General features: G+C 38.6%; 11 protein-coding genes, 7 long non-coding RNA genes, 1 other non-coding gene and 3 pseudogenes across 50 annotated transcripts; 11 read left to right on the plus strand and 11 right to left on the minus strand.

The window, feature by feature from the left end:
• Positions 1-72329: 72329 nt before the first annotated feature.
• Positions 72330-77996, minus strand: LOC144316554 (actin-related protein 2/3 complex subunit 1A-like; annotated as a pseudogene).
• Positions 77997-96470: 18474 nt separating this feature from the next.
• LOC144316122 (uncharacterized) lies at positions 96471-100528 on the minus strand. The gene is made up of 2 exons (XR_013381946.1): positions 100197-100528; positions 96471-99720 (listed from the first exon to the last, which is right to left on the minus strand). It is a non-coding gene; the product is annotated as an uncharacterized LOC144316122 (long non-coding RNA).
• Positions 100326-120573, plus strand: GORAB (golgin, RAB6 interacting). Of its 2 annotated transcripts, XM_077901619.1 has the most exons (5): positions 100326-100500; positions 106303-106660; positions 108808-108909; positions 111734-111874; positions 118795-120573. In XM_077901619.1, exons 1-5 carry the CDS (start codon positions 100365-100367, stop codon positions 119249-119251), a joined length of 1194 nt encoding a protein of 397 aa, XP_077757745.1. In that variant the 5' UTR covers positions 100326-100364; the 3' UTR covers positions 119252-120573. The 2 variants fall into 2 exon arrangements, with proteins under 2 accessions (XP_077757745.1, XP_077757746.1); XM_077901620.1 differs by lacking the exon at positions 100326-100500 and having other exon boundaries at positions 106526-106664.
• A 38018-nt stretch (positions 120574-158591) lies between these two features.
• On the minus strand, positions 158592-159403 carry LOC144315204 (small ribosomal subunit protein eS1 pseudogene; annotated as a pseudogene).
• Positions 159404-202594: 43191 nt separating this feature from the next.
• On the plus strand, positions 202595-275526 carry PRRX1 (paired related homeobox 1). Of its 2 annotated transcripts, XM_077901622.1 has the most exons (5): positions 202595-204053; positions 258082-258257; positions 262479-262660; positions 266422-266493; positions 272158-272343. In XM_077901622.1, the coding sequence occupies exons 1-4, from the start codon at positions 203813-203815 to the stop codon at positions 266474-266476; spliced, it is 654 nt and encodes a 217-aa protein (XP_077757748.1). In that variant the 5' UTR covers positions 202595-203812; the 3' UTR covers positions 266477-266493; positions 272158-272343. The 2 variants fall into 2 exon arrangements, with proteins under 2 accessions (XP_077757748.1, XP_077757747.1); XM_077901621.1 differs by lacking the exon at positions 266422-266493 and having other exon boundaries at positions 202600-204053; positions 272158-275526.
• On the minus strand, positions 224518-251502 carry LOC144316123 (uncharacterized). Its single transcript, XR_013381947.1, has 3 exons — positions 251289-251502; positions 250752-250800; positions 224518-224843 (listed from the first exon to the last, which is right to left on the minus strand). It is a non-coding gene; the product is annotated as an uncharacterized LOC144316123 (long non-coding RNA).
• A 160642-nt stretch (positions 275527-436168) lies between the features above and the next one.
• Positions 436169-535138, plus strand: MROH9 (maestro heat like repeat family member 9). 8 transcript variants are annotated; one of them, XM_077901643.1, is made up of 22 exons: positions 436169-436299; positions 438679-438755; positions 441262-441308; positions 452423-452502; positions 465917-466052; positions 466632-466718; positions 468896-469000; positions 490370-490505; positions 498951-499072; positions 502308-502457; positions 505267-505421; positions 507512-507677; positions 508828-508970; positions 510000-510137; positions 511864-511984; positions 519504-519645; positions 522017-522189; positions 526984-527136; positions 527238-527354; positions 527951-528053; positions 533251-533313; positions 534861-535138. In XM_077901643.1, the coding sequence occupies exons 2-22, from the start codon at positions 438716-438718 to the stop codon at positions 535058-535060; spliced, it is 2577 nt and encodes an 858-aa protein (XP_077757769.1). In that variant the 5' UTR covers positions 436169-436299; positions 438679-438715; the 3' UTR covers positions 535061-535138. The 8 variants fall into 8 exon arrangements, with proteins under 8 accessions (XP_077757769.1, XP_077757770.1, XP_077757774.1 ...); XM_077901644.1 differs by having other exon boundaries at positions 498954-499072; XM_077901648.1 differs by lacking the exon at positions 526984-527136.
• On the plus strand, positions 523512-527113 carry LOC144316136 (spermine synthase pseudogene; annotated as a pseudogene). The gene is made up of 2 exons (XR_013381962.1): positions 523512-525125; positions 526984-527113. The product of XR_013381962.1 is annotated as a spermine synthase pseudogene (transcript).
• Positions 523568-863146, minus strand: LOC144316139 (uncharacterized). The gene is made up of 3 exons (XR_013381966.1): positions 862957-863146; positions 862318-862384; positions 523568-523653 (listed from the first exon to the last, which is right to left on the minus strand). It is a non-coding gene; the product is annotated as an uncharacterized LOC144316139 (long non-coding RNA).
• On the minus strand, positions 549953-656997 carry LOC144316128 (uncharacterized). Of its 2 annotated transcripts, XR_013381952.1 has the most exons (5): positions 656880-656997; positions 652783-652909; positions 580075-580199; positions 556468-556620; positions 549953-550128 (listed from the first exon to the last, which is right to left on the minus strand). It is a non-coding gene; the product is annotated as an uncharacterized LOC144316128 (long non-coding RNA). The 2 variants fall into 2 exon arrangements; XR_013381953.1 differs by lacking the exons at positions 652783-652909; positions 656880-656997 and adding an exon at positions 586520-586569.
• LOC144316126 (flavin-containing monooxygenase 3) lies at positions 589841-615174 on the plus strand. Its single transcript, XM_077901626.1, has 9 exons — positions 589841-589990; positions 591360-591497; positions 598881-599069; positions 602286-602448; positions 602651-602793; positions 606251-606450; positions 609372-609727; positions 612361-612433; positions 613140-615174. Exons 2-9 carry the CDS (start codon positions 591366-591368, stop codon positions 613480-613482), a joined length of 1599 nt encoding a protein of 532 aa, XP_077757752.1. The 5' UTR covers positions 589841-589990; positions 591360-591365; the 3' UTR covers positions 613483-615174.
• Positions 632167-648876, plus strand: LOC144316125 (putative dimethylaniline monooxygenase [N-oxide-forming] 6). 3 transcript variants are annotated; one of them, XM_077901624.1, is made up of 9 exons: positions 632167-632271; positions 632587-632834; positions 637498-637686; positions 638731-638893; positions 639930-640072; positions 641464-641663; positions 644496-644851; positions 646606-646678; positions 648074-648876. In XM_077901624.1, exons 2-9 carry the CDS (start codon positions 632703-632705, stop codon positions 648414-648416), a joined length of 1599 nt encoding a protein of 532 aa, XP_077757750.1. In that variant the 5' UTR covers positions 632167-632271; positions 632587-632702; the 3' UTR covers positions 648417-648876. The 3 variants fall into 3 exon arrangements, with proteins under 3 accessions (XP_077757750.1, XP_077757749.1, XP_077757751.1); XM_077901623.1 differs by having other exon boundaries at positions 632192-632586; positions 632684-632834; XM_077901625.1 differs by having other exon boundaries at positions 632192-632834.
• Positions 655980-660043, plus strand: LOC144316127 (uncharacterized). Its single transcript, XR_013381951.1, has 2 exons — positions 655980-656108; positions 659854-660043. It is a non-coding gene; the product is annotated as an uncharacterized LOC144316127 (long non-coding RNA).
• Positions 675768-700679, plus strand: FMO2 (flavin containing dimethylaniline monoxygenase 2). 2 transcript variants are annotated; one of them, XM_077901651.1, is made up of 9 exons: positions 675768-675890; positions 676508-676645; positions 688292-688480; positions 690651-690813; positions 693289-693431; positions 693776-693975; positions 696143-696498; positions 698588-698660; positions 699846-700679. In XM_077901651.1, the coding sequence occupies exons 1-9, from the start codon at positions 675816-675818 to the stop codon at positions 700207-700209; spliced, it is 1701 nt and encodes a 566-aa protein (XP_077757777.1). In that variant the 5' UTR covers positions 675768-675815; the 3' UTR covers positions 700210-700679. The 2 variants fall into 2 exon arrangements, with proteins under 2 accessions (XP_077757777.1, XP_077757778.1); XM_077901652.1 differs by lacking the exon at positions 676508-676645 and having other exon boundaries at positions 675793-675890.
• LOC144316140 (uncharacterized) lies at positions 693231-855716 on the minus strand. Its single transcript, XR_013381967.1, has 5 exons — positions 855592-855716; positions 850816-850895; positions 842510-842708; positions 693773-693886; positions 693231-693443 (listed from the first exon to the last, which is right to left on the minus strand). It is a non-coding gene; the product is annotated as an uncharacterized LOC144316140 (long non-coding RNA).
• FMO1 (flavin containing dimethylaniline monoxygenase 1) lies at positions 711866-741672 on the plus strand. Its single transcript, XM_077901658.1, has 9 exons — positions 711866-712020; positions 722918-723055; positions 727364-727552; positions 730616-730778; positions 734519-734661; positions 736860-737059; positions 738122-738477; positions 739197-739269; positions 740914-741672. The coding sequence occupies exons 2-9, from the start codon at positions 722924-722926 to the stop codon at positions 741254-741256; spliced, it is 1599 nt and encodes a 532-aa protein (XP_077757784.1). The 5' UTR covers positions 711866-712020; positions 722918-722923; the 3' UTR covers positions 741257-741672.
• On the plus strand, positions 745863-774471 carry FMO4 (flavin containing dimethylaniline monoxygenase 4). 5 transcript variants are annotated; one of them, XM_077901655.1, is made up of 9 exons: positions 745863-746168; positions 748422-748527; positions 751887-752095; positions 752925-753087; positions 763938-764080; positions 765283-765482; positions 767148-767497; positions 769776-769845; positions 772641-774471. In XM_077901655.1, the coding sequence occupies exons 2-9, from the start codon at positions 748428-748430 to the stop codon at positions 773059-773061; spliced, it is 1656 nt and encodes a 551-aa protein (XP_077757781.1). In that variant the 5' UTR covers positions 745863-746168; positions 748422-748427; the 3' UTR covers positions 773062-774471. The 5 variants fall into 5 exon arrangements, with proteins under 5 accessions (XP_077757781.1, XP_077757779.1, XP_077757783.1 ...); XM_077901653.1 differs by having other exon boundaries at positions 745864-746168; positions 748422-748563; XM_077901657.1 differs by having other exon boundaries at positions 745865-746168; positions 751907-752095.
• LOC144316141 (uncharacterized) lies at positions 797219-823808 on the minus strand. Its single transcript, XR_013381968.1, has 4 exons — positions 823442-823808; positions 820675-821164; positions 804549-804687; positions 797219-798718 (listed from the first exon to the last, which is right to left on the minus strand). It is a non-coding gene; the product is annotated as an uncharacterized LOC144316141 (long non-coding RNA).
• LOC144316604 (small nucleolar RNA SNORA70) lies at positions 824613-824746 on the minus strand. Its single transcript, XR_013382546.1, has one exon. It is a non-coding gene; the product is annotated as a small nucleolar RNA SNORA70 (small nucleolar RNA).
• A 2731-nt stretch (positions 863147-865877) lies between the features above and the next one.
• On the minus strand, positions 865878-867269 carry LOC144316130 (uncharacterized). The gene is made up of 2 exons (XM_077901641.1): positions 867149-867269; positions 865878-866495 (listed from the first exon to the last, which is right to left on the minus strand). Exon 2 carries the CDS (start codon positions 866464-866466, stop codon positions 866101-866103), a length of 366 nt encoding a protein of 121 aa, XP_077757767.1. The 5' UTR covers positions 866467-866495; positions 867149-867269; the 3' UTR covers positions 865878-866100.
• Positions 866458-966301, plus strand: PRRC2C (proline rich coiled-coil 2C). 14 transcript variants are annotated; one of them, XM_077901635.1, is made up of 36 exons: positions 866458-866672; positions 895519-895680; positions 896407-896584; positions 898273-898382; positions 899502-899627; positions 901694-901917; positions 905683-905765; positions 906732-906865; positions 906946-907033; positions 908081-908225; positions 909786-909839; positions 913935-914556; positions 924122-924291; positions 924721-924970; positions 926520-926730; positions 928122-930374; positions 932321-932529; positions 936435-936589; positions 937366-938149; positions 938566-938651; positions 941473-941661; positions 941807-942058; positions 943284-943376; positions 946066-946167; positions 949594-949795; positions 952899-953102; positions 954507-954619; positions 955002-955138; positions 957934-958165; positions 958395-958517; positions 959684-959902; positions 960463-960566; positions 960934-961060; positions 961991-962227; positions 963864-963916; positions 964359-964564. In XM_077901635.1, exons 2-36 carry the CDS (start codon positions 895569-895571, stop codon positions 964429-964431), a joined length of 8454 nt encoding a protein of 2817 aa, XP_077757761.1. In that variant the 5' UTR covers positions 866458-866672; positions 895519-895568; the 3' UTR covers positions 964432-964564. The 14 variants fall into 14 exon arrangements, with proteins under 14 accessions (XP_077757761.1, XP_077757754.1, XP_077757757.1 ...); XM_077901628.1 differs by lacking the exon at positions 963864-963916 and having other exon boundaries at positions 938569-938651; positions 964359-966301; XM_077901631.1 differs by lacking the exon at positions 963864-963916 and having other exon boundaries at positions 898273-898367; positions 964359-966301.
• Positions 966302-992282: 25981 nt separating this feature from the next.
• On the minus strand, positions 992283-1003821 carry MYOC (myocilin). Its single transcript, XM_077901642.1, has 3 exons — positions 1003145-1003821; positions 995256-995381; positions 992283-993627 (listed from the first exon to the last, which is right to left on the minus strand). Exons 1-3 carry the CDS (start codon positions 1003683-1003685, stop codon positions 992843-992845), a joined length of 1452 nt encoding a protein of 483 aa, XP_077757768.1. The 5' UTR covers positions 1003686-1003821; the 3' UTR covers positions 992283-992842.
• Between the last annotated feature and the right edge of the window lie 25550 nt (positions 1003822-1029371).

A 1029371-nucleotide genomic window follows, 5' to 3' on the forward strand; every position in this document is an offset into this window, starting at 1 on the left:
CATTTGACAAAATACAGCATCCATTTGTGATCAAAACTCTTAATTCAGAGTGTAGGGGTGGAGGGAGCATTCCTTAGCATCTTAAAAGCCATCTACGAAAAGCCCGCAGCAAATATCATTCTCAGTGGTGAAACACTAGAAGCCTTTCCCCTAAGATCAGGAACACGACAAGGATATCCACTCACACTACTGCTATTCAACATAGTACTAGAAGCCCTAGCCTCAGCAATAAGGCAACAAAATGAAATAAAAGGCAGTCAAATTGGCAAAGAAGAAGCCAAACTCTCCCTCTTTGTAGATGACATGATACTGAATATAGAAAACCCAAAAGACTCCACCCCAAGATTGCTAGAACTCATACAGCAATTCGGCAGAGCATCAGGATATAAAATCAATGCCCAGAAATCAGTGGCATTTCTATACACTAACAATGAGACTGAAGAAAGAGAAATTAAGGAGTTAATCCCATTTACAATTGCACCCAAAAGCATAAGATACCTAGGAATAAACCTAACCAAAGAGGTAAAGGATCTATACCCTAAAAACTACAGAACACTTCTGAAAGAAATTGAGGAAGACACAAAGAGATGGAAAAACATTCCATGCTCATGGATTGGAAGAATTAATATTGCGAAAATGTCAATGCTACCCAGGGCAATTTACACATTTAATGCAATCCCTATCAAAATACCATGGACTTTCTTCAGAGAATTGGAACAAATCATCTTAAGATTTGTGTGGATCAGAAAAGACCCCAAATAGCCAGGGGAATATTAAAAAAGAAAACCATAGCTGGGGGCATCACAATGCCAGATTTCAGGTTGTACTACAAAGCTGTGGTCATCAAGACAGTGTGGTACTGGCACAAAAACAGACACATAGATCAGTGGAACAGAATAGAGAATCCAGAAGTGGACCCTCAACTCTATGGTCAACTAATATTCGACAAAGCAGGAAAGATGTCCACTGGAAAAAAGACAGACTCTTCAATAAATGGTGATGGGAAAATTGGACTATCATGTGCAGAAGAATGAAACTAGAGCATTCTCTTACACCATACATAAAGATAAACTCAAAATGGATGAAAGATCTAAATGTGAGACAAGATTCCATCAAAATCCAAGAGGAGAACACAGGCAACACCCTTTTTTGAACTTGGCCACAGTAACTTCTTGCAAGATACATCTATGAAGGCAAGGGAAACAAAAACAAAAATGAATTATTGGGACTTAATCAAGATAAAAAGCTTCTGCACAGCAAAAGAAACAGTCAACAAAACTAAAAGACAGCCTACAGAATGGGAGAAGATATTTGCAAATGACATATCAGATAAAGGGCTAGTTTCCAAGATCTATATAGAACTTAGTAAAGTCAACAGCAAAGAAACAAACAATCCAATCATGAAATGGGCAAAAGACATGAACAGAAATTTTACCAAAGAAGACATACACATGGCCAACAAGCACATGAGAAAATGCTCTGCATAATTTGCCATCAGGGAAATACAAATCAAAACCATAATGAGATACCACCTCACACCGGTGAGAATAGTGAAAATTAACAAGATAGGAAACAACAAATGTTGGAGAGGTGTGGAGAAAGGGGAACCCTCTTGCACTGTTGGTGAGAATGTGAACTGGTAGAGCCACTCTGGAAAACTGTGTGGATGTTCCTTAAAGAGTTAAAAATAGAGCTACCCTACGACCCAGCAATTGCACTACTGGGGATTTACCCCAAAGATACAGATGCAGTGAAAAACTGAGACACTTGCACCCCAATGTTTACAGCAGCAATGTCCACAATAGCCAAACTGTGGAAGAAGCCTCGGTGTCCATCGACAGGTGAATGGATAAAGAAGATGTAGTCTATATATACAATGGAATATCACTCAGCCATTAGAAAGGACGAATACCCACCATTTGCTTCAATGTGGATGGAACTGGAGGGAATTATGCTGAGTGAAATAAGTCAGTTGGAGAAGGACAAACATTATATGGTTTCATTCATCCAGAGAATAAAAAAAATAGTGAAAGGGATTATAGGGGAAAGGAGAGAAAATGTGTGGGAAATATCAGAGTGGGTGACAGAACATAAGACTCCTAATTCTGGGAAACGAACAAGGGGTAGTGGAAAAGGAGGTGGGCAGGGGGATGGAGTGGCTGGGTGATGGGCACTGAGGGGGGCACTTGACAGGATGAGCACTGGGTGTTATATGTTGGCAAATCAAACTCCAATAAAAAATATACATAAAAAATGAAACAAAAACAGAATTACCATATGATTCAGTAAGTCCATTACTAGGCATTTTCCCAAAGAAAATGAAAACACTAATTCAAGAATGTGCAGCCTTGGGGCACCTGTATGGCACAGTCAGTTAAATGTCTGACTCTTGGTTTCAGCTCAGGTCATAATCTCAGGGTCCTGGGATTGAGCCCCATGTCAGCTTCAGGCTCAGTGTGGAGCTGCTTGAGATTCTCTCTCTCTCCTTCTGCCCCTCCTGGTCATGTTGTCTCTATCTCAAATAGATAGAGGATAGATGATAGATAGATAGATAGATAGATAGATAGATAGATAGATAGATAGATGATAGATAGATAGATATCTTTTAAAAATAATGCATCCCAATGTTTATTGCAGCATTATTAACAATAGCCAAGATATGGAAGTAACCCTAGTGTCAATCAACTGATAAATAAAATGTGAGATATATATATCATGTAATATTACTCAGTCACAAAAAAGTGAAATCTTGACATTTGTGGCAACATGAATAGATCTGGAGGATATAATGCTAAGTAAAATATCCAATCAAAGAAAGACAAATTTGTGGAACTTAAGAAACAAAATAAATGAACAAAGGAAAAAAGAGACAAAACACCAGACTCTTTAAATATAGAAAATAAACTTACGGTTGCCAGAGGAGAGGTGGGGATGGGGATGGGTGAAATAGATGAAGGGGATTAAGAGTACAGTTATCATTATGAGGACTGAGTAATATATAGAATTATTGGATCATTATATTGTACACCTGAAACTAATATAATATTGTAAGTTAATTATACTTGAATAAATTTTTTAAATGCTTATAATTTCATTAGTAACTAAGGAAATGCATAGTTCCCAAAACCATAAATGAGATAAAGGTTTACACACACACACACACACACACACAAATTAGCAAAACAAGAATTGGACTAATCCAAATATTGGTGAAAATGTGGAACAAATAGGAATATAAATTGGTACAAGAATTTCAGGAAATAACATTATTTAGTTACACTGAAACTACTCCATCACTATGACCTAGCAATTTTCCTCTTAATTTTACAACCAATAGAAATTTTTAAATACATAAATGAGGAGATATGCATAAATGTGGTCATAACAACAGTTTTTGTAATAGCAAATAACTGAAATAATCCAAATGTCTGTCCATCAAAAGTAGAAAGAATGAATAAAGGGTGCCATAGACATATAATGGAATTCCTTACAGCAAAGCTTAATTAAGCACCATGTACTGATAAGGATTAATTCAAAAAAATAGTAAGCCAGAAAAGCAAGTCACAGAAGACATATATTTATATATATATATAAATATTATATATAAATTATAAATTATATAAATATATATTAAGATATATATTTATATGTATATATAAATATATTTATATATACAAATTATTATACATATATATGTATATATATAATGCCATGTTTATAACCTTTAATAAAAGCAAAACAAACATCTCTTAGGGGCATATGCCTAAGTGGTAGAATTAAGAAGAAAAAAATGAATAATAAACATTTTGAAGGGATTAAAAAGGTAGATACAAGCAGAAGGAGCCTAACAAGGGCTTCATTCAACATATTGACAATATTGTATTTCTTGAACTTAATGATATACACACATTAATATTATTATTATTATTTAAAATATATACAATGTATATACTCAAGATCTATAAGAATTAATTAGGTTGATTGACATATATAATTTTGTATCTGTTTATTCCAAATGTAATAAATATAGAAAGTAAGAGAAGAAAGAAAAGTGTCAAGAATTTAGGGAGTATTAATAGAAAGAAGATATCAGATTTGGGGGAACCTTGTCGAGTACTATGTACAGAGACTTGATAAATAAAACATGCCAATTCAGAGACCAAGGGTGGTAAAGATGTGACAATGAACATGTCAAGATTATTTAGGCTTTGTGGAGATTAATTTTGGTCTGAAGCCAAAAAAGTGCTGGATGTGGAGCCAAGACAGAAATATCTAGAAAGAGAGAGCTAAAAATGACAACTGGCCTTAGACCAGCAGTGGAGTGAATCAGTAAGGGTGAAGTAAACCACGCCTTAATTCTAGAAGAAATGGGCATCATTCAAGGACATTTGAGAGGTCATCCAAGTAGTAAAGCTACATCAGAACTCCGCTGCTCTTTGAGAATCCACCACAAACATTTCTATTCTTAAAGGATCAAATTTTATGCTTATGCATATCAAGTGTGCATAAAACATGTTCTCAAGATAGTCTTATAGGGATGAAGTGGGTAGGAAGACAATCCTCTGTAAGGTTTTCAAGGATAGCAGTGGTGTACTTGTGAGATGATCCGAGGGAAAAACGACTAAATCTTAATTAGAATGCCTACATTTCATGCTTATTTTCAATGAATAGATATATGACCTTGGGATGCCATACCATTTCTCTGTGCTCCAATTTTCTCATCGGTAAAATACTTGGGCCTCCACTTTCTTCAACATTTGCTAGTTCTAACATTGAATGATGCTAAGATTCATAAACTCAATGATCCAATTTTTACTGCAGTTTCTCTGTTCAGACCATTTTCTGGAAGCTAAAAGACGAAAGTGTCCACAGAGGCTTTTACTTCACCCCCTTTTCCATTTTCCAATTTGTCTTGGAGGTACCTGCTTCTACAAGACAGCCATGTGCTGGCAGCTTGCTGGGCAATCACCTCCTTCCTTTGAAGTCCTGTCTGCTTCGATACCATCATTAAACATCAAATACTTTAATCCTAAAATATATTTGTGAAATGAGAACACTAGTGGCTCAGCCTGGAGTGGCCCTTCATTTAGAAAGTGACTTTCAAAGTTAAAGGCAATAGAGGCCTTTTTAGTTTCAGTATAGAATGCTTTAAAGTGAGGGTATCACTTTTTTTTTTCCTGTTCTACTACATGGAATTTTTGTCTTTATGGCCTTCAAAAATCAATTTTTATCTTAAAAGCAAATATTTCTCCTGCTCTTAAAATGCTAGCATTTGAAAACCAATATATACTGGCAAATAATGTGGGAAATAGACATGCAGAACACTTAATAATGATTGAATACATAAAGCATTTTTCTTCTGTTGTTATGTGACAGCTGGATGAGTTTCAACTTCCTGCTCACTGCACAGGCTCTAAGCTTCCAATTCTGAGATTTTTCCTTTTCTTCCTCCTCCCTGCCTCCCCATCCCCTTCTTGCCTCCTCCTTCCTTTTTGGGAAAACACAAATGGTTTTGATTACATAATAGCTGCAAACTTTATATCTCCCACTTCAATTGTTACACATCATAAACAGAAGAGTGAACCTCAGACTCCATTAAGATAAAGGTTGGTCTGGATTGTTGGGAGGCCTTTCATGTTGGTATGGTTCTAAAAAAAAAATCTGTAGGAAAAAGAAATGTATTAGTCCTAGTTACTGACCATGCTCTGATTACCAATCAGTCAGCCTAAAGACCCCAATTCTAGTCAGGGAAAAAGTGAAGCCTGGAGGCCAGGACTAACACAGCCTCTGCAAGATTCACTCAACTCCACAGTTTTAATATGTGAGTAGCATTAAATGCCAAAATTTTGAGCAAGGATAGGCAGAGCCTCCATAAAAACACCATAGTGTGTACACCCTATTGATTCTGATTCTCTCTCCTCTAATCTGGAGTTTTCTTTTGCATTTGATTTTACAAATAAAGCTCTATCTATTACTGTCATAATTCTCAGGTAAATAAATTAGAAACTAAGAGCAGGGAACCACTTTTTGTTTTTCCACCATCTGCAAATATTCATTGAACACATACTATGTGTGATGCAGTTTTATGTTCCTGGGCTCCTCCAGTGAACAAAACAGATTTCTCTATTAATAGGGAGAAAGGCACTTTTAAAAAAGATTTTATCTATTTATTCATGAGACAGGCACACACACAGAGGCAGAGACATAGGCAGAGGGAGAAGCAGGCTCCCTGCAAGGATCCTGTTGTGGGACTCGATCTCAGGACCCCAGGATCACAACCTGAGCCAGAGAGATGCTTACCCACTTTGCCACCCAGGTGCCCTGAGAGAAAGGCATTTGTAAAAAGCAGTATCAGTAAGTGTATTATACAGTCTTTTAGAAAGTGATAAGTGTTGTGGAACAGAACAAGAAGGAGGTATACGGGAATTCTGGTTGGGGTGGAGAGTTGTGATTTTAAATAGGGTGCTCACTGAATCTATGTTAAAAAGGGACATATGATCGGAAGTCATTCTGAATTTGGGGAGAAGAGATGCTGGTGATGTTTCCATATTTGAAAATAAAATTATTCTGGGTGATGACCTGTTTTGACTGTTTCTTTGGTAAATTATTTATGCTGTTTGGAAATGTGACTTTATACCTTACTTCATAGTACATTTAATTCACTGTAATACAATAATTTTCATTGAAGCCTTATTATGTAATAGGTACTATTCTAGGCACTGGGATATATCATTAAGAAGGAAGGCAGGATCTCTGTGCTCTCGGAGTCTTTAGATAGGAGAGTCATACATATAAAAGAGCAAGATGTTTTCAGATGGTGGTAAGGGCTATATAGAAATAAATAAGCCAACAGCATATGGGTACAGAAATAGGATGGTCAGGACCAGAGTCTCTGACTTTGATCTGAGCTCTAAATGAGAAGATAATGGTGGACATGTGAAGGGCATTCTCAGCATAAACAAGAAATACAAAATCTCAGAAGAGAGGGTGCTGTTGACTTGTTTGGGGAATAGTATGAAAAGCACTATGGCTAGACTAAGGAGGGTAGCAAGAGATGATATGAGAAAAGTAGACACTGTTATGAGTTGAATTGTGTTCCCCAAGATGATGTTGAAGTCCTAACCCCCAGTGCCTGGGAATATGACTTATTTGGAAATAGGGTTTTTGCAGATGATTAGTTAATGTGAGGTCACCATGGTGGGCCCTAATCCAATGACTGTGTCCTTATAAAAAGGGGAAATTTTGACATAGAAACAGGCACAAACAGAGAACATCAGGTGAAGATAAAGGCAGAGCTTGGGGTAATGCATCTGTAAGGCAAGGAACACCAACAATTGTCAGCAGACCACAGAAATTAGGAGAGAGGCATGGAATATATTCTCCCTCACAACTGCCAGAAGGAACCAACTCTGCTGACATTTTAATTTTGGACTTCCAGTCTCCAGAACAGTGCAGCAATAAATTTCTGTTGTTTAACCCACCCAGTTTGTGGGACTTTGTTAAAGCTGCCTTAGGAAATGAAACAGGCAGAGACAGATTCCCTAGATATGTAGATTTTAGTCTAATGAGAAGATACTGAAAGGCTTTGAGCATGATCTAATGAACATCTTTTAAAAGATCATATTAGGGCAGCCCTGGTGGTTCAGCAGTTTAGTGCCGACTTAAGCCCTGGGATGTGGTCCTGGAGACCCAGGATTGAGTCCCACATCGGGTTCCCTGCATGGAGCCTGCTTCTCCCTCTGCCTGTGTCTCTGCCTCTCTCTCTCTCTCTCTCTGTCATGAATAAATAAAAATAAAATCTTAAAAAAAAGATTTAAAAGATCATATTGATGCTGCCATCTGGTCATGGCAGTACAACCAAGGAGAGCTTGATGATGTCCTCAAAAGAAGTATAATCTAACTGTACACAGTCATTAGACAGCAACCATCATATATAGGATACTTTTCTCAACTTTTCAGCACTGACATTTAGTATTCTTAATATTTAAAAGCAACTTTTTGGATAAAAGTTTTAAAACCATAATCTGCAGATTTTCAAATATTGAAGGAAATCAATTATGTACTCTATAATTTGACCCCTTTTATGTTTAGAAATATCCATTTCAGTTCATAAAATATTTATTGGTTTGAATGTTAATTGATGTGTGAGGCATTAACACATAAAAATAAATGCAACTATGCTCTTGATGAGTTTATAGTCTGGAGAAGACAGATACATGAGAGACTATCAGTCTTTGACAGCAAGTAATAATGAAAAGTATACACAGACCTTTAAAGAAACACACTGAAGAATTCAATGATGTTTTCTGGAGGAGATGATGCTTGAGCCAAGCATAGAAAGTAAGTAACAATTGGCCAAATGACAAAAAGAGGGGGATATGCCCCAGGAAAAGGGAAGAGTCCAGCAAATCCATATGGTTTCCAGCTAACCATCAGCAGATGGGCAACCCTAGAAAGAAGAGTGGTGACAGAAATGTGAGGGCAGAGAGAAGCCTGGTCATGGAGGTCCTTGTATAACAGCCAAGGCCCTTCTACTGTTGTATAGGCAATAGAGATCCATTGAGGAGATGCAAATGACAGATAAAATGTGCATCTCAGTAGATGTATCAGTCAGTTCTTTGGTTGCAAGCAAATCTGAAACTGATCTCAGCTACAAGTAAGTTTGTGGCAAAATTTTAGAAGCTTATATAATTGAAGGAAAGGCAAAAAACAAAACAAAACAAAAACAAAAACAGGCTTTGATAAGAATAATTCCAGAGCATCCCCAAAATAGAGGTGGCAAATTGGTTATCTAGAACACCTTCCTCAGGGATGAACCATTTCTAGCTGTATGCCTTAAGAAAAAAAAAAAAGGGCAGCCCTTAGTTGGGCAGCCCCGGTGGCTGGGCGGTTTAGCGCCGCCTTCAGCCCAGAGCAAGATCCTGGAGACACGGGATCAAGTCCCGCGTCAGGCTCCCTGCGTGGAGCTTGCTTCTCCCGCTGCCTGTGTCTCTGCCTCTCTCTCTTTCTCCCCTCTGTGTGTTCTAGTGAATAAATAAAATCTTTTTTTAAAAAAAAAGTTTATCAAATAAAACTGTTACATATGTATAAAATGCCAGTTTTGCAGAAATAATAATAAGGAAAAAAATCATCTCTAAGCTGATTTCTACTCCAAAGAATGACTTTTAACCATTTTAACTATTTTTCTTTCTAAAATTTATCTCTGTATTTCTGAGTTTAAAAAAAAGTGCTTACACTGTTAACCAAAAATAAACGTAAGACATCAATAAACGGGTTTAGAGTCAATATGTACTGTTCAAACCCCTTTAGCACCTGCTATATTGCTTTTAAATATTATCTGTCTCAAGGTCTGCACTTCCTACTTAGGTGGAACAATGGGAGCAATATTTACCCTCCCCTATGGAACAACCAAAATAATCAGGTAAAATATATGAAACAATGATTCTCAATACACTGGAAACAGAGGACAACATGGAGAATGAGTTGGGGCAATAGTAGAGATGGAAGCAGGGAGAGGTGCTGGGATGCAATTACCTTAGTACAAAAATGATTGCGCTTTATTCCTGTGGATCTGAATAACTTAAATGTATGCATTAAATTGCCAATAATGTATGTTATTTATTCTGAATGTAAACATAAACATAACAGGAGTATGATGTTCACCTAACATAAATCAGAGGAATTAGCTTTGCATCCAAATGTACTTGTAATGCGGGGAAACTATGAATATATATTTTGGAGTTAAAAGATGCCTCTTTTGCAGGAATAAATATTTTGGAGATATGAGTTTGCTTATATCTCTATATCTTTACCAACAGAAATATAAGCTCAGTCGCATCTTCCATTTGCTGACTGAGCAAACTTCTCCTGAGATTCATGGGAACAATTCTCTTGATTTCAGGCCAGTTTAAAAATATTCGATTTTTTTTTCTCTGAGATGGTTTAGATATTAAGCACACAGCTTCCTCTATGCCTTTTGCATTTATCAGATTTTTTTCTATCACAGTTTTTTTCCCCTTCTGTTCTGCTCTGCAGGGAGTGGGAGAACTACTTGGGTGTTTGGTCTCACAATATGGAACTATACACTCTTAAATGTCCTCTGAGCAGTTTTCTAGGTGAGACAGTCACACTCTGTCTCACCTTTCCTCATGAGTCTTATTTTGTAATTCTGTAAACTATCCTTATAAGTGTAAATCTCCACTTATCAACACAAGTACTTAAAGAATGGAGCCCATGTTTCAAAACTTTAAAAAGGTCTGAATAATACATGGAAAAATTTCAAATAAAAGTGCAATGTTAAAAGTCATCAATACAAATAGTCCTATGTCTGGATGCTGAACAATTTTGCCCCTTTAGTTAGTGTTAACCGGAGTAACTAGGGCACTGGGAAACTTTCTCTGCTCTGTGATGCCCTGTGATTGACCAAGGCAGTGGTTTTCAAAACTTAGCATGCACCAGAATCTCCCCCAGGGCTGGTTAAATACATGGACACCTGTGTTTCTGAGGTCTGAGCTCCATCCGATGGGTCATCAAGTTCTATATGGAAGAAAATAACTTTAAAAAAGGTCCTTTTATTTATCCTTTTTTTTTTTAATATATCAAAGACCAAAAATGGTAGACAGAAACTTGAAGAGAAGGAAAAGGGAAAAATCTCCATCAGGGAAATCAGATGCCTGTGGCCTGTGCCTGTGGTACCATGAGAACAGGAACCAGAGGTAGCAGGAACTCCTGTTATAAAAATTTGGACCCAAGTAAACTCCATAATACCAGGTTATGGATATTCTGCAATTCTGTAGAAACTATATGAACTAAAGAAATTGTTGCTAACTTTTTGGTGGGAGGTGAGTGAGAAGCTGGTGCGGGTTCCACAATTCTTCCCATTACCTCTCCAACAAGTTTCTCTTTTCTAAAGAATCTGTTGCAGAGGATGAGGGTGGTGAATGAGAATCATTTGTCCTTTTTGAGAATCATTTCTGTAGTGAGCCTCTGTGTTTAAAAGATGTTGTCAAACCTGGGATATATTCTGGAATAGAAAAGGGTTTAGAGTCGATATGTACTGTTCAAACCCCTTTAGCACCTGCTATATTGCTTTTAAATATTATCTGTCTCAAGGTCTGCACTTCCTACTTAGGTGGAACAATGGGAACAATATTTACCCTCCCCTATGGAACAACCAAAATAATCAGGTAAAATATATGAAACAATGATTCTCAATACACTGGAAACAGAGGACAATGATCCCTGATAAACAGAAAATGAACAAGGTGAGCTTTACAATTATCTCAGATTTATACTTTGTGGAGGTTGCCAGACCACAGCACATGGACAAAGAATCCAGATAGAGTCCAAGAGACTCACTGAGTTTAAGAGATAGGGCTAAGAATCCAGGGAGATCAAAGCAGCTCATGGTCAAAAGACAGTGAACCAGAGAGCACAGAACTGCACAGAGAGAGAACTCCAAAAATTTAAAAGTGCCCTCCTTGAGTACTCATTGGAATTAGGATCAGTGCATGCATGGAAGAAAACCATTTGAGCCAAGGAAAGAACTCCCTGAAAAGCTTAGTAGTAATAGTACCTGTCAATCACATAGGACCAGGAAGCATATCTGATCTCTCAACCTTAGAAAACTTCATAATTTACAATAAATTGGGAAGAATACTTAGAAAAGACTTGCTTTAGTAGTGGGGAATAATTTGTCCTAGGTCAAACACCCTAATCCCATTTAACAAATCTTAAAAGTGGTACCACAAAACATCAAACTATTTCTACTTGCATCCCAAAACAAAGCTTAAGAGTATTTTGGAAACACTAAAATATTCAGTACCTCAAAATATAAAATTCAAAATGTCTGGCCCTTAATACAAAAATTATCAGGCATGCAAAGAAACAGGAGAATACAATCCATAATGAGGAGAGAAGGCAATCTATTGAAATCGACACAGAACTGACACAGATATTTGAATTAGCTGAAGAGGATATAAAAATAGTTATTGTAACTGCATTCCATATGTTCAAAAAGTTATGTAGAAACATAAAAGAAATTTTAAAAAAGCAAATCAAGCTTTCAGTGATGAAAACAAAAAGAGTCTGAGACAAAAGATACCCTGGATATGATTAACAGCAGATAGGATCTTGCAGAAGGAAAGATAAGTAAACTTGAAAATAAAGTAATAGAAACAGTCCAAGATAAAGCACATAGAGAAAAAACCATAAATAAAGTTGCATCAATGAGCTATAGGACAACTTCAGCCCAGTATGGGTGTATCTGAAAGAGAGGGTGAGAGAGAGAGAAAAAGTACTTAAAGAAATAATTGCCTTTAAAAAAATTGATGAAAACTGTAAACCCAAAGATCCAAGAAGCTCAATTAATTCCAAGTACAAGAAATATGAAGAAGACTATACCCACAGAGTCCAGTCATAATCTTTACAGAAAAATTTTTAACTACAAATTCAATGTCTTCATTAGATTTAGGGCTAATCAGATTATCCAGTTCTTCCTGAGTGAATCTTGGTAGTTTGTGTCCTTCAAGGAGTTGGTCCATTTCATTTAAGTTGTTGATCTAGTGAATTCTACCAAACGTTAAAGCAAGAAACAATACTGATTCTCACAAAAAGTCTTACAGAAAATTGAAGAGAATACTTCCCAAATTATTATTTGGTTCTAGTATTTTTTGAATACCAAACCATAAAAATACATTATAAGCAAAAGAAATAATAGGTTAATATCATTTATGAAAAAAGATGCAAAAATTCTAAATAATATTTTATCCAAGTAAATGAAAACATACCAAAAAATATATTATTAACAAGTGGAGTTTATCTCATAACTACAAGGTTGGTTTTACTATAAAGTGGTCATGAAATTCAAATAGAATTGCAAAGAACATAAAGTATACAATACATCTTTGGAAGAGAAGAATAAAGTCTTTAAAACAAAGACTTACTTTATAGCTAGATTAATCATGACAGTATGGCATTGGCATAAAGATAGAAAAATAGATCAATGGAAAAGAATAGAATCCAGAAGTACACCACATATTTATAGACAAGTGATTTTCTATGAAGATGACAAGGCAATTCTGTGAAGAGAGGATACTATTCAACAAGTACTATTAGAGCAACTGGATACCCAAATGCCAAGCATGCCTGTGATCCACACCTTTTATCATACGCATAAATTTAAAAAAAAAAACCATAGACCTACATGCAAATTCTAAAATCATAGAAATCTCTGAAGAAAAAAATTTCTTAGGACACCAAAGCATGATCCATCAAACAAACAAAAAGTTGATAAACTGTAGCTCATTAGCATTAAATACTTCCACTCTTTGAAAGTCACTGCTAAAAACATGCAAAGACAAGCCATCAACAAGGAGAAAATATTTGCAAATCAAAAATTTCATAAAGAACTTCTGGATAGAACCTATAAAGTACACTTAAAATTCAGTAATAAGAAAACATGCAATCCAATAAAAAGTGAGCAAAGATTTGAACAAGATACTTTACCAAAATATAAATATGGCTTATAAATACATGAAAAGATGCTCAACATCACTAGTCATTAGGAAAATTCAAATTGACATCATATCACTACACATCCATTAGAATGGCTAAACTTAAAAAGAATGACCACTTAAAGGATTGGTGAGGATGCAGAGGAACTGGGAACCGCTGGTGGATATGCAAAATGTGGAACCATTTCAGAAGACAGTTTGGAAGCTTGCAGTGTGGTACTGGCACAAAAACAGACACATAGATCAATGGAACAGAATAGAGAATCCAGAAGTGGACCCTCAACTTTACGGTCAACTAATATTCGACAAAGGAGGAAAGACTATCCACTGGAAGAAAGACAGTCTCTTCAATAAATGGTGCTGGGAAAATTGGACATCCACATGCAGAAGAATGAAACTAGACCACTCTCTTGCACCATACACAAAGATAAACTCAAAATAGATGAAAGATCTAAATGTGAGACAAGATTCCATCAAAATCCTAGAGGAGAACACAGGCAACACCCTTTTTGAACTCGGCCACAGTAACTTCTTGCAAGATACATCCACGAAGGCAAAAGAAACAAAAGCAACAATGAACTATTGGGACTTCATCAAGGTAAGAAGCTTTTGCACAGCAAAGGATACCGTCAACAAAACTAAAAGACAACCTACAGAATGGGAGAAGATATTTGCAAATGATGTATCAGATAAAGGGCTAGTTTCCAAGATCGATAAAGGACTTATTAAACTCAACAGCAAAGAAACAAACAATCCAATCATGAAATGGGCAAAAGACATGCACAGAAATCTCACAGAGGAAGACATAGACATGGCCAACAAGCACATGAGAAAATGCTTCGCATCACTTGCCATCAGGGAAATACAAATCAAAACCACAATGAGATACCACCTCACACCAGTGAGAATGGGGAAAATTAACAAGGCAGGAAACCACAAATGTTGGAGAGGATGCGGAGAAAAGGGAATCCTCTTACACTGTTGGTGGGAATGTGAACTGGTGCAGCCACTCTGGAAAACTGTGTGGAGGTTCCTCAAAGAGTTAAAAATAGACCTGCCCTACGACCCAACAATTGCACTGCTGGGGATTTACCCCAAAGATACAGATGCAATGAAACGCCGGGACACCTGCACCCCGATGTTTCTAGCAGCAATGTCCACAATAGCCAAACTGTGGAAGGAGCCTTGGTGTCCATCGAAAGATGAATGGATAAAGAAGATGTGGTCAATGTATACAATGGAATATTACTCAGCGATTAGAAACGACAAATACCCACCATTTGCTTCAACGTGGATGGAACTGGAGAGTATTATGCTGAGTGAAATAAGTCAATTGGAGAAGGACAAACATTATATGGTCTCATTCATTTGGGGAATATACAAAATAGTGAAAGGGAATAAAGGGGAAAGGAGAAAAAATAAGTGGGAAATATCAGAAAGGCAGACAGAACATGGAAGACTCCTAACTCTGAGAAACGAACTAGGGGTGGTGGAAAGGGAGGAGGGCGGGGGGTGGGGGTGACTGGGTGGCGGGCACTGAGGGGGACACTTGTTGGGACAAGCACTGGGTGTTATTCTGTATTTTGGCAAATTGAACACCAATAAAAAATAAATTTATTATTAAAAAAAAGAAGTTCAACATATACCTATCATTATCCAACCATTCTACTCCTAAGTAGAAATGAGAGTATATATCATACAGACTTGTATACAAATATTCATAGCAGCTTTTCTGTAATAGGTGAATCGACAATCTGCTATAGCCATACAATGAAATACTACCAGGTGAATGGACAAATAATCTATGGTATAGCCATACAGTGGAATACTACTCAGAAATAAAAAAGAATGAACTTGAAAAATGTAACAATGAATCTCAAAATAACTGCTGAATGAAAGAAGCCAGACGATAAGAATGTGCACAATATAATTCTATTTGTGTAAAGCTCTAGAAAATCTAAACTAATCTGCAGTAATAGAAAAAACCCCACTGGATTGCCAGGGAAAGAGGGAGAAGGGAGAGAGGACTATAGAGGGGTAAGAGGACACTCTTGTGAGTGATTATATGTTTGATTCAACTTTCTTGATTATGTTGATGGTTTCATGCACATATACATATGTCAAAACCTATCAAATTATGCACTTTAAAAATATGCAGTTTATTATACATTAAAAATATCTCAATAAATGTATTATTTTTAAAATATTTTATTTATTTATTCATGAGAGACACAGAGGCAGAGACACAGGCAGAAAGAAGCAGGGTCGATGCAGGGAGCCCAACGTGGGACTCGATCCCACGTCTCCAGGATCGTGCTCTGGACTGAAGGCAACGCTAAACCGCTGAGCCACCCAGGCTGCCCTCAATAAATGTATTAAAAATATCATCTATCTCTTTCATTTCTGTTTACCTATCTTTTTCACTTCCCCAAGTAGATCCTTAATTACACCTTTGCTTTCTATCCACTAATTTCTCTCAGAGACTTATTTTTTGTTTGAAATTCTGAAAAAGAATGTCCTCAGCCCAAAAGGCCTGAGGAGTATTACCAGTGTCAGTTAGATGTTAAGACTATTTCTTTAGTCTCGCTTTTATGTTTCATAAAGTTTTCATATCAGGCTAAGCAAAGAGCTATTAACAACTACAGAAATTGTGGTGGAAATATATCTTTCTAGGAGCATAAGAGTTACAAATTATACCAACTCTGTCCTGGAAGACAGGAAACTTTCTACATATCATTTTCATTGACTCATTTATTCTTTCAAACAAAGGATAATTATTGAGTTCCTACTACATTCTAGGAGCTGTGATAACTATCTGAGGGCCTACTACACAATAGGTACTAATCTCAATATTTAGTCCTTTATAAATATTCTTTCATGTAGGCATTTATTATCACCAGTTTACAGATTAGCAATGTGAAGATCAGAGAAGTTAAATCTTGCTCAACTTTACTTGTCTAGAGCACAAAAAAATCTTGGAAAAGTGGGTTTTTTTTTTCTGTACAAATATAAAATTTAAAAATTTCTTTCTCGGGATCCCTGGGTGGCCAGCGGTTTGGCGCCTGCCTTTGGCCCAGGGCGCAATCCTGGAGACCCGGGATCGAGTCTCCCGGTGCATGGAGCCTGCTTCTCTCTCTGCCTATGTCTCTGCCTCTCTCTCTCTCTCTCTCTCTCTCTCTGACTATCATAAATAAATAAAATTTTTAAAAAAATTGCATTTAAAAAAATAAAAATTTCTTTCTCTTAGTCATCTACAGTCATTCTCTGCTTCTCTAGTTTGGGAGAAAAGAACATTTGTCAGTTATGTATTCAAATATACACACACATGCACACACACACGCACAGTCTTTGAAAGGCCTTTGCAATATTCTTTCTAGTTCTGTGACTTCATTCCTAGGCCTATATTCATTCATTTTTGACTCTGTAGTTTCAACTTTGTTCTAGCTTTAAACCTTCTCCTGTGAGGTGAGGAGCCTAAGGATATACAGGAGATTGGTTAGCAAATGTCAATAATGTACTTCAAAGGGATTGGGATACATAAATTGAAAGTTGTTATTCTTCCTGTAATAGAAGAATTGGTTGAAATGTTGAATTTTCTTTAATGAAAGGTTTTAGTACCTTTCATTGGTAAAATGGGTGACTGCCAAAGAAATCTAAACAACTAATGGTTTGGTGATGGTAAAGGTTTCTACAATAACACCTGAACAGCATGAGGTGCAGGTATTTTTCAAAGTTAAATAGAACTAGAAGCAAAAGGGTCATGCACCTTGTAGTAAGGTGAGACATCAGTTATGCCCCATGGGCTGTTCAAAGGGGCACAGCAGATGTAAAGGAGGGGAAGCTGGAATAGAGCCACATAACACATGCCTTCATTTCATTCATGGAGCAGACGGAGCACAGAGCAGATGGCCCCGTACTTTGATGAATGATCAGAAGGGAAGCTCATGGATGCCACAGAGAAAAGGAGCATACAAAATTCTTTTAGGGACCATGTGTCAAGGAGAACTCCAGATGGGATGGTTAGCTCTCTCTTCTCACTCTCACATCCAAATCCCTTAAGAAATCACAATTGGAAAGGATGTTTAGTAAAGAAACAAACAGGATCAAATGGTTAATGATATAGGACTAATGTTTTCTTCATCAGGCTTCCACTCCAAGCACACAGACCTATATTCTTTCTTTTCAGAATCTGTTTCACTATTTCTTCTCTCTGAAACCCCTGCTCCTTCTACACTAGCCGAGTCTTTTTGTTCTTCAGGACTCTGCTCAAACTCCATATCTCTCTAGTTCTCCCAGCCCATAATGATTGTTTTTTCCTTAATTTCCAAATTACTCAGTTTGTATCACCCATTCTTACTTTAACTAATAATAAATTCAATATATGATATTCTTTTTATAAAAGAAACCTCTGACTTAAAGTACCTTGAGATCTGAAATCATTTTAAAATTCATCAGACTTCTGCCTAACACAGCATCTAGAATATAGAAGATGCTGTGACTATTTCCTTTGTGCCAATCAAGATCATAATGTATATATCTTGTCACATTTGATATTTAAAAAGCACTGTACAGCAGGGGAACCATCAACAAAATGAAAAGACGAACTCCTATCAAATGGGAGTAAATATTTGCAAATCATGTATCTAGTAAGGGGCTAACATCCAAAATATACAAAGAACTCATACAACTCAATAGTAAATGAAAAAGTTATGATTAAAAAATGAGCAGATATAACTAGACATTTTCCCAAAGAAGACATACAAATGGTCAGGAGGTACATGACAAGGTACTCAACATCATCAATCATCAGAGAAATGCATATAAAAACTACAACAAGGGTAGCCCGGGTGGCTCAGCAGTTTAGTGCCCCCTTCAGCCCAGGGTGTGATCCTGGAGACCAGGGATCAAGTCCCATGTCAGGCTCCCTGCATGGAGCCTGCTTCTCCCTCTGCCTGTGTCTCTGCCTCTCTTTCTCTCTCTCTCTCTCTCTCTCTCTCTGTGTCTCTCATGAATAAATAAATAAAATCTTAAAAAAAAACACAAGATATCACATCACATCTGTCAGAATGTCTCTTATGAAAAAGACAAGTATGGAGAAAAAGGACCTCTTGTGTACTGTTGTTGGTGGGAATGTAAATTGATGTAGTCACTATGTAAAACAGTATGAAATTCTGTCAAAAATTTTAAAGTAGAACTATCGTATGACCCAGAAATTCCACTTTGGGGTATGCACCCAAAGAAAACAAAAACACTAATTTGAAAAGATATATATGTACCCCCATGCCTATTTCAATGCTGTTTACAATAGTTAAGATATGGAAACACCTAAGTGCCCATTGATGGATGAATGGATAAAGAAAATGTGGCATAAATATAAAATGGAATATTATTCAGTCATAGAAAAGAAAATATTGCCATTTGTGACAACCTGGAGAGACCTTAAGAGTATCATGCTAAATAAAATAAAGACAAATATCATATGATCTCCTTTATATGTGGAATCTAAAACAATTGCATTATTACACCATGATTCAATTTTTTGTAGTATGTATATATGTGTGTGTGCATAGAAAAAGTATAAAAGGCTATATACCAAAATATTACCAGTTGTTATTTCTGAATGATAGAATTACAAGGGATTTATTTTATGCTTCTCAGTAAACCTTGGACATTTTACAAAGAAAATATATTGCTTTTGTAATCATAGAACATCTGTGAAACTGGTAAGTAAAAATTTAATTTAGAAAAACTCATACATCTATAGAAGAACATTATGGTATTAAACTATTAGACAACAGAAATGCACATGGCGGGTGGGGAAGCAAATCTTTAACTCCTGAGAGCACATTGAAATTTGAGGAGCCCTGCTTTTGGAGAAGAGTGCCTGCACTATTTGGAAACTATCACTACTTACACAGCAGGTATTTAATGTCCAATCACCAAGGGCTCATGCAAAGGAAAGAGTATATTAGGATAATATGATAGAAATAAACAGCTCCAAGAGAACAATTGGCAGTTCTGGGACCTCCTATTACTCTTGATAATGTCCTTTTATTCATTAGGACTTTTTTGGCTGCTAGTGACAGAAACCAACTCTAACTGGCTTGTGCAAAAATAGAATCTCTTTATTCACAAAACTCTGGAGCATATTTGAGCAATTCATGAACCTGAAGAAGACATACAAGAATCAGAGCCTTGGGGTCTTTAGCTAGAGACTCAAAGACACAGATTCCTCTGTCTCTATGACAATTGTCTCTACTGGGCTTTTTAGTGAGGACATTCTCTCCATATTTCTGCTAGCAGCCCTAAGTTCATATCCTCCTGTCTTGGAAATCTCAGAAAATATATTAGTCCTAGAAAAAGATTGTGATTGACTTTTCTTGGATTATGTGCCTACCCTTGATCCAATCACTGAGAAAATTGGATATAGACCTCAGATACCACTTTTCAACCCTGTGGTCAGGGAACAAAATTAACAGTAAAAGAGGAACAGAAAGCTTATTTCAAAAAAACAAAAACAAAAACAAAAATAACTTCACAACCTGGTAAGAATGTGGCCAGTGTTGTTGAATGATGGATAAGACGTCCAAATTTCAAGGGAATTATAAAACTGTTGAAATGAAAAGAAGAATTTTTACATATATATAAGCCTTTATCAAATTTCCCTCCTTTGAACCAGGCAAGGGATAGTGCATCACTCAGTTACAATATGGCACTTTCATTTTGAAGACTATAAAATTTCCCACAATTCTATGAGCCAAATGGGTTTCAAGATTTCTGTTAGTGACACCTGACAACTGTTGGTTATCAGGATGGCTACAAAAATATATTAATCACTCTGAAGATGCTGAAAGTCCTATGAAACTGATCCACAAGTCACATGAAGAGCACCAAGGAAACAAGTATCAAAGAGGCATCATTCTTTTTTTTTTTTTTTTTTTTGGCATCATTCTTTTTGAGTTGTCCACACTGATTTCATGTCTACTAGCAAAAGTGTAAAGATAAATCCAAAGCAGTCTTAGTTTTCTTTGTTCTTATTTCCTGAAGGAATTTTTTTTGCCACCATCATATTAAAAGATGGCAAAAATTCATGAGAAAGTATAAATTGCTTCAGAAATATTAAGATAGTTCTATTTGTAAAATTCCTTTTTGCAAAGATAAAAAACACACCAGATTTATTAAAGACCATTGTTGAAATTAAAACATTTATGGTTCATCATTGTAATTTGTATCTGAAAAATAAGCATTTGACCATGTTAGCTTCAGGAGTATACAAAAGTCACTGAAAATACAATTAAGGAATTCTGTCTTGCATTCCATTGAAGATTCACTCTGCTTTGGAGAAGTGCTGTAGCTACAGTGGAGAGCCCTTCTAATCTTGGTTACCTTCCTTCTTGGCTTTTAATAGAAACCTGTAGCTCAAATAAAATCATTCTGTTTTTAATTATCCTATAAGCAGCAGTTTGTCAACTGAAATATTATCCTAGCTTTTACATACACGTTCAAAGCAGAAAAAGGGAGGTGGGGGGAAATAGTGTGCTATGGACTTACTCTTATCTGAAGGGGTCTCCTAGGAATGAATTGCTTTGAGTTCAGCTTTCCCTCTCTCTCAGCTCTGCTTGTAAAGGCTTATCTCCCTTGGTTCTTTCATTCTTACAGTAAACCAGAGTTTTCAACCTTGTGAGTTTCTAAAAAAGTTTAATGTCTACCTACCACATGCATCTTTTTCCTCTGGGTCTGTGCATCATTAGGCAGATGTAGCATTAACTACCTCATTTATCAAACAATGATTCATCCTTGAGACTGTCCCTTGCTTTAAATCACAGTCTAGAATGGGCCATATGTAAACGGCCAAATTTTTCCTTGTTACTCAAGATGATGTTGCCTCATTTAAGAAAAGTATCCATGCTTAACAACCTCAAAATCAGAAGTCATGATTAAATACTAATTATAGAAAGATTGAAAAGGCGGACACCTGGGTGGCTCAGTTGTTTGGGCGTCTGCATTCAGCTCTGGTCATAATCTCAGGGTTTTGAGATCAAGCCCAGCATTGGGTTCCCTGCTGAGCGGGGAGGCTGCTTCTCTCTCTCTCTCTCTCTGTAATCTTTCTTGTTCTCATTCTCTTATAAATAAATAAATAAATAAATAAATAAATAAATAAATAAATAACTTTAATAAAACAGGAAAGATTGAAAAGGGTTATAATCCTTAGGCTTTGACTTTGGAAAAATCCCAAAATTCCATGGAGTATCTTTCATATTATTAAAAAATCCCTTTTAAGGGAGTCAAACTCAGATGAGATATTTCTGTACTCCTTTCTCATTCCTTTACTGGAAAAAATGTATTTTTCCCATAATGTGAACAAAACTCCCTCTGGGGTGTTTTCCTTCTCCCTTTATTGAAGTATACATGAATCATCATTACTTAATGAATATCCTTAAAATAAACACACCTATGTAATGGGGAGTCAGATTAAGAACAAGAAACCATCACAACACCAACAAGGCCCCTTGTGATTCTTTACAATAACTATATTCCCCCACCATCATATGTATTTTTGGCCTGTTTTTGAAATTTCTATCCCTCTTGAATATATATATACTCCTCTGTGTCTTCTTACAGTCAGCATGATGTTGAATGAGATTTACCCATATTGATGCATGTAACTATAGTTTGATTATTGTCATTTCAATTCAGTACTTCATTATATATGTAGAACACAACTTATTTATCCATTCTGTTATTGATGGACACTCGGCTTATTTTTAATTCTGGCTCGAACAGTTCTACTAAAATGTTTTGTACATGACTTTTGGTCACCAAATACATGAATTTCTAGTGGTATAAACCTTAAGGTGGAATTGCTAGCTCATAGGATATAAAGAGGTGCATCTTTATTATACAGTATATATTATTAAACAGTTTTGTAACTTTGTTATGCCCATTTACACTCCCACCAGCATTGTATGAGTTTCATTTTCTTTGCCAATACATTCTGGTGGCTGTGTAGTAGACTCATATTGAGGTTCTAATTTGGATTTCCCTGAAGGACTTAATTTTGAATATCTTTTGATATGTTTATTGACCTTTTGAATTTCTTTTGACATGTCTGTTCAAACATTTTCCCCATATTTAATTAGGTTTTCTTTCTTATTAATTTGTAGATATTCATTATATATTCTGGGTATGACAGATACATGTATCACAAATATTGTTTTCCACTTTGTGATTTGTCTTTTCACTTTATTAATGCTAACTCTCAATGGACAGAATTTTTCATTTTAACCATCATCATTCATTCTTGATCCTGTTCTATGCTCTAAGTCCTACTTACAATGATTAAATTAATAATAAATGAATCTCCAGATATATGGTATATATTCAAAACTGCATCTGAGCCTTTAAATCCAAATCCACTTCCCAAAAGTGACAAAAATCTTCATGCTATGAGTCTCTCTGTGACCTGAAAGCAGCTCAGGCTCTTACAAAGAACAAAACAAGTTGAGAGTCCAAGATTCTACAGCTCACGTTACTAGAGCTACAATGTAATCTCAGGTCCAGCCAGTGCAAATCCTCACTAAGAATTCACAAAACACATAGGAAACCTCCAATGTTGCCACAATCAAGTTTCTTGGGCAGCAAAGGAAGAGGAGAATGGGATTATATCCAACTATACATACTTAGAGGCAAAAACATCTGAAGTTCTAAATCAGGGAGAACCTCTATCTTCTCTCAAGATCAATAATAGTCCCAGAACTGCCCCTATTCCACATTCCTGGATTTTATTGTTTTATTTTCCTTGGATTTTCTGAGTCAGTCTTACATTCTACAATAATCCCCATTTTGTATCTAATTTAAATTGTTTTCTCTTCCTTTATCTAAACATGTGTAGCTAATATAAATTTGGACAAATGCTAGATATAAAAACACAAAAACAAATGCAGTTTATTAATGCAAGAATGAGATAAAATCATGGGTAATATTTTCCTCTGTTTCATGAACATTCTATAATGCGCCCTGGCAAGCCCTAGGATATCTTGCCACTCCGTGTGAAAAATTGATCTATGACAATGATCCACAGTGCTGTCCCTCAATAAAGCTAAATCTCTTTTGATATCTTGCAAAACTATAAAGAAACATGGAAGTTAGTGAACAAACCTGCTACAGTTTCCCTTAAAAAAAAAAGTCTGATGTAGATATTAGTGTCTAGGAAGTTCATTAGGAAATGGTCTTGGAATCAGTACTTGCGACAGAAGGAAAGGAGGCATAACAGCAGATGGAGATTTTAGACTGTACTGCTATCACAACAAAGGACTCATCTGAACACAACAGTATTCTGAATTGGAATTTTCCTTCACTGTTGTTCAACTTGAGGCTAGAGCAGGATCTTTATAACTTTCATTCATCAGACAAAGGCTGACTGGAAAAGGAATGTGACCATGGATGAGGGAATTCTAAGAAAGGGCAGATAGATAAAAATTTTCGGCTAGCAGCATTCTCAGCAGGTAGGAAAATAAGTCCTCCTCACCCAAAAGAGGAAATGGGGAGGTGGAGGCAGGGCCACATAGCACAGTATCCACTACAAATCCTTTTCACATACATGCAAAAAGTTTCCCAAGAATATTATTAATATCCCAAATTATGAGGCCACATTTCTCAATCATACAATGATGAAAAAAATTGTCAAGGAGACAACTAGAAACCTTACAATTTTCTTATTGTAACATAATGACCAGAGTTATAAATAAAGTAACAATATTTTAAAAGTAAATTTTTAAAGAACTCATCTCTTTCTTCTCTGGGTAGCTTAAGCTTTACAATCTTTCCCAATTGTCTCTGCAAGCCCCCAAGGAACTTTTACATGTGTGAAGAACAACTAGGCACGTATATCTTGACAGCCTCCTTGTCAAGACATTCTGTAGTTTCCTGTCTTGTCAGTGCCCTGCCCTATCAGGCAAAGTAGTCTAAAGAGATGGACATTTTGATGTTCAGAGTGCCAAACCAACATTGTAAGGTGAGGGACAGAGAGAATTTTTTCCTATTCTGGGTTACAGTTTGATACTATGCTCCATAATAGTTGTGCTTGTGCCCAGAGTCCCTTCAAATCTTTCTGGAAAACATATCCTATAGCTTTGGTATATTTCTCTACAAGAAAACTAGGGGGATGCCTGGGTGGCTCAGTGGTTGAGCGTCTGCCTTTAGCTCAGGGCACGATCCCGGAGTCCCAGGATGGAGTCCCACATGGGGCTCCCTGCATGGAGCCTCGTTCTCCCTCTGCCTATGTCTCTCTCTCTCTGTCTCTCTGTCTCTCATGAATAAATAAATAAAATCTTAAAAAAAAAAAGAAAACTAAAAACCAGTTTAATGAAGCCATATAGGATGGCACATATGCTGTTCTTCTGATCACTCTTCTCAACCTTAATTTTTGCTCTTATGTCTCCTCTTTGTCTCCTTATGCATATTAATTAATGCAAACATACTTGCAGAGACCACAGATCCATCATCACCACAAACTACCTTTGTTATGGCAACCCTAACAAATACATTTAAGTAAAAACAAAACAAAACACATTTCATTTGTTTTGCAGTGTTTCTATGGAAGGCCGATGCCTTTATTTTGAATTAATATCCACTAACTGGAATTTAAATTTTTATCTGGGCAGCCCAGGTGGCTAAGTGGCTTAGTGCTGCCTTTGGCCCAGGGCATGATCCTGGAGATCCTGGATCAAGTCCCACCTTAGGCTCCCTGCAGGGAGCCTGCTTCTCCCTCTGCCTGTGTGTCTGCCTCTCTCTCTCTCTCTCTCTGTCTCTCATGAATAAATAAATAAAATCTTTAAAAATAAATAAAATAAAATAAAATAAAATAAAGTAAAATAATTTTTATCTCCTGTGCTAACTATAGCACAAACCACACAGAACATTGTCTACAATTCTTTTATGGGCTCTTTCAAGTAGAGAAAGAACTTAAACCCACATATAAAATAACTTAAATGATATATATCTTTGGAGCTTTTTATTTTCAATCTTTTGTATACTTAGTGTGTTTCTTTCTACAAATTTGATTATTTTAGCCTTCTAAAGTATTTAGTCCATTTATACTTAATCTAATCCTGGTACATTTGAGTTTAAGCCTACCATTTTTTTTTTTGTTGTTGTTGTTGTTAGTTATACATGTGCCTATTATTTTTAGTGGTTACTCTGATATTAGGCTGTGTTAAGGCTGATATAAATGAACCTTTTGCTATTTCTTACAAAAACAAGTATTTTAGGACTTTAACTCCTTTACCTCTATCCAAACTTTGTGCTTTTGAAGTCACATATTTTGATTTATATGTATCCTTTAATCCCACAAGACATCATCATCATCTCCTTTATTATTATTATTATTATTATTATTAAAGAGTCACTTAAATCTTTCCATTTCGTTCATTCTTTTTTATCTTTCTTTATGTCTTCCCACATTCCCATGCTCCAATCTGGGACCATTTTTCTTTTGCCTGCAGAACAACCATTAAAATTACTTTTAGTGAACCTTGTTGATATTGAAGACTCTTAGCATTTCATTGCTTGGAAATGTCTTTATTTTACCTTAATTTTGAAAGATAATTTTACCAGGTATAGAATTTGAGGTAGAAAATTCCTTTCTCTCAGCTACTTGAATATGATTTCCATTATATACTGCCTTTCATCTTCTCTATAGAGAAGTTTTTATTTTATTGCTTTTTCTTTGAGATCAAGATCTTTTATCTGGCTGCTTTTAAGCTTTCTTTCTTTCTTTCTTTCTTTCTTTCTTTCTTTCTTTCTTTCTTTCTTTCTTCTTCTTCTTCTTCTTCTTCTTCTTCTTCTTCTTCTTCTTCTTCTTCTTCTTCTTCTTCTTCTTCTTCTTCTTCTTCTTCTTCTTCTTCTTCTTCTTCTTCTTCTTCTTCTTCTTTCTTCTTCTTTTGGCTTCCAGTAGCTTTATTATGACCTTCTTCATATTTTCCTACCTGGCATTCATAGTACTTCTTTAATCTGTGGCTTTATGTTTTTGAGCAGTTTGGGAAAATTAACAGCCATTATCTCTTCAAATATCGCTTCTACTCTACTTTCTCCTTATCTTGAGTTCCAATTTCACATTTGTTAGGCTTTCTTACTATGCTATATGACTCTTATTATCTGAATTTTCATTTCTCCTTCTTTATTTTATCCTGGATTTCTTTTTTTTTTACTAACTTATCTTCCAATTTACTCATTCTATTTCAGCTATGTATAATCTGCTTTTAAATTCATCTACTGATACTAATTTTTAAACTCAGTTATTGTATTTTTTTTAAAGTTAACAATATTTATTTATTTTTTTACATATTTTTTCACTGGAGTTCAATTTGCCAACATATACCATAACACCCAGTGCTCATCCATCAAGTGCCCCTCTCAGTGCCTGTCACCCAGTCACCCCCACCCCCCACCCCCACCACCTCCCTTTTCACCACCCCTTGTTCGTTTCCCAGAATTAGGAGTCTCTCATGTTGTCTCCCTTTCTGATATTTCCCACTTATTTTTTTCCTTTCCCCTTTATTCCATCTCACTATTATTTATATTCCCCAAATGAATGAGACCATATAATGTTTGTCCTTCTCCGATTGACTTATTTCACTCAGCATAATACCCTCCAGTTCCATCCACGTCGAAGCAAATGGTGGGTATTTGTCATTTCTAATGGCTGAGTAATATTCCATTGTATACATAGACCACATCTTCTTTATCCATTCATCTTTCGATGGACACCGAGGCTCCTTCCACAGTTTGGCTATTGTGGACATTGCTGCTAGAAACATCGGGGTGCAGGTGTCTCGGCATTTCATTGCATCTGTATCTTTGGGGTAAATCCCCAGCAGTGTAATTGCTGGGTCGTAGGGCAGGTCTATTTTTAACTCTTTGAGGAACCGCTACACATTTTTCCAGAGTGGCTGCACCAGTTCACATTCCCACCAACAGTGCAGGAGGGTTCCCCTTTCTCCACCTCCTCTCCAACATTTGTTGTTTCCTGCCTCTTTAATTTTCCCCATTCTCACTGGTGTGAGGTGGTATCTCATTGTGGTTTTGATTTGTATTTCCCTGATGGCAAGTGATGCGAAGCATTTTCTCATGTGCTTGTTGGCCATGTCTATGTTTTCCTCTGTGAGATTTGTGTTCATGTCTTTTGCCCATTTCATGATTGGATTGTTTGTTTGCTGTTGATTTTAATAAGTTCTTTACAGATCTTGGATATAGTCCTTTATCTGATACGTCATTTGCAAATATCTTCTCCCATTCTGTAGGTTGTCTTTTAGTTTTGTTGACTGTTTCTTTTGCTGTGCAGAAGCTTCTTATCTTGAAGTCCCAATAGTTAATTTTTGCTTTTGCTTCTCTTGCAAGAAGTTACTGTGGCCAAGTTCAAAACGGGTGTTGCCTGTGTTCTCCTCTAGGATTTTGATGTATTTTTTATTTTAGAATTTTGATTCAGTTATATTTATAGACTTCAGTTTTCTGCTTAAGCTTTTCACCTCATCCTCTATTTTCTTGAAAATATTAGTCATAGCAACTTAAAAGTCCATGTCTGATAATACTAATAAATGTTTTTCCTATAGGTCTTCTTTTTTCCCTGAATGTCTTTTTTCTGTCCTTCTACTTATTTGGTCTTGCCAGCTTGGAATGCCTGATAATATTTTATGGAATACTAGCATTGTATATAGAATATTTTAAAGAGAGTTTAAAGCTTTTAATGATGGTATCTGTCTGTACAGAGCATTTACTTTGCTTTTGGTGGACCATTAACCTAAGTAGATCACTTTATTCTAATCTAGGATTAAACTGACTTCAGAGTTGTTAGTGTCTGTAAGGGCTGATTCTATTCATTTTCCCTCCCGGTCTGTAGCCCTTTAGGGGTCCCAACTGAAAGCATGGTTATTTATCAGATCTTTAACACCTTCACAGACTCCAATATCTAATTTTTGTCCCTTCGTTCTCATAAACCTGCAAAAGCTGCCCTCAGTTTCTTAATTTCTTGGCTGCTTCTAAACTGGGAAATACCTTAATGGGGAAACAGCGCCAAATGTTAGACTCAGAAGAAAGAATTCTTCTTCTATTATTTTGAGGATCTTCAACCCTCAATTTCTAACTATCCTATAGTTCTTCAGTGCTGTCAAAATTTTAAATATTTATCCAGCCACTCAAGTTATTGTTGGAGTGAGTGTCAATCAGATACAAAGTATTCTGACATAGCTGGAAGTGAAAGATTATCATCCTAACATCTATCATATCTAGATTGAACCAAACACTTATTGATAATATTTAACTCATTAACACTAAACAATGACAACTTTCAAACTAATACTTAGGAAAAGATCTTTTTAAAGCAACAGTAAATATATTTAATTTCTTATTTAGACTGCTAATGAACTTCTAAACTTAAACTCTTTGCACAAGTCTGCTCTTTCAAGCAATGTGATGATCAACATCTTTAGGTATATACTTTCATGTCATGATTTCTTGATTATTTCCTGAGTAGACTTCTGAAAGCATAATTTCTTGGTCAAAGTTATAGACATTTTAAAGCATTGCCACATTTTTGTCCTCTTGTCTCCAGAAAAATTTGGCTATTTACATCTTAATAATTAGGTTTAATTTTATGTGTGTATCTATAACTTTGTGGGGTTCTTTAATTTGAGAAGAAACAGGAAAGTATTTGTATCCTGGAAAATACTTTTCCTCACCCATCATCCAGTCATAAAATATATAAAAGGAATTTTTATTTTATTCTTCACACACAGCAAAAAATCTCTTTGAGCTTGATTCAAAATATATTAAATTTCATCCATAAAGATCTTTTATTCTTAGCAACATGTTTGAGTTTATATCAAAGAGGGAGTTCCCATGAAGTTCATGTTTTAACCTTAAATGCTTCAATAATTGCTGAAGTAGAGCTCTAGTGGGATAAGTCTAACAAATAGAAACGTAACTTAAAATTTTGCAGGAGGTGGGACATTTCCAACAAATCAGGGTGGCATAACAATGCTTATACAACTTTTGTTGCCACTCATTGGCAAAACACCATTTGCGTATGTTAAATAAAAGTCAGTAATAGGATTTATACGAGGGAGAAAAAACTTGAGTTCTGCACTTTGGAATGACAGGACCAAGTGTTGTGTGGCTATCTCTTTAAAAAGCTACAGGAATATGGGGTGGCCTAAGGCGCCTCAACCAGGGAGGCTCACTTCAAATTACCAGACACGTCTATTATGAAGTGTTGAAAAGAGAAAGAAAAACAAATAATAAAGTTACAAAATAAAGTTTATTTTATCAAAATTAAAACTGCTTCCTTCTCTCCACTTGAGAGTAACCTTGAGATGGAACAGTCTGAGGATTACATTGCTATAATCCCTTAGCAGTTAGTTCCACAGCAGGAGGCGCCTGCTACAGACAAAATTATAGGGTTAGGAATGTTCACAATTCTGTGACCTGATTGGCTGACTATTCCTCAGGGCTTTTGAATCAAATATTTATACATCTAAATGAGAGCAAAGAAAGGAAAATGGTTCATAAAGAGAGTCCCAGAGCATGTATTATTGAAATAACAGATGGAAATATTATATTTTTGAAACATTCTTTCTATAAAGAAGTCTTATGAAGTGTGTTTTGGTAGGATAAGCTGAGCCAAAAGTGGAGGAGGGAGAAAGAGAGAGAAGGAAAAAAGTTTCATTTTCAAATGTTTGGTGTCAGCAGTATACAAAGTTAGTGTTTCCCAAGAAAAGGTATATCTTAGGATGCGCTGCAGCATTGTGCACTTGCAGTCTCTATTCAACATAACAGTACCAGGAGAGGAATATTCAGAAAACCCTTGTCAGTTTGCGTGTGTAGTTGCCTGGATGTTGACCCCTGATGTCTTTGCAGACAGTGTATGGCCTCCTCCCACAGAATTTTTCATGTTTTCTAAAATGACTGAAACCTAATCTAAGATCCAGAGCATCATTTCAAAAAAGCTATTGGCCACCTAATACCTGTTGACATTTTAGTAACAAATAGATTAAGACTGTAGATTTCATGCCACATGGGCAATATCACTGGTCATTTAGTATGGGTTTATAGAGTAAAAATATAGGCATGCAATGCAAGGCAAAAAGCAAGAAAGCAGGCAGAAGGCCAAATAAAAAATTCATCACACTTGCTTTATTTTCCTCTACATGGAAGCCTGTACCCATGACAAAATCAATAGTTCAGATTTATTCTGTTGTGTTTCCAGGAAAAATACCCCACTACTAAGCAATCAATTTGAAGTGCTCACGGTCAGTCCAATTTCTCCACCATTTAGTTCTCCAGACATGGTTCAGTTAGTTTGCAGGTCTCAGCTATTAATTGGATCTGCTATATGATGATGTGATTTATTACATTGCAACTGGCAGTTACTCTGGCCAAGGAAAGAAAAAGAATTCATAGGAACACAATTATTTTAACCTTGAATCTAGACATGATCTATATCTGTGACAGAGATCTGAATGTAATTCCTGGTTAACTGTATTTTTATAAGGAATGCACCTACACACACAAAACTAACCTGGGAGAAGGGGGAATGGTTATGATGCAATAAATAAAGGAAGTCATTCTCTTTCAAGTCCAGGCTACTGGTATTGCTGATCAGATGATCTAGGTATTGGTAACAGTTTGAGGATTTAGTTTTTGTATATAGGTTCTGAGCATCAAACAATGGTCAGTTGACAAAGGTTAAAAAGCCAGTAATCTATGGCTTCTGCAAAATCAGAGTGAACAATCAGATGGTCACCTCTGTCAAAAGAAAGAAGCAAGAAAGAGAAAAAGAGACTGCAACTCACTCACACCCACCAGTGGGGCCACCTCACAGCAAAGCAAAAAAAAAAAAAATAATAATAATAATAATAATAATAATAATATAAAACAAAATAAAATAAAAATGCTTTAGTAATGGCTTGTTGGGTGACAGCATCTGCTCAGGGAGTTGGCTCAGAAGGCCTCAGAAGCTCAGGGTTCCAGCCAGCAGCAGAAAGGACTCTTGGCAGAGCTGCTTCCTGTACCTCTTTTGATCATAGGGCTCAGGCTTGGAAAGGTTTTCACCAGTCTTGTGGTTTCCTGGTCGTGCGTCAGTACATTCTGGCTGAAACACTTCACTTCCTTCAGGCCAGCCCCTCCACCAATGGCTCCCAGCTCCATAGTGCATTCTCTCCAGCTTTGAACTAAACTCCAAGGACACTGCTGGCTGCAGCAAGAATCCTGAACGACAGGCTTGCAGCTGAGATACTAGCATTGCCTTTTTTGTGATGAAGAAGGTATGAGGGGGAAAAATAGGTTTAATGGAGTCACAGAAAAAGTCCACTGAAGCAGTGAAGCATGAATATTATGTGCAGTTCCCATACAATCTCTTTTCAAAGGCTGTCTACAATAGAATCACTTGGGCAACTGTATTTGGGTTCAAACAGAGAGTTCCAATCTGATGTTAGATCTTGCAAAGCAGAATCTCTGAGTGGGGACTGGGGATCTATGTTTTTTTAAAAATCTTGTATTTCTAAAGGCTCATCACTGTCTGGTGTAATATACCGAATTTCTTAAATTAGGAAACTCAAACCCAGAAAAACTGGGTCACTCTGCTGAAGTAAAACAGGTAACCTGAATCTCACGTGGGGCTCTTCCACTATACCACACTGTTAGCCACTGTAATTGGGCTTGGGTGTCATGCTCCTAACCATGGACTGTTCCCATGTGCTTTGACCCCATGTATCTCTCCAAAGAGGACCCATTCTGCTTTCACAGGGCCCCTTTCAAATCCCACTACCCTCAACTCAGGTAGTACTGGAAAAATATGTAAGTTATAAACATCTATCAAAAGAGGTAGTGTTTAGTTCAAAAATTCAAAAATTTCATTCAGAAGTTTCAGGGATATTTATAGAACAAGGTTTCTGCTGCCTAATTTGAAGGAGTGGTGTGGAGTAGGAAGGAATGAAAAGAAGACCAAAGAATTTTCCAATGAAAATGGATGATTTCCCTTTTATAACTAAATGGCATCAGAAACTAAATTTTGCAAGGGATCAGAACCATCATAAGCTGAAAATAGCACCAGGAGTAATATAGGCTTCTGTCATTCACATGTTACACATTAGAGTTTAGACTATGCCAAGAGTCAGGGACTACCTCAAAGAAGTCAGAATTACATGTGATTAAATACTTAATGGCAAATGCATGGAAGATATTCTTTAGAGTGGATGAATAAAATTGTGTTTGGTAATACAACTTTTGGAATCGGGTATATCTGAATCAAAATCCCAGATTTACCACTGACTTGCTGTGTGGGCTTGAGGAAGTTATTTAATTTCTTTGAGTCTTAATTTTGTCACCTTAAAATGGAGCCTAACAGGACTCTTAAGAATATTAAAGCATAGGAAATGGAAGGAATTAGTGATGGAATGCTGAATTTATTGAAGAAAATAAAAGGCAAAGTGAAAAATGCCGGTGAACCAAAATAATCCAAAGAGAAATATATCGATACCAGTAAGTCCAAAACAGTAACAAACTAAAGAAAAACTTTTATGATAATTAACCTAAAATCTCAAGCTGAATGTTTTTATCAAATCCCAAATTCTGTGCCCAGAGAAAAAAAATCTACCCAACCCTAGGACTGTTTAAAGCTCTTTGAACATGGCTAGAATATATGCATCAGGTAAGCTCCAGGAAATTAAGGATTTTTAACTGTTTTGTTCATTCCTGTGCCCAGTATTTAGCTGTGGAATGAACAAATGAATGTGTAGGATCTAATAGTGGTCAAAGGTTTTGACAACTCAATAAAGGAGGGGAATGATGAACATTTAAATACAGAGATAGGTATTTCTGGATGATGATCCATCCTGTGTGCAGTTGTGCCAATTCTGTCAGCCATGACAGCCAAGAGATAAAGAAAGTTGCCCTGTTAATGTTTCTAAAATGCCTTAAACTCTGTATTGATACCAACAAAGCTAGGGAAGAATTGCCTGGAGCAAAGTCCTGATATTAATAACAAACTGCTCAATAAATAGAAAGTATTACTGCTATTATCTCAAATTAGATGACATGTTAAGAATGCTAAAAGTTTGCCCTGAACACTTTCAAAATGTCTCCACAAGGTAATGGAGACTTGGAGGATAAGTGTTGGAAGTAGATAGCAATTTAATAAATCTTCTTGTATTAGAGTTGAAGCACAAAGCTATTGTAGGAAGGAAGGAAGGAAGGAAGGAAGGAAGGAAGGAAGGAAGGAAGGAAGGAAGGAGGGAAGGAAGGAAGGAAGGAAAATAAAAGTAGCAAAGAGAGCATAGAATCAAATACTAAACCAAAATGTAAGCCTGCTGAAACCTACAGTTAACTTCTACCTTACTTTCTCTTAAAATCTCCTTTGCGTAACAAGTCAAGTTAGTGACTATAAAGTGACTCAAAATGCCACAAAGAGCAAAAGGAGCTCCCACTTTACAGCCCTCTGAGTACACTCAATGCCTTGGTCTATGGAAATTATATGGTATGCTGGTTATGTGTGCAGTCTTGGGGGCAGAGAGATGATTTGTCCCTCACTAGTTCTGTGACTTCAAGCAAGCCATTATATTCTGCTTTGTTATTTTTGTTTTTCTGCAAAAGGGAGATAAGCATACAGACCTCACAGGAATTTTGTAGTTTGATCCAGAATCTGGTACATTCTAAAGGCTTGACAAATGGTAGCCATGACTTGCTGTCATTAATATTATTGAGATATTCAAATATCAGATATATCACTTAACAATGTGTTATATGACTTGGTGTGGAAAAAGGATCTGAGAAATATATTCATTGTGGGCCCCCTGGGAGAAAGGCCTAAATGCTTTATTCCCTTGTAGCAGTTGGGATGGCTATATTTAGTTTTTATATATAAGGTTATACTCACAAACTGCATGCAACTTTTACTATCCTTTGCAATTAACCTTCTGGTTACACACAATAGAGTTTACCTTTTGCTGATGGAGCAAAAAAAAAGCAAAGAAAAATGAAATACTTGGCCTAGGATCATAAGATGAGCCATAATTATCATAATTCCCCAAATCCCAGTCATGGGTTCAGCCAAACAAACTAAGGTTTCCATGAAGTTTAACAGTGAGTCAACCCTAGAGATATCTGGGACAAGTTTAAAACAATCCAAATATACTTTATATTTTTTATGTTGTACAAAAAAAGTGAACTGAAACAGAGAAACATGGAATATAAGACAGTGCAGCGAAGGAAGTAAGAAGTCCTTTAGGTTCTACTGTAAAAACAATGTAGATTTGATTCATGAGCTATAGGAATATTATTCTGCCAACAGAGAACCAAAAGAAGTGAGATCAGTTTTAGAGAAAAATGATTAACATTGTCTATGTAGTTACTAAGGTGGTTGCATGGAGACTCAAAAATATTTTAAATAAAATAAGAAATTTTGAGTCAAATTCTGAGAGGCTGGAGAATAGAATAGAAGGGACATAGAAGTAGGAATGAGAATTGGCTCTGTTTATCAGTAATTTAACTACTTTATGGAAATCACATAGTTGCTCTAAAGGAGATATCTAACTTTACCCAACAGAATGGTTATAAGGACACAATAAAAGTGGGTTATTAAAAGTATTTTAAAACCTCTGCTATTCTCTCCCCCCCCCCAAAACCCTGGAAAAGATGTAGTCATAAATCCCATTCTCTTTACCCACAAATAAATGTTTATTAACCACTAGGTATTAGATATTATAAAGTATTCAAAGACCTAAAAACATGGATTCTATAGTTGGAAAACTCAGCTAGAGGGTAAACATAAAAGGATAATTATATAGAGATAAATCAAGACATAATTTGATAAATTACTAAAAGGTTTCCATAGAAGCCTGTTGTAGATAACAATTCATGTTGATGAGAGGCTGCTGAAAGCTGGAATAATCAAGGGAAGGAAAATAAAAGGAAGTTGGATTTGAGCTTAGACATGAAGGATTTAAATTGTTAAAATGGAAGTGTATACTGAAGAGTTTGAAATTTACCTTATGGACACCTGGGAGTATCTAAAAAATTTCACATAGCAATGAATCTTTGGGAAAATTCATCAGCAAAAGTGGTTTGGAGGTGGATAATAAGCAAGGAGACTCATTAGAAAACATTTGTGATAGTTCAAATATAATAATAAATGTAATACCATGATGGTTGTGAGAATTAAAATGAAACAAAGTATGTGAGAGATCTTCTGAAAGATTTCTTTAAAAAATCTACAAAATATGACAATTGATTAGGTGGAGAAAGTAAAGATCAGGATAAAAACCAGGCAAGAGTGACTGTGGTTTTAAGCCTAAATTTTGAAAAACATGGTACCATTTATAGAACTAGGATATCAAAGGAGAATGTTTTGGCAACTTTTGAGAATAAAATTTCCAGTAGTGTGTTCAGGGAGTGGTAATATCTCTAGAAATTAATACTGGCAGTTATGCTCAGAGATGTCATAAGAAATCAGGTATAGGCTAGGGAAAATGGGGGATTAGAAACACCAAAGAATTTAGGGCCATATTTGAAAAATCTCAATTGTCTGTAAATAAACCTACCTTGTAGACAAGGCATCACCTACTATGACATAAGCAACATATCAACTTCACATGGCCTTAGAAAAATGAATAGCACAAATTGCTTAGATGTTACCAAAACACAGGTGCCCTAATGTCATTCAGGGTGTATGTGGATATGTCAACAGAGTAACTTCTGTTATAGCACATTCTAAGAATGATGATTTACTATCCTAATAACTAAGGATAGGTACCTTAATAATTATGGTAGGCAGAATAATGTTCCTCTAAAGATGTCTATGTCCTAATCCTTGGAACCTAGAATATGTGACCTAACATTGCAAAAGAGACTTTGCAGAGGTGATAAAGTTAAGAATCTTGACCCGAGGAGATTATCCCAGATTATACAAGGTGGTCCCATGTAATCACATAGTCCTTTTTTTTAATAAAATAGGGGTGCAGGAGAGTCAGAGCCAAAAGCAGATTTGAAGATCTTCTGCTTCTGACTTTGGAGATAGAGAAAGTGGCCATAAGTCATGGAATGCAGGTAACCTCTCAAAGCTGGAAAAGGCAAAGAAACAGATTCTCCTCTAAAGCCTCTAAAAGGAATGCAGCCTTGTCAACATCTTGATATTAGTTCAGTGAGACTCTTGTTGAACATATGACCTACAGAATTGCAAAATAATGAATTTGCATTTTCAAGCCACTGAGTTACTGCAACTTATTACAGAAACAATAGGAAACTCATACAATATTACATATATTCTGAGTAATACATGCTCATTGTAAGACAAATCAGAAAATAGAAAAAGATCTTTTTAATGATATAAATATCAAACTTTCCTGGCCATAACAGAATAGCTAGTACCTGACTTGCCTTCCCAGGAACTGGACAAAGGTTCAATTTGAACAACTAGGAAACTGGACAAAGCATAAGAAATATAAAAAGCAACATTTTCAGACCCAGGGCAGTATGCTCTACAAGAAGTGAGGAAAATAAAATGAGCTCTATAATCCCTCAGCTTTCTTCCTGAAAACATTTTTGAGACCACATTTTGATTTCAATCATTCAGAATGGAAAGAGACCTTTTTGAACACTCATAGCATGGAGCAGAGATTCGAGAAGGACTGCATCTTAGTTGTAGGACTAGACTAACTCAAGGGGAAAGGCAACTCTAGATTTCCTCTAAAGAGGCTTTAAAAAAAAACTGAAAGAATTAAGCTGAATCACAATTAACCTAACTGGCACCTAAAACAAATGCAACACTCTCTAAAGATAGAAGACAAAATGCATAGACTTATCACAGTAATTTTCACAATGTCCAGCAACCAATCAAAAAAGGACTAGATAAGCAAAGAATCTTGGAAATAGAACCCATAGCCCAAAAAAAATGAGTCAAAAGAAACAGATACAGAAATAATAGATGGTAGAATTAGCAGACAAGGATATTAAAACAGCTATTATAAACACAATCATGAATTTAAAGTAAAACATAAACATAAGAACAAGAGAAGTAGAACTCCAAAGAATCAAACTGAATTTATACTAGATGGGAATAAGTTCAGATTATACATTCCATAAGAAAAGATCAGTGAGGGACACCTGGGTGGCTCAGTCAATTGAGTGTCTGACTCTTGGTTTTGGCTCAGGTCATGATCTCAGAATGGTGGGATCGAGCCCCACATCAGGCTCTGCACCAGTGTGGAATGTGCTTGAGATTCTCTCCTTCTTCCACTCCCTCTGCCCCTCCTCACACTCTTGTGCTCTCTCTCTCTCCTTCTCTCAAATCAAATAAGTAAAATATTTTTAAAAAAATATCAGTGAACTTGAAAAGCTATCAAAAGAAATTGTCCAGACTCTAGAACACAGAGAAAAGTGGCTTAAGAAACAGTGACTTAGTGACTTGTGTGTGGTACATCATATGGTTAATATACATATAATATACATATAATATAAGTGGATTCCTAGTGGAAAAACTATTTGAGGATATAAAAGCAGAAAATTTCCCTAAGTCAATAAAAACTATAACCTGTATATCAAAGAAGCCCATATAGTCAAGACACAAAAGAAAACCAGAGGAAAGTACATCATTATCAAGCAGTCAGAGAAAAAGCCACATTACATACAGTGAAATAAATATAAGAATGACTAATGACTTCTCACTAGAAATAAAAAAAGCAAGAAGACAATGGAACAGTGTCTAAACAGTGCTGAATGTAAAATATGTCCACTTAAAATTTGATATTAAGAAAAAATAACTTTCAAGCATGGGATAAATGAAAACATTTAAATATAAACAAAAGCCAAGAGAAGTTGTCACTAGCAAATATCTATTAAAAAATATTAAAGGGCATACTTTGGGCCCAAGGAATACCAGACAGAAACTTGGATCTACATAAAAAAATTTAAAAAGTTGGAAATAGCATGTATACATAAATATACAAGGTTCTACTTACTTGCCACTTACTCTGTTTTTTAAAAATCAACTATTTAAGACAATAATAACATATTTGGGGCCTTGTATTTAGAAAGACATCTATGACAATATTTGCACAAAGTATGGGGTACAGCAAATGGAAATATTTGTACTTCAGTAAGGATGTTATCTCACACATGAAGCAGTATTAGGCTATTTAAAGGCAAACCTTAACAAGTTAAAGATGTATACTGTAAACCTTTGAATAATCACTTAAGAAAATAAAGAGATACAGCTGGCCATCTTGGTTAAAAGACAGGCATTACACTGTATTAAAAAGCCAGACAAAATTATATAGTGTCTAAGAGAAATGCATTTTATCTATCTATTATCTATCTATCTATCTATCTATCTATCTATCTATCTATCTATCTCTCTATCTATCTCTGAAAGAGAGTGCAAGCAGGGAATGGCAGAGGGAGAAGGAGAGAGAGGAAGCTTAAGCAGACTCCATGCTCAGCATGGAGCATGGAGCTCCATGCAGGGTTCAAATCAGGACCATGAGAACATGATCCAAGCTGAAATCAAGAGTCAGACACTTAACCAACTGAACCACCCAAATACCCCAGGAATGCATTTTTTTTTTTTTGGTTACAGTTTCTTTTTTAATTCATTTAAATTAAATTTTAATTAACATATACTGTATTATTAGTTTCAGAGTAGAATTTGGTGATTTATCAGTTACATATAACACCCGATGCTCATTTCATCAAATGCCCTTAGTGCCCATCACCCAATTACACCACTCCCTACCAACCTCCCCTTCAGCAACCCTCTGTTTTTTTTTCCCATAGTTGATAGTCTCTTATGGTTTGTTTCTGTCTCTGTTTTCATCTTATTTTATTTTTCATTCTCTTCTCCTATGTTCATCTGTTTTGTTTCTTAAATTCCACATGAGTGAAATCATATGATATTTGTTTTTCTTTGATTGACTGATTTCACTTAGCATAATACCCTCTCGTCCCATCCATGTCATTGCAAATGGCAAGAGTTCGTTCTTTTTGATGGCTGAGTGATATTCCATTGTACATATATACACCACATCTTCTTTATCCATTCACCCGTCAATGGACATCCAGGCTCTTTCCATATTTTGGTAATTATGGACATTGCTGCTATAAACACTGGGGTGCATGCGCCCCTTCAAATCACTATGTTTGTATCATTTGGATAAATACCTACTAGTGCAATTATTGGATTGTAGGATAGCTCTTTTCTTAACTTTTTAAGAAATCTACAAACTATTTTCCAGAATGGCTGCATTACTTTGCACTCCCACCAAAAGTGTAAGAGGGCTCCCCTTTCTCTGCATCTTCACCAATATCTATTGTTTCTTGAGTTATTCATTTTAACCATTCAGACTGGTGTGAGGTGATATCTCACTCTGGTTTTGATTTGTATTTTCCTGATGCCAAGTGATGTTGAATAGTTTCTCATGTGTCTGTTGGCCATTTGTATGTCTTTGGGGAGCTGCTTCTTACGGGTCTGTTCAGGTTTTCTATTTCTTCCTGTTTCAGTTTGGTAGTTTATGTTTCTAGAATGCATCCATTTCTTCCAGATTGCCTAATTTGTTGGTATACAATTGCTCATAATATGCTCTTATAATTGTTTGAATTGTTTGAATTTCTTTGTTGTTGGTTGTGATCTCTCCTCTTTAATTTATGATTTTATTTATATGAGTCCTTTCTCATTTCTTTTTGATAAGTCTAGTTAGGGGTTTATTAATCATATTAATTCTTTCAAATAATCAGCTCCTAGTTTCATTGATCTTTTCTACTGTTCTTTTGATTTGTTTCATTAATTTCTGCTCTAATCTTTATTTCTCTTTGCCTGCTGGATTTAGGCTTTACTTGTTCTTTTCTCCAGCTCTTTCAGGTGTAACGTTAGGTTGGGTATTTGAAACTTTTCTTGTTTCCTGAGAAAGATCTGTATTGCTACATACTTCCCTCTTAGGATCTCCTTTGCTGTATCCCAAAAGTTCTGAACTGTTGTGTTTTCATTTTCATTTGTTTCCATGAATTTTTAAAGTTCTTCTTTAATATCCTGATTGACTCATTCATTCCTTAGTAGGATATCCTTTAACCTTCATTAAAATGAGTCTCTAAAATGAGCATTTAATCCATTTACATTAGAGTAATTATTGAAAGATATTAATTTAGTGCCATTGCATTACCTGTAAAGTCTCTGTTTCTGTAATTGTCTCTGTTCCTTTCTGGTTTTGTTACTTTTGCACTCTCTCTTTACTCAAAGGATCCCTTTTAATATTTCTTGTAGGGCTGGTTTATTGATCACAAATTCTTTTAGTTTCTGTTTGTCCTGAGAAGTCTTTGTCTCTACTTCTATTCAGAAAGATAAACTTGCTGGATAAAGTATTCTTGGCTGCATATTTTTCTCATTTAGAATCCTGAATATATCATGCCAGTCCTTTCTAGCCTGCCAGGTCTCTGTGGAGAAGTCTGCTGCCAGCTTTATGTTTCTACCTTTGCAGGTTAAGGACCTTTTGTCTTGAGCTGCTTTCAGGATTTTCTCTATCTCTGAAATTTGCAAGTTTCACTATTATATGTTGAGGTGTTGACCCATTTTTATTGATTTTGAAGGGAGTTCTCTGTGCCTCCTGGACTTGAATGCGTATTTTTTTTTTCCCAGATTAGGGAAGTTGTAAGCTATAATTTGTTCAAATAAACCTTCTGCCCATCTTTCTCTTCATCTTCTGCAACCCCTATTATTCAAATATTATTTTGCTTTATGGTATCACTGATTTCTCAGTCTCCATAATCCAGTAGTTGTTTTTCTCAGCTTCCTTATTTTCCAACTTTTTGTCTTTTATATCACTGACTCTTTGGCCTTAATTTTCCTAACTGTTAGAGCCTCCATTTTTTACTACATCTCAGTAATAGCATTTTTAATTTCAGCCTGATTAGATTTTACTTCTTTTACTTCTACATTCAGGGATTATCTCTTATCTTCAGTGATTTTTTTCAAGCCCAGTTAATATCTTTATGGTTGTTGTTTTGAATCCTAGTTTTGACAACTGACGTATCCATATAGATTAAATCTTTGGCAGTGAGTACTTCCTCCTGTTCTTTCTTTTGGGGTGAGTTTCTCAATCTCATCATTATGTCCAGAAAAGTTAGAAGACAGAGAAAAGACAAAAGTAACAACAATTACACCAGAAAAATACCAACAAAGCAAACCAGAAGAAAACAGAAGAAAAACATAATAAGAATCAAGAAGTAAAACAGAACAAAATAATAAATTAGGTCCTGGATGTATTTTGGTCTGTTTGTTAAAAGAAACTAGATTGCAAAATAGGAAAGAAATAAAATTTATATGTATACAAAAATACAATAAAATACAAAAAGGAAACCAAAAGTTATATATAATAAAAATTTAAAAAGAATTGAAAAAATAAGAAAATAGCTGAAAAAATACTTTAAAATAAGACTAAATAATAATAATAATAATAATAATAATAATAATAATAAAACCTGTGAATGCTATATACCGTTTTCCACAAGAGCTGTGGTTTTCCCATTCTCTATGATCCATAAACTTGGTATTAGCAGGATGTTCCTACTAGTCTTCTGGTGGAGAGGCCTGTTCTGATTCTCAGGTATCTTTGCCCAGGTGGAATTGCACCCCCTTGGTGGAGGGAGAGGGGGAACAGGCTCAATGTAAGCTGTTTCTGATTGCACTGTGTGGTGCTATTTTGCTCCCTGAAGGCTTTCAACACTGAAGAGATGAACACGGTGGCACCCCATCCCTAGCCCTGGAGATGAAACTTTGTACCCCCCACTCCTCTATGAGCCCTCTCAGAACAGCAATCAATCATTCTTGACTCCCTGTTTCCATCCAAACGGGTTCACCCAACCTGTGACTGAGCATTTTTATCTCAGGCACAAGATCTGGTTTTGAGTCTCCAAACTTTATGGAATCCTGCAGCACAGACTCAGACCATTCTTCCTCCAGGAGAGGGGGGGATTATCACCCTGCTTCTGCCTTTTGCTGAGCCCTTGACCAGAGAGTGATTACAGGACCATTAGCAGTTTATGGCAATGTCAAGCAGAAAGCCTGTGCGTAGACTGGCTGTTTGCAGCTGGCTTTCCTGTTCTGATGCCTAGGAACTCTGCTCCATGCAGGCACTCCCATTCTCTTGGGACCTCAGGGATCCTGAGACCATGCTGTTCCACCTGAGGTTCCACCCACTCTGCCACCTGAGCACCTTTAAGCCAAGGATGTCCCCCATCATAGACTTTTAAAAGTTCTGATTTTAAAAGTTCTGTGCTCCACTGCTTATAACACTTTATGGTAGCCTCCTTAAGTAAGCTCTCTCCCCATGTGGTATCCTCTGATATATCACCCTGGATTCATGTCTCCACATCTTCTACCTTTTAAAAGTAGTCATTTTTCTATTTGTTAAACTGCAGCATTTTTCTCAGATCTCTGATTGATTTCACAGGTGTTCAGAATGATTTGATAAATACCTAGTTGAATTTCAGGAAACAGACACACTTAGGTTCCCTACTCTTAACTCCTCTCCCTCAGAAATTCATTTTAAATAAAAAAGACAGAAATAGGCTGGGGGGATATCTGGGTGGCTCAGTGGTTGGGCATCTGCCTTTAGCTCAGGGTGTGATCCCCAGGTCCCTGGAACGAGTCCCACACCAGGCTCCCTGCGGGGTCCTGCTTCTCCCTCTACCTGTGTCTCTGCCTCTGTGTCTCTCATGAATAAATAAATACAATCTTAAAAGTAAAAGATTGGAAAAGATATACCAGGAAAACTCTAATCATAGGAAAGGTGATGAGGCTATATTAATATCAAAGTATACTCCAGAACAAGAAATATTAGCAGAAATTTAAAGACCATTTCATAATAATAAAAAAGTAAGTTCATCAAAAAGACATATTCCTAAATGTGTATACAGTCAATAGCAGAGCCTCAGAAACATGAGAGGAGAAATAGAAAAATCTAAAATTACAATTGGATGCAAAAACACTTTTATCCCAGCAATAAAGTAATTTGACAGAAAATTAGTCTGGAACATTTGAACACTATTAAACAACTTGAAAACTATTCAACATATACCAACAATGGAAGGATAAACCTTTTTTTTCAAGCATAAATGGAACATTTGCCTAGGTAGACCATATACTAGGCTATAAGACAAGTCTAGAAAAACTAAAAGGAATGAAGTCATACAGAGTATATTCTCTGATCTCACAAAAAATTTAAAAATAAATTAATATCACAAGATATATGAAAATTCACCAATATATTTGAAAATTAAACCACATATTTTTCAATAACCAATGAATTAAAAAAGAAAATTACAAAGCAAGTAAGATTTTAACTGTATGAAAATGGAAACAAGGATAGCAAAATTTGTGGGATGCAGTGAAAACAATGCCTGGAAATAAATTTACAGTTATAATGCTTATATTGGAAAAAAAGAATGTCTGCCATCAGTGATCTAAGATTTCATTTTAAGAAGATAGAAAAAGATGATACTATTAAGCATAAAAGAAATACAAAGAAAGAAATGATAAAAACGGGAGCAGTGAAAGGGAGAAGAGAAAATCAGCAGAGAAAAATTAAAACACTAAGAGCTACTTCTCTAAAAGATCCATGAAAATTATGAACATTTAGCTAGTTTGATCAAGAAGGCAAAAATTTTCACTAACAATGACAGGAAAAAATAGTTAAGCTTGACTTGATCAAATTTTCTTAAAAATCAACTTCTGCTCTTTAAACAACATCACTAGGAAAGTAGAATGCAAACCATAGATCAGGTGATGGGGTGTCTATAATAGATATATCTGGTACTATTATACCAGATAATATGGAATACATATATCTGGCTTATACCTGATTCTATATATGTATATATAAACATTTATTTATATGTCTTTCTTACAATTATATAATAAGAAAACAAGCCAATTTTCAACTGGGTAAAAAAATGTGAACATATGTTTTGGAAAAGAAAATATATAGATGGCCAGTTAGTAGGAGAAAAGGTTTTCCACATTATCAGTAATCAAGGAAACACAAATCAAGCCCACAATGAAGTATTACTACACATGCATTAAGAATGCCAAAAAAAATTTTAACTGTCAATATTCACGGTTTTTATGACTGAAAAGCAACAGATACTCTCACACACTGATGGTGGGGTGTAAAGTGGTACACCACTTTGAAAAGTAGTTTGGCAATTTTTATTAAGGTAATTTACCATTTGATCCAGTGATTTCAATTTTAGATATTTATCAATAAAAACTGAAAACAAATATCCACAAAAAAGTCTTGTATGTAGCTGCTCAAAACAACCTTATCTCTAATGACCCCAAATTAGAAACAACCTAAAGGTTCTTTTTTTTTTAAAGATATTATTTATTTATTAATGAGAGACAGAGAGAGAGAGAGAGAGAGGCAAAGACACAGGCAGAGGGAGAAGCAGACTCCATGCGGGGAGCCCAACATGGGACTCGATCCCAGGTTTCCAGGATCACGCCCTGGGCCGAAGGTGGTGATAAACCGCTGAGCCACTCAGGCTGCCCAACCTAAAGGTTCTTTAAGAGGTAAATGGATAAGCAAATTATAAGTACTACTCAATAAAAAAGTAAAAGGAGAATAAATGAACCACTGATATGTTCAGCAATGTGAAATCTCACTGACTTAGGCTGACTGAGGAAGGAACAAAAGAGCACATCCTCTTATATTCTATGTCATTCCATTATACCACTGTACATTCCTTTATATGAAGCCTAGAATAGGTGAAAGTAATCTATAGTGACAGAAATTATATCAGTAGGTGCTTGAGACTGAGCAAGGGGGAATGGGGTTGGCAACGAATGGCCATGAGTGAACTTTTTTGGCTCATAGGAATATTCTATATCTTAATTCAGATGATGTTTATGTGGGTTTATATATTTGCCAATACTTATTAACTGTTCATTAAATTATGTGCATCTTATTCAATGTAGTTTATACTTTAATAACATTAATTTTAAAAGAAAAAAATATATAAAATCATCTATAAACCTAGCACTCGATTTTGTTATTATTACTTCTAATTTTCCCAACCTTTTTTCAGTTTCACCATATGATACCATTTTCCCTACTTCTATCTACCACTTACACTTTACCATATCTTCGATAATTATTTGTAGACATTAAATAACATTAATACCTGCTTTGTTATTGTAACAAAAATTATCTTACTGTTTAGATTTTCATGTTTTCATTTTATAAATAATATTCCAGTGATTATCTCTGCACATAAGTTTTGCCCACATTTGCATCATTCCTTTGGGAAAGATTTCTAGAAAGGAAATAGTGGGTTAGGTTAAAGGATAAAGGAAGAAGAAGATATTTTAACATGTGGCTCCCAATTTTCTGGAATTTGACTTCTAAGTATTCTACTTAGCAGTTTAGCCCATTGGGAAACCTGGCCTATAATTCTTACTTTAAGATGGCGATTTATTTGGGAGAGACACATTATGATTAATTGCTCTCTTGGGTGTTAGAGAAGACCTAAAGGAACAGTGAACCAAAGATACTTGCAAGATGCCCATAGGTCATTTCTGTTGCTGATAGACCTTTTGCTTCACTGAGTCCCTAAAGATTCACCTATAAACATCAGTGGCAGGAGGAAGAGTGGATGTGAATTGTTCCACTGATTCCACATGGTTCCCTCTCCTTATTCCTTCAGGTTTCTCTCAGATGTCTCCTTACTAGAGAGCTCTTCCCTAGCCTCTCTGTGTAATGACTTCCTCAGCTCCTATACACACACACACACACACACACACACACACACACACTTTCTGTCTTCTTAGCCTGATACATTTTTTCTTCACGGCACTTACTATCATCTGACATCTGCCACACATACCACCCACACCCCTTGGGATGCAGTAAGCCCCACAAGGGCAGGGAGAGCAGAGATTTTGTTTTATTCACCATCATATTCCCATTACCTGGAAGGTATCTGTTCATAGCAGGCAAATGACTGCCTCATGGTAGGTCCTCAACTATTTGTTGAATGCAAGCTTAAGGAACTGTAAGTTGCTGACAGAAAATCCCAGAGGAAAAGAAAAATAATCCGAGATTGTTATTGTGTTTGAGAAGAAAAAACCAAAACAAAACAAAGCAAACAATTATTGGAGAAGAATTTAAATGTCTACAGGAGATATTTGTTAGCTAAGAACTGTATTTAAATTCTTTGCCATAATTATGATTGAAACTCAACACTTACATCCCATTCTCTACAAAATCCTTAGTTAATTGTACAATGAGTGGATCTTGGGGGCAAATGTGAAACAGGCTGAATTGTACCACAAGTTTGACAAGGGAAATAGAGAGTCAAACAACAAAGCACTTACAGATTTTTTAAAAGCACTTTCTGATTCCTCAGTTCTTAACTATAGATAAAGTTGTAAAGAAGATTCACCACTTGTGATTATGAGTACATGATTTTTCACTTACACACATTATAGGTATAGTTACTATACTTCTCAGAGTTACAGAGGAGATATAAGAAGAAAATGAATTTTATCATGGCAGACACTAGAACAGTATAAATAACCAAGGGCACTGAAAGTAACTGAATGATAACTTAAGATCTTAAAATTCATAAACCATTCAAGTAGTAAGTCCACAAACTCTTGGATGGTATGTTGGAAATAGTAGGCTAAGCTCATGATTAATGAAGACATTTTGATATGATCATATTTTCTATTTTTAAAATGTATATTAAAATCAATTTAGTTCCTTCTTTATCCTGATGAGGTAAGGCTGAGAACACCATAAAATGAGTATCTTTACAGGAAAGCATTTTCTCCTCAACATAATAATACATTTTACAGATTCCTAGATTATGGTAGTAGTAAAAATTCCAGTCAATTGCCTATTAGTTCAAGGTTTCTGTCTAATGAAATCAATATTTTCTGGATTCTAAGAGTCCTTGACTATCATAGACACAATTAATTTAATAACAACTATGGACAGAAAAATAAGTAAGCCAGCTTATGCAATATTTACACTGAATATGAGATGCATTCAAACCATGAAAAAAGTCAGTTATGGGCAAAGTGTACTTTATCATTGAGGAAATTCTGTACTTTGGAAATAGAAGATTTGAATTCAGCAAGTTTATTGTTTACTAGTTTTGAAACATGTATCTTGAAAACTGAATCTTTTTGGCTCAGTTATCCAACTCTAGAAGACCATTCTCTTCTCCCTTGTGAGGCAGAGGAAGGAAGCGAAGAGCTGAAGAAGGGAAGGGCAGACCAGATGACCTCTGAAGGATCCTTTTAGCCCTTGGGCTCTAAAGCTGTGGTTCCCTATGTCTTGATAATAGAATTATTGAAAAGAAGAAGATCCTAATTTGATTAAATCATGCAAACACTTGTGTTGATTTTCATTCTCATCCCAATTTTGATCACAGGTTCTTAGAAAATTTCTACCTTTGTAACCCCTGATTTTAAGAGGGCCCTGAAGTTGTTGATTTTAGGAGTTGGTAAGTCATTCTTTCTACATAAAAATCTTCGACGACAAGCTCCAATAGCTAAAGTAGGCACAGTTTCCAATGAGCAGGACGGCAGCTCCACTTCTAATAAGTTAATCCAATGGTTTTTGTCATGAGCAAAACAAGAAATCATGTTTTTAATCATACTAAAAGGTCTCTGCATCTTGTTAACATCTGGAGTTCAATCACTTCTGTGCTAAAAACTGGGGAATGCTTCAGCAGGGCATAAATCTTGCCCCTCATTGTACATGCGATCCAGATGCTGGAGGAGAATTAACGTTCGTTTGTAACACATCTGGTGTCGGCAGCTTTGAGTAAACTCTAATAGAAAGAGTGCGGAACTAACGTGGCATTACACCTTCCCTCAGGCCAGGGGTTCTAGACTGAAGGTAAAAGCCTGCAGGTGTCCCTTGGGGCTTAGCAATAAACTGCACTAATCAGCTCTGGCATTGTGTTAAGTGCAGGATGTTTTGAATTTTCCACAGAAATTTCACAGCCCAGTAATTCTACATTCCAACTGTCTGCTTTTGACAACTCTTTAGATTTGCCACCATCTTGAAACTCCAAATAAAGGGAAGGTCCAGGACCATTGTCAGGGTTAGGCTATCCTAAAAGATGCAAGAGGGCAGCTCATAACCAGAGCAGTAGTCAGCAGATAGCAAGACTAAATGTAGGTATAAGTAGTGGCTTGGATTCTGTTGAGAAAAGCATCTGGTAAAGTTGAAAGAGCATCATTTTGAATTGGGACACCTAAGCTTAAGTCCCATCTCATATATGTGTGCAAAAGTCCAAAACTACCTAGGTCACAGTTTCTCATGAGGATATTTGAAAGTCAAATAAGATGATGGCTTATTGTAACAAAACACTCAAGTCCTAAATTCTTTTAGGACAGCATTTTAATTAATTTTGTAATATAACCTTCCTTTCCAACCTTCTTATCCTCAACATACACTTAAGATTTAAATTACCACAAATATCTTGCTTTTTAAAAATCTATTGTGTATTTTTGTGCTTTAGGGTCTTTGTTCACCTTATACCTAATGGATAGGTAGTACCTATTGGAAGCATCTAATAAACTCTGCAGGATACATTTCATGTTGTTGCAGATGGCCACTGATTACATCATACTTCCATGAGAAAAGTATTTGTGATAGTCAAATGATAGGGCATGCAAATGCTCCTGGGTATTGGAGGGTTTCATTTATTATTTAAAAGAACATCTATATCTTTGTGGTAAATCCCCAGCAGTGCAATTGCTGGGTCATAGGGCAGGTCTATTTTTAACTCTTTGAGGAACCTCCACACAGTTTTCCAGAGTGGCTGCACCATTTCACATTCCCACCAACAGTGCAAGAGGGTTCCCTTTTCTCCGCATCGTCTCCAACATTTGTGGTTTCCTGCCTAGTTAATTTACCCCAAAGATACAGATGCAACGAAACGCCGGGACACCTGCACCCCGATGTTTATAGCAGCAATGTCCACAATAACCAAACTGTGGAAGTAGCCTCGGTGTCCATCGAAAGATGAATGGATAAAGAAGATGTGGTCTATGTATACAATGGAATATTACTCAGCCATTAGAAATGACAAATACCCACCATTTGCTTCGACGTGGATGGAACTGGAGGGTATTATGCTGAGTGAAATAAGTCAATCGGAGAAGGACAAACATTATATGGTCTCATTCATTTGGGGAATATAAATAATAGTGAAAGGGAATAGAGAGGAAGGGAGAAGAAATGGGTAGGAAATATCAGAAAGGGAGACAGAACATGGAAGACTCCTAACTCTGGGAAACGAACTAGGGGTGGTGGAAGGGGAGGAGGGCAGGGGGTGGGGGTGACTGGGTGACGGGCACTGAGGGGGGCACTTGACAGGATGAGCACTGGGTGTTATTCTGTATGTTGGCAAATTGAACACCAATAAAAAATAATAAATAAATAAATAAATAAATAAATAAATAAAAGAACATCTAGTAAACTATGAATGTGTTTGTATGATGGAATTGTGCTCTGTTGGAGATCAGGCTCTGAGGTCAGGGAAGTAGGATGCTCACTCCACAAGAGCATCTAAAAGAAGATCAGATTCACATCTCCCCATTCACATGCCGCATGGTTCTTGTGCTCATTGAAGGAAATTGTAGGCAATTTCCACCCTATTCTAAGTGTTCTTTATTTTAAGTTGGTGCAGCATGTATGGTTGAATTTTATGAGTTAAATGTGCATATGACGTGACTTCACCAATCATATGTTTTGAATTTGGTATTTGTAACTATAAGTAGAATGCCAGAAGAAGCTACTTTCCAATTTAAACTTGAAAACTGCCACACCACCAAATGAATCATATAGAACAAAAGAGATAAGATGTGAACACTGATACACGTTGATAATCTCATTACAAGAAAAAATGTGAACTAAAAAAGTAAGATTGACAAGCGTTTTAATGTCTTAAAGAGACAGATCTCTAGCAGTTCTAAGATCCCAACAACTTTCCTTTGCTTTTGGATAGCATGTATGTTTTCCCCAGTACTTTCATATGTGTCATTCATCCATCCATTCATTCATTCATTTGTGTTTTCTGTCTTCCTGTAAAGTAATGTCCAAGATCAAGCCTAGGGAAGAAGGAAAACCAAAAAATGATTATATCCATCTTAAAAAAAAGCCAGACAGAAAATTCATCAGCTGTTCAACAGAGAAGTTTCCTAATATTAACTCCTTATTGGATATGCCATTTGCAAATATCTTCTCCCATTCCATAGGTTGCCTTTTAGTTTTGTTGTTTCCTTTGCTTTGCAGAAGCTTTTCATTTTGATGTAGTTCCAATAGGTTTTGTTTTTGTGGGGTTTTTTTTTTTTTTTTTTGCTTTTATTTTCCTTCACTCAGCAGACATATCTAGAAAAATGTTGCTATGGATGATGTCAGAGAAATTACTGCCTATGCTTTTTTCTAGTATTTCTACGGTTTCAGGGCTCACATTTGGGTCTGTAATCCATTTTGAGTTTATTTTTTGTGTGTGGTGTAAGTGGGCTAGGTTCATTCTTTTGCATGTACCTATCCTGTTTTCCTAACACCATTTGCTGCAAAGGCTGTCCTTTTCCCATTGGACATTCTTTCCTGCTTTGTTTAAGATTGACTATATATCTATGGATTTATTTCTAGATTTTTCTATTCTGTTCCATTGATCTATATGTCTATTTTTGTGCCAGTACCATATTGTTTTGATGACTAGAACTTTGTGATATAACTTGAAGTCTGGAATTTGATACCTCCAGTTTTGTTTCTCTTATTCAAGCTTGTTTTGGCTATTCAGGGTCTTTTGTGGTTAAATTCGAATCTTAAATTGTTTGGTCTACTTCTGTGAAAAAATGCTGATAGTATTTTGATAAGGATGCATTAAATCTGTAGATTGCTTTGGGTAGTATAAACATTTTAACAATATTTGTTCTTCCACCCCGGAGCGTGGAATGTCTTTCCATTTCTATGTGTCATCTTCAATTTCCTTCATCAATGTTTTATACTTTTCAGAGTATGATGTGTCTTTCACCTCCTTGGTTAAATTTATTCCTAGGTATTTTATTATTTTTGATCCAATTATAAATATGATTGTTTTCTTTCTCTTTCTGCTGCTTCATTATTAGTATAAAGGAATGTGACAGATTTGTGTACATTAATTTTATATCTTGCAATTTTACTGAATTCATTTATCAGTTCTAGTTGTTTTGGGGTTTTCTCTATATAGTACCATGTCATTTCCAAATGGAGAAAGTTTGCTTCTTCCTTAACAATGTGGATTTTATTTATTTATTTATTTATTTATTTATTTATTTATTTATTTATTTATTTATTTTTGTGGTCTGCTGTGGCTAGGACTACCAGTACTGTGTTGAATAGAAGTAGTGAAAGAAGATACCATTGTCTTGCTCCTGACAAGACAAAGCGCTCTCAGTTTTTCCCTACTGTTTATGATTTTCACTGTGAGATTTTTGGGACACCTGAGTGGCTTAGTCAGTTAAGCCTCTGCCTTTGGCTCAGGTTATGATCCCAGGGTCCCTAGAGAGAGCTCTACATCAGATTCCCTGCTCAGCAGGGAGTCTGCTTCTCCCTCTCCCTCTGCCTCCCCACCCACTCATTCTCTCTCTCCTTTTCTCAAATAAATAAAATCTTTTTAAAAATAATGTTCAGTGTGTGTTTTTCATATAAGACCTTTATTGTTGAAGTATGTTCCCCCTAGACCTACTTTATTACGAATGGATATAATATTTTGTCAAATGGTTCCTCTGCATCTATTGAAATGATCATATGGTTTTTATCCTCTCTCTTATTGATATGATATATCATGTTGATTGATAAGCAAATATTGAACCACCCTTGTATCCTGGGAATAAATCCCACTTGATCCTGGTGAATGATTTTTCTAATGTATTGTTGAACTTAATTTTTTAGTATTTTATTGAAGATTTCTGCATCTACATTAATCAGAGATATTGGCCTATAGTTCTCTCTCTCTCTCTCTCTCTTTTTTTTTTTTTTTTTTTTTTTGTGGTGTCTGCCTAGCTTTAGTATCAGGGTATTACTAGCCTCATAGAATGAATTTGGAAGTTTTCCTTCCTCTTCTATTTTTTTTTAGAATGGAAAGAATAGTTACTAACTCTTCCTTAAATGTTTGGTAGGTTTTTGCCTGTGAAGCCATCTGGCCCAGAAGTCTTGTTTATTGGGAGCTTTTTGATTACTGATTCAAGTTCATTGCTGGTAATCAGTCTGTTCAAAATTTTTTTTAATTTTTTAAGATTTTATTGATTTGCAAAAGACACAGAGAGAGAGAGGCAGAGAGAGACAGAGAGAGACAGAGGCAAAGGCAGACTGAGAAGCAGGCTCCATGCAGGTAGCCTGATGTGGGACTCGATCCTGGGTCTCCAGGATCACGCCCTGGGCTGAAGGCGGTGCTAAACTGCTGAGCCACCTGGGCTGCCCTGTTCAAATGTCTTATTTTTTCTAAAAGTAGTAAATGTATTAAGATATACCATACTAAGTTATGTCTTATAATTTTTAGGGTAACCATCAAAACAAGGATATTAAGAACAATAACAAAAGCCAAACAGGAAATAAAATGGAATATTTTTTAAAATTGATTTTTATAAAGGAAGGCAGGGAAGGAATAATTAAAAAAAAAAACAAACAAATAGAAAAACGGGGAAAAAAAAGAAAAAAAGAAAAATGGTAGACCAAAATGCAGCTCTATCAGTAATTGCATCATATATAAATGAAGGAAATATTTCAGTTAAGATTTTCAGACTGGATTTTTTAAAAAATACAATTACAGCTGCATGAGAAATACACCATAAATATAGAAATATGCAATGCTCCAGAATAGAAAAATGACATACCAAGTAAGCATTAACCAAAAAGGAGTTGGTATGACTACACTGATACCAAAGTAGACATTAAGGTGAGAAGAATTAACAGAAATCAAGTGTTATATTTCATAATATTAAAAGGGTTGATTCATCATAATAACAAACATGAATAATTTCTAGCAAGTTTGACTTAAAAAAACAAAAAGGAAAAAGGATGGAGAAAGAGAGAGGTAGGGAAGTAGAGCTGGTAGGGCATGGGACAGACTAGGGGGAGAGGGGAAGGCAGAGAGAGGTGGAGACAAAAAGAGAAGTGCCCAATATCAAGATAAAATGGGATACATCATTACAGGCATTAAAAAGATAAGAAATATTAGAAAAACTTTGTATCAATAACTTAACAACTTAGGTTGAATGGACAAATGCCTTTAAAAACATAGCCTCAGTAAGGCTTATGACCAGAAGAGAACCTTCTTGGTTATACTATGCTCAGGACCTCACAACAGAGCTGCAAGAGCTGAATGCAGATTATGTTCTTCTTGGCTATAGAGACACTGGGACCAGCACAGACCCTGCTGCATCCACACTGCCCTGATGTACAGTGACAGCATTCTGGTTTGCCTGGGACTAAGGCATTTCCCAAGACATAGGACATTTAGTTTTAAAACCAAGAAAGTCACTGGGGGCACCTCAGTGGCTCAGTCCATTAATCATCTGCCTTTGGCTCCGGTCATGATCCCAGGGTCCTGGGATGTAGCCCCACATAGGACTCTCTGCTCAGCATGGGGTCTGCCTCTCTTTTTCCCTCTGCTTATGCACTCTCTCTCATTCTCACTCTCTCTCTCAAATAAATAAATAAATAAATAAATAAAATCTTTAGAAATAAAAAATAAATAAATAAAACCCCAAACAAACCAACATGATTTCATCAGCCAGAGCTCTCCCTCTGGTGGAAGGGCCCAGTTCAGGAGTTGTCCTTGTCTCTCCTGGCATCTTCCATGGCTAAGAGAATCAGTTTCTCACAGCACACCTAAGACCAGCTCTTACCACACCCATATCCTGTGGTGCAGCTTTGGGGAAGCTCAGAGGTGATAACACTTAAAAAAAAAAGTCACCTAATTTACATAATAAAATGGCTTAATCATTGTTAATTGTCCATAATGATGGTATTCTCTATATTAACTTAGAATATCAAGAACATCTTATCCTTCACCCATGCATACATGTATTTTCTAAATGGAATTTTAAGTTCTTATTCCCAATTATCTACAGCTATTCTGGTCATACTAAGCTTGCATCCTCTACCTGTCCTAAAACGTCTTCCTTCAAGGAATACATTATTGTGTTCTTAAATGTGAACACAAGCAGCTGTAATCCTATGCAGTATTTAATCATTCTTGCAGTAAATCAGACAAGAGAATATAATGGTGAAAGTCCATATTCCCATTTTTCTGCAGGTTGCATTTTTTTTTTTTTAAATGAGGGATAAAACCAAAGCCCCTGCACAGACCTTTCATTTCAGTTTAGCCTATGGTCTTTTTCTGCTGTCCTTCATTTAATGTTTTCCCTGAGACAAGAAACTCAATAGCTAACTGCAGTGTGATTGCATGAGAAGTAATTTGGAAAATATTAATAAAGTAACAGCTTAAAGTGTTTGGCCCTCAATTCAGTGGTAGGTTTCTTTTCATTAAACAAGGACAGCACAGGAATGGAAGGCTAGAGACTCCGTTTAATCCTCTGGGCATTAAGTCATTTAAACTTCAAGAGTCAAAACACAAAAGATAGGAATTTTCACTCTCACTGGGGGGGATCATCTCTGTTTCTGGACATAAGGCCAGGATTCATTTTAACATAAGCAACACTCACTTTCCTTTTTGCTTCCTCTACATATTAAATTCCTTGAGTGATTAGGAGCTGCTGGAGTAAGGATCACACCCTAGTCATCTCTCCAATGTGTAGTTCAATATAGGCACTCAAACTTGGAATTGACTCAAACTTATTCGAAGTTCAGGGGCGGGGGCATCATTTTGGCTGCAGCCCCCAGAGAGAAGCTTCCCCTGTTCCCTATTTTTACTTATTTTTAATTAATTAATTAATTAATTAATTTTTGACTTTCAGATTGTGCTTTAATCTTTTTTTTTTTTTTTTTTTAAACACCAGAGCTGTATCATCAACTTTTGGAGGCCAATTTTAGGACCTAAATCTTCCCACTCTTCTCTTCGAACTGCCCAGAAGGTCAAATGGAATAATTACCATTATTACCATTCTCTGAATGCTCTCAGTGTTTATTTTATTTGATTTTCTCTATATGCTCCAAGGTAGGACAGACATTTCATAGATATTGAGATCCTAGAATTTGAAGGTCACAGCCTATGTCAGAGGCAAATGCAATAACCGAGTTATTTTGGACACGCGAGAATCGCTACCAAATCGCTTTATGAGAGCTAGAGGTCATATTCCATCTCCGAGAGGGATCGCCTGGGCCCAGTTTACCCCAGAAGATTGCTTTTAATGTTCCTCCATCAGAGTGTGTGTGGGTGGGTGGAAGGGATTTCATGTCTTCGGTTTTTCACTGGTACAGGTCTTCACTGGAGCTCCCTAACTGCTCTTATTTGGGATTCCAGAGATTTAAGTTGTCACCACAGCGAAAGAAAGAAGCTAGGTATCACTGAAGACTACTTCCTTAAAATAAAGGGCCGTTTAAATCTGGAAATCACCAAAAGCCAACACAGAAATTAAGCAGAAAACAGAGTCTTAACCCTGAAGGGAAAATCCTCCAGGCTATTATATCCATAAACTGGGTGAACGTTTTTCAGTAAAAACCAAGTGGGAAGAAGCACCGGGAAGAGCTGAGTGGGAGGCTCTCATATGAACATGAGCATTTAGAAAATGACAAAGGTTCCCTTTATTCCCAAAAGATAAACACAAAAAAAATAGCCTAAATTTACAAAAAATCAGTAATGAAAGGTATATGTGATCCCCTCCTAACTTGAGAAAATTAGCTTATGTGTCAATATTTTAGAGTGTTTTTTTAATTTTAATTTTTTATTTTTTGGTTTTAATTCTTCCAAATTTATTTTTTATTTTTATTTTTATTTTTTTTTATTTTTATAAAGTTGTTTTTTATTGGTGTTCAATTTGCCAACATATAGAATAACACCCAGTGCTCATCCCGTCAAGTGCCCACCTCAGTGCCCTTCACCCAGTCAACCCCCCCCCCCCCCACCTCCCCTTCCACCACCCCTAGTTCATTTCCCAGAGTTAGGAGTGTTTTTTTTTTTTTAAATAAAAAAATAAAAAAGACATATAAATTCCCCTCTAAATACTTGAATCCCTGGTTAAACAGTAAAAAGTTGTTTAAGGAGCCTTACATAAATTTACAGATGATGGATTCAATCATTTATTAAACAAAGTGTGGAAAATGCAGAATAGGTACTGCTTTAAATTTTCTTTGGTCTGATACAAGTTTAGTAATTGTGTGTTCTCTTAGCTGGCTAACCTTTTCCTGGTGTACTTTTATATCTCATTTTCAGGCTTATGTCATTTGATTCTATTTTGTAAATAGCATATCATTTTTAAAAACTCTTCTTTTTGAACTCATTTACTTTTTGCATTCGTACATTATAGATTTGCTCAGCTTTTTTTTTTTTTTAAAGATTTTATTTATTTATTCATGAGAGACACACAGAGAGAGAGGCAGAGACACAGGCAGAGGGAGAAGCAGGCTCCATGCAGGGAGCCCGATGCGGGACTCGATCCTAAGTCTCCAGGATCAGACCCTGGGCTGAAGGCAGGCACTAAACCGCTGAGCCACCCGGGCTGCCCTTGGTCAGCTTTTTAATGCTAATTTATTTTGTTTTATTAATTATGAGCTTTTTCTCATCTTCCTCCATTCCTAACTTCCATTGGCTATGTAACATTTCTCTTTATTTTCACTGTATACTTTATTATTTTATCCATTGTCCTTTTTATTTTCCCTTGAATACATATATCCTGCTTTAAAAAAGGGAAGAAGAATTAGTATTTCTATTTGTTCCCAAATAAAATGAGATTAGTATTCCTAAAAACCCAAACTCCTCCCACCAGAGTAAAAAGTCAGCATTATCTAGATTTAGATGTACGTTTTAAAAATCAATAATTAGGGATCCCTGGGTGGCGCAGCGGTTTAGCGCCTGCCTTTGGCCCAGGGCGCGATCCTGGAGACCCGGGATCGAGTCCCACGTCGGGCTCCTGGTGCATGGAGCCTGCATGGAGCCTGCATGGAGCCTGCATGGAGCCTGCATGGAGCCTGCTTCTCCTTCTGCCTGTGTCTCTGCCTCTCTCTCTCTCTGTGTGACTTATCATAAAAATTAAAAAAAAATTGTTAAAAAAAATCAATAATTATTATAACAGAATATTTACCTAGAATGATCACTGTGTTTTACCGTTGCTTACAGTTATTTCTTGCCTTCCACTCTTCATGAGAAGACACAGTAGAACAGGAGCTAATTGGGGATACAGGCATACTGTCATTAGCTTGCCTAGATGCAAAACTACACTCCTACTTTTCTATTCTTCTGACTTTGAGCAAACTATCTCATCTCTCAAAATTTCCACTTCTCATCTGTAATATAGGGATACTAACAGCACCTACTTAATCACATGTTTGTGAAGATTAAATTTGATGAGATATTGAAAATGCTAAAAATAGGGCCTGGAACATGGTAACAGGCATTAGTGTTGACTTTCTTTGTGGGAATATATTTTTAATATTTCTTTCAGCAAAGGTATGCTGAAAGTAAAATTTCTGAGACTTTATCCATTTGAAATAACTCTATTTTGTCCTCATTCCTAAAAATGTTTTTTGAAGAAGTAATGCAAATGACATAAAATTCAACAAATACAGAAGGATATACTGTGAACAGTAGATATGCATTCTACCTTTGTTTCCGCACCCAGACTTCCAGTTCTCCAGAGACAATCACTCTGAATAGTCCTTAGCTGTCCCTACAGAAATAACCTGTGTAACTGTAGGCATGCATATATACATGTGCATGTGTGAGTCTGTGTATGTGCATAGGTAAATGTATTTTAACAATAAATTATAACATGCTACCCTTGCTCTTTAAACTTAAAAATGTATTTCAGAGACAATGATGTATCTATACCTTATTCCTTTTAAAGGATTCATATTATTATATTGTATTTGTGTGCATAACATTTAATTAGGGCCATATTATTAAACATTTAGACCTTTTAAAAATTTTTGCTACTTAAACAATACTGAAACAAATATCCTCAGAAATAGACACATTGGGATCCCTGGGTGGCGCAGCGGTTTAGCGCCTGCCTTTGGCCCAGGCCACGATCCTGGAGACCCGGGATCGAATCCCACGTCGGGCTCCCGGTGCATGGAGCCTGCTTCTCCCTCTGCCTGTGTCTCTGCCTCTCTCTCTCTCTCTCTCTGTGACTATCATAAATAAAAAAAAAAAAAAAAAAGAAAGAAATAGACACATTAACTGTGCTCATAGAGTAAATTTCTACAAATAGAAACATGAAGACAAAGTCTTGTATGCATTTATAATTTGATAGCTATCACCATATTGGCCTCCAGGAAGGTTTTAACAGTGTACATGCTCACTAATTTTGTATGAGTACCTGTTTCACTCACCTTTAACAACAGATCATGCCATTAAACTTTGATTTTTGCCAATCTAGCAGGTGAAAGAGCTATCTTAGTATTGTAATTTGTATGCTTCGCTTCTATGGGCGGGGTTAAGCATTTTTTTATCAGTTTAAAGAGATGTGAGGGATTTTTTTAAAATTAATTATTCATTTGAGTTCTTCTAAGACATCAATTTTAAGCATAATTCATGTAAAACATAAAATTGGGCTTTTTTTATGATCAAATATGGCTCTTTTTTAGTAGCTAATTTATCCACTTATATTTATGGAGGCCAGTCTTGTTTGGTTTTAATTCTGTAATTTATGTCATACTTTCTATTTTTATTGCTTCTACTAAAACACATTATACTACATGATCTATTTTCTTCCTGTTGTTCTCTGTTTATGTGTTCTTGACTTAAAAGCTCTGAATAAAAGGGGAATGATAGTTACATTTTATAATGCAAGGAAATATATACCTCAAACATTATCTGACTTAATGGGGTATGTCTCCCAAATCTTTAAAAAGTTAAAAATACCAATGACAAACTGTTTCAGGGAAAATGTTTTATTAGAGTCACAGATAAGACATAAATGTTTATTACCAGTACTTCCATTTCACGTTGTCCTAGAGGTATTAGCCAACACAATTCAATAAGAAAAATAAACTAGGGTATAGAAAGAAAATAAAATAAAATTATCATTTGTGGATGATATGATTATATAATTGGAAAAAAACAAGGGAATTAATCTTAAAAAGTATAATATCAATAAGAGAACTCTGTAAGGTGGCTGGGTTAAAAAATTAAAGTACAATGGCAGCCCTTATACATATAAACAACTTCCACTTAGATTACATACAGGAGAGGAGATCCCACTTAACAAAGTAATAACAGCCACAAAAGCCAAGTATATATTTAGCTAGAAATAAATAAGGTCAATATGAAGAAAGTTGAAAAATTCTCTTGAGAATCACAAAACACACAGACACACATTCACATGCATACACACACACACACATAAAGAAAAAGGTATAGAATGTACCTGGAAAGGAATATCCAAAATATCAAAAAATATGTAAAAAGTCAAGATCACCTAAGTTAATTAATAAATTTGATACATTTGTTTTAGAGGGTAGCTGTGAGACTGGGCTACTCTAAAGATCATCTAGAAAAATAAACAAATAGGGGGGCACATGAGTGGCTCAGTTCGTTAAGATTTGCCTTCAGCTCAAGTCATAATCGAATATATATGTCTTGGGCATTGGGCTCTCTGCTCAGTGGGGAGTCTGCTTCTCCCTCTCCCTCTGCCTGCTTTTCTCCCTGCTTGTGTTCTCTCTCTCTCTCTCTCTCTCTGTCAAATAAATAAAATATTTTTTAAAAAATAAAAATAAACAAAAACAGCCAGAATTTTTTTTTAAGTTAAAGCAGAGAAGGAAACTTTTCAACCAGGTTTCGATATGTATTATAAATTGAATAAAAATTTAAAATTCACTATTTACACATGAATAGGCAGACAAGCTCATAAAAGAAAAAGAAAATCCAGAAGTAGATCCAAATACATACAAGATCCAAGAAACATTTCAAAATGGCATTGAAAATATGAATTATATAACAACTTGTGATGGGAAAGCTGGATAGCTTTGAAAAAAATATAAATTTGGGTTCATAACTCTCACAGGAATAAATTTAAAATTGATAAAAATTTGAGTGTAAGAAATAAAATCATAAAAGTAGTAGAAGAAACCATGGAAAAAAATTATTCCCTCAAGTGAGAAAAGGTTTTGTAAGTACAAACAAAATCCAGAACCCATACAAAATTGATGTTTGACTATATAAAAATTTACTTTAAAAGCATTTTGTATGGCAAGAATCACAATAATCAAAGTCAAGATCAAACAAAAAAATTGAGAGAAATTGTTTGCATAAGAAACAAAACACTAATTTATCTAATATATAAATAATTTCTACTAATCAATAAAGAAAAAAAAACAATCCATTAGCCTAATGAGTATATACTGTAAACAGATAGATTACAGTAAAGAAAATATAGACAATGGTTCAATACATGACAAAATGCTCAGGATTGCTATTTTAAAGCACATTATGATAGCATTTTTTTACCTAAAATTTTGGCAAAATTCAGAAAGTATGATACCTCTGTTTCGGCTAGAGATCAGAGAAATACTATGTGCATTGAAATCAATAAAACCTGTTTGCACGGTGTTCTGACCATAATAACCAAAATTACAAATACACATACCCTTTAACTGGCAATTTCATACTTAGCACTCTATCTTATCACACATGTATAAAGGGATATATATACACAAGATTATTCACTGCAACTTTGTATGGAAAAGCAAATATGGTAACCACCTAAATACTTTCCAAAATAGAGTACTCCTAATATAATTGTGGTGTTATACATATAATCATATATGTTAAACAGTTAAAAAAAGAATTTTATATATAGATATGGGATGATCTCCAAGATATGTTTTTAAAAGAAAAAAAAAGGATACAGGATATTGTGTATAATATATAAACATTTAAGTAAAAATTAACTGATAGATTGAGAGGAACATGTAAAATATGTATCTTAACTCTGGCCACTATAGTCCATATTTCAGTAGTATCAGACTCCTACCATTCTCCACATATACCTTTTTTTCAGAGCCACCATAATTTTGGTTATATTTTCCCTGTGTAGAATGTCCCTCATCCTTATTTTTGCTTGTCAGAATTCAACCCACCTTTAGATGCTCCTGTAAAATTAATCTTTTGCTTCTTTTCTTTAAACATTACCATCTGAACTTGGGCTTTTTTTCAAATAAATGGTAGTAAAATCTATTAAGTCTACATAATGCTGGAAGAAGAGAAGGGAGGGAAAAGGAACAGCTACTAAATACATGTCTGCCAGACACTTTAATACCCTATGTCATTTAATTTTATAACAACCATAAAACTCAGGTTTTATTCCAGTTACAAATGTTGAAACTAGCTTGAAGAGATTAAAGAATGTTCCCAATGTCACACATTAAGAACTGGACCTGCAGAGGTTTGAACTCAGGTATCTAGGATCCCAAGGATTTCCCTTTTCCACCATAGAACCTTATACTTTTGGGATTTTTGCCACTTTTCTGAAGAACCCAAAACTTTGAGCTCATCTAGTTCAACACTCTTGATTTACAAACAAGGAAAAGAAAGCTGGAGGGGTTAAGTGGTTTGCAAACTAGTTTGTAGTGTCATTGGAGTTGGATGGAAGGTCTATAAAAACACATGTATGTAATTAGGACTAGGGATGTAAGGTCAACCTGGTACTTTACACTTTTATAGTGGAATTTAGAATTAACAGGATAATTGATAGACTTTAAAATTAAAATGTTGTCCCATACCATGGACCGCGGAGGTTCAGGAATGAAAATGTAAACCTCTAAGCACAATATACTATATGTGAGAATTAACGTCCATCTATGGCATTTATAAAAATGCTTTAGTGTAATTAATTCTTTGCCCAGCATCTTTCTGTGCAAAACGAGTTCTTGACATTCTGAAACAAAGTCCATGTGCCTGACGATAAAATCCTGAGGTCTCCAGTGCTTACTTGCCTCCTCCCTCCAATATCTGGCTCCCATCCCACAGCCTCTACCACTCTAGCTCAGGAAGTAGGCAATTTCCTGCCCTAGCTGAGCCGGATATTAAGACCTCTTTGTTCCTTATCTCTGAGAAATAACACCTCTCTGTAATATTCCAAATGGCTGTCTGACTCATGGTCATACCTACCTAAAAGACACTCTTCTATTCTTTAACATTACTGTTGATTGAAGGAGAGCTATTTGCCCACATTCTAGCCATAAATGTTGTGGGGTAATAGGGAGCTCACTGGATTATTACAGTTTGTAGATTGTCTGATTCTAGGATAAAGGAGATTTTTAAAAGAAATGATAAAGTTAGCGGATCTTCCTTTCCATCCCTCTGCTGCCCCCAAATCATCCACAAACCAACCTATGATTTTATGGCAATTTGCATTTGTGAAAGAAGCATCCTCTCTCATGTGAGACATCTTAAGTAAATTCATTCATATTGGTACAGACAAAACCGAAACTTCTAGGCTGTGTAACACGGGCAATTTGACTATTCTCCTTGGAAGCAATACATACAGAGATAACAACTGTTGACAACTTCTTGGTACATCCCAATGTATAAAGACATGACATATCGATCTGTACACATAGGCTGTGTTCTCTACTTGACTGATGGTTAGTAATACCATCTGCACATCCACAGCTTGTCCAGTTTGCAGGCTTCTTGCATTTGGTGGAATGTTCTTAATACAATATTCCTATTCAACACTTCAAAGCCCTTTCAAAACATTTCACTTTTCATGTAATGCATGCCCTACATTCCAGCTTCTTCTGTTTGGAGCACTGAGACCAGGAAAAGCTAAAAACAGTTCATCATGATAACCAACCACCGAAAATACAATTCAGAAGCAAAAAGGGAGGGAGCACAATCTATTCTTTTCCTTCATTAGCAGGGTTAAAGAAATCAAAATATTTTAAAGCTGTGAAATCTTAAGGATCATATAGTCTCACCAGATCATTATATAATTGTGGAACTTAGGCAAGATAATTAAGAGCAATTTAAGTAGTTGTATGAAAAAGGTTCCAGGTAAAGGAAACTTATCTGCATGGAGACAGGGATGCTGACCGGGCCACCAGGAGACTCTGACTAGATGGGCCAATCAGAAAGGAATGGAACATAATATTAAATAAGTAGTGTTGAACAAATTTACAAAGGATTTTGAAATTTCCATTTCCAAATTTTCAATTTGGGGATCAGTTTCTCACTTTTCGGGAAATTTAGACATTGGATCATGTAGTTTAGATTTGGAAAGGAACTCAGAATCTCAGCTCTTATTTTTCTTCATGGTACTTAACTTTATTTAGTTGTATTCTTAAATTTAATTTAAAAATCTTTTCCATCCACTAGATTAAATCTTTATAGCAGCTGGCACAATTGGCATGCATATAGTAACTACTCCAGAGTTATCGTTCATCATACAGAATACACAAATTACAGATAAATGACATCTTTTTTTATAGGTTTCTAAATAGTTGACTCCCTAATTATGGTCTTTATGTATGGTATGAAGCCTGGCCATTGCCAAGAACAAGAACCAACTTCTTTTAAAAGGAATGGGTCAGACTTTAGATTATCAGGATATTGTAGGTCAAAGGACATTAGAATATCAAATGCTTCTTGTGTTTCTGGCAGGCACTAGACTTTAGGTAAGATAAAAGGAAATGTAATACATGAGGGCCTTTTAGCAATTATCAAAAAACCTTCTGGAATTAGACATTCCTATCCCTATTTTCCATATAAAATAACTGAGGCTAATCTTTGAGTACTTAATTAAAGACAACGTAGCAGTGAAATGGATTTGAAACCAGGTCTGGCTTGGAAGCTCAGATTCTCCCTAAATTGCTATATGGCCTCTATTGTATAAAACAAAATTGCTACCATCAAATAAGACACAATATACCTGGAGAGACAATGTGTAAACACCCACTGTAATGTTTGTCACAAGTGGGTAAAACGCACTAAGCACCCAAAAGAAAGCTATTAGTTTGGCCTGGAATTTGGAAATGTCAGGGAAGTTTTCACCAAAGAGATGGATGGCTTCTGACTGGAACTCTGAAGGTGACTGTCAGGTTAGAATTAACCTGACTCATCAGAAAAAGTCTTCCAATAGAAGGAGTGAAAGAGCATTGCACAGCCAGACTTTCTCATGGAGCATAATATGTTCCAGCGAGGCTGAGGACACACCCAAATCAATATGTAATATCGTCAGTGAAATTTTTATAAGGTTTTGGGTACCTGGTACAGAAGTACAGCCTTGGGATCCGTGGGTGGCCCAGCGGTTTAGCGCCTGCCTTTGGCCCAGGGTGTGATCCTGGAGTCCAGAGATCCAGTCCCACATCAGGCTCCCTGAACAGAGCCAGCTTCTCCCTCTGCCTATGTCTCTGCCTCTCTCTCTCTGTGTCTCTCATGAATAAATAAATAAAATCTTAAAAAAAAAAAAAAGTACAGCCTTAAATCCCTCTACCTATGTGAACTCATACACACAAGCACACATACACACATCAACACCACTACCACTGCATACATCCCACAGTTGTATCTGAACAGATTGTGTCAGTGCCCTTTCTACTAAACTTGATACTTCTGAGCATTAATAAACAATGCACTCAGTTTGTGTGATATAAGAATACAACCAAAGGAATTTTAAACAGCAGACCTGGTTAACTGACTTCAATGTTACAGACACTTGTCTAGCACCAAAATTAAAATAGGGAACAAATACAGATTAGACAACAGTAGAGAAATTTCCTGAACTTTTTAAGTTTATAACAGAAATTGGTGAACGTCCTCTGCCATTTGCTTTTAACACAGATGGAACTGGTCCTCATGGAAACAGATACCTTCCTGTATGATGTTTGGTGCATGTAAAAAGTTTAAAAAAAAAAAAAAAAGGACTGTGCCTGGCTTTAAGGCAGACACACAGACCACCTCCTTCTCTTGCTCAAAAGAGACTCAACAGATAATTTAAAACTCCAGCTTATTCATCATACAGAATACTATCCAATATGAATGGGCTAAGAGCAAATCACACTTGCTGGTATTATGCTATTCAAACAGAACAACAGGAGTTATTTGAAATATTCAGTGAGTGGTTGATTTGTCATTATTGCTTAATTGTTACTAGGTAATGCAAGAGTGATAACCTTTTAAAGGAAGCACTGCTACTCCTGAACAATACCCCCGCTCACTCCATAAACTTGGAGTCTTTGGCGGCGAATGTTAAATTTTAAGTTTCTTCTGCTCGACATAAATTCATTCAGCAGTCAATGCAGCAAGAAGTGATTGTGTATCCAAAATGGGCTGGGTGAAACCCAACGAAACCCAATGAAATACTTTCCATTTTATAGCTCAGCAATGATATTGAATCTGAATTCAATATCATATGTGGCATATGTCAGGGATTAAGAAAAATATTGAAAAATGATAGTGGGAAGTGATATGAACAGGGTGTGGAAAGAAGTCTAATTTGAGAGTGGACCTGATTTCCTTAGTCTTGAACTTGATATGCCTCAAATTCCCAACACTCCATAGTTCATACAACTAGATAGTCTTAATGAGGTCATGGAAGATGATGTGGAAGTGATATTAAATCTTTACAATGAGTCCTATGAGAGCAAGTGCTACTGCTGAAGAGAATTCAGAGTTTTCCAATGCAAAGAACTTTAAATGTGTTTAAAGAATACAGATATACTTCTGAAAAAGAAGTCCTAGAAATGGGAAGTGCAGTAGTGAATTGTTAAAGAAGATGCTGAAAGCACTGGCCTATAATGAAGTGAATTAGGCAGAAAGAAGAACTGGTACATCTTTAGAAAAACTCAGTTCTGTTTGGATTCACAGAAAGAAACAAGAATATTAACCCAGGAAGAGAAAGTTGAGGAAGAAACTATGCCTCTAAACAGCATGGCCTTTGTTGCAATTGTCACATTACTTTCTTAGAAAAAGTACTTCCTGCCACCTCAGAACTTTAGAACTAGAAGGAGTATTAGAGATCATCTACTTCAATTCAGTTATTATACAGTTGGAGGAACTGAGGGCCTAGAATTAGTAACTGACCCAAAGCTACCCAGCTGGTAACTGGTTAACCAGGACTAGAGCCCTTCCTTCAGACTTCTGGTTTAGACTTTTTTCCTCTGGTTTGGGATCAGAAGACTCTGGATCTAATGTTTGTTCCCATAACAACTAACTGTTATACAACAAAATGATTCTACGTGGTATCTTTGCTCAGCTTTCTCATCTGCCCTGTGTCATAGAATTATTAGTATAAAATGAAGATGTGGCATGTAGTATTCCTTGTAAAAGGCAAATAGCACTATTCAAAAATAAAGAATTCCAACCATATGGTATTTCCTGGGAGATCAAGGATGGGAATTAGCTTTGTATCTTTCCCACATCCTAACACACATTACATAAATAACAATGAAATACTTCCATTTTAATAAGATCAAAATAACTTAAGATTGTGTACAACAGGGAAGCCATTCATTTAGTAGGACTACTTCCAGGAGGCTATATTATATTTTCAAAATAAAAAAGTATGTCTTTCGGAAAAAAGCAATATCCTTCTGCAACATAGTCATGGATCTAGTAAGAATTTAGAGATATGGAGCTGGTTGGAAAAAAATAATTTAATTACATTTCCAAATGTCAGAACTCAACAAATAATTTCTAATTACTATTAAATTTATTTATTCCTTAGTTCCCATTTTTAATAGGGAAAACCTCCTCTGAAACTAACTTTTCCTATATTAACAAACAAAATAAATTTAATTTAAAATTTTATAGAGGACCACTCAGTTGGCTAATAATTCCATGACACCTACTTAAAAATACTACCAGTATTTTTGAACCAACTTATGTTAAATATTTCAGTTTAAACTTATAATGCAGTTTAAGCTTAGAATTTGAACTTTCTAACACTAGAATTACTCCATTGATATAACCTGACATTCCATTTACTACCTAGTTTTAAGTGGAAGAACATGTATCAGATATTTGAATTCATAAAATGTTGGCCTTTAAAACTTTATTATTTCTATTTGTCCCTGTATTTTCTTAAATATTTTTTTAAAGTTTTTATTTAAATTCCAGTTAGTTAATATACAATGTCATATTAGTTTCAGGTGTATGATACAGTGATTCAACAATTCCATACAACACCTGGTGCTCATCGTAGCAAGTTCACGCCTTAATCCCCATAACCTATTTTACTCATCCCCTCATCTACCTCCCCCTGGTAAACATTAGTTTATTTTCTACAGTTGAAGAGTCTGTTTCTTGATTTGCTTCCCCCCCTCCCTTTTTTTCTCTTTGCTTGTTTGTTTTGTTTGTTAAATTCCACACATGCGTGAAATCATATGGTATTTGTCTTTCTCTGAATATTTCACTTATCATAATATTCTCTAGCTCCATCCATGTTGTTGCAAATGGTGAGATTTCATTCTTTTTATGACTGAGTAATATTCCATTACATATACATATATCTCCCACATTTTCTTTATCTATTGATCAGTCGATGGACAGTTAGGTTGTTTCCATAATTTGACTTTTGTAGAGATAATGCTGCTTTAAATATCAGGGTGCATGTATCCCTTTGAATTAGTATTTTTGTATCCTTTGGGTAAATACCTAGTAGTGCAACTGCTGGATTATAGGGCAGCTCTATTTTTAACTTTTTGATGAAACTCCATACTATTTTCCAGCGTGGCCACTTTGCATTCCCACAAACAGTGCAAGATGAGGTGCACTAAGCCCCGGTGGCTCAGTGGTTTAGCGCCGCCCTCGGCCCCGGGGTGTGATCCTGGAGACCAGGATCGAGTCCCGCGCTGGGCTCCCTGCATAGAACCTGCTTCTCTCTCTCCCTCCCTCCCTCCCTCTTTGTCTGTCATAAATAAATAAATAAAATCTTAAAAAAAAAAAAAACAGTGCAAGATGATTCCCCTTTCTCCACATCCTCATTAGCACTTACTGTTTCTTGTGTTGTTGATTTTAGGCATTCTGACAGTTGTAACGTAATATCAATGATGTTGAGCATCTTTTCACATGTGTGTTGGCCATCTCTATGTCTTCTTTGGGAAGTTTTCTTAAATTTTGCTGTTAACTAGGATATCAAATTCTTTATGTTAACATTTATTTATTCTTTTGCATCTTTTCCAGAAGAAATGCATCATTTAGCATTTAAAATGACACCTTCTCTCATTTCAGAAATGGCTGAATTTCAATGGGTGTACTTTGTGAAATTCAACTAACTTTGTGCCAGTACTTTGAGGGGGGAAAAAAGGTCGAAATTGTCACATGTGATTTTACCTCTTAGCTTTAGAGTATAGCAATATTAATTATTTTCATCATCACAAATTTCCAGGACCAAATTCCATCAAGTGAACCGGTATTGTTGCTAAGGAAATAAGATACCTAAGAAAAATGAAGTGGTCCTCAAATTTGGTTGCCCTCACTAAAGAAATTCCAAGTAGTGTATTTTAATATACAGAGCTTTCACTGCCATCAAGACTCTCTTGGGTTCTTAAATTCCTGTCAACAGTTCTCTTTCTTCTTTTTTTTTTTTCTGTCAACAGTTTTCAATTTGCAGAGATAGAAAAGCACTCCCAGAGAATGATCACCATCCTCATATCTTGTGACACCAATGCCTTTCACATATGAAATCCGGTTTATCAAAATGTAGCCTTGGGTAGACTTTGCTAATCCAGCATAGATAGCAATATTTTTTTTAATTTTTATTTATTTATGATAGTCACAGAGAGAGAGAGAGAGAGGCAGAGACACAGGCAGAGGGAGAAGCAGGCTCCATGCACCGGGAGCCCGACGTGGGATTCGATCCTAGGTCTCCGGGATCGCGGCCCGGGCCAAAGGCAGGCGCCAAACCTCTGCGCCACCCAGGGATCCCAGATAGCAATATTTTAATGTCCATTGACAACTTCCTAACATTTTAAGTTTAAAAAAAACCTAAGCCTGTCCCTATTCTCCTTATTCACAGGAGAAATTCCAAAAGGAAAAAAAAAAAAAAAAAAACACACTCTACAAGATAAAAGAAGACATCTTGAGAGTTAGGCTTGAGCTAATTATTATAACAGGGAGTTGATTACCAATAGTCTTCAGGTTCTAAAAGGAAACCACAAGAATGGGAACATCGACAAGTGACCTGCATATTGTCCAAGGTGGTATGAGATATTTATCCAACATTCAGACAAGATAAATCAAGTAAATTAATTGGCTCCAAAAGTAATTCAATGACGATACAGAGAATGCTGTAAGAAGAGTCAAGTATCACTTCTGAAGGCTATATGCAGACTGCAGACCATAGGCTTTGGACTTAGATGGATCTGGGTTTGAACTCTGGCTCTACCACTTACTAGCTGATTGACCTTGCAGAAGACACTGACTATAATAGTAGGCTGCTATGGGATTGGGGGGCACATGAGAATGAATGCTTGACACAGTTTCTGACTCATAGCAAAATATTTTTTAAAAAGTGGCTTCTTGAAGGGATCAGAGATGTAACCAAAAAATTTTTACAAGAGAAGTCCCAATAGTTCATTTTTGCTTTTGTTTCTTTTGCCTTCGTGGATGTATCTTGCAAGAAGTTACTGTGGCCAAGTTCAAAAAGGGTGTTGCCCATGTTCTCCTCTAGGATTTTGATGGAATCTTGTCTCACATTTAGATCTTTCATCCATTTTGAGTTTATCTTTGTGTATGGTGCAAGAGAGTGGTCTCGTTTCATTCTTCTGCATGTGGATGTCCAATTTTCCCAGCACCATTTATTGAAGAGACTTTCTTCTAGTGCATAGCCTTTCCTCCTTTATCGAATATTAGGTGACCATAAAGTTGAGGGTCCACTTCTGGATTCTCTATTCTGTTCCATTGATCTATGTGTCTGTTTTTGTGCCAGTACCACACTATCTTGGTGACCACAGCTTTGTAGTACAACCTGAAATCTGGCATTGTGATGCCCCCAGCTATAGTTTTCTTTTTTAAAATTCCCCTGGCTATTTGGAGTCTTTTCTGATTCCACACAAATCTTAAAAATAATTTGTTCTAATAAGAGATTATGTTGGCTAAACATAAAAGAGCAACGTCCTATCATTGGAGGTGAAAGGGCCTCACAAATGCAGAAGATCCATATAAAGCTTCTAGTTTTCCAAGTAAAATGACTGATTACTGGTAACCATATGAAATTCAGGACTAGAATAAAAAGTAGATTTCACCAATAATAATAGGAGATGATTTGATAGGATAAAGGATACCTATATGTATTTTCATCAGACAATTGAAAACTTTACCATCTAGAGAAGGCAAGAAGAGCTGAAAGCACAATAGTCATCAGAATATAACTTGTTAGTGATTACTAATAGTTTGAAGATGTCTTCTAGGAATTCCTTCATTTGGCTGGAAAGTAGAAAATGACACAATAGTGTTTCCATTATCTTCTGAAATTGATTATTGCCCATCTCGTACTAAAACTGATTGTTCAAGAGCTAAAATACTAGATTATAATTTGAAAAATTCATATTTTTATCCTCAGAGAGGCTAAAAACATATCCTCTGCCTCAAAAATTTAGTTTTCATTTAATTTAACATTTGAGAAACAATGTTATTTCCATTTATCAGGGCAAGTTGCTATATAGTCTTGCATATCTAGAGAGGGGTAATAGAAGCAAAGTATGGAACATACATAGTTTATATAAAACATGTTCCATATTCTATTTTTCAATATCTAACAACAAATAAATAGAAAAGATTTTTCAAAAGCTACAGAAAAGGTTTCATATATAATCTTTGTGGCCTATGAAGAAACACATGGGCCATCCTCCCTCCTTCTCACTCATTGCGGTCTTCCTCTTTAACAGGCAGGGCATAAAATAATTTCCAGAGAAACATGAGATTTTTCTTTATCAAAGAGGGGCAGAGGTTATAAAAAGGTTGAGAAACACCTTTAGAAACCCACCAGCTGGAGAACTATTTAAACATCACTAGGGACAACATATTCTCCCCATGAGGCATGCTACAGGAAGGAGATGAATTGAAGCCTTTAATCACCTCTGTGGTAAATGAAGCCCAAAAAATCAGATTATAAACATTGGGATACTAGCTCAAGTGGTTCCACCAAAGATTTTATTGCAGTGACTGTGTCTGACCTTTGTTGCTATCTGTTCTCTTAGGAATAAATTTAAGTCAGAGGAACAAGATCCCTGAATGAGGATTCACTTCTTTACACACTGCCAATCTTACACTCATTTACAAAGGAAAATGGAAAAATAAATATTACTTTTACCATTGTAAATTTCATAGGAACTTAACATATTGCTTTTGAAAATGACCTTTCACTAAAGCGAGAGTTAGATACAATTTTTCTGTAAGAGCAAAATCATTTTTGCTTAGACTGAGTCTGATTGCCCTCTGCTGTGAAGTATTTAATTTCAGTACCTTCCATTCTGGGCATCACTGTGATTTCAGCCTGTTTTCAACCCTATGTCTTTAATGTAGCTCTTCATTAAGGTTAGATTTTTTAGTTGAATGATATTTTACACAAAAGAAAAACAAATCACCTCTCTGGGCAACACTGAGCAATTCAAGATGATTTGCATAGCACTGAACAACCATAGTTAGGGTGAGTTCTTTTTTTTTTTTTTCACATTCAGTATTTTTATTTAATTGTTTAGCAGACAATTTACATATTTCCCACCGTTTCCTTTAAGTTAGTGTGACAATTTTCCATAATAAACTACTTAAAGAGAAGCTTTGGTCAAGAATGGAATGAAATAGTAAAAACAAACAAACAAACAAACAAACAAAAACCCAAATCACTGCTGCTTTTAAAAAAACCAACACTGTCACCACTTATATTCAAACAAAAAAACACACAAACGATATTGGCGCCAAATGTGTCTTCAGTGTTTCCTTGCGGCTGGCTCTGCTCACCACCATGCATACGGTGGGGCTGTGTCAGCACATTTTGTCAGTTTGTCAGTCTGTCAGTTTGTCATGCTGGATCTGGGAGGCTCACTCAGCTTCACATTAACCGAAGGCCCTGGATGGAAGACTCTAAGGTCTTGAAATCCCAAATTGTCATGGCCCCATCGATGCCAGTAGTGCAAAATTTGCGACAGTCTTGCTTGTCCACCTCATAAATAGACACTTGAGTGATGCCGTTTTGGTGCAGCATCTCCGAGGCTGTGTTGCGGCCTTCGGTTGAGGCCCTCCGGTCCATGTTTCGGGAGCGCTCCACGGCAGACACGTTGCGCTGGATGCTCTGTTTCGGAATGTCTAGTTTGGAGAGAAGGTCAAGCAGCCACGGTCATCATAGTTAAAGAGCACTGGGCAGCAGTCATGGCCTGCCGCTACAACGCTGTTCTCCGAGACAAATGACACACTCAGGAGGGCTGCGACCTGCACGCTTTCTGAGGCATCAGCAACAGGTACAGTGCTGTCAGGGCTGACCCAGCCAGGCGGCTCCCGCTGGCAGAGAAGCCCACCCCATGCACCCAGCCACCAGGGCCACTGCCACCAAACTCTGACATCAGCTGACCCAAAGGCATCCTGCTGCCCCAGGGCGTACTGGCTGGCTTTGCATCCTCTTTCTTTCTCTTTCTTCTTTCTTTCTTTCTTTCTTTCTTTCTTTCTTTCTTTCTTTCTTTCTTTCTTTCTTTCTTTCTCTTTCTTTCTTTCTTTTCTTTCTTTATTCTTTCTTTCTTTCTTTCTTTCTTTCTTTCTTTCTTTCTTTCTTCTCTTTCTTTCTTTCTTTCTTTCTTTCTTTCTTTCTTTCTTTCTTTCTTCTTTCTTTATTTTAATGTAGGCAGAAAACACTCTGCATTTGAAATCACACGATCCTGCTGCCACAAACATTGTTTGCATGCCAATCCAAGCTAAGGACCGTGGAGCGAATAGGCTTTTTTTTTAAAAAAGATTTTATTTATTTATTAGAGAGAGAGAGAGAGAGAGGCAGAGACACGGGAGAGGCAGGCCCCATGCAGGGAGCCCGATGTGGGACTCGATCCTGGGACTCCAGGATCATGCCCTGGGCTGAAGGCAGGTGTTAAACCGCTGAGCCACCCAGGGATCCCCTACTTTTTACTTATTGTAATAGGTAGGCATAGCTCAGGAGTTCTGTGATTCTCCCAGTGATTAACTTATTTCGTATTGCATTAGTCATGCATTTTTTAAAGTGATCATTGAAATTGGCTAAATTGTCTTCCCTAAATGGAATCAGATTGGATTTTATGTTTTAGTTTCTTCAGCCCTCTGCCAGCCTCTACTCTCTAAATACGACAACCTAACTGTCATTTTCAACCCTTACTGTGCTTGATGGTCTGTTATAAAAATATAGTTGCTTGAACCCATCCTATAACCTACACTAGATCAGAATCCCCAGGAGTTCTAAGATGGGAACTAATTAGTTATCTAGACTCCAAGGAGTTCACAGCTCTACTTAGATTTTTATTTGAAAAAAAGAATCTTCTAGCATACATTTTAGATGAGGAAAAATTTACTTTTCAGTAAATCCCAGGACTCCAGGACCCCGCCCCCGGCCAAAGGCAGTGGTTAAGCCACCCAGGGATGCCCTGAATTGGCTTTTTAATGTGCTTGCTTACCCACCAGTCATTTTCAGACTCGAAGTAACAAACAGAAATGAGTCGTGCTCCACTTCCCACAGCAAATTTGTTCTCTAGCGGGGACCACTTGACAAAAGTCGCTGCACGATTAATTCTCAGGATCACCAGGGTTGGCTTCCAGACACCATCTTTCTGACTCCAGACATAGGCATTGCGGTCTGCCCCACAAGTGACGATGCGGTCACTCTTGGGAGCCCAGTCGATACCTGTGATGTGTCCGTTGTGCTCCTTGAGTTCATGAGCTTTTACCCACTGGCTCCCATTCTTCTTATAGATGTGGACTTCATTATTGGGGCTAAGAGCAATCTGGGTATGTTCCCTGTTCCAGGAATGACAGGTGATTGGCTCTAGTAAGAACTGATGCAGGGACATTATTCTTGGTATTTTCAAAGGATAGAAAGCTGGGATGGGGCAGTCCGGACCGGCTCGGAGCTGAGAAATCGCGGATCCTGGTCAGTCGACGTGAACAGGCTCCGGCGGGTGCGGGCAGAGGACCCAGGCCCAGAGGGAGCGGCTGACAGATCGGGTGAGTTCTGATATCATATCTGCTGCTGAGTTTCTGAAGTTTCAGGGAAGTTATTAATGACAGTTCATGATTATGAGTACATATTCATATTGTCAAAATCATCAGCTGATACTTGAAAAACTGCTGTGTTCACATTAAAGAGGAAATAAGCATGCTAGAGATGACTGAATTGTGCCAGTAGGAGGTTGTGGGTGACTGCTGTGTGGGTTATGACACTTTGGGTCTTGCTCAGGGACCAGTGATAATGCAGTAGAATAAGGATGGGCTCAAGGCCAAGTGGATAGTAAATAAAGAGCTCAGATCTCAGACAGAAGTGGAGGTTGTTTGTAGAGTTGTGTAAGAGAAATGCCTAAGCAGCTCAATAAATGTGTTACATCTCCTTACATGAAGGATACTTAAAGACAGTGTTTACTGGCTGAAGCTGCAGAACAGGGCCGCTGTGCAGATAAAGTGCTGACAAGACAGTTGAGCTCTTCCAGAGATGGACTACAATAAGGGTATAAAATGAGTCATGAAAGACATAGAGCTTTTTGGATCATCTGTAGCAGCTGAGTCGATCCTCCCCATCACGTCCAGATGGGCAACTCCAAACTCTTCTGCTGTATGCAGAAGTGTTATCTCAGTGGACAGCTTTGGACTAATGGACAACCATGTAAGGTGGCCTGAACTCCTGAGATGTTTCATGGGCTGTGGGCCCCTGACATCAAACTCAGAATACCTCTTTGAAAACCAACTGTCTAACCATGTGCAATTTGAATAAGCCATTGCATTTGTAAGACTGACCACTGGATGTTTTTGTCACTTCAGCACCTTCTGAGCTAAAACAGGTTGATATGAGCCAACTGACTGAACAAAGGGAATAGACATCAAATATTAGATGCTGTTGGTGATTGGATACAGATGAAGGAAGAAATTATGACATGGACCTATACCACTAGCACTACTCTTAAATGGAGGATTAATTTCAAAGGACTCACTGTAGTTAGCTTGGTGAAAGAAACAAAATCACAGTAGAATCTCCTAAGGCTTTAGTCAAGACTCAGTTATTTGCTTCAGAATAGTGAATGCAGAGAATCACTCTTGGGCCTAATGATGATTTCTACATTTTCTTTGGAACCTAATGAATCATTTCAGGCATTTGAGTCTCCATATAATATAAAAGGGACCTAAAATTTTAGGGATGAAACATTCTATATATTGGTTTGTTCTCAATTAATATGGGCTGGATACATTTTATAGTATTTTCAGGATTTTGGTGTCAACTTCTACGTCACTGATATACTAAGAGTAATATTTTATTTTCTCAATCCTTAAGATGTCTTGATTTCAAGAATGTAAGTTCTATTTAACAGTTGAATATCCATTATATACAACAGGCAATAATTGCATAGAGATGTCAGTTAACCTCAAAAGGGAGTGGAGCTACTCACTTAGGGTACAGTTTCTTATAAACAGATACATAGTTGTGCAAGGATAGAGGCAAAATTTGGTGTTAATATGCATTTTTCTTTCTGGTAGCTTCCATCAGACTAAAAATTGGCCAAGATCATTGTTTTGTAGTTCGAGTTATAGATTCTATTTCTACATAACATCAGATGCCTATCACTTCTGAGATAAGGGAATTTATAGTTCATGATAATTATATTTCAGAGAGAGAATACCTGATAGGATTTGAAGTAACTGTTCATGATTTTAGTCTGAAAAATGGTTTCTCTTGGAGTAACTGGAATAAATCTGCGACTTAGTGGATCTGATTTATTGCTTGGAAAAGGAAGGAGAAGGAGAGGGGAAAGTCTCAGAAAAAAATTTAAGGGTAAAAGAAAATCTTAAAATATTAATAAGCAATCAGAAATGTGAAACCATGAGTAGCAGAACATGATTCTTAACATAAATAATTGAAGTAAACTCAAATTCTAAACAAACCTAGAACTAACAATAGTTTTCAACTACTTTTTGCCAAAGCCAAACCTCTTAAGACACTAATTGGTCTATTTTAGACTAAAGTTAGGGAGACAGACAGACAAGTCATGGATATCAGATCACTTAGAATTCAAAATCACAGACTAGCCTCAATTTAGTAGCCATTTTTGAACAGCAGAACAGGTGATCTTAGTAGTGTAAGTCTAAAAATATTGTGAACAATCTAAAATAGTAGAGGCCAATATAATAAAATAAAAGTCATCAGAGCAATAAGGGGAATTGAATAAAGTTTTTACCAGAAATCACTATTTAGAGTATCAAGTATATTATTTGGGGCTCCCAGCATTGGAAAGGAGGGACTATCTTGTTGAATATTATAACCTTAGAGTCCATTACAGTAGACACTTGATAAATATTTGTTAAATGAATGGACTGTGAAGATTCCAGAAACTTGGCACCCTTAGGCCAACTAGTATTGGCATCCCTGCCATCACAAACCCCGTAGCACTTTTAAGTGTTTTGTCTCGGTTGTCAGATGAATCCACAGAACAGAGAGCTCTTAGCAATATTAAAAATGTGGGACTCTTTTTTTAGAACTGAGCACTAAAGGTAGCAATGACCTAGAGAGCAAAGGGTACAGACAGGGAGGAAAGGGTACAGACAGGGAGGACTTTGTAAATGAAGTATATACATCACATTTATTGGAACACCTAGACCAGCTTGTATCCAAACCATATCTGACTGGTAAAGGAGGTAGTAGTTTTTTCATTCTTATAAAGAACTGTAGTGGTCCCTATCATATATCAGCAATTCAAGCCTCCTGTGACTTAATAAATGCCTAAACATGGATTTTTCTTACATAGATATGCATGCTCAGTAAGGTGTGGCATGCATAAATCAGAATCCAATACAAAATTCTACTCACAAATGACAGATTTTCAACAGACTGACCTTAACCTTCAGTTAATAAAAGCACTTTTGTGTTCGAAATATACCTATTCATGATATGCAACTCATTTTATCTTGTTTCCATATGGATGGGACTGGCAATAGGGGAAACAATGACAATCTGTCTGGCCTGGAAATGTTCTAGCAACCCTCCCTCCCCTCCAATCTACCTCCTGCTCCCTTGCCCCCCAACCATGTGGCTCCAAGAGAAGGAGCAGCAGTTAGGAGGCTAATGGGGGTGATTGTTGTTGGCTGCATCTTCACATTTAGGCACATGTCTGTCGAGCAGTGGAAACAAAGATCTCTGCAGCCCTACTAGCCAGTGCAATGTTGCTTCTGTCTCCAGCATTCATTATCAAGACAACAGAAGGGCAAAACCTTCCATGCCTGTCCTCAATCCCTTCCCCCAGCTGAGCCTGGGATAGGCATTAAGTAAGGCCGCCTTTGCACCGAGCATTTCCCCCCTGGAACATGCTCTCACAAGCCCCCTTTGTTCCCTGCCCTCCGCCCCACTATATGCTACAGCAGCAGTCGCCCAGATGTTCTCTATCACAGGCTGAGCCGTGCCAGCAAACTTTGGCACGCATGAAAGTGCACTGAGTACTGGCCCTCCAGAAATACCTTATCCCCCCCTCTGATTTCTGCAAATATTTTTAAATGTTAATGGGTTCCACTCACCCACAACCTAGGGGGAGGTTACAGAACAGGGCTCTGTGTGTCCAGCAAATTAGCAGCCCGAGGATACTGCTTGGCGCCTGGGTTCTGTCCCACCCTCGGGCGTTGGCTGGGGTTCTCCAACCTTGAACTGTTGAGGCCAGTTTGCCAGCACATAGCTTTCTAGTGACAGATGTTAGATGGGCAGTTGGCAAGAAAGTTACTCCAAGCTACAAGAAAGAAAGGACCCTATCTTTCTCTGAAACTTGTGAAAGCAAGAGAGATCCTTTGAGCATCACTGAAATAAGATTTTGAAATTGGTATTTTTTCCTCTTACTTATCCTCTTTTTTTTTTCTTTCAGTTCAATACATAGGCACTAAACAATTTGATGTGTGCTCTGGTACTTTGGGTATCATGTATGTACCTTTTGAAGTACCTTAATGATAGAAAAGGATACATTAACAGAAGCCTCAGTGCAAATTTTAATAAAATGGAAATTTTGATCTTTCCTATACAGGTAGGAAGGTGATATATATTTGGAGGGAGAAGAAGAATAGAATATATTTGTCACAGGAGAGACTTATTTGTCTTACATTGTGACAGCTGTTTTAAGGTGCAGCTGGAGGCCTTTAAAAAGCCGTCTACACTGAAAAGATCATTGAAACCCACCCTGGAAGAGTCTTTGTTTTTAATCCTGTCCTGATAATCTCACTGGTCGCTCTGGAAAAAAACTACTTATAAGTTATCCACCTCTAGGCCCTTGTTTGTCCATAGCTAAAGCCCTCTTGTTGCCTACAAAGTCACACTGTGTGAGGCTGGTAGCCCACATGTCCTGTCTCTGCCCACGCTGGGGACTGGAGTAACTGACTCGCAGGTCTTCTGTCTCCTACATCCGAACTTTAGAGCATCACACTATATCTGTCATGATCCAAAGACTTCAGAATATGCCAGTTACACAATCAGTATTCTTGCTTGAGGTGAGATTTTATTCTACCACCTTCCAGTGAGGAGGAGCAGGGAATTAGGATCTCAGTGAGATCTGACTGCAGAGCAAATGCAGGGTTACACAATCCAGATAAATCTTGAGAATCTTGAGAAGTAAAATCATCTACCCACACATCAGTCTGGGCACTGAGAAAGGAAACCACACCTTACTGCCTACATTCATGTGATTTTTCTATTCCACTGTCTCTATTAACTTTTTTTTTTCTTACTTTTCCAAGACTGTCCTACCCAATCAAGAAAATGGTGTGAATGTTCATTACAGGAATTTCTCAAAAGACTCAACAATTCTTCATTGGAAAGTATTGACTGATAGGTGTGTCCTTGGAGTTTTTGAATCCCTTGTCTCAAAATCTTCCCCTTGACCTTTCTGCCAATCCTGGACTTCTTACCCAATTCTAATCAATTCCCCACAGCAAAAGATCAGATTTAAGCTAAACTTCCAATCCTCAATAAATTCTGACCTTACCTTTCCCCTTCTGTGAGTTGGTGCTTATTTCCCCACCACACCAAGCAATAAACTCAGCTCCATCTTACCAATGTTTGCATTGTGTATTTAGGGAGCCAGCTCTTAAAACTCTTTTGTTTAACTACAACCTGAGATGGAACTAATATTTTGAGATTTTGAGTTTTAGACTTAAAACTAGGGGAGGCGGCATGATTTTTTCAATTCTCTCTTCTTCCTATCAAAATTCTTCTTCTTGACTATTTAAAGCATTCTGAGATCATTTAAAAACTGAAATTAAGAAGAATTTACATTATAAGTTAATTCTAAAATGAAAGTTAAATAATTTCAAGAAGTAAAACTTTACTTAATAAGCTAAAAATATAGGCAGGGACCATGTCTTCAATCTTCAAATTTAAGTGATGATAAATTAAGTAATTTGCTACAAACTGAAATACTTCTAAATGTTTGTGTCAATGTCAAATTACTTGGATTTTTCTGATATGGGAAAATCTAGCATACAGAATTTTCCTGTTGTCAGTCCCTGAAAGTGTGACTTGCTCTGGATCTATACGGATATTCCAACATAGGAGACACCTGAATAACAGGCAAGAGTATAACCAAGATAGAAGCACAAATAAAATTTTACTAAATTTGTTTTCAAGCAGCAACCAAACAAAGCACAGTTATAAATGCCTGATATGAGTGTCTCACCAAAGAATATGATTTTAACTATACAGACCACAGAAACCTCTAGATGAGAGGTATGCTGGGTCAAAGGAAATAACTATAGAATAATCATTGCCTTATTTACAAGTAACTTAAAAAAAAAGTACAAATCCAGTAGAGATCTGAAGTACAACAGTGTTTCTAAAGCTAAGTCAGTAAACTCTAGCTATAAGTCTGCAAAAACTCTGCCTTTTCTTTAAAAGAGGTCTGCAAGTTTGAGGTTTGAATACCACTGCTATATACTCTAAATCCTTACTTAAGCCAATATAAAGAAGACAAGATTTCTGATTCAAGAAAGCAGCTAAATATAATTGTTCATCTATTCTACCTCCACCAAATTGAAGAAAGCATTAAAGTCTAAATAAATCCACAGTAAACCTAAAATTTCAAGAAGTATATGATCAGTGTCCATGAACAGAAAGAATTTTCTGGTAGATGAAATCAGATTGACTGCAAATCTCAAAGGACACACACATGCACACACACATCTTAATTCCATACAAATGAAGGAGACAATTTCCTGAAAATCTGAGTTTACCTACTAGAATCATAGATTAAATCTGTGAATCAGAGACAACAGGGGCCAAGAGGAATGGACGCTGAATGGGCAGCAGAATAGCTGAACCCACCTCCACAGACAGAGCCATTTTGGTGTTGCCCTAAGCAGAAAGCACAAATACTGGTCTCCCATAAAAATGGGAGTTCTAATCCAGCATGGAGAGAATGGACTGTGGGGGAAGTATGTGCCCCTCACTACTGTAAGGGTTAGGAGATCTCATAGAAGAAAACAAGTACCTCCTACACCCAAGCCTGTCAAAACCTCTCCTTTGCAGAACCAACAGAGTCAGGGTTCCTATACTAATTAGCAAGGGACAAGTATCATTCCCTAGGCTGATGAACTGTGCTCCAGCAATCAAAGTGATCAGCCTAGCCTGGGGTTTTTAGTGTCTTTTGTGCCACGTGAACTTCTTTGTCTAATGAAACCCATGGAGCCCTTCTCAGAATAATGTTTTGAAATGTATGATATTTTTAAAATTTATAGAATTATAAAGGAAACCAATTACATCAAAATGAAAGTATAAAATGTATTTTTTAAAAGATTTATTTATTTATTCATGAGAGACACAGAGAGAGGCAGAGACACAGGCAGAGGGAGAAGCAGGCTCTCTGCAGGAGCCCAATGCAGGACCTGATCCCAGAACTCCGGGATCATGCCCTGAGCCTACTGCAGACACTCAACTGCTGAGCCACCCAGGCATCCCTCAAAATATTTTTTTAAATTATAATATAAAAATATACTTGCTTCTTTATTAGTACATAAAATGACAAGATCTAGCAGTAGGCCAAACACTATTAAAATTTTGAAGCAGCAATGATTATCATCCATGCTTACAAACTAATGTGATATGGAAATGTCTGTGATACTGCTAATACTCCTATAGTTTTTGCCTACATTCATAATTGAAGGAATTGCTAAATTTCATTTTTAAGCAAGTGAAATAAGATCATTTTCCCCCATATAAATGCATGAACATCCTGAATTCTATCCTTATTGCTCTATGGTCTTCAAGTTAACAATCTTTGATGGTTGACTCATCTTTAGATATATATAGGCAACCAAATATCAACTACATGAGGTCAACCAAATGTTTCAAAAAGCACAATATTCAACAAAACACTAATTCCTGAGGAATAAAAATATAGAAAATGGAAAGAATCAATTTGTAACTACAGGTAGTTTCAAAAGGAAAAGATAGTAAATAAAAAAAAAAACTTTCAAAACAGCATGCAGTGAAAAAGAAACAGAGTTTTTTGGAAATCATCAAGATTATTGAAGTATGGGCTGGACTGCAGAATGAATGAGACTTCAGATTAAAATAGTGAGAGGGAGGGGTAAGCAGAAAAATCCTATCAGAATTCAGTGAGAAGAAAAAAGAGATTAAAAAGATGAGGGGGGGACCGGGTGGCTCAGTGGTTGAGTCTCTGCCTTTGGCTCAGGTCCCTGGATCCTGAGATCAAGTTCCACATTGGGCTTCCTACAGGGAGCCTGCTTCTCCCTCTGCCTATGTCTCTGCTTCTCTCTATGTGTCTCTCATGAATAAATAAATAAAATCTTTAAATATATATATTAAATATACTTTATACATATATATTTTATACATATATATTTTATATTTATATATAAAGTTAGAGAAAAGATGAGATATGTTTATCTAAAAGTTCTGCCATCCATCTGGTAGGCATTCAAGAAAGAAAATAAAAAAGAGAAGGAAAAAATCAAATAAGTAGCAAAAACAAGAGCAGAAGCAAAGTTTCTGCCAGATGAAGTCTCTTCATATTGAAAGAACCCATCAGCAGTAGTGCAAGCAATAACATCTAGACATTAAGTAGGAAGTTGTAATAGACTATTAAAGAGATAGGGTATAACCAAGTGGACAGAAGAATTAAAACAGCATCAGACCTCTCACCTACAATAGATGCTAGAAGATAACAGAACAATACTCTAGCAAGAGACAATTAGAATTTACATACAAAATTAAACTATACTTTAAAAACTAGAGGAGATTTAAAAAATTTTAAAAATTAAAACCAAGGCAAATTATAGTATGCAAAGTCTGAGCTGAACACCTATATATAGCCTTTCTGAAAAAATACGAAATAATGTGCCATAACAAAATAAAAACTGAATTCAAGAAAGATGATATAAGAAAAAAGTTGTAAGCAAAGATAAAGCCTGCAGTTAAGTTTGAATAGGAATTGATAATTGACTCTAAAATTAACTCAATTGCTAAGAAATTTTATTCCTGAGGAATCAGAAAAACCAGGAATCAAAAACATAATGATAAGAGAATATGCAAATACACCCAATCAATCAAAAGGATTCCAAAAGATCTAAAAATATAAATTGATGGTGTGGTCTTAAAAAAGTATGCTAAACGATGTGACGTTCTGGGAGATGGAGGAGATTCATAGATTCTGATTAACTCTGGATGTTAATAGTAAAGTTGTTATCACTATGTGATTATAAATGCATAAAAATATTTTTAAATTGGCATAACATGAACACCCCATATTATTTCCCTCCTCTGCTTTGGTCCAAAAAATTTCAGACCCAAAATTGTGATGCAGCTCTTGAAAATATGACTTTGAAACATTGTTTTCGTGTCCTATCCTCATTCTTGGCTCCATTTTGTTTTTCCTATTATTATGTTCTTAATTTAGATTTCCTTACTTCTTTAAAAAATTCATACATACATGACATATATATATATATTTGCACATGTGTATAGGTACATATTCACATATATATGTTGAATTTAAGGTGATATATATGTGAATAAGGAGGGATAGAAAGTATATACATTTACAGTTTGATAAATGATTTCAATTAACTAAAGGCAAGGGTACATATGATTTTGCCACATTACTATTTAATATCCATCTTATTAATGTAATCCAAAGATTACCTAGCTCAGAACTGTCCTAACCTTAAGATGGTTTTCAAACTGCCTACTCTCTGAAAATCAATGATAGCTTCACTATATCTCTTAACCACATAGGTGGAAATAACCTTATGTAAATTAAATTACTTCAAAGATGAACATTCAAAGCGATCAGCTAACTAGGGTAATGAGTAGGTTTCTTTCAAAGCAAAAGCAACATATGAGTTGTGTGTGTTGACTGAGAGCACAAACCTGTGAGGCAGACTGCCTGGACTAATCCCAGTTAGCAGGTGTGGCAAACTTGGACAAGTGACTGCAACACTTTGTGTTCAGTTTTCTTATCTGTAAAATGGGGGGTGGGTGGGTGTGGATAAGAAGAATCTCTCAGAATAGAGACTACCGCAACAAGCATTAGCTATAATTATTTTAATAAAATATTTCCCTAGAAGACATATTTCCCAGAACTATATTAGCATTCTATCATACAAATGATGATAATTTTGAACAATTCAGCTCAAAACTCATTCAGAGCAGAACATCAGATTCTTTATGAATAACAACATAAAAAATTATTTTTGACTTTTTGTGTTTCCTTTTATTTTGTCAGACCACATATTTAGATATACAGTACTATAGCTACTAAAGTGTATAACTAGGAATAGGACAGACAGAGAAAAACGAGAGATAGTTTCCAAGTAGTTATGTACCTAACTCTGAAACTTAAACAGAATTAGCATGGCAAATTCCTCATTGCTACCTACTGAGGTTTATAGATTCTTAATCAGTGAATGTACTCAAGCCTTGAAGTAACTACAAACCTGACCAACTTTGATTGCATTTCAGTAAACTATGCAGATTCCTGACTCCCAGAAACTGTGACATAAGTTTTATTTTAAACCACTAATTTTGAGGTAATTTGTCACCAAGTAATAGAATAATACAGATTAGATCTGCTAAGGCCAAAGGTATATATCCTATTACCCCACACTTAAGCCATCAAAAGTGCAAATATAGATATTCACAAAAGATCTAAACAAGAGCGTCCATGGCAGCACAGTGAAAATTTCTCAAATGTCTACTATATTAAATGACCACCAAACATAATGGATAAGTAAATTCTGATGTATTCACAGAATAGAAAATTACACAGAATTGAAAATGGCCAATAATACCACCAAACACAACAACATGTTTCACAGAGGCTGAGTACTCAAGAGAACCTAATGTATCATTTAATTTATATAAAATACTCTTTTCTCAAAATGCTCCCTCTGAAAAATGACTAAATCCTGTTGAAACCTTCCCAGGTAGTCTATACCCACAGTAACCATATTAGTCCATCTTACCCAGGTAAGCCAATTTTTCCCATTAACTTAGGCTTTTATAACTGATGGCTTCCATGCTGCATGTTTAGAAAATATAAAGGAATTCATCATGCAGGCTGTCATCAATTGCTAAGAGATGATTTACACATGTCTTCTTACCTCCACATTTCATATTTACACTATTAGGAACCATCAAATCAAGGTGGTTCTTGATTCGTGTTTTTTTTTTTTTTTTTCCTGGAGAGCCTTTGCTAAAAATTACCAGCTCATCACTACCTCTTGTCCAAAACAATCAGCCTTTGTACAGTTCCAAACTTAACGATGCAGCTTTTACAATGCAAAAAGCTGGTATAAGATACCCTGATTTACATGTATAGAAGAAATATGCTGTGTAAAAAAAAATGTATTTCTATCTGAAATATCATATTTGTGAATATAACTTTCTATTCTGGTTTAAAAATCTGAAAACAAATCTTTTCAGATGCAACGGTAACTATTGTAGTAATGATGTGATTTGATTCCATATACTAAATTAACTTGGAAATATTGATACATGATGTAAGTACTCTTCAAAATTCAGTCTGTTTTATTCAAAGAAGCTTAAATTCAGAATATTTTATTTTGTTCTGGAAATTTTATAAAGGGGTTTTGCCAAAAGCATTAAATATTTGATTCTACTTGTTAAGATTTGCAGGAACTGCTTTAAATTTATTATAAAAAATAACAGCAACAGCAACACATTTTCCCCTTTCATTAAGGTAGTGAAAAAACGAACTTTAAGAGCTTTTCCATAAAAATGCTCTAAAATATTCCATTAAAATTAAAAGGCAACTGCCATTTCACACGTGGTCAGATTTAACTATTCAAAGTTATTTTAAGTATATCAGCCCCCAAAGACCAAACTACCTGAGAGTCCAGCTGTGTTCAAAGATCTCCAGAACCCAGCCTCCAAAGTCGGATAGGGCTGATACAAAGATTTGTTAGATCTGAGAAGGAAAGGATAGTCCTGGATTCCATGTAGTAGTCTATCCCCTAAAAATCCTCACTTGATTAGTGGTTCCTTAATGAAACAATAACCCTGCAGTGGTCAGGCAAAAATCTACACTAGAACATGTTTAGAACAAAAGCCCGGGATCCCTGGGTGGCGCAGCGGTTTGGCACCTGCCTTTGGCCCAGGGCGCGATTCTGGAGACCCGGGATCGAATCCCACATCGGGCTCCCGGTGCATGGAGCCTGCTTCTCCCTCTGCCTGCGTCTCTGCTTCTCTCTCTCTCCTCTCTGTGTATTCTCATAAATAAATAAAATCTTAAAAAAAAAAAAAGCCCAATCTGATATGAGCATGTGACCAGTGCCCCCTTCCACTCCACACCCCCATCAGAAATGGTGAATTGAGAATCTTAATAGCAAGCAATCTTCCAGGGTTGTGAGAAATAATGGCACTTCGGTTGAAATCTTAAGCTTTCATGATTATAAAAAGTATCTTTAAAATGCTACAGTAATATGCATATTTGTCGTTAAATACTATACTCCTTCTGGTATGGTTCTCCTTGCACAGTTTTGTTTTATAGCAATATTTATGCATTTTAAATACGGTTCAAACATTAGTTTGCCACAGAGATATGTAGTTTCCTGCATGAGTAATTTATGTATTTCGTAGGGTGGTCCATTATACATATGTTTAATTAGCCTTATATTGTTAAATACTTGTTTAAATGTCCCAAATATCAAGAAATAAGAGTACCCTGTTTTTTCCACAAATTTTATTGACTTTTGCACTTCAACCTTAACAATCTTTCACCCGGTATCCTTGTTAGGGTCTCCCAAAACCCCAACAAACTTTGGCGTAACTTACTTTTATACCATAGTACCAGATGCTTATGTCTTTGGAATTTCATTTTTTTGGTGTAAAAGAAAGTTATCTCCAAAAAAGTGAACTAATGAGTACAAGATAAAAAAAGCTATGGACACAGTGGTACCTGGGTGGCTCAGTCAGTTAAGTGTCTGCTTCTCCTTAGGTTGTGATCTCCAGTTCCTGGGATCCAGCTCCCTCATTGGGCTCCCTGCTGAGAGGGGAGGCTGCTTCTCCCTCTCTCTCTGTGCCCTCACTCTCTTTCAAGTAAATAAATAAATAAATAAATCTTTAAAAAAAAACGACAACAACTATGGACACAAACGATACAGTAACTACATTTAAAGGCCAATAGACTTGTCAGTAAGTGTTAACATCTAACTTCCTCAACCAGTATTAGAAATAGGATATGAGGGTGGGAGTGTTTTCGTTTGGTTTGTTTGTTTAGCATTAAATGAAAAGTATAGGGCTTGAAACCATCCATACTTAGGGTATAATTCTGACTCTCTCATTTACTCATTTGTTTGACCCTGAGAAAGTTACTCGACTTCAAGTGACTTCTAGATTTCATCAGATTTCTTTTCAGATTCATCAAAAAATGAGAAAACAAAATTAATGAACACTCTTTTAGTGATCTTATTTATGTACAAATATGGTATTAATACTGAGAAAAGCTAGAACAACAGTAACTTTCAGATTAGGCCTTAACTTTTCCTCAAAATATCCCTGTTAAGACCATCTCAGCCTTTGCCCTAAAATGATTTCTTATTGTCAAGTATGGCTATATGTCATTTATTATGTCAAGTATAGAAAGTGAAGGATTTCTTCAACTTCCCATACACATCACCACTTGCTTTTCAGGGCACTGGATTCTCTTTCACCTGAATCAAGGAAGGGGCAATTTCCTGTCTACTTGCCTACATATTTATTGTGAGCCTAACTCCATTTGTTGGAAAGCCGCCATACATTTATGAGAGCTTAAGGGACATTGGGTGGTTATCATCTTTCTGTTGCCCCTCCCACCACAGCAAATGCCATGGCAAGGTTGCTGCACCTGGACACTGCATTCCCTGCAGAGTCCTTGTTACCAAAATTGTAGAATACTTGGACAAAGTTCAGAGAAGAGTTACTAAAAGGATTAAGTGACTGAGGGGAGCAATTTATAAGGAACTCAGAAATGTTTGGTTAAGTGGTAATTACCTTAAAAAGATGTGGCTCTGACATTAAGTTTGAGTTTCAAGCCATGCTTGTCAAAAAGGCCTCTTTTCAGGCCTCCACATTGAGAAATACTCTACAGAAGGGGGAGAGTCTCCCTCTCGCTAGGCCCTGTGACCACTACACAGGCTGCTTGAGTGGTATTCACATGCCAGTGCAGTGACCTCTACACATAAGCATGGAAGGCAATACTACAAAGCAGAGAGCTCATTTAAGAAGGCCAAAATTCTTACAAGAAAGTCTTCTCAGGAATCAGGGAGAACAAGCTTGGGTTGTGAAGAACTGATTCCTCCAACCCAGTAAAGCACTTAGCCACACCCTATCACCAATCTCCACTTGATGGATGGCACTATCTAATAAGAGCCACTGATTGAGTCCTACTGTGCAAGCATGTCCAAAATACACTGCCTGAAATTTCTTTAAGAATGACAGTTCCTACTTGGCCACAGAGGAAAACTAAGAACACCTGTAACAATTAAGGAGGCTAAAAGAGATAATTCCTAATAGCAGTGTTGCCCAAAATGTTTTCCAGGTGATACTACTTTGTGTTACACACATTTAAAAAGAAAAGAGCTGAACACTGGGATAAATGAAGTCAATCTTTGCGCATTGTTGTGTGTGTCTTTAAACAGTAGTATCTCTCAGAGCCATTTGTATACTGAAGTCTATTGTAGCTTATTAAGAGGGAGGGGGGTTGTGTATACACTATTCCCCAAATTCAAATTGGGCTTGGAATGGTTTACTCCTGAAGAACAGATTTGTCATGTTCACAACCACTTCCATTATGCCTTTTATAATGCTGCACTCAGGAAACGAATAATAAAATGTGTGGACTAACCTAGGCTATAACCCAGGTTCTAAATCTCATCGACTCCTCTTTCTACCACACTGATATTCCAGTTACTCTTCACTTACAAGATCTTTTCATCCTCTATGAATGAAATGAAATGTTTCATTTTAGTAGAAGCATTGACTTGAAGCTACTAAAGGTCTTCCACTTGCTTGAGGCATCCAAATAAGTGTGTGTTTATATATTTTTTTCTTATGGGGGCCCCACAAAACTATAGCCTTCATGTCCTGCAAAACTTGCTGCTACCATATAATATGAAATGGCCCAATGGGATTACACTAAAGTTAGAAGTTGTGATTGAGACAGTTGAACTTAAATTACTAATTATATGACAGGCTAAAATGCACTTTGGATTATTCTGAGGTCACCCTTGAGAGAGAGATATTCATCCTCCTTTGTGGCTAAAATGTACATCTAAATAAGAACTAAGTCTAGATGCATTCTTTCTATACTCTTCATAATTACATGAACTTTAACCATCTCACTTCTTAGCATTCCTCTTAAGACATTTATCATATTGGGGCTGCCTGGGTGGCTCAACGGTTTAGAGCCGCCTTTGGCCCAGGGCATGATTCTAGAGACTCAGGGTTGAGTCCCACATGGGACTCCCTGCATGGGGCCTGCTTCTCCCTCTGCCTGTATCTCTGCCTCTCTCTCTCTCTCTCTCTCTCTCTCTCTGTTTCTCATGAATAAATAAATAAAATCTTAAAAAAAAGACATTTATCATATTGACTATTTGGTTAAATAAGCACCTTACCCAATAGTCTTACAACCACTCTCCCATCTCTCAATATTTTCAGACTATAAATAGCCACTGGGAAATCATCACATTGTAAATACTACCACAATTGGAATCCCTTCTGACAACCATCTGAAGTTTCTGCATCAATTTTTTTCCATGAGTGGGGGCTATCATAGTTAAACTTGAATCTACACTACTGCAATTTGGCATTCTATTTCAGTTCTTTAAAAGCTTCATTTATATTGATCTTGTCTTTTGGAATTTCTTGTAGGCTGCCTCAGATAAAATAATTTCCAGCCTAATCTTTGTCTTGTCTGATATCTAGTTTGACGTTATGCTTTTCAAATCAAAAAACAAACAAACAAAAAACCCCCACAAAATCAAATCTTATTTAACCCAAAACAAAAACTTTATTAAGAATATTAAATCAGTAATATACACAGACTGGCCTTGGTAATTCATTTTTGCCATGACTGAGAAGCCAATGTTAAGCTTTGACTATTGATACTCAAAACTTGGCAAATTTCTTCCAGACTATTTATAATTTAACAAGATATGCTAACCACCACACACACACACAAAAATCACTGTCCAACCACTTTGTGTCTTAGACCAAATAAAGGCTTTACCCTCTCATTTTTCAAGTAATTATAAAACTAGGACTGAGTATAAAAGACAAACATTTTACCTTCCTGTGTTTCCTTCCCATCATCTTTCTGAGTTGGTTACTATGAAAATATGCTAAGCCCAAAATAGCAGTTGTATAGTGCCAGGTTGGCCTCAGTCATTTCCAAGCCAAAAGGGAATTGACAGACACCCCCTTTACAAGTCTAGTGTTTGTAAATATCCAATGAAATGACTTCATTCGGTCAATTATTTCTGGAGAAAGCTGGCAGAATAACGTAGTAATTAAACTGCGGACTGATGGAAACTGTTAAATAGGAGAGCTATTTTGCCCAGCAATTCACGTTAATGCATTTGCATTTTTTAAAAAAATATCTGAACACTAGGGCAATTAAAAGAGACTGTCTCTTCATTGAGAAGCATATTTAAAATTCCAGTGAATATGGCAAATTGAAAAGGAGAAACTCAGTTTTCCAGTATCATCTTAGAATCAATGATTTATTTTAAGCATGATGAGTTGTGAAATCAAAGCACAACTGTATTCAAATATAAGTTGAAAAGACATCCTAAAATCAGAACATCATGTACTCAAGACTCGTTTGCCTGTGTGCTAGGTATTCATTTCATAGTGAATATGCTGTCTGTAGCATGCTTTTACTCTGGTTTCCATTGGTTCTTCCAACTGGCCACCTGCATACCTTGATTCATCCATTCAATCATTCATTTATTCAACAATATTGGGCTGCCACCTCAGGCACTGTTCTAGTTACTTGTTATTTAGTTGTAATCGAAAATACTTTCCCACATACCTCTCCTAACTGCCTAATGGGTATGTACTTGGAGATAGTAAAATATTCTGATATATATAAAGTAATAAATTGGAATCTGAAAGCTGATCAAACAGCTCTGAATGCTTCCCAAAGGAAAATGCAAGCTGTTAAATTACTTATATCACTTCATTTTAATTAAGTTTTAATTTTAATTCTAGTATAGGTAACATACAGCGTTATATTAGTTACAGGTGTACCGTATAGTAATTCAATAATTCTATACATTATAGAGTGCTCATCATAAGTATAATCTTAATCCCCATCACCTATTTCACTCATACCCCTACCTACTTCCCCTCTGATAACCATCAATTTGTTCTCTATATTTAAGAGTGTTTTTTCTTGGTTTGTCTCTTTCTTTTTATCATTTGTTCATTTGTCTTGTTTCTTAAATTCCACGAGTGAAATCATATGATATTCGTCTATTCGTCTTTCTCTGACTGACTTATTTTGCTTAGCACTATACTCTCTAGCTCCATCCATGTTGTTGAAAATGGCAAGATTTCACACACACACACACACACACACACACACGGGTGCATGTATCCCTCCGCATTAATATTTTTGTATTTGGTGGTGTGGGGAGTGGTGGTAAATACCCAGCTGTGTGATTACTGGGTTGTAGGATAGTTCTATTTTTAACTTTGTGAGGAATTTTCATACTCTTTTTCACAGTGGCTACCCCAGCTTAGATTCCCACCAACAGTGCATGACAGTTTCTTTTCCTCCACATCCTCACCAACACTTGTTTCTTGTGTTTTTTATTTTAGCCATTCTGTTAGGTGTGAGGTGATCTCATTGTACTTTTGATTTGCATTTCCTGATGATAGGTGATGTTGAGCACCTTTTTATGTGTCCATTGGCCATCTTGATGTTTTCTTTGGAAAATATTTGTTCATATCTTCTCCCTATTTTAAGTTGGATTATTTTATTTGGGGGGTATTGAGTTGTATCAGTTCTTTATATATTTTGGATACTAACCCTTTATTAAACATGTCATTTGCAAACATCTTCTCCCATCCAGTAGGTTGCCTTTTAGTTTTGTTCATTATTCCTTTGCTATGCAGAAGCTTTTTATTTTGATGTTGTTCCAATAGTTTATTTTTGTTTTTATTTTCCTTGCCTCAGGAGACATATCTAGAAAAATGTTGCTATAGCCAATATCAAAGTGTAGCACTTCATTTTTAAAAAACTCTAGCATACGAATAACCACCATCTTTCCTAGTACCTGATATCATAGGTACAAAGTATAAAAAAAAGGGAAACTTTTAGGTCATCTGTAACAATATAAAGCATGGGGTAAGAGAAGTTGGCAAAAATCAAGACCAACTTGGAAAACCAAACCAGAAAATCCAAGGTAGAGTGAAATTGGAAGAGCTAGTGATTAAAAAAAAAAAAAAAAAGTTTCTGCTACACTTCAGAAATATTTCTCATTTCTCTTTGAATATTTAGCTGACTAAAGATTCTGCTGAATAAATAAGCATACTTCTTTGAAAATGCAAATAACATGTGAGTGTGGGATTAAGAACTCAGTCATTCACATTCTGCTTATATGAGTTACATAAGAATTTAATGAAATGTTTGGCACAGTTCTTTGTAAACTGAGGAAGGCTATCAAATCAAATGGCAGGGCAGTTAAGATCATAGGTTTTGGAGCCATACTCCCTGATTTTGAAGCTTTAGCTCTACTAATAACAAGCTACGCAAGTTTAGGCAACTAATTTAATTTCTTGATGCCTCAGTTTCCTCATGTACAAAATGGAAATAATAGCTGAAATTATTCCATAAGATTATTGAAAGGTTTAATTAGTTTGTATATGTAAAGCACTTAAAACGTGCTGGGACTTGCCCTTTTGGCCAAGAGTAACAGAGACTGATTTTATGCTCCCTCCTAAAGCTACCAAAAACAAATAGAGTATGAAATAAAATATGAAATAATGATTTTCAAGACACAGTATATCAGGCAATGACAGATAGTCCCTGAGACATGGGAAACAACTGAAGCAAGCCTGAATGTTGAATTTACTGCCTTGAGAGAATTTCTAGGACACACTATAGAAGGGAGTTGAGGGGAGGATCCAGGCAAAGCTGGCAGGACACCCTAAGTTGAGGAGATTGAGTTCAGAGTACAAGAAGAATAAGGGAGTTAGAAATTGCAAGACAACGAGAAAGGAGAGAGTTGAAAAAAAATAAAAAGGCAAAAAATAGTCCCCCCAAAAACAAAAACAAAACCCATGGGATCATCAGAGTATCCCTTCAAGCATTCAGTAGAGTAGTGATAAGCACATGCCATGTTAGGAAACTATGTGAGGCCAGGGAAAGAACTACATAAAAGCACCAGAAAGTATAGTACACGGTACTCACATAGACCAGGAATAGTGGCTATTGCCAGCAGTCAGACTCACAATTCACAGAATATTTAGTAGAGTATTCAGAAGATTCTTACCTCAGTAGTAGGAAGTAATTAATCTTGACTAAGCATTTCTCTGGTCATATCTAACACATTTAAAAAACAATTTTCAGGGATCCCTGGGTGGCGCAGCAGTTTAGCACCTGTCTTTGGCCTAGGGTGTGATCCTGGAGACCCGGGATCGAATCCCACGTCGGGCTCCCGGTGCATGGAGCCTGCTTCTCCCTCTCCCTGTGTCTCTGCCTCTCTCTCTCTGTGACTATCATAAATAAATAAAAATTAAAAAATTTTTTTTCAAAGGGGGACCTGGGTGGCTCTGTGGGTTAAGTGTCCACTTCTTAATTTAGACTCAGGTCATGATCTCAGGGTTGTGGGATTGAGCCCTGTGTCAGGCTCTGCATTCAGTGTGGAGTCTGCTTGAGATTCTCCCTCTCTCCCTGCTCCTTTCCCCACCTGCTCTGTCTCTCTCTAGTAAACAAATATTTAAAAAAAAAACAGTTCTCAAAAAGATAAAACTATTTCCAAGTAGCAACTGCATCTCAGATCAAAGCTCAAAAATATTTATAGGAAAACAAAAATAGCAAGCAAAATGCACAACAAGGTAAAATTCACAATGTGAATTAAATCAAAGATTACCAGGTATGCAAAGCAGCAGAAAAATATGAGTCAAAATAGGGAAAAATTAATCAACTGAAACTGACTTAGAACTAACACAGCTTTTAGAATCACCGATGAATGATATTAATTATAATTAATAATGACATTATTATATTCCACATGTTCAAAATGTATGGACAGACATTAAAGATCTAAGAAAAAAGACCCACGTTGAACATCTATAGATGAAAGCTACAAATTCTATAATGAAAAAGACACACTAGATGGGATTTGTAGGAATTAGATTTAGAGAAGAAAATAATAGTGAACTTGAAGACATAGCAGTAGAAATTATACAAAAGGAAGCAAAAAAAAATATTAAAATTTGAAAAGAGCATCAGTGAACTATAGGAAAACATCAAACGGTCAACCAACATGTACTGGAGGCACCCAAAGAGTGGGGAAGATGAAAAATATATTTGAAGAAATCATGGCCAGAAAAATTTCTAATTTGATGAAAGCCATAAATCTACACTTCAAGAATCTCATATAACCTTAAGCTCAAGAAATATGAAGAAAAGTCCACCATGGAACTGTACTCAAACTGCTCAAAAACATGATAAAGTACAAATCATACAGGCAGACAGATAAAAAGATAAATTATGTATGAAGAAATAATAATAGATTTCTCATCATAAGGGAAAGAAGCTAGAAGACACTGAGCAGCATCTATAAAGTATTAAAAGAAAAAAAAGTCAAGCTAGAATTTTATACTCAGTAAAATATCTTTCAAAAATAAAAGGCAAAATAAAGACTTTTTCAATCAAGCAGAAAGAAAATTATACCTGATGGATATATGGATCTGCACCAAGGACTAAAGAGTACAAGAAACTATACCTATATGAGTAAATACTTGTATCTTTGAAAAAGATAACTATTTCAACAAAAATAATTGTGAAGTTTGTAACACATATAAGTAAAACGTACAAAAACAATAACATAAAGGCCAAGAGTGAAGAAGTAAAAATATATATTTGTAATTTTCTTATACTATATGTTAAATGTTATATTACCTGAATGTCAAACTAACCATTAAAATAATAAAACAGAGTTATAGATAATAAGTTATCAAAGGAAATGAATGGAATCTTAAAAAAAAGGAATACAAAAGATGATACAGAAAGGGTATAATATAGGAGATAAAAAGAGAGCAAAGACTGTAATGTTTTGTTTTAAGGTTTAGCTTAGAGGTTTAAGACCTAAACATAATAATTACATTAAATGTAAATGGTATCAACACATCAATTAAAAGGAAGAAATTGTCAGATTAGATAGAAAAGCAAGAGCAACTATGTGCTGCCTAAAAGAAAGGTACAAATAGGTTAAAAGTTAAAAAAAAAAACAAAACAGAAAAGGGAAAAGATATACCAAGCTAACATTGATCAAAGAATGCTAGAGTATGAGATGCCTGGGCAGCTCAGCAGTTGAGCATCTGCCTTCAGCTCAGGGCATGATCTCGTGGTCCTGGAATCAAGTCCCACATTGGGCTCCCCACAGGATGCCTGCTTCTCTCTCTTCCTCTCTCTGTGTCTCTCATGAATAAATAAATAAAATATTTTTTAAAAAAAAAGAATACTAGAGTAGTATATTAATATCAGACTAAGATTTCAGACTAATATTATCAGGCAAAAGAAGGGAAGATTTTATAATAAGTGGATCAAATAATCAACATGGCGTACAATCCTAAATGTTTATGCACCTAATAACAGGGTTTCAAGACACATAAAGTGGGGCACCTAGGTGGCTCAGATGGCTAAATGTCTGCCTTTGACAGGTCCTGGGATCCAGCCCCATGTCAGGCTCCCAGCTCAGTGGGGAGTCTGCTTCTCATTCTCCCTCTGCCTTTCCTCTCTGCTCGTGCTCTCTCTGGGTCTCTCTCTCTCTATCTCTCTCAAATGAATAAATAAAATCTTAAAAAAAATACACATAAAGCAAAACTGACAAAAGTACAAAAAGAAATGGACAAATTCACAATTACAGTGGTGAACTTTAATCCTCATCTTTCAATTGAATAAGTAGAAAAACCAGTAATGATATGGGGGACTTAAAAATCACAATCAACCAAAATTGCCTTGATATTAACAGAACACTCCATCCAACAATAGTAAAATACACATTCCACCTAACACACTCCATATAACAATAGTAAAATACACATTCATTTTATTTGTACACAAAACATTTCCCAAGATAGACTGCATTCTGGGCCATAAAACAAATCTCATTAAATATAAAAGCATTCAAATTATACAAACTATTTCTCTGATCACAACAGAATTAAAAATAAATGAGAGGTCTCCAGAAATCTCCAAATATTTAAAACTAGGCAACAGAATTTTAAATAATCAGTAACTAAAAGATGAAAAAAAACCCTAAAGGACATTTTGAATTAAAAGAAAGTACTAAAAATAATATATCAAAATTCATGGGAGTCTGCTAATGCAGTATGTAGAAGAAAATGTATAGCACTGAACATTTATTTAGAAAAAAAGAAAGATTTTAAACAAAGAACTTCAATTTCTACTTTAAAAAGAAGAGCAAATAAACCCAAAGCAAGCATAAAATAGTAAAGATTATAGAATAAATAAAAAATGTATTAAACTAATAAAAAGAGAAATTCTGTAAAACCAAAAGCTGGTTGTTTAAGAAAAATAGAGTTGGTAAACCTGCAAGGGGAGTGATCAGAAAAAGAAACAAGATACAAATTACCAATATCAGGAATTACAGAAGTGATGTCAGCACAAAACCTAGTCAGTAAAAGGGTAATAGGTGTTGGGGGTCTCCATGCCCCTCTTAGTTTTGATAATTAGCACTAGAAAGATTCAAGGAACTCAGAAAAGCTGTTATAAACTCACAATTATAGTTTATTATAGTAAACAGATACAGATTAAATCAGCAAAAGCAATGGGGCACCTGAGTGGCTCAGTCGATTAAGCATCTAACTTTGGCTCAGGATGTGATCCCGTGGTCCTGGGATTAAGCCATGAGTTAGGCTTCTTGTTCAATAGGGAGCCTGATTCTCCCTCTAACCCTGCCTTTCCCCCTGGCTTGTGCTCTCTCTCTCTCTCTTTCTGTCTCTCAAATAAATAACATCTTCTTTAAAAAAGAAATCAGCAAAGGCAAATGCACTTAGAGAGGAGTCCAGAAAAAAATCAGATATAAATTTCCAGTTGTCCTTTCTTAGTGTATTGTATGGATTGCACTTAATTCTCCCAGCAATAATGCATGACAACACATACAAAGTATCACCAACTAGGGAAGTCATCTAAACCTTGTTGTCTAGGGTTCTTATTGGACAGTCATGCAGGCATGGAACACCCATGACTGACTTTAGCTACCCATGCAATAAAGCAAGAAAATAAATGGTATGCAGATTTGAAAGAAACAAAATTGTGGTTTGCAGACATGATCATTCATGTACAAAATCCACTGAAATCTACCTTTAAAAAATGCTGCCATGACTAGTGTTTACCACTGTTGATCAACAAACATAAATCAATTTTATTTCTATATAGAAGATACAAAAATTGAATATCAAATAAAAGTGCTACTTACAATGGGTCATGCTATTAACCATTTGGGGGTAAATCTGACAGAAGATGTGCAAAATCCCTAAACTGAAAACTGCAGAATATTGCTAAAATATTATTTTAAGGCTTATAAAAAATAAAATGGCATATTGATGCTTCTCAACCTACTTTTAGTTTTTTATTTACTAACCAATGAGTCCATGGCTGCAAATTGCAGTAAGAAATGGATGTTTATTCACCATCACAGAAATTCGTAAAAAGGAATCTCAGAATGCATAAAATATGGAAATGTTTCATCTCAATACTTAACTTGGGAAAGTTAAGTCTTTTAACATTTATTTGAAGGCTTAGTAGGCATCAAATATTCTGTTATACACTAGGTGTTTCTGCAAAGAGTCTCTCAATCCAAGATACAGGGGACTTTCACAAAGCAAAAACTTCTCTGAAGCTAAGCTCCCAATAACACATTACACATCATTTGAAGAAACCAGTCACCATGAGGGAAAGCCAACAGAAACAAGAGTTAGAACCTTGCAAAGTGGAAATTGTAATTTTATACAGATGTTATTTTTTACTATAACCTCACGTTTGGGTTCTCATTCAGGCCTTATGCAAACCTTTTAAAATACCATAATTTCCATTTCTATTACGATTATTGGTAATTCTTGAAGTTCACTCAGAGCTTAAAAAAAAAGTTTATGTATAAAATTTAACATGGGGTATACAAGGTACTTCATTTTTACTACATGGCTGATGCTTATAAATGGGAAACCAAAGTAATTACCATTGGTACTAATGATCCCCACCTGCTTGATAATCTGTTTTTTTTTTTTTAAGATTTTATTTATCTATTCATGAGAGACAGAGAGAGAGAGATAGAGAGAGGCAGAGACACAGGCAGAGGGAGAAGCAGGCTCCATGCAGGGAGCCTGACGCAGGACTCGATCCCAAGTCTCCAGGATCATGCCCTGGGCCAAAGGCAAACGCTCAACCACTGAGCCACCCAGGCGTCCCCAAAATTTGTATTTTTAAAACATTTAATCTATGTCCCCAAACTGTATGATCTATCTCGCCAATCCTTTTGAATTGCACTTAAAAAAAAAAAGGGGGGGGGGAATGAGTCCACATTTAAAATGAAGAATTTGTGCACACTTAAAACTTCAGAAATTACTTTTAAGTTCAAAAGTTACAAGAGGAATTCCCAACATCCTTCACCTCTGGTCTCCAATCTTAACCTGAAAATCTCATTCCAAACTCTTCTGGGTGTGGCATTTTATTTCCAGTCTACTTTTTCAATTTAAAACAAACAAACAAAAAAATACTGGCACACTAAAAACCAAAAGTTACACTTGGGATTTTGTAGTGTAAGCCAAAATAACGTTTTGGGGTGTTGTTTTTTTTTTTTTTTTTTCCAATGCAATATGATGAAGAGAAACATGAAAAATAAGAGTAACTGGTCTCTTTTAAATCGTCCTGATCTGTATGTATTCTGCATCTTACTCTTTCGAGATCTTGCTGGAAATGAGAAAAAGGAAGCGCAGACAGGTGCTCAAGGTCAAACCAGAACGATGGACTCAGGCCTCCCGGGAGAGAAAAGCCTAGTGTCGGCACCCCAGCGCCGGCCTTGTTGGACACGGACTTCTCTGAACGAAAGCTGACGAGGGCTCATTTTCAGTAGAGAGATTCAGGCATCCCTTAGGAGAGAAGTTCCAGATCTGAGGGAATCGTTCACAAAACATCACGGAAACCACCTACAATCTCGCTCCGTGGCAGACCCAGCTACGCAAAGCCTGTTAACGTGTCTGTTCCCTTCCCTTTATGGTACCCCCCACCCCATCCCCCGGCCCTCTGAAATGCTTCTTCACAACTAAAACCCTAACTGTGAACATCCTCTTAAGCCAATTTGCAGAAAAATCCCAGCGCAGTTCCAAAAACAGACCTGCACCGGCCCGGAGCGCCCCCGCCCCTGCAGACCCAGCCCCCAGGAGGCTCCGCCCCCATGACGCCCCACAGGACCCGAGAGGCGGCCCGCTCCTCGCCGCCACCGACTGGTAGCCACTTCCTACCTGCCTGTCTAGCTCCATCCTCATCCCCATCGCCACTTCTCCCCTTATCCCGTGAAGCTATTAATACAACAAGAACAGGAGCCAGGGAGGTAGATCCGACTCACGTGAGAAGACAAGAATGTGTCTGTGGCCGAGATTAATTCACGCAATTCGTCCGGCACTGCTGGAGACAACCCGAAGGGGGCCGGACCCTGCTTCGAGCGAGAGGGGTCCTTGCAGCCAGAGCTCGACGCGCTGATTGGCTGTTCGGCCGCGGCCGGGGAAGAACCCGGATGTGCCCGGGTAGTCGTGTTGGCAGTCGGGGCTCTGAGGTTTGGGCGCTCTGGGGGTGCTGGCAGCCGAGGCCGATGGCGCGGGGTTGGGCAGGCTTCTCTGAGGAGGAGCTGAGGCGGCTAAGGCAGACTAAAGGTAACGGGACGTGCCGGTGGTGGTTTAATCTTTGGGTCTGTTGAGGGGAAAGGGGCGGGGCTGCAGCTTTTGAGGGGGAAGGGGGCGGGGAGGAGGGTAATGTGTCCGTGTTTGGGGAAGGAGCTGTAATGGGAGGAGGGGATTGAGGGGCTCCGGAGGTAGTTGGATTGGGGAGCCGATGCGGGAGGGGCTGGTCCAGGGGACCGGGGTCGTCTTTTAGACAAGGAAGTTCAGGAATCCGTTCCGGGGATTTGGAGTTAATTTTTTTTTTTTTTTTTCCTGTGAAAGGAATGGGACTTGGGAGAGGAAGTGAGCCTACGGCCTAGCCGTCGCCAGTGGGAAGATTGCTGCATAAATCAGTGGCTGGAGGATTGGGGTCGGGTAAAAGGAGGAGGAGGGGCGTGTGAGAGTTGTGGTGAATTGATAAAAGTTGACAGTGGTCGGGGAGAAGGGAGCACAGGGATCTGAATAAACACGAAAGGATAACAATGCTTTTCCTAATACATCTGGAGCCTTGCATTCACTTCTGGTTGCCAGATGACTTCTGTGATTCTTTCTAACTCTCGAGAGTGAGAAAAACCAAGAGTCTTTGGGAGGGTACGTGCGAAATCGTACACGTTGGCTTTGTGGTAAAGCGAAGATGTTGTGCTTCCTTCGCTGGAACTTGTACTGTTTTGTTTTCCTTTTAATGAAGGAGTTAATTTTGCTGCTACTTAGCGAGAAACTCTTGGTGGCATAAACTATGCGTTGCTTGTGCTTGGAACTTTATGAAATTTTCTGTATGGGTGATCCTGGTAGTGCACATTACTTTACATCGCCTTGAGGACCGTAACTTATATATTTTACTTTGGGAGAAAATTAAAATGGGACCTGGCATGCTTTTGATTAGAGTTTGTGATCAAATTGGGTGTTGCTCAGGTAAGTCTGTAAAAATAAGCACAGGTGTAGAAATACTAGCATTATTATTAGCATAGGTGTAAAAATAATCTAAGGCTGACCAGTGGGAAAGGAGCTAAAGTAGTAACATAGGGCCAGTGTAGATTGGAGTATGGATGGACAAATTTTTGACTGGTCCAGAGGCCTTTAGAAATTGTATCATCAAAGACAAATAATAATAAATTTAAAAGTAATAAATAAATTGCATCGTCAAAGTTATACTAACTACAGCGTATAACTAATTGACTCCATCTAGTTTGATGTTCTCAAATTCTTTTGCTCTTTGTTTTGAACATTCGTTCACATATTCAAATGTACAGAGAACAAATGTTCTTGCTTCTGGTCTGACTCAGAGAAGTATCAGCTTCTGTATTACACACTAAGATGAACAAGGTATTATCCTTGCCTTCAAAGAGCTGATAGTCTGGTGAGGAGATAGACTATAATATAATGGATAATAGATAGTTTATAAGAGCTTGTTATAGAGCTAGCAGGAACCTGACTGTGCTGGGGTTGGGGTGGAGCTTGGGAAGATTTCACAGAGATTGCGTGTTAGCAGAGGTGAGTTTGCCAAGAGAAAGAAGGATTAATATAGACTAAATTAAAACTATAGGTTCATTATGTAGAAGTACATTTCTAAATATCTCTGCAATTTGGGACAGAGAGGGCCTGGAAGGATGTTAGCTTCAAGGCCTGTCATTTCATAGTGGGATGTTAGAGCATAGACCCCAACCACTAGTCTGTGACCTCCATACTTAGCATCTTTGTATGCTCATAGCCAAACACAGTGATTGGCATGTAGATTTCCTAGCTCTGCCTCTAAATCTTTTTGCATTGGAATTTCTCATGTATAAAACTAGAAGATCTGGATTTTTAAGTTTTAAGGCTCCTTCCAGCTATTCTCCAACCTGAAAATATAATTAAGTAATCCATGAAGATGGAGTTGGTTGCCAGCAAAAATAAGCATGACAGTACTCTAGAGAAACCCATATGCACATTAAGAAAGAGTGTTCTTAGCATTCGTATTTTAATATTAAAGAGCTGAGAACAAACCAAATGTTCATTAAAAAAAAAAAAGATAAATATGGGGCACCTGGGTGGCTCAGTGGTTGAGCATCTGCCTTTGGCTCAGGTTATGATCCTGGGGTCCTGGGATCAAGTCCCACATCAGGCTCTCCACAGGGAGCCTGCTTCTCCCTCCACCTATGTCTCTGACCTTCTCTCTGTGTCTCTCATAAATAATAAAATCTTTAAAAAAAAAAGTAGATTAATAAATTGTGATATAATCATCCAGTGGGCTGCTCTACAGCTATGGGAATATATGAAATATACCCACATGTATTAACGTGTAAATTTCATAAATATGATGCATGAAAAGAGCAATTGAGAAAAATATATACAACTTGATACCTAATTTGTAGAAGATCAAAATCATGCAAAGCAGGTATGTTCTTTTGGGAATATAGGACATCAAAGGATATAGGACATGCAGGATACTAGAGAGGCAAGGGAATATTATCAGGAAGGGGCAAATACATAGGGAATTTCAAAAGTATTGGTAATGATGAAGTCAAGTTAAGACAAGTTACACAATAGTAACAAACAGCTGTAATATATCGACTTTTTAAAATAATAAAGATATATTTTTCTTTTTAGCTTCATGTCTAACATAGAATGACAGGTCATTCTTTTCCACATAATTACTTTACACTGTTTTGGTGCTATCATTTAGGAGGAGTTCACCATGGCAGGAGGAGAAAAAGGTTGAGAATTGAGTATTGGCAATTAAATGGGAGTAATATGATTTGGAGAGCAATAAATACAATTATCTTGTGTGTTCCAAAAGAGAGGATAACATGTCTATCGTTAAATAGCAATTATGTCTATTGTAGTGATGTTTTACATGTTAAAATGTTACTATTTTTAAATTATCCGTACAGGTTAGATTTGTGTCATAACATATATGTCTATTTGATGTATGACTTATTTCTTAATTAAAAATTAGAAATAGGGACGCCTGGGTGGCTCAGCGGTTGAGCGTCTGCCTTGGGCCCAGGGCGTGATCCTGGAGTCCTGGATCGGGTCCCACATCGGCTCCCTGCATGGAGCCTGCTCCTCCCTCTCTGCCTATGTCTCTGCCTCCTCTCTCTCTATGTCTCTCATGAATAAATAAATAGAATCTTTAAAAAATAAAAATAAAATAGAAAATTTAAAAAAAAGTAGAAATAAAAAAAAAAAACAGTGCTGCTACAATGCCACCAATGTCTAAAGAAAAAAATTTGTGAATTCTTTATTCTTGATCCTAGTTCTTTGCTGGATATGTTACAAATATCTTCTCCTCTGAATATCTTCTCCCAGCTTGTACCTTGTCTTATAACTTTTATCTTAAATAACAAAGTAGTTAATTTTAATATGATCAAATTCATCAACATTTCTGTGTCTTAAGAATTTAGTACCCTACCATGAGGTGGTAGTACCCTACCATAAGATATTAATCCTCATATTCAATTAAGAGTTTTTAACAGTCATTTTTATTATAAGCTACAGCAGATTCAAAACATTGCATAAAGAAATGTGTTTCTAATAAGAATTTTTTAAAGTGTTGATTTGACATTGAGTCCATAATCCATTTAGAGAATGTTTTGTTTTTATATGGTGTGAGTTATGTATCTGATTTTATCTTTTCTACATAGCCAGTCCATTTACTGAATGATTCCACCTTTTGCTGTGATAAGCTCATGCTATCTCAGTCATATACCAGTGCTGCGTACATGAATGAACCCTGTTTCTGGGTTCTTTGTTCTATTTCATTGGTCATTTTGTATATTCCTGTGTTCTCTGTTCTGTTCCATTGGTCTGTTTGTCTATTCTTTCACTAATACCCACTGTCTTGATTATTGTAGCTTTATAATGAATCTTGAAGTCGAGTAATGCCAGTCCTCCAGTTTTGTTCTTTAATATTATGTTAGCTGTTCTGAGGCTTGCCTTTCCATATAAACTTGAGAATCATTGTGTCGGTATGCAAAAAATATCTTGGCTGGGCTTTTGATTGGGATTGCAGTGAATCCATAGATCAAGTTGGGACGAATTGACATCTTGACAGTATTGAATCTTCTATTCATGAACATTGAATATCTCTCTATTTATTTAGTTATTTGGTTTCACTATCAGAGTTTGTAGTTTTCTTCATAGATCTTGTACTTTCTTTCTTAGATTTATTCCTAAATACATTTTTTTTTTAGTGCTAATGCAAAAGGTTAATTTCAGACTCTGCTTCTTCATTGTTGAGACATAGGAAAATAGTTGACTTTTATATATTAATCTTGCATTCTGCAGCCTCACTCTAATGGCTTATAGTTCTAGGAGTTTTTATATCTTATGTTCTATTTTTAATTGGCCTGATTTGTTTATTGTTTGGTTTATTATTTTTTACTTTATTGTAGCATTTTAAATTTCATATGCAGGTTCTGTGAAAATGCAAAATAGAATGGAAGCTGCAGTACTGGATTTCATAGGGACTATTAATTCAGCTGATTGAGTGTAACTGGAAAGTAAAACAGGCTCAATGGTATTTTCTCATGGTGTGGATAAAGATCAGAAGGCAAGAATGAGTTCCTATCCTAAGATAAAGGGGGCTACTTTGTGTTTCTGACAAAAGTCAACAATAATATTTTACTTTTAGAGGGGGCTACTTTGTGTTTCTGACAAAAGTCAACAATAATAACATTTTACTTTCAGAGGTACATTTATCTTTTAAAAACATTTTCTTTACCTATCTCATTTAATCCTTGCACCAACTCCATGAGTTAAATAGAGTAGGTAAAATGTTCAGCCAGTTTGACAGATGAAGAAACTGAGATATGGAATAATTAATTGACTTGCCTACGGTTACTGAGCTGGACAAAAGCAATACCAGAACTATGACTCCAGAGCTTTTAATTCTCATTCTGGAGAAATAGATACTAGGCTTGTGTTGCTTCAGAAGTCAACGTGCAGAATTTTAAAAGTCCTTTTTGAATTTGTTTACAAGGACTTACCACAATTTCATTTCCCAGGCATTTTATAAACAATACCATTTACAGATCTTATTAAACATAGTGTAAATGTGAGTCAAATTCTCCAGTACTCTGCCTTACAAAGTTAACACTGGCATGGACAACCCAAAAAGTATAATGGGGGTAATATTTATTTAGTAGTGCTTTTTAAAAAAATTCTCCCAGTTGTTTTACCTCCCTCTATGGTTTGCTCAGGCTGCTATTAAAATTAGCTTGCATATATTGATTAATGGCTAATTGACTTTGGGGAACACAACCTTGCACAGCTCTGGAAGATGAAAGCTAGCAATTGAGGGTTAGAAACAAGAGACTTTATTCAATTATACTTTATGTATAACATCTATCTATGTATCAAATTAGCGTAAGATCTGCTATTATTTAAGAAACAAAGTGCAGCCCATTTGTAAATGTAACCACCATTTTATTTCAGGAGAGCAGATAGAATCATAAATCAAATTTAAGACCTATCAAGAATTCACTTGTGTACCTTGTTTGGTCAAATTAGTTGATTCTTTAGGCAATTCTCAATTCAAGTTGAAAAGGAAACCTTTTTATTCTGAGGCCTAACTCAACAGACAAATGGACTTCTTTTAAGGTAAATTTGAGTTGGGACAGTTTTTGTTAAATATTAACAGTATGATTGGAGAACTGTCAAAATGCTACAAGAAGATGGCTATTTTTCCCTGGGCTTTTTTGGATAGAAAATGGGGAGAAACCCTGTAGAATTACTGTCAAAGTTTTAATAATGTTAATACTTTATTTTCTTAGAGAAATCCTAATTATTTGCTGCTCCATTCTCTTTTTCACATAGACCCATTTGAACCACAGCGACGTCTTCCTGTGAAGAAAAGTCGACAACAACTTCAGCGAGAAAAAGCCCTTCAAGAGCAGAGCCAAAAACTTGGACTTCAAGAGGGATCAACCTCAGTACCTCCAGCGCAGTTGCTTTCCACACCAAAACCAAGTTTTAATAGTCCAAAACCACATTCTTCTCCCCCTGTTCCTCCTAGTCCTCTGACACTCACCTCTCCTGTTGGTAATGGAAAACCACAGGGTATTGAAAGTCAACCAAGGGAACTAGGATTCGAGAATTCCCATGATAGTCACAAAAACACCGAGGTTCTACCCCCAGAGCCAGATTGCAAAATGGAAAAAAAGAAAGTGGAATTGTTAGTAAGTCTATATATCAATGAGATTTTTTTCCATTTTACTTTTTTTTTTCCTTCACTACGTTTTGAAGAAATAGAGTTTTAACCTTTTCTCTTTTAAATTCTAACCTAGAAGTGTAGTGAATAGTCTTTGAAAGAATAGCTACCCCATAAATGTATGGTAAGCCAGTTGGTGTTGGCATGTTATACGGGTTATGTCACTTAGTTTTCACAGCAGTTTCCAGTACCTGTTCATGATTTTCACTTTATAGATGAAATCTTGGACTCAGAAAAGATACTTTATTCCCAAATCAAATACATAGCCAATAAGTAGAAGAGTTGGGGTTCACTTACAAGTCTTTCCGGATCCAAAGTCTCTGCCCTTTACCCTCACTAGAAACAGTTCTTATGCACAGTCCTCACCTCATCCCCAAATCAAACCAGTCTTCACTTTTCAGACTCCATATACATTGGCCCAGAAAAAAGTACTTGTGAAGAGATACAATATGAAGGGATGCTCAAAGGAAAGTTGAAATTGAGAGGAGTAATAAAACAATTCACCTGCATCATTAGATTTCTTTTTATTCTTTATTTAATGTGCTTATGTCAGAAACTACCTCCAGAATTTAGTTTAGAAACATTCTTTTGGAAATTGCCATTCTATCACTTGTGAATTCTATAGCTTGGTTTTAATATCCATTCTTATTTGTTTCCTCCTGATTGATCAGGATGCCATTTGTTTCTGTTTTCCATTTTCTGAGTCTTTCGAAGTATCGTATGATTTCTCTGATCCAGATTCTGTGCTCTGAGTTCACAACCAAGAAATCATTTTTACAAGAGAAATAAAGCCATATGAATTACGAGATCAGCATTGAATGAGTGCATATACTTAAATGTTTTTAAGTGTAGTTTGCCAGCACCAGCCTGACACAAGTTGGGGAGGGTGGATTTAAATTAAGCTGGACAATTTAGATTGAATGTTGTTAGGAAAATAAATTTTTTTAGGTACTCGGGAGAATTTTCATAGAAGACATGCAATCTCAGGAACTATTGTTGACAAAGAGGAATTCTGAGTCTATAAGAAAGGGAAAGGGAAAGCTCTATCCTGAAGAGTGCTCAGAGATGGCATCTCACTTCTCTGGAAGATCCAAAAGCGAGGCCAGAGAATAGTGGAGAATGAGGGAAGCGAAGAAGGATATGGAAGTTGAGGGTTCCTATCTATTGAGTTCAGTGTAGTTGGTTATCACCAAGGCCTCTGAGGGAGAGATGCCCTGATCAAAACAACATTTAGAGAAAATGCAGGTGTCAGTGTTGTGGCGCATTTGGAAGAGGGTGCTCACTGAGCTGGAACTCTGGCATCTGGTGAGAAGATGCCTGCAATAGTTAAAATGAAAGTGAACCAGTGCTAGCACCAGAGTGGAGGCTGTAGGAATGAAAAGAAAACGATAAATTTAGAAGTGGTTACTGAGTCTGGGACTAGAGGATTTTGAGACAATGGCCATAAGAATTGACAATAATAGGAATAAATAGCTTTGTCATTATGTTGAGTTGACATCAAGTTGTTGATTTTATGGAAAATTTTCAATATACCTCTTCCAGAATTGGACAGACGGAAGACTGTTTTCAGATCTTTGAAGTTTCTCAGTAGCCCAGCATTCAAATCTTAGTTCATAGTGTTCCACTCTGTTTCATAATGTTTGAGAACTGAGAGAATTGAAAAAATAAAATAAGCATTGTTTGTTGTCCTAAGGGTGTAAGGTGATAGAGACTTTCATTATAGAAAACTCTAAAAGATAGAACGTGACATTAGCTACATACCAATTTATTTTGATCTCCATTTTGCATATAATACATAATTAACTTATACAACTTTCTTTGTACTCCTAAGAAATGCCATAGTACTCTGGCTTCCAGTTTGTGGCTTCCTAGATTATACACATATAATGGATTTCAAAGGGCCAGTTTATGTAAGCCTTCTTTATTTTAAATCATAATCTTTGTTCCTATTAGAACAAAATAATGAGCTGCAGATGGGTTCCTTTTAAGAGGGTTTTTGAAGGAAAATATACATAATCTGGTTGATTACATTTTATACATAGGGAACTGAGACTGGTAAGGTGTAGGATAGGGCTTCAGAAACTCATTTTTCCTTTTTTTTTTTGCCCTAGGCAAGAAAAATCTCGTTGGGAAGTCCTCCAACAAGAGCAACGGCTAATGGAAGAGAAAAATAAACGTAAGAAAGCTCTTTTGGCTAAAGCTATTGCAGAAAGGTGAGGCACCCGAATTAGGAGTGGTTGTTTGTAACCTGCAATCAGTTCTGTCATGTTTTATATGTGTTTGCCCTTGTTTTTTGATAAATTGACATTTTCTCTACAACATTCCTTTTTAAAATTTTTTTTGTAAAGTAGGTTCCATGCCCAGTGTAGGGCTTGAACTCAACCCTAAGATCAAGAGTCACCTACTCTACTGACTCAGCCAGCCAGGCACCCCTCTACGGCATTATTTCTAAGGCTAACTAAACAAATTATGTTTTACAAATGATACTAAAATTCCAGTGTTGATTTATTAAGGAGGACTTTGTAAGCATAGATTGTACCGAATTTGTGAATACAGGTGCAATTAAAACTTCAGAATCAGCATCAGTGTTTTCAGTTTTAATCATCTACACATTCTATTTTTTTTTTTAAGATTTTATTTACTTATTCATGAGAGACACAGAATGAGAGAGAGGCAGAGACTCAGGCAGAGGGAGAAGCAGGCTCCACGCAGGGGGCCCGATGTGGGACTGGATCCTGGGACTCCAGGATCATGCCCTGGGCCGAAAGCAGGCACTAAATTGCTGAGCCACCCAGGGATCCCCCCATCTACACATTCTAATAAGGAAGCAATGACCAGTATAAGGGCACTAGCAACAAACACAGGTTTTAATTTTGACAAGGGAGGGCTTGACTGTGTGACAGGTTAGAAGAGTAAGATTGTTTATTCTACATAAGTGACTTCCACTCCCAGAAATCTTTTTTTTTTTTTAAATTTTTATTTATTTATGATAGTCATACAGAGAGAGAGAGAGAGAGGCAGAGACATAGGCAGAGGGAGAAGCAGGCTCCATGCACTGGGAGCCCGACGTGGGATTTGATCCCGGGTCTCCAGGATCGTGCCCTGGGCCAAAGGCAGGCGCCAAACCGCTGCGCCACCCAGGGATCCCTCACTCCCAGAAATCTTGATTGTATTTTCTGTGGACATTTTTCCTGAATGATTTACCTGCCCCCGCTGATACATGATGTAACCTTTTATCAGTGACTCAAGGTCACCATCATGAGCACTCTGCCATACTACGTGCGCTTCAATTTTTCTGTCACCTTCCAATGTCAGTTTGTTAGCAGTTGCTTTTCCTTTACTACATTGTGCTGGCTTCCAACAGTAGCATTGATATTTGAGCCACTTGCCAACCCTCACCCACTCTTTCTGCCTCTTTAGTTTGTAGTTTACCATGTGCTATGGCCTTAGGAAACCAAGCTCAGTCGCTGAAGCACTGATTGAGAATAAGGAGAATGAAATGCAAGCAAGCATTCTTGGCATTTTCTTTTCAGATCTCCAGAAAAGCCTGGAAAAACTATTGGTTATTGAAGCTTGCGTATGTGTCAGGGGAGGGCAAGGGACAGGGCTAGAGAGACAGACAGGTAGGTATGAGTAATTCAGAATTTCATCTGTCAAGGATATACGTATTCACAAATGGCAATTTTTTTTTCTCCAGCTGCTCCCCTTTGATGTTTTATGAAACATAGGAAATATGCAACTTGCTGAACTTAATGTTTCAAGAAAAAAAAAACCATGATTATTGAAAGTGAAATATAATTTTGGAAATCACTTCAGTAGTCTTCAATTTGGGAGTGTTTGGGGAGGCTGTTCGTAGGGGATTTTACAAAAAGATTATAGGATCAGCACTTTTTTTTTTTAAGATTTTATTTATTTATTCATGAAAGACAGAGAGACAGAGACAGAGGCAGGCTCAATGCAGGGAGCCCAATGTGGGACTCGATCCTGGGACTCCGGGATCACGCCCTGAGCCAAAGGCAGGCACTCAACCGCTGAGCCACCCAGGCATCCCTCAGCACTTGTTCTTTATGTGTTTTTTATTGAAGACAGAAAGTATTGATACAGGCAGAAATGTAAGGAAATAAACCTGATTAGATTATTAATAAATGTGCCAGTGAAATACTTGAAGTAAAGGAATCATACTGTTATCTTTAGGCAGAAAACAAGGGAAAATGCATAATAGAGTAGAAATCAGGAGGATGTAAGTTGCAATATAATGATTTTCTGGGGGAGTTTTAGTCTCCTGTGAGAATGGGTATGAAATTTTGAAATAAGTAAAATCAGATTAAAGGTTGGCTTTTGAATTTGTTTATTCTGTTTCTTCAGTGTGTCATGTATTTGGAGATACATGTGCCGACTGAGGTTGGATGTGCTTTAAGACAGGAAAAAGTAAACAGTATTCTGGGGTTTTGAGCCTCAGAAAGAATTTTGAGGACCTGTAGTACTGCCTAAAAACAAGAACCAAAATAGTAAAAGTTTGGGGAAATGAGTCCTAAGAAGGTTAAAACCAAATAGACATATAAAAAAAAATGGTGTTTTAAGGACAAACAAACAGAAAGAAATGGTAATTAATGTAGGCATCAGTTCTTTTGTCTACTAAGTATTAGACAAATGAAAATGGGCTTAGCAAGAATTTAAAGCTAGAAATTTGGAAAGGTTTGTTGGATATTCCATGTAAAGAGAATAAAGATCTGTTGTTTCAGTGCTTATTCTCATCCTCATGAAATGAATATAGACCTATAAGTGAACTATTAGTTGTTTTTTTTTTATCTTTTTCTTTTGTGTATTGGAATAGTAAGGGACAATAGCACAAATGCAATTTTAGAGATATACGAAATATTACCAGCATTGGTTTTATTTCAATTTGTGCGGTTTTTTTTCTAATTTCTAAAAATTATACATTAAAATCATATTACATATATATAGTAGGTTGCTTTTTTTACTTGTGTACAGATAAGTGATTTTAAAATGTTTTTATTATTATACTCATTTTTCTAGATCTAAAAGAACTCAAGCAGAGGCCTTGAAACTAAAGCGGATTCAAAAAGAGTTACAGGCTCTAGATGACATGGTGTCAGCTGACATTGGAATCCTTAGAAACCGGATTGATCAGGCCAGCCTCGAGTATTCATATGCTCGGTGAGTTGAGAGAACTCTGAACCAGGAATCAAAATGAACTAATATTTAATGCTAGCTGGGCCAGAAGCTTTCGGGTATACCATCATTGAAGCCTCATAACAATATCATTAAATCCTGTTTTGTACTCAATCAGGTGTCTCCTCTTCTTAAAGTCTTCCTTAACTTTCCCCACCCTTGTTCATATTCCTTTTAGAGTGCTTCTTGCATTATTTATTTATATTTTAGCCTGCCTTCTTGCTAAACTATCAGCTATGTAATGTTTGGGACTGTAAGTGTCTAAATGACTTGTCCCCAAATTCTGTTATTCTAACACCATGTCTATTCTCTATTAAATTTTGATTATCTAAGATGGTCCTTAGAGATTAGCCTAGTTCTCATTTCATTTTTCATCAAAGAAAGAATATCTGGTTTATTTTTTTAAAAAGCCTGTATTTTGAAGAAAATACCACTCTGTCCTGAAAGCTTGAAGTTTTTCCTCTTTTTTTTTTTTTTTTCTTTTTGATTGTGTTCTGTATATAATAGTTTGCTATCATGTGTTTCCTTGGTTTCGACCATTGGCATTTTTTTAGTAAAAAACCATCATGGAGTATTTCTAACATGAACTAACACATGTAAAGAATTACATGAACTTTGCAAGCAGATAAAAGGGCAAAAAATTAGGTCTAATTTCAGGGTTTTCAGTCCTTTCAGTGTTGCTTTAATCATCCTGGTTTGTCTTTTTTCACAAGGGAATGCCGTGTTAATGACAGTTTTGCATCTCTGTAACATTAGAAATCAATCAGAATGCCTCATTAGTCCAGGGTAAACCACAGCATCAGAATGTTTATATAACAATTTAATAAAGCGGAAATACTTGATTGTGGTTTTTAATTCATTGTTTATTAAGAAAGAGGTTTGTGGTGCCCTTGTGATTTTTTTTAATTGTTTGACCATATGCTGTTAGACTTAATGGGTTGCCTTTATTAATTAACCGCTTAAGTTAATGCCATCAGTAGCTGATAACTGGAGGTTCCAGATTTCTATTAAGATCATTACGGAGGTAACCAAGATTTCATTAAGATTAAATTAATCCTAGATTTTTAGCATATTTTATCTCTGTAGCCTAAGTTTACTAGAGGAACATTCTTATGCCTTTGTAGCCCTTTATATGAATAATTCAGATAATTATGGATACATCAACAGAAAAATCATCTCATGTTTTAATTCTGTCCTAAAGGAGGCTGGAGAAGGATGCATTTGTATGTCAAACATTATATAAGAAATGTCATGGTTTTAGGCTTTAGGTGGGATTACTGGTTAAAGAAGAAAACATCCCATAATATATAAATGTGTTTAATGAAATTTTAGTAATATTTACATAGTAAAAAAATTTTACATAAAATTTTATGTCTCTTAACAAACTAAAGATAGTAATTTCTCATGGTACTGATATTGACATAGTTGTATGTGAATATCCTTTTGTATGTGTGAGGCTATTTTTAAAAATCTAAGCTCTTGAGGAAGTTAGGGAAAAGCTGTAGGCAATTGTGACTAGGACCAGCATTGTATCTTGTTCATGCATTTTACTACATCATTTTCTAAATTTACATCTGTGGCTATTGAGAAATTAGAGATTGATGATACAATATTGTGGTTTAGATTTCTACTAGTAAGCTAATCTCCAGGGCAGCCAGTTTCTTTGGGAGATTGCCTTGATTTTTTTTTTTTTTTTAATGAAAATAATATTGTGGTTTTTTAGTACCTGGTACAGTACTCTCTGCACAAAAAGTTCTTGGATAATGAATAGGCCAGAATTTGCTTTAAAATTGGTTTCTGTAGAGCACTGCTAGGGTAGACCCCACTAAGAAGACCAGCACTTTGGGATCCCTGGGTGGCGCAGCAGTTTGGCGCCTGCCTTTGGCCCAGGGCGTGATCCTGGAGACCCGGGATCGAATCCCACGTCGGGCTCCCGGTGCATGGAGCCTGCTTCTCCCTCTGCCTGTGTCTCTGCCTCTCTCTCTCTCTCTCTCTCTCTCTCTCTGTGTGTGTGTGTGTGTGTGTGTGTGTGACAGGAAGGAAGGAAGGAAGGAAAGGAAGGAAAGGAAGGAAAGGAAGGAAAGGAAGGAAAGAAGACCAGCACTTTGAGTGAACCAAAAACAGAGTTACTGCTGCCGTTCACATCTGTGACTACCAGGCTGCAGTGTGCTGCATAGATCAGCTTGTGAAGCAGAGTTGCCATTTGTAGAACTTTTCTTTGACCATTTGTGTACCAGGAAAAACTATAATTGTTGTTTGTCATCTATGTTTAATAGACACTCTTATTAACATTTATGCATACATGTGCACACAAACACACATAAATGTCTTATGTATAATTTACAGAAGTAAAAATAATAGGGATTGTGGGAAACAACTTTATTAAAAATTTTAATAAGAATGTAAGCATAGCAGACCTCCTTGTGTCAAGTAATGTTAGACTCCCAACATAAAAAAAGCTGAAAGAATGCAGTTACCTCCTTTCACAACACAAGACGGTCCAAATACTTGTAAAATACTCTGTGATCGAGTTCTTCCTGTTGGAATTATTAACTCTATGAGAATAACATATCCTTTTTATCCTCAAAAATATGTTTTTCATTCATTGACTCTGAATTTGAGAAAATTCATCTAGGATGTGTTTTCCAAAGTCTCCTGCTCTTGAGATTCACACATGTGATCAGTTTCACCATTGAGACCCTAGGCTGTCTGTTTCTGCCTTTGTAATAGGTTCCTAGGGCTGCCATTACAAACTGAGTGATTTAAAACAACAGAAATGTGTTCTCTACATTTCTGGAAGCCAGAGTTTGAAATCAAGGTGCTGGCGTGATCAGTCTTCCTTCAAAGACTCTAGAAAAGAGTCCATTCCTTGCCTCCTCCAGTTTATGGCTGTAGGCACTCCTTGGCTTGTGGCTGCACCAAGTTGTGTGCCTCTGTAGTCACATTGCCTCCTCTTCTTCTCTCTCAAAACTTCCTCTGCCTCTTTCTTAAAAGGATACATGTGACTGTATTTAGGGTCCAACTCAATAATTCAGAATAAACTCCTTTCAAAATCTTTAACTTAGGGACACCTGGGTGGCTCAGCGGTTGAGCGTCTGCCTGTGGCTCAGGGTGTGATCCCAGAGTCCTGGGATTGAGTCCCACATCCAGCTTCCTGCATGGAGCCTGCTTCTCCCTCTGCCTATGTCTCTGCCTCTCTCTCTCTCTGTGTCTCTCATAAATAAATAAATAAATAAATAAATAAATAAATAAATAAATAAATAAAATATTTTAAAAATCTTTAACTTAATATCTTTTGCCACATAAGATAATATTTACAGATTCTGGGGACTAGGAAGTAAATATCTATGGATGGTCATGTTTTTAGCATACCACAACAATCATCTTTTGATTTGTCTGATAGCTGCAAAATACCTTCATCTGTCAGCTCTCTCTACTTTGCCACTGTGGGGAGGAAATGAAAAATATTAATTCTGAACTGTGTTCAATGAAAGCTGAGAACAAATTACAGAAATGATGTTTCTAGTCTTTTTTTTATATCTTTTTGAAAGATGAGGTAATACTTTGGACACCACAGTAAGGAAACTAAACAGTGATGGATTTACTTCACCGTGGCATCATCCACTTCACCATGGCATCATCCTTTAGATCATTCCATCATTCTTTGTTTTCTTATTAAATTTTTCCCTGCATAAATGGGAATAATTGATGAGTAATAAAGAAATAATTCCCAGGCAAAATGTTCAAGATATAGGAAAAATATATCCTATCTCAACAATCCTGCAATGTATCTCAGATTTATAAAAGCATCCAATGGACCCATATAGAAATTGCAGAATGTAGTTTTATTCTATCCTTTCTTATGATAAAAACCTTGACATGTTGATCCTTACAAATAGAACTGCTTGGAAAAGGAACTGGAAAACTAAAAGTGGATCAGTGGAACCTACTGACATGCTAAGGGTTAATGATTGAGTTCTCAAATAATTTCAGGATACCAAAACCAAGAGACAGTTTCTAGAATCCTTTAAATAACATTCATTAAATCACTCGATGTCCCTTTAAAATAAAACAATTCAGTGATTATATTTCCAGTTCAATTTATTTTACTGTGCTATATATAATGCTCTTACTATTCTGTTCCAAAATATGTCATCATATTCTGATTTGGTATTATCCACCTGACCCTCCGGCTCATAGTGCAGTTTGTGAAATTAATCAATATTTCAAACATAAATCACTCTGTGCAAAAATATATATGCATATTTCTGGCCAGAAGAACTTTAAATAAATAAACATAATGCAAAATCTGCAGTGATTTATCCAGGGTGAAAGATCAATGGAAACCTAGGGACCTATTTGCAAATTTAATTTCAATTCAGCATTCATGAACACAGTCAGTAAATCTTTACTAACTGACTTTGGCTGGGCTAGGGAGTCCCCAGACCACAGAAAGGAAGCCTGAGTTGGGGGAAGGGGCAAGGTATTCATATACTTGTAGAGAATGTTGCCAGAAATCTTAAGCTTGATGCAAGAATATTCATAAACAGGATATGTTATAGAGTATGGAAATAAGGGATTCACATGTCCACCAAAGCTCCTTCTGAACAATTCTTTTAACACAGAGGGTAATTGAAAAACCATTAGTTTTCTCATTCTTATAGTTACTAGATGACAATTTAAAAAATGAAATGCAGTAAATGAACATTATATAAATATGAGTTTTCAAATATTAACACCAGGTCCTTAAACTTTGCATAATTTCAGTGTTAGATACAGTACATGTTTAATGATACACTAACAATGTTTTTTGATTCTGGTGCTCTGAAGGAGGAGTTCTGTTTCTTAAGTGCCTAACAGCCACTGGGCAAGACACTTGTCCTGCTTAATCTTTAACACTCCTGTGAAGTAATAGTAATTATTGCCATTTTCCAAATAAACCAAAACTTAGATGAAGATACTACCAAGGGTCACTATATATATACTAGAATTTTCGGACATTGCATGCATGTTGTCCACTTTCCTCCTTAAGAACCTAGCTGTGTTTTGTATGTACAATGCTGACCTTGGGGTACGCCTCATGAGAACAAAGATAGGCTACCAATTGCAGAACATTTAATCCATTGACTAAATAGTGGTTCGTGACATGGCTGCACTCTAAGAGCTCTGTCTAAATTGATATGAGCCAGCTAACCTGAGACCTCCCCCTAGAATTGGAACACTTAGAAATTGAATGGAGTGAATTTGATGTAGAGCCACAGCTGGTGGCCATATTGGGCTGTATGATTGGAAAGCCAAAATGAGAGAAACTGTGGTTTCTAAGCATTAAAGAGAATAGCTTTTGATTCTGATGACCTGCCTGTGAGATTGCCTCTTGTATCCTACAATAAAACCCACTTTTCACCTGAGCTAGTTTGACTGGGTATCTGTTCTTTACATCCAAAAAAGGTCTTGACCAGAACAGGTACATACACAGTAAATGGGAAAGGCAGGTTTTGAACCATAGGTTTTCTAAAATCAGAGCCTTTCATTTTTTCACTATATTTCTTTTCAAGACAGAGAATCTTGCATTGGGAGATATGTTTTGCTGTAACTGTAGTACGAGAAATTACTTACTATGTTGAGTTGATGTAGCCAATCGTAACAGGTAAGGCAGCATGGCTTTCACAACCGTTAGTGGTTATTAAAGTGAATAATCAGTTGATTAAATTTGGGCCAGTCTCTTTTCCTGGCCAAAAAACAAAGCAAGTAAACAAAAAAACAACAAATTCCATGGAAAAGGCAAAAGACCGTGAACCAGCATATGATAATTTTTCTTTCTGCGTCAACCTAATATAAAAGGAAAAAAAGACATCACAGGGTGACTTCCCCAGTAGAATTACCTTACTTCTAAGATTGGCATTGTCTGTCTTTGAGATTTATATATATGTTAGAAGATAAAATGCCCTAACCAAAGTCACAGTAATCTGTTGTTGCAGAATGGAGAGAGAACTACTTAACCCAGAGATTCTCAACTGGGGGCATTTTACCCCTAAGGAGACTTTTGGTAATATCTGGAAGCCTTTTTGGTTATTGACAAAGTATTGGATACTACCAGAGGGAGTGGGAGAAAGCCAGTGTGATGCTGCTGCACATCCTACAATGTACAGGATGGCTCCCAACAACAGAGAAGGATATGGTCCAAGTTGTCAATAGTGCCAGGATTCAGAAACCCTTCCTAAACCTATCCTGAAGTGTTTCTGTTCTACTTGCTGCTTGCTTCTTGCCTCACCTAGCATCATTTATATTTACCTTGCAGCTGCCATCCATAAGGATAAGGAAAAGGATCTTCACCAAAATTCTTCCTTTTCTAATCTGTTAATCAAAAGATGCAGATTTTCTTTTTTTTCCTTCTCCTATTGTTGTACTCCTACATCTTGACCAGTTGTCTGCTGGAGCTAGGTTGCACTGGTTTATGAGAGCAGAGTTTGTATATCTCTTCCCAGTTGTGCATTCAGTGATGTCACATTGACAGCCTGAAATTAACTTGGTGGTGGTAATATTTATACTACAGAAATTGACAAACACTGCAAATCAGAGCTCTCCCTAACCAGAGCTAGCTCATGAACACTGAATTAACCTCTCAGCCTGCTTTCATTCAAGCACAGCTTCGGAAAGAGGAAATCAGTGCAGAAGAATGTTGTTGACATTAGGAAGGTCTAAACGTAGATGTTGTGAAAGTTTCAGTATCAACAGCCTTGTTTGTTTGATATGCAGGACAGGTGTGCATAAAATATCACCATCCATATCTTCATTGTACTTTTTTTTTCTCCAATTCTGGAGTTTAATTATTGTTTCTAGGCCCTCCTTTAAATATCTTCTTTAGTGGCAAACCAATGGACCCATCTTTGTGCCTGTCTCTACAGGAAGCGCTTTGAGAGGGCCGAAGCAGAGTATGTTACAGCAAAGCTAGATCTGCAGCGCAAGACTGAGATTAAAGAGCAACTCACTGAACACCTCTGTACAATTATACAACAGAATGAACTCCGCAAGGCCAAGAAGTTGGAGGAATTGATGCACCAATTGGATGTACAAGCTGATGAGGAGACTTTGGAGCTTGAGGTGGAAGTGGAGAGATTACTGCATGAACAAGAAGCTGAAGCAGGGAAACAAATTGTTCATTTGGAGAGGCCATTTCAGCCTTCTGCAGAGTGTGTCGCATCAGGATTTGCCAAAGAGAACAAAAATCCTCAAGAACACACCACTTCCCTAAAGGTAGATGAACAGTGTGAAAATCCTAATAGCAATCCCCTTCTAAATCCAGACCAAAGTCAAGAAGTCAAAACTACTGTAAAGGCCATTTCAGCTGCTCTGACCACATGAAGTGTGTGTTTGTTCCTTTCAGCTAGTGTGGTATTCAGCAAACTTCTGTTGTAGATTATGTTGTGAGCTCGGATAAGTGTGTCTTTAAGATGGTGTTCATTTTTGAATCCCTGGTTAGTTTTGGTATAACATGTTTGCCATTCTAAACCCTCAAATTATGATAATTTTATATGTAGGCACAGTTCACCTTGATCTAGGGCCATTTTCCTTAGTATACCCTGATTACCAGGTGAAAACAAATGACCTAAAAAGATGGAAGAAAAACTACATGGCTAAGAGTGTTAGACCAGGTAAATATAGAAAAGTAACATGGAAAATAATACTCAACACCTCGTCAAACTTACGTGATTTCTCCTAGGAGAGCTGTTGATGATGAGAATCCTATTTTATGTAGTTAGCAAAGAAACACAAAAATTAAATGTGAAAAAGAGAAGGAAAAAAATAACAAAAACAGCATGTTGAATTCTTTTGGATCCTACTAGAGCTGCAAAACACAACTTGGAAGTTGCAGTTTACAAAAGACAGCTTCAGTTACATTTTTGTCTTCAATTTGCTTTTTAAATGGCTTTAATTTACAACCTGAGTTTCGGTTAGTTGATATACACAAATATACCACTAATACATGTAATCTTACTGTTAATATATCATTTTTTTAATCAGCACATTAAATTTAGACAATGAAAACACTTCTACAATGAAGTTGATAATACAGAAAAATCTATCAATACTTTTGATATCAGAAAAAATTGATATGTTTCTTTCTAAAGCTATCTGTAAATATGTGTTGTTGGATATAAATTATCCTGTCATAAAGCATTTAAATTGTTAAACTGGTGATTTTTCTTAGTATTTTAATAGTTTTTAATTATTATTACTAGTACTTGACCACCACATTGTGTTATATGTGAATGTGTAAATAAATACTGTTGATTTGTCACAGCATCTGTGACTTTCACATTAAATTGTGATCGATTTATCAGAAATTCTGAAAAGTACAAATAATACATTTAAGTCTTGAAAAAAGAACCATTATAAAAAGAGTAAGGACAAATGTAATATTGTATTTATAATAATGCTGAGAAAGTTGGGGACATCCTATTTTTTAAATGAGCTTGAGGATATTTTAGCAGTGTGGATGAGCTGTGTATTTTTGTATTATGTAATTTGAGTTGAAATTCTAGCTTTCCATTACTGACTTATCTAAACAGGCATTTATATAAATAGTTGTATTTTTATTTATGAATGATATTCATCAAAACTGAAAGCATCATTGTCCAATACACTCTTATTTTTCTAAAGAATAAACGAGTCTGATACATCTAGGATGTGGTTGTTTGTTGACTCTTAAAAAAGTCTCAAGCACTTCAGTACGTATTCCTACACGCTACATAGCAGTCATGCATCCCATATCTCCATGTAGTAAATGCAGTCCTCTGCTTTTGTATGAGCCTCTCTTATGGGAGATTCTTCAGTGAATGAGGTTCCCTAAAATTGGCTACATACAAGGAGCTACAATCTCATTCTCGGTGGAAGTATTTATAAGGTATATGGAGAAAGGAGAACCATGAAATAAGTGAATTGGTAGGGACCTCAGAGATCATCTGATTTTATCTTCTTACTCTACAGAAGAGTAATTTGAGAGCCAGAGATTTCACTTACAACATGTTGGCCAACTGGCTTATCTTAAACTTAAAGTGCTAGTCACGTCGCAGTTCTAAAACTCTTAGTGTATCTCTTATATATTTCAAGCCATAAAGTTCACTGCATCCCTCCACTTGAAATTTTGTTTTATAACCCATTCAGGAATTGTGTTTGTACTTGTGAAATGTTCTCAAATATGTCTATAAAAGGTCCACTGATACCATTATTTTGAAAAACTTGCTTTGCTTGGCTTTCCCAGGGTGGTATCCAAGTGCTCAGGTGATGATATAAGTGACAAAGTTCTATTGCATCAGTTTTGTACAAGGCAGCTGTATTCCATGTGTGGGAGGAATAAGAGCAAATGAAGAAGTGGGGGCTAATCGGTATGAGGACCATATGCACTAGCTTTGCCAGGATAGCCCTGATATCTTTTAAAATCATAAAACACTTTCAAAAGACTTTTGATATATGGATTCACAAATCCACAAATAATTGTTACTTTCTGTGAAGGAAATTATTGGTTCAAAATTACTGCCCTCAGTTTATTGGAGCACTTTGTAGAACTGTTCCTCCCTGGTGTTAAACTCCTCTTGCTTCTACTTCTCAAATAGTTGGAGCATAAGGTTATCAGGGCTCTTAATAATGTGATGTATAATTTAGGAGTGAACTACTTTGTGTTCTCTCACTTGTTCTGTTTAAAAGATAACCAGTGGTATCATTTTCAACTCATTGTCTTAAAAAAAATGAAATCATACTCTGAAGGGTAAACTTGAATTCCTGCATTTGATAGTTCTTATTCCATGATTCCCCACACTTTCTTTAAATGGAACCATTTTTATAGGTTTCAGAGAATTTTTTGAAGCACAGGCCTCATTGCATTTAAAATACAGTGAGAGTTTTCATGCTTTTCACCTTTGCATAATTCTACTGAATTACAGCACTTGCAAGGTGGTAAATCTTTATACTCACTGAGAGCACAGCTGGTTTCCAAGTCAGATGATAGAAATCTCTGATTGGAATTTCTGGAGCATATTTTATTGCTAGATTGGCATTTGAATTATAGAGTAAAAACTCAGCTATAAACCTCTCTCATTCTTTGTTTGGATTTAGCAACATAGTACTCTCAAGGAGCTTTATCTAAGTATTCAGCAACTTCCTTTTCCGAGACATTGGCACAAAACGGACTCAAGTTATTCTGACCCAGGCCATTCCCAGTGACCTTTATAAATGATGTTTTGGGTTTTGTATTTCTAAGGAGCCAAGTCAGCATTTTAAAAGGCCCTGATAGATATAACTCAGTCTGCCAGACAAGACCTGGGGCCACTCTGGACCAGGGTAATTAAACCCCCTCTCAACATAGATCTACCCCAGGCCTGACTTGAACTACTCTCCGGAGGGATGAAGCAGGACACTATTCTCCATCTGCCTTTACCTTAATGTCAGCTACTTTTGCAAGCTCCTAATCCCAAACAGCTGTCTTGAAAATGCAGCATTATTTCTTTATGCAATTGATCAAACAACTGTATGTAGCTACATATATGGACAGAGCCATGTGAGAGGTGTGTAATCTGCGCCTTTTGTCCTTAAGCTTATAGTCTACTTGAAGGACTAGGATTTACACTCAAAACAAAGGCTGATACAGAGTATGTCTTCTTGATAGGAGATAAACTGAGTGGTTAGACTACAACATAGATGCATCCTTCAGAAGTACCAAAATTTTAGAATACTTCTAATTTTAAATATTCTGTCCAGTTTTTTGTTTTGTTTTCAATCTATGAATGTATCTAGGGCCTGCCATATCTTTCAGTTTGCCTTTAGCAGTGAGGAGCAACACATATACAACTTACACAACAAAAAGCCTCTGATAGACAACATGTACAGAATCTGAGTTTAAAAAAAAAATCATAGTTACCACCGCAATAAGAGTATTGGGAAAAAGAGGTTTTTGCATGATTTAAAAGAGGGGGCCACTGGGATTTATTAGAAAACTTTATTTTAAAAACCCAAGTATTAGAAAAATTAAGTACATGACAGAGGGTTGAAGGTGTCTTATGTGGACAATAGCATAAATATAAGAGCTCATTGCAATAACTCAAGGTATTGCTGAATCAGAGAGCAATAATTATTTACCCAAGCCAGAACAAGGTGGAAATGGAACAGACTCGTGTGAACTCAAGGATAACTCAACATGGTGCGTGTTCCAAAATCACATATAAGAGAGGTCTTTCCAAGCCAAATGACTCTAGGAGCCTAAAATAGAGCCATAATTAAGCAATAAGACGTGACAGGGAACACATTTCTCAGTGATTATAGCATGCCTCAAGGGATAAGTCACTAGGCCAAAGGTTCATGTGATGAGTGAAATAATAACCCTGCAATGTATAGCATCACACTGTTAGTGGGAGAAAGAGAAGGAAATGAATAATTGGAGTTGGAAGAATCATTTCATGACTCCAGTTGTTGGGCAATAATACTTCCATACGTATAGTACATATCACCATTAGTTGTATCCAGCATCCCGGAGCTCTGGATTTACACTAGAGCTTTCACTTTAAAACTCTGCAGAATTGTCCATCTCATTTTCTTAGCCAAGCAAAAACTAGGCAATTAAGATACAACCTTGGAAGTCCATAGCCATATACATGGAACTTCAGTCTGGTAGAATTATAATTGTGGATGCTTATATCGGGCTCTTAGAACTGAAAAATAGCTGAAGCAACCACACTGAATCATTTTCAATATTTTGTCTTATTTACCTCATGTGTGTTTCCCTCAGAAACTACCAGTAGACATGGCCCCAATGTCACACAGGTTCAGAAACCTCTCTGGTCTTCTGGGCTGAGCTTTCCTTGCCCTTACCGCTATGCTGCTGGTGGAAGACAGAGAAAACTCCAGAGCCAGTAGCCAATGGAACTCCATGCTATGGTAGAGGCAGGCCTTTTACCTGGATGAGAAGGGAGACTACCCACTAACTACAGTGGGGTGAAAATTTTCCAGACTGCCAGATGCCCTGAAAAGCCAATAGAGGCAGTTGTCTGTCAGTTTCCTGTCCATGTGTCTGTGATTCTTTGTGTGTGTGTGTGTGTGTGTGTCTGTGATTCTTAATTCATCACTTCAGAAGATCATTAAAAATCTTCTGAACCAACCTCAGAGAACAAGATTTTTGTGCTCCTTAATGTCTCCCATGGCGTAGGCTAGGGCTATACCCTGGACAAATTCTGGTCAAATAGTGATTTATCTTAGCCCAGGTGACCAGTGCCCTCACCCTCTCCCAAAATCTGCTTTTAAGAAAAGAGCTGAAGACAGGGCTATAGACAACGTTTGCATCCCTCCAAAATTCGTATGCTGAAACCTAACCATCACATGATAGTATCAGAAGATGGGACTTTGGGGCGGTGATTAGGTCAGGACGGTAGAGCCGTCATGAATGGGATTTGTGCACTTATTAAAGAGACCCCAGAATGTTCCCTGGCTCTTTCCACTGTGTGAGGACATAGCAAGAAGGCATCCTATGAACTGGGATACAGGTTCTCACCAGATAGCAAATCTGCCAGCACCTTGATCTTGCACTTCCCAGCCTCCAAACTGTGAGAAATAAACATCTTGTTTTTAAGTATACTATTCTGTTACAGCACCCCAAACAGACTAAGACAACAGTTACATCTTGAGGAGACTAAATAGGTTACTTTCCTCAAGTGTCTCCTTTTAATATAATGAAATATATTTAAAGCAATGTATTTTAGCTTGTGTAGTGGAAATCTTAACCTAGCCTCAGGAATTTCAAGCATCAGAGAGCACATGTGAGAATGGGGGTGTAGTGAGCTGCCTGGAGAGAGGGCTTGAGGAGATCCTGCAATCATACTCCACTGCATGAACTAAGAAAGGAGTCCCTGGAGCCTGTATTGCCCATGGGTTTATAAACTCCATTTGAAGAAAATTACCCCAAGCTGTCCTCCCCCAACTTCCTATTGCTAGCGCAATATGCAGTTAAAGAAGTGAAACCAAGTCTGCCATTCCAGTTACATATATGGTTGCATAGTAAACCATCCCATAACTGTCTTCAAACAGCAACCACTGTTTTGTTCATGATTCTGTGGGTTATTAATTAGGTCTAGGCTGGCCAGTTCTCTGATATTTTTGGGATCTCTCATGTGGCTGCAGTAATTTGGTGGGGTACGTGGTCTAAGAGAGCTCCACTTACATTCTGGCAGTTGGTGATACCTGTCATCTGGGCCTTTTCCTCCAGTTTGTCTCTTATCTGCAAGAAGGCTAGCTTGACTTTCTATTCACGGAGGTTCCAGAGTTTCAAGATGGCAAGACTGGAGCTCCAAGGCTTCCTGGGACCCAGGTTGCACAGTCACACATATCACTTCTGCTGCACTCTGCTGATCAAAGGAAGTCACAAGACCAGCCCAGATTCCAGTGGTGGGGGAGTAGACTGAACATCTTGATGGGAGGAGTAGGAGACTCACAATGCAAAGGAATGATCATCTAGGAAGGGGAGGAATTGTGGTCATCTTCGCAAACCATTTACCATGGTGTGCCCCTGCTTGCTCCAATAATTCACATTTGTCCCATATACAAAATGGACTCACCATCCCCCCAAATTCTCATTCCATTATGGTTTCAGCCATGCAGTCCATGATCTCATCATCTGATCAAGCCCAGATGTGAATGAGCCTCCTCAGGTATGGCCCCTTCAGTGTGGCTCCTCTTGATCTAAAGACCTCTGAGCCAAAATGAAAAGTCACCTGTTCTCCCCACACCTCAATACACAGTGGTGAGACAGGGCAGGTTAGCTCAGTGGACATTCACTTTTAAAAAGGAGGGGTGTGAAGCAGAGAGAAGGCATGCTGAAATCTAGCCTGGGGTATATTATCAGGTCACCCTCTTCTGGGAGCAGGGAATAATGAAAGGCCGAGTTTTCATCTCAGGGAATGGCTTCCTGGATCAGTGTTCTCCACAATTCTCAGCTCTATACTTAGAGATATCTTTGCTTTTCCACAAAAAATGACACGTGTTTGCAACAGAGAAGTTTTATCAGCCTGCTTCCTGGCCATAGAAACTAGAGGGAGGGTCTAGAGGCCTCTTTTCATTTTGGAAAGTCTTGGTCTCTTTTAGTTCAAACTGGTGGTGATTTTGCTAATTTAATTCTCTTAAACCTTGTTGGTCCTCTTTGACTCTTAATGGAGTTCACTTGATAATTTCAAAACCACATTTACATTTTTTTTTTTTTTTATGAAAACCTCTATTGATTTTGTATATGTGAGGGAGATGTGACTCAGTTCTTCTACTGTGGACTGAATTGTGTCCTCCCCCAGAATACATATGTTGAAATCTCAACCTCCATTGTGACTATATTTAGAGATAGGGCTTACTTATAAGTAAGGTTAAATGAGGTAATAAGGGTGAGACCCTGATCCCATAGAATTAGTGTCCCCACAAGAGGCAACAGAGTTCATATGAGCTCTCTCTGTCTCTTCTCTCTCTTTCTCTTTCTCTCTCTCTCTCTATTTATTTCTCTCTCCTCTCTCTTTCATATGAGGACACAGTAAGAAGATGGCCAAGAAGAGAAGAGCCAAGAAGAGAACTCTTACCAGAAACCAAATCAGGTGGAAACTTGCTCTTGATTTTCTAGCCTCTGGAACTATAAGAAATACATTTCTGTAGTTTAGGCCATCTAGCCTATGACATTTTATCATGGTAGCCCAAGCTAATACAGATTTTGGTAGCAAGAAGTGGGATTCTGCTATAATGAAATCCATCCCACAGCTCCAGAAATCTTAACTCACTCCAGAGTCTGAAGTCTGAAGTCCAAAGTCTCATCTAAATATCATCTAAGTCAGGTATGGCTTACATAAAACTATGCATCTCAAAAGGGTAAATTTCACTGTATATAAATGATGCCTCAAAAAACAAGACTTTAAGTGAGGAAGAATAGGAGCTTAAAACAACCATTTTATTTTCTCACCATTGTATGTCAGCAATTTGGACTAGAATCAGATGGGCAGTTCTTTTGCTGTTACTATGCACAGAATCAGAAACAAAATATTGTTTTAGAAGAATGATTTGGGGGTTAATTTTTTTATACAGCAATAGATCATTGATATGGCACAGGAGATTCAATCAGGAGCTCCTGTATTTGTATGAGGCAACAAAATACAAGCTGGCCATGCCATAAAGGAGGCCAGTCACCCTTCAGGTGATTAGCATAAACTGTCCCATCTAGGGAGGAGGTGTATACCATATCTAAATGATGCCCATACCATCTGATCAGAGCATCCATTTGGGGAAGTATTTAGTGCAAAGTGCAGAGAATTGTGGCTCAAGCTCAAATTGCTATCTAAAGGGAGGCTGAGCTACTTTCATCTAATTGCCCTGACGTCTCAGGATCCGGTGTTTTGTTTGTTTGTTTGTTTTTTGTTTTTTTAACTTTTTAAAAAAAGATATATTTATTTGAGAGAGAGCACACACACTCATGAACGGACGGGAAGAGCAGAGGAAGAGGAAGAAAATCTCAAGCAGACTCCCCGCTGCGCGCAGAGCCTGACCTTGGGCTCCATCTCACGATGCTGAGATCAGGACCCTGAGCTGAAACCAAGGTTGGATGCTTACCTAACTGTGCCATCCAGACACCCCTCAGGGCCTGGTTCTTGACTTTTATCTGTCCAGGTTGGCATCTTCTGAGCTCTATATGGTACGACTAGTCCCTCATAACTCAATTCTTACAGATTAAATCTTCAACATCCCTTAGACCAATGGGAGACCCCCAGGGCTGGCTTTCTCTTGACCATTTCTATTTTCTCCAGGGGCTACAGAAAATATTAGGCTCACCTTCTTTACCACTCTCAGACCATAGAAAACTCTGAGGCAACCCATCCCCTTTTGCTCTGGATGTGCCAGACAGCTTCTCTGGTGCAATGCTGGGTAGGGGGAATCTCTCTGAGGTTTGCCATCTTTTGGATTCTAACCTGAAAAGAAGGCCCAGATCTCCTTGTTCTTAGAACCTGAAAACCCCACAGGGTTCAGCCTATAGGGAGCGTGGTGGCAAGAGTAGAGTGCAAGAACTGCTTTCAGGGACTCACTAGCATCTAACCCTCTTGCTCTGCCTTAGAAGAGCCTCTTGTCTTCCAGCCAGGGGAATTTTTATTTTACGTGGGCAGGAAAAAATTGGCTCAAATTGATCAAATATTCTTCCAAATCTTTTTTGTCTGAAGCCTGAAGCTCAGCCTTTTAAACTCAAAAGCCAAGAATTTGTCTCTTTTGTTCTCTGGTTCTGCTGTGACAACCCTCCCTTGAGGCAAGCAATGACTCATGGTCTAGCTGCCCGGATGGGGGAGGGTCAAGGGTAACAGGAAATCACAGGGAAAAACACATTTGTTAATACATCAAAATATGATCCTGCAACACTAGGATTTCTATTCTCTTTCTTATTCTCTGTTAAGTGGAGACAAACCCATCCTTCTCATTTCTTACAAAACCTCCTGCATTAGATAGGGTTCTTTGGGATGTGAGTAATAGAAATCAACTCATTCTTGCCCACCCTCTCTCTGAAAATGAAATGCAGGTGTTCGGAGGGGGGTGGGGAGGACTGGAGGCAGAGACAGAAATGTAACCACATCTTTTACCAAAGCACCGAAGACCTGAATTCCCACCAGAACCATGGTTTCTCTGATTTCTGCTCTTCTCTGCATGTTGGTTTTGTTCACTGTACACTTGGCCCCTCTGTAGATAGGGTCTAAATTTCAACTCCTGCTGCTATGGTGTGACAGAAATGTCTCGCTCTGCTACCTGAATGCCAGTGAAAGGGCTACTGGTCAGGTCATTGTAGTCCATGATCAAGCAGCTGTACTTGAGGGAATGCTCATAGGAAAGGACCGAATCCCATTTTACAAAGAGGCTGCAGACTGTGCACCACCGTGGAGGAGAGGAAAATTCTTGAAAACGTGGAGGCTGAGCAGCAGTTCCTTAGATGTCTAGTCTACTGTTTCCTGTGTGGAGGTGGTTTCACCCTTATCAACCTATGTTGGCAGCTGACCTGCGTCCTGCTTCTTGTATAGCTATTTACAGACATGTAGCGCTTAGTGTACTGCTTCTTGTATAGCTATTTATGGATATGTCTCTCTCTCTTCTAAGAGACCACCAGCAACTTGTGGGCAAGAACTTAATTTTGCCTACCCACAAAGGCAAACAGTGCCCTGTGCCTCATAGGCACTCCAAAGTATCCATTGAAGGATCATGAGTCAATGAATGGGAATGAAGGAAAGTTAATTGAATCCTCCTCCAAATCAATGGATTCTATAAAGGGAAAATAATAAGGCATTTCTATAGTAGTTATAATTTTGAAAATGAATCCAGATAACTTCTGTTATGGGCTACAATTTTCTTTAGGCAGGGAAAGAGTTAAGCAGTTTTGCACCGTGTTCATGGACTTCTGACATGATATAAAACACTACAATTTTGGCTTTTCCATTTTAGCTGACATAGTTTAAGTTGATGAATATTTTGATTTGTGCCAGTCTCAGGCAGTTTTAAATGCTATCCCTGCAGGAGTCAAGAAGTCCAGTCATAATCATAACAATATGCTTGTCAGTCAAAAGCACCGGAAGATTGTTTAGGTGCAAAGAAAGCATTTTCCCCTGAAAGGAAACAGGGCAATTGAAATCACCTACTTTTCAAGGCATTGAAGTCAAAACTGTTACCAGCTTCATGGTGTGAAAATTCAGGTCTCGGCACCCCCTTGGTCGGACTCCAGTATGTCCTGGGGCTCTCCAGCCAAAAAACAAGTTACAGTCCAAAGTTCAGCAGAAATTAGACTAAAGAGAAAGCACAACGATCAAGCTTGATTTCCCCATCATTATTTGCAGGTCACCATTTCAGCAGGGAATGTATAATGAGTTCCCTTCCATCCCTGCAGTCAACGCACCTTGGAATAGATTTGCAGAGCCAACTAAATCAGAGAATTCAGGCAATTACACAAGGTCTCAGCAGAAGAAAGTGATTTTTTCCCCCTGAACAGACCGAGCAAATAATACTTGATAGAATTGACCTAAAGGTTATACCATAGGAACTGTTTGCATTATAGCAGGCAAAATTAAAACATTCACATAAAATTGGGTTCATTAGGAAAAAGGAAAAAGCCAGAAACCAGTGTGGGAGAAAGAAAGAAGAAATGAACAGCCCGGAGAAATGGACTTCAAAATTGGAGGCAGCCCAGAATTATTCAAACCTTTGGGTATGTTGATGTCAGGACCTTCTTTTTTCAGTGTTAGTGTGACCTTAGTAATTGCAGCTGCTCAACAAATTTGCTCAGCAACACTGCCCCACTAGAGGAAAATTAAAAAACAAATCTGTTACACCCCTTCTAATTTTTTTTTTGCGTTAATAGCAGTTTTTACATGGAAATGAACTGGTTAAATAAAAAGCTACTATAATAGAAAGAACACCTTTCACCCCCAAAGAATTCCATATACCCCATGCTGATATCAAAAGAATCTCCTCATGGGAAAGAGCAATGTGGAAAGCAGAGGGAACAAAAATGTGGTGTTCAGAGTCCACTGGGAGCTTCAGACAAATATGAAACAATGACTTCATGTAGTAGATAAATTTCTCACATTCTTCAACCAGTTTTATTGGCTAAATACTCATGTATCCAGTTGTATGCACACGAAGCCAGCCCAAAGAAGAATCTGAGTGGGTATTTAAAAATACATCCAGGGTGGAAATGTAATCACACGCTAGCTAGCCTTTTTATCTAGCAATTTACCAATGTTTCTATTAGTTGGTCATTCTTGAAGTCACCTAAAAACATGTCCATGCTTATCCTCTCTTTCACTGACAAAGAATGATAACTTTGAAAAAGTAAAACAATTTTCAGCAATCACAGAGCAGGAGGGCATATATTGCCACTGTATCTAAGTCCAACTTCCACATCCTCCATTGTCTTAAGATACAGTACTAACTCTGGCACACCACGGTGTGTCCCAGCCCTCTCTCTGGCTCTGTCTCCCAGTTCTGTCCTATAAGAATCTTGATCTTGCCTTTCATTGAAACCATTTTCACTCACTGTCCCTAATTGGGTCATGCACCCATGTGCCTCTGAGCCTTCATGTGCTGTTTCTTTTTCTTCCTTGTCTGAGCCCTGTCTTTTCATCCTTCAGACTAGGTGCCTTCAGGAGACTTTCGTGGGCAGCTCTAGTATTTGCCAGGTTGCTCTCATCTGGATTCCTCTCAGTTGGTACTTAGGCTAGCCTACTTGCCCTGTGAGATCTCTCATGATTTCAGTAGTCTCTGAAGAGCATGGAGCATAATAGAAAGTGGAGAAGCTTTGGAATCAGATAGACTGGGTTGGAGATTGAGATTCTATCCCTCACAAACTGTAGTAATTCAACCTCTCTGAAGTTTCATTTTCTCATGTATAAGCTAGAAATAATAATAGCCAGCTTACAGAGTTCTTGGTAACATCAAATAAAGTCATGTATACAAAACACTTAGCCCCTTATTCTACAGAGTAAGTCAAAGTCTTGTCTCTTGTTCCCTACCTTATCTTTGGCATCTAAAAGAGTTCCTAACACAGAGTGGGTACTCAGTTAATGCTTGTTAAATGCTGAATTAGTGAACATTCCATGCATAGTAAACATTGACTTTCGTCTATTTTGTTTTCTCCAAAAGCCTGTAATTTTTGGAGAATCGGGCTTATGCATATATTTTTTAATATACTCACTGTGAGGAGCTTTGGTAAGTGTTTTCTCGTAAGTTGTTGGCTGTATACTAGATAACTCAATAAGCCCCTGTTTACTTACTAGATAACTCTCAATGGCACATAAAGATCCACTTATCACAGTAATTAACCCATTTGTCTATGAACTTCAGTGCTACTCCCCACCCATGGATGTAGTAACAGATTAAATCATCATCATCATCATCATCATCATCATCATCATCATCATCTTAGAAAAAAAACGAGGGAGCTAGAAGAAGGCATCTGACAAATGTGTACATTTATTAACATTTTCCACCAGCCCAGAATGCTGAGATACATAGCATCAAACTAAAAAATAAAGTCAAACTACCAATAATATAAGAATTGAAGAAGGAAGGGAGGATGTAAGAGCAAGAGAGTCGTGGGGGAGGGAGGAATGGAGGAAGAAAAGATAGAGGGGGAGAGAAAAAAAGAAAGAAGGGATGAAGCTGTGAGCATATTGCTGTTGCCTCAAGGCTGCATGCTTTATGTTTGTTCCCAGGCCTCTTGTGATCATTCTGGCTCAAGCTGCGAACAACCTCAGAGGAGTTCTAAAATCCCCAAAGGATAGTGGTATTTGAAGCCCAGAAATCTCATAACAGAGTCTCTTCTTGAGAGATCATGCGAAACCACCATACATTGGCCTCTTCTATCAGAATGAGAAACTAGGTCTGAGATCTTGATCTTCTTGATTATAACCCAGGGACTTCTCCATAATTTTTTAAATCTACTTGGGCTGTGATGTCATACACTAGAGAGACAGTTTGGAGCGGTCAGGACAGACTTTCCCTTGGCATAATGGAAACCACATGCATCATTATGGATTTCTAATGCTCCATTGAGTTGGGTACATGTTGCTTTGAAGAGAAGGAAGCCATTTCCAACCACATTTCTCCTGATTTATGCCTGAGTCCCAGAAGGTCCAGACAGGTTGGAAACGATTTGGTAACTGGAGAAGTGACGGGGTGAGAAAGTATACTTTGTAAAAGACTATGAACTTGACTCTCACTTTAAATCCTTGCCTTGGGCAATATGTGCACTTCAGAGCTTACATCATGTACATAGTTTACATCAGATTGAGGGTGAAAGACTGTATAGCTCAACGAATTAGGACTGGATTGCTTTGGTAAAAAACATTTTCTAAGTTGGCCAAACATAAATCAGTCCTACAAGGCACCTGTGATTACAAGCAGGTCTACAGCCCTTCACCTCTATCCACCCACTCTTATTTTTCTTCTATTCGCATATTTTCCTAGCCAGAAAAGTAGGAAGCTTTGCAGATTAAACATAACAAAACAAAACATGTTGCAATCAGCCCCCCCCAAAGAGAACAGAAGAGTCCAGAATGACACAAATCCAGAGCACCGGACATAAGTGACTACATGAGTCTTAGCAAGGAAACTGAGTCCAGACAGAACCTGATGGTGGATCCTAGGGAGGTTTTCATCAGGCAGCAGATAATGAAATCATAGATCTCCACACACTGTCTCAGAGCTGGCATCAACCGTCACCTGGCAGCCAGCATAGCTCCACTCTTCTGCCCAGGGGCGAATGGTCTCTGTGACCCCATGCATGTTGCCTCATCTTTCGCCTTCTCTTACTCTGTGATCTTCCATTTGAGGAGAGTCTGGTCACCTATCTTTTTAGGTGACTCTTGTTTATCCGTGCAAACCTTCCATTTGAGGAGAGTCTGGTCACCCATCTTTTTAGGTGACTCTTGTTTATCCGTGCAAAATCTTTATGGTTGTTTTCTTATTAAACCTAGGGTTTTGCCCTTCGTACATTTCTTCATGCTTGTGTTATTCTTTATTTCTATATCATGAAAAGTTGTCTTACCTTTGAGTCACTGTTGTATTTCCATTAGCAAATGCCTTTCTTCAAGTCCCATCAGAGACAGAATAATGACACAGAAAAAAAAAACAACAGAATCATTTTCCCTTTTGCAAATCTTGTAAACTAGTCAAGTAGGCTTGAAACTTTTTGCCCACCAGATCCAGCAGTCTTGGGAAAAAACTGTATATGCTGCTGTTTCTAGTCTTTTATTTATTTTTAAAACTTGATTTAAATTGTTAGCTCTTATCATATCCTCTGCCATTTGTAAACATTTTTATGAGTAAATATTCTTAATTTTAGTAGTTATCACTCATCACAGGTGATTCGCTGTTTCAGTTGACATATGCTCTTTTAATATTCCATATCAACTTTTGCTCTAGTTAGTTCTGCTATCTAACGGAAAACAATTATTCTATTTGTAAGCATCGTGTGACTAAGGTACTGCTAATTGCTTGATATTTCTTGGATTCTCCTGGATCTCACCTCCAGTCAGGAAAAAGATTATGGCTTCATCTTCAGGGAGTTAATTTAGTTTGTTAATTTAGATATTTTATATCTAAATAAAGTTTTGCCAGCTACTTTAATAAATAAATGACAGGCTTCAACTTGTTAAACTCTTGAATAGAAATATTCCACAAGTATCTGTTTGTTTAAAATGATTGCATTTCAAACCAAACTTACATGAACAGGGTATTCAAATGCTGCATCTAGCAACATGATGGTTTTTTATTGTTATGTTCACTCTAATAAGGATGATTAGCTACATATTAAAATGAAGAACAGAGGTTCAGAAAAATAACCTAGCCCAGATCATACAGTTCTGGTTAGGGGACTCAGGATTTAAACTCCTGTCTGTCTGATTCTAATGCTCTATTACCTCTTCAGTAGATTGTTATATGAATAAAATAACATTTTATAACTATATAGAACTTAAGAGTTCTGAAGTACCGATTTCTCTGGATACTCCTCACAACAAGGTAAGACTGGCAAAGCAATTACTATTACTATTACTTCTATTTTATAGCTGAAGTCAAGGATCAAGAGGTTAAGTAATTTATCAAAGACTCCGTCTCCTGATTTCTAATACAGTGTTGTTTTCCAAGTATATCTACTGCCTCCTGAGACTTCCTTCTTGGCACCACCTATGTCTCCTTCTCTAGTGTTTTTCAGCTCACAGTGGATGATGAAGATGAGGATAGTCAGTTGATAAGGAAGAAGATAATGCCGTATTTCAGACACACAAAAACTATGTTTATTTTTTCTGTAAAAATTATGTAATTGCTCCCATCATCATATACATGCGGTCTCTTACTTGCCTGATTAACTGGAATATACTCTTTGGGATAAAAGAACAAAAAGGATAAATGTCAGTTCTCAAAATTATGTACTTTATATACTTTAGTGTACAGCCAAAGAGTAAAGCCTGTCTAGATTTTTCAGAATAGGAGACGGTTTCAAGAGATTTAATCTATACAATGATCTCCTTTCATAAATTTCATTCTTTGAACATGCCTTTCTTGAATATCTACTGTATGCCAAGTGTTGTGATACTAGAAATACATCAATGAAAATCAAACTAAATTTGATCCCTGGGTTGAATAAAAGAAGGTATAGTAACAGGTAAGGAAAGGATGTATGAGAAGAAAGACAGTAATGAACAGCAATAGACAATATGCATTTGTTATATTTGTGCATTTATAACAACAGCATACAGATTATTATCACAGTTGATAATATACTAGAATAAAGCAGTAGTAATAGATCTACTTACAATAAGATAGATTTTGAAACTTAAATCTTGAGTCATGTGTAATAATTCTGACATTTTATTGTTTTTATTCATTACTTTTATTTTATTTATTTATTATTTTATTTTATTTATTTATTTAACAGAGAGCGAGTAAAAGAGAGGGAGGGAGTGTGCACAAGCAGGGGGAGTGGCAGGTGAAGCGAGAGGGAGAAGCAGACTCCCCATGGAGTAGGGAGCCTGATATAGGGCTTGATCCCAGAACTTGAGATCATGACCCAAGCCAAAGGCAGACAGACACTTAACTGATGAGCCACCCAGGCACCTCTCATTATTTTTATTTTAAAATTAAAGCAATAGTGATCTCTCTAACTACTCAAAGAAAGGGTTAGGAAAGAACAAAAATCATAAGATTCCAAAATAGGAATTTGATGAGTATACCTGGCATGGGCTTTTGAGCTATTTTGGCCAGGTTGTGGGAAATACATGTATGAGTACAGTTGTATCATACCAGTCTTCTTACTGTGCAGGTATTTATTGCTGTGGCCCTCAGTTGTTCCTGGACTTACAAATTGTGACATAGATAATTTAAGATTTAAGGGAAGAAGTCATTTGTTCTGCTCTGATTCTTACTTAGCTGTCATATCATTTGCTCTTCCCTGTAGTCACCTTTTTCTAAAGCTTAATAATTACTAATAATTTCTCAAGCATAGTTTGAGAGTATCTGGAAGTTGCCTTTCAATATGTAGAGAGGTTATACTAAGGAGCCCTACCTCTAGAACACATTATTTTTTCAAGTGTCTAATATTCTATTTTACCTTCCTCAGAGCTATCATCTGAGAAGCATTTAGCTTTGAGTGTATAACTGGAAGGTCCTATTTAGGAAAGTTTGATTTTGGTGTTGCATGATCATTTCTAACAGAAATGGAACATTTCATGGGTTGATTACTAGGCTTAGGATGTAGGGAAACAGATAATAAAATCAAACAAGTTGTGATACATCCCATTAGTAAATGGTCCTCCTCATAATTGTCACACTGTGCCCTACAGAAATATGACAAAGGTATACAGCACATTGTTGTCACAGTGTGGCTAGCTCATGTAGAATGCCATTCATCGTTTTAACCCCACAACTGTATTATAAAAGTTGGATTTGGTCCAACTTGTATTGTGGAACCTTTACCCCTTCCCTCAATCATCTCCTTTCCCAAATTTCCAAATAGTTCTAAAACTTCTAAGAGGGGCTTCACAAGTTCTTCTGAATAAGTTATCTTAAACCACCATGTACCACCCACCATACTCTCTCCCTCTCTATTTCTCATTAGTGATTCTTCCTATGAAGATTCTTCATGCCACTAGGGTTGGGCTAGTTCCTACTACTGGTCTTGCCACCCATTGGTTCCTTAGTCCCCAGTGGTTCCCACACTGTCCTGTAGAATTGCTGTTATGAGGAAGTAGAGAGACCTCTTTTCCCCTTACTCTTAGAGTCATGTATTTGTGCCACCCTCTGCTACCAGGATCTTCAAGGGGCTGTCTAATATTCCCAGATCCTCAGAGAATTCTTTCTTGCATGCCCTTTTTCTAAGATTCAGACAATAGTCCATGAGAGCTGTTGAAAAGACTAGTTTCTCAGACTTCATGCTGTGCTCCTGTCTTAGTTCTGCTTCCCTAGCAGGCAGATCTTGAGGTGAGTGTTTACCTGGTGAGCCTTTGCTTGGGAATCAGAGAGAGAGATAGAAAGCAATACTGAACTGGCCATTGCTTTAGATACTCAATCCACAATGGTAAAGGGACAGAGTTGGTCGCACAGCAGGCATATCCAGTAGGAACTTCTGCAGATAGGCTGTATAAGAAATGATGCTCAGAGTAGTCCATGGGTATGAAGAAGAGGGAATTCATCCTGCTGGCTGCTATCCTGTTACCCTTTCTTGTTGGTTGAAGTTTGCCTCATGGGGTAGGGCTCCCCTGCTTCTAGTTGACACCATCTTAGGGGCTTCTGGTATGTCAAATATGTAATAAGTATCGTGCGTGCCATGTGCCTGTGATACATGTTTTATCCAAGTCCGGAGGTTGTGGATAGAGACTGAAACTCTGGACCTATAAGAGACAGCTGAGGGAGAGGACTTAGCATTCACAAGGCAGCGGACCACTCACCCCAAAAGGTGAGCTAGCAGGTCCAGCTGAGTTGGTGGGCTGTAGCAAAGCAAGACAAATAAAAGGTGAGGGTCTGGAAGAGAGGCTCGCAGGCTCTCAGGTGATCTTGAGAGATACTTTGAGTGTGTCAGTTCATGTCCAAGTCCCTCCTTCCCTCCTCTATCCTGTTCTTTCTCCAAAGTCTTGTGGGCATTCAAAGCCTCCCCTGGAACTCTAATTCAGTTCAAGATTTGGTGTACTTTGATGTATGTGCTACAGAAACATAGTCCATTAAATTTTGACAAAGTGTTAGGTATAAATCAGTTATGAGGCCATTGAGTATCTCTTTTTAGCAAAACTCAAGGCCTAAAATGAATAGTTTTAATTGAATAATATTTCTCAGAGACTTCTTACATACTTATTTTAAGATTGAAAAAGGGTATCTGATGTGTTAGAGAATCATCAAGACGGCATGATGAAAACTGCTAATATAAATAACCTAGAAAAGCTAAATTCCCATCCTTAAGACACCTCAGACTTCTTTAAAGAGAGGCAAAATGGATGCCTAAATGTAAATAAACTAAAATAAAAACCAATACACCCTGAGGGATGGGATTGTTTAGCTCACACAGTGGAATGAAAAGTGGTTTTTGTTTGTTTGGGTCTTTTTGGTTTGTTTTATTGATACGGTTTTAACTTCTCCATGGTTAGGGCTCAAGTAATTTTCTTCTATTCTGTTATAAATTGCTGGCGGGCTGGTAAAGATTCAGTTTCATTCTAATGTTTGAAGAAAATGATCTTCCTGTTCCATATTCAGAGATAAAAATATCTCCCAGCTAAAGAGATGGTCAATGCCAGGGCCAGGTCCCCTTTCAGGAATTTCCTTCCAGGACTTGGCACTTCAACTTCTGAAATAACAATTGTGGTTTTTTGTTTGTTTTGTTTTGTTTTGTTTTTTTGTTTTTTGTTTGTTTGTTTGTTTTTTGCTTTTCTGAAATCAAAATATTTACCAACAGAGTTTGGTTCTATGACATGGCATGTCCTTCTTTGGCCTGCTAGTTAAATCAGACTAGCTGACGCTGAGCAAGGGAGAATCCATAAGGAAACCTCCGTCTGTGGGCAGAGGAAGGGAAGGGGAGAGTAAGCAAGAGTGAGGAGCAAACACTAACTATCTGACACGCACATTGGAATTTCAAAACAGGCCATAAGGCCTAGTATCCAAGCAGAAAGGAAATGTGTATCAAATGAAACACCCGCACTTTGATCTTTCTAGAATGTAATTCCTTTTGGCAAAAACTCTTTCTCCTCCATACCCATTACAGAAAGTAACTTGTCGTTGCCAATCAATAAGGATAAAACAATAACAATAATGTTAACACCTTCCAATGGGAAAACAGAGTTGGGAACAGTATACTATCTGTTTTTGGCTTGGTTTCATATTTAAAATGGGATTTGGCAAAATAACTAAGGGCTTCTGTCTACCTTCCCTCTATCCCTTCCAAACCCTGTGCATCTTAATAAACTCATGTCAGAGGAATCTGGCAGAGTGCTTAGTGATGGCCTCTCAAATTAATATATATGTAGGGCAGAAAAGGCCTTTCTGGAAGACACATCCTACCACAGGTCGTAACATATTAACAGCTAATGCTCAGTAATGCTAGAGCCTGGGATGCTGTTGAGATGAGGTGGTTGGTGGGGGGGTGGAGGGGGGCAGATTACATCATTTCCAATATGTTTTTTTCTGACAAGAGTGACAGCCTTCAGGAGGCAGAGTATAACGCAGATCCAAAACATCAGCACTCCTTAAAAAGGAAAGCAGTTTACAACAGGAAAATATTTTCATCTGTGGACTAACCTCAAGGAGAACCTAATGTTTGTTAACTCTTCCTTTTTTGAAACTATCCCTAGACATGAAGAAGGGCTATTGTTTAATAAGAGCAGAAGGCACAACACACATTTAAAGAGAGCCCACTATGTGTCAGGCACTCCACTAGCTGCTTTACAAGTATTATTTCCTTTAGTCTTTATTATAACTTGGCCTGGTTCTTTTATTACCCCCAATTTGGAAATGAGCAAAGTATGGGTTAAGAAGACAAAAATTAAGTACCTTGTCTAAGATCATATATCTAGTAAAAGAAAACACCAACAATAACCATGAGCACAGATCGTACATTTGTCTTTATAGTGGGTACTGTGGTGCACTTGCCAGATGACCCCTTTGGAACTGAAACATCTAGTCCCCCAGCTGTGGAAAGTGTCAGCCACAATGGCTCACTGGTCATACTCTCACAGCTCACTGGTCATGCTCTTTCCGGGAGTTGGCCTAGGCTAACAAGAGTGGCCTTGCTAAAGGCTGTGCCCCCTTTCTTTGAGGTAGCCTGCAATCAAAGACTAATAGTTGAGGGGACAGAAAGGACTGGCCCCTCCTTGTGTCAGTTGGAAGAACCCGGAGCCAGAACTCCTTGACCGGCTAAGATCTGTGTCTTAATGCATCACAGAATAACCTCTCTCTGCCCAGTGCTGCTTCCTTGATCCCCTTTACTGTTGTCCCCAAGCATACTTTCCAATCAACTTCTGGATATACATCTCCCTCCCAGCGTCTGTTTTCTGGGAAGTCTGACTTATGATGGCCTTCTGGAATGCACATTAAAATGAAAACAAAATAAAAGAAAAAAACAACTGTAACACCAGGACACAGAAGAAACAAAAAGATAAACAAAAACCTGCCTCCTCATTTCAATATAGTTGTTATAGTATTCTACATAGGAATATCCATAAGTGACACTTTCATTCCAGGTAGAATTTCATAAATCATAGGATTTTACTCTTTTTATTTACTTTTTCTGTATTTTTTTTATTTTTATAAATTTATTTTTTATTGGTGTTCAATTTGCCAACATATAGAATAACACCCAGTGCTCATCCCATCAAGTGCCCACCGGTTTTACTCTTTTTAGAATCAAAATGAATGTTAAGGAATCTTTTCTTTCCCATCCCACCCCCTCTACCTTCATATCACAATTTAAAAAAAGTGATGAGGCTGAAGTAACAGACTTGGCCATGGTCAGCCAGCTATTTTGGTAGATTAAGTCTAAGACATCACTCTATAAAGTACAGCCAAAGTCATACTTAACTTTAATTTGATTAAGTTAAAATGATTCTATAGTACATATTATGTGCAAGAAAGTACTTAATTCAGAAATGGTTGGTTCTCTCATCCCAATTCTAGAGTTAATGATATATATATATATATATATATATATATATATATATAGTCTTTAAAAATATAATAAAGCAGCTCTTAATATCATGGAAGCAAACATTATGCTCCGCTTTAACTGGATCATACTTGATTCTACTTATTTTAACCACATAGTGACTTTTATACATTCCCTTGAAACTGTCATTCACACAGCTTTAAGGAACAGATTTTCCCTCTCTTTCTGCCATCCTGTGCTAATTTTAACTTAAATTTCACCCTATTACATGATAAATTGTTTATTCTCCTTAAAAAGAAGAACTTCAAGTGTGCCTTTCAGGACTATGGGAGTTCTTTTTTCCTTCAACCAGCTTAGTTTATAAATGGGAGTTTTGGAAACTGAAAGAACATCCCATTGCGGAAGGGAAAAGTTTCCCCTCAGTGCTTCTGACCCACTCCCCTATCCACACGCGTGTGTGAGCACATGAACACACACAACCTGCATCCTCCATCAAGAGGTAAAAGGACCATGGCCTTTTGTTTCATGGGATGGATTAGCATCGCTAGGCTGCTAGCAGGGAGAAAGGACTTTCCAAGCTGTTACATGCTGGACGTGTTGAGAGTGCACGGTTATGTAACACCATATTTTTTAATACAACTGACAGTCTGTCTTGAGATTTAAGTGTTTTTTGACAGTTTTTATGCACCTGTTAATTCAAAGCTCTTAACATATGCCAGTTAAAAAGAGCCAGGCACTAAAACATCTAGCTTTAGAGGCTAAATATGGCTCAGCTGCAATCTCAGGCAGGCAGGCGGCAGGCAGGCAGGCTGACGGGAACAATTCCTTCCTCCAAGATGGAAATCAGCTGTAGCCTCTTCTCTGTGACCTGAACAGACTATTTCTAGGTGGGGTGGCTGGAAACACCATTTGGTTTCTCAGGGAACAGTTATCAGAGCCGATGAAGGTCCTTAACATGGTTGATTATCCTGGATAATGTTCTGTTGTGTTTAGAAGGAGAACTCAGGACGTTGTGTTTATTACAGATGCTCAGGTGAGCATCCTTATACCTGGGGTCTGTTTACTATAGCTCCCTATTTGTCCTCTGCTCCACATCACCCCTCTGTACTCATCTACTCCCACCCCGCAAAACTGGGGACGCATGCCTGGATTTTTCCAGTGCTAACTCCGTGGATTTGAAGGGTGAAGGCCATGCATTCCCCTGTAACACAAAGAGTAATATTTCTGGTGTAAATAGATTCTGTCAACCATAAACAAGGGTGAATAAGGGAGTCATTTTAGCAATAGCGACACCCCAAAATATAAAGTCTCTCTGTGCATACAAACTAACTTATACTCAAAGCACTAAAGCAGCCTAGGTTGGAAGGAAAATAAAGTTTTGCTTTTTATTGTTCTCTGAGACTGTATGAGGCAAGGTGTGGATTTGATACATTTCAAACATCTGGTACAGAACAATGTTGTGCAGTAGAAATATAATGTCAGCTGCAAATGTAAATCTATACATACTCTAACATTTTCTAGTAGACACATTCTAAAAAGTAAAAAACAGGTGAAAACAATTTTAATAATGTATTTATTCATATCCAAGGTACTATCATTTCAATATGTAATCAATTAATAAAGAATTTTATGTTATTTTAAAAACTTATTATTCTGTTTTTTGGTGTGAAGTCTTTGAAATCAAGTGTATACATTGCATTTTCATCTCAATTTGGATAGCCACATTTCAAGTTCTTAATAGCCAAATGTAGCAAGGACAATTCTAAAATATTGGCCATGAAAATGTTCCAAAAAGAAAAAAGAAAAATAACACTTATTGACCTTGGGGAATATTTCTAGAAACTGGATAATGGCCAGGGGACCTGTAGAGAATTCAATAGCTTCTTCTCTTGTTTACTCCCTATTACAGCATATTTCTTTTCAGACAGTTGTTCAAGTGTCCCTCCCAGCTTCACAGCAATGATCATCAGATTCAAAGTAAAGAACTATAGGAAGACAGAACTATCCAAAAGTGGAATGAGTTGCCTAGATGGCACAGTGAATTTTGTGTCATCAGAGTATTGGAGTAGAGTCTAAATGATTATCTGCGCTGTTTGCATGGTGAAGTTCTGTTCTATGTGTTCTCCAATAGCGTAAAGCAGTATCCACAGCACTCAAGACCTTAGGATTTAGAGCCAAATAGAACTGGATTTGAATCCATCTCCACTATTTGTGTGGTGGCAAACATTTTTACCACTTTGAGCTTCAATTCTCTCATTTGTAAAATAGGAATAACTACTTTGTAGACTTGTTATGTGACATAAGTGAAAAAAATTTATAGCTCTCACTACAATCTTCAAAAAGATATGATTATGATTATAATAGCATAAGAAAACTCTAAAGAAATTTAGTACAAAGGCAGATTACAGAGCAGACTCAGCATTTAGGACATTGGTCATCATGTCTTCTTTAATTTCTACAGCCATGCTAATCTATCATGGTAGAGCAAGGATATCAGTTATTTTAGAAGAAATGATTACTAGGCTTTAGAATGATTTGCAACAAAATGGTTCCCTTCAAAATTGTTTTCTTAATTTTAGGGAGAAGAAAGAACTAACTTTCACTGAGTGTTGAGAGTTTTTTTCTCATTTTTGTTTGTTTGTTTTAACATACCAAGCATTTTCTGTATCTTATCTTAAAAATCCCATGAGGTGGTGTTCATTTTAGGATTGAAGATATTGAGGATCAGAGAAGTCAAGGGTCATACAGTTAATATGTAGTGTAGTTAATGTGTAAATCCAGACCTGTCTGACTTTAAACCTCATGCTATTTCCAAGACATGGGAGTAGCCAGCTTTGACTTTCACTTATTTGAAACTTTCAATCAATAGTAGAAATTGATAGAAATAATATTTCAGTTAATACTAAAGTACCAGCCTCCTGGATCCTTGTCTGACTGTGGTTAAAATACATGTGCCTCAGCTACTACCATCTACCCCAGAAAAGGGAGTTATTGCTGTACCTGGGAATCATGACCATCATCCTCATCAGTTTGCTTGGACTCCTTCTTCTGCACTACTGAAAGGTTTACCACTCAGATGAGCTCACTTCCGATGTAAAAAATGCTGGAAATTAGAACACATAAGATAGAGCAAATATTTCAAGAGACTCCTTGAAGAGGCACGGGAAACTTACATGTTATACAAATGGCCTCAGGGCAACAATGGTGGCCACCTGAGGTGGGAGTCATCTACACACTTCTCCCGAGTGACTTTCCAGGTGTGTCTATACCGACACAACTTGGTTAAGGCTGGTAGGCAGGAGAGGGGGAGTGAAGTGGCAAGGGAGAAGCACAGAAGAAGGCTGCTTGAGCACTACTGCTTTGGACAGTCATTTATGATTAGTCATTATCAGTGCCTTTAGAACATGTCAGTCATAAAGAAAACAAAAGTCCCTGGCATCTGTTTGCAGGATCTTGGCTTCATTAAGTCTAGTCTTTACAGCCTTGCAGAGAGAGGTCCACATAAGAATGTCCACACTGTTTCCTGGCTTTCAGAGCTGTCAGAATTCCCCAGTACTTTGATCATGGGACAGAGAGGAATAATCCAGTTCAAACTGCATTTATATCTAAAAGGCATTCAATTTAGTTTAAACAAACTTCCATGTTTCCCTTAGGTTTTCTCATTCCAGAAGAACTGTTTCTGCAAATTATATATAATTACCCCTTCTGGTCAAAGGTGAGAGGGAAATTAGCATCACAATGGCAAGGTTTTTCCCTGGGTGTTGCCAGCTCCCTCGCACAGTTCCACAGATGATTGGAGTGTGTTAAGCCTCCATTTATAAGCAGGAGAGCCCAGCAGAGCCCATGAGGACAGAATTAAAAATTTCTAATCATAGACAAGCATTTCAGACATTCGTTACCACACAAGCCATCAGTGGATTAGATCTAATAAGCCAAATACTTGCAGACCGCAGCCCTGGGGCTGCTTAGACTATCCAAAGTAATGCAGAATCAAAATTGGCCCACGCTGCACCCTGCCTTCTTTTGAAACAAGCCAGTGGTCCTCTATTTCCTCATAAGGGGGTGTTAGGAAACTAGTTGAAAGACAGTAGGCCCAAGCATTTCGGTCTTAGGACTCTATTCGGTTAGAGATAGTAGGAAGCGATCTAGTGATTCAGCACAAGAAAACATATTTAAAACTGTATGAAGTCAGAGGAGGTAGACTTTTGAGGGGAGTTGGGGGTGCCTTCTGCACTATTCCTAAAGAAGGAAAATAACTCATCTTTCTCAGTAAAAGGAAACTGCAAACTATTCTTCCAGAAATAAAAATGAAAAACTGTACATATATACACACGCACACACATGCACACACACACGAAATTCTGAGATACATGCCAAGTACTGCTCTAAAACCATGTGAATTTTTCTCTCGTGCATTTGTCAGCCTGATTCCAAGCCATTTTATTCTTTCCTCATTTCTCCTCTCTGTTCAGTCTGTTTTTAGTTAGTTGCTTCTTGGCATAGCTTCCGTTGGAGCTGAGAGGGCCTGTTCTTTCTTCTCCCCCACCCTTTATTTTTCTTTTCTTTCCTTTTAAAACTTTTTTAGTGTTTTCAGTTTTCTTTTTTATTGTTCTTTCTTTGGGGATCTGCAGTGACTCTGCAAAAATTGCCAAAATGAGAGCAAATGCAAGGCATGCCTCTGGAGCCCACTCTGTCCACCTCCATCAGGCCTTCATACAACATATAAAGAGCAGGCTTGAGGAGTGGCAGAGACATGTTCACAAATGCAAATGCATGTTGCCTGTGACCCACTTCTCTGCAAAGGTTTGTAGCTCCCCCAAAACTTCCCTTGTGAGCAGACTTGCCCAACACCACCATTTTGTGTGGAAGACTTCCTTCAGAAGGATCTTCCAAGCTGCTTTGAATAACTAGTTTTTTGAGACCCAGAGAGTAGAAGTTACTATATTAATTTATTTAAAGATTGTTTGGGAAGCTGGAGTGGATTTGGCTCATGTTATCGTTTCTATCAATGTGTGATCAGACTGGAAAGGGCATTTAACATCAAAACATATTCCTAAGTGTGCTTCAGACCAAGAATGCTAAAATAAATAAATAAATAAAGGGACAAATAAATTCCTTTTAACAAATTGAGTTACTTAAATTTGAATCAACTCTGTAGTTTAATGGGGCCGTGGAATCAGAGTATCTTTTCCTGTTTAGACCCTGCCCAAGTTCATAGAACTTCTGTATTTTTGAAAGACTTACACCTGTGAAGAATGAAGCTCACTATGTCTTCAGGTAAAATTTAAAATAAGATTCTTTTGCTTTTACTCTATCAGGAGCTTTTCTCAAAAAGACACAGAAACAGAACTGCTTGTTGATGATATGCATAGAATTTATGAACAAAATTTAAATCTCCATTTGGTGTAGGATTATTAAAAATAGTCTTGTTAATTTTAGAAAACAAAAATAAAGGAATTAACACACACAAGTGCAAAGACTAATGTGGGAGAAAAATCACCTGATGTATCAGATGAGACATGTGAATTTGAATGATTTGGCTTGGCTAACTGCAAAAAAGAGTGGTCAGACCTTCCCCTCTTTAAGTATGTAGCCTGGGGATTGTCATTTCAATCACTTCTGCAATTGCTCTGCTGAGTACTTTAGAAACATCCTGTATCTACAGATGATAAGAACCCACAGCCAGGAGGGAACAGAGCCTGTGGCCATGTCTACATGATGCCAAACACTTGGGTAAAAACTGAAACCTTAGTTCAGTGCCTTGATGATTTTCAGACACTCAGCTCTTTGGCACTGTAAAGGGAAACAATTCAGATTTTCCAGTTTTCATTCTGATATTTGTCATTGTGTAGCTATAATCAATGGCTAAATAAGTATATGTTTTCTCCATCGGGGAAGAAACAAGGTTTAAAAATTCTATGAAAGGTAATTCAAGAGAAGTAAATCTTAGAGACAAAATAAACAGCTCAATCATGGTGACCATGGTCACCTATGTGCCTGTATTTATACACAAAACATAAACACACACATGTAAACACACACTCAAGCATCAATTTAAAAAAAAAATCCAGTTAAACCAGATTTCCCCCTCTATCTTTAGTTATTTGATGTGATATTATCTTAATCTTACTCGTCTGTAAACCTGACAACTCCTACGAGAGTAAAACTTTGCAGAAGTAAGTTATTTCTCTTTGTAAATCTGCAAACCATTTTTCCTTCTATTACTTGAAATATTGTCACTGTGGTTTCAGTTATGTGCAGAGTATATTTTAAAAGCACTGCTCAAGTCCAGAATGCTCTGAACTTGTCTGTTATTTTAGTGATTGTATGGTTGCTGAAATATAAGATAATTTATGTGGAAAAAATTTCCAGCTTTAGTTTCTAAAATATATCTAACATATTTTCAGCAGAAATGAAAATTTTATCCAAGAACACAATTTATAATCTTAAATTAAGGAATCCAAATTCAAGATTATGAGAATAAATATTTTGTGTTTTTTTTTATATTTTGTGTTTTAGTAGCATAAAATATTTGCCAACAAACTTACCTTAGTGTATAATAATTAGGAGATGGATAAATGAGGGGATGCATTTGAAGTGAAGACCTACTTTACAGTTGACTTACTTAAAATGGATTTTTAATGATTTCTAAAATGTTTTCTTTAAAAAATGGAAAGAAAAATGTTTAAACTCTTTGATAATAGCTGCTTTCAAGAGGCATATAGTATACTACTAACCTTTTCCCTGAGCTTGTAGTTCTTCAGAAATTCTCCTGGCTATAAGGCATATTCATAAATAACAGACCAGGAAAGACATACTCACCATAACCAATCTCGCTATCTTCTTAGTTGTTCACTTTCCAGAAATAATTCCTCCTCCTATTTCCTCAAATTTCTAAATGCAACTGCTTCTAGGTGATAAATACATGAAATAACATTCATTTCCAAGATATGAAATGTCCTTACTGAGGTCATTTCAAAATTAGAAAGAATCAATGTCTTCAAGATAATGCACTTGAATCTGTGCAAAAGACATATGTGTGCTTAAATAAGTTTGGGAATGTATAGGATTACCTGTAAAGTTATAAATTACAGTGCCTGAGAAAACATTTGACCTGGACACTGAGAAACCATATAATTAAATAAAAATTGAAAACCTTTGAACATGTCCAGATTAGTATAAATGGCTTTACAGACACAGATTTCATGTTTTCATTTTAACAGCAATAAAATATTCTGTTTATGTACATTCACTTTTAAAACTCTACTTAAAAAGCATGGCATATATGGCATTTATGCACATGTTTACTATATATTTAAAGACAGATTTTAATGAGCCATGGCTGGAAATCCATAAAGGTTTGCATGTCAACACTGGTTCCATTGTAGAAAATAGTTTTCCTTTCTCTATTTCATTTCTAAAAACATGAAATGTTTGGAGTGTGTGGAGGATAAGAGGGGAGAAATGCTCTGAATAAATACATGCTGATTCTAAAAGTGGGCTGGCTTTCTTTCCTTCTTTCTTCCTACTGAGAACAAAAATAAATAAATTTGTGCAGAGGTGAAATTATACAGAAATTGAGGTGTAGGATGCAGTGTCACTACAGTAATAATGAAGAGATACTATTAGCTCCATGCTCCCCAAATGCTCACGGACATTTAGAATGTTCTCAGTATATTTGCTGGGTCAGATAAACTTTTGAAAATCATTATTTGTCTGTTTGTCAAAATTTCAAAATTTAGAGCTTTGTGATTTTTTGAACAAGGAAATTTAAACTAGTTGCAAAGCAAATACTGTCACAGAAAACAGACACATAAAAAACAAAACTCAAGGGAGGAAAGAAAGGAGATATAAAATTAGAATAATAGTATGGAAATAAAGGGAGGAAAGAACTTTGGGGAAAGGCAAAAAGGATAAAGTTAAAAACAGAATTGAAAAGGTCTGGTAAAAGAATCAAACATAAACTTAAAAAATATGGAAGCACAGTAAACATCGCAAATATGCCCTTAGCAAACCCCAGTTCTGCAGGCTTTTATACTGCCACACAAAAGTGTATTTTTCAGGAAAATTGGTTACAGCAGTGACCGTGCCTTCTAATAGCAGCAAGTAGAAATAAGGCAGTAAGTGTGGAGGGGCCTCCGTAGAGCTGTGTTCTCTACCTTTTCAATTCCCTGCCTGGTCTCCTGCGCCTGACCATATGGAATCCATCTCATCCAAGGACATAGACGAGAAGAGGGGTTTGAGGAAACCAGGGCTGCTGCTGGCTGTTTTAACGGCATGCCACAGGAAAGTTTTATTTCCAATTGATTGGTTACAAATCAGATAAATATCGCTTCTAATGAAAGCAGCTTTGAACTGCTGGAAATGTTATCTATAGGAGTCTGGGGTTTATCAGAAGTCAAATGTAGCTTTAATCACATCAACATGCTAATTACAGGCAAACAATAAAAGCTTTAAGAAATGATTGTGCAGGTTTTATTACTATTGACAGTCACCAACGTATATTTATTTCGGGAGGTAATTGTCAGAAGACTTTCTCCAGAAAGACTTGTTTGTATAATTAAGTGTGTGTTATGCAAGCTTATCTGCTGATCGGCTCCTGCTAGTTATGTAGCTCCCCCAATGCCTCAGAACACAGAAGCAATTAAAAAAGAAAGGCTCAGGGAGATGGTTTTTCAGTAGTTCATTTGTGAAGGATAAAAAAAATAAAGGTTTAATGTGCTCCAAAAAAACCCAGAATGTACTAGAGTGAGAAATGTGATCAGTCACTAAAAACTAAAGGAATAAAACGATAAACGTGATTGAAAACTCTTCATGACCAGTGATGTAAGAATAGAAAAAAATAGAATGAGGGTGTATATTTTCATTTAGAGTAGAAGCCAGGGAGAGGGGGCAGGAGTTTTCTCTTTATATACAAAATATTCATTGAAATGAAGCCTTCCAACCTAAAATTATGTGATGAGAATGAGACAAAATGGAAAGTAACAATAAATGGCTGCCTAGACCTAAGCACCACTGGTTTTATTGTTTTACTGTGGATTTATCACATAATTCCCAAAAGTGCCTAACTTAAAAATAAAAGTTTGGTAAAATTTCAAATCTACGCAGCCACACATGCTTTTCCATCCAAATAAACAGCAAAGACACATTTACAGTTGCCGCCCTGAGCATTTCTTTTTAGGCTAGGATACCTGAAACTTTTTTTTTTTTTTAATTTCCATCTTGTTTTTAATGACAAACTGACTACATTGTGACTGGACTAAAGGAAAAAAATAAATCTTTCAAACTATAAACTATTTTTTGTGCCATAAAGAATCATTCAACTCTAAAAAGGAAAAACCCTAATTTAAAAAATATCATTATTATATTGAAAGGTGTTGGACTGGATTTAATTCTTTCCATTCCCAAATATTGGCCTCAGTTCAGTTTCCATTTCATCCAAAGCAATTAAAAATGTGGCAAATCCTTGATCAATTTTCTTACCCTTAAACAGGGTCAGTTCTGAAGTTGTTGTCACATTTTAATGGGTTCAGAGTCAGTTTATGCAAGAGACAATCAAATGTTTGCTTTTAAAAGCCCTATAAAAAGTAAGAGCTTTTAACCTTTTGAATGCATTAATAAAATGCTAATGACATCATGGCCAAGACCACATTTGGAGGTTCCCCAAAACTCCAAATGACCGTTGTGAAAAGAAAACAGAATTTTAATCAAATGATCTGTTATTTTAATGGCCACTTACAAAACAGGAGATTTATTGAGAAGCATAAAGTTTGTTTGCATGAGTGAAGGCAAAGCTTTTAAGAATTACCTTCTTCTGGGTCCCTCCCCCCCAGTTCCTTGCAACATAATACTACCAAATATTTGTGAGTTGTGACTCAAGTCTGCAGTCTTATTTCTAGCAGAAAATAAAAAGGAGGCTGGAAAGCAAAAAAGTGGTGCCAATTTGTCTGCCCAGGCTCTGATTATTGGATGCAGAAATTTTTTTTTTTCTTTCAGGGGAGAAGGATTTGGTGGGAATGTTTCTCCCTTCGGGGTGAGATATCTGATATCCATCTCGAGACCAATCATAAGGCTAAACTTTCATGCAAAACTACACAAGGGGAAAAAATTAAGTCTTTGGGTAAAATTCTCATCTAAATTTGCAGCAGATCTCTCATTTCCGCTGGGCAATTATAGCGCTTTTTGCCATTTCTGATTGCAAGACACATTGATTTTTTTAAAGTTATTTCTGATAACTTGAGAACCTTCGATCCCTAACCCCTTCCCCCAACTCTTCTTCCTCTCTTTTGAATCTCTGTTCCTCATTTCTGTCTCTCCTGTCTAGAAGTGCTATCCAGTGACCCCTGGTGCTGATTAAAGTTTCTTGGGTGACCCCTGAATGCATTTTATTACACTGGCTGGTCATAAAACCTGCTTAAACTGCTGGCTTATCCAAACTCCTGCCTCTTCTGTGGAAAGCCCCACAGTCAGCCCAACCTCAGGGAAAATACAAACAAGCACACCGAGGAAGGGCAGAGAAGGCTAGAACACAGACTCTGTCAATACCAGGGAGCCACCCAGCAGAGGGAAAGGAGAAACTTAGAAAGAAGACAGACACTTTCAAGGCTTCTGGAGGAAATCCGCTTAATACTAGTATGGATGGGGCATGGAAAAGTCGAAACATGGAAAGAGAGGAAAATTAAAACCCTTCGGTGTTTTGTTCCTTTCCTAAAATGAGGTACAACACTGAAAGAGTTTACAAGGTGAAAGCAAAGCATAAGTAACATAGGTTAGCATATGGCACATCTGAAAACATAACCCTCCTAAAATGAATCCCAGGAAAACACTTATGCAGCTTTTGGAAAGCAACATGAAGTGGCTAGAAAGCTTTATATATTTATGTACCTCCTATATCCAGGTAAAAATATGTATTGTTGGCTTAGTAAGAACTAACCTAGAGTTAGGCTCAGGTTAGCTATTTGTTTTTATGGGCTGCGAGGAGGTGAAGAAAGACAAAATCTATAACATTCACAATCCTGCTTGGTTGGCACTTCTGTGGCAGTGATAAGGCATGGCAATGCTGGTGGGAGAGGTAGGGAAGTAGGCAGGTGAAAGGAGAATGGTGGCTTCTGGGAATCAAAAGCCACGAAGCCCTAGGCTTTCTCTGATGGTAAACTAAATGTACATATGTATGTGTGTGTGAAATCCAATTTAACATTTGGAAATTTTTTAAAAATGTTTTAAATTCCATTCCCATTTGCAAAGTCTGAAAATAAATTGGCAGGGTTGGTTCTGATCCTTAAGCCAGAGAAGGATCCAGTCTGGAAGTTTGCTGAGAAGTCCATCTTCAGTGTGCAGATGAGGAAAGTAAGTTGCTACTTGTTGCCTGACAGGCAACAGGATGAAGATCTGATGCACCATTAGCCCCTGGTGGCTGTCCAACTAACCACAGTAGAGATCCACGGAGACCAGAGAAGGACAGTTTTTCTCTGGTCAGGTCCTCATTTCAGTGACCCTCAAGCTGGATCAGATTCAGAGTCTGCTCAGAGCTCTTGACATTCCTAATGTCCAAATGACAAACTTCCAAACTGCTGAGTGGTTTTTTTTAGTGCTGCAGTGGTCCACAGCCTTGATCATTTTCATACCAAGCCACAATCCTTACAAAGGTAAAATCAGAGGCCCAAAGTGCATCATTAATGACTATGCAGTTGGCATCTGGTGGTTAAAAAGTGATTTGTGATAGTTACTCTTGAAATCATTTCCTTTGTGCCTGTTTTTTTTTTTTTTTTAAACCCTTGGAAAATTTGCTGCATTATCCTCCCTTTTGTTAAAACAAAGAAATACAAAATAACCATGAATTCAACTCCACTCTTTTCATATAGCCACTAAGAAAAAGTCTAGCATTCCCTTAAAAACTGTTAGTGGAGGCTGGTGACTTTGTCAATATCTTTGACAAACTGATGAGTTAAGCTCCATTTATTTCAGTCTTGACCTAATTTAATTCATTCAACGATTCCTCATAATGGATGATAAATCTGATAAACTACTGATATTCAACAAGCATTTCTTCCTCCCATATGCAGTCTGTGTTACACTGGGAGCAGGACTTTGATATGCTGCCATCCTTGCTGTTGACTATGAGCACGGTGATTTACAGATGTAAACTCTTTACTTCTTACTATAACCATATGAAGTTCATTTCGTTATTCCTGGTTTGTAGATGAGGAAACTAGTGCTTAGGCAATGGTCCAAGTTCCCAAGCTAGTAAGTGACAGTCAGGAACGTAAACTTGAACAATCGGACCCTCTGCCCTGCCATTCTGTTCCAATTCACTCATTAACCAGCATCTCTTAACTTGGCAAGTGCCAAACAGAGTACATGGAAAGAAAAGACCTTAGATGCATCTGGTTGCTTATCCTATTCTTCTCAATGTGTTAGGGCCAGGATGTATAATGTAGATCAAGGTTATGTCCTTCAGGAAGACTTCTTCAGTAAACTCGCTTATTCTCCACTTGAAAAATCTATTTCTTATCCCTTCTTTTCTTGGTAGAATATAAATTTCTTTTAAAGTATCTTTTAGCTGATGGCATATAGTATGTCTTCTTTAAGGAAGTTATATGTTTTTCTTTAAACAGTGGAGAGTTTAGGGGGGAATCCCTGGATGGCTCAGCAGTTTGGCACTTGCCTTTGGCCCAGGGCATGATCCTGGAGTCCTGGGACCAAGTCCCATGTCGGGTTCCCTGCATGAAGCCTGCTTCTCCTCTGCCTGTGTCTCTGTATCTCTCTCTCTCTCTCTCTCTGTGTGTCTCACATGAATAAATTAAAAAAAAATCTTAAAAAAAAAAAACAGTGGAGAGTTTAGTAGTTAAAAAAATAAAAAATAAAAAGCTTGTTCAATGCCTTCAGATTGAGGCTTTAAGATAGGAAAGTGGATTCCAGAAGTACCAAGTACTAGATATGTTTTGGAGTTCAAGTTGAAGCATAGAAAAAGAGAGTGGATAGGTCAAAAACAGTAGTCAACCTTCTTTTATTATTTCTAAATAAAAATATACTATCATTCTTATCTTTGTCCCTCTGTTTAAAATGTGTTTTCTTTCACTGCTTGTAAGAATTTTCTCTTTATTAATTTTAAGAAAATTTTATCATGATGTTCATTGGTGTCATGATCTTCATAGTTTTATTCTTGTTTTGGATTCTTTGATCTCTTGGATCTATGGATTTACATCGTTCATCAAACTTGAAATGTTTTGACCATTATTTCAGAATTATTTCTTCAAAATGTTTTTCTGTCTCTTCCCTCCTCTTCTTTGGGTACTAGGATTATGTATCAATTAAGTTGCTTAAAGTTGCACCACAACTTCCTGAAGATCTGTTTGTTCTTTCCTCAGTACCCTATTTTCCTCCCTGTGATGAATTGTGGATAGTTTCTATTGCTGTCTTCAAGTTCACTACTTCTTTCCTATGTGACATCTAATCTGCACTTAATCTTGTCCAGTGTATTTTTCATTTTTGACATTGTACTTTTCATTTTTATAAGTGCAGTTTGGTTCTCTTTCACATCTTTCATGTCTCTACTTAACATATTCAATCTTTCCTTTAACTTCTTGAACATATATAATGTAGTTATAATTGTTTTAATGTCCTCATCTATTAATTCTATCATGTATCATTTATGATTTGAACTTATTAATTTTTTCCATATTATCAATCATAGTAGTTGCCTGCTTGATAATTTTCGATTGGATGACAGATGTTGTGAATTTTACATTGTTAGTGGCTCAAGAGTTTTTTGTTTGTTTCCTTTGATTGTTTTTACTTCTATAAATAATCTTGAGCTTTATTCTGGGACATTATTAAGTTATTTGGAAATTGATATTTTGGATCTTGCTTTTCTTTTTTTCTTATAAATTTATTTTTTATTGGTGTTCAATTTGCCAACATATAGATTAACACCCAGTGCTCATCCCATCAAGTGCCCACCTCAGTGCCTGTCACCCAGTGACCCCCATCCCCCGCCCACCTCCCCTTCCACCGCCCCGCCCCTAGTTCGTTTCCCAGAGTTAGGAGTCTTTCATGTTCTGTCTCCCTTTCTGTTATTTCCCACTCATTTTTCTCCTTTCCCCTTTATTCCCTTTCACTATTTTTTATATTCCCCAAATGAATGAGACCATATAAAGTTTGTCCTTCTCTGAGGATCTTGCTTTTAAGTTTCATTATACTAGAACCTGGCAACATTGAGTCAAGGACTGATTTTTCCTTACCTTGAGACAACACCCTTTAGAATAATTAAAGCTCCATGCATTATAAAGCTTTCCATTCTGATTGGTGGGATTGTTTTCTCTGATCTTTTCAGGTTTTTTTTTTCCCCCTCTCTGTCTTGGGTATTTCATTAAATGGATGTGCTTATCAGTATTTAGCTACATTCTTGAGAAGAATGTTCATGGGTGTCTAGAATTTTCTTTTTTTTTTTTTAAGATTTTACTTATTTATTAGAAAGAGAAAAAGCAGGAAGAGGGGCAGAGGGGGAGAGAGAGATAGAGGGACTCTCAAGTAGACTTCACCCTGAGCAGAGTGTCCAACTGGGGCCTCCATCTCATGACCCTGAGATCGTGACCGGAGCTGAAACCAAGTTGGACGCTCAACCACTGGAGCCACCCAGGCACCCCTAGATGTCTAGAATTTTCTCTGTGCAGGTATCATTTCTGTAGTACTCTGCCTGTAAAATCTAGCCATACTGTACTCCCAGGATCCCGGTTCTGCTTCCTCAGCTTAGGGAGACTGCCACTATCCACCCAAATTGCTCCATCTGTGCCCTGGCTGGAAACTTTGGATTGTAAGCTAGGACAATCGTAGGACTCACCTTGTTTGTCTGCCATCTTTTAAGAATAATTTTCCTTCATTGCCTCATGCCTGGTGTCTTGAAAAGCAATTTTCATATATTTTCTTTGGTTACTTAGTTATTTTATGTGGGATGGTAATCCATTTTGATAAGAAATAGAAATCTCCTTATCTTGAGCAAAATATTACAATGGTCTAAAGCTGCTAGTTTCTTTGGCAATGTAGTTCCTTAAAATCTTGTTAGGGTTAACATTTTAAAAAATGTAGTGGGGTTCTCATCTACTTGCACAACTATATGTGCCAATAACCATATTCTAAATCTTTTTAGGCATAGTTTTCAGATCTGCTTTATGTTTTGCTTTCTTATCTCTACACTTGTCTTTTTCAGATTAACAGTAGCCACCTGGAGCCTTTCAGGCTTGAAGGTGAGATGCTAGAATGTGATCACTTTTGCCAACAGGGAGGTTTTATGGGAGATTTACTCTTAAATTTTTTTGTTTTTACTATCTCATTGAGTTACTACTCTTTGAGTTGATAAAAAGTCAGTTTTCCAACCCTGCATGATCTAAAATCTCTCTTCTCTCTGTAATTCTTTTAATTTATACTTTCAAATTGGCCAATTTTTTTCTGAGTTCATCACTTTCTTGCTTTTTTGACAAAGGCAATTAGCAATAGCAATATTCATTTCTAATTATTATGTTTTCTAATCTCTTCAGCTATGCATGTGGTCTGGTCTAATGCTCAAGTTATCACAGATGATAGTCTTACATTTTCTTTTCTTTCTTCCTCTCTTTCTTTCTTTTTCTTTCTTTCTTTCTTTCTTTCTTTCTTTCTTTCTTTCTTTCTTTCTTTCTTTCTTTCCTTTCTTCTTTCTTCTTTCTTTTCTTTCCCACTGCATAATATCCATTTCTCTTTTTTTCCCTTGATGTCAGTTTTCTTACTGCTTGCTTCATACTAACAGAAGGCACATATTTTAGATTTTTCATTTCAGCAATACCTCATTTCAAAATATTAATCTCTGGATTAGGATAATTAATATAGCTGCCATAAGGGAGAAATGCCAAAATCTCAAAGGCTTAGTGAAATGGGTTTAATTTTCTCATACAAATCTTAATGTAGATTGGCAGTCTTCCTCTAACTTGTATCTATGCCATCTGGAACATGTGGCCTCCAAGTTTTCCAAGGCAAGGGAAGAGAGAAATGCAGGAGGTACATCATTTCTTAACTGCTTCATTTTTACTCACAATCCATTGGCCAGAACTTGTCATATGGTCCCAACCTAAGTGCAAAGATAGCTGGGAAATTTGGGGAGACACAAGGAAGAAATTGGGAGAAACAACAGAGACACAATTATTTACTAACTCCGCCATACCATTCTAATAACTTAGTACAGTATCATTTGCATCTTCCCTATGGTCATGTCTTCCTATATATAAGTATACATATTCATAGATATCCATATATATAGCATCTTATCATTGTTTGTTTTATAAATGGAATCATATACTTTTCTTTATCTTTCCTTTTATTCAAAACATCAAAACATTCAAAATATCTACTGGATATCTCTCCAAATTAACTTCTAAACCTCTAATTCATTCTTTAAAAAAATTATTTATTGAGAGTGGGGGAGAGCTTGTGAGTAGAGGGAGGAGCAGATGGAAAGGTAAGGAGAGAGAGAATCTCAAGAAGACTCCCCACTGAGCTCAGAGCCCTACACAGGACTCAATCCTGCAACCCTGAGATCATGACCTGAGCCAAGAGGCAGACACTTAAAGGACTGAGCACCCAGGCACCCCTAATTCATTCTTTTTAGTGACTCCCTCCATTATATCCCATGGTATATTTATACCATAATTTACTGTTTATTTGGTCAGGTATATTTATTTAATTTTTTATTTTTATTTGTATCAATTGTGCTTCAATATATAACCAATCATATAAAATCCACTTTTAAAAATTGACCTTTTTTTCTTCTGTGGGATAGATATCCAGGAATGGGATTTACTAGACTAAAGTATACATGTCTTGTTAATTTTAAGATTTTGCCAGATTAATGTCCAAAAAGCTGAACGTATTCACATTTCCACCTGCAATGTAGGAGAACCTATGTCTCCATGAACTTGACAACAATAAATATTTTGACACTTTTTAATTTTAATGAGAAATAAAGAGATTTAGGAAATATAAATTAAATGAGAAAGAGAGTTAGGAAATATAAATTAAAGTAAGAATATCTTCATATGATGGTTGGACATTTTGTTGACTTTTCCTTTGCTATTGGGATTCATGTCTCATTTTTGTCAATAAGTAAGAGCTTTTTATTATTGTAGTTAGTAAACTTCTGGTGATCTTCTGAATTGCAAGTTTTTCCCAAATAAATTCTATAAATGTGTTGGATATATTTATGTGTAAATATTTAATATTATAATATACAATAGATGATAGATAATATTTTATCATTCAAAAAGTTTAATTTTTGTATTGTCAAAATGATTTTTATGCTGCAGAATCTCTCCTGCCCCCGGATTGTTCTTGTTATATACTAGATTTTCTTCTTTGTGTTATTATTTTTTGTATACTTAAGGGTTTTAATCCATATGGACTTAATTTTTGTATAAAGTTGTTCCATTTTTTTCGGGTAGTTTTTTATGCCAGCACTATTTATGAAATAATCCATTAGTTTTCTCCCTTTTCATATATCAAATTGTGTATTTTCTGGGATTATCTATTCTGCTCTATTGGTTTATTTGTTTCTTCCCATGCCTATATCCATACTAATTCAATTTCAACTGTTTTAATAGTATGTTCTGATAAGGCAAGTCCCTATTCATGATTCATCTTTGTCAAAACTTGCTTGTCTATTCTCTAAAATGTTTGCTTCCTTGCAAAGTTTGAAATTTTTCTGTTCATTTCCCCAAAATTTCTGAAATGTTAAAACTGATATTATATTAAATGTAAGCAATAATTTTTGGCAAGTTGACATTTTTATTATACCAGATCTTTTAATCATAAAATGTGGAAAGACTTCATTTGTGAAAATTTTATTTTCTTTCAATTGATTTTGTTTTCTTCATGTAGGTTCTGTTCCTTTAAAAAATTATCTACACATATTTAATGGTTTTTTCTAACTGATTTACTTACTAAAGCCTACGTCTACAATAATATTCCATTTTTTTTAAACATTACAAATATGTTCTTATTTGTTACCATTAAATGTCTGAATTTTAAACAGATTCTTGGACTGGTGGTTCATATCCATCAGCTCGTTCAATTTTAGCACCGGTCTCATCCCCTGTAGCTTTTCCAGAACTACTACCTTCACCATGAAGCTTCGTGAGTTTTCCCAATTCAAACTTGGGCTTCTTCAGCATTTTTACTTTTCTAACAAAGACATCATGGAGTGGATAATAGACTGGCAAGCTTTTTCTATATCTTTTCTGATGCTGTCTGGAATCAATTTATTTACCACTTTTTTCAAGTCGTTTGTCTGCGCCTCTCAGGTCATGATTTCCATCATCTTTTTCCGGATTTGGCGGACCTGTTGGTGCTGAGCGTAAGAGGTCTTCCGAATCTGATTATTGCATTTTTTAGTAAAACCAACACAAAATAGACGAAGCAAATAACCATCGGTAGTCTTTACATCCACATGATCTTCAATCATGGTCTGCCATTTTTTGACCATGGAGCACATTTTGTCACAGATAAGATCCATGCCATGGAAATTAGTCAGGCAGTTTTTGCCCTGCACATCCTCAGTGATTAGCTTGAATTTCCTAAATGCAACTTCATCATTCTGCAGATCAGCAAGGCTAACTTCAAAAACGCGACCCTTGAGACCATTAGATGCAATTTTGGTTCCTTGAGTTCTTGTGACTAGTGTTTTTCCAATATTTCTTATATTGAACATAGCTGGCACTTACACATCATACCAATCTTTCTTAGAAAATGGATCAACCACTTTCTTCTTGGCTCCCTTTTTTGCCGCCTTTTGTAAGGCACTTGTTCTTGCTGACCGCCATGGCGCTGCTCTCTAATATTCCATTGTTAACCAAGTTTGTACCCACCACTATCTTTTTCTTGATTTTATTGAAATTGCTCTAGTGCTTTGTCATTTAGGATAACCTTAGCTGCTAGGTTTGGATAAATACACTTTTTCAAAATTGGGAAATACTGCCAAATTTATTAAATGACTTCTGAACATCTAGAGATTTAATTATACGGTTTTTTAAAAAATATTTTATTTCTTTATTTGAGAGAGTGAGAGAGCACAATCAGGGGGAGGAACAGAGGGAGAGAAGGATAAGCAGAAGTAGACTCCCCCACTGAGTATGGAACCTGATGTGGAGGCTCGACCCCCTATGATATAGTCATATCACTATTATTTTTCTTTTTAAAAAATCTATTGACTTAATGACTTTTCTTATCAGTCTTTTTAATTTGCAAAATAGACTTTACTTGAACTTGAGGGAAATCTTCTATTATTTTGTTTTTATTGCATCTCCTCTTTTTGTGCCTTCTTCTTCCAGAACTTCTATCATTCACATGTGGGGCTCCTGCTCTATCCTCCAAGACTCTTGTGTGCGTGTATGTGTGTATGTGCACTTTCCATATTTTGGAGATACTATTTTGTGCTTTGAGATATTATCTTTACTTGATTTTTCAGGCCTAATTTGCATCTCAATGGTAACGAACCATTCCATCAACTCATTTACTAAATTGCCTAGTTGAGAAATTACGATTTTACACACAGGAGATATTTGAGGGCTACCTAAATCTTCATGGCTTGTTATCTCTCCATCAACACCTGTGTGGAGTGTACTATGTATTACAATCTATCATGTTCTTGTGAATAGTTGGGTTCTCCTCAACTGATTATTTTTCATTATGAACTCATTGCCTAGTTATTGGAGTATGTCAAGTGACTATAGGCACTTGAATTGTAGAAGGTGAAGCAGACTTTACAAATAAGAGGTTGAGTCCTGTTGAGAGACTATGATGCAGAAAACAAAACAAAACAAAACAAAACAAAAAAACAAAAAACCCTGTGTGAGATTTCTCTTCTAGGTGTCCCACGAAACTTGGGTTTAATTAGCACATGAGTGTACATCCATCAGCTTCAGGGGTCTGAAGACTGAAAGCAGAACAGACTGAGGTTAAAATAAAAGGGAAACAGAATACATTCAGGTTACCACCTTCCTAGAAACTTCCTATCATTTTCTGAAAAAATTGTTGCAACTGGAAGAACACAATAACAGTATGATGCAGATTCTGAGAAACTGGGCACTCCATCCAATTATTGCCAAGTAAGAAGGAAGGCCCTGTGTTGCGACATCTTATTTTTAAAAGAGAAATCATAAATCCAGAATTTTATGTATCATCTTTCCATTTAAAATATTGATGATTTGTTAATTTTTTGATAAATATTTTATGAGACAAATCAACTATGTCTTTAGGTTGAATTTAGCCTGTAGGCTCCTAGTTTAGGATTTTCTGGAGCAGATGGTAGATCTCTGGATGATAGATGGCCATCTTGAACTTTGAAGTTCTGCTCATGAGGATAACAATCATGTCTTCTCTTTAGGCAAGCTTCTTGCAGACAGAGCCATGTCCTCTGCTTAGTTTTGTATTGTATTCCCCAAGGTTCCAAGTACAGCATAAGGTATACAGGGGACACAATATATATTTATGGAATGAAGAAAGACAATCATGATGTCACTGTCAGGAACTAGTGAATCATTGGTCTGGCTTTTGTGAATGCAAGCAATATACAGTAAAAGAAGCTGCTAATGTTGGCATTTGAAATGAAAGAGAGTTGAGACATGGGTCATGAAAAAAAATTCTCTGAAATTACTTTTAGTGGAGGTAAGTAGAACATACGCTTATGAATTGTCTAGACTTGATGTTTTTTGAAATCTCAACTGTTCAATTTTTCTGTGGCAAAGAGTTAGCTGGACAGTGAATACTACTTAATGAAAAAGACAGGAAGTTTTGTTCCAGCCATGTGAATTTGAAGATTTCATAGTCCATGACCACCTAAATGTGAAGTCTTATCTGAAAGATAGAGTCTGAGGGATGAACTCAGAACAGTAGATTTTTATTTTTGTCTATCTATCTGCTATACTTCTTTAAGGGAAAGAAAAACAATGAAGTCATTGTGAGGAATCTCTTATAATGCTGAAAAAATTATTGTCTGAGATGAGGACTCAAACATGATTTCAAAATTTAAGGGAGGAAGGCCAAAAATCAAGTTTTGAATTTCAATCCTACTTAACCTCTAATTGGGCTCTGATGATCCATCTCTTCACCACAGGGCTGTCTATAATAACCTGAGCCTTATTCCTAGTTATAACCTGCTTTTGGTGTTCTTAGACAACATCAAAATGTATGGGATTAATAGAGAGTACCATGAATGCTGAGTAACATTTGTGACAAAATACCATTTCCCTTAAGAGTAGGGAGAGAGGTCAAAATATTAATGTCTAGACTTTCAAGGCTGCTGTTACTGTTCTGGAAAAAAAAAAAAAGTGTCATTCTATTGAGTTAGTAAACTTGTCCCGGACTTATCATTGAACCCATCTCATTTTACTCTTTAATTTTAAATTTCTTTGTTAATTTTCTCTCCAAGTTTGAAACATGAGTTTCAAAACATATTATTATTAACCTCAGAGAGTATTGGGTCCACTTATACATGATAAGGAATGTAGAATGTATCATAATACTACTACACATTGATTTATAACCTATCTACTTTCAAAGAAAGTACTTGAGGTGTGCTATTCAGAGTGAATGAAAGAGATTCAATCAGCCCTTTCTGTCTGGGAATTTGAGAATCTGAGTGTACCCAAAGGATACCAAACATGGCAGTTTTCTCCAGGACTGTCACACTGCTGTACTTCCAAAGACTGTGATACCCAAAGAGTTCACAGCTGTGCTGTCATCACAAGTTTAAATTTGACACTGATGATATAATAAGCACAGAAAATAATTTTTTAAAAATATTACAGCTCAGTTTTTAGGTTTCATAAATTGTCATTAAGAAGTGAGCTCCGTATAGAGACTACTGACATTCAAGGATATACAATGAAGAGAATTTACTTTATTAAAGAATCTGCTGTGTCAAATTCTGTGCTAGCCTTTTCAAATCCATGATCTCATTTAGCCTCATCATAACCCTATTAACTAAGTACATTATTATCCTTATTCTATACATGAGCAACTGGAGGTTTGAAGAGGTTAAATACCTTCTCCGAGATCACACAGCTGGTAAGTGACAGAGTGAGGAAGCTTGCCCATGTCTACCTGATTCCAAAGCATGTGCTCTTCCCATTACAATTGGAATGCTTGGAATTCAAATTAAATTCTGTTTGGGCCTGAATTAAAGACCTGCTCTGTGGCATCTCTCAGGAACTGAATAAAATAGAAGCTAATGAAAATAGCTGATTCATCTCCCAGCAAAGCATAACACACCACAGTAGCAAGGGACAGGGTCTCACCACTGACATAAAATTATGCAGGAATGAAAACTCTCTCAGCTATCCCTTCCATAGAGGCCATGATACCTAAATGTCCACTGTGAGTTTTCCTTCCTTATGCCCTCTTTAACACACACACACACACACACACACACACACACACGCAACCTCAGTATTTCTCTGAAAAACAGGAAAGGCTTATACATGAAATAAATTCACATTCTGGTGTTTGCTCTCAGGTGTCAAATATGCCTTCTGTGAGAGGAGAAGAAAATTCAGTCAACATATTTGGTGTGTAGAAGGCAGTAGGGGCAGAAAAGAAGAATGGGAATCCTGAAATGAGAGAACACCATTTTATCTCCTGCTGAGGTCAAATCTCAGAGTACTTGGGAAAAAGGAGAAAATAAGATTCTGGTGTATTTTTCTTTGGGTGATCTAAAAACTTGTAATGGGTTTGAAATGTTTAGCTATGTCCTTTATTTTAAGGAAGCCTGCTGGAAGATAATCATAATTTTTATTCTATTCTAGTATTCACTGATGATTTGCATCATTTTAAAGGTCAAACACTGGCATCTAGATTTTTTTATGAATTATTTGCCTTTATAATTTTTATAATCCTGTCCACTGTGAAAACTGAAGTTTCTTCTCCTCAGCCTTGTGAATTTGACCTTTGAACAGTCATTAAGTTTGAAGCACAAATTATGAATTTGACTAAGACAGGTACTACATAGCAAATTATGTAAAACTACAACAACTTTTTTTGTCTCACTGACTTTCCTACTCAACTGAACTTTGAGTACAATGTAACTAAACATAGAATGTACCACAGGCCGTAAGGGTTAAAAGACAAGAGACAAATTCTGAGCACTGCCCATAGTTGGTAAAACACAAAGTTCCATTTTTAAACAACTTTTTTCAAAGCTTCTAAAAACTTACCCTACTCTTCATGAAGCTCTGCTGAGCCCTGTCATGATGAGACACAAGCTTATGGGGTTGGCAGCCATCTTGTGCAGTGAAAGACAAAGTATCTGGCTCTGAGCCAAGGAAAGCCAAAGTGATCAATATTACATTCTGAAAGCACCAATGGACCCTTTGTCCCAGGACTAACGCTTCTGGGAGATGTGCCAGAAGATTCACGTGTGCACATATGTGCACACACAGTAACATGATGATTCAGGAAATCCAGTCATATGGGAAGATCAAAAGCACAGCAGGATATTCCTGTGACTCTGGCATTGGTCAGCAATACTTCAATGTCCACATCCAAATATGAAGGCAGTTTAAAGAGTCTACAGATGGAAGATAAACAGAAACTTGAAAAAATGTACTAAGGCAGCTTATTTTTCTCCCGTTGTCCTTCCACCTACCATGAGCAGCCCTGGTGCATTGTCAATCACTCCTTTGCTCCACTTTGAAGTACGACTCTGTCCCTGAATCCTAGAGAGTGGATGCCAGCCTGGCCTGATCTCACCTCTTTAAGCCTTCTGCCCTCCAGTGTGCTCACAAGTGTTTGGAACATATATTGGGAATGGAAGGGAATATGATCCCAGACCCAAGTCCAGACAGCTACTAGAACATGTCATGTGTCTGGCACTGAATAAGATCACATTGCCAATTTAAAACCAACCTAAATGACCTCAGTTTTCTTGGGAAAGAAAAAGACCATGTGGCTGATGAGAGAATAATGAAAAGATATCTTAAACACATACAAAGATTATTTATCTGAAAAATCAAGGCCATATCTGTGGTTGGAAAATATTTATTTATTCATTTTAAAGATTTTATTTATTTATTCATGAGAGACAGAGGCAGAGACATCAACAGAGGGAGAAGCGGGCTCCTTGCAGAGAGCCTGATGTGGGACTTGATCCCGAGACTCGGGATCGTGCCCTGAGCTGAAGGCAGATGCTCAACTGTTGAGCCACCCAGGCATCCCAAAAAACACATATTTAATGGATGGCATTATCAGAAGAGCCTAATGAGACTCTCTTGCTACTGTTGTCCTTACAAATAAATTTTAAGGACACATGGAGCCAGGGAGGAAATGGATATTCAATTAAGAACTTTTTCATACCTTTAATATCTGCATCTCTCATCATGTTCACAATTTTTACAGTCTTTGTTATGAGTAGCTTCTCATCACATTTCTATGAGGGAGATCATCATAATTACAACCTTATGGGAGAGCAGAAAGAAGTGACTTGGCAAAGGTCACGTGGCAATGCAATGTCCTAGACAGGAAGGGAACTGATATATCTGGAAACCATTGTGAATTGCACATTCCAGGGTCCCTGGCAGAAAGCAATGCTCAGGTTGCCCCAGCCAAAGCTTTGAGTTTACTCAGAAACATGACTGCTTGATATGGATGTGATGTCACCAAGAAGAAGAAATCATATTTTAGTAGTAATAACTTGAGCAAAATCTCATTGGGAACAATTTCCAAAATTACCATTGTGAAGCATCAGAAATAAGACTGGGAAAGGATAACTGCCCTTTAAAATTGGGGCATTTGATCTGTCATTTAAATTGCTACAAAATCTACTCTTATCTAACAACTACCCTCTGCAAAATTGTTACATTAACTCTTGTAAGGGTGGGATCTCTTTCCTGAGACTCTCCAATGGGCTACTTGTGTAGTCCACATGACTATAGGATAAACCAAAACTTCACTCTTAAAATGCCCCTTAACAGTAGGGACTAGATGTTTAGTTTTAGAAGGGAAACGTGAAGTTCATAATTTCTGAATGGTGAATGAGCCTTTTTTTCAAATCTTACCAAAACTCATAGCTGTTATTTTCCTAGCAAAAACCTTAAATTAAAAAAAAAATCCCCAGGAAAACAACAACAAAAACAAACAAAAACCTCCCAAATCTCCCACACAACATAGAATAGAGTAAGATTGCAAATCCAAATGAGAGAAACATAAAGAGCCTTATAGTCATTATTGTTCGGAAAGTGCCTAAAAGAAACTGTTGTTAGGTAAGTAAATCTCTTTATAAATATAGTTGATATAAAAACTGCACTTCCTATATGAACTAAATGTTTAAAGTGGGAAAACAAAAATTTTCTATTAATATTAAAATTCTGATTATGGAAATAAACATTTAAATTATAAGGAACAGGACAAGAAGTTCATTGGATACAGAAAAAGTCTACTACAGGAAGATATGACTCAAATTGGATGATAAACTCCTCTTTCTTGACCATATCTGACAAGCAGCTTTCTCCAGTTGTCTTGTCTTGTCCAAATGTTAATATTCCATACAGTTTGTGTTTCTATTATTTTTACAAATTGCCTATTAAATATTTCAAATAGTATATAGAAAATGGTACACTGTCATCAGCTGCCTTTTACAAACTTTAGCATCTTGACACATTTGCTTTAGATGTAATTTTTTTATAAGGAAGAGGACATAGAAGATACATTTGAACCCCATAATGGAATACCACTCTCCTCACACCACCCTACAACTCAATTTATTCTTCTCTCTCCTTAGCAGTAACCTGAAATTGGTGTGTATTTTTGTGGTTGTTCTCATACTTTATTTGGATGCATCAAAAATTATTATACAGTATCATTTGCACTTTTTTTCATTTGCACATTTTTAACTTTACTATACTATATACTAAATACTATAATGTTTATGTTCTTTCCTACTTTTCTTTTTCTACCTTCCCCGTTTTTTTTTTTTAACATTTTTCCAAGTTGAGATATATATATACAGTTTAACCATTACAGCCATTACAACTGGTCTACTTATGTATCCGTAGGGATGGGGGCAGGGAGATACCATTTAATGATTAGCTATTGTTACTTTTCTTCTGTATTGTACATTTTATTTTTCTCTTTTACTTCGTGTTTCCCTGGTCATAATTATGCTGCTTTCTGTGATTTTTCTGTTCATATCCTTTGTCCATTTTTCCACTAGATTGTTTGATTCTTTGAAATCAATTCTTAGGAGTTCTTAATATATTCTAGGTATCAGTTCTTTAACAAGTATGTGCCTTGAAAATAATTTCCTTCTACTATGCCTTTTTCTGTACATAATGTTTAAATATTGGCATGCCCCACCTCTATTCTTTAAGACAGCCCCGTCCACCAAAAAGAAATGTAGCAATTTCACTTTGCTTTCCTGTCAACTCCATTCTTGTTCAATTCCAGGTACATCTTGCTTTTGACTCTTGGCTCCATTTACTTTCTCTGGGCCTCAATCTGATCTTTTGTTTGACATTAGAAAAATATTTTGATATTCTATACCCCCTAAAAATGTTTTCCAGCACTTAAACTTTGTCATCTCAATTCTTTTTTTTTTAAGGTTTTATTTATTTATTCATAAGGGACGCAGAGAAGCAGAGGTATAGGGAGATGGAGAAGAAGCAGGCTCCATGCAGGGAATCCGATGTGGGACTCAATCCAGGGACTCCAGGATCACGCCCTGAGCTGAAGGCAGATGCTCAACCACTGAGCCACCCAGGGGCCCCTGTCATCTCAATTCTTTTCCCCATTACAAACTTTCTGGATCTTCTGTAACCCGTGTACCATGCTTTCATGATTGTGGTAAGCCAAATCCTTTGGTCTAGCATTGAACTTCTAGAAAATGCTAAATGTTTATCAACCTGGTTTGTTTTCTTTAGAGATGTATCACTATCCTAAATCATCTTGTCCATGTATTATTTTGCTTCTTTATTATGTTTTATTACTCTCCATTCTTCTACCACCATATAAACTTCATGAGATCAAGGATTTAGTCTTTTCACAACCATATTCTCATTATTTGTGGAATGAATAAATGAATCCAGATGTTCTTTGCCCTACTTCTGAATTTTGGAAAGCCATCAGTCTTTCTAATTAAAGCTTTATATCATTCTTACACCATAATGTATAGCTAGGCAATGTTAGTTAATCATTTTTATTATTTTATTCTCACAACACCTTTAATAAGTATGGCACTTTTGAAAACATGGCTGTAAAGCCTTCGGTACTTCTCCCATAAGGAGTCTATGTTTCCTCCCCTTGATTTGAGTGAACTCATGATGTACATGACTTCTCAGGCTAGGTATGAAATTCTTACCTTGCTTGATGGAACACTTGCTCATGGAATCCTGAAACATCAAGAAGCCCTGCTACCCATGCTGTGAGGAAACCCAGGCCATATGGTCACCTAGAGGAGTTCTAGTTGACAGCCTCAACTGAGTCCAGCCTTTGAATTATCCCAGATGAGTTGCCAGACATGTAAGAAGCCTCTACATGATTATGTCCCCTGTCATTCAAGTCATTCCCAGTCATTTTGAATGTCTTCAGTTGAAGCCACATATACTATGGAGCAGAGACAAGCCATATCCACTGTGCTCTGCCTCAATGTCAAAAGATACCTGGATAAGAGGGATACCAAATTAGTTCTTGAGGTCAACATTCTGTTTTTAAAGTGGATAGACCAGATAAACAACATCTTAAATGAAGATTTCTAACCAAGTTGATGATCATGTCAATTTACCACAAATAAAAACTCCACCCCAATAGATCAATCATCCAAAGAAGAAATATTGCATTCAATACTTTTTTTTTCTATTATCCTACTTCAGGAGGTATAAAAGGAAAAAAATATTTTAAAACAAAAAAACTGAGAAGACTCCAGGAGATCTAGGTCTGCATCTAAGATTCCTGATTTAAACAAATCACCCTGGAATAATACTTCATCGATTTGATCGACCTGACTATACCCTCCAGTCCAAAAGCACACTAAAGCTTACATAATTTAGGGATAAGAACTCATTATAATGATAGAAACTCACTGTTTATCGACATTAAAAATTCTCAGAAAATTTCCTTAATATATAAATGAATGAAGAGTCAGTATATATGAACCAATATTCAGGTTTTCCTGCTACCTATCTGGGTTATTTTAAGTCTTCTATGGGAAACTCCTTCCTACTCCAAGCCTCCAATGTCTACTCCAAGCACTATTCTCAGCCTTCTGTTTTTCATAAGGTCATTCACATGAGTAGCTTAATTTACCTCCTTTATGCTGATGGACTTCACTTTTCTACACATCCAATTCAGATTCTTCTTTAAGTCAGATACATAATCCAATTCTGGGTCTATTCTCCTAAGGATAGAATCTCTACCCTAGGAGTGACTCGCTGCATGGTTACTGGTCAGAGACCAGAGTCCAAGTTCTAGCCAACATCTGGCTCTGTGTATGAACTTGCCTAGACCGTAGGGATGGTGAATGGAGTCTGAGGCTTATTTCAGCGCTCAATTCTGGACTTGACTGGGCATCTAAAAAGAGGATAATCCTCCAATAAATTTTGGGAGAATCAGCAGGGAAAAAAAACCTATGTACAAAGTTTCTTCCTGGAAACATTTATATTCATGATCTATGGGTACTTCAAAACTTCCAAAAACTGAATTTGCTTTTAGACTATAAGGTGTATGAAAACTTTGTCTAATTTGCTCAGCATTGTATATGCAGCACTCAATAGAATCTCTGATCCAGGGTAGATTGTCAATATTGACTGAACAATTGAATGAATGAAATATTCTCAAAACAGTCTCTGTCCCAATTTTCCCTGTTTTCAGAACGGAGTCATCATCTCATTCAATTTTCCCAAGCCAAGAACCTAAGAGTATTCTAAATCATCCTCTTCTCCTTTTCCTACAATTGATGATCAATTCTGTCAATTCTGTTTTCTGAATATGAATATCTGCCCTTCCTTCCCATCTCCATTACATTGCCACCCCCTTCATCTTCTGCATGGCTGTCAGACTGGTAATTCTAAACATAAGTGTTACTGTGTCACACTTCTACCCAGCTCTGACACTGAGCTACATGACCATGGGCAAGTCATTTACCACATTGTGCCTTGTGGGATGTTGTGGGGCTTAAATGAATTAATAGGTATAAACCATTTAGAACTGAGCATCAAATACTATAATAGTCAGTAAATGTTACCTAGTATTTTGTTTATTATAATTCAGTATTCTGTAATGAACTTGCATTACCTGTAGAAAAACAAAAACAAAACAACATAAAACCCCTTTGCCAGGCAGGCAAGACCTTTCCTATCTGACACTGCCCTCTGGTCTAGCCTCATTTCCCATTTTTCTCCTCATTCTGAATTCTAGTAATACCAAATCACTTTACTTTCTCTATACATTTAGTGCAATCTTTGTAACCGCACACACTATTGTCATCCCTTTGCAAAATCCTCTTACCATTAAAGTTTCAGCTTTAATGCTGTGTCCTCTCATGAACCTTGCTGGACAACTCTAGAAAAAGTCAAGCGCTTCCCAGAAAGTACCACTTAACTTTGTGAATATGCCACTTATAGTTATTATCTTACTGTATTATTAAATTTTAAGTAGTATTTCTCTATCTTCATTAAATTGTATACTTCAAAAAAAATTGTATACTTCTTTCAGGCAGAAATAGTTCTTTTGATCTTTTTTCCTTTTCTCTAGTACTAGGGTATGACATTTAGTATATGTTCAATAATTATTTGTTGAAGAAACAAATAAATCTCCAGGAATGACCTATAGTATTGATAGGAAATAATATTTTAAACAAAGGGAAAATCTACTATAATCATTCATGATTCTCTGCTGAAACAAACTCCAGTTCTGCACATTTAGTGAGTTAAGAATATATCTGCATCCTTTGAAGAATCTCATATTTATGATGTAGTTTACCTCCGTATATTTCTTCTCTAACACTTTTCTTTATGTCTGTTTCTGACCTACATTATTTTCTTTTTTTCTGAAGAATTTATTTTAATACTTCTTAAAAAGCAAGTCTCCTGGCAACAAATTCCCTCAATTTTTTGTTTATATCAGAAAATCTTTATTTCTCTTTCACTTTTGAAGGATAATTTTACTGGGTAAGATTTGTAGATCTTTTCTTTCAACACATTAAATATCCACTTCCACTCTACTTTCTTCTTGCTTGCATGACTTCTGAAGAGAAATTTGATTTAATTCCTACCATTGCTCCTCTGTAGGTAAGGTGGGTTTTTTCCCCCTCTGGTTTCTTTCAAGATTTTATCTTTGTCTATGATTTTCTACAGTTTGTATTAAGTGCTCCTGTATAAATTCTTGTTTTTTATCTTGTTTGGTGTTCTCTGAGCTTTCTGGATCTAAGTTCGATGTCTATTTTTAATTTTAGGAAATTATCAGTCACCATCACTTCAAAAGTTTCTCTATTCCTTTCTGTCTTTATTTTCCTTCTGGTATTCCCATTATCATATATTATATCTTTTACAGTTGCCCCATGGTTCTTGGGTATTCTGTTGTGGTTTTCATTCTTTTTTCTCTTTGCATTTCAGTTTTAGAAATTTCTTTTGACATTTCTTCAATCTCATTGATTCTTTCCTTGGTTATGTACAGTATATTGAAGAGCCCATCGAAGACATTATTCATTCCTGGTATAGTGTGTTTGCCTTCTAATATTTTCTTTTGATTCTTTCTTCCCGTTCTTCCTTTCTTCCCAATAGAATTACCATTTCCCTGGTTACATCACCCAGCTGTTCTTGCATGTTGTCTACCTTTTACTATAGAGCTCTTTACATAGTAACCATAGTTTTGAATTTTCAGTCTGATGAATTCTAATATCCTTGCCATGTCTGACTCTGATTGTGATGCTTGCTCTGTCTCTTCAAACTGTGTTTTTTGTCTTTCACTATGCCTCAAAATTTTTTTACTGAATGCAAGACATAATATAGTGGGTAAAAGGAACTGAAGTAAATAGGCCTTTTATGTGAGGTTTTACATTTACCTTACTAGAGTTAGGTTGTGTTTGCTGTATCTGTAGTTGTCAGAAGCTAAAATTTCCTCTGGCATCCTTGTGTTGGTCTCTGCTGCTGACCTTGGGTTTTCCTTATAGATCTTTTCTTAAATAAGGTCTGAGGAATGCTTTCTTTCAGTTGTATTCCCCAGTTATTATGCATGAACCTACTGATGTGGTAGTAAGTTGTGGGGAGAGTGGAAGGGTCTTGTAGTCCTGTGATTAGGTCTCAGCCTTTTAGTGAGGCTATGCCCTTGGGCTGTTACCTTCATAAGTGTTTCTTAGTCAAACCCTCACTCTACTTAGGTAAGTCAGGAAATAAAAGTGGACTGGGGTTAGGCTATTTCCTTTCTCCCAGGTCATTTAGGCTCTGATAAAACCCCAGTCAATTAGGTTCTGGTAAAATGGTTTATTTTGAGAGCAAGCCTTTTTGAGAAGTATAGAGTACTCTGGGTAAATTTCAAAATGGTCAATTTTCTGCTCCCCCTCCTAAAAAAACAAAGACATTTTTACTGGATCTTCACTGTGAAAACCTGGTGGGGCTCCTGGAGGTAAAACCTCATGAAGTATGGGGAATCTCCTAAGATCAAGTCCGCTGGAGTTTTTAATGCTCAGACTTGTCCTCCAACACTGAGCCTTCAGCAGTTTGTCAATTACAACTTAAATCTTCTTACCCTACTTGTTCTCACAGAGGTTTTATGTTTCTGGGCTTCTGTTCTGGTAAGCTGTGATTCTCTGTATATACCTGTTTTTCCAATGTGGGGCACAGTGGTTTGCCCTGTGATGTCAGTTTTCTGATGGACCTAAAAAGAGTTGTTTTTTTCTAGTTTGTTCAGTTTTCTTCTTGCTGAGAGGATGGGAATCATGATCTCCAAGCTTCTTACATGTTGGACCAGAAACTGGAAGTCTAATTTGTGATACACAAAAGTGTAAATACATGCTTGTTGCAGCTGGCTAACTGTCCCCTAAGATAAAAGTGAGCACTTATTTGTCCATCTGTGGCTAGATGACATTGTTTCTGAGATGTGAATAGATAATAGTCTAATGTTATCTGCAATTTCTTGCTTAATATCAATTTACTATGTCAGATGAGCATTGTCTTATAGCATCCATGCTTATATTCATTGTGATGTCGTAACAGAGATTCTAAAGTCAGTAACTTCTTAACAATCTAAAAATGGTTTTCATTCTGGTGAGTCAAATGCCATGGGATGACTTTCTGGTAGGTAATGAAGCAGCTAAGGAAGGTGTGGCTTTTATGGGGAAAAGTATGGAAGAAATGAGTGTCCTTATAATGCTGGCATTTTTTCCTTAAAAAATAATATCTTTGAATAGGCACACCTTTCACAGAGTGACTACAATACATACTGAGACATGCAGGTCCCTGAAAAGAAACTATAGTTTCCAATTTACTTCTCTTCTTACTGGAAAATCCAATGCTTTGATAGAATGGAGAGTATTCCATCGGCCCATCCTTTGCAGACGCTATGACCAGGATTTCAGTGATATACAAGCTACTCATAGATACTCATGGATTCTAAAAAGCATTGGGAAATTCTGGAGGCACAAGATTCTAAACTGAAGGAGGTTGGCTCACACTAGTCTTAGAAGATGAAAATAGCTATTGGTAGGTTTTAATCAGGTCAGAGTTCATTGGTTCTTACCCCAGCAAGACAATAAAGAACTTGTTGGCTAACTTTGAATGTGGTCTCCTTGCATGATGTTAGCTTTAGTATTAGTCTTGGTTGTCAATGCATGTGACAACATAACTGGATCAAATAACCTATGCCTTAATTATGTACCTGGACTAATATTTTGTGGTATTAACTAAGTTTTTTTCTCTTTCCATTTTCCAACATTCCTTTCCTACATTCAATGTTGCTAGTCCTGTTCATATTAGTTTAGGGGAGATGACACAGGGCAGGGAAGGAACCAAAAATAAACCAAAAGGCATTTTGCCTATCGTTTTCTAAAAGCCTACACTTCAGCAGAATTAATTGGTTGTGGAGTTTGCTGAAGAGATTGAAAGAAGGAAATTCAATGGCATGGAACATCATGGAACAATGAATATGATTTTCACCAAATGGAAAATTATCTTCCACCCAGCCCACCCCCTGTAAGCTAGGGGATTGAAAAGAAGATAGAGATGTATGAGCTCACAGAGAAGAGACCTACATCCTGCTTCTCAGTAGCAGTACAGGGAATTTGCTGATATCACCAAGAGGAAATGGCTGAGTGAAAGAACAAGTCATGGACGACAAAAGCACAGCCAATCTCACCAAGAAAGGGTATGCCCCAAATATGTGTGGACACAGTAGAAATATGTTGGTACTTTCTGAAAAGGTCATGCAGACATTTTTCAGTGGCTATCAGTGAGGCAGAAAGATTGAAGACAAGATACCCCTCCACTCTATATAAAATTTAAGGACTAATATAACCAAGGATGGAGAAGTCTAGGAAGGACAGGGGCTTGTGTTTTCTGCTTCATGGATTAGAAGTTTAAAACATTAATTAAACTAATTTATGTTGGGGAGAGAAGGAAATTGCAACATTTATTTCTGACCCGAATTTATAGACATATTCATACTTTTATTATGTCCTTATGCTCTTCTTTAAAATATAAGGTACACATCTAGCATGTTGCAAATGATTTCAGAAAATTGTTTCTCTAACTTTCTTTGAATAGGATTCACCATTTTTCAGAGTAGTAATAAATATGGAGCACAGAAGCCTTCAGCCAAATAGACCTTCTTGCTGCAAAATCCCCTTTGGATTTAACTCAACCTAAATTAACTCAGTATGAAACTATAGGAACTCAAAAGGAACAAGAGAAAAAATGACAAAATTATAACAAGGAACTGAGAAAGGTCAAACATGCTAATACTGAACAGTATTGTGGTCTCCTAACTATGAATAGCACCACAACTTGGCCTTGCTTATATCACTATTATCGCATTTCCTCCTCTAGTCTAGTGTCTCTCTCTGCCCTTTCAAATGCTCTTGATTCAGACGTTACAGCTGCTATGTGAATCACATTAGAAGTTGTTGTAATCTGACATTTCAACTTAGGAATTATTCCAAATTCTTGATCATTCTGAAATCCTTGAGCCCCCTCACAAATTGGTCATCTTAAATCTCAAATCTCCCCTCCCTTTGGATCTTGGATTTCTGGTCTGTTGGTGATCCAACCTCAAACCATTCTGACTGTTATGGGTTGAATTGTGTCTCAATGTTGCCCCCTCCCAAAGTTAGATTGGAATCTTACCTCCCAGTACCTCAGACAATGACTTTACTTGGAAAGAAAGTCTTTAGAGACGTAATCAAGTCAAAATGACTGGGGTTGAATATGACTAGGGTTCCTGTAAAAAGGGGAAACTGGGACACAGAGGTGTCTAAAGGTGACACCACCTTTAGTCCAGAAGCTGTAGAAGGAAGTGGGAAGATGCCAAGAGATACAAGGAGAAGATACAGGGAGAAGATGCCATGAGCCAAGGAGAAGACTGGAACACCCATACCATGAGGCTGTGACCCTTCACTTTGTGGATCCTCAAACATGAGAGGAAGGATGATGTTGCTGATAGGAATCAACTATCCAAGGCCCAGACACCCATCAGGTGTATGTTTTAAAATAGTTTTATAGTGTAGCTAAGACAACACTCACCCATACATATGACAGTAATGATAGGCTTCTTATGAATTATTAATATGAAAACTCAGAAGCCTTATTAAACACCCAGAACAAACAAATAGCGTGCACCTGCTTCTGTAATCCTTACATAAGTGAGGGAAGAGCTGTGATTTAGACTGTTTTGTGGTTTCTTTGGCCTCTGTCTGCCCCAAAGAAAACAAATACACACACAGCTGTTATAGCACTTGCTTTCTGCTCCAGAAAAGGGTAAATGTGGAATAGAAATCTTGAGTGCCTGCAGACATTGCCTAATAACTAAAAAGTGACAAAAACAGCAGGTCTCTCCTGGTTCCCAGTAAGGAGGCAGTAATTCATTATAAAAGAATCTCTGCACCTGCAGTGATGGCTGTTTCATGTTCATTTGTGCAGCAGAAGCTATCCTTGCATAACTGTGTGAGCTTGATGCTGAGGAAATAACATCACTACTGTGGGCCTGGAGCATAGCACAATGATGATCCCAAAACTAAAAGAAAAAGGTGTGCCAAGAGTGTCTACAGTTCAGTGGTAGTGGGCAGAGATTAAATAAGTACAGCTTTTAAAAAAATAAATATAAGCCAAAGATTTGGGAATTCCAGACTATGCCCAATTTAAAAACTTTCAAAGGATCATACAACTACGATATGGTATGGTACTTGCCTGAGGTTGGTGATGTCAATAAATTAACCTTTATTTTGACTGTTCTTTCTAATTGTCATTTTTGGTGATATTGGCCAAAGACCATGGATGTTATTTTAACAAATCCCATTGATTTGGAGAGATGAAATGTCCTCTAAAGATTCCTTTGGAAAGCTCTTGTGTTTTTTTCCTACTATAAACTAAATAATCTTGCAGTCATTTTTAATAAGAATCATTTCACATAAAATGAAAGTGTGAATCACAAGTTCTACAAAGCATTTCAGAGAAACTAATTTATGCATTCATCCATTCAGTTCCAATCAATTATCAAGGGCCAACTACATGTTGTGCTAAACACTGGGAAAATAGAAGTGAGTAAGAGCCAACCCCCACTCAATAGAAATGTACATTCTAGTAGGGCAATTGACATGTGAGCTACTAAAAGCAATCAAATAACAGATTCTGATAAGAGTGTGAACTCTGACTCAGCAGGGCACAAAGATATGTGCAGTCAACTCTACCAGGCTTTCTAAAATAAGTAAACTTGAACTGAGTCATGAAATAGCATATTCACCACATTTCCAGAGAAGAACATGAATGCTTCAGAGAGAGGAAGCCAAACATGTGAAGGTAGAGAGTGAAATAGCTTGGTACATTCAGAAAGCTCAAGCTAGTACCATTTGGAATAAGGGTTCATTCATATATTAATTTATTAAACAAACTCCTTAGAATAGTGAATGAGGTATGCTCAGTGCATACCTGCCCAAAGACTACTTTATAGTGATGGAGACAGATTTTCAAAGTACTGGGTAAACCAATATATAAAATAATTACTAATTATAAGTGCTTATAAAGAAAAAGAGTGAGGGCTAGATGGAGAGTAGAGAAAAGGAGATGAAGAACAGAAATATTTTTAAATTTCAGGAAGTGCTCTTGTGAGAGGTGACTTTGAAACTGATACCTGAAGAATGAGCAAAAGCTAATCTTAAGCAAAGTAGATGCTATCACCATTTTAGGCAAGTAAATGGCATAGGTCCTGATATGTGAAGCAGAAGGTGGAAGGTAAGGTTAATCTAGTTCATGAAACGAAGTGCATGCTATCACTTTACTAAGGTGTTTATCCTCTCTCGTAGGCAATAAAGAACCACTGATAATATTAAAAAGGGCAAATATGATCATATTTGCAATTTAGGAAATCCACTTTCTTGGCAGAATAGAGAGGTATTGGTCACAAAATAACCAGTTTGGAAATTGCTGCAGGGGTCCAGGGAGTAGAGAAAAATGGAGGCAAGTGATATTACGGCAAGAAAGGAAAACTGACACTACTTAGTTTCCTATTGCTATAGAATTATTTCTTTTTATTTACTTTATTTGACTTTTATTTATAGTTTATAATACAAGAAATATATGTAATTTTGAAGAAATAAACAACAACCAAACAAAAAAATAAGACAATTAAAATTGCTAAAAGATACCAAAATATAAAGATGGTGATTCAATATTTTGTGTGCTTTCTTCTGGTCTCATTTTTATGCAAGAAAATATATAGTTTATAAATATTTTTGCCTAATTTTTTTCTAAAACTACTACATGATGGAGAGAGGCTTGGGAAGATAGCAGAGTGGGAGGGCCCTAACCTCATTTCTTCCCATGATGTGAATTAGATACCACTCACATCTGAATAGATAAACCAGAGAGTGATCTGAAGACTGGAAGAACAAATGCCACAACTAAATGTAAAGAAGAAGTTGCATCAAAGAGTTTAAGAAAGACAGAAGTGGTAGTTGGGAGTTACCTGCAAGAGGAAGGGAGCCACAAGTGTGGAGGGAGGGAAGCACCAGGGAGCCCAAATGCAGAGAATGAATCCCTATAACATTTCGCCTTGGAAACCAGAGGGGTTGAATTTTGTGAGTTTGTATATCCAGTGGGACTTGGAGCCCGGAGCTTCTATAAGTCAGCTGACCTAGCCCTGGGTGAGCCAGGAGGGTGATAACTGGGTCCTGCCCATAAAGAGGCAACAGTTTGAGGAGAAGCAACATGGAAGCCACAGTTTGCATAATATGAGAAAGATCTGTTTATACTGATTTTGGACTGACTTAGGGAACTTCTCCAGGAACAAAGGAGCTGGCACGTGTCAGTTTCTCCCCCCACTCCCAACATAAACACAGAGCTGTCTGTGGGAGGTCATGTTACATAAACACTAGTAACCTGCTAACAGTGCACCCCATTTGTGAGTTCTCCCGAGGACTTGCCCACTTCAAGCTTATTTGCCTTGGCCCTGGGCTCAACACAAATTTTGTTAATGTTGTATATGCCCTGCCAAGCTGCTGCCTCTACATCATGCCTGTGGTGGCCACCTTCCTTCAGGGAATCCAGCCTAGAACTAGTGGCTAAGTGCAAATTTTGCTAGCTCACTACATGCACTTTGCTCAGCCACTGGGTGTACAGACAGATACTGCACATATCCCAGCACCAGTGGCCCTGACTGCCAACATTGCTGCTGCATACTGAGCCCCTGGAAACCACCAGCCTGTGAGGTATCTGACCTAGGACTAGGGGCTCAGTACAGTTTTTGTTACACTGTTCCCCTGCCCCTGGGCCCTTCTGGTGTCACTCCACACCTCCCAACCCCCCCTCCCCGAGCCAGTCTGCCTGGGCTTCACAACACAGAAAGCAAGCACATCCCACAATAGGCAGATGTCTGGACTGAAAGGAAAAGTGACTCAGAGTGGACATGAGTAACACACATATGAGACACCCCTGACGTGCCAGGTTCTGATGAACAGGGAACACTGCACTGCAGGGCACTACAGGGACTCTTCTTTATGAAACCACTACTTTCAAGAGCAAAAGACATAGCTGAATTTCCTAACACAGAGAAATAGATACAGAGAAGTAGACAAAATGAGGAGATGGACAAATATGTTCCAAATGAAAGAACAGGACAAAATCAAACCAGGAGATCTAAGCAAAACAGAAATAAGTAATATGTCTGACACAGAATTTAAAGTAATGATCATAAAGATACTCACTGGACTTCATAAAAGGGTGGAGGACTTCACTGATATCCTTGACAAAGTGATAAAAAAATCATATAAGAGATGAAGAACTCAATAAATGAAATTAAAGGTACAATAGGTGGAATACATTGTGAGCTACAAGAAGCAAAGGAACATATCAGTGACCTGGAAGTTGGAGTAGTGGAAAGCAAGCTGAACAGATGAGAGACAAAGAAATATTGCATAATGATGATACACACAGAGAACTCAGTGACTCTATGAATGGTAATAACATTTGTGTTATATAGATCCTGAAAGATGAAGAAAGAGAAAGGGAGGAAAAATGTATTTGAAGGAATACTAGCTGAAAACTTGCCAAATCTAGGGAGAGAAACAGATCTAGATTCAGGAGGCACAACGATCTACAAACAAATACAACCCAAGAAGGTCCACACCAAGACATAGAGTAATTAAATGGGAAAAAATTAGTGATAAAGGATTTGGAAGGTTATAAGAGAAAAGAAGATAGTTACATAAAAGGGAAACTCCATAAGGCTATCAGCTGATTTTTCAGCAGAAACTTTGTAGACCAGAGGAGAGTGGTATGATGTATTCTAAGTACAGAAAGGAAAATATCAGCAACCAAGAATATTTTATCCAGCAAGGCTATCATTCAGACTAGAAGGAAAGATAAAGAGTTTTCCAGACAAAACAAAAGAATTAATGACAACTAAACCAACCCTACAAGAAATGTTAAGGGGGAGTTTGTGAGTAGAAAACAAACCATAAGTAAGAGAAAAATAGGAAGCACAAAAGTAATAATAGGGGTGCCTGGATGGATCAGTCAGCTAAGTAAGCATCTGCCTTTGGCTCAGGTTATGACACCCGGGTCCTGAGATAAGCCCTGCCTGTGGCTTCCTGCTCAGCAGAGTCTGCTTGTCCCTCCCCCCACCCCATTATCTTTCTCTCTGAATCTCAATCTCAAATGAATGAAAAATAAAATATTTTCAAAAGTAACAATACAATAAGTATATCTGTAAAAACATATCAAGAGAAGCATAAAATAAAAGAATATAAAATATGATACCTGAATATCTGAAATGTGGAGGGTAGAAGAGTAAAGAATGAGTTCAAAATTAAGCCACCATCAGCTTACTATAGACTGCTAAATGCAGTTATATGCATCATATACTTTTGATGTTATATACAAACTAAATGATAACCACAAATCAAAAATCAATAACAGATATGCACAAAAAAAGAGTAAGGAATCCAAGCATATCATTAAAGAAAACTAGCAAACCATGAAAGAGAAAAAGAGATGAAAGGATCAGAGAAAACAGCCACAAAACAAGTAACAGCCACAAGACAGATAATTTATTATCTGAAAACAGCCACAAAACAAATAACAAAGTGGCAATAATATATATCTATCAATAATTACTTTGAATATAAATGGACTAAATGCTCCAATCAAAAAACATAGGGTGATAGTGGATTAAAAAACAAGATAGACCTACATGATGCCTACAAGAGACTAATTTCATACCTAAAGACATCTGCAGATTGAAAGGGAGGGGATGAAGAAACATCTATCATGCAAATGGGTGTCAGAAGAAAGCTGGAGTAGCAGTACTTATATTGAACAAAACAGACTTTAAGACAAAGGTCATAAAAAGAGACAAAGAAGGACACTACATAATAATAAAGGGGACAATCCAACAAGAAGTTAATAATGGTAAATATATATGCACCCAACATGGGAGCACCTAAATACATAAAATAGTTACTAACAAACAGAACTAATCAATAATAATACAATAGTAGTAGAGGACATTATACCCCACTTACATCAAGGGACAGTTAATCCAAACAGAAAATCAACAAGGAAATGGTGTCTTTGAATGACATGTTGGACCATATGGATTTAACAGATATATTCAGAACATTCCATCCTAAAACAGCAGAATACACATTATTTTCAGGTGCACATGGAACATTCTCCAGAATAGATCACATGTTAGGCCACAAAGCAAGCTTTAACAAATTCAAAAAGATTAAAGTCATACCATGCATCTTTTCTGACCACATTATGAAATTAGTAATCACCCACAAGAAAAAATCTGGAAAAGCCACATATACATGGAGATTAAATAACATGCTACTAAACAATGAATGGATGAGCCAGGAAATCAAAGAAATCAAAAAAGTACATGGAAACAAATGAAAATGAAAATTCAATGGTCCAAAACCTTTGGAACATAGCAAAAGCAGTTCTAGGAGGGAAGTTTATAGCAATACAGGCCTAACTCAGGAAGCAAGAAAAATCTCAAACAACCTAACTTTACACATGTAAGAGCTAAAAAGGAACAATAAACAAACCCCAAACAAACAGAAGGAAGAGTAGAGCAGAAATAAATGATACAGAAAGTAAAAAAACCAATAGAACAGATTAATGAAACCAGGAGCTGGTTGTTTGAAAAGATCACAAAATTGATAAACCTCTAGCCAGACTCATAAAGAGAGAGAGAGAGATGACTCAAACAAAATCACCAATGAAAGAGGAGAAATAACCAACACCACAGTAATACAAAGTATTGCTAGAGAATATTATTAAAAATTATATACCAATGGGGCAGCCCAGGTGGCTCAGCAGTTTAGCACCACCTTTAGTCCAGGGCCTGATCCTGGAGACCTGGGATTGAGTCCCACGTCAGGCTCCCTGCATGGAGCCTGCTTCTCCCTCTGCCTATATCTCTGCCTCTCTGTGTGTGTGTCTCTCATGCATAAATAAATAAAATCTTTTTAAAAAATTATATATCAACAAATTGGACAACCTAGAAGAAATGACTATAAATTCCTAGAAATCTATATAATCTACCAAAACTGAAGCAGAAAGAATTTGAACAGACCAGTTTTCAGCAGTGAAATTCAATCAGTAATCAAAAGACTCCCCAAAAAAACAAAAATCCAAGACCAGATGGCTTCACTGGCAAATTCTACCAAATATTTGTAAAAAAGATGATACCTATTCTACTCAAACTATTCCAAAAAACAGAAGAAGGAAAAGTTCCAAATTCATTCTAGGAGGCCAGTATCACCCTGATACCAGCCAAGCACCCTTGACTATATATGAAATGTAGGAAAACTATGGAACTTTTAATATTTAATTTCTAACTGGCTATATTATTGAACTCATTAATTCTAAGGGGCTTTTTTCTGTTGATTTTCACAGGCTATTCAGGTGGACAATCATATCATTTTATAACATTTGATAAATTTGCTTCCTCTTTCCAATATGATTAAATCATTACATAGTTTTCTTATTTAGTTGTGTTAGCTGGCATTTCCTGGACAGTCTTACACAATCTTTGTGATGATAGGCTCTTTTCATTATTCCTGACTTTGATGGGGATTTCTGTGGTGTTACATCATGAGGCATGAAATAATATTGTTCAAATATTTTAAGCTGTGCATATTATCATGTGAAAAAGTTACTCTTTAATCCTATTTTTAAAGCTCTATTGAGAATAGATGCCAAATTTTATTAAATATTTCTTCATTTTCTCTTCTGATGCTTTTATTTTGAAGACTAATAGTAATGCATATCCTGATATCAAACCCCTCCTTTCTTAGAACAAATCTTGCTTAGTCATTATAGCTTAGTCTTTTAAGAAATATTTTAGGTTGTTTAGTTAATATTTATTTAGGAAATTGATTAGTCCTTTGGTTTTTGTGCTCTCTTTGTAAAACTTTGGTGACACTGTTAGCTATCAATATAATAAAAGAAATTGGAAATATTCTCTCTTTTTTTACGTTCTGCATGTTTGGGACAACTATTTAATAAATTTTTTGTTTATTGCATGAATTTTGATCTAGTAAATATTTCTACCTCTTTTAGGATTGATATATTTTATTTTTATTTTCCTGAAACATTGTTTACTTCTAGTTATTTGTGTAGAATTATAGGATGAATTATCTTATCTTACCTTTTACATTTTTCTTATCAATTACTATAAGTTCCTTTTATTGTTCTTTTTTTTAAATAAATTATATAATTGATATTATATATGTCTGGCACATAGAATGTACTATTTAATAATAACATACCTATTATTATTACTATTTATTAAATGGTGTTTTTCTAATTATATTTTTTACATTTTCTTATTTTTTGACAAAAAATAAAACACAAAGTTGAAGTTATCTTTGTTTCTTGTTTCATGATACTGTATCTCCTTCCTTTCACTGGGGCAACCATTATTGTGAATCTGATGTGACTCTGTCAATTCTACATTTTTAAATCTTACAAATCTACAAGCTAATGAACAATATACAGTATTATTTTATGTTTTTAAAGCACTTATTGAAGCACTTACTGATACCCTGCTCAGACTGCCACGTTTGCCACAAGTCTCTTACAAAAACTGTTTGAAAAGTTTTTATACTCAATTTTCAAAAACTATGCTAATGGACCTATAGCTAGATGGATATACTTATACATCTTGATATGCATTTGTTTTTAGCAGCTGTGTGGTATTTTGTCATGTGACTAGCCAGATTTTATTAAATCCCTTCCTATAGTAATATTTCCATCCTCTTGATTTTTAGTCTTTAGTTATAATTTACTCTTTGTTAAACTGAGATACAATTGACACATAACACTGTATTCATTTTAGAAATAAAACATAATGATTTGATATAGGTATATACTGTGAATGATCAAACTAAATTTAATTAACATTCATTACCATACTTCAGTTACAATTTTTTTCTTCTGATGGGAACTTTTGAAATTTACTCTTTCAGCAACTTTCAAATACAACATATAATATAATTAGCTATAGTCATCTTGCTACATTCTGTCCTCAGGACTTATTTATCTTGTTGGTATAGTTTGCTTTAAGTGGGTGGCAGGCACTGAGGAGGGCACTTGACGGGATGAGCACTGGGTGTTATTCTATATGTTGGCAAATTGAACACCAATAAAAAATAAATTTATTATTACAAAAATAAATAAATAAATAAATATTAAAAAATAAAAAATAAATTAAAATAAACCTAAACCAAAAATTAAAAAGTGTATCTTTTGTTGTTATTGTATTTCTGGAGTTTTCCTTTAAATATTGTCTGACCAATTCTGACTTTTAATAATTAATTTAAATCTGTTTGTAATATTTGGAGTACTATATACTTGGTTTTGTGTTTTTATTTGCCATGCTTCTCTACATTTTCTTGGGTTTTGTTTTTGTTTTTGCTTTCTATTATGTTATTGAATTTTCTTAATTCTTTATTTTCCTCTAGCGGTTTTGGAATTATACATCTATTTGTATTCTTTTAATGGTTAACCTCAAATTTATAACATGTAAACTCAATTTAGCAGTTTAAAATTAATCATTAACTATATCATCCTACCAAACAGTGCAAAAACATTGGATGATTGAACTCCACACTCTGATTTTCCAGGTAATTTTTGTCTAGATTTCTGGTCAAGGCTTGATTTTTAATTACAATTTAGTGATTATTTTTGTATTTATTCATAATAACATCGCAAACATCAAAAATGAGCAAACTAACTTTACAGAAGTCATTGGGTGCACAATGGGAAATTTTTTTTTACCATAAAGAAAGATAATAAAGCAATCTAAGGGAGATTAAATAAATATGTTCAGAGTATTTAAAAAAAATAAAAGAGGTGATAGAAATCATTAGACAAGGACAAGAGACAGTGAGAAAGAATCAGTTAGCATAGGTAGTCATTGAAATGAAATCACTCAGTAGATAGGTTGGACAACAGATCAGATCTTGCTGAAGAAAGAACTCACAAAGTGGAAAATAGATCTGAGGAAGTCAAGTCACCCAAAAACACAATACATGGAGATAGATACAATATAGGATATAGAAGTTAGAAACATGAAGGATAGAATCACCAATTCCAATATATGTTGTTTAAAAAAATTCTAGACAGAGATCACATAAAGAATGGGAGAAAGACAATGGTAGAGATAATAACTAAAACTTTTCAGAACTGACAAAGATATGAAAAGGAACGTATCAAATTCTTAGCAGGTGCAAAAAATAAGGGCACACTTACTCAACCCATAATGAAATTTAGAAAATTTACAGCAGAGAGGATCAAAGCTCCAGAGGAAAACTCAGTGCAAGTTATTTTTCATGGGACTCCTTAGGACCTCCTTTCTGGCTCAGGCATTCCTTTTACTTGGTGTGGGGTTTCCCTGCTCAGACTGCCACGTTTGCCACAAGTCTCTATAAATTTCTAAATATTTTGTAATTAGGGTCATATATCCTTATAAATTTAAAATATTAATTTTCTAATAGTTGTAGTTTATTTTCATACTTTTAAAAAAGGTAATTTTTACCTGTGCTGTCTTATTGTCAGAAAAGATTTGTTTTCTTCTGCTTTTCTGTGACTTTCTGTTTTGCATAAACTATGTAATAAATAATTCCTGATTGTAATAACCACAACTAGTCCAAACTTTTGTTTGTTCAACCAAGGACAGAAGCCAATGGAATAGTCTTTGACCATCTAAGACTCATCTGTCTTTTGTTAACAGAATAATATAGGCTTATTAACTAGTTCACTCCTGCCTGAAATACAGAGGCAGCTAAACTAAAAGAAAAATAGGCAACATTGTGTCTGTCTACAGTATCCATAAGTTTCAGAAATATTGTCTACCTTTTGGATACTCAACTTGTTTTATCAAAGAGATAGCATCAAAGAGAATTGAAAATTGAAAATCTATTCATGCAACAATGTTTAACCATCTAACTTTATTAGTCAAACTTCTTTCAGGGCAGTATGGTCGAATTGCTTCTTGCACCAAAAGGGAGAACATTGTCAGCTGGGCATAGGATGAGGTGTACAGGGAATCAAAGACTGAATGGGCCACTAGGCCCTACCTGGAATACCAGTCTGTAATCCTTCCCTAGGCCCTTTATGAATGTGTGTGCCTACATGTGTGCATGCACATGCAAACACAAATGTGCTTCTAAATATATTCCAAAATATTCAATGTTAATAATACTATTTGATTTGTGTTGACTTTATGGGTGATAAAAACTTTGTCCCATAGCCACTAAAGGGTCTTCATTAATTTAATTAAATTTGCATTTACATCCCCATCTGGTTTTCCTTCAGTTTGAATGGTTTATTAGAATAGACTCTAGACATTTTCTGTGGAAAACCTGTGTTCTGTCAGTGAAAATCCTGAGAAATAATAATAGCAAGAAACTTAATTGTATCTCTTGTTCTAGTTTCCCAAAAGAAAATCAATTCTAACAATTTAATTAATGCTCTTTCTGCTTCTTTCACCCTAATCATCTATACAGTTATGTGTTCCTTCCTGGTATTTCCATTGTTGCTTATGGATTTAAAATGGAGATAATATATTTAAAATGTTATATAATAGCATGTAATATATTATAAAACTACAAATATGTAATCTATTTCAGATGTCAGGATATATAATAAATACACATAATATATAATAATTATAAAAATGTAAACCTTTCTTATACACTTCTATAAATGTGACTTTCTAGTTATTTAGAAATATCCATCTGACAGAGATGGCAAATGGGAATGGAAAAGAAAGTAGATGACATTCAACCACTGGTCACCAAAAATGGGATTTTTGAGTGACTTTTATGCTAATATTCTTAGAAGCCAGCCATTGTGGAGAGAGCAAAATAAATCTCTAACTTTTTCTACTCTTTTAAAAAGATCAAGAGTCAGGGCAGGCTGATCTGGGCATCAAATTCCTATGGACAGAGAAAATTCAGAAGACATATGTCCTTTCCATATAGGGAAGTGAAAAAGCCAACCTTTTGAAGTAAGAGACTGTGGAAAGAAAAGGAAAACAAAAGAGACTGGGAAAGGTAAATGGTCAGAATCAGTTTCTCAGGCATTCTCCCATTGAGCGCCCTAGAACTCCAGAAGGAGTTGACCTCACAGAGTTTTATCCTATATCAAGAAGAAAACAAGGGCATTTGGGTGGCTTGGTCAGTTGGGAGTCCAACTCTTGATTTAGGCTCAAGTCATAATCTCATGGTTGTGGGATTGAGCCCTGGGTCAGGCTCCACACTCAGTGAGGAATCTGTTTGAAATTCTCTCTCTCCTCTCTTTCTGCTCCCATACACACACACACTCCTCTCTCTCTCTCTCTCTCTCTCTCTCTCTCTCTCAAATAAATAAATAAATAAATAAATAAATAAATAAATAAATAAATCTTAATAAAAAGAAAAAACAAATAGCCACAAGATGGAAAGGCTTGGTTTGCTTATGAGGCCTGAGTGAGCCCTCTGAAGACTCCTTCCTCTCCTTTAGTGTGTAGAAGAGCTCCAGAAATTCACATGCTCCATTGTGTGGGGAGTAGGAAGTAAAGAAAGTAGTTGAGTTGAACCATTGGACCTGTATGGTATTGCTATGGCAAGGGATGAGGAGACTTGTAAAAAGGATCCCAGTACTGGAGAGCTGAACCCAGGGGGCTGAAACTGAGAGGGGTATACTGGATAGAGTCAAAGTGGGGCTTGGGGAACCAGGGTGAACATTGGCCTAACCATCTAATAGAAAGAAAGCATACCTTCACCAGTAATACTTGCCAAAGGGAGACCAGAAATTGGTCCCAACCAGAAGCCTTATCACAGAGGACCTAGAAATCAAAACAGGACCTATTTATGGATTGTGGATCTTATTTGTGGGTCTTAGAATCTCTCTCCCCAGTCTCTTTGAGACTTGAAACCCCTCCCTGATGTGCTCAGATGCTATCCTAGAGGGAAGCCAGGGGGATGGAAAGCAAGTGGAAAGAGGAGCACCAGCATCCCCAAAGAGACTGAGTTATCTTGGAGAGACTATTTGTTCAGCAGGAGTCTGGGATACCATTAAATATTAATCTGAGTTTTTCTTTGCCCTGCTGGGTGAAGGGCTGGGGAACAGATTGATTTTAGAAATTAAAGAAATTACTTTTTTTATTTGAAAAATATGTTTCAATCATTGACTCTGCAAAATCATTTTCTAAATTTCAGTTTGTTTATCTCCTCTCTTAGACAATGAGCACACCATGGAAAGACCTGGTTTATTGTTTGCCTGCATGCTTGCTTGCTTGTTTGTTTTAATCATGGTCAGTAGGCACTCAATACATATTGAGTGAGTAAGTGAATGAATGAGTATCTGATGCAGAAAGCCCTGAGAGATAAAAAGTGCATATTTTGCTAGTTAAGACTGAGAAAGACAGGCATGAAAAGTACAATGAAGACAGACGCCTTGTTGAGAGGTGAAGTTCTGAATGGAGAGGAAAATAGAATCCGCAAATACAGAAAATCAAGCCTTGCAAGGTCACTGTGTTGAATTCTATTGAACCTTTAATCTCAAATACCATTAAAAGCAATATGAGCAAAAAAGAATGCTGGAATCTTCACTTAATGTGCTGTCTGACTCACTATTCATGCTTTTTATTTGATCTTCAATAAAGCTCTCTTTGTTCTCATACATGAGTAATGGGTTCAAGGTTTTTATTAGTCCTCTTGCTACAGCAGGGTGCAGTAGCTGAAATTCTTCTTCAACCTGTGGAAGTATAGATTCATTTTTCAATGAAACTGTTATCTTCAGGAAGAACATATTTCACCGTCATAGTCCAAGGTCATGATAACAAGTGTTTCCTATGGTCTAAGAAGAGGAGTCTGACTCGTAGTCATGACCGGGGATCATGCTTCTGATAACATTTATGCCAATGTGACATGGCAAAGGAATCTTTCATTACATACAAAAAAAAATGGAGCCTTTCAAACAAGGTCTGGGTAAAAAAATAAAAAGAAAAAATCTAAGTACAGGTGTGCCTTGGTTTAAAGGATATCTAAGCATATGCTTTATAATTCTTTTCCATTGTTCCACCAAGACAAATAGTAAGTCTGAATGCTACTGTACGATTCTTCTCTTTACTCCATTCCCAGGGGAAGAAAGGAAAGACAGAGTTCAAAATACTTAATAGCAACTCTATTTTGGGATATGGAGATAAGCAAAGGGATTAATGTTCTCTTCTTCCTTACGATGTTCCTAGTTTTTTAATTGCTGCTATAGAATACGCAAAAGGGTCAAGTGAGAGTAAAGTAGAGGCCAAGGGAAGGTAAACAGGGGCTCTTGGGGCTAAATTTGTACTAAAACTTACATTTACAGCTTCAGATTATTGAATTGGCACTTCTGTCACTGATGCACACCAGCATGATACACTATCTATCAAGGTCATTGACAGCACATGCCTAATTGTGGTCAAAGAGAATCAGATTTTAATCATGGCTGAGTGCCCTCTCCTACCCTGGGGAAATCACTTAACCTTATTAACAAAAGGGGATAATAAAACCTACTTTCTGGGATTATTGTGAAGATTAAATGAGGCAATGGATACAAAACCCTTAAAAGTATTTGACACATATACTCATCAAATGATAGCAATTATTACTATTATTGCAGTTCCAAAGTTACGACATTGAGGTTGATGTGAATAGCTATATAGCTAGGAGAAAATTTCATGGCCTGTATATTTCAGACATCTGTGTTCAGTGCTATATACTTAGTATAACACTTAACTGAACACACAAAAGTATAGGTAAGATCCTGCTACATAGCAGAAGGCAATTTGTAAAAATATTTGATATTGTTAAAGCAAGTAACATTCTAAATATTTTTTTAACATGCTGCTATTCATCCTCACATAAATTCTCTGTGGAAGGCAAATGGCAGATAAATGGCAAGAACTGAGCCTCCAATATCTTGCTTCAATTATAGTTTCTATAAGAAATATATTATGAGGGGACGCCTGGGTGGCTCAGCAATTGAACATCTGCCTTTAGCTCATGGCATGATCCCGGAGTTCCAGGATCAAGTCCCACATCAGGCTACCTGCATGGAGCCTGTTTCTCCCTCTGCCTATGTCTCTGCCTCTGTGTGTGTGTGTGTGTGTGTGTGTGTGTGTGTGTCATCAATAAATAAATAAAAATCTAAAAAAAAAGAATCATATTATGAGATGTCTTCAGTGTGGGAAGTGGAATATGAAGGGAACCATTTTTTTTTAAATCAAAGAAAGAAAATGTGTTCTTTGTGTCTGACATTTTTATATCAAGAGTATCTCTGTGAGACTCAATTATATTATTGCAAGTATCAGCAAGTAATATTCAATTATATCAACATAACACCATTTATTCAGAATATTGTTGAATAGTTGAGTTGTTTGCACTATAATTTTGTTACAAATAGTATTGCTTATTTAAGAGTCTGTTTATTTTTTAATAATAAATTTATTTTTTTATTGGTGTTCAATTTGCCAAGATACAGAATAACACCCAGTGCTCATCCCGTCAAGTGCCCCCCTCTGTGCCCGTCACCCATTCACCCCCACCCCCCACCCTCCTCCCCTTCCACCGCCCCCCTAAATGTGAGACAAGATTCCATCAAAATCCTAGAGGAGAACACAGGCAACACCCTTTTTGAACTCGGCCACAGTAACTTCTTGCAAGATACATCCATGAAGGCAAAAGAAACAAAAGCAAAAATGAACTATTGGGACTTCATCAAGATGAGAGGCTTTTGCACAGCAAAGGATACAGTCAGCAAAACTAAGACAACCTGCAGAATGGGAGAAGATATTTGCAAATGACATATCAGATAAAGAGCTAGTTTCCAAGATCTATAAAGAGTCTGTTTAATTTGTGTATTTTTGTTTTACTTCTGTTATTGATTGCTAATTTCATCCTGTTGTGGTCAGAGAAATTTATTTGTATGATATCTGTCTTTTCAATCTACTGAGACTGAATTTGTGGTTAACACATGGTCTAACCTGGAAAATGCCCTATGTGCACTTGAGAAGCATGTGAGTGCTGTTGTGGTCAAGTAGAGTGTTCTGTGATGTTTGTTAGATCTAGCTGCTCTATGATATTGTTTAAGACCTCTGTTATCTCTGTCTCCTTTTTCTATCTGTTATTGAGAGTTAAGTATTAAAGTCTCCTACTATTGAAGGGCTGTCTATGTCTCTCTGTAACTGTCAATTGTTGCTTCCTGTATTTTGCTGGTCTGTCAGTAGGTATATAAATATTTATAATTGAAAAAATAAATAAATAAATAAATATTTATAATTGTTATATATTCTTGCTGTGTTGAAACTCTTAATATACAGTGTCTTTCTTCATCTCTTTTAACCTATATTGATATAAAGCCTATTTAGTCTAATATTCCTATAGCCACTTTGCTCTCTTTTTACTAATTGCTGGAATATCTTCTTCGGTCCTTTTGCTTTCAGTCTGTGTCTTTGGATTTATTTTTTTTAAATATTGTATTTATTTATTCATGAGAGAGACACACACACAGAGAGGCAGAGACACAGGCAGAGGGAGAAGCAGGCTTCATGCAGGAAGCCCAATGTGGGACTCAATCCTGGGACTCCAGGATCATACCCTGGGCCAAAGGCAGGTGCCAAACCACTGAGCCACCCAGGGATGCCCTATGTCTTTGGATTTAAAGTGAGTCTCTTGTAGACAGCATATGGTTTGAACATGTTTACATCCTTTGCTCCAAATTCCATCTTTTTGATTGGAGAGTGTAATCTGTTTACTGATAGGGAGGGACTTACTTCTGTCATTTTAATATTGTTTTTTCTATAGACTCTACAGCTTTTCATCTCTCATTTCTTCCATTACTATCTTCTTTTGTGTTTAATTGATTTTTTTTTGTAGTGAAACATTTAAGTTTACTTCTCATTTCTTTTTGTATATATTCTGTAGCTATTTTCTTTGTGGTGACCATAGGGATCACATCTGACATCCTAAAGTTATCACACTTTAATCTGAATTTATACCAGCTTAACTTCAGTAACATAGACAAACATTGTTCCTTTACAATTCTGTCACTACCTCTCCTGGTGGTGGATGTCACAAAATTAGATCATTTACATTGTGTGCCCCAAAAGTTAAACTGATAATTATTTTAAATGCATTAGTCTCATAAATTATATATAAAACAGCATGTGGAGTTACAAACTAAAGTTACAGTGATACTAGCTTTTAGACAATAATCTTTAAAAATACATTAGTCTTTTAAATAATGTGGAACAGGAAAAGTGAAATTGCAAACCACCATTACAATAATACTAGTTTTATAACTGCCTTTGTATTTAACTTCATAAAGATATTTATTTCTGCAAATGGCTTCAATTTACTGTCCAGTTTCTTTTCATTTCACCCTGCAGGATTCCTGTGAGCATTTCTTATAAGGCAGTTCTAGTGAACTCCTTCAGCTTTAACTTATTTGGAAATGTCTTAATTTCTCCCTCACTTTTGAAGGATAGTTTTGCTAGGTGTAGGATCCATGGTTGACAGTGTTTTTGCTTTCCCCTTTGAGCACTTTGAATATGCTGACCCACTGCCTTCTGACCTCCAAAATTTCTGATGAAAAAATTTACTGATCCTTGTATTGAGGATCCTTTGTATGTGATTTTGCTTCTCTTGTGCTGCTTCAAGATTATCGTTTTAGCTTTGGCTTTTGAAAGTTTGATTATAATATGTCCCAGTGTAAGTCTCTTTGAGTTCATCCTATTTGGAGAATGTTGAACTTCTTAGATATATATATATTCATGTCTTTCCTCAAATTAGAGTGAGGTTTCCAGCCATTATTTCTTCAGATATTCTCTCTGGAACTCTCTTCTCCTAGAACTCTCACAACATGTAAATGGTACACTTGATAGTAACCCACAGGTTACTTAGGCTGTGTTCGGTTTCCTTTGATCTTTTTTTTTGTGTGTCTTCTTTACATTGGATAATTTCTACCATCCTACCTTCAAGTGTGTGGTTTCTTTCCTCTGCCTGCACAAGCCTCCCTTGGAATTTGTCTAGTGAATTTGTCATTTTAGTTACTGTACTTTTCATCTCCAGAATTTATTTTTGGTTCCTTTTTGTATTTTCTAACTCTTTGCTGATATTTCCACTGTATTCATACATCATTTTTTTTCTCCACATCTTCCTGTAGTTCTTTGAACATCTATAAGACAATGACAGTTTTAATGCCTTTTCTAATAGATCTTCTATCAGATCTTTTTCAGGAATATTTTGTTTATTTATTTTTTACTTTGAATAGGCTTTACTTTCTTGTTTCTTTGTATGCCTTAGGATTTGTTGTTGAAAGCCAGACATTTGAATCTAATAATAATGTGGTAACCTGGAAATCAGATATTTTTCCCTTCCTCAAAGTTTCAATTATTGTATTTATTTATTTGTTTGTTTGGTTGGTTGTTTATTATTGTTGCAGACTATCTCTGTTCCAAAGATCAGCCTGAGGTGCAAATTTAAGATCTTCTCAGCTATTTCCTGAGCCTGCACCTTTACTTGGGCATGCATAGGCACTTTCTAATTTTCCTCACATATGCAGTTGCTTTTGGATGTTCTAATCTTTTTATCTTTATTTTATTGTTGTTGTTTTTGAGAGAGAAAGAGGGCATGAGTGGGTCAGGGGGTAGGTAGGAAAGAGGGCAGGGGGAAAGGGAAAGAGAGAATCTTAAGCAGCCTCCACACCCAGCATGGAACCTGCTGTGGAGCTTGATCTCATGACCCTGAGATCATGACCTCAGCTGAAATCAAGAGCTAGATACTTAACCAGATGAGCCACTCAGGCTCCCTGAATGTCATAATCTTTAATGTCTATCTCCCAAATGGGGAAAAAGAGAAAAATGAAGGAGAAGGAAAGGCACTGGCCACTTGAAACTCCTAGAAATCACTTTAGCTTGAAGAGAGGAGCTTGCAGCAAAAGGAAAAGTATAAATAATTGTCCCCCTCCTGTTTGCACCACTGTGCTCAGAAGCAGCAACCAATAATTAGAGCACAGATCCCCGATGTTGGAGAATAGGGTCCTTTTTAAAAAAAAAAAAAAGATTTTATTCATTTATTCATGAGAGACACAGAGAGAGAGAGGCAGAGACACAGGCAGAGGCAGAAGCAGGCTCCATGCAGGGGGCCCGACGTGAGACTCGTGAGACTCGATCCCTAGGTCTCCAGGATCACACCCCAGGCCGAAGGCAGCACTAAACCGCTGAGCCAAAGGGGCTGCCTGAATAGGGTCCTTTTTGCCCACCCTGGGTCTAATAAGCTGCTCATAGCTGCTCCAGAAACATGTGCATAGCTGCCTGCCAGGGGGCTGAGTAACTGAAATTCACCTCAATTTACCATGCAAGCCTTCCCCCTGGAAGTTGCAAGCTTTCAATAGTGTCCGGGGTTTTACATTAATTATGTTAAACAGATTCTACCTGCGTAATTGTTGCCTAGTGGGAAGACCATTTCTGGTGCTTCCTACTCCTCCAGCTTCCCAGAATCCTCTCTGCTTCCCACTATTTATTTCCCTCTGTGCTTCAGTCTGGATATTTTCTTCTGGTCTATTTTTTGACTCACTAATTCTCTTTCTAATTGTGTCAAATATCCATTTAAATCTATCTATTGGATTGTCAAGTTCAGTTGTATTTTTCAGTTCTAGAAATTCAATTTGATTTTTAAAATTCTAATGGTGAAATTCTCATCTTATGATACATTACTTTGGTTATATTAATTATTAATTTTTTAATTCCATGTCTGCTTTCCCTAATATCTGGGCTACCTACCTGTGTTGTGTATTGTTTCTCTTGGTCTTGTTCCTTAATATGTCTTTTCTTTTTGGACGAATAAAACGCTGGACATTTTGTATGAAAATTATAGTGACTCTGGATGTTATATTCCTTTGTAGAGGATTCAATCCGTCTTTGAAGGCAACAGAAGCAAATCAGCTCAATTCAACCTGGCACTGAACTCAATCTTGGTAAGATTCAGTCTACATCTAATTTGTTTTCATTCTTAGGGTATAGTTTGCTAGATCTCCTAACAGAGACCCCAAAGTGTTTCTTGTGGATTCTCCTCCTCAGGATGGCATGAACTACAATTTTGATCTTCCTGCCCCTTGTCAGGTTACCAAAATCTCCAATCTGCTTTTTATTTACATTTTGCTGTGCCTTTTAGCCTTTTGCCTTGTTCAGCTTAATTGGTAAATACCTTGAGGGGAAAAGCTTGTGAATATTGGCTTTATTTGTCTCAGCCTCCCTCCTTTATGAAATCTCAGCAGTCTCAAACTCAAATTTATCTTCCTTCAAGGCTGTACCATTGATAAGAGTCTGCTGGATTTTCTACTTCATAGCAGGTACTTTATTCTTGTTGTTGCTCTATGCCAAAATGTGGCAGATAACCCAAGGATAAAGGGATAATGAACACAATTTGGTTTACTCAAAAAGCATTCTTCTCTGAAACATGATTATTTGAATCCTGGTTGCCTTAGAAGCCCACTGATATCTGGGGTGAGGAGGATATAAATATTTCAGATTTTTCCAGTTGCTCTCAGAAGGAATATTGTTGGTCTGCTACAAGCCTCTGCATCATAGCCCAAAGAGGAAATTCTGAACCGTTATTAAGTATTTACTATTTGGCAGGCACTCTGATGGATCCTTACCTATGTTATCTGACATTTTTTCAGCAGTATAAGTAACGATTGAAATTTTTAAGAGAGAACCAAGGAATATACATAATAGTTTGTCTGGTAATAGTTAAAGATTAATGGTAATTTGGTCCAAAATAACATAAAACTGGATATCTGAGATCCTGTATAATAATTTTTAATGGATAAACTGAGACACCAGACAAATTAGAGAGATCAATAAATCACATCCTTCAAATTCTGAAGGAAATAATTCAGACTTCTGGCTTAAAGGAACAGAAGATACTCAAAAGAAAAATTCCAGAAAGAGGAAAGAATCAAAAGGTGAGTGGCAAAAGGAAGTTTAAAAAACACAAACATGCATGTTGCAAGAGATGGTTCTGGTGTTTGAAATGTGAAGCTGGATACCAGGTTAATGAAAAGCAAAGGTATATAACATATAAAAGAGGTCAGTGGTGACTTAGAGTGTTGAAGTTAGTAGTTCATGAGCTGCAAAGTGTTGAAATAATAATTTCAGACTTTAAAAATGTAAAAATGCATAGATCCCATTATATCAATTCTTCTTTCTTCTGTAGTGGTGAAAAGCAAGAAAAGAACTGGTCTTATATGCAGTCATGCCTTTTATACTAAGTTCCTTATACATATTATCTCACAGCATCCTTTTGAGGTGAGCAAGAAAAAAATGTTGCTGAAATTTGTTACTACTATTTCTTGTGGAGCAAAACTTAAAATAAGGCAGATCTGGATGGGTTTAACATTATAAAAATAGGAAAAAGGGGGAATAGTATCTATATACCCAACCTACAATTATAACTGGCCTATAAGAAGATGTAGTCAGCCTGTTTGTTTACCTGTGTGCTGGTTTTAAAGGAAAAGAGGAGAACTGGGAGAAGAGTGAGCCCTGTTTGGAATTAGAGATTTGTGTAGGGACTTCAGAGAAAAAAGCAGGTGGAGAATGGACTATGCTTGGCTCCAGATTTATGAAAGCAGCAAGCCAAAGAAGGTTATCCAAAGTGACACACCCACTGGGTATGCTATAAATAAGCACTAAAGTCAGCTGAAGGACCTTATGGGTTTCAAATCAGCCAAAGGTACACAGGCCCAAAGCATTTTGTACCTATCCTGGAAGATTCCACCCACTTTTGCTTGGCTTAGAAACAAAGTTCCAGAGCCCAAAAGTTGGGGGGCTTGCAGAGGCAGAAAGCCAGCCTGTAACCTCAGCTCAAATGTCCTGTGCGGGGCCAAGAATCCAGTGAGCATGCAGGTTCTCCAATTCTCAGAGTGTGATACAAAAAACCACCAGATTTTAATTGTTCTGGCTCAGGAGTGAAGGGTCAGCAATGGTTTCCCTGGCAGCTCCGTGTGCTGCCGCTTGCTTAGAACCATTCCCAGTTTTAAGCTTCTTAGTAACATGCATATGCCTACCCTTGAAGGATTTTTCTAAAATAGAAAGATAGCAAGAATTTAGCCTCCTGTGTCTCTGTGGTGCCCAGAGGAACCTGAGCCTGGGCCATCGATCCTAAGGGAAAGAGCAGAAGAAGGAAATGAACATTTGTTGAGTAACGACTATGGTAAGGCGTCTTTCTTTTGTTTTCTTAATCCTTCCAACAGCCATTTGTGCTGCATCTGAATTTTCCTGATGCAAAAGGCTTAAGTGCCTCAAGAGAAAGAAGGTGTAGTCCTGCACATTCATATTTCCTCCGAGGGCATTTGGCAAGACATCTTGACTAATTGTTATGTTTTATATAATGTGAACATACGGTAACATCATAGCTATGCATTCACAAATCATGTCACCTGTTCACTCACTCTGGTATTACTTAGCCTTCAATTCTAATGCAACAGTCCCTTACTGACTATGTAGTGACAGATTTGATGCCAGCGAGATAAAATAGGCAGACCTTAGTGATAATGTGGATATGCTACAGTTGGTCGGTGTCAGAGAGGGAGGAATTTGGAGTGACTCATAGGTTTCCTACTGGGGAAAGAAGAGAAGCATGGAGAGATTAGATGAGTTCAGCTTTGGACATGTTGAGTTTAAGGTTCTTTGATGAGTGAATGAATGTCAGCAAAAAGAAAGCTATTTTCTCTTTCACAGCTTACTATATGCTGAGCCCTGTGTTAAACAGCTTACATACATTCTCATTTAATTCTCACAAATATATGTTGTCAGGGACCATGATGAGCCCCATTGGAAAGATGAGCAAACTGAGGCTTAGAGAGGTAACTGCCTTGCTCGCTTCGTCCGTAGGTGACAAAGCTTAAGATTTAGATACTAGACTCATTGCCAAACAAGTGGTGGTTAACCCATGAAAATCTATGCGATCTTAGAGTAATACCTGTTTATTGGAAAGGATAGGGAGAATGAAAGAACTCTGGAGAATACCAATATATAAAAAAGTGAAGAAAAAGAATATTCTATGAAGACCAAGAAGAAGTGCTCAGAGCAATAGAGGATCAGGAGAAGAAATTTCAAAAAGAGAATGTTCGATACTTTCAATAACAGCTAAAGCATTTAGCAAAATAAGGTCTAAGAGTATTCATTGCATTTGCCAATGTGCGGATTACAGATGTCTTTTGCTAAAGCTGGCGCAGTGGTGTATGCAAAGTTAGTGTCCAGTGGTTTGAGGAGCAGATAGCCCCTGTGAAACTGCACTAGTTCCCAACTGAGTACGTTGGGCCTCCCAGCCTATCATAGGATGGGCACATTACCAGCGTACTACTTGGAAATGTGTTTTTATAGTCCTACTCTCTTTCATTGTTGCAAAATTTCAAAATAACTCAATAGGGCTATTGGATGGAGGTGGCGGTCAATGGAGAACATTCACCCATGCATGGGAGGAATGTTCCTAAAATGTCACTTATGATTACAAGAACTAGAATTGGAAGAGCAAAGGAGGGTTTCTTTCAGGTCTGGCATAGAGTCTCCTCAGAAACATTAAAATGTGGCAACCCTGCAGAAACTATCTTGCATTCCTCTCTCTTTTCCCCTGTTTCATCATTAGTGAATATATATTAGATTGTCAACCATGAGCAGAAAAGCATTTCTACCCCCAACGCATATTATTTGCCTGAGGGTGGTATTGTCTTGTTTATGTGTCATGGAACCTGTGACCTGTCACATGTGATTATCATGTCAGCTTACTAACATGTCAGGGAGTACAACTCCTGGTTTCCACCTCAGAGGGGAAGCTGCTTAGGGTGGGGGACATTCTGCTAGCCAGATGAGGCAGAGTTTTGCCAGCTTCCAGTGCCAGGGAAACCCTGGACAGTAATCAATACCAAACCTAACTATGAATAGGACCACCCAAGGGCACATGGCTGGAAACCAAACCTCCTTCCTACCTTGGTCTGATCTCTTGGCAAGTTTCCTTTCGAGTCCCAGCTTTGCTCCCACTTACTCCTGGAGGAATCCAAAAACAGGAGTTATTTTTAAAAAGGGTAGGGCAGAAAGAAGGGTTGGAAAGGCACTCTCAGATGCTGGAAGGATCATGAGGAAGAGAGTTCTGGTTGTGTTACATCACCCAGAGCTTCAGATTTTTAATAAATATTGATTGATGGATGGAAGTCAAAGTGAAAGCCAAGGAAAGATCTACACATGTTCAGAGATTTTGAGTTAGAAATGCTCTCCTTCCAACTCTTCCCAAAAGGAAATCACATGGGGAAAGCAAAGTAGTGATTAAGGAACTAAACAGGCCACAGCGTTCTCTGGGGCCTTCTAAGTTCCCAGGCCAGGCCTGCTGCCTGCTTGCGGAGATGAGCATATGCTCCCAGCCACAGCTTCCCTTCTCTTGACATCTTTCTGCCAGATGGTCCTTCTTGAATTCTAGAGGTGCTTGGCGCTCCTGGTTCCTGCAACCTGAGCCGAGAGAACTTTGATCCCCTCCCCTCCACCCTTCTAGCAAGAGAGACCTGGCGCCTGGGACAGCAAGGAGAGGCCAGGCCGTGAAGACGTAGGGTGCTCTGAGAAGGCCTCTCCCGCCCGCCTCTGTGCGCCCCAAGTAGAGCACCGCGCTGGCTCAGAGGGCCGCAGAGAGCTTTTTTCCGCCTGGCCAGCTGGCAGCAAGAAACTATCCTTTTCACCATTTACTGGATGAACCCCGCTCTCCAATCGGTCTTGAGTCTCCCTGTAGGGTTATCCCGATGGCTTTTAATTACAATCCAGCAAATCCAGAATCTCAGAAAACTACAAATGTTGTGTAAACATAATCAAGTGTAGATCCAATCCACTACTAATTGTTAATGGAGGGAAGAAAAAAAGGATAAGAAAAAAATCTAAAAAGGTCTAAGCAAGAAAAAAAAAAAAAACCTGCAGGGCCTATGTCTTTGGGATTTGCTTGAGGACCCTCCCAGCGGGTTCCTCCAGTCCACCCCGCCGCCCCCACCCCCACCCCCATGCGGTGCTTTGGGGCTGAGGCTGGGGGTGCTCTGGGCCTTGGCCGCAGCAGCGGAGGCCTACGGGACGCCTTGCGGAGTGCTGAAGGACCCGGCGAGCCTCTGGCTCTCCCGCAGCATCCGTAGGATTCCAGAAAAAGCGCTCCGGGTCCGCAGAGGGGGGCCCTGCCTCCTGCCTCAAGATTGTCCCACCAGGGGCCTCTCTCTTTCCCTGGACACTCTGTTAGCTGACCCTAAGTTCCAGCTGCTGGGCTTGCAAGGCATCTGCCCGCCTCTCCCTCCCCAAGGTCCTCAACAGCCACCCCAACTGCTGGAGCAGGACTCCCAGGCTCGGGCCTCTGGAGCAGCCGCGGGAGCTGAGCTGCCGGGGGCTGAACTAGCCCCACACAGTTGGCGGTATCTGAGCTCTCGGTCCCGGAGATATTTTGGGGAAGCGTGCGTAGAAAATTTTATATAATATATATACACACATATACATATTTGGTCGACAAATGTTAAGCAAATGTGTCTGATGTTTTTGTTGAAACCGTTAGCATCCTTGTTGGTATTGGTAGGATTGGTCGATATTATTACACGAATGGCAAGTGGGTGATGTTAAGGGAGTGCCTGATTCCTCCCGAGAACACGGCGGAATATAAGTGGAGACGTCCGACTATGTTTCCAAGGGCCCATCTCTGATCTCTCTTCCCTGTCGCTCCCTCTGGGTCACTAACCAGACTGACGGCACATCAGGGGCAAGGCAACTTTCTCTCCCAAGGACGATCTTCCTCCACTGACGGAGATCGCTGGGTCTCCATGCCCCCGGGCGTGTCAGACCCCGGCCTCTTACCCACCAGACCTTTGTCACTAAGGGCAGTTCGGTCAGTGTCGAGAAGAAACGTTAAATTCAACTGTAGATGGGGATGGAGAAGAAGAGAGAGGCTAGGGCCTGTTCCAGGTCTGAGCGGCTCCGGGAGGCTGGAGGAGGCTGACCGGGGCTGCGGGGACAAACCCAGCAGTGCCTCGCTAGGTGAGCAGGGACGGGAGGGCCCCGCGGCCCTCTCACCCAGGCTCATCCAGCAGGACGTCTGGGGGAAGACCTCTCTGTCAGTCGCGTCCATTCGAGCGAGCTGGTGGCACTGCCACGCGTGGCACCCAGCGGAGGCTAGCGGAGGCTGCGGCGTTGGCAATCCCGGCGGAAGGCATCGGCCCTGGCGCTCGCACGCGGTGCGGGCCCACCCGGGTGCGCGTCCGCCTCCCACCAGCGTCCCGCTAGCCCTGCAGCGCGGCTTGCACCGGCCCAGACGCGGACAGATGTTAGCTGCTTAGAGCCCCGACCGCTGCGGAGACGGAGCTACGGGCGCGGCGCACCGCGCGGCGCTGGCGGGGCTTTGGGCTCCCGGTCAGGGGTGCGAGAGGACGGGAGGGGGGCTGCGGGGGGTGGGGGGTGGAGGGCGAGGGGATGGAAATAGGAAGGGGGGAGTGGGTGGACTAATGATGAAAAAGTCTCCTCCATCCCGGCTCCTTAATTAAATGCATGGAAAGAACCGAGGCGAGCACATCTGGTTTCAATCTGCAGCCCTTTGATGGCATCAAATGTTCTTTTCCCAGATCAGGGCTGGGAGTTCTGGGCTAACTATGGCCGTTTGGAGCCCAGAAACCATTTACACACATTCGGACCCTTCTTTCTCTCCAGTCGAGCCTCTCGGCTACAGGACGGGGAAAAAAAAAAAAAAAGGGAAAAAAAAAGTCTAGTAATCAAGCCAGTGGGAAAGTATGTATATGTGTGTGTATTTATGTTTGGAGACCATAAAATGCCACAAATAAGCACTTAATATTTTACTTACTCGTCATATAGTAACTCATTTCTAATGAGACTATTAAAGCTGTTACCAAATTCCAACAGGTCATGAAAAAATCCCTCAGCACCTCTCTGTTCCTTGTCAAGTTAGGGCTCAGCAGACGGATGGCAGAGCATTATCCGTAGACTTAGGGGTTCCTCTATTCCTTCCTGTCTTTCCTCCTACGCGCCCTCCCCCTCCCGCCCAGGCACCCGGGTAGGACCCTGAACTGCGCAGGACCCTAGCCCGGCCACTCGCCCCAGGAATGCCCCTGCCTCCTGCGCATCTGGGCAACGCGACCCTCTGGCTTAGCGTTGTCGCCTGGGGAAGCGACCTTGGCCGCTCCAAAGAGGTTACGAAATTGGCCAGGGTGGGGGGGAGGAGGGAGCAATTATGCTACACTCCTAGAGTCCTTTCCTCCAGCTAAATAAATATGTAAATTTCCCACTGCCCTGGCCCCGGGATTCCTAGCGGCGCGAGAGACTCGAATCGATTCTGCGCCTTCTAGATCTCCCCTACCCTGCCTTTGGTTCGCGGAAGAAGCGTGGGAGAGCCTCTCATTATTATCGCTCCTGTTATTTTATTACATTATTTAATAGGCTGTCTCTACGGAGCCAAATGTAGCCTTAATTTGCTTGCTCTCTCCTTCGTTCTCTCTCAGACACTCCCCCACCCCCACCCCCCAAAACTGTTAGAACTGCAGGAAACGCTTGGGAGAAAAAAAAAAAAAAAAAAAAAGCCGAAAGAGAAGAAAATTTGATTGAGATAGTTGTGGATTTTTTCCAACAAGTTTCCCCACAGCTGTTACCAAAACATGCAAATGAGATTTTCCAACAGGATCTTAAACAAATCTGGAGGAGTTAATGCCCAAGCAAAATAATCGCCCGTTTGAAGTGACTGTGGGTTTCAGTTTGTCTTTTCTCCCCGTGATACTATTGCAGGGGAATGATAATTAGACCTTTACTTAAAAAATCCAAAGGGGCTCTCTCCCTTTCTCTTCCCTCCCTTTTTGCTCCCTCCTCCCTCACTCGCTCCCTCCCTCTCTCTTTCTCTTTGGCTCAGATGTTGGCAAAGGGGGTTTTCTTAATCAGACTGTTTTTTGGTCCGAGGGAAAGGAGGAAGAAGGAGATTGTGATGGAGAAAGGGGGTCTGTAAAACGTCAGGCACCGCACAAAGGCTTTGCCACGTAATTACAGGCTCCTATTAAGTCGAGATCTGCCCTCCCAGGGGTCTCCAATTTTCTTGTATTCCCTACAAAGCCTCCTCTGCATGCCAGTTTGTGCCTTTTGAAGTGCCAGAGAGCTTCTTGATCCAACTGAGAAGGAAAAAGGAGCTCAGCAAGAAGAGGGGGAGAGAGAGAAGGGAAAGGGGGGAAACCCACCACCACCCTCTTTCGGACTCTTGAAGCCCTTTTTTTTTTCTTCTTCTTCTTCTTCTTCTTACGAAAAGTAAAGTGAGAATCCTGCTCTCCAATACATCTGCAAGACATCACCCTCTCCTCCTGAAACTTTAGTCACTCCTGAGAATCCACAGGAGTGCAGAGAGGGGGAACACGTTTTCTTGAAGATGTTTTAAAGCTGGAACAAGCCTTCTTCTGTTGGTGCTTGAACTCTTGCCTGGGAATAACTTTTTTAACCTTGAAAAAAAAAAAAAAACACTTTGATTCTTCTCTCCCACCCCTTCTTCTCTCTTCTTCTGTGTGTCTAACTCCCCCGCCCTGCTGGCCTCCCCTTTCCTTTCTCCCCCTTATTATTATTTTTAGTGTGTGCGTGTGGACGCTTTTGGATAGCTGGAAGGAATTTTTTTCTCCTGACTTGAACATAGGGTGACTTTTTAATTTTATTTTTTGGTGTGGATTATCTCCTTGGATCGCGCCGGACTTGGCCTCAGGAAAGCAGCCGAGGCTGTCGAAGGCTGTTGGTGTAGAACGCTCTGCTCTGCAGAAGGGGGTCCCCCCCCTTTCCAATTTTTTGTCCTTCCCCTCCTTCTCTCTCTCTCTCTCTCTCTCTCCCTCTCTCTCTCTCTCTCTCCCTCTCTCTCTCCACTCCCCCCTCTCTCTTCCCCACTCGGCTCCTCTCCCCCCTCGCGCCCACAGCGTTTGGTGTTGATTCGAGCGGGAAGAGGGGGGTGGGTGGGATCGGAGGGGGAGACCATGACCTCCAGCTACGGGCACGTTCTGGAGCGGCAACCGGCGCTGGGCGGCCGCTTGGACAGCCCCGGCAACCTCGACACCCTGCAGGCGAAAAAGAACTTCTCCGTCAGTCACCTGCTAGACCTGGAGGAAGCCGGGGACATGGTGGCGGCGCAGGCGGACGAGAGCGTGGGCGAGGCCGGCCGAAGCCTCCTGGAGTCGCCGGGACTCACCAGCGGCAGCGACACCCCCCAGCAAGACAGTGAGTGAGGGACTCATCCCCGCGGGAGTGTGTGTCCGGGACCGGGGTCCCACCCAGTCCAGGGGGAGAAAGTCGGGGGCGAGGAGAGGTGGTGGCGGTAGCCCGAGGAAGGGCCAGTCACAGGCAGGGAGGCTGGATGATGCAAGGGGGGATCTGCCGAGGGGGCAGCCGGGCCGGGCGCTGCAGGGAGGCCCGGAGGCCCGGAGGTCGCGGAACCTCGCTGAAGCCGACCGGGCTGCCCTTCGGTCCCGAGCGAGCACGGCTGCTAGGTCCTCCAGCACGCGGGGCAAGCGGGCTGGCTGGGACGGGGTCCCGGAGGGGTGCAAGTCGGGGAGCCTGCCCTGTTGGGGAAGGCGGCGGATTAGATGCCGAGGTGGGCCGGGAGGGCTTCTCCCGGGCCTCGAGCGTGGGTTCGGGGGTAGGCGGGGCGGAGCGGCGGAGGGCGCAGCGCGCAGCCTCGAGACCCGCGCGGCTTGGGCTGCGTACCCCGCGTGGGTTCCCAGGGCCGCGCTGCGCTCTGTTCTCTGCTCTTGCCGCCCTTCACCTGCACAAGGCTTTGAGACCCCCCCGGCAGAATCAAAGGCCTGTGCTTCGGGGAGACTCGGGGGCGAAGCAAAGGGAGTGTCCTTTGGGGTGAAACCCGAGCTCCCGCCCCGCTCGATCCCGCACAGGAGAGATGCGCAGGAGCAGCGCGGGCCCCAGAGCCAGCCGAGCCTGGTGTCCCATTCAAGGAGCTCTCCCGATTGGCCCTAACACCTCCAGAAAAGTCCACGCAGTCTCCCTTTGCCGTCCTTCCCGGCGGCCAATCGCGCCCCCATGGAAATCTGGCCTGGTGTTATTAACCGTGCCTTAAAATGTGACTCCAAGTGTATCTGTCCGTTCTGGAGTCTGGAACAGACCTGTCACCTGAATCACCACAGGTGACACTGGGGCGTGATATTTCCTCCCAGAGATTTCAAGAGCCTGAACTTGGCTGGAAGTTTTTTAAACGAGGCAAATTCTTTCACATTTCATTATTTGTTGACTTATTTTGTCTCCGAATTTGGAATCTGTGAAAACAAGAGACCCACTGCCATGCCATCATTGAAATAAATAAATAAACCCTGCCAGTATCAGACTCTCAGGAAATAGATAGACAAAGCAAACAGGACCCAAAACAGCTGGAAGCAAGGCCTGGCAAAGTGGTAGGAGTCCCGCATGCCACAGTGAAGCAGGGGGCAAGGACAGCCCCCCTCTCTTTGGCAGGCTGCCTGCCCCTTGCCCAGCTTCCTTAGTCCAAGCCTAGAATCTCCTCAGTGTTTTTTAGATAAAATCGAACTGGGCTCGATCCCCTCTAGTATTCTCAGAGGCGGAAGGCTATAGGGAATTTAGACTGAACATAATCTGGCCTGGTCTGTCTCTAGAGAGAGGTGGCCAGCTCTGAGGAATGAAGACCCGATGTCCCCAAGTCCTGGGTAACGGGTGGGCAAGTATGCAGAGGCTTCCTTGTTGAAGATATCGGTGCCTGGAGAGGGAGGGAGAGAGGAGGGTTGCTCTTGCTGTACTGTCCCCAGTGTGAGTTAATTGCTTGTGTAGATACTATGAACTTCGAGAAACTGCACGGTGAAATAACGATTATTTTTCAACGTTCAACTAGGGACAATGTAAATATGCAAAGCATAGGGAGTATAGTATCCCGAATCTCCAAGTGCCTATCACCCAGCTTCACTGATTCTGCACCTTCTGCTGGTCTTCTTTCGCCACGGTTAATTATTCACCCCAACATTTATCACTATTTGGAGCGGGAGGATGAACTCACAACAGAAAACAGGATCACGTAAAAGATGAGGGTGGGGCAAGAGAGACCAGCCACTGGTGCTTTACCCCTAAAACAAGCAGAGGGAGATGAAAAGCAGGCCCAGGGCCAGTGGCCTCAGCAAGCCCGGGGCTGTGCTGGCCGCGCCGGGCGCGGGATAGTCCAGGGCTGGAGGGATGCCCACCGTTCCTGCCCTTTGGCTCTGAGGAGATGCCTCTGAGAAGGGAGCTCGGGTTCTTGGTGGGTTTCTAGTGTGAACAAGGAGACTGGGCTTGGAGGCCAGCTGGGAAGCCCCTCGAAGCTGAGGCGGAGGTGGTCTGCGGTGGTGGGGAAGCTGTCCAGGTTGGCTCCTGTGAGACCCAGGCCTGGCGTAGCCAAGATCGCGCTGCGCACCCCGCCTGGGGTCTGCCGAGGACATAAAAAGGGCAGCAGCGATGTTGGGAACTGTGCATCCTGAGGGAAGGGGGTGAAACCTCCAGGAACCTGCCACTATATTCTTGAGGACACACACCTCCGAGTTTCCAGGAGCAAGGAGGCCTAATGGGGAGTGGGCCCCGGAAGGAAATTGAGGTTAGGATGCCAGCCAGGAAATGGATGCTTAAGGAAGGATGGTCCACAGACAGGTCAGAGGGAGGTAGCAGAAATGCAGACCCAGGTGATGGGGACAAAGTGACTGACACTGGGGTTTCTGAAAGTAGCAGAGAAACAGGATAAGGCCTTGCTTTCTTGAGATGGCTGGGGCCTATTCTTCTAACAAATAGTTGTTGCTTTTAGAAGCAAAGTTTCCTCAACCCCCTCACTCATCTCTGAGATAAGAATAGGAAGGTCTGGTAAGTGGGGCGATACTGTCTAGGAGGACTCGTGTCCTTAGTCCTCGGGTCCCCCATCAGGAGTTGCCGAGGACGCTGTTGTGAACTCATTGAGTCAGGACCGGTGGGCCCTGCTGGGCTTCCAGTGTGCAGTGGATAGTGAGGCTCAGACTGAATCAGGGAAGAGAGGAGTCAAAGCAAGGCTCTGAGCCTAAAAGACAGAAAACCACACTGAGAATAAAATGCCCCTCGCAGCCTTCGGGGAGTCTACCCCAGAGTGGGAAAGCATAATCTCCTTCAGAGGCATGGAAACGTAAAAGACAGGGTTTACTCTTCCAGCTCTATAGAAACATGTCCTTCCTAAATTTTCTTTTCAGCTGAAATTAGTAAAACAGGTTCCGTTTACACTAATATTGCAAATTTTCACTTACCATCTGGGCTGACCTTAGCATGGAGGAACTAAGTTGAGTCCAAAGTGAGAGCTTCTCTCTTATCTCCCTCACTCCTCGCCACAATACTATTCCCCCTTGGTTGATGTTCATTGCACTTTCCTCTCTGTAGAATGATTTCTTTTCCCTTTTTCTGATTTTCCCAGCCCAGTAAATGTCTCAGACTTGTGGGTTCAGATGTCTTAAGTGTTTAAAGAAACGGTTCTTTAACAGTTAGGAATCCGGTGGCTAATGGAGGAGTGTGGAGTGCAAAGGGGGGTAGAACAGGGGAAGCCAGGGAGAGGAAAGAGGAACAGGTCATAAAAATAGGCAGACCTACTCTTAGGAGGACGGTGCATCCCGCTGTCATTTCTTAATCCGAACTTCTGCAAACTCTTAAAAAAAAAAAAAAAAAGCGCCTGCCTTCCACGTTCCCAACCTCTAAATTAGTGAAACCAGATTGTCCTAATAAGACCTTTTGTTGGAAACACATGTAGTCATAAAAAGGTAGACGGAAAGTCAATTAGACACGCGTGCACACACGCACACACTCCGAAGCCGGTGGTAAGTGTGCGCTTGGCGCAGCTGGGCCCCGGGCCTCGGCGGGATGCAAATGCAGAACAGCGGCGCGGGAAATCGATTTGTCACAAAGGGAGAGGTGTAAACGCGGCGGGATAGAAACGCCTGCCCAATCCTCCTGCCACACTCCCCCAGCCCAACTCCACCAAATCCCCCACCTCCCCCAACCCCCCCGCCCCCCCAACCAGTGGTAAGCCCAGGGGGAGCGGGAGCATTCTCTAGGGTGCTCCTAGTTGGAACATGCCTCAGAATATAAAGTTCCCTGGAGTTTCAGCATTTGTAACATCTAGGGCTCCAGAAACTTTTGCCGGCACCACCCTGGGGGCCCTGGAGCCGGTACTCTGAATTTGGGCCTCAATTATCTTGATTCAAAGGGGAGTCAATGAAATATATCATTTTAAGGGTAGCCTGGAAATTTTTTCTCTTTATGGAAGGCAGTGAAATCCAGGATCAAGGTAGGTCACTGAGTCCCCACGGTCGCAAGTCAAGTTCAGAGAAGAGGTGGTAAATCTTGTTTATCCTACAAGCAGGAGCAGGGCACTGGATGGCCTCCTCTTAATATTTTGGAAAAACTGACAGTCTGGTAACTCCCCCCACCGCCTGAGAGAGGAGGGCAGCTTGGAGTGTGAAGGTCAGGGATCTGGGCCTGTATAGTCCGAGGCCCCAGGCATCCAATCCTCGCTGGGGCTCCAGATCCCCCAACTCCGTTAAACGGTGAGCCCCTGCCTCCACCGTTCATTTCTCTGATGGAGCTCTTTCCAAGATTCTGGTACCTCTGCGGCACCTTAGGTGTCATGCAGCCGTGCATTTTGGCACAGTGACTTTGGCGGTCCCCCTACTTGCTTAGGTCAGAACGTAGGAGCGCCAAGCGGACAGCCGTGGATCACCCGGGACGCTGCACTTCCTTCATCTTCCCAGGGGCGTCATTTTAGATTTTACAGCAGGAGTGCGTAAGTCATCTCCAAACCAACAAGATGTCACCCACACCCCTCCCCTGCGAAAAAACCCCAGCGACTTCAGAACCAAGGATACCTTCCTACCCCACTGGCTCTGATCCACTCTGATCGGAGTTTTGAACCCCGCTTCCATCCAGCAACCACCTCCCAGACCCTTTTTCACTTTTAAATGGTATCTGTGGATTTTCAATTAGAGGTCCATTTGATTTTTTTTGGAAGATGTGTTGCTTTTACAATTCCTCTCCTATAATACCCTGTTTGCCTGCTCCCTCCTTCAGCACCCACGCAGGCCACTCGCTCAAGGAGAACTCTGCTCCTCCATAGGGGCGCCCAGAGGACTCCAGTACAGGGATGTTGCAAGTCTGTGCGCGCCTGTGTGTGCGGGCGATTCCTGCGTGCCTCCTGTTCCTGGTGGTGCCAGCTTTCAATAGTTCTGGGAATAGGTATTTGCTTTTTATTCTTTGAGAGATGGAGTTAGTAGAAGCCAAAGGAAGTTTTCTTTTTCTTTTCTTTTTTTTTTTTAATGGGGAGAGGGGAAGTAGTATTTATAGAGAAGGAGATAAGGCTTGCATTTTGCTTTTCTTTCTTTTTCTTTCTTTCTTTCTTTCTTTCTTTCTTTCTTTCTTTCTTTCTTTCTTTCTTTCCTTCCTTCCTTCCTTCCTTCCTTCCTTCCTTCCTTCCTTCCTTTCTTTCTTTCTTTCTTTTTGCAGAAGGTGGAAGAGTTTTGTGGGGAAGAACTTCACCCCGAAGAGAGAGTAAACTTGGGGGCTCAGCAACCTCTATTTAAGTCAATTTGTAAGGTCAATCAAGAGGATGCTTTGAGTATTTCTCTGAGCTACAGATTAGACATTTACAGGAAATACTTGGATAAGAGGCTAACTTCCTGTGTCCACTTCGTGTCCAAACGTTTACAGAACTACCTGTAAGTCCACCCCATTGTAATCTGATTAGGTGCTCTGCTTGGACTTCTGTTTTAATTTGATGCAGGGCCCAGTACCACCCCACCCCCATAGGTTGGTGTCCTTTAACTCCCTTTGCAACAATACAAAGAGGATTTGTGTGTCAACAGTATTAATATTCATCCACAAGAATTTTGATTCTTATAAATTCAAATAGTTTGATGAACAGGCTAACAACACTCAGTTAAAACTAATTTCAAACAGTAATAACAATATTGACAAACTGCCACCACCTCTTTTTCTCTAAGTGCTGTTTTTTTTTTTTTTTAATTAAATCAATAAATGCGGAGATACATTGTCAAGAATTCTGAGGAGAGACAGTCATTGGTGTTTGGGGTCAGAGCGTTTGTTTTCTACCTGGAGAAGTTTTTGAGTAAGATGTCTTCACCTTGGTCCGAATATTAGTAGATTCTTGGTGTGGTATTTTGTCTAATTTAGTGAGGCAGCCTTAAGGAAGTAGTTGTACAGAAAATTATGAACTATGGATTTTAGGTTTCGACTGAAAAAAATCACATTTTACTTGTCCTGGAACCACTTTGCTTGAAAAAATATCTGTGAAGCTGAATACAGGGGTAGTAGTCAATTTAAGGGCTGGATGAGGACGAAAGGCACAAACAGCGGTTGGTGGAGAAAATTTTATGAAAGAAAATAAAGAAAAGTCGTCAGAACAAATCAATCGCACACACAAGTGATGTCTCAGAAGAGTCTAAGGACAATCAGAATCTTAACGATTCTGCTGCTCCTGCAGTTCTCAAATATAGGAACAAAGTCATGACCAGAATTCAGTCCTCGGGTAATGGATGTGCCAGTCCCTTTGCTGCCCCAGTAATGACAGAGCTCTAATTCCCAAGCACTTTGAGGCTTATTTTTGCCATTATAAGTGAGGAATGAATTTGAAAAATGTGTATTAATTCGGATCCCCAAGATTCGAGTTATTAGAAAGAACAAGGACAGGTCCTCTGGTTCCTATTTTGTCTGCTTGGACCTTTTTGCAAGCGATTGGAAGTTTTCTTAACGGGCGGGCGGACGGGAGAGAAGAGACTACCGAAGCTTCTATGCAGAAATGGAGATCTCACCCGGCCTGGGGAGCTGGCTTTGTGGAATCTCACCACTTTGGGGGGATAGAGGAGGGAGGGAGGAGATGGAGCAAGGGAGTGTTAATACAGAAGTTGAGTGAAAAATACAACGTTAACTTTTAAAACAGAGCTCGACAGTATCTTAGATTTTAGCGTCCTCCATCCCGGCTGGAGCAGAGATGCAAACAGCCCCAGCGCACCTCGGCTCGCGTGCTCCCAGGTCCCAGGCCCGTGAGGCGCAGCTCTTGGCGGGGTGCAATGTACCCTCGAGCCTTGCCTTCTCCTGCCGAAAGGGGGCGCGTTCTTTCTAAGCCGGGGCGGGACCTGCTCTGGCTTCCGAAAACCTTGGACTCAGCAGGAGAGCGACACGCTGGAAGACCCTTCTACACAAGTAGCAAAAGATAGGACATATCAATGTCATGAAGACACGCCAGGGACTGCAGAAATACATGCTATAGACATGCATTTTCGCAGAAACACGGAGAGAGCTGGTAGGCGTCCCGCCCCTCTTGCCTTTGAAATGAAGGTGGTCAGGATTCCAAGGTGAGCAGGAGGGGAGAGGGGCGCTCTCCCAGGGCTCCCAAGTGGAGCTAGATGACCCTGGGTCGCTGGCGTGTTAGGGAGCTGCTGCAAAGCTGCCACAGACCCCCCACTCTCCCAGTCTTCACAGAGGGCAGGCACTGGCCGTCCCAGAGTTAGGCCCCGGGGCTAGGGGAACCCCCTCTTTCCCTCAAAGCAGGACAAGAACTGCCCCAAGTCTTGTGTGTGTCCCCAGATCTAACTCCTGGCTCCCACTCGACTCCTGCTTTTTGGGCAAGAGTTTCAAGTGATTTACATGAGGAAGATTTATATGAGGCAGATTCTTAACCCCCTTCTGTAAATCTTAGGATTTTCTGCTTCTCTCCCTACCCACACCCTGAATTTCGAGGTCCACAAGGCAAGGCAACAGTGGGAACAACAAACTGGCAGAATGAATACTCTGTCTTCTCAGTAGAAATGGTGGTTAATACACACCTTCCAAGATAATCTGAGCTCGGGGTGTTCATGAGAAACAGAAGTGCCAGGCCAGCGCTGCAAGGGAAATTGCATTCCCACAAACGTTTGTCTGAGCGTAAGAACATTCACCCCATTCACTTAATTTCTCATCATCAGTCATGTCATTATATTTTAAAGGACCTCACAGTGCTGGAAGGTGGTGTAGTTATAAATAAGCATAAAAACAGATGGGCACTCTCCCAGTACTCTAAATATATATGGGGAGGCCAAATCTTTTCAAAGAGGATTCAGATATACAACATAAAGGCCAAGGGGCCCAACTCAATCAAAATTGGAGCCAGGATATGCTAAGTTTAATCAGCTTGACTCAGGGGCAAAGTGAAAGGCCTAGCCAGCACTTCAGTTATATATAGACAACCCCATTTTCTCAAGTTTCCATTGTATGTATCCACATACGTCCATGCTAGTGTGCAAGGGGCTTGGAGGAATTGGCCTGGGCCTGGTGGGTGGTCAGGGAATCAGTGTCCAGCCTCCTGCTCTTGTCAGCCTTGCTTGTCTTCTTTGCCTCAACTGGCTGTCCAAGATATGTGTCTACAGAGAAAACTGGTACTTAGATGCCACGGAAGCCTCCTAAATGCTATTTTCTAGAATCTAGAAAAGGAGAAAGCTGTTGAGCTCAATGGTGTATAGCATAACCAACCATTTTCATGTATTTTTTTCCTCTCTGATAATTCATTTTAGCCCACTCCTTGGGAGTAGAGGTTTTGGGGAACTGGTAACTGTTCTATTTCTCTTTCAGGTAACTCATAAATACCTATAAGTTGAAAGTTCCAGTGGAAGTAGACATTGGATCTAATTCTTTATACCTGGGCATTGACATATTGTCATTAATCCAGCCTGGGAGGTGATGCTCCATAATTGTGTACATTGTGACTTCATTTTCCACTGGGGTGACTTCCCTAAGCACCTGTCTGGATCACGGTAGTCCAGTACCTACCTGTTAGCCTGCTAGCTAGCCGCTAGCTAGCTGCGGATAGCTGCTAGCCTGTTGCCTGGGCTCAGTGAATGCTTAAGTGATAGAACAACCTCCCCATCTTTAGTGGATCCCCTTTCTAATCCAACTAGGCTCTCTCTCCACTCCCCTTCCTACTTTTTACTATTTGCCTAGGAGATGTCCTCCAGCTCACCATTTCAGCAACCATCTGCATAGTGAAGACTCCCAGGTTACAGCTTCAAGGCCCCCCCTTGGAACTGCAGGTCCATATATGCAGCGACCTATTCAGCATTCCCATGTGAACGTCACAGTTAAATGCTTCAAACTCAGAAATAGTGAAACAGGGCACTAATGAGCTCTCTTTCCCCAATCTGATCCTCTTACAGCTTTTCCTGTTTTTCTGTATCACAACATGGGGATGCAAAACTCAGAAATTTCAGACTCACCCGGACTCCTTCCTTTCCTCCTCTGTCCAGTCCACATTCAAATCTCAACAAGTTTACCTTCTACAATCACCTGAATCCATCTTCCCTTAAAAATCTATGATATCTCACCTGCAGTGCTGTACCAGCCTCCTAACTAACTGAGTCTCCCTGAATCCACACTTGTCTTCCTATCTGTAGGTGGTGCACAGGGGGATATGAATGATAGATCCTAAAGAAATTTTTGCTGAATGAATAAAAAGCATGCTAATGCATTCTTTGACAAACACATTTTTTTAAGATTTTTTTTAATTTACTTATTCATGAGAGATACAGAGAGAGAGGCAGAGACACAGGCAGAGGAAAAAGCAGGCTCCATGCAGGGACCCCGACGTGGGACTCGATCCGGGTACTCCAGGATCACACCCTGGGCTGCAGGCGGCGCTAAACCACTGCACCACCAGGGCTGCCTGACAAACATATTTTTAAAAACATCATGGCTCTCTCCCATTAGAACTCACAATAGCTTTTTATTCTTTTAAAAACTTTTTTAATTTAAATTCAGTTAATATATACAGTATTATTAGTTTTGGAGGTAGAATTTAATGATTCCTCAGTTGCAATTCCCAGTGCTCATTACTTCAAGTGCCCTCCTTAATGCCCATCACCCAGTTACCCCGTCCCCCACCCACCTCCCCTCCAGCAATCCTCAGTTTGTTCCATTAAGAGTCTTTCATGATTTGCCTCTCTCTCTCTCTCTCTCTGTTTTTGTCTTATTTTATTATACATCAGGACCAAATTATTTGTCCTGTTTGGTTGTTTTTTTTTTTTTATTTGTTTGTTTTTTTAACCACCTTTTATAGTCTATATTTCCATTCATGTCCCAGCCACCTGCCCATTCACACACAAATCAGAACTGTTCTACGTCTCCCTAGCATGCTAGTTAGGCTGGGACATTTCCCCATGTCCTCTAGTCTTCTTTTCTGACTTCTGATAGGAAATGTCCTTGCTCTGTAACTCTTTTTGCAAACCCACTTATGCTACCTTTCATGGTTCTGCTCCTATCTCACCTCCTTATGACACCTTTCTTGACAGCTTCATTTTAGACCAAGCAAACCCCTTTCAATAGATGCTTACAATGAAATAATCAGCACTTTTTACAAGTATTGCTTAATTATTTTTTAAATGTATTATGGTTGTTAATTTACCTTAAATATTTTCTTAATATTAGAGATTTGGCAGGGGGAGGTGAGCAGGGGAGAGGCATATTCCACAGCATATAGTAAAGCTGCAGTAAACAACTTATATAGATTTTTTTTTCTTTTTGCATAGTGTGGTTCTGCTGTTTTTGCAATTTCTAGCTGCGAGTAATTTTTTTAAAAAAATAATAGCATAATGCCAAAGTACAATACATGCTTATTTTAAAAAACATATTATTTTACATTAAAAAGTTTAAATGAGAAGGTAAAGTCACCTATATTTCACCACCCTGAACTAGACACAGTTCATGATTTGTTGTTAAAATATTTCCTTTTTATTTATTTTTTACACAGTTTTTATATTAACATTCTTCGTTACTGATTTTTAAGTCAATGGAGGAATTTTTAATCATATTTTCAAAGATTGCGTTTCACCCCAAATTAAGAAAATATGCGAACATGTAACCCATTTGCTTTCATCAGAAAAATGAAACACACACAAACAATAAATAACAGCTCCCCAAGGATTGTGGGAGCTTTGACGTCACAGCCGTTTCCCAGAGTTCTCAGGTTCCAGTGGGTCCTACTCCTTCAGAGTAAACAGTTTCTTTTTCTTTTCTGCTTGTTCTAGCTGGTAACCTTCCCTAGACATGAGCACATGTCTCTTTTTGAAATTGGAAAAGCCTGCATAATACTTAAAGGACATTCCAAGACCACAGTTGGAGAACTACTACTGCTCAAAAAATTAGTTTTTACATGGTTGAGCAGGGAAGAGCTCCACAAAACTGTTGGGGAGAAAATATCTTAAGGGACTGTACGGTTTCTGTTATTACAGATCTCTCAACCTTGACTTTTTGTTTTTTAAGTGTTTTTTCTTTCTTTATAAAAAACGCTTTAAAACTCATACAATGCTTTTGTAAAAAAAGGAGGATGAAAGCGACATGTACTGCTCTGTACCTTGTAGAACAATGATCAGGTATGATAATGACATATTCTGGGACACAGTAGTATATTTTGATAAGAAAAGCACTTATAAAAAAAAAAGTAATGCATTTATCTATATGTGAAAATCTATGGTACCACAGCCCTATTTAAAGTGATAATTGAAAAAAAAAATAAAATAAAGTGATAATTGCAGAGAAAATATAAATTGTTATTATGAAGTGTATTTAAAAATTATTCCCCGGCAAACTGATGTTAAAATATTTGCCTGATGAATGTAAATATTTTCTTTAAGGAAAGTATTATCAAATGATGTAAAATCATGTAGAACAAAATTTTTGACTTATGAATTAGATATATCTAAATAACTAATCTTCCTCTCATGGGAAAGGGGGAACAGAGAGAATAATCATAATTTTCAAGGATTAAAAAACCACACTTGCCCAATAAAAGTTTCTGCAGTTCCCCACATTGTCGATTTCTGAGGGAAGAAAGAAGAACCACCCAGAGAGCTCTTTGCCTATAACCAGATGTGCTGTTCAGCAGCTCTACTCAAGTTTGAGGGAAGACCACAGGATGAATCCTCAACACATTTAAGAAATAAAACGTAATTTAGTTCATTAATCATGAAACTGAAATCTGCAGTTTTGCTACACATATTTCAAAGGCTGAATCCCTTCTGACAAGAGGAACAGAACATAATATCACTGCACACTTGACTGTTAGGAGTCTGTTCTTAGCTGCCCTCAGGGAAGAAGAGATTTTTCTGAGTGTGATCATTTTGACTCAGAATATATGAAACACTGTTTAAATTTATGCCTTTTTACCTCTCTTTTACCCCAACAGTCTCCTTCCTCAGGTGGTAAGGATATCTTTTTTTCTGCCCTGTGTTGGATTTTTTTTTTTTTGGTTTGGAGAATCAGAGCTACCTTGAACAGCCAGGAAATTCCAGCTGTATCTGGGTAGGCCTTAAAGTCAATCATTTTAACTGAATTACTATATATACTCAAACTCCTGGTGGATTTAACTCTTTCCCCTGATTACTTATATAAATTAATGTCTTATTTGTCTTAAAGAATTAATAATATGAATAATAAAGTGACATAAAATATGAAACTGCTTCACAAACTGTAAGAACATATACCAGTGCTATTATAGTTTATAAAACCAGTTCTAAGAAATAGGTGGGGATAGCATAAATATTTTCATCTTACAGAGAAGAAAACAGGCTTAGAGATTTTTAGGGAGCTACTGTTAAGTGACTTGAATATTTCTCTCCTGATCCCATTTTATTTATCTATTTTTCATTCTATCCCATCATCTTTGATGTTAACCAAATTCTTATGAGTACATTATAGTCTAATGAAACAATGCTGAATTAAGAACAGGGAGACCAGCATGCCACTTCACAACACATTACCATGCTGCTCAAATCTTTTTTATTTCCTTTGGCTCTTTGTCTTTGTTGTAAAGTGGACATGTACCTGCTGTACCTGTCTTCCTTGTGGGAACACAGCAGGCCAAAAAAGATACTGCCTTATTTAAAATACTTAAGGAATTTGGGGCAAAATTTATTATTATTCCATAGGAATCAAGTGGAAACTTTTCTAAATTATGTTATCAAGCAAAAATTTAAAGCTAAGGATGTGTTTCAATAAATTTATGCCAGCCTGCAAAAAGCAAAAATCTTTAATTTAGATTTAAGAGTATCAGGGGATTCAAAGCATTTGCTTTGTATTTAGACAATTCTATGCTAAGTTATGATTCTACAACTTACTAGTTAACTTTAGATAAATCTCTGGGTCTCCATTTTCTCACCTAAAAAAACTGGCACATTAATATCTTTAGCTTGGAATAAGAGATAATGTGAACAAAGGCTCTAATACCCTACTTGCCCCCATTGAAGACACTCAAATGAAATGTTTGTTCTTTTCCTGCTACCACTTCCATAACATCTCTGACAAATGTCACTTATGCCAGCCTTGGCTATGTATCCAATGTGGTTTCCCAGTCAATGTTGGAGGCCATTTAATGTCACTAAAACTAGGAATATTCCCATACTCCAAAAGTCACGCTCTTACAGCATGTCATTTACCAAGTGACTAAGTAGACACATGTTTTTGATCTACAGTCAGGAACTGATGCCTTATGATTTTTAGTGACGTGCATAAGTCACCCCATGAGTGCCTGGCAGAGCTGGGAATCTGGCTCAGAAGTTCCTGACTGTGGTCATCTCCTTCAGGCCACCCTTCTCCTTGTTAGCATGAACCAGTAATCTGAATCTTCTTAAACTTTGAGATGGCATCAACCTTTCATATTTCCACTTACTCCATCCATTACTACGGACTGTGCAATGACTGAAGAAGACAAATGCCCTTCTTCAATTTGGACACTGAATTTAATGGCGAATAGATGACATATGTTTAGGACATCAGGTGTCAAGATTTTTTTTTGTTGTTTTTTTTGTTTTTTTTAGGTGTCAAGATTTCTTATCCCAGACCTCACACAGCCACTAAGTTTCCTGGACACCAACCATGTTGAATTTTCTACGTAGTATAGTGGCTCTGACATAGCACTGCCTTACCGCTTCTCTGAGATTTCTTTGAGGTCTATTTAATTTTTTATACATGAATAATACTTACCATGCTAACTGTGGTCATACATAAAGTTGCCATTCTTGTGTGAACTTGGGTCTCCTAACCAGTTGAGTAAGATAAACATTCTGTCTCCCAGTTTGATATGTGACCTGCTTTCATATGTATTGCTTTGAAATCTGATAAACCTAGAAGACATACAGACTGCATTTCTATATCATAAAGCATCCGAGACTCTTTATTTTGTTGCTAAGCAATTGACGATTAAATCTCCTTGGCATTCTTTGATAGCAGATGAGCATCACCTGTGGTACATGTGGAGAAAATAGGTCACCGTGGGTGAGGCAATTGGACAAATTTGTTGCATGATTCTGTGCTGGTCTAAAGAAGCAGTTTACCATGCGCTTTATGCAAAAGAGAATCAAAACATCTCCTAAGCATGCTCAGGGGCTGTTGGAGATTAGGAACACAGATCTGTCAGCAACATCAGTTCTGACATATGGAAAAGTGTTTGTGTGTTTGATAAAAATGCTGTGTGTACTTTACAGGATTGTATAATCTCTGGGGGTGTAGATGGCTGGATTACTGTTCTCCGTTAGAGACTATGGAATCCTTCCTCATGTAGGAAAACGTTCCTTTAGTTCTTGTTTACTTACTTTGTTCCTTTCCTCCTTCTACGGGTCTCCCATGTGCAGTTCATTTCTAACAACTGAGGGGAAAGAGATAAAGAGAAATAATGACTCATCTGATTCTTTCTCTACCGGGCTTACAGTCGAATCCTGTATATCTTAAAGTGTGATGCCTCGTTCGTCTTCATCAGAATGAACTGAAATGTCTTGAAATACAGATTCCAGGACCCCACTTATACCTAGTGAATCAGAATCTCCCAAACATGTGCATTTTTATTGCACACGATTTTCATATACCGTCGTTTGCAAACATAGATGCAGACCATGTTCTTTTAGAGTGATTGGCATCGAATGATGTATTTTTGTGTGCCATCCACTGTGTCCTTTGTGGTCCATTGTTGTTAAACTCTCCCCTGATGGGGCACTTGAATGGCTCAGCGGTTGAGCATCTGCCTTTGGCTCACATCTTGATCCTGAGGGTCCTGGGATCAAGTCCACATTAGGCTCTCCACCAAGAGCCTCTTCTCCCTCTGCCTATGTCTCTGCCTCTCTCTTTCTGTGTCTCTCATGAATAAATAAATAAAATCTTAAAAAAAAAAAAAAACCTCTCCCCCAAATAAGCATTAGTCTGATCTCTGCAACCAGGTAAATACAGTTTTGAAGACAAGGGCAGAGAGGCAGATATTTTATGCTTCAGAGCACTGATGATGCTTTTCATATTGTAAATGATTTAATAAGCAGTTACTGAGTAAAGAATGCATGGAGCGCTCACTAGGTGCCTGGCACTGTTTTGAGTGCTTTGTATTTTTTTTAAAGGAAAAATGTAAGACAATTATTGAAGGTTGCAAAAATCCTAACTATGACTAATTTTCAGTGACTGTTATCTCAGCTCTTATTCTGGAAGAAAAAACATGTGCCAAAGAGAGGGCAATCTATCACACAGATGCTAATATTTGCAATTTAACTTTAGTTTTAAGTATGTTTTCAGATGAAGGTATACCACATGTAGAAGTTATAGTTCAGTATTTTGCATTTCTTTTTTTTTTACTAAGTCCTTCCTTACTGTCTAATGGTTGGTAAAGCACAGTTTTTTTTTTTACTTATGCAATTTTGCCTACTTATTTTCTACATGTTTGAAAAGGCAAAGTTGTTTGGGTTTTTTTGCCAGCATATAGAATTTTATTCAAAACCATTCAATGAGTAGGATGCATCTCAGTGTTTTCTAAACAAAACCCTGACTGAAACATGTTTATAAGGTTCTGCATAACTTCATAAACTCATACTACAGAGGAAAAACGTTGTTGGATGTCACATGGTGACACATAGACTATTCATTGTCATGTGGGAAGGCCACCCCCCCCCCCCCCAGGGCCTGCAGAAACTCATGGGGTAGAACGGATAAGGGGTAGATGGATAAGGTCCTGCATTACCAAATGAAAGCAAAGTTCAGACTCAACCTTGGGTTGCATTAATTATAGACCAGTGGTTCTCAAACATTAACATGCATCAGAATCACCTAGAGGGTTGTAAAAGCACAAGTTGCTGGACTCCACTCCCAGAACTTTAATTCAGGAGCTTTTGGGTGGGGACACCAAGTTTTAATATACTTTTTCAGATACTGGCTGTCAGAAAGTTGTATTTGAAATTTCAACATAACTTTTCCAATTTTGCCATGTTTAAAGACAAATTTATTCCTTTAGTGGGGTACTAAGCTTGGCACATACTCAAGGTATATCTGAAATATCTCCTTTTATGGTATACTAAAAGGCTTTTGTCCTAAATGGATTTTCTATTAAATATCATGTTTTTTTTTCCCGTAATGATGTATATGAAATTCATAGATTGTTGTCCAAAGAGTGTGTGTCTGGGGTGGGGATAGAAATAGCATCTTAAATGACAGACGATTTAACTCATTAAACATCATTTGGTAAAGCAGGGTTATTGTGACTTTAGAAAGCTCAAAGACAAAGAATAGAAATGGAAGGCCCTTACAGAGATGAGAAGGGCCACAAACTAAGAGGGGAAGGCTTTTCTGGAACCGTATCTGCAGCAGAGACCACTGCTGAGTAACAGGCCTCTAAGCCCATCTGGGATCCTTTGGTGACATGAACTTTGCTCTAGTGGTTTATGACATCACTGGAACCCCCTTGGTGGAATTACAACTTCATAATTCACAGTTAGCTGTTGTTTATTTTATATTTAATCATTTGTGGAGCACACTGGCAGCATACCCAGGGGAACTATGTGGTTATGCTCCTGCAAATCTTGTTGTTGCATAATTAAGTACGTCAGAAGTAATTCACCAAGTGTCATAACATCCCATATTTCAGACTTGCAGATGCTGGCCTTGGTTGTGATTGTCCTGAAAGTTATCCTGGCTGACTTACCTTCTCAATGAGTTTTCCTTTTGGAGGAGCAGTTACCAGACAGCTGGGTTTCCGGGTGTAAATACAATTTTCTGAGTAGCAGGCATAATGCTTCCATAGAAAGATAATCCCGGATGTGATATTGACTTCTATAATGTAACTGTAAAATGTGGTTTTATTTCTATTATCCCATAAGGATATAAAATGAATCAATCAAATTAACAAAGAAGGTTTCTGGGTTACCAAAGGGAATGGGGATTAGTCTCCATATTTCTTTGTGTTTGGCCCCTGCTGCTCAGAAATGACCCTACTTTATCTAGTGCCTTTGGGTCTCTCAATGGGAGAAGGGAGAAAGGGAAGGAAATTAAATTTTCCTCAATCTTACCTAGAGGAAAAAAATTAAGATTTATTGAGCACCCAACATGACCAGGTAATGTGCTGGATGATTTATACTACTTATGTTGTTTAAATTCTCGCAATAATGTTGAGTGGTAGATATTGTCACCCTCAATTTACAAATAGGGCTTTGAGACTCCAAGGAGGCTTATCGACTTGCCTGAAGCCTCAAAGTTGGTCTTGATGAAACCAGAACTAGTCTTGACCCCTCTGGAACTCTGTATTCCATTATCCTCTCATTTACCTTCCAGTGGCTAGAAAATTGGAATGCTGAATGGCTTTTCTGCCACATTTATTTAGTGGAACACAGAACTCCAGTAACTATAGTCCTGGACTGGGTATTGGGATTGCAAATGGAAAAATGCAAATAATCCATCAGGAAATTATATCTTTGTAAAGAAAATCCCCTGATGGCACCGGATACTTTAGTACCAGTTGAACTGCAAAATTGAGATTAATTATGGGGCTCAGTGAACTTGAATGAAAGAATGAATTGGAAGATAGTACTAAAGAAGAAACTAGGTGAGCCAGAGAGCTTTTCTGAAGGTGAAGAATTATCTTTGATCATGGTTTTGACCTTGAACATGCCACCAAGCCTCTCTGAGAAACTGGAAGAATAGCAATGTATTTTTGACAAGTCTGTTGAAGATTAAATCAGGTATATGCGCATATTCCTTACCTTACCTCACAGGTGGTACAAAGCTTCTAAATTGTGTCAGTTCTAATACTGGATTAGAATATTGAGGGGGAAAAAACCCCAAATCTAAAATTTCTGGTTAAATTTCCTCCTTCTATGAGAATGAGTTGTGTTTGGTTGTTTTTTACGTTAAGAATAGGATTTTATTTGAAATATTCAGACAGTCTGATTTGGTTGTTTGGGGCTGGAAATTCATTTTCCAGATGCAATGTTATAAAGGTTCCCTGGAAGCCTCCAAAAGACTGGTAAATGTATGAGACAGATTGAAATATAGTGACAATGGAGGCAGCCAGTGTGTTGTTTCTGGAAGGAAGTGGCTTAGTGGGATGTCTTGCCCTCTTTATTGGTGTAGGACCAGTGCTGGGCAAAATTTAGAACCAAATGAATTTAATCTCTGGGCAGCCTTCTGCAACACCCACTCCTGGCCACCAGTGTCTGAATTTGGTACTCCTCCTGTGTGCTTTCATGTCATCCTTCATGGCATAGACACATTACATGGCTTCTTTAAGAATGCCACTGAGGTCTTGGTGTCTCTGTGATCCCATTCACCCCTCTTCTTTGGAGTTCCCAGTGAGGAAAATAAACACATAGAGCAATAGTTGAATGGGAAATAAGGTGCTGAATTGTCATCATCTGGGCAAACACACAATAAGCCTTGGGCACTCCAAGGCCCCATCCTCTGGGATTTGCTGATAAAACGAAGTTGGAGGCTTTGTTTAAGTCCATTATGATTGCAAAACATACTCCCACTCTACTCTTTCTCTCACTCAGTTTCTCATACATCCAGCAAATCTGTATGGAGTACTGGCTGTGCCCCAGTCACTATTCTAGGTGCTGGGGATTCAGCAGTGAAAAACACAACCTGCTCCTTCTCATTAAACTTACTTTTTCCAGAGAAAGAGAGGCAATAAACAAGTAAATAAACAACTACATAAATAATTTAATTATAAATAATGATAAGTCTGATAAAGGAAATTAACCAGGCTTATTTGAGCAGAGATAGGAATGAAAAGGAGGTGCTAATGATGTGGACATCAGAGTAACGGCTATTGGAGTATTTTACCTACCAAGCAAAATCAGGCAGCTGAAGTGAACTAGTGTGAGGGCCACTAGGCAATAACAAACTTGGGAACTCCAAGGAACAGAATGAAGTACAGTGTGGCTGGAAGATAGCAAGTGATGGAAGTTGGTGGATGAGGTCAGAGACTATGAAGGGGTCAGATAATAGGGACTTTGTAGATCATAGTGAGGAGTTGGGCTTACAGCCTAGAATGATGGCCGTGGGTAGCCATGGGAGAGATTTAAACTGGGGATCTGACTTATGTAGTTAAAAGGATGATTTGCTATATTGAGAATATATATAAATTGGAAGAGAAAGGAGATGTGGTTAAAAGGTTCTTGCGATGGGCCAGGTGAGGGGTTATGTTATTTTGAATAACCTTATGGGTGAGGCGCTGAGCAGTGGTGGTGGGAACCCAGACTGGGCTTGCTATAGGGGCTAAGTAGGCTGATGAGCCAGCTGGCTTTGTAGATGCCTTGCCTAGAAGATTCACCCAGGGCACTTACTTTTCTTAGCCTTGTCTTTTCTGCGTTTCCATACCCAGGTTTTCTCTCAAACTTGCAAGCCTTTCCGTCAGGGATCCCTGGAAGCAGTTGACAGGAGAAGGAGTGGTTGGGTGCAGCGGGGTGTGAAACGGGAGCAATTTTTTCTTGAGTTTGTTATTTGAAAAGTTAGAGCCTGTAATTCAGGTACTGTCTATAATTTTCCCAGAAAGGAAGGGTTCTGTTTTAAGTTCTGCAAAAGCAACCTCTTTGTAATTTAGCAAAACATCAGAAGGCAACATTGCTAACAACTACAATTCAGAGATGTGAAGGCTTGTGTAGCTGAAATGCCTCAAGAAGTGATTTGTATTTCCTAGGTCAGAGTTCCTCCCCTTTAGCGTGTCTGTGTTAATGCCGCCAAAGGTCAGAAATCAGTCAGGTCTTTTCTCCAAACAATGGAATAGTAATCACAGTTCCAATGAGCTGCAGTCAGAGCATTTTACCTACCACCAGTCATTCATCTAACAAATTTTTATGGTGTTCAACACTGTGCCAAGCACTGAGGATACTAAAGAAACAGAGCCAGTCATCTAATTGGTGAGATGAGTCTAATACTGGCTCTCACATGGCTCACCTCCATGTAATTTTAACCTGTCCAATCCTGAAATCATCAATCTTGCAAACAGCTCCTCCTCTTTTCCCTATTATTCAATAGACCTCAAGCCTGGGTGGAAAGGGGGTGGGGGGAACCAGCTCAAAATCTCAACAGCAGTGCCACCCCCTTCTTATCTTTCATTCTTCATGCCTGTTTCTCAGGGCAGACATTTTGTGTCATGGGGCCTGAATGAGATCTTTTCCTGGTCGTTCCTCACAGATGGAAGTTTCTCTGACCTAGAGGAGGAATTTCAAACCTGTAAGACACCACTAGTTGGAAAACTATCAGGAGAAATTTTGAATAGATCCATCTTGCTTTTAAAGAAGATTTTGAATCCCAAGTAGTTTAAGCATTCTGCAGCTTGTAGCACCCTGAGAGTTGAGAAATGTCTTCTGGCTTATCTTCCAGAGTGTTCTGTCTGCCAACACTTCTCATGCGGTTTCAAGTAATTTGGCAAATGACAAGTTATAGTCAGCATAAACTTATAATTATGCAATTGATTAAGCAGACCATGCAGGAAAGCTCGGTATTTGAGCAGAAAAACTGGTCTTCATAGAAACTGGACCTTGGAATAAGACAGCAGGCCCCCCGACTTCCACACTAGAACTCAGAGGCAATCAGTTTCTTAATTTCTTCTCACAGGGTATGGAATCAATATTTTTCCTGAGGCTGAAATATTGGCTTTATAATTGGGTTTATTTGAGGTTTTATTAGGCTTATCTCTTCTGAGCTTCCACTAATATCTTCATCAATGTTCTGGAAAAAAAAATTAAAGCAGAGAAAATCGAGTCAGGATAGACCAGTTTACACCGGATGTGGCTGAAACCAGCAGCCTTGCACACCTCCTGATACCAAGGGACACACAAGACAGTGAGAGGTGAGGAAGGCCTGTGGTCTGGGGAGGCTGGTCAGAGTCAGCTCAGGCGTGGGAAGTGCTGTCAAAGGATGATTCAAGTCTGGATGAGCAGCTGACTAAGAACAACTCAGCAGCCCTCAAAAGCCTGACTCCCCGCCAGGGGGTTTATGAAGGCAATCTGCAAGACACATTTAGAGGGAAGATGATTTGAGAATTACTGTACTTTCACTCAGACTAGGAAGTTTACAGAAATATTTGTTTCAATCAATGAAGAATAAAGAATTTGGAATCAGAAAAATCTAGATTTCAAGTCTGCTTTTATTTCTGCCTACATGCAACACTTTTGGACTCTATCACCTGTCTATAAAATGTCTGCTTATTTTTATTATCATGGAATCTTGGGGGTATAGCGTGGAAGAAAGAATGCATATGGTCCCGGATCCAAGCAGTACTACTCTAACGCTCTAGTATATCAACTGGGTGATACTCTGCTAGGAATTCAGAGGGCAGATTTTTCACACCTGGCAGGGACACGTGAGGAAAGATTTCATGGAAGATGTGACATTGAACAGGACTTAAGTTTATTAGATTTTTTTTTTTTTTTTTTTTTTTTTGCCAGTCAGAGTATTGTGAGTTAAGAACAATATAAACACTAAGCAAGGACATTTCAAATGGATGTGTGTATACCTGTTCAATCTCACAAGAACCCCTCCCAGCAGAAGGGCGAGGCCGGGGAGTTGCCTTGCCAGTAGTTGACACTCCTCTCCGTGATAGTTAAAAACTCCGCCTCCAGGCTGTCAATCTGTTACCTTTCACCAGCATTAAACTCATTTATTTTTTTTAAAACTCATTTAAAAATGATCTGAAACATTACAAAAAAAAAGAAAAAGAAAAAAAAGCCTGATAGATTTTTATAGTCAAGAGTACCAAAAACAAGTTGCTGTTTGAGTTCCAGAGATTTTTTTTTTTTTAAAACATCATCTGCCTAGTGGAAGATGGCAGTTTGGAAAACAGGCTAGCTTAGGGGAGCAAAAGTCTAAGGCTTTTCATACTCCAGTTTTTCTTTAAAAGGATATATGGTGGCCTTGGAGTGGGGGAAGCAGAAGGGGAAGGAACAGAGGTGGAGAAAAGAATTCCTCATTCAAATAATCCCATGATTTTCAGCAAGGTCAAAAGTCTTAGAGTTCTGTGGTGCCTCGGGGAGTAGGACTAAGGAAAATGTGATTTGCCAAGGTCAGCAATTTCTGACACTCATTCAAATTCTAGCCTTAGGGGGGTAGCTGTTTGATGAGAGCAGAGGAAGAGGTGGCATGAATAGATGACATTTAACATCGGTAGGAGACAGGCTGCTGCAGCAGCTTGTGCACTCAATGCCTTGGGAGGCATTTCCAGAACAAACAGAGTCACCTCTTAATTGCCTGCATATGGATTTCCCACTTGGTGGATTCTCTTTAAAATCTGCAGTTGATGTTTCTAAGACTCATGCTCGCTCCAGAGTTACTTCATTATCAGAGAGAGAGAGAGAGAGAGAGAGAGAGGCTACACTTGGAGAATCCAAGGTCATCTGGAAATTCAACTTAGGTAAAACTTGTTGGAAGTGTATAACTCCTAGGTAAATGAAAGCAAGACCATATAATTTTCTAAGCATAAATATAGGCTTTTGCACCACCTTTTGTTTTGGGAAATAGAGCTAACATTCATCAGGTACCTTGTAAATGGTTGTACTTTGCTTCTTTCCATTAATTAGAATAATCAAGAATTGATTGGCCACTTCCCCCGTCTCCATCCCAAATCCAAGTCATTTAAGTTTTCCTACTAATGACAGCCTGTTTTAAGAGTAGCACAAGATTAAACAGAAAGCAAGATTTCTATGCTATTAAGGGCTTTTTTAAAAAAGGGTCACCTTGACCGTTTAGAATTGTGCTTTGGTTTTTACAACTCAAAATATTGAGTGAAGAACAATATAAACACTAAACAGGCAACTTTTAAACCCCATATGTGAAAGCTGGTTCTTAAATAATGAGAAGCTTTTGGCATCATACATTTGCCATCTACTGAAGTTCTAATTGGTGAACAATTCTGTTGGAGGTACTGACAACTGAACAAGAACTCTTGGCCTACAAACTTTCTTCTGCAGTGTCTTACAGGGAATTTCTTTAAAAAAAAAAAAAAGATTTTATTTATTTATTTGAGAGAGAGAGTGAGCGAGGGTGAGAGAGTATGAGGGGGGAGAGGCAGAGGGAGAGCTGAGCAGGCACCTCAATGCAGGGCTCAATCCCAGGACCCCAGGACAGACTTGGTTCTAGAACCCTGGGATTCTGACCTAAGCCAAAGGCAGATGCTTAACCTACTGAGCCACCCAGGTGCACCAGGAAATTTCTTTGGATGCTCAGCAATACCCTATGACTTTCATGAATTCTTTCTGTCCTTTTCTGTTCTAAGCTACTGGAGTTTTGCTCTGAGGGAGCAGTGAGACCCCCAGGGCTGGACTCTGGAGCAAGTCATCTCTTTCACTTGCTTGTTCTGTGCAGTTTCTCTTAAGCCTCACCTTTCTTTTCTCTGAAATGAGGATCACACTGCCTCCTATATGGGGTTGCTGTGAGCATTCAGTGGGATATTGTATTGAACATGGTTATCATTGTGCCTGGCATGTAGCAAATACTTACCGAATGGAAGTTATTTTATAATAAGTACTTGGTTCTTATTTTACAATTGAGCAGACACTGTGGAGTCCTTTATCACTCAGCCATAAAAACTGTGTGGATATTTCCTTGAAATATTCGCAAACATCTGGAAACAATTTAGTCTGAGGACACTTTAGGTAACTAAAGGGACTCATTCTTAAAATGAATATATAGTCTCAGGAGACTCTGGGGTCAAAGAGCAAGTGACCAAATACTTTTACTCAACCCAGAAAGTTTTGTGGTGAGAGAAAGGGGGAGAGAAAGAGGGTGAAAGAGAAGAGGTGGGAGAGAAATAGATTTTGCTTAAAGCTAAGCAACATGTTGAGAAGCAATGTGGCGTTCACTGTCATGCAGAAGTCAGAGTGTCTATGCTATACCTTCATGTATTTGCGGAGTGACTTTTAAGTCTGTTGTCACACTTCTCTAAAAGTTTGTGTAGTTATTATTATTTTACCTATTAACCAGGAAATCTTGGAAAGTAAAACCTCGAACCCCCTACTAACTTTGAACCCAGAAAGCCATAGAAAATAACTTGAGAAAACACTAGCACTCAAGCTACAGTGTGGATCAGGAAAATGTGATGTTACATAGCGTTAGTAAGTATCTCTGGAATTGGCCTATACTTGTGGCAAAATTAAGATATCTGATTTTTTTTTGTATTTTTCTTAAAAATTGTTTTTATTTAACAATCCATTTGAAAAAGCAATTAGATTTTTAAATTTGATCTAACAATAACATAAAGTCAGGTATGTTACAAGGGTTCCAACTTTTAGCTCTTCAAAATTAATTTCAAATTTATGCTCAGAGTTATCCAGTCTTTAAAAATATTTTTTTACCCAGTAATTTTTTTTTTTTAAATCTAGGTGTCCTTATTTGTTTAGCCAAGTAAGGATATTAAATAAACTTCCTACCATTTTCTGTGTATATTGTTTTAGAAAAGAAAGGACATTATGGCCCCCAAATAACAAAATGACTGTAATCTTTAAAAAATGGGTGTATTTAACTCAAGAAGAAACTCATTATGTTGTTCTTATTCCTCCTGCCCATTTTATTTCGGAGTCTTGAAAACTTTGTCTTCATCCTGAAAATTGTTGACTGGGAATCTCTGATTGAGGCATTTTTTTGCTTCCTATACTTTACTTTCATTGCTGATTTCACTAATGAAACACATTTGATGATTTAGTGGTGACACAAGTTCAAGTAAATTGTATTATTCTTTAGCTATACATCTTTTGGTTCCTAGTTCCATGACAGTAAAATTATCATTAATGTACATTAATGACCAACTGCACAGTTAAAACGAGATGAAAGATAATCTGAGCTAAAAGTAGACATTTGAGACATGAATTATTAATTTGGAGTTGTACTGAATCCATCAGGACATATTTTTTCCTAATCAACTTGTATCCAATTTCATATTTCCAAATTCCTTGGGGGCAATAAAGGAAGTCTTTACTAATTTTCAGTATTTCAAGGCACCTAATAATAAAATATGTTTGTACTCTACAAACAACAACAATAAAAACTTTAAGATTGTTTATTCCATCAATTTGAATTTAAAGTGACTTTGTGGAGCCTTGTACAGTTCTTAGAATATAGTAGGGACTCATTAAAGAGCTGAATGAATGCAAGAATGAATGATGATAATTCTTGGCTGTCACAGGCTAAGTTGTACCATAGCCAGACAATTTTGAATTTACTTAATCCAAATGACAAAATATAGTGTACTTGGTAGAAGTTGTAAAACGTGGAATCTATGGGGAGAAGGAAGTCCATGGAGCTGAAAAGATGAACAGCATTTATATTTTTTTTATGAAGATAAGAGTGGAAACAAGGCTGTACTTTGAGGGAGGTTTGTGCACTTAATCTTTATGTTTGTGACCAGAAGTCTATGTCAAGAGGGACATGGGAGGTTTTTTTTGTTTTGTTTTGTTTTTGTTTTTGTTTTTTTTAACATTCAGTATATAGTTCCAGGGTCCTGATATTTATCAGCTTAAATTTAAAAAAAAAAAAAATTCTTAGGTATTTTTCTTGCTTTAGGACACCAGGTGGCGATATGGGGTGAAGTGTGGGGAGCTTGGGGCACTGAGATTGGATCATGTCATATGAAAGGGGAAGCATGTGGATGGAGATTTGGAGAGCAGATTGAGCGTGTGTTTGACAGACAACTATATCAAAAAAGGAAAACTTTTTAAGGATTTGATTATCTTTTGACTGAGAAAGATGAGGTTGGCATTCATCATCTGTTATGAAACACTTTTCTCATGAGATTCCAGACGATATTCCACTTGGAAAATTCAGGAGCTACCAAAAAGTCTCTAGCTCCTGATAGCCATCTTTTTTAAATGTTTCATTATATATAAGATGTTCCCTCCTCTCTTCCCTTCCATTCATTAAATTGCAGAGCATCTATAATTTTTCCATTCACAACGCTAGAAATACTGGGTCATGTAAGGTCTGGTCCCTGACCCCTATAAGCTCATAGTTTAAAAGAAGCAGACCTGTGAATCCTAAGTCAGCAGTATGTTTTGAGTTCTAGAGTGGAGTCACAATCAGGGCATGATCAAAAAGGATTGCAAAGGATGGAGTTGTCATCCAGTGGCCAAGGAAAACCTTCATGGAAGATATAAACTTTGAGCTTGAAAGTGAGAGATGAATAGATGTCCATCACTTAGAATAGATCAGGGGAGGGAGATTATTATAATAGTCAATTTTGCCACCATGAACAGTTCAAGTGTGTGTGGTATGTATGAGAAAAGTTAATTGGTTCTTAGTATTTATTCATAATTATATTAGAGGGATGCCTGGGTGGCTCAGTCGGTTAAGCATCTGCCTTTGGCTTAGGTCATGATCCCAGGGTCCTGGGATCGAGCCCCATTTAGGACTCTTTGCTCAGGGAGGAGTTTCCTTTTCCCTCTCCCTCTGTTGCTCCCCCTACTCATGTGCATTCTCTGTCTCTCTCTCATGCTCTCTCTCTCTCAAATACATACATAAAATCTTTTAAAAAAACAATTGTATTTGAAAGCACAATCAGTAGTTACTATTAGTAGACTAGTTTTTGGTTTTGAAAATGGGAGAGAGTACATGTTTGGCAAAACTTGACTTCCCCACTACCCCTCAGATATGAGAATTTGTTCGATAAGAGTAGTTATAATATAAATTGAGCTTTAACTATTCAAATATTTTTATGAGTCAGGATAGATATACATGAGCTAGCTAGATTATGTTCCAGAGAGGTCCTAGAATTATGCTTCCAGGAAGAGTACGAATAAAAAATTTAGAAACTATTCAAACAGATGGAAATTTCAGAAAATATAAGAGGCTGGAGAGAGAAGAGTAAGTTGATTTGATGTGAGTAGAGTAGTGCCTTTGGCAGCAGAACAAAGGGCTGCATAAAATGCTCAGAGGAAATCCTTTAGAAAAGGCTTGATTGCAGGGAGAAGTTTTTGTCTAGGTAGACAAAATGAGTCTAGTGAAGATAATGTGATGAAAAGGTGTTTGCTTGACAAAATTTGGGAATGGATGATAGCACTAATCTGGGTTTCGGGTGGCTGTGGAGAAAGCAGGTAAGCCTTTCAAGTGAGAGACATATTTTATTCACCATTGTTTCTTCAGGGCTAATCCACACCTGGAAAATTGTTGCTCAAAAAGTGTTTGTTGAATGAATAGTGAAATTAAGCAGATGGGTTGAGTGTCAGCCAGCAAGCAAAGATTGGGTTAAAATGTTTATCAATCAAGGAGTGAAATATAAAGTACCGTCTCTTAGAGATTGCTGATGGATTTAATCAGGTCAAACATAAATAGTGAGAACCAACTTGTCTTTATTGAGTTGCCACTCAAATGGATTCTGACATCACTGAGAAGAAATTTCCTCCCTCCTTTCCTTCCTTTCTTCCTCTTGTCCTTCCTCTCTCTTTTTTTCTTTTTCATGTTTTTGTTTTTATTTCAGGTATATTGAATTATATTTTCCTCAGCTTTCCTCTTTCCTCCTTCCCTCCCTTTCCTTTTCCCTCTCCTTTCTTCTATTTCTCCCCCTTCTGCATCCTGCATCCAACTCCCTACTTTCCCCTCCCTCCTTCCCCCTTCCCCCTCTTGTCCCTCCCCTGTTCTCCTGTGAGTGACAAGTATAGTATTGAAAATAAATAAAGTAAAGGAGCATAGTCCCAAGGGTTTAACATAAAGTGGGAAAACTTTAACCCTTGTGCCCTCGGTGGCTCACAGTGTTCTAGCAGTAGGTTTCAAGGGACTGTGGGACCTTCTGTTGCAATGGGGGGCACAGTGCCTCAGTACAACACTTGAGCCTACCTTATTGCAACATTTATTCAAGAAATATTTATTGTACATCTGTGTTTACGTGGTACTATGTTAAGCACTTCGAGGGGTTTAAAATCCTTTGTTCTCCAGGAAATTTAAGAGTTGGTTGATGGGTCTAGAATCTGGACTCTAGATTAGCTATATAATCAAATAAATGCAGTATCAAATGGAAAGAGATACTGCAGAGAGGAATAGATTATATGATACAGTAGTTATCTTTATCTTGGCAGTTAAAAATTGGAGTAGGAACTATTCAGGAAGCACATCTCTAGAAAAAATATTTCTATGTATTTCCAGGAAAGAATATGTGTTTATAGTAATAATTGTCCATAATCAGAAAATCCTTCCAATAGCTAAAATTAATCCTTATGGGTTAAGAATTAGTTTCTTATTTTTCCATAGTTTTAACACTTTTGATTAAATTACTATTTTGAAGCATTTAACTCCAGAGATGAGCCTTAACAATCTTAATAAGTGAGGGTTAGTAAATGCGTTGGAATATCCTTCCTGGAGTCACTGTTGAACTGTATCTTGGGATATAGCTAACTCTTTAGAAGGTAATTAAAGGAAAACCTTGCATTATTATTGAGTATAACCTTGTATTATAATAAGCATTGTAACCCTACCTTATTATGAAGTTGCTGTATTACATGTATTTAATGAAAAACTAAAACTTTTTATTTCAGACCACTAGCATTCTCTTATTACTTAATAGATTTGTCCTAGATGTAGAATCATTTTTTTCAAGATAAGAAATGATAATCTACATCAAGTAATGAGGATTGATATGGGTCCAAAAAAGAATTTTTGTGGAAATAAGTGAAAAAAACCCTTAATTCCCATTCCCTCCTTCCCTCTCTCCCTGTTTCTCTCCCTCTCTCTCTCTCTCTCTCTCACTCTCTCTCTCTCTCTCACACACACACACACACACACACACCCCACACACACTTACCTCTCTTACATTTTTCTGCATCTGGGGCTTTTGAAATTTTTATATCATCAAGAAGGCTTACCTTCTGCACAAAGCCCTTGACCCTGAGGTACCTTGGGAAATTTTAGGAGCTGGCCTAATCCTATATATATTCCAGGCAAATTTTGACAGCCTTATTGCTTTTCATCATTAACTGATCCTGGAACTTTTCCTAAATAGTTGGGCATATTAACACCGGCATCTTGATTCAGTTCCAACCCAACCTTCAATTTATTCCACTTTGGCTAGTCACAGCATTCTTCCCTACTCCTCCTGTGACCTGAGCCATTCTGGGAGACCGATGTGCGTGTTGTTAATATATGTAGAGTTCTCAGGAGACAGAAGCTACAGAAAAGCCAAATACCATGGTTTTGTTATTATTACTAATCACAGGGCTCTGCCTCAGAGGAATGAAGGTGAGAAGAGATGAATTAGCATTGATAAATGACTTGCAAAATAGAATATGCTGTAGAAAGGTTCTAAATATTACTATAAAGAGTGGAGACAGCATGCAAATGTGATTAAGGATGTGGGGTCAGAGGGCAAATGCTGGAATATGGGTGCACTTAGGGTCAGTGTGACCGAATTCTGCAATGATGTAATTTCCTGCACATACCAATCTCAGAGGCAGGCTTTCAGGAAACAGGATATTTGATATGGCAGTGCTGCCTTACTTATGAAGGGACCAGGAAAGAATAACAGTTGACTTTCTTGCTGGGCTGCGATCCCCTACATCTCCCATCCCCCACACCCACTAAACTCAACAATCTCCATCATAAATAATCTGAAAATGTTTGTTGCTGGGTAAAACTTGCTCAGCCAGACTCTTAAAAGGAAAACTTTTTGAAATACGAAGTTCAATAGAATGGATAGTATGATGGAAGATGGGTAATAAGGTTGGTGGGTCAATTTATTACTTGCAATTTCTTAGAGACTGAATTAAACTGTTTAGAAACTCAAATCTCGAATTGGATTAAATTTCAAGGTGAGATGAGCGATCAAGGAAAATGTTTTCTCTCAGAAATCTGACCATACTGAAGGCAAGATGTAATGGCAAAGCAATGCTTCTATATAGTGTAGAACTCAGGTGCGTTTTTGCCCATGAAGTAAAATGATTGGGAGTTATAATTCAATCTTATTTGATTCTTAATTTTTATGTTTTCTGCTTGAGAAAAGTGGGAATAGTATCATCCAGCACACAGAGATTCCATGAAGCAAATACAATTTTAGTTTTCTAAAGCACTTAGCAGTTTTCTTGGAGGAAGGCTACTACCATGAAGGACTGTATTCCACACACTATGGTTTTCATGTGCAAGTGTCTAAAATCCAAATTTCAGTACCACAGAGTTTCAGTTTCTCACTTGGATTTATTATAGTGGAGGCCAATGCATGAAACACAGGAGAAAGGTTAGATCAGATTTTAAACGAAGTTAGGGAAAAAATAGTAACTTCAGAGAGTCTCTGAATTCAGAACTGAGAGAATTTATAAGTTGTCAAATCAGATCTGTTCTGGGATCTGGAAATTCCTTCTCTGTCCTACTGGCAAACAATCCAGGCTTGCTTAAAGATCTTCACAGATAGGGAGTATATCATCTCACAGAACAGCTGTTCTCTTTGTAGGGTACAAATTATTTTTTTGAAGTTTATATGAAGGTTGTGTGTGTATATATGCTTGTGTGCTTGTATAATGCATATGCCCTCTAAGAGATATATTTTTAATGTAACTCATTTTCTCTTTCAAAAGCCAGTCACATGAGCTAAGAAGTGTGAGCATATTTATGGGGAAAATAAGAGGATTGTAATAGTACTTCAAATCTGGGAAATGTGCCCATAATATTTACCAGTGTTTTAAGAAAGCATATTTATACTTTTAGAAACAAGCACATCTTTTTATTGACTCAGGGACTTCTACTATTTCACAATGAAAGCAGACTATAAATAAAACTTAACTGATTTTCTTTTTTCCTTTTCCTGTAGTAACCAAATGCTCAGCGACTGGGGTCTAATGAATAATGGCTATGGTTCAAGTGTTTCTATAGATAAAAATTAAAGTAGAGTAACATCTAAGATTTTTTTTGTGGTTGGAGTAACAACAGGTATAGGAATTAAAGGGTAGTTAAAGGCATCAGCTCTTCTAATTTGTCCTTCAGGCTCTTCATGCAATAAATGAAGAAACTGGCAGGGCCTGAGAATCCGTTGCATTGGGAAAGAGGCTGAAGTGCTCTGAACTGGCATGCGGTTATAAGAACCTGCAATAGAAGGGTCTAGTTCACCCACTGGGATGTCTTTGGAGGCCTGATTTATAAGATTTCTGATTTTAGAACGGCTAACTGCATTAATTGCACCTGATGGACTGGCAGAGCTGAGAAGGGGCCAGAGAGGCTGTCCTTCCAAACCTTTTATTTGCAGAACAAGGAAACTGAGGTTATTTACACAAGATCAGCTAGCTAGTTGCAGAACTGGAACTGGAAAGTGAGCTCCTGTTCAATGCCTGCTGTGTTCCACTGATGGCTTCCCATAGCAATGGTTGTAACCACTCGGAATGAGATGCTATATCAATATTACATACCTATGCTTTCATGCCCCCATCCTCTCCCTTCTTTTGGCAAAGCCTTTATAGGCTAGTCTCATCTGTCTGTCTCATTTGATGCTAGTCTCATCTGTCTGTCCATATATGGACATATAGTGTTCTTGAGTGGAAAGGTCACTCTTTCATACTGGGAATGTGTAAATGCATGAGAGTCACAGCCACAGTTAGGTAGAGGAGAGTGTTTCTGAGTCAGGACCAGAAGCTGCCCGTTGTGCTTGAGTTCTTTTCACTTGGACATATCAGCTCCCAACCAATGGTAGTTTCTGTTAGTTCACATCACCTCAAACTCGTTTCTCTGGTCAACAAGAAATCCATAAAAAATCCAACCAAACAAAAAGCCCAAGACATCCATCAGAGGTATGAACTTGCATCTTTCCCCTCAACTATCCTGACCCCATCTTCCCTTCTCACTTCTTTCTCTGGGTATACTCTTTTACTCTCTATTCTCTAGGACTGTCACAAACCTCAGTTGAACCCAGCACAGGCTTAGACTCGCTTAGGATAATTTTTCTGGGACCTTCTAGATGTGCAGCATGGAGGACAAAATGTAGATATACTGTCCTCTAGACTTTAGCATAGAAGGCTTTGGCATTTTAGTTTGCTTCGTTGGCAGTGGTGTGCATGTCCAAAATCCAGTGCAAAAGAAAGACAGAAGATCAACACCTCACACCTGGACTGGTCACTCATTCACAGTACAAGGTAGGCAGAAGCAGAGGAGAGAGTGACACATGAAAAGTCCCAGGGCCATATGGCAGTAAGACAAGCCTGGCATGCCTGTCTGTGGCTATTTAGAAACTCAGTGGGTGTTAGTTCCACAATGGAGAAGTGGGGGTAAATGCATCATTAGCCATGACCAGCAGTGACATGTCCATATTAGAGAAAGAGGCGACCTTGAATCTCAATATCATATTTTAAGCCTTTGGTTGCCCGTCCCCTAGTGTGCAGTTCCCAGAGAGGAATGAACCACGGTATTCCTAGTTATGAAAAGATAACACGAGGTGCAGCTGGCAGTCCAGAAGGGATGTGGTTAAGATTTGTCAAGCCATTTGAAATTCTTTATAAGTAAAAATACTGCCCCTAATGACTCTTACGAATCCAATTTTCCAGTTTAAAAAGGGCAAAGAACACATTTTGCCATTTGTGCGAGAGATTACTATCTTTATTTACATGCAAATTACTTTAAAAGCTAGGAAAACCTATAAAATTTTAAATGTCCCACACCAGGGGCTTAAACTAAGAGTCTTTGTCAAATAAAATGAATTCTCCAAGATCTGCTTTGAGCTACTTTCTTTGCATCTAAGCACAGCCTCTCTTAGAGGAAGGAAACAGTAAAGTTCTCACAGAGAGAGAAAACTTTTACCACTCAGTAAAAATCCCTGGGTTTCCCCCGTATGAAAGCTTTAATTTAGCTCAGCCCACTCCTCCATGAGTTAATTTAGAGCACCAATAAAAGGAGATTATTTTTGGACTGAGAATCTGCCTGGCACATTCTTTGAACCTAATAGAACTAAATAAAGCTATCCAAACTCCTGTGATTTTTAAAGGAGGTCACCCACAAGCAATAGCCTTGTGATAGTTTTTATGCACAGAGCACACGAAATGTGGAGGAACATGCTCTTATTGGAGAGATGAGGAGCTTCATATATGAATAGACCCACTCCTTAAACACACATCACCTGGAAAAGATATGGAATGTGAACAGGCAAGTGTGTGTGAGTGCACACGTGTTAGTGCATGTGCACATACACACACACACACACACACACACACTCATCAGTCCAGGAGGCAGCAAGCAGCAAGGAGAAAAAAAGCACACAGGCCCAGAAGTAAAATAAGCTAAGCTAGGTCTCAGGTTTGGCTGTGGCACTGGGCAAATCATTTACTCTCTTAGACTCTCAGTTACTTTCCATGATTGCATTGCTCAGAAGTGAATACTCTTCACCTTTGGTTTTATTTCCTTCTGTTTTTTTTTTTTTTTCCTAATCTGGTTTTATATAGTTAAGAATATGACATATCTGTAACTTGTATTCATGTATATGGATACATGTATACATTATACATATATTCACAAGTGTTCTTTAATATCATTAAAAGCCTTTATAAACAACTTTTCATACAGCATATTCTCCCCTCCTCATCTCTATAAACATCTCCAATATCATTTATTGAGCATTCTGTACCAAACTGTAAGTCGTTTACATATATTCTTATTTTATTTCATACTCATGAAATATTGATATAGCCAATAAAGACAAAATATGGAAGAGAATAATAATATTAAGCTGTAAGCCTCTGAGAAAAACTCCAGGATGCTTTAAACTAATTCAACTGGCAGCAAGAGGATAGTAACGCTGGTAATGCCCTCACACTTTGGAAAGTTAAAGCCAAGTAAGGATATAAACATTTCTTGCCACTTAGGGGCACCTGGATGATTCAGTTGATTAAGCGACCGACTCTTGATTACGGCTCAAGTCATGTCAGGATCCTGAGATTGAGTCCTCCATTGAGCCATTGGGCTCTGTGCTCAGCACAGAATCTGTGTGAGAGTCTCTCTCTCCCCTTCTGCCCCACTCCCCCCCCACCGCTAAAATAAATAAATAAAATCTTTTTAAAAAGGAAAGATCTCTTGCCACTTATATAAGTACTTGAGAATAATTTTTTCTTTAATTTTAAGGTCTGGAGAACAAAGCATCTCTTTGTTTTTCTGTTCCTAGGGGATGAAATCATTTAAAGATGGGCTGATGCCTCAGTGAAATGCAAAAAACCTTCTTCCAAGAATACATAGCACCATTCAGTGTTTAGGAGGGTTTTTTAGCGTCACATTGGAGGCCTTTGGCTTATTAAAATCCACTATTTTTCTGACCATTGAGCCTCCAAATGAAGCAGCTGAGAGGAATAACACCATATTATTTCTTTAGCTTTCAAAAATCAAACTTGTAATTTCCATTTTTATCAACAGAACACATTCAGAACAGAATTGGAGCAAAGTCGCTACTGACCTGACTTGGCCAATGATTCTTAAGCACCAACTTCTGTAACTATGGCATCTTTCTGGGGAAAGCTTGCTGGTCTACCAGCCTCTGCTGGCAGATGTGAAGGGAGAGTGAGTGCTAGAGGCAGGAGAGTTAGCCTGCAGAGGGGAGCAGGGTGGGCAAGGAAGGGTTGGGGGCGGGGGTCCCTGGAGAAGGGGCTCCTGGCCGTTAACTTTCTAATCGTCCCTTCTGAGAGGCCCACTGGCCCCCAAGACTGTTGTTCTCCTGTGTGCGGTGTTGATGGTCTGTAATCTTTTGTCAGAGTAATTGACGGTGAAGTCTGCACTTTTGCAGCTAATGATAAATAGGGCTTTTAAAGGTTGTAATTTCTTGTTTAACCAATGCCAGTTGCAAATACTTTGTGCCGAGGAATAATTCCTCTCTGCCAAATAAAATACAGTGGAAGTCTGTGGCGTGTTTTTCAGCGTATTGTTAGTCACAGCTTGCCTGACAGAGCACTTTCTGTGCAGGAGATAAATGTTCAGGCCGTCTGGCTGCCAATTTCAGTACAGAAAGGACTTTTCTTGTGGAGAAAGCTTTTCTGTTCCCCAGGCAAACATTAATAAGGTTTTGTGTTTTTTTTTTTTTCACTTTTAATTTTTATTCTTCCACAAAACTCTTACAGAGAGGTAAATGTTTGGTTCCTTGAAATGAGAAAGATTCTTTGAGTTCTTCAGTGTATCCTGCTTCTTTCTCTGTTCCGTTTCTGGAGCTCTGGCTTGCACACAGCTCCTCCAGATAAATGGCAAGGAGGAGACCATGGTCAGTTTGCAGAAAACTGTTATTATGAGCATGGCCATGGGGAAGGGAATCTCAGGGAGTCTGTTCATCACAAGACCGGAAGGAAAATTATAGTAAAAGGGGCTTCAGAGTGGCAAAGAAGAGAGAAAGAAGGTTCCTGTGGGCTCTAAAGGAGACAGCCTTGCCTAGATTTGAATGGGGATTACTATGTTTAAAAATGAAGCAAAGCAACACAAAAATACAATGAAAAATACCAGTTTGCCTCAAAGTACAAATGGATGTGTTTCTAGGGCTTTCATATATATGCAATTATATTTTAAATGCACCAGTGGAGTTAGCAATTTAAAAATATCCTAAGGCCAATTTTTGTAGTATCTGATACTGTGGTTTTGGAAATACTCCTTTTTGATGAATCAAGTGGCTTCAAGTGAGGCTCCTCAGGATCCTGGAAAGTTCATCAGGTCTCAGGTGGAAGGTTGGAAGGTAGGAGGCACTTCCACCAGGGATAGAGTCTTTAGTGGGTTGTGTTCTGCAAGTTTCTGACATAGAGGTGCATGGAATTTTCAGATATATATTTGGACTATTTGGAAAGACCTTTAGAGCACTCCCATGTGCTAAAAAGTTATACTTCTTCATGTCTTGAATTTGTACTTTATATCCTTAGTAATTACATACATAGGTACTTCATAGGTAGAAAGAAAGTTGAGCAGAAGAGTTAAAAACAGGCCCAGGTCGGGGAGATAGTGGAAGATCATGGACAGATATGATGGTGGAAGCTTAAGAATCAGAGAAGGATCAAGCATCCTGACCACAAAAAATAACAGGATGGTCCACATTATTTGTGCTGACCTTCTGAATCTGTACAATGCTGAAATTTGTCTCATACCCAGTCAAAACCAAGCTTCATGCAATTACCAGGATGCTCTCTGAAAGGCAAAAAGATTCCTGTCACCCACTCCCCTGCTGAAAAATCCATTACTGACTCCCTTGCACTAAAAAATGAAGTCCAAAGGCACAATGTAAGAGGCCCGCCACCATCTGGCCCTGCTTCCCCAGCAGCTTCGGCTGTCTCCTCTCTCCCCAGAGCTCCCAAATGCTCAGCTGTGGCAACACGGGACAGTCAAGATCGTATCACTTACCAGCCCTACATTCTTGAGACATCGACTTCTGTGAGCCTCTAAAATTAGGACAATGACATCCTTCTACATGGTGCTGTAGTGAGGAATGAATGAGGTGACAATCCACTATTAGGAATGAGTCATACTGCTTTTATCGCTCTGCTCCATCCATTCCAGACTTTCCCCCTTGGTCAAAATGTGTATTTTTCCTTCAAAACTCAGTGCAATTACTTCTTCTTTTTCTGTGACTCTTTTCTCACAAAGTAAGATACAGTTGAGCCATCCATTGTGCCACAACTTGACAATATATGCCTCCATTATTTTAGTTAGTCCATTTAAAGAACTTACTTGTTTATATATCTGTTTTTCTCACTAAACTGCGAGCTCCTTGTGGAGGTGGAGGCCACTGACCTTTCATACCCACCAGCCAGTAGGGGAGCAGTAAACATACATTGTGTTGAATAGAAAGAAAACACTAGATAAGGAATCTGAATGGATTCATCAATGCAATTTAATTTCAATTCCAGGGCTTAAAGGCTCAAATAAGCCTTGGGCATGAACTCATTTTAATCTGTGGCCATCTGATCATTCTGTCTCTACTCAGGCCAAATGCTTTGCTTACTTTGTTCAAGAATTACACATTTGTCAGACTCCCCCCTACGGAGTTGGCATGTGTGTGAGGTGTGTGTGAGGGAAAAGCAGACCCACATTTCTGCTAACAAATGTAATGTTCATCACAAAAGGACTAAAAAGAGAATTACCCACTTAGTTTCCTAATTTCTTAACCAGATCCTTAGATTGAGGTGCTTGCTCAAGTTCACATCAAAAGATACCAAATTTTGATTTGTTTTCTCATGTTGCCAGTGTTCTATCACATGAGCACCCTCTGAAGGGTAAACACTCAAATTTTACATTTTATTTCGATAGCCCTAAGGCAAAGACAGTATAATATGGTTCTTCCATAAATGGCAGTCGTAGAGTGATTCAAACAACTTGGGGATTCCAGAAAGCTGAGGTTGTGGCAGTTCAGTGATTTATGATGCCGCATGTAATGGATGGGTACTAGATCTATGCAATTATCTTGTTCCCATTGGCCTTGTGCATAATCGGATTTATGCTCCCACGATTAGGGTAGGGATCTGTAACTAGATGATCAGGAGAAGAATAGAAATAGTTTGCAGACTGTAACTTCAATTCTCAATTTGTTGCCAAATCAAATGCTTAGAAGCATTTCTCTGAATGAAACACCTCTTATAAAAATCATACAATTGCAACCCAATCATGTCAAGAAATTGGTCTCTTTATCTATTTCAATTTCTGGATTAAAATGATACCCAACACACACTCTCAAATTCCTATCCACTCCTTAAAAGTTCTTCCCCTTTTTAATAGTTTAAGAAGCAGATTTAATAACCTCTACATCCTTTCGGGATCTCTGATTCTATGAAAAGCAAGAGGAGTAAAGAGTTTCAGAAGTTGGGCTTTGTAGCCAAAATGCCAGGAGTCAGGGAGCCTTTGCTACATGTCTTTGGTCAGGTTGCTCATCCTCTCTCAACCTCAGCCTCTTCATCTGTAGCATGAGGATAGCTATAACATGACCTCTTAGGGGAATGAAATATGAAATATTCCATGTAATGCACCTAACAATGGTTCCTGGCAAGCAATAAGTACTCTAATTGTTATCAAGGAATGTTTATTAAGCACTTAATATTCATCCAGTGTTAGATCCTAGAAAGTATGCGAAAGAGGTACAAAATATTGTCTCTGCCTTCACAAAGTTTACAACGATAATGCCTTTCATATATGTCTAGTATTTTTAGAAAAGTCATCTTATCTGAACCTCACAATCCTTTAAGACACACTTATTTTAAATGTTATTAGATGTTAGTTTCCCCTATATATGAAATTAGATAAAGGTTACTTTGCTTAGTTTTGCTAACCACTATTAAATTGTTAGTTTTTTTTTTTTGTTAAAACTGTATTGCATTCTTTTCTTATACCATAAAGAGATTTGAAATATAAATGAAATAGCATATGTGAGGTATTTTATGATCTTTGGAAGAAAGGAATCATATAAATGCAACCTTTCAACTCTGAAGTTATGAACACAATTACATTGTCTCTCTCTAATGGAATTCTGTTCTCTCCAAATACATTGAAAATAGAGTTGGGAACATAGATTTCTTGTTATTTTCCTGAGGTTCAATGATCTCTAGGCTGCGGTTAACTTTTGGCTTGAGACCACAAAAACACACTCCAAATATTCATCATCTCCAAAGGTTATGTAGGGTGCACAAGATGTAATTGATTCATTGGTCATCGGTCACCACGGTCATTGTACAGGGACTGTATGTATGCAAACTTGCCTTTTCAGCTGTACTGTATTCTTAAATGAACCTTTAAAGGCAGCATAGGCTTTGGAAAGCCAGGGACATATATCTTCCTATTTTTTGTTTTAAGCTCCCACAAGGGATGATCTTGGAGAAACTTACCTTTATGATTGTATTTGTTGAAGGAAATAAAATGGTAAACAGATTTGCATCAACAGATCTTAACCCTGATATAATTGAGTTATATACCAAACTTTTTCTAATTCTAAACATTGGACTTGCTCACCTAGTCTAGGGAATATATTGTTTTTCTGGATGCTTTCCTTTTGGAAGAGGCATCAACTTGGAATCTAACTAACAGGCCTAGATTCTGTTGTTACTGGATCCTTTGTAACATTATTTTTCCAGCCCTGTCAAAAAAACTGCTTTCTAGAGGGACCAATAAAACTTACCTAGTAGCTTTGGTCTGGACTTTGAAACATATATTGCATATGGCTCCAACTACTTGGGTTGGAGTGGGATGGTGTCACTTTGTAAGCTCTCAGAGTTTAATGGAAGAGTATCCTTAGGGATTCACCTTTAATGCACTCTCACTCTTTTTATTTTTTTGTCACCTTTCCCTCCTCCTACATGTCTGCATTATGCAGCAATTTATGACTCCATTGATACAGTACGTGGTTGTACCAACCAACACAACTTGGCAATTGACTTCACTTGGAACGTTACACACTCTGCCTTGTTTTATTTAAATTTTAAACATCTGAAATATCTATTTAAAATACTGTGGAGATTTTTGCTTGCAGCTGACTCCAACTGGCATTGATATCACATGAGCCATTGTCTTGGAGCTTCTACCTAGAAACTGATATGTCAAAGTGAGTTACCAGATATAGTTGGCATGAGACTAGGTAATGGTGATAGCTCTCAGCAGTTTTAGTGGGCTCTACAGAAAGCCCAAACGAGTAAGATCTTTCACAATGCCACAGGTTTGTCCTTTACACTGTGAGCAATTGGATCTGCTTCTAGTTCTCATGTTTATAGCACTGTTATAGTTCAACCCAGGATTCTCTGAGCTGAGTCACACATACACCCATGCAGACACCCACACATACCATGTACACACACACGCACACATACATTTTATGAGAAATATGTCCTCCATCTTTAGGTATAAAATTATTTTAAAATTCTACAACTTGTCAAAACTGTTTTTCAATCTTGCTGTCTTCTCAATTGTTTATATAACTGCCAAATCTGATCATTTTCTTTAAAAATTACTGAAAATAAAAATAAGCATCCATATGATGTTCAAATAACTCTGATATCCACAAAAATAATCAGTAATGTAACTTAAAACACTAAGAACATTACACATTTGACTATAGAAATCTGTATCCATGGAGTTATATAAACTCTAGTCAATCCATTGTTAAATTAATAGATTATAAAAATGGAGATAATTCATAAATAAATATATTGTTATTTACTCTACAAGAGTACAGATTTATCCATTCATCAAGTATTTGAAGAGGACTTTGTAAGAAGAGATATTTAAGTCTAATGCAATGCCCTATTTGACAGCAATAGAAATGGAAACCCGTTTGGCAAAGTTACCTTTTTTTAAGGTTTATTTATTTATTTGAGAGAGAGAGATAGAGAGAGAGAGCACATGAGCAAGAATGGGAGAGCGAGAGAGAATTTCAGGCAGACTCCATGCTGAGTGTAGAGCCTGATTCAGGGTTCAACTCAGGGCTCAATCTCCCAACCCTGAGATCATGACCTGAGCTGAAACCAAGAGTCTCATGTTTAACAGAATGCATACCCAGGCACCCCAGGCAAAGTTACATTCTTAAGATTACATGACTGGAGGGGGGCAGATCATGTGACTTTTTAGGGACAGAAAGGATGAAAAACCACATTGTCTGATTTCTAATCCACTGGAGCTACCCCCCATTATATAAAGTTGTCTTAATGATACAATTCTATGAAAAAACTTCTTAAAATATTGCATTGTGGAACATGTGGAGAAAGTATAAAGTCACTATTGTATAAATCTGGTCTGAGGCTATGACTAATTAGAGAAAAGATTTGCTATTTAAAAAAGGGGGGGGGCTGTCTCCAATCAAGAAGTTAACTATCTAATATTATTTGACCACCCATCTGCAGTGACTGACAAAGCTAGGGTCCCTGGGCCTTGGGAAGAGCTGGGACTAATTCTAAAGCTGAAGTCTCCAGGAAGGAAAATCATAATCCTAATAAATCACCCACCAACTAACAGATCTGTAATAGAGGAAGAAAATTACTATCAAAGGAGGTGTGATCACTATCCCTGGAAGATTTTAGAAATAACCAAATGGATAAAGTGAAGGAGGAACCCAACAAGAGTCTGCAAAACATGCTGAGTAGCCAAAAAGGGGCAGATTTCCTTGTAAATAACTTATTTGATTAGATAAAAAAATTGTAATCTGTAGTTTAGGATGTCCCTCCCCACTTCTGCCTAAATCCACTATCACACATTTAATTTCCTTTAACCAATTTATGGCAAACATTTTATTTATAAAATCTGATTTTCCAAAATCTCTTCTCCCACCTGATCAGTTTATGTTTTTATAGGGGTCCCCTGAGTTCATAAAATCTTACGGTTTATTCCTAAGATACTTTATTTTATTTATTTTTTTAAAGATTTTATTTATTTATTCATGAGAGACACAGAGAGAGAGGCAGAGACACAGAGAGAGAGGCAGAGACACAGGCAGAGCAAGAAGCAGGCTTCATGCAGGGAGCCCGATGTGGGACTCAATCCCTGGTCTCCAGGATCACACCCTGGGCTGAAGGCGGCGCTAAACTCCTGAGCTATCTGGGCTGCCCAAGATACTTTATTTTAAAAGTGTTGGCTTCCCAGTAAGTTAATCAGGTCACTGAACTCTATACCATTTGAATTGGAATTGCAAAGGAATAGAGACTAAGAAGAAAGCTGGCAAACGGAAGTTCTATCAGTGTTTGGGGAGTGGCTCTGTCCTGGAATGACACACCAGCCTGCTCCTGTGTGTCCTTCCTCTTGCTTCAGCATATTGCTATCAAAGTCCTTTAAAGAAAATAATTTACAAATTTGGAAAAAATTTAAAAATGAGGGAAATCTGAAAATTAATAAATAAATAAAAAGACTCCAGGAGGTAGAAGGAAGAATGTCTGCACTGGCTCTGAAAGTACATTAGAAACAGATGCCAAGGACGAGAATAATTTGGGTAGTGACTAGGAAACCATTGTCCTTAACCTTGGTTATCCTCCTTTTCTGTTTGTTTTTTTTTTTTTTTTTTTTTTTAAGTAGGTTCCAAGTCTAGTGTGGAGCCCAACTAGGGGGTTGAACAACATCTTTGAGATTAGACCTGAGCTGAGATCAAGAGTCAGAAGCTCAAGGGACTGAGCCACCAAGGCACCCCTGGTTATCTTTCCTTTTAATCAATAAAATTTGTTATTAGGTCTTTCCTCCATCCTGGCTTCTGCCTGTTGAGCAGTATGAACTCTTCCTGCCAACTTTCAGATGATGGGGAATTGGAAGTGGTGGCCATGACATGAGTCATAGTGACACATAGATTACTCATAGGTTTCCACTCCAGGCGGACAGAATCACCTATTGACAAGGGGTTCTTTAGGGCTGTTCAACAACAAGGGACATGATTCAGTGGAATAAGATTATTCCACTTGGGTCTTTGAGTATTTTGCCCAAAACCTTTTTTTTTTTCTGCTCATGTGACCTTAGTGCATCGGCTTCCTTACTCGTTAAAACAGTCACACATCCTTGAAGAGGAAATCACCATATAATTAAGGTTTAGGTGTGGTTGGCAAGTGGTCATGTTGCTGTACGGTGGAGAATGAAGCAGCTAGGTTTTTGCCCCAGCTCTTTTGCCAATGAAAGGGAACAGAAAACACAGTGACTAGAAATGACGAATTAGAAGAAAATATAACCTGAAGCTAAACATAATTTTTGGCACAAAGAAATGACCACGCCAGGGCATGTCTAAAGTGGTCAGTAATTCCATATGTGTCATCATTATCAAAGCCCAACATTTATTGGTGCTGCTGAGAGGTAGGGACTCTGCCTTACAGGATTGGCTCAACTGCCTTCGAGGCTTGCCTTCTTATTTGGGGAGATAATTACTGATGAAAAGTCCTCTACAGAGAAAGTGAGTGAAAAGCCTGATAACACATCTCCTGGAATTTACATGCATTGTAAACAATGCAGTAAACCTTCATTTCAGGAAAATTTGTGTGCCAAGATTTTCCAGAAACTCATCCTGGAAAAGGCTGTCAGGTTTGGTGGCTGAATGTGAGTTGACCAGGTTATGCCAAATAGGCATTTTCTTTTTTCTTTTGCTTTAGATTTTATTTATTTATTTGAGAGAAAGCAAGCATGAACAGGGGGAAGGGCAGAGAGTGGGAAAAACAGGCTTCCTATCAAGCAAGGAGCTTGGTGTGGGGCTCAATCACAGGATCTCAGGATCATGACCTGAGTTGAAAGCAGATTCTTAACCAACTGAGCCGCCCAGGTGCCCCTTAAATAGGCATTTTCACCAAGCACCATTAACAAATTTTCTGTCATTCCAAGAAAAGTACCTAAAATGTACTAGGCACTAATGCTGGGTGCTGAGACATATAGTTAACAAGTCAGATAAGATTCCTTATGGAGCTCATATTCTAGTGAGGCAAACAGCAGGAATAATTATATTTGGTCAGAAATGCTGTTAGAAGGCAAATGGTTCAGATGCTGGAAGAGAATAATGAGGGCAAGGCTGCTTCCGGTTGGTGATCAGAGAAGGTCCTGTAAACTGCTGACAAGTAAACTGAGGCTTGGAGGAGGACAAGCCGCCATTGATATAAAGAGTCAGTGGAGGGACACCTGGGTGACTCAGCAGTTGAGCATCTGCCTTCAGCTCAGGGTGTGATCCCAGAGTTCCAGGATCAAGTCCCATATCAGGCTCCCTGAATGGAGCCTGATTCTCTCTCTGCCTCTCTCTCTGTGTGTGTGTGTGTGTGTGTGTGTCTCATGAATAAATAAATAAAATCTTAAAAATAAATAAAAATAAACACCTTTAAAAAAAAAAAAGAGGGATCCCTGGGTGGCGCAGCGGTTTGGCGCCTGCCTTTGGCCCAGGGCACGATCCTGGAGACCCGGGATCGAATCCCATATCAGGCTCCCGGTGCATGGAGCCTGCTTCTCCCTCTGCCTGTGTCTCTGCCTCTCTCTCTCTCTTTGACTATCATAAGTAAATAAATAAAAATTAAAAAAAAATTAAAAAAAAAAAAAGAGTCCATGGAAACAGTAAAGGCCTAGACATTTTTACAAAAAATCAAAGCCAAAGAACAAAAACAAAGGACAAGGAAACTGTCACCACCATCTGTAATGCAACCAGAGTTGGGTGAATGGAGTGACATGTCACAGTGTGGCTGAGAGAGGGATGCTGGACTTCAATAGGACAGAGAAAGCCTCTGCAGACTGTGTTTTGACCTACCACCCATTCTGTGATCTCTGCCCTCCCCCCTTGCCTGTTACAGGCTCTGATGTCTGCCCCCCTACTGGAATATCTTTTTATTGCTGTAACTTTACTTTGTGTGACTTCTTTCCTCAAACTGGTTATAGAGTTCTTGAAGTCAGACTACACATAATATTTCCTTGTATATCTCAGAGTGTTTGCCCGGCATGTATGTAGCACATGCTCAATAAATATTTATTCAAATGAATGAATAAGGTGATAGGTCAGGAGTGTGACCATTGTTAGTGATGACCCTTTGGGGAGTAGCCTAAGCTGGTTGATAAAAACACTATTTTCAGTATGGCTACTGTCAGCTAACCCGTGGTTAGGGGGTCAAAACTATTAGAAGAAAGAAAAGAAATAGCAATCTCATTTCTGTTTGCTAAATTTAAAGTCTCTTAGAAACATTCAGGTTTCCTCTTTCATCTGTGCTGACAGGTGAACTAATTTCTTTAAACTAAAGAGTCACATTTCAGTTTGAGACTGATCTCTGTAGAGTGCTCTGAGTATGGTGGAAGAAGTCAGTCTTCTGACTGGGTCAGTCAGTCTGGGTTTTCTCCAGTCATGGGTAATTACAGTATAGTTCTCATCCAATATATCATCTAGCCAAAGGTGTTCTAAAACAAAGACAAAACAAAACAAAACAAAAAACACAACAATAATAACAAAAGGACAAGACTCAGATTATTGCCTTAAGCAATTATTGAAAGTTTTCTATTCGGCTAGATACAAAAAAATAAATAAATAAATAAATAAAACAATCCTAAAAGTCCACAATGCTGGATTTGAAAGAGATCTTAGTCATCTAGTCCAACCTGTAATTTTGCCAGTGAGGACACTGAGGCCTTAACATCATAGATGTGACCAGCAATCATGCTGAGTTAGAATCTAGGCCTCCTGATTGTTGATCCAAAGCCCTTAATATAATTGTTCTATAATAGAATTTAAAACACAATAGAAGGAAATGTGTATGCATAATTGTTGTGATTTTTAAAGCATGTATTGTTTATATCTTACATCTTACTACCCATTTTACAGACAGGATTGAAATGAAAAGATGTTATAGTGTGGCATATTCCTCCAAAACATATTAAGCTTTAGATCACTGTTTACATTTGGCTTTTCTTACTCCTAAAGAAGAATTTTATGGGTGCCTGGATAGCACAGTCGGGTAAGTGTCCAACTCTTGGTTTTAGCTCAAGTCTTGATCTTATGGTCCTGGGATTGAACCCAGCATTGGAATCCACACTCAGTGGGGAGTCTGCTTGAGATTCTCTCTCTCTCTCTCTCTCTCTCTCTCTCTTTCTCTTTCTCTCTCCCTCCCTCTCTCCCTCTGCCTCTCCTCCCATTCATGTGTGTGCCGTCTCTGAAATAAATATATAAACCTTAAAAAAGAGAGAATTTTAATTTCCTTTCACTTAAACATCATTTAAAAATATCAAGCTTCTTATGTTGACCATTTTAACATATTTGAGTCTTTGTATAGGTCTGTTGTCAATGACTAGAGCAACATCTCAGAGGGGCTTTACCTTTCTCTTCAGGCCCCCTCTTTTACTCTATATGGTGTTGTTACAGAATTATCTTGACTCTGCCTCTTATTGCAATGAAAATTCTGTTCCTTGTGGCTTTCTGTGTTGTAAGCTTCCTGTCCTACAGCTAAAACTTGAGATGAAAAAAAAAGAGAAAAAATAACTTGAGATGAAAAAGGTAAGGAGTGAGGTCATGCCTCTCTTCTTGAGTACTTAAATGCCTCAAGATAGCCTCTTAATTGTCTTTTACCCAACTAAGAGTCATGTTCTTCATTGCTGTCCTTCCAGGAGCTGAGCTTCCTCATTAATGATGTACATCTCTTTCATTGCTCTCTGCTTTCAGTTGTGCTTTTTTTAAAACCTTTTTTCCCCCAGATTTTTCTTTAGAACATTAAAGTTTATTACAAAAAAAAAATTAAAAAAAGACAATTTAGAGTGTATACCTCCCATGAAGACACCAATTTCTGCTGCTAATGTCAAGATTGATGTTGTGTCTCTTACAAAATGACAACAGTCCCACTACAAAGGAAAAATGCCACCAGCAGAAGGCAGAAGCTTATGGCTCATCTAGAGCTCTGTTTGTAATCCTACTCAAATACCAGTACTTTCACAGGGACCACACACCTGGAATATGGCAAATTTAGAAAGCTTTTAAAATCTCAGTCAGAACTCACTCTTTTCCCAGAACTTTGCCTTTCTTGGTTTTCTTTTTATCCCTTTGGCATTTACCAACGTGCTCAGACATTTAGAAAAAAAAGTCACTGAATAAATATTGAGTAACATGACCTAAGTTTTGTGTTTTTAGACATGTGGCAACTGAATTAGTCAACCCAAGGCACACAGACTGGGAAATCACTGAATTTTCATAGCCTGACTTTAGCCCTTGGCCTTCTTCCTTTTTCTTGTCTTTTTTTTTTTTTTTAATTCATTTCTAGTGAGGTTACTTGTTAAAGGTGCCAGCGTCTTTACCTGTCTGTGAGTGTAGAATCTGCCTGCTTTCTGAATGTTTCCTCAAAATCTGAATTGAGAAAGGAAAATTGTCTTGTTAGAAAGCCAGGGGTTGACTAGGAGCAAAAAATGTCCCAAATGGGACTTTTCAGACAAACATCTATGCCTGACTTCCATGGCACAATTTTGGATCAACCACCGTGTCTCAGATCTTGACTTTTAAAGCTTTTATTTATTTGTCAAGCTCCTGAGGTTTCAATCCTGCACTCCATCGTACTAATGAAGTCATATCACACATGAGAGTGGTTCTCTCACTTTCTCTATAGTTATACTGTGATAGAAATCTTACTGATTAAATACCAACAAACAGCGAAACAGCAGGAAAAAAAAAGAAATAACAGCAGTGGTTTTGAGCAGTCTGTCTCTGAAAAGAAACTGAAAGCAGTGGTGGGTGTGAAACCCAACACTTACCAAATGCCTACTATGTGCCAGACTATATGCCTACGATGTGTTCATTACATTGTCAAATGACCCTAGGAAGTAAGTAAGTAATCTTACTTCTGTTTTACTGTTTTGTAAACGGAGTCTCAGAGAAGGAAGGTGCCTTATCTAGGGCCACACAGCCAGTAGGTAGCAGGGCCTGTGGGAGAGCACAGGTCATCGTGATTTCCAAGCCAATTCATCTTCTACTCCCTCCTCCACTATGCCCACTTCCCAGTGGCAGTTCAGTTGGGTCTGATGGGAACATTCTCATTTTCTGTTTTTTTTTCTTTTTTTTGACATCTAGAAATGAATTGAAAAATAGGTAAGTAAGTGATTCATCCACAGGGAAATTGGGAGTAGGTTACATATTTGAAGCCAAAATTTTATTTTATTTTTCATCAAAGAGAAGGTATTTGTTCAGCAATTGAATTCCTATAATAATAATAATTCCAATATATGAATATTTTACATCTGATCACTAATTTGTATTATTGAGCATCAAATGCACACATAAACTTTGTACCCCAAGGTTATAGTCGAAAATAGACCCAGAGTCACCTGGAAGATACCAGCATGGGGAAAATTATGCATATAGTTCCAAAAGAGAGTGAGGGTTCCAGCATGGAACTGCATGAAGATGCTCACTTTGTATTGGGTCTCCATGGGGGTTCTGATTAGGAATCCTTTCAAAAATATGTCTCAAGAGAGTTAAAGTTAAGATAAGGTGATTCAGAGTTTTGGCTCTCTGGGAAAGTATCTGTCCTGGGGAGGTGCAAGGAACTATGCCAGATGAAGAGTCAAAAGTAGTACAAGTCCCATGAGGAAACCTCAGACTCTTCGGTGTTCTGTCTTTCAAAGAAGAGTCAGCTATCATGAGAGAGATCAACATTGAGCTACCTCTACAGAAAGCTGCTGTAGCTTTACACAGAACTACTGGCTCAGCTTTTGGGTCAAAACTATTAAAAATAATATTACCTCATAAGAGCATTTCATTCTCCAAAAGATGTATGTCCCCAAAATTACATTTGAGGTATTTTCATGCTTTTTCTAAGGTTTAGGACTGATACTCAACTAAGAATAAGTAGTGTTACTTGCCAAGTTAACAGTAAAGAAAAAATATGCACATCAAGAAACCATCGTGTGAAGTTGAAGGTCTGGCAGCTGCAGTGTGCCGATGTACCTGGAGGTGGATGTAGCTGCATAGCTGGGCATCTGTTTGGCAGAGACCTGGTCAGTCTTGACAGTTGCTGGGATTCAGTGCTGGAGGATCCCAGGTATGCTGTTGAGAAGGTGCGGATGTGCTGTTAAACTTGGCTTTTGTCATTGTGATGCGCTAGGCTCAGTCTACATGGCAACAGTGTTGCCAGTGAAATGACCCATGTGCCATTTATCAGGGCACATATTAAAAGGATGCTGTCCTAATTGCAATTGGAGCTTAGTGTAACCAAAGAAACTCAAATGCATGCCACAGTTGTATCTTGCTGCTTTTCATAGGCCTTGCAATAAAAGCTAAACAGTTTTTAGTGGCTTTTGCAATTATACTTCCCTTCAATTTTCCAAAAGTTGCAGGGCCCGAACCACACAAATCCCATTAAAGTAAGTAGTTGTTGTGCAATGTAAGTCCCTTTGAAAACATTCTTCAATGCCCATAAAATGATCAGCGGGCTGCTCTTTAGATCCGCTTGCCTGCCATGTTTTCAACCAAAAGGAAGAAGGCAAGCTTTGATGTGGTGGTTGGTCTCTGCTACTGAAGCTGGCGTTTTATCTTCTTGCATCAGATTTCTTTCCAAATTGATGTGACTCAGGCATACGAAACACATTTTTCTTCAGATTTTATTCCTAAAATATGTTCTTCTGTACCTTTAAATTATATTTGGCTGACCTATTTGGAATCTCCAAGGCTTCTCCCACCATATGCAGAGCAGAAGAGGGTTGGGGTCTTTGGGAGTTAACTGGAGCCTGTCTGGCGAGTGCAAAGCTGCAGTGAGTAAGGGGTCTCATGTGCTGCCTGGTCCTGCCATTTGAGGATGGCCCTCCTCATATTGTCTTCTCCACCCACCCTTCAGTGCAGTTTTGGCAGCCAGATGTGGAGTCCATAGTGAATTCCAGCCCAGAGCCAAGGACAGAGCTATTGTTCCCCTTAACTTGTATTTGAATGCGCAAGGGTCATCCTGCGCATCCCTGAAAAGAAGATTCAGGCTCCTTTTCCTGGAGCAGTGCTCACATGTGTCCTAATATCCCAATCCATCACAGACACATTCTCTGTAGCATCTCTTTCTCACCTGTGTTTCTGCTTCTTTAAACTGTTCCTTTATCTTGGAGCTGCTTTTCTACTAAGGAATAAAAATGAAGGACCAATTCCTGCATTTACAAGGGAATCAGAACCACACAGCTTCTCCCATCTGTAAATCTGAGTACTAACATATTTGAAAAAGAAATGGTGAAAGTTCTTTCTTCTACAAGTAAAGTTTTCCAGTCAAAAAAGATACTGTTAACCTAATTATTTACTGTGGACTGTTAGAAAGCATAATTGGAATTCAGAAATTATTCAGCCCCTTAAAACTTCAGATGAATCACCAAAGTTCTAATTTTCTAGGACTGCTCCTATGCCACAGTACTATCATGACTCTTTCAAGATTTTATTGTCATGTAATTTATCAAGGGACCCATCAGGGGAGCTGGTGGTTTGTAGTGGACAGTTGGTGGGATATGAGTGAACGGTGGAAGATTTCAAAGAACTAAATCTTTTCTATAGGAATAGATGAGTCCACTGAGGTGACAAACATTTGCACAGATAGAACTGAACCATAATTTTTTAAAGTATTTGATTATACACTAAAACATATGCAGGGATCAAGAGACTAAAAGATCAATATGGATAGAAATTATTAGCAAAGTCTTAGAGGAGGTAACATTTGGGATGTGTCACAGAAAACAGAGATTATGAACTGTGTCCTAAAATGAAAGAAAGTGAAGGACTAATATGGTGATGTGGAAAGAAGATGGAAGATGGGGTTTGCTACTGTGCAAAAATCACCCTGCACATTTTTAATTGATGAAGCAGAGACTTATGGAGGCCACTGAAAAAGAAAATTCAAGAACATCTGGATCAAAGTAGCTATTCTAGATGAGAATGTTTACATTTTTTAAAAGACTATTCTGGTAGGAATGACAGCATGTGATACACACAGACCCTCCATCTTAGACCCTCTTTATATAGCTCGTTTGGAAAAACTTGTATTTCCCATAAAATTTCCCCAGGGTAGTTGTTTTTTATTTGTATCTCTGATGCTTCATACAGCATGACTATTGTCATTTGCACTTGAGACTGGAGTGGAATTAGGAGTGCTGGCTTCTAGCTCTGGCTCAGGCATAGCTGGTATTGTGCTTTGGGGAGAAGTCACTTCATTCTTTGAGGTTTCATTTACCTCATCTATAAAATAAGAGGGTGGAATTAGACAATTTCTCTGGCTTCATTTGATGCCAGTGTTTTATGACGCATGATTCCAAGTGAAAATACACCTGTGTTCACAAGGCCATTTTGCTGGTTTTTATTAGAAATCGTGGCCGTAACTATATACTTGCAATTTACTCAATCATCCATGACATACATAAAAATACATAATCATTCATAAAATCCATAAACACCTTGGATTAGAAATATTACAATTTTGATAAAAATACATCCACATCTTCTGGTTATTTTGCAGCTTGGTGACTCCTACCCACTTCAGAATTCCAAAGTATGAGATGCTTCCTGATGTCCAATTGGATATCAGTATTCTTGGACAGCATGTGTTAAAATCAGCCTTCTCCGTAATTGATTTTACAAAAAAGATGACCCGCCTGCAATAATAAAAACACACTGAATTCTCTCCCCTCTATTCAACCAGACTCTAGAATCTGCTAAAAGTGCTTATCACAGGCCCTTCATACGCCCCACATTTGTAAACCTCTGCAATGTTTATGTCTCCTCTCATGCAGCCCAGGAGACTGTGTTGGGTCCCGTCTTCTGTGTTCTTGGAGGAAAACAGAGAGTGCACAATTTGTGGTTAGCAAGCAAAGACAGCCGAGCCCAAGGGCTGCTGCTCAAACTGTCTCAGTTGCCCGCTCATTGTCTCCTCCCATTATACTTGCACTTTGGAGGACATTTGCCAGATCCAGACTCCTTGAACCCCTGTTATTTGTGTGTCTTTTCTCACCTTCAACATGATCCGGACTGGTGTTTTCATTTCTTAAAAACAACAAGAACAGTCACTGGGAAACTTTTGCTGGCCTCGTTTCAGGTCATCATAGCTATTTATTCTGTGTCATAAACTATAATTCTCCATTTCCCTTACTCCCACGTCAGGGGAGCTGGTGGTTTATAGTGGACAGTTGGTGGGATCTGAGTGAACGGTGGAAGATTTCAAAGAACTACCAAGAGACTGTGTAGCAGGTTGTAGTACTGAGAACAAAACATAAAACACTCTTGTTCTTGATCACAGTTTGGCCGTACAATAAGAAAAGGCTCATAAAACAGCATAAAGGCTTTGGAATTTGTGGTTATACCTGAGAAAGACTTTTCTTGAGGGAAGAAAACAAATCATAGGATTGGTTTAATAAAGTGTTTCCTTTATATGAATAAACATAATAGCCTAGGTTCTGTCTAATTGGTCTCAGTCCTGGGCAGGTATGGAATCTATGGATTTTTTTCCAGAGCTCTTCTCTGTTTAATAGGTTCATAAAATGCAGGTTGTAGTGCTATCAAAAAGGCCTGGATGACCTAGAGAGACCTCAGGTCAAGGCAGGTAGAACTCTAGACAAAAAGATTTGGGAAAGGGAGTGAGAACAACATGAAAGCCTCCAAATATTTAAATTGGAAGGAGAACTCAGACGTAAGGCAACTGCTGAGTGTTGTTTGACCCCAGGTGTTTGAATTCTAGTGTGGATGTAATTGTAAATGAATTTTTCTGATAGGTGAATAGTGGTATAACCAGGATATCGGCTGGAATATTCCAGGCTTTGATAGATCCCAGAAATCATGATAATTAAATTGGCTCCATTCTCAGGATGCCACAGACCTGACATTCTTACTAAAAGTGTCATAGCAACTTCTTCAAAGCAATGCTCCTGGTTGAGATGGTCAACTGTGAACACAACACTAAAACTGAAAGAATGAGTGTCAGCACTTTCTTAGCTGGAGGAATGGAATTGGAATCATATGGGATTTTTCAACAAAAATGACAAGAAAAATTTCACATTCAACAAGCACTTACTATATCTGGGTATTTTAAATATCCAGAGGAAACGTCCATTCTAAACTTCTATTCTGGAAAGGCAGTATTCATAAAGAAGGAGTCTCTGATCAAAAGCACTTAGAGGCCTCATTGTCAGGCACTAAGAGATCTGGGCCACGAGCTCCTGGATTTAAGCTGCACTTTGAATCCCCACCCAAATTTGGAACATGCCCTCAATTTGTGATAAGAATAATATTACAGCTCAGGTAGGTATTACTTTTCCTTAGGATAGCTCTACGCCTTGCATGGAGCCCAATGTGGGGCTTGAACTAAGATCAAGACCCAAGCTGAAATCAAGAGTCGGATGCTTAACCAACTGAGCACCAAGGCACCCCCAGTTGCTTTCTTGAGTGTGTTTTGCATTTATAGTTAGAGGGGATCAGAATGCCTCACATGTTTGAAAAAAATGGCTGAGACCTACTCTCTATTGAATGTAGAGCAAGGGACCAAGCCCTGCTTTCCCCTGTCCTCACTCTCATTTCCCCTGTTTTGCTTTGAGCACAGAGTCTGAAGGGAGGGCCATCGGAAGTAGAAGTTCAGTTCATCAGGTAGAGCATGTGTCTTGGGCCTCGGCACTTCCCTGCTCTAAATCTCTGGGCACTGCATGGCCTCTGTAGTGGCTGAGACCTCATGGGGATGGTTTGATGTGGGTGGTAGCACAGTTGGTGTTCCGCTCAGCTTCACACCACCATCATTCCTACCAACACTGACACGGGCAGCAGGACTAGAGCATGCTACCCTCTTACTTCTGTGGGCAGGCTGGATGAGCAGCTTGCCAAGGTGTCTTTGGGGGAACTGAGAGGAAAGCAAGGAGGGGAACTTCACAGGTGAAAACTTGGGTTCATGATTCTCCAAAGGTTCTGGGTAAAAGTGTTTCAGAGACCTTTCAGTACTGTTCCCTGTACTTGTGTTCTCACAGGGCAAGTCCCAGGCCAGTGCTGGCTTGGGCTGATGGTGTCAGAGCACGATCCCTGATCTAGGCTGGGGCCTCTGAAGCATGCCTTAGCAAGAGCATGGAGCCTTGAGCAAATGTAGCTAGGAATGACTTGGTGTTTCCAGGGAAATGCGTGATAAAATAGGAGTCCCTCTAATCAGTTTGAACACATTTTTTCCTCTCTAACTCTGCCTTTGTGTTTATGTGGGTATGTTGAGGAGAAGGAACCAGGAAATAGTTGGTTTCTTTGCTTATGAAACTATAAATGAACATAATATAACATAAAACAAATAAGGTCCAAAGCAATTTACTCGTCTTCCCCTTCTTCTTCCAGAGAACGTGGTTAGGAGTAAAAATTTCCTTTAGCCATCTTTGCAAAAACAAGCCTCAAGAGTCATGCAAGAAATGTCTCCCTATCAACTCAGACCTGCTCCCAGATTTAGAAGCAGCAGCCGGAGATGGGGGGGGTCCTTGGCCTGTGATGTCAAAAGCACCAATGCCCCCATCTGAACACTGAAAGTGACATTTGCTCTAACACTTTATTAAGAATGTGAGCAGAAGAAACAACCTCTTACTGTAGATGTTCAGCAAATGAGTGTAAACGGGGACCCCTGACGTGACTTTCGCTCCTTAGCATCTATTTCTCTTGCTCCAGATGATCAGCTGAACTCTGAGGAGAAGAAGAAGAGAAAGCAGCGGAGGAATAGGACAACCTTCAACAGCAGCCAGCTGCAGGCTCTGGAGCGCGTCTTTGAGAGAACACACTACCCAGACGCCTTCGTGCGAGAGGACCTTGCCCGCCGGGTGAACCTCACCGAGGCCAGAGTGCAGGTAACCCAAGTACCGTATCAGGGGCGTGTCTCTGCAGACTGCTCACAACCACCAGTCATTGGTTTCAGGCAGGTGCTCCTACTAAGAAAGATGACAAAGAGTCAGCATGAGGACAGAATCAGACCCTAACTGGGTTTCTTTGGGCAGCATAGTATTTTTAAAAATCAACTCTAAGCCCTTAGGTGGGCAGAATAGGCCCTGCTACGAGTCTCCCCCCTCGTAGCTACCTGCCCTTGCACATTCCCGGTGCAGACATTGTCCTTCTGAGCATTTGACTCTGCATCTTCCACCCCAGCTTTCGATTTGACCTTTAGGATGGCCACAGAGATGAATTCTCTGCTCCCACCTCAGTTTTCCTTCCCTGACTTTGGGAGTGTACAAACCTGCAAGAAATTTATTATAAATGCATATAATCGTGGACGGGGGTGGGAATGGAAATGAGTACATCAAAGACCTCACATTTGGGAACTGCGTGAAGACCTCCTTCCAGTAGATGGTTTTGTGTTTCTGTGAAGTGAAGAAGGACAAGGGCATATAGGACAGTGTAGAAAGAGAACAGCCTTTCTTTCCAACATTCATGCCATGACACATCAACTTCAATACAGATATCTAGAAACAATACAACCTGGGATGAGTTATAATGATGATAATCATAGAATTAACTAGCACTACTTGAACCCTTATATGCCAAGAGCTCTACATGAGGTAGTCTGTTTAATCATCATGCCAGTTCAGTGAAGTGGATGGTATTCTTCATCTTGCAAATGTGGAAACTGAGGCCCAATGAGTTTCCAGTGTTCTGCCCAGTGTCACATAGCCAGCAAGAAGCTCAGCTGGGATTTGATTGCAGATATGCAAAGTTCACCCTTTTAAGCACTAGAGAGACTTTGGATAAGTAAGAGTCTCTTGGCTCAGTACTTCCTCAAGAAGTGCCTTCCTCTCCCTGCTGAAAGTAGAGAGAGAGATTCATTGTCTTCTATAGAGCTGGTGGTAGGCTGCCATTATGATAGGGGAGGGGTGGATTAGGCCAATCTGTCTTGTCTTCTTGATGAAATTATTTTTTTGTATATTTGTGCTCAGTCTGGACTTGAGGGACTTCTTTCTGCAACTGACAAATCTCTTGGCCAACAGGGACCTAAGCTAGACCCCGTGGGCATTGGGGTGGGAACCATGTCTGTGCCATGAGATGGGGCATACAATAAGGGACACTTGTTGAGTTGATGGAGAGGGGCCTGAAGATCCCTTCAGCCTGTTGAGAAAGTTTGTGGGGGTTCTGCCCATAGGGAAGCAATGACCTCACCTAGAAGTGCTCTGTAGGGGAAAACAAGAGGTCAGCAACAAAAGGGAAAGTTGCCTAGACTCCTAACCCACATGGGTTAGGAGAAAGTGTGAGGCACTCAGCACTGTTTGGCAATCCCTCACGGCTCAGGTGAGAATGACCCACAGGATCTGCAGGGACAAGACTCAGTTTTGCTGTCTGGATTCCGCCATCCAAAGCAAAACCCTGAGGTTTGCCTTCCCACATCCTCTTCTCCCATGCTGCTAACCACAGCTCTCCAAACATGCTCTGGATTTCCACTCTTAAATCCCTTCCTCTCCCTTCAAACCCCCCATATCTTCTATGCCCCAAGTCTGGCCTGCTGCAGTGCAATGAGTAATTTTAGACCAATAACCCACAGTACCTAGAAGCACCACTTTTACCCTGATGATTTGAATTGTAAATACAGATACCTGGACTGGGCAGTGCTGGAATCTTTTTTTTTTTTTTTTTAATGTGAAAGAGCAGTTTGTGAGCTGGTCTTACCCTACATTACAACGATAAACAAATGCTTTCTTATATGTGGAAACTATTTTCTCCTCGTTTCTCACCCTACTATGTTCTAATCCCTCGGACCTGTGGACATTTTGTATGTGAGCAGGACAGAGTTCTCCCTCCACAACTCTATTCCTCCTCCATGAAGTTCACCTTCCCCTAGTCTGCATTGCTCTCTTCTGGCCCTGGCCTTCTTTATGGCATTTATCACAACAGGACACCTATTATATTGAGTTGTATGTGAGCCAACTTCCCCAACTAGAATCCTCTTGGATGGAGGCCATATCTTATCATTTTTGCAAAGTTCATTTTTTTTCCTCTCTTTCTTTTTCCTCTCCTTTCTTGCCTCTCACCCCCAAACATCTATCAAGCATCTATTAGACTCTTGGAACTTTTCTGATTTACTGGGGGTGAGTAAGACACTGGCCCTCTCCTTAAGGGTATTGTAGACTGGAGGCAGAGAAGATGGATGCACCTGCCATACTGTTATGATATAGTAAGATGATTCCTACACTAAAGGAATATATGAGAATTGGCGATAGACCAGAGGCGGGAATATGCCCAGGGAAAAGGGGAGAAAATACACATATATTAAGCACCCATTCTGTGCCAACTCTCATGACAGCCCTGTGAGTATTAGTTTCTCCATGTGGTTAGGAGACAAAGGATCAGAGGCATTAAATAACTATTCAATGACAAATTTTTTAAGTAGTGGGGCCAGTATTTCAATCCAACTCTGTTAGACTTTAAAGTCACGTTCTTTCCACTACAACTCTTTACAGAGGAGGCAATATTAAAGTCCAATATTGACAAGCAAGTCTTTGAACACCTGAGCGGAGAGCGGGGGGAGTGGGAGACTACCACAGGCAGAGGGAACATTCGGTGTGAGTACGAAAGGGGGGAATAACTGAATACATCTGGTAGTCTCGAGCCCACGGGAGGAGCTGAAGTGATGGAGGGCCAGTGCATGAGGTCCAAGTGATGCAGAATGTGGCTGGGTTGGTGGACCAAGAACTAATTCCTGAACAGCCTGTGTTCTATGGTAAGAAGTTTTGACTTTATCCTGTGAGTGATGGAGAGCCAGTGGATGATATACAGCAGGTGTGAACATGATCCCTTTGAATTTAAAATGATAAATGTAATAGTAATGCCAGGAACATGTGAGAAACAAAAGAGCTGGGCATGTGTGAAGCCTGAAATCGAGGTCCAAACTCTCCTTTCCTGTTTTCTGCCTGGGCCCTTCCATGGACTCAACTCCAAGGGGTACCAGCCTCATGGTATTTTATACCAATGTTGCTCCCAGGAGTCCTGCAACTATCCTCAACTCCAAACCATACAATTCCTTTCTCCCATGCCTTGTTATGCATTTCTGTAATTGTACCTAAAAGACTTGTTCTGTAGTTTTTCAAACTTACATGTCTGTCTTCTTTTAATAGACTGTGAGCTGCTTATGAAGAAAGACTAAGTCTCATCTCTCTATTCCTGGCAATTAGCACAGTCTGGAACAGGACAGGGACCCCATAAAGATTTCTTGAATGAGTAAACGATAGTATAAAATTCCATGGCATTTTGGAAGACTTGTATGACCATGAGTCAGATGTCCTTGAGCACAGAAACTCAGCCATTTATTATTTGAGTGAACTTCCAGATTACTTAATCTCATCAAACCTTGTTTCTTCAACTCTGAAATAGAACAAATAAAACCTAATGTATGGAATGGCCATGACAAGTAGAAGTAATAATGTATGCAATGTGCTTATGGGAGTTCCTGGCCCTAGTAGCACTTGATAAATGCTATATGTGTTATGAGCTATAGCTGACACGGTCTCTAGCTGCTCTTCCCTGTTATCTCTTTGCTCTTCCCCTGGTGCTCCTTGCATCTTCCAAATGAGCCACTTGCTTTGTCAATTCTTGCCGCAGGCACCATTTGTGAGATGAGGAATTTTCTTTTAATGTGTGATAAGTTTTTTGAAAGTAGATGATATTTTCACCTTTTGAAGAATTTTGAAAAACAAACAAACAAAAACATTTTAAGTCATGGTATCCATGGCAGAAGTCTAATAAGGTTTCTCTCTTTTCCTTGATGACAAAACAACAGGATCTTAACCCATATTTTGCTGCTCTGTGGGTTAGTGGTGGATCTCATCTCTGGAGGCATGATTATGGAAGTCCCTCTAGGTTCTGTTTCATAGTCTTCTCTGCTGATAGAATAACTCACTACTGTGGCCCAGCAGGGAAGGACTGTGGCATCTTTGTATTGTTGTGGGAAGAATTCTGTACCTGCATCTTCCTTGGGGAGGGGTTATACAGTAACATTGGCCAGGGCATTGTTTCTTATTTGTGTAACCTCTTCATCTTTGTTTTCCTCTTCCTCCTTGTGCCCTGCTGCCCTCCTGACACTCTTCCAGGTGTGGTTTCAGAACCGAAGAGCCAAATTCCGCAGGAATGAGAGAGCCATGCTGGCCAATAAAAACGCTTCCCTCCTCAAATCCTACTCAGGGGACGTGACTGCTGTGGAGCAGCCCATCGTACCTCGTCCTGCTCCACGACCCACCGATTATCTCTCCTGGGGGACGGCCTCTCCGTACAGGTGAATGACTGGCCCAACCCCCTTGCTCCACTTCCACACGTTTCTCAGCGGTCGGTCACATTCAAAGCTGCTGGTGCAGCTGGCTGACATTTCTTACTGGGTTAACCTCTTCAGAGACATTCAACTTGCTGACACCCCCAGATTTTCACGGGAGATCACTAGTTGCCCCAGGAGCAGGGTTTGGGGCAGAAGATAGAGGGCAGGCCATCAGCAATCTTCTCTTGGACTCAGGAACTCTTGCAAAGGTTTCAAAGATGGGGAAGAATCTAAAAGAAAAGATCATTAAGCTATGTCCCAAGTCCCTCTTGCAACCATTCAGGACAAAACTTGACTCCATTTCCAAATTTAAGATAGATGTGTTTCGTCATGCTCAAGTAGAAATTTAACTTGTAAGGCTCCAAGTGTAAGCTTGAAGGCAAACTTTACAGTAAAACTGATTTTGAATTAAAAGAAGAAAAGGAAGGAAAGATAAAGGAAGGGAAGAAGGAAGGAGAGAGAGACAGACAGACAGACAGAGAGGGAAGGAAGGGAAATCCACGACCATTCTGATCACGCTCATGGCCACAGTCCATTATTAGCAGGTGGGGATGTCTTATGATCCAAAAATACCTTCCTGTTCTATTGTAAATTCTTACCTATGCATCTGAAGTTCTTTGGGGTCAGTTTGTCTGTGCGGGGCATTTAAAATATAAAAGCAATGTATAATTTACACAAAATTTTTATATTAAAAGGTGAAGAATTTTAAAGAAGCAAATAACAGAGTACTATTTCAATATCTTGGAGAGGCTTTTAATCTCCATTTATTATGATGTTCAGATAATACAAGTTAATGTCCAGGGGAAGCTGAGACCCAAGTGCCTAAAGCATCCTCATTGTTCGAAAGTGCCTTTCTTTGAACCTAAACCTGAGTACTCTTAGAAACCAGGTCAAGGCTGTGTGCTCTCTCTGGCCAATCACAGTGGAGGAAGTATTCACAGATTCATTTATTATGCTTTTATTTGCCTTTTTTATTGCTAAAGTTAATTAATGCTTTAAGGAAAGGTCTAAAACTAATTATAGGAGATTATCTTCCAGCTAAAGCTGAACTCCTAATGTGAAATACCACATTTGTAAAATGCAAATATTTTACAGAAATTGATGGTTTTAATCAAAACATAAGGCCTCACCTAAATGTTCTTTCTGTTCCAAATCAATTCCTTGAAAGAAATGCCATGAATGTACTTGGATTTTTTCTTTTAAATCCCCCATTGTGAAATTAGCCTGAATTACATTGGTTTTGGTACTTAGAGACCCCATGCCTGAGAAATTGGAAATTTCTATAGCTCTCAGATATAGTAAGCCTCGCTGATTTCAAAAGATCAGTCCTATCTAAATATCTAATTTAAAATTTAGACTCTTTTCCCATAGGACTTACCAAAAACACATTTTGGAGACCATTGTGAAATCACATATTCTTTAATATTTTCAATACGTAGAAGACTGCTCTGTTTCTCGATAAATATTGGTAGCTCACAGACTCACTAAATGGCTTGGGAAATGGATGTGGTTCAAAGCTTGATGTTTCAAGGTCTCTGGTTTGAATTTGGTCATGACCAGAAAGTATTGCTCCTTTTCCTGCCTGGGTCCCAATTAGGAACTTTTCACACCAGCTCTAAACCATCCAGATGGCTGCCACATAGTCTTTACCAGTGGAAGCCTGAGGGCGGTACAGTGTGTGGGTAGGGCTGAAATCCTCCCTGATTAATATTGGATCAGACTGCCTGCATCTCAGCGAAAGGTGAAGCCCTGGTGCCTGCATCACACATATTTTGTATGTGTGAATCTAACTGTAATTATTAACATGCAGTTTATGTGTGCCTTTTTTTGGAAATGTTCTATTTTATTTTGAAAGATTATGTAGAAATACTAGATACTTTAAAAAAATTCATAATGCCACCATCTTGACATAACTAGTTTGTTTATTTTTGCAATTAGAGTTCAGTATTTTATATAGTGTAGCTTTAGTGTACATATTTTGTATTCTGCTGTTTTCATTTAAAAGTCATATAAACTAGTGCTTTTTATGCATTTCATGGTATATACTTTTATATAATTTTTTCTCTTAGATACAGAGTTTGTAAAAAAAATAATTAAAAGTCACATAGAATCTGATTGTTCATATTCTGTATGAGGAATAAATTAATCTCCAGATAGAAGTAGAAGAATGATGGTTTAAAGCAGTAATTTAATCAATATCAATGTTTTTGACCCAATGTTTACTGAAGTGTTTATATTTTGGTTAATTTCTAAAAGTGGCAAGCTCTTCTGTTACCCGGAGATTTTTCTGCTATGTTTAGAACCAGAATACATTACGGTTTCACATTTTGAAGCTTGGTAGGAAACATGTCTTGTTTAGGAAACATAAAAGAGAAACAAGTGATGAAAAGCAAAGGAAATGATAGACCTTCTGTGTTATAAAAAAAAAAAAATAACTGGCTATTTCTTTTGGTACATTGATGTCAAGTTAGTTATCTCACATGTGACATTCATTAAAAGGCATTTCTTTTGGTTAATCCTTGGAACGCTCCTGTGTGCTAGCTCCGTCCTTGCTCTGGTTTCAAAGAAGAAACTGAACACTAAGCCTTCAGCAAGCAGAATGAGACCCAGTGCTCGTGATCCTTGTTTCTGTTCAGCAATTAGGCCACATCACCATATTTTCATTCAAATTAAACTTGCATTCCATTGAACATAGTAAAAAGTGTAAGACTTGGAACCTATGTAAACATGCCCTTTGGATTCACTGTCTATCTCAGATCAGTGAAGCACGCCTGTGGCTAAGAGTCACCTTCTGGGGTGTTTCACCCCCTGGGATGACTGATGTGGCTTGGTCATACAACCCAGGGACAGTGAGCAAACAGTTTTGCCAGAGAGGACAGTTTGCTGACTTCCACAGCTCTCCCCTGGAAGAGGAGAGGAGGAAACCAAGACTCAAAGCAATTGTTTGCATATGGTCAGAATTATGAGATGGGATATTAGCCAACACATTTTTTGCTGGGTGTCTTTTATATCCAGAGTGGTGGCTGTATAATTTATCATTCAAGCTGGAACACGTTTAAGAGTGAAAGGGGGGTGCTATTAATAATGACACCAGAACAACAGGCGTAACTGGGGACATATGGTTCATCCTGTTTATAGCATGACATGGCCTCGTCTGTTCCCTTGAGCATCTTGTAGGTGATGACGTCAGGCAGGCAACTGAGTCACCAGGAGGAGTAAACATTCTCTCACAGACACTACTGTCCTGGCAGGTGCCCTCTTCATCTACCCATAGCCAGTTGAGGGAAGCTCGTTTCTGGCACATATGCCCATTGCTTAGCTCAACTGTTTTCCATAGACAAAGGAGAACACGCACAGCACCAGAGGTATTAAGACTCACGGATCTTGTGGTGCTTTGCCTCTTGGGGAGTGGTGATCAACCAAATCCCAGGCTTTTAACTGTTATTCTAGATGAAGTAGTCAAGAAGCCTCTCCCTAGAGACATCCGTTCCTATGGGAGCTAGGAAATGGCCTGGATCTGCACTGTTGGTCTGCAGTGCCAATTCCAGAGGGAGGACTGGGCTTCAAAGAAAACTAGTGACAGGCAAAAGAGCAGCCAGCTGTCCTTGTCCACAGCTCCCCTCCCCATCCTTCTCCTCCTCCCCCATTTGATCGTGGTCACGGTGCTGCCTGACATCCACTGAACGCATTTGGCTCATTTCTCCCTTTCACGCTTTCAAAAATAGATCCTCGTCCCTCCCAAGATGTTGTTTACACGAGGGGCTTCATAACGGATTCTAACGGAAGACACTGAAAAGGTAACTTGTCAGAGGGGGAAGAGGGTGGCTGCTGGGGGTAGGGTTTAAGTGGGAATTAAGTGTGTTCAAGAAAGCGGGTCTTGCAGTTTTAGTGATGCCAGTAGTGAAATCCTCAAGTGGGGAATACTCTGGGAAATCGGATCTGCAAGCATATGTGCCCATAAAGTTAAGGGTAGTATGATACCCTAAGGTAGAGCAGGACTCCTCAGAGATTACTGAGCATGTGAATCACTTGGGATTGTGTTGCAATGCAGACTCATTCTGTAAGTCTGGAGCAGGACTTGGGGTCTGCATTTTTAAGTTGCTTCCCTGTGATGCTGACGCTACTGACACTCAGGATTACATGACTGTAGGACATAGGGCAGGGGTCAGAAGAACTGTGTTCTTGTCCTGGCTCCTGCTGCTTCCCAGGCTGGTTGGAGCATCAATCTCTTATGTAGCCTTGCATCTAAGGTTGAATTAGCAATGTTTCCCCACTACATATCTCACAGGGGCATTTGATTCCAGGCAGTCAATGTGCATTTCAAAAAAAAAAAAAAAGATAGGAAAGTTCTAGAGAAAAGAGAAAGATGCAAGTCTCCGTGTATAAAAACATTTCTAGAAAGAAAAGTTAAATATAGCAGAAGGATCACTGAAACTACAGTGTAAACTGGAATGTGGTCCAAGTGGATCTACTTTAAAAGCTAAACTGCATTTGAAAAATCGACTTCTGCATTTGAAAAACAGAAGTCAGAAATACTTATTTACTTCATGAAAGATCACTTCCAAAAGGATTTATGGAGTCTCTCTTTACAAGTAAATGTGCAGAGGAAAACTGAGATGGGGTTGTCTTAGATGAAGCAGAAATACCTCTGTTCTCACAGGGACAAAAGAACAATCCAGAAAGATGGTCTCCAACCTCTGCACATCACAGGCAGAGTCGCAAAAGCCTTAACAGCCTTTGGAAAAATCCCAAGCTGGTGAAACCGTAGGATCTCAGGATGACACAGACTCTCGGACTGACAGATTTGTCTTTGGGGGGAAATTTTCAACAGCTTGTCATCATTTGTCCAAGAGGGCCAAAGAGAAAACAAAGTTAGAGTTGAAAACTGAGGCAGGCATTATTTTTCCTGAGTGTTCCTCGATTGTTTTGTGATTTGTGGGACATACACCACGGGTGATTCGAAAACAGAGCGGCAGATGCCCATAAGTTTCTTGGCTTTAAATTCATACCGTATATAGAATTTTCCATGCTTCCTTGGAGTTTGGCAGTCATCTGAACATGTTCCTCCTCCCGACAACCTTCCGGGTAGGTTGAAATGATCAAAAATGATTTGTCCCCAGTGCAAATGGAACTCGAACCCTGCCGGTGGTTAGCATTCTGCTGTCTGTGGCTAAGCTCCATCTGTTAAGAATCTCCAAATAAGGAGATGGAAAAATTTCAAGCTTACTTAAATGTGTCAGCTCTGTACAAGTCCCCGTGCAGAGCTGCTGAATCAACAGATGGGATACAAGCTTTTCTTTTCCATCTCCAATTCCTCAATGCACTTTATTTGGCAGTGCAGTTTCTCGGACACAGACATTCTTAAAAACTCAAGAGAAATGATGCTTTTGCCAAATCCAATAAACCCAGTCCCTGAACTCATCTCATGTCTGCCTCCTGTTAGAGGAGCAGGTGGTTCTCAGAAGGCAGGACCAATGGGCAGGATCTCTTAGTGTTGGTAAGCAGGCTCTTGGCGTTATCCTGTGCTTAATTGATACAAATCACTTAGTTTCTGTTTCACGTTCTGATCTTGGTAAGCTTAATCCTGTGTAGGAATGAGTGGTCATTTTGCATTCTGAATGGCCCTAGAAAATTGGCCGAAAACAGCTAATCAATCCTCCTTGGTTTCATCTTGTAAGAAAATGTTTCAAGGTTCTCTCTCCTTTCCTAACACAGACCTTCATAAGCTTTGGTGCCATGGAAAACAGGTGGTCACAAACAATCTTTCGCATTGGCAGCCAGTCAAGGCTCTCTTGCATCTGTTGTCACTTTAGGAAATGGGTCCTCTCCAACTTTTCATGCTGTTTTTAAAGCATGACTAAGCTGCTCTAGAGTACCCACTCATTAATCCTGCCTTCTCTGACCTGTCACAAGTCTTGCTTGTCACTGGTATGTCAAAGGACTGCTCACTGCATGCCTCTATCGCTCTTTTAGTGCAAGCTGAGAAACTAGAACCATGTCCAACTACCAGAAGGAGCACAAACTCATAATTCTTTAGTATGTGCACAAAATATCCCTATGGTCTCTACTTGCAGGGTTATATATTGTAAACATTGGTTAAGAGGCTATGAAGTAAGACTGGCTCTGTTCTTTTATCCTACTTCTTATCGCTATGCAATGTGCTGGAGTAAGTTAGATCCATTTTTGAAAATGTATAACTTTCCTAAACATTTATCAGGTGAAAATGTTATCATTTAATAAGCTCCTAGAGAATTGCAAAACTCACTCATTAAGATCGGCTGCTTTTTTAATCTTTATGTCCCATTAACTTGAGCGCTACCTATAAGGCATTGTCACAGTGTCACTAATGCAGTGGTGTTCTTATGATGGCACCACAGTACAATTGGACAAGGATTCTTTCTCAACTCTAGAAACTCAGGCTACCATTTAAGGGAGAGTGTCCCAGTGAAAATCCAATTTTCTGTGCAGTATATAACTAATTTACATTGATTTGGGTTTGAGATGGAAAATGGATCAACATTTATCTCATTTGAGATATCTGTTCTGCACTAAAGGGAGAATCTCAGGATCTCCAAGAGACGTGTTACCATATGAATAACAGACTAGAATATCAGATGAAGTTAGTAAACTATGAGGTAACTATAGCAAAAAAAAGTCTATATAATAGATAATATTGAAGTCACAATTAGAGTAGACATTTCTAGAAAACAGCGATACTGTCTTCAGTAAATGAAAATAATACCCCAAGGTTACATTCCCCTTTGTCTACTATGGAAAATGGACTATCAAAAAAACGAGGAATCTCTATTAAGTAGATTTTGCTTGTTTAAAGTCTCAAAGACTTGACCCCTTGGAAAATTAGGTCAAGTACTTAAAAGAGTACTCCATGACACTCTATAGTTTACCATCAGATAATTTTTTTTCTTTATGCTCTCTCATAAAGTTTTAGCCTTCTGTTTCCAGAAGCTATTCAATTTTACTCCCAGTGTTTAACAAATAATACAGAGAACTCACCATTTCAGCTTCTCTCTTATGCATTTTAAATGGTACTATGTACCATATTCAGAACTTAATTCTCTCAAGAAAACTGGTTGAGAAAAGCTGACCTGGTTTATTTCATAATCTATAACTTAGGAACATTTCCTAAATCCAAATGTCTCTTTTCTTAACTATTTACATCTTTGATTTTATTGAGATCTTAGATTTCAGTATATCCTAGCAATTTCTTCAGTGTAGGATTTATAGGTTTGCATATATTTCTGATAGTTTCTTGAATGGAAGCAAGTAATTCATATAGGAATTAAATGGTGATATGTATATGGGTTTTGAAAATAAATGACTTTTTTTTATATATTACCAAAAACAGAACAAAACAAACGGACAAAAACCTTGTCCCATTTTAAAAGATTGTTCTGATCCTTTATCTCACTCCTAATTAAAACTTACCTTAACTGGGGACTCTTTTTCTTCCTCTTTTGGTAGACAGTGGTAGAAGTGATAGTCCATTGTATAAATCTAATTTGCACTAATATTTGTTCATTTTTTACTACCAAAAGATATTTTGATGGGTCAAGAATATGTAGTCATCAGCCCCTGCTTTTGTCCTAGCCCTTTGATTTTGCTCATTCTGTTAAGAGACCAAAATTAATACAAAGGACTACTTCCTAAGGATGAAAGCATATTGATAAAACATTTTTAAAAAAATCATTACTCACAACAGGATGACAGAGATCAATGACACTGAGCAGGAACCCATTTAATCATACTAGATATTTCTCAGTTATCTATTCAATAAATGCTTTCTTGAATGTCAAATACGTGCCAGATATGATGTTAGCTATACCTGGGGATATGGTGGTGAACAGGGTCAGGTGTGGTGTCTGATCTATGACCTTTAGTCGAGGAATTGAAATAAGTGCTAAATGGAAAATTACAGGGTGCCCTATGAGAACCTAACTTTGCATAGATGGTTAAGAGCATCTATCCAGAAATGGGTAAGAGTGAAGCGGGCAAAAATAAAATGGAAGAACATAGGATTCTCTTGGAACCCTTCTTCCTCCTTCTGCCTTAAGACACACACACAGGCACACTCACACCAGTGCTATAAGGTTTTAAATTAAGGATGTGTATTTCTGGAAAGACCTAGTGATCTGGGACTAATTACATTTCATTAACCTAATTTTCCTGGGTTAATTGCTAGTAACTGAGCTGAAATAGGCTATTGTGAGTCTTGACTATAAGTCTCGACTCTGTGGTCTCCCAAATAAGGATTCATGACACAGGCTCTCTATTTGTAGAGTAGCTTTAGTTTTCTCTCTTTCTAGTCTGTCACTTGATCCCCAGAACCACAAACTCCTGTGTGGCTGGTAAAATTGCACTGGAATGCAGGCAACAGCGGAGCACATGTCATTCCATTTAGAAGTCTATCTCATTTCAGGCCTCAGTTGAAAGGGATTTTGCTAATCTTAGAAACAACTAGAAACATTTTCATTTAATTAAAATGGGTTCCCTTTTAACTGTTTAGTAGACAGTAATGAATAATTTGCATCCAAGTCTAAGAGACTATTACTTTTTCCTTTAAAAGAAATTCATGGATTTGATTAACAGAAAACCACCAAATGCCCATTTCTGTCTGGCCGCATTTCTAGGTCTTAATTACAATCTCTGACAATGAAAAACAACTTCAGATTTTTTCTCAGGAGTAAGGACAAAAAGAAACGGTTACCTCTGAGGTCTGAAATCCTGAAACTGGCTGGAGCGTTTGGTAGTTTATCTAAGGGATTTAAACATTTCCCAAATAAGTGAACCCAAAAGGCATCTTGAGCTGCTCAAGTACTTTTGAGAAGAAGCTATAAACTCAAGGCCAGTCGGGATAGGAAGCTCTGGATTTGGCAGTACTTAGTGCTACCAACCATTGAATCAAGAATGAGTTGCTCAACTGGTTCTCAAGTACCCTATTGAGTATGGTATCCATTGATCACCTAAAATGTGTTAGACTTAAAGTCAGCTATTTAGTGTGAAGAGGGCAAAATGCCGTTTCCTTTTCAAATTCCTGCTTCTCTTGCTCACTGCTCCCACAGGCTGGTGATGGAGGCAGGAAGAGAGATTAAATAGTGTTTCAGTTGGTCGGCTGATGAAACATCCTGCTATTCAACATAAGCAGCTTTCTTCTCTCACCCTAGAAATAAATTATTATTCACTGTGTCCAACACAGCAAACACCTCTGCCCGCCCTGTATCACTCTCCCGTGCTTTCCCCTGTCCTTCCAAGCACTGCCATCTTTTCCCAAGTGCCTTAGACCAGTGGAGATCTGGGGCTGAAAGGGACCTCAGAGGTCATCCATCCAACCCACCTGCCCCTACCTGCCCCGTGCTGAGAGTTGCATCCATCTGGGGCACAGACTTGCAGCTTTGTGAAACTAATGCCTGTTATTCTCCCTGCTTTCTCCTTTGTCCCTACAGCGCCATGGCTACTTATTCTGCCACATGTGCCAACAATAGCCCTGCACAGGGCATCAACATGGCCAACAGCATTGCCAACCTGAGACTGAAGGCCAAGGAATATAGTTTACAGAGGAACCAGGTGCCAACAGTCAACTGAGGAAAAAAAAAAATTAAACAGGCCTAAGAAGAAATCAAAAACCATAAGACACCTATCCTGCTCTGTCATTTCTTCATCTGCTGGAAAAAAATAAATAAATAAAAACAAACAAACAAAAAACCTGAACTAAAAATATTGGGACCATGGCAGAGAAAAGCAGGAGAGGAGCAAAATGAAAATTAGTTAACCAATGTTTCTCCTCCCTCTGGGATACCACCACCAGTTGTTTCTGTGTGTTAATTTTGTTTTTTTTCTTCTATTCATGCGCTTTGCTTTAATGTACTCCAAGCTTCTTCAGTTAGGTTCAGCCCACCCACCCCCATGATCGTATGGGTTTTAAAAAACCTACAGCAGCCAAAGAAACCATATATATATATATATATATATATATATATATATATATTCAGAATAATTGTCTAATGTCTCTCAGTGACCTGTTTGAACCTCAGTGCCTTGCCCGATCCTTCTTCCCAATTCTCCGTATAGAAGCTCTAGGAACTTCTGAAAAGCCAAAGTCTTTCTGAAGAATCTGTGCCAGACATGATTTCCTGTCTCACTGTCTCCATGTCTGTTGGTCATGGTAAGGTTTTTCCATCAGCTACTGTTAAAAAAAGCAATTGTGTACAACATCTGGTGACTGGGTTGTCTAATCCAATGTGATTGGCTGTGTCTGGCTAATTCTAAGCTCTAAGCTGTAGATCTAAGCTCTTCATATAAACTATAGATTTAAGCTCTAAGCTGTAGATGATAATATTACCATCACCACCACCCCTCACCCCCATCCAACCAATCTGCCATCTTAAGTTAAAGATGTTTGTTGTTTTTGAATGATTTGCTGTCACGGGCTATTTGACAGAAGAAATATATTTCACTTGAGAGAGGGAGAGAAATTTCTTTAGGAAAACAAAGACTGAGTTGTGAAAGGCATGGCCTACATCTCTTTAGTGCCTTAAGGATAGTCAGATGCACACTTATATATATACTGTATATATTTATATATTTTATATATATATATATAAAATATTCTTGCAAGCTTGAGTTTGCAGTTTCTCAAACACTACAAAAAGCAAATTTCACAGCATCACCACTGCCCTTAATCTCTAGTGATGAGATGTTTTTAGGGATTTTGTTTCCTTTCTTTCTCAACACAAAATTCTCATTAAGGCCACAGAGCAATTAATAGGACATCTATTTGAGAACAGGTCTCATTTTCACATTTGGACTTTAAATAAATTGGAACCTATTTGAGGCTGTAAAAATGTTCTTGAGTTTGGAGACTGAGCTCTGGTGGAATGGGAATATATCGTGACACATTATAGGAATTACACTTAGAGGAGGGAAAACCATGTCGTCATCTGCCCCTCCTCCACTTAACAGAAATCTGAAAGACACGTGTTTAAAGGGAATACTTAAAGTCTTGTCTAAATTCCAAAAATTTAAAAGGCAACTGTGGGCTATTCTAATATTTTGAAATAAAGTTTAGTACCTAGGGCTGTGAGCCAGGACTGACCTGTCTTTGTTTCTTTCTTTTTGTCTCCAGCTGTGCTTTTGTAACTTGTCAGGTGGACTAGACCAAACCACACCACCATGCTGTGCCTCAGTTTACCTTTTTGTAAAATGGGTTTAACAATACTTACCTACCTCACAGGGGTGTTGTGAGGCTCTATTCATTTGCTCCTTCATTCTTTACCTGTATTCTCTGTTTGTGCAGCACTTTGTAGCCATGGGAGGAAAGGGACTATAAAAGAATACAACATTAATGGAAGGATACGTTACCTGGAGGCCTTGTTTTCTAGCAAGGAAATGTTACCTTGCTGTAAATACTTATAGCCTTGTATTTGGAAATGAGAAATAGGTTTATATTAACAGACTTCTCAAAAATCACATCACTTGACCAAAGAATAATTTAAGATACACAGAACAGACTATTTTTGACATATTTTTATCCTGTCCAGGTTGGTTCTAAGAACTTAATTATCAGTAATTAAAAAGCTTTAGATTGATTTTGGCCAAATATGCCAACTCTGAGTGACAGGCAAGGACTGTTGAGTTTAAGATGCACTTTCAGCACACCTGTGTTCCCCCCCCTTGGCCTATCAAGTTGAGCTAACGGTGGTATTTTTTCAGCCAAACAGCCACCATTCTGAAAATATATTTTAAATGTTGAATCTGTACTTCTTTTAATAACAAGAAGAAAGCCCATCTTATGCATTTTGCTTTCATCCACTGATTCTCTCTTCTTTTAACATACTATTAAAATATTTCTTACCAATGTTTTATGTAGGCTGGCTGAACACCACATATTACTTGCTTCCTAAGGAGTCCTTTGACTAATTCTTTTGTCCTACTAGCTGCTGTGGATTATCCAGATTCAAAGGAACAGTGTAGTCTAACAGATTAAAATGTTCTTCATAAAATGAGTGCAATCTAAGGAATTGATGAACTTTTGGAGTTTGGACTTCCAGGAATAGCTAAAAGTGAGTTTGGGTTATGGTACAGGGAACAGAAATCATACATGACAAGATGTTGCTAGGAAGGAGGAATTTTCAAAGATGGAGGAAAGGGATAGAAGGTCATATAAAACAAAATCATTTGAAGCTTTCATCCTGACATCCGTTTTCAGTAGTGAACAGAAAAGACTGAACCCAAAACCTAAGCACTACATGAAACTGGGCAATTTTGTCACAGATGCATGGGAAGCAATGTCTGGGAAAATCAGAGAGTAGCCAGCGCTGGTCAGCCATAGGAATTTTCATTGCTAAACAACACCACAAACATTTATTATCTAAGCACCTGATCAAATATACACATGAGACAAGCACTCAGTATTGTTCATTTATTATTGATTTTTTTAAAGTAGAAGTTTGATATATGATTTAGAGGAATAGACTTTTGGCTTCTATGCCAAGTCTCAACAGAGGGCCTCAGGCCAACAAAGTTCCAAGGCATATCCCCTATTCCTCACCTTCATTATACCCAGATGCAGATGAATACATGCAAACTGTCTGTCACCCCAATCCCTCCCCAAATAAGATGCTGATTTGTAGGATACTTGCAGGTTAAGTCAAACCAGAAGAGGTAATTGAATAAAAAAGGGAATGACACTTAGGGTATAAAGATCTCATAAGAAATGTAATATGTAAATTATATCTTGCTTTATGATGTAAAATATACATTGTTTGCGTTAGAATAGAAATGATTCCTTTTCAATAAAAAGAAGGATACTACTATGCGGTCTTTTGTTATACACATTTGAGTCTGCTGATTCTTTTCTCTTTGAACTTCAAAAATAGATCTGCTAGGACCTAAGGGTACATGCAGAAAAGAGTGAAAGTAAGAGGGATTTGTGAATAGAACTTTTATTGGAGTGGGATAGTATTTTCTAAAAAGGAAAGTAATCCATGCCTCAAAAGCAAAGACAATGGTAGGAGGTAGAGGGGGCATTTATTGGTATAACGGGTACACATAAAGTGGAACTTTTATGAGAATTTAGTTATTTTTTTACCCACATCTTTAACATCCACAATACCAGCTATATATGGCAAAATAGACCAAATATAAAGCACAGAACTTTATTTTAGAATAAAAAAGAGAGTTAAATTTACGTACCTATTGTATTTAGTGCTGGGTGTATGGTAATAGGGGAGGAAATAGAAAACCAAACTGGGAGATATGGATTCTGTTTTCATACAGATTAAGATCTGATTTATAAGAGAACTCTATGATGAACCAATGTATGCAACAGCTCAAGACAATGAATGAATGTGTCAAACAAATAAGGTAGATGAGAGACCAGAGAGGAAGAAAGAAACATGGAGCTGAAGTGGGAGAGGTTTCACAGAAGAACTGGACTAGGAGAAGTCCAGCTAGGACTGGGAGAAGAGGAGGTGCTGGCCTTTCAAGTCGGAGAGCAGAGAAGGGATGAAGGCAGAATTTGTGTTCAGGGACCATAGCAATATAGGCCCAGATGGGTTGGAGAGTTTATTTTGAAGCCATGTGGAAGAAAACACTGGAAATTGAAATTGAGCCTTCATCTTGCAGAGTATGGTGTGTCAGGACATAGGAGTTTGGAATTTTGCTCAGGCCAGAGAAATCCATTGAAAGTCATTGAGCAGGAAAAAAAAAAAAAAAAAAAGGTCATGCAAAAAATACTACTTTAGCAGGATTATTGTGGTAAAAGAAGGAAGGTAAGCCAGAGCAGAACGGGAACTACAAGCAGAACAGTTAGAAGAGGGACAAAAAGCAAAGGTTGAATAGGAAACATCTCATAAAGAAAGAATCAATAGGACTTTATGGCAGGAAAAAGAGAATGAGTCTTAGATAATCCTGGTTTGAAATCTGGGAACTAGGAGAATGAATCACAGACAAAACTGACAGAAATAAACAGAAGCAGGGAGACCCAGTGACAAAAGACAATTATTGCAGTTTAGTTATTTAGTGTTACTGAATTTGAAAACCGAAATGTAAGTCAAAATATGAAATCTCAGCTTGAAACCAAGGTTGAGATCAGAGATAGAACTTTGGGACTCATCTATAGGGAGGTGATAAGGTGTTCCTACCTTGAGGAACAAGGATGAATGAGTTCCTCAAGAGGAGAGGGCATCATTGTGCTTCCATTGGATGTGTAGTTGACCCTTGAACTGTGCAGGTTTACTAATATGTGGATTTTTTTACAGTACAGTACTGTACTGTAAAAATATTTTCTCTTCCTTATTCTTTCTTTTTTTTAAAAGACTTTATTTATTTGAAAGAGGGAGAGCACAAGCAGCGGGAAGGAGGTGGCAGAGGCAGAAGGAGACCCAAACTGCCTGCTGAGCAGGGAGCCCAACACAGGGCTCAATCTCAGGCCCCTGAGATCAGGACCTGAGCTGAAAGCAGATGCTTAATCAACTAAGCCACCCTAGCACCCCCTTATGATTTTCTTAATAACATTTTCCTTTTTCTAGCTTACTTTATTGTAAAGATACAGCATATAATACATATGCAAAATTTGTCTCAATAGACTTCTTATGTCATTGATAAGGCTCTGGTCACGTTTTGGGGGATTTGAAAGTTTTACATGGATTTTTGACTGCACCGGGGGCGGTGTGTCTAACTCCATGTTGTTTAGAGGGTCAACTGTAGTTTCAGCCCAGGGAGGAAGATCAGCTTCTTTATTATCCCAGAGTTAAGCGAAGAGGAGTTTTCAAGGAGAAGGGAATTTTTAATATACTCAATGCTGTAGAGTAGACAGCTTAATTGGGGGTGTAGGAAAGGCCATTGGATGTGTGATTTTTTTCAAGTACAGTTTACTACAGTACTGGAGGAAGAAGGTACACTTTGACAAGTCATGGTAAGAATGAGTGCTTTAAAAAATGGAAATGGAAGCAGTGGCTTATAGACCACTTGTTTGAGACACTTCAGCATTGAAAGTTTATTAAAGAGGATTCTTTCAGCTTCAGGTGACAGAGACCCACCAACTGGTTCAAATTACAACGGCTTTTATTTTTTATTTTTTAAGATTTATTTATTTATTCATGAGAGACACACACAGAGAGGCAGAGACATAGGCAGAGGGAGAAGCAGGCTCCCCATAGGGAGCCCAATGCGGAACTCAATCCCAGGTCCTGGGATCACACCCTGAGCCGAAGGCAGACACTCAGCTATTGAGCCACCCAGGTATCCCACAAGGGCTTTTATTTAAAACCCACTAGGATTGCCCCCTGAACCCAAAGAAGTTGCTTTGCTGGAGTTAGAACAGCTCCCAGGATGCTAGACCCTGGCATGAGGCTCCTAGACCTGACAAGGTCCATACACCCTGCCCTGGAGCCCTCTAGAACTCTTCTGACTATGTCCTCCTCTGGATAACAAGTTTGCAGGGCCAAAGGATGTGTTCACCTGGAACCTGCAGTCCTCATTGTAGGCCATCTTTCAGACACTTGGGATTTAGAATTCCCTGTCCCAATAATCTGGAGCCCATTTTCAAAGCCCCCATGGGCCTCTCTTCCTGAGACCACTGTTTGTGGGGATCAGGGTATGTAGATGGATCTTGGATATACACAATGCAGTTGCCACCTTTGCGTATGTTGACCTACTTTTGGTGCCAGGATAGGCTGATGTGAAAAGGGAAGTAGGCAGGCCACAGGCTGGGGTTCCAGGGTCTGACCATTCCCACACTGCCATATGCTGGAAAGGAACTCCAAAAGTTTGAGAGTTCTACATGTAAACTTGAATTTCTAGGTCATTATGAAAGTACATTCAATAAGATAAGAGTGTAGAATATAATTTGTTGAATAGTTAGCTTGATTTATAACAGAAATGTATGGACATAAACATGTGGACTTTCATTTGTACTCCTGCCCAGGCACTGCCCAGTGGATGAGCACCATATAACTCTTTTAAGATCTGACTTGGCTTTCTTTCTGGAGATCCCATTAGACAGAAATCCATGCCAGAAATCTTATTGAGACATAATTCTTGAATGTGGATCCATCCTGGCCCTACTTTGTTTTTGTTTTGTTTTGTTTTTTTCTTGTAGAAACAGGGCTGAGAGCTCTGCTCACCCCTAAGGCCTTGGTTTAAAGGTTTTAGTTAGTCTTCTCCCTTGGGACATGCTCACAGAAGAGTTTTGAACAAAGTTAACCTGTCGCCTCTCCTCAGCAGCATCTCAGTAAGGTGCTTTACAGTGGATGGGGCTTGGAAACTTTGCATCAGGCTTGAGGGGAGAAAGGAAAGCAGAGAAGTTTGAGGAGGGGCTAAGATTCCTAGTCATTTCTCTAGCTTCTTTTAAGCACTGTGTCTCAAACTTCCAATACCACTTGAAAAGGGGGAAATCTTATATTTTCCAGAGTTTGTTATTGTCTGACCCTTGGGAGTCTTGGACATTTGGCGTTGGGTAGAGATCCTCCCTGTTCTACAAAGTACCTCAGGTCATCTGGTTCTAGATTTCAAGGTCTATAAGAAGCAATGCTTTATGTTTACCTATTAGTTTCTACACTGTCAGGTACATTTCAGTTGCAAGTGGCAGAAACTCAACTTAAATTAGGCTGAAATGGTTTAATTAGGGGATTTTTTATGTGGATAGGGGGTAGGTCAAAGAATGAAAAGAATTTGAATTCTTCTAATTCTAGAAGAATTAGAGTGGTTCTGAAAATCACAGACACTAGAACTATAGAACTGAGACTTGACATCACGAGAACTCTCTGTCTGCCTCTCATCTCTGCAGGCAAGTTTTCTCCAGGTAGCAGGGAAAGTGGTTACTGATTGATGCATACCTCCACCATCTCACTTTAGAAAAAAAGATCAGAGGAACAAGCTCCTGTTACAAACATCCTGGGAGAGGACTCTATTGTCCTGATTTGTTTTGTTGATGCCCATGACCCAGACGCTGTGTCCTGCAGGTAGAGGGTTACAGAGCATCCAGAGGAGGGTGCCTGCCTATATCAGGCACCACTTGGGCAACAACACAATTCCTCTTTCTTCCATCTCTAGTTCTAGGCACAATGTAGCACTCAGTCCCCAGGATATTTCAACTTTGGAGGCCATATTTAAAAAATGGTAAAGCAGCAGGCAACCTTGAACTATGAAAAATGACTGCAGGAAGCAAACTACAACTCTTGCTGACCAGGAATCATCTTGGAGTGTTATTGTATGACAGAGAAATAAAGTTCTATTATGTTTAACCACTATACAAGGTCTATTTATTGTGCAACCTAGCTCGGCCTGACTAATGCACCTCCTTCCTTCTTTCCTTTCTTCCTTCCTTCCTTTCTTCCATCCTTCCTTTCTTCTATACTATCTACATTTCAAGCTAATTGTTGTATATTATAGATTTATAGCTCTCAATGACCACATATTCTAATTCTCCCAAGCTAGATATTATATGGATATCCATATTGTGGATCTTGCATCTTTTGGATTCTCCCTAATAAAGTAATTGAATGTTATAGTAAATTAATACACTAAACAACACTTTCAGTAAATTAATGCCTAACACTCTGGACTTCCTGGAAAAGATCTCTCAAGATGTTATTCTAGTTATAAAGAAAAAAAAGGCAGCATTCCTGAAAGGAAGATAGACAGATCATCTACAAATTGAAGGCATCTGAAAACAATTTCTTAGAGTCATATATTTATTGCTTAGTGTCATTCAGTTAAGAAGAGGTAAATTCAGGCTAACAAAACTGGACTGCTAGAGAAACTCACACAAGTGCACAGGAAGACATGAACAAAAATGTTCATAGCAGAATAGTTTATCATAACAAAATATTGGAAACAAAATGTCCATCAATGGGCAAGTAAATAAATTGTGATATATTCATATAACAGAATATATTCAGAAATAAAAAATGAATGAATGAACCATGGCTATACATATCCACTTGGATACCTCTCAGAAACATAACTTTGAGGGGAAATAAATAAGTTCTAGAAGGCTGTATGACACTATTTATATGAAGCTTAAAAATGCACTCTAAAATATTTATTGTTTGTAAAAATGAATGTATGTGGTAAAAATATAAAAAGATGCATAGGAATGAAAATTTCAGAATAATAATTTCAGAAAAAGTAACTTCTGAGTAAGGATATAGGGGAGAGGATTGGAAAGGGCACCCTGGGTCCTTCAAACACATCTAAAATATCTAATTCCTTAAAAAAATATGAGAAGCAAATATGACAAGTACTAAAGTTTGACAAAACTATGTGGTAAGTACAGTATTCTCATGATATTGATCTCTGTACTTTTCTATGCATATTATATTTCAGAATTTGTTAAATGTGGGAAGAAAAGAATGTGCATATATATCTTACCACCTCAGCTGGGGGTGGGGGTTAGGGAGGGAGATGGGAGACTGAGGTGGGTGTGCTTGTGTAATCCTAGATTTTGTTGTAGCCAAGTGGAGAGGAAAGATGTTATAATACATTTTTTAGAAGACAAAAAAAAAAAAAGAATCTTGCATATAACTTAATTCACTCAATCAAGCTTCTAGGCCTAGAAGTATCAATGTCTCTGAAAGATTTCTACCAAAAATATCTCCCTCAGTTTACTATTATATCTAATTTGTACCTTCAGAGTACAGGTTTCCAGGAGACTTCCGTTATCTGAGCTGTATGAGGTAACCCATGCCTTGAAGTTATTATTAGCTATTATCATTCTGCATGATCTTGAAAGAATAAGACATAGTTTTGATACATGTGATGGAGGAAGAATAGTATGTGTGTGAGGTATGAGAGTCCTAGTGCAGAATAGCAAACTGACAAGAACTATATGGAAGGGAATTTAAGGGGATAACATGATGTAATGAGACAAGCATGGACCTTGTTTCCAGTCCCTGCTTAGTAACTTATTTGCAGCATAATCTCAGGAAGTTGCTTATGCCTTATGTGTATTTTTTCTTCTTTTGTAAAACAATAACCTAACCCATAGATTGGTGGGGGGATTAAATAAGACAACATACATAAAGCATTAACATCCTACTTGAATCATGTTGTGGATTTCCTTTTCCTTATATACTATCAAGGAACAACTCAGATATAGTGAAAAAAGTCCTGGGGTGTTGGTCAGGAAGCCCATGGGATTAAAACAGAAAGATGAGGGAAGTGTGGCAGCAAGAGAAGGAGGAAAAATGCAGAAAGGAAAAGAGGGAACATGTAGAATGTGTGTGACTGCCTCTCTCTTCCTAAAAGTATACACAAGCTGTTTTTCCTGTTGCCTAGCTACTCTTAAAATTGACGTGTCTTTACAGGCAGTAACGACTTTGACATTGGCTGCAGCAACTTCTTTCTAGATATGTCTCCTGAGGTAAGAGAAACAAAATAAAAAATAAACAATCGGGACTATATCAAAATAAAAAGCTTCTGCACAGTGAAGGAAACAATAAAACTAAAAGGCAACCTACAGAATGAGTGAAGATATTTGCAAATGACACATCTGATAAAGGATTAGTATACAAAATATATAAAGAGCTTATAGAACTCAACATCCAAGAAACAAATAATCCAATTAAAAAAGTGGACAGAAAAAAAAAGTGGACAGAAGACATGAATAGACATTTCTCCAAAGAAGACATATAGATAGCCAACAGACACATGAAAAGATGCTCAGCATCACTCATCATCAGGCAACGCAAATGAAAACTACAATGAGATATCACCTTACACCTGTCAAAGTGGCTAAAATCAACAATACATGAAACAACAGGTAAGGCTGTGGAGAGTGGGAAACACTCTTGCACTGTTAATGGGAATGAAAACTGGTGCAGCCACTCTTGAAAACAGTATATAGGTTCCCTAAAAAATTTAAAAATAGAACTACCCTACAATCCAGCAATTACACTCAAAGAATACAAAATACTAATTCAAAGGGATACATGTACCCTGATATTTATAGAAACATTATCTACAACAGTCAAATTATGGAAACAGCCCAGGTATCCATCAATTGATGAATGGATAAAAAAGATATGGTATGTATACATGCACACACATATACACATATATGCATATATACACATAAAATATTTCACTGTATAAGTATATACAATGGAATATTACTCAGCCATAAAAAAGAATGAAATCTTGCCATTTGCATCGACATGGATAGAGCTGGAGAGTATTATGCTAAGTGAAATAAGTCAGTCAGAAAAAGACAATTACCCTATGATTTCACTTATATTGGAATTTAAGAAACAAAACAAATGCACAAAAGGGTAAAAAAGAGAGAGAGACAAACAAAAACCAGACTCTTAATTATAGAGAACAAACTGATGGTTATCAGAGGGGAGGTGAGTGAGAGGGTTGAGATGGGCTAGATAGGTGATGGAGATTAAGGAGTGTGCTTGTGATGAGCACAGAGTGATGTAAGCAAGTGTTGAATCTTTGTATTGTACATCTGAAATTAATATTACACTGTATGCTAACTAACTGAAATTTAAAGACTTTTTAAAAATTGAGGTGTGTTTGTGTGTGTTTTGTTTTTGTTTTTTGGATTTTTTTGCCTTGAATACAAAAATGGCACCAAAAGTTTAGAAGCCCTTTCTTCTACCTCAGTGGAAATTCTACAGAACAATGATTGAGGAGTTTCTTTCCTTTTTTTTTTTTTTAAGATTTTATTTGTTTATTTGTTTTGAGACAGAGACTAAGAGAGAGAGAGAGGCAGAGACCCAGGCAGAGGAAGAAGCAGGCTCCATGCAGTAAGCCCAATGTGGGACTCAATTCTGGCACTCCGTGATCACTCCCTGAGCCAAAGGCAGACGCTCAACTGCTGAGCCACCCAGGCGTCCCTGATTGAGGAGTTTCAATGAATTGTTCTTTTCTCTTTGGTAACACAAAAGAACTCAGACACAAAGCAGTAGGGCACAGAGTTAATTTTTGAGTGAAGACAAAGCCCTGTGTTTTACTTTAGTTTTACTTTTCATCAGGGATGAGGTGTTTGATGCCAGTCTGCTAGAGAACTTCTCTCAGCCTGGATGGCATTTCCTTATTTCTCCTGTCTCTCAACCTCTCCATTATTGGCTCCATGTGAGAAGACTTCAAAGAGTCTTTTTGGAATTAACTGTTTTTGGATCAGTGAAGGAAAAAGCAGTCACCATGGAGGGCTAAGAATGATTGCAGAATGTCCTTTTCCAAACATCAAAAATATGAAGTCTGGGCTGGTTCTCACATGACCTGCTGTTTCTATCACTGGGTTCCTAACTAGGCTCTGCCCTACAAGGGAAAGAATGTGCCTCCTTCCCCATCTCACCTCAACACCAAATAAATTGCTAGTGGTCGGATGGGACTGAACATCCTACAAATATATGCTATTGACAGAAGATGCATAAAACAAAAGGATGTTTTGAAGAGAATATAAATTGAATGAATATTAGACCAAAGAAACTTGGTCTTTCCATATAAATAAGAGATAACATAGACATTAAGGCAAAGACTCCATTAGGAATAGGGAGGATCATTACACAATGATAAAAGGAACAATTCAACATGAAGTCATAACAGTTTTAAATAACACTTAACAATATTTAATGATATAGCCTTAAAATTTATGGAATATAAAATGACAGAACTACAAAAAGAAATTTAAAAATCCACAATGACAATTTTAACATACTTCCCTCAGTAAATGATAAAGTTAAAAACTAGAAAGCTCATAAAGAGTTAACATGATAGTTAACAAGCTTGATCTTTATGAATATTGATAATATATTTTTTAAATATCAAAGAACTCATTATATGGACCACCTTTTTGTTTATTTACTAGAAATTGATTAAATACAATATCATTAACCAAAAAAAAAAAAATATGGTGGGGAAACATCGCAAGCCATGTATGAAAGCCATAGACAGCAGAAGTTATTACAGAAGCGTAAGTTCAGGAAGATATTTCAAAGTTTTAAGGAAAGGAGATAACAGATATTATACCTATATGTGTATAGGAGATAAAACCCTACAGGCAATCTAAGATCCTGTTGGTCTGGCTCTTGGAGATGTCAGCAAATCACCCTTTTTTCCATTGTATTGAGTTCTGGAACATACCTGGACTGAACTCATGTTGACCAATGGAGGCTGAGGGAGATGTCTAAATGGACTATGTGAAACTGTACCTAGTAATAATATATTGTATAATAATAAGTTTGATGAAAAAAATAATAATAAGTTTGATGATCTCAGGCATGTATTCGGGCTAGCCTATGCTCAGGCCTGCTCTGGCCTATGCAGACTAAGGCAGCAGAGCAGCTGAGCTTCATGAAGGCTGATATGACCCTCATTTATTAAGATGTTATCATCTGTAACTGTGCAGGATCTTAGGGTGTAGAAATTTGCCCATCCATCTGTCCTGGAAAACACGCTATGTATTCTGACAGCACTAACCTCCTTAAGGATCCTTTCAAAAAGTAAACCTAACTTGATTTACTGAAGTAATGTCTGTGTTTGGTCTTTCAGTCAATCCAAACCCCCAGCTAAAATTTATTCTTTTGTTTTACTTTGAGTTCCAGAAAACTACTGAATCAATGCTTTTTTGAGAAAAAGAATAAAGTGAACTTGCCCACAAGAGGATAGGATGTATTGCTTATGTTCCTTTAAATTGGTAGGATTATCTTGCAAGAAGTTGCTGTGGCCACGTTCAAAAAGGGTGTTGCCTGTGTTCTCCTCTAGGATTTTGATGAATTCTTGTCTCACATTTAGATCTTTCATCCATTTTGAGTTTATCTTTGTGTATGGTGTAAGAGAATGGTCTAGTTTCATTCTTCTGCATGTGGCTGCCCAATTTTCCCAGCACCATTTATTGAAGAGATTGTCTTTTTTCCAGTCGATAGTCTTTCCTGCTTTGTTGAATATTAGTTGGCCATAGAGTTGAGGGCTCATTTCTGGGTTCTCTATTCTGTTCCATTAATCTATGTGTCTGTTTTTGTGCCAGTACCACACTGCCTTGATGATCACAGTTTTGTAGTACAACTTGAAATCCAGCATTGTGATGCCCCCCGGCTCTGGTTTTCTTTTTCAATATTCCTCTACTACTGGGGATTTACCCCAAAGATACAGATGCAGTGAAAAGCCAAGATACCTGCACCCCAATGTTTATAGCAGCAATGTCCATAGTGGCCAAACTATGGAAGGAGCCTCAGTGTCCATCGAAAGATGAATGGATAAAGAAGATGTGGTATATGTATATATATATATATATATATATATATATATATATATATATATACACAATGCAATATCACTCAGCCATTAGAAACGATGAATACCCACCATTTGGTTCCATGTAGTTAGAACTGCAGGGTATTATGCTGAGTGAAGTAAGTCAATCGGAGAAGGACAATCATTATATGGTTTCACCCATACAGGGAATATTAAAAAATAGTGAAAGGATTGGAGGGGAAAGGAGAGAAAATGAGTAGGAAAAATCGGAGAGGGTGACAAAGTATGAGAGACTCCTAACTCTGGGAAATGAACAGGGGGTAGTAAAAGGGGAGCTGGGCGGGGGGATTGGGTGACTGGGTGAAGGGCACTGAGGGGGACACTTGATGGCATGAGCACTGGGTGTTATACTATATGTTGGCAAATCAAACTCCAATAAAAAAATAAACAAAAAATTTTTTAAAAATTTAAAAAGTAAAATAAATAAATTTGTAGGATTAGTAAACTGGTGGATTAGGATATTCTAAGTACTTGTTCACTTTCCTGTTTGGAGACCTTTTAAATATAAGAAACTTATTATGGCAGGGATTCTGTACTCTTCTAATTGATGGCTTTATCCTCAAACTGATAGCCGGAAAGTTGGAGATATCCAAAAGGATTTTTGAGTAAGTTTCTCATTTCTCAACAACAACAACAACAACAAACAGAGAAATCTGAGATAGAACATGATATAGTACAGTTGGATATGATTTTCGACTGGCTGAATAACCATATCCAAAGGTTATCTTCCTTTATTAGCTTACCTCAGAACTTGGTAGTATGTCCACTTTTGCTTAATATTTTAGTCAGTTACTTGTACAAAGGTAAAAAATTTTATGCCTTGTCAAAACTTCAAATGACACAAACCTTGAAAGAAAGCTAATGCATTTGAATCACAGAATCTATTTCTCAGTGGTCCTCTTTTTATATATATTTTAGATAATAAGTCAGTGGGCTCCTAAATCCAAAGGAACAAAATCTATGGAAAGGAATATCTTTCACTAGTCTAATTATCACTACACACTCCCTAGAATGGCTAAAATTAAAGAGATTGTCAGTATCAACTGTTGCTGAGGATATGGAGCAACTGGAAATCTTATACATTGCTTGTGGACATGAAAAATGATATAATCATTTTGTAGAACAGTGTGTTAGTTTCTTATCAAGCTGAAAATGCAGTACTCTATGACCAAGAAATTCCATTCCTAGATATTTATCCAAGAGAAATGAAAACATTTGTGTATAAAAAAAAAACTATACACAAATATTTATGGCCATTTGACTCATAATAGCCCCAGATGGAAACAACTCAAAAGCTCACAATAGGTGAATGAATAAACATGTGTGGCATATTCATAAAATCAAATACTACTCGGCAGGGGAAAGACAGACTATTGATTCATGCAATAACATGGATGAACCTTAAAAACATGTTGAGTATAAGAAGATATAGATAAAAGAGTATATATGTTTGCTTCCATTACATGAGATTCTAGAAAAGACAAATCCAATCTGTAGGAGTATAAGCTCAGTTCCCTGGGGCTGGCATTGGAAGGATTGACTATAAAGGCTATGAAGTTTCTTTCCTTTTTTTTTTTTTTTTAAGATTTTTTATTTATTTATTCATGAGAGACACAGAGAGAGGCAGAGACACAGGCCAGAGGGAGAAGCAGGCTCCCTGCGGGGTGCCTGATGCAGGACTTGATCCCAGGACCCTGGGATCATGCCCTGAGCCAAAAGCAGACACTCAACTACTGAGCCATCCAGGCATCCCTATAAAGGTTCTTTCCTGAGGCGATGGAACTGTTCTATGTTGACTGAGATGATGGCTACATGATCGCACACATTTGTTGAAGCTCATCCAGCCACACACATAAAATATGCATATTTTCTTGTATGTAAACCTTGCTTCAATAAAGTTGACTTAAAAAGTAGTATGGTTGTAGAATTCTACAAGAATTCTAAGAAAAAGCTGGAGACACTAATAAAGTATGTAGTAGCAGAAACAGAAGCTTCTTGAATAATTCTCTGATGAAGGGTTTGAGTTGTAGGAAATGGGATCTAAGAACAGTTGATCAATGGCCTGAGCTGAAAAGTAACAAACAAACTTTTGGTGCATGTTGATTAATTGATTGAGCATCCATACTCAAAACAAACTTCCTGCTATTACTTCAGAAAATATTATATGTTCAGGGTTACCCTCAAGACCTAAAGAATTAGGATCTGCAAATAAGCAATGATAATTGTTATTACAATCTTTATTATTATATTTATACTTCTCTTTTTTTTTATTTTTTATTGGTGTTCAATTTACTAACATACAGAATAACCCCCAGTGCCCGTCACCCATTCACTCCCACCCCCCGCCCTCCTCCCCTTCTACCACCCCTAGTTCGTTTCCCAGAGTTAGCAGTCTTTACGTTCTGTCTCCCTTTCTGATATTTCCCACACATTTCTTCTCCCTTCCCTTCTATTCCCTTTCACTATTATTTATATTCCCCAAATGAATGAGAACATATAATGTTTGTCCTTCTCCAACTGACTTACTTCACTCAGCATAATACCCTCCAGTTCCATCCACGTTGAAGCAAATGGTGGGTATTTGTCATTTCTAATAGCTGAGTAATATTCCATTGTATACATAAACCACATCTTCTTTATCCATTCATCTTTCGTTGGACACCGAGGCTCCTTCCACAGTTTGGCTATCGTGGCCATTGCTGCTATAAACATCGGGGTGCAGGTGTCCCGGCGTTTCATTGCATTTGTATCTTTGGGGTAAATCCCCAACAGTGCAATTGCTGGGTCGTAGGGCAGGTATATTTTTAACTGTTTGAGGAACCTCCACACAGTTTTCCAGAGTGGCTGCACCAGTTCACATTCCCACCAACAGTGTATGAGGGTTCCCTTTTCTCCACATCCTCTCCAACATTTGTGGTTTCCTGCCTTGTTAATTTTCCCCATTCTCACTGGTGTGAGGTGGTATCTCATTGTGGTTTTGATTTGTATTTCCCTGATGGCAAGTGATGCAGAGCATTTTCTCATGTGCATGTTGGCCATGTCTATGTCTTCCTCTGAGATTTCTGTTCATGTCTTTTGCCCATTTCATGATTGGATTGTTTGTTTCTTTGGTGTTGAGTTTAATAAGTTCTTTATAGATCTTGGAAACTAGCCCTTTATCTGATATGTCATTTGCAAATACCTTCTCCCATTCTGTAGGTTGTCTCTGAGTTTTGTTGACTGTATCCTTTGCTGTGCAAAAGCTTCTTACCTTGATGAAGTCCCAATAGTTCATTTTTGCTTTTGTTTCTTTTGCCTTCGTGGATGTATCTTGCAAGAAGTTACTATGGCCGAGTTCAAAAAGGGTGTTGCCTGTGTTCTCCTCTAGGATTTTGATGGAATCTTGTCTCACATTTAGATCTTTCATCCATTTTGAGTTTATCTTTGTGTATGGTGCAAGAGAGTGGTCTAGTTTCATTCTTCTGCATGTGGATGTCCAATTTTCCCAGCACCATTTATTGAAGAGACTGTCTTTCTTCCAATGGATAGTCTTTCCTCCTTTATCGAATATTAGTTGCCCATAAAGTTCAGGGTCCACTTCTGGATTCTCTATTCTGTTCCACTGATCTATGTGTCTGTTTTTGTGCCAGTACCACACTGTCTTGATGACCACAGCTTTGTAGTACAACCTGAAATCTGGCATTGTGATGCCCCCAGATATGGTTTTCTTTTTTAAAATTCCCCTGGCTTTTCGGGGTCTTTTCTGATTCCACACAAATCTTAAAATAATTTGTTCTAACTCTCTGAAGAAAGTCCATGGTATTTTGATAGGGATTGCATTAAACGTGTATATTGCCCTGGGTAACATTGACATTTTCACAATATTAATTCTGCCAATCCATGAGCATGGAATATTTTTCCATCTCTTTGTGTCTTCCTCAATTTCTTTCAGAAGTGTTCTATAGTTTTGAGGGTATAGATCCTTTACATCTTTGGTTAGGTTTATTCCTAGGTATCTTATGCTTTTGGGTGCAATTGTAAATGGGATTGACTCCTTAATTTCTCTTTCTTCAGTCTCATTGTTAGTGTATAGAAATGCCACTGACTTCTGGGCATTGATTTTGTATCCTGCCACGCTACCGAATTGCTGTATGAGTTCTAGCAATCTTGGGGTGGAGACTTTTGGGTTTTCTATGTAGAGTATCATGTCATCGGCGAAGAGGGAGAGTTTGACTTCTTCTTTGCCAATTTGAATGCCTTTAATGTCTTTTTGTTGTCTGATTGCTGAGGCTAGGACTTCCAGTACTATGTTGAACAGCAGTGGTGAGAGTGGACATCCCTGTCTTGTTCCTGATCTTAGGGGAAAGGCTCCCAGTGCTTCCCCATTGAGAATGATATTTGCTGTGGGCTTTTCATAGATGGCTTTTAAGATGTCGAGGAATGTTCCCTCTATCCCTTCACTCTGAAGAGTTTTGATCAGGAATGGATGCTGTATTTTGTCAAATGCTTTCTCTGCATCCAATGAGAGGATCATATGGTTCTTGGTTTTTCTCTTGCTGATATGATGAATCACATTCATTGTTTTACGGGTGTTGAACCAGCCTTGTGTCCCAGGGATAAATCCTACTTGGTCATGGTGAATAATTTTCTTAATGTAATGTTGGATCCTATTGGCCAGTATCTTGTTGAGAATTTTTGCGTCCATGTTCATCAGGGATATTGGTCTGTAATTCTCCTTTTTGGTTGGGTCTTTGTCTGGTTTTGGAATTAAGGTGATGCAGGCCTCATAGAACGAATTTGGAAGTACTCCATCTCTTTCTATCTTTCCAAACAGCTTTAGGAGAATAGGTATGGTTTCTTCTTTAAACGTTTGATAAAATTCCCCTGGGAAGCCATCTGGCCCTGGACTCTTGTGTCTTGGGAGGTTTTTGATGACTGCTTCAATTTTCTCCCTGGTTATTGGCCTGTTCAGGTTTTCTGTTTCTTCCTGTTCCAGTTTTGGTAGTTTGTGGCTTTCCAGGAATGCGTCCATTTCTTCTAGATTGCCTAATTTATTGGCGTATAGCTGTTCATAATATGTTTTTTAAAATCGTTTGTATTTCCTTGGTGTTGGTAGTGATCTCTCCTTTCTCATTCATGATTTTATTAATTTGAGTCTTCTCTCTCTTCTTTTTAATAAGGCTGGCTAATGGTTTATCTATCTTATTAATTCTTTCAAAGAACCAACTCCTGGTTCTGTTGATCTGTTCCACAGTTCTTCTGGTCTCGATTTCATTGAGTTCTGCTCGAATCTTTATTAACTCTCGTCTTCTCCTGGGTGTAGGATCTATTTGCTGTTTTTTCTCTAGCTCCTTTATGTGTAAGGTTAGCTTTTGTATTTGAGTTCTTTCCAGTTTTTGAATGGATGCTTGTATTGCGATGTATTTCCCCCTTAGGACTGCTTTTGCTGCATCCCAAAGATTTTGAACAGTTGTATCTTCATTCTCATTAGTGTCCATGAACCTTTTTAATTCTTCCTTAATTTCCTGGTTGACCCTTTTATCTTTTAGCAGGATGGTCCTTAACCTCCACGTGTTTGAGGTCCTTCCAAACTTCTTGTTGTGATTTAGTTCTAATTTCAAGGCATTATGGTCTGAGAATATGCAGGGGACAATCCCAATCTTTTGGTATCGGTTCAGACCCGATTTGTGACCCAATATGTGGTCTATTCTGGAGAAAGTTCCATGTGCGCTTGAGAAGAATGTGTATTCAGTTGAGTTTGGATGTAAAGTTCTGTAGATATCTGTGAAATCCATCTGGTCCAGTGTATCATTTAAAGCTCTCGTTTCTTTGGAGATGTTGTGCTTAGAAGACCTATCGAGTATAGAAAGAGCTAGATTGAAGTCACCAAGTATAAGTGTATTATTATCTAAGTATTTCTTCACTTTGGTTAATAATTGATTTATATATTTGGCAGCTCCCACATTCGGGGCATATATATTGAGGATTGTTAAGTCCTCTTGTTGAATAGATCCTTTAAGTATGATATAGTGTCCCTCTTCATCTCTCACTACAGTCTTTGGGGTAAATTTTAGTTTATCTGATATAAGGATGGCTACCCCTGCTTTCTTTTGAGGACCATTCGAATGGTAAATGGTTCTCCAACCTTTTATTTTCAGGCTGTAGGTGTCCCTTCTGTCTAAAATGAGTCTCTTGTAGACAGAAAATAGATGGGTCCTGCTTTTTTATCCAGTCTGAAACCCTGCGCCTTTTGATGGGGTCATTAAGCCCGTTCACATTCAGAGTTACTATTGAGAGATATGAGTTTAGTGTCATCATGATATCTATTCAGTCCTTGTTTTTGTGGACTGTTCCACTAAACTTCTTCTTAAAGGGGAATTTTAAGAGTCCCCCTTAAAATTTCTTGCAGAGCTGGTTTGGAGGTCACATATTCTTTTAGTTGCTGCCTGTCTTGGAAGCTCTTTATCTCTCCTTCCATTTTGAATGAGAGCCTTGCTGGATAAAGTATTCTTGGTTGCATGTTCTTCTCATTTAGGACCCTGAATATATCCTGCCAGCCCTTTGTGGCCTGCCAGGTCTCTGTGGAGAGGTCTGCTGGTACCCTAATACTCCTCCCCATAAAAGTCAGGGATTTCTTGTCTCTTGCTGCTTTAAGGATCTTCTCTTTATCTTTGGAATTTGCAAGCTTAACTATTAAATGTCGAGGTGTTGAACGGTTTTTATTGATTTTAGGGGGGGGATCTCTCTATTTCCTGGATCTGAATGCCTGTTTCCCTTCCCAGATTAGGAAAGTTTTCAGCTAGAATTTGTTCAAATACATATTCTGGCCCTCTGTCCCTTATGGCGCCCTCGGGAACCCCAATTAAACGTAGGTTTTTCTTCCTCAGGCTGTCGTTTATTTCCCTTAATCTATCTTCATGGTCTTTTAATTGTTTGTCTCTTTTTTCCTCAGTTTCCCTCTTTGCTATCAACTTGTCTTCTATGTCACTCACTCGTTCTTCCACCTCGTTAACCCTCGTCGTTAGGACTTCTAGTTTGGATTGCATCTCATTCAATTGATTTTTAATTTCTGCCTGATTAGCTCTAAATTCTGCAGTCATGAAGTCTCTTGAGTCCTTTATACTTTTTTCTAGAGCCACCAGTAGCTGTATAATAGTGCTTCTGAATTGGCTTTCTGACAGTGAATTGTAATCCCGATTTTGTAACTCTGTGGGAGAGAGGACTGTTTCTGATTCTTTCTTTTGAGGTGAGGTTTTCCTTCTAGTCATTTTGCTCAGTGCAGAGTGGCCAAAAGCAAGTTGTATTGGGAAAGAGAGAAAACGAGAGGAGAGAAAGAAGGAAAGAAAAGAGAAAGAGAAAAAAAAGGGAAGAAGAAAAAAAGAGAAAAAAAAGAAAAAAAACGAAAAAAAAAAAGAAGAAAAAGAGAAAGAAAAAGAAAGGAGAAAAAAGGGGGTGGGGGAAGGAAACAAATCAAAAAGCAAAAAAAAAAAAAAAAAAGAACCACGGGGGAGTATCTTCTGATTCTGTGTACTTTAAGTCCCCTGACTTCCCCTGGATCTTGTCCGTCTAGCTGGTCTTCTGGGGGAGGGGCCTGTTGTGCTGGTTTTCAGGTGTTAGCAGTTGTGGGAGCTGCTGTGCCCCTGCCTGGTGCAGGGCTCAGTGGGGGTTGTTTACCCCGTGAGGCCGCAGGAGGAACAGCCCCAGTGGCGGGGCCAGCTCTGGAGCCCTGGATTCAGCTCCGGCAGGAACTCCGTCTGCAGGGCCTGGAGGCTCGGGGCGGGGCCGCTGATCTGCTCAGCTGGGGCAGGAGCGTCCTTGCTGTCCTGGGCCCTCCCGGCCTCTGCCTGTCCCGGAGGAGGCCGGATCCTGGGCTGTGTCCCGGCGCCCTGTGCTCCGGAGCCTGCGCTGTTGGATTCACGCTCCCGGGCCGCGCAACCCCCTCCGCGGAGCCGCCCCCGAGTACCCCGAGCTGCTCCTGGAACCGCGCGGCCCCCTCCGGACGGAGCCTCTTCCTCTGCCCGAGCCCCTCCGAGCTGCTCCCGCCCCGCAGCCCCCTCCGCGGAGCCGCCGCCCGAGCCCCTTCAGCTGCTCCGGGTCCCGCCGGGTCCCGCCGTGCGCGCTGCAGCCCTTAGGGAGCTCGGCGCACTCTCCCGGGGCGCAGGTGTCTGTTAGTGTCTCCGGGAGCCCGAGGGCATCCCGGCCCTCCTGGGTCCTGCTCCAACTCCCCGCGAGCCCCTTTCCGCCCGGGAAGGTCGGTGCAGCTCCTGCTTCTCCCGGACGGGGCTCTCCTGTCCTCTATACTTCTCTTGATAAATAAAATATCTGTATGTACACATTGAAATTTCCTGAAATTTAAGTATAATCTATTATTGGAAGGCAATAATGCTGGTACCAAATACAAACTGAATAATATTTTTTTCAGTATGAGATAATATGCTTACATTTCACAGGAATACAAATCATCTTGTCAAATAAGGTCTCATTTTGTATCACAGAACGACAATTACAAAGAAAATCTAGTGTCTTGCTTACAAACATTAAAATTCAAAAAGATAGACATCATACAATGGAATATGAAAGCCAGAAGTCAATTTAGGTAAAACCATAGACTGATCCCTATTTATTCTGCTAAAATTTTCTCTGCTAAGAGACAGTCAGGTTGGTTCTAGGAGCAAGCCCCAAACAAGAAGTGTGCTTTTATACTATCTCCAGATGGAGGCTTACCAATTTGAGTGATATTTATTGTTGTAAGTGATTTCTACATTTCATTTTAAGTTTGAATTAGATATCTACATGAGGATAATTTTTAAATATATTTTTACACTACTCTGACCTATTTCCACTATTTGAGTGGCGTGGCACCAAAACAAGCAAGGTGCCAGCTTCTAGTTAGCTAGCTGTTCTTTGGGTACACCAGAGGGCATGCCAGCTCTCAAGTTTCTTTGAGTTTCCAAGCCTTTTATGGCAAAATGAAACTCAGAAAAGAAAAAGAAACTAACATATTTTGCTGGCTGGGCAGCCTCATCACACAGATCTCAGAATAAAGCCATGAGTGTTGATGAATTTCACTAATTATGCTTCAGACCCTGACATACCGTTTTGAGAATGGCTCCACATTGTGCTGGCCAGTTTGAACTCTAAAAGTTGCTCAATTGCTAAACCAAACATACTCCAGGTTTTCCAAGGAAAATAACCTATTTTCCGATTTCCTGTGCTCCATCAGGGTACAAAACACAAAATAAGCCAAAATTCCTCCACAGTGGGCTTGCAGTCTTAAGAAGACCATTATTTTCTACACAGAAAGTCAAATATTTTTTCCAGAACCAATTTTCTTGCTGACCACATTGAGTATTGAGAAATCAGGGAGAGCCTCCTTGGGAAAGACTGAACCAAAGGAGGAATTTGGCTTTAGAAAACAGGAAGTGGGTTTCTATTGCTGTGTATGGCCAAGAGAGAAAAGGACCTCTAGACCACATTGTCAAAGGTGTGTGAATAATCTCTAAAGACAGTGACTACTCCTTCTGCTTCTTATCTAAACGAAAGCAAGTATTTATTCATTACTCCTCCTTTAAGGACAAAGCTCTAGGATAATACTGACGGCCTTTCTTGCATTTTTTTCTCTTTTCAAGGAAAAGGAGATCAAGTTGGGAAAAATCAGTTCAACACTTCTAAGAAGTCTTTAGTACAAACATATTTCATCCATTAGGGTAATGTTTTCCTCAGGCTTGTCCAGGAATAAATCCCAACCTTCTCCCCTTCAGATCCCAAAGACACAGCTGATTTGTTTTCAGTTGGGGCAATGAAATGTTGAAATGGGAAACACATGTCCATTTGGTCTGGAGAGGGCAGGCTAGGAAGCTTCTTGTTTATGAGGCCCCCACTCAGCAATAATCTGACGGCCACAGAAAGACTGAACAAGCAACTAGCAATTAACTCCTAAATAATAGCTCTTCCTGGGAAGACAGTGGATTTTAAGTCCATGTAGAACCCTCATTATCTAATATGAGGCTTAAAGGGTTTGTTATTTAAAAACAGGAAGTACTTTTAAAAACCCTACTTAATTGTTGCCCTTCTCTTAGAGCACAAATCATTTGACTCAGTGCTCTGCCCAAATGCTTGTTATTCTGGATCCCTGATTCTCACAGGTACTGTTCCACATGGAAATTTCTCCCAGTGTATCTTTTACGTTTATAGTCTTTTCTAGATGCATCCCAAGGAAAATTGGCTGAGAAATCAGGAAAATGGAAAGTATTATCTCCTGAGAGAACTAAACTTAATAAGCAACACAGAGGAGTGGCAGAGTCAAAGGAATCTCAGGAAATGGGGATGTGTGGAGGGGGAAGTGTAGAGGCAGCATCCTCAGTACCAGGATGGGAGCCTTGTACTGATCAGTCTTGCTTGTGGCTGCTACCACAGCATCAGTAGGGTTGTGGCACCACGTGCTGCTAACAGACACTCATTCCTATAAATAAAATAAATATCAGCAAGTTAAATCATGTGGAATATTTTATACAACACTATTCTATGAATAGTGTTTCTAGAAATAACAAGTCTTAGAGGTGAAATGGTGAAATAAGTCCTTAAACTGATAATACTGACATGTGATTCTTTGTACTGCTGTTGTCCTTGTTAGAAGAGCTAAGTGTTACATCATTAAAATAGTACCTAATAATTTTTTCTGGTGTTTCCTACTGTTTGAATATTTGCTATAGACTATAGTTCTTTCTGGTACTACCAAACTTAATATCTCTTATTTGTTAACAATAAACATTGATAAATTAATAATCAATAATAAACATATTTATTAAACACTTTTTTGATATCCACAATATGTGAAGAGTCTACAGAATGTTGAAAGTATTTTAAGAATAACTTATGCCATTGGGAATTCTCAGGAATTCTGATTTCTTGTTCCCAAATCCCTAAGATTAATACCTGTTGGGAATTTAGAATACTAGCCTTGGATAAACTTAGGAAGAAATCTCATTCTAGAAAGGAATCTTAGGGCTCTGGTGTTCAGTGCCCTAGCAAAGAATGGTGAAAATGTTATGAATTTGGGAGAGCTGGATATAAGCCCTCTTGCAAAGACTTGCCCTCCAGGCAGTCCAGGGCAAGCCACTTGGCAATACAGATATACTAATACTTTACTGGAATGTTGATAAGATCAAATAAAATTAGGAATTTCACTTTGTATTTTTAAAAGCATTTTAGATAAATAAAAGGTATAAATTTGGGCAATTGTCTCCAATGATCTTTGTTAGAATTTTGCATGCTTATGTATAAAACGGGGAAGAGCAAAAATGGGTGGAAAGCTGACTGGAAATTCTGTGGCTAGTTCCACATTTTCTGCCCCTAGTAAAGAGTCTTCTCCATCTGCAAAATAGGGTCAGGAAAGGAAATGGTGAATGGCTGATGGACTCTGAGATCCTGGTAATTTCTGGGGACTGCCTCCAGCCAGGCTCTAGATTCAGTGGACTTTCTTTTTCAGTACTGGAAAATCTTGCACCAGGTGAATGGGAAAATGCAAAAAAGGGATCAGTCAGAACGGAAAATCAGAGGTCATATGTGGCCCAAGAATGCTACCCAAATAGTTAAGGGCTTAGGACACCTTGACCCTCCAGTTTTTCCACTGCTTCCAAACTTCCCTCACGTAAACACCATTTTATCCTTTCTACAACATCTGCATACCATCCGTACTCTTATTTACTTAATATTTTTCTTTAATTCGATCCATTTTTTAATGTAGCCTTGTCCCAAACAATAATAAACATGAAGTTATTGATTGATGTGCAAATTGTATTTCCCTAAAGCATATTTGCATAACTATTACATATATCATAACACATTGGTACATACTCATTACATTAAACAAATGTCCATCTGTGTACCATCTAAAATCAGTTTGTCTACCACTGAGCCACACTTTGGGAAAGAGTTATAAAGACTATTTTCACTGAGTTTACTGACAAATCCTGGAGAAAAGCATCTTATCTTAAATCAGTGAAGGTAACCTACCTGTGCTGTTACACAGGACCCCACGTTCAGAAAGGCCCTGGGCTTAATGCTGTGCTGTCACCTTCTTGGAATTCTTAATTTTTAAATAAGAAACTCCACATTTTTGTTTTACGCTGCGTATTGCAAATCATATAGCCAGTCCCAAAGGGATAGAGGAATATGAAAGACTTGGCATCAGAACATGGCTCAGTTGTGACCCTGAAATTTGCTTCTCATCAACAATTTTTTGCAATGAATCATTAAGTAGTTACTAGAAAAACCACCACCCTACAAGTATGCAGACATCCATGGAAGATAAAAAAGAAATGTTAGATATTTATTATCTTGCATTAGAGTTTATAGTCAGGTAGGGGAATTAAGATGATATTCATTAACCAATTCAATAATCTATGAATGAGAGCTAAACTCTATGTTGATGATAATAATCACAATAGTATTTTTGAAAAGAAAGGCATCTCTGAGGGCAGGAGCAGCTGGGAAAGATGTGAAAGGGAAAGGTTTGAACCATTTTTTGACATCTCACAAATCTATTTTTAGGAATGTCTATGCCGATCCTGTCATAGTCTAGACCCGGTGTTTCTCTCCAGTTTCTGCTCTGACTAGTTTCCCTAAATACAGACTTGCCTCTAAAATTTATAAAACACAGGTCAAGAGTATCAATGGAGGCTCACTTTGTATGCATTTAGATATTTAAAAGTTATAAAGCAATGTAACAGACTGTTAAATAATACATGTTGTACTATCCTACATTGAGTATCCTACCTTTATAACAATCTGGCAGGCTAGCTTCTAAATTACATTTCCTGGATTCTTGTGAGTCCCATTCTTAAATGTGGAGGGGTGGGAGTAGCTAGATTCTAGCCCCAGGTTGCAATCTGCTCCCTTTCTACATCCAGCTCCAGCCACAGTGTGAGGGATTTCATATAAACCACGTGGACTCTAGCACGTGCATCCAATCTTGTCCACATGCTCACCAACAGCTACACTTTGGCCTCATCTCAGTGTAGGAGTGTTGCATCAATAGCATGTTCTGCCTTTGGAAGGATAGATTTTGGGGAAAGACCCTTGTAAGTTCTTCTGTAGGTTTGGGGGCCATTTAGACAAGGGATTTTGGACCCTGGAAAAGCAGACTGTGGTCTACAAAGGATAATGGTCGGATGGCATAGAGAGGGTGGACATGGGCTCTAGGTGAGCATGTAGTCTTACCCATGGACTTCTTGGTTCATAAAAGGTGTGTAGTTGGAGGTAGACTGAAGTCTGGACCTCTAATGCACAGGACCTCAAGAAGTCAATATACCTTATGTTCTACCCCCTTCCTAATTTGTCATTTTCCCTAAAAAGTGTTTTTAAGTATCTTTTTGTCTTTATATATGTTATTATCTGCCTTTTTCATCTGGAGCAGCCATGCCTACTCTGCTGAAATATGATAAATTCTTGTTCAAGTGTCATCTCATTCTTGAAGCGTGGCAAATTCTTTTAGGTAGAGTTGGTTCATTTCTGCTTTGCATTCCCTTGGCATTCTGTTTATGTCTCTAAGATAGACTTTATTACCTTGCATTATAAACACTTTTTCCCTGTTAGACCATAAGTGGTTTGTATATGCTTGGTCCCTTGAACCCAAACTGATTAGTGACACATAGTTCTCCCTCTTACAAATGTATTTACTCAGGGAATAAATGAATGAGAGATACTCTTGTGGCCCAAATGTGCCATGCTACCTAAGAGTTCATTTATCTTGGAGCATTACCAGTCTCTGCGAGTCAGTGTAAGCTCTACAGGGCACTAACCTGGTGAAAACTGGAAACACTCAGTCATCCAGATGTTTGGTGCCATGTGGATAAATCCGCAGATGATTGACTGAATTTTTCAGTTTTCATCGGAATGATTGGCATTATGTGTATATGGCCTTGTGTTATCAGTCCTTGTACCCCTACCACAGTGAGTTCTAAAAGTTACTATTACAGACTCAAACGCTCAGCAGGCTGGTAATGGGATGCAGCATTCCTCATCACATGCTGCTCTTGTGAAAGCTGACAAGTTCGGTGCCAAAGGTGATTCCAGTCCATCAGTCCTCATTGTCATTAGAAAGTAGCATTTTTAGGCACTCACATGTGCAAAGCACATTTTCAAATGAAAGACATCACGACAAACACTAGCTGATGAGATTTTTTTTAAGCCATGGAATCAACTTTCCTGCCGCCTACCAAGCTATTTTATGAGAATTCTGCCAAAAGGGAATTCAAAGCATGTACTACATTTTGATTATTGAAATCTCACTTACTTCATGGAAGTCCTTTGTTTCTTCAATTTCCTGCCCTTTGTTATGCCTTTTCCTTGCCTTTTATCCCAAACTCCATTTACTGAGCACACGTTTGTTGTATTCTGCTACTTAGCCAGGGTAGCTGAGGAACAGTGGATACACAATGTACTGAGAATCAGAAACCTGAGTTCTACCTCACCTTTCTCATTTGGCGATTTGAGGAAAATCATTAAACCTCAATACCTGCCTTACAGAGTAGCTGTGAAAATGAATGAGATGATACATGAGAAAACACTTTGAAAACTCATCAGGAATACAAAAGTAGTAGGGTTGCATTGTTATTTGCCTTAAGTGCACCTTTTCACTTGATTTGAGGTATTGTTTCTCTTCCAAAACAATCTTAGGTGGTGTCTGAGCAATTGTGCTTTAGGGTGTCCAGATGTGACAACAAAATAAAGTCAATAAGAGCTTAATAAATAGCAATGATGGTGATTGTGAGGGTAGAAACAGGATAATCTTTCAGGCAAAGATGGGAAGTTTGAGATTCAATCTTTTCCAGAGGTTTCCGAGGAGATTTCAGGATTTCTGATGCAAATTCCAAAGCTCGGTGTGCTCCTTCCACAAAGTCCAGCAGTGTGCACTGCCCTCCCCCAGTGATAGCTTTCCCTTAGGGGGTTTATAACATGAGACCTAATTTTTCATGTGCTTTTATGTGGCTTTCATGATGAAAGAGCTGTAGAGCATCAAAGAACCAGCTCAAGCGAGTGTGTCTGAGTGGTGCTATCCCACACGCTGGCCATGGGGTCTCTCTGATGGAGTGTAGGCCAAGTACTACTATCCTGTGTGATGCTGTGATAAAAGGTGATCAGCCAGCAAATATAGAATTGTTCTTTTTTGAAGCAATAATATGGGTACATGTTCCCTAGTGACTTTTTCTGAACAAATATATTTGGTCAGCCATTTTCCTCAGCTTCTAGAGAAACTTGAGAACACAGACATTTATAAAGCCCTATGTCAGTAGAAGGATAGCAGAATTATGTAATTGACAGGTAAGATTCAAAGAAGGTACTTCTTAGATTAGAACTGGTCAATGGACAGCCAGGTTTCTGAAGGATACAGCTATTTTAATTGCACAACAATACCACATGGTGGCTCCAGAAAGAACTGCACAAGAGGACAGAGTGTCTAAAACCAGTTTCCTTCCTGCAGCACCTTTCTCCAAGGCCTTGTGAAAATTTTCCCAAAGCAAGCGCAGTTAAAAATAGAAAACTTATTGAGTATCCGAAACAGCTTCTTAAATATTTCAAAGAAACAATATAAACTTATATTTTATGAAGCCTCCTCTGATAGTCCCTAGGTAGATGGGAGCCTCATAGTCTCCAGTATGTTCAGTAATTGCCCACTTTACCTGTCTTGCTGGCCCAATAGGTGGTAAATCCTCTGAAGGGCAGGCTAATGTGCTAGAAAGAGCTCCTGTAAGCCACGTCCTTTGTCCCAGGTTTAGCTGGATTATCTTAGGAAAATCACGTACTTATTAGACTCAGTTTCCCTATCAGAAAAGTGGGGATCAAAATAACTACTTCAGAGAGTCATTACCAGGAAGTGGAGTTCAAGTGCCTCGTATAGAGCAGATACTTAACATTTGTTGAATGAATAGAAGATACATCTGCAGAACATCTGCATATATTTTTCATTTTGAAATCTGTGACTGCAGTATTTTTTCAAAAATGTGATTTAAAGAGAAGTATTAAGATAAAATTTTCTCTTTTTATATCCTTTTTGTTCTTTCATTTGCTCTTCTCTCATTAAAGCACTTCAGGAAGAATCTCCTTATACTGTGTTTATGTAATTTTTCTAACCCTTGTTTTTGTGCTGTCCTCTTACTACATATACCAATATGCTTGTAGATTTATTACTTAAAACATTATCTTCACCTGTAACTCCATCAACCTGATTTCCTACCTTTCCATTTTACTATCAAAATTCTCAAATTAATTTCTTTTTCCACCTGTTTCTGAAGACATATACAAACTTCCAAAACTGCTTTATTATCCACCATGCTACAGAAACTACACTCCTGAATACCTCCAGTGACTTTGTAATCACTAGATTTCATGGACTTTCAAAATCTTATTATATTATTTTTTAACATTACGAAGAATAAAAGTTATATGTTTTAGATCCAGAGTCACAGCTTATTAGTTTTATGATATCAAGTAAATCCTCTAAAGGTCTTTAGACTTAAGTTTCTAATACATATACTTAACAACTTGTGAAAATAAGATGAAATAGCATATGTGAACATTCTTTTAAAATTATGAAGTATTGTACTCATATTAAGAATTATTCATGAGAAAAAATCTGGGAAAAACAAAAATACATGAAGGCTAAATAATATGCTACAAGACAAAGAGAAAATAAAAACATACATGGAGATAAGTGCAAATGAAAACACAATGGTCCAAAATCTTTGGGATGTAGCAAAAGCTGTTCTAAAAGGGGTATTAGAGCAATACAGGCTTACCTCAGGAAGCAAGAAAAATCTCAAATAAACCACCTAACCTTAAACCTAAAGAGCCAGAGAAAGAGAGAGAGGACTCAAATAAAATCAGAAATGGAAGATGAGAAATAATAACTGACACCACAGAAATACAAAGTATTGTAAAAAGAATATTATGAAAAGGTATATATTGACAAATTGGACAACCTACAAGAAATGAGTAAATTCCTAGAAAAATATAACCTCTCGTAACTCAATCAGGAAGAAATAGAAAATTTGAACACACTGATAACCAGCAATGAAAAATCAGTAATCAAAAAAAGTCCTAAAAAACAAAATTCCTGGACCAGACAACTTCACAGGTGAATTCTATGAAACATTTATTTATTTTTTATTTTTTAAAATATTTTATTTATTTATTTATGAGCGAGACAGAGAAAGAGAGAGAGGCAGAGACACAAACAGAGGGAGCCTGATGCGGGACTCGATCCCAGGGCTCCAGGATCAGCCCTGGGCTGAAGGCAGGTGCTAAACCACTGAGCCACCCAGGGATCCACTCTATCAAACATTTAAAGAAGAGTTAATATCTATTCTACTCAAACTATTCCAAAAAATAGAAGAGGAAGGAAAGCTTCCAGATTCAATCTATGAAACCAACATTACCCTGATACAAAACCAGATAAAGATATTACCAAAAAACAAAACAAAAAACAAAACAAAACAAAAAACCCCAAAAAACTATAGGTCAATATCTCTGATAAACAGAGATGCAAAAATCCTCAACAAAATATTAGCAAACCAAATGCAACAATACATTAAAAAATCCTTCACCATGATCACGCAGCATGTATTTATTCCAGGGATACTAGGGTGGTACAGTATTTGCAAATCAATCAACAAGATACATCACATCAATAAGAGAAATGATAAAAACCATATGATCATCTCAATAGATGCAGAAAAAGCATTTTGCAAAGTACAAAATCCATTCATAATAAAAGCCCTCAGCAGAGTAGGTTTAGAGATAACATACCTCCCCATAATAAAGGCCATTTATGAAAAACCCACAGTGAACATCATAGTCCATAGGGAAAAATTAAGAGCTTTTCCCCAAAGGTTGGGAATAAGACTAGGATGTCCACTCTGATCACTTTTATTCAACAGAGTACTGGAAGTCCTAGCCATGGCAATTAGACAACAAAAATAATAAAAGTCTTCCAAATTGGTAAGGAAAAAGTAAAACTTTCACTATTTGCAGATGACATGATACTATATTTAGAAAACCCTTAAGACTCCACCAAAAAACAACTAGAACTGATAAATAAATTCAAGGTTGCAGGATACAAAATCAATACACAGAAATCCATTGCATTTCTATGCACTAATAATGAAGCAGCAAAAAGAGAAATTAAAAAAACAATCCCACTTATAATTGCACCAAAAATAATAAAATACCTAGGAATAAACTTAACCAAGGAAGTTAAAGATCTGTGCCCTCAAAAGTATAAAACTTTGGGATGCCTGGGTGGCTCAGTGGTTAAGGGCCTGCTTTCAGCTCAGGGCATGATCCTGGAGTCCTGGGATAGAGTCCCACATGGGGCTCCCTGCATGAAGCCTGCTTCTCCTTCTGCCTATGTCTCTGCCTCCCGGTGTGTGTCTCTCATGAATAAATAAATAAAATCTTTTTTAAAAAGTATAAAGCATTATGAAAGAAATTGAAGACAACACAAACAAATGGAAAGATATGCCATGCTCATGTATTGGAAGAACCCATATTGTTAAAGTGTTCATACTACCCAAAGAATCTACTGATTTAATGCAATCCCTATCAAAATACCAACAACATGAACAGAACTAGAACAAATAATGTTAACATGTGTATAGAACCACAAAAGACCTTCAGAAGCCAAAGCAATCTTGGAAGAAGAATAAAGCTGGAGGGGTGTGCCTGGGTGGCTCAGTCAGTTAAACATCTATCTCTTTATTTTGGCTCAGGTCATGATCTCAGGGATGTCGGATAGAACCCCACCCCTTTATGTTCAGGGAGTCAGCTTCTCTCTGTCTCTCTCCCACTCTCTCTATACTTTCCTCAGTTCATGTAGGCTTTCTCTCTAAAATAAATAAATTAATCTTTTTAAAAAAGAAGAACAAATCTGTAGGTATCACACTCCCAGATATCAGGATATACTTTAGAGCTGTAGTAATCAAAACAGTATGGTACTGGCACAAAATAACATTGGTCAATAGAACAGAAGAGAGAACCCAGAAATAAACCCATGATGACACAGCCAATTAATCTTTGGCAAGAATATACAATGGGGAAAAGACAGCCTCTTCAACAAATGGTGTTGGGAAAACTGGACAGCTACACGCAAAAGAATAAAACTGGACCACTTTCTCACAGCATACACAAAAGTATAAACTCAAAATGGATTAAAGATCTAAATGTGAGACCTGAAACCATAAAAACATTAGAGGAAAGCAGAGACAGTAATTTCTCTGATATCAGCCATAGCAATATTTTTCTAGATGTGTCTCCTGAGGCAAGAGAAACAAAAGGAAAAATAAACATTGGGACTACATCAAAATAAAAAGCTTCCGCAGAGCGAAGGAAACAATCCACAAAACTAAAAGGCAACCTACTGAGTGGAGGAAGTGCCTATCTATAGATGAATGGATAAAGAAGATGTGATGTATACACACACACACACACACACACACACACACACGGAATATTACTCAGTGATAAAAAAGAACAAAATTTGCCATTGGCAACAACGTGAAGGGATATAGAGGGTATAATGCCAAGTGAAGTAAGTCCATCAGAGGAAGACAAATATCATATGATCTCACTAATATGTGGAATTTAAGAAGCAAAACAAATGAACAAAGAAAAAAAGAGACAAACCAAAAAACAGACACTTAACCATAGAGAACAAACTGATGGTCAACAGAGGGGAGATGGAGGGAGGATGGATGAAATAGGTGGTGGGATTAAGAGACCCCTTATCATGATGAACACTGGGTATTGTATGGAAGTGTTGAATCACTCACTATATCGTGTACCTGAAACTAATATAACACTGTATGCTAACTATGGTGAAATTAAAATAAAAATTAAAAAGTAGTTATTGTTCCTATTACTATTATCAGGGACACAAGATTAATTAGAAAGAGATCCTGCTCTATAATATCCTATTGTCTACTGGTGACAAAAGATCTATGCAAGATAATTTAGCAGCAGGCAGATGGATACCAAAAGAGCCAGTATAAAAGCTTTTTGGAAAACCTAGGATGTAGCATAAATGTGACTTTTTATGGCACATTAGCATATATAAGAAAAAGACAGCATTTTCTGATTTACTAAGTAGAAAATGAATTGAAGAGAAACTTTAGTCGTTTATTATAGTTTAACCCAAGAGACTTGACCTCAGGATAAGGCCTTCTGGAATCCAGTTTTTACCCTCTTCTACTTCCATTTTGTAGCTGTCATGGCTGTTTGTCACTCAGCCAGAATGGAATCCCTAATGCCAGAGATATGCAGGCGCTGAGATGAGGAGTATCTGGTGCTCTGGAAAGCTGCTTAATGCTGTGGCTTGGGGGACCCACCCATCCTCCACACAGCTCTGATGGCTATAAATATACATGGGTGGGGCAGTATCATAATCTGGGAAATGAGTACATATTCCTGGCATGCTAGAGACAAGGGATACATAAGTACTTCTACATACCTAATACATGTACACACATAAATAAATGTTTATCTGCTAGATTAGAGAGGTAGATCACAGTTTGTAGAAATGTTTTGGAATTTAAGAGAGAAAACAGTTTTTGGTTACAATAGAAAGCATAGTTATATATTAAAAATATGTTTTTATAAAAAAATTAAAAAATAAAAATAAAAATACATTTTTATAGATTGCTTTTATATATATATTAGCAATACACATTAGCAATTGTGTGCTGACTAAAAAAGACCACTGAAGGATCAATAATTTTTTGGTTTTGAAGTATCAATATTTAACAACACCTTTAAACTTAGTTTTTGTTACCATCTGAATTTGAAAATAATCTGTTAAAAATAGTTTATGATTCTTAATCTGAGTAGTTACTTCCTTTGTCCTTAAATTAAATCAATTTATTCAAATTTTTATTGTGTTTTCTCACAGTGGCCAATTTAATTTTGAAGAGCAGCTCTACTTTCTACAGAAACATGAAGGAGATAAAAGGGCAGGATGTCCAAGTTTCCATTCTGATGTTTGCCATGTCAGAGCTATTTTTGAACTGGATTAAATTGTCCTGCCCCTTGGACTTTAGCATTCTCACTATTGAATGAGGACTGCTCAACCTCTAGGTTCCTGCCAGCTCTGTGATTCTCTGAGAATACTACCTTCCCTCTCATTCTTTTTCTTCTACTCTCATTGCCTTGATTCTTTCAGATAAGAATTTTGGCAACCTTATTAACTTGTTCTTTTTTTTCTGCACATTTATGATGCTCAGTTTTTTGAGGGGTAAAAGTCATATAAGGTTTCCCCCTTGGGATCCCTGGGTGGCGCAGCGGTTTGGCGCCTGCCTTTGGCCCAGGGCGCGATCCTGGAGATCCAGGATCGAATCCCACGTCGGGCTCCCGTTGCATGGAGCCTGCTTCTCCCTCTGCCTGTGTCTCTGCCTCTCTTTCTCTCACTGTGTGCCTATCATAAATAAATAAAAATTAAAAAAAAAAGATTTCCCCCTCTACCCATCTTAATCTCATACTGATTATTGAGGTGCAGTTTAACACTGTTTAACTGTTTAAAGAACAAAGGGTTTGGAGTCAAGTAGACCAGGGTTTGGAGCCTGCTCCATATTTACTAGCTGCATGACTTTGGGTGAGTCACAGATTTCTTGCTTACCTGAAGAATAGGGCTGAGAATGTCTTCCTTTTAGATTTGTTTTGAAAATGACTGGATCTATTTACTTAGGCTGACATAACCCATCTTTCTCTTGTTTGGCTTTTTGCCTTCAAGCAACCTTTCTTCAATCAAAAAATATTGAGTGCTTCTTATATGCAAGCATACTACTAGATTGTTGGATATACTGCTGGAGTTTACGTTCCAGAGACAGATAGTACACAACATACATAACAAAGTAACTTTTATAGTATGTTACAAAGTAATAATTGTTATGGAAAATATAAAACAGAGTAAGGAGAGTCAGAAATGGCAGGGGAGGAAGCATGTTGTAATGCTAACTAGTAAGAGTAGATGAAATTTGGAAGAGATGGAGAACTTAGTGAAATACTTGGGGGAAGTACATCCTGCCAGAGTGAATGATTGAAGCAGAGGCGAGTCGCAGCATAACCAGCATGTTTGAGGAGCAGCTAGGAGGCAGTGCCTCCAGACCAGAATAAGCATGATGGAGGTTGCTAGAAGATGACATCAGGGGCCAGATCATATAGGGCCCCACGGGCTATTGTAGAAACTATAGTTTTACTTTAGCAACATGGAGAAATTTTGAAGTTTTTAACAGAGAATTGCCCAGATTTAATTTTATTTTTAAAAAGGATCACTCTAACAGCTGTGATAAGGATAAACAAGGGTTTTACAGCCTCAGCACTGACATTTCCAGTCAGATGATTCTTTGTTGTGGGCACCTGTCCTGTGCATTTATAGAGTTTAGAGAAGCCCTATCTCTACCCTGTTGTGACTATCAGAAATGGTCTGCAGATATTACTAAATATCCCTTGTGAGGGCACAAAATTGCCACCCAGTTGAAAGCCATTTGGATATTTAATTGGGGGTCAAGAACAGAAATAGGGAGATCTTTTAAAAGGCAACTGCAATAATCCAGCCTAGGGATCATGGTGCCTCAGACTAAAATGGTAGTTGGAGACATAATAAGTAGTGGTTTGATTCCGGATAGATTTTTGAAGATAGAGACAAACAGAATTACTGATGGATTAGATATAGGATGTGGTAAGAAGAGACAAGTCAAGAATGGTTCAAATGTTTTGGCCTGTACAAATGGCGGGATGGGATTTCCATTAATAGAGACATATAATGCTTTAGTGGAAACAGATTTGGGGAGAGCAGCAAAGAAAATCAAGAGTTTAGTTTGTAACATGTTGAATTCATGATAACTTAGTAGACATTCAAGTAAGGATGTCAGATTGAGTGAGTAGACACACAAACCTGCAGTCTAGGGGAGAAATCTGGGCTGAAGATATAAATGTGGGAGTCATTGGCATACAAGTTGCATTTGGGTAAGATCACCAAAAAAAAAAAATGACTGTAGTTAAAGGCAAAAAGACAAAGGACTGAACTCTAGAGCTCTGCAACATTGAGATAGAGAAACTAGAAGAAATCAACAAAAGACGTTGAAAGGAAAAATTACAGAAAAGTTAATGTTGTGGAAAAAGTTATCAATAGTGTCAAATATTGTTGATGATACAAGGAAGATGAAGCCTGAGAACTGGCCACTGGGCTTAGTAATGGGGAAACCATTAGTGACCTTGTTTTTAATAGGAAGAAGTAATAGCTTGATTAAAAAGAATTTCAGATGTGAGAGAAATCAGAAGCACTGCATATAGACAACACCGTGCTGCAGAGGGAAGCAAAGGAATGGTACTAGTGTTGATAGATGAAGCAATATTTTTGTTTTTGGTTTTAAGATGGAAGAAATAATGAAGTATTTTTATGCTGATTGGAATTGTCCTGTACAAATGGGAAAATTGATGTTTTAGGAGTGAGAGTGGAGAACTTCTAGATTAATGTCCTTAGGCAAATGAGAGGGGATGGAGTCTACTCTGTGCTCATGGATAGCATGGCTTATGTAGGAGCAAGGAGAGAGTTTATGTTTAGAAACAGGCTGGAAGACAAAGTATGTGCCTGCATATGCTGATAGGTTAAGTTGATGTAATGATGGGAGTCTAAACTTTCTCTTTTGTTTGCTTCAGTTTTCTCAGTAAAGCAGACACAGGTTCATCAACTGAGAGTGTTAGATAGGCATCTACAACAGTACCTCAGTAGATGGTCTAGGTATGGATACTATCATTTTCTGATAGTGTTAAGGCCCACATGAGGTTTGTGGTTATGGACTTAAAGTCAGAGCAGACAAAGTGGCTTGTGTTTTCCAGCCATGTTTAGCTGTATGAGTGCAGGCATGGAATTGATGGAATAATTTGGCTGATGGGCTGTGGCTTTGACACAGTGAGAAAGGCAAGGTTATTAAGGATGTACATAATGGAGAGATTCTATTGCTTAGCTATAAATATATGCTATGTAAAGGAAGGGAAGAGACATTAAAGGAATGAGATCCAGTGAGAAAAGGGTAGGGTCAGTAATTGTACTGAGGTTGAAAGATTACTGAGGTTGGATTGACAATGAGAGTAAGTGGAAAAAATAGGATAAGAATGAAAAATGATGGAGATATTGCAGGTAATGGTAGTGACAAAGTCTGGGGAATGACCATGGAAGGAGGTGGCTGAGGTCAGGGAGGACAATATCATTGGAGAAGAGAAGTCAAGGACTGGGGAAGTCATTGCCATTTACTAGATGTGTAAGCTTAGAGAAGTAGAGGATTAGAATAATTTGCAAAATAGGCCCTCAGAAAGTTGATGTTAGTCTTCCGAGCCTTTATTTTATCATCTATAAAATGAAAATATTAACCTCTTCCTATCTACAATTATGAGGATCAAATGGGACAATGTATCTTGTAAAACAATGCACCAATGTACAAACAGGATTTTATTACATTTGTTTTTGTTCATGATGTGGGATAGGAATCTGGTGAAGAGCTGAAGATTTTAGGTTTTAAAGATTACCAATGGGAGCTATTTTAGGATCTTAAATGAGAAAGTGATATAATCAAACACAATCAGTGGGATTATCTAATTTACACTGAGTAGAGTCAAATTTGTAATTATTTACTAATTATCTCTCTTCTCTTGGTTTCCCTACAACATATACACTATCCTCAAATATACATATTGGATCATCTTAATTCCTTCGTGGTAGTATTACCCATTGTTTACATGAGAACATCTGCGTTCCTGTGCTTATTGTTCAATAGCCACCAAGAGCTGAAGTAATTGTCTTTCTACCTCCATATCCTGCTCATGAGCTATGCAACCTATCCCTTTCTATGATTTCAGAATATCACGTCACTTTTCAAGCTTCTGTGCCTTCGTCCATACTTTTTTCTCAGCCTATAATACTATTATAATGCTATTCCTCACATTGGATTCTATTGATAACATTATTTGATTCTGTATGCTATCTACTCAATAAGGCTTTTTATAAAAGCTCATCTTTCTGTAGTGCTTTAATGTGCCTTTATCATTGAATATATTTTTGCTTATAATTATTAATTAAACAATTCTTAATTGTTCATATATATGTCCCACTGGACTGTAAGCTCCTTTAGGGCAGGAGTCATCTCTTATTTATCTTAGTAGAAATGAACAATGAATTCCATCTTCATAAATATCCATTCTTTTGTGCTCAATATATATTTGTTGACTGAATAAATATATATGAAGGCTTCATATGTATAAGGCGCTATGCTGAATGCTGTGTTAAATATTTTTTTAAATATTAATAAATATATGCTCAATAAAACTTGATTTGTTTCAATGTTCCTAATTCAAAATGCTTCCCTATGGAATTGGAAACTGCTGGCAGAATAAGAGCAAATGAAATTTGACATGTCAATTAAGTAAAAGGAGGCAGCCATAGAGTAATGGAAAGAGAACTAAACTGGGATCAGAAGTTCTGATTTCCAGGACCAGCTCATATGCTAGCTTTATGACTTTAGCCACCTTGAAACATCTTTGAACATCAATGTCCTCATCTGTAAAATGAGGTATTTGGATTATGTGATCTCCAAAGTCCTTTCCAATGTTAACACTTCATGATTCTAAAATGCTATGAAATCATCAGGATTGCTGTCAAACCCAAAATCAGATTTTGCCAAGGAGAACCACTTGTGAATTTCTGGATGGCTAATAATTGACTGGACAATGTAACTGTTCACAAGAGAGAAAAAAAATTATAATCCTTTTTCCATTGTCTAAGGTAAGATGATTGATTCTACAAATTATGTACAGTTCTGAGCTCAAAGTCCCAACAAGCATTACGCCTCAGCTCTGGTTTAGCAGGCATAAATAAATGCACATCTTCAATCGAGATGGAAAATGTGTGCCCCAACTCTGTTTTAGAAAGCAAGAATAAATGCACATCTTCTTCAATCTAGATGGAAAATATGACATACTTCAGGTTAAGCTCCAACCAATGCACAGAGAATCACTTCTGGAACCATGAGAAACTGGAAAAAAATAAAAAACAAAAACAAAAACCCAAAACCAACCCTGTACAACTTCAACCAAATTGGAATTGATATTTGTTGCAGAGCCTGGAGACTTGCCTCTTGGCAGAAGGAGATTTTTCCCAGTTGGTTTCAAAAGTCTAATGATATAAAACAACAGCTGGCCTTGTAATTCCTAATAGACTGCATCTGCCCCTGATATTTGAGAGTGACCATGACAGCACTCCCAGTAGGGATCTCACCAAAGCTCAGAAGATAGCCTTGTTCTTTTTAAAAATCATATATTGTCTTGTTCACACATGCCTATGGTTAAAGGATCTGGGATAAACAGGGGAAACATACAGAAAAAATAAGAGTAAGGTTTTATTTGCTTAGGGCAAAAACTAAATGTCTCACAATCCAACTCTTTAGTTCATGACTTTGTGTTTCTTCCATCACCACAAAAAAAAAAAAAAATAGCATGATATAATGGAAAAACTGAAGGCTGTGGAGGCAGGTGGTTCTAGGCTTAACTAGTAGCTCCTGAAATTTATTCATAAGTGATTTTTTTTCATAAGTGATCTTATAGAAGTTATTCTCTCTCCATCTCTTTATTTATCTATAAAATAGGAGCCCTTATTTCTATCATACAGAGTTGTGAAGAAGGTATTTTACTAGGTAAAATGCAGTGATACTTTATATGTACTAGATTCCCAATTTGATTATAAAAGTTCTGTGATGTGATAATGGTAACAAGCAATACTATTTTAAAGTTTATTTATTTTTTAGTAATCTCTACACCTAACATGGGGCTGGATCCCAAGATCAAGAGTCACATGCTCTACCAACCGAACCAGCCAAGTGTCCCTAATATCTTAAACAACTTAAAGGTGTTGTTTTAAAATTGAGGATAGAATTTTTAGTCCTACATACAGAAAAGCTAAGCAATATTGTTGTCAAGTGATTGTCAAGTATAGATAAGAGACCAGTTGCCCATTGCCTCTTAGGAAGGAGAGTTAGCAAGGCTGGCTTCATAGGTGAGTTTCCTATGCAGTTGCAAAGGGCCTTGTACTTAGAAAAGTCCTATGCTTGGTTTAATGCTCTGCTGTCAACACCTTAAAATTCTTAGTAATTTTAAAACAGGGAGTCCTGCACTTTCATTTTGCACTGGTCCCTGCAAATTATATGGCCAATCCTGAGACTTATGAAGGAAATTCAGTGCTATATACATGCATGCTCAAATTTATGGAAAAGAATGTGCACAGGTGGAGGCATTACTCTACTTTGTAATAGTAATAGACATTAGCATTCATGCTTTTGGTTTCAAAGGCTGAAATGAATTCTGAGTTGATTGTGAAGAGTCTAGGTGGAATAGATCCACATTTACATATGTTAATATAACAATGATTGGAAGAGGGCAGCCCCGGTGGCGCAGCGGTTTGGCGCCGCCTGCAGCCTGGGGTGTGATCCTGGAGACCGGGGATTGAGTCCCACATCGGGCTCCCTGCGCGGAGCCTGCTTCTCCCTCTGCTTGTGTCTCTGCCTCTCTCTCTCTGTGTGTCTATGAATAAATAAATAAAATCTTAAAAAAAAAAAAAACAATGATTGGAAGATAAATCAAAGAGTGGCAAGATAATTCATATACAAAAGCTTTCTAATCCTGGCTCTGCTGTATAACTTTGTGGAAGTTATTAAATCTAACTATGGCTCAGATCACCTATAAAATGGGATAGTAACAATTTTATTGGGTTGTGAGGATTCAATAATTTATTACATGTAAATTATAAAGAACACTGACACAGGTTAGTATTCAATAAGTATTACTTACTATTATCATCTACAAAGTAGAACTTAACAAAGTTCCACTTTCCTTTGGAAAGAATATGTCTCTTCTACTTCAAGGAACTTGAAAACCTTTTGAGCTAAAATAATAAAGTTAACTTTGAATTTTATTAACATGTGCATTTTATGTACACACCTGAGAATGACGTTTATGTATTTTTTAATAAATGGAGGGAAATATCAGTTGATAGCTTAACAACTTGGGAATAAACGTTTAAATATAAGTCATTCATTTGTATATGTCTGCATGTAATTACTTGTTTAGCAGTTATTCACTGAGTGTTTATCATATTCCAGGTTCTGTGCAAGTGCTAGTGATAAGCTGATGCAGATGTCTCCTCTCTCAAAAAAAAAACCTCACCATCAAAAAAATAAAAATAAACTCACCACCTAATAGATGATAAAAACCAGTAATCATATTACAATTACAGTATAAAAATCTCTATGAAAGGGATAAGAAGCAGGTACAATGGAATCAAAGGGAAGTGCCCCTAATTCATTCTTAAGGCAGTAGGGGATCAGAAAGGCCTTCAGGGATGAAGGAAGATCTAAGATGAATCCTAAAAGGTCATAGGGAGTGAACGATGTGAGAAGATGGTGGGACACATGAACAAAGTCCTGGAATTTTTATAGTAATTGCGTACATTTTGGCATGACTAGAATGTAGAATATAACATGAAAGAGTAGTGAGATAAAATATTGAATTAGAGAAAGGTTAAGTTATTGATTGTGTAAGCCATGCTAAGGAGTATAGACCTTACCCTGAGAACATATTGAGTCATTAAATTTTAAGTGGTGAGGGTTGAGCTTTAGTTATATTTTAGAACATTTACTTGGACTACAGGATGAATAGATTGGAAGGAGAAAATTTTTGTAGGTGTTAGAATGTTGTGATATAATCCAGGTGAGAAATGATAAAGACGTGAACTAAGGTAATAGCAATAGTAATTGTAATCAGTGGACTGAATTAGCAGATACCAAAAAAGTGGAATCATCAGGAGACCAAGGAGTAGAGAGGCGAAAGAAGCAGGAATGATCGATCACCAAGTTTTGGACTTGGCTAATTATATGGTTGGTAATAAATCACTGATAGCAGTGCTTAGGAGGATGAATAAGATTGCAAAGGATGAATAAGATTGCAAAGGATGAAAGCTTAGAAAGTACTGAATTAATGAATTTAGTTCGGATTCATGAGTTTGAGGTGTCTTTGGAAGATAAAATAGAAATGTTCAAGTAGGCAGTTAGGTACATAATTTGAAATTTGGGTTAAGAGATCTTGGCTTAGAAAACTAAGAATCATTAGCATAGCGATGAAAAGTGAAGCAATTAAAGGAAGAGAACATGATCAGAATGAGCAAGGATTCAGATTTAGAAAAGAACTCTCTAGAGTAGATAAAAGGAAGTTCACGACAACAAGATAAAAGCAAAACTGGGAGATTCTGTGTCAAAGAATATAAGGAAAGAGTTTCAAGAAATGGGGAGTAGGGCAGCCCTGGGGGTGGGGCTCAGTGGTTTAGTGCCACCTTCAGCCCAGGGCATGATTCTGGAGACCCAGGATCTAGGCCCCGCCATGGGGCTCCCTGCATGGAGCCTGCTTCTCCATCTGCCTCTCTCTCTCTGTGTGTGTCTCTCATGAATAAATAAATACAATCTTTTTAAAAAAAACTGGGGAGTAGCATAAAATTTCCCTAACTTGAGGGGAAAAAATATACACCCAGATCTAGGAAGTCCAAAGAATATTATATAAGATTGATTCAAAGAGACTCACACTAAAATATGCTGTGATTATTGTCAAAACTTAAAGACAAGGAGAAAATCTTTAAAAAAGCAAGAAAAAAGCAATTTGGTACATATGAGGGAACCACTAATATATTCTGCAGATTTTTCAGCAGAAGCTTTGCAGGTCAGAAGAGTGGGATGAAAGTTTCAAACTGCTGAAAGATATAGTGAAATGCTGGGACACCTGCATTCCAATGTTCATAGGAACAATGTCCACAATTGCCAAACTGTGGAAGGAGCTATGATGTCCTTCAATAAATGAATGGATAAAGAAAATGTGATATGTGTGTGTGTGTATAAATATAATGGAATATTATATATATAATGGAATATTACTCAGCCATCAGAAAGGATGAAAATGCACCATTTGCTTCGACGTGGATGGAACTGGAGGGTATTATGTTGAATGAAATAAGTCAATCAGAGAAGGACAATCATCATATAGTTTCACTCATATGTGGAATATAAGAAATAGTGAAAGGGATGATAAGGGAAAGGAGGGGAACTGAGTGGGAAAAATTAAAGAGGGAGACAAACCATGAGAGACTCCTACCTCTGGGAGACAAACAAAGAGTTGTGGAAGGAGAGGTGGTGGGGTGTTGTGGTAACTGGATGACGGGCACTGAGGAGGGCACTTGATAGGTGAGCACTGTGTGTTATACTATATGTCGGCAAATCGAACTTAAATAAAAACAAATGTTGAAAAAAAGGTTAAAGAAAAAAACTGTCGACTACTTGGCAAAGCTGTTTAGAATTGGAGGGATGAAGAGTTCTATAGATAAAATCTGAGGAAAAACATTGCTGCTACTAGACTGGCCTTACAAGAAGTGTTAAAGAGAGTTTTTCAAGCTGAAACAAAGGATATTAATTAACAATATAAAAACATTGAAAGCATAAAATAATAAAATAAATATATAGTTAAAAATAAATATAAATATAGTAAAAATAAATATATAGTTAAACTCAAAATACTCTAACATTGTAGACCGATAAATAACTTATAACTCTAGTATTATTAAACACTAGTATTACTAAACTCTAGTATTAGTTATTAAAAATAATTATAGCTACAATAAGGGATATACAGTGTAAAACAATGTAAACTATGACATCAAAACATAAAATATAAAATATTGGTGGTGGTGTAAAACTATAGAGCTTTTGTATACATTTGAGGTTATTATCAATTTTAAATAGGCTGTATAAAATGTTTTATGTAAGGTTTCATTGTAACCACAAAGCAAAAAATATATAGTAGACATACAAAACAGAGAGAGGAATCAAAGCATACACTACAGAAAATCATCAAATTACAAAGGAAGAAAGCAAGAGAGAAACAAATGAACAAAGAATTATTTTTAAAAAAAAGTCAGAAAATAATTAAGTGGCAAAAGTAAATCGGTATTTATCAATAATTAATTTAATTGTAAATGGACCAAATATTCCAATCTAAGCCCTAGAGTGCTTGAATAGATTTAAAAAAACAAAAGGAAAAGAAAAGACTCAACTTTATGCTGCCTACAAAAAGTCACTTCAGCTTTGAGGAAACATAAAGACTGAAAGTGAAGGGATGGAAAAAGATATTCCATGTAAATAAAAATTTAAAAAAAGCAGGGGTAGCTATACTTATACCAGATATACTTATATCAGACAAAATAGACTTAAGTGAAAAATTTATAAAGAAGGTCAAATTTAGTAGAAAGAAGGAAATAACAAAGGTCAGAGTGGAAACAAATGAAATAGAGACTAAAAAGACAGTAGAAGAGATCAATGACAGTAAGAATCAATTTTTAAAAACCTAATCAGAATTGACAAGCTGTCAGCTAAGCTAAGAAAAGAGAGAAGATGCAAATCAATAAAATTAGAAATGAAAGAGTAGACAAGGGATATTACAAGTGATACCACACAAATACAAAGGGTCATGAGAGACTACTATGAACAGTTATACACCAGCAAGTTAGATAACCAAGAAGAAATGGATAAATTCCTGGAAATTTGAGGAACCCGAATCATGAGGAAACAGGAAACTTGAATGGACTAACTATAGAGGAGATTAAATCAGGAATGAAAAACTTCCCAGCAAAAAGTCCAGGACCTGATGGTATCATGATGAATTCTACCATTTAAAGAAGAATCAGCATCAATCTTTCTCAAATTCCTCCCTACCCCAAAACATAGAAGGAACACTTCCAAACTCATAAGTTCACTACTACCCTGACACCAAAACCAGGCAAGGACATTTTCAAGATAAAAAAAATTATAAGCCAATACCCCTCATGAATATAGATCAAAGATCCTCAACAAAATATTAGTGAACTGGATTCAGTGAAAGGATCATACACCATGATCAAGTGGGATTTATTCTAGGGGTGCAAGGATGGTTTAACATTTGCAATCAATAAATGTGACACATTGCATTAATAGAATGAAAGATAACATAATTTGGTATTGGCATAGAAATAGACACATATTTAAAAAATAAATCAAAGTTTAAAAAAAGAAACAGACACATAGATCAATGGAACAGAAATAAATCCATGCATATATGATCAACTAATTTTTGACAAAGGAGCTAAGAATATACAAGAGAGAAAGAATAGTTTCTTCAATAAATGATGTTGGGAAAACTGAATAGCCACATGCAAAAGAATAAAACTGTATTCCACTATCATACCATACACAAAAATCAAAATGGTTTAAAGACTTGAATATTAAGACCTGAAACCATAAGATTCCTAGAAATAAATAGAGGAAATAATCTCCTTATCATTCAACTTGGAAATGAGTTTTTGGATTTGACACCAAAAGCCAAGGCAACAAAAGCAAAATAAACAAGTTAGACTACATCAAATTTCAAAATTTCTGCACAACAAAAGAAATTACCAACAAAATGAAAAAGCAACCTATAGGATGGAGGAAAATATTTGCAAACCTCATATCCAATAAGGGGTTAATATCCAAAACATACATGGAATTCCTACAATCTAATAGCAAAAAAACCCACAAATAGCCCAATTTAAAAATGGACAAAGGACCTGAATAGAAGACATACAAATGGCCAACAGGTACATGAAAAGGTACTGCAAATGCAAATCAAAATTATAGTGAGATATCACCTCATACCTGGTAGGATGTCTATTATCAAAGGACAAGAGATAATAAATGCTAGTGAGGACCTAGATAAAAGAAATGCTCATGCACTGCTGGTGGGAATATAAATTGGTGCAGCCAGGGAAGCCTGGGTGGTTCAATGGTTTAGCACCACCTTCAGCCCAGGGCATGATTCTGGAGACCCGGGATCGAGTCCCACGTTGGGCTGCCTCCATGGAGCTTGCTTCTCCCTCCTCCTGTGTCTCTGCCTCTCTCTATCTCTCTCTCTCTGTGTCTCTCATGAATAAATAAATAAATAAAATCTTTTAAAAAATAAATAAATTGGTGCAGCCACTGTGGAAAGCAGTAGGGAGGTTTCTCAGGAAAGTAAAAATAGAAATACCATATGATCCAGTAGTCCCACTTCAGGATACAGGTCCAAAAGAAATGAAATCACTATCTGGAAGAGATATCTGTACTCTCATGTTTATTTCAGCATTATTCATAATAGCCAAGGTATAGAAACAACGTAAGTATCTGTCAATAGATGAATGAATAAAGAAAATGTGGTATGTATATGTACACATGGAAAAATATTCAGCCTTTAAAAAGGAAGTGCTGCCATTTGCAGCAGCGTGGACGAAACTAAGTGATATAGTTCCATGGATGAAACTATGCTAAGTGAAATAAACCAGACAGGTAAAGACAAATACTGGTTGGTATCATTTATATGTAGAATCTAAAAAAACAAACTTGAACTCATAAAAATAGAGTAGAATAGTTGTTGCTAGGGGCTAGGGGTGGGAAATACAGGGAGAGCCTGGTTAAAGGGTACAAACTTTGAATTTTAAGATTAATCAAGTCTGAGGATCTAATAATGTATAATATGGTGACTAGAGTCGATAATACTATGTTGTTTAATTGAAATTTTCTAAGAGTAGAACTTCTGTTTTCACACACACATACACAAAAGTAAATATGTGAAGTAATGGACGTGTTAAGTGACTTAATGGTGGAATTCCTTTCACCATGTATATATAAAACAAATCTTTATGTTGTATACTTTAAGTACCTTACAATTTTATTTGTCAATTATACCTCAATAAAGCTGAAAAGAAAAAGGATATATTCATGTGAAGTCAAACTATCTTCTCACATTTAACTTTCTAACTGAAAGGATGGAAACAGACATGACTACAATGGAAAGATCTGACTCTTATCCTCTTCATCAAGTGCTCAAATTTGCAATGTCTTACCAATAGTAAGACATTTGATTTTATATGCCACCTGATGTAACATAATATGAAGTGAATAGCATTCCCTATAAAGTATTCTTATTGAAAATGTTTGACCTGAAGCTAATTATTCCTTTAAACCAGACTTCCAGTTTACAGCAATATAGGAGATAAAAGAAGCAAGTTAATTGACATCCAGATGGAAGCAATCAGTCAGGCAAATTCAGATTACACGAGTTCTACAAGACAACTGGCCCAGTGTTTTGAAAATTTATGTTATTTTTTAAAAAGGAAGTTTTGAGACTGTTCTCAGAGAAGCTAAAAAGATATGCAACCAAATATGATGGGTAAGCTTTAACTGGATCTTTTTCATTAAAAACCTCCCAGCTAATTAAGATATTTTGTGGACAATTGAGGGATATTTAAATATGGACTGATATTATATTAGTGATTTATGGTTAATTTTATCTAAGGCAATAATAGTATTATGTTATAAAGAAAAATTTCCTTATTTTTTAAAAGATTTTTTTAATTTGTTCATGAGAGACAGAGAGAGGGAGAGAGAGAGAGAGAGAAGCAGGTTCCATACAGGGAGCCCGACGTGGGACTCGATCACGCCCTGGGCCAAAGGCAGCACTAAACTGAGATGACCACCGCCCCCACCCCCGGGCTGCCCAAATTCCTTATTTTTAGGTGATTGTAGGGATATCCTAATTTTTAGAAGTGTCACAATATCTGCATCTTTGAAATGGCAAAATGTTAATAGTTGTTCCATCTAGATGTTTGATACCTGGAATGTATTTTATTATTCTTTCAACCTATTTTGTATATTTAAAAAATTTTATAACAATGTTTGATAGGGAAGAGAAGATATTCTACTCAACAGTTTGCTATCTAGAAAATTGTCCTAAGGAACTGGTGATAAATTTGTGATCAATAGTGATAGAATAGCCCCCAATAAAATATGTGTATAATAATTATAGATAAATAGGCTTTGTATTCTCAAAGAACAAAGTTAATCCCAATAGTATTTTTTTGTCAGGTTAATTTTTAAATTTATGTAGAGTAGCAAAAGAAAGAGAATAGCTAATTCATTTCTGAAGATGGAAAATGGGAGAAGAGATTTGTGGCCCTAAATATAAAGACTAGGAAGCTATTTTAAAGTTATAAATATATGGTGTAGGGATGGACTCACTGACCACTAGCACAAATTAGCTCATGAACTAGTATATGGAATTTTGATATATGATAGAGGTGGCATGACAATTTACATTAGAAAGGAGAAATTATCTAATAAATGGAGCTAGAATTGTTAATTCACATAAGAGAAAAGTCAAGAATCAATTTTAAATACAGTGAGAACCCAAACTTGAAAAATATTGTGAAGAAGAAGAAAGAGAAAGGTCACTAGCTGGAGAAGAACATTAGACTGAGGGATTTGTTTTTGGTTGTAAGATAGAAGAACCATGAACTTTAGAAAAGCATCCAGCTGAGAGAGAGCTACAGAAAAGGAGAGTATTCCTAGGAAAGCAGATGGCAATTGGATAAGCAGCAAGGTGGCTCCCATAGAGCAGGTGTCCAGTAATTATTGAATGAATGGATTAGCTAAGACAAGAGAATGGATTCACTTAGCTGGGATGTACATAAATTGGTTCAGATAGGAGTAGGCTTTTTTTTCACTGACAGGTGTGAGAGGGGAGTTAACAGATGTAGCTACTACTGAGTGTGTTGGCTTTATGACTTCTCAATTCAGGCTTCAGAAGCAGGAAGAAAGGACCTGCTGTGGCTAAAAATCAAACACAAGCTTCTTAAACTCAAAAGGCATGGGAAACAGTATGTAAATATGAAAATATGTGCTACAACCAGACAGAGAGAGTTTTCTTAGTGATGTCATTTGCTTCCTTGCTTGTTATTGTTGTTTTTCTAACCCTGGCACCAGTAAACTTCCCTGAAGGATAAGGGGAGCTTCCTAAAGCCCAGTGATCTCAAGAGATCAAGAATGGCATGTGTGGCAAGAGCCAGTGGCAGAAGGAAGCTAATTCTAAAATTAAACTGTCTAGATTCATATCCTGGAACTAACACATACTAGCTACGAAAACCTCCTGCAAGTTCCTTAGCTTCTGAAGCTTCAGCTTCCACTTTTATCAAGTAAGGGTTCTATTAGTTCAGGTTCTCTGTTGCAAGTTATAGAAACAGACTCTGGCTAACTTGAATTCATTGGGAGAATATAGGGAAGTCTGTGAATCAAAGGGAAAGCTGCAGAACCAGGCTAGGGAAGATCAGAAACTGGCGTAGCTCTAGACATTCATGTAGCAGGAAAGGATGGTTGGTTCTCCTAGCATCCTGGCCCCTTGATGCTTAATATTCAGTTTTTTTCCTTTGTCAGTGTGTTTAAGATTAAACTCTAGAAAATTTAGATTCAAATAGCCTAATTTTTTAAAAAATTTCATTTATTTATTTGACAGAGAGAGAGCACAAGCAGGTGGAGGGAGAGGGAGAAGCAGGCTTCCTGCCATCCAATGCAGGGCTCTATTCCAGAATGGTGGCATCATGACCCCAGCCGAAGGCATATGCTTAACTGAGCCACCTAGGAGCCCCCCAAATAGTCTAATTTATTAATATAACACTGTGTTGACTACATTGGAATAAAATAAAATAAAGCCTGATTTAGATTCTTTGCTTATCTTCAGCTAGAGAGCACAGAGTATTTTTCATACTGTTCCATCAAACTGTGGAAAGTCCTGTTAGAAAAGAATGGAGTTACTATATGAAAACAAAAATAAAAACAAATTTATATATACTCCATGCCTTCAGCTATCCAGATATCTGCATCTTTATTTCTATATATTAACTTTCAGTAATGCTTTAGCTAACAAACTTTAAATATTCCATAGTGGAAATACATTCATCTTCTCTCCAAAGATGAATAACCCCAAACCGTATCCACCTCCAAGTGCAGGATCTCTAAGTAATTTGTATTTATTCTCTAACTCTGTTGTCAGTCTATCTCAAGAGTCTGCAGCCTGCAGACCAAGCAAAATCACACGACAGAAAAACAATCGTGGCTTTCTATTATAAAGCAGTGTATTTACATTAGGGCTAATCTTATGTCTCTGAGATCCCCACTGGACAGATATGGAAAGCATGGTCCAGGGTGCTCATGTAATTTATCCAAAGCCATCAATGACTGAGTAATTAAGCCAATATCTGAATCCAAGTTTGTCCAACTCCAAAGCCATCTCCCTCCATCACAGAAGGGTTAGAACAACATGAGGTAAATGTTCTCCTCAGAGAACTTTAAGAGGAAACAAAGCTCTGGTACATGAAAAACAGAGGTCTGAGGAGAGTTTTAGCCTATGGAAAGCAGAGGGTGGAAGGTTTAAGGTTGTAGAAATATAAATAGGGGTAAGAAGCATATTTATTTAATGGAGAGGAGGATAAATAGGACTTTCCTGTTTTTAAAACTATTTCACGGTCATGTTAACACTCTATACTTTGTAAGGGGCTTACATAACTGTTTCCTCAACCATTTTTGTATCAATAGATGGTTGTTTGGATTATTTTGTTAATCAAGGCTTTGATTGACATAAGTTAGTAGGTCACTTGGAAATCTGATTACCCAATTATTGATTTTTTTAACCTCTATACCTATAAAATAAAAATACTATTCAATTAGAAGTAGTATGGTGTTGAAATGGACTATTTAGAGAAAAAACAAATTAGATTCTCACCTTACATCATACAGCAAACAAATGCTAGATGCATTGGAAAGTTAATGTTTTTTTAAAGAAACCATTAGAAAAAAATAACTTAGAAGAAAATATAGGAAATATCTGGGAATGGGAAAAAAAGCTCTTGAAGCATGAAGGCAATGAAATGTCCCTGCTAGCTGGGGGCAGGAACGCTCAGGAATTGCTTAAGTTTTAGTGATCTGAAGTTAGTGATGATGGAAGTATTCAGAAGGTGGTGAGGCAGTCAGTGTCCAAAACACTGAATTCCCTGTACAGTCTTCTAAGAGCTTTCCCCACCCACACTTCTTTATACCCAGCAAAGAAACAGTGCCAGACATTTTATCCTGCTAAGATTTATTCCCAATTTAAATCTTGGAAACTTCATACAGGCATAATAATTTTGGTCAATCAGGAGAAAGCTTATTGTGTTTCAAAACAAGTCATGCAAGGAAAGACTTAAGGAATTTCATTTTAGCCTGAAGATGTGAAATTTAAACTTCCACTAAAGGACGTTTGGAGGAAATGTTTAGAGAAAGTCATGGTGTTGGCTAGACTCTTTCTGAGTGACTTGTTCTGATGTCAGGTATGTGGTAAGGGTTAGTAAGAATCTCGCATTTGGCACTGTCTAGGTTCTCACAGTCTCAAATAACAAGCTTGTCGTACTCAGATTTTATTTTCCTTGAATGTTTAGATTGCATTCCACTGTTGGCTTGGTAGCTATTTTTCAAGTTACACTTTTAAAATGAACATTTATCTGTTGGTAAGCAAGAAGACCACAGAGCATATTTTTTCTTTGTTTTTAAGGTTTTGGTTAGAATATTTAGAACTAAAGGAATTCCAAGAGAAACATCTAAAGATCTAAATTAATGACTATAGTCGCTGCTACAGAATTCAAATTCTTCTGTGTCATCTCTGACCGTAATTTTTAAATTAGTGATTATATAGTGTAAATAACATGAGAGTTTCTGGCAAGCAAAGCCAAACTAAAGGATAATGTCACAGTGCTGCCAATCAGTCAGATGAGCTCTGAGAAATAAGGGATATGTTTTAAGTGGCAAAAGTCACAGTTGTTAGAATCTCAAGAATACTGGTGAACTGATAAACTATCAAGTGTCTTTCCCAATCAGTATGGCTTAGTCTTGAAGACAAAGCTCAGCTTGGCCAGGTCAACTGACACTGCCTAAATTTAAAGAACCAAACAAAGTACATCAATTGCATTGTTCAAGGAAGAGTGTTAGGAATATTTCAAAGTTACAGATATAAATAGATATGAACCTCACTACATAAATGAAGAAATACAAACTTGGAAAAGAGAGAAGGCTATCAGAAATTCGTCCTCTCATGCTTTGCAGTTTAGCTGACTTCCCTTTATTCTGTTTATCCACAAGAAATTTGGGTTATGGAAACCATCTATGGATTACATCAGATAGAAAACAAGTCAACATTTGATGCATCAGTAGAGACATTGTTAAATTTTCAGAAGGGAAAAATAGGGACCTTCCAATGAGGCATGCATCAGAGAGGTTTAAACATCAGGTACCTCAGTGCAACAGAGATGCTGGTGATTGATAGAGAATGTATAGAAAAGAGGGAGGGATTTGAAGGATTGTGAACAGGGTTGAAAAAACAATGAGAGATTTGACTCTGCCTGGTTAAACCATAATTCAGAAGGGATGTGGGTAATGATGCATGAATGCTTTAAAGTTCCCAATGCCTATGAAGGAGAAAGATTTAATGCTTTTAGAGCAGTAAATTCAAGCTAATTATTAGGATAAACTTTCTGACAGTATTATTTGTTTTATTTGAGAGATAAGCTGCTCCTAGAGTGGAGAAATGGAAAAAGGTGAGCCAAATCCCAGCTGAGGGAAACACATCTTATAACAGAATAAGAGTGCAGTGTCTAACATATCACCTAATGGCAGGCATATGACCATGAAATCAAGGTTTATTGATGGGGCTGATTTTCACATGAACCCTTGGGCATCAAGTTCAGGAGGAAGTAAGCATAACATCCTCTCTGACTGAAGCCACATCTGTAAAGAGGGAGGAGTAGGCTTTTCTCCATCTCACATGGAAAGGTCCTCTAGGGAAGCATGAGCCAGGAATGAATGAGGTGAATGTAGATAATCCATAAAGCAAAAATGACTTATTTGGAGGTCTAATGCTTTTGCTTGTGCTTTTGGATGACATTTTGGTGATCACTTCCATTTGGCACCTGGATCTCTGAATTTTGTGGGTTATTGGATGTCTCTACTAGTATCTTATTTTTAGATCTACTTCTAAGTACCAGTGGACAGATTTCTGATAATTTCTTGAATTTATTTGTTCCTGGAATAATCACAAGACAAACCTTGGTCCCAAGTTCAGACTCAAGTCTTAGAGTCCCTCAGATTTTGCATTCACTGTTATATTTGTAGCATCTTTGACTTTTTTCTTATTAGTATTGCTTGATTTGGCATGATTTTTTTTTTTTTTTTTTTTTTTTTTTACCTTCTCTTGGGATCTGCCTTTAAGAAGGCAGAACTTGAATTCCTTTTCTGTGTTGTTCAGGCTCAGCTCTTCAGGATCTTTACAGATCTCACATTTTCTCATATGATTCTCTTTAGCCATGCACATCAGGTGGAAAATAGCCCAGGTTTGCAACAATACCCTGAGTGAAGACTATCCATACAAAGAGGGCAAGTGCCAGAGGGAAGTGGGTGGGGTGATGGGCACAATGGGCAAAGAAGAGTGGGGAGTATAAGCTTCCAGTTATGGGATGAATAAATCATGGGAATAAAGACACGGCATAGGGAATATAGTCAAAGATATCATAATAGTACTGTACAGTGACAGATGATAGCTACACTTGTGAGCATGGTATAATATTCAGAGACCATGAATCAGTATGGTGTACATCTGAAAGTAATATAACTCTATGTATCAACTATACTCAAATAATTTTTTTTAAAAAAAAGAGAGCAAGAGCTTTGGGGAAGTAGGGAAATAGAAGGCATGTAGTTTTCTTATACTGTGATATGGAGAAAGAGATATGCTCACAATGTAAAGTAAACAAGTTTTAAATAGATTGTATTTGTGTAAGTTAACAAATATTTCTTATTTGCTAATGTATGCACAGCCCTGGGAGGACAATTCAGAGCATGTAAAAAAAAATGAATGAAATATAAAACTAGGTATTAAAGAACTTAATGCCTCATGGAGGGGGATTAGACACAACACGTGACATCTTTGATGTAAATTGGGGAGTGATATGATCCTATGGTCTCTCAGACTAGGGTAAATTGTGATGAGACAATGAATGATAGTCCATGTTTTCAAGGTCACCTTGGCACCCCTGGCTTACATACCTCCAGCTCCCACTGCTAGACAAGTAAGACTGTGGCTTTAAGTGAAAAATAACATTTTTATTAAATGATCTAAAAGTATTCTTAAGGATATTTCACGTTCCACTCTTGACTCTTTACACTTTTGATTTTAATATCATATTTATTAGAATAATTCATAAGTAACCATTTCTATTTTTTCTATTTTTTTTCTATTTTTTCCTAGTTTTTATTAGTTTCAGTCTCACATCAGAACATATTTTATCACCACTTTGGTCTTCATACAGCCCAAAAAGGATTTACCCCTTTCCTGATGATACCCACTCTTCCAATTTTTGTGACTCTATAGCTTGCACAGAAGTTTTCAAGTGTCTGTCATGCAACTTCTCATTGTCTTTGATTCTTTCTCCCTTTTATGTATCTGGGTACCAGTACACATTAATTACTCATTTATCCAACAACCTTTCATCCTTGTCCAGGTTACCATCAACTTTCCCTTTGACCACTGCAATTACCTATCTTCTGCCCATCTGTAATTCATTCTCCACATATCAGCCAGAGTAATCTTTTAAAAAATATGAATAATATTAGGGCTTTGCCCAATGCCCAATGCCTTATCACACTTAGGATAATTTACTTCAGCTTAAAAGTATCTAAATAATATCATTCCTGTTGTGTTTCCTACTCCATTGTATTGCTCCTAGCTTTCTATATTAAATCCACACTGGCTTTCTTTCTGTTCTACCACCACACCAAACTCTTTCCCAGGTAGGGCTTTTACATTAGCCATTCTCTCTGCCCATAGCACCTGTCCAGATCCTTAGTTGGCTGGCTTCTGTCATTCAAGCCTCTGCTGACATGTCTGTCATCTGATGAGAGATGAACCCTGATCATCCTCCTCTCCTGAGTTTTTCTTTATAACATGGCCCTTCATGGTTTCATCATTATCTGCTATATTCTTTATTTATATCAGTTCCATGAGAGTTTGGGATTTATCTCTCATGAATAGCACTATACCCTTAGAGCTTTCTAAAGTATCTGGAACAAGCATCTACACACAGTCAAGCATAGCACTTTGCACTGAGGATACAGAAATAAACATGATAAAATGTCATAATTGCAAATGTATGTGTTATCCATTTGGTATTATTGCCTAATCTGCAACCAGTTGCTCCCTTTCAAACTTCTCTAATCTGACAGACTGTCTTTTTGGATTTATATCTTTTCTCTTTAGAAACATAACATGATGGAATGTGTTTTGCTATACTTGGTCAGGGAATTGTTCTGTCTCTTCAAGTTAGCTTCATGGAGATGTGACCCATTGTTCAGTGTTACTTTTATGTATTGCTTTCAGTGCTTAATTATGAAACTGCTTTTCTTATTGTTGCTTTATGTGTTTCAGTTATGTCTTAACTAGACCATTAATTCTCTATTTTATATTTATCTAATTTCACCAGATTGTTCACTACACAGTAAGTGCACCTGATAAATTCTTTTCAGGTTGATTTTTCAACATCATCTTCTTATAATGCTTATGGGCTCCAAACATGACTATTGATACAAGTGACATTTTGTTTCTTAATATGTCAGTTTTCTTTCCAGACAATAAGAAAAAGAAAATGTGCCTTGGGGAAAACCTTCATTTGTAGCATTTACCAAAAAAGAGTAAGCAACTGAATATGGGGGACAAGGCTGATGCGTTTAATTTTTTTTGTTTTGGTTTGGGATTTTTTTTTTTACCTCCCACCAGCAAAGACAGTGAAAATGCTAGTAATGAAACTTTAAAAATAATCCTTGAAATGGAAATGTATCTTAAATTAACTTTTGCCTTATATATTTCTTTGGAGTAAAGATGGCTGAAATTTAATACTCTACCATTTCCAGTACACTCTGAATAGCATAAATCCTAACCAGATTTTAATTCATTTCTTTGAGGAAACTTTCTTCCTTATGTCTCATTTCCTGAAACCTACTCTGTGGTCCAATGTGGTGCTAGCCTGAGTGCCATCTTCAAAATTAATTTAACTGCAATAGTTGGAGACCATTTGAACTGAAGAAACTTATTACCTATGATAATGTGTTCTTGCCCATTAAAAAGATGATATATTGAAAATAATTTCTTATATATTCAAATATGTACTTAATATTACCTATATGTTCAAAATATAGTAATACTAATGAATTAATCGGTAACAGTTGTCGTTTCTTGAGGAAGCATTACATTTTGGGGACACTACTAAACACTTGACAATGGTGACTTCTTTTTCTCTAACGATTCTGTGGGGCTATTCTTATTATCTCTATTTTGTACATAGGAAAGTGAGGCTTAGCAAGTTTAAGAAATGTACCTTAAGTGGATGAGGGAGAATTCAAATAGGGTTCTTCATGGCTACAATGTCTCTAACTTTAATTTCTTTGCTAGGTAAAAATTCATTGACAACCTGGACAAGCATTCCCAACCTGCCCTGACTTTACTGTATATCAGCATACAAGGGGGAGCTTGAATGATTGATGGAATGCCCTGGCATTGGTAGACAGGTTGGCAGATGATCACCAGAGATGCTTTCTAAGTTTCTGTCTATAGTTTGATGGAAAGAATAATAGTTTTTGGGGTCACAAAATCTGTATTTCAATTCTAAATCTAGGAATCTGTTGGGCAAATTACTTAATGAGTTGAAAGCTTAGCCTTCTTGCCTATAGAGTTGATAGTATTAATAATTTCTTCCCAGAGATGCTTCAGTCATTATGTTATAAGCTTAAATTTGAGGGGAAGTCCAAAATAATTGGCAAACTGACGGGAGGGATTTGCCAGAAACCTAACTGCGTGAGTACTTTGAAATCTTCTGGCATGTCTGGGAATATGGTGGGATGGACTCAACATATGTCCTTTTGCAGGGAAATGGGAGAGCTTTCAGGAAGAAAACATTCTCAGGGAAGAAGGATCCAGAGGTAATCAATCTGATCAAATAATAAAAATTATTATAAAAGAGGAAAAACTCTAAAGTTTGGTATTCATCAGTAGAAATGTCTCCCATCCTAGCCTCCACTGAACTTTAGACCAAAAACTAAGTGGAGCATAAAAACAGAGGAGCTGTTTACTAAACTCTTTATGGAACTTTGTGGAACAAGAAAAAGCTTCTTGGGATTCCTCTGTCAGGGAAATACAAGAAAAGCATCTCCTTTGTTTTGCCACAGACCATCTTAGAACTTTGGAAACTTGGGGTTTTTAGGAAATTGTGTCAAAAGCCTAGGAAGCTCTGGTGGCACCAGAAGAAAACACAGCATATTGGTTAATTTTCTGTGCCAACGTGAATGGGCTAAAGTATGCCCAGATAGCTGTTGAAAATATTTATAGGTATGTCTGTTTCCAGAAGAAGTTAGCATTTGAACTGGTGAACTGAGTAGAGTGGATGGCCTCGCTCAGTGTGGGTGGGGTGAGCATCATCCAACCCCTTCAGGCCAAAGTAAAACAAGAAGGCGGAAGAAGGGTGAATTTGTTCTCTCTCTGCTTGAGTGGGGCCATCCATTTTCTCCTGTCCTAACACTCTGGCGCTCTTTCCTGATTCTTGGACCCTTAGATTTAGGAGCAATGGCAATTCAGTGGAGGAAAAGATAGCCTTTTCAATGAATGGTACAATTGAACACCCATATGCAAAAATAATGAACTTGAACTTCAGCCTCACAACTTTATAAAAATGAATTCAAATTGGTTCATAGATCTAAATGTAAAAGGTAAAACTTTAAAACATTCAGAAGACAATATAGAAAAAACATTTGTGACCTGAGATTAGGCAAAGAATTCTTAGACATTACACCAAATGCCTCATGCATTAGAGAAAACAAATGGATAAATTAGGCTTCATAAAAATTTAAAGTATTTGTCCTGCAAAAGACATTCAGAGAATGAAAAGACAAACTACAGACTGGAATAAAATGTTTACAAATCACACATTTGACAAACATCCTGTATCTAAAATATACAAAGAACACTCAAGACTCAACAGTTAAAATGCAAACAATCCAATTTAAAAATGGGCAAATGACTTGGACATTTCATCAAAGAGGATATATTGATTTCACATAAGCACATGAAAGAATGTTCCATGTCCTTAGCCATTGAATTAATGTGAATTAGAACTATGATGAGGTAACACACTACATAGCTGCAAAGATACAGAACAATCAAAACTCTCATACCTCACTGCTGGTTATGCAAAATGATACAGCCACTTTAGAACACAGTGTAGCAGTTATCCTAAAGTTAAACATATACTTAACATATGACCTAACAATTTCACTTCTAGGTGTTTACTTCAGAGAAATGAAAACTTGTGTTCACACAAAAACCCATACATGAATGTTTATAGCAGCTGTATTCATAATCACCAAAAAGTTAGAAACAGCTAATTGTTCCTTAACAGCTGAATGGATAAACTGAGGTACATCCATACAATGGTATACTACCCAACAATGAAAAGGAGTGAACTGCTGAGGCATTAGCTGAATGAATCTCAAAGATATCATGCCAATTGAAAGAAGTCAGTTCAAAATGTGGCATATTGTATGATTTTATTACTATAATATTTATGAAAAGATAAACCTGTAATGACCAACAGATCAGCAGTTGCCAGGGCTAGGGATGGGGAGAGGGAGTGCCTGCAGAGGGGCATTGCTAAGAATTATTTAGGATGAGGGAACAGTTCTGTGTCCTGACTATGACCAGATGGTTACATGAATCTCTACAGATATTAAAATTTCTAGAACTGTACATGAAAAAAGTCAGTTTTACTGTATGCTAAAAATAAAAAAAAATATTGTTAGGGCCATAACCTTCTCAGGCTTTCTCTGTAACCAAATGCTTTCCTTGTTCTTGCATTCTATTGCCACATTGCCATCCTTTCAAAAAATGATCCACACCTATTTCTTGTACTTACTCCACATTATTTGGCATATTGTTCTGTGTCTCACTGAAACTGCTCCCCAAAGGCACTCATGATCTTTATTCTCCTACCCACAAGGAATTCCCTAATAATTCTGGCTCATTCTGCCCTGCCATGTCTTGACTCCTATAACTCTTCCTGTATCCTTCTTCTTGGCACATATTCTAACACTTAGATTATTCAAAAAATGTTTCAGGTGCATATATTGGTCTGTCATGACCAAAAAGCTTTTTCCTCAAAAAACATGCAGATAGAGGACAAACCCCAGACTTGCTGGAGCCAGAGTAATCAAAACGTTATGTCGAAAAAAGAGCCAATATTATTTCTATGAGTGTGAGACTTTCAGAAGGATAGCTTAGGGAAAAAATCCCAGTGCACATGAAATTCTGATTGTCTACAAAATGATTAATCACAAAATTTCATTGAAGAATATGCATACACGTAATCATACATGTACATTGTACACACACCTGTAATAAGCTTATAACTACCACTATCCATTTAAAATGACTGATTGTGATCATAGTGAAGTGAGGTGGTAGTTTTCTTTTTTTTTAGATTAAATTGAACATACTCACAAAATTTCATTTTTATATCTCTTTTATACAACACCAATAGTTTGCTTTGGTCTCTCTTCTGATTTCATTATCTTGATTATCTATATTTTTGCAATCAAGTTCTGGATGGAGCTAGGATACTTTGACATTGGTGAAGTTGCAAAATATTTTTATCCCAATCATTCTGTCTTTAGCCAGACTTGTCTTTCTGTGGTTTTCTCTGCTGTGGATGTTCATTCCACACTCATTCAATAAACACTGATTGACAACTTAGTGTGTGACAACTGTGTGCCATGTACTGGTTAGATGCTGCGAGTAGAGTGATTAATAAGACATGGCTCCTGCATTCACAGGATCCACAGGCTAGTGACTGTAGGCAGACAATTGAGCCAATACTTACAGGACATGCATCAGAATGTGTAAAATTATTACTGAACATAAAAGAGGTGCCTGACCTAGTCACTGAAAGTCAGAGAAGTTTTCCTGGAGAGAATAATCCTTGGTTGAGTTTTCAGAATTAGTAACAGTTATACAGGCTAAGAAAGATGGGAAGGAATTGACAGACTAAAAATCTTGTGACAGCATTATGTCCAAATAGTCTGGGATTCTGGTACCATTGTAATCTGATATCTTAGAAATGTGGCCTCTTTCTCTCTCAAAGCCCTCCCTTGCTTCTCTGAAACACAGTGCTCTCCTGTCCTGTGAACTCAGCAGAATGTGATGCATATACCTGTCTTTTGTCAATTGTATGATACCCTCAGAAAGTAGAATAACTCCATATGGGTGAGCCAGTAAGGATCACAGTCTCTGCAGTAAGAGTCCCCGGGTTTGCTCTGGGTTCGAATTCCAACTGTGTTATATTATACTACTTATTATCCTCTCTAGAAGGTCCCATTTTCTCATCTACAAAATATGAGTAATATCTACTTCACAGAGTTGTTACATAGCTTAAATAGGCTAATAAATGCAACACATTATTTAGAAGGATGCATGAGATATTACTATGCATCAATATGAATGTTACCTATTACTAGTATGTGTGCATGCCATAGTTTCCCAACTAAACCATATGTTGCAGGAGGGCAAAACTGAGTTTTAATTTTAAAAATGGCCAAGAGTTTTCCATATAAAATTTCATTTGATTCTTTTCAATAATTCTCTGAGTTTAATATTATTTTCCCTTTGTTTCAGGTGCAAAGACAGAGTCTCAGACATGTTAACTTAATTGCCCAAGGTTGCCAGCAAATAAATTTGTTCCCATATCCCTCTTACTTAAAGACCCTGCCATTTCCATGACATAATGAAATTTAAAAAGTAAAATGCATCATGCTGAGTTTTTTAGCTGCAAACAACAGAAACAGAGATTGGCTGACTTAAGTAAAAGGAAAGAAGTCCCATATAGCACTTAGATGGATTGGCTGGCTAGAGAGCAAGGTCTGAAAAGGAAAGTTGAGTGTCCAGAAGCACACTACCGTGGCCCCCAGTCCAGTCTGGTGAGAGTGCTGCCATCAGTCGGGGTCGCCAAATTCTGATATCATAGCCACCAAAGCAGATTCTAAGCAATCCTATTTTCATAAAGCTGTATTTCTATGCTGTAGGCATGGCTGTCCCCTAGTGGCTGGGGATCAGAGAAACCAGGTATCTGGCCTTTGGGGGTCTTGCCACTCCAAGCCTATAGTGCCAGATTCCCCAGCACAGGGAGAAGGTTCTGTGGCTGGGTGATGGAAAGAAATAAATAACTGAGTTCCACTAATCACCCTATAGGGTTTCTTTTGGAAACCATGTTGACATTCTTTGTGATCCGAAACAATAAATACACTTTAAGTCTAGGAAATGTTGATGCTGGCTTTATCTGTTGTGCCTGGCTGCACTTGGATTCTGAGCCAATTTGCCAGCATAAGTACAGAAAAGAAAGATTCAGGTTTCCAGTTTTGGGGATTTCTGTGCAGACTTCTGGGAAACTGAGATGATCCAGAATAAGCACAAAAAGGAAAAGGGGACTGGGAATTCCAGTTACTATAAAAGAGTCAAGGAAAAGTTCAAGGGTAAGGCAAAGCAGGGGGGAAAAGGAAACATAAACACAAGTACTAAAATCTAGAAGAGGATCCTGATGAAGGTTAAGAAAACAAGAAAATAAATAATATTTGGAAATAGGAAAAAAGTAGAGAACCAATACCTAATAATGTAGAAGATCTTTATTTATAGATCATAATAGAAGCAATAGGGTTATTTACAGGAAGAACTTACAGGGAGCAAAGGAAAAGACTTTGGGGTACTATGTCAAAAAGAGTTGTTCTAGAAGGAAATTAAGAGATTCAGTTCCTCTACCCCTGAGGCTGCCAGAAATAAAAAAAGCTCTTCAGGCCTCACATTTTCCAGCAAGACTACAGATTCCTCCCTGGGTCACATGAATACTAAGCCCCTTCATATTTCCTTTGATGTGTAAGTGGATGTTATGGGGTGTCCATCCTCTCTGCAGGCCTCTCAGCTCCAGGGATAGAAACACAGACAACCGAGAGGTGAGAAAACAACCAGCCAGCTGCCCAGAGTAGTGGAATTTAAAATCACAGATCAGTGATGTGTTTATTCAAATCTTCCACAGTGCACTGTGTTTGTATCAGTCGAAAGGTATAGTCAGAATTTTCTGCATGTGTGTTAGGGTGATTGTTAAAATCATTTTAACTATCATTTACTGAGTATGTCCTATCAAACATTATTCTATGTGCATGTATTGAATCCTCCTATCAGTCTGTTGGGTGGGTAAAATTACTGTCTCCATTATATAGAAAAGGTAACTTAAGCTTGTGAGTTTAGATAACATGCCCAAACATGCACAAAGAAAGCTGGGATTTTTACATGGGTCTGTGAAACACTGGCAGTGAGCTGATTTCTGCTGCACAGAACAGAATACTGAACCAAAGACCCTTAAATCCTAGGGGATATGTTGTCTAATGCAGCAGGGAATCTGGAGAGGACTGTTCAGTAGCACAATGATGTCCTCAAGCACCGAAGTTTCCACCTTTCTACTCTGCCTTATGTATAGGTGATCTCTCATGTTCAAGAGCATCTCTGCAGCAGTTTCAAGCGTCCTGTGAAGACATGGCTGCATTTATTTAAAAAGAAGAGGGGGGATGTTCTCCATAAATCTGTTATTATTACTATTATTCTTCAAATATAATTAACATACAGTGTCATTCTAGCTTCAGGTGCACAGTACAATGATTAACAATTCTATGCATTTCTCAGTGTTCACTAAGAGAAGTGTACTCTTGACCCCTTTTGTCTATTTCATCCATTCCCCAACCCACCTTCCCCCTAGCAATCACCAGTCTGTTCTCTATTTTTTTTGTTTGTTCATTTGTTTTGTTTCTTAAATTCCACATGTGACTAAAATTATATAGTACTTGTCTTTTTGTCTTTCTCTAAGTTATTGCACTTACCATTATACCCTCTAAATCCATCTATGTTGCAAATGGCAAGATTTCATTCCTTTTTTATCGCTGAGTAATATTTCATTTTACATATAAACATTATATATACACACATATATATTCATTATATATATATATATTCATTATATATCTTCTTTATCCCTTCATCTTTCCATGAACATTTGGGTTGCTTCCGTATCTTGGCCTTTGCTGCAATAAATAATGCTGCAATAAACATAGCAGTGCATATATATTCTCAAATTAGTATTTTCATTGGGGTGGTGGTAAATACTCAAGAGTGGAATTACTGGATTATATGGCAATTCTATTTTTAATTTTGGGGGGAAACTCCATACTGTTTTCCCCAGTAGCTATACCAATTTTCATTCCCACCAAAAGTGCACAAGTGTTTCTTTTTCTCCACATCCTCACCAACACTTGTTGTTTCTTGTGTTTTCCTTTATTTAATTTACTTTTCCCTAATGATTAGTGATGTTGAGCATCTTTTCATGTATTTGTTGGCCATCTGTATGTCTTCTTTGGAGAAATGACTATTCAGGTCTCTGCCCTTTTTTTAATTGAATTATTATTATTATTATTATTATTGGTGTTGAGTTGTATAAGTTCTTTATATATTTTGCATATTAACTTATTGAGTATATCATTTGCAAATATCTCCCCATTCAGTAGATTGCCTTTTTGTTATTGTTGATGGTTTCTTTCGTTACGCAAAAACTTTTTATTTTGGTGTAGTTTCAACAATTTAATTTTGCTTTTGTTTCTCTTACCAGAAAAGACATATCTAGAAAAATGTTTCTACAGCTAAAGACAAAGAAATTACTGCCTGTATTTTCTTCCAGAAATGTTATGGTTTCAGGTCTCACATTTAGATCTTTAACCCATTTTGAGTTTATTTGTGTGTATAGTGTAAGAAAGTGATCCAGTTTTATTCTTTTGCATGCAGCTGTCCAGTTTTCCCAACATCATTTGTAAAAGAGACCTCTTTTTCCCATTACAACAGATGTTTGTATGTTCATTTTGTATCCTACAACTCTAATGAATTCCTTTATCAGTTTTAGTAGTTTTTTGGTGGATTCTTTAAGATTTTCTATATATAGTATCATGTCACTTGGAAGTATTGAAAGTTTTATTTCTTCCTTACTGATTTGGATGCCTTTTTTTTTTCTTGTCTGATTTCTGTGGCTAGGACTTCTGTTCTACATTGAATAGAAGTGATGAGAGTGGACATCCTTATCTTTTTCTTGTTTTTAGAGGAAAAGCTCTCAGTTTTTAACCACTGAGTATGATGTTAGCTGTGCATTTTTCATATATGGACTTTGAGGTATGTATGTTCCCTCTAGACCTACTTTGTTGAGAATTCTTATCATAAATGGATGTTGTACTTTGTCAAATACTTTTTATTTGTCTGTTGAGATGATCATGTGGTTTTTATCCTTTCTCTTGTTAATGTGATGTATCAAGCTGATTGATTTGCAAATATTAAACCACCCTTGCATTTCCAGAATCAATCCCACTTGATTGTGAATTATTTTTTTAAATGTATTATTGGATTCAGTTTGCTAAGATTTTGTTGAGTATTTTTGCATATGTGTTCATCAGAGATACTGGCCTATAGTTTTTTGGTTTTGGGTTTTTTTTTTTTTTTGTAGTGTTTTTATCTGGCTTTGGTGTTAATATAATGCTGGCCTCATAGAGTAAGTTTGGAAGTTTTCTGTCTTCTTCTGTTATTTGAAATAGTTTGCAAAGAATAGGTATTAACTCTTCTTTAAATATTCAATAGAATTCATCTGTGAAGCCATCTGTTTCTTAACTTTTGTTTGTTGGGAGCTTTTTGTTTTATTTTTTTACTGATTCCATTTCTTTGCTAGTAATTGGTCTGTTTAAATTTTCCAGTTCAGTTTTGGAAGGTTATATGTTTCTAGGAATTTATCCATTTCTTGTAGGTTGTCCAATTTGTTCATGTATAATTTTTCATAATATTCTCTTACAATCCTTTGTATTTCTGTGGTGTTAGTTGTTATTTCTCTTCTTTCATTTCCAATTTTGGTAATTTGAATCATCTCCTCTCTCACGGTTTTGCTTTTTAATCAATCAGGCTAAAGGTTTATCAATTTTGTTGATCTTTTAAAAAAAACAGCTTCTGGTTTCATTGATTTGTTATATTTCATTTATTTCTGCTTTGGTCTTTGTTATCTCCTTCCTTTTGCTGGCTTTGGGTTTTGTTTGTTTTTATTTTTCTAGCTCTCTTAAGGGTAAGATTAAGTTGTTTATTTAAGATTTTTATTGCTTCTGAGGTAGACCTGTATTGCTAGACCTGTATTGCTATAATTTTCCCTCTTAGAGCATCTTTTGCTGTATCCCAAAGATTTTGGACCTTTGTATTTTTATTTTCATTTGTCCTCTTTGACTTCTTGGTTGACCCACTCATTGTTTACAGTAGCATGTTATTTAGTTTCCATGTATTTGTATTTTTTCTACATTTGTTCTTGTTATTGATTTCTAGTTTCATACTATTGTGGTTAGAAAAGAAGCATGTATATTATTTCAGTCTTTCTGAATTTGTTAAGACTTGTTTTGTGGCCTAACATATAATCAGTCCTGGAGAATGTTCCATGTGCACTTGAAAAGAATGTGTACAGTGCTGTTTTTGGATAAAATGTCCTAAATATATCTGTTAGACCTATGTGGTACAATGTGTCATTTAAAGTGACTATTTTCTTGTTGATTTTCTGTTTGGAGAATCTACCCATTGATGTAAGTGGGGTGTTAACGTCCCCTACTATTATTGTATTACTATCAATTTCTTCTTTTATGTCTGTTAATTGTTGCTTTGTGTATTTAGGAGCTCCCATGTTGGATGTATAAATATTTACAATTGTTATATCTTCTTGTTGGATTGTTCCCTTTATCATTATGTAGTATTCTTTGTCTCTTGTTACAGACTTTGTGTTAAAGTCTATTTTGTCCAATATTAAGTATTGCTACCCCAGATTTCTTTTCACTTCTATTTGCATGATAAATGTTTTTCTGTACCTTTACTTTCAATCTGCATGTGTCTTTAGGTGTGAAATGAGTCTTTTGCAAACATCATATAGAAGGGTCTTTTTTTTTTCTTTATCCATTCAGTGACCCCATGTCTTTTGATTGGAGCATTTAGTCCATTTACATTCAAAGTAATTATTGATAGGTATGCATATATTGACATATTTTTCCTTGTTTTACAGTTGTTTTGTATTTCTCATTTTCTTCTCTTGCTCTTTCTTTCTGATGTGATGGCTTTCTTTAGTGATATGTTTGCCTTACTTTCTCTTTATTTTTTCATATCTATAACACATCCTTGAGTTGTGGTTACAATTAACTCATATACAACACCTTATGCATAAAACTGTCTATATTATATGACAGTCAGAATTTGAACCCATTCTAGAAGCACTAAATTTTTTCTCTTCTCTTCTCCACCTTATCTATATGATATCATACTTTACATCCTTTTATTTTGTGAATCCCTTGGCTAATTTTATTTTTATTATTTTAAAGATATATTTATTTTAGAGAGAAAGAGAGCACATGCACAAGTGGGGGGAGGGGTAGAGGGAGAAAGAGAAAGAATCCTCAAGCAGATTCCCTGATTAAGTGCAGAGCCTGATATGGGGCTCCATTCCAGGACCTCAAGATCATGACCTGAGCCAAGATCAAGTTGTTTTCTCAGCCAACTGAGCCAACCAGGTATGCCCCCTGACTGACTTTTTTTTATACCTGCAATTAATTTTTTAGAAATATTTTATTTATTTATTTATGAGAAACAGAGAGAGATAGAGAGGAAGAAACTTAGGCAAAGGGAGAGACAGGTAGAGACTTCCTATAGGAAGCCTGATGCAGGACTCAATCTCAGGACTCTGGGATCATGACCTGAGCCAAAGGCAAATGCTCAACCACTGAGCCACCCAGGTATCCCTAGATGCAATGATTTTGAGTCTTTTATCCTTTATCCTCCATCTAGTTTTTTTTCTCCATCTAGTTTTATAAGTGATTAATCTATTAGTTTTATTTTGTTTGTATTTACTTGAAAATACACACATAATAATTTTCATAATTTTCTTATTCCTGACTATAGCCTTTTCTTTCCACCCAAAGAATTCCCTTAAATGTTATTTGTTAGGTGGGGAGGCTGGAGGTTTAGTGGTGATGAACTCCTTTAACTTTTATTTGTCTGGAAAACTATTTCTCCTTATGTTCTGAATGACAGTCTTACTGGGTAGATTATACTTGGTTGTAGGTTTTGCCTTGTAAGACTTTAATATATCATGCCACGCACTTCTGGCCTGCAAAGTTTCTGCTGAAAAATCAGCTGATAGCCTTATGGGGTTTCCCTTCTGTAACTGTTTTCTTTTCTCTTGCTTTCAAAATTCTCTCTTTATCACTACTTTTTGCCATTTTAATTATTATGTGCTTTGGTGTGGACCTCCTTAGGTTGATTTTATTGGGGGCTCTCTGTGCCTCATAGATCTAGATGTCTGTTTCCTTTCCCTAGATTAGAAGTTTTTAGTTATTATTTCTTCAAATAAATTTTCTTCTCTCTTTTCTCTTTCTTCTCCTCCTGGAACGCCTACAATGTGAATATTATTATGTTTGATGATGTTGCTGAATTTCCTTAACCTAGTCACATTTTTTATTATTATTCTTTGCTTTTTGCTGTTCTGCTTCATTACTTTCTAATACTCTGCCTTCCAGCTCACTAGTCCATTCTTCTTCCCCTTCTAGATGACTCTTTCTAGTGTATTTTTAATTTCAGTTATTGAGTTCTTCATCTTTGATGGGTTCTGTTTTATATTGTCTCCCGTTGTTGAAGCTCTCACTGATTTCTTTAACTTTTCTCAAGTCCAGTGAGTATCTTATAATCATTATTTTGGATTTTTATTGGGCGTATTGCTTATCTCCATTTCTTTAATTCTTCTGTTTGTCCTGTTCTTTCATTTGGGACATATTCCTCTGTCTCCTCAGTTTGTCTAACTCTCTGAGTTTGTTTCTCTGTGTTAGGAATGTCTGCTATGTCTCCTGATCTTATAATGAAGAGGTCTTTTGGTGCTCTGTAGCACAATGCCCCCTGTTCACCAGACCAAGGCATTTCAGGGGTATCTCTTTTGTGGGCTCTGTGTGCACCACTGTTGTGGCTGAGCTTTGTTTGCCTTCAGTCCACTCAGCTGCAATGGTTCTCTTTGCTTTTTGTGGGCCAGGTTTTGTCCCTATGCTGTTAAGGCATTAGTTGGGCTGCCATGGGCTTGTGGTTCGGTGATGTCAACAGTCAGACCAGATGCCTGCCCTCAGCCCATTTGCTAGATTGCAGTGGCACTACACGGCAAGGCATTCTCTGTGTTGTTCTCTGAGAGGCTTTTTTTGCTGGCAGTCAAATCAGATGCTTGCCTCAGACTGTCTATTGGGACTGTCATAGCACCAACCTGCATGGAACTCTCCCTAACTTGTCTCCTGAGATTTGGTTGGTAGACAGGACTGGCAGTCAGACCTGATGCTTGCCCTCAGTTGGTGTGCTGGGGCTGCAGATGCACTGGCAGTAATGCGTTCTCTCACACTGATGGTTATAAGGCCCAGCTGTTGGGGTTATGGTCACACTGGTATGTGTGATTATCTACTTGTCTTATCAGAGAAGTCACTTCGGGGTGGCATCAGTCCCTGTTGTTGCTGCTTGCAAGGTGAAATGCAGCAGGAGCTATTTTGGTGGGACTTCTGCCAAGTGGGGAAGGTTAGATGGGGGAGATCTGAGAGTAAATGCAGGGCATGAAGTGTCAGCAAGGTAGGTGGAGGATATTCTAGTTGACTCCCACAAGTGTCTAGCTATCTATGCTAGGTGGGCATGAGATAAGTGACATCTGCTGGTTCTTTTGTTCTTGGAGAAGTCTCCTAAAGATCTCTGCCCTGCCAGCATATGTTCTGAGATTAGCAAATAAATCTTCACTTCTATCCCAGGTGCTTTTCAAACTGGTGCTTCTACATTGCATTTTGGTGGAATTATTTGTTACGCTATCTCTTTAAGGGTCAGGACTCAGTTTCCTATCACCCACTGATTCTTCCAGAGGCAAACCCATTGATTTTTAATATACTTAGACTTAAGCTGGTTGTAAAAAACTCACAAAGTTAAGTCACACTAGTTTACAAAGACAAATGTTATGGGGACTCATCTTCCCAGTGCAGGTCCTCTTGTGCCCAGATTACCTGGTGTGGGCCTGCTTTTTTCCCTTCTTTGTAATTGTGATGTCCCTCCCTTTAGTGGTTAACCTCACAGACTATGTTGCTCCTCTCCTGCCTTTTGATGTTGACTTCTCTGTAAGATTAATTGTAGAAAGTCTGTTCTGCCAAACTTTGGGTCATTTTCTGGTGCTTGCACTGATGTGGCTGTTATCTATCTATGTCTGTGGGACAAGGTGAGCTTAGGATCCTCCTACTCTGCCATCTCCCCAGAAGTCTCCCCAAAATCTTTACATTAGTGAGAAAATCTTCAGCCCAATGTCCCTAGTAGCTTTTCCTGCATGAACTATTGGCTAGCATTAAGCCACTGTCTATTTCTAAATTCAGTCACCTACAACTGGCTGATTTCAGTCATGATTCTCTGCCCCAGGCTGTTACAGGAATCATCGTTTCTTAGAAAGCAAAAGAAGGTAGTATGTAGGGAGGGGGGTGATAAAGACGGCAGCTGGGAAGACAAGCAAATTTGTCCACCACAGATATGACAACAAACTTGCTGTTTTAGGAATGAATTTAGTTTTAATACAATGGATGGAGTAGAGGAGAGGAGAGGAAAGGAAAGCAAGGAGGGGGAGGAAAAAGAAGAGGAGGTAACATTTATTGAGGATATATGATGTAAATCATATTAACTTCTTTCACATATTCCACCACATGTTCTTCATATAGTACTTACTTTGATGATACCCATTTTCTAGAAGCTCTATAAAGGCCTCAAATCACATAATCAAAAAATGGTGCAGTGATGATTTTAATCCAGATTGATTGATATGAAAGTACACACTCTGGCTTTTAGGAGAGAATGATTAGAAGTTATTTGTCTTAGATACAAGAATAAAGGAGGCCAACATTGAAAGAAAGCTACCATCTTCAAGAAAATTAACCCTATGTCTCCTTGTGCACCTTAAAGCCTCTCAAAACCCCAAATTAAGCTAAGTCATTAGTTTGTTAATTGTATGCACAGTCTGTTGTGCACATGTCTATGGTATTTGATAATCAAGTAAGAGGAAACTCTTCTGACACCTCACTGGATCCCTAGTTCCATATATCAGAGGCTATGGCAAACATAGACAGCACTGGTGGGAAACCACAGAGAAAAGAAAAGAGAAACAGAAAAAAAACCCCACATAAGCAGGAATGGAACAAGGAATTCCAAGAGGGGCTTCTAATATTTCATTGTTATTGAAAATTACACTTCATAAAAAGTCTTGTTCATTTAAAGTTTGAAGAGTGACAGAAAAATGGCTTTCATACTTAGGTCTGCTAAATGTATGATAAATCAAAAAAGATGGAACAAGGAGAAACTTTAAAAACAAAGCAGAAAATCAGTGTGTAGTATAAATAACACTTCATTAGGGCTGTAGTGCCTTACAAAACAGCCTAGAAAATTCCACAGAGAAATCGTACTATACAGCACAGGAGAGAATAATTTACTATCATTAGGGGTTTGTAATCCCTGCAATGGAAAGGGGAATGTATGCATATAACTCTTTAATGATAGTGGACTTGCAGGCATAAATCCCTAAATGATGAGATGTGAATACATTCTAAAAATTCAAGTTTCTATTGGGTAAGAAAAATCAGGCTGTCTGGTTTGCTCCGCTTGCTGACCCAAGTCTATTACCGATCTACTGAGAACTGCAGACTTGGGAGTGTGCTTCATCCATTCTATGTCTTAAGTGGGGCCACACTCAGGGGTAGAGGTAGTGATTTAGTCTCTGGCTCATCAGGCACACATCAACACTACACACACACAATTTTTAGTTAACAGTAGTTGATGCCAAAAGCATGGCAGAGTGCCACACCATCCAAAACACTCTCAGCAATAACCCAAGTGTTTTCTGTCAGAAAAGCCTTTTCTGTACTAAGCTTTAGGCATCCAGCTTAGTGTGGGTCCCAAGCAAAAATGAGGAACAGGAAAAATTAATAATCTTACACTCCACTCTCCAAACTCCCCTTTCCTCTCTTAGCAGAGTTGCTTCTCTTGATGCTATTCTTAAACTCTCTTCAACAAAATCTTCTCTGAAGCAAAGATTTCTTTTTTAATAAAAAGAAATTTATTAATATGGAAATGCAAATGAAAGACAAGAGTTTAAGTGTTACTTCTCCCACAGGCTTTTTTTTTTTTTTTTTTTTTTTTACTTTAACCTAAATCCAATCCTTAAGATAAGCAAGATTTAAAAAGATTTTCAAAAGGACTTTCTCCAGACAAAGATGCCTAGATGTTGGATGGGAAGGAGGTTGTTTCCAGAATTTGGACTAGGATGTATTGGGTTTGGGGTTATCAAGTTTGAACCAGGGGGACTATAGAATTATAGTCAAGGAGAGGGGAAAAAGACAACAAAATATGAAAAAAAGAAGACTCCAGGTCAGATACCAGGAAGAAGAGATCCAGCCTGAGAAGTGTGGGAGCATAAGACTAGCATTCTAGGACCAGTGGTTCTGGGGGAGGCTAGGAACGACACACAGAATGCCAGGAGTCAGCTGATAAATGGTGCTGGCTACATGGGGTGGGCTGGGTTAAATCAGGTGTTCTTCAGAGAAAAGATTGGTGGTCCATGAGTAGCTTTCAAGAAGTCTGGAAACACCCTAAAATCTCATTTAAAATGTTGTGCCAGAAAAAGACTTGAAGCTTTGATTAAATTCTCAAAATAGTGTGCCACCCTAAAATGTCTAAGTGCAGCAAACCAATAAAAGGGGACTCTGGGATCTCCTGGAATCCATCATAGCAGCACTCATCTGTAACCAGCTATGTCATTCAGCCTGATTCCCAGGCTGTGGATGCATCTTCTCTCAGCACCTGCAGCAGGGTGGGTGATCCATTTCTATTCCCTCCATCATCTAGTGCCCTGAAAGGGGGCCAGGAAGTTTACTTGACTAGTACTGTTGTGAAGTAGCATCTCTCTCTCTCTCTCTCTGATAACCTATGGGAATGATATAACCTCCCATTTTTTCCCCCTGAGAGTGCAGGTCACTACGATGCCCCATGGCTTTGCTTTGCTGGCAGACCAGCTAGTCAGCTTCAATCTCTTATCTTTTTGATTTCCCAGATGTAAGCCAGATGCCACTATATGTCCTGAGCACCAGAGGATGCATGTCAAACTCTCCAAGATGCCCCTTTCCATAGGATTCTCTACTTGGGGACAAGGTAAGAATGCAACCCATAGTACGGTAATAGCTCTTTTCAAAACTCTTGATTGTACACTCCCTGGGCACTTTGACTTCAAATATTTTATTCTCTCAATTGAGTACCACACCAAACTATGAAAGACTGCCAGTTAGGTCTGTATGTATAATCTTACTTTGGGGTATGGAAGAAGTTGGAGTTTATTTTGCGGGGGGCGGGGGGCGGTTATTAGTAAAACTAAGACTTAAATAGTTTCATTTTGACCATCTGTTACTTAGGGGTATGTTTGAGGGTGGCTAGGGGGGTTGTGAATATTAGTAGTGTCCACTGGAGACTAGAACCAGCTTGTGAAATCACAAAATGTTCTGGGGAAATCAGTCCTAGAAGAACCACGATTCCCTCTGGTTATTTGGAAAATAGGCAAACATTTAGGTAACATCCAAAGAGGAGGCTTTTCTGTTTGTTAGTAAACCTGTTCTTTTAGGTCACTTGTTGCTTTCTGTATTGGGTGCTCAAAGTGACACACCCCTGTTGATGGTACCTTGTACATATGGCAGGAAGGAGAGGATAAAGAATCAGAAGGGAAGAGAGGCAGAAGAATTTCTAAACAGTTCCCTTTGGAAACTTTTATGTTAACCACCAACAGCAGCAAAAATGATATACTGTCATGCGGGGGCCTGGTGTAGGTTTACCTTATAAAACAGAGGATTTGCCATTCAGAGAGTTTTTCATATGCTGGTCTGCAGCAGGAGTGGCTCGTGGCCAGTCTCAACATTGTTAGAGAAGCCCAGAGGGCTTTCTTGAAAGTCCCAAATTGTTTGTTCTTTGTAAAACAGAATCAAATACAGAGATATCTCACTTATCCAGCCCCATGGGGAATAGACTGTTGCACAGAAATGAACTTTTCAGATGATATTTAGATTTTTGCTATGATTTAATAAAGTTTGCAGAAGTAGATCCTTACAACAACCCATACAGTAAGTTATGTAAGTTATGGGAGGCTTTATTAACCCCATTGTAGTGTGCCTCACCCCGTGACACAGGTAGCATAACTGGTGTTTACCTTACCTTGCCCCTGAGGCTCCAGGTATTCTGACCCCAGGTATAGATCAGAGGTTGTTTTTCAATATATTACATATAGGATAATTTGGGAAATCCTAATTATATTCACTATTAACAAAGATAAAGACCAGAATTAAATTCCTTAAGTATTTTTAAGCAACTTTTTAAGTGCCACTCTCTGTTAGATACTGTTGAAGTTATTTAGGTTCAGTCAAGAGCAGAGAAAGATGCCAGATTTAGAAAACTCTAGATGCAGTGCACTGGCTGGGATCCTACCAGGCTGTAGCTAGAGGCTGAAAGACAGGGAGGAAGGCCAAGCAGGAAAAAAAGACAGAAGTGTGGGCTGATGGGCAGACCATGAACCCAAGAGAATGGGTCAGAGTGGGATGGAGTCTTTTTCAGGACAAAGCAGGAGCTGAGCAAGGCAACGTAAGGTCATGTGGACAGTCACCTACTGGTACCAGGTAGCAATTTCTTGCTCTATGGAATTACCCAGTCCTACCTCGTGTTTCTGGGGTTTTAAGAGGGTACTAATATACTGAGAGACATGATTCTTGATCTCAAAAGTTATCATGCTCAGTTTACCCAGAATTTCTTATTTCCTATGACTTTATCATCAAGTTTCATCAGCTTTTGCAAAAACGAAATTATCCTACGGGGGTTTTTTGGAGGCCTCCTGCTATTTTAAAGAATTTGCAATGCTCTCATTAGGAAATCTGTAAACCCCACTCTATTAAATGCTTCAAAGTGAAGCTGGAGTTATCCAATGTCCTTTTGAGAGCTGACTAGCAGACTTGCTGAGGGAAGAAAGGGCATATCATACTTCAAAGTCAGTATATTCCTAAGACTAATGCCTAACCAGAAGGAAAAATATACTGCACATCCTCTGAACACCAGGGAAAGTCCCTTTCTTTGTTCTGGGTCTATTTCTCCCTCATTAAGGAGATCCATTTTTGCCATATCTGGACCCATCTTCCCTGTGTTTGCCTTCTCCTCTGCCTATCCCCACCGGCAGGCTCTGTTCTTAAACTAACTGGACTCAATCAGCTCTGGGGCTGGCCAAAGGAGTTTCCACATTTGTTCAGGAGTCTCAGTGACCTCGTACTGACAATGGGAGCCTGAGGTTCTTGTTTCTGAGCCTGAGATTCTGCTGGTTCTTTACCCATCACACACATCCTTGCAGCCACTCCAGGAAATTTGTCAGCTGTCCCGGTTCTCAGCAGAGCTTCTATTCTGGGAGCCCTTTCTTTCTAGAAACTAAGTCCTTCTTTCAGCTCTTGCCTTTTGTTTCTCCAGACAATGGGGCCCCCATGGCACCAAGGTCAGGGGCTAGTGCCTGGGTACCCAAGCACCCTGATTACTGTCTGTGAGTCAGTCTGGACTATAGTTTCCAAGTATAACCTATTTCCAGGATGAGTAGCTGCTGGGTCCTATTTTCCTACAGGATGCTGTAGTGTCATATTGGGTCTCTGGTGCCAAGCATGTACCTAAATCTTCATGGAAGACCACAGTAATGCTTACCTCCCTTGTTTGAGTCATAATGAACCACATCTCTTAGTCCCTGACACTGGGACAGCATCGTGTTTACTGACAATCCTAGAACCTTCTCCTTACAGCTCCTATCTTTACTTGGTTGCTTACAAATCCTGTTGGGAAACAGACTTTGTGGGTCATTAAAATCCTCTCTCAAGTATCTTTAAGAAGTACAAAGACTTTCAGGAAGACATAAAATAATATTATTTTAGTGTTAATTGACAGATTACTTCTCGTAGAAAAATACAGGCAGCATTGGGATGCCTGGGTGGCTCAGTCAGTGAAGCATCTGCCTTTAGCTCAGGTCATGATCCTGGGGTCCTGGGATCGAGCCCCATGTTGGGCTCCCTGCTCAGTATGGAGTGTGCTTGTCTCACTCCACCTACTCATGCATGTGCTCGCTTTCTCTCTCAAAAATAAAATCTTTTTTCAAAAAGAAAAATACAAACAGTATTAAAGTGTAGTGAGAAATCCCGAATAGCCAGAGGAATATTGAAAAAGAAAACCAATGCCAGGGGCATCACAATGCCAGATTTTAAGCTGTATTACAAAGCTGTGATTGTCCAGGCAGTATGGTACTGGCACAAAAACAGACACATAGATCAATGGAACAGAATAGAGAACCCAGAAATGGGCCCTCAACTCTATGGTCAACTAATAATCAACACAGCAGAAAAGAATATCCACTGGAATAAAAAGACAGTCTCTTCAATAAATGGTGTTGGGAAAATTAGACAGCCACATGCAGAAGAATTAAACTAGACCATTCTCTTATACCATGCACAAAATAAACTCAAAATGGTGGAAAGGCCTAAATGTGAGATAAGAATCCATCAAAATCCTAGAGGAGAACACAGGCAACACCCTTTTTGAACTTGGCCGCAGCAACTTCTTGCAAGATACATCTATGAAGGCAAGGGAAACAAAAGCAAAAATGAACTATTCATCAAGATAAAAAGCTTCTGCACAGCAAAAGAAACAGTCAACAAAACTAAAAGACAACCTGCAGAATGGGAGAAGATATTTGCAAATGACATATCAGATAAAGGGCTAGTATCCAAGATCTATAAAGAACTTATTAAACTCAACACTCAAGAAACAAACAATCCAATTATGAAATGGGCAAAAGACATGAACAGAAATTTCAGCAAGGAAGACACACATGGCCAACAAGCACATGAGAAAATGCTCCACATCACTTGCCATCAGAGAAATACAAATCAAAACCACAATGAGATACCACCTCACCCCAGTGAGAATGAGGAAAATTAACAAGACAGGAAACAACAAATGTTGGAGAGGATGTGGAGAAAGGGGAATGCTCTTGCACCATTGGTGGGAATGCAAGCTGGTGCAGCCACTCTGGAAAACAGTGTGCAGGTTCCTCAAGAAGTTCAAAATAGAGTTACCTTATGACCCAGCAATTGCACTACTGGGTATTTGCCCCCAAAATATTGATGTAATGAAACGCCGGAACACCTGCACCCCAATGTTTGTAGTAGCAATGTCCTCAATAGCCAAACTGTGGCAGGAGCCACGATATCCTTCAATAGATGAATGGACAAAGAAGATGTGAAATATATATATAATGAAATATTACTCTGCCATTAGAAAGGACGAAAACCTGCCATTTGCTTCAACATGGATAGAATTGGAGAGTATTATGCTGAGTGAAATAAGTCAATTAGAGAAGGACAATCATCATATGGTTTCACTCATAAGTGGAATATAAGAAATAGTGAAAGGGATTATAAGAGAAAGGAGGAGAATTTTGTGGGAAAATTTAGAGAGGGAGACAAACCATGAGAGACTCCTAACTGGGAAACAAGCAAAGGGTTGAGGAAGGAGGGGCAGGTAACTGGGTGACAGGTACTGAGGGAGGGCACTTGATGGAATGAGCACTGGGTGTTATACTATATTTTGGCAAATTGAATTTAGATTTAAAAAGTGTAATAAAAGTGTAGTGAGAAACTTGGATCTACTGAGTATGTTTTGGGGGTGGAAGGAAATCTAAAAAGACAAAAAATTCTAAGTGCAGATTAACTTTTCTCAATTTTGCCAATACTGGCATGAGGAAGTTAAATTTCTGCCTAATAAATGTATTAGACTATAAAAAGATATTTTTCTTGTCAGTTGACTTATTCTGGAAATTCTAAAGGGAGATTTTCAAATAAGCATGATGAATCACTCTACATTTAGCTATTCTGAAACACTCTTTAAACAAGTGTTTCTGAAATAATGAAATAGTCCTATGATGCCTCTAATGTAAGTTTTTGATATACATTTCTGTATCCGAAATTGTACTACTTTAGAAAAAAAGATAATTTCATGAAGTTTTGTATCTTGAGAACTCTGGAACTGAATAAATCAATTTTGATGTTGTGATATGGGAATTGTTTTCTGGTTCTATTCTATACTTTGTATTTTGGTTTTTCCCTTCTCTCCCTTTTATCCATTTCTGAGGTCATTGCTTATTTATTTAAATCCTCTTATAGCTCCTAGTCCTTGATTTCAACATGGTAGGTGCTGAATGGTGTTTGTTAAATTGAATTGAAGTCAACATGACCACATATGGGCCCATTTTACCTATAATTCTAGGGCAAGATTGACTTTTTGTTTTTCTATTGTGTGATGAAAGCAACTTGGCAGGGAGCTAACAACTTTTCATTCCCTGGAATCGCTTTTATTATTTATTTACTATTTGTAGTACAAACATGTTTCCAGGAACTTCAGCAACTAGAATGTAGTTTTCTACAAAAATTCAATCCCTCTGTTTAGGAACCTTCTATCTATCAGGGAGAGCTTGGCAAAATGCAGAAACTAGTAAGAAAAAAATGACTGCAACTATTCTCGGGATAGAAGAGAAGAGAAAGGAGAAATATTTATTGAATCCCTTCATGCTTAACAGACTCATAACTGTTTCCAGAACTAGTTCAAACTAATTCTGTGTCTTGTGCTATTTTATTTCAGGCTTAATGAACTTTAGTACCACAGAAAGGGGAACTGGTTTGGCAAAACATTTCAAACTATTCTTTTCTCTCTTATCCCTTCTTTTTCTTAAATGATTTGGGTCTTGGCAAAACCAAAAAGTGTTTCTCTCTAGTGCTTTTTATTTTTTTGTCTTTAATTTTTAACTAAATGTGCATTTCAAAGGAAATGTAACCCAGCTGTTTCTTATTCTTTTGCACTCAACAAAATGGTACTTTGTAAAAACCATTCGATGTCCAAGAAGCCTTGATCCCCTTACAAAAAAGTAAGCCTTTCTTTTCTTTAAACCAAGAATGCAAACTTCACCAAAAGGGAAGAGTTGGAGCCAAGAAAGATTAGGATTTGGTTTAATTTAAACTTAGAATTTATAAATGAGAAAATGATCGCAGCCTTGGCAGGATGTAGGTATTTCCAGGTAACTGAAATTTACCGCTTTTATTTATGGGCCCTGACCACATCGGATGGTAGTGCTTCAATATTCTCTTCCCTGGAGACTTCTCAGAAGGAAAAATAGTGTCTGGGTGTGTGTTGATTTGGGTGGGAGTGAGGTGATGGGCAGGATGGTGTAGCAGGAGGGATAGTCATGCTACATATACAATTTCATTGGGGAAAAAGTGGAATGACCTCTAATCATTTGAGATTTCAGTATTTTAAAAAATGATCACTTTCACAGAAGTAAAGATGAAATTTCCTTTTAAATTGTTAAGCAATTTACTAAGTGAATGATACTTTCAAGAAAAATACAGAGATGTTTAATTTACTGATGAGAGAGGAAATTTCCAAGTTCTAGAAGGCTCTATTTGCAATACGGAAATTTGTATTTTAATCACAAACTTTTAAAACTTTTTTGCAGTCGCTAAAATAGATTGCTAAAGTTCCTTCATTTGGCAATGCTTTGTTTTCTTAATTGGAAGTTATTGAGTACTTGGAAGTAACAAAATGTATTTCTCTAAAGATATTTTATAATTTAGGCTTTCACTAATTGAGAGCAAACTCCCCATTTTCCTACTGCTCTGAATTAAATTTTATTGATGATTTAAAGGAGATGTATAATAAATATCCCTACATATTTTGCTGTGAAAAAAATTGTACATGTGATAAAGCAGAAAATTAGTAAGAATTATGTTAATGTTGCAGCAAATTTTGCCAATACACGTAATTCCTACACACATAAGACAAGGACATTTAAAAATCACACTACTTTCTATTTATAAGATGACTTTGTATTTGCTGTCTCAGATACACTTTTGGTATTGACTGATACTTGTTTCTTACTTGTAAAAAACATTCTACGGGAGATTCAGTTTGACAGACAAGAACAGAGAAGGCAGAGAAGCACAGAGGCCTCTAGTTCATCAGAGCTTCTGTGGGAAATAGGGAAAGGTTCCTATTCAAGGGAGACACAGTGGGAGGCACAGTTTGCTCAAGTGAGAAGAAAAGAAGTCCATTCCTTTGGTGTCTACAGGCCACAAGCAAGCTCTTAGCCTGGAGATGGTAGCATAGCTGGGTTTCAGGCCCCACTGACCCTACCCACAGAACAAGCACAGCTTCTCAGATCTGAGAACTGGACTGATTGTCTGGAGAGATGGAAGGAATTTGGAGAAAAACCCATGACTGATGAACTTTTAAGAGGTTTGCTATGGGCTTTAAGGTTTTCTAAACCCCATCTCAATCTCTCCCACAAAAAAACCGTAGGGAAGTCTCTGTGGTTCAACAATGCCATTTATCCTGAGGATCCTTTTTCTCCTAGGGATATTAAGTAGTATTGAAATCTGCATCAAAATGGATTTTAAATGTCAACTGAGGATAAAAGACATCTGAATCACAAAGTTAATTAAGCCACTTTCCTGCTCACTGTCCAGTGGAGGGAAGTGAACAAACTGAACAGATAATTTAAATCAACCTGGTAAAGCTCATGTAGTCCACATGTAGAGGGTATGGTCTCTCAGAGGGCAGAGGTCTAAACTAGGTCCTGAACAATTCCTAACACCATTCCAGGTGTGTGGTCAGTAACTACTTGCAGAACTGAATAAAAGAAATATTGCAACTCTGGTTCTGCAGGCTAATCCATTTTTCTCACCTTTAAAATTTTTGCTTGAAATAAGTAGGTTATAATTTTATTTACTTTCCCTCAGATCCAAAGGAAATGAAATATTTTGGTAACAAATGATTACGCAACTCAGGCATTTTTGAAGACCGTGTGTTTTCACTTCTGATTTTCTGATTGCTTAGGAAGCAAATACTTGCATCAAATTTAAATTCAATAACGTGTGCAGGTTTCTCTTAAATTAGAAATAGAAAGCCCAATGGGAGCTTTGCACTATGAGGAGCATGGAGTCATCTGGGCATTTTTTTCTTGGTAACGAGTGCATGCCAGATGGAGAAGGATAACAAATAGCTGAGACAACATGGTCTGATCATCCTTGTAGTCTGGTGCACAAGTCCCTGGAATGGCTTAGGGACAAGTTTAGTGAAGGACAAAATCTGTGAGTAAAGGGGCAGGACTGCGGGCCACATGAGAGGAGAGGAGATTGGTGATAGCTGGCTTGACCAAAAAGTGGAGGATCTGGAAGACACAAAACCCTTAGGCTACCTTAGGCTAGGTTATACGATGGGAAAGATGGGAAAGCTAGAGGAGTCAGCACAAAAAAAAAATCTTTCTAAAATGTCATCCTTGTCATTACAGTGCCCATATGTCTTTAGGGCTTTCCTCTTCTCCTTGTTGTTTTTGTTTTTTATTTAAAGATTTTATTTATTCATGAGAGATACAGAGAGAGCAAAAGAGAGGCAGAGACACAGGCAGAGGGAGAAGCAGGCTCCACACAGGGAGTCCGACATGGGACACGATCCTGGGTCTCCAGGATCAAGTCCTGGGCTGAAGGCAGCCCTAAACCGCTGAGCCATCCGGGCTGCCCCTCCTTGTTGTTTTTGATGAAAATTCTGGTACCCTTGTTTTCATGACCTTCTTAGCCATCAATAGCTCACAACCAAGTACTGCTGTCTGTATACCTGTGACAACAATTCGAAAAGGCCGATCTGTGTAGATGCTAGAGATGGGTGTGCCTGGCTGGAGGAAGAATGTTAAGAGGAACATGGGAGGATGTCAAAAAAACCTAGACCCACTTCACAAATCTGTGCAAGGCTAGCCTTCCCCTGCAAAACTGAGACCACCCTCAGGAGCTAACACTTTGGTAATCAAGATTTGAACTCATCGAATTCTTTCTGCTTGCTTGGAAAGAAGGAGGGAAATGCACATCCATTTAGTACCTGCCAAGTATTTGGTGTTTGCGTAAATGATTTCTTATGTATTTCTCCTAACAGCCATATGACATACCTACGTACTATCGCTCCCACAGGAAACATTGGAATTTAAACCAGGACTTGTTCCTGTAAGTCCAATTCTCTTTCTGCTTTCCCAAGGTACTTTGGTGCTTTTGGTGCTATGCCAAGCGAAGCTTGTTCACTGCTGCCTCTACTTTTTTTCTCTCTTTCGATTCCTCCACGACGGACGTTTTGGATATTCTCGGGGTCAAAGTTTCTCAGAACAATCCCCTGAGATAGGTATTATTGTCCCAATTTGTAGGCGAAGCAACTGAGGCCCCAGATTTCAGAGCCAGATAATGGTGCAGGGAAGGTATAGTTCCAGGTTTGCTGACTCCAGAGCCCACGACCTGAACTGCTGGTGATTTCTTCCTTGGAGCTAGTGCCACTAGGGAGTCACCTCAATTGTTGACCGTGACATCCTGGCGACCCAGCAACTAATTTGTTGTGGGTATCAGTATAGACTTGAGGCAAGGATCTTGTGACTTTCACCCTGAGACAATGGGCTCCTGGATGCACAGTGTGGCCACTGGACAGTCTCTTTGGTAAGGCCGAATTAGTGACGGGAAAACAGAGGGATCTTGTCTGGCGTTGAGTTCCTGTGATTGTGCTCATCCTTGTCTTGTCCAAGACTGATGTGGAATTTAATGGGAATCAGAGTGATTGGAATCATTTTGCAAGGAAAAGAGAACTAGCTCAGACTTCTATTTTTTTTTTTTTTTCTAAGGATACAGCTATCGAGGAAAAACATCAGGGAGTGAGCATGGCCATTTCATCTCCGCCCCCAGTGGAAAGCAGTCCAGCAGCAGGATGCAGGGTGTCTTAGTGGAGTCTCTCATTACTCTGCCCCTTGCTCAGGCATAAATCATTCTCTAATTACAGATCAGGCATAAATCGTTCTGGAACCATGGTGCTCACTAAATGTTATTGTGTTATTGAGACATAAATCCTATGTCAGCTCGATGAAATGTCTGCGGCCATTGGGTTAAACAAGTCAAGGCAGCTACTTAATGATCTCCAAACACTCGATTATTAAAGTTCAGAGAATGTTCCAGTGGAAAACATGTTAAAGTGGACTTTAAACAACTGTTTCTCACATTTGTTTGGTAAGCAGTAGCCATAAAGACTCCCCTAGTCTGAACTTCATACTGGGAGAAGGGCCTGGAATGGACAGCACAGGTACACAAGGAGAAGCAGCTTAGAATTGGTGGGGAGCCTCCTTTGACCTTTGCAACTTTTTGTTCTGTGAAGCCCGGGCTTGACACCACTCTTGCACATCTTTCTTCCAACCTGTCTCTGGGCATCTTCTACAATGTGGAGAGTAAAAAAGGACTCCTTTTGCATAATAGATGTGATCTCAGTGAGCTAATTACAGTCCTGGATTATGTAAATGAAGCATAGCAGCTTATATCTGAATAGTTCCTAGAGTTTCTGAGAATTTCCTTGTGTGTGTGATCCATGTCCCCTGCTACTCTCCCGCGAATGATCAAAGACTTCCCTAGCATCTTGCCTCCACACTACAAAAGTATCTGCATCTCCTTTTCCATCACAGGTCTCAGAATACCAGAGATGTTCTTCCTTCTACCCAGAATGAGCCACTCCACCCATGCCCCCTCTCCTTCCGCAGGGACCTTGCTATATTGACAACTTTCCTGCCTTGTTCTATTTACAACCTCTTCTTTCTTACTGGGTCCTTCTCATTAGGGATTAAATAATTCAAGTCCTCCCCACATTTTACTAAACGAATATGCTTCCACAATCTCCAACCCCCTTCTCCGGCATATTGTCTGGGTCCTTTCACTGTTAAGCTTTATGAAAGAGTCTTACTCACCATCTTCTGTATTTTACTTCCCACTCAATCCTCAAGTCACCTCAGTCTGGCATCTGTCCCTAAAAACTCCTCTGGAACTGATCCTGCCAAAGTCACTGTGTAGGTAAGAAGATTCTGGCTGCAGGTAACAGAAACTGGGTTAAATTATAAAGGAGACTTGGGGCTTATGTATTTAGAAAACCAGAAGTCGAACAAAGAAAAGACACCACTCAACCCAGAGACACCAGGTCTACACTCCCACGTAGTCAGCTGAGTACAAAATGGCTGCAGCAAACCCAGGTTTCACATCCATACATCACAATATTCAGAAAGGAAAAGCCGTTCCTTCTTGTGGCTCTCTTTTGGGATCAGAGAAACTTTTCCTAGAAACTCCTAGGAAGTTTCTGTTAGCATTTTATTAATGTGCACTATGTATTATGTATTCATTTCTGAAACAAAGCTGGGGGCTAGGGGAATGCTGGGGAAGTGCCCTACGAGCAGCAAAATTACTCTTATGTCAGTGGTTCTCAACAGGGGACAATTTTACCCCCAAAGGGACGTTTGGTAATGTCTAGAGTCAACTTTCATTGCTGTGACTGTGACCGTGATGCTAATGGCTTCTCGAAGATAGAGGTCAGAGATGCTGCTAACCAGCCTGCCATGCACAAGACAGACCTCACAGCAAAGAACAATAGTATCATCACCCTTCTTTATGATCCCCACCCCCCATCAATCACAGCCTCTGTCAATACCAACTCCCAAATGTCTCGAATTCATCCACTTCTGCCCTCATACTGCCTCTGTCCTCGTTTTTCTATATAGTTTTCTATATAGTTTTTTGCGTTGTTTACTGGCATCATTTTTCTGAGGGTGTGTGATTTTACTACCACTCAGCCCAGTGCAGTCTGTATTGGTTAGAATTTGGCTATAGGTGAAAAGAAAATCAAAACAAACCAAGATAGAAATGTACTGGCCTCTCAGGCATAAGAAGTCTGGACTTGATGGGACAAGGGTTAGAACTGGAGATTGTTGGCAGGGACCCAAGTCCCTCCTATTTTGCTACTTCTCCATTTTTTTAGCATGTGATCTTTTTGATGTGGTCCAAAACCTTTGCTTGAGCTCTGGCAACCACAACAGTATTTCAGCTGGCAGCATGGGAGGAAAGGACAGAGAAAGAACCCCACCTTCTAGAAGTTCAATCTCTTCATCCTGCTTACAGCTTATTGGACATTATTTAGTCCTATTACCATGCTTAGCTATGAGAAGCTGACAAGGGTAGGGTTTATTTCAAGGGGCCATAGATTTAGCTACAAACGAGGATTTCTATTATTAACAAAGACGTGGGAGGCAATATTGCAAGACAGCCAGTAATCTGTTCCAGAGTCAAAGTTATCTTCCCAGAGGGGAAGAATGAGTGTGATTTGTTGCTTAAACCCTTGAATTTCTGACTATGTGTGATGTTCAGGATAAGTGTTAAATGATGAATTTGGCCTTTCAGCCCTCTCCATATCCCTTTTTTTTGGACCAGTCTAATACATATAAAGTAATAGCTCATTATTTTAGCCTATATTTCTCTGATTGCTCATGATTATGGGTAAGTAGTTCCTTCATGTGTTTATTAGCCCTTAGGGCTTCCTCTTCTGTCAAATATGTTTTCATATCTTTGGTATTTTTGACTTCTTCTAATTAATTATTAAGAGTTTCTAATAAATTCCAAATAATAATTTCATGGTGGTTTTTGACATCAGAAATATGATGTCATTCATCTATCAAGTTTATCTAGAGGTCTTTCACTGAATGGAAAACCTTGAATTATACATATAACAAATGTATGTAATATATGTGTGCACTGTATAAAATTATTTTGCCTTCCATGCTTTTAAAGTTTGGTGTTAAGAGTATTCTATCCCAGAATATTCACTGTTTTTTCATTAACTACAAAGATTTAATGTTCCTGTTTAAAATTTTTAATTTAAAGTACAGTTCACTTTTTCATGTGACATGAGTTTTATTTTAGGAAATGAATTTTATTTTTCTCCATATTTTGAGCCAACTGCCTAAGATCTGTCAAAGAATTTACCTTCCCTCTCCCTATTCATTTGTGAAGCCACATTTATTGTATATTAATTTTTAAAAGATTTTATTTATTTATTCACGAGAGACACAGAGAGAGAGAGAGCAAAGCAGAGACACAGTCAGAAGGAGAAGCAGGCTCCATGAAGGGAGCCTGATGTGGGACTTGAACCCGGGACTCCAGAACCACACCCCAGGCGAAAGGCAGGCGCTAAACTGCTGAGCCACCCAGAGATCCCCTATTGTATATTAATTTGCCCAGTACAAATGCTTTGCCTCTGGGCTCTCTAACCTGCTCTATCAGTCTATTTGTTTGGCTTTACACTAACATATATTTAAATTACTAAAGCTCTGTAGTATGCCATTACATGCAATAGGTTGATCCTACCATTTTATTCTTGAATATTCATGTTGACATGGCCATTCATAAACTTTTAGTTCTCCATAGATAAATATAAAATACATTAAAATAAAGTTGAAATTTTGATTGAAATTACATTTTTTAAAATATTTTATTTATTTATTCATGAGAGACATACAAAGAGAGAGGTAGAGACACAGGCAGAGGGAGAAGCAGGCTCCATGCAGGGAGCCGGACGTGGGACTCTATCCCAGATCTCCAGGATCATGCCCTGGGCTGAAGGCGGCGCCAAACCGCTGAGCCACCGGGCTGCCCTGAAATTACATTTAATTGATAAATTAACCTGGGAGATAATTGACATCTTTATAACATAAAAGCCTGCTATCCAAATGCATGGAATTTCTCTCCACTAATTCAGATTATCTTTCTTATCCTTTAAGGTGATAAAATTTTCTCCCCAAAGTTTTGCATATTTTTGTTTATTTCCTAGGCATTATATCTATTTTTATTGCTATTGTGAATGTCATCTTATTCTACAATTTTTCCTAGTCATCATTGCTATAAATAAATGCTACTGATTTTTATAAACTTACCTTTCATTTGACAACCTTTCTGAATTCTCGTTAGTAGTAAGAGCTTTGATTGCACTGCTGGCAAGCATATCATCTATAAACAACAATGATTTTTTTCTTTATCTTTCCAGTCCATATGCGTTTTCTACTTATTGCAATCCCCATCTTGACTTTTACATTAAATAATAATTCCAAATAAATAGCTTTGTCTTGTTCCAAGTCTCAAAGGAACTAGACCATTTGTAGTAAATAACTATATTAATATAATAACTATAAGTTAAGAAGCTTTCTTATAGCTCCAGTTTGCTAATTTTTTTAAACATTTTTTTAAAGATTTTATTTATTCACTCATGAGAGACACAGAGAGAGAGAGAGAGGCAGAAACACAGACTGAGGGAGAAGCAGGCTCCATGCAGGGAGCCCGATGTGGGACTCGAACCGGAAACCCCAGGACCACGCCCTGGGCCGAAGGCAGGCGCCAAACTGCTGGGCCACCCAGGGATCCCCCGGTTGCTAATTTTTAAAATCACACATATGTATGTTCCACCTTATAAAATAGTTTTCTGCTTTGAGATAATCAAAGATTTCTTATGATTTCAATTATAGAATGATGAAAAATTGTTCTTTTATTACAGAAGAAATCCTTTCTTGCTTATATTTATTATTTTAAAAATACACTGTTGGTTTTGATTAATTACCATTGTTTTTAGGATTTTCACACCCATGCTCTTCAGCTAAATGGGCCATAACATTCTTTTCTTTCACTATCTTTTTCTAGTTTTGGAATCAAGATTCAAATAGCTTCAAAAATGGCATAGGCAGCATTGTACTTTTTTGTTCTATTTGGAGGATAACTTGAATAAGATAGGGTCTAATTTCTTGAAAATATGGTAGAATTTATCTTTAAAACCATATAAGCTTACATTTTTTGAAAAGAGAGGTCTTTGATCACTAGGAGGCCACAAGTCCAAATGGGAATAGACTGTCACCAATTTTCAGATGCTGTTTCAGAGCAATTGGTGAGGGCATGGGCCTCCCTCTACGCAGGAGGATGTGTAGATGTTTGGGGCCATGCTCTGGCTCCACAGACCTGAAGGTACCTAGCTGCCCAAGGCCTGGGGAGAAGGTCATACTAGCATGTATATTTGGCATGGTTCATGGCAATCACGCGTCTGTAACAAAGCATAAATCTAAAGAGGCAGGGACTCTGAGAGGACTCTTGTGGAAACACGGCAGGTGATTTATTTCAAACCCTTACCTGCCCAGTGGTGCCTTTTCCTCCTGTAGGTATATCTGGAGAGAACTTGACTGCCTTGCCAGGATGGGGCAATGTGGGTTAGCTGGAGTATCTTCCAGCCATGATTACTATAGAAGCCCTGGGTTCCCAGGAGACAGCATGTTCAAGTGCCAACTGACTATTACCAATTTGAAGCTGCAAATTTCTTTTGGGTGAATAGAGGCAGAGTCACCCTGACAAATACTGATTCTGTCTTAGAGTCTTTTACCTTTTCCAGAATGTCTTATCAAGAAAAATCAATGGTATATGTAGCCATTTGAGACTGGCTTCATTAATTTAGGATAATGCATTTGACATTTATCCATATTGTTGTATCAGAAGTTTATTCTTTTTTATTATTGAGATGTAATTCAATGTGTGAGTGTTCCACCCATATTGATTCATTCACTATTTAAGGGTGTTTATTTCCAGTTTTTAAAAATTGTGAATAGAGGGATCCCTGGGTGGCGCAGCAGTTTGGCGCCTGCCTTTGGCCCAGGGCGCGATCCTGGAGACCTGGGATCGAATCCCATGTCGGGCTCCCGGTGCATGGAGCCTGCTTCTCCCTCTGCCTGTGTCTCTGCCTCTCTCTCTCTGTGTGTGTGTGTGTGAGACTATCATAAATAAATAAAAATTAAAAAAAAATTGTGAATAGAGGTTTTCATGAAACTGTAAGTTTTGGTTTCTCTTGGGTACACATGTTGGAGTGAGATTACTGGGAGCTGGAAGGTGGTGGCCATTTCAAACACTGAGGAGACGAAAGCTACATTCAAGAGCTTACCAGAGAGAAGGAGATTTGCAAACACTCCAGGTATTTAGTTGAAATTTCCAATAAGTCAAACCTTAGGATTAAGCACAAACTAAGAACAGAAGGAAATTTCCTTTTTCTTTAATAGATAAAGCTATTTTTTAGAAAAAATCTAAAGTGAATATCATACTAAATAGTGAAATACTGAAATCTTCCCCTTGAGATCAAGAACAAGACCAGTATGTTCACTACTACCCCTTCTATTAACATTTTACTAACAGTCTGCTTCCCAATGGATTAAGTAAAGAAGATAAAATAAAAGATAATAAGATTGGAAAGAAAAAAAATAAAACTGTCATTTTCATATCACATGATTTTATTCAGAGAAAAGAATAATAATGCCTCTACATATAATCTCTTGGAATTAGTAAGTGATGTTAGTGATCACAATTGTTATTGGAAATAATTCTTACATGCTAGAAGATATCCCTCCAAAATCAAGGGTGGAACCAAAAAAAATTCAGTGACTACAGTTTAAATGGTTTCTAAGATTTGATTTTTAAATTATGTAGTCATACTTTTGAAATCCCAATTTATGCTGAGAATTTTTTGATAGAGCTCCAGTTTTTGATAAGATGGATTTGTAATCATACCAGAATGAAATAAAATCTTGAGGCAGTCAATGCTCTTTCAGTATTTAAATGTAACAGAACATTTCAAAGAATCATGACTAGAAAGAGCTTATTTAGTACATTTTGTCTTGTAAAAATATTTGTTTGATTTTTAACTTACTTCTTCATGTTTAATGGTACTTATGCTTTGATGATTTCATTGCTTTGTCAGCCAGTACACCTCTGCAATAATGCACTTCACCCTCCATTATGACTACAAAATAGAATCCAAATCCAATATGTGAGAGGTATAAGATTTCTAAGTCAGACTAATACAAACTCCTTGGATTTTGAATCTTTAAATTACTTCTATTGTCGTTATTTGCTTTATTACCACTGATATCTCCAGAAGAGATTTGTCTTTTCTTGACAAAAAACGTCCTTACATTTTCTCAAATATTTACATTTTCTCAAATAATACACTTTAGTTTATAGATGACAGATTAACCTTAAAATAACAAAAATTATAACATAATCCTACAAAGTAGGCAGGTTAGCTTTGTGAGTGTATGACTAGCACATTTGCACAGAGCTCAGTACTTAGAAAGGTGCCTCGCTTGCTTTATGCTCTGCTGCTACCATCTTGAAAGTCTTAATTTTTGAACAAAGGACCCACATTTTCATTTTGCATTGAGCCCTGAAAATTATATAACCTGTCCTGGCTGGCCTGATAAAATAACTCAAAACATATGCAACTCACTTTCTGAGTTTAATCCCACTCACATTGGCTTATACCCTGCTCTGTGAGACTACCCAACTGACCACAGGCTAGGGTGTCATGGCAGTGTCTAACTGCTGTACAAGTTTCTAAATGCTTACTCTTCCTGGACTGCTGTCATCACAAATTGGTAACAACCAGTTGTGGATTGGCCAATAGACAAGACACACTTCAAGTCATGTTTTCCTAGACATTTAATTGGTGACACACAAAATGAAAAATAAATGAATCCACTTGATGTTAGGAGCAGGAGTACTTGAAATTACTGGTGGAGGGCCTTTTGTTTGTGGATATTCTTGCTGTTTGTCACAGGTTAGCCAAGAGCTATAGTAAATTTCTAACAATCATCCAGCCAAGAGGAAGATATGTGATGATCTCAATTTAAGATGAGATGAGGCACAGGAAAAGTCAGAAATAATGCATAGATTTTACAGTGACTTGGACCAGTCTCACAATTTGGTAGCAGGAGTCAGTTTATCCTCCTCCTGAACTTTCTACCCCTAAAACAGCAGAACTCTGGGAAAATGGAAAGCAGGCTTTGTTCAGGCTCCACAGCTTTGATGAAGACTTGAAATTTGAATACATTGCCCTGATTTGGAGGAAAGGGTCACCATCTCTGAACAAGAACAAATCTGAATTAAGACTAGAACTAGTTCAGGCTTCAAAGCCATGGCAGTGAGCTCTCCCCAGTGATGACATGTCATAGGAGAGGAAACAGAAACCTTATCACTGGAGGCACTAAACTTGAGCTAAGGAAAAAACACAAGGAGCACTTTTGTTGCTCAAAGGCATGGAGTTTACATGCCCAAAGGAGCCTGAGGAGGTCAAGTGGCTTGTCAGAGGTCACACACTAATCAGATGCAGGAGTGGGACCAGAGCTGGGCCTCTAGCCTATAGGACTAAGCCCTATCCTTTTCCATGCAACTTGCCTTTCAGATCAGCAACTTAGAATTCCAGTTAAATAGTGCTGGTTTAAGTGTATTTTTAAAAATTCTTGCCTTCTCCTTTGAATCACAATTAAGAGAAAAATACCCTCCATCATCTTACGGCAAAGAAAAAGCCGGAACCCTAAGCCACAATTCTAAGCCCCAAATGCTGTATAACTTGGGCCAAAATAAGGGAAGATTCTGAGAATTAAGACAAAAGTTCTCCATCTTTATTTTGAGGAAGAGTTCTTCTAAAAAGTGGTTCTCAAACTTTGGTATGCGTCAGAACTAATTAGGGAGTTTTTTAAGGCACAAACTGAATCCCCCCCCCCCAACATTTCTTACTCAACAGGTGACACTTGAGAATCAGTACTTCTAACAAGTTAGTGTTGGTGTTATTGGTTAGGGACCACAGTTTGGGAACCTGGAAACCCTCTGTAATTTTTCAATACAAATGAGAGAAACAATAATTCAAAGAAGAGAGGAGAACCTATAAAAAGGAGTAAAAAGTAGACTGGTGGAGCTCTGGAAAGAAATAAAAGAGAAAAATAATATCACCTTAAAGATTTAAGCCATTTTTGACTGCAAAAGTTTGTTTCAAAACTCAAGGGAAGCCTAAGGAGATTTCAATAAATGGAGTGGAGAAAAAAAAAGTGAAGATAGGAACACATTTACAGAGGAGGAAGGCAGAAAAAAGATGAATGAACAAAAAGTAACAGATCTATGATAAATTTTTAGGAATAAATTTTCTCCCAGAAAACAGAAGCTGTTTGCAGGCAGCTATTTGAGGAAATAGTCCCAGACAACAAGAGAGGACTGGGGAAGAATAAAGGAAGGAAGGAAGGAAGACAAGCCAGAGTGGGTTTTCTCAAGTCTGACATTGCTCTGGATCTCTCACAGTCGTTGACTAGGATGTATAGTCAAAGTGGAAGGGGACAGCATTTATGCACCATCTCCTGCATTCCTCTGGTCAAGGATAGTACTTCCAGGACTGCACCTCTATAGGCACCTAGAGAGTTCCTAAGGGAATCCCAAACCTTACATCAGAGAAGCCCTCAGCAAAAAGGGATGGAGTTGGGTGCTGAGGCAAGATTGTGCCAGATCACATCTCACCAAGTTATTTACTTCAGAAAAGATTGGAAAAGATCAGTGGTCAGAAAGGATGTAGGATGAGGAGCAAGATGTGTTGGACATCAACCTGTCTAAGGAAAAGGAGACAAAGACATCTTGGAAAAACATCTTAGTAAAGTTACTGAACTTGAGGAAGAAGGAAAGAATGTCAAAACTTCCAGACCAGAAGAAAAAAAGACATTAAAATCACTTTGAAGAGGATAAAATTATGCTGGTGTCAGACCTGACATTGCAGCAGTGCATATTTGAAAACCATGGAGCAATGTCTATAAAACCCACAGATAGCAAAAATGAAACCAAAGAATTTCACTGCTAGACACTGGTAGAAATTAAAGACTTGATTTAATCACAGAACTAGAAGTAAGCAACTATGACATTGAAATCAAATAGTAGGATTCAAATGGCTTACATTTTGACATTGTAAAAATAACATAATTAGCAAACACCTCGGGTGAATTATTTTCCTCACATACCATAGTAGAGAATCATTGCATACTGTCTGGCATTAAATAGTGCATTTTTCCAGTGTAGTATTCCAACTGACTAATGTTTCTCAGAACACTGTGCCTCAATATTAGGGGTATGTTGAATCATTAATAATGACTCTTGTGGAAAAACAATTATCTGAAGTTCACCATTCTTTTAGTTTTATTGTGATTTCTTTATCTTCTGTTATATTCATATAAAAATAAATGAATCATATTCATATATAAGTAAATACAATACTAAAGCCTGGGATTCACGAAAAAAAAAGCCCAAGATTGTGTGTACATTTGTGAGATTATGACCTTGCTAGTTTGGCACAGTTTAACTCTCTTGGAAAAGCCAGTCATTAACCCCCCTTCCCCACACTATCTCCTCCCCTAAGGATCCTACTTCCTTACTGACTCATGGCATCTGTGATCAGGAGGGATTTGGGGAGGATCTGCTATTCACTAAATGGTTTATGTTTGCTTTGAAACAATTGTTCTGGTTATTTGGGGAAAATTGTTGGCAGTAGTTTGGAGGGAAAAGAAAGAACACGAATAGTCATTTAGAAAGAAGACAATTCACATTTGGAGCTTTGATATTGTGTTTACATTTTTCTAAGAAACTGTGGCAGCAAATGTGGATCAGACACTCTCAGATGGAGTACAAGGGTTTGAAACATTAGGAAATTCAGGATTTTTTGTGGTTCCATACAAATTTTAGAATTGTTTGTCCTAGCTCTGGGAAAAATGCTGTTGGGATTTTGATAAGGATTGCACTGAATATGTAGATTGCTTTGGGTAGTATAGACATTTTAACAATATTTGTTCTTCCAATCCATGAACATGGAATGTCTTTCCATTTCTTTGTATCATCTTCAATTTCTTTCATCGGTGCTTTATAGTTTTCAGAGTATAGGTCTTTCACTTCTTTGGCTAAGTTAATTCCCAGATATCTTATTATTTTTGGTGCAGTTGTGAATGGGATTGTTTTCTTAGTTTCTCTTTCTGCCGCTTCATTATTAGTGTATAGAAGTGCAATTGATTTCTGCACATGGAGTTTGAAACCATACAGACAGAAGAAGGAAAAAGGAAAAAGCTGCCCTGTATGCAGTGTTGCAAAGACTGAAAAAGGGGGCTGGTACTCAACACAGGCCAGAGCTCCCTACAGGACAATCAGCAAGAGGAAAGACCACTTAGCAAGTCACTGTGTCCTGGCAGGTGTTCTGGTTTCCATAGTTGAGAAGAGTTTGAGGAATGTTTTCTCAGTCCCCTTCAATAGCCTCTGCTTATCCTGGTGCTAACAGAGCTTCCTAATGACTTCAGGTCAGTTGGGAGTGCTGTGACATATTGGTTTTGAGTGTAGACTATCGAGTAAAAAACATTTTGAAGCAGAAAATGATTCCCATTAATATACAAATATACACTTATATAAATCCTTGGATATATCTTCTTTATATATCTATAACTTTGTCTATATCTGAGTTCCCTTCAATAAACTATCTGAGATGATGACAGAGAAAGCAAATTGAGCATTCATCTGGGGCTGGAATAATATCCAGAGATATTATTCCATACATAAATAAATAATTGATACATAATATTAATTATAAACCATCCGTCAATCTTCTCTGGGTGTATCTTTTTTGTTTAATTCTGACTTTTAGAACCATGGGAATGTTTCATATACCCCCAAATAAGTAAATAATTAAATGAACTGAGATGTGGAGGTAAACTCAAAACACAATACAAATAGTAACCAATGAGCATAACTATACAAAAATGAATAACTGAATAATCAAAGCACACTGAAGAAAACAACTAGCCTAGGTAACTTTGGAAGACAGTATTTGACTATGTACTGTAAGAGTAAATCTCCCCTGCATGTATACTTCAGTTAATAAACTTGTTTTGCACAGTAGTATGGGTTAGAAGTTTTGAAACTACCTTTTGTGATTTCTGAGCAAATAGAAAAATATACTAGAAATAATGAAAGCCAGATTCATCCCTGTCAGAAAAAGAGAAGAAGAGAGAATATAAAGAGAAATCTAGATGAAGAAGATTGTGGTGTTGAATTAGAATCAGAGATATCAATACAAACTCAGGGCCTTTCACAGGTTGTGGATTATTGATAAATAGATTGAGATAGGTGACAGACTTGCACATGTATACAAATGTGCATACATGTATTTCCTAGTTCTCTACTCTCTCCACAGGCAATGGCAGGAGAATATGCATAATTAGCACCAGGTTTTGGTTTCTAAATACTACTGTCCAATAAAAGGAACCAGGGCTCCTTGGAGAAATGGATAATTCCAGGGTTCAAGCAAGGAAAATATAGAAATATTCTGGAATCTTCTGTGGTGCCAGGAATTAAGGTACTACTCAAAAATGATGGAGGTATGTTGAAAAGCTATAGGAGCCAACTTGAAAGAATTCTCAAAACTAAGTAGAGACATATTTAAGCAGAAAGAAATGAAAGAAAGAAAGAAAGAAAGAAAGAAAGAAAGAAAGAAAGAAAGACAGAGAGAGGGAGGGAAGGAAAGAAGGAGGGAGGGGAAGGGAAGTAGAGAAAAGAGAAGAGGATAGGAGAGAAGAGAAGAGAGAGAAGGGAAGAGGAAGGAAGGAAGGAAGGAAGGAAGGAAGGAAGGAAGGAAGGAAGGAAGGAAGGAGAAAAGAGAGAAAAAGAGGGAAAGAGGAAGCAAGCAAGTAGGTTACAGAAGGTCACCATTTTCAAGCACCACAGTAATAATTGTTGCAGGCAAAAATGATCCTGAATATTAAAGTCTGTAGACAAAAGTACAATGAAGCACAGGATGTTTGCATTTTCTCAAAGTATCTCCCCACAAAAGACTTACTAATTTCAAAGAGAAAAACAATGAGTTAGTATAGAAACTTGGAAGTCACCACCTTAATCATGGCATCAAAGTTGGCATCAGCAAAACTGAGACATTTCAGCATAATCTTTTGATATAACACACTGAGAAGGAGGCAAATCCCTCTTGTGGAATCCGTGCCAAAGATGAGTATCCTGACTTAATCATAGGAAAGCATCAGACAAACCAATGGAAGAACACATTGAAAATTTCAAGGTCAAGAGATACAAAGACAGAGAAACAGTCCCAGACTGGGTGAGGCTAAGGAGACATGACAACTAAATGGATCCTACACCAAAAAAAAGAACATTAGTAAGTGAAATTTGAATAAGCTTTCTCTGTAGATTCATTAGTAACATTGTACCAGGATTGGTTTTTGTTTTGTTTTGTTTGACCTTGTTTGATAATTTTACTGTGGCTATATAAAATGTAACATTTGGGAAAACTGTGTGAAGGGTAGACCATAATTCTTGTACTATTTTGCAAATTTTTCATGAATCTAAAATTAGTTCAAAATAATAAGTTAGAAAATAAGACTAAAAGAAAAATCAATCCAAGCAGAAGTCTCTGAATACAGAGAAGTGGGTAGTAAGACTCTACTTTTCAGAAGGAAAAAGATGAAACTCCACCGATATCTATACTTCAAACAATCCTTCATTAATCAATACTACATCCAAATGTGGAAGTATAAGTTTAGGTAAGCCACCCTAAGATGGAATAGCTTTTCCTACAGCTTATTTTCCTTATGTAGCTTTATATCTTCCAGAGCTCAGCCATTTCTTCTTGGCATGTGCAATGTTGCCTTCACCTCTTGTGACAGGGCTCTCTCCTTTCCCTGTCCTCATTGGCTTCCATTTGAGCTCCTTACCTTGGAAACTGATGCCTACAATTACAGCTTCATTCCCTTGACTATTTATTCTTATTAAAAACAAAAGTAAATCTCCTTGGATATGCAAAAAGAAAACATTGTGCCTTAATGGTAATCTATATCTCATTACAAAAGAATTTATTGAATCATTGTCATCTTTTTTTTTTTTTTTTTTTTTACAAAGAGGGTGGTAGAAAGAGCCTTAATGTGTTATGTGCCTGGAGTGAAGAATGAATAATGAAGGAGAAGAAGAAAGGAGAATCTGGGCCCTTCAGGAAGAATATTTTCTTCTAAAATAGTAGTTCTCAAACTGAATCTCAATGGACTACTGGGCAGAAGTGTTCAGCTCCTAAAATAGTGGCTCTGTTCTCATATTTTACTAAAAAAAAAAAAAAAAGAGTGAATAGAATGTCTTCTTTTTTAATTTGCCTTGAGCTTTTGCTCTGTTGGAAAAACAGAAAGAACTTGTAAACAACCAGAAGTGCTTGGCATAATACCTTGCTTTTCTGTACATAGTGTACTGTGGCTGTAACTTCATGTTGCTTTACATTTAACCGTGACATATTTCCTGCTAGTAGAAAATGTTCATATATATTTGATAGAACGAAATAGATCAGTGTTCTGTGATACTTTCTTTACACAGAGCATCATGGCTTCTGGATATTTCCCCGAACAAGTTTCTTGGATCATGACCCTACTCAAGAATCTAACAGGTAGCTGACTGTGAGTTGGCATCACATTCCCCTCTTCTATCATCAAAGAGGTATTACTAAGCCCTTACCCAAGAATATTGCAAAACACAAAGCCACCTTGGTGCCTCGTTTTGTTAATGCAAACTTGCACCCAGGATTTATCCATTAGCAGTAAGTTTGTGTCACCTAAGTTTGAGATCGCACCAAAGGTTCATGTGAACACTGTCATTCACCATTCTGCTTTATGGTTATCTAATATAGAGACCAGCCTTTGCCTGCTGCCAGCTCTATCACTCCTTTTTTCTTTTGGGAAATTATTTCTAACAATATCTCTAAGTTCAAATTTATTACTATGAGCTGGGTAATTTAAAAAGATCTCTTTTTATTGTTGCCTTTGCTGAATTTGAGGTATTCTAATTCTGAATATGTGGGTATTCTGAATAATTGTACCTGCTCCAAAAACATAAAATTTTCAAAAATTAAAATTCTTAAGCTTAATGGGTGCTGAACTTGACACATTCTTGGTCTGCTACTAAAGAATGAGGCTAGGCTCATAGAATGGCCCAATTTTGAGACATCCATATACATAGCAAATAGGGAGGTTTGGGATTTTGTAGCATAAGGACTGGAAGTTAAGTGCACACACTCCCACTTTGGTCTTGATGACACCCCTGTGCCCCAGTAAACCACTCATGATTCAGAGGACCTGAGTTATATAAGGTTACGTGGCCTTAGCCCCAAGAAAGGCAGTGTGGTGTAGTACAATGGCACATGCACTGTGCCCCAGGATGCCAAAGTTCTGGCCCCGCATCTGATATAACTAGCTGTGAGATCTTTGACAAATCATGCAATCTCTCTAGACCTCACTTTCTTTACTTGAACAATAAGGACTTTGAGCTAGGTGACTACAAGACCCTCTAGCCCTAAAATTCTGAACTACTACTTTGTGATTTTGACTGGATGCTTTTCATTTCCTATATAAACCCAATTCCATGAGAATTAAAAATAGAATTTATCACCAATTAATTAAGTTGTATTGAAATGTTTAGAGAGAAGATAAAATAAACTTTTTCTCATAGGAGATTCTCACCAACTGTTTGAAATATATGCCAAATGAAAGTAGAAATTGGCCATAGAACATGAAGTCTTTTCTTAAAGATCAGTTACATGGTTTTAAGAGAAATACAGTATGGATGAAGACAAATTTTTGACTGCTGCTTCTGTGTTGCAAACAGGTCCAACCTCCAGATGGCCTGTATACCTGCTGGTATGCTTCCATTAACTTAAAATTGCTGCCTAAACCCCACTACATATTATCTATTTATTTGTGCACAGGCATTGACTTCAAAGGACCTTGATCAAATGCACACAACTTACTCTCATATGAATGATATAAAAATACACTGGATTAAGGACATCTGGGTGGCTCAGTGGTTGAGCCTCTACCTTGGACTCAGGGCATGATCCTGAGGTCCAGGATGGAGCCCCGCATCGAGATCCCTGCAGGGAGCCTGCTTCTCTCTCTGCCTATGTCTCTGCCTCTCTCTCTCTCTCTCTCTCTCTCTCTGTCTCTCATGAATAAATAAATAAAACCTTTTTTAAAAAAATACACTGGATTGCATCTTTTAATTTAAAATTCTATCCTTATGTCCATTAACAAGACAATTAATAAAGATTGTATTTCTCTGTACAATGAAATGCTACTCAACAATAAAGGAAAAAACTACTGCAACAACTACTGCATTCATTTTAAAGAATGAATCTTTTAAAAATGCAGAGCAAAGAGGACAGATTCAAAAGAATATGTACTGTATCACTCAATTTATAAGAAACTCTAAAAAGATAAGTCTAATACTGAAAAAAGAAATCAGCATAGTGTTGCCTGTGGCAAGGCAGGCAGGGAATACCTGGCAAGGAGCAAGAAGGAATTCTCTGGGGTGATAGAAATGTTCTATATCTTGTTAGGGGTGTTAGCTACACAGATACATGCATTTATACAAACTCACAAGCTATACATGTAAGTGAATTTCACTCTATGTAAATTATAACTCCTTAAAGTTGTTCATAATTTTCAAAAAACCTATCTCAACAGTCTCAGATAGACTACCAGTAAGAGTGTAAGTTGGAACCAATGTTTGGAGAAGTATTTTCATTTAAGTATAAAAAAAACCTTGAAATGCTCATATTTTGACTTAGTAATGCCAATTTTAAAAGTTCATCCTAGGGCTGGGTGGCTCAGTCAGGTAAGCATCTGCCTTCAGCTCAAATCATGACCTCAGGGTCCTGGAATTGAGTCCTGTATCAGGCTCTCTGCTCATCAGGGAGTGCTTCCCCCTCTACCCCTCTGCTCTGCTTGTGATCTCTCCTCTCTCAAATAAATTTAAAAAAAAAAATTTTTTTAAAGTTTATCCTAGAGACACCTGGGTGACTCAGTGGTTAAGTGCCTGCCTTCGGCCCAGGGCATGATCCTGGAGTCCCAGGATTGAGTCCCACATCAGGCTCCCTGCATGGAGCCTGCTTCTCCCTCTGCCTATGTCTCTGCCTCTGTGTGTGTGTGTGTGTGTGTGTGTGTGTGTGTGTGTCTCATGAATAAATAAATAAAATCTTCAAAAATAAATAAATAATTAAAAGTCTGTCCTAAAGAGAGTTGAGGGACAAATATTTTTCTGTAATTGTAGTCACAATTTTATCTTTCCCCCAACATTTTTTATAAAAATGTTAAACATATAGAAAGATTGAAAAAAATTTAACAGTGAATATATTTATACCCATCTCTTTGATCCACCATTAACATTTTACTTTCTTCCTTATGTATCTGTCCCACTACCCTTTGAATTTACAAATTAATTTGTGGAAATTTGACTTTTTTTTTAAATAACGTTGAATCCTAGCATCCAGGACTGGAAGAAAATATATCCAAATTCTAACAGATTTTTTTTCTTTCTGTGAAATGGGATTCCATAAGTTTATAAATCTTATTATGAGTGTTGAAAATAATTTCTTAAGTGGGTTCATGGAATTAGAGTTGAATTTACCCAGAAGCAGATCAAGTAGTTATCTCTGTATTATAAAGAGATAAGGAAGATACTGTCTCTAATCTGCCCTGGTTCCTCAAAGTTCCATCAGCAGGTAGTCATTTTTTTGAGTTAATGCATTGAATCTAGAGCTAAAAATATGACTAATTCTAGGAGAATGAACACATTAAACCACTATTGTCTGTATATTTATACATTCAAATGAGCAGCTACAAGGCAGAAGTTCCCAAGTTGTGTAGGCAAGCTTTGAACTGGGCAGACACAGGAGAGAAGGCCAAGCCTAGTGCTGGTAATTCTGCACGGCTACTGGGTGGGTAGGAGTAAACTTGACACTTATGGATAGGGAAACAGCAGCACATCCAAGGGCATACACTTGTTGAGGACACTGTAGTATGGAGCCATCCCTGTATTCTGGAAGGGCCAGCTACAAGGATAAGAACATAATACCTATACTTGTAGCACAGAGTTTGTGGATACGCAGATAAAGCTTTGGTTTCCTTTGTAATTATTAAAAATTCTGGGCTCCCCCAACATGGTAAATTATGGGTTTGTGTTAGATGTTTGGAGGTACCCTGAGGCTGTAGTCCATCTGGCTATATATTGTGTCATTTTGATTTTCTACTGAAGGCCTGTGGGGACTTGGAATGGGCATCCTCAGGGGGTTCAGAGGGCCTTTTTTGGCCAACCCAATCAACTATATCTCTGGCTTAGCTATCTTGTTTTCAAAATCATAGCTCTGTTGTTCCAAAATTAATATTTTTGTATATTCGACACATCCCTGAGGGAGAGCACAGGGCCTCCCCACCTTTGTTTCCCCTGAAAAACAAGTCAAGATGAAGTCTTTGCTGATGAAACTCTTGGCTTCCTCTTCTTCAGCTGTGCTTCATCCCTGTAGCTTTCCCTCTTGGAAATCCCAAAATAGTCACAGAGGCTGGCCTCCAAGCTAGAGTTGACCTGGCCTGTCTGGCTGTCTTCCAAAAGGAATTTTTATGAAACTATTACTTTGTTTTTTTCTCATCAGATTCTTTTCTTTTGTTATTAAAGCACATGCAAAGCTGTGTTCTTCTCCTCTTTACTATTCTTTCATAATCTCAAATTCTTTCTTATCTTACCCCATAAAGGATGAACTCTGGCTTAACAGCCTTTTCTGAGAGGAACTCAAGGAAGTAGAGAAGCACAGTGCCTTGATCATGAACATGTAAAGGCATTTAGGGTAATGAACCCTGAAAAGAATTGTCCTTCCATCCAGTAATTAATTCCTTCTTTGCTTTAGTGGGAATTTGGCTACACGTTCCTTTTCACAAATACACAGAATTACCGCTGTTGATGAAGGCTAAAGAGTAACAGGGAGTTCCCACTATTGGTACCTTAATAGTTCTGCCAAGTGAGACTTCAGCTCCCCATCCCCATCAGAATGTTGGGACTGTGTTAACCAAGACTAAGGGTTGGTTACTTCCCACTGACACTGTCTGGAGTTTTTTGGGCTGTGTTCCCTATTAGATTGCAAGCTCCATGGGTGACAGCACTGTGCCTCATTCACCTCTGTGTCCCAGTTCTTAACACAAAGCTTGACACATAGGAAGAGTTCAACTGAAGTTGAATGAATATGTAAATTCAACTTATAGTCAAAAGACCAAGACACTGGTCCTTCTTCATAACTTCCTCGTTAAGTATTATAGGGAGAGCCACTTAGCCTTTCTGGACTTGCTTTTTTAATATGAAAAAAAAAAACTGTGAGAGGTATTACTAAATGCTTGCAGGAGTTATTTGAGAAGCAAATGGAATAGATGTATGTGGAAATGATGTGCTAACTATAAACACGGTGAGGAGGCCAACTACTCTCTTTCTTCCTGCTTGACTGTCACCCCAAGAAGGTGACGACTCAAGACAAACTGGGTGTTCTAGTGCTGACCCCAGGGTGTAATGATTGTGTGAGCTTAGGTGTGTCATCTTTTTGAGCCTCTATTCCTTCTCTGTAAATTGAGGAGATTGTATAAGACAGACACAGGGCCTAATACACTGCCTTGCCCATTATAAGCTCTTAGGAGATGATCACTGTAGGGAGTCAAAGTAATATTATGGCAGACAGGAACTTCACAGTTAGGCAGACTTGAGGTCAAAGCTGTGCTCTGCTGCTGAAATGGCTGGGTATTTTTGGACAAGTTACTTATATTTTTGAACCTCAGTCTCTTTAGCTGTGAAATAGACATAATATTAATACCAACTGCATGAGATTGTTGTGATGACTGCATGAAACAATGGATATGAGGGGTGGAGCACATGGTGGATAGGAGAGTTTCCTGTTTGGCTTTCCTTCCCGGGAATTAGCAGGCTGCCATCCTCCCAGCCTTGACTTTTCCTGGGACTGTGCTCGAACTCCAAACACATAGGACAAAAGAGAGGCTGACCCCCACTCCCCACCTCCAGGAGATATTCATAGGCTAGACTCAGGTTTCTAGAAGTGCCTACCTTACTAACCCTAAGTCCTTATCTATATTTCACTTGATGCCAGCTACACTGTTCCTCTTTGAACCGATTCCCAACGTCTGAAATTATTAATGGCTCTATAATCTGACACACTATAATTGCCCTGCAGAATCTAATTTCCTTGCAGCTAGGAAAGTCAATAATCCCTTCCAGATCCTTGTCAGACCTTCCCAGGGCAGTGGCCTGGGTGCATAGGCAGGTGGCCAGGGTTTGATTTCTGCAGATGGGCCAGAGGTTGCCATGGGAGCCAGGTCTATTCTTTCTGCCTGGGCATCTTGCTCTCTGCATGAAGAGCCTGTGCTCACTGGTTTTAGTCCTTAGTTACCCATTCCTATGTGCATCAAGTGCACTTAAATGCAGCAATTGCCCAAATTGTCTGACCTAGCTTACTTCCAGCTGGTTGACCGAGGAGCTAATTACTTAAACCATACCACTTTCACTTACATTCTGACATTCTACATAACTCTTAATTCTGCCATTCATTGCTTAAGAAAAAAAAAACTGGGATTTTTATCTAATTGGTTATAAAATGTGAAATTATGGAAATTCACAAGGAGAGAAGAGCCAAATTTCTGATTATGATGCTTCCATATTAGTTCAGAGAAGGCTGTATATGTCAATGTGTGATAGTATTAAGAACACCAACAATATACATAACTACTATTTATTGAATGCATGTTATGTGTGCTAGATGGTTTGAATAAAGCCATATTAAAGTATAGTACCCCCAGAATTTTCCTATGTGCTCTATAGTTTTAAAATGGATTTCAGAAAGTCTGTTAATTATACTCTTAGGTTAGCATAGATCAGGAATGGGGACAAATAGAAACAAGACCAGTAAACCTGATATTAAGGGCCAATGACAATTTCAGGCATACTATACCTGCCTCATAAGCTTTTTTTTTAAAAAAAAGGTTTTATTTAATTATTCATGAGAGACACAGAGGGAGAGAGGCAGAGACATAGACAGAGAGAGAAGCAGGATCCATGAAGGGAGCCCAATGTGGGACTCGATCCCATGACTCCAGGATCATGCCCTGGGCCAAAGGCAGACACTCAACCACTGAGCCACCCAGGCATCCTCTGGCTCATAAACTTTTAGTAGAAGTTTTCACTTTTAGGACAAATGCTGACCATTTACAGCCATGCAGCCAGTCATGTCACACTGTAGACATCATCATCAATAACTGCAATCTTCTCTAATCTCTATCTCAAACACCCCATGCTTTGACCCACATTAAATTCCCATTCTTTCACAATAGTACCCGACTCAACCATCCTTTAATGCCACTATCCCTTTAATTTATTGATCCTATGGACTTCTCCTCATTCTCAGTACTCTCCACTTTTCTTATGCAGCTTAAGTTCTATGATCAATTGTTATAATGAGTCCTTTCCACACACTCTTCAATCTCATGCCCTACCTCTTACTTCATTGTACTTGCTCAATAAAACCACAACCTTGGTTATATCCAGCCCTTTGCCTCCTTTTCACTAGCATCCATGCAGCTACGTATGACTGGAGAAAGACACAAACCACTGACCTGTAATCTTTAAAGTCACTGCCATCAACTCAAGTGGATTCTTAACACTGTCCAGTAGGTATATTTTCCTTCCCTACTCTATTCTCCTTCCTGATCTCCTAAATAGTTGTCCTACACTCTCACATTTCTCCTACTACCACTTCACTAGAACCACTTCATCAAGGTCTCAAATGACCTCCGAGTTGCTAAAACCAAGGCTTATGTCTCAATTCTCATCTTATTTGATTTAGCAGCAGTGTTCAACATGCTTCTTTAAGTGGTATCTGGACTAACATCGACCTTCTCAGCTATTCCTTCTCTGTGTCTTTCACTGTGTCATCCTCATCTCCCCATTCTCTAAATGTTGGAGTTCCCAGCATTCAGTTGTTGGCTAACCTCTCTCCCTAAGTGAGCTCATCCTTTTTTCCAGCTTCAAAAGCTATTTATATAATGACGATCCCCAAAATATTACATCCCACTGCCAGCCCTGGCCCCAATTGTCATCATGGCCTGTTTAGATGATTTTAATAACCTCATAACCCCTTTCTCTGCTTCTGCCCTTGTGTCTCTCTAGGCTCAATTCTCACAGTAGTCAGGATGATATTGTTAAGTGTAAATCAGATAATGTAAGTCCTGGGTTCAAAACCTTCCAATGCTTTCCCATATCATCCAAAGTAAAGTCCAAAGTTCATGCAATAGCCTATGTGTTCAGTCTTCCTGCTCACTGCACCCCACAACCCATACCCACATTAAATCTTTGATCTTATCTACCACTTTTCTCAGGTAGAGATTTTTGTCGTGTTTTGTTCATTGCCATATCCTAAGTGTTTTGGACATAAACCATAATCAATTGATACTTGTTGAATACATTAATCGTTGAATCAGTGCTCATTCCTAGTAGGATGGGTAAAGGTTTAGGAATCTTTGGAGACACAGTGATGGGTAGCAGGATGAGCAATGAATTGTCTTCATCTTTTCATCTCCACCCTCCCACCTACTAGGGTAGTTTTCTTCGCATTTATTCTGGCTAAGCCTCATCAATGTGCTATTATAAGCCTGCCCCATATTGTCTTTCTTCTTATGGGAAAGGAGAGAACAGGTCTTGGGAGATAAAAGTACAAATGCACTGTGGTGTGGCTGCTGCTGGGACATGAAAGTGCCATCAAAACAGTGATTATTTATTACTGTAATATGGATCCAAGAACCGTATTAGCTTATACTTGGACTCCTGGTAAGCAGTGGAAGGGGATATGTGGGGACCCAACCACATTGCTCCCCTTACAGAGAAGGAGCTCAACTAAACCCATGCTTACCTTGGAAATCAAGATCAGGTGCCCTAGGCTGGGTTTGCCAAATGTTAATTGCGCCACATGGTACTGACATCTATTCTGACCTGGTAACAACATACTCTCTGCCAATAAGCTGGAAATTTTATCTAGTAAACCTTTAGGTCACACAGTTACCTAGTAAATGTAAACTACATTTACCCCCAAGATCATCCCCCTTCCTTTTGAAAGTCAAACTCACTTCCAATCTTTTCTGCTCACATGGCAGGCTGAGATGGGTCACTTTCCTAGCTTGAAGGAAAGGAGACATGCTAGCCCTTCAATGTCAATAAAGACATGTTTATAAAGAATAGTCTTGGTGCACATGTGGAGGGATCCACTATAGTGCTTCCACTTATCTCTCTATACTCTGTTTTTCATTTGTCCATAGTAGAAAAGCAGATAAAAAGAAGACTCTTTCTCTTTATCAATGCCTACATTTTGAATGTGAATTATGTAAAAGCAAAGTTTTATTCATATTCCTGAGATTTGTAGATATTTCAGCACCAGGGTTTTCAACAAATGTGGAGAGAAGAGTCTGTTGTCCAGTGTGTCCTTGGCTTGCTCTGCTTCAAGTATACTCCTAGGCTTTTTTTCTGCTCGGTCTCTTGCTTCCAGTTTCAGCTGTCTATTGGAAGGTGGTGTCATGACAGAGTAATACTAATATTTGCTAATATTTATTAAGTGCTATGTGACATTCATGGTGCTTAGCACTATATCATCTAATTTAATCCTTTCCCACAAGGTGGACACTATTTTTATACCTACTTTACCTAAAAGAAATGGAGATTTTGAGGAATCAGGTAATGTGTCCAAGCTCAGGCACCTAATAAATAAGTCATTAAGACAGTGACCAGAGGTGCCACTATCAAGACTGCCTCTGCCCCTCCCACTGTTAGTTAACAAAAAATAAAAGAGGAGAGGTGGGTGCCAGCACAGGAATAGTGATGCTTAAAACATAGGTTTGTTTTAAATGATTAAAAAGTCATGGGACTTATTTTGAAATCTGTTACAAGTGTCATTTGTGACACCAACACTCTATACAGAATGGAATTAAATGCCAATTCAAATTGTGCCCAGGCTAGGAGTCTGCAGAAGTGAATGCAAGTAGCCAATCCAGATCTCTGCTGACAAGGTACTGGAGAAATACAATTGTGTTCACTTCAGCATCAAGAAAGGGGAAGGCTGAAATGGTATTCCTGAATATTGAGTCCCAGCACAGGAGAAAGAAATCCCCCTCAAGCTACCAGATACTCAGTATGATACTGACCAACCCCCCAACCAAGAATATTGAAGACTTTTGCCCCCTCCAATTCACTTTTGGAAGGACTGTTTTTGCTATCCCTCACTCTACCTGCTTTAATTCCTGGCTTTTATTACAAACATGTTTCCTAAGGTTGCCAAATTGTGAGAGGTTACAGTGCATATATGTTAAGGACTGAATAATAAATACCAAGAAAGAAGGAATAAGTCTCTGTTGCAGATAGCTCTAAGATACAAATGAAATTGGCATGAAAAGTACATATGGAGCCCCTGGAAAAAGAAATAAGAGTAAGAAGAAACATGAATAGTAGAAAGAAAGACCTCTACATTTTCCTGTTCTTTCCCACATGACACAATCATAATTGCAACATAGTAATGAGATTTTTGACACCTCCAGCCCTGGATGATGCCTATTCCATCCTGGATTTATTTCTAGGATGCTGGTTCCGGTCCCAGTAGCCTTGTTAACCCTCAGAGGCCTTCAGATTCTTTCCACCCTTTGCTCACTGTCAGTGGGCTTAGCTTCTCCTGCCACCTCAGGGTCTTGGGTGTATGGAACAGTGAGTTGGGGGTATGTCAGTATGTGACTCACCCAAACTGACCAATAAAACCCTTATTTATGCTAAAAAATAAAAAATAAAAAAAATAAAAAGAACGAACAAAAATGAAAAAAAATCACTTTGTGGTGAGCAAAGGCACATAAAAACTATATGATCAAACTGAGGGAGAGGTATAATTAATTAACTTTCCAATGACTTTCTTTTCTTTTCTTTTCTTTTCTTTCTTTTTTTTTTTTTTTTTTTTTTCCAATGACTTTCTATTGCACTCATTTGTGAACTCTTTGGGGCAGGGATTGTTGGGTTATTTGACTCCCAGGACTGTGAAGTTAGTTTTCTCATCTGTGAAATGGGATTAATGATACCTCAGAAGGAGGTGGTAGGAGGCTTCTTACAACTTCAGACAACCTCATAAGGTGATAATGTTTATAAATTATGTGTCCCAGTGCCTGGCACATAGTAAGATGCAATAAAATCATGGATGGCGATGATGATGATGTAGTTAAAGGAAAGATAAAGAAAAATCACTTTTAGGCAACTCTTTTACTCAAATTCTCTTGAAACACATGGTATAAAAAAGTGAGGAGCACTGATGGGGAAGCAGGCTCCCTTTAGTTAACCAAGTATCCTTAACCAATGACTTACATTCTCTAGATTTCCATTTTCTAATATGAAAATGAAAGTATTGGTTTAAAATACCCAAGATCACATTTAGCTCTAAATTTCTCTAATACTTTGTTTACAATAAATGCCCAATTTCCCCCTTAAACCCAGTCCTATTTAACCAGTAATTATTATTTGCATTCTTGAGTAGCAGATTTATACTAGATTTTCTTTGTAATATGAAGTTATTTATGAATTTCAGATTAAAAGAGATTACAACAAGAGAATGTAATCTTATGTTAGTTTTCTAATGTGGCTTGAATTGAAAAACACTATTCTAGCTAAAACAGAGAGACATTGACAAGTGACATTCAGTTTTCTACTGAGCACAAGTGTTTGGGAAGAACCAGTGAACATACCTACCATACACATCACCAGTATAGTCATGCTGGCTCTTGATGTGCTTTCATCTGGCCTCTGAGAAATACCACTGTATTATAGGATCCACACATAAAAATAAGCTATCACCAATGTTTTTTTTTTTTAAGATTTTATTTATTTATTCATAAGAGACAGAGAGAGAGAGAGAGAGAGAGAGAGAGGCAAAGACATAGGCAGAGGGAGAAACAGGCTTCATGCAGGGAGCCAGATGTGGGACTCGAGCTGGTGATTCTGCGATCACTCCCTGAGCCAAAGGCAGACGCTCAACCGTCCAGGCATCCCTCACCAATGGTTTTAAAATCTGATGGGTGTAAGGAGAATTGCAACAAAGAAAAACAGTGGTTGGACAATAACTTACACATGAAAAAAATTAACTGCATAGTAATAGAAATGCTCAAGAATGACCTGTTTCTAAATATCTATGTTTCTATTTAACTTCCAGTCTCTCCCATATAGTTTTCATAAGTTAGATAAACAATCATTTTAGTTTCCACCACGTGCAAGGCTCTTTGCAAGGTGCTGTGAAGGAGACAGAGATAAATCATACGTATTCTTTTCAGAAGGAGCTACCAGGTGACTAGGAACCACGTGTTAACACACGACTATTAATAACACCGGAGAGAAAAGGCCCAGCTTGCTCAGAGAACTTCAAATGAAGCACTGCGCATGTCCAGAGGTAAAAGAGATTCTTCCCATTAGGATACATCAGTTTGTGAGACATCTCAATCATTCTAAATGGGAGAAGTAGTCTTGGAACAGGATTGGAGCAAAAACTGGCTTCATATGTTTGGAATTCGGGATTGAGAGATTATGGAAATCCTAGGAAATTGAGTTACAATGCCAAGTTTAGGCCACACTGCAACCTTGAAAGCCTGGCCAAGGAACTTGAACTTGACTCTCAAAGCAACAAGAATCCATTAGGAATGTGTGAGCTGAGGGGTTATGTTACTGTACGTGGGCTTTCTTAGAAATGTCAGGAGTGAGAAAACTGGAGAAATAGGAAGCAGAGGCCAGTTAGGAGCTGTTTCAACAGACTTGTTTCAAAAAGTAACAATAACAGGGTAGAAAAAGAAGAAAAAGAAAGACACGGAACAGGGTGGGATGGGCATCAGAGAGTCTTAGGAGGTTTGCTTGCTCATCAGTTGGACAGCCTGGGGAGCACGAGGGACCCCGGGGTGCCTGGGAGCAGCGGTGATGTAACACAAGTAGAACAGGATTACAGACATGGGGGCGAAGTGACCAGAAGACAGCTCAGAATGTAAAACCGATGTTCTGGAATGAGGATACCGCTGGAGATAGATCTGGTCGTTGTTGGAGTCAATGTTCTATTGAAGACCAGAGGCTGAATGGAATTTTTAAGGGAGAGATCGTAGAGAGGGAAAAGAGTAGCACCTCTATTTAGGAGGAGAAAGAGCAATACGAAGGTAAAAAGGGAAACACAAAAGCAGAGAGAGAGAAAGTAAATGGCAGTGCAGACAGGGTCAAGGGTTGAGGATCGGTTCTAACAACCAGAACATCTTGTATGGCTTTCAGGGGAACATTTTCTTTAGACTCACACAGCAGGGAAGACTTCAGTGTAGTCAGTGAAACATTACTGTATCCAGCTGCTCTCATTTGCTTATTTTTTTTCAATATTCTGTTATGAAAATATTCAGATATATAGAGAAGTTCAGAGTACTTTGCCATGACCACCCATAGACCCACCATTGAAATTCTACCATGAACTCTTCACCAGACTTGTTTTATTAAGTATCTATTTATCTATTCATATTTCCATCAGTCCACCTTTTTCTAAAAAAATGCAATCAACTAAGTAAATAGTACCTAGTTCCATGTAGTTCTACATGCACTGGTTCTAGGTATACTGCAGCCCTCATTATACTATTCCTAAATATACCAGCATGCACATCAGTACTTCAATATGTGTTTGCAGTTTTATTTTCTTCTGTGGTAGAATTTACATACAATAAAATGCATAAACCTTACGTGAACATTTGCTGAGTTTTGAGATGCATGTATGCATGTAAACCTAGTCCCTTTCAAGATATAAAACACTATTATCTTACAAAGTTCCCTCATGCCCCTTCCCAGTTGATCCTTGCTCCCCTCCTACAAAGGCAACCATTTATTCTAAATATTATTATTAACCATCATTTATATATCGCCCTTTACTTCACGCACACAGAAATGGATTTGCATAATATAGAACTTCATATAAATAGAATCATGCAGCATTTATCATTTTTGCGTCTGACTTTTCCAACTCACAACATGTTCGTGACATTATCCACATTTGTGTACTTTGTTCCTTTCTATTGTTGAAAAGCAGCCCACTGGGTGAATATATTTCAATGTGGTTTCTCATTTTTTTAATTGGTAGACAAGTAGGCTGCTTCCAGTTTTAAACTATTGCTCATAAAGCTGCTATAAACTTTATATACAAGGGGATTAGGGACATATATTTTCATTTCTCTTGTATAAATACCTTTGAATGGAATTGTTGGATTTATGCTGCCATATAATTTAAGTTTTGCAGGAAGCTCATGAAAGATCAATTGTTTCTATTGATAATAAGGAAGCTCAGAAGAGCTAGGTTACTTCCTCAAGATTGCTCACCTAAGCGGTAAATACTGAGATGCAACCCAAAGCCTCATGAGCCTGAAGACCATGTACTTTCTATTACACCAGGTTATGCAGAAAAAACCTTTTGTCTTCAGTGTATTTTATCTCCTGTGGAATCTAGCAGAAAGTGTGCTTGAACCTTTCTCACCTCATGATATCTCATCAAACCTTACCATCTATTTCCTTTTCCCCAAAGTCTAACTTGCTGCTGTGTGGCAATGAGGGAACCAGATAAATCTAACTCATATTACCCACCCAGACAGTATATTCCATAACACAATTAAAATTTTCAGTTTATACTTTTAACATTACCTTTTTTCAGTAGCATTGTGAAAAATAGGGGTTAAACAGTACTTATCTCTTAGGACTGTCTACTTAACAGCTATTTATTAAATAAATATTATATGAAACGATAGAATAGTGACCAAAACAGGAGGAGGTACTGTTTTAATGTAGCTTTCAATTTAGACAGGAAGAGACAGTAATAAAAAAATTACCTTAATTAATGCAGTGTTGCAAACTGATAAGTGCTCTGGAAGAGAGGAACACAGTCTTATGAAAGGATGAGTTTCTTTAGGGTGAGTTCCCAAAGGAGTGGACTGTATTTCAATGTTCAAGGGGCACTAGGAACTCATCTCTATTTCTAGAGGCTCCAGGTGTCTGTAGAGCTCCAACCCAAGAAGCTAGGTACAATTATAAAGCAAGGTTTCTTATGTTTGCTTCCAGAGGATCCTGCTTCTCCTTAAGCCTCACCCTCTTTTGCTAGGTACTCAGTGTTTATCCTACTTTCCCAGAATTCTTTATGCCAGGCCTTCTTGAAAGCTCCTCTTTCTCTGGTTTTATCCCTTTCCCCTAACTTAAACCTCATTCCCTTGGGACATGAACTGTCAACAGCTGAAAAACTAACTCATGTTACGTTACAAACTATTTACAGCATTGCTCCTCTGTGGCATTCCCGAAACTTCACTTACCCTGAAAATAAAAACTGGTAAGGGCAGTAATTTCAAGCACGGTATGTATATGGCCAGCTTCATAGAGACTCTGGTGGTACAGTGCAGGAGGAGGCATTATGCACAGTTGCTCAAGGAAAGCATTGGGTGCTTCAAGAACAGATGACACTTCCTTGACTAGGCAATCTTGGGAGATGGAATGGCTGCAAGATAAATGGACTATGTGGCCCAAGTCCACATAGACAAATTCTTGTGGAATTTACCTTTCCATAAAGGCAAATTCTTTAGACAAGACCAAGTAGGAAGAGATCTTCATGAATTTGCAGTTTTGGGGAAAGGGACATCTACATCTAAATGGAAAATCAAGGGGAAAGACTAAAATGTGTTGGAAAACTGGATTTCTCTTAAGGCACAAAAGGCAAACATACATTGTAATTGCAAGATTTTCTTGCAAGAGAAAAATTTTAAATTAGTTTTGTAGGATTGTAAGTTGTGTATGAAGAATTCATCCATTATAAGTATGCATTTCAATAGGCTTTGACAAATATATACAGTCAAGTGATCATACCATAATCAAGACACAGGACAGTTACATCAACCCAAAAAAATCACTTGAGCACCTTTGTAGCATGGATTATATTTGATTGAATCATATACCAGATTCTATTGAAGAGAAAGGGACAGACTTGCTGACAGACTGGGTATAGTTATCCAGGGTGACTGCAAACTTTTGTCCTGAGAAACTGGGTACATAGAAGTGCCATGAGGGGCAGACGGAGGTGACAGGAGGCAGAGCAGTTTTGTGGGGAAAATCAATAGTTTAGTTTTGAACATTAAGGAGAAACTGATTTATGCAAGACAAAATGTAATAAATGGATAAGCATTTATAATACTGGCCACAATATAATGTCAAAGGTATTCTTAATGAAATAATAATGGATTACAATTTTATATCCATGAACTTCTCAGTCACTGAAAGAGATGATGCTATCCAGCATCAGTTGTACTGGGAGAATTTGTGTAAGTGCCAACTGCAGGTGACAATGCAGATAAAAACTGTCATTTGAAGAAAAGTGTTCCAGAGAGATGAGATGTCCACACAGCTCTTGAACTCTCTCATTCCAATTTTGGGACTTTCTTTTTTTAAGAATTATATTCTAAAATAAAACCAAAAATTTTTAGGTTTTATTTGCAGCAAATGCTCACTGCAACTTTCTTTATAGTGATAACACATAGGTATAACTTAAATGTCTAGAAAAGAGTGTATAAGTTAAGTAAGGTGCTTTTAGATAAGATATAATAAAAATAGCTATTATTGAATATTTGCTACATACTTGCCAGTGTTCTAAGGCTTAATATACATTATCTCATTTTATCTTTATAACAGCCCTATGACATATGTACTGTATTATCCCCATGTCACTGATGAGAAAAGTGAAGGACTCATTCTTAACTAACTTAACATCATGCAGCCTGTGGGTGGTGAAGATGAGGCTTGAATACAAGCAGGAGAACTCCAAAGCTCAGATTCTTAACCATAAGTGAAACTATCCACTACCGTGCAAATGTTGTGGGCGATTATGATGGATATGGAGTGAAGGTGTAGAGAGTCACAGTATTATATTAAAAAGGGAAGAAAACGCAAAAAAATGTTTTTTTAAAGATTTTATTTATTCATGAGAGACACAGAGAGACAGAGGCAGAGACATAGGCAGAGAGAGAAGCAGGCTCCATGCAGGGAGCCCGAAGTGAGACTTGATCCCGGGACCCCAGGATCATGCCCTGGGCTGATGGCAGATGCTCAACCACTGAGCCACCCAGGCATCCCCAAAAATTGCTTCTATGCTGAAGTTATTATAGCAATGTGAAATTGTAGACACATAGGAAAAGACCAGAAGAAAATACAAAAATGAATCCTTTATATGAGACTATTGGAATTTTCAGTTTATTAGGGACAACTAGAATTAGGAGTTGTTAATGGTTTTGCCAGATAAATGTTCTTTGAGAGGTAAGGGCAAAATCCAGGTGGAAGAGGGTTGGGGAGCGACTGGCATTGAAAGGAAGAGTAGAAGGGAGAAGGAAGCCTGAGTAGAAAATGGTCTCTTGGAGGGTCAGTGATGTGGGGGAGAAAGTTGTATATGTTTTTGTTTGAAGAGAGAGCCAGGGTCAGCAGGTGTGAAATAAGACAAGGGAAAGAAGTCAAAGGTGAAGAGAGAGGAAAGGAAGAGAGGGACAGAAGGGGATGAGAGTAGAGAAGGAGAGAAAGAAACGGGAGCAGAAGGGAGGCTGAATGTGAGGAGAAAAAGATCAGGAGTACAGAGGCTTGCACATACAGCTACTCAGAAATATTTATTAAATTGGTAGTAGTGGAGAGCTAGATAACCAGGGCATGCTTATTAGCTTCAGGAGCTCATTTCTTTGTAGCCTGTGTGTGTGTGTGTGTGTGTGTATGTGTGTAAAATGAAAATAGTTTTATTTTACTTTCCCAGATGTATTTCTGTACATATACGTGTGTGTGTGTGTGTGTGTACAGGAAGCACAGTAAATAAGAAAAAAAGAAGATAATCTATAATCCTATCTAAACAAAACTATGGTTAGAATTTTAGTATGTAGACTTCTTGATTATTTCTACTCATGTGCACACATATGTAAATTCATGTTTCTTTCTACAAAGGCGTCAACATTTGTAATCTTTTTGTCACTCAACAATATATGCTATGAGCACTCTCCATATTAATAAATATCTTCCTCTTGAATCATTCTACAGTAATCTGTTGTAGAAATTGGTATAACCTATTTAACCAATCCCTTATTGATGGACACTGGGTTATTTTGAATTTTTAGTTGTTATAAAAAACATTGCGTTGAGTATCCTTGTATATGCATCCTTGTACAAATATCCATTTGTTTCCTTAAGAATTGCAATTACTCAAGTAAATTTCAGAGGGCTTCATCTCTTGCCAACCAACACAGTTGAGAATGCCTGCATTCCCCACACCTTGCCATTTTGGGGTACCAGCCTTCTTTCCACTTGTTCGGAAAGTGCCTGTTGAGATGCATACTCAGAACCTCTCCTTTCTCACTACACATTGCCTCATGAATACATAATTTGTCTTAGGAAGCATCTAGAAACTTCTGGAGGATATTTCCTAGTGGTAGGAAATACAACGTGATCTGACTTTATGGTTTTTCCAGAGAACAGATGAAGTTGCAAATTTCCAAGGCAACATTTTATGCCCTCATAACTAGTTGTTTCTGATGGAAAAATAAAGTAACTAAACCTAAGGAGATGCTTAACAAACATGCAAAAATAGATATTAAGCAATGTAGGGAGCCATGGATTTTCCCAAGTCAAAAATTATGTCAAAGTTTTAATCTCCTTTACTTTTTTCTTTTTAAAGAATAAATATAAAGGCATCATCTCTCAACCCTTGAAAATAAGCATGGGAATTACAAGAAAAAAAATCTCATTCTTTGAACTGTGGTTAAGCAAACATTTGAGTATTAATATAATTTTGGACAAATAAACTACAGAATTCTAGCAATTTATTGCAGTCCTAATTTGCAATAAGGGATACCAGTAATATTCCTGCTGATATTTTAGTAGAAATTTAAAATGTATATTTATAACACTTAGTCACTTCCCTTTAAAAAATAAAATCTTTTCAGCCTGCATGTAAAGTGGCCAGATGCCTAATTAGGAATCCTGAAACTCAGCTGTATTGAGTTAATAAGTATCCGTGGCAAGTATAAACCAGATTATTAGATTAACCAAAATATCCCATTCTTCAACAATGAAAAAAAAATACTTGTAAGTTTGTAAAATGAGCTGTCAAAGTGGTTTGGTAAATTTCTAAATAAGATTATATTAACATGTTCTTGCTGACCTATACTGTGATTAGAAATCAGACCATGCCTAATTTATCTCCCTTATTTTTTACTGTTTCCCCTCAACCCCCACTCCTCATTCCCGGAAAGATCTTATTTTGGGACTGAAAGAAAAGTTATAGTTTATTGGAGTTTATGTGGGGTTTTTCAGTTTGTTTCTTGAAGGACAGAAAAAGATGAACTATTTTTGATATATGTATCAAATTGTGTGTGTGTGTGTGTGTGTGTGTACAATTTCTGTATTTTAAAGGCTTTGTGGTATATTGGTAAATCAAAATGGATGAAATTTCAGGATGTCAGAATCCTAATTAGTCATTTGGCCACTCTTCCCACAGCTGAAAACAGTTTTTTACACTGTTTACAAAAAAAAAAAAACATTTTTTTTTACAGCAAGAATTTTTAATTTCTACTAAAATGATGAATAAAACATAACTGGTGTACCTTATAGGGAAAGAGGCACACTCCATAGTGCTTCATAAATTACTGACCTTCCAGGACTTAGTCGTGTTTGAAGCTAAATTAATAAATTCATGTTGGCATAAATTTTTATGCTTATTTTCAAGGAGTCGAGAGATAAGTGCACTTATATTTTTGTTAAGAGAGATAATTAAACTCCCATTGGAAATAAAAGTAAAGGTAATATTTAATACCTAGTTCAAATTGTTAGCACGAAAATTAACATAATGCATTCAAAGAGCAAAAATGCTTACACTGGCACCTGGGAAGTACTCAGTATCAGCTGTTCTCTGAAGTGGTCACTCTCCCTGTCATAACCTGGCTACTAAGCCCCCCTCCATCTGTTTCCTTATTGATCAAAGGAGGGTAATAATAGTACCCACTCCATAGGATTGCTATGAAGATCAAATAAATGCTTAGAACAGTGTCTAGAATACAGTAAATTCTCACCAAATGTTAGTTTTTACTTTTAACTATTAGTACCCAGCATAAAAGCATCCTGACTAAATTATATATTACTAGTAGGATTTCTCTATATCTTAACTTACTAATTAGATTGCAAAAAAATGTTGGATGATAGAGATAGGGTCTCGTTTTACTTTTTTAGCTCCCTCCTTTTCCAGCTTTGTATAACAAGCATGAAACCCACATTCTGTAAATGCCACTATTTCAATACGTAAGTGATTTAGGGAATTAATGTGTAAATTCAAGTGGTGTGAGTTATGGTTAAATTGGTCACTGACAGAAATGAAAAGAAAACAGAATTCCTTCTCAATCCATCCAGAGAAATCCAAAGGGGGGGGAGTTAAATATTTATCATTTACTAATGCTGTGTAATAGATACGACTCATCATCCTCATGTTTGTCTTCTCAAAAGTAAAGGGCTTTTGAAAAAAAGCATGTGTGTGCTCCACATTTCTACCCTACTTGATGAACAATAGGTAGGATTTTTAAACAACAGCACAACAACAAAAACAGAGGGTAGTTGCCTAGCTGTTGTGCTGGTTCTGAAGCCATTTCTAAAACAACAATGCCACCTGTTGGATAGAAAAAGCAAGCCTGATACAATTTTTGTTTGTTCATCGGACAAGTATTTATGTCTCCTCTACACGATGTGGACTGTTGGGCCGCAGTATGACAAAGAAAGAAAAATGAAAAATGGTTCCCACTTACAAGAATCATCCTACTTAGTCAAGCAAACGAAAGATTCTTTTCTACTCACAGCTAACATGAATCTCCTTTAAAATTTAACATCCCCACCACCACCACCACCCCCCACTAAATCCTCCCAAGGACTTTTGTCTATCTTGGCATTTGTTCTATTGCTTCTTCATACCCAGTACATTCGCTCTCCTTTTAAGGGACTGCTGAAAATAAAATAGCAATCTCTAACACCTGTCAGTTAAAAGGAGATATTACTTTTAATAAATCAGGTAACTGTTTAACAAGTCAGAAGAGATAGTTCCATCTGAGGGGCTTCAACAACTTTGCAGTGTCCTCTCCTTGTCATTGCTACACAGAAATCTCTGAAATGTCAAGAAAGAAAAAGGAGAGTTTGATATTCTGATAGTGAGATGACATGTGGATCTCAGTCCCTCATCTGGAAAATCAGAACAATGTCTTTGTTTGGAACAGTTTTAGAGTGTCTTCAGAGTGGGAAACCTATCACTACTGCTCAAGATGGCACCTTGCCACTCACCAACTCATTAGTCTAATGGTGAAACCACTTGATACTATTGCTTTTCCCTAGCTAGAAAGCGCATAACAAAGTTAACTCTGTCTCGGCTTCAGGCAGTAGAGAAAATCTGAAGTTGCTTGCTGCCATTGCCACATGTATTGAAAATCCAAGAGGGCATGACAGATGGGAAGTAAATCTTGTATTATCAAAAACCAGAAGTGATCTAAAGGAAACAGTTACGTCTGTTTTTTATCTTTGGGCAAGATATTTTCCCTAGGACGTCTTTGGATTGATTTTCTGGCTACGAAGACCATCCTAGTCAGGTAAAGAAAAGGATGGGTGTGCACTCAGAACAGCAGATACCACTTGTTTGTCTATCCAAAAACAAGTATAAGGCAATTTTCAGTGTCATCTGAGTGGCACGAGTGATTTGGGAATTTATAGGTCATAAAAATTTTAATTAAGATAAGCAGGAAAGACTTACACAACGAACCTCAAATTGGAAAAGTAAAAGCAAGGAAATTCTGGGATCCAATCAGAAACAGAGCCAGACAGTGGGGGCCATTAGGACTGTTCAAATTTTTTCCACTTAATATTCTTCCAGATATATTGTACAATTGCACTTCCCTGCCTCATTGAAGTTAGATATGGCTGTATGGCTTACTCCAGTGAAATGTGAGGGAAAACAGTATTTGTTATTTCTGGGCTTTAAAAGGCAGGAGAGAATTTTCCATGTATCCTTTTCCTGCCTCAGCAACTGTGGATCCAAATGTGGAGATGAAACTTCTTTCAGTCTGGTCTCTTTGTAACCTAGACTATCACAGTCCACCTGCTAATTCACATTAGACATATATTTCATGATATTAAATCATCGAGATTTTGACATTTGTTACTACAGCATAACCTGGCCCATCTTGACTAAGACAGGGTTTTCATGGAATATATAAGATAATTAGCTAATAAAAGTAAAAATGAGAAGGAAAGTCTTAAGGAAACTAAAATTGCAGTGGAACTAAAGGAAAATAATTTATTCAGTAGCCAAAGAGAAATGTCTCCTGTGTAGTATACAAAGTAAGCAAATATCTATAGACATATATAGTAAACATATGGAGAGAGATATAGTAAATATATATACATACATAGATACAGTTATATATTTCTAAATCTTAGCCTTCCTCCCACTGAATAACACATTGTTTCCTTACTTCCCCAACCCTGAAAGCAGCAGCAGCAGCAGCAGCAAGAGCACAGCAGCGATATGTTTCGGGTAGCTCCTTCGATTAAATTTCTTTTTCATTCCCCAGACTGGAAATGACATCGTCTGGATTCCCTGCTTTTACCTCTGTCCACACAGAGTTTATATAGTAGCAGAGAAATTTTATTAAAACATAAGCCCAGCTGTGTCACTCCTTTGCACAATGCCTTCCAATTTCTCACCATACACTCAGATCAAGCCAGTCCTTCCCAGAGCTTGAAAGGTCCTATGTGTTTACTATCTCTGACTTCTGCTTCCTCCTCATCCTTACCTCTCTGTACAGAGCTGTTCCTTGACTATACCAAGCACATTTCTGGCCTAAGGGCACTTGTAGTTCCTGGTCCTCCTGGATGTCTACATAGCTCACTCCCTCCTTTTCTTCTAGATGCTGCTCAGACCTTTTTGGAACACTTTTCACACTTAAATGACTACCTATCAAAATTGTTATGCTTTATTTTTCTCTATAGTAGATAAGAGCTTATGATATACTCTATATTTTCTGTGTTTTTGTTAGTAATCTGGCTCCCCTAATGGAATATAATAAGTTCCATGAAGATGGCTCCTGTGTTTTGTTTTGTTCTCCATGGAATTCCATCACCCAGATGAGTAAGTACCTGGCATGGAGCAGTTTTTCAATAATGATTATTTTCTCAGTGCTGAACTTCTGTGCTCTGCGGTGTGGCTCCTACTTTGCCTTTTCAGTCTCTGAATTGGCCACTCAGTGTGCTGTCTGAGGTCAGGCTCAGGGTCAGAGCCTGCCAGCACAATAGCCCCAAGAAGAAATCTGAGGAATTCCTGCTGAGGTCCCCAAAGGCAGTCCACGGAAAAATTTACTCTTGCCCATGAGGCAAAGAGACAAACAAGGGCATGTTTTGAGAGTTTTTACATAAAGATAATTTTTTGTTTTATTTTTTTAAAGATTTTATTTATTTATTCATGAGAGACACGCAGAGAGAGAGAGGCAGAGACACAGGCAGAGGGAGAAGCAGGCTCCATGCAGGGAGCCCAATGTGGGACTCGATCCGGGTACTCCAGGATCACACCCTGAGCCGAAGGCAGACGCTCAATCGCTGAGCCACCCAGGCGTCCCTAAAGCTAATTTTTTAAATGTAAGTTGTGTCCTTACACTTTTAACACTAACGTGTCCTTTCATGTATGAAATGATGATGGAACCCTGACAGCCTTTTGTTTGGTAGTTTTTTGGGTTTTCCTTTTCATTGGCTTTACTTGGTAAGGTTAAAAAGTTTAGAGTCTCCAGTAATTTTCAGTTTTCAAATATTCTGGCATTATCTATCCTAAAAGGTGAGAAACTGAAGCCAGGGAAAATGCCATGATTCCTGCAAGTTCAAAGATCTAGGTTTTAGCAGAACTGAAGTTAAAACTCATGCTCTCTCATTTGCAGCTGATTCTGTTTTCTCTATAAAAGACTCCTTTCCTCTGAGAAGCCCTTAAGAAAGATTCCTTTTCCAACTTGGAGTGTCCTTTATCCCTTGACACTTGTTCTCTTAATCATCAAGTGCTTTGGGGCTCTGGTAGAAAATCAAGACTCTTCTTTCTCATTTTTCTGTCTTTATTCCCCTCTGGAAAAAAGAAAAGTTTATGATCAAGATTGAATAATTTTATTTCTTGCCATGTCCGCATGGATGATGGCCACAGCCAGGAGTCAGATTAAAGAAATAGGCACTTTTTGTTGGTAACTGCATAATGCCTAGAGATTGTATTTCCTCATTTAGAAATTTGACTAATTTATTTAAATACTTCCTTGTTGCTTAAAACAAAAACATAGAAAAGCCAATAGAATGAAAGTTCTAACACTCTAACTCCCCCAGAGAAAACCACAGTTAACAATTTTGCATATATCCTTCTAGATCTTTTTCTATTTACATATATAAATAAGTAATGTTCTAGGAATAGCATAGGAAAACCCTGGAAATTTGTGAAAGAATACACACACACATATAACAAGAGAACATACACCACTAACAGTGATTCTATCTGAATGGTAGGAGTAAGAGTGATGTGTATATGATGTATACACCATTTTTATAAATGGTGTCAAAAATATGACTTCAACAGAGAGCAAGCTAAGGCTGAATGAAATATTTAGGGAAGTCATAGAGTTTAAGAAAGTCAGTTCTAAAAAGATGAAGTGTGGGATCCCTGGGTGGCGCAGCGGTTTGGCACCTGCCTTTGGCCCAGGGCGCGATCCTGGAGACCCGGGATCGAATCCCACATCAGGCTCCCGGTGCATGGAGCCTGCTTCTCCCTCTGCCTATGTCTCTGCCTCTCTCTCTCTCTCTCTGTGACTATCATAAATAAAATAAAATAAATTTAAAAAAATAAAAAGATGAAGTGTCATATTAGAAGCAGATTGAGTGGTTAGGAAAGACTAGAAATGTGAAATGTGAGGGAAAATGTGAGTAGAAGGCTATGCTGTGTAGAGCATTCCTGGATTTTATATTGTCTGATCAACCTTTGCTGTCCTGGATGTTATTCTGTACATTTCTCAAGTACTCTGTGTGTGTGTGTGCATGTGTGCATTTTGCAAATATCCAACTAAACTCTATTATAGGCCAGAACCTTGTCTCCATGTATTCATTATCCCCCTAACTGGAGGGTCTGCATAGTACTCAGCACTAGGTAAACACTGAATGTCTGCCATGTCGACTTCTGCGTTTACTTATTCTCTTCCTTAAAGACTGAGCTAAAGATGTCTTGAGCTGTTAAGAATTCTTTCTCCATCCCTGGTCCTATATGGATTCATGAGCTGCTTTCAGTTTCTTGTTGTCTTGGAATCTGGCCTATAAGCCGTTAAGAGAATGTCGAGTGCACACCAGATCACAATCACAGCAAGGACTTCTCATCACAGCTGACATGGAGAATAGAATATGCTCCCTTTGTAGAGATCATGGTTCTGGAGAGAAGGTTCCAATTTTCATGAGCCAAACAATTGATTATAACACCTTCCTGCCACTCACAATGTCCTGACATCTATATGGGAGTCATCTGGGCTACCATCATGGGGTATACATTTTGATCACCACCAGTAAACTTGGAAAATCATTGAATTCCAGGATCAAAACAGACCTTAAAGGTATCTTAATCCAACATCCATCTTCTTTATAATTATTGATAACTGCTAGTAATTTACATAATATATTCATTGTCAGGAAGTTTTCTTTTCATCCATGTGAGGATTTGAAATTTTCCTTCCTGAAACTTCTACCATTTTTTGCTCATTAACTACTATTTGACATTTGACCTCTTTATATGTCAGATACTGATGTGTTGAGGCTAGAAAGATGAGTAAGCCACAGCTCCTGCTCTCAACAGCCTTTTAGTTGGGTTGGAAATTAATTATATAAATATATAATAAATATGCTGTATTTATGTGAAATGATTCATAGTTTTGTAGAAAAGCAAGGTAGAGGAGCACCTAACCCAGTTTGAGCTGGCAAAGTAAGGGAATGGAAGATTTTTGATATGTGATATGTCACTTCTCTCTCTAACTTGTTAACCTTGGAAATATTTAATCAGCTACTGATCAACCCAACTATATCATCTAGAAAAAACTTCCATCTTTACTATGAGCATAATAATATTTACTGGGGTATAGTGACTGAATCCTCGTCATCCCTTCCTTCATTCCACTTCCACCTCTATGTAGAAACAATAACATTTCAGGAATTGACCCCATAATATCATATCCTTTGCCAGGATCACTAATCTAAGCCTATCCGTGCATAGCATTCCATTGAAGACAATTGCTGTTGGAGTGTGGGAACATTACAAAGGGAAAAATTATGTTCTGTGCTTGGGAGTGGCATACTTTCTTTCATTTTTTCTTTCCAGAAATGAATGAGGTAACATGTAGCCTATTTTCTACTAGTGAGCAACTCACATCCATGATGAAGCCAACACTGTTATCAGAAAAGAGACAAAAAGAAATTAAATCCTTGATCATATTATTGAGCTAGATGAGCCAGTCCTGACACACACTTCCAAGCATGTAAGTCAAAAAATGTAGTTACTCTTGTAGCCAGTTTGATTTGGGTTTTCTGTTCTTTGCATCTGAAAGCATCTTAAGTGTTTCACTTGCCTAAAGCTTTATTGAAATGAAAAAATAGAATGTCCTTTTTTTTCTCCAAACAGCTAGTCTAATAATATTAAGAAGGGAAAGAAACTTTCTTTGGTATTCTTGTTTTTGTGAATCAATTATGGTTCCCTGTGCCCAAAGGCACATTTTCCAGGAGAAATGTTCTTGATTCACTTAGAGAATGGATAACAGTTGGAAGCAATTCAGCTCCACAAGTATTGATTACATGTCTACTCTTTGCCCTGCATTATGCTAGGCACCAAGGTATATGCAAAGTGGTTCTAAATAAGATATGGCTCCTTTCTTCAAGGAGCTTAAAATCCTTTGGAAATCAAATGTAATATAAGGAGTTTGAGCTTTGGTGTCATACACTGAGTTTCAAATCTTGCCCTGCCTATTATATGTCTGGCACTATACATATGCTGTCTCATTCAATCTTCAAATCAACCATTAAGGTCATTATTTATGGATGAGGAAATTAAGTTCAAAGAGGTAACTAACTTTCCCAAAGTGACTTGTCAGACATGATGGCGCTGGGAAATGAATATAGGACTGAGTCCAAAACCAAAGGTATGACCAATGTTTAGGTGGGATCTGAATGTGCCGTTAATAGGCAAGCACCCCCAGACAGCCAATTTATGTCTATTGTAGTTCTTCTGTCCTGAAGATAGGCTCTGAAGTCAAAGGTGGTGCTCAGTTGGTCTTTTTTGGGGAAAAACTCTCAAATGAGGCAAAAGCTCCATCTGATGGCAATTAGTGCAAAAGGCAAGAGCATTGAACAAATTTTTTTGTTATTTATCCATTTAATGAAGATTTATTATACCTAATATATGACAGGCATCGTACTAAACACAATGAAGGATGCAAAGATTCATGAATTTCAGTTTCTGCTCCACAGGAGCTGTGGCTTTTAAGTAACAGTAATTGCCATGCATCATATGCCTACTAACTGCAAGGCATTTTTCATAAATCATCTGTACCATTTAAATGGCAGTACAGTTTAACAGTTTTTGCTCCCATTTTATGGATGCAGAAGCTGAGCCTTAGAAAAGGCTATATACTCAAGTCACACAAGCAAAATCAAGATTTGAAAACAGGTCTGATCCCAAAGCTTGTGCTCTTTTTACAGGGAGACTTTGCTACATGTGTCTGCCACCTAAACTTGATTGACAGAAGTAGTGTCCAAGAGTTGTTCCTTTTTTACCTTCCACTCCCACCACTTGGCTCCCATTCTCTTCCACATTGAGTGCCTCTCCAAGTGCTGTTTGCTTGGACACTCAGTGACTCCACGTCATATGCTTTCAGCTCCGTAGCAGAACTCTATCATCTTGTCCTGATGTTTACCAAGTGACTGATTTTGAGAAAGCTGAGGTCTGAGCATTACGTTTCAAGTTCTGTTAGCCATAATAGGCTTTCTTGCCTTTAGTATTGAACTGGCTATATGATTTAAATTCAACAAATACATTTTGAACACTTACTAGGTATGCTAGATCCTTCCATATATGTTGTTTCATGACTTCCATTTTGCAAATAATGGATTTGGAGCTGTAGTAAATTCCTCAAGGTCACGCACATGGTAAGTATAGGTCCAAAATTCAAGTCCCAGTTCTCTTGATCCAGCATAGTTTTAAATATATATCCAAGTTTTCAATATATTTTCCAGGATATGTCCAAATCTAATACATTTTCTGCTACGCCAGATGTGAACGCTGTTGGTTTTTGTCTGGTGAGAACTACTTTTATTTAAAGCGTTTACTCTCTTTCTTCCTTTCATTCCACTTCCATGATTGCTTTCGGAATATTTTACGTCTGTGCAACCTCTGCTTTTTTCCTTGGTGTCTCATAATTACTGGTCCTGGCTCCATGCTCTCTCCCATAACTATTCCCAGAGGCCAGCTCTCACCATGTTACAGCCTGCCTCTCAGTTAAGTTTTCATGAGAAATGCCTCTTTTGTGGCATTTACCAAAGGGGAAAAAAAATCTCCCAAGCTTCTCTAAATAGCATAGAGTAATACTTTTCTCATAGTCCTGAAAAAGTTTCTTTTTCTTTTCTTTTTTTAACTCGTATGACTTGTCACGTTAGTAGGACCTAGACAGTTTGCCACATGAAAACTCTTCAAGTAGACTTTCTTTAAACCTTCAGTATGACTAAAACAGTGATTTACTCTCCTTAGCCCCAGGTAATCTCTTGGGAATACTTTATGATTTTCAGAAAGAAAAAAATAGCAAATGAAATATGTGAGATTTATTTTTAAAATTAATGTTTACCGTAAAACTCAGGAGGTAAGGCCTTCATTTGTGTAAGGCCACAACAGTTTTTATGTCTGCTGACTTATGAAGTTCTCAGCAACAATTTAGACTTTTCTATATTTCTTGCATAAACCCATCTTGCTTGAAACTTCAATGTGGTAACCCTTGGATTGAACCGAAAGAGAGTGGAAATGAGAAAGAGCTAGGGTCACTCACAGCTACCTTCAGAAGCTGGTAAACGTTTTTGAAGTTCTATCAAGAGAAAGTTGGTGTAAAGTAGGATTAAGACTACCCTTTCCTTGTAGAAAGGGCAAGTGGAAAAAATGTCCTAGTCTTTTGAGAGAATAAGCAAAATTATGCTTTTAGCAAAGTAGTGAAAAGCAGTAACTGAGAAGTCTGATAGACCAGAGTGCAAATTCCACATTGACTACTTTTTAACTGCAAGTGATTTAACATCTCTGAAGTTGTTAATACTTACCACTTCGTAAGATTGCTGTGAGATTTAAATGAGATAATATAAGTAGAGCACTTAGTAAAGCACAGCTTGTCTGTTGATCCTAAATTTGGTAAATACCCTAGTTGTTATGATAATGATTATGACTATATTTTCTAGATGTATATCTTCAGTGAAGTTCAAGTGGTATGACAGGACGTTTCCACTTGGGTATCTGATCATCACCTCAAGCTTATAATCATGTACAGCAGAAATATTTTTTTTCTGAAATCAAGGTGAGAGGATGGATGTCATTGACCTAGGAGATAGATTTCAATTGCTAACTGGTACCAATCAGTCATGCATTTCCAATGTATGCTTATTGAGGCAATTAACCTTCAGTCTCTGTAAGTATATGTGATTGGATTTCCTAATAAGGTATTGGTTAAGAGAGATTATATCACTTCAAGTCTCAGCATAAGTCTTCAGAAATCACTTGATACAAATCTAATGTTTTGAGAAAGTTGGGCAAGAAGGAATTCACAAGCTTTTAGGTGACACTGGGAATGACTTGGAGAAAGGAGGGACAAATTGAAAATTCAGCTGATTATCCAGATTCTGCAACATAGGCCTTGCAACCCAGGAACTTTTAACTTTTAGTCCTTTAGTAGAATTTAAATTCCTGTATTATTATCCATAAGGGACATCCTAACTCCAGAGCTGTTTCTGAAATTGCCAATGACCTTTTTGTAGAGACTGTTTCATTGGAGAAACTTACCTAAGGCAGTCTTTACTAGAAATGATCCTAAAAGCACATATGAAAAATGGGATTTTGGATGGCATGACCGCCTGCCTGGCAGACAGTAAGGACCATATCACTGGAGAACTACCCTTAGAAAAAGACTATATATAAATGAGTGAATGAATGAATGAATGAATCTTTGTATTTACTTAGCATGGAACCTGGCAAAAAAAATGATTGGATAATTCCAATTCTATACTCAAGGAGCATGATATTTTAGAATATAAGAAACATAGACAATCCTAAACTAATCTACTGATCCTAGACTACATTAGTTTGATTATTACTGGATTTTGAAGATTTGTGAATCAGAAATAATAGCTTCTTACCCCTCAAACTGTGTGACCTTGCTCTAAATTTTGAAGCAGAGTTTCTGGTCAAGCAAACAGAAAATGAATTTCACCAAGTGAAGGAAGTCAGCCAACCACCAGGCAGGCCAAGAATTTGCCTGGATAGCTGCCTCTCCAGAGATTATGGAGGAACAATGGAAGATCCAGAAAGAAGCCCATCTCCAGCTCCATGCTCTTCTTCCCTATTAGAAACCAACATTTCTTCTATAATGTATGAATCTGATTGGCTTTGACACAATATTTCTGAATAACAAATGACCCCAAACTTGCTGGTTTAATAAAACAAACAATCATTTATTTTCACAGTCTGTGGGTTTGCTGAGCTGGGGTGAGGCAGAGCTCAGCAGTGTGGATCCCTGGGTGATTGTGTTTCTCTGAGCCAGCTAGGGTGGCTCTGCTCCACATGTCTGTATTATCCTGGCATTGAGAACTGGGCAAGGCATGTTTCTTTCACAGAAGGAGCAGAGGCAAAAGAGAGGAAGAGGAAGCATGTAAGACCTCTTAAAATCAGCATGAACTGGCCCTGTAACTCCCATCCACACTGTCAAAGCAAGTCATATGGCCAAGCCCAAAGTCTAAGAAGCAGGGAAATACGCATCCTCCAGGGTGAGGCTGTGGCAAGAGTGTGGATGCAGGTAAGGTAGAGAATAAGAGTCATTCAATCTACCAATCTGAATCACCCCCAAGCCTACAAAAAGTACTTTCACTTGAAGAATTTGAAGTTTCCTTATTAAAAGAATTTTTCTTCCCTCACTTCTCATCATCATTCAAGGTTCTAAATCCCCATCACCCCTCCCTTATCCAGAGTCCAGAATTCTTTTTTTCGTGAACAAGCAGCATTAACATTCATGGTACTGCCTAACTTCACTCCCTGTAAATAATAATAAAGGATATAGGATATGAAGTTTTCTCTCTCTCTCTCTCTCTCTCTCTCTCTCACACACACACACACACACACACACACACAGAAACTATAGAGAGTATCCAAAATAAAGACAAGCTAATTATTGGGTAGGATTAATCTGAATGTCTTCATGAGGAATTTAAATATCGAGTATAATCTTGAAGGAAATTACTAAACTCTCCAAAGGCTTAATTACCCCAAAAGTATTTAAATAGACCAAAAATCCAATTGTAACATTCCACCTATTACCCATATGGTGAGAAAAGAGATGTATGGACTATTTAATACTTTGTCCTTTTATCTGTTATTCACCACAAGCCTTCATCCAGCCATATAAGGAATGCAGATCATTAGTGCAAGGCAAGGGAGTGACAGCAGAGATAGCTTAGACCTAACCCAAACCCACAGCTAGACAGAGCTTAACGCCCAACTCTAAGTGGGTCAGGAGTAGTGTGCCTCATGCGTACGCTCTGTATCTCTGTCTCTCCCAGTGTGCGTACACAAGTATGTGTACATAAAATCAAAAGTAAATGTTTGCTGTTTCTATTGATCAATTAATGCCCATCAATCATCAATAAATTGTACTATATCTGCCCAGTAGCTGCTATTGCCATTAGGGGCCATTAGCTTGTTAAAAAGATACGTGTTTGAGCATCTGAGGTGATATATGAGTTTCCCTCACTATCTGAAAGTGAAATGTTCCTATAAAATCTTTCATAATCAAAAATGAGGTAAAATGAAGAAGCAATGACCATTAATTTACATGGAAAAACTTCTGAGCTTTCCCAGACCCAAAAAATAACCTCTCTTAGGTTTGTCGGATACCTTAGGGCACATCTTGCTGATGAATGCACAGAATAAATAGAGATAAAGCAGAGATGCTCACAAGACACAGTTCAAAGTTGGATGCTGAGATGCTGAATGTCGATCCAGGGAAGGAACTCAGCAGCATCACCGTCACTGGCAGCCTTTATAACAGCTCTGCAAAACAAAAACTGCATGCTATTTTCACTTTTCATCTTTTTTGTGTGTGAAAGCAAAAATCCTTTTCTGATTTCTTTTTGTTAACGAAAATGGATACAAACATAAGGGCTTCTATCAAAGCAAAGTGGTATACTGCAATCTTCTGGAAAGTGGGGGATGTCTGCATAGTACAGTTGCCTTACCCTATTGTTTCTAAAACCAAGTTTAAGGAGAAGCCACTTTTTGGGTGAAATACCCCTATTCAGCATTTCTGTGCCATTCTGACTACTGTTCACCACAGAATTTACCATCCTGTATCCTACCTGTCCCCACCATTTGACCTTAAGCAGGTAAGGATGGCAGGTAAGCAGTTGTCTTCATTCATTATTTATCTGTTAGTATACCACAGTCCCTACCATGCATTAGATGCTCAATAAATATTTATTGAGAGACATAAACAGCATTCCAGTACGTTACACAGCACAATAGAAGGGAAGCATTTTGTAACTTGTCAATGTTATACAACTATCTTATAATTATTATAATCTCCATGAAAAGTCACAATAAGCAAACTTGAGATTGCAAATGAACCAGCCTAGGCAATCTGCCGATTTTGCCCATTATCTAATTTGGGGGTTTTGTGTATAGATCTCAGCATGAATATGTACAGTGTATACTTAACAATGTGAGCTACAGGGCATATAAACATGCTTCATGGTGAGGGGCAGGCCTATACCCACTGCCTACAGACACAGAGACAACCACATTAGTAACAAACAATCTTGGACTTAGAAACGGTTTCACTATGGAAGTCCCTCAAGGTTGTGAAATATAACTGAGATTCATGTGCAAAATAAAATGCAAGTCTTACCAGAGGAAAAATACAGTTTTTCTCTGTGTTAGAGAGAGAGAGAGAGAGAAAGAGAGATATTTTTTTTCTCCCTGAACGATAGGACCATAATGATTCAATTTCTCTTGCACCAATCAGCATCAGCTTGTGAGATCCAGACCTGGCACATGGAAATTTCAGCCTTAAGTCAAATATTATTTCAAAGTTAATGACAAAATCTATTTTTGCAGTGGTCTTGTTTAAAATATTTCCCCTTAATACTCTTGAAATGCTGTAATTGAAAGCAGTTATTTGAGATGCCAGTGCATACTTCTTTAATTATGTCCTGTACCATCTGTTTCCAATGAAAGGGCAGTATCTGTTTGCAGTTACCAATCTTATGAAAAACAGGCTTGTCCCGAAATAGATTGGAACTAAAACCAGAAAGCATTTCTTTCAGAGGCATCCTTTCAAGCCAATTAACTTTAATCATTATAGAAATGTTTATTTCCCATCTTAGTCTCTCTTCACATGTAAATTCCTTCAGGGGAAAAGATCTCTTTTTGTGACTGTTTGAATAGTTCCAATTTGGATTAATCAGAACCTGCTGGCCTGTATATGTTCCAATTGTGAATGCTGGCAGCTTTCTTGATGAAGGAGGCATTCGGTCCCCAGGAGAACAGATCTAGAAACGCAGCAGGCACACACCTACTGGTCAGAGCAAGTTTGCTTAACCACCCAGGCCCCGTGCTTGGCCCCACGCTGCCTTCTAGGGTGGGGACCAATAAAGTGGTTTCATGGGCAGAATCTTACACTACGTCAGTATGAAACCCATCTCCCCAGATGAGCCTGAGGTCCTCCTAGACCACATATTCACATGTCAGTCTTACAGAAGCTGTAAGAAAGTTTGGTGACCTTGCAAAAGATGGCATCTGTGGTGGTAGCTCATAGTGGCATCACACTGCCTAGTGGAGAGTTATTTCTGAATTGCCTCTGTTCTTCAGCGAAATTTCCTAAACACAGGTAAAAAAAAAAAAAGGTTTATGGCAAATATTATTTGTTATTATTATTGAGATGATGATGATGATGTAGCTTCATTCCTCCAAAATATAGGTTCCCAAGGGCAGATCTGGGCCTGATTTGAACATTTATATATGTCAAATACCTAGAACACTGCCTGGTACAAATAAACCCTCAGTGAATACTTGTTCAATTTATTTACTCTTCTATACCATGTGGATACATTAATAGAAGACATACAAGGTCTCTCTCTTATGGTGTCTTGGAGATAAAAACAAAATGGTCAAAAGACTTGGCAAGTGGACATAACACATCTTAAAATTGAGCAACAAGATCATCCCTGTGCTTAGACAGTGTCTGATGCAAAATATCTGGAGCAGAGTTGGTATTTAATAAATATTTGATTAATTTAGCTCAGCAAGCACACATGACTTGGCCACCACCTAAGAAATCTGCCATTTATTGAACTTCTAATAAGTTCCATTTATTGTGATGAATGTTTTATACAGATGAGCTCCTCTAATCCTCAAAACAAACACTCCATGAAATAGATATTAAATAGCCGCAATGTTCAGGTGAGGAACTGAAACATATATAGAAAACAGCTTATCGGAGTTGACCAGTTAGTAGTAAATGCCGACAATGAGATCAGGAATCTGTCTTAACTGAAAGTTAATATTCACGTGTTTTTTATTGTCTTCCATGTACTGCTCAAACTGCCCTTCAGGAAGTGTTGCCTCTAACACACCAAGCCCAGGGACTTCACAGTTATGTATTTAAAATATGAAACTACATTAGTATTATTTGGGAAAGAATGGTCCCCATTTCCATTTCTTGCTTGAAGTTCCTGGAAGTGTACCTTGACTGGGCCTCCTCATGACGATATCTTTCAACTTTGGTTTTCTGAAGCTAAGGATGAGTAGCTTTTGTATCTCATAAGCCTCATCCAAGAAATAGATATTCTCCTTGTTTCCCAAGAATCATGAGGGTAAATAGTATATTTTCCCTCTTTGGAGTTGAAATGTTATCCTGTCAGGTTGGATGGCTTGACAGGCTTGAGTTAAAAGAAAGCCTCTCATCTACGCCACACTCTTTTTCTCTGATGATTTACGTGGAAATGTAACAAAATCCCTTAAAATTGCATAATTGAGTCCTATCCCTAACTTTCCAGAAAGCAGTCAGGAGTGCCTGTGGGAATCTCCAGTGAGAAACAGTACAGGGTGACACAACACAGGGGGACATGGGGGGAAATGGTGGAATATCGGGAAAAAGAACCAAGACACACTAATTATACAGTAGCTGAGTGTCTTAACACACTCACACTAATGAGTGCCTTCTGACATTATGCGGTCAAGGAGAAGTTTGTCTCCATGTCCCTGAGGCTGGCATTCAGGGGCTATGATTCATAAGCTGGGGTGGGAGTTAACGAGTTATGAACAAACTCCAAGCACTAATTCTGCATCGAATGGCTATGATCTATTTGTCAACTGTTCATTTATCATTTAATAATATCAATCACCACTTTTCAGTCTTCCTGCACAGTGTGTGAAATTCTACCCTAGCAGCAAGTGAGATATATCTAATCTAGAGACTATTCCATAAATTCATCAAACACACACATACATAAAAATGGGATAAAGGTAACAATAAATAGGTCAGGATGGGGCAAAAGTCAATGTGTTCAAATGAAAAACACTAATAAAAAACAATAAAAATAACAATCATCGGGCAGCCTGGGTGGCTCAGCGGTTCAGCGCCGCCTTCAGTCCAGGGCGTGGGCCTGGAGTCTCAGGATCGAGTCCCATGTCAGGTTCCCTTCATGGAGCCTGCTTCTCCCTCTGCCTGTGTCTCTGCCTCTCTCTCTCTTTCTGTGTGTCTCTCATGAATAAATAAATAAAACCTTAAGAAAAAAACAATCATTTGGGGTGCCTGGTTGGTTAAGACTGGCTGTTGATTTTGGCTCAGGTCATGATCTCAGAGTCATGAGATCAAGCCCCATGTCAGGCTCCACACTCAGTATGGAGTCTGCTTGTCCCTCTCCCTCTGCTTCTGCCCCACCCCACTCTCTCTCAAATAAATAAAATCTTAAAAAAATAAACGTCATTTATTTGGTTTCTTACTGTGTGCCAAGCATAGTGCTAGGAGCTTCATAGTGTCCTTTTATAAAGACCCTGTGAAATGAATACTCTTATCTCTTTTTCCAGATGAAAAATTGAGGCTCAAAGAGATTAACATTTTTAGGCTCCAGTACTAGTAAATGATAAAAGCAGAATTCAACCCCAGCTTTGACTCCAAAATATTTGCTCTGTACATATTCATGCAGTTGTCTTAAGGATTATATTAGGGAATATGATGCAGAAAACTCCATTCCATGAAGGAAGCAGATTGAGAAAATAGAGAAGTTAAAGACTAATATAGGATCCTGGGAATATTCCTAACTAGACATTAAATCTCGACATTAGATCTAAGTTCTATTTTCTGCTATTTTAGTAATGAATTTTATGACTTGAATAAATCCTTTGACCTCTCTAGTTTTATCACATATTCTATCAAAATAAGAAGATGAATTTGATGCTGTTAAACATTTCTGTAGAAAGTTTTGGTGTCCAAATCCCACCCTACACTACCTCAGGCTTTCTGTTGAGGGAGATATTGAAGCAAGGCCAAATAGCCAAATAAGGAATGACATGCCAGCATTTCAGGTGGATGGCTCCTTGGCCAACTCATACTAGAGCTTATTGGGCTTTGAGGCAGGACTGGGCTCTTCTCTCCCTACTTTCATCTAGCATGATTGGTATAGTATACTCTAAATTTAACTGAAGAACTAGCCTCATGGATAAGAACAGTCAGCCTTCCTCAGCCACCAAGTGCAAGAAAACATAGGGTCAAAACTATGGGTGAACTTTCCTTTCCAAATAAGCCAAAGCAGAAGCAGGGAATGGAGAAAAAGCAAAAGAAAAGTGTGATTTCTCTCCTCCACAAATGACTTCTCAGATTTTTCCTGGATCCTTTCCTTCTAAGATGAGTCCATGGATTGATGAAGCTGCTGTCCCTAAACAAGCAGGGCTACATTTCATGACTGCCATTCAAACTGAGACATGTAGTGAAATTGCAGATTACCTACAAAGAAATGGCAATGAAATTAAAAGCAGATTTTTAGTTCAAGCAACAGATATCAGAAGACAATGGCAATAATACATTCAAAGTACTAATGGAAAATAATTATAAATTTAGATTTTTAAAAAAACTTAGCTTAACTATTATTCAAAAGGTAAAGGGAAAACACTGTTTACTATGCAGTTTCTCACTGAAAAAAATTATCAAAGATTGTGTTTCATGACATTTTCACTTTAAGAACCAGATAGCTCTCCTAAGCCCTATGCTATAGCTCTTTCTGCTTTTCTTTTTTTTTTTTTTCTTTTTGTGCCTCTACGCTATAGCTCTTTTCTGCTTTTTTTGTGTGCCTCTACCACAAGATAGAATCTATAGGGCAAAGGGGATATGCCCACCTTCTAGACCCTGATCTCAGTACCCAGAATGCCTAAATTCCCTGCCCAAACAGCCCTGAACCTACTTATAGATCCTGTATGGGTCTCTTTCCCTAGTTGTGTTCCAAGAGTGGAAGTTTCTACCACTGGTCACATCCCTGTGACCCAAGAGATGGCCCAGAGGTGGCTGTTTGCAAGGGTGTGGAAGGAGTTTGGATGTATCATGGGGAGAACTATAAACATGTATGGAAGGTTTTTAATTGTGTGGGATGGAGGCAGAGTGGGAGCAGAATGAGTACAAGCTGCAGAACTCAGGCCAGCAGCACACTCCCCCAAGCCATGATTTTCTGGCTTGAAAGTCCAAGAAATATGAGAAATCTGAATTTGAACCTAGACTTTGAGGTTGTTATGAAGGTATAATTGTTAAGAAGAAATTTAGAATAATAGGATATAGCACGCATTGAATCTACAAAAATCATTAAGTTTTTTACAGTTGCTGATTAATTAATCTATTGACATGGTTTTATTAATCTTCATACATACTGTTGTTTCTTATATTCTACTCCTTCCTCTAAGTTCTCTTTTCTCCTAGGCTTCCCTTAATATTTGCAGGGCCTTGAGCAAGAGTACAAATGAAGGCCCACAGATCCTATGCCTAAATATTTAACAGTTGTAAATAAAGCCTACCAATTATTAAGTAAATGATATTCTACACCAATAATGAATAACTTATATGCCATTAAAACATTTAAAGCTAGTTATACACAGTAAGACAATAGAAAGTTTAGGGTAAGCACTAAAGGAATAAAAATATTTAGTTTTGGAACTGAGAAAATAAAATAAAAGGGAAACACATGAAGCTTATTAAGCCTACACTAAAAGGAAAAAATGGAGCAAAGAAATAGTGGTAAACAGGAAAACACGAAACAAGACAGAAAGAATAAGTCCAAATTTTAATAATTAAGATAAATATAACTGCAATGAGAGCACCTATTAAAAAAGGAATGAACGGTTTGGATAAAATAAAGAATAAAATCCAGCTATCCGCTACTTATAAGACATACAATGGAAATAAAACCATGAAGGCTAAAAAATGCAATTTTGAAAAAAAGATATTCCATTTAAACTCTAACACCCCTCCAAAAAGGCTTACTTTCTAATGTGAATACCAGATAACATAGAATTTAAGGAAAGATAGTTAATATAAATCAAGTGTAATACAACATAATAATATAAGGAGAAGTCAACCAAGAAGAAAGCATGTCCTCCATCAGAGTAAACCAAAAAATAAGCATGATACAGAAGATTTGAATCAAACATTACCAAGCTTGATCTAATATCCATATTTCTATTCTATATCCAGAGAAATTATTTTTCTCCCTTTAGTTAGAAAATATACATTGTTTCCAGGAACATAAAAAGTACAATTAGCCACACAGCATAGAATTAAATGAAAAATTAATAAGAAAAAAATAACTAAAGTATCCTTTCTCTATGAAATTTTTTATAACTTAAAAAAACCTCATGGTTTTAAAAGAGAATTTATAAAGAAAATAGAAATATATTCACAAGTAAATAATGATGAAAATACTGAGTTTTGTCATTTGTTAGAAAATAGCTAATGTGATGCTCACATGAAAGTAAGTAACAGAAAAGTTAACTCTATAAAAAGAATAGAAATTAGTAAAACTTAAATAGAACAATAGGGAATATCAGATAGGAGGATAGATAGATGGAATTAATTTTATAAGAATGGGATCATACTCTTTACAGCATTCTGAATAAAATACCCAACATTTAATTTTACCAAAAGAACACAAATAAATTGCTAAACACGAGATAGATATTTCTTCTGTATCACTTATTGATTTTACAAATCCCTCTAATTTTAGTAGGAATATATGAAGAAAATTAAATTGACATCACTTTCTAAAAGCTACATTCCCAATATCAGACTGGTTTTCTTCTCTAATTACAATTAGTAATTGCTTACTAATGAAGCAATTATTATTGCCACATTCCCTCTAGTACCCCCACCTTCCTAGTTTTGTTACTTAATTTTATTTAAGGGTTATAACACTTCTATTGTTTTGCAACCATAATTCCTACAATTGGGGTTTTTCCCCCTGTTTTTAAATGGATTCAATAGCCACCAGTATTTGTTTTTCCTTAATTTGACCAATTTTCCAATCTGGTGGTTTTAATTTCTTTGAAAATTATTTAATTGTCTGGGTTTTATTATTGAAAATTTTAGTCAAGAATCGTTCACTGAGCTCTATAGTCCTTTACTTTTTTCATATGTGAGATGTCTGCCTTTTCTCCTATTTCCTGAGTGGCAGTAGGTTGGGTTAAATATTCTAGGGTCTGACATTTGTTCCTACAGAAACTTGTAGACATGCGTCATTATATTCTGGAATTTTTTCCTCCTTTGGTGACTCACTTTTTCTGCCTAACTATCTAAAGCAATTCCTTTAAAAAAAAAAAATGGGGGGGGGGGTTGTGTGGGGCTTTTTGTTTTGTTGTTTTGTTTTTTAGTTCAGTAATTTGAAAGTAACTTAACCAAGATTCTAGACAGCACTAATTTTCTATCTTTATTTCTTAGTATGCAAAGTGCCCTCTCAAGCTAATTCTTTTTTTTTTTTTTTAATTATTTATTTATTCATGAGAGACACAAAGAGAGAGAGAGAGGCAGAGACACAGGCAGAGGGAGAAGCAGGCTTCCGGTAGGAAGCCTGACACCGGACTGGATCCTGGGTCTCGAGGATCACACCCCAGGCCAAAGGTGGCGCTAAACCGCTGAGCCACCGGGGCTGCCTTCAAGCTGTAAATTCTATTCATTCTTTATTTCAGAAAAAAAATTGTTATTATGGTATATCTTGAGTGGAAAGCTTTATCTCAGGGATGCCAACTGCCCTCCAATGCTAGATTATGTTGTTTTTCATGACTATCATCTACCCCTAATAGCTCAAATTTTTTGTCTGTGATTATTTCAACATATGCCTCCATGCCATTAAATCCAGTTTTTCACATGCCTGTTCATTTCCTTGTCCTTTCTAATTCATTTATGAATTCGGTAATGTTGTTATTAGTCCATAATCTGTTTAAATCATTCTACAACTTATTTTTTTATCTCATTCTTTTACCTCATCCTATCTTTGGGCTCATATTTTTACAAAACTATTTCCTGTTTTGAAGCATACACAGCATTATACTAGGTGAAAATGGCACAGAGGAGCAGGGGCACAGATAACATATATAAATATATATTATATAGCATAAATATAAATGTATAACACATATTATGATATATATTTTATATATAGGATTTTATGTACACAACTATTAAATCCAGATAACACAATGCTTTGTCTAAATTATTCTTAAGCACGGTAGGTTTGGAACAGACATCAAGAATTTTTCTATCGTATTTTATAATATATATAAAATTGTCATTTCTAAAAGGAAATTGAGTAATGCAATATAATTTCTATTAATTTCCTCCATTATCAGTTTATATTAATTCAGTCCAAGCCAAAGAAGCTCAGTTTAACTGAATACAACTACTTGTTCTAATCTTGGTCCACTTTTATACTAGCATAAGAAAGTAAAACTCCAGCCCTAGATAATGCAGCCAGTGTTTGCTCAAAGCACCCTCACATCCCGACTTACTCACTAGACCAGGTTTTTCTATCTCACATCCCATGGACCTTTGATCTTTGGTTTTGTGGCCCAGCTCCTATTACTTGCTTTAGATCCCTCTTTGTTTTGATAACCAATTTCAACCAGTTTCTGTGTCCTACCAATTTTAGCCTATTTCACTAATCTCTTCTTATGATCCATTCAAATTTTACCACTTGCAACTCAAAATAAGAGACATTTCAGCTAAAGACTAGTTCTAAAAAATTCCCTAGACTATGAATCTGTACCTTGACCTTCCTACCAGTGTATAATGCACTATGTTGCAATGAGACATACAATGGTAGAGAAAGACAACTTATACTGTAGACTAAAAAGGCAATGATGCCTCAACCTGTTCACCACTGTACTTCTTTGTCCCTCATTGTTACACCCATAGCTTCCCTTACTGGGTAAAGTCAGAAAGTCTAGCCCAACCTGGAACTCCTTTTATGTGTGCTGATTCTTAAACAGCTCATTGGGAGAAGCAGACACATAACTGAGGACCAGCATCAGTCCAAAATGGCTCAAAATAAATTACTTTCCAAATACTTCAAAGAGAATAAGAAGGCAGACAGACTATATGGCTGGTAAAAGTTTGGCGTCAAAGGCAGATGATGGATTTAAACCACAGTTCACTGTATTTTTATGCTTTGAGTGACGGCATAAGTGTCTTCCTGTTATTCTTGGCAAGGCAAAAAACTCCAATTTTGTCTGCGGTGTTTTTTCCCTACTTTATTATTATTTTTTAACTGTGCCAATGCAGTGTTTTCCAAAACTGAGAAAAAGCATTACGTTATCTTCTCTATTGCTCTGGCCAAAGAGTTGTTCCTTATGATGTGTATTCTAAGACTTCAATAAACTTGATTAACCTTAAATTATGGTAATGCTCTCACTACTCTCCTGGGACATGTCTCCCAATCTAATGATTCTTATTATTAAATATTTCTTTCTGATTCTGGTTTTCCTTTCTTAATTTTCAAGATTTTTATCCATACTTCTCTGAACTACACTTGTGTATATTATGCCATAATCCTAACACAGGTTATGACTTTCACATTAAGAAAGGCTTTTAACCATTTCCTTTAGTTAATGTACTGAGAGTGGGAATAGGTATGTATAGGGGGGCAGGGTGTTACAGAATCTGAGTGAGGACTTCCCGAAACCCAAGATGTGATATATCTGTTTAAGGTCATCACTAGATGGTACCTTGAAAGGAAAATAAAACATTAAAGGCAGCTTGGTGGATAAGTGAATTAGGACAGTTCCTACTCTTAATTATGGTAGAGAGAACAGGTCATTAAGTAGGTTTAGCAATTATTGGATCTTTATTGACTGTTCTATAAGGTCTTTCCACTCTTCCTGTCCAACCCTGAATATTTTATCCTGTATGAGCTCTACTAGTCATTCTTTTCCAGTAATTATACTTTGTCCAGCCTTGTAAACTTTTGCCCTGAGAATGTGCAAGTTTACAATTTGGCCAAAGTTTAAGCATAGATTTCTGGAGTTGACAAAGAAACAGATCCACATTACCACTTCTATTCACCATCTTACTGAAGATCCCATCCAAATGACTAAGACAAGAAAAATAAATAAATGACATACATATTGGAAATGAAGTGATAAAATAGTCTTTAGTCACAAGTGACATGGAAAGTCCTAAGAAATCCTCAAACAGGGGCACCTGGGAGGCTCAGTTGTTGAGCATCTGAACCATGCCTTTAATTCAGGGCATGATCCCAGGGTCCTCTGTTCAAGTGCCTCATCAGGCTCGCTGTGGGAAGCCTGGTTCTTCCTGTGCCTATGTCTCTGCCTCTCTCTGTGTGTCTCTCATAAATAAATGAATAAAATCTTTTTAAAAAAAGAAGAAAAAAAGAAATCCTCAAACAATCTGTTATAACTAATATATAAATTTAGCAAAGTCACTGGATATAAAGCCAATATACAAAAATTTAATTTTCATTCTATATACTAACAATGAAATTTGAAAAGTAAAATTAAGAAAACAACATTTACAATAGCTTCCAACAATATACTATACTTAGAGCCAAATTTAGTGATATATATTCAAAATCTATATATGCAAAACTATAAATACTGCTGAAGTTAAAGAGCTAAATAAATGTTGAGATATACCATGTTCTAGATTAAAAGACTTGATATTGTTATGATACCCATCCTCTTGAAATTAACCTATCAATTCTAAGTTTTAGCAGCCAAAATCAACAGGCTCTTTTTTTTTAAGATTTTATTTATTTATTCATGACAGACACAGAGATAGAGAGGCAGAGACACAGGCAGAGGGAGAAGCAGACTCCATGCAGGGAGCCCGATGTGGGACTTGATCCCGGGTCTCCAGGATCACACTCCAGGCTGAAGGTGGCGCCAAACCGCTGGGCCACGGGGGCTGCCCTGCTCTTTTTTTTTTTTTTTTTTTTTAATGAAATTGGCAAAATCTTTATAAAATCTATAGGAAAATGCAAAGGACCAAGAGTAGTTAAAGTAATCTTGAAAAAGAATAAACTTGAAGGACACACACTGAAGATTTCAAGACAATATAAAGCTACAATAATATGTTATAGTAGCATAAAGAGTGTGATAGTAGCATAAAGATAGGTAAATAAGATAATGAAACAAAATAAAGAATTCAGAAAGAAATCCATGGGACACCTGGGTGGCTTAGTCAGTTGAGTGACCAGCTCTTGATTTCGACTCAGGTCATGATCTCAGGGTTGTGAGATCAAGGCCCCATCCCACCCCATCCCCCACCCTCCTAGCAGCATCAGGGGGCTGTATGCTCAGCAGGGAGTCTGCTTCTTTCTCTCAGTCCTCCCTGCTTCCCCTGCTCATGCTCTTTCTTTCTAAAAATAAATAAATCTTAAAAAGAAAGAAAGAGAGAAAAGAAAGAAGCCCATATTTTTACTTTTTTATTGACTTTTTAAAACTAAGAATCCAAAGCAATTCAATGGGGGAAAGAAAGTCTTTTCAACACATGGTATTGGACCAATTGGCTACCTGTATGAAAATAAATGAGCCTCAGCTTACACCTCACATGTTACATAAACAATTATTTTGAGATGGATCTTAGACTTTTAAATATAAAAATCAAGAGGTGCCTGGGTGACTCAGTCAGTTAAACATCTGACTTTGGCTCAGGTCATGATCTCAGGATCCTAGGATTGAGCTGCATGTCCCACAGGGCTCCATGCTCAGCAGGGAGTCTGCTTCTTCCTCTCCCTCTGCCCCTCCCCATGCTTGTGCTTTCTCTCCCTCCCTTTCATAAATAAATAAAATCTTTTTAAAAAATTAAAAAATATGTGTATATGTCAAGCACATAGTTTCTAGAAAAAAAGGAAAAATACCTTCACAGTGTTGATGTAGCAATAATTTCCTAGATATGACCTAGTAAACACTAATTATAAAAGAAAAAAAATGTTAAATCAACTTCAGCAAAATTAAACATTTTGAAAGATTGTTAAGGCAATCTGAATATAAGTTACAGACTAGGAGAAAATATATTATATATATCCCTTTTTAATATATTAATTTTAATATAAATATTAATTTATATGTATATACACTTTTAAAAGGATATAATGCTTGAACAAATATTTTATAGGGAAATATACAAATGGCCAACTTGCATATGAAAAAGTACAAATTACTCTAGATCAGTCATGGAGGCAAAAGCAAATTAAAATCACAATGGGATACCAATTGATACTCAATAGAGTGTCTAAAATTAAAGAGTGATAACACCAAGTATCGATGAAGATATGGAATAATCAAACCTCTAATACACTGCTGGTGGGAATATTATATGATAAAACCACTTAGGAAACATTCTGGCAGTCTTTGAAAAAGTTAAATATATACTTATCTATGATCCATCAGTCCCACTTTTTTGGTACTTCCCCAGCAGAAATGGAAACATATTTTAGAAAATGAATCTTCAAAGCAACTTTATTCATAATAGCTAAAAATTGAAAACACTCTGAAGTCCATTAACAGATGAATGAACAGGGCAGCCCCCGTGGCGCAGCGGTTTAGCGCCGCCTGCAGCCCGGGGCCTGATCCTAGACACCCGAGATAGAGTCCCACATCGGGCTTCTTACATAGAGCCTGCTTCTCCCTCTGCCTGTCTCTCTCTCTCTCTCTCTCTCTCTCTCTCTCTCTCTCATAAATAAAATCTTTAAAATATATATATATATATAGGCTACATGGGTGTATGCATTCGAGCAAACTCCAGCCCTTAAAATCTGTGCATTTTACTTGTTACGAATTATAATTTCATTTTTTTAAAAAAAGATTTTATTTATTTATTCATGAGAGACATAGAAAGAGGCAGAGACAGACAGAGGGAGAAGCAGGCTGCCTGTGGGAAGCCTGATGTAAGACTCAACCCCAAGATCCCAGAATCATGCCCTGAGCTGAAGGCAGACGTTCACTGAGCCACCCAGGTGCCCCTATACTTTCATTAAAAAAAAAAGATTTACAATGAAAAAAAAATTCATACTATAATTTTGTTCATTGATGCCATTTCTTCCTAAATGCCTACCTCTTATTTTTCCACTCCTGATGAGTACTTGAGTACGAAATTAAACATTTATTGACAAGACTAGTGGCTATATTTACTTAACTACAAGGATATATTGAGTACCAGTGCCAGGCATTGTTATATGTCCTAGAAATACAGCAATGAATTTTTTCCCAAGAATTAGCCTAGAGCCTTCTTATTTCCAAAGAAGGCAATCTAACAGGGGCTGAAAGCCAGGGGAAGAGGAGAGAGGTACATGCCAACCAGAGGAACTCTTTTTTTTTTTTTTTTAATTTTTATTTATTTATGATAGTCACAGAGAAAGAAATAGAGAGAGGCAGAGACATAGGCAGAGGGAGAAGCAGGCTCCATGCACAGGGGGCCCCATGTGGGATTCGATCCCGGGTCTCCAGGATCGCGCCCTGGGCCAAAGGCAGGGGCCAAACCGCTGCGCCACCCAGGGATCCCTTAAGGGAATTCATTAAGGGAACTCTTGGTAGTGAAGATTAGAATTTTGATTATTAAATAAAATTAGACAAAGTAATTACTAAAATAAGTTTCATGAATAAAGGATCCCATTTGAGAGTAACTACAAAAGTCATGGGAACTGCACTGGATTTCACCCAAGAAGTGGGGAACAGCAAACCCCAGAAAAACAATTGTATCTAGTAGTATGGGTAAAAAATAAAGATTCTGTTGTGCTGGTGTCTGCATTGATGATAATGGCAGTTGACTTATTTATTTTGTACTGTATTGAGATCTACTCCTTCAACATAATAATTATGTTTCTGTTCATTCTTCACAGCAGTACTATTCAAAAAACTGTAATAATGAAAATATTCTAGAGCTGAGCTGTCCAATTTGGTAGCCACTAGCAATACATGGCTATTGGGCACTTGACAAATGTGGCTTACTGAGGAACTGGTTTTTTTATTGTATTTAGTTTTATTAATTTAAATTTAAAAAAAATAAAAAAATAAATTTAAATAGTCATATTTGGCTAATGGCTACCATATTAGTCAAGTTACCCTCAAAGATAGAAGTGTATTGTTTGATATACCTACAACACCCAATAGACCCCAAAGGCATTAAGTTCTCTGTAAAAGGTTGCCTTGACTCTAGAAAGTGAACCGGTACACTTTTTTTTTCTTTCTCCATGCGAATATACTTGACCTTTTTTTTTGGATAGTATACCTTTTTAACCTCTGGATCTCAGTCTCAGGGAAGCTCGTGGCTTTTCTGTCCTCATTCCCTATGAAGCCACTGGGCTTCATCGATAAGGAGTCAAACATTCTTGTAACACTCATTTGTTCCTTCAGTGATTTCTGTGTGTGCCTAAGATGCAGGGATCAAAATGGGTATAGCCCCACCTTCAGGGAATTTACTTCCTACCTCTGAAGACTTCTGCCCAGAGAGCCCCATGCAAAACCAGATCTAGCAATACTACTCTTAATCTCAAGGAAAAACCTGTATTCTTCCCTTTCTACTACTTTATTCCCACGCCTTTCTTTTTCTTGGTATCCACACCTTAGGGCTTGTCTTCATGGATTTAATTTTTCTTTGCAGTAGTATAATCTAGAGTAACATTTCTGTCAGCTTTTTACTAAACATTCAGTTCATAAAACCATTAGCTTTTTATTAACTTGAAATTCAGTCATTAGAATTTTAAATAACCAAAACTCTTAATATTAATAATCATTTGTTATAATTACTATTTTATTTCAGGGGTATTATTTACAAATCTTGTCAGCCCATGTGTTCAACCATTGATCAATAAAGATAGCCTGATTCATAGGTCAGTTGATTTCTCCTGAATGTAATGTAGCCCAGTAGATAAAAATAGGGTTCCCATGATTAGAATGTTTGGTTTCAAAACTACTTACTGACTGACCATAAATAACTTAGAGAAGTGCTTCATTTTTTAATCTATAAAATATAGAATCAATCTCATAAAAGAAATATGAAGATTAAGTGAGATAATGCATGTAGTATCAAGAAAAGCCCAGGGTCCATTAGCATGAAGCATCATTTTATCACATGCTCCTTTTCTTCCTCTCTTAGTCTACTAAATTAGAAAAAAGAATCAACTCACAGATTATTAGGAATAAGCATTTATTGACATTCTCAGATAGTTCTGGATATTCATATTCAACCTTGAACCCAAGGACACTGAAAAGATTTCTCACTGAAATCAGTGCTGTGTGACATTGCCAAGTCAGACAGCTTCATTTGAAGTAGGGAAGAAAAAAATGCTTCAACTTCTGAGATTAAGGCAAATAGTTTCCTAATATGATTTTTTTGTTTCCATATAGCTGTGGAAAGCATGTCTTAGTTCTCTCTTGCATGTGTTACTTCGTTTGTCATGTTTTTCTTAGTTCTTAACAAATCATTGGTTTCTTTCTCCAAAGAATAAGGAAATCCCCAAATGTGGAATAATCAAGAGGTTTGTAACTGACCATAGGGTCAGCTTAGTCTTCTTTTAAAAATCCTAAAATCTCATCCTCAACAATGAAAATGCTGATAATGCATTATATGGCCCCACACTAACAGGTTCTGGCCACATATATGCTGAGTATGTTGCAGAAATACATCACCTGAGCAAGTATTTGGCAATTCTAAAATTGGCATAATAGAATTTCCAACCTCAAGAAGAAAGTTTTAATATCATTCCTCATCTCAGAACTTCTAAGTTGAGAACTTTAACTTGGAAGCCAAGGAACTTCAGTGTGTAGGACCAGTGCTGTGGTAGGTACTTCTCGGTGCCCTGCACAGAATGCTGAAAAGACACATGCCAGTCACTGTGGTTGAATCATGTCTCTGTCCACACTTCAGGACTTCCATCAGTACTTTCATCAAGATCATGTAACATTTTGCTAACTATTAGCCACTCTGGGGGAAATACAATAATCATAAAGATACAGAGAAACAGCATTCTCTAGTAAGTTTCAGTGAAGTTATTGTAGTTTATCTAATTGTTCATTTTGTGATTTCCATAAACACCTAAAGCATTAGTGCTGGCTGTCTCAATGATTCAGGATTTAGAAATGGAGACTCTAAAGAAACAAAGACTTATGACAGACTCCTTGATTCGCCATTCCACCTGTGAGACTTCTCTGTTGTGTGCTCTCACAGCCCTATAAAACATGCATACAGCATATCACATTTGTATAATTATTTAGTTTTTTTCTTTCCCACTATACTAGGACCCCAAAGGGAATGGAGACTATTTTGTTTGGTGTTGTGTAGCCAGTGACTGGCAGAGTGACCTTGCATATATAGTGAGATCTCAAGTCATATTTCTTGAACATATAAATGAGTAAGCCAGTCCAAATTGTAATAAAAAGGTAAGATAAAAATTTAATATGAAAACTAAGCTAAACATCTTTCATGTCTTATAATAGTTAATGAGTTGTCAAAAGACTGGCATACCAATGTTAACATTTCAACATTCTTTTTTATTTTACTGTTTGCCTTTTCCAAAATTCCAACATATGCATCTTACAGTAACTAATTTAAGTTGTACATTGCTTGAGAAACCAAAGGTGAGACGCATTTGTCAACCACATAAAGATAGGCAGAAAGATGTGTAGACTCTACCTTGAACTAATAGTTCATAAAGGGAGATTCTTTTTTGTATCAGAATTCCAGCTAGCAAATGTAGAATGAATGACATAATTAGAAATCACCATCTTGCAAACCTTAATGAAATAGTGGATGTAATCAATGGTTATCAGTGGATATTAAAATCATTAGACGAAAAACTAAAGGGAACCATTTAACAGAATGACTCCGGCTGACAACACCAGAACCCACCCATTTGAATATAACAAAAAGAAAAATGGCCAGGAATGTTATGGCTACTTGTGTGATACATAAAACATTCAGAATACATCTGCGAAGTATTCTTACTGAAAATAAAATTTGCATCTTATCAAACCTCTAGATCAAATTTCTAGTTTACGGGAACTGTAGGCTTCAGAGGAACATGTTAGTGACAACACAGAATGCAATGAACATATCCAGACCATAGGAAATTCTACAGAATAAACAGACCAGTTTCCTCCACAAGGATATGACAAGGGGGAGAACAGAGGAAGGAGAAATCTATGGTTTGAAGGAAATTTAAAAGATATATCAATTGAATGCAAATGTAAATGCTTTTGGGTTCTGATCTGAACAAACTGTAAAACAACAAATTTTAAACAGTTATCAGGCAATCAAAAAAGTTTGAACACTGACTAAGTATTAGATCATATTAAGGACTTATGCGTTAATTAATTTAAGTATGAAATGGTATTGGTGGGAATCTTTTACAGATATCCACTGAAGTATTTATGGAGGAAAGATATGATACATGGGATTTGTTTCAAAATAATCTGGCTGGAGAAGGTAAAGGATGTACAAATAAAATATGTCTTGTCGTTTCTGATACTTATCGAAGTTGAGGACACATGTAGAGAGATTTATAATGTTCTTGCTACTTTTATATATGTTTTAATATTTACATAATAAACAGTGCAAAATGAGAGGGAAAAAACAAGCAAAAATGTATTTTGAATACAACACAGGGTTGTGGTTGAGAGTGCAGCTCTCTGCTACTTATCAGCTGAGTGAACACAATGAATATTTAAAAAAAAACCACTTGTTCCTCAGTTTCCTCCTCCATTCAATGCAGGCAATAATAGAACTTGCCTAACAAAATTGCCAAGATTCAACGTATTAATACATGTAAAGTACTTAGAACTGTGACAGATACACAGTATCTAATACATGTTAAATATTTAAAGAGAAGTCATCCTAACAGGAATTAATTTGGAAACTCAGCTGGAAAACACTAATTATTTGGTAGTAGCTTTGTAAAGTCTTGAAATGAGTGTGATTTTGAGACCAAATGTAAGCACAGCAAAAGAAAATTGGGCTTAGATCTGCAAAGGTGGGGAAAGTGTATAATGGAGATTCTTGCCAATTCTTTTCTGTTGACCCCAAAACAAAGATAGGACAATTTTCATAAAGTTACAGAGCTGTGTAACTGGGATCTACTTTTTTCATCTCGTTGAGGAGAAAATGAGGGCCAGAGAGGTCAAGTAATGTGTTAAAAATCACACAGCTGGCATTTAAACTGCCCATAGAACTCAGATCTCAAGATCCTAGTAAGTCAAGTTATGTGTTTCTTATATTCCAGCATTGTATCTGTAGGAAAAGTCCATTCAACCATGAATCCAGTTATGACTAGAGCTACAAGCTATTTAATTCTGGGGTTTCCATAAATATTGAAAAACAGAGAAAGCAGTGTGGTGGGGCTGAGGAGGGCTAAAGCAGACACCAGAGTATCATTCCCTGGTTAGTAAGAAATGGAATCATTCCCTACCATTCATCTCTTTGTTTTGCAAGGCCAAGTTTCCAAATGATTTAATAATTCAAACCCTACACACTAGTACCTAAAATCTACATCTCTAGTTTCCAGGGCGCCTGGGTGGCTCAGTGGTTGAGTGTCTGCCTTTGGCTCAAGGCATGATCCCGGGGTTCTGGGATCGAGTCCTGCATTGGGCTCCCTGCCCAGTGTCTCCATCTGCCTGTGTCTCTGCCTCTGCGTGTGTGTGTGTGTGTGTGTGTGTGTGATGAATAAATAAATAAGATCTTTAAAATATATATATATCCCTTAAAAAAAAAAGATCTCTAGTTCCCTTCATGGCCAATGAGATCCCCTCAGAAGGGTCACTCCAAGAACTCAATAATGACAGTGGCATGGATTATTTTTGAGGTCTGTTTGGAGGCATCTGAAAATATCATTCAATTGCCTTGAAATAAAAGAAACATTTGTTTTATTTGAGAGTGTCCTAACTGTTCACAGGGAACATCCAAAGTAAGCATATTCTTTCCCAAAAGCAGTTTTCAAAAAGGGTGTATATTTCTTGCATTGCCAAGAACAAAGCTTTAATCTGTGAGGCACTTGAGAGCTAAAGTGTATTTCAAAGACATTTTAAACTTATCTGTTAATAGGTCAGTTCTTCTTGGGAAATTCCAGTGGCTGAATTAAAGAAATGTTCACAAGGAACTTAAAAATTGAGGTCATTATTCAAAATATTGTCTTTAAAATGTACTGTTGATCAAAATGGGCCTTTAGAAAGGTGAATCAACCCTTTTTATGTCTCCTCACCATGTAAATCGTTGATGGGAAAGAAAACTATGAACCAGTTACTGCTTTTAGATACCATCTACACACAAGGAAACACTTCATAAACTAAGCATATTTTCAACAAAGTAGTTTAGTGTCTTCAAAACATTTCTCTGTAGCTAATATCCTTGCAAAAGTACCACTATTATAATAATTATTTAACTTACCTATAATCCCCCTGACATCATGCCTTTCCATGTGACTTTTCACATATTTGTAGCTATTCTTTGTTACTATACAAAAATTTAATAAGCTGTAATTTCTTAAAGGTTACTTGCAATGTGGGATCTGAAATCATACCAACAAACTTTTCATGCCCTATTACATTAAAATCCATTTGTCTTCTTGAACTGTGAGGAGATCTTTCACTCATGCCTGATTTTGTAACATCATATGTTGGTAATTTGAAACATACTGATTTACTGAGTTATTCGGATCTTCCAAATGTTGACACAAAATCACATTTATTAATATCACCACCAATTTCATCAGAAAAGCCTTTATGTATTGGGAAGCTGTCAAAGTCATGGTGGTAGACAAAATTTTCCAAGATTCTAATTTTCTTTTTATACCTTTAATTTTATCATTGGCAACAGATACTTGTTTTCCCTGAAGTGACAAACTTACTTCATTTCTTCTTGAGAAAATGTTTGCCAAATACTCAAGTCTGAATAACCAGTGTTAAAAAAGAAACAGACTCAAAATGGAGTTACTTGTGCTAAGCCAATGTCACCAAACCAAGACTAAATGCCTAATTTAATTGCAATTTCAGCCTCCCACCTCACCCCCAGGAATATAATTTTAACTAGTCAGTCTGGAATTCCCTGATCAGCACCAGTAAAATAATCCATCTAATAGTCCCTTTTGTCTTCCCAGAAAAGGTGACCTGACCCAAAATAATCCTTTTTTTCCCCCATTTTTTTCATTTATTATTTCCTTATCCCACCTCCCCACCCCCTTAATTTTTTTTTTCCTGTAGCTCTTTCGAGCTCCTTTCCATTTTCTAGATAGGATGCTGCCTAATTCATGAATTCTTAAATAAAGCCAATTTGATCTTTAAATTTATTCAGCTGAATTTTTTTTAACAATAGTGTGTGATTACCTCCTTCAAGTAAAGCAACAACAAAAAGTTTCATGAATAAAGTGGAGAGTTCAGCTTACAACTCAATCACACGTGTACTTTTCCTTAAAAATAAGAATTCATCTTATTTCATTATCTAGCAGAAGTGCTTTTGTATGCTTTGCATTTCATTAAACAGAATATTGACAGGACATGTACTGGCTGTACTTGTTTGTTGTTTACTGTGAATGTGTACAGTGGTGGTGTATACAGTGGTGAACACAGTGATTGCTGGAACAGTGTAGTGTCACTGTATTGATTATGCCAAAGGACTAGCAGTTTTATCCACCAATGCTTTTGCACATTAAGTGCATTATTATGAAAATAGCTTTGATCTTTTGTAAGCCCCTGATAGGGTCCCAGAGGCTTACAAATCACCTATTGATGACATCTTGAAAACTGCTGCCCTATGGATATTAATTCTGACAGACTATAATCTGAAATAAAAATGTAATAAAGGAAGACTACAGAAGAGGCAAGAAGGAAAAGGCTCTGAAAAAAGAGCTTAATTCCTATTTGGGTTGGGTCAAAAGTAATCTTTAATGGAAGATAGAGGAGAGTATCATAAGGGCAGAATTCAAACCTGATCCTATAGTTCAGTGGTAAATGAAGAAATGAAATGAATAAAAATCTAATACAAAATAAGAAATTACATTAAATACAATAAAAGCATTTTACATCTGAAATGTGAAAAATAAATTTGGAATATCCCTATTATTACTTCCTTTCTACCATAGGACTAATTTTGATTGGACAATATTTCACTAGACAAATTTAGGAAAGACTCTAAGTTCTCTTACCTTATACAAGAATGATTATTTCTCTCTCTCTCTTTTTAGAGTTGCACTTTAACATTTCAAAGAAATGTAAAATCTATGCCTCTTAGATTTTGGATAGCAACTTGGATAGCATCTTTATTACTAAGCTCATAACTGAAATTTTCCGAAAGTGATATAATGGTTGAAGTCAACTTAGGTGCAAATGCAACTAGTTTGATACCATAGGTATGTAGGTCACCTGGAAAGTACATTTTTGCACATTGATGCAGTAAATATTCATCAAGAAAACTTGGTTTTGAAGAGTTCTCAGATAAAACTTTGTTGGGCAGGTAATTACTTCCTATTTTTTTGAAACTATTTACTGGTTGTCTTTTCTAAGTGTAAAACTAAAGCTTTTTCCTCATAGAACATGTAGAAAGTGTTTTACATTTTTTTAGGACAAAAAAATAAAAGGAAAGAAAAAGGGGGGAAACACATAAATAAATCATCCTTAATGTCATGTCCATTTTGTAACTTACGGGGCTTTTTTTAGAGAAAAATACACATTCACTGCAAAAAGAATCATGTGAAATTTACTAATAAAAGTTGGCATATGGAAATAAGAATCATTACAAAAGTGGTAACCACTATAAACTTCCCTTTCTTTTTCCCTCCCTCTTGTTAAACCAGTTAGTCTGAATTCAGTAGAAATACAAGCATAAATAGTTTTTATATTCTTTCCTCATCATTGCTGGCTAGTTCCAGCTTTATGTCCTATCTCATGCTGATATATAGGAGAGGACACAAAGCTTTGCATTTTAATCTCACTGCTGGTGTGGACTTCAGAGACTTCAGAGACTCCTGCCCCCAGGGTCCAGCATTGGGCCTCGAGTCTACTGGATGGTCACACCCTCTTCATCCTTTGCCACTCCTTCCCAACTGCAGTCATTGTTAATGTTCTTTCCCTGTATTTTTGTCCTTCTTGCTTGCTTTTTCTCCATATGAAAGGTTAATATTATCTAAGTATTTTTCTTATTTCTTTAAAAATTCTTTGAGCATAATTTTAATGCCTACATATTAAACTGTCATATGATTGTTCTATACCTTTCCATTATTGTTGTATTCAATTTGTTCTTATTAATCTGACTTCCATACATCAGATTCTTTTTTAAAACATGTGTACTTACTCTGTGTTGAAACCCCATAGCACCTTTTTTGTAAACCACCTCTTCCCCATAGAATTCTACTATGGCTGCAAAGATTTTAGTTGAGTGTTGTGTAAAAAAGAATTTGGCTGGTGTTTGTCCCTGGTCCCCGGGAGTGATCCTCCAAACATTTGGAATTTTCTTAGTGATAGGAGTGTCTGTTATTCATGATGAATCCCTGGGAACTACTCTGAGTTTATGCTAACAACATGACTCCACCACCACTCATGGTGGGCCCCTGGATAGTTTCTGGCCTTGCCAGGAAAACCAACTATGTTACTAGAGGGTGGAAGGAAGGGAAGAGTGGTTAGAGATGTAGTTCAATAACATGCTCAATGATTCAGTTAGTCTATGTAATGAAACCCCAATAAAACTCTGAGCATAGAAGCTCAGTTGAGTTTCCTTGTTGATACACATCGATGTAGGGAGATTCTTCTGTAGTGTTCAGTGCAACAGAGACATCAAGAGTGATGTGTGGTGCAATTGTCACCAGCTAGACCCCAAAGATCTGGCCTTTACTGCCCACCTGCTTGTCCTCACTAACCCTTGTCTTATATTGTCCCCTAAGCTCTTCTTTCTGGCTTTTTTCTTAACTCAGTGAAATAAAATCTGAACCCCCCCCCCCCAGGTGCAGTGCAACTGCACTGATAAGACCTCCTGCAGACACAGACCACTAAGACCAATTGAGCTAAACATGACTTGTGACTGTGCCTGTGCAGATGGACCATGGACTGACCTCTGGCATGACCTACAATTACCTTTACCTCATGATAATGCTAAATCCCCACCCAAGGAGGGGCCTCAGCCTCTTTTACATAACATGCAATGCATTTATAGGCATGTCTTCTTAAGGCACATGGTGACCTTATGCCCACTTCTACGTAGGATGACAAGGCTTTCCTACATAAATACTCATCCTAACCCTAAACAGAGGGAACCCATTTATCCTCTCTCAGGGAGTCACAGCTTTGGAAGCTGTTCCCTGTGATCTCCTTATTTGCTGCAAATACAAGTTTTCTTTGCGTGACAACCCAACCTGGTGTGGTTTCTGACCCACCAGGGAGCAAACTCATGTTGATTCAGCTACACAACATGTCCATTCCTTTAGATATGCCAATTATGAAGATCTTTGGCCAAGCTTATCAAGAAAAATTATAAGTGAGTGAGGTAAAACACAGGTTGAGAAGCATTTGAGAATCAAAGTATGGATAGTATGAGTTAATTTTCCTAGAAGCTTAGTTGCAGGGGAGAAGGTAAAATAAGTAGAGAGACAGAGGTTAAGGAAGGGTCTTTGAATGGAGAGTTGTGCATGTTTATACCCTGCCTGGAAGGCAATCATTGAGAAAGAATACAAAAGAGAGAAGATGCTCGATGATTCAACTTCTCTAAAGTGGACATTGGGATAGGGTCCAGGTAGTTGAATTGATTTAGGAAAGGAGGTAGGACAACACTTCTCTGAGATAGTCGAGTGCCTTTCTCTATAAGTGTTCATCAGATCAAGTTTATTCACTGTCATTCAATAGATTACTTAATTCAGTCCAGGAGACCATAATTCAATTCCTGATTACAAGGGCTACTACCAGTAAATTATTGTGAAAGAGGACTTCAGCTGCCTCTATTGTGACCTTGTTTCTTTCTTCTTTCCAGATTGTGTCTTGGCTCAGGTGGAAGGCCCTGAGGGCAAAGCATCCCCAGATGGGATGGGAACCAAAACTACCCCTGAACCAGCAAGATCCTGCCCTTGATTGACTCTAAGACAGTGAGAGATTTGACTTTGATTGTCTGCATGTACTCACCTTTGCCTCACATTTTCCTTATATCAACCTGGAAGTATTTTCAGCATGTTGGAGAGTCTTTGAGGCACTAGTCTGCTGTCTTCGCACTGTTGACCTCCCTGAAATAAATTCCTACCTCATTTCACCACCACTCATCTCTTTGCCTTTGGATTTTGTTAGTGGTGAGCAGCCAAACCTGGTCTGTTTGGGACCCCAGGAGCCAAGTACTCTTGCACTCCCTGTGCCCTCACGACCATTTTAGTTGTTACTGACAATCTACTCAGTCAGATGAGGTGATGTGTGCATCCTCCTAGGCCTGGAGCTCGTCATCATCTCCAGCATGGTTCTGGTAGTCTGTCTTCACCAAACTAATTCCTAGTTGCTTAGAGCTACCAGGACATTCTGATTTCCTGTTGAGTCCTATTAAGTATGGGGACCAACAAAGCAAATTATCTAGCTGAGATCTATTTACCCCATGAAGCTACATTCCAATAATTTTCGTAGGAAATATCATGTCCTCTTTATGAGTGTGCTATCTGAGATAGGCAGGTCTAGGAACTTCTTCTCTTGGTAAATGGAATCATGTTTTAAAGGCCCACTGGAAATAGTCTTGGAAAACACTGTGATGAGTTAAGTGTAAATGAATCAGTAATATAAAGATAAGATTTCCCTGGAAATATAAATGGGCTGAAAAATGAAGGAGGGAAAAATTTCCACCCAGGTCCTTAAGAAAGCATTGGAATGTGTTGCCAAGAAATAGCAACCTGTTTTTCCAACACAAATGCCATTTGAATTCTCTGCCTTTCCTTTTCAGGTACCTGACAAAAAATGTTTTGTTGTCAGTTGCTTTATTCTACCCTGAAGTATGACTTTATTAATTCAACTAACCAGGATCCAGTACTTCTTCCCATTACATAAACTAAGGGGGCACCTCAAGTCTTATAAGACCAGCTGATAAAGCAATGGAAGGCAGGCGGCTCTTGGGAAGTACTGAAATTCTGATGAGCCTTTGCTCACCAGCTTCTCAAAGGGCAGTACGAAATCCTGTTACCACCCAAAGTTAAGAAGAAGTTTCCATCACTGATAAAGCTTGCTTTTCTTGAGGTAATAGGGCACAAGATGTGCCCTTGATCTACTGGCTTACTTGCACCATTCTTACTAAGCATGAGAGCCTTCCTTTCCCAGATACTGTAATAATAGAATTCTGAGCTTCAGTAATTAAGTGTATCAATTAGTTTTTGTGATGTAACAAATCACACCAAATGTAGCAGCTTAAAAGAGCAAGATTTGAGATTTCTCAATACTGATTATTTGTCAATCCTATCGGCTGCCTGTGAGGTTCTCCAGGTCTGAGTTGTCTTGGCTGGGGCTTGAGGGTCTAGGATGGCCTCACTTACATTTCTGGATTGTGGAAAATTTCTATTGTCTGATCTTACATTTTTATATTGCCAAATTATGTATATTAAGTACCCATTAATTTTTTAATATGGAGAACTATTTTTGTCTTATGTATTTTTCTTTAATGTTTATATAATTAGAGTCATGATGTACATTGTTTGGCATTATGATTTTATTTACTAAAAAAATCACATTTTTAGAGTTTCCCTATCTTCAAAAATTCTCCAAAACAAGATTTTAATAGCTGCATAGTATTCTTTAATTTTAGGTATGCCTCACAATCAAGGTAGCCATCTTTCTTCTATTGATACTTACATTAATCCTATGTTTTACTGTATAAATCATATTGTGGTGAAGGCCTATGTAAATGAGATTTTGAATAAGTCTCTATCTCTTTTAGATCTTTTGAAGTGTGATTGTTGTGTCACAAAGTAGGAACTCTTCCAAGGGTCTGGATTTATGTCTCCTAATTTAGCGACAAGAACGCCCAAACGTGTTACCACAGTACTGAGTGAGATCATCTGAGTGCAGCCCCATCCCCTGCTCTTCTGCAGTGCTGCCGGAAATAAATGTTTTGACAAGCAAAAAAGAAGGAGGAGGAAGGCTTTGTAGTAATTTTCATCATTTTGATTATTGGTCAGTTTGAGGACATAGAATATCTTTGTTGGCCTTTTTTTTTTTTCAATAAATTGTATCTTTGTGACCTTTGACTTTTTCATACTGGATTTTACTCCTTAAAGCACTGATTTGTCAAACCTCTTTAGATAAGACTATAGATCCATGCTTGTCGTATCTATGATACATTTCTTTCTAGTTTGTTATTCACATTTTGTTTTTGATATTTCAAATGTGTAGGTGCAAAATCTATTGATATTATACCTTTTGATTTTTTCCCCTTTATTTTTTACACTCAGATCTTTTTCTATTCAGAGGTCAGAAATTTGCTCATATTTTCTGCTTTTATTTTTTTAGACATTTATCTCTTTAATCCAACTTAAATTTCTTTCACTGTCCTGTGTGAGTTTAAGTTCTAATTTGATTCTCCCCTGAATAATCAGTTTTGCCTGTACTCTTTGTGGTCTAATCTATACCATCTCTAGAGGCTTGTGATGCATTCTATATCATAAAATTGATTTATCACATCCTGTTGTCTACTCAGCATCTCTACTAGGACATCTGCATAATTAATGTAGAAAAACTGATCTCGTATTCTTCTACACCATCCTTTCTCCCCTCCATTCCAGGCTTCCCTGTTTTACAGAACAGCACATACATCCTTCTATTTGCTCATAACTTCTCTTTCTCTCACACCTCCACATCTAATCCATCAGCTAATACAATAGCCCTGTGCTGAAAACAGTCAGAATCCAACTGCTGCTCCTATCCACAATGCTTCCACTCTGGTCCAGCACTATCACCTCTTCCTTAAATTATTAAGAACACCTATGTGTTTCTGTGTTAAGCTAACTTCAGACTCTTCTCCAAGTAGCATCAGAATGATTATGTCGAATCATGTCCTTACTCTACCCAAAGCTCCCAACGGATTCCTGATGAATCTTCAGTCTCTATGTATTTATGCTTATAATCTTATCAAAGTGTTCTTGAATGTATTCATTCTATTAATGGTCAGGATAAACAACAACAACAATTCTAGGTGTCTAAGCATATCATATTTTTGAGAGTCATTTTTTGTTTGTTTTTACTGAATTTAGAAGAGTTTCTATGTTTTCTATTTACTTTTGAAATTTGGTAGTATAAAAGACCAGGAAAAAATTATTATGCAGTGTCCTGTGCCCTATATTTTACAAAGAGCTTTTTAAAAATAAACATTTGGTCCCAAGAATATCACAGATTTAAAAACTTTCATTGGAGAATCCTGAGCCCCTTCACAATACTTCTCAAATTTTACTATATAATGGGCAAAATTGTGTGTTACAACTGTTTAGGACGTTCCTCTTTTTTTCCCCCATTTCCCAATATAAGAATTTCATTCTAAATTCCATAATCTGTCCTAAGGAGTACCATGTCTAAATAAAAATGCTATATAAATAGCCCCCTCACCCTCCTTCCAAATTAAAGCCTATTGTTTGGGGAATTCTCTTCAGTGTGAAGGTAGGAAGTTTCTGTTTGCTTGTTTGTTTTGTTTTGTTTTGTTTTGATTTACCAAAACTTTCATAACTCTCTGTTAAAGTCTTAAGGAAATTTTTTCATTAATTAAAGCAAAGTCTAAAATAACTAAATGAAATAACAAATACAATGGAACTAAACTATAATGTACACGCCATAGATAGTGCCAACATGCTGCTTACTAGTTGGTTTTTCCATTAGGTATAGTTTTCCTCCAAGCATTATTTTTAGCTTCATATATTTATCATTCCTATAATTAAATGCTAGGGAATAAAAAAATCAGACTAGTTCCTGTTCATCTTAACCATGTCCCTTCTATTTTGAAACATGACCAAAATAATAAAATATAAAATAAAATAAAATGGAAAATAAAGAGAAAAAAGGGAGAACTAGAAGGGAGAAAACAAAGAAGTTTCTTTGAGATAGTGTATAAATGTGAGAAAGGTGGACTTTTTATAGCTTTCATTAATTAAAAAAAAAATGCCTCTCCTCCCTCCTTCCTGCTCCTTCAAATGTCCACCATTCAACCTAAAAAGTAGTGGTTCTCTAGTTCCTAAGCTGTGCTCTTGAGGCTCACCATGAAATAGTGTCAGAACTTTTTTTTTTTAATTTTTATTTATTTATGATAGTCACAGAGAGAGAGAGAGAGAGAGGCAGAGACACAGGCAGAGGGAGAAGCAGGCTCCATGCACCGGGAGCCACAAATCCATGTTATCATAAATGTGTAATATAAAATTACAACCATGAAAGTGTTACTTTGGAAAAATAAGCTGTAAGTCTGATTGGTTGTTTAAAACTTCTTCCAGTAATAATGCTTGTTATTTATTCATTTATTTTGTCAAACAGATAACCAACAATGACACTAAAGATTTCAGTGAGATTTATGAAAGAACAATTTTAAAACGAGGGAAATTTTCTCCACCTTTTATCGGCAAATTAGGAAAAACACTTTTGTTGTTCAATTGGTGGCTGTATTTATTAGCAAAACCTTTCCTAAAATTATATCTCACTTAGTTGTGTATTTCTCTGTTATGATTTTGTCTGCATGTGACAAAACCTTAGAACAGAAGATTAGAATATATTTGTTTATGAGTACAGTCCAGAGGTACACTGTGCAAGGCTGCCAAGTAAGCTCTATGATCAAAGCCCTCAGCACAGGGCTTCCACCTCATTGTCCAGTCTGCAATTATCATGCACACAGTAGAAAAGAGGGGGAAAAAAAAGACAAACAAAGAAAGTCTCTTAATTTACAAATGGCTCCAAGAGTTTTTACATGGACCATGATAAGGAGGCTGGGAAATGTAATCTCTTTATTCCAAGCAGCAATATGCTTATCTAAAATTTGGGAATTCTATTATTGTAGGAGAAAATGCCATAGCATTTAATACATTAAAGGAAAGAAAGTATATAAATGAAATTTTAAAAATATGTTAAAGAAAATAAAGTATATGAAAAACTGAGGGAGAATGGCCTGCCAGAAAAAAATGCTTAGCTTTTGGGAAGTGCAATCAATTGCTTGTAGTAGGAGTCTCTGAATAGCTTCAAAGCCCTATTCAAAGAAACTTGACTGTCCTCCTCATCTCTCCTTGTTTCCCTGCCCTGCCCAATCCACGTTAGGGGGTCATGGAGAAGCTCAATGAGAAAGAGAAGCAGCATATTCTACCCCCACTTGGAGTCAGCCAGACCAATACCAGCCCTAGTTTGGAGGAGGAGAAAGTCTTGATTTTGATTGAAATAAGTTATTACATGAAAACGGACAGTTTTAATTGCTAAGCTGTGAAAGTAAAGTGATTATGCAAGATCAAAAATATCATAGATGTGCCCGGGGACTTTTTCCAGAAGCAGAGGAAGAGCTTTTCTTCTGAAAAAAGCTTAAAAGAATGATGAGAAATAAAAGCAAAGATCGTTTGTTATTGTATCCCATGAGTATTGCTTGTACAAAGCGGTGGTTACAATAACTACCTCGCAGAATTTTTCACGAAGATTATGTAAAAAAGGAATATAAGAAAGTTGCAGAGAACAAGGCTTAGAGAGTCACTAAATAAATGTTGATTTCCCTCCCTTGATTCCTGCTATTCCTTCCACAAATATGCACTGAATTCATACTACTTGCCAGTTATGGTTTTCAGAATGAAGACACAGGAGGGGAAAAAATTTAAAGCAAACAGGAGAAGTGGATTTGAAAAAGAAAAATCTTTAGCTCACATCTCTTGTCTAAAGAGAATTCTTGATGTATCTGCCTCATACCACCTTGGGGCAGCTGTTGAAATTTTAGACACAAGCCCCAGGAGGGACTCCAGCACTTGAAGCTTGGAGTTTTAACCTCATTTTATGAACAGTCATCATATAACATATTACTTGAGTTGTGAGATCATGTAGTTATTTTTCTGTTAAAAGGTAACACCAACCCAAGTGGGTCCACACACAGATATGAAAGTGAGGGTCTGAAAGCATTCCCTAGGGGTATCCAGCTGGAGAGAGGCCTTTTTCCATTTTCTCACCTAAAAGCATAATTTCAGTTTTCTCCATTAACATGGTGAATTTCACTTGCCTATTCTGCTGTCCCAGTTATAATCGCTAGTGCCTTCAAATTTTATCTTTAGTGACACCTAGTGGTTCCACTTTGTAATGAGAACACTCTGGCTTTGATCCTTTCTCAGGCTGAATTCATAAGCCAAGAGAGGCTAGGCTTGGGGTTGATTTTTCACCTTTAACCTCTTCAGAGTCAATGTGAGAAACAATGTCTTTGTATCATGGAAATTCAGATTCTCCCACTTCCTACTTGTAAAATAGAATGATATTCCTGCTCCCACATCACGGATAGAATGTCAAAAATATCTGAAGAGAGGTACTATGTTCTTTCAAGTGGCTGTAATTGTAAAGCAGCTCACTTTCCTACCTTTGGAAGCTATGAAAGTGTTACAAATTAACACTATGGGGGGGGGGGGAAGAGAAGCAACACCAAATGTTTCCTTTCCCTGGTTGGAGAAGAAACATGCTCTGGAGATTTTTAGAGGAAGAAATCCAATGATTCATTTTTCTGTCTGGTTTGAACTTGTAATTAGTTAAAAGCAAAATGAAAGCAGAATTTGTCATTCCAGATTTGAAAGCCATTTCAAAATCACTTTATAACAGACCCAATTGTGGTTCGACAGTTATCTTACTCTTGTCTTTTGTTTTCTCTCAACCCATAGATTACAAAGAAATTGGACAGAGTTAAATGAATGCCCAGAGAACAGAATTCATTCTATTATGACTTCTTTCTTCCTAACTTTTACATAGGAAAAAAAAGCACAAAATACTATAACATACTCATGTGTCCCCATTTTTTAAAATAAAATAAAGAAAATATTATGGGGAAAGTTGGTCTAATTTTTTTCCTTCATTCCAATCCCATTTCCCATCACTGTCATGCATATGGTATTTATCCTCCCAACCAATGTTTTGTAGAAACAATTTGTTCTCTGTGTATGCACCCATCAAAAATGTTATTCAGGCTTGTTTTAATTATATAAATGTTATTGTACTGTAGATATCATTCTTCATTTTGTTTTTTATAGCTATCCACGTATGAATATATAATCTTAGTCCATTGTTTTAATTGCTGAATTCCATTGTATGAAGAGATCACAATTTATTTGTCCATTCTCTTTACTGTAAGAAAGTTGTTTCCAACTTTTTTCCTATTGAAAATAGTGCTGTTCAAGCACTTTTGTAATAGTGGAGTATGGACTTCTAAAATGCTGTTCCTCCATAAAAGCAACAAGAATACTGGCAAAATTGTCAAAATCAACTTTTTTTGAATTTGAGGAACCAAAGGCTTGAAATCATCTAAGGAGTGTTTATTTAAAAAAAAAAAAAAAGATTGAAAATGAACAACCTCAAAATCACAGTAGCTGTGAAAATCAGAAACCTAGACACTGCTTGAAAGGACAGAATAGGTTTTTAGCTTTCCCCAAATCCTCCAAGGAACCATCACTGTTTGACTTGTTTGCAATCCCCCTGAAAAGTACTGTATATTTCACAGGGCTCGTCTCTTACCCGACTCAAGCTCCTTCAGTACAAGCAGCTATATTTATAGCAGCAAAAAAGCAAAAGGATCTCAAATCAATAACTTAACTTTCTACTTTTAAAACTAGACTAAAAACAAGCAAACTTATCCAAAACTAGCAGAAAGAAAGAAACAATAAAGATTAAGGTGAACATAAATTAAATAGACGTTAGAGGAAGAAAGTAATTATTGAAACCAAAGCTTTGTCATTTGGAAAGACAGCAAACTGACAAACCTTTAGGTATATCGCCCAAAGAAGAAAGTCAGATAAGTAAGTGGTGAAAGGCTGTGGCTATCAACCTTCTAGAAATTGAAATGACTATAAGGGAATATTCTAAATAGTTGTATGACAACAAATTAAAAAACAGATAAAATGGACAGATTTCTACAGAGACACAAACTATCAAAACTACTCAAGAAATATGGGGCATTTGAGCGGCTCAGTTGGTTAAGCATCTGCCATCAGCTCAGGTTATAATCCCAGGATCCTGGGATAGAGCTCCACATCATCCTCCTGCTCAGCGTGGAGTCTGCATTCCCCTCTTCATCTGCCTCTCCCCCTACTCATGCTCTCCCTCGAATAAATGAATAAAATCTTTTAAAAAATTTCTCAAGGAGAAGAAAAAAATTGAATAGAACTATAACAAGAGGTTAAATTAATAATCAAAAAACTTCCCACAAAGAAAATCTCAGAACCAGATGGCAAACTCCACCAAGCATTTATTTTTTTAATATATTTTATTTATTTATTCATGAGAGAAAGAGAGAGAGAGGCAGGCAGAGACACAGGCAAAGGGAGAAGCAGGGTCAATGCAGGGAGCCCGATGCAAGACTCGATCCGTGGACCATGGGATCACACCCTGAGCCAAAGGCAGACGCTCAACCGCTGAGCCACCCTGGCGTCCCTCCACCAAGCATTTAAAGATAAATCAACATCAATTCTTTATAAACTCTTCCAAAAAAAAAAAAAAGAAGAAGAAGAAGATTGAACATTGTTTAACTCATTCTATGAGCCCAACATTACTTTGATACCAAAACCAAAGACATCTCAGGAAAAGAAAGCTACAGATCGATCTCTTATGCACACAGATATAAAAAACCCTCCACAAAATGGTAGCAAACTGAAACTAGCAACATATAAAAAAGATTATATATCATGATCAAGTGGAGTTTATTTTAAAAATGCAATGTTGATTTGCCATCTAAAAATCAGTTAATGCAAAACTCCAAGTGTTGTCAAGCTCTTGGGGAAATTGGAACCCTCAGACATTGCTGATGAGACTCTGAAATGGTGAAGCCACCTTGGAAAACAATTTGGTAGTTCAAAACATTAAAAATAAAGTTACCATATGAACTAGGAACTCTCCTTCTCAGGTATCTACCCAATAGAAATAAAAGCATATGTTCACACAAAACCTTCTACATAAATGTTCATAACAGCATTATTCATAAAAACCAAAAAGTACAAAAGAACTCAAATCTACATTAATTGGTAAATGGATAAACAAAATGTGGCATATCCATATGATGGAATATTAGTCAGCCATACAAAGGAATGAAGTAGTGAAACATGCTACAACACGGATACATTTTGTTTTTTGTTTTGTTTTGTTTTGTTTTTTTTATAATAAATTTATTTTTTATTGGTGTTCAATTTACCAACATACAGAATAACACCCAGTGCTCATCCCGTCAAGTGCCCCCCTCAGTGCCCGTCACCCATTCACCCCCACCCCCGCCCTCCTCCCCTTCCACCACCCCTAGTTCATTTCCCAGAGTTAGGAGTCTTTATATTCTGTCTCCCTTTCTGATATTTCCCACCCATTTCTTCTCCCTTCCCTTATATTCCCTTTCACTATTATTTATATTCCCCAAATGAATGAGAACATACAATGTTTGTCCTTCTAACACGGATACATTTTGAAAACATTATGCTAAGTGAATGAAGCCAGTCACAAAAGGCTATGTGTTGTGTGATTCCATTTACATGAAATGTCCAGAATAGGCAAATCCATGAAGACAAAAAATAGATTAGTGACAAGCAGGTACTGGGGGAAGAAGATAGTAACTGCTATTCTCTTGGGATTGATAAAAATATTCTAAAATTAGATAGTCTGGAGGGTTGCTTGATTCTGTAAATATATTTAAAACTAATGAATTGCAAACTTTTTGAAAATGAATTTTATGGAATATGAATTTTATCTTAAACTTTATTTTTATTATTTGTTGTGAAATGATACTGGTTTGCATTTTGATGACTTTAAGGCAGCTTAAGCATCTCTTAATGTTAATTGGTAAGTTTTCCCCTTCTGTGAATTTTTTAAAACATTTTATTTATTTTTTCATGAGACACACACACAGAGGCAGAGACACAGGCAGAGGGAGAAACAGGCTCCATGCAGGAAGCCTGACACGGGACTTGATCCCAGGTCCCCAGGATCACACCCTGGGCTGGAGGCAGTGCTAAACCGCTGAGCCACCCGGGCTGCCCCCTTCTGTGAATTTTTATTCATGTTCTTTGCCCATCTTCTATTGGCCTACTGGTTTGTAAAACTACCTTTCACTGTTGGTAACGTATGAACCAGAAGCTTTCCTCTTCAGCAGTGACAGGTGAGCATGAGTGGCCACTTGGGCATGTCAGTACTTTCTAGACACATCCATTCCAGAGTGGAATCTCTGAAATATATGGTTACCATGACAAATGACAACATCTCATAAGATTCCTTTAGTTGATAGAGTGTTTTACCTTTGACTAAGAGATAAAGTACTTGAGTTTCTTTTCACTACTGTGCCTCATCGACAATTACAGAGAAGCTATACATAAGTAAGTACTATTTCTCCTATTAATCCTCCAAGCAATCAAAAGTCTGTCTTCTTTCTAAAGTGACTACTTTTCTTTGTTTTTATTGTTAAAAGAAAGAATTCTGCATGCATTAGGCTTTACCTCACCATATGCCCTCTTCTAAAGTTCTTACCAAATTTGCTGATTGGAAGAGTTCATCTTTGTTAATTGACCTCCTGACTTAATGTCTATCATCCTTTCCACCATCTGCCCATATCTATTTTCTTTTGCAGGCATTTGAGCACCTATGTTACCTAATGGTCATCTATCAGTTGACACTCACCAAAGTTTGGTCTCACCCCAAGCCCTCAAAGCCTAAGACTGAACTCTCCTCCATAAAACATTTCATATTCTTCAGTTAAGCTGAATCAAGGATTCAGGAAACAAATCCATCATGTGTCAAAAAGCATCAATAAAAAAATGCTAATCATTATTTATTAAAATAAACCATACACACATAGAAACACAGACAAAATTTATAACAAGGAGAAAATTCTAGATCTGTCCTAAAATTTATTCATGTTGTGTGTCTAATCCTGTGAGAATTTTAAGGAGCAAATTTTCGTTAAAGCTAAGTCTTTGGTAGGGTAGACCAGGAGTATTCACCTAGGAAAATACAAAATATTTGAAAATAACAATGAAAATACTCCATTAACAAAAAAAAAGAGCTAAGTAGTGAGCACATACATCATCTCTGGAATGAGGCTTTTGTTCACATGTTTGGATCCAGAGACACCTCCCTGGGAATGAATAATCTTTCATTCTTGTTCTGAACCAAGGATAAGATGGAAAGGCTGGACTAAAAGAGAGTCACAAAGATAAGCCATTGCTGCAGATGGGTTAGGATGGATGAGATAAATTCTGCAGTAGCTGTGAAGTCACCAGGGTCAAATAAACAGCTGGGGAAGAATAAGGCTAAAAGAGCAAATTTACACACACAATTTTGGGTCAGGAAGAAGATTCCTCCACATGAAAGGCCAGCAAACACTTCATCTGAGGATAGCTCATTCTATTCAATAATGAGTAATAATTAAAGAAGAATCAATAGAAGATGTAAACAAATATTTTACAAGATAACAGCAGGAAAATAATATAAAAATAAATGTCAAGTAATTTTAGAAAAATATTTTCACAGAACAGATGAAAAAGCCTTTATAATTTAATGAAATAATTTTATCTATAAATATGATCTCAAAATAGGAATATAATAATTTAGGGAACAATAGTGCAACTCATAAAAGAAGTGGATGGGAAAAAAATATTCTACAAAAACAAAGGGCATGCCAGAAATAGTACAAAAAAACATTGCTTAAAACACGATAAGGAGCATGAAGGACAAGATTGAGGTCTACTAGAAAGATTTTTAAAAAGAAATCAAAACTAAGTATAATTGGTATCACTAAAGAAGAGAACCAAAATAATAGAAGAAACTATTTAAATAAAAATTTTAATAAAACTTTCCATGATTGAAAAGAAGACTATGACCCTAGAGAAATTAACTCACAATCAACAGTGAGTTATATCCTAGTAAAATTACCAATTTTCAAAGATAAATAAAGAATTGGAAATCTGGGAAAAAAGAAAAATGTAGGCCTCTTTTTCAATCAGATTCAATTCACCTATTAAAGAGAAGAAACAATTCAACTCACTTTGGTCTTTCCATAGCACTTCTAGGTGACAGTGGAGCCATGCCTCTAAAATCATTGAGGAAGACATTTTGGCCTGAGAATTTATACCCAGCCAGATTTTAATTCAAATAAATGAATGTAAAAACATTTTTTAATGTGAGAGAACTCAAGGAATGTGGTTCCCTTCTTCAACAGACTTTAACCCAACTGATGATGAGGTGAATGGACAAGGCAGGGCAGTATGCAGTGAATCTAGCTCATGCAGGGCTAAGGCATAAAGGAAAGTGAAGATTATTATTTCAGAATTGAATGTAAATATTATAAATTTTGAAAATATAGAAATGATAGCATAACATAAAATATAGGACAAAATTTTTAAAGCAACACATAACAAAAATATTTATAACTCATAATGAAGATAAATAATTATAAACATCTACATAAGAAGAATTTTAAGATGTCCTCCCAATATTCCTGTATTTCAGTATCCGTGTCTTCAATAAATCCCTCCCTTTGAAGCTGTAAAGGTAAGGGAGGATGTGGGCTGTATCTCTAGCTGGGAGGATATGCCCATGTTCCATAATATGGCAAAAGGAATTTTACAGATGTAATGAAGGCTACTAGTAGCTGACTTTGAGTTAGTGTGGAACAGTGTAGCATCAAAACCATAAGGCAAAACTAAACTATAAGAAAGTTACTGGTTTATGTACTAATACAAAATACTCTTTTGCAGTATTAGTAGTAGAAGACTATAATTCACCTTTGTCAGCATGAAAACAAGAAAGAATTTGAGACATAGTAAAGACAAAGGTAAGTGTGTGTATGTGTTTGCATGTTGTGGAGAAAGATCCATTTATCAATCTCTAGCCATAAAAATAGAGAATATATCTTTTATCTCTAAAGCCCACATAAAGGACTATTCACAAAAGATAACCGCATTAGGCTAGAAATTTCTGTATAAGTTCCAAAATGTAGAAATAGCAAAAATATGCTCTGGTTACAAAGCAAAACATTAGAAAGTAATAATGAACTTATGAAACAACCCCAAAAAACCCTACCATTTTTCATCTAAACTATTCTATTTTAAACAATTATTGGGTCAAAGAGGAAATTGATACAGAAATTACAGTATTGATAATACAGCATCACAGGACCTAGACCATGCAGCCAAAACAGTGCACAGAAAAAGATCCATAAGGTTAAATATTTAGACTACCAGAAAGAATGAAAATATTTGAATCAAATATCCAAAACAGGAAGTTAGAAAAAAATAAACAACAACAAAAAAATGAATCCAAGGAAGGCAGTAAGAAAGAAGACATACATAAAGACAAAGCTGAATTTCTGATTTAATAAGGAAATAATGAGACTAATAAGTTCAAATTTTGATACTTTCTCATGATGAAAAAGACATTCACTTCTATGACAAGCTTTCCAAAAACCTATATTCCCAGTCTCATCATGAGGAAAACACCAGATAAACATAAATCAAGGGATAGTCTGCAAAATACCTAAGTACCCTTCAAAACTGTCAAGGTCATGAACAAGGGAAGATGGTGAAACACTTACAGATCAGTGGAAACTAGGAGGCCAAAGGGCCGAATGCAGTGTGGGATCCTGGCTTGTATCCTGAAACAGAAAAACCGGAGAAATCCAAATAAAATGTATAGTCCAGTGAATGCCAGAGTACTAGTATTTGTTTCTTAATTTTGCAGAAGCCCCATGGTTATGTAAGATGTTAACATTAGAGGAAGCTGTGTGAAGGGTATATGGGATCTCTGTGCTAGTTTTGCACATTTTCTTTAAATCTAAAATTATTCCCCGAAAATATTTTAAAGAACTTCAAAAGACCTAGCAAATCTAGGCAGAGCAATTAAAATGAAAGAAATACAAGTGATCATCAAAGGGCTAACTCCTCAGACAAACAAACAAAAGCTTTCTAGGTCCTAAAGTTTCTATAAAAGACTTTTACCAAACATTTCAGTAACTGATAACTCCAATCTTTGTATTTTTAAGATTTTATTTATTCTTTCATTCATTCATTCATTCATTCATTCATTCATTCATTCATTCATTTGAGAGAGAAAGACAGAGCATGAGCAGGATGGAGGGGGTGTGGTAGAGGGGAGAAGCAGAGCAGACTCCCCACTGACCGGAGAGTCCAACAGAGGGCTCGATCCCAGAACCCTGAGATAATGACCTCAGCTGAAGGCAGATGCCCAATTGGCATCCCCGATAACTCTAATCTAACTAATCACTCTAATAACATAGAGAGATTTTAAAAAGCACTCACATTCTTTCCCATGAAGTAAATAATTTAAAAATAAGATAATTTTTTCCTTTATAATTTTAGTATAGATATTTCTATTTTCTAAAAATACTGGGTGGTATATCCAGTAATGGCAAATAATGGTAGAAATCTGTCTCATTCTTGACTTCAATGAGAATACTTCTAGTTATTTCCTTATTACATTTGGTTCTAGCATTTGTATTTACATATCACATCAAAAAATTAACCACATAGTTACATTACTAAGAATTGTTATCAAGTATAACTTGGGGTGCCTCAGTGGCTCAATCATTTAAGCATCCGACTTCTGATTTCAGCTCAGATCATGATCTCCAGGTTGAGAGACTGAGCCTGGCTTCGGGCTCTGTGCTGAGCATGGAGCCTGCTTAAGATTCTTTCTCTCCTTCTTTAAAAAAAATAAAAAGAAAAGAAAAGAAAAGAATAGACTTAAAATTTTATCAGATATTTTTTGCCTCCACAAAAATAATCATGTAAATTTTCTCCTTTTTAAAGCAATTAACATTAATTGTATTATAGGTTCCCTTTTATTGAACCACCCCTATATTTTTGGAATAAATACCACTTGGCTATAGTTCATTATTTTTTTTTTAAGATTTTATTTGTTAGAGAAAGAGAGCACAGGAAGGGGGAGCAGTGGGAGTGGGAAGTGGGAGAAGGAAGCTCCCCACTAAGAAGGGAGCATGGCATGGGACTCCATCCCAGGACCACAGAATCATGACCTGAGCCAAAGACAGACACTTAAACCACTGAGCCACCCAGGGGACCAGTTTGTTATTCTTTTTATGTGGTTCTGTATTCTGTTTGCTAATCTTTTTGTTATGTTGTTCTATAGCATTCATTATGAATTTATCTAAAGTTTTACTGTACCTGTGTGTACACATACTATCCTTCTTAGGCTTTGCCATCAAAGTCATACTAACTTTAAATTTAGGGATTTGTCACAATAAGGTGATGGAAGATTAAGCTGATTCCCTTTTAACTAGTCTCCTTCTTCTCTCTGACTAGTAACTGGTCTCCAGACTCTGCAGTCCAGTGTGAAATGGCATCACATAGTAAGTGATATTCTGTAAGACATGATTGCAACTGAAATCTCTTGGGTTAAAAAAATAATAATTTGTTCATTGTCCCTACTATGGGGATATCATAATTAGTGTTTAAAATGTATGTTTGGGCAGCCCCGGTGGCTCAGTGGTTTAGAGCCGCCTTCAGCCTCAGGCGTGATCCTGGAGACCCAGGATAGAGTTCCGTGTCAGGTTCCCTTCATGGAGCCTGCTTCTCCCTCTGCCTGTGTCTCTGCCTCTCTCTCTCTCTCTCTCATGAATAAATAAATAAAATCTTTTTAAAAAATAAATAAATAAAAATAAAATGCATGTGTTTGGGACAAGGAAAAAAGGCAGTTTTATTAAAAACTGCTTTTGATTTTTTCTTCCCTGCAAAATCATATTCTTGCTCACCCTAATGTGTTCCTGGAAATGAGTTCAACATGAATTCAAAAGGATGAAGGTTTTGACCAACCATCCCACTGCTTCTCTCCACCTTCCCATCTTTTAACTGATCTGCTACAATAGACTCATATCCTTCCTTCCATCATCACTGTGGAAACCATTCCCTCCAAACTAGGTCAGAAGTAATGCCATGAGGAAACAGAAAAAGAAAAATGTTTTTCCCAATTCACAGCCACATCCCAGAGAAATAAAGATGAGACGATGAAGGGAGCTGTGAGAGAAGGAACCCCTTCCCCACTCCAATTATAGAGACTAACACATACATAGCATTTATAACATGTTAGGCATGCTCTAAGTGCTTTATTTATTTTTTCTTTTTTTCCTTTTTTTTTCTTTCTAAGTGCTTTATTTTTTTTTAAATATTTTTTCTTTATTTATTTATGATAGTCACAAACACACACAGAGAGAGAGAGAGAGAGAGAGGCAGAGGGAGAAGCAGGCTCCATGCACCGGGAGCCCGACGTGGGATTCGATCCCGGGTCTCCGGATCGCGCCCTGGGCCAAAGGCAGGCGCCAAACCGCTGCGCCACCCAGGGATCCCTTTTTTCTAAGTGCTTTAAATAAATAACTCATTCAATCACTAACCTCCATGGTAAGTACTACTGTTACCCCACTTGGCAATTGAAGAAACTAAGGGCAGGAAATGATCCGCCCATAGTCGTATAGCTACCAAATGGCAAAGCCAGGATACAGACTCATGGAATTGGGTTCTAGGGTGGCCAGCCTAAGTATCAAACTATACTGTATTACCCCTACAACCAAGAATTTTTCCTGCCCTGGGGATCAAGGAGAACCTTTGAATAAAATTATCAAGATTTTAAATAAATATATTCAGTATTAATAATTTGGTAAAGTTGTTCAAATAACCAAAAGAGATAGAAAACTCAGGGAATCAGACTTAGATACCAATAAGTGAGACCACTTTCTAGGAGGGAATCTAGGGTAAAGGATTGGCAGAGAAGAGAGGGATAGAGCACAGTGGCAGCAGTTACAGGAAAAATAGAACCATGGCACATTTATCAAAACTAAGAAATTAATAGTACAATTGTATTAACTAAACCATAGATTTCATTTGGATTGTGCCTGTTTTACCTGTTCCAGGATCCAATCCGGGATCCCACACTGCATTTGGCTATTAGGTCTCCTAGTTTCCCCTGATCTGTAACTGTTTCACCATCTTTCCTTGTTCATGATCTGACAGTTTTGAAGGGTACTGGTCAGGTATTTTATAAGAAGTCCATTGATTTGAATTTATTTGGTATTTTTCACATGATTACACTGGAAATATGGGTTTGGAGGGAAATATCACAGAGAGAAAGTGTCTGCATATTCCATCACTGGAATGATGTCCAGGAAACCAACAATTGTAGACTCAGGGGCTGGGAACTACGATATGGAAGGTGAGGCAAAACTTGGAGACTCTTCCCACTGTTTACCCTTTTGTACTATATATGTGCATATATTACTTTTTAAAATCTTTAAATAAATAGGATATCATGCTTTAAAATTTTATTCAAAGAGATACTTGCATAGATAATCTAAGTTTCATCAGTGGGTCAAATAATGTATTTGTCCCTAAATGTGAAATCCATTTCTTGCTCTTATACAGGGGTTCTTTACTATACATGTCTGTAAATGCTCCTCACTCGCAAATTCCCAATTTTATCTTAATTTTTACCTTCGTTTTCTCTTAGCTTTTATTTATTTTTATATCATTGGATATTTTTTCTTTATATCTAAGCCCCTTTATTTCCTTGTGCAGAGCTGGAATCTTAATTAATAAATTAGTGGAGGGGATCCCTGGGTGGCTCAGCAGTTTAGTGCCTGCCTTTGGCCCAGGGCGTGATCCTGGAGTCCCCGGATTGAGTCAGGCTCCCTGCATGGATCCTGCTTCTCCCTCTGCCTGTGTCTCTACCTCTCTCTCTCTCTGTGAATAAATAAATAAAATATTAAGAGAATAAATAAATAAATTACTGGAGAGCAAGATATTTTCCTATGTAAATTTGAAGCTTTTTTTTTCTTTTGCTAGTAGAGATTACAAAGTGGAGATCTTCTATCAGTCAGAGATGACCATGACAAATTTTGATGTACTGAGATATATACACTATTGGAGAAATAGAATAGTCCAAAGAGGATGATTGCCAACAGGATGATGAGGAGTTTTATTGAATATACGAAGTATATAGAAAATTTGGAAAGTCTAAAGAGTTAACTTGTGGTATTTCAATTAGTTTATTAGATCCACCAATTTGTCTCTGGAGTCATTGTAGGAAGTAACGAAGCAGCTGCAGAACCTGCAGAATAAGAACATGATTCTATGAAGGTTAAAATCACACTACAATTTTGGGTTTTAACTTGTTTTCAGAAGCAGGGTCTATATTTCTCTTAGCTCTGGAAAAGATCAAAGTTCAGAAACCAAATTATATTCAAGAGAATGACAGACTTGGGTTGGAAATAGTCAAATATAAAAAAAAAGAAGAAAAAGAGAAGAAAGAGAGAAAGGAAGGAAGGAAGGAAGGAAGGAAGGAAGGAAGGAAGGAAGGAAGGAAGGAAGAAAGAAAGAAAGAAAGAAAGAAAGAAAGAAAGAAAGAAAGAAAGAAAGAAAGAAAGAAAAAAAAAAGAAAGAAAAAAAGAAAGAAAAAAGAAAGAAAGAAAAAAGAAATAAAGGTTAGATGGCTCTTGGGATACAAAACAAACTTGCTTGATGTAGATGTCAGGGTGTGAGCCTAAGTTGAGTTCCCACTAGGATTCAAGCATGTCTGGACTACTACTCCCATTGAGGCAGAACAGAATGAAAAAGCCTGCAAGAAAAGAGCACATCTCAAATGAAGATTTTCAAAGTAGTGGCTCAAGAACAGGGGCTGGTGGAAGAGGGGAGGAGAGGCTCTCACTGAGGCAGTTGCTGAGTCCTAGGATGATGGGGCTGCTGTGAGAGAGAAAGGCAACAAGCAGCTGGAAAGAGTAAGAGTAAATAAGGTTGCCTGTGGCTCTTGCTGTAAAGCCAGAGCACCTTTTGTGGATCTCTCTTGATAATGGCTATCAGCAGCCATGGGACGCTATCAGCACTTACTAACAGCAGCACCAATGCCTTTGACAGATGGCAGCAACCACCTCAGCACAATCTTGTGGCTTCCACAGAGATGGGCAATGTCATCACAGCACAGCAGCAAAAGGGAGTTATCACACTTTTAAACTACTTAGACAGCTCAAATATAGAAAAGAAATCTTTCTATATCTAATTAGATAAACCTATCCAACTGTTTCTTTTTCAAAAATTTATCAGCGAATTTTACTATATTATATTCCCAGATCAACTTTGGAGTATCCTTGTGGAATTTCTCCCAGAATTTCTTTGGCATTTTAATTAGGATTGCACTAAATTTACAGATTAGTTTATAGAGAATTTACTTCTTTAAATTATTGTCACATCATCTGGCACATGTATTTTTTTTTCTTTCCACTTACTGGAATCTTCATGTAGACCTTATACATTTCTTGATCATTTATATAGGGGTATTTTATAGACTTTATGGTTACTGAGTGTAGAATATATATATGATTTATAAATTTTCTCTCAGCACACTTATCTTTTCCTTAACTGTATCTTTTGAAGAGCAAAAGGTTTTAGTATTAATCAAGTGTAATGTATAATTTTTTTTCTTCTGTTGACTGTGCTCTGCAGCCATATCTAAGAAAACTGCCTAAACTAAAAATGACAACAATTTTATCCTATCTTTTCTTCTGAAGTTTTTATAGTTTTGGCACTTACATTTAGGTCTATCATCCATCTTGATTTATTGTTGTGTAGGCATGAGATAATATAGATTTGTGTTTTTAAATATGAATATCCATTGTCCCACTCTTATTTTTAACATATAGTCTCATAGCATTGTTGCAAAACAATGTGACCTGCACAATTTCTATCTCTGAGATCTTAAGTTTCCTTTGTGAAGTGGATATATGATAAGTTTTAGAATTTCTTATGGTTTTCTGAAAGTAGAATACTCTCATTCTTAAAATACATGCAAAATAGATGGGTAAAAAAATTACCATCTTCAAAATAGCCGTCACCAATTATGACTCCAGCCATTTCTGTAGAATACAAATAATTTTCTCTAAAAAATATTTTGAAGGTATAATTTACAGGGTTTTTTTTCTGTTATCCAGTATTACCAATGAAAAACCTGATCATGATCTGATTCTCTAGTTTTTGTCATCTGTTTTCTCACTGGAAGCCTTGAAGGTTATCTTTATCTTGGGTAAATTGAAATTTCATAACAACTTGTATTTTGTATTCAAATATACTAGATAGTTATGTTTCAATCTAAAGACTCCAAGAAGTTATTTTGCATTACTGATTGAGCAATATTCTTTCTTATGTGTCCTGCATTCTTTCTTTCTGGAACTTCTATTAGTAACATACTAATTATAACATTTTAAGACATCCCAAGATCTCATGGCTTTAAATTTTTGGACTCTCCACTATCAGTTACACATGAAAACATACCGAGGAATCAATTTAGGACAGAACCAAAGTGTTTCTCCATATGAAAGGATTGAGGTGTGTGTATTAGTGAACTGGCACATCAGAATGCTAACTGACAAGACAATTTCAATAATGCTCTAGCACTGTTTGAGAAGAGATTAATGCCTTGGGTAGTCATATAATTCAAATGTAGTTCTGTGGTTCATTCTAACTGCTATCTTCAATTGTCCCTAGTAAGAGTAAAAAGAAATCTGGAAGTTTTTAAAATGTTTGCATATTAATTTAATCACTGAACCAACACACACTAGTTTTTCAGGTGTCACTGGACTACTTGTTGGAATATTTGTGTTTCTTCAGGGGTTAGATTTGCTATTACCACTTCCAACTTGACCAGATAACATTGAGTGATGAGTATAATAACACTTTTTCTGATCATTGAAGATTTATTAGATTAAAGAGGAAACTTTCCATATTGAATAGAAAAGCGGTTTGGTAATATGATCTATCTAGAAGTATCAGTGTTCATAGATTATATTAGTATAATCAAAGTGGAAAACATAAGGCATAAGAGATGGCAAATTAAAGTCATAGATGGACTAGGGAAAGTCAACTTGAAATTGTTCCAAAATAAGTGCCCGTTCCATAGCCCTTTCTAAAATGTGGGCATAAACAAAGTGTCTGCAATTACCAGATGACTAAATTTTATCAATTACTTGGAGTTAAAGTATTCTATTCCAATGGATATCACAGGAAACTTGTGAATAATTTTTATATTATTATGATAATCATTAATGACCAACCCAAGAGTCTAAACCAAGTTTAAACTAGGGATATGTTACAGAAAGGAGTCATAAGGAGCCTTCAAAAAATGAGAATAATCAGTGATATTCATCCTCTTGAACTGTTGGAGTTGATGTGAACATGATGGTTTTCATGATATGTTTCACTCAGTTTCTTTTTTTATATTACTAAGAATACTACCTATTACAAGTTCTGAGGGCTTAAAGATTATGTTAAAGAGATGAGAGGGAGAGAAAACAGTAAATTTTATCAGCAGAATTCTATCAGATATTGAGACAGATATGTGTGAACATAGGGCTTCACAATAGGCTGTCACCAGCAAGTTTTGGAATGCATGAATGAAGCAACATTGAGACTTGGACTTGAAACAGTATTTTTACTAACCAGTACCAAATAGATATTACTATTGTGCTATTGGACACATTAACTGGTTATGATGTCCATGTATACTTGAGCTTAAAAATAAAACTTCTTTCTTTGCTGACCCCAATCAAAGAAAGTGGAATTCCTCTCCATTTAGGAAGTCAGGGAAATTTGAGTCTCTGTGTTTGTAGAGGTCCTCTACTTTTACAGTCATGCTGTAACTTTTGAGTTATCAACAAGGCAATTCACCAGAAATGCTCACTGATCTGTTTAGGGTAGAGGAATCAAAGAAAGCACAGGGAACAGAAGTCCACCTGAGAAGAATGTTTAAAAGAAAGCTATGATGTCTCTAGGCATAGAAAGTCAAGGTCTTTTCAGTGAGTATTAATATTTTACACCAGAATCAGCCAAAAGTCAGGTACTGCACCAAGTACACATCGTTGTGAATGAAAATTAAGTGTTTTGCCACAATGCAACCTTGCTTTTTTCAGAGTCTCATGTGTTGACTTTGGTCTTGTAGAAAGGAAAAGTAAACCTTGGCTATGAATACCTTTTTCTTTGTCCATTTGTGTATAGATTCATTGGTGCCTGAAGATATCTGAGGACCCCAGATCCAAATGTGAGACCCAAACTCCATGCATCAGCATAGTGAACCTGCCTATCTGGGCAGCAACCTTGTACTGAACTTTTCCCACCTAAGTCATCAATGGCTTTCATGGCTCCAAGTCCAAAAGATATTTTTCTGTCGTCTTCTTGCAGGACCTTTAAGCAGCATTTGACACTGTTACCAGTCACTATGTGTCTCTTAAATCTCTATTTCCCCTTCCAATAGGTTAACCAATCCTATTCTGTTGCAGTCTCTTTTCTACTGGGTAACATTAGCCTTAATTGTTCTTGTCACAACCACTTTATCTTGTTCAATCAAGTCTACAAATCTGCCCTGTGATCTTGTCCCTCCTTTGGTTAAATGAGATGAGTGGTAAATCTTTAGGGCTCACAAAAGGACTTGTCCTGATTGGCCTCTCTGGCTCCACAACTTAACCACTGTCCTTACTCTCTTTGCTCTAGCCTTCTTTCATGTCTTCCTAATGCAGTTCTCAATTCTGGCTTCATATTAGAATTACATGTGGAGCTTTAAATACAAAACAAAACAAAAACTACTCTTAGGGCCATACCTCTAGAGATTTTGATTCCCTGGTGTGGGATGAGTTCTGGCATCTGTATTTTTAGATTTTCGAAGATATCCTAATTTTAAGGCTCAGCCAGGGTTGAGAACCACTTCTCTAATGCACCTTTTCTCAACTCAAGTTCTTAGCACATACTGTCCCCCTGTTTGAAAAACTCTTCCTCCACTCTCCCCACCCCCATAATCTCTAGGTTGAAATTAAAAGTTGTTTTTAAAGTGAAATTTCCTGGATATCCTTTGCTAGTTAGCTTCCCTTAATAATCCCTATGATTTGCCTTTTAGACATCACAATTTCTGTTATTTGTTTTAAGTTTGCTTTCCCATAAGATTAAAGGCAAAAATTATCTGTTTTTTCCCTGTTCTAGCTCCACTGACTAACATGTAATAAAAACTAAAAAAAAAATTAAAAACAAAAAAATCTGATGGTTAATTGAAAATGTCTGTGTCCTGGGAAATCAGCCTTGGTTAGATATTAAATAACTATTTAGTCCCCAATCTTTCCATAATAAGATTCTTGGCTGAGAAGGAAGATTTATAAGGATGGCAAGGACTTTTTGATGAGAAAGTGTATATTTGGGGTAACATCTTGAGCCTAGACCGTGTTTATCATAAGATCCTAATACATCTGGAGAATTGGTGTTGTAGGCCTTTCAGGAGTGTCTGAAAATGAGGGCCCCACATCTTCCTGGAAGCTTTCTAAGGAAAGAAAGTTGAGGCACAAAACTAGCTTAAAGAGAATGATCCATGAAGAAAGATTGGAGCAATTCTATATAGAGCCCATTAAACTTTTTCAAGGATTTCTCTCACTAATCTTCCTAGGAGTGTAAATCATAAACAAGTAAAAACTAAAAGAACCAGAATCCTGAGAAAGCACAGTGTGGTTACACTAGTTCTGATGGCTTCTGCAGTAGTGGAAAATAATTCAACAGGCTTTGGGAGTCAGGGATGAATTAGCTCTGGGTGTAGCCTTCAGCTCTCTTAATATTTGGCCTTGGCATGATTGGGGGAATGTGAGAACACCAGCAAAAATGTCACTACCTTCAGTAAAACACCAACACAAACAGGAGGCTGAAGGGGTAAGGGCATTGAATATTCATACCCTCAATTCAGATTCCTCATCTCTCTGCACTTTGGTGTTTCACTATTGTCAAAGAGAGGAGGATTCTAGTGAGCTAGAAATGAAGGAAAAGTTGCAGACTAACATAATAGTCTATAGGACCCTGTCCATGGTTCCGTTTGAGCATTCACAGGATTGTGGGAATTACTAGAAGGGAGTTCAAATTCCCTCAGAATAATGATTATTATGATAATACCATTTCCCCCCAGGCTAAGGTGGCATCAGAAACACATAATATATGTGATTTGAAACATCTGAGGTTTAAGGAACCTAGTCAAATAGGCATGACTCCAATTTTTCTGGCCAAGAATGACAACAGATATTGAACAAAAATGTCAATGATATAAGATATATATAAAAAGCAGATGGTCAGCTTAAAGAAGAAAGCCAAAATAATATATATGGAAGCTTAAGGCCCACCAGGCTGGTCCTAGAACCTAGTATTATGAAACATATTACAAAGTACATATTTCCAGGTTTTGACTATTTTATCATTTACTATGGGTTTCCAATGAAGAGCCATTGTGATTAAAGAGTAATTGAAAATGAGATGGAGGAGAACCTATCCATATAATAGAAGTTAAAGCCAGCGTAATAATCATTATTCCCCAGAGGAGATACTGAAAAATTTCTGAGAACCCTGATGAGCATGTTATGTACCCTGAACAATAACAAAAAACCTATTTGGGGAAAGCAGGTGAAATTCCTGGCCAATTCCTATAACTTTCTAGACTTACACCACTACAAAACCAGTTTATAGATGTTAGACAATCCTTATCACTTGCTGATGTACGCACTGGTTTTTGGCATTACATTAACATTAGTGGTACGATGGTACAGGCAAACCATGTCCAAAACAAAGAAGGGATGTGCTGTAAATTAGTTAGTCAACAAAAAATGGGATGCCAAAGTAATACGAGCAGAACAATAACCTGATGAAGGAGTTGTGATAACATTTTTGGCTCCATGAAAAAAAAATAGAAGCTAGCTAACAGATGGGAAGCAGAGGTCCGTGTTACTATAGATCTAGTAACTGACAATTTATTACTGTGAAGCAAGCTCCAGGATTGAGAGAAAATAGTTCACTTAAAAAGTGCTTCTCAATCCTGACTGTTCATCACAATCACCTGGAGGCCTTGGTTTTGTTTTGTTTTGTTTTTTTTTAATGTCTGGTCTTGAATCCAGACCTATTAATTCTCTGGAGATGTTGCTAAGGAATCAAAATCAATGTTTTTCAGCCCCTCTGCATACAGCCAGGGTTGGGACCCAGTGATTAGATTTGATATAACCCAAATTGATTTCCAAGGACTAAAGCCCAGTTACAACTTTGTGGGGAAAAGTTCCCATTGAGGCAATAGTCCCAAAAAATCATTGCTTAGATAGAGACAGGATGTTCAGTTTGTCACTGCCCAGAGAAATGAGTACTAGTGTATTTCTGGCCAAATTGAAAGAAAATAGTGACAAGGACAAAAATGTCAAATTTCAAACTAGACAAATCACCATTTATTGTTCCATGTCACAGTGAGAGTTGTCCACCATACAAGTTTTATATTCTCTAAGTAATGATAACATACAATATAGTAATAAGCAACATAGCAAAGAATTATCACAATTTTAGATATGAATATAAATATTTTAGAGAAAGAGTTTCCCCGGGTGGCTCAGATAGTTGACAGTCCAACTCTTGGTTTTCAGATGGCCACCTTCTCCTTGTATCCTCACGTGGCAGAAAGAGAGAAAGCAAGCTCTCTTTCATCTCATAAGGGCATGAGCCCCATCTTGGGGTTTTATTCTCATGACCTCATCTAAACCTTATTATCTCCCAAAGGTCCATCTCCAAATACCAACACATTGGGGATTAGGGTTTCAACATATGGCTAGGAGGGGATACAACATGCACTCCAAAATGTGTGCTTAATAAGCAGGTAGTCCTATCCTTTGGAATAGCTTTTGCATCCCACAAAGGTAAAACATAGATCCCACAGGGCAATCAATGCTGGAGTCAGAGGAGCAGCACTGAACAGATGGGAAAGGGCTTGTGTTAGGGTGATAAGTGGATCAGTGGCAGGTATTTGCATATTCATTAGAGGGAATAAATGCCCTTAGAAATAGCATTATTCTACAGCAGTATAAAAGAGAACTTTGACTTATTTCAGAAGTACAGACTAAGAATTTCCACAAACAGCACTATTGGGTCTGTTGCAAAAAGGTGACATTGCAACAGATGCTTGCATAAACAAACCTAGGATGCACACAAGAAAAGAGATGCTCTTCCACTAGGCTTCCCCTAGTGTCTTCAATAAAGAATTCTAAAATCTTAATGGAATCTCATTGACTATCACTGATAAGTTTAAATAGCTGTACCGTGACCTGTACATGGTTCTCATTTTATAGCATGAGACATTCTTCATTAAGGCCTGACTTAAATCATCTTGTTGGTATTTTTTATCAAGAGACTCCACTGAAGAATATAGCTAACAAAATTTTGTCTGGAAATGCTAATTATAGAAGCACAGCAGTTGGCTGTAAAAGGCTGCCATTAAGCCAAGATGCTATTGTGGATTTCAGTTAGGGTTTTTCTCAACATTACAAAATTTTGGACTTATATTCCAGTCCAGTTTGGTCTCTTTAGTCTCACAGGAGTGACAACATTGATTCTTTTTTTTTTTTCTTTTTTTTTTTTTCTTTTCTTTTTCTGATCCTTCCAGGTGAACAGCGCTCCGAGCCTATGGGATGCAATCTCAAGACTGTTAAGTGACCAAGCCATGGTCCTCTCCCTGAACTCCAGGTACAATAAGCTCGAACACTCTCCCATTTCACTGACTAAATATCTCTAAAATGCAACAGAGAAAAATCAACAATTGTGAAAAACAGAAAACTACTCCAAATTCCACTATCCTAATTTAGCAGCTACTATTTTTCTTTCTCATATTCTTCAATTCTTAAATATTTTACAGATAAACAGATAATCTAATTATTGTACAATAATAAGCAGATTTACTGTAATATTTTTCCTTTTGGCATTATGTCTTAAGTTTTTATCTTTCTACATACTCATATTTTCATTTGAATGGCAATATAATATTACCCAATTTTGAAATGTTCTAAATTATATTTTATTTTACCAATATTATGATAATCATCTTTACACATAAATGGTCATATCTTCTCTGAAATACGTTTTTGAAATAGCATTCTGTGGGTGAGGTTACTGATTTAGATAATAGGCAACTACAAAAATGCCCTGCTGCTGGAAATGCTAACTGGTCAACAGTCCCAGCCACTGCCTGTGTAGATCCACCAGCACGACCACCCAGGCAGCATAGTGGGACAGTCAATTTCAGCGAGTGACTTTGAATCTAGGAAACCCGTCAACCTGGCTAAACCCTTCTTGGAACTTGCTGTAGTCTAAGATACTTTCTTCCCTAACGCTCCTTCCTTCCTTCTTTCCTTCTCTTAGAAATCTTATGCACCTCTAATCCTGTCTTGGCATCTGTTACCCATGCACTCAACTAATGTAGATGGAATGAAAATATTCTTAGAGCTTTTAATAAGGAGTCAGTTTGTTGTCCAGAAAAACCTCACTAACAATAAATACTTCTTCAAAGCCTAGTCACCAGAAAATATAGATATATACATATATTTTCTATTTCACTGATTTAATAGGTTCAGAATTGTACCTCATTGTATTTTTAACTTGTATTTCTTTCAAAAAAAAGCAAAATTCAATATTTTCTGTATATTTATATATTAATTTTCTCATGTGGGAATTTTCTTGTGGTCTTTGCTACTTCATTAGAATTTTAGTGGTGACATATACTTAGTAAGCTTCTCATGGCATTTTTATGGTTTTAAAATTTTAATTCTTTTTTTATGTTGTCAGAATTGGCTTTAGTGTCATTGCTGTATATTTTTTCTTTCACCTTTTTGTATGACATCTGATATAAAATTAATTCTACTCACACTTTACTATTATGACTTTCTCCTGGTTTTATTACTCGATTTTTGTTACTGTTTAGGCTATAACAGATTTTTTTTTATGTTACAAACTAATTTAAATTATCTTCACAATTCCATTATACAAACCAGAAGTCTACAAACTTGGCCCATTTAGCCATAGCTACGTCCTGCTATTTTTGCAGCATCCTGGTTTGTACATTCTGAGAAATCAGAATGTTTTTTCCTTTTTTTTTTTTTTTTTGAGAGAAAGGGAGTGTGAGTGGGGAGGGATGAGGCAGAGAGAGAGAGAGAGAATCCTAAGCAGGCTTCATGCTGAGAACAGAGCCCCACAGGGGTATCTATCTCACAACCCTAAAATCATGACCTGAACTGAAATCAAGAGTAGGATGCTTAGCTGACTGAGCCACCCCACCCAGGCATCCTTGTTTTTTACATTTTTAAATAGTTGAGGGAGATTAAAAGAAGAAAGATATTTCACAACATGCAAATGCTATATGAAATTCAAATTCCAGGGTCAGTAAACAAATTTTTGTTGAAACAGACATATTTATGTATTTATTCATGCATTGTCTATGACTGCTTTTGCATTATGATGGCAGACCTGAGCAGACAGAGACCATTTGGTTAGCAAAGCCTAGTATACTTATTATCTAGACCATCACAGAAAATGTTTGCTAATCCCAATACAGATAATGATTATTTAAAATGCTTCATTTCCAAAGACTTGCTTAAACTCTGAATGTTTTTTAAAAATATTTGTCTGTATAATGGAATAGTTATGAATTTAAGGGTTCCAAGCTGTTCTTGAATATCTTGATGGCAGTGGTGGATCCACTAAATACACACACACACACACACACACACACATAAGCACAAATAAAACAGGAAACCTAAACAAGATAGGTGTATTGAATCAATAATATCAATATCCTGGTGGTCTTTGTAGAATGTTACCACTGGGGAAAACTGGGAAAGCATATTGGATGTTTCTTTGTATTATTTCTTACAACAGCATGTAAATTTACAAATAGCTCAATAAAATTTTAATTAAAAAGAGAGCTCTAAGAATGTTTGTATTCTGACCCATCATGAAATAGTGTCATAATAAATTAGTGCCACATTTGGCCAGGTAGGGGAGGTAGAGCATTTATCCAGGTATTTTCTATTCCCATATTAGGTATTCTCTAGAATTTATATTCTCTTCCATTGTTTAGAATTTTGTTGTGGTGCCACCACTAAACTGTTTTGATTTAGTGCTGTTTTGTAATAGATTTTATTATCTGATTGAACTGGATCTTCCTTATTTTCTTGATAATTTTCAGCACAGTAACCTGGGATAATCCCTCCAATTTATTTTTCTAAGTGGAAGGTAAATGTATTTTATCAACTGCTGATGAAAATATCCTGAAATTTTAATTTCATTGTCAGAGTTTGTAAAATAATTTGAGAATAATTGACATTTATAAGTAATCTTTCCATTTATAAACCTATCTTTCTAATTACTCAAGTTCTGTTTTCTATTCTCTAAAAGTATGAGGATTTTTTGGTATAGATTCTGCATATTACTAGACTAATTTCTTAGTTATATTGTATTTTGTTTCCTCCATCCTCATGTTATTGTTTGGACTGCAATTTCTGATATACTAGGAATCATATGGGATCTTTTGGGGGGTATATTTATCCAGTGTTTGAGCTCACTGAACTATTTTTATTAGACCATGTCTTATTTGAAAAACAACAAACTCTAACACAATATTTCAAAATAGGAAATTGAACCCTTATGTTGTTCCTGTTTTTAATAAAAACTCTTACACTACTTCTCAATTAGCGAAATGTTGGTTTAAATAAAACCTTTCAAAAAACTATTCAAACTATTCATTTTTCCTTAAAAAATGATGTTGATATTTATTACATACTTTTTCAAGATAGGTTAAGACATGAGTTTTAATTTAATCTATTATAGGTATGTGCTAATTAATAGTTTTTAGGATATTGGGCCATCCTTACATTCTGATGATAAATCATAATCGGTGGTTTTAAAAAATATTATGAAAATTTAAACTTTATACTCATAAATGAAATTAATTTTTATTATTGCAATTCCAGTAACATAGTAACATAGGTAACATACAATGTTATGTTAGTTTCAGGTGTACAATCTAGTGAGTGATTCAGCAGTTTCATATATTACTTGAAGTTCATCAAGATAAGCGTACTCTTAATCCCTGTCATCTATTTCACTCATCTCCTCACCCACCTCCTCTCTAATAACTATCTTTAACCAGACTCTGTGTAGTTAAGAGTATGTTTTTTTGGTTTGTCTTTTTCCCCCCTTTGTACATTTGTTTTGTTTCTTAAGTTCCACATATAAATGAAATCATATGACACTTGTCTTTTTCTGACTGGCTTATTTTGCTTAACATTATACTCCTTAGATCAATTTGTGTTGTTGCAAATGAGAAGATTTCATTCTTTTTATGGCTGAATAATATTAAATTGTATATATACACCATTTCTTCTTTATCCATTCCAAAATGGACACTTGGGCGGCTTCCACAATTGGTCTATTGTAAATACTGTTACTATAAACATAGGGGTAAATATACCCCTTTGAATTAGTGTTTTCATATTCTTTGGGTAAAGACTCAGTAGCATGATTACCGGATTGTAGGGTAGGGTAGTTCTATTACTAAGTTTCTGAAGGACCTCTATACCACCTTCCACTGTGGCTATACCAGTTTGCATTACCACCAACAGTGCAAAAGTGTTCCTTTTTCTGCATATCCTTGCCAAAGCCTGTTGTTTCTTGTTGATTTTAGCCATTCTGACAGGTGGGAGGCGATATCTCATTGTGGTTTTGATTTGCACGTCCCTGATGATGAGTGATGTTGAGCATCGTTTCATTTGTTGACCATCTGGAAGTCTTCTTTGAAGAAATGTCTGTGTCGTCAGCCCATATCTTTGTTTTTTGGGTGTTGACTTTCATAAATTCTTTATATATTTTGGACGCTAACCCTTTATCAGACATGTCATTTGCAAATATCTTCTCCCATTCCATAGGTTGTCATTTCATTTTGTTGGTTTTCTCCTTTGTTGTGCAGAAGCTTTTTTTATTTTAATGAAGTCCCAGTAGTTTATTTTTGCTTTTGTCTTCCTTGCCTCAGGAAGCATATCTAGAAAGATGTTGGATGGCCAAAGCCAGAAATTACTGCCTGTGTTCCCTTCTAGGATGTTTGTGGTTTCAGGTCTCACATTTAGATCCTTAATCCATTTGGAGTTTATTGTTATGTATGGTATAAGAAAGTGGTCAGTTTTATTACTTTGTATGCAGCTATCCAGTTTTCTCAACATGTTTGATGAAGAAATTGTCTTTTTCCCATTGCGTATTTTTGCCCCCCTTTGTTAAAGGTTAATTGGCTATATAATTGTGGTTTATTTCTGGGTTTCCTATTCTGTTCCATTGATCTATGTGTGTTTTTGTGCCAGTACCATATTGTTTTGATTACTACAGCTTTGAAATATAAAGTAAGTCCAGAATTGTGATGTCTCCAGTTTTGTTTTTCTTTTTAAATTTCTTTTAACAATGTTTTATAGTTTTCAGAGCATAAGTCTTTCACTTTTTTGATTAGGTTTATTTCTAGGTATCATATTTTTTGTGCAGTTGTAAATGGGGTGATTTTCTTAATTTCTTTTTCTGCTGCTTAATTATTGGCATTTAGAAATGCAACAGATTTCTGTAAATCAGTTTTGTGCCCTGTGACTTTACTGATTTGTTTATTAGTTCTAGCAGTCTTTTGGTAGGGTTTTTTGGATTTTTCCTTTTTTTTTTTTTTTTTTTTTTGGATTTTTCTATATATAGTATCATGTTATCTGCAAATAGTGAAATTTTCACTTCCTCATCAATTTGGATGTCTTTTTTTTTTTTTTTTTTTTTTTTTTTTTTTTTTTGCTGTCTGATTGCTGTGGCTAGGACTTCCAGTACTATGTTGAATAAAAGTGGTGAAAATGAGCATCCTTGTCTTCTTCCTAATCTTAGGGGAAAAGCTCTGTTTCTCCCCGGTAAGGATTATGCTGCTATGGGTTTTTCATAGATGGCCTTTAACATGTTGAGGTATGTTCCCTCTAGACTTACTTTGTTGAGGGCTTGTATCATGAGCGGATATTGTACTTTGTCAAATTATTTTGGGGCATCTATTGAAATGATTATGTGTCTTTTATCCTTTGTCTTATTGATGTATCACATTGATACATGTGATATTGAACTACCCTTGCATCCTGTGAATGGATCCCTCTTGATTGTGGTGAGTGATATTTCTAATATTGGATTCCTTTTGCTAGTATTTTATTTAGGATTTTTTCATCCATGCTCATCAGACTTATTGGCCTGTAGTTCTCTTTTTTGTGGTATCTTTATCTGGTTTTGTATCAGGTTAATGCTAGCCTCATAGAATGAATTTGGAAGTTTTCCTTCCTCTTCTGTTTTTTGGAAAAGTCTGAGAAGAGGCATTAACTTTTTTAAATGTCCAGTAGAATTCACCTGTGAAGCTATCTGGTCCTGGACTTTTGTTTGTTGGGAGTTTTTTTTTACTGCTGACTCAACTTCATTGCTTGCTATCAACTGATCAAGTGTTCTATTTCTTTCTGTTTCAGTTTTGGTAGTTTATATGTTTCTAGGAATTTATACATTTCTTTCAAGTTGTCCAATTTGTTGGAATATAATTTTTTATAATATTCTCTTATATTTATTTATATTTTTTGGTGTTGGTTGTTATTTCACCTCTCTGATTTTTGATTCTACTATTTGAGTCTATTCTCTTTTCTTTTTGATAAGTCTAGCTAGAGGTTTATCAATTTTATCGATTTTTTCCAAGAACCTGATTTCATTAATCTGTTCTTTTTTTTTTCATTAATCTGTTCTATCATGGTTTTAGTTTCTATTTCACTTATTTCTGCTCTATTCTTTCCTTCTACTTGTTTTATATTTTGTTAGTTGTTTTTTTTCCTTAGTTCCTTTAGGCGTAGGTTAGACTGTTTGAGATTTTTCTTGCATCTTGAGGTAGATCTGTACTGCTATGTACTTGCCTTTTCTGCATCCAATGATTTGCTGCATCCAGTGATTTGGACCATTGTCTTTTCATTTTCATTTCTCTCCATGTAATTTTTTATATCTTTGATTTCCTGGTTGACCCATTCATTGCTTATTTAGTAACATGTTATTTAACATCCATGTTTTGATGCTCTTTCCAGATATTTTCATGTGGTTGATTTCTAGTTTCATGCATGATGGTGAGAAAAAAAATGCATGGTATGACTTCAATCTTTTTGAATTTGTTAAGACTTGTTTCATGGCCTAATATTTGATCCATTATGAAGAATGTTCCATGTGCACTTAAAAAGAATGTGTATTCTGGGGCGCCTGGGTGGCTCAGTTGGTTAAGTATCCAACCCATGATGTCAGCTCAGGTCATGATTACAGGGAAGTGGGATTGAGCCCCATGTCAGACTCTGTGCTGAGCAGGGAGCCTGCTTGGGATTATGTCTCTCCCTCTCTTTCTGCCCCTAGCTACCCCTACTTGTACATACTCTGTCTCTCTCCTCTCTCTTTCTCTAAAAAAATTTAAAAATAATGTGTATTCTGCTATTTTAGGATGCAGTGTTCTGAATATATCTGTTAATTTTATCTGGTCCAGTGTGCTATTCAAAACCGCTCTTTCCTTGTTGATTTTCTGTTTGGATGATCTGTGCATTGATTTAAGTGGGGGGGTGTTAAAGTCCTCTACTATTGTTGTATTACTATCTATTAGTTCCTTTATGCTTGTTATTAACTGTTTTATATATTTGGGTGCTCTCATGTTGGATGCACAAGTATTTACAAATGTTAGATATTCTTGTTTGTCCATTTTATTATTATATAGTGCCTTTCTTTGTCTTTCATTATACTTTTGTCATTAATTCTATTTTTTCCAAAGAGAAAAGCCTTAACTATGGCTACCCTGGCTTTCTTGTGACATCCATCTGCATGATAAATGTTTCTGCATCCCTTTGCTTTCAATCTGCAGGTGGCTTTAGGTGTAAAATGAGTCTTTTGTAGACAGCATATAGATAGATCTTGTTTTTAAATTCATTCCATCAACCTATATCTTTTATTTGGTGCATTTAGTCCATTTATATTCCAAGTAATAATACATATTTATTGCCATTTTGTTACTTGTTTTGTGGTTGTTTTTGTAACTCTTCTTTGACCCTTTCTTCTCTTGCTCTCCTCTCTCACAGTTTGTGGCTTTCTTTAGTGATATACTTAGATTCCTTGGTTCTTTATTTTTTGCAGATATATTATTGGTTTTTGATTTGTATATAATATTTTCTGCATATACCAGTCTATATTAAGTTGATGGTCACTTAAGTTTGAGCCCACCCTTTACTCTTTTCCCTAGCACCCATTTCGTATATGGTATATAATTTACATCCTTTTATTTTGTGAGTCCCTTGGCTGATTTTTATGGGTATACTTATTTTTACTGCTTCTGTCCTTCCTACTTTTCTTACTCCTACTCATGGTCTTTCCTTTACACTCATACAGTCTTCTTTAAATTTCCTGTAAGCCTGGTTTAGTGGTCATGAACTCCTTTAGTTTTTGTTTGTCTGGGAAACATCTTATCTCTCCTCCTCTTCTGAATTATAGCCTTGCTGGATAAAATATTCTTGGGTGCAGATTTTTTCCTTTCACCACTTTGAATAGATCATGTTACTCCTTTCTGGCCTTCAAGGTTTCTGCTGGAAAATCTGTTGATAGCCTTATGGAGTTTCACTTATATAACTGTCTTCTTTTCTATTGCCTTTAAAATTTTCTCTTTATCACTAGTTCTTGCCATTTTAATTATTATGTGTCTTGGCATGGACCTCCTTGGGTTGATTTTGTTGGGGAATCTCTGTGCCTCCTTGGATCTACATGTTTTCTTCTCTGGATTAGAGAACTTTTCAGCTACTATTTCTTCAAATAAATTTTGTGTTCCCTTTTCTCTCTCCTCTTCTGGGGGATCCCTATGAGAATGTTATTATGCTCGATGGAGTTGCTGAGTTCCCTAAGTCTATTCTCATTCTGCATATTTTTTTCTCTCACCTGCTCAACTTGATTACTTTCCATTACTCTATCCTCCAAGTTGTTAATTCATTCCCCTGCTTTCTCTAACCTGCTATTTATTCCATCTAGTATATTTTTAATTTCAATCATTGTGTTCTTTATCTTTGATAGGTTCTATGTTAAGAGTTCATTCATGTTCTCCACTCTTCTCTCAGGTTCAGTGAGTATCTTTATGGTCATTACTTTACATCCTCTCACCAACATACTACTTATATCTATTTTCCTTGTGTCTCTTGTTGTGGTTTTGTCCTGTTATTTTATTCAGGACATATTCCTCTGTCTCCTCATTTTGTCTAACTCTCACTGTTTCTCTGTGGTAGGAAAGTCAGCTATGTCTCCTGTTCTTGTAAGTAATGGCCTTATGAAGAAGAGGGCCTAAGGTGCCCTGCAGTGCAGTGTCTCTGGTTCACCAGAACCTGTGTCTCCTGGGTGTGTTGCATGTGTTCTGCTGTTGTGTCTTGGCCCCTTCTCCCTTCAGTTTGGTCATTTCTAGTGGCTCTTTCCCTGTTTTGGACAATGGCTTGTTCCTGTGGTGTTAGTAGACCACTCTGGGGTCACCTTGGCTCTTAACTGAATCAAACCAGGCATTTGTCAGAGATGCAGTAGCACCAAACTGCAGGACACTTTCCCTGTGTTGCTCCCTGAGCAATTTTTTCTGATGGGTAGGGTCTGCAATCAGACCAATGGTCTGCCCTCACCTCCTGCTGGGGCTGCCCTATGACTGGTACATGTGGTTATCTTCCCCTCACCCCAGGACAGGAGTCACTTTGGAGTGATGCTGGCCATTTCTGGCACTGTTTGTACTTCCGGGCTTGTTGGCCCCTGTTTGAATAGGCCAAGAGCATTTTGAAGTGGATGTGCCACCATTAGTGGGATGGAATGACTGGGGTGGGGCTCACAGTTTTAGAAAGGGGTGCATTAGTCTTTCATGGGGCTGCTGCCACCAGGGGGACTGAGGCCTCACAAAGTGCATGGGTCAGAAGATGCAGTGTTGGCAAGGTTTGTGCCTGTCTTCTAAGGGAGGGGACAAACAGCACCAAGACTGAGAAAAGCATGACTGGAAAAGGAAGATCCACTGAAGCTGAGGGGGTGGGGGGAGTTTCTTAGTGTAAGCAAATTAGGTAGTGATGCCTGCACAGTGCTGGTTCCTTCAAGTGTCTGTGTGTTTATGCTGCAGGGTTTATCCTTCCAGAGGAGGGAAATTGGACCTGCTAGCTCCTTTGTTTCTGAAGAAGTCCCTTAGGGATCCTGCCAGTTCCTTTGTCCCTGAAAAGTCCCCCAGTGATTTATGTCCTCCAGGACATGTTCTGAGATTAGTAAATAACACTCCCTCCCATCTGCCCCAGGCATTTTTCAAACTGCTGCTTTTATACTGCAACTCCATGGGCTATTCATCTGCTATCCCTTTAAGGGCAGTGACTCTGCTTCCCATTACCCTCTGGGCTCTCCCAGAACCAAAACTGCTGATTTTCAAAATTCCAGGCTTTAAGCCCCACTGGTTGTAAGAACTCATGAAATTCCATACCTCAAGTTTTCAAAGCCAAATATATTCCCTGTGGGGACTCCCCAGTGTTAGGGTCTGTTTCTCTCCTCTAATCTACAAGTTCTGTCCTTCCACCAGATGGCCTGTGGTCTATTTAGCTCCCTGTCACATCTCCACCTTTCCTATCCTCTTATATGTGGCCCCTTTACCTCTAGTGTTGAGTTTGTTCAGCCAGTCTTTTTCTGGGTTATTTATGCTGATGTAGATATTATCTATTTGTATCTGTGGAACAATGTGATCTTAGGGTCCTCCTATTCTATCATCTTCCCAGCCTCTCTGGAATTAGTCAATATTTTTGAAATTGTCTTTTATTATAACTCAGTTTGAATAACCAGGTATAACCAGATCCCTGATTACCATTCATTGGTTCTTCTGAATATATAAGCTCATTTATTATTTTGTTTTGAGGTATGTGTATGTGTGTGTGTATCTTGCCTAGTTGAATTAACTAGAATTTACAAAATACTATTATGCAAAGACAGATAGTAGGTACTCATGAAGACTTTATGTAATAAAATAATACTTTATTTACCAGATAATACTGAAGTATGAAAAAATCTGTAAGAAATTGTATGAAATTAAAGGAAAACTACTATGTCAAACAGACCAAGCTTCTGCTGATCAGCTCTAACATTCCAGATTTTGTGACTTTGAAGTTACTTAACTTCTCAATGCTTCAGATTCCTTGTCTGCAAATTGAGGATAATGAAAGTATTTACCTCTTAGTATCACCATGAAGATGTATTGAAATAATGCATGCAGAGCAAATAAAATATGTAGTGCCTGGTGCTTAAGTCCTCAGTATCAGTGCTTCTTAAACCTGTTTTAATTCTCCTTTAGGAATCTGATGAAACTTTTGGACTACCCTTTCTTCCAAAATACACACAGACACAGAAACAAAATTTGGCATATTATTTTATAGGGTTCATGAAAAGGCAGACCCTGGATTAGAATCGCCTGTTTCATATTTTTAGCTTTCTTTTGGATCTACCTAAATGTATTTTAAAAAAAACCCCAGATAATAGTTTTCCTTTAATTAAAAAAATATTATAGATTTTGCTTTTTGTACTTTGGCCAAATATTATGTGGTATATACAGCTTCACACAAGTTATATCCTCATATATATCTGTGTAATATAATAATATAAATCAGTTTTATTTGTTTTTATTAAATCCATATAATAGCTGACTTCTTTTTTCGACTACTGCAGTCTTTCTTCATATTTATTTTCTTCTTCCTCTTTTTTTATCTTTTTTAAAATCTTTATCTAAATTTGCCAGCAAGGATCATTATACTTATTATTTTCCCTTTCCTCATTTTATAATTATTCATCTTGCTTATACCCTTTATTTCTTTGATTACTTTTTTAGTAGCTTTGAAATCTTGTTACATGATCAGTTTGTCATTTTCCTATCATTTTATTTATTTTTTAAGATTTTATTTATTTGAGAGAAAGGGAGAGTGAGTGAGAGAGAGGAAAGAGAATCTGAAGCAGACTCTGCACTGAGCACCTAGACAAACAAGTTGAGGGACTTAATCCCTCAACTGCATCATGACCTGAGCCAAAACCAAGAGTTGGATGCTTACCTGAGCCACTCAGTTGCCCCTTATTTTAAATGAGAAAAATTCTGATAGTATTTAAGTATTTTCAACTATCTCGAATTTTCTCATTTTTAACATAGATTTCTCTTGTGATCGAGAGTAAAACATATATCCTTTTATATTTTGAATTTTTTTTACAGCTTGTAAAAAACCTTTTACAAATATGATAAGTATTTGTTAGTACTCCATGGTTATTGAAAAAGATAATTAAATTCTCTCATTTAATATAATTTATTTATACCTCTTTATCAATTTTAGTAAAGACCTCTTCTTTTGCAGAATTTTTAATTTTTACCTGACAAATGCTGATAATTGAATGCTTCATCTCCTATAACTGTGTTTGTTTCTCTCTTATCTTTAGTTATTTTCTTTAATAATTTCTATTTCTCCTTGTATTTTTAATAATTTGACAGACTGTAACTTTTAATAATTATTTTTAAATAATTAAACTTTTTAAACAGTTAACTATTTCTTTTATTATTTTAAATCATTGTATATATCTCTTAACATTCTTTCATTTGAATTAAACATTTTGTCATATTAAAATGTCCCTCTTGATTTATTTGTGATCATGTTTAATATAATTTCCCCATACTTTTATTAGGAGACATCTACTTTGTTCTGTTCAATTGTGAATCTTCAAATTATACTTGTAAAAACTTGTATTGCTCTTTGCAGATGATGGTATAGTAATTTAGTGAGGAGTGCTTATTCTTTCTTCTCAAGATCTTTTTTTATCACTGGTTGTGCATCCTAGAATATATATAAAAAAAAATTTACACTGAAATTCTTAATTCTAAGATGTCACTTATTATAAAACAGATTAGTAATTTAATAACTACTCTTTTTAAAAAATTATATGTGGATCCAAAAAAAATAATGTATCCTTGCTGGCAATTGTTGACCCATAGATTTGCATGTATCTTTCTTTAATATCACCAGTGTCTGACACTCAACCTTCCTCACATTTAAAATTTGAAGATCTGCTGCCCATCAGCAGTTAGAGAACCATGCTACTTTCTTAATCTTTATTCATGACCTGGAGTGTTTTAGCATTTTTTAGGACTATCAGTATGATTTCAGAGTAATTTGAGAGACAATATTTTTCTATTTCTTCAAAAATCTTAATTTTGCATTTTCCTAAACCAAACTATTTATCTCTAAAAGTTAAATAAATATCTTCCCCTGAAAATTCTACTGGAAGCCCTGACATATAGTTGTTCAGAATCTGATAATTCATTAAAGCCATGAATATGTCAAATTAATCTTCCCAAGATATGAAAATTATCTAATATATTCTAAGACATTCCATTTCAAACAGTGGATATTAGACTCTTTGATTTTTCTGTCCAGTAGAGAAAAGATATTCTGAGTCCAGCACAAAATTTTCTACCTTACCATTTATATCACTGTCTTTAAAAAAAAAAAATATTTTCACCTCAAAAAAAAAAAAAAATTGGGAAGGACTGTTATCCAGATCACACATCTCTAAGAAATAACAACTATGTCATAACTTATCTTTCCAACTGCTGATGGGCAGATTTCTTTTGCCAAGAACTGGAGGATGCATCCCAATAATATCAGAAATATTAAAATGTGAGAAACACAGTATCACGGTTTAGAGAAAATGTGGCAGTAATATATTTCAGCTAAAGTTCAGCATGGCTTTGTGGGCTTGCTTGGAAATGTAACCACTTTTTACTATTATGTCTTTGGAGAAGTATATTCTGGTTTCTAAATAACTGATTACAGATGATTTTTAAGAAGAAATTCATTCCTTTATATTTAAAGCACAATTGTCATTTTTATGAGAATATTTAAAACTCACATGTTATATGAAGTTTAGCAATAGGCCTCATTTTCTAGTACATTCTCTCTTACACAAGAAAAAGCCACTAAACTCAGGTTATATTTGCTCTCTCCTCTATTTAATAATTATACCTTTTTCTTACCAGCTTTGTAGATCCCTTACTGCAATTTGAATCCCAACTGAACATAATAGAGTCATCCTTTAAAATGGTATTTGCTATACCAAGTCTTGAGAAAGTGAGAGAAATGGGAACCAGTGAAGATGACAAAGAGGACTTGGAAGTGAGTCTTTGCTTCCCTAAATTATTATGAGACATTGTTGTGCACCACAGCAATCTGGAAGAATGCCCCACCACAGGTCATAATTTTTGTTGTTATCTCCTTCACCCCTTTTAGATGCAATAAATTAATAATATATTCCAGCATTAATCTATACCCTAGACTCCTTGTGAATTTTACAACTCATGGGATTTAACGGATTATAAAGGAGATATAGGAACAAATGAGTGAAGAGATTTTTGGTTGTTTTAGCAAGGATAACAGTGTATGGGCAAATGCTGCAAAAAAGGAAATGGGAGTAGAGAAAGACGGAGAGAGGAATAGCCCTACAGTAAGGTCAACAACATCTCTGGTCTCTATTTCCAGAGCACAGCTACACAATGTATCTGTTCCATAAGTTGGAATTGCAATCCACAGCACATGGTACTGAGAGAAGTCCCATATCTATAGCTACCTCTCTCCTTTCTTACCTTCAGTTTGCAGGGCAAACACAGGACTCCAGGACACAAAACTATAGACTTTGAGTAAAATTATATCTAATTTTATCTGGCTGCTGGTCATATAATTTTTTTGTTTTTTCAGAATTTATATCAAACTATTTTAAACATGTTTGAGGAAACTCTTCTGATCTTAGTGTCTAAAGACTTCTACAAACTGCAAATCTTAAAGGTAAAGGGAAAATAAGCAGTTTTGTTTTCTTGTCTTAAATCTAAAGAGCTCACTATATTTCACTTATTATTTCCCCTTTCCCAAACTTATATCTTCTTCAAGTATCTAGTGGCTGAATCTTTTTTCTTTTCCTCCCAAGTTGTGTAATTATTCCCAAAATGAAATCACTTCCCTTTATTTGAATTACAGAGACATACTTTAAAGAATTCAATTTTGGGAAGATGGCATCAACAGAATAATTAAAAACCCAAAATATTATGTGGCAATGTAAGAGTGACTACAATATGGGTTAGGAGAGAAGAGAGGGTGACTGGCTTGAACTACCTACAGATCTGTGTAAAAAAAAACAAACAAACTATACTTTGATAGTGTCTATATGCTTGCTTCTTCCCCAAAAACTCTGGACCTAAATAATCCCATGAGCATCCTATCTTCATGGATACCATGGTATCAGAGGAAAGCCTAACAACTGTCCAAACCCCCATTTATATCCAGATCTCACTGTGTTTTCAACATCCCAGGCAGAGACAGGAGACTGCTCAGGATTTCTTATGATCTTCAACTGTTTCTAACATGATGGCATCAAGGGCACTTGTCTGGAAATACTGGGAAAACAGATTGATTTACTTTACCAGGAGCATTATGAGTTTGTGCAAATCATAAAATACATTCAAGTAAAGAAGCAGAATTGGTATCTATGAAGACAAGAAGGAATGTGAGGGAAAATAAAATATACCAAGTTAATTTGTGCCTAATTTGAGTCAAGTATTTTCTGTGCATTTAAAAAACTTAACCTCACAACACTTTAAAGTAGTTATTATCGGGATCCCTGGGTGGCGCAGCGGTTTGGCGCCTGCCTTTGGCCCGGGGCGCGATCCTGGAGACCCGGGATCGAATCCCACATCGGGCTCCCGGTGCATGGAGCCTGCTTCTCCCTCTGCCTGTGTCTCTGCCTCTCTCTCTCTCTCTGTGTGACTATCATAAATAAATAAAAAAAAAAATTAAAAAAAAATAAATAAATAAAGTAGTTATTATCTCATTATTGCAACCATCTCCCCATGCATGGTCTTTCAACCAATAAACCATTGGTTTTGAGCACTTACTCTACATCAGACACTAAACTGAATACTTCATATATTGGTTGTCTCATTTAATCCTTAAAATAACCCTTTGAGGAAGTTACTATTATTTTCCCCCATTTTACTGTAAGAAAATAGAACTGGAAAGAGGGACAATAATGCATACAAGGCTAGTGAATGGGAGAGCTACTCTAACTTAGTAACCTGTTACTTAACTATGTTGTTCTTATACTTTCCATGACTAGAAACTCACCCAATTCTTGAAAAGAGCTGAAAAACCAGTCCCAGAAAAGGTACAGGGTGAACTCCCTGGGATTTAGAGACTCTTCTGCCCCAGGAAATGGACTTCAGAGCAGTTTTATACAATGGGAGCAAGTAGAAGAGAGAATATGTAGCATAAATACCATGGACTCCAACAGAGTGCCTTAAGAAATTTGTTAGTGGTTGTTGGCATATGAGGCATATGCAGTCTTTTTCCCTTCCCAAGCTTGTAAATATGTCCCTGCATCTGAAGGTTTAGAACAAATAGAAGTTACAGCAAGATGGAGTTGAATCAAAATTAGCAAGAACTTTCTAACTGAGCTGCCTCCAGGAATATTCTCTGCAACCATGAGCCAGAAAATATCTGAGTGTTGAATCTGCAGAGGAAATTCTGGAGTAAGATAACATTTCAAGATCAGATGACATTTCAATTCTTTTTTAAAACTGAAAATAAAATCCTGTAATTAGAGATAGAAGATATGTACTTTCAAAGAAAAAAAAAGGAGAAGCAGTTTACAATCTCATCATAGCCTCCTATTAAACTGTCCATGTTGACTGACAGAGTGACTTATAATGCATATCATTAGTAAATATTTGTTGTATAGAATTAAATGACATACAACACAGATACAGTTACTACAGTAGGTGAAGTAATATACTAGATAGCTTGTAGTATACAACTTGCTTGCTGTCATCTTTTTGAGATAAATGTAGGTTAGATGTGAAACAATCAGGAGCCCACAAGGACCTTTCAGTTGGTGGAGTTGGGGACTAAACGGAAAGGACTTGTAGAGATGGAAATACCATGCTCTAGGATGATTCTTATGTTTTCCACAGGACATGATTATATGGATGAATGAAGATACTTCGTACCTGCAGGAAAGAGTTATGATGATCATCAGCAGTGTGCTAAGCTTTGCATCCAAGAAAGTCAAGAGATATGTAAGTCACAGAGTGCAGTCATGCCACCTGCTTCTGAAGACTGCATTTCTATAGTGCTACTTTCCAAGTGTTGGGTCTTGAGAACTCTAAGTGCCTGCTTGGTATGAGCATGCTGGAAGGTTGGGATATTAAGAGAAGGGCCAATATACTACATGATTTTATGTCAATCAGAGCAGAGTCTCTCAAACAATTGATTAAGCCTCTTTTTACTTTCCACAAACAGAATGTGTCAAAATTTTTGCTGGCCTTCTAGATTCTCTGTGGATCACGATCAATGTTATTCACAATCTTATAAATCCTTCTATCCCTACTTTCTTTCTTTTTTTTTAAAAGATTTTATTTATTTATTCTTGAGAGTCACAGAGAGAGGCAGAGACATAGACAGAGGGAGAAGAATGGTCCTCATAGGGACCCCAATGTGGAACTCGATCCTGGAACCCAGGATCATGCCCTGAGCCAAAGGCAGATGCTCAACTGCTGAGCCACCCAGGTGTCCCATCCCACCTTCCTTCTTATTTATCCTTTTTCTAAAATATTTTTGAACCATTATATATTTATTTGAAATGTATGCAAGTAATTCCTGGGTCCTCTCATTGTAAAACTTGCTAGAGATAAAGAAGTTTTCTTCTACCCTACTTTCTAACCTAATCTCCTCCCTAGCATGCTACTGTGATATGGGTCCTGCCAGACAGCCATCTACGTACACATCCACATACATGCATATACTGAGATAAACAGCTTTTTACTTAGTGTTTTTTTATTAAAAATCACCTTATATTTACACCTGTTTCTGCAATTTGATTTTTTTCACTGAACAGTATGTTCCTCAGATACTTTCATAGCAATATATCTAGATTTATCTCATTCTTTTAGCCAAAGCATAAACTCATAGTTTTAATGTATTGTAACCTCCTTTGATGGACTTTCAAATATATTTCGGATTTTTCTACTTCAAACAATGTACAAAAGATCATCTTTGTTCAAGTACATATGTACTTAGAAATCCTTAGAAAGATAATAGATCAAAGACTATGAATACGTGATAGTTTTAGCACTACAAAATTATCTCCAGTTTATATTCCTGTGGATATTAGAGTGATCATTTCCCTTCACCTTACCAACACTGCAAAGTTATTGAACTTTCTAATTGTTACCTTCAGACGGAGAACAAATAGGCATCTCATAATTGCCAATATTTGCTGAGGTTTTCTATAGTTTTAATAACATCATTGCCTCCCTTCTAAAAAATCTTACTATCTGTGAACATTTCTCTCTTACATGGATACTGTGTACCCAGCCTATTTTGCAACTCACCCCTTTATAAAAAAAAAATTTATTTATTTATAGAGACAGAGACACAGGCAGAGGGAGAAACAGGCATCATACAGAGAGTCTGACAGGGGACTCGATCTGGGATCTCCAGGATCACACCTGGGCTACAGGCAGCACTAAAACCACTGTGCCATCAGGGCTGCCCATTTGTAGTTCAGCCTTAACTGTGACTTTTAAACATACACTTCTAATTGCTTATTTGATAGTTTGAATCATTTCAGGAGTTCAGAATAAAGGGGATCAGAAACATACATTCATAACATCTTCATATACTCATTTTCTACTACTTATACAAAAAATAAATGTATAAATCCACATCTGCGACAGAAGGCTCTCATAAATTGAAGGTTCCTGCCTACAACACATTTGTTTAAGGAAGCCAAGTAGGATAACCTATTACTTTGTTCCGCAATGTTCATTTAGTGCCACCAGGTGGAAGCACAACCAACATTTTCCAGAACATGGAAGCTAAGCTTCCACCAGTTCATCAAAGCCAAGAAAGCATAAAACTTAAGTTAACTGTCTCTTTATGATAATGTCCTTGAAAGATGGTTAAGTCCATGAAATTAATGGAGAAGAGAGGTCAAATAAATGAAATAAAACAGTTGAGTGTATGATTAAATTAAAAGCTAAGCTTCCATTAGGACGCCTGAATGGCTCAGTGGTTGAGCATCTACCTTCAGCTCAGGGCATGGTCCTGGGGTCCTGGAATCGAGTTTCGCATAGGGGTCCCTGCATGGAGCCTGCTTCTCCTCCCTCTGCCCATGTCTCTGCCTCTCTCTCTGTGGGTCTCGTGAATAAATAAACAAAATCTTAAAAAAAAAAAGGGGGGGGGGATCCCTGGGTGGCGCAGTGGTTTGGCGCCTGCCTTTGGCCCAGGGCGCGATCCTGGAGATCCGGGATCGAGTCCCGCGTGGGGCTTCCGGTGCATGGAGCCTGCTTCTCCCTCTGCCTGTGTCTCTGCCTCTCTCTCTCTCTCTCTCTCTGTGTGACTATCATAAATAAAGAAAAAATACATATATTAAAAAAAAAACACCTAAGCTTCCCACAAGCTTCGTCTGTGTACCTCTACATCTGACATAGTGTAGATAATCAGTGAAGATTTGTTTTGCTCTTCTCTAATTATATGTAACTACCTATTCTGTTTTCAGGTGCTGTCCATTCACCAGAAACACTTTTTTAATTTATTTATTTATTTATGTATTTATTTATTTTTACAAATTACGCTAGCCTATGTTTTCTAGAGTCTCAGGGACCCTTGTCCTATTGAACAATCTTGACTACCAATTGTATTCTATCAAAAATACTTTTTAGTGTAGTAATTCCCCTTATATGACCTATGTGCTATCACAGTGAAAAAAAAAAAAACTTCTATGCTCAAAGAATATTTGTTCCTTTATATATATTTAAACTATAAATTTTGGGATCCCTGGGTGGCGCAGCAGTTTGGCGCCTGCCTTTGGCCCAGGGCACGATCCTGGAGACCCGGGATCGAATCCCACATCGGGCTCCCGGTGCATGGAGCCTGCTTCTCCCTCGGCCTGTGTCTCTGCCTCTCTCTCTCTGTGACTATCATGAATAAATAAAAATTAAAAATAAATAAATAAATAAATAAACTATAAATTTTCAGACAGGCAAAGAAATGTGAGCTAACCATGTCATTTTATTAACTGAAAGATTTTCCCTGGGTTTGTTCCTTTGACACATCAGCATTTAAAATATGAGTGAGAGTTAAGGAGGAAGATGACAGTGGAGTTGGAGGACCCTAGGCTTGCCTTGTTGCATGAATACAAGTTGGTAATTATCAAATCATCCTAAATATCCCATAAATAAACCTGAAGACTGGCAGAACAAACTCCACAACTAAAGGTAGAGAAGAATCCAAATCAAAGATGGTAGGAAATGTGGACACATGGCTTGAGAGAGAAATCATTAATGCTGTGGTTGGGAGAAGGGCAAGAGATAGACTAGCACAAAGAGAAGCACACAGAGTTGATTCCCCAGAGCAATTGGCTTGGAAAGCAAGAGGAGCCAAATTTCCTAAGTTTTTGCAACCACTGGGGCTTAAAGGAGTTGTAAAAGTCAGCAGGCTTAGAGAGCTTAGTTGAGATAGTACTGCTGTTAGAGAGAAGGCAGGAAAAACAACCTGTGGACATAGAGTGTGAAAACAGTGATATTAAGAGCACTTGAGACACAGTGGGGAGGTTATTTGCTCTTCTCTGAATATGTTCCAGAGAGGCAGCATTCATTCCTCCAAGAACAAAGAAACTCCCTTCTCTCAGCATTAACACAGAACCATATGCAGAAACCAGCACAGCACCAATACTAGCTACCTAAACTACCTATAAGCTACCTTGCTTATACCAAGCCCTGACCCCCTCCCTCTCTCCATGTTTCAGTAGAGCCACCCTTCCCAATCACACTTGCCTCAGTCCCAGCCCAGCAGGTCTCCTTTCCCAGAAAAATGGCCCAAACCCCTGGCCACACTGAGTCTCTTGACAGGGGAGTTTTGCAGTGCCTTGGTTCTGGTAGTCATGGCAACAAGTCTCATCTTACAAGCAGACCAGAGCACACCTAGTTAAAACTTGTCATATTCATGCCAGGAACCAAACATTCCCCACAATAGGCAAAGAGGGCCTCTGCAAACACCTGGTCTGAAGGATAAAGTGGCCAGAACACAACAGCAAAGTGCACACACATACATTGGAGATACTCCCTGAATCAAAAAGCCCTGGGAAAGAGGGGACACTACACTGCAGAGCACCATAGGACCTGTTCTTCATAAGGCCATTACCCTCAAGAACAGGAGGCATAGCTGACTGTTCTAATGCACAGAAACAGATACAGAGACTTAGACAAAATGAAAAGATTGAGGAATTAATCCCGAATAAAAGAACAGGACCAGCCCACAGCCAGATGTAAGTAAAAAACATATAAATGACATACCTGATAGAGAATTTAAAGTAATGATCATAAAGACACTTACTAGAGAAGAGAGTGGAAAGCACCAATGAGACCATTAACACAGAGATAAAGAATTATATTACATAGATAAAGGGCTCAGTAGATGAAATCAGAAATATGACTGATGAAATGAACAGCAAGCTGGAAGAAGCAGAGGAACAAATCAATGATCTAGGAGACAGAGTAATGGAAAATAATCAAGCTGAAAAAAGAGAGAGAAAAGAATTGTGCAAAATGAGAATCCATCAAACATAACATTCATATTGTAGGAGTCCCAGAAGAAGAAAAAAAGAAAAAAGCAGGAAGAAATTTTATTTGAAAAAATAATATCTGAAAAGTCCTCAGGAAGGAAACAGATATCCAGATCCCCCAACAAAATCAACAAAAGCAGATTCACACCAAGATATGTTGTAATTAAAATGGCAAAATACAGTGATTAAGAAAAAAAAAAATTGAAGCAGCAGGACAAAAGACATTAGGCAGTTACAAGGGAAAGTCCATGAGGCTGGCAGGAGATTTTTCAACATAAACGTGACAGGCCAGAAGAGAGTGGCATGATATATTCAAAGTGATGAATGGGAAATATCTGCAGCCAAGAATATTCTATCCAGCAGGGCTGTCATTCAAAATAGAAGGAGAGATAGAGAGTTTCCTGAAAAATAAAAACTAAAGGAGTTCATGACCACTAAATCAGCCCTGGAAGAAATACTAAAGGGTAATCTGTGAGTAAAAAGCAAAGGCCAATAAAAAGACAGGAAACACAAAAGCAATAAAAATTAATATTTCTGTAAAAAATATCAGCCAAAAATGTAAAATATGATAACATATACCTAAAACGTGGGGAGAAGAGGAGAAAACAATGGGTTCAAATTTAAGCAACCATCAACCTAATGTAGACTGCTATATATGGAAGAGGTTATAATACAAACCTAAGGGTAACCACATGTCAAAAACTACGAATAAACGTGCAAAAATAAAGAAAAAAATCCAAATATATCACTAAAGAAAACCAGCAAACTATAATAGAAGACAAGAAAGGATCAGAGAAAATTTTCATAATCAACCACAATACAGATAACAAAATTGTAATAAATACATATATATCATAATTACTTTGAATGTAAATAGATAAAATGCTCCAATCAAAAGACATAGACTAGCAGAATAGATAAAACAAAACAAAAAAAGCTCCATTTATATGCTTCCTACAAGATACTAATTTCAGACCTGAAAACACCGGCATATTGAAAGCAAGGGAATAGAAAAACATTTATCAAGCTAATGGACATCAAAAGAAAGAGTAAGAGGAAAAATCTACGAATTTCTACCGAAAATCTACAAATTCGGCCTGAGATTTAAAGAGAGACCAGCTGGAACGCTACAGTGAGAAGAGTTCGCGCTTCTATCAAGGTAGGAAGACGGGGAAAAAGAAATAAAGAAACAAAAGGCCTCCAAGGGGGAGGGGCCCCGCCAGGAGCCGGGCTGAGGCCGGGGCGAGTGTCCCCAGGACAGGAGAGCCCCGTCCCGGAGACGCAGGAGCTGCACCGACCTTCCCGGGGGGAAAGGGGCTCGCAGGGAGGTGGAGCAGGACCCAGGAGGGCGGGGATGCCCTCGGGCTCCCCGGGACAGTAACAGACACCTGCGCCCCGGGAGAGTGCGCCGAGCTCCCTAAGGGCTGCAGCGCGCACGGCGGGACCCGGAGCAGCTCGGAGGGGCTCGGGGGCGGCTCCGCGGAGGGGGCTGCGGGGCGGGAGCGCAAATCCACCAGCGCAGGCTCCGGAGCACAGGACGCCGGGACACCCCAGGATCCGGCCTCCCCCGGGACAGGCAGAGGCCGGGAGGGCCCAGGACAGCGAGGACGCTCCTGCCCCGAGCTGAGCAGATCAGCGGCCCCGCCCGGAGCCTCCAGGCCCTGCAGACGGAGAGCTCCGGAGTTCCTGCGGGGGCGGAATGCAGGGCTCCAGAGCTGCCGCAGCCACTGAGGCTGTTCCTCCTGGGGCCTCACGGGGTAAACAACCCCCACTGAGCCCTGCACCAGGCAGGGGCAGAGCAGCTCCCCCAAGTGCTAACACCTGAAAATCAGCACAACAGGCCCCTCCCCCAGAAGACCAGCCAGACAGACCAGTTCCAGGGGAAGCCAAGGGACTTAAAATATACAGAATCAGAAGATACTCCCCCGTGTGTTTTTTTGTTTGTTTGTTTGTTTGATTTTGGTATCTGTTGTTTTTTTTTTTTTTTTTTTTTTTTTTTTTTTTTTTTTTTTGCTTTTTGATTTGTTTGCTTCCCCCACCCCTTTTTAAAATTTCTTTCTTGGTCAACTAATATTCGATAAAGGAGGAAAGACTATCCATTGGAAGAAAGACAGTCTCTTCAATAAATGGTGATGGGAACATTGGACATCCACATGCAGAAGAATGAAACTAGACCACTCTCTTTCACCATACACAAAGATAAACTCAAAATGGATGAATGATCTAAATGTGAGACAAGATTCCATCAAAATCGTAGAGGAGAACACAGGCAACACCCTTTTTGAACTCGGCCACAGTAACTTCTTGCAAGATACATCCAGGAAGGCAAAAGAAACAAAAGCAAAAATGAACTATTGGGACTTCATCAAGATAAGAAGCTTTTGCACAGCAAAGGATAAAGTCAACAAAACTAAGAGACAACCTACAGAATGGGAGAAGATATTTGCAAATGACATATCAGATAAAGGGCTAGTTTCCAAGATCTATAAAGAACTTCTTAAACTCAACACCAAAAAAACAAACAATCCAATCATGAAATGGGCAAAAGACATGAAGAGAAATCTCACAGAGGAAGACATAGACATGGCCAACATGCACATGAGAAAATGCTCTGCATCACTTGCCATCAGGGAAATACAAATCAAAACCACAATGAGATACACCTCACACCAGTGAGAATGGGGAACATTAACAAGGCAGGAAACAACAAATGTTGGAGAGGATGTGGAGAAAGGGGAACCCTCTTACACTGTTGGTGGGAATGTGAACTGGTGCAGCCACTCTGGAAAACTGTGTGGAGGTTCCTCAAACAGTTAAAAATATACCTGCCCTACGACCCAGCAATTGCACTGCTGGGGATTTACCCCAAAGATACAAATGCAATGAAACGCCGGGACACCTGCACCCCGATGTTTCTAGCAGCAATGGCCACGATAGCCAAACTGGGAAAGGAGCCTCGGTGTCCAACGAAAGATGAATGGATAAAGAAGATGTGGTTTATGTATACAATGGAATATTACTCAGCTATTAGAAATGACAAATACCCACCATTTGCTTCAACGTGGATGGAACTGGAGGGTATTATGCTGAGTGAAGTAAGTCAGTTGGAGAAGGACAAACATTATATGTTCTCATTCATTTGGGGAATATAAATAATAGTGAAAGGGAATATAAGGGAAGGGAGAAAAAATGTGTGGGAAATATCAGAAAGGGAGACAGAACGTAAAGACTGCTAACTCTGGGAAACGAACTAGGGGTGGTAGAGGGGAGAAGGGTGGGGGGTGGGAGTGAATGGGTGACTGGCACTGGGGTTTATTCTGTATGTTAGTAAATTGAACACCAATAAAAAATAAATTAAAAAAAAAGAATAAAATTTCTTTCTTTTTCTTTCTCTTTTTCTTCTCTTTTTTCTTTTTTTTCTTCCTTTTTTCTTTTTTCTTTTTCTCTTTTCTTTCCTTCTTTCTCTCCTCTCTTTTTCTCCTTTCCCAATACAACTTTTTTTTGGCCACTCTGCACTGAACAAACTGACTAGAAGGAAAACCTCACCTCAAAAGAAAGAATCAGAAACACTCCTCTCTCCCACAGAGTTACAAAATCGGGATTACAATTCAATGTCAGAAAGCCAATTCAAAGGCACTATTATACAGCTACAAGTGGCTCTAGAAAAAAGCATAAAGGACTCAAGAGACTTCATGACTGCAGAATTTAAATCCAATCAGGCAAAAATTAAAAGTCAATTGAATGAGATGCAATCCAAACTAGAAGTCCTAACAATGAGGTTTAACGAGGTGGAAGAATGAGTGAGTGACATAGAAGACAAGTTGATGGCAAAGAGGGAAACTGAGGAAAAAAGAGACAAACAAAAGACCATGAAGATAGATTAAGGGAAATAAACGACAGCCTGAAGAAGAAAAACCTACGTTTAGTTGGGGTTCCCGAGGGCGCCGAAAGGGCCAGAAGGCCAGAATATGTATTTGAACAAATCCTAGCTGAAAACTTTCCTAATCTCGGAAGGGAAACAGACATTCAGATCCAGGAAATAGAGAGACCCCCCCCCCCAAAATCAATAAAAACCGTTCAACTCCTCGACATTTAATAGTTAAGCTTGCAAATTCCAAAGATAAAGAGAAGATCCTTAAAGCAGCAAGAAACAAGAAATCCCTGACTTTTATGGGGAGGAGTATTAGGGTAACAGCAGACCTCTCCACAGAGACCTGGCAGGCCAGAAAGGGCTGGCAGGATATATTCAGGGTCCTAAATGAGAAGAACATGCAACCAAGAATACTTTATCCAGCAAGGCTCTCATTCAAAATGGAAGGAGAGATAAAGAGCTTCCAAGACAGGCAGGAACTGAAAGAATATGTGACCTCCAAACCAGCTCTGCAAGAAATTTTAAGGGGGACTCTTAAAATTCCCCTTTAAGAAGAAGTTCGGTGGAACAATCCACAAAAACAAGGACTGAATAGATATCATGATGACACTAAACTCATATCTTTCAATAGTAACTCTGAATGTGACTGGGCTTAATGACCCATCAAAAGGCGCAGGGTGTCAGACTGGATAAAAAAGCAGGACCCATCTATTTGCTGTCTACAAGAGACTCATTTGAGACAGAAGGACACCTATAGCCTGAAAATAAAAGGTTGGAGAACCATTTACCATTCAAATGGTCCTCAAAAGAAAGCAGGGGTAGCCATCCTTATATCAGATAAACTAAAATTTACCCTGAAGACTGTAGTGAGAGATGAAGAGGGACACTATATCATACATAAAGGATCTATCCAACAAGAGGACTTAACAATCCTCAATATATATGCCCCGAATGTGGGAGCTGCCAAATATATAAATCAATTAATAACCAAAGTGAATAAATACTTAGATAATAATACACTTATACTTGGTGACTTCAATCTAGCTCTTTCTATACTCGATAGGTCTTCTAAGCACAACATCTCCAAAGAAACGAGAGCTTTAAATGATACACTGGACCAGATGGATTTCACAGATATCTACAGAGCTTTACATCCAAACTCAACTGAATACACATTCTTCTCAAGTGCACATGAACTTTCTCCAGAATAGACCACATACTGGGTCACAAATCGGGTCTGAACCGGTACCAAAAGATTGGGATCGTCCCCTGCATATTCTCAGACCATAATGCCTTGAAATTAGAACTAAATCACAACAAGAAGTTTGGAAGGACCTCAAACACGTGGAGGTTAAGGACCATCCTGCTAAAAGATGAAAGGGTCAACCAGGAAATTAAGGAAGAATTAAAAAGATTCATGGAAACTAATGAGAATGAAGATACAACCGTTCAAAATCTTTGGGATGCAGCAAAAGCAGTCCTGAGGGGGAAATACATCGCAATACAAGCATCCATTCAAAAACTGGAAAGAACTCAAATACAAAAGCTAACCTTACACATAAAGGAGCTAGAGAAAAAACAGCAAATAGGTCCTACACCCAGGAGAAGAAGAGAGTTAATAAAGATTCGAGCAGAACTCAATGAAATTGAGACCAGAAGAGCTATGGAACACATCAACAGAACCAGGAGTTGGTTCTTCGAAAGAATTAATAAGATAGATAAACCATTAGCCAGCCTTATTAAAAAGAAGAGAGAGAAGACTCAAATTAATAAAATCATGAATGAGAAAGAAGAGATCACTACCAACACCAAGGAAATACAAACGATTTTAAAAACACATGATGAACAGCTATAAGCCAATAAATTAGGCAATCTAGAAGAAATGGATGCATTCCTGGAAAGCCACAAACTACCAAAACTGGAACAGGAAGAAATAGAAAACCTGAACAGGTTTTCAAAAACCTCCCAAGACACAAGAGTCCAGGGCCAGATGGCTTCCCAGGGGAATTCTATCAAACGTTTAAAGAAGAAATCATACCTATTCTACTAAAGCTGTTTGGAAAGATAGAAAGAGATGGAGTACTTCCAAATTCGTTCTATGAGGCCAGCATCACCTTAATTCCAAAACCAGACAAAGACCCTACCAAAAAGGAGAATTACAGACCAATATCCCTGATGAACATGATGCAAAAATTCTCAACAAGATACTAGCCAATAGGATCCAACAATACATTAAGAAAATTATTCACCATGACCAAGTAGGATTTATCCCCGGGATACAAGGCTGGTTCAACACTCGTAAAACAATCAGTGTGATTCATCATATCAGCAAGAGAAAAACCAAGAACCATATGATCCTCTCATTAGATTCAGAGAAAGCATTTGACAAAATACACCATCCATTCCTGATCAAAACTCTTCAGAGTGTAGGGATAGAGGGAACATTCCTCAACATCTTAAAAGCCATCTACGAAAAGCCCACAGCACATATCATTCTCAATGGGGAAGCACTGGGAGCCTTTCCCGTAAGATCAGGAACAAGACAGGGATGTCCACTCTCATCACTGCTATTCAACATAGTACTGGAAGTCCTAGCCTCAGCAATCAGACAACAAAAAGACATTAAAGGCATTCAAATTGGCAAAGAAGAAGTCAAACTCTCCCTCTTCGCCGATGACATGATGCTCTACATAGAAAACCCAAAAGCCTCCACCCCAAGATTGCTAGAACTCATACAGCAATTTGGTACCATGGCAGGATACAAAATCAATGCCCAGAAGTCAGTGGCATTTCTATACACTAACAATGAGACTGAAGAAAGAGAAATGAAGGAGTCAATCCCATTTACAATTGCACCCAAAAGCATAAGATACCTAGGAATAAACCTAACCAAAGAGGTAAAGGATCTATACCCTCAAAACTATAGAACACTTCTGAAAGAAATTGAGGAAGACACAAAGAGATGGAAAAATATCCCATGCTCATGGATTGGCAGAATTAATATTGTGAAAATGTCAATGTTACCCAGGGCAATATACACGTTTAATGCAATCCCTATCAAAATACCATGGACTTTCTTCAGAGAGTTAGAACAAATTATTTTAAGATTTGTGTGGAATCAGAAAAGACCCCGAATAGCCAGGGGAATTTTAAAAAAGAATACCATATTTGGGGGCATCACAAAGCCAGATTTCAGGTTGTACTACAAAGCTGTGGTCATCAAGACAGTGTGGTACTGGCACAAAAACAGACACATAGATCAATGGAACAGAATACAGAACCCAGAAGTGGACCCTCAACTTTATGGTCAACTAATATTCGATAAAGGAGGAAAGACTATCCATTGGAAGAAAGACAGTCTCTTCAATAAATGGTGGTGGGAAAATTGGACATCCACATGCAGAAGAATGAAACTAGACCGCTCTCTTTCACCATACACAAAGATGAACTCAAAATGGATGAAAGATCTAAATGTGAGACAAGATTCCATCAAAATCCTAGAGCAGAACACAGGCAACACCCTTTTTGAACTCGGCCACAGTAACTTCTTGCAAGATACATCCAGGAAGGCAAAAGAAACAAAAGCAAAAATGAACTATTGGGACTTCATCAAGATAAGAAGCTTTTGCACAGCAAAGGATACAGTCAACAAAATTAAAGACAACCTACAGAATGGGAGAAGATATTTGCAAATGACATATCAGATAAAGGGCTAGTTTCCAAGATCTATAAAGAACTTATTAAACTCTACAAACAATCCAATCATGAAATGGGCAAAAGACATGAAGAGAAATCTCACAGAGTAAGACATAGACATGGCCAACATGCACATGAGAAAATGCTCTGCATCACTTGCCATCAGGGAAATACAAATCAAAACCACAATGAGATACCACCTCACACTAGTGAGAATGGGGCAAATTAACAAGGCAGGAAACAACAAATGTTGGAGAAGATGCAGAGAAAAGGGAACCCTCTTACACTGTTGGTGGGAATGTGAACTGGTGCAGCCACTCTCGAAAACTGTGTGGAGGTTCCTCAAAGAGTTAAAAATAGACCTGCCCTACGACCCAGCAATTGCACTGTTGGGGATTTACCCCAAAGAAACAGATGCAATAAAATGCCGGGACACCTGCACCCCGATGTTTCTAGCAGCAATGTCCACAATAGCTAAACTGTGGAAGGAGCCTCAGTGTCCATCAAAAGATGAATGGATAAAGAAGATGTGGTCTATGTATACAATGGAATATTACTCAGCCATTAGAAACGACAAATACCCACCATTTGCTTCGACGTGGATGGAACTGGAGGGTATTATGCTGAGTGAAGTAAGTCAATCGGAGAAAGACAAACATATGTTCTCATTCATTTGGGGAATATAAATAATAGTGAAAGGGAATATAAGGGAAGGGAGAAGAAATGTGTGACAAATATCAGAAAGGGAGACAGAACATAAAGACTCCTAACTCTGGGAAACGAACTAGGGGTGGTGGAAGGGGAGGAGCATGGGGGGTGGGGGTGAATGGGTGACGGGCACTGAAGGGGGCACTTGACGGGATGAGCACCGGGTGTTATTCTGTATGTTGGTAAATTGAACACCAATAAAAAATAAATTTATTAAAAAAAAGAAAGAGTAGCAAAACATATATTGGACAAACTAGACTTTAAAACAGACTGTAAGAAGAGACAAAGAAGGGCACTATATAATAATACAACAGACAATCCAACAAGATACAACAATTGTAAATATTTATGCACCCAACATGGGAGCACTCAAATACATAAAACAATTAATGGCAAGCATAAAAGAATTAACTGATAATAATATAATAATAGTAAGGGACTTCACCACCCCATTTACATTAATGAACAGATCATCCAAACAGAAAATCAACATGGAAACAGTGGTTTTGACTGACACACAAGATCAGAAGAATATAAAAGATACTCAGAGCACTCATTCTAAAACAGCAGAATATACTTACTTTTAGTGAACAGAACATTCTCTCAAATAGATCACATACTAGAGCATGAAAAAAGCCTCAATAAGTTAAAAAAGACCAAAGTTATACCATGTATCTTTTCTGACCACAACATTATGAAACTAGAAATTGACCACAAGAAAAAAATCTGGAAAGACCACAAATAAATGGAAGTCAAATAACATTCAACTAAACAAAGAATGGATTAAGCAGGAACTAAAAGAAGAAAATTTAAAATTACATGGAAACAAATGAAAATGAAAGCACATGGTTCAAAACCTTTGGGATGCAGCAAATGCAGTTCTAAGAGGGGAGTTTATAACAATATAGGCCTACCTCAAGAAGTAAGAGAAATCTCAAATAAACAACCTAACCTTTTACCTAAGGAGCTAGAAAAAGAACAACAAACAAAACCTAAAACTAGCAGAAGAAAGGAAATAATAAATGTTAGAGCAGGAATAAGTAATATAGAATTTAAAGAAAAGAACCCCCCCCAAAAAAACATCAATAAAACCAGGAGCTGGTTCTCTGAAGAAATCAATAAAATTGATCAACCTCTAGCCAGACTCTGTGGGAAAAGAAAAAGAGAAAAGACTCAAATACATAAAATCACAAATGAGAGAACCATAACCACAGAAAAATAAAGACTATTATTAAAAATGATATGCCAACAAATTGGACAACATAGAAGAAGTGAATAAATTCCTATAAACATATCAACTACCAAAACTGAAACAGGAATAAGTAGAAAATTTGAACAGGCTGATTATCAGCAATGAAATTGAATTGGTAATAAAAATACTCACAACAAACAAAAGTCCAGGACAAGATAGGTAATTCTACAAAACATTTAAAGAAGAGTTAAAGCCTAGTCTTCTCAAACTATTTCAAAAAAGCAAAAGAGGAAAGAAAACTTCCAAATTCATCCTATGAGGCCAGCGTTACCGTGAAATGGAAACCAGATAAAGACACCACAAAATAAGAGAACTACAGATCATCTCTGATGATTATAGATCCAAAATCCTCAACAAAATATTACCAAAAGGAATCCACCAATACATTCTAAAAAATCGTTCACCACAATCAAGTGGAATTTATTCCCAGGTTGCAAGGGTGATTCAATATTCACAAATCAATGTGATACATCACATCAATAAAAGAAAGGATAAGAACCAAATGATCATTTCAATAGATGCAGGAAAAGCATTTGACAAAGTACAATATCTATTCATGATTAAAAAAAAAAAAACTCTCAACAAAGTAGGTCTAGAAGGAACATACCTCAACATAATAAAAGCCATCTATGAAAAGCCCACAGCTAAAATCATCCTTACTGAGGAAAAACAGAGAGCTTTTCTTTTAAGATCAGTAATAAGACAAGGATGTCCATTCTCACCACTTTTATTCAACATAGTACCTGAAGTCCTAACCACAGCAATCAGAAAACAAAAAGAAATAAAAGGCATCCAAATTGGTGAGGAAAAAGTGAGACTTTCACTATTTGCAGATGACATGATACTATGTATAGAACACTGCCCCCCCCAAAAAAAACCACCAAAAAACTGCTAGAACTGATAAACAAATTCAGTAAACTCACAGAATATCTGTTGCATTTCTATATGCCAATAATTAAGCAGCAAAAAAAAAGAAATTAAGAAAACAATCCCATTTATAATTTCACCAAAAGTAAGATACCTAGAAATAAACTTACCAAAGAGGTTAAAGACCTGTACTCTGAAAATTATAAAACATTGTGAAAGAAGTTGAAGATGACACAAAGAAATGGAAAGATGGATTGGAAAAACAAATATTGTTAGAAGGTCTATCTACCCAAAGAACAAATATTGTTGAAAGGTCTATACTACCCAAAGCATGTTCATGGATTAGAAGACAAATATTGTTAAAAGGTCTGTACTACCCAAAGCAATCCACAGATTTCATGCAATCTCTATGAAAATACCACCACCATTTTTCATAGAACTAGAACAAATAATCCTATAATCTGTATGGAAGCACAAAAAAACTCCAAAAGCCAAAGCAATCTTGAAAAAGAAAAACAAAGCTGGAGACATTGCAATTCTGGACTTAACTTATATTACAAAGCTGTTAGTAATCAAAACAGTGTGGTACTGGCACAAAAGCACACACATGATCAATAGAACATAATAGAAAACCCAGAAATAAACCTACAATTATATGGTCAATTAATCTTTACAAAAGAGGCAAAAATATGCAATGGGTAAAGACAATGTCTTCAACAATGGTGTTGGGAAAACTGGACAGCAACATGCAAAAGAATGAAACTGACCACTTGATTATACCATACACAATAATAAACTCAAAATGGATTAAGGATCTCAATGTGAGATCCGAAACCACGAAAATCCTAGAATCTCTTCTAGAATGTTTTCTACACAGACAGTAACTTCTTTGACATTGGCCATAGCAACTTTTTTCTGGATAGATTCCTTTGAAGCAAGGGAAACAAAAGCAAAAATAAACTACTGGGTCTACATCAAAATAAAAATCTTTGCACAGTGAAGGAAACAATCAAAACTAAAAGACAATCTACTGAATGGGAGAAGATATTTGCAAATGACATATCTGATAAGGTGTTAGTATCCAAAACATACAAAGAACTTGTAAAACTCAACACTCAAAAGGCATATAATCCAATTAAAATATGGGAAGAAAATATGAATAGACATTTCTCTGAAGAAAACACTCATATGGCCAACAGACACATGAAAAGATGCTCCTCATCCCTTATCAAGGAAATGTAAATCAAAACTACAAAGAGCTATCTGTCAGAATAGCTAAAATCAAAACCACAAGAAACAATAGGTTTTGGCAAGGATGTGGAGAAAAAGGATCCTCTGGCACTGTTGGTGGGAGTGCATACTGGTGCAGCCACTCTGAAAAACAGTATGAAGCTTCCTTAAGAAGTTAAATATAGAAATATCCAGTGATCTAGGAACTGGACTACTGGATACTTACCCAAAGAATACAAAAATACTAATTCAAAGGGATGCATACAGCCTTATGTTTATCAAGCAGTATTATTTACAGTAGCCAAGATATGGAAACAGCCCAAATGTCCATCAACTGATAAACAGATAAAGAAGATGTGATATAATATATCCAATGGAATATTACTCAGCCATATAAAAGAATGAATCTTGCCATTTGCAACTACAAGGATGGAGTTAGAAAGTATAACACTAAGCAGAATAAGACAAAGAAGGACAAATGCCATATGATTTCACTCATATGTGGAATTTAAGAAACAAAACAAATGAACAAAGGGGGAAAGAGAGAGAGGGAGACACAAACCAAGAAACAGACTCTTAACTATAGAGAATAAACTGATGGTTACCAGATGGGAGGCATGTGGGGATATGGGTTAAATACTAATGGGGACTAAGGAGTGCAGTTGTCCTGATGAGCACTGGATGGTGTATGGAACTGTTGAATCACTGTATTGTACTCCTGAAACTAATATAATACTGTATGTTTACTAACTGGAATTGAAATTTTGAAAGTAAATAAAAAGATGGGTGGAGTGTTTCTACTCAAAGCTAACAGATTGTCCACATGCCTTTTTCTCCTCTGCCTCTAAAGTTCTCACAAAATGGTAGTAGTTACATTTGTGAGATTAATGAACATCTTCAATGGACTAGTGATGTCAATAAACTTCTGGATGATAGAAAATACAGAAAATGGTAACTGACAAAGCCTAGCATAGGAAGCTAAAAGGCAGATGCGCTTGAACATTAGGATGGGGTATAGCTTTTCAGGAAGCAGTTTGCCTTGTGCAGCCCTGGAGAAGTTGGAGCTATGGAAGCCCAGTAATGATGAAGGGTGAGAGACAATGGAAGGCTAAAAATATACGCATTAACTGAAAGGATTCATTGAAAGCTTATATAGAAGAATCTCTATTGCCTTCCATCCACCTTAACATACACACTATATTCTACAGGGACATGGTCCATTAGCAGGCAAAATTTGAGTTTTTCTCAAAATGTTTAGAAAATCCCCAACAAAATCCTTGATTATATTGTTTAGATGTATTTCAGCATGACTCCAAGCTTCCCCATATAACCACTCTAATGTAAAGCCCACTTGTTGACAAGTCTTCCTCACATACATAACCCTACCAAGAAGGATTACATTTTTAAGTATGACTATAACCAAGATTTGCCAGACATTTGATTAAACCTTCCCAATATAAGAGTCAGCCCAAGATAAATAAAGATAAAAACATGATTATCAAAAATAAAGAGGTAATTCAGGGCACAGGTGAGACTTTAGTCTCAAAAAGAGTAGAGAAGACATATTGATATAGCAAAAGAAAATATAACTAGAGTGATCATGGCCTAGGCATTGGACAATTTTACTTAGTCACAATAACAAGACCACATTATTGATTTTCAACTTTTAGAGTCAATCTATAGATCAATCACAAAAAAAACTCAAATAAGTTACTAAATACAATGCAAATGCTATAAACTTAACAAAACAAAAACAAAAATGCAGTGAATAGTTTTGTGGTTCTTCAACAAGTTAAATATAGAATTACATATGACCCAGCAATCCTAGGTAAATAGCCAACAGAATTTAAAACAGTTGTTCAAACAAAAGCTTATATACAAATATTCATCATAGCACAATTCACAATATTCAAGAAGTGCAAACAGCCTAAATGTCCATCAGCAAAGTGAATGGACAAATAAAATGTAGTATATTCATACAATGGAATATCACTCAGCCAGAAAGATACATGAATTCAGATCTATACTGCAAGATTAATAAAACTTGAAAACATTACGCTTAGTGAAAGAAACTAGGCACAAGGGATGCCTGGGTGTCTCAACAGTTGAGTGTCTGCCTTTGGTTCAGGGTGTGATCCTAGAGTCCCGGGATGGAGTCCCACAACAAACTCTCTGCATGGAGCCTGCTTCTCCCTCTGCTTGTGTCTCTGCGTCTCTCTCTCTCTCTCTCTCTCTCTCTCTCTATATATATATATATATATATATATATATATATATATATATGTCTCTTGTGAATAAATAAATCTTTAAAAAAAATCTTTAAAGAAAAAAAAAAACTAGCCACAAAAAGCTACATGTTGTATGATTTCATTTCATGAAAGAGCAGAATAAGCAAATCCACAGACAATGAAAGCAGCTCTGAGGTTGCCAGGAACTAGGAGGACAGAGGATAAGGAATGACTGGTTAATAGTATATGGTTTTCATTGACATGATGAAAAGATTTAAAGCTAGAGGGGTGCTTGGTTGGCTCAGTCAGTTAAGCATCAGACCCTTGGTCATGAAATTGAGCCCCACACTGGGCTCTGAGCTCAGCACTAAGCCTGCTTAAGATTCTTTCTTTCCCTCTCCCTCTGTGTCTCCTCCCCCTGTTCATGCTCTCTCTCTCTCTCAGAAAAAAAAGAAAAAGATTTAGAGCTAGAGAAAGGTGATGGTTGCTCAACATTGTGAATGAACCTAATGTCACCGAGTTATGTACTTTGAAATTTTAAAATGGTAAATTTTAAGTTGTGTCTATTTTTTTGCCACAAAAAATGCAAAATAAAGTACAAGCAAAAGAAGTAGGGAAGTAGAAAAAGTGACAGAAGAAAGTTGAAGGGAAATAAGAGTGCTTCAAAACACCTACTTTATAAAGTGGAGGATCAACAAGATCTGCAAGTTATGAAGACATAAAAGTATTACTATATTACAAAAACAAACAAAAAAAGAAATGACTAAAAATATAATACAAATAACTGGTAATATGCAATATTGAGAGGACTGTGGCAAAGTGGAAGGATGTAATTAAACTAAACCCTAATTTATCATAGCAAGGAAGAGATAAGCAATATCCTAAACTGATATTAGAATAGAAATGGAAGTCTGTTATGAGAGGTAAAGAGGTGACTTCCCAAAGAATCAGTTAAAAAACTTAGGAGTGATTGCCGCTGGAATTTAGCACCTAAAGCTATTATTATTGTTAAGATGAGGAACTGGAGGGACCAGATCTACAAGGAAGGAATCCAGTAAGAAAGGGTCAGAAAACCAAGCAGAAATATTTAGGCTTGGAATGAATACTGAGAAGCTACTTTTCTCCAGAATTGACTCTTTTTTTTTTCTTTCAGCCCTTGGATATATTTTCTATAAAAACAGAGTCATATTGTATTGGAAGTTTCCAAAGTCTTATGTTGGAGAGGGTGTAGCTATGAGTGGCATACTTCTGAGAGGGCTGTGTAGTGCATTATCAGTCTGCTCCACAGTTCATATAGCCTTCTTCCTATCTTGTCCTACCCAAGGTCATGTTCCCCATCCTCCTCAAACATGCCATACAATCTAGACATGGCCACACCTACAATAGAGACCACACCTATGCAGACGTGATCTAGCAAACAGTAGACAGACCACTGATAGCTTCATTTTACAAAAACACCTGGTAAGAATTGCACAAACACAAGTTCTTGAGAATGGATAATCAGAAAGGCAATTTGAGGGAAAATTATAATACAATAAGACTTTAGAGGCAATCTCCTATAAATTGTGCCCAACGTCTATGAACTGAGCTAACAGAAGTATTCCTCCATCATAGCCAATACAGAAACACAACCTTTTGCTCTTTTTCCTTAGACCTACAGTGCAATGGTGATTCTTAAAATCTTGCCATTCAATGGAAAAAGAAGGTTGGAATGCAACTCCAAAGTGAAGAATACCCAAGGAAAGGAAACATGTTTCCCTAGAGCCTAGAGTAGAGGCAACCTATACTGCTTCTAGATTCTCCTAAGTCATAGACTCCTAGAATAAAGAGACACCATGGCCAGCCTTATAAATAAATAAATAAATAAATAAATAAATAAATAAATAAGCAGAAAGAATCAGAGAATATCCACAGAAGAAAAAGTTTATCTGCCCTTCTACTGAGACCATCATTCTCAGTATCCTGTTCACTTATGCCCTTGACCCATGACACAGGTCATTTCACATTCTTCTTTAGGAATAACTTTGTGGGCACGTGTGTGTATGTATGTGTGTATGTGTGTAAGATTGAGAGAGAGGTTGGTCAAGCAACGTGAGAAATAGAAACAAAAAGACATATGAGACAGGAAAAGAGAAGGAGAAGGAGGTCTTAGAATCAATCCTCCCAGTGGGCTGACTTGAACTCTTTTACCACCAACATTTGCTCTAATCCTCAAAGCATCTATTTAGGAAAAGTAATCACCTGTCTTAGAAACAAGAAGGCCTACTAGTTTACCAAATACATTTAAACAGAGTTCTTTTTGTTTAAAAAAAATGGTAATGGTACTCAAACCTTCACAAAAGCAGAATGTCTCTTCCATCTCTCTTTTCTTCCTGACAACTGAATCAAGATGAAAATCTAAATATCTGAGCAGCCTGTGTGTCAAGGAAATTGTAGGAGGAAATACACAAATGTTGTAATAGTAGCTTTGACATCAGAAGTAAATGCTCTGAGTTTTAAAAAATGAATTTCTCTGGGAAGAATCAGAACAATTCCAGGAGGAAAAGTTAACATTTCTCCAGTGGTTTACAAAGTCATCTGAAGTGTATCATATATAAAGAAAAAAGCATGGAAGTTTTTGGGTATCCATCCCCTGCCTCAATATCCTTGGAATTTGCTACCTGAAAATTACTACTTGATTAATGGAGTAGAAACTAGCATTTCTTGATTTGCTATTATTTCGAAGCACTTTGCTAAGAACTTTTTTTTTTGTCATAAATAGTCTCCACAATACCTATTATAAAGTAGCATTTGTTATCCACATTTCATAGATGAGGAAACTGAGGCTCAGTAACAAATTTGAATATAGATTTTGTAAATTCTGAAACTCATCCTCTAATCCTAACCTGATATATACTAGAGGATCGGATGCAGACATTTAATGTTGACTATGCATAACAAATGCATTTTTCTCCTTTGTTTTCCCACTAGGCAAGTATTGATGCTCCATGTTTGGGTGTCCTGGCAGCAGAAATGTCTCTTCTGTGTTTCCATACTGATCCCTTAATCACACATCAAGCATCCTTGGGGATGTGTTACCTACTCTGGATTGCAAAGTGTCAGAATGGTAAGAATGATTTACCATCTCCTCTAATAGATACTAAGAATCTGTCCCTAATTATTCTATTTGTGGGTCTCAAGAAGGCTCTATGTCTGTAGATTTCTAAATCCTTCCCCAAGATCTATAGTTCCACTTTTTAAAATGTATTTTGTAATCTTTTTAGAATTATCAAAATATGCCAGTAGTGGTAGAAGTGGTTCTTAAAGATCTATAAGGCACTTGACTTAGATTAGTGTTGGATGTTAATGGTAGGGACAAGAATGCTGTGGGGAAGAAATAAAAGAAGAAAGGCTACTAAGAAGAAAGGACTTTCTAAAAAGAGGCATGTTTTTCCCCTCTAATGGACATCAAATAGAATACTCAGATTCTTGCTTCCATGGTTGGGAAAAATTAGCCCAACACTAAAATAAATACTGCTCTGGCCAGTCTAACGAGGCATAAAAGCAAGTCCTGAAGGTACCAAACTATTTCCAAATAAGTTAAACAGAGAAAATATCTATCCTCTCATAATACCTAACTATTAAATATATAAATATAAATACATATATTTGTTCTCAAGGCATTGAACATCAGATAACAAAGGACAATGATTCCTGAGAGATGGGAACAAATGAATAAATGAGATGGGGATTACAATTGCCTGAGCTTACCACCTAAAGTTTTTAGGCTCTTACCTAGTGGTCTCACCAAGTTAAATATACAGAATTAGGAATTCAGAGAGGTCAAGATAGCTAGGGTTTACAGGTCTGAATACCAGAGATGAGTGCACAGAGAACTGCAGAGATCTGCAGAGGGTTCCTCTTAACCATTCAGGTGTGAAGTGATCAGAGCATGCTTGTGAGGAAACTATCTGAGGCTGGGGGGACTGATTAGAGAGAAAAACCCAACAAACTCATAAAGGTTGGGAATAGTACCTATGACTATTAGTCAGAATTTAAAACTTCATAATTGATAAGTAATGAGGTAGAGTACTCAAAGGGTTTTGTTTCATTGGAAGGAAAAAATTATCTCTAGATGAAATTGTCTTAGTACCACTTAACGAAGCTTAAAAACAAGATCTAAAAAGATCAAGTGATCTCCAAATACTTTAAATGCTCATCAGACTAAAGCTCACTACTGACTACTCCCAGGAATACAAAAATTCCTGCACTCAACAAGTTAAAATTCACAGTGTCAGACTTCCAGTAAAAATTACTAGGTATGCAAAAGAAGCAGATTACAAGCCATAATGAGGAGAAACATGAATCAAAACTGACACAGAAATAATCCAGATGATAGAATTAGTAGACAGAGACAATAAAAACAATTATTGTAATATATTCCAATTACTTAAGGATTCAGAGAAAAAGATGAGCATGTTAAGTAAAGATATAAAAAAATTTCTGTGGGATCCCTGGGTGGCTCAGTGGTTTAGCACCGCCTTCGGCCCAGGACGTGATCCTGGAGACCCGGGATCAAGTCTCACGTCAGGCTCCCTGCATGGAGCCTGCTTCTCCCTCTGCCTGTGTCTCTGCCTCTCTCTCTCTCTCTCTCTCTGTGTCTCTCATGAATAAATACATAAAATCTTTTAAAAAAAGGAAAATTTTCTAAAAGACTTCAATTGAACCTCTGGAGATGAAAACTACAATATCTGAAATGAAGAGCACTCCAGCAGACATCAACTGTATAATTTTAAGAGAGCCAGAGGAAAAAAAAAGACACATTTCATCCAGAGGAACAAAGTAAATTTCTCATCAGAAACAATAAAAGCCATAGGCAATGGAGCAGCCTCCCAATGTACTGAAAGAAAAAAAAATCTGTCTGGAATTCTTTAGCCAGCAAAAATTCTTTTAAAAACAAAAGTGAAATAAAGACATGTTTAGATATACAAGAGCTGCTAGAATTCACCAGCAGATCTGCACTATGAGAAATATTAAAATAAATACTTTGGGGGGGAGGGGCAAGATGGGGGAAAGAGTAGGGTCTCCAAATCACCTGTCCCCACCAAATTACCTAGAAAACCTTCAAATTATCCTGAAAATCTATGAATTCGGCCTGAGATTTAAAGAGAGACCAGCTGGAACGCTACAGTGAGAAGAGTTCGCGCTTCTATCAAGGTAGGAAGTCGGGGAAAAAGAAATAAAGAAACAAAAGGCCTCCAAGGGGGAGGGGCCCCGCCAGGAGCCGGGCTGAGGCCGGGGCGAGTGTCCCCAGGACAGGAGAGCCCCGTCCCGGAGACGCAGGAGCTGCACCGACCTTCCCGGGTGGAAAGGGGCTCGCAGGGAGTTGGAGCAGGACCCAGAAGGGAGGGGATGCCCTCGGGCTCCCCGGGACAGTAACAGCAACTGCGCGCCCAGGAGAGTGCGCCGAGCTCCCTAAGGGCTGCAGCGCGCCCGGCGGGACCCGGAGCAGCTCGGAGGGGCTCGGGGGCGGCTCCGCGGAGGGGGCTGCGGGCCGGGAGCACGAATCCAACAGCGCAGGCCCCGGAGCACAGGGCGCCGGGACACAACCCAGGATCCGGCCTCCCCCCGGGACAGGCAGAGGCCGGGAGGGCCCAGGACAGCGAGGACGCTCCTGCCCGGAGCTGAGCAGATCAGCGGCCCTGCCTGGAGCCTCCAGGCCCTGCAGACGGAGAGCTCTGGAGTTACTGCGGGGGCTGACTCCAGGGCTCCAGAGCTGCCGCAGCCACTGCAGTTGTTCCTCCTGAGGCCTCATGGGGTAAACAACCCCCACTGAGCCCTGCACCAGGCAGGGGCAGAGCAGCTCCCCCAACTGCTCACACCTGAAAAATAGCACAACAGGCCCCTCCCCCAGAAGACCAGCTAGACGGACCAGTTCCAGGGGAAGCCAAGGGACTTAAAGTACACAGAATCAGAAGATACTCCCTTGTGGTTTTTTTTTGTTGTTGTTTTGTTTTGTTTTGTTTCAGTTTGTTTTGCTTTTTGATTGTTTCCTTCCCCCAACCTTTTTTTTCCTTTCCTTTTCTTTCTCTTTTTCTTCTTTTTTTTTCTTCCTTTCTTCTTTTTTCTCTTTCTCTTTTCTTTCCTTCTTTCTCTCCTCTCTTTTTCTCCTTTTCCCAATACAACTCGCTTTTGGCCACTCTGCACTGAGCAAAATGACTAGAAGGAAAACCTCACCTCAAAAGAAAGAATCAGAAACAGTCCTCTCTCCCACAGAGTTACAAAATCTGGATTACAATTCAATGTCAGAAAGCCAATTCAGAGGCACTATTATACAGCTACTGGTGGCTCTAGAAAAAAGCATAAAGGACTCAAGAGACTTCATGACTGCAGAATTTAGAGCTAATCAGGCAGAAATTAAAAATCAATTGAATGAGATGCAATCCAAACTAGAAGTCCTAACAATGAGGGTTAACGAGGTGGAAGAACGAGTGAGTGACATAGAAGACAAGTTGATGGCAAAAAGAGAAACTGAGGAAAAAAGAGACAAACAAAAGACCACGAAGATAGATTAAGGGAAATAAACGACAGCCTGAGGAAGAAAAACCTATGTTTAATTGGGGTTCCCGAGGGCGCCAAAAGGGCCAGAGGGCCAGAATATGTATTTGAACAAATCCTAGCTGAAAACTTTCCTAATCTCGGAAGGGAAACAGACATTCAGATCCAGGAAATAGAGAGATCCCCCCTAAAATCAATAAAAACTGTTCAACACCTCGACATTTAATAGTGAAGCTTGCAAATTCCAAAGATAATGAAAAGATCCTTAAAGCAGCAAGAGACAAGAAATCCCTGACTTTTATGGGGAGGAGTATTAGGGTAACAGCAGACCTCTCCACAGAGACCTGGCAGGCCAGAAAGGGCTGGCAGGATATATTCAGGGTCCTAAAGGAGAAGAACATGCAACCGAGAATACTTTATCCAGCAAGGCTCTCATTCAAAATGGAAGGAGAGATAAAGAGCTTCCAAGACAGGCAGGAACTGAAAGAATATGTGACCTCCAAACCAGCTCTGCAAGAAATTTTAAGGGGGACTCTTTAAGAAGAAGTTCGGTGGAACAATCCACAAAAACAAGGACTGAATAGATATCATGATGACACTAAACTCATATCTTTCAATAGTAACTCTGAATGTGACTGGGCTTAATGACCCATCAAAAGGCGCAGGGTGTCAGACTGGATAAAAAAGCAGGACCCATCTATTTGCTGTCTACAAGAGACTCATTTGAGACAGAAGGACACCTATAGCCTGAAAATAAAAGGTTGGAGAACCATTTACCATTCAAATGGTCCCCAAAAGAAAGCAGGGGTAGCCATTCTTATATCAGATAAACTAAAATTTACCCTGAAGACTGTAGTGAGAGATGAAGAGGGACACTATATCATACATAAAGGATCTATCCAACAAGAGGACTTAACAATCCTTAATATATATGCTCCGAATGTGGGAGCTGCCAAATATATAAATCAATTATTAACCAAAGTGAAGAAATACTTAGATAATAATACATTTATACTTGGTGACTTCAATCTAGCAAAGTGAACTATTGGGACTTCTTCAAGATAAGAAGCTTTTGCACAGCAAAGGATACAGTCAACAAAACTCAAAGACAACCTACAGAATGGGAGAAGATATTTGCAAATGACATATCAGATAAAGGGCTAGTTTCCAAGATCTATAAAGAACTTATTAAACTCAACACCAAAGAAACAAACAATCCAATCATGAAATGGGCAAAAGACATGAAGAGAAATCTCACAGAGGAAGACATAGACATGGCCAACATGCACTTGAGAAAATGCTCTGCATCACTTGCCATCAGGGAAATATAAATCAAAACCACAATGAGATACCACCTCACACCAGTGAGAATGGGGAAAATTAACAAGGCAGGAAACCACAAATGTTGGAGAGGATGTGGAGAAAGGGGAACCCTCTTACACTGTTGGTGGGAATGTGAACTGGTGCAGCCACTCTGGAAAACTGTGTGGAGGTTCCTCAAAGAGTTAAAAATAGACCTGCCCTACGACCCAGCAATTGCACTGTGGGGATTTACCCCAAAGATACAGATGCAGTGAAACCCTGGGACACCTGCACTCCGATGTTTCTAGCAGCAATGGCCACAATAGCCAAGCTGTGGAAGGAGCCTCGGTGTCCATCGAAAGATGAGTGGATAAAGAAGATGTGGTTTATGTATACAATGGAATATTACTCAGCTATTAGAAATGACAAATACCCACCATTTGCTTCAACGTGGATGGAACTGGAGGGTATTATGCTGAGTGAAGTAAGTCAGTCAGAGAAGGACAAACATTATATGTTCTCATTCATTTGGGGAATATAAATAATAGTGAAAGGGAATAGAAGGGAAGGGAGAAGAAATGTGTGGGAAATATCAGAAAGGGAGACAGAAGGTAAAGACTCCTAACTCTGGGAAATGAACTAGGGGTGGTGGAAGGGGAGGAGGGCGGGGGTGGTGGTGACTGGGCAGTGAGGTGGGCACTTGACGGGATGAGCACTGGGTGTTATTCTGTACTTCGGCAAATTGAACATCAATAAAAAATAAATTTATTATTAAAAAAATAAATAAATAAATAAAATAAAATAAATACTTCAACAAAAAAATTCCCAGGTGAAAATCTAGATCTACATAAAAGAATGAAGAGTAACGGAGTACAACTATGTAGGTATAAACTATAATTCTTTTATCATTATTTAAATCTTTTAAAATGATAATCACCTGTTTAAGGCAAAAAATAACATAATATAAATGAAAAAGAGGGTCATTTCATAATGATAAAAGGATCAGTTAATTAATAAGACATAACAATTCTAAACACATATGTCCATAAAAACAGAAATGTGTACAAATTAAAAATCAAAATACATTAAACAAAAATGGATAGAACTGAAGAAGATCTGGAATTACAGTCAGAGAATTCAGTAACCCTCTCTCAATAATTTATAACACAGAAAATTATTAAAGATATAGACTTGAACCAACTTGATCTAACATTTATAGAATACTCCACTAATAATGGAAAAATGAACATTCTCAAGAGAAAACAAAATTTACCAACATAGAGCATATTTAAGCCATAAATCAAGTCTTAAGAAAGCAAATTCCTTCAATCATACAAAATATATTCTCTGCCCAAAATGGAATTAAATTAGAAATAAAACCCAGAAAGATATCTGGAAAATTCAAAATATTTGGAAACTAGGTAATCCACTTCTAAAAAGCCCATGAATCAAAAAAAAAAAAAAGACATAAAAATGGAAATTGAAAGCATTTTGAGCAAAAATGAAAATATAATACCCATAAAGAAAACTCCAGACTGAAATGATCTAGCAAACACTTAAAGAAACTATACCAACCCTATACAAATTCTTCCAGAAATTAAAGAATGAGGGAATACTTGCCCATTCAGTGAGGCTAGCAACATTCTGATACCAAAAGCACATAAAGACATTATAAGAAACACAAAAAACAAAAAAACTACAGGCCAATATTCCTCAAGAACACAGGTACAAAAATTTATAAATAGATCCACATATATATGGTCAAATGGTTTTCGATAAAAGTTCAAAGGAAGTTCAGTGAAGAAAGAGTAAATATCAGTAAATGGTCCTGGAAAAATTGGTTATATATATATGCAGAAGAAAAGAATTTGACCTGTATCTGATACATAATGCAAAAGCTAATTCAAAATGGACCCATAAGACTAAACATAAAATCTAAAACTATGTAACTAGAAGTCCTTGTACCTTGAGTTAGCCAAAGTTTTTTTTTCTTTTTCCTTTATTTCTTCCTTTCTTCTTTTCTTCCTTTCTTTCTTTTGTTCACGCTTTTTTTTTCCCCCAGGGGAGAGGGCAGCAAGGGAGAGAGGCAGAAGGAGAGGGAGAGAATCCATACTGAGTATGGAGCCTATCTCAGGGCTTGAGGTCATGACCTGAGCCCAAATCAAGAGTGAGATGCTTAACTGACTGAGCCACTCAAGTGCCCCAAAGATTTCTTAAACACACCACCAAAAGCCTGCCCTATAAATTTTAAAAATGAAAAATTAAGTATTTCTGCTCTTTGAAAGACACTGTTAAGAGAATAGATAAGCCACACACTGGTAGAAGATTTTTGCAAGTTACTTATCTGATAAAAGGCCTGTATCCAGAATTTAAAAGTGAATACTAAGTAAGAAAAAAGACAACAAATTTAAAAATATATTAAATTTGAACTATTTGAATCATTTCACCAAAGAAGCACAGATGGCAAGGATGCACACCAAAAGATGTTCAATATTTGGTCATAAAAGGCATTTAACTTAAAAACTGCAATGAAACCCCACTATATACCCATTAAAATGTCTAAAATTGGAACGCCAACCATACCATATATTATTAAAGATGTGAAGCAACCAGAACTCTCACACATTGTTAAAGGGAATGTGAAATGACACAGTTTTGGAGAATAATTTGGCAGTATCCTAAAAAGATAAACACACATCTATCAAATGATCCAGTCATTCCATAACTTAGGATTTACCTAAGAGAAATGAAAGCAGATATTCGCACCAAGACTTGTACACACATGTTGACAGCACTTTTATTTGGAAAAGCCAAAAACTGGAAACAACCCAAATGTCTATCAGTAGGCAGATGGATTAGCAGATGATGGTATATACATGCAATGGAATAGTATTCATCAGTAAAACAGGAATGAACTGTTGATACATACAACTTGGGTGAATCACAAAATAATTCTGCTGAGGGAAAAATGCCAAACAACAGAGGAGTACATGCTATATGAATCCACTTATATAAAATTAGAAAATAGGAAATTAAAAAAAAATAAAATAGGAAATACAAACTTGACAAAGCTGATAACAGAAAGCAGATCTGTGGTTGCCTTTAGATCAGGGGTGGGTAGAAGGGAGCAGGTGTGAAGAAGGGAATGAACATGATTGGGCTTTCTTATTTTTTATTTATTTATTTTTTATTGCAGTAATGTTTTCATTGGTATATACATATATAAAAACTTACCAAATTGTACATTTTAAATAAACTGTCAAATCTCTACAGAGCTGTTAACAAACAAATGAAATTATTGAAATTCACCTTCTCCGGAATTAAAGACATATGCCCCTGAAGTTTTCATTGAGAGCTTCTGGCTTTCCTGATATATAACTTCAACTCTTTGCAAAATACCTCCAAGTCTATTCTTCTACCAATAAACACTCCAATGTAATGACAGCCTTCCCAGTCACTCAGTGATGCATTTGATGGACTACATGTATTCAATACATGCTCAACATGTTAAAATTATCTATGTCTTTCATTTGTATTCCACAGAGGCCTCATTTAAACACTTTATTCGATGTGATTAAACTATTAACAGAGAGTTAAATGTTCAGAACACTTTAGATCTCCAGAATTGGGTAGGAAGGAGAAATTGGAAATAGCAATGTCATAGAAGGAACTAATGATCAAATAAGAACCTTAAACTCTTTTTCTTAATAAGCAGATATTGAAGAAATTAAATCTACAATGTGTAATTCTGGAAATCATGGCCTCCTACCTGTTCCCTCTGATACGGAATTCCTACTAATGGACTTGCAACAAGACAAAACTAAAATTACCCAGGTAACTTGCCCCCTACTTTATCCTATGGCTTTTATTTCATGTGTATTATTACTTTTAGTGGCAACTTATTTCATCAGTCTATATTTTTAATAAATTTTTTCCATGTTTGTAAAGTTCAGTGAAGCACAGAGTAAGTAATATGTAGAGTATTTGGCTTCTTGATTTTCACCTCTATGAATAAGAATAATGCCTGTTATTCCTGAATATTGCAATTTATATTATTTTATGGAATCCTTACAGAATGCAAATGATAGAAGTGTTTTCTAGTTTTATACTTCTTTTTGTTTGATTAATAAATATCCACTAAAGAAGGGAAACTTCTGGTTATGTAGCAAACTTAATAAAGTCACCAATTAACAGGCTTTTCAATAGTATTATAATTTACTCAGCAAACATCAAAATAATCTGCTTTAGATTTTGTTTTTAAAAACCCATTAAATTAAAAAGAATTTAAGTTAAAATGATAAATCTCAGTAGCAAGTAAATAGTTTTTACATTGATCCAACCCTGGGGAATACCATGAGGTTCTGTATACTCTCTCACTTTCTTCAAAGTATCCATATGCTTGAAAGATCACCCAGCTCTGCAGCCTAGGTTGGGCTGTCCCAACAAGTGGCCTTCTAGCCACACGTATTAAGCCAATAGCTCAGCAGAGCTGCTGGGAAGCCCTTCAGGCTAGCATGGGAGAGTCTTATGGTTCCTCCTAAAATTACAAACATAAAGCAGTGTCTTCTCCTCCCATGGCTGAGATAGAATTATGGGAGGCTGAGAAGATGTAGAAGTGATACATCTGACATTATATGGTCAAAAATACTGCAGGTGTCTTAAATACACGTCTACATGATAGTGCATTTTTCCAAAATCAAGCATTTTTTCTTACCCATCTCCCCTCAAAAATAACGAGCCTGGTTGACTATGAAATTGTCCATTTACATAGAAAAAACAAGCATCCATCTAGGTATACTAGAAAATTGTTCTACATCCTTCCATCCTCCACTCCAGTGCCTTAGAGCCCCTTCCAAATGGTTCATGAGGCTAGCTACCACCAATTTCAAGTTGGTGTTCTGCCTTTTCTGAGTTTAATGTCCTTTGGATTTGGAAATCCTGGGACTTGAGGAGGGGGCCCTGGGTCCTTGCATTCATGACCTGCTATTTAGTTGCCACTTGTGAGACCAAAGCAGGCCAGTCTTGGCCCTGTTTGCAAGACCAATAGCTGGAAAACCCTGAAATTGGGATTTTCAGAGGTAAATTGGAATAGGTGGGTTGAGGATACAAGATTGTAGTAAGAATCTTGTAAGAACCAAGAAGACCATAGTCAAAGACAAAGTCCAAAGGATACAAATAGGAGGATAAGCATCAAGGTTTTTAGCCAAGAGGGCTAGAAACAAAACACCATGAAATGAAAAGATGGAATTTTTTTTTTAAAAAAGCAATTTACAGATTAAGAGACTGTTCTTTTATATAGTGACCAGTTATAAGAAAGGACATTGTCTCCTAAAGAAGCCACAGAAGGTCATAAAAGTATCACAGACTAGGGATGCCTGGGTGGCTCGGTGGTTGAACATCCACCTTTGTCTCAGGTTGTGATCCCCAGATCCTGAGATCCAGTCCCACATCAGACTCCCCGCAGCAAGTCTGCTTCTCCCTCTGCCTATGTCTCTGTTTCTATGTGTCTCTCATGAATAAATAAACAAAACTGAAAAAAAAAAAGTATCACAGACTAAACCAAAAAAAAGTGTTTATACCAAATAAACTACTAATCTCACTCATGGAAATTTATAGAAAGGAAAAAACTCAAAATAATATATGTTTTTATGAGAAGAGACTCTTCCCAGATGTATGATTTATTTTTTTAAAAAAACTGTGTGTAAAACACAGAAAAATAGATGATTAATTGTGGAATATCAAGTTAATACTATATCATGCAGCCACTACAATGAGTAGCATCAAGAATATGTAATAATGAAAAAAACAAGCAAGAAACAAAGGGAAGTGTGGGTGCTTGCTAAAGAAGCTAGCTGGTCCCATGGGATTGGTATATTTCCAAAGAGTTGCCCATAGATCACATTTTATAGGCAATCCCTGTCATTTGATGTAGTCTACTGTCATACCTGTACCTTCACATGACAGAAACTTCTAACAGTAGTTCTAATTTTCACTAGAAATTGCTTCTTCTACAACTTTTAAATAGACATTAAAGTAATTTTATTAAATAAACAAATAGTTAAATAGAATATTCCCCCATTTCAATGTTTTTTTAAATTCAACATATCATATAATTAAATCTGTCTTCCTTAAAGAAAGGCAAGCTATTTGTGATACTCAATCCACCTCATCAAGCCCCTAGTGACTTTCCTTTAGCTTTCTTCCATAGCATTCCAAGAATACCACCTTTTACCCCCCTGCCCAATAGGAAGGAGCCTGGTGGCCACCCATTCTCACTCAGACCTGCACTATTGACCAAAAGGAGCTATGCTCTATCCTTTTATTTTTTATTTTTTATTTTTTTGCTCTATCCTTTTAATAAAGATGTAGATAAGCTTTCATTGGCAAGATTGAGTACCTTCTGTACTTGGGGAAATGACTTATGTGTATGAGTCTGTATGTGTTTATAATATAAATGTAATGTATACATATATATTCATGTATATTAAAGGAAAGAATGTTACTCATTCATCTCTATTAACTGAGAGATCCATAATCATGCAATTTTGTTCATATTTTATGGTCTATGGGTATTCCTCTTTTCTTTTTTTATTTTATTCAAACAGCTGAATTGGTGTAAAATCAATATTACAAGGTTCCATTTATTTATTTATTTATTTATTTATTTATTTATTTATGTGTTTATTTATTTATTTAGTTTATTTATTTATATTTTTTAACAAGGTTCTTTTAATTGTAATACCATGATTCTTCATTTGTTTCCTAGCCTGGCCCCAAAGCTGACTTATTCAGATAAAAATGTTCTAACTGCCTTAAAAATCAGAAGAAAAAAGTAGATGTAATTCTACTTGAATTATAGCCATCTCAGTAACAATACAGTGGTAAAATGTGATATTTAACATTTTTGAATGGAGGAAGAGGGCCATAACAGCAAATATGCCTAAGGCCCATAAAAATCTTGTGGTCCTACCTGGCCCTGGAGCTTCCTCCAGGATGGTTGAATTTAGTTGTCTTTCTCATGTTGTTGTAGGTAAGGCCTGAAGTCATGGTTCTCCCCTTTTGGTTTCAGTATGTAGGACAAACCCTAAAGCCATCCTTGCTGACTGACTTTGTGTGGAGTCTCCTGATGAGACTCTCTTCATCCAATTGTGCAACTGCATTCGAGGCGTCAACCATGCTGAAAATGACTCTGGAATATCATGCCCATAAGGTCACCATGGTAAGATACTTGACAATGAGCAAGGGAACACAGATTTTATTCTCTAAAGTGTTCCTGTTGCCTTTGTTATAGGCCTATTTCTTTTCTTTTTTATTTCTTGCTATTGTTCATTATGTTACTTTAATCAAATGAGGCGCTTTTTTGTGAAATATTTCAAGCATGCAGAAAAGTTTAGAAAATTATGTCATGAACTACGACCTACCAATCATACCAAATCATAGTACCTTGATACATTTGCAACTGTTTTTTTTTTTTTTAAAGAATACATTAGTGACAGTAAACTAGTATAGTTATAATTGAAATCTTTTGTGTAATGACTAAGGGAAGTTTTCAAGGACCCTCAGCTTGCTGTAGTGCTGGCTACATAATTTGTGGGGCCAAGTGCAAATGAATATAGGGCTTCCTGTTCAAAACATAGGGAAAAAGTGCCATTAAATATACAAACATATGAAAGATATTTCCTTTTCCTCTACAGTCTCTTTCAATTTGTCACAGCATTTTTATTTTCTATTTAATGTCTTTCTAAGTTATACATATAAATATGAGCATTTAATTCAACAAAATAATGCAACTTACATTTCATAGCTCACACAGGAATATGTTTTTCTTCTTACCAAAAGAACAGAAACACTACACAAAACTAAATTGTTTTTATTTTACTTCTTGTCATTCACACATTCTATTAACACCTTCTATCCTCAGTTTATCGATGAGTCATCATTTTCCACTTAGATGGTTGAGGGTTCAATAAATGCTTATCTTATACTCACTTTGAAGTCCCTCTGACTCCTATGCTCATGGGTCCACTGGAATTCTGTGCACTTCCATGTGCACTTAATGAGTGCTGCATGTGAATGGGGCTACACACAGGAATTACAGCTGATGCCTGCTCATATACATGCTCCATTGTCCCATTGGGCTTCACTTACCAAACACAAGCTCAAAGATAAAAATTTGAAGATGGCGACAGCAAAGCTTTGAACCTTCTGAGTGCAGAACCCTGTGCAAATGTAGAGATCACATGCTCATGAAACCAGCCCTGATGGGGTTGGGCTGAACTCCCAGATCCCAGTCCTGACACACAGTGTTATGTAATTGAAAATAAAATAAGAGCTTATACTCAAATTCACAGAGCAGGAAAGAGGAAGTAAAGCTTTCTATAGACCTCCCAATGAGGCTACAGATGGGAGGATTCCCAAAGGCAAGCACGACCCAGGGAGAAGCTGGAAGGCAACAGTCTATTTCTTGACCAATTCAAGTTCTCTCATCTATTGAGAAAGAGAGGCTGGATGAAGGCTGTAGAGAGGAAGAGAAGCCTGACAGAAAGCTAGATGTGTAAAACTAGCCTCTGCACAGTAAAATTATTGAATACAGAGAAAGCAACTGAATGAAGATGGAAATTCAGCAACTTTTACTCCACCTCAGCTCCCACAAACAACTGAAGTACTGAATACAGTGGATTCTTGTCTTAAACTGGATTGGATTCTAAAATCATGTATAAAAGGGGGGTGCCTGAGTGGCTCAATTGGTTAAGGGTCCACTCTTGGTTTTGGCTCAGGTCGTGATCTGGAATCTGTGAGATCCAGCCACACAGAGCTTCTCACTCAGTGTGGAGTCTGTTTGAGATTCCTGCCCCTCCTTCCTTCCCCCACTGTTCCTCCTCCTGCTCACATCACTCTCTCTCTCTCTAAAACTAAATAAATAAGATATTTTTTAATAAAATAAAATCAGTTATAATGGAAAATTGTTCATGGTTAAAATTATCCCTGAAAAAAAAACCTAAATTGCATATATAGTATATGGGCTTATAATCTCTAAATAAATCTAACACAGCAAGTCTTCTTTTAGGAATTAAAGCAGATCATAATTGCTGTACTTGAGTGTACAGTAACATAGTTGGCTTGTTTTGGGACATGCTGCATGGAAAAGAAAAGAGGATAAGAAGAAAGAGCTCTAAACCCATAGTTAAAAAGTCAATGGAGAAGAACAATGTTTAATGTCCACAATTTTGTGTTCACCTTGGAGCATATGCAGCACAAGGAATGTCCTGCACTCTTAACACTTCAGTTATTTTATTTTATTTTTTTTGCTTGGAGTTGGGGGTTGGTCTAGATAACTAACTGTATATGAGACAATTGCAATTGAATGTAAATTATATCAACCAACATTTCAATTTATGAGCTCTGAGGAATATTTTCAAAATAGTTAAGTTATCTGGTTAGATGAATGTTAAATATATAGCCACTAATTTGAGACAAATTTCAGGTCTGGCTAGTAATCTCCTTGTTCAAGAATGAATATAAAGGGGAAAAAATAAAACTGACATAGGGCCTATGACTAGAATTTGCAAGAGTATGTGACCCAGTGTTTACCATTATGGACCATTCTTCCAACACATAGTTTAACCATTCCATATGTAGATTCAAGTCTTCTTTAATTTTCAGAAAGGTTTTTTGAAATTCCATTGTTATTCTGCTCCATAATTTTGACTTCCTTCTTAAAGGATTTGAATTATACATGTTCTCTATACCGAGCTTTTATGTCTTATATAATGAAGTCTACCTTCCCCAAATAATTTTTTTTAAAAAACTGGGTATTTTCCCAATATCAATAAATGCATAGGCTTACTTCTCATCAAAACAAATATTTTACATTGTGTAGTCATACATATAAATATGCTTTCCTCTAGTGCTTATTTGTGTGTTAATTGCTGCCTTGGCCATTCTGAGGAGGGCTGAATTCTTAGATCCAAGAAATCCTTGGTTTAGAGGTGGCCATGGAACAAAAGACTCTGAAATTATTTTTCCAGGTGTCTAAGATTGTGGATGCTATTTATAAGCAATTGTGTGAACATTCTTCTCATGTCATGAGGCATACTTTGTTGCGGGTCATCACCTTGTTGATACGTTCTTCACCGAAGAAGGTTATCTTTCAACTTATGGATTACCCAATCCCAGCAGACAAGTAAGACACCCTTACACCTTCCACAAGGGTCTCCAGAATATGACAGAGCTGGACAGAGTTAGGGTCACTTCTTTTTTTCTGAAAAAGGATGTCTATTTTTGTACAACATAGGATGATCATAAAGTTTAAATAACATCATGCATTTTATTTATATTCTCATACAACACCTACACAGAGTAAACACCACTGACAAATGATCATGGTCACTATTATTTATGTGATACTTTAAATTGTGTTCTACTGCATATTCCATAGGAACAAGCCTCTCCTCAAAGTAATGATGGATTTTTTGCCATAAGTGATAAAATTTATAGTGCTTTTTTCTCATTTATAAAAAACAGATGTAAGGTATTTCTATCCACCAACAAAATAATGAAACATTAGAAGTAGCTGTTCCTTAGCTATTTATCTGAAATTCATGATCCAGGATCACAGAAAATACTAAGGAGAAAAGAATACCAATGTGAGCTTAAGGGACAGTATGAGCCTAACTCACATTAGAAGAGGGTAGTAAATGACAGCACTTCATTTCTATCATTTGTACCTTGAGAAGGAAGGTAATACTTCTCTACTATTAACAGTATAAAAGGCAGGAAATTACATTAAGAAAAAGATTCAGGCTTTGAAAACAAATGGATCTGAATTCCTTCTCAGCCACACAAATTTCTAAACACCTTGGTCCTCAGTTTGTCTGTGAGATGAGAAAAATTCTTTATCTATAAAGCAATTATATAAGTTAACATCTGTAAAGGCATATCAAAACCCATAAAATGTTAAACCAATTATGTGACTGACCTTTTTTTCCAACTGAAAGCTTATATTAATTTGGGAGGCTCACAAATACAAAGCATTTTACTACTCAGAAAATTCCAAAATTAAAAATCTTTATAAGACTCAGTGTTTTCTCATTCAGGAATTAAGCACCCATTGTATGTAAAATATTACCAGCCTTCAAGCATTTTTTTGAGAGAGAATGGCCCATGGATTAAAGTTGCCAGTGAATTCAATATAAACAATATGAAATGAGGAGGTATAGAAAGCAAGCACAATTAGAGTTAAATTAAAATAGTCATCAGCAGATCCTCTGCAATAGTAGGTGAGGTTTGAGGTAGACTAAAAGACTAGGATTTGCAGTTGAGCTAAATCAGAGAAACAGAGAGACTGTCTGATCAGCTAACAGGTATGATCAAGAGGTAAAGGAATGAGACAGGGTATATGAGACTTGATGTCCATGTGGTTCTAAGCATAGTTCTAAAGTTGAGCCGAAAAGGCAGGAGCAGTGGGGTAATGGGTTCTGAAGACCTGGTATGTCTGTGTCCCAGAGGACCAGGCCTCCCTTAGGAACCTAAATGCAGAGACACTATAAAATAGGGCTCAGAACCCAGCACAGATTAATAAGGTATCGGGAATTTACCCACACAAAGGTGTCTAGCAGTTTTTAAGATGAGCACAAAAAAAAAAAAAAAAAGTCCCAAACAGTGGCCAGAAAGGAGCTAGGGGACTGGAGGTTGAGAAGCCAGGATTCTAGTAACATCAGTGTCACTAATTAAATGTGTGACAGTTCACAAAAGGGACCACTCCTCTGAGTTCAATTTAAATTAATTTTCTAATTTTTAAATTTATATAATTTTTTGCTTAGTATTTCTACCTATTTGGTTTTTTAAGTTGATATATGTATTTATATATTAATCTGTATTTCTATACCAGTTTTTAAATATTTTATTATTCCTTGGTGAACAAGGTCACAAGGTGGGAAGATCAGAGCTTGGAATGGAGAAAACTTACCCATTCTTGACAGTGACCTGGATAGATATTTAAATGTGCTAAGAAATGAACTTGCAGACTTGCAGACTGTATTTTCTGTAAGATCTCATCTAAATTCTTCCTCTGTTTTCAAGGACAAGAGATTAATGGGATTATTTGGAAATGAGCATATCAGTTTGGTTTAGACTTGTCTGCAATTTCTGTGCTACATAAACATGTAAAATCAAGACTTTTCCCAATTCACAACACAGTATAAGTAGGAAATTAATAACCTGATTCTCACTATGTGTGTGTGTGGGGGGGGGGTGCGGGGGCTGTGTTTGCAGCACTTTGCTACTGATGTGGCAGGCAGCAGGCTCTGAGTCAAGGATGGCCCCTCATGTGCTGAAGACAATCTTGTTGATACTGAAAGGAAAGCCTGGAGAAATGCAGGACAGCCTAATGGAAAGAAGACGTTTCTCCCTAGATACTACTAATATGATGCCTGTAGCGGTAAGTAATACCATGAGTGTTTCTCTGTCCTGGTGTTTTTCTGATCATGAAAACCCCTATCTACCCACAGAATCAGTCATATTTCTTGACACTGTTCTGCTTTCATCCATTCATTCTTATTGCTTTCATTCATTCATACTTATTGAGTGCCTACTATATGCCATACCCTGATCAGAAAGCTTACATTCTGGTAAAAGACACAATAAACAAACAAACAAAAAATGTGTCATGTGTCAGATGATATAAAGCTGAGGAGTGACATAAAGTGATGTGGAGAAAAGGAAGTGGCAGGGAGGATTTAGAAAAGTTGGTCAAGGAAGGCCTTTCTGCTGAGGCAACATCCAGTCAGAGAATAAAGGAGTGGTCCTTGCAAATATCTGGGCAAGAGAGTTCCAGACAGAGAGAAGGACAAAAGCTCTGCAATGATGGGAACTTGCCTGCTACATCAGCGACTACAAGGAAACCAAAAGAAGAGAACGGAACAAGGATGGAAGTTCAGAGATGGTGTCAGAGAGTAGCCACCAGATGGACCTTACAGACTTTCATAGGCATGTGAAGGCCTAATGTCATTTGTGCCCACCATTTCATATTTCCTGAGGACTAAAATCACTGCTTCTGGAAGTAAATTCTAGTCTTACAGAGATATAATAGGAAGAAAATGGGTAGTGTTCCACAAATGTGAGGTGGTCGGATGTGTTTCTCTGATGTGGTGGGTGGGTATTGAAGTGGTCAGTGGACCAAATGATTGTTAGTGGTCTAGCCTGCCTCCTCTTAAATATCTCACTGGCCTGAATTGTTCAAGCATAGGGAGGACCTGGGTTAGTGGTAGGACTATTCTTCATGGCCACATATGAAGGGGACATTGGGATATATACTGTCCTTTAGAACCAGCTGGCTTCCCACTGGTTTGGCAGCCAAGAGTTGTTGATGGTGCTTTGGGAGCTTATTGCCATAGAATACTGGGCACTGTTCCTGGTTCAAAATGGACTTAGTCACGGTTACAGAATGAATGAATACACATTCACACTAGAGGCTTCCTTCCAGGAGGAATTGCAAAGGGGTTGCAGTTCCTCCTTCCCCATTTCACTAAGGCTGACAGGGTTTAGAGACAGGTGGCTCCTTTATTGACTTCTTTTTCCTTCTCTTATAGGCATCCCAGGCTCTGTGCACATTGCTGCCTATTAGTTCTTACAAGAGAGCGGTGGCCGAGTTTTTCCCCCAGCTCTTGATGGCTCTCATGCTTCAACTCTTCTACAGCAGTGACCTGAGACTGATGATTAAGGACAGGCTGTTGTGAGATCATATCAGTTATTTTAATTTCAATAAGAAATAAGCTTCTAGCTGTCAACTATTTCTAGTCCCTTGGCTTCATGTGGAACTCTTTATAATTATATGCAATGCATTCGTTTATTACAGTTATCTTTCCTCTGAAGGGTGAAAGGCCTTTAGAACCCCTAAGTAGCAATAAGTTAGCTAGGACCTTCCCTGAGTGTGTGCAGAGTGTACAAAGAACCACTCCCACAGAACATGGTTTATTCTTGCCAGAGGGAGGCTACTAAGGGGAGAGAGAGCTGGCCGGAGCATTAGATCCAAAGCCAGACACATGCTAGCTCTGCCACCTACTGTCTGACAGTGATTTCTCTGGGTAATTGTATGTGAGAGATTAAAATAATGTTTACAAATGTCCTCTGGGAACTTCAAAGTTGTTTTGTGGTTGATGATGTAATCTGTGGGCTTAAGATGGCACACAGTCATTCTGTCCACATAAGGCAAGATTCAGCTCTCTCCTTTCACCCAAAACAGTATAGTTAGCTTTGCTGTCCTCCAGAGAAATCTGGACCCACTGCCTGCTATTTGCCTTCATCAGGGGTGGACTTCTAAGCCGAGCAGAACTCCAAAGCACAATCCATACCATTAAGATATTTAATCCATTCTCTGTCTTTCAAGTAGACACACATCAAATCATCCCACACAGATGAGAATATATCTATTTATTTAAAGCGTCCAAAAAAAGAAAAGCAGCAGGCACTTTTAGCAAATTATCACATCATTTAACATCTTTTAATAAGCTTTATGCTCATAAACTAATAAGCTGATCAATGATTAATCTTAGGTTTTACACGGTACCATTTCAGTTGAACCCTAAATCCTATGTATTGTTGACCAGGGAAGATGAAGAGCACTGAAAGTTGTTTTCCTTTGAAACATTCCCTTCCCCAAAACCAGCATCCTGCCCAAGATGAAATGAAAAGGCAGGTCTCACGTACTTAGTGACATAAAGGCCACTGTCAAGTGTGACTCTGCTCTTCTTTGGGGCCTTAGCTATGCACGGGATGCCCTGAGAGTTCTGCTGAATTGTTCTGGACTGCAAAAGGTGGATATGGCTCTAAAGAAAAAGAACTGCTGGAACCAGTTTTCCCAAGTGCTGTCTCACCATCACAGGGTTTATCTTGTTGCCAAGTAAGAAGAGGGGCTCTGCATGGGGTTCACTGTCTCTGTCTCACCTTCTCCAATTTTCTTGAGCCATGTGTGAACACAGTCAATATCCACGCCAACTTCCCTCTCTCTTCTAATGATCTGAATTGCCATTTGATTTCTAGTTCTTCCCTTATTTTAGGGATTTATTACTTACTGGGATAGTTTTCTCTTTCTTTGTCCTCCTACTTGATACAGATGCCCAATTTTCCTCCCTCCAAAGAACAGGTTTCTCTTTCAAATATGGAGAACTAGAGGTAAATCTGCTTTTTCTTTCCTCTGCTGTTAGCTTATTCCTGCTTTGTAGGTATCAGACAGTTATAGATGTGTTCCCGCTTTAAAGAGGTTCAGTAAAAATCTGTTTGCAATGAGACAAATAAATTTGAAAAGTATATTGAAAGAGAACTTTTATTTTTCTTGTAGTAGAAAAGATTTGTTTGTTTTTCTAGTTAACTCCTTACCAAATGGCAAGTTTCTGATTATAGGGATTAGATTTTCTTTTTTTTTTTTTTTAAAGATTTTATTTATTTATTCATGAGAGACACACAGAGAGAGAGAGAGAGAGAGGGAGAGAAACAGGCAGAGGGAGAAGCAGGCTCCACACAGGGAGCCTGACATGGGACCCGATCCCAGGTCTCCAGGATCACGCCCTGGGCTGAAGGCAGCCCTAAACCGCTGAGCCACCCGGGCTGCCTGGGATTAGATTTTCTGATGAAGAATCGAGATACACAGACTTAACATAATAGGCCATTTGAAGTTATGACCAATGCAGGAAGTACAGTCTATATGATCTCTGGGCCCCTCATGCATTTCAAGTGGCAACTAACTCGCACACAGATTTCAGGAACATCTTATTTTATAAAAGTATGGTACATCTGCACCCCACAAATGGCCACTAGTTAAGAGTCAAATATCCTTAGTACCTTTGGATCTTCTTACTTAAAATGTGGTCCTCAGACCAGCAGTAACAACATCATCTAGAAGGTAAAAATAGAAGGCAAATAGAATCTCATGGCCCACTCCAGTCCCACTGAATCAGAATCTGTACTTTAGCAAGATCCCTGGGTAATTTGTACACACATTAAAATCTGAGAAGCATTGGTTTAAAATACCAACCTAGAGTCTTAAAATGAAATCTGTCACATCAGCTTTTCCAGTCCTGCCACTAGGCATCTGATCCAGGCCAGCATGTCAGGACAACTGTGAGACTGGCCATTGCCCAGAGTGGCTTAGGAATCAGAACTCATTAATTCTCCTGAGTAACATAGGATAGTCCCAAACCCTCTTTTCCATTATATCATTCAAAGGAAAGACTTGGTCTAAAACCATGATGGTGATCTATGCAGCCATCTTGGATTGCCAAGATATTTATTTTGCACTATTTATTTTCTCTCCTTGGTCAGGCAGGAGCTTATGGTATTACAAGGCATTCTGTTGTGGAGCACAGGAAAGGAAAGATAGGAGAGAGGAGTGATATTAAGGAAAGAGATATAATCAGTGATCCAAGTCTATATAATAGAGTCTGGAGTCTGAATAGAATCAGAATGGGGCAACAGTTTACCTTGAATTAGGGAATATTAGAAAATATCTATTTATCTGGGTGGTACAAAATATGAGGATAATGATTCTCTCTTTACGACCATTAGCAGCTGCTAATGCAGGAAGATCTTTTATCTTCTTTGCTAATACAGTGCCTTATTCTCCTTTACAGAACTCTCAGTGACTATAACTTCCCACAGTTTCCAGAGACCTTGCATTATCTCTACAAGCTCTCAGTGGAAGGTCCTAGACGGTCAGAAGACAGTGTCATCATAGTAATATTCTTCACTGAAGTGAGTTTTATTGGAAGACTGAAAACAACCAGGTTCTCATTCCTTATCCAAACTTAAGTCCACCCTCCAATCATTTATCTCCCTCTCTTAATATTATCAAGAGTTGAGAAAATTAAAAATAACTTTTGTCATGTCCTGGATGTGGATTTGCACAAACACTAATTATTTAATACCAGTTCATATATATCTGCATGCTTGTTAAAATAAATCAAGGAATACTCCAAGTGTACCTAAAGTTTACTTAAAGATAATAGGTAACATCTGGGATCTGAATGATATATATCAGACTAGGGGAAGAAAAAGGAATGGTCCAAATAATGGAGTAAAATTAAGATATAGAACTACAGTAATGTTTATATGAATATTACACCATGTATTAGAATGCTATACTAGAGCCAAGCAAATTGAGGAAGTCCTTTTCCTTACATAAGGAATGTAGAAAGTTTTATAAGTTGAAATTCTCTGAGTCAAATATGAATGTTTCCATAGAGGTAATATATCATAAAGTATCAATCTAAAATGCCATGCCAAATATTCTAAAAAATTTGGCATAATTTGAAACATCGTAGTCAGTGAAACAGCTAATAAACTATAAAAGACTGACCCATTCACTACACTACTTACTTCTAGAGTTTTCAGAAAAATACATAACTTAGTTTAACCAATATCTGCACTAGCAAATCACTAATGTTTCCAACCCTGCCTAATCCATTTGAATCTCTCATTATTTTTATTATGTCATGCACTATTTTTTCATTATATTGTCCTTTAACTATATACAAACATTAAACAGGTCTTAATATGACATACATAATTGCTCCCATAAAATGATACATTCAAAAGAATTTACAAAGGACATAAGATTTACATAGGCATTATTACTGTGACAGATGATGTTTAATGAACCCTAATTGCCTCTCTTAACATGAATGTAGTGCTTCCTGCTCTTGAAGAGTGGCATACCTGTCTTTCTAAGAACTGAGCAATGACCACCTTGTTCCACTACTTTCTCTAAGTGGAGCATCTGGGCAATCCTCAATGGCTCAGTTCTCCATAAGGTCACTTGGCCTTTTTTTTTTTTAATATATTTTTTTTAAAGATTTTACTTATTTATTCATGATAGACAGAGAGAGAGAGAGAGGCAGAGACACAGGCAGAGGGAGAAGTAGGCTCCATGCCTGGAGCCCGACACGGGACTCCATCCTGGGACTCCAGGATCGCTCCCTGGCGAAAGGCAGGCACCAAACCGCTGAGCCACCCAGGGATCCCCTCACTTGGTCTTTAGATGTTCTAAGCACACAACCTATGTATTTTACCTTAGTTTAGTCTTGTTAGCCAGCAATAGTCAACATAGTACTATTGATGCTTATGCCATGTATTTAGATGTGTTTTTTCTAGTTTTCTACTGATATAAGTAATAGTAGAGTTACATCTTTGTGCCTAAATCTTCTTTCTTTTAGTATTTTAGATTATTTCCCTCTAATAGGGAAATATCACACTATCCACACGTAGATAATACAGTCTAATGCTCTAATAGATTCCAAGAATCTGAAATAATAACTAAAGAGCATAAATATTCTCAAGGTTAAGGATTTTTATTGCCAGACTGATTTCTGAAAGGTAGAGCCAACCAGCACTCCCTATTCAGTTCACAAGAGCACTCTCCCCACTGCACTCTTGCCACTATTGATGAGCTTTCAGTTTGAGAGGTAGATGTGATGTCTTGTGGGTGATTTGATCTGTCCTTAATTTTTTACATTTTCAGAGAGGTTGAACATTTAAAAAATATAATTATTCATAAATTAGATTTCCATAATCTAAGCAATTTGATCTTTTCTTTGCCCATTTGCTTATTATAGTGTTTTTCTCTCTCACACACATATACAGAAATTTGTGAAGGATATTAAGTACATTATACCTTTGTTTATAATACCTGTTGAGAATCAGTACCCAGTCTTTTGTTTTCCTTTTAATTTTTTTTATGGAATGTGATCTTTTTTCATAAAAATTTAGCATTAAAAAATCAACTATGGCCGAAGAGTTGATAAATATTCATTTATAATGCATTCATATTTATACATTTTTTAATGAATTCTTACATGTAATGTTGTTTCCTATGACTTTTACATGGTATATCATGAGGTACACCGTAGTCTTTCACTGAAACTAAAGTTTTCATTAAATAATTAACTTCCTCTCCCAGCATCATTTAATTAGTAAGCCTTAAATTCACTACCCACTGGTGACACTACCTTTATTATTAGTTTCATATACAAACATGCAAACACACACCCACACTAGGATCTGCCCTTGAGTATACTGTTAGGTTCCATTTATTTTTTCATTCCAGTGGAAGTATCACACTTGAATTATGGCAGTTTGCAAAAAAAATGTTAATACCTTGCAAAGCACCTTTCCCTCAACTCTCTTCAAAATACCTTTAGTCTTTCCTACATGTTTATCCTCCTAGTCGCATTTTAAAATAATTTTGCCAGGTTTAAAAGAAAAAAACCTTTCACTGAAACTATGATTGCAGTTAAAGCTATAAGCTTCTCAGGAATGTTTGGTATTTTTATGTTTTCACTTCTTTTTTTAATTTAATATTTTGTCATATTCATATAAATGTTACATATTAATTTGGGGATTATTAATTAGTTTATATTATTTTAAACTGTTATTGCAAATGTATTCTTTTTGGGGGGGTTCTCAAATTTATCTTTATTACGTATCAGTATTGGTATAGGTTTTCATGTTTGTTTTGTTTTGTTGGGATAGCTCCCACACAATGTTACAGTAGTTTTAGGTATACAGTATAGTGATTCAACAACTCCATACATTATGCTGTGCTCACCACCAGTGCAGCTACCATCTGTCACTGCACAACACTATTACAATACCCTTGACTATATTCCCAGTGCTGTACCTTTTATTTCCATGACTTATTCATTCCATAATTGGAAGCTTGTAACTCTTGCTCTCCTTTACCCACTTTGCCCATCCCTTTACCCCTCTTCTTTCTGGCAATCATCGGTTTGTTCTCTGCATTTATGAATCTGATTTTGCTTTATGTTTATTCATTTGTTTTGGTTTTTAGATTTCAGTTATGAGTGAAAATATGATATTTGTCTTTCTCTGTCTGACTTCACTCAGCATTATACCCTCTAGGTTCATTCATGTTGTTGCAAATGACATGATCTTATCTTTTTATGGCTGAATAATATTCCACTGTACATGCATACCACAATTTCTTTACCTTTTCAACTGTAGATGAGTACTTGGGTTGCTTCCTTATCTTGGCAATTGTAAATAATGTTGCTATAAACAAGGGTACATGTATTGGTGGGAATGCAAGCTGGTGCTGCCACCTTGGAAAAGAGTATGGAGGTTCCTCAAAAAGCTGAAAACAGAACTATCCTCTGATCCAGGAATTGCACTACTAGGTATTTACCCCAAAGATAAAGTGCAGTGATCTGAAGGGGCACCTGCACCCCAATATTTATAATAGCAATGACCATTATAACCAAACTGTGGGAAGCCCAGAAGTCAATTGACAGATGAATGGATAAAGGTGTGATATATGTACACATGGAATATTACTCAGCTATCAAAAAATGAAATCTTGACATTTGCAACTATGTGTGGATGGAACCAGAGTATTATGCAAACAAAATAAGTCAGTCAGAGAAAGACAATTATCATATGATTTCACTCACATGTGGAATTTAAGAAAGAAACCAGAGGATCATAGTGGAAGAGAGAACAAAATAAACCAAGATGAAATCAGAGAAGGAATAAATTCATAAGAGACTAAATTGTAGGAAACAAACTGAGGGTCGCTGGAGGGGAGGGGGTGGGGGGCAGGACATTAAGGAGGGCATGTGATGTAATGAGCACTGGGTGTTATATAAGACTGATGAATCACTGACCTCTACCTCTGAAACTAGTAATATGTTAATTGAATTTAAATTTTAAAAATGAATTAGTGTTTTTGTTTCCTTCAGATAAATGCCCAGTAATGAAATTATTGAATCATATGATATTTCTATCTTTAATTTTCTGAGGAATCTCCATACTGTTCCCCAAATATAGCCTTTTTCATTCCATTTTCAAGCTCATTATTGCTGGATGTTCAGGAAAATTAAACTGTATTATCTTAAATGGGACAAACTTTTTTGTGCTCTAATAATAATTATAATAATATTTTTGTTAATTCTTGAGTTCTCCAGGCATATGATCCTGATGTATGAAAAACAATAGATAACATATTATTACCTCTGGTCAAATTATTTTCCTGAATTGTATATTTTTGCCATGGCCTTTAAAGTTCCATTTTGTGAATAGTCTGACCTCTCCTTTGTCCATTTATTTATGACCTTAGTGTTTTTTTCAGTGAATTGGATGGTTCCCTATCTATGTCTCTCCCTCAGATATAAACACACACACATGCACACACGCACACACACACACATTTGTGAAGGATATCAAGTAGCTTATGAACATAGTGCTTTGACTATATATATCCTTAGTGAAATATAGTCTAAGGATTAAAAAAATCTACAAAAAAATCCCCCCTTTTACTGAGGAGTTTTATGGATATTGTATATTGATGACATAATTTTAAGACTATAGCATGCTTTATATAACAGAAAGCAGACAAGCAAATATATTAATACTATTGGCACCAAGTTTTTCCAAGCAAAAGAAAGATGAGGCAAACATAAAACTGTAAAAAGTTAATATGAACTCTGATATATTAAATTTGAATTGAATATATCAACATTGTCAAAAATAACTCATGACTAAAAAATAAAATAAAATAACTCTTAGTTCAAGTAAAGGCCAAGAAGGCATGATATTCCAATAAAAATTAATACATTCTCATACTCATTTCTAAATGGTTGCCAAATATCATTACTTGCTAAAAGGAACCTTGTACCCTCGAAGAAATGGCTCGTTTCAAGGGCAAGAAAAATATAAGATAAGCCTAGGACATCTAGTTTTTCCACAAGCAAAAAGGTGTTCAGAGATAGATGGGTCATGTCAAAAGGACATGAGAACCAAGTTGAAGGGGCTCCTATTGACCAAATTTTAGTATCAAAAGAAGGGATAACTGCAAATAATTGTAATAGTTTGGAAAAAATTTTTTTAATGCTTGAGTTCTTGCTGAGACTCAAATTTGGAGAGCTAGAAGAGAGAGAGACCAAGAAACAGATGCCAGCCAGTAAACATAGAGGGAAGGCTAGACATGGAACACTACCATGCAAGTCCCAGTGTGATAACTAAATAAAAAATATTATCAACAGATTTTAAAACCATTGAGTAAAAGATTGTTGGAAAAGGATATTCACATAGTACTAAATTATCACCCACAGATTAGTAACTAGTTCTAAATGGAAAATATGCCTTTACGTTTTGATGTGTGGTGATCACTCAAAAAAAAACTAACTTTGATAATATTTGGAAAGAACATAGCAATGATGATCAGTCTTCCATTGTTCCTAATCGATTTCAATTATCTAATTTTCTTTGCCTCATGACTGGGACAAAGTCCTGGCATCTGTAATATAGAAAAGCAGCCCCAAAAGATCCAAATGACAAGTATCCAACTTTCTTGTAAACTTTTTAACCTCTTTCACACCCTTTTACTCACTGCTCATTTTATTTCTACTTTTTTGTATTATGTTGAACAAAATTGGTCTATTTGCATGCTTTTCTTTTTCTAAGCACAGGCATTAGACTTAAAAATTCCATGGTTTTTCTGTTTCCTAAGTCCATAACCTCTGTTTCTACTTTTATTATTTTTTATACCAATTTTCTTTAACATGATCTCATTTCTTATGATGTTTTATTTCTTGCAATTTCAGGAAATAAAAAATTTATTCATTTTTAACATTTACTTTTAAATAAAGTCAAGTTATGCATTTACTTCTAACCACAGTGTAAACATCTATTTCATTTTTATTGTTCTGCAGTAATTTTTTTTGTATGTTTGATTTCCTCTGTGATTTATAATTTTGATCTACAAAATAGAGGAGAATTCTCTTAAGTTAGGGCTTATAGACTCCTTTTTCCGCTTAAATTTTCTTTTTGGTTTCTTCTTTTATTATATACACCATGGTTTTTTTTTTGTTTTTTTTTTTTAAGATTTCATTTATTTATTCATGAGAGACACACAGAGAGAGAGAGGCAGAGGGAGAAGCAGGCTCCATGCAGGGAGCCCAATGCGGGACTCAATCCCAGAACTCCAGGATCATACCCTGGGCTGAAGGCAGTGCTAAACCGCTGAGCTACTCGGGCTTCCCAACACCATGATTTTTTAAAGGTGCTTTTTAAATTATTTGCTTTAGGGAAGTTATTGATTTTTTATCTTTGATCAAAATCTTTTTTTGATTTCAAAAAATCTTTTTATGATCTTCTCTAAAGATAACTTTAGGGAACTTATTGATTAATTTTTGTGAAAGTTGTTTGGAATGTTGAAAAGGATATATGATCTGTCCTCCCCTCTCACTTTTGCTTCCTTGCTCTCTATTTTTCTGTGTACTTGTTCTGTCTTCATGATATTTTAAATTATTGAAATCTTTTTTTTTTTATAAAACTTTCACTTGTGTTTCTAAGACATTTTAAAAATATGTATATTTTGGCTGCTAGTTACTAGATTCATAAAAAGCTCATAGTAATCACATCTTCATTTTGAGTATTAGCTGTGAAAGACTAAAACTCCATAACCCGGCCTCCACATCATGGCCCATCTGCCCTGCCTAGTACCAATCACAATTAGCAACTCTCTTTTCATTAGTATAGTATAGTATAGAATCATTGTATAGTATCAGTCTTTCTTGCTAGTCTATAAACCCCACAAGATTATGAATTGGGACTGTTTTGCTTACTACTATATTCCCATTTACTAGCAGAATGCCTGGCCCATAGTAGGCATAGCCTTCTAGTACATAAACATTCACTGCCAAGGAACTCACCCACCCAACTATACTCTGGGAGAAGGAGGTAATTTAAATTGAGTCACTAAGTTTCCAGCAATGGAGAGAAAAAAACAATTTTTAAGTATATACTTAACTGCTAACAATAGGGGTTGGGGTACTGACTCCCATGCCATCAAAAATCCTCATATAACTTTTAACTCCCCCAAAGCCTAACTACTAACAACATAAACAACACATATTCTGTATGTTATATGAATTACATATTGTATTCTTAAAACAAAGTAAGCTAGAGAAAATAAAATGTTACTTTAAAAAATCAGAGGAAGAGTAATACATTTATAATATTGTGGTATAAAATATCCTCATATAAGTGGACCCATGCAGTTCAAACCTTGTGTTGTTCAAGGGTCAACTGTAGATATATACAGATATATATGCATGTATTTCCTATTATGACTGCTACTTCTCCTTCCAGAGAATACAGGAAATATGGGTATGATACATATAATTTTTATTACTGAAGCAGAAATTGTGCATTGGCCTTTACTCTGCTTATAAACATATTGACTCTCTTCTTTCAGCTTCTGAATAACTTCTTCAAAGACCCATTCCCAGAAGAATTTTTGGTTCTCTTCAGAAACTGGGTCAATGATCCCAATCCTGCAGTTAGCAAGCTGAGCCTTCAGAAAATTGCCAGTATGGCGCCAGTTATCAATAAGGCACGTGAGTGTGTGATTTGTGAATGCCATCACCATCAAAGGCAATCTGAGATTTGATAGTGGTCAAGATCCTTACTGTTAAAACATTGATATTTCTCAGTTTCTCTAAGGCTAAAACAATTACAAATCCTGATGTTTTATCAATAAAAAAACTGGTTGAAGGGCAGCCCAGGTGGCTCAGCGGTTTAGTGCCGCCTTCAGCCCAGGGCGTGATCCTGGAGACTGGGATCGGGTCCCATGTCAGGCCCCCTGCATGGGGCTTGCTTCTTCCTCTGCCTGTGTCTCTGCGCTCTCTCTCTCTCTCCTCTCTGTGTATTCTCATGAATAAATAAATAAAATCTTAAAAAAAAAAAAAAAGAAAGAAAACTGGTTGAATGAAAGGTGTGGTAAGTAGATTCAGTAGATTAATCACTGTGTGTTTATATTCTTCCTAGAAAATCATTCATTGCCCCTGGAACGGACCGCCATTCCCTACACAAACTCTGCTTAGAGTCTAAACAACACACATAAGTTAATTTCCCCTCCAACATACACATCTGACACATTAATTCCTATCCCAGAGCACTTGCTCAAGCTTTTTCTTCCACTCACAGCATGTTCTTCCTCTGCTCAAACATATTCACATTTGTCTCCTTTATCAGCTCAAGTCAAATTCTGCTGAATATTCTGATTTGGCAATCCCATCTTTCTCAGAGCCACACCCACTATGAGCATTTGCTTATACAATACTTTAGAACAATAGTTCTCTATCTATGATACTTGAACCAGCAGTATTAGCATCTCCCAGAAACTTGCTAAAAATATAAATTGTCAGACCCTTCCCCAGGTCTGTGGAATCAGAAATCATGGAGATGGGGCCCACCAACTTGTGTTTTTGAAAGTCCTCCAGGTGATTCTAATAGTTCAAACTTGAGAACCACTGTCTTACTCTCTTGCCTAGTGAGTCATGTGAATACTTCTTGACTTCCAAGAAGACTGAATCTAAGCATGTTTTATAATTCTCTTATAAATTCTTTTTTTAAAACCTTTTATTTAAAGTCCAATTAATTAGCATACAGTGTAATATTAGTTTCAGGTGAAACAAATTTAGTGATTCAACACTTTCATACATCACACATGCTCATCACTAGTGCCCTCCTTAATCCCCATCACCTATTTCACCTGTCCCAGCATAATTTACATAATGGAGTTATGCTGATTCCATAAATCATTGTTGGATTAATAATAAATTTAATAATAAATCCTTGTTTATCTATTAAGCATTGTTTCTGAAAGCTAAAAGCCTGTCACTGGGCACCCATTTTGCATTTAGAATGAAATGAGCCATTGTCCGCTTGCTTTAAATAAATCACAGAAGTCAGTGTACATTCTTTTAGTAATAAGAGTTATTTATTGCATTGTCTAGTGTTCTTCCCAATGTTATTAACAACTGAAAGAAGATTCTGTGTCAAGTTTACGTAGGAGAGTAAAAGAGCAACAGTGATCTGGGTTGAGGTCACATACTATCTATTGGTAAAAACAAATTTTCAGCCAGACAGAAGGCCTCTGGCTATTATTTTGGCAAATAGTATTTGTTTATTTCTTTTACTTCTTTTCTTTCCATCCTTTTTTTCTCTTCTTTGGTGTCTCCTTTTCACCTTGCTTTATATTCTGTTGTCTCTGATCTGCAATTGACTGCCATGACCTGGCTCTCAAGTTCACACGTCACCAACACCTGGTTCAGAGATTATACTGCGTGTGGTGTGCTGGTGAATGCTTAACACCTAGCTGTCTGGAAATAATACTAATTGCTTTGGTGTATTCTCATCATGGCTGGTTTCAAGCTATCAAAGGGACATCATTAAACATAGAACTGGGGAGAGATGCATGGTAGTGCATTACTATGTAATATTCTTGCGATACAGATATAATACATGTAAATAACAACAAGGGTATATAAGAGTAAAATGGAGCAAAAGAAATAGGAACTGACAAGTTTCAAATATTTATTACTTTGTTTTATTTCTTTCTAGACTTCTAAAACTTATTTTTAATGGTGACTTTTTCATTTTAACTCCAGTGTAGTTAACCTACAGTGTTATATTAGTTTCAGGCATACCATGTAGTGACTCAACAATTCTATATATTCCTCAAGGCTCCTCAAGATCAGCGAACTCTTAATCCCCTTCACCTGTTTCACCCATCGCCCACGCACCTCCCCTCTGGCAGCCATCGGTTTGTTCTCTATAAGTCTGTTCTAACAATCAGCTTACAAAATTCTTGACAATTGATTTCTGAGAGAGAAGCCAAGCACAGAACTGCACGCTGCCCAAACTCAGACGTGTGTGTTTCCTCATTCCAAAATCCAACTATTTTCCTCTTTTATATATAGGTAGAAAATGTCCGCAGCTTATTAATATCCATCTTAGATGCCTTCTTTTCAAAAGACAAGACTGTTATAATTTGGGCCTTACTCACCCTTCGAAAACTTTTAGGAAAATTGAACAAGGTTACCTATTCCTCTTTGTCTACTAGAATTGCTTCCAGCTACTATCCTCTGATGGATCATGTGAGTTACTACAATTAGATATGTAAAATTATTAAGTTTTATAGTTAATCTGAAGCCCCAGCTGAGGCAATGATACTACATTTCAGAATAAATCAACAGAGGATAGTTATTTTGTTCAGAGCTACCATTTCTTCTCCAGAGGCAATATTAGTCAAATAAGTACTGTCTATATAGTTATACACATATGCACACACACACACACACACATACACACGTAACTATTCTATGAGAACCTAGAAAAGTTTGTCCATGAGAAAGGAGAATCAAAGAGTAGCCTCTGTCTTTGGATGAAAGAGGAATTGTAGCTTAGGGGCTAAATCTTACCTAACCCTAGATCTGGACTGCCTGGGTTCAAATCCCTATTCTGGCTCCTCCTAGCTGCAAAATCTAAAGCAAGTGATTCAGTTTCTTACTGCTTCAGTCTTCCCACCTATAAAATAGAGAGAGTAGCAGGTATATTATGGGCATTAGAGATGACTTGTGTAATGCCCCCAAAGTGTTTGTTATTATCCTATAAAACTCGAATTAAAAGGTCTTTCATCAAAAAGTTGTGGATTTTGAAAACATGTTTTATATGGTGAATGTATTCCAGAAATGTTGTCTGATAGTAACATATTTTAATAAGCAAAGACACTTTGGTATGCCATATGGAATATTTATTTTTTTAAAGGATTTTATTCATTTATTCATGAGAGACAGAGACAGAGAGAGAGGCAGAGACACAGGCAGAGGGAGAAGCAGGCTGCATGCAGGGAGCCTGACGAGGGACTTGATGCTGAGACTCCAGGATCGCACCCTGGGCTAAAGGTGGCACTAAACTGCTAAGCCACTGGGGCTGCCCAGGAATATTTATTTTTAAAGAATTCTATAGTGAATTGTTTGTGAATCAGAGAATTATTTTATACCAAATTACTTTCCCCAAATTTGTAGGTACTTAATTATTCAGAATTCATTGAAGAAGGGCACAATATTATTAAGCTATAGAAAGAAATAATTTAATGGTAAGAATTATTTTCAAAAGGATGTAATGATAATAGTGATAATAATGGTGGCTGGATTTATTGAGCATTTACTAAGGACTAGTCACTATTCTAAGGGACTTACATGCACTATCTCACATAATTCTCTAAACAAGTCTATTACTATCATCCAGTTTACATACAAAGAAAATGAAGCAAAGAGAAGTGAATATTTGGCCAAGTTCATACAGCTAAGAAGTAGTTAGAATATCCATGTAAAAAATTATTTTCAAAAGGAAATCACTTAGGGGAAAAAAAAAACATAAACTAAACTCAATAAATAATCAAACCAGGGATCCCTGGGTGGCGCAGCGGTTTAGCGCCTGCCTTTGGCCCAGGGCGCGATCCTGGAGACCCGGGATCGAATCCCACGTCGGGCTCCCGGTGCATGGAGCCTGCTTCTCCCTCTGCCTGTGTCTCTGCCTCTCTCTCTCTCACTGTGTGCCTATCATAAATAAAAAATAAAAAAAAAAAAATTAAAAAAAAAAAAATAATAATCAAACCACACCAAATGAAAAGAAACAAAATCAGAGAGAAGAGAAAATTACCAAACATCAATTTACCTTAAGTCATTCCTTGGAGGTAGAGTGTTTGAAAAATATTAGGATATTAATGAAACTATAATACTGTGTTTTTTTCATATGAAAAGAAAAACAAATGATAGACATGCAGCCTCCAGTCTCTGGCGGCGGCCTCCCTCAGGCACCACAAAGGACTTTGCCACCCTAGAGCACTAGGACCACATACACGATGGACTTCAAGCTCTACACTAAAGCTGATGGTGAAACCATTCCAAAAGGCCGCCAGTCCATTTTCCAGGAGTGAGGGATGACGGAGTCAGTACACACCTGGCAAGACCACAGTTATTTAGAGACCTACATAAACAAAAATGGCAGCTTTACTAATTTGAGAATTTACCTACATGGATTGATACTGTCAGACCTTCAGAGTTATCACCAAGTCTTTTGAAAACACAGAAGAAAGAATGAAAGAATTGAGTCAAAACAGTAGTGGACGGGTGAAGCGGTTCCAGGAGCAGCGATCTAGAGATTCTGGCCCACCGCTGATGGTCACCTGGTTGAGTAAGACATAGATGAAGTGGTGTATGATGGAGAATCACCTTATGAAAACATTAAAATCCTACGATTGAAGCAATTTGGAAATCTCCTCATCCTTAGTGGGGATGTTACTCTGGCAGAGAGTGATTTGGGTATACCCAGGCCATCTGTGCAGTGGGAAAAGACTAAAGTGGCAAAGAGGCACTGATTCCCGGGGGGCAGAAATGGGGCATATTAGATGAAATAGTCAAACCAAAACCAAAGATGGTCACTATGGTAGAGATTGCTCAGAAGGATCAATGTAAGAAGTACATGAGTGGGAAAAATTAGAGAGGGAGACAAACCATGGGAGACTCCTAACTGGGAAAGGAACAAAGGGTTGAGGAAGGAGAGGTTGGCAGGGCTTTGGGGTAACTGGGTGATGGGCAATGAGGTGGGCACTTGATGGGATAAGCACTGGGTGTTATACCATATGTTGGGAAATCGAACTTCAATAAAAACAAATGGAAAAAAAAAATGTGGTGATGTCTTACACAATCTTAAAGGAGATTGCTCTTAGATTCTAATAGAAAACTGTATTCCAGTATCCAAGAGATAAATCAAAGAAGGGAGAGAGTTTGATTATGTGATTAATGGTTTGACAACCGTTCCAATCCCCATATCTTCAGAAGAAGATCCCACAGTTTCTCAGACTGATACTTGACCTCTCAGTGAAAGTACTGAAACAAGATGGGAAATATTTTACAGAGGCTGTCAGTTTGAGGGAAGCCCTGCCACTCTATGAAGAACAGAGCAGGCATCTGTATTGTCCTGTGAAATTCTCGAAGGAGTTCCTATATGTTACTTCAAACTTAGACTGGTGGATATTTTACACTGTTTGGAAGAAAGCTAAACCTTAAAGACCAGTATTCCTGAATTATGTGTGCTACAAATAGCCTTCCAGACCTTCACATGCTGTACATGATATCAAAATGAGTCAGGCAATTGATTGTGAATTCCTTCAAATTTTCCTTTTTTTAAAATTATTTATTTGTTTATTTATTTTAATTATTATTTAATTAAATATTTGCACTGAACCCCTAGAATGTGCTTTTCAATAATTTTTTTGTAAGGGGGAAGTGTTTTTTGTTTTTGTTTTGGTAGACTTCATATTTGATTGTTTGGAGGAATTAATATCATTGTTTTGTTCTGGAGGAAAGTTCTTAATATTTACCAAAAAGATGACTTAGATATTAAAATGTGGTGCTTATAAGAAAGAAATGAAAAAACTATGAATATTGCTATTCATATCATTACTTTGATTAAAATTGCAAATGAGGGGATGCCTGGGTGGCTCAGTGGTTGGGCGTCTACCTTAGACTCAGGTTGTGATCCTGGAGTCCCGGGATGGAGTCCCACATCAGGCTCCCTGCATAGAGCCTGCTTCTCTCTCTGCTATGTCTCTGCCTCTGTGTGTGTGTCTCTCATGAATAAATAAATAAATAAAATCTTAAATAATAAAATTGCAAATGAGAAAAAATTAAGAAAAATAATAACTCGCTCAAGCATAACTCAATCTTTGAGGGATGAAACTGGGATTTCAGCAGGTGTGGGGCACTTTAAAGCTCTTTCCACTAGTCCAGATAGGCTTTCGATGGTTAGCATATCTTACTGTAGCCCAATGATACAAACAGCTCACAGATGAATGCATCTTGCAGGTGTCATAAGTTTGACTCTCAAATAATATAAGTCCAATATTTTTAAACTGAAAGATTTCTCACAGAAATCTGAATTGTAAATGAAATTCCAGAAGGTTTGAGAATATTGGAGCCCACAAACCTACTTGGCAACAATCTGCAGGAACTGGGTGCCTTCTCTGAGAGAGGTCAGAGCTTTCCTTTGTCTTAGCCTCCCTCATTTCCATGCTTTGTTTAAATGCCAGCTTTGCTCATTTACATCAGCTTTCCAGTGCCTAGGACGTGATTTGATGATGACTGCTTTAGGTTTTCACTTTGATCCGCTTTGATATACTTTCTTATGTCCCCTGGGAAGGGACATATATAGCCATTTGTATTTTGTTGGGAATATATCTGATATATTCCTGAGAACAAAAAGGGAAAAAATTTAATGAACCCATGAACATTTCCTAAAAACTAAAAAGTGGTATTATATTTTTAAAAATTAATCTCTAACTTCCAGTTTTTCTCTTCTAGCTCTTTATAATCCCATAACTTTCCTATCTGACATAAGCAAGCTCTTAGAAACCTAGTTCTATGCCAGTATGTAAAGAGCTCCCATTGCTATTCAATGGCAGTCTGCAAAGACCTCCAGTATTCGAATACACCATATTACCATACTTTAAGTACCTTTATAGAAATTACTTCCAAGATATATGGATTATCCCATTTTATATTTTTAGGACATTATTAAATACTGCCTTCTTAAATTTAAGAAACACTGTTCACGGGGAATTTTTATAACACATTCTGAATTTTGGTAAGCACATCTTTATTTTTTTAATAAAGAGCTGACTGCTTAGACCAAGGTGAATCTTTTATAAAAATAGATGATAATAATAATTATATATATGTATGTACATATATCTACATGGAATATATATATACATGTAAATATATTTAAACATATACACAAAAATGAGATACAGATTTCCCACTGCATAAAGAAAAAACCTCTCATGATATCTTCCAATGAAGCCTTTTTCTGTGTGCATATTCTAGAGTAATGGAGGCATTCGGAGTATGGCCATTTACCACTTTGGTGAATTACTCAAGGATATGAGTCAGTACCCATGGATACTGAATGATATGGTTACTGGAGGCTTGGTGCCTCTGATCCTGTTTTTGGAGGACACAGAGATAAGAGTAGCTAAAGTGAGTCCTGCAATCTTGTTTGTCTTAGTTCTGCAGAAAATTGCAGTGTTTTATGTAACATCAGATGGACAGATCCTCAGTTATCTTTTTCTACTTCACAGGCATGTAAATACACATTGAAAATCTGTGCCTCAGAATTAAATTGGTCAACATCGTATTTGCTCAAGGACAAACATCACAATTTTGAGCTGGTGGTGCTCAACATCTGTAACAATCTTGTAAGTAACCCCGCAGTGCTTACTACCATAAGAGTTACATAAATAGTTCTAAAGGAGATCCCAAGGGATGAAAGGTTTGGCAGGGACAAGAGTGGATCCCAGAGAAGGACTGTGAAGATAACATGTGAGTAATTACAGTTAGGGCTTAAGACCAGAAAAAAATTAAATTTTCTACTTCCTCTTCTCTGACATTGATCATTTCTAATTTTCTTTCTACAACTCACCTGCTTTGATGTATGGATGCTTATAAAGGTAGGAACAGCATTTCAGATCACCAAAAGCAAAACTGGGATTACTTTGCCACCATTTCTGAAAACTAGTACGAACTGCAGTGATAGACAAGTGGGAATGGAGGAATGCTTAATAAAGGTTGGAAACACAAAGTTGGGCTTGGGAATCATATAATCAACTGAATAACATCAACAAACAAAAAAGTAAAGAGATTTCTATCCCCTAGTTTTAAATTGGTCCTGATTTGGTATAAGCAACCAAGCTCTTTTTTCTGGAAGCTTCTCCAGAGGGAGCAAATGTGCGTTTTCCAATAATTCCCTCATTTTCCCTCATTTTATTTGTATTTTCTCTCATTTTATTCTCAGCTTATTTCTCATGAAAGCTACATTACAAATTTGATATCTGATACCTTGGGATTCCTGAGAAGCTCCCGAATATATCTGAGAAGAGCATCAGTTATTTTAATAGGTAAGGAAAATTCAATCCTCATTGTCTAATTTCCTTAAAAGGTACAGAATGGGGTAGCAGCTGAAAGTCTTTCTTAAAAAATATAAATTTTCTTTATGATGGACAGCACCTACCATGATGATATCTATGAATAGAAGTTAATGCATATTATTAGAACAAAGTTCTATTTTATAATGCAGTGAGTATTGCTGTGTGATAAAATTATTATACAAAGTGTATCCAACAGGATGAATCTCAAATTTTAAGATAGTGGCAAGCTATTACTAATTATCTCCCTTCACTGCTTAAAAATCACTACCCCAAAAATAAGAATATGAAAAATACAAATACCATCTTTAATAAAATATGAACGTCTGTAACCACAAACTACAACACATGAGGAAAAGCTAACAAATCCAACAGTTTTTTTAAATGTTGTGGGGAAGGGAAATGCAGGATTATTCCAACAGAAGACAACTAAAGTTTTTGATCTTGAGCAAACCTGACCAGAACGTTTTTTCCCATTAGATTCTCACCATAAAGATCAAAATTAATAAACCTTTATTTGGAATGACAGGAAGTGATTCCCAATTTGATAATGACCCTTTCCTTGACCCTATTTGGCATTATGGAGTGGCAGGGCCACCAAGAACTGAGGAAATACAGTCATGTTGTATTATAGAGAGGAGTCTGTCAGTCTAGGTAGAAGACAAACTAAACTATGATCATCACAACAGCTCCTCATCTATGTTGATCTTAGAGAAGTAAGGGAACACAACATACAGAAAACCCTGTGTCATAAGAGCTTTATTTCAAACCAGAAAGAGTTCCTGATCTCCTGGATCCTACCCTGAACTTTCCACAAACACTCCTCTGTCTATAATATTGCAAAACCCAAAAATAAGTAATTTAAAAAAGCATTATCTGGGCAACCCTGGTGGCCCAGTGGTTTGGCACCACCTTCGGCCCGGGGTGTGATCCTGGAGACCTGGGATCGAGTCCCTTGTCAGGCTCCCTGCATGGAGCCTGCTTCTCCCTCTGCTTGTGACTCTGCCTTTCTCTCTCTCTCTCTCTCTCTCTCTCTCTTTGTCATAAAGAAAAAAAAAGCATTTTCTTTCTACAGAGATATTTTCAGGGGGGAAGTGGAGGAAAAAAGAAAAAGGAAAGTTTAGAAAATGTTTCTGCAGATCAGATAAAAATCCTAATGTATATTTCCATGAATCCAAACATTTTTTTTATATAAAGATCTAAGATATAGTTACAAACACACACAAATATATGATGAGATAATGGTAGCTCAGGAAAAATAAGCTTCCCAAGTATGAGGGGAAGCATAAGAAAAAATATGTAAGCGTTGTTAAAAAGTACACTATGACCAGCAAAAGAGAAAATATATATTGTTGATAACCTAGTAAAAGACAAGGGGTACAGGGCTGAGAAATGCTAGCAAAGGGAATGAAAACCAGCAAAAAACAGTTTGAAAAATTAAGGGACAGTAAAAGATATGGAAGATAAATAAAAGACATCAGTCATCATGAGGGAAATACAAATAAAAACCACAATGAGATACCACCTCACACCTGTCAGAATGGCTAAAACTAACAACTCAGGAAACAATAGGATGTGGAATAAAGGGAACTCTTTTGTACTGTTGGTGGGAATGCAAAATGATGCAGCTACTCTGAAAAACAATATGGAGGTTACTCAAAAAGTTAAAAACCAAACTACCCTATGACACAGCAATTGCACTATGAGGTATTTATCCAAAGGATACAAAAATGGTGATTCAAAGGGCACATGCATCCCAATGTTTATAGCAGCGCTATCAACAATAGTCAAATTACGGAAAGAGCCCAAATGTCCATCAATTGATGAATGGATAAAGATTTTATATATGTGTGTGTGTGTGTGTGTGTGTGTGTATATATAATATATATAAAATAAAGTATGTATAAAATATATAAAATAAAGTATATATAATATATATGTAAAATATATAATAAAATATTTTTATATATGCAATGGAATATTACTTAGTGATCAAAAAGAATGAAATCTTGCTATTTACAACAATGTGGATGGAACTAGAGTGTATTATGCTAAGCAAAGTAAGTCAGATAAAGGCAAATATCATATGATTATGATTTTTGTATTAAAAATGAAGTTCCACTCATGGAATTTAAGAAACAAAACAGATGAACATAAGGCAAGGGAAGGAAAAATAAAATAGATAAAAACAGAGAGGAAGACAAATCATAAGAGATTCTTAAATATAGGAAACAAACTGAGGGTTGCTGGAGAGGAGATGGGTGGGAGCAAGGGGTAACTGGGTGATGGGCATTAAAGAGGGCACTTGTAATGAGCACAGGGTGTTTATATATAAGTGATGAATCATTAAATTCTACTTCTGAAATACTACATTATATGCTAACTTGAATTTAAATTAAAAAGAAATGCATAGGGATGCCTGGGTGGCTCAGCAGCTGAGCATCTGCCTTCAGCCCGGGGCATGATCCTGGAGTCCCTGGATTGAGTCCCACGTCGGGATTCTTGCATGGAGCCTGCTTCTCCCTCTGTCTAGGTCTCTGCCTCTATCTCTCTCTCTGTGTCTCTCATGAATAAATAAATAAAATATTTAAAACAAAAAGAAATGCAAATGCGCATAAATGATATCCTGGAAGAAGAAAAATTATTAGAACAGAAAAAGGATTCAAATATAATTTAAGAAATAAAAAAAGACTTGATTAAATACACTGAAGTGGTAAATAATTTTTCAAGACACATTTTATACAGAATACAACTTTAAGACATTTCCTAATAAAGTTATGGAACTTCACAGTTAATGAATTCTTGAGCATTTTGGGAAGACAAAAAAGTCATCTATAAATCACAAAATAGTAAATCTGTCATTAGTAAATCTTCAGTATTCAACCCTAAAATACAGTAGACTTGTGTCTACAAAATCCTAAGTAGAAAGAAAAGGGGAGAGAGGAAAGAAGAAGAAAGGAAGGGAAGACGGGTGAAAGGAAAGAAAGCAAGAAAGAAAGAGTCCCGGGGTAGGTAGGGAGATGAGCAAGGAAGGAAGAAATATGGACAGACTGAAGGAAGAAAGGGAGATTCAGAAAGAAACTAAAATACACAATATTTCTATGAAATTTCTATGAAATAAAAACTTGCAAATACTACTGAAAGACATGAATAAGATTGAATAAATAGAAAGGTGTAAATATTTTGGGGGAAAGAAAGAATCAAAATTTAAAATGTACATGGAATCTATGCACAGAATGAAATGCCAATTAAAATATCAATAGCGGGTGCCTGGGTGGCTCAGTTGGTTAAGCATCTGCCTTCAGCTCAGGTCTTGATCTCAGGGTCCTGGGATTGAGCCCTGCCAGGAGAAATCCCTGCACAGCGAGGAGTCTGCTTCTCCTCCCTCTGTGTTCTCTCCCTCTTCCTCCCTCTCTCTCTCTCAAATAAATAAAATCATAAATAAATAAATAAATAAATAAATAAATAAATAAATAAATATCAGTAGGGCTTTCTTTTCTCAAAAGTGACATATTGATTCTAAAATTAATGTAGAATTTAACACACAAGAATATCTGGTAAATTCTGACAAAAAAAAAGAGACAGAGACAGAGAGGACTAGCTGTATCAGTTATTAATATAGCTACGGTGCTTAAAATCACAGGGAATGAATAGAAAAACAAATAGAACAAAATACCATCCAGAAATAACCATAAAAACATGCAATACTTTAAAATGAATCATTGGCTTCAACGATGAAAATATAGAATATTCCTTATACAGCTTAGGGACACCTGGTGAACCATCTGGAATTTTAAAAATTTATTTTATGCCTATCTTACTTCTTACTTTAAATAAATTCGAGATAGTCAAAGGCTCAAATGTTGAAAATAAAACCATAATAATGACAAGCAAAATTAGAATAGTGTGGGAGAATTTGCTTTATAATCATGCAGTGAGGGGCACCTGGGTGGCCCAGTGGTTGAGCATCTGCCTTTGGCTTAGGTTGTGATCCCAGGGTCCTGGGATTGAGTCCCATATCAGGCTACTCACAGAGAGCCTGTTTCTCCCTCTGCCTATGTCTCCGCCTCTCTCTGTGTCCCTCATGAATAAACAAATAAAATCTTTTTAAAAAAATAATGTAGTGGGTAGATCTTTCCAAGGTAAAAAGTCAAATCTAGGAACCAGAAGAAAAGATTGACCATCTATGAAAAAAGTAAATATTTCTACGGGGAAAAACCACTATAAACAGAGTGAAAAACCAAACTGAGATGAAATACTTATGACACCACAAATGAAGGGTGGTTCTTCCTTACAATCATAAGAAAAGACAACTCATTAGAAATATGGACACTGAACATGATAAAATTATTTGGCTCAGAAACGTGAAATTTTCATAACTTCATCCAAAAAAGTGATGCACATTGAAATGATGAAATGTTTCCATTCATCAAATTGACAAAGATGATAGAATGAAGCCAGAACACTGACCCCAACACAACTTATAAGTGACTCTGCACAGCAGTAGGGAAAGGACAGATTTTCTTTTAATGGTACTGGGTTAATTACACAGGTATATGAAAAATATTGACTCCTACTTTATGCAGCATAATTACAATTAAGTCTACAATCCCAATGAGTAAAAGGTAAAACAATAAAGCTTCTAGAGGAAAATATAGGTAGGACATCAATATGACCTTGAAACAGCAAAGATTTCCTATCCAGACTCCAAAATTCACTAACCCTAAATAAAGAGATGGTGAATGGACTGCATTAAAATTAGAGCTTCTGTTATATATATATAATACTATAATGTATATAATATATTAGGAAAAATACAAATGGAAAAGTTTAGCCCCAAAGTAGAAGGAGATATTTATGTCATGTAACATTTTAAAAAGATTAGTATGATTAGTATCCTGAATAAAAATGCCTACAGATGTATAAATAAAAGACAACTCAATATAAAAACAGGCAAGAGAATAGACTAATTATGATTTGTGCACATTTATACACATAAATATATCCCAATAAAGAGTTTCATTAAATAATAATTATTTGATAGCACTGAAAGATGTATTAAGGATAATCTAGAGATGCTTTGCTTTGGAGAAAGCTATAAAGGAAGCCAGATAGAGGATGCATTTTCATAATGTATTTTGGGGTAACTTTATTTTTACTTTGTGCACAGGGTACTTGACAAAATTAGGCAGCCATTTACTGCTCAGAGAAGAAATTGAAGTCATGCTTGATGGTAAGTGTTGAAGTTATGGTGAAATCTGTATATATAAATCTAAGTGAATTCACTATTTGTGATTCAGTTCACATATATGTTCTGTAATGGTATGAGGGATGGGAAGAGGAGAGTAAGGGTGAATCAATGGAAGGACTAGGTTAGAGGGCATCTTTTCTTCTTTTCCCTCCCTGGTTCCTTTCCCGTTCCTTTTCTTCCCTTCCTTTCTGTGTATGTGTGCACTTAAATCTAACTATCCCTCTCATTATTTGAGACCTAACTATTATCCTAGAACCTTTAAAAACTACAGAGTTGAAGATTTATTCACTCATTCACCTATCCAACAAATATTTTTCTGGCATTTACTATGTGACAGCACTATTCCAGCTGTGGAGCATATAGCAGCAAATAAAGCAAAGTCCCTTCCCTCAGAGAATTTTAGAGGACAGCAATGCACACTTGCGCCAGATGGAATGAAAGAAGGAAAATGTTTGCTCTCAAAATGTCTGAATCTTTTGCATCTCTCTCTTAGCCTCTATATCCTCCCCAGGATCAGAGGTAGAAAATGGTAGCAGCCTTCCTTCCTTCCTTTTTGTGTGTGTGTCATAGACTTTATTTTTTGGAGAAGGTTTAGATTTAGAGCAAAACTGAGAGGAAGGTACACAGATTTCCCAGATGCCTTCTGCCCCCACATACACACCTCCCCACCATGGCATGTTTGTTACAACTGATGAACCTACACTGACACATCATTATTCTCTTTTCTTTTCCACTTGCTAACTAACCCATTCACTCGTTTATTTGATACATACTTATTGACTGCCTGCAAACTCTAAGCACGGAAATTCTGCCTCCATGTTCCTCAGAATCTTTTTCTTCTTTCTCTCCTCCTTCACTTCCTTCTCCTTTTCCTCTCTCTTTACCACATCTGTCCTGATTTCCTCTCTCTATTTCTTTTTGTTAAGAAGAAAATAACTCCCACAAGCCCCATAACTGGATAGAATGATATTAGCATTTTGGTATATCTATTATCTCAGATATATTTAAAGAATAAAAGCTATTAGATGTTTATTTTTTAACTATCATAAGTGTTGTATAACTCTTTCACTTCTTCATATATGTTCATGCCAAGAGACATGGGTTCATGTTAACATGTGTGCTATTTCATTTTATGATATGCCTAATTCTTACATGGTTCCCTGTTGCTGAACATTGAGACTGATTCCAACTTTTTTTCATTATTATGAGCACTATTGAACCTCTTCATGAATATATATATATGATATAATATATATATTATATATATTTACTTAGCGCATGATAGGCATTTGTTAAATATTTTGTGAGTATTCCTGTTTTGTTTTGTTTTTGCTTTTGTTTTTGTTTTATCGAGGTCTGGTGGGGATAGTGGATAAAACTTCCTGGATGCTTCTAGTCAAAATAATGAAAATTGGGGGGTCAAGAGAAGAGAAGGAGAGACTCTGAAAGGTTGTAGTGCTCTGAAAGGTTGTAGTGCTTCTAGACCAGGAGAGAGATGTCTTGAACTAAAGACCTTTCTGCTCTTACAGCTATTGACCCAGTGCTTCGAGATGAAGACCCTGTGATCAGGGAGTTGGCAGAAATTACCTACAGAGACTTTAAGGAAATGTCCCTTAAATTGACCTCCTCAAATTTTAAACAAATCTTCCGAAGACTATTTAGCCTTATATACTTAAAAAAATTGAAGCCTCTTTATAACTGGCCTGACAACCTGGCAGACAGTCTCTGAAGATTAAGGAAACCAAGAATGACAAGGAACTCCTTCCAGATGTGAATTATGACTTATTTGGTAAAGAATGAGAAGTTATTCTCTGACTTGAAGCATATTTCAGAAGAGAAATGATTTTCCTTTCCCTCTTGATAACTTGAGTCTATATGCACATGCTTTTCTGAAGGGTGCTAAAAGCCTTTCCTGTTACTTAATTCTCTATTCAAATATAGAAATCCATTGCCTTTCTATATTTGACAGTGATCAGAGGACTTACTTCATCAAACCCACTAATAAAATTGAAAAGTATATAAGCAAAGTGTTTGATGAGAAGCGCTTGGATTTAGATCCAATCAGTAAGCATCTATTGAACACTGGTACTATGCTAGGCAGTGGGGACATTTGGATAATATAAACAAGGTTCCTGTTATCAGGCCACAGTCTAGTGATACACACTGTGGCTATTTCCCTCCTGCTGGGACAAATACTGCCTAGAGTAGTATTCACAAAGGAAGAAATAAAACTTGAATGGAAGGAGGAGGGAAATGTATTCCAGGTGGAGTCACTGAGGCAAGAAAAGTGTTGAGGGGAAACTGGAGACTTTGTCATGGACGCAGGTAGGCAAGGCAAAAACAGGGAGTCCTGAGGCCTGAAGGGAAGATGATCCCATGCTAATCACTTTAAACTTTTTGAAATAAAAATTGGGTAACTTGTCATAGTGGTGACCCATTGCCCTCAGGATCTAGTCTAACACTGTCCTGACCCATCAGAAAGTCCTCAGTGATCTTGCTTGACCTGTGGCTTAGGCTCATCTTTCACTCCTCTCATCATAATCTCCTCTCAGCCTGCTCTCCCTCTCTAACATCAACTCCTCCAGTCACAGGAAATTACTTGTAGTTAGATGAAAGCCCCCAATGATTCAAGTGTTTTGTATTTTTAATGCGTCAACTTGCATTGCATGTGTGTTTTCACTTCTCTGCGGGCCCACCTCGCTGGTGTAGGGCAGCAACCACTGCATCTGCCCTGGGGTCCTCCTTTAGCTTCTCTGACTTCTGAGCCAGTAGTTTTAGTTCTGTTGACAAAGGATACCAGCTTCTCCTATGAGAAACGCACATCATCAACACCATCAATGGTAAAGGCCATAGGAGATTAACACAGTTCCAAGATTGTGGGCTCTATCCTGTCCTCTCCTATCCCCACTTTGCATTCCCCTTCCTTTACCAACTGCATGCCCTACAGACTTCAAGCTCCAGCACCAATGTGAAGACAACAGCCTTGCAAATACTACTTAGGCTGCAATTGCTTGCAGTCAAATCCCTGATTCTGCCTCTCTAGTTGATCCTTGGCTCATGTATCTGAGATGCATTTTCCAGACCCCTTTGATCAAGTAGGTGAGTGTTGCTCCTATTTTTTGCCTTAATGTTCTGTGTAGCTTTCATTGTATTTACCAGCCTATAGTGAAATTACTAATTTTTTCTTTTCCTGCTCCACAAAATTGAAGGTACTTTTTAAAATTTCATTTATTTATTCATGAGAGACAGAGAGAGAGAGAGAGAAAGAGAGAGAGAGAGAGAGAGAGAGAGAGGCAGAGGGAGAAGCAGGCTCCATGCAGGGAGCCTGACATGGGATTCGATCCCAGGTCTCCAGGACCACAACCAGGGCTGAAGGCGGTGCTAAACCACTGAGCCACCCAGGTTGCCCAAAATTGAAGGTTCTTAAAGGCAAATGTTGCTTTTTACACAGCATTGGTTATGTACTCTGGAACCTCAGTGCCTGACACCTAATGGATGCTTAATGAATACATGCCAAATGAATGAAATGCTAACAGGACATATCCTTGTGCTTCAATAAAAATGTTCAGATATTAATGAGTGTTATTTAATATTAAAAAATAATGAAAGAATGGATAATTTTAATTTACCCTTTAATCCATATTACCTCAAAGTACTCAGATATTCCAGATCTCATTTTTCAAAATCAGGGCAAATTTCCTTGCTCATCTTCTGAACTATCAGAATGCCTAAGTGTTATAGGCTTACTAGTAACCTTCCTAAAGTTTCCAATTCCTGATCCCCAGAATCAATGAGTATGTTACCTGACATGGCAAAAGGAACTTTATAAAAACATGATTAATTAAAGGATCCTGAGATGGAGAGATTATACTGGATTACCCAGGAGGCTTATATATATATATATGAACATATATATATATATATAAGGACTTTATAAGGGAAGGTAGGAGGTCAGAGAGGAAAGAGATTTTTGGAGATTCAACACGCTTTGAAGATAGAAGTAGGGAACAGGAAACAAAGAATGCAACTCTAGAAGCTGAAAAAGGCAAGGGAAATGGATTTCCTTCTAGAGCCTCCAGAGGGAGAACAATCCAACCAACACCTTGATTTTGGCCCTATGTAACCCATTTTGAACATGTGAGTCCCAAAACTGTAAGATAATAAGTTGATATTGTTTTAAGCCACTAAGTTTGTGCTAAATCTGACAGAGCAGAAATAGAAAACTAAGATCCCTGGATTTCTACAAACAAAACAAAACAAAATATAACCCTCCCCACTCCAAAAAACAAACAGAGCAATGAGTGTAATGAAATTTATACAAAATTTGAGGTTTGAAGTTTCTGTAAAAGATATGCTATCCTGTGATATTTATATATTAGACAAATTCTTTAAAGTCTGTCAGGTCACCCCCATCCTCAATCTCAATCTACTGTGCAGCCTCCTGGTTCTCTTTCCACTTTCTCCCTCCCATCTCTTCTACCCTCTAGAGTCTCCTGATTCCCCAGGAACTATGAGCTCTTTTCACTTTGTTTTGTGAGTTGACTCTCTATAGTTTCCAACTCCAACCTGGATACCCTGATCTTCCATATGTTCTGAAGACATAAAGGAATATCTTAAAAAGATCCTACTTTCTTGAGGGCAAGTTGTAGTTATAAATAGCATGTTTCTCGTCGTCATATGTCTATGTTATTCCCACTATCTTTTGGCTTCTCCATGGGAATAGTTAACGTGACCTTTAATGCTATGTAGGATGTAGCTTTGCATCATTGGCCACGTTCCTAAAGCACTCACCCCTCACTCCCTGCTCTCCATAACCACTGGCCTTCTCAACACTTTATGACCCCTGCATTAGGGCTTTCACTCATGCTCTTCCTATGCCTGAAACACAGTGCTTTCATCATTACCCAGTCAGTTCTTTCCCATCTTTCAAGCACCAGCTCAAAATCAATTTGAGAGTTCCACAGAACCCCCTATGCTTTTGTAGCACTAACCACAATAACTTGGATAATTAACGAGGATAATAATCAGGATAATTATGGAACAAATTAATGGAAAAGGTAATTTATTTTATGATTAGCTGCCTACACTCTGATCCCTTTGCTAAAATGTAAGCTCTGTAAAGCCATGAATCATGTCTACTTGGTCAGCCCATATCCACAGGGGCTTGGCACATAATATTTAATATATATTTATTACATGGATGAATGAATGATTGAATTAATTAATAAACACATAACCAGGTTTTCTGATACTAGGTGGGAACATATGTTGGTAATAATGCTTAAGAGTAGAGTCAGCCCTGAAAGAAAAAAAAAAAAAAAAGAGTAGAGTCAGTCAGAGCTTGACCAAGCACATTGTTGTAGCCCATATACTGGTATAGAGAAATGGACTACCATTTTTTGCACACCTGCTATGTGATGGGCACTTTGTTATGATTATTTTATTTTTTCTTCACAATAACCCTGGGAAAGAGATATTTTTGCCCCATTGTACAGACAAGGCACTACCATACACTCTTGTTAGCTTTGATATCCATGTAGCTGGAGAGGATGCAAGAAATCCCCAGTGAGGTCACTATTCCAGAAATGGCAACTGGCCTCTATTTTGTACAACAAAATAATGGTGGTGCCTGGTCAGGGAAGAAAATATCCTCCTACGGAGATCTCTTCTCTAACTCTCAATGTGTTCCCATAGCACACTCTGCCTACTTTCCTCAAACAAAGTAATAATAATAGATTATAAAATTGACTGACTGCTATATGCCAGACACTGTACAAAGTGCTTTACTTGCACAATCCAAATTTATTCTTCCAAATATCTTAATGGTTAGCTATTATTACTGCTTCCATTTTACCCATAAGGAATCTGAGTCTCAGAAATGTTATGTAAATCATCACCACCTTAGGGGAGAGGTAGGTAGTGTATTTGACCTCAGGGACTCCAGACCCAGGGTTCTTAATCATTACACCATTGTATTTGCCTTTTATGGATCTATTTTTTTTTTATTGGAGTTCAATTTGCCAACATATAGCATAACACCCAGTGCTCATCCCATCAAGTGCCCCCTCATCCCATCAAGTGTCCGTCACCCAGTCACCCCCACTCCCCGCCCACCTCCCTTTCCACCACCCCTTGTTCGTTTCCCAGAGTTAGGAGTCTCTCATGCTCTGTCTATTTTTCCCACTGACTATAAACCCTGGTTATATACTAGAATCATTTGGACTGTTTTGTTTTGTTTTATTTTTTTTTTAAATAACAACAAGAAGACTTCAATGTAGACCATTTACATCAGAATCCTTGTGCCTGAGGCCTGGACACCAGTGTTTTTTAAGAATCCAGGTGGATTTAGAGGGAAGATAGTCCTATAAACCAACGTAACAGTTCATCCTGGAGATTGGATGTAGACATTTCTGTATCCCAGCATCCAGCACTGTATCTGACATGTGGAGAAAAACCTCATAAAATTTATCTATAATTTATTGCACAGTAGAAACTAGTTAGACAGGAACCAATCATTTATAAATAAACATTAAGTGTCTAGTGCAAGCAAGCATTGTACTGGGGAATGAGGATATAAATTAAGCATTTCCAGATACATGATTCTAATAAGATATTGCCATTGCCCTATCCTTCCACAATAGGGTGAGTAGCAGGGGAAGAGAGTCTATTTCCCTGTAAAAAGAAAAAGTATCTAAATTCTAAATAGTTACTGTTTAGACCATCATAGTCAGGATTCTAAACATCTGACAAAGTAAACATTAGAAGTTTAATATACTTACATTAATTTGTTTACTTTCCAATACATTTTTCTTTCTTTGCAATATCCAAATAGACATTGATGCAAAGTTAATAAATTGTGAATCAAGTCCATAGTCTTTTTTTTTTTTTTTTAGATTTTATTTATTTATTCATGAAAGACACAGAGAGAGGCAGAGACATAGGCAGAGGGAGAAGCAGGTTCCATGCCGGAAGCCTGATGTGGGACTTGATCCCGGGACTCCAGGATCATGCCCTGGGGGGAAGGCAGGTGCTAAACCACTGAGCTACCCAGGTCTTGAGACAGTGACACCTTGCAATAGTCATTGGGTAGTTAGGAAGGCACATTTGGTAAAGAACAGATTTTTTGGCAAAGAAGTATCATGGTGGTCCTAAAACCTTTCAGCAATCAATGGGAACCACTACTACAATGTCTTTCTCTTGGAAAAATAATAGAACCTACACTTGAATTGAGAAGACATGGGGTTGAGTCTTGTCTTCTCTGCTTACTAACTCCATGCTGTAAGTAATTCATTTCAGATTTTTTTTCTGTGAAATAGGTTAATATTCTCTAAGCAAACTCAGGATTATTATGAAGCTTTAATTATATATGACCACCTTATAAAATATTGTATATAAATATAAATCATTGGTCAGTAAAGGCCATGTCTCTATTACCCCTAATTTGGATTTCTGAGTTTATAGGTTATTCCTGGAAGTCTCTCATCTGGGAAAGATGTTCTCTTCAGTCCACCCCTACCACCACCCCAACCCTTCTTCAGGCTGTGGACACTAAGAGAATCAACAGCTGGATGACCTACCACAGCAGAAGTCATCTCCAGATTGTAAGCCCTCAGTTGGCATCTAATTGATTTGGGGTTCATCACTAGAAATCTTGTTCTGCTTATAGGATTTGCCAGGGAAAACCCACACACCTCATTTTCCTAATAAGTCTTCAGTGAGTCCCTGTTGTTCTCGGCATAAAATTCTAACTCCTAAACTTGGCAAACCTTCCCTCTCCCAGCCCTGCTTACTTCTCAAACCTTATTAGGTCCCAGCCTCCTCTGGTTAGGTATGCTGCTGTCATAAGGAACCACTTCCAACCACTTCCATGTTGTCCCAACAAGATGATCAGGAGCGAAGACTTTAGAATCAGGCAACCTGGACTACACCACCTTGTCAGTTGTGTGGTTGACACCTTTGTGTCTCAGCTTCCTCCTCTATAAAATGGGGACAATTATTGTACCTAGCTCTTAAAGTTTGAGGACATTAACTTACCCTGAGATAATAAGTATAGACCACTTCGGTGCACTAGTAGTTAATCATTCATAAACATTACTAATTTTATTATTGTCCCTGCCCTTATAATCTTCTTCTTCCTCTTTCCTCCTATAATAATAGCATCAAGAGCTTCCATTTATCACAAGCCTACTGATTTCAAGTACTTCCCCCAGGAATTTTAAACATAGTATTTTTATATTTTACTTATTATTACAACTCTCATATTACCGTGACTTTACAGATGTAAAAATGAAGGCTCAGAAAAATCAAGTGATTTCAGCCTGCTTCATCTGAATCATGGTTTTATTTCACTAATTCCCACTTCATTTGAGGATTCAGCTAATTCTTCACCTCTTCCTACCTTGGCTTCCTAAGACAAGATGAAGTGTCCTTTTGTGCATCTAGACAGAGGCACAATATTACAGCAGATTTTTACTGCTGCATTCAAATGTTTTGTCCACTAGATAAGAGTCCCTTGAGAAAAGAAATCTCTTTTTATTCATTTCTGTGTACATGGCATAGTGTCTGGCTCAATGAAAGAGTGAGTGTAGAATAAAGCAATGAGACAACCCTTAGGCCTGAGGAGAGAGTTCTGCCAAAGTAGTAGGAATTTGTGAGTACCCCGTGCCATCTTGAAATGAAAAGGAAGCTTTAGCTCACTTGACAGCAGCAATTCCCTTTGGTCTGATGCCCCTGAGCTAGGTCCTAGGGCCTACACCTGCCATCTGGAGTCAAGAAGGCATGTCAGTTAATCCCAACTCATCTTCTGTCTTGGCAGCCAGCCTTCTCTGAAATATAGTCAAGAGAGGAAGAAATAAAAGAAGACAAAATCAGAGAGGGAGACAAACCTTAAGACTCTTAATCATAGGAGACAAACTGAGGGTTGCTAGAGGGGAGTGGGGTGGGGGGACAGGCTGATGGGTATTAAAGAGGGCACATGATGTAATGAGCACTGGGTATTATATAAGACTGATGAATCACTGGCCTTTACCTCTGAAACCAATAATACATTGTAGGTAACTAGTTGAATTTAAATAAAATTTTAAAAAACAAAACATATTCAAAGCCTTGCACATTTGAAGTGGAACTGACAAATGCAAAGTGTACTGGTCCACAGACAAGTTAATTCATATAAATTTTAACTCCTGCAATCCTTACAATAATAATTTAAGGCAAACTTTATTATCTCAAGCTTGCAGATGAAGAAAGTATCTAAGATTTGACTAGGGTCAGAGAAATAGTGCCAGCCAGTGCAGGATTCACACAGAGCTCTGCAGGATTCCACAGAGCTGGCTTCTCCCAGAACATGGAGGCAGGTTCTCTGGCCTTCTCCTCTAGCAGATGTGACATATTGTTCCTGGGCCTAAAATGCAAAAGTAGCTGGTATGGTATGTTAGTTAACAAGTCAATGGTAACTGAACACTGGGATTCTTAGGGAAAAAAAAATTCATAACAGTGTGTCTATAAAAAGTAAAAGAAAAAAGGGGGAAACAAACCAAATGCCCATCAACAGGTAAATGAATAAACAAAATATGGTTTATCCACACAATGGAATATTATCCAGCCACTAAAAAAACGGAGTACTGATACATGTTATAACATGGATGAATCTTAAAAATATTATACTAAGTGAAAGAAGCCAGACACAAAGACCACATATTGTACAATTCCAATTATATGAAATATTGGAACAGATAAATCCACAGAGACAATGCAGATTCATGGTGTCCAGGGGCAGGGAGCAGGGAGAAATAGGGAGTAATGGCTTAATGGACATAGGGTTTCCTTTTGGAGTGATGAACATTTTCTAGAACTAGACAGATGGTTACACAAAATTATGAAAAATTATGAATGTCCTAAATGCCACTGAATTGTACAATTTTAAATAACTTTAGGTTGTGTGAATTTTACCTCAGTTTATTGTTTTTAAAGAGTGATAGAAAATAGCCCCACCCTCCCTGAGCACTAGAAACACTGACCTGATATCCTGACCAAGACTACTACCCTCTCTGAATTATAATCTGCAGACATAGTGACGCTTTTGGCCTCTGCTACAATGTCCATGACTCCCACCCTATCTGTGATGGCATGGCCTAGGAGGAATCTCTCCCAAATCTCCCTCCTGCTATGCGACCTTAGGTGAACTTAGCCTAGGCTGCAAGTAGCTATAATCATGGCTTCAGTGTGTCCTTATGAGGCCTGCAGATCAACCAGTGAATGTATTTGGTGAATGGTGTCAGTCTGCAAGTGAGGTCTCAAAGCCCAGACAAGCTACTTTCTATGGTTGTGGACACACTGCAGGGAATTGTTTCCCTATTCAAGCTGTACCTATCATGGTAACTGAGATATCTTCTTTCTTTTTCAAAGACAGGAAACAAAGTATAACTTCTGAATATAGAGTTATATGGTGGTGAAGTATGTGAGGAAGATCTTGGGAAATTATTTCAAAGCAAAGGAAAGCACTCTATGGTGGAGAATGCCCCCACTTAGGCACATGGTTTCTCAGCCGGAGACAGGTCCCTTTGAGACTAGAGGTGGCCTAAGTTCTCACCAATGGAAGGTGAACAGAAAGAAACTGTACAGCTTTTGCATCACTTGCCTAAGAGGAAATCCTGTCCCCTCGTCATCTACTCTATCCTTTCCTGCTGGCTGAATGCGGTGGTGGAACTCACCCTCAACCTTGGAGACAGTTATATGTTCTTTGGAGTATGGCAGAGGTCCCCACCAGCCTGGGTACCTGGATGGCTATTCAGAGTAGATCTTCCCATCCTGGACTTTTACATTACACAGAATTAGCAACTATCTATTTTAGTCTTTGCATTTACAAATCTCTTTATTGCAGTGACTTAGTTTTCACTCTAATTAACAAAGGCGCACTCCAAACACCCAATTCCCACAGCCTGAAATTATACTTTCAAATCTTTAACGTCTCTGTTAAAATGTCAGTGCTGTACCTTAAGGATTATTGTAATGAAATACTACTCATCAATTGTGTCTTCAAATAAATGAGTTTAAGGGCTCCTTTCTGGAGGAGAATAAAGAACATGTCTTCCATTCTACCCAGAACAAACCCCTTCCATGAGGAAGACAAAAGTCTCATCCAGTTATTGCCCTCAGCTCCAATTCTGTGACCTCTGGGTAACACAGCTGCTCCTTAGGCACAGATTCCCATAGTCTGGTCCAATATACAATGGCACAATTCTTGCATTGCACTGACAAGAGTGGATCTGATCCAGTTTTTTTTGTATCGTGTTGAAAATGGACAATTTTATAAAATCTTGGATTTAATTTTTTTTAATTTTTTTTAAAAGATTTTATTTATTTATTCATGAGAGACACAAAGAGAGAGAGGTAGAGACAGGTAGAGGGAGAAGAGTGGGAGAAGCAGGCTCCATGCAGGGAGCCCGACGTGGGACTTGATCCCAGGACTCCAGAATCAGCCCTGGACTGAAGGCAGGCACTAAACCGCTGAACCACCTAGGGATCTCCAAAGCTTGGATTTTATTGGTATAATCAGTTTAATAATAGAATTTGTAGCAGTGACTTGATCCGTAACAATTCCTTTACCCTTTCTGGTACATAGTAAAAGGGAGATTTCCCAGTCCCCTTTGTAGTTAGGTTATCAAGTGCCAGTCAAATACTAATGACAGTGATGAATGTCACTCACTTCTGTGTCTAGGTGGTTAAACCATTAGATATGCTTGCTTTTCCTTTTCTACAAAAAGTCATTTGTTAAAGATAATGGCAATATGAAAGGTCCTTGGATCCTTAAGTCACTATTTGGAGGACAACTTCCCAGACAAGGCATCTAACCCACATTATGTGAAAAATATACTTTTAAATAAACCATTGGATTTCCAAGGTTGTATATTCCCAAAGTATACCCTAATTATGTTGACTAACTCAGCATCTCCTGTGGAATTTAGATGTATGAGCAAATGTTCACATATAATAACTTCTTACAAATCAAGCAATATATTACTTGAGACATAGGGTCTTCGTAACAAACTTTTTTATGTACAATTTTCATATTTCCCTATCTTTGTGTTATATCCTCAGTATACACATTTGGTATTTCCTTAAAGTGTTGTGTGTTTCAAAATATCCATTTACCATTTTGAATATTACATTCCCTTTAATAAATCATCACTGTCTTTCAACAAGTATACAAAGTGAGAATTCTCAAACTTTTAAAAAATTACTTATTTTTTTAAAGATTTTATTTACTTATTCTTGAGAGACACAGAAAGAGAGAGAGGGAGAAAGAGAGAGAAAGATAGGCAGAGGGAGAAGCAGTCTACCCACAAGGAGCCTGATGCAGGACTCGATCCCAGACCCTGAGATCACGCCCTGAGCCGAAGGCAGACACTCAACCAACCACCCAGGCGCTGAGCCACCCAGGCATGCAGTTACTTGTCATTTTAATAAAATTCTTTCTATGGGCAAAACAAACAAACAAACAAAAAAACACTTCAGTGTTTTTCAGAGTAGATAATAGTCCTGCAACGTTAGCTCTTCAGCGGTTCTCGCAGATCACAATGATTTATGTGTTTAGTTTATCAATCCATAATTAAAACAATTTTATTTAATCATCTTCTAGACTAGTGTTTATCACTGGACATGCCACACCTCTATGTCTATTTTCAGTATTATCTGAAAATGACCATTTTTATTTTTATTTCATTTGATTGAATACTCCCAAGCATTCATATGAATGGAGGTTGATGCAGGCTGTTGCTAGAACCTCAGCTGGGTCTGTTGTCCAGACAGCTACCCATGGATTCTCAGTGTCACCTGAGGTTTTTCACAGCTCCAGAAATGAGACTCCTGAGATAATAGAAGGAAGCTATATCACTCTTTTATGTCTTATCCTTGGAAATCACAAAATGCTACTTTTGCTGTAACCATAAGCAACCCAGATGCTTGGGGAAGGAACTTAGAACCTATCATTCAGTAGGAGGGGCGTTTTGTTAGATTGTAAGAAGAGCATGGAGGATTGGGAATAATGTTGCATCATTCAGGGAAAACATTATCTGCTACCATCTCACAGTTTATAGCCTTGCAGAGTTAAGAAAGCTGACTGCTACTGTACTTCAAATGGAAGGCATTACAAACAGAGGCTTAGGAGATAAAATCAGTGCTACTATTATATACAAGCAGAAAGCTTCTGTTGCAGATAGAATTTGCCCTTTTCTAAAATTTCCTCACAGTAGGAGCCATCTAAAAAGATAGAATGGAAACTTGTAGGAAAAAGATCAGAATTTTCACATGTAAGATACATTGTCTTCATAAGATCTTTGGCTATTGTTTTCTTATGTGTGAAAATGACTAGAAGCAAACAGACAGTAGGCCTGAAAATTTAGATAGAAGAAATTGATTAAAGGAGGCCCAAGCCTGGCCTGTAAAAGCTTTTAAGTGCTACAGTGATCTCAGTGCACTCAAACTCTCATGAAAATAAGTGGACTTCAAAGCTGGACAAACTCCTAGAAGTGCATCCATCATAATTCTTGCCTTGGAGTGGAAAGATCCAGGTTCACAGAGGACGATGGGCAAGGGCAATTCTCCCAGAAAGCAGAATTGAATTGGGAGTTTGCATTTGTTAGGGATTATCTAACCAATGAACTTACCTGTGCTAGGGCCCGGAGTCCTCATCATATCCACCAGGCCAAATTTAATGATAGCTATGTACAAATGACCACCACGTTTCCCATCCTTCCTTTTTTTTGACTGATAGTTTCTTATTACATTTACCTGTTCCCTCTTCACTGTTGTATATTGAATGGTTAGAGGCAGATGCCCTTTCTGTCTTCCTGGAATGTGGTCACTCTATTGGAAAGAAAAGAGCCACCAAGTGTGACTGCCATGAAAAGCAAAAAGACAAAAGGAGCCTGAGCCCTGGTAGATCATTAAAGCCATGCATTAACTCTGCATTTGCAACTCTTGTTAGATAAGGAAAATTTACATTCCTTTTTTAGCTATCGTTTTTAATCTCTGTTCGTTTTTAATCTCTGTTACTTGCAATCTATTATAATTAGACTGGTCTAATGCAATCCTGACTGGTACAGGATTGTATTCTAGTCTAGTAATCAAGTCATAATCAATATTTATTGGTGCAATCCTAAGGCTAGCCCTCATTTTATGTGCCAAAACAAAAGAAGAAAATATTCTACCAAACAGAACTGTAAGATGATATTGATTGTAAGACACATACCCATCACAATGATGTTAAGTATGACCCAATTAAACACATTATGTAGAGTTAGAGTTTAAACCATTTGCTTAAAAATAAAATAATCAAACTTATTGTCATAAACATAACACATTTAGGAAAGATACAAAAAGGCACTAATGGTGATGATCTCTGGGGAGTAGAAATAAAGAGTATATGGTAGGAAAGTTTATTTTTGCATTTTACTTTCTATAGTTCTGAGCATGTATTATTTTTATGAGTAATATAAGCCAGAAGGAGAGCACTATGAGGGTGAACATTTAACTTTACCCACCTCTGTTGCTCCAAATCTGTGCCTGTTGGTTAACAGGCACTCAAAAATATTTTTATCAGATGAAATTTTTTTTAAGATTTTATTTACTTATTTGAAAGAGAGAGAGAGAAAGCATGAGCTAGGAGAGAGGAAGAGGGGGAGGAACAAGCAGACTCCCCTGCTGAGCAGGGAGTTCTACTTGGGGCTGGATCCCAGGAATATTGGATCATGACCTGAACCAAAGACAGACACTTAACCAACTAAGCCACCCAGGAGCCCCAGATCAATGATTTTTTAAAAATAAATCAGTGTCACTAAAAAGGAAATAAAGAAATTACTATGGTATGTATGTTAGTGAAATTCATAAATTAAATCCTAACCCCCATATATTAAATCCTAACTTCTAGTGTGAGGGTATTAGGAGGTGGAGCCTTTGGAGGTCATGAGAGTTGAGCCCTTACAGAAGACTCCACAGAATTCCCCAGCCCCTGCAGCCACGTAAAGACACAATACAAAGTCTGCTACCTGGAAGAGGTAGCTCATGACCGTGCTGGAATCCTGACACCAGACTTCAAAACTCTGAAACTGTGAGAAATAAATGTCTGTTGCTTTTAAGCCACCCAGTTTGTGCTGCTTTGTTATAGCAACCTGAACAGACTGAGACAGAAATCATCTGCTCTCTTATCATTAGTCTACAAGCTTGATAGGGGTTGTGTCCTTTTGTCATCAAATCCCCAGCACTTTGTGCAATGCTTGGTCCATAATAGGAACTAGATAAATATTTTAGGAATTTAAAAATGTTATGCAGAGGCATTTAAGCTCGTTATGTTGAAGATGAAGTAGTGATATGGAGCAGTGGCATGATTTAATCAAACTATCAGGGAAAACATTGGTTTGGTGGCAATAAGCGGGAGAAGGGAGGGGGGTGGTTATAGTAAGGAAGATGAGCCTCACTGACACAGCATACCACAGTTGAGGTCATGTGGGCTTCTATCTAACCTGACCTGGGAAAGAGAAGTGGACCTTTACATTTTCCTTGCACTTTGAATATTTCAAAATACAGTATTACACTTACTACAAAAAGCGATATCCCTCTTTATTCTCCCAACCCAGTGAGACTAGGGTAAAATGCACAAAGTACACCCTCAAAAAGTTCAGCTAGCTTCCTTCAGCTGCCCAATGCTCAGCTGCAGAGCTGCAGTAGGATTCAGCAGTTTTTTTCTAATCCTTTGGCTTCACTAGACTCTGCTGATTCCTTTCTAAGAAAACCTCTCTGGCCCTCTTCTCCCTCCACCTCACCATGACATAGAAAAATAAATCTACAACTACAAAACTATAGCTTGGAAGGAGAATGGTAAGAAATATTCTTTCTAGAGGTCCTTTGTCAAAGAACATGGGAACCACAATTTTATAATTATATATTGTTTGGAATTGGACTACCTCTTAGAAATATGTTTTTGAGGATAGAAGCACTCAGCTATCCTACAATGTCAGGGAATTTAATTCTTGATATTCAGGAGTCTTACTTCTTTACAACTTGATTTCAGTTCATGCCTTCCTCCCTTTTATTCTTTCACCACCTACAGATATGAATATGTTCGAGAATAGATTCCTTCACCAACTGTCAGCTACAGAGGAAAGTGTTCCATTAAGGGGTTATAACTGTAGCCAAGAGTAGCAAAAAATAGAGTGAACAAATGGAAGAAAAACCCTAGTAATAGGAGTTATCTGGACCAACTGTGGTTAACAAACATGATGCACATCACAATAAATAAGCTAAGAAAGACTGCTTCACAATGTTCTTTTAGAAGATACAGAGTCTATATGGCAATGAGGCCTAATATACATGCAATATTATTTGCAGAAGTCATTGTATAATGTATTGAAATCTGGAAGTATTTTAGGTCATTCCTTGCTTATAAAATGTCCATCACTTTACAGATGTGTTTACTAAAAAAAAACATAAACTAATTCCAGCAATGAAATATTTTCTACTTCAGAAAAGTTTAAAATAAGCACAATCTTGAATTCAGAGGATATTACAGGTATTTCAAACACTTAAGTCCTTACTAAATAAAATAGTTTTAAAAAACACTATTTTCTGATAATAAAAACATCAACTTCTAAAAGTTCCTTGTAATTTTTTAATTTGTTAAGCCACAATTACAAAGTAACAGACACTTGCTTGGCTCTGCAGTTTCCATTTGTTTCCCATACTTCCTCCCCAGAGTATGCTTCTGTGCCTAAAATGATCACAGTAAACTTTCATGGGGCTCATCTGTAAAAAAAAAAGAAACAACAAGCCCCCAAATGGAGTAAGTTGCCCCCGGGACAGCAAACCAAAAACCACAGTTTCAACTCATTTCAGGAATGTGATCTTTTTTTTTTTTTTTTTATTTAAATTCAATTTGCCAACATATAGTATAACACCCAATGCTCATCTCACCACATTCCCTTCTTAATGCCTGTCACTCAATTACCCTATTCCCCCATCCACTTCTCCTTCTCCAACTGATTGTTTGTTTCCCAGAGTTAGGAGTCTCTTGTGCTTTGTCTTCCTCTATCATTTTTTTCCCACTCAGTTTCCACTCCTTCACTTACAGTCCCTTTAACTGTTTCTTTTATTCTATATATGAGCAAAACCATATGATAATTGTCTTTCTCCAATTGGCTTATTTCACTTGGCATAATACCCTCCAATTCCATCCACATCAATGTATATGGTAGGTATTCATCTTCTCTGATGGCTGAGAAATATTATATATTACTGATATGTATATCTATCTATATCTATATCTATATCTATATCTATATATCTATATATGATCTTCTTTATCCATTCATCTGTCAAAGGACATCTCTGCTCCTTCCACAGCTTGGCTATTGTGGACATTGCTACTATGAACACTGGAGTGCAGGTGTCCCGTCATTTCACTACATCTGTATCTTTGGGGTAAATACCTAGTAGTGCAATTGCTGGGTCATAGGGTAGCTCTATTTTTAACTTTTTGAGGAACCTCCACACTGTTTCCCAGAGTGGCTGTGCCAGCTTGCATTCCCACCAACAGTGCAAGAGGGCTCCTCTTTATCCACATCGTTGCCAACATTTGTTGTTTCCTGTCTTGTTAATTTTAGCCATTATCACCAGTGTGAAGTGGTATCTCATGGTGGTTTTGATGTGCATTTCCCTGATGACAAGTGATGTGGAGCATTTTTTCATGAGCTTGCTGGCCATGTGTAGGTCTTCTTTGGAGAAATGTCTGTTAACAATTCAGCAATGTGGCAGGACACAAAATCAATGCACAGAACAATGAAACTGAAAAAAAGATAAATTAAGGAATTGATCCCATTTACGTTTGGACCAAAAATCATAAAACACCTAGGAATAAACCTAACCAAAGAGGTAAATATCTGTACTCTAATAACTATAGAGCACTTATGAAAGAAATTGCGAAGACACAAAGAGATGGGAAACATTCCATGCTCATGGATTGGAAGAATAAATATTGTGAAAATGTCTATGCTACCCAGGGCAATTTACAAATTCAAAGCAATCCCTATCAAAATACCATGGACTTTCTTCACTGAGTTGGAAAACATAATCCTAAGATTTGTATGGAACCAGAAAAGACCCTGAATACCCAGAGGAATGCTGGAAAAGAAAACCAAAGTTGGTGGCATCACAAAACCTGACTTCAAGCTGTATTACAAAGATGTAATCATCAAGATAGTGTGGTACTGGTACAAAAGCAGACACATAGATCAATACAACAGAATAGAGAGCCCAGAAATGGACCCTCAACTCTATGGTCAATTCATCTTCGACAAAGCAGGAAAGAATATCCACTGGAAAAAAGTCTCTTCAATAAATGGTGCTGGGAAAATTGGACAGAAGAATGCAGAAGAATGAAACTGAACCACTCTTTTACGCCATAAACAAAGATAAACTCAAAAATGGTTGAAAGATCTAAATGTGAGACAAAAATCCATCAAAATCCTAGAGAAGAACACAGGCAGCAACCTTTTTTAACTCAGCCACAGCAACTTCTTGCCGGATACATCTATAAAGGCAAGGGAAACAAAAGCAATAATGAACTATTGGGACTTCATCAACCCAAAACGCTTCTGCACAGCAAAAGAAACAAGCAACGAAAGGAATGTGATCTTTTTACAGTCAATATGAAATTTCTAGATGAGTGCTAGTGAAGTAATCTGCATGATAAAAAAGTCTGTCAAAACCAGAATGATATATTACCTTACACCTGTCAGAATGGCTCACATCAAAAAGACAAGAAATAGCAAGTGTTGCTAATGGGAGAAAAAGGAACTGTCATGCACTGCTGGTGGGAATGCAATCTGCTACAGTCATACTGTGGAAAATAGTATGGAAGTTCCTCAGAAAGTTAAAGATAGAAATACCATCTGATCTAGTAATTCCACTTCTGAATATTTATCTGAACAAAACAAACAAACAAAAAAAAAACCACCACTAATTCAAAAAGATATGTGCTTCCCTATGTTTACAGCATTACTTACAGTGGCCAAGCTATAGAAGCAACACCAGTGTCCATTGACAGATGAATTGATATAAGATGTAGTATATATATATATATAGAATGGAATATTACTCAGTTGTAAAAAGAATGATATATTGCCATTTGCTACAACATGGATGGGCCTAGAGGATATAACACCAAGTGAAACAAGTCAGACAGAAAAAGGCAAATACCATATGATTTCATTTATATGTGGAATCTAAAAAACAAATAATGAACCAACAAAGCAGAAACAGACACATAAATACAGAGAACTTGTGGTTGCCAGAGGGGAGTGGGTGGGAGGATGGGCAAAATGAGTGAGAGTAGGAGGTACAGTCTTCCAGTTATGGAATAAATAAATCACAGGGATGAAAGGTACAGCATAGGGGATATAGCTATGTGATTGTAATAGGGTTGTATGGTGACAGGTAGTACACTTGTGGCAAGAGTAACAGACATTATATATTGCATAGGCTTGTTGAAACACTATGTTGTACACCTGAAACTAATGTAACATTCTGTGTCAACTGTTCTCCAATTAAAAACAAAACAAAACAAAAAAAAACCTGACTTTCCCTTCCCTGCAAAAAGATGTAATAATTCAATAATCCTTTCTTTTCCTTTGCTAATAACTTCCTTGTCCCACCCTCTTTCTTTCCTATAAAAAACTTATTTTATACGGTTCCTTGGAGCATCTCTGCCTGCTGGATGGCAAGCTACTTAATTTATGAATTGCTTAAGAAATCCAACTAGATCTTCAAATTTACTGGTTGAATTTGAATTTTTTAACACTTCCTAAGAGCCAAGTATTTTATATGTGTCATATTATTTCATCTATATAACAACCCTCTGAAGGTAAGGGATTTTTTATTCCTTTCTTATAAAGAAACCAAGGCACAGAGACAGTAATTTTCCCAAGGACACATAACTAGTAAGTGAAGTTCAAGGAGTCAAATCCAAATTTTCTGACTCTCACCTATCCAACTGTTGATTAAGTTCTGCTACTTCTAGTCTTTTTAGGCTCATAACATGAGGGCATCACGTTTTGGTTACAGTAGCTTACATTCATGAAAAGATCAGCCATTAGAAATGACGAACACCCATCATTTGCTTCGACGTGGATGGAACTGGAAGGTATTATGCTGAGTGAGGTAAGTCAATCAGAGAAGGACAATCATTATATGGTTTCACTCATACAGGGAATATAAAAAATAGTGAAAGGGATTATAGGGGAAAGAAAAGAAAATGAGTGGGAAAAATCAGAGATGGTGACAAAACACGAGACTCCTAACTCTGGTAAACAAACAAGGGGTAGTAGAAGGGGAGGTGGGCAGGGGGATGGGGTGACTGGCTAATGGGCACTGAGGGGGGCACTTGACGGGATGAGCACTGATGTTATACTATATGTTGGCAAATTGAACTCCAATAAAAAAATATACCACAAAAAGATCCTGATTATTACAAACCTCCATACATCCATTACCTTCACAACAACTTTATTTGTTGTAGGAAAAATATATATCTCTATTTAAAATTTTCAGAAATCAGGTTTAGTACCTACTTTAATAAAGACCTGGTCACAGACTGAGCTAGCTTTAGGTATATGCAGAAGTGTGAGCCTGAGGCATCAGAAAGACACCCAGCTTCTTTTCCAAAGCCAAGTCCAAATATAGTCCCTGCAATTCTTTCATTTGTCATTAAGTTAATGTTACAGGATTTCTTTTTGTGCCAAGGTTCTTGGTCATGCTGCTTCAAAGAATGAAGAGGTAGACCAGATGAACAGTGGTGGGCCACAAAGCAAAGTTTATTGAACAAATTAAAGTGAAGATGGAGGGGACCTAAGAAGATTGCCACCAGAATTTCTAAGTTTAGAGGTTTTTATGGGTTTTTTGGCTGGCTGTTTTAATCTGATTAACCCTCCATGTGGCTGTCATCCAATCAGGTTTTTTTTTTTTTTTTTTTTTTCATGTGGGAAAGGGTAGAGGACTCCTTCCAGGGTGGAGTAAAATCCTTTTAAAGGTAGTTTCTTTTTAGAGTGGGGGCCTCTTGTTCCTGCCTGTATTTCTATCAATTATCCTTCATCATTAATACTTATCAAGTGCTATCTGTCTGCCAAGCAGTGCTAGGGATATGGTAGCAAGCTCTTGGAGTTTACTGTCAAGGCAATATTAAACATATAAATGTATCAATTAGTGTGCAATTATAAATTGTTATATATGCTATGAAAGGAAATATAATAGGCTCTGGGACCATGTTGTAAAAAGACCTAATATAAAGTGGAGATCTGGGAGGCTTCTTTCTGCTGAGATGTGGGGTTATATAGGAATGTAGCAGTGGAAGGGTTGAGATCATTCATGCAGAGGGGACATCATGTGTGAAGGCACAGTGGCAGTAAGGAGTTGTCATTAAAGACAGCCAGGGTCAATGGAACAAAGTGGGGGATGGGGTTGAGTCTGAGGGATTGTTGCACAGGATGATACTGATATGTTGACAAGGGTGCAGGCTGTGTCAAGATTTTGGGGTTTTAGTTCAAGTCCCATGGGAAGCCAATAAAGAGTTTTAGCAAGAAAATGATATCCAATTTGAGGTTTCAAAAAAAGAACATTTTGGCTGCTCTGTAAAGAAGGGATTAGTGGTAGAAAAGTGTAGAAGCAGGGAGACCTGTTGGGTTGTTGCACAAGCCCAAGAAAGAAGCAGTAGTGAATTGTATCGAGACAGACCATACCAAACCATGATGTGCAGCACAAACCATCATTTCATCAGACCCATGTGTTCCAAGAGATTGGATACCTAACGGGAATTTCAGCCTCTCCCCGGAGTGGAATTTTAAACCAATCAGTCTGGAATTTTTCTGACCAGCACTAGTTAGGTAATCTGCATGGTAAGGTATCCCCCTTCCCTGCCCTCTTGCCTTCCCTCCCTTAAGTGAAGGTAACCTTGCCTGAAACAATCCTTTCTTTTTGTTTGCTAATAACCTCATTGTCCCGCTCATTTCTGCCTACAAAATCCTTCCATTTTGTACAGCTCCTCTGAGTGCCCCCTCCATTTACTAGAAGCAATGATATCCAATTCATGAACTATTGAATAAAGCCAATTGGATCTTAAATTTACTCAGCTGAATATTTGTTAACAGATTCCAAAACCAGCATCTCCTGCCAGGTTCACAAATTCTGACCAAAACTTTGCTTGTTTTCTTCTGTCTTAAAACTTCCCTTTGATAACCCCAGTCCCCAGAATGTGTATCTTTCCCCAGTATCCCCTTTTAAGACACTATCAAAGGTTTTTTAACATTTTTTATTTAAATTCAATTTGCCAACATATAGTATAACACCCAGTGCTCATCCCATCAAGTGCTTTCCTTAGTGCCAATTACCTAGTCACCCCACACCATCCTCCCCTTCCACAACCCTTTGTTTGTTTCCCAGAGTTAGGAGTGTCTCAGGGTTTGTCTTCCTCTCTGATTTTTCCCCACTCAGTTTCCCTCCTTTCTTTTATGGTCCCCTTCACTATTTCTTATATTCTCATACGAGTGAAACCATATGATGATTGTCCTTCTCTGATCACTATCAAAGTTTGATAGGGCAGTGCTCTCTCAGCTTTCTGTGATCTACCTGTTTCCTTCTGGTCTTTAGACCTAGAAGCTCTGAAAGTCACTTTGACTGTGGTGGTGCCAGGCAAAAAAAAAAAAAAGTGGATGGAGTTAATGTATATTTTGGAAGTAGATGCCATTGTGGAGGCCGAGAAAATTTAAGGCCATTCCACCTCAAGTTTAGCATTAGCACAAGTACAGCCATCTTAGGCCCTTGTAAATAAGAGCTGAACTTTACAGGAAAACCTGCAAAATGTCCTCGGCAGGGAATCCCATATCAAAAAGACAACAGAGCCCACGCCCATCGTAGAAAGTTCCATATTAGAATGAGAACAAAGCTCAATGCCCTTGAAAGCCCCATATTAGAATGAGAACAGAGCCCAATACCCTTGAAAGCCCCATATCAGAATGTAAACAGAATTTGAGAAATTCCTCCACCCCTTCTGAAAATCCCCTAGACCAGCCCATAAAAAACCCAGCTGTAACCCACTTCAGGGTCCAAGTCCCTGCTCCGCTGTGTCGGGTATACTTGGACCCAAGCTCGAGCTTGCAAATAAACCCTCTCGTGTGCTTGCATCGGTGTCAGCTCCTTGGTAATTTCTCGGATTCGCAATCTTGGGCGCAACACCATAGGTCTTGAACACTGGATATAAAGGATAAGAAGAACAAGATGATAAAGATTAGTCCCAAATTTCTGTTATTTTATTTCAACTCCAAGGAGATAAAGCCTGAGGAACTGATGTGAAGTACCTGGTGGAGTTCTTGGCATATATTTAGCACTAAATGTTACCTACTGTATTGAAGATTATTCACAAGCACAAATTCTAATATGCAAGACATTTAGTTTTCCTATATCAACTGTCTTTTTTTTTTTTAAGTTAGAACCTAGCATTTTATTTAGATCTTCATTAAACTGTTGGAATTGAGAACCAGACATACTTAATAAACCTCCAAAAATAGATCCTGAAAGGCACTTTCTGCTTAGGGCAAGCAGTCATGGAATAAGCATGTAAACAAGCTGGCTTCTCTGTACCACACCAGCCAAGTCAGCTTTCTCCATGGCCAGCCACACCAGCTCTGCCCTCCCTTCTGTTAACACCAGCCAGACCCCCTGTAGGTCTAACCCAAGGTCTTTCTGTAGGACACCTTGGCCTACCTGGGAATGCTAGGAACATGTTATTAAAGGAATCACGGTGTTGAGGAAAAAAAAAAATCTTTTAAAAGCTGCCATCTGAGGTGATGGCTTCTCTGTACTTATGCCATACCCCAGAATACAATAAATAAGCAATTAGAAAATGTTCAAGTATGAAGGGATTTCCTCCTCCCCGCCAAAAGCACTGCTCTCTGAAGGAAGCTGGTTTCTCTGTAGCTACACCAGCTGTTCAGAAAGCTCATTGGACCTGGTTTTGAAAATAAAACAAAGTTAAAACCCTGGGAGGAATTATTGTGCAGTGTGGAGTACTCAGTCTTTCTTATAAAGAAAAAAAAAAAGTTATCTGGTACCAAAGTGTGCAACCTACAGACCCTCAGGTACTGCCCTGTGATTTCTCTGTATGACATTTCTAGAGCTAGGATCAACTGTCTTTTTCTATAATAACTTAATTTTTGTTGCAAGCCCCTTTTCTGCCCAGGGAGAGAAACCTTCTCAGTCGTTGTTGCCTCTACTCCACCCTGCAGGCAGGATGCTAAAGTGCTTGGGTAACACCACGCTATCAGGGGCTGATAGTAGGGGGAGAGGAAAGGGGACAGGAAAGTGGATGCAGCTGGTCCTTGTTCAACATCACACAATGACATCTTCTGACACTATCTCATGTCTGTCAGATGTTCTGTCATTCAACCATTAGGTCATCCATGGGCCCTGTTCATTCCCACCTCAAGACCCCATGACACTCAGCTGTCTCAGCCACTCAGGCCTCCCTGACACATGAGAAAGCCTGTTCCTTTTTCTAAACACGAACTGTGGAAAATTAGATGAGGCTGCCTAAGGCACTGTGCCTTTTATAGTCCATTGTCCCCACTTCATGCCAAACCAAGGAAGCTCTGGGGTCTTATCAGCTTCCTGGCACTTCCCTGGGTCTATAAGGATGGGCAAAAGGCTCAGGTCCTCTCTACCCCGGATCTGCAGATCCCTGGAGTGCATCATCCCTCTCTCCCATCAAAAGAATTTAAGGGAAGGGTGGCCAGAATCACCCTTTCCAGTTCTTTCTCCCCCATTAAGAAGACAAGCCCACCTGGCCCAGGGGGTGAGATAAAATGGTATTCTTTCAAATCTTTTGCTTATGCCCAAAGCTTTCAATGAATCCTTTTGTTTTCTGAGTTCTGTTCCCCCTGAGGACATTAAATTGCTAAGATTTGAAGGAGGGAAAGGATCATAAAGTTCAGGAAATGCTAAGAAAAACAAAATTATTTAATATATCAAAATACTGTCCCACTATATAGTTATTATCATTGTTCATATTTGCTGTGAATTCACTGATGTATAGAGGCTTTGTAGAGTAGTTAAGCACTTGGACTCTGGAGCCTAATGACTTGAGTTTAAATCCCAGCTCCACTAATTGCTAATTGACCCTAGCTATCTATTTTTAGTGCCTCAATTTCTTCATTTGTGCCATAGAAATGATCATAGTACCTCCCTCAGAGCATTATTTTGGGCATTGAATCAGATCACTAATATCAGAACAGGTCATGTGAGAACAGTGCACATAGTAAATGCAATATGTTTGCTGCTGTGACTATTAAGCTTGTCATGCTCTTCTAACATTTGGCAGAAATCCATTACTGAACATAGGGCAATTGATTCCTGTAATTACTGGAGAGAACAAACCACTGTGTCACTTCCAAAAGAAAATGTTGTGTATGAGCCCATTAAGATGACGCTACAATCTCTACTCTTACCAGCATTAAAGACAAATATGGAACTTAAATTTAGGACTATGGAACTATATACAGTTGGAAAAGACTCCATTCTTCATTATTTACTCATTTTATTTTTATTCAATTTAGTATATATCTACTAGCATGAGGCACTGCTCTAGAAACTGGGGCATCGTCTGGATTTGATGGTCCTCACAATATGGTAGAGGAAGACAAACATAAATAAAGAAAGAATAAACAGCTGCCAAAATGATACTAAGTCTCTACTAAAATAAGATTCATTCTCTGCTTGTTCTATAGGACATTCTAGAACTTTTCTGGAACCCTGACACCAGTTACCAAGCAACAGAGAAAAATTCTTCAAACCCAAACTGAAGAAAAATTCTTCAATACAGTACATGCTGTACTGAGGGTAGCAGTGGGAGTGGGGGATGAAGAACTACTATTCTGAGAACCTCCAAACTACAGGAGGGAGACACAGAGCAATCATCATGCATATTTTGCCTCAGCTTGTGATCCACGTTAAATGTTAAGCTAGCTGTGGTTTAGTAGTGTTTAGGGTGGCACTAGGGCCACCTGGCAGGGTACCAGGCAATGTTACATATACCTCATTGAATCTGCAGCACATTGCTGTGATGTAAGTATTATTATCATTAGTTTTCCCTGGAGGAAAGCAAGATTCAAGGTAAAGTGACCTGTCCACTCCCACAGACACGTGTACTTTCTCCCTATTTCTCTGACATGTGCACAGGTAACTGTAGGACACATATTGCCACATAAGTGAAAACAGCTACCAGTAGCCTTGTGGCCTCAATGCAAGCACAGTCTAGTAACTATTAGTCCTCTAAAAACTTTAAAAAGGCTCACTTGCCTTAACTCTTCCCTGGGCCCTAGAGAAATTAAAAAACCAGCTCCTGAATCAACTTCCTGGTGAATGAGTCAAAACTGGACTCTTGGGCACAGTTAGGGCAAAGAGGATACGTTTTACTGGGGTTTTGGCTCACATTACTACTAAATGTCTTGCTGTGTGTCAGGCTTAGAATAGTACTAGAGACACAGCAGGAAATAAAATCGAAAAGAATCTTTGCCTTTATGAAGCTTATATCCAGCAGAAAGTAAGAGGGAATAGACAATAAACAAAAAAATAAACAAAGGATAGATCATGGGGAGTTCTGGTGGGAAACCATAAAGTAGGAGAGGGAGAGAAATGTGGATGAGAGAGAGCTGTTCCATGCAGCCTCTCCTACTCTGCACATGTCCAGGATGCACAATCAGAAAAGGCCATCTCACCGCTGAATGAATCTCTTCCCTATCACTGGAGATCATGGCTAACAGAGTTATTTTTCTTGGCATTGCTTAGATGAAGGACTTGAGCCTACTTGCTTTGAGAAAAACAGTGACATGGGGGACTATGGAAGTTCCAGGTGGGAGGCTTCTCCTACATGGGTTGGGGAATACCCTGTTATTGCTAAGGTTGTTTATCTTAGGAGGTCCAGGCATTTGGCAAGCACATCACTAGGAGGAAGAATTGAACAGCTCTCCCTTTGCAGAGTCACTTACCAGTTCAACAAACACACCATGTTGTATGCCAGGCTCTTTGCCTGGGAACTCTCCACCCATATAATTGCCATATTTCATTGCCATATCAAACTGAGTTTATGGAGGAGGAAAAGTCAAAGGACAATAGCATTTTGTAGGGCAGATAAATCAGATCATGCTTCAGAGAACATTTATTTTTTAGTAGGTCTATATCCATGCACACCAAGCTTCAGAGATTTTATTTTATGGTTTGAAATAAAAAGCCACTTTCACATTTATTATCTCATGAGCGTTTTTTTTATAAGGGACATTTATAAAGCACTTGTAAACTGATCCCCCAATTACCTTCAACATATTAAATTTCAGTTTCTTACTACATCATGAAATTAGTCTTAAGTTAGTTCCCTTTATATTGTGTGCTTCACTTTCCTTGTAGCTAGTGACCTTCTTCCCTTCAACCCCCTCAATCTCATGGCTACACCCTGGACTCTTGTCATCACCAGAAATTATTCCAACACTCATATGTTAAATCCTGTTTTGGGACCTCCACCTCTTATATTTCCAGAACCCTGAATTTTTTTATTACTTTCTTGGGGATGCCATAACAAAGTACTACAGAGAGTGACTTCAACAACAGAAATTTATTTCCTCATAGTTCTGGAGGCTGAGGGGTCCCAGATAAAGAAGAGGCAGGTTTGATTTTTTTCTGAGGCCTGTCTCTGCTGGCTTAGTTAGGGTTCTCCAGAGAACCAATAGGGTATTCATAGGTACATATAACAGGAGATTTATTATATGAATTGGCTCCTGTAATAATGGAAGCCAAGGAGTCCCATTATTTGCTATCTGCAAGCTGGGGAACCTGGACTGCGGACCCAAAAGCTCCAATGTTCGAAGGGAGGAGGAGTTGGATGTCCTAGCTGAAAAAGAAAGAGAGTAGATTTACCCTTCCTCCCGATTCTTATTCTATTCAGGCCCTCAGTGGATTGGATGATGGCTGCCCTCCTTGGTGAGGGGGATCTTTATTCACTTTACGGGTTGAAAACTAATCAGAAACTCTGACAGAAACACCCAGAAGTCATGTTTTACCAGCTATCTGGGCATCACTTATTCCAGGCAAGCTGACACTTAAAGTTAACTTTCACAGCTACTTTTTCTCTGTCATCACGTGGTCTCTCTGTATGTCTGTGCCATAGCTTCTTTTCTTGTAAGGACACGAGTCATATTGGATTAGAGCCCATCCCATGACCTCATTTAACTTTAATTACCTCCTTAAAGACCCTATCTTTAAATATAGTCACATTCCGATGTAGGGGGTTAGGATTTTAACAAAGGAATTGGGGGGGCACAATTCATCCCATAACTTTCATTCCTACCTCAGAAGGTCTTCCATTTTATTGGGACATTCAGACTCTTGAGTTCAACCTCTCAGAACTTCATTCCTTTCTTTGCATGGCCTAGAACACTTGTCTTTCACTTCAGCAACCCTCCTAACAAAAGACACAATTCCACCACCCTTCTTCTGTTGGACCCATATAAGAAAACACAAATCTTGGATCAACTCATCTGTTGTGTAAGTGAACTGATGTGAATTCACTCTTTGGTGAGATATAGATACAGGCTATGCCAAGTGGAACTGTCACCAAAGGAAACTTTATTAGATGCAAATAAGGAATCATTCCAAAGCAATGACTCCCCAAGTGCTGATAAGTGGGTTTCTTTCATTTAGGGTTAGGATAAATATTCATAAAGGGGAGTTTTGTCATCACATGTTAAGGCAGGTATAAAGTCATGTATGTATACTTAGGAAACATGCCTATACATGCATCGTATGTTATGCATTAACAAGGACATTTGTGTTCCTCTTTGGGCAGAAATTTTAACATTATAATAGGATAGATTTAACCCTTGAGCTCTCCATAATCCACCTGTGCAGGTGTGAGGCTGTGGTCAATCTCAAACTGATCTAGGCCACTGGAGCTCTCCTTGTTGTTTACCTTTAAAAGATAAAATTGACATTCCTGTGAAGAAGAAGCAGGAGCCAGTGGGAATCTTGCTGGTGACAATTTTAACCTCATTAACACTGTTAGGCACAATTTCAGTTGTATCTCCCTTCCCTGCTCCTGAATTGACATTGCTCCTGGAGAAAAATCACTCAGCACTCAGAAGGTGCTACTGCACATAAACAAGGTATGTTCTGTTAGAAATTCATGCTCCTCAAACCCAACTAGTCCCAGGGCCCCAGGCAAGCTATGTGGCTAGTTCCTACTTTTAACACTTTCCCAAAGTTTCTTCCTATACCACTTGCCCACTCATTCTCAGCAGATGACTTTGCTCCTTATATCATAGAAAAAATAGAAGCAATCATCCAAGAAACTGCTCAACTCCATGCTCCTGACCCATAAACATTTGCTTCTATTCCCTTTCTTGACCCCCAATCTATTTGATTTGTAATCTATTTGATTCAAAAAATTCATGTGTTCTGTTTCTATCAGAGGGAGGGGATAGCATAGGCAGCAGGAGGGTAGGAAAAAGAAGGTGTTAGCAAGATGGTTATTTCTAATCTATAGCCAAGCATAAAAATAAAACAAAATTTGTGTTCATCTTTAATGCAAAATTTTGCATTTATTTATTTGTTTTAGAAGCTTTAATATAAAATTATATCCTACTAAGCTCTATTAAAATATGTAGGTTTCTACACTATATTATTCATCTGAAACTAACACTGTAATGTTAGCTACACTGAGATTAAAATTTAAAACTTAATAAACTTTTTTAAAAATGAAATCATCAGGGACAAAGGAAAAATTATGTAGATTTCTTCTTTCTTGAGAGGATATCATAAGACCTCATGAAATTACAGGTCAAACTCAAAAACTAAAACTTAGCCCAGGTTGTTGAGCAGTGGTTGTATGTGTACCCAGTATGTAAATGAAGCAGATATCTGGTGGGCAACTGCCTTCAAGCTATTTTTGGTTCCAAGGTGGAAGCCTATTAAACCAAGTACCAACTGTGTAAGATTTGAATGAGGATTGCAGGTGTCCCTGGCATATCCCATCACGCCTCGCCTTCCTTTTCAATTTTTTCCCAACTCTTCACTTTGTCTTAAACTCATAAAGAAATCTTCCATGCTTATATTTAATAGCTCCTTGTACTCAGTTTTCTGAGGTGATCACATATGAATCACTTTTAATCTCTTGTAGGGCCATCAACTTCAAGCTGTAGACATGAAATGATTTAACTCAATTGTTACATTCAAAATAGGGGAAAAATCACAAAAGAAGCTTAGCTGCAAACTTGGAGTTTTTAGATCACACATGTGATATTTTATGACTCACTCATATTTTTTACAGTACAAAATTTATCTTCTCAACCAAGAATAAGGATTCATTTCTAAATACTCACCATGTGTTATTGCAGATTTATGTATCACTAAAAATGAAAAATCTGGCAGTGTTTTCTAAGGTCAACTTCAATATCTCTCACATGTTCACATTTTTACTGACTTTTTTTCATTCTCAAAGTTCTTTCCATCTACTCATTTCACAATATGTGTTTATGCTCAAGGCCATGTTTAAGGCCACATTCCTATAAAAAGTAATGGCACAGATGGTTCTTCCACATCTGGTCATGGAAAGATCCCAGAACTCCATGCACAGACTCCTCATGTTAATACCACTGCACCATCCCTAGTGCCCCTCTGTGTCCAGGGGCCTTATGCGTAATATTTCACTTTATGACAATAGCGTGAGATACATTGAAATGAATGAGGACTCTGATGTCTAGAGAATCTAAAGGACTGGTGCATGATCTGGTACACAACTAGTGGGGATATTTAAATCTATTAATTAATATGCCTCCAACTTGAACTTTATTATAATTATTATATTCATTGTGGTGATTATCTTTGCCTGTTAGGCTATTAACTGATAAAGAGGCACAGTCCTAGACTCTAAACACCACTAGAATATCTAGAAAAAGTCTATCACTTTTTTTTTTTTTTTTTTGTAATCTAGACAGTCAACAATTATGAGCTGGAGAGCAGTTTTACTTTGATATCCTCTGCCTTCTAGAGCAGCTCTAGCAGAAACAGAAGTGTATTAAGTACTGCAGCCACTCTGCCTTTAGTTATATGATATAGCCAGAAATGGGTTAGGACCAAGGATCTGTGGACCAAGGAAGATCAGAAAGTAGAAAAAGAACCAACCAAGATTTATTGTATACTTATCTAATGCTTTCAGTTTCTCTAGCACTTGTTTCCCAGAAATCAACACAAACTGTCTAATATTTTCATTACTTCCCACAGAAGAGTCATACCAAAGGTAGAAACAGAGGGCCACAGATAATAAATCTGTAGTAAGGTCATCTAAGGAGATGATGACCTCTAGTGATATACCCATTACAAAGATTATCCTAATTAGATAGCTAATAGGCAAACTCATGAAAGACTTCCACACATATGCTAAGCACTTAGGTCTGTTGACACATATTCAATTTAAAGGAAGACAAATGAAGAATTTAATAATAATAGATTATAATATACTTGACTAGGGACTCTCCTTTTTACAGTGAAATTATATCAGTTTCATTTATAGCAATAGAAGTATCATAGATTTGTCATTTAGTCCATTCTTCTGCATGGAAGAGCAAAGATGGTGCTCTTCCTACAGCCAGGCTGACTCTGAAAGAGAGAGTTTAGGGAGCTGAACCCCAGCAGGCTCAGCTCCTTACTCCAAATGCTACTGGGACTTCATCTCTTACTCTCACTTTCTGGGTTCTGCTAAAGGTGCAGACTACCCTGCCTCCTCATACTTTCATTCCTGGTGGCTGTCCCCACCATCACCACAATGCTACCAACTACCACCAATGTGGTAATCTGACCCAAGAGCACAGGTAGTTTTGTCTATAGAATTCACACATACTATTACTAGAAAAATTGCTCAAATGCCTGCCCTCTTTTGAAGTCACAGGTTCATCTTTTTATGAAAGGGAACACATTTTCTAAACAGCATGGTGAGGATCCCTGGGTGACGCAGCGGTTTGGCACCTGCCTTTGGCCCAGGGCGCGATCCTGGAGACCCGGGATCGAATCCCACATCGGGCTCCCGGTGCATGGAGCCTGCTTCTCCCTCTGCCTGTGTCTCTGCGCCTCTCTCTCTCTCTCTCTCTCTGTGACTATCATAAATAAATAAAATTTTTAAAAAATTAAAAAAATAAACAGCATGGTGAAAGATTTGTACCTATGAGGTAGAAGGATAAGGCACAATTTAAACCTGATTAAAGAGCCAACACATTCTAGGATCCTAGTCAGCTCTTTAATTTCAACAATTTCCTCAGCAATTTCCCATAGTAATATCTTCCCAATGTAATTCTCTTGGGCCAGGTTATTATAAGGTCAAATATGAAAGTATTTACAAAAACAGTAGTGCCTTTTGAAGATGGCACCAAGAAGGAAAACAGTCATCTTTGCCACTGATATGTCCTTCTATTTACCCTTCCTTGAAGAAGCCTTCATCAAAATCCACAGCAACAATCAGATGTCCTAGGTGATGAAGCATAGTCCCTCTAAAAAGCATTGCCTGAAAATCCCATGTGGCCTGTCAGTTTCTACTGCTTGGTGATTCCAAGGGCCCTGTTTGGTAATACAAAAGGTCCTGTTCATTTTGTTCCTCCCCATGCTAACAGCCTTTAGCCATCTTCCCTATTTATAGGAAGGGTTTTGTTGGCCCCATTCCTTAGGTCTTTCCTAAATGTTTATGACCTAGAAGGATCTCCCACTCTGATTTACATTGACCCAAAGGCACTTTAAGGAAGAGATTTTTTTCTTCAAATGGAGACAAGAGCAGTATCTCCAATGCAACTGAATAAATAACTTATTTTTCCTTCAAAGCCATGACTTTTTTTTCACTTTTCAATTTTTTTTTTTATTCTGTTTTGGTAATCTGGCTAGAAATGAAAGAACATTTGAGGAATTGAAATTCTTTGGAGTCTAACTACTCTTTACAATCCAATATCATAGGCAAATTTTATCTGAATTATGCTCTTCTCCTCTGAAATAAGACATGTGATTCAGGGGATCCCTGGGTGGCTCAGCAGTTTGGCACCTGCCTTTGGCTCAGGGTGTGATCCTGGAGTCCTAGGATCAAGTCCCACATTGGGCTCCCTGCATGGGGCCTGCTTCTCCCTCTGCCTGTGTCTCTGACTCCGTGTGTGTGTGTGTGTGTGTGTGTGTGTGTGTGTGTCTCATGAATAAATAAATAAAACCTTAAAAAAAAAAGACATGTGATTCAGCGACTCCATATAGTACTTTCATGCCACTCATTGCTGGGGGGATAGCAAATGTAGCTATAATTGCCAGTCTACACATCCCACTACAATCTATTATATTTAGCTATATTTCATCATATTAGCCATAATAATTTGAAGTTCTTTATCATTATTTTAGCTTTAAATATGTACCTTTTAAAAATTATTTCCATTATTTAAATGCTTTTCAAATGTGTAGTCAAATCAAATGAATAGATAAAGTTTGAAAGATGAAGATAGGCCTTTGCAGAAGCCACAACTCAACTGTTGGAAGATATAAACCTCCATAGCACAAGCACTACTCTATATCTGACACACTTGACTCTGCTCACCACAAAATCCTTTCTCTCTATCAGTCTTTTTGGTATTTTTTGTCCCACATCAATCAACACTTTATTGAGTATTTTTGGTTTCAAGGTCCTATGCTAGGCACTATGAATATCACCATGAGTGTAACATGTATTCCCTTCCTTTGAAAAGTTTGAAGGGTAATTGGAAAGTCAAGACAAACAGGAATTTTTTTTTTAATAATTCAAGAGATAAAAATAACAGTGCAAGCAAGGCAGAACATGAAAATCTGCCATGAGCTAGGGAAACCTCGATAGAGAACCAGTACCTCTAAGAATCCATTTTATGCCAGGTTCTGTACTGGCTAGTTTTCTAGTTTAAGCATTTCTAGATGGTATCAGGCTTTGTTAATCAGCATGGTAAGACTAAATGCTGTTTCCTTGAGTTTTGTCTATTTGAGCTTTCAGAATCTTGATTATAATAGAAAACAGTCGTTTAATGTAGAAATTTACTACTATAACACAATTCTATCAAGTTACTGCTATTAATATCCCCATTCTATGAAACAGAAAATTGAAGCTTGCAAACATTAAGCAATTTATCCAAAGTCAAACATCCAGTAGATAGAAGAAGCAATTTTTTTTAATTCTAGACTTTATGCAAGTCACACAAGAATTTAAGAGTATTTCAAACCCACACTCTGGAATAAAAACCAGATGGCCTTCCCTGTAGCTATGTTAAGTATAAACAGAAGTAGCATTACCTGAAAAGACAGGAAGCAGGGTGCTTTTATGAATATGAATTGCTCCCTACTAAGGATCTGGCCAAAGTAGATACAACCTGCAGCCTGTGTAACCAAGGGTATCAAATCTAGTGTGGTCTGGTTGAGTTTATATGCTGGACTTTTGTGATCCTCAAATTTAGCAGTTCTCATGCCTGGGGAAGGTTTTGCTTTCTTTTCTTTCAGAGCTAGTGGGTGAGGTGAGATATTGCAAGGGAGTGATTAAATCTTGGACCCCACCCTTTCTGATCTAGTAAGCTTGAGATGAAATCTGGTCATAGGAATCTGTTATATTTTTATTTGTAATCCATTCAAGTTAATCTTGATGTTCACTGATGTTTAAGAATCTTTAATGCTTGAAAGCATGTTTCAGGGTAAGACAGATTAGGTTTAGCTTCCGTATAAGTGATGGAATAAAGGTCACTTTTAGTGAATCATGACTCAATTTCTCAAGCTGTTTGCTTACTTCCACCAAGAGCTACAATATGCACTACCTTAACCTAAAAAAGCTTCTTTTAAACAGAAGAGTATATTTTTTGTGCCTATATTTTCCTTACCAGCTGTGCTTCCTTCCAGATTGATCATGCTTTGCTGCCAAATGGGTGTGTATGCAAAAATATTCTCTCCCAAGGAGCATATGCCTAATATGCCACTGTTTCATATACATCAGCTAATTGATTCCCGTGGCCACGTATTGTAGTAGCCTACATTCCTATTTTACTGATTTAAAAAAAAAAAAAGACTTAGAAATGAAATAACTTTCTCAAGCTCATGCAACTAATACATGCTGGAGCTGAGTTTCAAACCAGACCTATCTAATTCTAAATCACTCTCCTTCAATTTTTTTTCTTCTATGTCTTCATTTTCTTTTCTGCCCATGTCTTGAACCTTATCATATTACCCACAGACATCTCTTAGTTTTATTCTTGGCTCTGAGGACTAAAAAAGCTGAACATTGGTGCGAGGTAGATTTCTTCCTAGACTTTCAGCTCATATATGACTTTTTGGAGAATTCATTGGTTTGATGCACCACTAAAAAGACTACAAGTTTGCTGTTTGGTAACTTTGACTTTCATTATGGTGACTATGCATAAATGCTCTCTAGTGTTTATTCATTCATCTATTCATATATAATATTAAGGCTCTGAGACCAGTTCCCACATTTGTCAGAGGAAGGTAGGAATTCCCCTACAACACCAAGCAATTCTCTGGACACCAGTTGGGGGCCCTACAATTCAACTCAAATCTAAGACTATCTACTGACAAGATTGCATTAGATTCCACAGGTTAAGAGTTCAGTCCTACAAGACTGCTGCCTCACCCACTTCAGGTGCCAGTCACAAACTCGGGTTGTTACTGTGCTTCTGTCCAATGGCTACAGCTTGGAGGTCCTTGTAACTCCCTCCTTGGGTTCACTTTATTTACTAGAGCAGCTCATAGAACTAAAAGAAACATTTTACACATTAAATTACCAGTTTATTATAAAAGGACATAACTCAGGAACAGCCAGAAGGAAAAGGGCAAGATATGAGGATAGGGTATAAACTTTCCATGGCACTTTTCACAAATATCCACTTGTTCACCAACCCAGAAACTCCCTAACTCAGTCCTTTTGGGTTTTTATGGAGGCTTCATTGTACAGTCATGATTAATTAAGCCTTTGATAGGGGCCTCCAGTCCCTCTCCCCTCCCAGGAGATAGGAATGTACAGGCTGAAAGTTCTAACCCTCTTAAACTTCAAGTTAGCTCCTCCTCTTGCAACTCCCTGCCATTCTTGGGTGACCTGGGGAAACCAAGTCACTTCCTTAACATGACAAAAGATGCCTTTACTACTCTCAACACTTAGCAGATTTAGGGTTTTAGGAACTCTGTGCTGGGAATGAGAAGGAAGACCAAATATATATTTCTTATTATAATCATAAATTGTAAATGCTTGCTTTTTATTGGAAAGATTGATTTGTTTCCCAGAAATACAAGGTCTCCAATTGGAAAGAAAATATTTGTTACTGGATTTTTTTTTCCAGGTCTGATCAAATCCCCTAGCAAGGATGTCACAATGGTTGATATCATCAAGAAGGTGAAGGACAATGAGAAGTAGTACAACAATATTTGTCAAGGTTTCCTAACTTTATTTTTTTTAAAGATTTAGAATTTTTTATTTTTTAAAAAATATTTTATTTATTTATTCATGAGAGACACAGAGAGAGAGAGAGAGACACAGGCAGAGGGAGAGGCAGGCTCCAAGCAGGGAGCCTGACAGGGGACTGGATCCTGGGTCTCCAGGATCACGCCCCGGGCAAAGGCGGCGCTAAACTGCTGAGCCACAGGGGCTGCCCAGTTTCCTAACTTTAAATGGGCTTGATTGCAAGGAAGACTGTTAAAAACCATAGCTTCTTCTGCTGTACTTGGCTTCTGATTCTAAAATTGGGACCTATTTCTAAAACTTCAGGCCATTCAGTAAATAATCTGGTGAGAATATATGTACGCATCAGGTAGTATGCTAGGAATTGTGTTGAGGACAATCCAAGGAAGAATAGAAAACATGACTCCTATACTCTGCAAAATCTATCATCTATTTTTGGAAATGAAATATTATTATACAATGATAATGATAATGGTAACTAAGGCATGATAGTGTTAAAATAAAATAAGATGGAGATCAGGTTTGAAGATCCCCTGGGCAGACAAAACCAGCTAAGACTCTTAAGCAAAACTTAATCTGATTTACTTCATGAATATAAATGCAATTTAACTTGGATTATTTTTCATAAATGCCTCTAAAAATCTTAAATGAAATTTGTCATCTTAAAATGGTATAAGATAATCACTTTTAACCAATCCCCTACCACCTGGAAAATTCTTTTTTTTTTTTAAGATTTTATTTATTTATTTATTCATGAGAGACAGAGAGAGAGACAGAGACAGAGACAGAGACACAGGCAGCGGGAGAAGCAGGCTCCACGCAGGGAGCCCGATGTGGGACTCAATCTCGGGACCCCATGAACACGCCCTGGGCCGAAGGCAGGTGCTAAACCGCTGAGCCACCAGGGATCCCCTGGAAAATTCTATTGTAATAATCACTGTCATCATCATCATTGTAAAGGTTAAACAGCTTCCTCATTTTCACTTTATGTCACCCTGTAACATTATGCCTCTAAGCTTCATGTAACTTTTGGGTTTGAAGTCTCCCTGTTCAAGATTATTTTGTTTCTCATTTAATAAAATATTCATATCAGGTAAATATCTCTGAATTTTCTTTTGACAGTAGATAATCAGTACAGTGAAAGTTGAGATCAAAATAAGTGGGTACTTCTTTAAGTCTAAGGAAGTCCTTGGAATGAAAAAGAGAAAAAAATATCATTTTACTATAAAATAGCCATTATATAACAACTCTGACTTTTATCACACCAGAAAATGCTAACTTATGTACTTAAACAGGGTACTTCTTGTTCTCTCATGAAAAGATCAAAGAACATTTGAATCTCTTCCAGCATTTTCAGAAACAAGCCAGCAAAACTAGTTCACAAATATACTAGGTTTCATAGAAATAAATGTATGTTAATCTTCAAACCAACTTGATTGATCTTTAGATGAAATCCACAGTAACCTCACTATAACATTTTTATCATTATATGTAACATTTTCATAAACTTTAAGCTTTCTAAAGCAACTTTAAAAGAATTTTTTTTAATTAAAATTTTTGTCTATGTGGCTTCTGTGCTACTTCTGTGCCAGTAAGTGTTGGGTCTCCCTTTGATAATATTCTAGGTTTGGAAGGGATAGTGAAATGGAAGAGTATTCATTTTGATACTCACCACTGGTCTCCTAAATTTTAAAGATAGATCACTACTGGCAGTCATTGAGGAGTAGAATTGGGAAAATACAACAAAGATCACTTGAATATAAGCTGCATGAGGAAATGTATCCTTAATGCTCAGAACATTCCTTGGCACACAATATGCATTCATTTACTAGACAATGAATGAAAAGTGTATGTGAATATAGTTTAGGATACAATTGAAAGGCATCATGTGCATTCTCCTTGGTTATAAGTTCTCACCAGCTTCATTTACCTTATCTATTTGCTATTTTGTCTATTTAATGTCATCCAACTCGGTACACTGGACAGTATGTGAATGAGTGTATGTGTATGTGGGTGTGTGTATATAATATGAAATTACCTACTTACTGTCTGTCTCCTCTACTAGACCCTGTACTCTGTGTCATATAAATCCTGTATCTTCAGCAACTACCTCAGTGCCAGACATATCGTAAGTGTTATGAAATATTTGTTGAATTAGCCAACTACAATTTGAATAAATCTATTAACATTCTTCACATTTTTTAATTTAAATTCAATTAGCCAACATATAGTGCATCATTAGTTTTGGATGTAGAGTTCAATAATTCACCAGTGCATAAGCTGCACTTAGTGTTCATCACATCATGTCGTCTCTTTACTGCCCATCACCCAATGAACCCATCCCCCCACCACCTCCCCCTCCAGTAACCCTCAGTTTGTTCCCTATATAAGTGTCATTGGTGGTTTTTCTCCCTCTCTGAAGACTTCCCATTCGGTTTTCCCTCCCTTCCCCTATGATCCTTTGTAGTGTTTCTTATAGTCCACTTATGAGTGAAACCATATGATAGTTGCCTTTCTCTGATTGATCTATTTCGCTCATCATAAATACACTCCAGTTCCATCCATGTTGATGTAAATGGTAAGTATTCATCCTTTCTGATGGCTAAATAATATTCCACATCTTCTTTACCCATTCATCTGTCAATGAACCTCTCGGCTCTTTCCACAGTTTGGCTATTGTGGACATTGCTGCTATGAACACTGGGGTGCAGGTCACTACATTTGTATCTTTGGGGTAAATACTTAGTAGTGCAATTGTTGGGTCATAGTATAGCTCTATTTTTAACTTCTTAAGGCAACATCCATACTGTTTTCCAGAGTGGCTGCACCAGCTTGTATTCCTACCAACAGTGTAAGGGAGTTCCTCTTTATCCACATCCTCACCAACATATGTTGTTAACTGACTTTAATTTTAGCCATTCTAACTAGTGTGAGATAGTATTTCATGGTGGCTTTTATTTGTATTTCCCTTATACCAAGTGATGTTAAGCATTTTTTCATGTGTCTGTTGGCCGTTTGTTTGTCTTCTTCAGAGAAATGTCTGTTCATGTCTTCTGCCCATTTCTTGACTGAATTCTGTTTCTTGGGTATTGAGTTTGATAAGTTCTTAATAGATCTTGGATACTAGCCCTTTATCTGATATGTCATTTACAAATATCTTCTCCTATTCCATAGGTTGTCTTTTAGTTTTGTTAACTGTTTTCTTTGCTGCACAGAAGTTTTTATCTTGATGAAGTCCCAACAGTTCATTTTTACTTTTGTTTCTCTTGCCTTTGGAGACGTGTCTAGCAAGAAATTGCTGTGGCCAAGGTTGAAAAGATTGCTGCCTGTGTTCTAGAATTTTGATGGATTCCTGTCTCACATTTAGGTATTTCATTCATTTTGAATTTATCTTTGTGTATGTTGTAAGAAAATGGTCCAGTTTCATTCTTTTGTGTGTGGCTGTCCAATTTTCCCAACACCATTTGTTGAAGAGACTATCTTTTTTCCATTGGATATTCTTTCCTGTCGAAGACTAGTTGGTCACAGAGTTGAAGGTCCATTTCTGGGTTTTCTATTCTGCTTCATTGATCTATGTGTCTGCTTTTGTGCCAATAACATACTGTCTTGATGATCACAGCTTTGTAATACAGCTTGAAGTCAGGCATTGAGATGCCACCAGCTTTGGTTTTCTTTTTCAACATTCCTCTGGGTATTGAGGGTCTTTTCTGGTTCTATACTGTCCCTCACAATTTTTTATGTCTAAAAATAAAATAAGTGTATTAATCTATAAGTGGTTCTCAGTGAACCACTATGTGGTATTTCCACATAGGAGCATCTAGAGATGTACTGGGAGAGTTTTTTATTTTCCTAATGTCAGTGAGTATCACTGGTTCTTACTGACTAGGTGCCAGGCAAACTAAATACATTGTACTTATTAGGCTAGTTCCACACATTGAAGAATTGCCCTGTTCAAAATGTCATAGAGAAACTACTCAGAATTTTATTCCTTAAAAGCATTTCTCGTTCTAAAAGTAAGTGGAAGTATATATTTTAAAAATTATTGTTTCAAAATGCAAACGTGAGTATCAAGCTAACATCATCTAGTAAGGTTTTTGCCTTGCTTCCTATTTGCCTTTAGGTATGTTCCTGGCTGGCACATTGCTCTCAGGTACAGTATGTGGACTATATGAACAAAAAGGCCAGTTTTTTTAGGGTGGACCCCAAACTACTGTCCCTGTTCCTCACAGATCCCAAACTAGCCTGGGAAATCTTTTCTGACCCTTGTATATCAATTTAGTCCCACCTGATAGGATCTGGGAAATAGAATAAGGCCAAAAGGCTCTCTAATCTACCCACCCTAAAAAAAAAAAAAATCTATCAAAGCCCCCCAAACAAGGAATCTCCCTCTTATGAGCCATAAAAGTGATCTTCCTTATTTCCTAAGCCTCCTGCTCTGGAAGAAAGGCTCTGGTAATTGCTACCATTTTTCTGATGACTTATTTGTAGCTTGTGTAAGATAAGCTCTTTCTCACTAAGTTCCCTTAATCACAGCCCTTTGATTTTCCTGCTCCTAGGACAGCAGCAAAACAGTGACCTTGCCCTTTTGTAAAGAAACACCAGATAGAGGGACTGACTACTCAGAGCCTATGGTTATCTCTCTTTTATGTAAGTGTTTCTCAATAGTTCATCCAAGGGTCAAAAATCACAGTGATTCACAAACTTTGTTTCACACTCCTGTTGCAATTTTCACCTGCTTGCTAGCTCCAGGATGAAATGTACAGTCTTTTTCCAAAGTTCTACAACATTTAATTTTATTTTTTTCCTGACCAGAATATTTTCACCTCAGTTTTCTTTATTTTTTTTTTTTTTTATTTCTTGGATTGAATGATTGATTTGGTCCTAGCTTTTTTATCAGTTGATGTGATTACCTCACAGGATAAAGCATATTATCAACTTGGAATATGTCCATCCATATTTTTCTCCCTAATCAACACCTTTTACAGATTACATGAGTCATGAATTGTGTGTGTGTGTCCATATATATACAGAATTTTTAAAAAATCATTGTTTATCTTTGAAGTTAGGATCATATCATGAGCACTTTACTATGCCATGCTTTTTTTTCTTTCTAATACTTTATGGGGTATTTCTCTAAGCCATCTATTACAGCTCTAGTTCACAACTTTGAGTACCTGCAAAATATCTCATGGAAGGGATGGAATAATTTATTCACTTCTCTAACAATGAACATCCATTTTATCCTGTTTTTGACACTTTAAACAACACAGGAATAAACTTCTTCACACAATATATAGAAACATGCTTATATATTTTATTTATTTATTTATTTATTTATTTATTTATTTATTTATTTATTTATGATAGTCACAGAGAGAGAGAGAGAGGCAGAGACACAGGCAGAGGGAGAAGCAAGCTCCATGCACCAGGAGCCCGATGTGGGATTCGATCCTGGGTTCCCAGGATCGCGCCCGGGCCAAAGGCAGGCGCCAAACTGCTGCGCCACCCAGGGATCCCCATGCTTATATTTTTATTTCTGTAAGATAGATACTCAAGAATAAAATGATTACATCAAATAGTATGTATCTTTTTTCTTTAATAAGAAAATGTGGGAGTACTTTATCATCTTCATTATCATCATGATTGAAGTTAACAAATGACAAATCCATGACAGGAAATGTTTTATATAATTTTACATCACTGATTCAGGACTCACTGATATAGATACATAATACAAATAGAAGATATATGAAAAATACATCTTTGGAAATGAACACAACACTCTTGTGGATGTGAAACTTAAAATATAGAATGTTTTTTAAGTATGTAGCAGAGGGATGCCTGGATTGCTCAGTGTGAGCATCTGCCTTTAGCTCAAGTCATGATCCTGGGGTCCTGGGATCGAGTCCTGCACTGGGCTCCCCACAGAGAGCCTGCTTCTCCCTCTGCCTATGTCTCTGCCTCTCTCTTTGTGTCTCTCATGAATAAATAAATAAATTCCTTTTTTAAAAAAAAGTTTGTAGCAGAAAGTGAAATGGACTGTCTCAGCCTAACTTAGCAGTGCCTGAACAAAGTATCCCCTCCTGAGATGTTAGCTTCAGAATGTGAATTCTGAAAAAACTGCATCTTTAGAATGTTCCACAGGAATACTAGGGATCTGGTCTAAATTTTCAATGATGATTGTCATTTCATACAAACCTTCCATCCATTAAGAATTGCCAGACCGGACAACATAGCATTACAAGAGTTACTACCTTATCTCTTGTAAGTCAATTAGAAGACAAAACCAAGAACAAAATGTCTTCAAAATACAGAGCAGATCATGCTTCTCTCTTAGGAAGGGTTAGAATGATTGATGGGACCAGATATGCAATGATTTTTACCAATTGGTAGATGTAGATTTGATCATAGTATCTGCAAGTCTAGTCTAGTAGACACTGCTCTCAGTACCACTGCTGACCTACAGCAAGTTACACCTATGGGCAAATTGGCCATGCCAGTCTGCATTCTCTCCACCCACTATTTCAGAAGACTTTAACACATGAATACATAAGTCACTGTATTTTTCAGCAGCACACTCTATGGTCATCATCCAAGCAGCAGAGTGCAACCTCATTCACTAGGAAAAAATGTGTAGAATAATTTAACACAATCCGACAGGCTTAAACAATCCTACTACCTACTCTCAGCAAATAAAATGTTTTAGCTCTAATCTGTTCCATCCTAATCTTAGCTACTACTCTAAGACTTCATACATCAAAACTACAAAGCATAAAATTACAATCTCTAAGCCAAAGCTTATTCTGGATTCTAGTAGCAGACCTTTTTTTATTAAATTTTTTTTATTGGAGTTCAATTTGCCAACATTTAGCATAACACCCAGTGCTCATCCCACCAAGTGCCCCCCTCAGTGCCCATCACCCAGTCACCCCAACCCCCTACCCACCTCCCCTTCCACTACCCCTGTTCATTTCCCAGAGTTAGGTGTCTCTCATGTTTTGTCACACTCACTGATATTTTCACTCATTTTCTCTCCTTTCCCTTTATTCCCTTTCACTAATTTTTATATTCCCCAAATGAATGAGACCATATAATGTTTGTCCTTTTCCAATTGACTTATTTCATTCAGCATAATACCCTCCACGTCAAAGCAAATGGTGGTATTTGTCGTTTCTAATGGCTGAGTAATATTCCATTGTATACATATATCACAGCTTCTTTATCTATTCATCTTTTGATGGACACCGAGGCTCCTTCCACAGTTTGGCTATTGTGGACATTGCTGCTATAAACATCGGGGTGCAGGTGTCCCGGCGTTTTATTGCATCTGTATCTTTGGGGTAAATCCCCAGCAGTGCAATTGCTGAGTCACAGGACAACTCTACTTTTAACTCTTTGAGGAACCTCCACACAGTTTTCCAGAGTGGCTGCACCAGTTCACATTCCCACCAACAGTGCAAGAGGGTTCCCCTTTCTCCACATCCTCTCCAACATTTGGTGTTTCCTGTCTTGTTAATTTTCGACATTCTCACTGGTGTGAGGTGGTATCTCATTGAGGTTTTGATTTGTATTTCCCTGACGGCCAGTGATGCAGAGCATTTTCTCATATGCATGTTGGCCATGTCTATGTCTTCCTCTGTGAAATTTCTGCTCATATCTTTTGCCCATTTCAGGATTGGATTGTTTGTTTCTTTGTTGTTGAGTTTAATAAGTTCTTTATAGATCTTGGATACTAGCCCTTTATCTGATACGTCATTTGCAAATATCTTCTCCCATTCTGTAGGTTGTCTTTGAGTTTTGTTGACTGTTAATTTGCTGTGCAGAGCTTTTTATCTTGATGAAGTCCCAATAATTCATTTTTGCTTTTGTTTCTTTTGCCTTCGTGGATGTATCTTGCAAGAAGTTGCTGTGGCCAAGTTCAAAAAGGGTGTTGCCTGTGTTTTCCTCTAGGATTTTGATGAAAATCTTGTCTCACATTTAGATCTTTCATCCATTTTGAGTTTTTCTTTGTGTATGGTGTAAGAGAATGGTCTAGTTTCATTCTTCTGCATGAGGATGTCCAATTTTCCCAGCACCATTTATTGAAGAGACTGTCCTTTTTCCAGTGGATAGTCTTTCCGGCTTTGTCGAATATTAGTTGATCATAAAGTTGAGGGTCCACTTCTGGATTCTCTATTCTGTTCCATTGATCTATGTGTAGCAGACCTTTAAAAACTAACATGAATTGGAGGTCAAGTAGTTGAGCACCCCTTTATTATTCGGCCAACTAGTATCTATCTACATTTTCTTGTTATCCTGGTGATTATACCACTTACAAGCTTAACTGAATGCAATCTTCTCAAATTATGAGTTCTTGTAGTATATTTATTACTCTGGTCTTCCAAACCAGAAATGGATACAAACTTCTCCCTCGTACTATCAAGGAAAGGCCCTCAGCTTCACCATCAGCACCCAGAGCTGAAATTCTACTTAAACTATTCCTTGTATTGTTATATGTAAATAAAAATCATTATTGTCAGATGATACATTGATATGGAGAAAAAAATTAAAAATTAACCCACTATGTACATCTGCATTGTGTGATCTACACATACTATTTTATTGTATACAGATGTTTAATTATACATAATACTATTTATAATTGTGCATTAAATTATTTGCCCCATTCACATAATAAGCATGCACATTAATTATTCATCTTATATAATACATATGATGGTGTATCATCCATAAACCCCAAACCACATGAATAGTATATACCACATATCACCATTAATATCACATAGGACATCATATTATTTATCACCCATAGCACATTTACTCAAATTAATCTTTGTCACTGTGTTTATCAAAGCCATTATCTTTCCTTAATCACCATGCTTCAAGAAACTAGCAACCTACTCAGGTTATAAACTTCTTTCCTCTCCAGCCCCATAATATGTGGGGCTATTTAATGGGAAACTATATCTGGCATCTGATTCTTACTTCAGGACCATCTCACCTAAAATTGTCTATCTATTCCTTTACATAAGACATCTCAATGGACTAATGACTAATCAGCTCATGCTCACACATAAATGTCCGGTGCCAGATGTTTGGTATTTTTTAATTTATGGGGGGATGCTGGGTAGCTGAGCTTAAACTGAATATTATTTACCAAAATCATAACCATAAATTGTTAATTGGTCAGTGCTCATAGGACATATAAAAACTTAATTATAAATGTGTACACATATTATCATCAAACAAAATTAGCTTAGTAAACCTCCTCACCCCCCCATAGACTGTTAGCTGTATAGAAAATAAGTTTATCTTGCCAAACCCCCAAAATAAGACTCTGTAACATAGAAGGCCCAAATAATCATAATTATTCCATAATTTATATATTTTCTCCAATCATAGTCTCAACTAAAACATACTCTAGCCCAACTCTTAATTACTAAAATTTAAAAACACTAAACTTTATCCAAATATGAGGTCTAATGGGATAGAAATTTTTTATTCTCTATTAAGTTCAATTTTGTCTTTCAAGACTGACATAGCACCTAATATTTTGAGATTTTTATGAAAAAGTATTTCTCTAGATCTTATTTAGATAATGTAGTTTAACAATTAAAGCAAGGTACTGAAAATGCCTATATGAGTTTATAAAATTCCATAAACTCATAGGCTTGGTCCTATTTTTTATTTATTTTGTATCAAATTATACATGCAATTATACGCATCCCAGTGAGAATGTCTTCTAGATCAGTAACCATAAAAGGAGCAGGCCTCAAGCTCATTAATAAGTAGTTTATTAAAAAAAAAAAATAAATAAGTAGTTTATTATGCCTTGCTCAACCATACCCCCATGAGAGATAGTGATAAAAATCATTCTAAACAAAAGTTTGATGAAGTTTTATTAACTTACTATGAGAGTTGATAAATTTTGTACCAACCACCGTAGTCATACAGTTAACACAAATTAATAAAATTTTGGTGTAAAGCATGTTTAAGATAATTTAATAATAAATTTTAATTAACTATAAGAAACTGCAACTAAAACCAAAACAGCCTACTACAGTGACTTTAATATTTCTGGTTACACAATAGCTAAGATCCAAACTCAGATTAGATACTCCACTATGCTCAACCCTACACCCAAATAATTAGTATAACAAATTACTCACCAGATTACTACTAGCAATAGCTTAAAACTCAAAGGACTTGGCATCCTCTTCTATGACTGATAAATCCAGATAAGACTCAGCACCTCTTGCTAATCCATACTACCTACCACCGTCTTCAGCGAACCCTAAAAGAGAATTATAGTAGGTATAAATATTAGCATAAACATATTAGATAAATGTATAGCTTATGAAGTAGAAAGAAATGGACCACTTATTCTACTTTGAGAACATTAAATATCATGCAAAAGCTTTTATGAAGCTGAAGACTAAGGAGGAATTTAGTAATAATTTAAGAACAGAGCTTCATTGAATTAGGCCATGAAGCATGCACACATCATCTGTCACTCTCCTCACATACTAATTTTATATTTATGACCATTTATAATTATCTAACATGTGAGAGGAGACAAGCATGCTTGGACAAACCAAGGTGTAAATAAAGCACTTATTTACTCTGGAAATTTCATCTTAAAATGACCACTTCTTTTTTATTTTTTTTTTTAAGATTTTATTTATTCATTCATGAGACACACACAGAGAGAAGCAGAGACATAGGCAGAGGGAGAAGCAGGCTCCATGCAGGGAGCCTGATGTGGGACTCGATCCTGGGACTCCAGGATCACGCCCTGCGCTCAACCGCTGAGCCACCCAGGCATCCCTGATCACTTCTTTTTTAAAGATTTTATTTATTTATTTGAGAAAGCATGCAAGTGGAGGGGGGAAGGGAGAATCTCAAGCAGACTCCACTCAAGTGTGGACCCCAAGGTGGGACTCCAGCTATGACTCTGAAACCATGACCTAAACTGAAACCAAGAGTCAGATGTCCAAACTACTGAGCCACCCAGGTGCCCCTAAAATGACCACTTTGAACTAAAGTGAAGCAAAACTTTACTATAAACCTAACAATTATATTTAAATGAAATAAGGTATTTATTTACAAAGACAAATATAGGGGATAGAAATCTTACTGAGTGCTATGGAGAAAATACTGTAAAAGAATGATGAAGTAATTAAAGTATTAGAAAGTAAAGTTCACCCTTTTACATTTTGCATAATGAATTAACTAGAACAATTTCACAAAGAGAACTTAAGTCAACTATTCCAAATCCAGATGAGCTACTTTCAGAGACTTTAAGGAACAAATCTATCCATTTGGCGAAATAGTGAGAAGGTCTATAAATACAAGTGAAAAGCCTGGTAACCTGGGGGGTAGCTGGTTCTCTAGGAGAGACTTTCAGTTCAACTTTAAAGTTAACTAAAAAGGTAATAAGTCCTACATGAAAGTAAAGTTTAATCTAAAAAGGTACAGCTCCTTAGACATTGGAAATAAACTTCCTTAGCAGGTAAATATTTATAAATCCACATTTGGCCTAAAAGCAGCTATCAGGGATCCCTGGGTGGCGCAGCGGTTTAGCGCCTGCCTTTGGCCCAGGGCGCGATCCTGGAGACCCGGGATCGAATCCCACATCGGGCTCCCGGTGCATGGAGCCTGCTTCTCCCTCTGCCTTTGTCTCTGGCGCTCTCTCTCTCTCTGTCTCTCAGTCTTTCATGAATAAATAAATAAATAAATAAATAAATAAATAAATAATCTAAAAAAAAAAAAAAAGCAGCTATCAGCTAAGAAATACTCAAGCTCAACAATTTTATTTTAATTCTAATAACAAAAATTGACTCCTAATACAAGATTGGAATAATTAATTAACAAAAGAAATACTGTTAATATTAGTAACAAGAATTATTTTGTTACAAGCTCCTATCAGATTAAATAACCACTGATAGATAGCAATTAAATAAATTTAACCTAATAATTAATTATTTATTAAATCAATTGTTAGTCCAATACAAGCATGCAACACAAAAAAAGATTTTTTAAAGTAAGAGGAATTCAGCAAACATAAGCTCCACCTGTTTACCAAAAACATCACCTCTAGTATTTCTACTATTGGATGCATTGCCTACCCAGTGATGTGTGTTTAACAGCCACAGTATCTTGACCATGCAAATGTAACACATTCATTTGTTCTCTAAGTAAGGACTTACATGAATGGCCACATGAGGGTTTTACTGGCTCTTCCTTTCAATCAGTGAAATTAACCTTTGCAGGAATGACAAGATCAGAAGACTTTATGGAGCTTTAATCTAAATATAAACCTTTTTAACCACACTGAGGAATGATAAAAAAAATTCAGTGGATTAATAATTTTGTGAGGTACCTCAGAGTATAAAATAACTTCTGAGTGATTGAAATTTAGACCAAACTACTTGAAATCTATTTTATCAGTTACTGATCCAAAGTTGATCAACAGAACAAGTTGCCCTGGAGATAACAGTGCAATCCTATCCCATTCCAGAATTCATTTTGACAATATGGTTTACGACCTCAGTGATGATCAGGATATCCTAGTGTTGTACAGTATTAATAGTGCTTCTGTTCAGTTATTAAAGTTTTACATCACCTGAGTTGACTAGAGTGATCCAGGTCAATTTCTATTTAATATTTTTCCCCATAGGAAAAGACAAGAGAAATAAGACCAACTTGAGAAAATATCCTTCAATCTGATACATTATATAATCTTAATGTAATTAATTTCTGTCAGCCCAGACCAAGACCAGGGCTTGTTAATGAGGAAGTCTGATAACTGCATAAAACTTGACCCTTTATAACTAGCTGTTCAAATCCTCTTCTTAATGGTATATTCATAATTAATCTTCTGTTAATTATTTTTATTTTACTTGCTGTAGCACTTCTTATATTATTTAAATGAAAGTATTAGGTTATATAGAATTTCATAAAGGACCAAACATTATTGGCCCTCATCGTCTACTTTAACCATCACCAATGCCTTCAAATTCTTTATCAAAGAATCTTCACAATCATTATCATTAATATCTATATCATTCACCAGTCCTAGCCTTTACACTAATGTTAACAATATGTATTTCACTGCCCATACTGTACCCACTAATCAACATAAATCTAGGTGTATTAGTCATATTAACTGTAGTAAGTTTAGCTGTTTGTTCTATTCTCTGATCAGGATGACCTTCAGATTCAAAATATGCCTTAATTGGTGTATGCTGAGCTTTAGCACAATTTCATACGAAGTAAACTAGCAATTATTCTATTATCAGCACTACTAGTAAATGAACCATTTACATCAACCCTAATTATTACTCAAGAGTATTTATGATTAACTTTTTCATCATGACCACTAGCCATAATAGGATTTATTTCAATCCCAGCAGAAACCAACTGAGCCTCTTTTGACTTAACAGAGGGAGAATCAGAATTTGTCTCTGATTTTAGTGCCACATATGCAGCAGGCCCATTTGCTCTCTTTTTCTGGCAGAAACATGTCAACACTATCATAATAAATACTTTAACAATTGTTTTCCTAGAATTTCACAATCCTTACATACCAGAAATGTATGCAATTAACTGCATTATCAAAACCCTTCTTCTGTTTTCTTTTTATGAATCCAAGCATCATAACCACAATGCTCATATGACCAATTTACACCTCTTATGAAAAAATTTCTTATCACTAACACTAACATTATGCATATGATATGTATCAAATCCCATTATTAAGGCAAATATCCTGCCACAAGCATTACAAATATGTCTAATAAAAGAATTACTTTGATAGAATAAATAACAGAGGCTTAAGCCCTCTTATTTCTAGAATTATAGGGATTAAACCAAATCCTAAGAATTCAAAAATCTCCATGTTACCATACTACACCATGTCCTATGTATGGTAAGCTAAATAAACTATTGGGCCAATACCCCCAAGATGGTTTATATTCTTCCCATACTAATAAATCCTCTCATCTTTATTATTATGTCACTTATTATTATCACAAGTGCCATAATCATTATGTTAAGCTCACACTAATAATCTGAACTGGTTTCAAGACAAATATAATAAACAATATCCCAATCTAATTAAAAATTGTAATTCACAACCCATAGAGGTATCCATTAAATACTTCCTAACACAAGTCACCACATCTGTACTTCTCATAAGAGCTATCATTATTAAACTAATATATTCCGGCCAATGAACAATTACTAAAATTTTTAATCTAACAGCACCCTTGTATTATTACAGTAGCCTTTATTATAAAACTTGAATTTTCCCCATTTTATCTTTGAGTACCAGAAGTTATACAAGGTATTCCATTAATGATCAGATTTAGTTTTATTGACATGATAAAAACTTACCTATCAGTTTTATATCAAATCTCACCATGAGTCTTATATCAAGCTTTACAATCAATTAACCTAAATATATTAATAATTGCTACAAAAAAAATAATTGCTACAGTATCAGTTATAGTTAGGATAAAGAGGAAGCCTTAACCAAACACAACTCTAAAAATTTTAGCCTATTCATCAATTGGCCATTTAGCCTGACCAGCTCTATCATGACTTATGAACAAAGCATCATAGCTCTAAATCTATTCATTTACATTATATTAACATTTACTACATTTGCATTATTTATTTACAGTCATCCACCGCAAAACTTCCATACACATGAAATAGAATACCCTTAATGACTACTATGATTTTTCCAATTATATGATCCCTAGGAAGCCTCTCACCACTCACAAGGTGTTTTTTTCACCCAAATGAATAATTTTCCAAAACTAGAAGCATTATTATACCAACATTAAAAGCTATTCTAGGCCTACTTAATCTATAGTTCTACATACAATTAAGTTATTCTGTATCACTATAATTTCTATCAACAAGTAACAGAAATAAAATGACAATTTGCAAATATAAGCCAAGTAATTTTTTTACGTCCATTCATTATTGTATTGACATTGGTCCTTCCCCTAACACCAATATTATCAGTGCTGGACTAGGAATTTAGGTTTATGTGAACTAAACACCTTTAAAGCTCTCTGCATGTATTATCTTTGTCCCTGAAATATAGATTGCAGGTTATCTTGCATCAAGTGAGCACAAATCAAACACTTGAATTAAGCTAAATCCTCACTAAATATTCCAGTCAACTGGCTTTGATCTTTCCCAGCGTTTAGGGGAAGCTCCTTTTTGGAATTTGCAATTCAATCTGTTATTCACCACAGGGCTTGGTAAAAACAGGACTCAACCTGTCTTTAGACTTTAGACTTAGTCTAATGCTTACTCAGCCATTTTACCTATGTTCACAAACCACTTACTATTAACAAATCATAAAGATATTGGCACATGTTTACAGTTTGGTGCTTGAACTGGAATTGTAGGAACCTCCCTAAGTCTTCTTATTTGTGCTGAATTAGGTCAACCCAGAGCTTTACTAAGAAATGATAAAATTTATAACATAATTGTTACTGTTCATAATAATCTTTCATATAGTAATATCTATTATAATTGAGGGCTTAGGCAGTTGAATAGTATTATGAATAGCCATAGCTACTAGAGCATTTCTTCAAATAAACAATATAAATTTTACTGCTTCCACCATCATTCTTATGTCTATTTGCCTCATCAATAATTGAAGAGGTGCTGGAACAGAATTAACAGTATATCTGCCCTTAGCCAGTAAGTTAGCCCACACAAGAGCTTCTGTATATTTGACTACCTTTTCACTACATTTAGCAGGTGTCTTATTGATTTTAGATACAATCAATTTTATTATTACAATTATCAATGTAAAACCACCAACACTATTTGTTTGATTGTTCTAATTATAGATGTAATATTACATTCCCAGTACTAGCAGCTAGTATTACTATACTATACAGATCATAAGTACCACTTCCTTTGATCCTGAAGGAGGAGGTGACCCAATTTTATATCAATATCTATTCTGATTCTTCATCCACACAGAAGAATATATTCTTATTTATGGGTTTGGAATAATTTCACATATTGTTGTATGTTACTCAGGTAAAAAGGTTTCTGGATATATAGGAGTAATATGAGTCATATTGGGGAGACAAAGTTACTCACAGATTTTCAACTGCACAAGGGGTCAGCACCTCTGACCCCTACATCATTCAAAGGTCAACTATACTTGCGACACTCGTATTACATCTGGTATATTTTAACCAAGACAGTGCACTCAAGTACCACACACAAATGAACCAATAAAAACATATGTAGACATTTTAGTCAGTAGTTCCAACAACCTCTCCCTTTACTCCTTAGCCCTTTCTGTTCTGTTTCATTTATATTTATCTCCAAATCTTTGATTTTTCTCCCATTGGGACCCCCCCTCCTGCCTTCTGGATTGGTGGCTAATATTGGTTTTGTTATATTAATCTCCAATGATTTTTAAAGAGTTTGACTTGATTCTCTTCACCTCTTGACACATCAGGTAGGATTCTCTTCCTTAGTTCTGACCCCTTGTGACTGCAATCCCATTTAGGACAGGTGCTAGGCATATGTCACCTTTGTTTCCTCCTCAGGGTGATTCAGATAACTTACCATCTGTGAGATGTGCTTTCCTGTGTAGATAAAGTGTCAGGCATTTATCTATTTAAGAAAAAAAAAGTCTACATTTATTCTTCAACACTCTGACTTCGATCTAAACATATCTAGAAACCTAAAGTTTTCTTTGCTCTTCTATTAATTCACACATGTTCTTTTTAAAGATTTTATTTATTTATTTGAGAGAGAGCACGAGTAGGGGTAAGGGGAGAGGGAGAAAGAGAAGCAGATTCCCTGCTGAGTGGGAAGCCTGACACAGCGGTCCATGTCAGAACCCCAAGATCATGACCTGAGCCAAAGGCAGATGCTTAACAGACCAAGACATCCAGGCACCCCTAATTCAGTTTTCTGGTATCAAACTATCTTGAAGGAAATTTACGTAATGGTGGGACTTGTTAGTTAAGGACTCATTTGAGTTGGATTTGTTCTTATTCTGTTGGACTTTTAAGCTTTCATTTTACATCATTCTTTTTTTTTTTTTTTTTTTTTCATTTTACATCATTCTTTATCATTATTGCACCTCTTTGGGGCTTATGATCTCTGTAAGTGAGTGCATGAGTAAGTACATGGAACTGATAACTTAATGACAGTCTTAGAGAATGCGTACAGTTCTCAGCCAGGCCTCCACTAATTGAAGTTTAGTTAATTCTGGCTCTCCTCAGTTCTGAGGTAAACAGGAGTGTGGTGAACACTCACTAGAGGGGGGATCCATCAGGATGGGCAAAATGAATTTGCAAGCGGCATGTTTATCTGAAAATTCTCTTCCCTAGAAAATTCCTTTAAAATAGAGCTCTGTGCTCATACTTTGAAGCTTTTTTACTTAGACCACCTCACAGAAGACCTGCAATACTCTGAATAATGGTTCACTAGGGTAATGTAATTTCTCCAAGGCAGGGGTAAGCCTGTGGCCAAATCTGGTCCTGTTTGTTTTTGTATGACTTGCAAGCCAAGAATGGCTTTTATAGTTTCAAACAGTTTGGGAAAAAAAGCAAAAGAATATTAATATGTCATAACATGTGAAAATTATATGAAATTTAAATTTCAAGTTTCATTAAAACACATCCTCGCCCATGAACTTACATATTGTCTATGGCTGTTTTCAGCTACAGGAGCAGAGTCAAGCAGTTGCAACAGAGACAGTATGGTCCACAAAGCTGAAACATTGCTATCTGGACCTCTGCAGAAAATGTTAACTCCAACTCTAGGCTTAATGAGGAAAGGAGGCACATACAAAGTGATGATCTCTTTTACAAGCTTGTATAGGTACATCTTCTTTGCAGTTACGGGGACTGAACAAAGTCAAGGAACAGAGAAAAGAGAATGAGCTGGTACAGTATCGGTGCTTAACTCAAACCTTCCTTCAGGTAGTCTTAGGTGTCAGCCCTCTTCCCTGAAGCGCTCGCATTCAAACTGCTGCCTAGAAACCTGAAGCTGCAGAGTCTAGAACAGCAGTCAAAGATAGTGCATTGGGAATATGGCCAGGAATTATGAGTAAGCTTGGAACATACCTGTTATGCCTCCAAGGAGTGCCATACTCTCTGAGCTAAATTCCCCTTCCAAGCGTTCTAACTGGCCCTCCATCCAGAGAACAGAAAGGAAACTGCATGAGAGGTTTGGAAAAGAGGAGGCAATGAAGCAGGGAGTGGCTACTACCCCAAACAAGCCTGGGCAGTTGAGTTTCTGAAGATGAGAGAGCTTTGTAGAAAGCTACAGCAAGCAAAAGCTAGGCTGAGATGCCCAGGAGATAGACCAGGATCAGTAAATGTGTCTGCCACAAACAGAATATACTCCTGCAAAGGGCAGAGAGAGGAAGAGTGGCCTTTTTCACATGCTGGAGAGAGAAAACAAGATCAGAGGACAAGGTGGAATCAGGGGTGTCCTGCCCCTCCTTAGATGAACAAGGCTACAGGAATGTTCCTAAGAAAGAGATCCAATCTTCTTTGCACTGTAGTTTGTGTAGCTCTTTAAAAACTAAAAAGAGCTCTATGAAAAATGAGAGAAGATAAAATTATTGGTATGATTGCAGCCCTAGAAAATTTAGTGAATCCTGTGATTAAAAAAAAAAAAAAATCAGGGACACCTGGGTGGCTCAGCTGTTGGGTGTCTGCCTTCAGCTCAGGGCGTAATCCTGGAGTCCTGAGAGTCCCACATCAGGCTCCCTGCATGGAGCCTACTTCTTCCACCTGTATCTCTGTCTCTCTCTCTCTCTCTCTCTCTCTCTCATGAATAAGTAAATAAAATCTTTTTTAAAAAAATAAAAATAAATAAAATTTAAAAATAAAAAAAATCTTACCTACACCCCGAATTTACCATTTAATTGCTACCTACAAGCCATCATGTATATATGTATAAATATAAATATATATATACATATAAATATCCTATAATCCTTGCAACAACTGAACAAGACAAATGGTAATAGAGTAGTATCCCTATTTCATTAATGAAGGAACCAAGAATTGGAGAGATTATATGACTTACTCAAGGCCAAATAGCTGTAAGTGACAAAATGAAGATCTGAAGTCTTTCTGACTATTCACATAACCACATTTACTTTACAGATGACTACTACCATCTTCAAAAGACATTTTAAAAAGGCAGTTCCTCAAATTAAATATATGCCAGTTTATGCTAAGTATCATCTGCTAAATTAAGGAATAAACTAAGTAAAATAATTGAGGTGTCATAATTTTAAGTGATATAAGAATATGCTTGATCAGAAAATGATTTTTAGAAATTTCATTGTATTTCATGAGTGGCAGTTAGATGTAGCTTATTTAGTCTTATCATCAACATAATTTTACCTGGTACTAATGAATCAACTTATTAAATTTGATCTTTTCTGTGATGGCACACTCTCCCTACAATCAAAGAAATACAAATTTGCAAAATCCAGGCCTTTGACCACAAAGGTCAAAAGAGAGAACAGGAGGAAGGAACATAGGAAACTCATTTTAACTGCTGGAATGTCTCATTTAAGCAGCTAGTTTTCTACAGTATTAAGGCGGCTTCTATGAGATATCCTCTCTAAAAAATCAGGACTGAATAAAATAAGGTAAACTTAGAAATAACACGCAATAGAATAGAGCAGAAAACTGGAGTCATCTGGGAAAAACTGCCTGACTCACAGGCAGAGCATTCAGAAGTGTAAACAGTGGGTTATGTTTATCTTGCCTAAAGAGAAAGCAAGCACCCAAGTGGTCAGAAACTGGGCAGAGCCCAGCCTATCTGGAGAATTCATGGTTCAGGCTCACTTGTGAAAGGACCAGGAAATGTGTTCCCCTTTAAAGGCAGTTCCTCCTCCCAAATTAAAATATATATATATATAAATAAATAAGTAAAAGCAGTTCCTCCCATTTTTCCAATAGTTTCCATGCAGTGGTGATTTATGGAAAACATTTTTCTTCCAAACTGCCCAAACAACTTGGACAGGACTTAAACATACAGAAGGGAAGATAAAGAAAAAAGGTAGAAAAGGGGAAAATAATGATATTATAATGGATTGAGAGGGAGGAGGGAGGGATAGATAAGTGGAGAAGGGAATCTATAGTTCATACCAAATGTGGCCAGAATGAGAATGACATATAATTCAGGTAACTCTTTTTATTCTGAGAAGTAAGGGTCATGATTCTTGTCATTCAAGTCTATTTCACTGCATATCTATGTGATTTTGTCTAAACAGAAAAAAAAATAGAAGTAATAGTAAGGCCTAAAGATATTGTCAGAAACAGGAAAAGATTAGGAAATTTAATTTTTAAAAAAGAGAATGGAGGTGGGGGTGGCAGCTAGTAGAAAGAAGTTGTTTTTAGACAAGACACCTGAGTTGTTGTTTGCTTTTTTTTTTTAATTAAGAAAGCGAAGAACATTGTAAGGGAGGAATGGAGTGACTGTCTGGCATACTGAAATGTAGACAGAACCTGACCTTGTTCAGCATTGAGTCTTATGTCAAAATAGAAAGAAGAAATAAATATGCATGTGTGTGCACATACACATGCATATTTTTTTCTTCATTCATATATACATACATGTTTGTAGGTATTGGTGTTTGCATGTGTGTTTTATTTCATTTTATTTTATTTTTTTATTTAAGATTGTATTTATTCATGAAAGACAGAGAGATAGAGAGACAGAGACATAGGCAAAGGGAGAAGCAAGTGCCCTGCAGAAATCCCGATGCAGGGCTCCATCCCAGGACCCCAGGATCATGCCCTGAGCCGAAGGCAGATGCTCAACCACTGAGTCACCCAGGTGTCCTTGCATATGTATTTTAGTTGTGAATCCCCTTTTCTTTCTCATGTTCACTCTTAGATAGGAAATCAATGACAAAAGGCCAAAAGCCAAAATGACAAATACATATGCTAGATCATAAGTCTCTTAACTTTGGGAAGTTGAGTAAAAACAAAGTGCTTCTTTTTTTGGAACAAAATATTCTTCTTAGAAATCAGGGAGAAATGCAAAATGCAGTTAGGTTAGTAAAGAGTTCTGATCCATTTTTTCAACATTGCTTTCTTGGTGCAAAAATAAAGGTTTTTTTTTTTTCTCTTAAATATTTATTTATTTATTTATTTATTTATTTTAGAAAAAAAGAGAGAATGAGAGCTTGAGTGGGAAGAAGTGGCAGATGGAGAGAATCAAGCAGATTGCCTGCTAAGCACAGACCCTAACTCGTGGCTCCATCTCACAACCCATGAGATCATGACCTAAACCAAAATCACAAGTTGGACACAACCAATTGAGCCACTTAGGCTCCCCTAAATTCTAATTAAACCAAAGAGTGATACAAAAAAAAGTTTTCAGTAATACTGTTGCTAGAAATGTTTTCTGGGCCTTTATACAGGTAACTATGGGGAAAAGAGTGGCCATCATCGGAGCTGGAGTCAGTGGCTTGGCCTCCATCAGAAGCTGTCTGGAAGAGGGGCTAGAGCCCACCTGCTTTGAGAGGAGTGAAGACATCGGGGGCCTGTGGAAATTCTCGGTGAGTGGGACATCACTGCAGCAGACCAGGAAGTGACGTGGGAAGTGTGTGAGAAATCATTGCTGGAGCACAGGCTGCCAAACCAGCTTCCATGCAATTAGAATCCCTCTTAGGTTTGAATCTACAAAACACAGAATCAGGAGCAGGTTGGAAAGTAAATTCCTTGCTCACTTCAGAAGTAAATGAGATAGTGGGATAGTTTTAAAGGTCTCTGTTTACAGAATTCACCCTTGATAAACCATTAACAATTGAGCCACTTGGGAGTAAAATCCAAAGGCAAATATTGGTTAGGTTTATATAATTACATGAGTTACTCATTTAAAAAACAGGGCTGTCCCCATTCTTTCACTGAGGTTACCAAAGGTCCACTGAATGATTCAGACCAGATTTTAAGTTTCAGGTGCTCTTTGGCCTTTCAAAAACCATATAATTAATAAGACTGCTACAAGATGAACAAAGACAGGACACACTTATTTGAAGTTCTTCAATGCCCTTTTGTCTCTGTGCAATAAGGACTCTGTCAGCAGTCATGCTTCTAGGCAACCATTAAGTCACTTCCTGTGTTGCCTAACAACCACATCAGCAGGTGCAAGGGCTTGCCTATGCTCCAGCTCCCATATTCCAGCCTCCAACCTTAGGAACACTGCCTGGCTAAGCCTACCTCGTCTGTCTTCTTCTTCTGATAAACCATTTATATATGCAAATTTAGGAAGAGCAATAACTCTTTTCAAGCTACTATTTCCTCCTTAAGTACAAAATTAGTATTATGTTTCATATCTCAATAAAAAGGTTACATTTAAGGAGACAATGTCTGTGACAACTCTAAATGTTATAAAGATATGAAAATTATTAATATAGCTATTTTCTGGACTGTAAAGAATTGTTGAAACTGTTCAACATCTTGTACAACATTGTAGAACCTAGAATATGTTGCTGAAATGTGCTGACAGAGCTTCAGATTAGCACGCTATTGACTATTAGGGCTATTATAGTGAGCACTTTCTATATGCCTAACACTGTTACCCATTAATTAAATCTTCACAATAATCCCATAAGGTAGGTATCAGTTTTTCCCTTTTGTAAATGAATTTGAAGCTTAAAAAGGAAAGAAAAAATGGTAAATGATCAGTAAATGGAAAAGACAAGATCATGATTCAAGCTGACCTGTCTCTCTAGCCTTTTTAACCCCTTGGTAAACTGCTGGGTGCCACTGCAATAAGTGGCCTTTTGAGCTGGCAGGATTTCTATAGGAATCTTATCCAATCCTCATATTCAAACTACTTTGCAAAGCACTGCTGAAGATAGGCACTGCTGATACAGCTTTTGAGAGTAGCTACATCTCTTGCTGCTCAAGGAAGACTAACATTTGAATCTGTCATCATAGACTGATAAGATAATCAGCTGCAAACATATGCTTCTCTTCAAGAAAAAGATGAAATACTCCAGAGGGTGGAACTGCGGGCCCAGAAGCTGAAGCCTTGAGACACAGAAGGTTATTTCTAGGCCTTGAAACCAATAACATTTACCCACTGGATTTCAAAATTGGGACTGGTAACTCCTTTCTTCCTTCCATTCTCTCTCTTTTGGAATTGGAACATCTGTAACTGGTACCCAAAGCCTATCTCATTGCTGTACTTTAGTAGAAGAGAATCTGTTTTCTAGTTCACAGGTCTACATATGGAGAGACATTTTGGCCCAGGTAGATCATACCCAGAGTCTCATTTATATAAGATTTAGATAATTTAGATTATGCCATTTCGGACTTTTGAGCTGATGAGGAATAGATGAGACTCAGGACTTGATCTGATGCTGCAATGGATTGAAACTTTAGGGTGATGAGACAAGATAAATGTATTTTGCATGTAAGATAGATGTGAATCTTTATGGGCCAGTGGACGGTGGTAGGCTGGACAATTGAACAATGGTCTCCCCAAAGATGCCAGGTCCTAATTCCTGGAACTCGCAAATGTTCCTAATTAGGAAAACTGGGGTATGATTAAGTTAGAATCTTGAGATGGTGAAATTATTCTGGATTATCTGGGTGTGCTAAAAATGCCATAGCATCTATGCTTATAAGAGAAGCAGAGGGAGATTTGGAGGTAGAAGGGGGGAAAAATGTGATCACCTCACCAGAAAGAGAGATTTGAAGGTATTGTGCTCTGACTTCCATCTTCAAGATGTGCAGGAATGCTGGCATTCCAGAAGCTGGAAGGGACAAGGAATGAATTCTCCACTAGAGCTTCTGGAATGAACATAGCCCTATAAACACCTTCATTTTAGCCAGGGATAATGATTTCTGACTATTGGCCTCTGGAATTGTGAGAGAATAGAGTCATGCTTTTTAAGCCATCAAGTCTGTGGTAACTTACAGTACACAGGAAACAAATACACTGGTTATTCAGTTTCCTAATTACTATACCTTTTTGAGAGGGTCCACACTGCAGGTGACAGCATCACTTTGCTGTTTCTCAAATACCACTAAGAGTCTAGAGCTGTATAACTAGAATTCATATTATGGGATTATGTTATAAAAGCCTGTTAATTCTGTATTTCATTACCCTTGGTTTCTAAAATCAGCATTTTACATTCTCTCAGCACTTTTTTTCCCTTTGAGAAGTATCCAAACATTTGTTAAGTGTGAAAAAACAAAGGTGCAGATCATTTAAACTTTTTGTGGCTGTTTCTTGGAGCACCTCCCTGTGCCCTTCTAGTTCTCATTTGTGTTGCTGGTCTAAAGCCAGAGTGACATATTTCCCTCACCTGCTTTGATCACTGAGAAAATAAAGTATTTTCAGACTAGGCCACAGGTCTAAGGGAAATGTCTTTCTCAGGAGATCTCCAAACAATACATCAGTAAATTGCCTGGATTTTGGCCTGAAGTTTCATGAGTAAAAGCTCTTTTTTCTGGGCTCACAATCCTTTGTTCACTTCCCCTGATTGTATTCTACTCTCTGGATCAATTGTTTTCTAATGTTTAGTCTCTCCTGTGTTGATTACATCTCTACCAATCTTTCTAATCTCACCAAAAGCTACAAATCACAAAATTACTAGACAAAAATCAATCCTTTTTATGTATTTTAAAGTTACCAAACTGGCTCTTCTTATACTGCAACTGATCTATTTTATCTATACCGTTTTAAGATTTTAATGTAATATTTTAAAATCATGATAGTTTACATAAAAATCTAGAGATCAAAAAAAATCTAGAGATATTTCTTCTTTTGAAAAATCAGAAAATGAGGCAACACTGGATCTCCCCTACTCATACTAATAACGGTCCTCTTTTAAATTAAATTTAAATTCTCTGTTTCACCATATTTATTTTTGGCCCATTACACTCATTTCTTGTAACTTCCTCTGCACTATAGAATTTTTTTTAACTGATGCTATGTACAAACAACAACCCCTTAAATTATATGGAACAAAGGTCACACCTATTTACAAGATTTTTCATCTCCTTCTTCATATAGTTTTATGATCTTTTTTGTTTGAATGAAACCTTCATGTTTATATCATTATAACTGTGTAAATACTGTTCATTACTGAACCACTTAGTTGATTTTGATTACATTTTCTTCCTTTTGTTTTCACTGGAGTTAATAATTGCCCTGTATCCTCTGTTTAATTTTACAGGTACTAACTCTAATTAATCCCCCAAATTCTCTCACAGAATTATGATTCTCCGCTCAATATGTTTAAACACATCAACTGGCCCATCAACTTAATTCTTCTTTTATTTATTTTTTTTTTAATTTTATTTACTTATGATAGGCACACAGTGAGAGAGAGAGAGGCAGAGACACAGGCAGAGGGAGAAGCAGGCTCCATGCACCGGAAGCCCGACGTGGGATTCGATCCCGGATCTCCAGGATCGCGCCCTGGGCCAAAGGCAGGCGCTAAACCGCTGCGCCACCCAGGGATCCCTAATTCTTCTTTTAACTGTCTCTTAAAGATAGTTCTTAATGCTTGTCTTCCTTCTCTCATCAAAGCTGTAACACTGAAGCCCTTATTGTCCTACTATTTAGTTTATTCTCTTTCAGTAGAGTACATCAGAGTACATCCTCCAGAAGTCCTCTGAGAAGTTATACACGTAAAGTAAAAAACTGTAGACCTTGAATGTCTTATGATATCATTATTGGATCTGGATTTCCATTTGGTTAGACCTAGACTTAGCTTTCGACTCTCTGAGATCTGTTACACCAGTTGTCACTCATCTATGTATGCTCTATCTTCCAGATGTTCTTGTTTGTTTTTCCTTGTCCTTACATTTCCCTTTTTTTTTCCCTTGCAAGTTCATACCTCCAATACTTTTACAGTCATGTTAGTAAATTTTGGGTGAAAGAAGTGTCAAATGCATCTGCATAATCTGTCATGTTTAATCAGAAACTTGGATAACTTTTGAATCAGAAAAGAACAAATCTACTTCCATAAATAAGAAGGGTTTGGCTCTTTGTTGACCACTCCCTCCAAAAAAAATTACTTTTAAAAATGTAATTATTAACTATATAGCCATTCTCTTATGAACTTTCTACCTGGTCAACTTAGAAGAATCAGTCTGTAAGCATGGGCTCTGAGATGTGCTATAGGAACAGTTAAATGTCCATGATTAAGTTAAAAAAAAAAAAAAAAAGGAACAAGTCACAAATAATGTATTTGCCTGACACCACAACTCCTTTCCTAGTAATCAGGAACTTTTGGGAGTCTAAGAAAAACTGAAGACCAATCATGTCAGCATTTCTAGGCATGTTGACTATCTCAGAGCAGCCAAAGTTGCAAAAGTACCTCAAACATGTCTCAAAGTTTTGCCTCATTTTTATTTTATGAAACTCCTTCCTTGGTGTAATATTACATAATTTTCTTCAACCTTGGCTTGCTTCAGTACCTCATCTTTGTCCTTGTATTAGTTTTCTATCGCTGCATAACAAATTACTACAAACTTACCAACTCAAAACAATACCCATCTATTACTCTCAGTTATGTAGGTCAGAAGCAGAGCTTAGTTCAGCTGGGTTCTTTGCTTAAGGTCTCACAAGGCCAAAACTAAGGTGTTCACTGGGCTGCACTCTTATCTAGAAGTACTGGAGAAGAATCTGCTTCCAAGTTCATACAGCTTGATGGCTGAATTCAGTTTCTTGCTCATGTTAGGCTAATATCTTTGTTTCTTTGCTGGCTACAAACTGGGGATTCCTCTCATCTTCTCTCATCTTCTCCCTGTGAGTTCTTGATATTTTATAATATTTTATCCATAAATACATACTAGACTACTAATGCTTAGGTCACTCTTTTATGTCTAGCATAAATAGGACAACAGACAAATATCCAAAATTATGTAGGGAGAAACATAAAAGCATTTCAAGACAAGAGAAATACCTCCAGTTCAGCACAACTTAATCTCCAAATCTCTTTTGGATTAATGCTCAGTCTTTCAGAACCCCCCAACCTTTGAATTTTCCACCACTGTATCTGGACTTATGGAAAAAAAGCCAAAACTTCTTGAATTCAAACACAGATCCGGGGGCTGTTTTCTGGCCCTGCTAGTCTCTTGGTGTTTCTCTTTTGTTTGGTTATTGTTCATGCTCATCCTTTAGGAATCTTTTTTTTAAGATTTTATTTTTTATTTATTTATTTATTTATTTATTTATTTATTTATTTATTTATTCATGAGAGAGAGAGAGAGAGAGAGAGAGAGAGGAGGGAGAGAGGCAGAGACACAGGCAGAGGGAGAAGCAGGCTCCATGCAGGGAGCCCAATATGGGATTCAATCCCAGGACTGCAGGATCACGCCCTGGGCTGAAGGCAGGCACTAAAACACTGAGCCACCCAGGGATCCCTAGGAATCTTAAATTGAAGACAGCAGTTGATGAACTTACAGACTGTCTTCTCTTCTTGCTGTTTAGACCCCACTTGCTTCCTATGAGCACGTCAGATGACCTTCCCAGAGATCCAGTTTTCCCATTGAGTTCCTGAACCAAGTAGCCCACTCTATATCTCTCTCCTAAAATGCCACTTAGCCCCTGCCATGGCAACTCTCCTGTAGACTACCTGCTAAGAGAATTCTCAGATAATTTCTGCATACCTATTGGGAGCAAGTGGAAACTCTCATGTCCTATTCAAACTGAATGGATTCAAAAGAGCTAAACTAAGACCTACATTTTCCTAATCACTGCTACTTGATCATCCCGTGTCAACAACCCTCTACCTGGGTTGGTGGAAGTGGAACCTTTAAGATAAGTAATATCTTACCAAAATTTCGAATGTGAAAACAAAAGCCCCTCTGCCCTCAGTGTTCCCCTCAATTTTATATGAGCTATGTTAATCTTGAGATTTCAGCCCAAAGAATAAACTTGAAGAACTCAATGATTTACCATCATCCTCTTTTCTGCTTCTATTCTCCTTTCTCCTACCCAATTTTCTAAACTTCACCTTTCCAGTTCCTTTAAACCACTGTTTTTCAAACTAGAATTGATGACTCATTAGTTTGCTATGAAATAAATTAATGAATCAATCTGCATTTTTGAATGGAATGGACAGAAATATCAGAATGTAACTCAAGTAATTAGATATGATTTATTCATAAAACTTTTGGGTTGTGTGTGTGCATTGTGTTGCAATATAAAATACATTACCAACTATAGGTTATGGTCAAAATCATTTGAAAAACACCATTATAAATATAACCTAAATTCTCTCTGCCCTAGGTGCATAAGAAAATATTATTATCTAATTAACCAGAACTACTTCATGATATGTTAAAGAAGATTTTTTTTATTGTGGTGAATATACCACAATAAAATTTACCATTTAACCATTTTAAGGTATACAGTTCTGTGGCATTAAGTTTATGCACATTGTTGTATAATAATACCACCCACCATCCACATTCAGAACATTTTTATTCTTCCCAAATTAAAACTCTATATCAATTAAACAATACCTCCCTATTCCTCCTTTTTCCAGCTCTAGGCAACCACCCTTCTTTATTTCTCTATGAATTTGATAACTCTGGGTATCTCATATAAGTGGAATCATACAGTATTTATTCTTTTGTGACTGGCTCATTTCACTTAGCAAAATGTCCTCAAAGTTAATCCATATCATAACAAATATTTGAATTTTCTTTCTTCAATTCTAGTTATACATTCCTAAAAAGACATAATGAAATTCAAAATGTTTCCCTTAGAAAAGATGTTAAGAAAGATATATGCTCCCATATTCTAAGATCCTTTGATTAGCATCAAATGGTTTAAGTAAAATTAATTTATTCCTCATCTTACTGAATTTACTTGTGGGTAAAAGTGAGTGATAATTATTTGGAACCATCACTGACCATGGTAACTGTACCCATTTACAGACTCTCTCCTGTTTGAAACTATACATTTACAGGAGCATGCAGAGGAAGGCAGAGCTAGCATTTACCAGTCTGTCTTTACCAACTCTTCCAAAGAGATGATGTGTTTCCCAGACTTCCCATATCCTGATGACTTCCCCAACTTTATGCATAATAGCAAGCTCCAGGAATACATCACTGTATTTTCCAAAGAAAAGAACCTCCTGAAATACATACAATTTAAGGTAAGATGCTATCAAAAGATTAGTTAAAGGCATAATTGTGAGGAATTCTATATTTATTAGCAGATTCATGTTTGTTCCTTTCAGCTTTCTTCCTTGTTTGTCAATATTTTTAACAGTGTGGCCTCTCTGACCCTAGATTTAGAAAATACATCGGAAATTTACAAAATACCACATACAGTTATTAGAGCAAAATGCCATTAACTTAGAAATCAATAAAAAAATAAATGTAAAATAGCCATGGATTTATAATTTCAAAACTTTTTTTCTAAAAAATTTATGGCTCAAAGAAGAAATTGCATTGGAAATTTTGATATTTAGATCTGAATGATAAATTATACACATCAATCTTGTGAGATGAATAAAGACCAAAACTTTCATGAAAATTATAAGCTTAAATACTTATGTTAGAAAATAATAAAGGCTTAAAAACTAATAAGATGAAGAAATTAGGAAAAGAAAAGTATAATAAACTCAAAAGAACATAGAATGAACAAGATAGTAAAGAGAAATTACTAAAATTGAAAAAGCATATTAAGAAGATAGAAAGTTCATCCTTTGAAAAGCCAAAAAAATAGACAAATAGCTGATAATTTGAGGAAAAAAGAACAAAGACACAAATTATATTAGAAATGAAAAAATGGATAAAACTGATAGAAATGAAATAAAATATGTAGTAAGAATACTATAAAAGTGTTTTCCAAATAATGTTTTTAAATTGGTTAAATTAAAAGTCGTTTTTTTTAAGTTGCCAAAACTCACACAAAAAGAAGTAGAAAGTCTGAATAGTCCTTTGATAACTTAGAATTCTTTTGACTCAGAAACAAACCAAAATTTTTCCCATTAAGAAAACTCCATAGGTAATTCCAAATTTTCAGCAAATTATTTAAATATTTTATAAACTCTTCCAGAGACTAAAAATTAAAGTATAACTTCTAAACTTATTCTATAATAGTATAACCTTGATATCAAAAGCAAACAAAAATAATAGGAAAATTACAGGCATATTTCCCTCAAGAAAATTAGTGGAGGAGCGCCTGGGTAGCTCAGTGGTAGAGCATCTGCCTTTGGCTCAGGTCGTGATCCAGGGGTCCTGAGATCAAGTCCCACATTGGGCTCCCCACAGGAAGCCTGCTTCTTCCTCTGCCTATGTCTCTGCCTCACTCTCCATGTCTCTCATGAATAAATAAATAAAATGTTTTTAAAAAAAAGAAAGGAAAAAAGAAAATTGGTGGAAAACACTTCAAAAATGAATATAACAAAATATTTTTTAAAAATTAGGTGTCTTCATTGAGTTGCTTTTGGGCTAAGGATACAGAATATTTTAGTATCATCAAATATAAAGATGTAATTCAGTACAAAACTCGGTCAGTCACAGGAAGAAAACAATACATTTACCAAATTCTGAAAAGGCATTAAACAAAACTTAACATTCATTTCTACCTAAAAGAACAATAAAAGCAAAGAAAATAAACTCTCACCAGTATAAGATTACAAAGGAATTTTCTTGATCCATAGAAACATACAAATCTTATCTTAAAATATGGTAGCCACTAGCCAAAAAATGAGATGTGCCATAATCATAAAGTACACACTTGATCTCAAAGTCTAATTATGAAAGAGAATATAATATACCTATTAATGATATTTATTTTGGTTACTTGTTAAAACAATAATATATCAGATAGAATTATACATTTTCTTCTTTTTTAATGTGATTACTAGAACATTTTAAATTACATATGTTGTTCATATTATATTGCTACTGGACAGTGCTGTTCTAAAGAGTGCAGAGTTAGAATAATTTCCTTTAAAATCCAGAAAAAGACAAGGATGCCTATAATTACAGCTTCTTTTCAATAGTCAAGAAATTTAAGGGACAGTACAATAAGTAAAGAAAATAAAAGGAATGACAACTAGAAAAAAAAGTAATATTCATCACAGATGATATGACTTTCTGCATGGAAAACCCAAAAGATTCTAGAGACAAATTACTAGGTTTAATAATGATTAATATAAAAGTGTTAGGCAAGATGGTAGTATATTAGATCAAGGTATACAAATCAATTGCAGTTCTGTAAACCAGCAGCAAAAACCAGAAACTATAATCCAAAAAGGAACCACTTACCATAGCATAAATAAATGCATAATCCCAGAGTTATTCTAAATAAGTGACATGCAAGATTTTATGGATTCAAAAGTGTCTGTTTTATTAGAGTTCATAAATAATATGCATTATATGGATATGTATACATTTATTGTATAATATTTATGAAATACTATACATAATAAAGTTTATAAAAACAATTTGTACCAAATAGAGATTCTTTATCCAATATAATCAGAAGAATTGAAAAAAATAATTTTGATGAGGGAGCATACCAACCAACAGACAGCTGATCAGCTGTGAATAAATATTTATTGATAATCTAATCCAGTGCTACTCAGTATATAGGCCAAATAACATCAACATTTCCTGGGAGCTCATTAGAAATCAAATTTTCATGCCCTATGCCAGACCTAGTGACTCAGAACATTTAAGACTGTGGCCTGGGAATCTGTACTTTAACAAGCTTTCCAGGGAGTCTTTATGCACACTAAAATTTGAGAACTCATTCTCTGAATATAGACAATATCTTTCACTTTAAGGCAACAATAATATTAAAAATAAAATGGCTAAAGAGATATGTTAGGAAGTAGTTGTTACTATAAAAATCATTTGCCATTGCCACCAGATTACTTAGTACATGTGGTACATGCCACTTCTAAGCTATGATTGAATTCACTGTCATAGCTCCAAGAGGGGAATCACTCAGCACAGAACACATTGGTTATGCACAAGAAGCATATGGGGAAAAATATATATATTTTATGTGGACACCTGGGTGGTTCAGTCAGTTAAGTGTCTTCCTTGAGCTCAGGTGACCACCACGTCCAGCTCCCTGCTCAGCAGGGAGTCTGCTTCCCCCCTTACCCCCTGCTTGTGCTCATTGTCTCTCTCTCTTCGCTCTCTCTCTCTCTTTAAATAATCAAATAAAATCATAAAATATATACATTTACCATTTAATGTTTTGATTTTTTGAATTTTGAATTCATAATATGTATCTTAATAATGGATATTTTTCCTAAGCCACTGTTAAGGATTTTTTCTATACAATTTGATCAAGTTGGTGCCAAATGTACCTGTAGCATAGAAAAGTCTTTCTGTATTTCTTTTAGACACTTGTATGCAGTGTAAATAAACGTCCTGATTTCTCAGTCTCCGGCCAATGGGATATTACCACTGAAAGGGATGGTAAAAGAGAATCAGCTACCTTTGATGCTGTACTGATTTGTTCTGGACACCATGTGTACCCCAATCTACCAGAAGAGTCCTTTCCAGGTAAGGCTGAAATTTAGGCTACCATCTACACATGTGGCATGAATTAATATCTTGATAATGTCATATATATGCTTCTATTGTATGTAATAAATGTAGAGTGTTAAAGTTCCATGTTATTGTGACTGTGTTCACCCACAAGTCTTTTATAGTAGTTTTTTAAATGGAAACCAAATGACTCATATGTTTCCTACTTTTCACTCAGGACTAAAACTTTTTAAAGGCAAATGTTTCCACAGCCGGGAATATAAGGAACCAGGAATATTCAAGGGGAAGCGAGTTCTGGTGATAGGCCTGGGGAATTCAGGCTGTGATATTGCTACGGAACTCAGCCACACAGCTGAACAGGTACACTTCTCAGGCACTCAGAAACTATCTTTAAAGAAACAATCATTTAAAAGGTGTGATAAGAAACAAGGGAAGGGGAATGATGCACAGGGTTCTTAATAGGAAGACTAAGTAGTGTTTCATATATCTCAACTTCCCTCCATAACCTAAAGTTAGGGGTTTTTTAGATTTATTTATTTATTTATTTATTTATTTATTTATTTATTTGAGAGAGAATGTATATGTGCAAGTGGGGGGAGAGGCAGAGGGAGAGGGAAAGAATCTCAAGCAGACTCCCTGCTGAGCGGGAGCCCCATGTGGGGCTGGATCCCACGACCCTGAGTCATGACTTGAGCTGAAATCAAGAGTCCAACCTGACGGAGCCACCCAGGTGGCCCAACAGGTGAGGTTTTGAATAGTTTGCTATGACAAAGGCAGGATATCAGCAAGGAGTGATGCCATTCAACAATCTTCTTCAGAACATTCAGTGTCTAATGTGTCTGATCAATCCCTCCAAAACTAGTGCAGATTTAGGTTTAAGGTTATGACTCTGACGCTCTTGAGTTAAGTCCTTCAACCCCTCTGAGTGTCAGTTTTCTCAAAAAGATAAATAAAACAGATAAAAATAGAACCTACTTTTTGAGCTTGGTAAGAAGTTAAAGAATTTAAGCATTATTTCAGCAACATAGAGTTCTATATTCATTCATACATGAATATGGTCATCCCATAGTTATTTGTTGACTGGCTATTATGTTGCCAAGCACTGGCTTGGGTCCTGGAGAGAAAGTGGAGAACAAAACACACATGATACCCGCCCTGAACTCAGAGTCTGGTGTAGCAAACGGGTATTAAATAAGTTAACAAATAATATGTAAATTGTGAAAAGTGCTAGTAAAAAAAGAAAAAGCATGCTGTAAGAGTGGATAATAAGGGTGACCTGCTTCAGACAAGGAAGTGGGAAAGCCCTTTCCAGCTGATGACATTTAAGCTGAGAACTAAAAATTGAGAAAGGGGTTCAGGTCCGAAGAGGACTCCAGGAAGAAGGTTTTGAAGCAAGAAGAAGCTTAGAGTCTCAGGAAACTGTGAAAATACCCCTTTTGCTGCAACTCATTGGGCCTGGAAAAGAATGGTATGAGGAGAAATTGGAGAGGATATGGAGAAGAGGTGAAACAGGGCCCATAAAGGGATGGGAAGGAGTTTGAACAAACATCACCGAATAGCTTTGGGAGATTGTTTAGGGACTGACTGCCTAGAAGCCCACAGACAGGAATCTTATCTCTAGAGGCTATGCCTACTGATGTCACACTGGACATCCCCAACATAGGTCCATTTTAAATTATGGTATTACAATCAGTGAAGCAAGGAGATCATGACAAGATAAGTAGTATAAAGAAATATTCCTGTTTACCTGTTCAAAACACTATACTAGACAGCATAGAGACACAAAGAAGTCAACTACATAGCACCTCTCCTCAAGGAATTTAAAATCTACTTGGGAAAATAACATATTATATGATCTGATATAAATAAATGTAATTTCAAAAGTTAAGTAGAAAGTCTAATAACAATACAAAAGCTGCCACTGGATAAAAGGATACATAGGTCATTCAAGAACTAAATGCTCTGATTATGGAACTGCAGACCTCACAATGGGAGTAGACCAGACCATTCCTTAAAGGATATTTATAAATTATATGGTTGAAGAGGTGACAAAGGGTATTCTTGGAAGGGAGAATGGCGTAAGCAAAGGTATGGAGACAAGAGAACAGCATATTTCACTATTGTGGTTCATCTTGCTGGAATGGAGGTATATAACAAGAATAACAGTTTGTATAATGCATTATGGTACTCCAGTGCCTTCATATAAATGTGCTTCTTTGATTGTGGCAAGAAAGTAGAACAGGTTTTATTTTGTCCATTTTACAGAAAGGATAACTGAGGACTAGAAATGTCAATTGTCTTCTTAAAAGTCATAGAGGAAATTAATGAAGTGTGTAGAAGACTAAACACCAAATATGATTCCAAGGAGCAGAGTAGCTATAGGAATTGTGAGAGGAGGGTCATCTGGGTGGCTCAGTGGTTGAGTATCTGCCTTTGATTCAGGTCGTGATCCTGGGATCCTGGGATTGTGTCCTGCATCGGGCTCCCTACAGAGAGCCTGCTTCTCCCTCTGCCTATGTCTCTGCCTGTTTGTGTGTGTGTGTGTGTGTGTGAGAGAGAGAGAGAGAGAGAGATGAATAAATAAATAAAATATTTTAATTAATTAATTAATTAAAAATAAAAATAAAAAAGGAATTGAGAGAGGAAAGAAAGAATGGAGTAAGTTGCATCATATCCTTTAAGGCACTGAATGACAGGATAAAGTATTCTAATTTCTTTATAAATAATAATAAATCATTTCAGCTTCTTGAGCTAAGGAAAAATATGATGAAACCGTAGTTTTAAGAGATTCATCCATTAGTTGTATATATGATAAATTAGGGAAAAGAAAATCAATTTCAGAGGCTCTCAACAAGTTGATCCTCTAGTCTCTCCTTTGCTTGGCTTCCCTTATAAAAAAAAAAAAAAAAAAAAAAAAAAAAAAAAAAAAAAAAAAAAAACTTGGAAATGGCATTATATATAAAAATTCTTTTTAAAAAATGCCTAAAAACCTCTACTGTTAGGGATTATCATGATAGAAGGGGAGGAAAGGAACACATTCTCCGTGTCAGGCAATGGTGGTCATACTGCATGGTTAGCACACTGCATTACATCTCACACAGATTTGATGTGGCCAGTACTTATTATCTCCATTTTACAAATAAGAGAACTGAATATTTTAGAGAAGTTAAAGGAATTTTCCCAAAAATACATAATTAGTAAGTAACAGAGCCAGGATTTGAGCTTATGATTTTCTGATGCTGTAGTTCTTGCCTTCTTTCAGGATGGGGAAAGGCATTTTAAGTCAAAATGCCTACTTTGGGTCATAATTGCCTGCTTGTAAACAATGGTCATCAGATAAGCACTAAAGGAAATGTGATGAGAATTCAGTTATTAGTCACCTCCAACAGAGAAGATAACAGGATCATTGGTCCTAAGATGTAGACTGGAGTGCGGGAAGTTTATTTGGGACTGCTCTCTGTATGAATACCTTTGAGGCAAGGGAAGAAAGTTACCCTCTACCCTACATTGAAGCTATCCTTCTGGATTGTCCTTCTGAATTGTTCCAAGTTGGGGTGAGACATTGGACCTTTATATTCCCACATCAAACAGTCACTGAAGGGAGGGAATTCAGAAAGACAATAAGACTTTGGGTAAGATGCTCCCTTTTCAATGAAGCAACTCTCAAAGAGGGCTCACAGATGAGGGATGCCTTCTGGCAACACTCCCAGGAGCTGGTGTAATAATTCCATTCCAAAAGTCAGATCTGAGGGACAAACCACTGTACGCACCACAAATGGTCACTACTTTAATGGTTAAATTACTGTTTTTTTTTAAGGTCATCATCAGTTCCAGAAGTGGCTCCTGGGTGATGAGCCGGGTCTGGGATGATGGTTATCCATGGGACATGATGTTCATCACTCGATTTGAAACCTTCCTCAAGAACAGCTTGCCAACAATCATCTCTGACTGGTGGTACATGAAGCAAATGAATGCAAGATTCAAGCATGAGAACTATGGCTTGATGCCTTTAAATGGGTAATACAGAGTTAAATATGATGTTCACACTAACTTTTATTTCAGTGTTAACAACTCACCATGTGTTGTAACTCCCAAACCAATCAAAATAATATTAGTGAAATAATCACGTCTCACATTTCAGAGGATGAAGAACTGCAAAAATTAAGAGTGATTTCCTGTTTCACAATCATCCTTACCAGATTTGTACAGCTGGAAAGTTATATAATACATCATAATTAGGCTCTAGAGCAAAGATAATAATAGTTAACATGTTTTAAGCATTTAATGTGACTTAGCAAGGCTCTGACATGCATTATCTCATTTTATCCTCACAATGACTATGAGGAGGTTTCTATTATAATCCCCATTTTAAAGATGAGAAAACTGAGGTTCAATGTGGTGAATAATTTTACCAAAGTCCCATAGTTAGAAGGTAAAAGCAATTTTCAAAATGAGCCCAGATCTGGTGACTCCAGAGCCGCTCACTCTTAGCCACCTTGCTCTACTGCCTCTCACTTCATGACAAAGTTCAATTAAGAAAAGCAGGACTGTCCCTGTTCTATACTCTTATCACCCACCCTTAAGGGAGCCCTTAATGCCTACGTCTTCAGCCTCCTCCTCATTCTTTTCTATAAAATCCCCTGAGACATATCCTTCAGACACATAAGAAATTACTTTGACAAGGGGTGAAAAATCCAAATTATACATTGTTTACATCCAAGTTGACTTATTCAACTAATATTTATTTAGCATTTATTATGTGTCAGGTCCTATATTAAGCCCTATGACTATAGCTGTGAACAAAACACACAAAATCCCTCTTCTTCTAAGTTTACCTTCTAGTAGTGGGAAATAGACAGGAGACAAATAGCAGAAGATCATATGTTGATATGTGCTAGGGAGAAAAGAACAAAGCAGGCAGAGGTAATGGGGAGTGTTGCTAGCAACCCCAGAGGAGGCCTCATTGAAGAGGAGACTTTTAAGCAAATTCCTGAAGGAGCTGAGGAAATAAGCCAGGAGAATGTCCAGGGGAAAGTAACCCAGAGGAAACAGGACATTGCCTCTTCAGGGCCAAGACTAGCATGTTCAGTGGCCTTCCCTCCCTGGGGAAAAGAGGTCAGGGAGAGAAGCAGGAGATGAAATAAAAAGATATCAAAATGGCCAGATGGTGTTAGGCCTTGTAAGCCATTGTAAGGACTCTTGTTTCTACTTTGAGTGTAATGGGCATCTGAGCAAGCCAGGGATAAGACCTAAGTTAATCTGAAGAAATCACTCTGGAGCTGTGGTCATCATTCAGTGTATAGGGGTAGGTTAAGGAAGAAAGTGAAAAGAATAGGTAAAAGGCTATTGTCAAAAACCCAGGTGACAGAGGTTGGTGGCTTGGACTAGGATTATTAGCAGCAAATGCTCAGAAGTGATAAAATATATACCCAGATTTGGGATATATTTTGAAGGTAAACACAAATAGAATTTTGTTAGATTGGATAACAGATGTGAGAATAAGAAAGGAGTCAGGGTCCTCCAGACTTTTGATCTGAGCAAGGATGCAAAGATGGACTTGACAGTTACTGGGATGTGGAAGACCACAGGAGGAGGGAACTTTAGTTTTAAACATATCAAAGTTAGAATGCCAACTAGTCATCATAATAGAAGAATGCTGAGAGACCTAGGGACACACAAGACAGAAGACAGATTGAAACCCTAAGTTAAAAATGTGTATTCACCAGAATATAGGCAGGACTTTAAGAAAAGAAACCAGATGACATCCCTTGAATAGTGAATGTAGATGAAGAATACAAAAGGTCTGAGTGCTGAGTCTGGGGCATGTCCTTGTTCAAAGGTCAGGAGAGGAGGAGAATTTAGCAGGACACACTGAGAATGAATAGTAGGTGGGTAGGAAAGGAATAGAGAGGTGATAACCTGGAAGCAAAATAAAATAGTGTTTCAAGAAGGAGGAGCCATCAACCATGTCAAACACTGCTGGTCAGTTGAATACAATGAGAAGTGACGGTGAATCATTGGATCTGGCAGTTTGAGGATCCTGGTGGCCTTGACAAGAGCAGTTTCAAGGTGACAGTGGGGCCAAAAGTCTGATGGCAACAGGTAATTCTCACAGTTGAATCCAGCCTTTTTCCAACCAGGATTGCAGCCCATCTCATTGTCTGGCCCAGTTTCTCTGAGGTGGACTCTCCCTGTGGCTTTCTCTCATGGTTGCCATAGTAATCTAGGAGCAAAGCTTTTTTTCTGCAGTGTTATTCACATTCACCCCAAAGTTCATATTTGTCTGTACTCACTAGAGATAAGTGCTGAACAAAAAATCATCCAAAGCTCTCCTTTCCAGACTTTCACTGACCAAAGATTCAAACTGGCCCCCTCCTTCTTCTGGCCTATATAAATCTCTGGCACTCCCTCCATCACCTGACTTGTGCCTTTGTTTACAGGGGCCTCACACTTCACCCTCTATCAGAGAGCTCACCCAAGATCTTTGTATTATTTTGGTCTCCCAATGACCAGAAGTAGACATAACAGTTATTGTCAATCTGAGGGAGAAAGATGAGGCAAGAGAAATTGAGAAACTTTAATTTGATCAAGGTTCACAGTTAATAAGAACTGAAGAAAAAAATCCAAATACCCAGGTACTCTGATTTAGGATCTTTCCTGATATAACTTTAATGTCTTGGGTGCTGACTCTGGGATATAGAGCTCTGTGGGAGAGAAGAGAAAGATCACAAGAAATAGAGAAATGGTTGGCAAAAGGCAACTCATCTTACTTCACAATACTGCCTTACTTCAGTTTTGTTCTTCAACCATACTGGAGACACTCCATGGAATAAGAGAAAAAGCTTTGGTAGCTTTCTCCTCCTTTATTAATTGATTATTAATTATTACGGACCAAAAACCCAAAAAGGTAATATTACCATTCTCTATTTTCCATACAGAACCCTGAGAAAAGAACCTGTGTTTAATGACGAGCTCCCGGCTTGCATTCTGTGTGGCACGGTGTCCATTAAGCCTAATGTGAAAGCATTCACTGAGACTTCAGCCATTTTTGAGGATGGGACAGTGTTTGAGGCCATCGATTGTGTCATTTTTGCAACAGGCTATAATTATGCCTACCCCTTCCTTGATGAGTCCATCATTAAGAGCAAAAACAATGAGATCACCTTGTTTAAAGGCATTTTCCCTCCTAAACTGGAAAAACCGACCATGGCAGTGATTGGTTTTGTCCAGTCCCTTGGGGCTACCATTCCCACAACTGATCTGCAAGCCCGCTGGGCAGTACAAGTAATAAAAGGTAAGTAAACAAAGAAGATAATTGATGGGGAAGATGGATGCCAATGAGAATGCCTTTGAGTCTTTGTAAAACCAAGAATCCTAATAACAGGGAGGAAATCCTAAGTCCTACCCAGTTTTGAATCTATAATTCTGTATTTTTGGTACTTTTATAAGCAATTAAAAACATCACATACGATTATCATATGCAATAGTACAGAATATTATTCAAAGAGTATTTTGTGATTTATAATTCCTTAGAGCTATTGACTTTTATTAAACCTAAAAACACTAGAGCTGATGGTCTTAAATGCATGAAAATTTTATAAAATTATGTTATATAATTACATATATAGTTAAATAGAATGACATTGCTTGAAAGGTTAATAAGAGAACATGTTTTCAAGCCAACTTCAAATATTCACAGTCATAGAAAAAAATCATGATTTCTGGAAAGTTAGTGTCATTTCTGCTTTTTCCCTGCCATATGTCAAATAAGAATGAACAGTGGAGCGTTAGAAGCAGAAAGTATGGGCAGCCCTGGTGGCCCAGTGGTTTAGTGCCGCCTTCAGCCCAGGGTGTGATCCTGGAGACCTGGGAGGGAGTCCCACGTCGGGCTCCCTGCGTGGGGCCTGCTTCTCCCTCTGCCTGTGTCTCTGTCTCTCTCTCTCTGTGTCTGTCATGAATAAATAAGTAGAATCTTTTAAAAAGTTAAAAAAAAAAAAGAAAGTATAGTGCAATAGATGATCAGTCTCTAAGGTAGACAAGTTCCTGTATTAAAAAATAATAACAATAAACTTGATTGGGGTCAGGCAAGGAAAGCAAGCAGCCACCTCCAGCAGAAGGTACGAGGATCAGATTCACATTAAGGTTTGAATGCAGTTGTATAAAGATTCACATCATAAGACTAAAAGTCCATGGTTATAGAACAAAAAGGTGTTAAAGTTTAATGTGCAAAGTTTGGTCCTAGAGGTATAAAACTTCTGGAAAAGGGATCTTAGCAGGCCTACTTCCTCTGAAGCCATATATAAGGCTTCTTGTCCTACCTGACTTGCTGGGATTTAAATGTTCTTTTTCTGTAGGAGGTCAGAACCTGCCACTATGTATACTGAGACATTTTTCATTACCAGGCTATCATGAACATCCTTACAGTTGTGCATATCAATAGATCCCTTTAAATTTCCTTTACTCTTTCCTCCAAGGCAAGAATGTGTTACAGAGTAAATGTTGCACCAGTAGGGCAACAGCCAGGAAGGGGGTGGCATAAAATTCTACTCAGAAAGAAGTAAGCTTAGGCCCAGGGAGACTGTCATTAAAGGGTAGGACTCTTACTCCGTTAGGGTAAGTTGTAACCTGGGCTCTGAAGAAAGGAGATAATGTAGAGACCCAATCAATAGAGCACTGATATATGAGTCAAAGACTCAGCCTTAGGGGAAATGGGTGATAAGGCAAATAATCCAATTTGGGGGAACCCCAATACCAGGACAGAAAGGCCAGTTACAGGCAACCCAATGGTGGTAGTTGGTGGGCTTTGAGCATAACCTCTTCCTTCTTGATCTCTCCTTCTGCCCAGGGACAGAACAGGTTCCAAGGTTTGGAACAAGGCCATGCCTACAAGGGCTGTTCAAGTGACCCTGCCTTTAAGGATTGCAGGAACAGAGAGTTAAGCAATCATTGTATGCCTTGAGTAATCAGATCTGGGTGTTCTAGTCTTGTTCAATGTGATCCCAAAATTGCCAAAGAAACCACTCTAAATTTCAAGTATCTCTGGGCACAAAAGCATGTTTTGGTATGGGTTTCAGAGAAGTCTGTAAACCTATTCCAGAATGAGCCTGAAATCCTGGAGCAGTCGCAACTTGGATCTGGTCTCTTGGGTTTCCCCATGTCCTCAGTGATTTGTGCACAGTCCATATCCTCAGTCTCATCCAGAAAGTGTTAGCTCTTCAGAATAAGCTTGGGGCTTGACTACATTCTATATCTTATGTGTCAGGAACTCTTTTTTCTGACAAAGCAGGATAATTTCCTATGAAGTTTTTTTCCTTAAATCTACAAAGAAGTTGCCAATATACCTCTGGTTATAAACTATAAGATACCATTCTTTAAAATACAGCTGGGAGACTAGAATATAATCCTTAAAACTGATTTTAAATATCTGTTAACTGGTTTAAGAGCAAAGATACAAAGATAAAAAGCCATTTGGTTCCTGGTTTTTAATTGTCACATCTCAATTCCGAGAAGACTAGAAATTACTTGTATGTTTCTCTCAAAATGACCACCTGTTGATCTGTTGAAGATTTTACTTTGTGGGCAGCTGGGTGGCTCAGTGGTTGAGTGTCTGTCTGCCTTTGGCTCCATTTGTGATCCTGGGGTTGTGGGATTGAGTCCCACATCAGGCTCCTCACAGGGAGTCTTCTTCTCCTTCTGCCTATGTCTCTGCCTCTCTGTATCTCTTTCATGAATAAATGAATAAAATCTTTCAAACAAAATTTTGCTTTGCTAGACAATGGCCCCCCAAAAATGGAAATACAAATGAGATACATAACTCATGAATAAGATGGAAAAAATGCGACCTGACCTTTTGCCAGACTTATTTAACTATTATCATGTCTTCCCCCCCTCCCCCGGCCTTTTTTTTTTTTTTTTTTTTTTTTTTAGGAACTTGCACTTTGCCTTCTGTAACAGACATGATGAATGATATTGATAAAAAAAGGGAGGGAAAGCTCAAATGGTAAGAACGAACACCCTTTGTAAAGAGAGCCTAGGGTTCCATAGAAAAATCAGAATCTGTGAATACTTGGAACTATTTTAGTCTTAAATGGTTCAGAATGAGGTCATTAGGGTGACAGCTATGAGCTAAATTCATCCATTCAAAAAGTATTTATGGAGGATTTACTTTGCACCTGACACAGTACTCAGTCCTGTTTCATCCCTCCAGGGCTCCTGCAATATATCACAGAAAGAAGACTCAGAAAGGATTGAAAATCAGAGGAGTTTGAGAGTGTGTGAATGTGGATTTCTATTTTCCAAACCATAAATCCTCTAAGATACAGAGGATGCCTCCAAACTGATGGCTCTAATGAATGTGATTTAGCAAATGAGAATAGTCAGGAAAACAGAGCTCAAGTCCTACCTCTGTCACTAATTAGCTCAGTGGCCATGAATGAACTTCATGAGTAAGAGACAATTTCCACTTGTGAATGGGGATAGAAATACTTTTATCAGCTGCTGTGCAGTATTGGGGAATGTCCAGATGAGATCAGTGCACAAGCTAACAAAGTGCAGAACGAGTAAGTGAAGTCCCCTTTCCAAGCACAAGGGACTGATGTTGATTCCCTCTGACAAAAAGCTGTAAAGCATTTTCCCTGTTTTTGTTCCTATAAGACATGTACACAGAGCTTTGGTATTCACAATGATGTTTCTTCTCCCACCTCTAGGTTTGGCACCAGCGAGACAGTACAGACGGATTATATTAGTTATATGGATGAACTTGCCTCCTTCATTGGGGCAAAGCCCAATATCCCGTGGTTGTTCCTCACAGATCCCAAATTGGCTGTGGAGGTTTTCTTTGGCCCTTGCAGCCCATACCAATTTAGGCTAGTGGGCCCAGGGAAGTGGCCAGGAGCCAGAAATGCCATCCTGACCCAGTGGGACCGGACCCTGAAACCCATGAAGACAAGAGCTGTTGGGAACCCTCAGAAACCTTGCATGCTTTGCCATTTGGTCAAGCTCTTTGTTCTTCCTGTTCTGTTCATTGCTGTTTTCCTCGCATTGATCTAATTATCATTCCCCACAGGATTCTGAAAGTTACTGATGATACCCAGGATAGAACTCTCCTATTTAAAAAATAAGAATTTCACACCTCCTACTTTCCTATTCAGCAGGCATTCGTCAGTAACACAGTACTATTTCCAGGCTTTCAAGTAAGCCCCTTTAAGAATCAAATCACGACCTAAAGACAGCATTAATCACTTTTCTTTAGGTTCCACTAACATTTCATAATCAGAACTATGCTTTTCACCACTAACCTCAAGCATCTCCTGAAACATTGCGATGTGATTCCTTTTCTCCTTTAATCAAAGTTTGAAATACATGCTTCAAACTTAAACAAAGAGCAAACTCAGCAGAGTAGTTATGATATTCTCCAGCCACTTCTGAAAACCATTTGCAGGAGAATCAAGTAGAGAATTTGGCTTTTAATTCTATTTTTGTTTTATGCCAAATCCTCCAGGCAATATGTCCTGATTCCTGGCCAAAAATTATAGCATGGATGGGGATCCCTGGGTGGCTCAGCAATTTGGTGCCTGCCTTCAGCCCTGGGTGTGATCCTGGAGACCGGGGATCGAGCCCCACATAGGGCTCCCTGCATGGGGCCTGCTTCTCCCTCTGCCTGTGTCTCTGCCTCTCTCTCTCTCTCTCTCTGTGTCTCTCTCATGAATAAATAAATAAAATCTTAAAAAAAAAAAGTATAGTATGGAGACCTGGTCTATAATGAAAGTTAACAAGAAGTAACATTAATGGACTGATAAAGGATATAATATTCTTCTCAAACTTATGTAGCTAACACATTCTCTTAATGTCCTATTAATGTCAATCTTTCTCCATACTTAAGACATGAATTATTTTAACTATTTTTGATGTCTTAATTACTTCTTTATTAACAGCGATGATTTTTGATCACTCATTTTTGCTCTCAAGTTTTACTGATAAAATTAAATATATATTTATGTCTTAAAAGATATACAATTTGAACATATGAAGCACAAAAGATCTTTTCACTCCCAATTTCATCTCATCATATCTATATTCTCAATAAGGACACAAAATTCTTACCAGGACTTAAAAAGTGCATAAATCAGGTATTAAAAGTACAACCAAATAAAAATTGTTTTGTGCAGCGGCCACAGCTATGCTGATTAGATCCAAAGCTGACCCGCATGATCACAGGGTTGCTGACTGCACCCAGTTGGGAGGCAGGAACTTGAATCAGGCTTTTGGCACTTCAGCCTTCTAGGTGTTTCAAGCTTCTGGTGCCAAGTAGTTGCTCTTCGCCAAATACTTAGCCAAATTCGTGTGTGTATATATATATACCAGTCTTCTCATTCCTCTGTTCCTTCCTTTGTCCTTCCTTCCTCTTTATCTTCCTCTTCTTTCTTGTTACTATTCTAACTTCTTTCTCCCTTTTGCCTTCTCTGACTTCTTTATATTCCTTTGTCCCCTTTGTTGTTTCTTTTGCCTTCTCCTTCAGCAGGAATGATCAGAGGTAGGCATATTCACTTTGAAGGACTCTTGGATCTTCTGGGATAGAGTCCCAGATGCTACCCTAAGGGGTCTTTCAAGAAGGGAGCATATTTCCCCAGATGCAACTACCCAGCCAAACGCAGTGTTACTTAATATCCAACTTCACCATTCAGTCCAATCACTGCTCAAATGTCAATTCTATGTAAAAATACAATCCTTTGTCACTTTCTACCTCCTGTCTTTTGTTTTTCCTCATGGTATCTAATATAGTCGCCACGTGTTTGTGAGTGATCTGTTCCCTCACGAGAAATAAGCTTTATGAGAGCAGAAATATTTTGTCCACAACTGACTATTCCCCCGGGGCTTAGAAGAGTACTTGGCATTTAGTATTCAGCCAGTAAATATTTGCTATTCTTGTTGAAAACAGGCATTATTTAGATTCAATCAAATGTTCCAGATGCAAAGTGTTAAGTGTAAGGTGATAAGAAACTGTTTTGCTATAAGTGGCTGCTTTAAAATGTAGGTTTTATTATTATTTGGGTAGAGTGAGGCCAACATATCAGAAGATAATTGCCACTGAAGAGATAAGTTGCTAATTATTCACAAGCCACCCCACAGGACGCCAGACAGGGTGTCAGCAGGGTCAGACAGGAGGCTAAGAAAAGGAAAACATGGGCAAGAGGCTTTATTGTTTCTTTGGTGTGGTTTGCAGGTTTTTTTCTGTGAGAAGTAACTGGAGAGGTAGCATAAGCGGGTTTAGGACTAGTTGGTTTGAGTAATTTCAGCAGGGTGTAGGGGTTGCCCTGAGTTGTCTGGTACCTGGAGTGTGAAAGCCAGGGAGCATGAGCTCTAGACTGGTTGCTGTGCTTATGAAAGCCACACTCCTTGGGCCAGGTGAGTTTTTTGCTATTTCTATGGATTAGCTGGCCCTGGGAAAGGCAGTCCTGCCACAGCTAGCAAGGCTGCAAGATGTCAAAACATTAAAAATAGAAAATAAAAAGACATGATTAATACAATGGTCAAATCTGCTCTGGGTTGGAGCTGGAGGGGGAGGCAGGAATCAGACCCTAGAGAAGAGAGGAATTACTAAAGTCAAATGACAGGGACTGAAGTGAGGTAGCAAAGCCAACTCACTGGAGCCTACGGTGGTGACAGAGGCCACCAAAGGGCTGGAGTAGTTGTGCAACAAGAGTTTGGGAATGTCCTGCTGTCTTCAAGTCTTAAAGCCAGGAGATTTAGTGGAAAACCATCTGCTCTCAAGACAATTAATTAAAAGGTGAACATCTTCCCCATATTCATTTGGGGAATATAAATAATAGTGAAAGGGAATATAAGGGAAGGGAGAAGAAATGTGTGGGAAATATCAGAAAGGGAGACAGAACATGAAGACTCCTAACTCTGGGAAACGAACTGGGGGTGGTGGAAGGGGAGGAGGGCGGGGGGTGGGGGTGAATGGGTGACGGGCACTGAGGGGGGCACTTGACAGGATAAGCATTGGGTGTTATTCTGTATGTTGGTAAATTGAACACCAATAAAAAATAAGTTTATTTTTAAAAAATAATACAAAATAAACACATTCTTTGTGGGAAAAATAAATAAATAAATAAATGGTGAACATCTAACACTGGCCTTTCATACATGGTTATTGTTATTCCAAGTGGAAGTCTTGAAAAACTATGAGTATTTTTGTCTATAAAAATTAATTTTCATCTATTTGAATAAAAAAACATAAAGTCCTTTTGTCCAGATCTTTTCCTTGAGTATTTTTAAAATATGTAATTCATTTTAAATTAATTTTGCCTATTCCATAATGCTTAAAAACAAAATATTTGTAATATCTCAAGTAACACCCCTGGAATACTGCATTCTCCCTGCCTTCCAAGTGACCATTTTACTATTATAGTTGCCTGCCAAGGCCAGAAAGAAACCCTGGTGACCAAAAAGTTTTGTACTTTAAGAAATATGATAGTAGCTTTTCCTAAATCATGCATACAACATATATTTATGAAGCTTTTTGTGGGCTGGGCCTTATATTAGGTGATAAACACTTTCCCTGTCTTCACAGAATTTATAACCTAGGAGGTAAGAATAGACATTAACAAATTTGTTTTTAAATTTACTCCTCTTCAGGTGGCTTACACTTTTTGAGTGATAAAGGTTGTTATTTATTTTTAGCTATTCTTTTATTTGTCTTCAAAAAATCTGATTCTACAGGCCTGTGCATTATTATGCGATAATCTAGAGATAGCTTTAATCAGATGCGACACTTTATTAAAAAAAAAAAAGTCTGCTAGCTGTTATTCTCAGCAACAGTTGCAGCAACAAGATTGACACAGTTTCATTAATAAAGTCTCTTTGCCAGCATCTTAGATTAGTTCCCCAATCATTAATTGCTAGCCTATTATGGCCAAGTCTCCATGCTAGACACTAGGATGAAAAAGCTGAGTTAGAAATGGTTCTTGTCTTCGAGCTGTTACAGTCTGGAATGTAACAGAGAACTGAAAAATATATAAATTTGCTTTCAGTAAGCAGCAACACTTTCATATAAATCCAGTCTCTGTACTCTCAATTATCTAAGATTTTTAGAAATTGCTAGTACCTATCATTTTAGAGTTTAATTAAAATATTAAAACTTAATTAATCCCAGAATAATCCTTTGACATGGGTGTATCACAAGATAATTACCATAAGTTTTATTACAAAAATAGGAATTCATAATACTCTAGAGTTACCCTAAAGATACAACTACAAGTTCAAGGTTTTAAGGTAAATAATTTCTTTTGGTTCTATTATTGTGAACCTGTGACTGCATGTGTTATCTTTGGAGATGACACTCAAAGTATAAATGCAAGACCCTCTAGGAATATTGGGCCATGTGGCTTCCCTGCTTAAGATGTAAGAGGTCAGTGGCCCTTAACATAATTCAGTGCAATTGCCCCCTTGCAATAGCAAGTATCTTGTAAAAGTTTTTCTTCTGTGTATACAAAATAATAGAAAGTCCAACTTACCAGCATTGATAAATAATACTAGCTCCATTAAGCCAGCCCTTTGTGTTGGTATCCAGAAAGGACTGGGAATGGATAAGAGACTCTAAGTTCCCTTTTTTTTTTTTTTTTTTTTTGAAATTTTGTTCATCCTGGTAATGAGACATCTAAATACAGTTTCTCAAGCCAAACACCCAGGTATAATCCTTAATTTTTTTCTTTGACTCCTGTATGAGTTTGCTAGAGCTGCCATAGCAAAATACCATAGCGTTAGCAGCTTAAACAACAGAAATATATTTTCTCACAATTATGGAGGCCACAGGCCAATATGCAGATGTCAGCAGGGTTGTTTTCTTCTGAGGTTTTCTCCTTGGCTTGTGGATGATCAGTTTTTCCTCCCTGAGTCTTCCACAATCCTTCTTCTGTGTGTTCCTCTGTTCAGATTCCCTCTCCCTAAGGACACCAGTCCTATTGGGTTAGGCCCACCCTAAGACCTCACTTTAACTTAATCATCTCTTTAGAGACCTGATTTATAAATACAGTCACATTCTAGGGTACTGGGGGTTAGAACTTCAACATAAGAAATTGGAGAAGGACACAGTTCAGCCCCTGACACCTCACCACCGGCGTATCCACAGCATCAGCAAATGTTTTGCTTCCCTAGAACTCCACAGCCTCTACCCTGGACCAGGCACCATTAATTTTCCCCCATGGTTCTAAGAGTCCCCTACATTGTCCCACTGCTTCCATTCCTGCGCCTTCCACTCTCTATACAGCAAGCAGGAGTGATCTTTCTCAAACACGAATGGGATCTTGTCACCAACATACTTCAACCCTTACAATGGTTAATCATTGCAATTAGTTTGAAACGCAAGTCCCATCATGACCTATAAGATCCCACTCTACCTTCAACCCCATTTGGTACCTTTCTCCTCCATTCCTGTATTTTCATGAGATTGGTCTTCTTTCACACTACATTCATTACCAATTGAGAGCATTTGCTCTCTCTGTCTACATAGCTAGGACTTTCTTATATTCAGGTTTTAATTCACATAGAGCGATCCCAAAAATGAGATGCCTTCCCTGGCCATACAGTTTACATCAGCAACAACCCTTTTTCAAATCATCCTATTTTGTGTCCTTCTTGGCACTTTTGTTTCTGAAATAATCTTATCCATTTTTTTACCTGTTTATTTTTTCTCTTTTTTAAAATTTAAATTCTATTAACATTTAGTGTATTATTAGTTTCAGAGGTAGAAGTCAGTGATTCATCAGTCTTACATAACACCCAGTGTTCTTTACATCACATGCCCTCCTTAATGCCCATCACCCAGTAACCCCATCCCCCCAATCCCTCCCCTCTAAAAACCCTCAGTTTGTTTTGTTATGGTCTCCTTCTCTGACTTCCTTTTGTTTTCTTTTTCCTTCCCTTGATCCTTTGTTTTGTTTCTTAAATTTCACAATTAGTGAGATCATATGATAATAATCTTTCTCTGATTGACTTATTTTGCTTAGTATAATTATCATCCCCTTTCTCACCTGCAACTAGGATCTAAACATAAATAACACCTGTTTGATTCTTCACTATATCCTCAGTGCCTTCAATGTGCCTTGTACATAGTGGACACTTAGTGAATATTTATTAACGTAATCAATAAATTTGCATGTATGTTGACTACACATATTTAATATGCATTCTTTTTTTTAAAAAGATTTTTTTAATTTATTTATTCATGAGACACAGAGCGAGAGAGAGGCAGAGACACAGGCAGAGGGAGAAGCAGGCTCCATGCAGGGAGCCCGACACAGGACCTAATCCTGGGACTCCAGGATTGTGTCCTGGGCTGAAGGCAGGCGCCAAACCTCTGAGCCACCCAGGGATCCCCTTTAAAATGCATTCTTAAGACATATTAGTTTAAATAAAAGTATTCAATATGTTCCTTTTAAAGTCATTTTATTCAGTAAAATAAATAATATTGTTCATTACTTATCCTCAAATTGTCACATATTCATTATATAAAATGATACATCCATTGGGTAATACAATATAAATTTACTTTTATTGCTCTTAAGTATTTTGGTTTCCTTTTATCAAGGAGATTAGTATCAAAATTAACATATCACAACAAATTATGTCAATAATTAATATTAAATCAATAAATCTTATGTGTTTTTAAAAGCACCTTCTTCTAGTATCCAATCTACTATTCTTAAAAAGATATTTAAAGCATGTAAAGTGACAGAACAATTTAAAGTCAAATTTGCACTTTGATACATTCACATTTATAACAGTAATTGGGAATACTGAAAAGACATAAGAAGTTATAGTTTTGAAAAAAAACCTTTTTTATAGTTATTCCAACTGACAATATCACTCATTTTGAAACTATTTGAGGGTTAAAAGCCAACTAATAAAAAGAAGCCCATGTTACTAAGTCATGTGGCAAATCAACTTGCTGCATGACGTCCAGAAGTACATGGTTAACCCTGTTCACTACACTCACCATCTCTAGCAGATAACCTTACTGTTCTCCAAGTGCCTTCATGTTGACCTTACCGTCCCTTTTTCAAGAACAGGATGGAAGCTGGACAGGACATGCCCTCCGCCCATATTACAGATGAGGAAATACATACACAAAGAAACAGTGGTGTATCTGGGGATCATCCAGTTCTGTGGCACAGTGCAAGCTAATCCTTATGACAAAGTATAGGAGAGAAGCACCTATAATCTGGAAAACCATCTATCCATTGACAGTTTCCCCAGGTTAAGATAACACTATTTAGTACAGGAAATTCTGACTACACTTTCTAATCCTTAGATGGTACCTACATTCAAACTTTTTCCTACAGACTTTTGTTTCTACTGTATTCATAACTCTTTCTCACAGACTCAGTTATCAGTTTAAGTATGGTTGAAGCCCTGAAAATAAAGAGGTTGCTAAGTTGGAAACGTTAAGTTGATCAGGATAATTGCCCATTTCTGATTGCCAAAAGGATTAAGCTGTAATACTATAGCCTATGTGGAAATCTATAGCCTCCTTCATGTTGTATAACTGGGCGGGTGTCTGACAACTAGAAATTTCAATTCTGGTTGAGTCCAGAATTGGTGTGGTATGGTCTGGTATGTAGAAAGCCCAAGAAACTCCCTGACATTAGAAAAATTTATGCTGGTAGTGAGGCTTCACTTTGAAGTTACCAGCTTTCCCTTTGGCTTTTGTGCTCCTTAGAATATTTTCTGTGTCACTCAAATATCCACTACATTCATATTTCTTCTGTTTTCAACTAATCTCAATAAAAGATCTGTAATTCAGTCTCTTTTTTTTGTAATTCAGTCTTAATAAGGATTGCTGAATACAGCTGAAAATGTAACTTCTCCTAGGGGGAGTATATTGCAATATCTCTTGTAGATTATTGGTACTCCAACTCTTGATACATGTAAAGCTGAAACATCAGCTATGGGCTAGTATTAAAGGAACAAAACCCCAAATCATGCAAGCCACAGGCTTATGTAACCAATCTGCTCACTCCAGGACTAACACCACAGAAGGATGGCCAGTGGTAAAAATTCCAGTGTGCAATTAGATCAACGCATAGTTGATGTCCAAGAGGAGGACAAGTTGATTTTTTGGTCTTGCAACAATGATGACAAGATGGTGAGTTTCTAGGTGGTAGCAATATTCAAATGCAGCTAGTTCTGGAAGTACACTGTAATTCTAGATGGCCCACCCATTTAAATAAGAGTACCCCCAAAAGCAAATGGCATGTAGGAAAGATTCAGCAACTAATTGAAGAGAAAAGAATATTAATAAGAACCAGATAATATCAGAGTTCCAATCAAGTGGCCTAGGAACCAGAAGTTCAGTTCTGATTTAAAAGACAAAGAAGGTAAAAGCCCAGTCATAGAGAATGGGTGTGTTGTGTTAGTCCAGGGTTCTTCAAGAAGGATATGCCAAGAGAAGTAACTGAGCTGGGATTTTATTAGGAGAAAGCTGTGAGAGGTAACAGCAAGGGAGCAAGGAGACAGGAATGGCTGTTAGACAGGGAGGTGGGTTTGAACAAAGCAAAGAGGGGAGGAGGGCTGGGTGAAGAGTCCTAGACTGCTGAGTAATCTAAGAAAGGTGTGTCAAGGCCAGGCCTTAGAAGAATTGCAGATCCAAAGTTGGGCATCAGAAGAATCCTGTGTCTATAAGTATTAGACCTGCTTAGTGTCCCTGCTGCTCTCAGCCATCAGCTGGGAATAGCCCAAGTGAGCACAGATGGCCTCAGTGTAAAGGCAGTGAGCAGCAAGGATTATGCAAAGGCATAATCCTGGTCATTTTGCTTCAGAGAGTTGGAAATCTGTGCAGTCTTGTGGATGCTAGAGGGGCCAGTGCAGTAGGATTTATCAAAAGGCTTGGTGAGGGGACAGGTGAAGAGCTTCTATCAGATACTTGTATTATTAAAGCAAGACTCATCCCAGACCCTGCAGATGGCCAGTGTGCACTTTCCACCTCAGGAGCAGGGGTTGGAGGAGGTGTGGATTGGTTCAAGGATTGGCTCAAAGATTGGCAACAAAATCAAGAGATTGAAAATTCTCTGTGTATAGGTGAACAGTTGCCTTTGTGTGAAGGCATTACTGGCGATTATTAATCTTCCTTTCCCAAAAGTATATAAATTAAGGAGAGGCTCTAAACTATCACTTTAAGACCCAGAGCTTCTACATGAGAAAATTGTAACTTCCTGAAAATTCTCCAACAAAATAATGGCAAACTCTTATCTAAATGTCATTGTGTCACTTGCATCCTCAGATAACATTACTCCTGTCCAGTGTTTTGTGTTATTTCCCGGACCTCTTCTCAATCAGTCTTCTTGCAGAACAATAAACAGATAATACTGTAGGCAACATAATTTGCTTCTTTCTCAGACTGCTGCTCTGCTGTAAATAACATTTCAATGCCAATGCTTCCAGCTCCAAAATCATTATTACGTTTCCCAGTCCAAAAGTTTCAGTAAAAATGATAATACTTAAGAACAAATAGAATTCATACTTTTTGTCAACAGTTATTAAATGTTTATTACATGATAGAGTCTATCCCAGGCCCTGGTGATCTACCAGTGAATTAGGTAGAAATGGTCTCTACCTTCAAAAAGGTTACATTCTATTGGGGGAAAACAATCAATAAACAAATACACAAAATAATTTTTTAATATCATATAATAATAAAAAATAAAGACTATAATAATTAAAATATTTTATTTTATTTTATTTTATTTCACATTGCTATACTTACAGTAGTTATCATTATATATTATATTTAATATTATTTTAAAGAACAAAAGAAAGACGGAAATAAAGAATAAAGAGCCAGACAAGTGGTCTGGTCCAGTCCTCTAGCTTCAGACCAAAAAATAATGCAGCGTTGATGGTGATCAATCCCAACAACCCCGCCAAAGTAATGCATGTACTTGTCTCAATGTCTCCCCTCCACTGCCATTCTTCTCTGCACAAACTCATCCATGAGAGACGGTCCACAAATGCTGGAACAGTGCCTTCTTTATCTCCACATTTCCTGTGACTCCTCAATAGCTTGTTGTCCAAATTATTTGAATTGAATCCCCAGTGCCCACAACTGGACATAGCACATAGTAGGCATATATATTTTGATGAATGACTAAATGAGTTAGTGAATAAATCTAACTGAATTGAATAGCAGTCTGGGGAAACCAGGCTTGGGTGACAACCAGGGGTTTTTGCATATGGGAATGCCTTGGTCAAGCAGTAAGTCATCTTTGTGGAGTGACTGACGTAATCTCAAACTCAGAAAAACTCTCAGCATCTAACTCACCGCCTTCCCCATTGTCCCCTCAATCACGTCAGAAGGAAAATGTATGTCAAAATCTCATGGGTTTAAGTGAATCCAAAACCTGAAACTAGTTTTGAATAACACAACAAATGTAGAGAATCTGTTTTGCAACCAATTCTAAAGACAAAAAAAATATTTATTTGGCATAGACTTGCCTGAAAAGATAAACATAGCATATTATATTCAAAACAAAGGAAGAATGATGGCCCAAAGCATTCCTGTGGGAAAAGATAAAGTCTGTTCCAAATCCTGTGGTACAGATAGTACCCTGGCAGATAAAATTAATCACTGTTTTGTGCCACTAATAAGAAAACACTTAGAAAGGATTATCAGGTTAAATCCATATTTACTAATGGAGCTCCTGTTGAATACCCAGCTCTCCACTAGGTATTGAGGAAAGTAAAATTAAAAGTATATGTGATAGAAAATATGAAATCCCTCTACCGAGGTAACTCATGAGACAATTAGCAAACAATCCCTGGAAGTCTGCAATGTTAAGTAGTGTGGGATATGGTGTTTGATCTCTGGGAGCTCAGCAGCAAAGAGTGCTGGTGTTAGGAAGCCTTCTTGGGGACAGTGAAGTTTGTTCTTGACCCAAGTATAGGACTTGTATGGAAAAAATGAAAGGGGAAGGGCCCCTACCCCCAGCATCAGAAAGATAAGAAGGAATATGCTGTGTGTAACAAGCATTTGGATGCTAGACATCCTAGCAGGTAGGGTATGTGCAGAGAAATGATGAGAACAGTAAAAAACAAGTGTGAATGCCAGTGGGGTGTGATTGTCAAACCCTAAAGAGGGGCAATTCATAACAAGTGAATTGGGAAGATACATTTCCCCGACACTATTTGAAGTCCCAACTTTAGAAGAACGATCCTTGAGAAAGAGAAAGAAACTTACTGCTATTAGCTAAAGATTTCCATAAGAATCTAGTTGAGCTTAAGTTCACTGGATGGGCAGGGTGGTGTCAAGAAGAGGAAGTAGTCACTGTAGAAAGGAAAAGGGATCCTGCTCTTCTGGCCCTTTAGCCTTGCTCCCTTGGCTCAGGGCATCCTCCTAGCAAACATGAGGGGTCACTGCAAGGTGATGCACCATAATATCTTATTGAAGGAAACTTCAGGAAAGGGAAGGCTAACTCTTTTTCCCTGTCTCCCTTCTTCTATCCCTCAGATAAGACAGAACCAGTGAGGCATGGCTGTGCAAAGGTATGCAGGAGTATCTCGGTGGTAAAAACAGGGCCAAAGATATGATAGAAGAAAGCCAGGGATCTAGAAATCATAAGAAACTATGCATACAGTTATATCTAGCAAATTACAATAATGAGAATTACAATATATAACATGATCTGGAATATCTCCCCAGATCCTCAAGCATTCTGCAATAATCAACTTATCTGGCAAATAACAGACTCCCCATACTTTACCACAAAGTCCAAAGTAAATTCTCTCATCTCCTTCAAAATCCTAGTCTGTTGCCCAGGGAAGCCAAATAACAGGCACCCTGTGTAAGCCACTTCTGTTAAGTTTCATATCCAAACTGTAAACTACTTATAGAATTTGAAAAATGAGGAACTAGAGTATTTTTAAAAATCCAAGAGCCTGACCAGGTAGCTTCTGTTGTCCCATCTTCTTGTAACACAGTCACTTTAAAGAGAGGGATAAATAATAAATAAATAAATAAATAAATAAATAAATAAATAAATAAATAAAAAGGGAGGGACAGATTTTACAAACCTCTTATATTCCTTGCAGTTCCTTCAATTCAATTCTATATTTCCAAAGCACACTATAATCTCTAAGTAGTTAATCAGCTATTTAATAAAAACATACTTATTGAACATCTTCTATGTGCTGAGCAGTGCCCTAGGTAAAGGGATAGAAAAATGAATAAGGCATGGTTTGAGGTAAAGAAGCTCACCACGTAATAGTAGACACAGTGTACAGTTTAAAGAATAATTTAGAAAGGAAACATACAAATGACCATCAGTTACTGGAAGGATGCTCAACATCATAAATTATCAAGGAAATACAAATCAAAACCACAGTAAGTCATTACCTCACACCTGTCAGAATGGTTTATCAAAAAGACAAATAATAAGTATTGGCAAGGATGTAGAGAAAAAGGAGCACCTGGACACTGTTGGTGGGGATTTAAATTGGTGTGGACACTCTGGAAAACAGCATAGAGATTCCCCAAAAAATTAAAAATAGAACTACCATATGATCTAGCAATTGCACTTCTGGGTATTTATCCAAGGAAATTAAAAACAGCAATTTGAAAAGATAAATGTACCCCCATCTTCGTTGCAGCATTATTTACAATAGACAAGATATGGAAACAACCTAAAGCTTACTGATAAATGAATGAATTAAGAAAATGTTGTATATATGCGATGGAATATTATTCAGCCACAAAAAAAATGAAATTTTGCCATTTGTGACAACATGGATCAAACATGAATGCGTTATGCTAAGTGAAATAAGTCATATAGAAAAAGACCAATCTTATGATCTCATTTATATATACAGACACAGAGAACAGATTGGTGGTCGCCAGAGGTGATGGATAAGGAGCAGGGAAAATGGGTGAGGGAGTCAAAAGGTACAAATTTCCAGTCATAAAATAAATAAGCTAAAAGTAATACACAGCATGGTGACCTTGGTTAATAATACTGTATCATATATGTGAAAGTTGCTGAGAGTAAATCTTAAAAGTTCTCATTATAAGAAAAAAATTTTTGTAACTATGTGTGGTAACAGACATTAACTAGATTTATTGTGGTGATCTTTTTGTAATATATAAAAATATTAAATCATGTCATATATCTGAAACCAATATAATGTTATATTTTAATGATGCATCAATTTTTTAAAAAGTATACTTCTTACAGTAAAAACAACAACAACAATAACAATAGTTTAGGATGCTGTGAAACTGACTAGAAAAGGATTAGGAGCTCAGAAAAGGGAAAGTCTGGTGGAAACTGGAATTTTGGGAAAAGCTACTTAGAATGTATCACCACCAACATGAACACAAACCCTAAATACACTGTGAAACAAGCCCATTTTGAAACATTTGCTCTGAGTCAAAGCCTTGGGGAAACAATGAAGGAAAAATATTGTTTGAATCATTTAGGAAAATGGTTCTCCTTGGTAGACTTGTCTTCTTATAAAGTAGAACAGCTCAATAAGTAAAATTGAGCCTTACAGAAGACCATTTTGCATTTACTGTAAGAGAGTTTCAGGAAACAGACTCTAATCTAAGAAAGTAGCCATCAGAAAGAGAGCTAGTAGTGTTTGTAGAAGCTCAATGGGCCTCTGGGATGAAATCTGAACTAGCATCTCTTATAATAAGGTGACCATATCATTTTTTATAGTGAAACCAGACCACTTTTGAGAGTGAGAGAAGGCACTATTAATAAAGATGCCAGGACAGCAGTTCCAAGATTACGTGGAATAAACAAGAATGCATGGCTACCTTGCTTATGAAAAACCGACTTTCTCTAGTGCTGGAAGTTCTACCATTAGAAATATATTCCTTTGGTTTAAGATATTGCTGTCTCTTAAAAGCCAAACTCCCCTTTCATGAGTTGCCATATCAACCCTTTGCCATTCACCGCTTAGTGTGACTGTTATTCAGATCCCTTGCAAAGAGACATCCTTACCTGGAGAAAAGGCTTTGGAAGTTTCAGGTAGGGGACATATCTCCCTCTGAGGCATGCATTCCTGTGCACTCTCCCAGGTGCGTGGCCACCCTCCCTGTGCACTGTCACAGGTGTGTGCATTGTTCCTGTGGTCCCCAGGGCTGACAGGGCTTTTACTCTCTTTCCAACCACATTTTTTTTCCTCATTCTTCAACACCTAACTCAAACATTGATGCAACTGCAAATCTTTCTCCAGTCCCTTCCCACATGGTAAACTGCTCACCCTTCTAAGTTTGAATAACTTTTTTATAAGCCTCTGTTACTGTGCAGGTCTAATCAAAAATGTATCAGCAGCAGAAATATGTGTGGCTTACTCCCATCTTTATGTTTTACTGCAGTGCCTGGCACCTAATAAATACTCCGTGTGCATTCATTCCTTTACCCCTACCTCTGTTTCCCTCAAGGGAAGCCAGCAACGTGTCACAGCCCCATCACATGTAAGCTTTGTGACCTTATGCAGCTTAACCTCTCTAAATATCAACTTTTCCTCTGTAAAATGGAAAACATAATATATTTTACTTCCCAGATCTTTACAAAAATAAATGAAATAATGTGTCTAAAATCCTTAGCTCACTGCCTGCTACACAGTGAGTAAACAGTCAACACAAACAATAGTGGTTATTATTAGTGGTGAACCCTAATACCACCCTGTCATTGCCTGGGTGCCAGGCACAGTGTGAAGCATTTTGCATACAGTATCCTGGAGTCTGCACTAGAACAGTGTATTTCTAGGAGACAGTACTCTGTCCTCTTTTTGTTGTTGTTTCATCCCAGTGCCTCAAACAATGCCTGGCACATTGTAGGTGCTCAACTAATATTTGTCAAACCATCCTCTGAAATATTATCTTCTCCATGCTTTCTAAAGTAAGTATTCCCCTTACACTCATTTTATAAAATATTGGGAAAAACACACCATAAAGTCATAAAGTTTTGGTGTTTTAATTAAGTCAAATGGCTCAGTCTCTTCATTAGTAAATTAAGAATCATGGTAATAATTATCTTACAAGGGTGTTGGGGGAAATGGAAAGAAAACACTTTCTAAATATTTGTTAACATTCTACAAATGTTCCTTAATCTCAATCTGATCTTTATCAAGTTCTTGGAAATCTAGTGTGAACCTCAGGGTGCTGCCAGACTCAGTGGTTTGAAATACAGAAAAACAGCATGGCACTTTAAAGACATGGAGAGCTGGGACCAATCAGGAGATAGACTCCCAGTTCATGGGGAGGTGGAGAAGCCCTGGTAATGCCTTCTCCCTGGTCTTAGTGCATTTCTGCCTCTTGGTCCTCCATCATGCCTAGGGTCAGAGCTGAAGGGGCAGCTCCAGAGCACTTTGAAAAATGTTCTCCCCTTATTTCTCAGTCTCGACCGCTTTAATCTATCAAGTAACTCTGATGACATTATCACTTATCTGATTAAGTACCCAGAGTACCCCCACTTATGTCTCTAAAGATCCAGTCAATCTGTGGGAACTTAGAGGGAATGATCCACAAGCTCATGACTTTCTTGATCACTTTTGGATAATAGATATTTCCTCAGTCTTGTTAAGTCACAACCACACTCTTAATTCAGAAAATGGAAGATTCAGTCTCTATGTAATAACCAAAAACTTGGACTTCATTTAAAGTCCTAATCTTTTCTCTAGTACCTTTACCTGGACCTGCTGCCAGGGGAACCTCAAGGGGACATGAAGCATTTCTTTACCACTCTATGCTTCCACTCTTCTTCCCCATGATGCCAATAGGGACATTCCTGAAGCTTTCAGAAAGGCCAGGAAAGGAGTAGAAGGAAGGAAGGGAAAGAGAGGTTAAAAAAAATAGGCCAGGCAGGGGGCAGGGGGAGGGGAGGTAGAGATCTAGTTTCATTGGTATTATAACATTGTGACCTTCAGGTCTCTGGGCAGATAGATGTTTAAAACTAGTTCTTACTTGTATGGATGTCTTGGCTTATACTTCAGAGGCCTCCAAACAATGGTGACCTCTCCCCAGTAGTTCTCTTGACCCAGAAGAATGGACCCTATCCTGGCAGACACTTCTCTGGCCCTATTACACAGGACCTAATATGACCCCATATTATCTCTGTCTTGGTGGCTCATATCTGGCCTTCAGGAAACCCTTACACATGGTTTGTCTCAAAAAAAAAAACTCTAGGAGTACTGGCCAAACACAACATAAATGCAACTCCCTGTCACAGTTAGCAGCAGGAATCCCATCCTCCAGATTTTCCAGGCAAGATCAGGTAGACAAAAATTCCATAGAGCCCCCAAACTGCTCTCCAGGTGCAGTAAAATAAGCCCCTTGCCTTATGTTTGTCTCAAGAAGCAGGTCTTTTGATTCCATTTCTTTGATGGGAAAATGACACGCAGCACACCAACAGCTCTTTCCAAAGAGATCAGTTCCAAAGATTCTCTTTCATGCTTCATGTTCTTGACTGTCTTATATTCTCTGTTCCATTAGCTGAAACTTCCTATTTAACAAGCAATTCTCAGCAGCAAATTAAATCAAAATTTTGACAGTTGGATACATAGACCAAGAAAGATCCTCTTAAGCAATTTAAATGCATTTGTGTCATCTTTAGCTTATATTTTCTATTTTTGAAAAAGTTTAGTGAAGCTTACTAAGTTAAGAGATTCATGGAATATTGAAAGAACTTTAGTAATTATCTAGTTCAATTTGTTCATTTTACAGAGATCTGAAGTCCAGTAAGAATTACCACAAAATGTACAACCAAAAGGATAAATCTCTGAGGATTTACTGTATTACTATTAGAGAAGAATAGAATAGGTTTAGGTATTCTAAGAATGTGAGAACGGCTTCCTTTTAACACCACATAACCCACTGTGATGGACACTGCTTTGTGACACGTAGCACATCATCCCCACCCCACTTGGGTTCCCTCCTGCATCATAAGGACTAGAAGGCTAAAAACTAAATTTCTAAGACTTCTTTGCACTTAGGGCTTGAATGCAATTAGGTTCTCCAGTGAGATACATATCTGGACTTAGAAGGCAAAGGGAAACAGAGGCTGAATTGCTGTGACTGTGTTGATCTGTAAACATGTTCCAACAGGTATGTTTACATCAGCCAAACTCCACATCCCACCAACCCTCTGGAGGTGTCAGTGGTGACAGCAGCAGTTCCTGCACGTTGGATGTATCTCTAGCATATAATCTTATAAGGCCTGTTGGCCTTATGTGGCCAACAAACTCCTGGTTTCTGCTTCTCCAGTCCTTCTGTCTGTTGCACACACCCAATTCCTCTACTAAGTCCCTTTCTTTGTGAAATAGAATGGTTACTGCTCTCTCCACTAACTCAATAGTGATATGCATGTAAATCACAACATAAATCCAAAGATGAAAACACCTTCTTTGAAGCATCTAGTCTGTAATCAGTCAACAAGTTCCCAAACATCTACTTCCTAAATATCTCTTATGTCTCTCTATTCTCCATTCCCCTGACACTGCTCTACTTTAAGCATTTGGCACCTGTTCTAGACTATCAAAATTGCCTCCTGGTACCCCTGATTCTAGTCACTGACCATGTGAATCTAACTGTCCAGCCAGCCAGATATCTATTTTATCTAGCTTCCATATGAATCTGACCTTTTCTGATCTTGTCACTTCCTTGTTCAGAATTCTTGAACAAATCATGTTAACCTAGAAGATGGTATCCAATCTGTTGAGTGTGGCACTTCAATATCCTTCATAATCTGAGCCTTGCATGTTGAATTTACCTTATGCTATGCCCATTACCTACCTATCTCTCAGCAACATAGAAATAATTGTAGTTTGCTCTATCAAGTTCTCTTACTTTTCTGTGCATTTGCACATATTTTTCTCTCTGCCTGTCATGTGTTCCTTGCTCCTTGACTACTTGGCAGGCATATATTCTTCCTTCAAGACTCAGTTTTCTTCTCACTTCCTCTTGAAGCCTCTCCTATTCTTCTCTTAGGTGGACTCAGGTTCCTGCCTGAGTGCTGCACTCACTGAATCAAACTTTCACTGCAACATCAATCATCTACCTCCATTAGACTGTCTGCTTCTGGATGGAAAGCCCTGGGTCTTTTAATCTTGAATTCCTAAGAGACTACTATAACAAATGTCATGTGGTAAGCACTCAGAGAAATGAAAGGAAGGGTATGAGAAAAGAAGGGGGAGAAGGAGAAGCAGGAAAGGTGGGAAGAAGTAGGAGGGAGCTGGAGACAAGATTCAGTGGTTTCACAATTCTGTCCTTTGAGTTCACTAGCTTTACAAACCCAACATCTCCAAGTGTTAGCTCAGCTCCTGATGTCATGCCCTCCTACATTTCCAGAAAATTGATGGGTTTTTTCACTATTAGCCTAACAAACAGCCCAGGTGCACAGCCTTTGTTTATATATTCTATACTTCCAAAGCAAAAATAAATAAAAGAACCATTGTTCCTTTAATCTTCCAGAAGTTTCACCTTACAGCTTCGGTGAACAGTATCAATTACTTTTATGTTTTGAAACTAGGACCAGGGACCTCATTCTTGCCCTTCCCCTGTCCCTTTCTTCCTCTGCTTCCCCATCCCCTCCCCTGTTTTGCTATCCCTACCACATTCAGTCCTTCTCTTCCAGGTTTTACCACGGCTCTACATCGTGATAAATACAAGGGAAAAGGAATTTTTACTTTAAGACTAATAACTCCTCCCCTTTCCTCAATTTTTACATCAAAAGACATTGTTAAACACCATCTTCTTCTACATTTAAAGAACTGCTGGGTTCTGTGGGGAAAAGAAGGCAGCTCATTAAGACTAAGACCCCTTAGAGCCAAGCATTCAAAGTGAGTAGGAGTGATTTGAAACAGTGAATTTTGCTTAGAAGCCTTGAGTTCTAGTTCCAACTTTACTTGTTAGCTGTGAGATGTCAAAGAAGTAATTTCTAATCTTCTTGGCATGACTATTGCTATATTTGTGATTGAGAGCATTAGATTGGTGAACTTCAAGGTCCTTCCTGCTCCAACACTCACTGACTCTGCTATTTGGGGCATTTGAATAATCAGGAGAAGAAACCAGATTTTGCATCTTAGTATATAGCAAAAGTGGTTCAAAAAATGAGCATAACTTGTTAATGTGCATCTATGTCTTCTTGTGTTAAGGTAAGGATCCTGACACAAAAACCTTGGCTGGTTCTTCCTACTGAAAAATTCCAAGTATTCAGGGACATTTTTCTGAAGAAGCTCTCGCTCTCTCCAGACACTCCATCCTGGGAACCATGGGGAAGAGAGTGGCCATTGTTGGGGCTGGCGTCAGTGGATTGGCTTCCATCCGGTGCTGCCTGGAAGAGGGGCTGGAGCCCACCTGCTTTGAGAGAAGCAATGATGTCGGAGGCCTGTGGAAATTCTCGGTGAGTGGGATATCACTGGGATACCAATAGAAGGGAAATGGGTCCTCTGTAAATCAAACCTGATCAGTTCTATTCAGACTTCAGAGGTAGGTCACAAAAGTTCCAGATCTAGAAAGTAAAATTTTACCTCTCCCATCATGCTAATGTCCATTCACTCAAAACTATTTCATGCTAGCTCATAAAACATTGTTACTTGTGTAACAGAGCCCAGATCTCGAGGCTGTAAAGGATCCCAATGTCAGTAATTTATAATAAAAACAAAAACGTACCACTGCCTCCTCCATGTAACTAAAAAGATTCTATCTCTGTTCCTCATTGTGCAGAAAACCTAGGAACATAGAAGGGGGGTGGGGGAAGAAAGAAAGAAAGAAAAAAGAAAGAAAGAAAGAAGAAAAAGAAGAAGAAAGAAAGAAAGAAAGAAAGAAAGAAAGAAAGAAAGAAAGAAAGAAAGAAAATTAGACCAAGGTCAGAAGGTGTGAGTTATAGTCCAAACTTTGGTTTTCTGGAAAGTTTAATTTTAGGCAAGTCACTTTTTTCCTTCTGGACCTTGAATACTCATTTGTCAAATGTCAAGGTTGGAGATTAGGTTTCCTCTAATATGCCTTCCAGTTGTAATGGGATATGATGTTATAATTAACTGATGTGTATTGCAAAGACATTGCAAAGTTATGATAAATAATGATCATGTGTGTTGTGTGTGTGGTTATCAAATACTCTGCAAGTTCCAAAACCAGAGAGAAAAAATGACTGTCTTTGCCATTCAGCCTTATTGTTGGATAAATGATATAATTAGGAAATATTATCATAAAAACAGTTTTTAAATTTAGAAAGCCAGGTTGGGGAAACTTCTTTCTGTCTTGACTTTCCCAACCATTGTGATTGGATGTAGATGATACATATTTGACATGAAGACATCATATCCACACCATTTGCCTTGTAACCAAATTCTGTCTTGGTCTCAGTGCTTGCCCAACCCACAACAACACATTGCTCTAATAGAATATATCAGTGCTAACTTAGGAATATTTGTATTCATCTCAAGACTTTTTTTTTTAAGTGAGAGGTCCTATAATCCTGAATGTATCATATGAAATATAAGATCATTTCCATTAGGAAATAATCAAGAGTTTTGGGGGAGGTTGTTTTTTTTTAAGGTTTCAATTTTCATTATATACATTTGTTCAGGGAGATGTAGCCACCTTAGCCTAAATCATGAATTGGCTCTCTATGACTCATCAGCAACAATTAAATGCTGCTTAAACATCTATTTTGGCAGAGTTTTGTGCCAGGTACTGAGATGGAAAACATGTGACATAATTACTCTATGTAAATAGTTTCCAATCCATTTGGTGAAGTAAACTATAACATAGGTCCACGATCTTTTGATGGAAAATAGGCAAAAATTCATTTGATGGCAAAATCTTTCCTGAAGTCATATGATCAGGAAACATGAGTTGAATTTGACATTAAGCTAGTTATAATCTTTATTTGTCCCATTTTGTGTTTCACTGCAGAAATTTTCTTGCATTTAATTATAAGGTGCTGTCCCAGATCTCACTGGAAGTTATGGAGAAATATTCAAAAATCTACAAATTCCAAAATATCTCTGGCTCTAAGAATTTCAAATAAGAGGTTATAAAATTGCAACAATGAGATAGCGCTTGGTGATTGTCAACTTAAGGAACAAGTGTCTTGAGATTTAAAAGAGGGAGAGCAGGAGTGGGGTGGGGCGCTACTGAAATATTAGCAGGTCAAGGGAAATTTCCTGCAAGGAGAGCACTTAGCTGAGACTTGAAGGATGTTCTCAGACAAGGAAAGTATAGGACATTACACGACAGAACTCCAGAGAGTGCCATTCCCACTGTAGTCTTGAATGGTATCCCATAGACGGGCAGTCACTAACAATGTGCCAGTACCAGGTGGGAGAGGTTTCTAGGTAAGAGTGACCAGCAGGAAACGCACAGAGGAGGCAGTGAATATAGTATATCCAGGGATCTGTAAGGTAACCAATGCAGCCAGATCACAAATTTTATTTAAGGAAGCAACAGATGACAGATCAGTAAAATGCAAAGTCAGACTCTGGGTTATCCACAAGACAGGGTATCTCACTCCTATAAGGTCACTGTTAAAGCAGAATTATATACTTCATGGCCCCATGGGTATGTAAACACATAAAAATAGTCTAAATTTCAGTCCCCTCCATACACTGTACCCGTTTCTTCTTTTCCAGGAAAAGTTGCTTGGTATATACAAACCCTTCTCAGAAATGGATTTTTGAAAAATGTGTTACATAAGTTTTTATCTTGCAAGTCCTGTTAGGCAGAAGGTATTCTGAAAGAGAGAAACCTGATAATTCTGAACTTTTCACCGTGTGCTTTTTCTGCAAAATAGAAACCAAATGAGGTTTAAACACCAGCAGGCTGAATGTGAGCATGTTTTAACTTTTATATACTCTAATATTAAGGCCTCATGTCCTCAAAAGACTTTGATGCTGCTGCAATACAAAAGGGGATACAATGGAACCAGAACTATCTGGACTTTTGTTCCACTCACTCATTCATATATTCATTCAACAAATACATTCGGAGTACACTATGTATAGGGTACAATGTTAGGCATAACTGCAGACAAGAGGTACGGCAGGCAGCCAGCATTTTAAAATCAGATAAAACAAGTCTTGGAATAACTATAAATGAATATGAGATTAGGGCAGTAGAGATGATCAGAGCTTGGTAGAGTTAGGGGTGACTTCCGGTTGGTAAGAAAGAGGCAAGGAAAGGCATGACATAGAGGGCAACTTTTGAGCTGGCCCTTGGAGGTATATTTGGGCAAGTAGAAATGGGATTGAAAAGCAGAGATAGAATCTGAAAGAAGATCAAGGCAGACTGCTGGCATGCATGCACAGCATTCTTGAATTAGCCTCTGACCTCCCCCTCCGGTTGCTTATGTTCTAGTGGGGAAGATGAGACATGGACATGGTTATAACCCAAGACAGGCCATGATAATGTGACCATGGCTGCTTGGATCTCTGGGTCTAGGGCAAGCTCCGTCAGCCAGAGGCTTAACTTCCTCCTTCCCACTCAAACCACACCACATGCTGATATTGAAAATATGAGCTCTCGGGAACAATTGTCCGTGGTTATATAATACATCTGTTTTCCTTTGTTTGTAGAACAGTCCTTTAGGAAAAATTCCAAGGAGCCGTAGGGCACATACTCTTCCTCCTCCTGTTATGATTGGCTGGGGTCAAGAGGCGAAAGAGCAGAGATTCAGTCATAATGGAAGTAATCCAAGGTCTTAGCCTTTCTGTTCCCCAGAGCAATCTTAAATTCTTTTAACCAGACCCCTGCCTGAGTCTCAGCCCTCCCTCCCTTCAGTGAACAACTGAGAAACCTTCTCCCCACTTATTCTCACCCAGCAACAAAAGGTACAACTGTGGGTGAATGGGAAAGACTCAAGCCTGAAAATCTGCCAGCCACGAGCTGTCAGAAATTTTTTTTCTGATCTTAGCAGAAATCTCAAAGTTAGGCTTAAGAAAGTTAAAAAAAATCTCTGAGCCTGGCTATTTATGAGAAATACAGCAACCATGAGTAGAGGAAGTTTTTTAGTTTCAATCTGATGCCAAACACTGAGGCCTCAGGCAGCCCCTGCCCCGACCCCAGACACAAGCCTTTCATTCCTTTCCAGAGATTGGTATGGGGCTGGAGGGAGAGAGATGCCTTGAATCCAGCAGGAACATGTCCCTTCATCCCTTTCCCACATTTCATGGAAGCTCCTTTGCGTTTGAGGGAAGCAGGGGCTGCCAGTTTTTTTAATGTATTTTCAAGGCAGCACATTGTGTGAACTTTTATCCTGTCCTTACAGCAGAGAGGAAATGTTTGTTTTTCACTTAGCCTTCAACTACTTCTCAAAAAGAAGACACTTTTCAATGACACAGTGGCTTCATAATCAAGTGACAAGATTTCATACAAGTTCTGAGGTTTCTGCTTTCCCGTGTGTCTCTGGTGAGGGGTGAGCACCCTAATTGGTGAATAGAGAACTCCTCAAGCACAGAGTTCATTTATAATAGAGCAGTGGCTCTCAAGGCTTGGTTCCTGTACCAGCAGCATCAGCACTGCCTGGAACCATGGGAAATGCAGATTCTCGGGCCCCACCCAAGACACACTGAATCAGAAACTCTGGCTGTGGGACTCAGGAATCTGTGATCTAAAAGGGCCCTCAGCTGAGTCTGATTATGCCAAATAAATATACCCGCCACTTCAAGAGAAGGTTCTGTTGGTAGTGAACTGTTCACTGAATTCCATATAGCCAAGTAGAGTAAAACCTGCCACCTCCTTTAGACCATCTAGTCGTGTTTTTTTAACATGAACATGACATCAGGACCAGTTGCTGTGTTTGGAAAAAGAAAGAAAACTCTATGGACTACCAACACAGAGCTAACCCACAAGGGGAATTCGAGTAAGAGAACTAACGGATAGGGCCCCAGCTCTGTGCCAGGTGCTATGCAAAGGACTTTCTTTCCCACATCTCACAGAGAGCTATGAATTGTTTTCATATCTTCTTTTTTTACACATTAAAAAGGTTTCAGTCAACTTAAAATTGAATATTCACTTAAAGGAACATCATTCTTGGCTTCCTCTTTAAGCTTTATTATTCTTTCTAGGACCGTGCAGAAGAAGGCAGAGCCAGCATTTACCAGTCTGTATTCACCAACTCTTCCAAAGAGATGATGTGCTTTCCAGACTTCCCTTATCCCGATGATTATCCCAACTATATGCACCACAGCAAACTCCAGGAATACATAAGAATATTTGCTCAAAAGAAGAATCTTTTAAGATATATACAGTTTGAGGTAAAGGCCCTGTAACTGGTGCTGTTGATATCAGTATGTTTATCGGTTGAGGAGGAAGCAAGAGTGTAGTATTCTGGTATAGAAATAAGAGCCAAATGTTTGGTTAGCTTGCCAATCAAATGTTGGTTTGAATTATAAAGTATTTGTGAATTATTTTTTCCCCTAAATATGCTCTCCACTAGTTTTTGAGAGCTTTTAGAATACAATAGAAAATACAAGAGAAGCCTATACCATCATAGTGTACATTCCACCCTCATACTGTCATGTTTTCAAAACAATACTAAATTCTCTAGTCCATATTTAGACTTCTTGGGTTCAATGCCAAGAAGTTCTTTAGATGTTCTGCCGTTATGAGGAGAGTAAAAATTTAAATGGATGATTAGTAGTCATTGCTCTCATCTTTCACCTACTTAGTTCCTTAGATTAGGAGACTTAGCAGTTATAACAGAGATACATTGGCTCTGTAAATAACAATAATTTCTATTTGTTTAGAATTCTTAACCTCAATTCATTACTGTTAAATGCAAAGCATATATATATAAAGAAAGATAATAAAATTATGAATTGTGATTATATTTAATAAATTTTCATTTATTTTTTATTTACTACATTTAATTTAATTTAATATATATTTACATAATAATCATACTATGGAAGTGGCTAATATTTCCAAGGGAGAGTATCTGTACATCACAAAGGAAAAATAAGGATTGAACCCTGAGACATTTTCATATTTATGGAAATGATAGAAAATGAAGTCAGAAAGAAGCTATGAATGTCAGTTGAGGGTGACAATAAGCAAATGACATGGCATCTTTCACAAGAATATTCAGTTTATCCCAAATCTACTAACTAGATGTCAAAAAAGTAAATATGCCCCACTGAGTAATTTTCCTTGGGAGATTTGAAGAATCACTGTCTTCCCATATATTTCTCAATGATCAGGTGATCTCATGACAATTATTTCCTCTATGAAAACACTGAGAGAGAATTAAAACCAATAGAATTGTAAATAGAAAGAATTTCTTTCTGGTTTTCTTTAAGACCCTGGTTTCTAGTATAAAGAAATGTCCCAGCTTCTTAGTCACTGGACAATGGGAAGTTGTCTCAGAAAAGGATGGGAAACAGGAATCTGCTATTTTTGATGCTGTAATGATTTGTTCAGGACATCATGTATACCCCAATCTACCAACTGATTCTTTTCCTGGTAAGTTTGGAAAACATATAATAGTCTGGGGCCTTATACACAAATATCAACAGTTGAACTAGGTCTTTCCATAGTTTGTGCATAATAGTTATTCTTAAGATTTCAAAACAAAATATTGGAGTCTGATATATGAAATATAGTAATAACTGACCTTCTGAACCCTTATGCTAAAAGAATGGAAGACCTGCAAGTCAGAGATCAGATGAAGACAGGTAGAGGATAGAGAGGAAGGGTTTTAAATGCCATCTATAGCCACATTTTGCAAATTAACTTTAGAAATTTCTGTGTGTGTATATGTGTGTGTGTCTGTGTGTGTATAGTGGCATACTCCATTACTATACTAAAGCGCTAAATATCAAATAAATACAATAGATAAGCAACCTTCCTTTTTTTTCCTTCCTTCTTTCCTTGCAACCAGAACACATGTTCACTGTAAAATATTAGAGTTCTCATCTCCATGCAAAAATATTAGAGTTCTCATCTCCATGTGTGTTGTTCATAGGCCATGATAATTAACAGAGTAAGAAGATTCAGGAAGAATAGATGATTGAAAGCATAAAGGTTAAGAGTCAGTATATTTATTCTGAATGTAGCCTTAGAACACTTGGATTCAACCTCTTATTCCACTCGTTCCTTATCATGTAACCTTAGACAAGTCACTTAATTTCTTTGTCTCAATTTCCTTGTCTTTTAAAATAGAGATACTAGTATCTGCCGTTCAGAGATGTTACCAAGATTAAATGGTTAAACATGTAAATTCTTTAGCAGAGGTCCTAGCCCACATTAAGTACTCAATAAATATTAGCTATTATTACTATCAAAATATAAGTTCCCATACTATAGATTTTCTAAGGCATTGTAAGTTCTTATTTGGGTGTTTAGAGTCAAAAAAACACTAAAAGGATAAGTGCATTTCCACTAGGAAACTTTTTTTTAAAAAATTAAGACTGATAATAGGAATTTTTAAAAAATGAAAACAGTGAATCTTCATCATTTCTTCTGAAAATCAACTCAAACCACTCCTCATGTTCCATAGGCCTACACCAGTTTCAAGGTCAGTACCTCCATAGCAGGGACTATAAAGACCCAGAAGCCTTCAGGGGGAAGAGGGTCCTTGTGATCGGCCTGGGGAATTCAGGATCTGACATCGCTGTTGAGCTCAGTCGTCTGGCTACACAGGTATACCTTATGAAACAAACCTAGGATAGAGCTGTGTTATTAAATCAACAGCTTAGGCACTGAGGCTCATGTTTGCCATGTCATACTACAAGGGTTCCACCTGTTGCATATGCCCTTTGAATCAAGAAGGATTTGAGACATTCTGCATGTGAAGGTAATGTGGTTCAGGCTAGTAAGGAAGTATGTTCTGCTAGAATCAGAGATAAGTGTACATGTGTATATATGTATATATGTATATATGAGTGCCTTTTTTATTTTAATTTTATTTTCTGATCACCTCTAAACAAACTGTTGTTAGTCAGGATCCACCTTTATTTAACACTATTTCTTATCACCTACCCTGTAAAAGGTATAGTGCTTATCATTCTGAAGGTCTGAAGACATGTAAGATTTGGTTCTTGCTATCATTTATCTATTCAATAGCCAGTGCTTAATAACCACTGGGCACATGTTATATGCCAGAACGATGTCAGACTAAAAATAAACACAGAAATAACTCAGACTACTTCTAGACTTCCAGGAGCAGTCAGTGGGTGGAGGTGAGATGACAAGTACACACCTTCATGAAAGGAAGTAATAAAACTTCAATGATATTAGGTGTAGCAGTGGCAGCACCATGAAAAAAGAACCTAACTTAGCCTGAATAAAGTCAAGGAAGACTGCCCAAAGGACTCCAAGCTTAATCATCCATGACCAATAATCCTTGAAAAACTCAACTTACTCCCAAGGAAATATGTGCTCAATAAACAAATTCTTAAATGGATGTAAATAAAACCTAATGAATTTTTTGAAGTCAAACTCCCCTAGGTTATCACAAAAGTGGCAATAAAAAATAGATAAGTACCTGGGCTTCTCTCAGGACTGAGACAGCTGCCATGGTTTGGATGCCTAGCAGAGGTCATGGAGTGGTGGTATAAGAAGGACTGGAAGAGGAAACTTCAGGCAGAGAACAGAATTAACTCTTTGGCATCTTCTCAATCTAATTTCCAGGAGAAATTTAGCTAAATATCCCCACTTAACCCAGCAACTACCACCACCCACCACCACTGAGGCTCTGGACTGGCTGGTCCCTACCAGTCCTACCATCTATGTCTATGACTCTGTGAAGACTGAACCTACCACAATTGAATACACAGCCTTCTTGTTCCAAGATGTCAGGTTCTCATTATTTCAACAGCTATGCACTAGCCCTCTGGGGTAGAGAAACAGAGTAGTTCTGCCTCTACCTAGTTCCAATCATGGACTTTCCATCTTGAACCAACTCATCAAAAATGCTTCTTCCTGGATATTGAGGGAAATGTATGGAGATGTCCAGAGAAAATGTCCATTTTTGTTATATCTGCTTCTTTCTTACAGAGTGATATTGAAATCCATGTTGCCTTCCCCACCAGGTCATTATCAGCAGCAGAAGTGGTTCCTGGGTCATGAGCCGGGTTTGGAATGATGGTTATCCTTGGGACATGGTATATGTGACCCGCTTTGCATCCTTTCTCCAAAATATACTTCCTTCATTTGTCTCTGACTGGTTATATGTCAAGAAGATGAACACATGGTTTAAGCATGAGAACTACGGCCTGATGCCTTTAAATGGGTACGACAAGTAACTCCTATTATCCAGAAAAGTGGGACACTAGTTTAAGTTGAAATTTTTCTCTCTAGGTCTAACTTTAGTCATCTCACTGAGGTTATTGAGAATAAACAGAGGACTGCATAGATGATACAGTATAGAATCAGAATCTACTTTTTAAAAAATGACACAGTATACCTGGAGATCATGTATGTGTGAAAATCTTACTGAAATGACTCTAGTGGGCAAAGGTGTATGAGAAAATGCAAAGTGGTAAAGAAGCAAGCAGCTAGATCCCCCTGCTATGCAAGACTCATTTATGGTAGCTATAAGCTATAGCATAGAATTTTGAGAGCTGAGCCAATTCATGTATTGTCTTTTTGAGGAATATCTCATCCTTGCTAAGGGTGAATGGGGATAGCAATAATAATATCTATTCTTTAAGACTACTGTGATATCCAGTAATATAAAAAATATATAAGGCATTTTGTAAACTATAAAGCTTTACAAATATTGGTTCTTATATTAAGATAATTATTATATTATTAATAAGATATAAAATTTGAGATTACTCAAATTTTTTAATAGGCTTCTTTTTTTAAAGATTTTATTTATTTATGCATGAGAGACACAGAGACAGAGAAAGAGAGAGAGAGGCAGAGACATAGGCAGAGGAAGAAGCAGGCTCCATGCAGGGAGCCCAATCTGGGACTCAAACCTGGGACTTCAGGGTCACTCCCTGAGCCGAAGGCAGATGTTTAATGCTGAGCCACCCAGGCGTCCCTCTAATAGGCTTCTAAGGAGCAATTAACAAAATAGTATTAATTAACATGCCTCAGAAAGAAAATCTCAAAATGAAAGTGCACACCTCCTCAATCATAGAGTCTGGGGACACATGGAATGTATAAAACAATGAAGATTCACAAAACTGATGTAGCCTGGGGCAGCCAGGTGGTTCAGCGGTTTGGCGTCTCCTTCAGCCCAGGGCGTAATCCTGGAGACCCCGGGATCGAGTCCCATGTCAGGCTCCATGCATGGAGCCTGCTTCTCTGTCAGCCTGTGTCTCTGCCTCTCTCTCTCTCTCTCTCTCTCTCTCTCTCAAGAATAAATAAAATCTCAAAAAAAAAAAAACTGATGGAGCCTGTAAAATTAAAATTTGTTAATATACTTCTCTATAGAGACAGAACTCAATACCTACTAAGTAGCAATACCTACTAAGTAGAAAGGCATTCTAGGGGTGCCTGGGTGGTTTATCCAGTTAAGCATCTGACTCTTGATTTCAGCTTAGGTCATGGTCTTAGGGTGGTGAGATCAAGCCCTATCTCAGGCTCCATGCTAGGCATGGATTCTCTCTCTCTCTCTCTCTCTCTCTCTCTCTCTCTCCTTCTGTACGCCATGCTACTCAAGTGCTCTCTCACTCTCTCTTAAAAAAGGGGGGGGGGAAAGAAAGGCATTCTAGGGAGAAGAATCAGTATATTAATAGAAAAATATTGAAGTGGGTAAGACAAGGAAGGATTCACTAAGAAATTTCATCTTGGCCCATGCTAACAAAAATGTTTCATTGTAGGAGCAGCATGTGACTCTTGATCTCAGTGTTGTGAGTTCAAGCCCCATGTTGGTTAGAGGTTACTTAAAAATAAAATCTTAAAAAAAATGTTTCATTGTGTTTAGAGAATCATGTAAGGAAAAGTAAGAAGAAGCTGTAAATTAGAATAGCAAATCCCAGATTTAGGAGCCAGACCCTCATTCCACAGCATTTATCTTACCTAGTTGGGCAGACTACTACATCCCTAAAGAAAAAAAAAATGTTGATTTCATGCATTTAAAATTATGTTTAATGTAACAGAAGCTCTAAAGCCTGAGCTGTTTAAGACTTTTTGCCTCATAAGAGTAACTGCAAATCATATTCTGGTTTTACCCTTTAGACAATTGAATAGATTTGGAAATCCATTCATTCCAAGAATGAAGCTCCCTCTTAGAAAAGGTTCCAACTACCCAAGATATTGATGACACCTTCTTACTCCTCCCTTTAGTGGGGGTCAGGGAGAGAAAAATAAGTTTTACTGTGACTTACTTTTTGTCACCTTAGAAAATGAAAGATGTTGCAGAATTATAGACATAGAGAATGATGTGGAAGATATAGACAGATTCTAAGAATCATAAACTTCCTGAGTATTTGAGATGCATGGAGCACATTCCAAAATCCCTGAAAGGAAACAAGTCAAAATGAAGAATGTCATCACAAAACACATCATTCCTAGAATTTGGCAACCAAAAAAGGGAAACCAAATATGGTAATAAAACAACTCCCCAAATTAGATTTTTCTCGTAGAAGACCTCGTTTATAATAATAGTTCACTTTTAATGATGATGCTTGCATGTGGCAAGCACTGTTTTAAGTGCTTTACAGGTAATGTTCATTTAATTCCCACAACAACCATGTGAGGTAGAGTCTATTGCTATTCCCATTTTACACACAAAGAGCCAAATACAGAGAAGCATCCACTAGTGAGAGACAGAGGTAGATTATCAACTTGGGACATCTGGTTCCAGATTCTGCTCTCTGAACTACTGATTATGTCTAGGAATTAGTTTTATTTTCATCTATTTGGTGAATCTCCAAATAGTGTAAGTACCCCTAAGGGAATCTTCAAGCTTCAAAGGCCAAACATAAATTCCAAAGGATGGTGGCAAGCAATATGAAAAAAAAAAAAAAAACTGCCACAAAAGAAGAGCTCAGTCGTCCTCATGCTAATGTTTAACTCCTCAAATTTGATTCCAGTGTTATGAACAATTGCAGATATTTCTTGAAATTGAGGTATGTTACAAGAGCCTTTGTCTCTTGTTTCTGAACAGTCCCCTGAGGAAAGAGCCTGTGTTCAATGATGAGCTCCCATCCCGCATCCTGTGTGGCACTGTGTCCATCAAGCCCAGTGTGAAGGAGTTTACAGAGACCTCAGCTGTATTTGAGGATGGTACCATGTTTGAGGCCATCGACTCCATCATCTTTGCAACGGGCTATGATTACGCCTACCCCTTCCTTGATGACTCCATCATCAAAAGCAGAAACAGTGAAGTCACCTTGTTTAAAGGCATCTTCCCCCCACTAATAGAGAAGCCAACCTTGGCTGTGATTGGCCTTGTCCAATCCCTTGGGGCTGCCATCCCCACAGCTGACCTGCAGGCTCGTTGGGCTGCTAAAGTGTTTGCAAGTAGGTGGGCCATTCTGTCTTTCATCTATTTAGTCAATGAACATTTATTGAGCACCTACTGTATGCCAAGTACTGTGTGAGGTGCTAGGAATATAAAGGGAACAAGACACACTCCTTGACTTTACACAGTTTAAAATAGAGCCAGAGGAATTGTTAAAAATAGAAGAAGTCTTAGGGTGTTCTGTAAAGGAATATAAGACAGAGGCAAGGGGTGGCAAGAAATAAAGAAAGGGACTACAGCATGGAGGGCCTTAAGAGCTGTGTGAAAGAGCTTAGACTTCTCATAGGGAAATTGGACGGACTTTGCAAGGCTTTAAACAAAGAAAAAGACAGAAGTAGGCAAAGGCACTGTCAAGTACATTGTGAAGGTTAGAAGGGCGGTGGTGGATGTTGCGGGCAATGCTAGAGACATTACTGGTGTCAAACTGTAGAATAGCAATGTCAGGCTGCTTCTACTCTATTCAAAATCTTCTCCTCCTCCCTCCACTCCAGACCCCATGGTCTCCAGGGACTGCAAATGTGCTTTTGTGAGGAAATCAAGACTATGAGGATTACATGAAGAAAGGCAGTGTCTCAAATATATTGATTTAATTTACATCAATCATATTGATCATCATTATTACTTACAGCGCCTTTATATTCAAGGGTTCAAAAACCTTGGCCAACATAGGTATACTTCATCTAACATACTGCCCATAAAAACTTAGACTGTAGGTAATGAAGAAAATGCTATAATCATAGACTATATGTTTTCTAAAAATGTCTTGGATAAATAAGGTATTTCAAATGTACCGCAAAAGATCATTATTTAAATAAACCCTGCTGTGAAAACTTTTATAAGGGTGCTTTCTGTAAAATACTTCTATTGTGTTTTTCCCTTAAAGGCACAACAGTGCCAAGCACCTGAGGTTTTACAAAAAAATTGCTACAGTTCATAAACCCAAGAAATTGACACGGAACAAAAGGTATCATTTAGTCACTCAGCAAATACTTACTGAGCACTACTACGTACCACACTCCATCTTGACTCTTGGGACACAACATCAAACAAAGTAAACAAAAATTCTAGCAAACAACTGACCACAGGGTACTACAAGGGCAGGTTAAGATGCTACCAATAACTAGGAAGTGTTTGGCACTGTGAATGTCATAATAGCTTTCTGCCACTGCTCCAAAGGCAAAAGGGCTACAATTAGCAATCAGGTGCCCCCTCCACTGATAAGGTATTGTAAAACACTAAAAATTTTCTGATTCCCTTTGATATCCCCTCTAGCTGCTGGCTGATGCTGGAAAACCCATGTTCTCTTCCATTGTTACTTTTTAATTTCCATGTACCTTAGAATGAACTATTTTACCATATTAATTCTTGAAAGAATTCTTAATAAGGGGATGCAAATAAGAAATATGAATAAACTGTTAAGCTACTATACTTATGAGGTGTATCTAAGGCACGTTGAGGATTAGGCTCCCCATGATGTCACAGAAATATGAGATTGGGGGATCTGAAGCTACAAACTTCTCTGCTGTCACTATCTCATTGCAAGCCAGCTTTGCCATTCATAGAGGAGGGTTCATTGACTTCTCAAGTCCTTATTTCTGTAAATGGTTATACTAAAGATATAAAAGGCATCTCTTCTTGACCAAAAAAAATCTTTCAGGGACATAGTTCATAAATACTAAGAAAAATTCATCATTTATCATTATATTTCTGACTTTAATTTTTTTAATATTTCTTGCCTTCATTCCTTTTCTAGACTCATGTACCTTGCCAACTACAAGTGAAATGATGGATGATATTGATGAGAAAATGGGAAAGAAACTCAAATGGTAAGAGATTGTACTTACTAATGAAACAAAACCTAAGTTTTCCCTTATATGTAGGAAAACATTTATATATATTAAAATATTTTTAGTAGTCAAAGTTCATATTTTTGGAACACTTGCTATGATCAAGCAGTATATTGAAAATAACAGTCATAACACATCACTTGTAGTATAGAGCACATTACACTCTAGGGTACAGTTTCTCAAATGGGAGTGATTTTGTCCCCTAGAGGACATTTAGCAAAGCCCAGAGATATTTTTGATTGTCCCAAGTGTAGAGGGGATACTATTGACATCTAATATGTAGAAACTAAAGATATTGCTAAACATACTACAATGCAGAGGACAGGCCTAAACAAAGAATTATCCAGCTCAAATGTCTCTAAGAAGTCCTTTCCATCAGCCACATGTCTGCCAGCAAGTCAACTAGCCAGGAATTGAGCAGTAGCAACACTGTTACAAGAAAACCAAATGAAGAACTAAACTGATTTCACTTTCCCTAGTATTTTCTCCTAAAAGCATGTTCATTTCTGACTCATTCAAACATGTGTCCTCAAGTACACCATAGATAAGATTTGTAGAAAGTCATTTAAGTGGCTAGACACCAGATATGTAAGTGTAACTTTTTATCTTAATTACTTTTATATAAGTAAATCCTTTTCAAGTTATATATTAAAATCTATTGAAAGAATAACTAGATAATGAATCCCACTCAGATGAATAGGTGGCTGTATAGGAAGTTTCTTCCTCTTAACACATCATTCATTGAGTGCTGCCAGGTAGTTGCTGGTGAAGGGTCTAGAGAAGAGAAGACTTGGAACCTTCAGATTCAACAAAACCTCCCCTGAGTTTCATCCAGTTCACAGGACAACTCTGTGAAATGGGTACTCCAATGTTCCAGCAATTCACACAGCTCACTCTACTTACTGCTCTTTATATTACAGGCCAGTAAGAATAAGAAGAAGAAAGAGAAGCCCCAAAGTCTACCTCATTTCTTAAATGGTAGCCTGCTCTTCAGGGTTCCTAAAATTAAATGAGACTATGCTCCAAAATCTAACACTGGGGCAGATCCTAAGCAACGTCATATAAAGAATAACCATATGTTAAATAGTTAATTTCAGTTAATCAGTCACCTTGACACACTGGGGGCAGTACACTCCAGGTCAGAGACAAAAGGCCAAAATAACATCAAACTTGGAGATTAAGAAGGAGAAAAAAAAAAAAAAACAACTCATCTATAGCCAAAGAACAAACGATAAAGTCAATGTTGTGGAAAAGAGAAGTGGGATAGTCTTGGAGTTGCTGACTAACATATGACTTTTCTGAGGTAGAAAGTAACCAATCAGTGCTTGGTTTACAACTGTGATACTCATTCCAATGTGTCTTTTTTTCCCTCAGGTTTGGCCAGAGCCAGACTTTGCAGACAGATTATATCACATACATGGATGAGCTGAGCTCCTTCATAGGAGCCAAGCCTAACATACCATGGCTCTTCCTGACTGATCCCCAGCTGGCCCTGGAGGTGTTCTTCGGTCCTTGCAGCCCTTACCAGTTTCGACTGATGGGACCAGGGAAGTGGGATGGGGCCAGAAATGCCATCCTGACCCAATGGGACAGGACAGTAAAGCCAACCAGGACGAGAGCTGTCAGTGAAGCTCAGAGACCCCAACACTTTTATACTTTGCTCAAAATGCTTTCATTCCCAGTGCTTTTGCTTGTTATTTGGCTTACATTATATTAATGAGAATGTCCTTCAGGTCTCAAAGTTTAGCCTAGAGATTTAATCATATGCTGAATTGTCAAGTTTGGAGGTACTTGAGATAAGGAAGAAGGCAGGTGAAGGGGAGCGAGTATAGATTTTCAGAATGAGCAAAATTGAATAAATTTCTTAAGGATATTTTATCATGGGGAGAAATGATGTCACAACAATGTTGAATCTTCCTACCCATGACGTGGTTTATCTCTTCTTTTATTTAGATCTCAGCAATGTTTTATAGCTTTTTTGTGTGTATAGTTCTTATCCATCTTATGTCAGATTTATCCTATTTCATATTTTTGGATGTTATTATAAATGGTATATAACATTATTAAATTTCCTATTGTTTACTGCTTATACAAGGAAGTTCAATTATTTATCCTAGTAACTTTTTTGTAGATTCCACAATACTTTCTACATAAATAATCATGTGGTCTAAAAATAAAGATAGCTTTACTTCTCCAATTTCTATCTGGATTTCTTTTATCTCTTTTTCTTACCTTATTGCATTTAAATTCCAGTATAATGTTGGATAGAAGTGGTGACATCAGACCCCAAATAGCCAAGGGAATATTGAAAAGGAAAATTAATGCCGGGGGTATCACAATGGCAGATTTCAAGTTGTACTACAAAGCTGTGATCATCAAGACAGTGTGGTACTGGCACAAAAACAGACACATAGATCAATGAAACAGAACAGAGAATCCAGAAATGGGCCCTCAACTCTATGGTCAACTAATATTAGACGAAGCAGGAAAGACTATCCACTGGAAAAAGGACAGTCTCTTCAATAACTGGTGCTGGGAAAATTGGACAGCCACGTGCAGAAGAATGAAACTAGACCATTCTCTTATACTATACACAAAGATAAACTCAAAATGGATGAAAGATCTAAATGTTATACTATACACAAAGATAAACTCAAAATGGATGAAAGATCTAAATGTGAGACAAGAATACATCAAAATCCTAGAGGAGAACACAGGCAACACCCTTTTTGAACTTGGCCACAGCAACTTCTTGCAAGATACATCTTTGAAGGCAAGGGAAACAAAAGCAAAAATGAAGTATTGGAACTTAAACAAGATAAAAAGCCTCTGCACAGCAAAAGAAACAGTCAACAAAACTAAAAGACAACCTACAGATTGGGAGAAGATATTTGCAAATGACCTATCAGATTAAGGGCTAGTATCCAAGATGTATAAAGAACTTCTTAAACTCAACACTCAAGAAACAAACAATCAAATCATGAAATGGGCAAAAGACATGAGCAGATATTTCACCAAAGAAAATATACACATGGCCAACAAACACATGAGAAAATGCTCCGCATTACTTGCCACCAGGGAAATACAAATCAAAACCACAATGAGATACCACCTCACCCCAGTGAGAATGTTGAAAATTAACAAGACTGGAAACAACAAATGTTGGAGAGGATGTGGAGAAAGGGGAACCCTCTTGCACTGTTGGTGGGAATGTGAACTGGTGCAGCCACTCTGAAAAACTGTGTGGAGGTTCCTCAAAGAATTAAAAATAGAGCTACCCTACGACCCAGCAATTGCACTGCTGGGGATTTACCCCAAAGATACAAATGCAGTGAAACGCTGGAACACCTGCACCCCGATGTTTCTAGCAGCAATGTCCACAATAGCCAAACTGTGGAAGGAGCCCCAATGTCCATCAAAAGATGCATGGATAAAGAAGATGTAGTATATATATACAACGGAATATAAATGCACCATTAGAGAGGATGAATACCCTCCATTTGCTTCAACATGGATGGAACTGGAGGGTATTATGCTGAGTAAGAAGTAAGTCAATCAGAGAAGGACAATCATTATATGGTTTCACTCATACAGGGAATATAAGAAATAGTGAAAGGGATTATAGGGGAAAGGATGGGAAATGAGTGGGAAAAATTAGGGTGACAAAACATGAGACACCCCTAACTCTGGGAAATGAACAAGGGGTAGTGGAAGGGGAGGCAGGCAGGGGTAGGGGTGACTGGGTGATGGGCACTGAGGGGGGCACTTGATGGGATGAGCACTGGGTGTTATACTATATGTTGGCAAATCAAACTTCAACAAAAAATATATAGAAAAAAAGAAAGGAAAGGAAAAAAAAAAGAAGTAGTGATATCAAACATCCTTGCCTTGTTTCTGATTTTAGGAATAAAGCATTGAGTCTTTTACCAGTAAGTATGATGTTAGCTATAGATATTTCATAAATACCCTTTATTCAATTGAGGAAGTTTCCTTCCATTTCTAGTTAACTAGCAGTTTTTATCAGTAATGCAGGATGGCTTTTGTCAGATGTGTTTTTTGCATCTATTGAGATGATCATATGGTTTTGTTTAAAATATGGTGAACTACATTGACTATTAACCCAAACTTGCATTGCTGAAATAAACTCCACTTGTTCGTGATATACTATCCATTTTATACATGGATTATAGGATTATAATGGATTATAGGATTATATTTAACATTTGTTAAGGATTTTTACACGTATTTTTATGATGGATATTGATCTGTATTTTATTTTTTGTTATATTTTGGCTTGGTTTTTGGTATCAGTGTAACAATCGTCCCGTAGAATGAGTCAGAGAGTATTCTGCCCTCTTAAATTTTCTGGAAGATTTTGTCTATAATTAGCATTATTGTTTTCTTAAATGTTTGGTGGAATTCACCAGTGAAACCATCTTGGCCTGAAGTTCTTTGTGGAAAAGATTTTAAACTACAAATTCAAGTTTTTTTAATAGATGTAGACTACTCAGGTTATGTACTTCTTAAGAGGAGTTTCTTAAGAGACTTTTGGCAGTATGCGTTTTTTAAGCAATTCATTCACTTTCCTAAAGGAATTCAGTGGAGATAAAATAGTCTTTTCGACAAACCATACTAGAACAATTGGATACTTATATGATATTTTAAAAATTCAATTAATACTTTGCACCATATATAAGAGTTAACTCAAAATGGATTATAGAACTAAATGTGAAACCAAAAAGTATAAAACTTCTAGAATAAAACATAAAAGAAAGTCTTTCCGCTAGGCAAAGATGTCTTAGATATAATATCAAATGCACAAACCAAAAAAAAATTTATGAATTAGACTTTATAGAAATTAAGAACTTCCACTCTTGAAAAGACAATGTTAAGAGAATGAAAAGACAGACTACTGATAGGGAGAAAACATCTGCAAGTAATACATCTCACAGAAGATGTGTATTCAGAATATATAAAGAAAGCCCAAAATTCAGTAATAAGATACACAATCCAACTTAAAAATGGTAGGACTTAAACAGATGCTTAACCAAAGAATACGTATAGATGGTAAATAATAATATGAAAAGATATTAAACATCAGGTCATTAAGAAATGCAAAATTAAATGTTAATACATAGCTACCCTGACCATAACAAGTTTTACCAAGAAAGTAATTAGAGTTCACATGCTGCTAATGGAAATGTGAAATGGTGTATAACCACTTTAGAAAATAGTGTAGCAGTCTTTTAGAAATTAAACATATACCTGCCATATGACCTAATCATTCAACTCTCAAATATTCATTAACCGATAAAAAATAAAAATATATGTCTCTGCAAAACCTAGTACAGAAATATTAACAGCAATTTGTAACATCCAAAAACTATACACAAGCTTAATGCAATCAAAATGTTAATGAATAGGGGCACCTGGGTGGCTCAGTTTTTTGAGCAAAGTACTTGAATTTGGCTCAGATCATGATCTCAGGATCCTGGGATCAAGCCTCTATATTGGGCTCCCCGCTCAGTGGGGAGTCTGCTTGTGTCCCTCTCCCTCTGCCCCTCCTCTTGCTTGCATTCTCTCTCTCTCTCTCTCTCTCTCTCTCTCTAAAATAAATAAATAAACCTTTTTAAAAATGTTAATGGATAAAGCATGGAACATTCACACAATGCAATACTACTCAGCAATAAAAATGAATGACCTATTGTTACCCATAGCAATGTAAATCAATGTCAAAATAATCATACTAAGTGAAAAAGGCCATACAAAAATACATACTGTATGATTCTAATTATATAAGATTTTGGAAGATTCAAATCAATCTAGAGTGCAAGACATCAAATCAGTACTTTTCTAGGGATGGTGGGAAGCTGGGAGCTAGGGAAATGTAGGTGGGAGGAATTAGCAATTGTAGAGGAAATTCTGAGGGGTGATGCATACATTTGTTATGTGAATTGTGGTGATGATTTCACAGAGGTTTGCATATTCCAAAACTTGCCTAATTGTACACTTAAATTTATATACCTTACTACATGTCAATTGTACCTCAAAAAAGCTATTTTTAAAATATAATGGATACTTACTTTGGAAGACATAAGCAGAGAATTATGCAATACTGCTTATATTTCTTGGCTGTCCACCAATAAAATGTCAGAATTTCATCAATGAGCTAAAAATAAATCCTGAAGAGTCTCAACAGTTTCAATATTCCTTTAGGAAAGAAAATAGTAAAAATATTGACACTTATGATATTTATACTAAGTTTGTATCTAATAAAAGGAAGATAAATATTCTAACTCAATTTGTCTAATTGGAGAAAGAGAACACTGTAAAGAAGATTAGACATGAAAAAAAATAAAAAATAAACTGGAGTGATGATAAAAAAAAAAAGAAGATTAGACATGAATGAGTGAAATACCAGTGGTTTGAGGAGAAAAATGTAAACCAATCTATCTCAATTTGTTTTCAGGATATATAAAATTGATTCTAGTAGCCAAAAGAGGTTCAAACTGCATATGACTCCAAAGTAATATTCTCTGTGTGCGTGTGCATATGCGCATGCAAACATGTTTGTGTATTTTGTTTAGTATGATACTAGGATGTAAATGGAAACAATAGGAATGATAGAGTGTAACTTTTAATCATTCAATCTGGAATTACCTAGTCAACACTAGTAATCCACTTTATAGACCCCTTCCCTCCCCCATAGGAAGTTGACCTCGTCTGAAACAATTGACTGTCTGCTAGAAACCCTTTTCCCATCCCCTTCTATAAAATCATTTTGTACAGCTCCTCAGAGCTCTTTTCTATTTGCTAGATGGGATGCTGCCCAATTCATGAGTCATTAAATAAAACCAATTAGATTGTTAACAGATTAAATAGACTATATTAATTTTCATTAAATTTGATAGAATGTTACTTACAATTTCTGTGTACATAGTCTTATGTAATAAATAGACATACGTATGTCCCCTCCCATCATCTTCACTAATAATGCAAAATAAAATGGGCGGGATGCCTGGTTGACTCAGTCCATTAAGTATCTGACTCTTGATTTTGGCTCAGGTCATGATCTTCAGGTCCTGAGATTAAGCCCTATGTCAGGCTCCATGCTCAGCAGAGAGTCTGCTTGAGGATTCTCTCTCTCTCTCTCTCAAAAATAAATAAATAAATCTTCTTTTCAAAATGAGTAGCAAAGGACTAGAGAGCACGGTGACTTAAATGGCACTTGATTTTTCTGAATGGGACTTAGCCAGATCATCCTTAAAATATCTGTGTGTGTTTATTAGCATGTATATGTATGTTTGTGATTGAATCTAAGGTAAACTTATTAACAAATTGAATAAGTAAAATCTTTTTTTTCACCAACTCATTATCAATGATAATCACTGATTTTTAAACCAGATTGGTAGAAAGAGACAGCTCTGTTTCATGTCATCAGACACAAAAGAAGCTATATATTATATTATATTATATTATATTATATTATATTATATTAATGTATTTAACATTCTACTTAGTTTCTAAAATTCTAGCATACAGTAATAAACTAAATGAAGTAATATATTTAGCACTGTGATTACAAGAACTCATTAACATTGATTCTCTTCTCTCATGTTTATACATTGTGTTATATCTGAATCTTTTACAAACTTTATTAATATTTATGACATTTCCTCTAATTATTAACATCACCTTGCCCTATTTTACAATAAGGAAATAGAAACTTTGAGGTAACATGGAGATTAAGGGCCTAACTAAGCCTCTTACTCCCCGATCCAGAGTTCTTTCCACAAGCTATTTGACCAGTACCTATCATTTCTTCTAAATAGCACATGAGGCCATCAAGAACAAAAAGAATATATTTATATCACCAGCCATGTAATAGTCTTCATATATAGGAATACTCCTCAGAAACATGATTAAATGCATTGTTCACTTTATATGTGTGTGTAATGCATGTAAATACACATAAATACATATGTATACATGCATATATACAATATACACATATATACATATACATATGTGTGTATAATAGTCACAGTGCATTTAGTCATAAGTGTGAAGAGTACTACCTACTTCATACATGAAGAATGTTACATCCGAGTAGGGGGTGTGCATATATATCTACATATATAATAAACAGTAAGATATGATCAAAATATAAAGGAAGGAGGTATTAAGGGAATAGAGTATGAGGAAGAGAAATTTTTCCTGGGCATTTTTAGGAAGGTTTCTCTGAGGAAGTCATTTGACAAAGACTATGAAGAATATGCAGTAGAAAATGGGAAAGAGTATTCTGAACAGAAGTAATAGGGTCTGCAAAGGTATAGCTAAAACAAGCTCAGTAATGGGAGTAAAAAGGAAAGATGTAGAAAATAAAGAGGACAGGAAGCCTGGGCCAGATTACACAGAGTTTTACATGTTATGCTAAGGAGTTTGGAATTTATGACTTTGAAGAGTAGCAGATTATGCCATCCCAAAATAGACCATTTTGGCATATGGATTATTTTGAGCTGAAGCCAATTGAGAAGAAGTAGATGTAAGAAATGCTCTCTTCCCTGTCTCCCTCATTTGCCTAAAATCAGGACATAAATTTATAAAGATGTCCCTCCTCTTCGCTCTACAAGTAAGGACAAAAGTTAATTTCTAGAGACTATTTTAGACCCTATCAGCCTAAAGAAGTCACCAGAAATATCTATATAACTAGTTTTACTAACTAGCTTTTATCTCTACTCTCAGAAACCTAAAACTGCTTTCTTTTGTCCTGTCATTTCTGCACAAATTTGTTGTTCTTTGTTGAAGATGCTATATAAACTGGAATTCTGGGACACCTGGGTGGCTCAGGGGTTGAGCATCTGCCTTCGACTCAGGGCATGATCCTGGAGTTCCAGGATTGGGTCCCACATCAGGCTCCCTTCATGGACTTTGCTTCTCCCTCTGCCTATGTCTCTGCCTCTCTCTTTCTGTGTCTCTCATGAATAAATAAATAAAATCTTTTTTAAAAAACTGGAATTCTAAGCCACCTTGAGGAGTTATTTTTCCCTCAGTATTTCCCATGTATACAGGAGTTTATAGGTTAATAATTTTCTATGTCCTTTACTACCAAAGTCTCAGCCAAGAATTCAAAAGGGTAGAGGGAAATATACTCAACCTCTGACCCCCAAAAATGTCTCCTACGGAGATTCAGTAGAGGAAACAATGGATGATATGACCAGAATTCTTTTAGGAAAACAATTCTAGGTAACAAAGGGTAGTAGAAGGGGAGGCGGGCAGGGGGATGGGGTAACTGGATGACAGGCACTGAAGAGGGCACTTGATGGGATGAGCACTGTGTGTTATACTATATGTTGGCAAATCTAACTTCAATAAAAAAAATTCTAGGGGTGCCTGGTTGGCTCAATCGGTAAGTATCTGACTCTTGATTTCAGCTCAGATCATGATCTCAGGGTTGTGAGGCTGATCCCAGCATCAGACTCTGCTTGTCTGTCTCCCTGTGCTCCTTCCCCTGCTCACTAGCAACCCTAGCAGATGTGTAGAAACTGAACTAGCAAAAGAAAGGGTCAGTAGGAAGGCTCACGGGTAAGAGAATGTTTTATTGTCCAAGCAAGAAATTGTGATACTCTAACCAAAACAGATGCAGTGGTAGTGATATTGGAGATGAAAAGTAGAACTGATAGGAATTAGTGTCTACCTGAATGTGGAGGGTAGATGACATTAGAAATTCTCTGGGAACCTGGGTCAATGGTAACTCTTCAACCTGAATAAAGTAATCTCAAAGGACCAGGTCTGGAGGAGAATAGTGTGGACAAGTTAGGACAAGCTAAATTTGAGATCTTTGTGGAGATGACCCAAAGGCAATTGGAAATATGGATTTGGAAGATAGAAAAGAAAGATCTCAGATTAGCATGAGTAAAAATAGTTGTTGAGGTGATACATAATAAAGGAAACCTCCTTTATTTTATTTATTTTATTTTATTTTATCTTATTTTATCTTATTTTTGGAAACTTCCTTTAAAATGGAGTCAGGAAGGGGTTGGTTCAGTCCGTAAATTGCATGGACTCTAGATCTCAGGGTCATGAGTTCAAGCCTCACATTGGGCATGGAGTCTACTTTAAGAAAAAAAAAAGTAAAATGGAGTCAAAGAGGTCAGAATAGGGACTTCCCATATCTTACCACTCATTGCTTCCCTTCACAGAGCTGTAGGAGGAGGAAAGACTTTCCTCCTCCCTCAGCAACAGCCCAGACAATGAGAGATTCTCACAACTCAGCCAGTGAAAATCCACTACACTTGGAACTCCCAGTTTATTCCAATAGACTTTTAGATTGCAACAGCTCATCCCAATCCCCTTCCCCCTTCACTCTAAAAAAGAATGTTCCTCTGCTTTGTTCTGCAGACTTGCCTATGGCTTTTGCTATAGCTTGCATGTTCCAAACTGCAGTTCTGCTGTTCCGGAATAAACCCATTTTGCTGGTAAATTAACTGGCTGTTTTACTTTCAAGGTCAGCCATGGATATGGATGAAATCAGCTAAGGAGAAAATGTAGGACAATCAAAAGAAAATAAAGAGAGAATCCTAGCTGGGAAAGTAAAAGGAGACTAAAAAAGAATAGCTGGAACAATGGAAGAGAAAACCTAGAGACAGTAATATGCTAATATACAGGAAAGGAGTTTCAATGAATTAGTAAACCCAACAAATTGCTCATTAACAGGACAATTACAAAATCGATCTGTAAGAATTCTTAAGGAAAAGGAATCTAGAAAATTTTGATGAAAACAAAGTAAAGGAAAAATTACTTTACCAAGCATCTTAGTATAAAGATAAAATATTGTGAAGGTATATTACTAGAAAGAATGAACAGATTAATGGATCAGAAGAAATAGTCCAGGAAAACATGCAGTCCTCAGAAGAAAAATAGTAAAGGAAGTGAACAAAAAAAGTGTTGCAGGAGAAAATAAAAGGAACCATCCCTACTGAAAGACCCCTGTCTGTAAAGTTCTGGAGATACAAACAAGCAGGGCACATTTGAAGAAATGGTGGAAAAGACAAGGGATGAGTCTGGAGAAAAAGCAGGACCCTGCAGTGAAAGGGAGATTTTCTTTCTGAAGACCTAGCTAGTATGTAGACTTTGAGTAGAAGATATGGAATGAAGAGATCAAGTTCCAGGCTGGGACCTGGACCAAAGGCAGCCCCTTGCATGTGACACCCTGGGCCTATGTCTACTAATTTCTTTAAAGAGATAAGACCACAATCTGGTAATATAATACTCAGTAATCTTCAAAGATGTATGTAGATGCAGTGTCCTAATATGATGTTTAGTAAAAAAAAAATAGTTGAAGGCAAAATGAATACTAGGGGGAAAGTTTTTTAAAGTCACAAGGAAGTGATAGCTGAAATTCCTGTGCAATTTAAAGTTTATATATTATATTATAAGCTCATTCAACTGTCCTTTGCTTAAATGTAATAGAGTTTAGCTGCACTGACTACCTTTTCTCACCTTATATAAAATAATTATAACCAGAGCCTTAATGTCTATGCTCGTGAATCACTCCTCCCTACAGGAAAAAAAAAAATGTCATCTTAAGGCATTTGAAGCATTAATCTATCATGGGGCCTTCACTAACCCACACTGCTAATCATCTGATGAGTTTTGCAGTTATTAAGGGGCTGACTCATATTGCAAACCTACCCTAATGTATTACAGAAATCCTTAAGCATCCCAACCCTGATGCCTTCAGGGAGTAGACTCATAAATAAATGAGTAAAGCAAGCATATTGCATATCAATCATTCTACTGGCAAAGTAAACATATGGAAGTTAATGCCCTGCCACCCCCATCTACCGTCCACACTGCTGCAAGTGTGGCATGGCAAGTCCATCCTCAAAACCCATCACTTTTTGGACAATGTCCAAGCTCAAGAGCATACAAGGCCTTCCTGGTCTAGTCTTCATCTCTTATTCTTATTTCTCCCTGCCTCCCTCTTAATACTCTGGTGATATTGCCTAGTCCTATTTCCTAAACTCATACCATTATGATTCTCACTTCTCTGGTTTGGCCCATGCTGTTCCCTTTGTCACAGATATCTTTCACTCCACAATCCATCTCTATTACCACCTCCTTGGATAATTCCTGCTTTTTTATTATTTATTCTTTCTCCATAAAGACTTTCTCTAAAGGCCAGCATCCTGACTCCTTTTTCCCATAGACTCCCATAGATTTACCCCTCCCCATAAAAACCTTGCTTTCAAGAAAAAAAAAATCTGACAAATTAATTTACACTCAGTTTTAAGTGACTGACCTCTGCTAATATTGTTGACCCTTTCCAGACGGAGTTGCCAGACTTAGCAAATATAAATACAGGACAACCAGTTAATTTTAAAATTCAGATAAACAATAAATAATGTTTTAAAGTAAGTATAGCCTGTGCAAAATTTGTATTTTATCTGGCATACCCTCTTTTCTGGGTATCTGGATTTTATCAGGATTTAGTAACTACCACGTGAAGCCTTGTGCTTATGTCACAGGAGGGACAGAGGCATCAAAGGCATCACCTAAATGAAATGGATAAAGACCTAAAAGTGGAACTTCATGTACCAGTCAGCAGATGGAGAGGCATTTGCCTGCCTAGAGCTTCCCACCACTCCTGAATCATATTCTGTAAGAAAGGTCTTCTCCTACACCTGCCCTCCATCTGTTCAAATGTTCATTCTGCTATGAGCCATCTCTCTGCCATAACTCTCAGCTCTGTTCTTATGGCTCCAAGTCTAGTCTTTAGTTCCCATTCTCACTACTGTTTTGTTTTGTTTTTAAAGATTTTATTTGTTTATTCAGGAGAGACACAGAGACAGGCAGAGACATAGACAGAGGGAGAAGCAGGATCCTCACAGGGAGCCCAGTGCAGGACTCAATCCCTGGACCGGGATCACACCCTGAGCCGAAGGCAGATGCTCAACCACTGAGCCACCCAGGCTTCCCTCTCACTACTGTTTAGATCCAAACTTAATATTCTGCTTCAGGTATCCTAGTGCCACCTGTAAGACAGGATTCCAAATAGGCTACATGAAGAAAGCTTTTGTTCCTAGTATAATATAGGTTGGTCCATAAGGCTTAAAATCTTACAAAAAAACCTGTATTATCTCTCTCCTTAGCTATTTGCAGCTCTGAAGTCATCACGTTCTGAAAACAGAGACATCTGGAGGAATAGAAGAAGGACTCCATATTCATCCAAGGTCTCCAAGATATCCATACTCATCCTGAACCTCCTTCCATGCACATAAGCAAACCTGAGTATGGAGTACAGTGTACTCCTTAAAGTAAATAAATTAATTCCATTGGAAATCTCTGTTCTTGTTCCCACAAGATTATTCCTTAAAAGTAAACCTAATTCTCTGAAGTGTTAACAAATAATTCAGATGTTTCTGTGGGAAAACAAAGAAATATATGTGACACTATAAGGCAAAAATTTAATTAAAATTTACATTAAAATTTAAATTAGAAATCAATAGATATCCCTGCTTTCTCTCAAAGTTCCTCTTTGATGACATGCCACCCCTGCCCTCTTCTCAACTCTTCCCACAGCTGCTCTATCCCCTGGTTCCAAACTAAATGCCTTCCCTGTCTTCTCCCCACCAGCCTTCCACTCTTGGATTATTAGAACAATTCTGTTCTCCAGGGCTTCTCCAACCCAGTAACCTCAAACCCATCATCTCAGTCAACAAAATATCCTCTTCTGAAAACATTTGGTGATTATCCCTAACAACTACCTTTGTACATTTCTCCATGTGTCATAACCAGGGGAAACCAAAGGTAGCCTTGAAAGGTTAATAGTGCCCCCAAACAAGTGTTTTGCAACTAAGAGAAATAGCACAGCAAAGATGCAGTCACGTTGGCTTCTCTAGAACTTATTGCCAAGACTATAGTCTTTTAACTATAGTCTAAAAGCTTAGACTTTATTCTAAAATATAGGGATTTTCATGGGGCACCTGGGTTGCTCAGTGGTTGAGCATCTGCCTTTGGCTTGGATAATGATCCTGGGGTCCTGGGATCAAGTCCCACATTAGGCTCCTCACAGGGAGCCTGCTTCTCCCTTTGCCTATGTCTCTGCCTCTCTCTCTGTCTCTCATGAATAAATAAAATCTTTAAAAAATAAATGATAAAATAAAATGTAGGGAATTTCTCCACAGTTTTTTCCTGGATACATTATAATCTTGAGCCTCTATTTATCTTAAAACTCAACTTATACAGGTGTTTGCATTCCTTTTAAATATCTGGTTGTGACAGAGCTTACTGTTGATTAGATTTCACTGTTCCAATTATATACATTATAATATTATTTTGTTCTGTAGATATGTTACACTCAACAAAATGCGACCGATCTAAAATATTTTTAACAAATATTAAAAGACTCAAAAACTTTAATGGGAAACTGATGGGGGCTTTTAAGCAGAGAAGTGGGATAAGTTAAATTAACAATATAAGAAAACAATCTGGCTGCATGGTGGAGAATTTATTCTAAGTGGGCGAGAGTAAAAACAAGAAGATCAGTCAAGAGGTCATTGCAAAAATCTAGGTATTATTTTCAATAGTTTTGAAGTTGTGATAATTCAAAAAGAGTCATAGTTGAAGTGCCCCTTTATTTTATCTATAAAAGCAACACTTCGTGAACTTTAATACTATAAACAAAATTGTAAAAGACAGCTTTAACTATTATGAAACACAAAATATTTCAAATACTTTGGAAACAATCATGTTCCCATGCCAATGTGCTAGTTATAATTACTTGTTTTTTAAAGTACATTCTTGAAAGTCTTTGCACAACAATTTGTCCAGGAGTACAAGTATGCACAATACCTGGCACACACTATGTACTCAATAAATATTTACTAAGTAAATAGATATATTTATCATTTTTTTAAAAAGTAATCCCTCATTCAAGAGCACTGGATGGAAGTGAAACATCTGACTCTTGATTTTGGTTCAGGTCATGATCTCAGGGTCATGAGATAGAGCCCTGCATTAGACTCCATGCTCAGTGGGGAATCTGCTTGAGATTCTCTCCCTCTGCCTCTGCCCCTCTGCCCCATGTTCTCTCTCTCTCAAGTAAATAAATAAATCTTTAAAAAATTAAAATTAAAATAGTCCTTTATTCAGATGCTTTACCAGTTGCCTGGCTCTATCCCTCCACCTTAATTTCTGTGAATTAAGTCTTCTACCTGTGGAATATTTTCAAAGAATGAAGTATGATCTATAATCCCAGCATGTATGGTAGAATATTTAAGAATAGACAAAAATTATCTTTGACTTATAAAATTAAGCTATATAATTTTAAATTACACAAAATGCAGTAGGAATTAAAACTATGGATATGTCTGTGGAGAAAATAACCAACAAAAATTCAAGCTATTTGTTTTCTTATTGAAGGTATTGTGGTTAACAGGAAGGATTCAGTAACATGAAGGACTCATATAAGGAAGAACTTCCTGATAGTGAAGACAGCTAAAAGAAGAATAAGCACCAAAAAGAAATTCAGCATCTGCTCTTCTGAGAGGCTTTGTAAAGACCATAGTCCTCCATAAGTCTCACAAAATTTCCATGTAAAATACATGATGTCATGGAGAGTGTGAGCTAACATTGCCTTTCGCCAGCCATGATTTTTATTTTTAAGTTTGAAAAGCAAATGGATAAAGTGAACACCATTTCAGTAAGAAACACTTAACCTAATTAAGAAAACAAGCTAATCAGGTGTTATTGCAACACAAAATCCACAAAACTAGGAAGTATGGTAATTATAAATGATGATCTCCTTGCAAAGAAGTATCCCCTCCCCAAGGTCCTAGCCACATATGAAAGTAATCTTACTATACTTATTTAAAAATTTATCATTATTCCAACTTTTTCATTAGTTTTCACTGATACTACTGAAAGGTAAATACTAGTCAGTCTCTTTGCCTTAAATTTAAAACTAATAGGAATATATCAGTAATCCTTGAGGCATCCCAATGGTTAAGGGACCATTTCATTGACCCTGAATAAGAGAATCATTTAGCAACAAGTACATGCAAGAGCATTATGCTAGTAAGGAAAAAATAAGCAGATCCTGTCTCTCAAGAATTTATTATCTAAACGAATACATATAAACAAGCACATGTATAAGCAAAAATTCTGGAGTAGCTGAGGACAGTGATGGCTGTATAGTGACCCATCCCCCAGGATCCTCATCAAATGATTTGAAACAATTACAAAGAAAAAGTAATTTCTCCACCAAATCATGCCCTCGGTATAACTTAAAGACAGTGAAAAAACTGCAAAATAACTGCAGTTAAAGAATAAAATCAGCAAATTACAATGTATGGTCTCTCAGTTTACCACCCCACAACACCCTATTGCAAGACTATTTGGAGGTGAACCAATAAAAACTACATGGAAGAAAGGAGGGGGAAGCTTGTGAAAGGGGCTTCATACATTAGAAAAAAAACTAAAAAAGCATCTAGGCAGAGAGGAGCACAGACTACTGGGAAGGAATTTCAAATCTAAGAGAAGAACTAGACACGTTTAAAATGATTGATACAATCTGAACAGACAGGTCCGGTGTAAACATAGACTGCATTTAATGAGACAGTCTTAGCTCTAGAAGAGAAAAGGAAGACAAAAGAAAATAAGGCCCTTTGGAAATTTGGTGTTAAGAGAAAAAGAAAGAAAAAAAAAGGGAAAATGTATAACAAGACACCCCTCGGATCCCTGGGTGGCACAGCGGTTTGGCGCCTGCCTTTGGCCCAGGGCGCCATCCTGGAGTCCCGGGATCGAGTCCCACCTCAGGCTCCCGGTGCATGGAGCCTGCTTCTCCCTCTGCCTGTGTCTCTGCCTCTCTCTCTCTCTCTCTCTGTGTGACTATCATAAATAAAAAAAATAAAAAAAAAACAAGACACCCCAATATCATAAAAGTAAGAAGATGAAGGTTATGCTATGTCTAGATAGATAGATAGATAGATAGATAGATAGATAGATAGATAGATGATAGATAGATGATAGATAGATAGATAGATAGATGATAGATAGATAGATAGATAGATAGATAGATAGATAGATAGATAGATAACTAAATAGGAAGGAGAAAGGGAGGGAAGGGAAAAGGAGAGGAAAAAAAGAAGGGAGAGACAAATGAAGGGCAATCAAATTCTTTCTCAGAGATCCACTAGAAGAGTTCTATTTATGTCTCCTTGGCCAAAATTGAAATTGTGTGGTGATTTCTAAGTGTGAAAGCATCTGAAATAATCACCTTTCCCAGCCTACAGTGCAAGGTAGAAAGGGAAAAACGAACTTGGAAGCTCTTGGATACCCAAAAAACAACATATGCCATATCTCTCATATATCTATGCTGACACTTGATTAGTAAGCAGTTCAGCTAGATATTAAGTTATAAGCTAAAAATCAAATTGTCTTAGACTTTTGAAGTCATGGTCTCATTGCCTTCTACCCTCTACGTTACTAAAAGCTTATTGTCATGTCCATTCTCTACATGACTTTATGCATGACTTGTATTTCTTTTTCTAGAAGGTCATGAGAATTTCTTGTTATACATGCAGTTCTGAAATTTCATGGTGAAGTGCCCTGGTTTGGGGTCTTTTCAAATCTCTAAGTCATGCTCAGCACAGAGCCCCATACAGGGCTCAATCTCACAATCCTGAGATCACGACCTGAGTGAAATCAAGAGTTGCTTGCTAAACCAACTGAGCCACCAAGGCAACCTCCATTGCCCTATCCTTTCAGCAATGAAAATGCAAGACAAGTGTTCACACCTTACTTAGGCAAGACTGGAGGAAATAACTCAAATGAAGATGTTGTTTTAATCATGGACTAATACTAAGTGTTGAGTTTGTTAGTGTACTTGTTTTTTTTTTTTATAATAATCATATATTTTCCTGATTCAAAAGCTTTAAAGTAAAAAAGTGAAAAATCTTACTTTCATTCCTGACCTCTATCTGCTTAGGTCCTCATCCCCTTCTTTTTAGTTCCTACCCTCTCTCTGGTCTCTTCAGGTATTCACTTTTATTAATGTCCAGCATCATTTTTCAGTTTATTTATGCAAATATGAGAAAATTAAAATGTGCTTTCTTATTTCCCCTTGTTTTACACAAAGAACTATATTTTGCTTTTTTATTTAATAATATGCCTTAGCAACAAGCATACAGAGAACTCTCTCATTCTTTTAAAAGTTGCATATTATTCAATTGCATGCAGGCACTGTAATTTATTGAATCAATCTCCTATTGATGGACATTTTGTTTGTTTCCAATATTCTTCCATTTTTCTTCAATGTATAATCTTGTACACAAATAATTTCACATGCTACTCAATTATATTTGTAGGATTAAATGTTTTGTTTAGAAATAAAAATTGGGTGTTTTGGCAAAGTTATGATCCTTGAGAACTAGTGAAATGTTTGGCATTGTTGTTTTTCTTTTTTTTTTTTTTTTTTTTTGCTTTGTTTTGATTTTTTATAAATCTGGAGCTAGACCAACCTAGGCTTAAAACCAGTTGTTGAGTGATGTATGTGACCTGTTTATTTATGATTTGGCTTCCAGCATACAAAAGTAGAAGTGAGAACAGAGCAAAAGGAATGATTCAGGCAGTCCTTCCCTGAGAGGAAAAAGCAAAATAGAAAGATATTGGCTACAGTGGCACAACATGCTCCAATTAATGGGGTTGCCCCCATTGTCAAAGCTCCATAATTCCAACTTTGGAATAGTTCTACTGTCATTCTAACAGTATACTCTTATTCTATTATACTCTCATTCTAGTGTTATGGTTTGTCTAGATCATGAAAATAGAAGGGCCTGAATTTTCGCTGAAGAACATGAAGTTCTTATTGTTAATTGTACTGAGAATAGGATAATTCTCAAAGAACAAATGAGTTTAACAGTGATTATTTTTTTTCTCTGGGTTTTGGAGGCAGCTAGTCCTGGACTCTGAGGTTAGCGTCTGCTAAGTAACTCTGAGATCTGATTTGAATAAATGGGCTTTAAGAGAAGATAATTCTAATATCAGCTATAACTTATTCTTTATACTATGCTATAAATATAAAGGGTACAGTGAGGCATGTACCCTGGAGAAACTCTTATACAGGTGCACAAGTAAATAAGTAAAAGAATATTTAGGGCTCCATTGTTTGTCATAGAAAAAATTTGAAAGAATATAAATATTCATCAGTGGAGAAGAGCTAACTGAATTGCAATACAGTTATATAAAGGAATTCTCCATATAATGAAAATAAATGAATTAAAGCTGCATATACTTAGAAAACATGGGTTTCACAAAGATAGCATTAAGCAAAAATGCAAGTTGCCCAAGAATGTATGTGGCATAATACATATTTCTGATCATATATAATGTTTGAGTTGTGCATATATGCAAAAGCATAAAGAAAGGCACCAAAAAAAGATAAACAGTAAATTCAAGAGACTGGGTACCCTTTGACAGGTATGGAAAGGGATAAGAAATCAGGGTAGAGGGAGGACTTCAACTGGGAAGTAAGTACATGTGTGTACTCATAGTATACATTTTATATATCTTAAATATTTTGTAATGTATTTATCAGTGTTTTACAGTTACATCTCCATCTTTGTAGTGGGATAAGAATTTAGTGGTTCAGAGTGAGGGTATGCACAAAGTTGAGCAATGAAAGAGCCATGCCAGGAAGATACTGTCTCACAAGACCTTCAGCAATAGAATGTTAGCAAGATGAAAAGAGTAGAAGAAACTGAATGATTTTTTTTCTGGACCTATATGAGATAGAAACATAGGAAACTATTAGAAATAGTTGGAAGTCATTGAAGTCTTCCAGCTATAACTGGTTAGCTTATATTAGGCCAGTCTTTCCACTGAAAACAACTAGAAAAACAGTATAAAACATTTTTTGCATTTGTTAAAAGTATCAGGGAATTACCAAGACAGCAAGAACCAAGATCTGTAAAGAAGGAAAGCTCACTGAGGGTGAACCAGACAGTCAGCTTCAGGGTTTGAGGCATGTACTATTTAGAAAGTAGAAGCTAAGAGGTTGGATTTTTGAAAATCCCAAAGAACTAAGGAGGTAAAAATTGAAGTTCCAAAGGGAAGGGAGCCCGGAAAATACCCCAGGCCTTTGACTGTGACTTACCAAAAGCTTTTAGTCAGCCAAACTCAGCTTAACTACCTTCCAGAACACTCCAGAGAGAACATCCATGGACTTGGCAGTAAAACTGATGAAAACCAAACACTAAAAGAATATTTTAAGATCATCAACAGGGGAACCAAAAGGAGACTTCTCCATCAAAATGATGGAATTTAGAAAACAATAGAATCTTTTTTTCTGTAAGTGCTGAGAGGTGGATGTACTGCCAATCCAGAATTCTATACCTTTTGAAAATGTACATCAAAAATGAAAGTAAAATAACTCATAAAAAAGAGAGAGAAACTGCAATAGTTTCCAGTACACCACACTAAAGGAAAGTCAAAGTTCTGTGGGCAAAAATAAAGAAAACAAAATAATAAAAGTTCTCTGGGCAAATGAAAATGATCCCAGATGGAACCATGGAAATACTGAAGAATGAATAGGTAAATGTGTGTGTAAGAATATTGATGGCATGAAGCAACAACTAAAATGTGTAATGAGGCATTAAATGTATGAAGAATTAAATATACATGACAGCAGTACTACAGAAGGTATGAGGGAAGTAAAGAACTTTAAAGTATTATATAGACCTTTCATTGTCTTGGAAGTAGTAAAAATACAAATATATTTTAGACCTTAAGCAGCCAAGGATGCTTACTGTGATCCCTAGGGAAACTCCTAAAAATAATAAATGACAACAAATGAGTTAATGGAGGAAGAAGGATAAATAGATTTCATTAATTCGAGAGTAAGCACAGAGGGAAAAAAAGAAAAGTAGAACAGGTGTGGCAGATAGAATATAAATGGTAAAATGGTGGACTTAGAGATTAAATGAAAGAGATATAGTATTCCAACTAAAGACAAAAATTGTCAGACTGCATTTTTCAAAAGGAAGAGCTGGGAGACTTAGCAAAAGGCAGTTTGAGGAAATAGCAACAAGTTTTTTGGGAATGAAGTCTAGGAAGGATGCTGGGATATGGTAGACTGTGAGAATAAACATAATCTTCTAAGGACTTCAAAATTTGTTCTGTCAATTAGAATTAATCCTGGAGTAAATACTGCTGGTCCCAGGCTCTGTACTGGAAGGTGATGACTAGAAACATGAAGAACTAGCTCAGCTCTTACATAAATTCTCATTTAATTATCTTGATCAATGTCCCACACTCTCCCCACACCTGCCACAATGGAGTTTAGGGCTTGTAGTTTGGTGCAGCAACTAAAAGTGGACTTAGGTAGACCAGATTCAAAGTCCTTCTTATTATGTGATTTCCAGCATTTTAGTTAATTCTGCCCATCCGCTTTCTCTCTCATAAAATGAAGCTAACAAGGTTTATTCTCTCATAGGATTGTTGTAACAATGATGATGCTTGGTAATTAATAAGTACTGCATAAATAATAGGTATGATGGTGTCTTTAATAGCCTTTATCGATAAAGATACCTCCCATCCCTGCTCCACCTTTTTCCCATATGTTCTGGGCCATGGTTTCTGCTCTGGTTTGTTAAAATGGTCCCATCCTAATTCCACCTTCCAGAAATTTCATCAAAATCTGGTCCAGAAATAGGCAAAATTTTGCACATGAATACATATGCCAGGATTGTTAATGATAGTCAAAAAGAAAAAAACAACCTAACTGTCCATCAACTAGTGAATGAATAAATAAGCTGCAGTATCTATACATTGAAATATTACTCATCAAGAAAAAGAAATACTAATATGTGATATAAATGGATGAGCCTTGAAAACATTATATTAAGTGAAAGAAGCCATCACATACACACACAAATAATATGATCCCATTTTTATGGAATGTTCAGAGTTGGAAAATCTATAGCAACAGAAAGTAAAAACAGTAATCAGTGGTTGCCTATGACCAAGAGTATTTGGGTAATTGTTAATGGGTACAGAAGTTCTTTGGGGGGGGTGATAAAAATGTTCTAAAATTGGCTATGGTAAAGGTTATATAACTCTGTGAATATACTATAAACCATCAAATTGCATATTTTAAATTGGTGAATTATATAACGTGAATTATATCTTGATAAACCTATTTTTTTAATCCAGCCTATAGAACATTCCCTTATCTGAACTGCCCCAGAAAATATAGAGCACAAAGAAGTGATGGAACTGTACACATCACACAGGAGATACAGATGAGTTCATTCAAGCAGAAAAAAACTGAGTCATGGTCATGTGACAATAAAACTAGTTTAGCTGGTCATTTGCCTAAGGTCTAAGCAACTTTGTAAGAGAACTTGTCCTCCCAGCTCAGTAATTCCTGTCCTCAGGGAGTGAGACATGGTTTAGTTTTTATTTTGTTTTGTTTTATTTAATGAGTTAAAATAAAATGTGACATTAAAAAACTTACCATCTTAGTCATTTTTAACTAACAATTCAGTGGTATTAAATATGTTCACATTGAGCCATCACTACTGTTCATCTCCATAATGTCTCCCACTTTGCAAATCTGGATTCTCTATTTATTAAACAATAACTCTCCATTTCCCTTCCCCACGGCCCCTAGAAGTCATCATTTAATTTCTGTCTTTATGATTTGACTATTCTAAATACCTCATATAAATGGACTCATATAGTACATGTCTATTTCACTTAGTATGTGTTCACATTTCATTCATGTTGTAGTGCATTGCAAAATTTCTTTCCTATTAAGCCTGATATTCCATTGTGTGTACGTGTGTGTGTATCATATTTTGCTTATCCATTCATCAGTCAATGGACACTTGAGTTGTTCCCATGTTTTAGCCATTGCAAATAATGCTACTGTGAACATGGATATATAAATATCTCTTCAAGACCCTGCTTTCAATTTTTTTGAAGAGGCCCCATATTGTTTTCCACAGTGACTATACCATTTTACATTGCCACCAACAGTTCACAGCTTTCTGAGGTTTTTTTTAGTAGTTACCCTACTGGTTGTGAGATGGTATCTCATCAAAGTTTTTATTTGCATTTCCCTAATGATGGGCATTTTTGCATGTGCTTATTGGCCATCCATATATTTTCTTTGGAGAAATGTCCATATATTTTCTTTGAAGTCCTTCCCATTTTTTAATTAGGTTGTATGTTTTTTGTTGTTGAGTATTAGGAGTTCTCTATATATTCTGGATTCCAATCCTTTATATACAGAATTTGCACATATTTTCTCCCAGCCTGTAGGTTGCCTTTTTATTCTGTGGACAGTGTTTCTTGATATGCAAATTTTTAAAATTTTTATGAAGTTCAATTTGTCTATTTCTTTCATTCCCCATGGCTTTGGTGTCATATCCAAGAAATCATTGCCAAAGCCAACATCATGAAGTTTTTGCCATATATTTTTGTCTGAAAGTTTCATTATTTTAGATCTTACACGTAAGTCCATGATCTACTTTGAGGTAATTTTTGTATAGGGTGTTAGGTAAAGGTCTAGCTTTATTTCTTTGCATGTAGATATCTGGTTTTCCCAACACATTTGTTCAAAACACTCTCCTTTCCCCACTGAATGGATTTCACATCCTTGTCAAAATTCATTTGATAATATATTCAATTGTTTATTTTTGGACTTTCTCTTCTATTCCTTTGATCCATATGTCTATCTTTATGCCAATACCATGCTGTTTTGATTATTGTAGATTTGCAGTAGGTTTTTAAATCAAGACACAAAAGTACTCCAATTTTGTTCTTTCTCAAGATTGTTTTGGCTAGTCAGATTCCTTTGGAGATTCCATGTGAATTTTAGGATGGATATTTCTATTTCTGCAAAAAATGTTTTTTGGGATTTTGATAGGAATTACAGTGAATCTGCATATTGCTTTGGGTAATACAAGAATTTAACAAATTAAGTCTTCCCAAGCTATGAACATGAGAGTGTTTCCATTTATTTATGCCCTCTCTAATTTATTTCAGCAATGTTTTATAGTTTTCATTGTACAAGTTTTTCATCTCCTTGGTTAATTCATAAGTATTTTATTCTTTTTAATGCTGTTATAAATGAAATTGTTTTTGTCGTTTCCTTTCCAGATGGCTCACTGGGGTTTTTAAAAAGATTTTATTTATCTATTTGAGAGAGAGAGAAAAAAAAAACAAAACAAAACAAAAAAAAGCACAAGCAAGGGGAGAGGCAGAGGGAGAGAAAGAAGCAGACTCCCCACTGGCAAGAAGCCTGACTTGGGGTTGATCCCAGGACCCTGACATCATGACCTGAGCCAAAGGTAGATGCTTAACCAACTGAGCCACCCAGGTGCTCCTGCTTAGTGTTCGTATATTGAAATCAACTGATTTTTGTTTGTTGACTTTGTATCCTACTACTTGCTGAATTCACTTACCAGTTCTAATAACTTCTTTGTGGAGTCCTTAGGATTTTTTATATGTAAGATCATGTCATCTTCAAACAGAAATAATTTTACTTCTTTCCTATTCAGATGCTTTTATTTCATTTTCTTGACTCATTGCCCTACTAGAACTTCCAGTACTATGTTAAATAGAAGTGGTGAAGAAAGGAATTCTTGCCTTGTTCCTGATCTTAGAGGAAAAACTTTCAGTCTCCCACAGTTGAGTATTGTGTTTGCTATAGGTTTTTCATATATGGCCTTTATCATGTGCCTTTTATCCCTGTTATTGAGTGTTTTTATCATGAAAGGGTATTGAATTTTGTCAATTTTTTTTCTGAATCAATTGAGATGATCATGTGTTTTCTTTCCTTCATTTTTTTGATGTGGTCTATTACACTGGTCGATTGGTATATGTTGAGCCATCCTTGCATAAATCCCACTTAATCATGGAGTATAATCCTTTCAATATGCTGCTGAATTCTGTTTGCTAGTGTTTTATTGAGGATTTTTGCATCAGTGTTTATAAAAAAATATTGATCTGTAGTTTTCTTTTTTTGTGGAGTCTTTGCTGGCTTTAGTATCAGGGTAATTTCTTTTTTTTTTAAGATTTTATTTATCCATTCATGAGAGACAGAAAGAGAGAGAGAGAGAAGCAGAGGGAGAAGCAGGCTCCACACAAGGAGCCCGATGTGGGACTTGATCCCAGGACTCCAGGATCACACCCTGGGCCAAAGGCAGGCACTAAACCACTAAGCCACCCAGGGATCCCCTCAGGGTAATTTCTAACATAAGTGTTCCCTCCTCTTCAATTTTTTGGGAAAGTTTGAGAAGGATTTGATTAGTTCTTTAAATATTTGGTAGAACTCACCAGTGAAGCCATCAAGTCCTAGGATTTTCTTTGTCAGGATATTTTCAATTTCTGATTCAATCTCCTTACCAGTTATAAGTCTGTTTAGATTGTCTATTTCTTTGTGATTTAGTCTTAGTAGCTTTTTCATTTCTAGAAATGTGTCCATTTCATCTAGACTAACCAATTTTTCCATACAATTGTTAATTGTACTATCTCACAATTTTTTTTCTGTAGAATATGTAATAATGCCCCCAGTCTCATTTCTAATTTTAGTAATTTGAGTCTTCTCTCTTCCTGTCTTTCTTTTTCTCTCTAGAGAGAGAAAGATAATAAAAAGCTAAAATTGAAGGAGGAAGAGATACCACAGTTGATATATACATTCTTCTCATGGGAGTATCCATAATTAAGAGACTTTGGACTCTTTCAGGAAGGCTCAGGGAGGTGACTGCAGGGCCCAAACCATGTAGATGGGTGAATAGTACCAACAGTTTCAAGCATACTTGCAAATCAAATCTAAAGTCTTCTCAGCAACTTCATACCTATAATAGAATTGTAATTAATAAGGATAAGATCTCAGACCCTATAATATTATACTTAGTGACAACTTTACTTCACTATCACACCCTGCCTGCATGAATCCTCCTAGTATCCCATAATAAGTGGTTATCTAACTTCTGTTTGAATACTTACAAAGATATAGAATTCACTACTTTACAAAATAGTCCATCCAATATTTATACACCATTATTAGCCAGAGGTTCTTCTTTATATTGAGGCAAATTCATCTTTTCTGTAACATTCACATGGTTGGTCCTAGATAGATTTTATGTCCACTCAAAATAGACTTATGTAAACATTTCCCTATAACAGTATATTGAAGTATTATCATGTACATATATCCTTTAGGCTAAACATCCAAAGTCTCTTCAGTAGCCCCTTATGTGACAAGGTTTTATTTTCATTACCATCCTGGTTGTTCTTAAACTTTCTAGTAGCCAAGCAAAGCCTATATCCATATCCATAAAACAAGGATGAATGAAAATGCCTATGGTTCTAAACTAACCAAATGAATTAATCTATATGAGAGTATTTTTACACTTAAAACACTTCGTAAACATGAAATACTATCCAAATGTATCTGCTTCCTGGAAGGCAACTTGGCAAAACATAGTAGAAACTTGCAACTCAAAATGCAGTCCAAGGACCTGCAGCATTGGCCTCACACAGAAGCTTGTTTAAAATAATTTCAGGGGGGATCCCTGGGTCGCCCAGCGGTTTGGCGCCTGCCTTCGGCCCAGGGCGTGATCCTGGAGACCTGGGATCGAATCTCATGTCGGGCTCCCAGTGCATGGAGCCTGCTTCTCCCTCTGCCTGTGTCTCTGCCTCTCTCTCTCTCTCTGTGACTATCATAAATAAAAAAAAATAAAAATAATTTCAGGGGGACACCTGGTGGCTCAGTGGTTGAGCGTCTGCCTTCGGCTCAGGGTGTGATCCCGGGATTAGGGATCGAGTCTCACATTGGGTTCCTTGTGGGGAGCCTGCTTCCCCCTCTGCCTGTGTCTCTGGCTCTCTCTCTCTGTGCCTCTCATAAATAAATAAAATCCTTTTTAAAAAATAATAAATAAATAAATAAATAAATAAATAAATAAATAAATAAATAAATAAATAAAATAATTTCAGGCTGGGCACCTGGGTGGCTCAGTGGTTGAGCATCTGCCTTTGGCTCAGGTTGTGATCCTGGGGTCCTGGATTCCCCACAGGGAGCCTACTTATCCCTCTGTCTATGTCTCTGCCTCTGTGTGTGTGTGTCTCTCATGAATAAATAAATAAAATCTTTAAAAATAATAAAATAATAATTTCAAGCCTATCCCACAGCTATTAAATCGACATCTGTGTTTTTTAAAAACTTTATATATTTGACAAAGAGTGCACAAGCAGGCGGAGCAGTAGAAGGAGAGGGAGAAGGAGCGTCCCCACTAAACAGAGAGCCTGATGTGGGGTTCTATCCCAGGACCCTGGAATCATGATCTGAGCCACTCAGGTGCCCCCACATCTGCATTTTTAAGAAATCTCCAAGAATTTCATACACACATGAAGGCTTAAGGAGCACTGTAAATTTTTGTTCATACTTTTTCACTCTCAAGTATTCAGTTAAAACATTTTCTGGTATATCCAGGTGTTTTGTTTTCTCTGTACAATTACCGGGTATAAATATGACTTACAAGGCTTCTATTAAGATCATAATTAACCAAGGGACAGTGAAGATAAAATTGGAGAATAGATCACAGGCTAGTTATAAAATTTGTGGCCCAATATCAATGAGGTAACTCATCTTCTTCTTTTTTTTTTTTTTAAGCTCTTTTCTCCCTTGGTCATTGATCATGATCCTTATTCTGTCTTTTACTATTGTTATGTAGTTGCTCTATCTGACAGAAAAAGACTCTCATCATACCAGATTCAGTTGGGGAAATTTCAGGAAAATAATGTTTCCTATTTAAAATTATCAAACACTATCCTTCACTCCTATACTCCAGAGCTCATTTTTCTCCTTTATTTTCCTCCTGAACACTTATCACCAGCTAATCTACTTATTTATTTTGTTTTATTAACTGTTTGTCTGACTCCCTCCACTAGAAAGCAAGTGCCATGAGAGCAGGATGTATTATCTCTTTTGTTCATTGCTGTGTCTATAGCATTTAGAAAATGTCTAGTACCTAGGATGTGTTCAATGAATACTTGTTGAATGAATTTACATTTCAAAAAAAATCTCAGGGTTCTTAGATCCACTGGTCTTGTAGGTTGAAGAACAGAGACTTTTATCTTCATCAATTAGATTATATCCAAGGTACATAAAGGCTTTCCAGCCCCCTGATTAGTCTTCTTAATTAATGATAGTGCCACTAACTGATATTGTAAGCAAAAGGAAGCTATCCAAAATTTTTAAAAATTTAAATATAAATAGTAATTTAGCCATTTTTATATCAATCCAAAAAGAGATCAATGGACAGGAAGATCTTGGAAGTCCCAGTAGGTTCATCTAAACTAGCACACACACACACAAGCAGAAACATCAAGATAAGATATAGGTCTGGGCAGGATAAGCAATCTAGGAACATGTGAGTGTAGTATGCAAGGATCCAGATGTTGATCTAGATCAAGTCTAAGAAAGGCAGTCCAGAGCTTTGTAAATTCCAGAAGACCAGGGACATAATCTGTTTCATTCATCTGGGCACAGTCATATGCCAGTAATAGTGCCTAACTCATAGAAATGAATATTTTTTAGGTAGATAACTAACCCATCAACTAAACAGAATTCATGCAGCCATTAAAAAATGCTACTATAGATATAAAGGTATTGATACACTGGAAAGTGAAAAATCAAATTGGAAATTATTTTTATTCATGTATATATATATATATATATATATATACACACACACACACAAATATCTGGAAAGATATGCCAAAATGTCCATGTTTTTAATAATTATCTCCATACAGTGAGGTTAGGGATAATTTTAACTTCTTTTGATTTATTCATATTTGCTACTTTGCTTATGAACATTGGTCACATCCATTACAGAAATGATTTTTATGCTATGTGTATGATATGTGTAAGTGTATAATTGTGTTACTTCAAAGATCATTATCCTGGACCTCAGAATATAAGTGTCTTGCTTAATTTCAGAACTTCTAACAAAGGCCCAGGCGTTTCAAGTTGCAAAAGACTGAAGGGGTGAGAAGCTCCTCCCACTTCTCACAGCCTCCTCCAACTCTTAAAGTACTTATGATTGTGTCCCAGCCCACAGCCAACAGAGAAAACCATTGTGTCAAAGAGACAGCACCAAAAGGCAATACGAAGGTAAGGATAATAGCTGGGGATGGTAGCTGAAAAGGAAAAGCTCAGCACTCTAAAGAATGTAATGAGATTTGGCTCATATACTTAGTACTATATTATTAAATTTTTTGGCATCCTTAGGGGCACCTGAGTGGCTCAGCTGGTTAAATGTCTGACTTCTGATCTCAGCTCAGATCTTGATCTCAGGGTCTCAAGTTCAAGCCCTGTGCTGGGCTTCATGCTGGGTGTGGAGCCTACTTAAAAAATAATAATAATAAATTGTTTGGCATTTTTTAAAGATTTTATTTACTTATTTAAAAGACTGAGAATGAGTAGGGGGAGAGGCAGAGGAAAAGGGAGAAGCAGACTCCCCACTCAGCAGGGAGCCCAACAGGGGGGCCTAATTCCATGACCCCAAGATCATGAGATCATGACCTGAGCTGAAGACAGAGGGTTTACTGACTGGGTCACCCAGGCATCCCTGTTTGCTTATCCTCCCTCTGCCCTTCCCCCTTCTCATGTGCTCCCTAATAAAATCTTTTTAAAAAAAATACAAATAAAGCTGATTACTGACCACACGATGAGGGCTTTCCTACCTCTTGTCCCAGTGAAGTAGTACTAATTGATAAATTCATTGACAGGACACCATGGCAAAGAAGGTGGCAGTGATTGGAGCAGGAGTCAGTGGTCTGGTCTCTCTGAAGTGCTGTGTGGATGAGGGACTGGAGCCCACTTGCTTTGAGCAGACTGAAGATATTGGAGGGCTGTGGAGGTTCAAAGTAGGTGGGATCTTCATGTTTCTTGAACAGATTGTGCCTACAGATGGGTCTTATTGAGGGATTTTCTAAGCAACTTTGATCAAACTTATTTCATGCAGCTACACAGGAACTAAAGAAATAAACTGTCATCTCTCCCAGATCATTACTATCCTAACCCAGATAGTCAACCCAGGCTTGCAAAGGACCTTTTCTTATGGATCTTGACGCTGTCTTGCAGCCCACATTCTTGTGATTCTCAGAGCAATATACTAATATTGGAGAACATATTACAAAATAGAAGTGATGGGGATTCTTTTCAAGATGCCACTTCTGTTCCACTCATTGAGCGGATGCTTTTTCAGAGAGTGTGCTCTTATTACTACTGACTTAATTTTTCTCTGACAAATGAACCATGTTGGTTTGTTTAGCTTTACTAATGATACTGTAAAGTAACTGCTGAGGAACTCTTTAATGACATTATTAAATATATTCACTCAATTCATTCTACTAGCCAAACTATATTATTGATAATGCTATCCATTCATCAGCTTTTATATGAATATTAGAAAGATATGTAAACAGCTATATAGATTCATAATTATTCCCTCCCATAGTCTTCTGAGTTTAATTACTAGCTTGCCACCTCCTCAGTGTGAGATCTTGGGCAAGTAATTTACATCCCTGTGTCTTAGATTTCTAAGTGTAACTGAAATAATAATAGAAAGGTCTAATTATTTCACGGTGCTGTTTTGAAGATTAAGAGAGCTAATTCATGCAAAGAACTTAGAGTACAATAAATGTTGGCTACAATAACTATATATTTTATGCACAAGCAAACAGAAACTGAGGGAGGTTACGTAATTTCATCATAGTCATGCTGGAGGAACTAGCATTCAAACCCAGGTCTCTATGACTTCTTAACAGCTAATGTCCTACTTATAACCGTGCCCTAACTTGCATTTTCACTCAAAAAGTTTAAACAAGGGATCCCTGGGTGACGCAGCGGTTTGGCGCCTGCCTTTGGCCCAGGGCGTGATCCCGGAGACCCGGGATCGAATCCCACATCGGGCTCCCGGTGCATGGAGCCTGCTTCTCCCTCTGCCTGTGTCTCTGCCTCCCTCTCTCTCTCTCTGTAACTATCATAAATAAATAAAAATTAAAAAATAAAAATAAAAATAAAAAGTTTAAACAAAAGTCCCAGCTCAGAACTCCAGAGCAACAACTTTAGGATGTGTATCAGGTACATCTAAGGGAGGGCTCGGACAGGTGAGAACACTCTAGACAGAAGCAAAAGGTTTGAATACACTAAAAGCAGACTCTGACATCAGCAGAGACCATCTGAAGGGCTCTGCCTACAAGCTGATCAATTAGGGGGAAAACACTACATCTAGCACATGTGTTTTGTGAGTTTGAACCTAATTTTATGCCAAAATGGATTTTCTAATCTTAGGTTTCTCAAATGCACATGACTACGAGACATACCTTGAGGGTTTTGTAAAGATACTTACCACTAAATCAATAAAATAAAGATACGCAACACCAGACCAGACTTACTGAATCAAAATCTTCTGAGGAAGGGAATCTATATTTAATAGGCGTCCCAAATGAATCCTATGATGAAACAAATTTGGCAAACTAATTGCACAAATACCAAATTAAAAAATCTATTCATTCAACTATGCAAACACAATCAGAGCTAATGATAGAGATGTTGATCCTTATATAAGACAGGTAACTTGCAGAGAAGAATCTGGAAAAACAGCTTGAATCACATTCATTTCTTACTAACAACTAATCATTAGAAACATTATAGCTTTTCTTGAAAGGGTGATATAATAAGGTAGTCATTCCTGTCTTAACCAAAGACGTTTTTTGTTGTTGCTGTTCACTCCAGGTGAACAACTCTAGGTGATCATATAGATTCCATTGGGTTTTCCCTCCTTGGGTGGATTTTTTGACCTAAGGAAGAATGTGAAGTTATAACAAATTTATATTTTTTAAAAAGATTTTTTATTTATTTATTAGAGAGAGAGAGAGAGAGAGACAGGCAGAGGGAGAAGCAGGCTCCATGCAGGGCGCCTGACATGGGACTTGATCCAGGGTCTCCAGGATCATGCCCTGGGCAGAATGTGGCATTAAACCGCTAAGCCACCAGGGCTGCCCACAAATTTATATTTAATAATAAATGTGTTACTGTTTTATACTAATTTGGGACTTAAGATAAAAAATTCAAATGTCCATTACTTGATTATCATCAATTTGGCAACAGAAGAGGTGAGTTGTTTTGAGTGGTCTGTCAAAAATATGATTTGATGAATTCCAGGAAGTATTTTTTCTGCCCCAGAATATTTTTCCTGCTATCCTATTCCCAGTTCCCAGTGTCTAACATTTCAGAATTAGAGATACCTTCCTATGGGTTCAAAAAGAAAAGTTAGATTACAATTTGAATTAATTAAACCTTATTAGATATAAAATCCTTAAGTATATAATTTCCTGAAACCTGTCACAATATCACATTTCAAACCTCTCAAAACTATATTTAATAGAGAAACATAAACAATTTCCTAAACCCAAAAAAGACAAATAGTCTCTCTCCAGTGTGAAACTTACAGTATACAAAATTTCCCAGGCAGCTAATGGGGCCATGTGAAAGTCTTGATTACCAACAGACTGGGTTGCCAAAGAGAGAAGGTACTGAAAGGGATGCTTCCAGCTGCCACACCCACTCCCCCCTCTTCACCCCTCAGGCTTTCCCACTTCACTACTCTACCATACAGAATCAATTTGGAAAATAGATTATTCTTTCATTTCTATATTTACACACAATTCTTCTAAGGTCACTTAACATACTTAGTGCTGACAAGTTAAAACAAAATTTGAGAATCCTTGCCCCTACCCAGCTAAGAGGATGCTGAATTCTTTCAAAAGGTTTTCCAGCACCCCCTAGTGGCAGCTTTGGAACATGGGTAAGGTGGGTAATTAACGTATTTTTAGCACTTTTCCCCAATGGAAAAGTAATTGCCATGCGTCATCTTATTTTTTCTTCACAATACTCCTAAAATGTAGTGTCAGGGAGCAAGAACCCCTGTACCCTCAACAGCCCTTCTAGCTGGACTAAGAATCAAATTGACATAAGATTAACAGGAGAAAATCAAGTTTAAAAGGCATGTGCCCTGGGAATCCACATAGACATGGAAATTCTAAAGACAGGCAAAATGAGGTATATATGTCATTCTGAACTAAGGAGAAGGGGGTACGGTTCTGGGACTTCAGAGGAAAGAAATGAACTTCATGGGGTGATAGGAAAAGTAGACTCATTCTGATAGGTCACTCAGATAAAATTTATCTCTGTTAATAACCCTTATTCTAGGAAATACTCCCAATTCAGATTCTTCTGTGTTAAAGGAGAACAAAAGTTTCTCTTGAGCCAATAGAGCCTCAAGTGTCTTCAGGTCAAAATAATCCACATGACAAAGTGGTACATTTGAGGCCGTGGGGGGCCTGACCTGAACTCCTTCAGTAGGTATTATGATTATCCTCACAGACAAATGAAGAGGATGCTAAGTTTTGGAATGAACAAATCGTCCAGGATGGTGGAAAAGGCACAAAAATGAAGGTCTATAAGATTCCTGAGTCTGTACATTTGATCATCTTAGTGAGGCATTAAGAGAGGAAAGCATACTCTTCCTCTAGCCGCTAACCACCTCTGCCTCCTTCATCATTCCTAATACCTGTGTGCATAGGAAAGTTACCAATATACATCATTTTTTGTTTGTTTTTTTTTTACATTTGGATATAAATATATCTTTTCCCAGCTACATGTACTCAATATTCATATAATCTATATAATCTTTTAATTAATCTTCACATAATATTCTTTAAATGTCTCTCCATCTTGGTTTCCTTCCTGTAGATTGGATCTGAAATTTCACTTTCTCTCTTAAAATGTGACTCCCCCAAGATATTCCAAAACCAATATTCCAAACCAATTTATCTTTACAACATATATATTTTTCAGAACCAAAGAGGTACTTAGCATTGCTTTAGATAATGGGGAATGAATTAGACACAGTCACTACCCTCGAAGAATTTATAATCAATTGGTCTAACAGTTGCCCACCATGACTTATGCTACACTTGGCCCGGACAGTCCACCTTATTAAAATAAATTTTGTGTTACATTAGCTTTTTTTGCATTTGCAAAACTAAAGCTATCATTCATACCATTATATTCACATGATTTATCTCATTTTATACTTAAAATACTCTTTTATATTATTTATTGTTAATTTCAACTTAAATATAAGAAAACCAAAGGGAAGTGGCTTACCATTAGTGACTAATAAATGGCAATTGACAGGTCTTAAAACTAGCCACAATATTGAAACATAAGAAGGTTCTCTATCAGGCTTTGTCTCACCTAACTCCAATCATTCTCACTGATTTTGGGATCAATTAAAAATTCTGAACCTTTTTTATTAGAACCACTGATGATCTGGGTCACTATCATTCTATCCTTTTGAAACTGAATTTTTAATCCTATTGATAGGAATTCACATTTGTGCATGTTAAATAGTATTTAGTTGGTTTTGTTCTTGGTCAAGAAATGTTTATTTGAAATTTCAATTCTGTCAATTCTTTTTCAATTCTTCCAATTCTATGCTTTGGGTATACACAAATTTGATCACCTATATTTATCTCCATCAAAGTTTTTGACTCAAATGTTGAAAATAGGGAGATAAAAATGTGAAACAGACACATAAGGTATTTCCAAATGGAACTTCCCACATGACACCGTCTCTGCACTGATCCAAACATGCACTTCTGTTTTTCCTATGGCTCAGTCTTTCTTCTGTTTCAAGTGGCCTGTTCTTTTTTTTTTTTTTTTAATAGAAAGAGAGAGAGGTCAAGGTGGGAGGGGCAGAGGGAGAAGGAGAGGGAATCTTAAGTGGGCCCCATGCTCAGTGAGAAGCCCCATGAGGGGCTTGACCTCATGACCCTGAGATCATGACCTGAGCTGAAATCAAGAGTCAGATATTTAACCGACTGAGCCACCCAGGTGCCCCAAACGACTTGTTCTTCTAAACAGCACATACTGCTCACTTAAAGTTTAACATTATACAGGACTAATGTAGGGGCAGAAAAGTTTTCCCCCCTTCCCTTCTAGGTTCTTTGGCTGGCTTAATAAATTAATATAAGACAGAGTGACAGGATAAAAGGTACAAACATTTAATAACATATATTATCAATTATGTACATGGGAGAGACCCAGAAAAACTGAGCAAATCCCTGAAGTAGTTATCACCTTAAATACCACCTTCAGCTAAAGACAAGAGAAGAAGTTGAGGGTGGGGAGTCAGTTACCAGAGGTGACCAGGTGACCAGGAAAAGCAGTAAGGGTAAGGTTGTTGTGCATATTTAAGTCACTGCCTTCTCCTTTGGTAGAAGTTTCTAGACAGACTCATCCCCTTCATCCTGGTACCTCCAGGGAGACACTCTTACAAGTGATTTCCCTTCTACATGTCAATATCTCTTACAAAAGGGTACCTTCTGGATCCCTGGCTGGCTCAGTGGTTTAGCACCTGCCTTCAGCCCAGGGCGTGATCCTGGAGTCCTGGAATCAAGTCCCTCGTCGGGCTCCCTGCATAGAGCCTGCTTCTCCCTCTGCCTGTGTTTCTGCCTCTCTTTCTCTCTGTGTGTGTCTCTCACGAATCACAGTTGCCCACCCATATATGGGCATATCACATATGCCCATATGTATCATATGATGATACATAAAAAATCTTTTTTAAAAAAGGGGCGGGGGTAACTTCTACTCAGTTTTCAGAGCTTCCCCTAAGTTTGCTGTTTCTTAAAAATAGCCAGTTTAAAATAATCCCCATGCCAAATAGATATATTCTAGGGTGGCAAATTCTGTTCCTCTTCACTGGTTTAGAACAAACAGCCACTTTTTCTCCAGAAGAGATGACTGCCTTTCCCTCATTTTATTATCATTGATCAAAGCCAAAGATCTAGGGAAATATCAGTGTAATGGAAAGACAACAGAATGCAATGACAGTCTAATAAACATAGTGATTCCCAGTTCATGTGCAAGGAGCACTTCTAAAATACAGATATCTGGGCCCAAACCAGATCTACTCGGAGGTTATATATTTCAAAGCTCCCCTGAATTCTTATAATGCAACTAGTCCACTGAATGGCATTTGGGAACCATAATTTTGCTCCTGTCTATAGGACAAGAACATAAAAGTAGTTTTAGTCACACTCATTTCAAGAGGAGATAGATATAAAGTCCACCTGAAAGAGTAAAAATTTGGAATGATAGAATTATTTTTTTATTTAAATTCAATTAATTAACATATAGCATATCATCCAGTTACTCCATTCCCCCACCCCCTACCCTCCAACAACCCTCAGTGTGTTTCCTATGGTTAAGAGTCTCTTACAGTTTGTCTCCCTCTCTGATTTCATTTTTCTCTCCCTTCCCCATGATCCTCTGTTTTGTTTCTTAAATTCCACGTATGAGTGAGAATTGACGGAATATTTTGAAAGAAACACAATTTTACTATTTCAAACTGTTTAGAGTAACTAGCCATGAGAACAAAATATTGATTGGTAGAGGTCAATATAATAATGCTTCACAGGAGCAGTGCCTGGGTGGCTCGGTCAGTTGGGCATCTGCCTTTGGCTCAGGTCATGATCCCGGGGTCCTGGGATCCAGCCCCTTACTGGGCTTCCTGCTCAGCAGGAGAAGCTCAGCTTCTCCCTCTCCCTCTGCTGCTCTCCCTGCTTGTACACAATCTGTGTGTGTGTGTGTGTGTGTGTGTGTGTGTGTGTGTTTGTCAAATAAATGCATAAAATCTTTTTTAAAAATGCTTCACAATGAAAATGACCAATTTATAGGTTTTTGTAATTCCCATTCGTAATAAGTGAATCTGTTTTCAATCTATAAGCTTGCTCCTTCTGGCAGATTAAATATTACCCTTATAATCTTTCTTAAACTTAGATTAGTTTTTATAACCTTTTTATTTTTATAGAGTCAAAGAGTAACTTCCCTCTAACCTTTGATCAAAAGATTGTAAATTCTAAATCAGTGCTGTCTGAACTAATTTGATTTTACTACATAGTCTTCTGACATTCAGAAAATTCTATATTAGGAAAATATTTTATCATATGATGATTTATCTTAAACAGAAAAATTGTAGCAAATTCTATCTGTTAGGAAATTCAGGTTATTTATCAGTATTTGTGCTTAAATATAATTTTTAAGCACTGCTTGGATTTTTTTTTAAGTGGCCTCCACACCCAGTGTGGAGCCCAAAACGGGGCTTGAACTCAAGACTCTGATATCAAGACCTGAATTGAAATCAAGAGGCAGACACTTAACTAACTGAGCCACCCAGGTGTCCCTGGCACTGCTTGTATTTTAAATAAATATATGTTACATTCATCTGTTTTGAAAGCTGTGTCTTCTGTCTCTGTCTTGGTTGATAGAAAAGCCTCTTATCTTAATCTGTCTCTACCTTTCCATCCTCAAATCCCAAATGCATTTTTATTCAATGTAATAGTAAGGTCCCTAGAGATAGGAACTGTGTCCTGTTTGCATCTTGTCCTTAACTCCAAGTTCAGAGCTTGGACAGGAGAGACACTTGATATGTATTTTGTTTTTTAATAGAATTATTCTCCCTTTATAAGCTTCAGCAAAAACCAGTTTCACCCAGATTTGTCTAAATACATAGACATCTGCTTCAGCTAACATAGGAAGAAGCACATGTAAAAACAAAGCTTTTTTGACAGCTGTATACCAATCAACCATAATAAATATTATTACTTGATCTTCAGGAAAAAAATTGTGATGTCATCATCAGTTGTTGACAGATTACACCAGTATAACTCCCAAAGAAGAGTCTTGCCCAGACTCTGAAATTACTGTAGGAGCTCAAGCATCAGAAGTAGTTCTTCTCATCACTCCAGGTGCCCTTAAAATTGACCTGACAGGGGTGCCTGGGTGGCTCAGTCAGTTAAGCTTGGGTCATAATCTCAGATACATGAAACTGAACCCCGCAGGAGGCTCCCTGCTCAGTGGGAGTCTGCTTCTCCCTCTCACTCTCCCTCTATTCATTCTCTCTCTCTCTTTCTCTCAAATAAATAAATAGGATCTTTAAAAAAATAAAATTGACCTGACAGGGGAGCCAACCACATTCCATAGCCACTTTATTGGTGCTTGATAACACTAATGTGCAAGCTATAGTATAACAATCTTAGTTTAGCTATTTCAAATCTATGACTGGTTTAGTAAGATTAACCCTCATGACCTATAATAGTAGCAACAGAGGCAAACATGTGTTGCGCACTTATTTAAAGACAGGTGTGGTGTTAAGCACTTTAATCTCAGCCTGATAACAATTGATCAATGTTATAATTATTAATGAACCCCATTTTATAGGAGAAACTGAGGAAATTGACTTCTATAATTTGCCCATGGCTATAAAGCCATTAAAGGTGGTAGAATCAGGATATCAACCCAGTCTGACTCCAGGGTTCTCACGTTTAATTCTACTCTGTACCACTTATAAAATTATCTGGTCTTGAGGGGAAAAAAATGGTACTTCTTTGCCTCATGAAATATAGTTGACCATTGAACATCACAGAGGTTGGGGTGCTGACCCCTGCACAGCCAAAAATCTATGTATAACTTTTGGGTCTCCCAGAACATAACTACTAATAGCCTACTGTTGACCAGAAGCCCTACTGATAACATAAACAGTCAATTAACACATACTTTGTAGGTTATATATTGTTACATACAATATTCTTACACTAAAGCAAGCTAGAGAAAAGAAAATGTCATTAAGAAAATCCTAAGTATTGGGATCCCTGGGTGGTGCAGCAGTTTGGCGCCTGCCTTTGGCCCAGGGCGCGATCCTGGAGACCAGGGATCGAATCCCACATCGGGCTCCCGGTGCATGGAGCCTGCTTCTCCCTCTGCCTATGTCTCTGCCTCTCTCTCTCTCTCTCTCTGTGACTATCATAAATAAATAAAATTTAAAAAAAAGAAAATCCTAAGTATTATACAGTAAAACATCTGAGTGTAAGTGGACCCACTCATTTCAACCCCATGTTGTTAGGAGGTCAACTGTATTTCCAAGTTTGAGAATTTGGTTGGATAAGAAAGTCAGACACTTTATCTTACCAAGGACATTGTACTTAACCATGTTGAAACATCCAGAAATAGTTTACGTATCAGTTTGACTCTAGTATTATGCAAGTTGAAGCTAGTATTTGAACATTAAAACACCATTATTTATTCATCCAGAGTTCAGGGTCATTGTATCTTGATGTATGAGACAGAAACTACTTCATGTTCTAATATAAACTCCTTTAGCATTCAAACACTTACACACAGTTAACACCACACACCAAATTCTAATCACCTAGAAAGCTGGCTGACCCTAATCTGACTAGCTTTTATTAAGCCACCTGAAACTTTAACAACAGTATCATCTGAGTCTAGATTCAGGACTAGAGAAGGTAAATTCATCAGTCATATTCACATTCAAAATGGCATTTGACTCCTGGTCTATAGTAAGCATGAATGAATGAATGAATGGATGAGTGAATGAACAAGAAAGAGAGATAGAAGGAATGTATGAGGGAGGAGGATCCTTATAAACATAGACAGGTTAGCAAGTATTCTACATGCTACTCTTAAATAACATCATCTGAACACATTGTTTTAGTTTTAGTAACTCATATTGGTATTAATAATCCTGATATTCAGTGAGGCCCAATGCACATAAAGAGTTTTGCTGATAAAAAAGATGCAGTATTCCAGTTTACTCTTTTGTAAGTCTTTGAAATCAAATACAACTTCTTGTACAGAAAATTCAGGTGTGATGGTGAATGTGCTCGTGTCTGTTACCTTGGTGTCCAAGATGCTACCCTCGCTTCCTTCCTAGTACCACAGTGAACAAGGAGCTGTAACCAATGGCATGACTGAAGCTTGTAGCTTCCTTCATAACACAGACAATAACAATCGAGCATCAGTACATCCCTATTTTAGAGATGAGAAGATGGAAATTCAGTGCACTGACTGATCCTGACCCACACAGCCTAAAGAGAGATGTCTAACTCCATAGACCAGGCCCTTTGTGCTAGTTCTGGCTGCCTCCTTCACTGCTGCCAAAAATCTAAGAAGCCTAAAGATTTGGCGGGAACATAATGATTCTTTATGAATAATGATGAGAGAAAAACATAAGCAATTGATTTATTATGGTGGCAGGACTAGAGTATTTCCTTTCCTTTATTTACTATTCTGTGGAAAAGATACGTGCTGTTTATGTAACATAGAGTAACATATTCCAATTAATTTATGAGTTCCTGGGATCCCTGGGTGGCTCAGCAGTTTAGCGCCTACCTTTGGCCCAGGGCGCGATCCTGGAGACCCGGGATCGAGTCCCACATCGGGCTCCCAGGACATGGAGCCTGCTTCTCCCTCCTCCTGTGTCTCTGCCTCTCTCTCTATGTGTATCATAAATAAATAAAACTTTAAAAAAATTTATGAGTTCCTGCAACCCTTCCCTTTCTTTATACTGCACCCTAACATTGAGCCATAATAGCAAAGATACTTGGCCTGGATTACACTTTAGTCTCTGCATATGCAGAAGCATTTACTGAGGACTTCCTGGGTGGCATTATTTAAATTTTCTTATGCAAGCCTCTTTGATAACATGCTGACTTCAGAAACATTGAATCACTGTACTTATAAAATTTAAGATAAAGAACATTATCTGTATGCAGAGTGCTTAGAGGCAACTACAAACTGAACCACAGCATGTGCTACCTCCAGTTTTATCAAAGCATACTTGCTAACATTTAGATTTAAGTTTAAGATTTGATTGGTACTAGTGCTGTTCACTTTTATCACTTGAGGAAGGTTGATTTGCATTAAGCATAAAATGAAGTGGGGTATTCAAATTAAGATTGAAAACTACCTGCCCCTAGAAGTATTCATTTTAATTGAAATTCTCCCTTATGTTTTCTTTTTTTTTTTTTTTTTAATTTATTTTTTTATTGGTGTTCAATTTACTAACATACAGAATAACACCCAGTGCCCGTCACCCATTCACTCCCACCCCCCGCCCTCCTCCCCTTCTACCACCCCTAGTTCGTTTCCCAGAGTTAGCAGTCTTTATGTTCTGTCTCCCTTTCTGATATTTCCCACACATTTCTTCTCCCTTCCCTTATTTTCCCTTATGTTTTCTGACCAATGCTCCAGAGTTCATTGGTTCTCAAAGAAGTGGAAGGTGGGTATAGTCTCCCCAGGGGGATTTTCAGAATGAGGCTAATCATCACAATGGCTGGCACTAAGTAGATAGAGAATGGGAATACTGAATATCCTGCATGCCAAAAGGAGGATTGTCCCCACTCCCAATCCCACCAATGACAATAGCCTGGCCAGGGAGCAACAGTGGAGAGCCCCAAGTAGACCCTATCACACAGGATGCAGGAGTAGAGACTGCACCTCATCACCCAGACACTGCAGTCATTCTATAGCAATGAAAGATGAACATATCACCCAAGGGTTAGATTTGGAAGAGGAATAAAACATCAAGGAATTGTTTTAAATGTAAGATGATTCTCACCCTTTTTGATTTGATTTTTTAGGAAAATGTTGAAGATGGCCAAGCAAGTATCTATCAATCTGTCATCACCAACACCAGCAAAGAAATGTCCTGTTTTAGTGACTTTCCAATGCCTGAGGACTTTCCAAACTTCCTGCACAATTCTAAGCTCCTGGAGTATTTCCGGATTTTTGCCAGAAAGTTTGATCTTCTAAAATATATCCAGTTCCAGGTATTGTATTTTGGGTAGAATGGTTTTCTCTAAATATTTTCAGCTCACACTTAAATAGAAAAGTTACTCTGGTAATGAAAAAAATTGTGGGGGATCCCTGTGTGGCTCAGCAGTTTAGCGCCTGCTTTCGGCCCAGGCCATGATCCTGGAGTCCCGGAATCGAGTCCCACATCGGGCTCCCTACATGGAGCCATCTTCTCCCTCTGCCTGTGTCTCTGCCTCTCTTTCTCTGTGTGTGTGTGTGTGTGTGTGTCTCCTGAATAAATAAAATCTTAAAGAAAAAATAAATTGTGAATAAAACAAAGTATTTCAATCCAATTCTTTACTGAAAGATAAGAACATGATACAAAACCCAAAAAGTACTGTCACTACCCCTGATATTATAGATTTATACACACTGGCAGAAGAGGAAAACCACCTGTTAAAATTTAAGGTTTGAATAATGATGATATTGATGATGAAACTGCTCTTATACTAATATCTAAACTACTGCAGGCTCTTAGCCTCATTTCCCTTCAGAGGACAGAAGGAAAAAACTCAAACTATTTCATTTTTGGATCTTCTCTGTAGAAATAGAATTTCTGAGAAAAATGTACCAAATAAGCTCACAGTTCTCCATTCATTTATTTCATAGGCCTGTAGAAACTATTTTTTGTATTTTGTTGGGGGGCATGATACTTTCTCTGACAACATAAGGATGGCTGGATCTTTTTTGAAAAACAATTAGAACTATCCTTCCTATGCTCCTTCCAAAACAAATAATCAACAAGAAGAAAACAATATTCTCACTAAACATGCTGAATTTTTATCAATAACCTACACTCTGAAAACTAGTAACTGTGCTTAGGAAATAAAATTAACTTTTATCTCCGAATAAGTAACTGTTAGTAGAGCTTATTTTTTGTAACACATCTCATTTTCTCAGCAATTTCAGTTTTGTTCTAGGTTTGTATTATATTGATTTATAATAGCTGATTGTGGGTGGAAATCTATATTTGTAAATACCATTAAAATACATCTAATGGGGATGCCTGAGTGGCTCAGTGGTTTAGCATCTGCTTTTGGTTCAGGGCGTGATCCGGGAGTCCTGGGATTGAGTCCTGCATCAGGCTCCCTGCAGGAAGTCTGCTTAGCCCTCTGCCTAAGTCTCTGCGTCTCTCTGTGTCTCTCATTAATAAATTTTTTAAAAGTCTTTAAAAAATGCATCTAATGTAGTTTTCCTCATTTCCTGGTGGATCCATCCTATGAATAACAGATTTTTTTTACACCAGAAGCTTTTATAGGTCTTTGTCCACTTGACTACCAATTTACTTAATAGATATATTGCCCTGCTATGGTATGTAATTTATATAATCTGTTCTTTGAAAGATCGGGTTAAACTTGCAAGAGAGCTTATTTATTGTGTTACTGCTGTTGGGTTTCCTGGAAGTTAGAGAGGGGTTAGGAACACTCATTTCCATTATTGGTCTCTGAGTTGATATAAGCCATAAGACGTTAGGGCCCCACTCAACCTGTAAAAGTCTCCATTGGATTTCTAATAACCTCTGAAGATGTTGGTTCTTAAATCACATTTTGAATAGCAATAATTTACAGTACTTTAGCTAATCTACTCTCCTAAACTGCAAATCTGAAATGTTCACTCTCACCCAAAAATACCCAGACATTTTATAGTCTTTTCACAAGCTTTACACTAATGGTCCATATATATTTTTTAGTTGAAACAGCCTCAATTCCCATTAATGGGATTCTGACAATGTGCCACACACTATGCAAGGTGCCTCACATGAAGCATCTTCTCTAATACAGAGTCTGCACAGTGGTAGGCACATAAAAGTTTCTTAATAATACTGTGTGATCATTTGTATGATGAAGATGTGTTCTATATCTTGCTCAGACTTTGTCTTTCTTTTGTGTGTCTCTCTCAAGTCCTTATTCAGTCCTTAACAGACTGATTCCCATGGCTAAGTACCATATTCTTGGTAGCTCCCTGCCAAAGAAGAATGAGAAGGGGACACTTAACAGTCTTTGCCTTAAGTAGCTTGAACTGGGGATTCAAATGGAACCTAGAGTCACACATTGCACTCTACCTATTCCCACTCCCAAGGTACTGGGTGAAGCCCTTGTTATGCCAGAGTAATGCTCAGTGATGCCTTCTCTGTGTTCATTCAAGACAACAGTCCTCAGTGTGAAAAAACACCTGGATTTCTCATCCTCTGGCCAATGGGAAGTTGTTACTGAGAGGAACAACAAGAAGCAAAGTGCTGTCTTTGACGCAGTTATGGTTTGCAGTGGCCATCACATCCTCCCTCACATCCCACTGGAGTCATTTCCAGGTGAGACCTCTGGAGATTCCCAGCCTTCCAGAGTAGGTGTCGTTGGGGAAGAAAAACTTTCCTCCATACTTCAACATTCTTTTGGCTAGTCTGAGTTAAATTAACATGAAACAGATTACTAGGAAAAAATAAAATTCAAGTGTGTCTGGGTGGCTCAGTCAGTTAAGAGTCTGCCTTTGGCTCAGGTCATGATCCCGGGGTCCTGGGATCAAGCCCCTCCTCAGGCTCCCTACTCAGTGAAGTCTGCCTCTCCCTCTCCCTCTGCCCCTCCTCCCTCATGTCCTCTCTCTCTTTCCTTCTCTCTCTCAAATAAATAAAATATTTTTTAATTTTTAAATAAAATAATGCATACAGTGACTTGATAAGAATATGCGGCCAACAGGCAGTCAGGCAATTGAGGCTTGTGTGTCATTCAGAATGAATGACATTAGCTCAGAGCTAATGAGAAGGGGGTAGGGGTTTGGGACTATAAAGGGAAGGAAGACAATTCACAAGAAGATGAAAAAGGGTAAATGTTCGGTAAACTCATGTTTACTGGGCCACTCAGAAAGAATGAGACACAGAAAGGAGTATTAACAAACAGACTTTAATAAGTTCCTCCCTATCTACCTCACCTAGTTCATGTTATACTGTAGTTATCTATGGTGTCAGCTCCCTTCCTAGAGCAGGTCCTCCATCTAAATTCTTTTAGGCAGTTAGGAGGGAAGTCAAAGGCTTTTCTGAGCCTTCTGTTTCTTAAAAATTATTAGCCTAAAATAACCCACGTTCCAGGGAGACACATTTGAGGTGATTGCTTCCCTACAGTGTCCAGGCATTTTATATGCAGATTGGATTGACAAGCAGAATTAACTACTGCAACTGGGCATAACATTAAGATCTGGATAGAGCTATAAAGATGAAAGTCTCCACATTCCAACTTTGTTTCTATTGACCTCTTTGGGCCTTCATGACACAGGGACTTCAGCCTATTTCCTCCAAAGTTACTAAATCTTCCCCAGAATTCCAGAGAATTTTCACCCAACAGAGGGGTTCTCTGTTGGAGAGGCCCTCATAGCCATGTATCTATCTTGGCCTTTATCTATCCTGCCAAACGCTGTTACTTTGTTGTGTCCTTGGAGACTTTTCCTCAGAGCCATGCCTACAGACAGGGTTATTGAGGAGATTCCCTGGGAATAAGTGCTCCTACAGGACCATGATGGGTACAGAGAGAGAAGAGGAGAGGAGTACAGACAATGGAACCCCACACGTGTCTGTCCTGGTACCTCCCAGCCCCTTCCCTCAGAGAGCATACTTCCTTCTCAAGACCCTCAGAGAAACATTTAATACAGTGGTTCACAGTCCAAGCCTCACATTCAAACCACCTGTGGAACTTCTAATATCCTAATGACCTTCAAAATTCAATTGGTATAGGTAGGCCTAGATCAATTAGGGATTGCTCAAATGATTTTAATATGTAGCCAGGCATGAGATCTTCTACCCTTAAGCAGTGATTCTCAAAAATAATCCCTTGGAGGGCTTTTAAAACCACAACTTGCTAGGCTCCATCTCTGACATTTCCAACTCGGCAGATATGGCATCACGAAGCTGAGAATTTGCATTTCCAACAAGTTCCCAGGTTCCAACTAATAATGCTGGCCAAATGACCACACTTGGCGAACTAATGACCTAAAGGTTCTTTCAAGCCACTCACCATCAAAGACAAATACTTTAATAAAGTCATATTTTCCTGGGAAAGAGACAGAGAGGCTTATCTTCAAAATGGCTTATCCAATAAGTTACTGACTCACTGCACTGTGGAAACCAACCTTCAAATTCTATGTGCCTGGTTTTTCTTTATTTTAATTTTCGTTTGCTTTTGCAAAATAAGAATGATATTCTAATTATTACACAACTATAATAAAAGCACTTCACAATATGTCCAAAAACACTTAAAAGAATACATGTGCTATGTGATATTAAACTATCATTGTAGGAGCACCTGGGTGGCTCAGAGGTTGAGCATTTGCCTTTGGCTCAGGTGTGATCCTGAGGTCCTGGGATCGAGTCCCACATCAGGCTTCCCATGGGGAGCCTGCTTCTCCTTCTGCCTATGCCTCTACCCCTCTCTCTGTGTTTCTCATCAATAAATAAATAAATTATTTTTTAAAAAATAAAGTACCATCATACAGTCCAAAATTATATAATGAGTAGTTGGAAGCCAGCATCTGTCTCTGCTCTAATCATCAAAACCATTTACTTTTTTTAATAAATATGAAAGCTGCAGGCTCTGAAATCAACTCTTTTGGTCCTGTTCCATATGCATACACTAACATTTCTCATATACTTTATTGAGTTTGCCAATCAGCCTTGCCATTGTAACTGTCTTAAGAGGGGAAGAGGCAAAACAAATAATTGACTCTGGAAAAAGAAAAGCTGTTAATGCACTTTTATTGAAATTAACATAGTTCATGGACTTCTCTCTTCTTCTCCTTGAAGGTATCGAGAGGTTCAAAGGCCAGTATTTGCATAGCCGCCAATACAAGCACCCAGAGGGATTCGAGGGGAAACATATCCTGGTGATTGGACTAGGGAACTCGGCCTCAGATATTGCCGTTGAGTTGAGTAAGAAGGCTGCTCAGGTGCGATGCTCTCTGCTTATTTTGTACCATGGAGGAGAGAAAGGAGGAGGGGTATATTGGAAAATCCCAGCCATATAACCAATGCTTCATTACTCATTAATTGGTTGGTTGGTTGGTTGGTTGGTTAGTTGGTTGGTTATTTGGTTACTACAGTGTGGTATCATAAAAAATCTGGAAGTCAGGAAGCCAAGGTTTACCTCCCAGCCCTGCCACTTATCAGCCATGTAACCTAGAGCAAGTCTTTTACTTCTCTGAGCCATACATGTGATATGTCATCAACACAGTAGATTCCTCCCTAAAGGGACAATGCCCTGATTTAAACAGCATTCCTGTTTGCTTACCAGGTATTTATCAGCACCAGACATGGTTCCTGGGTCATGAGCCGTATCTCTGAAGATGGTTATCCCTGGGACATGGTGTTCCACAGCCGGTTTAGGTCCATGCTCCGAAATGTCCTGCCACAAACAATTCGAAAATGGATTATGGAACAGCAGATGGATCGGTGGTTCAACCATGAAAATTATGGCCTTGAGCCTCAAAACAAGTAGAGTTCTTTTGCTTTTTTATGGTATACTCATTGGTAAGCAAGGTTATCAGAGGTACCTCTTTATAAAGAGCCAAATTGCTAACATGGTATTTCAAACTACAACCCAGGAGTATGAGTATCATAGACATCCTAGAATTTGAATTCCAAATTTGTTCTGTATATCTTTTAAAAATTAAATACTTAAGAAGATGAGGTATAAATATTTTGAACGTTTTTATGGCTGAATAATATTCCATTTTGTACACCACATCTTTTGTATCCATTCATCAGTTGATGAACAGTTAGGTTGCTGCCATATTTTAGCTATTGTAAATAATGCTGCAATGAACATGAGGATGCATATGTCTTTTCAAATCAGTGTTTTCATTTTCTTTGGGTAAATACCTAGTAGTGGAATTACTGGGTCGTATGAATTCTATTTTTAATTTTTTGATGAACCTGCACACTGTTTTCCACCGTGGCTGCACCAATTTGCATTTCCACCAACAGTGCATTAGGGTTCCTTTTACTACACATCCTCACCAATACTTGTTATTCCTTGTGTTTTTGGTTTTAGTAATTCTGACAGGTGTAAAATGATATCTCATTGTGGTTTTAATTTGTCTTTCCATGATAATTAGTGATGTTGAATATCTTTTCATGTGTCTGTTAGCCAACTGTGTCTTCCTCAGAAAAACATCTATTCAGGTCTTCTGCCCATTTTTAATTGGATTACTCAGCCATAAAAAAAGAAATGAAATCTTGCCACTTGAAACAACATGGATGGGCCTAGAGGATATATGCTAAGTGAAATAAGTCAGAGAAAGACAAATACCATATGATTTGATTCATGCATGGAATTTAAGAAATAAAACAAACAAACAAACAAACAAAACAGACTCTTGAATACAGAGAATAAACTGATGGTTACCAGAGAGGAGGTGAGAGGAGGGATGGATGTAAGAGACAAAAAGAATTAAGAGTACACTTATCTTGATGAGTATTGAGAAGTGTATAGAATTGTTGAATCACTATATTGTACATCTGAAACTATTATAACACTGTATGCCAATTAAACTTGAATTTAAAAAAAAAAAAAAAAAGTTAAAAAAAAAAAAGAAATATTATGAGCTACTCCAGAAAGCAGAACTTAGATTATAGGAAGAAGTCCCTAATACCCAAAGCTGTCCAACAGTGGAAAAGATTGCTTTAAGAGATTGCAATCTTCCTTTCAAAGGGGTGTGGTGGGAAATGTGTTCTGAATTCTCCATGTGATAACTCATGCTTTGCTAATTCTGTACGCCATAAGGGTTCTTCCCATGAGCAGCTTTTGAGAACATATTCATCATCTCTTTGCCAAAAAATAAATCTCTACTAAGCTCAAAGTTATATATCACTTATCTTATAAACACAAGAAAACAGTATGAATGTTTATTTTTCTTTAGTTGATAACAGGCTCCTTCCCTTTAAAAAATACAAAAACAGAAGAACTTTGGAATCTTTCAACAAATGCCGTGTGACTGCTTAGTTCTGAGATCTGATACATGAGGCATGTATTGTCTTATTTTAAAAAAAAATGGTTCTCAAATCTACAAAAATGGGCATTTCAGAAATACAACCAGACCTCATCACCCATGCTATGACATACAGAAACTCCATGGATATTTGGGATCAACAAATATCCCCAAACTTAACTTTATGAATTAGATTTTACACTGACTGGTCTTTATACTGGTCCCTTAATAAGACTTTCAAAACTAATGGGGATTTAACAAAATTTTCCTTTCTAATATATGATCAGATACAGATTAAATGGAGCAACAAGATAATTAAAGGTAGATATCATAAAACAATAGTGGAAACATTAATGGGATGACAATGACTAGAATATTCAGGGATTGACCATAGGTACTGGTATTTAAGCCCTCGGGGATGCCTCCTTTTATGAAATGTCTTTTACCTACATCACCTACATGTTTTCTCTTCTGTGTTGAGGGGAGAGATTTGTGACATGACAATGAAGTCAGATAGTAAAGTTTGGGGTAGGCCAACTAATCAAGTTAGAAAGTTTTATGGATATTTGAGAAACTACTTTATTCAAAGAGCCAACCTCATAAAATATCAAGAGAGTTTCAAGATTCTTCATTAGATGTTCCCTCTAAGAGTTTTCTTCTGGGCATTTCAGATATCTTATGAAAGAACCTGTACTAAATGATGATCTTCCAAGTCGTATACTCTATGGAACCATCAAGGTGAAACCAAGAGTGAAAGAGCTCACAGAAACTTCTGCCATCTTTGAAGATGGAACAGTGGAGGAAGAGATTGATGTCATTGTCTTTGCAACAGGATATACTTTCTCTTTTCCCTTCCTTGAAGATTCACTTGTTAAAGTAGAGGATAAAATGGTCTCGCTGTATAAATACATGTTCCCTCCTCACCTGGAGAAGTCCACTCTGGCATGCATTGGTCTCATCCAGCCCCTAGGTTCCATTTTCCCAACTGTCGAACTTCAAGCTCGTTGGGCTACCAGGGTCTTCAAAGGTATGTGAATGGGCAAGTGAGGAGCTGAGGGTTTTATTCCCGATGGAGTTTGCTCAATAACGAGTTTAGGTATGGGCACTGCCAGTAAGAAATTTGCCAACCTTAGGCTGCGCTTGAGAAATTAACATGCTAAAAAATTAGTGGGGAATTTGCAAAATAACAAATACAGAGATAAAATAATAACAAGAATGATAATAAAGATCTACAATCATCTCTTTAAAATATTAGAAAGTTCAGAGAATTTCAATTACCATAAAACTAAGTACATATTATCCTATCCTGGAATCATGAGAGAATAGTTGAGAAGCAAAAGTTCCATGACTCATGGTTTTACCTATATGATGTTTATAAATTCCTCTGTGCAAATCTAGAGACCCATACAATAACTCCAAATTAACTCTTAATACATTAAGAATCTCAGTCTCACAGAACCTTACAAAGTTATAAAGTTATTGAAAGGTTTCTGTCTAAGTAACTATATAGCACTTTGCATTCCTCAGAAGGCTATTATCTCCCTGACCCCAGGGTTCAATTCAGCTCAAACAAAACTCATTGAACACCTATCCTTGTGATGGAACCTGGTAGGATAGAGAGCAATTTAAACAGATCATTTCCAGGTATTAAGACAAATGCTTTGTAGAGGGATGCATGGAGTACATGAGAAGACAAGGGTGCTTTGCAGTAGCAGAGTGGAATAAAGGAGGGCATATGGTCCAGGAAAACTTGCTAGATGACCAGGTTTCTCAGATGCAGAAAAAGGGAATCACTTAAACCAAAGCATAGAGGCATGATGGATATGGAGAAATACAAGTTATTTGACATTCCCGTAACATGACATGTGAGGCAGAGGAGGGTGAGAGATCATTCTTTCAGGAGAAGAGCCAGGACATGGGAGCCTTGGAAGACATGCTAAGAAGCTTACAATATAAAACATAAGTTGGCTCTTTCCACATCTGGCCACACATAAAATCATCTGGTGGACCTTTGGGGACCCTGGTTAAGTCTGGCCTAGGGACAGACCTAGAATCTCCATTTTAAAAAGCTCTTCAGACAGAGGACCCAATGAAAGGTAAGCAAGGAATAGACATTATCAGATTTACATTTTCAATAGATTATTTCAGCATTAATGTGGAAGATAGATTTGAAATGAGAAAAGAATGGGGTCTCTGAGATCAGTGAGAAGGCCACTACACTGCAAGGCTCTGCTGACACATGGTATAGCTGAGCCAGGCAAAGAGACAAAGTGGAGAAGACAATAGAAATGTGAGAAATAGTTAGGGATAAAATCTGCAGGACAGAATGATCGGCTGAATGTAGAGCATCTGAGAGGAGTAGGGAGGAATCACAGATGACTTGCAGATCTCTGGCCATGGGAACTGGATGGACAGCAGGGCTCTGAATAGAGAGAGGACATGTGGAAGAAGATGCAAGTCCGACCAGGAGGGCTTCAGTGATGGGCTCGGTTTTTATCTCATTGACTCTAGTATGTCTGATAACTAGCTGTATCTAGAGGAAATGGACCATTTCAACATGTCTAAGAATACCTGTAGACAGGGATGGAATCATAAGCACACAGTAATAACTCCTGCATTAATCTACCTTCTCTGTCCCCGCTGCTCCACTTCACCCCCCCACCAGGTTTACTTCAACAGCCTCTTAACTGGTCTCACTTCCTTTAAACTCACTTACCTAGAGCCCATTTTCCAAAATTCACCAGCTAGAAGGATCTTTCTAAAGAGCAAATCTGATCTTGTTACCACCTGCAGAAAACCCTCCCATGGCTTCCCATCACATTCAGAATAGAGCTCAAGCCACCTGGCAAGGCTTCCAGCTCTTCAGGCTGGCCTTCCTTCTCTAGCCTCTTTTCTCACTCCCTCCCCCTCAGAGTTCATGCTGTAGCCCATGCTCCCCTTGAGGGCAGCATAACATAGAACTCAATAAGAGAGGCACACCCTGGAGTCCAACAACACTGCAGTCCTGACTGGCATAACATGGGTAAATAGCCAGAGTTTAATTGTAGGAATCAACTACTATAAAAAGCAATGATATTGAATCAAACCCACTACTCAATCCAGCCTTTTATTTCTAGGCTTGTGTACCTTGCCCTCAGGGAGCACTATGATGGCGGACATTATCAAGAGGAATGAAAAAAGAATAGATCTGTAAGAATTTTTCTTTAATTCTTTACATAAAGCAGTGTTTCTCAAAGTATAGTGACCTAACTACCCTCAAACCCTACTTAGCCATTTCTTAAAAATGCAAGTTCTGGGATCCCTGGGTGGCGCAGCGGTTTGGCGCCTGCCTTTGGCCCAGGGCACGATCCTGGAGACCCAGGATCGAATCCCACGTTGGGCTCCCGGTGCATGGAGCCTGCTTCTCCCTCTGCCTGTGTCTCTGCCTCTCTCTCTCTTTCTCTCTCTCTCTCTCTGTGACTATCATAAATAAATAAAAATTTTAAAAAAAATGCAAGTTCCTGGATCACAACCCAGACTAACTGAATTGGAACCTCAGGATGAAACTGGAAATTTGTGCTTTTATGTTCTCCCTAGGTGATTTATATACATACTAGTTTAAGAACCAACTATATGAAGATAGAATTTTTACCAAATTAGGACTTTTTTTGGACTTAATTTTATTTCAGTTTTGTATGATGCCCGTGTTAGATTCCCTATCTTCTCAGGCTGCCCACTCTCTGTGGGGAGAGGGGAAATGTAGTGATAGTGGCCCGAGTGTCTCTGAAAAGCTAGCTGGGGGATGTCCTATCAAAGTAAATTAGGAGTTGGTGTGAGATGAAAGTAGATGTATGCTTTGTGATAGGATAGAATGGGGTGCAATAGTGATCATGCACCCTTGGACAGTAGACTTGGGGGCCTGACATCACACATAGGAGGTGTCTCATGGTCAAATTCTAATTAATCTAATATTTATTGAGCAGCTCTTATATGCCAGCCAGAGTGCCAACTGCTTTAATAATTTAACAAGCAAATACTAAGCAAGACATTGAGCTAAGCTTTCATCTGTGTTAGCTCATGAATTTTTGCAGCTTGACTAATTTGTACTTGCCTAGAGAACTGAAGCCACTTACTAAATATCAAATAATAATCATGGTCATAAACTTTGTCACATCCCTAGAACTTCCATGAATTCATGGCTATTTATTTTACAGCCTACTCTCAATCTGAGATCTAAGCCTTCTGAAGAAATAAGCTCACACCTTCCACCAGAGATTGATTCAAACCTCATTTATTCATTCATCCCTTCATTGTTCCAACATCTATCGAGCACCTACTGTTTTATGTAACTTAGAACATTTTGTGAATCTACCCTTTTGCACTTTCTTCATTAAGGTTTGGAAAGAGCCTGAGCCAGACATTGCAGACCAATTACGTTGACTACTTGGACGAGCTTGCCTTAGAGATAGGTGCGAAGCCAGACCTCCTGTCTCTCTTGTTAAAAGACCCCAAACTTGCTGTGAAGCTCTACTTTGGACCCTGCAACTCCTACCAGTACCGCCTCATTGGGCCCGGGCAGTGGAAGGGGGCCAGGAGTGCCATCCTCACCCAGAAACAAAGGATACTGAAGCCTTTAAAGACACGGGCACCAAAAGCTTCAAGTGATTTCCCTATTTCCTTCCTGTTGAAAATTCTGGGGCTTCTCGCTATTGTTGTGGCCTTTTTTTTCAGCTTCAATGGTTCTAATCCATCAGCATAAAGTTGACTTTAGTGTCAGTCAGTTCCCTTAAAAAAGAAAAAAAAAACTAAAAAAGAAAAAATACAAAATCTAGATTCTATATTTCAGAGTTGGGAGGAGCAGAGAGAGGTTGCTGTAGAGAATTCAAAGAATTAGGTCCGGGTAAAACACCAAAATGGTGTCATGAAAGTTCTTTGCCATTTCACTTTTCCCTCAAGTTCACCAGACTCTCCAAAAGGACAATTAAATAGCACTGGCTACATAGTACTGCCAGCCCCATGGAAGAGGGCTGTGTGGAAAAAAATAGAAATATGCAGAAGGAAAAACAAGCTCCATGGTTGAAAACATTGGAAAATTTCAATGGTGGGTAAATATTTAAACTCCTGCATGATGTTCTTGATAGTCTTCTTACTTGGACTGTATTTGGACACAAACCTCTCAGGTGTTAGGTCATGCTCCATTTGGTTAGCAAGGAATCACTTAAAAGTCCTGGCATAAAAAATGAGAAGCTAGACTCAGAAATTGATGGCAATGATCGCAAGACTCCTGAGCTTCCTGGTGAAAGCTAAGCCAATAGCCACATTTCTTACATTTTGATAGAAACACAGCTGTAAACATACCAAACAGCTATATACATATTTAGTACTTATCATAGACCAGACATTGTGCTAAATACACATCATATGTTTTAACTTCATTTAAATCTCACAATAATTCTCCAAGATGTGTGAGGCTATTCTACCCATTTTACAGATGATGAAACTGAGACTCAGAGCAGTTGTGTAACATGCCCAAGACCATACAGCTGGTCTTGTCATGGAGCTGGGATTGGAACCCAGTTTTGCTTGATTCTAGAACTGCAGATCATAACCTTTACCCAGAATATACTTATTTACAAAAACCCTTATTATTGATAAGGTACTTATTAACAGTTTATTATATTTGTAATCATATATATGTTGCTTTTGGAAGAACTTAATACAGATATTCTTCTTGCAAATATAATCAATTAATTGTATTTATAATACTTGTTTTATAGACCAGCCAGATCTAAAAAGCATTTGAAGGAATTTACAATGAAAACCTATACAAGAACATTTAAGATAATCATTGGCATTTTGAAAAAACAAGCATCAAGGAAGAAGTATATGTCCCAAGTAGATAAAAAGTATTATAATAATTGAGCCTTGTATTTAGCTCTAACCTTAAAAATAACCAATGCAAAAAGTGAAACAATATGTAATCTCTGTCATTTGATAAAAGGAAGCATAGCAGTTTGTTAGGAGACATATATTCTTGGAACTGAAATCTAAAAAACATACAAGCAATTCAACATCAACAGATATTGAGCAACATAATAAACATTTGGTTTATCAGTCTACTACAGTCATTCTCTCCATGAACTGTGCTTTGGGAAATAAACTATGCCCTAAGCCCAAGGCCTTCTGAAGAGGGAAAAAGTCAGAGATTAGAGATTTAAGCAAATTTCTCCTCTTACTCTTCCAAAGTCTGTGTGTACACTGTTCTTCACTTTGGCCTGGATTTGTCCCTGAAGTATCCAGAGCAATGTAATGGCAATCTGTCAGTGGAAGCTTTATTTTTATTGAAATGCAAAATAATTTTTCATTGTCCTATGGGCAGTTTTCTTTGAAAAAATTGCAGATGGTATATATACTTCTTGACTAAAAACTGATTACTTTGCTAATTATTAAAATTATTTGCCAGCCATTATGGCTTGCAATATATGGCTTGCAATATGATGCAGAAAGCCATTTTATTATTGATAAAAATAATATTGATAATAATAATAAATTGAAAGCCTGTGTGGCTAGAACAGGTGAACTGTTGTCTGTGGGTTAAATGCAGAGCACTACATATTTCTGTAAATAAAGTTTTATTGGAACTTGTGGCTGTTATTGGAACAGCCACAACATACATTTATGGTCTGTGGCTGCTTGCAAGCTATAATGGCAGAGGTAAGTAGTTGCAACAAAAACAGTGTGACTCACAAGACCTAAAATATTTACTATCTGGCCCTTCATAGAGTAAGTTTGCCTATCCCTACTTTGTAATATCCAAACCATTGTCCTAATTATTTTTCATAACTTGCCTCATTCATCATTCTCACTACCCAGGGAACTAACTATGGTTATTATCCTACAGTGGACTAGATTGGGAAACAAGTGTCAGGTTGATACTGAATCAGTGGAGGAAAATAGCTCCATTAGGACAGAATTATTATTACATGTATAACCTTGAAAATTATAGAAAAAGGTTGACCTATTGAAATCTTTCCAACTATTCTATTTTTAAAAAACATAAATAGTTCATTTCCAGACTCTGAGATTGACTAAGGATGACACATTCAAGTTTCTTTTTCTGCCTCTATACACCCTGAATCAGGAAAATATCCCAGACAAACCACCTAGGTTAGTTTGTTCCAAACCATGACCCACAGAATATATGCATCAGAATATCTCGGAGAGCTTACAGAAGTGCAGTTTTAAATATAAGTGCAGTAATAATTCAGACCTACTGAATGAGAGTCTCTGCTGGAATCTCCAATCTTGACAAGCTTCCTAGAAGATTCCTGTGCACATTAAATTTGAGACATTGGTTTCATATGTCTCCAAAAAAAGAAAACCTGCTTTAGAGATCAGTCCATGACTTTTTCCATTCCTCAGGGCCAAATTGCCCCTGGGGTTCAGCCTTGGTACTTCTTGCTGCAGGTTATCATGTTCTTCTCCTGTAAAGGATGTGAACTGGTTGTCACCTTCCTCCCAAATCTCTCCCCATAATGGTCCTTTTACTAACCTTTTATTTTAACCACCTTTCTCTCTATGATAGCTTGGTTTTTCTTACGAAAAACCAAATATGTCTCATTTGCTCTTTACAGGAAAAATAGATATTTTTAAAATAAACCTCTTGAATTGTGTCATGGAACAAAATCTCTAATAATAAAGATTTCAAAAGCTTAAGCAGAAAGAATCCAGCGTTCACATTACAGTGAGGATGGCAAAGGAAGATCCTTCCTTAAACCTGGTCCTTCATGCTGGAAGGTGCTGCTACTGACCCACAAACTCCAATGCAGAGCTGTTGGCTGTTTCTTGAAGGCAGATGTGTGTACATAGAACATAACTCACTTTCTTGTCCAATCTGCCATATGATAGATGATGGATCAATGAGACTTTAAACAAAGTCTCCTGAGATTAGGTTCTTTTAATCAAGGTCAGATGCCAAATGAGATTAAACAAGTAAGGTTTTATTAAGGAAAATGCCTGTATGAGGGGGAAAATAGGGAAAGTGCAGGAAGAGGCTGAAGAGTCACCACAGATGAATGCAAGTCTGCCTCTGAATGAAAAAGGGATAAAAGAAGGCTTGGGTAGAAACATCCCTGACTGCTATGAAGTCCAAGGGAGATGGAGCAGAGCCACTGGGGAGTCCTCAAACCATCAAAGAATCCTGACTGTCCTGCATGATCCACTTCAGCCTCTCTGCCATACTCAGTCTGGCTGGAAGCAGCTCTGAGAGGTGGGCCTGAGTACAAGCAGAACAATGTATCTGAAGCACAGCAGCAAAGCCTTTGGTCAATTATGCAACCTGTGCTTAGAGATGCAGGAAGCACATTCTCAGGTTCATAACATCATTTTTATATTTTTTAATTAATTGAATTACAGGCTTTATTACTTTCTGGGGGTAAAAGAAAGAAATAAAACATTCTATTTACAAGTGATTTGATGATGTCCAAAGAAAAACCTAAATCTACCAAAATCTACAAGAACTAGTAATTGAGTTTAGCAATATCATAGGATACAAGGTCAATATTAAAAAATCAATTCTAAAAAAAAAAATCAATTCTATTTCTATGGGTTAGCAATGAACAACTGAAAATCAAAATTGAAAAATTAAACTTTACAGTAGCATCCAAAAACATGAAATACTTAGGGATGAATTTAACAGAATATTTGCAAGACCTGTACAATGAAAACATCAAAGCATTGCAAGAAATTAAAGAAAACTCAATTAAAGAGGTATACAATACTAATGGATCAGAAAACTTAATGTGAAAATGTCAACTCTCTCCAAATTAATCTACAGAATCAACACAATCCCAACCAAAATATCATCAGACTTTGCTAGCTGATTTTAAAATTTTCATGGGACAAGGGGTGCTGAGTAAAAAAATAAAATAAAATAAAAATCACATGGAAATTCAAATCTTGGGGAAAAAATAAGGTAGAGGACTTGCACTACTTACTTCAAGACTCATTGTAAAGCTATAGTAGTAAATAGTATTAGCATCAGGGTAGACCTATATATACCAATGGAAGAGAATAGAGAATCCAGAAATTGACCAACACTTATATGATCAATTAACTTTATCTTTTTCATTGAGATATAATTGACATATAACATTATACTATTTTATTTAAATTCAATTAATCAACATACAATGTATTATTAGTTTTAGAGATTGAGTTCAGTGATTAATCAGTCTTAAATAATACCCAGTGCTCATTACATCATGTGTCCTTCTTACTGTTCATCCCCCAGTTACCCCATCCTCCCACCCATATCCCCTCCAGCAACCCTCAGTTTGTTTCCTATAGTTAAGAGTCTCTTATGGTTTGTCTCCCTGACTTCACCTTGTGAAGTCCTCTGTGATCCTCTATTTTGTTTCTTAAATTCCACATATGAGTGAGATTATGTGATAATTGTCTTTCTCTGACTGACATATTTCACTTAGCATAGTATCCTCTAGTTCCATCCACATTGTTGCAAATGGCAAGATCTCACTTTTTGATGGCTGAGTAATATTCCATTATATATATATATACCACATCTTCTTCTTTATCCATTCATCTGTCAATAGACATATGGGCTCTTTCCATAGTTTGGCTATGAATTACAGGTTTTAAATTAATTTACCTACTTAGTCATCTGTTGCTTCCATAGCCAACTCTAGGACATAGGTGTGTCTTCCCTTTAATCCAAAGCTTCCAGTTTCCTAGAAGTCTACACCTGAAGGTGTTTGTGAGGCCACCAACAAAGAGATACTGTGGTGCCATCCTTTCCTGCTCCTTTTCTCAGAAAACTTCAGTGGCTCCTTATCACCTCTTTTGTCATTCAGGATTCTCCACACTAGCTGTAACATACCTTTCCAGCCCTACCTCTCACCATTCTGCTCTCCACCTAACCACTGCCTTACCATTCTAAAAAGTCTGCAGCACTTGGCTTTGCTTCACACTATCTATGGCTTCCCAGCCTCTAACAGTTGAGACCCCACCCTTCCTGCAATACTAGGTCAGAGGATATTCTCCATCAAGGTTTCCTCAGTCCCATCCAAGCCAGAAGACCTCTCCTCTGCTTCTCTGTTACCAAACCACTTTGGTTTTGTTCTACAATAATGTTTATACTCTTGCCTTCTACTGTTAAGTTACTTTTGTCAAATTAGAAAACTCACCTCAGTATTCTAGGATTTAGTTTTCTCACCTGAGCATAAAAGAGGGGTCAGATGATCACCAAACCCATCAGATATAATAGTCTACAACCCTATCCTAATTCCTCAATAGCCAAGTTTTTGGTAATGGTTAGACTGAAAACCATTTGCATCATGTTTGCTGGCATTAATGGTAAAAATGACAACTTTGTGCCTAGGAGCCACCAAATCCAACTTCTAGAAAATAGATTAGGACATTTCAGTACTCTTCAGGATCATGCAATAATAGGATTTATACTTTGGAACCAAAGGATCACTGCAAGTCCCTGGGTCATTTGAGGGATGGAAGGGATAAACAGAATGCTCTCAGATAAGAAAACTGGGCGTTGTTTAGGGCCACATAGCCAGTCATGTCCCTGTTTCTTCAACTAACAGACCAAACACACCACCATAAGGACTGGCTTCTTCACCCTTGTGGATGGGTATCCAAAACTTGTCTTTTTACACCTCATTGTCCATCTTTATATGCTACATATCCTGGGAGAGGGATTTTAATTGCAACCATTTAAAAAAAGTTTTATTGTTAGCCATTCCTGTACTTTGTGCTGCTGGACAATAGAAAGTGATTGATATAAATTTCTCTTGTTGTTGAACTACTTCAACTACTTCCTCTTGGTACTGAACTACTTCTAACAACCTAAGTAACTGGGATAAACATTTAAAAGCCCTCATTCACTCATCATTTATTATGTTGTAGATGCTATAAAAAATTTAATTTTATTTCTTTAATCCTCAAACCCTTATTATGCATCAGCAGATTGAAACTCAGTAGAGTCAAATGACCTTCCCAAGTTATGTGGCCTGTAAGTGAGTCCAGCTGGGCTTTACTGCCAGCACATGATGGTGTACCAGATAATGAACTGGAAAAAAGTCATTTATTCTTTGTTTTTCAGTGTCTGTCTTATATCCAAGATAAAAATGTAATTTTAATCATTTCTGTTCCCTCTCTACACACCAAAAATAAAATTTACCCCCCAAGAATACTAAAAACTACAAGTTGTCAAAGATTCACAAATGCTCTTAATATGTCTGATAAGATGATATAAAAGTATATTAATGTCTACATTAATAAATATTATATTAATTTAGGTATTAAAATGTCTAAATAAGAATGGGACTGCATTTGTTTAAGAAATAGATATATCTTCACAAGTGCCTGAGGAAAAAAGAGAGACTTGAGGTTTGAGCAGAATGGGGTTCTGCAGGAGAAAAGAGAAATGTTCAAGTTACTTAAAAGAGGAAGAAAGGAAAGAAAGAAAGAAAATAAGAACAAGGGATGCCAGGGTGGCTCAATTGGTTAAGTGTTGGACTCTTGATTTCAGCTCATATCATGATCTTAGTCAAGGTCGTGAGATGGAGCACCCTGTTGGAGTCCACACTCTCTTCCCACTCTCTCTCTCTCTCTCTCTCACAAAAATAAATAAATATTTTTTAAAAATATTGTGAGGTGCAATTAAAAAGAAAGAAAAACGAACAAAAAGGAAGAACAAAGCCAGTGAGATAGCAGAATGCCATGAAGGGAGCAATGTAACCTCTCCCTGTGACTCCCTAAAGTTTCAGTAAAGTTATTAAACACAACAATATTTGGTGGAGGTGAACTTTTTATGGAATACAGAAGGAGCTAAGCTCTGTACCTACACTGGTATAGGGCAAAACAGAAACAGTATAATCAGGGAGTTAATGCAGACAGGGAGAAGGCCATGAAGAAGCAAAAGTCTGCAGAGGATTGTGACATTCGGAGCATGTGCCTAGGAACAGGGTGACCCTGTCTGCTGTGCAAGTTACATATATTATACATCAAATAAGTTTTCACATCACCTAAGCCTTAGAAAGATTTTGTGTAAATACAAAGGACCTACTTGGAGTCCTTATTCCCACAACACTCATAACATCATGGAGAAACCTGGATATTCCTCCTCAAGCAAAGAGCTGGCCTGCAGTTCATTCATTCACTGAGGGCGTGTTGAGTGCTCACCCTATGGTGTCTGAGAACACCAAGATGAACAAGAAAAAACAATGCAAACTTTGGAGGTTTAGATCACTGACTTATGCAGAACTTACAAGGTTATTATCACATTATTATCTCACCTGACCTTGTATGTTAAGCAAACAAGAATGATTACCCTAAATAATCATTTGTATGATTATTTGTAATTCTTATTTGTACCCTAAATAAGAATATGAGAGGATTCTGATTCCTTGCCCCTGTCCTTCCTGCTTCGCTATACTACACTATACTCTTCTAAATATGTCACCATGGAAGCTTTTCTCATTAATTAAAAACCCCTTGGACAGTTACAGGGTAGACCTTGGAGTGATATGACAGTTTCCAACTCACTGCTGTAGGCTATCCCCACAAAATTCTCATCAAGCTACAGAGACTTGAAGGGGACTCTAAAAGAAAGGAGCTGCCATTTGTTCCAGTCCTTATGTGATAGAGATGTGAGTTACTGATCCACCACTGTTGGCAGAGAAAGGACCCATTCCAAGTAAAACACTTGGTGTTAAGTAGGCATGGTACCCTCTCTGCCTCCCTATTCAGTCCAACTATTCTGCAAATAAAGAACAACCTCAATGTGAAAGGCACATAGGGAATTACCCACTCTTAAGATAATCAATCAATCAATCACCATCTAGAAAGCTGGAGAAGACCTATCTAGGTAGGGAACCCCTTGATAGATAGATGATAGATAGATAGATAGATAGATAGATAGATAGATAGATAGATAATGTTTGGCAGGTGGGAGATGATAGGTAGGCACTTCCGATTTTCTTAACTTTGTTTTTAGTGGGAGAAAGAAAAAATATTGTACTGGGTAAGTCTAATTTACAACTGGGACTAAAACTAAGTAAATTCTATGTTCGCTTTCAACTCTTAGATTCTCTAGCTCTAGCTACACATCAGAGTGGGATAAGGGAGAGGGGGGAGCAGGGTAAGAGAGGAAGACTTCAGAAGATGATTTAGAAATACAGTGAAGGAGCCAGAAACATCCCTCTAGTGCATCCATCAATAGAAGGTAGGTAAGGTGCCCTAAAAACCAATCCTCAAATCTCAAAATCCTGAAATAAGACAGATTCCTTCTCTTTCATGTTAGACTCTGCTCATCAGAGTCACTCAGGCATCCAGGCTAATGGAACAGCCCTGTTGAACGTAGCTGCTGCCACACTGAAGACAAAGCGCTCTGGGGTCTTATACTGGCAACTAACCACTCTGAGCCCAGAAAAGACATGTGTTACCTTGGTTCAGAGTTTGCTGACCAGAACTAGTCACATGTTCCCAGCCAAACACTAAGAGACCAAGAAGTTCAATCTTACCATGTACCCAGAAGGCAGAAAGTCTAAAATATTTTCTGAAGAGCAGTATTGTCTACCAATCTGGCTTCTTAGGGCATAGGTCCACTTCAAAAAGGGGACTGGATAGTTTTCCCTATCCCATGGCCTTAGGAACAACTAATTTACAATAAGCACTAAAATTAACAGAAAAAGATGCCACTGAAAGCCAGTGTTCTCGTTTTTAATTACTACAAATCTCTTACTAATTTTGGGAACTGAGATAATCTGATAAATTATCATGTTTATGCTCAACCAACATTTTAAGTTCTTTGTTTCTACTGATGTCAGCAACATGCCTGGTCAGGCCCGGGGACCTACTACGTGTTTACCAAAGATGCGTGTATGTATCAAGGTGAGTGCCTGAGTGCTAAGGTTCTGGGCACTAATTGTAGCCCCAGCTCTTAAGGTGGGTGTCCCCAGCTCGATGTCAAAGATATTTTTGGCTTTTAAAAACATGCTTGAGGGGCGCCTGGGTGGCTCAATCGGTTAAGCATCTGACTCTTGGTTTTGGCTCAGGTCATGATCTCAGGAAGGTGGGATAGAGCCCTGAGTCAGACTCTACTCTCAGCACAGAGTCTGCTTAAGATTCTCTGTCACTGTGCCCCTCCCTCCACTTGTGCTCACTTTCTTTCCCTCTCTCTCTCTCAAATAAATAAATAAAATATTTTTAAAAAATGTTTTTTTAATAATTTGAAAAACATGCTTGAACTAATAATAGTTTAGAAGGATTACTTTCTGAGTAAAAACTAGCTTTGAAATCATCCAAATATTATCATCTTCATCGCTTCAGGAAGACAGCTGAAGTCAACACAGCTAACAATGCTGTCTCCATGCCAAGCCTAAATAGCCAGAAATAAGGGAAAGGGTAATCCTCATGAGCAAACAGACTCAGTGATACAAAAGGTCCTCTGGATACAGAGCTTTAAGTGTGTGGTTATACTATAATGGAAATCAGGAAAAAGAGATTTATTCTTCCAGAACCTTCCCCCTGCTTCATTCAGTCTTACCGATCTGTCATGGAGTTTACTCTCTGTGCCTGTGGGAGTCATTTCAATATTATGAGTCAATAATCAAGACACCTTATCTGGCCTGGCAATGACATCATCATCACCATCATCACAGCCACACACAGTGTTTACTATGTACAAGATTCTGCTTGGCTTCTCCCATCTCATCCCCTCGACAGCCATCTGACTTATATGTTATATTTTAATTGAGGAAACTTAATTTTTAAAAAGTTATGTAATTTTCCCAAGATTACTCTGATAACAACTCTTAGAGACAATACTTGAACCCAGGACTTGGGACCAAAAGGTCATGCTCTGCCCATATATTTGTTATATTTCCCAAATGTCTGGGCAATCATCTGTACCTAAAAGGCTTTTTAAAATTAATTCAATGGGGTGCCTTGGTGGCTCAGTCAGTTAGGAGTCTGCCTTCATAATCTCAGGGTCCTGGGATCAATCTCAGAGTCATCGGGCTCTCTGCTAAGCGGGGAGTCTGCTTCTCCCTCTCACTCTACCCCGTGTCCTCCCTCTTTTGCTCTCTCAAAAATAAATAAATAACCTTTTTTAAAAAATGAATTTGACAATGTGGGTGATGTATGGTTTAAAAATAACAATTCTCTCTAAATGTGAAATGGATCAAACCTTTAAAAAGGAATCTTTGGTGTAGCGGCTGTTGACATGATTGTCTTATTTTATTTTCTCCCTCTGAAGAGTGAAATTGATGAACAATGAAGATGCTACTGTGACTCCCTAAGTTAATTTCTATTTTGCAGGGACAAGTGTGGGTCTAAAGGGCATGTCACCCATTGTGAAATTGTTCGGGTCTGGGAGCAAACAGTCAAGAAAGAATTCATGAGACATCTTCAGTGCAAAAAAAGGTGGTTTTATTAAAGCATGAGGACAGGACCTGTGGGCAGAAAGAGCTGCATAGGGTTGTGAGGAGTGGCTGATTATATACTTTCAAGTTGGGAAGGGAGTAAGGAGAGTGTAAGTCTCTAAAGAATTTGGAAGCAAGGTTTCCAGGACGTGGAGGGGTCGTTTACTGCTGTCTAGTAAAACCTTAGTCATGGGAACCTTCACATGTATATCAGTGGGTCATATTTTTGGAGGATTATTGCCAACATATATCTTGTGGGGTAGAGATAAAGAAAATGTCCAAAGGGATTTTTTTTAAGTAGGCTTTATGCCTAGTGCAGAGCCCAACATGGGGCTTGAATTCACAACCTAAGTTGAGATCAATATTCAGACACTTAACAGACTGAGCCACCCAGGTGTCCCCAAAGGGTCATTTTAATATGTTAAAGAGGACTTACAGGATCCTGGAGGTGGTCTAATGTTGAGCTAAGGTACATTTTGCCTCTAGCAAATATTAAGATCAAGGCAGTTGAGTTCCTGGAGGAAGGTCCCTCTGCCTGTCTCCAGCACTTGTCAATGGGCTGTAAGTTGTAAGGAAATTTAATTTTTCTACATTTATTTTTCCTTTGTTCTCCACATCATTACCCACTAGTCAATATTTCTCTTAGCATTTCACTGCTACCATTAATCAAGTTAAAATGTAGACAACGATTAACCTTAGGTCCCAAATTCTACATAACATTTCTTATCTCTTAGATGCCACTCATGCTGTGTGCTGGAGACTCCCAGGCTGACACTGGCTCATGCTCACTCATTCCAATTTCTGCTAGCTCCAGAGTCCAAACTCTGAAGGGGGTTGTCAGAATCCCAAACACATAAAGTACACAAACTAAATAACCAGATATAATCTCTGATTTCTTTGAATTTCCGAGGTAGGGCCCAGACATTTTCTGTTTTGTTATTGTGCTTCAGGACAGAATCACCTCCGCAGAGTGTCCCTTCCTCAGTCTGTGACCTGGGACGGACTAAACAATCATTCCCTGCCCCCAAGTACAGACAGTGTTAAAAGCTTGCGCATTTGCAAAGGGACCAAGGAACCTTAAAGGCAGATACTATCAAGTCTTCCCCCATACACGGGTAAGTACACTGCTGGTAGATTATTAAGTAGTGAATCAAAAGGGAAAAACTTGGATTCATAATGCTTAGAGAAATCAGTAATTTTTCATTAAATGTTTCCGTTAATATAATACCTTCTAACATGGTGTCAGACACAGTTTGGAGGTTGGCCTACCAAATCATCACATTTGGCACAAGTGCGGAGAGAGGTAACCCCTCTCTAGAATCTGCGTAGTTTATGTTGCTGTGCTTCCTGTGGTTAGAAGTGTTCCATTCTAGGCACTACGACAAAGTTTCTTGAGTTTCTATTGTCAGATCTCTACTGTTAATCCCACCCCCAGCTGAATTTACCACACATTTCGAAGGCTTTAGAAATCTTTTGTAGACAAATAGTCTAATGTCATCTGATTTACTATAGGGTTAGAAACTGCTGTGTTGTTGTTTGTTTGTTTGTTTTGCTTTTTTGAGAAACTAAGTCTCCAGCTTTTATTATTCTTCGTTTCTCCTCCAGCCTAGGAAATGTCTATGGCCTTGTAACTGACAAATTTTAATCCTATCAGAATTTTTCATATGTGGTTAGGAATGGGCTTGAGGAGGCAGGGAATGGCGGCTGGGAAACAGGAATAGCAGAGCATGGCACTGCTCTGACATGAGTTTCTTACCAGTTTATGTTCATCTGTTCTCAGGGGCTAAGGAGGTACCCTTGAGCACCTCTAACTGCCAACCATCCAACTAACTCTACTTATCTCTGATTAGTCCTGAAATGCACAGCCTACCTAAGGATATTGTATCATTGTGCCAAGATGGTGTGTGTGTGTGTGTATTGTATCATTGTGCCAAGATGGTGTGTGTGTGTAAGAAAGCGAGACAGGCAGACAGAGAGAAGAGGGAAGAGGAAGAGAGGGATGGGGAATGTATAAATAAAGGGCTGGATGTAAGTCTGACAGCACTAGTAGAGATGGAGCACTAGGAAACATACAGGTAAGTTGCACCAGAGAGAGTTAAGAAACACTGGTTAATTGATATAGTGCTAGACTCAGATATAGGTTCACTTGCATTTTCCTGATATCAATAGGTAAGGTCCCCAGGCCAATAAACCAGTATGCCTGGCTGGCTCAGTTGGTAAAGCAAATGACTCTTGATCTTGAGGTCATGAGTTTGAGTCCCATATTGGGCACAGAACCTACTTAAAAAATAAATTAAATTAAATTAATATCAGGGCTGTGTTCTACTAGATAACATTATTTTATTTTAAGCAAAGTATAAAATAAATAAAATAAAATAAAATAAAATAAAATAAAATAAAATAAAATAAAATAGGGTGCAAAATAGGGTGCCTGAGTGTTTCAGTCGTTTAAGTGTCTGCCTTCGGCTCAGGTCATGATCCTAGAGTCCTGGGATCCAGTCTCACATCTGGTTCCCTGCTCTGCAGGGAGTCTGCTTCTCCCTCTGCCCTTCCCCCACTCATTCTCTCTCTTTCTCCCTCAAATAAATAATCGTAAAAAATAAAATAATAAAATAAAACAAAACAAAACAAAATAAATCTGGATGGTAAGACTCTAACTGTCTAGGTTCAAGGGGCCCTATAGTGTATGAGTAGTCAGGTACAAACAAATTAAGTATTTCTGTTCTTATGTCTTTGTAGTTGTTTGAAAAATAATACACAAATTGAAAGAAAAATAATCATTTTATTTCCTTGAATAACCACACTTATTTATAATGAGGCGAATGCTCCTGCTAGGCACCGTACAACTTCTCAATCCTTGGAATCAGATGGGATATCATCCCTTCATTCCCCATTCCACCTTAACCAACTTTCATGTGGTACTTGCTTTTAACATTGCAACTGCCAGCAATCTAGCATTGCAAAGAGATGACATCATCGAGGAGGAGCAAGATGGCGGAGGAGTAGGGTCTCCAAATCACCTGTCTCCACCAAACTACCTAGAAAACCTTCAAATTATCCTGAAAATCTATGAATTCGGCCTGAGATTTAAAGAGAGACCAGCTGGAATGCTACAGTGAGAAGAGTTCGCGCATCTATCAAGGTAGGAAGACGGGGAAAAAGAAATAAAGGAACAAAGGCCTCCAAGGGGGAGGGGCCCGCGAGGAGCCGGGCTGAGGCCGGGGCGAGTGTCCCCAGGACAGGAGAGCCCCGTCCCGGAGACGCAGGAGCTGCACCGACCTTCCCGGGCGGAAAGGGGCTCGCAGGGAGGTGGAGCAGGACCCAGGAGGGCGGGGATGCCCTCGGGCTCCCTGGGACAGTAACAGCAACTGCGCGCCCAGGAGAGTGCGCCGAGCTCCCTAAGGGCTGCAGCGCGCACGGCGGGACCCGGAGCAGCTCGGGGGGCTCGGGGGCGGCTCCGCGGAGGGGGCTGCGGGGCCCCGGGAGCAGCTCGGAGGGGCTCGGGCAGAAGAAGAGGCTCCGTGCGGAGGGGGCTGCGCGGTTCCAGGAGCAGCTCGGAGGGGCTCGGGCGGCAGCTCCACGGAGGGGGCTGCGCGGCCCGGGAGCGCGAATCCACCAGCGCAGGCTCCGGAGCACAGGGCGCCGGGACACAGCCCAGGATCCCGCCTCCCCCGGGACAGGCAGAGGCCGGGAGGGCCCAGGACAGCGAGGACGCTCCTGCCCCAGCTGAGCAGAGCAGCGGCCCCGCCCCGGAGCCTCCAGGCCCTGCAGACGGAGTTCCTGCCGGAGCTGAATCCAGGTTTCCAGAGCTGCCCCGCCACTGGGGCTGTTCCTCCTGCGGCCTCACGGGGTAAACAACCCCCACCGAGCCCTGCACCAGGCAGGGGCACAGCAGCTCCCCCAACTGCTAACACCTGAAAATCAGCACAACAGGCCCCTCCCCCAGAACACCAGCTAGACTGACAACTTCCAGGAGAAGCCAAGGGACTTAAAGAACACAGAATCAGAAGATACTCCCCGGTGGTTCTTTTTTTGTTTGTTTGTTTTTGTTTTTGTTTTTGTTTTGTTTTGCTTTTTGATTTGTTTCCTTCCCCCACCCCCTTTTTTTCTCCTTTCTTTTTCTTTCTCTTTTTCTTCTTTTTTTTTTTTTTTTCGTTTTTTTTTTCTTTTTCTTCCCTTTTTTTTTCTCTCTCTCTTTTCTTTCCTTCTTTCTCTCCTCTCTTTTTCTCTTTTTCCCAATACAACTTGCTTTTGGCCACTCTGCACTGAGCAAAATGACTAGAAGGAAAACCTCACCTCAAAAGAAAGAATCAGAAACAGTCCTCTCTCCCACAGAGTTACAAAATCTGGATTACAATTCAATGTCAGAAAGCCAATTCAGAAGCACTATTATACAGCTACTGGTGGCTCTAGAAAAAAGTATAAAGGACTCAAGAGACTTCATGACTGCAGAATTTAGAGCTAATCAGGCAGAAATTAAAAACCAATTGAATGAGATGCAATCCAAACTAGAAGTCCTAACGACGAGGGTTAACGAGGTGGAAGAACGAGTGAGTGACCTAGAAGACAAGTTGACAGCAAAGAGGGAAACTGAGGAAAAAAGAGACAAACAATTAAAAGACCATGAAGATAGATTAAGGGAAATAAACGACAGCCTGAGGAAGAAAAACCTACGTTTAATTGGGGTTCCCGAGGGCGCCGAAAGGGACAGAGGGCCAGAATATGTATTTGAACAAATTCTAGCTGAAAACTTTCCTAATCTGGGAAGGGAAACAGGCATTCAGATCCAGGAAATAGAGAGATCCCCCCCTAAAATCAATAAAAACCGTTCAACACCTCGACATTTAATTGTGAAGCTTGCAAATTCCAAAGATAAGGAGAAGATCCTTAAAGCAGCAAGAGACAAGAAATCCCTGACTTTTATGGGGAGGAGTATTAGGGTAACAGCAGACCTCTCCACAGAGACCTGGCAGGCCAGAAAGGGCTGGCAGGATATATTCAGGGTCCTAAATGAAAAGAACATGCAACCAAGAATACTTTATCCAGCAAGGCTCTCATTCAAAATGGAAGGAGAGATAAAGAGCTTCCAAGACAGGCAGCAACTAAAAGAATATGTGACCTCCAAACCAGCTCTGCAAGAAATTTTAAGGGGGCCTCTTAAAATTCCCCTTTAAGAAGAAGTTCAGTGGAACAGTCCACAAAAACAAAGACTGAATAGATATCATGATGACACTAAACTCATATCTCTCAATAGTAACTCTGAATGTGAACGGGCTTAATGACCCCATCAAAAGGCGCAGGGTTTCAGACTGGATAAAAAAGCAGGACCCATCTATTTGCTGTCTACAAGAGACTCATTTTAGACAGAAGGACACCTACAGCCTGAAAATAAAAGGTTGGAGAACCATTTACCATTCGAATGGTCCTCAAAAGAAAGCAGGGGTAGCCATCCTTATATCAGATAAACTAAAATTTACCCCAAAGACTGTAGTGAGAGATGAAGAGGGACACTATATCATACTTAAAGGATCTATTCAACAAGAGGACTTAACAATCCTCAATATATATGCTCCAAATGTGGGAGCTGCCAAATATATAAATCAATTATTAACCAAAGTGAAGAAATACTTAGATAATAATACACTTATACTTGGTGACTTCAATCTAGCTCTTTCTATACTCGATAGGTCTTCTAAGCAAAACATCTCCAAAGAAACGAGAGCTTTAAATGATACACTGGACCAGATGGATTTCACAGATATCTACAGAACTTTACATCCAAACTCAACTGAATACACATTCTTCTCAAGCGCACATGGAACTTTCTCCAGAATAGACCACATATTGGGTCACAAATCGGGTCTGAACCGATACCAAAAGATTGGGATTGTCCCCTGCATATTCTCGGACCATAATGCCTTGAAATTAGAACTAAATCACAACAAGAAGTTTGGAAGGACCTCAAACACGTGGAGGTTAAGGACCATCCTGCTAAAAGATAAAAGGGTCAACCAGGAAATTAAGGAAGAATTAAAAAGATTCATGGAAACTAATGAGAATGAAGATACAACCGTTCAAAATCTTTGGGATGCAGCAAAAGCAGTCCTAAGGGGGAAATACATCGCAATACAAGCATCCATTCAAAAACTGGAAAGAACTCAAATACAAAAGCTAACCTTACACATAAAGGAGCTAGAGAAAAAACAGCAAATAGATCCTACACCCAAGAGAAGAAGGGAGCTAATAAAGATTCGAGCAGAACTCAACGAAATCGAGACCAGAAGAACTGTGGAACAGATCAACAGAACCAGGAGTTGGTTCTTTGAAAGAATTAATAAGATAGATAAACCATTAGCCAGCCTTATTAAAAAGAAGAGAGAGAAGACTCAAATTAATAAAATCATGAATGAGAAAGGAGAGATCACTACCAACACCAAGGAAATACAAACGATTTTAAAAACCTATTATGAACAGCTATACGCCAATAAATTAGGCAATCTAGAAGAAATGGACGCATTCCTGGAAAGCCACAAACTACCAAAACTGGAACAGGAAGAAATAGAAAACCTGAACAGGCGAACAACCAGGGAGGAAATTGAAGCAGTCATCAAAAACCTCCCAAGACACAAGAGTCCAGGGCCAGATGGCTTCCCAGGAGAATTTTATCAAACGTTTAAAGAAGAAATCATACCTATTCTCCTAAAGCTGTTTGGAAAGATAGAAAGAGATGGAGTACTTCCAAATTCGTTCTATGAAGCCAGCATCACCTTAATTCCAAAGCCAGACAAAGACCCCGCCAAAAAGGAGAATTACAGACCAATATCCCTGATGAACATGGATGCAAAAATTCTCAACAAGATACTGGCCAATAGGATCCAACAGTACATTAAGAAAATTATTCACCATGACCAAGTAGGATTTATCCCTGGGACACAAGGCTGGTTCAACACCCGTAAAACAATCAATGTGATTCATCATATCAGCAAGAGAAAAACCAAGAACCATATGATCCTCTCATTGGATGCAGAGAAAGCATTTGACAAAATACAGCGTCCATTCCTGATCAAAACTCTTCAGAGTGTAGGGATAGAGGGAACATTCCTCGACATCTTAAAAGCCATCTATGAAAAGCCCACAGCAAATATCATTCTCAATGGGGAAGCACTGGGAGCCTTTCCCCTAAGATCAGGAACAAGACAGGGATGTCCACTCTCACCACTGCTATTCAACATAGTACTGGAAGTCCTAGCCTCAGCAATCAGACAACAAAAAGACATTAAAGGCATTCAAATTGGCAAAGAAGAAGTCAAACTCTCCCTCTTCGCCGATGACATGATACTCTACATAGAAAACCCAAAAGTCTCCACCCCAAGATTGCTAGAACTCATACAGCAATTCGGTAGCGTGGCAGGATACAAAATCAATGCCCAGAAGTCAGTGGCATTTCTATACACTAACAATGAGACTGAAGAAAGAGAAATTAAGGAGTCAATCCCATTTACAATTGCACCCAAAAGCATAAGATACCTAGGAATAAACCTCACCAAAGATGTAAAGGATCTATACCCTCAAAACTATAGAACACTTCTGAAAGAAATTGAGGAAGACACAAAGAGATGGAAAAATATTCCATGCTCATGGATTGGCAGAATTAATATTGTGAAAATGTCAATGTTACCCAGGGCAATATACACGTTTAATGCAATCCCTATCAAAATACCATGGACTTTCTTCAGAGAGTTAGAACAAATTATTTTAAGATTTGTGTGGAATCAGAAAAGACCCCGAATAGCCAGGGGAATTTTAAAAAAGAAAACCATATCTGGGGGCATCACAATGCCAGATTTCAGGTTGTACTACAAAGCTGTGGTCATCAAGACAGTGTGGTACTGGCACAAAAACAGACACATAGATCAGTGGAACAGAATAGAGAATCCAGAAGTGGACCCTGAACTTTATGGGCAACTAATATTCGATAAAGGAGGAAAGACTATCCATTGGAAGAAAGACAGTCTCTTCAATAAACGGTGCTGGGAAAATTGGACATCCACATGCAGAAGAATGAAACTAGACCACTCTCTTTCACCATACACAAAGATAAACTCAAAATGGATGAAAGATCTAAATGTGAGACAAGATTCCATCAAAATCCTAGAGAAGAACACAGGCAACACCCTTTTTGAACTCGGCCATAGTAACTTCTTGCAAGATACATCCACGAAGGCAAAAGAAACAAAAGCAAAAATGAACTATTGGGACTTCATCAAGATAAGAAGCTTTTGCACAGCAAAGGATACAGTCAACAAAACTCAAAGACAACCTACAGAATGGGAGAAGATATTTGCAAATGACATATCAGATAAAGGGCTAGTTTCCAAGATCTATAAAGAACTTATTAAACTCAACACCAAAGAAACAAACTATCCAATCATGAAATGGGCAAAAGACATGAACAGAAATCTCACAGAAGAAGACATAGACATGGCCAACATGCACATGAGAAAATGCTCTGCATCACTTGCCATCAGGGAAATACAAATCAAAACCACAATGAGATACCACCTCACACCAGTGAGAATGGGAAAAATTAACAAGGCAGGAAACAACAAATGTTGGAGAGGATGTGGAGAAAAGGGAACCCTCTTACACTGTTGGTGGGAATGTGAACTGGTGCAGCCACTGTGGAAAACTGTGTGGAGGTTCCTCAAACAGTTAAAAATATACCTGCCCTACGACCCAGCAATTGCACTGTTGGGGATTTACCCCAAAGATACAAATGCAATGAAACGCTGGGACACCTGCACCCCGATGTTTCTAGCAGCAATGGCCACGATAGCCAAACTGTGGAAGGAGCCTCGGTGTCCAACGAAAGATGAATGGATAAAGAAGATGTGGTTTATGTATACAATGGAATATTACTCAGCTATTAGAAATGACAAATACCCACCATTTGCTTCAACGTGGATGGAACTGGAGGGTATTATGCTGAGTGAAGTAAGTCAGTCGGAGAAGGACAAACATTATATGTTCTCATTCATTTGGGGAATATAAATAATAGTGAAAGGGAAAATAAGGGAAGGGAGAAGAAATGTGTGGGAAATATCAGAAAGGGAGACAGAACATAAAGACTGCTAACTCTGGGAAACGAACTAGGGGTGGTAGAAGGGGAGGAGGGCGGGGGGTGGGAGTGAATGGGTGACGGGCACTGGGTGTTATTCTGTATGTTAGTAAATTGAACACCAATAAAAAAAAATAATAATAAAAAAAAAAAAAAAAAAAAAAAAAAAGAGATGACATCATCTAATGGAACACAATCCTAATTGGCATTAAAACTATCAACTACCTCCAGTTTTGCTCCATACTCAATAAACGTGTACATTCCTTGATATTTTAAGTTAATCAGAGCACCTCTGTGCATCATTTTGGAAATAGCAGGCCTAGTCTCATGTTCTGACCCCCTACATTATCCTAGTAAACTTAAATGAGCACTCTATCTGACTTCACTACATTATATATTTGCATTTTACTTCTCTAAAGTAGAGGAAGCAGTATAAAATGCCCAGGGGGGAAAAAAAACAGCAGTTTCTAACTCTATGGTTAAAAATTGGGAACGTTGGGGGCATCTGGATGGCTCAGTCGGTGAAGCGCCTGCCTTTGCCATTCAGCAGTATGTCCCTGAACCTACAACATCCTACTCAAGGAAACGTACGTACACACTGGTTCTCGCTATACCAAGAGCCCATTTTTCCTGCCTGGGACACTGCCCTGGATACATGGCAAGATATCCATGGACTAGCGTCTCTCCAGGGAAGTTAGATCTCTCTCCCTGCTGATGTCTAGTTTCAGTGGAGCCACACTAGGGAAATTGCCCCACCCTCTTTCTCAGTCCAGCTACTGGAAATGGCTCCACATGCTCCCCTTACAGAAGGAAACTGCTTTGTTTCCTGGTCTCCTGCAAAGGACACGAGCATCTTGCTATCATCAGGCCTGCTGTCTTTATAGGGCCAGCGTGCTTCTGCACACAGTTGCAAATATCGTATTATCTGTGCAATGCTCCCCTTCTTTCCTAGAGTCATTTTTCTCATAAGAGTGGATATTCTTCCTTGAATGCCTACTATGTCCCACAGAAATGCATAGCACTATGTCCCATTCTACAGATGAGGAGCGTGAGGCTCCCCCAGGAGGGTATTTTCCTATACGCCAAGCTGATAGAGCAGGGATTTAAAACAAATGTGTCTGGGCTCAACACCTACATTTAGGGATCCCTGGGTGGCGCAGCGGTTTAGTGCCTGCCTTTGGCCCAGGGCGTGATCCTGGAGACCCGGGATCGAATCCCACGTCAGGCTCCCGGTGCATGGAGCCTGCTTCTTCCTCTGCCTGTGTCTCTGCCTCTCTCTCTCTCTCTCTCTCTGTGACTATCATAAATAAAAAATTAAAAAAAAAAAACACCTACATTTATTGCTTTACATCAGCTGCATCTCTAAATGTAGGGTCACTTTACTTCTCTAGAACCCAGGAAGAGGAAAATTGTATAAGGTTGTCCATTAGGATCCAGAGCATGACTTCTCCTAAAGGTAATTTACCAGCTCTTCCCCAGTCAATCGGAGCCAGTTGTTACAGGGAAGCAACCAGCCCTACAACACATTTAAAGAACACTTGAAAAAAAAAATGGGCCTTTCATTCAAGAGCTATTGCTTGGGCATCTGTTATATTATGTTCCCAGTGCCTCCCTGGCCATAGGAGCAATCGCAGAGAGCAAGCAGGTGACGTCTCTATAGTGGAGCTACCTCTCTCAGGTTCCCAATCCTAAAAAGCAAAATATGTGTATCCAGTTTTGTGTAAAGATCTCATCTGTGAAACAAGAAAACAGCATCTACTCTGTGACCTATGTGCTTTAAAAACTCACTAACATGAGGAGATAAAATTGTCACAAAAACGTATTAGTGAACACATCTAAAATTGTATGATTTAGGGTTAAACGTGTATATTGACCAGACCGTATAGGAAATAAAAGAGCAGAGGCTCACTGATGGGAAAGGCAGGAGAGGACACCAATTTGGGGAAATGTTTTTACAGTAATAATAACTTATATCTATTGAGCATTTGCTATGTGTCAGGAACAGCTCTACATCAACTGACATGTGTTGACTCACTTGATTCTCACCAAACACTGCAAGGAACCGACCACTGTTTTCTCCATTATTGTGATGCGCGGAGGTTAACTAACTTGCCCAAGATCACACAGCCGTAACCGACAGAACTGAACTTTAACCCGGGCAATCTGCCAGAGCCTGCTTGCTTAACCACTATGCTATATTGCCTATCAGCATTCTTATGTGGCCCAAGAACAGATGATCCTCCACCTGTGCCAGTAGGGACAGGGCCACATTCCCTGGGGTGAATCAGTATCTGATGGGGAGGGGAGGGATGATTGTCCACACACAGCAGCCTCTCTCTTCCCCTGGTAGCTGTTCACTGCTGTGGGTGGGAGGAGGATGGACCGCGCTGAGGCCCACGGAGCGCCAGAGGGCTGGGACTCTCCAGGGGCAGTGCCGTAGCAGGACCCACATTGGCCAAGGTGCCTCAGCTCCCAATCCCAACTGCACTTCACCACTGCTGTGTGGCCTTGCATCAGTTCGCTACACCAATCTGAGCTCTGGTTTCATATGTTTATTTAAAAAAACGTGCTTGACAAGGTGATTCTGGTCACTACTCTATGCCATTCTGGAGTCAGTGAAGGGAGGCTGGAGGCAGCAGCACAGTCCAGATGCAAAACTCTCCACTAAAAGGTCCAGTTTCAGCCCCTCTGTCTCAGCAGCAACCGTGCTAACATTGGGCAGCAGCTCCAAGTGAGGGGGTGGGAGCTCACCAGGAACAGGGGCAAAGAAGTGGCCTGAACATTTCTCACATTTCTTCATCTCCCTGGTTCTCTCCTGGTTGGCTAGAGCAGCCAAGCATGGGGTGGGGCTTCCACTGGTGAATAAAAAGCTCTGCTTTGCTTTCCCCACACAGGAGAACATGGCCAAGCGGGTTGCAATTGTGGGAGCTGGGGTCAGTGGCCTGGCCTCCATCAAGTGCTGCCTGGAGGAAGGACTGGAGCCCACATGCTTTGAGAGGAGTGACGACCTCGGGGGGCTGTGGAGATTCACCGTAAGTGGGGGGCTCGGGGCTGTGCGATGTGTCTGTCGGGAAAGACTGCACGGATGTGAAAAGAAGTAGAATTTCTCCCATGACACTGACCGCCCTGGGCCGGGACGGGCGGGGGGGGGGCGGTGGCGGGGTAGGGCTTGGAAGCATCTGCTGAACAGGGAGCCAGGAAGACCTCTGAAATTCGTAAAACAAAGAAGCAGGGCACAGCCTAAGCTTGGGTGGGGAATGTATGAGCCATCTCGCAAACTTGATCTGGGGCCAAGAGAGATGCCCCCAAAGGGTGGCAGGGAACGGAGAGGTTGGGACATGCCAAGAAAGCCTAGAACAAGGGGAGCAGGAGCAGAACTACAGGGTCTGACTCAAGGCCAGGGACCTCGGTGTTCAGGACAAAAGTACGAACCCAGCAGTGCAGGAATGTCAGCCTCTGCCTATAAGACAGAGCCACTTGGAGCTGCTTCTGTTCCCAGGCCTCCTCCATCTGAGGTGAAGTGACACAGGGCTCAGTGTAGGATGAGCTCTTTACTCAAGGTCCTGCTCTCCAGGCAGCCCCAATCTATGCCAAGAACCATTGGAAGTAAAGAATGTGGGTTTGGAGCCTTTTTTGAAGCCCTAAGCAAAAGAAAGTAATAGTCTCAAACCTCAGCAGGGTTACAGTCCAGCCTGGAGAGGAAAGTGAGGTGAGGAAGCAGAAGGCCTGGGCCGATGGGGGCCTTGGGGGCACTACTGGGGCCACTGAAGCCCCGTGAGTCCCATGGCGTGGCCAGGAAAGTATTCGCATCAGCACTTCCAAGCTTCCTGCTTCCCCTCCTGCTCAAGAGCACAAGAACAGTAAGTGTTGATGAGAAAGCCATCAAGAACAGTGAAAAGAAGCAAGGTTTCAGATATCCGGGCCTCAGAGCCCATAAGGAGCTAACAGGAAGACGTAGCACTCCTCTCACTATAGAAAAGTGGAATTTGGAACTGGAATGAAGTGTTTTCTAACTCAGTGAGCAAAGGCCAGAGAGGCCGAGGCTGCTAGTTGGTTGCAGTTCTCCCAGCATAGTCCAGCTTGGCTCACATAGAGAAGAATCGCATGTCTTTTTTTTTTTAAGATTTTATTTATTTATTCATGAGAGACACAGAAAGAAGGCAGAGACATGGGCAGAGGGAGAAGCAGGCTCCATGCAGGGAGCCTGATGTGGGACTTGATACGAGAACTCTGGGATCACGCCCTGAGCCGAAAGCAGACGCTCAACCACTGAGCCACCCAGGCGTCCCAAATTGCATATCTTGAGATGTGCCTAACCACCAAATGTGACCATCAGCACATAGAAACTTCCCCAAGGGCACGAGGTGAAAGAGCACATCTGTTTCCATGTTTCAAAGTACAAACATCACATTAGGATAGAGGAACTCTAACACCTGTGCTATAACTCTCCCCTCCTCCAAAAGACATTGCTAATCCAGCATGATACACTTCCTCTGATAAGCCTCAGAACTCTTCTTAACACATACTTGAAAAAAATAGGACTAATCTATCAGAGTTGGGAGTTGGCTTGCAAGATGAGACTTCTCAGTTAGATGAGGAAGTAGCAGAATTATCTGGTTAAAGTAATTTCCATCAAAGCAAAAGTGAGTCCAGAATTGGCTTGCAAGATGAGACTTCTCAGTTAGATGAGGAAGTAGCAGAATTATCTGGTTAAAGTAATTTCCATCAAAGCAAAAGTGAGTCCAGAGAACCTAGTCCATACTGGAGAAAAATGCACCTTATATAGGTCACAGACACTTAATTATTAACACCAAAACTCATTGAACTAAGAATCAAGAGAAATGCATTCTAGATCCAGCTGTGCCCACACCTGGCCGTGTGACTTGGTCAGGTCAAATGCCTGCGCGCAAGGCCCAGGGGAACACAGAAATGAGAAAGATGCATCCTATCCTCAGACTGCCGCCAGGGTAATGGGAAAAGAGTAGGTAAGGATGGTTGAAACCATTACATATGTGAGCCCAAACTGGGATGAGATCCTGGCAGAAAAGGAAAGGAGTGGAGTTATAGGCACATGGAAGGGTTTGCCTCAGAAAAGTGGAGAGGTACAACCTCCTCTAAGATGGTGGGGGGAAGGTGGGGGGGAGGAAAAGTGAACATGAAGAAAAACATTGAGGTAGAGAGGAAGGAAGATGCATGATCTCCGAAGTCAGTCCCTGCAATGCTGTCAGGAAAATGCAGCATCTGTGGAGGGTGAAGAAAGAGTCGGGCTTAAGGGTGTGGAAAAGTAAGAAAAATAGAGGCAGTGGTGAACACATATTGTGAAGCCCATGACAGGACATCTAAAGGATGGCAAAGAGGGTGATCCAGCAGCTGCCCAATTAACAAGGCATTCCAGCCCTGTTGTTTCATTTATTAAATGAGAACTTGAAACCAGGTTGAAAAAAAGCTAGGGGGCTGGGAAGCAGGAAAAACCACCCACCTTCATTCTGCAGCCTTTTCTTGACACAGTGGCCTCTTGAGATGACTGGACCACTCTGAGATACCTCTGACACCTGAGAGGAAATCCCTAAGTGAGGTGACCTTAACGGGGCCTTCCAGCTCTAACATGCTATGAACCTCCTGAGCTTTCTAAAGGCATCCAATCCTCCTCTTCCTATCTCTGTGCATGCACATGCATATGCACACACACACACACCCAAGGCTAGTTAGATGTGTCTCTGCACTCAAACCAGGTGGCCAATTCCAAACCTGCAAATTAAAGTATCTGCTCTAGCAGGGGCTATACTTACCAGAAAGCCCACAGGGGGATCCTTAGTGCCTGTTCTGGGTATCAGGGGTCATCATGCAAAATTGGACCAGCGATCAGCAGAAACCCCAGAAAACACATGTGGAGACCACTTCCATTTCCAATTAGGGAGACATGCCAAAGATTACAGAGATTATAAATCACTGATCTTAATTCATCCCTCAGAGGTGCATAACTCTGTCTCTCCCAGTGACCACAGCCTTAGGCAAAGAGGAAACAGATAAAGGTTGCAATGGAAATCGTTGGGGTGGGAGAGGATGTGGCAACCTTTAAAAAGAAAAGAGATACATTGGCAAAGAGCCCACTTCCGTCCACTAACAAGTGGAGGTTGGAGGCCTGTATGGAAAGTCTATTTTACAACCAACTCTCTTAGGCTCTTGAGTGTAAGTTTTTCTAGATATATTCTGGACAAGTGAGACTGTCAGAGGCGGGGCCACAGACAAGCAGATATAGTGAACCCAGGATCCCTGGGTGGCGCAGCGGTTTAGCGCCTGCCTTTGGCCCAGGGCGCTATCCTGGAGACTCGGAATCGAATCCCATGTCGGGCTCCCGGTGCATGGAGCCTGCTTTTCCCTCTGCCTATGTCTCTGCCTCTCTCTCTCTCTCTCTGGGTAACTATCATAAATAAAATTAAAAAATTAAAAAAAAGGTTTAAAAAAAAAGATATAGTGAACCCATTAGTTTATGAGATCAGTAACATTAATTCAAACCACAAAGATATGTTCATAATTTTGCTCTCTGTAGTCACTATACATTTCAGGCAGATCTAGATTCACATCCTTTGAAGGAACAAAATGAGCCCTCCTCCCCATGTGTGAAGTTTATGTTCATCTTTCCATTTATTCACACAAATAAAATTAATTTTTGTATCACAGGGAAAAAATGAAGAACTATGCATAACCAAAATGGCAAATAATATTAAAATACTAAGAGCCACATTCCCATTAAACTCAGAACATCCTCCAAAATACATCCAAAAGACAGAGGCAGTGTATATTAAAGACTAAATATCTAAATATACCAAAACTGCTTATTACTCAACCTGGCGGTAGTTGTCTGAGATATTGATATTTACCAGTTATTCAGGTCAAAATGGGGGGAGGGGGAAATGAGTGTTTCACTATGTACATGGTTGTGCGGTCTTCATAATCTGCACCCCCTTCTCCATAATCCTTTCGACAACACCCTGTGAAACCAAAATACCTAGCAACAATCCATAGTCCAGATACTACTTTCTGGCTCTGGTCTATCTCCATATTTTCCTGTATTTCGCAATAATGCCATGTGAAGCTGGACAGGTGAGTCCATCCTGGGCTTATTTGTTAACATGTAATGAATGAAATTGCAATTCTGATAATAAAATTCAATGTTCAGTGTTCACCCTACCTCAAGGGCAAGACAACAAATCCCATTAGAAAGGGTAACCTTAATCTTTGTCACTGTTTGAAATGTCTAAATACGAACATCCATTTCATGTATGTGCGCACACATGCACACATGCATACACACTCATGTGCTTACATTTTTTGTACAGGAACATGTTGAAGAAGGCAGAGCCAGCCTCTACAAGTCTGTGGTTTCCAACAGCTGCAAGGAGATGTCTTGTTACTCAGACTTTCCTTTCCCAGAAGATTATCCAAACTATGTGCCAAATTCTCAATTCCTGGAATATCTCAAAATGTATGCAAACCGGTTCAGCCTTCTGAAATGCATTCGATTCAAGGTAAGACACAAAACATCAGTCAGTAGTCAGGAAGTATTGCCTGTTTCCCATTTCTCTCAATAGCCTAGCCCTTGGTTCTGTAGACAAGATGAGGAACTGACAAGATTGATGACACCTAGCTGGATTCCTTTTCGTCTGGTACTCATAACTACCCTAAGTAAATGTGGAGGTGGATACTTTCTGTAAGGGTTCATGTGTATAAATTTTTGGTTTGTAATAATTTAATCCAAGTATCAAAAGAGACCTAAAAATATCAAACCACATTCTCAGCTTGGGACCAAAGCACATAGGGACACTGATCACTTCTACCAGTACCTAGGTATTCTCTTCTTGAGTATCCCTTTATAAGAAAAAACCTGTGCTATGTTTATTTGAAGGAAATCTTTTCTATTTGAAGGAAATATTTTCTAGATATCCTTGGGAATAGAAAAATCTTTGAATATTGTTCTTTTCAGATGCCTTACCCACCTCCCTTCCCATTTCCAAGAACAGAGACAGGAAAAAGGTAGAAGGACGGGGGCATATGAATACACTCTCTTCCCCCCTTCTTTTCCTCTCCAAGAAACATGAAAATCCATGTATTGTCCTTCTCTTAGATCTCACCCTCACCCTGCTACCGATGGGGATGGTAATAAATTCCTAAGCAACATGAATAACCAAAACTAGTAGCAAATAAGATTCATATTCACAACCTTAAAAGTACTGACCAAAATGAAACCACTATCTTAAAGAGCTATCTGCACCCCCACGTTCATTGCAGCATTATTTACAATAGTCAAGACACGGAAACAACCTCAGTGTCCATCAATGGGTATGTGGACAAAGAAAATGTGGCACACACATACACACACACTGGAAGGTTGGTTAGCTATGAAAAAAGAGGAAATCCTGCCATTTGCAACAATATGGATGGACCTTTAGAGTATTATGCTAAGTGAAATAAGCCAGACAAATACTGTATGATCTCACTTGGATATGAAATCTAAAAACAACAAATTCATAGAAACAGAACAGATTGGTGGTTGCCAGAGGTGAATGGTGGGTGTTGGGAGGTATGGGTTAGGTGGTCAAAAGGTACAGACTTCCAGTTATAAGATAAATCCATTCTGTAGATATAATGTATAGCATGCTTAATATATAGTTAACTGTGTCGTATATTTGAAAGTTGCTAAGAGAGTAGATCTTAAGTTCTTATCACAAGAAAAAGAATTATGATTATGCAAGGTAATGGATATAAACTAAACTTATTGCTTGTTGTAATTATTTTGCAGTATATACATATATCAGATCATTATGTCATATACTTTAAACTTATTTGAGGAGGGCGGGGGTTGGGGGTGACTGGGTGGCGGGCACTGAGGTGGGCACTTGACGGGATGAGCACTGGGTGTTATTCTGTATGTTGCCAAATTGAACACCAATAAAAAATAAATTTATTATTAAAAAATAAAATAAAATAAACTTATACAGTGTTGTATGCCAGTTATCTTTCAATCAAGCTGGAAGAAAATAAAAGTACTCCAGTTTTCCAAAGAGTATTTTATTCCACTTCCTTATTTTGCAAGGCACACAGTAAAAATGAAGCACTACCACAGAGAATGGACATGATCCACAGAAATATTTTTTAATGCATCAGAGTTTCTGAATCTGAAGCACTCCTTTACTACACGCTGCCCCAAGCCTGTTTTAAAATAATTGAAGGGCACCTGAGTGGCTCGGTCAGTTAAGCATCTGCCTTCGGCTCAGGTCATGATCCCAGGGTCCTGGAATCAAGTCCACATTAGGCTCCCTGCTCAGTGGGAGCTCCCTCTCTCTGTCTCTCATGAATAAATAAATAAAACCATTTTAAAAAATAAAATAATTGAAAAAATGTTTAAAACTAGATGTTCACCAAAGTTTTAAGAAACTACATACAAGTAGCTGTCTATAAGAGATTTCTTTCCTCTCTGTGCATTCCAAATTTTTCATTACAAACAGTTCTTATTTTTAAGATGAAAGTAAATTCTATTTAAAAACTAATTAATTTTTAATTAATTGCAAACTTTTATTTAAAAAAGGAAGATTTAAAAAAAAATAAAAAAAAATAAAAAAAATAAAAAATAAAAAAGGAAGATTTCCTAATACCAATGTTGGAATCCAACAAGCACTTCAAATATTATCCAAATACTGACCCCATTAGGAAAGACTTGAGACACCCTGTCTTCTCTGAAAACTGAAGAAGAAAGGCAGCAAAGTCTCTTGGCCAGTGGAGCATTTATGCCTTAAGTTTGACTTATACATTTATTTTATATATTTTCTTAATCAGAACCTCACACCCATTAATATATATGTACTTGATTAAAACAAAAAATAGACTGAAATTTGGACTTCTCCCAGAACATTGAGGCCATAAAATTAGCATTTCTCAATCATTCTCTGAATCTGGGAAAATTTCGGCAATATACTCTATAGGACCTTTCATAAGGTAAGATACTCAAGACCAAATTTATATTTTCAATTTATATTATCCATGCCCCTATTAAAGTACAGCTCTAGGTGTACAACAGAAAGAATAATGAGGGATCCCTGGGTGGCGCAGCGGTTTGGCGCCTGCCTTTGGCCCAGGGCGCGATCCTGGAGACCCGGGATAGAATCCCACTCGGGCTCCCGGTGCATGGAGCCTGCTTCTCCCTCTGCCTATGTCTCTGCCTCTCTCTCTTTCTCTCTTTGTGACTATCATAAATAAATAAAATTTTTAAAAAAAGAAAGAATAATGAAATATTCTTTCTTACAACAGAAAGAATAATGAAAAAGACATCAGAAGACCATGATTCTTACTGTGAGAATTGGAGCAAATCACTAAAACTTTTTGGGTCTCATCATTTCCCATAAATACTCCACCACAACTCTAAACTTAGAATACTTCCATTTAGAAAATAATGGTTAATCTGATAATTCAATTCAATTTCTAAGTTTATGCTTATTAATTATGTTTAGTCTGTGCTCTAGAACATTTGAAATGTCAACTGGGCCAGAAAGCCCTTACTAAAAACTTGACAATTGTGACTATGATTCTTTTTTCAGACTAAAGTCTGCAAAGTAACAAAATGCCCAGATTTTACTGTCACCGGCCAATGGGAGGTAGTCACTCAGCATGAAGGAAAGCAAGAGTCTGCCATCTTTGATGCTGTCATGGTCTGCACTGGTTTCCTTACTAACCCACATTTGCCACTGGACTCTTTTCCAGGTACATCATTTTCTGAAATTGACTTTAATTTGTCTCATGGGAGCCATCCTGCTACTGGCTTGGTCCAGGAATGAATTTTTACAGTTCCTCCATTAAATAAAGTTGTAAGGTAAAAGGAATTTTTTTTCTAACCAGAACTTTCTCCCAATTTTTGATTTTCATTTGTTCCAAACAACCTGTGAGTGCCAAAAAGTAGAATAAATAACTAGCAAGCAATTTTATTTTTCACCTGAGGTTCAGTGTCACTCCTTAAGTGATGTGTAACATTCAGAAAGTTCTAAGACACACAATGCTTACACAAGTTGTTAGCTTCAGTGGTAGCATACAACCAAAGCTGAGTTTAGAGGCCACAAAGGTCAATAAATGAATAAAGGGAAAAGTAATGTGATTTTTGTTTGTTCTGTAGAGGTTTAGCTGGACCAGAAGTATATGGCACTAGGTCAGTAGTCAACAGGGAGAAGAATCTTGGGAGTCAAGTTAAGTCATCTTTGGGTTTCAGCTTCCTTATCTGGTTTTTGCAACCATGATTCATGTTAATCTATATCAAATTTCCATTGGATTACAATACAGAGGGAATAGAAGATGCAATGGTTTGGTTTATTTTATCTGCAGTAAGTTTTCAAAAAGTTACAACTTTAGGAAATGTTTATCATCTAAATATGGCCTGGAATGATCTCAAGGCTCATCTCACAATAAACTCACACTTCCAATGGCCCCCAGACCTTATTCAAGTCAAGTCAGAATAAAGTACATCCTAAACACTGCCATGGAATAGAATCATTGAATCGAAAATCACCAAGTCCAGTCTTCTTCCCTATACAAGGAACTATTCTCCAACATCCCTGAGAAAGGCTCAACAGCCTCTGCTTGAACAATTAAAAATGGACAAGACAACCCAGTCCTTTCTCAGTTCTTGTACACACAGAAAATCCCTGATAAGGAAAACTACTCCAAACTGCCAGGGAGGAGTGCCTGGTACAGGGTCACTCCAAGAATCCAGAAAATTGACATAGAGAGTACACTGAATTTATTTGGCACTCACAGGGTATGTAGCCTGTAAAGAAGGAATGAAAAGAGTTTTATAGGAGTCCAGTGGAGGAATCACAATCTACATATGACCTGCAAATGATATCAATACTCATTTTATTGTTTTTGTACTTTTTTGTATATTTTTTATTGGAGTTCGATTTGCCAACATATAGCATAACACCCAGTGCTCATCCCGCCAAGTGTCCCCCTCAGTGCCAGTCACCCAGTCAGTCATCCCATCCCCCTGCCCACCTCCCCTTCCACTACGCTTTGTTCGTTTCCCAGAGTTAGAAGTCTCTCATGTCCTGTCACCCTCTCTGATATTTCCCACTCATTTTCTCTCATTCCCCTTTATTCTCTTTCACTACTTTTTATATTCCCCAAATGAATGAGACCATATAATGTTTATGCTTCTCTGATTGACTTACTTCACTCAGCATAATACCCTCCAGTTCCATCCACGTCGAAGAAAATGGTGGGTATTGGTCATTTCTAATGGCTGAGTGATATTCCATTGTATACATAAACCACATCTTCTTTATCCATTCATCTTTCGATGGACACCGAGGCTCCTTCCACAGTTTGGCTATTGTGGACATTGCTGCTATAAACATTGGGGTTCAGGTATCCTGCCGTTTCACTGCATCTATATCTTTGGGGGTAAATCCTCAGCAGTGCAATTGCTGGGTCATAGGGTAGCTCTATTTTTAATTCTTTGAGGAACCTCCACACAGTTTTCCAGAGTGGCTGCACCAGTTCACATTCCCACCAACAGTGTAAGAGGGTTCCCCTTTCTTCGCATCCTCTCCAACATTTGTTGTTTCCTGTCTTGTTAATTTTCCCCATTCTCACTGGGGTGAGGTGGTATCTCATTGAGGTTTTGATTTGTATTTCCCTGATGGCCAGTGATGCAGAGCATTTTCTCATGTGCTTGTTGGCCATGTCTATGTCTTCCTTGGTGAAATTTCTGTTCATATCTATTGCCCATTTCATGATTGGATTGTTTGTTTCTTTGCTGTTGAGTTTCATAAGTTCTTTATACATCTTGTATACTAGCCCTTTATCTGATATGTCATTTGCAGATACCTTCTCCCATTCTGTAGGTTGTCTTTTGGTTTTGTTGACTGTTTCTTTTGCTGTGCAGAGGCTTTTTATCTTGATTAAGTCCCAATAGTTCATTTTTGCTTTTGTTTCCCTTGCCTTCATAGATGAACCTTGCAAGAAGTTGCTGTGGCCAAATTCAAAAAGGGTGTTGCCTGTGTTTTCTTCTAGGATTTTGATGTATTCTTGTCTCACATTTAGATCTTTAATCCATTTCATCTTTGTGTAAGAGAATGGTCTAGTTTCATTCTTCTGCACGTGGCTGTCCAATTTTCCCAGGACCATTTATTGAAGAGACTGTCCTTTTTCCAGTGGATAGTCTTTCCTGCTTTGTCCAGTATTAGTTTCATAGAGTTGAGGGCCTATTTCTGGATTCTCTATTCTGTTCCATTGATCTATGTGTTTTTGTGCCAGTACCGCACTGTCTTGATGATCACAGCTTTGTAGTACAATTTGAAATCTGGCATGCCCCTGGTTTTCTTTTTCAATATTCCCCTGGCTATTTGGGGTCTTTTCTGATTCCACACAAATCTTAAGGTTATTTGTTCTAGGGCAGCCCCGGTGGTGCAGCGGTTTAGTGCCGCCTGCAGCCCAGGGCGTGATCCTGGAGACCCTGGATCGAGTCCCACGTCAGGCTCTCTGCATGGTGCCTGCTCCCTCTCTCTCTCTCTCTCTCTCTCTGTGTGTGTGTGTGTCTCTATGAATAAAGAAATAAATAATCTTTTTTAAAAAAAAGATTATTTGTTCTAACTCTCTGAAGAAAGTCCATGGTATTTTGATTGGGATTGCATTGAACGTGTAAATTGCCCTGGGTAGCATAGAGATTTTCACAATATTAATTCTTCCAATCCATGAGCATGGAATATTTTTCCATCTCTTTGTGTCTTCCTCAATTTCTTTCAGAAGTGTTTTTTAGGGTATAGATCCTTTAGGGTATAGATCCTTTACCTCTTTGGTTAGGTTTATTCCCAGGTATCTTATGCTTTTGGGTGCAATTGTAAATGGGATTGACTCCTTAATTTCTCCCTCTCCAGTTAAAACAGTAGATCTAAACCCCAGTATGACTAACATAATCCCTTTTTCTTTGAGCCAACTCTTGCTGACTCAGCAAACTCAGCCTGAGTTATAGTCAATCACCACAGTGAACTATCAATGAATTTCCCCCAAACCATATGGATCTTTTTGAATAGGAACCACATTTCATTTATCTTATTTCACTAATATCAACTAGCACAGTACCAAGCACATAGACGCCAAAAAAAAATTTTGCTGAATAGAGGAACTGATTCAGTTTCCTTTAACTTCTCTGCTCTTGCTCCTTGCTTGTGAAAAGTTCTATATAATCAAATATTAATAAATATAATATTACTGTCCTGTTGATTTCTACCAACTTTTAAATGGAGTAAGTACCTCCATTAAATAAATAATCACTCACTAATTTCTATGTCTTCATAGAAAGTCATGTATTCATATTTTGGATTTTCTTAAAACTGAGTATGCTATTAAAAACAACCAAAATAATCCATCAAAAGGAAATTATTAAGGAAACAATATTTGTGTTTCATTCACTGATTCTGTAAAATTCCTTATTTGACTTTCTTTTTCTATAGGTATAAATACATTTAAAGGCCAATACTTTCATAGCCGACAGTATAAACATCCAGATATATTTAAGGACAAGAGAGTCCTTGTGATTGGAATGGGGAATTCAGGCACAGACATTGCTGTAGAGACCAGCCGCCTGGCAAAAAAGGTACCATTCTTCATGTTATTTAATGAAGAGCTTTATCTTAAGGTGTGTGCCTCAGGCAAACAGTGAAAAATGATAAAAGAAAGAAATATGCCTAAAGCACACACATGCAAAAAATCAGATTTTTCAAGTGTTTTTTTCTTACATGTTTATAAATTTTACTGCAAATTTGAAGTGTCATTTTTCCTCCAAGACCAACTTCTCTGACTTCCTATTTTTGTCATGTTCCCAGTCATCCAACAAGAGCTACAGGAGACACCTTTGTCTTCTCTAATCCCATAGGTGAAAAAATCCTATCCTTTTCCTTGCTAAGATTTCCCATTTGCTCTCTCCTTTCCTTGTTAACCACCACTACCCTCAGCAGGTCCATATTACCTCACACTGAGGCTACTGCACTGTCCTCTTAATAATAATTGTAGAAATAATTCATATTTACTGGGGCTTCTTCTGTGTCAAGCACTTCAATAAATGCTTTACTGCATGATCTCAACCAGCCATCAAAAGAAGCCGCTGGAGTAGGTACTATCATATCGGTACCCTTGACTATAAATGAAGGAACTTAGGCTTATAGAAGCTAAGTAGCATGCTTGAAGTTGTGCCACTAGCAGATGGCAGAGCCAGTCTTCAAATGCAAGTCCCTCTGACTCGAAGCACCTGTTCCTAATACTACCCACATCCCTAAATGCCCAGTCCCTCCTCCCACACGTGGCAATCCATACAGATACCCTAACACCAACAAACAAATCCTCTGAGAAGCCACCTTTCATTATGATTCTCTCATGTTTAAAAACTTCTAATAACTCCCCTTACTTAAAAAAAAAAGTCAATTATACTCAACCAAAAAATAAAAAGTGGGAGAGAGCAGCAGAGGAAGCAGATCTGAGAAAGCACAGGCCACTTTTGATCACTTTGCAAAAACAGTGGAAGCTAAGAAAGCTATGCTGGCTCCATGCTCCTGCCAAAATGTGCAGGGAAACTCATTTTACTAAAATAATAAAATAAAATAAGCAACACAAAAGAAAATACAAATAATAAATTGCAGATGGATTAGCCCTGCATTATAGGGTTCTCCTTAATCTGGTTCAAATCTGCCATTTCATCTTTATCCCCCACTACTTTGAGCCCTTTCTGATTCTGCGTCTGTTTTCCCCTTTGCTCATACCATACTCCTCCCTTCTCTGGTGCCTTTTCTCCTTTACTACAATCCGTGTACATCCCCAACTATCTCACCCCAACACAGTGGTCTCTTCCTAGTATGAATTTATGTAATAATTGTAATTAACATTCCTCAACAAATACAGATTAGTTGTTGGCTTCTGATGTGCCAAATGTGGTGCCAGGCACTGGGAATACACTGAAGAACACAGTAAAAACAAGATTTCTGACATCATGAAGAATAGAGTCCTGGGGGGCACAGATGCCAACTAAATAAGTATAGATAATTAGGTCACTAACTGTGAGAGTGAAAATAGCCATGAAGAAAAAGGATTGGGAGTGTGTGACTTTAATATTCCTTTTGAGGACTTTCAAAAAGGAACCTGATTGGTTGATTGATTTGGAGAGATTTAGCAGTTTGGCGGAGTTATCCTAAAAGAAGGGAAAGGAGGTCCTGAAATAAAAATTAACACAGTCTTACCGACTATGACCACTATATGTGGGTAGCATATTATTATTTATATTTCTCTAATTATTGGAAATTTCAAACTTAGTCAGCTGGTAAACTCAGTCAATCTGTAAAGTAAAACAAAAAAAAAAAAAAGAATTCACTAATTGTATTACTGAACTTTATTGTCAATTCAAACAATGGTTTCTACTGAAACTCTTTGTAGATGACTTTCAACTGCTGCCATGCCCTGTTCTTATTACCTACAAAATTGTAACCACCTGCTCATTGTTTTTCACATGAGACTTTCAATCCCCCTGGGTGGTCACAGTATCTCATTCACTGTCATTGTGTCTGGCAGACAATAAGTTCTCAATTATATGTTCTCAGGCATTTTAATACTCTAGATACTCAAACCATGATATCAAAAGAATAACTTTAAAACGGGAGAGGGAAGAGCCAAAACTATCTTGTTGAGGATGTATTTTGAGGGTGACAGACTTTTTGGTATCATTCTAATCATGAGACTTCCTGAATCTCTGGCAAGGCCAACCCTGTGCAGTGTGTCAAACTGAGTGACTTCTTTGATTGCTTTCAGGTGTTCCTCAGCACCACTGGAGGGGCATGGGTGATGAGCCGAGTCTTTGACTCAGGATACCCATGGGACATGGTGTTCATGACTCGATTTCAGAACATGTTCAGAAATTCTCTCCCAACTCCAATTGTGACGTGGTTGATGGCAAGGAAGATGAACAGCTGGTTCAATCATGCAAATTATGGCTTAGTACCAGAAGACAGGTAAATATAGTGTATCTGCTGAGGGCTATTAGGAAGAAGGAACCTTGATCCTTCTACTGACATATCCAAATCAGGCAATAACACAACAACTTGATTGAATATGAAGAAAAACTTACCTGCCCTCTTCCACCTCCTACCTCCAAGCCCCTCAAGTGTTCTGATTCCTGGCACCAGAGCTGTGTCTACCATAGCTTTGTCTAACCTGGATGGTAGCTGTGGGACCATAAAGAATTTTGTTTAATCACATAAATTTAGAAGATGTGAAATGAGCCTAAAGAACTATAATCCCTTCACTCTTGGATTTAATCATTTATCATTTCCAAAGTTTTTGCATATATACTATTTCATATGCTCTTCATCCTCCCCAATGAACTAAGTAAGGATGGCAAGTGTCAGTAACCCTATTTTACAGATGAATAAAAACCAGTTGGGACCAAATGACTTCCTCAAGCTCTGTTAAGTATAAACATTAGAACAAGAAGCCACCCTTCCTCCTACCTATTCTAGTATTCTTTCCACTTTGACACACCGTCTCTTTCCCTGCATTCACCATAAGCTCAAAATGGCTCAGCTAATTTAAAATCATCTCACAAAGCATTTGCTTAGTGATTCCAAAGGCATAAGCATAAGAAGATAATCCTGCACTTGTTCCTATTAAACACATGCATGCTTTCTTCGTACAATTGCTTCCTAGGAGGAGAGAGCTCCCAGGAGTCCTCAACAGATGTAGAAGTCCCTGGCTTCCCCTGTAGTCCTTCAGCACTGCCCTATCTCTAATGACAGTGATAACCGAGTGCTGAAATTCAGCAAGGGAAACAGGAGCCAGAGAAAGCTCTGACCCCCTTCTCCACAGGCTTCCAAACTCTAGTAAATGGCAAGCACATTTCATCATTCTTCTTGGACATGCATGAATCCCTCCCATAGAGGTAACTTCTCCCATGACTGGCACCTCCTGCCTGGACAAGGGGAGAGTCCCAGAATGAAGAAGAGAAGGGAAGGGGGAGGGAGAGCTGGCCACACTGGTCACTGGCAGATCTCTTCCCCGCCCACATTTCTGTTTAGGACGCAGCTGAGAGAGCCTGTGCTAAATGATGAGCTTCCAGGCTGTATCATCACAGGAAAAGTGCTCATAAAGCCAAGCATAAAGGAGGTGAAGGAAAATTCTGTTGTATTTAACAACACCCCAAAGGAAGAGCCCATTGATATCATCGTCTTTGCCACTGGATACACCTTTGCTTTCCCCTTCCTTGATGAGACTGTAGTCAAAGTTGAAAATGGCCAGGCATCGCTGTACAAGTACATCTTCCCTGTGCATCTGCCAAAACCAACCCTGGCTGTCATTGGCCTCATCAAACCCTTAGGCTCCATGATACCCACAGGAGAAACACAAGCACGATGGGCTGTTCGAGTCCTGAAAGGTATGTGCATGAGAAACTACAGGGCACATGTCTTTGGTTTGCCATGTTATTTGGGATATTGGAAATTTTGAGACCATCCCCAGCTCCTATCTAACACCACAGAATCTTTAAAAGCAGGATTCATTCTATTCTTTATGGAATTATGCTATTGTAATGAATCTTAGCCATTACCAGCACAAAAGATAAATCAGGGGCCACAAAATAGAAGTTGTGTCTACCTGTTATTTTCACTGAATCAACAAGTTCAATGAAAATGTAAAATTTCAATTGAGTAACAAAATTCAATTGTGAGGTTTTGTTGTATTAAATAAGTAGTGAGGGATCCCTGGGTGGTGCAGCGGTTTGGCGCCTGCCTTTGGCCCAGGGCGCGATCCTGGAGGCCCAGGATCGAATCCCACATCAGGCTCCCGGTGCATGGAGCCTGCTTCTCCCTCTGCCTGTGTCTCTGCCTCTCTCTCTCTCTCTGTGACTATCATAAATAAATAAAAATTTAAATAAATAAATAAATAAGTAGTGAGATGACCAGATGTTTACAACTTTTTGGGTGACAGCATTATTACCAGGTAGCGTTATATACCACCAATTCATATGGGCTTCTAACATTTATTGCCAGAAGAACAGACAAGTCATTGGGTACTAAAAATAAAAGATGAGCAGTAGTAAAGCATCTTCACCCACGAAAGCAGTTAAATTGTCCTTCTTGTTTGTATATTTCATAGGTATATATAAGTTACCACCACAAAGTGTCATGACAGAGGAAGTTAACGCAAGAAAAGAAAACAAACCCAGTGGGTAAGTTAACCAAGTCAACCACTTACACATCTTTTTTGATTCATAATTCAAACTGGTAGAACAATAGCAGACAGAGGTGAGTTACACTGGAGGAAAAAGAACACCTGAGATTTAGGGGGAAAAAATCTAGGATAGCCTGTTAAGGAAAGAGGGAACAAAGGGAATTGAGAAGTTTAAGTGTCAAAAAAAAAAAAAAAAAAAGAGAAGTTTAAGTGTCCCCAGATCATCACTTCAGACCATGATTATCCAATGCCACATGGAGTCTGGATTCAAAACCAAATATAATGAACTCTCATCTCCCAGATACATTATTCCACACCTTATTCATAATCAAAGAGCTGTGTTCATTCCCTCTGACGCCAGAAGGGTCTGCTTACTCATTCATTCAACAAATCCGTATCCAGCTCTATTGTTTTATTCAGATTCCTACTCTAGAGCAAGATTCTGCAGACTATGGCCTGAGGGCCAAATCTGATGACAACTTGAATTTTTCTTTTATGTTTTTAAATGGGTGAGATAAAAGAATATTTTATGATATGTGAAAACTATATGAAACCTAAACCACAGTGGCCAAATATAAAGTTTTATGAGAACATAGCCACAGTTATTCACTTACAGATTGTGTATAGCTGCTTTTGAGTTACAACAGGGGGGTTGAGTAGTTGAGACAAAGACCATAAAATGAAAAAAAAAAAAAAAAGACCATAATATGGCCCTCAAAGCCTAATGTACTTACCATCTGGCCTTTTGTCAGAATAACTTTGTTGACCCTGTCCCCTAGAGGAGAGGTTTCCACTTATGTTCTGCTCTTTGGCTGGTACTCAAGGGCCAGGGATTACAGAGGGGAGGTGGCCAGCAAAGAAGGGAGTCTTAGCCTCCTCCTCCACCCATTCTCACTCCTAAACCAGCTAAAACATCTCTGGTTTTAACTGATTTACTGTTTATCTGTTTTGGGCTTTAATATAAATTTTCACTTAAAAAATGATTTCTGAGACCAAAAGAAAGTTTGAAAGTCACTGCATTTAAGAATTTTTATCACTTCTCTAATTTATATAGATTTTCAAACTTCATATTGCTCTATCCTTGTCAAAGCGCTAAATCCCAAAATAATAAAAACATTCTAGATGTCTCTATTTCACCCTCAACCTGGAATACGATTTGATCTCCGTTATGGAATTCTGCTATAACATAGATAATTAATTAGAACTGCACAATGGAAAGGCTTCTTGTCACAAAGGTCAGTCAATGATTTTAGGGCCTGATACCAGCATTAGGGGTTCTTGTGGACTTTCACATTATAAAAATCTAACAATAATTGAGTTTTAGAAAAATTTAGGAAGAGTGAAATTATTTATTTAAAAATTTTTTTCTAGAAATTGCTAATTATTTGACAAAAGAACTAAAGAAATACTAGCTGCATTATGAGCATGTGGAGTACCATGCCTATAGAGTATCTTGTCAAGGAACTCATACATTTAAACAACAACAACAAAACCATTAGACAGCTGTGGGCTTTGAGGGAAGAATACACAAACCATTTCAAATTTTCTATTGTCACTGTTTACTCTTGGCACTTTTTCTTGTTCTGGATTATCATTATTTTATCTTTTTGTCTTCTTTATCCCCAATTTTCCTTTTATAAAGGTTTGGCTTGTGCTACTGCAAAGCTTTACAATCAGATTACATCACATACATAGATGAACTCCTGACCAATATCAATGCAAAACCCAACCTATTCTCATTGCTCCTGACGGACCCACGCCTGGCTTTGACCATCTTCTTTGGCCCATGCACACCATACCAGTTCCGCTTGACTGGCCCAGGGAAATGGAAAGGAGCCAGAAATGCTATCTTGACTCAATGGGATCGAACATTCAAAGTCACCAAAACTCGAATTGTACAAGAATCCCCAACTCCCTTTGCAAGCTTGCTTAAACTCTTAAGCCTTCTGGCTTTGCTAATGGCCATTTTCCTAATTTTCCTATAAGAAGTACCCAGATGGCCTGTCAGATGCACATAGTAGATTTACAGTGCTCTGGTCCCTCCATTCCCACATCATGACCCTCACAGCCTTGAACTATATTCAAGTGGTGAAGGCCACCTCCCATCCTTCCCTGGCTGACCCCAAGGCTACCACTGGTATTCCTGGACCTCTCCCAGCCCCACCTGCTCCCAGTGCTAGAGCAAGATAATCATGATTTCTGTGCATTTGAAGGCTCCATGTTCATTTTACAAAGAGAGTTGTTTACGGCAGCACTCTGAGCATTAATATCTCTCTCTCATATAAACCATTTCATAGGCCTCAAATAAAACCCCCTAATTCACAAAAGATTTGGTTGTACTAAAATGATGTTGTTATGGTATCAGCTGATTGGAAATAAAAAGAAAGAAAAAACCTAGAAATTGATTATTTCCAGTGGTCTTTTATGCTCTTTTTACAAGATGGGGGGAAAGATGAAGGGAAAGAGACAAAGGGATGAGATGTCTACTCATGAAGGCCATAAAAGAGTTGAGAGTTCAATAAATTCACTGGAATGCCTCTAATGGAATGTAGGGACTGTAGAAAAAGACAATGATATGATATGATATCATATGATACCATATGATTTTGCTTATATGTAGAATCTAAATAACAAATAAACAAGACAAAACAACATCAAAGAAACAAAACAAAATCCAGAAACAGACTCATAAATACAGGGCAGAGAGGTGGGAGGATAGGCAAAATAGGAGAAAGGAATTAAGAGCTACAAACTTTCAGTTATAAAATAAGTAGGTCATGAGGATAAAAAAAAGTACGGGATGGGGAATACAGTCAATAATATCATAATAACTTTGTATAACTATGCCTATGGTGAGCATTTTGCAATGTATGTAATCATCAAATCACTATGTTGAAAAAAAAAATCTAGACTTCGTGATTCGGTAATATCATACTTGCATGTGCATGCAACTCACTGCCCCCTATCGTTCACATAGTCGTATGGCAGGACTCCAACTCTGGTCAAAGTTCAACCCACTACATACTTCAAACCTCCACCTGAGCACTTGACCTTAAGCAGAGGAAAAGCATTCAGCCGCTCAGCCGCCTAACTGATCGCTCTCTGATTCATGCCGACACTACTGCCTCCAAACCCTCTTAGGTTGTTCTAATTTCTTCCCTCCCCAATCTGATCTCCTAAGATGACTATTTTATACCATCTCCTCTCACCACATCCTCCACCACTTCCTTCTTAGCTCACTCTCAGATGAGAAAATAGTGACAATTAGCAGAGAGCATCATCAGGTTCCCCTCACCACACTTCCCAAGCCACCTGCAGGTGTGCCCATATACTCTTTCCTGTTACTAAGGGTGACTACCTATGCTCTGAAGGGCAATTCCTGCCAATGTCCTGATTCCGTCCTTTCACACTTACCCAAGAACATCTCTCCTATAATTTGTTCAATTTCTCTTCCAAGTTGTTCTTTCCCTCTTTCCTGGGCAATTCTCCACAATATATGAATATGGTATAATATTCCTGTTTTTTTAAAAACACTTCCTGACCACACATTCTCTTCAGCAAATGCTTCTATATATCAGAGCAGCATGATCTGATTCATGATTTTAAAAGATAATTCTGGAGAATAAATGATAGGGGAACAAATGAAAGTAAGGAAACTAATTAAAAGACTGTTTCGGAAGAACAGTTCCAGCAATAGCAAACTAGATAATACTGACCCATCTTAAATTGGGCTCTTGGAGCCTAGAAGACTGTTATAGAATAGGGCAAACCAAAAAGACCTCACAGCTAAGTGCAATTTGTAAATTTTGATGGTCTGTTTAATTAGGAAACTATAACTATAAAGAGTGGTGTGTGGTTCAAAATATGCAAATCAATTAACATGATATGCCACATTAATGAAATGAAGGATAAAAGTCATGTAATCATCTCAATAGATGCAGAAAAACCATTTGACAAAATCAATACACTTTCATGACTAAAACTCTCAACAAACTGGGTACAGAAGGTATTCATCGTAATATATTAAAGGCCATTTATGAAAGCCCATAGCTGACATCATATTCAATGGCAAAAAAAAAAAAAAAAACCTGAAAACTTTTCCTTTAAGATCAGGAACAAGGCCGGATGTTCATTCTTGCCACTTACATTCAACAGAATACTAGAAGTTCTAGCCAGACCAATTAGGCAACAAAAAGAAATAAAAATCATCCAAGTTGTAAAGTAAGAAGTAAATTAATCTGTTTGCAAATGACATGATCTTACATAGAGAAAACCCTAAAGATTAAAAAAAAAAAAAAAACCCTGTTAGAACAAAACTACAGTGATTAAAACAAGATAGTGCCGGCATCAAGACAGATATAGACCAACAGAACAGAGTTGTGAGCCCAGAAATTAATCTTCAACAAGGCTGCCAAAACCACACAACGAGGAAAAGATAGTCTCTTTGACAAATGATGCTGGGAAAATTGAATATCCACTTGCACAGGAATGAAATCAGACCCTTATCTCACACCACACACACACACACACACACACACACACACACATCAACTTAAAATGGATTAAAGACTTAAACATGAGACCAAAAGTATAAAACTCCTAAAAGATAACATAGGAAAAAATCCTCTTGACAATGGTCTTGGCAATGATATCTTGGATATAACACCAAAGGCACAGACAACAAAAACAAAAACAGACATGTGGGACTTCATCAAACTAAAACCCTTCTTCACAGCAAAGAAAGCAATCAACAGAATGAAAAGACAACCTACAGAATGAGAAAAATATTTGCAAACCATACACCCAACAAGGAGTTAATATCCAAAGTAAGACTTCTACAACCTAATAGCGAAAACAACAAAAAGAAAAGAAAAGAAAAGAAAAGACCCAAATAAACTGATTACAAAATGGGCAAAGTTCTTGAATGGAAATTTCTCTAAAAATGATGTACAAATGCCCAACAGATATATTTAAAAAGTTCTCAGGACACCTGGGCGACTCAGGGGTTGAGCATCTGCCTTTAGCTCAGACTAAAATAATAACATTTTGGAGACAACTCGAGAAATTTGAAAGTAGACCATGTATGTTGGATGGTATTATTGAATTTATACCGGTTTTCCTAGGTGTGGTAATGGTAATGTGATTGTGTGGGAGAATGCCCCTATTCTTGTGAGGTACATATCGGAACATACTGATGGCATCCTGGTGTCTAAAGACTACACTCAGATGTGTGTGTGTGTAAAGAGAGAAAGAAAAATGTACCAAGAGGTTAATGGCTGAGGGATACACTGATGTTTGTTAACAAAACTGTCCTTTCAAATTTTCTGTGAGCTTAATACTTTTCAAAAGAAAAAATTAATTTGTTACAAACAGAAGATTTCATATAAAAATTTGGATTTTCATTTTCTATTGAAAAGATCCTAAAATTGCAATTTGGGCTCATGCTCTCAAATAGCACCATTTCCCTGAAGCTAACAGACTAGAGATGTGCTTTCCAGTCAATCAGTACCGGGCCCTCTCCTCCTTTGAGTTATTTTCCTGACCCCTGTGGGCATTTGCCTTGATGCTCCCGATCCGATAACTATTCAATGAATTTATGATGGCTAGCTTCCAACCACTCAATAGAGTAGAAAAGAAAAAAAGAAAAGAAAAAAAGATGGTGCCTATTTAGTATTCTATTGTTGCTTCTGTAATTACTCTTTTTTTCTAGTGCCCTAGGCTAATATTTAAAACTAATTTTAGGCTTTCTCAAACTCATTTTACCAGCTCCTTCTGCTGACTCTTTGTAAAAGGATGACATTGCTTAAATCCCTTATAAATTCCGGATTTTAGAATCCTATTCCTGAGTTTAGAGAGCTCTAGACATGAAAGAACTTGATGAGTGACAGTCCCATAAACTGCTTTCTCCTCTGGCCCACTCCTGCGATGGCTCAAGAAGAGTCCTGATAACTGGGTGGCCCAGGGGTTAGCGTCTGCCTTTGGCTCAGGTGGTGATCCGGGGGTTCCAGGATCGAGGCCCACATCCGGCTCCGTGCAGGGAGCCGCCTTCTCCCTCTGCCTGTGTCTCCGCCTGTCTCTGTGTGTGTCTCTCATGAATAAATAAAATGAAATGTCATGAAACGAAATACAATATAAAACAAAATAAAACGGGACCCCGGGGTGGCGCAGCGGTTTAGCGCCTGCCTTTGGCCCAGGGCGCGATCCTGGAGACCCGGGATCGAATCCCACATCGGGCTCCCGGTGCATGGAGCCTGCTTCTCCCTCTGCCTGTGTCTCTGCCTCTCTCTCTCTCTCTCTCTCTCTCTCTCTCTCTCTCTCTCTCTCTGTGTGTGACTATCATAAATAAATAAAAATTAAAAAATAAATAAATAAAAAATAAAACAAAATAAAATGAGACTCCTGATGCGAGAGTTTGGCCTGCAGAACGCCCGTTTCGGGAAGGGCTGCGACGCCGCGGCGGCTTTGGCGCCCTCTGCAGGCCGCCGCGAGAAGGGCAGCCGCTTAAGCCTTCCGCGAAGTTTCAGGCTGTGCCTGGACTGTGACGTCGAGGAGGGAGGGGAAAGGGGCAGAAGTCGTTGATGCGCTTCGAATCCACAGCCCGTATTCTAATTCGTCACTTAGCCCTCCCCTGAGATCACGGAAGTTTCCAGCTCCTGTGCAGCACAACTTTTTACGCCCAGCGAGTGGGACGCTCTCTGCTGTCACCGGGATGGGGCAGGCGAACGGCTGTGTCTCACGCTGAGGCCACTTGATCAAAGTCAGCTTTCCCTTGTTTTCCTCTTAGAACAAAGCGTTTGAGTTTCGGAAAAAAAAAAAAAAAAATTTTTTTTTTGAGGCAAACACTGTCTATTTGCTTTGCGAAATCATTTGTCAGAGTATCTTCTCTGTGCCAACGAGGTAAGTGTCCTGGATGACTCTTCTTTGCTGTTGTCTTTTTTTTTTTTTTTTTTTTAATGGGGAAATGTTTCCAGAAACTGCTTTTGCAGAGGATGAATATTCTTCTTGATGAACCCATTCCTTAAGAATGACTGTGAATCTCTTCTTCCGGAGCCTCTTGATTAGGGTTAAGATAACAGTTGAGGACAAAGTCAGAAAGCAAAAGAGCATTGCAAGGAAACCAAGTTATGTTGTAGGGAGAAACCATCTGAAAGCGAGGTGGCAGTTAAGAAGAATAGAATCGTGGCACTTTCTGTAATTCTCTTCTCACCCCTGATTTCATCTTATGGGGGAGATAGTAGCTCCAGGCACTGGGAAACAGAAAACACTCCGCAGGGTATAGGAAAGACTCTAACAAAGTAAGAGCATTGGTGGGTGATGATAAGAAATATACACAGATGATATATGTTGGCAAATTGAACTCCAATAAAGAAATTTTTAAATAATTAACCTTAAAAAATATATAAACAGATGAGATTCCATACTCAAATAAATTTTGAGCAGTCGCATGATTCAGAAATCACCCAAGTCTCTCCATGTCTCAAAAACAGTTCCTACCTTTTCTGGTCTGCCAGATATGGGATGGGGTTGTCATGTCGTTCAAAAGTCCCAATTCAGTGGTTCAGCTCATCTCTACCAAGGAACTTATTATAAGCAACGTTTGGTCTACAGAGGGCCTAGCACCCTTTCTAGTTTACAAAGAGCTTACATGCACTTTGTGTCCCCACCTCCCAGCCCTTCAAGTCTGCACTCTCTCTCCTACCTTTCAATTCACACCTATTTTGGTATCAAATACTTGCCATTTGGATATAAAAACATTTCTCTTGGGCTGGAAGGGGAAAAGAGAAAACTATTAGAAACCTCTGCTTTACAAATGTGGGAACAATCTCACAGGGAAATGAAGAATTTTGTTTAAATTTATACAGCTGGTTAGAAGCAGAGGTAGAACTAGAACCCAGGTCTTCCCATTTCCAATTTGCTCACCGACTTTCCTCAGTGATTCGAAGCATATTTTTTAAATGGCTGCCCTGGCTCAGAAATTTATAATGTGGAAATGTTGTGTGATTTTAAGAGGCATGAATTCCCAGTCTGTTTTTGCTTGAGCTGTCTTTTCTAGGGGAAAGGGAGGAAAAGAGAGGAGAAAATTAGGGAGGTAGGGAATGAACACCGAGAAATATTTGGTGCTGGGCACTTTTGTATAAGTAATGTCACTTCATCTAAAACTCAAACAATTCTTCAACATAGCTGATTTGCTAGAATTGAGTAGTTAACCCATCTGTCAATACAATAGCTATGTTGATGTTTGCAGAAATCCAAATTGTAATATCAAGAAAAACTGGTTATGAATCCCTGTGACACGTACTTCTTCCAGGCTCTACGGACAAATACATCCCCATTTCCCTAAGATCTCATCTAGAATGTTCCATGGAACATTCCTTGGGGACTTTGTTCTATATTATGGTCAGTCTGTCTTGCCTCCATGCAAGATTAAGAACCGCCCTTAATTCATGTAATATCTTTGTTGCATGGCAGGAGATGACCCATGACCAGCTATTCTTGAAGACTCTAGAGGCTTTGAATAGGAACTAACATTTTTGCTAGCTGCGGTTCTTAGGGTCCAGAAGCACTAGGTGGCAGCAAAGGGCTCTTTTATTCCTAGGGTATCTAAAGTCCCAAGGGGCACCTAGCTTGCTCAATCAGTAGAGCATGTGACTCTTAATCTCAGGATCATGAGTTCAAGCCCCACGTTGGGCACGAAGCCTACTTAAAAAATAATAATAAAAAAATAAAATAAAACATTTTAAAGTAAACAAAATCTCAAGGGGATCAAGGGCCTGACTATAGTAGAACTAAATTCAAGTGAGCACTTACTATGTAGGAGACACACTTCTATAATCCTTCCAACATATCAATCATTTAATTTTGTAACAAATATTTAAGAGATATTATTATTATTTCCATTCCCATTGTACTAAAATGAAAACCAAGGCCCAGAGATGATAAGCAGCTAGCCTGAGGTCACACTACTAATAAGTGATGGTAAGACTTAAACCAAAACAGTCTGATTTCAGAGCCCTCATTTTTAACCAAAATGTGAATCTGCCTCAGCTAAAAGAGGGTGTTTATACCACTCTAAAAGTTAAGTCCCATAACAGAAGGTTCCTTCTAGTCTTGTCATATAAAGAAGCTTAGCCCAACCTTCCTCTCTAACAGAGTGCCATGGCCAGGCGAGTTGCTGTGATTGGAGCTGGTGTGAGTGGCCTGTCCTCCATCAAGTGCTGCTTGGACGAGGACCTGGAGCCCACCTGCTTTGAAAGAAGTAACGACATTGGGGGACTATGGAAGTTTACTGTGGGTAACTTGTTACTTCCCATTTCTATCCATCGTAATCTGGCTGTCTGCTTTGTCCCTGCTCAGGCATGGTGGCTTCAGCCTACCTTGTTGATCACATAAAAAAGCAGCTCACTTCAACAACACAGGCTTGTGTACAGTGCTAACACTGTGCAGGATGCAGTATGACAGGTGATAAACCTGGAGAGTAGGCAGGGCAGGGACAGTGGGAAAGGGGAGGAAAGGAAGAGATAAGTCTGATACACAAACACAGTATTGGAAGTTACAATTATTTCTAGACCACGGACATTAGGAGACTAACAATGTCACATAGGTTAAGCCAAATGGCACTGGTGAGTATGAAGCAGATGACACTTTTGGAAAGATGGAAGTTGGCATTAGGAGCAGAGCTCCAGCCCCCAGGCATTATTCAAGTCTTTGAGAGGAGAATTGGCAGGAGTGAGGCAAGAAACCAGACCCTGAAAGGTCAGGTGGGGGGTTGGATAACCCTCACATTATCAGAATAAAAGAGCCAAGGCACTGAACAATCCTTTGAAGGAGTGCAGTGTACCTCCTGGGAGGTTATTCTTGGAGCTAGGCCAGCTCTAGAGTGACTTAAGCAACAGAAGTAAGGACTGGGAGTGGCTAAATACCACCTGCTGGCTAGGATTGGTCCTGGTAACTGGGAATAGCAGGATGTCCAGCAGGGACCTAGGGATCTGTCCCAGTGGTGGGGTGTAAAGTATCAGAAGGTAGGAAGTCTAAGTACTGGATGCGTCAGGGGTAAGAGAAAAGCAACATTCAGTGGAGTTCATGCTAGAAGAGTACTTCAAACTGGTATGAATGAGGGAAGCCTTCACGGAGAAAGTGGCATTTGCCAGTCTTTGATAGATGGTGAAGAAAACAGAATAAGCAAATGTATGTAAGCAGATATGATCACAGCCCTGGGATTATAGTATTATAGGATTAGGATTATAGTATGGGGGTGGGGGGGTAGTTTCTTCTGTTGTACTGTAAGCCTGATTCAGCCACCAAATGTCAATGTGGAAAGAAAACATTGGGTCTGGTTTGTGTACCTTCTGCTATTTGGCCCCACAGTTGATTTGGTTTTCTTCTCCCATGCTAAAGTAATATAGATAAATTTTAGAAAATAATATTGAGTTAAAAAAAGAAAGAAAATAGGATGCTTGGGTGGCTCAGTTGGTTAAGCATCTGACTCTCAATTTCAGCTCAGATCATGATCTTAGCATCATGAAACAAGCCCAATGTAGGGATGGAGCCTGCTTAAGATTCTTTCTCTTCCTCTCCCTTTGCCCTCCCACTGGTGTCAGCAAGTGCAAACGCTCATGGAGACACACGTTCTCCCTCCCTCTCTCTCTCTCTCTCTCTCTCTAAAAAGTATAAAGGGAGGCACCCAGCTGGCTCAATCAGTTGAGCAATGAACTCTTGGTTTCAGTTCAGGTTGTGATCCCATGGGCCATGAGATGGAGCCCTGCATCAGGCTCCAGGTTCATTGAGGAATCTGCTTATAGATTCCTTCACTCTGGGACACCTGGATGGCTCAACGGTTTAGCGCCTGCCTTCCCCAGGGCGTAATCCTGGAGTTGGGGAATCGAGTCCCACATCGAGCTCCCTGCATGGAGCCTGCTTCTCCCTCTGCCTCTCTCTCTCTCTGTGTCCCTCGTGAATAAATAAATAAAATCTTAAAAAAAAAAGAAGATTCTCTCGCTGTCCCTTTCCTCATTCACACAAGTTCACTCTCTCTCAAAAATAAATGAATAAATCTTTAAAATATAATAAAAAAGAAAATAATAATTGCACTAAACAAAAGGAAAAATACAAATTAAATATAATATCAATATCCGTGGGTCCCCACTATTAAAATTTTTATGTATGTTGTACATCTGAAACTAATGTGACACTGTGTGTCAACTATATTCAGAATGATAATAATAATAAATGTTGATGTAGTTTCTCTCAACATCTATATACTATTTATTTCTCAAAAATGCAGTGATAGGGACACCTGGCTGGCTCAGCAGTTGAGCATCTGCCTTTGGTTCAGGGCGTGATCCTGGGATCGAGTCTCACATCTGACTCCCTGCATGGAGCCTGCTTCTCCCTCTGCCTATGTCTCTGCTTATGTCTCTGGCTCTCTCTCTCTCTCTCTCTCTCTCTCTGTGTGTGTGTGTGTCTCTCATGAATAAATAATTTTTAATGCAGTAATAGTATTAATTTTTCCTTATTTGACAAGTACCAGTATGTATAATGTCCCTCTACCAGGAGGAGACAAGATGGACAGGGACCCTGCCCTCCTTACTATCTGGTGATAAAGACTGTAAAGACATTACACTGCAGTGTGAATGGTTCTATGTTAGAAAAGCAGGACACTGAGAAAGCACAGCAGCTGCCTCAGGGAAGGCGACAGCTAAGAACAGCTAAGAAAGACACTTTTTTAAAAAAGAAGTAGAAATTAGCTTTGGCCACCAGAGTTTATTGGTGCCTTTAATATGCATGTTCTTGTTTCTTTGCTATGTTTTTAGTGTGCAACATTGAGACAACAGTGAGTTAGGAGTCCAGTGAGAAAACAGAGACTACCAGTATGTGATTTTTCATACAGTTGAACTAGGACAGAGAAAGACAAGGCTAGAAGGGATATGGGTTGAAAGGGAGTTTTGTTTGGCTTTTAAAATTATCTTCAATATTTTAATTCCTGATGGGAAGGAGCCAATAAAGAGAAAGTGATTGAAAATATAGTAGTAGGGCACCTGGGTGGCTCAGTCGTTTAAGCATCCAACTCTTCATTTCAGCTCAGGTCCTGATCTCAGGGTCATGGGACCAAGCCTTGCATTGGGTTCCATGGTCAGCTCAGAGTCTGCTTGAAATACTCTCCCTCCCACTCCTAATGCACCTCCCCTCGCTTGCGTGCATGCTTTCTCTCTAAAATAAATAAATAAATCTAAAACAAAGAAAGAGAAAAAGGAAATATACCTAGACAATAAACACAAAAATCAGTGAGGACTTCTGTGAACAAAAACAAGAGAAAGAGATCTTCATGAGTGGAGGGATTGAGGACGGCAAAGAAAGAAGAGAAAAATAAACGAGTTAGACCATAGGCCTCATGTCCATGGAATCACTGAATGGCAATGTTAGTCTTAGAGAGTCCTGCTAAATTGCATTAACTTCTTTGTAGTGTGAGAAAGATATGGTGTTTAATCATTCTAATCCCGCCAATGATTTCTGATAACTGTAGATCCAATACTACATTTTCATGGAACTCTTTGGAATTAGAAGTGGAACACTGACTGCTAATGATCTCTTTTCTTCCTGCCTCCCCACCCCATCAAGCAAACTATGTTTCACCACAGGAGACGTCTAAAGATGGGATGACCAGGGTCTACAAGTCATTAGTGACAAATGTCTGCAAAGAAATGTCATGCTATAGTGACTTCCCCTTCCAAGAAGATTATCCCAATTTCATGAACCAAGGAAAATTTTGGTACTATCTGCAAGAATTTGCTGAGCACTTTGACCTTCTGAAATACATTCGATTTAGGGTAAGATAACTTGTGTTATGGAAGGTTAATGAATGGGGTCTGCCCATCCAATCTAATGGAAAGGGGATCCTAAGTAAATTTATTCCTAATTTTATCTCTATATAAATAAAGTAGGTAATAAAGATTCTTCACTTCTTCCATCTCTCATGGTTTATTCAAATAAAACATTAAATTAGACTTTCCTGGTGCACCTGGGTGGCTCAATCGTTGAGCACCTGCCTTTTACTCAGGTCGTGATCCTGGGTCCTGGGATCGAGTCCCACATGGGGCTCCCTGTAGGGAGTCTGCTTTTCCCTCTGCCTACGTCTCTGCCTCTCTTCCTGTTCTCATGAATAAATAAATAAAATCTTTTTTAAAAAAATAGGCTTTCCTGATTCCTCTTCTGAATCCAAATTCTTATTCAGGAAGAAATTTAGAAATTTTTTTTTTTTGAGAGGAAAGGAAAAATGAATTTTGTTCATGAAACCTGTGGGAAAGAAATGGCTAGGAATCTGAATCACAGAAATTATAATGAGCCAAAACTCCCTTCCGGCATTTTCCCAATGCATTCAGTATTATAACTCACCACTTCTCACTGGGAATAAAGACCGAATGTTTCTTTCTTCCAGTGAAGGCTTGCAGATATTTTGGGTCCTACTCTATATAACCACTTTTAAGTCTTTGCACCAGTTACTTATTTTCTTTAGGGAGGAGATAAACCAATATTGACAGACCCTTTAACCTGAGACTGATTTGCCCCATATGAAATAACAAACATGGTTACCAACCAGCTGTTACATGAAGTCTCAAGGTGATTGATAGAAAGTGAGTGTTTTTCTGCCTATTTCAGACCACGGTGTGCAGTGTAACAAAGCGACCAGACTTCTCTGAAACTGGCCAGTGGGATGTGGTCACAGAGACAGAGGGGAAACAGGAGCGTGCCGTCTTTGATGCTGTCATGGTTTGCACTGGACATTTCCTGAATCCCCATTTGCCTTTGGAGTCCTTTCCTGGTGAGTCATTTCTACCTGAGATTATGTCTACTTTTCTGAGTTCTTCTACAAGAAAGCCATTCATTTGTAATTGGAAATAATTACTAATGATTATAGACAACTCCATGTTCACCCTCAGAAATAATATGTACAAAATAACTTTGAAAGGTATAAAGTGGGTGGGGGTGTGCCTAGGCGGCTCAGCTGGTTAAGCATCTGCCTTTGGCTGACGTCATGGTCACAGGATCCTGGGATCAAGCCCCACATAGGGCTCCCTGTTCAGCAGGGGGTTTGCTTCTCTCCTTCTCCCTCCGCCTGCCAGTCCCTCTTTTTGGGCACTTGCTCTGTCTTGCTCTCTCTCTCTCTCTCTGTCAATTAAATAAATTTTTTTTTTTAAAGAAAGTTATAAATCACTAGGTAGGTGTCAGGTCTTCTTATTAATATAAATGCTGCTGTTATTGAAGCTTTTTCATGCCTGTCTGATTCAAGTTCAATGATCACATAAGGCTTACGTGTCATTAAAAAAAAACACAAGCTTTTGAATTTTGTCGTTGAATTACAGGTCATTTGAATCAGGAGTGGTCTGTAATTCAATAACTTAAAGGAAGTGAGAGTCTAAAGAAACGTGACAGATTTGTTTTTAAGGAATAGAGCAGCAATTATACATCCAAAGAAATATTTTTATACTTCAAAACAGTCACCACAATAATAATCCATATATCTCATTATACTAAGGCTATAACCACAAAGGGAGTTTAGAAATTCCTTTTGGAAATGCTTTTGACTCCAACAGCACATTTTTTAAAATGTACGGTTGGCCTTTGAACATCTCAGGGGTTAGGGGCGCTGATCCCCTACATAGTCAAAAATCGCCATATAACTTTTGACTCCCCCCCCAAAAAAAAAAAAATTAATAGTTTTCTGTTGGCTGGAAGCCTTATTGATAATATAAGTCGTTGTTTAACACATATTTTGTATGTTATATGTATTATATGCCATATTCTTACAATAAAGTAAGCTAGAGAAAAGAAAATGTTACTAAGAAAACCATAAGGAAGAGAAAATACATTTCCAGTACTGTATGGTATTTACTGAGAAAAATCTATGTATAAGTGGACCCATATAGTTCAAACCTCTTGTTGTAGAAGGGGCAGCTATACTCATGATTAGCACATCTCCATCTTTTGGGATCAAATGACGATTATTAATATGCCCTACAGCTACTCTTCTTCTGTCACTTATAAGTGGCTTTAAAGGCAGTTGAGTAAGTGAAGTTTTGAAACTTCATTAAGGAATTGAAAGAACTTTTAAGAAGAGTGTGAAGAATAAAGCTTGTAAACCTGGGCCAATAAAAAAATTAAATATAAATCTTATAAATGTAATCTCAAATTAATAAAATATCCTATTTTTTAAAATGTTTTGGGAATCAAGTGAGACTTTGATGCATAATTTTGCAAAGAAGCAATGGTGTCAATGGTGGTTGGGCTTCAGACTTGCAACTAGTCTGGTGGTCAAATACACAGTGGGACAGTACTAACGAAATATAGAACCACCTCTTATAACAATATTTCTATGGGGAAATGTGTTAGAAGTGTCAAAAGATTGATGTTTTTGGAATGTAGTGTCTTACCAGGTTTTGGCTGGCTTACCCTCAGTTCCACTTAGGCTTTGACTCAGAGATGCTACTGCAAAAGATCAGTCAAGAACTGAGAAATGAGGATCCTTTTGGCAGGATAAAGTGGAATCTGGAACAGTTGGTTCCAAAGAAAGAGACTGGGCAAACATAAAATAGAATTGCAAGATAGGGGCGCCTGGGTGGCTCAGTGGTTGAGCATCTGCCTTTAGCTCTGGGCATGATCCCGGGGTTCTGGGATTGAGTCCTGCATCAGGCTCCCCACAGGGAGCCTGCTTCAACCTCTGCCTATGTCTCTGCCTCTCTCTCTCTGTACCTTTCATGAATAAATAAGTAAAACCTTTAAAAAAAATCACAAGGTAGTTTGGGATCATTTCAAAAGCAAACATTTCGGGATCCCTGGGTGGCGCAGCGGTTTGGCGCCTGCCTTTGGCCCAGGGCGCGATCCTGGAGACCCGGGATCGAATCCCATATCAGGCTCCCGGTGCATGGAGCCTGCTTCTCCCTCTGCCTGTGTCTCTGCCTCTCTCTCTCTCTCTGTGACTATCATAAGTAAGTAAATAAAAAAATAAAAAATAAAAAAAAACAAAAGCAAACATTTCTATATACCTTTATGACCTCTAGGGAAGAAATGATTACATTAGAAATATTGGTGTGCCCTTCTCTTTTGCCCCAAAATCCAGATTAGGGAGAAGGAAGAAATCCACACATACAGATTTCAGACTCCTCCTGAGGAGGTCTTAGTTTATGACCAGACTTTAGAAGGATTTGTTACAGGTGGACACCAGAATGGATATCCCAATTTCCTCTATGTTCCCAGGATGAGGAATCTTGGTGAGTGGACATGGTGTAAGGTTTCCAAGGGGTCCTGGCTGCTACAGTTCCCTTGGGGTGATGGCCCTCGATGATAAGTGGCATTTAGCATAATGGTTATGAACAAAGTTCTAACATCAGGCAGCTTGGACCACATCCCGGAACTAGTTGCATAATCTTGGGTAAATTTTTGTTTAAGATTTTATTAATTTAATCATGAGAGACAGAGGGGGAGGGGCAGAGACACAGGCAGAGGGAGAAGCAGGCTCCAGGCCGGGAGCCTGAGGCAGGATTTGAAAACAGAACCCTAGGATCACAACCTAAGCTGAAGGCAGACGCTCAACCACTGAGCCACCCAAGTGTCCCAATCTTGGGTAGACTTAACTCAATGACTCCATTTCATAGAGCGGTCATGAGAATTAAATTAAAATACTCAGGATAGGACAGAGCACATGGTGAGCACTCTGTCAACATTAGCTGCTATTGCTGTGACTCATGGCCTCCTGTGAACTATTATAAACGTTCTGAGAATTGTTCAGAAGAACCTGCTTCCTAAAAGATCTGTGATTCCCCTCAGACAAGGAAATATTCATCCTCCTTAGTTCCATAATAACTCCTGCTCTAGCAGCTATTCGGCCTCAGAGTGCCAGCTCCTCCTGTGTTCCAGGTGGGAACCCCAGGACGGGTCACACAGACCTAAGCTCTGCATTGCTCTTCCACACACAGAAGCTGTGTAAGAGTGACTCTCTAACCACATATCAGTTGTGACCATTAGTTATAGGTTAGTGCTGTGAATGCCTAATTATGTTTGATCAGCTACTAATGTCTTTATGCTTGGTGAGCATTGTAAATGTAATTCAGGCGCATGGTCTTCCTTCCCCTCAGGTAGTTGCTCTGCATTTCCTAGCACATGACATTAGGGCAATAAGTATAAGAAGAATAAATCACAGCAGTAAAGTGCTCCAGAAATATTTAGTGACTTGGCAAACTAAGTCCCATGCCCCACAGCAGACCCCAAGGCTCTCACTGTATAAGAGGACAATGCAATAATTGAAGGTTATAAGAATGACCTGGAATTATCAGTCTGTTCTACTTTTAGGACATAAAATATATAATACACTTCAGAAAGTCTTCTGTGAAAAATAATAATTAAGATTTTGATGTTTCTGTGCTAAATTGCCCAGTTGTCTGAAGAATGCTCTCCCCTGAACGTTGAACATCTTTGGCATCAAAGATGCATTTATTATAAGGCATTAATTAGACTTCCCCAAAGGAAGGAGATAGCATTTGAGAAGTGCTCAGTAGTCCTCAAATCACTCCCTGTCCCCATCCCCATACACGGATGTAAGATATGAAAAGGAAAATATGGTAAAGATGAAAGCTGAATCTTGAAGTAATTTACCATGATGTTAGCATACGTTTAATATGTGCCTGTTGAATGAAATCAGGTGCCCAACAGCCTTTTATGAAAACAGTCTGAAAGAAAAGAACTAGTGTAATGATAGATGTAGGCTATGACCCGAGTGCAGGGTTCCCAACCACCACCAAAACCCGAGATGTTTATTTTAAAAGCAAGTTACTGTGGCATTTATGGAATAAAAACCTCCAAAAGTGGAACCTTGGAATCCAAATATTTAACAAACTCCCCCATCAACGTGATCCTCATGAAAACTAAAGCCTAAGAGTCATTTCCATAGTCCAAGTAGAGGCAGCCTAATCCTTTGGTTACCATGGGACAAGAGTCAACTTGTGCCCATGTGATTCCTATTGACACCTGGGCAAATCCTGTGTCCTAAGTCCCTATTTCTCCACCTGTAAAATGAAGTACTCATAGCACCTTCTTCTTAGGGTTACTTTTGGATGAAATCAGCTGCTAGCCCAGGAGTGCCTAGCACAGGACCTAGAGCAGAGTGCTCTGGAATTTAGCTAGGGGTGTTGGTATGAAAGAATTATGCCCATCGTTTGTGGGAAAAGAAATGGAAAAAAAAATTACTGGTACCAAATTAAAGATGGTTATTTGTTATTTCCAGGGCCAACTCAATCGCTTAAGTCATTTCAGGGAGAAAGCTTGAAATGTAGCACAAATTGGAGTCATAAGACCAGAATTTAAATCCTGTTTCTAGCACTTATTAATTAATTATATGACCTTAAACAAATCGCTTAACCTTTCTATGCACTAATGGATTCACCTGTAAGACAAGGATGACTAACCCACGGCCAGGAGGATTACTACAAACCTGACCTGAGAGAATGCCTATGAAAGCACCTGGCGGAGCACTGTCCATTACAATTTTTTGTAAAACATAACTTCCTGCTAAGCTGTACTGTGAATTCATTCTTTGAGTAACAACACAATTTATCGTGCACAACGTGATGACAGAATGATACTGGAAGAGAGACAGCAGAGGGTAATGGAGCAAAACATGGACATTAAAAGTCCAGGATCTTGCGTCAGAGTACTTGCATTTAAACCCCCAGCCCTCGGGATCCCTGGGTGGCGCAGCGGTTTGGCGCCTGCCTTTGGCCCAGGGCGCGATTCTGGAGACCCGGGATTGAATCCCACATCGGGCTCCCGGTGCATGGAGCCTGCTTCTCCTGTGTCTCTCAGGACGCCTGGGGGGGCTCAGCGGCTCAGCGGTTGAGCTTCTGCCTTCAGCCCAGGGCGTGATCCTGGAGTCCCGGGATCGGCTCCCTGCGTGGAGCCTGCCTCTCCTCCCTCTGCCTAAGTCTCTGCCTCTCTCTCTCTCTCTCTCTCTCTCTCTCTCTCTCTCTGTCTCTCATGAATAAATAAAATCATAAATAATAAATAAATAAATAAATTCCCAGCCCTCAAGGTACCTGGCTGACTCAGTGGGTGGAGTGTGTGACCCTTGATCTTGGAGTCATGAGTTCAAGCCCCCCACTGTAGTGGAATCTAGTTTAAAAAATAAAATAAAAACAAATTCCCAGCTCTCTACTCATTGACAAGTGTGATGTCACAAAAATCACATTATCCCAGCAAATCCGTTTCTACATATGTAAAATATAAGTGAAAATAGTATAGACTTCAAAGGGTTATTGTGAGAAAAATCCATGCAATCGCTGTGTTATTAGAACAGCAATAGCCAAAGTCTTCTGGCTTTATTAACGTTTCCCTGCCCTCAATTTATTTTAAGGGCAAAGATTATAATATCTTTCTAAAACAACCCCATTCCATTCAGATGAACATTAACTTGAAGTCCCATCTGCCTGAATTTAGAAGTTAATATTTAAACAATCTTAAAGTCTCTTATTGCTCTGGTTTGGAAGAAGGGAGGATGTACATACATGTGTCCCAGCCAACGTTGCCTATTTTCTGAAATAAAACTATGGGTGAATTGTCACACGCAAAAAAAAGACAGCCCCCCCCAACTCTGCCTATATGTATGCTGAAATGCACACCTCTGTTTTGTAAGGGAGAAAAGACTTTTCCTATACCCTACTCAGTTTGGTAGGCAGATTAACAGAGAGAAAGGTATACAGATTTATTAATTTTTAATACTAATATGTGGACATCATAGGAAAACAATGAATACCAAAGAAATCTATGAGATTTGAGAGTTTACATACTATCCTAATAGGGAAAGGGGGAGTGGATATAGGCAATCCGGGGGGAAGCAAAGTTTTCTAGAAAGATGAATGAACTCTTAGAAAAGAAGATGGGAGATACGACTATTTGTGACAATGTTTGTCTGGGCTTAGACTTCTACTATCCTCTCGTGTGATATGAGTCAATCTTTCCTGGTTAGTGAAACTGCCAGAAAGGAGATTTATGACCATAGAGTTCCTTTTGGAGGACTTGCCTTGAGGCAGATGAGGAGAGTTTAGAGAAAGCCTCTTCCTGCCTTTGCTGTTTTTCAAGTGCCTTCGCCTGAAAACAATCAATATATCAAAGCGGCGTATTTTGTGTAGCAGGTCCTGAACTCCTTCAGTGGTAAAGTAAATAGTTCAAACATGACAGCAGTCCAAAAAAATAACGTCAAGTAGCCATACAATTTCCTCAAGGAAATGGCAAGGCATTGCAAGACAAAGCCCTGGCCAAAATCTGAACAGTTGGGAATAAATACATTAATTTCTGTCAATCTTTACTTACGCCAGTGTGCAAGAGAGCCACAGCTGTTTGGTAATGACTTAAAATGCTATCAGAGCCCCTCTGACATCTGGCTAAGATTTGCTCTTTTTAAGAAGCCTTTTCTCCTTTCACTAATCACCATGTGTTTTTCACAAGTAGTTTTAAGACTAATGTTGAACATGAATGTTTTGCTTGGGAACATAACTCTTCTTTGTATAGTAATATCTGGGCCATTTCTACCCTATCTATCAAAAACCAAATGCATAGAAAAGGATGTTTGTCTACAAGGTGTCGCCACCACTGTTTGGCAGTTGAAAGCTCATCCACATCACCTTATTTTTATGTATATGAATTGTCTTTTCTTTTTTTCATGAATTAGTAGTTATGATTTACCAGATTCCTTTTTTTTTTCTTTTTTGGCACTGCATTGTCGACATAATCATTGACTCAAAACTAACTATGCATACTACATTTTTTGAGCAGGGCCCCCCGCTCAAATATGCAATTACAGAGAACCTATCATTTGCAAAGCATTGTGTTAGGTAGTATCTGTGAACCAAGGTTGAGCCCTCCAGAAGCTTCTCTCCAGGGAAACCTCAGTAAATAGCTTAAAGCTCGAGTCTCTAATGCAGCCAACACATGTATTGATTCCCCTTCTTGGAACCGTCATTGCACCCCTTCTTGAATTCTTAATTATCCTTCAAATGTCATTCTTAAAAAAAAAAAAAAAAAATCACCTCCTCCTGCATGCCTTCCAGGCTCAATCCAGGTCAGATGCCTCATTGGAACATCCTAACAACTCCTGATCTAGGAGGCAGTGTAGTATCATGCTTGACAGCTGAGCTCCAGAGTCAGAGGATCGAGTTCCTGTCCAGACTCTGCTACGTGCTGTGTGACCATGGGCAAGTTACATATCCTCTCTGTGCCTCACTCTCAGTAAAGTTGAATAATAAAATTATCCACCCTCTGGGGTTGTGAGGTTTAAATTAATTAATATGTATAAAGTCCTTAGACAAGTGCCTTGGACTTGTAAAAGAAGGGCTGAATAGGGGCAGCTGGGTGGCTCAGTGGTTGAACATCTGCCTTTGGCTCAAGTCGTGATCCCAGAGTCCTGGGATCAAGTCCTACATCAGACTCCTCTCAGGGAGCCTGCTTCTCCCTCTGCCTATGTCTCTGCCTCTCTCTGCATCTCTCATGAATAAATAAAATCCTTAAAAAAAGGAGGGGACTGAATAAATGCTAGTTAGCTGCTGTCTAGTTATCTCTTCCTCATTAGAGGATGAACTCCCTGAAGGTAGAAACTAATTTTTATCCTCACAGGCCCTAAACTCAAAACAGCATCTCGGGCTAAAGAAAGACCAGATCCTGTAAGGTACAGTTATTTATTTACCTACTGCATTTTTAAAAAAGATTTACTTATATATTTTAGAGAGACACCTGGGGGTGGGGGCAAGGAGCAAAGGGAGAAGGAGAGAGAGAATCTTAAGCAGGCTTCATGGCCAGAACGGAGCCCAATAGGGACCTCTAGCATCATGACCTGAGCCAAAACCAAGAGGCAGAGGCTTAACCCACTGAGCCACCCACATGCCCCACCGACTGCATTGTTTTCTTGCAATGCCCCTGCAGACCTGATCTGTGGGGCTTTGTTCTTCCTCTGCCCCTACTTGCAATCTTGGGATATTCCTACTGCTTTTCTGCTCACCGTCAGATAATGAAAAGTCCTCTGATCACTTTAAAATGACCAAAAAATTCTCATTTGCATAACTAAAATGTCCTTCCCCGTTCAGTAGTCAAAACTTACATGTAATGGTGAAGTTTCCCCCCTGGCCCAGCTTCTCCCTTCCTCTCCCAGTTTTTCTTTCCTCCGCATCCATCACCCACCAGCTGCAGTCTGCAGTCTTCAGTCTCTGACCTTTCCAGAAGTGGAGTCAGGGAAAGGACCAGAAGACATAGTGGACAGGAAAGCTCTTTCTTGACCTGCACCAATCAAATACTAGTTTTCTCTAGCCTTGGGGGTGCCTAAGATTGATGTTCTGTGGGGTACTTTCATGGGTTCTGCTTCAGAGAGGTGCTCCATGAAGGGAGATCTCTCAGTGCAACCCCTGGGCATAGGCCACGCCCCCTCAGGCTGGCAATGTACCTAGTTCTCCCCCTGTCATCTCCACACAGACTGTCTTTCAAGTCTCAGAGCCTAGGCAGATGCCTATCTTGTGCAAAGTCCCTTTAAATTGGAATCAGCCAGGCTCTCTCCTACCTGGCTTTTGTCTGGTGCACATGAAATATGCATCTCATCCTGTCAACAGGAGATGAAAAACTTGCTACCAGGGCAGCCAGTACCCCTTGCTGGCAGTTGCAGCCACAGGCTGTCAAGCTTGGGTCAAACACTAGGGCCCACACTTCAGAGACTCCCAAGGGTCAAGATCTCACAGTGATCTCCTTGCAGCCCTCAAACCTGCCTCTATATCCAGGGGACATAAAAATGTCACAGCACTTTAAGTTCTTTCATGAAAGTCTTCAATTTCCAACTCCTGGCCACTTCAACTCCAATCCCCAAAAGTGAGTGAGGGGCTAGGGATCCTAAAACCGGTCCGCATACACATTCTTTGCAAATTCTGCACAGTGGGTTTAACACCTCCCTTGGAATATGGCCACCATTGTATTCAGTTTCCAGCTTTGGGGTCCTCAGGAAGCAAAGACTCCAATTAAAATATTGTTACACATATTACATATGCAATAAATGTTATTGAGTAAATGAATCGATCAACCATTGCATGATAGAAGAATTATATATTCTGGGAGGCGGTTTCATTTTTTTCTTAAGATGTATTTCTATTTATTTTAGAGAGTGGGGGAAGGAGCGGAGGGACACAATGTCTTACACTCCCCACCGAGTATGGAGCCTGATGCAGGGCTCAATCTCATGACCCTGAGATCACAATGTGAGCTGAAACCAAGAATTGGATGCTTAGCCAACTAGGCCACCCAGGCACTCCTAGTTTCATCTCTTTATTTTAAAATTTCAGAAGCACTTGAAGTATTGAAGTGAGATATTGTCAAACCCTCTAAACTGCAGAGCTTCCCTTTCAGATTCCTTGTCAGAGTGTCATCTCACCCATCTGTGGGTCTGACGGTCACTGTTCCCATCACTCCTGTTCCCTCTGCCACCTCATAATTCCCACAGCTGCCACTGGAAACACCTCTACTTACTCTGTTACTACTGGTCTTCACTTATATGAATCCATGATTTACATCTTTTATAGATGCCAAGGAGATAGTTACCAAAAATAAATCAAGAGAAGAAATATTTGAGAGCCCTTCTCATAGATATACATACCATAATAGTGATACTTATAGGGGCACTTGGGTGGCTCAATCGGTTAAGCATCTGCCTTCAGCTCAGGTCACGATCCCGAGGTCCTGGGATGGAGCCCCACATTGGGCTCCCTGCTGAGCAGGGAGCCTGCTTCTCCCTCTCCCTTCTGCCCTTCCCCCTACTCGTGTTCTCTCTCCTCACTTCTCTCACTCTCTCAAATGAATAAAATATTTTTTAAATGGGGATACTAAAAAATAAATAAATAAATAAATAAATAAATAAATAAATAAATAAATGGGGATACTTCTATTAGTGGAGTGTTAGGAACTTGAAAGATCAATCAGTAACACAAATATAAATAATGTAAGAATAGAGTATAAATAAGCATACAGTATAGTAAAGCATTAAGCATATAATAAAGTAAAATAAGCATTAAGTATAAATAGCAAGCCTAAACCGCAAAAAAATAATTACTATTAATTATTAATAGTATTTTAAATATTAATAGTAATAATATTACTATGTTCAGGAGAACTTGCCACAAAATTTCTTTTGTGGAAAATGGTCATTGAACCAGAATTCAATTTGTAAATATGTTATATACAAAGACCATATTCCCATAGACTGTATCTGTTGGGTAAAATAACATGCGTCAACAATCTACTTCTTGCTTAAGATGTTTGGGGTCATGCATGAGATGTTTGTTATTGAGCTTCATTTCTCAATGAGCTGCATTGAGCTTCATTTCTCCCAAGTAATTACCTTAAAAGGGAGCACTCATATGGAACATAAGTTCTTCTGTACTCCTAAATCTCCTGCAGGCTGTACTAAATCTGTATCTGGGCTCACAAAATCCAGTGGAGAGGGAGATGATGTGCTGTTTCTACTTCCTGCAATTAGCAGCAAGAGCAAAAAGGCTGACATATTTCTGGAAGTTCCCTTTTCCTACAGATGCTATGCCTGCATCCTAGGGAATTATAACTCTAGATACTTCTGATTTTCTGATCCCTCCTTCCCCTCAGGTATTCATAATTTTACAGGCCAGATCCTGCACAGTCAGGAGTATAGGAGCCCAGAAGGCTTTCAAGGCAAACGTGTGTTAGTGATCGGTCTTGGAAACACTGGAGGGGATGTTGCAGTGGAGCTCAGTCGAACGGCAGCTCAGGTACACCAGGGGAATCCACACCCTCACCCCATCACCATTTCTGGTGGCTGGAGAGAGGTACACAAGATTACAAAACACATAGGCCAATTGCTAAATCATGTGGACACAGCATGAGTGAAAAAAAATCCACATGTGATGAGATTGAACCATCTCCAAGAGGGGTTTAGGAAACTGTATGGATGTCAGACCAGTAGGCATTTTTCAGAGGTACTGTTTCAGAAACAAGACCAAATGGACAAATTATTCCACCCAAACCAATTATCTTTCTTTCACACTCTCCCTTAGCATTTCTGGCAAAACCTCCATATAAAGATAGAAATGGGAAGTTGTTTTCTGAACATATTTGCTTTAAAATAAAAGCAAGCTTTACTTTGTCCACGAAGTGTATGTGATGATTTCAGAAAACCCAAGCATAGATTCACAAATTAGAAATCTGTTCCACTTTAACATAAATTATAGGACAATGATTAGATTTGGAAAGAACAGATTTTTATTTAACTCAGTTAAAATTGCTTTCTCAAAACATCACTTTAAGTTCTATATTATTTATATGTAAAAAATTGCCAGATGAGTAGTGCAAATATACTAGTACTATAATTTTTATACTGAACATGATAAAAATACTTAACAGATATATAGATCAGATAAAAGTGATTTACAAAAACAATGGCAACAACAGAAACAGTCATTTATAGATGGATGCACACATTTACCAGTAAAGAACAGATGTTATGAATGAAATCTTGCCATCTGTGACAGTGTGGGTGGAGCTAGATAGTATTATGTTAAGCGAAATAAGTCAGAAAAAGTCAAATACTATATGATTTCACTCATATGTGGAATTCAAGAAACAAAATAAACAAACAAAGGAAAAAAATAAGAGAGAGAAAGTGAGACAAATCAAGAAACCGACTCTTCATTATAGATAACAAACTGATGATACCAGAGGGGAGGTGGGTGCAGGGATGGGTGAAATCGGTGATGGGGATTAGGAGGGCACTTGTGATGAGCACCAGGTGATCTATGGAAGTTTTGAATCACTATATTGTACACCTGAAACTACTATAGCACTGTATGTTAACTAATTGGAATTAAAATAAAAAACTTTTTTAAAAAAGGACAGATGTTATAAGACCATCTGAAACACCAAGGGAAAATACTACAAAATGATGTACATATATTTATCCTTCCTTACTTTTTAGGTACTTCTCAGTACCAGAACCGGTGCCTGGGTTATCTGCCGCTCTTCAGAATGGGGCTACCCATATAATATGGTGGTTACAAGAAGATGCCTTAATTTTATTGCACAAGTTCTGCCCTCATGTGTACTAAACTGGATTCAAGAGAAGAAAATGAATAAAAGATTTAACCATGAGCATTATGGATTAAGTATTACAAAGGGGTACTTAATTTTTTTTATTTAATGGGGAAATTATTGAATCAATATTTTTATTATGCTGCCTTTGTTTATTCTGTTCTGGGCTTAGCTCCTTAAGACAATGTTCATCAGGTAGCACAGCAGTTCTTGAAATGGGAATATTCTCTGGTAACAAAAGCAGTAATTCATTAGGCTAGAAGAAAATGAAGTATAAAAACTTTTCATTTCTAGCTTGAAAATCAGGAAATTAGGGACACCTGGGTGGCTCAGCAGTTGAGCGTCTGCTTTCAGCTCAGGGCGTGATTCTGGTCCCAAGATCGAGTCCCACGTCGGGCTCCCTGCGAGAAGCCTGCTTCTCCCTCTGCCTGTGTCTCTGTCTCTCTCTGTGTGTCTCTCATGAATAAATAAATAAAATAAAATCTTAAACAAAATAAAATCAGGAAATTAAAATTGGCTTTGAGGAATCTTGGAATGGCTGCCATCTAAAAATGGAATATTTGCAGCATCACAAGTTGCAGATGGCCAGCTAACTTTTAATAAATGTTGTCTTTGGCTGAATGATTAGAGGATGCATTTCCAATAGGAATTTCTAGAATTACATACTTGAATATACATCTATGTAGGGTTGCAAATGGCAAGAAAAAGACCTTTGAAATGAACGTAAGGTCATTAAATGTGCTTTTATTTTATGCTTGACCCAAATATTTCTCTTTGGGAAGACAGCTCGCTTTAACCTTATAAAGAAAATTAATGGCAATGGATGATTTGATATGTCAATTTATTTATGTTTTATTTTTAGAGAGTGAGTCAGAGTGTGCACACATGTGTGAGCAGGGGCAGGGGGTGGGGAAGACTGGGGGGAGGAGGATAAAGAGAAAGGGAGAGAAAAAATCCCCAGCAGACTCTACACCAAGTGCAACGCCCCATGTGTGGCTGAATCACAGGACCCTGGGATCATGGCATGAGCCAAAATCAAGAGTCAGTCACTTAACTGATTGAGCCAACCAGGCACCCCAATACATCAATTTTATAAAGACATTATGTCTGCTGTGATTAAGTAGAATGATGCTCCCAATGAAAATATTTGCCAGCATAAATTGATTCAGATTTTTTTTTTAATTTTTTTTTATTCATTTATGATAGTCACAGAGAGAGAGAGAGAGAGGCAGAGAAAGAAGCAGGCTCCATGCACCGGGAGCCTGATGTGGGATTCGATCCCGGATCTCCAGGATCGCGCCCTGGGCCAAAGGCAGGCGCCAAACCGCTGCACCACCCAGGGATCCCGATTCAGATTTTTTTTAACCCGGAAAGTTTCTTGGTAACCTCCCCTTTCCTAATGTCAATCATTTGAGGCCTCGGTGATATGAGACCAAAAACTGATTCTTAAATGGATTGTTGCATACTCGATCCTGACACTTCAAGAAAAGCATTGCTCCAGAAATTAATTCGAGAGCATATTTTAAATCCCAAGCAGGTTTAAACATTGTCCACATGCCTTCTCTTGGAAGCGGGAGAACAAAACATGTCATTGCAACCCTAAGTGGGATAGGCTCCTTTGAACTTGACATTGATCAGTTCACTCCCTTAACTTGGCAGATAGTTTCCTTGAATTAACCAAAGAAATAGTTTGCTCAAGTGTGTCACAGATATAAATAACTACAATGAATAATTTTCTCTTCTGTGTCAAAGGGCAAGAAAGATCATTGTGAACGATGAGCTGCCAACCTGCATCCTCTGTGGGACAGTCACTATGAAAACCAGCGTGAAGGAATTTACAGAGACCTCTGCTGTCTTTGAAGATGGAACAGTGGAAGAAAACATCGATACTGTGATCTTTGCTACAGGATACACATTTTCTTTTCCCTTTCTCGAAGAACCCCTTAAAAGCCTTTGCACAAAGAAGATATTCCTGTACAAGCAAGTCTTTCCTTCAAACCTAGAGAGAGCAACACTTGCTATCATTGGCCTCATCAGCATTAAAGGATCCATCTTAGCAGGCACAGAGCTCCAAGCACGATGGGCCACAAGAGTATTCAAAGGTACTTGACTCTATTTAAAGCCCTACACGATCAACTGAGTTTTCAAATTAGTGCCTTGCAATTTAGCCAAAATGGAACAGATGTGAACTAGAGTAACATAAAATATCAGAAAAGTCTAATGGCTACCTAACTTCATCTATGGGTAATATTATCATGGGTGTGCTTGTATCACTAACGTGACAGAGTGGGAAAAAGGTTTTGATTCTGTGGATGGAATAAATTTGGACAAGATATAATCACATTTCTCAGATTAACCAAAATTATTGGAAGCTTCGGGATCCTCTGTTCTACTCTCATCTAGTCTGGTTGATTTACTTCTAAATCTTATCATTTATTTCTAGAAGTAGAATTTTGCACCTCTTCCAAAGCAAGGTATTGGAATAATGCACACTGTGAATAAATTTGAGTTCTGGGGAGATGGTAACCTTTGAGAAATGCCTATAAAATAAGTTTTATAGACTCTGGAGACTGCTGTCAGTTTTTACTGTAAGAGTACAAATGATTGGGATGCCTGAGTGGCTCAGTGGTTAGGCATCTGCCTTCGGCTCAGGGCGTGATCCTGGAGTCCTGGGATCAAGTCCCACATCGGGTTTCCTGCATGGATCCTGCTTCTCCCTCTCCCTGTGTCTCTGCCTCTCTCTCTTTCTCTGTGTCTCTCATGAATAAATAAATAAAATCTTTAAACAAAAAAGTAAGAGTGCAAATAATGGAGTCAGAGCTATGGGGGTCCAATCCCAACTCTAAAACCCATAGCTTTGGGATGCCTGCGTGCCTCAGCGGTTGAGCCTCTGCCTTCAGCACAGGGCGTGATCCTGGGGTCCAGGGATTGAGTCCCACATTGGGCTCCCTGCATGGAGCCTGCTTCTCTCTCTGCCTGTGTGTCTGCCTCTTTCATGTCTCTATTTATTTAAATAAAATCTTAAAAAAAAAAACTCATAACTTTGTGAGGACCTCTCTGAATCTCAGCCCCTTCATCTGTAAAATAGGGCTAATAAAACCTCTTTCACAAGGATTTTGTTAGATGGATGTCTGCCAAGCACTTAGCACCATGCTTGGCACATAGTGAGGGCTATTAATTGACAGCTGTCATTCTTCTCTATTATTATCATACCTCTCTAAAGCAGGGCAAGTTTCACATTAGTAAGCATTTTAAAGAATTGCACTTGTATAATTTTTTAAATATAAAGAGCAGAGTTGAGCCAACCAGCTGTCCTTGAGCAGAATTGTGTCCTTAATGAATAAAAACAATCACCAATAATTTATAAATAGTATATAACACAGTACTAAGGAGTGTCAACTTCTATCACACTGTACAAATGTAATAGATGACATATTCCCCACATTACATTAAATGATCACAAATTTTTATTTCTTTAAGGCCAATTAAAGTGCTTTCACAGCATTATCTGATTATATTAAAATCATAGAAGACTCTTAAGTACCCAGTGGGGGTTTTTTAAGTGTTTTATAATAAGCTCAAAAATCCTTATCAGAATGATAGAGCTGACAAAATGAAACTCGATTAAATCACACCACAGGAGTAATTACATGCTTCTCCAGAAAGCCTCTGGAGGCAACCCAGGAACTACTAGTAAAGTCTTGCCCACTTTCTACAGGATAAAGTGATGCTGGTGGCAAGTACGCTACAGAGCTAAGTCAGACCTATCTCAAGTACATAGTAACCCCACCCTCTGGGGGCTGTACTTGGCTCCTAGCCAAAAGAGCAAAGCCCACACCCTGAAACCATCTAGGTGAGAGACTGACACTGAGCACATCCTCACCACCACTCAGAGCCTCCGTGAGGCTGAGGGACCATCAGGCAGGTGTTTCCACCCTTGAGGCTTCTGGTGTAACAAAAGTAAAGACATATCAAAGCAGGGTTATAAAAATGAGCTCATTTTTAGTATTTACATTTAACCAAATAATGGCATAGATACAAAGAGGGATATACAAACCATATAACACTAATATTATATATGAATATATGTAATGTGCGAGTATATAAATGAGCTGGAGCAGGTGCTGATGACCAATGGGCCAGTGCAGGCCGAGGGCTGGGCCATGAAATATCCATCCTCATCATTCTGGCAGTAGAATAGTATGCTGGCTAAGTGGGTTTGGAGGAGGACTTTGCCTCCAGAGATGACCTGTAATTCCAGTCTAGCTTTGACTATTACATGTCCTAAGGATGGGACAGTGGGGGGCCAGAAATGAGGGGAAGGAGAGCTCAAAGGGAAAGGTACATGTGATGTTAATGTGTTTCCAATTTTTCACACAGGACTCTGTAAGATACCTCCAACCCAAAAATTGATGGCTGAGGCTACTAAAAAGGAGCAACTCATAAAACGGTATGACATAACATGCAGCTTATTCCAAGAAAACCTAATGTATTTCCTTATAAATACACACACACACACACACACACACACACACATTCTCAATATAAGAGCCATTCCTAAATAAATAAATAAATAAATAAATAAATAAATAAATAAATAATAAAAAAGAGCCATTCCTAGAGAAGCACCATGGTAGCTTGGATATAACTGCACTAGAGTCAGAAGAATATGCTTTTTTGTTTTTAGGATATAACTGCACTAGAGTCAGAAGAATATGCTTTTTTTTTTTAAGATTTTATTTATTTATTCATGAGAGACACAGAAAGAGAGGCAGAGACACAGGCAGAGGGTGAAGCAGGCTTCATGCAGGGAGCCCAATGTGGGACTTGATCCCAGGACTCAGGGATGATGCCCTGAGCCAAAGGCAGACGCTCAACCACTGAGCCACCCAGGCGTCCCAAGAATATGCTTAAAAAATATATATATATTTTATATATTTATTTGACAGAGAGAGAGCACAAGCAGAGGGAGCAGCAGGCTGCCCACTGAGTAGGAAGCCCAATCCGGGGCTCAAACCAGGGCTCAATCTGGGGCTCAATCCGGGGCTCGATCCGAGACTCGATCCGAGACTCGATCCTGGGACTCCAGGATCATGATCAAAGCCAAAGGCAGACACTTAACCAACTGAGCCACCCAGGTGCCCTAAGAATACGCTTTTAATCCAACTCTTGTACCAACTAGATTTGCAGCCCTTAGATGTGTCAGTGGGGGCGCCACATCCCCTCAGCAGAACACAGAGCCCAGCCCCCAACAGATGGCAATCTTGTTCACTTGGCCCCTGGAATTCCACTGTATCTTTGTTCTCCTCTTGCCTCTCAGGCTGTTCTGTCTCTTCATTTAGTGGTGTCACCTCTTCCTCACTCCAAACAATTGGTGAACCCCAACTTTCATCCTCAGACCTCTTCTCCCTCTTCTCACTTCTATTAACACTCACTCTCAGGTGGCCTCATCCAGGCCTGTGGCTTTAAAAGCCATCATAGTGTCATGGCTCCCATCTCTCTCCCCGGAATTCCAGAGCCCTAATGCACGTCCCTCTACATATCTCTACTTGGCTACCACTTAAGTATCTCAAATTGAATATATCTAAAAACTAATGCTCAACTGCCATCACCTGCCTACCCATCCTGCACATGGGCTGCTCTAGACTTCTCCCCTTCTTAGTCACTGGCTATTTATTCCAATTGGTCCATCAAAAACCCTAGAATGATCTTTTTCTCCCATTTTTCTCTCAGACCCCACGTCATCAAATACTGCCAGCTCCTACCTTCAAACAAATCCAGAATCCAGACCCTTCTAATTACCCCCACAGCTACCCCAGACCAAGCTATCTCTCACTTGGATACTTGCTGTCACCCCTTATCTGGTCTCCCTGCTTTCACTCTGCTGTTCCGCAGTCGCATCTTGACACTTCAGCAGGAGTGAGCAACAAACACCACACTGTTCTTCTGTTCAGAATCCTCTGATTGCTTCCCATTTCACTCCCAGAAACTTCCCTACAACTCTGCAGCCCTCCAGAGCAACAAGCTATCTCTCTGTCCTCACTGCCTCCTGCTGTCCCACCTCACCCATACTGCTGCAGTCACTCCAGCCTCCTCTCTGGTCCTCAAGCATGCCAAGCACAGCCCTTCAGAACCTTTGCACTTACTATTCCCTCTGCCTGGAATGTTCTCCCCACCAGATAGATACCTGCAGGCTCCCTCTGTCAAATATCACCTCATAAGAGAGAAGCCTTATCTGACAACAGTGTTTAAATATGGCAGTCCACCCAGTCCCTTCATTGCATCGTCCCCCACCTTCCTTTATATTCGCTAATAATACCTGTTACCACCTGATTTATCACCTATCTATTTGGCCAGGGCGGGGAGCTTTATAGCCTGTTAATTTTCTCACTAGAATGTAAGCTCCTTGACAGCAAGGCCTTTATTTTATTCACCTAGGGTGATGCTTGTTACATGATAGACACTTAATATTTATTTATTGAAGGAATATATAAATGAACAAGTGAATGAATGACATTGGAACATCATGAAAGTTGACTAACAACAGAAATGAGTAGGAATAAAGCTTCCATATACACTATACTCATATCTGTACATATTCAGTGCTGGTACACCACGTACGGTCCTCTCAACTCACAATTAACCTCAATAAAAATAACTTGGGGGCCATACATGTGATGCTTTCTGATCACATTCCTTTATTCAACAACTTGTATTTGGACTGATCAGATTTTTACCCTCATATCAAATTCAAGAACCTAAACCACTATCTAGAGCTCCCCTTCCAATTGCCTCCTTTTACTGTCCCCTTTAAAAAAAATTCATTACTGGGACGCCTAGGTAGCTCAGCAGTTGAGCGTCTACCTTTGGCTCAGGGAGTAATCCAGGGTCCAGGCGAGGGCTCCCTGCGAGGAACCTGCTTCTCCCTCTGCCTGTGTCTCTGCCTCTCTCTCTCTCTCTGTGTCTCTATGAATAAATAAATAAAATCTTAAAAGAAAAAATGAAAGGCCAAAGAATGTGAGCATAAATACATTTTTAAAGAATCTTTAAAAATAAAATAAAAAATAAATAAATTCATTACTCTCACAAATACCCTTTGTAGGTAAACTACTCTTATTTTTTTCTTTGCAACATAGAAAAACATTCTCAAAGATGATTTGACCTCAATAAAAAGAAACAAAATGGTGGGAAGAAGGGTGACTTATAACTTGAAACTGAAAAATAAACCATCTTTTTCCCTCTCAGGGGTGTGATGAAAGACATCACTAAAGACAAACTTGAGTTCATTCCATACATGGATGACCTTGCTGCCTGCATAGGCACAAAGCCCAGTGTCCCAATTCTGTTCCTCAAGGATCCCAGACTAGCTTGGGAAGTTTTCTTTGGACCATGTACTCCTTACCAGTACCGCCTCCTGGGCCCTGGAAAATGGGATGGAGCCAGAAATGCCATCCTGACTCAGTGGGACAGGACACTGAAACCCTTAAAAACTCGAACTATTCCTGATTCCACCAAGCCTGCCTGCATGTCACATTACTTAAAACTTGGGGGAGTACCTATCCTACTTGCCTCTCTTCTATTGATATATAAATCTTCACTTTTTTTTAAATTGGTGCGAGATTATCTACAGGTTAGAATTTCCCCTTATCTAATAAGTATTTGGTGAGGATGAATCTGATTAATTACAAGAGTTCTCCTAGCCACATTAATTCTATCTCCAGATATGTCATGCATCCCTCCTCTCCTCTCCGCCTTAATTTGCTATCATCCAAGTTCAGGTCCAATCAAGATCTCTTATCTGAATTATTATACTTTCTTCCTCTCTGATCTCAATGTCCCCTTTCTTGCCTCCTTTTCCAATCCATATTCTACTCTGCTACCTGAGCAATTATTCTAAAATAATATTGTCACTGTTTCCATCAAGATCTTGGTAGGAATAAGATTGTGACATTCAAATTAGGAAGTTTGTTGGAGTCTAGCCAAGGATCACCCAGCAAGCACAAGCTGGAAGATACGGAAGAGGCATGAACAGATTCTGCCTCAGAAACTCCAGAGGGAACCAACCCTGCTGACACCTGGATTCCAGACTCCTAGCCTCCAAAACCGTGAACAAATAACCCGCCTGGTATGTGGTACCTCGTGATGGCAATCCTAGGAAACTAACACAGACTGCTGTCATCACAGCGATCAGCCTCCTAAAGTAGAGACAGAGCAAAGATGATGGAGAGTATATATGGAAGAGCAGATGAAAAGGATCCAGTGCAGACATATTACTTTCCAGTTGAAAATCCTTGAAAATTTCTCCTTTGATTAGAGATAATGGTCCAAATTCCTTAGCCTAGAAAAAGAGACCCTTGTTGATCTGAGCCCATTTGCCTGATCACCAGACTCCTGTCCTGCCCTACTTCAAACCTACCAGCCTGTATTACTGACCTCTGAACTGCACCATATCTCCTCACTTTGGCACAAGCTATTGCCTCCAGTGGGAACTCCAACACCAAGTCTTTCAAGAGAGAGCTCAATTATCTCCCTCTATGAAGCCTTCCCTGCATCCTCAGAACAGAGTTGATACCCACTTTGTAATGACCACATTTCGTGTACTGCTTTTCATTGCCCTTTTGTCACTGTAGTGTATAGTTGACCCTTGAACATCATGGGTTTGAACTGAATGCGTCTATTTATACTTGGATTTTTTTTGTAATAAATGCAGCAGAGTCCCATAAATGTATTTTCTCATCCTTATGATTTCCATAATATTTTCTTTTCTCTAGCTGACCTTATTGTAAGAATACAGTCCATCATACAAATAACACACAAAATATGTGTTAATTGACTACTTTATCAGTAAGTCTTCCAATCAACAGTAGGTTATTAGTATAGTAGTATTGTTAAATTTGGGGGAAGTCAAAAGTTTTTTGGCTGTGCAGGGGTGCATTGTTTAAGGATCAACTATAATATTCTTTTTGAATCTATCTCCTAACAAATGGTGAGTTTCTGAGAAAAACCATATCTTGTTCAGCTAAAACACTGCCTGATGCAAAGTATTGTTAAATAAATGTTTGCTGATTTAACAGTGGCCTCACCAGCTGACATTTCTTGTCTGTGCTCTTCTACCCACATTCTTTCTCCTGCGAACATGATAAATTTCCTTAGATTACCTCAGTCATGCAAATGAACAAGGATGGTTCACCAACAGCAAGAAATCCGTATGGCAATTGTAGTAAATATAACTACACAGTAACTGGGAGCCATGTGTACTGGTTGAAAGCACTAACTCTAGAATTTGACCTGGATTATAATCTCAGTTCTGCACAGCTGCGAGGGCTTGGCCAAGTAACCCTCTGAGCCTCAGTATCCTCATCCAGAAAATAAGGAGAAAAGTAATAAAGGTACCCACTTTAAAAGTACACAGACAATATAGGATATTAGACACAAAGTAATTTGACTATTAATAGCTGAAGAGTCTGAGGACATTGTCAGTGTTCTGAGTTATAGGACTTGAAATCCATTGCCTAGCTCTTTTCCCTCTTGCCTCATCAGAAAGTGTGGCCTTTGGTCTCCATGAATTCTCTCATAGTACTTTCCAACTAGGATCACTCTCTTGTCCTTGTGATCCCCACCAAATCCCTGAGGCCTATTGCCACCACCATAGCTGCCGCCACCACCACACCACCCAAGTGCTACTCAGATGGGCCCTCCAGAATGCATCAGGTAAACAGCAGTAAAGAAGGAATTGTTCTCAATCATTAAGAACGGGCCTCCTGACATAACTTGTTGATATGTCTAGATTTTCACTAGCAACATCACCCAGTAGAAGGGCACCTAATTCCAAATCCTCGAAACCAACTAAAATTGACCAACTGAAGCAATGTCATATTTAAGTCATCTATACCCAAGTTCTTGAAGAGGAAAGCAGAGCTTTCCCATTTTGTTAAAAGACATCTCATTATATTATGTAATGTTGTGATTTTCCATGTATTAATTTTTAGATGAGAAATCAAACTCAGAGAAGTAAGTTTCCCCAAATCACAGAGCAAATAGGAGACAAAACAAAGATTTGAAGCCAAATATATGCGATCCTAATGTCCAACCTGCCTTACCAGTTGCCTTGAGAAAGAACTTCTCCATTCACTTCTTCCCACTTTAATTTGCTTATAAATAAAGCTCCAAGCTGGATACCTCCTCTTTACAACTTGAATAGATTTCTAAATACTGTGCTTATCACATCCCATGACCCCAGTTCTTGAAGAACAATTGTGTCATGAAAAAGTCACTGCAGATAAATCATTTTAAATGGGAATCAAAATTTCATAGTAAATAGCAGCAGTAGTATTTGGGTTTTATCAAGACATGAACTTGAGAAATAAAACCAGAAATTATAAAAATAAATTTTCTTAGTCTTTTATTTAACCAAATTTTTATTATAATTGTAACTATGTACTAACAAGAATTGCCTAGCTGTGTGACAATTTATGTAACAGCAAGATAGAACATCTTCTATCTCATACATTCTCATAACATTCTTGACCTCATGTTTGACTTTCAAAGCAAAATTACACGATTGGTCATTTTGTAAAAATTTCCAAAGTTTTCATTGATCTTACCAAGGAACTCTTAATTCTTTTACATTTAAATCATTCTCTTTTGGGTTTTTTTTTTTAAGATTTTATTTATTTATTCATGAGAGACACAGAGAGAGAGAGAGAGAGGCAGAGACACAGGCAGAGGGAGAAGCAGGCTCCATGCAGGAAGCCTGATGTGGGACTCGATCCCCAGTCTCCAGGATCACGCCCTGCGCCAAAGGCAAGCCTAAATCCCTGAGCCACCCGGGCTGCCCTAACTGCCATGGCATGGCAGTTTCTCTTTTGAAACTCCTGTCTTGTCATTATGCTTGTCAATTATCTCTATTTGTTCTTAAAATCTCATACTGATTTAACTCTGCTAAATTCAGATTTGCCAATGGCTTAGCTGTTCTTGCATATTGTCTTTATCAACTACATGAAGTCCTTCTTATTTTGAAGGTTTTGCCATTTCACTTGCTATTACGTATTTTGCGTTGTATGGTATACAATATCAGATGATCATTAGATGACCACAAAGACATTGATGCAAAATGATACCCAGGGTAGACTCTCCTGTTGAGTAAGTATATGTGTTTGAGAGAAAATAAACTTTTAAGTGGTCAGGTAATTCATTAATTCATTCAACAAATATCTATTGGGCATCTACTATGTTCCAAACACTATTCTAGAGCATAATGCTATGGCAGTGACTAAAAAGAAAGTCCATGGCTTCATGGAATTTATAATAAAATATGAGAGACACAAAATAAACAATAAAGTGCTGGATAGTGATAAGTTCCATAAAGAAACATAAAGTAAGTTTAAGAGTGTAACATGAGAGATTCAGGTAACAAATCCCCAGACAAGAAAAACTCTTTGTGATTATTTCTTTGCATCCTTCTAAGTTATATACTCTTTGAAGGCAGGAACAGAAAGAAACCTAATTGAGAAACATCTGGCTGGCTCAGTTGGTTAAGCTCCAATTCTTGGTTTCTGCTCAGATCATGATCTCAGAGTTGTGGAGTCGAGCCCCGCATCCATGCTCAGCTCGGAATCTGCTTGTCCTCTCTCCCGCTATGCCCCTCCCTACTCAGTCTCTCTCTCTCTCTCCAATAAATAAATGAATAAAATCTTAAAAAAAAAGAAAGGAAGAAGAAAGAAAGAAAGAAAGAAAGAAAGAAAGAAAGAAAGAAAGAAAGCAAGCCTGATTGAAAAGCAATTCACTTGAAAAGCAATTCACTGAATTAAATTCGGTTTCCCCAGACTAACAAGGCTTCTCAAAGTCTCACAGATTTATTTTCAGTAGGCTCTGGGAACAGTCTAATGACTACAACAGTGGGACTGAGGCCTTTGGGCCCTTAGCAATATCTGTACCTCTGAGTGCAAGAAATGCATTATCAGTTCTCCAAAGTCAGTAAGAGAAAACAGAAGTTAATGGTCAATGTTCACTAAAGATAACTTTCTCACACTCTGAAACTTCGAACTTATCCAGGAGAATAAGACTAACTGGGACTCCTAGGTGGCTCAGCGGTTGAGTGTCTGCCTTCGGCTCAGGGCTTGATCCCAGAGTTACCGGGATCAAGTCCTGCTCGGGCTCCCCGCATGGAGCCTGCTTCTCCCTCTGCCTGTGTCTCTGCCTCTCTCTCCGTGTCTCTCATGAATAAATAAATAAATTCTTTAAAGAAAAAAAAAAAAGACTAAAATCTAACTTGACCATAAAAGGAGATAGAGTTGTGGGCGGTCCACAGGGCATCTCTGTACCCGCCCTGTGAAATGTACCATTCTTCTTCTGGATCCTGTATGGTCCCAGATCCGCTTCTTCCTCATTCCTAATGCTTCCTTCCTGTGAGAGGACCTGAATTGGTATAGCCCTGGGCCTCTCTCCATCTCCTTACTCATTCTGCTTATGAATCTGGGCAGGTACAATGATTTGACAAATCTAGGGCAAAATCTGCTCCCCAACCAGCTTTGCTGGCTCTCTGGTGGGAGCAAGCCTGCCCAAAGAAAGCATATGTTCTGCACTGCCCCAGGCACTGGGTGGGGAAGTCTCCCAATTCTGAAGTTTGATGAGCAAAACCATATATTCTAGCTTAACCTCTATCTATAACAAAATAAGTATTTTGGACTCAAATTTCACTCTTTTATTTTATAATTTGCTTAGAACCCAGGTGAAGAAATAAGTTGCTATTTAGGAGTAGAGACTAGAGACCCCAAACCTGTACCCTAGCATTTAATTATACCTCCATGTTCCACTTCTGGCTACGTACTTTGCTAGTACATCATCAACACACCAGATAAGAACCCCTCTACTATCAGATCCCTTCCTTTCTATTTCTTGACTTGCTGTTTTATCAACTTCCCACTTCAAAGGTTGTAAACCTACTTTAGCCCACAACTTCCTGTCTGTTGACTCTATCTTGGAAACAAAAAGCAGCAGCCAGTAAAGGCTGACTGGAGAAGCCTAGATGAGTCCACCCTAATCTATGCTGCCAAGACCGCTTAATCCTCTCAGTGACCTAGGAGGTAAGTACTGTTATTATCACCCTCATTATACAGATGAGGGAATTGAGGAAGAAAGGTTACTTAATTCACCTGAAGTCACATAACTACTAAGGGACAGAACCGGGCAGATCTTTATTCTAGCGTCCCCACACTTAACTACATATCCCTGTAGAAAAGGAAAAAATTTTCCTTGACATTTTCAGGGTGCCTGGCTAAGCCTGAAAATTAAACCGACCAATTAACAGGGAAAAAAAAAGCATATGAATTTTGTTGACTTGGGACACTTGGGTGGCTCACCGGTTAAGCACATCTGCCTTTGGCTCAAGGCATGATCCTATGGTTTGGGATCAAGTCCCACATTGGGCTCCCTGCAGGGAGCCTGCTTCTCCCTCTACTTATGTCTCTGCCTCTCTCTCTCCCTGTGTCTCACAAATAAATAAATAAGTCTTTAAAAAACAAAACAAAACAAATATTGTTGAATTTTTACACTTAACCCAGGAGACTACAGAAGAATGAAGGCCTGAAGAAGTGACCAGAGTAGAAAGCCTTATACATTTTAGACAAAGAAACAATAAATATGTAAAGAATTGAGAAGGCAGAGAGGTTTGGACTAGGGATAGTAAATGATGGAGAAGTGTCTGGGAAGATAAGGGTTAGCTCAACAAAGTTTGCTTGTACAGATTTCCAAGCCTCAAATTCCCTGTCTCTGGTGATGACAATGTCTGCCTTCCTCCTGGAGCAGAGGGTAACTTTCACATAGGAGATTCATCACCTGTTTCAGGAAAGAGGAAGGGAAACTGAGGGAAGGTCAGGGTGACCTTCCTACATCTGCTATTTTTCTTAGATTCTTTCATCTTAAGATATTCAATGTGCCAGGGTGCCATGTTTTGGGGTAGTGTGCCCTGTGTCACCATAAAGTTAGGTGTAGAGGTTAGAATGAGAGTTACTTGCTCACACTTAAGAAAAATTGTACAAAACATAGAAATAAAGCTAAAAGAATACCTGAATGCCCTTTCAATGTCACACTGAAGCATTGTTTAACAATCCCCTCAAGGATTATTTCATTTTCTGGGAGAATTTACTATTTTCTGACTTTTCTATTTACTATTAATTAGGGGCTCATATTCTGTGAAGTTATGTTAACTTGTAGATTTATATCCAATAAAGATGCAAATGATTTCTCTCTAGCAGAAGAGATAATCCCAAAGGTTATGTTTTATTGCCCTGTAAAACATTAATCAATTTTGTTTCTAACCTAGATCATTTATTCTAAGATTTCTTTATTGAACTGCCTATGAATACCCACTTCCATAAATTCTTTTTGAACTGGCCTGATCATTGTACTGGTTCCCTCACTAAGTAATGAGATGATTAAATCTTTGACAGGTATCCATTCTATGTTTGCAAAAGAGAATTGCCTTTTAACTTCTGAAAATTACACACTCCAGAAGTGGGTGAACCATTTACAAGGGCTCTTCTAAATAAGTCTTTTTTGCTTATCAAAAGCCTTTTTTGCTTATCAAAAGCTGAGCTACCCAGGGATGCCTGGGTAGCTCAGCGGTTGAGCGTCTGCCTTCAGCTCAGGGTGTGATCCCGGAGTCCAGGGATTGAGTCCCACATAGGGCTTCTTACATGGAGCCTGCTTCTCACTCTGCCTATGTCTCTGCCTCTCTCTGTGTCTCTCATGAATGGGTAAATAAAATCTTTAAAAAAAAAAAAAAAAAAAAGCCTAACAGACTTGGGTTCAAATATGACCTTGTCCATGTTCTAGCTCAACAATTTTGGGAAATTCACTTTCTTACTTTAAGTCCCACTCTATGTCTATGAAATGAGGATAAATATTTCTATTGCACAGAGTTAGTGTGAGCATTAAGTAAAGTAATATACCCAGTATCTAACATAGCACCTGAGTCCTACTGAGTGATTAGTATACATATCAGTTGCATCTCCCTTCTCCCATGAGGATGCCAGCAAATGTCTTAGAACCGGCTTTCTAAAAGTCCTGTTTATAGTGCTTGCAGATTTCCATGGTCCAAATATTCCTACTGTGGACGATTTCACTCCACCCACCAATCTGAATGCAGAATTTGGAAGAAATACCTACAATTGGCCTTTGCACAAGCTGACTCACTCTCCTTCCATTCTTCACGGGTACTCCTTCTCTTTCAGATCTCAGCTCAAACACTTCTTCATCAGGGGAACTACCTTGATTCCCCAGACTAGGTCAAGTGTCCTATTATTTTTTTCACAGTACCATTTGTCTTTGCTTCAGATCCTTCTCACAATTTGGTAATAATGCATTTATGATTTTTAATTACCTCTATCACACCCATTAGACTCTTAAGTGCCAGGAAGACAGAGACCATACCTATTTTGCTCTCCATTACATTCCCAGCACCTAATTCAATGTGTGGTACAAAGAAGGGGCTCAATAAATATGTGGTAAAGTAATCAAAGCAAGTAAAGATGAATAAGTAGATGGATGGGAAAATGGATGAATGGATGGGTGGAATTGAGTTTTTGTCATTCTTCCAAATTTTACGCAGTTTATGCTCTTCTAACTGCCTCCTCTGAATGCTTTTCTCCAAAGTTGCTCAAATCAGTCTTTATTAGAAGCAAAATATTTTTGATGACTGGAGAACCATGGTACAGTGGCATACTTCCTGAATGACAGTCATCTGACTACTTAATACCCAAGGACTAAAAGTCACTTGATTTTTTCAAGGCTGAGTTCTGTCAGTGAACTGGATATTCCAGTGCCAACCACTGCCTCTGCTGACTGTGAACTTGCTGCTTGCCCACTGTGCTTCAAAAGTCAGCCTCTATAATTGAGACGGCTCTCCAGAGTCCACCTTGGAACTTGGGTCCACATCCAATTTTCTTCCCTTCTGCATATGTTTCTCACCACTACTCATACATAATGCCATATATCCAAGTTACAGATTAAGATCAACATTTGTCTAGCTTCGTGGCCAACATGTACATGAGAAAATGCTCTGCATCACTTGCCATCAGGGAAATACAAATCAAAACCACAATGAGATACCACCTCACACCAGTGAGAATGGGGAAAATTAACAAGGCAGGAAACCACAAATGTTGGAGAGGATGTGGAGAAAAGGGAACCCTCTTACACTGAGTAACAAGAGTCAACACCTAACCAACTGAGCCACCAAGTGCCTCCGAAAATGGATTTTTAAAAAATTATATTGATTCAAACATATGAAAAATGATTAAAGAAAATAATTTAGGTGATGCCAACTTTAATACATGAAGCAGACATTCTCCATTGGGAAAATATCCATTTGTTTACATGGCACCTGAAGCAGGAGTGGCCTAGAAATTTATTTCAATGAATGTAAGGAGTTATTACTATTAATTAAGAACCTCAGAGATCTATCTCTTTAGATCTTATACAGACTTTAACATATAAAAATTTGGGAGGAATAAAAACAAAGTTTAAATAAAAATAATTTGTATGAGGCATCAATTAGGCATGTGTGATATTATATTATGATTTACAATAAGAAACATCCTTTTGGTCTTGTTCTCATTTCTGGCACAGAGATTCTAAAACCTTTGGAATTTCCTAAGTGATAGAGTGAAAAAGATGACTTTTGGATTCATAACAAGCCCTGTTCGACCATACCTGAGTTTATGTTAGTGTAGTGACTTTGGAAAGTCCCTAAAAATGGGGGCTGGTTGCCAGGGGAACCAACCAAATGATTAATAGGTTGGAACTTTCAGCTGGAGATTGAGTTAATAATCACTAGTGGCCAATGGTCTAAACGTATGTAGTGAAACCTCAAAAACATGAAAAACAAAACTGAACAAAAAGGACAAGTTTCAGAGGGCTTCTGGGTTGGTGAACACATGGAGGTGCTAGGAGACAGTCATTCTCACAGAGGGCATGATAGCTTTGCACTCCTCCCCTATAGGGGAGGAAGAGCTTCTCCTTCTACCCTCAAGGTCTTCAAGAGGGTTTGTTTTTTTTTTCCTAAAGATTTTATTTATTTATTTATTTATTTATTTATTTGAGAGAGAGCACATGAGCAGGGGTAGGAGCAGAGGGAGAAGCAGGCTCCCTGCTGAGCAGGGAGCCCACGTGGGACTCAATCCCAGGACCCTGGGAGAATGACCTGAGCCGAAGGCAGATGCTCAATCAACTGAGCCACCCAGGCTCCCCTTCCAAATGGTTTAAAAAATAAAATGACATGAGACATATAAGCAAGAGACAAAATCCGAGTTTTATTATATGTTCACAGAGTCCCAATAATGAAATTGAGACCCAAAGAAATGAACAAGGCAGGCAGTTTTTATACATCTTAGACAGAGGGAAATCTGTGAGGAGTTGACAGGATAGAGACAACTTAACTTTGGGAGCTTCATTTAGCAAGAAACTTTAAACAGACTTTGGGCGAGAGTGGTAAGTGAGTAAAAAGTAACCAGGGTTGTTTACCCAGACTTTTTGGCTCTAAATTTCCTACCTCTGGTAATAAGGATGTCTCTTTACCTCCTGGTACACAGAGGGTATCTTTCACATGGGAGATTTATTTCTTGCTTTCTCGTGACAAGGGGCAGTGGGAGGGTCAGAGTACTCTTTGCATTAGCTATTTCTTAGGTAATTTTTATTTAAAATAATCAGTATGCCAAAGTGGCACATTCTAGGGTAGCTGTCCTTGGCCAATACAACCCACACTTTGCCCTACGTATCTCTTACATCTGGTTGTTCTTGAGTTATTTCGTTTTATAACAAATCAGTAATGTAGCAAGGAAACTTTTCTTGAGTTCTGTGAGCCAGTCTAGTTATTTAATAGAACCTGAGGAAGGAGGGATCCCTGGGTGGCACAGCGATTTGGCGCCTGCCTTTGGCCCAGGGCGCGATCCTGGAGACCTGGGATCGAATCCCACGTCGGGCTCCCGGTGCATGGAGCCTGTTTCTCCCTCTGCCTGTGTCTCTGCCTCTCTCTCTCTGTGTGACTATCATAAATAAAAAAAAAAAAAGAACCTGAGGAAGGAGTATGAGCCCCTCCAATCTATAGCTGGTGGGTCAGAAGCACAGATTACAACCTAGACTGGAGATTGGCCTCCTACGTTGGGTGGTGCAGTGAAGCAAGGCTTGTGTTCCAGAATTGCTTGATGTGTGGAGAACCCACACACTTGGTGTCAGAAGTGAGGAAGTGCTTGTAGTAGAGCAATAAGAACAAAGTAGACTCAGTGGAGTGCTTTTCCTTTACAGTACACATGAAGTCATCTAAGTAAATAGATTAGGGTGAATCATTAGCTTCATGAAACTTTGTAAACCTTTCAACTAGTATTGCAAAATTCTTTCTGGTGGATTTTTGCAATTCTGACCATTTGCACTTATGTACAAAGTGTGACCTGCAGGCCACACCAATGGAAGCTTGCAGTGAAGCTTGGAATCTAATCTGAGGAATCCTTGGATCCTAGTAATGGAGAAACTGAGATCTACTTAAAGAGATGCAGCCCAGGGCGCCTGGGTGGCTCAGTTGATTAAGCATCTGACTCTCGATTTCAGCTCGGGTCCTGATCTCAGGGTTGTGAGTTCAAGCCCAGCATTGGGCTCCATGCAGGAGCCTACTTAAAAAAAAAAAAAAAAAAAAAAAAAAAAGTCCAACCCTCGTCTGATGCAGTATTTATAATCAGATCTCACAGATGGAGAGGGGCCAATAAAATGTCCAACCTGCTGTGTGTGCAGTTTCCTAGGAGAGGCAGTGAAAAATTTGGTCCATGCCTAGACTTGAGCCTTTCTAAGGTCCAAGCTAACAATGAAGCAGTTTTCCTCCAAGCAGCAAGCTATGTCTTTTCACTTACTCGATTAAGAATGAAACAAGGTTCCAGGGATAACCCATAATTCCACAACATTTTAAAAATATTACTAGTAATTTTATCTTCTATCACTAATGTAACTTGTATTTTAAAGTATAATTTAAATGAAAGAATGCAATATTAAGAAGCCTTATGGGGCAAACCACATTTTGCTAGGTTGTTCAAGGAAATTAAAAATAAACCTGCTATAAAAATCTCTTGCTGAATAATAAAATGTGTTCAAAGCTTAGCATTACAATTAGATACTTCTGTCATGCAATTTCCAAAAATTTATCTCCTCAAAAGGAAATCCTTCAAGTGAAAAGGAAATCATTAAAAAAAAAAAAAAAGGACTAAAAAGGAAATAAGTAAAACATTTATTTTCTTGGAGTACCCTTATGCACACAAGTTCTAACATCTCAATCTCCTCCAAGATGAGCTCACTATAGTTCTTCAAGCAGACTTTAGAGTCCCCATAGGAGAAGTAATGAGAGTGCCTGCCATTCATTCTGAAAACATAAAGAGAACTATATGAACACCCATGTACACATAGAGCTCATCTGACCTTACTTTACATCATACCAGACAATCTGGTCTCCCTCTACTACCCTCAGTTAATTTTTCAGGTAGCTGACAGGTGAAAAACCATCAACAAATCAGTTATAATGATCCACTGGCAATAGCCAAAGCGATTAATAGACAAAAGCAAAAAACACAAAAGCAAAGAAAAGAAGCAAGCAAGAAGGAAGACAAGGAAAGGCAAGAACTCCAACTCCAATAGAAGAGTGCTCTGGAGTCACGTGGGAGAATTAAACCATTATCCATAACTCTTGAGAACGCTGATAACTTGAAAGGCAGAAAAAGTCAGCTACAATAATACAGCTTTATGGGGCCATTGGGCAGAGGGCATCCATCCTCTCTAATGTCCTAGGAGGGAAATGCTAAGTGACAGCCTACATTTATACTTAAGACACATTAGTTGGACTAAATCATCTTCCTCTGAAAGGAAATTTGGCTTCTAACAGCAGCTAAAAATCATTAGGACATGCTGTGGCTGTGAAAGTTATAAAGGCAAACCCAGAAATTACTTTTCAATTAAAACTAAAACGTAACACAGAGGTGCCTGGGTGGCTCAGCCAGTTACGTGTCTGACTCTTGATGTCAGCTCAGGTCATGATCTCAGGGTTGTGAGATGGAGCCCCACATTGGGCTCTGTGCTGGTTTGGAGCATGCTTGGAATTCTCTCTCCCTCTCCCCTTGCCCCTGCCCCCCACTCATGGTATCTACCCCCCCCCCAAGAAAAAAAAAAAGAAAATATTAAAAATGAAACTGATTTGCCCTTTTGGGATGCCTGGGTGGCTCAGCGGTTGAGCGTCTGCTTTCGGCTCACAGCATGATCCCGGAGTCCCGGAATCAAATCCCATATCAGGCTCCTTGCATGGACCCTGCTTCTTCTGTCTCTGCCACTCTCTGTGTGTCTCTCATGAATAAATTTTAAAAATCTTAAAAAAGAAAGAAAGAAAGAAAGAAAGAAAGAAAGAAAGAAAGAAAGAGAAACTGATTGTTTCTGTAATTCCAAACAAGATGTTCAAAAAATGGAAAAAGGGCAGCTTGGCTAAATTAAGTAGACTATCCCCACCCCCACAAGAAGAAAACTTCATTTTGAAATATTTTTTAGGGTATGAGATAAAAATCAGTCTTACTAAGACTTCTGGTTAAACATGCCAGATAGAACACGTGTTATTATGTTTATTTCATTTCTTTAAAACCCCACCAAAACAACAGTAAAGGAAAAAAAAATAATGGGAGACAATAGCTGATGGGCAATGTCATCACATTTTAAGTAGATGAAAAGCAGATGGAATAGTAATAAACTAACAAAGTGGAGGAAGTTTACAACTTAAACTATTACAGTATTCACTTTCAACAAAGCAATTTTGTTCAGGTGAAAAAAGAATAGGTTTACTTAAGAGTAATAGAGGTTGCAATTGCTGAACCATGGCAAGTCTGAAGAGGCAAAGACAAGGTCAGCTTTTATTAGGTTTTAGGAAGAAACTGAAGAGTGCTGTCATGAACAAAAGTTTATCGGGGAATAAGAGTTTGAGATTGAGGCAGTTTCTCCTTGGCTGCACTGGTGGTTAGTGCTTTGTTTCTGGAGCAGGGAGGGAAGGATTGTCTTTCCTTTTCTTAAAGGCAGGAGATAAACTTCCATGTGAAAATGTGCCCTCCCTTGTCAAAATAATTCTTATCTTTTCTCCCTGCTGATTATGCAGTCTGCAACAAGTGGTAGATACATGCAAGCTCCCCCTTCAGGGCATCTGACTCCATTTTAAATGAGATTTTCTTTACTTTTGCAATAAGTATCACAAGAAGCCACAGAAACTTTGAAAAGCTCAGGATCTATGGGTACCCAGTACAGCAAAGGCAAAGATGGGGCAAGTAGGTAAAGCCAAGTGTGTTAAAGACTCCATTCTACAGTAATCAAGAAACTCCCAACACACAAAAGTCCAGGACCAGACTATAGTGCCCTCACAGGTGAATTCTACCAAACATTTTAAGAAGTTAATACCTATTCCTCTCAAACTATTCCAAAAAAAAAAGAAGAGAAAATCTTCCAAATTTATTCTATGAGGCCAACATTATCCTGATACCAAAACTAGATAAAGATACTACAAAAAAAGAGAACTACAGGCCAATATCTCTGATGAATATAGATGTAAAAAACCTAAACAAAATGGAGCACCTGGGTAGTTCAGTCAGTTAAGCATCTGACTCTTGGTTTTGGCTCAGGTCATGATCTCAGGGTCATAAGATTGAGCCCCACATTGGACTCCACACTGGGCATGCATTCCTATATTTATAGCTGCACTATGTACAACAGCCAAAGTACAGAAGCAGCCCAAGGGTGTATCGATTAATGGATAAGGATGTGAGATATATATATATCTCCTATATATGTATATAATATTCCATTGTGTGTGGATCCATGGATCCATTCATCAACTGATACACACAATGGAATATTATATACATATATAGGAGATATATATATATCTCACATGGATCCATTCATCAACTGATACACACACACAATGGAATATTATTCAGCCATTAAAAAGCATGAAATCTTGCCATTTGCAATAACATGGATGGAGCTAGATAGAATAATGCTAAGCAAAATAAGTCAGAGAAAGATGACTACCACATGATTTCACTCACATGTAAAATTTAAGAAACAAACGAGCAAAGGGAAAAAGAAAGAGAGACAAAATAAGGAACAGACTCTTAATTATAGAGAACAAACTGATGGTAACCAAACAGGACAGGGGTAGGGGCAGGGTGGAGAGGTAAAATAGGGAATGAGGTACAACTTGTCATGGTGAGCATGGGGTGATGTAAGGAATTGTTGAATCGTTAAATTGTACACCAGAAACTAATATAACACTGTGGGGTAGCTAATTGGAATTAAAATAAAAACTTTAAGAAAAAGAAAAAAAAGTTTTCATTCTGAAGAATGAGCCCCAGCAATCCCTTCTCCCTGCCTTATGTCCAATAATACCAGCAACCAGGAAGCAAAGTAGCACTTTCCTCTCTAGAAAATCTGAATGGCTCCAGAGAAAAACTTCTGGATTCTAACTTTTAGAGGCTCCCCAGGAAAAAAAAAAATTTTTTTTAAAAGGAGAGAGCCTAGAAATCCCAGCCTGGGGAGCCTGGGTGGCTCAGTTGGTTAAGCGTCTGCCTTTGGCTCAGGTCATGATCTCAAGGTGCTGAAATCAAGTCCTCCTTGGATTCTCTGCTCAGTGGGGAGCCTGCTTCTCCTTCTCCCTCTGTTCTTCCTTCTCTTGCTTGTACACTCTCTCTCTCTCAATCTCTCTTTAAAATAAATAGATATAGATAGATAGATGATAGATGATGATGATAGATAGATAGATGATAGATAGATAGATAGATAGATAGATAGATAGATAGATAGATACCAAACATTGTTTTAACACTAAAATGAATATGAACAATTTATGGAGCAAAATACAGTATTTTCATTAATTTTTTAGATAAATAGGGAGACTTCAAAGAAAGTGGGCTATGTGGGGGCTCTGCTTCTATGTGCTACTTCTCTCCCAACCCTCTGAAGTACTTTGCCCAGCTTCTCGGCCTTTTGGCTAAGATCAAGTGAAGTACTTTGCGCAGTGGCCAGGCCTTTAGGAATATTAATGCCTGAACAGTTGCATAGGAGTTTGAGAAACCTCACCAGAAACATGGTAACATTAACAAATAGCTCCCCCTGCTGATCCGATTCTTTTCTTTTTTTTTAATATTTTATTTATTTATTCATGAGAGACACACAAAGAGAGAGGCCGAGAGATAGGCAAAGGGAGAAGCAGACTCCAGGCAGGGAAAGCGATGCGGGACTCCATCCCAGGATCCCGGGATCACACCCTGAGCCAAAGGCAGATGCTCAACCACTGAGCCACCCAGGCATCCTTGCTGACCCTGTTCTTAAAGAAGCTTTCAAAAGACACTCTCCTGGAGGCAGGATTGATGGGCATTTAGTGAATCCTCATATAAGGCTGGACTGGTCCAGTTTACATACTGTGTTAATCCTGGGCAGCCTCCTGTCATTGTGGGATTACTAATCATCTGCTAAGTATCTTAGGAAATTTTCTCCTGTGTCTTCCTAAGGAGCCATTTACAGTGTCTATATTTTATTAAATGAATTGTGTGCCTCTGTGTTTCAGTAGGAGGCACGATCCCAAATTGATGGACTGGACTAGATCAGTGGATTTTGACACCTCTGTTGCTTACTTCAGGAGACCAAAGATACTGGAATGGGAGTAAAAAACCAAAGCATGGCTTAGCCACAACTCCATGTACACACACTTTTTTTAATATTTTATATATTGGAGTACCCAGTGATACTTTATTAGGGAAAATGATGCCTTGCTAAAAATGTGGAAACCAGTCATTCCTATTAACTAGTAGAAAAGAATTCTATGTACAAATGTTAAACTCTGTCATCTGGCTTACTCTGATTCCTGGTTCTGCATCCAAGTAGTGATGCTTAGTAGGTAGCTGGAGATTCACATCTAGCATGCCAGAAAGACAGTAGGTTCTCATAAAGATAGCACTGGTAATAAAGAACACTGTATTTCTGCAGTGAAGTCAGCAGGAGTATTTCTTATTTTGTTGTGTATTGACTGACAGTACAAGTCACTAAAAGCAATTCTAGGAGGGACCAAAATAGCCCAGTACAAGTAAGCAGGTACCTGAAGTTCTACAAAGACTACATATATTCTGTAGATATCTTTCCTGAATGTTATTCCTCTCAAATGAGCTTTTGGCAAAAGTTCAGGTCCCTACAGATATGTGGTCAATTAAGAGAGTACCTGCACTTCGAAAATCAATTCTGCCAATGTATATAGAAACAGTTGAGGGGCACCTGAGTGGCTCAGATGGTTAAGCATCTGCCTTTGGCTCGGGTCATGATCTCCAGGTCCTGGGATCGGGCACCACATTGGGCTCCCTGCTCAGTGGGGAGTCTATGTCTCCCTTTCCCCTCTGCGTCTCCCTCTGCTTATGCTCTCTTTCTCTCTCAAATAAACAAAAGAAAAAAATCTTTAAAAAAAAATAAAAGAAACAGTTGACAGCTACGAGGACCCAAACTTCTGTCCCATAAAGCTTGTATATGATGACTTTAGCCAGAAAAATTAGTAGCTCATGTTCCAAGTACCCAAGTGGTAAAAAGGAAAAAAATCATAATAACAATAAGACTTCAATGAAGTGTTTTATTTTCATTTTAGCTGTGAACTTTGTGGTGGACTCTTCAAAATATTTCAATGGCAAAATGTAATCCCAGGTAATTGTATGAATTAACCTGATTGTTTATTTTACATGAACCAATTAAATGTCAGAGGACGCCTGCTGAATATGAGCATATAAAATACATATGGCCCCTGCCCTCTTAGAGCTTACATTGAAGTGGGAAGATGGAAATCCAACAAATCATCATAAAATAGATACATAATTACAGACTGTGAAAAATCTTTGAAGAAACAGTCCAGGTAGAGAAAATGAGTGACCTAATTTAAACTGCAAAGGGATGTGTGTTAAGGAAGCTCTTTCTGAGGAAGTGACATTTAAACTGAGATGTAAAAAGCAGTAATACTTCTCCAGCTAAAGAGTGGGAGGATTAAGGGTATTTCAGGCAGAAGACAGCAGGTAGGAAGTCCCTAAGGCAAAATCCTATACAGCACAAGGCTGGAAGTAAGTCTCATTGGCTGGAAATCAGTGAGCAAGAATGGTAGAAAATGCTCCGCCTCACTGGCCATCAGGGAAATGCAAATCAAAACCACAATGAGATACCACCTCACACCAGTGAGAATGGGGAAAATTAACTAGACAGGAAACAACAAATGTTGGAGAGGATGCGGAGAAAGGGGAACCCTCCTGCACTGTTGGTGGGAATCTGAACTGGTGCAGCCACTCTGGAAAACTGTGTGGAGGTTCCTCAAAGAGTTAAAAATAGACCTGTCCTACGACCCAGCAATTGCACTGTTGGGGATTTACCCCAAAGATACAGATGCAATGAAACGCCGGGACACCTGCACCCCGATGTTTCTAGCAGCAATGTCCACAATAGCCAAACTGGAAGGAGCCTCGGTGTCCATCAACAGTGAATGGATAAAGAAGATGTAGAGGGGATCCCTGGGTGGCGCAGCGGTTTGGCGCCTGCCTTTGGCCCAGGGCGCGATCCTGGAGACACGGGATCGAATCCCACGTCGGGCTCCCGGTGCATGGAGCCTGCTTCTCCCTCTGCCTGTGTCTCTGCCCCTCTCTCTCTCTCTCTCTCTGACTATCATAAATAAATAAAAATTAAAAAAAATAAAAAAATAAAGAAGATGTGGTTTATGTATACAATGGAATATCACTCAGCCATTAGAAACGACAAGTACCCACCATTTGCTTCGACGTGGATGGCACTGGAGGGTATTATGCTGAGTGAAATAAGTCAATCTGAAAATGACAAACATTATATGGTCTCATTCATTTGGGGAATATAAAAATTAGTGAAAGGGAAAGAGAGAAAATGAGTGAAAATATCAGTGAGGGTGACAAAATATGAGAGACACCTAACTCTGGGAAATGAACAAGAGGTAGTGGAAGGGGAGGGGGGGGGCGTTGGGGTGACTGGGTGATGGGCACTGAGGGGGGCACTTGGCGGGATGAGCACTGGGTGTTATGCTATATGTTGGCAAATTGAACTCCAATAAAAAATTTAAAAAAAAAAAAGAATGGTAGAAGAGGATTTGGAAGAATCAAAGCCAATTAAGCCCAGTAAATTAGGACCTTATAGGTTATGGGAAAGATGTCTGCTTTTACGTAGGTATTGTAAATAAAAAGTATTAGAGGGATTTTTTTTTAAGAGGGATTTTTTTAAACAGCTTTGTTGAGGTATAAGTGACCTACTGTACAGTTTATCCACTGTAAGCCCACAGTTTGATGAGTTTTAATAAATTTATACAGTTGTGCAGCCTTCATTACAATCACGCAAAAAAGTGCTTTGTATCCATTTTGCACCTATTTATTCCCACCCCAGTCCAAGGCAACCACTAATCTGATGTCTGATGCCACCATAGGTTTGTTTTCCTAGAAATTTCATATAAATAGAATCATACACTCTGTAGACTTTTGTGTCTGGTTTGTTTCATTGCACATGATATTGTTAAGGTTCATCAGTGTCACAGTGGGTATTAGTAGTTTGTTATTTTTTATTGCTGAGTAGTATTCCAAGGTACGCATATAGCACATTCATTCATTCACCAGCTGATGGACGTTTGGATTGTTACCAGGGGGTGTCTATCATGAATAAGGCTACTATGAACATTCATCTACAAGTCTTAGTATGGACATAGGTTTTATTTCTCTTGAACTGATTCCTAGAAGTGAAATTGTTAGGTTCTATGATAAGTTCCTATTTAACTTTTTAAAAAGCTGCCAAACTGTTTTCCCAAGTGGCTGTATGATTCTACATTCTGACTGAAAATGCATGAGGCTTCCAGTTTCTCTACATCCTCATGAACACTTGCTGTTGTCAGACTTTTTAATATTAGTCATTCTAATGGGTATGTACTAGTATCTCTTTGTGGCTTTAATTTGCATTTCCCTCGCAAATAATAATGTTGAACATCTTTTCTGTGTTCATTTTTCCTGTTGTATATATTGTGGGGTTTTTAAAGATTTATTTATTTATACATGAGAGACACACAGAGAGAGGCATAGACATAGGCAGAGGGAGAAGCAGACTCCTCATAGGGAACCTGATGCGGGACTTGATCCCTGGACCCCAGGAGCACGACCTGAGCTGAAGTCAGAAGCTCAACCACTGAGCCACCCAGGTATTCCTATTGTATATATTGTTTAGTAAAATATTTATTCGAATCTTTTGCCCATTTTTAAAATGAGGTTGTTTGTCCTATTATTGAGTTGTAAGAGTTCTTTATATATTCTGAATATAACTTTATCAGATATATGATTATAAATATGTCCTCCCAGTCTGTAGCCCATCTTATCATTTTCTTACCATATAGGAATTTGAATAAATGGGGATAACAATGCAAGTTATGAAGCTCTAGTATAGGCAGAAGATATTAGTCTTAATGGGGATAGTGAAGGTGGAGAAGAACTGACAGATTTCAGATATATTTTAGATAGAATACAGATAGATTAGACGTTTGATATGAAGGAAACAATATCAAAGATACTCATGATTTATTCTGTATGAAAATAGATTGGATAGAGGCACTATTTTCTTTTTCTTTTTCTTTTTCTTTTTTTTTTTGAGGCACTATTTTCTGATATGGGGGAGATGGAATGCAAGTCAAATTTGAGAATGAGAATACCATGAGTTCAGTGAAAATAAGATGGGAAGGAAGTGTGGTTTTGAGATGTTTGTGAGCTTTCCAAACGGAGCTCTCCAGTGATTAGAGATAGAAATAGGGACGTAGAGCTCAGAAACAATGAGTAATAATGAATAATATGAATAATATTTTTATAGGATAGATTCTTAGAAATAGGAGCGTTGGTCAAATAGATAAAATCATAGATACTGTTATTTAAAAAATTCAACTGAGAAAATTTTAAAGATCTTACTGGCTTTATTCAATGATTCATGAATTGGGCAGCATCCAATCTAGCAGAAATGAGCTCTGAAGAGCTGTACCAAATGAAAGACTTTTATAAGCAGAAGGGAGTAGAATAGGGAAGTGATACTAGACAAATAAAGCTGGTTGATTATTGCAAGGTCATTTTCTTTTAGGGAATGGCAGGAGTCTATCAGACAGATTACCTAATTAATGCTGATCAGATGATTCCTGACTGACTGGCTTAAGATTCCATTTCTAGAAGAGCTGAAACTGTAAGTAAGTCTGCATTTGGTGACTTGGGCTTAGCATTCCTGACTCCATTTTGGCTGTTATCTTGTTTTTAACACTACCAAATGCTATTCAGTGTCCTTTCTCCTTTACACCCCTTGCAAATCTAGATAGTAACAATCTTTTTTTTTTTTTTTTTTTTTTAGAGTGAAAAAGAGAGAGAGAGAGAGGGAGGATGAGCACAGGCATCAGGGAGAGATAGAGGGAGAGGGAAAAATAGATTTCCCATGAAGCAGGGAGTCCATCGCAGGGCTAGATCCCAGGACCCCAAGATCATGACCCAAGCTGAAGGCAGACATCCAACTGACTGAGCCACCCAGGCACCACTCTTTTTTTTTTTTTTTTTTTTTTGTAAGAATTATAAGGAAAATACACAGCAAAATGGAGCTGGCAGGTGGTAGTAGTGGAAGATCTGGAAAACCTTAAATCACCAAACATGCTGCTCAAACACAGCTTCCTGCTGTGAAGAATAGTGATTTGTCCCTTATCCCACCTGCCTTTCCTGATTCCAAGAAATCTGCTCCTCGGGATCCCTGGGTGGGCTCCTAACAGGACTGGGCCCAGGGAGTACCATTTTCTAATCTGTTCTCTTTCTGGGAGTTTCAGACAGGTTGTATAGTTTTCAGGCTTCCAAGATATAGAGGTCAGTATAGAGAAAGGAAGGATGTTGCAGACCTTTCTTACAGAATCTTGCCTGGCCCCAGCCCTCAGAATTTGTTGGTGCCAAAGAAATGAACCCCACGGAATTGGGGCAACATAGGCAGTAGAACAGTGAACAATGAGGCTGTGTCAAAGAGGGAGTGAGCAGCATCATATCTGGTAGAAGCTGGCCATGAAGTAGATAGCTGGCACTTGGGCATCTCCCATGCCTCCCCCTGGACTCACAGTACAGTTGAAGAGATGCAGAGGAATTTGCAGGAAGAGGCAAATTGGAGCCTGTAGTTTACCTGTTCCCAGGGTGTCAATAGCCAAGACTTTTCCTTGGCCAGGAGTCTCAAAGGGTGCCCCTTTCACCTTATGTAAGAAAATGTGCATAACCTGCCAGCTTCAGAAGTCCATCCAGATTGAGGCATGGCACTCATCTCTGCCGGTACCAATCTTCTTTCCAAATGGCCCTTTATATAAACTTCTGTCTCCTATATTTTAATTTATAAATAAATGTGAAACACCAAATTTTGTTTTGACTTCACATCTACCTGATTCTTGGTTGAGCAACTGTGATACTGTGATTTATAAGAAATACATATTTGGTGATTCAGATTACCAAAATATATTTCTCATATATATTTGATCTTTGAACACAGTTTCTGCCTCACAGTTCCCAAAACTCTTGGAATTTCCTGAGCAATAAGAGCAGCGGGAACATCTTTTTTCATAATATTTGATCTCCTGTACTCAGTTGTTACAGAGCCATAAAAGTGAAATGCGTGTATTGTTATTTACAACTTTCTTTCCACCACAACTGGGTTTATGTTAATGATGTGACTTTTGGAAAGCACACCAAGGTTGGTATTTTCAGTTCTATTCCTTGACTTCCAGAGAGCAAAGAGGGGTAGATGTTGAATCAATCATGCCTATATAATGAAGCCTCCATAAAAACTCAAAAGGAAAGGATCTGGAAAGCTTGTAGGTTGGTGAACCCATGGAAATTTATGGAGAATGGTATGCTCTAATAGGGTATGGAAGGCCCATGCCCTTCTTACATACCTTGCCCTACGAATCTCTTCCTTCTGGCTATTCCTGAGGTGTATCCTTCTATAATAAACCAGTGATTTAGTAAATGAAATGTTTCTAAATTCTGTGAGCCACTTTGGCAAATTAATCAAACCAAAGGAAGGGGTTGTGGAAACCTCTCTTTTATAAGCAATGACTCAGAAGCACAGGTGACAACCTAGGACTTGTGACTGGCATCTGAAGCCAGAGAGAAGTCTGGTGGGACTCAACCCTCAACCTGTATGATCCGATGCTATCTCTAGGTAGATAGTGTCAGCATTGAGTTGAACTGTAGGACACTCCTCTGGTTTCAGAGAATAGCTTGGTGGTGATGGTATGGGAAACCCCCCTCTCCACACACAATGGAACCGGTCCCACACATTGGAATTAGATACAGAACTTTTAGCAACTTTTTAAGTAAAGGGGCCATTTGTCTTTCTTCCTTTGTGATTCCACAACTACTACTGTTTGTGTGTTTGTTTTTAATTAATGATTGTAGGAGATTTTTCTGGTATAGAAACATTAACCCTCTGTCTATTATGTATGTTGCACAGATTTTCTCCCAGTCTGCCTTTTATCTTTTATGTTATTTATGGTAACTTTCATCATAAAAGCACTTTTAATTTTACAAGAGTACTTCTGTTTATCTGTTGTGGCTTCTAAGTTGGGTGTCTTGCTTGTGCTTTCTCCTCCCCCAAATTACTAAAATAATCTTTGTTTTATTTTAATACATTATAGTAGAGTCCCTTATGCTTAAGCCTCTAAACAAGGTGAAATTTCTTTTGTGACACACTGTGAGATAAGAATAAACTTTTTTTCCTAAATAATAACTGATTTTCTCAATATCATTTATTAAATATTCCATCATTCCTCTTTGTTTTGAAAGGCCACCTTAATATACTAAATTCCCATAAATTACTGGATTCTTTAAAGAGGATCTACTGACATTTTTTTACAGTAAGAGATTACAGTAAATCCTGATAATAAAATCATGGTATCAGCATATAGGAGTGCTTATCTCCTTAGCAAGGGGTCATCCACACAGCTCAGAGAGAGATGATGTCAAGCCATTACAAAAGAGTTGCTTTAAAATGAAGGTGTAGACTACATCACATTACATTTTACTTCCAACTGAATTAAATTTATCTATTGACCCAGATTTTCATATGCCATTAAAGTACAGCTTCTACATTAGTTTTAGTAGCTCTGGGGATTCTATGAAGCTAAACAGCGAAGTTCAGAATAGATTCCTGACCACAGAGGCAAAGGCCAAGGAAAGATCAATAAAAACTGCAAATAACTGTGTGCTTAAAAAAGAGATTTCAGCACAAAGTGATGAATAAGATGGTGGTCAATAATGGAAGAGCAGTGCCTAATTCTCTTTGTCTTGTCCTGTTAACTATTTACCTGACAGACCCCAGCTTGGAATTTGTCCAGAAGACTTACTGGCCAGCATTTTAGACTTAACAACTAGTGAGTTCAAGGTCTATAATCTGTGAGGAATGGAGAATTGACCATTAAAAAATGGAAAAGACCAACCTTTAAGCCCAACCAAATGGGCCCATTCTAATGGGGTTACAATACAAACAAGTGCTACAAAATAAAGCCACTACTCCACAAGTCTTGAATATCCTAGAGGCAGGCGATTCCCATCAGCACTTTGTTTATTTGGAGCCATGCAGTATGAGGGTGTTCTCAGTCAGAAAAAGGGTTAGGGTTGATTTCCTTATTTGATGTTCTTCTATTATTCTATTCCTAAGAAAATAAGAATGAAGATTTTTGAGTTGAATTCGTTTTTCCAATGTTATTATTCAAAAGCAGAGCAATTTACTAAGTCCTTTCTTCTCAAAATCCATGATCTCAAAATAGCTCCTATAAGTATCATTGTCTTCCCTGTCTGTTAACTGGCTGATAAAAACGCCTAGAGGGTGGAGGAAATGAAGCAAAATGCCAATGCAAGTCAGACTTCCTTAAAGTGCTGGGACCAGCCCTGATTCCAGGTCAGGCACCTGAGTCCCCATGGCTGTCAGTAAATCACCCTGTGCAAATGTAAATCCCTCTACCAACAGGAAAATGTCCCATTGCCCTGAGAATAGCTCAAATCTGCCCAAGAGGAAGAGGTTTAGATTCGCAGTCCTAAACTAAGACAGTTGCAAGCGATTTCATTACTCATTTTTTTTTCTAAACCAGCCAAATATTTTATTCGGAATATCAAAATGTACTCATCACTTACTCTAGATAGAAGTCTATTTCCTATCTATAAAATGTGTTGGGACAGCCGGGTGGCTCAGCGGTTTAGCACCGCCTTACGCCCAGGGCCTGATCCTGGAGACCCCGGATCAAGTCCCATGTCGGGCTCCCTGCATGGAGCCTGCTTCTCCCTCTGCCTGTGTCTCCGCCTCTCTCTCTCCCACTCTGTGTCTCTCCTGAATAAATAAATAAATAAATAAATAAATAAATAAATAAATAAATAAATAAATAATAAAAATAAAAGAAATTGCTATATAAAATGTGTTGGCAGGGTGCCTGGGTGGCCCAGTGGTTGAGCGTCTGTGTTTGGCTCAGGTCATGATCCCGGGGTCCTGGAATCAAGCCCCAAGGTGGGCACCTTGCTCAGGTCATGATCCCGGGGTCCTGGAATCAAGCCCCAAGGTGGGCACCTTGCTCACCCACACTTCTCCTTCTCCCTCTGCCACGCCCCCTGCTTGTGCTCTCTCTCACTCTCTCAAAAATAAATAAATAAAATCTTTCTTAATTTTTTAAAGATTTATTTATTTATTCAAGAGAGACAGAGAGAGAGGGAGGCAGAGACACAGAGGGAGAAGCAGGCCCCCCACAGGGAGCCTGATGCAAGACTCGATCCCGGATCCCAAGACCACAACCCCAGCCAAAGGCAGGTGCCCAACCGCTGAGCCACCCAGACGTCCCTAAAATCTTTTTTAAAAAATGTGTTAGCTTGAATGATATCCTGACTCCATCTTGCTCAGGAACTTATATGATTCTATAAGTGTAGGTCTGTAGGAAGAATTGGCACAATAGCAGTTTCTGAGGAGGCAGGGCGAACCTTTCTCAGAATGCTTGCTCACCATGAACTGAGAAACACAAACAGGTAGATGAATATAAGAATAGCATCTAAAGGGGATCCCTGGGTGGCTCAGTGGTTTAGCACCTGCCTTTGGCCCAGGGAGCGATCCTGGAGTCCCGGGATCAAGTCCCACGTCGGGCTCCCAGCATGGAGCCTGCTTCTCCCTCCTCCGGTGTCTCTGCCCCTCTCTCTCTCTCTATGTCTCTCAAAAATAAATAAATCTTAAAAAAAAAAAAAAAGAATAGAATCTAAAACAAAGGAGGCAGCATGCTAAAGACACTTTGTACTTCCTGGTTCACATTCAGAATATCATATTCTGCTCTAGGAAACACATCCTAACAATGATGCTGATAAAGTGGAAGGTAGCCAGGAGAGGGTGATCAGGATGGTGAGGCATGAGGATACCTTGTGCTGTAAAGAACATTGGAAGGCTAGAGGGTTAGGTCAATATTTGGAGCTCCTGGGAAGATTGACAGGGGGCTTACCATCAGAAACTACCTAGGAGTCCAAATCAGAGAAAGAAGCTATAAATGGACTGGTTGCCCAGCCTCTCCTAAGATCACAGGACTAATGTCAGTCGGCCTCACCTCTCTGTTTACCTTGGTGACTCATGACAGTTCAGGTTTCCAGATCATCCATCATCACCAGACCCTTCTCCCCATATAACACTGTATGTACCTAACTGGCCCAATCTTCCTGAAGCACTCGAACTTTTCTACTACATCCTGTGGAACTCACAGATGTCATTGGCAAAACCCTCCTTTTCTCCAATGCCCACACAAATTCAACTCTTTAAAGAACATGGCATTAGAATCTAGACTCCATGACCTCTTTGTTTCACAAACCACCCGTCAACCACCCATGGCTCACCCTCATTCTCTGAGGCTTTAAAGCTCCTGGTTTTCTGTCCCTTGTTAGCACAACTGCTGTCACTAGTCTTAGTGATTCCACAGCCAACAACTTGGCCTCTCAGGTCCTTGACCTCATCATCTCTGATGATCATTTCCTATTTCTGAAATCTTGCTCCAGCCCTCTCATTCTCAGATCACCACTTTCCCAGATATCTAGATTTCCTGCTGTCCTCAGCAAGCCTCCAGCCTCCCCAGAAATTTCACCAGAGTCTCCAGTACGTTCACTGTCTGCCTCTACCCTCCTTCTTACCCATTTCTCTAGCTTGTACTCTCATTGTTCATCATTATAATCATTCTTTGATGGCACCATTGACTGCCCCACCCCTCTATTTTTCTGAGTTGGAGGCAAAACTTGGTTCCTGTGAAAACCCCATCTCTACCTACCCAGCACCTGCACCCAGATGGCCAAAAATGGTTTAATTAACTAACACACTGTGGTGCTGACTGGTTCTAACTTTGAAATCATGGTCACAGGTCTCAATGGGGTTGTTAGCACTATGGAGCAATCTCACTTCATGCACTAGGAAATTCACTTTCCCTCTGGCCCAAATGCCAGTTCCATGCTTCTTTCTCTTCAAATTTCTCCAAAGCCCATTTTCACAGCCCCTCTTGGCTGTATCTTTCCTTCTTTGAATGTGGTTTGATTCTGAGTTCTCTTCCCTCTGTACCTACACTCTCCCATTTATCTAGGCTATGGATTTAATTACCAACTATACAGTGAGCACAGATTTATTTCTCCTCAAGGCCCCAAATTTGGACATCCAACCAATGACTCCCCTTGAACATCCAATAAGCACCTCAAATTTACCATAACCAAAATCTCTGTTTCCCACACCAAAACTCTGCTTCTCCCCCAATTATTTCCATCTCATTTTCTGAGTTGCTCAAGCCACAAACTTATGAGTTTTCCATGATTCTTTTCTTTCACTCACTCCTTACATCCAATCTGCCAACAAAATCTGGGTATTTCAGGGACACCTGGGTGGTTCAGTGGTTAAGCATCTGCCTTCAGCTCAGGGTGTGATCCTGGAGTCCTAGGATCGAGTCCCACATCGGGCTCCCTGCATGGAGCCTACTTCTCCCTCTGCCTGTGCCTCTGCCTTTCTTTGTGTGTGTCTCTCATGAATAAATAAATAAAATCTTTAAAAAAATAATATTAAAAAAGATCTGGGTGCTTCATAACTTAGGAATGGAAACTGACTTTTTAATACCTTCACAGCTGCCACGTGAGCCTAAGCCCCCACCATTCAGCTCTCACCTGGATGAATACAATAGTCTCCCTGCTTCCACCCTTGCCTTCTGAATTCCATTTTCCCTTTGGCTGCCATTAAAACATACACTTTCCTACTTGAAAACCTTCAATAGACTCTGCATCCACTTATAATAGAGTCTGGACTCCATATAAGGTTTTTCATGCTCTAGTGACTAACTTAATGCTCTGATCTCATCTCCTACACCTCTTCTGCTCTCTCACCAGGCTCCAGCCTCACTGTTCTTCTTGCAGTGACCTAAACATGTATATGGAAGGAAAATAACTTTTCCCTCTACTCTCTTATGTATAGTGCCTGGGGTTCCACAAACTGACAAAGGATGGGTTAACAGGAGAAAATATTTATTACACATACATACAGAAGCCTTTATACTAAGGAAGGGGTGTGGGGAAATGGGTAGAACAAAAGCTATATACTATTCTAACAAAGAGCAATAAACTGTGGAGAAGTGACAAGACAAAGAAAATGGCTTAGGCTTCAAGGGCTGGTAAATTGCAGGAAGTTAAATACATGACAGAAGCAAATGGAAGATAAGGGTTATTTTAGTGAGATTTATTATGCAGACTTAATCTCACACAGCCTTTGGTGATAAGAGTGTTTCTAGTGATTAGAGTCCTCTTCTTTCTGGATTGGAATGGGGAGGGGTACACTTTCACAAAGAAAAACATACACCCTGTCTTCAACACAAAGGGGGAGGATAGACAGCTTTTCTTACATCTGCTGTTTCTCAAGTTCTCTCAGCTCAAAATAGTCCTTATGCCAAAGTAGTACATTTCAGGGTGGCATAATCTGATTTCCTTCACAAGCTTTTCCTGTTCCTCACTATTGTACTTATTGTTCTCACCAGTTGGAACATTCTCCAATTTTATGTCATTTAATTCTTCACTGAAATGTCACCTCCATAGAGGTAATTTCTGAACACTACATCTAAAATACCCCCATGGCTCTTATCCTGATTTATTATCTGAATTTATGATGTGGGTCTAGTTACTTTTTTGCTAAGTCACCCACTAGAATGCAGTCTCCATGATGGCAGTATTTGTATCCTATAAACTGCTGTCACCACACCTAAAACAATCCCTGACACATAGTTTTACTGGTCAATAAATATATATTACTTAGATAAATGGGTCATTATCAGGCAGAGATGTGGGCACCTTTTTGTTGGGAAAAAGTTATTTTCCCTTCTAGAAAAATTATCATAACTGCATGAATCAAACATATGCTGAGCATTTTGACTATCGGAAAAATTTTGCTTAAGGGTAACTTTTTTCCACAAAGACAACTGATGAAAATTTTGGCTGCCCAGCATATTTTCCCTCTTCCTGACAACAGCTCATTTTTTTTAGGGAAAGGACACTCTCTGTTATGTATAATCTTGATAGGACAGTAAATTAAGTTTCCTTCGTCAGTCTATCCTACCACACTGTCCTCTATTTCTCTCCCTTGACCTCTCTATTTTTCCTCCTACCTCTCTCTCTCTCTCTCTCTCACACACACACACACACACACATACACACACACACATACACACACACCCCAAGCTAAGAGGTGGATTTATAACACAAGTCAGAATAATGAGATTTTGTACATGGAAATTTGTGACTGAAAGGATTGAAAATGTGTTTGGAGGACATATCTTGCAGCAGCAACTCTGAGACAACAGATGTTCCTAAGCCTGAGTCTTTAGCTTTCTATGGTGTCTACAGACTACACAAGTTTTCCCCCGACTCCCCACCCCAGGGAATTGCCTTATGTCTTAAGTTAGTCGAATTTATTTATGTTGCTTAGAACCAAGGAACAGCGTTACAAAATTGCCTGAATTTCTTGATAGAAGGATCTGGTTTAAAAAGACATGGGGCACCTGTCTGGCTCAGTCAGTAGAGCATCTGACTCTTGATCTTGGAATGGGGAGTTTGAGTTCTACATTGAGTGTAGAGATTTCTTGCCTAGCTGGCTCAGTGGGTAGAGCATCTGACTCTCAATCTCAGGGTAGGGAGTTTAAGCCCCATGTTAAGGGTAGAGTTTACTTAAAAAAAAAAAAAAAAAAAAAAAAAAACATTCTCCTCTGAGTTCCAAGAACAATTACATTAATACTTGGACTTCTTGATCTCTTTTTCAGAATATATATTTTATGTCCAGACTGTTCAGAATTTAAATACATTTAAGTGGGCCCTGAGCAATGCTGGTTTGTCCTTTATATTTAGTTTCATTTAATTATATATGGTAAATGTTATAGAATTCTCATTAAAAATGCATTTTTAAATATAAAGGCAATTTGCATAATATATTTGGAAATAAGTACCCCCTAGAATAATACTGTATATTTCCATAAGTTTGGTTTTGTAACTGTGGAAGGAGCCTCGGTGTCCAACGAAAGATGAATGGATAAAGAAGATGTGGTTTATGTATACAATGGAATATTACTCAGCTATTAGAAATGACAAATACCCACCATTTGCTTCAACGTGGATGGAACTGGAGGGTATTACGCTGAGTGAAGTAAGTCAGTCGGAGAAGGACAAACATTATATGTTCTCATTCATTTGGGGAATATAAATAATAGTGAAAGGGAATAGAAGGGAAGGGAGAAGAAATGTGTGGGAAATATCAGAAAGGGAGACAGAACGTAAAGACTGCTAACTCTGGGAAACGAACTAGGGGTGGTAGAAGGGGAGGAGAGTGGGGGGTGGGAGTGAATGGGTGACGGGCACTGGGGGTTATTCTGTATGTTAGTAAATTGAACACCAATAAAAAATAAATTAAAAAAAAAAGAAAAGAATAAATCCTGAAAATAAAAAAAATAATAAAAAAATAAAAGTTTGGTTTTGTAAATATGCATGTGAGTGCATAAATGAAGGCCACATGGAAACTAAAAACAGTAATTATGTAGAAGGAAACATCTTGAAAGTCAAAGATGACTGTAGTTTATCATGTACACTATGTGTACTTAAAAGACATAATTTTAAGGAGAAAAAGTTTTAAGCATGTTCAGGGAAATAAAGTTTGTTTTCAAACTCTTAAATATATGAAAGTACAAATACAGAAGCTCCATAGGATGATGATAAAATTGGAAGAGTGCTGTATTCTGATGATAGGATGACCAACCACAGTAGTTTGTCCAGGAAGACAGTCACCCTACATGATAGTGTCCCTAGTAAAAAACTGTGTTGTAGCCTAACTTTGACAGATAACTGCTGATATAATCAGTAAATAAAGTTTTGGGGGGCTCATGTATTCATACAATGCTAGACTTTGACAATACAATCAGCCTATATAACATTCATTCATTTAACAAATATTAATTGATCACTTGCTGTGTACTAGTGATAAAAGATAGTTGGAAGAAAATAAGGCAGGGACAAGGGGCCCCTGCCCTAAGAAGAAACCACCCTTAAAAGGATTTTATACTACCCAGGAAGGAGCCCACCTCCCTTTCCCATGTGATAGATGACAAAAACCTGATTGGATGACAGGTGCATGGAGGGTTAATCAGATTAAAACAGCCACCAACAAGGCCCTAAAAACCCCTAGACTTACCAGAGTCTGGGTGGCTCAGTTGGTCATGTGTCTGTCCTTGGCTTGGTTCATGATCCCAGGGTCTCTGGATCAAATCCCTCATCCTGCTCCAGGGAGCCTGCTTCTTCCTCTCCTGCTGCTCCCTCTGCTTATTCTCTCTCCATCAAATAAATAAAATTTTTTAAAAAGCAAAAACCCTAGACTTAGAAACTCTGAGGGCCACCCTCTCAGGTCCTCTACCTCTTTGGGACCTTTGTACTCTATCACTCAATAAATTTCACTGTCACTCAATAAACATTGCTTTGCTGCCCACCACTCTTCTGCTGGTCTTACCTCTTCATTCTTCGAAACGGCATGACCAAGAACCCCAAGCACCAGAGGAGGAGAAATCCTGTAACACTAGCATTGTGGTATTTCCTGAAGATCCTGCAGTAAATGAGGCACAGTTCTTGCCTTCAAGTACCTTAGCATACTAAAAGAAGATAGACAAGCAAACAAGTAATTAGAATACAGTGTTACCTAAGAGACAGATAGTACAAGAAGCTGTGAGAGTACGCACGTAGGTAGAACACCTAACCCAGCCTTAAGAGGGCAGGGTTGCCTATCAAAATACCATGGACTTTCTTCAGAGAGTTGGAACAAATTATTTTAAGATTTGTGTGGAATCAGAAAAGACCCCGAATAGCCAGAGGAATACTAAAAAAGAAAACCATAGCTGAGGGCATAACAATGCCAGATTTCAGGTTGTACTACAAAGCTGTGGTCATCAAGACAGTGTGGTACTGGTACAAAAACAGAAACATAGATCAGTGGAACAGAATAGAGAATCCAGAAGTGGACCCTCAACTTTATGGTCAACTAATATTCGACAGAGGAAAGACCATCCATTGGAAAAAAGACAGTCTCTTCAATAAATGGTGCTGGGAAAATTGGACATCCACGTGCAGAAGAATGAAACTAGACCATTCTCTTACATTATACACAGAGATAAACTCAAAATGGATGAAAGATCTAAATGTGAGACAAGATTCCATCAAAATCCTAGAGGAGAACACAGGCAACACCCTTTTTGAACTTGGCCACAGTAACTTCTTGCAAGATACATCCATGAAGGCAAGAGAAACAAAAGCAAAAATGAACTATTGGGACTTCATCAAGATAAGAAGCTTCTGCACAGCAAAAGATACAGTCAACAAAACTAAAAGACAACCTACAGAATGGGAGAAGATACTTGCAAATGACGTATCAGATAAAGGGCTAGTATCCAAGATCTATAGAGAACTTATTAAACTCAAGCAATCCAATCATGAAATGGGCAAAAGACATGAAGAGAAGTCTCACAGAGGAAGACATAGACATGGCCAACAAGCACATGAGAAAATGCTCCGCCCTCACTTGCCATCAGGGAAATACAAATCAAAACCACAATGAGATACCACCTCACCCCAGTGAGAATGGGGAAAATTAACAAAGCAGGAAACCACAAACGTTGGAGAGGATGTGGAGAAAGGGGAACCCTCCTGCACTGTTGGTGGGAATGTGAACTGGTGCAGCCACTCTGGAAAACTGTGTGCAGGTTCCTCAAAGAGTTAAAAATAGATCTGCCCTATGACCCAGCAATTGCACTGCTGGGGATTTGCCCCAAAGATACAGATGCAGTGAAATGCCGGGACACCTGCACCCCGATGTTTCTAGCAGCAATGTCCACAATAGCCAAACTGTGGAAGGAGCCTCGGTGTCCATCGACAGTGAATGGATAAAGAAGATGTGGTCTATGTATACAATGGAATATTACTCAGCCATTAGAAACGACAAATACCCACCATTTGCTTCAACGTGGATGGAACTGGAGGGTATTATGCTGAGTGAAATAAGTCAATCGGAGAAGGACAAACATTATATGGTCTCATTCATTTGGGGAATATAAATAATAGTGAAAGGGAATAAAGGGGAAAGGAGAAAAAATGAGTGGGAAATATCAGAAAGGGAGACAGAACGTGAGAGACTTCTAACTCTGGGAAACGAACTAGGAGTGGTGGAAGGGGAGGTGGGCGGGGGGTTGGGGTGACTGGGTGATGGGCACTGAGGTGGGCACTTGATGGGATGAACACTGGGTGTTATTCTATATGTTGGCAAATTGAACACCAATAAAAAAAAAAAAAAAAAGAGGGCAGGGTTGCTGTTCTAGAGCCAAGTACAAAGGATAAGGCAAAACTTGTAAGTGATGGAGAGCATTACATCATTATATGACTGGAAGTGTTTCTTTCTCAGTGGCACATAAGATAATGATGCATCTTAACTTGGTGTCATCTCAGATACAATTAAATGCAGTGTTTTTAAAAGAACTGATTTGTATTCCCCAAATGAATGAGAACATATAATGTTTGTCCTTCTCCGACTGACTTACTTCACTCAGCATAATACCCTCCAGTTCCATCCACGTTGAAGCAAATGGTGGGTATTTGTTAGTAAATTGAACACCAATAAAAAAATAAAATAAAATAAAATAAAAATAAAAAAAGAAAAAAGAAAAAAAAAATTTAAAAGAACTGATTTGGTTGTTCTGCTGAGTGAAGCCAGTAAAGGCGGGGGGAGATAGGATCAACAATAGATGGAAGCAGGGGTCACCTGGGTGGCTCAGTGGTTGGGCATCTGCCTTTGGCCTTAGGGTGTGATCCCAGAGTCCTAGAACAGAGTCCCGGGATCGAGTCCTGGGACAGAGTCCCATGTCAGGCTCCCTGCAGGAAGCCTGCTTCTCCCTCTGCCTATGTCTCTGCCTCTCTGTGTGTGTCTCTCATGAATAAATAAATAAAATCTTAAAAAAAAAAAAAAAACAATAGACGGAAGCATAGAGGTGAGTTGTGATGCTATTGCAGAAGAAAGATGCTGGCAACTTGGATCAAAGTCATAGCACAACTGATGGTCTGATTCTGGATATATTTTGAAACCAGTTGATGATGGACCACAAGATGTGCAGTGTGGGACACCTGAGTGGCTCAGTGGTTGAGCATCTGCCTTTGGCTCAGGTCGTGGTACCAAGATCAAGTTTGTGATCAAGTTCGATCAGGTCATGCATGGTTCCACCTGGGATCAAATCCCACATCATGCTCCCCACAGGGAGCCTGCTTCCTCTGCCTATGTCTCTGCCTCTCTCTGTCTCTCATGAAGAGATAAATAAAATCTTTTTTAAAAAATGTGCAGTGTGAAAGTAAGACAAGAATAAAGAGTGATGACAATATGTTTGAACAAGATAACTGGAAAAATGAAATTTCCATTTCCTAAATTAGTCATGCCACAACTTTGCCACTAACACAATGAATGACTTTTTTAAAGATTTTATTTATTTATTTGAGAGAGAGGATGAGCAGGGAGAGTGGCAGAGGGAGAGGGAGAAGCAGACTCCCCGTGGAGCAGGACGCTGGGATTGTGAGCCAAGGCAGATGCTTAAGTGACCGAGCCACCCACGCGCCGCTATAATGAATGGCTTTAGACATGTTGGGGCTCTTCCCTGAACCTCAGTCTTCTCACTTGCATAGTGAGAGATTTAAACTAGATCGGAGTTCCTCATACTGTGTTGATGTGTGTGCCTCTGCAGGCCACTCAGAAGACAGAAAGAAAGGCTGGCAAATTAAATTGTGAACTTTGCGTATTAGGGGTCCATTTAAAGTCTTATTTAAAGATAGGATTCCACTTCTAAAACTAAAAAAAAAAAAAAAAAAAAAAAAAATTCCATCACTGACGTAAACATGTTTTTGTCTCCCCAAATTCATATGTTGACACTCTAACCTCCGAAGTGATACTCTTTGGAGCTGGAGCCTTTGGGAGGCAATTAGGTCATTAGGTCACAAATAAAGCACCATTTGCAAACCAGGAAAAGGGTCCTCACCAGGTCATTGCTCAGCACTTTGGACTTGCCAGCCCAGAACTGTGAGAAATAAATGTTTCTCACCTACACCACCCATAGTTTTGTTACAGCAGCATGAGCTGATGGAAACCATCATTTCACCTAGATGACCTGTGAGACCCTTTCCACTCCAGCTCTGAAGTTCTAGCAACAAGTCCAAATTGTTGATTTGTACAAGTGGCATCAGTCCACCTCCATCACATCATTGCAACAACAAGCAGGAAGTTTGAATGGGCTGTGTTGAGACCTGCCACAGCAGTATCAGCTTGAGTGGCCACCCTGCCTAACAAACTCTGTGTGTGCTTGGTGAGAGAGAATCTGGATCGGGTGCGATTTGCTGTGACAGTGTAGCCCTGCATTATTTTAAGAGGATTTCATTATTTACATCTCCTTGGGACAAAGCTTGAAGTTTCAGCAGCAGGTTTCCTTTTGAAATCTCTTTTAGATTTCAGTTCCTTTCATTCCGGATTTGAGCCTTCTGGCAGTGACGGAAAATTTCTGAGTTATCAGAGTGACTCACCTCAGATGGGTGAGAGCAAAGTGAAACAGGAAACAATTATGATAATAAGGGCCAGAGACACACCCAGAGGTGCTAAGACTATGTTTGGAAACCAGCCAGTGTCTTTCTGGAACATTAATTTCTCCTAAAACATCTACATAATTTTCAGGTTCTTCCGGTATTTTAACACAATGTTTTATTTCAGCATGGTCCATTCTTTTTTTTTTTTTTTCATTTATTTATGATAGTCACACAGAGAGAGAGAGAGAGAGAGGCAGAGACATAGGTAGAGGGAGAAGCAGGCTCCATGCACCGGGAACCTGATGTGGGATTCGATCCCGGGTCTCCAGGATCGCGCCCTGGGCCAAAGGCAGGCGCTAAACCGCTGCGCCACCCAGGGATCCCAGCATGGTCCATTCTTATTATGTGACTCGAGAATTTCTGAGTCCTCTGCTGTGTTCGTGAGGATTTCCATGAAAGGAAGTGGGGTGAGCAATATTGTAGTAACTCTACCCAGGTGGTTAAAGCACTACAGAGTTCGGCATCTGGGTGGCTCAGTGGCTGAGCTTCTTCCTTTGGCTCAGGTCATGATCTTGGGGTCCTGGGAACAAATCCTACATCAGGCTCCTCTCAGGGAGCCCGCTTCTCCCTCTGCCTATGCCTCTGCCTCTCTCTGTCTCTCATGAATAAATAAATAAAATCTTAAAAAAAAAAAAAAAGGCACTACAGAGTTGGACAACATTAAACTCATTTGAAAATACCTTACTTGAACAAATACCTATAAGTGGAGTTGCTGGATCGTATAGTAGTTCTATTTTTAATTTTTTGAGGACACTCCATGCTTTTTTCCACATTGGCTGCACCATTTTACGTTCCTTCCAATAGCAGAGTTCCAGTTTCTCCACAGCCTTGCCAACACTGGTGTTTTGAGGTTTTTTTTTTATAATAGCCATCCTAACACAATGATATTTGATATTTCATTGTGATTTTTTTACTTGTGGTTTTGATTTGCATTTCTCTGATGAGCAGTGATGTTGAGCACTTTTTTATATACTTCATCTCTTGAAGAGCTATCCGCGCCCTTGTGTTCATTGCAGCACTATCTACAATTGCCAAACTAAAAACAACTTAAATGTTCATTGGAGGATAAGTAGATTTTTTTTAAGATTTATTTATCGGGGCACCTGGGTGGCTCAGTCAATTAACTGTAGGCCTTCTGCACAGGTCATGATCTCAAGGTCCTGGGATGTAGCCCCAGGTCAGGCTCCCTGCTCATTGGAGAGCCTGCTTCTCCCTCTCTCTCTGTCCCTCCTCCCTGCTCATGCTCTCTCCCTCTCTATCTCAAATAAATAAATAAATCTCTTTTAAAAGATTTTATTTTAAAAAAAGCTTTTTTAAAAAAGATTTTATTGATTGATTTTTTTGAAAGGGGGAGGAGCAAGAGCAAAGGCAGAATTTTTTTTCTTTTAATGGCATAAGAACTCTGTCTTTAATTTTAGTATATCTTTAAGGAATATTAGCCACATTTTAAAATATTAATTGCGTAAGCCACAACAGCTATTTGTTAGATACAACATAGATAAACGTTAATTCAAAAAGTCAAATCTTAGAAATGTTTAATAAAACCTATTAATCTGTTCTACACTAATGGCATTAATTTTATAACTTAAAAGTCATTATATTAATGACTATGTTATTTATTTCTCGGACCTGAAAAACTGGCATATACTTTAGGTAAAATTACAGATTCACTAAACAAATGTAGAACAATTTTTAAATTTCTTGAGAATGTGTTCTAATTATCAAATTTTCTGTACTAGAGGTCAAATGACAAAAATAGTTTTTTGCAGTGTTTTTCTTTCTTTTTAATTTTATTTAATTTCAATTAATTAACATATAATGTATTACTAGTTTCAGAAGTAGAGGTCAGTGATTCATCAGTCTCATATAACACCCAGTGCTCATGACATCACGTGCCCTCCTTAATGTCCATCACCCACTTACCCTGTCCCCCTACCCCCCTCCCTTCCAGCCACCCTCAGTCTGTTTCCTATGATTAAGAGTCTCTTATGGTTTGCCTCTCTCTCTGATTTTGTCTTATTTTATTTTTTCCTAGGGAGAGAGAATCATAGGCGGACTCCGTGCTGAGCGGGAAGCCTGAGGCAGGGCCAATCTCACGACCCTGAGCCCATGACCTGAGCTGTAACCAAGCATCAGTCACTCAAATGACTGTGCCACTGGGGTGCCCTGTAAGTGGATTTTAAAATGTGGCACATACATACAATGAAATCCTATTCAGCCTTACAAAGGAAGGGAATCCTACAATATGTGACAATGTAAATGAATTTTGAGGACATTATGCTAAGTGAAATAAGCCAGCCACAGAAAGACATACTGCATGATTTCACTTATGTGACTATATCAAATAGTCAAACTCATGGAAGCAAATAATAGAATTATGGTTGTCAGGGACTAGGGGGAGGGGGAAATGGGAAGTTGCTAGTCAACCCGTATAGAATTTCAATTATGCAGGATGAATAGGTTCTAAAGATCTGCTATACAACATTGTGCTCATAGCCAACAATAGTGTATTGTACACTAAAAATTTGTTAAGCGGGAGATCACACGTTATGTGGCCTTACCACTGTATTTAATTTTTTTTTTAATTTTTATTTATTTATGATAGTCACACAGAGAGAGAGAGAGAGAGGCAGAGACACAGGCAGAGGGAGAAGCAGGCTCCATGCACCGAGAGCCCGATGTGGGATTCGATCCCGGGTCTCCAGGATCGCGCCCTGGGCCAAAGGCAGGCGCCAAACCGCTGCGCCACCCAGGGATCCCCTTACCACTGTATTTAAATATATATAATATAGTATTTTGTATATTGACATATACTTATATTAAGTTATATAATATTTTATACATATATATTAAACTTGCTTGGCATTGGCATATTCTTTGCATGACATAGTGGTCAAGAATATTTATTATCCATGCATCTTGGGCAAGTTATTTAATTTAGACTCTCTGTGCCTCCATTTCTTTATCTACAGAATGGAGCAATAATAACTACTTCAGAAGGATGTAATGAGGAATAAATGATTCAAGTGCTTGGAATAGTGAAAGGCATGAGATAAAGAATACACATGCGCATTAGCTTCCACTCTTGCTGTGTTTATCCTGAGGAGTCATCAATAAGAAAAACATCTCAAAACAAAAAATCTCCCAACAGCCTATGGGTAAAATCCCCCTTCTTGTCTCCACTGAAGCACTATGCATCAAGATGCTTCCACTGAGTAGGATATTAAAACCACTGATTATTAAAACCTTATTAAAATCACTGATACAGGACATTTACCTAATGACACATCCATAGAAATGTATGGCTTACTGTTGCATTGAGCCTTCTGTTAATTTCCTAAGGGCCATAGGGCAGGTGCATAGTAAAGGTAAAGTTGGCTGAGATTCCAGAATGGAAGGGGTAAGATGATGAAATGAGGAAGGAAAGAAGCATTCTGGGAAATCTGGGAACTTGAGCAAAGAGACAGTAGAAGGAAAGAGGTGCTTAACTTATTTTTCCTCTCTCACCTTACCCCTGAATCATAGAATATGGGAAAAGACTTCTAAGATTTCTTGTGTAACAAATCTTGAGCTGCTTTCCTCTCAGCCTGAGAGAGCGATTTTTTTTTTCAGAGTGATTATTTTTAAACATAAAATTGTAAGATCTGCTGCTTAAAACCCTCCACTGCCTTCCCATGTCACACAATGCCATCAATCAATACTTCTGGAACGAGTATATGGGGGAGGGTGTTTGACATGTGGAAGATGGGGGTCCCTAGAGGTAGGTGGGTTTACAGGAACACCACTTGCACAGAGAACTGTTACAACCTGAGATTTTCTGTGTTTCCTCTCAAAACCCTCCCATCTTCTCTCCCTGCCCATTTCTTGTCCCTAGAGGTATTGGATCCCCTCAGGACAATGCTGGTCAGAACCTTTTGAGTGTATCCCAGGCCTTCCCCTTTCCCACTTCAAGAAGCCAGTAAAAACCCGCATCCCAAGTCAGAGCATCTTGCATACCACAAGGGTCACCTGGACCACGACAGTTACGGAGATCACTGCTGACTGTGCGAGCTCTTAAAGGAACAACAGAGCCCAGTAGTCAGGGGCAACTCTCAGGCACCCATAGGTCAGGCTTGATGTTTCCACTTAACCACTTCCACACTGTTAGTAAATCTTTCTGAACCTCAGTTTCTCATCCATAAAAGGATGTATCTACTTGGAAGTTGTGACAATAATTAATAGTGACACCTGGCACATAGTAATAGCTCAATAAATATTGGCTATTGTTAGTATTAAAACCTCAATTCCAGGGGCACCTGGATGGCTCAGCAGTTGAGCATCTGTCTTCTGCTCAGGTCGTGATCCCAGGGTCCCGGGATCGAGTCCCACATCAGTCTCCCCTCAGGGAGGCTGCCTCTCCCTCTGCCTATGTCTCTGTCTCTCTCTGTGTGTCTCTCATGAATAAATAAATAAAATCTTTAAGAAAAAAAAACTAAATTCAAGAAGCTAGGAGTAAACCTTTATCCTCCCATTTAGGAGAGTAAGCACAAGCTTCCTCTTATGCTATTAGTCATGATGAAAATCTAGATACAAATTAGATACAAATATAACAATAACCATAATTCTCTTCTGTCCTCTAGTTTCCGACTGTGTCACAATGTATATCGCCCTGGGCCACAAGAACCCCTGGATAAAATGAAGAGGGGGTTTCTGCTGTTTCTACCAGCCCTCTGCCTCACGGCCCCCCTACCCTGAATCCTTTCTCCCACACTCTAGAAACTTTCTACCTTGTCCAAGCCTTTTGCTCTCTCCTGAAATCTTTAGGGGATGCTGATACCTCCCATCTTGTACCCTAGCCCCCACACCTGGCCTGCAGCTTCCCAATCTCTACAAATAGCCTCAATCTTCAGATCCTGTGCATACCCTGTGCCTCTTCCCGCCACCACCGCATCATGGGACCCTCATGCTGGTTGTGAGCCAGCAGCCCTACCCCAGTAGATCCTCCCTTTCCTTCCCTTCTGTCCCCTTCATGTATGGGTTGCTTTCACTGCTGTGCTGCTGAGCAGGATACTTGCCTTGCCTCCATTTTTCAGGCAGAGGCTAAACCTTTTCTCAAGAGTTATTCTCAGGAGTCTTCGCAAACCAGCTCCAGACAATCTACTTTCTTCCCTCTTCCTGAGGTCCCAGGAAATGCACAAGTCACCATGGCCCCTCAAGCAAAATGGATGAGTTCATTACATTCTGTCCAAGTGCCTGATGTACAAAAGCATAGACACCATCCATCTTGGGCTTTCCAAAGCAGTCTGTTTTATATAATTTCCTTTTGATAAAAGCAATGATATATAAGTAAATGTAACTTTCTTTTTTAAAAAAGATTTTATTTATTTATTTCAGAGAGAGAGCGCAAGAGTGAGCGAGAAAGACAGAGAGAGGACAAGTGGGAAGAGGAGCAGAGGGAAAGGGAGTAGCAGTCTTCCCACTGAGCAGGGAGCCCATGTGGGGCTCAATCCCAGGGCCCTGGGATCATGACCCGAGCTGAAGGCAGCCAACTAACCAACTGAGCCACCCAGGAGCCCCTAAATGTAATTTACTTAAAAAAAAAAAAAAGATTTTTTTTATTTATTCATGAGAGACACAGAGAGAGGCAGAGACATAGGCAGAGGGAGAAGTACGCTACCCATGGGAAGCCTGATGTGGGACTCAATTCCAGGACCCTGGGATCACGCCCTGACCCAAAGGCAGATGCTCAACTACTGAGCCACCCAAGAATCCCTGTAATTCACTTTTTACGAACTTTTTTTTATACATGAACTCAAAATTAAAGAAAAACATCTTTGCCAAATATCTATCTTGATTTTGGGTCCCATATCTAAAATAAATAGTTGGTTTATGAGTATGGGGCATGAATGAAAACAGGGGAAGAAGGAAATAAGGATAAATTATGAAAGGTAATCATCTACAAGAGAGTATATTAATCTTCACATAAACACATAAACACTCACTGAGAACCTACTAGGTCCAAGAACATGCTAAGTGATGGGAGGGAATATTATGTCTTAGAATAAAATAGGCTCCCTGGCAATGGAAAGCTCATAAAATAGTAAAGAAGACAGGTTACACAAATATCTTTTTTTTTTTTTTTTTTTTAAGATTTTATTTATTGGGACGCCTGGGTAGCTCAGCAGTTTGGCACCTGCCTTCGGCCCAGGGCATGATCCTGGAGTCTCGGGATCGAGTCCCACATCAGGCCCCCTGCATGGAGCCTGCTTTTCCCTCTGCCTATGTCTCTGCCTCCCTCTCTCTCTCTTTGTGTCTCTCGTGAATAAATAAATAAATAATTTATTCATGAGAAAGAGTTTGTTTTCACTGCTGTGCTGCTGGGCAGGATGCTTGCCTTGCCTCCATTTTTCAGGCAGAGGCTAACCCTTTTCTCAGAGTTATTCTCAGGAGTCTTCACAAACCAGCTCCAGAGAATCTACTTTCTTCCCTCTTCCTGAGGCCCCAGGAAACACGGGGACCCCAATGTGGGACTCGATCCCAGGACCCCAGGACCACACCCTGAGCCGGAGGCAGATGCCCAACCACTGAGTCACCCAGGTGTCCCATTACACAAATATCTTAATATAAAGCAGGCCACAGGAATCACCGTGATTACAGTGTCAATTATTGTGAGTGATTAGAAAGTTCCGATTCATGCTCCCCACCACCACCAAATGAACTTCTTAAAATGGTGATTTCATCATATCATTCCATGACTTAAAAATCCTCGATGAGACCAGAACACTCACAGAAAAGATCAGACTTGGCTTACAGGGCACCTGACTCATCTGCAGATGCTTCTAGCCATCAGCCATATCACCCCCAAATTCTCAGCTCCTTACAAATAGGCCCCTTCTTCTAAGCTTCTTGGCCTGTGCACTTTTGCTTTGCTTACTGCCCCCCATTTCTTCTCCTTCCTCCACTCTCAGCACCTCCACCTTGCCCAACTTGGCCTGAGACTTAAGGACCATGCAACACAGAGTTGCACGGAGCAACACTACAGCTGTTCAATCATGCTAGGCATCACAGTGTTGGCTAAATTGGCCAGCAACCAAAATAGCAACAACCCCCAACACCCTCATCCCCATATTGCTCCACTGTTTCTTTCCCTTACCTGTCGTTTTTCTGCATCCCTAGTCCACAGAACGTTATCTCAATCCCTTAGTCATAATAAAGGCCTGGGTCTGGTCCAAGACCACTGCAGCCTAGTTGTAGGGGGCTAACCATCTCTGCAGCTGATGTATCTAAGGTGGGTGGGCAAGGTAAAGCTCTTCCTCATTCCCGAGAGTACTTCCAGGCCTTCCCTGTCCTTGAAGTATTGCTCTGCATTTAAGAGTTATTCTATCTCTGAACATCGGCTTACTGTACCTGCTCACATTCTTGGACTACTTAGTAAATGGGCATCATCTTGGAAGTCTTCAACATCCATGGGAATAACCCTTTGAATATTGGAGTGTCCTAGTCTCTTGATGCCTCAGTGATAGCTATTTTCACTTCATTCAGCCCTTTCTTATGATCACTTCTGGATGCTGTTATATCTGGAATCATTCCATTGATTAAACTTTGAACAATAATAACTCATCCTCTGACTATGGATGCCTATTTTTCAAGCACCACTATTTCTGAATCCCAGAGGACAGTCTGCTACTTCTTAAACCTTAAACCTTTCATTTCTCTCAATTAGCATTTTCCTGACCTTTTTTAACCTTCTGAACCCAGGATACTAATGTGGTTGATCCTATGCACAGTTCTTTTGTGACCACCATCATTTCCAAGGCACATCTATCTTCACATTCTAGATCGAAACTATGATTATCCTCTCTGCTCCTACATTGGGACAATAAGCAAAATTAGATATAATGACACACATTATGTATATGAAACTACTAAAAATTATTGATCTTCAGCCTCAGCTGGCCCTTTATGATTTTTCTTATTTCCCCTTAAATATTTTAACTTTAACAAATTTTATCAATTCCTCTTCCCCTTCATGTCTAGTAATTGGTCTTTGTCAAATTCTAACCAATTGACACATCTACAACTTTACCTAGATTCCCCCTAATTCTCACCAACTTCCCTCCAATTTCAGAGGATAAGATATCCTTCTCTTGCCTCATGCAGAACACTCCCCCTTCAATCAGCTACCCTTCTCCCATATTACTAACCTCTCCATCACAACTAGTTTCTTGTTGGGGCAGAAGGGTACACAGCAAACTTCTTCTGTAAAGGACCAGGTAGTACATATTTTAGGCTTTGCAGGCCATAGAGTCTCTGTAACAACTACTCAACTCTGCTGTTCTAACATTAAAGCTGCCCTAGACAATACAAAATGAATAAGCATGGTTGTATCCCAATAAAATCTTAGTTATGGGGAACCCTGGGTGGCGCAGCGGTTTAGCGCCTGCCTTTGGCCCAGGGCGCGATCCTGGAGACCCGGGATCGAGTCCCACATCGGGCTCCCGGTGCATGGAGCCTGCTTCTCCCTCTCCCTCTGCCTATGTCTCTGCCTCTCTCTCTCTGTGACTATCATAAATAAATAAAAATTAAAAAAAAAAAAAAACCTTAGTTATGGGCAATGAAATTTGAATTTTTTTCACATGCAAGAAAGTTTTTTTTTTTTTTTTTTTCTTCAACCATTTAAGAATGTAAAAAACTGGGCAGCCTGGGTGCCTCAGCAGTTTAGCGCCACCTTCAGCCCAGACCATGATCCTGGAGACCAGGGACTGAGTCCCATGTCAGGGGACCCCCATGGAGCCTGCTTCTCCCTCTGCCTCTGCTTCTGTCTCTCTCTCTCTCTCTCTCTCTCTCTCTCTGTGTGTGTGTATGTGTGTGTGTATCTCATGAATAAATAAATAAAATCTTTAAAAAAAAGAAGAATGTAAAAAAACATTCTTAGCTCATGAATGATAAAAAAAAAAAAAAAAAAACACGCAGTGGGCCATGTTTTGCCAACCCCTGCCTTAGCCTGTACCAATGGTTCTCAGAGGATGGGCCCAACAAGCAACAGCACCACGTGGGAACTTGTTAAAAATACAACTTTTCCAGCCCCACCCCAGACCTTCTAATTCAGAAACTTTGGGCGTGCAACCCACAATCCGTGTTCTAACAAGCCTTCCAGGTGATTCCGATACTCAAGTTTGAGAACTACTAGCCTACAAACAAAGCTCTCTTTGTTTTATAAACAAGTTCTCCTTTCAAAAAACAAAAACGTACTGACTTTGCACCTCAAATTCTTCCCTTCCTTTTCTTTCTTTCTTTCTTTGAGAGAGAAAGCACACACAAGTGGAGGCTGAGGGAGAGGCAGATTCCCCGCTGAGCAGGGAGCCCTACTTGGTGTTGGATCTCAGGACCCCAGGATCGTGACCTGAGCCAAAGGCAGATGTTTAATCAGCTGAGCCACCAGCCACCTTCTTTCCTTCTCTTTCATCTAAAACTTCCAGGTGACCTGTCAGTCCCTTGCTGTCTCCATTTTCTCCCCACATGCTTATAAAATGAGAGTAAGAATATAACTGAGGAGTTATAGGAACTATACAAGATGTGTGGAAGTCCACATTTCCATAGTGGGGAAGGTGGGGAGTATTTCAACTCCATATCCCAGAAAGGAGACTTGTGGAAGGAGCATTGTCTTCATCCCCACCCTCACTCCATATAGAAGAGTAGAGCTGATGGGTGAGTCTGGGAGAAGGAATGGAGCTTGCCTTGCTCACATAGCTAGCTGGGCCTCTGTAGCTACTTTCCTCAAAGTCTGGAGAGAAACTTCCACAGGGAAACCCAGCTCTGGAGAGCAAAGCTCAGTTTTGGAAAAGATGCCCTATGGAAATCATAATTAGACACATCTCCAAATGGATGAAGCCCAGGGCAGGAACAACAGCGACACAGCTAAACCCTGTTTTTTCAGCTCCTGATAGAATCACTCTTTTTTGGTCTCGGAGTTATCTCGGTCTATTGATTCCCTAATAAATATCCCCTCGGATTCAATGAAATCTATCAGACAACCTCTTTGATTCAAACTTTTAAACAGTCACTAGTGAACTATCACCCATGGGGTCCTATACTTGCCCAAGGCTGCCATAACAGCTTTCCCTAATCCCCCATCTGCTAACAATATCACAAGGGAAAAGCGTTATGTGTGTGTTGTTCTAAAATATATATGCTGAATTTCCATTTTTCCTGTCTATTGCAACCAAAAAATGCAGTATTTAATGCAGATAACAATCATGCTTCCAACTTTGCTTTTGGATGACTAAAAAGACAAAAATGCACCAAAAATATGCCAAGTGTGAGCCACATTAGAAGTGCTGGCAGAGTGTCAGAGAAAGTGGGAGGGTCAGAGAAGCCCTCACAGATGTGTGAGATAGCATTTTTATTGGTGGATAAGGAAGGAAAGAAATTCCAAATGAGGGAACAACACGAGGAAAGTGAAAAAAAGTCTGGCATGCCTGAAGTGTAGAAGACGTGAGAGTTGGCATAGAGACGGTCCTGACAGCCGGGCAGCCTTTAGGGTCTGGAATATGCCCTGCTGAGCCCCTTTGGGATGGAGACGATGTAATTTGGCCATTTGTCTTCAACGGCTCATAGAGTGCTTGCACACAGCAGCAGATTATTAAATATTTATTACATGAAAAAGCAAATGTGTGAAATTACATTTGCTCATGCTTAGCTGAGTGAGTCAGGTGGCCTAACAAACTGTGAGGAGTCCCAGCAGATGGAGCAGGCAGAGAGTCAAACTAGGAAATTTTCATATGAGTTATCGTTTCTTGCCTGATGAGCTCATCAGATGAGTCAGAAACCATTTTTCCATGTTTCTGAGTAGTCGGATGGCAAATGTAAACCTTATTTGCCTCCATCAACTTTTTAAAAGAAAAAAACAGCTATCACAAAAATAAAGTATGTTCACTTTAGAGAACTTGGAACATACCCAAAAATATATAATAAAGACAACTGAAGTCTGTGTAATTTCATTGACTAATGACGTAATTATTATAGCAAGAATATTTTTTCATGTCATTAAAGATTCTTTGAAACTATGGGTTTTTTTGTTTTGTTTGGGGGCATTTTTTAAAGATATTCATTTATTTGAGAGAGAAAGAGACAGCATGAGCAGGAGAAGGGGCAGAGGGAGAAGGTGAGGGAAAAGTCTCCCCACTGAGCCTTGAGCCTGATGTAGGTTCAATCCCAGGACCCTGAGATCATGACCTGAGCTGAAGGCAGAGGTTTAACCAACCGAGCCACCCAGGTGCCCTGAAAGTATGTTTTCTTTTTTTTTAAGATTTTATTTATTTATTCATGAGAAACAGAGAGAGAGAGAGAGGCAGAGACACAGGCAGAGGGAGAAGCAGGCTCCATGCAGGGGGCCTGACGTGGGACTCGATCCCAGGTCTCCAGGATCCCGCCCTGGGCTGAAGGCGGCACTAAACTGCTGAGCCACCCGGGCTGCCCAAGGGTTTTTTTGATGCAATGTTCTGTTAATGCATACATCAAACTATTTGCAGTTTTTTAACCATCCTTTTATTATGGAACATGTAGTTTCCAAATATTCATGACACTCTTGTAAATGTATCTCTAAATATATCTGTCATGATTTCTGTAATCAAGAGTTCTAAAAATCATCTTACAAACCCTAATAAAGCATAAAATATAAAAAGAAAATATAGAGTACTCTGTTCATGTGGAATAGCTTACCAGTAGAAATCTACATGTTCTTCTTCTTTTTTCTTTAAGATTTATTTATTATTTATTTGAGAGAGAGAGAGAGAGAGAGAGAGAGTGCAGTGCATGAGTGGGGATAGGGACAGAGAGAGAATCTTCAAGTAGGCTCTCCACTGAGTGCAGAGCCCCATGCGGGGCTTGATCCCACAGTTCATGAGATCATGACCTGATCTGAAACCAAGAGTCAAACATTTAACTGATTGAGCCACCCAGGTGCCCCTATAGGTTCTTCTAAAAATATCACATACCTAGCATACATTTCCAGTCAAAATTCCAGCACGAGGGCAGCCCCGGTGGCACAGCGGTTTAGCGCTGCCTTCAGCCCAGGGCGTGATCCTGGAGACCCGGAATCCAGTCCCATGTCGGGCTCCCTGTGTGGAGCCTGCTTCTCCTTCTGCCTCTCTCTCGCTCGCTCTGTATCTCTCGTGAGTAAATAAAATAAAATCTTTTAAAAAAACAATTCCAGGGATCCCTGGGTGGCGCAGCGGTTTGGCGCCTGCCTTTGGCCCAGGGCGTGATCCTGGAGACCCGGGATCGAATCCCACGTTGGGCTCCCGGTGCATGGAGCCTGCTTCTCCCTCTGCCTGTGTCTCTGCCTCTCTCTCTCTCTGTATGACTATCATAAATAAATAAATAAAATGTATAAAATAAAATAAAATAAAATAAAATAAAATAAAATAAAATAAAATAAAATAAAAAATTCCAGCACGATTTTGAGAGGGATGTGACAAACGGATTCTAAAAAATACAAAGAATAAGACACAGTAGTTAAGGCAATTTTGAAAAAGAAGAGCAAAGATGGAGGACTTCTCTTACTAGATATTAAGATCACATCACAAAACTACAGTAATGAAAACAATTTAGGGGATGCCTGGGTGGCTCAGTGGTTTAGCCTGCCTTTGGCCCAGGGTGTGATCCTGGAGACCCAGGATCGAGTCCCATGTCAGGCTCCCTGCATAGAGCCTGCTTCTCCCTCTGCCTGTGTCTCTGCCTCTCTCTCTCTCTCTCTCTCTCTCTGTGTGTGTGTGTGTGTGTGTGTGTATGTCTCTCATGAATAAATAAATAAAATCTTAAAAAGAAGAAAGAAAGAAAGAAAACAATTTAATACTAGCACAGGAGTAGACAGATCAATGGAATAAAATAGCAATCCGGAAACACACTCACATGTACATAGAAACTTCATATACAATAGAGGTGGCACCTCTCACAATGAAAAAAAGGTAGATTATTTAGGAATTGTTGCTGGGAGCACTATCTTGCTCCATGGAGAAAAAGCCCTCTGGAGTCCTACCTCATACCACATAGAAATGCTAACGTAATGGATTAGATACTTTTTTTCTTTTTTTTTTTTTTTAAGATTTTATTTATTTATTCATGAGAGACAGAGAGAGGCAGAGACACAGGTAGAAGGAGAAGCAGGCTCCCTGCAGGGAGCCCGACATGGGACTCGATCCCGGGTCTCCAGGATCACACCCGGGGCTGAAAGCAGCGCTAAATCTCTGAGCCACCCATAAAGTATATCTGTATGCTTAGATAAAGCATCTAATCTGGCTGCCCGGATTAGATGCTTTAATCTGAAATAGAAACCAATAAAGATAAGGAGGAAAGTATAGAAAATATCTCTGTGACCTTGAATTAGAGTAGTAGAGAAGTTCTCAAAACCATAAACAATCAGGGAAGAAATGTATAGATTTCAGTATATAAAAATTGGGTTTCTTAGGGATCCCTGGGTGGCTCCACGGTTTAGCGCCTGCCTTTGGCCCAGGGCACAATCCTGGAGTCCTGGGATGGAGTCCCACGTCGGGCTCCCAGCATGGAGCCTGCTTCTCTCTCTGCCTGTGTCTCTGCCTCTCTCTCTCTCTATGTCTATCATGAATAAATAAATAAAATCTTTAAAAAAAATTGGGTTTCTTTTCAAAGAAGGACATCATAGACAAAGTTAACAGACAAGTGACAGCCTAGAGGAATATATTTGTCCCCTTTAAAACTCAAGGAATTCATATGTAGAATAGACAGAGAGGAGCACCTGGGTGACTCAGTCAGTTAAGCAAATGACTTTTGGTTTCAGCTCAGGTCATGATCTCACAGTTGTGGGATCAAGTCCTGCATCAGGTTCTGTGTTTAGTATGGAGTCTCCTTCAGATTCTCTCTCCTTCTCCCTCTCATTCTCTCTCTCTTTCTCTCAAATAAAATATTTTTTAAAAATAATTTTTAAAAATAGAATATAGAGAAAACTTCTATATATCAACAAGAGGCAAGAAATCCAATAGATAGGATGCCTGGGTGGCTCAGTGGTTGTGTCTGCCTTCAGCTCAGGGCATGATCCCAGGAGTCCTGGGATCGAGTCCCACATCAAGCTCCTTGCACAGAGCCTGCTTCTTCCTCCGCTTGTGTCTCTGCCTCTCTCTCTCTCTCTCTCTCTGTCTCTCATGAATAAATAAATAAAATCTTTTTCAAAAATCCAATAGAAAACTGGACAAAGAATTAGAACACACAAATTACAGGAGGAATATGAATGCCTAACAAATCCATGAAAAGATGCTCAAACTCTTTTTTTTGTTTTTTTGTTTTTTTGTTTTTTTTTTTTTGCTCAAACTCTTTAGTAATCAAATAAAGCAGTTAAAATAACAATGAGGTACCACATTATAAAACGTTTAAAGTTTAATATCAAGAATTAGTGAGAATATGAGGGCTCCTGGGTGTTGTAGTCAGTTAAACACCTGACTTGGTTTTAGCTCAGGTCATGATCTCAGGGTGGTGACCTCAAGCCCTACTGTTGCTCAGCAGGAAGTCTGCTAAAGTTTCTCTCCCACTTTCCCTATGCCCCTCCCTGTGCTGGCTCTCCCTCTCAATCTCTTTCTCTAAAATAAATAAATAAATCTTAAAAAAAAAATGAAGGAAGGGTACATTCAAAGGCTGTTGGTCTACAATGGTAAACTGATGCAACTAAATAGTTAGGCAACTAAATATGCCCCAGCAATCACACTTTTGGGAATATACTCCACAGAAACTTACATGCAGGTGTTTACTAGAACCAGTCTGAAGGTGTGCATCTCAGCATTGTTTGCAGTGCCAGGGAGTTGGAAGCAACCTGGCCACTGGTGGTCAAGAAGATAACTCCATCAGCTGTAATGTATCCAATCAGTGGGAAACTAAGAAGCAGCCAGAATTAATGCAGCAGATATATATTCAGCTATGTGCTTAGCTCTTAAGACATAGTGTCAAGTGGAAAAAGTGTGAGAAACAAAATAAAATCAATAGCACGGAACCAGTGTAAATTTAAAATGCTCTAAATAATATATAAGTCTCAAGCATACTGGTGGATGCCTGTGAGCAAAGTAGAAGAAATAAGAATGGGGGTCAGGAATAAAGAGGACCTTGTACAGACCTAAGACGACAGAGCATAATCGTTGCTATTCTTCAGTTGCTTAGGAAACGAACTAAGCAAACTTGGAACTCTTAGAGTAATCAAACAAAAGGGTCACTAGACTGAGGGTGGCTCTAAAGCCAATTTGGTAACCTACGTAATCAAACTGAAACCTCAGCCAGAGTCAGTTCTGCAAATACCTCCAGATCAAGAAGAACAACCAATCACAGCCAAGTAGACTTTCCCACTATTGCACCCCTTAAGTTCTAGCCAATGAAATAGCTTCCTTGCTTTGCTTCTTTTTGAAAACCTTGCTGCCTGCTTCCAGTTTGGCACTGCCTGATTCAAATCAATGTTCAAATAAACTCTTAAAAGTTGAATACGCCTCGGTTTATCTTTGCTATTGTTGATAGGAAGTAGGATTTATCAGTGAGCATGACTAAGGAGGGGGCAGCCCTGAGGTTCTTGGGAATGCAGGGTCTGCCATTTGTCCAGGGGACCACAATTAGGGCTGCATTTGAACCCATAGCCCTCTAGAATAAGCCACTTTTCAGCCACCAAGTTTTCAAAAAAAATTGTCCCCATTAAACTTAGTAAAGCCCCACTTCTTAGAGATATGGATCCTCTGGCAGCCAGGGAACTTGACCTTGGCCCTGTATAGGGCCTCAGTTACATGCTCCCTTTTTTGCAGCTTGCCACAGATAGACATACTGGCGTGGCCAATGTGGACCCTGGCTACTGTGTTCTGGGGCTTTCCAAAGGCACCTTACATACCTGTCTGGAGCCTAGACTGGGGATAGCATGAAGTCAGACATGAACCTCTGTCTCCAAGGTCCCTTAAGGCAACTCCTAGAAGCAGTAGGCTTCATGCACTACCAAGGAAGGTACTGTTTGCAGCCATGGCACATCAGGCCCCTCTAGGGAAAGAGCACAGTTGGCTTAATTGGCTCCAGACTCTGTTTACAATCCTTGAACAGACTATATTCAGTTTCTTTCTTTCTCCCACACCCCCGCATCCAATCCATTAGTAAATTCCTTATCTTCTAAATATATGCAGAATTCAATCATGCCTCATCCTTCAATACCACCAGTGGCTTGGTCACCATCACCTCTTCCCTGATTTTGGCACCAGTCTCCTCACCAGTCTTTTGCTTTTATGCCTTTGGTCTGATTTCAACACAGCAAGCAGAATGAGCCTATTAAACAGAAAGCAGATTTCTGCTTAAGATCCTCTGGTTCCTGGGGCACCTGGGTGGTTCAGTCAGTTAAGCGTCTGCCTGTGGCTTGGGTCATGATCCCAGTGTCTTGGGATCCATTGGGTTCCCAGTTCAGTGGGAGAGCCTGCTTCTTCCTCTCCCTCTGCTGCTCCCTCTGCTTATTCTCCCTCTCTCTTTCTCTGAAATAAATAAATCTTTTAAAAAATGCAAATTAAAACAGCAATGAGATACCACTACACATCCATTAGAATGGCTAAGATTTTTAAAATAATAATAACTGACAACACCAAATGCTGGTGAGGATGTGAAGCAATGGGAACTCTCATTCACTGCTGATGAGAATACAAAATGGTCCAGCCAGGAGCACTCAGGCAGTAGCCACCAGCTACTTTGAAGGCTGAGACAGGAGGATCACTGGAGCCCAGGAGTTCTGGGAGGCAATGGACTCTCCTAATTGGGTGTCTGCACCAAGTTGGGCATCAACATAGCGACCTCCCAGGCATGGAGGCACCATCACGTTGCCTAAGGAGGGGTGAACCAGCCCAGGTCAGAAATGCAGCAGGTCAAAATTCCTGTGCTTATTAAAATGGTACAGCCATTTTGGAAGGTAGTTTGAGAGTTTCCTGCAAAACTAAACATAGATGGGATGCCCGAGTGGCTCAGTGATTAAGCGTCTGCCTCCAGCTCAGGGCATTGATCCCAGGACCCAGGATCGAGTCCCACATCAGGCTTCTTGCAGGCAGCCTGCTTCTCCCTCTGCCTAGGTCTCTGCCTCTCTCTCTGTGTCTCTCATGAATAAATAAATTAAATCTTAAAAAAAAATAAAAACCTAAACATAGACTCACAATACCAGTAATGCACGGCTAGTTATTTACTCAAATGAGTTGGAAGCTTTTGTACACACAAAAACCTGCATCTGGTTATTTATAGCAACTTTACTAACAATTGCCAAAACTTGGAAGCAACCAAGGTATTCTTCAATAAGTGAATGAATAAGCAAACTGTGGTACATCTGTACAATGGAATAGTACTCAGTGATATAAAGAAAGGAGCTGTCAAGCCACAAGAAGACATAGGGACAACTTAAATTCACATTTCTAAGTGAAAGAAGCTATCTGAGAAGGCTACATATGGTATAATTCCAACTATGTGACATTCTGGAAAAGGCAAAATTGCAGAGATAGAATGATCTATGATTGCCAGGGATTCAAGGGTAGGAAGAGATGAATGGGTGGAGAACAGGAACTTAAGGCAATAAAACTATTCTATATAATACTATAATGGTGGATACATGACATTATGTATTTGGCAAAACCCATAAAATCTGGTAATACAAAGAGTAAACCCTAATGTACACTGTGGACTACAGTTAATAAAAATGTGTTAAATTTGGCTCATCAATTTTAACAAATGTAACGCACTAACCCAAGACATGAATAACAGGAAATACTGTTGTGGGGGAGAAGACCTATCTGGGAACTCTGTATTTCCTGCTCAGTTTTTCAGTAAAACTTAAATATATATATTTATATTTATTTATTTATTTATTTATTTAAAGATTTTATTTATTTATTCATGAGAGACACAGAGAAAGAGGTAGAGACATAGGCAGAGGGAGAAGCAGGTTCCCTACGGGCAGCCAGACACAGGACTCAATCCCAGGACCCTGGAATCACAACCCAAGGCAAAGGCAGACACTCAACCACTGAGCCACCCAGGTGCCCCTTACATAATATATTTTTTACTGATTTATTTTGTTATTATCTGTCTGAAACACCACCCCCACCTCACCCAGCCACTAACACACCAAGGTAAGTTCCACCAGGAAAAAAATTTTCATGCTTTATTTTGGTGTAATTTAAATGTATAGAGGGGCAGCCCCGGTGGCCCAGCAGTTTGGCACCGCCTTCAGCCCGGGGTGTGATCCTTAGTAGTGGTGGTGGTCTTTTTTGACCTTGACATTTTTTAAGATTTCAGGACAGTTTCTTTGCAGATGTCCCTCAATTTGTATTTGTCTATTTCCTCACAATCAGACTCAGATTATGCATTTTTAGCCAGAATCCTACAGAAGTGATGTGTCCTCAGAGCCTCATATCAGCAGATATAAGATGTTGGTCTGTCCCAATGTAGGCGATGTTATCTTGCATGTCCTACAGCCATCAGATTTCTCCAAAAAGGGAATTTGGTATATTTTATTCACTGCTGTATTCCCAAAGCCTAGAATAGTGCCTGAAATAGGCACTGAAAAAGAATACGCTGGGTGAATGACTAAATGACTTCAACTCTGTGGAGCTGAAAAGACAAACAAGAGTCCTTGGGTGATTCAGTTGGTTGAGTGTCTGCCTTCAGCTCAGGTCATGATCCTGGAGTCCTGTGATCCTGGGATCAAGTCCCACATCAGGCTCTGTTCAGAGGGGAGTCTGCTTTTCCCTGCCCCCACCCCCGCCCCTCTCCCTGCTCATGCTCTCTCTTTATCAAATAAATAAATTTTTTTAAAAAGACAAACAAGAATAAGAGGAAGAAGGGATCCCTGGGTGGCGCAGCGGTTTGGCGCCTGCCTTTGGCCCAGGGCGCGATCCTGGAGACCCAGGATTGAATCCCACATCGGGCTCCCGGTGCATGGAGCCTGCTTCTCCCTCTGCCTGTGTCTCTGCCTCTCTCTCTTTCTCTGTGACTATCATAAATTTAAAAAAAAAAAAAAAGAATAAGAGGAAGAGAGAAGAAGAAGAAGAAGAAGAAGAGGAAGGAAGAATAAGAGGAGAGGGAGAAGGAAGAGCAGGGGAAAAGTAGTAAGCCTATGGAGTAAAGTATCACTATGTACATTTTGCATTCATTAATATTATTCAGAAGATTTCTAGGACATTTCTATGAATTAATAATGCCATCAATAGTATGAGATTTCCAGGGTCACTATACTCTTGCTAGTATAAACTTATTTTCTAGTGTATTGATATAGACTTGACCCCAATAATAACTCATCTTAAGATGATCCTCATTCTTAAAAGCTTTTTCACTCTTTCAGAAGAAAATCTTCTAAATAATATATTGAGGTTCCAGAGGCCTGTTTCATAGAGTATCAACTTTTATTATAGCACCCTCAGTGGCAATGTATGTCTTCGGTAAATATGATTTACTAGTTACCTCAAGACAGCTCTAATTTGGTTAGTAGTCCCTTTCAATTATAAAAAAAGGAGTGTAAAAAGAAAAATGGTCACATATTCAAGCAATGTTCTAAGGAAAGAAAAGAAGGACATGAAAATATTACCCTAAAGAAATTCAATTTTCTCAACTAAACAAGCAGAAGTCAATTCTGATTTGTTCAGTGTCCATCAACACTTATAAAGGAAAATTGTGTGAAGCATTTTGTTTTAAGTCATATTTTACTCTTTTTTTTTTTTTTTTTTGAGAGAGAGAGAGAGAGCGCAGGTGCATGCTCACACAAGCTGGGGGAGGGGCAGAGAGAGAGGGAGAATCAAGCAGTTTCCACACCCAGCACAGAGCCCAATGCAGGGCTCCATCTCACAACCCTGAGATCATGACCTGAGCCAAAATCAAGAGTCAGATGCTTAACTGGCATCTCTTAAATCATATTTTAAAAGCAATGTTGAAAGTGAACATTTTAAGCTTGATTTTCAACTATCAAGATAATTAATAGTTAGATTTTTTTTATTTTTATTTATCTATGATAGTCACACACACAGAGAGAGAGAGGCAGAGACACAGGCAGAGGGAGAAGCAGGCTCCATGCACCGGGAGCCCGATGTGGGATTCGATCCCGGGTCTCCACGATCACGCCCTGGGCCAAAGACAGGCGCTAAACCGCTGCGCCACCCAGGGATCCCAAGAGTTAGATTTTAATGTAAAGAAAGCTTTTTCTCAGGCAGCCAGGGTGGCTTGGCGGTTTGGTGCCGCCTTCAGCCCAGGGCGTGATCCTGGAGACTCGGGATCGAGTCCCATGTCGGGCTCCCTGCATGGAGCCTGCTTCTCCCTCTGCCTGTGTCTCTGCCTCTCTCTCTCTCTGTGACTATCATAAATTAAAAAAAAAAAAAAAAAGAGTCTTCTAAATAAAATATTTAAAAAAAAAGATTATCTCTCTCCCTGTCCCTCCGCTTCTACCCATCACTCCAGTGTGTGTATGTGTGCACTCTGTCAGAAAAAAAAATTTTAATTTAAAATAAAAATTTTGCTAAGACTTAAATCATCTCTGCTGCTAACAGGTTTTTCCCATCTCCCCGGAATGGTGGTGGGATGACTTTATAAAGAAGTCTACGAAGCACTGACCATTCAAAAGCTGAACCTTCTTTTAAAAAGTTTCCAAGCTCATTGCTTCAGTCCAGCAGGGATAGAAAATTTCTGTGTAGTTATTTCCCAAATCTATTTCAGAGTTAATTATATAAACAGATAATGACACATTCCCCAGACAATACTTGACTGAATGTTAGGTGTGGGTATTTTTTTTCTTACTCGGAAATTCTTTCATAAGGAAAATGCTATCTTTTCATCTGACATAAATTAGAATGACATAAAATCAAGTCTGTTTGCTAATTGTGTAAAATTTGCATGTAGCTTCCTATTTTCTACATGTTTCCTCATGACTCTTCAAGTTAATATTTGGCAGACAAATTTAACTGCCCCAGTATGATTAGAAAGGGAGTAAACTTGCAAGTGACACAAATACAAACAAAAAATTAAAATTCTATATATTTATGTGCAGATATGATTAAAGAGGGAATCCTATTTATTTACATGTCATCTAGAGAAAAAAAACATCTATATAAGAACAGTTTACACAATGGTGACATGTCACCTCAAGAAATTATTTTAGTCACACCAAAAAGTCTGATCGGCACCAATTTAATGTCCTATGCTTCTAACTCTTTTGAGTTTCATTCTTTTTTTTTTTTTTTAATTTTTTAAATTTTTATTTATTTATGATAGTCACACACAGAGAGAGAGAGGCAGAGACACAGGCAGAGGGAGAAGCAGGCTCCATGCACCGGGAGCCCGATGTGGGATTCGATCCCGGGTCTCCAGGATCCCGCCCTGGGCCAAAGACAGGCGCTAAACCGCTGCGCCACCCAGGGATCCCTCTTTTTTTTTTTTTTTTGAGTTTCATTCTTTTCTGACATTTAGACAGCATTCCTTTTTCTTCTTTTTTCTGTAATTTGTCATTTTTTCTTTTTTCTTTTTCTTTTTCTTTTTCTTTTTTTTTTTTTTTTTTTTTTTTTTTGGAGGCAGGGAAAGAATCACATTGGGCATGGAGCCCAAGGCAGGGCTCAATCTCATCACCCTGAGATCAAGATCTGCACTGAAATCAAGAGTCAGACACTTAATGGATTGAGCCACCCAGGTGCCCCATTTCTCTCAACTTAAATATTTCTTAAACATTTTTGTGTGTTATTATCAAAAGGAAGTGAACTACACTCAGGTCTTTAGCCTGCTCAAATTGAGACAAAGTGACCAATGTTTCATTCCTGAAGGGATTTTTCATATCCCAGAGCAGCAGCACCATTTTTACAATAAATGGTATGGACAGTCAGTAATTCTAATATCTGAGATATTTTTTTGAAGACTGATTTATTTATTTGAGAGAACAGGGGGAGGGGGAAGGGAGAGAGGGAATCTCAAGCAGATTTCCTGCTGAGCACAGAGCCGTTGCAGGGCTCAGTCTCATCTAGAGACCCCATCCCTGGACCCTGAGATCATGACCAGAGCCAAAATCAAGAGTCAGCCACTTAACTGACTGGCCCACCCAGGCGCCCCTGGGATCTTTCTATATTTTCCTTAACAACGACAACTATAACAACGACAACACCTTCAACCACTGTTATCTCAGTTAGACACAACAAGCATTATTCTAACCATCTTGGGGTGCCATTTTTATATACAAGCAGCCCACAGGGAGCAGCACATAATAACCTCCTCCTCCTCTCACCTCCCACTCCCTCTGCTAAAGGATAGAACACCAAAGAAAGTGAACAAGTGGATAAGCCAATTTAAGAAATTGTGGGTGAAGTTTGAAATCTGTTTGAAGATGCAAAAGCTTCCAAATTGTCAGACCCCAAAACCATGGAAACCCTCGATTCTTATTTGAAATGCCACAGCACCTAGAATCTGTACTAGCCTGTTTGCACTTAACCATATTGTTAACTGATACTGTTAGTTCTTTTTACACATAAATCTTCACATTTTCTCAGTCTTTAAAAAAAGACAAGACCTTTGCAAAATAATTTCATGTCAGGAAGATTCGTTTGTAAATTATATTTTTATAGACAAATCATAGTTGAAATAAACCACAGGGCCTCAAAATCTAAAGGATTCTTTTTTTTTAAGATGTTATTTATTTATACATAAGAGACACAGAGAGAGAGAGAGAGAGAGAGAGAGAGAGGCAGAGACACAGGCAGAGGGAGAAGCAGGCTCCCTGTAGGGAGCCCAATGTGAGACTTGATCCCAGGACCCTGGGATCACGACCTGGGCCAAAGGCAGATGCTGGACGACTGAGCCACCCAGGTGCCCCAACATCTAAAGGATTCTTGCAATACATTTAATCAATGACTATTCTTTAATTAGGTCTACTTGGTACTGTGTACTCTGCTGTCTGAAAATATCTTGATATTTGTTCACTTGTATATCATCTATTTCCCACACCAGAGTGAAAGCCCAGTAACTTCAGAGACATTTATCTTTTCTCTGCTTTATCTACTGAACCTAGAATATAATAGGAACTCAATAAATATTTACTGAATAAATAAAAATGTGCCAGCAGCTAACAAAATGGTTTTTTTAAGTTTATTTAAGTAATTTCTACACCTAACATGAGGCTCAAACTCACAACCCCCAGATCAAGAGTCACACACTCTTCTGACTGAGCCAGAAGGGAGCCCTGCAAAATGTTTCTCTCCCTCTAGAAAGCTACCTGAGTATCTCTTTGCCTACTATAAAATTTTAAACTGTTTCACCTGAATCACTATATCATTCCTTTATGGAATCTGAACAACAGTTCAGTAACAAACATCCTCAAAGATATTCCCATGACTACAGTTTGCTTATGTCATCAAGGTTATCCCTCAGGGTACTCACATTATTCCCTTGATGCAAATCTAAAACATGCATAAGAGGTGAATTTAGACCAGCCAATAACTCTTGGTAACCTTTACAAGTTTCTTAATTATGATGTTAAAACCAAGAACCGACATTTACTTTAACATGGTTTGGGCTACCCCCAGTCCAAAATATGAGCATCAGCAGATGCACAGGGGAAGTGCTGAGCTAGGCTTGGCATTCTTGAAAGCAGAGCCAAATAGGGATTTTCCATAGGTACATTCAGCCCAGAGGTGGGATTAGGCAATTTTAACTCATCCATGTCACCCTATCTCTGCCTACATAGAGACTCATAGAAGCAGGACCACCTCTGGCAGATGGTGGTTAATAGAACAGTTGATTCTTATGTATCTAACCTGTTTATACACACCAATGTTCCCATCTTACCATCAATGCTTCTCCTCCTACCAAACTTACTCAGATTTCTGGGGTGCTTCTCCTCTTCTCAGAGACTATCTGATGCTATTTTGACTTGATTTTACTCAAGTGGAAATGGTAAAAAGTGTTTTCCAAACTTGGCCAATCATAAGAATATCTGCAATTCTTTTAAGATTTTATTTATTTATTCATGAGAGACACAGAGAGAGAGGCAGAGACATAGGCAGAAAGAGAAGCAGACTCCATTCAGGGAGCCCAATGTGGGACTCGATCCTGGGACTCCAGGAGCACACCCTGGGCCGAAGGCAGACGCTTAACCACTGAGCCAACCAAGTGTACCAGGATCTAGTTTCTTTTAACAAGCAGACCAGGATCTAGTATTTTGTGTTGTTCTGTTTTGTTTCTGGTTTGATTTTTTTCTTATTTTGTTTTGTTTTTGTCTTCTTCTGGTTTGTTTTATTTTTTTTTTTTTCTGCTGTTGTTGTTGCTATTGTACTTTCTCTCTTTCTTCTATCCTTTGCTGGACATAATGACAGAACAGAGAAATTCACCACAAAAGAAAGAACAGGAGTTAGTACTTGCTGCTAGGATTTAATCAATATGGATATAAGATATCTGAACTAGGGACACCTGGGTGGCTTAGCAGTTAAAGCGCCAGTCTTCGGCTCAGCGCATTCAAGCCCAGGAGGCAGAGAACCTCCCTCAAAACCAATAAAAATAGGTCAGTACCTTGACATATTAATAGTGAAGCTTGCAAATCTCAGAGATAAAGAGAAAATCCTGAAAGCAACTCGGGACAAGAGGTCTTTTACCTACAAAGGTAGAAACATAAGGCTAGCAGCAGACCTATCCATAGAGACTTGTCAGGCCAGAAAGTACTGGCATGATATATTTGATGTGCTAAATGGGAAAAATATGAAGCCAAGAATACTTTATCCAGCAAGGCTGTCATTCAGAATAGAAAGAGAGATAGAGTTTCCAGGATAAACAAAAACTAATGTTTCCCATTATAGATCTGAATAACAGTTCCTTTGGAATGTGACAAAAAAGTTAACAAAGACCAGAAAGAAACGGAGACAATCTACAGAAACAGTGACTTTATAGGTAATACAGTGGCATTACATTCATACCTTTCAATAATTACTCTGAATGTGCATTAAAAGGATTATTCATCATGATCAAATGGGATTTATTCCTGGGCTACAGGGGTGGTTCAATATCCACAGATCTATCGGTGTGATACATCACATTAATAAAGAAAGGATAAGAACTTTATGATCCTGTCAATAGATGCAGAAAAAGCATTTCATGAAATATAGCAACTTTTCTTGATAAGAACTGCAGTGTAGGGATAGAAGGGACATACCTCAATATCATAAAAGCCATATAACCACAGCAAATATCATCTTCAATGGGAAAAAAAACTGACAGCTTTTCCCCTAAGGTCAAGAACACAACAGGATGTCCACTCTCACCACTGTTGTTCAAGACGTACTGGAAGTCCTAGCCCAGCAATCAGACAACAAAAAGAAATTAAATGCATCTAAACAGAGGAAGAAGTAGTCAAATTTTCGCTCTTTGCAGACTACATGATACTCTATGTAGAAAACACAAGATTCCAGCAAAAAATTGCTAGAACTGATACAGGAATTCAGCTAGGTCACAGTATACAAAATGAATGCACAGAAGGAGCTGAATTTCTATACACTAACAATGAGGCAGAAGAAGGAGAAATCAAGGAATTGATCCCATTTACAACTGCACCAAAAACCATGAGATACCTAGGAATAAACCTAACCAAAGAGGTAAAGGATCTGAACTCTGAAAACCATAGAATACTTATGAAAGAAATTGAGGAAGACACAAATAAATGGAAAAACATTCCATGCTCCTGGATTGAATGAACAAATATTGTTAAAAATCTCTATGCTAGCCAAAGCAATTTGCACATTCATTGCAATCCCTATCAAAATACCATCAACCTTTTTCACAGAACTGGAACAAACCTAAAATTAGTATGGAACCAGAAAAGACCCTGAATAGCTAAAGTAATGCTGAAAAAGAAAACCAAAGTTGGAGGCATCACAATTCTGGACTTCAAGCTGTCTTACAAAGCTGCAGTCATCAAGGCAGTATGGTAATGGCACAAAAACAGACACATAGATCATGGAACAGAATAGAGAACCCTGAAATGGATACTCAATTATATGGGCAACTTATCTTCGACAAATCAGGAAAGAATATCCAATGGAAAAAAGACAGTCTCTTCAATAAATGGTACTGGAAAATTTGGAATTCAGTCATGCAAAAGACTGAAACTGGAGCACGTTCTTACACCATACACAAAATTAACTCAAAATGGATGAAATACCTAAATGTGAGATAGGAATCCATCAAAATCCTAGAGAACAGAGATGGCAACCTCTTTGACCTCAGCTACAGCAACTTCTTGCTAGACATGTCTCCAAAGGCAAAAATGAAGTATTGGGAGACAGAGTGAAAGAGCACAAGCAGGGGGGTGGGGGGAGGCCCAAGGGCAGAGGGAGAGGGAGAAGCAAGCAGACTCCCCACTGAGCAGGAAGCCAGATGCGAGGCTCGACCCCATGACCCTGGGCTCACCACCTGAGCCAAATGCAGACACATAACTGACTGAGCCACCAGGTGCCTTGATAATAAATTTTTTTTAAAAAAAGGATCTTAGGGCACCTGGGTGGCTCAGTGGTTGAGCGTCTGCCTTTGGCTCAGGTCTTGATCCTTGATGAGGTCCTATGTCTCTGCCTCTCTCTGTATCTTTCATTAATAAATAAATAAAATATTGAAAAAAAATAAAAAGCATCTAGCACAGCATTGACACAGATGTACTCTTTTAAAATGTGAAAACAATTACGAACTTGTCAATGAACAAATCACACTGACCAGGGAAAAAAAAAGCTATAAAGAAACAAGTGACTTAAAAAAAAAAAAAAAAAAGAAACAGGTGGGGATCCCTGGGTGGCGCAGCGGTTTGGTGCCTGCCTTTGGCCCAGGGCATGATCCTGGAGATCCGGGATCGAATCCCACGTCGGGCTCCCTGCATGGAGCCTGCTTCTCCCTCTGCCTGTGTCTCTGCCTCTCTCTCTCTCTCTCTCTCTCTCTCTCTCTGTGTGTGTGTGACTATCATAAATAAATAAAAAATTAAAAAAAAAAGAAACAGGTGAAAGTGGTAGGCATAGTATAACATATAGAGATGTTAAATCACTATGTTGTTTACCTGAAACTAATGTAACATTGTGTGTCAACCATATTCAAATTTAAAAATTAAAACTAAGGGGTGCCTGGGTGGCTCAATTGGTTGAATGTCTGACTCCTGGTTTCGGCACAGGTATGATCTCATAGGTCATGGGATCCAGTCCCACATCTGGCTCTCTTCTCAGTGGGGAGTCTGCTTGAAGATTCTCTCCCTCTGCCCCTCCCCTCCTCTAAAATAAATAAGGAAATCTTTAAAATTAAAATTTTTAAAAAGAAACAGACCTAAAATTTTCACAATGAATTTAAGAGATGTCAATGGAGTAATTACATCTCTCAAAGACACACCTCAAGCAGAATTACAAGACTTCTGGGAAGATATAATGAAACAATCCCAAGAGATAAAATGCAAACTGAAGGAAGTATAGGGAAAAAGTAAACCCAACAGAGATGAGGATAAAAAAGAAGGAACATAGAACAAAGAAGAAAAATACGGTAAGAGTCCTAGAATATAAAAATAAGAAGAGTGAAATAAAAAAATTTTTTTGAAATAAAAATTTTAAAAGAGCATTATTTAGAAAACAAGGAGTGTCAACATTTGCATAATTAAAATTCTTGAAGAAGAAAATAAAAATAATGCAATAGTAAATAGTGCAGGATAGTCCAGAAAACTTCTCTGAAACAAATGAGGACATGAGTGTACATATTGGAATGATTTACTATGTACCCAAGAAAATTTATCCAAAAAGACATATCCTAATAAAGTTATTGGACTGAAAAGATCAATCATTTAGATGGGAGAAAAAAGTCAGGGTGGCCTCAGATTTCTCCATGCCAAGATTCAATTCCAGAGGACAATGGGGATTTGACTGGAGATTTCACTTCTTGAGATCGTGACTGGATTTGATAATTCACTGAGTAATCACGTAATTCAACAAACATTTAGAAACCATTCAACTTGGGTGCTCAGGGTTGAGGGTGGTTCAGTGGTTGAGGGTCTGCCTTTAGAAATCATTCAATAAACGATTTATTGTCTACATGGACAAAAGAAGTATCCTCTGACAACCTATAATTTTCCTGAGTATTAAAACCACATGGTATTGGGGCACATGCATGCTCTGTGGGTAGAGCATGTGATTCTTGATCTTGGGGTTGTAAGTTCAAGCCCCACAATGGGTACAGAGATTATTTAAAAATAAAATCTTAAAAACAATAAAACAAAAATAAAACCCACATAGTATTTAATTTATATGCCCTTGGGAACTTCTGAAGCTCACAAACAAATGAGAAAATAAACATGTAAATAAATTATCACAGTATAATATGATAAGAGGGACGCCTGGGTGGCTCAATGGTTGAGCGTCTGCCTTTGGCTCAGGGTGTGATCCTGGGGTCCCAGGGTGGAGCCCCACATTGGCTCCCTGCATGGAGCTTGCTTCTCCCTCTGCCTGTGTCTCTGCCTCTGTGTGTCTCTCATGAATAAATAAAATTAAAAATCAAAAAAAAAACACAATACAATATGATAAGAGTCAAAACTCAAGATGGAAACAATAGGAAAGGTATGTTCAGGAATGGCAAGAATTTCAGGGACAGCAGGAAGATGGCCTACCTTAGGGCCAAATTATTATGAAATTTGACTTTTAACTATAGGTGACAAAGTCAATGGAGGAAAGTTAACTTTGGGAGTACTAATAAGAAAGTATGTGTGTTGTGTGCTGGGAGTGGGGTATGATTTTTATTGGACTTCAGATGCACAATGATAAGTTAATCATACTTGAAAGGTCATGTATGGCCTATTATCATTTTTCTTGTCCAGACAAAACTTTCTTATTTATTCTCTTTTTATCCTCATATTCTCTCTCATTCTCCTTCTACTATATGCAATCATACAACATTGAATAATATTTTCACTTGTGTGTTTGTGTTCCTTTTTGCCTGTTTTCCTACAAAATGTGCATGTCTTTTTAAAATTATTATGCAGGATAGTTAACATACAGTGTTATTTAGTTTTAAGTGTACAATATAGCGATTCAACAATTATATACATTACTCAGTGCTCATCATGATAAGTGTACTCTTAATCCCCTTCACCCATTTCACCCATCCTCCTACCCACCTCCCCTCCAGGAACCATCAGTTTGTTCTCTAGAGTTAAGAATCTGTGTTTTGGGGGATCCCTGGGTGGCTCAGCAGTTTAGCACCTGCCTTTGGCCCAGGGCGTGATCCTGGAGTTCCAGGATCAAGTCCCACGATGGGCTCCCGGCACAGAGCCTGCTTATTTCTCTGCCTGTATCACTGCTTCTCTCTCTCTCTCTCTGTCTATCATAAATAAATAAATCTTAAAAAAAAAAAAAAGAATTTGTTTTGGTTTGTCTCTTTTTATTTGTTTTGTTTCTTAAATTCCACATGAGTGAAATCATATGGCATTTGTCTTTCTCTGACTGACTTTCATTTAGCATTATACTCTCTAGATCCATCCATGTTGTTGCAAATGGCAACATTTCACTCTTTTTGATGGCTGAGTAATATTCCATTGTATATACATACCACATCTTCTTTATCCATTAATCATCTATCATGGATGTTTGGGCTGCTTCCATAATTTGACTCTTATCAATAATGCTGCAATGATCATAGGAGTATGTATATCTTTTCAAATTTATATTTTTGTCTTTTTTGGGTAAATACCCCGATAGCAGAATTATTGAATTATATGGTATTTCTATTTTTTATTTTTTGAGGAACTTCCACTGGAAGTCACTGTCTTCCACAGTGACTGTACCAACTGACATTCTCATCAACAGGGTACAAGTGTTCCCTTTTCTCTACATCTTCTCCAACACTTGTTTATTTCTTGTGGCTTTAATTTTAGCCATTCTGACAGGTGTGAGGTGATATCTCATTGTGGTTTTGATTTGCATTTTCCTGATGATGAATGATGTTGAGCATCTTTTCATGTGGCCATCTGTATGTTTTCTTTAGAGAAATGTCTGTTCATGTCTTCTATCCACATTTTTTATATTAGAGAGAAGGGGAGGGACCAATGGAGAGGAAGTCAGAATCTTTAACAGGCTCCACACCCAGTGCAGAGCCCGATGTGGGGGTCGATCTAACAACTCCGAGATCATGACCTGAGCTGAAATCAAGAGTCACTTAACTGACCGAGCCATCTAGGTGCTGCTCTTCTGCTCATTTTTAATTAGATTATTTATGGAGTTTTGGTGTTGAGTTGTATGAGTTTTTTATGTATTTTGGATACTAACCCTAAATCAAATAGAAGTGTGCATGTATTTTTAATTAATGTAAATGGTAGTGTGTCACATAACTCATTCTCTTTTACTTTTTTTACTAAACATTATGATTTTAAAATGTATCCATATGGCAGTGTGTATATTTAATCTGTCTATTGTAATTGCTATATTGTACTTAAGAGGTTTACATCCATCGCATTTTACTATCTACTCTCACACTGATGAACACCCAACTGGCACAACTCCTCCCTACCATATGAAAAAAAGAAAACCCTGAACTGCTTTTATGTGTCCCATTATAAATCTGTATAACAATTCCTTTGGAATATATATTCAGAAGCAGAATTACTCTTCACAGGGCATGCATATACTTCATCTAACTAAATTGTGCCACGTTGCCCTCCAAAACAGCTGCACTACTTTACATATTCACCAGTAATGCAAGGGGTAACTGAATTCCCTCACCCCTACCTACACTTTCTAATATCTGCTACTCCCATCGGTATAAATTGGCATATCATTGCTGTTTTTATCTGCACTTCTCTGATTATCAATGAGGAGCTTCTCTTCATATGCTTATTAGTTCTTCAGGTTTCCTCTTCAAAAACTTCTTTGACCCACTATGTTAATCCTTAGTCCATTTTTTCCCCATTGGGGTTGCTATCTTTTGCAGCAATATCTAGAAGTATTCTATATATTAACCCTTAGGATGGTTTAGATATTTTAAATACCTTTTCCTATTATTTCCTCTATCAAAATCATTTACAGAAAAATAAAGATCATTCACAGAAATACTCAGTTTTGATATAATAACATTTGTCAGTGCTTTCTCTACAGTTTGGCTTTTGCTTTATTTTAAGAAGCTCTCTCTGAACTAAAATCACAAAGATATTCTCCTACATGTTTTTCCATTAACTTTGCTATTTTACCTTTTACATTTAGATCCTTAACCCAACCAGAATCTACCCTCCATATGGTATTAGGTAGAGATCCAATCTTAATTAATTTTCTCCATATTTTCCCCCAACTTATCTTTTTAACAACAGGTCCATTCTCTCCGCTGATTTGGGGGCAATTTTTTTTTTTTTAATTTAACCAGCAGTTTTGCAGAGGAGAAAGGTTGGAAGTAAGGATACGAGGTAAGAGGCATTACTATAATGCAGGTAGAAATATGAACTTGAAAAAAAAAAGTAAGAAAGAAAGAAAGAAATATGAACTTGACCAAAGACACTAGCTTGGGAGAGGGAGGGCAGAGAGGACTACCAGATTTGAGAAATATTTCTGGGGTTGGAAATGTGGGATGAAGAGGAGAAAGGAGAAACAACTTCAGTTCTTTGTGTGTGTGTGTGTGTGTTTTAATAAATTTATTTTTTATTGGTGTTCAATTTGTCAACATATAGAATAACACCCAGTGCACATCCCATCAAGTGCCCACCTCAGTGCCCGTCACCCAGTCACCGCCATCCCCCGCTCACCTCCCCTTCCACCACCTCTAGTTCGTTTCCCAGAGTTAGGAGTCTCTCATGTTCTGTCCCTTTTCTGATATTTCCCACTTATTTTTTCTCCTTTCCCCTTTATTCCCTTTCACTATTTTTTATATTCCCCAAATGAATGAGACCATATAACGTTTGTCCTTCTCCGATTGACTTATTTCACTTCAGCTTTTAACTCCACATACTCCGTGGCTAGAGATGTCCCTACTCCAATATGGGCAGGAATGTGAACAGGCTTGAAGGGAAAAGATAAATAGTTACAGAGGTTGAGGTGCCTGTAGACATGCTTTGTTTGGCCCTCACATTTTTTTTAAATGTGTGCATAATTAAATAACATCATTTAATAACTGGGGGCTTTCATTTAAAAAACTATATTCAGGGACGCCTGGGTAGCTCAGTGGTTGAGCATCTGCCTTTGGCTCAGGGCATGATCCTGGGGTCCTGGGATAAAGTCCTGCATTAGGCTTCCCACATGGAGCTTGCTTCTCCCTCAGCCTATGTCTCTGCCTCCCTGTGTATCTCTCATGAATAAATAGAGATATGTGGGTAGCTCAGAGGTTAAGCGTGTCTGCCTTCGGCTCAGGGCATGATACTGGCGTACCAGGATTGAGTCTTGCATCGGGCTCCCTGCATGGAGCCTGCTTCTCTGTCTCTGCCTCTCTCTGTGTGTCTCTCATGAATAAATAAATAAAATATTTCTTAAAATAAAAAAATAGGGATCCCTGGGTGGCGCAGCGGTTTGGCGCCTGCCTTTGGCCCAGGGCGCGATCCTGGAGACTCGGGATCGAATCCCACGTCAGTCTCCCGGTGCATGGAGCCTGCTTCTCCCTCTGCCTGTGTCTCTGCCACTCTCTCTCTCTCTCACTGTGTGCCTATCATAAATAAATAAAATAAAATAAAATTTAAAAAAAAATAAAAATCTATATTTAGGGGCACCTGGGTGGCTCAGTTGGTTGAGGGCTGCAATTGACTCAAGTCATAATCTGGGGGTCCTGGGATTGAGCCCTCTGTCAGGCTCCCTCTTCAGTTGGGAATCTGCTTCTTCCTCTGTCCCACCCCCCAGTCATGCTCTCCCTCTCTCTCTCAGTCTATCAAATGAATAAATAAAATATTTTTAAAAAAATAAGAATAAAAATCTATATTCAGCTGCTTTCTAGAGATCAGAACCACTGTAATACTGGCCTGGCTTTAGCTGGTGGAGCTGATCACCAGCTCCCAACACTTCATGGAGCACAAGCTTCTGAGGGTCCCACAGTCTGCACTAGACCCTTACTTTTCCTATAGACATTTGGGATTAAGATCTGGTACTACAGAGTGATGAGGTGGTAAAAAAGCATAGGTATTTGCCATTGAACAGACTTGATTTGAATCCTGGCTCAACCACTAATTTAACTGATCTAAACCTGAATCTTCTTACTGCAAAGGGGGCAGAGTGTCTGTCTTATAAGGGTTTTTAAAGAGAGTTTAAAGAGAGAATGCATGCAAAGCTCAACAGTAATTGTTAGTAAATGATAGAGCAAATCAAATTAAAAATTGGAAATACAGGGATGTCTAGGTGGCTCAGAGGTTGAGCCTTTGGCCCAGGGTGTGATCCTGCATGGAGCCGGCTTCTCTCTCTGCCTGTGTCTCTGCCTCTCTCTCTCTCTCTCTTTCTCTGTGTCTCTTATGAATAAATTAATAAAATCTTAAAAAAAATTAGATTTACAATTCCAGAGCTGAGGAGAGAATCAGAGCTCTGAGCCATGGCTTGGCAAGGCAGCAGTATATGGTTTTGTCCCACATCCCCACTTCCCTAAATCTCTAAAAGTTCACACAAAGAGCTCAATACATGTTTGTGGAAGGAAGGGGAAAAAGAAAGACTAGGGTAAAAAATAGGCATTTTCTTTCATTTGTAAGACAGAAGAAAAGTGCAAGTTACCAACTTACTTACATTTGTTCCTGTAAACCTAGCCTCACCTCCTTGCCAATAAAAAAGTTAATTAAGGCATATAGTTGCAGCGTATACTCCCAGTCCCGAAGAAGAGATTGTGAAAAAGACACACACTTACTCATGTTGGCTGCAAAATATATCTGTAAGCCTCCCTCGGTAAAATACTGTTTCAACAGTATTTAATGGAATTATTTGTTACAGGGGCGCCTGGGTGGCTCAGTCCATTAAGCATCTGATTCTTGATCTCAGCTTGGATCTTGATCTCAGGGTCATGAGTTCAAGCACCACATTGGGCTCCATGCTGGGTGTGAAGCCTCCTTAAAAAAAAAAAAAAAAAAAAAAAAAAAAAACTATTTGTTATATGCAATTAACAATGCCAACAAAAAATCAACAACTAATACAAAGATATAACAACTTTGATTCAGTGCAAAAAGCCTTAAAGAAGAGATGGTTTTGTGGGAGGTCGTTTATCTTTTTCTGTCATAAAATATATATATTTAACTTCTGAATTCTCCACAGCAACACTCAACTCTGTAAACACATTTTTCTCATGCATCTGCTAAAAACATTTTTCGAATAGCTACATTTACTTTAAATTCATTTCTTCAGAACAACCTGGTATTTGCTCTTTTTATAGTATGTCGAAATTAAAGTTTTAAGTCTTCCCAATGTCCTAATAACTGAGTACTGAATGATACTTGGCTTGTCCTGTTAAGTGAGTTTCTGATCTCACTCTTTATAGCTAAGGAAATTGACCATATTAAATTTGAAAATGCATTAACTCTCATTTATAAAGAAAACCTGAGTTAAATTACCAAAAATGTTTATCAATATGTTACTGTAGAATATCATAAATTTGGGAGGGTAAGTTCTTCCAAAAAATTATTTGCCTAAAAATTCCAGATTAGTCTTGGAAAGAAACCAACACCAGAAGAGAAAGTAAGGGATAGTTGACAGAAGGGAATGCCATGAAGAATATCCTATTTTCACATGAAGAAACAGACATCTGGTTCAAAATTACCTACTACTAAGTGCATACGTATTTAAAATCTAATTATTTTATGCTGTCCCAATGAAAAGATCATTATGGTTCTTATTCTCAAGAAGCCAGACTCAAAGACACATAGAATTGGAAGGAGATTACTGAAGTCATCCAGTTTTGTTTGCTCATTTTCCAAAAAGGAAACTGAAAATCACAAATGTGACTTGCTTCTGGTGAACAGATCATGTGCTCCTTTTGAATCCCTTAGCCTCAGCAGCAACTGCACCAAGCACAGGTTATTCATTAAATGGGCACTAAAGGGTATTTCTGAACAAAGAATGGGAAGCACAAGGAGGAAAGACTATCCACTGGAAAAAAGACAGTCTCTTCAATAAATGGTGCTGGGAAAATTGGACATCCACATGCAGAAGAATGAAAACTAGACCACTCTCTTACGCCATACACAAAGATAAACTCAAAATGGATGAAAGATCTAAATGTGAGACAAGATTCCATCAAAATCCTAGAGGAGAACACAGGCAACACCCTTTTTGAACTTGGCCACAGTAACTTCTTGCAAGATACATCCATGAAGGCAAGAGAAACAAAAGCAAAAATGAACTATTGGGACTTCATCAAGATAAGAAGCTTTTGCACAGCAAAAGATACAGTCAACAAAACTAAAAGACAACCTACAGAATGGGAGAAGATACTTGCAAATGACATATCAGATAAAGGGCTAGTTTCCAAGATCTATAAAGAACTTATTAAACTCAACAGCAAAGAAACAAGCAATCCAATCATGAAATGGGCAAAAGACATGAACAGAAATCTCACAAAGGAAGACATACATATGGCCAACAAGCACATGAGAAAATGCTCTGCATCACTTGCCATCAGGGAAATACAAATCAAAACCACAGTGAGATACCACCTCACCCCAGTGAGAATGGGGAAAATTAACAAAGCAGGAAACCACAAATGTTGGAGAGGATGTGGAGAAAGGGGAACCCTCCTGCACTGTTGGTGGGAATGTGAACTGGTACAGCCCCTCTGGAAAACTGTGTGGAGGTTCCTCAAAGAGTTAAAAATAGACCTGCCCTATGACCCAGCAATTGGACTGTTAGGGATTTACCCCCAAAGATACAGATGCAATGAAATGCCAAGACACCTGCACCCCGATGTTTCTAGCAGCAATGTCCACAATAGCTAAACTGTAGAAGGAGCCTCGGTGTCCATCGACAGTGAATGGATAAAGAAGCTGTGGTCTATGTGTACAATGGAATATTACTCAGCCATTAGAAACGACAAATACCCACCATTTGCTTCAACGTGGATGGAACTGGAGGGTATTATGCTGAGTGAAATAAGCCAATCGGAGAAGGACAAACATTATATGGTCTCATTCATTTGGGGAATATAAAAAAATAGTGAAAGGGAATAAAGGGGAAAGGAGAAAAAATAAATGGGAAATATCAGAAAGGGAGAGAACATGAGAGACTCCTAACTCTGGGAAACAATCTAGGGGTGGTGGAAGGGGAGGTAGGCGGGGGGTGGGGGTGACTGGGTAATGGGCACTGAGGGGGGCACTTGATGGGATGAGCACTGGGTGTTATTCTATATGTTCTATATGTTGGCAAATTAAACACCAATAAAAAATAAAATTTATTTTAAAAATTTATTAAAAAAAATTCTCATTTTGTTTACATTCTAGATGTGGTAGTTTTGCCAGAGAGAGAGAGAGAGAGAGAGAGAGAGAGATTGCTAAAAGAAAGTGAAAAATATAGTGTAGAGTGTGTTACCGAGAAAAACCTTTTTAGAAGTTTTTATTGTGGACATTTTTTTTAATGCATGGAAAAAGCATACTGAACCCCCATATATCTGTCGCCCACCTTAAACAATTATCAGCATTGTCATTCTTTTTAAGTTTCTAATTTTAATTCCCGCTATTTAACTACAGTGTTATATTAGTTTTGTGTGTACAATATAGCAATTCAACACTTCCATACAACACCTGGTGCTCATCTCAGCAAGCACTCCTTAATCCCCATCAGCTATTTAATCCATCCCTCCACTCGTCTCCCCTCCGGTAACCATCAGTTTGTTCTCTATAATTAAGTCTATTTGTTGGTTTGTGTTTTTTTTTTCCCTTTGCTCCCTTGTTTTGACAATTATATATATATAAATATCACTTCTTCTTTATCCATTCATCTATCGATGGACACTTGGGCTGCTTTCCTATCTTGGCTATTGTAAATAATGCTGCTATAAACATAGGGGTGCATGTACGTCTTTGAATCCGTGGTTTTGCATTCTTTGGGTAAACATTCAGTAATGTAATTGCTGGATTGTAGGGTAGTTTCATTTTTAACTTTTTGAGGAACCTCCATACTGTTTTCCACAGCAGCTGCACAAGTTTGCTTTCCCACCAACAGTACATGAGAGTTTTTCTCCACATCCTTCCCAACACCTGTTGTTTCTTGGGTGTTGATGTTAACCATTTTGACAGGCAGGAGGAACTTTCTGCCATTCTTATTATCTACGTATTTTCCTATTTTCTTCTTGCTTTGTTTTGTTTGGCTGGAATATTTTTCATTTTTTTAAGTAATCCCCACACCCAACATGAAACTTGAACCAAGGCATTATATCATTTTACCTATACATAGTCTAAATATATCTCCAAGAGATGAGGATTTCAAACAACATAACCACAATAATATTATCACACCCTGTAAAATTAACAATGAATTCTTATATAGGCTAACACCTAGTCCCAGAGAAGCAATGCTGAGAGTATTCACTAATAGATCAAATTCTAAAGTGACAGTCTTTGAATATAGTTAATAATTCAAAAGAAGAACATTTCAAAACTAAAGATTCCAATCTCATCTTTTTTTATATTGCTCTGCAAATACAAATTTGGATACTCAGATTCCAGAAGAAGATAAAAATAGGCTATGAATCAAAACCATTAATCATATCCTGTTATTTTTAGTTACCCATTTCTTCCTGGTATTTTAATTCAACATCAGTTTAATATATTTAATCATGCTTTTTTCAGAGAAAAAAAGCATTTTGGGATCAATTATGGAAAATTTTACAAAATATAAACTTAAAGCTGAAGTAGGGTGATTGTCAAGCCTGTGTCCATGACCTTGGATGAGGTTCTTATTTAGTCACTTGGAGAGTCCTATATTAATAGTCTATCCTATGATTCAACCATCTGCCACACAAGGTAGTACAAAACACCCTAAAAAGACTCACTGCTAGAAATGCAAAAAAAAAAAAAAAAAAAATGTAAATGGCAATTGGGTGACAGGCCACATTATTCTCTGCTAAAAAAGCAAAATTCAGTGGAGTAAATTCCAAGACTAAATTGTTTTTCCTAAGCAGTTCAAGTAGGGTCAGCATCTGACCTAGCAAGTAGAAGAGAGCTCCAAAGTTTTGTAAGAAAAGAAGGTTTTTATAGGAAAGGAGGTGGAGCAAAAAGTTATTAGCAAAACAAAACTGGTTTAGGCCAGTTTACCTTCCCTTAAGGGAAAGGGCAGGGGTCTTATCATGCTAATCACCTCATCTTCCTTGGTGGGAGGGGGGGCCCACATGTGACAGATTACTTCATTGGTGTTCACCAGAAAAATTCCAGGTTGATTGTCTTAAAATTACACCCCTGGAGAGTTTGAAACTGCAATTAAGTCTTGGTTTACTGCCCTGAGGGCAAGTGACTCTACCTTGGGTCTATGGTTCTCTACTTAATACCTCCATGCTCAAAGCAGACACTAATAACAGGGATTTTGATACAGCTTGTAAAATGTTTGGCTGTGAGTACACTTAGAGTCAAAGCACCAGTGTTTTTTTTCTATTGGAATGTTTAGAAAGACCCTTCCATACACAACAGGTACTTAGTAATATCCGATTGGTTTTAATGTTAGAACCAAACTTTTCTAACACAGCAACTATTAAATTCCCAGTTATGTAAAATGCAATGGTTATGTATTCTTCCACAACCTGGAACTGAGTAAAAGCGATGCTTTTTCCTACATGTGCCTTTGCTCTGCACTCAGCACATTTTTTGCTGTCCAAATCTTTATACTCCTATTCAGGGTTCATGCTGAATTTGTGTTTGTGTGGGTGAAGATACCCAGCACTCCTACTTCGCTTCCATTCCCAGCTTTGAGGGGAGCTAGAGGTCGAGGCACTGTGTGGGTGATAATGGATACGTTTTTGGTGATGGGGGCATTTTCTAGATATTGATAGAAAGGCACTGATCAATATATTTACACATCAGTGAAGTGCTGATTCTTCTGGATAGATAGCCTACTTGGTAAAGATTTCACCCCTCTTCAGACAATTCTATTTCATCTCTTTCTGGACTGAAATTTACTAGACCTAAATTGAGATTATTTTATCATGTATGCTTCTAATTATCGACCTGCTTATATATTGGCACATTCTATCAGCCCACATATTCTTCTACAAGCACATCTTGACTCCCCACAATGGCAACATGAATACAAACAATGTCATTTGACCCTTTCAGTGAAGACTTAGGCTATATTATTGTAGGAGGGATGGTACGGGCAAATAAATTCATACTACCCAGAGCCAAAATCAAACCAACAAAAAACTTGATGCTGTTGTTAAGGAGTTAGTTGGACAGTTACGTTGTCAGGGCTAGGGTCCCTAACAAAAATACATGGAGTAGGGACAGCTAAGACAAAACAGTGCTAACATCCTGTTTCACTGTTCAGACAAGACCATCAGCATGTGAACATTAACCTAATAGGTACACAGACGCATGATCAAAGCCCTGACTGGCACACCTTAGCACACCCTGGTTGCTTAAGATAGTTCCATGTCACTATCACGAGCTGAGGCAGTTAAGACGTAAGTCCGCAGATGTCAGCCCAAGAAGACCAACAGCACATGAACATTAACCTAATAGATACACAGATACATGATCAAAATTGGCATATTTTAGCACACCATGGTTGCTCAAGATAGTTCCTCAAAGAGCTCATAAAAACCCCTAGACTTAGAAACTCCAAGAGCAACCCCCTCAGATCTCCCCCCTCTTTGGGAACTTTGTACTCTCACACAATAAATTTTGCTTCGCTGCTCACCACTCTTTGTCTGGTTTACCTCTTCATTCTTGAAAGAGGTGTGACCAAGAACCATGGGCACTAAAGGAAGAGAAATCCTGAAACATTGTCAGTGAACCCTCTTGCTCAATTGTAGACCCCAACAGTTAAAACCAGAAATAGACTAGAGTGCTGAACTCATGCTTTAACTAAAACCCATTGTGCTGATTTCTTATCACACTTTCTTGAGGCATTGACAAAGATGTTTTGCAAGGAACAGAACATTCCAACCGACAGACTAGAAAAGTCCTGATAGCAACGGAATGTCTAGTAGACCACACCCCACACATCCCCTTCCCTGCCCATGATTATGGGTTGCACACATACTGACCCTTACCTCTGACCACAGGCTCTCTGCCCTGCTTTCTTACACATCCATCCCCCCCCCAAAAAAAACTTCTTTGTCAAACTCTAAACGTCCATGTCATCGGCAGTTATTAAGGCTTGAGCCTGCAACCAACCCCCTGCGGCCGGCACCTGAAATGAATTTCTCCCATTCTCTTTTCCAAACCCTCATCTCTTGAGTCACTGGCTTCTCTTGTGACGAGTTTATCCGAGTTTGTTCAGCAACATTTTTGGCAAACCCAACCAAGAGCTATGCTTTTGATTTGTCCAGCCCTCTCGGAATTCTCCGGGATGGAGGAGTTGGTCCCAAAGCATGCCAGGGCTCACCTGTTTGTTTCCTGAATTAGCAGCTATGATAGGTTGTTTGGTAACAATGCGACTTGATTAAGTTTTCCTTATTAACTATGTCCCTCACGCAATCTTCTTTGTGAATAGAAACAGTGCCTTCGGTATGTCTGCTTTCCCAGAACAGTGCATCAGTATCACATGAAGAATTTTTTAAAACACAAGTCCCCAGGATAATCCCAGACCCTTATCAGAAACTCCAACAAGTGAGATGCAAGAATCTGTTTTTATTTTTGTTTTATTTTTAAGTAGGCTCCATTCCCAACATAGGGCTTGAACTCATGACCCTGAAATCAAGAGTTGCATGTTCTATTGACTGAGCCCAGGTACCCCGAGAATCTTAACCTTAACAATCCCTCAGGAGTTTTTTCTGTGGCCAGCACCAATATTGTATAAGAATCACTACCCAGAGTACCTAGAGCAGCAATCCACAGAAAGCAGTATTATATAAATGTTTGATGAATGAATAAGTAAATGAGTCTAAACTGTGGAAATTAGCAAATCAATCTACTATCTATAGGTCTATGTACCTTCTGTGTTACTTTTAAGTATCTTGCATTGTCTGGCCTGTATAGATGCTGACTCAACTCTGATCTGTTTTGCCTCACTCAATTCCACCCTCTGCAGACAGCAACCATCTCACTCAAACCAGAAATAGTGACAGTGTTAAGAAAACTTTGCTTTATTTACCCTTTGATTTGTAAAGTAAAGAAACCAAAATCATAAACCCAAGCTAGCCCCCAGAAATACCTCCTGGCATTCCATATAACTATTTATTGGCTATCTAGTATATACTCTGTGCATGCCAGACACAGTAGAGGATACAAAATGATTACAAGATTTGATACTTGCCCTTGAATGTTTTACATTCAAAGTTGGAAAGACAAAAGGCCCTGTCACATCCTGTGTTGGATCCCTTTTTTTTTTTTTTTTTTGGATCCTTTTTGATATCATCTTACTCACTCCTGAAAACAATTCTGTAAGAGGGGAAAAGTATTATTATCTGCTTTATAGGTGAAGAAATTGAGACTCACAGAGGTTAAATAGCACTAGCTCAAGGTCATATATTGGCAAAGTTTGGATTTGAACTTCCCTTCTTTCTGACTCCCGATTCTAAGCTTTGGTCACTAAGCTGCTATACAAATTGCAGTGGAGATGTCTAGTCTCTCTTTTTTTTTTTTTTTTTTTTTTTTAAGATTCTATCCATTTATTCATGAGAGACACAAGAGAGAGAGGCAGAGACACAGGCAGAGGGAGAAGCAGGCTCCACGCAGGGAGCCTGACGTGAGACTGGGACTCAATCCCAGGTCTCCAGGATCAGGCCCTGGGCTGAAGGCTGTGCCAAACCGCTGAGCCACCCGGGCTGCCCGATGTCTAGTCTTCTAATGGGAAAATAGACATTTAATAGTGACTGCAAGGGCACCTGGGTGACAGCTGGTTAAGCATCTGACTCTTGATCTCAGGTCAGGTGTTGATCTCAGGGTTGAGTTCAAGCCCCGAGCAGGGCTCCACACCTAGTGCGGAGCCTAATTTTTTAAAAAAGTTGTGAGTACAATGTATATTCTACAGGAAATCTGGAGGCCATTACACAGGAGGCTGTAACCAGGAACTTACCTTGGTCTAAAGATTCAGCAACAGGGGAATCCTTCTAAACCCAGCAACTGCCTGATTTTGGGGAAGTCACAGTTCCTTATCTGCAAAATAAGGACAATAATGCCAATTACCCATTTTGTAAGGCTGAAGAGATACAATGTATGCAAAGCATAGAACCTGACAAAAAATAAGTATTCAATAATCATTAATTAGCAATTATTTAAAATATTCATTCACATTTAGGAATATGCACAAGCAGGGGTGGGGGTAGGAGTAAAAGAGCAGTAGAGGGAAAGGATAAAGCCTGGTGGAAGACCCTGAAGCAAGAAGGGGCGGGGCAACACTAATTTGGTTGAAAAATCAATCCCCTCGGGCTAGAAATAGAAAGGTCTGCCACAGGAAGCTGGAAAGGTGGATGGGGGATCAGCCTTCAGGGAAGGATTTTTGTAGTTATTCAAATGCATTTGCCTTCCCTGCGGTGTTGACATCCCAGTGAAAATATGCCCCACGGGAAGGACCTCCTCCGCCCCTGGGGAAGAGAAGAGGTAGCACAAGAGAAGCACCTGGTGCAGAGCCCCAGCTCCGACTTCATGGTGGTGAAGTGCCTAAAATGCTACAAAATCACCATGGTGATTTTGGCCAAGTACATGGGGTGGTTTTGTGTGTTGGCTCCTCCACTCTCCTCTGCCAGCCTCCAGGAGGAAAAGTAAGGCTTACTGAAGGATGCTCCTTCAGATGGAAGCGGCCTAAAAACACTCTGAATCAAGATTAGTGGGAAACCATCCCAATAAATAGACTTTGGATAGCTAAAAAAAGAAAAAAAGACATGTGAAGCAATTAAAGGAATTTAAGACAAGGAAAAAACCTGTTAAGATTCAAATTGTAGGGATCCCTGGATGGCGCAGCGGTTTGGTGCCTGCCTTTGGCCCAGGGCGCGATCCTGGAGACCCGGGATCGAATCCCACGTCAGGCTCCCGGTGCATGGGGCCTGCTTCTCCCTCTGCCTGTGTCTCTGCCTCTCTCTCTCTCTCTCTGTGACTATCATAAATAAATAAATAAATACCTAAAAAAAAAATTAAAAAAAAAAAAAAAGATTCAAATTGTAGGGCCATGTGGTTGAGCGTCTGCCTTTGGCTCAGGGGGTGATCCCGGAGTCCCACATCCTGCTCCTGCATGGAGCCTGCTTCTCCCTCTGCCTTATGTCTCTGCCTCTGTGTGTGTTTATGTCTCTCATGAATAAATAAATAAAATCTTAAAAAAAAAAAAGTTTCAAATTGTAAACGATTACCCCCCCAAGGGAGGGTAAAAATTCCTGTTCCCACTTTCTTACTGCTTATCTCTACATTTCCAACTAACTTGCACAGCTTTTGCAATTTAAAAAATTATAGAGTTGGTGGTGGATATGCTTATTACCTTGGTCGTGGTAATAGATTCACAGGTATACACATATGTCAAAATCTTGCACACCGTCGTTGGGTTTTTGTTTTTGTTTTCTCAGCTTGCAAACCCTGTAAGTCTCCCAACCTGGAAGTGGGAGTCACCAGGGCAGAGCCCGTGCAACACGGAGGGCCGCAGGCCCTGGCGTGGGCGGGCCGGGGGCCGCAGCCCTCAGGTGAAGGCTGAGCAGCGCCAGCCCAGGTTGGCCACGTTCGAGCCACAGCAGTCGGTGTGGATCCTCTCCGGGCTGCCCCGGCGCTCGGCCAGGGGGCCACACAGCAGCTGCAGGAGCCTGTCCTGCCTGCGGATCTTGCCCGTGCAGTGCGGCGCAGACTACGGAGCGCGCCTGAAGGCCGGGCGTGGGTCTGGGACCGCGTGCACCGCGATGTCCTGGGCCGGCTGGCCGGGGGCCTGCGCCAGCTGCTGACTCAACTCAGAAGGGAGCCCTTCTGGCAGAGACGTGCTGGGAACGTTGGTGTTGGTCAGGAGCACGGGCATGCTGGTGGGGGAGCCGCAGGGACTGGTGCATAGGAACCGACCTTGCGCACCTGGAAGCAGCCCAGGAACCTGAGCTACGTAACCGCCACTGTGCTGCTTCAACTTGTACACCTTAAATATACCCAGCATAGGGGTGCCTGGCTGGCTGGGTCTGTTAAGCATCTACCTTTGGCTCAGGTCATGATTCCAGGGTCTTGGAATTGAGCCCCACCTGGGGAGCCTTGCTCAGGGGGAGTCTGCTTCTCCCTCTCCCTTTGCCTCTCCCCCTTCCTCAGCCCCTCCCCTTACCTCTCTCTCAAATAAATGAAATCCTTAATAAAAATAAATATATCCTGTATATTGTACGTCACATATAACTCAATAAATCTATTGAATATAATATATTTATTTTTAAAAGAAGTCGCTTTGATCCAGGCAAAGGTAAAAGATAGGAAAACAAATTAGCAGCTTGTGCAGAAAGTTTACCTGCCCAACAGATGGGGGTGAATTGGATTATGATGGTTGCAACTGGAATAATGAGAGAAAAGGATCTGGTGATTGATTGGATATGGAGGCCTTTCCGAGATAAAGGAGGAAGGGATCTAGGGGATTTTCCAGATTTCCGGCTTGGTAAATGATGGTATTGCAGGTTGGGTCCCGTGGAGAACAGATAGAGATTAACGGGAAGAGTTTTAACTAGACTGCTTTGGGGATCAATGCCAATGGAAGAGAGAAAAGTTACCTGGATTAGAGAGACTGAGAAATTGATCTACATACAGTCTCAAGGAAGTCTCAGCATACCCTATGTGGAGTTCCAGAATGGAGATGTCCCTTCAGAAGGTCCTGAGATGAGATGCAAATGAGAAAGCCAGACCTCAATACCATCAATACCCCTGCCCTCTCTCTCTCTCTCTCACTCTCTCTCCAAAATAAATAAAATCTTAAAAAATAATAATAATAATGGTTGGAGGGAAGAATGACTAAGGAATAATATACATTAAGCTGTATTTCATGTGTTATTTCAATAAAGATCACAAATTTTACCTACATTACATAACATCCCAGTTTTAACCCATTCAAAGGCTCCTCCTGCCCCTGGGGTAAAATCCAAACTCATTTATACAGCTCTTTGCATTCTGGTTTCTGCTTACCTCTGCAAGTTTGCTTTTTTATTCATATTTCTTTTACTATCTAAGCAACAGAGCTGCTGAATACTATAAAATCCTCAAACATGCCATGTTCCCTTTGGCTTTTGGGGTTCTTTCCCTGTGCTATTCCCTCTGTCTGGAGAATTCTTCACTATTTGTGAACTAACTGCCCTCCTCTTCCCAGATGTTGACCTACCTACCACATGCTGCCACACTGTCCCTACCATATACATACACTAACTCACTCATAACACATGCACACACACAAGCATGTAGCTAATTCCTGTAAAACATTTGGATTCATTCCCTGATCACCCTTCTCTGCAAATCTGAGGTTAGTTGCCTTTTCTTTGGACTCACATAGTACCTTTTAATTGCCTTGTCAGAGCATTTACCACCTTTAGTCATAATTGCTTATAATTTTTTTTACCTTACTCCTCCCATTTCACTTAACTATATGTCCCCTAAAAACAGAAGTTTAGAATGTCTTGCTCATTTTTATGTCCTCCATGACTGGCACAATAGCTGATATATCATAATGTCTTAACGAATATTTGTTGAAGGAAAAAAATAAATCAAGTATAGTACATATTAAGTATCCTGCATTAAAAATAAAAATAAATAATACAGATTTATAATATTTGGCATGATATTTACAAACAGCAAATATACAAGTTGAGTAATGCATTAAGAATTCCCATTCCACCATTCCTGTGATCCACTTGGAAAAGTGAACTCTTCCCTGTTATTAGATCACCTCTGTGACCTAATAAATTTCTATGCACGGGTGCTTGGCTGGCTTGGTCAGTAGAGCATATGACTCTGGATCTCAGTGTGTGAGTTTGAGCCCCACATTGGGTATAAGAGATTACTTAAAAATAAAATCTTAAAAAAAAATTTCTATACAATGCTTAATTCTAACATTCATGCCAATTCTTTAAAGCCAACTTGTTTCTCGAGTAATTTGAGAACATTTTTTTCTAATACAAGATGATAATAGTTATAATTTGTTAACAGTGCTCTTCTTCCTACTAAGCCATGAAACTCTCAGCTAGTACCATGGGCTGACTGATTGGCTTAAATGTCATACTCAGAGAAGAGGCAACAGCTGCTCCTTGCTAAAAACATTTTTCTCCTGTTCCTGGAGAAAGCTGACCTTTTGCAAGTTTGGTTACTGAACAAAAATAATCTTGAGACCAAAATTTTCTCTTCTCCTTTGGCCTTAGATAAAGCTCAAAATGCCATGCTAATAACTAGAAGTTATATCTGCATGGTACTATGTAAGCTTAAATGCTCTCCCATTATCTCCTCATTTCATAACACTGATAAAATGGGAAAAATAGTTAAGGTGCTGCTGAATTGTCAATTCAACTGGAATTTTAGGAACAGTGATTAAGGAGCTAGTTCACTCTCTAAATCAGTAATCTAGTTTGGTGTTTTAAATTGTATTAGATGGACCAAATTATTAGTGATTTATTACTTTAGGATTTCAAGCAAAAAGATTTCTTGCTTTTGTTATTGATCTTTTACCAATGGATAGTATTGTTTATGTGTATTCTTTTTGTGGTTTTTAAAAAATCACTTGAAATCGCCCTCTGTCAGGGAGTAGAGGGAGAGTCCACCAGCATGGGTCATGGGGTTTAATGCTCTATGGACAGAGAAAGAACCTGGTTTAGTCAACAGCATCAGTCACCATACCTCCAGGTCATAGAGCAAATGATGAAGAGATACAGACCTTGAGTGAAAGATCACAGAGAGTGTGCAGGTACATTTTCCAGGCAACCTGGATGCTGCGGCGGTGAATGAGGGCATCAGCTCTGTTTGAAATTATACCTCAGTCCAAATACCAACCAGCTCTATACCAACTGGTATTGTGACATCAAAGGCAGCCATTTTACCTCCTGTAATCACAATTTTATAATCTATATTGCAGTCTGGCATGTAAAAGGACGTGTGCAAAGGACTTAGCACACTGCTAGCCCCCAGTAAGGACTTCCTAATTGGCAGCTGGCACAGGATAGGAGGAGTTAATGCAGCAATGACAACCAAGTGAGCACCACAACAATGATGTGTCCAATTGATGCCAGAGTGCTTTTTAGGACTAACTTCTTAATTTTCTGTAGTTTGGCTAACCCCCAGGATTTGTCTGTGGTATCAGACAAAGCTCCTTTCCTATTAGTAATCTCCAGCAAGGATATCTTCTCAGGCAGATAATAGGGACCCAGAGGAGATTTTTTGTTAAGATTTTGTTTGTTTGTTTGTTTGTTTGTTTGTTTATTTGAGAGAGAGAGAGACAAAGATAGTGAGAGACAGCACAAGCAGGGAGGAAAGGGAGAAGCAGGCTCCCTGCTGACCCTGGGATCATGACCTAACTGAAGGCAGATAGCTAATTGACTGAGCCACCTAGGCACCCCTCCCCCCCAAAAAAGAGATTTTATTTTATTTTCTTGAAGATTTTATTTATTTATTCATGAGAGACACAGAGAGAGGCAGAGACGCAGGCAGAGGAAGAAGCAGGATCCTCACAGGGAGCCCAATGCAGGACTCCATCCTGGGTCTCTAGGATCATGCCCTGGGCAGAAGGCAGGCGGCAAATCGCTGAGCCACCCAGGCGTCCCTATTTTTTTTATTTTTTAAAAGATTTTATTTATTCATGAGAGGCACAGAGACAGTCAGAGACAAAGGCAGAGGGAGAAGCAGAGTCCCTGCAGGGAGGGATCTCAGTCCCTACAGGGACTGGATCTCAGTATTCCATCACACCCTGAGCCAAAGGCAGAGGCTCAACCGCTGAGCCACCCAGGCGTCCCCAAAAGAAACTTTAACGTGGAAGAAGCTTGGTACTAAGATCCATGCCTCCACTTCCTCGTAGCCAGCATAAGGTGACCAACTGTATTTTGCCCCAGACTGAGAGGTTTCCTGGGCCATGGACCTTCAGTACTAAAACCATGACAGTCTCCGTCAAACCGGGATGATTGATCACCCAACCTACCAGCATCTTCTCAAGGTTGGACAAGTGGCCTGGTTACATGTAGCTTAAAAGGTAGCACAATTTTATTAATCATTATAATAAACAAGGCTTTCCAATTAAAAATTTCATATAGGTAATATGGAATATTAAAATGAAGAGGGATCCCTGGGTGGCGCAGCGGTTTGGCGCCTGCCTTTGGCCCAGGGCGCGATCCTGGAGACCCGGGATCGAATCCCACATCGGGCTCCCGGTGCATGGAGCCTGCTTCTCCCTCTGCCTGTCTCTCTTTCTCTCCCTCTCTCTGTGACTATCATAAATAAATAAAAAATAAAAAAATAAAAAAAAATAAAAAAAAATGAAGAGAGGTTCATTTCACTACAATTTAACCAGGGTGTTAAATACTTTGAGAAGCTTTTTCTCAATTCTTTTGATCACTATTCCTTTTCTCTCTTCTTTGTATTAAGACTGTGTACTATAAGGTTAACAATGGCCCAATCCCTGGAGTATTGTACTATGAATTCCCATGTGAAGCAATCATCTCACTGAGACTCTCAGCAACTCAAAGAAATAATTCTGAAATAACTGTTTAATTAAACCTTGCTGAAATAAGAGTGGGGAATACAGAGAAACAAAACCCGAACTAGGCATGGAATACTGATACTTTGTAATACATGAACTTCTTTTTTCTATAGGAAGCCTAAAAGTATAGAATTGCTTACAATAGCCAAGATAGGGGGGCAATCTAAGTGTCCATCAATAGATGAATGGATGATGTGTGTGTGTGTGTGCATGTGTATACATACTCTCTCTATATATATATATTTGTGATATATATATATATATATATACATATATATATATATAATACTACTTGGCCCTTAAAAAAGAATGAAATCCTGCCATGTATGACATGGATGGATCAGAGGGCACTATGCTGAATAAAATAAACTTTTTTTTTTAATTTTTTATTTATTTATGATAGTCACAGAGAGAGAGAGGGGCAGAGACATAGGCAGAGGGAGAAGCAGGCTCCATGCACCAAGAGCCCAATGTGGGATTCGATCCCGGGTCTCCAGGATCGCGCCCTGGGCCAAAGGCAGGCACTAAACCGCTGCGCCACCCAGGGATCCCTGCTGAATAAAATAAGTCGGACTCAGAAAGACAAATGCCACATGATTTCACTTATATGTGGAATCAACAAAACAACCAGAAACAGACTCACTAATAGAACAAACTGATGGTTGCCAGAGGGGAGGGGGGAAGGGAGATGGGTAAAAATAGATGAAGGGGATTAAAAGGTACAAACTTCCAGTTATAAAACAAGTAAATCACAGGGATGAAAAGTACAGCATAAGGAAAATAGTAAATACTATTATATTAACTTTGTATGGTGACAGGTGTTAACTACACTACACTGATTTATCAAGGTGAGCATTTCATACTGTATATAAATGTTGGATCGTTATACATACCTGAAACTAATATAATATTGTATGTGAACTATAGTCAGTTAAAAATAAAATACCCAGTCTCAGTGCTAACAAAGAAATGTACTATCAACCTTACTTCTCTTAATTACCATGGAGCAATAAAAGATTTGAAACTGGGTGGTTTCATTTTTACATTGTATATATAATTGGTTGGGCAGGAAAAAAAGTGCCTTATACTTTGAGGAATGCTACAGGCAGCAGCCAGTGTTACAGTTTTAGAGGTAATTATTGAGCACTGTATATCCATCAATAATGTGTCAAGTTTCTATTTTCTGGCCTTACAAGTTAAGACATCCTCTATTCTGTACTTTCAATTACCCCCTGGCTAGCTTCCTTTTTGAACCTTTTCTGCTCTGCTTTCCCTAGACCCACCCTCTTTCCCTTTGGTCTTTAGATTCTTGTCCTTTATCATTACTCACTTCCTGACTCCGGTGAAATTCCAGCTCAAGGCAAAGCTGTGAGCCTGGCAATTTTGTTTTCTCCCATCTCCTCCCACCCTCCCTCCTCCCTTATGCTCCCAAATATTGTTTTCTCTGTTGACTTGGGTCCACTGCTCCAAGAATTTAGTTGCTTCTCTTAGTTAAGAAAAATCTGGGGAAATTTCAGGTGAAGAGGAATTCTAGTTAATTCAGATTTCATTAACACAGGATTTGTGATAAATGGATTTGTGATAAACACTTTAAACCAGATTGTAGGAAAAAAATAAAAAAATAAAATAAATAAATAAATAAATAAACCAGATTGTAGGGATCCCTGGGTGGATCAGCGGTTTAGCACCTGCCTTTGGCCCAGGGCATGATCTTGGAGTCCCAAGATCGAGTCCCACATTGGGCTCCCTGCATGGAGCCTGCTTCTCTCTCTGCTTCTCTCTCTCTCTCTCTCTCTCATGAATAAATAAATAAAATCTTTAAAAAAATAAAAATAAAAATAAATAAACCAGATTGTACCTTTTATTCCATTATAAGAAGGGTTTGTTGACCCAATTAATAATAGACTGATAAAAACAAAAATATTTATTCCACATTATGTATAATGTAATATTTTATATACGACATATATTTAATAACCTCTTCTAACTCTACAAAAGACAATTTTTGAGGCACTGTCAATATTTTTCTTTATTAATAAAGTTCAATATCTGTTGAAGTTAAGTAAATGAGATTACATTGTCATATAATACTTGGGTATTATGATTTTCATTGTATCAGCTTATAATGTTTCACAGTTTTACTAAATATGATTTGCTGGATCATTGGTGAAAAGAAATCAAAATTGCCATGTGCACATAAACCTCTAAGAAATACTTCTGCTAATAAAATATGGTATGGTCGTTGATTCTTTTATTTTTTATCTAACATCTCATAAATCTTCAGTGCCTCTACGTTTATAGAATCAATCCAATGAGAAGGGTAGAGACAATAAAACCATTAGCAAGGGGCATCTAGGTGGCTCAGTCGGTTAAGCATCTAAGTCTTGATTTCTGCTCAGATCATGGTATCAGGGTTGTGAGACTGAGCTCCCTGTCAGGCTTCACACTTAGTGTGGAGCTGATGAGAAAGGAAAAGGCAAGCTGAGGGTAAAGCACAAGCTGACACTATACAACGACCCCCCTCAACTCCCAGGTGGGATCTGTGTGACCTGGCTGCCCTAAAGCTAAGGGAAGGAAAAACAAATGGTTAACTAATAGAAATCACAGTCCAGTAAGACCTATGTCTCCCTCAGTTTAAAAATGTCTTAGTGATTTACAAGAAATAAAGCATTCTCATCAATAACCTAATTTCTAGAAGGAAACTGCCAACTGTCTTAATATTAATGGTTTACTAGAGGGAAAAACAACCTTAACTTGACAATGGCAAGGCCTCCAATATCTTGTAGGTCCTCTTTAGCTACAAAAATTCTTTTGAGGGCAGCCCAGGTGGCTCAGCAGTTTAGTGCCGCCTTCAGTCCAGGGTGTGATCCTGGAGACTGGGGATTGAGTCTCATGTTGGGCTTCCTGCATGGAGCCTGCTTCTCCCTTTGCCCATGTCTCTGCCTCTCTCTCTCTCTGTGTGTCTCTCATGAATAAATAAATAAAATCTTAAAAAAAAAATTCTTTTGAGGGATGCCTGGGTGACTCAGCAGTTGAACGTCTCCTTTGGCTCAGGTTGTGATCCCTCAGTCCCAGGATCGAGTCCCACATCGGGCTCCCTACATGGAGCCTGCTTCTCCCTCTGCCTCTGTCTCTGCTTCTCTCTCTCTCTCATGAATAAATAAAATCTATTTTTAAAAAACTTCCCTTTTTTCTTACCCCCACCTCCCAAGTATATAATCAGTCACCCCTCACAATCCCAGGGCAGCAGCTCTTCCTGCCCATGGGTCCTGCCCTCCTGCTTTAATAAAACTACCTGTTTGCGCCAACGATATCTCAAGAATTCTTTATTGGTCTTGGCTCTGGACGCCACCCACCGAATCTCACCTATATTTAAAAACTACATCAGAGCCAGCTTTGGATTCTCTCTCTCCCCCTCCTCTTTTGCCCCCACCCCCTTCTCTCACACGTATGTGTGTGTGTCTGTGTGTATGTGTACACTCTCTCTTGGGAAAAAAAAAAAAACATTAGCAAATAAGACTGGAGAATCACAAAGAAAAGAGGCCATATTGTTTGGAGAATCAGTTTGTTTCCAGTAAGAAACAGTTTGCTTGATTGCATATCGCCAATTGGCAATTTGATAATGTAATCCTAAAATTAATTTTTAAAAAGTAGAACTGGAAGTTGAATGACAAATTTCCATTCACTATGTCATGAGAACATTTCCATTATGACAAATTTACCTATGCTGAAGGGATGTTAGGAGAGGTGCGAGTAATACAATACAAAGTAAATTTTAAAAGAATATTATTTGGCTCTGGACATCGTACCAATACCTACAGATTTCAGTCCACTTCCTCCCAGGATATTGGAAATAAGGGAAGTAAGACTGCTCTTTGAGAGCTAAAATTTAAGAATACACACAACGGATAAGACCAGAAGTAAGTAAAGTCACCTATAAAACACAAACTGGCCTGACCTGACTGCAACTTGATTTTCATTGAAATAAGATTGCTAAGAGGTTTTGGGTAGCTGTGGAAACAGAAAGGAGCATATAGGGGCACTTCTGGGCCAGTGCCCATCCAAGTGCTGTCAAGGAGAGAAGATGCTCAAATCAATAGCATGCCAGGATGTCCCTACTCTTGGAAATCAATGTAGAAAGTTGCAACCATGGAAATTGAGTATTTCTATCTTTGGCACAAAATCATCCTGCCATGGAGATAGATGAATCAAGAACAATCTATACACATAAGCCTACTTATTCTGAATCTGTGTTCATCAAGCTGCCTTCTGATAACGCCTAGGTTTCCTAGGTAAGCCTTGTTTATGTAGAAAACACACTGACTTTGCAGTCTTGAGTTTTCTGGTATATAAATTGAAAACTAGCATTAATATTCTGGTTATATTATATATATATATATATAATTCTCATATATATATATAATTCTCATCACCGTGGATAATGTAAACTCATCTGATTGCTGGAGCTATTTTAGGTACTTCTGAGATTAAAATACTGTAAGCCAGATCTTAAAGGGTTGGGAAAAATTCACTAAGGTAAGGTTTCCCTGTCCTCTTGGGGCTTCCCCTGGCAATGACCCTATATCATCCATACTTTTCTATTTCAAAAGACCATTGATATCAATGCTGGGCGGGGGGAACAGGGTGTTAGTGTGTGCTTGTGACTTAATTGTGTTTATTATTCTATTTATTCTAACATTGCTACAGTGACAATCCTTGACCATATTGGTGGGAAAGACAGCTCAGACCAGGAGAGATGGCAGGGAATTCTTGAATTTAAAATATACCATATATAATTCATAAAGTGGATGCAAGTTTCCACTTACCACATGTCTACCATATGCTCAAAGTCAATATTATCGTCATTATGGTCCCTTAGTTACAGATACCCTCACGGCCCTATCTTATACTTGCCTGGTAAAGCCCAGCATGGATCAATCTACCTGTCTTCTTCATAGCTGTACCAAAGAGCTGCACACTGCTGGAGAAGTCATATAAATAAACTGAATGGCATATTTTACATCGATCATCACAAACTTTAAAAACGCTCTCAGCAGAGCATGCCAATCCTACGCTCCTCCTCACACTAGGCTTAATTTTTCACTCTTTTACTTTTGAATCTTCCCCTCAAACTCCTACAAGTCAAGCCCTCTCAGCAGGTGTCCTCACTCTCTACTTCACTGAGAAAACATGCTATCAGTGGGATTTCCCTTTTGTTTCTAACATCGAATCATCAATATTCCCTATAGCTGCAACTACTGTAGGTAAATCCTCCTCCTTCGGAGCTCTGAATCCCCCTTCACACCTTCTCATGGGCCTCCCTGCCTTAGCATTTCCTCTCTTCTATCTAATTGTTATCCTCCTCCTCCTGGATTATGCCCATCATACAAACATGATCTACTGTCTCCAATACTTAAAAATGTCTCTCGTTACTCCACATTCCTTCCAACTACCTTGTTTTTTATCTCATGGCAAAATTCAAGTTCTTCTGGAAATAATTGTTTATCCATGGTCTTCTCTACTTTCTCAACGTCTATCTCCTTTTCAACTCACCATCATATGACTTTCTGACCTCATTACTCCACCAAAACTTCCTATAAAAGATATTAGTAACTTCCAGGTTGCCAAAAACAACGGACACTTTTGGCTACTCCTTTGTACGACTTGACCTCTCAGCAGCATTTAACTTATGTGAATGTTCATGCCGTCTTGTAATCCTCTCCTCTCTTGGCTTCTGTGACATCATCGTCTTCTGACAGTTCTCTGGCTTCTCCTCAGTGTTCTTTGCTACTGCCTCCACCTCCACCTAACCTTTACATATCACTGTTCCTTAGAGCTGGCCATTTTTTCTTCTTTCCCTACTCTATCCCTAAGTGATATCATCTGCTTCCAGCACTTTAAACATATGTCTATGAAATGTGTGTGTATAGGTGTGAAGCCCATGTCTATGAGATTCAAATCTCTCTCCAACTCTGACTCCCCTCTGAGTTCTAGACATGCATGTCAACTGCATACTTGATCTACAGTTAGACATTACACAAACATCTCAAAATTCGCATGTCCAAAATTTAATTTTCCCCAATTTTTCTTTTTAATATTGCTCCACCAACCAAATGATTTTCCTTCCCTCTTCACCGTAATCTCTATAAATGTTGCTGTCATTCACCCAGTTGCTCAAGCCATAAATCTGTCATCATAGATTTTCTTCTCCCACATTTAGAAGCCATAATGTCCCACAAGCAAGTATATTTTAGCTCCAAAATATATGCCATATCCATTTCTATCTCCACTGCCTCCATCTTAGTACAGGCCACTGTCATTCTTCACCACTGTAATTACTTCATTATTGCCTAATAGGGCTCCTGGTTTCCTTTCTTGCCTCCCCCTAATCTATTTTTCATGCTCTTCACTCGGCAGTAACGATTATCTTAAAATGCAAAATATCAGATGGTGTGGTTCCTCTTCTTAAAACCTTCCAGGGATCCCTGGGTGGCACAGCGGTTTAGCGCCTGCCTTTGGCCCAGAGCGCGATCCTGGAGACCCTGGAGACCGATCCTGGAGACCCGGGATCGAGTCCCATATCGGGCTCCCGGTGCATGGGGCCTGCTTCTCCCTCTGCCTATGTCTCCGCCTCTCTCTCTCTCTCTCAATGTGTGACTGTCATAAATAAATAAAAATAAAATAAAAAATAAAATCCCCCATGTCTTTAAAAAAAAAAAAAAAAAAAAAACCTTCCAAATGCTTTTCACTGTACCTAGATGACATTCTGAACTCCCTAACCTGGCTTCTAAGGCCCCTCTGAATCCGGCTCTTGTCTCTCCTTCTAGTGCCATCTTTTGTCACTCTCTCGCTTAACTAAGTTCCAGACATACTCCTCTTCTAGTTCTTAGAACATTCCAAGCTCTTTCCCAGATTAGGGCATTTGCAATTGTAGTTCACTTGGTCCAGAGCACTTTTCACCTATTCTTTGCATTACTACTTCTTTTTTTTTTTTTAACAATTTTATTTTTTTTATTTTAGAGAATGAGCACAGGCGGATGGGAGGGGGAGAGAGAAAGGGCAGGGAGAAGCCGACTCCACACTGAGCTGGGAGCCCTGACCCTGGACTCAAACCCAGGACCCTGAGATGATGACCCAAGCTCAAGGCAAACCCTTAACCAACTGAGCCATCCAGGCACTGCAAATTACTGCTTCTTGTTATCATTTAGGTCCCAGCATTATGGCCCCTTCTCAGAAAGGTACTCAGTAACCACACTTTCTAACATAAATTCCTCCAGCTCTTCTCCCTGGTTATTTTTTATCTTGATATCCTGTTTGTTTCTTTCACTTCACATATCCAAACCTATTATTTGGTCTGTATCCCTAGACCATTGCCTTAGGACCAAAGTCTAAATTGTTCTATACCTTTAAATACCCAGTACCTAACACAGATAATAGGTGCTCGATGCATATTTGGTGAGTAAGTAACACAAACTTGAGAAGTAGGTATTATTATGTTTTTGTGGAAGAACAATTTTTAAAATATTTTATTATGGTTTTTGAAAATGATTTTACTTATTTATTCATGAGAGACACAGAGAGAGAGAGGTAGAGACATAGGCAGAGGGAGAAGCACGGCGGGGACTCAATCCTGGGACCCCAGGATCATGCCCCAGGGGGAAGGCAGGCACTAGCCACTGAGCCACCCAGGCGTCCCTATTATGTTTTTAAATTGTAGTACAATTGATATAGAGAGAAATAGGCATTATCTCCATATTACACATAAGAAAACGGAATCTAAGTAACTTGCTCAATACAGAGCAATTAGTTAGCAGAACCTGTTCTTGTCTTATTCTAAAACCTGAAGAATACATGCTTTATGAGGGACGCCTGGGTGGCTCAGTGGTTGAGCGTCTGCCTCTGACTCAAGATGATCCGGGATCAAGTCCTGCATCAGGCTCCCAGCATGGAGCCTGCTTCTCCCTCTGCCTCTGCCTGTCTCTGCCTCTGTCTCTGTGTCTGTCATGAGTAAATAAATAAAATATTTAGAAAAAAAAATATATATATACTTTATGAAATGTAAATAAGTCCAATGCCATATATAGTTATATGCATAGTGTACACACTAGACGTAAGCACACATTGATCATTTGTGTGTCATAATTTTATGACTCACAAAGTTTTCATTACACATTAAAAGTGATTTCTGACTATAAAATCTGGAAATTACAGAAAGGCATGCATAAAATACTTTTAAAAATCTGCATTGGGGCAGCCGGGTAGCTCAGCGGTTTAGCACCACCTGCAGCCCAGGATGTGATCCTGGAGACCCGGGATCGAGTCCCACATCAGGCTCCCTGCATGGAGCCTGCTTCTCCCTCTGCCTGTGTCTCTGCCTCTGTGTGTGTCTCACGAATAAATAAACAAACAAATCTTTAAAAAAAAATCTGCACTAAGAAAACTATTGTTGACATCAACATTATTAACATCCAGAGTACATGTTTTTAGTCTTTTCCATCAATATGCACATATGCGGGTGTTTTTACAGCATAGTTATGGCATAAGCATTTCCCCGGTCATTAAGTATTAATCTGAATTTAATGGGTTCAGAATAGTCCATTATGTGGATGTATCATGATGCATTTAAATATCTTTATCCACGGCCAGGTTTCGGTATTATGAATATTGTATTCACATTTCTGGAAAATCCCGAGACTGTCAGATATCAACGTAAAAGATCGTGCACGGTGCAACGTTGCTACAAAGCGCCAAGCCGCTGAACCACTTCTCAGACCCATCCACCACACACAAGGGCTCAGTCCCGCGAGGCCCATCACCGTGCAGCCGCGGTCTCCTGCGCAGCGGCCGCTGGAGAGGGCGCCGGCAAATCGCCGGGCCGCGAGGAACTTTGGCCGCAGGAACTCCCTCCTGCCGGCAGGAGGCGCCGTCGCCTGCCGCCGGGCTTGCGCCGCCACGGAGGCTACACGTGATCCGGCCGTCTCTGCGCCGGAGGGCGGTCTTGCGGAGACCTGCCTTACGTACGCCGCGGCATGACGTAGTACGTAGGGGCTGGCTGGCCGCCATCTTGCTTCTTTTTCTCGCTCGCTCTCTGCCTGTCGGGAAGCAGCGAAAGTGCTTTGGCGGTTTGTCCATCCGCGGCTTGGGCTTTCCAGTCGGGGGGTCCTTCCAGCCCCCGCCACCCCAGCCTCCCCTCCCCCTTCCCTCGATCGGAGCCCGGCGGAGACTCTCGAGGTGCGCAGCCACGCTCCGCTCGACGCTCGCCCTGGCCGGTAAGGAAAGCGAGGGCGTAGGAGCTGCGATCAAAGCGGGCCCCATCGCGGAGGGCGGGCGTGGGGCCGCCCGGGGCGTGGGAGCGCACCCCGACCCTGGCGGGCGGGCCCGGGCGCCGAAGCCGCCTGGAGACGGCCTGGGGTCCAGCCTCCCTCCCTCTCCCTCTCTCTCTCTCTCTTTTTTTTTTTTTTTTTTTTTTAAGCTCCCATCCTGTCCGCGTCTGGGGGGAAGTCTCGGCCTCCTGGTCGGGGAGCGGGAAACCGGAGCCAGGCCCGCCCCATGTGGTCTGCCGCGGGAGTTCCGGGCCCGTCGGCCTCGCTTCCCCACCCGGCCCCCGACTCGGGCCCTCCGCGGGGATTCACTTGCGCGGCGGCCCGAAGGAGGAGGGAGTTTCCATCCTTGGGAGAGGCGGCCGCGCGGTCTTTTTTATCCTATAACGTGTGGGATGCGTCCCCCCAACCACTCAAGGGCTCACCCAGGGGCTCGACTGCCGACTTCTTTTCCGTGTGGAGTGAAGGGAATTTGTAGCGAAGAGTGTTAGTGTTGGGTGAGAGGGACCGCGGTGGGGGGGCGGGGGACGGGGGTAAAGACCTGACTCCGTGGGAGGCTCTTGGGGGGATCTGGACCGACCCTGCTTCCGCTAGGGACGTGCTGCCCCAACTCCAGAGGAGGGGTTGGTAGTCGTTGCGTGGCCCTAGGCCTCGCCCTCCCCTAACCTGCGTAGTGAATCCCACTCTGCGGCTCGCCCGCTCTTTGAGATAGCGTTGATGTTATCCGTGCTACGGGAAAGGCCCCACGTTAGGACTGGAAGGAAAAGGCATGGGGGGGGGGGGGACCAACGAGAACACTGATAAATTGTTCTTTTTGCCCGAGAGGAATGCGTCGAGCTCCTTTCAAGGGGGGTGCATATTTGTTTTAAGCTTTGAGATTTTTTTTTTTTTTTTTTGAGGTTTCCAACATGCCTGGTGTTTGCGGGCTCCTAAAGGCTACCCAGATTTCTGCGTTGGCCGCTCTTAGCTTAGGTTTATAGAGTCAGACCTCGCCAGGGTACTTGGAGTGGTACGGTAGGCAGCTGTGCTGTAAGGTTTTCGTGTGGAATGAATGCAGCAGAAGGATCAGAATTTGTGATTCGGTGCTTGATGGCTTACTCCGGCAAATAATAACGATAGGCTGGTATTTAAGCGCCCACCAAGTCTAACTCCAGCGTTTGTTAAAAGTATTTAACCTCCTCTGTTGGTGATTAAGATGCTGCTCTGACTGGAGCCATTTTTAGGTGTGTGTCACAGATGCACTGCAGCATCATTTCTGGTCCACCTCAAATGCATTGATCCCCTAAAAAAAAAAAATAGGAAAAGATTGAATTTGAATTTTATCTTTAGCGTGTAGTCAAATAGTAACTTTCTTTTCTATAATGGACTTGTAAGAATCTAGGCTTTTTACTTTTATATTTTGGCTTGGTGAGCTTATATATGTGGCTGTGTTCTCTCCACCATTAGTTGACCTTTTATTGTGTACTGAGCATAGTAATAAGCCCTTTACATACATGATCTTTTCTAATCTTACAGAAAGTGCTTGAAGGATGTTCTGTTATTATCATCCCATTTTACAGATGAGGAAATGAAATCTAAGATATTAATTTGACCAAGGTCACTCAAGAGTTCGTGGTACTGTAGAGATTCAAACCCAGACTGTCTAAATACAAAGGATGTTCTGGGTCCTCAAACTGCCTTCCTGTTCCTTGTAATTTTAGGAACGGTAGTAACTAAAGATGCAGCATTGTTAACCTAGTTTTTTTACCCCCACTTGATTTCAGTATAGAAACATTGTTGCATACAATGGTGACAGTGTTGCAAGGTATAAAAAATAGCTTATAACTACTCGGGATAGGAGAGAAGCTAGTTTTTCTACCCTTTTCTATTTAAAAGCCAGTTGGTTAATACTTAACTGTATAATATGTCATACAATTTTAAAATTTTGAGATCTGGCCTGTATTGTTGATAAAATAGTTCTTCATCTGTAAAATTGAGGTGATGATAATAATTCCCTCCAAGTTTTGTTGTAGTATTAATAATGTGTGTGAGGGGTTATTGCTGTGCTCAGCACATAGTAAAAGGCCAACTAATAGTGGAATGGCAAAATGTTGGTAGAAGAAAGTACTCTCCCAAGTAAGTAATCTGTATATTCTTAGAAAGAAGTATATATTCTTTGGGAATTTAAATAGTTTTATTTTTTTTTAACACTTACTAGATTTTGTTTTTTAAAGATTTCTTCATGCTTTGCAGTCAGTAACCTTGGGTTCAGTATGTTGAGCACAGCTGAAAATACAGAAGTTCTGACTCATTCCAGCCCTTGCCTCCCCACTACCCTTATGTCACCCTACCGCCTTTACTGGTAAAATGTCTTTGAAGATTCTATTTTCCTCTCCCTCCAAGTGGTTTCCTTTTGTTCCCCGCCCCCCACCAAACACTGCTTCAACTTGTAAGCCAGTTGAGTAACTTGTTTCAGATGCTACTTATGCCATATTTGTGTAAGACAGGGATTGATTATTTATTTATTTATTTATTTTTATTTATTTATGATAGTCACAGAGAGCGAGAGAGAGAGAGAGAGAGAGAGAGGCAGAGACATAGGCAGAGGGAGAAGCAGGCTCCATGCACCGGGAGCCCGACGTGGGATTCGATCCCTGGTCTCCAGGATCGCGCCCTGGGCCAAAGGCAGGCGCTAAACTGCTGCGCCACCCAGGGATCCCAACAGGGATTGATTATTGATAAAATGTTACACAAATTGGTACAGAACCCTATTCTTACGGTGAAGAGATCCAAGAGTTGTGTCTCACTGACTTATGACTAATAAACTTTCAGTAAAGTGAGATTTATCAACTTATGAATAGGGTAACAGTGATAGTTTATCTTAGTCAATGTTAACTGTTGTTTAGAAGCTTGAGAATTAATGTTTTCTGAGTCATAACATTCTTAACGTCTCCATAAAGCCTTTGATGCATCAGTCAGGACATCATTGTGGCTAAAAGTATTTTCTAGGGATGGTAACTTGCACTGAGCATGTTCTGTTGTATGTTTTTTCCCAATCCCCAGAAAGTCTAAATATAAACTGATTTTTCGCCAGTTATATTTGTAGTCGTTTTGCCGTAGATTAACAGAATGCCAGGCATGTTTTAGGGCCTGTGTTTGTGCATGTTTGCCAGCAAATCAGATGAAAAAGGGCTATTAGTGAATTTCAGCAGTCCTCTAGTTGGCAGACAGAAACTTAAATGGTTAGCCTGTAACTACAGTCTGAATATAAGGTAGCAATAAAGTCATTACTGTCAATGTGATTTAATGTTCTCACCCCTATGTGGTGCTGCTAGCTGCTCTACATTGAAAGAGGATGGGGTTATAATCAGCATTTGTGGAGCATATCTAATATAAAAAAAAACTTGGATATTATTTACATAGTATATTATCTAGTAATTTTCCTATTACCTGTCTGTGTTCCAATATTAGCCTGTTTTCTTTTACTAAATTGTTTTCATGTCTTCATCACCTTGTGTGGTAGTTGGCATATATCTTGATTTTATTATTGAATGAGTGAAATTAGAAAACAGAAGAATAGACCCACAACCGAGATTGAACTGATACATATCTTAGTGGAGCAAAAGAATACCTTGTCCTGGGGATCCCTGGGTGGCTCAGCGGTTTGACACCTGCCTTCGGTCCAGGGCGTGATCCTGGAGTCCCGGGATCGAGTCCCACGTCGGGCTCCTTGCGTGGAGCCTGCTTCTCCCTCTGCCTGTGTCCCTGCCTCTCTCTCTGTCTCTCATGAGTAAATGAATAAAATTAAAAAAAAAAAAAAAAAGAATATCTTGTCCTTTTCCCCCCCTTTATTTACGTATCAGAATGGTGTCAGATGCTTTCAAATAGTTTATGTACTATGCATTATGAGATTTATTTGCAGCAGATTTTCCTTTCTAGTTTTTAGATTTATTCAGCAAACATTAAAGATTCTTTTAATTTTGTAAGGCTTAGTGAATCAGGAATATGGCTTTTGGTTGCTGCTGCCAAGATGTTTACAATTTTAAAGATTAATGTTAAAAGTTATGTGATCTTTGGATTTATATCAAAAGAAAAAAAAATGAACATATAAGCTATAATGGGCAAAAAAATCCATATATGAAAATTTGCTGTAGTAGAGATCACATGTCTAGTTGATTACAAGTGAAGGTATGGTGGCCAAGAGAATCAATCATTGCAGTTATTTAAAAAAAAAATGAATTGCAATTTATTTGTGGGGCACTTTCCATGCAGGCACTGAGCTAAGATAATTTTGTAGGTTATCTTTTTCAATGTATACAGTAAGCCTAAGAGGTAAATTATTTTATGCCTGTTATGCAACTAGAAAACTGGAATTTAAAGAGGTTTAAGTAATTCGTTCAAGTTAACTTAGCTAGTAAATGCGATTCAGGTCATCGACTCAGAGCCTGAGTGCTTAACTTCCACACTACATGGATTTCCCAGTGACTAGTATGGCCCAAACTTAAGACCAGTCATGACTTTAAATCTTCAAACCAACCTGTCTTACACAATATTTTTCTTTAATTCAACTTATGATCTTTTAATTAAATGATTTTCAAGAAGAATATACATTTTTTTTCATGTTACAGTTTGTTTCTTTCGGTGTGTTTCAGAATAAACATTTTAAATATGCTTCTATGGACCACATAAAATCATCTAATAGGTCATCAGTAGTCTTAGGTATTTCATCTTTTAGGGACATAACCACTATAAGAAATGAATGCTGGGATAGATCAGGTAACAGTTGGAATTAATGAAAGCCAGAAGTGATGAAAGCCTAGAGTGGAATAGATTCATCACAGAAAATGGCAGCATTACAGGAGAGGAACTGTAAATTAGAGCCTTACCTACATCCTTGGGACAAGCATTTCCATGATAAACTGCAAAGTGAAGATATTTGTTTAGACAGAAATGTAGTAGGATGTCTTAAGACAATCTATGGCAAGAGGAGGAGAGCAACAATGAATAAGTGAAGAAGGAAACCATTACAAAAATCAAGATGGAAGAGAATAATCCAAAAAATATGATTATTACAGGCAAATGCAGAGGAATTCAGAAAAATAATAAGAGAAGTGACCATTGGGTTTGGCTGAGACATCTTTGGTGACCCTAAAAGAATTTAGGTCAAGTAATGAGGGTAGTAGAAGGTTAAGCAGGGAGGAATAAGTAGTGAGACTTCTTGATTTTTAGGTGACTTGAATACTTTGTATGACCTCTGGACTATGGGTTTTTTTTTTTTAATATTTTATTTATTTATTCATGAGAGACACAGGGAGAGAGAAAGAGAGAGGCAAGACACAGGCAGAGGGAGAAGCAGGCTTCACGCAGGGAGCCTGATGTGGGACTTGATCCCGGGACTCCAGGATCACGCCCTGGGCTGAAGGCAGGCGCCAAACCGCTGAGCCACCCAAGGATCCCCTGGACTATGAGTTTAAAAACCTGGGTTTAGACCTTTTGTCACCTACGTTTTTTTCTTGTTCTTGTTCCTGTTGTTAACTTTGGGGGCAAGTAACATGGCTTCTTCAAATTTTAGATCCAGGTATTCCGTGCTTTTTGAAGGTTCGCACCCCACTTTGCTTTTATGAAAGATATACATTTGTACTTGCTTTTGCTAACTGTAAATTCTGAAGAGGATTTTTGTTTTCATGGAAAAAGGCAGAAAGTGAAAATAGTATTCAGCAGTGAGCCATTATAGAGGCAGGGCACACCCTGAGCAGCGAGAGTGGTGCCACCAAGCTCCTTCCCTTGGAACTACCCTCAGCATCTAGCCATGGTGGCTTTGAACTGTTTGTAAGTGTCTGTACTTTATCATGATACATTTTGTGAATTTGTTAGTAAGATGTGTCAGAAGGTATCAGAAAAGGCTAAGAGAGGTTATTTTTTGAGTCTGGGAATAGTGCAAAAAATTTTCCATATAAATTATGGTAATTGTTTCTTTGCTGTAGCCATTTCAGCTTACAGGTTTCATGAGAACACTTTGCTTTCTGATAGCCGGGGAAACCTGTTTATTCACCTGTGAAATAAGGAAAATACCCACATCCCCTATTTCAGAGGATTGTTGCAAAGATCACATTAAATGTGTTCCTATGTATGTTTTGAATTTTTATATTCTTTGATATTACATGATCCTTGACCATATTTAAAATAGAAGAGAACTATGAAAAATAAAAAGTTAATAAATATAAAGGGAGGGTAGGTTCTCTATGATGTTGGAACATCCTTTTTAAATAAATCCTGAGTTTATTAAGAAAAAGGTGGATGCATATATGGTTGGAGAATACTTGATCTTCTTTTCTTTTTCCTAATGAATAATCTGAAAGCGTAGGGCTGATGTGTATGATTGTGCAGTTTGTGGGCTGCACAAATGTGCTGGGCTGATATTGCTGAGGCAATAAGGACTGAAAGCTCCATGTTCTACTTGCAGAGTCCTGTGCTCTGGCCAGGCCTCCCAGGGATATTTGTGCCTTCACTTCTACCCTTTATCCCAATGCATCAGCACCTCACCCAGAGGATCACCTGTATCTTCCCAGAAGGATAGGTTTTTCTATTTGCGCAAAGGCCCTTTGGAGACCAGTGGATGCTCTGAAAGACTCCAAAGTAGGTGTAAGGTGTGCACGCGCGCGCGCACACACACACACACACACATACATATATATATTTTAGAGATTTTATTTATTTATTCATGAGAGACACTGAGAGAGGCAGAGACACAGGCAGAGGGAAAAGCAGGCTCCATGCCGGGAGCCTGATGCGGGACTCAGTCCCGGGTCTCCAGGATCACACCCTGGGCCAAAGGCAGGCGCTGAACCCCTGAGCCACCCAGGGATCCCCTTCTTTTTTTTTTTTTTTTTAAGATTGTAATTCTGTATTCATGAGAGACAGGCAGAGACGTAAGCAGAGGGAGAAGCAGGCTCCATGCAGGGAGCCCGATGTGGGACTCAACCCTGGGACCATGGGATTATGCCTTGAGCCAAAGGCAGGTGCTCAACCAATAAGCCACCCAGGCATCCCATGAAATGAGGCTTTTGACAGAAGCAGAGATTGATTATATTTCTGTATGAGTTTTTGAAATTTAGATAAAAATTGGAACTTGTTATGAGTTTTAATGCATATAGATTCATGTAACTCACATGAAAAGTAGGATACAGAATGTAGAACCATAGAGCCAGAGTCTTTGGACATTTTGGAGGCAGAAAAAGTATCTCCTGCTGAAAAAAGAACTGTTGAATAAAGATTTAAAAGGAATAGGAGTGCCTGGCTGGCTCAGTCAGAAGAGAATGGGGTTGTGAGTTAGAGCTTGGTATTGGGTGTAGAGGTTACTAAAAAAAAAAATAATAAAACAAGTTAGGAATTGGCCTGCATGTGCTGATTGCTTGGTTTCTTGATCAGGATTTTTTTTTTTTTTTTGGTACAATTTTATATATGACAAATTGGAAACAAGGAAAGAATAAAAGTAGAAAGCAAAAAAAAAAAAAAAATAGGTAGGCTTCCATGTCTGGAGGTAAGACATTTTAATGATAGAGGAATAGAGCCAGTGCTTAGCAGGGAGGGATGCTAACCAGTTCTCTAGTTTAAACTTTTAAACTTCCAACCCTTAAAGGCAGCTGGTTAGTTTATATGAAAGGTTTAGGGTGGTTCATGATGACACTTGAGCATCGTGGAAGAGAATGCTTCTGTTTTTTTCCCAAAGTATTGAACATATTTGCCTTGCAAAAATTAGTTAATTAAGAAAATTTTATGCTTTGGTTTTTATTTGTAATGTATAAGTTTTGAAAGCATTATTACCATTTGTTAAACTTAATAAAAGCTTAAGTGCCAGACACTATTTTAAGAGCTTTATACATATTTTATTAATTATATCTCATAATAGTCTAGAAGATACAGCCCACAGATGAGGAAGTAAAGATTCAGAATTATTTTTAATGACTAGGGAAATGCTTCTGCCATAACATGCATATGCCACACTTATGCTGTAAAAACACCTAGCTACTAAATGTTAGAGCTGGAATTTAAACCACATTAGTTTTAAGAGAAGTAATTGTGTGACATGAACAGTTTAAAAATATTGTAAGTTGTCAAAAAGAGTAATGTGGCAATCACCTCATCTAGTAAATGGTAGACACAGATTTGTTACTTCGCTAGAGCAGTAATTTATGGTACAGAAGGTTTGATAGCTACATATCTTTTCTGACTGTTAAGGCATTCTGCCCCAGAAACTTAATTCATATGTTTCATTTTCTAAGAACAGCCTGAGCCCTTCTACCATTCTGATTAGAACTCTACCAGATTTATTTATATTACACTTTGTTTTTAAAAATGACAATTTTTAATACTTTTGCTGAGGTGCTATTTGTAGTAGAGGCATTCAACATATGGTGGTATTCTTAGCTTTTCTATTATAGCAGCAAATGTGATCTTAAAAATATTTGATGTCACTCTAATGTTAGAATTACTGATTATAACAATTGGAGATTGAAATGAACTTAGAAGTTGACCAGTCTCTTATCCAAAGCAAGACCTTTTCATTTTAAATGGAAAATTTAGTTTAATTTGATAGAATGTTTTCTGAAGTTAATATATGTCTCCCTTGCGTTTGTCAGTTCCAGCTGCCTTGAGAAAATACCATAGACTTAACTTGGTCTTCTATCCTCTAGAGCTGTAATAAATTCCTGTTAGACCAAGATCAGGGTCCTCGCATAATTAGGTTCTGGTGAGGTCATCCTGGCTTGCACGTGACTGCTTTCTAGCTATGTGTTTTTTCCTCCTCCTCCTCTTCCTCTTCCTGCTCCTCCTCCTCCTCTTTTTTTTTAAGATTTTATTTATTCATTCATGAGAGACAGAGAGGCAGAGACACAGGCAAAGGGAGGAGCAGGCTCTCTGAGGGGACCCCGATGCAGGACTCCATCTCAGGACATTGGGATCGCGACTGGAGCCGAAGGCAGATGCACAACGGCAGAGCCACTCTGACATCCCAAGCCACCCAGGCATCCCTCTAGCTAGTTGTGTGTCTTCATGTGGCTGGGAGAGAGCTGTGGTGTTGTCTCTTGTAAGAGCACTAATCCCATTATGAGGCCACACCCTCATCACCTCAGCTAAACCTAATTATCTCCTAAAGGGCTGTCTCCGAATACCATCTGTCACTTTGGGAGTTGGGACTTCAATATATGAATTTTGAGAGGGGAAGCAATTCTGTACATAGCCCTCCCTGGATCCCCCCCCCCTTTTTTTTTACACTCTTTAGTGCATTGATTCTTAGACTTTTAACATTATTGTATTTCTACCACAGATGGAATACATTTTTGCTGTATCTTGTTACTATAATTTTTAGCCCCTGATATTTTATTCTGTATTGTAATGGAATAAGTTTTGAAAATAAAAACTTCAGTCTGTTAGAATTTCTTAGTCTAAAATGACATGTTATTTATTACTATATTTTAAAGGTTTGATGTTTATCTTTTATAGTGAAAATTGAATTCTGATTTTCATTTGTGAGGTTATCTTGGGTACTGGCTTTGGCATTAAGCCTGACTTTAATCTTGGCCCCTATCTCTTCATAGCTATATGAGTTCAGGGCAAGTTATTTTTGTCTGAAGTGGTTTCTTCATTGGTAAATTTTGGTGACTTGGGCTTTGAGCTCTTATTCCCAACCTACATCTACATCTCTATAGCTCAGAGTTTTAGAAAATGGCTGCAAGAGACATTGCTACATTAGAACATACAGAAGTTAATTAATCCCTCTTCATGTAAGAAGTGGGAGACATAAATGTGGAAGATTACTCAAGGTTTTATTTTCTCTCATTTTTAAAAAGATTTTATTTATTCATGAGAGACAGAGAGAGGCAGATACACAGGCAGAGGAAGAAGCAGGCTCCCCATGGGGAGCCCAATGCAGGACTCCATCCCAGGACCTGGGATCACGACCTGAGCCCCTGAGCCGCAGGCAATGCCCAACCACTGAGCCACCCAGGTGTCCCTCAAGGTTTTAAATCTAGAGATCAGGGAGGAATATCTGGCTGGCTCAGTCAGAAGAACATGCGATTCTTGATCTCAGGGTTGTGAGTTTGAGCCCCATATTGAATGTCAAGATTACTTAAATAAAGCTTAAGATATCTATAGGTCAGGGAAAGTAGTTATGATGAGGTTGGGAAGAAGAACCTGTTTGGGAGAGCAGGTGAGCTTTTTAACTTATTTTTTTCTATTTAAGTAGGCTCCATACCCAGCATGGGGCTCAAACTCCTGACCCCGAGACCAAAAGTTGCATGCTCCATGGACTAAGCCAGCAGGCACCCATTTTAAACTTTTTCTTTTGGAATAATCTGAGTCTCACAGAAAAATAGTAAAAAATAGTATGGAAAATTCCTGTATTCCTTCATCCCTATTCTTTGTTAATAGTTTACCATATTTATCAGCCCTCTGGGGGTATGTGTACATGTGCACATTGGGTCACATATAGAATATGTGCTTGACTTTTAACGTCTGCTGTTCTAAACCCACTCATTACTTGAAACTTTAAATTCAAATCACAAGCTCCTCTGCCTCCAATTTTCTCAATTCAGATACTACATTTTCTTCTATCATTTTTATTAAATGAACAAAGCAATCCACAGTAAGCTTGACTCGGTAAGCATTTAATAATTTCTATTGATGGAGCTTTTATTCAATCATAGTAAAATTGGCAGTTCCTTCTGCTGTCCTCCTTATTCTTTTTCCACCTTCTGCTTTACTCTCTGGCTTAGACTTGCGTGAAATGTTATTTTCCTGGCAGTATCTTCTCCCTTGCTTTTCTTTACACATGTATGGCACAGCTCAAATTCTTTATCATTCCAGCTGCTGTGTGCTTGCTCACCACTCCCGATTGTGCTGCTGGACTTTAATGAGAGTCTTCAAACTGTACAGCCTTGGGAGTACTGTCTATCACAGATCTCTAGTGGCATGTCTGTCTGCACTGATTGTCAATGCCTGGTTTGCCTAGTTGTCTGTCTTTCCTCCCAATTCTTTGTAAACCTTTTCTAACCTTCTCACATTTCCTGTTCTCTCCATTCAGTTGATGAGGACAACATGTCTTTTTCATTTGTTCCTCATAGTGCCTGATAATACAGGAGGTGCTGGATAAACATTTCTGTGAATGGATAGGGGAGTCGAACATTTTGAGTTTGTAGTTCTGGCCAGAAATTTAAGTGGAAACATTTTGTTCTATAGACAATTAAAAATGTATGTTTAAAGAGTGTAGCTTGGAGGAAAGTTTTGGGAATTATCCTTATTGAAGCGATGAACCTAATAGATGAGTTGTCCAAGGAAGAAACCACATAGAGGGAGCTGATAGAGATGGCAAAATCATGTTAACATTTATGTAGAAGGATAGAAAAAAGAGACCGAGCTGCCAGAGTCACAGAAACCAAAGAAAATGGTTTACACAGAACCTGTTTATTTTTATATTTGTATGTGATAACATTACTTACTAGAGATTCTTCTTTTATTCAGTAAAATATTTGTTGAGTGCTTATAGTATGCTCATCTGGAAATGGTTGCAGTTTCTTTCTAGTGTTAACTGCTTAAATCATTGGGACACTGTTCTTCATTTTCCAGAGGAACTAAACTCTCACCAAACTCTTAAGATTAATGAGGAGGGACAACTGGGTGGCTCAGTGGTTGAGCGCCTCCCTTTGGCCCAGGGTGTGATCCTGGAGTCCCAGGATTGAGTCCCACATCGGGCTCCCTGCATGGAGCCTGCTTCTCCCTCTGCCTCTGTCTCTCTCTCTGTCTCATGAATAAATACATCTTTAAAAAAATAAGATTAATGAGGAAAGAAAGGTAAACAGAGCTTGAATATTTAGAAGCCCATGGTAACCAAAAAGATAATTGTCATTTAATTGAATTGAGCAGATTGGCAATTTGTGAAAGTATGTTTTTCCCCCCAATAATGCTAGATTTTAAATATAACTAAAAATAATGTTTTTAGTATTGAGTAGTTTTAAATACTTTTGTAATGGTGAGTAATCTTAGAATCTTATAATTTTTGAGACTGGAGGAATTTTATAAAATAATAGCAAATCTTGTTTTGATGTGGAAACCCTTCATATATTTTTAAAAAAAATTTTCAGCCTATGATAGCTGTCCTTCATGAAAGCCATCTCTTTATAACCACTGCTGAGTGTCATCCTTTCATTTTGAAAGGTTGTTATTTGGGGCGCCTTGGTGAGGTACATTTGGTTAAGCGTCTCCTTTCTCCTCAGGTCATGATACCAGGGTCCTGGGATCGAGCCCCGGCATGGGGCTCCCTTGGTAGGGAGTCTGCTTCTCCCTCTGCCTCTGCTCTCTCTCTCTCTCTCTCTCAAATAAATAAATAAAATCTTAAAAGTTGATATTATGATAAACTGCTGCCTTCCAAATTTGCCTTAGACCTTTTGTAAATTGTTTGCTTTTAAAACACAGGCTTTTTTTCCTTCTTGGTTTCTTCTTTCATCTTAACACTTTTTTGAAAAAAAATTGCTTACAGGTAATATATGTTTATTGCTCAAATCTAGAAAATGCAGATGCACATGTTTTGGTGTATCTAATTTCAAAGAAAAATGCTAATTTCTTACTATCATTGCTCAGTCACAGACCCTTGAATTTAGAAATGTGATTACTTTCTCTTCCCTTAAAAGGGGTGTATTAGTCAATAGGCTTTGTTTTTGTAGACTAAACTTCAAACCCTAATGATTTAGATTTTTAGGTACATAGTAAGGACAGTAATGTAAAAAAAATATCCTGAATAGCATGCAAATAATAAAAAGCTTTGTAAAATTAAAAATGATACAAGTAGAGGATATAGTTCCTTTGTTCTGTGACTGTGTCAGTACAGTACATTTTTTGAAATGAGAATATGACAAGTTGGAAAGAAATGCCTCTGTTGAGCTTAACTGTTTCTCAAGGTTTTTTTAAATTACTAATTATGTGAATTGTACCATTTTGTTACTTAAGATGTGGATCTGTGGAATGCAGCCATGCATTTACTCAGCAATTGAGATTTTTCTATTGATTTTCTTCAGTGGCTCTTCATGGCATTTAGAATAAACTGGGCAATACTCCTTAGCCTACTAGACTTCTGTGTACTCTTGACTTCTTCTCCTGCCTCTCCCCCAGACGTGACCTTTACACCTCAACTTTTTTTTTTTTTAAGATTTTATTTATTTATTCATGAGAAACAGAGAGAGAGAGAGGAAGGCAGAGAAACTGGCAGAGGGAGAAGCAGGTTCCATGCAGGGAGCCCGACGTGGGACTCGTGGGTCTCCCGGTCTCCAGGATCACGCCCTGGGCTGATGGGGGCGCTAAACCAGCGCTAAACTGCTGAGCCACCCAGGCTACCCTACACCAAACTTCTTATCTCAGATCAAAATTGGGTCATTGCCCCCACCCCTTCCGCCCTCTCTGCAGTGGTTCTCAACTGTGGCTATAGTTGCATACCTTGGGGATATTGAGGGTTCAGTTCCAGAACGGTATAATAAAACAAATATTGCAGTAAAGGGAATCAAATTTTTTTGGTTTCCCAGTGCGTATGAAAATTATATTTTTGCTATGTTGTAGTGTAGTAAAGGTACAATAGCATTGTTTTTATTATTTATTTATTTATTTTTAAAAATATTTTGTTTATTTATTCATGAGAGACACACACACACACAGAGGCAGAGACACAGGCAGAAGGAGAAGCAGGCTCTATGCAGAGAGCCTGATGTGGGACTTGATCCCGGGTCTGCAGGATCACGCCCTGGACTGAAGGTGGCGCTTAAACTGCTGAGCCACCGGGGCTGCCCTATTATTTTTTAAGAACAGAAATGCAGACATTTTTTCCCTGCCCCCGCCCCCCCAAGCAACCCTCAGTTTGTTTCTCCAGTGATTATAAGAGTCTTATGGTTTATTTCCCTCTCTATTTTTAAAAAAGATTTTATTTATTCATGAGAGAGGCAGAGACATAGGCAGAGGAAGAAGCTAGTTCGCCATGGGGAACCCGATGCGGGACTCGATCCCAGAACCCTGGGATCATGATCTGAGCCACAGGCACATGCTCAGCCACTGAGCCACACAGGTACCCTTCCTTGTCTGATTTTGTCTTGTTTTATTTTATCCTCTCTTACCCTGATCCTGTTTCGTTTCTTAAATTCTACTTGTGATTGAGATCATATAACTGTCATTCTCTGACTTATATTTCACTTAGCACAATATTCTCTAGTTCCATCCATGTCGATGCAGATGGCAAGATTTCTTTTTTCATGGCTGTTTAGTAGTCCATTGTGCATATATACCACATCATTATCCATTCATCTGTCAGTGGATATCTTGGCTCTTTCCATAGTTTGGCTATTGTGGACATTGCTGCTATAAATATTGGGGTGCAAGTGCCCTTTTGGATCATTACATTTGTATTTTGGGGGTAAATATCCAGTAGTGCAATTGCTGTGTCATAGAATAGGTCTATTTTCAACTTTTATTTATTTATTTATTTATTTATGATGGTCACAGAGAGAGAGAGAGAGAGAGGCAGAGGGAGAAGCAGGCCCCATGCACCGGGAGCCCGATGTGGGATTCGATCCCGGGTCTCCAGGATCGAGCCCTGGGCCAATGGCAGGCGCCAAACCGCTGCGCCACCCAGGAATCCTATTTTCAACTTTTTTGAGGAGCCTCCATAATGTTTTCCAGAGTGGCTGCACCAGCTTGCATTCCCACCAACAGTATATGAAGGTTCTCCTTTTTCCACATCCTTGCCAACGTCTGTCATTTCCTGGCTGGTTAATTTTAGTCATTCTGACTGGTGTAAGGTGGTATCTAGCATTATATTTAAAAAAAAATTTTTTTTTAAGGTTTCATTTATTTGAGAGAGAGAGACACAGAGAGACAGCGAGACAGCCCAAGCTGAAGTGGCAGATGGGGAGGGAAAGAGAATCTCAAACAGACTGAGCATGGAGCCAAACATGGGGCTTGATCCCAGAACTCTTTGAGAGCATGATCCAAGCTGAAACCAAGAGTCAGATGCTTAACTGACTGCACCACCCAAGCACTCCAACAATGTGTGTGTGTGTAATTTTTTAATCTTTCAAAAATATTTTATTTATGAGAGACACAGAGGCAGAAACATAGGCAGAGGGAGAAGCAGGCTCCCCACAGGGAGCCCAATGCAGGGCTTGATCCCAGGACCCCAGGATTATGACCTGAGTCAAAGGCAGACATTCAGCCACTGAGCCACCCGGGTGCCCCCCACAATGTATATTTCTTAATTAAAAGTTACTTTATTGCTAAAAATACTACCCATCATCCTAGCTTTCAGAGTTGTAATCTTTTTGCTGGTGCAGGATCAGACCTCCATGTTGATGGCTACTGACTGATCAGGCAATGATTGCTGAAGGTTGGGTGCCTATTGCAGTTTCTTTTTCTTTTTCTTTTTTTTTTTAATTTATTTATGATAGTCACAGAGAGAGAGAGAGAGAGAGGCAGAGACACAGGCAGAGGGAGAAGCAGGCTCCATGCACCGGGAGCCCGACGTGGGATTCGATCCCGGATCTCCAGGATTGCGCCCTGGGCCAAAGGGAGGCGCTAAACCGCTGCGCCACCCAGGGATCCCTGCAGTTTCTTGAAATAAGATGACAGTGAAGTTTGCTGCATCACTTGACTGTTCTTTCATGAGCAATTTCTTTGTAGATTGTGGTGGTGTTTGATAGTATTTTACCTGTAGAACTTTTTTCAAAATTAGTCTTAAACCCTGCCACTGCTTTACCAACTATGTAATATTCTAAATCCTTTTCATTTCAACAGTTTTTTAATTTAAATTCAATTAGCCAACATATAATACATTATTAGTTTCAGATGTAAAGTTAGTAATTCATCAGTGGTGTATAACACCCATTCAGCAGTTTTCACAGCATCTTCACTAGGTGTAGATTCCATCTTAAACACTTTTCTTTGTTCATCCATAAGAAGCAATTCCTCATCCATTCAGGTTTGATCCTAAGATTGTGGCAATTCAGTCCCATCTTCAGGCTCCACTTCTCATGCTAGCTCTCTTGCTCTTTCCACCACATCTGCAGTTGCTTCCTCCACTGAAGTCTTGAACCCCTCAGTCCATGAGGGTTGGAATCAGTGTCTTCCAAACTCTTGTTAGTGTTGGTGTTTTGTGTGACCTCTTGATGGCATCTAGAGTAGTGAATCTTTTCCAAAACGTTTTCAGTTTACTTTGCTTAGATCCATCAGAGGAATCTATGGCTGCTATAGCCTTATGAAATGTATTTCTTAGATAGTAAAACATGAAAGTTGAAGGGATTCCTTGATCCATGGGCTGCAGAGTGGATGTTGTGCCAGCAGGAGTGAAAACAACATCTTGTTGTAGAACTCTTGGAGCAGTAATGTTTTGAAAGGAATCTTTTTCCTGAGCAGTTGGTCTCAGCAGCGGGCTGAAAATATTCAGTAAATAGGGACACCTGGCTGGCTCAGTTGGTGGAATATGAGACTCTTAACCTTGGGGTTGTGAGTTTGAGCCCCACATTGAGTGTAGAGATTACTTAAAAATCTTAAAAGAAAAAAATCAGTAAATATGTTGTAAACAGATGGGCTGACATCCAGGCTTTCTTTCATTTCTGAAATATAGGCAGAGTACATTTAGCATAATGCTTAAGGGCGCTAGTTTTCAGAATGGTAAATGAGCATTGGCTTTAATTCAAAGTTATCAGGTATATCAACCCTTAACAAATGAGTCAGCCGTTTGGAGCTTTGAAGCCAGGCATTGACTTCTTTGTAGCTATGATGCATATTCTTCCAGTAGAGGGCTGTTTCATCTATGTGGAAAATTAATTGTTTTAGCTAGGTCTTCTGGATTATTTTGTTGGAGCCTCTACATCAGCACTTGCTTCACCTTTTACATATATGTTATAAAGTTGGCTTCTCTCGTTTAACCTCATTAACCAACCTCTGCCAGCTTCAAATTTTTCTTTAGTTTCCTCACCTCTCTCAGCCTTCATAGAATTTTTTTTAAGATTTTATTTATTTATTCATGAGAGACAGAGAGAGATAGAGACATAGGCAGACAGAGGGAGAAGCAGGCTCCATGCAAGGAGCCCAATAAGGGACTCGATCATGGAACTTCAGAATCATGCCCTGAGCAGAAGGCAGATGCTCAACCACTGACCCACTCAGCATCCCAGCCTTCATAGAATTTAAGTGAGTTAGGTCCTCACACTGAATTGGGCTTTGGCCTAAGGGAATGTGTCTGTTTAATCCAGATCACTCATACTTTTTCAGTATCTGTAGTAAATGTGTTTCACTTTCGTTCCTATGTTCACTGGAGTAGCACTTTTAATTTTCTTTAAGAATTTTTCTGTCGAATTTATGACTTGTCTAACTTTGCTGCAAGAGGCCTAGTTTTTAGGCTATCCCTTTCTTACTGAACTTAATCATTTCTAGCTTTTGATTTAAAGTGAGAGACATGAGACTTCCTTTGACTTGAACACTTACTGACCATTGTAGGGTTATTAATTGGTCTAATTTCAGTATTGTGTTTCGAGGAACAGCTTGTTGGTGGGCAGTCAGTACACACACAACATTTATCAGTTAAGTTCACTGTCTAGTTTGTGGTGTCCCAAAATAATGACGATAGTAACATCAAAGATCGCTGATCAGGGATCCCTGGGTGGCGCAGCGGTTTGGCGCCTGCCTTTGGCCCAGGGTGCGATCCTGGAGACCGGGGATCGAATCCCACGTCGGGCTCCCGGTGCATGGGGCCTGCTTCTCCCTCTGCCTGTGTCTCTGCCTCTCTCTCTCTCTGTGACTATCATAAATAAATTAAAAAAAAAAAATTAAAAAACGATCACTGATCATAGATCATGTAACAAATATGATAATAATGAAAAAGTTCAAAATATGAGAACTACCAAAATATGGTACAGACATGAAGTAAGCAAATGCTGTAGGAAAAACAGTGCTGACAGACTTGCTTATTGGATGCAGGGTTGCCACAAACCTTCTGTTTCTACAAAACAAAAAAACAAAAACACAGTATCTACAAAGCACAATAAAATGATGTATGCCTATATTTAAGAGACACCTGAGGAGGTTTGCAAAGAATCCTATTGCCAGACCATGCCTGAGAAAATTCTGATTTAATTGGTCTGGCATGGGGACTGTAGTATCTTTGAAAACCTTCCTGGATCGGTTTGAAGCCTATGTTGAGAACCACTGATCATTTTTTTCTATCCTCATGTCACCTTTCCAAAGAGATCTTTTGGACCTTTACCACAGTATCCAGTCTCTTTTCCTTCTTTGCTATCTCTTTATCCAGCTGAGTTTTTTCATTCTCATATTTTTAATACCTTTTGTTAAAACTTCCATGAAGGCAGGGACATCATCTATCTTTCCATGATGTATCTTAACATCTAAGGCAGAGTTTAGCAGTTTATTAGTTCTTAACACATTTGTTGTATCTTGTTGAATGAATATTTGTCATTGTAGCAGTAAGGAGGAAATTTCAGACTTGCTGTTTCTTCTTCTTTTTTTTTTTTTTTAAGATTTTATTTATTTATTCATGAGAGGCAGAGACACAGGCAGAGAGAGAAGCAGGCTCCATCCAGGGAGCCTGATGTGGGACTCAATCCTGGGACTCCAATCATGCCCTGAACCGAACGCAGGCTCTCAATTGCTGAGCCACCCAGGCATCCCTGGCTTGCTGTTTCTGTGTAACCTGTAGAGGATTGCTTTGCTAAATTGTATTTCAGAGATTATATTAAATCCTCCATCAGGCTTTAAGAGGACATTGGTTTCATTATTTAAGGTTTTAGTATCTAAAGACAAGCACACACAAGATATGTTATCCCTTGGAAACTTTACTACGGATGTGAGTCAGGTTCTAATGCCAGTGCTCAAAAGGAAGAGGTGTCACCATACTTGCAAGTACCTATTGTGGTGTAAGGAGCCTTAATGACTGTTGTGTTATGCGCAGTGAACGTTCACTTAACACACAGTAGTTATGTGCATGTTTTCATTGCTTTCTCCCATTTTTGTTGCACAACCACAAGGCAGATAAAAGAAGTCAGATGAGCCCACATTCAACTACTTTTTGTTTACCTATAGTCTTTGTTAATATTCTTGCATATTTTAGATCTGTTACATCAGTGAGGATAGACTTTTAAATTCTTTTTAATAAATCCTATGCATTTTTTTCATTTTCTGGTCTTGAAACTATTTTTTTCATTTCAAGTCATTGCTATTAAAAACATTTGCAGTTTTTTCTTGTTTTCTGTTACAAAAAGCAAAGTACTTTTACTGTTTATATTAAGATACTGCAGTACATATAATGAAGAAAGTCAAAGTTCCTTATTATCAGGAGTGTCACTACTGCTGATAATTTGTGATATGGTTTGGTAGACTTTTATACTTGGCATGTAATTTGTATTTTTTTTAATATTTAACATATTTATTTAACTATGTCTTGAGTATCTTTCTGTACAGATCCCTGCTTGTTTGTATAAAGATCTCAAACTAAATATGGCTGAGAACTCTTGCCTCCCCTTCTCCCTACCTCTCCTCCCCCATCTTCTGTAAAGCTAGTCTTCCTCACCTCATTTCATGTCCAGCTTTTCTTTTTTAAAAAATTTATTTATTCATGAGAGACACAGAAGGGAGAGGGAGAAGCAGGCTCCCCGAACTCCAGGATCACGCCCTGAGCAGAAGGCAGCCGCTCAACTGAGCCACCCAATGTGTCCAGCTTTTTAAGCTCAAGACCAAGATTGTCCTTGTTTCCTCTTTCCTGGCCTCTATTTAGTTTCCATTTTTCAGCCACAACTACATCATCTTGTGCCTAGGTTTTTATAGTTGTGTAGTTTTTGTAGTTTGATGTTTCCACGTTCTACCTTTGGCCTCCTACAATCCATTCTCCACATTGTAACCAGGATATTTTTGAAAACCAAAGTTACGTCTCTGCTCAGAATGAATACTAAGAATTGCATTGCTTTCAAGATAAAATTTAAAATTCTGATAGGCCTTCTCAATCAACTCTCCCTTTCCTAGCTTCTATTTCACTAGTTTTTTGTTTTTGTTTTTTTTTTTTAAATATATGACATGATAAGCATGTCAGGACCTTGGGGCCTTGCATTTGCTTTTTCTTGAGCCTTGAAGCTGATTCCTTCCCCCTTAGATCCAAATCAGAAGCCTTTCCCTCAGAGAGGCCTTTAATGATCAGCTAATCTAAAATAATTACTTTCTTACTTTCTCATATTGTCCTGTTTAGTTTCATTCGCAGCATATGTCACCATCTGAAATACTAGAAAGTAGGACCCCTGAGAGCAGATCTAGTGTGCTGTCAAAGAATTCTTTATTTTACCCAAGGTTGCAAGGATTTTCTCCCTTGCTTTCTCTTTTTATAATTTTAGGTCTTTTCATTTTGTCTGTGCTCCTTTTACAAAAAATTGAGATATTAACATACAATATTGTGTAAGTTTGAGGTGTACATGTTGATTTCATTCATTTATATGTTGCACAATGACTGCTGTAACATTAGCACTTTGCCATCACAACCTGTTAATTTTTTTTGTGTAGTGAGAACGTTTAAGGTCCTGTCTCTTACCAATTTCGATATGTATAATACAGTATTTTGAGTATAATAATGCTGTGCATTAGATTTCCAGAACATACACGTCTTCTAATTTCAAGTTTCTACCCTTTGCTGTTGTCCATTTTGAGTTGTTTTGTATGTGGTAGGAGGTATGGATCAGAATTCATTTTTTTATGTCCTGTATATCTAATTGCTTCACCATTTGTTAAGAAGACTATCCCTTACTCACTGAGTTTCCTGTGCATTTGTAAATACCAGTTGCCTGTGTATATTTATATATCTGTATTCTGTTTCATTGATCAGTCTTTTTTTAAAGATTTTATTTATTTATTTGAGAATGAGAATGAGCATGAGCCCACTGAGGGGCAGAGAGAGAAGCAGACTCCCCACTGAGCAGGGAGCCTGATGTGGGGGTTGATTCCTAGACTACCTCTTTATGACTTGAACCGAAGGCAGACACTTAGCCTACTGAGCCACCCAGGTGCCCCTGATTTGTCTTTTTTTTTTTAGGCCAGTACCACACTATGTTCATGGCTATTTAAAAAATCATGAAATTAGGTGCTATTCATCTTCCAGCTTTTTAAAGTTATTTTATTAAGACTCCTGGGTGGGTCAGTGGTTGAGACTGTCTGCCTTTGGCTCAGGGTGTGATCCTGGAGTCCTGGGATCCAGTCCCACATTGGGTTCCCTGTAAGGTTCTGCTTCTCCCTCTGCCTGTGCCTCTGCCTCTCTCTGTGTCACTCATGAATAAATAAATAAAATCTTTAAAAAAATTAAAAATTCTTTTATTTATTGGTCCTATTTTTTAAAGATTTATTTATTTATTTATTTATTTATTTATTTATTTATTTATTTATTTAATGATAGAGAGAGAGGCAGAGACACAGGAGAGAGAAGTAGGCTCCATCCCGGGAGCCCGACGTGGGACTCGATCCCGGGACTCCAGGATCACGCCCTGGGCCAAAGGCAGGTGCTAAACCGCTGAGCCACCCAGGGATCCCCTTGGTCCTATTTTTTAATGAATTTTAGACCAGCTTGACATTCTAGCACCCTCTCCCCTCAAAATTGCTTCTGTAATTTTGTTTAGGATTGCTTTGACTCTATAGATCAATTTGGCAAGGAATCACATCTTACATATCGGGTATTTTGACACACACACAGGACATAGCATCATATATATAGGTTGTCTTTAATGTTTTGTGATTTTCAGTATACAAATCTTGCACATTTTTTGTCAGATGTATCCCTAAGGATTTCCTATTTTTAAAATTAATTAATTAATTAATTTATTTATTTATTTATTTATGATAGTCACACAGAGAGAGAGGCAAAGACATAGGCAAAGACATAGGCAGAGGGAGAATCAGGCTCCATGCACTGGGAGCCTGATGTGGGATTCGATCCCGGGTCTCCAGGATCGCGCCCTAGGCCAAAGGCAGGTGCCAAACGGCTGCGCCACCCAGGGATCCCGGATTTCCTATTTTTAATTGCTGTTATAAGTTGTGCTTTAGTTTTAGTTTCTGGTTGTTTATTGCTACTATGCAGTGATACAATTGTTTTTATTTATTTTATTGTTTTTTTAAGTAATCTGTGCAAAGTGAGGTTTGAAGACACAACTCCGAGATCAAGAGTCACATGCTCTACCTACTGTGCCAGCTAGGTACCCCTGATACAATTGATTTTTATATATTGATCTTCTTTGCAACCTTGCTGAACTCTTTTTAGTTCTAATAGCTTTTTCTAAACTCCATCAGATTTTCTACAAATATGATCAGGTCAGCAAAACAAAGAATTTTTATTTCATCTCTTCCATTCTGAATTCCTTTTGTTTCTTCTTACTGCACTGGTTAAAACTTAGCACAGTGTTAAGCAGAAAGAATTGATATCCTTGTCTTGCTCCTGACCTTTGGGAGAATGAGGCAGGGTGGTGGTGAGCATTCAATATTTTACAAATCTCATCTATTACCCACTTAGTTCCATATCTGATGTGGTTCATTTTTTCTGTCAATTTAGATTTTGTTCTGGTCTTTTTTTTTTTTTTTTCCTGTTTGAAGGACTTTAATACTACTTGTAGTGTAGGTCCTGCTATTGATGAATTCTCTCAGGTTTTCCATGTCTGAGAAAGCCCCCTCACCCCCTTTCTGGTCTTCTTCAGTTTTGAAAGATATTTTTATTGAATATAGAATCTAAGTTACCATTTTTTTTTCCCATTCAGTACATTAAGCATGCAGCCACATTTTCTTAGTTGCATGATTTCCCACAAGGGCGCTACTGCTGTTATATTTGTTTGTTTCTCTTGTTGCTTTTAAAATATTCTCCTTATTGTTAGTTGGTTTTAAGTAATCTCTACACCCAGTGTGGGGCTCAAACTCAGAATCCCAAGATCAAGAGTCGCATACTTTACCGACTAAGCTCGCCAGGCTCCTGTCTTTGTTATTTTTGAACAATTTGTGTATGATTTGGTATGGTTTTCTTCATTGATTTGCTGAGTCTTTTGGATCTGGATTTATAGTTTTCATCAAATTTGTAGAATTTGGCCATTATTTTTTTTCTGTCTTTCCCCTACTCAGTCAACCTCTGTTACACTAAGATTAGGCTGCTAGAAACCCTCTCAAGGCCTAGTAATACTCTTTTTTTTATTTTTTTTTTAATATTTTTTTTCCTCATTGTCTTCTGATGACTTCAGGTTCTTTTTTTTTTTTTTAATCAAAGTGTCCAAAATGCTGCTAATCCCATCCACTGTGTTTTTCATTTTTGTTAATTTAGATTTTTTTAAAAAGATTTTATTTGTTTATTCATGAGAGACACACACAGAGAGAGGCAGAGACACAGGCAGAGAGAGAAGCAGGCTCCATGCAGGGAGCCCGATGTGGGACTCCATCCTGGGTCTCCAGGATCACACCCTGGGCCAAAGGCAGGCGTTAAACCGCTGAGCCATCCAGGGATCCTCTAATTTAGATTTTTAAGTATCTTTCATGTCTCTGTTTGTATTTAGTCATCTTCTTGAGTACATAGAATGCAGTTGTAATAAAAAAAAAAAAAACTGATTTAAGGTTTGTCTGCTGGGTTACCCAGGTTGGTTTCAGTTGATTTATTCTTCTCTTGAAAATGATTCATATTTTCCTGTCTCTTTGGCTGCATTTTTTTTTTTTTTTTGCATGATTTTTATTTGGATGCTAAAGAGTAGATTTTAGTTTCTTGGGTGCTGGATATTTTTTCCCTTTTTATAAATATTCTTTTTATTTGAGACTCAGTTACTGGGCAACAGTTTGATTCTTTAAAAGAATTTTTTTTTAAGATTTTATTTATTTTAGAGAGAGTACTGGAGGAGGGAAAGGGCAGAGGGAGAAAATCAGACTACCCCACTGAGTACAGAGTCCCATAAGGGCTCAGACGGGGCTCAGGCGCACAACCCATGAGAGCCAAAACCAGGAGTTTGGATGCTCAACTGACGACCCATCCAGGCACCCCTTTATCCAATTTTGAGTTGTTTTCATTTTGGATGAAAGTGTGAGCCTGCTAGGCATGATTATTATTGCTTAGAAAACTCATGTAGCCATGATTCTTTGATACATTTTAAGCAGGCAAACAGGAATTACACTTTAAAATATTTTTAGTTACATTATACAAAGTGAAGCTAAGTCTTGATGGCGCTTAGGCTAGATTGGTTGGATTCTCTTGATACTTTGTCCTAAAAGTAATTTTAATTTTTGAACAAGTCACTAGCTTTTCTCTAAAGTATATGTTGAATGAATTTTCAACCTAATTGGGACTTTCACGGTATCTCTTAAGCCTTTCAGAAGAAAAACACCAAAAAACAAGAAGGCTAAATTAAACTTTGGCTTCGATAGTCACACACACACAGAGAGAGAGACTGAGAGGCAGAGACACAGGCAGAGGGAGAAGCAGGCTCCATGCACCGGGAGCCCGACGTGGGATTCAATCCCGGGTCTCCAGGATCGCGCCCTGGGCCAAAGGCAGGCGCCAAACCGCTGCGCCACCCAGGGATCCCCAAATTTTGTTTCTTAAAAATGCATATTTTATAACAATTAGGTTAAGCACATTAAGTGGTAGTTCTTAGCTTTTGATGGAATTATCATTTGGTTCATTTATATTACAATCAAGTGTATTTTATTTTATTTTATTTTTTAATTTTTTGGTGTAGTAGGTACTGTAAAACATAAAAATAAGAGCAGCTTATAAGCATATGAAAGCATAAATTTAACTCTAGTAGCCTGATTGTTCATCTTTCTCACTACAGAGTACACCTGGTATGTACTTTGTTTACCTCATTTGAGAAAAGAGTACATACTGAAGGGCATATTTTATTTACTTGTTTTTAAGTAATTTCTACACCCAGTGGGGCTCAAACTCATGACCCCAAGATCAAGTGTCACATACTCTACAAACTGAACCAGCCAGGTGCCCCCTGAAGGGCATATTTTAGAGTATTTTGTTAATAGTGGGAGGAAAAACTTCACAGAATGTTGAACCTTAAAAAGAACTATTCAGACTTGAGTTTTACAATATATTTGCAGAAACTTACTTTGACCTTATAGTCTGTTGTGTGGCTTTTAGGGTCAGTTCCACTCTTTCTTTCTTTCTTTCTTTAGAGAATTCCTTATAATTTATAGGAAAGTTTGTTTTTCTTTTAAGTAGAAAAATTAGGTTTATGTATTTATTTAAGGTTTATTTTATGATTCTATCCAAGCTCTAATGTTCTTCTTTTTTTTTTTTTTTCTTAAAAGATTTATTTATTTATTCATTCAGAGAGAGCGAGAGAGAGGCAGAGACACAGGCAGAGGGAGAAGCAGGCTCCATGCAGGAAGCCCGATGTGGGACTCGATCCCGGGTCTCCAGGATCACACCCCGGGTTGCAGGCGGCGCTAAACCACTGCGCCACCAGGGCTCTCCTCTAATGTTCTTTGATGACTAGAATCGAATTATATATTGTCAGTCTGGTTAAATGATGTAATGTTACATTGTTTTCCTTGTGTAAGCATATAAACAAGCTAACGTGTCTTGTAATTTTAGTTTTGTTTGCTTATGAAACTGAATATACTTAATACATTTGCTTATTGGTAGTATTTCTCTATTTGTTTATAGGATTAATTTTATTCCTTCAAGTTCGTTTTCTTCAATTTGTTGAATTCTTACATAACCACATTTTGTCAAATGTTGAGATACTTTGTCCGTTGATAGTTTTTAAACTACCATTTTCCTCTCATGCTGTGCAGATGTTTTGGTAGGCTTGTTTCTGAAACCCTTAATATGAAATAGATTCCTGTGTTCTAAGTAAAGTTAGAGCTATGCAAAACAAAGAAGAAATGTAAATAGGCAGCAGGATATATTCTTTTTTTTTTTTTAAGTTTTTATTTATTTATGATAGTCACAGAGAGAGAGAGAGAGGGAGAGGGGCAGAGACATAGGCAGAGGGAGAAGCAGGCTCCATGCACCGGGAGCCCGACATGGGATTCGATCCTGGGTCTCCAGGATCACGCCTTGGGCCAAAGGCAGGCGCCAAACCGCTGCGCCACCCAGGGATCCCAAGCAGGATATATTCTTAAGGAACACAGAATTTTGGGCTGGGCATAGAAATATGGGATGATCAGTTGGTTGTTGAAGCCATAGGAATGATGAGATTCCCTACGGAAAAGCCAGGATTGGCCTTCGATGGAATGGGAGAAAAGAGATCCGTTTTACTGCTGCAGTTTTGAAGATTGCTTACATATTAGAATCACCTGAGCAGTTTTTAGCCTAAGGATTGCCCCAGCCCCACCTCGAAACCTCAGATGCTGGTGCATTTTATTTTATTTTTTATTTTTTTTAAAGATTTTATTTATCCATTCACAAGAGACAGAGAGAGAGAAAGAGAGAGGCAGAGACACAGGCAGAGGGGGAGAAGCAGGCTCCATGCAGGGAGACTGATGTGGTACTGGATCTGGGGTCTCCAGGATCATGCCCTGGGCTGAAGGCGGCGCTAGACTGCTGGGCCATCCGGACTGCCCTGCTGGTGCATTTTAAATCCCACGTGATTCCAATGTGCCTCAAGGATGATGAACCTTTGCTTAGATTATGTCTGCTTTTAGCTTAACCTATCCTTATCTATGTCTCAGCATCATCTGAGGACTTGTTAAAAATAGTGCTACACCCCATGCTCAGAGTTCGATTTGATAGATCTGGGTTGGAGCCTGAGAATTTGTATTTTTAGTAAGTTTATAGATAATGATTGAGAACCTTGTAACAATAGCTGGAGAAAGGGAAACCGTTAAGAAAGATGGATGTAGATACAGGTAGGCCTGTAGGTTTGCCCCTAAGTTTCAGGAGTGTCTTACACTGTTGCTTTCTCTCTGATGTAGGCCTGTGAGGGTCCACTAAGAGTGTTGCATGAATAGTTGTGATATTAAGAGAGGTTTGAGGTGCTAAATTGCCATCAGATGAGGATGAAAGAACAAGTAGTTGACTTTTTCTTGCTATATCAGTTACTTTTTTGCAGCTGGAGATCTCCTTGAATCTTAATTTTGTCATCTAATAAATATGCATTGCCCTTTTTTGTCACTATAAATGAATATGTTTTCCTACATCTTCGTTCATGTTAGTGAAAATATGTCAACAGGATATTTTCTGGGAGTACAGCTCTCTTCATAACATTATTAGCACTCTTGGGATATAATTAATTGCATGCATTCTTCTATGGTAGCAGATAGGAAGCTGTTTATATATTATGCGGTTCTTTTCTTTGCAGGTGAGTCCTTTTCACAATTTATCTCAAGGAAAGATTGTTTATTTCTGCAGTTACATGGGGAGGAGGTAGTAGCATAATGGACTGACCCAGAGCCTTGATTTCAAATCAAGTTTCATTTACCTCAACATCAGTTTCCACATCTGTAAAATCAGGATACTAACTGTAGCATAAGGTTATTATACTGAAATGAGATAAAGTGAAAATTCTTGGATAAATTTTACGGAACTATACACATAGTGTGGCAGTTGACATGTATGAAACCACACCTCTAAAAAAAAAAAAAGAAAAAAAAAAGAAACCACACCTCTGTCTGTAAGGCTGATTCTGCAATTGACATGTAAAACCAATAGATAAAATGACTTTCATAATGATAGGGTCTACATGGCCCTTCCTTGACTTTCAGTACTTTTTGCTTGATGTACCTGTCAATTTTCTATCTTTAATTCCTGTGCTTCAGTTCTCAAAGAACTATTAATGTTTGGTAGAATTGACCATCTTTTGCCCTACTTCTACCCTAACCACTCAAAAAAGGAGAAAGAAAAAGATAAACCATAAATAAAAGAAAAACCATAAAAGGTTGATGTATGTATACTTCATTAAATGGAAGGGAAATAATAGGAGAACTAATTTGTGTATTTTTGCTGTTTAGTAGTAAACTAGTTTTAAGGTGCACCTCACATTAGGACACATTAACTCCAAAGATGAAATTATCTTTGTATATGAGTGGTCATTAAAATGCTGTTTTCTTCTAATAACTTACCATTTGTTGAACACTTAATCCATAGCCATGAAATAGAGTATTGTTTTTAAGTACGAAGGAGCTTATAAGGAAATGTTCTACCCTTTGCAGAATGCAGTGAAAATAGAATGTTTCTTTTTATTTTATATTGTTAAATTACTACAGCTTTGTTAGATACATACCACAGAAAACAGAGGCATACAATTTATAGAGGAATGATGGTAATCCTCCTATCATATATATTCCATATGTAGGTACTGATTGATACCTCTATTTGTAAGATAGACAGTCTTCATAGGTTTACTGTATTTGAACTGTTCATGTTAAATTTATTTTTCTTAAGTAGACTTCACATGCAATATGGGGCTTGAACACAATTCTCTGAGATCAAGAGAATCTTGTTCTACCCACCGAGCCAGCCAGGTTCCTCTGGATTAAAATTCTTATTCTCTATGATATAGTTAAGCACTTACAAACAGTAAATAACTCAGGTGTTCACTGAATGCAAGGCAGTTTAGTTTGATTCATTTTATTGTGTGTTGGTTCTTGGAGTTTGAGAGTATTGAACAAGTCTGTGATATTATTATTGATACAAGTTATTGAAGATGGATTTCATTCCTCAGTGTTTTTGTTTTTCAGAATTTCTGGGAACATTTGAATTTACTGAGAGTTTCTTAAAGTAAGTTAAATTTTTCCTCATTTTTCTTTCTAATGTGTTTTAAAGGTTTGAAGGGGTGTGGCAGGAGGTTTTGGACTCGATGAGTTTCCACCGAAATGTCGGAGAAGTCAGGCCAGAGCACAAAAGCAAAGGATGGGAAAAAGTATGCAACACTCAGTTTATTTAATACTTACAAGGGTAAATCTTTAGAAACTCAGAAAACTACAGGTGAGTAAAATCAAGTGGCTTTTTTTTTTTTTTTTTTTTTAATGATTTTCATGGAACTATTGCTGTTAGGAGCTAGGACAAACCCATGTTTATGCAACCATATGTGCATTGGACTTTTTATGTTTGCACTCATTTTTCACAGGATGAATAAGTATCTTACAGAAGAAAATTTAAATGTTTTAAAATATATCTTTTTTTCTTTTACTGTTTGTCAGAAAGTTAAGTAGAACTGTGGCTGCAAAAGGGGATTTGGTCAATGAGAATGATAAGTGTAGGAATATATATTATGGGTGTTTGCTACCATTTCTAGTTATGGAAGAGATAGTCCTGCGGTCTTTTGTATTTTTGAGCCTAGTGTTTATAGTGTGTATAGTGAACTGTCAAATGTTGATTATGAATGTAAAGTTAGCATATTCTGTAATATACTAAATTTTGAGTTTAAAATAGATTCCTTGAAAAGATTACAAAACCAGCTATCGCCTGTATTTTCCTTTTCATAGTATATAGGGTTGTTAGAATGCTTAAATCCTCTTTTCAGTGGCTCCGTAGTTTAATATAATTTCTATATTGGTTTAATGTTGCAGGTGTGGCTGTTTTAAAGTTCTTATTTTAAAATAAAAGGAAATAGTCCAAGATTCCATTAATTTTTATTGTCTTTATATATTTTAAGAAAAAATGGAGCAATAAAATAGATGTTCTAAGAAAGTTGATGTTATTGATCTTTAGTTGCAGCTCGACATGGATTACAGAGTCTTGGAAAAGTTGGTATTTCACGACGTATGCCTCCACCTGCTAACCTCCCAAGTCTCAAAGCAGAAAACAAAGGCAATGACCCTAATGTAAACATTGTACCTAAAGATGGCACAGGATGGGCATCCAAACAAGAACAGCATGAAGAGGAAAAGTGAGTCAAAGTCAACTAAAAAGTAAAACTATTCCCCTTTCTTTGTAGGGAACTTATTATTTTTTTAAAGCTTTTATTTTTAAGTAATATGTACACTCAACATGGGGCTTGAACCCACAACCCTGAGATCAAGAGCTGCATGCTCCAGCGACTGAGCCAGCCAGATGCCCCTGTAGGCAACTTCCGTTTGAGTTCGTTCTGTGTGCTAGACATTATACTATGTATGTTGGATATCTCAGGCCATTTAAAGTCATTTTAAATAGTCAACTTTTAATGAATTTTCTTTTGTGAGTAGGTTTAGTGGTAGTATTTCCATATGTCAAGGTAGAACAGATGACAGCTTTTCCTATGTACCACGTCAGGCTCCCTCAAACTCCCACCATATTAGGCATTCACTTTCTAAGATAAGTAAGAGTTGATTCTGTTAAATAATTCCCATGATGCTAAGAATTTCTGTCTGCCTAGTTCACTGAAACTATACCTGATGTACTCTGTAAGTGCTCAAGTAATACTGTTTGAATGAATAAAGAATTAGCAAGCAGGCTATGATGGAATTAATAATGTCCCTTTTATTTATTCAGCATATATTTGGCATTCTGTATTTTGGGAATTATGCTGGGCTTTTAGTTTCTTGAATGACCAAAGTAGTGGTGATTTAGAAAAATAATATCAGCATTTGGGTTTTTGATGCTTTTTGCTTATATCGGTTACCAAATTTCTGTACTCCTGTTTGGGGAGCTTTATGTAGTAAAATTTGACTTTACTTGGATAAAACTTGTCAAAGACCTTGTTCTCCATTTCTTAGCTGTAGCATTATTTTGTAGTACTAGGTCAGTTACAGGTCTGAGTATATACCAGGAATATATTGCCTCCCTTAAGTCTCTTAACTACTACCTTTTTAATTTTCAGGCATTAAATCATTACAATGATTGAATAAAACTGTAGATTTTTAAATTTTTTTTAATTTTTTTATTTTTTTTTAAACTGTAGATTTTTTTAATACACCTTTTACTTGGGCGCCTGGGTGGCTTAGTTAAGTGTCCAACTCTTGATTTTGGCTCAGGTCATGACCTCGGGGTTGAGATCCAGTCCTGTTGGGATCCACTCTCTGCTGGGGGTGGAGCCTGCTTAAGATTCTCTCTTACCATCCCCCAACCCCTCCATCAGTCCCTCTCTTAAAACAAAGACAACACAAACACCTTTTACTCATGGGGATGAATCAGGCAAGTTGCTGTTACCTCTCTGAATAACAATAGTAAGTACAGTGATGAACCTGTTGACTGCCAAATGGAGAATTTGCTTAGCCTTAGCCCTGGCCAAGTCCACCAGTCCAGACAGTATGTATGCCTATAATGTTATTTCTAAATATATGTAAGTATTTACTTCTTCCAAACAGACTCTTGGTAGCTGTGCTCAATAATGAGTGTTTCCTTTTTTTGGGTGTGGTGTGTGTGTGTTTTCATAAAATGAAGAACAAAGCTATCTTAAAAGGTAGACATGAAAGGGGATAGAATAGCTATACTTTATTTGAAGGAATGTTGCAAAGGAAAAGCATTTGAGGGAGATGCATCTGTGAGTAAATATGTAGCCAAAACATTCTGTACACAAATTTACCTTAACTACAATATTCGTTTTTATTTGATTTGATCGTATAATGTCTGAAATAATGGATTCATATTTTTTTTAAGAACACCAGAAGTTCCACCAGCACAGCCAAAACCTGGGGTTGCAGCTCCCCCAGAAGTAGCACCTGCTCCCAAATCTTGGGCCAGTAACAAGCAAGGTGGGCAAGGAGATGGTAAGTGGACATTAGCTGGGGAAACTGGCTAGGTTTGACAGTTACTGAACAGCCATGCAGCAGATAAGGGGTGGATTTTGGCAGGGGCAGAGAACATTGTCAAGGATATACTCAGACCCTAAAAAAGGGTCTTTCTGTCATCAATTGGTGTAGTTAAGTTTCAGTGCCAAGACCCATGTATGAGCAAGTGATAGGGATTTAAAAAGGAATCTTTAAGATACCCTCTGTCCCACATTGTTTTTATCTTTACCCTATGTGACCAGAAAAAACTTTGTAGCTTCTGCTCTTTGGGGCATAAAAGTACCCAGTCATTGTGTAGATTGCTAGAAACCTTATTCATCACCATCTGTGCTCCCTAGCCTTTTCTATTTCAAATATGTGCTACTCAGGATTTCCATAGTAGAGCTAGACAGTAGCTATAAAGCACAGTAGCTGTTATACTCTGTCCCCCACCCCCTCACCAAGGAATGACGGATTCCCCAGCAAAATGTAAATTTCCTACTTGGAAAACAAGAAAGATCTATAAAACATTGTATGGAAAAACCTATCTAGGCCCTCAAGCTAATAAAAATCAGATCTTTTCACTTACAGAAGTATATAAGTAGGCAGGTAGGTGGGTAGATGAGTGAATGAGTGACTAGTGAGGTGTAAACCAGTAGCTCAGTTATAAATTCGTTGAAGGCCTTACTGTGATACTTGCAGTGTTGATTCATGTATTCTATTTCAGTAATATTATTTGATTTTTAGAGTTGTTAGCAAAAGAATTTGACTTTTTGAAAATGTAAAGAGTAAAAGAGAAACAAGTGAAACTCTCCTCTTTTGCCTCATCATCTTTAATGAGTCCTGGACAATGTCTGGCAGATTCCTTTCTTAGATTTTTATCTCCTCATGGCTGTTCATTAACTTTCCAAGGGATTCTAATTCTAAAATTTAAAGTTTTATGAATGTGAACAGTGGAATAATTCTATATATATGATATAATATATATAATTATATATATATATATATACACAAAATTGGAATAATTTATCAGAGAAAGCAGAGACCTCTGTCCTGGGAGGGTTTTTTTCATTATCTTCAGTATAAAAGTTACATTTAATATTTTAAAAAAATCTGTAGGAATCCAGGTGAATAGTCATTTTCAGCAAGAATTTCCCAGCCTGCAGGCAGCTGGGGATCAGGAGAAAAAAGAAAAAGAAACAAATGATGAAAATTACGGACCTGGACCCAGTTTACGCCCACCAAGTAAGAATATTTTCTATTTCATAAAAATAGTGAATGAGATTATATTTGTATTTTATTTTGTAACCTTCTGCCCAATATTATTATATGTGTGACTTGCCTAGTTTGAAAAGATAGTAACTGCTCTCATTCCAGTGTGGTTTTTACACGTGCAGTATTGGTATAAATTAACATGTTGGAAATGTAGGTCTTTGGCCTCACACCCAATCCACTAAATTAGATATCTATATTTTAACAAGATTCCCGGGTGAGTTCTTTGAGTTCTTTGAGTATCTTTTCTGATACTGGGTGAGTTCTTTGCACATTAATATTGGTCATTTTTATAGTAAAAATTTTGAGCCAACCTCCCTAATGTGCAAATTTTAATTTTTAAATTATATCCATTTACTTGCTATTCTGTTAACATTCAAGGATCCTTTCCTTTCTGAACTCACACCAAAGAACCAAATAAATTTGGATAGTGAGTGAGAAATATTTGTATTAAGAAAGAAATAGAAAATGCTTGAGATTGTCTTTTTTATTAATCATATTATATTCCATTTGTCATTACCAAATATCTCAAAGGATCCTGTATTACATGCGAGATCTCTGTTTTCGGTGATGGTTACCAATCTATATTTCTATTTTTTTTTAAGATTTTATTTATTTATTCATGAGAGATACACAGAGAGAGAGTCAGAGACACAGGCAGAGGGAGAAGCAGGCTCCATGCAGGGAGCCAGCCCGACATGGGACTTGATCCCGGGTCTCCAGGATATGGCCCTTGGCTTAACGTGGTGCTAAACCGCTGAGCCATCCAGGCTGCCCTCCAATCTATATTTCTGATAACCTGACACATTTCATATTTTTTATGGTTTATTTATTTTATGGTCTGGGTAAATCATCTTTTTCTTATTTTTAAATGCTAGTGTATAATTGATGCATATTAGAAATAGATGTGTCAGCTCTATTTTCTTTCCTCTCTCTTTCTTTCTCTTTCATTGATTCATTCGTTCATTTTAAAAATTTTAAGTGATCTCTACACGCAACATGGGGCTTGAACTTACAAGCCTGACATCAGGAGTTGCATGCTCTATGCACTGAGCCAACCAGGCACCCTCTACTATTTTCTTGTTCAGTTGATTTTCACCAGTTATCTGTTCCTGCATAACAGATTTATCAGCTTAAAACAATAAACTGAACTGGCCTTAATTTCAGAGTATCCAAGGGTCAGGAATCTGGGAGCTGCTTAGCTAGGAGTTGTGGCTCGGGAACACTCTTCTTTGTGTGTGGGCTGCTCACAATATTGCTTCCCCACATAAAGAGAGACAGGACTATTACCGCTCAAGATGGAAACCTTATATCTTGTATTAAGAAAGATCTTTTATCTTTTATAACTTAATTCTGTAAGAGACATGTCATCATTTCTGCTTTATTCTGTAGGTGACACAGATAATCCTGGTATACTGTGAGAGGAGACTACTACTAGGGTATGAATACCAGGAGATAGAAACCCATCTGGGGCATCTTGGAGGCTACCTACCAAAAAGATACCCTAGTAAAACCATTTACCTATTTTGAGTGTAGTTTTACCAGATAATGTGGTCACTGAATTTGCCCCCTTGGACACGTGTATATAACTAACCTTAGTAGCCTAAAAACAAATGAGAGGATCACTGTCACTATAGAACTCCTAGCCCTCTTCCCTCAGGACTTAGGTTTAACAGTGACTTTAATTTCTATATCAAATATTGGTAAAGCTTGATAGAGAGGTTCTAATATTTTCTGCCCCAACTCCAGTATTTGCTTTTGGTGGTACCCTCTGTGGTACATCTCCTCTGCTTTGGAAGCTACTGTTACCTGATTACCTAAACACTTTGAAAGCATTAGGACCTAGATCAGACTTTTACTGCTGCTTCCCTGCATTTTGTTACTTTATTCAGTTTTGAAATCTGCCTGGTTTGAGATTTCTGTGTTCTATTTTCAGCTTTTTTCTTAGCCCCTTCCCCCCACCCCCTTAAATTTCAATCCTGAATTCTAAGGTGACGTTTCTTAGTTTTAATTGAATTTCTTACCTCTCTCCACACCAGATGTTGCTTGTTGGAGAGATGGTGGTAAGTCAGCTGGCTCACCTTTAACATCTGACCAAGATGAAAAGCTCTCTGGCCAGGATGAAAGCACAGCAGGAACATCAGACCAAAATGATATCCTCAAAGTGGTGGAAAAGAGGATAGCTTGTGGTCCTCCACAGGCTAAACTGAATGGACAGCAGCCTCCTCTTGCTTCCCAGTACAGAGCTATGATGCCTCCTTATGTAAGTATTGTTAAAGAAGCAAGTTCTTAAGTAAGAGGTTTTTGTTCTGGGTTTTGAGGAGAGAATTGGAATGGTGAAAAGTTTAGGTTTTTATTTGTATTAACATCTAGCTAAAAAAATAGCATTTTCCTTGATTATGAATGCAGGCAACAAATTACAGAAGTGTTAGGAGTAATTATTAATAGGGATCGTAGATATTTTCCTGTCATCACATTGCTGTGGATATAGCAATATATACTCAGTAATACTTCCACATAATTTATTAGACCCCTGGGTAAACCCACCTATTATTTAATGAAAGCACATACTTCACCATATCACAAATTTTTAAAAATGTTGTGTTAACAGAATTTTAGCATAATTGTTTTCTTTCGTAGTACTCCTTATTTTAGATTATGGATTTAAAACATTTCTATGAGAAGAAGTTCATAGGATTTACAGACTGCCAGAGGGGTTGTTCATGGCACATAAAAGATTAATGTGTGCTTTAGTTCTAAAATTTTTATTGGTAAATGTACCTTTACATTCTTTTTAACTTTTTATTATGGAATATTTTGAACATAGGCAAAAACAGAAATAATAGTACAGTGGAACCTCCCTCTTCTTCCATATCTACCATCCATCTTCAGTAGTACTCAACCTTTTTTTTTTTTTTTTTTTAAGATTGTATTTATTCATGAGAGACAGAGATAGGCAGAGGGAGAAGCAGACTCCCTACAGGGAGCCCAATGTGGGACTCAATCCTGGGTCCTGGGATCATGCCCTGGGCCAAAGGCAAGCACTAAACCGCTGAGCCACCCAGGCGTCCCAGATTTTATTTTTTTATTCATGAGAGACACACACAGAGAGAGGCAGAGACATAGGCAAAGGGAGAAGCAGGCTCAACCATTGAGCCACCCAGGCGTCCCAGTAGTTCTCAACTTGTGGTCAGTCTTGTTTCACCTATTTCCCACCACCTCCAATTAGTGAAGCAAATCCTAGACACATTATTTTGTCCATACATATTTTAGGTTGTGTTTTAAAACATAAAGATTAGGAGAAAAATCCATCATGGCATCATCATACCTAAAAAGCAAGGTTTTGTTTTGTTTTTTTTTTAGTTAAAAAATTATTTTTGAAAAGATTTATTTATGAGGGAGAGTCAGAAAGAGTCTTATGCAGACTCTACCCTAAGTGCAGAGCCTGACATGGAGCTGAATCTTGACCCAGAGATCACAACCTGAGCTGAAACCAAGTCAGACGCTCAAAATGACTGTGCCACCCAGGTGACCCTAAAAAGAAAGGTTTTTCAAACATGTCACTATTCTAATTTCTCTGATTATCTCCTAGTAGGGTCCTTTTTTTTTTTTTCTTCATAGTAGGATCCAAATTACATATATTCTTTGAGATTGGTTGATATTTTTTCTTAGGAATCCTGTTGTCTTTGGTTACTACTTTCCTTCCACTCTTTTTTTTTTTTTTTTTGAGCTTATTATAATTTATTAGTTATCGTGTGGAGTTTTTCATAGTCTGGATTTTGCTGAATTCTGTCATTGTATTTTTATTTAGTATATAATTCTGACCCCATATATTTCTACAAATTGATAGTTAGATTTGGGACCCTCATACATTTGTTTGCTCTCAGCCTCCTGTGAAATGATATGACAAATTACAGGTGCCCAAGTAAGTAAATTAACATTTTCAGGAGAACATTAATCTCAGAGTATCTGGTTATATTTATTTGTATTATGATTTAATTCCTAAGTCTACAGGCTCTAATTGCCCATATTTTTTGATATTTTTTCTTTGTATGACTTAGTTATTCATACGTACAGGAGGGAAACAAATGATTAAATATGATTGCTTTTTTTTTCCTGTGGGAGCATGATAAAAATGAGTCTTATGTGGTAAATTGGCCTTGAAAAATTATTTACATCTGTCTCCTAATAGTTTCCAGATACCTCTGAATTTTCGGGTGTGTGGGTAGGATGATAGAAGGAAAAGTAAGAAGGGAGACCAAGTGGCTTTTGTTCATGGTTTCATCAGTCATTTTATTTGAAAAATGTATTCCACTAATTAACAAAGACAAAAGAGTTTTGTGGGTTTTTTAAGATTTTATTTTTTTACTTTTTTTTTTTTTTAATTTTAAAGATTTTTTATTTGTTTATTCATGAGAGACACAGAGAGGGGGCAGGGAGCAGAGGCACAGGCAGAGGGAGAAGCAGGCTCCATGCAGGGAGCCCGATGTGGGACTCGATCCCGGGACTCCAGGATCATGCCCTGGGCCAAAGGCAGGCACTAAACCACCAAAGGCAGGCACTAAACCGCTGAGCCACCCAGGCATCCCAGATTTTATTTTTTTATTCATGAGAGACACACACACCGAGGCAGAGACATAGGCAAAGGGAGAAGCAGGCTCCCTGCAGGAACTTGTAGGACTCAGTCCCTCGACCCTGGGATCATGACCTGAGCTGAAGGCAGGACTCACCCAGGCGCCCAAGACAAAAAGTGTTTTTAAAAGCATTACTGTATATTGAGAATGTAAAGTTTGCTTCTGTAAATAATTTTGTGGCAAATTCCTAAATTTTAAGCATTTCATATATGAAATTAATCTGTGCCTGACTAATCAGTAGAGGAGGGATCTAATGAAATTTTACCTATAAACGCTTGCCTCCAACAGTGTTTTTGCTAACCTCAGTACAAGATGATGTAACCAAAAATTCTCGAGTATTCCCTAGACAAAGTTTTTCCATTTGAGGTTCATCTGCTGCTTACTTAATTAACTTGATTAACTTTGCTCTAACTCTACTTAGAAATTGTATCTTTAGACGGACTAATCATATAAGCAGCCTTTCTTCAAGTACAGAGTAATTTCTTTACATAACAGGTTTGTTTGTTTTTTTTTTAAAGAAAAGCTAATCTATTTCAGGATATAAATGACATATTTAAGGTAATATAGTCTTTTCTTTCTTGCCTGCCTTCCTTTTCCCTTCCCTCCCAACCTCTTTTTTCCCTTTTTTCCTCTTTCCTTCCCTCTTTTTTCTTTCTTTTCTTTTTTCTTTGCTTTCTTTCGGCCTGGTTATGAGTAAATAGTTACAAGCACCTCTTTTGACATTTCTTCTCTTGTTGGTGTTACCATATTTATAATATATCTTAGAACTTCTCCTAAACTTAGCCTCTCAAATCCACGTTCCTATAGAGAGCAACATCTTTGTTACCTCAGTTTGTGATAACGATCTATATATTAACTTGAAGCAGAATCCACCTATAACCCACCCATGGGAAATTTCCCATACCCACTTTCTTCCTAATTCCCCTGCATTTGACCATCCTTTTTGGGAACTGAGTTTTGCTTTACCAACAAATCTGCCTGCACTTAATCTACTGCATTATGATGAAGTCACACATTATATCCTTTCAAGTCTTTGAACTTGGTTAGGGCTTTGTAGTTCTCTGGGGTGCCATGCATGTTGTCTTTTTAGGATTTTCATGTTAGTACATAATTATTTATGTGATTTTGTTAATGGAGTAGCAGAAGTTCTTCCTAGGATGTGTCCTGGTCATGATCTATATTTGTAAAGTCTTGCTAGGCCAGTAGTCTTAACAGAGGACTTGTTAATTGAGGGTGAATGATGATTCCAGCTGATACAATTAATTATTCACGATATGTTTTATTTTGATATTCCTATAAATTGTAATCTCAAGTTTAGTTGGGGTGATCTATATCTATCTATCTATCTATAAAACTTGGTTGCAAAATTTATCAATTTTGTTTTCTTCATGCAGATGTTTCAACAGTATCCGAGGATGGCGTATCCTCCTCTTCATGGTCCCATGAGGTTTCCACCTTCTTTATCTGAAACGAACAAGTAAGACTATTAAATGATAAAAGTTACCAGGGCAGAAAGGCACATAGATGGTAATTAAGATTTTCTGGAGGTTGAAAGAAAAAAGAAACAAAAGATTTTTCTGGAGGTTGTGATGATTGATTCAGTATTTTGGCCTTAGAGTACAGTTGCCATGGATAAATAATTGACTTTTATAAGATAGAACAAAAATACAGATTCTGAAAACTGAAAATCATGGCCCTAACAAGACATGACAGTTGTTTATCCCTTCTTCCTTCCATGATGTTAATGACTTCTAATTTCTTTTTTTCTCTCATGTGAGACAAGCATTCTCCTCATCTTTCTTTCTTTCTTTCTTTCTTTCTTTCTTTCTTTCTTTCTTTCTTTCTTTCTTTCTCTTTCTTTCTTTCTTTCTTTCTCTCTCTCTCTCTCTCTCTTTCTTTCTTTCTTTCTTTCTTTCTTTCTTTCTTTCTTTCTTTCTTTCTTTCTTTCTTTTTTAAAGATTTTATGTATTTATTCATGAGAGATACAGAGACATAGGCAGAGAGAGAAGCAGGCTCCTTGCAGGGGAGCCTGATATGGGACTTGATCCCTGATCTCCAGGATCACGCCCTGGGCCAAAGGCAGGCGCTCAGCCGCTGAGCCACCCAGGTGTCCCATCTCCTCATTTTTATTAATGTTCTTCATTTTGATATTAGTATTAGTTTTAGCCCTATTGTTCTTTAATATATTTGTTTTAATTAAAATTTTGGCAATTAAAAAAAACCCATTGTCAGATATGAAATACTTGAAAAAGAATTATATATTGTCCTGAATTTATGTATTGATATTAGAATTTTTTCATATATGTGTCAGGTATAAAATATTTTGTACATCAGTCAGTACTAATATTGAATGGAAATGAACTAATTTCCAATTTTTGAATATTTATCAATTTAGAATCATTAAAACTTTGCATCTTTTCCCTCCTAACCTCTTGTTCGTTAGAGGCCTTCGAGGAAGGGGCCCACCACCTCCATGGGCCTCTGAGCCTGAACGCCCCTCCATCCTTAGTGCATCAGAACTAAAGGAGCTTGATAAATTTGATAATCTAGATGCTGAAGCTGATGAAGGTTGGGCAGGTAAGAGGCAAAATCAATTAAGCATTTTAGTTTTTAGGTTTTTTTCAGCAGTCAATCTGAGTTTTCCTTAACTTTAATAGGTGCTCAGATGGAAGTAGATTATACAGAACAGCTGAATTTCAGTGATGATGATGAGCAAGGAAGTAGCAGTCCTAAAGAAAACAGCAGGTAAGCTGTTGGAATATCTTCCACGAGTAATAGTATGAATTTACTGTTACAACATTATCCATTTATGCAGAGAGGGTTCATTAACAGTCATTTGTTCCTTTTTATAGAATTTTTACATTTTACTCTAAAATCTTACTGACTGGGAAGGTGATTAATAAGCCAAGTTTTAAAAGTACAGCTAATCAATGAATTAAGTTTTGATGTTTCTAAAGAAAATACGTATTTTAAAAAAGATGTTTAGTTTGGCTATATAATTGGAGATATTTTGAAAGACCGTATCAGGGACCATTTCAAACTTGTTACTTGAATGGATTCATATTTACAAAATTGGGAGAAAAATTGAGGTGTACTATAGCTGCTTTGAGTCTTTGATTTTTATAAACTTCAACAAGTAGCATCAAAGTTTGAAAAAATGGCAACTTTTAATCTCTTCTCTAATATAGGGGCGTCAGAGTCAGAAATATATGGGTTATATACCATAAAAATTGGGTTGTTAAAATACAAGGAGCTTGCATGCATGTGTTAGTAGAGTTTTCTAGCCATCGCATTGTAATACAGTGCTGTTTCATAACCAGTTGGGAGATACCTGGGACTTGTGATCTTAAAAAAAAAATTGTAGTTTGACTTCTCTTTTGTCACAAAGTCAGAATAAATTAGAATACAGGTGTTAATTATAATATTACTTGGATGCAGTTAGATGAGACTTTTTGGGCAGGGGGTGATAGAAAACAGTGGCATTATATTCCTTTGCCAAGTTGTGTGTAAGTGTGAATGTCCATATTTGATAACTACTCTACTGTACTTTTTATTTTGTGATGATAACCTGACCAAACCCATTTCCCAACATGTTTTAGATATATAGTATATATTTACTGAATGAATGAATAGCACCACTAGATCACAAAACCATTTCATTCTTTGATATACTCCACTCTCCCCCACTAAAACTAAATAGAAATAATCGTTTTTATATAGACAAAATGCTTTTACTTACAGTGTGGTCTGTCCACTTTACTTTATTATTACACTTGGATTTTGATTCCTTAGTGAAGATCAAGGTTCAAAAGCCTCTGAAAACACTGAAAACCGAAAAGAAGCAGATGAAACGTGCAACACTAAATCATCTTCTCAGATACCTACCCAGCCATCAGTATCAAAAGGTCCCTATGGGAAGGGACCTTCATTTAATCAGGTTTGTTGGAATCAAGGATATCATTGTCATTACATGTACTTTGGTTGAATTAATTTTATAATCATAAAGTTGAAAGAAGAATTAGGAAAATGAGACTATCTTTTGTCTTGAATAGTTGTAGATCTAAACCATAATTTTATTGCATGTTAACAGGAACTGTCAATACAGTAGCTAAAATTATCAGGTAGAAACTAAAGTTTCACTTTTTTTCTTTTCTGTAACAGTTTAGTCCTATGAAAGTGGAGGGATAAATTCCTTTCCGAACATTGCCAAGTGCTCTATGGTTTATTGAATACTTTGCAAATTCTAATCAGTAGTCATATGTGAAATAGTATGCTGAATTGGGAAGTAAGGAGTAGAGAAATCTATTAGGTGTGAGTTATTTTGAAGAACATTGTTAAAGGATATAATGTGAGTAAAGAGATTCACTTGATCCTGCTTCCAAGAAACAGCTTTGCAAACTGGCTGTCATCCAGAGAGTCCACTTAATTCATGGTGTACTCAGCATGTATATGTTGAACTTACACAAAACAGATGGAGAAACTAGTCCCTTCAAGGGAATAAAAGTGGGTAGCTATCAATCTCTGTAAAATGAAAAGACATCAAATATCAGTTGCAATACAATGAGTGTTAAGTGTTGTGACAGAGCACACATAATGAATTCTTAGAGCATTCTCTGGAAAAGGTTTTGCAAAAGATTTGGTACTTGAGGTGAGAATTAGCCAGTAAACAAAAGGAAGAGAAAAATTTTAAGCAGTGGGAACTTGTTCAGAATAGAGAACCATAAGAAAGCATGGCACATTCTAGAAGTCCCTGGTAGTTTGATAGAGGAATAAGAACTGTGTAACAACGAGTATGCTATACGAGGAACTTTGAGTTTTATTCTTAAGGCATTAGTTCATTGGAGAATAAATTTGTGAACTCTGAAAAAAGATTTTTCAAGTTTTTTTTTTTTTAAATAAAATTCATGTTTTATGTGACTTTAACTTACTGGCTTAATATGGGGAGTGATAATTCCTTTCTTATGAAAGAATAGAGGAGTATCCTATGCCATATCTTGATGTCTTGATTTGTGCGTGTTTGACAATGATCTATCTGTATATTAGCAAGTGAATAGGCTATGTGTTATATTTGATTCCGATATGTTTTAGATGTTTAGTTTCTTTAGGTAAATCTCATACATTTAGGTTGCCATTAGGAAGAAATTAAAAAGAAAATAGGGCTTATGTAAATAAAATTTCAAAATTAAAGGCATACTTCTCCATAGCCAAATTATTACCTGTGGTAGAATTTCAGAATTCATATAATAAAATTCTTTTTTTTGCAAAATCCATTTGAAATTCTGATCTTCATAAATGACAGAGTGGTTTTGTAGAATATAAAGTTATCGTGCAATAACTTTAATAAAGTTACTCTTTATTTAAAAAAGAGAAAAAGATGAAGATAGTTTACTTTTTGCAATCTTGTAGTGCCACCGAAAAAGATTACGTATGTTCAGAAATGTTTCCAGTAGATCTCTTTTATGTTGTTATTTTGTAATAGTCCTTATTTTTATGATAGGAACGCGGACCATCTTCACACCTGCCACCACCTCCAAAACTGCTTGCGCAGCCGGTAAATCTTAAAATCTTATTTGGGGTCTGTCTGTATCATTTGATTTTATTTGTTTTAAGGGAGAGATTTCTGTATGCTTCTTATTTATAACTTTTATGATACAATTATGAATTTTACCTTGTTAGCTTTTTGCGTATCTTTCTCTTTGTCTTCTTAGCTGATAGACATGGTCCTGACTTCACTAAGAAAAAGAGAAGCAACTGTATCTCATTTCAGTGCCCTTATTATTCTGACTTCTTCCTGTCTTCCTTTTTTTCTTTTTCTTTTTTTTTTTTTTTTTTTTTATTCATGATAGAGAGAGAGAGAGGCAGAGACACAGGCAGAGGGTGAGAAGCAGGGTCCATGCAGGGAGCCCGACGCGGGACTTGATCCCGGGACTCCAGGATCATGTCCCCTGCCAAAGTCAGGCACTAAACCTCTGAGCCACCCAGGGATCCCCTTCTTCCTGTCTTCCTACTAAAGGGCAACTCTTACTATTCCTCTGGCCCCCTCTTCTATCACTTATCGGTAATATTATCTCCCATCTTAAGATACTTAAAGGAAAAAAAAACGACCCTCCTTTAACTCTACTGTCCACCCCCCTGTAGTTTCTACCCTATTTATCTATTCTCCTTCATGGCAAAATATTAGTGAGCTATTTACCCGTACTATCTTCACTTTCTCTCTCATTAACCCTTTATAAGTAACACTTTTCATCTACCACTATACCTTTGAAACTATTATCATGAAGGTCAGTAATGATTCCCATCTTGCCAAATTCAATTCTCTTGACTTCATTTTACCCAATCGCAGTAGCAGTTGACAATAGCTAATCTTTCCATCCTTCTTAAAAGACTATTTTTTTTTTTTTTTTTTTTTTTTTTTTTTTTTTTTTACTTTTGCTACATCACACTATTGTGTTCTCTTTTTTCAATTTGTATTTCTTCCGGCCTTTAATACTTTTGGTTGAGGGGGGTCTGTTTTGTTTATTAAAGATTTATTTATTTACTTATTAGGAGAGAGGAAGGGAGTTCACACATATAGGAAGGGGGAGGGGCAGAGGGAGAGATCTAATCCCAACTCGACTCCCCACTGAGCATGGAGCCCAGTGTGGGACTCAGTCTCACCACCCTGAGATCAAGACCTGAACTCAGATCAAGAGTTGGGAACTTAACTGACTAAGCCACTCAGGTACCCCTGGATGTTGGAGAGTTAAGGGCTATGTTCTTTTTCCTTTTTCTGACTGTATCCTTTCCTAGAGGATTTTATATATGTGCTTTTGGTAGTTAAATATATATTATCTGTAGCCCTTAAAGCTCTACCCTAACTTCAAGAGTCATGTATTTAGTGATCAATTAAGCATCTCCACTTGGATTTCTTCTTTTTTTTTTTTTTAAGATTTATTTTTTTTTGATAGCATGAGCTCAGGGAGGGGTAGAGGGAGAATCTCAAGTAGACTCCCCTCTGAGCTCTATGTGGGTCTCATGATCCCAAGATCATGACCTGAGCTGAAATCAGGGTTTGGTTGCTTAACCAACTGAGCCACCTATCATCCTTTCACTTGGATTTCTGATAGATATTGTCCAGACCATAACATTTTCCCCCGATACACAACACCCATGCAGCCCTGCTTCTTCCCTTATCTTACCATCTTAGGTAATGGCATTATCATTCACCCATTTGCTCAGGTTAAAATCTAGAACTTTCTTCCTTAATTTTTATTGTACATACAGCCTAATCTATCAGCAAATTACCTTACCCCTATTTTCCGAATATATTCCTACACTGAGTACTTGTCTACTATCTGTTACTTTTCATTTGAACTATCCTAGTAGATCCTTAAAGATCTTATTTTCCACTCTTGTTCCTCCTTTTCCATCACCTCCATCCAAAAGAGGACTCTTCTGATCAAATTTATTGCTCGGGTGTTACCACTTAATAGGCGTTCCCAAATCATCCTGCTGTGGTAGGCATACCTATCACAACCATCACCTCTGCCAGTCATTTTCCTTGTAACCACTGAGTGCTCTTTATAGTATTTTTATATGTAAACAAGCTAAAACTAAGCATCTAGAAGAAAATTGTAGAAGGAAATCTTTAAATTCAGGTCAACAGAGATGTTCTTGGATAAGACACAAAAAGCATGACTTAGGAAAAAAAAATATGTCAGTTGGACTAGAGGGCAGCCCTGGTGGCTTAGCGGTTTAGCGCCGCCTTCAGCCCAGGGCGTGATCCTGGAGACCTGGGATCAAGTCCCACGTCAGGCTCCCTGCATGGAGCCTGCTTCTCCCTTTGCCTGTGTCTCTGCCTCTGTCTCTCTCTCTCTCTCTGTGTGTCTCTCATGAATAAATCAATAAAATCTTTAAAAAAAAAATTTGAGGCGATGAAAAAATACGTCCACAAAAATTTAATACATCTGACCAAGAACATGTCCTGGAATATATTTTTTAAAAAAAGAACAAACAAAAGACTCTTATCACTAACAATAGGATACATTGCCCAACAAAATGATTTGAACATTCACTTCACAAAACGAGATAGACAGGTGGCCAGTAAGCTCATGAAATGATGTTCACGATCTTTAATTACCAGGGAAAGCAAATTGAGACCACAGTGAGATTTTGTTGCACTTCCAAAATTTAAAGGGCTAGGGATACCAAATATTGGTAAGGGTATAAAGTAGCTAGCACCCTTATATATTAACTGGTGCGGCTGTAAAACCTTGTAATCACTTTGGAAAACAGTTTGGCAGTGTTTTAATAAAGTGGAAAGATATACCTACCACATGACTAAGCAGTTCCACTTCTAAATATTTATCCAAGAGAAATGAAAACATATGCATTTACATAAAGACTTAGGCACAAAAGTCCATGACTATTTATTCAGAGTTAAAAATGAAACATGCATTTGCACAAAGTCTTAGGCACGAATGTCCATAGCTATTTATTCGTGGTTAAAAAAAACTAGAAGCAGTCTACATGTCCATCCACAAATGATGCAGTGTGCCTATGATGGAATACTGTCCAGCAATGGAATAAAACAGATTTCTGATAGACACCTCAAAACTGTTATCCTCAGCATGAGAAGCCAGATACAAAAAATATAATTTGAAGTATTCATATGTATTGAAATTCTAGGAAAGATAAAACTACTCTCTGTTGCCAGAAGTAGACTAACAGTTGTTTGGGGTTAGGGGTACTGGCAGATAAGACCACACTGTTAGTAAATGATAGACCGGATCATATATATATATTTTTTATGTTTAGTCCAGTGTTTTCATCATACTACTATTTTCTTATTTGTAAGGATTCTGACTGGTTATGTGACTTTTCAGGTTTCTTCATCATACTAGCCATTAAAATCAGTATCTTTAAAACAAAAAAAAATTTTTTTTTAGTTCCTTAACATTTCAGCCCTTCAAGTGCTCTTTTTTATTCTGCTTATTTTGTGTAGTTGCTGGCAGTGATTGTAGTTGTTTTAAAACATATCAATTAGAAAGTAGATCATTAAAACTCAGTCTCTCAAGCAATATCCCACATTCTACTATGGGTTATAGTATGCATTTCTAGATCTTTTAGTGAAAAGATTATGAATTTTTCCTCCTTTAAAGTGTCAGCAGTAGTAGTGTTTCCACCTTCTTCACTTAACACCTCTGGCTGGCTGTTTTTGCCCTGTAAATGCACCTTTGTCTTCTCAGGGCTCACACGACACTGTTGTTGATCTTTATGGATTTTTCTCCCTTAGGCATTCCATCTCTAACAGTTGCTGCTCTGAAAAACATTCATGTTCTAGATTTCTTTCATGTCAAATTTAGATTTTGAAATTCGTGTTATGACAGCTTCTAATTTTATTCAACAAATGCTATATGAGCAATAATGTCTACCACAAAAATAGGTATATGGCCTAGATTAATTTTTCTCGTCTAAGTTTTATGAATTCTCTAAATTTATTATTTTCCTTATGTTGCTACTTGTTTGCATTTTATTAGGTATGCTTTATCAGAAACACTAGTGGCATTTTGCAGAATTTTTCCTTCCTTCTTCATGTCTGTGGTATCCATTGTTGGATGGAAATAGATCTGTCATAGTCATCTGATAATTTATCATAATGTTTCAGCATCCTCCTCCAGACCGACAGACAGTACCTGGAAGACCAGGCCCTTTCCCCCCCAAGCAGCAAGTACCGGATGAAGATGAAATATGGAAGCAAAGAAGACGACAGCAGTCAGAACTTTCTGCAGCAGTGGAACGCGCTCGAAAGCGGCGTGAAGAGGAAGAGAGAAGAATGGAAGAACAAAGGAAGGCAGCATGTGCAGAGAAGCTGAAACGATTGGATGAAAAACTTGGCATAGTGGACAAACAGCCATCTCCAGAGGAGATTAGAGAAAGGGAACGAGAAAAAGAACGAGAGCGTGAGAAAGAACTTGAAAGAGAACAGGAACGGGAACGAGAGAAGGAGAGGGAAAAAGAAAGGGAGAGGCAACAAGAAAAGGAGAAAGAACTGGAGAGAGAGCAGGAAAAACAGAGAGAACTGGAAAAGGAAAGAAAGCAAGAAAAAGAGAAAGAACTAGAACAACAGCAGGAAAAGGAAAAAGAACTGCAAAAGATCAAGGAACAGGAAAAGGAATGTGAGTTGGAGAAGAAAGAAAGGGAAAAAGTGGAGGAAAAAATCGAACACAAAGAACCTACATTAGAGCCTATGGTAGAAAAACCAGAAAGTGAAACCAACTGTAATAAAGGTATGAGAGTCCTGTTTGTTCTTACTTTACCTTATAAAGGCTTCATAATACTTCTCTGGTGTATCTGTTTGTGTATTTTAATATATGTATATAATCCAGATGTGAGTAATTGAGGGTTGTTTTTTTGTGTTTAAGATTGATTTTATTATTTATTTAAAAAGACAGAGATTGAGCCTGCACACGTGTGAAGGGGTGGGGGCAGATGGAAAGGGAGATAGAGAATCTCAAGCAGATTCTCCACGGAGTGCCCAGTCCAACGGTGGGGTGGATCCCAGGACCCTGAGATCATGACCTGAGCTAAAGTCAAGAGTCAGACACTTGACCAACAGAGCTACCCAGGTGCCCAAATTGAGGTTAAAAAAAAAAAAAAAAAAAGTTGAATTTCATTGGATATTTTAATATACTTTTTTCCAATAATTTTTATTTTGATAAAATACACGTAATATGAAATTTAGCATCTTAATCATTTTTAGTAGGTGTACAGTATCAAATACATTTATAATGTGCAATCATTACCATTGTCCATCTCTAGAACTCTTTCCATCCCATAAAACTGAATCTCTGTCTTACTAAACAGTAGTTCCCTATTCTCCCCTCTCCTCAGCCCCTGGCCACCACTATTCTAATTTCTTTCTCTGATTTTGACCGTTCTCAGTGCCTCGTACAATGTTTATCTTTTTTGTGACTGGCTTATTTCATTTAGTATAATGTCTTCAAAGTTCTTTTCATATTGCAGAATTTTCATCCTTTTTTAGGCTAATAATCTATATATAAAACCAGTTTGCTTATCTTTGTTGATAGGCACTTGGGTTGATTCCATATTTTACCTATTTTGAGTAATGCTTTTGTGAATGTGAGTATACAGATATCTTGTTGAGACCTTGCTTTCATTTCTTTGATTACATACTCAGAGACGGGATTTTCGGATTACATGGCAATTCTATTTTTAATTTTTTGAGGAACCACCATACTGTTTTTCACAGCAGCTTTACCATTTTACATTTCCACCTACAGTACACAAGGGTCTAATCTCCCCACATCCTCACCAACGTTTGTTATTTTCTATGGGTTTTTTGATAGTAGCCTTCCTATTAAGTGTAAAGTGATATCTCACTGTAGCTTTGATGTACATTTTGCTGATGATTAGTGGTGTTGAGAATTATTGTGGTTTTTGGCCATTTATGTATCTTTGGAGAAAAGTCTGAATCCTTTGTTCATTTTTTTAATCAGACTGTTAAGTTTTAGGAGTTGGCTATATATCCTAGATGTTAATCCCTTACCAGATACATAATCTGTCAATTTTGTCTCTTTACGTAGGTTGCCTTTTAACTGTGGATATCCTATTCATACACAAAACTTTTAAGTTTTCATGAAATCATTCTAGTTTTTGTTGCCTCTGCCTTTGGTGTCAAATCCACGAAGTCATGGCCAAATCTAATATCTTGAAGCTTTTTTCTGTTTTCTTCTAAGAGTTTGATAGTTTTATGTCTTACATTTATATCATTTATTTATTTATTTATTTATTTATTTATTCATTCATTCATTCATTCATTCATTCATTCAATCTTTTACCTATTTAGAGTTGTGTTATACATTGTGTTAGGTAAGGGTCCAGCTTCATTCTTTTGCATGTGGACATTCAGAATTGTTGGAAATACTATTGTTTTCCCCTATTGAATGGTCTTTAGCAGCCTCTCCTAAAACTAAAATCATTCTACCATGTATGCGATGGTTTATCTTTTTATTTTTATTTATTTATTTATTTATTTTAAAAAAATATTTATTTATTCATGAGAGACACAGATTGAGAGGAGAGGCAGAGACACGGGCAGAGGGAGAAGCAGGCTCCCCGCAGGGAGCCCCGTGTAGGACTTGATCCCAGATCCGGGGATCACCACCTGAGCCAAAGGCAGGCGCCCAACCGCTGAACCACCCAGGCGTCCCTATACGATGGTTTATTTTGGGGTCTTGATTCTATACCAGTGATCTATCTGCCTGACTTTATGTTGGTGTCATACTGTTTTTATTACTGTAGCTTTGCCATATGTTTTTATTTTTTATCTTTTGAAAGATTTGATTTATTCATGAGAGAGAGAGGGGGGCAGAGACACAGGCAGAGGGAGAAGCAGGCTCCATGCTGGGAGCCTGATGTGGGACTCGATCCTGGGACTCCATGATCACGCCCGGGGCTGAAGGCAGAAGCTAAACTGCAGAGCCACCCAAGGATCCCCTTGCCATATGTTTTTATATCCAGATATTTGAGTCCTCCATCTTTGTTACTTTCTTTCCATGAAGGTTTTGGCTATTCTGGGTCCCCCTGAGAGTCCATATGAATTTTAAGATGGATGTTTCTATTTCTGTAAAGAAAGCAATTGAGATTTTGATAGGGGTTGCATAAGTATAAGTTGCTTTGAGGTAGTATTCATAATGTTAGCAATATTAAGTTTTCTGTTCTGTAAACATGGGATGTGTTTCCATTTATGTCTTCCTTAATTTCTTCCAGCAATATTTTGTAGGTATAAGGCTTTTCCTCTTTGGTTAATTCTTAAGTATTTTAGGGGCACCTGGCTTGCTCACTTTGGGGAGTGTGTAGCTCTTGATTTAAGGGCCATGAATTCAAGCCTCATATTGGGTGTAGAGATTACTTAAATAAAAACTTTTTAAAAATTCTTAAGCATTTTATTCTTGTTGGTCCTGTTGTAAATGGAATTGTTTTTGTAATTTCCTTTTTTAGATCATTATTGGTATACTAGAGATGCAGGTGATGTGAGCAGATGATACAATCTTATATAGAGTAATATACTATATAGATTTATACCATAAATCTCAAGGGATCCAGAATAGCTAAAACCATCTTGAAATAAAGTAACAAAGATGGAGGACTCCCACATTGGGATTTAAACTACAAAGTTTGTTTTTAGGAATTTGTTCATTTCATCTTGGCTTTCCTATTTATTTGTTGGTATACAGTTATCCATAATATTCTCATAATCATTTTTATTTCTGTAGAATTAGTGGTAATGTCCCAATTTCTATTTCTGATTTTAGTAGTTTCAGTCTTTTCTTTTTTTGCCTTAGATGACCTACCTAGTTAAAGTTATGTCAATTTTGTTGATCTTTTCAAAGAACCCACTTTTAGCTGCATTAATTTTCTCTATTTTTGTATCTCTGTATTGATCTTTTTTGCCTTTCTGCCAGTAACCTTGGGTTTACTTTGTTCCTAATCTCTTTTCTTATGTTGTAACACTGGGTTTGGATTGGAGATCTTTCTTTTTAATGTAAACATTTATAGCTATAAATCCCACCCCCTCTTTGTATTTCTTTTGCTGCATCCTATAAATTTGGGGATGTTGTATTTTTGTTTTCATTCATCTCGAGTATTTTCTAATTTCCCTTGTCATTTATTCTTTGATCTCTTAGTTAAGAGTTTCGTTTAATTTCCATAGATTCGTGAATTTTCCTGTTTCACTCTCCCCTTCCCCCCATTTTTTTTTAAGATTTTATTTATTTATTCATGAGAGACACAAAGAGAGGCAGAGAAACAGGCAGAGGGTAGGCTCCATGCAGGGAGCCCAAGGTGGGACTCGATCCCGGGTCTCCAGATCATGCCCTGAGCCACCCAGGCTCACTTATCTTTTTTGATTTCTAACTTCATCCCATCATGGTCAGAGAAAATATTTCATATGAGATTTATCTTTTTAAATCAATTGAGCATTGATATTGTGGCCTAACATACAGTCTGTCTTGGAAAATATCTTATGTGCACTTAAGAAGAATGTGTTGTTTATTGTATTTAGTCCTTTGTTTCCTCACTTACCTTCTGTCTAGTTGTTCTATCCATTATTGAGAATAAGGTATTGAAGTGTCAAACTATAAAAGTAGAACAGTCTTTCCCTTCATCTCTGTCAGTATTTTGCTTCATATATTTTGATGGTCTGTTCTTGACACATACCTTAAATATGTGTAAATAGGGGCACCTGGGCGCCTCAGTGGTTGTCTGCCTTCAGTTCGTGTCATGATCCCAGGGTCCTGAGATCAAGTCCTGAATACTCCTCCCTCTGCCTTTGTCTCTGGGTGTTCTCTCTCTCTCTCTCTCTCTCTCTCTCTCTCTCTCGAGTAAAAATATAAACTTTTTTTTTTAAATTAAAAATAAATGTGTAAATATTTATAATGGCTATATCTTGCTGCGCTGAACCTTTTATTAGTATATAATGTCCTCCTTTGTCTCTTGTAAAACTTTCAATACAAAGCCTTGCTTGTCTGATATTAGCGTAGCTGATTTGGTGTGTTGCTCTCTCGGTTTCTATTGTTAATGAAGTATCTGTTCATCTTTTCAATTTCAGTGTGTGTCTTTGGGATCTTAAATGTGATTCTTGGAGATAACGTAGTTGGATCACATGTTTTTATCAATTTGGGACTGTCTTTGTTTTTTGATTGGAATCTAGTTCAATTTATTTAAGTGTTGATTAGAAGGGATTTATTTCTGACATTTTGGTATTTGGTTCTTATATGCCTTATATCCATTTGTTCCCCTCGTTTCCTGCATTACTGCCTTCTGTGTTTAGTTGATTTTTTTTTTTAACGTTGAATCATGTTACATTCTTTTCTCATTTCCTTTTGCTTCAATTCTGTATCTACTTTTCTTTGTTTTTACAACGGGATTACATAAGCATCCAAAAGTTGTAACACTGAATTTATATAATCTTAACTTCGATAATATACAAAAACTTGTTCTTTTTCCTTTAACAGTTCCATTTGTATTCCTTTTGGTTGTTGTCACAGAATTACATCTTTTTACTTCGTATCCCCAGAAACAAATAATTATTTTAAATGCATTAGTTTCTTAAATCATGTGGAAAACCGTGTAGACTTACAAACCAAAGCATTGTGTTACTAGCTTTTAGACTAATGATTACTTTAAGAAAAGTATTCATTTCTTAAATCATGTGGACATAACGTCTATATGTATTTGCCTTTATTAAGATCATTATTTTGTCATGCAGTTTTGGTTTACTGTGTGCGATCCTTTCCTTTTTTACCCTGCAGGACTCCCTTGAGCATTTGTAGGAGGGCAGGCCTTGTGGTAATGAACTCTTTCATAGCTTTTATCTGTAAATATTTCAAATCTTTCAGTTTCTCCCTCATTTTTGAAGAGCAGTTTTGCCAGAGAAAGGATTTCTTGGTTGATAACTTTTTTTCTTTTAATATTTTGTGATGATTTGTAACCTGTAATCTTTCTGATGAGAAATCTGATTGTTTTACTTGAGAATTCCTTGTATGTTACCTCCTTGGTGCTAACCTTCTAGTTTCAAGATTCTCTCTTTGTCTTTTTAAAGTTTGATTATAATGTGTCTCAGTTCTTAGAGCTTCTTAGAAGTTATATTCACGTTATCATCAAATTTGAGATGATTTTGGTCATTAATTTCTTCAAATAGTCCCTCTGTCCTTTGTCTCTCTCCTTCTGGACTCCCTCAGTGTGTACATTTGTTCTGTTGATCTTGTTTTATAGATACCTAAAGCTCTGTTTTTGTTATTGTTGTTGTTCTGTTCCTCAGACTTAATAATTTCCATCGTCCTATCTTCAGGTTTGCGAGTTCTCTGTTCTCCTTGCTCCAACGTGGGTTTAAATGTTAACCAGGTGGACACCTGGGTAGTTCAGTTGGTTAGGCATCTGACTCTTAGTTTCAGCTCAGGTCATGATTTCATGGGTTGTGGGATCCAGCCCAGCATCAGGTTTCAGCTCGTGCGGGGGCGGGGGTCTACTTGAGGATTCTCTCCTGTTGCCACTCCCTTTTTTTAAAAAATTTTTTATTTACTTATGATAGTCACACACACACACACACACAGAGGCAGAGACACAGGCAGAGGGAGAAGCAGGCTCCATGCACCAGGAGCCCGATGTGGGATTCGATCTGGGGTCTCCAGGTTTGCGCCCTGGGCCAAAGGCAGGCGCTAAACCGCTGCTCCACCCAGGGATCCCCTGCCACTCCTAATACACGTACACCCACTCACTCAGGCGCTCTCTCTTTCTGGTAAATCTTTTAAAAAATACATGAGGTGGGGGCTGTGTAGCTGGTACTGTGCTAAGAACTCTAATTGATATTAACTGCAGTTTTATCCTCCAAGCCTTCCCTTGAAAGTTGCACGCCTTTAATAGACTCTGGAGTTGAGTAATTAGATCAGACAGATTGTGTCAGTGCAGTTTTGTTGTCTGGGTTGGGAAAGAGATGCTTGGTGTTTTCTTCTCCGCTGTCATCTCCAGATCCTGTGTCTTATATAAAAGGGTGTGAAGACAACATTTGCACTATAAAACATGCACTAGAGCCATTTTTTCTTATTTTATATTAACAATAAAGGGTGTTGAAAGAAACAAGTTACTGGGTTTGGGGAAGGATAATTGTGGAGTTATTCTGCAAGGAAACAAAGTCTCTCTTGTGTTTCTTAAAGTTGTTAGATGAACTTCAGTTCTGTTTTGTCTGCAAAATTGTGTTGGTTTCGTAGTCACATATACTCATTCTTCTACTCTTTTCTGATTCTAAGACATTTAAGTTTTCATTTGTATACCTATATTAATACTTCCAAAACTTTAGTTGAATAGAGCTTAATGGAAATTTTGGGATTGTTATAAATAAATGACTACATCCAGTTCATGATTTCAGATTTGTTTTTCTGCCTGTTTAAATATAAAAGCTTTCAAAGTGTAGTTGATATGCTTACCAGACTGTAATTATTCTTTAAAAAATTTTTTTTTGGCTGTAATCAACGGTTTTATTTTTCTCCTCATTGGCTTATAAACTAATTAGCAGAATTAAAATATAGTGTTAAACCTTGCTCTGAAGTGTGGTAAAGCTCATTCTTAATGAACAGCTTAACAGTGACTTAAAATAGAAATAGGTCAATTTCACTATTTTCTGATATAGAAATACTGAAACTTTGTTTTTATCTCAAAACCTATGGTCTTTCTACAAGACCCTGCTGCTTGAAATATATAGCTATTTAAAATTTTCCTTTAATTTTTTATTTATACGTAGGGTTGTCATCAAATTTGGCTCTTAACGTAACCATGAAAGGAGTGATACTTTAACTTTTTTTAGTGAGATAAGGCCCAGCCAGATTTAATAAATTTTCATATTAATGTATATAGAGATAATTTGATATTGATAATGGGCTTATATTATAAACACAGATTGCTGATAATACTAAAAAAGTAAAGTTTTTCACTATAGGGATGAAAAATGGGGCACTTGGGTGATGCTCAATCAGTTAAGTGTCTGCCTTGGGACTCAGGTCATGATCTCAGGGTCCTGGGATCAAGCAAACCCTGAGTCTGGCTCAGCGCTGCATGAGAAATCTGCTTGAGATAAAATCTTTAAAAAACAAAAAAAAGGGACACATGGGTGGCTCAGTGGTTGGGCATCTGCCTTTGGCTCAGTACCTAATCCCAGGGTCCGGGATTGAGTCCCACATCGGGCTCCTTGCAGGGAGCCGGCTTCTTTCTCTGCCTTTCTCTCTGTGTCTCTCATGAATAAATAAATAAAATCTTAAAAAAGAAAGAAAGAAAGAAATCTGCTTAAGGATCTGTCTCTCCCTCTGCCCTTTACCCTTCTCATGCACACACTCTCTTAAATAAATAAATAAATAAATAAATAAATAAATAAATAATTTTTAAAAAGTGAAAAAATGGGGCAGCCTGGATGGCTCAGCGGTTTAGCGCCACCTTCAGCCCAGGGCATGATCCTGGAGACCCAGAATCGAGTACCACGTCGGGCTCCTGCGTGGAGCCTGCTTCTCCCTCTGCCTGTGTCTCTGCCTCTCTCTCTCTCATAAATAAATAAAATCTTTAAAAAAAAAATGAAAAACTTTGGCATACTTTAATATCCATGGATGCTAAGAACAACATTAGGGAATCTCATTAATAGATAATGAGAAGGGACTATAGATTAGAAATAAGGAAATTCATATTTATTAGGTCCTTGTTCTGCCAATGAATACACAGTATTCACCCCAACTGATTAGTTTGTCAGTGGAGACTATTATTTAGTCTATTATTTAGACTATTATTAGTTTGTCAGTGGACAAATTATTTAGCTTTTTTTTTTTTAAAGATTTTATTTGTTTATGATAGACATAGAGAGAGAGAGAGGCAAAGACACAGGCAGAGGGAGAAGCAGGCTCCATGCCGGGAGCCCGACGTGGGACTCGATCCCAGGACTCCAGGATCGCGCCCTGGGCCAAAGTCAGGCGCTATACTGCTGAGCCACCCAGGGATCCCCTAGCTTTTCTTTTTAATCATTATTTCATGGTGCTTTTATTTTCATTCACATCTTGTATGTTTTTTGATGGCAGTTTAACTTTAGTTAGGTTTATCAGCATGATGTACCCTTTTGATTTTTTTTTTTTTTAAGATTCCATTTATTCATTCATGAGAGAGAGAGAGAGGCAGAGACACAGGGCAGAGGGAGAAGCAGTCTCCATGCAGGGAGCCCGATATGGGACTCAATCCCATGACTCCGGGATCACGTCCTGGGCCGAAGGCAAGCACTAAACCACTGAGCCACCCAGGGATCCCCTACCCTTTTGATTTTTAAGTGTTACACATACTGGCTTTTTTCTTTCCAATATTTTACTTTCCTATTTATAGCATTCTTTTTTTTTAAAAGATTTTTAAAATTATTTATTCATGACAGAGAGATAAAGAGACACAGGCAGAGGGAGAAGCAGGCTCCATGCAGGGAACCCGGCGCAGAACTCAATCCCTGGTCTCCAGGATCACACCCCGGGCCAAAGGCGGCGCTAAACTGCTGGGCCGCCAGGGCTGCCCTTTATAGCATTCTTAATAATGAATGTAATGCCAGTGAGAAAATGTGGTTTTTACATTGACAAAATAAATTTCCTTTTAAAATTCATCCCTAGTTCCCTGAGAAAATAATTTATAATAAGGTTGGCATTGTAATTGGGACAAGTGACATTCTCTAGAACAAATATGGCTGTGGTTTTCTTTAGGATGAACAATTGTTATTTAGTTAGTAAATCCGTGTATATAGTTCTTTTTGGCATCATTCTTCATATTCTTTACGTAGAATAATTTATATGTTTGAAGATAGCTGGTGATCAATGTTGTTAGACTTTTATTCGTTGGTTTTCTTAATAGTCTCTTGATCAAAAAGCAGACTGTTGTGTTATATTTTACGTTTAGGCTATTTGTGTTTTTACATAAGTCCTAGTGAACCACAGGTAAATACTGACAGGATTAATATTTATTGCAACATTGGGAAATAGATAGTATTTGAAGTGTTTTATTATCCTAAAATATCAAAAATTTTTTGCTTGGTGTAAAGCATTTGGACATGTGATCTCTATCTTAAGAATCTAGCTTTGAGGAACTCTAAGGTTTTGTTAATTTAATGTTAACTTCATTGATAGTTACCAGTATTAGCATACAGAACATTTTTGGGGGATGTTATGGATGCTTATATCAATCCAATAACTTTATGCCGGTGCACACGTCATGTATGTGATGTGTCATAGATGAATAACATTATTATTCACCTTTTGTTTTGGACAGAGGATGACCCAGTTTTCACTAGACAAGACAGCAATCGTAGTGAAAAAGAGACCACACAAGTGGCACATGAAACAGAGCCAGAATCAGGGTCTCAGCCTCGACCTGCTGTATTATCAGGTTATTTTAAACAGTTTCAGAAGTCTTTACCACCTCGATTCCAGCGACAGCAGGTAATAGTAAAAACATTTTATCATGTATATGTGATTGAAAAGGTTTATTGTTCAGAGTAGTCTGAGAGGTATTTTGACATGAAACCTAAAAGCACACAAATTTTCCCTGAAATTCTTTCCCCTTTAAATAAAAGTTTATTGATCATAGGTTTTACCATAAACTTCTGTGTCATTTTCCCCCCTCTGCCTCATTATAGGTAGCATCTTCCTTTCTGTGAAATGATTTCTACAGTATAATTTATGAGTAGTTAATTTAAGGCAAAATGTCATAACTTATCTTTTGTTCTTTTGTGTTACCACCTCTCACTGTTAAATGTCTTTTGAATTCTTTTCCCTGGAGGATTAAAAAAACCCTATTATTTTCTAATATGATTGATTATGTTATCACATGGAACTAAAATCTCAAGATGTGGGATCCTACTTTTCTAGGAACAGATGAAACAGCAGCAGTGGCAGCAGCAGCAGCAGCAAGGTGTACTTCCCCAGACAGTCCCTTCACAGCCATCCAGTGGTGCTGTCCCTCCTCCACCACACAGACCTCTCTACCAACCCATGCAGCCTCACCCTCAGCATTTGGCTTCTATGGGTTTTGATCCAAGGTGGCTCATGATGCAGTCCTACATGGATCCTCGAATGATATCAGGTAGACCTGCTATGGATATTCCACCCATTCATCCTGGTAAGTTAAAATTGATGTTGTTTCATGGCTCACTGGCAGTTATGCAAGATCAGAGGTTTTCATCTTCCATTTTTATTCCGTTAAGAGGTATAATTTAGTAAGCACTTAAGTAGGGTGGCTAGATATTTTCTTTTAAAGATTTTATTTATTTATTTGAGAGAGAAAGAGCACATGAGCACTAGTGGAGAGGGGGTGCAGAGGGAAAGGGAGAGAGACAAGCAGACACAACCCCCCCCCCCCCCCGCCCAGCAGGGAGCCTGATGTAGGGCTTGATCTCAGGACCCTGAGATCATGACCTCAGCTGAAGTTGGATGCTTAACTGAGTCAACCTAGGTGCCCCTAGATTTTTTTTAAGATGTTATTTATTTATTTTAGAGAGAGAGTGCTTGAGCAGGAGGGGGAAAGGGAGAGAGAATCTCAAGCAAATTTTCCACTGAGCACAGAGTGTGTGACACTGGGCTCAATCTTACTACCCTGAAATCAAGACCTGAGCAGAGACCAGATGTTTAACTGTGTCACCCAGGTGCCCCCAGGGGCCTAGATTTTATTTAAAAGATTTATTTTAGAGAGAGCATGCATGCACAAGCAAGGGGAGGGGTAGACCGTGAGGGAGAGAGAACCTCAAGTAGACTCGCCACTGAGCAAGGGAGCCCGATGTGGGGCTCAGTCTCATGAGCCTGAGATCATGACCTGAGCTGAAATCAAGAATCAGATGCTTAACTGACTGACACACTCAGGTGCTGCCAGGGTGTCTAGATTTTTAATTTAAAAATTCTGTAACTTTTGTCAGAGTACATAAATGCCAGACACTGTATGAACAGTATGATAAGACCAAAACACTAGTTATTTTCTGTATATAAATATTAAAAATGTTTGAGTCTGAAAACATTCTGTTATTTGCTAAGTTATTTTCATTCTTCTGTTTAAGCATTTGAATTTTGTCCTTATATTCTGTATTCTAGCTTTTCAATTTTCTCTGCTGTATACTTGAGTTTTCACATAGGTTAGCTGAAAAACAAATGAATTAGCAATCATGTATGGAGTCTATCAGAGTAAATCCAGATAATTCATTACCAAAATGAGGAAAATTTAGGAGTGATAAAAATATCAAGAATAATGTCTTAATTTTAAAATTTATACTGCAATTTTAGAATTTAAAACGCGTAATTAATAGCATTGATCAACTACTTAGACTATTAATAGAATATTCTGTAGGATATATTTCCTCTGGAAATCTATCACTGTTGGTGTAATCCTCATTATGTTTTTATTGAGACACATAGAGGCTTCATACATGTTACCTGACTTTTATAGGCATTGTATTTTTTTTCCTTTAAAGTAAAGATAGGCTACTGTTGTGGTTTGCTTAGTTTGCTTCTTCAATTCTTGAATCTATTTAATAGCAGCAATAAAAATCTCATTTATGGAAAAACTTGTACAGTTTTCATTTATCATTGCTTTATAGTTTAAGTATAAAGTTCTAAATAATAATAACCCAGATTCTATGTGTATGATTGTTTTTCCCATCTTTTTCTGATGTTCTGTATAGGAATGATTCCTCCTAAGCCATTAATGAGAAGAGAGCAGATGGAAGGATCTCCAAACAGTTCTGAGTCATTTGAGCATATTGCACGATCTGCAAGAGATCATGCAATCTCCCTCTCTGAACCTCGTGTAATGTGGGGATCAGATCCCTATCCTCATACTGAACCTCAGCAGGCCACTACTCCCAAAGCAACAGAAGAACCTGAAGATGCAAGGTAATTACAAAAATTGTTAATAGACCAAATTAATATTGTGGTAAAATGAAAACTGTGTAGCATTCCCTGAAGATCATTTTGATTTAGAATTGAGCCACAAATCTGATTTCCTTCCATTTGAGTGTATGCTCATTTTTGGACATGCTTTTTCTGTCATTTCTTTATTGATTAGAGCATTTTATCACGTATTTTTGTACACTGAATTAAATACTGAAATTCAACATTGGATGTAAAATTGGCCAGTTTCTACTGTTGATTAGATATTTGACATGTAGTCTAGCTTTAGGTGTTGATACATGTTTTCTACTAAGGAGAAGTGGTAGAGATTTGATTGTCCATACCTTGTGGAAGTCTTCTAATGCCAATATAAGGACAAATACTAATTTACAGAGATAATTCGAAGTAGCAAATGGTGACCTGTAATAATTTATAACCATAAACTTAGAACTTCTGCCCTTTCAAGGAGTGTATTTTGTAATGCTGATTCATTGGGGGAAGATAGACCTACTCTAGTGTACTCTTGGATTATAGGTAGAAATTAGTAGTCTTGATGGACTAAAAATTCCCATCAACATGGCCTAAACATCCTTTTTTCTTAAGGAATGAAGTTCATTTGTTTTTAATTGTGGCTTCTACCATCAGTGAAATTTTTTGTGTTCGGTTCAGTGTTGTTCTATAAGCATGGTGTTTTACAGCACATTTCTAGAATTTTTTCACTTTGTATGACTGACATTTTATCCCCACTGAGTAGTAAATAATTTTCCCATTCCTCCTAGTCCCTGGCATTCATCATTCTGCTTTATGTTTGGATGAGTTCGATTAAATTATATATCTCATATAAGTAGAATCCCATAGTACTTGTCCTGTGATTATTCATTTCACTTAGCATAATATTCTCATCCATCTGATGGTATATAACAGTATTTTCCCTTTTTTGATGGCTAAAGACTATTGTATGTATATACCATCTTTTCTTTTCTTTTTTCTTTTCTTAAGATCTCATTTATTTATTCATGAGAGAGAGAGAAGGGCAGAGACACAGGCAGAGGGAGAAGCAGGCTCCATGCAGGGAGCCTGATGCGGTACTCTATCCCGGCTCAACGGGATCACGCTCTGGGCCGAAGGCAACACTAAACCACTGAGCCACCCGGGCTGCCCACATTTTCTTAATCCATTCACCTGTCATTGGATATTTAGGGTTGTTTCCACCCCTTGGCTGTTATGTAATGCTGCCCTAAAGTTTTTAAGGAGGCATAAAGATTAGAATCCTCTAAATGGTTTTTATGATTAGGATCCATTTGTGTTTTATAATTAGATGGATTATTTTGCTGTACACTTGTGAGAAGGAGTTTGTTTTGGTAGTTACACCTCTGAATTCTTCATTATTTTAGGCCTGAAGCCCCACTGGATCAGGAGCAGATTACTACTGCTTATCCTGTAGAACAGAGTCAGTTAGAGGTTCATCCAAAAGCGGACTTTGTCAGAGAATCGAGTGAGATGGAAGTACAGAAGTTTTTAAGCAGATCTGTGGAAGACGTTAGACCTCGCCATACTGACACGGTCAGTCAGTCTGCCTGTTTTGATGTACCTGATCAAAAAACCGTATCCACTCCTCAGGAAGAGCGGATCTCAGCTGTAGAAAGTCAGCCTGCCCGGAAAAGAAGTGTTTCCCATGGTTCCAACCATACTCAAAAATCAGAGGAGCAAAGAAGTGATCCATCTGCAAGCATTCCTAAAGTAACCAGCAGATGCATGGATTCAAAGGAACCAGCAGAAAGAACAGAGGAAAAACCAAAGAAGGATGGCTTTATACGATCATCTGAAGGACCAAAACCTGAAAAACTATATAAATCTAAATCGGAAACTCGTTGGGGCCCAAGGCCAAGCTCCAACAGAAGAGAAGAAGGTAATGATAGGCCTGTGAGAAGATCAGGTCCCATTAAAAAACCTATACTTAGAGATATGAAAGAGGAACGAGAGCAGCGGAAAGAGAAAGAAGGAGAAAAGGGAGAAAAGGTCACCGAAAAAGTTGTCAAACCTGAAAAAACGGAAAAGAAAGATCCTATTCCTCCAGTCCCACCACCTGCAGCACCGGTTCAGCCACAGTCTGTTCCACTACCACCTCAACCAGAATTAGAGAAATTTCCTTCAACAGAAACTTCAGCCTTGGTTCTAAAGCCACCTCAAGATGCTGAGAAGCCCTCGGAACCTGTAAGTAGTGTTGAAGTAGAGCCTGTGGCTAAAACTGTAAACCAGCAAACCATCACAGCACCAACAGTCAAAGAAGAAAAACAACCTGAGAAACTCGGTAGCAAAGATCTTCTTTTAGAGAGGCCTCGACCAGATACAAGACCAGCAGTTAAAAAAGAATCTACTTTACCCCCCAGGACCTATTGGAAAGAAGCTAGAGATAGAGATTGGTTTCCAGATCAAGGATACAGGGGTCGAGGCCGGGGTGAATACTATTCAAGAGGCCGAAGCTATAGGGGTTCTTATGGAGGACGTGGCCGAGGTGGGAGAGGGCATACTCGAGATTATCCCCAATATAGAGACACTAAGCCACGGACAGAGCATGTGCCCTCAGGACCTCTTAGACAGCGAGAAGAAAGTGAAACACGAAGTGAGAGCTCTGATTTTGAAGTTGTTCCGAAAAGAAGACGACAGCGGGGTTCAGAGACTGACACGGACAGTGAAGTTCATGAAAGTGCAAGTGACAAAGATAGTTTAAGCAAAGGCAAACTTCCCAAAAGAGAGGAACGGTCTGAAAACAAAAAGCCTGTAAAGCCTCAGTCGTCTTTCAAGCCCGAAAATCATATCAGAATAGATAATAGACCTCTCGAAAAAGCTTATGTGAGGGATGATGATAAGTCTAAACCAGGCTTCCTTCCTAAAGGAGAGCCTACACGGCGAGGCAGAGGGGGGACATTCAGACGTGGGGGAAGGGATCCTGGAGGCAGGCCATCTCGCCCTTCCACCTTACGAAGACCTGCTTATCGGGACAATCAGTGGAACCCAAGGCAGGCAGAAGCTCCAAAACTAGACGATGGAGAGCCACCAAGAAGACACGAGCAGTTTATTCCTATACCAGCAGATAAACGACCTCCAAAATTTGAGCGAAAATTTGACCCAGCTAGAGAAAGGCCCCGACGACAACGTCCTACCCGACCACCGAGGCAAGACAAGCCGCCTCGATTTAGACGTCTCAGGGAGAGGGAGGCTGCTTCCAAAACCAACGAGGTGGCAGTGCCCGCAAATGGCACAGTTAATAATGTGGTTCAGGAACCAGTTAATCCTGCTGGGGATATTTCTGGGAACAAGACACCAGACTTATCTAACCAGAACTCTTCAGATCAGGCAAACGAAGAATGGGAAACAGCTTCAGAAAGCAGTGATTTCAATGAGAGGCGTGAAAGAGATGAAAAAAAAAATGCTGATTTGAATGCACAAGCAGTTACAAAGACTGGAGAGAATGCTTTACCTCCAAAAAGGGAAATAGCAAAGAGAAGTTTTTCTAGCCAGAGACCTGGTGTAGATCGCCAGAATCGGCGTGGCAACAGTGGTCCACCAAAATCCGGAAGGAATTTCTCAGGTCCTAGAAACGAAAGGAGAAGTGGTGGCCCACCATCAAAGACTGGGAAGCGAGGGTGAGTACTTTGTTTCAGTATACTTGCTTTCATACATGAACTGAGCAAAGGAGCCAGTCTGGATATAGGATCCAGACATTGTTCTTCCCTAATTTTTTTGTTTGTTCATTCTTGAAGTGTAAGGGTGCCTGAGCAGGAGAGGTTAATGGGTCTCAGAAGCTTTTGCCTCTTTCGTTAACATTTTCTAGAATTCTCTTAGGAATTTGTAGCTTTGGGAGAATCTGTACACCTAAAAGAGGGACCTGTAGAAGTGTCTTCCTTTTGGTAAGTCATCTTATTGATGATGAACAGCCCTTCTTTCTTTTTTGGTTTCTCTTTACAAAAAACTGGTGCTCATAGGTGTCTTCTGGGGCTTAAATGAATACATTTTAAGCATATGCTTTATTACTCTGTATTGGTTGCTAGGAAGTGAATATTGAACCTTAGGAATAAACTATATCTTCCTCTGGAGTTGCAAACTACAATAAATGATCCAGCTGGATAGAGGCACAGAACTGCCATTAAGGCCACCAGCAACATAAATATGTTGGATTTATTTTAAAATAATTTCTCTGTGCTAAGCTTGATCTGTTCTTTTAAATATTAAAATGCTGTTTATAGTAAATTATTAATTTCTTTAATATCAGGAAAAATTACAGTATCGGTATGCCTAGTTTTATTTATTCATTTATTGATTTGCCTAGTTTTAAATGTAGGTTCTGCTATTTACTGCCTTTATAAACCCTGCTTCCTCACCAGAAAAATAGGGAGAAAGTAATCATACTTTTAAAGATTGGTAAAGATTACAGACATGATATTTGTGAACTGTATTAACATACCTGATAAATAGTAAGCATCTGTTATTAGAGTGTGCCGTGGTTTTTTATCAAATTTCCAGGTTTGCAGCCTGAGCTGATAAAAAAATTTATCCAAATAATACTAATCTGCATTGGTTAGTTACAATACACTTAATATTTCAGGTTACTATACCTACCCATCAACAAAAATATTTCTGCTTTCTGATAACTCAGAAAAAAAATTTAGGGAAATGCGACCAGTTGTGTTTCCCGTACCTTAATAACACAGAATTAGAACCTCTCTTTATAGGGCCAAAAGAATTAGGATAGCATATATAGTTGCAATGTAGTTATTGACTGTAACTGAACTATTAGAGTTTTGAGTAATAATATTCAGGGGAAATCTTGATCTGGTTTTTGTGTAATGTAGATTTCAACAACTTAGCAAGACTTGTGACATGTTGACAATAACAACTTTGAACCTGCAGAAATAGCAGTTAGAGATTGTAATTAAAATAAATCTTTTGAAAGAGTCCCAGTTAGAAGAAATCATTTTATTCTTCAAATATTTGAGTTCATGCTTTGTGTCAAGTACTTGGGTAAGCTTTTATCTCAAGTGAAACTATTGGCTAAGATGAAAATGAATTAATTTGATAGGAAACAAAAACTATAGAAATACATTGGTTTGTGAAGTGAAGTATTTCCCTATTAAAGGTGGTTTTTTATATGCTTTTGTTAATTATAAATCTGATTGAACTTCTAAAAAAATGCTCATAGTGTTAACAGAATGCTTTTTAAATTTTTCATATGCTGTCCTGTTGTGGAGAAGATCCAACAGTGAATACTTTGAACTTGTTTGGATCATAGGAATTTTCTGCTATAAACCATGTTGATTGGTGTATACATACCATGATAGACACAGTAAGAACCTTCAGGGCACAGTTGGAATTCTGGAATTTAATTCCTGGAAAACATTCTTTCCACCTTCTTAATTGGAAAGCTCGGGTTTAGTGAAGTTGTACTCCATAAAAATCACTGAAGCTTATTAATTTGAGAGTCTTCTGTCCCATGGGTATTTTATCTTAGATTAAACTGTAGAAACTGCCAGTAATCATTTTTCTTTTGTTCAGTTATGTGGAGGTAGCAGTAACTCAACTTGTTGTTTTGCAGGCCATTTGATGACCAGTCTGCAGGCACAACTGTTGTTGATCCTGTTAATGGCAGTTCTGCACACCACCAGGAGGGAACACCTAATGGTACAGGACAAAAGAATGCCAAAGATTCCACAGGGAAAAAAAGAGAAGACCCCAAATCAGGCCCTAAAAAACCCAAAGAGAAAGTAGATGCACTATCACAGTTTGATCTCAACAATTATGCAAGTATGTCTTAGGTTCCTTTTATGCATATATTATCTGTCACATTTGAGTTGATACTAAAATAGAGAAAGAGGGGAAGAGGGAAAGAATTAGAACTACAAGATTGAGATAAAGGCTGATGATGAATCACTAATTAATAAAATGAACTAGTTTTTAGCAAAGCCTTGTGTGCTTGATCAAGTTCTTGTTAAAGATAATCTGCTGGATTTCATTTTTCTTCATAAAAAAGGAGAAAATTAACCACTCCACTTTGCCAAACAGATGTAGGAAAGCATTGAAGACTAAATGAGGTTGCTTAATTATATCTGTACATATGCTTTATCTTCTGTGCAAGAAATATTAATCTCAGTGACTTACACCCTTGATAAAATTGGTATCTAAGGCATGATAAATAGAGAATAATAGGATGGGAGGCAGTGTTGCTCTGGATAAATACTTTCAGAAAGCCATAAATAATTAGATACTAAATGCGAAGGATAACACAAGCAATAAGAAAATATTTGTTGAAGACATTAACGAGGGGGAAAAAAGAAAAAAGGAATATCTATGAGAAGGCATTTATACATGTAAAAATGCACTATTTGCCGTTCATTCAAATGAGACTTCAGCTGGAAATACTGTGTAAAATTGAGATTTACTAAGACCAGATAGTAGTAATGGCAAAGTTAGGTTAGGTACTGTTATTCCAGTATTGAAAACAAAGATGAGGATTTTCACCTAGTTAATGGTTATTTAAACTTGATTTGGGCCTAGGACCTTGGCATTATTATTTCTAGACCAGTAATTCTCAATGGGTGGTCCCCAGATCATCAGCCTCACCTAGAAAGTTGTGAGAAATGCAGAATGTTGACCCCTATCTCAGACCTAAATTCAGAAACTCGCAATCTATATCTTATAGAATTCTCCAGGTGATTTTAATGCACACAAATACTTGAGAACTGTTGTTCTAGAATACCATTTTAGGATTCACATGGGAAAGAAATAAACTTAGCTTAATTGCATGTTTAAGAGTTTTTAGTTAGTTTATGTAGAGCAGTGGTTCTCCACAGGAGTAATTTTGTACCCCAGGGAACATTTGGCAATCTCCGAAGACAGTTTTGATTGTCCTAGTGTGGGGCTGGGTGCTACTGACATATTAGATATAGGCCAGGGATGTTGCTTAACATCCTAGCGTGCACAGGATGGCCACCTCCGAATACTGGTAGTGTTGAGTTTGGAAAGCACTGATCTAGAGAGAAAAAAGTAGACACTTAGGAAGCTTGGGTGCCAACCTTGTGGCGGTCCGTAGAGAGAGAGGAGAGTCTAAACACACATTTGGAAAATGACAAATGAAGATTACAAAAAGTCTGCAAAACAGGCAGCCGGAGTGGCTCAGTGGTTTGGCGCCGCCTTCAGCCCAGGACGTGATCTTGGAGTCCTGGGATCGAGTCCCTGTTGGGCTCCCTGCATGGAGCCTGCTTCTCCCTCTGCCTGTGCCTCTGCCTCTCTCTGTCTCTGTGTGTTTCGTGAATGAATAAATAAAATTTTTATTTAAAAAGTCCACAAAACATAGCAGATATGTCTTCCCAAATAACTGTTTACCACTTTCCCTTCTTCCAGAGAATTCTTGGGGTAGAAAATTCCCAAAGTATTATATTATTGGATTAAGACGTAAAAGACGTAAAAAGGTTAAGAACTCCATATATAATTCTGAGTTGATGGTGGAAACTGAGCTATGCATTTTAAAAACTCATTAAGAATTACTCCTCTTTAGGTTGTTTTTCTAATACTTGTTAAGTAATTTATGTTTAGGCCAAATTGTTACAAAGCACCAGGCGTGTTGAAAATGAACAGAAAGTATTCTTCAAATTTTTGTTTCACATACTTGAGTAAACTAACTCTTGAAAGGTTGTAAAGAAGCTCTTTGACGAGAAAATTAAAATAATGGGTGATGGTATGGCTATGAAGAAAAGTTTCAACACACATTTTTAGTCAAAGTGGAAGACTGAGATGAACTTAGAAATCTAAAGAGGGGGATCCCTGGGTGGCGCAGCGGTTTGGCGCCTGCCTTTGGCCCAGGGCGCGATCCTGGAGACCCGGGATCGAATCCCACATCGGGCTCCCTGCATGGAGCCTGCTTCTCCCTCTGCCTGAGTCTCTGCCTCTCTCTCTCTCTCTCTCTCTCTCTCTCTCTCTCTCTGTGACTATCATAAATAAAAAAAAAAAAAAAAAAGGAAATCTAAAGAGGTCTCTTTGCCACTGTGAAGCAATGGAGTGTATGGCATCTGCTGAAATGTTTGACTAAGGCCTTTTATTTGAAATGAGCATTATGCTATTTCAGAGTTAATCTCTTAAGGATTTAAAACACGTGTAGAACTATCATAGATAAATCAGAACCAATGAGGCTTTTGTTAGAAAAACAATAACATGGGGCACCTAGGTAGCTCAGTTGATGGACTCATGATCTTAGGGTCATGAGTTTGAGCTCCACTTTGGGTGTAGAAAGCACTTAAATAAGTATTTAAAAAACAACAGTAATAGGTTTTTAAAGAGAGGAAGCCAGCAGCACTTCGGTGGTTCAGTCAGTTGAACATCCGACTCTTGATTTCAGCTCAGATCGTGAACTTAGGATTGTGAGATCTACCTAAGTGGGGCTCCACACTCAGCACAGTGTCTATAGCACAGTGTCTACTTGTCCCTCTCCGTCTCCCTTTGCCCCTCCCCCTGCTTGCAGATGCATCGCCGTGTGTGCTCACACCCTATCTCTCTCATAAATAAATAAATAAATAAATAAATTTTAGAGAGTGAAAGCCAGTTTTAGTCTTTTTTTTTTGTTTTTCTCATTATTTACATAAATGCAAATTGTTAGCCATTCAAAAAGAGTTGTTTGCAGGTGGATTCCCTATGAATCACTCTCTAATAAGACTCTCTTGCTATCCCTCACAAGTTATCACTATCTTGAGTTGTATATGTAAAATTCCCAAGCAAACAACCTATTTTTATTGTGTGTTCCCCAACTAAAACATGCATTATTTGCAAAATTAAAACAATTTATTTGAATTGCCTCACCCCTTTCTTATATTTGTTTTGGAAACATGTCTGCAATCACAGGTTGCATTGCTTGAACTATTTTAATTTTGCTTTTAGATATTAAACTTAAGGGATCTAGATTTCTTAAATTTACTGGGATATATGATTTTTCAGGATATCGCCCAAATAACTGTTAGTTGAACAGTGAGTTGAAGATACATCTTAAGTTAGTTATCTGCTAGGTTATTATGATGTATGTATATCTATGCCACTTTACATTCACGTAGAACTTTCCCATATATTTCATTTGTTTTTAACAACTACATGTTGTAAACAAATGGTCTCCCTAAAACAGTCATTAAGAGCCATAAGACTCGCTTGGGTATTCACCAGCTCATCTTTAGCATATCAGCCTCTCAGAGTTTATTTCATCCTTTAGAAAGGGGAAACAATACTAATATGCACCTCTAAGAATGGTTAGATGCAAATGAAGTGAGGTGCTGCGTAGGCCTTTATAGCCCATTACAGACCCTTATAGCACAGTTATAGAGATTAAGCAATTTGAAGAAAGTAGAGTGATACCGATTGTTTTAAGACATCGCCACTATATTATTGAAGAAAAAAAAGATCTATATCATATCTATCATATCTATATCTTTTGACTTTAGAAAGTCAAAAGACTTTAAGTTTGTGAACTATTTTCATTCATGTTTATGCATTCTTTTCAAATAATTACTAATGGCCATTGTGTGGGATGGGAATTGGGTTATATTGTGAGTTATAAGAACTAGATTTTTGTCTCGCCCTTCTTTTTTTAATCACTACTGGACTAAATATTTTTATTTACCTTTTCAATTGAAAAAATATATATCATTTTAAATCTTTTTCCATACTCATAGGTGTTGTTATAATTGACGACCATCCTGAAGTAACAGTAGTTGAAGATCCCCAGTCAAATTTGAATGATGACGGTTTTACTGAAGTGGTTTCCAAAAAACAACAAAAGCGTTTACAGGATGAAGAACGTCGAAAGAAGGAAGAACAAATCATACAGGTTTAGTGTTTTAGTTTGTTGCTAGTTATTGAGATTGTTGCCCAAAATATAATCTTTGAAATCCAGTGAACACAACTGCTATGATCAATAAATTGCAGACTCTTCACCTACAAAGGTTTTGTGATTATAATCTACATTAGTTCATTTATACTCATGGTATGAATCAAGGTCAGTTATTCTGTTTAAATCACCCCAAACACCCATTTTGCTAAACGGTGACACAGGATAAAACTAAGTAAAACACATAGATCATAGTGATAACATGCTCTAATAGATGAGAAGCCTCAAAAACAAACACTGTAAAAATCATACGTGAATGGTAATATTAAGTTGAATATAAGCCTTGAGACTAGGTATTTTTAGAATCATTCATTTGTGTATTCATTTACTTTATAAGGTAAAAATTGTACAGCATACACCCCAGCAACACCACAGATTAATGTTTCTGTGGCAAACATGAGTGAAGTCAATAAGTAGCTCTTCGTCAGATTGGATCAGATTTTGCTGCCGAATGAATTCATTGAAAAATTCCATAACTTGAATTTTAAAATTATGGAAGAGAGATTGTAGAACTGTTTATCAAGAATGTATAATAAATACTTACTTGTCTTTTTTTCCCCCTGTAGCATCCTTGCAGCCTTGACGTTTTTACTCTTATTAAGTGCCTATTTTGAAAAGTAAATGAGTTAAATTATTTGATCTTGTCAGAGACTGTGTTGGTGAACTATGCTTTTAGTTACATTATTGACAAAAATGGTTCCTACGAATTTTTTCAGGTCTGGAATAAAAAGAATGCAAATGAGAAAGGAAGAAGTCAGACTTCTAAGCTTCCTCCACGGTTTGCCAAAAAACAGGCTACGGGGACCCAGCAAGCACAGGCTCTGGCTCCAGCTCCAGCCTCGACTCCAGGTCTAGCCTCAGCCTCTGCCCCAGTGCCAGCCTCAGCCCCAGCTCCAGTCCTGACTTCAGCCCCAGCTCCACTCCCGAGCTCTGCCTCCACACCAGTTCCACCCTCCACCTCAGCTCCAGCCACAGTGTCTTCTTCAGCTCCAGCTCCAACCCCTATTCTTGCCTCAGCTTCATCCCCAGCTTCTGTGCCCATCCTCACCTCAGCCTCAATACCCATCCTTGCTTCAGCCCTAACCCCAACTTCAGCTTCAGCTCCAGCCCCCACCACCTCAGCCCCAGTAGCCCCCACCTCAGCCCCTGCCACCCCAGCCCCAATTCCAACCACAGCCCCGGCCCCTGCCTCCACCCTAGTCCCTGCCTCAGCTTCAGCCCCAGCCCTGGTCCCCATCCCTGCTCCAGCCCCCAGTGCACCAGCCCAGACTCAGGGACAGACTCATAAACCAGTCCAGAGTCAGCTACAGACTACAACACAGTCTTCAAAACAGCCACCACCTTCAATTAGACTACCTTCAGCTCAGACACCTAATGGCACAGAATACGTAGCCACAGGAAAGTCTATCCAGACTTCACAGTCACATGGCACAATTACAACTGAATTATGGGATAACAAGGTGGCCCCACCAGCTGTGCTGAATGACCTCTCAAAGAAATGTAAGTTCAACAGAGAAGAGAAGGAGGGGCTATGGCCTGAGATGTTGGGGTTTGTTTTTTTGATTGTATGCTCAGCATGGTTTTTTGTAGCCACTTCCTTTTTCTTAATAAGCAGTAATTTTTACTAGTTTCCTTCCTTAAAACCTTTGTTTTAAAACAAATGTGTTACACTTTTAATAGCATATTTTATGGGCACAATTTTTGCATTGATTAAAAAATACAGGTTTGTTGGGGTAAAAAATACAGGTTTGTTGGGGGCGGGGAACCTTATATTTATTTTGGTATTCAAAAATCTGAGTGTATTGTGAAAACCTTTGTTTTTTTGTCTAGCTGCCATTAAAGGAAAAGATAAAGTACTTAGGATTATTAGCCTCTAAATTTTAATGGTTGCATTTGCAATGACTCCTTCTTTCCAGTAGGTCCCATTAGTCCACCACAGCCACCCTCAGTCAGCGCGTGGAGTAAGCCCCTAACATCGTTTGGATCGGCTGCTTCATCAGAGGTAGGAGTAGATGTCATAATGGCCTTAGCAGAGTTAGTGGAGCAGAGTTACCTTAAAACAGTTTTTCAAACTGGAATGTGCATCCCAGTCACTCGGACAGCTTAGTAAAATAGATTGCTGAGATTCATGCTCAAAGTTTCTGTTTCATTCGGTCTAATTGAAACCTGAGTACATTTCCAACAAGTTCCCAGGTAATATTATTGCTGCTGGATCCCTATATATAAGTTGCTTCTCACCTTTAGACATCCTAAGCTTAACATTTTTAAATTGAAGTCTCAATAAAAGTGCTTGTGATACAGAGAATATGAGTGCAGTGATTAGTTTTTCAAGTTTTCTACCATATTTTTAGCCTGAAAATTAGGTAATAAAATTACTTAGAAGCAGAGTTTACAGGAAATTCTAACATAATTTCTTGAATGTGCAGTTTTGGTAAATGAGAACTTAGGTTAGCAGTTTTTCACTTACTTATTGAACAAAAATTTCTTGAGCACTTGTGATCTTCCAGGCAGTGTTCTAAACTGTGGATTTACAGAACAGGGAAAGAGTGTGACAGAAAGGACAAAAAGCCCTGCACTTTGGGGGCTCCCATTGTAGATGGAGGTGGGACCAATAATACATACTATAGAGTATGCTAAATGGTGATCAGTGCTGAGGAGAAAAGCAAAGTAGGGAGGGTACATAAGAAATTTCTCAAGGGATCTGGAGACAACTTAATGATAATTTTGTTCAATGATAATAAATGTTAGATACGCTAAGTAGACTCACAAAGATTGATAGTATGGTCTAAGTGTTACTACCCTTCATTGTATTATATATATTTTATACACCATTTTTATTTCAAAGCATATGATATTCTTCCTAAAACTACCATTCTCTAATAGTTCTATTAATTGTCCATCTGTTTTTGCATTTCATTGGACTATTTATAAGTTAATTCTTCCTGGGGGATCCGTGGGTGGCGCAGCGGTTTGGCGCCTGCCTTTGACCCAGGGCGCGATCCTGGAGACCCGGGATCGAATCCCACGTCAGGCTCCCGGTGCATGGAGCCTGCTTCTCCCTCTGCCTGTGTCTCTGCCTCTCTCTCTCTCTCTCTCTCGTTGACTATCAAAGATTAAAAAAAAAAAATTAAAAAAAAAATAAGTTAATTCTTTCTGTACATAAAATCAGTAGCTTTCAGTGATTAATTACTGCACTGTTTCACTTTTATACTACTAACTGTATATTTAAATTGACTAGAATTTCAGCATTGACTGAAGCAAATAGAGATTCTTATTCTAAGTCATATCAATAATGTTTGCCTGTATTTGAAAGAGAATATTCAGATATTAATAATAAATCTAAAGAGCATGACTTGTTCTTATTGTTGACATTGTTACACTGATAAATATAATCGTAACCTCATACAGTAATTGATACCTTAAGTTCAGGGCTACCGAAACTGATAGGAACTATGATTGGATTGTAAGACTGGTGCCTGAAGTTGAACTTTGTCCTGAGTTTTATCCATTTTTTCTAAAAATGTTAAGTATTGTTATAAACATCCTCTGACTTATAAAACCCTGTTTTTTCTAGCCTTCTGCATGTTCACCTTCTACCACTGCTCTTAATACCTGCCATATTCCAGCCTCAGTAGCCTTTTTTTCAGTCTTAACCTTTACACTAGGTGTTTGCTCTGCCAGGAACACTTCCCGCTGCTTTTGTCTTTTTTTTTTTTTTTTTTAAGACTATTTATTTGAGAGAGAGGAGGGTGAGAGGACAGGGAGAGTTTGGGCAGTCTCCCCACGGAGCAGGGAGCCCACCACAGGGCTTGACCCGTGGGATCGTGACCTGAGCTAAAGGCAGACATTTAATCAACTGAGCCACCCAGGTGCCCTGATTTTTGGTCTTGTAGATTGAGTTACAGTGTGACCTCCTCAGGGTCTTTTTCTGTCTACCAATCTAAAGTGGCTTAACCATATTTTGATTTTTGCATATCTCTCATCTGATTTTCTAGTTGTTCATTTTCTCCATTCACTATATAATGCAAGTTCTGTAAGTTAGATTCTTGGTGTCTATCTTGGTCAGTGCCTAGCACAAAGAAGATGCCATAGAAATTAGCAGTTTAATTGGATTCCTAAGGTGCGTGCACTTTATTACCAATTACAGAGTATTTTAATGGACATTATTTCATTTTATTTCCAAGTATACTTTTTAAAAGTAGGTGACACTAGTGTTGCTATCTTTCTTCTCTCCATTATTCATTCATCTGGTTATTTGTTGCTAGTGCTATCTTTGTGTGTTTGTTGCTTTAAATTTATTTTAAAGGAGCAAATAACTTGCTGCTGTAATTTGCTCACAGCAAAACTCATGACACTTAAAAGCCAGGACTTTGAAAAACTGAAGTCTGGGGGCACCTTGGTGGGTCAGTCAGTTGAGCATTTAACTCTTAATTTCAGCTCAAGTCATGATCTCAGTGTTTTGAGATAGAACCCTTTGCTGGACTCCAGGCTCAGCATAGAGTCTGCTTCTCTCTTTAGCCCTCTCCCCCACCCTTCCACCCCCGCTCCTGCCTTTTTGCATGCATAGTTTCTCTCGCTCTCAAATAAATCTTTAAAAATAAACAAGTAACAACCAAAGTCTTATCCTGGTTTTCATTTTATTGCTTTTTAATACAGATCAATTGTAGCTAAAGGAAAGTTTTCAAAACACGATCAGTGTCAGTTAATACATAGATTACTTCAAACTTCCTTCCATTGTACTTTTGAAATGCATGCTTCTACATACATCATTCAGTCACATTTGACTGTTTTGATAAGGAAGTTTTAAAATACTATCTTTCTAGGGAACAAAGAATGGTCAAGAAAGCGGAGTTGAAATTGGAATTGACACAATTCAGTTTGGTGCTCCAGCCTCAAATGGGAATGAAAATGAAATTGTGCCTGTACTTTCGGAAAAAACTACTGACAAGATACCCGAACCTAAAGAACAACGGCAGAAGCAGCCACGGGCAGGCCCTATCAAAGCCCAGAAGGTAAATATAATTGATATTCTAGATAGAACTGTATGAAAGCCACTAATACTTATGGGAGAACTAGTAATGGTGTTGAAGTTGAATTTAATTTTCAATAAATCTCTTTGATCATGATACATTTTTGTCATAAACACTGGATTTTTAGCTTCCAGATTTGAGTCCAGTAGAAAATAAGGAACACAAACCAGGTCCTATTGGAAAAGAGCGTTCATTGAAAAATAGAAAAGTAAAAGATGCCCAACAGGTGGAGCCAGAAGGACAAGAGAAACCAAGCCCAGCTACAGTCAGAAGTACAGATTCTGTAACAACAAAGGAAACCAAAACAGTTTCAGAAATGTCTACTGAAATAGGAGCAATGATTTCGGTATCATCCACAGAATACGGCGCTAATGTGAAGGTAGGCAACATGCCCCAGCCACCAGCTCATTGGTGCAAACCATGTGGGGAAAACAGCACCAGTACTCGTTTTTTCTGTTGTTCTTTTTCTTTTATTTTGGCTTGAGGCATACAATTCTGTAAACTATATGGGTTATTATATCTGCAGATAATATTTTATTCCATCATATGCATTTGTGATCTGAAGAAATTTCTAAGTAAATGATTTCTTTATGTGGAAATTTACTCTTAATTCTGGACAGTTAAATGGTTCAAAGTGAAAAATATGTACATAGAATGTTTTTCACTGGGTTTACAGGCTTTGAAAGGATTGCACTATATTTTTATTTTATTAAGAGTTATAGTGGAGCCTTATCTTGCCCACTAGTAAGATTTTCAAGACAGAAACTAAGTCAAATTAAATTTTTAGTAACTCCAAAATAGCCAGTTTTCTTTCCCGATTGGAATAGATCACTGTTTTATTGATTGAGCACCAGAGGAAGTAACTTGCATTTAGGAACCACATTGAAAGGTGCATATCTTTAAAAATACTCATTAAGACAAGATACAAAGATACACTGAATGATTTCTGAATGATTTATATGTACTAACATTTATGGGAATAGCAAAATTTATATCTGCCATTTTGTGTTCACTCTGGTACATATTAAGAAAGGTAAGTGGAAACTTTCATGTTATTTGAATATTTTTGTCTTTTTAATTGCTATACAATCAATATATGTAAATAAAAAACTTAAGATCTACCTCTACCATATTTAAAGAAGAGATTCATGATGATAAACAAGTTTATCCTAAAACCTAATTGCAACAACAAAGATCTTGACATTCATTTATCTATGTTGTTTTTTGAAGAGCATGAAAAATCAGTGTTTGGAAATAAGCTATAGATTATGAGAACGACACAGAAATAGTACTGTTGGCAACCTCCTAGTACTGTGAAGTGTATTTAAGTTTAAAAAAAAAAACTTTTAATTGGAAGTATAGTTGACATAAGAGAGCAATGCATTTGAAAAAAATGTACAGGACCTCAGCTGTAGTTGAAATGTACCACTTCAGTAGTGAGTCCATGTTTGTTTTATCACAATATTGTCTCTAAGATTTGAGTCTTAAGAGATGCTCTCCTCTCCTGCTTTCCTCCAAAACAACTTTATAACTGTTAGGCTGCCATTAGAAAGTGAGTCATTAATTTAGTTTACAGTGTATTTTTTTCTATTACTACTCCACAGGAGTCTGTAACAGACTATACTACACCTTCTTCTTCTCTGCCTAACACTGTGGCTACTAATAATGCAAAGATGGAGGATACTTTGGTTAATAATGTAAGTAATCAACCTCAGATGTGGAAAGTATGCTTAGGAACCTGGCTATTCTCTAATATGTACTGTGTGACCAGTATTTAATTCTTCTCTGGGAAAGGGTTGTAGTAAATTTGCACTAATTTTGGAGCACTAATACTTAACAAAAATAGGCAACACTTAGGCTCAGTTTCATAAGTACTAATCCTATTAACCTGGTTTCGTTAAGAATTTTTATTCCTCCCTCCCACATTCTTCAGGTTCAGTAATTTATTTTGTTGGCATTGGTGTTCTTAAATGAAAACTTTTTACAATGCGGTAAAAAGTCACTCAACAAAGAGTGTTACCAAGTTTCTTTTTGAACTTAAAAAAAAATCTTTCTGTACCTTAGCAACATGCCTGTTGTGAAGATTGAGCTGAAATGTATATATAAGCACTTCAGACTCTTAAATGCTGTGTTAAAAAGTGATAGTAAGTCATGTAAATTTGGCTGTAGTTTTCCAGAATGTCCATGTTATAATTAAAGATTATGTTAAGGCAGTACAGTCCATCATTTTGCCTTGTTCATTGGCTGACAAAAAATTGTAAACCCAGACAAGTTAGGTAACCCTCTGTAGAAGACCACTTTAGAAGTTACATGGATGGCCCTTGTTCTGGAGATGTAGAAATTTGCGCAGCTGCTCCCTGTTTTAAATATAGCTTTCTATATCATTTTGAGAAGAAGAATTTTATGTCTTACAGCATTTTTCTTATGCTATCTATGCTTCCTTCTAGCATCGAGTATAGAATTGTAGAGATGTGAGATGCTTTTAGGGTAGTTAAATCCAACTTTGTTGTCAGGCTGTAGGATGGAAGAAAAGAGAGAAAAGCAAGTGTACAGTTTCTCTTTGTGGTGGGAGAGCTTTGTAGGAGCCAATTCATAGAATTTCTCTAGCTTTCAGATGTAGTAGAATTTCACTCAATGTGCCAAATCCTTTTCCCCTGACCTTTTGGAGGAAATCCTAAAATTATTTAGCTTCCTGTAAGAAGTAATGGGAAATTAGGAAGGGTAAAAAAGACTCCCTGTCAATGATCAGGGAGTCCGTGCCACTCTATGTCAATTATCAAATGCTGAATCAGTAATGCATCAATAAAGTTTAATTTTACCTGTGTCTTCTCATTTAAAAAATATAGTATTTCTTAGGTGTCACTTTTTCAAGAAAGTATACGGTGCTCTATGCCAAATTACTCTCTAAATGTGATTTATGAAATACAAATAAGGAAAAATCATTATTCTCAGTACCCTTAAATGTGATTGAAAATATCCATATGAGTGTTTTAATGGTTTCTGTGTGATCTAATTAAAATGTAATATAACTTATGCATGCAGGATAACTGAAGGGGAGAGACCATTCTTGTATCTAAGCAAATAGTCTGCATTTAATTTTTAGCTGTGTCTCCAGAGCATGTTTGAAAACAGGAACATCCAGTTTGGGTCAGGGAACATTATAAATGGTCATCAGTTTGAAATGATTTCACAGTGGTGTGTATTTGTGCCAAGTGTGGTGTTGATTCTGAACTAACTAATGTAGTGTTAAAAACAAATGTCACACATGGGAAAAATTTTCGACCTTTTGAAAGGTTTCTTTTTTATCCTTAGTGTGGTTGATGGTTCCGTTTTATGCATAGATTTTTTTTGTCTTTTGAAAAAACTTCTTGATTACGGCTTATATCCCTCATCAAAGTTTAATCTACTCTTTAAGGATCTTCATTTGGCTATTTATTGCTTAGTGTTACCTATTATTACAATCATTTTGAATCTTGAGTATCTTGAAGATTTAAATGCTGGTGGTGTTTTTGAATATTCATATATAATCTCTGTTAAGTAGTCCATATATTATCAATCTGTGTTAGATACTCCATAGTACCACAAAGTGATTATCATATAACCTCCAAGCATCTCATTTTATCTAACTAAGAATAACTAAGTGAACCATTAGAATCAGTCATACAATAGTACATAATAAAATTTCAAGATCCAGAGACTTAGAGGGAAAAACGAAATCTGAGTATCTTAATATCTTCATGTTTTTAAAAATATTCTCCATAATCATGTTATAACTACCAGGAAGCAGTTTGTTTAGTGTAACAGGGTGGTGCGATATTCCATACTTCCCTCCCGATTTTACTTCTGTTCTTTAGTCTAGTTATAAGAATGTTGGCTATATTGCAGGAAAGAGATTAATTTCTAATATTTGCAGTATTGTGTCAAATGCTTCTGATAGAATCTTAAAGGTGGAAATTGTATTCCTTAGAGCTTTGCTACACCGTGTATGGTCCATGGACCAGCAGTATCAGCATCACTTGGGAACTCATTTGAAATGCAGAATTTCAGGCCTTATCCCCCATACCAACTGACCAGAATCTGCACTTTAATAACATCCCAGGTGACTGTTATACACATTAAAATATATGAGGCAGTGCCTTCAAGTATATACCTTATATTTGGGACAGATTCTTCTTCTGTAATTATATGCATAAAAAAGCAGGTAGTATTTCTCTAAGATATCCAAAATTATCAATTAGTGCAGACACAATGTAATTCTAAGTAATCAAATATTCCTTTGGGCTCTGATGAAAAAATACCCCTAGACCAGTACAATCAGTGTTGTCTGTAGTGGGGCTTTTGTAGCAGACTTAGTTAGATTATGATATGTGTTGCCTACCTTTTCAGGTGCCCCTGCCCAACACCCTCCCCCTCCCTAAGAGGGAGACTATACAACAGAGCTCCAGCCTAACTTCAGCTCCTCCCACTACTTTCAGCCTCACCTTCAAGGTATGTACAACATCCTTCTCTAAAAGTCCTTGATGATTGCATGCAAGGGGGCATAAGTTAAAAATACTCTTTTGGTATTTTTACTCGTTTTGTATGGTAAGCAACAATACTAAGCTGAGGAAATAGAGTTATGTCAAATTATATCTTAACATTTTATTAACTTCTAATACCATTTTAAAGGGAGGCCTGTTACACTTGTGAATTTTATCTTAAAAATATAGGAAAGCACTTATATTTCATGTTTATACTGAGTCCTTCTTAGAGACCTTAAGTTTTGGATATATTAGTTGTATACAAAACAAACCAACTGGCACGGTGTCTTGCATGTTTTTTTCTTATCCTATGGTCCCATAATGATAAGACTGCTAATTTTCTGTCTTTCTTGTAAGTTGTGTGAATTAAATGAATGCTTTGTAATAATTAGAATATTTTATGAAGGGAAGCCCGGGTGGCTCAGCAGTTTAGCGCAGCCTTCAGCACAGGCAGGGCCTGATCCTGGAGACCCAGGATCGAGTCCCACATCAGGCTCCCTGCATGGAGCCTGCTTCTCACTCTGCCTGTGTCTCTGCCTCTTCTCTCTCTGTGTCTCTCATGAATAAATAAATAAAATCTTTTTTTTTTTAAAGGAATATTTTATGAAGATAACCTTGATTGATTAATGGAGGTCATTTTGATCTGATTTTTTGGACAATTTTGTAATAAAAGGGCAAAAGAGATTATAGACAACATGTGTTTTTTATATCAAGAGATGCATGTAGGCTTTTTCCCCCCTCCTCTTGTGTTTATAATATTGAGCTGTATTATGCTTTTTTAAGTTGGGTTATTTGAGAGAATTTTAAATCTGTTGTTCACCTCCAGATTAGTCGGTGGTTAACAAAAATGGCATGAAATTTAGTGAATTTCTTTTTTTAAGTGCATAGATTTATCCCATTGGTGATGTTTGTTCAGTTTTATAATCTGGGCAAGTATTTAACCTTTATTAGCAGGACTTCCTAATGCTGCATTGGTTGACAGTGAATCTTTGAACGTTCACTTCTAGAAGTTTGAAAGTAAAATTTTATGAGACAACCACTTGTACTTTGTGTCAGGCCCAGTCGTTGCCCACTCCTTAGTCTCCTCCCAGTTCCTGTTCGATCTTTCTGGTTTTCCCATGGGAGTGACTGTCTCAGTCCGTGTTTCATACTGTCTTATGTGTGGTTTTGACTATATGCTAGTCAAGGCTAGTCCAGTTTCACATAAGCAAATAGAATATCATAAATTATTCTTTAGGCCAGCTGTTAATTCTTCAGAGAACCCATTCAGCCTTGCCTAATGTTTTTAACATTCCAAGAAGAACTATATACATTTAGAATTAAGGTGAATTTAAATTAAATTTCATTAGCATAAAAATTTCTCTAATTTCTTCACTTTTTATATTTCTCTGACATCTCTCTACTTGGATAATATATAAAGTATAGAAAAGTTTTATTGGGTGGATTTTATTGACAAGCGTATTTGTCAAGTAGAAGATTAGGTATAATTAAATAGTAGTACTTGTTTCTTTGATTTTCCAAAAATAGAGAATCGAAATTTCCTTGTTGCTAAAGAAATGAAATGAAGCCAAATGTGTGTGGCCTGTATATTTACAAGTTTGATTAGCTATAATTGACGTGTTCCCAATACAATAGAATTAGTGTAAAAGGCATTGTGTGCTCTATAAAACTGCTCTAAACCATAGAATCTCAGACAATACAAGCAAATTGCATTTTCTCTAACTCCCCCCCCCCCCCCGCAAGACTCTTATTTTAAAATAAAACACATTTGAAAGTAGCAAGGTGATTATGAGAAGACTCAAGCAATCATAAAAACATCCCAATGTTTTGGTATTACAGTGATGGTATTAGTCATCTAAGAAAAAGTTAGATTATATGTACTATGTGTTTTAACAAGAAAGCAGGGAAGATATGTAATTATTTCTCATTCTTAAAATTAAACTAAGGTGAAAAATTTTACAGTTGGTGCTTCAAGGACTGACAGCTTCCTAACTATGGCATTAAAGATTGTTACTGGATTTTTTTTGCAGCTGAATTTTATAGTTTACCTTGGGTTTGTTTTCCTGTTTTTAACTAGTAGAATCTAAAAACTTGAAAGTCTATGTATCTGTTCACTTCCTGTTGAGGATCTACATCTGTGCTTGCCAGTTTAGGATCCACTAGCCACGTGTAGTTAGTAAGTGCTTAAATGTGGCTAATCTAAGTTGAAGTATGCGCTGTAAGTGTGTAAAAATACAATAGACACTGGATCTGAAATGTTAATGTTTAAAGTTAAAACATGTCAACTTTTGTGTTGATTACAGGTTTAAGTTATATTGTAAATAAAAATTGGGTTAAAAATGCTATCAAGTTAGTATTACCTCTTTATTTTTTAAAATGTGGCTATTAGAAAATTTAAAATTATAATACGACTTGCATTTATATGTCTTTTGAATAGCACTGGTCTAGATAGATCTGTTTCTATATTTTTAAAAAGATTTCATTGTCTTGGAAAGAGAAGGGGAGGGGCGCACAAGCTGGGAGCAGAGGGGGCACAAGGAGGGGGAGAATCTCCAGCAGACTGAGCTGAGCGCAGAGCTCAGTATAGGGCTCTGTCCAACAACCCTGAGATCATGACCGGAGTCAAGACAAAGAGTTGGGTGCTTAACTGACTGAGGCACCCAGGCACCTCAATCTGTTTCTGCATTTTAAAAAACGAGGACACTGTAGCTAAAACCTGTTAGCCACAAGTACAAATGGCAATAGTCAGTATCTGAAATGCTTGATGAAATCTGGATGTAGAACAAGACATATTTCTTCTGCACCCAAGCCTAAAACCTATCTGGTTACTTTGCCATTTAAAACACTGAATATAAAACAGTACCTGATGTTTGCTTGAGAAATGCTACCTTATAGAGGTACCTGATATTTGCTTGAGAACTGCTACCTTATAGAGAGAGAATGGAAGGAATGAGTATTTATGGAGGGCCTTTTAGTGCCCTTCCCCCTGGAGTCAGGGCCTTTGGTTAGTCCTAAAGAGGCATGACCTTCCTGTTTCCTTACTCACCACAAGGGTACAGGAGCACTGACTTTATATTTTGCTAACTTCTTTGCCAGAGCTGTCAACAAGCTCTCTTTAGAGACATAGTTCACTGCCTCCCAATTAGAATAAGGGAACAAAGAAAGATAAACGGCAAAGTGAAAGGTTGGAAAGCCTTAGGAATCCTAATCTTGTCTTTTTTGCAGTGTTTTGAAAGCTTATATTTGGAGTTGAGATATATACACACACGTATGTATGTTTGTGTATGTATATATTGTGTTACAGGTTTTTTGGTGTGTTTTGGGGTTTTTTTGGTTTTTTTTTTGTTTTTTGTTTGTTTTGTTTTGCTTTAAGACAATGTCCATTTTATTGCAGATGGAGTCTGCACGTAAGGCATGGGAGAATTCTCCAAATGTAAGGGAGAAGGGATCGCCAGTAACTTCCACAGCACCTCCAATTGCAAGTGGAGTCAGCAGTAGTGCCAGCGGACCAAGCACTGCTAACTACAACTCATTCTCAAGCGCATCAATGCCTCAGATTCCTGTTGCTTCAGTCACTCCCACAACATCACTATCAGGTAGAAGGTTTTGGTACCTTTCCTTTAAATATCTTATTTAAAATTTCTTATGATCTTTTCCTGTTTACTATCCCCCCCAAACTTACTATTTATAAAATGTATAAGACTTCACAAGGTCTAATTATCAGCTATTTTGTAGTAAGCTCTTGCTATTCTTATGCCTTCCCCTCTCTTAGCCCTCTCCTAATTTTAAACAAATAGTTTTTGATGGCTTATTAAAATTTTGCTTGCTGGACCTTCTGCCCACCCCTATGCCCTGCCCTTTGTGTCATGCTCCTCTCCCCATTATAGATATTAATAAGTAGTTGGTGAAAAGATGTTTATTCATCTAAATTTTTCTGTAGAATTCATCTTTTTATTTTTATTTTTTTTAACTCTTATACAGCTAATTAGTCGAACTCAAATAAAACAGAATGACACAGGTTGTAAATTTTTGTGGTCTGTATCTAATTTGAGGGAGCTATTGACTTAAATCTATTGGGATGACATATATTTTCTAGTGAAGGGTTAGGGATAGAGAATTTCCAGTTTCTTATTTGAGTAGATATTTATTGGGTTTTTGTTTGTTTTTAAAGGAAATCCATCAACATCCCAGGTTAGAAAGTGCTTTTCTTCCTTAAATATTTCACTAACGTATAATCCTTTCATTAAACTATACCTCATTTGGGGGCTTTACGGTTTTTAAATAATTACATTTCTAAAATGGTTGACTCTAGGAAAGTACACCCTTTTACCATATGTATAACAATGTTTCTTCTGTTGAAAACAAATTTCCGGGGCAGCCCCTGTGGCGCAGAGGTTTAGCGCCGCCTGCAGCCCAGGGCGTGATCCTGGAGACCCTGGATCAAGTCCCACGTCAAGCTCTCTGTATGGTGCCTGCTTCTCCCTCTGCCTGTGTCTCTGCCCCTCTCTCTCTCTCTCTCTCTCTCTCTCTCTCTCTCTCTCTCTCTCTATGAATAAATAAATAAAATTAAAAAAAAAAACAAATTTCCTTTCAAATTTTCCCAATATTCTCTAATATTTAGAAAGCAGCAGGAGCTGCTTTCCAACAGATAACGAGATCTATCCAGGACAGATTTTACCTTCTGACTGGTTTTCATTTAGTGATTGCATTATTGTTTTTCACTATTCTGGCATTGTGTACCAAAAGAATTGGTCTTTGGGATGTATTATGGTTATTTTGATGTTATATGGGATGAAAAGTATATATTAAGACACAAATATTCAAATCAAAGAGGGTGTTCCACTTCTCTTCCCTCTTTTCATGCATTCCCTACCACGAATTTACAAGACATCTTCATAATGTTTACTAGCTTGGGCCCCAGTCATTGGGTGCGTAGGGGTTGGGGCTATAAAGCAAGCAGGAGGAGAGTAATGTGGGGAGATTAGGAAATAAAGGGACTGGGAAGGTTCAGTCACAGTTGAACCTTAAACAACGCAGGGGGTTAAGGAAACTGACAGCTGCCAATACACATATGCAGTCAAAAATGGAATATAACTTTTTCCCCTGGTTATAACTTTTGACTCCTCCTCCTCTCCCCCCCCACCCCCACAACAGCCACTATTGACTGGAAGCCTTAACTGATAACATACATAGCCAATTAACACATACTTTGTATATTTATTATAGACTGTATTCTTACAATAATGTAGAAAAAGAATGGTATTAAAATCATGAGAGAAGATACATTTACAGTGCTGTACTGTATTGAAAAGAAATCTGCATGTAAGTAGACCCACACACAGTTTAAATCTGTGTTGTTCATGGGTCAAGTGTCCTTCCTTTCTTCCAGGTCTGATTTTCCCACTCTGCTTGATAAGATAAATTTTTATACTTCTTGCCCAGTTATCCTACTGGTGGAGACTCAAGTGGAAGAACAAAGGTGCTTTGACCTTAGTTCTCTCTTAGATAAAACATCATTTGAAGTCTGAAAATAATGACTGCATCTCACTTTTTAATCGGATAGGACTATTGCCATTCACTGTATTATTACCGTCATTAACACCCACAGATCAACAGAACTACTTGACCCTTCTAGATCTTAAGTTGTATAATTCTACTTATTTATTAATAGGTTTTCTTTAGGGATGCCTTGGTGGCTCAGTGGTTGAGCATCTACCTTTGGCTCAGGTTGTGATCCCGGGGTTTTGGAATTGAGTCTTACATCAGTCTCTACGCGGGGAGCCTACTTCTCCCTCTGCCTGTGTCTTGGACTTTTTTTGTGTGTCTCTCATGATTAAATAAATTAAATTTTTTAAAAAGTTTGTTTTTATATTCCTTTTAAGGCATTATTATACACCTGTTTTTTTGCTGGTATATATACAGGGAGAGAAAGAACTAACTGTAGCTTTAAGCTTATATGGCTGTCTAGGAGAAGGCCCCTTTACATTAATTATTATTAAGGTTCAGTGCTTTGTTTTTCTGTGTTCTTATGTTCTTAAGCCTGACTTAGTAGATGTTTAAATATTTATTCCTAAATAATGAAACTCTTAAGATTACCCTTAAGGTATGTTTCTGGAAAGAAGAATAAAATCTAACCTTTAATTTACATGACTTTTTAGGAGCAGTTGTGATCTCCTCAGGTCTATTTACATGTTTTTTAAAATTTATTTTATTTATCAATCTCTAGACCCAGTGTGGGGCTTATACTTATGACTCCAAGATCGGGAGTCAGTGCTGTTCCGACTGAGCCAACCAGGCACCCCTGCATTCTTAAATATTCCTAAGGTGCAGCATTTTGTCCTTCTATGTTGTTACTTTTATGCCTAGCTGTAAATGAATAAAGCGCTTGACCATCCTTGTCTTTGTGACGATTAAAAAACTATTAGCTTGAGGCTAAACTATAACAACCCTGTAGGCTCTTGGCCACCTTATTTTGTGAGTTTGATTTTTTAATTTCCTTCTCTTTGCATTTTTCTATTTAATATATTTCTCTAGGTTTTATAGTCTTGTTTACAATTGGTGATTGTTACTTAAGTATGTGGTAAGTACATGCAGGGCGTAAACATTAATTTTCCGGTGTCCAGCTGGCATTTGAGTTGTTTTACAGTGTAGAACAGTGGCACTTTAAAATATCTGCCTTTCTCCCTCTCCCACATATAGGATCTGGTACATATACTACCTCTTCTTTGAGTACAAAATCTACAACCACATCAGACCCTCCTAACATTTGTAAAGTGAAACCCCAGCAATTACAGACAAGCAGCCTGCCTTCTGCAAGTCATTTTTCACAATTGAGCTGTATGCCTTCCCTTATTGCCCAGCAACAACAGAGTCCACAAGTCTATGTGTCTCAATCTGCAGCGGGTAAGATTTTTAGGATTGGATATAAGGAATTTGGAAAATGAAGACTTCTTAAAATATTTTTTTTCTCTTTTTCAAGCTTAAGTATTTTTTGATCTGCTTGAAGATTTGTTTCCTCCTAGAATTTAATTTGCAAAGTAACTTATACACTTAATGCTATTCCAGTCAAGTTATAATACTTTGTTACCTAAAACTTGATAAAGCGATAGTAAAATTCATAGGGAAGAATAAACCTAAGATGAGCAAAGAAGAAAAAAATTATATGTTGGGGGTATTGGGATAACTTATCCTGCTAAATATCACAGTGTTAATCTTAAATAGTAAATACTTGAAAAATATTCAAATTCACTAATGATTTAAATTCAAAATAAAAGAACAATGAGGCAATTTCTTGCCTTTCTGTGTGAGAAGTATTAGAAAGATTGATAATACCTAGTAGAAAGATCGATAATGCCCAGTTTCTCTAAGCGTCGCAGTTATTATTAGCAGTTTTTTAAGGCGTATTGCTGGTGAGTATATAAATTGACATAATTCTTTTAGAAAAATATCTCTATTTTATGTGTACATACTTAACTGTAGTAACCGTTTTCATAGGAATCTTATCATATAGATAAACTTACTTTTTATTCAGAGACATAGAGTGTTCATTCATTGCAGTTATTGTTTATAGTAGTGATAAGTTAAAAAGAATACGGGAAGTTCTCCAAAACATAATAATACTATCATATGAAATCAGCAAATCACAATATAGTTTATGTAATATATAGAGATCCGTTAAGAATCTATACCAAATACTTTCAGTTATTAAATGCCAATTCCTCTGAAATATTTTGTTAAATTCTAGTAAGTAGATAGAAAATTAGAGTAGATTTGCTGGTAAACCAGTAGGTTCATTTTCACTTTTAGAAGATCTTGTCAGATTTCACTTGTTTGTATTCCATTAGCAGTATCTGAGCATCTGTTTTTCCATACCTTCACAACAAATACAACTAACCATTGAACTATGCAAGGGTTAGGAATGCCGGCACACTACACAGTCAAAAATCCACATTTAACTTTTCACTTCCCCAGATTTAACTACAAATAGCGTATTGTTGACCAGAAGCTTTATTAATAACATAAACAGTTCATTAACACATATTTTGTATGTTACGTGTATTATACAATACATTCTTATAGTAAAGCTGGAGAAGAGAAAATGTTACCATGAAAATCATAGGGAGAAAATACATTTACAATACCTCAGTGAATTATTTGAAAAAAATTTGCAATTCAAACCTATGTTTGCAAGGGTCAGAGGGCTCTTTTAATTTGAAATCTGCTACAAAACTTGGTTTTTAGTTACTATTTGGAAATTTTTGAAGCCTAGATACTTAAAACTGCTTGTTTTTTCTTGGTGGTCTATAGCTCAAATCCCTGCTTTCTATATGGACACAAGTCATTTATTCAATACCCAACATGCACGCTTGGCTCCACCATCCTTGGCTCAGCAGCAGGGCTTCCAACCAGGTCTTTCACAGGTAAATACCATGGACTTCTCTCATCCTGTATTTGTTTCTTGTCATGCTAAAGGTGTAACAGTTATCTTGGGCTACAAATAAAGGCTCTTTGAAGTTAAAATCATCTATTGGCAACATGGGACGATCCATGATTACCTTGATATGTATTGGCAAAATTTTCAAACTTTCCCAAATTTGTCAAAGCTTAATGATTAACAATGTAGAATAAATAATGTATTGAAAGGAAATTTTAGATGCTTACATTTGGTTTTATTTTAAAAGGGAGTTGATATAAACATACGCTTTATTAGTCTTTATTCTTTTCATATCTCAAACTTTTATTTTCCCAAATGCTGTGATTTGTGTATATGGTGTTCACATATTATATTTTATTGCATTGCAGCCAGCTTCAGTTCAACAAATCCCGATCCCTATTTATGCACCACTACAAGGACAGCATCAGGCCCAACTGAGTTTGGGTGCTGGACCTGCTGTTTCCCAGGCTCAGGAGTTATTCACCTCTTCACTTCAACCATATAGGTACATGCTTTTGTAATTACTGAGCCTTCTTGCCATATCCCTACTGTTCTTCCCCCCCCCCCCCCCCGCCCCCAGAAGCTAGGATGATCCTGTTAGAAAATTCCTTTTTTTTTTTTTTTTTTTTTAATTTATGATAGTCACACAGAGAGAGAGAGAGAGAGAGAGAGAGAGAGAGGCACAGAGACACAGGCAGAGGGAGAAGCAGGCTCCACGCACCAGGAGCCCGATATGGGATTCGATCCCGGGTCTCCAGGATCGCGCCCTGGGCCAAAGGCAGGCGCTAAACCACTGCGCCACCCAGGGATCCCGAAAATTCCTTTAAATGATAAGCATGTTGATTATGTCCTGAAACTTAATTTCTGGTCATTTCAGCCAATTTATATTTTTTAAAGACTTTATTAATTTATTTGAGAGAGAAAGTGAGTGAGGGAGGAGAGAGCACAAGCCAGGGAAGGGGCAGAAGAAGAGGGAGGAGCAGACTCCCCACTGAGCAGGGAGCCCAATGTGGGACTCTATCCAAGGATTCTGAGATCACAACCTGAGCTAAAGGCAGACGCTTAACTTGACTGAGCCACACAAGTGCCCCTGTAATCCATCTCCATTTTAATGATTGCCTTGAAAGATGTACTTCTTAAGACAGGCCTGTTCTATAGAAAGATAATGTAAGCTGTATGTATAATTGTGACTAATGACAGCTGTATTGGAAAGTGCCAGTTTAGACTCTGAAAGCAGTTGTTTGTATCCCTGTCACATCATTCTGCTAGTCGTGCTCTCAACCTCATCAGCATAGTGTTTATTAATATAGAATCCCTGAACTAACTTCTGCCAGGACAGAGTAGTTGTGGGTTTGTTTTTTGTTTTTATTATTTTTATTATTATTATTATTATTATTATTATTATTATTATTATTATTTGTTTATTTATTTATTTGGTTTTGGGTTTTTTTTTTTTAAGATTATTTTACTGAGAGAGCACACGGGGTAGAGGGAAGGGACAGAGGAGAAAGTCTAAAGCAGACTCCACGTTGAGCACAGAACCCAACACAGGGTTGGTTTGTTTGTTTGTTTGTTTTAAGATTTTATTTATTTATTCAAGAGAGACACAGAGAGAGAGAGAGAGAGGCAGAGACACAGGCAGAGAGAGAAGCAGGGAGCCTGATGTGGGACTCAATCCCAGGTCCCCAGGATCATGCCTGGGCCAAAGGCGACACTAAACTACTGAGCCACCCGGGCTGCCCAGCCGATACAAGGTTCTGTCTCAGGATCCTGAGACCACAACCTGAGCTGAATCCAAGGGGTCACTTAATCAACTGCATCACCCAGGCATCTTAGGACTGGGTAGTTTATAACAGTATGCTTATGTTTTCCCATTTTATATTTGACACATACACAGTATAAAGATTGCTTGTGACCCTAGGCCAGCACTCCTGCTTAATGGCTTTTGTTCTGCCACATATGTCAATTTTAACAAAGCATAATGTTATTTATGGATGATACTATCTTTAATCTACTACTTTGATTAGTAACTCTTTATTTTAGCATTTTTAAAAGTATAGCTTGTTGAAGGCCCCCATTCCAGAGGTAAAAGGGTAGTCTAGAGTTAGATTCCAGCACTGTATTTTTTTTAAAAATCATTCGAATATGTAATACAGTATTATTAACTATAGTTACCATGCTGTACATTACATCCCCATGACTTACTTTATAAATAACTAGCAGTTTATGCCCTTCACCATAATACTGTGTTGTGAATTTGAAAGTTGCTGAGGGGCGCCTAGGTGGTTCAGTCAGTTAAGCATCAGACTCTTGATCTCAGCTCAGGTCATGATCTCAGGGTTGTGAGATCAAGCCTGCTGTCAGCCTCAACTCTGGGCGTGGAGCCTTCTTGGGATTCTCTCATCCTTTGCCCCTCATCTCCCTTCATTCTCTTCCTCTATTTAAAAAAAACAAAACAAAAATTTGCTGAGAAAGTATATCTTAAAAGTTCTCATCACAAGAAAGAAAGATTTTTTTGTAACTATTGAGACAGATGTTAACTAAACTTAACTGTGATTATTTCATAACACATATAAATATTAATTGATTATATTGTAAACCTGAGACTAATACAATATTATATGTTAATTATACCTCAATAAAAATAGAAATTTTATGAGTGATCCTGATGGTGAATTACTACTCTGCTTCATTTCATAGAAGTCTTGAGATCTCTTACAGGAAATATACGGGGCACCTGGGTGGCTCAGTCAGAGTCCATTGCTTGGTTTCGGCTCAGGTCATGATCTCAGGGTCATAAGATTAAGCCTCGTGTCAGGCTCTGAGCACAGAGTTTGCTTGAGATCCTTTCCCTTTCCCTCTCCCTCAGACCCTCCCCCTACTCATTCCAGCTTGCTCTCTCTCAAATAAATAAAATCTTTATATGTGTGTGTGTGTATATATATATGAAGGGAGTAATGAAATACAAATAATAAAATCAGCTTTTAGTGTTATAAATTTGAATAAGATGTCAATACCAAAGAGAAACAGATTTGTTTCTGAGCTTGCTAGTGAACACATAAAAAAGAGTAGAAAACACTGTTAGTTTCTCCGGAAAAGCAACCCTTTTCCTAGAACTTTGTTGTGTATGGGGCTCTAACTCATGAAACAAATGCCTTAGTCACAGTATACTCTCTCTCTCTCTTCTTAATTGTGTTTAGTAGAATACTTGGTCATTTGGGATACTCATTCCCAAGATTTCCAGATTCCAAAATAGAACTGACTACTAACATATGTCTTTTCTCTTCAATACCCCTATAGATCTCAGCCAGCCTTTATGCAAAGCAGCCTGTCCCAGCCATCTGTGGTACTTTCTGGTACTGCCATCCACAACTTTCCAGCTGTCCAACACCAGGAACTTGCAAAGGCACAATCCGGTCTTGCCTTTCAACAAACTTCAAATACACAGCCTATTCCTATATTGTATGAACATCAGCTGGGTCAGGCATCAGGACTGGGAGGTTCCCAACTAATTGATACACATCTTCTCCAGGTAAGAAGTAACAAAGGGGCTAGAATCATGCACTATCACTGTATTCCTGTGTAGCACATTATGTAAGGAAACAGTTTTTAAAGAAAAAATGTTAAAAGACATGGTGAGAAAAACCAGGGTCTTTCTATCTAATACTAAAATTCTTAGAGTGCTTTGAAGCCACACCCTGGATGTCTGAATTGGTAATTTTTCAATCTTAATGCTATTTTCTCACAAAATTTTTTTCTAGGCTAGAGCAAATCTTACCCAGGCTTCAAATCTTTATTCTGGACAAGTACAACAGCCTGGTCAGACAAATTTTTATAACACTGCCCAGTCACCAAGTGCTCTCCAGCAGGTAAACTATGGCATGGTAAATTTCCTCAATTTTCTTTATTATTATTATTATTATTATTGCTTTAGTTGTTGCTTGGTAGCTTAAATAGAACCAAGATGGGGAGAATATGCAGTGGTTTTCATACTTTCCACTGAGGTTTTCTAGGAATTCTATGGGGTCCACTAGTGGTGGAACCTGCTCAACCCCACTTTAGTCACTTCTGCTTTTTGGCTCTTTGTTTCAAACTGGTTTCCATGTAATCATTTTAACAAAGGATTCCATGAATATAAAAGTTTGAGAAACATTGTCTAGGATATATAGTTACATATAAGCAAGAGAGGCAACTTTACCCATCTATGCTAGAAGGGAAGGATGACTAAGGACCACCACACTGGTTAATAAAATACTTTGGGGATCCCTGGGTGGCGCAGCGGTTTGGCGCCTGCCTTTGGCCCAGGGCGCGATCCTGGAGACCCGGGATCGAATCCCACGTCGGGCTCCCAGTGCATGGAGCCTGCTTCTCCCTCTGCCTGTGTCTCTGCCTCTCTGTCTCTCTCTCTCTCTGTGTGTGACTATCATAAAGAAAAAAAAAAATTAATAAAATACTTTGAACGGTGTGGCAGAGTGTGAATTGTGTAAATGACAGACATGCACTATCTCTTAGCATGTCATTAATCTATTTTTAAAAATTCATGGAGGACTGAAGGAGAGAGACAAACCATTAGTCAATGTCTTATAACAAATTCTGGTGACTATTTTAGGGGTGAAAATTTATACATGTATTTATCTTATTGCCATTCAAATCAAATACTGTTTGTCAGAGCTCATTTTGATCAGACATGAAAACAGTATAGAGATGTCTGTTTGGGAAGTTGTAACATCACTACTTTCCTTAATTGTATCCCACAACTATTGTTGTATTATGGGTCTGTTAGACACGTAACCATGGAGTTATTCAAAGATAGTCATAATGATTTTGGTTACATAGCGTCTGCACTACTAATCTGTTTTGTTATTACACCTTTAATGAAAGCATGGAGGTAGTTACTAAGTAAAAGATTATATGTGAAATTTATTAATAGATTGATGTATGCTGTTTAAAATGTTATTCAGAAGTTTTTTGAAGAATTGTTAGTGTTACGGGGATATACAGACAACAGGTATAAGTGAATTGCTGCAGTTTCTGTTCACTTATTTTTTAGGTTACAGTACCTTTACCAGCATCCCAGCTTTCATTGCCTAATTTTGGATCTACGGGGCAGCCTTTAATTGCTCTGCCACAGACTCTTCAGCCCCCATTACAGCATACCACCCCACAGGCCCAGGCCCAGAGCCTGAGTCGTCCTGCACAAGTAAGCCAGCCTTTCAGAGGATTGATCCCTGCTGGAACACAGCATAGCATGATCGCAACCACAGGAAAAGTAAGTGAAAAATTTACCAATTTCTCTGAGAATTTAAGGCCATGTGTTAGATATATGTATCTGTGTATCTGTAAATGCACCAGTTTTTACCATCCTCCAGGGTGGTAGGGCTTTTTTTTTTTTTTTTTAAGATTTTTAAAATTTTTTAAAAGATTAATCTCTACATCCATCATGGAGGTTGAACTCACAACCCTGAGATCAAGAGTTGCACAGTTCACCAACTGAGCCAGCCAGGCACCCCAAGCCCCAATGTTTTTTGTGTTTTGTTTTGTTTTGTTTTGTTTACTTTAAATTTACTTTTTAATGTGTTTCACTTCCTCTGGTTTTTACCTAATAACAAAAAAATCACAAATTTTGTGGCAGAATTGGGTTTACACAATCTCTTTTCACCCACAAATTGGCTTTAATAATTCCATGGTATTTGAAACTTAATTACAGGATTTTTGTACTAAGGCTCTTTGCCCATTGCTGGAATAAATATTCATATTTCAAGTACTAAGCATAGCATTTTCGCTTATGGAATTCCAGAAATGCTAAGTCCACCCTGTGTGTTTTCTCAGATGTCTGAAATGGAACTGAAGGCCTTCGGAAGTGGCATTGATATAAAACCAGGCACACCGCCAATCAGCGGTAGAAGCACCACACCAACATCTAGTCCCTTCCGGTAAAATGGGCATTTGAATTTCCAAACAACTAAGCACAGTTTGTTTGTTAGATACTTACTATGTCACCAGGCCTGTGGTAAGCACAAGATGTTCTTAGAGCTTTATGTAAAATGTTAAGCTATTTAATTAAGAATGTATATCACACTATATTAAGATTTTTTTTAATACAGGGTAAATCTAGCTAGTATTCTTTCTCACCTCTGCCCCTCCACTGTCTCCCCACTACCATAATGTTTGGTAACTCACTTTGGTAAATTTTTATCAGCTACCACATATGAAGAATCTACCAAGAGCAATGTCTCTCAAAATCTAACAGCATTATTTATTTGGCACTACTGTACTGACCAGTGATGGCTTTTTTCCAAGGGCTACTTCCACAAGTCCGAACAGCCAGTCCAGCAAAATGAACAGCATTGTCTATCAGAAGCAGTTCCAGTCAGCCCCTGCCACTGTGAGAATGACACAACCATTTCCTACACAGTTTGCACCCCAGGTGGGCAGATACGAGTGAGAAATGAGTATTATTTACTTGCAAATGAATTGCTATTCTGGCTAATTCTCTGATTTCATAATCTTGCCATATTATAACTAGTTTAGAGACATAGTTTTTAATGAGAAACAGTTTCTTATTTAACAGTACATTTATAACATTCATATATATTCTCAGCAGTTTTTAGTGAGATATAGGTAGTAACCGTCTAGTTCTAAAGCAGACAAGAGAAACAGTCAAAAGATTCCCCACACAGCTCTGGTCATTTCAGTCCTGTTTCTTTTATATTTTTTGAAGAAGTGGACTTTTCTGAGAAGGGTCCCAGTGCTTAAAGTTTTCTAGGTTTAAAGTTTTTTTTGTTGTGTCGTGTTTTGTTTTGTTTTTTGTTTTTTTGTTTTTGTTTTTGTTTTTTTAGATAACTGTGTAGTTAAGGTAAAATTTCCAAAAGATGTTCTAATATATGTGTAAAAACATTGGCTTTTCTTCCCCTTTGCTGATCGAATGGAAAGACTAACTAGTAACTATCACAAACTAGAATTGGTTCCTGAAAAAACAATTTGTTGAATTGGTGTTATTTTTATTTATCTTCAGATTATGTTTGGTATAAGTGTGTGCCTTTTCTGCAATTCTATCTTTTTAAAAACATTATCCTAATTAATAGCTTTTCTATCTCCCCTTCAGAATTTGTAGCTGAAATGCTAGATCAAACTGCAGTGCCATAGCATGCTTTGCCTAATTTTCCTATTAGATTCTCCAAACATGGCCTGTTTGTTCTTGGTCCCTGTAATAGAATGGCACATATCCCTACACTTCCTTTCACTTGGCAGAATGGGCACAGATTTACTCTGAGATAAGCCAACCTGGTCTAGTTGGCAAAAAAAATTTTTTTTTTTTTAACAGTTCAATGTTGTATGTTTTGTTTTTTTCACTCAGATTCTCTCTCAGCCTAACCTGGTCCCTCCATTGGTAAGAGCCCCACATACTAACACCTTCCCAGCGCCTGTTCAGAGGCCGCCAATGGCACTGGCCAGTCAGATGCCTCCTCCGCTGACCACAGGCCTCATGAGCCATGCTCGTTTGCCACATGTAGCCAGGGGTCCTTGTGGATCACTATCTGGAGTCAGAGGTAATCAGGCCCAGGCTGCGTTGAAGGCTGAACAAGACATGAAGGTTAGTACAGTGTTAACAGCCAACAGAGCAAGAATCTGTCTCTGAACCATGTCTTAAGATGCCTCTGGACCCATAACCACATATCCAGGCATTCATTGTCTTAGCTGATTTAACTAAGCTAACTACTTTTATTCATTCCTTTCTTTTTTATTTCTTTTTTTTTCTCCCTTATTCCCCCCTTTTTTTCTTCTTTTTTTTTATTTTTAATTTTTTTTTTTTTTTTTTTTTTTTTTTTTTAGTTTTTTGAAACTAGATAGCAAACAAGTTAACATTTTAAACTCTGGCAAAGTGAATTGCTTATAAAATAAACATTTGAGGGAGATCTGAGTTCATCTGCTACATTTTTTTGAAGAGCAAAAAAGTAATGTGGATTATTATAAGCTTCCCCATTTTCTTTCATTTTTTCCCTTTATTTTCTTTTTTATCCCTCCCTCCCCCTTCCCAGACTTAAGATATAAATCATGGTTATGTGAAAACTCTGGAGTGGGTAAGAGATTTTACCTATCTTGATTTTTATTTCTTTATTCATGAGTCATCCAGGTACAGTTTTCTTCTCAAACTGTTTCCATACTTTTTTTTTTTTTTTTTTTTTTGGTTTTTGGTTTTGTTTTGTTTTGTTTTGTTTTTTGCCTGCCATTTGAGTTGGCTATATACCACAACAGATTGTGCAGTTGTAGATGAAGAACTGAAAAAAGCACTTTGGGATCCTTCATAATAAAAGGCACTGGTAAACGTGAGGTTTGCTGATGCAGAAGAGTGCCTTGAGGAGTCTGTGTGGGGACAGTTTCCATAGTGTAAACCTTACCTGTCTGCCTGTACAGCCAGCTGAATCCATTTATTCTGTATTTAGACTTGACTTTAGAGGTCTTAGTAATTTTGCCTGTTTCGTCACTATGTATATGTATATGTATGTGTGTATGTGTGTATACACATTCACACACACACACAGATATATATCAGGTCAGACTAGAACAAAGAAAAGCTTGCTGCCTTAAAACAGGGCAATGTCCATAGTATGCTTTACTCTGAATTAGAAACATGTTTATGATAATCCTGTTAGAAAATTTAGTTGACTGGCTAGTTCCTTTCTACATTGATCTCCCTCATTTCTCATCCTGAATAATCAAATTTAAAAACTACTCTGCAGTGGAACTCTTGTTAAATATGATCTACTTTTATTAAGGCTGTGTGCCTAGGATTTCCTTCTGTTCATAACTATTAAAAATACTTGTATGTGTAGAAATCTTTGGAAACTATTTGTTCATGGTTTCCAGTTGTTGTTCTGTCTCCTTGGCACTTGATTTTCATACATTCCCATTTTGGAAATGACATTAGAGCTTAGAATGGGGTGGGGGAGGGTAAAAATTTCTTGAAATTGCTTTAGATCTTTGGATAGTACAGGTTTCCTATAGAACATGAAGGGCTCTTTGTTATATGCAAGAGGTACAGAAACTTAAGGTTTAATTGTGTACGTTACAGTGGTATAGTTTACAGATTGACGTAAGTATATTCTTTGGGACACATAGTCCATAAACGTAGGAAATTATTTTACCAGCTCAGAATGTGGTAGGAGCTATCAGAACTTAGTGATCAAGTGAAGTTGTAGTTACTAATTTCTGATGCTCTTCCCCTGCAGAAGAGAGCTGTGGGAAGAGGACTCAGCCACAAGACATTTGGTCCTAGGTGTTGGTAATGCCACAATATAAGTGCTTCCTTTTCGTTTTATTGTAGACCACATATTGATAAATAGAAGTTTTAAGTGTTACATATATATGTCTTCAAATTTGCGAGCAGCTTCCCTAAATAGAATTTGATATCAATAAGTTTTGTTCCGGAAAAGATACAGACCAACAGCAATTTCTGTCTTATTATTTTATAAGAGGGCAAACTTTGAAAATGTGGTGGGAGGTGGTCCTATTATTTTCAAATGTTTAAAAAAAAATCACATGGAATGTTTGCCAAGATAGGAAGAAATCTATCCATTAAAAGCTGAAAGATCATTGAGGTACTTTTGGTTTGGGCAAAACACATGGGGAAAATGGATTTGTGGTTGGTAAAGAGTGAACGGAGATGGACGGACAGGCTTAGCTAACGCTGCAGCGTTCTCAGTCATTGTTTCTCATTTTTTAAGGCAAAGCAGAGAGCAGAGGTTCTTCAGTCCACGCAGCGGTTCTTCTCTGAACAACAACAGAGCAAACAGATAGGAAGCAAAGCTCCAAAAGTGGACAGTGATTCAAGTAAACCTCCTGAAACACTGACTGACCCTCCTGGTGTCTGTCAGGAAAAAGTAGAAGAAAAGCCACCTCCTGCACCTACCATAGCCACCAAACCTGTTAGAACTGGACCAATCAAACCTCAGGCCATCAAAACGGAAGAAACAAAATCATAAAGGCTGTGGTTTATTGCAGGGGGTTGGGGGGGGGAGAGGGGAACGAGGGAGAATGAAGTCGGATAATGCCAGCAGCCAAAGGGGTAAAATGGTCTGTGACGTTATCCAGTCTAGAGCTGGGAGGTGTACAGGGGACATAGGAGCAGTGTACATGGACACACAGCTGCTGCACCAGTAAAATGAGGCTTTGCCAGCTTGCACCTACTGTATAATGCGCACTCTGTTGACCATGCATCTTCAGGCAGAATTTATATACAAATATCTGCACATGTTCTTGAGTGCATATCATTTAAAACTGAAATCCTTATGGTTAGATGAAACACCAGAATTAGGAGGAAAATAACCCCGCTGGGGAATAGCTGAGCCTGAACAATGGTGATTCCAGCTAAGACATCAGGTGTGGTCTTTTTGTTCCCTTATGTTCTTTGGATGTGATTGTGGCATTTGTGGGCTTGGTGGTCAAGAACTGAAGATAACTGGTGCTGGATAGAGGAGCCTTATTTTTTATTATGGCAGCTTGCTATTTTTGTAACATTGTGATTGAGTTGAACACAATCAAAGTACAGTCACTGATCTCCCCCTCTTCCTGGATGAGTGAGCAGGTGATGAAATATGCTGTCCACCTCCTTGGACCTGTCCAAGCGGGTAGGGTTTGGCTACTGCTTCTGTTTGAAATGATGCTGTGTTTGAGTTGTGGCCCGAAGCTTTGAAGTGCTACTTGGTGTCTCCTTTCTTCCACAGAGTTGTCATGTCTTAAAACATGACAGATTGGGTAAAATACTATTTAGGTTGAGTCTGGCTTGCCTCCACTCGGTTATCTTTGTATGAATCCAGTGGGGTTTTTTTGTTTGTTTGTTTGTTTGTTTGTTTTAACGGTTTTTAGCTGATGTTCATCAAGAACAGTGATACCTAGAACTGTACCCTTAATGGAAGGAAATCCTATCTAAGAAGGTGCATTTCTTTACCAGAGCTGTGTTATACCATCCCTTGGGCCCTCTGCTGGAAAAGTAGAATCAAGTCTCAAATAATGCCTTTTTAATTGTATCCTGTAGTATTATAGATGTAGGACAGTACTGTATCATACCTCTGTGAATGTAAAATATCTTGTACCTGCTTTATGATACGTAATAGTGACTGTGCTTTATGAGAGCTGTTTTTAATGACGTTATTCTAGAATGTTTTCTTTCCAGATGATGATTGAGAAGCTAATAAAAAAATGGTGCCAGGTACCACAACAGTAACAGAACTTTGCTGTTTTCTGGGGTTTTGTTTTTTTTTTTACCCTTTTTTTCTTTTTTATTAATGGAGTGTGCTGGATGTCTCTATAATTTTGTTCAGATGACTGCAGAACCTGGAAAAGCTGTTGCTGCTATTGATGCATAACATACTGCTATTGGTCTTTTTATATAAATAAATAAATATATATATATACATACATATACATATATATATATAAATAATTTGAATTTTTGGAAACTTTAGCTGTGCTGTCAACTTTGGAAAAAGTATCCCAGTTGTACCGTGTTGGGTTGGCATTGTACAGAAATTAACAGCCATATTGGTCTAGAAATGTTAAACATAATTTTTTCCATTTGTACAGGGGTAACGCACTGTATTAAATATGTAAGGTCTTATCTACATGGGTTTGATTACAGAAACTAATAAAGTATTCTCTAAATAATGAATCTTGGAACTTCTAATCCATTCCTAAAATCTGGAGCAAGATCTGTCACATACTAAAAACTAGTGATCAAGAGTACATTATGCTCTAGGAAAATATTATCATCCAAAGACTTGATTCTGACTTTTAAGAACTATAAAGTTTATTCGGTCAGAGTCATTGTTGTCATGGAGGCTAATAGGGTAGCCGTACTCCTGTTGAGAACAAGTATGTCGAGGAGGAGAGCAGTCTTTCTGGATGATGCCAAGTGCTGAGTGAAGAGGACAGCTTTGCTGTTCTTCAGGGCTGATACTGAAAGGGCCCAAAGGAGATCTCAGTGCTGACATATTTATTTTTCGTATTTTCCCCAGCACATCCACAGTCCTTATCACTGATAACGGTCTGTGCGGGATTTGCTGTATCATTACTCATTTTTAAAGTGAGGTGCTGGGATCCCTGGGTGGCGCAGCGGTTTGGTGCCTGCCTTTGGCCCAGGGCGCGATCCTGGAGACCCAGGATCGAGTCCCACGTCAGGCTCCCGGTGCATGGAGCCTGCTTCTCCCTCTGCCTGTGTCTCTGCCTCTCTCTCTCTCTCACTGTGTGCCTATCATAAAAAAAAATAAAAATAAAAAAGAAAATAAAGTGAGGTGCTGAGGGATTTTAGTTGCCTAAAATTCCATATCCAGAACACATTGCTTCCAGGCCCAGCTTTAGGAAAATTAGTAATTCACTTACTGATGACCTGTGTTCCTTCTTTACTCATGGATGCTGTAATTCTGAAATACATAGAACACTCCAGTACTCTTCAGCAGCCCTACCTAGATGGCCAGGCTTTTCACTTTTAAAGTTTATGGGTGACTAAGGCTAGGATCACAGACGTGTACCAAAAGAACTATAATCACCACTTCACGTATTTGCCTTACTAAGTCAATTCAGTTGCCCCTGTTTTTCATATCCTAATCCTTAAGTTCAATCCTCCTGATTGTTAAGTGACCACCTGTATAGTTTGCACTCTATGTTTGCAAGCAACCACATGTGTGCTGTTGAGTGGGTTGTATTAACTGGAAACCATGATCACCAAGATTTAATTTGCTTATTTTCACAGTACAGATAACAAAGTTCCAACATACTCTTGGCTTGGCTGGAGTCTAGATGTAGCAGATAGAATCAGAATATACCCTAGGCGTAAAAAAGCTGAGAGGACCCTTAGGTAAATGTGTCCAGCACAAGGTCTTCTAGCAGGTCTTCTAGCAGTTTCCTGTACCCAGCGGATCTCACAGCTCATTGGTGTCAGCAGTATTTACACATTCCCTTCCCAGTCTCCTTTCTACCCATAATCCAGTTAGCCACAGTTGATCTGTTTGTGGAAAGCATCTTAATTTGATTGTATCTTAAGTGATTAAGAAATTTCAGCCATAATATCTCTGCTTGTGTAATGAAAAGAACTGGACACTGATGTCTTAATGTCACCCTGGCCATCTTGGCGTTCGCATGTTGCCCAAGGAAATCATTTGCTTGGCCCCTTTCCTCCTCCTGTGTACTGGTCTTCATTGATACCCTCAGGGTAGGGTTGAGTCGGCTGTTGGTGCTCAAAGTGGTGGTTTTTCTGAAATAGTCCCGAAGGCAATGACAACATATTTCAGGCCGAGAGTGCTATTGACTTTCAGCCTTCCTTGAGGTACAATGGGTTGGCAGGTCATATTCACCTTAACACAGAAACAGAGAAATGAAGCTTCTGACCTGGTGTTACTTGGGATTCTTTTTTTTTTTTTTTTTTTTTTTTTTATGGTAGTCACACACAGAGAGGCAGAGACACAGGCAGAGGGAGAAGCAGGCTCCATGCACCGGGAGCCCGACGTGGGATTCAATCCCGGGTCTCCAGGATCGCGCCCTGGGCCAAAGGCAGGCGCCAAACTGCTGCGCCACCCAGGGATCCCCCATCCAGTGTTTTGATGAAGCCTATGCCATTTCTTTGAGATGCCTGGTAGTGTCTTTTACCTAAGGTATAAGTACAGAGTTCCTTTGAATTTTTACAGATTCTTTAGTTTTCCCCACACCTAATTTAATAAATTTTTAGGGCTAAATTGGTAGCAATTGAATAATATAGACTTAACAGCCAACCACCTGTGGGCATCACGTGAGTGAAATCTAGCAAGTGGTTGAAGTTTGCTTAAGACTCACTAATGTACTCCATATTCCACTGTAAGAATAATTTTTAAAAACACCTTCCCCTCAACAGAGGAATAGGTACCATAGGAGAAGAAAATTTTACCTCAACAGGAGAGTTTAAACAAGAGATAAGACTCTGGTAACATTAGGCGAGGGGTCAAGAATTAACCACGTATCAGTTGCTGGGAGTACGGAAGTCCGATTCTTAGCATAGTCTGGTGGAAGAGGCAGAGGCACAGCTGGGGCCTGAGGTCGGTCAGACTGCGATCACTAGTAACCTGACATGCTTTCTGGATGCCTTGAGCCATCTTCCAGTGAAGGCTTTTTCCATCCCCCCTCTGTCTATCTCCACTGCTTAGGTTTCTAGCTGATGATTAAGATCTTCTAAAGGCATTTAGGCAGTACTCACCTGGCTTTGTTTCTTCCCATTTGACACACCAGCTACGTAAGCTTATTTATAAATTTTGATCTTACAGGTTTCTGAGCAAAAAAAGCTGAAGCCAGCAGTGCTTATCTGAAGTAAAAAGGGAGCCCCCAAGTGTGCTAGTGTTCAGTGCAGAATCAGAGCAGGGAAATGTCCTCCAGCAGGCCTGTGCTTCCAGATGAGTTAAGTCTCCGGTCCAAGGATAGTGTGAGGAGCAAAAAGAGGAGGGACAGATGTATCCTGGCTTGTCCAGAGGGAAAGTGTTCAATGTCCGTTAATGTCCTGCTGCTCTGTGTGAAATGATACCTGGTGTTCTGACTTAGGGCTGTGGTTTTCAAACTGTAAGTACACATACTGTTCAACAGAGGCAGTATTTAATATTTAGCACAAAATGTAAATACTAACGTAAATGAAGTTAATCGGTGCCAAGGAGGAGCTGCTGTCAAACTTCGGTATGAGAGGCTGAAAAGAGTATCACACCAAGAGTAAAGCTACACTCCCCACAGAAGCTGCTAGTGATGCCCATCGGGGGGGCATTGACTGGGTATTGGATTTCTATCTGGGGCTAGAAAAGGATGTTACAAATTTTCCTCTTAAATGCTTATGTTACCAGATTTTATATCCAGCTTAAAGCCTTACAGGGGAAAAATGGAGTTACTCATAAACTTTACCCACATTGTCCCTCCCCCCCCCACCCCCAGAATCAGGGCATGGTTCAAGTACTTGAATTTTTTTAACCTTTGTACCAAAGGGACTTTGAGATGTGATCAGAAAGTACAGAATGGCGAATAGGCCTCCCACAAGTCAGCCCTGTTCTTACCCATGCAAAAGAGTACATGGGAGACTTTATTCCAGAAGCATTCGTGTAGCACCTGACACGTGGCAGGCATCATCCTTGCTAGATCCCACATCCCAAAAAAGTGCTATTCCACCATCCCATGAACTCAGTTTAGTCAAAGAGCCAGGGAGTGTGAGAGACGGGAGCGCTACTTCCTTCCTTGGTGGTTTAGGTCACTGATGGGACAGCCTGGCCACTAGGGCCAGACCATGCTGCTCCTCCTCAGCTTGCCATCCATACTCTAGTACAGAGGCATTTCCCAGCTCTATTTTGACAAGAGGTTGCAGGAGAAAAGTAGTGGTCACAAAGGGTAATACTCTGACCCCACATGTCCAAAACTAGCTGCTTCCTAGCTGCTTATGATAGTCACACACAGAGAGAGGCAGTCTTGCTATGTCTTGCTATGTCTGTGTTAAAAGAGCAACCATTTGGAAAGTGCCAGTGTGCCAGGCACTGTTCTAATCAATGTGTATCAGCCGATTCCTCCCAACATCCTTGTTGGTATGTAGGTCCTTGTAGGTCGTCTACCTTCACATTGATTATTGGGAGGAGGAGGGAGCGCCTCATTTGGGGGTGGGGGCAGTCTTCAATTGAGGGCAATTTTGGGCAGGAGACTTATATATTCTTCCCTGGTCCAGCCTCCTCCTGACTAGAGTCAAGTATCTCTGCCCAACTGTAACTTCTTTCCTCACTTGTTCCTTGTCAAATGATCCCAAAGTAACTCTAAGCTATAAAGTTTAATGGGTATGTTCCTGGGACACCTGAGTGGCTCAGTCCGTTAAGCATCCAACTCTTGATTTCAACTCCGGTCACGATCATAGGGTTATGATCTCGGGGTCATGATGAGATCAAGCCCTGAGTGAGGCTCTATGCTCAGCGATGAAATTCTCCCTCACTCTCCCCCTTCTCCCTGCTCCTGTTCTCTAAGAAAAAAAAAAAAAAAAAAAGTTGAATGGGTATGTTCCTGTATCACTAGTAGATGTATTCCCCTTCTCAATCTCTAACCCCACAGGGCCCAGCATTGCAGGGATGGGAAACCCAAATTCTCCAAGTGGGTCACTGGGAGTGATGGTAAACTCCTCTCCACCCTTGGTTTCTAAAAGGGTAATCCATCTATTTTACCCAATGCTGTGTAACAAATTATCCCAAAACTTAGTAGCTCAAGTGACAAATATTGTCTCTGTTTCGGTGGATCAAGAATACAGGTGCGGGGCAGCCAGGTGCCTCTGGCTCCAGGCCTTTTGTGAGTGCCGTAAAGCTCATGACAGGCTGCAGCCTCATTTTAGGGCTCATGGGGAGACCGTCCTCTTCCATGATCACTCATGCTTGTCAGCAGCCCTCAGGCCCCTGGTCACTGGGCCTCTCCACGGGGCCGCCTCCTGTTATGACTGCTGGCTTCCAAGCAATCCATCCGAGAGGCAGTGAGAAAGCACTCAAGACAGAATCCACGGTCTTCCTGTAACACTGTCTTGGAAGTGACATCCTGTCACTTGTCCATATTCGGTTTCTTAGGAGTCAGTCAGTAGGTGCACACTCAAGGGGCGGAGATTGCACAAAGTGGTGGATGACAGGAGGCCAGGATCATCAGGGAGTCTTAGACGCTTCCTGCCACAGCACCCGGGAGTGTATTCTCCTCTCCCCTACATGACCCCTCCACTGTGTCTTCAGAAGGCCCTTCCATCCTAGCGGGCTGGCAGCTTTTAGGGGGTAGCAGGTGTATAGACAGAGTGGCTCCCTGCCATATACCCACTGCACGTCTCTTGACGTCATGTAGGTTCTGTGGTCCAAAGACACACAGGATACCACCAGGATGGAAAAACACTCCATAAGCTCTCCGCCGATGCCAGCTGAGGTCCTGCAGGCAGAAAAAGCGAAACCATATCTAGAATGTGTCCATTCCAGTCACCCAAGTGCAGGACGATTTGCCCTCATCGCTGTGGTTCGAGGCCACATATCCAACTGTGGGTCAGACCCACATGTCGAATTGACAAGAACCAGACTGGAGGTTTTCCCTTCTGTCTGAGCTGACCATCAGGGAACTTTGATGCACACATTGGGGTGAGCTTAGGGAGAGGTTCTGGTGTGATACTGCTGGAAGCTGTGGGGCCCTGAGTCAAGCTTGTCCCTTGGGCCTTACTTCTGCTGTTCTGGAGGTGTCACTTGCCTCTTACGATGGATCGTGGCAGGGCCTGCTCAGACTCAGGTCTCTGAGGGTCTAGCAGAACCACTCAAGACGGGCAGTTCTGGCCATTTCATCCCTTCGTATCCCAAGGACAGGGGCTCAGTATCCCCCAGGAAGCTTGTATAAAACTCCATCACAGATGGCCTTGCATTGCAATTCTCCTACTGGAGCTTCGCACACAACAGCTTGTTTCATCACCAGTACCTTTAATGCCCTGAAGCCTTCTAGGTAATACTGACCAAGTGGCTGTGAGTGCACCTGCCCCACCATCTGCACCTGGAGGGGCTTCCCCTGTTCCAGAACCTGCTCAGAGCTGGCACGCTTCCGTGTTGCTCAGTATGTAGGTGGAGCAGTGTTCCTGAGTCTGGAATATGCTGCTTCGGAATCCAAAGAAGCCTGCCGGTCACCATGCTCTTCTAAGATGAGTGGTGAGTGGTGGGAGGTATGATATTTAGTCCCTTAATTGGGAGGTAATGGAACAGCATGCCCCAGACCGTTGGATCCCTAAAAACTTCACTGGTGGGGTAGGCCCACATCAGTCTGCTCTAACAAACAGGACTTTGAACGTGGCAGCTGCAACTACGTCGGGTTACAACTGTTGAGTTTGCTGTATCGTCTTCAGTGTGGTTTTTGTAAAGGCCAGAGGGGCAAATTAAATAGGGATGTTCTAGGAGCTACTACCCCTGCACCCTTTAGGTTTCTTTCTTTTTTTTTTTTTAAGATTTTATTTATTTATTCATGAGAGACACAGAGAGAGAGAGAGAGAGAGGCAGAGAGAGAAGTGGGCTCCTCGCAGGGAGCCTGACACAGGGCTCGATCCCATATTCCAGGATCATACCCTGAGCTGAAGGCAGACGCCCAACCGCTGAGCCACCCAGGTGTCCCACCCTTTAGGTTTCTAAGGAGAGCATTGACCAGGGCTGTTCTCACCTTACCCCCAGGCATTTATTTACTCTGCTGGGAGGGGAGGCAACCTAGCATTTTCCACGGAACAGCTCTGACTTGAGGCCAGGGCCCCATGTTAGAATACTGCCAGCCTACAAATATGTCCAATTATATATTCAAAACATCTGGAAATGTCCACTGAGCATAGACCGAGGGGACTCACTGGGTCACACCTGGACCAGGACTCTCTATTCCTGGCCTCTATGTTTCTGATCATTGCGCATGCCTAGCTGACCTCTTTTCTTTCTTTTTTTTTAATTGTATTTATTTATTCATAAAAGACACACACAGAAAGAGGCAGAGACACAGGCAGAGGGAGAAGCAAGCTCCATGCAGGGAGCCTGACACAGGACTCGATCCCGGGTCTCCAGGATCAGGCCCTGAGCTGAAGGCAGATGCTTAACCACTGAGCCACCAGGGATCCCAACTGACCTCTTATTTTATAACCTCCTTTGCTCACTGCTCTGTGAGGCCAATTGCAACAATTGCGTCTCGTGCTGTGACCTCGGCCTACAGAGGCCAGCCACCCCCTGAGTTTCCCAGTAATGCTGGAACCCCTTAGTGCAGGAATTACTTGGTCCCTTTGGTAAAGTGAGTATCCTCCAGGCTCACCCGCAGAGCGTACTCAACTGGCGAGTTTTCTGCCCTTTCTACATTATTTCCGGTCTAGGATGTCCATTTCTCTAATCCTTTTGTTCCCTTCTTCCATCTGTTCTAGAATTTCTACTTTATCCAGCGTGGGCTGTCCCTTACTCCCAGCTTCCAAGAGCCGCCATGGGAGCGGGTGGGCGCCAGGCCCCAGGGTCCCTGCTGGGGAATGAAGCATAGCTCAGCTCTAGTCCCTTCCTCTCTCAGCGGACCCGGCACCTTCTGGTGAGTTACGTGGTGACCGGACACCCATAGCGGTCTGCGGGCCACAAGGCGCATCCTGAGCGCGCGTGTTGCCTTGCAAGGCAGCGGCCCCTGGCGCAGCTTCAGGCAGGAGTGCGGGTCTCCAGTGGGGAGCACGGGGTCACTCCCGCAGCCCTGGGGGCTTTCACGGCCTCCAAATGTAGCCCCCACAAGTCTCCATCCCAAGTCTCGGGATCCTGATCCCTTCCTGCCTTGCTGGGACCGAGAAGCCCGCCTTCTCTGGGATGCTACGTAGCTCAGGACTGAAGTCTTCGCCGTACGCCCCGCGTCCGCTGTCCTTCGGTCAGGGAGAAGTGGGGTCCTTTTCCATGCTGCCAAGGTGGCTTCCTCCTCACCTCGCCTTCAACTGCAGATCAAGAGCCACGCTTTCCATCGTCGGCAGGAAGTCCTCACAGTCCTTCCCAGGAGCCTTTCAAAAGCGTGAGATACTGTACTATTCAGCAGAATCCCGTCCCCATGCACCACGGATGAGAACCTGAACAACTGGCCGTTACCACTCGCCCGTGGCTGTGAGTGCTCCGCTTGCCACCGGAGACGGGGCGCCTTTGCCTGGTAACCCACCGCCAAAATCTGTTTTTAGGCTCCACTTCCTCAAAGCACTGCTGGCGCCCACCGGTGTTAGCTTGAGTTTCCTGGGAAACACTGATTGATTGATTGTTTGATTGATTATTCATGAGAGACACAGAGAGAGGCAGAGACATAGGCAGAGGGAGAAGCAGGCTCCCTGTGGGCAGCCTGATGTGGGACTTGATCCCAGGACCCCAGGATCACGACCTGAGACAAAGGCAGACGCACAACCACTGAGCCACCCAGGTGCCCCTGAAGTGACGATTTATGTGCGGGAAGTTCACTGGTGGAGGGGCCTGCATGTCAGGACCTGCAGGAGAGCAGAGCAAGTAGGAGGAGTCACAATAAAGGCCTCAGCTTATTCTACAGGCAGCTGCAGATCCGGACATCCCACATCCATCCGGCGACTCCAAAGTGAGGCAAGGAGGCTGGGCATTCATCCCCCCACGTTGGGCTGGATGAGGGCTCTCCTTTGTCTCTAGGGGAGGGGCATGAACTTGGCCAAGGCACCTGTCTGCAGCTGAAAGCTGTCAGCCGCCAACATTGCCAGCAGCCAGGATGACAAGGGCCTTGTCCGAAAGCAGATCCGGCGGGCACACCACAGCATCCACTACCACACGCCGAAATGCCAAAACATTGTTTTTAGGTGTTGAGATACGGCAGTGAACATAGCAGACGTTCACTCTCCTACTTTTTGGAGCGCTCCAGGAAGGCCTCGTTGTTCAGGCAGCACTGAACAGACAGACACATGAAGGAAGAGAGGAGTCAGACTTTAGATTAGATATTTGCAGCAAGAGTTGTCCAGGCAGAGGAGGCAGCAAGTGCAAAGCCTGGCTTCTTAAAGAGGGAGTGTCCCTGGGTGTTTATGGAACAGTAAGGAGGCCAGAAGTTGAAGCAGAGTCAGAAAAGGAGAAAGTGATCATTGTTGGGGTCAGAAAAATTGGGGCTGAGTGAAGAGGGCAGACTGTACTGGGCCTTGAATGCCACTGTAAAGGCTTCCGGCTTTTCCTCTGAGTGAGATGGAAAGCCACTGGAGAGTTTGAGACAGAAGAGTACATGATGTAATTTAAAAGGATCACTCTGGCTGTGTGTTGAGAACAGGCTGACAGAGGGACAAGGATGCAACAGACAAACCAGTTAGGAGACATCAGCCAAGGATGATGAGCTGTGGGCCAGGGCGTGACAGTGAATGTGGTGAGAACTGCCTGCATTCTGAGTATAACTTAAAGATCGGAGCTAAAACTCTAATGATGGACTAAATGTGAATCTGAGAAAAAGAGAGAGAGAGAGAGAGAGAGATAAAGGCAAAGATGACTTCCAGATTTGAGGCTCATGGAGCCGAAAGGATGGGGGGCGGGGCTGCCATGAAAAGAAATGAGAAAGATGGTGGCACATGTTTGAAGGAGTTGATTGGAGCTCAGTCTTGGACATGTCGTTCCTAAATGGTTATTAGTTAAATGCAGATGTCCAGTAGGCAGCTGATGTCTGAATTTGGAGTGTAGGGGACAGATCTGGACCACAGAAAGACAGAGGGTTGTCATCATCCTATGGATGGTATTTAAATGATACAACTAAGTGAGATCACAGGGAAATGTGTGTAGAGAACAGAAGAGATTCAAGGATTGAGCCTAGGATGCTCCAATGGTAAGAATGCAGGAAGATAGGAAAAAACAAGCCAAGGAACTGAGGGAGTAACCAGTGCACTTGGAGCAGGGGAATGTGGTGTCCTGGAAGTCAAGGAAGAAAGTGTCTCCAGAAGGAGGGAGCCGTTGATGGTTTCCAGTGCCACTGGAATGGGTTTGATGGAGCATGGAAGGAAAGGAATTAGGGACAGCAGATATAGACCACTCTTTTCCAAGAAACTTTTGCCTATTTGTTTTGTGTGGGGAAAATCAGTGGGTTCAAGAGAGGGTTTTAAGACAGAAGAAATAACATGCCTGTACCCTGTTGGGAAAGAGCCAACAGAGAGCAGAAAGTTGATGTTTGGGAGGGTAGGACTGCTGAGCAAAGACCACGCGTGAGTGGGTGAGGGAGGATGAAGTCTGGTGCTCGAGTGTGAGCGTGACTTCGGAAAAGGGTTCCGACGGCCGGTGGTTCAACTGTAGGTGTGGATGAAGAGGCGAAGAATAGGGATCCCTGGGTGGCGCAGCGGTTTGGCGCCTGCCTTTGGCCCAGGGCGCGATCCTGGAGACCCGGGATCGAATCCCACGTCGGGCTCCCGGTGCATGGAGCCTGCTTCTCCCTCTGCCTATGTCTCTGCCTCTCTCTCTCTCTCTGTGACTATCATAAATAAATAAAAATTGAAAAAAAAAAAAAAAAAAGAAGAGGCGAAGAATATGGGGAGATGTGCTTTGTGGGTTCTTACCACTGCTTCAGCCTCCCACGCACAATGAAGACTGGGAAGAAGTGTCTGACGTTTGAGATGAGAGGTTTCTAGGCCTGGGATAAGCTCCCACTTGAAGTTTGCAGTCACAGCTTTAAAGTGAGATGAGTCACAGCTGCGGGAGGTGAGCATGCCTCGGGTTGGCACTCAGCCAAGCAGTGCAAAGACTTTGGAGTGGGCCAGGGGGTTGAGTACCGGCAGGGGCTCACAATCTCACGTTAGTGCTGCTTATCCTACAATCTACAGACATCATACTGGGTTTGTAAGGTTCCCCGTGATTGTGAGTGAGTCACAGTCGTGGTAGAGTCCTGGAGCCTTGGGCACCTGTTGTTGTAGGAATGGCGAAGTAATGGAGTCCCTGGACTTTCCAGTTCACGTCTTCCTGGGAAGCCCGGTAAGGTCACCCATCCTGTTCTTCCAAGAGGATTCCCATCCCTCTTCTGCCGTGTGGACCCTCACAGCAGTTCCTATCACTCAAATCACCTCACTCCGTGTGCCACGCATTTAACTAAGAGAGCCTAACAGAAGGTTCACTGCCATTATTTACAATTAATAATCATGTTGGTAGTTGTATATGTTTGTCTGTTGTTTCTAGAGAATACACGTTCCCATTTTATCTTACCCACCCATGTGTTTCATGAGTGGACAAACACGGTTAAGTTCGTAAACTTTGATGCCAGGCAGACGATATTTTGAATCCCAGCTTTGCAAGCAGCAGTTTCCTTCCATTGGGGTTTTATTGTGCTCAGTGTGAGGAAAGACCCTCTTACTGCCAAACTGCTTTATTACCAGCGCTGCTTCTTACCCATCTGGACCGAAAACTTTGTGCTTGGATGTCACAACTCGGAAACATGTCTCAGATACGTATGGACCATCATAAAGGATACCTAGTGTAGGAGGAAGTGACTGGGTTTGTAATGCATTTAATTGCTCTAGATGTATCTGAATGATAGCAAACAAAGGTTTCTATCTAAAGCTGAAATGTCCTCCAAAGCTATTGTGTCAAACAGTAGCAAACACAAAACCACTTTAAGAAATCAATGCAGTCACTGTGTCCCTTCCGAAGTTGACACATAACAGTTGCTTGTGACATATTCAGACACAATGCAGATATTTGTTTACACTTTGAAAATCCTACATACTTCAGAGACTTCCCTAATCATATGGCTGAAGAAAACATGGGAGCACAATGCTATCACAGATTCCAACTCAATGTAAGTCATTGTTGGGCTCCCACTAGGATCTCAACACTCTGCCAGGCCCCGGGAGGGGAGGGAAGGGAAAAATAGAGCTCCTGCTTTCAAAAACTATAGTTGTGAGGAAAAGGTTTCCATCAACGGCATGACATGAGGGGCAACCTATGTATACACACAGATCTGTATTCATCCTGGGGCTAAATGTATGTATACATCTATATACATCCTAGGGTGTATATTTAAACACTTTTAAGAGAAGAAATGTAAAAATGAGGGATTTTTGCAAATATTTTCTCAACCATCACTACTGCCCTAGGAGGAAGAGTGTCACTCCCCTTTCGCAGGTAAGAAAACCGAGGCTCATAGAGGTGAAATCACTTGCCCAAGATCGCTCAGCTCAAAAGCGAGAGTCCTGAAACCCATCCTTTCCATGTCAAAGCCGAAGCACCTGCCGCCTCAGCAGGGAGAGGCACAGTCACAGCCAAGTGCTGTGAATCATCAGCAAGGCTGGGAGCAAGGCTAGGGGGAGGAGTGCACGTGAATTCACTTGAGAAAACGTGGTCGTTAGATCACACGTCAGGATGTCACAATTACCAGCATCTAAGGCGGGGCTTCCTCGCATCCCACGTGCCGCAGGGCCCTTCCGCTGCTCTTCTCCCTGCAACATCTGTGGGGGTTCCTGATCAAGGCATGTCTTCAGGGAAAATTTGCATCAGCTGCTACCTTCCCAGGGGCCAAGCAATCCCATTAAGGGCAGCTCCTGAGAGCGCCTGACTACATGGGAATAAAACAAGCGTGGGCTGACAGCGGTGGCATGTTGGTCTTTCCCTTCTCTGAGGAGGAGGCATAGCTGCCCTGTGGGTACGGAGTCTGTATGGGGCGTTCCTCCCCGGGACCATGAGCTGAAGTGTGGAAGGGGTCCTACGCCGAGCCGAGCTGGGATCAAAAGGTAAATGGGTCTGGCGTCCTCCTAAGAACCAAATTCCCAGCCAGAAGATCAGGCTGGTGAGCTCAGGCCACCGCAGTTGACGCCACAGGGTCACCTCGAGAGTGTGATGGAGCCTCCTCGCCTGTTCCTTTGAGGTGGCTTGTCCCTGGGACAGAACTTGGGGGTCGCTTGGCTGCATAGTGGAGTCTTTGAAGCCAGGCAGGCCTCGGTTCAGATTCCAGCTCCGTGCCAGGAAGCCACTGAATTCCTCCACAGCTCCGGTTCCCTGTTCATTCGACGGGGATCCTAGAACTTTCCTTGCACAGTTACTGTGGTTGTCACATAAGAGAACGTAAAAGGACATCCCAGGGTAGCCGGCCCTAAATGGATGGCTGCTGTGACTTTGTTAACAATCAAGCGCCCAGAGTCTATGCCAGGTGTGCATCTGAACAAGTAGCCTTGTCAGCCCCAGCTTGGCCCGTGTCCCCTTCCTGTTTCTTAGAAGGCAAGCACTCTGGGAATAAAGCCCTGCACGTGTCAGTGATGCCAAACAGCTCTGGGAAGGGACGACTCCGTGGGAGGAGCACTTGTTAGAGGGGAAGCAGGACGGCACAGGGCCTGGCTGTGCAACCTGGGGAGAGACGGGTCACCTCTCTGGGCCTCTATTTCCCCCAGCTTTTTACTTGGGGGTAATCATAACTGCCCTCGATTTTGAAGAAATATCTGCCTCGAGACAGGTGAGGCTTGAGGAGTATGAGGAGGTGGGGTTGTAGGGAGGACCCGCTGAGGACATGGCCGCAGAAATGCTCTGCAAACCATCCTGTGCTGGACCCGCATCTGACCCCTGAGGGATGTTTACTGGCGTTTGTATTATAGATTCACAGGTGCGGTGAACCCAAATTCCTTGAGTCCTCTGCATGCAAGGCCATGGCTCAGAAGAGCCCCACAATCAATGGCAACAACCTGGGAGACCTGGCCTCCGAGGTGACCAGACGCAGAGTCACCATGGCCACCAGGTACTTGAGAGCTTTTGGTGCACTGGGGGAGGGGCAGGGATGGAGCATAAGTGCTGATCCCCACCAGATACCTGAAACTGCAGGAGACACTGGTTTGCATAAATCTGTTCAAATGCATTCATTCATTGCTTCAAGGCAGATTTTATGGGTGAGAAAGCACTTTGTCACTCAGCCTGGGAAACAGATTTATGTGTCTTTCAGCAGGTGATGATAAGGGTGCTGAGATGAACTTCAGATCAGTGGCTCTTCATCGGGGGGGTGGGGATCACTTTGGTAATTGGATGGGAGTTGCCATGCACCCTCCCGATATAAAAACGTGTGACTTTGCCAAGTTTGGGGACAGCGTGGACTCTCGGAAGCTTGTCCTCATTCCCAACGAGGCTGTAAGCTCCCCGCAGGCAGGCAGTTTTCCTCCACGACTGCATGCCCCGCGCCCGGGCCCAAGCTGGCCGGCCTTTGGAAGAGCTGCCAACAGCTGCTCTGGGCCCGCGGAGGGGCTTTGCAGGCCAGGCAGCAGCCAGGACCTGTGGGGCAGGTCGGAGTTCTGAACCTCCGCTGCCTGACGCCTTCCCCTGATGGTGATGGGGCTGGCGGATACAATACAGGATGTCCTAGTAAAATTGGAAATTTTTTTAAGAGACTTTTTTTTTTAAGATTTTATTTATTTATTCATGAGAGGCACAGAGAGAGGCAGAGACACAGGCAGAGGGAGAAGCAGGCTCCATGCAGGAAGCCCAATGTGGGACTCGATCCCGGGTCTCCAGGATCACACCCTGGGCTAAAGGCAGGCGCCAAACCACTGGGCCACCGGGGCTGCCCTGAAATTGGAATTTTAAATAAACAACAAGAAACAAGAAGTTTTCCTGGCCTAAGTACATCTGTGCAATATTTGTCTTCTGCTCAGAGTAAAAAAATCAGCTGTTTATCTGAAATTCAGATTTAACTGGGTACCCTGTATTTTTGTCTGCTAACTCTGACAAGCCCATAATGGCCTCTGGGGAGTTCCCTGTCCTCTCTGGGCTGAGCTCCTCCGATCTGGTTGGGTGCCCAAGATATCTGCTATATAAAGGTGCAGAAAGAAAAGGTTATACTCCAGTTTATATGAAAACCGAGCTCTATTGAAAATGATGTCTGGCTAGATGCGGTTCCTTAGCTGGGTGTCAGGTGGTCAGGTGTCAAGTCGGAGACTTTCCTGTCGGGGGGATGGGAGCTACAAGCTGGGGGAAATCTAGGAGGCTGCTTCACTCACTTGCAGCAAATGCGAACACATTACAATTTACTTGTGTTGGTTAAGTGGATCTACACGTTATGTTACACTCAATGTGTTACTACTCAAAAGAGACGAGCAGCCTAATGAAATTTCCACCAAGAAACCTGGCTTGAAAGGATTCTCATCACACGTAAATGACAAAAATTGGCAGAGCTGGCAGTTTTGGTTTGCGTTCTTTGTCAGGTATGGTAGGAATGTAAGAATAATGGCTTTATTGGAACTGATGTGGTGTTGGGCAAAAAATAAAATGATTGGTTTGAAATACCAATACCTCTATCCAGTATCATTCACAATGCTACTTAAGACCATAGAGTTTTGGGGGATGTAAGTCTTTGGCCAGTTGATTAAAAAAAAAAAAATTATATACAATTTCTTAACAAAGATTCGGGGTGTTGGAAACCTTCATTGACAGGGTTACATGGCAGCTTTGACACCATGGGTTGATGATGTGAGAGGGGGCCTTGTGAGAGGGCCTGGGGTCACTGGGCTCTAGCATCTACTGAAGAAGGATGAGCCTCCACAACTCTGAAGCCTCTCCTAGTCCCCACTCCCCGCACCTCCTATCCCATCAGCCAAGTTAGGGCTCTGCTCGGACTGGGAGATGCGCTGGTACTCGTGGTCTGGAGACCGGAGACTGGGTTCCAGTTGGGCCCGTCACGAGCCCCTGAGGCAGGCAGATGGCCTTCTGTCTCAGCCGCCTCCTCTGAGCAGCTTAGCGGGAGGGGTGGCTGTGAACCTGCAGGTCAGGAGCAGCTCGCTCCCGGTTCCTGGAGCACAGCAGATTTTCAGGGCAACGGTCGACTCTGATCTGACTCTTTAAGCACTTGACAGGCTAGTCCTCTTCTCCTGAAGACGGGGTTTGCCCAGCCCTGAGGAGGATGGGAACACTCTGCTAGACTCCAGAGAAGGGCGGGACAGCCTGCAGGCTTGGGGGGGCGGGGGCGCGGGGGTCGTGTGTGCAGGGGGCGCAGTTAGGTAGCAAGGAGAGGCAAAGTGAACTTAAGGCTGAGCTGGCCAGAGGCGCCTGGGTGGCTCTTGGTTTCTGCTCAGGTCCTGACCTTAGGGTCGTGGGATGGAGCCCTGTGTTGGGCTCTGCACTCAGTGGGGAGTCTGCTTGGGATTCTCTCTTGCCCTATGCCTCTCCCTCTCAATAAATGAAGGAATAAACTTTAAAATAATCGTTAAAAAAAAAAAACTGAACTAGCCAGAGAATAGCTGGAGTGCAAATAAAACCTTGAGACAGAGCTTGGCCTCAGCTGAAATTCCAGAATGCTGGCTGGTAGGGCCGGACCCACGGGGCCGCTGGAGACAGCTGAGCTCTGAGGAGAGCTGAGAATTGTACGTCTCCCCCTTGCCAGCTGATAGTCCTGTGAGACTGGGTAGGTGAGTCAGGAAAACTGTCCTTCAAAATATTGAGTTGTTCTCTTTAGGTGCTGGGATCTGTTTTTTGTTTTGTTTTTTAAATCCTACATGTATTTAGAAAACCTTCACTGTGCCTTTCCTCCCAGAAAAGAGCGATTTACTAAGAAAAGCGATGAAGCCAGGGCGATATCCTCCACTCTGGATCTGGAGCAAGTCCCTTCTAGTGTGGCTGGCCCTACAGAACCTCCGGCCCCTCCTCCTTCACCAGTAGAAGACTGCAGAATCTAAGTGGGCTTCTATATCATTCTAGCAAAGTTCCCCTGATGTCTTTGGGGGTGTCTTTGAAGACAGTCTTGAAACATCTTTCTTCTTTCTTTCCTATTTTTCTTGTCAATCACTGCCGAGTGTTGTTTATCCTCACTAGTGCATGTAGAGCCATCTTTGGTCGTTCAAGTCAAGTCTCTGATATGTGTCCACATTTGGTCTTTGTGTCCTTCTATAGCACGTAGTAAATTGTATTGGAATTAAAAAAAAAAGATCGGGTTTCAATGTTTGTTATTAAATATGGATGAATAAAAAGTCCAGGAATATGTGACTTTAAATCTGAAGATTTGAGATCCAAAGAACCATGAGTTATTTGAGTTTTCAAAACTCAGCCTGGGACACTACAATTTTATGGCCTTTTGCACTAGTTTAACTGAGCTGCACCATATCTCCTGTGCTAATGCCAGGCTGGCTGTGTTTCACATTTATGGACTGTATTTCCAAGGTGTATTTTAGGAGATTTAAGTGAATTTTAAGCCCTGTAACAGAAGAAACCCAACCTGAAAACCAACCAAGTACAGAGTGGGAGAGAAGTCCATGGGCTCAGATCCCATGTTCAAGACTCTCCACTGATCCCAAAGCTCTTCTAAGGACTTCTGAGCAGTCTGAAAGCATAAAAAATGTGATCATCTAAATCCACCTATGAGAAACGTCCTGAGGTGCTTTTATTTCATCCACTTCTTCATAGGGTCCTCACTGGTGTTCTCTCTCCAAGCTTGCCCTTAAAAATGTACTCTGGTCCCCCCTACCCGCATAGGGGACTGTGCCTCCGATCAGGTCGGGTTCCTTGCTTGTGGTTTGCTGCAGCAGCATGGGGCAGGGGGTGGGCAGGAGCATGTGCGGAGTTCCTGTCCTTGCCAGCTGGGTACTCCACATACACACGAGCTCCTCATCGGTCAGACGAGGAACCTTTGCTGTTCAATAAGGTAGCCACTAGCCACATGTAGCTACATAAATTTAAATTCAGGAAGATTAAAAAAACATTCAGGAAGATTAAATAAAATTCAGTTCCTCCATTGCACTAGCCACATTTCAAATACTCAGTAACTGTGTGTGGCTAGTGGCCACCATATTGGATGATACAGCTATAGAACATGACTATCATTACAGAAAGTTCTGGATAGTGCTGGAACAGAGGTTAAGTGACTTGTCTAAGGTCAAACAGTTAAGAATAGAATCCAGGAGAGCAAATGTGAGAAACACTAACCTTATGGTATTTTATTTCCAGTTTTTTTATAAGATTTTATTTTTAAGTAATCTCTGCACCCAGAACATAGACTGAAAAAAATGGTCTATTTTAGATTTTTTTATTATCTACTATGTGAGTCAAGCACTGCTCTAAGGACTTATCATTGAAGAGAATCATCAACTCCTGACCTCACGGAATGTTATTTGTTGGTTCACAACCACCTCGGGAGCTTCCCAGGTGAAATCTGAAACCAGCCCATGCACTGAGAAGGCAGGGAAAAGAGGAGAAAGAGCCCAGCCACTCCAGGTTTGTAGGTGGCAGATTTAGTAAGCAAAGGTAGCTTTGCTTGCCTTGGGTGGCAGCAGATGAGTGGGTCCTTGCAATACTTGCTACATCTTAAAAGTTTATATGGAGGCCTTAACTGGGCTGGAGTATGTATGCCATGCAGGTGTCTTCAATATCACATCACCGTCTCAAGGCCGTACCCTTCAAGCAGCCTCTGGGAGCTGGAAAGGCAAGCAGAAGCCACACTGTAAGCACAGGGAAGGGAGGTGAGGAGCCTCTGATTGCACCGGGTCCAACTCACAGGCAACTCCCAGTCCCCTCTTGTTGATGACCTTGCCCACACTCCCTCCTCATGACCACTCTTAAAGCCCCCTCTTCTGCAACGGGCCCTGAGCGGTCAGCAAGGAGTTTCCCTAGCGTGGAGCTGGCTCCTGCGCTAGCTATCTGGAGCACTGGCATATGCCAATGATTCCCAAAAGCAGTGACACGTTTTTCTACAAGAGCCTATGATCTGAATTACTGATTTATCAAGTCCCCTAAGCTGGAGTTTGGATCATCAGGGTGTTCACTTGTGTCACATGATTTAATAAAGATGACACATTATCACACTCATCAGTATGAACACACAACATTCTATTTGGAAAACGTAGGGTCATTTCAATGTTCAGTAAGGGCAGGCTTATCAGCTATTTAGGACTTGCTAAGTGAACTTTTTTTTTTTTTCTTAAAAATTTTATTTGAGAGAGAACACAAGCGCCAAAGTGGTGCGGAGGGAGAGGGAGAAGCAGACTCCTCGCTGAGCAGGGATCCCAATATGGGACTCGATCCCAGGACTTTGAGATCATGACCTGACCCTAAAGCAGATGCTTAACCAACTGAGCTACCCAGGTGCTCCTCAGTGTGCATTTCAACAGGGCTTGACAACAGATTCCAGTGGAGATTGAGCACTTCCCCATCACCTAGCAATGCTAAGTAACTCCTCCATCCTGCTGGGGCATCCCATACATTCAGTAGACAACTCATTTCCTGGGTGTGATGGGGCTTGGCATCCTCAGCAGCATAGTGCATTCATCCACAGTGAGTTGGGGTACTGGCTGTTTCTCATGACTTCCATACCTTTACAGTATCCTGGGCCTCCATGGGGGTCACCAGTCTGGTATTTGGGCAACAGGCCCTACTGGTTGATGATTCAAATGTCTTAAAGACTGAGTCAGAACTTCAGCCCACCCCACCATTGTTAGTAATTTGATCTGCTCCTTTAATATTCCATTTTTTTTTCTTTCTACCAACCCTGTTGCCTGTGCATTTCAGGGGAGACAGAATGTCTGTTCAATGTCCTGTTCTGTTGCCCAGTCTAGCATGTCATGATTTGTGATATGGCAGTCTAGTTGATGAGGGTGTCTACCCATGATAGTTTTTCTTCCCCCCTAATTGTGGCAACTAGGTTTGTGTGGTGACAGAGGAAAGCTGGTTTCAGGCCACATGCAGTGTCCACAAACCAAGGCATATTTAGAGCCCTCACTCGGAAGAAGAGGGCCAATGTAATCAATTTGTCAATCCCTCATCAACTGGGAACTCTGGTGAATGGTTACCATGGTGGTTGCCTTAGGCATCGTTGGGAACACCCAGACATGCTATTACTGCATTGACTATGTCACTGTACTTCAAGGACAATCCAGCATTCTTACCAATACGTCATCTTCCTTGGGCACTGTGGTGGCCACCCTTCCTGTGCACCCTATCTGCTGGGTGAAGAGTTAGTAGTTAGAGCTCTTACCAACAGGGCACCAGCTTCCTAGTAGCCGGGGGTGTCAGTGCCTCATGAGCTGGGACATGGAAAACAGTGAGGAATGCCTTGCTCTCTGGCAGATGCCCCCCGATGTCTTGCCACATATCCTGATCCCACAAAGTCTTATTCATGATCATCCATCCCTTGGCTTCTCACCGTCAGAGTCATGAGTGCAGAGGGTTAATGGCTGGGGCCCATGCGTAATCACTAACCAGACCATGCTGAGCTCAGCCTCCTGGATGCTGTATGAAAGGCTACCTGGAGGAGAACTGTGTGTACTATTAGGAGCTTGTGTTCATGGGGGTATACTGGGATCTGTCCTCCCAGAGCTGAAACGTGTATCCTATGGGCACTTTCTCCTTGTGTGTTATTTTCTGCCACAGGGCCTAACCCATACCTTCTGGAGTCACAGACACATCTAACTCAGTGGCAGCCCTGCTGGGAAGATGTCCAGAGCTTTGTCTGTTTAATTCATATTTTTGCTTTCTCAAAGGCAGCTTGTTGCTCTTCCCTCTGCCCATACAGGCCTTTTCTTTACCAGACCACATAAGGGGCAGAGGCACTGTGCCAGGTGGGGAATAAAAGTCCTCCAGACTCCAAAATCCTGACAAAGATGCGTACCTCTTTCACATTCTTAGGGTTTGGGTAAGCTTGTACCTTATGGATCACAGCCTGTGGGACAACGCGAGTCTTATCTGACCAGACAGCTCCCAAAACCTTATGGTGGTGCCTGAGCCTTGATTCTGTGGTTTCACTGTCCATCTCCTCCCTCACAGGTGCTCCAGCAGGGATGTCCAGCTGCCTCAGTTGTAGCACACACTACTCTTGATCTTGGGGTCATGTGTTTGAGCCCCATGTTGGGTGTAGAGATTACTAAAACAACAACAACAACACAAAACAGATGCTCCAGGAACCTAATCTGTGAGGTGTCCTGCAGCAGAGGCAAATCTTCACATGTCAGTGTCCTATCATCAGTGTAATGGGCCTGCTTTACTTGTGGGGAAGCTCGACAGGGACGGGTCTCAGGCTGTGCAGGTAGCCTTGGGGGAAAGGTTTGAAAGGTTTATTTTGTCCCTCCCACATGAGGCAGATTAGTCTGTTATCAGACACCTGACAAAGTACTTTTTATTGAATTTTGGGGGAACTGCTGTTTAAAATTTCCTTTGTTTTCAGAGGGCAGGGGGCATTTTGTCTGTTTCCCCATCAATCACCACTCCACTCTCCTCTTCATTCTCATCACTTTCCCAGAGATTCCACATCTTCATGTCCTGACCAGGCTTTGTTGCGAGTGCCCAGATGTTAGCTCCACAGAGTGGCATGCTGAGGCCTCTCACTTATTATCCTGCTCCCCCACCCGCCTGCCAGCCCCAAAGCCAGCGGACTAGTGGACACTCCCACATTCTTCTCTAACCTCAGCTTTTCTAGCTTTCTAACTCAAGCTCAGCCTCTAGATGTCCACAGGAGAGGCCAGCCCATCTCGCCATCCATTTGTTTCTCTGCTCTGCTGCAGTAAGCGATGGATACTTTCTCAAATAAGCTCCTGATAGCACCTGGCATTTTGGGGGGTGTCCCCATACTCATGAGACAGTCCACAAGCATCTAACAAACCAGGCTCCCGACCCCCATTCCCGCCACAAAGAGAGTCAGCTGGCAACCTGGGGTCTCCCCACAGGTGCCTCATTCCTTCTCTCTCCAGGCAGGCTCACTACTTGTTGGGTCATAATCCCCTTGGCAGCTTCCTGGGTGCAATCTGAAACTGGCCCCAGCACTGAGAGGGCAGGGAGAGATTGAAGAAGGAAACAGCCACTCCAGGTGGGGAGGTCTCAGGTTTAATAAGCAAGGGAACATCCATACAAGCCTTGTGTTGGATGGCAGCAAGACAAGTGGATCCTCACACCCACCCTCCACATCTCAAAAGTTTATAAGGAGCCCTTAACTGGGTTCAGTTTATGAGCGGTGAAGGTGTTCTTAACGCCACACACCACTATCTCAAGGCTGCATTCTTGGAGCAACCACTGGGGGACAGGAAAAACAAGGGGAACCCACATGCAAGGACAGGGGAAGGGGTTAGGAGCCTGCAACTGCCAACGTCTAGCTCACGCGTCAACTGGCAGTCATGTCTTCTCAAGGACCTTCCACAACATTCCAGAGAGAGAAGTCTGATGAAAAGTATATGCAATTTAAAATCAATGGATTATATCATATGTCAGGAGATGATAAATGTAATGGAAAGGAAAGGAAATTTTTACATAATCAGACAGGGTCGGGAAGATTGGAAGTAGCAGACAAAACAGCCAGTCAGTTGCAATTTTAAATAGGGTTGTCTGGGTTGGCCTACTTAGGAAGGTGACAGTTGAGTAAAGACATGAGAGGAAGTTAGGTGCATGGACATCTGGGGAAGAGGGAAGAGTCAGTGCAAAGGGCTCAAGATCAGAATGTGCCTGGAGTATTCAGGGGAGAGTAACAGTGAGGACAGAGAGGACAGTGTGATTTGGCTGGAGTAGAGTGAATCAGGGACATCAGTAAAAGGTGAAGTCACAGGCGTGGGGGAAGGATCATGGGGGACTTTGCAAGGATTCAGACTTTGACTTTGAAATGGGAGGCTATGGGAGGTTTTCTGGAAGGAGAGGCAAGATATGGCTTATATTTTAAGGGGGTCATCCTGGCTGTTATGGTGACTAGGCTGTCTGGGAGGGGGGTGGAAGGAACAGAAACATTCCAGAGGCTCTGCAGCAATCCAGGAAAAAGGCAATGGGAATCTGAACAACTAGCTGTTGGCCTGGTGAGAAATGTGCTCAGATTCTGCACATATGTATTTGAAGATGGAACCAACAAAAGTTTCTGATGGACTGGATGTGGGATTTGAGAGCAAGAAGTAAAGGATGACTCTAAGAGTTTTGGCTTGAGCAACTGGAGGAATAGAGATACTCTCCAGCTCCAAGGAGAACAGATTTAGCATGTATTACAGGGGTGGGGTATGGAAACTCAAAAGTTCTGTTTTTGCTGATTTGATATGCCTAATAGACATTTTTTTAAGATTTTATTTTTAAGTAATCTCTACACCCAACATAGAGCTTGAACTCACAACCATGGGATCACGAGTTGCACACTGCAGTGACTGAGCCAGCCAGGTGCCCCTGCCTAATAGAGATTTAAGTGGAGAGGTCTAGTGTGCAAATAAATATATGAATCTGGAGTTTAGAAGTAAGGTTTGGGCTGGAGGTATAAATTTGGGGGTTATCAGCATAGATGTGGCCTTTAGAGCCACAATGCTAGCTGAGACCAGAAGAATGAGCAGGTAAAAAGGAGAACCATAAATTGAGCCCAGAAGCACTTCAATCTTAAGAGGTTGAGGCTATGTGATTATGAATTTTGTGTGTCAACTGGACTGGACCCAGGTGTGCTCAGATTAAACATTGTTTGTGGGTGTGATGTGAGAGTGACTTCAGATCAGATTAGCCTTTGAATCAGTGGACTCAGTAGACTGCCCTCCCCAGTGTGGGTCGGCATCATTCAATCCATGTAGGGCCTGAATAGAGCAAAAAGCTGAAGGAAGGAGGAATTCACCCCTTCTGCTCCCTGCCTGCCTGCTGGCCTGCTTGAGCAGGGACCTCTGCCTTCCTGTGCCTGCACTGGGGGTTATGCCATCAGCTCCCCCAGTTCCTAAGCCCTCAGACTTGGACTGAATTACACCACCAGGCTCCTGGGTCTCCTGCTCGCAGAAAGCAGATGGTGGGACGTCTCAGCTTCTACGGTCGGCATGAGACAATTCCTCATACTAAGTCTCTCTTCATACCTCTGTCTTCTACTGGTTCTGTTTCTCTCGAGGACCTAATACAGGCTAGGAGGAGGAACCAGCAAAAGAAACCAAAATGAGCAATCGGTGATGTAGGTGATCCTGGAAGTTCCTTCTTCATTCACTCCCTCCTTCCATCCCAAAGCTAGAGGCAGGGGCTGATAGAGGGAAAGAAAAGGAACCACGGCTGGTCTGTGTAGGGATTTGCCTCACCAGCATGTGTACTGTGACTGCCCGTCTCCTCATCCAGAGCTGTGTCACCTTCCACTTTTCCCTTCAACACTTGGCAGCTACAGGTGCTCAGAAGCGTGAATGAGTTTATGAGTTACTACTTCCGGGTTGTCTAGTTTTTTTTTTTTTTTTAAGATTTTATTTATTTAATTCATGAGAGACACAGAGAGAGAGAGAGTGTGTGTGTGTGAAAGAGAGGCAGAGACACAGGCAGAGGGAGAAGCAGGCTCCATGCAGGGAGCCCGACGTGGGACTCGATCCCGGGTCTCCAGGATCACGCCCTGGGCCGAAGGCAGGCTCTAAACTGCTGAGCCACCCAGGCTGCCCCAGGTTTTCTAGTCTCTAAGAGTCTGCTGTCAGTACAGGCAGTGGTGATATCCAGGAGGTATGGACTGAATGGTGTCCCCCACCGTCCCAATTTGTATGTCAAAGTTTTAACCAGTAATTCATCAGAATGTGACCATCTTTGGAGATAGGACCTTTAAAGAGGTAATTTCATTACAAAGGGGTCACTGGGGGTGGGCCCGAATCCAGTTTGCTGTTCTTAAAAAAGAGATTAGGACACAGACACACACAGAAGGAGGACCGTGTGGAGGTACAGGGAGAAGGCAGCTACCTACAAGCTAAGAAAGGAGGCCTCAGAAGAAACAACCCTTGATCTCAGACTTCTAGCCTCCAGAACTGTGAGAGAGTAAATTTCTGTAGTTTCAGCCACCCCATCCATGACCTGAGCAGGTGAATATACCTGAGAGAGACAGCTCTCTCTCTTCCTGCTCATGCTTGGCATGCATAGCCTTCCTGAGGGTTGACCCTCAGTGGGTCATTCTGGGTTTTGCTGGGTTTGCTTTCTGAAGCATACTCTTTAGAATTCATGACAGAGAGAATTGTCTTTAAAGTCAAGCTTTTGACTTTTTAAAGTGCTGGTTCTCTTGGAAATCAAGGGGCTAAACCCTGGTTCCCATGAACAGTATTTGAAAAGATAACAGAGAAAGGGCTCAATGGTGGCATCCCTATAGTCTGCATAAAGTCTGAGGGAATCAAGGAAAAAGGAGAGAAGAAGAGAGCTTAGATTCTATAGAGTTCTTGTCAGGCCTCTGTGTCCCAGACAGTTTGGGGCATGAGAAGGCAGAAGCAACTTGTTCTTGCTTCCAGATAAATCCTGTGGCCGTGGCAAAGTTCTACAGGAAGTGTCCCTGCACCAGCCCGAAGAGCAAAGGGGAACCTGAGATGGACCTAGGAGGCAGTGTCCGAGCACCCCTTGCTTCCCCTGGTGCACATGAGCTTCTTTTTTTTTTAAATATATATTTTATGTATTTATTCATGAGAGGCACACAGAGAGAGAGGCAGAGACACAGGCAGAGGGAGAAGCAGGCTCCATGCAGGGAGCCCGACGTGGGACTCGAACCCGGGTCTCCAGGATCATGCCCTGGGCTGAAGGCGGCGCTAAACCACTGAGCCACAGGGGCTGCCCTGCACATGAGCTTCTGACAGGACACAGAGCAGGCTAGGAAAACAGCAGCAGTCTGCTGGGGCTGGCCACCAGAACGTGGAGGTCGCCTGAGCAGGAACTGGCCACGGAGACGTGCGCACCAGCAGCAAATGCTGGAAACCACACTGGTGACTAACACCAGGCATGAGAATCTGGCTTCCCCTCCCTCCTGGCCTGGGGGCCGTGCCCTGGCTTCCCTCAAAAACACAGATGCCACCTAGAGGAGAATGGGGGAGAGGAACGACCTGAATTGATTGAAAATATGTGAGGGGACAGAGTCCGAGCTGAACTGGCAAGATAAAGTGTGCTACTGTTAGGTACGACGGCACCTGAGGATAGTAAGCAGGTTCAGTTACCAAAAAGTCATGGTGGAAGGTCTGCTCGGCTGAGGTTGTAGTTTATGAAGTTCATGCTCATGACAGCCAGTAAGAACCAACACGGAGCCAGGGTGAAGAGAGGGGAAGTTGAGGAAAGATAAGATGGTTTGGGAAGGACCAGGAACACCAGGGGAGGGCTGGATTCCACGGGGGGCCTGGTGTCTTCCTGGGCAGCACCTCCAAACCAGGTGCAGACTCTCAGCCCCCCACCCCACCCCCACACACACACCAGTAATGCTCCGCGATCACAGCTCCCAACCCCAAGAGATGACCTGCTGGTCAGATTCAGTACTCTTCTTCTGAGCAAAGTATTTCACAAAGGTCGAGGAGGATGGTAGGTAAGATTGCTTTATTTCACAGGGCAAAGGGTATGTGATGCCCCACTGGATGCTACGTGAAGCCTTAGAAGCCCACTATGCAGGTGTTCAGCGCTGGCCACAAGAGCTGCTCCCCCTCCTCTAATTATGGCTTGTGGTAACCAGGCACAGGCAGGGGACGACCCTGGGTGCCGTGTGGAGTAAGCTGTTCTGCCCCAACTCTCCTCCAAATATGCCCCCTTTAGCCAGTAAGGGCCTTTTATCAAAAGCTTTGTGGTTTCCATGAAGAGACTACTATGCATGACAGCTTCTGCCCCAAATCACCACGAAACTTGCACTGTTTTTTGGTTAAACCGCCCTTTAAAAGCTGACCAAAGAAAAGACCATTGATTGTGACACTGTCTAAATCCCAACTGCTGTTTCCACACGGTCAGACCCGGTGACCACGCACATTCTTCCGGATTAATAATGAAAGCCTAAAAAGCCGAGAAAAGCTGCACGGGCACAGGCCGGCTGGCTCTGCCCTCAGGAGCCGTCACCACCAGCTCCTGTTGCCTTTCCTGACATGTGGGGCTCTTCACATCTTGGAGAGCCTGATGTCATAGGTGACCATGTTGAAGTTGTCCCAGGCGAAGAGCTTCTTCTCCAGGGGGTTGTAGTCAATCATGCTGCTGTACTTGTAGCGGTTCTTGAAGGGGATGCTCAGGACCCTGCTGCGCCCCGTGCCTGTGTCATAGGCGAAGTTGACGGTGGCATCCGGGGAGGAGTAGCTGCTGATGGTGTACAGGTGGCCGCAGATGACGAAGGCATTGGCCACGGACTGCTTCCGGATGTTAGTCTCCCAGGTCTGTTCAAGCTCCAGAGTCTCCGGGTTCAGTTTGGAGAGGACAATGGCACCTTTGGCCTCCTGGGTGCTGTAGATGACCCAGAGGCCTGTCTCGTCCACAGCCAGGTCGATGTCCGTGTAGCCGCCCCACGAATACGGGAACTGTCCGTGGTAGCCGGCCCCGGGGATCTCCCTCTCGGCCTTCACCGTCTCAGCGGTCAGCTCGTAGCGGACCACCGTGCCGGACCCAGCCCCCTGGAAGTAGAGGCTGCCCCGGTACACCACGGCGCCCGTGCTTTCCAGCGGCCTGGGCAGCACGTGCACCTTGGAGGGGTAGCCCTGCAGGAACTGGCTGGCCAGCTCGTACTCGAACACCTGCCGGATGTCCGTGCCCACCGTGTCGATTCTCCACGTGGTCTCCCGGGTGTGCGGGTAGGTGGGCTTCGGGTCTCTCATCCACACCCCGTACTTGCCCGTGATCGTTTCAGCTGTCCTCAGGGTGAGCGGCTCTCCTACCCAAACCAGTTCTCCGCATCCTGGAGAATTAAGGACAGACATCACCCCGATCGCTTTGCCACCACCTTCCCGCCACGTGGCCATGTGGCAGAGCCACTAAGAGCCAGAAGGCCAGACACAGAGCGTCCAGGTTTAAATCCGGGTGGGTGACTTGCAGGTCCCTCAACCTTGGCTCTGTCATTATTTGTGAAAGGGGATAGTGTTTTGGGTAGTAGGGATGTTGTAAATGTTAAATGTGACTACACGTGTTAGGTACTGGGTAGAGGGTAAATGCCCAGTATTATGTGATCGATGTGTCATATGAATTGAACTTCTTCTCGGTATCAGGTGTATAGATGAAGGCTACACAGAGGGCTTCAAACCGTATTTCTAATATTTGATTGAAGCCTGGCAGGAACTCCCGAGTTCGTTACACTACTCTTTATAACTTCCATATCTGATTTACTTCATTTTAAAAAATGAAACAGGAGCACCCAGGTGGTTCAGTCAGTTAAGCATCTGCCTTCGGCTCAGGTTATGATCTGTCGTGGGGCTCCCTGCTCAGTGGGGAGTCTGCTTCTCCCTCTCCCTCACCCCCACCTTGTGTGCACGTGTGCTCATGCTCTCTCTCTCTAATAAATAATCTTTTTAAAAAAATATTTAATTTGTTTATTCATGAGAGACACACAGAGAGGCAGAGACACAGGCAGAGGGAGAAGCAGGCTCCCTGCGGGGAGCCTGATGTGGGACTCGATCCCAGGACCCCGGGATCACGCCCGGAGACAAAGGCAGTGGTTAAGCAACCACTGAGCCACCCAGGCATCCCTAATAAATATTCTTAATAAAAATGAAATAAAAATCAAGTCATTATAAGAAACTCAATAAAACAAAGTTCTTCAAGCCCAAACCAATGGACCACATAGTTCAGGCATCATTTTAATACAGTAAAACCTGAACATAATTTTTAAAATGTAAAGATGATTGAAAACTTAGATTTAGCGGAAACAAACAACAGATCTCTGTGCTTTTTTCAATTTACTCTCAGAAGCTGGGAAGTCTTTGCTCCTCGTGTCTCAGGGAATTGCATTTTAAATACTTCAGAATGTCCCCATAGCCATGCATTGCTCTTTTGCTGGGAATAATTGTCAATAACACAGATTGTCACAGTTTCTGAAAACCACAGCCAACCTTAAAGTCAGGCTTTCAGGGAACACTTTGGAGAGGGGTGATTGCACTTTCCCTCAGTACCCAAAGTTCACAAAAGATACCTTTTCTGAGTATATACTATGTGCTGAGATGGTGCATGGTGTCATCTGGCCCTAAGATCAAGAAAGATATGAAGGATCTACTAAAAAAATGTAACTAACTCTATATGGCAATCCAGTGGGTGAAATAAACTCATCTCTCCTCTTCCCCGAGGGCAGCCCAGCTGAGCCCACGATCCCTGAGTGGGTGGTGAGACACAGGGCTGTGCTAGGAAAGGCGGACTCCCTGCCAGCATGCCCTGGAAAGGGAGCAGAGAAGGGGCTCATCTCCTCCCCCTCCCCTGCCTCTTGCCAGGCTGACCTATGGTCCGCCTTCCCCCCAAAGTGGGCGGACCAACTCTGAACACAACCAGGCACAGATAAAGACCATGTATGTGCAAAAGGGAGGACATTTAGCTTTATACCAGAGTCTCCCTCCTCATTCCTGGGATGGCCAGATGGACTCTCCTTCAGGATTCGGGAGGCAGGAACCTCAGTTAACTCTGACTTTAGTTCCTGGAAGTTCACGGTCTCCACGTTCCATTTCGAAACTGTATTAAAAGAAAGAGACAAACTTGTACCATGAGGAAAAATGGCCCAATGACTATGCTGAGGATGGTATTTAATAGGCTTTCAAAGATATGATGGTGTTTGGGATTTGTTTTAAGATAATAACTATGTAGGGGCGCCTGGCTGGTTCAGTCAGAGGAGCATGTCACTCCTGATCTTGGGGCCATGGGTTCAAAGCTCCATGTTGGGTGTAGAGATTAGTTAAATAAATAAAACTTTAAAAAAAGATTTAAAAATAATAAATATGTAGTGTTGGGGGTGGAAGTAAAACAAAATTGGCCTCAGCAGACAACTGTTGGAACTGGGTGATGGTACAACAGGGTTCGTGTTGTCCTTGATACTTTTGTGAATGTTTGAAAAATGTCCATAACACCAAGCTCCCAGGGCACCTGGGTGGCTCAGTCAGTTAAGTGTCTGCCTTTGGCTCAGGTCATGATCCCAGAGTCATGAGATCAAATCCTGAGTTTGGCTCCCTGCTCAGCGGGGAGTCTGCTCCTCCTCGTCCCTCTCCCCCTTCTCCCAGCTCATGCTCTCTCTCACGCTCTCTCTCTCTCTCAAATAAATAAATACAATCTTAAAAAAAAAAAAAAGCTCGCAAATAGTAAATTGCATAGCGATGTGCCTTGCACAGAATAGGGTATTCAAAATAAAGTAAGCTTGTACACAATTCAAATAATTCCCTAATTTATGAGCAGGTGAGGTGTGATTCAGGGATATTGAGAAGAAGATCCTCGCATCTTCTGGGATACCTGAAATTCAACAATTAACAATTCTGTGCCTGACATAAGGTTCTTTTCCCTGTCATAATGCAACCATTCCTGTGAGAGGTAACATATTCAGCTTTACATCCTTAATTGACCTATCAGATTCCTTTCTGAGGCCATTCTTGGACAAGGGCAAAGTGTCCAGGATTCCTACAGGAATTTGCGGGCAGGGTGGGGGTTGCCCATGTTGAATGGAAGGGATGGGGAGGACACTGGTTAGACATGAAGTTGCCACACTGTGTCACATTTCGCTACTTTGGTCTAGGATTAGGCTTATACAGGAGTCCTTGAATACAACCAAAAAGCAAGAGCCACGAGGAGCAGGCTTTGGTGTTTTAAAATGTAGGTTTATGACTCAGGTATGGTGAAGCCAACAGATGAATTGATTGCTAATGGGAAGACAGTTTATTATACTCACCGCTCCCAAGGGGCAAGGACACCCGCACCATAGGGGCCATATAGGACAGCCCCAGGGTCACTCAGGAGGGAGTGGAAACACTGCAAGAGCCTTCATTGCTTTTCCTGTAGGAAGGAACGGGTGAGGCCGGGCATGCGGGTTTAGGATTGGCTAATGTGAATAACTGGCAAACTCCTTGAGGTGAGCTGTTTCTTTTCCTTGGTACCTTTCTTCAGACCGTCACAGACTATTCCTCAGAATAATTCAAACTGCTTTAATTGTCTCAATGAATTCTCAGAATACTGGAGCTAGTTTTAGGTAGTGTAAGGTGATAAATACTGCAGTGGCATCTGTACAAAACTTCCAGAGACTTCCCTGGCCCCCCGTCCAGTTCCCACCCTTTAGCTCCGTGACCCACAGTTACTATACAAGGGACACCCCCTGTGCCAGCTCTTTCCTTTGTGCATCTGATGCCCATTGTTTTATTCTGTGAATGTGGCTAAGATGATCATGTAGCTTAGTGACTTACTGAGAAATAGATATATACTGAGAAAAGTAAGTGAATACACCTACTGATCAATGAGAAGAAAATTGAGAAAAATTCCCACTTCAGGTACAGAGGGGATAAAGAAAGTAGAGAAAACAAACCCAAACAGGCATTTTCCAGGGTGACTTCTATGAAGATAGCTAAAATACTGAAATATTGAGAACAGACCCTTTGTGAAAAGAGATGATGAACAGGTATTTATAGCTCGTCCCACATTTCTTTTTTTTTTTTTTTTTTAAGATTTTATTTATTCATGTGAGACACACAGAGAGAAGCAGAGACACAGGCAGAGGGAGAAGCAGGCTCCATGCAGGGAGCCTGACGTGGGACTCGATCCTGGGACTCCAGGATTGGGCCCTGGGCTGAAGGCGGCGTTAAACCGCTGAGCCACCCGGGCTGCCCTCGGCCCACATTTCAAAGCAGTTTCATAGAAATTATTTATGTGACCTGATACCTTCACAACTTTCTTCAGGACTGCAGTCTGCAGCTAATTTAGTTATCGCCACCACTTACCAAGCGCCTCCTATGAGCCAGGTCCTGTGCTCATTCCCTCTGTTCCACATAACAGTCCTGACGTGGATGATAGCACCTTCGTTTTGCAGAAGAGGAAACTGAGGCTCAGAGAGGTTAAGTAACTTGCCCAAGGTCACACAGCTGCTTAGTGGTGGACTAGGACTTGAGCCCCGTCTGCCAAGGTCATGGCAGTTGTGAACCTTTCTACCCTGTGGCGGGGAGGTTTGCCAGTTATAAATGAATTGCCCCTTGGTGCCAAAAGGAGCACTTGCCTAGATGCTCTCTGGAAAGCGAGGATTTCTCCTTGAAAGTGGGCGCGATGTCCAGCTTTGTCAGGAGAGGGCGCCGGAGGCAGCTGTGGGAGGGAGGCCGCGGCTGCAGCCCGGGACCGTGGGCGCTGCGCGTGCCAGGGGGTCCGCTGGAGCGTTGCCCCAGCTCCTCGGGGACCTTGCAGCCGCAGCCGCAGCCGCAGCCTATAAGCTTGCCGCAGCCCTGTCACACAGGACCCTGAGTCCCTGCACGGGGACGCCTGCTCTGCAAGGCCCCGCGGGGCCTCCACCTCCAGCCTGGACAAACCCGCCAGCTTCTCGGCTCTCCCCTGGGCTTGACCTTACCTTCCGCAGTGAGGCCTGCACCCCTGGCCCGGCTGTCCTTCCTCTGGAACCTGCCCCCGCCCCCCTCGCCCCCAGCCCTCAGGAGCCCTGTGGGATGTACTTACATCTCATAGTTGCTCTTTCATCCCACTTAAATTCTTTATGCTTTTGATACAGAACTTACGACTTACAAGATTTAATAATGATCGGTTGTTGGAACCACACCTGATGTGCTTTCTTGGGAGTAAACAAGAACCACAGTGAAGCATAATGTCAGGGAATGGCTTTCACGCTGACCGCTCGGCCCTTCTCAGCTGGCAGGCGGCCGGCTGGATGACAAGCCCGCTGGCTGCTTCCCGCTTGTGTCAGCCAGGAGCACCTGGCAGTGGGCAGCTCCCAGAGCAGAGCTGCCTGGCCTGAGGACAGAAGCCTGTGGGAGAGGATGCGCAGCCCAAAGGCTGGGAAGCAGTTGTGTGAAGGAGCCTGGACCCGGCCCCAGGTCACAGCTTCCTCCTGTGGGCCTGCCGCATACCAGGTGTGCGACCCTGGCCAACTTACTCAACCTCTCTGAGCCTCAGTATTCTCAGCTCAAACTACAAATGAAATGTCCTTAATAAACATGTGTCAGAATTAAAATTTCTCTGGAATGTTTAAAAATCGCTCCTATTTCATCCTGCATGTGGGGAGAAAACAAAAAGAGGATATGAAAATATTAAGGACTGTACTGTATCTAATAGCCAAAAAATTTTAGGGCTTTTATTTGTTTCTATTAAAATTCAGTCGCTCTGTGGTTGAAAAGTTCATGCCTCTTACAAAATTTTGGAAATTTTCGGCATGCTCTGCCTTATGTCCCTTACCTCTGCTTTGCAGACACATTCTAGGGAGCTTAACCTAGAAGCTTCCCAGGAAAGTGAAGATTAGCTAGCAATCCTGGATGTTGCTCCAACACGTACTGTCTCTAGGATCAATGTGTGTTACAAAAGTGTTAGGAACATGTTGATGTTTTAATCATTAGGTGACATGCTAAAACAGCGCAGCTCAAGGGAGCGAAGCCCTTCATAGTTGCGATCGATGCAATGCATGGCCACTCTGTGCAGGCTCTGTACTAGATGTTTCTCCCTGTTAATTCTAATCTGCATCATAACCCTACAAGGGATTATTATCTGCAGCACTTGCATGGAGCACCTCTGGTGCTCTTCCTTCATATCCTGCCCACCTTTTCCCAATCATTTCTGCAGCAGCCTACCTTGTGCTAGCATTACCTGCCAGGACACTGCCTCATCTGCCCTGCTCCGGCTTCTCTGACTCTCTGCAAGAGCCAGCCTGGTGCCCATATCTGTGCATCATGGAAGTGGGATAGACTCTTTGGCCAGCGGAAGATCAGATCCAAAAATGAATGCTCCCTTCCTCTGCTTCATTCTACACAGCTCCCCAGAAGGGCTGGGTGGGGTCGAGGCTCCACCACCCACCGTGGGGGCCCACTGGAGAATGCCCCCACTCCTTGTTGTCTTCCTTTCCTTCCCTGACTCACTCTCCCCTGTCTGACTTCTGCTCCCTGGGATCATGGCCCATACAAACCACTGCACATGAGCCCCGTCCCAGGCTCTGTTCTCTGGGAGGACCAATCTGAAGTAGAGGGAAATAAGGAGAAAGGGGGCTTCTTCTGTAACACTAATAACCAACTCTGATATACCATCTGGTATTCTGTATTGTTCTACTTTGGGCTTATTGAATAGGTTGCCAGACATTTTGCTACCAAACTATTACTACAAAATTATATATATATGATGTTAATTCTCTCACATGTACACACACACACACACACACGCACACAAGTGATTTCCATGATTTTAAGGAGGCCTTTTTCTATGTAACAATTACATGATAAAGACAACGGTGGTAACAGTTGGAATGACATGCAGAGTGAGAAGAAGTCCACCTTCTGTGGCTTCCCTGGGCTAGGCTCACGCAGCCTCGCCGAGCCCTGCCTCCCCGCTTGGCCCACAGCTCTTGCCTCCCCTACCTGAAGCACACCCACACTTTCATTCCAGCCACCCAGGAAGCCCTTTACCCTCAGACCTAGGACCCTGAAGCCCATCTTTTGTTCTAAACATTTCTTTCCTTAATGCTTACATGGACTCTTCCTGGAGTGCCCAGCCAGCTCAGTTAGTGGAGTATGAGACTTGTGATGTCAGGGTTGTGAATTCAAGCCCCATGTTGGATGTAAAGATTACTTATAATAAAATCTTAAAAAAAATAATGAAATAAATGTAAACTTCCTGTCTTTTATCTTCAGGTTCTATAAACAAAGGTCATCTCAAGGTCCTGAAGAGCTACTGGACCTCAGGTGGGAGGAACTGATTAGAATTCTGTTGTGGCTCTGCCACTAGCTGGGTAGGTGGCCACAGACAAACTCTGGGCCTCAGTTTCCACATCTGCATGAAACAAGCCAGTGAATCAGACACTCTGCAGGCTGCTTTTGTAGCTCTACAGTCTTGTGCTAATGGAATTTCCTGCCCATGAAAAAAATCCCACTACTAAAAAGAACTTCCAAGCTTGGAGTTCAGTCTAACGAGCTGTTGTCCTTATTCCAAAAGTAGAGCAGCTGGAAAGAACAAAAAGAAATGTAAAATTAGAGAACACATCTAGTAAATTCCCTAAGTCTTGTTAAATGACCACAGGACAATAAAAAACCAAAACGTTGCCTCTGTTTTCACACACACACACACACACACACACACACACACACACACGAGTTTTTGTTGAGAATATGACTCCATTATTTAGCAGCCTGAAATAAATAATGCTTCATGATGTTTCTATTAATACTGATTCTTTTATCTCAGTTCAAAGATTCAGGTTTGACAAGTCTTCATACTACCACTGATTGTTGTGCAACCCGGGACCCTCAGTGTCTTCGGACCTTATTTTTCTTTGTTATAAAATTTAGAATTGAGTCTCTTCCAACTACAGCAACACAGGATTTTTAAAAATCCTTTACACCAAGAGTTATGGTATTTGAACCTCACAAAAATCATTCACAGTAGGAATATTCATTACCATGTAATGGATAAGAAACCAAGGTTCAGAGGTTAAGTGACTTGCCCAAGGTCACACCTAGATATGGACTCTTGGGTTTTTCAGTCTCATTTACATATAGACTTTGCCTCTCAGGTAGAAAGTCCCTCCCTCCTTTTAAAAAAATAGGGTCAAAAAAAGATAAAAAATAAAAATAAAAAATAAATAAAAAAATAGGGTCTACGCCCAGCACAGAGCCCAACCTGGTGCTTGAACTCATGGCCCTGAGATCAAGACCTGTGCTAAGGTCAAGAGCTGGACACTTAACCAATTGAACCACCCAGGTGTCCCTAGAAAGCTCTTTTATAAAACAATCATTTTATTTTGGAGATTTCTGAACCTTTTGAAAAGTTGAAAGAATCATACAATAAGCCCCCATGTGCTGCTCATTGAGATTTACTAATTATTAATATTTTGTCACATTTATTTTTCCTTTGTTTCTGTCATTTTTGATACGTTTATCATCTTTACTGAACCATTTGAAAGTAAATTCTGACATCTTAACCCCTAGAACTTGAGTATGTGTTGCCTTAGAAAAGGATATGCTTCATAACCACGATACCATCTCTCACCCAAGAAACTGAGCATTAATCAAGAACAGGACCTACTAAGCAGTCTATATTCAAATTTCCCCAATGATTCCAAACCTATCCCTGTGACATTTTTTCCCCTAGATGGAGAAGCCAATCTAAAGCCAGGGACTGCATTGACCACCACATGTCTTTAGCCTCATATAATCTAGAACAAGCCACACCCCCTTGTCTTTCTTTCTTGAGATTGACATCTCTGAAGAGTCTGGACTAACTGTCCCGCAACTGGATTTGTTCATTTGTTTCCTCCTGCCTAGAATACTAATTATTAGACAGGGAATACTTGGGAGTACAGCTTCACAAAAGTGACACATATACCATCCCCTCAAATAATGAGGAGAATGTGCTCCCTGTCACAATGCGCACTCACTGCCTCACCTTCAAGCAGGGACCAGGATGAAGAGAAGAGCATCTCAGAGCCACCTCAAGGAGTTACCTGGTGACTTGAAAACCGAGGTTCTCGGATTGGGCAAGGAGTAGGAAAACTTCCAAAACAACATATTGAGGAACCTGACAAGGGTTGCCACTTCTTTATTTTGCCAAGAAAGGACATTAAAAAAATAATAATAAAACCCTACCGTCTATCATGATTTCATAAATCTCTTTTCATTTCATAAATATCTATTGGCATTTCATAAATCTTTTTTTAAAGATTTATTTATTTATTTATTTATTTATTTATTTATTTATTTATGAGAGAGAGAGAGAGAGAGAGAGAGGCAGAGACACAGGAGGAGGGAGAAACAGGCTCCATGCAGGGAGCCCGACACAGGACTTGATCCCATGACTCCAGGATCGCACCCTGGGCCAAAGGCAGGCGCTAAACCACTGAGCGACCCAGGGATCCCGGCATTTCATAAATCTATTGTTCATTTTAACAACAAAAGGTAGGAATCACTATCTTCAAGCAAAGATTCAGAAAAGGATAGTTTTCCAAAGAGGATGGTTGATGATGTTCTACTCATCATATACATGTATGTCTCACCTGTTCTTATATTTCTCACTTTGCTATGACTGGGAAAGCTGCCATGGGAGGCACGAGAACTCGGAACCACTAACCCAAACAGAACTCTCAGGAGATAATGACTAGTAATATGTGAGACTGATTGCTTGGCCCTCCTTAATTCATCTGCCTGGTGCTGGATGTACAGTCCCTGGGAGAAAGGAAAGGGCAGGAGAGGCAAGCTGGGGCCACCTGTAATAGGCCTCTATGAGCCATGTCACCTTCTGGACTCAGGGGCTCCTTTACCCCACATTCTTACCTTCCCTGGAGCCTGCTGGCACGTCCTGAGAGGAGCTGTGGGCCTGGGGACACTGGCCTCTTCTCAGCCTTGCTACCTCCTGGCTGCTATGTTCCAGCCTCTGGGCCAGATCCTCATTTTCTTCCCCCAGTCGCCTCTTTTCTTCTTCCAGAGCTGACTTGTCGCGGAGGAGGTTGCTGTAGGCCACCTCCAGCTCCCTGGCTTGGGTTTCCAGCTGTTCTCGCTCCTTTCTCAGGGTGCCCAGCTCTCTGTGCAGCCCCTCCTGGCTCTCTGAGGGCCCGGCAGCCTGGCCCAAGGTTAGCTGGTGGAGGAGGCCCTCCAGGGAGCTGAGCCGGGCTTTGGTGGACTCCAGGTCTCTCTGCAGGTCCTGGATGGCTGACATGGCCTGGCCCTGCTCGGGGCAGCTGGACTCATTGGGGCTGGCCACACTGAAAATATACTGGCATCGGCCGCTCCGGTCATTGGCCTTTCGGAGCTGGGCTGTCCTGGCCTCTAAACCCCATAAGAGACAGGCCAGAAGTAGCAGCTGGGCAGTGGGCATGTTAGGCCTGCAGCTGCAGTGATGTGCACGGAAGCCCTCAGTGCAGAGCCTGGGCAAAGCTTCCCCGGAAAAGCTCTCCTACTCTGTGAGGTGTCTGGATGGGTGGCCCTGCTGGCTCATGCCATGGCTTCACAGGGGTTTATATATACTGGAGAGCCCTCCCTGCATGGGGGGAGAAGGAGGCGGCCACGTGAGGCTGGGTGGGGCCATGCACAGGGGAATTGTTTTCACACGGCCAGAAAACTTAGAATATGACATTCCAGAAGTCTGTTTTGAATTTCTTTTAAAAAAGAATGTCTCACTTTATGCACCCCATATCCCTACAATATTCCCTATATCCCCACCCAATTTTGTGCACACACATCCACACAACATGACCGCATGCGTGTCTCTTTCAACAAGGAATCATTTCTAATTTATATTTCCATTTACTCTGCAAACTTTATTGAGATCTGCTCTGTGCCATGGACTGTGCTAGAAACCGGGGATGCAGACATTCATAGGACAAAGTCCCTTTGTCCTTGTGGCAGTGACAGAGATAAGTAATAGCCAGCCAAAATACAAGGGCGGTGTGCCACCAGGCTTCAGGGAACAGCAATCCCAGAGAAGCAGTTAGAAGCAGAATTTGTCCCTTGCCTCTTGCTTTAAAACAAGTGTGGGTTTGTATTTGAGAGGACTTTCTAATTCTAGTCCCGGCATATCAGGCATCTATGTCAGTGAGACCCTTAAGCTGGCTCTTACCATGTGTAAATGTGTATGAGTATGAGTGTGTGTGTGTGTGTGTGAGTAAAAGCATCTTCATCCTCATTAATGAAATCCGTGGAAGTCTTCTCAGGAAGATGTTTTTAAATGTATAAAATACATAGGACCGCAAAGGAAGCACATGATATTGAAATACTACTATCAAAATATTTTTAAAATTTGAAATAGCCATGCCCTTCTTCATTAACACTTTAAATCAATTTATTCAAGTTGGCTCCACACCCAACATGGGGCTTGAACTCATGATGCTGAGATGGAGAGTCACATCCTCTACCACTGAGCCAACCAGGTGCCCCATCTTTATTAATACTTTAAAAACGTGGAGGGGTGCCTAATTTCAAAGTAGTTTGAGCGTAAATGCTATTTATTGCATGGTATCTGCCCCAACCACAATGTAACACAACACGTCTGTGATTTCTATTGATAGAGACAAAGTCATAGGTACTGCTAATACAATGTTGGGTTAATGGCTGTTTTCATAATGGAATGAAATGTTAAACCTAAAATTTAGTTAGAAGGTACTGAAAATAAAGACTTTTTCCTACCCAAATTCACAGGCTCTGGGCCCTTGTTTAACAATCCCTACTTTACATTAATAAACCTAAAGAGAAAGCAAATAACAAATGGAAAAAAAAAACGAATATGCTAAGAGGATGTCTGTGCAAATCAGAATGTGTGCAGTAGCCTCATCAGACCTTTTAAAATAATGTTTACAGGATGCCTGGGTGGCTCAGTGGTTGAGCGTCTGCCGTTGGCTCAAGTCATGATCCCAGGGTCCTGGGATCGAGTCCCACATCAGGCTCCCTGCAGGGAGCCTGTTTCTCCCTCTGCCTGTGTCTCTGCCTCTCTCTCTGTGTCTCCCATGAATAAATAAATAAAATCTTTTAAAAATAAATAATGTTTGCATTTGAGCAATTTTTATACTAAGACCAAGAACATCTTCAATATTTGTGAAGTAAATACTGCAGATGTGCCCGGCAGACTCAACTCGATTTTGGGAAGATACCTTTTGCTCTTCTATTCTTATTTGGTTCTAAAATTAGACTGGAACTTGAGACAATTACATATGGGTGTCTGTCTACTGCTCACCGAAGAGTCCTATTCTCAGTGCTTGCATCAGATCATAAACATTATCAAAATGATTTTGTAAAATATCTCCTAGTCAGCAAGAACTGGTTCAAATCTGCTTGGCTTCACTCTCAGGATTGTTTTATTTCTGTGAAGAGGACTGAGATTATGCCAGCGCCGCAGAGGAAAGGAGTTCTGGATAAAGAGACATGTAAGTAGTTTCTCTGCCTTCAGCTTGCTCAGGATGACTCTGCTTGTCCATGAAGAATATAGGACTGAGGCCTGCTGTTCTGACGTCTGGTAGACTGGGCTCCCAATCTGTAACTCCCGCGGTTCTTCTGCTCAGCTCCCACGGTGCTGTCATGCACCTTTGTCTTCCTCGCCCATGCTCCATTCCTCTTGGTCCCTCCACCTCCCCTGAACTGCAGGCCAGTCTGTGGCAGAGCAGTCACTGTTGAGCCCCGTGGGTGCCAGTGGAGGCTGAAGAGTTGAACAATCCCTGGCATTTTCATTTGGTCCAACCTGGGTTTGGAATGCCGGGCAAGAGCTACCACCAGTCATTCTCAATGTTCTTTACGGTTCCTGGCAAATGCTCGGAAAAAGAAAAGGTGGCTGTTGGGTCCATGGAGCTTTTTTCAATCATTGCAACTCGCCATGGAGCCTGACCAGGTAAGGACCAATGGAACTCCCACACCCTGCCTCCCCTCACTGACCCTGACCCTCCATCAGCAGCCAGTGTGCCTCAGCATCTCCCTCTCGGAGCCTTCCTGGGGCTAGAGCCACAAGGTCACTTGCATGCCCAGAGAAGGAGAGGACGTGCTCAGGGTCACACAGCTAACAAGTGGCAGAGCCAGAAAGAAAACTGAGGTCTTCTGATTCTGAGGTTTTGCACCTTCTTGCATATGCCAAGTCCCCCCACGTGCTCAGTAGTTGCCCAGAATACATGAAAGACTCCAGTCACTTCAGCCAGGAACTGACGCTCTAGGAAATGAGCTAGCTTCCTATATTAACAGGCCTTCCATGAAATGAAGGCTTTCAGGGAGGGGAAAAGTCATGCACACCCTTCGGGTTTTACGGCTGATATTCTGAAACTGCATCCTTTCATCAAATAGGATTACTCTCCTAAAAGCAGAGAAAAGGGCTCACTAAAGGCACAGCAAACCCCCAGCCCCAGGAACAGCAAGAAACATCTGGGGGGCTTCCTGCCACTCTGTTCAGCGCCCCGCCTGTCACCACCCTCCCCAGGCCGGTCTCCTACTCCCCGCGGGCCCCCACCTCCTGGAATCTGCCTGGACGAGGATCCCCTTTCCCTCTGGGGCAACATCGTTCACTCCAGAGTGGCTGTCAGACCGTGTTCCAGGGCCATTTCCTCTCTGGAGCCTGGAGCCAGGGAGTCTCCAGCTCAGGCTGCCGGCAGCCAGGGAGCTGCTCACCGGTGCGCGGGCCAAGGCAGGGGGTGCCAGTGGCGGGAGCGGCCCTGGAAGGTGCGGCCCCGGGCCGCCGGTGCGACACGGAGGCGGCAGGGGGCGCCGGGGGCGGCTTCAGTGGGGCGCCCCTGTGATTGCAGCCCGTTCAAGGATGTGTCTCTGTGCCCTCAGCACTGGGGGCAGGCTGGCTGGCTACTGATCTCCTGCAGTCCTTCCACGAGCAAAGGTAACCCCCGTGATGGTAGGGCTGTGACTGCTTTGCTCACCACTTTGTCCCCAGTGGCTGGCAGATAGAAGCGCTCAGTACAGGTTCAGGGGATGCCTGGATGCATGTGGACTTCAAGCAGAAAGGGAGAGCCAGAGGGCCCTAAGGAAGGAAAATGGCCAGTGACACCTTCTGATGGGCTGCTCAGGACCCTCTGGGCACCTTGCAGGTGGCAGGTGGCAGGACTCCCCCATCTGGAGACTTTGCTGGCAGCACACTGCCCTCCCCCAAATGCACACACACAGCCTCAAATGGGATTGTTCCATGTATTCCTTTATTTCGCTACAGATCAAGAGGCTCCCTGCAAAGTGTGGTGGATTAGAATGATAAGAGCCTGGCGAAGAGGACGAGGGAAGGGATGGCAGAGAAGAAGCCGTCTGCACTGGGGAGCTCATGGCACCGCTCGCCACCCTGCCTGCCCCTTTCATCTGTGTCCTTGCTGGTCCACCACTCAGAGGAGTCATTCACTACTAAGCCCCTACTGTATGTTAAGGGCTGTGGAGCGTACACAAGTGTGTCAGAAACAGGCCGCACGCTGAAGAGAGCTGTCAAGCTGTAGGGGCAGGTGAGGCTGTTCAGGGGACCTCAGTGCTGGAGGAGCCCCAGGGAAGGAGATGTCTCTAGTGGGCAGGAAAGGCTTCACAGGGGACATGGCATTTGTAATGGGACCTAATGAGATAATGCGTTGACAAAGACTGAGGCCCTGGGGCTGGAGACAAGGTTCCGGGTCTGCCTTAGGTTCTGATGTTCGGGTTGTGGCCCGCAGAACCACTTTCAGATTAAACACACCTATTTCCTTTGTTGCCCCCTCTCCCCCCTTCCCTGCCCTCCTCCACCACTCCCCAAAGCAGAAGGGAAGGAGAGGGAAGCTCTTAAGCCAGAGAGCCCTACCAAGTCCCTTCATTCAGCACTGGCCCCTAGGCTTGTCTGGGGCTGTCGAGGTGGAAGCTGGTCCTGGGCACTGGAGCTTCCTATGAGGAGACAGACTTCCAAGGGCAGGACCCGTGTAGCCCAGATGCAGGTACCCTGAGAGGAAGGCTTTCAGGGGGCAGAATGGATGTAGTGACAGCCCGCTCAGCGGAGTCCTGAGAGCTGCAAATGTCATGCTAGCATCTAAATAAGTCAAAGCACACTAATCACAAGGATACTGTTGGCAATTTTAGCCCTACAGATTCTAGTCCCACAGGCATCCCATGAAGCCTTATTATACAGCGTGCTGAGCTGATTCTCTTCTAGCTATCGATTGATAGGATTTCCACAAGATTTTGGTGATGGGGAGCAGGGTAAGGAGGTATGGAGATATAAAAGGAAGCACAGATCCCTGTACTTGGAGGAGGAGTTTCATATTTGAAGGAAATCTTAGGTCTCGTATCTCAAAAAGATAGGTGTTAACCTACCCTTCTAGTGCTCTCAAAAATCTGAATAAAAGTGATGACACCATAAATAGATAGATAGATAGATAGATAGATAGATAGATAGATAGATAGATGATAGATGATAAATGGAAGCCCAAAAGGAAAAAGTGAGATTCATTCAAAAGACCACAGAATAGCCCCGTTTGAGAAAGAGTGTCAGGCCTTGCGGAGGGGGCTGTCATAGATCGCACTTGAGGAGCTAGGGTTGGGGGGACAGTGATTTCTAACCTACCAGGATCTGGGACACAGTATTCTTGTATGCCTGACCTCACAGAATCATTCCCCATCTCCAAACTGATGTATCTTATATTTATTTTATTCTTAAAATGATCAAAATTAGCCATCTTTCAGGAGTTTCTTGAGAATTTGGGTTTTGCCATTATTTCTATGTCCTCTGCTAGCCTGCCCTTCCTGAGCTCACCCCCACACAGTGATGCTGCTTGTTGTTGCTGTTTTTAAAAATAATTATCCACTTTGGGATCTGAACAGGTCATACTCTTTCACATTTTTCTTTCAAGTTCACATAGAAGTCCCTCCCTAAGGACCAGCTATTTAATTATTAATTTGGAAATGTCTTTTGGAGCTGTTTTCCTTATTCATAATTTTTCCCTGAAATTAAAAGCAAGTGGGACGCGTGGGTGGCTCGGTTGGGTAAGCGTCCAACTCCTGATCTCAGCTCAGGTCTTGATCTCAGGGTCATGAGTTCAAGCCCTGCCCTGGGCTCCATGCTGGGCATACAGCCTGCTTAAAACACACACACACACACACACACACACACACACACACAGCAAGGGAAAAGTTTATTTTCCATCATTTGCTCTCCTAGAATTTTCACTTGGACAGGTGTCACAAGGCAGTCGTTTTTTGTTTTTATAACTCCTCCCTGATGGACTTACCTTATGGTATCTCGTACTTCTGTTAGGAACAATGTTAGTTACTCAAATAAGAGCAGACACAGCCTGGCAACGTTCCCAGAACTGACATACCTTCTCCCCGATTCTTTATCGCACTTCCAAAGACATACATCTAAATGAGGGCCAAAGAGCTTGCAGGGCGCTTTCATAAGCCTCGGCTCATTTAACCCTCTCGTAATAACCCCGAGGGTAACTGGGCAAAGTTTGTAATCCCTCCTTTGCAAATGGAGACACTGTGGATCAGAGTCAGTTACTGACTTGTGTGACGTCACGTGCTGCTACAGGGACCGGGGACCTGAACACTTGCTGCCTCCCCATTTCATCCAATTTCTACATTTACTACTGTTGCAGGTGAGCCTCAAGAATGAACCTTACAAAGGCTCCTCAGATGTTTCTCTTCCACACAAGCTATTGACTAGCAGCCTGAAGGCTAGATGAGTCCAAATGTATGTGGGGATGCCTTCTTTGGGCTGGTCCCATGGAGGGGGGTTATGTGTCCTCCCCTGGGTGGGACCAGAGCAGAAACAATGAGCCATGTAACCAGATGTTACTGGAGAGTCCTGGACTAAGCACGAAGGCAATCCAAGACCCATCCAGAGGCTGGCGTGAGGGCTGCTGGCATGAATCTTCCTTAGGTTGAGCAAAGAAATTCTCCTGTCTTAGTTTCAAGGTACAGATTGTCTTTTATGTTTCCTCAAGGAAAAAAGAAAAAGAAAGGGTGGGAGGTGACTGGCTGGCTCATTCTGTGGAATGTGGGACCCTTGATCTCGGGGTTGTAGGTGTGAGCCCCACGTTGGGTGTAAAGATTACTTAAAAATAAAATCTTAAGGGACACCTGGGTGGCTCAGTGTCATGATCCTGGGGTCCTGGGATCGAGTCCCGCATCGGGCTCCCTGCTTTTCCCCCTGCCTGTGTCTCTGTCTCTCTGTGTCTCACATGAATAAATAAATAAATTAAAAAAAAATAATGAAAATCTTAAGGGGGCACCTGGTATCTCAGTTGATTGAGTGGCTGACTCTTGATTTCAGCTCAGGTCATGATCTCGGAGGTCATGGGATTGAGCCTCACATTGGGTTCTGGGAGTCTGCTTGGGGTTCTCGTTCCTTCTGCCTCTCCCCTTGCTTACTCATGCTCTTTCTCTCAAATAAATAAATAAATCTTTAAAAAAATAAAATATTTAAAAAATGGGTGGGAGCAGGAACAAAGGAAGCTATGTTAATTATTCTCCTAAACTGAGACTGAAACAGGCCTTTTATTTATCTGTTTTTAAAGATTTTATGTATTTATTCATAGAGACACAGAGAGGCAGAGACACAGGCAGAGGGAGAAGCAGGCTCCATGCAGGGAGCCCAACGTGGGACTCGATCCCGGGTCTCCAGGATCACAACCTGGGCTGCAGGCGGCACTAAACCACTGCACCACCAGGGCTGCCCTGAAACAGGCCTTTTAAAAAATGATCAAGACCACTGCTCTCTCTGCTTCTGAGAAGCTGTGAAATCTTGCTCATGGCAGCCCTGCTTCTTGATGTATCAACTCTGTTCTCCACTTTACGGGTATTTTCCTGCTGACCTTAGTATTCATAGGATCCCTTGTGGCTGCCCCAGGCCTATGCCTACCTCCCAACATGACAGCCCTTCAGCTCTGCTCCCTGACTCCATCTCTTTCCTGGACCACATTCTTGAGTGAGAGTTGATGGCCAAGTTCCTTCTTTCAAGCCAATCACACCAGTCAGAGGTTGTCCAGTAGCTAATTGAAGTTCTGTTCTTGGGATAGAAACTCAACCTTAATCTATTCAATTATATGTTGTGGAGGGGGATGAGGGTACTCTTTAGACTAGAAAAGCCTACAGGCAAAGATTCCTTTAGAAGATGTAGTCTGCGGGAGTGGCGGCATCTGGGTGGTTGAGCATCTGCCTTTGGCTCAGCTCATGATCCCGATGTCCTGGGATCAAGTCCCACAATGGGTTGCCTGCAGGGAGCCTACTTCTCCCTCTGCCTATGTCTCTGCCTCTCTCTGCGTGTCTCTCATAAATGGATAAATAAAATCTTAAAAAAAAAAAAAAAAGATGTGGGCTGGCAAGAAATAATGACCAACTGTACCTCAGTGCCCCAAAGTGATCTCTTCCTCACCATGTTTAGGCAGCGTCTCTTACCATGGTGGGAAAAATTGGGGGACATTCATTCAATAAGTTATTGAGGGCCTTCTGTGTACCTGGCATGGTGCTCGGCATGGGAAAGATATTTCAAATATTGCTGGTAAAGGTTGTAGAGGAGCAGAGGGCTAAGTGGAAGATGGAGACAACTGCTGGATGACTTGGGCTTCCTTTCTTACCCTCACAAGGGAAAAAAATAGTATGCATGGTAGCGATGTCTATAGTATAGACAAAATGGACTTTTATGGGTTTTGGAGGGACCCTACATGATACTTTCATTTTTCTATGGGAAGATGCTTCTCATGGTTTGCATCAAAGAAAAACATACTTCTTTTTATAATGCACTTGAAGACTATGCTGGAGGACAGTGAGAGAAACAGAGAAGTGGAGTCTGGGTGCCCAGGAGTTAGCACCTGGGGCTGTATTGCCCAGAGATCCACATGTCAGTGGATATTTTGTAAATTAATACATATTACAAGCCTAGCAGCTATTCACATGGAGAATCTGTGGAATGTTTTAATGTTTATAATAGCTTCTTATAAGCTAAAAGTTTATATTTACTGACAGAGCACAATCAGCTTGTGATCTTTGGTGTGAAGCCAAGGCTATTCTGATCTACTGTTAATTAAATAAAGGGTCAGTATACAGTGGAGGGGCAGCAAGAGTCTCAGAGAGGTTCATGCCACCAGAGGGACACGTTGGAAAATACACCTAAACCAGAGCCTATTGTGGACTGAGCTTCGTGTGTAAAAAACACACAACCTGGGATCCCTGGGTGGTGCAGCGGTTTAGCGCCTGCCTTTGGCCCAGGGCGCGATCCTGGAGACCCGGGATTGAATCCCACGTCGGGTTCCCGGTGCATGGAGCCTGCTTCTCCCTCCTCCTGTGTCTCTGCCTCTCTCTCTCTCTCTCTCTCTCTCTCTGTGACTATCATAAAAAAAAAAAAAAAAAAAAAACACAACCTAAAACTTTTGGCTTTTGAAGAAGTTCCCAAATAGATCAAATGTTGCTTTATCTCTTTGGATAGTACCTCATACCTAATCATGTTCTTGCATTTACCGACTCATTTTTAGTTTGAAACGTATGACCCTCCTGAGAGATTGGTACTAGTAACCCCATTTTACAGAGGAGGAAATGAGGTGCTTACCAAGTTCTCAATGGTATCCCCACCCACATCTTCGACGCCACTATCGTAGCCTCTTCCAATTCAACGAGATGGCATAGGATTTGTAAAAATTCAGCCCTAATCTACATTAAGTTCATAATGATTTTTCCTGGCAGATACTTAGTATAATCTTTACTTTCAGAATGATATCGATGGGGGCATCTGGGTGGCTCAGTGGTTGAGCATCTGCCTTCAACCCAGGGTCTGATCCTGGGGTCCCAAGTTCGAGATCCGCATCGGGCTCCCTGCATGGAGCCTGCTTCTCCCTCTGCCCGTGTCTCTGTCTCTCTCTCTCTCTCTCTCATGAATGAATGAATAAAAAAAAATCTTTAAAAAAAAGAGTGTTATCGATGAAGAATTCACAGAAAAGCAGAATATCTTCCATAGAAAATGATGCAAGTGTGTTAAAATATTCCCATTCTATTGCATTTAGTCTAAGGGTGGAAGATTAATAATCAGCCTGCACTTGTTTTAAGTGATGATTCAATAACATCTTAAAGTTTTACTCAACTTCTTCCAATTATACCTTTTGCTTGTTCCTTGTATTTCCACTCTCTTAAGGGTTAGCGTATTTTAGCAGAAAGAGTATGGGAACAAGATCTCTCCACGCAGTCTGATCTCTCTGTGGGTCACTGGCCATGCCCCACTTCCTCCAGACTTAAAATGCTCCTGAAAGTTCTTGTGAAGATACCATGACGAAAGGAGAGTGTGAGCCTTAAGGTGTGACACTGGCAGCTTTAAGGCTGCCGACTCCTCCTCCGAAGTCTGGTAGAGCCAAGGGCCCCCAGGAGGAAAGTCGCTCCTGAATTCACTGCACATCGCTGGGTGGTACAAGGTTAGGAGTCATTCCCTGATAAGAGAGCCGCTATTTCTGGTGCCCCAATTGTACACCAGCTGTTTTACACAGAGTCCTCTCCACCACCCTACTAGGTGTGTAGTATTTCCCCACATTACTTCTGAGGAAATTCAGTTTCTTTATTTTTAAAGATTGTGTTTATTTACTTGAGAGAGAGCACAGGCAGGGGTGGATGGGAAAGGGCAGAGGAAAAGGAGAAACAGATTCCCTGCTGAGCAGGGAGCCTGATACGGGACTCGATCCTAGGACCCAGGGACCATGACCTGAGCTGAAGGCTGACGCTCAACTGACTGAGCCGTCCAGGCGTCCCTTAGCAGTCATTTTGAAGACCCAAAGAAAGACCCATTGGTGAGGGTGGGAACTGGGACGTGAACCCACCTCTTCCCCAGGGCCTGGGCTTTACTGAAGTTAAGTAAACGTACCAGGAGATAATACCTCAGCGTGACAGGTATTGTTAAAGAGAGGGATTTCGTTACTGGAACATTTTCATCCACTCATTTCCTTTCTAAATTCCTTTATTCCACAGAGAACACAAAATCTCTTTCCTGATGATCAACTAAATCCATGTAACAGATTTCAGTAAGCATGACTCAAAGAGTTTTTAATTAAGAGAGCATTACAATGTATTTTATTTGAAAAGATGGAACTGTGATCTCTCACCAGCAAAATGAAGTGGCGAGAGAGCCCCGAGGAGGCAGCATACGTATTCACTGAACGTCGGCAATTTGGCCTTAAGTGAGAACAGTGTGTCCTGTCCAAAATCCCAGTTCTGGTGGGTTAGAACCAAAGCTCAGAGCGGAAAATTGTCTCGGAAGAAGGAACTATCTTCTGTGTGGCTTTTTGCCCTATGTAAAAGTAGAAAAACATCAAATACGGAAAGTCAGGGGATGACCTTATGGCAGTGGCCCCTTGAGCATCCTGCTGGAAATTCTGTGCATTGAAGATTATCTGTGGATATAGTTCGAGTCCAGTCTAACAGACTGTCAATCTCCCAGGCAACCTGTCCACAAAAATCTAGCTAGCCCGTGGTCAGGGAAGCCAGAATGATTTTATGATTAGCACCAGCAAGACTTAAAAAAAAAAAAAGGCAAATCCTCTAAAAACAAAAACAAATAAATAAAAACCAAGAACACAGTGTAGCCCAAGTTAAATATAACTGCTCCACTGATTTTTTTTGTTTTGTTTTGTGGATTTGTTTTTAACAGTTTATATCATCACAGTGTTTTATGCTGATTCTGTACTCTTTGTGGAATCTTGATTCACTTTTATGGCAGCAACACTGGCATTTGGGGGTCTCCTGTGCCTTTCTGATTGTCCCTCCATCCTAGCTGGGTTCCTTTCTTCCTTCTGCCCCATACCTATAGGTGCCCTACTGTTCCTTTCACTCATCCCTACGTTTCTCACAATATACACAGTCATTTGGAGAGCCTGTCTGTGGTATTTGGCCTTTAAAATGGCTGTTAAGGGGCCCCTGGGTGGCTCAGTCGATTAAGCATCTACCATTGGCTCAGGTCATGATCCCAGGGTCCTGGGATGGAGCCCTGCATTGGACTCCCTGCTTCTCCCTCTCCCTTTGCCCTTCTCCCCTGCTCGTGCTCCCTGTCTCTCACACTCTCTGCCTCTCTCTCTCTTGCTCTCAAATAAAATCTTTTTTTTAAAAAAGATTTTATTTATTTTTTTTTTATTTTTTTTTTCTGCCATAGACGGAGAGGCAGAGACACAGGCAGAGGGAGAAGCAGGCTCCCTGAGGGGAGCCCAATGTAGGACTTGATCCCAGGACTCCGGGATCATGCCCTGAGCCCAAGGCAGATGCTCAAACACTGAACCACCCAGGTGCCCCTCATATAAATAAAATCTTTTAAAAAAGAGAGAGGTTAAAGACCCTGCCTCCTGATCTCCACACCCTTATGTCTGTCTCCTCCCACGTTATGCCAGAGCTGGTCTATATGACCAATTACATTGGCTGAAATGATGTCATGTGACTTTTGAGATTAGGTTATAAAAGACTGTGGCTTCCTTCCTGAGATTCTCAAGCTTTGCTCCCTCGCTTGGATCACTCACCTGGGGAGTGATGGGCCACCTGTTGTGAATGGGCCCCACGGAGAGGTCTACCTGGTGAGGAACTAGACCTCCAACTGCTAATAACATGAATGAGCTTAGAAGCGGATCCTGCGCCAACACTCCCCCCCCCCCCATCAAGGATAACCCTGGGATGTGGTCAGGTGGACATCATTGCCTTCTTAGGTGTTGACCCAGCCTATGCATATGCAGCTGAAGGCAAAGTGGAAGATATGAATGGAGATTTTAAAAAAAGGAACGGGCAAAATAAATAAAAGGTAATATCTAAAGTCTATTACTTTTTTTAAGATGGAAAAACTTAATGTGTTTATATGCTAAAGGGAAAGAGCCAACAGAGCAGAAGCGTAAGTATTAACAATAATAGGAGCTGACATTTATTAAGCATATCCATGTGCCAGGAGCCATGCTAAGCACTTTACCAGGATTATATTACTAATCTTTCATAACACACTTTTAAAGTAGGTACTGTTATTAGAATGATATTTTACAGATGAGAAAAGTAAGGCTTTGTCCAATATCACCCAATGAGGGTGATCTAAATAAAGGGGCTCTGCACTGCTAAGCTCTGGAATGCAGAAGTAGAAGCCTTTCCTGGGTGGGAGGCCAAGCTTCTGCTTAACAAGCATCTAGTAAATGCCAGGTCCTTTATTTACATTAATTCTGATGCTGATGTATCCCTCCGGGGAGATAGACACATCTCCCCTTCCTAAAATTGAGAAAAGAGCCTCTGTGGCTACTGATTTGCTCAAAGTCTTCGTCTTTTCTCTTTAAACACTCTGTCATGAATTCCGATGAATGTGGGGCTCGGCAGCCTCAAATCATCATCAGCACTTGTTTCCAACACTTCTCATCTAGTGAACTCAAATGAGAATTCCTGGCTCAGGAAATGAAGCTCTTGAGAGCAGCTGGAGACATCACCCGCCTAAAGAGGCTTGACTCAACTACTGAGTCAATTCTACCTTCATCCTGGCAATCCTACCTTTGCTTTTGACAATGGAACTTGGTCCCACTTTTATTTTTTTTAATTTATTTAAATTCAATCTGCCAACATATAGTATAGCACCCCGTGCTCATCTCATCCATGCCCTCCTAAATGCCCGTCACCCAGCCACCCCACCCCCAACCCTCCTCCCCTTCTGCATCCTTTGTTTCTCAGAATTAGGAGTCTCTCGTGGTTTGTTTTCCTCTCTAATTTTCCCCCACTCCGTTTCCCTCTTTTCCTTTATAGTCCTTTTCACTATTTCTTATATTCCACATATGAGTGAAACCATATGATAATTGTCTTTCTCTGATTGCTTAGTCCCACTTTTAATGACACAGACATGGTGCTGTTTAGAAGCCTCCTTTCATTGAACAAAGCAACTGATCTTTTGTATTTCTTTTAAAAAAATTGCAATGTGCAGAGTATTTTGGTTTGATCATAAACATTTTCTGAAGATAATCAGTAGTACACCATTGGAAAAAATGTTGAGATAGTCTAGAAAATGTAATATAAAGTCTTGTTGAGTGAGAAGCTTGGAGAGAGAGGAAAAAAATCACAGGTAGAAAGACAGCATGTTATTAATCTTGTCTTTAACTGAGCAGCAGATATCACCTGAAATGTGTGTGTTGGCTCCCATTTTCCAAAGCACAGTCCCATATATGCTCGTTTGTTCTTCACAACAGCTGGCCTATCAGTTAGGAATGCTTTCATCTACTAGTGGCAGGAAACCAGCTTAAATAGATGGAGGTTGTTTTTCTCGTTTAACAAGACATATGGGGGTGGCCTTCTGGAACTGCTGGGGTAGCCCAACAGCCCCTCACCAAGGATCCAGGCTCCTCTGATCTTCCACTTCACCATTCCTACCATGTTGGCCTCTCAAAAAAGTCACTAATGGTTGCAAAACAGCTGCTCTAGTCATCACATCTGTGTTCAAGGCTGGAATAAGGAGGAAGAGAAGGAGCAGGCACCAGGGACTTTAGGAGAAAAGTGAAAGCTTTCCCAACAGACCTTTCATTGGCCAGAACTGTGTCAGTCCGCCATCCTAGCTTCAAGAAGAGTGGGAAAGCAATTTTGTAGCCTTTCCAGCCTCTCTTGGGGACCTAAGCAACAGCAAAGAATTTTGGTATGGAAGTCTGATTAGCCAACCAACAGTGGGCCACATAGAGTATTTCCACCTCCAATTTACAGATGAAAAACTAATGTGCATATTGCAGACTCGGTCACCCAGGGCAGAGCTGGGGCACAAACCTAGATCAACCGATTCTAGTAACACTCACGTTACTTCTGCTGTACTGCTCAGCCTCCAAATTCTACTACAGGAACGTATATGTCATGAAGAGCACAGCTCTCAAAAATGTATAGTAATCGGGATATATTCCAAGTGGATTGTTTTTAAACCAGTAATTTTGTATTAATGTATCATATGACATTTTTATCATTGTTGTTTTAAAAAGTCATTATTCGGGATCCCTGGGTGGCGCAGCGGTTTGGCGCCTGCCTTTGGCCCAGGGCGCGATCCTGGAGACCCGGGATTGAATCCCACATCGGGCTCCCGGTGCATGGAGCCTGCTTCTCCTTCTGTCTGTGTCTCTGTCTCTCTCTCTCTCTCTCTCTCTCTGTGACTATCATAAATAAATACAAAATTTTAAAAAAGTAATTATTCCATTCTTATAAATATATGTAACAATTAAGCTTTAAAGACTTTGAAACACTGTTTGTTATTGCAAGTCACCAGTGGGGAAACCTTTACTTTTCAACAATAGGGGATTGGTTGAAAAAGATCATATGCTGTGGAATAGAATTAATCAGAAATAAGGTTTCAGAAGAATATTGTTTATATTCAGAATATTTTACTAAATGAAATGAGTAAATTATAAAACTATATATATGATATGACCCTAAGCTTGTAAATATGTTTTATATTTAAGTGCTAGGTATAAATATAGCAATATTCATAGTGATTATATTTAGGTAATGAGAATACACAATATTTTGGTCTTTATCTTTACATTTTTTGCAATATAATTTTTAAAAGCCAGGTTTATTGAAGTATAATTTATACACAGTTAAATTCACCCTTTTTATATGTGTGACACAGTTATGTATCTACCACTTTAATAAAAATACAGAATGTTTCCTTTGCCCCCCAAAAGTCCCCTTATGTCCTTTTGTGGTTAGTCCCTTCTCCCTTCTCCCTTGGCAACCACTGATACCAGTCTGTCTCTATAGTTTTGCCTTTTCTAGAATGCCAGATAAATGTAAATACATAATATTCAGCCTTTTGTTCTGGCTTCTATCAGTTAGCATAAATGCTTTTGAGATCACCCAAGTTGTTGAATAAATCAGTGGTTCACTCCATTTTATTACTGAGTAGTATTCTATAGTGTGAATGTATCATAATATGTTTATCCTTTACCAGTTGGTAAAGTGTTGTTTTAAACTTTGGATGAATAGTAATGTCTTAGTTTACTAGGGCTGCCATAACAAAGTACCACAAACTGGATGGCTTAAACAACAGAAATGTATCATCCAACAGCAAAAGAATGATAAGGCGGGGGGACCCAAACATTCACCAACACAAGGAAATGGAAAGGAAGTTTGAGTCTGTCTCCTGAGAAATTGAAACTGTCTTACACCTTGCATAGATTTGAAGGTTGAATTGATGTTACCTAAGTGGTCCAGAAACCCCAAAAGTGAGAAAGGATTTAAAAATCAGTCCTGTTGGGATGCCTGGGTGGCTCAGCAGTTGAGTGTCTGCCTTTGGCTCAGGTTGTAATCCTGGAGTCCCGGGTTTGAGTCCCATATTGGACTCCCTGCATGGGGCCTGCTTCTCCCTCTGCCTCTGCCTCTCTCTGTGTGTCTCATGAATGAAATAAATAAAATCTTTTAACAAAATAAAAATCAGTCCCGCTTAGAAGCATCTGGGTGACTCAGTCGATAAGCATCTCATTTCCTCTCAGGGTCCTGGGATCATGCCCCCAGTTGGGTGCTGAACTCAGCGGGGTGTCTGCTTGTCCCTCTGCCCCTGCCCCACTCATGCTCTCTCTCTTTCTCAAATAAATAAAAAATATTTATAAAGATTTATTTATTTATTCATGAGAGAGAGAGAGAGAGGCAGAGGGAGGCAGAGGGAGAAGTGGCTCCCTGCAGGGACCCTGATGTGTGACTCGATCCCAGGACCCAGGGATCATGACCTGAGCCAAAGGCAGATGCTCAAACACTGAGCCACCCAGGTGCCCCTAAATAAATAAAATCTTAAGAAAAAAGAAATCAATCCCTCTTGGAATGCTTGGCAGAAATTATGTAAAATTAGAAAGCAACTTCTATGGGGTTCCCATAGGAAAAAAAAAATATCCCTACTAAAGATAATTACCAATGACAATTTATGAAACAAGGAAGAACCCATTAGGCCCACCACCAAAGACTACTTGGGTTGTGAGTTGCACGTAGTTGCACATGGGTGGTGATAAGATCAGAGCCTCTGGAGTTGTGTGCTGTGCTGACCCCTGAAACCACCTACCATCAGCGAGGACCAGCAGGTACCACCACCCACAGGGGGAGTAAAACCAAAGAACATAATACAGGCTTTATAAAAATAATTGAAGACTTGAAAGGAGGACCTAAATAAAATTCGAAGAAAATAGCAAGACACACACAAACACACAGAAAATAGACAGAATTGAAAAAGAGATATAGCTTCTAAAAATGATAAATATGGTCAAACTAAAATCTCAAATATATAGGTCAAACAGCAATTAAATATATAAATTGAATAGAAAGCTGATGAGCTGGAAGATAAATTGAAGGACATTCCAAGCTTGCATCACAGAGACATAAAAAGGTAGAAAATGTGACCAAAATTAAGGGGCTTGGAGAAAGTTGATATGTTCTTTTAAAATGTGGCTCTTTTTAGTTTGTTCTTGATAGAAAAGAGACTATTACATGGTTATAAGTTCTTTAGGTTTCTCTGTTCTCATATATTCATTTTGGAAAACTCTTCAGAAGGGAGCTGGCTTTAAGGAATGTCAGAATGGGACCCCCCTGCCACCAAAGAGTTTTTTATTATAGACTTAGAATTAATAGCCAGATGATTGAAGGAAGACTATAGTTGCTATGAAGGCAGATGTAATAAAGACCCACAGAAGCTCTGATTAGGCAGTTGATATTCAAACTCTAAGTGGAAGAAGTTTAAAAAAATCTTTATGGGAGAACAGGAAAAGCCATAGTTAAGTGGAGATATTTAAAGCTTGAGTTTCATGAAAGAAAAGATCCTAAGTCCTGTGTTGGCGTATGTATTTCTGTAAGTCCTATTCCAAATATTTATTTATTATTTAGCCAAATAGTTACAGGGAAAGTGGGAAAATTATATTCATACTTATTCTTTTTTGTTCATAAATCATCCTGATTATTTCGGTCACATCTGGAGCAAGTTTACAATTGCAGGGCCATCGCCAAATACAAGTATCCAGTGTTTGCTTGGGAGTATCAACTACAATCACAAGCAGAATGCCAAGAAGGAAATCACCGGTCTCTTTTAGAGCTGACTTGTACTTTCAGATGAACACAGTACAAGTATCTGATCGTAATTCCTTCTCAGAAATAATATAAGCTACCGGTGAATGGACACAAGCAGGGGATGAGGACTAGGTAGAGGATGAGAGCCTTTATTTAGGAGGAGACAACCTGTTTACAAAAGCAGGACCAGGCTGCTGTTGGAAGTCATCAAGCAACAATGGCCTGCAACCAGTCTTCCTCGTAATAAAATGCGGAAGGGAAAAATCATTCCAAATTGTAAAAGTAGATTGGTAAATATTTTGGCTGCATATTTCTGGGAAGGCTGTTTTCTCTCTCTGCTAACTTTCCCCCTTAAGTAGGGCATACCATTCAGAATTCGAAACCTGATGGCCAAGTTTTTAGGATAAACAAGACTTTGTGGCTCTAGAAGGAGCCTGGTCTTGAAAACTGATTTAGTTTGGAAATCAGGGTGAAGGGAGAGGAGGAGTAGTTGTTAAATAAAAGGAATATGGACGTTGCAAAGACATGATGAGGTTCCAAATGCTTGGATTTTGTTCCTGGCACTAGTACTTCTCCCGGCAATTTTAGGCACATATAATAAATATGAAGCCAACTTGGCTAAGCCCAGAGCTGACTGAGGGAAGTTCAAGAGTGAAAGCCATCAACGAGTGGGACTTCAGCTGTGTGTATAGAGACAAGTTTTAGAAGACAACATAAGGTTTTTGGGGAAAGAAGGATAATATGAACTTTTGGGGAAAACATAAGCTATTTAGGAAAGCCAGGAAAAACTGATGCTACTTAAGATACAGAATAAGAAAAATGATCCACTGAATAAATTAGATGGAAGAATATGAAGTTAAACACCAGAAATAAAAGAAAAGGAACAGAATTGTTGGCTTTGCTGTTGTTGTTGGCTGACACCTGTTTGAAATAGAGGATTTAAAAACTTTTCTTTTAAACCCACCTTTATAATGTCGAAGGAGCCCCTGAGCTGAAGAAAAGTTCAGATGAGAAATGAGTTTTACCTAAACAGATGTAAACGGGCTGAGTTTGGTACGTGCCAGCAAAATTGAAGGTTAAAGGGAAAAAGTTGCAAAATGATGATAGTTTTCCCGTTTTCTTATGAAAGAAGCCATTGTTCAGGGCGTGTGGCTGGCTCAGTCGGTAGAGCATGCCACTCTTGATCTCGGGGTCATGCATTCAAGTGCCATGTTGGGTGTAGAGATTACTTTAAAAAAAAAGAAAGAAAAAGAACCCATTGTCTGCTAGCTAGTAACATTTTCTTGCTAAGAAAATTGTATTTTATATAATGCTAAAAGATGTACATTTTACTCTTCATCTTATGGAAATATAAAATACTTCAATTTATTTTTAAAACGCTTTGAAACAGTTCTGATGTTGCAGCAAGGTGTGGAAATCAATGATTTTTAAAAAATTGTGTAATTTGATGTAAGAGAGTCAATGGTAACCTGAGTTTACCTTAGTGGTGCATGGTTTCCAAACCCCATAAAAGATTAACTTATCTCAGGATTTATCAACCTCAGCACTCTTGACATTTTGACCCAGATAGTTCTTTGAAGTGGGGGGCTGTTTTGTGTATTTTAGAACGTTTAACAGCATCCCTGACCTTTCCCAACTAGATACCAACAGCAGCCCCAAACCTATGACAAATAAAAAATGTGTCCAGATATTGACAAGTGTCTGGGGAGGGGAGTCACTCCAAATTACTCCCACTTGTGAGGCACTGGTTTATTTTATTTATTTTTAACACAGGTCTTGAACCCATAACACTGAGTTCAAGACCTGAGCAAGACCTCAGGTCAAGTATCTGACGCTTAACCAACTGAGCCACCGCCCCTGGTTTATTTTAACAGTGTTATGATAAACCACTTAAGATTCATCTTCTAGGGGCTCCTGGTGGCTCAGTCGGTTAAAAACATCTGCCTTTGGCTTAGGTCATGATCCCAAGGGTCCTGGGATGGAGCCCTGTGTCAGGCTCCCTGTTTGCCGGGGAGTTGGCTTCTCTCCCTCTCCCTCTCCTTGTTAAATAAATAATAAAATCTTAAAAAAAAAAAAATTCATCTTCTAATTAAAGCAGAAAAAAAGTAAGCTTATTTGTTTAATTGATATCCTCAACAACAAAGTGTGACAAAGGTAACTGGTGTTAAGTTGAAGCATGTCAAGTACCGTTGGGTACTTCACATATTCGTGATGATGGTGGCTCCAAAGACAACAGACAGGAAGGAAGGGGGAGAGAGAGAAGACGGTGAAGGCAGAGCACATGCTATGCTTTCTGTGCTTAGAAATGGCTGGAATCGGCTGCCATCAGCTCGCACTGGGTCAGAGCCTGTGAACAGGAAAGCTGGCAGCTGGAGAGGGGTGAGGTCAGGTGGGACGCAAAGGATTTGTTGTTTTTTTAAATCAAAATAGTAGTTTTCCTTGCTACAATGATCTCAGACTTAATTCCTTTACAAAGGGCATTTTCTGGTCCAATTCATATTGACCTGGCTTTGTGACAAAATGCATAACCTCAGACAAGGAGGATTTCCAGGGCAGATGAGAGAAAGTAGATGTTATGTTGTTATATTATTCACTGATTCAGTGAAGCTTTAAACTTCCTCATAATACATTTAGGTTTCTCAAATTCCACCACCCATTTTGCATACAGATTCAAAAAATACTAATTGGATGTAAGGCTCTCAATACATGCTAATTGTGGGCACTTTGTTAATTGCATTGAATACGAGCCAGGATCTCCTGTGGCCAATATTGTCCTGTGCACTTAAAGAGAGGATAGGAGACACGGAAGATGCAAGCAGGTGAGTTGAGCTAGGTAGGTGAGTGAGTCTAGGATAACTCGTGCTACCTTGTGAGCACAGCTTTTTTCCCACCGGCCCCAGGCTCTCTCTGCCACACCTGCAGCCTCTCTGCATGAGCCTGGGTGCTTACAGCTCAACACATGCAGACCTGCAGCTCCTGAGAGATGGTGGATGGCAAGTTTCCTGCTCACACCTCTTGTGTTATTTCTCTTTCTCTGAAGGGAGCCCGAGTTCAAGAGGTTGCAGTGAGCTCTATTTGGATCAGCCTTCTGCACTGAGGTACAACTGTTCAGAATGTTCTAATAATAGAGGTGATTTAACGTCAGTTTTGCACCAATCCCAGAGAGCAAGAGGGACCCTCATGATCTTGCTCTCTCTAGGCCAGGCCAATATCAGCCCGTGCATAGATGTGAATATAACTGATTTGAACTTACATATTTCCTTCTCTTTGGCAAATAGCCACAGCCATGAGCCTCCAGAGGGGACCCCCCCCCCAATCCTGGGCCCAGGATTCTCAAATATTTCAAGATATTTTGAATATGACCTGGCTCAGGCTAGTACTTTCAATGCTTTTAGCTAGTGACTGAATTCCATTCAAAAAATTTCATCAAGGGGCACCTGGCTGGCTCAGTCAGTGAAGCATACGACTCTTGATTTCTGGGTTGTGAGTTCGAGTGACATGTTGGGCATAGAGTTTACTTAAAATTTCGTTGAGCTTGCATGTCATGCCAAGGTGGATGGAATGGTCAGCGGACAGATTTGCCAATTGTATGGGATAGATGGCCAGTTACAAATGAGAAGGGATTTCAGAGGAGTGGGGTGGAAATATGGTAGTAATTTCCTTTTGCCTTGACGTTTATGATAGTAATCACCACTCCTCATCCTTGAGCCACAGAGAAAGGTGAGTGGAGAAATGAGAAAGAGGAGGCCTGGCAATAGAGTAGGTGGCATTAAGTACATTCATGGTGTTATGCAACCACTACCACTTTCTATCTGCAGAATTCTTTTTGTCTTGTAAAACCAAAATTCTGGGGACACCTGGGTAGCTCAGGGCGTGATCCCAGTCTGGGATTCAAGTCCTGCATCGGGCTCCCTGTGCCTGCTTCTCCCTCTGCCTATGTCTCTGCCTCTCTCTGTCTCTCACAAATAAATAAATTCTTTTTAAAGACCCCGAAATTCTGTACCTATTAAGCAATACTCCCATTCTCTCCTCCTTCCAGTCCCTGGCAACCTCCACTCTACTTTCTGTCTCTGTAAATGTTACTACTCTAGGTACTTCATGTAAACAAAGTCACACAGTAGCTGTGCTGTTGTGACTGGCTCATTTCACTTAACATAATGTCCCCAAGGTTCAGCCATATAGTCACAAATGATCAGATTTCTTTCCTTTATAAGGCTGAACAGTATGCCAGCATTTTGTATGTATATACCCTATTCTGCATGTTCATTCATCTGCCAATGGGCACTCGGGTTGCTGCTACCTCTTGACAACAAGGCTATGAATGCTGCTGCTATGGACAGAGGTGTGCAAATATCGGTTCAAGTCCCTGGCTTCAATTCTTTGGGGTATATATCCAGAAGTGGAATTGCTGGATCCAATTATAGTTTTATTTTTTAAACTCCAGTTTTGCACAGCGGCTGCAGCATTTTGCATTCTCACCAATGGTGCACAAGGGTTGCGATTTCTCCACATCCTCGCCAGCACTTGTTTCCTGTCTTTTCTAGTCACCTTCCTACTGGGTGTAAGGTAGGATCTCATCGTGGTTTTGATTTGCATCTCCCCCACGGTTATTGATGCTGACCCAATTATGCTTTATAACTGATACAAATATTTTTAAAGACAAAAGCTTTATATTTCAATACTTTAATGTCATTTTCTCCCTGTTCTTGAACAAGCTGCTCAACATTTTCATTTTGCATTGGATTCTGGAAGTCACGTAACCAGCTCCACTGATGGGGAAAGAAGCAGCTTAGTGACTTTAAATAGTCTGAGCCTATGATACTTCTTTGCAAGGAGGTATTGATCACCTGTTGCCCATCTCTCTTGACTAAAGGAATGGAGTAAATAGACTTAGTGGTCATTTTAGAGACTTATTTGCAAAGGAGAACCACCTAGTGCAAGGTGCTGGGGCTTGAGGTAAAGGATCTGGTGATTGGTTTCACTTTGGATTTCAGCTTCAGCTCTATCGTACATCCCCAGTGCCACTAAAATCTCCCTCTGAGCCTTGATTGGCCGGTCAGGGAGGAGGCAGATCCCAAGATGAGCTAGGATTGTCTTGTAATGCACGTGTCTTGTTTAAGGCTACGGCGTCACTTTCAAGTCAGCAGTAGTGAAGGTGAAAAGGTAACTTTATCTTTCAACACAGGTAATCAGGCTGCTTCTGCGGGCGCAGAGAGTTCTGGGGGTCTGAGGACTCCAGTCTCAGATGCATCTATGCAGATACCCCATCCCAGATCTCTAGGTCCTATTCCTCTGCCAGCAGGACCCTGACTTTGTGTAGGAGGCTTCCTAAGGCTAAGTCATCCTTCTTTGAAGTGCTGCCATTCTTCTGGCTAAGTCCTGGGCCTGGTCTTCAGCTCTTTCTGCTGCTTGTTAGCTTCAGGAAATGAGGGTCTCTCTACTTCCAAGGAGACTCTCTAATTCTCACGTTTTGCTTTAAATTCATACTTGGTTGCCCTCTACCTGTCGTTTTTCCTTTTTCAAAGCTATGGATGCTGTTCAGCAGTAGGCATTCCATTCCACAGTCCTCCTAATTACTCTGTCTCCTGTTGCTCTCAAGTGCCAGAGACATTGCATAAACTTATGCATTCCCTTTTACATGTTTCCTGCCCACTTCACAAGAGGTGAAAATTTTAGCAATTGTACTGCCACTGCATGCCAGGGACTGTCAATATTGCTACCTCCAGCGATTAGATCTGTATTGCCCTCTTATCCATGGGTGATCTAATTCCAGGATCTTATCCTTCAGATCTGTTTTCTAGGATCACTCCTAGTACCACCCATCTTAGGGGGGTTGCTTAGAAATAGCTGGACCTAGGGAATTGGGTCCATTTGCTTTGTCAAGGAAGTGCTTTTTAGGAGAAAACCTCCAAGGGACTAAGTGATGCAGGATAAAGAAGGAAGAGATGGCCAAGCAAATACGTAGCCTTGGGTAAAGTCTCGTCTTGGCTGATCCAAGGGTGTGTGTGTGTGTGGCCCCTGAAGCATATATCACAATATAGAATTGTACCATCTTGAAACATTGGGTTTCAAGATGATCCCTGAGCCACCCAGGGATCCCCCTAAACTCTTAATTTTGATTTGTCTTAGCTGTCTTCACCATGTAGGTGTTCCAGTAATTTTTTTTTTAAGAGACAAGGATATTCTATTTTCTGGGCCCTCATGTTCCTAATATTGTGTGTGTGGTTTTCACACATCAGTGATAACCACCTGGGTTTAAAATTCTTGTGTCACAGTTCCCTCCTCTCAACTCCACAGATGCTGTTCTGGTATTCTAAAACTTTGTGTTTGGGAATACCGAGGCAAGCCTACTTTTTGGTTCCTTGTAGGTAGCACATGTTTCTGCTTGGATAGTTACAGGATTTTCTTTAATCTGATGACTTACATAGTCTGCCACAATGTATCTTGATGGGTCTTTTCTTATATATGACAAAACTTTTGTCCCACAGGACAGTCAAAGTTTAAGTTTGCTGGATTGATTAGATGATGGTTCTGGGTCTACTCTTTCAGGTTTCCTCCACAGGAACACTGTCCCATTCTTAGTGATTGCTGTCATCTCTGAGAGCTGTCACCATTTTCATTTTTGGTCTTTTTCACCTGTGTTCTGTGTTGTCTTCTCAAGTCTCTCTTCCATATCTCTCATATTCTTTAGTCAATTCTATTTATTGCTTCAGTAAAGGACTTAGTATTGGCATTGTAATTTGTTTCTTGGCAATCCTTGCTTATTGAAACTTGCTCCCCTTCTAGCTGATCTGTCTTTACAACTCCTTTAATTGTTTCATCTCACCTTTTCCCTCTTTCTGACTTTCTAAATTATGGAGGTCATATCTTACATCCTCTCATGGGTGCTAAGGTACTCTAAACATTCATTTAGTTCCTGTAGTACATCATTTTCAAAATCATGGTCTTGCTCTGACTCTTCAGGATAGTCGTCAACTCATCCATTCAACAACTATTTGAGCACTCAGTGTGATACCTGCAATCATAGTGAGGAGTATGTAATACATCGGCGAACAGACGAGACCAAAACCCTCTCTCCTCATGACACTTACATTTGGATGGATGGAGAAAGATCATAGACTGCAGAATGTTGGCAGGGTTCATTGTTCTGGAAGAATAGAGGGAGATTGGATGGTGACTTGAGGGGACTTCATTGAAAAGGACTTAGAACCTGGGAATCGTTCACACAGGTCTCTGAGGTGGGATGTTTCAGACAGGGACACAGTAGACACTAGATCCTGAGGCAGGACCATGCCTGATGTGTTTGAGGAAGAGTGAGGAGGCCACAGAACAGGGAACAGGCAAAGAGGACAAAAAGGAACTTGGGATCAATTATGAGAGAACTTGTAGGCCACCAAAAGTGTTCTAAAGAAGATGGAATGCCACTAGAGAGTTTTGAGCAAAGACATGATCTGATTACACTTTGAAAGAATCCTGTCCATGTTCTGTGGAGATAAGCTGTGGGGAGCAGAAATGGGAGAAGCACAAAGACCAGCTGGAAAGTGGTTGTAGTATTGCGGGTGACAGATGATGATAAAGCAAAGGACTAGGTGGTCACAGCAGATGCCTGAGAACTGGCCAGAGTCTTGCTGTATTTTTTTAAATTATTTATTATGTTTATTTATTTTTTTGAATATAAAACTATTGACCACTGTTTGCCAGTATTTACAATAAAGTAAACAATATACAGTTGGATAACATTCTGACTACAATAACTAAAGTTATTGTTTTCTCTGGTTTCTGCTGAACCAGTAGTTCAAATACTGAGAAGATTGAGCCTACATGTTAGGAATGAGTTGGGGTGAAGAAAAAACATGCAGGTCAAGAATTTGGATTATAGAAGTCTGTCCACCCATTTATTCCAGCAGGTGCTAAATTGCGAACATTTCTAACCACCTCGTTATGATTAGGTTTCCATCAACAAAGTCTTAGACACTCCATGAATCATGACCTTTTAGTCAATAAAGCACAAGGGTTTTCAACTTCTTGAAAAGGAATGGTTCACTAGAAGGAACCTTTAAATATCCATTTAACTAAGTTTTGCTTA

Source organism: Canis aureus, chromosome 6 (assembly GCF_053574225.1).
Source record: "Canis aureus isolate CA01 chromosome 6, VMU_Caureus_v.1.0, whole genome shotgun sequence".
Classification (NCBI taxonomy): Eukaryota; Metazoa; Chordata; class Mammalia; order Carnivora; family Canidae; genus Canis; species Canis aureus.

Excerpts from the sequence above, each read along its gene's own strand:
- GORAB (XM_077901619.1), top strand. The coding sequence starts at position 100,365 with ATGTGCCCGGGTAGTCGTGTTGGCAGTCGGGGCTCTGAGGTTTGGGCG. Across the intron at positions 100,501-106,302 it reads GCGGCTAAGGCAGACTAAAG|ACCCATTTGAACCACAGCGA; the intron begins GTAACGGGACGT and ends TTTTTCACATAG. Across the intron at positions 108,910-111,733 it reads GCTAAAGCTATTGCAGAAAG|ATCTAAAAGAACTCAAGCAG; the intron begins GTGAGGCACCCG and ends TCATTTTTCTAG.
- PRRX1 (XM_077901621.1), top strand. The coding sequence starts at position 203,813 with ATGACCTCCAGCTACGGGCACGTTCTGGAGCGGCAACCGGCGCTGGGC. Across the intron at positions 204,054-258,081 it reads CGACACCCCCCAGCAAGACA|ATGATCAGCTGAACTCTGAG; the intron begins GTGAGTGAGGGA and ends CTCTTGCTCCAG. Across the intron at positions 262,661-272,157 it reads GGGACGGCCTCTCCGTACAG|CGCCATGGCTACTTATTCTG; the intron begins GTGAATGACTGG and ends TTGTCCCTACAG.
- MROH9 (XM_077901643.1), top strand. The coding sequence starts at position 438,716 with ATGAAAACAAGAAAGAATTTGAGACATAGTAAAGACAAAG. Across the intron at positions 466,053-466,631 it reads ATGACAAAGAGGACTTGGAA|AATTTATATCAAACTATTTT; the intron begins GTGAGTCTTTGC and ends TTGTTTTTTCAG. Across the intron at positions 505,422-507,511 it reads TACCCAATCCCAGCAGACAA|CACTTTGCTACTGATGTGGC; the intron begins GTAAGACACCCT and ends CTGTGTTTGCAG.
- LOC144316126 (XM_077901626.1), top strand. The coding sequence starts at position 591,366 with ATGGGGAAAAGAGTGGCCATCATCGGAGCTGGAGTCAGTGGCTTGGCC. Across the intron at positions 599,070-602,285 it reads TGAAATACATACAATTTAAG|ACACTTGTATGCAGTGTAAA; the intron begins GTAAGATGCTAT and ends TATTTCTTTTAG. Across the intron at positions 602,794-606,250 it reads TCAGCCACACAGCTGAACAG|GTCATCATCAGTTCCAGAAG; the intron begins GTACACTTCTCA and ends TTTTTTTTTAAG.
- LOC144316125 (XM_077901624.1), top strand. The coding sequence starts at position 632,703 with ATGGGGAAGAGAGTGGCCATTGTTGGGGCTGGCGTCAGTGGATTGGCT. Across the intron at positions 637,687-638,730 it reads TAAGATATATACAGTTTGAG|ACCCTGGTTTCTAGTATAAA; the intron begins GTAAAGGCCCTG and ends GTTTTCTTTAAG. Across the intron at positions 638,894-639,929 it reads ACCAACTGATTCTTTTCCTG|GCCTACACCAGTTTCAAGGT; the intron begins GTAAGTTTGGAA and ends CATGTTCCATAG.
- FMO2 (XM_077901651.1), top strand. The coding sequence starts at position 675,816 with ATGATTGTGTCCCAGCCCACAGCCAACAGAGAAAACCATTGTGTCAAA. Across the intron at positions 675,891-676,507 it reads CACCAAAAGGCAATACGAAG|GACACCATGGCAAAGAAGGT; the intron begins GTAAGGATAATA and ends ATTCATTGACAG. Across the intron at positions 688,481-690,650 it reads TAAAATATATCCAGTTCCAG|ACAACAGTCCTCAGTGTGAA; the intron begins GTATTGTATTTT and ends TGTTCATTCAAG.
- FMO1 (XM_077901658.1), top strand. The coding sequence starts at position 722,924 with ATGGCCAAGCGGGTTGCAATTGTGGGAGCTGGGGTCAGTGGCCTGGCC. Across the intron at positions 734,662-736,859 it reads CCAGCCGCCTGGCAAAAAAG|GTGTTCCTCAGCACCACTGG; the intron begins GTACCATTCTTC and ends GATTGCTTTCAG. Across the intron at positions 739,270-740,913 it reads AAAGAAAACAAACCCAGTGG|GTTTGGCTTGTGCTACTGCA; the intron begins GTAAGTTAACCA and ends CCTTTTATAAAG.
- FMO4 (XM_077901653.1), top strand. The coding sequence starts at position 748,428 with ATGGCCAGGCGAGTTGCTGTGATTGGAGCTGGTGTGAGTGGCCTGTCC. Across the intron at positions 753,088-763,937 it reads GCCTTTGGAGTCCTTTCCTG|GTATTCATAATTTTACAGGC; the intron begins GTGAGTCATTTC and ends CCTTCCCCTCAG. Across the intron at positions 767,498-769,775 it reads GGCCACAAGAGTATTCAAAG|GACTCTGTAAGATACCTCCA; the intron begins GTACTTGACTCT and ends TTTTTCACACAG.
- LOC144316130 (XM_077901641.1), bottom strand. The coding sequence starts at position 866,466 with ATGGCGGCCAGCCAGCCCCTACGTACTACGTCATGCCGCGGCGTACGT.
- PRRC2C (XM_077901627.1), top strand. The coding sequence starts at position 895,569 with ATGTCGGAGAAGTCAGGCCAGAGCACAAAAGCAAAGGATGGGAAAAAG. Across the intron at positions 905,766-906,731 it reads TCTTTATCTGAAACGAACAA|AGGCCTTCGAGGAAGGGGCC; the intron begins GTAAGACTATTA and ends CTTGTTCGTTAG. Across the intron at positions 924,971-926,519 it reads TATTCCACCCATTCATCCTG|GAATGATTCCTCCTAAGCCA; the intron begins GTAAGTTAAAAT and ends TGTTCTGTATAG.
- MYOC (XM_077901642.1), bottom strand. The coding sequence starts at position 1,003,685 with ATGCCCACTGCCCAGCTGCTACTTCTGGCCTGTCTCTTATGGGGTTTA. Across the intron at positions 995,382-1,003,144 it reads GCCAGCAGGCTCCAGGGAAG|TTTCGAAATGGAACGTGGAG; the intron begins GTAAGAATGTGG and ends CTTTTAATACAG. Across the intron at positions 993,628-995,255 it reads GAATGAGGAGGGAGACTCTG|GATGCGGAGAACTGGTTTGG; the intron begins GTATAAAGCTAA and ends TTAATTCTCCAG.